The sequence below is a fragment of the Rhyacophila brunnea genome, unplaced genomic scaffold, assembly GCF_057557595.1.
Source record: "Rhyacophila brunnea isolate RB1 unplaced genomic scaffold, BYU_Rbru_1.0 scaffold_1, whole genome shotgun sequence".
NCBI lineage: Eukaryota > Metazoa > Arthropoda > Insecta > Trichoptera > Rhyacophilidae > Rhyacophila > Rhyacophila brunnea.
The window spans coordinates 5,128,175-6,281,607 of record NW_028232751.1 but is presented as its reverse complement, the minus strand read 5'-3'; the positions used below and the strand labels follow the sequence as shown (position 1 = coordinate 6,281,607).

The window sequence follows — 1,153,433 nt, the reverse complement described above, 5'->3', positions numbered from 1 at the left end:
TGACCGCATTACTGGTGAGAATGTCGCCGACGTAATCACCTGGAAAGGATAAAGATTAGATCAGAAGACAGCATTATATTTTAATTTCCTATTATTTTGTCAACATTAAAAATGACAAAATTCTTTCCTGATCAAGGTTTATTTTTGTTAGAACTCTTAAAAAAAAAAAAAAAAACTACCATTGTTCTGCCCTGACATGATGAAGAATAAGAAAAGAATATTTTGATAATCTTAGAAATATTTTTTTTGCATACTGTCATGTAAACATCTTTTATTGACAAATACCGGGATCTAGTATTCTATTAATATACAGCATGGTTGTAATACCCACAGCATAATAATAATTACAATCTATTATAAAAATAAGATCTAATATAGCTATAGATACTTTTCTATAAATTTTAAAATAAATAATGGCATACTATTAACCTTTCCATGAATTATGAACAATATTTTATACTCACGCTGCGATATAATATTCCCCATTTAAAAATATTAATTATTGTTGATTAAGTGTTCCATCAATTTGCTGCACAGGAATTCTACTGGTGATACACATATTGTGCAAGACAGTACATGTATTTCTGATTTGGGAACCCTTTGCGGGGGAGTAATGTAAAACACGATCCGCCAAAATACATCTCCACTTCGCTTTCAAGACGCCATTAAGGCGCTCAATACATTTTCGAGCACGGATGTGCATCCTGTTATATGACTCTTCAATAATATTCTCTGGAGTGCACATCAGAGTCATCAACCATGGCTCTTGAGGATAACTGGCATCATCTAAAATCAATTTTAACTTACTTGTATTAGTTTTTCATTAAGAGTTAACAATAAATTCTCACATCTTATTTTTAACATTACTTCTAAAACTCAGCTCAGTCGCACATTGAAAATCATCTCGACGGAGACAGAGTCATAAATCAAAACTGGGCACAATGTAGTTTAGTTCAGATGAGCGCGCCGCCGCCTCGACTTACATGCCAGTCATGGTACATATAAAACCTTGAAAAATATTTTCAACATCAAACCAACAATCTTGATTCAAACTGAGAATAGTACAATATGAAATAACAAGTGGTGTATTTCAAATTGTTTCTTACAATTTCTAGTATATAATTTCTAGTTTATATTTGGGTATGCTACAGTGTGACGCTTCATCCATGTGTATCAGCAACAGCCATAAAGAAACTTCAATCAATCACATAACAGAGTATTTATTTATTAATAAAATAAGTTGAGTCTATGCATGAACTCCCAAGTTTTAATGATATTATTGTATCAAAGTTGTATTAGGGAACAAACATTCAAAATATATGTTCTATGTGATATGTGTATCTAATAATGATGAAAATGAATAGACAACACACCGAACAGACAACTCCTATCTCTGTTTACATGCTCCATCCCCGATTTCATAGTGGAATGGCGCCAAATGTATGAGTCATGGGTGCTTCCAGGGAATAAAGCGTTGACATTCAGGATTCTCAAATCTGCATCGCAAACCTAGAAATTAAAATAATAGGTGAAAAAGACTATTCCAGCAAATGATGTAAGTAGATATAAATTATCAGAGGAAAACACTTACTAATTGGACATTTATTGAGTAATAACTCTTCCTGTTCACGTATATGTGTGCTGGTGAAATTCGGTCTTCTTTGGACGGACTCACAATAGCGACATGTGTGCAGTCAATTGCACCACACAACCCACGATCTGATATTCCTCGTAGAATCTGATGAAAATTAAAATAAGTTACTTGACATAGGTACTTAAAGCATTGTTATTAAAAGGAGTTTGATTCTATTAAAAAAACCTCAATCATAGACCTCTTCTAGGAATATCTAAGCGCCATGTAAACATCCTGAATAACATATACGGAGGTCGCTAAGCAGATGAAATGGCTATCGGTTGGACATGTAGCTTGGCGAATGGAATACTTCTGGACAAATGCCTATCGAATACAGTGGTACCCAAGAGCACTAAACGACCACAAGGACGCCCTAAAGGCTGCTGGATAGACAAACGCATAAAGTTCGGTGGCTGTACATGGCAGTGAAGAACTAGGGACAGAGAACACGGGAAGAAGCTCGGTGAGGCCTTTATTCAGCAGTGGATTGACCATGGCTGGTGATGATGGCTTAAAGCATAATAGTTAGAAATAAATCTTGAGTGTTAGGATACTAGAAGTTGATTGCTCACCGTTCTTTTATTGATGGTACGAGTGCCTCATTAAAGAAGAACAATTCGTCCAACAAATGGGTATTGATGGCAGTTGTCACTTTTTCGATGGCATCACTCATTGGTCCCAGACTGAGGCCAATATATACCTCCTCGTCAATGCTCCGCAAGTAGCTTCCGGTCGCCAAAAATCGCAGTGTAGCTAAAACCTGGATCAAAAATTAATGTTAAAAATCGCGAATCGCACAATTGCACTGGACGGAAAAAAGAATAATAACCGTGAACAGTAAAAACTTACCGCGGTTTTCACACTTATTGCCGATTTTCTATTTTGCACTGTCATCACGCCTTCCAGTCTTTCGATCAATTGGCGGGCCAATAGTTTTGACAATCGAAAAAGTTGGATGAAACGCTTGTCGTTCAACTCGAAAGCGTCGTCTCTTTTCCGATACTTGCGGTGTTGTACATTAGCTTCACCTTCGAAAGCCAGGCTTAAAACAAATAACGCAGTCATGATAATATAAACAGATTAAATTAAAACGGGAGAAAATAATTTATAACAATAATTATTGATAACACGCGCACACGTTGTCGTAAACTGTCAAATTTGACAATCGGTTCGTTAAACTTGTGGTAGAGAGGCATTCGATGTTCGGATTCGGCGAGATGCTTAGGCCTACCGCGCATGGACGATTACATAACCGGCCGGTAGCATTTGGACAATCGTTGGTTTGCTCGCGCATGATCCAAATTATTACCGACCAGTATGTTTGAGCGCGCATGGCGTGATATAGATCGGAGGCAATGCGCGCGCACTGAAGATAAGCTTCCGCACCGAAAAATGGCGGACGCAATATAAGAAACGTCAAAATGGATTTTGTAGAGCTTATATTAATAATATATAAAGGTTTTGTATAGATTATCAAACTGTTTTAAAATGTGGGTGTATATATTATTAATTTATGAAGAAAGAAACTGAAAAAATGGGACTGGTACGCGCATGCAAAGCCAATAGGTACGCATCGATGAACTGTCAAGTCAAATGTGGCGGTTCGATGTATGCGTGCGCTACATACGACCGCTTCACTTGTGCGTGCATGTATGAGTGCACTCTCTGCCCGCCATGACTTGTCATGTGCGGGCTCTCATTTAAAAGCATTGCCAATGGGACCCCAGCCGGTTCGAATCGGTGTAACATTTTGTGTCTGAACACAGATTTTCAATTCGGCCGTTCGCTCGATCGTCCATGCGCGGGATTGCATTGCAATACAATGGTTACAACTCCTCGATTGTTGACCGTACGATAGGAAATCGTTCATGCGCGGTAGGTCTTATATACAAAATTTGGATGAACGCAAATCATACGTTACGCACACCATCTGGCGTAAAATCGCATTCGAAAATATAGGATGGGGTATAAATCATATCAGCAATCCATTCCCAAGATATGGTTTCCGAAAAAAAGGGGAAATTTTATATACCAAAAAAAAGATTATGAGTTTATTCAAGCATGCTTTTACCTGAGTGATAACAGTTAAATAAAAACACGTAGGTAATGGAATCTATACCAAATTAATTATAATACCTTGACTTATTTTATGGTACCACTATATATGTATTGTATTTAAATACGCGTAAACCGAGTAAAGTCAAACAAAGACTGAATAATTACTAGAATGAAGTAGCACATAGAAGTTAGCAGGTTTGAACTCACATTGGTTTGATATCGCAGAATTAAAATAATGTGAACTTACAATACTCTCTCTTATTATTCCGTTACTAGGGAGACCTGACGATACGGTCTCTGTTAACATCTCTGCCAGCTTCTGATGCACTGCGGTTGACTCTACTATACATGGTGGACCTCCCCCAGTTTGCCTGCGCCACAGCAGTATTTTCGACTGTAAAACAATAATGACATATTAGGAAACTGCCTCATATGATGGTATGGCAGTGGCGAAGGGTGGAGGTAAGCTGTTAAGATCCGACATAAATAGTTATATCTCCACAGTTTGTGATATCAAACCGATTTTTTTTTCAGTAATAAATCATTTACAGCGCTAAAGCACCGCATTCAACTAAATATTATGATGGAGTGGCAACAGTAATTTTCTCGGAAAGTCATGGTGGCAATATAAAAAAATATTTTCGAAAATGCATTTTTTAACAAACCAAATATTAATGATTTGCACATTGCGCCCCAAAACATTCAAATTGCCCCACGTTGGGAAACACTGGTGTACACTAAACTTTGTCAGTCCAATGTATTTGTTTTCATTGACCTAAGACTACAATGTGTGGATTTGTTGTGATTCAATTAAACCCTTGATACACTCTCACATTAGCCTATCTATTGCTAGTGCCTACACTGTAACTTCAGAAAAGGCTGAAACATGTTACCTAATCTCAAAAATCGTCGGCTTAACAAAACATGCAACCAAGCTCCTTGATAACCCGTCAATATATTCTAGTTAAGTTATAAATTAATGTTTTAATAATGTTTAATAATGTTTAATAATGTTTAATAATGTAACATAAATTGTACAGCGCGATGGGTGAATGTAATTTAAATTCAGTAGAATCGTTTTTAATAGTAAAATCTAAATTCTAAATACGCAATAATATTAAAATGGCAACACCATCCATTGTGAAATTATTGTGTGTCGCGTTATTAATAAAGAAGAACCCCATCGCGCTTCCGATATGTTTTGAGCTTGAGATTGCATTGTGAACCCCGTCGCAATCAGTTAGCGTCCAAGGGCCAACCGATAAAGGCTGACTGTCGGGAAGTTAAATTAAAATAATGTACTCGTAAAAAAATAAACATAATAAAAGTGAAGCTTTAAAAGAAAAATTGTGTTGTTTTCCCCGTGTCCCTTTATCACATTACAGTCCCGAGTCTAAAAAAAATATATAAAAATCTACAAATAGTTATACTTAATAAAATCTTTGACACCTGGGGGTCGCCGACTGAGCTAAACCACATGAAAGACCCTGAGGATATGTCACCCTGCTTACTCCAAGCCATAGTAGACAACCGTCAAAAAATATTCGTTGATCTATAAAATATCTAAAATTATGCCGTCAAACCATACATAATTTTTGATATTTTATAGATAGAACAATATTTTTTATCAATTATGGTTTGATTTAGGCGGGGTTTAATTGAATTTTAAAAACTAACCTGCGCCACCTGTAGTTCGTTCACCACCCACATTGTGTTCTTACTTCAATGAAAATAAATAAGTATGACTGAAAAAGTTTAGTATACACTATTCGTGTTGAATCTTAACTTGCCATTGTGGTATGGTTAATAAATATATCTCGCAATTGTATTTGAAGGAGTGTATTCATATATTTGGTGTAACGATATGATTTTAATCAAAATAATTAATGTGTATAATAAATACCTTCCGCCAGCCGCATCCATCTTTTTTAGCACCCACCCGGGAATTTAATTTCTGGCTAATGGCCGTCCACAGCCGCATCGCGTCCGTTGTGGTAAAATATGGCGTGACACGGCTACTAACAAGCCGTGGATTTTCTGTAAAATATATTGAGAAATTCTCAAAAAGAATTCATATCAATAATAGATATAATGGACCTATGTGACTAGGTCACTGAATCAAGCCACAAGGGAAATAATTCATTATATATTGAAATGGTATACGACAGGGCTCGAAATGGACCGGAGCGCCGTTCCTGTTCGTGAAATCGGTAAAATTATCGCTCCGTCTCATGGAAAAAACGATTTGACCGTCTGAGCTAGATAGGCCATATAATAGAAAATCTAACATACTTATTTTTATGAAATACACATAAAATTTGATAACTATGTCTTCTAACTATGATAACTATGTACTGTTCTTCAGAAAACTGTCGAGCGCTCCGGTTCGTAAACTTTTCCATTTCGAGCGCTGGTATACGATCATTTAGCACTTATACATTACAACGAAGAAGGAAAATAAATATTATAAATATACCTAGGCACATTAAATTAAACAAATTTTGAGTTCAAATAAATTAGTTATGACTTATTCACACAGTACAGAAAAATAGTAAATGACTTACTGTTTGTATTCCGGTTGGATTGAGGGTATTAAAAGTTCTTCCGTCTTCACTGGAAGTCAAGAAACGATTGAATATTTGGAATTCGGATGTAAGTATAATCCATATAGGTGCAAAAACGAAAAAAATCATGCACAAACGTGCACTAACGATGCACAAACAAACGAACCCAAAAAAGTTGGAGTATTAACATAGGGTCATTCAGGTAAATGGACCTTACGTTCGATTTTATCTCAGCACCCTAAGTGGGGTGAAATTAAGCCACAAAACAAGAAATATGAAATGGGTCTTTCAATCTCTTTGAAATTTGTATTCTAATATTTAATTTAATTTTTATTTTTTATGCATAAAATCTACAATAGGTACGTTTTAAATTAATAAAAATAATTAATAATTAAATAATTAAAAATAATAGATTCTGAATATAAAAGTTCATAATAAAGGTTGTTCACGGGCAGTAAATGACAGTGCTGTTATACTGGCAGCACTGATAGAATATTTACTAACACGGACGGCGGACGAACTCCCGCGCGTCTATTTTTCTTGTTGCTTTGCTGTCATCTGGCAAATTACGAATTTATTTACAAGTTAAAAAGAAAGCGTATTAGAAAGATCTTTTGAGTAAACAATTTAAAAATGTGGTGTGAAAAGTGTTAATTGATATATGAATAATTTCTATCAGCGTGGAAAAGTATAAACTTTGCTGTTTTAAGAAAACGAGTGTCGAGATGTCAGACCAACTAAATATTTCTCTTAAGACCAAAACGAAAATGAAACATGCACGATTGCCGTTTCAAGTTATCGGGAGTGATTCTACGAAAACAGAGTCTCCGACTCCGAAGAAGCGAAAACAATCTGTGCAAAACGATGACATCCCGGTTAAAGTAGGGAAACTAACATGCAACGAGAATAAACTGTCCACAAAAACTGTCATTGAACCGGTTATCGTGAGTGACGACGAAGAGAAACCGTTCACCCCTGAAAAAAGACCTTCGGACAATACCCTAGACTCCAAAAGGAAACGTAATGTTTCCCAAAAAAGTCCACTCAAAGTAAAGTATTATCCTTTTTAACATTTTTTACTGTTTTGTATATTTATATCACTCAAAAATGATTAAGGCCGTACATCAGTTGAGGCACGGTCTAAAAAGATCGTTGCTAGGCGATGCGCGGATTGCGGGTCGCGGGTGCAAATGACGCCTGTCAAACGAAATATTATTTGTCATATAAATCCAACATACGTCCATTTAATGTTCTGTTTATTGTTCTATTAGTAAAGATTTCGTCACTGAAATGGGTGGCAATGATCCGTGGGGCCCCCCCTTCCGCGTGATGAAGTTGGGCTCACGGCCCGGAAAAGTCATGTCGGCGGTACGGCGCCCCGACGGATCGTTCACCAATAGCTCTGAAGAGTCCGCCACAGTCCTGTTGGATGTTCTTATCCTGCAGGACAACGAGTCGCTCGACATTGACAACGACCGATTTCAGCAGCTTCGCGTCTATGCGCTGCTCCCCTTAAACACTCCGCGATCCGCAGCCACTACCATGTCCGAACTAGGGATACTGTTTGCCAGCCTCCCAATTGGAAAAGCCCCGGGGCTTAACTGCATAGATAACGCGCTAGCGAGAAGGGCGTGGTCTCTTGCCTCACACGAGATCACGCAACTCTACAAAGAATGCATGAGTAGTGGCATATTCCCCGACTGCTGGAAAACGGGTCACCTCACGGTGATCCCCAAAGCCGGCAGTCGCCCTCCTTGTGACCTGAAAGCGTATAGACCGATTACGCTCCTTCCCGTCTTCGGGAAGATATTGGAAAGATTGATAAACAGCAGGTTTGAGTCCCACCTGTCGGAAAACAGTCCAATCTCGCAAAGACAATTTGGGTTTAGACCCGGAAAGTCCACCGAGGATGCGATTCGCTTTGTGATCGATTCTGTGGAGAGCTCTGGCAAGGACCTCGTTGCCGGGATTTTTCTCGACATCGCGGGCGCGTTTGATACTGCGTGGTGGCCCTTGGAATAGGAATAGGAATAACATTTTTTAATTCATGAAGGTGTAGCCATTTATTTTTTGATATTTTACACCGCTCACTAAATAATGGCGGGTAAGAAAAAATTGGCGGAAAAGTTTTTACGCTGATAGGCAAATCTTTATTGAATTCTAACTTAACCTTTATAATCCTGTTACAATACAAAATGGCCTTTACATCTAAAACAACTGGATCACTCGCTTTCCTACCAGGGCGAATAGATATATATCGTAATATTTTTGAATAATCTTTAAAAAATGTGGTCCAATAAAATTGCTTCATTAGTTACGTTGATGTAATCGCTGGGGAGTTTTATTTCTCGGTTTTTTAGTTTCCTTTCATTACAAGCATGTACTGAGTCAACTTCCATTTGTGTGTGCCCCACTTCGAGATATTTTTGAACAATGCGTATGTTATGCATTATGCTAAAATTTAACAGTGCATTAGACAATACGTTGTTTCGGTTTTGTGCGGAGCACCCATCAGAAGAGATAGTTATTTGTTTCCTTTCGGTTGTTATACAGTTCCTCTGTAGGTAATCTATTATACAGGATGCAAAAGTTGAAGCAACTGGTTGATTATTTTGATCCTCAGAAACCCAGTAACACATAGCTTCTTTAGTAGCAATATTATAAATGGTGAAGTTATGGCAAGCAAGCTTTGTTTATAATAAAATGCATTGGCACAGGTCCATCTTGCAAGGCTTGAAAGTCCATCTGAAGTGCCATTTGAATGCCAGCTATGGCTTCACTTCTTGGAATGGGCTTGCTATTGATCTTCTGGTATGTTTCCCGATTTATAACTACAGCAGACATTGCATTAACCTTTTTTGTTTTGAAATATCGAAATATTTTCATTATTGAGAATCTTAATAAATTTTTATCTACCGAACGGTTGATTGTCCTCTTTACATTTATTTGAATATAATGTATACACATTCTGTATAGTTTGAAATATAGGTTCTAGGTATAATTTGGTTGAATGTTGTCTTCCATTGTGTGATTGTAACTTGGGTAGAGATTTTATAAAGTCAATTAAAAGCAGAACTTTTGGCGAATTCAGAGATATTAACAGAAGCATTTATTGTGTCGTTTTCATTACTTGTGGCAATTTTATTTATCCATAGTTGAACCATTCGGTAACCTATGCCTAGTGTATTGAGAAACATTTGACGACACATCTGAAATGTATTATCGCCATTCAATTTAAATATGTATGTAAAATTTCTTTTTGAATCATAGCCAATTGCCGTATTTTTTCCTTTTCTTACTTTCGTCACGTGCGAAGAAACGAAAACACGTCTCTGATCCCAAGTATTGTGCCAAAATTTTTCAAAAATTGCCTTCAGTTGGCTATAATTGAATTTATCACAATGTCTGTATTTTGAGTTTCGGTAGCTAATCCTTGAACATCTGATTTTCATCTTCCGAGCTTCACTTCGCTTATCATGTTTAATTTTTTCGTTTTTGTGTTTTGTATATCCCAAGTAACCTTTCCCTTCCATTCTTAATTTCTTATTTATGTTGCGTTTCCATTTCGATGCATCACCTTTCTTACTTCTTTTCTGACCTTCGTTCATATTATAGTCTTCCACATCAGCCAGCTGCATTGGTGAACTAATCATATTAGATGGAATATTTTCGGGCTCAACATCTTCATCAGAGATCACTATCATTACTCAGTGCATAGCTTCCATCAGATTGTTCAATAAATAGACTTGTATTGATATGTCTTGTAAAGGATAACTAAGACTACATCCGGGTAAATTGCGTAATTCATCTAACCCCAAATTAATATGATTCAAAAAGCTTTGATCTATTTCAATCTCTTCCTCGATAATTGAGTTTACACTGGCAACTATAAAAGAAGTACTTATTAGTGAGTATTCTTCTGCAGATACAGGTGACCCGACAGAAAAGGGGGATGCTTATACTATCAGAGGCGAAAAGAGGCACCTAACGGAAAAATACGAAGCTTGCAATTAACTTAAATTTTAATGATAATTATGACCATAAAATATAATGCAATAATAAGATTTGACCCTGCAACGAATTCACATTTTATTACTTTTTTTGCAATTGTAAGTTTATCTTTATGTTTAAAAAAAAATGAAAAATCTTTTTAATGTTTTCGGATACATATTTATTAAATAATACAGTTGAAATTATAAATTATCAAAAAAAAATCTCAAATTGCAAGCTTCGTATATTTCCGCTAGGTTCGCTGCTAGCATGGGGGAATGCTTATACATTAGTCTATGGCTTATACTATCAGAGGCGAAAAGAGGCACCTAACGGAAAAATACGAAGCTTGCAATTTGAGATTTTTTTTTGATAATTTACAATTTCATCTGTAGTAATTAATAAACATGTATCTGAAAACACTAAAAAGATTTTTTATTTTTTTTTAAATTTAAAGATAAACTAGAAATTGTAAAAAAATGTAATAAAATGTGAATTCGTTGCAGGGTCAAATCTTATTATTACATTATATTTTATGGCCATATTTATCATTAAAATTTAGTTTATTAAGTTTCAGATTTTTTGTCGTTTAGATTTTTGACTAATTCATCGTTTTAATATTTTTTTATATATATTTTAAAAAACATCGATTTTTATAAAAATATAAATGTGTATAACTTGAAATCATTTTTATTTATATCAAATTTTATTTTAGGCATGGTCACAATATTGAAGCTCGAGTTGATATAAATAAAAAGGATTTCAAGTTATACACATTTATATTTTTATAAAAATCGATGTTTTTAAAAATAAATATAAAAAATTTTAAAACGATGAATTAGTCAAAAACCTAAACGACAGAAAATCTAAAACTTAATAGACTAAATTTTAATGATAATTATGACCATAAAATATAATGCAGTAATAAGATTTGACCTTGCGACGAATTCACATTTTATTACATTTTTTTACAATTGTAAGTTTATCTTTAAGTTTAAAAAAAAATGAAAAATCTTTTTAATGTTTTCGGATACATAAATATTAATTAATACATTTGAAATTGTAAATTATCAAAAAAAAATCTCAAATTGCAAATGGATCAATTTTGGCGTAAATTCATAGTTTGATTTCATTTTCATGAATTTTAATATGCCGTTCCATAGTATATGATTTTATTTGTTTAATTACAATTTTACAAATCACGCAAACGGCAACTATAGAATCTTGTATATTTTTATTTTGCACAATCAAATATATTTCTTCCCATTCTTAGTGAAACTTTCTCTTCTCTTCCCGAAAAGTGCGTCTTCGTTTACCTGGTATTTCCGAAGTCTAAAAATTAATGTAGAATGTGGAATAAATTAATATACAGATGTTTTCCTAAACATAAAAAAACAAACAAAAAGTACTCACTGTAAAACTGAACGTCTTTAGATAAACTCTTACTGAAGATAATCACGCGATTCCAACATGTCTAAGCGTAGGTCATCGTGCAACTGACCGAAATATTGTAATGCAGCCCGAAGACTCCAACAAAAACAAATTTGAAAAAAGTATTGCCTTATCTCTCTCTTTCGAATATGATAAAAATAAAATGGTGACGACTCTTTCCATATTTAGTCCCACATTTAAACAAATGCGTGAAATTGTATTGTGCAGCCTTTCTAAAAGAGGCACCTAGTGGAAAAATACGAAGCTTGCAATTTGAGACATTTTTTTGATAAATATGTATCTGAAAACATTAAAAGAAAAATATTTTTTATTTTAAGTCAAAGATAAACCTACAATTTAAGAAAATTGTTATAAAATGTGAATTTGGTGCATGGTCTTATAAGTATTATAGGGTATTAAGTTTTATATTTTTTGTGACAGATTTTTGACTAATTCATAGTTTTAAATATTACATATATTCATTTTAAAAAACATTGATTTTTATAAAAATATAAATGTGTATAACTTGAAATCCTAAAACAAATAAATTAAAATACAACACTGGACAATGAAATTTCTGCATCATATAAATAATCACATATACAAATCCAAAATGGAAGAAGGATTTGGATCGGGTCCTACTTAAAAAACGTGTGAAACAATAAGTACCTAATATAGACCAGGAATTAGTAAATTTATTGATAATTATTTATTTAAAAACTTTAAAGGAATGTCAAAATTTGACGTTTAATTGAAATTTTATGTTTGTGCTTTGATAGTTGGCCTTTTTATATTAGTATCATTATAAAGTTTGGCTTCGACGTTCCATAGCTCCGGACGTAAATAAACCTCATTAATAAGCTCCAATACCCCGTCGTTTGTCCATTAATATTAATAACGACACAGTGAAAAATTATAACAATGTATTGTCGGCTTTCACTACAATGTTTTTATTGTTGCTAGGGGTGAGGTCAAACAGAGAGCGAGAATGAAATAGATTTATCTGGCAATTATTGCCGTATTTTCGATTGCATTCGATAATCGATATATCGACCAATCATGTTACCGGAAAGCAAAGGCAATAGATGGAAAGTTTCGGCAACGTAGACTACTAGTTTCGTATTTTGGGGAATTATTAACAGCATCTCAATTACCGTATCATATTGCTGTAAAAAGTTGCTCGTTTACGAGCCCCTTTATGCTGCACCCCGGCACTATGTTTTTGTTAATTTCGCAAGAATTGTTATTTTGTACTTACAACATTTTATCTACACTATGCCACCTATATTTATAGGCCTACACAGAGTGGAGGTTATATTAACAGATGTTTTTTTAAATCATGAATGGTTGTTGGCTATTTATCCTAACAGTTGGGTTCGGGATGAAATGCACATTGAATAAACAAAATGTGACGTTTGCTATATGTGGAAATTCCAATCCACACCCGTGGCGTCAAGATGCCATTCTGGCATTACTTGAGATACGAGGGTGGGTCAATAAGTCCTTAGAAAAGCCGACAGGTGGCGCGACTAGTACTGTAAGCGGTTTGTTTTCATGCAGCGGCACTACCGATTCAGTATGCTGCGAAGTTTCAATCAGATTGGTCGGGTTGTTGTGTGTTTCTCGTACATTTAAAAAAAAAATTTGCTTGTTTACAAAAATGGAGAAAATTGAGTTTAGAGCTGTTATTAAACATTTTAATATAAAAGGGTTAACAGCAAAGGAAATAAAAAATGAGTTGGATTTAGTTCACGGCACGTCTGCTCCTTCACTTGCAACTATTTATAAGTGGTTAAATGAATTTAAACGTGGTCGTACATCAACAAAGGATGAACCACGCTCAGGACGTCCTGTAGAGGTGACTACACCAGAAATGATCAATAAAATCCACGATATGGTGTTAAGTGACCGAAGATTAAAGTTGAGTGAGATAATTGAGGTTACAGGGATCTCAAAAGGTAGCGTCATTTCTATTTTACATGACAAATTGGGCATGAAAAAAATTTCTGCAAGATGGGTGCCGCGTTTGCTCACAGTCGACAATAAACGCAATAGGGTGGTGGCCTCTAAAGCCCTGTTGTCGCTCATGCAACGCAATCCGGATGAATTTTTTCGTCGCTTTGTGACTGTAGATGAAACATGGATACACCACTATACTCCCGAGACGAAAGAACAGTCAAAGCAGTGGATTGCGAAAGGCGAACCATGTCCAAAGAAGGCGAAAACCGTAAAATCAGCTGGTAAGGTTATGGCTACTGTATTTTGGGATGCACGTGGAATTATTTTCGTTGACTATTTGGAAAAAGGAAAAACAATAACAGGGGATTATTATGCATCTTTATTGGACCAGCTAAAAAACAAAATTGAAGAAAAACGGCCTCATTTAAACAGGAAAAAAATCATCTTTCATCAGGACAATGCCCGTGTTCACACATGTTTACGATCAATGGCTAAAATTGAAGAATTGAAGTTCGAATTGGTCGACCACCCACCGTATTCGCCAGATTTAGAGTGACTTTTCCCTTTTCCCAAACTTAAAAAATGGCTAAGTGGATAACGTTTTTTTTTCAAATGAAGAAGTCATCGATCGGACAAATGCTTATCTTGAGGTCCTTCCGAAAACTTATTTTTCTGACGGTTTAAAAAAAATTGAGAAACGTCTAACCAAGTGTATTGAGCTCCAAGGAGATTATGTTGAGAAATAAAAAAAAAATACAAAAATAAAAACTGTTTTAATGCTTTTTTCTAAGGACTTATTGACCCACCCTCGTACTCTACCTGTTACCTACTAATTCTTATTATTATCTTCGATTATTCCTTTCTGAATAACACTTGAAGGAAGGACGTGTAGTTGGTTTGAATTTATATTGTAAATAAGCGGCTTTATTTTTTTACCATGTCCGATCCTAATAAGATCATGTGCCTCCACAGAGTGTAGGTTTTTGTATTAACAGATTTTGTTTTTACGAGAAATGGATGTTAGCCACTTGCTCAACCTATTAGGTCCATACTCTGACTCATACACAAATTTAAAAACAATATGTGTACTTGCCAGACCCACGATTTGGAAATAACTACAAATTTTGCATTACAGGTTCACTTGTAGCAAAAGAAGACATTTTTCTACTTGATTTATTGACCAGTGCTGCATTACATTGGTGTTACAAGCATGTAGTTTAGTATGTCATATTGTGTACATTGTAAAAATTGTCAAATAGGCCAGTCCTCATGGTGCAGTGCATAAGGCATTACAGGTTCACTTGTAGCAAAGAAGACATTTTTGTACTAGATTTATTGACCAGCGCTGCATTACATTAGTGTTACATGCATGAAGTTTAGTATGTCATATTGTGCATATCGTAAAAAATGCCAAATAAGCCAGTCCTCATGGTGCAGTACATAAGGCGCTGGGCTTCCATCCTGGAGCTTTAGATTCGATTCCCAGTGAGCACACAATATATTTATGTGATTTTCTCAAAGCCGGAGTGTTTGTGATTAATGAAAATTACTAACAACCACCTTGTACGAAAAAGCAAGGACATTTATTAAAAATTGCAAAAAAAAAAATAGGCGAGGCCATCAAAGATTATGGGCATAAATAAGATTTTATAGCAGCCATATTTTCATTTTCACACTAAAAATGTTTTAGAATCGCTATCAAGTTTTGTAGTACAAATAGTTCATATGAATCTCACTAGTGTTAGTCCAAACTCTATCTTAGGACAATGTTAGGACCGAACTGATTATAAAATCGTTTGCATATTATGGTGATGACATAATGTCGGTTGTCAAAGTATTAAATAGTTTTTTAAAAGTGGTTTTCGTTGATATTTGCAGGATAAATGGCCTCGTTCCGACGATGCCATCAAATCGGAGCTCACAAAAGCCGTGGAGGCGGTGCAAGAGCCGAACGCCGTGAACGCAAAAAAGATCTTTCTGCAACCCGCCAAAGACCCCTGGAACCACCCGGTTTCCTTGCAGATCACAACAGGAGTTCAACCCCAACCTCAAAATGGTGAATTATTTTAAGCAACTTTATAATTTATCTCTTTCATTTTTACTCATGCTAATAACGATGATTTCTGAATTGAGTCGCTAAAGTAGCTCCTGAGGGTTTTTTGAGTTTTGAGTAAATCACGAAAAACTGTTATGGACAGTGTGTTAACTTTTTGTGTAATTTAAGTTGTAAAATAAAACCCCAAATTCAATTAATATGCGGCAATATTCCAAATAAATTCATTTTAATTGTCCGGAGAGCGGACTTGAGTCGCTCGCTGTCGCAAGGAGTAAAATTTGTTACTCACATTTTGACATTCCATGTCAATAGAGTCGAATTTGGCACTTTTTGGAACATGGTCGGCCGGAAATGACAGCTCAGCAGCGGCCCCCGTATTTATTTCAATTACTTAATATAGATATTTTAGAATTTATTTTGCCAAACAAATATTTTGTGGCCAAACTTACCTACTAGCTGGTAGATCTTTTTTTACATTGCATCTATTTAGCTTTTAACCCATCTTACGCGTCAACTGAATTTAGTCAGTCTATACGCGCGGGTCGTCAGCTGACTAAAATTTCAATTTTCATTTGCCTAGTACTGCTTTCGGCCAGGCGCACAAAATCGAATATTGATTTAATTTATTCAGAAATCATCCTTCTCCTGACATCTGTCGATGTATAGCCTAAACTTTTGTTCTATCTAATTTAAATAAATATTTTTCGGGAGCGTGTCTCAGATAAAAAAAATACACTCATCGGGTCACTTCAAATTTGCCGCTTATATCGGCCGGATCGCTTCTCAGTGCAGATACATCAAAGAAATTTTACTGATGTGTTTGTAACCATATGAGTTCGCGATATAATATGTTATAATATTTTTTAGTGATTGAAAAACTATTTGGTGCGTAAAGTGTTATATAGAATATTCGAAAGTTACATTGATCAATGTGAATTTACAAAACATTTTTACAAAAGGAATGCTTTTGGAGGTTGCATTCATTCGTCTAGCTGCTAGTATATTATCCGCGAGTTAATAGTTTCGGAAAATAATTTGAACACGGTGTAAGTTAAATTTAAGAGTCCGCAATTTAATATTTCTCCTTGTTTATCATTGATTAACATTTTTAAATACTGTTTTCCGGACAAAAATTGTTTATTTACCCTAGTTATCAGTCATTTATAAAGAAAAGATACATTAAGTGAATTGAATTAAGTGAATGAACATTTTCACACAATCGAAAATTTCTTCGTACAAAAAGTTTCTACTTTTCAAAAGTACTACGATGATTCAGATACTTCCAGGCCCTATCAGAAAGTGCTACTGCCGCCTCTAATTCAAATGTAAATAGTAATGTTGACGATCTGTCTTCTTGGACTACTGGGCCTTTCATACCGGTTCACGAATTTCATGATTTCTTTTCTGGAGTCAGCCCGCACACAAATTTATCACATAGCTCTAAAGAGTCTAAAGAAATAGATTTTTTTGAACATTTTTTGAATGCAAATAATATAATGGGCAGAATCGTAATCGAAACAAATAACTACATAGTATACAGAAAACATTCGTTGTCGTTGCCGAAATCACGAAAGCATAAGTTTCGGAAGTATTCAAGATATATCTGTTCCATGTGCCTTTATCTGTATACCCGTGTTTTAGACAATATCATGAAAAGCTTAATTATTAAAATTGCTTATTATTAAATTATTAAAGTGAAAAAAAAATATTATTACGTAGAACAATTAATTGGTGTTGATTTTATGTGTTCTGTATAGAGTAGGTATAGGGTCATGATTACTTATCAAAACAAACTAATAATAATTAAATTATAATGGTGTAAATAAAATATTTGTCGAAATTTATTAAGTGGTTTGGGTAGCCGGTTGACTATAAGAATACTGAACTGTTTATCATCTGTCATCGACGCACTTATACAGCGCTGATTCGTCACTGTCATGGCAGCACTAGGGTATGCCGGCATTTTTTCTATGAAGCAATCTTGTTCGAATGTTTATTTTTAAAGTCGCATAAAATATGAGGTTCGGTCATAATCATTTTTAACTTGACACCGATTTTTTAGGACTCTATTTGTGTATATTTGACTGACATTAATTACGATTTATTGATGGTTGAAATCACAATGCGCACTGTTGTATTAAGCCAGGATTCGTAATGCTTTGAAAGGGTTAAATTCGTTTTTTGGCTTAACTCTAGTAAACACCGATTATTTGAGTTACCGTCAAATGGGGCGTCATTGAAATCGAGGGGCTACTTTGAACATGTTTTTGAAATTGGCAATACAGTACCCATAGTAACGGTATGATTATGATTTGCCAGTCTATTTTAAAAGATAAATCTATGGTCTACTTGTCAAACTACAAATACGGTAATTAAGTGTCCGATTTGTTGAATCAGAATCTCAAACATCAAGGTGAATTTGGTTTCTTATTTGACGAGCTATAAAATGTGAGTACCCTTTTATTATTATCGTATTAATCCAATGATTATTTAAATACAATAGTGATATCACTATTTCTTTTTCATATTTTTAATTCAAATTTATTGAGGTTAAGTACACTTTTGTGTAACATGCTGATTTTGGTTTTGGGGCGTCATTGATACGGGGGAATCAAAGTCGCCACCACACCTAATACCTACACAGAAGATGGTGTAGTTGCTAAATTTTAAGTATATTCTTGTGATTTTTTTTTAATTCCTATGTTTTTAATTTCAGAATAAGATGGTACGATAGTACAAAAGAAAACTAGGTTCGAGAGCTTACAAAAACTACACGAATGATGCATTGGAAGAAGCGGTTTTAAAGATAAAAAAACAAAACTTTATCTATCAAGGCAGCTTCTTGGCAGTATAAAATTTCTTTTGGAACCCTCTACAATAAATTAAATGGAAAACACACAAGGAAAGTCAGGGGTGTTACAATTTCGTCGACACAGAACAAAATGCACTCATAGAAGCAGCGACTAAATGTGGCGACTGGGAATTTTCCTTAAATATTCAAGATTTGCAAATGTTCGTGAAATATTATTTAGAACAGCAAGGTAAAATAGTACCTGTTTTTACAAATAATAAATCTGTAAAGGATTGGGCCTTATTTCTATTGAAGAGACATACATCCGTCGTATCACAGCGACTAGCCGCCAATATAAAGCGTTCTCGGGTAGCAGTGTCTCACAACAAACAATGACTATTATCAATCCTGATCAGATTGTCAACACTATAAATCCTCAGACTAGGTACATCAAAACCATCTACACTAAAAATAAGGGATTACATTCTTGCAAATTTTATATTGAAATGTTACAAATTGTATCTATATGTATAGTCGTCAAAGTAATTTATGGGATATAAAAGTAAAGGTAGAAGGAATGTGTTTATTGCTGTAGAAAATGAAAAGACGATATTATTAAAATTTTACCTGACCCTGAAATAATAATCCATTATATAAATACTGTTGTGTATCAGCACACTGATATCAAAGGAGTTTAAATTATTTTATTAGTTATTTTGCATTGTAATTTTGGTCTCGTATAAAAATGTTCCTAGTTCTTTGTTGTTTACCCTGTACTTTTAACATGATGAATAAATACTATAATGCAAATCTGTACATTTTTTTGTTTATTTTTTTGGTTGAGAAGACGTTTTCATATTTTTATTTTATTGAGTAACTCACGGGGTGCCATTGATACCCTATCAAAGTCACCCGACTGTAACTTAGTGCTTGTAACTCTTGAAAAAAATAATGAAATATAAGGATGGGTTTGAAATTCCACATATAAACTAACGAAGCCACACCCCATGGTGTGACTTTGATCGGGTACATTTTATTTTTTATTTCCATACGTATTCGTTAAAATGTCAATATAATGTTATCATTCGGTTGGTATTTATAATGCAATATTTACATTATTTTTTTCAGTCTATTCCTTTAGTCAAATTTCAAAATATAGTAAATATAAAATCAAAATCTACCAAACTAACCCGCCCCACTTTACAGTAACGAGATTATAATGTACTAATTTATTTAATCAACTTATTTCCAATCATCCCCAGAAATCACATATTCACTTATTTTATATACTTCTATAATTTCTTGCTTGCTGCTCATTAATAAACAATAATTCATTATTCTGAAAAAATGCTTTTTTATGTGTACAACCTTAATGATGTTGCAAGTTGAAATATGTGTTTACTTTTAACTAAATAAATACATCTCAAAAAGTATGTTAAGTAATTAATTATATGACTAATTCCGCTATTACATGTAAAAATGATGCGTTAAGTACTTAAATAAACAAATTCATCATCAGCCGGGGTCAATCCACTGCTGGATGAAGGCCTCCCCAGCTTTCTCCAACTCTCTCGGTCCTGTGTCGTTCGCTGCCATGTATTTTCACCGAACTTTACCAGTTCGTCAATCCAGCGGCTTTTAGGGCGACCCTGTGGCCGTTTCGTACCCCTTGGGTACCATTGGATGACAGCATTTGTCCAGCGGCCGTCCTTTCGGCGAGCAATGTGCCCCGCCCATCTCCATTTCAGCTGTTTGGCAACGTCTATTACATCGCGTACTCTTGTCTGCTTCCTAACCCATTCGTTTCTCTTACGGTCCTTTCGCGTGATGCCCAACATGTACCTCTCCATGCCTCGCTGTGTGACTCTTAGCCTTTGGACATCTCTCGTGTTGAGGGTCCACGTCTCGCAGCCATACGTGAGCACAGGTAGCACACATTGGTTGAACACCCTACGCTTAAGACATAATGGTAGATCACTCTTGAAGATACTATTCAGACGTCCGAAAGCACTCCATCTCAGCTTTGTTCTTCGAGCAATTTCATCGTGCATGCTTCCGTCTATGGACACCTGCTGTCCGAGATAGACGTAGCTGCTGACTTGCTCGAGTTGGGTGCCAGACATACAGATAATCGCAGGGTCCGAAAAACAGTTCCTCATCACTTTTGTCTTTGAGACATTTATCTTTAGACCTACCGTTTGACTGACATCCGCGAGTTCTTGCATTCTACCTTGGAAGTCTTTCGGGTCTTGTGAGAGTATAACAATATCATCTGCAAAGCGCAGGTGACTGAGGTGCTCTCCATTAATTGGAACACCTTTTTTCTCCCAATCAAGTTTCCTAAATAAGTCCTCAAGAGTAGCGGTGAATAGTTTAGGTGAAATGGTATCACCTTGCCGGACACCTTTGTTAATGGGGAATTTACACGACCGTTTGTGGAGTTTCACGCATGCTGTGGCATCACTGTATATACTGTTCAATATGTTTATGTAGCGTCTGGAAATTCCTTGGTTGCTAAGGGCGTCTATAATTGTGAATTTTTTTGATGGAATCAAACGCCTTTTCATAGTCTATAAAACCAAGATATAATAGCAGTTTGTATTCCTGGTAGCGCTCTATGATTTCCCTGACGACCTGTATATGATCCATAGTACTGTAGCCTCTTCTGAATCCGGCTTGCTCTCTTGGTTGGTTCTCGTCTAGAGCTGTTTCGACACGGTTTGAGAGTATTTTCGTGAAAACCTTATACAGAATTGGCAGTAGACTAATTGGTCGATAGTTTTTCAGATCTTCAGTGTCTCCTTTCTTATGGAGAATAATAATGGAGGCATTTTTCCATGACTCCGGGATGTTCTCTTCGTGCAGACAAGACGTGAACAGACGTGCGAGCACATCGCTCACCGTCCTCCCGGCCCGTTTGAGAACATCGATAGTCAGCCCATCTTCTCCCGGGGCATTCCCACTCTTCATGCACATTATAGCATATTCCACCTCTGTGGTAGTAACCTCGGGAAGAGGATCTCCATATTCTCCGTTCACCGGAAGATCTGAATTGATGTCAGTGTCATCTTTGTATAGAGCGCTGTAAAACTCTACAACAGTGTCCAGTAGATGATCCCAGTTACGCACGATACTTCCATCTTGCGCTTTTAGTGTCGTGATCTGCCGTCTCCCTATTGACAGATGCTGCTTGTTCTTATGTAAGCTCCTTCCTGACGCAACAATTGATTCTACAAGGTTCATATTGAACTTACGAAGTTCTTCTCGTATCTTTTTACGTAGAGTTTTGCACAGCGTGAAGTACTCGAGATCATTTGCAACTTGTTACTCGCTTTTCGTACTCCTACGCAGCTTCATAAGATCCAACGTTTCCTTTGAAAGTTTGCTTACTCGTTCAACCACAGCAGCAACTGTCTCCTCCGAAGATTCTATAATGATTTTTGTTATTGCCTCGGTGTTTTGTAGGGAGATAGGGTCATTTTCAGCCTGGAAAGCCGCTAGCCTGTTCTCCAGCTCTTGTTGGAATTCGACTCTGCTTCTCAAACCTCTGCGGATTCTGGGCTTCTGCATCAGTTTGGATCTCTCACGTTTGATGTTAAATGGTACTTTACACCTTACCATTCGGTGGTCGCTGCCAGTATTAAATCTGTTAATGACTGTGCAGTCTAGAAAAATATCCTTCTTGTCGGTGAGGATGTAGTCGATTTCGCTGGTTCGTTTTGCTGGGCTTCGCCATGTCCATTTTCGGGAAGGCTTCTTTTTGAAGAATGAGTTAATGATGTAGAGATTGTGGTTTTCCGCAAACTCCACTAACATGTCTCCTCGGCCATCCCTGGTGCCATGTCCGAAGTGCCCGACCGCTACATCATCCTGGTGTTGAGATCCGATTCGTGCATTAAAGTCCCCCATGATGATAGTGAAGTGACATTTCCATTTATTTTTCAACGTACTGATTTCTTCATATACCTCCTCCACTTCTTCATCAGGTGAGTTTTGAGTGGGCGCATAAACTTGCAAAAGCAGAATCTGGTATCTTTTGCTGAGCTGAAGTGTTAAACTTGCTACTCTATCTGAGGAGAAATCAAATTTAACTATGCAATCTTTCCAGAGTCTGTGCATTAAAAATCCGACACCGCTTGTGCGTCCGGTCTTAGTCCCATTATAACAGAGTACGTGTCCGCTGTGGAGATTGACGATATCGTCTCCTTGTCGTCTTACCTCGCTGAGCCCGACAACATCCCAATGGATTTTTTCGAGTTCTTCTTCGAGCTCTATAAGTTTGGCGTGGCTGGATAATGTTCTGGCGTTATAGGTGGCAATGGTCATCGGTAGGCAGCCGTTACCGTCTTTCCAGGGATTCTTAGCACCCTCTGCCTTCCCTTGCTGATTGCTGCCGTGATCAGTGTTAGGTTGGCCTCCGGAGAATAAGGGCCGAGATTTTTGTTCTTGTTCCATGGGGGTATTTGGACATAACACACCACGCTGTCCAAACGGGTTGGTGTAAACAAATAAGTGAGGTTAATGACGAAAGTATGTTCATATTGTTTAAAACTTATGATGCAAAAATTCCTGGAAAATTATACTTTGGTGGAACAAGAATTATTAACTGTCTAAAACACTGAATTATTATACTACAAGAATATAGTTTTAAATGTATATTTTCTCACAATTTTATTTCACATTCTAGATATTTTGTTTTATTTTATTATTTCTGCACTAATAACAAAAATAGTATTTTTTGTATTAAATTTATAATAAACGTGGGTTAAATGGTGTCACTCATTAAACATTATTAGGAAAACAAAGATGAAAGAGGGTGTAAATACTCTACTCACAATAAAACCTTTAAGGACACAAAGATGGAAGTCCCATACTATTTTTTCTTTTTTTAGTATTAAATTTTCGTACTATATTTTCCAAAATAACATTATTATAAAGGCAAACTTACTCTCTCAACTGTGTTTTTTACTGTCAAATAGAATATGTCTTAAGGAAGGAGATAATTATTTAAATGAAAACTGTTTTAGCGTTTATCTCAAAACCATTGTTTTGTAGTTTCGCCCGTGTCACCCTAAGCCCCCGAATTATGGATTCGCTAAGAAAGTCGTCAAGTGATTTAAAAATAATGTTCAATTATTAAGTATCCCAATAATAATATTTTTTGACACAAACTAAATTATGTTAAAAACTTGTAGGTAATTAAAAATCTTAATTACATCACGCTAAATATTCAATATTTACGGCATACCTAAAAAAACAACTAGACTGCGGAAAGTTTAACGTGAAGCGTGGCCGTTTCGAGAACTAAAATACTGACAATCCTTTCATATTATATCACAGCGCCACGACGGCGGCCATGACACGTCAACTAACTAATTTTCGCACTCTATAGCAAAAGTTAATGTTTGGAATCCCCATTTTCAAATACTTTTCTTGGCGTAACGTATTACATTTCCAGTCAGCTGGATTTCTCAAACGCTTCCTTGGTTTTCCTGGTTGAGATTCCTTTACCTTACACTAACTAATGAAACATCCATTATTAATTAATAAAAACAATCAAATAGACGAAGCAAAATCACGACTTTCTCACTGCACACACGTGACCGGCTTGACACAATTGTATAAAGAATTTAAAGTACGTTTAAAATCAGTATTTGAATGGCGGCGTCTGATTGGTCGGTTATGAAGAGACAATTTAGCTACTCGTTATTTTTTCTAAGAGCGCGCTTGGCGACTCATTTCAATATTCATTTTGATTTTTTGACGAAATTGGAAGGAATTTAAAACTCTCAACTGAAAGAGTTGGTAGATCTATCAATAGAGCACTTATGTACTTTCAAAACTAATTTTATTAAAAAATCGTCAGGAGCTAGTTTAGTGATTCAGCGCCTCAATTTTTGAAATGAGGAATCATCAATATGGGAAACTTATTCTTATATATGATGCGAAGACAGCAAACCGTGCTAAACAATAATTCAATTAAGATAAACCGAAAACTACAATTCTTCATTTCAGTGAATTTTCATTTATCTTGAATAAACTTGAATTCGCTACCTCCAAATGTAATATTATTTCATTCAGTCGTTCAAGGCACACCTTATTGTTCCCATGCACATTGTCTGGTATAATATTGAGTAGGGTAACGGAGATAAAAGATTTGGGTGTATTGTATGGTGCAAAGTTCACTTTCAATCAGCATATTCTTAGCATCAGTAATAGATCTAGCAAAATGCTTGGTTTTGTTATGAGGGTTTCAAAATCAAAACGTCGTGAGTGCTATGTACATTATACGTATCATTTGTGTTGAGTATTCTTGAATATGCCAGCATTATTTGGAGTCCTAATAGGTCCATCCACACAATTAAGTTGGATTGAGTCCACAATAGATTTCTTATATTTCTCTACTTAAGAACATACGGGTTCTTTCTTTATGATAATGATAATAAAATGAATTTTCCGACTAGTGTACTTCTGGGTATGCTATCAATGCAATCCCTGTCCACACGAAGAGTGATTGCTCTTTTAAAGCATTTCTTTTTACTTCTTCGTGGGTTCATTTACAATCCGTATATACTGGCAAATATTAATTTTCATGTTCCCACCAATAAATACCACTCGTAACTACGGTCTTCATGATACCTCGTCGCAGGACAGATGTTATGTTTCATGATGCTGTGTATCGTGCGATTAACTTATTTGATGGGACCGTAAAGGTTGATTTATTTTTTATTAACTATATAATGTTTGTGGACGTGTTAAATAGGTTAAATTTATAATTGTATTTATCATGTTTCTTTAATAATTACATAAACACATGCTATCTTTTCTATTTTCTTGTTATATTAGTTGTTATTTGTAATTAAAACATTTTTATATTTTTGTATTTATTATGGCGCATTGGCCAATCGCTGTAATGATGCGATGATACCAATTGATGCGCAAATGGAAACGATGAAATTCATGCATAAATAATGACAAATCGCATTGTATAAAAAATGACAGGCAAATCATTACGTTTAATGTAATCATACGATTGCTTAGGAAGGTCCTTAGGATTGGGGAATTAAACATAAAAGTATACATTCAACAAACCTTATGAAATTAATTATCGGAAGTCATTGAAATATAATAACTGCTTGTTATTTTAACTCGAACATAATCTCTAAAAATGGAAAACCGCTCAGTGATGGAGAATATAATATAATTTAAAAAAAAGTGGTTTTAATGCTTCCACGATCACTTTGAGTAATTTGACAAGGAAAAAAATATTCAATGAATAAAAGCCTTTGGCTAGAAACACGGTGAAAGATAGAATAGCAATAACTCAATTGTAAATATTAACTATTTATTTTATAAAACTTAAAAAAAAAAATTTCTCCATAAAAAAACTGCTTGGCACGTCGGACAGTTGAAAAATATTAGGTATTTGCGAAATTTTGGCACGTGTATCTAAAAAGGTTCGCCATCCCTGACCTAGGACCTAGTAAAGCTATGAAATAGTCTTAACATTGAAAATCTTAAAAATAATGCTAACATATTCCATTTTCACACTTTCTCCTTTAAATATTCTTTATCCTTATAAACATTTGAGTTACTCTACTTCAGCACTGTCAGTTTCTTGAGTTTCGTCTAAGGGCCAATAATTGTCATTGTCAAGGGTCATACAACTGCTGTATAAATTATGCAGCCGAAACCAGCCATTTAATGAATGGCGAGACACTACATAGTGCTGGAATTGACAAACACAAGTGATAATGAATCAGAATATTCAGGTGGATAATTGTGCACATATGTTGGAAAAGATAGTGTTGTATTTCAGTTGAAATGCCACACACCTCGCGAGCCTAATACTATAAGGTTCTAAGTGTTCGTCCTTGAGAAAACAAACACAACAATGAAGTACTATTCTTAGCTGCCTCATTGTTACTTTTGTTTCGCCAAGGACAAACATTTAGAACCTTGTAGTTCTCCACTCGCGACCTGCCACTATGAATCTGGCCATAATAATTATTGTGTCTGTTTGATTATATTGCAGTGGCAGAGTGTGTCCAGACGGAGGGGTGCACTGGTGCCGCGGAGAGGTTGAGACAGCTATGCTCGGTGAGTGGTGGGGCTGAAGAGGCCGTGTGCTTTGCTCGCGCCTTACTCCTCCCCTCCATTCCCGTGGACACTCGCCACATCGCCCTTGACTCCCTGCTCGTCCTGCTAAACAAAAAGGGAAAGAAAACTGAGTTGTTTAAAGAGGTGCGTCTCTCCACTAAGATATTTCATAAGGCGTCTAATTAAAAAAAGCGACAGGTCTACAATTTGATATTTGGTAAACAATGTTTTTATGTTTCAAGCTTCAATTATTTATTTTAAGGTGAGATTATTTTTCCGTTGTATTCTATGTCGAAATTAGAACCGAATGGCAATTTGTTTCAGCCGATAAACTCTTAAATGTATTAAATATAGGCAAAATAAAATTGGACGTAGCGCTATTTGAAACTCACTTTTTAATTTTTTCCGTATAACGCACATATTTCCGTGGTACTGTCACGAGTTTACCGGATGCTACAGCATGGGAGACACCATTTGCAATATTGAACGTTCCCTTATTGGTTGATTTTAACACGCGCTAAATCAACCAAGCTTTAAATAATATGAAACACGGACGTTTGTAATAAATCGAGACTTAAATATTTTTTTTCGTAGGGTTTTGTCGCGTTTGAAATTTATATATCAATACATGTTGTGTGAAATTATACAAAAAATGCTTGGTTATTTTTTTCTCGATTTTGACCAAATGTGGATTAATCGCTTTTTGGAATTAGACGCCTATATTATGAATTGGATATTAATTAATATTTCTATTGTGTCTACAGATTATCAACCCATCTGAGCAGTGGCGTAACTAGGTTGGTGTCATCCGGTGCGGTCAATTTACAACCCCCCCACAAACATATATAGTAATATATATGTTTGTAGGGGGTATAATTTTTCATTAATACTTATATTTTAAGGTATTTATTAATTTTATTGATTTTATATAATAATAACATATATTAATAAGTATAATTATTGTGTTATATATTATGTAACTGTGCAAGCAATCGTATTGTTCACTTGAATTGTTTGTTACGTACACTGAACGCTCATGTAGTTATTTATTATAAAAGTTGATTATTAGTTTTGTATTACAAATATCATTAGTTTTATATTATAATTTTGTATTATATATAATATATATATAAATTGTTTTTTACCGTTTAAAAAATATTGTAAGAACTGTGATATTTTCACAATAAGGACTACTATGAGACTGTACTGACAATGTTTCTTGCAAGTTGAAACATATCAAAGACTAAGAAATGTAGAGGACGCGGTACATAGGTGGTCATTGATAAACACTAAAATACGTATCTTCTTTTCGTATACTTTGGCACGCGATAGAACGGGACGGATATAGTATATCCATCTATTCATTTGTTTTTCCCTAATTTGGAGATGACGAGACTGACTCCAGACCATTGGACTTGGAATTGGACTGGCCGTTGCCCAAACATGATTACGTGGCGAATTGAATAGTGCTAATCATATCCTGTGATAGTGTCCCCATATATTGATTTAAAGGGAAGAGTTGCCCAAGTCAGTCCTCGGGTTAGCTGGTCGGTTATTGCGAACCTGATTTTTATAATGAGAAATTCAGTTTGTGGTAAATTTGCAATGTCATACGGCGAGATAGAAGGTCTCTTGTTATCTAGGCTCGACCGCAGTAGTACGAGGGGAGTTCCATAAGTTCGCGAAATGGTGATGAAAGTAGCAAGTATTGAGGTTAAAATATTATTGTTAGGTAATCCTTTTTAGGTATACTTGTGCAATTTCAAGTTGATTGTTTTATTAAATCGCATCCAATATTATAGAAAGTACACTAAATCAAACTTCTCACTAAAATTTATAATTTTTATTTTTTATTATTTAAAAAAGTATAATCTAATAAATATGTTTGATTCTCATTTTAGTTTTATTATAATATATATTTCTTTTTTGTTTTGTATAATAAAAAAAATCATTTGTGCGGCCCAGTAGGAAATCTCATTTTTTAAATCTGGTGCGGCTGCTGAAAAGGTCGGCCACCCATGATCTACACCAGTGTTCCGCCGAACCTGAATAGGTTTTCCGCGACAATTTGGAAAGGTTTTATACACTGCAATACATTTAAAGATCTACTTAGTAGAAGTAAAATAAGTAAAACTAAAATATTATAACTATTAGGTACATTACAAAATAAAAAAATAGGTTGGGGGAAGTGTATTGATATTTGTACAGATGGTGCTCGAGCAATGGTGTTGATTCAAGAAAGGTGTTGTATCACATATCCAGAAAGTAGCTACAAGAGCCACCAGCAGTCATTGTATTTTGCATAGGCAAGCACTGGTGACTTATATATTCCGCAATTTAAAAAAATGTTATGGATGAAGCCGTGAAAGTGATAAACTATTTAAAATCAAGACCACTTCAATCCAAGTTATTTAAAAGTTTGTGGGATGAAATGGGTAGTGGACACAAAGCACTTTTGACCGTTCCGGCAGGAGGACGACAGTGGAGGAGGCCAGGGCTCGACTTGAGCTGTACCATTTTTCGTGACAGCTAAACCAGTAGACTTAAGCACAAGTGACTATGAAAATCTAATTGATTTAATTAGTGACTCTGATTTGAAAAAAATACAAAGATCAGCCTTTAACTCACTTAGTGCTAACACCGCGACTGGCGCGTTTGGAGCAGTTGGCCATTAGATATAATTAACGTGCTATTTAAATGTGGTAATTAAAAGGTCATCAATGATTGTGTTAAATGATTAGTGAGTGAGTTTGTCAGAAGAATACCCCATTTTTTCAAAACAAGCTATTAATGTTTCACTTCCGTTTTCTACAACATATTTATGCGAAGCGGGATTTTCTTTTTATGCTGCAACGAAGTCAAAGTGCAGGAACAGGCTCGACGCCACACCAGATATTAGAATTCGACTTACCAATATTGTGCCTAGATATCGACCCTTAATCGGCAGAACAACGTAAGCGACACCTTTTGGTAAATTGTGTTTTAAACTGAGAACTGTTCAATATCACCTAGCGCGTAAGTGACAAAAATATTACAGCCCAATCTCATTCGCGTGACATTTTTTTGGGGTCTGTGCCTTTTAGCGTTTTAACTTGTATCGCATTATAAAGTAGAGCAAAACAACGTAACCGACGTTATTTGATAGTGTAAGCTACTAGATTCGGTGGTCCGTCTGGTAGTGAGTTGTGCGAAAACCGATTTGGGAGGAAAGCTCGCGCCGTCCAGTAAAACTGGCTGAGATAGCATAAATCTGGTAATAGAGTTTATTAAACAATAATTACCCGCCGTTCCATCTCACTACTGTCGGAATAATCTACGAAGAATAGTATCTTCCTGTAGATTTTTGAAATGTTAAAAATGTATATAAAATTGATACTGAAAATTTGGATTCTTTGAATGAATCCACTAATGTCGTGATTCGTTAATAGGCAGTAAGTTCAACTTGGGTTTTCATCTACCAAAAAAGATAATAGTGTTCTTTTTGCGAGAAAGTAACAAATATGTCTGGTGATGAGAGACTTCAGCTAATTGAAATGGATACTTACAAATGTCCCCTTACCGTAAAGGATAAATGCAAGGAGATGTTCTTTAATGATCTGGCCAAAAGTAAAAATCACAATGACGTTTTGTGCGCAAGTTTTGACCTCGAGAAGGTGCCAACACTCATTCACCCACAATGAAACCGTAAATTTATATTATAGTCGAAAATACGCATACTATAATGAAAGTATCTACGAAAGTGGAACAAATAATGGATACTGCTTTTTATGGGGTGAAACTGATGGTAAGCGTGGCAGTAATGAGATCTCCACAATCATGCAGAAATCTTTGGATAGGACTGACAAAGCGGGAAAAAATCAAGTATTTATTATACTGTGATTGGTCAGAATAAGAACCGGGCAACACTGGCTATGCTATCTTATTTTATAAAAAAATCAACTTTCATTGAATTGATAAAAATACATTTTCTATTACCAGTGGGTTTATTCTGTATTTATCGACCGCTAAAGTGATAAAATGAAAAATATTATCAAACTTAGGTAGGTTTTTATCATATAATTAGCACTTATTGTAACTATTACAATAGGTTGATTGTAATTGTTGCAATAAGCGCTACATTTTAACAGCACCTCTCTTGCTGCTGTTAAAATACAGCACTTATTGCAACAATTACAATACGTTGGTTGTAATTTGTTGCAATAAGTACTAATACTTTTATACAAACCTACCCTAAGTTTGATAATATCTATCACTTTAGCGGTCGATAAGTATAGAATAGACCCACTGGTCGTACTACGATGCCGGTCGAATAGTATTTAGCAATAGATATGTGTGTCGGTTTTATTTGTTAAAGTTGTGTTTAGTATACATTGCATTTCTTATTCAATTGTTTGTACTTAACTTTATATTGATTATTAGTGTTTTTTGTTATTGTATTATATTGATTACGATTATTAATTTGTTATTTAAATTTTATCATATGCATATAAATCCTCTCCCTAGTAATGAGATGCTACTCGCTCAATGCTTTGAATATGGTTAAACACACTCTGTTTTTGTGCATCTGGTATACATGTCTTTTGATGTCTACCCTGATTCAGTAATGTAGGTGTTCCTGTATAATGATTTTGCTTTTTGTCGTAAAAATAATTTACACTTCTCTGAATTATATCCAGCGTGGACAAGGGAAAAGCCTAAGAAGTATTTAAAAGGTTCAATAAAATTGTTACAAATCAATTATTCTACTTACATTTCTCTCATATTATCCATATTGAATGTGTAACTCAACAACTAAGGTTTCTTATAATGTTTTTTTGACAATCAAAGAAGTAAACGTCACTTGAGAATTGTCACTTGAATGTTCTAACAGAAACTATGACGAGCTATGATTGGCTTTCACTTTGTAATGCGCACTATTTTTCCAGATCAATGCTTTGGAGACCGAAGAAGTAGTAGCCGCGATCAAGCGACTTGCGACACGTGATCGGAGCCATGGACGTTTGTGGAAACATGCTCATGTCACATCGCTGCACTGCGCTGAGGTAAGCATCGTTAGAAAGCATTGCACTCAATACATACAACACAACGTAAATTGGGGCATTCTATAGGGAAGGATAGATTTGGTGTTAATAGATACTTGTATTATACTCTCATTGTAGGTTATCGTAGATTGCACTTTTAGCCTAAGCCTAGGCATATTAATACGATTGATGCTCAAAGTGTGTTTAAAAATGTTCGGTTTAGCTGATAGCTAACATTGCTCAGAGTAATAAGTGATGATAGTTTACTGCAGTAACCTGTACCTAAGTTGACGGTACACCTTATTTACTATATTATTATCTCTAATGAATGGTATCTGCAGTGAGTCTAAAATGTTATGGAAAGATAGAAGAAGAACATAGATATTATACTTATGGAGATGGAGTCTTTATATATAAAAGTGAAGCTTATAATAAGGTTACTGACAAGTGACTAAGTTAGTTATTTGCAGTTTCATTTGTAACAAGATCAGTCTATTGTGCTGTGACATTTATTCACCTGCGCCTTTATTCCAATATACCCACCACAAGTGGAATATATCACGCCCAGATTGTCGAATTGTTATTACCTGAGTTATTCTAGTCAATTGCCTACATTCCACTTGCGGTGGGTACATTGGATAAAGGCGCTGGACTGCACTGAAATAAAAAAACAGATTAAGGTAGTCGTTTAAACTTGGCGACCTTGACTGGAGACAACGGCATTCGACAATAACTATATTATTACTCCGAGAGAAGTAGTGTTGATCGACAGATGCACAGACCTACTGTATCACTCGTCGCGAACCGAGTCATAATCAATTACATTTAATCAGTACTTGTAGTGCTGTCGCATGCCGTTGCAAAGCTTGAACGGATAGAAAAGGGTAATAATAATAATCATAAATAATATATTTTTAATTTAACTCAATAAGTTGATTGTGTCACGAGATCCAGATCAAAATCATCTAATTCATGCCAGAAAAAATCCTAAATCACGTTTCTGTAGCGTTCTCCATTGACATTAACAGCATTGCCCATTACGTTTTCAAAAAAATACTGTCCAATTACACCATCAGACCATAAACCACACCTGACGAAACTCTTAATTTTTGATCTTATAAAACATTTTTTTGACTTGTATAATTCCAATTTATTCACACAATAGGTTAATACCTCAACAGATGTGTAATCGCAAATAGTAGTACGAAAGTAAGTACTTAACTAAAGCAAAAGCATTAACAGTAGATCACCATTTTGTCATTTGTATGCATGCATTTTATTCAGTTTACCAACAGAATCAGCGGTCGAAATGGAAAAGTTTACGAACCGGAGCGCTCGAAAAGTTTGTGAAGATATTTACATAATATGTTATCAAATGTGTATTTTATAAAAATAAGTGTGTTAGATATTCTATTACATTGTCATCTAGCTCAGACGGTCAACATATGTTTTCCACGAGACAGAGCGATAATTTTACCGATGTCACGAATCGGAACGGCGCTCTGGTGCGCTCCAGTCTATTTCGAGCCCTGAACAGAATGTTATGTTTTCAATAGTTACGAATACAACCATATTTAGAAATTGATTTACTCCGTATTTATTGGTAATTATATTTATACCAGGTACTTTTTGGGAAATGTTTGGTGCGCCCAGTGGAAGGAACTGGCGCAAATCTGGCAGCCTCCTCAGCTCTGCTTCTGAGTTTAATGTACGCATCTCGCCCAGATGACCTCCGTCCCCGATTGATGGATTTACTACAATTAGCGGAGACTGCTACGCATATTTTCATTGTCTGCCAAGCGGTCCAGCATCAGGTAATCAAAACATGTATATGTCTGAGAGCAATTGCTTGAGCGGTTCTCGAAAAAATTCAAACATTTGCAGTTAATATTTATACCGTAAAATTGACGCTATTGGCGCGGCGACTGTTGGTGCAAAGGTAGAGGGCGTTCAGCTGCTAACCGAAAGGTCGGTAGTTCGAACCCACTCAAGTGCGTTATTTTTTCATGTGAAAAACATATTATCTAATATAATGCCACAAATAAACCATACACAATTTTAGATAATTTAAAAATAGAAGAATAATTCTTAAGGCGAAGTCTTCACTGAGCCTTTTTTAAAGAGGCACCTAGCGGAAAAATACGAAGCTTGCAATTTGAGACATTTTTTTGATAATTTACAATTTCAACTGTACTAATGAATAAATATGTATCTGAAAACATTAAAAATAAAAATATTTTTTATTTTAAGTCAAAGACAAACTTACAATTGTAAAAAATGTAATAAAATGTGAATTTGTTCTATCGGTCCGCACCCTATTATTACATATATTTTATGGTCATATTTATTATTAAAATTTAGTTTATTAAGTTTTCTAAGCATCACCTAAGCGATTTTTGACTAATTCATAGTTTTAATATTTTTATATCTATTTTAAAAAACATCGATTTTTATAAAAAATATAAATGTGTATAACTTGAAATCCTTTTTATTTATATTGATATAAATATTTTATTTATATTTATAAAAATAATTGATTTGATATAAATAAAAAGGATTTCAAGTTATACACATTTATATTTTTTATAAAAATCGATGTTTTTTAAAATAGATATAAAAAATATTAAAACTATGAATTAGTCAAAAATCGCTTAGGTGATGCTTAGAAAACTTAATAAACTAAATTTTCATAATAAATATGACCATAAAATATATGTAATAATAGGGTGCGGACCGATAGAACAAATTCACATTTTATTACATTTTTTACAATTGTAAGTTTGTCTTTGACTTAAAATAAAAAATATTTTTATTTTTAATGTTTTCAGATACATATTTATTCATTAATACAGTTGAAATTGTAAATAATCAAAAAAATGTCTCAAATTGCAAGCTTCGTATTTTTCCGCTAGGTGCCTCTTTAAAAAAGGCTCAGTGAAGAATTCGCCTTAACATATATTTGTTAAAATTGAAAACTTAATAAACTAAATTTTTATAATAAATATGACCTTAAAATATAATGTAACTGGGGAATTAAATATGTAAAAAATTCACATTTTTTGAAGCTATACTACTTTTGGGACGTAGTGAAATTGAGAAACTGTATTGAGAAACCGTCAGGGAAGTGGAAATGACTTTGGCCAAGTAATCAAGGTATCATCATCAGCCGGGGTCAATCCACTGCTGGATAAAGGCCTCCCCAAGCTTTCTCCAATTCTCTTGTGTCCTGTGTCGTTCGCTGCCACGTATTTCCGCCGAACTTTACCAGTTCGTCAATCCAGCGGCTTGGGTACCAATAGATGACAGCATTTGTCCAGCGGCCGTCCTTTCGGCGAGCAATGTACCCCTCCCATCTCCATTTCAGCTGTTTGGCAACGTCTATTACATCGCGTACTCCTGTCTGCTACCTAACCCATTCGTGTCTCTTACGGTCCTCTCGCGTGATGCCCAACATACACCTCTCCATGCTTCGCTGTGCGACTCTTAGCCTTTGGACATCTCTCGTGGTGAGGGTCCACGTCTCGCAGCCATATGTGAGCACGGGTAGCACACATTGGTTGAACACCCTATGCTTAAGACATAATGGTAGGTCACTCTTGAAGATACTATCCAGACGTCCGAAAGCACTACATCCCAGCTTTGTTCTTCGAACAATTTCATTGTGCATGCTTCCGTCTATGGACACCTGCTGTCCGAGATAGATGTAGCTGCTGACTTGCTCGAGTTGGGTGCCATAAATACAGATAATCGCAGGATCCGAAAAACAGTTCCTCATCACTTTTGTCTTTGAGACATTTATCTTTAGACCGACCGTTTGACTGACATCCGCGAGTTCTTGCATTCTACCTTGGAGGTCTTTCAGGTCTTGTGAGAGTATAACAATATCATCTGCAAAGGGCAGGTGACTGAGGTGCTCCCCATTAATTGGAACACCTTTTTCCTCCCAATCAAGTTTCCTAAATAAGTCCTCAAGAGTAGCGGTGAATAGTTTAGGTGAAATGGTATCACCTTGCCGGACACCTTTTTTAATGGGGAATTTACACGACCGTTTGTGGAGTTTCACGCATGCTGTGGCATCACTGTATATACTGTTCAATATGTTTATGTAGCGCCTGGAAATTCGTTGGTTGCTAAGGGCGTCTATAATTGAAAATTTTTTGATGGAATCAAACGCCTTTTCATAGTCTATAAAACGAAGATATAATAGCAGTTTGTATTCCTGGTAGCGCTCTATGATTTCCCTGACAACCTGTATATGATCCATAGTACTGTAGCCTCTTCTGAATCCGGCTTCCTCTCTTGGTTGGTTCACGTCTAGAACTGTTTCGAGACGGTTTGAGAGTATTTTCGTGAAAACCTTATACAGAATTGGCAGTAGACTAATTGGTCGATAGTTTTTCAGATCTTCATTGTCTCCTTTCTTATGGAGAATAATAATGGAAGCATTTTTCCATGACTCTGGGATGTTCTCTTCGTGCAGACAAGCCGTGAACAGACGTGCGAGCACTTCGCTCACCGTCCTCCCGGCCCGTTTGAGAACATCGATAGTCAGCCCATCTTCTCCCGGGGCTTTCCCACTCTTCATGCACATTATAGCATATTCCACCTCTGTGGTAGTAACCTCGGGAAGAGGATCTCCATATTCTCCGTTCACCGTAAGATCTGAATTGATGTCAGTGTCATCTTTGTATAGAGCGCTGTAAAACTCTACAACAGTGTCCAGTAGATGATCCCAGTTACGCACGATACTTCCATCTTGCGCTTTTAGTGTCGTGATCTGCCGTCTCCCTATTGACAGATGCTGCTTGTTCTTATGTAAGCTCCTTCCTGACGCAACAATTGATTCTACAAGGTTCATATTGAACTTACGAAGATCTTCTCGTATGTTTTTACGTAGAGTTTTGCACAGCTTGGAGTACTCGAGATCATTTGCAAGATTGTTACTCGCTTTTCGTACTCCTACGCAGCTTCATAAGATCCAACGTTTCCGTTGAAAGTTTGCTTACTCGTTCAACCACTGTAGCCACTGTCTCTTCCGAAGATTCTATAATGATTTTTGTTATTGCCTCGGTGTTTTGTAGGGAGATGGGGTCATTTTCAGCCTGGAAAGCCGCAAGCCTGTTCTCCAGCTCTTGTTGAAATGGTACTTTACACCTTACCATTCAGTGGTTGCTGCCAGTATTAAATCTGTTAATGACTGTGCAGTCTAGAAAAATATCCTTCTTGTCGGTGACGATGTAGACGATTTCGCTGGTTCATTTTGCTGGGCTTCGCCATATCCATTTTCTGGAAGGCTTCTTTTTTTAACATTTTAAATCAATAAAATTCGCCGTTTTCAAAAATCAGTACAGTGGAACCTCGATCTACCGTTCTCACATAAATCGTTTTCCCACATGGATCGTACATTTTTGAAAGTCCCGCCAAACACCCATAAGCACAATGTTAAATAATTCCGCATTAACCGTTCCCCGATTTATCACTTTAAATAAATATAATATAATATAATATAAATAATAATAATCCGCCGTTTTCACTAATTGGATACGTCTAGTTTTTGGGGTGGCGGATTACTGAGAGAGTACTGTAGCATGAAATTTGAGCAATACAAATTGAGTAACCATTAATTAAGTGGCATAGACAGTGCTCGAAATAGAAAATCTTACGAACCAAAGTGTTGAATAATCCAAAAATATCAAAGTGGTTAGATATTTTTCGGATATCATAAGGGCAATATGCCTAGTAATCAAAGTTTCATTTACGCTTGAAGGGGCCTTGCGCTAATACACATTACCCCCCCCCCCCCAATACCACAATAAAATGTAGTTTTTTTTAAATCCCTACTCATTTTTTGCAAAATCACTTATTTTTCATCAATGTTCTTAGAATTGGGCTCATTTTTAACATTTGTGTATTCCTTCGCTGCAAGGTTCTTTTGTTTACTAATTTAGGGTCCCGGACCTGAAGCCCCTTTAGTCCTTTGGTAAATTCAGCCCTGCTTGTAAGGGTAAAAAATTATAAATTTGGGGCACATCTGAAGTCCGAACAGCCTATACTATATTATAGACCTTGTAGGACTAATCAAAAAATAATAAATAATATAAATATCTTGTCAGTGCCGCAGGCAAATTTTTTTCCCATGAAACAGTTCTTCGAAAAATTATAATATGCTCTTTTTATTCATTGCCTGTTTGCCGCTTCTTAACGTATGGTACACCTAAACAGTGCATTACCTACCTACCCTACGAGATGTTCTGAAAATATCGCCCCTAGTCAGAGTTAATGACCATCCCATTATTATGGATAATATTTTAGGACCGTCAATCATATTATTCATATTGTGATTTGATTACCAAATTTATTGGAGGTTTAATAACAAAATACAAGCCAATAGATAATACCCACACATATTAAAATTTATCATATGGTGTAAAATATCTCTAAATTTTTAATCAGCAATTTTGTATAAATATTTATAAGGCTCTCGTGGTGCAGTGTGTAAGGCGCTGGCCTTCCACCCGAGAGCTCTGGGTTCGAATGCCGGTGAGGACACAATATTTATGTGTTTTTCTCAAAGCCTGTGTATTTGTGATTGTTCAAAATTACTAACAAACTTACAAAAAAACATACAAAAAAGCAAGGACATGGTTATTAATAATTCTAAAAATATATATATAAATACATAAATAAATATTTAATCTATATGACATGCATAGTAGCCTCTTTTTGCCAATCGTTATTGTACCTACCTGTGCATTTCAAATGAAATATCCCTTAAGTATCCCTGGTCGTAACGATTGACAGATTACTACTACACATACCCTACACATACCTTTTACTACATTTACTACACATACCTACACTACATTATCATAAAACATATCATCTCTTGATAATGGTCTCTGCAACGAGCCCGAAACGTCGAGTAAAGAAGGAAGAAGGACACGTGGTGGAAACCCAAAAATCTACTACGACTAAACATAGATATTTTTATTCTTGCGCGCCCGGCAAAATGTTACTTCGTTAATATTAAATTTTAAGAACAACATTAAAAACTACATACCTACATACAATATTATCTCAATAACACGAAACGGAACGCAATTTTTAAAGAATCCACGCGCCGGAACAGTATCTTTTAGAATTTCATGAACAGGAACGGCGCTCCGGTGCGTTCCGGTCTATTTCGAACCCTGGGAATAAATCATCTTTGGATCAAATATCCAGTGGTTTATTTGGATAAATGCATGTACCGTGGATCCAGTGTATCTACTATTTGAACCTTATCAACGGGAGATTGAAAATATGAAAACATTTATACATAAAATAAAAGTAATAAAACTTTCATTTATAGTAAAGTAACATTAATTTTCTTCCATGTAGCAAAAAAAATCATTGTTAACCACGCATGGCCTGTCTGCACTTATTATGTAACATTTTTGATAATTGTCAAATAATCTGATCTTATACCCGTGATTCCACTCATAACCAATCCTGACACGTGACACATTTCAAAACAAGTGCGGGACAAAAAAATATTTAAAATTGATCATAATGACGTGATGAATGGGATACAAAACAACATTGGTTTCAATAATTTTAATAATACTGCTAGTTGTTTATATTTGTGTAGGTAATCGGTATTTAATACAAATAAACATTTGATGACTGCATAAAGTATTTTTATTACATAAAATAGTATTCTTTTAAACCTCTCGCTCTAATGTTTTAGAATATAGTCATATTTCAGTACATAACTGTGCAGTCGTGTTAAGGTTTTTTAGATTTATTAATTTTTAAATGCATTTATAAAACCATCAGTATAATGTATATCGACATAATTATAGTGAAATATTTACGATAAAAAATTATATTGATAATCTCTGTGATCCCAAATTTGACAAGAATTTGGCATTTTATTATTCAAAAAATGGGCAAGATTTACACATTTAAAGATAGTTTTAAAGATACGGATTATAAGCTATGTCTTTGACCATTGAAATGTGATAAACATTCGACGAATAATGTTTGCTTTATAATAATTATTCACCTAAGAATAAGGTAGTATTTTCTTGAAATACGCCATTTCTATTTGCATTTCCCAGTGGCTTAGCTACGACGTACGGCCGTAGCCATAAATTGACAAACGACAAATGAAGTAGGGAGTAAGATCATAGTAACACGCGTGTTTGAACATGTACCATTTAAAAAATAAAAATAAATTCTTTTAAGTACATGTTACGTAAAAGTAAGTCTTTCTCGTTTTAATAGTTTAGTTATGGTTGAATAACTGAGCTCACACAAATATTATGATGTTGAAAACTGTAATAAGATTTTCAGTGCCCTCATGTAGAGAGCTGGATATTCATCTTGGACAGAAATCCAAAATTTCTCCAATATTTAAGAAAGGAAAGTAATGTGCAATATTTTCTTCCAATAAAGTTAAATGTTCTGTTATAGCGGAAATAATTACGTGCGATTGATTCGGCAAAATCGAAATAACATTAGATCGATCTTTCGTCGGCTTTCATAATTTCGCGAAGGACTTTTACGGTTTTCACTATTTCGCGGATTTTTCTGCATTTATCATTTTTTTCGCGGTGCACTTGCAACAAGCTGGCGGTGCACCGTTTAAGAACCACTGCGTTAGAGCATATTTGAGACAATCGTACATATTTCATAAATAAATGCATATTTTATGGCTTTTGCATTTATAATTTTAGTTGTTTTTTATTATTTTATCGAAATGTAACTAAATTAGGCAGGTAAATAGTGTAGTTGCTCTTGCATTTTTAACGGCATCTCTGAGCTGTAGATTTATCAGAAAAAGTGAAGTCAATTCAGGCACATTTATTTAAATTTTGCTCAATCACCTCTGTGGACGTTGAGATCGTTTTCCGCATATAAACAAAATACTGATGGATATGCGAAAAAATTTAATGTGAGAGCACAATATTGAAAAAAATATTGTAACTTTTGTTTGGACAAAAAAAAACAGCAAATAGTATTTAGGAATAGTTAAGTATGTCGGTTTTGTTTATTAAAGTTGTATTTGGTATACATTGCATTTCTTATTCAATTATTTGTACTTAACTTTATATTGATTATTAGTGTTTTTTTTATTGTATTATATTGATTACGATTATTAATTTGTTATTCAATTTTTATCAGTAATATTGGGTGAATTGGGTATTTACATTTTTAACTGCACATTTCTTCGGTATTAGTGCATATTTTCATGTTTTTAAATGCATATTATGTGTTCTTTATGTATTATGCGCCCAAAAATTGCCTACATAATGCACTTATGCATAGGGTCCTTAAAATTTGAAATAACTAATTGAATATATTTGAATTGCTTTATTTGTGGTTTCAGTTTTTTTTATGGCACTTAGGATGGGTATATCAAATCTTGGAATCAAACTGGCCACATGTATCATATCTCGATTCATGTTGAGTCTTAAGCAAAACAAATACATACATTTTTGTTACAGCTACCTATGGCAAACACTTTAAAAACATCTGGTTTATGATGAACACTTTCTTTGTTTTCAGTTTGGAAGAGATATGTTACCGCTCATCTGCGAACTGTACATTAAAGTTCTGACCAAAGGTTTGAATGAGCTCGAGCAAGTAAAATCGGATGAAAATGAAGCCCTCACCTTGAGTTGTCAGAAGCTGCTCGCGTCGTGGTTCCTTGCACTCAGCCAATACATGTCATTCAGCATGGGCGTCTCCGCCGAGTGCACCCTCACCGCCTTTTCTCTCCACCCCTCCAAGGAGCACTACAGCCTGGTTGAAAAATGTTGGACAACGATGGAAAAGGAGAACATCGTGCCAGCCAAAAATAATGACCGCAGCGAATCGATCGAGGGCGGCGGTACCATCAGTGAAGCCGTTTTAAACTCGCTGCTGGAAGGGGAGTGTCTAGGAATCGATGTGGATCTTTGCAAAGATTTGGTGGTTTTGCTCAGCAGTCCTCGTTTGTGGATGCTCACGTGGAACAGTCCCAGCTGGTTAGTTTCGTTTTGTTACTAATTATTAAAATATCAGTATCATAGGTGTCAATCATTGGTGTTGAACCTTTTGGATTTAAATACATAATATACGCTACAAAATATGCTCAATTCTTTAAAAAAAGTTGCATTTCAGATAAATAAAATGAAAAAACATAATGTGTTATTTAAATAATTATTTTTAATTAAAGGTTTTGGTTTTTTTGCATACATGTGGTGTTTAACTATGAATGCTTTATTTGACCATGTAAAGTTAGAATGTAGTCCATGTGTCATGAGTGGTATGTGGTATAGGGCCATCATGGCCTGGCCCTGGCTCTGGGAAAACCTTAAGTTATTGAGTGCGGATTCGTTATATATCGTGATCTTTTTTAAAACTGGAAATTGTGGAAAGAGGAAATTATCCACCAAATTTAATTTTTAATGTGGATGAGACAGGATTCTATTGGAAACGAATGCCAACACCGCCGTTTATTTCCATAGAGGAGAAGACTGCTTCTGGATTTAAAGCATCCGAGGATTGTCCAACTCTTATTCTCCCAACTCATTGAAGAAACTGATGGAGGTGATAGAGATGCCATGCGGGTTTGGTGGAAACAATTTAATATGTATTATGAAAGCTATCAGAAACATCGACAAGAAAGCTTGGAATGAAGTCAACCAGTCGTGTATGAAGGGTGTTTGGAAAAGGTTCAGTGAAATTGTTGAAGTTCACTGAATTATGAAAATGATATTCAAAATATTATCGAATAGATTAGTCTTATAGCCATATCTGGAGGCATCAAAGGTTTTGATGTAGATGATATTCAGTCTTTGTTAAAATCACACGACGAACCCTTGAATGAAGCGCTGCAGGAAATGGACTGCCATACGTCCCTAGAAAATGACGTCTCCGAACCTGAACCTGTGCGAAAGTTAAGTGTTAAAACCATTGAAAAGGCCCTTTCTCTTCACAATCAATGCATGGAGTTGTTAGAAAAGAAAGACCAAGATTACAAGCGAGCGAGTGAGTGCTCTAAAACGTGGCTGTGTTGCATTACTTGACAATATGTAATCGCAAATTTTGCACAATAAACGTAGAGAGGCCAATCGAGGGAATCCCTCCCCCCGTTGATCGCGACCATGTCCAGAACGTATCTCCAGCGGGATAGTGTGAATTCATCGTTATCAATATTACTGGTTACTTCCATATTTAGAAATGAATCAATAAAAATGTCAATGTCTTATTAGTACTTTTCCGTGTCTGGTTTTGCAGTCCACTCTCAGTCTTGTTATTAATGATGATTTTTGTTGAATAGGGAGGTGCTCTCCGGACACTGTGTCCAGTACATGGCCGACACACATTCTGGAACGCATGTTTTCAAAAAAGACCTTGAATATCTCCACTTGGATTACAGCAATTATGAGATGAAGGAACCAGAAGAATTCGACGTCTATGAGGGTATTGAAGAAGGTACACATTCACCCACCTATTAATATTGTTCAAAATCTTCAGTTTTACTATGAATATCCTTCATATCGTCGAATACGTTTTCTCATGAGCTTTCCATTGTATGTCAGACCAAATAAATATAGCCACAGATGTTGCATTTTAAAAAACAGCTTTGTATGAGACCCAGTTCATCTCTGAATGCTTCTTTGTCAATTCGTCAAACTATCTTAACAAATTAGCGAAAGTTCCATGTCAAAGAAAACATGAGTCATTTTTTGAACCTATTACAAAAAGTTCTTTCGAACAAATGAATTCTTATCATAGTCATTACATAGATTTTTTCATCATTCGCCCATAATTGCTTTGGACGCTGAACTGACAGGTGTAATATTTTAATAATCGATTGGTCGGTAAATGATTTATTTTGAATATTTGTTAACCAAAAGTTTTGATCGTTTCCTAAGGCTACGAGCATTTTGTGGACAAGGAAGAGATAGAAGCTTTAGAAGCCTTGCTGAAGGAAATGGAGAAGAAGAGAAATAAGAAAGGGAGAAGGTCAAGAAGAAGACAAAAACCTGCAGACCAAAAAACAAAAAAGAAACTCGTCAAGAAAAGGCAGTCCTCGAAAGATGAATCGCAGCTTTCCAATGGCAAACCGAACACCTCTGTTAAAATCAAACGTGAGAGGAAAGCTTGCCCCAAGAAACGGAACATCAAGCCGGCTGATGGTTGTTTAGTATATTCACATATGTCGTGGACTAACTTTGAAAAATCCGAAGCAGTGCTCTCGCTGTCACCGTGTCCAGACGTATTGAGCTCCGACAGCGATGAAGAATCCTCGAATTCCATCCGACCAAATCGTGGTTCTCATTACTCCGAAGATATGCAGGTGAATCTAACAGCGGAGAGAAGGTCAAGAAGAAGACAAAAACCTGCAGACCAAAAAACAAAAAAGAAACTCGTCAAGAAAAGGCAGTCCTCAAAAGATGAATCGCAGCTTTCCAATGGCAAACCAAACATCTCTGTTAAAATCAAACGTGAGAGGAAAGCTTGCCCCAAGAAACGGAACATCAAGCCGGCTGATAGTTGTTTAGTATATTCACATATGTCGTGGACTAACTTTGAAAGATCCGAAGCAGTGCTCTCGCTGTCACCGTGTCCAGACGTATTGAGCTCCGATAGCGATGAAGAATCGTCGAATTCCAACCGACCAAATCGTGGTTCTCATTACTCCGAAGATATGCAGGGGAATCTAACAGCGGAGAACGTTGTTGAAGTGACGGCAACAGAGAGCGGCTTTGGCGAGGACACACAAAAATCGCATGCCAACACAAATGCCACTCCTTCGAAACGAAAAAAGTATTTGATCTTTATTTTTTTACCTATTTTACCATGTTTTTATTAGCTCGTTTTCTTGTTTGTCCAGTGCAAATCTTGCAATCGATTTTTAACTAACTTCCCGACTAGCTAGACATTTCAAACTTTTAGAATATATCAGAACACGATGACAATGCATTCTTTTAATACTTTTAGCCATCTTTAGGCAGAATTGAATTCATTTTCAGTTAATTTATATATTAAGTTTATGGTATAATTCATAAAAAAAATTAAAAAAAAGTATTTATTAACATATAGAATTGTCAAGTTTATATGATTCAACAGAATTTAAAAACGTGGTATATAAAAAGTTCTTTTTATCTTGTAATTATTAATGTTAGTATATTACTTATATCCGTAATACAAAGTAAAACTCATAGATTGGGATTCGGGAAAACATCGTTTCAAGGTTTGATCATAGATCATAGTGTGACAAATGTTGCTTCGACGTCTAAGGAAGAGGGTACTGAAAATGATGACGAGGAAGAGATAATAAGGTTTGTACATACATAATTTTGAAAAAGACTTCTGAGAAAATATATTAAAACCAATAGAAAAAAGTAAGGCTGGAATCGAACCAGCATCTCTTGGGTTTACGCTCCGTCCGCGCATTATCCTCTATGCTACAAGGCGACATACTAATTGCAACAAATTCCAGCCGGGGGTGGCTTACTTTTTTCAAAAAGATTTTTTCTATTGGTTATAATATATTTTCTCAGAAGGGTTTTTCAAAATTATGTAAGTTCAATAATTAGAATGGTACATTCTTAAATCTTGTGAATTATTCGTTGAACAAAAGAAATAGTTAATTAAAAATTATTAGCAAGCTCAAGTAAGTGACATCATAAAAATATTGGAGAAATCCGTGACGTCGGTTAGTAATTGAAGTAGTAGGTACCTACTTTGATTTAATAAACAAAAACCGATTGCCACAGTAGCTTGATTTGGAAGAGCACTGATGAGTAGGTATTAAAAAGGCCAATAATTAAAATTTGTCGCAATTGGTATGTCACCTTGTAGCATAGAGGATAATGCGCGGATGGGGCGTAAACCCAAGTGATGTTGATTCGATGGCTTACTTTTTTCATTTTTTTTTTTATTGGTTATAATACATTTTCTCAGAAGTGTTTTTCAAAATTATGTATGCTCAATTATTAGAATGGTACATTCTTAATTGTTGTGAATTATTCGTTGAATAAAAGAAATAGTTAATAAGGTTTATATTAATTGGGAAGTTTAGAATGAATTTTGTTGTTACTACAAAGTAAATAAGGTTAAATTTATGTGCAAGATTTGAGTTGTCGGGTTTGTTTTGTTGATATTCACATTTCCGTTGGCTGAGAAATAGTTGTTGGCCATTTATTCAACCTATCAGGATTAACCTAGATACAAATCGCGAAAATGCTTTTAACCAGATATTCTGTCACACTCTAGTAGTGCCCCTTAGGTACCACTGTATGACACCATTTATCCAGCAGTTACCCACTCACCGAGTAACATATTATATAAAAAACTCACCTGGAACGTATATTTTCTGAACATATTTTTTAACGTGTATTTTCTATAATGAAGAATCTTACATTCTTAAATCTTGTGTATATTCAGTGTCAAATAAATAAAATAATAATACGATTATGTTGGATGGTTTGTTTTTATTGTAGGGACAACAGTCTGATTCGTGACGGAAAGCGAACTCTCAAGCCCAACAAAGCCGCGTCTCCAGAAATGAAGATGAAGATACTTATGGTATATTTCTTTCTCAACAATATTTTGTATTAAACAGCCAACTACTGCAGGTGTAAGGAGTATGGAGTATTATGCCAATTTGTTAACAAGTAAATAATATAGAATGGAAGCACAAGTTACCTAGTAGAACTACCAATGTTTTTGTTTTCAAGATTTATTGAAATTCATTTATTAACATGATAACCCATTTCATACGTTCTTCTGTGGAGAATATAATATGCTTTTTCTGTCTAGGTGAAATTACACCGCTTAGACGTTTTGACGGCGGCAAGCCCCAAGCGCTCTTTGAGTCTGAAAAAAAGTCTGATTCGTGAGGGAAAGCGAACTCTCAAGCCCAACAAAGCCGCGTCTCCAGAAATGAAGATGAAGATACTTATGGTATATTTCTTTCTCAACAATATTTTGTATTAAACAGGCAACTACTGCAAGTGTAAGGAGTATGGAGTATTATGCCAATTTGCTAACAAGTAAATAATATAGAATGGAAGCACAAGTTACCTAGTAGAACTACCAATGTTTTTGTTTTCAAGATTTATTGAAATTCATTTATTAACATGATAACCCATTTCATACGTTCTTCTGTGGAGAATATAATATGCTTTTTCTGTCTAGGTGAAATTACACCGCTTAGACGTTTTGACGGCGGCAAGCCCCAAGCGCTCTTTGAGTCTGAAAAAAAGTCTGATTCGTGAGGGAAAGCGAACTCTCAAGCCCAACAAAGCCGCGTCTCCAGAAATGAAGATGAAGATACTTATGGTATATTTCTTTCTCAACAATATTTTGTATTAAACAGGCAACTACTGCAAGTGTAAGGAGTATGGAGTATTATGCCAATTTGCTAACAAGTAAATAATATAGAATGGAAGCACAAGTTACCTAGTAGAACTACCAATGTTTTTGTTTTCAAGATTTATTGAAATTCATTTATTAACATGATAACCCATTTCATACGTTCTTCTGTGGAGAATATAATATGCTTTTTCTGTCCAGGTGAAATTACACCGCTTAGACGTTTTGACGGCGGCAAGCCCCAAGCGCTCTTTGAGTCTGAAAAAAAGTCTGATTCGTGAGGGAAAGCGAACTCTCAAGCCCAACAAAGCCGCGTCTCCGGAAATGAAGACAAAGATACTTATGGTATATTTCTTTCTAAACAATATTTTGTATTTAACAGGCAACTACAGCAGGTGTAAGGAGTATGGAGTATTATGCCAATTTGTTAACAATAAATAATATAGAATGGAAGCACAGTTACCTAGTAGAACTACCAATGTTTTTGTTTCCAAGGTTTATTGAAATTCATTTATTAACATGACAACACATTTCATACGTTCTTCTGTGGAGAATACAATATGCTTTTTCTGTCTAGGTGAAATTACACCGTTTGGAGAGTCAACACAACCCAAGCGCTCTTTGAGACTGAAAAAGCGCTGAGCGTGACGTTATATATAAACCACCCCCTAAACTTCCCCTAAAGCCCCCTATAAAACCAGGCCCTAAACAGTATCAAAATTATTGTGAGCTTACAAAAAAGAGTGTATCACTAAATTTTGAAAACTTTAGCGTGTACTCACCATAAGCGCCAGCGACTTGCTTGTGCGGTATAGCGACTTGCTTGCGCGATATAGTTTGTGCAAACTACTTTTATAGCGCTTTTCAGTTTGCACGAGCTACAGTTTTCCCGATACAAATCGGTTTGCGCAGGCAAGCTTGTGGTAAAGTATGAGCATCTAGCCGGCGCTATAGAGTTATATTTAATATAAACTATTGCAATAAAATTTATTCTATGTACTGTAAGTAAATAAGATTTCAAACTGGTCACTAATATAGTTATCTATTTAAAATATTTTTATGTTCTAGTTTCATAAATTTCAACAGTTATGTTTGAAATAATGTTCATCTTTATATTATTCTAAAATTGTGTTTAAGGGGGAGGCACGCCAGCAAAGAACCTAGCGGAAAAATTTGAAGCTTGCAATTTGAGATTTTTTTTGATAACTTACAATTTCAACTGTAATATGTATCTGAAAACATTAAAAAGATTTTTATTTACCTTTTAATTTCAAGATAAACTTACAATTGTACAAAAAACATGTAGTAAAATGTGAATTCGTTGCAGGGTCACATTTTATTACATTTTTTTTACAATTGTAAGTTGATCTTTAAATTAAAAAAAAATTTAAAATCTTTTTAATGTTTTCAGATACATATTTATTAATTAATACAGTTGAAAAAAAATCTCAAATTGCAAGCTTCGCATTTTTCCGCTGGTTCTCTGTTGGCATGCCTCTTCCCCTAAACAATTGTGATTGTTGTATATTATAATAATTAATGTTTGATATTGTTTTTCTATATTCAAAAGTTGGTTAATAAAAAATTACATTAACTAATATTTATCACTCGTTATATTGATTTCTGCTCCACCAAATTCCATATTATAAAATGATGCTTTCATTCCAAATTTTATATTTTATGCAACATAAAATTATGTGATCCGAACTGCTTAAAAACTATTTAACATAAATTCTGTCAATACTCAACCTCATACATGCCAATTTATTTTATAATCATGTTCATATTTAAAAAACTATAGTACTTATAGATATTTCCGCTATAAATATAAATTAAGCTAACTAGTTTGCCGGTAATAATTGCAGAAATTTCAATTCAGGAAACGGTCAAAACAACTATTTTGATTGGCTGAAAATATCTATTTGTAAAAACTTAATATATCAATACAAACTTAATATATAAAATATCATGCAAACCTACTTACTTATTCGCTTCCATCGTATTGAGAACGATAGCACAAAAACGTATGAAAAGATCTTACAGTTCTTTTATACTTGTCCTTTGTGGATTTTAATTCACACCATATATATAATTTTTATGCCACATCTCTATTATAATACCAGTGGCAAAGGGTGGATGTCGGCTCTTAAGATCCAACATAACTACATTCGGTCAAACGTATTTGTTTTTATTGAACGAAGGCTACAATGTTTGTTAGTTTTTAAAATTCAATTAAACCCTGCCTAATCCAAGCCATATTAGATAAAAATAAAAAAATATTTGTTTATCTATAAAATATCTGAAATTATGCCTTTAAACCATACATTATTTTAGATATTTTATAGATGGAAGAATATTTTTATCGATTAGGTGGATTGGTTTAGTTGACAGGGCTCAATAAATAAAAAAAAAACTAACACCATCTGTAATACTATGCATTCCTATTTCAATGAAAACAAATAAGTACGACTGAAAAAGTGTGTACTATTTTTGTCGAATCAGCCATAACATACCTAAATTATTATGGTTTGGTTGGCAGGGTTTAATTAAATTTTAAAAACTAACCAGCACCTTCTGCAAATTTTATTCTTAGTTCAATGAAAACAAATAAGCATGATTGACAAAGTTTGGTGTGCACTATTTATGTTGAATCCTGTTTTTGTAGACTCTAGAATTGAGTAGAAGTCCTAAGTTCATTAGAAAGAGGATAACAAAAGTTGTTGCAAGGTTTTTTAGAATAGAATGTGATTATGGATATGCTAAGTAAGTTTCATAACATTCACAATTTTAGCGATATGTTAATAAATATGCGATCATATGAAGAGAAAAGAAAGAAATATTTGGTGTAGACTTATTAACATATTTAATAAATCATGATTATGTAGTAAAACTAACACAATTTAGAAATTATCTATTACAAAATGAGCACTACATAATTGTCATTTTTCAGTTTATAATGGTAGTTGTTATAAATTACATGTAATCAGACAGTGTACATTAATGATGTTGGATAATAATCAAAACCAAGAGACGCCTGAGCAACGTCGCCACCATATCGTCGCTAATTTTCTACAAACACGTATCTCAATTTTTGTCAGTTTTGAGTTGTTTGATGTAATGAATTCAGAATTTGAATACGCGCATATTCCACTAACACGTATCTCAAAACATACTTTACAACATAATATATTTGGGCAATAACAAAAACTCGTATCACAATAAAAGACTTTTATAAATATTATAAACTCGTATCTTGAGTTATGCGTTTGTAAGTATACAGAATACTGAACTCCGACAGATGATTGTACTTAAGCTCTTTCTCGTAAGTCAAGATACGTGTTTGCTGCAGTAATATTCACAGTAAAGTTGCAACGCATTCTTGTATCTCCGACAATATGACTGATCGGTCGAAAGTATAGTGCGATAAATTGAAGTAACATAACATTTTTTTCATGAAAATATGTGTAACTATACTAAATGGATATTTCATATAAGAAAATTTATTTCTTAATTAAAAACTGAGAGAATAAAGTTGTTATTTGCCTCTTCTGAAAAGTTGTGTTTTTTGAGATACGTGTTTATAGAAAATTAGACGATATCAATATTTTCTTTCCCATTATTTAATAATCATCTAAAGTAAAAATCCCATCAGGCAGGTGCCGTTAAATCTATCGTTTTTCTAATAACATTAAACTTTTTATTAGAAAGCTAGGTCTTATGTTTATACGTAATATTGGAAAAGTAGAAGAATTCAATATTAATTTTATTTGAGTGAATATATTTTTGATAAACCGTTGAATTTCCTCAAGACAGCTAAAAAATAATAAACCTTTTTTTCAATTGTTTTTATTTTTAAAGAAACAACTGCCACTATGACGTTTAATAGTTTGTTTACGTAAGGAATTGCAAATGGCCGACAATAATAAATTCGCTGCCTAGCAACAGAACAATTCTAAACTATAATATTATACTGTACTAGCAGAGCCAGCTGGCGGTCGCCGGTCTGTCTCGCTAGTTCTTGCAGACGGCTTGGCGGTGTTGGATATTAATATAATTGTGAAGTATGCATAGACAGCACCATAGTGGATTTTCATTCACCTCAGACAGTTTGACATTTCGCCGATTTGTCAGTTTTACGATTTGCAAGTCGCCACTGCCAATATAAATTTGGGGTCATATGCGTAGTCTATTCTGGAGTCTGGCCTTCACAATATCGTCTGACACCATCTCAGGCTGATAGGCCTAGCAGAATAGCTGGCAATCGCCGAATGCTACCACTGACATTTTAATAGAATATAATGTGTTTGCACCTTTTCATTCATACTTATTTGTTTTCGTTGAACTAAGAATACATATTACACATGTTGGTTAGTTTTTTTATAATTCATTAAACCCTGCCTAAACTAAATAATAGTTATAGTTAAAAATATTATTCTATCCATTAAAATCCTTACAGCGCTGACGGCACAACTGTTGTGTCCGCATTAGATGGCCATTATATATAATTAGTATGTTATTTAAATGTGGTAATTAAATAGTGATGTATGTAAAAAATGATGTATGATTTAATGGCATAATTTAAAATATTTTATAGACAGATGCATATTATGGCTTGGTTTCCCAGGGTTTAATTGAATTTTAAATACGTATACCTGACAAAGCTTAGTCTGTACTATCTATGGTGGATCCACCCTACCTCCACCCATCGCCACAGCAGGATAGTCTAATTGTCTCATACATTTAGATTATTGCGTTACAATACGTTTTATTTATTCAATGTGGGAAGATCCCATTAGATTGAAAAAATGTAAAAACTATCTCTCGTAATAAGTCTTTTAGGATACTCATAATTACCACTCTGAAGGGGTGTGTCCTTATGCTTTGCTTAGGAGAAAAATGGTATTTTATTTTAAAATTAGTAGGTTCTTAATAATCTTAAATCGTTGCATATGTCATGGAAGCTAAATATGAAAGCAGCTGAAATGGTGAACTGCTTTGAGAGAAAGATCCTGAGGTGGATATAACGGACCCATGAATGATGGTGGGGAGTGGAGAATTAGGTACAACACGGAACTATACCGCTTATACCGAGATTCAAAACTCTCCACCTTCATAAAACTTCAGAGGCTTAACTGGGCAGGCGATGTCTAGCGCATGCCTGAGTCACGGATACCGAAGAAGATCCTCGAAGGAAACCCAGGGGGGAAAAGGTCAGTGGGAAAGCCACGCACACGATGGGGTGATAACGTTACAAAATATGTCAACCAGCTGCTAAAAATCGGGAACTGGAAAAGCCGTGTGGAAGACCGTACCGGCTGGAGGACGGCGGTGGAGGAGGCCAGGGCTCGACTTGAGCTCTAGCGCCATCGAGGAAGAAGACAATCTTATTCTCGCTGAGAAAGCATTAACCGATACGCTTACGGCCTGTGAAAAATTTATAGAAAAATAATTAAATGATATTCATTCATGACAATGCTTGTTCTCACTGGACTCGTTGATCACCACAATTTTATTCTTAACACTAAATCGTTTTTGATACGCACTTACTGCCAGTTAGGAGCACTTCAGATGTGGGCCAATATTAGTTAAATACTTCCCTATACATACTTAGTTATACATGAAGGTAAGCCATAGGGGAAATAAAAATAATCCATTTTTAATACATAATATGTATTCTTTTATTATATTTATACTGGCAAGATTAACAAAATTATGAGATCAAATATTAATGTATAAAACATCTTAAAATATATTTGACAGTTTCATAACACGTTCAAATCAAAATCATAGTAACTCTTTCAAATCATAGTAAGCCCTTTTAAATATATATTGTATCATTAAAATCAAGAAAAAAGGACTCAGATTTAATATCATTAAAAACAGCAGTTATATATTTTTATTATTTCATACCTTCATGATTCACACTATGTATTTAGAAAGCAGAAAAAACCTTTAAGATCATTTAATGAATGTAGGCTATAATCGAAAGCCTTTCAGAATTATAAAACATAATTATTACGAACAAATGCATTGATTTTACATTTAAATTAAATGCATTTGTGGTTTTAGTAGTTTATGCAATGTTAATGAATAAGCTGGACTTGGTCCGCTTGCCTATCACAAACAGTTTGCATCAGATCCTCTTGATATATTTCGTTATCCCGATTGTGCACCTAAACAACTCCAAGGCTGATAATAATGTAGATGGTTCTGCAGCGCCGTCGATAATTCTTTGCAGACCTTGTTTTAGCAACTTCTGCTGCGCGATCAAAGTGTGTGATAGTGCCACGCTGCGAAGTCTATTCCGTCACACTGCTCGCACTGATATTGATATTAACGTGTTTAAGAAATTAGCAAAGTAAAACAAAGTGCCACAACATTGTCACATGTTAAACCATGTGCTAGATTCAATGAGGGGCTACACGATCGCCACTATTCCTATTCTAACTGCTTCCATACTTGGAGGGACCACTGCTGGCGACGTGAGACTTACGACTGGGGTGTCTGCTGGCCCCATCCGGTATTTATGATATTCAAATGTTGCACGGCTCGGGCATGTGGTGGGTGGTATGGGTATGAAGCTCAGAAGTTCGAACTGTATGCATCACAACGAAAGGGCAGACCAAATGAGCCACAGTGGATACAGTTTTTCTACATTTGACTATGTGGAATTGCATCCTAGAGGATTCCACCATATGGGCACATTTTTTTAAGTGACACCCCGTCGAGACTTTGAGATTGAGAGCTCTTGCTTGTTGGGCTTTTGCGAGATGAAGGTCTCTCTGTATTTTAAGTCTTTTTTTGTATCTTCACCAAATTCTTCTTTTAACTTTAAATTGAACGAGTCACACAATTGACAATTATTCTTTCGATGGCTAAATACATTTTTGTTTCTTTAGTGATTTATTTTCTACATAATATTAGTATAAATCATACATTTTCCGTATGTTCAAATCGGAAGCCAAATACTTTCGTTCCGGATTATGTGCCCTTGCATAATGGTTAATATGATATGCGGGAAAAACTGTTAATATATGCCATGATATCACAAAAACAATCAATAATTATAGGAACTGTCAAAATAAGTGGACATCATAGACTATGGTGGACATCATCATAGACTAACTATTATAGAATTTCTAAAGTATATTAGTCTATGGTTTTCTGAAACTTAATTTTTTGGAGGTAAAAAAATATGCCATCTATCGGAAGAAAAAATTTATTTTAAATAGAGATTTTGACTAGTGATGATAGTAAGTAAATTAAAATAATTATTAATTTATACGCTGCGATTGGCATTAAGGTTCAAATAGACTATGACGATTGGGCACATATGTGACAAGAGCGTTTTAGTGTCTATGATCATATCTATGCCATTCCGTTTACACATATGTTACACCGAATGTGCGAATTTAACCATTACACGAAATGGGTAAAATTTTGGCTAATTCATGTAATAGTCAAGCCTGTTGCCTTATTCATGAATTAGGTAAATTTTCTGCTGCGTACATGAATTCGCCAGGGTATGGAATTCTTGAACTGTCAACATGACAGAAGAAAAAGTAAATTTAATACGGATGGTTTTATTAGTTATAATTGGACATAATATAATATTCTTATTATTAGGTTAGGTTAGGTTTTGTAATTCTGAATTAAATTATTCAACTGAATGTCCATTTTAGGTTAGCTATCAAGTGTCAACAAACTATCACAAACATTCAATCGACCATTTCACGTTTGATACCCAAGCACGAATCAAATCGCGAAAATACTTTTCAATAAAATTCTTCCGTTATCATATTATAGTTCTAGATTTTTTTTTGCGCATAGTAAATGGATATGAACGTCATTGTAGTTATTGATTGGTATATTTTTATATTATAATCAACGACATTATTTGACACATTTGTTTAGTTTGATTAGTTGCAAAAAACACCACCGGAGCGCGATCATCTATTTTGACCATAGATAATATATGTACATTTTGACCAATGCATGAGCATTTTTGATACATTTAGTTTAGTTGCAAAAAATACCACCGTACCGCTTCTATCTAATTTGTCCAATACATGAACTAGGCAGAAAAATTACTGCCGAATTCACGCACTCTTCAGATATTTTGTCTAATTCATGAATAAGGCAACGGGCTTGCATTTTTCATGATTCAGGCAAAATTTTTCCCATTTCATGTAATATTCAATTTCGCACATTCGGCGTAACACATAAGCCAATATATGTCAAAAAAATCTATGACAGAGGCGTGGGCATAGATTCTATGACACCCGTATGTGCCAATCCGTTTACACACGATGCCGTAAAATCTATTGTGTCACATATTTGCCACTGATAAATACTACCAACATGACGCTTCGTAAACAGATAATAATTTATTATAAAACGAAATAAATCAGTACCTAGGCTTGATATTGACATTTTAAATTTATTTATCTATTTGGTCCCTGTCCATATCATATTATAATGCCGGCGGATGGAGCTACTGCCGCGGCATTTCTCTCTTTCGGTCATTCCTTTTCTTGGTATAAAGATCCCATTTCTACTTAATTTAATATTGATGGCCGACCAATAATTCAGTACCTAATTATTTATTGGAAATTGCTGTAACAATGTAACAATCTCTTTCTCGTCGTAACCTTATGACTGAGGATCGTGATTGGAACCGAAATTAGTACTGTAAGGATCGGCTGTGTTTAGTTTTAACCAATCTCTGCAAACCTAGCGGTAAAACTGGTAGAAGCTATCAGTTACGTTAATAATGCTGACCTATAATAATTACAACGTAGTGTAACAATTTTCCAGGTGATTCCTACCAATCTTTGATGTAGTTATTTCGTGTACCCCAGTCAACAATATCCAGTATTATACCTGAGGTCTGCGACGCCATATATGTATGATGTCCTGAAGAATGATTATTTAAAGGTAAATTAAACAATATTATAATTTTAGAGAATACAATTTTATTACACAGTTTAAAATAAGAAGAAGAACATGGGAAGACTATAAATGAAATTTATTGCTGATGCATACTGCTTTCCACCTAAAAAGCTAATCGGGATCTGAAATCTTTTAATTCACTAGAGACATGGATTATTAGAAAACACATCACATTATATTTATAACTTATAGTAATCACAACGATATGAACATAACATACACAATATAAAAGTGTTATTAATCATATAATAGTAAAATAAATAGAATTTGAATCAATCCGATAGATCAAATACGTCATCAGTATTTACTGCTTCAGCCTGGTTTTTAATCATCATTTCCGATAAGACGTTTTGTACCTTTTCATGACACTCAATCAAGATATGCGCGGCCTAAGCTTCGTCCTCGCCAGCATCGCCATATAATCAAAAAATATTTGGTTATCATCCCGTGGCTTTTGCATCACGTCGATGGCCTGTTTTAGAATGGCTTCTCTGTCGAAATCTGTACCCGATCATTTTTTTCCCGAGCTGAGGAGACCGGTGTCGATGTGCACGATTCGTCGATGAATGAGTCCGTACTCGATGACTGAAAAATAAAACAAATAAATGTATGAATATTTTCTTTTTGCAGGTACCTAATACTGAAGATGAGTGGCTACAGCATGCCAATGATTTTGAAAAGCAGTGGAATTTTCCCCACTGCATAGGCGCGATCGACGGAAAGCATGTTGTGCTCACCGCACCACCAAAAAGTGGCAGTCTATATTACAATTATAAGGGCACGCACAGCATTATTTTAATGGCGATGGTTGACGCCAATTATAAATTTACATATATTGATGTCGGTTGCAACGGTCGGGCATCAGATGGGGGTGTTTTTAATGAGTCCACATTAGCTGCAGCATTACAAACCAACTCAATAAATATACCGGGTGCACGACCATTGCAAAATGGTATTACACCGATGCCTTATGTAATGGTTGCAGATGATGCATTATCATTGAAAGAAAACATTATGAAGCCATTCTCCCACAGAAATGCACATGGGCTGGAGCGCATTTTCAACTATCGTTTGTCAAGAGCTCGGCGTATAGTTGAAAATGCGTTTGGGATTCTGTCGGCGAGATTTCGTGTTTTAGAAAGCCGATTTCTTTAACAGCAGAAAAAACAAAAAAAAATGTCCTGGCCACATGTGCACTGCACAATTTTATAATGACATCAAATTCCCAATGCCTTTATCTGGCAAATGGGGACTTAGATGTTGATAACTGCGACGGAACTGTTGTGGATGGGAGTTGGCGAAACGTTGCGACTGAAGATGGCAGTCAATTTTTCCCATTACAATCCGTTGCAAGTAACAGTCGCAGTGGCGCTGAAGTGAGAGAAATTTTGAAAAAATATTTTGTGACTGATGGGGAAGTGCCATGGCAATATAATTATGCTTAATTACTCGAAGGATATACTTAATATCATTATTTTGTGTTAGCACTCAAAATTTATGTGAATTTTTATAACATGTATGATATATTTTTAACCTATTATGTAGGTATGTAGTTTATTTTTTAAATATATAATATCTATGTGCTCCAAATGTATGTTTTTTTTATATTAAGTATATGAATATAATTTTTCTTTTACTTAATATTTTTGTTTGCAAAGTAAATTTATTATTTTTAAAATAAATTATGTTTTAGTGCTCTAAATGTAGGTATATTTTATAACATGTGAGTATTGTTTGTCTTTTTCTTGGCAAAGTAACATTGTTATAATTTTTTTTAATATAGGTAATTATCACGTTTTAGTGCTCCAAATATATATATTTTTAACAAAGGTGAGTAGGTATAATTTCTCTTAATATTTTTTTAGGAAAAGTAATGTAGTGGCCGAATAATAACTATCAAATTCATCTATTGTTTATAAAAATATCAAGTTACTTTGCAGCGATACATTCCCACTGAATGTATTTTCTAGTAAACAACATACAGATCGTCAGCGAAATTAGAGACGGTGTAGTATTACATATAACAATACTTAATTAGTATTACGGCGTATTGAGCTAAGTAAACGTTTCCCATAGTATTTGCTTACAACTATAATAACATAATATCATAGCTCATTATAACATTACTATATTAGTTGAATAATCAGTTTTCTCGTAGTGTCATATTTTATAACAAATAATATTTCATTTCACTATTCGATTTAAAACGCTGATGCTTATACTTAGTCTAATGTAATTGTATACCTATTATATTTTATATTGTGTAAATTTTGTGTTGACGTGTTACTTTGGTATTGTATAAATAAGGGAAAACAATTCAATACAATGTCACTCAAATCAAGTCACTCGACTCAGAGTAATTAGCAAGTAACTATCATTGTATAAATACGCTGCTAAATAAATCTCACCATACGACATCGAAGACTTCGTCATTACTATCATCCTCTACCTACGCATCGAACACCACACACGAGTGACCTCAACAGTGGCGACCAACAGCCAACAGTAAATTCGTCTTTCGTTTTTTTTTTTTTTTTAAATATATTAATATTTTAATGCTCCAAATGTAGATATATTATGTTTATAACACGAGTGTATATTTTTAGTTTACACAATATTTTTGTTGGCAAAGTAAATTTTACTCATATACTTAATATGTTTAAGTTATTATATTTATGTGTAATTTCAAAAATAAAATCAAAAAGGATTGAATTAACATAAACGTAATGCAGTTTTATTGTTGTCTACATCCATCACATAATACCTATAACATGCTTTGTCAACAGTAGAGGAAGAGAGCTGTAGAATTTATTGAATTGAAATATTTATTTAACAAAATAAGAGATTTTTTTTTATTTCAAACAACCTATTTAAAAATGTTTTTGTACTGTAGAGTGGACAAAAATTAAACCAACTGCCCATCAATTCGACAGGTAAATTTTTGGTGCTGGACTGGAAGTTTACTGTATTGTAATTTGTAGATGTAGACCATGCATAAACATCTAAAAGGAGCATAGATAATATGCTCAGTGGATTCACCGGTGATTTCCATGATATGAATAAAATTATTATTACAACCTATAATTGAATACCAACGTTATTCATACAAAGGTTCTGACTTCGTACAAAATGTAGGTTTGGTAGAACATGAAATGTTATTTAATTCAAACAAATTCTTTTTCGGCAGATTTACATTGGCGTAGCCTAGACCAGGGGTCGGAATAAGCGGCTCTTTGCATAGACGCTAACGGCTATTCAGACTCCAATTTCACCTTTTCTCAAGCAGCCTTATAACTTATGAGTTTATGAAATAGAGCCGCCAGACAAACTTAGACGTACAGCATACTCTACCACTCTTTACTCTACTCATATTTACATCGAGAAGCGCTTTGCGCCCAAACATTTCCCTAAGAAATGGTTACAGTAATGAATTTCATTATCAAAGTAACTAACAGCATCTTGGCCAAACCCCTCTATCATCACCAATTTAAGGTACTCCGGGACTTGGAAATGGATAGCGAGTACCTAGATTTACTTCTACACAATGAAGTTCGCTGGCTTTTCAGAGGTAACGTACTGACACGCTTTGCTTCATGTTTAGAAGAAATAAAATTATTCCTACATGAAAAAAACACCAGGAATCAAGAATTGAGGTCACAACGATATGGAATAGAGTATCTTTACCTAGCTTAATAGCCTAAACAAGTCATCAATTGAAAAGAGAACTGAGACTGAATGGTCATAGGATAATATTGTGTTTAATTACACAGAGCATCTGCCTAATATAATACCAAGTTTCAGGAAGGAACGTACCTCAAGGCTGTCTACACTTGTGTGGATAGGTACCTAGGTACCTCTATACATTTCATAGAATAATAATATACTTACTATAAATACTTTGCAAAGAGAGCTCGTTATCTGAATTGGAATAGCTAGCCGTTAGAGAAACACTTAACTCGATTTGGAATGTCTAATAAAAATCGTTGCGATACTTACTAAATTTGAAGTAGAGACGACAGCTATCGAGTCGCAGTCAAGGAACTTCAGGAGGCCGAAAAACTTCCATCTCACGACGTGGTACCTGTCGCTGGTCCCTTGGCCACTCTTTGTCGCCTTTTCCTTATTTTTATAGTCTTTGTATTGGCACCGCAAACTCTGCCATTTACGCGTGGCATCATCCACCGAGTACTGAGAGTGAGAACTGCTTTCAAGGTCCAAATCTTGTACGATTTGGACCCTGTTTTTATAATCGGTCAGTCTACAGTCCCACAATAGTGGATAACGTTCCACCAATCCGATTAAATTAATGATTATTAATTCATCCGTCCACTCTAACACGATTTTGCGACTTCTTTTGTCCATTTTTTTACTAGGTATTGTTTCGTTTAGTAGTCAAGATTGTTAAGATGGCGTTTGAAATCAAAGACAGAAAAACACTTCCCGTGCGATCTATGACCCATTAACAATAATATATGACAACATGTTCGGCATAGATGTCATAGACATAAACTAGTGTCACACAAAATTACCGAGGTGTTTACACTGAGCCGAAAATCTATGACATAGAAGGCCGTCATAGATCGTTTGACATATATGTGACAGTCTATGACATCGTATTTACACTCTATGACACAGGACGCCAACATAAGAAACGGGTTTTTCGACATATATGTGACCGATCGTCATATTATAGTGTATTTGAAGCATTAATTTATGACGGCTCGTAAATATTTTTGTTTATTACCACAATAGTCTATTATCTATGTTTTCAGTATCGACACCAGTGTTGCCAGCCGTACTATAATTATAGTATTTGTACTATAGTTTTCGTCTGCGTACTATGTACAATATAAAACAGGTATAGTACGCCCAAAAGTTGCCAATAGAAGAAAAACAACGCCAAAATAATCCGGGAGAAGCAAAAAAAAATAATCCCCATGTCTAAAAAAGACGGTGTTTAAGGTGACGTTAATTACTTAACACAGCGATTTCCAAACTGGGAGGCGCGTAGTGTTGCAAAGGGAGGCGCGAAAAGCTTAGCATAATTATTAATGTAGCCACAGATTTGCAGTTTGCAAATTAATGATAATTTTGAAATTTGAGGCAAATTTGTTTAGGAACGATAATTTTGTTGTTTAACTTGTCTATTTGCATTCACTAATGCATTCACTGATTATTTAAAACGACAAAGTGAAGGCATTCATAAAAAATTGTAGCTTAGGAAATCAAAATGACAAAAGAAAAAAAGTTCGCCATGTCACCACTTTTAAATGATTTCTACGCCAGACATATTGAAACAAACAAAAATCTATTTACTGACTTCTTGGTTAGTTTGCTAATGCACTTTTCACATTATTTTATTAATAGAAAAAAAGATCCGGAGGGTCCGCTTCAGGATATGGGTCCCATGATAGAATCCATTTGTCAATGAACGATAATGACTTTGGATCGACTACTATTGAAATTGATTGTGCTAATAAAGAAGCACATTCCTCAAAAATTAATGTAATATAAGTAGTAAAACCTTGTTTATTTTTTTTTTCATTTTTGTATTCGTAAGTAGGTACATTGTTGACTATTTAAAAAGGTGTCTGTATTATTTAATGAAATAAGCGGGGGAGGCGCCTAGATTAGATTTTTTTAAAAGGGAGGCGTGGTGACATAAAGTTTGGAAACCACTGACTTAACATTTGAATTTTGTCTAAAAATACGAGACGTTAATTACCCTTCATGGATATTTTGTCTAAAAAATACAAGACATTAATTACCCCACGTTTAATTTTTTGAAAATGCAGAAAATTATTGGTCACTCAACGCGTACTATATTTTTTGTCGAAATACTATAATTTTGAAGGCACTGTACTATAATTCCACTTTCAAAATATGGCAACACTGAATGACACAATGTATATTATCTATGGACACAATGACAGCACAGTGCTCCATGCTACTGAAATTTTGGTCACGAAAAGAAGAAATTATGATATTTGTGTTGAATAAAAGTCACTTGTTACATGATTTTTTAAAAGAAGCTTATGTCAATTTGCATGCTTTCAGTAAACACAATAGTTGAACTTTATACATTTTTGTCAATCTACTGATATTTTGAAAAAAAAAAATCAAATAATCTGCTAGGTCCATTTACCTGGATCACCCAATGTTAAAACTCCAACTTTTTTTGTGTGCATTTGTTTGTGCATCGTTAGTGCACGTTTGTGCACGATTTTTTTTCGTTTGTGCACCTATAATAACCGAAAAATTCCAATTTCAAATTGGGTGTTCCAGCTAAACGTTGGGTCACCCAATGTTGAAATTTCAACTTTTTTGAGTGCATTCGTTTGTGCATCGTTAGTGCACGTTTGTGCACGCGTTTATTTCGTTTGTGCACGCACATTAAGGGGGTTATTCGCATTTCAATTTGGGTGACCCAGCTAAATGCTGGATACTTGTGTCACTAAACTTATATTTTTTTCAAAATTTAAATTGTAAGCACTAGTGCGTTGGTAGTTAACGTTAGTGCACGATTCTTTTTTGTCTTTTCATCTGTATTCAGCGCGCTATTTAATTTTTAAGTTTCTATGCAAAACCTGACTGCGTGGGTTTAAAAATATTTCTTTTAGTAAAATCTCTTGTCGCATAGCTAATGCGCAATCCTGCATACTTTTTTATTTTTTTTCTCATATAGTGCGTGAGTTATTTGATATGAAATATTTGATGAACGTTAAGTAGAACCATCCAACAAACTTTTTTAATTTTTTATTAGGTCATCAATTTGACTATTATTAGTTTACGTTTGTGCACGTGCTTTTTTTGTTTTAGAGATTATATCGTGAGAGATATTAGTTCTCTAAATTCAGTGACTTGATACTTGAACAAATAAATTTGCTTTAAAAATTTTTTGTTAAGTGCATACGATTATGTATATTTATGTAAAATTTTAACACGATTTTTCAAATTTTTATCTTTTATATTAACCTAGAAAATTAATTTTGAGTGGCCGTCAAGTTTTAACACCAAACATTTTTTTTCCACATTTTTTAAATGCATACCTTTGAGTAATTTAATTATATGATTTTTCATATATTTTTTATTGTTTTTCCATGTAAATTACGCGAAAAATTCGCATTTTTCCATTTTCACTAAGTACCCTGTCAAAATATCCCGAACAAAAACAACCGCATCCGCATGGATGGTCTGGTCAAAAGAGTTTCGCAAAACAGCCAATACGGCTCCTATCTACCTGTTTTCCATTTAGTGTAAGAACGTAGTGGTCGCGCGGGGGCGGCGCGGCGGCGTCTTGCGAAACTTAAACGTATAACCGTGTGTGAAATGTTCGTAGACAGTGTCTTTTTTGGGGCAAAATACATACGGTTATACGTTTGAGTTTCACAAGACGCCGCCGCGCCGCGCCCGCCAATTCACTACGGCCGAGCACTTATACTAATTGATGATAATCAACATCTTCGTGCTTCAATTTGGAAAGCACCTGTATATATTTTTATTGGTGCGTCGTCAAAATATACTTTGCAAAGCCATTCGCAACAGTTATAGTTGTCACCAAAAACTGTTTTCATCACTCCAATGTCACAATATAATAATATTATACTATTTATTGTTATTTATCTTACAAATTATTGATGGCTTTCACTGTATCTTTAGACCTCGTGCGTTCATAAATGTTTCGTTATGCATTAATTTATGACGAGCAAGCTTTATATCCAACGCTAGTTACTTTAAAAATCCCAATTTTAAGTACGTTTAATAATAAGACAACCAATAAACAAAATTATAAGTAGTTATTATCCACCTTATCGTTTCGATTGACAGCGTATGAATCATGTATAATTAATAGTTATTAAATATTTGTATTTTGTCATATATTGTCTATGATTATATGTATACTAAGTTTGTTGTCGTTGCCTATCATACGTCAAAATCTTCTGTCACATGTGATGCGCCTTTCAGGCTTAGGGTACTGGAAATACTATTTAATACAAGTTTATCCGTCTATTTACCACATCCCTGCTTAAGCAGTTATAGTGGATAATTATTGTTCTCCCTAGAATTTTCCCAGCACCTAGTAACTACATTGAAGTATTCTATGGTAACAATGTCACGATAACGTCGATATTTTTTTCATTTCCTAATACCCATCATTTTCTACACACCCAGTGCCGTGGTCAATATTGATGGATGAGCCATAATGCACCAGCACCTATGCCACATACGCTCCTTGAAAATAACTAGGATGCCATCTGAACTGAGAGAATCATACTCTGTTTAACACCGTCATGAGACTTGTAGCTCTATAGCACACCGGTGCGCCGCTAGACGGTAGGTGTGTCGCGGTGCATTGCTTGCAAAAAAACAAATAATTTTGTATATTATACGATAATTACTTAATAACCAAATTTGCGTACATATAAAAATATATGTTCGGTAATATATTTTAGCACCTGCATGAACTTAATAAAACAATGCAAAGTCAGAATGAAAATAATATATTGACGTGCTCTGATAAACTAGGAGTTAAGACAAGGATCTCTACAAATGTATCAAAGGACCTACCAGACCACCATTAAAAACAAGCAATTAATTTTGGATCCGTCTCAAAAACAATTAACTTTGCAGCAAAAGAAATTTCATCATTACATTCATACAATCAATACGACTGGATTCGAAACCCTTTCGCAACCAATGCCGAAAATTCTATAGAAGCGCTTTCGTTGAAGTTGAATTGAGAAACGATGGGACTCTAAAAACTAAATTTTGCAGATGTTCCATTGGCTATTTTCTGGATTTCGGTTAAAAAAGAATATTCTTGGATTTCCGACAAGGAGTAAGATAAACACAAATTACAAATTTGCTCACATATTAAAAATAATTGACTGCAGCGCTATTTTACTACGCTGGTATTAATAATTTAAAACATTCGATTGTAGGTTACAATAATTATTTATTATTATTGTGTCAATATTCGACAAACAAATATTCTTAACCAGACAACTAACCATAATTCAAGTGGATGTATTAATAAATACAAACATTCAATACCATTAATTTTACCTCAAACACCATTTTAAAAACTCTATTTTAGGGTATCACACTGTCTTTAACCTTAGCGATAGGTAGGGGGGGCAAATATCCTAGTCTGGGGTCCCCCTTCAGGATGTGGGGTCCATGTTTTGGTGTATAAATTGTTTAACATGCGGTGTGTCACTGTCTTCTGTGAAGACCTGTGGTGTGTCGTGGAGAAAAGGTTGCGGGGCACTGATTTACATACCGGTGCAAGTCAGTTTACAGAAAGCCAGGCGGGAACCGCGCCAATTTTTATTGCTGATTTTGGCAAAATTCATGAATACAAAAATGAAAACCTAACCTAACAAATAATCCAGTAGGTATATCAGCTATTTTCAAAATTTGTTTGCCGCTGGCTTCCTATAAACCGACAAGAACAATATACCTACCTACTTGCACTGTTTGAAAACACCTCAGAAACATTGGTACTTAAAAAAATATGACACCTGACAGAATTCGAACCTGTATACATTGAATTCTGGCCGATGCGCTTTACCAATTTAGTCACCAGTATTATATCCAATTATGGCATAACTAGCCGTAATGTGACTGAAGCTTTTTACAAATTATGCTAATATTATTGACCTTTGCGGCTTGGTAAGAATACAATGGGACTCAGCTTCCAGCGGTTCCATTAATCGAGCAGATATGTTTTAAAATTGTGTTTTATGTTCATAAAGAATGTCACCCTCACAAATATTGTGATATAGTATATTCTATAAGATCCCTTTAGAGCAGTGTGGACTCCTCCAAAAGTGCAATTAGTAATATTATCAAGGCCTGAACAAAAACGATGCATGAGTGCGAGTGGGAAAGTATTCGGCACCCTTATAATCTCTGCGACACGATAAAAGGTCTACATATGTTTGAGTTAGTTTCCAAAAGTATCGCCGACAAATTGTGGTAAATCGCTTCACGTAGCGTCGTAGCTCGTGTTGCTAAATTGCTATTTTTTGTGTTAAACATAGTCATTGGTAAATATTTTTAGTTATTTAAGCAGGAAAGATGGTTTTATGTGTTGTATTAAAATATGGTAGCCGTACTGATAAGCAAAAAGATGGTATTACGCTTCATAGGTAAGTTGATACATGTTCGTGATAATTTATTTGTATATTATTATAGAAAATTATATTTTAATTCTGAGCGTCTAGTGCGAGCACTACCGAAATGGTCTATGGTCTCGAACATTTGTAGACGAATGCGTTCGCTCGCCCACAAACCAAACGCATGGCACGCAGCTTCATTTAGCAATGCAACGGGTGGCGTCTAGATGTATCTATAGTCTATGAATATTATGCTCTCTGCGAATATAATAATATTTTATAACAGCTGAGCAAAGGAAAGGGTGAAAAAATGAAATTCAACATTTATCATAAAACATCAATTATTTATTAAAATACTTTAAACTACCTTTCTATTAACAATCATCAATCCAAGAGGTACTTAACTGGGTGGTCGACTTAAACTTAAAAATGTAAGGAGGTGTAACGTGTAATTTCTTTGCTTGGTCTAAATGTATTACAATAAATCATCAATGTTATAAAGGAAAAATCATGAAATTTATGATACAAAAATTAATCAATTTTCTGTGGGTAGGTAGCTACATAGGTAAGTATTGAAAGTAATAAACTTCTGTGACCAATCAAAACGTGGGCGGACATTCTTCTCAGGATGAGCATCATGGTGTAGAGTAGAGAGCCGTTACAAGGCCCAACTCGTCTGGCTCGTAGCAAAGCTATATTGGCTTCCTGGAGTCGATTCGCATACGACACAGCTCGGGCCATGTAAATCAAATCATCCACATTATGGTGAGCGTGGAATTTGTTCAAACAATTCTCATACTGCAAACAAAAAAGCATTGATAAGATTAAGCAAGCGTGTACAGAAATAAACAGAATATTACTTAAAGTATATGCTGTATAAACGTATACTACGTAGTCAACAATTTATTGTTTTTACATTTCATTGCTTGTTTGACCATTAGATGGGTGAGCAGCACATTGCATAGAAAGCCTTGGGGCATAGATAGCAGTGGTGAAGGGTGGAGGTAGGCTGTTAAGAACTGCCATAAATAGTGCACATTAAACTTTGTCAGTCATGCATATTTTTTTCATTGAAATAAGACAACTTACAGATGGTGTTGGGTTAGTTTTTAAAATTCAATTAAACCCTGCGAAAACAAGTCTTTTACAGATTAACATCCACATAGACTTTTTTGGAATACACTTTTTATCCCAAATTGCTCCATGAGATTTAGTCGATCACCCTTGTCATATAGACACATATTTCGGACCATGAATTGGATCTACAATATGGCTGCTGCTCGCTATAAAGACGTGCTTGGTGAATTGTGTGAATCTCTAAACTGTTTTACAAGTTTCACAATGCAGATAATAAACACCTCTTCTCTGAAGTGTATATTGATCTATCTAGTATCAACGATGAAACAAAGACATGACAAAATGACTAAGATGGTTATACATAATTATTATATCTTTAAAAATGAAAGTTTATGTCTTGTATATTAATAAAAAATGGGATGATATAACTGCAAATCAGACTGCTCTAATTAAATCCAAGCTTCGATGTCATCTGGGAATTGATCAGTGACTTTCTTGAGATGTGCACGAGCTACATCTCGTTAAGATTGAAAGGTAGATTTAGCGTATAGTGATCCAAGAATTTTTATTATCTCGTAGTTCTTTGGTTGAGCCTTTATGACATTTTTGAAACATTGGGAGGCCCAGTGAAGGAATAATTGTTGAATACAATAAAACAACTTAATATATTTATACATTGGCTTTGCATGAATTATTTAAATTCGCCCACCATACAGTATTAAGGCCATTGGACCCGTTTTTTCCTGTCTTCTCAGAATCGTGGAAATGGCAAGGACGTTTAACACGAATTGACACATAATAAACACTTTATTTATTTAAAATCTAATAAATAATATTCAAATAACACTTTTTGTGTCATTAAAATTTTCTGATTCGCTTTACTTTTTAAAATAAATGACAAATAGTCGGTCCTGTTTTCGAAATTGGCCAAAACGACTGTCACGCCACAGTGAATTTTTGAACTTAATAATAGTTTTGCAGGTATATATTGTATGAAAGAAATGGGTAAAACAATACATTTCATTGATTAACTCACGTACTTTTTTTAATTTCAGAAAAATAAAGATTTTAAAGCCATTTTAGTTTGAGTATACATCAGCCAATTTTGAATGATTTTTTCTCACAAAATAATATATACTGCACAATAAAAATATTTTTTTATTATAATATAACATTTCCGTAATACTATAAATAATAATTAACAATGAAAAAATAAATAAAACCCTATAAATTCGGTACAATTAGTGACGCTATATTACCAAAACACGTCGTACGTTTTCATGTATTTATCCTATTTTCAGACAATTTAGATATATAATTATTTTGCAAAATTAACAAAAAGAGACCATTTGATCGATTAATCCATATAGTTTTTCTAATTTCTCATTTCTAACCTTAGTAGGCTTCTAAATTTCAACGGGTGAGGACGTCTTTTTTTTCCAAAATTTTATCCGTCGCGAACAGTATTTTAACTCATAGAAAAATGACCTTTACTCGCATTGCAGTAACAATCAAATTGGCAAGACCACATGACGTAGACCAGGTGTTATAATTTGTGTTGACAAATCAAACATCATAAAATACCAGTGAATGTCAAACTGAGAAAAATGTAGTTATATTATATTATTTATTATCTTGTAATACAAATGGTTGCAGCATGTGAGATATTGTAAGATAATTGAATCTTATAACCACGATGGCTACAAAGAAGTCCTAAAGGTATTCGTTCGGTGCAACATTTATAAAAAAAAATATTTTGGACTTGAGCAGTTTAGATAAAATATAGGTGGACTTTAATTATTTTGATAAATACCTACTTGGTTGGGCTTTAAACGATTTGAAAAACTTTGCATGTACTTAATACAGTTTTTATGTACCTGGGTCGCCATGTTTTGTTATTTTCAAAGGGACGTATCCAGGAGTATGTTTATTGGCATTATCAATAGAAACAAAATAATATTATTTTTCAAGGTCTATTTATTATCGATCTTAAGTGGTTTATGTCACAAATAGTAAATTTGTAGAAAATTTAAAGTAAAATACGTTTTCGAATGCTGTCATAGTAATGGCCACTAAAACATGTGTCACAATTTTCCTAATCGTCAAAATAATAATAAAATAAGTGTTTTGGGGCACAAAATCACGTATATGTTTTATGATGTATGTATTTTTCAGATGGTTTGTGGTAAAATCTTTTTTTTTCATACTGCCACAATTCAACTATTCATAATTAATTGTTTGTTAAATTTTTCATTGTGCACTTTGACTTAATAGGTAGGTGATAAAGTTTTTACCTTACTTTATTGTATTAATTTATTGTTAAGTGAGAATTAGCTGCTTTCGTTGTCAGTGTATATTTGAGGAGTGCGCATCCTGACGATGTCGAAAGGCGAAACCAGGATCGCATAAAACGACTCAAATGAAATAGTACAAAACTTTTAGAATTTAATATATTTAATGCCGAGTTGAATTGAATGGAATCACCTTAGGCATTTATTAGTAATTATTTAACTCAAGTAAAACATATATTGAGGTAAGAACCTATTTCATTGTATAATAAAAACAATATTACTCTTCACATCACAAGTGACAAGATTTATATGAATTGTGTATTGCCTGAACTCGTTGATCCTAGACTAATACGGTCGATGGATATAAGAAACCCTCAATATAATAATTATCAAGTTAACAATTAATATCTATCAATATAATAATATCAATTATCAATTAATAGCTATCAATAGAAAAGAAAATAAAATTATAAAAAAAAAACAATTTATAATAGTTATTCTAATACATTGCATACCGTTAAACCAATACACTAATTAAGGAACCAATTATTAATTTTCTATACACTAATGTTCCGAAATCCTCCGCGGCGACCAAAACGTACTGCCGTCAAATACATGCTATTATAATAATTGTTTCTTAAATCATAATTGTTGTGTACTAAATTTAAAAAAAAAAACGTTCCTCGACAAATATTCATTGAATTGCTTTCTTTTATGAGTCATTTTTTTATAATTCAATAAAAACGCAATAATAACAGAAATCTTTCATGCCATCTTGTGAATGTTTTAAACTTATAATTTGTAATGTTAGCTTATGAAAATGAATAAAATTATATTTGTTTACACTTTCGTGTTTTTTAGTATTAGATTTTTTTTTGAAAAATATTTGCACTGAATTTGAACCTAAATATGATAGGTTCAAGAAAAGGTGTCTCTTCACAAATTCAGCATATCAATAATATGAGGTTCTTATTTAGAGGTCTACTATTTTTATTCTTATATTTATTCTACCGACTACAAAAATGTTTATAAAATTTGTTAGGAAAAAAATATTATTAATTCAACACTTTTAAAACCTCTGATTTCGTATCTACTACGCGAGAAGCCGAGCGAAAGTTGGATGGCAAAATTAAAAAGTGGTCACGATCCTCAGCCATGAGTGAACGACCAAGAAGAAGGATGTATGTGGCAGTAAAGAATTATGGACCGAGAAAAATGGAGGAAGCTAAGGGAGGCCTTCATCCAACTGTAGATCGACCCCGGCTGATGATGATGACTTGATAAAAAGCTTAGTGCCCATACGCACTTGCGGCAGGCCGCTTCGCGGCTAGCCGCATATCGTTTTTTGTATGCCGGCTAGCCGCAGCGGCCTGTCAGAAGTGCGTATGGGTGAACAAAACAATTATTGTAAAGCAATTTTCTTAAGTGGTGAATACCAGGTCATATTCTATTATATACAAATTTTGATTCATAGATAGCATAAGGATCTCTTCGAATTTTCGTACTGACATACTAGTACTTTTTAATAGTTTAAATTAAATTATAGATTCTTCAAGATGTTACACAAGATTTAACAATGAAACATTCATCAATCTTCCATACATAACTCGAAACAGGTTCAGAAACAAACCTAATTGATAAAAATGTTAGAACATGACATGGAAATCAACCCTAGATTTATCGCATGCCAGCTGAGTCAGCTTGAGAAGATCCAAGATTTTTCGAATGGGTATTTTACTGAGGCTGTTCCAAGTTAACTATTTTCAATGAAGACTGTTACATTCTTTAATCACGTGTATTATTTAGGAATATCAACTGTTAAGCTGTGGACCCAATAGGTTGAGCAAACGATCAATTATATTTCTTGTAAAAAATATCTGTTATGAGACCTCTTCATGAGGCAGCCGAGATCCACATTGGATTGTAGGGCCAGTAAAAAATATATTTTTAACTGTACGCCTATACAAATATGATATAAAATATACATACATTCTCTGAATCCCCTCGATAAAATGATATACATCTGCTCGAGGCCAAAGTGCGGCAGGACAAATGCAGAAAGTGCAAACTGCGTAGCCTGGTCGCGGTTTCTCGTGAAAGTTAGTAACAGTTCTCCGCACACAACCCCCGATTCTCTGTGTTGTTATTGGACTTGGATTGTAACCCTGAAAACAAATTACAAGACAACTGAATGAACTGAACTGAGAAAAATTTTCACCCTGCTGAATTAAGCGGATAGACAAGGTTCTTGAATTACTATTATGATTACTAGATAGATGGAGCAATGAGATCTTTTTAAAATTTATGTAGAAAGGATTTTATTCTTTTCGTCATAAATTTCATTTCATACTCATGTGATATATGAAATTTATATCATAATATTTACATTAAGTATGTAATTTTATTAATCAGACATAATTATAGGTTCATATAATTTCTTCATGTTTTCTTTACAGACTTAACGGCCCACATGCTCAGCATAGGTAAAAATGGAGCTTTTATGGTATTCTTTTTCTTTTTTCTTTCGACCATGTCCGATCCTAATAGGATCATATGGGCCTCCACAGAGTGGAGGTTTGTATTGACAGATTTTGTTTTTAGGAGAAATGGATGTCAGCCATTTGCTCAACCTATTAGGTATATTCAGAGCATAATCCTGGACATTCCTTAAACGTTTTAGATAATCTATTTATATAATTTTGAAGCCTTATTATCCTTTATATTTATTTTAAACATTTGATGACTGCATAAAGTATTTTTATTACATAAAATAGTATTTTTTTAAACTTTTCGCTCTAATGTTTTAGAATATAGTCATATTTCGGTACATCCATGTGCAGTGGTATTAATATTTTTTAGATTCATTATTTTTTAAACGCATTTACAAAACCATTAGTAAAATTAATGTTAACATTATATAGTGACATATTTATGATAAAAAATTATATTTAATAATCTTTGTGATCCCAAATTTAACAAAAATTAGGCATTTTATTATTAAAAAATTGGCACGATTAACACATTTGAAGATAATTCTAAAGATACTAATTATAAGCTATGTCTTTGACCATTCAAATGTGATAAATATCCCACAAATAATGATAGCTTTATAATATTTATTGACCTAAGAATAAGGTACTATTTTTTGAAATACGCCATATTTATTGGAATTTCCCAGTGGTTAAGCTACAACATACGGCCGTAGCTATAAATTGACAAATGATAAATGAAGTAGGGAGTAAGATCATGGTAATGCCCGTGTTTGAACATGTACCGATTTAAAAAAATATTTTTTTTCGGTTAGGTTAGATTATGGTTATGGCTACGGTCGTATGTTGTGGCTTAGCCACTGGGAAATGCCAATAGAAATGGCGTATTTCAAAATAATACTACCTTATTCTTAGGTCAATAATTATTATAAAGCAAACATTATTCGTAGAATGTTTATCAGTTGTGTGATTCATGCGCACTAGAAATCGTATCTGTGGATGATCAGGGTTAAATTATTGTTACACTATAATGGTTTTTCATTGGAAAAAATATTTTAAATATAAAATATTTTTTTTATGAGAAATGGATGTTTAGCCACTTGCATTACCAATTGGATCCAGAGTCATGAGTCATGACTATTTAGAATTTGAATATAAGATAGATAATGCAAAATTGCACTTGGCACATGGCATTCATCCGTAAATCAACAAAACTTAAAAAAACATGATAATTAATGGATCTTTGATGAAATATGCAAACTCAATTTTGAAAAATTCTAGATATTCATTTTAACTGAATATTTAAAATATTATATTGAACTATTTTAAATGAGAGATGAGTATATTCTCATTTCACAGATTGACGTTTGCTGTGAAAAATATTTAAAACAATGTAAGTATACCAAACCTTGCTTTATCCTGATTATTTAGCTTCATAAAGCAATGGCCCATGCCGAAACGGAGACGGAGAACAGCCAGGCGGTTGGGGTTGGTTCTCAGAGTTTCCCTGTAGAAGCCGAGAGCGCTGCGGTAGTCTTTTTTATTGAAAGCGATGCACACTTTCCAGAACAGCGAGGGGATGTTGTTGGAAGATTGATTCACCACAAAATTGAATTGCGCATCCACCGTCCACCACTTTATCACCCTCCAACAAGCACAAGTATGCTCGGCCCAAAAGATTCTGCAAAAAAAAAAAATACAGATGTACAGCATTTTCGCCGGTAAAGTAAATTCGGCTGTTGTATAATGAAAAATCAATTGTTTTCATTTTGTTTTTCCAAGTCATGTTGTGAATGGATTGAACTTGTAAATTGTAAAGTTCACTTCATATTATTATATATAAAGAAATTTGAACAAAATTTGACTAGGTTGAATAAAATAGGTAATGAAAGTGGGTAGGTATCGTCTTACATGATCATACATGATGATTTTGTCGGCAGTGGTGTATAGGTTTGCGGCTTTGGTGAACAGATCCCGTTTCATGTTTATATTCTTTTCATGGTTAGCTTCCTGCACGCAGTATGTGGCGAGCATGTCCAGGCACCGCATCTGATCTTTCTCCGAGTTAGAATAATCGATGTTGGCCGCGGTGCGACCCGCATCCAAGATTTTAATGAAGTCATCAGTTCTTTTTGTTTACGTACGGCACCTGTATAGAATACAAACATTTATATGAGAATACGCAATTTGAAAAATTGAAAGGACCCTCGCAAACGATGCTAATAGAAATCAAGATCCGACAGGTCCCATCCATTCATTCAAATATCATTCTCTCTGGACATAAAAATGTGGATAAATGTGGTTGAAAAATTAACCCTGCCTACATCGCAATAAGGGTTATTGTTGTACATTTCTTTCCGAAACGCTAATATATATATTATATTATATTGTAGCAAGTAGTTAAATATTAACTTTACCCACATTGCAAAAAAAGGATTATTCGAGATTTTTGAAAGATGTCTTTGACCTATTCTGCAAAACTTGCCCACTTTAATATTGTGATTTTGTATGAAACGGTGTATTATCATGGTACTTATATCAATGTATACAAACGAGTAAGTTTTAATACCGGCTCGGTTATTGTAACTTGGTTTCTATGGGGCACTATTTCTTTCAAAAAGTTTGAAACGCCATATGATTAGCAAGGTCTTTTTTCATTGAGGCATGACCATAATAGATTAAATTGGATTAGAAATCATGCATTCTTGCACGCCAATCGAGATATCGGGAAGATTCTACAGGTGTCACTCTTAGCACAGCTATGAAAAACGCCCAATGTTCGGTACACCATGGTATACGCTCGACTATGTGTGTCGAGACGTGGTGGTTGGCGATGGAGAAAAGCAAACACCAGAGAGTAATCATTACCCATAAAAATTGATTAAAAAAGTATTCATTTAGTTATTTAGTAAAATATTAATATACCTACTCAAAAGGGTTCGCCATCCAGATTATAATTGTTAGTTTTTTTTTCTACAATAGACTGTTTTCTACAGTAGACTGACATTCTAACTTCATTACATTCCATGCGTAAAATCTTATAAGTACTTACTACTTACACCAACATTGACATTGACCCAGATGATAAGTGGGATCTCTCTAGGCGAAGAATACTGAGTATTTTTTTTCATCTCATGCGGTAGGTAATAATTGTTCAGGATCCAACTTCGATCACCTAAAAACAATTTAGATTAGGCAAACGACATTGGTTACGTCACATGTCATAAAATGAAGTAAAATCACATCACAAAACTTTAGCTAGTTCAATGTAATAATTATAACGAAACTATACATTCAAAACACTACATTATTATAAAATAAGTGATGGTTTATCTTTACACTATTATCAAAAATCAAAATGTTTCGAAGTCGCATGACCAGGCACCTGCTGTAGGTACGAGGAACTAAAGAATGACGTCATTACATTTTAAGCTACTAGAGTAAAAAATAATTGCGCTGTACTTACCCGTGTTATGGGAATTCACCGTCTTCGAGCTGCATTAGAAAACTTGGGATGCCCCGTAAGGAATTATTGCTTTGCCGTAATCTATTTTCACATTGCTGCAAAATTCATAATATATTATATTTTCATATAACGAATAATCGTCAACTTAACCCTTTGTCTATTGTACGGTATAACGATACGCTACGGCCTACGCCAATCGATGTATGAAGCTTCTCTAAGTAACATAGAAAAATAATGAATCATTTCAGCGTATAGGCATGTGGGGCTTATAAAATTTATATCAGAAATACGACTTGGAAGTTAAAGGCTTAAAATAGTATACGATCACTTCGTTATAGTTTTTTAGATCTGCTAACACATAAACAGTAAAAAATAATGATTCATATTATAACACAGCATAATAATTATTAATTACCTATTAATGATTTGCTGTATTTTTTGCCTAACAACGATATTATGGGTCAATGAGAAATGGGACCAGTCTCAGGAAATAAAAACTACAATTGAGATCGCAAGGAGCGCCTTTCTCAAAATGAGACGCCTCCTTAGCAATCGAGATCTTAACCTAGGTCTGAGACTGCGTATGGTACGTTGTTATGTGCTCTCAATTCTTTTCTATGGCATGGAAGTATGGACGCTAAACCAAGAGATGTCACGGAGACTTAAAGCTTTCGAGATGTGGCTGTATAGACGCATCCTCAAAATTCCTTGGACTGACCGGGTGACAAATGTTGAAGTTCTCAATCGAAAGGGGAAGGACCGAGAAATTCTACGTAGTATCAAAACCAGGAAACTACAATACCTCGACCACATTATGAGAGGACACATATACAGCATTCACCAACTTGTCATTCAAGGAAAGATCAATGGGAAGCGTAGCAGAGGACGGCGCCGCATTTCGTGGCTTAATAACCTCCGTGATTGGTACGAGTGCAGCTCCACCGAACTGTTCCGGGTAGCATACGACAAAGATAAGATCGCCTTGATGGTGGTCGACCTCCGCTAGGGGATGGCACAATAAGAAGAAGATAGGTACCTATCTCTATAAGGTTTATAGATTTTTAATAACACAGGTTTTCAATACGCCGTAAAAAATCAAATTATATGTGGGTACTTATAATATAAGTATTATTATAATTTAGGTAACTATTCTATTCATACATATACTGCATTCCTAATTGCTGAAAAGCCTCAATTAAAATAAAGACTCAACTCGGTGTTGTCGGCAAGTTAGGTACCTAGGTACCTATATCTCGCCTTAATGCCCTTAATCAATCTAATATTACGTTCAAAGCTGACTGGAAGAACGAAATAATGAGTTTAATAATTCTGTGAAGATAAAAAAACAGGAAGATCGCCTCTCTTCTAATTATAGCAAGGAATCAATCATTTTGAGGCTGCTGTTGAGAGATGTCCCAAGACTACAAAATGTTATAAAGGTTTTCGCAACGCCATTTTTTCATTGTACCTAGTCACCCAAGCATTTTGAACCTATAAGATACCTAGACGAAATAATATAGCTTGCCAGCGATTATTATTAACCAATGCCCATACAGGTCACATTAAGTGAAAAAAATGTATGATAGGTAGGTACCTACCTACCATTTATTAGTAATCGAGTGGCAATAGTCGTGCATGATTATAATTTTTGAGGTTTTTACGCCGAATATGTATAATATGTAGGTACATATCTATTTCTATGTATTTAATTAATACATAGATATGGTGCTTTTATTTATGAATTGGTCATAGCATAGTAGTTGGCCGTTTCAACTTTTGGTTGATAAAATAAGGTGTCAGTCATTATTTTATTACGTCGTCTGTTGATATGTATAGCTTGGTCTCCATTTTCATACAGAAAAACTTGAACCAAAATTATTCCCTGTGATTTTTTAAAAAAAGTTATTGGTGAAGACAAATACAAACACTTCAAAATGATAAACACCAGAAAGGCTGTGAAGACACCCCAAAAAATTATAACTTGTTTCAATATTGTGGAGTTATTTTAAAACATCAGAAAATGAAAAGACCAGAGCAGCATTAAATTTCACTGCCATAAGGTAACAGCTTCTACTATGCAAATATACAATAATATTGATGTACCTACTACCTATGTAGGTATTCAACAGTTTTAAGAACACTAAATGATATAGAACCACAGTCTAATCACGAACCGACAATCATTTACATAATATTATTATCTCGGCAAGATGACATTGAACCATCCACATCTGTTTATTTGATCCACTGTGGTGCAGTTGAAAACTATGTATTCCGTTTAAAAAACCTACTAGAAAATTGAAGAAAAAAATTAAAAACTTTTTTTGCAATAGTGAAACAACAGTTGTTATTAAAATAGGTACGAGTAGGTAGGTACATAATTCGGAAAATATTATTCTTTGCAGATGATACATACTAGGAATTATCGATATTAATGGTATTATAATAATTATATAGTAACTATAGCAATTATTATATTTAACACAAAAAATATTACTCCAGTATTGGAAGATAATGACTTGTTTTTGTGTCTGCACTATGTGGTGCCAGATAATATCTCAGATGGTATTTCAGATAAATCCGGCATTCATAAGAGAAACAAGGACGATTCTGAAAGATGGATACAGAGAAGTACTAAAACCTGGTTTTTTCAATTATTTTTTTAATGGTTTTTTCATATTATTTTATGTTTGTTTTTGCAAAATCACTTATTTTCCACCAATTTTCTTAGAATTGGGCTCTTATCTTCAAAATTCTAGAAGCTCGTATATTTGTGTATTCCTTCGCTGCAAGGTTCTTTTGTGATTTCACATTATTTTTCGGGTTCTGTAGACCTACTAAATTTAGGTCCCGGACCTGTAGCCCTTTTGGAAATTCAGCCCTGCTTGTAAGGGTAAATAATTACAAATTTGGAGCACATCTGAAAACCGAACAGCTTATATTATATTGTAGACCTTGTAGGACTAATCGTTAATAAATAACCTAACATATTCTCACGAATCCGTTCTTACAACTTTAAGAACTATATACCTACATGCAATATTATCTCAATAACACGAAACGGAACGCAATTTTCAAAGAATCCACGAGCCGGAACGGTATCTTTTAGAATTTCACGAACAGGAACGGCGCTCCGGTGCGTTCCGGTCTATTTCGAGCCCTGGCTTGGTTGTATATTTAATGATGCCAATGTTTAATTTAGACCAGTGGTCCTCAGAAAGTTTTCTTGTGGTCCGCAATTTTTGGGCGTCCAAATGCTAATGCTAAAATTTTAATAAAACCTGTGCAACTGTAAGTATTTGAGCATTGTGTTTTTGTCCTTAAATATATTAATGGTTTTACGTGACGAAATTAACTGCTATCATACGTTATTATATAATATGTTTTCCTTATACGTTAGCGGTGCGTAAAACGTTTCTAATAATTTCAGTAATCCACAGCTGTAAAAAGGTTTAGAAACACTGATTTCGACCATTTAAGGGACAAATAAACATTTTAAACATAGTATAGAAGTCTGTCAGAAATTTGAATACCTGAATTGAAAACTATTTCAGTCAAACAAATAATTTAGATGGACTAAAATACCTTGTTCAGCAAGAAAAGAAAAAATACCTACGCCAGAAGGGAAAAGGAATCTGACAAAATTACTGAAAAATATGTGTTTACAATAGACAATGCGTTTTGATATATCCAAAATCTAATGTGTCCAGCGCATAATTTAAAACAAAACTTGCCATTCATAATTTTACTCTCTGCAACCAAAAACGATTGATGGTCTTTGCAATGTTTTGATTGAAGTCGAAAGTGGGCTTACTGCAAATTAGCTTTCCAGTGTAATAATATGTCAATAATTTACTCTTCCTCTTCTGCCTCTTTCTACGACGACGACGACGACGACTATAAAACCACTATTCTGTATAGTGATGGAGCAGGGAAAAAAACCAGGAAAAAATTTAGTACTCACCAATGCTTTATTAAATTAATATTGCAATGCCACGTAATATCACCAATGTACATTAAAAAAAGGAGAAGGACCACACTCAAATTGAGGTTGAACGATTCGCTCTGTAATTGAAATGAGGTTGAGAAATAAAAAAAAAGTGTTCATGCTGATTATATAACTGCGTTTAAAGAAGCCTGGAAAAACCTAAGCCATACCATGTCACAATCTCCGCCTATAGTAATAGGGAACGACTCTACCTACGCTATGACCGGTCCCAAGCCCGGATAAAGGATGAGGGTTCGTCGTAGGGTTAATCACCCAACACGGTAAAAAAAACCCTGATTACGAACCCCGGACTCCCCATAAACCAACGACCCAAGCAAAGAATTAAGGACAAACGATTATATATACAATGTGGCACATGGAACGTACGCACTATGTTGCAGCCGGGCAAGATGGAGGAGGTTGCAATTGAATTGCATAAGTATAAAATGAGCGTGACTGTATTGCAGGGAATAAGATGGGAGGGCGCAGGTTTCATAAACAAGAGAAACTACACTTTGTATTACAGTGGATCTGCAGGTACGCAGGGTCGCTATGGAACTGGGTTCTTAATCAGCTCTGATATCCGCAGGGCAGTACTAGGATTTGAGCCAATTAGTGAGAGATTATGTAAACTTAAACTGAAAGGTACACTTTTCAATATTACGTTCATCAACGTTTATGCCCCAACTGATGATGCGACCGAGGAAATTAAGGATAGATTCTATGAAGATCTGCAGAGAGCCTGCGAAAAAGTCTTCCCACATGATGCTCTAATTATCTTGGGAGACTTCAATGCAAAAGTTGGAAAAGATGAAGCATTTAAATAAGTAGCTGGGTAGCACAGTTTGCATCAAACGACAATCGATAATGGTGAACGTCTATGCTTTTTAGCGGCTGCAAATAATTTATTAATTAGTAGTACATGGTATAAACATAAAAATATCCACAAAGGAACCTGGAAAATACCTGGAAGTAATACATGCAACCAAATAGAATGATCACATTCTTATATCAAAAAGAAGAGCGACAACAGTGGAGGATGTGCGCGTCTGCAGAGAAGTCAATTGCGATTCTGATCACTTCCTGGTGAGAGCAAAATTAAAACAAAAAATCTCCTTAATACTGAAAAAAGAAGGCCAGAGAAGAACTAAATGGAGAGCTGAAAAAATGAGGGATGAAGAAATTTTGGATAAATACCAGGAATCTATAGAAACAAACTTAAAAATGACTTTAATAACCGATGATGTGAATGTGGACTGGGAAAATACAAAAAACTGTGTTATCACGAGTGCCACAGAAATTCTGAGGGAAAACAAAGCAAAAATAGATGCAGTATGGTTTGATGATGATTGCAGGCAAGCACTGTTTGAAAAAAAATGAAGCAAGGAAGAAATGCCTACAAAGGGAAACTAGCCAAAATTACGAAACTTATAAAGAAAACAGAAAAACTGCAACAAAGCTCTGCCGAGAGAAAAAGCGATTGATGCTCATGAGAATACTTCAAGACATGGAATGTCAAAGAAGAAACAATGATCTCAGAAAATTTTACAAGACTAAATCCTATCAACCCTGATTAAACTCCTGTAAGGATAGTGAAGGACAAATGCTGATCAAAAAGAAGGACATTATGGAAAGATGGAAAGGCTATTTCACAACACTTTTAAATCAGGCTTATAATAATGGTCATGAGGAAACGGAAGAAGTATTGTACCACACTGCTGAGGAATTTATTGATGAGCCTACTCTGCCTGAAGTAAGAAGAGCATTAAGAACGCTGAAAAACAATAAAGCACCTGGAACCGACAGGATAACAGCCGAGCTGATAAAGACTGGTGGCCCTACACTGGAAGCAAATATCCACAAGATAATTCTCAATATTTGGGAAAAAGAAATTCTACCTGAGGAATGGAAGATGGGTATAATAATCGTGCCTATTCTGAAAAAGGGAGACAAAACAATCTGCGATAACTACAGAGGGATCACAATTCTAAACACAGCTTATAAAGTTTTCTCATCTGTACTGTATAGCAGGTTAATGATCTATGGTGAGGAAATCCTGGGAGAATACCAATGCGGCTTCCGACCAAATAGATCCACCATAGATCACATCCATCTCATGAGGCAAACTATGGAGAAAGCGCACGAATACAACCTGACACTCCACCACCTGCTTATTGATTTTAAACAAGCTTTCGCCAGTGTGAATAGGGATAAGATGCTGCAAAGCCTAAAAATACTGGGAATTCCCTTAAAACTAGTAAGGCTTATAAAGACCACACTGACGGATACTAATTACAAGCAGATCCAAACAGAGGATGATCGACCATGGTGGCACTATGAAAATAAAAGCAGAAAACGCTGGGCTGGAAATAAGCCAGTCAAAAACTAAGTATATGGTCAGCACACGCGATCAGGTACCGCTGCAGAATATAGTCATAGGACAGCATGCATATGAAGGGGTGGACAAGTTCACGTATCTCGGATCCAGCCTAAATACCCAAAATAAGACAGCAGAGGAGATAAAAATCCGCCTTATCTCCGGGAATAAATGCTGGCATGCCTGCAAGCGACTGGTGGGGTCGAAAATTCTAGGCCGAAGAAGTAAACTTCTAATTTATAAAACGATTATAAGGCCAGTGGTCACTTATGGCTGTGAGACTTGGTGCTTGACTCAAAACGAAGAAAACAAATTAGCTGTCTTCGAGCGAAATACTCCGCAAAATCTTTGGACCCACGTTGGAAAATGGGAACTACAGAATTAAAATGAACCACGAGTTGGAAGAGCTGATTGAACAGCAAACAATCATAAGACACTGTAAGTTCCAAAGACTACGATGGGCGGGGCATGTGGAGAGAATGCCTGAAGTTAGAGCGCCAAGGATCATGACGAAGTGGCTACCCCAATGGAAGAGACCCAGAGGCCGTCCAAGAAAGAGATGCGCTGACGCCGTAGAAATTGACTGGCTTCATATAGGAAGATCCGGTAACTGGAGAAGTGTGGCGAGAGACCGGAGTGAGTGGAGAGCGGTTGTGGAGGAGGCCAAATCCCACCCCGGGATGTAGCACCGTGGAAGAAGAAGAAGATACCATGTTACATATTTATGCCATCATTTTAATAAAAAAAATATTGGTGTTAGATTTTACAAATCCATAGGTACGACCAGGAGGAAAACTAATGACTTATATTCGAGCACTGCAATATAATGGATCTAATAAATGGAAATATTAATTTAAACTGCGTTTTGGTGAAGAATAGCAAGAGCTCCCTCCAATCTCTTTGTCCCTGTACGAATAAATTAAAGTACTATTATGCAACCAAAATTCTTTGCAGCCTTCCTCAACTATATCAAGAAAGGCATGAAATAAAATAACTAAGAATACCTTCAGTTCTTGAAAACAAGTATGGTGGCTGATTATCACTAATTTTATAATAATCTGTCATTTGAAAGCTAACTAAAAAATTAAAATGAATTAAATATTATTTTGTTCATTTATGTGATGCTTATTACCCCTATTTATGCGATTTTATTGAATTTTCCAACATAATGTAGACAAGCAATAGATACTGTAAAACTTGGTGCTGTTTATTTTAATTCAAAGATTGTAACTCCCAGCTCAAATCTCAAAAAAACAAAAGCAAACCATGTAACTCCTCTATATTCTATGTTAATAAATATTTTGTAAAAATGACCAGATTTACTCATTTATAACATTAAAATACTAAAAGTGTTCAAATTTCCTAAACCAGTCCGTTTTATTTTAAAACAGTTTTTTCTTCCTTCTGTGAAGTTGGTTAATACGGAGTCACAAGTTCCGCGCATTTAGTTGACGAAATGTCATTCCAATATTATCTTTTGAAGAAAATATCGTTGCATAAAAATACATTGCATTTTTCAAAAATATGCATACCAACGTAATTATTGTATTATAACTTATTTATTTCTTATTACGGATCATAAGTTAAAAACAAAAGGTACCTAAGTATACTTATTATTTACTGCGTTTTTGCTTATGAAATTAACAAAATCATAAATAAAAAGACAAATTTTAAGTTTATTAATGATTTTTTTAAAGATTTGACACTTTTGTGTATACAAAATATTAAGTTTTAAGTAATCTATTATAGACCGAAATATTTAGAGAGCATACACCGTTTTGGCTATTTTGCGAGACTCTGTTGACTGGATCTTCCAAACGGATGCGGTTGTTTTTGTTCGGGATATTTTGACGGGGTACTTAGTGAAAATGGAAAAATGGGAATTTTTCGCGTAATTTACATGGAAAAACAATACAAAATACATGAAAAATCATGTAATTAAATTACTCAAAGGTGTGCATTTAAAAAGTGTGGAAAAAAAATGTTTGATGTTAAAACTTGACAGCCATTCAAAATCAAATTTATAGCTTAATGTAAAAGATAAAAAATTGAAAAATCATGTTAAAAGTTTTAAAAAATATATGTAATCGTATGCACTTAACAAAACAATTTTAAGGTAAATTTAATGGTTCAAGTATCAAGTCACTAAATTTAAAAAAATAATATCTCTCAAGATATAATCTCGAAATCAAAAAAAGCACGTGCACAAACGTAAGCCAATAATAGACAAATTGATGACCTAATAAAAAGTTAAAAAAGTTTGTTGGGTGGTTCGACTTAACGTTCATCAAATATTTCATATCAAATATCTCACGCACTATATGAGAAAAAAATTAAAAAAAGTATGCAGAATTGCGCATTATCTATGCGACAAGTTATTTCATTAAAAAAAATATTTTTAAACCCACGCATTCAGGTTTTGCATACAAACTTAAAAATCAAATAGCGCGCTGAATACAGATGAAAAGGCAAAAAAGAATCGTGCACTAACGTTCACTACCAAGGCACTAGTGTTTACAATTTAAATTTTGAAAAAAATCCAAGTTTAGTGACACAAGTATCCAGCATTTAGCTGGGTCACCCAAATTGAAATCTGAATAACCCCCTTAATGTGCGTGCACAAACGAAAGAAACGCGTGCACAAACGTGCACTAACGATGCACAAACGAATGCACACAAAAAAAGTTGAAATTTCAACATTGGGTGACCCAACGTTTAGCTGGAACACCCAATTTGAAATTGGAATTTTTCGGTTATTATAGGTGCACAAACGATAAAAAATCGTGCACAAACGTGCACTAACGATGCACAAACAAACGCACCCAAAAAAATTTGGAGTTTTAACATTGGGTGATCCAGGTAAATGGACCTTAATCTGCTGAATTTTGAAAGTTTTAGTTGGCAGCACTGACAGCGGATGTCGGTCACCGAACTGCCGGATGCATTGAAGTTAGACAAACGAATGACAGCAGCGACGACGGTTGACGCGTTTGTCTGGCGTGTGTTTTAACAGTATTCCTGTGAAACTAAACTCGCGTGAATAACTGAAATAGCCGTATTCCGATAAAATCATGCCGCGATGACCGCCGCGTCGTATTTTGCAGTACAGCAGATAGCTGCGGGCGTTCTCAATTCTTTGGAGAAGAAATCGTTCCACAATTCCAAATGTAAGATGCCACCATTTTAAATACATTGCATTATTTGTCCATTTGAAATTTTAGTCCTGTTAACGAAGATATTGAGGTTAGTTAGGTATAACGGTTTCTTTTTTCGATGATTTTATTGTTATGTCTTTTCACGGCTTTGTTATTATTCTTTCGGTGTTCTCAATTTGACAAATGAATAACGTTTTTTGATGACGAACCGCCATTTTTGTCTAAAGGACGGTAGAATAACGTAGAAAGGATTCCTGCCATTTTTGTCTACCACAAGTCTGTAGGGTGTATAATATGTACCTACGTATTGTATATTTGGGTATTAAGAGAGAAAGTGGGATCCCGTTGCATAAGTAATATAATATGGTATTCGATAGTGAATTAATTGCATCAGCTAATGGAGAAAAACAGAATTGCGTCGAAATAGTGTATCGGCAAAAAGCTTTAAAATTTATAGTAGGTACCTACCGTAAAACGGGAACAGTTAGTACAATAAGAAATAGAACAATAGGTAAAAAGATTCATAGTGTGTAATTGCCAAAATGCTATCGTTTGCATTCTAATGTACTTATATGTTATTTGATAGATAATTTATTTTTCTGCCTTTTGGAAACTCCGATAGGATAGGCAATTTGACCGTTTGTTTTTCTTCAGACGTGGAAAAGTTTGTTGCGATTCGCATGTTTTGCAAGTTTGAAATACTTTGTCAAAATGTCAACAGTTTAAAGTCAACACAATTAAATAGGTAAGTACATATTTTTTTTCCAGCTAATCCACAGATTAAGGAAATAATACAGTTTCTGTTTTCTAAATAAATATTTCTTTATTTATTCATGTGTTTTAATAAATTTTGCGGTTTTTGACATGACCCGTTTCTCTGGTGAATGGGAAAAGACCATAATTTTGGAAAAATATCGATGGCGAGTTAATATTGAGTGTTTCCATTCACCAAACCATACTGCTGAATCACAGACACAAGTTTTGGCAAGAGAATTTAGCTTTTCAGTCATACAGCTTAGTGTTTAAATTGAATTTGAAATCTGAAAACATTCCTATTCACCCCGTTTTACGGTACTTACTCCATATTATCTTTATGTGATGTGGACTATTGAGACAAATCATCTACCTAACAACCTGCTGTACCTAACTTTTGGCTTGGTTTTTGGTCTCAAAACACCTAATGCCCTTTCTACGTTCAAGCATTTTTTCTATCGCAAGATGAATGCATCACATTGCTTGCGTAGCCTGCGCATTGCCTGTCTCTAACCATTTTCAAAATGGGTGTTTTTCGTGATGAAGATGCTAGGTGACATAACTCTCATCATCAATGCACACCTTTTCAACATAGTGTCATTGTTTATTAACCTAATGATTTCTCGAAAAATGTTTAATCTCATACTATACTATATTACTTACCATGTTATTTTTCATAATGCTAGATATTATGTTTTTAATAAAATCAGCAATATAAAAATATGAATATGCCTCCCGTAAAAAATCGTTTGATGAAAAAGTTATTTGACGTACTTACAAGATTTACACGTGCATGGATTTACTGCTGACAGTACGTATAATCGTGCAAGTTGCAAGATTGCTTGCATGGATCAAAAAAAGTTCAGCTTCTGAATATTCATTCACGTGACTGTTGGAACTTACATGACGTGCGCAGTAGAAGAATAGTGGCGAACCTGCCGGAAAAAAACGAACTGCACCGCGCAGAGCATTTTTGACATTTACAAATTTTCACAACCAGTCAAATAGAATCATACTTGAGAGACTGTCACAACATTTGCCTGTTGTTATAGCCCTGCGGCTTTGAGCTCATTTTTGTATACTTATCAAGTATTAATAAGCATGCATAATGAATGGCTGGAAATGCATTTGATACAGATTTATTTTATTTACCATTGTTCTTATCAATCTAATTGAGTGGAATACAATGTATCTTTATTGCTCATTGTTTCAAACTTCCTTCTACAGGATATTGTAGTCTCAGAATACCATAATGTTTGTTTTCTATATTGCTAAGTACACACATACATTCTTGCTCGACGGTTTTGTTTGATCGAACATGTTGACTTGGAAGCATGCTCGTCGTTGCGTTCACACGATCGAGCAGCTCGACACAAGACGCTCAGCCAAAGCGTCTTGAGCCATGGAATTTCTATCGAACATCGAGCATGACTTACAGCCCTTGAATCTTTTCCGCATCGAGCCGTTTGCTCGATATCAAACAAAAAAGTATTGAGTGAGATGGTACATACGTTGTGACATGTTCGAATGAGCGTAAAGCCATCAAGCAAGGATGTGCGTGTGTATTTAGCTTATACTTAATCAAAATAGCTTTTTAATTCAGTTTTGACTCAACCTTAAGGGGGAGACGCATGCCAGCAGAGAACCTAGCGGAAATATACGAAGCTTGCAATTTGAGTTTTTTTTTGATAATTTACAATTTCAACTGTATTAATTAATAAACATGTATCCGAAAACATTAAAAAGATTTTTTATTTTTTTTAACTTAAAGATAAACTTACAATTGTAAAAAAATGTAATAAAATGTGAATTGGTTGCAGGGTCAAATCGTTTTATTGCATTATATTTTATGGTCATAATTATCATTAAAATTTAGTTTATTAAGTTTTAGATTTTCTGTCGTTTAGATTTTTGACTAATTCATCGTTTTAATGTTTTTTATATTTATTTTTAAAAACATCGATTTTTATAAAAATATAAATGTGTATAACTTGAAATCCTTTTTATTTATATCAACTCGAGCTTCAATATTGTGACCATGCCTAAAATAAAATTCGATATAAATAAAAAGGATTTCAAGTTATACACATTTATATTTTTATAAAAATCGATGTTTTTTTAAATATATATAAAAAAATATTAAAACGATGAATTAGCCAAAAATCTAAACGACAAAAAATCTAAAACTTAATAAACTAAATTTTAATAAGAAATATGGCATAAAATATAATATCATAAGATTTGACCCACGAATTCACATTTTATAACATCTTTTTACAATTGCCAGTTTATCTTTAAATTAAAAAAAAAAAAATTTTTTTTTAGTGTTTTCAGATACATATTTATTAATTACTACAGTTGAAATTGTAAATTATCAAAAAAAAATCTCAAATTGCAAGCTTCGTATTTTTCCGTTAGGTGCCTCTTTTCGCCTCTGATAGTATAAGCATCCCCCTTAAAGAAGAAGCATCGACTGGATTCAATCACTATGAAATTAGACTGTTAAGGCCGTACATCAGTTGAGGCACGGTCTAAAAAGATCGTTGCTAGGCGATGCGCGGATTGCGGGTCGCGGGTGCAAATGACGCCTGTCAAACGAAATATTATTTGTCATATAAATCCAACATACGTCCATTTTATGTTCTGTTTATTGTTCTATTAGTAACAATAATAATATATTCATTGACATGTTTTCTTTTTAAAGTAAATGGGTAACGTTTTTAGTCATCTTTACACGATTTAGGAATTAATTGGCCCATCGCCATCACGAAGCAAAGTGACGTGTTTCTAGCTCGACGTTCTCTCACTGAATGCGAGCGAGTCCAAAATTTCGTCGCGCCTACAGTTGAAAATTATTTGCCGTTTCACTGATGCGTCACCTTAACAAGTTATTGTCTAAAACGTAATCTTTTATATATATATATATATACTAGCTGACCCGGCGAACTTCGTACCGCCTCTGAATCAAGAAATCTTGTGTTAACTTATTAGCTGAATTTAATTCAGTTTTTATAAATACTCAAAATTAATTAAGTTCAATAAATGTGCAAAAATCAAATCAAAATGAAAAGTATTTTAATTACATTGAAATGAATGTAATTCACGTGGCAGCGAGGCATTCGCTTTATTGAAGCGAATAGATATGATTCGCGTAGCATTGTTGCACTACTTTCTGTTAAACTATTTAGTGGATGGGTTGCACTCGGGTCAATTCCCTTCATTGAAGTAACTTGTGCTATACAACATTTTTCATTTTGTTGTCAAGTGCGAGAACGAACAAAGTGGATGGTTTGCCGACACGTGGTCATGCTACGTACAATTGACCGTGAGAGAAACATTCATTTTCTAGATTCAGGCCACAAACACTCAAAGATTGGCCTTGTGATTCGTTGATCGTGATTAGCAATGATGTTCGGGAACATTTTGTTGATGAGGTGGTCCTTCGTTGAGACGAAATTGCAAAAATTCAGTGGACACGAAATCAATCCATTCGATTCATCGACAGGAACACGGCCGTTACCGATAGTCAGCAATTGCTTGGAGAAATCTTCGGCAGATGGATCGTTTAGCAATGCAACGCATGTTTGTCGTCAGCTGAAGTTTCTTCACATAGCGCCACAGAGTCGATGATTTGAGGCAACGGTTTATTTCATCGGCAGCGGTTGATCTTGGAATGACTGGTAGCGTTTGGCGGAAATCGCCAGATAGTAGAATCATTGTGCCTCCAAAACATCTTGATCGCAGATCTTTCATAGTTCGATTGAGTGCTTCCAATGCGCGTTTGTGCGCCATTGTGCATTCATGCCAGGTGATTATTTTACTTGCTTCCAAACCTTTGGCCATTGCTGAGTGTTTCGCAATGTTGCATGTCGGTTTTTGAGTCGTTTGAAAGTTTAACGGCAATTTCAACGCTGAATGAGCCGTTAAGCATCCTTCTAGCTACATGGCCGCTATCCCGGAAGAAGTAACTGCTACATCAATTTCGGATCTCGCATGAACAGTGGCGAAATCATGAACATGAGGAATATCTTCCCAGTTCTACCGGGCGCATCGAGGAAAAATAAGCCAGCATTTTCATCATCAATTGCCTCCATTAACGTATCGTACACTTAACCCTCTGTTGGGGGTTCAACAGTGGTACATTCGTTCGAACTGATTGGTTCAATGCATCTCAATCATATTCACGTTCACGTTCCAATTCTAGATTGAAAGAGTCGTTTATTCACGATGTGGCGTTGGCATTCCTAACTTGACTAAGAAACTGCCGCACATGAGGTAATACATGTCTTCGATCAAAAGCAAAGCCTGGCTATGTATCTACTCATTCACCCCGAGATCGGGATTCCCTGAACTGACACGAATTCAATGTAAAATCTCTTCTGACATGTCATCCTTGTACTTGTTTCACAGTTCAGGTGGATTCGATGGAAAGCATGTCGAAATAATGATAGCAAATAATGTGCGTGTCTGACTTGGAGATGCAGAAACAATACCTAATTACTTCAGCGATTGTCATGTCCCAATGAGTATCGTTTTCAAGTAAATTAAGCCGTTGACATGCAGGACGAAATATTGGGCACACTACACGATTGACAGTTTGAAGTGATTCAAATGCTGTCGGCCCACGAACATTCACCGGCAACAACCGCAAGTAGAAGCATTCGTCATTCTTTGGATGAACTGTGTAATGCGACCAAGAGCATCAGCAAATCGCACATCTGTATGATCAGGAACTGCATCGCCTTGCTTCTGATATTGAAATTTCTTCGATGAAGCGTTCCAAGTGTAATAACGTGGCATCTCAGAGTAGAGCAACGTTCGTGCAAACGGATCACTTTGGCAAATCGAAAAGAAACTGGTCAATGTTGTCGCTGAAGGTGTTTCAGCATGTTCAACAACATTTTATGCGTTGAAATAAATTCGTTGACCATTCTCCAGATGCACCGCCAAATGTACAACGGTGTGATGACGTGAATGGGGAATGAGAAAATACGCCAAATCGCTTCATTGCAGCTCACATATCGACTAACTTGATAGTGCGGGATTTTTATCGTTGGTATTGGGAGTTTGAACACCAAAAACCGTCATATCGCTGCCTTTGGTGACATATTTGCAGATGTATTTGACGGACTTCACTGAATTGCAATACTCCACGTTGCAATGCGCCTTGAATGTTTTGGAAAGAAGTGGCAAATACGGAACAATCCAAGTGTTGTCGACCACGATATCGTTTCCTTTCACTTTCGTTGTGATAGTTCTACCGTTATCATTGGGTTATCGACGCCGATATAGTGGATACCCCATCAATCGCAGTGATAGTCTCCGCCGTCAAATTTTGTGGATAACGCTTGTAACACTTGCCGTCGACCATGCACGGTGATTGGGGGTTGATGGCACCACACGGTCCGTGAATCATGTTAGTAATTACAACATCATGCAGGTCTGGATCGATTTCGGGATCAGGAATCTCGTCACATATATCATGATGTCATCTATTTGGTCTGGTCGAATTCTTTCAACTAACCAAATAAGAATGTGTGCATGCGGTAAGACTCGTTTTTGCTATTCAATCGAATACATCCAGCATCGAGTATCCCCAAAGACGCGATGATTAACAATATAGTTCATCAGCGACAGGATTTTTTGTTTGAAGACACGTGTGGTGATGTCGTGCTGATCATTGATGTTTATCCGGGGGCAGCAATTGAACAATTTCTATCCATTTCGGATTGCATGTAGAGGTGATGAATAGATCTGGATGACCGTAATGACAAACATAATATTATGTCATTGCATATTGCGCATATTCATGCATATGACGCGGGCTGCCAACGTACGTCGCCAGTAGAATAGTCAATCGACCAACATTAGCTACATCTCCTTCGGTGCTGATTGCATCGCGTAAATGAATATACTCCTCCGAACGCAGTTTGACTTGGTTCAACCGAATGAAAGTGAAGCGCTCCGTCTCGATTTTGACGTACAAAATGAAGAACAAACTATGAACAAATGACGAACAAAAAAATCATCAAAATCAGTCACTCAGTTCTCGAGATATCATCAAAAAAGCCGCTCCATACGAAATGTATGAGAAAATGATTTTTTTTTCCGTGATTTTTTTGATGTTTTAATAGTTATTCTGCTATTTGGGGCGGAGACGAATCCAACAAATCAATGATCATAGAAATTGGTCCAGCCGTTCTTGAGTTATAAATGGTGTAACTCGTATCATTTTCAAGCAAATTGAGCTGTTGACATGAAGCACGAAATGTTGGGCACACTACACCATTGACAGTTGGACATTTCGACTTCATTCTTTCTTTTGTTTGTTTGTTTATTGTTTCTGTCATGTATCAGAGATGGCGTTGTATATGGATTTAAATTTTTTGTGATTTTCCTTTATTTTCGAATGCGCGAGCTTCATCATTCAAATTCATCGATATCAGTCAAAAACCGTTCCATACAAAATATATGACAAAATGAATTTTCTTCACAATTTATTTTTTCCGGGATTTATCCGATGTTTTAATAGTTATTCTGCTATTCGGGATGGAGACAAATCCAACAAATCAAAGATCATAAAAATCAGTCTAGCCGTTCTTGAGTTATAAATGGTGTAACTAACCCGACTTTGTTTTATATATATAGATAGGTAGATAGATATAAGATATAAGGTAATATATATATATATATATATATAGGTATATTACCTTCTAATAAAGCCAGTTTAAATGTAAATATGAAAATGATCCCGCCGTTCCATAACACTATACAGTTATTAGTGCCAATAAATTCATGCACGTGTACAGGCGCTATTAAAACCAGCGCATCTATTCTATACCCAAGACTGCTATTGGCAGCTATCGAGGGTAGTTTTTCATGTTTGTATCGAAATATTATAATTTTTACAATGAGTTAGCCGTCTAAACCAGGGGTGCCCAACCCAAATCGTTTTTGGTGATTTATTTTATTTTCTTATAGCGTATTTCTTCATAATTTTTATTTATTAATGAAAAGAACAGGAATGAACACTTGAAAATAAATAATTTGTGTGACCTTGTATTTTTCTGAGTTCAATACCGGCAAAAAAAAATAGAAAACCCTCCCACACCGGCATGATTTCAGAAAAATCTTTCATTACATAGTGTTGTACTAAAATACTTACAAAAGATATATTTATGGGAATATTGGAATAAAACTCGAGATTTTTTTACAATATAATCAATATTTATTTTTAGTATGGTATGATTGCCAGCACATACGTGCAGCACATACTTGGCAGACTCGCGATGGATATTGTTTTTTTGCAGTCGGTGGAATCGCCTTCAGAGTATGTCTGGACATTATTCCAGACAATCTGTTAGGAGAATCCACCGAACTGCGTGAGGTGTTGGTGATCGCAGCCAACACATTAGACGGCTCCGTCACTACCTCAACTGAAACCAGTCGTCGGGCATATTCTAATAAAAATTTCTTAAAGCCTATCTTATTACTAGGGTTACACTTACAAAATAAAACAAAAGAATTAAATTGGGCACACATGATAAGCCAAAAGAACAATTTTTTTGACCATTTAACAGTTTTACGGTGCAAATTGTAGTAAGAATTGGTTCTTACTTACTTAAATATTGGTTCGCACGATCCACTCCCCCCATGTATTTATTATATTCTATGATGCTTTTCGGCTTAGTTATAACGTGTCCTCTATAATCAGTCCTGATGGTGACCATTTCTGCCGAATGTAAAGTGGATATTACTCTAACCACTCTTTTATCGCGCCAAGAGTGTAAGAGAACATCCCCTTTACGACAGAAAACCGAGTCGCCTATTCCCAAATTGTTTGAGAGCAATTTGAAATTAGGAGGTAGTCCTCGATTTTGCCGTATCGTGCCGCATACTCTTATATTCCGAGCCAGCAACTCTTCAGTTAACTTTACACTGTTGTAATAATTATCCATAAAGCAATGGTAGCCTTCCCCGAGATAAGGCTGTAAGAGAGTGTTTACTGTATAAGCCAACGTAGAACCCTGACAATGGTATACTAGTAGATTGCAGATGTATCCGCTAGAGGCTTCGCATACCAAACGAACCAGTATACCATATTTATGTATTTTGTCAGGATTGTATGTTCGGAAAGACAGTAAACCTTTCCAAGGCACCACCGCTTCATCTAAGGAAAGTTCCTGGTTCGGTTTATAATAGGAAGTAAATCGCGGTATGAAATGGTCAAGGACAGGCTGAACTTTATAGAGGCGATTCGCGTCGGCCGGTCGCCGGGAGTTGTCGTTAAAGTGTAGCATCTGAAGAATTTGAAAAAATCTATTACGACTCATTACTTGCCCGATAAGCGGATAACATGTGAGGATATCTGTGGACCAATATTCGCTTAGCGTTGGCTTACGTGTGTGCCCCACAAGAAACATTATACCTATAAATTTTTTTAATTCACTAATACTAACGTCTTTCCACTTCAAGTTCTTTGGATGTGCACTTATCTTATGAGAGTTTTGACTATAATAAATATTTGTTTCTAACACTAACCTAGAAAAAAAAACATCACACACATAAATAGTTCATTATAAGAATGCATAGACGCGGGATCGGCGGTGGGGTGCATCCGAACACCAGGATTCCCGGTGAATTCTGGCAATTCTGGAGGATTATCCACGTTCGACCACAAGCCGTCTTCAGCAGTGAATCCGCCGTCGATTAGATGGCGGCTGCCTCTGCCTCGTGCGGTCGCTCTGCGGGCGCCCCTCGCTCCTCTGCCACGTCTACCACCCCGTCCTTGTCCTCGTCGTCGCCTTGATGGGCCAGGGTCTGCAAATTGGTCGGTATCGTCAGATTCGCTCTCCGTGCTGACCATATTCACTGGGCCCGACCCTGATGCATCCTCCCCTGCAGCAACTCGCTCGAAAATTCTATTTATAAAATTAGAATCCCCGTTTCCATTGTCACTGTCTATCACGTCCCTGAAGTCTTCCGTAAAATCTGGCGGCACATCAGAATCCGAGTCATTGAAGATGTTATCTAGCACTTCCGGTTCGATTTCATTTTGGTTGACGCTGGACATGGTGATTCAAATTATCTGTAAAATGAATAGAACTCATATAAGCATTTTCCATGATACCATAATTTTAGGAAATAGAATGTAACATAAACAAACGTCAGAAGTTTTGAGGTTAGAATGTAAAAGTTGAAAAGAACTCGACAATAAACGTATAGGATAGATTTAACTCTTTCATAAGCTTACGAAATTATTACTAGAATTAATTTAAAACACTAAGCGTACCTTTTTATTGTCCTTCGTGAAGAATAATTGCAAATTTGATAGCAACAAAAATACAGCTGTCACGTTGCAAAACGTCAGTGTGGTGTGAATTATCTGGAAAATCAATAAAAATTCATTATCATTCTTCATATTCATAACAATTAGAAACATATATCCAAAACTATTAGAAATACAACGTAAAATAAACAAATGTCAGAAGTATTTATGCATGAGTTTATAAACAAAAAAGTTGGAAAAAAAACTCAATAATAAACATACATAATTATGTATGTAAATCTTTCAAAAATATAATGATTATTGAATTAAAACAATACGCTAACCTTTCGGTTATACTTCTTGTTGAATAATGGCAAATTTAGTTATGAGAAGCATGCAAACTAAACACCAAACACAGAGTTGCCGACAGGTCTGTATACGTGGCGAGAATGGCTTGATGGCGTCATTGCCCGAAAATATCTATGTTTTGTAAACAGCATATTTCGATCGATAGTAGTCGAATCTACTTACCAATGGTATAGAAATAAGGTTTGTTTCTTTGCTAACATCTTTTCGTTAAAAGTTTTTCGAAAAATTCAATAGATGTCCCAAAATATAAATTTGAAAACGACGCCTGAGAATATCGGAAATTTCCGAAAATTTCCGGGGCCCGTATACAGAGGATGAAATTATAAAACGGAAATTTTCGGGTCCCGTATGGTAGCGGTTAAAATCTATTTTGCTAATTAAAATTGCTTTATGAACTGCGACTTGCAACTGTATTTTTTTAATTATCCACAACTTATTCATAAGAGAAAATACCGGGCAGACAGAATGTATTTAATAATTATATGAAAGTTCGTATGATTCAAATTATTGGTGTGAAAGTGTTTGAGCAATTCCACCCAACAACTTTCGGTTGAAACATTCCCAGTGTTCCAGGTCACTTTTTGCGGTGTAATGTAGTTAGATATAAGTGAATACGCATCCTTATCACTGCCAGCCAATTTTTACTAGATGGGCACTTGTAGGGCAGCTATTTTTGGAATAAAATAAAACCTTTAAAATTATGAAATAGGAACAGAATGATAAATATTTGTGAAAACTTAACTTAAAACTTAAAAAAAACACTTCTTCTTCTTCCACGGCGCTACATCGCGGGGTGAGATTTGGCCTCCACAACCGCTCTCCACTCACTCCGGTCACTCGCCACACTTCTCAAGTTACCGAGTCTTCCTATTTGAAGCCAGTCCACTTCTACGGCGTCAGCCCATCTCCTTCTTGGATGGCCTCTGGGTCTCTTCCGTTGGGGTAGCCACTTCGTCATGATCCTTGGCGCTCTAACTTCAGGCATTCTCTACACATGTCCCGCCCATCGTAGTCTTTGGGACTTACAGTATCTTTTGATTGTTTGCTGTTCAATCAGCTCTTCCAACTCGTGGTTCATTTTTATTCTGTAGTTCCCATTTTCCAACGTGGGTCCAAAGATTTTGCGTAGTATTTTGCGCTCGAAGACAGCTAATTTGTTTTCCTCGTTTTGAGTTAAGCACCAAGTCTCACAGCCATAAGTGACCACTGGCCTTATAATTGTTTTATAAATTAGTAGTTTACTTCTTCGGCCTAGAATTTTCGACCCCACCAGTCGCTTGCAGGCATGCCAGCATTTATTCCCGGAGATAAGGCGGATTTTTATCTCCTCTGCTGTCTTATTTTGGGTATTTAGGCTGGATCCGAGATACGTGAACTTGTCCACCCCTTCATATGCATGCTGTCCTATGTCTATATTCTGCAGCGGTACCTGATCGCGTGTGCTAACCATATATTTAGTTTTTGACTGGCTTATTTGCAGCCCAGCGTTTTCTTTTTTTATTTTCATAGTGCCACCATGGTCGACCATCCTCTGTTTGGATCTGCTTGTAATTACTATGTCAAAAAAACACTTAACGGATATTAATTACCTGCATCGTGGATATTTTTGAAATTCATGTTAAAAATACGAACAAATTCATTTATAAAATATCGAAGAATCAATGTTGCATTTAGTGTTTACATTATATTATATGAGATTGCTGTTTCTGATAGAAGTAATTAATGAAAGGTATAATGAATTAAAAGTTATGGTCTTCGGTAACCAAATATGAAACCATTGTAAATCTTGTATGAGGCCATGGTAGATCGCTTTGTTAAAAGTGCACAGCAGTATTTTTTTTTTTGAAATCTTTCTCATTTTTATTAATTTATATGAAATTATAAAATGAGCTAGCATCACGTGGATAATATTTATATTGTAAATCAACTTTCATTCAAACTTCTAATGTATCTATATCTCTTATTTATAATGTATTTTATATGTTTATAAAGTATTTTTCTCTTATATTGTCGTTATTATTTAATTTTCAGCTATGACCTACTATTGCCGTCGTGTTTTTTTATTATATTGAATGTATTTGAGGGGTTTAGAAACAAATACGACAGTTTCTATTTTCGTAAAATTTTGGCGACTCTCATATCTTTCTTATTTATGTACAATTTCTGAAAAAAAAGTATTTATAAATATTGTTTATATACAAATAATATATGACAATTTATAATACATTTTTTAGCAATTATAACTATAGAAGAGATATAATATATTTTTATTAACTTGCCAACATTGTTATAAAATAGGAACTGGCGTTTTTGTTTCTAGAGCCCTAATTTTGTGCGAAGACCTAAACTGTGTAAAAAATGCTACACAAAATGCCACTACAGGAACATGCGCCACCGTCTCAGTAGTTTTACAATAATCTCACTAGTAATCCTATGCCAACTGAAAATCGTATTAGATCGGAATCGCTTTGCGCACATGAAAGGGTATTGTTCATAATACTGCCACATGTTCTACTCCGCGAAGTGAGTGGAACACATATGAATAAAAATGAAAAGTTGAGCGATGTCTTAGTAAATGCAGGCAGTGCGTTGCACTTGCATGGTATGAGAGAAGCCTCTGCTGCTTACGAGCACCTACCAGAATTTTATATGAATTTATGATATTGTATTTCTAATTTACTTATCTAATTATTTTCTTTTGTTTTTTCATTTTATTACGGTTTTGATCTCTACTATAGTCATCTATTTCCGATATAACATCTCACGGTGAATTGTGATACGGCCAACTGCATCCGTATAAAATTCCTGATGTTGGAGTTTAGAAGCTAATTTAAAAATAAAATCTTGCCAAATTTTTTATAAAATTATATTAAATTTGATTTGTTTCTTTTTTTTCAGTATCTGATGACGATGTCCTTTTGCTCTATTCAACATTTGGCAGCATATTTGAACGCGCATGCGAGATCATCGATAGACCCGACGCAATCACCATTTACTCGCTAGAAGACGGCCTGCGTATCGCCGCCGAAATCAAGGGACACTCAGACCAAATCTACCGACTTGTTCCGAAGATAAACTACTGCCCGTGTCCCGCGTTTCAATACAGAGTGTTGATGTCTGGGTCGGAATTTACGTGTAAACATGTGCTCGCCTTGAGTATCGCTCGGGCGCTTGGGAAGTGCGTGGAGCAGAGCGTTACGCAGATCCAGTACGAAACCATAACGAATTCTATATATGCAATTGATGATTTACTTCAGGATTAAAAAAAACACGATCACTACCGACTTTTTTATATCTTACAAATCCACGAGCAAAAATATTTTTTTTATATACGCACCCCATAATAATAGACAATTAATTTATAAAACGTCAAGATGGTAATTGATACACAACATGAATTTCTGAGAGGTCCAGAATACATTTTTACTGCGCTTCTCGAGAATGTGAAGATGCTCTGCTCTGTTCTGAAGGCTATCAATTTTCAATAGGTTAGTAAGTATTCAAAATTATATTACATTAAATTGGCATTTTTCTTGTGTGCATTGATCAGGATTCAAACATTTAACTGTTACTTAGGCATTTGAGCTACCTTGGAGTTTATCCTATGGACATAGTGTATTAAACGTCGTTATTATTTTTATAAAAGAAAGGTTGGACTAATGGGTCACAATTGTTTTTCCTCGTAGAAACCATTTGCTACGCTTAGGATGGTGATTTATTTTTACTGTCCTTTAAACAAACCTTATCAATAATTTGTTCATGAATAGAAATAAATGATCATTTGAGAATGAAACCTCATCTACCGAATGTTGAATGTAGGGGAGGTAGGCTTCTGCGTGTGACTGTAAGTAGTTGCGATTCTCGAGTGTGGAGAAATTTAAATACGTGTTGGAGAATATCATGTTATTTTCAATGCATTAAAGTCGTGTCACGTAAATGAAACTCTGTATATTAGTAATATTTGAGGACTCGAGAACTCGTTTTATGGCCGGATTGTCATAAAATAATAAACCGAACCTGGCTTCAAACTGTTTCACATTTCTGTCATATTTAAGTCAAAATTTTACTCAACTTAGTCATCAGCAGTGGCGCACCCAGGATTTAATATTGGGGGGGGGCCCAAGGAGGAGAATGTAAATTAGTCCCATTGGATCCTTTTCTTCTTCACAGCCTAATTTCTCGTTTATCAGCCTTTTGTCTATTGAGCTTGTCTATTATCGGTGTACCTACACCATGCTCCCCACATCCTGAAACGGGCCCTCAGGCTAAGATATTTGGCGGGCCCCCTACCTACCGCTAAGATTAAGGGCAGTGTGAAACACTACATTAACGTTTTTCAAATTGTGTTTTAGTTCAAATTAAGGGTACTCATACAGTGAATTATTGGCGATTTTTAATACATCTACTTTAATGATAGAGCTGTCGAGAATCGAAACATAATAATCAAAAAATATATTGCACAATTATATAATTGAAAATGTTCATAGCCATGAAGTATAATAGCACCGCAGGCGACTTTTTTTTACTATTAAAGCTAATTTATGTGTGTTTATCTTACTTATCTGGTCAACCCGAGACGCCGTGCCCCCCCAGGCCGGGCCCCCAGTCTAGAGCCCTGTCAGCCCTCCCCAGCCATGACCTACACTACTCCGGAATTCGGGTGGACACTAAGAATTTTTTGACAGTTCCATTAGGGATTGGGTTTCTAAAAAAACCTGACATTAGTGTTTCGAAATTTTTGCGTTAGAAATTAAAATCTAAGAATTTTTTCTAGAAAGGGTGCTGGAGAATTACAAATTATTTTTTTTGTCGTGTTTTTATTTGTCTAAGCCCAAAGGTATAGTTTACGGCTTTCAATTTCAATGTTTAAAATCATTCTGATAATTTTGGGGGGTGCCAGGGCCCCTTGCCCCCCCCCCCCCCCCCTGGGTGCGCCACTGGTCATCAGTGCCCTCGTATTTGTTCAATTTTCAACACTCCAATCATTTTAAAGAGAGATTCGGTACCGAGCGAATAATTAGAACTATCCTGGAAGGTTGGCAGTAAAACATTTTGTTTTACCACTACAAATCACATCCATATAAATCTATTACAATTTTTTCGATAGGATTCGTTCCAACCTAAAGCCGCATTTAGACCAACCGAGCGAATGTTTGTTCTTTCCCCACCCCAGAGAAATTATTATGCTCACCCAACAAAAAGCATTTACGTCAAGACATTCAACATCATATGAAACAATATTTTTAACTGAAAAATATCTTAGATATAAATTAACTGGTGAGGTTATGCGGAATGTCAACATCATTTGAAACAATATTTTTAACTGAAAAATATCTTAGATATATTTAAATGGTGAGGTTATGCGGAAAGTGTCTGGTCCAAAATTTGGGCAAAAATGAATCATCATATTTGGCAATATTTTTGAGTGTACTCTATTTGAGGAAGCTGTAGTTTTGTGGAGAATAGTGAACGCGGGGATGTTGTCTTGACACTAATCTTTTCATGGTTGACTGCTGGCTTTCTGGAGCGTTCCCGCTGGATCCCGGGTCACGCACTCGTATACTTGGTTTGATTATTGTTATGTTTATCACTCTCGCGACGAGTCACCCTGTACTTGTTTCTGCTAATTGTTAATGAGTTTATTTTATTCGTCGTGCCGGGTCTTCAATAGCTACAATGTGTCGCTCCAGAAGTTAGCAAAGGCAACACCATTTTCCTCGGCTTGTAGAATCTCGGCGAAGTTGCAGCTTACTGGGCAAACCTTGCATGAAAATAGGTGCTCCATGCTTTGCATTTCACCACACTCTTAGGTTTGGTCATGAGAACCCCACTTCACCATGTTGTCTCGGGTGCGCCCTACAATGGTTCTCAGTCTGTTTAGGGCTTTACATGTATGGTATTCGAGAATAGCTCCGGGTGGGAGATACTCTGCTGGCTTTAGTCAATCTTCGAGACCCTCAGAGACTAGGTTTGTCTCCCATGCAGATAGTCTTATCATCTTCGGGTGGGGCGGTCAGAGGTATAGTTGTCGCCATAAAGTTTTTTCTGGAAAAAACATGCAATGAGTGTATGATTGAAAGCTGTTGACGCGGCGGCGGTTGAATTGTAACTAAACCGTTGGTGATGTGCCTTTTGACATAAATGATTGGAGGGGTATATGGTCGGGAATGTTTTGTAGAAGTATTACAATTTAGCGCAAACAATGTTTATTTAAAATTTTGTAAAAGTACAAAGTTTCTTTTTAAAACAAGTTTTCTAAACAAAAACTAAAAATTGATAACGCCCTGTAGCAGGGTTGGTGAACCTTTTTAAAAAATTTCCCAAATATTATTTTTCGACTGTGACGTGCCGAGCAGTATTCTATATAAAAAAAATGAAAAATTAGTTTTTAAGAATTCTATTAATAAAGTATAAAAATTACAATTGGGCTCTCGACATACTAACTTTCATCGTGTTTCTAGCCGAATGCATATCTTTTATTCTATGAATAATTTTGTCCTTGTTTTAAATTTTTTTTAAAGAGATAGTGGGAGCATTCTAACCACGCTTCTTTCATATATCACTGTACGGTTTTCCATTTTTAGAAATTATGTTTGAGGCAAAATAACAATCAACTATTTTATATTTGAATCACTGCTGGAGAACATCAATAGGTTTTTTGATTGAATAATTTTATTTTTAATTGCCTATGCAATTATATAATATTTACATTAAATGTAATGCTTATTCTTGAAGAGTATGTGACCTGTCATTTATGTATGAATTAATGTACCTATATAAATTTATTTGTAATAAGGATTTTTTTCTCTTTAAAATAAAACATTGGCGTGCCATATATTATTAATATTGATGATAATTTTTTCTTGTTTTCCTTAGGACGGGTCCCGAGTGGAAATTTCCAAGACATCAGGCATGTTCCACAGTTGTTTCTGCGAGGAAGCTGTCAACCTTCGTTATAAGTTCTCTCACTTCCGTCTCATCATAAGGCATCCCAGGTTTGTAATTGCACTTAGATTTACTTAAGTGGCGAACGGTGGAGGTAGGCTATTAAAATCTGACATCTTACTAAGCTTCAAGAGTCTCGGCTTTTGAGCTTTGAGAATCGATGTCTCCGCAGAATCTTAGGGGTACATTGGTACGACCGCGTTACAAATATCCGAGTTCGTGAGCAGACACAACAGCCTTCAGTGATTGAAGTTATCACAAAGAGACGATTCACGTGGCTGGGACATGTATTCCGGATGCCGCCAAAGAGTGCGGCATTTCGTACCCTTGTGGCACAGCCTCAAGGGTTCCGTCGCCGTGGCCGGCCCTCCCTCACCCTGCAGCGATGCTACAAAAGCGACCTACGTGCTGCAGGTCTGACATGGCGGCAGGCACAGGAGTTGGCGATGGACCGAGGGAAGTGGCGCCAACTTGTGCTTGCCCTATGCTCCAATGTTGGGACGTGACAGGGTGAAAGAAGAAGAAGAAGAAATTTTGTCAGTCATACGTATTTGTTTTCATTTAAATAAGACTACAATTCAATTATATATATCAAAAATTATGCCAATAATTTATACATAATTTTAGATATTTTATAGATTCAAGAATATTTTTTTTTATCTCTTACGGTTTGGATTAGGCAGGGCTTAATGAATTTACAAAAACTAACTATGTATGTAACATCATCTATAATTTATGTATTCTTAATTCAACGAAAACAAATAATTACGACTGACAAATGTGTTCTATTTTTGTTTGATTGTTCATAGCGTACATATGTTATGGTTTGGTTAGTTGAAGAGTATCCACGAACAGCGATGAATGTCACATTTGCAAAATGTTGAGGAATAAATCCAGTCCCGGTTTTTTTCCATTGTTAATATAAAATTTTTATATTTACAAATAACATTGATAAAATCGGTCAAAAATAAAGCTAGTATAATTTATACTATTTAAGACATTTATTATTAATATTGTATACGTGCAATCTTGGACATACATAAGTTTGATGGAGTAAATAATATTGTAATATAAAAAGTAATGTGAATTTAATATGAGATTGCTGTTTCTTATAATAAAGAGTTAATGAATGGGTTAGCGAGATTTAAAATAGTAAAGCAAATCATGATGTACTTATGGCCTTTCCGCTTCATAAATCTAATTAGTTAGCCAAATATGAAACTGCCGTAAAACGTATGAGATCATGGTGGAATTACTTTGTTAATAGTGCGAAGCATTGTTTTTTCTAATCTTTCTCATTTTTATTAATTTATGTGAAAAAATAAAATGAATTGGCAACTTACACATGGGTATAAATCAAACTCAGTTTATTTCTTATGTAGTTATTTGTTATTAAAAGTATTTTTTCTGTCATATTTCCGTTTTTATTTTATTTTCCATAAAAAATGATAAAAAAGTCAATCCCGATAATTTCGGGATTATATTTATCAATCCTGGGATTCATAGGTATCGAAAATAGCTCGGGATCCCGGGATTGGAATCCCTACTTGTATTGTCTTGCGTTTTCTACTCCTATTTAAACGATTTAAACCACCCTCGTCCTCCATGTTTGTACTATTCATCGTTATTCGTGGGTAAAATTCGACATTTATCGTTTGACATTCATCGGTAAAGCAGTTTTTTACCAACTATATCTGCCATCTAGTGGTGTTTTTAAAACTAAAACACATTCATTATGATCCATATACCAATGTTCTATTCGTAACTCACTTATGCCCAAAGTGTGCCATTCATCGTTGTTCGTGCACACTCTTCAATTGATTTTTAAAAACTAACCAGCACCATCTGTATTTTATATTCTTAGTTCAATGAAAACAAATAAGTATGATTGACAAAGTTTAGTGCGCACTATTTGTGTTGGACAACTGAATAATACCAGCGTGACATTCCACTTACGGTGGGCACAATGGAATAAAGGCACAGACATGCCATCAAGTGCAAAACTTAGTATACGTATAGTCTTTGAGCTTTTTGTTTACTTTCAGATAGCTATGAAGTGTGACTCCTGAGGAGTGTTGCTGGTGCAGATTATTGAAAAGGAAGGGCAGCACCAGATGTTCATCGAGTAGCATCTAAGCCGGATGACGATGATGACAAAGAGGAAGCAGAAGCGGACTGATGCATCTATTCATACAAGTTTGTGAAATAAATGTGGATTTAATGTCTGACTGACGATATTGTGTCACTGGTTCGGAATTACAAGGTTGTATGGTACCTACCCACGTCACGTTGGTTCAAAAGGTTGGGTTAGGTTCTTTAGGCGATAAGATTACTAATATTAGGACCCTCTTGTGGGTATGGGGTACCAGGTATACACACCTTAATCCTGTAAATCAAATGTGTATTTTGTCTAATAAAAAATGACCTTCTTAAAGTCATTGTTATTATCAACTTGAATCAATCCATTCCTGGATGACAGCCTCTCTAAGCTGATTGCATTCCTCTCGGTTGTGTGCGTTGCACTGGCGCTTATTTGAGCAAACTATCTTGTCAATCGTTACGTCTAGCTTTCGAAGAAGTAGATTTGTCTAATATTTGTTTCTTCTTCCTGTCCTGCCTTTATGATTATCAGTAAATTTACATCACACATTCTTGTTTGTTGCCTTATCCACTTATTGGTTTTTTTGTCCTCTACGGGTTATGCCCATCATGCACCTCCATACCATGGTGTGTTATCCCAAGTGCCTGGACTTCTTGTTTACTGAGAGTCCATATTATTTTTAATGATTAGATCCTTTCATTTATGTTCATATGATAACACCAAGAAAAATGGGAGGTCACTAATGAGAATTGGTTCATACAATCTTGTGATATATTCCTTGCAGTGAAACTAGTCTAAAATTAATGAATACCTCGTGTGCGTAACATGTTTATAATATATGTTTTTGTCATATTTTCTTATGTTACTATATATATCTATGTATACCAGGGGTTGACAAATGTTTCAATTAAGCTCTAATGAATAATCTGCGTTGTCGTATTTACAGGTTTTACATTCAGAAAGACATACTTTTTTCAAGTAAGTCAAGCCTACCGATTATGTACTATCAATCAGTTGAATATATAAGAGAGTTCTGTCAGTACTTCATCATTCGAGAGTTAAGCAACTTTAAAGTGGGTAAATGTGGAATGTATTACTGCTATCTACTAAGTGTTTAACTAAAATAATTAAAGTATTTAAAGATAAATCTTTTTTACTGAGGACTGTAGTCGGTGCTATTGGCATAATAAAAATTGCCCCACTTTCAATCGATTTATGTTCTGGGATTGACTAAGGGCTAAGACACACAACACTGTAAACTGCTGTATTCGCGCCACACCAGATCTGTATTGCATTGTCTGTGTCAACAGGGCGTGGATAGATAATGTAATTCACATAAGGTTGATGAAACCGACCTAGTGTCTCTCAATGCGGTAGTTTGCAACAATGTGTGTCTTAGCCAGTGGCGAAGGGTGACTTTTGGGAAGAGGTAGGCTGTAGAGATCAGAGAAAAAGAGCACACTTAACTGTTCACGGTGGCTAATATCTGGTGTTTCATTTATAGAAACAAAACTAGCTTCTGTAATTTCAGCCTTAATTTTTGAAATAATTACGGATGATATTGACGAAATTAAATCATTTGAATCTCACCTGATAATTCAGAAAAAGCGCAAGAAAGTTTTAATGAATTAATATGTCCTTCAATTACAGAATCGTAAGATGATAAGAATTGAAGAGATTCTATGAAATTTCCACGATTATTTGATGATACACTTTCATTGTGTGCTCGAAAAGATAATTCTTGTTTACCTAAAAAAAATTGTATCTATCAAGCTACGCATTATATTAAGGTTCCTATCGACTTTTTCATTGTGTACTCTAGCAATTGCCTTTTGTTATTTATCAACGGCAAATTCGATTCTAGTTTTACCAAAAGTTCTAAATTTACGATTGAATATAAATGTTTTTCTTTGGTCACATCTTTTACCACTGAATTTGTCAAATTATTTAATTCACTACTTATGTCAGAAGAATTCCATTCAGACTTTTCTTTGGCAAACAGCAAACATGGCCAACAATAAAGTTTATGTAACTGAGAACTGCCGGTCAAAAACAAATATTTATCATATTATATTATTGTGGAAATGTCTAACATAAGTTTTTTTTGCTGTATGCAAATCTAAATGAATGGTTTATCTTCCAGCTTTGATGATTTCTGATTTTTTGACAAACGTCAAACTCGAAAACGATATTTTTAAAATTTGATCTGTACTACAACAATGACCAAGTTCAATCGGAAAACTAGACATTTTTACAAATAATTATATATTTAAAGCACTGACGAATGACTTAGGGTACAAAATAAGATAATCTATCCACATTCAGAACACATTAAATCACTGAATTTTGTCTTACAAAATAAAACTTTACCACTGTGTTTGGAACAACAATCTGACTGAATTAAGATGATATAAATATCATCATATTTATTTATTATTTGCTTAAAGCGGCAGGCATAGTTGTAAGCGGTCTCTCGAGCGTTTACCAAAACGAAACAAAATTTGCCTGAAGAGATGAGTCATCATAAGTATAGAAAACAATTTTGAATTATCATGTCGATAATTGTCATTCAAAGAACAAAAACAGATGTCGCCACTCGCTTGTAATGTTTTGTTTGATTCTAAACTTGACTAATTTAAACAGTCGGCATTCTAAATTCAAATTCTGACCATAGATGACTCTCAATATTTTAAAATATTCTACATTTTATTTATGTATTTAAATTTGAAATAAATACTTGAAGATAATGTTTTCTTAGAAGGTAGGCTTTAAATAATCTCTTAGTATGGAGCCTTCGCCACTGGTCTTACCCCTAAAAGATAATTGATGTATTATAAGTAGGGCCCGGATTTGTATGCACCAAAAAACATGAATATATGCATGCACATATGCGCTTAAAATCATTAAAATATGCACTAAAAACTAAAAAATATGCACTTAAAAATTGTCAGTTTTTTATGGAAAAAATTCTAGATACCCTATATACCTAATATTACTGATAAAATCGAATAACAAATTCATAATTTTATAAATAATATACAATAACAAAAAAAAACACAAATAATCAATATAAAGTTACATACAATTTTATTTTCAAAATAGTTTTTTTTACAAGTACCTACCTACAATTGAATAAGAAATGCAAAATAAACTAAATACAATTAAAAAAAAAAAAACAGAAACGACACACTTAACTCTGTGTGCGAAAGGAAGAGGGCGATGAGTCGAAAATCGGTACTTTTCAGGAGAGGTAAAACAAAATTTGCGTCTTTGAGAATATTCTTAAAATTGTAATTAAACCGAAAATATTAATTTTTTTGGAAATTTTTTTTTGCACTTGTCTATTAAAATTGTTATACTATGGCATAAATTTATCAGATTTTCAATAGTTATGGATTTTACTATATTTTTTTGACATATCCCTTTCTTCCTTTCGTATTTTTTAACAAAGAATATAAATTGACAACTTATCTCTTTTGACATGTGGGTACAAAAGGTGTGATTTTATTATTTTTTTATCATTTAGTGACAATTTAAATTATTTTCCCCCTCCAGACGGAGCATATGGATTATTATAAAGTCAATAATGTAATCTGGCATTTATTATTGCAGGTGTAAGATGTAATAGTTTAGAACTTTCATAGAATATACGTAGCTGGATTAAAGTTATTATTATTAAAAAAATAGTTTTATTTTAATACATTTATATTTGAAACAATATGTATAAATTTGATAGATAGTTAAAAATAAAACGAAAGGACATATCATTTTATTTTAATACATTTACATAGTAAATCTTCTTCTTCTTCTTTCAACCTGTCACGACCCAGCGTTGGGGAATAAGGCAAGCACAAGATCGCGCCACTTCCCTCGATCCATCGCCAACTCTTGCGCCTCCCGCCATTCCAGACCTGCAGCGCGTAGATCGCTTTTCTAGCACCGCTGCAGGGTGAGGGAGGACCGGCCACGACGACGGAACTCTTGAGGCTGTGCCACAAGGGTACGAAGTGTCGCACTCTTTTGCGGCATTACATATTTGACAGCAGTTAGAAATAATAAATAGGACATATGATTTTATATTATTTTTTACTTTATATTGTAAATTATAGTTACGTATTTGACACAGTTAGACATAATACCTACTACTTGTCAAGTCTTTCATGAAAATTATCCGGATTTATATATGGTACATTTATCTGGGATTGACAAGCAAAACTCATGAGTCTAATATGTAGAATACTGAGATCTTTTTTCTTCTCCTTATTAATTTGCACTGGACCACTGTAACATTTAGGAGGTTCAAGGATAACATGCCTTCCTCGGCGACTAAAAGATATTGACTAGAATTGTTGCAGATCATCCAGGCTATTTTTAAAGAAGATGTTATTAGCCTCGGCACTTTTAAAAAAAAATTGAAACCACTTCACCTGCTGGATGGACCCTTCAAGAGACAGGCAAAATCTAAAAACATGTCGTTGTACATTACTTTAACTACAAAATTATTATCTTTTTTCGTACAATTTTTAACTAGATTGTACTAGTCTCTCGGTCTCTTGAACTTTCATTGATTAGAAGTGTTTGTGTTTTGGTCGATGTACTAAGAAATCATTTATCTATTGATAGTGAATACAAATCTCCGCAACTTAAACAATTGAGCGAGTAGTCTTGATATTTCTCTAAAATAGCAAAGTTGTTTAATACCATTAAATTTACCTTCATTATTATCTTTTGAATCAGAAAATGGCATCATGGCTTCTATTTCTTGGGCTATTTTCCACTGTTCTTCTCTCCGAGAAGCATTCATTATAATATCATAATTAGTACCCAATTCTGTACCTGCAATTTACAATCAATGTAAATAAAGATATATAAAGCATTCTTCCTCGAAATACTATTACACAGGTACTTAAAAAATCAATTCCTTTCACCCATTGCATGTCATTTACTACTAATGGAATATAATATTGTAATTTAAAACAATATAATAATGCTAAATTATTATCTCCTGAATCAGAAAATAGCATCGTAGCTTCTATTTCTTGGGCTACTTTCAACTGTTCTTCAGTAAGACTACTGGTCCGAGAAGCATTCAGTATAATATCATAATTAGTAGCCAATTCAGTAACTGCAATAACACAAACATAATCAATAGTAAACAAAGATAAATATAGGTACCTAAAATAACCTTCCTTGTAATACTATCACTTCAAAAATCAATTCATTATGACTGTACTAATGGAAGATGATAATGTAATTTGAAACTATAAAATAATGCTAATGATAATATGTGCAGCACTGTTGAGTAAATTGAAATATTCGTTGAAATTGTTGGTTTAAAGAATTATCATCACTTTAATGATTGCAATAATATCGAGGTTATGTTATGACGTTTACTTACCAGTATTATTTTGAGACATTTCCTTCGCATGCCTCATGATTAATTCGATTCTTTCACGAGACATAGTAATAAGTATATTATTACTATCAAAAATGAACTGTAGATAGAACAATAACCAACTTTAACGTTTGACAGCCTAAAAGCGGGAACAGCAAATAGCGATGACTCGATGACGTTTAACTCGAACTGGTGTGAACAGAGCCAATGGTCGAAAGCAATACGGCGTTGTCGCGACTCAACGCTGTCTTCCTTTCGGCGTGTGACAAAAACTAAAGTTTCCCTGCGAGATGATTACATTCAACGCATTTATGCTTTCGAAATATTACGAAAAATAAATCATCGCATATTGTTAATATACAAAATTTACTTACATAGCGGCGTTAATTCGACTGGTCCCTTTTCTGCTTTACGCATATATGCATTAAGGTTAGTTTTGCATACTCAACTCATTTTACCAAATTTCAGACTCATCGCCCTCTTCCTTTCGCACACAGAACTAATTCTTAAATACTATTTATTGCTGTTTTTGTCAACAACAATAAGTTATAATAATTTTTTCAATGTGTTCTGGTGTAAAACTTTTCCGCATATCTGTCAGTATTTGTTTATATGCAGAAAATGACCTTTCAACATCCACAGAGGTGATTGGGCAAAATTTAAATAAAGGTGCGTGTGTTGACTTGTCGTTTTCTAGTAAATCCAGGCTTTTACCATTAATATAAGCATCAATTCTGTATAGATTCTCTAAATCAGGATTTTTCGATTGTTGACTTGTCGTTTTCTAGTAAATCCAGGCTTTTACCATTAATATAAGCATCAATTCTGTATAGATTCTCTAAATCAGGATTTTTCGATAAAATATTTGCAAATATTTCGTTTATGTCTCCCATCTCACTTGGGATAGAAGACAATCGTCTTTTAACATCTTCCACCATTTCCAGTGACTCTGTTAAATGAAGTCCTCGTGTCTCCAGTTTTGTGATTGCTTCAGGTAAGAAAGAAGAAAGAAAAGTGAGTCTCAATCACAGCCAAGTCCCTTTCTATCGTCGGGCAATCTACTATGTTTTGGCATATTTCTATGGACACTGAATCTTTTTTGTTAAATTTTTTAACTATGTTCTTTATTGCTTCAAAATTCATTGAATAAAAATGAGCTGCGTTCAGCCACGTTTCCCACCTAGTCAGCACAGGCTCTGGGGGGAGTGGTAGATTAGGCTGATCTTCTTTATAAACTTGGACTCGAAGTGGTGCCTTAATAAACACTTTCTTAACACTTCCAATTCAACTTCCAACAAAAGCCCTAAAATATGCATTTATTAATGAAATATGCACTAATCTCCGAAATATGCTCTAACGTCTCAAATATGCATTTATATGCACAATAAAATTTTATTTTTGGATTCTGTGTATTTCAAAATGGATTTCTGTGCAACTCTCATAGCTGTGCATACACCCTAACAAAACATGCACTAGCATATAAATCCGGGACCTAATTATAAGTTTTGTAATTATATGGTTGATATAAGTTTGAGAAGCTCTTGAACAGTATATTCCTCAAAAGAATCTTTACGAATGTCCCATATTTCATATTATTTTTAGATTGTTTATGAGACCGGCCTTTACTGGCCTGCAAATGATACCTCACAGTCTTCACTGTCTCCTCCGAACATTATACCCACAAGTCAGTATTTCTAACGGCACTTTTGGATATTTTTTGAGTCACCTTTTTTTATTTTACATCAAAATCTTTTCCTACATTATCTCTTGGTTGAATCAAAACAATCGACTCACGATCAACTTTAACACACACATTAAAATAATCATTCTCAATAACTTTACTATCAGTCCGACATGCAAAGCTGGACGACAATGGGTATTGACAAGATTTTCTTTTGGATTTTCCATTTGGTTTCACTGTCGGGGTTGTTTGGGGTCAACTGTTTGAATCTCTAGAGTCACTCCTTTAGATGTTCTTTGAGACCTAGCCACCGCAGATGCTCCAACGAGTGCAATAAATTTTCCAGACTCACTATGTCAATTTCCAACTGCTTCGATAGCTGTTCCATTTTTGTGCTCAATTTAGGTTTTTTCTTTGCAAGACCTTCTCTTTACAATCATTTGAATCTCCCTGTCCTCCACGAAGAGGTGGTAGAAGGCTGTAGGAGGTACATGATTCCAGTTCATTTTGGGAGGTTCAAGCTCTAATTGTCGTGATACCATCAGCAGAGCTATAATTTAATAAACCACTTCTTTTATTCAACTAATGAGTCGCAAGATTTGAGAATGTAACATATTATTGAACAAAAGTTTTTCTCTAGTAGGTATTGTTATGATAATATTATATTTATCTCTTTACGTTTTTACTCTTGGCGTTTTTAAAGTTTTTAATTGTTGCAATAAGTGCTATATTTTAACAGCACCTCTTGGCTGTGATAAAATTTAGAGAGAGATAGACAGTTTTGACTGTTTAGACGGCTAACTTATTATAACAATTATAATACCTCAATACAAATATGTAATAAATACTATCACTTTATCACTTTAGCGGTCGATCTCGAGTCACTTTGTGTATAAATAGAATAGACCCGCAGGGGTGGATATGGTGAAAATAAATTAGGTACTTACAATCTCAGTATGAGACTTTTCAGGGCAGGGTTCTGATTAAGCAAAGCTGACAGCGTTTCAACCAATTTATGAAGTGAAGCTAAGCTCTGGTGTTGGGTGAGCTGTCTGTAAAATCTGTAAAAAAAAAATTGTCAGACTATATTATATCATTATGTATGAGAGAACATTTTCTGTGGCCAACAAAGATTTCCTTGATAAAAAATTCGGTGTGTGTACTTATGTACGCGCATTGGAAGTTATACTTTGGCGTAACAAAACAAAATGAGTCTATTAATATTACATAGGTTTAGGTTGATGAAAACGTATGTGATTCATCTGTGTCTCATATAGCACATGATAATTGTAATTTGATTATTCTATTGGACCAAAACTTATCTTTGCCATACTATGGTATACCATACTGTATTGGGCCAGTCGTATTAGATAGCCAATGCCTTGGACATCAAAACACAAGGAGGTTGCGTAGCTATGGCAATCTCTATCTATCTACGTTTCTGCTGCCTTCTTAATTTCCTGTGTTATGAGTTGGAGTACACAAGTTAAAGAAGGTAATAAAAATAATATCAAAAGTACGTTCATAGATAAAACGGTAATAGATACCAATTTAAAATGATTTATGAGGATTTAAATTAGCATTAGGTATATTTGTAATTTCAGTTAACTTATTTGGGTACATTTCGGTTATGAGGAATACAGCGGAAAACACATTTTGAAAATATCCGATATACTGGATTATTTGTTAGTTTGGGTTAGTTTAGGTTGGGTTTGGTTAGGTTAGCCTTACAAAAATTCCAGGTATATCGGGTATTTTCAAAAAGTGTTTATGTGTTATTATTTAAATTAATAATATAACATTTTCTCACGAATACTTGATAATGAGAGGAAGGGGGAGAAATCAAACACTCGGTTTGTTTGTCACGATGGGCATTTATTACAAAAATAAGATGACAGTAATATAGGGTAAATTATTTGGTAAAAAAAAATAATTGGCGAATTACACAGGTATAATACAGGTCATAGCATAGTAGTAGTACATCAAATATTTATTAAAAAGTTCTTGTTCTTATAAAACTTTACAGCAATCTAAATCTATTCACTATCGTCAATGTGAGGGGTATAAAAGCATAACCGCCACTATCCACAAATGCAAATTGTTCAGTATTATTAAACCATTTTAATGTTCCCTTTACACCTTTTTGAGTGATTTTGAATTGTATTCGCATCCTATTAGATTTGTTCTTAGATTCGCGATTCCAAATCAAGCAATTTTAGTGCTGTTACTGCAATAAAAACAATTATTTTTTAATAGTTGAGGTTTTGCATCTCATCTTTTCAAAGTGGCGCTTTTGTTACCGAATGTTTGTGGTAGTGGCTGATATGCACTTCAACATACTTTTACTTAATGACTAAACCATTTCAAGATCAGAACTACGAAATAAAGCTAATATGTATGATTAATTTTGTTATTATTTTATTTTATTCATAGGGTACGTAAAATGAACAGGTGAAAATATTTGCAAATAATAATGATAAAATAATATTTACAGGCTAAAAAAACTCAATATATATGTAAATTATTTAAATTTATTAATTTTTACATGTTATTGTGACAGATAAAACGCTACCTTTGCATTTCTAAAGAAATACACAATGTATTTGTTTTTTTTTTAAATTTAAAAAGCAAATGTCTAAAGCGGATAAAAAAGGATTCAAAAATTTAAAAGGGTCTAAACATAATTGTAAGATAACATAATGAGGATACAATTATTGTAATAATTAAAATTTTATTATGTATAGATAATGAAATGTGAGATAGTTATAATATATATTGTTTTTAATTAACAGTTCGCTGCCGCCCTATATAATGTAGAATTGACCCCATGTGCCAATCCACGAAAACGTATAAATTAGGTCAAGGCAGACGAAAGCCAGTGATGACTATATTCATAATATTTTTTATTGGTCGATAACATGTAAATCATCATCATCATCAGCCGGGGTCAATCCACTGCTGGATGAAGGCCTCCCCAAGCTTTCTCCAACTCTCTCGGTCCTGTGTCGTTCGCTGCCACATATTTCCGCCGAACTTTACCAGTTCGTCAATCCAGCGGCTTTTAGGGCGACCCTGTGGCCGTTTCGTACCCCTTGGGTACCATTGGATGACGGCATTTGTCCAGCGGCCGTTCTTTCGGCGAGCAATGTGCCCCGCCCATCTCCATTTCAGCTGTTTGGCAACGTCTATTACATTGCGTACTCTTGTCTGCTTCCTAACCCATTCGTTTCTCTTACGGTCCTTTTGCGTGATGCCCAACATGCACCTCTCCATGCCTCGCTGTGTGACTCTTAGCCTTTGGACATCTCTCGTGTTGAGGGTCCACGTCTCGCAGCCATACGTGAGCACGGGTAGCACACATTGGTTGAACACCCTACGCTTAAGACATAATGGTAGGTCACTCTTGAAGATACTATTCAGACGTCCGAAAGCACTCCATCCAAGCTTTGTTCTTCGAGCAATTTAATCGTGCATGCTTCCGTCTATGGACACCTGCTGTCTGAGATAGACGTAGCTGCTGACTTGCTCGAGTTGGGTGCCAGAAATACAGATAATCGCAGGGTCCGAAAATCAGTTCCTCATCACTTTTGTCTTTGAGACATTTATCTTTAGACCGACCGTTTGACTGACATCCGCGAGTTCTTGCATTCTACCTTGGAGGTCTTTCGGGTCTTGTGAGAGTATAACAATATCATCTGCAAAGCGCAGGTGACTGAGGTGCTCTCCATTAATTGGAACACGAGGAACACTAGCAAAATAATTAGCAAAGCAAACAACACGTTAGTACGGCAACTGAGCACGGCGGCCAAATTAGATTTGCGATATGTATGTGTTTACCGGTTCGTGATTGGTGCATTTAGGTTGTGGCGCTTTTGAACTTCACTTATAGTGTAAGATATACAGTTATGCATTTGAACGCCATTTTTGATGGCAAATTTGAAGGACTTAGAGGCGTTTTTGCGTCGGTTTGAAGTTTATTGGTCATAGAGACTAATAAACCGATCATTAATCAATCATTACTTAAAAAATAATAAGGTATGGATAGTGGTGGTTAAGGTGCCCAGTATGACAACCCCTGGTTGAACCTTCTTCTTAGATACCACTTCTTAACTCCTGAATATGCCTTCCACCAGGGATGGTGAGTCTTTTTGGTATTCCGGGAGGTGTTATAAAAAATAAGAGTATAAAAAAACTTACCTCGTCGTGGTAAACACAGATGGCAGTAATATCTTCTAATAAACTTGTTTTAATTCAAAACGAGAGTTAAGAAGCCGTGAAAGGCTTTCTAGCCATGCGAGTGTGGTTTTATTGGTGATTAAGCCAACCTGGGACAAACGGAGACCTATATCTCTCCATATTTGATGCAATATTGTGTAACAAAACTTACAAATTAGTGAACAATTTCTTTCGTTGAAATACCCTTTTGCGGGCGGGAAGAGTGGCGCAGTTCCTCGCAGATCAGTTCAATATCAATAATTTATTTATTAAAATTAATTTATGCAGGTGCATTTAAGAAATGGGCAAAAATTAAAAAGGAAGATTAAATATTATTTAGATCGAAACACAGAAACGGAATCCGCTACATAGGATTGCGTCCTAGATAAATACGACTCTATCTGGTTTTTGCAGATGGCATTGTGCTTTGTGGGTCAATAGTGCGAAGTCGAATTGGTTGAACACGACACGATAGAATTAATACAGTTAATTATTTAATTTAGACATTAATTAATACATTGTAGCACAATATAAAACAATGTAATATTACAGATCTTAATTATATATAACGCTAACCGGGTAATCTTATTTTTAAACACATAAATAACAAATCATAATAAAAACAGTTACATCGAGAATTCGTTAGAATAACTAATTGCGACTTCGATAAAGTTTTTGAGACAGTTGCTGTCGTAATATTGAAAATAATTGCGAGATATCTATTGTACAATGGGGATGGCTGGGGGTTGTTAACCCTATCTCGATCGAATGGGAAACACAAAGAAATCTTTCTTTTTTTTTTCTTTTGACTATGTCCGATCCTAATAGGATCATATGAGCCTATCTTATTAGATATCATATGAGATATATCTTATTTATCTAAATGAAAAAAGGTTTCTCTGGCCGACAATGAATCTCGGTCTCGTATATACGGACGAAGGCACAAAGAAATCAGGGAGCGATAATTAAAAAATAATACTGCACCGAAAGCTCACTGCGGAATTAGGAATAATCACATAAAATGTTTTCACCGCCGATATATCTTATTTATGTAAATGAAATAAGGTTTCGCCGGCCTACAATGAATCTCGGTCTCGTATATACGGACGAAGGCACAAAGAAATCAGGGGGCAATAATTAAAAATTAAAAAAAAATATTAAGGACAATGAAATAACTAATTGGATTTGAAGTAGGCACAATGATAAGAAATACGCAGGGTATTTAACGTTTGTAGGACGGAGCTGATTGCCTCGAGACCTTCGGATGAAGAGATGCAGTGGGCCAGGTCTGGTCTGTAGGTCGTCGGGGGAGAAAAGAGGCCTTTCTCTGCTTGCGCAAAGTTATTTGAAGCCTATCCGGCACCCATGATATGGAAGGGGTGTTTGGATGGCGGCCCGTGGGGTCGCCGCTGGGGCTGGATGTCGGCCGCTTTTATTTTGTGCTGGTATCAGGAAGGGATTTTAATCCCTGTCTTTCTCTATAAATCTCTTCTATGAATCTCGGTCTCGTATATACGGACGAAGGCACACCGAAATCAGGGAGCGATAATTAAAAAATAATACCGCACCGAAAGCTCGGTGCGGAATTAGGAATAATCACATAAAATGGTTTCGCCGCCGATATATCTTATTTATCTAAAAGAAAAAAGGTTTCTCTGGCCGACAATGAATCTCGGTCTCGTATATACGGACGAAGGCACAAAGAAATCAGGGGGCAATAATTAAAAATTAAAAAAAAAATATTAAGGACAATGTAATAACTAATTGGATTTGAAGTAGGCACAATGATAAGAAATACGCAGGGTATTTAAGGTTTGCAGGACGGAGCTGATTGCCTCGAGACCTTCGAATGAAGGGCTGCAGTGGGCCAGGTCTGGTCTGTAGGTCGTCGGGGCAATAATTAAAAATTCAAAAAAATATATTAAGGACAATGAAATAACTAAATGAGCCGACATAACCCGACAAGGATATCCACCGTGTCATTTTTTTTCTCTTGGGGGTAGTTAATCATTTTCCCAATGGATGATTTTTCGTTTTTGCGCTTTCTGTCTGACGTTGTCTTCAGCGTTGTGGCTGTTGCCTGCTGACTGTTGATTGGTAACATTATTGGTGTTAGTGCTGGTGCTGAAAGTGTTATTTCTATTTCCGTATCTTCTGTATTTCTAGAGGTCAGGGTTACGTTTCGGCTTATAATTACTAAATGATTATTTCACACCGGGAGAAGCCCGCCTGTAACAGGGACGTGTTAGGTTGTTTTTTATAATATCTTATTGCTCCTCCAAATGATTAACTTTTGCTGATTTAGCTGCAGCCTGAGCATCGCGTTTAGTAGGCAATGCTGAAACTGACACTCTCGGTTGTATTTCTTTCCGCTTCTCGCTCCTGCGCCTCGAGGTGAAGCAGTTCTTGCTCTATAATCGGTGACCCGATTTTCCTTTTGGTACTCAGCTGCAGCTTTATTGCTGCGGCGTGAGCCGACATAACCCGACAAGGATATCCACCGTGTCATTTTTTTCTCTTGGGGGTAGTTAATCATTTTCTCAATGGATGATTTTTCGTTTTTGCGCTTTCTGTCTGACGTTGTCTTCAGCGTTGTGGCTGTTGCCTGCTGACTGTTGATTGGTGACATTATTGGTGTTAGTGCTGGCGATGAAAGTGTCATTTCTATTTCCGTATCTTCTGTATTTGTAGAGGTCAGGGTTACGTTTCGGCTTATAATTACTAAATGATTATTTCACACCGGGAGAAGCCCGCCTGTAACAGGGACGTGTTAGGTTGTTTTTTATAATATCTTATTGCTCCTCCAAATGATTAACTTTTGCTGATTTAGCTGCAGCCTGAGCATCGCGTTTAGTGGGCAATGCTGAAACTGACACTCTCGGTTGTATTTCTTTCCGCTTCTCGCTCCTGCGCCTCGAGGTGAAGCAGTTCTTGCTCTATAATCGGTGACCCGATTTTCCTTTTGGTACTCAGCTGCAGCTTTATTGCTGCGGCGTGAGCCGACATAACCCGACAAGGATATCCACCGTGTCATTTTTTTCTCTTGGGGGTAGTTAATCATTTTCTCAATGGATGATTTTTCGTTTTTGCGCTTTCTGTCTGACGTTGTCTTCAGCGTTGTGGCTGTTGCCTGCTGACTGTTGATTGGTGACATTATTGGTGTTAGTGCTGGCGATGAAAGTGTCATTTCTATTTCCGTATCTTCTGTATTTGTAGAGGTCAGGGTTACGTTTCGGCTTATAATTACTAAATGATTATTTCACACCGGGAGAAGCCCGCCTGTAACAGGGACGTGTTAGGTTGTTTTTTATAATATCTTATTGCTCCTCCAAATGATTAACTTTTGCTGATTTAGCTGCAGCCTGAGCATCGCGTTTAGTGGGCAATGCTGAAACTGACACTCTCGGTTGTATTTCTTTCCGCTTCTCGCTCCTGCGCCTCGAGGTGAAGCAGTTCTTGCTCTATAATCGGTGACCCGATTTTCCTTTTGGTACTCAGCTGCAGCTTGTGAGTAAATGTCTTTATTGCTGCGGCGTGAGCCGACATAACCCGACAAGGATATCCACCGTGTCATTTTTTTCTCTTGGGGTAGTTAATCATTTTCTCAATGGATGATTTTTCGTTTTTGCGCTTTCTGTCTGACGTTGTCTTCAGCGTTGTGGCTGTTGCCTGCTGACTGTTGATTGGTGACATTATTGGTGTTAGTGCTGGCGATGAAAGTGTCATTTCTATTTCCGTATCTTCTGTATTTGTAGAGGTCAGGGTTACGTTTCGGCTTATAATTACTAAATGATTATTTCACACCGGGAGAAGCCCGCCTGTGACAGGGACGTGTTAGGTTGATTTTTATAATATCTTATTGCTCCTCCAAATGATTAACTTTTGCTGATTTAGCTGCAGCCTGAGCATCGCGTTTAGTGGGCAATGCTGAAACTGACACTATCGGTTGTATTTCTTTCCGCTTCTCGCTCCTGCGCCTCGAGGTGAAGCAGTTCTTGCTCTATAATCGGTGACCCGATTTTCCTTTTGGTTATAAGATTCCCATAAATATTCTACCGTTGCATATAAAAAGCATAGTTTTCATACTCCACGAGTAATGAATGGGTATCGCAAATTTCCTAATAAAACAATCAAAACAATCTTTTTTAACCTGCATTCAGTATGGAATAATATAGAAAGAATATCCTTTGCTTTTATTGAATAATATGTATTTGTGTTGTAAGATAATTTGACACTCAGGTAAAAGTACGGGTGTTTATACTTTTCCCAGTTTTTCAAAATAGCGTTACTTACCTACTTAATCTAAGCAAGGCATTTTTTAAGTAATCATCTAGGTGTATTTCTATGTTTGTTATATCGAATTCTAGCGGCAGATTTAACAGGAACATTGATAATATCAGTGCTATTTCTACCACTCAGGATTCGACATACATCTTTGCACTAACTATGGATAAGTGTTTTAGTAGAAAGTGTGCTTTTTTTATATAATCAGACTTATGAATATCTATCTATATAAAATTAAAACTAACCTGTTTATTTTACTTGATCATGAATTTTCGATTTGATCAGTAATCACGCCCGCATCCAAAAACTGCGTTACAAAAGCTGCTAATCAAATTACAGGAAGAATGTACTACTCTTCTCAGAATTAGTCGAAGTTTCTTCGGAGTCTCTCGTTCTGAGATTTCTCCTTTAATATTTTGTTCATTTATCGACACTTTCCGAATACTGTATCATTCTATCTTGGATTCCATCAGGCGAGGATTGTTGAAGACTGTATATATCGCGATGCCTTGTGAAAAAGCCTTTAGTAGAAACCTAGAAAAACAAAAAAGCAATCGGTTCTTAAATAATGGCGAGTGATTTTTTTAATTCGGTTGAATGCAGTAATAACATCCACGGATGGATAACCAAGTGAGGTATATGTAGAGGTATATTCGCGGGAATCAATGACCTGCATGCCGGGTGCATCAGGTTTGCTGAAAGAAAAGGCATTGCACAAGGAGCATTTTCTAAAAAATGTCTTGTGTAACTTCTTTGCTACATAGCCAGCAACATAATTTGCTGCGCCAGCCTGTATAGAAGTCATAATCTCAGATACTGTACTTTCAGAAAATAATAAATTGTTTTCCAAATCTGTACATGTATCTTTCTCGAGGATAATGTCTTGATCTTCACGCAAAAATATTCGCAGTGATTGTAGGCATTTCCCTGAGCCATCATCCTCACAATTTGAACCCACAGAGTGAAATGATACCATATTATTAATAAGGAGTGTCTTGTACGCCGCTTCAAATGCTGACCATGTCGGCATAACATTTCCAAATAGAACGGAAGAAACTTTCACTATCGGAAAAAAACACTTGTTTTTATGTCGATAAATAAGAATAAGTATAATTATACTTTATTCAAAAACAGATATAATAATATACGTACTGGCAAAGAGTAGCATGTTCGCCTCCCTCCCACTCCATGACTAAAAATCCGACTGGCATATTTCACCTTCATCTTTGGATTTTTTTCTGGTACTATATGAAGCTCTGTCAATTTTGGTAACACCCTTATCTCATTTGTTACAGTATCAGCATGATAACTTGTACAACATGATCCCATTTTCCAACTAATTGTTTTCACAAGTTTAAACAAGTTATTTCTCATTCCTTTGATGTATCAAAATGAGGAGTATCAAATAATGGTATTACTTTTTGCCCATTTACTTCAAAGAAATTGTTCTCACTCTTATAGAGATGAGCTCGTTTCTCGTCGTTCCAATACGATCTTTGAGTCTGCTGGATGAGTTGCTTGATGGCAGCCTCATTACTCTTGCCTTGATCGCAAATTGTTGCAACAACCCTTAGTCCAGTTGAGTAGACAGCTTCTATAACGGCTCTCAACTGAAATATGAGTTCAGGTGTTTTTGTTGACCCTGTACAGAATGTTTACGTAATAGGTTGTTTAAATTTACGACGTATGTCTCTTAACATAAAAACAAGCACATGATCAGCAATCTTGCTGGTTCTTTGATTATTCCCATAGTCTTTGAAGCCTTCGATTCTGTCCTTCCTTTTTTCATATTGTAAACAGGGACTCGGAGTCATTTCATCAAAGAGTAATGTGCAAAATCTTTGTTGTGGTGGTGTTCTACACACAATCTGTTTGAGGTGAGCAAATATATGGTCATTGATGCCAGCAGTTAATGGTACTCTATGAAGAACTTTCGCCAATATTCTTGGAGCAGGCAAAACAAAAACCTTAGACAAAAATCTATATGCTTTTGGGCTCTGTTTGTATACCTACTGACAATGAAAGTATTTTTCATCCTCCGTAAAGCGTCTTCCTGTAGCCTTCTAGCCAGACTGTTGTGCTTGAAGAGAGGTAAAGGTTTTTGCAGAAGCTGTCATTTTTTCCGTTACCTGCATCAATGTTGTATTTTTTGAAAATACCTTCGCTGCATGAAGTCTACTTCTAAAACTTCTACATTTCTTTAATGTCCTTGTCATCTGTCTTTGAACATTAAGGGCTGTTCTATGGAGTATTCTTTCCTTGGGGGTGAGTTGATCAACGCGAAGGACACCAACATGCGCCAATATGCTGTCATATATGTCGCTGAGTTTCAAAACACCTTTTCATTTTATTGAGAAAATCAATAAAAACTTCTCAGTTTATGGATAAAGGGATTATGTACGTTTTTCTTTTTTATGAATTATTTTTGGAAATATTTTGCATATCTATTTATATTGTATACTCATCATCATCAGGGGCGCGACAACCCGGTGTGGGTCCTGGCCTCCTCCAACAGCTCCCTCCACCTGTCCCTATCCAGTGTGGCCGCTTTCCAATTTGGTACCCCCAGAATACGGCAGTCACTGGCAGCTCCATCTAACCAGCGAATCTTTGGCCTCCCTCTTCTTCTACGTCCTATTGGATTGCTGGACATCACTCTCTTTGCCGGTTCTTTGTCATTCATACGGTGCACATGACCTAGCCATCGCAGTCTCCCAATCTTGATTGATTGAACTGCGCTGCAATCTTCGTACAGCCCGTAGAGCTCAGCATTATATCTTCTCCTCCAATTGGTGCCATCCCTTATCGGTCCATATATACGGCGGAGAATTTTCTTTCACAGATGTTCAGGGCTCGTTCATTTCGCAGAATTAATGTCCAGGTTTCCGATGCATAGGTGAGCACTGGCTTTACAAGTGTCTTGTAAAGAGTGCTTTTAGTTCGACGAGATAGTAAGCGGGACTTAAAATGTCTTAACAGACCAAAGTAGCATTTATTCGCAGACATGATTCTCTTGTTGATTTCTTCTGTAATATCATTATGTCGAGTTACAAGAGATCCAAGGTATATGAAACTGTCGACCGTATCAAACTTGTATGCACCAATATCTAACTTTGGTGCTACTTCTCGTGGTGTGACATAGACAGGCATGTATTTAGTTTTTGCCTCGTTTATTTGTAAACCCATTCTTTTGGCAGAGGCTTCTAGTGCCGTGAATGCCTTTTTCAGCGCCAATTTTGATATGGCAATGATGTCGATATCATCGGCATACGCCAGCAGCTGCACAGGCTTAGTAAATATCGTGCCGCTGCCACGGGCATAAATCTTTGCATCCCGTATCGCCTTTTCTGGCGCAATATTGAAAAGAAGGCATGCCAGAGCGTCACCTTGCCTTAGGCCATTCAGTGATACAAATGGTTAGGATATTTTCGCTTGAAGCTTTACCCGGCATTGTACTGGTGTCATTGTCATCTCTACAAGTTTAATTATTTTCGTCGGAATTTCAAATTCTCGCATTGCTTCGTATAGCCGGTATCGATTAATGCTATCATAAGCTGCCTTAAAATCGATGAACAGGTGATACGTGTTAATATTGAATTCAGTTAAGTAAAGTAATAATTATGTTTTCTTGTTATATGGCATATCTAGCTGAGACGGTCAAATTATTTTTTTCCACGAGACGGAGCGATAACTTTACCAATTTCACGAACCGGAACGGCGCTCCGGTGCGTTCCAGTCCATTTCGAGCCCTGACTATCGCGATAATAACTGTTTACACGTAAAAGTACTGACTGTCTCGCCAATCTCATTCTTCAAGCATAAGCGTGACACGATGTTCTCAATGTATGGTGTTATTTGACAGGTTGTGAAAATTGGTAAACGTCAAAGAAACTCTGCACCACCATATACTTCGTATTATTTCCGGAAGGTATGCCACTATCGTTCCAATGCGCTTGCGTATCCGCCATGCAAGTGCTGACTACTGCATTTGCAATATTACTCACGTTCTTCTTGCTAAATAGCAGAAGTGCTAGGCCTCTCCTACTGAGGCTGTTGCAGCATCGTCGAAGATCCTGGAGGTTCTGAACGTTCAGCTGAAATCAATATCCACCATTATTAGTGATCGTTGAAAAACAGTCTACCGTACCCAGTGGCGACCGGTGAGTTATTTTACTGGGAGTTCACATTTTTCACCTTTTGACGGCCGTAAAAAGGCCTTTGCCTTCATCAAAACTTCACCAAAAAATCAAAAAAAAACTATTGGTTTTTTAATTATGAAGTACATTTAAAAGGAATCATAAATAACTCACCATTTATTATTTGTGGTACCTCTAACAACAGTTTTTCTTGAAAAAAAAATGGATCTTAAACCGTTACACAAACTGGTTGACACAAACTATTTGTTTTGACCGAATTATTAGTACTACCGAAATATCTCATATCTGGCAGTGACCGGGATTTATTGTTCATTTGTATGACAAATCCATTCTGTTTTTCATCGACACAAATTTTTCAATTATGCGTTTGTTGAAGTCAGGAATCTCTTGTATCATTCTTTTTTCGATACTGAGCATACATAATGCGTTCAATCTTGGTTGCGCGATGGTGTTTCTACTAAAACACTTGATCCGTTTGAGTGTGGAAAAACACTGATGTCATCGGAATAGTACAAATTAAGTTTATTAGTAAAACCGTTTCCGTAAATGTCTCAATGAGATTTTTTTCTATTAAAATGTTTAATAATACTGAGGCACCATCAGCATTATAAAAATTATCCAAGCTATAAATAACTAACAGACAATTCATTTTTGAGTTTATTTTTATCTAAAAAGTCATACTTTTTAGTCACCAAATTAAAATCATTTGTAGGAAAAGATTTATGATAATTAATTTGATCAGAATAAAATATTTTGGATGCTAATAAATGATCACAAAATTGAAAATGGTCTTTTGCTTGATTAATTATTAAATCACACACTTGCTTGGATTCCACTAAACAGGGTAAATTATTCACTCGCCGACGTTTTGTCACTATAGGTTCAGTTAAGGTATCATCAGATGATTGGCGGATATTAACCATTGCCCGTTTGAAATCACTAACACTATTTTGAATCTTAATATTATCAATATTGCGCGATTGAAACTGTTGAAATAATATTTCACACACAGGCATTACTTTTGAAAAAAAATTTAACCAAAATATAAATAAATTATTGTTTAAGTAACCCAGTAACATTTCAGCTTGATTAATTGTGTTGTAGTCATTGGAATTATCGTTTAATAGAATGTCTAAGCACTTCTTTAATGATTCACTATTATCATGAACAGCGCGAACTGTCTGTATATTAAAATTCCATCTAGTTTGATTGGCTGATGGAATTTTTTTCTACACTATATTTTTCAAAATATCCATACGTTTAGATGATCTCGAGAAAAAAGGTGGAAATGCATGTAAGTTTGCAAAAAAAATGCCACATTTCTATTTACAGTTACGCTTTTTTCTAAAACCAAGTTAAATTGGTGTGCGTAACAATCAACAAAAAATGCGTAAGGAAATATAGACTTTATAATTGATTGTACACCTCCTAATCGTCCCGACATAACAGCAGCATCATCATAACATTGACCAACAAGTTTGTTTTTCTCTTCTACTACTTTCTCTACTCTTTCAGAATTTCTGCAGCGATATCATTGGCAGTATGTCCTTTCGGATGTATAAATTTAGACATAGACATAGAACGTCACAAACATATTTTTACATATTACATTTTTATACAGTTTAAATGGACAAAGCCTAATATCATTCTTCATCTATCATACTATTTCTTTCCCGTTTCATCCCTGTTTCACGTTCCCAGCCTCAAGAACACAAAACATGGGCTCATCCTGAAACAAAAACAACAATTTCCTGCTAGACATCCAAGTGATATGATCATAGTTTTTTTTCTGCTCCGCTAATTGACTTAGGAGGTCAAGAGCCGCACTTTAGGCCTACAAAACCTTATTTCCGACTTCCCATTTAAGACGGGAAGTTCATGGGCATGTCAGTACCTATACACATTGCTTACGTAACAATGAATATTAAATTCAAGTTTATTTCTAACTTATTTGGCAAGTAGAATGTTTTGTTTTTACAATGGATTTTCATTAATATATATTAATAAATATCTCTCGTCTTGTAAGCCTAGCATTTGTTACGACACTGAAGTGATAGTAGTGTCACAGCTAGTTGTCGTGGACCAAGGGGCTATCTTTATTATTTTATTACCCAACTCAAGAACACAAAGACAGTGTGCCAAGAATTCAGTGGTCCATCATTATTTTTTTTTTAGTCAATACCCACTGTGCATAATATACTCCGAGGTGTTTTCAAAATTGATGTATGTTCAATATAAAGAATGTTACAATTGAATAAATCTGTATATCAAACGGTTTGTCAACCCCTGGTCAACACTGAAACAATCTCAAGATTTTAAAATTGTTTTTGTAATTAAACATAAGCCTTATTGTTTATTGCTGTTTCTATTTTATAATGTTTAAATTGTTGAAAACATTTATTGTTAAAATAAATATATATTATATAATTTCATTTTATGGTGTTATTTTAAAAACTTAAAAGTGAATATCATTTATCTATTATGATTTCGTTGAACAGGTTTTAATTAAATTTTAAAAATTGACCAACCATCTGAAAGTTATTATTATGTTGATGAAAACAATGACCGTCAAAATTAATGTGCACTATTTTCATCAGATCTCCTTAGCCTACCTCCGCCCATCGCTGCCACTGTTATGCAATGAAGTGAGAAAATACTTACCTCCTAAAGTGAATGGTATATAATGATGACTCATTTTCATGGTGCTACAACTAGGAATATTGGTAGTTTTGACTCATCTAAACTGACTTGTAGAAATTTGACAAAAGCATTGGCCCTACGAGGACAACTAGTAATTTTTTCAAGTTGTAATTTTCTGGAACCGACGAGTAGCGATATACGAATACAATGCTTAACATAACGAAATTTTTGACTTATCATGAAACATTGATTGTACTGCATTTTTTAAATTATCACAACATGTATCTTTATAGCAATTTTATTAGGATGCTGAGAATTTTAACTAATTCGTTAAATATGTGATTGTAAATTAGGTCTCGCTTGCAAATGATTCATTATTTACTATTCCATGAATAAATATTGTTTGAAAGAGTAAGTGTACGGACTGCGTAACAAACGTGTAACCATGTGAAAATGTTCTTGAACAATGTCATTTTTTGGTTATACGTTTGAGTTGCTCACGGCCTTGCTGAACGCTGTCCACTCAGGCTGTACTCTAAAAATTATATTATATTATAAATTATATGGTCGCTATGACAATAATATTTTATACACCTTGATACAAAACAATTAGTGATATCGACTGTCACCTCCTATGTAAAAGGTCGGAACAGCGTTTTTGGCTATTTTGAGTTAGTCGCTTTTTATTAAATAATTTTAAAGATAATAAAACAGTTATATAAAAAAAAATCAATCATTTTTTTATAGGCATAAATAAAAAAATTATGATTCCAGCATTTAAATTTACATTATGGTGTCATTAAAATTTATTGATGAACTTAATTTAATGATTACTACTGAAAAGTTATCGTTTTGCAGTTCCAACCTTATATGTAGGGGGTGTCAATATACAGTCGAACTTGGTTATTACGAGGAGATGGGACCGACTAAATTTGCTCGTTATAAAAACGTTACTCGTTATATCAGAGAATAGGTATTTTTAAATGAACGGTCACATAACACAAAAAGTCACAATTCAAACAAAAATCACAATTAGCATGTTTCCCGGAAACAAGCTTGGCATTTATAAACTACAACAGAAGTTGTTTATTATAATGAACGCTGGTAGGTACCTAGTGACTTCATAAACCTTTTTTGACCATATTTTAGCTCGGTATAACCGATAAGTAGCTCGTTATAAAAGTGACTAAATGTATGGAGAAAATCATAAACTAAAATGTCAAAATATGTTTCCTCGTTACATCCGAGATCTCTCTATATCCGTGATCGTAATAACCGAGCTCGACTGTATTCGAATCCTGTTTCGAGCAATGAAAACTGCTCTGAACTAATTTATTAATTACGAGTATATTATGACAACTCGGCATCTCAATTGATAATTTGGAACATCTCGCAATAAAATTTAATACTATTACTTCACCCTGTCAAGCGCGAATGTTTGATCATACGGCAAGTACAGTTACCTCGATCCTTTGCCAAGTCACGCATCTCCCGCTATGTGAGACATGCAGCCCGTGAGTATATTGCTTTTGTAGCACCGCTGCAGGTTGAGGGAGGGGTCGGCTACGGTACCCTCGAGATTGTACCGCATTCACGTGAAGTGTCTCTTCGTGAATACTATTGGTAATATATTTATACCGAATGGGACCGACCGAAAATGGAGCATCTACAGTCATCGTAATTAAGGCTCTGTGCTTTACCATTTTACGGTATCGGTGTATTCATTACATTAATCATTCTGAAACTTTCTAATAATACATAACCAGAGTGTTGTGAGATGTTCCAAATAATTATATATGTTCTATAAAAAATACAATAATCTGTCTTGTATAAATATAATTTAGTTTTATTAAATAATGATTCACTGGAAGTGTCTAAATAATCTCTTGTTATAATTCTGTATGTCTAATAAAAATAAATTAAGAGCTGTTTGTCATATTAATAATTGTTGTTTTATTTTTGATGTGTTGATAATCGATTATAATTTAAATCTGATGTAATATTTCACCACCATAACGCTTTCTAACCACTTTCACATTATACGGTTTTGACCGTATGGAAAAAATTGAGTGGTGACATTCTTTTAGTCGCATGAAGAAGAAAATGGCCCTTTTCACATTACACAGCGACGGTTAAAAACTGAAACGGCGCCGTATAGGAGCCGTCCATTACCACTGTAAGCAGTGCGGCCGTACGGTCACCGATGACTCAGTGGTGTACGTGACCTAATGGACACTTTCATATTAGAAAGCTTTAAATGGAACGGTCAGTCGATTCATTATAACCAAACACCACAAACCGAGCTTGTGACTGAAAAAACCATGCATATACCGTATAGTGAGAAAAGAGCGTGAACTTGTTGCCGATTCGGATTAAATGTACACATTTTAGCGACATTTAGCCTCTGAAATTCGAGACCCCGACCACGTACTCCAGTTCGTCAGCTTCCGTCTACCCTCTAAATTTTACAAAAAGCATAATTATAGCACGGAAACGTGATGGAAATGTTTACGCCAATGCAATCTGTCAAGAGCTGAAAATTGCACCCAGTGTGAGTCGCTGAGCCTCGCGCCGCGCCAGCCATTATCGATTTTAATAACACAATTATTTACATCTAACTTTGCCAGTTTACCTCTGATCGAGCAGAAATAAATGCCAATATTTTTTAAATGTACACATCCTAGCTACATTTTGAATAAAAAAAGGAGGTTGCATCATTAACTTCCGCATTTCAACGCCCCTTTTCCACAAAAACCGTTGAAACTGTCCCCGGGGCTCGAGAACCCAACCACGCACTCCGGCTCGTCGGCCTCCATCTACTGTCCAAATTTTGTCGAAATGCAAATGTCAATTTTACTGCACGTGTGGATTTGTACAAAAAAAAACCCAAGGATGGTACAAACATGGAAACGTCCAAATATATCCTTCAAATTATAGCATAGATATTACGGAGCCAAAAATATAAATGTAAATATTATACAACATAGTATCATGTATGTAAAAAAAAAATTACATAGACAAAATATAAAATACCTATGATATAATTAAGTCTAATAAGATATGAATTATCAAATCACAATGAAAATATGATGGGAATAAAGATGGAGGATGCTTTTGAAAAACCACTCGGTTTAGTTTATCAAAACGTCTATTTATCCAAGAATTATTTGATACTTGTACCTGTATTTTATATACCATATTCAATGGATGTATGTGTAGTAGATATTTTATAAAATGTAAGGTATGTATTGAGAAGGTGGGGAAATCAAACGCTCGGTTTGTTCGTCGCGATGGGCGTTTATTACAAAGAAAACTACAGAGTGAAAATTTGGTATTTAAAAGAAGTAATAAATCAGATATAACATAAATCAAATTGATACAAATAAATTCAATTAGGGCGTAGTCATATGGAATATAAATTTTCTAATACTTATTCTAACAAAAAATGGTGACATAATTTAATCCTATACATACGGGTTATACGGAGCTCTGCCTGGGGCTACGGGGCAAAAGGTGCCCAGTATGACAACCACTGGCCGAACCTTTAGAGTCTTGACTATTTGGAACTACTTACCAATCCACGAGTATGCCCTTTATCAGAGAAAGTGGAGCTTTCTGGTATTCTGTGAGGATATTTTTTGTATGGAAAGGCGTTGTTGCACAAGTAAGCAACAGATGGCCGTGGTATTTATGAATAAAATTATATTAATTTAAAACCGAGGATTGGAAAGCCGTGTAGAGGATGTATGGGGTTGTATTGGTTACTAAACCAACCTGAACCAAGCAGAGACCAGTATATTCCTATATTTAGACGCTATCGTACACAGGAGAGCTTATCACTAGTCTATACAATTAATTAATTACAAGGCTGTTATGAAGGGGATAGAAGAGACGCAGTCCCTCACAGGGTTATACCATGGGCACTACTGAATCGATTATAACCGCTGTATGGAAAAGATGAGTTTTGGTCCAATACAATAATTAAATTACAATTATCATGTGCTATATGAGACACAGATGAACCGCGCACGTTTTCATCAACTTAATCCACTGTAATATTAATAGACTCAGGTAACGGCTTATTTTGTTTTGTTACGCCAAAGAAATATAAATTATAACGCGCGTACATTACACACACTGATTTTTTCATGTTTGTCCATTTTATTACAATATCGTGTTACTTATCACATTCCTCGTTGAACAGCGGGCAGCCGTGTAGTGAGCCTCGGGTGAGTCTGACTGGGCATGTAGAATCGGAATGAGCATGTATTTTTCTATTGCATATCCTGAGTCACCTGAAATTTGATTTTTGAATCATTCCACAGTGGCATTTTGGGTACGGCGAAAGCGATTAGCAGTTGTGTTGGTATTGTTTGGTAGCATTGAAACATGTATTGTAGCAAACAATACCATTACACCTGTGGATTGCCTATGGTAGAATGATTCCAATGTACACAATCTGTTAATTTGAATATGTTTTTGACTGAAAGTTGTTAATCTTAGAAATCAGGATTAAAATAATTTAAAAAATAAATTTGAAATGTTATACATACTGTCGTTTCATGAAATATCCTACTCATCTTCTTAATGTGCCATCCCCTAGCGGAGGTCGGCCGCCATCAAGGCGATCTTGGATTTGTCGTCTGCTACCCGAAACAGTTCAGTGGAGCTGTACTCGTACCAATCACGGAGATTCTTAAGCCACGAAATGCGGCACCATCCTCTGCTACGCTTACCATTGATCTTTCCTTGAATGACAAGTTGAGGAATACTGTACTTTTGTCCTCTCATAATGTGGCCGAGGTACTGTAGTTTCCTGGTTTTGATACTACGTAGAACTTATCGGTCCTTCCCCATTCGATTGAGAGCTTCAACATTTGTCACCCGATCAGTCCAAGGAGTTTTGAGGATGCGTCTATAGAGCCACATTTCGAAAGCTTCAAGTCTCCGTGATGTCTCTTGGTTTAACGTCCATACTTCCATACCATAGAAAAGAATGATAGGGGACCTATTGGCTATACTTTTGATGAACGTGACAAGCTCCAGGCAGAAATAATAAACGCAATACGAAATTCTAAAATGGTAAAGCTGTCAGCCCTGATAATATTTACAACAATATGATAAAATTATTAGAAGAAGATCAATTAGAAATTCTCGTTGATTTATTTAATAAAATTTACGAAACGGGCATAATTCCCGATGATTGGTTGAAATCGACACTCATCACTCTACCAAAAACGGCGAATGCAAAGGGGTGCAGCGAGTTTAGAACAATAAGTTTGATGAGCCACATCTTAAAAGTTTTATTAAAAATCATCCATAATAGGAATTTTCGAAAATACGAAGAAGACATGGATGACACAATTTGGCTTCAGAAGTGGTTTGAGCACTCGCGAATCACTTTTCAGCTTGAATGTTCTAGTGCTGTTATTGAGTTTCTGGACTTCCTCCATCGCGCATAAGGTGGCTTCCTTCAACTTATTCCATGTTGTTTCGACATTGTCGCTGAGGTCTACGTATAGTGATGCCATTTTACAATTCACCTCCTCGCTAAATTGCGATGTCGTAGTATCGTTAAATATAATCGGTCGAGTAGTCTCACATCGTTTAGTCTTTTTCAACTTTAGTCTCATATTGGCAACAAGAAGTTGGTGATCGCTACCGCAGTCTGCACCTGGGTAGGTTTGTACAGTAAACACTGATGACCGCCATCTTTTATTGATTGTTATGAAATCAATCTGGTTTCTATAGCGATCACCAGGTGAGATCCATGTATATAGTCTCCTAGGGTGATGTTAGAACCATGTATTCATGATTGCAAGATCCTGCTCTACGCAGCACTGCAAAGGCAACAGGCAAAGCAGAGGGAGAGCGTCTGCGCGATTGTGCGACCAAGTGAAAGAAGGGGGCACCATCCATTCTGCCCTGAGAGAAGCGGAAGTTCGAGAAGGATGGAAAGTCTTGGTCGCTCAAAGGATGGTCACGATCCTCAGCCATGAGTGCATGACCAAAAAGAGAACGAGTTCTAGTGCATAGATGCCTAGATGTTAATGTTGATGTTTATACGTATTTTATCAATTACGAGAAATCATTAAAGTACAAAACGATAATTTTTTTCGGTTAGGTACATGTTCAAACACGCGCGTTTACATGATTTTACTCCCTACTTCATTTATTGTTTGTCAATTTATGGCTACGGCCGTATGTTGTAGCTTCACTACTGGGAAATGCCAATAGAAATGGCATATTTAAAAAAAATACTATCTTATTCTTAGGTCAATAATTATTATTCGTAGGATGTTTATTACGTTTGAATGGTCAAAGACATAGCTTATAATCAGTATCTTTAGAATTATCTTCAAATGTGTTAATCGTGCCCGTTTTTTGAATAATAAAATGCCTAATTCTTGTCAAATTTGTGATCACAGAGATTATAAAATATAATTTTTTATCGTAAATATTTCACTATATAATGTTAACATAAATTTTACTAATAGTTTTATAAATGCGTTTAAAAATTAATGAATCTAAAAAATCTCACCACTGCACATGGATGTACTGAAATATGACTATATTCTAAAACATTAGATCGTGAGGTTTAAAAGAATACCTACTATTTTATGTAATAAAAATACTTTTGCAGTCAAGAAATGTTTAAAATAAATATAAAAGATAATAAAGCTTCAAAATTACATAAATAAATTATCTACAACGTTTAAGGAATGTTCAGGCTAATGCTTTGAAAACACCAAAAAACCACCATTTTGACCTACGTTGGGCATGTGGGCTGTTATGCCAGCGCTCCATTGGCGAGCCAAAAGTCCGAAGACAATAAAATCGGCCGATTTGTCTGTGCTCTGCTAGTGATCAACGAACGAATAAAAAAGTCGAGCTGCCAAAAGTTGCGATTATCGTAATGTTTTCCGATAATCGTATAATTTTGTGTTATTATGTAGGTAGACTTGCATAAAATAATAGAGCAATGAAAACAACACAACTTTTACGTATTTTTTTATGAATTTCATAAATACAAATAGAAAATAATTGATACCTTAATCTCTCATTTTCTAATACGTAAATTAACAAATCAACAATAAAAATATTTAAAACAATTACAGATTTTTTCGGTCCCAATGATTGTGAATTAATGTAAAATCGAATTTATGTAGTGATCGACGGACAAAGTCTGGCAACTCGGAGAGTAAATAAATATGTTTGAAATCCAACGAGCCTGGTCTACGGATTAAAAAGTCCGCAGATCTGGGGTGCTCCACGCGAAAAAAATGCCCGAAGACTAAATCGTTTGACTTGCGTGCCAATGGAGCGCCGGCATTAGGATTTAGTTTATTAAATTCATAGACTAATTTATCAGTTTGATGGTAACACTAGTCACGCCTAATCCAAAACGTCATCAGCTGCTTTCTGCTTATTTACCTTATTTACGTTAGATCGTTTTCCTCAAGTCTTTTTAGTGGCGCATTGTGTTAAATTTTTATTGCAATTACGGTTATGGGCATTCGGTAGTTATTAAAAGTAACGCTATGATAACTGAAAAGCTTTAAATGTCAGTGACAATGGCCGCAAAGTTGGATTGCGCGGTCATTCCGACAAAGGATCCGCCGAGCCAAAGCACGGTCGCTCTTCCTTCTGACACCGAATCTGAGAGCTGCAGTTATCTCGAGGAATCAGACAATGAAGACCCCTTCAGCAAAGCTCTTACAAAGGTCATCGAGGTCCAAGATACAGTGCCATCTTTTGGAAATGTCGCGATCAGTAATTCTGCGGATGTTCATTTTGGAAATAAAACTTACATTCACGGCCCAGTGACAATTAAACAGTTCATTACTGGTTATAAAGAGGGAGATGATCTTACCAACCCTGCGTTTGACGACGAGTTCGTCAAATCTAACACTTGTGATGGTGACAGTGGTAGCTTGGGGAAAAGAAACATTTCCGATGTGGTAGTTGTTCCTGAGGACAATGGAGGTAACCAGCCAACATACAAATGGCCATGTAAGGGTGGGTTTTTAAAAAACAATTTTATATAATATAATTATCATCCGGGGTAGATCCACTCCTGGATGAATGCATACTCTAGCTTCTTCCACTCTTCTCCCTAGTTCTTCGCTGCCATATAATGCGCCGAATTTTATGAGTTTATCAATCCAGCGGATTTCAGAGCGTCCCCATGGTCGATTAATGGCCCTTGTCACCACTGTATTACTGCATTTGTTCAGCGGTTACCCACCTTCCGAGCCACATGTTCAACCCATTGCTATTTCATCCACTTGGCAATCTCTATCACAGCATGTACTCTTGTCTGCCTGTACAGCAGTGGCAAGAGGTGGAGGTAGGCTGTTAAGATTCGACATAAATAGTGCACACTAAACTTTGTCAGTCATATGTATTTGTTTTCATTGAACTAAGAATACAATTTGCAGATGGTACTTACTGGTTAGTTTTGTCTGTTAGTTTAGGCTTAGGTTTAGCCTACCTAAAGCAAACCATAATAGTTTATGTATACTACTTATAGGCGATCCGACAAAAATAGTGCATATTGTTTCAGTCACACTTATTTGTTTTCGTTGAATTAAGAATACATAATATTGCAGATGGTGTTAGCTAGTTTTTTTAAAATTCATTAAGCCCTGCCTAAACTAAACCATTATCAATAAAAAATATTCTTCTATCAATAAATTATCTAAAACTACATAAGTATCGTTTAGGGCGTTTAGGCCATCCTCTCACGCAGAAACTAACATCCGACAAGCTGGTTGCTGATAAAACTCATAAACTGGCCAGTGACTGATGCTTCGCGCATGGGGCTACTGAAACCTAATAATGACATAACCTCAAACTGTCAAACCATTGCCGACTGAAGAGGAAAGCTGATACGTTTCACGACTGGTCCTACCTTTCCACCCTTCCCGTTCTCTATGGATGACCTGTCATTGTCTATAGAGTGCTCAAACTGGCGCGTCTGTCGTGTTCACTTGTCTGAGTATTCTTAGTTTCAGATTTCATTCAGATTATTTTAACGTATCTTGGAGACCTTGGAGTTCATCTGATTTAGTGGTTCTGTATTATTAATAATAAACTGAAGATCAACGTAAGTAAACTTCTTATGTGTATAATAATATCATAATACACTAGGACGTTTGTCAATGTGACAGTCGATTCTAAACGACAATAACTAATAACTTATTTATACTCTTCAATCATTATAGAATACCAAATTCTGCTTGCAAGAGTTTTTTATTAATAAATAGTATGGCAGTGGACCACTCGTTGCTTGTGCAAAAAGTTATGCTCAGGTTTTATTAATCTAAAGATGGCGGTAGTTAAACCCATTGTCTTTCCTACTTAATTCTAAGCTTTTTCTGTAATTTCTTTACGGGAATATTCTGACAGTCTGTAATTATAAAGGCAGAAGTATTTCTCAACATCTGCCACATATTTTAAATTAAAAATCAGTTCGCCCATCTTTAACATTTGACGTCTGGGCTTGTTATCATCTTGTTATTTCTTGTTCAGTGCTACCAATTTTGGTAAGAAAATAAGATTTTTCATCAAATCTACTGATATTAGTACCACTGTTTAATGACCGACTGGCAACTGAGAGACTGGGGGACTAGCATGTCGCGTCTCCTCAGTTTGAGTTGCGGGGATTTTGAAACTGAAGAGATTCTAGTCTTACTGTCAGCGAGCCGCCATTGAAATACATTAGCTAGAATGATACTGGAGTTTCATTCTCGTCTTTTTTGAGTATTCACGTGAGAGGATTTTAGATATTTTATAGATAAATGAATATTTTTTGATTTTTATCTACTATGGCTTGAATTATTAGGCAAGGTTAATTGAATTTTAAAAACAAACTACACATTGTTGCCTTAGTTCAAAACAAATACGTTTGACTGATAAAGTTTATTGTGACGTATTCATGTCAAATCTTGACAGCCTACCTCCACTCACTCTTCGCCACTGTTGTACAGGATATACTTTGATCTCTCATCTTGCATTGCGACGAGTCCATGTGGTTGTGATATTGGACTCTACTTTTTCTCCTTTACTATAAGTTATTTCAATACCCAGGGGTCATCCATATGTAGCATCGCATGCTAATGGGATGCTTGTGTGATAAAATTTGACGGATTTGTAAGGAAGGGGCAGAGTGGGTTAAAAGGAAGAAAATAAAATATTATTTTTTAATAAATATTTTTTAACAAATGTTCAAATATGTGACGTAATTTAGACAATGGAGTTAAATACGTTGTGATGTCATTTATGGATGATTGCTTACCACCATTTCTGAAAATATTCAAAGCTGCGCATGCGTAATTTCAGATATTTGGAGATTTGCCTATCTTATGTTGCTTGAAGCCAGAGTCGTGTATTTTAAATATTCATGTAAGCGTTGCGTTGTTTCATTAATTCTGACACTTTTTAAGGTGTTAATATGTTTTGACATAATATTTTAATGTTATATCAAAACATAATATCAGCGATTCGAAGAACTACAACTCCTCTTGCTCATTCACATACACATTCAATTCAATATTGATAAATGCAATCTTTTATCGTTTACCAGAGCCTCAAAAGTGTTGTTTTTCCAATACTCGATGCATGGCAGAGTTCTGTCACGAATATCATCTGTAAGGGATCTTGGCATTACGTTTGAGAGTAAACTGACATTTATTAGCCATATAGTTACCATTTGTAACTAAGCGCTTAAAATGTTGGGCTTCGTCATGCGTACTTCCCGGGTCTTTTCAGATGTTACGGTATTAAAACTTTTATTTAATTCTTTAGTTCGAAGCAGACTTGAGAGTGGGTCTATTGTTTGGGCACCGCACCAGTTGAAGTATGGCCTTATGGTGGAGAGGGTACAGAAGAAATTCTTGAGACTCCTTTACTTGAGGTTGTATGGATACTATCCGTGGCTTTATCCAACTGACTTTCTCTTAGGCATGCTTACATACTGCAGTCTGCAATTTAGAAGAAATCTTTATTTAGCTACGTATTTTTTTCGACTTATACAAGGTATAAATGAGAACTCTGCCATTCTGGGCAGTGTTGACCTGTGTGTCCCTGATAACTATCTTAGAAATAGAGACCACCAGTTGTTTATTCTCCCAAGGTGCAGAACCAACCTGCCACTGGTAATGCCAATTGGGAGAGTGATAACTATGTTCAACGAAATTGCTTCGGGTGTTGATATATTCCACCTACGTGAGAATGAGTTTAGGTGGATGTTGTTTTATAAAATCTTAAAATAGGGTCTGCTTAACTCATCCGGTGTACTTCCTTGTACCTATCTAATTCATCTACTAATATATCTCTTTTTTTATGTAATACTGTTATATTTATATATCTTTGTTTCTAAGCGTCATGTTGTGAACGTCTTAAACTTATAATTTGTAATGTCCACAATATGTTAAAAAAAAAAAAAAAAATGAATTGAATTGAATATATGCCTCTGATCCCCGCGTCCTTCCTTTACAGCAGTTCTGGAATAGTAACCTCTGTTTTCGAGTTTTCGTCTTGACTTTCATGTTTAGGTTCTGTCTGTATAGAGAAGTTATTCTCAACCAGGCTCCGTATTACCCTGGGGCTCCGTGAGAATTCTCATAAACTATTTAATAATCGAGTATAATAAGAGGTCTATCTTCATAGGCAAACTTTTTAAGCTTGGTGTGTCAAAATTCTGAAAAAATCTAGTAACATCCATAATTTTGTAGTATTTGCAGCCCTAGTAAAAAAAAGAGTTAATTTTTGATATATTTATTTATTAAAAATGCAAAAACAAATAATTCTTTACATTAGTGACTTTTTTGTTGCTGAATTGCATTTGCTGAATTTGAAAGTAGGTATTTTATCCACTTCAAGCGCTACTAACTTCATCTGTTAGTCGATTTCTTTAATTGGTTTTAATATTATTTAACACCGTGAATAAGGTCTCATAAAAGTATGTAGAGGTGTGAGTTACTTAAGCGTTTGTCAGATTTTTCAGGGTGCTAAAAGTGTCCGTTAATTGGTTCCAAGTGCTCCAAATTTTTTGTTTGTAATTGTAGTATAGAGGTGTCGCTGTGTTCCTTCCTTTCATCCTCACCTTTTTCCAAGAGCTGGCGATGATTAGTTTCAACATATCTGTTTTATAAATATTCCACATTCTGCTTACTTCCATTTCATAACACAGTATGCACAATGATCTGTTTGTTGTTTCTGTCCTGTCGATAATGCCATACATCTCTATCTATCAGTGGCGAAGACTCCATACTAGGCGATTATTTGACGCCTACCCTCTTAAGGGGGAGAGGCATGCCAGCAGAGAACCTAGTGGAAAAATACGAAGCTTGCGATTTGAGATTTTTTTTGATAATTTACAATGTCAACTGTATTATTTGAGGCGTAGATTTACAAAACCCGCTTTGGGTGATTTTTCAAAAACAATAGTTATGAATGTACGCAGGAGCTCTTTCGTAAGACCTATCTTCTGTTCTAGGTGAGAGTTTTAAATTCCTCTCTGTTTCTTCAAAAAATCAAAATAGATACCGAGGTGACGGACTCTAAAACCCGCTCTGAAAATAAATTTGTTCTGGTAAAACCCTCTCTGCGTAACCGGCCAATCAGACGCCGCGATTTAAATAATTACTCTTCACGAATCCTTTAATCTCCATACAAACCTTCAAAACGTGAGGAAAGTCGTATTTTTGTTCTGACTATTTTACTATTTTTTTTTTAATAATGAATGTTTCCATAGTTAGTGTGACGGAATCTCAACTAGGACAATTAAGGAAGCGTTTGAGAAATCCAGCTGTGTGGAAATGTAACCTGTTACGCCAAGAAACGTATTTAAAAATTGACTGTATTTTGCTGTATTGTTATGAATAGTCCAGTGGTATCTCATATTATTTTGTAGTTTCACGTGGTTTTTTTTTGTTGTCATTTATATTTAATATTCTGTGTGGTATAATAAACTATCGTAAGAATCTCAAGTACACGTTTATAACATTTGGTTTGGTCAAAAAGGAATTTCTAATTAACCCTTAGAATGCTACGCAACGATATATCGTTGTTTTTATATTGGCCACAACGATCGTTGTTTTGCATTTGATGCCTGAAATGTTAAGTTAATTTTGGAACATACTACTGCTTCAGCGATATGAAACATTTTTGATATATTTAGTTTTATTGTTGTGTAATATAACTTGATTTATTTATGTTTTGTGACTGGGTAGGGTTAGAACTTATAACTATTGTATTTTTTTTCATCGCATCAGCATTTTTATAATAAAAGGATTAATTTCAAATACAAATTTCAGTTTACAATATAAACAAATTTCGTTTTTGATTTGTTTATAGTCAAATTCTGGGTGGAATGACAATTTTTTATTTAATATTATACATTTGAAACAGTGGGAAAAGTATTTTAGAACAGTATTTCCCTAAAAATACTAAAGATTATACTAACTTAATTAATACTAACTTACTTATTTCTAATTTACTAAAGTAAAATACACGGATAGTGACTCCCTGAAGGGATCGTAGATTTTCTATTAAATTAAAGTGGATTTATACTATATAAAAACAATTTCATTTATAAAAAAAATAATGAAACAAAAATCATTTGAAATATTTTAAATGTTCCGATAAGCAAACACCATGAAGACCTTTTTCACAACTCAAACATATTGTACGCGATCTTTTAACGGGGCCACCATTTTTCCTACCGCAAACAATGCAAACTTTTTCTTTTCGGCCGGGTAATGTCCTAATTCCATTATTTTGTATTATCCCTCGTGTGGGTTTATGTGCATCTGATAAATAATTTTTTTCTACCATCCAACCTTTTTCAATAGTTTCTATGATTTGTGATATGAATTGATATCTTGATAATTTTGGATCACTTGCATTATCTTTATATATTATATAAGAATTCAGATTCATCCTTGATATTACGTTAAACGCGACTTTCTTCCAATATTTTACCGAATTATTTTCTCAATAAGATGTTATGGGGAGTACGTGTCGTTAGCTAACGCAATCGAATGGAATTAAAATAATATTTTGAAGTAACCGATTGTTTGGAATAGTTCGTTTCGCTCGCACACGTGGTCGTCAGTATGATAGAGTGAGAAAGAGAATTTCAATTAATTTTAAAGGCAGACGAAGCGGGGAATATCTAATAGCCTCATTATCTATTCAAAACGATAAACTAATTACAAAACGTGTTTTCAAAATATTCCGATTTCGCAGAATCAATTAGAGTGGTAAGGTGTCTAAAAATAATACAATACTTTAATTTATCGACAATTATTGGTAGCAATCTTCGACTGGATTTTGCACAACATCGTAGCAGCCAAAGGGTTAAAGGAAAACTATTTTCGGTCAGGGAGATGCTTTTTGTTTGATAATTTTTACTATACAAATGATAGATTTAGTGGGTAGGTTATGTTACGTTAGGCTATTTTTATGATAAAAATGATATTCTTGTTTTCGTCATAAAATTGTATCATTCGTTAATATTAATGATAATGAATTTTAATTTAATTACCTATGTTTATTAATATACTGTACTTGTTGATTAGCTTAGTTGTAATGACGATACATAGTTAACGATGCTGTGCTATCTTGTGGAAATACCGTTATTTTTATAATACGTCTGCAATAAATTTCAGAAGCCCCACGTTTACTATTAAGTACCTATTTTTATATAAAAAGTAGACTTTTATTTGTCGGATTTGGTTTTCTGAATTTAATGCTATAAAATATCTAATATACCTAAGTAGATTATATATAATATTGCTTAAAAATATTATCATTTTATTTTTACATTTAATAAATAGGTTATTTATAGTATTTCAGTTCCCATTATTTCTGAGTTCCCTGGTTTCCTACATTCATGGAATTTGGGTCACAGGTAATTGGGCAATTAGTTAGGTAAAGGCCGGTACTTAATTCCGCTGGGTTTTTTCAGTTATGCTATTGATATTATTAAATGTGTTATTGTTATTATAAATAAATATTAATGCTTGTACCAACAAAAAGCATTTTATTTTCAAGACAAGTACATACCACTATTTTTAAAAAATATTACATACCAATATAACAGCTAAATATGTAGGTGCAATGCGAAAATTATACAGCCGCCAGTAAGTAAGAATGGCTACAAAATATTTTATAGACAAAGTAAATTCGAAAATATATTATAAATTAAAATAAATACGGATCGCTACTGAACTATCATCTCCTGTCGACAATGTACCACTGTGCATCAAACACAGCTCTTTTTTAAAAATTCCGCGTCGAACGCCGCTCTGTCGGGTAGCGACTGACAAAGACCGCTCTTGGGATAATTAAAATGCATTTATTTGAATAAATATGGTTTATATGTTGGATTTGACATTTTATTATACTTTTCCATATGTAACAGAAGAAATATAACATCTAAAATTACACTTAAATCATCATAATATGCCCAAAACAGTTTTTCGTGATTTACTCAAAACTCAAAAATCTCTAACTCTACGCCTTGGAACGGAACGCCGCTCATACAAAAATCACGTCTTTGGACGTCCCGCTTTAAACGGGATTTTACTAACGTAAATCAGTTATTTTGACATTTTTTTTTAAACTTTTTATGTTGAACACACAACGACATATATTGGGAATATCGTTTTTTATTTTTTATTTTTGCAATAAAATTCGCGGCGTGCAAGGTTCAAAGTTACAGAAAAGTTTGTTAGGTATTGATTTGTATTCCAAGTGTTAATATTCCTCCATAACTGTTACAAATATTTGTATACTAAACTATCAGTTAATAATCCTTTCCTGACTCCTGCCAGTGACTCCAGTGCAAGTAGGTAAAGCATGCATTTTTAAGGGGCAGGACATTGTAGAGACTCGTATATTAAGATAGGAATGCAAATAATACAACTTCTGATGATAGTTTCTACGGAGATGACATAAACGTTGCCCGCAGCGCTAACAATCTTGTCTGGACATGTGTATCAAAATTTTAATGAATATGTTTGCATGTGTCTGTTGCACATTTAATAAAATTAAGTACACACATCTTCGGGCGAATAGTAAGGGGAAACAATTTGAATCTGCTTATCGGTGGCATTTTGCTGCTTAGTGGTTTATACTTTTTTTATGTAAAGTACCCCTCTGAATCTTAATATGTATAGGGAGGGGTTCCTTGAAATTTTAGGAAGTGCTCGTAGGCTTTCGCCAAGCAAAAAAAAGTTGAAAATCACTGTTCTATACTGTATACTATACAGATCAACATTTTTGGTTTCAAGTTTCAACAAACTTCTTATATATAATTTTAATTTACATTAATTATTACTAAACAACCGAATCAATCCTAACAAACTAAAGTTATCTATCATATTATGGTCTTTGTCTTCATGTAAACTGGAGCCCACACCATGATATCAAGATCAAGATTGAGATAGCATGAAGCACTTTTGAAAAAATATAACGTCTTTCTCCAGTCGAGATGGTCTGGGGACTTAATGGATAGTCATCTGATGCTACATCATACATGTAATGATCTATCAAGTTGAAGCTTGGACATTAAAGGGACAGACCATAAGAAGCCTAGAGGCTGTATCAGTGTATTATGAAGATATCTTGGACTGATAACATTACCGATAACTTCTAGCTACTATCAAGCACAGAAAGACTGCATACTTTGGCCATATTTTCCACATTCATTTACTCCACCACATAATGCAAGGAAAGATAAAGTTCAGCAGAAGCATGGGTAGAAGGAGATTCTCTTAGTTATGCAATCTTCATAAGTGGTTAAATTTCCAATGTGTTGAAGATGTGATACGACTGATCCAGGATAGGGAGGTGTACTGCAATTTGGTCAGCAATCTTCAAAACAAGAAAAATTATTAATATTATGATTCTTTCACAAATCACCAAATTATTCAATGACATTTATTTTTAAACAAAGATTTCAAAAATAAATATTATCACTATATTTTCTATTATTCTTTTTTACACAATGGTTTTGTCACATGACTTGTTGTAATATACCCGTATGTCGTCATTACCTAGTTGTGTCTGTACGAGAGATCCGCCTTGAGTCTAGACTATCCCCAACCATGACATAACCACCGTGATGGCTGCGTCATTGGCTTCAAACACAATATCATCGATGCACTAGTAGACAGACCATCACAGGTTCCGCAGTTTGAAGGTCCATTTCTTCATATTATTTTTGGTTTTAGTGACTGGTTCGTATCCGATTTATAGTCTTCCAAACTGCGAAGACCTGCATAACTCTAGGTGGTAATTTCTCGTCACACACCATTTACAAGGCTGTGTAATGGTATTTTGTTGCACCTCGCCATTCTTCTATATACATTCTCTTGATATCTATTTGACATGCTCTACAAAAAACTCGTAGACACGTCCGTCTGATGATTAAATGGGATACATTGATATTTTACAGCAACTTATATTTGAATGCATACTGGTATATACTGGGTATTGGATAATAACCATGAAAGCAGACGATATCTGGGTTATAGCCTCGTATCCATCGTCCGCTGTGAATTGAGCTTGGAAGTTCCTCTAGCGTCTGCCCACGACTCCACTTTTTGACCATCATCATTTATACCAGCGTAGCCCCGATTAATGCTATGGCCGTTAAAGTCGTCGATAATAATTCTGAATTTATCTCCAGTATTTTTTGTTGTATCTTGAACTGAAAGAGTTCGTTTGGTGGTTTATATATTAACGACACTAACCCTGTAGTTTTACAGAGAATATTTCAATGTTATTCTGACTTACAGACTTTACGACTAGTCTGGCCCTTGTAAAGATTGCACTATCATATTTTACATGAATGGTGTTGGAATAGCTAGATACCAGGTATATTTGGGCGGTTGTTATTGGTATACCTGTGTGTCTATTGGATGCAGAGATTGTCGCAGTCATAGTTTGCTCAAAGTTCTTTTAGGAGATCCTCTTTGGCATTTAATACCCCTTTGATGTTTATTGTTATTGCCGTCAAGGCTGGATGTTGGAGTTGGTCTTGAAAAGGGCAGTTTCTATTTTGTTGCATCGCCACGGTAATGGTATGATTGGTCAGTCTATTTCTATACAGGGGCGCTACATGTATGCTCTTACCATGTCCCACACCTAGTGAATCCTTATTATAGGACACAACTAATCATTCGATGTTGAGTTGCAGAGTTGTAATATCTGTGCTATTTGTCTGTTCATGTTATCTATTATTTTCAATTGCTATCCAAAAGATAGTATTCCAGTAGTTTTTAAACATTGTAACTATAAGTAATGTAAAAAGATTTTAACAGGACACCCAAAAAAATACTGGTTAATGGCAAGAGTGAGCCTCCACCACCAGTTCCTTAAATCCTGGAATCAGACTAGACACAACTTTTTGAACCAAAGTATGTTTTGAAACCAGTTGTTAACCCAATATAATATATGCTATTTAACCTACACCAATGGAATCTATCAGTGAACATAAGATTGTCTGGGAATATTAACTGTCAAATTGCAGAAATGGGAATTAGTCATGGCTATATGGTGCAAGTTTTGAATACCACTGGAGTAGGTAATTTCATTAAAGTAGAGTAATTGTTTCGTAAAAATAATAATGTTAAAACAATATGCAAACATTCCATCCTTATTTAGTAGCATATTATACAGATAAGAAAAATATTTAACATACCAGATAATTATATAGATACATTAAAAGTTGTTAGTGTGAATAAATTAAAATTGTCGTTTTCTGACTCATTCATATCTCAAAAAAAGATAAATCATGACAAACTAACACTCCCTATATGAATGAGTTTATATTATCTTGTTAATGAATAATAACGGTTTATGGCATAAAAAACATCACAGGGCAGTTATTTTACCAAGTTTTTATTAGCTCGTATTCTTGTTTGTCCGGTACAGATTTTTTCTTGTGTGTCCAGTACATATTTTTTCTTGTTTGTCCAAGATTTGTATTGGACGATCGAAGATTTTTAACTAACTTCCCGACTAGCTAGACATTTGAAACTTTTAGAATATATCAGAACACAACGACAATGCATTCTTTTAATACTTTTTGCCATTTTTAAGCAGAATTGAATTCATTTTCAGTTAATTCTGTTTTGTATAGAAATTTATTATTGTTGGTTGTTAAAGGGGTCCTAGCAACTAAATTATAAATATATAAGTACGTGCGTTACTATGGAAATCAATATGACATTTCATTATTCTATAATAGTTATTCAGTATTTCTATCAAGTACAAAAAAAAGTATTTATTAATACATAGAATTGTCAAGTTTATATGATTCAACAGAAAATTTAAAAACGTGGTATATAAAAAGTTCTTTTTATCTTGTAATTATTTATGTTTGGTTTTCTGTGGTAAATCAGATTGGTTAAATTTTTAACAATTTGTATCCTCTATTAACTAAACATGCTGGCATTAAAATACAAGTTTTTTTTTTAAATTGACTTATCAACTTATTCACAATATCGTCGGTCCCAATTAAAAAAGTCGGATCTGCAAAATGCTACTTTTCAGTACGAGCAATCAAAGATATTTTTATCCGTTAAATATCCGTAAAATCGCCAATTTATGAAATATTGTTACCAAATTTGGCAAAAACACTTATTTTTAGGTGGTTCAAATATATATATTACAATTTTTGAGAATTACTTATCAAAACTCGAGAAAAGTCACATGCGACATTTTTAACTGGAATAAATTAAGTAATTTTGTCAGAAGTGTCAGTTATGACAATTTTAATGGGACTATGTTAAAATTAATATGTCGAATGTGTCAGTTCCGACTATTTTAACTGGAATTTGATAAAAATTTTATGTCGGATCTGTCGAATAAAGCAATTCCAAGTACTTAATTTAAAGAATGTATGTATAAAATCGAAATCACAGATAGATATAAAAGTAGCTACTTACAAAAAAGAAAACATAATCATAAATTTGACATTGTAAACATAAAAAATATACCTCATAATCATAAAAACTGGTCATTGTTGTAGCTTTATAAAACTCCTATATATTTAAATATTTTTTTTAACTTAAAAATCCCCAAAAACTATAGTTAGTAATAGTTAACTTTGTTTTTTGTCACTATTACTATCAATGATATCCTCCGCTTGTATTTTTAAGAATCTTTCAATATGGGCGAGCTCCATGTAAAAGTTGTGATATTTTTCTGGAATAAGATTACTCTTACACATATCTTGCAAATTTTCATACTTATAGTAACTGACAGGAAGTGAGCCATCATAAGCTTCCTTCAGATTTTCAAGAGAATTTGATCTGAAGGAAGCTTGTGAAGTGTTTCGTGTTGCACATCTTAGCACAACTATAGCTTTTACAGGTTCACTTAAATCATATTTATACTCAATCGTGTCGCATTGTTGTGCATTTACCTTTAGTTCTGTTACACGAGTCAATTACATAAATTCACGAAGTATTTTTTGTCCAATTTTTGTTTGCGAGTAATGATTTAAAATCCTATAGGTACATCATTGTAATGACTTTCTTTACTATGTATGGTTCACTTTCAGCTTTTGTCCAACGGATTAAGCAATACCTACCACTTCTTAGGAACATACAAACATTTTGCGATCACTAGCTCTTTCAATGGTTGAGTGGACGCTGTCATTCTCATTCTGAGTGTGGTCCTTTTCCATAAATCTATGAGTAATGGTGACATTGAACTTCTTGACTGCAAGCATATAATGGGTAAATACGATGCGGTTTCTATTTTGACCACCACAATTATTGTCGGACCAAAATTTAAATTCTTTTACACCGATAAATAATGCGGTTCTTTTATAAAATTGTACAGACAACTTACTAGAAACCTCATTTGCTCCCCGTTTTGCAACTCCTTCGTGCCACATATAAAAAGTTCCGATTTTCATTGCCATATTATACACAGTAACATTCAAAGTTGGTAATTTTCGTTTGTAATAAAAAATACGTCATACTTCCCCATGAAGAGTCGTTAGTACTTTTTGAAAGTCAAATATAACAATTACAATACTTTTACTCTGTAAAGCCTCGTTTTTATCTTCATTTTTAAGTGTGCAATGTGCCTTCCTAAGGGCTAAATGTTTGCCCTGTCTTTTTTTATCTTCGTCTGTTGGACCGGTTTTGATCGAAAATGCATGACAAAGGCAATTTTTTTTTGGCCGGTGAAATGCTATATTGAACTTTTCATTTACAATATTTCTGTATTACCCTTTGGTTTGTGACTTGTTAGAATATTTATTCAGATCAAACCACTCGCGATATAAATTGAACATTCAAGAGTCACTTACAGTTTTTTAGAATCTTTTCGAATATAGTGCGATTCTACCAGAGGAAAACAGTTTACGTGATCGCATATGCTTTTCACCACCGTTATCTATGACGGTTTTTATGGTCGTATTTTCCACGTTGATCAGGCTCAATATTATTATCTCCATCATATTTCTTCCAAGCAGTGCTTATAATAGTACGTTTTCCAGATGAAATAGTATTCAGAAACATAGTCTTACAAAATATTTCTTTTTCTTATCCTCAATAGGCACATAATAAACAAATGTATTTCAACGATCATGCTTGGTGACTACAGTTTTTTGACGACGCTTCAGAATTTTCTCGGTATATTTTACGTCTAGAGACCAAAATTTGTGAAAAATGTGTAAGCGTTGCTCTTCAGAAAAAAAATCATAGCACTTCAGTCGGCATTTTGGCATGGATTCTTCAAACATTTTTCACTAGCTGAAAAATAAAAATAGTCATTCTTAACGATATACTAAACAAAATAATGAAGAATAATATGTAAATTAGCCATTTTATATATATTACCCGTAACCCTCAGAAGCTAGCTTAAACATTTTAATAAAAAAATAATTTAATCAAGGAACATTGTCGGTACTACAATAATTTTAAAACACCAGTCCCATTAAAACTGTCGGTTCTACCACTTAACACAAAACAGAATTGTTGATGTACAGTGAAAATAGTCGGTTGTACCACTTATGACATTAGGCATAAAGTTTTGTCCAATTAAAAACGTCGGATGTCCCACATCGGACAGAGATCTTATTAAAATGTAGGTTAAAATAGTCATATCTTCCACAACCGACATTATTACTTGGAAACACCTAGTTGTGAACTATGTTAAGTAAATATAAAAATATGACAATTATAAAATATCCACTTATTTAATTTTATAAGAATGCCACTTAAAAATAATATTTTAGTAAAATTTTACTTAACCTACCTTTTCTGTCAGAATGACCGTTGAGATTTGAATTTTCAGTGTTCATTTCTTTCTTTTTCTCCGGAAATTTGTCACTATAATTTGAGCCTATAGCATTTTTAAATATCCTTTGTGACCTATTGCTTGCTATGATGAATAAAAATACGGATTATAGAAACTTTTCTAAACTTTTATAAAAATATCCGTCTGTCCGGTGAACATAGCAGCAACTGTCAGATCCGACGCATCTTGCTCACCCGCGCCCAGCCAACAATGTCGGTTGGTAAGAACCGACATTGTTATTCGGACACTGTTGGTAGATCTGTCATTTTTAACTTGAGTATCTCGGAATTTTTCAAACAAACAAAAAAAACTGTGATTGTGGTATAAATATTTAAAGTGTTTAAATAACTTTTACGTAATAATCCGAAAATGACAAAAATTCAGATCCGACTTTTTTAATTGGGACCGACGATATGATGTTTTGAGTGAGAATAATTAATATCAATAGGGTGGGGTTAAAGGTAAATAAATTCAAAACAGCGTTTATTAATACTTTTATAAGTACTGTCTGACAACAACATCTTGTCGATAACTGGAAGTCGCTGTAGTCGCATATGGAAGACTTCTTAGTGACGTACCTGTCATGGCGGCAACGCGTGTTTAAATAATGTATCGGCTCTCTTTTTAGATGTGACTCCTTTTCTTCTTCGCAATAAACCAAAAGTTTACTAATAATAATTTTAATATCACTCCTGGTCGTTTTATATATATTTTTATTATAATACGCATCAAATTACGTAAATTGATAGATCTGTACACCACTGAAGCATAAAATGTAATGATAAATTTAGGGGCGTTCCTCATTTGAAACAATCTTCGGCCATATCCACCCCTATAGTTGGAGCATATGGACACCACGCGGCGCCTCCAAGAATCCCTGTCACTCGCCAGTCTTCTTGCATCGTTCCAGGTCATACCAGCATCCATATACACGCTATAGATAGTAATTAGCGGCTTTCCAGGACGCCGGAATCCGGTTGGCTTGAAGAGCAGGCAGCTAGGTTGAGGTTCTCTTCTGACATCTGCAGCACATGGCCAAACCAAGTCCAACCTCTTTGAGGCGACCTCTTCACTCTCAGCGTGATGAGAGGTTGCTTGGTGCGTTCTCTTATCTCCTATACTCCTAATGTCACACCACACCACACCCAGTATCAGTCGCAAACATCTGTTTTCGAAGCTCAGTATACTGTTGCTCTGAGCCTTCGTAAGGTGCCATGATTCACTACTGTAAAGCAGCACCGTCAGAATGCATGACCGAGTACAATTGTGAGTCCCAGACACTCCACATCGAGTTGAAGGTTGCTCCAGCCATTCCTATTTGGATAATGAGCTCTCTCTGCAAAATGTCATCTCCTGTGATGTGTACCCCAATGTATTTGAAGCAGTCGATGTTTTGCCCCTTGCTAATTAAAGGGAAATCTGGATCAGGACAGGTGCTATTGCATAAAACGTTTGTTTTATTTGCGTTGTTGCTTAAACCATGAAGAAGAAACCATTAATTAAATTTAATTTAATTAATTTAATTAAATTAAACCATGATAACCAAAAGAGGATGATGAAGAGAAACAGAGCAAGGACACAACGCTGTCTGACTCCAGTCGTGACCCGAATCATTCCGTGACAGTGTCACCAATTCTGACACACCATTTGCTATTCTCGTCCAGACATTTGATTATGGCAATGATCTTGGGGGGATCCCGTATGCTTCTAGTATCTTCCAGAGGGAGGGGCGGTACGGACTGTCTTTTTAAGACTTCTCATAATCCACAAAGCAGCAGGCTGATGGGGTGTTTAGCTCATGGCTCTGCTGGAGAAGACAAAGGTTGTGAATTTGGTCAGCACATGCTCGTCCAGGTAGAAACCCGGCCTGGTTTTTCCTGAGGATGTGTATTATCGTGTCCCTTATTCTCATCAAGAGGATGTTTACCAAATACATAAGTACTTATATAATATTATAATGTAATTTTCTATATTAAGTGTGAAATTATTTATTGGTAATAATAATGAATATAAATATAGTAAACTCATATTATGTTATAATTGTATACTATATGGTCATCTCTATAGCACTGAGATGAAAAAATTACGCGTTGTTCATGGAGCATTGCAGACAATAATGTTCCAATTTTATTAGATCCTAACCTAACCTAACAAATAATCCAGTGTATCGGTTATTTTCAAAATTTGTTTGCCGCTGGCTTCCTGTAAACGAACAAGAACTGTGTTTTATTTAGACATGAATTTTATCTCAGTACTTATATACTTACTGCCCAAAGAGGTTGGACGGTCTTTAATATATGACCATATAGTTTCGATTCAACATTTCACGGTGAAGTGTGATACGGCGAACTGCATATGTACAAATTTCCGGACACGATTTGCAACATATGAATTAATGTAGATTTTCTTATATTATTATGGAAGTCTCTCGTGTAAAATCATTATTGAAATAATTCCTTACGTTGTGTTATTACAGCCAACCATTAATTAACCACAAAAAAAATAATTAATCATTAGTCTTATTAGCCGACAACATTATATGCCGTGTTGCCTTATAATGTCATGGGTCCCGGGCTCGAATCCCGGGTCTAGCAAAGTCACATGTCGTTTTTCAATGTGTGTTTGGACCAGAGTATGGACCTAATAGGTTGAGCAAGTAGCTAACATCCATTTTACATAAAAACAAAAATCTGTTAATACAACCTCCACACTGGTGGAGGTTCACATAATTTTCGTAGGATCGGACATGATTTAAAAATAAAGTCGTTTTTCTTTCACCTTCACTTTATTATATTTAGGCTCCATCTTCTAGAGAAAGTCTTCTCCAAGATCTTTGGTTTTAATTATCTATAAGTTTTGCACATGGTTGCGATAAGCGAAATATTGCGATCAATGGAGGGTTTATAAAATCAATTCATAGTACATATCGACTGCCTAATCTGCAAACCAGCCAACTGCTCTTTTGACCAAAAATGAGATTATGATAGCATTTCTAAACCTATAAATAAATGCGTTATCGCTTTTCACACAAAACACCCAACTGCAGGTGCCAAATTTCCAATATCGTAAATAGAACAACTTCGCTCTTTATATATAAAACTGAAACTAAAATAGTGTATTAATTCATAGTGCAGCATATTTGTAAAAAAATTAGTGTATTTTTGCAATCGTTAAATTCCTAAACAATTTCACCAAATAGAGCGCTGGTTTAAGCAGTCGATATGAAAACACTATTAATAGATTAAATAACAAAATTATTGGCCTAACTGAAGAAATAACATTCATCTTGTTCTGCGTTACATACTATAAAGAATTTTATTTACCTTGCTTGGCCTGTCCGAGCTTATTGTGCAAACTTCGTTGATATCTGTCAAATAATCCGATACAACCACACCAGCATTCACTCGCTCGTAATTTTAATCGTTTTCTTTTAAGAAGAGAGAGGGGTTTTTTTTAATTGTCTTGTTACTTTCGCTTAGACTTACCTTTGGTCTAGTCGCACTTGTAATGTGAATGGGCAAGTAAGATCGTACGTGTATGATTCCACTCATAATTTCTGACACGTGGCAAATGTCAAAACAAATGCGGGATAAAAAAATATTAAAAATAGATTTTGACATACCTAACAAACGTCTATGTAAGTTCAAAACCGCGGAAGAACCATTTGTCAAAATGTTCAGGAGGGACAAAAAACAATTTCGTCAATAAAAAAGATAAAAAATAAATTTAAATGCAGTTTATTGTGTCTTCCTGTCTATTGCCATAGGATTATTTTGTAAATCAGTTGGACCTTACGCGGTATTGTCGCAACTCTCCGTTTGTCCGCTGTATTGAATATAGGGATATTGTTTGCTTCTTTACTATGGATAATTCATGCGCGGTATTGATTTTAACCGAGTGCAAGTAGTCTGTTGCTCAAATTTCAAAATTTGAAAGCACCAATCAATGCGGCTTGTGCCGTTTAACCGAGTGCGCCAAAAATATGTATTTTGAACATATTGGCTCATACGCGGTATTGAACTTACATAGACGAAATTTGCATTCGCGCAACCCGTATACTATGAATATGAAAACTTTTATGGGCGAACTACCAAATAAAAGAATATTTTGGTTTATTTAAGAAATAATCAACCTGCGTCAGCGCATGAGCTTTTCATGTCATAACATGCGTCATAGCGTGTTATACGTCTTTTAATACTGGGAATTTTTCAAATGAATAAAATGTAATCTGGCATATTTTGAAGATCAAATTAATAAACATGATTTTACATATTTATACAAATGAAATGTTTGACATTTTGACAGCTCTCTTAATTACATTTTAAATTCTAAAGGCGTGTTAGCATTAAAATATACTAAATGAACAAATTAAAATCGAGTACATGATGATCAAAACCTCGTAAGTTCTTAGGAAATTGGTTTTTTCTTGTGCCTCAGATTTACCCCAAACCTGTGTTGGTCCTCGACGGGTGGACCGGTGTTATTTTTTAAATCTTTTCTAAGGATTCGGATTAACGGGTCAATACCCAATAAATGTTTCAAATGAGCAACTTTGTGGCGTATTTGGTGAGCAAACTTATTATTATTACAACCATGAAACTTTCTTCATACTTTGTTACAAATAAATATATAAGTAGATGTAAATAACTAAGACCTTTAAATTTGGCTTCAACAAATTGGCATCTTGAATGTGTCATTCTGTGACCTATTTATACCTATTCTCCTACAGCCAAATTGGTGCTAACAGTTGTGTTACTAGTCTCTAGACTAAATTTATCAACATAATTGATTCTCCAGCAAACGAACTCCACAAAATAACCTGATTGAATGAAAATGATTCCAACTAATAAATGTAGATGTCTGGTTAGAAAAGTACAGTTTACACATACGTAATTTGGAAACACATTAAAAAAATTTTTTAAAATAAATATAGGACCCGATCCATCAGATCCAATACGCTTTTACCAATTTAGCCACCTGCACCTAACTGAATTACGACAAAATTAATTAACTGCTATGTGACTGAAGTGTTTATCAAATTTCATTAATATTGGCAACTGATTTTTGCAGCTTGAATAAAGGTACCGATAACAGGTATCATAGTCGGCATCAGGACTACAAATTTTAGTTTTGACATACCTGCACTTGCTATTAATTTAAATTAAATAATTTTTTTATTCAACAAATAATTCACATGATTTAAGAATGTAATACATGGCCGAGTGGCTACACTTTAGATTTATAATGTCATGGGTCACGTGTTCGAATCCCGGGTCTGGCAAAAATTCACACATTATTTTTCAATATCTGTTAGGACCCAGAGTAAGAACCTCATAGGTTGAACAAGTGACTAACATCCATTTCTTGTAAAACAAAAATCTGTTAAAAAACCTCTTCAAACATAGGATTGTACCTAGTGCTGATAAAATAAAAGAATGTTTCATTCTTAAATATTGTGTTTTAGTCGTTGAATTAAAAATAGATAAATTTTTTACAGTTTACACTGTCACGTAGGTTTTGTGTCTAGGTTTATAAAACTTATGAAGGAGATATATATATATATAGGCCGGCTAGCCAATATAAGAGACTACTACCTTCCGGTCGTGGGTTTTTTGAGTGCCAACGGCCGTTCTCAAATTTCATTCCTCCGGAACATCCATTCTAAAAGCAAACAAAATGTCTAATATCCAGAGCAAATGCTGGTATGTGGGCGCCAGCCCCTAGATCTGAAAAGGCTATGAAATTGGGAGTCTAGGAGCGAAATAAAAGTTTATGTTAATTTCAAGATAACAAGATATATTGTCGCGAAAGGTTTGACAGATAAATTACAGGTTATGACAATGAATAATTTAAGCTAACGGATCAAACCCTGACTAGCGGGAATCAAGACACTCTGACAATCCCGCGAGAGGGATTAATAAATAATTGGACAAAAGGAACGATACAGCTTACGGTAATCCGGGTCTCCAAGGTGGATCCAAGTTCTGACGTCAACAAGCCTTTGTCTAGGCGTTATGTTTACGTCGGAAAGCCATCTCTAATTCGGGCGGACCGAAATGGCCACCGGCCCACTTATGCACGTCCGTCCTGCATCGTGGTCCCACACGTAAGCCCCGTGTCACCAGCCTCTCGTCTTCTTAATCGTTTCTTAATTTATATCCGTACAAATTCGCCAATCACAAAACAAAAAACAAGCAACTCATATCCGTCGCGAGTCGCCATCTTGCTCCCGACCTTTGTTCTGTGTTGCCTGCGTAAAAACTTCTATTCCTTAGTGTGGCAGGTTTATAACATGACAACACGTTTAAAAGGAAATTATCATTATCTACCAGTATTTTTCAATCGCTGTGCCATGAGTGTCATTATAGTGCTTATTATAGTGCTTATTAAAGAGCATATTAACATAATAACATCATATCTTCTAACAATGCACAGAATTGAATAAGAATAAGATTAAAAATAAATATCATTTAAAGCACTGTGTTCATTGTTTCGAATTTTACATCCATTACAAATTTTACTTCAGGCACGTCTTTATATTTTGATTTAATTAAAGACACAATACCAGTTCATTATTTATTTTTACACGAATAGTGTGAGTCACACTTAGTTTATATGCAGTGTGATGTCTATTTATTATATCGATGTATCAGCGTTGCCAACTTAGCTTTTTTCCTGCCAGATCTAGCATTTTTAAATAGGAATCTAGCTTGTAAAATTTTCATCTGGTGTATGGCATTAAATCTAGCATTTTTAGACACCACACACAGCTTAAAACTTTTCATAATAAAGCTAGAATATTTCACCAGATATCCTTGAAAAATGGTGATACATTCTTTATAAATCTTACTAGTAAAAAACACCAGGTGGCAATGCCGCCCGTCAATATTCTCATCGTTCAGAGTGTTCAATGGATTGCAGATATAGAGATACAGTGTACATTGTGTCTGTATATTGTGTAGCGCAGCGTTACAGATATATAAATCAAGACAAATATAGTCGAACTCGGTTATTACGATCTCGGACATTGCGAGATCTTGGATGTAATGAGGAAACATTCGTTTATGATTTTCTCCATACATTTATTCACTGTTATAACGAGCAACAATCGTTATAACAGTGTACAAAAAATTATCCACGCATATGGGTGAAAAACCCAAGGTTTGTGAAGTCCGTAGGTACCTACCAGCGTTCATTACAATAAACAATTTCTTTTGTAGTTTATGAATGCCATGCTTGTTTTGGGGAAAAATTCTAATTGTTTATTATTGTTTGAATTGCGACTTATGTGACCGCTCATTTAAAAATACCTATTCTCTGATATAACGAGTAAAGCTTATAACGAGCAAATTCAGTCGGTCCCATCTTATTCATAATAACCAAGTTCGACTGCATATAGATATATATACATCCCATAATTAAAATACTAAATGTTACATCCAAAATGACAGTTTTATATGTTATGACATATAAATATATACATAATAAAAAAGATTTCAAGTTTTACACATGTATATTTTTTATAAAAATCGATGTTTTTTAAAATAGATATAAAAAATATTAAAACTATGAATTAATCAAAAATCTCTTCGGTGATGCTTAGAAAACATAATAAACTAAATTTTAATAATAAATATGACCATAAAATATATGTAATAATAGGGTGCGGTCCGATTCAACAAATTCACATTTTATATCATGTTTTACAATTGTAAGTTTATCTTTGACTTAAAATAAAAAATATTTTTCTTTTTAATGTTTTCAGATACACATCTATTCATTGATACAGTTGAAATTGTAAATTATCAAAAAAATATCTCAAATTGCAAGCTTCGTATTTTTCCGCTAGGTGCCTCTTTAAAAAAGGCTCAGTGAAGACTTCGCCGTAATCATTCTATATATTATGTAATATTATTTCTAATTTATTTCCCATGATGGCATCTCTGAAAATTGTAAACAACATCTGACGTTTACATTTTGTGTTTTTATGGTTATTGAATTTATTTTGTACAGTTTTCATATTTTTGTCATCGTTTAACAATTACAAAATAATTTACCTAACCAATGGGAAAGAGAAATTTTAAATATGGTATTATTTTCAATAGAAAAACGGAACGAAGCTATTTATGACGAGGTGAACCATACGCGGCAGACGTCATTTCCACTTCTGTACCGTTTCTCAATACAGTTTTTTAATTTTACTACCTCCCAAAAGAAGTATAACTTCGATTGGAAGTGGAAGGAACTAAGACTGGCGATTCTGTTTTCATTTAATAATTATTTATATTGTATATTTCAATATATGTGCGGATGAGCCACGTTAATAAAGAACATTCAGTATATAAGCGAAAGAATTCTTCAGGGGAATATCATTTGCATTTTATAAAACTTGTGTCAAGTATTGTATTGAGTCCGTGGATCTTCGAAATATTATTTTAGTTCTTCAATGGAAACCAATTCATTTGAAACGATGGAGCAGCCAAGTAAGAATTGTAAATATTTTATAATACTTTTATAGTACTTGAAACTTACCGATATTCATTGTTTTAACTTTTTCATTGGACAACCATTTTTGGTACCTATTATATATATTATATACATATATTATGATATGTCTATTTCCAAGTACCGATATGATATACTTATATATTACGAAGGCCGAACAAATCCACGCCCTTAGTTTCCTAATACTATTGTTATTAACTATTATTTTCAACGAATAATTCACAAGATTTAATTATGACATAATTCGACGTGCCCTAGAAAAACCATTATAAGTCTGAAAATAGCGTATTAAGTTTTATTAGCTTTTTATAATATCATATTTTTTGTGCATGTCCTATTTCTATCAATTCTATATTTTTAATGAAAATTTTGTTACGAAGTAGGTATAAAAAATAGATATTTTATTGATGGTGTAGTAAGTAGTGTTATGTACTAATTTCATCACAACTTCTTTATTATTCCATTATAAACATTTTTCCTGAATGTTTATTATTTCGTAATGTACATATTCTGATTATTTATAAAAATATCAATAATAATTTGCAAAAAAATGCATAAATACATTTAAATTATAAAAACTCCTTATAAAAATATATATATATATATATATCAATATGTCCCTATATCCCTTGTTAAGATTTTATAGACACGCTGTACTATTTCGAGTTAAATATTGCGCAATATCAATTTTTCCGTAAAAGAGCGTTATAACTATAGTGGTAATTAATAAAATCGTAGAGTAAGAAAAATGCGACGTAAAACAAGGTTTCTCTCTCAGAATATGAATGTGTTATGCGGAGTCAGTAATCTATTTCGTCCGCGCAAAAGCATGTTGAATCGAGTCGAAATATAAAGTGCGTAATATTATTCCAAATAAAAACGATTTTTGGACATTATCTCAGCTGTTAATTAATTAATCACCATTAAATTTTTATAGGAATATAGACCATAAAATGCTCTATCTGATTTACTTAAATAAGATAAGAAAAAACTTACTCATTTTATATTATGAATTTAATAGCGTAAATATTTTAGTTTTTTCGCTCTCCTGAACATTTATGATTTTAGACTTACACCGGTTTTTCCTGGGGCCGTCGAATTGTAACATTCTAATTATTGAACATACATAATTTATTAACATAAGTATGACGCCTATAACATAGTGGTCTAGTGCATGGGCGTGAAACCCAAGAGATGCAGGTTCGATCCTGCAGGGTGTCTTACTTTCTTCAAAAAAGATTTTTTCTATTGGTTGTAATATATTTCTCAGAAGTGTTTTCAAAATTATGTATGATTTGATATTAAATTTCAATCTACTATATGATTCAAAGTATTGTGTCTGTGATAATAATCTTATGTCGCAGAAACCGACATATTAATCATAACCAAAGATTCCCTAACACCAACTTATACATTTAGAGTAAGAGGTTTTTGGGTTTTTATTGCTTTTGATAGGTTTTGGAATATATTATCATCATTAATGGTGCTACAATCCTTTCGGGTCACGGCCTCCCTCAAAATCTTCCATCCTGGACAATCCAGTGCCAACACTCTCCAGTCGCTTTGGTCGAGCATTCTTAATTCCCATGCATTCCAGCCATCTTAGTTTTGGCCATCCAGGTCTTCTCTTATCCTCAGGGGATGCGTTCATAGCCCGGCTTCCTGGTAACTCTTCTGGCGTTCTATGCACGTGAACGGTCCAACGCAGTCTGCATTTTCATATGCCTTGTGATCTTTTTGCCTCCATAATGTATGTAACATAACTCCTCATTATATCTCTATCTCTAGATGACATTTTTTGAACACCCCCAATGGTTCTTCTCAAGAATCTGCTATTAAAGATATACATATTTCTCTCATTCTGTTTGCTGAGTAACCCAGCATTTCAATTCATGAGCGCAGGAGAGTTTTATATAGAATTGTTTCGGTTTTCCTTGAGTGACCCGTTTTTCGGAAGTCTTTCGAGACCAAAATAACACACCTGTGTTATTAATGTCTGTGACAAGGGATCCGAGATAAACAAACTTGAAAAGCATCGCCAACGATAAGGTAGCTATTATCACTAGTTGATGCATGTTTTAATTTTGTTTATTCGTAGTTCCATGTTTGCAGCAGCTGACTTTGGAAGATATAGCTCATTACATAATATATTATGTGACATAATATCGTCACTGTTCTGGCAGAAGACACTAATTCGAAAAAATGACATATTGAGTTAGTTATACCAAAATGTTCCTTATTTCAAACTTTACCGTCTGGAAAAACACACTAATTTTTATAAAATATACATTTACCTAAAAACAGTTTTCTGCAAACGCACTAAATGAAAAATTACGAAATGTTGCCTGGAAATAACAACTAATTGAGTTAGTGTTTTCTGCCAGGACCATTTTTGCTTTTCACCTTATACTGGCAAGCGACTTAGTGTCTATATTCTCTACAATTCTACAACAATATTATGATCTGAGAGATTGACAGAGCCTGATTAGCAATTATAAATATTGCTTTTAATCATCATAGTCCTTTTATTTATACATTTATTATTTTATAATCAAAATCGACAACAAGCCACTGATGTATAAAATACATTAAAAAGATTATTTACATGTAGTCCAGGTGCGTTACCTAACAAATCGTATACATAATCATAGACATACTTTTGTGATTTGTCTACTTGGAATGATAGTATACACGAAAGGTTATGGTACCAGGTCAGGAAGTGGTCGTGACTCCCAATCCTCACCTCCGTAAATTGGTACTTGATGAGAATCCCGCGCGTACATCGGGTTCGTCGGAATCATATAAAGTTTGTTTTGCAATTTGTCTACCTGAGACGATAGTACATATACACGAAAAGATATAGCACCGTGCCAAGGAGTCGACGTGGCTCTCACTCCTCACATCCTCGATGGGCACCACGAACGCACCTCTGATTCACCTGCACAATATGATATACCTACACGGTCAATTTTGTAATTCGTCTACCTAAGACAATAGCAAGTAATACACGAAAAGCCACGGTAGCAGCATCGGAAGCAGTCGTGAATCCAACTCCTCACTACTTAACTTGGAACTACAATTACACTGTGTGAGCATCTTAGTTTCGTATTTATATGAGAGATGCAGTATGACTTTGTATATTATTTAACGCTGGCCATTGTCAAGAATATAGGCATGGTGCCATTGTATCCAGCCAGTGTATTGGTTACTTTGGTGTTAGCATCATTCTTCTTTTTCATAGTAGGAACCTCATGGCCGAAGGTCGTGACTCATATGGGCTCCACCCCTCTGTACACCCAACTTCGTGTTCAAATTAACTACGAATTTAATATGTGCTTCTACTAACAAAGCTCACGTGACTCTTCTAACATGAAAGACGCAATTGTTTCATTTGTGATATATCTACCCGAGGCAATAGGAAACCAGGATAGTCATGTTTCCAGTCGTAGAAGTGGTCATGCCTTTCACGAATCACCACGTAACTTGACTACATGCACATGGTTGATTTTCTATTAAGCCACTGTTGAAACACTTTTTCGTAATAATTATGAGAGATGCAATTTATTTTATGATTCGTCTGCAAGAGCTATATGCACAGTGACGTCCCGTGGGGGTAGGTAGATTGAGCGTCGCTTGGGGGCGGCAGTTACCCGAAGAGCGGACAATCGAGGGGAATCATTAGGTATATATAGAAATAGCTACCTAAACTTAGTTATAACGGAAATATCTTTCCTTAAAAAAATCAGCTCACTGGTTGGAAACAAAGTGTATTCATAATTACTAAAAAGGTTTAATAGGACTGTAATTTTTTGTCTCGCGATGCCTAGCTTACTTCCGTTGTCCTTGGACGTCACGTCCTTGCGCACATGCGCAGATTAGCGAATTGCATTTGAATTATAGGTAGGTACCTACATACTTACATACCCTAATTTTAAAAAAATCCAAATATTTTTGCCAGTCATTCGCGAGCCTTGGAAGTTGTTACGTGTATTTTAAAATGTATCTGAAACCGTGGACTCACAATATTTTTTGTCTATTGAAGTAGAGATGTATTTAAATTAGATTTAGTGGTATAAATAGGTATTGTTAGTAATGTATCCATACAACACATTTCTTAGATATTGGTGTCATGAAAGGATGATAAAAAATATGGTAGGTATAAAAAAAATTAGGCGGCATTTCGGCACTGCTTAGGGGCGGCATTTTGTCTTGGAACGTCACTGCATATGCAGTAACTCAATTGATATTTTCTGGGACAACAAGGTGTCTGTAGGTGGATGTATTTTCGATGAAATTGTTCGCCAAGTGAAGCTGGGCTGAAAAACTTTTGACCGTCTGAATAATGTCTTCAAAAATGACCCGTGCCTTAAGCGCAAAATGTTAAACCAGTGTGTGCTTCCCGTAATTACAAGTGCATGTGAAACATGGACCCTAAGTAAAGGAAAGACCCAGAAACTTATAGTAGCACAGCGTGGTATAGAGAGGTGCATGCTGGGCATAACGCGAAATTACCAAAAAGTGGAATGATTGTATAAGAGAACAGACAAGGGTTTGCGATGTAATAGTGTTCTCTAAAAACCACAAATGTAAATGGGATGGATACATAGCTCGAAAAAGGGACAACCGATGGACAAATGTAGTCATCCAGTGGTACCCAAAAGGTACAAAACGTCCGCAAAATAGACCTAGAGGCCGCTGGATCGATGAAATGGTTAAGTACTGCGGAAGTACGTGGCAACGCAACGCACAGGATAGAGAGAAGTGGAATCAGCTTGGAGAGGGCTTCATCCAGCAGTGTATTGATTCAGACTAATGATGATGACTCTAACGATGCTACTTTTCCACCAATGATAGTTACTCTGAAATTCCCTTAATTAATATGTCTTCTACAAGTCACTATTTACACATGTACCTACTTATAATCTCTACGCTCTATAAGAATATACTATTGCAGTATGTATCTATCACATTTTTTTTATAAAAATACCTAGATAATTTTACGTACCAAAATTTTTCCCTAAAACTATGACAATGGCTTGAGAATATTCTGCATTTTTCTCCTGGCAGAAAACACTAAATAACACTTAGTGTAATCAGTACCGCTTAAAAAGACAAAATGTGTTCTGGCAAAAAACACTAATTCGTTTTTTTCTAAACAAATAAGAAAATAAACATAAAAAAAGAAAATTTTACCTTTTTTTTTAACTTTAACATTCTTAATAAATAAACAGTCTTTATTTTAAAAACTTCAAAGTCAAATTACTCGAAACTAGTATTCTCGAATTAGTGTTTTCTGCCAGAACAGAGACGATATTATATTATATATTTTAATTTTTTTAATTGGCTGTACAATCCTACGTAAATTTGGGCCGCCTCACGAAGAGGTTAATTAATAGATTTTTGTTTTACGACAAATGGATGTTAGTCATTTACTCAACTTGGTCCATACTCTGGGTTTTGCCAGACCCAAGATTCGAACCCAAGATCAACGACATTATAAACATGATGTGTAGCCGCTCGACCATCGTATCATGAAGTAATTTCATAAAGTAGTCGATGCAAGATCACTCTCGTAGGAGGGTGTGCTTGACATTATATGATTTTCAGAAAATGCCAAATATGGGACTAATTTTCAATAGTGGACAAATCTAGGCAGGTTTATTTTAAAACAGTGTAAAATTCATTTCAACCAATCAAATCAAAGGTTAATAACCTTTTAACTACCGGTAGGTGTATGTATGGCGATACCTTGCACGCCACGAATTTTATTGCAAAAATAAAAAATGTAGTTTATTTATAAATGAAGAGTGCACCGACTGTGCCGCCAACTGTCCATAATAAAAAAAATTTAAATGTTTATGATTTGTAACATCTTTAAAATAATTGATTTATGTTAGTAGAATCCCGTTTAAAGCGGTACGTCCAAAGACGTCATTTTTGTCTGAGCGGCGTTCCGTTCACAGAAAAGTTCGCGTCTTAAGACATTATTAGCAGCCACCTGTTAAAAAAGCAGTAAACACAAGCTTTTTAGAAATGAAGAATAAAAATATTGCATTTTCTTGCTTTGTGAAAAAGTGGATTTGGCCAAATTTGAAAACTACTTTCTGATTTATGGAATATGTATGTATATTATATAAATTTTATCATGGCCCCCACAAAGGGAGGCTGACAAGGCTCAAAGTAAAAAAAAAAATCACCAGTGGGCTACCTTTACTTCGAGAATAATAAGATTTTAAAATATGTATTTGTGGGATGTAATTTTTGATTATTATGTGTCAATACTCGACAACTAATTATTCCTAACCCGATAACTAACCATAATTCAAGTGAATGTTTAGGAAATACAAAAAAAATGTTTGAATACGATAAATTTTACCTCTAACACCACTTGGAAAACACTGCTTTAGAGTATCATACTGTCATTAGCCTTAGCGATAGGTAAGGGACCCGTCAAAGATCCTGGCCTGGGGCCCGCTTCAGGATGTGGGGGCATGATTTTGAGCATAGATGGAGCTTGCTATAGAAAATATATTTTAAAGTAGACACAGTTTCTGTGCAAACACTTTATGTATCGATACTTTGTTAATATGTCTGTGCACACTCTGAATGTTTTCCACGTTAGTATTTCATTAGATTTCATCGTGAGAAGTTGTGTTTTGCTCCATCAAAATATTATTAAATCGGCAGGCATAGTTATTTTATTAGCGTATGTAAATGATTTTTTTTTAATTTTAATCTGTAATTACCAGAGTGCATTTATTAGATAACCTTTTGTAGTATATGTTTACAATTATCATCGGCTTTATAATCTGCGGGCCTTACCCGGAAAACGGCATTAGCCTCAGTGATGATATATCTCTTTCCACACAGTCGAAGACACTGACCGTGCTTTTCCCTTCTGGTCTGTTGAAGAAAATTCAGTGCTTGTATGTCTTCCATCCTTCGGTGTGCCCAACAGAATCGCACCATTCCCACATCATCATAGAGAGTTCATGGTTGTAGCTTGCCACATACTATCTTGCTCCCAGATATATGAATTTGTTGACTTTAAAAATATTTTGTCGCAGGCCAATTGTTTTTGCTTCATTGACCTATTGAACTATTTTTACCTACATGGCATTCATTCCTCTACATTCAATGGAATTGGTTGTCACTGACATCATTAAGATAATTTCCAATGTTTTTTTTTTTCAGGTGTAAAATATATTCATTCCAGGTGGGGTGTTTCCCCTACAAACATGTTGATAGTTTCTGTATTACTGTCGGTGTCTGTCACTGCGTGCATATTGTTCGGTGTCCTCTACCATTCGGATCCTCAACCGACATCACACCCGGCAACTGGTGTTCAGACGTGGCACCTTAATGAAGATCTTGTCAAAAATGTTCCAATCAACACTCAAATAGGTAAGATTTATAAATTTATGTTATTGAACTTAGTGTCATTGTTGCGCTTGCAAAACTGGCTATGTTATGTAAAATATTCGTATTCAAAGCTGATTCAAATAATATAGCATAACAACTCTAACTTAACAGACAGTCATTATATTCAATTTTGCTATAATGGTATTGAATTGATTTATTGGTTTATTATATACCTATATATTTTTTTATTTTACCATGTCCGATCCTAATAAGATCATATGGGCCTCCACAGAGTTGAGGTTTGAATTAAACGATTTTTGCTTTAATGAGAAATGGATGTTAGCCTCTTGCTCAACCTATTAGGTCCTTACTCTGACTCAAACACAAATTGAAAAACAATATGTGTATTTGCCAGACCCAGGATTCGAACTTGGGACCCACGACGTTATAGGCTGACGCTTAAGCTATTCGGCTATCGTGGACGTATAGTACATTAAATTTGAGGTTTATGAATTTACAAAGTGAAGGATGGAAGATGATGAGCATAGCGCGCAATTTATTAAGAGCAGAAAACCATGATTTTTACGTGATATCAACGACTGTTAACAGTGTTATCATTATTAGTTTTGACAAATCTACATGAATAAAATACAACTAGGCGGCATTCAAACCGATCAAATAAAATAAAGATATATATCCAAATTGATAACCCTCATATTAAAGATATTATTTTTTACTTTAAAAAGGAGAAATAAGAAAAAGAAGAATGTTTAAGAATTCAGTAAATGAAAGGGAACACAAAAAATAAAAGGTTATAAAGGAAAAATAAGGAAAAGTAAAATAATATGGGAGTTCTGTTCTCCCACTTGCCTACAATGCAGATACGGTCTCTGTGTATATAAGATATACTGGCAAGCCAAATTTGGTTTACAGAATGATCAGTTATTAATTTTTTTTTAAATTCCAGACAAAGTTCTTCTGCTGTCGAAGAGTCTTCGAATGGTGTCCCGCTTGGAATGGCTTGCCCAGCCTTCCAGCGCTGAATTGGACAAGCTGGAGACTCCTGTCCCGTTTGTCATCATTACCCATACTGCTACGGAGTTCTGCACGGACCAGGTAACATTAAAACCCATTTACATATTGGTGGCGCTTATAGCAGTGGACTATATAATTTGAAGGTGATGGTGGATGGTAGATTATGGATGTAGGGGGGGGGAGGTTTACAGACACTGACCTTTGATGTTGAGAGGGCTGGCGCGAACTGGGACTGGTTTGGTGTTCACGCACTGGTAAATGGATGATACACTTTTGGGTGGACGATATATTATGAGGTTGATGAATGATGATGGTAAGTTCAGGATGGATGATTTATGGACGTCACTCAAACCGTAACAGACTTAGTGCAACGAAGGTCGAACAGATATGTTTTGTGACAACTTTTGAATCACTCTGTGTAACGCGATGCGGCTTGTAGCGAAGTAGCTTAATAGCGCCCGTATACGTGCATGGATTTACTGGCAACAATAGCGAATAAATTAAACTATCATGACAATAATTGTTTACACACAAAAGTGCTGACTGTCTCGCCAATCTCATTCTTCAAGCGTAAGCAAACACTTATGCATGTTGCAACTATTGCGTGAAAATTTAGAAGCCGCTGAACTTTTTGTACTTTTTTGTTATAGCCGCGATAATATGTACTACCAGCAGTAAATCCATGCACATGTAAACGGGCTATAATGCCAGATAAATACTTACATTTTTTTTTCCGACCATATCCGATCCTAATAAGATCATATGGGCCTCCACAGAGTGTAGGTTTGTATTGTACGTATAACAGATTTTGTTTTTACGAGAAGTGGATGTCAGCCACTTGCTCAACCTATTAGGTCCATACTCTAACTCATACACAAATTGAAAAACAATATGTGTACTTGTCAGACCCAGGATTCGAACTTGGGACCCACGACGCTATAGGCCTACGCTTAAGACGCGCACTATTACGTTCTACATACCAGAAAAATACTTAATTACTGATAACAACCTATATAAATTTAACCAATTTAACACGTTCACAAAAATTAAATAGTATATCAACCTTTATGGTGCCATGAAACATAGGTTAATCACACGATACACCAGTGACAAAAGGTGGAAGTAGTGTATGGAGATCTGACATAAATAGTGCACACCGAACTTTGTCAGCCATTATTTGTTTTCGTAATGATGATGATAAACCTATTAGTTTTATCTGAACCATATAATATTTGTCGATGTCTACTGTATCTAAAGGTTTTTTAATTTCATTTCAGGCCTCCTGCACATTTTTCATCCGGTACATTCAAACATTCCACATTGAGTCGCGGGGTTGGGCCGATATTGCCTATAACTTTGTCGTCGGCGGGGATGGATCAGTGTACGAGGGCCGAGGCTGGGACAAGATGGGCGCCCACACCAAAGGCTACAATTTCAAAAGCGTTGGTATAGGATTTGTTGGAACATTCAACACTGTATTGCCTAATGATCGGCAGTTGATGGCTGGCAAGAATCTTATTGAGCTCGGTGTGGCACTGGGAAAGATCGCCCCCGATTACAAATTATTTGGCCACAGACAGTTGATACCCACTCTCAGTCCGGGTGATACGTTCTTTGATGAAATACAAACTTGGCCTCATTTTTCAAATGAAACAGATTAGTTATTGGCTGATATCATTCTTTCTGATGTTTTAGAAGATGAATACTTTAAAATATTTGTGATTTAATTTTTAGTTTTTGATTATAAATAGTAGACTAGTCAAGATTGGACCCATGGTCATCGTCCAAGATATAGAACTGAGATTTTGCAAGAATTTAGGTCTCATCTTCCTTATTAACCAAAGAAAGTTTTCATCGATCTGAGTGGCATGAGGCATTTTATGAGCTGGTCTACTTCTTTTAACTAGTTCTTCACAAAATTTCTGGCTTGGCTTGTAATTACTATCGATAAACAATAATTGATACATCTAATTAATTATATCATACACACAATATGATCATAATGCACCATTATTGAGATAACAAGTATCATCCCTATTATTGTCATGAAATAGAATACTGTTGATATTTGTGTAGGAAAAATAATGTTATTTATTCATATCACTGACTTGTGAAATATTAAAATGTCCATATATTTTTCCCATAAATAATCAGAATATATGGAGTTAAATTGAGTAACGAGCCACTTTATTAACGTTATACTTTTTATATTGGTAGATATTTTAGATAGAAAAGCTAATGCCATAATTGTGGGATTGATGAATTGAATGCCCAAGATTCAGGATGTCAAGATCACAAACCATACTGCATACTTACCAACCTTTAGCTTTTTTGATCGCAGCTCTTGGACGTATTCCATTACAACATCTTACAAACAAATGGTATGTTATGACTAGGTTATTTCCCATTAATTTAATAAAAAAAAATCAAAAAGAAATAGTTTTTTTTGTCACTATACGGTGGCCGTGGGTCCCAGGTTCGAATCCTGGGTCTGGCAAGTACACATACTGTTTTCCAATTTGTGGGTGTCAGGGTATGGACCTAATTGGTTGAGCAAGTGGCTGACATCCATTTCTCGTAAAAAACAAAATCTGTCAATACAAACCTCTACTCTGTGGAGACCCATATGATCCTATTAGGATCGGACATGGTCGAAAAAGAAGAATAATATCTAACTTTAATTTGATGTGTTGTTTTTTATATCTAGCGAAGATATTTTAAACAACACATTATCATATATGGGACAGAACCACCCACAAAATAGGCCGTAGGCACTTGTCGTATCAATAAAGACTTTATTTTGGTCATAAGGTAGGTGGTTAAGAACTGTCGTGTTCGGAAACTTGTACGTTTGCAGTTTACCATATCACAGTTCACTGTGAAATCGGAAATATATGGCCGTATATTAAAGACAGTCCAACCTCTTTGGGTCGTATAGTACTGACATAAAAATCATGGTTAAATAAAACACGGTTCTTGTCGGTTTACACTTTACAAGCAGCCAGCAGCAAACAAATTTTGAAAATAGCCGATATACTGGATTATTCTTTAGGTTAGGTTTTCATTCTTGAATTCATGATCAGCTAGTATATGGTCGTCTCTTTCCGATAAGAGAGCTCACGGCGAACTGTGCCACGGTAATATTATGTTTTACGTACAATTTACATGTAATCAAGAACTGTATCTTTACCAAATTTCAGCTCACTACCTCGAACGATGACCACCCCATACATTCAATCAAATATGTCTAGACCAGTTAATTTGTGATCTGTTATTTCAAATATATAGTAGGAACTCAAGTCAAATAAATGTTGAGCATTAAAAACTGAGTTATTTCCTAAAACCATATAAATTTACCTACATATTCATAAAGACAATTAAATCTTTCAATAAAACATATAAAAAAAAGTTGTAGGTTGTGTCATGCTATAATTAAAAATAGGAAAATAGAAAATATTGACTATTTCATATTAATAATAATGGCAGTCAACCCATGCCATAGTTATTATATTATAGAATATATTGAAGGATATTCATTAAACCTGTATCAGGCTGAACTAGAATAATATCAGAGTGAAGTTGGATTGGACAAGGATTCATAGACTAATAGACATATGAGTGTTTAAATTACACTATCACAAATTTCACTATTGTTTGTTGCCTGCATCAGCTGTCAAAAATCTGCAAGTCTTTCATAACAATTTTAAATCTCTCTAATTGCCAATAATATGAATTATTATTGTTATACCCAATTTGTTGTCGAGTGCGTGTAGTTTTAATTTTAAATGGCATGATATACCAATACGTGACGATGAGTCAAGATGTAAAACATTCCGAAATGATTGTGTAAGAAATTAATATTCAAATAGAATTGAAAATGTAATTATTTATGTATTAAGGTATGTGAACTTGCCTAAAGGTCGGTACTGACTTGAGCAAATTTGTGCGCACTAAGTTCATGTTCGTAGACAGTGGTTTTTTTGGGGGATATAACACACGGTTATACATTTGAGGCCAAGCGCTAATGTTATACGTGTACGAACGTTCGTGCGGATAAAAAAACTTGTACATACAATGTTGTTGGTGCGCGTAAAATCCCGCTCCAGTTGTTTTAATTGTATGCGCACAGACGTATACAGACTTGAACACATCTAGACTGAGCACACACGTTCTTTGATGAAATCGAAAAAACCGACAAGCCACGGAGAGTGTTCATTCAAATTTGGCCTTATTCTGACATGAGCAAATTTGCTCAAGTCAGTATCGACCTTTAGGCAAGTTCACAGGTTTGGTAGTGCAATTATAACCTATGTCATCCGTATGGAAAAATCAAAATATGACGAAGAAAAAGAAACAAACCGCTATGTTTCATTGTCAATTTTCCGACATATAAAATATAATTTTTTTTCTGGTTACCAATTTAACATCATAAAATGTTTATTCAAATTACAAAAGTGTTTCTACTGTCTTTTATTGTTATTCAGATAACATTATAGGAATTTGTTTATATTGTAATATATGCGTAATAATGTTATTTTAAACCTTATTATATTCTAATGATGGTGCTACTCTCTGGTATTTGAAAATATGTGTCAAAATAAAGTGTTTCTTAAAAAAATATGTAAGGATAAAAATGAAACTTTTTTAATTTTTTGACTGATGGTTATGTGTAATAATTTTATATATTTATAATGATCTTAAAAATGTTTATTTCACACTCTCATGTTTTAAATGGTTTGCAGTCTTCAACAAATTTCATATTATACTATACCTGGTTATTTCTTTTCAATTCTCTCTTCAATCTGTTATATTGCGATAAATCTGATCTGAACATTATTGATATAAATAAGACGATAAATTGTTAATGAATACTCAATTTTGGATTGAAAAATTCAGTAAAAAAATCTCCATTTATCTCATGCTCAAATACCTATTGAATAGTTAAAAACAATTAATTATACTTGCCTAATAGAATAATAATTATAGTTGTATTCTTTATTGACAATTTGTATTATGACAATATTAAAATTATACCTATCTGCAAAAAAATATGATAAATTTATGTAATTATAATTTTGGTTTCCATATTAATTTAAATGCTATTTATTGATGGACATATTCTGTTACGTCAATAATTATTGTGAAATTTTCTATGTAACCTATCAATAATTTAGCTGTCAATTTATTCTGGGGAAATATGTGTATATTAATAATTATATGTAGTGAATTATTGTAGTTTACCTTTATTACCGTGGGTACTAGAGTACCTTTATTCCATTTTCTTTACATGTATTATGGCAGGTGCCAGATTATATTATTCATCTTTTTTTATTAAGCTACAAAGTCTCGTTTGAGGCTTATATAGCTGTACATTTATAGACTGTTATTACATTCCATTGATACAAGTATTAACACATTAACCTTATCACTGCCAGCCAATTTATTTCTACTAGGTGGACACTTGTAGGCCAGCTATTTTTGGAATAAAATAAATCCCTTAAAAAATAGAAAATAGGAACAGAATGATAAATATTTGTGAAAACTTACTTTATCATGAATATTTTCACACTAAAATGATAAATATTGTTTAGAAAATATACACAAATAGTTTATTCAGAAATTATAACGTTTACTAGAACCCGCGAGTTAACTCGTCTGTAGCCTGACGGGACATAATGCTTTGGCGAGTTAACTCGTCCGTGGCACTCATCAGGTTAATTATTATGTTATATTAAAAAATATATATATTATTCATTATGGGTAAATACATAAAATTGCATGTTTCAACCATGTGGTATTATGAATTATACTTGCGGATTACATTCTTCCAGAAACGTGTAGATACACAAAAATGCTTTGGTGTTTGGCTGAGCTTATAAACATCTCTAGATAAAGTGGTACTTAATTGAAAATTTTGACTACCTTCTAAACCTTTGTCTATGACCATCATAAAGCGGTCATTGCCAAACAATGTTATTTATATCTTCATTGTTTGTTATACCTAAGCGATAGGGATGCTGCAAGATAACAGTGATTAACTGTTACAATAATTGTTTCCCTATCGAGGGTTTGATTTACTACTGTAATATATGTGATTGAAAATACTTTTTGCTTTTTGTTATATCCTGTTCATTTAATGTATTTTCTGTAATAATTATTCATCTACTATTTAAAAAAACATATACTGTATTTTTTCTGTATAAATAGTGGCATGTGCCCTACAATAGAATCTCCCTAATTCGGCACTATAAATGGATAACGTTGCGAGATAAATAGAATGTATGGAAAACTGGAAAATAAAAATCATGCCTATATAGGGGGAGCCTATAAAGATTGTATCCAATCCCATCATAATTTTTTACTGATCCGAAGAAAGATGTCTTGCATATACAAAAGTATTATTTCCACAATCAATAATTAATGAAGTCACCCAAATGGTCAAAATGTTCTCTAAAACCTTTCAATAAATCTTTTTCATACGTATGCAGTTCGCCGTATCACACTTCACTGTGAAATGTTGTATCGGAAATATATTGTCGTATATTAAATACCATTCTTTGGGTCGTATAGTACTGACATAAAAATCATGTCTAAATAAAACACGGCTCTTGTTGGTTTATACTTTACAGGAAGCTAGCAGCAAACAAATAGGCGATTATTTGTTAGGTTAGTTTACGTTTTCATTTTTGCCAAAATCAGCTATGAAAATTGAATTAATGTTCATATTGAATGTAATAAAATTGAAAACCGTATAGTATACACTCATCTCTTTCCGATAAGAAAGCTCACGGCGAACTGTACCACGGTGAAATGTTTTATGTACAATTTACATGTAACCGGATAATGTTCCCCATTATTTTAAGGAACTGTCACAAAATATAATATTTATACATAATTTAATTAAGAATGATGCGAATGCCAGCAACGCTATTTTTATTCGTTTTGTTAATCTGACATTGACTTCAAAATAATGTAAAAAGATAGTAAAAAAAATGCTGATTTCTAATATTCATCAAAATAATGAATTATCGATGATTCTTCTCATACTCAAACCATGTTTACAAACTCTCCAGTAATTTACGCAAAACTAAATATTCATAAAACGCAACAAAAAAAAAACACTTGGATAGTGCTGAATTATTGGACATGGAGTGCCCGATTAGTATGATTCTACTAAATTCATTCTCGTCTACGGTAGTGATTCCCAACCTTTTTTGTTTGCCGGACCCTTGAAACATTTTTTTTAATCTCGCGAAACCCCTAATTGGCTGACACAAATTAAGGTGCAGGGTGATAAATTACAAAATGGCCATAGTAAGTAGTAGACAACAACATACCTGAGCAGAGAGTCGCCGATTCAAAACAACTCTTTACTATTTTAGTACCTTTCAAATGTTATTTAAATTCATTACCTATAGCAATATGTGTGTCATCTGAAAATTTATAAAGCTATGATTTACACCTCTATTAACATTCACAGGATATTAGTTAGTGCCCCAGTGCGAAAAATTTGTATTCTTCATGTAATCTACCATCAAAAGTTGCATTATTCGTATTACTCCTTAATTTGCCCTTTTTTGGATGAGCTTTCTCAAATTCTCGCGGAGCTCCTAACAGATCTCGTGTAGTACCAGGGTTCCGCGGACCCGGTTGGGAATCACAGACCTACATTGACTTGCAATTTCACTTCTGGGCATTACAGCCTTTCTATAATATTTACTTTTTAATTTAATATACAACCATGTTATGCAATGGCATTATTATTATAGTATCAATATTAGCAGTGGTACGGGAGGTAAATAATAGTTATTTAATTTTTTTCTTTTGGCAACACGTTTCTAATTTTCATATCAGTATATAGCAGGTGAAAAGCGTTTCTGATATCTAGTTGTTTGTAATCATTTAAATCAATGATGCACAACCATGTCATTAACTCATTCACCCCGGAACATTTAATTACCACATTTAAATAACATGCTAATTATATCTAATGCTGACACAACAGCTGTGCCGTCAGCGCTGTAAGGATTAAGACCAATTTATCTGTTTTCTAATTGAAGGGGATACAAGTCAAGTCATTGATACTGTCTATCGTACGTACTCTATAATACTATATAGTCTCTCCATGTCAATGCTGCTCACAGCTAGTGTCTTTGAACATACGCCATCTTTCAAGTGGAATTGAAGTGAAAAATACTGTGACATAACTGATAATAAGATAGAAAATATGAAACCCAGGCGCCATAGACCATGGCCTTGAGACGAGATTGGATTTATTACTTAATAACGGTCAGATCACACGCAAGAAATACAAAGTCCGTTGAGTATCCACAAGACCAATATTGAATACGCCTTTCGTTTATGCAATAAACTTTAATGCATATTATGGTACGGATGTAACTATTAAAAATAACATTTTTTAACACGTTTTAAGTTTATCTCATTTATCTACACTACTCAAGAATTACACCTTACAGCCTCACCCAGATAGTAAACCACTTCACTTATTTATGTGTTCCCTAGAACCAAGCTATAACGAATCGACTATATCTCTACATTACAGCCTAAATCAATATTATTCATTGCGGCACAATAAACTTTTAAAGTTTTAATGAATAGAAGAGCTGGAAGAGCTTGGCATTTATTGAATGTCTCTCGGCCGATTGCAAGAGCCGCATTCTCCAATTCTTTGGTCACATGGTAAAAAGAGATCTGAGCAGCCTGGAGAGAACAGTGTTCTCTGGTGGTGTCAAAGGGATGAGGTTGCAAGGTGTGCAGCTTTCGGATGGAGTGAAACTATCAAGAAAGCGACTGAATTAACAATAACTGAAGCTACAAGAACAGCATAAGATCGCTCTAGATGGAAGGAGATTGCTGGCAATGCCTGTAAATTCAGTAATCACCATCCTCAGAAATGAGGCAAAGGATATGAAGAGAGAACATAATATGAAAATATTGAACCATGTTTCACTAAAAATCTGTACCTAAGTAATAATTATTATTAAGATATGATGAAATTTTTTTTGCATTCCTTTTTCATTTATTCGGTGGACCTCAATACATGCATGGCGGGTTGTGAACCACTGATTTAAATCATTGATACTTGAAATTTAATGTAAATATTGCCATGATTTAAATAAATATATAACCCATATTTGTAGACTTATGACATTTCTAATTCGACAAATTTTAATTAAATATAAGTTTTTACCTGTATATATAATAAAAATTTACAAATGACTGTGAAAATTAAATGATTAATATGTTATAAGTAAGTGTACAAGTTCTTATGACACCATGCACATGCTCTATATAATTTTGTATAAATACCATGAATTAGAAATACTATTTTGATAAATATACATTTAACACAGAGTTTAATTTTGATATCTTGTTATGTACTTATAACTTCTTATACCTATATTGTAAAATAATGTATAAATAAAAGATGTTTACATAAGATGTATTTTTATTTATATCATGTAACACCTTTTTTAAAGGTCAATTTTTAATTTTGACTGCCATGAGCAATTATGAAGTGTGCCTTAAGATATTGTTGTGTACAGTAAAATTCAACATTGCATGATTCGTAGCATTTTAGGATCCATCAAAAATATACTAACACTGATAAAGTCAATCGATTTAAATTCCCTTTCAATGTTTAGTTGATGTTTCAATGGAAACCCTAGTAAAGAATTGACGTGTGTACAAACAAAAGCGGCAGTTTCCACTTTCATAAAATGTTGACAAATCAATAAAAACGTTTTATTTCTTTCTTTATCTCTTTTCTTTTTACACCCACGATGGCCGCGCGGCTTAAGCATTGGCCTATCGCGTCGAGGGTCCCGGGTTCAAATCCTGGGTCTGGCAAGTACACATTGTTTTTAAATTTGTATACGAGTTAGAGTATGGACCTAATAAGTTGAGCAAGTGGCTGACATCCATTTCTCAAAAAACAAAATCTGTTAATACAAACCTCCATTCTGTGGAGGCCCATATGACCCTATTAGGATCGGACATGATCGGAAGAAGAAAGCGTAGAACTTTTGAGAAAAGTATTTTAATTTATTCTTATAAGTAGGGCTTCCAATTAAAAAGGGTAAAAATATTACCCGGTTTATGGTTTATTTTGGATTAGTTAACCGGGTTAAACTGTCAAATTTAAAAATAACTTATTTTCATGTGTAAATATTAGTTATTATATTATTATATTAGCGTTTTTTCTTTTATAATGGTTTAATTGAAAAAATACAAATTAGTAATTTGGTACTTTTATTAGTTAAATATGTACCTGAATAGGTATGTGTAATATTATATAAGGTAATTAGGTAATGAAACATAAAAAATATCACAATTGGCATTTTACTCACTTCAAAATATTAAAATAAGACAATATACCTACATACCAGTGAGGAGCATCCCTAGCAATATTCGAAAAATAACATACCCACCTATTCTAAAGGTTATATAATATTATTATCATCAGCGGGGATCGATCCACTGCTGGATGGAGATCTCCCTTAGCTGACTCCAATCTTCTCGGAGACTTTCACGGTGGGTTCTTATTATTCACATTCTACTAGGGTTGTCCGTAAAATAAGGTCTCCAATTTTTTTTCACCAACAAAAACATGTTTATTTGCAATGAATTATACATTATTGGTAAGCCTGGACTTTCTAATATTTTTTTACATAATCCCCGTTACGATCGATGCATTTTTGCATGCAGTGTAGCATTTTTCGTATACCCGTGTCATAGAACTCTTCCGCCGCGGCGTGCAGGTAGCATATGACCTATTCTTTCAATTCCTCGTCGGTCCTGAAATTTGTCCTACCCAGGTGTGACTTCAACGCAGGAAATAGATGATAATCACTTGATGATGCCAGTGACAATTGAATCCAAGAATTGCTTGCTGTCTTCTGCGTACCAATCAAGGAAATCGCGGGTCGCTTCAACTCGTTGCCATTGGTGATCTCTGATGAGCATTTTGGGCACACACCTTGTGATAAAGCAAATTTTCTGTCAAAATCTTGTCAATAGTAGTCTTACTGACATCAGGGATAAATTTTGCACCGCTCCCGAATCGTCATCCATTGATCTTCAAGCTTTAACCTCTCCTTTGCAATCGTTTCGTCCGAAACCGATGGCCGTGCGAAACGTTGTTCATCATGGACGTATGTACATCCGTTTTTAAACTCCGCACCATTTTCGCACGTTTTTGATGTCAATACACTTTACATAACTGTCGATAAATTTCTATAGGCATAGTGTCGTTAGCACACAAAAAAAAATAACAGAACTTAACTCACACCTGGCGGTAGCGGCGAGTGGAAACTCCATCGCGAACAGCTACCAAACCAAGACTAAGTGTCGTAGACAGCTCGGAGTGGTGGAGATTTGTAGATAGATGGGAATCAAACTACACGCCAGTGTTGCCGGATCTTGTGTTAAAGCATTCCTCGTGACTCCAGCGCCCTGAAGACCTTATTTTTCGGACAACCCTCGTATATTTTAAATATTGAACATACATAAATAACTTGAAAACACCTCAGATGTTTCCGGAGCTGGAGCGCCGTTCCGGTTTGTGAATTCCACGAGAATACCGTCCCGTTTACCGTGAAATACTCGAATATACCGTTCCTTCTCGTGGAATCCTAGAAGATAGCAAGATGTCTCGTAAAATTCTCGAGCCTCATCAGAATATTTCATATGGTATGCATAATGATTTTACTGGTTAAAATCCCTGATTATTGTTTCTACATAATAATTATGTCTATACAAATGGGTGCCACATTTAGCCAAGTTAAAATTTTGTTCTTAGAAATGCATCGAGCTAGGTATATTTTTTCCCAACAATGCATTTCTAGACAACCCATGTGTCTAATAATAAAAAATAAAAGTTATTGCGATCTTCCGTTTTCTTAATAAGACAATATGAGATAATAGTATATTATTATAACAATGTTTTTGTGCATGCAGACAAAATCCCAAAACACATCATTTATTTAGGGTACCTGGTATTATGGGTATAGATTATAAAAGGACGTAAGGTAGATGGTTTGTGAAATACAGAAGTATCATGATGCAGTCAATCCACTTTCCGAATATTCACGTCATTCTTATAATAATAATATATATGTTACGCCGAATGTGCGAAATTGACTATTACATGAAATAGGCTAAATTTAGGAAAAATGCCAGTCCGTTGCCTTATTCATGAATTTATTAGACAAAATATCTGGCGAGTGCATGAATTCGGCAGTAATTTTTCTGCCTGGTTCATGCATTGGACAAATTAGATAGTAGCGCTACGGTGGTATTTTTTGCAACTAAACTTAATGTGTCAAATGCTCATGCATTGGTCAAAATGTACGTTTATTATCTATGGTCAAAATAGATGGTCGCGCTCCGGTAGCGTTTTTTGCAACTAATCAAACTAACCAAATGTGTCAAATGTCATTGATTATAATATAAAAATATAACAATCAATAACGTTCATATCCATTTACTATGCGCAAAAAAAATCTATATATCTATATATAATATGACAACAGAAGAATTTTACTAAAAGGTATTTTCGCGATTTGATTCGTGCTTGGGTATCAATCGTGCAATGGTCGATTGCATGTTTGTGATAGTTTGTTGACATTTGTTAGCTAACCTCAAAATGGACATTCAGTTGAATAATTCAGAATTACAAAACCAAACCTAACCTAATAATATTATATTATGTCCAATTATAACTAATAAAACCATCCGTATTAAATTTACTTTTTCTATTGTCATGTTGACAGTTCAAGAATTCCATGCCCTGGCGAATTCACGTACTCTGCAGAAAATTTACCTAATTCATGAATAAGGCAACAGGCTTGACTATTACACGAATTAGCCAAAATTTAGCCCATTTCATGTAATAGTCAATTTCGCACATTCGGTGTAACATATACAATAGAAAATGTATTGAAGAAGACCATGTCCGATCCTAATAGGATCATATGGGCCTCCACAGAGTAGAGGTTTGTATTAACAGATTTTTTTTACGAGAAATGGATGTCAGCCACTTGCTCAACCTATTAGGTCCATACCCTGACTCACACACATATTGAAAAACAATATGTGTAAGTACTTGCCAGACCTAGGATTCGAACCTGGGACCCACGGCATGATAGTCCAACGCTTATGCCGCGCGGCCACCGTGGGCGTTATAGGCATATATTAGGCACTCATAAAACAATTGCAGGTAGGTGTATATTGGTATATTATTATAATCAATTAATTGAGTTAGCATTTACTTGGTAGAATTCCATTTTAAAAGAAATGAAAATATAATTAATGTTACATTCTACATGTTTTTTTTAAAAGGTTTGTCGATAGCTATTTCGGTTGTAACACCATTATCAAAACTATAATGTGTAATTACATATTGGCTATATATGGCTATAAATGGCATATTGGCTGCCACATTCAAGATTCCACATAAAATTACACAATCAATATTTTTCTTTAAAAAAATGATTTATTTCCATACAATGGGAAGGGTCATAAGTTTTTTTAAATAAAATTGACACAGATTTAAACATACATCGCACACGCTGTATGGTATACATATCGGTAATTGAATACGGTACGGTAGCGGTAGCCTCCTACAGGCTTGGGGCCGTTTCAGGCGGGACACCGGTGTCGCGTTCGTATATAATAAGGAGGCCTTTGTATTATGTTTATGAGCACCCCAGAGCTAATGACTTAACACGTGTCCGGTACACTTTTCCGTCGGGCGCTACATTCTCAAGCCGCCGATACAATTGTTTCCATTACCGCAGCCAGTTTATGTTCTAATTTATAACGCGAAATTATGCGTTGGCTCATTAGCCCTGGGGCGTTCATAAACATAATACAAAAGCCTCCAATATTATATCGAGCGCGACACCGGTGTCCCGTCTGAAACGGGTTTTAACGGCCGGTGTGATACCACACCGGCTACGGTAAGGATCATGTGATATTTGATTAGAAACAACGCAACATGACGTAATTATTATGTGAGTAAGTGTTGTCATAATATACCAGATCACATCATATTAAATTGTAATCTATAACATAATAATATGTATTGTGATTTTAAAATTACAACGATGTAAATTACTGTTAGTAAAGTTCTTTATTTTGGTTTCCGTTCCTTGAGATTTGGCCGAAATAAGTGGGTGCCCCAATTAATCGGTGGCTCAATTAAGTGGAATCATCCATACATAATTTGGATACACCTAAGAAAGATATACATATTAGAAAAAATCGAACCTGCATCCATTGGATTCCGGTCAATTTGCTTCATAAATTTAACCACCTGCACCTACTAACGCAACTAACTAATAGCATGAAACTGAAGAGCTTAAGGGGGTACGTGCGCCGCGTAGGTAAAAATGGAGCTTTTATGTTATTTTCAAAGCATGATCCTGGAGATTCCTTAAACGTTGTAGATAATCTATTTATATAATTTTGAAGCCTTATTATCATATATATTTATTTTCAACATTTGATGACTGCATAAAGTATTTTTATTACCTCAAATAGTATTCTTGTAAACCTCTCGCTCTAATGTTTTAGAATATAGTCATATTTCGGTACATCCATGTGCAGTGGTGTTAATATTTTTTAGATTTATTATCTTTTAAACGCATTTACAAAACCATTAGTAAAATTAATGTTAACATTATATAGTGACATATTTACAATAGAAAATTATATTTTATAATCTTTGTGATCCCAAATTTGACAAGAATTAGGCATTTTATTATTCAAAAAATGGGCAAGATTTACACATTTGAAGATAATTCTAAAGATACTGATTATAAGCTATGTCTTTGACCATTCAAATATGATAAACATTCTACGAATAATGTTTGCTTTTTAAATAATAATTAACCTAAGAATAAGGTAGTATTTTTTTGAAATACACCATTTCTATTGGCATTTCCCAGTGGCTAAGCTACAACATACGGCTGTAGCCATAAATTAACAAATGATAAATGAAGTAGGTTTTATAAATGCATTTAAAAATTAATGAATCTAAAAAATCTTAACACCACTGCACATGGATGTACTGAAATATGACTATATTGTAAAACATTAGATCGAGAGGTTTAAAAGAATACTATTTTATGTAATAAAAATACTTTATGCAGTCATGAAATGTTTAAAATAAATATAAAGGATAATAAGGCTTCAAAATTATATAAATAGATTATCTAGAACGTTTAAGGAATGTCCAGAGTTACGCTCTGAAAATAACATAAAATCTCCATTTTGACCTACGTTGGGTAAAGTTGTCCAAGAATTAAAGACCTTTATATTCATTTTTGGCGATGCGGATGTTATTTCTCAAAATGTGGCAGCACTAGCGTTTGGCGTAGACTTTCCTCTCCAGAACGAGTGGTGACCTGGCTTGGTAACTGCTTCAGTATGACCTTTCCGTCCGTTTGAGATGGACACTCTCTTGAATCCCGCCGCCTGCGTGGTGCGTTCAATCATTCACTTTCTCAACCAGGAGGCAGTCTACCCTGTTGAAATCCATTGTCGTCTCACATCCAATTATGGTAATGTGATGAACCAGCGGAATGTAAGGAAGTGGTGTACTGAGTTTTCGAGTGGTATAACGAGTGTACATGATGAGGGGAGAGGAAGGTGGTCCTGAATTGGTGACATTTTGTTGAAGAAAATCGATGATAAGGTTTGTGAAGATCGCCGTTCGTAATTTTGATCCCCAACATCATTAAGTCTACCATACAAACAATTTGTATTTGTATTTTTAAAATACTTTTTTTTAAAAAATAAGTGAACATATCAAATAAAATATATTGTAGTCATTTATTTATTTTATTTGTTTTTTGATTTATTTTATTTGTACCGACGGTTGGAAGCGGAATTCTAAGATCGTCAAAGAGCATGTTCCAGAGAAGGGGCCCGAACACAGAGCCCTGTGGACAGCCCATGCTGGTACGCCTGTCTACTACTGTTGATCCAACACGAAACTCAACCGATTTGTTGAAGTAACTTTGAACATAGGTAGGTACGCAAACTAGTTCCCTGGCAGTCTCCTAAGCCGAAGCTTTTGAAGTATAAGAGGCCAGGACACACTGATATCCAATAAAATTCATTACTATTTAGGTTAAAATATTTAAGATGCTAAATATCCCAAAAAAATCCGATGGTTTAAACTGGTTAGTTATTTGTAAAAAAAAAACTGCTGATCGGGTAGTATATTTTTCTCCGCTTAATTGGATGCCCTAATCCCATTGAAGCAGACGAAACCGGTCCTGATTATATTAAATTATTGTGGAATAAGTACGACATATTTTGTTTTATTTAATTTAATAACTTTCCTATAAATTAAATGAAATAAAAAAATATATGAATGCATCAAATATTTATTTTTTACATTATACAAACTTGCAAATCATAAAAATAAAACAATTGGAATTATACTTATATAAGGGATTTTATCAGGAGCCTATTTATTATCAGTAACAGAATGGGGAGCATAATTTTTCCGAATAAAACTTCCGTAATTTCAAAATTACTCAAAAGCTATCCATCTGGTATGCGCCGGCTAGACGGCAGCGACTTGCCTGCGCGGTATAAACTTTTACAGTGCTTTTCGGTTTGGGCTAGCCTCAGTTTTTCCGTCCATACACACGGGCTTTCCGATACAAACAGGTTTGCGCAGGTAATCTTGTCGTAAAGCATGAGTGTCTAGCCGGCGCTTTAGAGATGATTTCATCATTATTATGAATAATTTGCATTTTTTCCTAATTTATATTGATGTCGAATTAAACACTTTCATAAATTTATTAATAATATTTACTATGATGCTTTAGTCGGAAAGAAAAATGAGAAAAAATAATGAAATTTCAGTAAATACAGATTTTGACAGGATAAAAGACAAAGCATTTCTACAGATACTTGTTTGGTAAATAAAAATATATCATGTGGTTAAGTACTAATCTGACAAATTACCATACTAAAGTATATTGATTAATCTTATTATCAAATTCGAATTTTAATAAGATTAATAATCGAGTGCAAAAATTTATTCATTATAAGCATAATAATAATATATTATCATTGAAAGATTTTAAGTTTGTGATTAATATTGTTATATGGTATAGAATGAGACTTTTCCTTAGACAGTCAATATTAATGTTTTGAATGATAAACAGTCAAATACGGGAATGGGACAATTTGGCACCGCCGGTTGGATACAGCCGAGTAGATCCCGCCAACAGGGTGTTGGGACGCCGGGACAATTAGGCGCTGTGACAACTGAGTGCCGGTGCAAGTAGGCACTACATAGATGAGAGAAATATGCAACGGAATAGACATACATTACGATATGATACTGAAAATAGACGAGAATATTTAATATGCTTATATCTACTTAGTAGTTGTAATACATTTTGCGCCCGACACATTTTTATTATAGATTGAGAATTATTATGCCTTACAATGTCTATCAATCATTTGCGTGGATTTATCAATACAACAAATACATGTTTCTTTCAGCGTCTTCTCAGTTTAAAACAATAAATTTAATAAAAAGTATCTTTAATATAATATGAAATTAATTCTACTTTTAATGCTTCAGTGGCTTGATTTTTTAACATGTAAAGTAGGTACCTATAATTCATTTTAGCTATTGGTAAGGTATCTAGGTATAATTTTATAATAACACTGACATTCAACTTTTTCATAGTGGCAACAGTATTAACTATCAATTTATGGTGGAAAGACGGTTTTAAAGTCCACAAAACTTAATAGGTAACGGCCCACGTGCTTGTCGTAGGTCAAAATTGAGTTTTTATTGTATTTTCAAACCATGATCCTGGACACTCCTTAAACGTTGTAGATAATCTATTTATATAATTTTGAAGCCTTATTATCCTTTATAGTTATTTTAAACATTTGATGACTGCATAAAGTATTTTTGTTACATAAAATAGAATTCTTTTAAACCTCTCGCTCTAATGTTTTAGAATATAGTCATATTTCGGTACATAACTGTGCAGTGGTGTTAAGATTTTTTACATTTATTAATTTTTAAACGCATTTATAAAACCATTAGTATAATTTATTACGAGATAATTGTTGTAAAATATTCACAATAAAAAATTATATTGATAATCTCTGTGATCCCAAATTTGACAAGAATTAGGCATTTTATTATTATTATTATACTTTATGAAGTCATCAAATGTTTAAAATAACTATAAAGGATAATAAGGCTTCAAAATTATATAAATCGATTATCTACAACGTTTAAGGAGTGTCCAGGATCATGGTTTGAAAATACAATAAAAACTCAATTTTGACCTTCGACGAGCATGTCCCCCCTTAAGTCAAATTATTGAATAATTTCTGCCAGAATATTTTGTCAGATGTTTTTACATTACCTTTCTACCTACTTTCCGTATACTGAAAGAAATTCGGTGTACAGCTGACGTGGTGATAATAAATTCTATCACAATTTTGGGGCAAGGCATACAATGCTCTCAAAAAACCGTCTTATGATCCTGATATAATATATATAAATACAAATGGAGTCAATATTCTTTTTCTCCATTGCGACACTTGAGTGATGATTGTGACCCAAATGATTTGACTGTTTGTTGTATACTTATTAAAGAAGAGATGAGTATATTCAATATTTTTTTTATTTATACAGGTACATACTTTGAAGTTCGTTTCGTATTTTTTATACTAATAGCTCTGCATTCATGAGCCCAAGTATGATAATTTTATTCAGAAAGTAAACAAGGTTAATAAGTTTCTATTTACTTAGTAGTTGTAATACATTCCACGCTTGTAAGGCGTCAGTTTATGATGTCGTGGGTGTCGGGTTCAAATGCAGGGTATGGTGAAATACACGTGTTATTTTTCGTGATATAATAGATTAAGCAAGTGACGAACATCCATTTCTCGTAAAAACAAAAATCTGTTAATATATCAAAGATACTATTATCATTTATTTGATTACACAGTTTACTATAAATAACCGAAAATACACTGAAAGAATATTGTCATTTTTAAACGTTTAATTTCAATATTTGTTGTAAATATAAATACGCAAATAATGATTTAATTGTGTATAACTTTAAATTTCAACAACGACAGAGTACTCTTATTTGTATAAACAGTGTCAGCCATAATAACTCTCAATCTGTAATAAAAACTCGATAGTCATAATATAGGCCTCCACGGATTAACTCATTTAGTGCTAACACTGCGAGTGGGCATTAGATATAATTAACGTGTTATTTAAATGTGGTAATTAAAAGGTCAGCAGTGATTGTGGACAATCACTGCGACCTGTACTTAATATTTAATTACCACAATTAAATATCATGCTAATAGTATATAATGGCCATCTAATTGCATCTAATTAATTCAGCGTTTTCATAGATAAACATGTTAAGTACCTAACTTTCACCGTTTGTCAGGTAGGTTCAGATTAGTATCTTGCTGTTACTTACATATTAATTTCTATAATGGTGTCCAATTCTTGGTGAATGTCATTGTATTACATTAAATAAAATAAAGAACAATATATAGGTACATACCACATACGTTTACACATAATTAATTGGAATTTGAATTAATTTGAATATCTTTAATGTCAAACGAGGAAAGAGTTCCTTTATTTTTACAAAGACCGCCTCGATCCATAATAAAAATATCAAAACATAAAATGTATTACAACCATTATTAAATTTTCTTGTTTATTTTTGGTATCAAATAGTAACGTAAGTTTATTCCTTCACGTATTTCACTCTTTTATGAGGTGCCTACATGTACTGGCGCCCAGTTGTCCCAGCGCCTACATGTACTGGAGTCCACGTGCCCCTGAGTCCAATTGTCCCAGCGCCTAGGTGTCCGGTGGCCAGTTAGCGTAGTCCAGTCGGCGGTGCCAAATCATCCTAGACCTGTCAAATACGGTGGTGGCTCTAGCGCTTTTCTGATCATGGGGTTAGACATCACGGATTAGAGGCTCACCGGCGTTAGAGCACTTGAGAGGATATGCTCAACGGAAAGAGTCCAATCATGTTCAGCGACACATTTGATCACACTCTTCCTCACACATATTCTTACACTGGTAAGTCTCTAATATCCCATTTATTATCCAAATTAATTTTTATTTTAGACAATTAATGGTATTAAACAATCTGAAATAGCACCTACATACATACATAATTAAAATATTCGCTCAGAGTTATACATTGCGTTATAGAATACTACATATAGGTTAAGTGAGTTTCTCAGTTGATAATTTTACTAAATAAAGCAATGACCATTATTTAGTTTTATGGTAAGGATTCAGCCAGTGACACAAATATTAAGAATAAACGTGACTTGAAAGAATATAATTTTACATATCGACTTCAGAAAGGAAAAAGGGCGTAACCCTCATTTTTTCAAAATAGGTTTTATTGGACAATAACATTGTACATGACTAAATACACCTTGTGTCCAAAGGAAGTAAGCTGCAACTGTCGATTTATTATCCAAATTTAGGTGGAAATAAAAAAAAAACAGTAAAGTGGGAAAAACAACCTGTCACATTTTTGGTGTTCAATTTACTCAATAATTAATATCAGATTGGGAATATAAAAACCAAATGATTAATTATCATGCACTTCAAGATTATGTCTATTTTGTATTTTAACTTGGACCAAAAACCATAACAAATACGTTTTTATGCCTCCTGTAAATTTTGATTTGTTTGGATTACGCCCCCTTTCCTTTCCAAAGTCGAATTATATAATAAACAAATCAATAACTTTCAATACTTCCATGAACGGTATATTTGATGACAATATGACTACATACCGATTTCTCTTATTAAAGAAAACTGAACCCCAAGACTTGCGTTGGTATAACAAGGAAGCTGCCATCAGATAAAACAATTCTCAAGTAACTATAATCATATCTTGTAGGTATTTAATTATCATTTTTGTTCTACAAGTAAAGAGATTAACTACTTGACTGTTAAATATAGTACCTAATCTACAATACTCTATTTTATAATATTATTTTTTTAACATATTAGTTTTAATACTGTCATATAATATAATAATATGTACTTATGTACTTAAGTATATTATGAATGCTAAACAGGTAAATATAATAATATGCGAATTGATTCACATCTAGTAGGTAATATATATATATATATATTTTTTTAAATATAATAAATATTCCTGTAATATAAAGTATTACATTATTCACTTACATTGGTAAAGTGGACTAGAAAATTTTAAGGTATCAATAATTACTATAGATATTTACAAAAATATTACATATAATAATAAATAAGTGCTAAATTTTCGAGTGACATTTACAAAACCTTTTATATAGTGGACAGAATGTAGTTTTTTGACAAACCAATGTAAAATTATCATATCGTGTGGATATTTGATTAAAATAAATTATACCATTTTACTGGTTCAAAATTAGAAAGTTGTATGTAATATTTTTATAATTTATATATGAACATGGTTGTCGTAGAAGTCTAAATCTGCATTTATTTTATTCCGGCCATATCCACTCCTTAGTTGGAACATATGGACACCACGAGGCGCCTCTAAGAATCCCTGTTGCTCGCCAGTCTTCTTGCATCGTTCCAGGTCAAACCAGCGTCCTGTAGCTCCACCGTATACACTCTATAGATAATATTTAGCGGCCTTCCAGGACGCCTGAATCCGGTTGGCTTGAAGAACAGGCAAGCCCAACAAACCCAGGTTCAATGTCGCCTTTTCACTCTCAGCGTGATGAGAGGCTGCTTGGTGCATTTTCTTATCTCCTCATTGCCCCTCAAACATCTGATTTTGAAGCTCAATATAGTAGAACCTCGTTAACACGAATTCCACGGGATCGAAAATCGAAATACAAATTATGAAATGTATGAGAGAAAAATATTAAAATTTTGAAAAAAAAAATTTTGATTTTCATTAATATCATTTACGATCATAGACGGTTCCGTGTGTGTTATTGGGTAATAAAATGTCAGAATTATTTTTATTACCTTCTTAAAATAAGTAATATGTTTTAAGAAAAGTCTGTCACAATTTTCAATGACTGGCTCATGAAATAGTGTACTTTATTACGATTTATTGAACATTTTTATATGCCAGGACTCTGAAATAATTTCAAATTAAAGTTATGGTTTTATATGAAAATAATGTAAGGATTACGTAAAATAAGTTACGAATTATCCGTGTTCTTAACCTTTTCGTCGCGCCAATGGTCGCCCCAATGTATATCATTTGTCAGCGGCGTGATTTTTACGAATCGTAAATCATATCATAACTCGTTAAAAACTGTCATTAAAAATCCGAGAAGCAGTAGAACCGATAAATATACATTCCTAATAATTTTACGACATCTAAAAATAAACAAATACGACTTAAATGGGGCGATATAGCTTGAACAAACACGTCCCATAGTAAAAAAACCATGCATAGGTACATACCAGGCGGCCACTGTCGTACTTCAAGTGGCATGGACACTTGCGCCGATGACAAGTTTATTAGGGCACGATACGTGGGAACCCCACTTCAAACACAGAACACATTAATATTTTACAGAGCACATAAAAAATATTACGAAATCACTTTATTTATTATTGAGGGGTTATTTCAAAACACTTAACATAAAATTTTATCGGACAAGAATTTAAAATTTAATAGTTTCATGGTAATCGTAAAAACAGGGCTGAGGGCACAAAGCTACATCACATTCTCGACACATAATATTTGTCATTTTTCTTTTTGTATTTTTAATGGTAGATTGGGAACATACCCGACACCGCCTAAATGCTTTGACTTTTTTCTCAGTTGGGGGAACTTGACGTGGCAAATGTTTTAAAAGTTCGGTTTTTAACATTCTTTTTGGATTATTACTGGAAGAAGGTATATTTAATGATGTTGAAGGTTTTGAGGCACTACCATATTTTTCTATTAGTTGACGAATTACTTTAATCTGAAAATCGGCCAAAGAAGTTTTTTTACCGGTTATGACTGTGTAAATAATACTAGCATTTAATAAAAATAAATCAATGATGTGGAAACCAACTTTTTTGTACCACTTAATTGTTTTTCGCATGCACGACAGACTACTCAACATCATGTCAACTTTATCGACAGAGCCCATGTTTTTGTTGTAATCAACAACGCACTTCGGTTTTATAATGGGTAGTCCCGTGGCTCTATTGGTTTTATGTGTGGGCACCATTGAGTCGTCGTGCATGGTAGTTATCATGTGTACCTCCCTTTTGTCATGCCATTTCAACACAAGCAAAGGGTGTCGGTTTAAAGATTTTATTTCACCCTTTTTTAATTTTTGAATTTTCGGCATTTGCTTCCGATTGCTGCGAACTGTCCCGCACGCATTTGTTTTTTGTTTAAACAAATGTTCAAATAATTCTGGGCTGCTGTACCAATTGTCGCAAAAAAGTTTATGGCCTTTGCCAAAATAATCCCTCATCAATGTGGTCACAACAGCCCCAGACACACCCAACTTTTCACTATCGGTAATTTCCGTTCCGTCGCCACAATAAATTATAAAATCTAAAATATATCCAGTTTCAACATCACAAATAACAAATAACTTAATCCCAAACCTATGTCTTTTTGAAGGTATAAACTGCTTAAATATAAGTCGTCCTTTAAATACTATAATACTTTCATCTATACAGAGGTTTTCATTCGGCAACATCGAGTCTTTGAACAAATTTCTGCAGTGGTCGAGAAGTGTTCTAATTTTGTAAAGTCTATCACCGGCAGGAGTTTCACTGTCAGAGTAGTGAAGCATTTGCAAAATTAGCTCATAACGATCTCTGACCATCGTTTGGCTAAAAATTTTTGCATTTAACAAAGGGTCGGTACTCCAGTGTTCCTCTATTGTAAGACGGCGGTTTCTCGTCATCAATAGGGTAACAGCATAAAATATGTACAATTCGCTTATGGAAGTATCATACCAGTTATGAATTCGGGCGTTAGGTGTGTGGACTTGTGTGTTGGTCAGATGATCGTGATAGCCGTTGGTAAAGTTAACTATTTTACCCATTATATCTTCATTTAAAAAGTGTGTGAAAAACTCCATTTCACTTGAATTCTCATTCAAGCCTACACTTGGATTAACACCAGTGTTAAAACTGTCAAAGTCATACACAATTGGCACAAATGGTCCCGCGGTCCACGGTTGACGTGGAGCCTCTGGTGCTTCATGTCCAGAGGTGGAAGTGGAAGCCTCTGGTGCTTCATGTCCAGAGGTGGAAGTGGAAGCCTCTCCCACATTATGGTCAACATCAGAAGGGTCGTCAATATTGTGTGGTTCTGCCAGCCCTGTTTCTCCTTCATCATCAGTTTCCATTTCATAATCGGAATCCAAGTATTCAATGGATTCTTGGGCTTCCTCATCCGATACACTATCACGCGCAGACATTTTGATCGCAATGTACAAAAATTAACTTTAAATATTTCACTACACAATGTACCTACACGAACTTATTGTCACTATTACAAATGTATATAAAAATATATATGAAGAATCTGTGAACTCGAAATTATATTATTGAAATTTAAAATACTACTTAATCACATTTTACACTAATTTCAATGGGTAAAATGTATGAAATCTCCAATATTATGATTAAAATAATTACACTTAATCACAGAATCGCGTATTCAAAGTAATTTTATAAAAGCCGAAACTGAATGGTATCGATAACCGTACGAAACCAGACACACACTGTTGAAATAGTATCACCGCACTATTCCAAACAAAGCCGAAGTCGGAAATGACATCACACGCCTGCGCATATTGCGCAACCAACTAGCGGAGATATTTGAATCGACAAAACTGATTATTTGTATTTTGAAGGAAGTCGATATGGGTCGAGTCTTTGCTATATTACGAACTATTTCATAATGTTTGGATGACAAAAATCAACAGATGTCAGTAGAATAATAATGAAGCAAGTTCGTAAAACAAATTTCGTCTCTGTTGCTTACCAAATAACGAAAATACAGCAGTAGAAACTTACTGTCACCTCTAGGCGACGCTCGCGGCTCACGTATACGGCGATCACCGGCATCTCTACATGACGCGCGCGAGGAATAGGTTAACGAGGTTTTACTGTATATGGTTGCTCTGAGCCTTCGTAAGGTGCCATGATTCGCTATTGTAAAGCAGCACCGTCAGAATACAAGCGTCTAATTAAATTATTTAAAAAATATAATGTATCTGAGACCGCAGATTTGATTTTAGTATGAGAACTAATTTGTAAACTACATATAACCACAATTTACTATTGCCAACCTAAAAACTATCAGCATTTAAAAAAAGTAACAGCACAACCACTAACTGAAAGTATATTTGAAATAACTCTGTGTCCGTCCATTTTGTGAATGTCATCTCTTGAGAAAATTTAACCCATGCATGTTGATATACAAAATGAGATATTATTTCATTACGATAAGCTATTTTTCAATAAATCTGTGCACATAAGAGCACTTTGACGTAGTAATACTACTTACATAACTATAATGACAAAAAGCATCCATATAAAATACAATGGTAGTAGGTACATAATATAATTATGTCTACATTTTTTTTGGTTAAATTAAAATCACATACAAATTTCCATTAGTCTCCATAAACTACAGTTTTAATTCTTTGGGTATGATCAATGTCCAGATAAACGAAATAATGAAATAAATCAAAATAGTGAAAATATAATATACAACAATGTCAGAGACTGCTGACATGCCAACACTAGTTATATTTCTCAAAAAATGAATGTTTCAATAATTATTTTTAACATCATACAAAACTAGGAGACGTTCTACATGTATATTATAATATTCAATGTGGATTAATTAATAATGCAAAAATTTTAAATATTTCTTGATGTATAACCAATTTAATAAACAATATATTATAAATTACTCCAATACTAAATATTTGATGAAAAAATGTTGGTTAATACTTATTATTTTGAAAAAAAAAACATTGGTAGACAAATAGTTACATAATAATATGTATTGTGTATGTGTGTTATCTATGCTAATAAGTCAATATTGTATTTTTATTTAGATTCTTCATAATAAATCGTAGCTGGACCACAGACTACCCGAAATCGTAAATTAAGAATGTATGTATTACCAATTTATTAATATGCAACCGAAGTAATGTTTCTTGTATAATAAGAGTATTTATTTTGTTTTAAAAACTAATTATAAAGATATTGCGCATACATTAGATAATTATAGAAAAATCACAGCTATTATAGCATACTTCACAGAAATGTAAAAATAATATCAAATCACATTGGTAATATTAAAATAATGAAATTTAAATAAAAGCTACATTGGAGATGGTATGTATAAAGCAATCACATTAATATTCTCTTACATATTAAATTATGTAAGACTTAAATTTAGTATAAAATATCATGTTTTCTTTGAGACTCTAAATAATATTTAGCGGAAATACACTGGATATTTTGAATTTTACCATTATTAAATGCCTCCGTCCCAATTACATGTTTGACCCAAATCATTAAATCCCTATTAAGACCCTAATCAGCATTAAATTTGAATAGGCAGGAAAGACCAGTTTTCCTTTCACCCCTTCGTTCACACACATAAATAAATTAATACAGTTAATTATTGAAAAAAGTAACCTGGGACATTTTGATTCATTTAGTACAGTAATATTTAACAAAGAAATTATAAATATATCACTTTCAATCAAAACTTAATTTTTAAAGATAATAATAAATGAGTATTAAAGCAGAATAAGTAATTTTGATAATTGAATTTCATTTGATTTGAGCTTCCCCTATGTTTGTATGAAGATTTATATTTTAAATAAATAATCACTTCAATTTAACGGACTAATCCGGGACAAAGGGGTGTCCGTTGAAGCCGAAAAACTATTATATACAAAGCTGTTGAAGAAAACCTTCTTGTATAGAAATGGAGCCTAAATGTATGAAAGTGATGGCAAAAAACGACAAATAGGAGATGTGATTTTCATACAAACCTTGCATTTTTTACATACAAAAATGGCACTTATGGCACTATATAAGCGATTTTTATAGGGAAATCACACAAGACTCTATGTGGAAGAAGATTCAACACTTTTGGTTCTATGGTTATATAATAAAGTGGTTTTCGGAATGCGTATGTAAAAAAATTGACGATTTCCATATTTTAATGTCAATGCGCTTAGCGCTAGAACATTAGCTGGCATGGTTTAAAATTGCTGCAGAAAGTTACGCCATACAATTACAGAACCAAATTATACATGCAATGCTATGTGGTCAGGTGCTAATCATGCACCGAATACTATTTAAGAGCAGTGACTCTTGGATTGAAATTTTAAAGTTAATTTCCACACATGACATAGATTAGAAATTTTGTCTGTTAAATTCAAAATTACTAAAATATGTAATGGGAAAGACATTCAAACAGAGATATGAAGCAATTGTCAAGTTATTATAACTGTCAAGACATCTGTACGCCAACTGTAAGTCAACCACAACAATAAATTTATAATTTTATTATAGTTAAATAATAAATAAATGAAGGTATATCATTAACAAAGATGATTCTCATCAGTGACTTCTTTGGAGCCTAGTGACTGGAATTGGTTCAACTTTTAAGTCGTCAGCTGAATGCAGAACTATTCACATAGATAAGATTTGAAATATTTTACAAGAACGTTCTTTAAAACAGCCTACTTTAATTATTTATAATTGTCATGGATAAATGCACGCATCGTATTTTAGTAGTACTAATGCTATAAAAAAATGATAAATACATTTGTCTATACAAATAATAAATAATTGAAGTAGGCTATTTCAAAACTTCTGTAAAATATTTCAAATGTCAGTTAGAATAGTTCTGCATTCAGCTGACGCAATAGTTGGCTTTATATGGATGATGTTTAATGTTTTCATTTACCATATTCGCACTTATCTTTTTTCCAAATCACAGATAACACAAAAAGTTGTTAAAAATAATATTTAGGAGATGTGCAGCTTAAACGAGTTTCAATAACTTGTAATATTTTGGTAAAAATGTATTAACGTGTGGATCAGAATGCTGGGCACTCAGCAAACAGGGTGAGAGAAAGATTTTTGAAAGCAGTCCTGAGAAGAATCTTTGCGGCTGTATTTGGAGGTTGAAATATGAGGAGTAATATTCATTCTATGGGGGTGAAACAATGACATGGCATAACAATGCAAAAGATGTGCTGGTTTGACCGGTGCATAGAATGGCAGAGGAAGCAAGACAGGCTAATATATGCATCCCTTGAGGGTAAAAAAAGCCAGAGACGACAGGATTGCGCCACAGGAAATTTAGAGATGCTCGGCCAAAATAATTGGAAAGCGGTGCGCTACATCATCAGAAATGTATATGATTTAAAATTGCCATTTTCAGCAGTCGTATTATTAGCTGCGCAAGAGTGATGACAGCTGTCATCCGAAACTCAAAATCAAATCATCAAATAAATCTCACCTATTTTTCTTATAAATAACGAAAATACAAAATCTTACTGTCACCTCTACACGATGCTGTCTTGGGTATATGCATATCACAGTCACGTCTAGATGACACTACCGAGTGAAAAGTTTATAAAAATAATATGATAAAATCTATCATATCTACTGAATGACTCACCGTATGAATAACAACGATGCCAAGAAATTACGGTCGGTCTATAGAAATAATTAACATATTTTTTATTACAATTTCAAAACTATGTGGAAGTCAAATAAACATTGCTTATCTATGTTAATTAACTAGGGCTCATCTCCACTATAAATCTATATATTGTCCCTATTAATTAATTAATAATTACATAAAAAAACTTATCCATTCCCCTTATTGAATTTGTGTACAATGGTGACAATGGTTTTACAATAAAAAAATACTTTAATTATAATTGAAAACCAGTACATCAAAGATACAAAAAAACTAACAAGAGAAAATTGAATCCAAAACAGTAACATGTAAAAATATAAAACTTTTAAAGTAAAAGGCATTCAAAAAAGTTGTTTTGTTGAGTGAAACTTCAATATGGTGCATCGGTGAACACATTCCTGTAAATACAAAACAGGGCAGCACCCCCTTAAGTAAAACCAGTGCCACTCAAGTTGTCTTCCACCAAATGACAGTGTTGCAACCACATAAGTTTCATTTAACATTAGATTTATATTTGAACAAAATATTTCCAATGCCCAAGTGTTCCTTTATGAAAATAATACATTTTAACTTACGCATATTAGCTACAATAAGCATTGTGCATGTTTACATAATAAATATTGAAATTGATGTTATGAATGAAGAGAAGATGGAGAGTTCTATCGTGGGGGAGCAGGCAGCATGCGATCCCACGCGGAGACAAGACGGTCATGCCATTCGCTGCATTTCCCACTCACCACCTCTGACTTTGGTATGATACTGATCGGGAACACACCCTCCTATTAAAAAAGACAAATCTGTATAAGATGGTGATAATTCAAAATCCTACATATTCTTTAAAGCATGCGCTATGCAAAAGCGCTACTTCTCTATTTGTCACAATTGCATGTTGTAGAGCCGGCATATGCAATGCATCAATCACAATTGACCTGTCGATCGAGTGGTGGATTTCAGTCAATCACACCATATGCTTGGCACATAAGAATTGAATCGTGAAAATGTGAAAAACGTGTACATTCAGTTGTAATATTTTATATATATTTGATAAACTATTTTTTAATTCAACCTATAATTCATAAGATTTAAGAATGTAACATTCTATATTGAACGTATAGTACATAATTTGAAAACACTTCAGAGAAATATATAACTACTAGAAAAAAATCTTATTGAGAAAAAAAAATGCCCAGCGGGACTCAAACATCACACTCATATACTAGATGGTATAAATTAACAATGGTTGATCAGGTCAACTAATTTCACTATTGCTTTATTGATAGTAGTTGTATAACCACACATGTATGACCTATCGTCTTGGAGTACGCACGATGCAGACACTAACAAATTTTATAACTATCAACACTCTCCATACTTTACCTTATAGGCTATATCGCTCTGGATTTCGCCCCTGATTCAGGGGTGAAATCCAGATCATGACAGATGCTATTGCACAAAACGTTGGGTTTTCTTCATGATGATTTTCAGACGAATTGTTGTGCGGCCTGCTAATAGTCTCTTGAATGCCCTCGATTGTGAAGTGTAATAACACTCACGCTCTACTTGAGGAATTGAAAATGTATACCATGCCTTTCAGTTGGCGGTCCTCGGTTCAGTAGAAGTTTGTTTCCTCGTGTGTCAGGGCTCTCAGCCTGGCTCGTTTTCTAATTTAATCCCACGATTCATGAGACATCCACTTTCTCTGCTCACTCCATCTGGTGCCAAAAACGGTGCGAGCCGATGACACAATGGCTCCCTTTATAAGGCACCAATCTGCCTCGATGAACTCATATCATATAGAATAATCAGTAATAAAATGTCTACTCACGTTTGTCGTATGCCATAGAGATTCCACGGTTGCAATGAATCTCTCCAGTTCGGCACTGCTTCCAAACAAAAATGCCATTTCCGTTCCCTCTCGCACCTCGCAAAATATAAATTCCTAAAATAATACAAATCATTTTACATTAATATTGTAAAAACAAAATTAAGAATCAATATGTTTTGAATCCAATGTTTGCGTTATGATATTGTATGTCATTGTAGGTAAAATCAATAATTATAATTGATACCTATCACAACACTCATTTTATGCAGCATGCCGACAAAACCACAAGATGTTCTCAGAATTATAAGTTTACTAAATAGTAAACCAATTATATCCTATTTATAAAACTGTTTGTATTAAAAAGTGTAATCTATTTTCATATGAAGCGCCTAGTTTCAAAAGCCTTTAGGTTTTAAAAAGATTTTAGGTAGTTTTGAGAAAAACGAGGAAAAATATTTATCTATTAAATCTGTGAACCTTATGTATTTATATTTTAATCCATTACATTCTGAAGTGTATTTTGGCTTTCCATTTTAGGGGTATTTGAAAAGCACACCCAACCATTTTAGCAGATTTGGAAATTTACCCTAGTTTTTTTGACGGTTTTTGGCATTTTTTAAAATACAATCTTTGGCCATCGTATAAGTAACAAAAATATCCATCTAAATACATATCTAACTCAAAAATTTTCAAAGACCATTTGAGGGGCTTTTAAAACTAGGCGCTTCATATTAAAACCCATGAAATATCTGAAAATTATTGACAAATGCCGTACTTTTTACATTTCTACCAATAAGTCTAACTTCGTGTACTTATTTCTATGTTTGAGAAGTTATGATTTCTTGTTCTGATATGCCAAAATAATAATTTTTAATAAAACTGCTCCCTGTATTATCCTGCATCTAGAATCACTTCAAAGATTTGTAAATATTTTAACAGATGCTCATTCTCAAACCCGATAAAAAAAAATCATCAATAAACTTGGTAGGTAGGTGAAATAAAATCGGTTTTAAGATGCATTCCATTTTAAATTTGGTTGGAAACATGAATACTTAATTTTTTTCTATGCCGTAACTGTTTTAATAAATATTGGACTAAAGATTCAATCACAGATGTCACAAACTAAAAATTAAAAAAATATTTAAAATATAGTACCATTTTTATTATATAATATTTTTTTAAATACAATTTTTTATACTGGTTGGTAAGAATCCCTGCTATTAATTATATTAATTCTGTAGAGAAATTCTTTCTAAACACACTTAATACCAGAATTTATCAATAGATGCCCTAATGAGGTGTAAAAAAAACATTACCAAGTACCTTTTCTAACACGGGAATTAATGGGTTAAGTGAAAGGAGGTGGATTAAACTATCTGTACTTCAAACGGGAATGTAAAAATACATTCAGAAAAGCATATTTAATTCTAGTCATTGTAAGTAAATAATAAATCATAAAAAATGACAGTATAACAAAAATTCAAACATACCAGAATACACCAGTTGTCATCGTTATCAGGAATTTTGAAAGCCGTCAAGTCTTTGACCGATGCACAGGACAGTATTTCAATAGAATGCTGTCCATAATTTGATTCTGAAAACACAAATATTTTGTTACGTTATATTATGTGAAACACTAAAAAGACATTATTTTACGGGAATAAACTATGCGCATGATGCAGAGTTGCTAGTTAGGCTCCACAAAAGTTTAGTGTGCACTATTTAAGTTGAATCTCCGCCCTTCGCCTACAATTAAATGATATTTATTTGCTTTTGTTATTTCTTTTGTTGAAAATGGTACCATATTAAAAATTTCAGTTTTCCCGTGTTTGATAAACTATTTTTTAATTGACAAATAATGCCGGCAAAATTATAAAAAATGTACAACATACAATATAAAATTCACAATCTACGTACACATGTGTTATCAGTAAGTTGTTCACCAGAATAGACGCACACAACACAGGCACCGCCAAATATTTTTTTATTAATGTTGACACTATTTTACAACCCACTATTATTAGCTGTTAAAGGGCTTTATTTTCACATATTATGTAATAATTGTCTTCTAGATTTATGATGAATTTACTACTATAGGATGAATATTATTTATGGTTAAGAATGGAAGACATCTAACTTTAGGCATCTGAAAACAGCATCTCATATTCATATAATAATAACTTCTCTATACATACGTAGTAGTAAATTTATGAAGGCAGTGGGTATCGGATAGATGAGATGCTAAAAGACGTGAATAATCGCACATTGAATCACAAACACAAGAATGCTAACCTGTGATCAATGAAATGATTTATGACTTATTATTAACATAATTTCTCTCTCTTGTAGGAAAGAACACCATCATCAAAAACTTCTTCACGTTTAGTTTGGATTAGGTCCAGGTCACATAATGTTGGTTCTTTGACTGACTTTCAAACTCTTCAGGTCATCACAAGACGTATTGTCCTGTCGATATTTTCGCAAACGACCAGAATCGTCAAAGAGATTGATATAATATTATTGCCACCAATTTTTTTAATATTTCAATTACAGAAAATGAATAAGATGAAATTCGTTTGAAAGATAGTGTAGTACCTGGCAGCTCGTTTTGAAGCATTTCATCATCGAGAGGCTGATTGCGAAGAGTAATGTCACTGTCCATCAGAGACTTTGGTGGCTGCAGCTCTTCGCGGAGAGTGACAATATGTTGGCTGGTGGCTAACAGAGTGCAGCATGGTGGTAATGTCTTTTTGTTTTGATCTGTTTTGGGTCCTTCGAGGGCCTGGCAATCGGGGAATATGAATCAAAAATACTTCTAAATTTAATCTATAACTTCATTATATTATAAATCATTAAATGATTAAATCCTTCTGGCTGTTGGGTGCTGGGAGGAATTTTTCTAGTGATTATTAAATGTTTCCAAAAATATGTATGTTCAATAAAATAATGTCCAATTTATAAATCTTGTGAATTATTCACTGAATATAAAAATAGTTTATTAAATTATAAACAAGTGCAAATACTTTATAACCAAGTGCGATCCTCTGACACCGGCTAGTAATTAGGGTAATCGCTACTTTGATTTAAAATACAAAAACTGATTGTCAATGAGTAATGCAATATAGAAAGTACTTCAGACTATTGTAACAATCATTAGTTAACTTTGTCACAATTAGATAGGACATGCATAGCATAGTGGTTCATCGAGTGGGTAGTTATTACGATAGTTGAAAAATACAATCTTTGGGTTGTATTTTTATTACCCACTAGTGTTGTCGCTATTAGTCTCCCGCACGCAATGTGTTATTAAAATAATATTCTGATATCGCACAATCAAAAAAAAAGTTATAGTTAAAAAGATTATAATACAATATATTTTTTAACAACAATAATTATAAATGATGGTATTTCTCACTAAGAATTTGAGAAACACGGCAGATTAAGGCTATAAAGGCGATAACGCCATGAACATACGCAATTTAGAGATAGTGTATGACCAAAGAGATTGAACTACTATAATGTAGTAATGCATAATTTTTGTATTACATTTCATACAGAATTAATTCAAAATGTTTGTAGTAAGGTTTTATTTTACAACATTTTTATTAGGTCGTATTCTTATTTGTCCGGTACGAATCTTGCAATCGATTTTTAATTAACTTCCCGACTAGCTAGACATTTGAAACTTTTAGAATGTATCAGAACATGATGCTTAATACTTTTAGCCATTTTTAAGTAGAATTAAATTCATTTTCAGTTAATTCTGTTTTGTATGAAAAGTTATTTCGGAAGAAATCTGTAATCCAATCCACTATTATTGGTTGCTAGGGTCCTAACAACTAAATTATTAATATATACGTGCGTTACTATGGAAATCAATATGAGTGTCAAAATGACATTTCAGTATTATTTCTATCAAATACAATATTTTTTGATCGTTTAAGCTAGTCAAGTCAAGTTCATATGATTCAACAGAAAATTTAAAAACGTTGTACATAAAAAGTTCTTTTTACCTTGTAATTATTTAACTGTACCTAGAACAACCAATACTCACTATGTTAGTGGCATGGAATGCATTACATGGAAATAAAAAAGGCACCACACAGGTGCAATTAGGGATTGCAATACAGAATGAATATATGAATACCGGTATTCGTCAAGACATATTACAGAAAAAATAAGTACCTATCAATAAACACAACTATTGAAATATATTTAATACATTATTGTATAGTAACCTAAAGTACCTACCGACATTTATTATGTTGACCTTTGTAAATATGTATAGATCATAATATTTTAGAACTGCTAATTTTTCAAATACTATAAGTCCCGTCTACAGAAAAATCTCTGAAATTCAACGTTCGTTGGGTGTTCTATAAACGTTGTATCAATAGTTATAGAATAAATGGAAATATTTGTCACGAATGTTTTCTTTTTCGAAATATGTTAATTTATCGCGACAATTCTTTATTTAGTATATTTGAGGGATTTTGTTTTAATTTTATTTAACTTTTGTTGGTTTCTAGTCAGTATATTTAATATACAATGCAGTAGTAAGTAATGAAAAAATAACATATACGTGTATGCTTTCTTAATACTGAAACTACAGGCATTTTGGATTTTTGAAACCGGTCCTTCGGAATCGATAAATAATTGAATACCGGTTTTGAAATACCGGTATTACAATCCCTAGGTGCAATCAAATCTCGCTTAGATTATTCACTTATGTACTGTTATTTTTCCATGATTGTTTGTCTAAATAATAATGGCTCATCTTATAAGATTTTTTTTTGCTTATTATGCTAATAGAAGGCATTTTTTCTGTGTATCCCCGGAAAATACGTTCTAGGAGTAATACTATTTTTGCAATATACAGTGGAAATGTTTACTCGGTTACCTGGGCAGCATGCATTAGAAGTCCTTGCAGCCACTGCGAGGCAGTGTCATCGTCAGGTGCGGCCATCTGAAGAGCGCCACCTGCTATCGCACTCAGAGCTATCTCAAAACAGTGTGGTCTGCCTTGGAGGTCCGTGCACCTTAACAAACGATAACCATTCTTTTCATTGATATACAATTAATATTCAATCCACATAATCAGGACCGAAATTGTCCAAATTGATTATTAAATTATGTGTATTATAGGTATTATTATTATTATTATTATTATTATTATCAATGGCGTTACATAGAGCAACTAAACAGGTTAAGAGCATACATAAGTGAAACGGAAAATAATTTTCAACAGTATGTGGAATGAAATTTCGCAGTCGTCGCCAATCGGAGACTGATAGTTGAGGTGTGAGCACATCAATTTGTTTTGTGATGGCGTCAGAGGAATATATTCTTAAATCGTGTAAAGATGACTAAAAAACGTTCCGCATGTACTTGAAAAAGAAAACATGTCAATGAATATACTATTATTAATACAAATATAAAAATAAACATTACATTAAAAGGACGCATGTTGAATTTTTATGACAAATTATATTTCGTTCGGCTCGTGTCATTTGCACAATCCGCGCATAGCCTAGTCACGATCTTTTTAGACCATGCCTCACCTGAAGTATAGCCTTAACCGGGCAATAGCGTATTTTGCAGAGCACAGAATAACCAAAAGAATATTACCTTATTATCATTCCTGAATGCAAGTTTAACATAGTGGCCACTAATAAACCATTTTGGAATTACCCTAAATCCCAACCAACCAACCCATCCCATGAAAAATGTCAATCACGAATCTCAAGAAATTATTTTTCTGAAATTTTAAGAATTCTCATTTTACGAAGAAGTCAATTTCGAGAGATCTGTGATGCCGGCTATGAATCAATGTGAACAGGTACCTATTATTAGTACCTACCTTGAATCAAATCACAAAAGTCGGTAGCCGATATTAATGAAATTTGAGAACCACTTCAGTTTCATAGCTAGTTAATTTCGTAAGATGTATGTAGATAAATTGATATCACTTTGGCTGGAATCTGATGAACGCAGATTCGTGTTCTGCAGGTGCCGTATATTTTTTAATACTCTTTCTAATAGGTGTGTTACTAAGTTATTATTTAGATATATCAAAAATTTTTCTTCTTTTCTTCTTTTGACCATGTCCGATCCTAATAGGATCATATGGACCTCCACAGAGTGGAGGTTTGTATTAACAGATTTTTTATTTTTACGAGAAATGGATGTCAGCCACTTGCTCAACCTATTAGGACCATACTCTGACTCATGCACAAATTGAAAAACAATATGTGAACTTGCCAGACCCAGGATTCGAACCTGGGACCCTCGACACTATAGACCGGCGCTTAATCCACGCGGCCATCGTGGGTGTTCAAAAAAAAAATATTTAAACACTTAAAATATTTTTTTAAATTCTGACAGTTAAAAACGATTAACCGGTTAGTTATTCGTAAAAAAACCGCCAATGACGAAGTATTTTTTCCCGGTTAATTGGATGCCCTAGTGCAGCCTGGAGTGAGTTACGACTGCTTTCCACCATCTTTTCTCCTAAGCTCTCGAACACCAACACACACCTGGGAGAGCCTGGAAGTTCTTTTCTACTCTGAACAGCCACCAGACAACAAAAACGTGGTCTCTAGAGTTAATGGACTAATCTGAGTTTAAATATAATATTCACAATAAAAGCATTGCAATACACTATACAAACCTACGAACTCCGAGTACACTATCAAGGTAAATTGTGTCGGTTTGTGGTGTGGTTGATCCATATGCCAGTACCCCCGATCTAGAAAAGTAGTAAAAAATTTGATAAAGAAGAGAATGGTTAAATGAATTCATTCACCCATATGATGTGTGGTGTATTCGACAGCATAGAGATATTCACAGAAACAAAACCAGTCAAAAACACCACATTGTCAAAAAACAGTAGAGCCACAAACCATACTAGCATGTTTTAATTAGCTTAACCACTCTATCGCCGAGCGCCCGCCGGTGGGCACTTTGTGATGTCATTCACACGCCACGCGCCCACCCATGGGCGCTTTGTTTTAAAATCGTAATGAACGTGTCTAATTATTTTTTTTAAATGAAAGACACCTCCGAATATCCCAATGAACCATACACCACACAGAAATATTCATAAATCAAAGTAGTTATCAAGACAATACGATCTTTGTATCTAGGGCTGACACATATGCCGGCGTAAAATGACATGACATCACTGTTGGACAATTTTTATTATTTGTTTATGTAAGTCTTTTCTAAGTATCTAGAAACGAAAACGGCAATAATTGATGAAGAAACGCCTATTCCACTTGTGAACAATGCTGTTTTTGTTTCTATAATTTTTAATAGCCATAATAATTTTACGACAGGCGCCTCATTATTCATATCCATAAGTTGAGTGAATAGCTTTATTTTTACGACTTCCATAATATAAAATTAAAAATAATTTACCCGATAAAAGTTACAAGTGACAAGTGACATGGGTAGCTTTGTAATGCGCTGTCCAAATGAAGCAATACTTTGCCGCATTTTCGAGCGAGGCGAGACGCGCCAGACGGAAATCACCGCGAGTGCGGCTTGTGTACACATCGCGAGACTCAAATCGTATCATGTGGGCAAAACTTTATATGTATGTATTGCAGTAGTGTTTTATTATGATTTCCGATAGAATAATATTAGATGCATGGTTATATTTGCCACTTATTTATCAAGTAATATTATATTTTTGTTTCATGTTGAGCGCGTTTCAGTGTGCATTTCATAATTTTTCTAAGTTTGTAATATTATTTCGTAAATTTTCGGTGAATTTTATTATTCCTAAAATAGAGTACCTACCTTTAAACATTGATAGTGTGTAATAGATATATTTGTGTGTTTGTGTTTTGTCACCCTTCAAAATGGAAGATGATCATAATAATCCTGAGCAAGAAGCCGATGATATTTTATTTTCGACACAAGAATCCGAAGATGAGAAAATTATTGAAATAAAATAAAAAATCTAAAAAACACTATTATAGAATTTATGATGAGATGACCCTGAAAATGATGACCGTGAATAGTGATGACCCTGAATAGTGAAGACTGAATTCTAAGTGAAAAAATACATCAATAATAATAAAAGTGAAAAAAATACTTATATATAATATAATAATATAAAAAATAAATAAATATTGTTGGGTGACAGCCCTGAGTGAAAAATATATCGTAGTTTTCCATGAAAAATTAATACAATCTATGTTACCATACATAATATGTGAGTATTACTATACATTATATGTTTATTTCAACTTTTTCTATTTTTTTTAGTTTTTTAAAAATGTGTGGCATATAGGTGTTAATTTGATTTTAACTCTTGGCGATAGAGTGGTTAATGGCAGAAAGTCCCCCAGAGAAGACACACAGGACAATTAATAATTCTTCGCATATAAAGGAGAAAGATTTAATCTCCATTATGTGCAGGACCGGGCTAAAGGGGATATCGTCGCTAATTTTCTACAAACACGTATCTCAATTTTTGTCAGTTTTGAGTTGTTTGATGTAATGAATTCAGAATTTGAATACGCACATATTCCACTAACACATATCTCAAAACATACTTTATAACATAATAGATTTAAGCAATAACAAAAAACTCGTATCACAATAAAAAACTTTTATAAATAATATAAACTCGTATCTAGAGTTACGTGTTTGTAAGTATACAGAACACTGAACTCCGACAGATGATTATACTGAAGCTCTTTCTCGTAAGTCAAGATACGTGTTTACTGCAGTAATATTCGCAGTAAAGTTGCAACGCATTTTCATATCTTCAACAATATGACTGATCAGTCGAAAGTATAGTGCGATAAATTGAAGAAACATAACATTTTTTTCATGAAAATATGTGTAACTATAGATACTAAATGGATATTTCATAGAAGAAAATTTATTTCTAAATTAAAAACTGGGAGAATAAAGTTGTTATTTGCCTCTCCCGAAAAGTTGTGTTTTTTGAGATACGTGTTTGTAGAAAATTAGCGACGATGTCCCCTTAAGCCCAGGGCTGGCGAATCAATAGGGACCCTGGAACTCCATAAATCATAAAATCCATACAGCATCTTTGAATACTATCTTTTTTAAATACGTTCTGATCAGTAGTTGCATTTTTTGGGTCCCCCAATATGCTTTAGCCCAGAGCCCCTTCAAGAGTAAGCCCGACCCTGCTGATGTGTGTTATACACACATTAGGTAATGTCCGCAGCATATGCAGTTTTGGCCTATTATTTATTTGTGGAGGAGTCCGGCCCCTGAGAGGTCTACCATTGGATCTATAACAGATGGGAATGGCTGATATAAGGTCCTTCAATATTCCTGGCAATCATATATGTAGTATTACTATTCTTCAATATGTACTTATATGCACAAATATCAATATATTATATTCCTGTGTCATGGCAAATAATATAAATAGAAATGTACATCAGACACAGATATGTCCAAGTGTATGTAGTATGAAACTTAAAGCCGTTCACCAATAATAAATAAATGAAATGTGTATAATATTTAAAATAACGAAATGAAAGTGCTACACGAGGATAAAATTTGCCTTGGGTCAAATGCCTGACTAAACATTTTTCTGACCTATACTTAGTACTATACTTTAATAACTTACTTTAAAACAAAAAAACTGGGACGCCAATACTTTTGCTTCTCCGTCTTGTACATGAGGAATCCTTCTAGTGGAGGTCCAAAAGGACTGGCTGGACGTCCCGTGTTGCAGGAAGTTGAACAGCTGCTACCCACCATCCCGTAAAATAGACTTCCTTCATACTAGAAAATACATAAGACATGAAAACTGAATGAAAAATCATAAATAGTATATAATATTGTAATAAATTTATTTCCACCCTGGCAAAGTAAAACTGTTGGAACACTTTACATGAAGATTGTTAGTCATTCATTCATTTTCTATTTTCATAATCGTATGTAACACAAGGAAAGAGATACGAATATTACACTTACTATAAATCTTTAGTTTATTAAAATAATATAAAATACCATTTATGCCACAATATGGCCACCACTAATTATAGATCATAAGAACATTTTTTTACAATAATTCGTTTTTGGACATTCAGTCAACGCATTAATCCATGCTCTAGATTTAAATACGCATTGATGATAAACGACAATAGCGAGATTCAAACGATGACCATGGCATTCTGCCCACTACTCCACAGAGGGTGTTTACAAATAAAATTATATTTAAATATTTAAAAAACAGTAACATACTATGCTGACAGATGTTGTTTTCGCCAACACTCTATTCAGACAGTCCCGTTTCTTCCAAATTATGGATGGAATGTTTCCTAGCGTCATTGTGGGTCCGATTATCACACGGCTGTTCCGAGAACTCCATTCCAACGATGACACCAGTCGATGACAGAGGTATCGATCTCCAGTAATCAAAATACACTGACAAGAGCCTAACTTGTCAAATATCTGCACATATTGACTGTCAGGACCAATCTGAAAAACAATACATTCAAGTTTTAATACGGCTTAAGGTAAAGTAGTCACTACAATGAATGAGTGCAATAAAGATTTACACAATGGCAATATTACTGTTTGGTGTGCGATTACATAAATCTTACCACTACAATATCAAGCTGGTCGTGAGTTAGATAGCATCGCAGATTGTATGTTGACTTTCCATGTTCAACATCTGCCACATAAAGTGCTCTGTCAGTAATGAATACTAGAAGCGGCGTCCACTGACCGGTTTCTCGACAATAAGCTGACCTTACTTTTAACATCTGAAAAATAATAATGAAACCATAAAGATAACCATAAGTTTGTTAACAAACGATATATTTTGACAACAAAACATAAGGACATTCTTACCCTATGAAGTATTTCAGATGAGTCTCCAAATAGTTCGAGTTTAAGTTTCTCACAGCACTCGATGGCAACATTTTCTTCAAAGCTGTCAAAATACGACGGTTCATCAGCTGTCATCAACTTTACAGATATACGCTTGTTCTCTATAACTTCTTTGTTAATCATTGAGTCCAGATACTTTGCTGAAACTTTAAAATTGGGCGATATTTTTTCATTTGCAGGGAAGCAAATATTTGGGAATTTCAAAGACTCCTCTTTTAACTTCTTTTGGAAGAAACTGTTTTGCTCCAATTTTGAGTCCAGTGATTTTTTCTGACAAACATTTTTTAAAAATCTATTGATGAGTGAGGTTTTACGATGTGCTAATTTTGTGTGCATTTCGTTTCCATCGATTATCTCCAATGTTTCTTCGAATTCCGAATAGTCATTTGATGCATCTTGAGAAATACTTCCAGTATCTTTGTTAGCGTCGGATAACAGCGCTTTAGATGCCTTTTCATATCTCATGATATTCCTCTGTTTTAATGGGGATGACAAATGTTTCGACACCTTGGCGTTTTCTGCCAATTCGAGAATGTAGTTGGACAATCGCAACCTAGCTTTGTCTACACTTTCTGAGAGAGTATCTGTCTCAGAAGATAGATCAAAAGAACCCTTACGCTGTTCTAATTCTTTTGGATTATTTGTAAGATCCTTTAAAATGACATCTTCGCCAGTTTTAAGGGGCCCATCATTTTCTTGTAGCATTTTTTCAGCAGTAGGTTCTGTTTTCACACTGTCATTAATGGGAGTGAATGTGTCTTTGGAGGTATCAAATGTAGTTTGAAATGCATCATATTCATAGCTGTATGAGACACCTTTGTGCTCATACACTGTGCTTTCGCAATTTACAATATATTTATTGCGAAGGAGAGCCATTTTGCCATATGAATTTTCATCATCCAACGTATAATTGTTTTGTGACTTCCAGTCGATGAAAGTTTTCCCATTATCCTTCTTCATATCCAGAGTAAGATTTTGTTTGGAAATGTCACTTTGGTTTTTAATGTTGTTGAATTCGTCTTCGGATTGAAGTGATTCATATTTGTTGGAGTCCATTTTGTTACATTTTCTTCTGAGTTGATCGTCGACTTCGTGTGTGAAGTTTCTGCAAAAACCATCTCCTCGAACCCTGGCTTCTTTTACAACTGTGTAGTTTTCATTGAAGCCAGCATCAAAGCTCTTCGAAAGAAAACTTCGATCACATTTTGATTCAATATCCCCAGGTAAAACTTCCAAAACGCTTTGGCAATCTTCAGAACCTTCGGGAACCCCCCGCTCGGCAATAGTAAGACCAAAGTTAATATTCTTATAAATATTCTTTAGAGAACCAAACAAATTCTTTGAATCGAGAAGGTTTCTTACACCCTTAGAAGTTTCCGTGCGGTGTTTAGCACTATCATGCTCTTCTATAATGTCAGTTTTAATGTAGCGCTTCTTTTTGAGAGAAGATTTCTTGAGGCAGCTAGCTCTGGGTAGAATTTCACTCATTTGCATCATGCATTGGCCATCAGCATCTGGCTTATTTGGATCAGAATGATTGTTTATGTCTGCATCCGAAAAATACATAGTTTTCATCATGGGCCTCAGAATGTTATTTTCAATACAATCACATGAATAAGACTTTTGTGTGTTATCACATTTTTTGGAGGCGTTCAAATTATACTTGACGTTGGTATCAGAATCGGAAGATATGGTTTGACTAGAGGAAGTTTCCGATTCGGAACTCAAGTTTGAATCTGAACTGCTGCAACTGCACATGTACAGTTGGTGTTGATCAACTGGAGATTCATTTTGACTTTTGTGACTGTCTTCCCGACCGCATTTACACATTGACATTTTCTTTACACATGTATCAGAGTCGCACGGTTTTTTATTATTCTTCATAATGTCGCTACCAATATTTTGATATTCGTAAATTCCACTGTTATCAGGAAAACCAGTAACATCCGTGTTGCCATAGGTAAGTACATCAGATTGAGTATTTCGAAGGGATATATCCTGCTGTGGATCAAAATATGGGGTATCACCAACAGCACACCATGAATAACGTCCGATTGAGGGATTTTGCTTCCGGAAACTACTTCCAGCAAGATAGCTCATGGATATCTGCGGCCTGTATGACACGAAACCGTGCTCAATATGAATATTGTCTGTTTTTGTATTGTTCAATATGTCCTCATGAAATGAAACTCTCTTCTTGGGTTGAGATTGATTGGATTTTTTTTTACATTTCCTGCGGTAGACAATATCATCTGAAGCTGATTTCATTGTTTCTGACATTATTGTAGATTTTTCAAATTCACAAGAATCAGTCTTTAGAACGACGTCAGGCAAATTTTCGCTCTTTTTCTTCATCACTGATTTTTTATTAAACTGCTCCAGTGTTTCAGAAACATCAAAATTATGCATGGGGGGAGTTACATTTTGATTCTCAATATCACTTTGGGTCATGACATCATCAGGGTTTAAGTATTTTTTTATGTTGACAGCTACAGCCGACTTGCAAACATTTTCAGACTCACTTTCATGGCTTAACTTAGTATCATCATCATAAATTGATGAACCATCACAAACAAGTTCTTCGGCTCCCACCAGACTCAAGGTCATGCCAGCGGGACATTCGCTTATTAGTTCAGAAGTTTCGCTATCCAAGCATAAAACACCTGAATCACCAGGAGTTTCTGGGAGTGAACTACAAACGCTTGATATCATTGCACCTGACCCTTGAAAAGATAGATCTGTAGGTTCAATCTTCAAAGTGATATTCCTTGACTTACCATCGGTCGGTAAAATATCTGGACTTGAGAATTTTGTATTCATCGAATCAGTCATGTCAGACTGTATTACAGAAGCTTCCGATGCTTCAGTGTGCTCTTGCTTTAAAAAACATTCTGAATAAGTTGATAGACCTTCCATTCCATTTGTCTGATATTTATGCAGTTGTTGAAAAACTCTTTCTTTATCTGCTTCCGATGATACATCGGAATTTGTCGGTTTAACTATGAATATGTCATCTGATTGTGTTGTAGCTAGGTCCAAAATGCCACCCATCGAAACTGGTGTGTTGTCCATGTTTCTACTGAAATAAATAATTACAATGATGAAAATTAGTTGAATAAGCATATATTTGGTGAAGGTACTATATAACGGTTTCACCGAATCTGTTAAAATTCAGCACTCAGTTTGTAACCAACCTATACAATTTATAAAAATTTACAGACCTATACGTAATTCTGATTTATGAACTCAAAATCTTTTTTTATGATTACATTACGACATTATAAGATAACATGATATAGATAGGTACCAATGGACTATAATGAATACTAATTTTAATGAAGGACCTCATTAAATATATTATTGTAAAAGAACATTCGATTTGCAAATAAGTGTATATATGCATGATACTTAAAAAATGATTTAAATGATTTGTTTTTGAAGAATAATTGTTTTAGAGACTCCTAAGACCATGGAGGATGTAGAGTTTTGCTTGAAGAAAGGATAATGCCATTTCAGGATTGTGACAATCCTTAAATAGGTAATATTATGATATCTTGTACTTTATAATGATAATACCATATGGCTGCGTAAAGATACAGTGCTCCATATCATCAAAAACTTGAAAATGGGCTGCAATTCACATTTTTTAATGTAGAAATCATTTGCTCTACCAATTCATACCATGTAAATCAATTAAAAATTATTATGCTTAATACAATTTTATTTTAAGAATCCTGCTCCAGAGTACCGATACAAAAGTTAGTGTAACCCAAAAACAAACAAAATCCTATGGTGAGGTTTTGGATCTGAATTAGAAAGTGTCAACGGATTAATCGCAACGACCGCCATTGTTTCATTTTGCTCTGTCATCGATAGGTTGAATTGAATCATATTTATTATCGGTAATATTTTTTTTATTGTTTAACATTGCAGAAACTGGTGTCATGTTCATGATGATGTCCACATTTTAAAACTGTGAATTACAGGCCGGTTTTCAAGGTACCTATTTTAAATGATAAGATGTACCACATTTTTACTGAACGGCAAACTGTTACAATTAGTATCATTTCGCCAATAAGACAAAACAATTTAGATACAAATCGTCTATAATTACCTACCAATAGATTATGTTTAGAAAGTTTAGATACCAACAAAAGCATAGTTAAGCCAAAATATTATGTTTAGGCAAATATGTAGAAATTATCAATGGCAACTCAATAAAAACTACACTATTCAAAGAAAAGAAATAGGTTTCGCCCGCTAAGGATGTATATTTTCGCAAATTTCACAGCAAAGCAAGCATAATCGATTTACACATTCAACATGAGTCAGACTTTAAATGATATTATGGGAACATCCCTGATTCATTTGTAGTATTTTACAACGCTGCAATACAACTTATAAAATTATTTACATGCAATAGTATGTATTAGTCTTGACACTAACTACGATACAAGCTTTGATAACACCTTGACAAGGAATCGTACTTTGTGATTACTGTCAATAAGTGTCAGTTTATACCGATGACTAAAACACGTTAATTTGGCAAACGTTCAGTCCTGACGATTACTATGTCAGATTTCATGGTCTCAGTATATCTAAGTTCAACCTGCCATTCGCACCGATAACATTAAATTGAAGTAAGAACAAGATAATGCGCATCTACGAAAATAATATTGGAATAACAATCAAGAGCAAATCACACAATCCATATTACTGTACTTGTTGATAGTTCACTTAAAACAAACAACGCTTCTTACTGTCAATTCTATGTTAGCACGGTCTTTGAAAACTCTGCAGACTTCATTTTCTATTCCCGAATAATTGTTTTTCCGACATCCACAAACGTCAATAATCCTCGGCAGCCATTTTGCGTATTGCTTGCCAAAATTCAGTGTCGAGTGTTGCCATATGTTTGTCACCGAATTATAGTACGCAGCCATAAAAATTATAGTATTTCGGCCAAAAATATAGTACTCGTTAAAAATGACCAATACTTTTCTGCATTTTCAAAAAATTTCACGTAAAATGATTAACGAGAGCTTATTTTTAGATACATTCTTATAGGCAAATTCAAGTAATTACGTAATTCCGCTTTTACACCAAAGGTAATTATCAAGACCCTTTTTTAGACAAAATTTCTTATCGGCAAAGTCAAGTACAGACCTACAAACTTATCTAAAGAATGGGATGAGGGAGTCACTGTCGAAAACTACCCAATCAAGACTCGTAACTGGATAAAATCTGACATTCGAATGAACTTTTCAAAATGGCGCCCTATCGTAGTTCGTAATTCCATTTTTGGCCATTCTACAGATAAGTTTGTACGTCTGTAATTCCGTTTCAACTCGAGGTCGAGAGCTTTTTTTTTGCTCTCTCAGCCAACTTTTGCACTATATTTCATCTATTGCCAACTTCTTTTCCAAAATTTCAAAATTATATTATTTTCGGACTTTTATATCGTACATAGTACGCGGACCAAAATTTAATGCAAATACTATAATTATAGGACGGTTGGCAACACTGGTGCTGCCAGATATTTTCTTCATAAATAATAATAATATTATTATTATCTATGTATTTCATACGCCAAACGGTTTGAATATTTTGTAAAAAAAGGGGTTTACATTGTTACAACATTGGACAGCGTCTTTTTGAATGTATATTATGTATTTATATCTTATTTATATTTATATATCAAGCATTACATTTTAGATGTTTTATTACAAGACTTTTTTCGAAGAATGTAATTTTAAAATATTACATACAAACTGTAAGTTTGACGTCGTTGTTAGATATTCCACTAATCTTACATCAGATAATATTATTAAAAAAAAATTAAATATACCGCCATAAAATATAGTTTTTAAAATTGAATTTATGAATCTACTTCTTTGTTCTAATTTAATAATAAAAAACACAAGTTGATGAATCTCATCCACTGTACGGAGTGAATTAATTATACAATGAAAAACTACATTTATCGAAATCTCAACTTTTGATATGAATAATTCATTTATACATAATATATATATATATATATATATAAAATATTAATTAGGTATCTAGTTAATAATAATATTATACCTGTACCACAAATTATAGACTCACGACTTTTTTCAGATTATGTGTTTGTTTCCTTCTAATAAAATCGCCAACGTTGTGGTGTTATTTTAACTTTTATTAGAAACATCCAATATAAGTTTTATAATTATTTTAACCTAGTTCTTGTACAGTTTTCTATGATTAATTTTCATTCAATCATCACATTGTTTGCATGCGTTATTAACTTCACCCCATAATATATTATTACGCACTTAAGCTGCAAATAATTTATTTACTAAACGATTTTAAGTTTATATTTAACATGGACCGATTTTAATGTACATATTGTAATAATAATCAGTATTTTTCCACCATAGAAGTAGAGTACCAATATCCCAGTGATCCCAATAACTATCGTTTCACTGCACCCCTTAAGGATAATATAACGATTTTTTCTTGGCGTTCTAATATGCCGACCAGTAGCCAATATGGCAATAGATAAGCGATTTCTCAAATATTTAAAACAGCAGTTCAATTAATAAAATAAATAGAACCTACCCCCCCCCCTGTATAAAGTCGGCTATGAGTTTGGTTTATAGGTAGGTACGCGACATTTGGTTTTTATTATAGCTATGTACCTACTGGAATCAATGGCACCACAGGTATAGCAAAAGCGACTCACAGCAGCTGTACATATTCGTATTGTTACCTACTTATGCTATGTTACGAAACAACACAAATACCTACAACTGATAATGCACTACATCTATTAAAAAGTCTTGGTTCTGGTTTTCCAAGTAGGCATTTTTCTATAGGTAATCTAGCTGTTTCTTTATAAAACAGTAATTAGCCAGAGGTTGATTGAAATTTGGTTATATTCATCAGCCAACATTTTTATTATAATTTTTGACAAACATTAAACATGGCTTTTTTAATATTTTTAATGATTTTTCGATCATTTTTTTCTGCCACTTACTTTTTCTGATAATATACCTACCTACTAGGTAATATGTTACAATTGTCGTCATGACATGATTGTGTGTGTGTTTGTTGACATGCTCATTCAAACTGCAATGAATGTGATAACATGTGAATGTGAAACCAGCTACACCATGGATGATTTATATTTAAAGCCACTGACGTGGCCAGGCCGGCAGGATTGTAAAGAGTCTAGTAGACTATGTCCTCTGAGAACAAAATTTATCGCACGGACACAATTAATAGAGGATTGACAATGATGCCGGTCATTGCCCTTTCCAATGAATACAAACCAATTGACAATGGATCTCGTTGTCTGAGGCTAGTGTATGTGTCAAATAATGTCGTCTACCTACGTGACAATTTGAATTAGAGCCTAGTCGAGTAGGTAGTTAGAAACCTATGGCACGCAAATGGCAAGTGTCCATCAGAAGGTTTTTTGCTGGCACAACCTAGACTACTACTTTATAATCAGAGTACCCACTGAGATGTGTTCTGATATAATAAAGTTTGGTGCTTTGGTGGTTAAATACAGGGAAAGTCCTTAATAAATTTGCCAATCTTTTAACGGCTGTAAAAATATGTTAATGCAAAAAATAGGTGCGGAGAAATATTATATTAATTGCCTTTTTTGACCAATTTAAAATTTTAGATTATTGAGGTAACTGACTTTGAAAACAGTAACCTCACATGATAATTATTTTTTTACTGATAACCATTGAACGATTTTGTGTTTTCGCGCCACCATTCATTGGTTGAGAAGCACTACTGATACACAAGGCGCAGTGTTGCGATCTTTTTGACACTCCCAACGATCTTAAATTTTCTGTTGTGGCCATAATATATTGAATAAAATATTGTTGTGTCCAATGATGATGGTTGTGTCTAACCTCTTTGGTTGTGGCCAATATAAAAAATATGAAAGTAATCATGATTTTATTATAAAAAAAATAGGTAGTGTAAGCTATGTTTTAGATATTATACCTATCAGCCAAATTGATAAAATGGTATGCATGGCCCTACATCCTGAAGCGGGTCCTTGGCCACGATCTTTAGTGGGTCTCCACTAATCTAATCGCACTGTGAGACCCTACAGCAGCGTTTTCCAAATGGTGTTCTGTGAAACCGAATAGTGTAGGTATATACCTAGTATATTAGTCTGTCTCCAAAATAAATCCACTTGAATTAATGAGCTGTCGACACTTGGCATCATATGAAGCAAAGCACCGATCGTGACCTACTTTTGTGGTAGGTAGCCAAGTAACATACTAACATACGAGTCATACGACCCCTCGCTATTTTTATTAGATAAGAAACCAGGGCTTCGAACCGGTATTTTTTTCGTTTCGGTTCAAGTAAAAATATAAATATCGGTTCGGTTTCAGTTTACGTTCTGAAAAAAATAACGGTTTTTCCGGTTTTCGTTTTTCGGTCCAGCTCCGATCGGTTAATTTTTAAATGTTTTTATTTGTATTAAAAAAACATTTTCTACCATAATTTAGAACATTTATGGTAGGTACTTGTATGATAGCCCGGCTCCACGCTCCGAAATCAATGGGTATGCTGCACCGAACGACCGTAGCCATTAATTTTTAAATTAATATTATATTATAAATCATGAGAATTATGTCACGATGCGTCACACGACCGTGAATGATTTCTTTGCGCCTTGAATTTGACACACATATTTCAAATGAAAAATAACAGCATATTTATTTCATATAGGTACATATTATGTATTTGCAAGTGTTTGAACATGTACCGAACCGAAAATAAATATCGGTTATTCCGGTTTTAGTTTCGACAAAAATAACGGTTTTCCGGTTTTCGGTTCAGTTCTGGTTCGAAGCCCTGCGAGGAAACGCACTCAAAATAAAATTGTGTACAGTTCGGTTATGAGGAATACAGCGGAAAACACATTTTGAAAATAACCTATAATACTGAATTATTTGTTAGGTTAACCTAACCAAACCTAGCCTAAACTAACCCAAACTAACAAATAATCAGGTATAATATCGGGTATTTTCAAAATGTGTTTGCGCTGTATTTCTCAAAACCGAACTGTACCTAAAATTGTAATATAGGTACATAGTAATATGTAGGTATATTATTAAATTTAAATTATCAATCATAATATCACATCGAATCGCACATATTTTAAAATAGAGACGTTTTTACTATTATATCAAAATTTTGATTTGTGTTTATCTCACTTAGCTGGTCGATCCGCAATATAGAATAGTGTGAAATCGAATGATGTGTTACATGCTAGGAATGTAAGAATCTGCAGCACGATTAGGGAATCCAATCCCGAACCAAAATTATGAACCCGGGATTTCGGGATTACAATTTGACAATCCCGGGATCCCGAGACTGGTCCCGGGATTGGCATTTGTTCCATTGTTTATATAAATTTTTTATATTTACACATAACATTGATAAAATCGGTCAAAAATAAATCTAGTATAATTTATACTATTTAAGACATTTATTGTTAATATTGTATACGTTCAATCTTGGAAATACACAAGTTTAACGGAAAAAATAATATTGTAATATAAATAATAATGTGAATTTAATAGGAGATTGCTGTTTGTGATAGTAAAGACTTAATGAATGGATTAGCGAGATTTAAAATAGTATAGCAAATAATCATGGCGTACTTATGGCCTTTCCGCTTCATAAATCTAATTAGTCAGCCAAATCTGAAACTGCCGTAAAACGTATGATATCATGGTGGAATAACTTGTTAATAGTGCGAAGCATTGTTTTTTTCCAATCTTTCAATTTTTAATAATTCATGTGAAAAAATAAAATGAATTGGCAACCTACACATGGGTATAAATCAAACTTCATTCAAACTCAGTTTATTTCTAATGTAGTTATTTTTTATAAAAAGTATTTTTTCTGTTATATTTTCGCTTTTATTTTATTTTCCATAAAAATGGATAAAACAATCAATCCCGAAATCCCGGGATTATGTTTATCAATCCCGGGATTCATAGGTATCGAAAATAGCCCGGGATTGGAATCCCTAAGCACGATATAGCCAGGGCTCGAAATGGACTGGAGCGCATTGGAGCGCCGTTCCGGTTCGTGAAATCTGTAAAATTATCACTCCGTCTCGTGGAAAAAAATATTATGACCGTCTGAGCTAGATATACCATTTAATAGAAAATATAACACTTATTTTTATAAAATTTGATAACTGTGTAAAATAACTTAAGAAAATTGTCGAGAGCTCCGGTTCGTAAACTTTTCCATTTCGAGTGCTGGATATAGCAAAATCGGGGACTACCTCCCAATTTGGAAATGGGTGACTTGGTTTTCCGTCGCAAAGGGGATGTTCTCTTAGACTCTTGATACGATAAAATAGTGGTAATAGTAATATCCAATTTACATTCTGCAGAAATGGTCAACATCAGGATAGATTATAAAGGACAGGTTCTCATCAAGCCAAGAAGCATCATGGATTATAATAAATTCATACGTGGGGTGGATCATGCCAACCAGTGAAGTCCCTAGACAAAAGCCGCCCCATTTTTGTTTACAATATTTTTTATCATCTGTGTTCGTGATGTCGAAGGCCAACGGAAGTAAACTAGACATTGCGAACCCGATAAAAGAAATACAGTCCTGGTAAACCTTTTATGTCAATTAATGCATTTTGTTTCCAACCAGTGAGCTGATTTATTGAAAGGAAAGATATTTTCGTTATTAAGTACTCAGTTTAGGTAGCTATTTCTATATATTCCAAATGATTCTCCTCGATTGCCGCCCTTGGAGTAACTGCCGCCCCCAAGCGATGCTCAATCTGCCTACCCCCACGGGACGTCACTGATGACAACCAATGTCATGTGTGCCCAATTAGTAAATAAACGTAACCCTAGTAGTAAGATAGATTTAAAAAATATTTATTAGAGTATTCACGACACCTTTTGTCAGCTGAGGAACCGGTTTTAGACTGTTGGTAACTGCAACCACTTCACACTAGGGAATCCAATCCAAACAATTTTCGATACCTTTGAATCCCGGGATTAGTAAATGTAATCCCAAAACCTTCGGGATTGATTTGTTTATCAATCACAATCAATTAATATGTGTATAAAATGATGTAAGTGAAGTGTATGTACCTGCACATGTCACAGAGGGAATCGCCGGATGCTAACGGATAATAAATAACTATTTTTTGTTGTCATACGCAATCGTAAGAACATCAGAAAAATAATAAATTCGTTCATTTAACCAGCTAGACGCCACTGACGTTCTGGTACGCGAACGGCGTCTAACTGCCAGTGCGACGGACGTGCAGGCAGGCACTTATTTCTATGCCGAATTTTATGAATGTTATCTTTTCTTAAGGCCATGCATTAGTTGAGGCACGGTCTGAAAAGATCGTTGCTAGGCGATGCGCGGATTGCGGGTCGCGGGTGCAAATGACGCCTGTCAAACGAAATATTATTTGTCATATAAATCCAACATACGTCCATTTTATGTTCTGTTTATTGTTCTATTAGTAACAATAATAATATATTCATTGACATGTTTTCTTTTTAAAGTAAATGGGTAACGTTTTTAGTCATATTTACACGATTTTAGAATTAATTGACCCGTCGCCATCACGCAGCAAAGTGACGTGTTTCTGGCTCGACATTCTCTCACTGAATGGCAGCGAGTCCAAAATTTCGTCGCGCCTACAGTTGGAAATTATTTGGCGTTTCACTGATGCGTCACCTTAAATAAATAAAAAAAAGCTTTTTTACTTTCACATTATTATCTATATTACAATATTATTTACTGGATTAAACCTGTGTATTTCCAAGAATGAACGTACACAATATTAACATTAAAATGTCTTAAATAGTATAAATCAGGGGTCGTCAACCTTTTTATGCCTACCGCCCACTTTTGCTTTTTTTTCATGGTTAAAATAAACATCGCTATATTTCAATCCAGTATATGGGTGAAAAAATTTCTAGAAGGAATTTAGGAGATTTGAAAAAACAAGTTTTTATAACCAACCTTTTATTCATTGCAACAACAAAAAAGGGTGTGTACTTATACATGTATTTGAAAAAACAAGAAATTTTAAAAATCAAATTGAATAACTAATGAGAACCTTGAGCCTGATCCTGTGTGACTAAATATATCTTATGTCTGGTTCAATTTTCGTTAAAACAAACGAAGGTCTCCTCTTTCAGTGATTTTCAGACGGTTTCTTTGTTTTGTCATGATGTTATTCACAACACTGAAACCTGATTCAACCAGATAAGATGTGGGAAAGGGTATTAAAATATCTTTCATTGTTACCCACATTTTTGGATACAAACTAGGCATTTTTTTTTATTTTGACAAAGTTTTTGGCTTCCGGAAATATTGAAAATATTTTTGCTCTCCTCTTCATATTTCAATTCCAACCTCTTCCTGATAAATTATATCGACCTCATTCAAATTTACGGTGAAAGGATTTATCATCCAATCCAGTCTTTAAATTTAAAATGTCTTTGAATCTTATTTTCATATCAATTTTAAGTTCGCTGATATGGCAACTAAACCCTTTGATTTCTTCTGGTGTTATATCTTCTTTTATAGACAATAATGCGAGAAATTGATAAAATTCTCTCTTTAGAAGATTACGATGGAGAAGATCAAGTTTTTCGATAAATAAGGACACAGTATTTTTACAACTAATAAGTGTTTTAGTGGCACCTTGAAGCTGCAGGTTAATTTCATTAAATCGTTTGAAAATATCTGCCAAATAAAAAGCATTATGCTTAACTGTGTTCAATTGTTGGTAGATAATATCTCCCTCGTGAATGCTACAAAGAAAGACAGGTATGCACCTTTAGAGAGCCAACGAACTTCTGTGTGTAAAAGTAGCCCGATAAATAGCTCATCATTGTCCTCGCACAAAACAGCTGCACATCTGTGAGCATTATCTTACCACTTTTCGCAAAGATAAAGCAATCATTTCAGCCTGCGTTCGGTTCCCAGGACGAAATTCTAAGAATTTTCAATTAGGCACGTGTTACTTTCTAAATGCAGCAATGAAAAAAGTTAATCCAATCACAATATGTTTAGTCCATGGGTGAAGCTATGCCCAAAAACAAAAATTGTGAAGTAAAATTTTCAAAGATTTTGGGGTAAAAGCAAAAATCGCCCACCGCCCCCCATGAAAGCCTTACCGCCCACTAGTGGACGGTACGCATCAGGTTTACGACCCATAGTATAAATTATACTAGATATTTTTGACCGATTTTATCAATGCTATTTGTATTAATACAAAAAAAAATATTAACTATCGAAAAAAACGCCAATCCCGGGATCATCGAATTGTAATCCCGAAATCCCAGGATCAAAATTTTGGCTTGAGATTGGATTCCCTATTACACACGGTTCATATAACAGATTGTCTAGAATAATGTCCGGACATACTCTGAAGGCAATTCCACTGATTGCAATAAAGCTTTATCCATCAAGGGTTTACCAGGTCGTCGCTATAGGATTTGTTTCCCGAATATCCATTTTTGTCGAAATCGACATTTTAATGCAGTTCAATTTCTTTTATCGAACTCTACCGAAATCGTTTATAAAAACAATATATTTTTATCTAGGAACAGAGATATTTTTTTGAAAAACCCGAATACGCCATGTTAAGTTACAATTACTCCGTGTTGTTCTCCCGAATGTCCAACTATTCGTACCTGAATATCCAAGTTAATTTCGGTCGAAATAAATCTCTGGCTGAGTTTTTATTTCCCGAATATGACTTTTAGCCAATCAAACCGCGCTGACGCCGTGCATCTCGCTCCCACATTCACGCTGTCCAGCTCTAAAACAATCACGCCTACTTTCATATTTTTTGGCCGTCCGGAATGCTCTTTCAAATTTCGTCTTATTGATATTGTTTTTAAAGTTACTATTGTTTTAATAGTGAATTCATCAAATTTGAAGAGATCATTTATAGCTGATACATCACCCGTTCGCCCTGAACTTATAGTAAAGTTATGGAAGTGAGTATTTTAACCTAAATAACTGCATTTTGTTTTGATAAATGACACAAAATCCCAACGGTTATATGAATTCTACAGTGTGACCCGGCAGCTACTATGACGTAAAAAATAATTATTATTTCAAATTATTATTAATTAAACATTGTTTGTCTTTATTTTACTTTTAATCTAGGTATTTCTATGAAAATAAAGGCGATTCTATTATTTATTTTTGAATGCGCTGATAGTTAATTTAATTTAATATGTATGTTAGTAACTATTTATTTGGTAAATATTATATACTTGGATATTGGTACCTACCTAATATTAGCAGCCAATGGTAATTAATTTATTGATGCTAATATTTTGTATTGTCATTCCAATAGTTAATATATAATATTTATTTGGTGGTTTGTAATAAGTTTAATTGTTAATTATAGAAATATATAGATATAATAATATACAGATATATATACATAGATTTTTTTTTTTTTTTGGAAAAAGTATTAATATAAAATTGTTAGCAAGTACGAGTAAGTACCATCATAAAATATTGGAGAAATCCGTGACGTCGGTTAGTAATTGAAGTAGTAGATACCTACTTTTATTTAATAAACCAAAACCGATCGCCGATAGTCGCTTGATTTTGAAGAATACTGATGAGCAGGTATTAAAAGGCCAATAGTTAAAGTTTGTCGTCATAAGTATGTCACCTCGTAGCATAGTGGATAATTTGTGGACTGAGTCGTAAGCCCAGGAGATGCAGGGACGATTCCTGCCGGGTGTCTTACTTTTTTCAAAAAGATTTTTTCTATTGGTTATAATATATTTTCTCAGAAGTGATTTTAAAAATTATGTATGTTCAATAATTAGAATGGTACATTCTTAAATCTTGTGAATTATTCGTTGAATAAAAAAAGATTAATAAAAACTATTTTATTACTTATTACGAAAAAAACCGAAAAAAGCGAATGCCGCATGTTATTATTACCTACACACTTGGGTTATTACGATCATTAGGTATTTAAATAGTAAAAGTAATCATTAACAATTATCGTGTAAATAAATATAACATTTGAGGTGCGTACTTTTTGACCACTCAGTAATCCGTGGGCCGTGCAGCAATACGCTACGGTCTTAAGTCCCGAATGTCCTTGTTTTGTCCCGAATATCCATTATTCTGAGAGAGCGCTAAAAATTTCCCGAATATCCACAACGAGTACTTGTAAATAAAACGCATTTTCTGTGCATTTACTGATTTATACCAGTATATTATTCTTGGAATTTATTCTTAGATAATGTTGCAATCATACAGTGTAGAAAAAATGATTGATACATCTACTGATATTTCATAATACGACAATGAAATTTGTTTTTCGTCTCCTGAAAAATTTACATTTGGTCTATTCGGGAAACAAATCCTATAGCGACGAGGTGTGTGCTGCAGAGGACGAGAAGATAGACACGATACCTTTGTGAAGAGTGGAATGTGCCTCTTCATAAAGAACCATGCTGGCAGAAATGTCATACGAAAAATAAATATTAATTTGACCATAAAAACAACCATGACTTGTATTACAATATTCTCATAAAAATAGTACCTATAAAAATAAATTGTAGTACCTATAACACCTTATAATGAAACTTACTGTTGAAAGTCTAAAAAAATATTGTCGGAAAGTGTTTTGACTATAAACGATAAATTACTTTTTCATAATATACTCATTTTCTTGCTAACGGTTTCATTATTTTTTTCTAAAACCTTCAAATACTTATTCTATGTATAAACACCAGCTTATAGATAAGGTAATCATCAAAATAAATCATTTCTTTTATTTACACACCAATATATAATATGACATTAGGGGCCATCCACATATGGGGGTCTCATATTACAATGTGATGATTGTTTCAAAACCCTTCGTCAAAATGTAGTACATTGGGATATAGCCTAACTGAATTATATTCTCTGTGATCGATAACAACTAGGCAAATTTTATATAAAATCAAATTATTATAAAATACACTGCCACCTGTCTGTAATAATATAATACAATTTCATTGTATTATTTAGTACTGCCACCTGTGTATAATATGAAAAACTTTTATTACCTATATTATAAAGTCTACTTTTACAAAGCACGATGAGGCAAATAAATATTACAATAGATTCTCACAGATGGCTGGAATAACCAAGGAGAATTTATTTATGGATTTTCATAAATACGAATACCAAAATATCACAAATTGAAATACAAGACACTTCAATAATTATTAACAAAATACTATATTATATTTTATCTCGTACTGTCATAGTCACTACTTTGTAACTCACAAATGGCAATATACAGAACTCATTATAATCTCCTTCCTTATCATTGGTTGTTCTTTCGTAACTGTATGTACTGAAATGCAGTCATCTTCTGGCTCCATGACATTTTATTTAATCATGACTATCCACCTCTCATGGCCTTCTGCTTCTCTCAGGGGAGAGTTAAAGCTAAAGACCCTAGGCAAAATGCCGTCCTTAGATGGACTGAAACTACCGCCCACCAAGATATTCAAAAATTGGCGGAATTATTGATTTGTATTATTAATTTCTTTCTTGGAACAGAATCGGTTTTTAACTTTTAATAACATATTTTTGTAATCTTCAAGGGTATAATGGATAATTTGAGGGCTTTTATTTGTTATTCATAGTCATGAGGAGAAATTCTAAATGTTTTCTTGGCTCTTTATGTAACAGAATATACTGTCTACTTTATAGGCAAGTGCAGGGGTGACAGACCTGCGGCCTTTTAGGGTTTCAAGTGCGACCTTTTGACTGAATCCAAATTTTACAAAATATATCCTTTTATTTTTATATAACTTTTTACCACGTTTTCATTAGCTCGTATTCTTGTTTGTCCGGCACAGATTTTTTCTTGTGTGTCCAATACAAATTTTTTCTTGTATGTCCAAGATTTGTATTAGACGATTGAAAATTTTTAACTAACTTCCGACTAGACATTTGAACTTAATATATTCTAATATATAACTAATTGAATTCATTTTCAGTTAATTCTGTTTCGGAAAAAATTCGCTGAAAGTAATATTCCTAGCAACTAAATTATTAATATGTACGTGCGTTATTATGGAAATCAATATGAAATGTCGAAATGACATTTCAGTATTCTATAATATTTATTCAGTATTTCTATCAAGTACAAAAAAAAGTAATTATTAATCATTGATATACTACTGGATGAATCATATGCTTCTTAAAATGACGCCCGATTTTCAGCGACTCGGCCAATGTTAAAACTTACTGTTTAATATGAGTAAGCCCGATCTAGCTTGCTTCTTACTCTAACTAATAGTCAGCCATACCTTAGTTGAGACACGGTCTAAAAAGATCGTCGCTAGGCGATGCGCGGATTGCGGGTCGCGGGTGCAAATGAGGCATGTCAAACCAAATATAATTTGTCTTATAAATCCAACATGTGTCCATTTAATGTTCTGTTTATTGTTTTATCAGTAACAATAATAATATATTCATTGACATGTTTTCTTTTTAAAGTAAATGGGTAACGTTTTAAGTCATATTTACACGATTTAAGAATTATTACGGCCGTCGCCATCACGAAGCAAAATGACGTGTTTCCAGCTCTACATTCTCTCTCCGAATGGGAGCGAGTGCAAAATTTCGTCGCGCCTATGGTTGAAAATTATTTGCCGTTTCACCTTAACCAAAGAATCTTCAGTCTGCTTTCCACACACACTTAGATGTTTTTTTCAAAATCTAATCTTACCTAATCAATTATTTTATTTGTTTTAATAATTTGCCACTTCAATTAGATTCATATATGTTTATTTATGTTTGTACAAATTATTAATGCAAATTTTGTAAATGCATGTTTTGGTAAACCAGTATTAGGAAATATAAAATTTTATAATAATGATTAATATTTATAGTTATAGGTTTAATAAATGTTATGTCATCATCATCATCAGCCGGGGTCAATCCACTGCTGGATGAAGGCCTCCCCAAGCTTCTCCCAACTCTCTCGGTCCTGTGTCGTTCGCTTTATGGGCGACCCTGTGGCCGATTCGTGCCCCTTGGGTACCACTGGATGACGGCGTTTGTCCAGCGGCCGTCCTTTCAGCGAGCAATGTGCCCCGCCCATCTCCATTTCAGCGGTTTGGCAACGTCTATGACATTGCGTACTCCTGTCTGCTTCCTAACCCTCGAAGAACAAAGCTGGGATGGAGTGCTTTCGGACGTCTGAATAGTATCTTCAAGAGTGACCTACCATTGTGTCTTAAGCGTAGGGTGTTCGACCAATGTTGTGCTTAGTTTAAATGTGTATGCTTTCTTAATACCGGTATTTTGAATTTTTGAAACCGCTATTTCGGTATCGATAAATAATTAAATACCTACCTACCGGTATTCCAATCCCTAGTTTCTCACAGTGTTCTTGATACATTTGCATGATATGAGCTCAAAACATGAGGAAAGTGCATCTGGTGCAATAAGTTTCAAACAACCATGCAAACAAATAAAACGATATATACTAGGTAGGAAGATTTAACAGTAAAATTAACCCTTAGTTATTGAGCAAGACAGGGTGCATTGGGAAAGGGAAGGAGAATTCTCTTATCTCAGTTTTACCCAATTTTAAGTAATATAGATGCATACCTATGTGTCTTGTGGAAATAAAACCTTATTTTCAGGACGCTAAAAATAATTTATAAGGTGTTTATAAATCAGCTGTTTACTACACACGATCTTCAGTATTTTTGTTCACATTTTGGCTTCATCCCCCTTCATTTAAAAGCAATATATTAAAATAATATTTATAACAGTTTTGTATTCGATTTATATTGTTGCTAATAGAGCTTTTGAGCTTATATCATTGAGAATACTGAACCAAGAAGATACGACAATTCCTTGGTATTATTAATTGTTTTTTGGTTTCATTATAAATTATATTGTACACTAACAAGTTTATTAAATAATAGCTGTAACTTCGTCACGAAATAATTCTTGTTTAGGCGAGGCAACTTTGTTCTATATAGGAACCATACGAATAAAAGAAGATATAACGAAGAAGAAGAAGATAGTTGTATTAATTTAGAAGCCTGCGCGGGTGTGCGCACAATAACTGACGAAAGATTCATCGCAATCGGATGAATGGTATAGGAACCATAAATGAATAGAAGAAGATAGAATGAAGAAGAAGAAAATGGTTGTACTGATACAGAAACCTTCGCAGGTATGCGCACAACAACTGATGAACGTTTCATCGCAATCGGATGATTGGTATAGGAACGCACACGAACAGAAGAAGATAGAATGAAGAAGAAGGTGGTTTTTCTAATTCAGAAAACTTCGCAGGTGTGCACACAACAACTCACCAAAGTTTCATCGCAATCGGATGAATGGTATAGGAACGCATACAAATTAAATAAGAAGATGGTTGTACTAATTCAGAAACCTTCGTGGGTGTGTGCACAACAACTGACCAAAGTTTCATTGCAATTGGATGAATGTTATAGGAACGCATACGAATAGAAGAAGAAGATGGTTGTACTAATTCATAAACCTTCGCGGGCGTGCGCACAACTGACGAAAGTCTCATTGCAATCGGATGAATGGTATAGGAACGCATAAGAATAAAAGAAGATAGAATGAATAATATGAACAAGGTTTTCTAATTCATAAACCTTCGCGGGTGTGCGCACAACAACTGACGAAAGTTTCATCGCAATTGTTTGAATGGTATGGGAACGCATACGGGACACATACACAGACAAACGTTCATTTTTATATTATTTACATAACATTGTAAATAAGTTTCAGGAAGAAATAATTTTTAGAGCCACTGTTGGGAACCGTTATTGCAAGTAAAGTTTCATACAAACAATAACTTTCTAAACATATTAATTTACAATTTTTACTGATATTCGTAGTCTTGTCTCTTTCATTCCTCTAGCACAACCTTACTTCCATCTCATTCGTACACACAACAAATTATGACAGTTCTCAGACCCCGTCCAGCGTAGGCGCGTTCGGTGGAGCGTTGAGCGGCGCGCGCATTTCATACGTATGACTATGTCCGCTAAATCCGCTATGTCAAAAAAATACAACTTTTCAGGAGAAGGAAAAAAGTGATTTACTCAACAATGACTCGCATTTTTTACAAAGCAAATAAACTGAAAATTAGATCCTTATGTCAAATTCAGTATAAATGATATTTTATAATACAATATATAACACTTTAGTCGTAATATTTTTTTTGTGGATCTGGTTTTATATGCGTCTTTAAATCCGCTTTGTAGTAAAAGCACCACATAGCGGGTTTTAATTAACGTGTATTATAGACATAGTGGATTTTGCAACGGGTTAGAAATGATAATTGCATAATTTAATTATATTCACTTTATGCAAAACACGTTTTTAACCAAGCCAACAGTGGCGAAGGGTGGAGGTAGGCTGTTGAGATCCGCCATTAAACCATACACCAAACTTTGTAAGTCATTTTTATTTGTAACTAATAATACAATTTGCAGACGGTGCTGGTTAGTTTTTAAAATTCAATTAAGCCCTGCTTAAACCAAATCATACTAGTTTATGTATGCTATGGGCGATCCGACTAAAATAGTGTATGTTTTTTCAGTCATACCTATTTGTTTTCATTGAATAAAGAATACATATTGCAAATGGTGTTGGTTAGGTTTTTAAAATTCATTAAGCCCTGCCTAACCCAAACGATAATCGATAAAACATATTCTTCTACCTATAAAATATCTAAAATTATGTATGATTTAATGGCATAACTTTAAATATTTTATGGATAAATGAATATTTTTTACTATTATCTACTATGGCTTGGATTAAGCAGGGTTTAATTGAATTTTAAAAACTAACAAACACTATCTACACATTGTAGTCTTATTGCAATGAAAACAAATACAGTGATTGACATAGTTTATTGTGCACTATTTATGTCAGATATTAATAGCCTACCTCCACCCTTCGCCACTGCAAGCTAATAGTCTGTTTCGAACAAACTTTATCTTTTCTAGCCAAAAGTTGACATATTATAAATAAGTAATTATCGAGTGAAGGAGAAATAAACATATGCCGAGTAGGATGGATAAATAATGATAAATAATTAAACAAATCTATTATACGTAACGTTTTATTTATCGAAAGAAGATAAAAAGAGTAGGTAGTAACTAGTACTACAAACCAAACATTGGTAACAGACACCTACATAATAATACAATAATAATATTTTAACAAAACACATTAACCTAACAATTATTTCATTAATAAACAATAATAATGCCTACTAGTAAACTAAACTTCCTTCTTACAACTATTGAGATCTTTAAAACTAAATAAAAAGAGAAGGTGCCGAAGTAACCAACAAATTCAGTATTTCAGATTATCGTAAAATAAATGATGATCTCCATGCATATAATATAACTTTAAGGATTAAAATTGCTCAAACATTCAATTTTTTGGGTTCTGTGTATATTAGTAGTGGTATTGTGTATAAATCCTGCTTCCTCCTTTGAGGCAGTAGTGTCCGGTTATCATACATATTGGAGTTTGTACATAACCTCCTCGTGTTTATACAACAACCCTCTGATCTGTATTACTGAAGGATCTCCAACTTTTTTGCATGGACAAATGGTGCTGTAATTACCGAGGAGTGCATCGTAAATTTTAAAAATATAATCATTCTAGATGCTTGTTTGGATGGTCTATTTTTCCTCATACGGTCCATGTGTCCACATAGTATAATGGAGAAATGCACACATTTTTCAAGGTCGAGTGGACACTACCTCCATCATCATGTGCCCTTTTTCTAAAATAAGTTGCTTTAATTTATTATGTATTCCTATTTTTTTATATATTTGCCAGAGCGCTGCAGAGGGGTTTATTTTTGTTTTGGTGAACGCAGCCGTTCGATATTAAAGTGATTTTTTTAAATCCTTTACGAATTTCTTCTTTTATAAAGTCAATAATGCAAGAATAAACTCATTCGCTGAAACACCCCCATCGTTTTCATGCCAAATGTACAGAACATCTGTCATATTGTTTTTATAGATGGTGACACCATGTAATTGAAGTTTTTCTTATAGTATTGAGAAGAAACTAAAAGTTTCGGACAAGGCCGTGTACCCTGAAGCTTCTTTGTTGCGACTAAACGGTGGTCAGAGCAGGATGCAATATCCAGCTTTTTTGCATATCTTGCCTCATTTTTTTTCTTTCTTAAGTGAATTTGATTTTCTTTTTCACTTAGATTTCCTTGCTTATAGAAAATTATAAAATTTCACAGCTTTAGACAGGAGTTATGCCATTCTCTGCACACCACGACTCATTAATTTTATGCATTAATGATTTAGATTAAAATGCATCCTCCACGTATTGTTCTTTAACTAGTCGAGCGACAATAATGGCTCAAAACTTCAGGCAGTAGAACTAACCACTGTCTGACTCCAGACAACAACCAGAATCTGACTTCAAAGATGTTGCGCTTCAAAGTACTACCAACATCTGATTGTTGTCGCCTCTTGATTACTCTTCTGATATTTATGAGTCCAAAAATGTAGGCTTTCTTAGCTTGACAAGCTCCAGAAATAGTTAGGCGAGCTTGTTCATTAAGTAATCTGTGTAGAAAAGATCTATTAGATAAATTCAAGCCGTGATGATTGCATGTTTCTCTTATTTTTCTTTACGCTCTTTTAACGTAAATAGTACGCAAACTTACTGTTTTAGTTAGTACCGCTATATTTTTTCCCCAAGACTATTTTTTTATTCATCTTTCGTTTATCCTCTATGTTTGGTTCATTAGTCAATAAATCATTGTCTGAGTATTCGCATTCAAATTGTCCCGTTTCGTGATTCAATATAAACCTATGATTGCGTGTACCCAATTCATCCTGATCACTTTTCTCATCTGAATTTGAAGCTGCAAGGCGTTCGAACAGCCCCATTTCATGGTTGAGTATAAGTTTCGTGTTGACATCAGTATTCATAGACGAAAATACAACCAGGGATAAAAATTATCCACACCTTTCTCCAAAACTGTTTCATTATTGTCTTAATGTAAATGTCTAAATTATTATCTTATGCTAAACGGAATCGGTACATCATTTATGAAGTCTATATCAATAATTACTACTTGTTGTGTTTTAACAGGGTGTGTTTATAATGCTGCATGCTTGATTTTCTCCGAGTTCAGCATGATGACGATCATTCAGAACCATGTTTACCAATCGTTTGCTCATAAGTTTGCTAAAGCACATCAAGAAAGTTACATTAGATTATAATAAACAGTTGTATTACCTACTTACCGGGCTTTTAAAATTCACTTTTCTTTAAGTAAACACAAATAATTGTGCAATGTAATGTAGTTTTACACTTTTTTATAGCTTAAATATTGTTTTTCGACAAACGTAAATAATCCGCTATGTGCACTAGCAACTGGCGCAATAAATAGAAACTTTTTTTACTTTAAAATGCAATATGTGACCGGAATCTTATTAAGTTATTTATTTTCACTTTTACCATTGTTTTTGTAGCATTAATATCAAATTCTTTTTATTTGTACAAGAGAGTATTATACGCAGCTTCTATTTTGTTAGCATTATGGTATTGTGGATCACTTTTTTCTACAAGCAAACACCTTGACTATATTATATTTCAATAATTATTCAGTTCGGATCAGCCATATAATAATATATATTATAGATAACGCAGCTTGTTTGTTTGCATTGTGATATTGTGGATCCGTATGATTAGCTTCGTGTTTTGTTATATAGTTATTATTAAATTCCTTTCTGTTTTGTTAACTTCCTTGTGCCTTTTCTCTCCCCGGCACTTTACATTAGAGTAAAATCAGTAAACTCAGTCAAAGCTCACTTGAGAACGTGGCGACCTCAGTCTCGGGTAACTTTTCCTGGGATATTACCAGGCGTAAACAACTGTACAGATGCTTCACATTAAACGTAGTAGCTCGAGACCGAGTGTGGTGTGGGGCGGGTGCTTCTTTGACCTTGAATAATAATAATCAAAATCAGATTCATAAGATCCATTTTTTTATTTTCATTCTAAAGAATCAAAAGTAATAAGTTAATCTAGCCACAGATGTGATAAAAAAAAAATTTAAGGGCGGACATGCTCAGCGTAGGTCATTATGGAGCTTTTATTGCATTTTCAAAGCATGATCCTGGACATTCCTTAAACGTTGTAGATAATCTATTTATATAATTTTGAAGCCTTATTATCCTTTATATTTATTTTAAACATTTGATGACTGCATAAAGTATTTTTATTACATAAAATAGTATTCTTTTAAACCTCTCGCTCTAATGTTTTATAATATAGTCATATTTCAGTACATGGGGCTCGATTTCCTAACTATCATCTCGTGTGACACCAGACGACATGACGTAAGTGTGGCGTCAGCCAATACACGCTCGAGCGGGCGGCATGTATTGGCTGACGTCACAATTACGACATGTCGTCTGGTGTCACACGAGATGATAGTTAGAAAATTGAGCCCATGCATGTGTAGTGGTGTGAAGATTTTTTACATTTATTAATTTTTAAACGCATTTATAAAACCATTAGTATAATTTATGACGAGATATTTTTAGTAAAATATTTACGATAAAAAATTATATTGATAATCTCTGTGATCCCAAATTTGACAAGAATTAGGCATTTTATTATTCAAAAAATCGGCAAGATTAACACATTTGAAGATAATTATAAATATACTAATTATAAGCTATGTCTTTGACCATTCAAGTGTGATAAACATCCTACGAATAATGATTGCTTTATAATAATTATTGACCTAAGAATAAGGTAGTGTTTTTTTGAAATACGCCATTTCTTTTGGCATTCCCCAGTGGTTAAGCTACAACATACGGCCGTAGCCATAAACTGACTATATTCTAAAACATTAGAGCGAGAGGTTTAAAAGAATGCTATTTTATGTAATAAAAATACTTTATGCAGTCATCAAATGTTTAAAATAAATATAGAGGATAATAAGGCTTCAAAATTATATAAATAGATTATCTACAACGTTTAAGGAATGTCCAGGATCATGCTTTGAAAATGAAATAAAAGCTTCATTTTGACCTACGCTGAGCATGCCCCCCCTTAAACTAAATTAATTTTACCATTCTGACTGAATCCACTTTAGATGTTAAATTCATATGCAATTAAAAATTTTACATTACTGTTTTGAACATCCTGTAAATAAAATTTAGTTCTCCAATGCTCGTTTATTACTATCCCACGAAAAAATATTGATATAGGTATCTTTAGGTTTATTTATGTTTTCATTATTACTTGAACGAGGACAAGTCAAGCCAATACATTCAAATTATATATTACATACGGTTTATATACAATAATTATCGCCTTACAGTTACAAGGTTGATGGAAAGACGTTGATTGGCTGTGCGCATCGTACGGATGGCGCGTGGTAGCAACAGGTCTGGCAGAGGTACATATCTGATGCTTCCACTTTCGGAGAAAACATTATCTTGAAGCCCATTCCGTTTGAATGCCGACTCCGGGAGTTTTTCGATCTGCCAAAAATAAATAAATTTTCCATTCATTAACAATTAAAACTACACTTTGATGTGAAGTGGACATGGACAAATGATCGTGACTTCTTCTTCATCTATAGCTATACCATACGACTAATAATCTTAACCCAGATGATTTGACCGTCTGGCAACAGTTTTCTCCGCGGCTCGTATCCAACCCTCTCGGCATGTCAGTGGAAAACTAGTGCCACGTAATATTTTTCCATTCATCTGGGTGGACTTTTTCCTCACTCTTGCCACACCTGACCAAATATACCACAAGTTTTTCAACATGTGAAATTTTCCTGACCATAATTGTGAACATAAAATCTGAAAAAATCGGCGTAAACATACTGAAGAGAATATGAGAGATTCAGAGGTTTTATAAGTACGGAAGATGATTATATCGTTTTTCGATAGGGATAGCTTGTTATAATTACTATTTTAATTCTTCTGACAAATCCAGCTCTAAATAAACACTTTTACTAGAATCAAAAGGGGCGCATATCATATTATTATATTATTTAAAACAATTAAACGAAAAAATATATAGGTACTTACCTATATAAATTCTAACAGTCGGTCCGTTGTCTTCATATTAATTTTAACATATTGTGTTGACATCGGGAGGCCAGGGGTTGCATTGCTTACTTGGGGTGGTTGTGACTAGTTCTCCGCCGCCATCAGCTGTCAGACGCCATTTCTGAATTCTATCACAGTGACAGGGGCGAAAGGGCCATAGAAAAATTATACCCGCTAATCAGCCTATAGTACAAGGTACAGCTCATAGATGGCTGTATGACGGCCGTAAATTAATAAAAAATCGTTCGCCCATCTCTAATTTCGCCCATCCCTATGATTTGCTAGTACGATACTCAGATTAGTGAGAGCCAATCAAATTAACGGATTTGATCTATATGAAGTCTTTGCAAATGCCATACTTTGACAACTGAAGTTATTTAAATCCACTGTCATTCAGCTACCTAGAAACTTCAGATAATATAATATGTATTATTTATTATCAGTACAATTAAACTGTGTTATTAAAGTATTCGACTGTCCAGAATTAATATTATATTGGTACGTATCTTGTTATTGTGCTTGTTAATATTTATTATACGTGACAAATCGTTTGGCATATTGACTATTGTAATAAAATAATATTACACCGATAGACTTCCAGACTGATATGCTATCCTTACAAAATAATACGAAACATCTTATATTTATTAATTTGACCATGATATAACAATGATAATTAATTATACGCTAGTTATTTTAATATTAAGGAATCAATCAAGAATTACATGGTTTATGCAATTGTAGGTTATTTTTGTAATTTACTGAAATAAAATGTATGACACTAAATCGAAACCTTTCAGTAAGTTGTAATACGTAACTGTCATTTAATACATGCCCATATATAATGTAATCATTCTCTTTTTGTTCGTTATGTCATACCAAAATAGAAACGTTTACTTCAAACCAATTACCAATTATATGTTATCTATATTATGATAATCTTATTGTCATTCTTTTCAATTTTAAGATGTCTCGCAGCTGTTGGGTGACAGGTTAAGGTGTCTTGTCAAATCCCACCAAAGACAGATCACGAACGGCGGCAATCGATTCATTTAATCGTGAATAGAAAAATTAAACTGCTAAACAAACTACCTACCTTCAACGGCGGGAGTATGCAGAAATCATTTTCTCCCAACAGACTACTCCGGAAGCAAGCAGGAATGTGTGGTATGTCATTCGCAAAACTTTATTCCCTATTATCAGATAGTACTTCTATATATAGACAAGAAGATGATGCTGACACTTAAACAATAATTGTATTAAATTTTAATCCGCGTAATGCATCCGATGATTGTACTTAGAGCCCTTCTAAACCATCTTTAATTACTGATGTGACGATTCCTTGTAGTTCATTACGAATGCATTCTTTTACCAAAGTTGACTAACTCAAACATTTAAATATATACCTGATTCTGATAGCTAAATAAATTAATCCCACATTAAAGACTGCAATCCACCCTGTGGACGTTACCCTTATTTGTACCTACCTAAATAATATGATTGGAGGTGCATAATATGTACCTATATACTGACAAATAGTTTTTATTCTACAATCATAATTGTTAGTAGGTACTTGCATTTCACAGGTTACAAAAACTTTCAGACGTTTTTAAGGTTCTTCCGAAAAATGTTATCATTTCTACGCGTCACTTTTTTCTTCCTTAGCCGGCTCGCACATCACAACTCGCCTTGTATGCCTGACGGCCATAAATCAAAACTTCCGAGACCACCGCCGAATGTTACATGCTACAACCTCGCACATCTGCCTACCGGCAAACGTCAAACGCGAAAAAGGAGGTCTCTCGTCTGCCATTTTTATTGTGTTGATTGTATGAACAAACGTCAAACGCGGTGACCAGCGATGAGCGAGCAATGACAGTGTAGACAGAGACAGAGACAGAAATGGCCGATTGAGCAGCTGTGCGCATGCGCGGAGTCGACATTTTTCGATATCAACATGCAGTTCGTCGCATGCAGGAGCGTCGCAGTTGCATCGGCCAATCTGCGAAGCTCCATTTGATAACGTTTGTTTCTTGGTTTACGATGACGTCACATCGACGAATTCATCGTAAGACGCATACGGCGAGTTCTGATGTGCGAGCCCTCTTAGTATTTACGACGATTATCTTTATTTCGGAGTAAGTTATTATTATTTGTATTCATTTTTTTTAGTAAGGGGGGTCAAGAAAGCGGAATGTGCAGCCTTTCATCATATCGAATCCGGAGAAGGGACACCTTGACCTTGGCTCAGCCGCATGCTGCGGGAATCTAAAAAATATAAAGATGAGCTATTATTATCCATGACCATTCCGATTATAAGAAGATCATAGGGGGCCTCCACAGAGTAGAGGTTTGCATCAACAGATTTTTGTTTTTATAAGGAAATGGATGTTAGCCACTTCCTCAACCTATTAGGTCCATACTCTGACTCCAAACACAAATTGAAAAACAATATGTGTATTTGCCAGACACAGGATTCGAACCTGAGATCCACGACATTATAAGCCGACCTGTAAGCCGCGCTCGACCATCTTGGCCATTTATTATAATTATTTTAATATTAATTATTCAGGGATAATATCATTAATTTATGCATTTTTAAAATCTAATAGAATATGTAAACTGACAAATAGTTTTTACCATACAACTGTTTAGTACTTGCATTTCGTATGTCGTGACGTGTAATTAACTTTATTTCAGAGTGAGTTAGTTATTATTTGTTTACATTTTTTTAGTAACGGGAGCTCAGAAGCGATCTGTCCACCCTTTCATCGCATCCAAGCAGCTCATGCAGCCTCACCAGTCATCACTCCAATTAGACCTGACTCGACTATGACTACTGTTGCATTAATTCCCTACCGATGCAAGAGTTCAGTGCTCCAAATAGAAAATCTTACGAGCCGGAGCGCTGAATAATCAAAAAATATCAAAGTGGGTTAGATATTTTTCGGATATCATAAGGGCGATATGCCTAGTAATCAGGGTTTCATTTACGCTTGAAGGGGCCCTGCGCTAATACAAATTACCCCCCCCCCCCCCATATACCACATTAAATGTAGTTTTTTATTTTATAATACCTACTCATTTTTTGCAAAATCACTTATTTTTCATCAATGTTCATATTATAATTGGACTCTTATCTTCAAAATTCTGGAAGCTCGTACATTTGTGTATTCCTTCGCTGCAAGGTTCTTTTGTGATTTCAAATTATTTTTCAGGTTCCGGAGACCTACTAATTTAGGGTCCCGGACCTGTAGCCCCTTTAGCTTCTTCTTCCACGGCGCTACATCCCGGGGTGGAATTTGGCCTCCTCCACAACCGCTCTCCACTCACTCCGTTCTCTCGCCACACTTCTCCAGTTACCGGGTCTTCCTATATGAAGCCAGTCCACTTCCACGGCGTCAGCCCATCTCCTTCTTGGACGGCCTCTGGGTCTCCTCCGTTGGGGTAGCCACTTCGTCATGATCCTTGGCACTCTAACTTCAGGCATTCTCTCCACATGTCCCGCCCATCGTAGTCTTTGGGACTTACAGTATCTTATGATTGTTTGCTGTTCAATCAGCTCTTCCAACTCGTGGTTCATTTTTATTCTGTAGTTCCCATTTTCCAACGTGGGTCCAAAGATTTTGCGGAGTATTTTGCGCTTGAAGACAGTTAATTTGTTTTCCTCGTTTTGAGTTAAGCACCAAGTCTCACAGCCATAAGTGACCACTGGCCTTATAATTGTTTTATAAATTAGTAGTTTACTTCTTCGGCCTATAATTTTCGACCCCACCAGTCGCTTGCAGGCATGCCAGCATTTATTCCCGGAGATATGGCGGATTTTTATCTCCTCTGCTGTCTTATTTTGGGCCTTTAGCCCTTTGGTAAATTCAGTCCTGCTTGTAAGGGTAAACAATTGCAAATTTGGGGCACATCTGAAGTCCGAACAGCCTATACTAAGTAAATTATAGACCTTGTAGGACAAATCAAATAATAAATAACATAAACATTTCGTCAGCGCCACAGGCGAATTTTTTTCCCACGAAACAGTTCTTCGAAAAATTATATTATCCTCTTTTTATTCATTGTCTGTTTGCCGCTCCTTAACGTATGGAACACCTAAGCAGTGCATTACCTACCTACCCTTCGAGACGTGACTGCTCTATGGCATCACTAGAGAAAATATCGCCCCTAGCCAGAGTTAATGGCAATCCCAATTTTTTCGATAATATTTTAGGACCGTCAATCATAATATTATTGATGTTATCGTGATTTAATTACCTACCAAATTTATTGCAGGTTTAGTAACAAAAAACAAGCCCACACATATTATTTTATCATAATACCTAAGATGTAAAATATTTCTAAATTTTCAATCAGCAATTATAAATATTTATAAGGCTCTCGTGGTGTAGTGCGTAAGGCGCTGGCCTTCCACCCGAGAGTTCTGGGTAGATCCCGGTGAAGACACAATATTTATGTGTTTATATCAAAGCCTGGGTGTTTGTGATTGTTCATAATTACTAACAACCAATTTGTACGAAAAAGCAAGGACATTGTTATCAATAATTCTAAAAAATATATATATAAAAACATTAATAAATGTTTTATCTATATGGCATGCATAATAGCTTCTTTTTGCCAATAGTGTCAATCGTTATTGTACCTACGTAACTATTTCAAATGAAATTGGATAGTTGGAAGTCCAAGGTATGCTATATGACATAATGTGAATGCGTGAGAACACCATTCCATCCCTCCAAGTTTTTTTTTGATAGTGCTTGAACAACTAATACATTTTAATAGTGCGTTATTTTACACTGGTTTTGCAGTAAAAAAATCCACAATAATTACATATTATTGATGATTGATTATTTTTAAAACTCGGTTTCATTGGATTTTATTATAAAGATGTCGCACTTCTACTATTTTGTTTTAATACAACTACTAATAATATGAGAAAAATTTAACGTCTCCATATGACATAATATTATGTATGTCCGCCTCACCATTAATTGGTTTGTGTTAATTTTTACTCTCCATTATTACTTCTATCCTCTATAATTCGTGTTATAAATTGTTTTCCTAGTGCATATTTTCATTTTGACTGACATGCACAGATCTAGTTATTATCTCTACTCGATTCGATTGGCATTGGTTTTCCTTGGCTCATTGGGATTCCTAAATAACCACAAGTCTTTTCATATATGATGATCGCGATGATGATGATTTCATATACGAGCCGGAACGGTATCTTTTAGAATGTTACGAACAGGAACGGCGCTCCAGTGCGTTCCGGTCTATTTCCAGCCTTGTAAGAGTTACAAGCTGGTCCGCCTTTAAATCAACCCGAACGAACTCCATTTTATTGGACGACTGATAAATACTATCCACACTATCTGTATAATATTATGAATATGTTTAATATTACAATAATATGTACTTATGTATAGGTAAACTATTTTTGTCAATGATTGTATTTAAAAAAATATTTTTTCTGAGATGTTCCAATTTATGTTTGTTAAAAATATATGAATTAATTTAAGTAATCGTCTTTTATTATTTTCACTGCTATTATTTACTTGAAGACATTGTATTTTTTATAATTGTATTATAAAATAACATACAATTAATAATTATGTAGTTATATATTTTAATTTTTCTTACTTATCTCCACAATTACATTTAATATCAGGATCGTCTTTGACATTCAATTGTTAAATATGATTGTAGAAATAAGTATGAAAAATAAAAATATATTACTAGCATAATTAAATGTTTGTTTTTTTATAATCCAGTAATTTTTAATTTAAATATATTTTTGAATTTGGCGGCTTTTTTTATAGTTTCTAAGTACAGCTCAGAGATGGCGGTGTTTAGCGGGAATATTTTTTTAGGGCTCTTGCGAATCTATTTCCGACCATGTCCGATCCGGATAGGATCATATGGGCTTCCACAGAGTGGAAGTTTGTATTGACAGATTTTGTTTTTTTTTTTATGAGAAATGGATGTCAGCCACTTGCTCAACCCATTAGGTCCATACTCTGACACACACACAAATTGAAAAAAACAATATGTGTACTTGCCAGACCCAGGATTCGAACCTGGGACCCACGGCTTTATAGTCCAACGCTTATGCCGCGCGGCCACCGTGGGCAAATCTATTTACGTATATATTATCTATGCATTTAGTGTTGCCATAATTTCAAAGTGGAATTATAGTACAGAGCCTCCAAAATTATAGTATTTCGGCAAAAACATAGTACGCGTTGAATGTCCAACACTTTTCACCATTTTCAAAAAATTCCGAGTAAAGTGGGTAATTAATGTCTCGTTTTTTAGACTAAATTAAAATGTATAATGATTAACGTCTCGTTTTTTTTTAACAAAATTCAAATGTTAAGTAATTACTTAGTCACTTTTTTTTTTAGACAAAAAGCCTTTTTGTGCGGTATTTTCATCTATTGCTGACTTTTAAAAAATTATAGTATTTTGGGAGTACTATACCCAGTGACGTCCCGAGACAAAATGCCGCCCCTAGACAGCGAAAAAAGGCCGCCCCATTTTTATACAGTATTTTCATTATCCTTGATGACTAAAATTTCTAAGAGATGTGTTGTATAGATACATTACCGACAAAATATATAATACATACTAAATTTAAATGCTATCTCTGTTTCAATAGAAATATTGTGAGTCCACGGTTTCAGATACATTTAAAAATACACCTGGCAACTTCCAAAATTCGCGAGTGACTGGAAAAAATATTTGGATGAATTTTAAATTAGGCAAGTATGTACCTCCCTATAATTCAAAAATCTGTACGTGTCATTGTTGATCATAAAGAACGTGATCTCCAACAACAACGGAAATAAACTAGACATCGCGAACCAGAAAAAAAATACACTCCTGTTAAACCTTGTAGGTATGTTAATTAATACATTTTGTTTCCAACCAGTGAGATGATTTTTAATGGAAAGATATTTCCGTTATTACTAAGTTTAGGTAGCTATTTATATATGTGCCTAATGATTCTCCTCGATTTGCCGCCCTTCGAGTAACTGCCGCCCCCAAGCGACGCTCAATCTGCCTACCCCCACGGGACGTCACTGACTATACCTGTTTTATATAGTACATAGTACGCAGCCGAAAATTATAGTACAAATACTATAATTATAGTGCGAATGGCAACACTACAGTGACATTATTTTCATTGTGTCGCTGTTATAAAGACAAATAAATTATTGAATTAATTTTAAGTATTGGCAACACTAATTAGTCGTCAGAAATGCGTGCCCGTGGAATTTCTTACGAACCGCTGAAATATGACGATTTGTTTGGTTTGTTTCGTTTGTTTGATTCAGACTGGAACAAAGCTAATGAAACGCCAAATCTCAAAATATTTTCGGTTTACTTACTGCGCATGCGTCATCATCATCATCAGCCTGAATCTATCCACTGCTGGATGAAGGCCTCTTCAAACTGCTTCCAATTCTGTCGGTCCTGTGCGTTGCGTTGCCACGTACTTCCGCTGAATTTTATCATTTCATTGATCCAACGGCCTCTGGGTCTACCTTGCGGACTTTTGTATCTCTTGGATACCACTGGATGACTAAATGTGTCCAACGATTGTTTCTTTTTCGAGCTATGTGTCCAGCCATCGCCATCTTTAGATTAATAAAGCCTGAGCATAACTTTTTGCGCAAGCTACGAGTGGTCCACTGCCATACTATTGATTGATAACGTACTTGCAAGCAGAGTTTGATATTCTATAATGACTGAAGAGTATAAATAAGTTATTAGTTATTGTAATTTAGAATCGACTGTCACATTGACAAACGTCCTAGTGTATTATGATATTATTATACACAGAAGAAGTTTACTTGCTTTGATCGTCACTTCCAATTATTAATAACACATAACCACTAAATCAGATGAACTCCGAGGTCTCCAAGATACGTTAAAATAATCTGAAAGAAATCGGAAACTAAGAATATTCCGACAAGTGAACACGACAAACGTGTCAGTATGAGCACTCTATAGACAATGACAGGTCGTCCATAGACAACGGGAGGGGCGAAAATCAGGACCAGTCGTGTAATGTATCGGCTTCCTTCTTCGGTGGGCAATGGTCCAGCCCATCTCCATTTAAGGCTTTTGCGCATGCGTAACCCTTCTACTCCGACCAACCTCTGCTTCACACTTTTGTTCAAACTTTTTGTCAATGACACCAATCATGAAATTGATGCTGGACGGACGTAAAAATCAATGAGCCGGTCTTCTTGTATCTTGTATTTTCATAATAAAATAAATACGAGTACTTATCTACCAAAGAGATTGGACGAGTACCGATTTGCGATATTGATGCGATGGCCAAATTTCATATTTACCTACAATAATTTTTATTTGTCTCAGTTGGCTGGCTTCATGGGCCCCGCTTCGTGAAGCGGGCCCCCAGGCTAGGATCTTTGGTACCCCCCCCTACCTATCGCTAAGGATAAAGGCAGTGTGAAGCTGTTCAGCAGTGCTCCGAAACATTTTCTCACCCACGGCACACCAAAGGTATTCTCAAAATTCCATGGCACACCACACGTAAAACAATTTATACAACAAAACATGGACCCCACTTCCTGAAGGGGGACCCCAAGACAGGATTTGTTGTGCCCCCCCCCCCCTACCTATCGCTTAAGTTAAAGACAGTGTGATACTCTAAAATAGCGTTTTCCAAAATGGTGTTCGAGATAAAATTAATGGTAGGTATTGATTGTATGTTTAGCGATTTTTGTAATTATTATTTATGTATTATAGTATAGTATATTTAGTGTTTTATTTTATATTTTAATACATCCATTGGAATGACAGAGATGTCGAGTATTGATACACAATTAAAAATTGTATCGTACAACCACATTATTAAAAATAATAAAAATGTTGAAGGAAAATAGCGCCTCAAGCGACTTCTTTTACTATTAAAGCAAATTTGTGATGTGTGTTTATCTCATTTATCCGGTCGACTCGCCTCGCCGGGACCCTCCTGAGCCCGGGCCCCCAGGCTAGAGCCCTGTCAGCAGTGTCAGTCCCCCATTGTTCTGGAGAATAATACTCTGTCATAGAAGATGGAGCCTACAGAAGGTTTTCAACCGATTAACGAACGCTGATGAGTTTTGTTTTACAAATGCAATGCTAAGAAAATCAACAATTCCTTCAATTTCAGGTTTTCACATACATACCTACCTACAATATTTTTATAGGCACACAATATAGTTGTATAGTTTCACAATATAGGTATAGTCTGTATAGATGCATCCTCACAATTCCTTGGACTGACCGGGTGACAAATGTTGAAGTTCTCAATCGAATGGGGAAGGACAGAGAAGATCTACGTAGAATCAAAGCCAGGAAACTACAGTACCTCGGCCACATTATGAGAGGACAAAGATACAGCATACCCAACTTGTCATTCAAGGAAAGATCAATGGTAATCGCAGCAGAGGACGACGCCGCATTTCGTGGCTTAAGAACCTCCGTGAATGGTACGAGTGCAGCTCCACTGAACTGTTCCGGGTAGCAGACGACAAATCCAAGATCGCCTTGATGGTGGCTAACCTCCGCTAGGGGATGGCACAATAAGAAAAAGAATAATTTTGAAAGGTTTTTTCTGGACGTAAAATATATGTTTTTTCCTGTTAATCATGATTTTTGCTGTCCGGAGTGTCTGGAATACATTCATCTCAAAGAGAGTAGGTACCTAGACGTTGGACAATCGCTTTGCTTCATTTCGAATCAATCTGGATAATGAAGGTTCTACCATACCTACTGTCTATACTATTAATATCGGCAATAGATATCCGTTATCCACTGACTTCTATACAGATTGTTTTTGGTGACACAGGTTTTGATTTTCGGCATCTTCAGGCTGTATAAATAGATACCTATGTAAAATATATCGATATAAAACCGCAAGATGGCGAAAAGCGACATCTGGGTGCCTAAAAATTTAAAAATAATTCAATTTTGTTATCATATCATTTTTTTAATGCTTCGGTATTTTCATTGTATTTTTTTTCAATTGAATAAAGTAATGTAGAAAAAAATCACATTAGTAGGTACTAATAAATGTTTTAAAATGTTGCAATGCAAAATTATTTATTTACTCCGCTAAAAATCAGATTTTGTACCTACTAAAAATAACTGGCAACGCCGGTTGGCAACACTCATTACACTACTCAAGCAGTGTTGCTAACTGTACTATAATTATAGTATCTGTACTATAATTTTGGTTCACGTACTATGTAGCATATTAAAAGGCCCAAAATACTATAATTTTGAATATCGAAAAAAATACGCAAAAAGTATAAATTCGTTCAAAGTACCATAATTTTGCAATACAAGCAAATTTGGCGAAACAAGAAAAAAGAGGTAAAAAGGCCTTTGACTTTAGCATTTTTGGTCAGAAGAGGTAGGTACCTAAATAAAAAACTCCTCGGAATTTCTCAAATTTGCCGTTATTTTACTATGCTTTTATTAGCTCGTATTCTTGTTTGTCTAGTACGAATTTTTTCTTGTGTGTCCAGTACAATTTTTTTCTTATTTGTCCAAGATTTGTATTGGACGATTGAAGATTTTTAACTACCTTCCCGACTAGCAAGAGACATTTGAAACGTTTAGAATATATATCAGAACACGACGACAATGCATTATTTTAATACTTTTAGCCATTTTTAAGCAGAATTGAATTAATTTTCAGTTAATTCTGTTTTGTATGGAAAGTTATTTCGGAAAAAAATCGTAAAAAGCTGAACACTATTATTGGTTGCTAAAGCCTCAATTACATTGAGCTTCTTTACGAGCTGTTTATTGGCGAATTTAAAAGCGGGCGATTCAGCTACTGCGATTTGATGATTACACACAAAACTTTCCATTCGCTGAGAAGCCACAAGCCAGTGACTATTTTGACGGAACGTAGTTCGTTTTTTTACCGGGAGGTTGGTACTGCGCTCTACTGCGCAGACGCAGTAGGCCCACACGCCGGCGTGTAGCGTGTAAAGTTGACCGGCTTTCAACTTTTCTCGGTAGAGTGTTTACAACCTGCTTATTAGCTTATTCGATGATTACACTGGGCGACTTTACAGACAGAACGTAAATTCGCCAAAAAACAGCTCGTAAAGAAACTCAATGTAATTGAGGTTTAAGGGTGTCCTAGCAACTAAATTATTAATATATACGTGCGTTACTATGGAAATTAATATGAAATGTCAAAATGACATTTTAGTATTCTATATTTATTCAGTATTTCTATCATATAGTACAAAAAAAAAGTATTTATTAATACATAGAATTGTCAAGTTTATATGATTCAACAGAAAATTTAAAAACGTGGTATATAAAAAGTTCTTTTTATCTTGTAATTATTTATTAGTGAAAACAAAAATCCTATACATTTTCAACAGATGACAAGGCGTACTATAGTTTTTGCGGAAATATTACGATTTCTTGCACCGCGTACTGTAATCGGTGACAAAAAGATGCCAGCACTGTAGTCAGTGTTGCCTTATCTACTGAAATTTCAGTACATCTACTGATATTTTCTGCCAATACACTGATTTTTTGATTTTTTTTTCGAAATTCAAGAAATCGACTGATATTTGTGTTTTTCCATAATTGTTAGTAAACTGATGGTTTTTTTTATAATAAACGTGAAATTATTTACGCACGCCATTTTTGATATATGACACATGTGTGACTACATTGTAATTCTACACAAGAGCGCCATTTTACCCACTAACATAATCACTGTTTATAAAAAATGAATATTATTAGTTATTCTAATTAGTCTTAAATTTCCAAAATCTACTGATATTTTATGGAATCTACTGAATAATTATTTGTCAAAATCTACTGATGTTTTAAATTTTGACTTGGCATTGGCAACACTGGTCAAGTCAAAACGCCATCATGGCCCGCACGGATTGTTATTATCATGTTGAATCGCGATGTTATAATTATTTTTGTAAAGTGTTAATATTATTTTGTGTGTAAATGAATTTGTGTGAAAAATAGTGCCAAAAATGTGTATCGTGCTATCTATATTGGATTAATAGGAGGTTTAATTGATTCGGTAAGACAAAATAAAGAATTAATCGCTTTGTAAGGTTATCGTATCTCCGCGCTACACCAACACACCTACCTACCAACTCAAGCTCAACAGAACCATCACATTTTGACATTACACTCTATGACTAATGGGCTATTAGCCGTTGTAATCTATAAATAAGGTCTTATTTAAATTTATTGAGTTATTGAACAAGAAACTACACACCATGTTACACATACATACCTTTTTTGTTACAAAGTATCATTGTGTTGACTACTCATTTTTTAATTGGTTTCAATCCCAAGAGGATATTTTGACACATCCAAACTTCGTGTATGAATATCCTCAGATTTATAAAATAATGTACGGTTACTTTTTAAACGTTACGTTATGTAATAATAAATAGGAAAGTAGGCTTTGATGATGTGTTACCTGACAAGAAAGGAAAGCAAAAGCTGCTATTGTGTGTATTGCATTCAAAAAACAAACGATGTTTATGGCACGAAGACACTTACGGGATGGCTATTTAAATCTAATACCTACATAATATAACACGAAATTTGTAAAAAAAAAATGGTAATAATTAAAATAAATTAAATTAAAGAGTGACCAGCACTATTTCCTTCAACATTTAATATTCATTTTAATTTATCAAACTTAATTAGGTAGGTACCTATCTATATAAATAGGTAGTTTAATAATGTTAAATAATCAGGGCCGTAGCGAGGGGTACAGCCGCCTGCACGCAGCGAAAATATACTCACACTTAGTTCAGTCTACCAATAAATCCAACCTTACAGCAATCCGGTAATATTATGCTAGTTAAATGTCGACTTTCAGACGCGCACACGGGTAAAATCATAGAGGTATTAAATAAAAAGAGGGGCAAGCAATCGGCTTTCTCAAACTACTGAATGAAGCAGGCTAACAATATCCGCCAACGAGAAATAGCGACGCGATAAAAAAAATGCACGACATCATGTAGGATTTACTTTGGTCATCATAGCGTACCCATATAATATAATATTAACGTGGAATTTTTGCCGCAAATTGATTACCAGTCTGCCTCACCATACTTTTTTTACCATACTTGCCTGTTTCACGATACTTTCATATAACCTGCCGCCCCTAGGGTAAAATAGTATGGTGTCGAAAAAAATTGCATAGGTAATAATTTATTTTATATTATTTAAGGGTTGGAAGGGCACTAACTTCACCATTTACCCCGCCTACTACTTTTCCTAGTAGGTACATTTTCCATAACCAGATACTTCGAACCTTGAGTCTTGTTTGGTGACACTGTGGGAGGGGGGGGGGGGGGTCCGAACAGAAACATTTTATTCTGCTACTTATTTGTAGGTATATTGAGGTTACACACTGTAGTTAAGCAATACTCGTAAATTACCAATCATCAACATAGCGCATATTAATTATTATTAAGATATTAAGAACACTATTTATATAAAGACGCCTGTTAAATTGTAAGTATCTAAATATTAAATAAAATAATATAACTATTTACCTAAATACTTTTGTAGGGCTACTTGTAGAGAAGAACTTATCTGAATTATAATATATAGGTAGGTAGTGATAGTTACGAATGAACCACTCATCAAGACCACCGAGACAAAGGTGGTACGTGACCGACCTCTAGTATGGCCGCCCGTGTGCCCCGCACATGTTACATATAGAGGGATGGTCACTCATGCTCCTAACGATATGACAATAAAAAAAATACAAAGGTCACAACAAAACATTGATTCACTGTATACGTATTCGTAACATGTGATATTTGATATAACCAAAGCGTTGGAGCGGACACTTTTTTGAGTTGCTCCGCTCCGGGACCTAACACTTGCTCCGGCTCCGCTCCAGGGTCTGCTCCGCTCCGGATAAAAAGTTTTAATAAGTATTATAATGTAATGAACACCTACGATGGCCGCGTCGCTTAAGCGCCGGTCTATAGTATCGAGGGTCCCAGTTTCGAATCCTGGGTCTGGCAAGTACACAATATATTGTTTTTCAATCTGTGTATGAGTCAGAGTATGGACCTAATAGGTTGAGCAAGTGGCTGACATCCATTTCTCGTAAAAATAAAATCTGTTAATACACACCTCCACTCTGTGAAGGCCCAGCAGGCTATTAGGATCGGACATGGTAGAAAGAAAAAAGGAGAAGAATGTACCTATAGAAATGATAAAAAAATAAAAAAGGAAGTAGTTTTAAAATAATCGTCATTTTCATTATTAATTCTATTAAACAAAACCGACAGCAAATCGTCTTCTCATTATTTGTCTCTTCTGTCAAAAAAGTGAGGTTATTTATCATTCGGCAGTGTTGTCATATTTCAAATAATTCCAGTGTTGCAAAGTGTCAAAATATACTATTTTCATTGGATTTTAGGACGAAAATTTAAAAATAAAAAAAAAACATCCAGAGCAGTGGAGCACTACAAATTTTCAGTGCTCCGGCTCCGCTCCTGCTCCAGGTAAAATCCCATTGCTCCAGTGCTCCGTGCTCCTGCTCCGAGCTCCGCTTCAACGCTCTGGATACAACAAATCAAAGAAAGTTAAATCGCACCTACTCATTGCAATTTAATAAGGTACATAGGTACCTGCATTTATTAATTATTAGAATTCTTTCTCCAATATTACACTAACCATATTTATTTTTCATATCTGCAAGTTGATCTGAAACTCAGAGAATCTTAAAAAAAGTGATCTAAATTAACTAATGACTAAAATGACTAATTTTTAATTAAGATGTGAATCAAGATTATATCGTATTAGGTTTTTTTGGTTGTATCGTGTGTTCTTTCTTATCCCTTATTACCTCGACCTATCGGGCTCTTTTGATCAGTACTCCGCAACCTTTTCTCACCCACGGCCAATGACATTAATATGGACGAATCATCTGGAAAAGAAAATGACACTCACTTTATTGTCGGGTCTGCCGAATGGCATAATCTCTTCTAACGCCATTACAATAAAGGTGAAATTGCTATAAATTCCTGATGCTTTTTGTTGAGTCTGCCGAATGGTTCGGTTCGAACTGGTTCGCTCAAATGAACATTGGCATTAGAAACACTGCTCTAACGCCATTACAATAAAGGTCATATTGCTATAAATTCCCGATGCGTGATATCGCATAATGGAAATTGCGTGACGTCTACCTATACATGCGAATGCGCGAATTTACTTGCTAGCTACTGTATTGAGTGCGTCGTCCATTAATAATGTCATTGCCCACGGCACACCAAAGGTCTTCCCAGGATTCCGGTGCACAGATGTGTTAGTTTTTTAAAATTCAATTACATTAAACACTGCGAAAACCAACCCATATAGATAATAGTAAAAAAAATAATCGTCTATCTATAAAATATCTACAATTATTCCATTAATTAACCATACAATAATTTAGGATATTTTATAGATAGAATAATAATATGTTTTATCTACTATGGTTTGGTTTAGGCAGAGCTTGATGAATTAAAAAAAAAAACCAACAGCATTTGTGTAATATGTATTTTTAATTCACCGAAAACAAATAAGTTTGAATGAAAAAGTGTGCGCTATGTATTTTGTCGAATTGTCCATAACATACCAAAACAATTATGGTTTGGTTAACTAAGGTTTGATTGTAGTTTTATTTCAATAAACAAATACGAATAACTGACAAAGGTTAATGTGAATTATTTATGTCAGATCTTAACAGCCTACCTCCACCCTTCGCCACTGATATATTATTTTATATTAGACTTTTTAATATGACTGTCGAGGAATAAAACAAAATTACTAATGTTCTTCAAATGTGTCAAAAATATGTCATTCATTGCCTTCTGAGTCATGTGACTACTTTATTCTAATAGCATAGCCATAAAACATTTTCAGACTACATACGAGTGGCGTTCATTATAAATTATATCTACATATCGATACACGCACGCAACGCATGTTCACTAATTCTGCAATGCAGTGACGTCCCGTGGGGGTAGACAGATTGAGCGTCGCTTGGGGGCGGCAGTTACTCGAAGGGCGGCAAATCGAGGAGAATCATTTAGTATATAGACATACTTAGCTAAAATTATTTTGTTTACATGTTGTACCTACCTACAATAATAGCTTAGTAAAAATGGTGTGGAAATAATAAATCTGTGTATTGCTAAATGGTACAAACCAAATGTGTCAGAATATCAACCATAATACAGATTCTATATAATATGGAACCTCAGACTCTGATAATTTAGATATATTTATTCGCTTTTTATACCTATCTAAATTGAATTTAAGTACAGTATAACCCCTAGTTTACGTTTTTTAAGGGACTGAAGAAAAAAAACCTAATTGGAGGGAAAATGTAAAAGGGGGGTATTGAAAAAAAGAACATTTAAATTTTATGTTTCTAAAAAATAACGTTTTATTAAAAAACAACATTCAATTTAAATTTTTATTGAATTTTTTTTTATTTTTTATTAAAAAAATCATGTACCTATATTAGTTTGTTGCATTTTTGTTATGTAATTCTCACCTTACGCCAATCGAATGTCACGACCCAATCATTGTTAAGCGCGCGTAACTCGCATATTTTGAATATTTCCGACGTAAATCGCGGGAAAGAAAAACGTAAATTCGGGTATAAATGTACTGAAATACATTGGGACTGAAAAAATTACACGCAATTGCCGGGAAAACGTGAATTCCGGGCACGTAAAAACGAGGTTATGCTGTAGTATGTTTTAGTGGTATAATAGGTATTTTGTTAGTAATGTTTATTAGATATTGGAGTAGTGAAAGGATGATAAAAAATACTGGTACTGTTCGGTTATACGGAATACAGCGGAAAACGCATTTTGAAAATAGCCGATAAACTGGATTATTTGTTAGGTTAACCTAACCAAACCTAAACTAACAAATAATCCAGTTTATCGGCTATTTTCAAAATGCGTTTTCCGCTGTATTCCGTGTAACCGAGCAGTACCAAAATACTGTATGAAAATGGGGCGGCATTTTGACTAGGGACGTCACTGCTGCAATGACGTTTTCATTTCGAAATAAAATATTTATATTATTCTAAAAATTAGACCCTAATCGACTACCTTATCAGCTTAACACTTTAAAAACGCTGTTTTTTTTCAAAATTCGGAATAGAAAATAAAAAGGAACCATCTGCCAGGTAACACTGCGGGTTTATAGGTGGCTTACCTGCTGAAACCCGTGTTCCTCGAAATGTGCACTGACACCGGCGTGCTCTCCTTCTCGAAAAGAAACAGTACACTTTACTTGAGCTTTCCATGCACAATACAGATAATAAATAGAATACCGATAGGCTATATTCAATACGCCGCATCTTGATGCAGGGTCTTGAATGCGTGAGTGTCCTACGAAAATGAAGCACGCATTATGCACGTGCAATAGTGTGTGTAATACACCAACATTAAATGAGCGTAAATGCATAAACCGAGAGCAGTTTTTAGTATTCGACGTAAAACGTATTCTTAACACGTGTGTAAGTTTAACTCGGATTCTTCCTTACTCGAGTCGGTTACCTGCTTCGCCTTACCCGTTACGTACTTATTTCAGTTCCCATTATTTCTGAGTTCCCTGTTTCCATGACTTTTATACTTGATAAGATAACTCTCCTGTTACGATTAGGTATTTTAAGTAACATGAACTCAATGCATGGCTGAAGCTAAATAGGATAAAGTCTTCCTTATCAGATATCACAGAAGACTTTTTGTTTGGCAGATTTTTTCACCGTGACTTTTTAAGGGTGGGGAAATCTAACACTTCCACTGTCGGTAGTCAGATGGCAGTAGGGACCATCTTTCATTTTCGAGAATGTTCACGAAAGCAAAAATAAGATTCCAATTTACTCTAGTAAACAAAATAATTGAGTGATATACCTAGGTAGGTACATACAATTTTAGTATTGTTTAACTGTCGGTGTGTTATTTGTTTAGTTTAAGAAAAATAAATAATAATATTCGGTTTAACCGAGATATTTGACAATATAATGCAAATGGCCCCTTTTGCCATCAAAATGTTATTGCAATTTTGTCAGATGTCTGTTTTTGTCTTGTTCAGATTGGTAGTAAAAAAAATATTTTTTTTCATTATTGTGAGATTGTGTATTTGAATCGATATTTTTTAGGTTGTAGAATATATCTATACCAGTGGTTCTCATATGCGCCCACAGTAGCTGCACAAGCCCACCAGAGGACACGCTATTTTCAATTCCAAGCTATACTAAATATTGTTCATAAGGTGCATATTTGATGGTCCGCATGTGATGTACAAATAACGTGCCATCTGTAAAAATCCTCTGAAGTTTCTATGGCAGACGTGCCATATAGGTAGTACGTTATTTTTTTACATTTTCAGAAGGCTCTTTCGGCATTTTTAGTGTTTGTAGTGCACTTGCAGATATTGTGTCCTTTTGTCACATTGAAGATTAATACATTTCAAAGCTTTTCAAACAGAAAAATTTTCTCTCTAAAAAGTTCTCCTGATAGAATTGCCAATTACCGTTCTAAAATTCTTTTAGTACCTATTTACGGGAAATATCCCGTACTGACCTTAGGCATGTCAAGGAATATTCAGGAGGTACTTAGTCTGCCTGCCAAAACTATACCTTCTACTTTCTTGCATAATATTTCTTCGGATGTTGCTTTCACCGGTGTCACAGTGTGAGGGATGTCTTTATAAAACCCTTAAGTCCAATGTTCCCTGTAAGGTATGTGCGTGTGCGCGCGCACACCTACCAAAACGTGTCCGCACACATGTTTTCATCCCCGCACGGGCCTCACACAAAAATATTGTAAAAGAAAGTTTCCTTTGCCAGATTTTAGTTTTGCTCGAATGCACGAAACCATCACATGCACAATTCATTGACTCATTTCTCGGAAGACGAAGGTCAAGTGCGACTAAGTTTTAATGAAAATTTGAATGTGTGTGTTTGTGGGGGGGGGGGGGGTGCACATTTACCGCACCGGGTGACGACCTGTCACTGATGGGTGACACCAACCCTAGTTACGCCTCTGCTCAGATGCGTTACTGATCCGCACACACAATAGAAAAATTAGAGGGAACGTTGCCCTCAACATAATATTATTATTAAACTAGATACTTGTTCCAAAAGTTCTCTTTATAGTTTGAAGGAGCGGATGCCGATAAACTAGGCACTACAGTGTATTTATTGATCTCTTTCGGGTTATTCCCATCTTTAGTATGACGCTTTATCACTGAAAAGTATTAGGTACATACGTTGCAATTTCTTAAAAGGCTCACACGGGAATTCGCTTGTCATGTTATTTTAAATGTTAGAATTGCACTGAGCTGAAAGTGTGCATTTATGACAGCAATACAAGCCCCAATATGCACCGACTATTTGCAATGCGCTTATTATTTCCTCAGCGAATAAATAACTATTCTAACTCACATTTGAAATAATTTACAAAAGTGTTATTTGAATCATCATATTATTTAAGTTATTTATTGTTTATATTATATAATATGTTACGCCGAATATGCGAAATTGACTATTACATGGAATGGGCAAAATTTTGCCTAACTCATATAATAGTCAAGCCCGCTGTCTTATTCATGAATTAGGTAAATTATCTGCCGAGTGCGTGAATTCGCCAGGGTATGGAATTCTTAAACTGTCAACATGACAGTAGAAAAAGTAAATTTAATACGGATGGTTTTATTAGTCAGAATTTGACATAATATAATATTATTATTATTAGGTTAGGTTAGGTTTTTTAATTTTGAATTCAACCGAATGTCTATTTTGAGGTTAGTTAACAATAGTCAACAAACTATCAAATCATACTATCACAAACAAACCATCGACCATTGCCTGAGACCATTGCACGAATCAAATCGCGAAAATACCTTTTCATAAAATTCTTCCGTTATCATATTATAGTTCTAGATTTTTTTGGGGATAGTAAATGGATATGAACGTCATTGTAGTTATTGATTGGTATATTTTTATATGATCAATGACATTTGACACATTTGGTTAGTTTGATTAGTTGCAAAAAAACACCAGCGTAGCGCTACTATCTAATTTGCCCAATGCATGAACTAGGGATAAAAAATTACTGCCGAATTCTCGCACTCGGCAGACAGTTTGCCTAATTCATGAATAAAGCAACGAGCTTGCATTTTTCATGATTTAGGCAAAAATTTGCCCATTTCATGTAATAGTCAATTTCGCACATTCGGCGTAACATATACACATTTATTCATCAATAATCCTACTAAAATATGATGTAGGTATACATTTATCTATACAAATATTAAATAATTGAAGAAGGTTGTTCAAAGAACTCTCTTCTGAAATACTTTAAATGTGAGCTAGAATTGTTCTGCATTCAGCTGACCATTTTCTTTCATATTGAGGTAACTAGACAATATGATCAACGCCACACATATGGATATATCATTCTACGGCGGGTAAAATGCGATTTGCAGTTGCAGTCGTATTGATAATTGTTTTCCAGCATTCAAACATAAATTGTAGAAAACAATGCCAATGCATCTACGAATCGCCAATCGCACCAATGTAGAATGATTTACTTTACCCCGTACCTAAGTAGTTTTTCAAAATCATTTGAATAGGAACTTAACAAGTACCTACCTAACTGAACGAACGCTCGAAATTATATTTAGCTCCAACGAGAATGTCTCAATAATTCATAAGGATTACAATATTATAAATACATATATTGGTGATTCAGTCGACGTTAATGTAGATTGTATAACATGGGTCGTAGAACCTTTTTACCCCAAATCAATTTGTATTAAATCATATTACCCCCCTCCCAGACTTAAAAGTAAACCAGAATCAACTACATAGGTACTTAATATTACTCTTAAAATGAAGAAGAAAACTCTTCCGAGGTAAAGATTAAAATCAAAATAATAAGGTTGAAAACGGAATAATTTTTTCTCTTCAAAGATAGAATAAACGTTTGTAATTATTGAAATTTATCATGATTATAGGTACAAAGATTCACCCTTCGATGCACTCTCATATTGGACACGTTACCGGATTATGTCAAATACATGCGAATCTGTAGTATAGTATGTACGTACCCTTATTGCAATGCAGGTAAAATTAATTAATCAACAAGGTACATACAATGTCATAATGTACCTATACCTATATTCCATATTGTATGACGTCCTAATAAATTACAGAATAATTATGACAAAGTTTTAATGAACACTAATTTTTAATGTGAATAAAAATATTCTAATGATAAGTACCTACCTATTTTACCACGTTTTCACTAGCTCGTATTCTTGTTTGTCCAAGATTTTTAACTAACTACCCGAATAGATAGATAGAATAGATACACATTTGAAACTTTTAGAATATATCAGAACACGATTACAATGCATTATTTTAATACCTTTAGCCATATTTAAATAGAATTGAATTCATTTTCAGTGAATTCTGTTTTGTATGTTTCGGAAAAAAAATTGTAAAAAGTAAAACACTAAGTATTAATGGTTGGTGAGTGGGTCCTAGCAACTAAATTATTAATATATCTACTTATACGTGCGTTACTATGGAAATCAATATGAAATGTCAAAATGACATTTCAGTATTCTATATTTATTCAGTATTTCTATCATATAGTACAAAAAAAAGTATTTATTAATAAATATAATTGTCAAGTTTATATGATTCGTACAGAAAGTTTAAAAACGTGGTATATTAAAAGTTCTTTTAATCTTCTAATTATTTTATTTAAGTTAAAATTTACCCACTAACTAAGCAATAACAATAAATATTTTTTCTCATTACGATTATCAGTGCTTACCTATACTCAGATTTACAGGTCCAGGCCCCGGCCTATGTTTACTGTAGGTTCTTAAAAATACATACCTACTGAAAGTTCGACTTGAAGCCACTGTGTGGCCATAATCTAAGTTTAATCGGTGGACACAATATGCGGATACTTAGTTTTAAATCGCGTTTGTTGGTTACTGTGCAATGGATTTGCAAACGATAAGAAATTATAACTCTTCAGATCAAGAATACTCTAACTCGTTGGGTTTTTTTTGAATGTAGGTACATTATCTTGAAATGGAGCCATTCTTTTTTTAAATTTGACTCGGCAAAAAGCACAAAATGCATCACGTAAGTAAGATCCCAACAAAACATAGTTTTATAAAAACGCTCCTTGTTAAATTTAAAATGTCCACAACGAAACGGGGTCGAATCGGTATATTTTTTGCAGTCGCGAAGGGTGGAGGTAGACTGTTAAGATCGGATATAAATAATGCACACTAAACTTGGTAACTAAAAAAGGTATTTTTTTTAACTAACACTACAAATAATTGTAGAGTATGTAAGTACGATTGAAAAAGTGTGCACTATTTTTGTCAGATCGGCCATTATCATACTTAAACTATTATGGTTTGAATTAGGTAGGGTTTAATCGATTTTGAAAAACCATCTGCAGTTTGTATTCTTAGTTCAATGAAATCAAATAAGTAAGTATGACTGACAAAGTTTGGTGTGCACTATTCATGTCGGATCTTAACAACCTACTTGCACCCCTTACCACTGATTTCTTGCGGTATAAGTATTTATAGATCCATTGATGTCCATTGATATCATTGGGTACCTTATGTACTTACTTAGTTAATATTTTTTTACACGCAGCCATTTATTGTAATAAGTAAGTAGGCTTAGGATTTTTAGGTGCTAAAAAATGAATAATATGTAGATATAATTGGAAAATATGTTTTTAAAATTTCATAATTATGTGCTAAAAACAAAAATAGGTGCTAAAAATGTAAGTATGACAATAAATCATATATAAGAATATAGGTATTTCAACAGTTTAATTTATTATTTATTCACAAACAGAAAACGCTTTATTACTTACAATAAATAATAAAATAATGCTTCAAACTTTCGAAAATGACGATTTGATCTTAGCAAATTTTTATACATAGAAAAACTTCTTTCCACTTTTACAGATGTTATTATTGCGTATGTAAATGAAACTATTTCTGAAGTAGAAAAAATTGAAACATCTGATGGATTTTCCAAAACAGTTTTAATATTCTGCAGCGTTTGAAGTCCAGTATTTTTGTTTAAAACACTATTTAATTTTGTGCTTATTTTTATTTCAATTGGTCCAGGAACATTTCTTATTTTAGCAGCAGTATTGTTTAAAATATTAATTTGCTCCACTAGTGACTAATCCATATGATTCTAACATTTCAATTGTGTTTACCAGATGACCATAATTTGAAGTGATGGATGCCAATTCATTTTTTATGGAACGGTTTCCCATTATTTCTTTTACTATTGAAATAGAGTTGGAATCTTCTTCATCAAGCATCTCCATAATTTCTTGTAATTTTTCCAAATTCGCAGTACAGTAATTGACTGCACTAGCCAAGTTCCCCACCTAGTTATCACGGGTTGAGGGGGTAGTGATTGTAGTTGAAATTTTGTGTTTTTGTGAAAATATGTTCTTAAACCTAGAATATGTAAAAATATATCATCATCAGCCGGGGTCAATCCACTGCTGGATGAAGGCCTCTTCAAGCTTCTTCCAACTCTCTCGGTCCTGTGTCTTTCGCTGCCACGTATTTCCGCCGAACTTTACCAGTTCGTCAATCAAGCGGCTTTTAGGGCGACCCTGTGGCCGTTTCGTGCCCCTTGCGTACCGCTGGGTGACGGCATTTGTCCAGCGGCCGTCCTTTCGGCGAGCAATGTGCCCCGCCCATCTCCATTTCAGCTGTTTGACAACGTCTATTACATCGTGTACTCCTGTCTGCTTCCTAACCCATTCGTTTCTCTTACGGTCCTTTCGCATGATGCCTAACATACACCTCTCCATACCTCGCTGTGCGACTCTTAGCCTTTGGACATCTCTCGTGTTGAGAGTCCACGTCTCGCAGCCATATGTGAGCACGGGTAGCACACATTGGTTGAACACTCTACGCTTAAGACATGATGGTAGGTCACTCTTGAAGATACTATTCAGACGTCCGAAAGCACTCCATCCCAGCTTTGTTCTTTGAGCAATTTCATCGTGCATGCTTCCGTCTATGGTAAAAATGTATACTTAACAAATAGGGCTTAAATGTTTCAAATTATCTGAAACCGATAGATATTTTTGATATTTTGTTGTGGGGCCGCTCAAAAAAATATTTAAATACCTACGAATCCTAAACCTAGTAATAAGTATATTATAATCAATACAAATTGCCATTGTCTTGTTTGCCGTTATGTATTAAAACACTTTACAATTATTTTGGCCGACCATCTTCAAATCACCTGTGGCGTACGCATAGTGCAACCACCTGGTGGATGACTAGTCTAAAACCTGGTGACTGGTCTCGTCGTCCCAGTCTTATATTTTTATCCTCATGCGATACCTACGTGGATATACCTCCCGCCATGCTAGTAACTTTTCCGGGATCCAGCACCGTCTGTATTTTATAACGTTTTTATTAGCTCGTATTCTTGTTTGTCCAGTACAAATCTTGCAATCGATTTTTAACTAACTTCCAGACTAGCTAGACATTTTAAACTTTTAGAATACATCAGAACACGATGCCAATGCATTCTTTTCTTACTTTTAGCCATCTTTAAGCAGAATTGAATTCATTTTCGGTTGATTCCGTTTTGTATGGAAACTTATTTCAGAAAAATCCGTAAAAAGTAAAAGACTATTATTGGTTGCTAAGGGGGTGGTCCTAGCCACTAAATTATTAATATATACGTGCGTTACTATGGAAATCAAAATGAAATGTCAAAATGACATTTCAGTATTCTATATTTGTTTGTTTGTTTTTTATTTACTTCATATCAAGTACAAGTTTGAGCATATTGAGCATAATAATTCAACAGAAAATGTAAAAACGTTGTATATAAAAAGTTCTTTTTATCTTGTAATTATTTATATTGTGATAGTTTCACACTTGTAAAGTGAATATAAATAGTTAGTGACAACTGACAATGTTTTTATAATTAATAATAGATAATAAATCCAACTCTACGCAGTGTTAACAAATTGTAAGTTCTGTGTTTCAATATTTTTCATACTGTTGTAGTCAATTCACCTGTGTCTCTCATACAAAAACATCGTTCTTTCATTCTGTTGGTTGAGTGCTTAGCATTCTGATCCATACATTAACTTGAGGTTGTATGGATACTATCCGTGGCTTTATCCAACTGACTTTCTATTAGCCGGCTCTCACATCAAAACTCGTCTCGCCCGCAACGTGTCGAATACGTCGATGTGACGTCATATATTCACGAAACACACGTTATATTATGGTCCTTCGCACACTGCTGGAATAGAACATTTTAGTTTGAAAAACATCTGGAGGCACACCACTGTCGTGACGTCACTGTCCTCGCACGGTCTTGCTGTACGCACATAAAAAGTATCATGTTGCGCTCAGTTTTGATGTATGACTATTATCCCAGTCGAGACGATTTTCAATGTGCGACTGGGCTTAGGTATGCTTACACATTACTGCAGTCTGCAATTTAGAAGCTACGTATTTTTTTCGACTCATACAATGTATAAACGAGAACTCTGCCACTCTGGGCGGTGTGTCCCTGATAACTATCTTAGAAATAGGGAGCATCAGTTGTTTATTTTCCCAAGGTGCAAAACCAACCTGCCACTGGTAATGCCAATTGGGAGGGCGATAACTATCTTCAACCAAATTGCTTCGGGTGTTGATATATTCCACCAGCGTGAGATGAGTTTAGGTGGACGGTATTTTATAAATTCTTAAAATAGGGTCTCCTTAGCAAACTCGATGTACTTCTTTGCACTTCTATATATCTATAAATAATTGTATTTTCACTGCTTTTGTATGTTTATAATAAATTATGTTCTCTTTTTATCGCTTTTATTACTTTTTTTCCTTCTTTATAATAATGTTTCATGTCATGTTGTGAACGTCTTAAACTTGTAAATGTTATTTTTTTTAAAAATTGCATTGAAATTGAATTAATATTGGGTGCACGAGAATTTTACATCTCTATAGATTATAGAACAAGGTTTTTTTTCAACATTTTTGAATTTAATAGCCGTTGACGTTTCCTAAGCAGACGAAATCAGTCCTATCATTAGCCCATTCACTGCGTCCAGCGCAACTGGTGCGTTGCCCATTAGATATAATTAGCATGTTATTTAAATGTGGTAATTAAATATTAATTTAAAGGTCCACAGTGAATAGGTTAACCAAAGTAGAAATTTAATTAAAGTAGGTAGGTAGGTACTTACTGCGGCGTTTAATCTGAACTCATTTGGTGCTACCACCGCGACTGGCGCGTTTGGAGTAGTTGGCCATTAGATATACTAATTAAAATGTTATTTAAATGTAGTAATTAAAAGGTAATTAAAATGTTAGTAGTGATTGTGTTTTAGTATTATAATATAACTATATAATGTATTGAGTCACAACTCACAACTTTCGCTCTTCATTTTACGTATTCCAGTCAACTAATGATAAAATTATGGGTTCAAGTATGTGCTTCTCACAGAAAAGAAAATAAATATTTCTGAGTTCCCTGGTGCTTCTTATGATGAATTTATTATTTATTGGGTATTACTTAAAAATAATAATATGTATTATTTAAAAGGGGCGCTGGAGTTATCGCATTCATATATTATTTTTATGGGTTGCTCGCTATGACGGGTTTATTATTTGTTTGGAAAACATCGAAATAAAACATGGACTTTAACAACCATTATATCTACTTTGTTTAAAAGACCGCGATAAGCGGGATATATTATAAAAAAATCTCATATTATGAATGGAGAGCAGTGTTGCCATCTTGTTCAATATTGATTGTACAAATGGGTAAAAATTATAGGATTTCTGAAAAAGCTATAGTACAGGAACATTTTTCTTCTCGAATCCTTTAAAATTAGGTATAGTATTTTTAGTATATTTTCCGATATACTGGATTATTTGTTCGGATAACCTAACCTAACCTAAACTAACCCAAACTAACAAATAATCCAGTATATCGGCTATTGTCAAAATGTGTTTGTCGCTGTATCTACGATAAACGTATATAACCTTGAATTAAAAAGGTACAATATCTACATTTAAAGTATCAACAATAAAATTGTGAAATTGATATTTCTAGTGAGCTTGGAATCCGCATGGGTATGGCGGGATGCGTTCAACCAACTTGGAGTCGCATGTAGGTCAAGGGTGTATTCTGTGAGGACCAAATGTCGTTTGTTTAACGCGTGCGTGCTACCTGTGCTCCTGTATGGCTGTGAGATATGGCATCTTACTAAGCTTCAAGAGTTTCGGCTTTCGAGCTTGACAATCGATACCTCCGCCGAATCTTAGCGGTACATTGGTACTACCGCGTTACAAACACCCGAGTTCATGGGCAGCCTTCTTTGATTGAGGTTATCACGAAGAGATGCTTTACGTGGCTGGGACACGTGTTCCGGACGCCGCCAAAGAGTGCGACACTTAAGGGTTCCGTCGCCGTGGCCGGCCCTCCCTCACCCTGCAGCAGTGCTACAAAAGCGACCTACGTGCTGCAGGTCTGACATGACGGGAGGCGCAAGAGTTGGCGATGGACCGAGGGAAGTGGCGCGAACTTGTACTTGACCTATGCCCCAATGCTGGGTCGTGACAGAGTGGAAGAAGAAGAGAAATTAGGAAAATTTGAATTTAATTGTCTCAAATTTGCGACAACGTCGTGTGATATATACCTACATGTATATTTAGAACATCAATAAGCTCTTAAAAATTCTATTATAAAAATATGCTATTTCACTGGTAAACAACATCAAATTCACAGGTAGTAGGTACTCACCTACATACCTACACCATCTTTGTATCACATTGTACAAACCCGAAGTGCCGACATTTTATTTTATCTCACGGGAACTGGCGATGCTTGGTCTCGTAAGTGTTATTTTGATTCTTCTTCTTGGTCGTGCACTCATGGCTGAGGATCGTGACCACATTTAAATTTCGCCATCCTTTGAGCGACCAAGACTTTCCATCCTTCTCGATCTTCCGCTTCTCTCAGGGCAGAATGGATGGTGCCCCCAGTCAGCTCTTTCACTTGGTCGCTCCATCGCGCAGACGCTCTTCCTCTGCTTCGCCCAAGATTACCAGTCTCTCCAGGTTGTCCGGTCCGCGCCTGACAATATGTCCAAAAAACTGCAGAATTCTTCTCAGACATATCGTCGAGAGCCGTTCCTTTATCTTCAGTCCCTGGATGATTGACTGGTTCGTCCTGTGCTCCATCCAAGAAATGCGAAGCATTCGACGCCAACACCACATCTCAAAGGCATCAATTGCCTTCCGTTCTCTTGCCTTCAGGGTCTACAACTCGACTCCGTATAGGAATATCGAGAACACCAATGTTTGCACAAGCATCATTTTTGTGACAATCGAAATTCCCCGATCCTTCCATATAGTGGTAAGGCGTGTCATCGCACTTTTTGCAATTTGTGTGCGCCTTCTTATTTCCGCTTCGCATCCGCCCTTTCCACTGATGGTCGATCCAAGATATACAAACTTGTCGACTGTTTAAAGCGCGCATATATATACGATGTGGACTGTCTTAATTACAATTCGTTTGATGGCAATGTTTGCAAGCGTGGACATGCTTTAGTTTCAGCCAAATGTTTATGCAAATGCATTTCTGTCGAGGCAAATGTTTATAAAGTATTGTATAGGTAGGTAATTTGGTGGTAAGGCGTATGTCGTCATGTAATCAGCATCCGCTGATCCGGTCGTCAAACTTTTCCTTCGATTTGGCACTAGGGTTGGATATATTCGCAACTTTTACGGTTTGTAATTCCGAAGTTCTTCCTGAACTTTGGTCTATCTCTTGATCCTATAATCCTGGGATTGATAATGCAAGGATCCTGTGCTTTCGAGATTATTTTTCATTGTATATACCTAGCCGGTTTCTGTGAACTTATACAGGTAAGTAATTACATACTTATGCCAACATACTAAGGCAGCGGTCTCCAAACTCAATAAGGATGTGAGCTACTTTCAGAAATTGACATTGTCGGTGAGCTACGTATACATAAGTATTCCTTTTTTATATTTTTTTATAATCGTCCTTTATCGTACCATACATACTATCATTGGCGGCCCTAGGTAGAACACTTAGGGGGTCATTTTTAAATAAGTAATAATATTATTGGAGCTTGGCTTTTCGTTGTATACTTAAAAAACGTATTGCAAATTGGGTTTTTAAACATTATAAAAAAAGTGCTAGAAATTGTTATAGATAGGTACCTACTTACTCTTCAAAAAATGTCCATTTCACATCAAACAATCAAACACATTTAATAAAATACCGTAGCTTAGCTTCATTTTTCATTTAACTGTCACTGTCAGAAAAAGTGTTGTGTACTGATATGGAACGGCGGGATCATTTATATATATAAAACACTTTTTATATTTCCACTGATTTTATTAGAAGGTAAATTTTATGATAAATATGGCAGATGACATTTTAAGCGATAACTTGTATACAATGGTTTAACACAATGAATCCAATCAATGCGTATTACTCAAAGGTTGGATTTAAACTAAACTGCATACAAACATTGAAATTGCAAATGCAAATTTTAAACAATAGGAAGCGATAACAAATAAGTATAAAAAGGTTTACCAAAACAAAACACGCTCGCTAATTTTATACCTGTTTCATTTTAACACATTGAAAATTTACATCTCTTTCATTTCTGGCAATGACCAAAGTCACGCCTAATACGGCGACAAAATAATATGAAGAAAAAGAAAAAGGTTTTGTTCTTCTCTTCGTCTGACATAGGAAAAATGAGAGAGAAAGAGAAATATTTATAAATATTTTATCCCGGCAGGTTGCGAAATGACCCAAGGTATACACTACACAGCAACCGATCGTGATTCCTTCTGTTTAAATTTTATACACACGGTTAGCGTGCGTCCCGAGTTGACGAGTTAACCGATAATTATAAGACATTGTACCTACATCTTAGATTATAACCTACATAGATTGTAAGATATTTATTTTTGGAAGGTCAATGACCAAATGACCTAAGGGAGAAGCCGCTAATGCATACTATTATTATTTATATCAGTGTTCTCCAATCGGTCGTCCGCGGCCCGGTGCCGGGCCACAAACAGTATGCCAAATTTCAAGAAATTCGCCATGCAAAAATATTACATATAGGATTTTTTTTCGCCTGTACGTTTATTTGTATTTTTAGTTATTGTTAAATTATAATAATTGATAGGATGATGCGACACGATGGTCGCTGGTTTTCTCAGAATCAACAATCATAAATTTTCTCAGGTACACTCAGGGAGAACGGAAATATTTGCTCTTAGATAGTGAACCCAGATGCAAAACCCTACCTAAATATATTTCATAATATATAATTGTTTTCATTTTGGAATGGACCGTTGAGATAGTGAATTTTACAATAAATAAATACCTTTTATATATAATAAATAATATTTTATTGTTTTACAGAGGTTTGCAAAGGATATAATCCATCTCATATTTTACCGCCTATTCATATATTTTTTTATTTCATCTAAAATAATTTTTTTGCGTCCGTTTCTAATGGTTAGAAACATATTACATAATATATACTTATATTAATATTTCCACAGAACAGATTATTTCTGAGTTCCCTGATTATTTCAGTTGCATTTTTGAATTGAAAGGTATTACGCGCTTAGTTATTCGTCCTTTCCGGAATGATTTTCTCATCAATTACAAGTTATAGCGCGCGGCCTCCGAATACTTTCTTGCTCGCACATAAAAAAATCTTCCATTTTTTAAATTTACTGCACCGATCGTTTGTTAATACTGTTTTGTGTATTTCGGAAAACTATTGTGCCATTTGAAACCCTCCAAAATGGAAAAAAAGACAAACGAAATATAGGTACTAAAATTTAATCACTATTATCCCGAAAATGAGGTTCCTCGTAAAGGAAATCTTTGGATTAATAAATCCCTTCATGGAGGACGACGTCATTTCATGTCCTCTTATGAGTAGAGAAAAAGAACAATAAAATTAATAGAGTTGTCTTCGGATGCCACTCTGATATCCAGACATAAAACATTAACATTGCCTCAGTTTTGGATATCAGTGGAAGATGAGCTTCTTTAAGCCGTAAAGCTATAAATTTATTAATGTCATTTTCAACAACCTATTCATGTGAAAAAGGAATTTCGTCCATGTCCTCAATAAAATCGAAACAAATGATTACACTGGACGTGAATGCAGCACTTCGTCTGTCAGAGACAGCGCTGCATCCAGGAATATCCAATATATTTGCAAAGATGCAACAGCAGGTTTCGCATTAGTTTGTTGAAAAAAGACCATTGTTTTGTTAAATTGTAATTGTATCAGACTGTTATATGAAGAGCTAAGTTCCTAGCCCCTAAAACGATTTTAGGTAGTTCTGAGAAAAATGAGAAACACGGTTTTAGGTAGTTTTGAGAAAAATGAGAAAAATCATACCTATTAAATCTGTGAACTTTATGTATTTATTTTTTAATTCGTTACATTCTAAAGAGTATTTTGGCTTTCCATTTTAGCGGTATTTGAAAAGCACACCCAGCCATTTTAGCGAGTTTTGAATTTTACCCTAATTTTTGATCGTACATATTGACGAATTTTCGCGTTTTTTAAAGTTCAATATTAGGCCATCATATAGCTCACAAAAATATCCATCTAACTACATATCTAACTCAAAAATGTTCAAAAACCGTTTTAGGGGCTTTTGAAACTAGGCGCTTCACATGTATATTTGTTAGTAATCGGTATGTCCATCTGTCACAATATAAGATTAAAAAAATATTACATAAAAACCATTTTTATTTCAGTATTAGTGGTCCACGATTTTTTTTTCCTTTTTTTTACCGGTCCGCAGGTGTAAAAAGGTTGGGGAACACTGATCTATATTACTTAAAATAAATTAGGACATCGGACTTCCAATAAAACATAAAATGCGTACTTTAATTATTTATTTATAAACAAAATAATAATTGAAAACTATCTAAAAAGTAAAAATAATTAGTGAAAAGAATGGCATTCACTTTCCTCCACGTCTTTTTCAATTCTCGGTGAGTACCTTGTCACTCCCACCCTAATGCAATTATTAAGATGTACATCTGTGACTCTGTGAGTCTATTTCTATATTTTCTTTTAACCACCTTCATAGTGGAAAACGTCGATTCACATAAGTAGGTAGAACAAAATAATGCCTTCATTTTGAGCGCAATTCTTGCAAAATTGGATACTTTTCTCTTGGGACGAAAGGCCATGCGATTCTACAGTTGACACAATCACATTGAAATTCTATCAATTCCATTTCTGATGAAGGGTCATCTTCTTGAAAATTTTCAGCAATAGATATAGCTGGATAGTTTTTTTTTTGAGAGTTAAATTTATGAATATGATAAAATATCCTATGCGAGCTACCGAAAATGCCGCTGCGAGCTACCGGTAGCTATTTGTTTGGCGTTTGGCGATCACTGTTCTAAAGTAACTGCACTAATGGTTGGTATAGAATACACATTTTTTATTCATATACCTATTTAGGTATCTTAATCACTGCACCAAACACTAACTGATTATATTATAAGAAGAGAAATTAAGTTAAATATCCTTTTCAATCAAACATCGTTGTACGTTGCTCTAGCCTAGGGGCTCGGGCTCTGGGGGGCCCAGCGTGGCGCGTCTGCCTTATAAGTGAGATAAACACAGTCATAACAATTTTCTCTAATGGTAATAAAGTCGCCTGCGCGCCATTTTACTTAATGATTATTAGATAACATTATAAACTATTTGTGATTATGTGATGCAAATTTTGATTATTGTGTCAATATTCGAAAACTTAATAACTCAAGTGGATTTATTTAAAAATACATATAATCGCTAAAAATACACTGAATACCCTCAATTTTAACTATTTTAACAACCATTTGAAAAACGTTTCTGTCGAGCGTCACACTGCTTCTAACCCTAGCAGCAGGTAGGGGGGCCCGACAAATTTCCCTTCCTGGGTGCCCGCTTCAGGATATGGGGGCATGTATCCTCTCATCACTAATGAATGCTTGTCATGGCAAAAAGATGAATCACTAGATATTAATTGACACCTTTAGACACAAATAGTTGACATGGTATACTTTGGTATAATTGTCATGTAAATATTTTTTCCCTAGCTTTTCTAATACCTAGGTACCTACTTATTTATTAACCACCAACTTAGATTTTGTAATCCTGTCACAAGATAATGTTATCATATTTGGTGGGCAAAGGGCTCTCACTGCTTTACATTGATACACTTATATCGGTTTCACATTTATCAAAAATTGTTTTTGCATTATCAGAGCAAATTAATGCCATGGCTTCCAAATCATTTTTATTAATAAACATCGCAGACATATTTGTGATAGGTATCTCTTTCCCGAGGAATTTAACAAGAATGCAATCACCCCCTGTAAATTTTTATACTTAATACTATTTTTGTTTTGCTCTATATTTTCACTTTCTTCATCCTTATCGGTGTCTATATCATCAATTATGTCTCCCGAATCTATCAAATCTTGCCTATTGCCTACCTACTTGTATCACTATCATTCAATCTTGTTCGTTTTATTTTTCATAATCTTTTTAATTGCATTCTGCTTCTTCATAAGCTTTTGCTTTTTAATTTCTACATTGAGATGTTTTCTCTTTTGCTTTCCTTTTTTACTTCGTTTTTATTAGCTCGTATTCTTGTTTGTCCAGTACAATTTTTTTCTTGTTTGTCCAAAATTTGTATTGGACGATTGAAGATTTTTAACTAACTTCCCGACTAGCTAGACATTTGAAACTTTTAGAATATATCAGAACATGATGATAATGCATTCTTTTAATAAATATATAAATACTTTTAGCCATCTTTAAGCAGAATTGAATTCATTTTCAGTTAATTCTGTTTTGTATGGAAAGTTATTTCGGAAAAAAATCGTAAAAAGTAAAACACTATTATTGGTTGCTAAGGGGGTCCTAGCAACTAAATTATTAATGTAGAATACGTGCGTTACTATAGAAATCAATATGAAATGTCAAAAAGACATTTCAGTATTCTATTATTTCTATCAAGTACAAAAAAACTATTTATTAATACATAGAATTGTCAAGTTTATATGATTCGACAGAAAATTTAAATACGTGGTATATAAAAAGTTCTTTTTATCTTGTAATTATTCATCTTCAATAGCAAATTTAATATTTTCTTTGTTTTCATTGTATTTTTTCCAGTGAATGGAAGAAATGATTGAGGGAATTATCTGTTTTTTTTATTAAGTATCTATTATATATTAGGTACTATTTTGTTTTGGCTCAGTCCAAAACAAATCCTTTTTAAATAGGCATGGAATTAACACACTGGAAGAAGTTCAAGGTCTAGCTGTTAGGGGCCTAGCAAGGGTAGCCAACCTTTTGCATACCATGCGACAATTTTTTCACAAACGAGTTCAGATGCGCCATACAATTCAAGCACCTTTTCTACCTTCTTACGTTCACGGTTGGGTATGGAAAATAGGGATCGGGGTAGGCTCTGCTTCACTTAAAGGTGATAACTCAATCACGCAATTAAATTAATTAATTTATTCCAGTTCAAAAAACACACGTTTGTTGGAGCACCAATCTACAATAGTCAGAAATGATCTCTTGGACGAGAGGGTGATCACTGTCGTGGACCGCTGATGGTGCTACAGCTGCCGGAGAGTCTCGTTTGGTGAAGATAACTCTGGAACAAAGTTGTTGGATGTGATAAGAGAGTGAGAGAGAGCTCTGAGCGGGATGGAGCACTGAGAGCTTTTGACCGTTTGGATTTCGCTCAGTGTTACCATCTTTTTCTATGCTGATTATAGTACGAAGGCGTAAAAATTATAGTATTTCTTAAAAATATATAGTACAGGAACATTTTTTGTCTTGAATCCTTTAAAATTATAGTATTTTGGTATATTTGGCTTAAAATTATAGTATTTTACATTTTTCGCTGAATTAAAATTATAGTATTGTACTATAATTATAGTACGGTTGGCATCACTGATTTCGCTAGTCTTTCAATGTTTGATGTTCAATTTGTTACTGAGAGTAGCAGAGAATTCTACAAATTTGAATCAGTTATTCGCGACCTTGTTTTGCTTTTAATCAATTTCATGGATGAAAATGCTTGTTCACATCTGTATGTCGATCCAAAGCGACACATGTAACTATTTGCAAATTTTCTTAGCACAGGGTAATGAACGCCAGATATTAATTATGTCAGAAGCGTTTTAATCTGGAAAAAGCTCATCAAATTTCATTTTCAATGTTACTACTGTCCAACAAGAAGATTTAGGCACAAGCCGAAAGTCGCTGTCGTCGATAAGTAGGAGGAGCTTGTTTAGTTCACGGTTTTAACACGTGGACAACTCGTCGCTAACCGGAAGGCGCTATAATCGAAAATGGGAGGAGCTTGTTAATTCAAAGTTTTAAAATGTAGCCAAGAAGATCTTGTTGGAGAGTAGGCATCTGCATTCCATTTTGTTCACTAAGTGAAAATGGGTTTATAAATGCGAACATGCACTTGTCTTCTTTAGCAAAATCATGAAAACGACTTTCAACTGACCCTTACAATATCTTCATATTTTCAATATATTTGGTCAAATTGCTATTATCCGCAGCACATTCATTCTGCTCTTTCAAGTGTGGACATTGACTCAAATCCTCATTTTCTAACTGAGAGCAGTGTTGCCAACCGTACTAAAATTATAGTATTTGTACTATAATTTTGGTCCGCGTACTATGTACGATATAAAACAGGTATAGTACGCCCAAAATACTATAATTTTAAATATCGGAAAAAATATGTAAAAAGTACTAAAATTTCGATATTTCCGTTCGATAAATTGGTGCAAAGTACTATAATTTCACAATATAAGAAGATTTGGAGAACTTGCTCGAAAAACGTAAAAAAATCCTTAATAAAATTTCTTGAATTCTTCGGTAAGCATTTTTGGTGGCAAGAAGTAGGTACTACCTAAATAAAAAGGGGTCTCTGAGATACAAAAAACCTGTACATTTTCAACAGATGACAACGCGTACTATATTTTTTCTCCAAATACTATAATTTTGTAGGCTCTGTACTATAATTCCACTTTTAAAAGATGGCAACACTGACTGAGAGATGTACGGTTTTAACCCTTTTAAACCCTTTTACGAATCCCGGCTTAATACACGATTTCAAGCATCAATAAATCGTAATTAATGTCAGTCAAACATACACAAATAGAGTCGTAAAATATCGGTGTCAAGTTCAAAAATGATTATGACCGAACCTAATATGTTATGCGCTAAAAATAAACATTCGTCGTTTAAATCTGATAATAAATCACGAGCAAGATTGCTTCATAGAAAAAATGCCAAAACTGAGAGATGAACAGTTTTAATATCATTTTAAATGAACTTACTTCTGCTATTTACTAAGCTAGGAAATAATTAATTCTTGCCTTGTAGTTTTAAATTTAGATCATTGAGATGGGACGAACTGATGTGTAAGAAGGCTGTTATATGATTTCTTTTATTTTGTTAACCGTCAATTCACGGTGGAAATGCATTGTATTGTTGTTTTTATTTAATAAAACGCAATTTTTATGTAGTACTTATTCGTTTTAACCTCATTAGTTTTAAATTAATCGGTTATTGGGAAGGTATTATTGGACGGATAATTATTTATGTACCTATTGTTATATTATTTCTATCGCTTTGGATTTTGTTTGATAAATATTGTTTTAAAAAAATGTATTCAGTTGAAAATGTCCCTCTGAGGCGGACGAAACCGGTCCTAAACTCTTGATTAAAAGTGGAATAAGTACTACATAAAAATTGCTGTTATATGACTTGAACTGACAGCACTCAGGCGTTGAAAATATGAAGAAAGATTCAGTTATGGCGCCTACTTCAAAAGAATAAGTATTCGCAAGCAGGTATGGCCACCACTGGTCTAGCAGGAGTGGCATGTGAGGTTGCTTAATTTGTTAATGGAACTTTATGATTGTTACGTTAATTTTGCTTACTTGAAGTTATAGAATCAGGTTACATATTATTTTCTGTCTGGGTTTTCTTAATGGGGTTAGATAGGTATGGTGTTTTCACAGGCATTACCTTTTAAAATAAACCAATTTGAATTTGCAGTTGCTCGTAAAGATTGGTCAATCACTGCTTTTTCGACATTTTTATACATTTTACCAGCATTGCTTATATTTCTTCGAATACGTATGAACTTCTTCCCATTTGACGCTACACACTGTTGCAGTTGCAGAAGGCTTTGGCTAACGTCATGTATAAATAGCCAGCCGCTTCCGTCATAGTCCTTTTATAGATAGCATTTTTCTTGAGGCAGTCGTTCCGTGTTCTGCAGAACCCAAAATTGACATTTAATTTATGTAGTAATTGACATGATTGCCGTGTCTACTATTGGATAGAATGTATGAAAAATATAATTTATTATATGGACTAAAAACTGAAAGAATTTATGCAACATCACTCTTATTGCAACTTTAATTGTGATCACTACTAATTTAGGTACATACCTACCTTGTCAACTAATAGGTTTTCTTTATTTTGTGGTGCAATAATTGATACCAATACATTTCATACATAAATTTAAATATGTAAGTACCTAATTGAGATACCAAAAAAACTGAAGTGAAAATATAATATGTACTTACCTAATAATTTATTACCTGGATGAGTCGTTCTTAACGTAGCAATACGGTAATAAATTTTGTAATACGTGCTCACTCTGTCACACCGTTTACAAAAATATTCGCTATTTTAATAATTTGGCTCACAACTGAGTTTTGACTGGTTAAATGAACAAGTCAAAAATCGATAATTTTGAACACAGTGTACTATCGACTATTTTCATTTTTCCAAAGGGCATGCACCTTCTTGCGACCGTGCTGATGGCATGGTAAAAATTACCGCATTTCGAATCGATCCGTGCTTCGGTCTCAGTTTTATTGACCTTTATTGCCTCAAACAAAATTGACCACTTATATTACCTGGCAACATCGATATTATAATATATCTTGGTGACCCCTAGAACCTATATCAATCATTGTCAGAATGCGTTCCGCCACCGCCATGTTTAGATTAATAAAGCCTTAGCATAACTTTTTGCACAAGCAACGAGTGGTCCACTGCCATACTATTTATTGATAATGTACTTGCAACTTGCAAGCAGTTTGGTATTCTATAATGACACGAAGAATATAAATAAGTTATTAGTAAAGTTATTGTCGTTTAAAATCGACTGTCACATTGACAAACGTCCTTAGTGTATTATGATATTATTATACAAAGAAAAAGTTTACTTGCTTTGATCGTCACTTCCAATTATTAATGACACATAACCACTAAATCAGATGAACTCCAAGGTCTCCAAGATACGTCAAAATAATCTGAAAGAAATCTGAAACTAAGAATACTCCGACAAGTAAACACGACAGCCGCGTCAGTATGAGCTCTCTATAGACAATGACAGGTCATCCATAGACAACGGGAGGGGCGAAAATCAGGACCAGTCGTGTAATGTATCGGCTTCCTTCTTCAGTGGGCAATGGTCCCGCATATTATGTAAAGTAACCGAAAAATCGGTCAGCGCCTGGTCTATTCGTTTCCTACTTGTTAATTTTTATAAATGACAGCAATGGTCATTAAAATGCCATGTTTTTGTTGTTCGCTGATTACTTAAAACTCATAGTCGAAGTTATCACTTTGGACGATTGTCGTTAACTCCAACTTGATTTAGATTTAGTTAGAATAGTTAGATCCAGTGACGTCCCGTGGGGGTAGGCAGATTGAGCGTCGCTTAGGGGCGGTGGTTTCCCAAAGGGCGGCAAATCGAGGAGAATCACTAGGTATATATAGAAATAGCTACCTAAACTTAGTAATAACGGAAATATTTTTCCATTAAAAAAATCAGCTCACTGGTTGGAAACAAAATGTATTATTTAGGCGCTAACAGGTATTTTTTGTCGTGTTCGCGATGTCTAGTTTACTTCCATTGTCCTTGGATGTCACGTTCTTGGTGAACTGCAATGACACGTGCTTAGCTAATTTAAAATTCATCCAAATATATTTGCAGGTCACTCGCGAGTTTTCGAAGTTGTCAAGTGTATTTTTAAATATAACTATCTGAAACTAAGGCCCCCAGGCTAGAGCTCTGTCGCCCCCTCCCTGTGGGTGCCATGCATTGTAGTATTGGTTCAATGAAAACAAATACGTTGGACTGACAAAGCTTAGTGTGCATTATTTATGTCGAATCTTAACAGTGTAACCCAGTATATAACAGTGTATCACAGTCAGGGAACTCAGAAATAATGGGAACTGAAATACATAACGGGTAAGGCGATAGCAGGTAACCGACTCGAGTAAAGAAGAATCCGGGTTAAACTTACACACGTGTCTAGAATACCTTTAACGTCGAATACTTAAAACTGCTCTCGGTTTATGCATTTACGCTCCTTTAATGTTGGTGTATTACACACACTATTGCACGTGCATAATGCGTGCTTCATTTTCGTAGGACACTCACACATTCAAAAGCCTGCTTCACCATGCGGCGTATTGAATATAGCCTATTGGTATTCAATTTATTATCTGTTCTGTGATCACAGTGTATCTCAGTATATTATACTGCAGGACAGCTATATTTAAATATATTTTTTTAATAATCAAATGTACCTAAGTACCTAATCATTTTTGTTGTCTTTCTGGTGGCTGATGATTTTGGAATGCCAAATTCAAATCAGTTTTCGAATGGACCGATTTTTGCTAAATACATACATTCATTAATTTTATCATGAATATTTGCGAGAATGCTTCCGTCATAAGTATGTTCCACCGATCCACCAGAGGGAAAAACAATCCCATCCGATTGTATGTTTTTATCAGTTGAGAATGGCCCGCCCCTTTGAAGTGGACGAACTCGGTCCAAATATTTAGGAATAAGTGTATTACGTATTGTCATGCATGGATTTACTGTGACTACTTGCAGGGGTAAGATTCAGCATTGACAAGAGGCCCCAAAAACAAGACTGCGAAACAGTGATGCCAACCGTACTATAATTATAGTACAATACTATAATTTTAATTCAGCGAAAAATGTAAAATACTATAATTTTACGCCAAATATACCAAAATACTATAATTTTAAAGGATTCAAGACGAAAAATGTTCCTGTACTATATATTTTTAAGAAATACTATAATTTTTGCGCCTTCGTACTATAATCAGCATAGAAAAAGATGGCAACACTGCTGCGAAAAGAAAAAGGCGTTATGTAAAAATTCACGTCATTTTTGTATGGGAATTTCAATGTTTTTGAAGGTGCGAGGCCAAAATAATTAGAAAACATGGAGGCTACGTACAGAGTTTTTACAGCATAGAGATGCGATGCAGACGAACGTTTTGTGTATGTTAACCCAATTTTGACAAAAACAGGACATGAAATATCTTTGCACTTTGAATCTTGTCAATCGAGTAAGAAAAAAGGTGGATACCTATATCTACATTCCAGTGACGTCCCGTGGGGGTAGGCAGATCGAGCGTCGCTTGGGGGCGGCTGTTACTCGAAAGGCGGCAAATCGAGAAAAATCATTTGGAATAATATATAGAGATAGCTACCTAAACTTAGTAATTACAAAAATATCTTTTCATTAAAAATATTCTCATTGGTTTTGTCGGGTTCGCGATATCTAGTTTACTTCCGTTGCCCTTCGACGTCCTTGGTGACCAGAAACGACACGTGCAGATTTTCGAATAATTGGTCTGATATTTTGTTAGTACCTATACTTATATTCATACAACACATTAATTATTAGACATTGGACTCATGAAAGGATGATAAAAATAATGTATAAAAAAATGAGGCGGCATTTTGGCGCTGCCTAGGGGCGGCATTTTATCTAGGGACGTCACTGCTACCTTTCCCATAATAAATCTCAAGTCCCAATACGCATTTAATTCATACGGAAATACTAGTGGCCGTCCAGCTTTTGTATCAGTGTTGCCGAGTTCCTCCATTCAGTGTGAAAAATTGTAGATACATAATAGGTATATAAAAAATATATTTTGATAAAATTGAGTTACATACCACACACAGTCGTGGAAAACCAGTTCAATTACTAGCATCATAAATTCAATCGGCATATTTATTTTATTACATATCGTAGCATATCCGCCTAATTAAAATTTATATAATATTTCGGTTTTAAACCGCAACACGCGAAGTGATGCTACAACAGAATCGTTATGATATCTAAAGGAAACGAAACAATAAAACTCTATCAACTTGTTTGCCACGTCGGTTTCATCAGATAAAGCAGTGGCGAAGGGTTACTTTTGGAAAGAGGTAGGCTGTGGAAATCTGATAAAAAGAGCACACTTGTCAGGTATACTTACGAGAAATAAGAAGATAATACGATATTACTACTAATGAATAGGTACACTAATAAATGACAACGACACACTAATTATTCAATGAAACTTCAAAAACTCACTGACGTCATAAAAATGAGCGATATGCTTAAATTAGGTACGTATTTTTCAAAACATTTATACCCATCAAAAATCATTAACATAAAATTTCTTTTTATTTTTAAAAACAATCTTTAAGCAGGTACTTATTTTTAAAAATTATCTAATTATTAATAATTTTGGACGAACCCGAGTCATGACAACAATAATCAAATCAAATTCAAATCAAATTTATTTATTTTACATATAATGAACATAACAAATTACAAATTCAAAACGTTCACGACATGACATAAAATAAGTGTTAATACATAATTTTTAGCTAACCGGCAACCGTAGAGTTTCCACTCTCGACACCCATTCTTTTATGAATGAGTGAAGTGGCCAGTTATCCGCCCTCAAAACAGTGTCCGTGACATCAGAAGGGATACCTACCTTGAAGGATGCGTAGTCCCCCCTTGACTTAATTTTCACGACTGTGAAATCAGCGGTACATAACTTATTTAAATAGGTTAAAACATCAGCCGTTGTTGTATCTCTGTGAAGCGGGCAGATGTGATACTGCTTCACAACAGTTTTCGCTCGTCCAGCGAGGTTTCCCCGAACCGCGACACGCCGCTTCCGTGCAACGGTGGCCCATCCATCAACAATCCTAGGCGTAGGTAAATCTTCAGCTGGTTTCGGTTGTGAGGCCTCGTGTGACGATGAGGAGTCCTCTTCTGGGGCGACTGCTGGAATAACCCCGAGTGCAGGATAATTATCCGCGAATGTTTAAGTTTAGGCTCTGCGATAGGAGCCTACCTTATTTCATACAATTCCACAGACTGGCTGAAGTTACTAGACGTATTTTACATAATTGGACCTTTGTGGTATATTTTTTTAATACCTTTGCAGATTGTTTTGTAACTAATACTGTAATACATTCCTACATATACGACATCTCTTTTTGGCAAAATAAATTATTGTTATAGAACATAAAATAATAATGAAGTGATTAAGTATATAAATATGTAAGTATGTCAATATGCAATTAAATATATTTCTCTTAAGAATGTAGGTTTTAAATAATCGCCTAGTATGGAGTCTTCGCCACTGAGATATATAGTCAAAACGTCAATATCAACTGTCAAACTGGACGCCATTGAACAAGATGTCACCAGGCAATTAATTTAAATAATGTTTTGATCAAATAAGAATATATGTACCTAGTGGAAATATTCGATTTTGTTGTAACGTGCACTTATATACATACTTAATTCTCAATACATTGAACGATAGATACGTTATTGTAATCTAATATCATTAGCGTGCCATGCGTTTGACGGTTATATTATGTAAATTGTACGTAAAACATTTCACCGTGGCACAGTTCGCCGCGAGCTCTCTTATCGGAAAGAGATAACCGTATACTACACGGTCTCCAATTTTATTAGATTTAATATGAACGTTAATTCAATTTTCATAGCTGATTTTAGCAAAATTCATGAATTCAAGAATGAAAACCTAACATAACAAAAATAATCCAGTAAATCGGCTATTTTTAAAATGTGTTTGTTGCTGGCTTCCTGTAAAGTGTAAACTGACAAGAACAGTGTTTTATTTAGACATGAACTAGGGGCTGCAGGTTATATGAAAGTATGGCGAAGCAGGCAGGTATGGTGAGGTAGGCTGATAATCAAGTTGCGGCAAAATTTTCACGTTAACATTATATTATATCGGTACGTTATAATGACAAAAGTAAATCCTCCATGACGCCCTGCATTTTTTTACGCATCGCTATTTCTCGTAAGTTGTCGGCTATTGTTGGCCTGCTTCATTCAGTTGTGTGAGAAAGCCGATTCGTTTCCCTTCTTTTTATTTAATACCTCTATGGTAGGTACCATACGACCCAAAGAGGTTGGACGGTCCTTAATATATTTCCGATACAAGTACAACAAAAAACATACGTTTAAGCACATATTTTCAGATAATCACAAAATTTCAATGTTCCTGGACCAATTGTAATAAAATAAGTACAAAATTAAATGGTGTTTTAAATAAAAATACTGGACTTCAAACGTTGCAGAATATTGTTGTTTTGAAAAATCCATCAGATGCCTCAGATGTTTCATTTTTTTGTACTTTAAAAATAGTTTCATTTACATACGAGTACTCAATAATAACATCTGTAAAAGTGGAAAGACGTTTTTCCATGTATAAAAATTTGCTAAGATGAAAAATCGTCAATGATTCACTTTCGAAAATTTGAAGCATTATTGTATTATTTATTGTAATAAAGCGTTTTCTGCTTGTGAATAAATAATAAATTAAACTGTTGAAATGTATATGATTTTTTGCACATAATTATGAAATTTTAATAACTTATTTTCCAATTATATCTACATATATTAGGTTAGCACCTAAAAATCCTAAGCCTATGTATAATTAACCAGATACCAGTGTCTGATGAATTACTGAGTAAATGATTGAAATAGGTACAATTTTTCACTGTAACTATATATTTTTTTATTATTTATTCAGAACGTAATATGCGCTAATCATAGCCAACGTGGTGTATCGTAGTTACAATGTACATTTTTTGTCGAGCAATGACTTTATTTTTATATTAAGTAATATTAACTTTTCGACAAAATAATCCCACGGCGGATAGGAAGTTTCCCACGGTGTGGTAACATTGTGCCAGTGCCGGCGGCCTGGCGAGCGGTTCGGTCGCGTGGCCTGCGACACTTCCTTCACTGCATTGCGGCATTTCCTAGCCGCGGACATCACTATTTTGATTATTTCGTTCGTAGAAAAAGTAAATTTCACGTGTTTCGCGAAGCACGGGCGATTGCGATCGGCGTGACATGCCGCCCAGAAATGCACACTATAACTTCATTCGCAGTGCTAAGTTGCCGTTATCTTGCTCGGACCCGTACCTACTCTGTTTCAATTCTAGAAGTGTTCCCGGTGTACTGTTAACTGTCAAGTGTTGTGTATTTTAAAAATAGTTACATGACGTATTGTATCGAATTATTTTTATTATCATTATGGTGCAGTGTGGGTGTTACGTTGTGTTGTCTCGCGTGATTGGCTGTGTGTGTGCGCCAGAAGTAAATACATAATATTTTACAAAGAGTAGGTAATCGACGAAAAGGGAAAGTTATTTTTATAAAAAAAAATCGTAGCTTTAATTAGTGTTCGTTTTGAGCTGATAACGTGTGTACAATTACAGTAGGTAGTTAGTTATATTGTCAAAATATTAAATGAAATGCCAACTAAATATAACTAAAGTTGAAAATAATACATTATGATATTTAAAAATGGGTACAGTTCGGTTATGAGGAATACAGCGGCAAACACATTTTGAAAATAGCCGATATACTGGATTATTTGTTAGGTTGTTCTAACCAAACCTAACCTAACCCAAACTAATAAATAATCCAGTATATTGGGTATTTTCAAAATGTGTTTTTCGCTGTATTCCTCATAACCGAACTGTACCAAACAATGTTCTGTTCAAGTATAATAATAGCTACCGAATGACCATATCAGATGTATAAAAATAATACTTACCAAGCATTAGTCGTATTGGATCTGTATCATTTAAAATTAATCATAATCATTGTGCCCAAAATGAAATGTCACACTTAAAATAAATACGACCATTTCTTGAACAAATATAATTATGTAGGTCTTATTTAATGAACTGTAGAATCAAAGTAAAATTGTTAATAATTATATAGGTCAGGCTAAGTAAACTTAAGGAGTTAATTGATTTTCGCTAAATTTAATCAAATTAATGTTAGCGAATGTCAACGCGGTTGTTATCATAGTAACCGAGTTTTGTTTGGCTTCGGACACCCATCGACAATAATAAAATTCACTTCACAGTGTTCGTCGTTCGCTGGCAAAGGGTAAACACACCCGAATGTAGCTGAAAGCGATCAAAGGGTTCGACTTACCTACCAACTTTTCATCAAAGCGTTCATAGCTATGATAATAACGGCATCAGAAAATCTTTTCATGGGGTAGACTGCGTATGAATGCAAACTCTTTCTTTTGTATGTTTTGAAAGGGTCATATAGATTGCACTTTATGCTTACAAAAAATAATTGAAGCGAACGTACATATCGCGCACTGAGATCTATAGGGTCGTAACTAGGGAATCCAATCCCTAGCCAAATTTTTGATCCCGGGATTTCGGGATTACAATTTGACGATCCCGGGATTCATAGGTATCGATAATAGTTCGGGATCCCGGGATTGGAATCCCTAGTCGTAACTCCAAATAACATGATCTTGAGTAATTTGAGTTAGAATGTTAAATAATTAACTACAATTTAATTAATTGCAGTAGACTGCTGAAAATTGTACCACGTTAGAATAATGTTGTGTACTTTATCCTATTGTAGTTAAATATATAAATATATTTTTTTAAATTATATTGTGGATTTTTGCAGTTGCGGCCATATAGTTTGAAAATTAACGCACAAACTTCCAATAAACTTGCTGATGCGGCTTCATAGTTTTAATAGAAAAAAACAAAATGCACCTTTTTCATATATAACATTTTATTAAAATTAGTGTTTTGTATAAGAATTGTTTTATTATAGAAATAAAAAAAATCAATAAAAATAATATAAAACATAGAGAAATGAAAAAGAACAATAAAAATAACTTAATCGTCAGTAGGATACGAAATATAATTTATTTCAATGTCGGAACATTATTAAAAAAAAATATATGTGCGTATGTACTTACTCGATCAGAATGCAAATCATCTGCAAATACGGCGGTCTAGCACAATAAATATTGTACCAAAGATGAAAATATATTTTTTAGGCAAAAAAGCCTAATGTAAGATAATGTCGTAAATAGCTCTAAATTAAAATTTTAAATATAAAATAATCATATGGCCACGATTGTGTAGGAGGCCACTGTTTCCAAGTAGCATCTAATGCAGGGGGAGGCAAACTTTTTGGATGGAGGGCCAAATTCAAGAATTCAAAATGAGCGGCGGGCCGCAAGTAAAATACCATTTTTAGATATACACTATTTATTATCACGAAAAATAAATATTTCAAAAAAATTAATGAGAAGAATGAAACTGTTGTACATTTTTTTAAATTCAAGTGTTAATTTTGTAGTTGATATTCTCAAAACTGCTTGTAAATGGGCATCGGAGATATTTGATCGTAAAGAATTTTTATTGAGGTTCATGATCGAAAATGTTTGTTCACATATAAATTGATCCAATAATAACGAACATTTTTCTTGTATAATCTTTAAGTTGGTCGAATTTGTCTGAATTAAGGGCATTGTAAAATTTGGAGATTTCTTCACGACGATGCAATTCTCTTAAATCAGTGTCACACTGCAGATCAATAATCTCAAGTTGTAGCTCTATCGGTACACTATCAATATCTATTGAAATCGATGTTCAACGTAGAAAATAGTGGTTACATAATGTGAGACAAGACGCAAGGAAGACGTACTGAGATAATACATTTACGAAACAACAAATTCTTCAAATTTTAATCTATTGTCAATATTTTTTTAGAAATCATAAAAAAAGTTATTCGTAATCAGAAGTACAATTAATGATCGCGGGCCGCAAAAAAATACCCGGCGGGCCACATGCGGCCCGCGGGCCGCAGTTTGCCCTCCCCTGATCTAATGCCATATAGCATTAAAAATAGTTTTTTTTATCGAACTGCATTCATAAGTAATTTTTGGGTGTTTTTGCAGTTACGACCCTATAGATCTCAGTGTGCGATATTATTATAATATCTAGTTACTAGTAAAAGTAAAACATGGTTAGATAAAACTTACCTCACACAAAAATATCATCTACATTCTACATTGTTATAAAACAGGTTAATTTAATATAATATTTTATCATCATCATCAGCCTGAATCTATCCACTGCTGGATGTAGGCCTCTGCAAGCTGATTCCACTTCTCTCGGTCCTGTGCATTGCGTTGCCACGTACATACTTCCGCAGAATTTAACCATTGCATCGATCCAGCGGCCTCTAGGTCTACCTTGCGGACGTTTTGTGCCTCATGGGTACTACTGGATGACTAGATTTATCCAGCAATTGTCCCTTCTTCGAGCTATATGTCCAGCCCATTTCCATTTGAGGTTTTTAGCGAAGTCTATTACATCGCAAACCCTCGCAAAAATTATTTTATATCATAGTCTATTTCTAAATTGCAAATTAATGTGATATTTTAAAAGACAAGTCACATTTTTTTGCTCCACGTCAACATCATGCGGTTAGGGTTGGATCATCTTAATTTTAACTTAGCTTTTAAAAGGACGTATGGTTATTGGCAAAGATGTCGACGAACCCTAAAATGCTCAAGAAAATTTGATTTCTCAGTTATATTGACCGAAAGAGCTAGAAGAGCGCTCTTAATTTTGAATTTTGAAACTCATATTCTTGATTTAGTGGATTCTCGAAACTCAAGAAATAAAAAAAAAATGAGAAATCTCTACATCCATTTCATTGGGATGAGAGGTAGATACTAGAATTAGATGAGAAGTCCCTCCACCGCTTTGAAGTTTGGTAGTCGTACCCTATGTTTGAATATAACTTTTGTAATAACATTTAGTTCCTGGCTCATTTTGACACAAGAGTTGCTCTCTGAAGCATGCATCCATATAACTTCGGGTGCTTTGTTTTTATCTAATGCTCGCAGACCTGCCTTGCGTCCTGACATTGACTGTCGTCAGTCAGTACAGAGTTCACTGGCATTTATGTCATTTTTTGTCCATTTCCAGGAATGGGGTTGCAACATATCGATCATAATAATATGCAATGAGCATCTTTAGCGACATATTATATTGCGTCGTCTGCTTGTATAGCGAATTTCGAAGTACGCAGTCGTAAAACTAACCGATCGCAAAGATATTCAGATTCTATGTATCATTAATTCTTCTTCCAACTGTATTACCAATGTTGCATAATATGATTCGTCGAGCATTATTTCAACCATGTCAATAGCTGCTAGCAAAACTAGTGTTTCTCGTATTGTATGTTGTTTTTTTTACATTTTGCGATTCTGTAGGTAACTTGGTACGATGCTAGCAATTGTAGTAATGCGTTTGATTGATTGAACAGAAACTTCTGGTTTATTTGTTTGAACGTTCGCTTTTGTTTATTAAACTCATCTAATTTTGTTTAAAAACATTCTATAGACTTACCGATGTATTCAGAATGCATAGTTAGTTGCAAGGTGCTGTTTTAATTTACATGGTTTTATATTATTATCTCCGTCGAAATGTACAAACCAGATACATTAGTTTTTCCAACACATTTACCATAACACTTATGAATCCTAAGTAATAATAAATAGGATTAATCGTATTTTCTTATGTTGGGGATTTTACTTCCTTGTTTTCTGTTGCTTGTTTTATTTCCATTGCCTTTACTTGTATCAGCGTCAGTATATTCATTATTAGTTGAGTTTCTATTGTAACCAACCAGCCAAAAATTTATCCATTCCACCCACGATGGCCGCGCGGCTTGAGCATCGGGCTATAGTGTTGTGGGTCCCAGGTTAGAATCCTGGGTCTGGCGAGTACTCAATATTGTTTTTCAATTTGTGTATGAGTCAGAGTATGGGCTTAATAGGTTGAGTAGGTGGCTGACATCCATTTCTAGTAAAAACAAAACCTGTTAATATAAACCTCCACTCCGAGGAGGCCCATATTAAGATCTTATTAGGATCGGAAATCGTCGAAAAAAAATTAATATTAGGAATAAATTTATATTTAACCGGTTGATGTTTGGCCACGAGTGATGTTTGAGGTTATTATTTTGATGGTGACTGCAGCCAGCGATATTATGAACTCTATACTTAGTTGAATAGGTAATAATAACGTGCGTTTTAGCATAAAATTTCAGTATAATATGGCAAATTTATTACTCGAAGCGATAACCAATGAATAAAGGCGTAAAGGTTTAACTTTTCGCGCCCCCCTTTGATCTTAGTCAGTTTTTCAGCGTCAGTTTGGAAACAGCTGCCATTGGCGATTTGCGGCCGCGGCTGTTCTGGAACTGTTTGCAATACAGTAACGAACAATACCACTACAACTACAAGCCAATTTTTTCGTTGGTACCCATTGTGCCACTGTTTAATGCTTCAGCCACATAGGTAGGTGCTTTGCTAGTCCTGAGCTAGATGTTATGCTTGTCTACTAAAAACACTACTGCCCCATTACACGCTACGTGGTTAAGTACAAATTCATTTGAAATTTGGGAGCGCTCAAGTCAACAACGATATGTCACTCTCAAAACCAACCAGAAAGTTACTTCTCACAGAGAATTTAAGTTTAAAATTCCGAAAGTCGCAAATTCGAACTTGTTGGGTGCATAATGTCAATTCATTCCATGCGTCATTATTCATACCCTGAAAATATACGGTGTTTGACGTTTGTCATACTGAAGAAACATCCGCCATCTTGCAAAATCACTAGGTGACATAATAAAAATAACTAACACGTTTGTTCGCCGGGAGACTCACGAGGTGACACATAATCACGTAGCGAGGCGCGAAGCGTGCAGTGTGGCCATTGCGATAGAATAGTGTGCGTTCTTTCGCTAGGATATGTCACCTTGTATGTAGCCACCAAGCAAGGCACCTGCCTATGTGGCATTAGCCTAATGATTTATTTACCTTTAGGTACCTACCTACACGGCAAGGGCATTTTTGGCCCGTCTCTTGATCTGCGTTCTATTGGCTTGCTCGACATAATTCTTTTTGTCACAGTTCAATGTTGTTCATATGGTGCATATAATTTAGCCAGTATTCACATTATATTAATTGATTGAATTGAAATGCAATCTTCGCACAGACTGTAGAGCCCTGTATTGTATCTTCTTCAAATCTTGACATTCCCAGGGCTCAAAAACTATAGCGCCCACGTCACTTATTTGCGCAAAGGAATAAGACCGGTGCGCGTTATATTTGGTTTGGTGAGTTGTATTCCGACACATGTCCGATCCTAATAAGATCATAATAAATGGTCCTCCACATAGTGGAGGTTTGTATTAACAGATTTTGTTTTTACGAGAATTGGATGTCAGCCACTTTGCTCAACCCTTTGCAACCAAATTAAACACCAATATGTGTATTCGCCAGACCCAGGATTTGAACCTGGGACCCACGAAGCTATAGGCTGATTCTTAAGGGTTATATTAGTATAGTATCCTCCACGTAACTTTGCAATTGTACACAGTGACAAGATTTGTGTGTAATACGCACTGCGTATTCGTGTATTAGTAAATGCCAAATGTGAAGGGTGGTCTATCTACTAACTATTTGGATAATTTTGACTATTTGGCAAAGGGTGGTGGTAGGCTGTTGAGTTCAGCCATAAATAGTGCACACTAAACTTTGTCAGTCGTACGTATTCGTTTTCATTGAAATAAAACTACAATTTACCGATGGTGTTGGTTATTTTTTAAAAATCAATTAAACCCTGCGAAACCAACCATTATAAATAATATCAAGTCTAAAAACAATCGTCTATCTAAAATTACGCAATTAAATCATACATAACTTTGGATATTTTATAGATAGAATAATATTTTTTTATCTATTATGGTTTAGTTCAGGCAGGGCTTCATGAATTAAAAAAATGAACGAACAATGTGTGTAATATTTATTCTTAATCCAACGAAAACAAATAAGTATGAATGAAAAAGTGTGCAAATTTTTGTTGTATCGCCCAAAGTGTACCAAAACTATTATGGTTTGGTACACCATCTGTCAATTATAGTCTTAGTTCAATAAAAACAAATACGTATGACTAATAAAGTTTAATTTGCACTATTTATGGCACAGCCTACTTCCACCGTTTGCTACTGCTACACACTTATATTAGGAAAATCGTTAAAAATAATGCCGTGTACGTCGATATAGGGATCAATAGATCGAACGGTGCAAACCCGATTAAAACCCTCTGGCTTAGACGAACCGGTTATGTAGGTAATCTTGTTGTATATAATTACCGGAGAATTAAAATAATTAGTCAAATAGTATCTATGTATACTTACGCCCTGTTGGTGTTTTGTGCTCAATGGCGTAACTGCATCGTAAATTTTTGGGCACATGATCTGAAAATAAAATGAAATTTAATAAATAATAGCAATTTCACAAAGCTTATTCAAATTATAAAATTACAATAATCCACGCTTACGTTTTTAATCCCTCGAGTATCTCTCGGTACCATTAATAAATACTAAAATTTAAATCAATAATAAAAATAAATTTATTGATATGTAGGTACCTACCTCCTAAAGTCCTTGTGAAAACATTGACAGAGGTATTGTATAGTGTTCATCAATACTCTTCGACCATGTTTATTGGCTAGGGGTGAAGAAGAAAGGGGTGACGATCAGATCCAATATGATTGACAAAGTAGTTGTGAATTATTGTGATATAAGTATTTACCACCATAAACCAACGGATTATTTGATGTTACGTGACAATACGTTGACGTTATAACCATGGTAATAAATCGATAAATTTTATAATATTAAGAGTACACGCCTTAGAGTAATAATATAAAGAGAGTGAGTATTGTTCGTCAAAATTGTGTTTTTCTTCCATATGACTTACAGTAGAACCTCAGTTTTATTATTATTAACTTAACTATGAAATTGTTGTTTAATTTAATAAAACGCATTTTTTTGTATTACTTATTGCAGTTTTAATCAATAAATTAGGACCGGTTTCGTCCGCCTCAGAGGGACATTTAACTGTCAACTTCAGTTGAAAATGTCCCTCTGAGGCGGACGAAACCCGTCCTAATTTATTGATTAAAAGTGGAATAAGTACTACAAAAAAATGCGTTTTTATTCAATTAAACAATACAATGCAGTTCCACCATGAATTGACAGTTAACAAAATAAAAGAAATTAACTATGAAACGTTATACCATCATGTTGCTCTCAGTACTGTTATCAAATTTAAACACAATTTAGTTAACCATATTTTCTACTAAATCAACTAAAAAGAATTACCACTATCTTTATATTTAACACAAAAATATTAAGTTTTAGCAACACATGCTCGCACTTTTAAAAATACTGCAGTTATCCGAATCAATATTTACCGGCGACGTGTACAAACAATATTTAATTCAGCCGTATAAATTATATCTTTCTTTAACGCATATCGCGGAAATATAAGCTTACCGAATGCTTTCTCACTCGCACTTATGTTTCGTTTTTGTTCAGGCCTTGGTACATACATACAGGGAAGAAATATGCATTTTAATATTTATTCCAAAAAATTAACAAGAAAAATTCTCGGAAAAGAAATCGTTACAATCAGTAGGTGTATTAGTATGAAAGTGACGATACAACAATACATTTAATTAATTTTTTCAAAAAAATTGGTTGCCGAAAACAGTAAAAACATAATATACGTATTCTTCCTTGTCATAATGTACCTTCCTATATATTAAAAAAATCATACCGCGGGAAAACATAATTGAAGACTCAAGTGGATGAAGGTGGTATGTTACATTTTATGACAAAGTCCTTTTATTGCGTGGGTGAAGGTGTTATGTACCCATCTTTCATATGGATGTATCAAACACATTGATGATCAAACATCTAAAAATGTTCATTGGTCTGGCATTACGGCAAGGAATGAAGGGACTATGTTACTTTATTTTTTTTAGTTTTAGTTTTATTTTGTTATTTTCTTTAGTGGACGAAGGTGGCATGTATACGTTTTTATGAATAAATTACATATTTGACGATTTTAAGAAACTATTTCTGATGTTAGTGTGATCCTTAGTTACCATTTGAATACATCACTAGTTAAATTATCCGCAACTGAAAAAAATACATCAAAAAAACTTTGACCTCAATTTACTCAAAATTTTGATTTTGTGACATAACTCCTTCACCCACTTGTGTCTTCAATTATGTAATGTATGACCATATTTGGAAATAGTGTTTACTGTTTCATCGGAAGTAGCGACACGTGGTCCTGTGACATGTTGTTTTTATGAAATAATTTATACGATGCAGAACTGTTCAAACTATATTTAGTTTGATTGCAATGTTTCCAGCGGGTCTATTCTATACTTATCGACCGCTAAAGTGATAAAGTGATAAATATTATCAAACTTAGGGTAGGTTTGTATCGAAGTATTAGCACTTATTGTAACAATTACGATAAGATGTATGCAATTGTTGCAATAAGTGCTAAGTTTTAACAGCAGCGAGGGTGGCGCTGTTAAAATATAGCATTTATTGCAACAATTACAAACATATTATTGTAATTATTGTTACAATAAATGCTAATACTTTGATACCCTATGTTTGATAATATTTATCACTTGAGTGGTCGATACGTATAGAATAGACCCACATGTGTGGATATTAATTTGTGTAGCGGCAATAGTAGTTTATAAACCATTGTATAATTTCTAAAACTTACTTTCCTATTGTCTGATTTTTTATAATTTTCTTCAATAATTATATCTAGGTTTTTGCATACCTACCTAATTGGAATTTTATTCAATATTTTGTTCACTTTCAAAATTGATGGCACATTCATGTCTTCGCCGAAATCTTGATATTATGTACTAGGTATTTTATTAGTTTACCGATTTATTACCACAACTACCACAGGATAATATCATAAACGCACCTGGTTACAGCCGATGGTATGGACGTACTTTTAACATAGGATAGGTTGGATGATGTTAAAAATTGTGTAAAGTGGTGAATGTCAATCTTCCGCGGCAGCAGGGCCGGGGGTAGCGGGGGTACGTCGCGACGCGCCAGCAGCGAAGAGGCAGGCGAGCCTCCGCCTCTTCCTCCACCGCCCCCGGCCTCGTGGCACCGCGGCGCCGGTTCGCCTGCGACGGCCCGTCCTCACAGCTGGCACAACACACCCGACGCCCTCCGGAGACGCCAGCCGCACTCCCAACTACATCGATGTCAGTCTATCTTCATTCCACATCTTACTCTTGTACTCACCTTGTGTTTGATTGTTTCTCCACAATTTACTAGCGATGTCTTTATATACACAATTTATATTGTATACAGCACTAGGGATTGCAATACCGAATGAAAATGTCAATACCAGTTTTTCGGAGAATACAGAAAGTCTGCTGCAGCAGAAATTAAAATTATTTTATTTATTTATTGCATCAGTCGTATATCTCGCTGGAATGAACTTTTTTCAGCACTTAAGAGCCCACGTGCGCCACGTAGGTTAAAATGGTGTTTATGGTATTTTCAGAGCATAATCCTGGACATTCCTTAAACGTTGTAGATAATCTATCTATATAATTTTGAAGCCTATCCTTTATATTTATTTTAAATATTTGATGACTGCATAAATTATTTTTATTACATTAAATAGTATTCTTTTAAACCTCTCGATCTAACATTTTAGAATATAGTCATATTTCAGTACATCCATGGATCCATGTGCAGTGGTGTTAAGATTTTTTATATTTATTAATTTTTAAACGTATTTAACATTATATAGTGAAATATTTACGATAAAAAAATATATTTTATAATCTCTGTGATCCCAAATTTGACAAGAATTAGGCATTTTATTATTAAAAAAATGGGCACGATTAACACATTTGAAGATAATTCTAAAGATACTGATTATAAGCTATGTCTTTGACCATTCAAATGTGATAAACATCCTACGAATAATGATTGTTTTATAATAATTATAGACCTAATAATAAGGTAGTTTTTTTTTTTTTTTGAAATACGCCATTTTTGCGAATTACATGATGCCGGTTGAAAGTGAAGAGCTTCTCAAGTCAGTCCGACTCTCAGTTGGACCGGTCGGCCATTGCGACCTGGTATCTACGAGGAAAATTTCTCAGCCTTTAAAAAGTTAGCGGCATTTTACGGCGAGCGAGAAGGTTTTTTTCTCATTGAGAATTGACCGTAACACCTACGTTATATCGAAGTAGGATCACGCACACTCTAGTGCACGCCATCCAAGATCTAGCGAAGTTGCTCCTTGGGCACTTTCAGCACTAATTTGAAGAGCGCTTAACGTTCGTTACGCCATGTTATACGTCTGCATGACGGGTGTGCAGACGTAGACGTGGCGGGTGGTGGAGGTAAAAGCAAGTAGTGAGAGAAAGCGAATATTTGAATCTTCGTACTTTAAACATATATTATTATCTACAGTACTTCTTACCATCACGCAGTAGGCTCTTTGCGCAGTAGGATAATATTTGACGATGAGTCCAATGGTTGCCCAAAAGATCAAAACTTATAATTTTCACGACTAATGAGAAATTGAGAATTTATTTGTGATTGTGAATGATATGTATTGTTGTTTAATTTGCAACGCTTCAGTTTCCTCAGCCAAATTGTAATACATTGATTCAAGTTGAAGAATGATAGTGGGAGAGTGTGGTGTATCACTGGCAGTTTTGACACTAGTTAGTAGATCACAGCCACAGAACAGGTAATAAATAGAATATCGATAGGCTATATTCAATACGCCCGCGTGTTGATGCAGTATTTTGAATGTGTGAGTGTCCTACGAAAAATGAAGCACGCATTATGCACGTGCAATAGTGTGTGTAATGCACCAACATTAAATGAGCGTAAATGCATAAACCGAGAGCAGTTTTCAGTATTCGAGGTAAAACGTATTCTTGGCATGTGTGTAAGTTTAGCCCGGGTTCTTCCTTCCTGGAGTCGGTTACCTGCTTCGCCTTACCCGTTATGAATTTCAGTTCCCATTATTGATGCCTGATTCCTGATCACAGCCTATTTAAAGTTGGCCTTGCGCGGAGTATGGTACCCAAACTCACGAATATATTCACAAGGCTACTTAAGAAATTATGAACTATAGGATACTCACCATGATTGAAGAACATTTATAATCACCATGACATGACATTACAAAACAGTTTTATATTTGCACTTTAGGCGGCCACAGACGTACAGTTTTCGTAGCAGTTTGAACATGGCACAGACAATAACTGTTCAATAACTGTACGTTAGTGGCCACACCACAGATCAGTTTAACTACCCCATTTAAATCTGTCGAACTGTCAACATACGTGCCCATATACGTACAGTTATTGTCTGTGGCAGAGCAAGTGTCAAAAACTATGGAGGTTAGGTTCGCAGAGATATTACACAGAGGTATTGTTTCAATTAGTTTTAGGTAGAGTATACTTGAACGATATTGATAGGTACACGAATAATTTTACTTTGAATTTATTATGGTTATAATTGTTTTTATTAGAAACAAATTGACATAAAATATACACCTAAGACGTTGGTAAAATAAATCATGATTTCGCTAGTGGATTGTGTATTTTATCGATTCACCGAAACAATATTATACACATTCGTGTAAATATAAAATATTATCTTTTCTTTTGAATAAATTATTCCCTTTAATGGACAGTATTAATTAAGTAAGAAAACGGTAATATTTATAAAGGTATTGATTTTATATATAATAAATTTAAACATGCCACAAAATTATATTTACATCAATCATCAGTATAATAATTAATTACTATGATATTATTAAAATATATACTTAAATTTTATTTAGATTTAGCGACATTGTCATTCACAATTAGGTATATTAATTTATGTTGTGAACGTCTTAAATTAATAATTTGTAATATTCACTACATACAATAAATAAAATTTGAGTACTCAGTTATTAGTCTATATTTTCACAATAACTTAATATTTATAATGCTCTCTAAAATTTTAACATTTATATTATATTGTATAAAATAATATGTTAACATAAATAACTATTACTTTGTTTTACTCTCGTAAAAATAAATAAAATATAATATTTGCGATCTCCGCGTACATAAAATTATTACATTTTTAATAATAAATGAATTTGTATTTTATAACAAGCAACCCCAGCCGCAGTTGTATCGCGCGGTATATTCTACTTTACGTTACCAACATCTAACGTCACCCGAGAACTTTCGGCTAGTTGAAATTCCAACAGTTTTACAAAAACACGGGAGTAGGGGGTCGCTGGCAGTTTGAACCTGGCACACATCTGGCAGGTCGAAAAGTGTCCGTCTATGGGCGCAGCAGATTATCTACCAACGATAACTGTATGGCCGCCATTACGTATTAACTGGCATGTTCAACCTGTAACGAAAACTGTACGTCTGTGGCCAGCATTTGACCACAGAGCGTTTATTACTGCGGATTGGATGGGTCGATATGTTATTTTTGATAATTTGAGTTCACACCATTTTTTTCTTTTTATCCATTCTTTTAAGGCTATACCTCAGTTGAGGCATGGTCTAAAAAGATCGTGGCTACGCGATGCAAGGATTGCTGGTCGCGGGTGCAAATGACGCATCCCGAACGAAATATAATTTGTCATATAAATCCAACATGCGTACATTTAACGCTTTCGCTGCTGAATAGATAATGAGATTTTAATTGCCCCCTTTAAAATGCACGTTAATTACATCGATCGGCCGCCTGGTCATTACGCACCGTGTGCGTCTTCCGCGTCCAAAGTATTAATGTTATGTTTATTGTTCTATTCGTAACAATAATAATATATTCATTGAAATGTTTTCTTTTTAAAGTAAATACTTAACGTTTTTAGTCATCTTTACACGATTTAAGAATTAATACCCCCGTCGCCGTCACGAAACAAATTAACGTATTCATACCTCGACGTTCGGTCTCCGAGTGCCAGCGAGTCCAAAATTTCGTCGCGTCTATAGTTGAAAATTATTTGCCGTTTCACTGATGTATCGCCTTAACGCAGCAACCGTTCTGTAAACAAATTAATGCTATAAAATATATCCGTCAATTTTTCGCGGCTATTTTTTCGTGAACTAGACTTTTTGTTTCTCAACCTTTTTACGCCTGAGGACCACTGAAAATAGGGGAAACGTTTTGAGGATCGCTAAAAAATATTATTTGTACCTATACCTACTTAGTTCGATCTGAATTTTCAGGCATTGCTAGGGCGGATAAAAAAGTAATAAATTAATGAAAAGATATTTGTGAAATTTTCAAATTCAAAATATAAAAATGTTATTTTGTTTATTTTTTAAATTTTGAATCGAGTATTTAGTGCACGTGGATTTATCTTCTGTCTTCCATGAAATGGTTATTAATCCATAGATTGCGGTGGAGATAACAGGCTGTTAACAATCGAGATAAATAGAGCACACTAAACTCTGTCAGTCGTACTTGTTAATTGTTTTCATTGAATCAAGGATACAATTTTCAGATGGTGCTGGTTAGTTTTTAAAATTGCATTAAACCAGTGACGTCCATAGGCAAAATGCCGCCCCTAGGCAGCGCCAAAAAGCCGCCCCATTTTTTATAAAGTATTTTTATCACCCTTTCATGACTCCAGTATCTAAGAAATGTGTTGTATTGATACATTAGTAACAAAATATACACCAATAAAGCAATACACAATTAAATTTAGATATAAAAAGCGAATAAATATAATTAAGTAAGACACTTACCCAAATCATCAAAGTCTGATGTCGTATTTGGTTGATATTTCTGACACATTTGGTTTGTACCATTTAGAAATACACAAATTTGTTATTTCCACACAATTTTTACAAAGCTATTATTGTAGGTAGGTACAACATGTAAATAAAATATTTTTAGCTATTTCTATAAGTAGGTATACCAAATTTCGATTTGCCGCCCTTCGAGTAACTGCCGGCCCCAAGCGACGCTCAATCTGTCTACCCCCACGGGAGGGACGTCACTGCAAACCCTACTTTAAGTTTGCTACTTAATTTACTACCATAATAGTTTTGGTATGCTATAGATAGGCGATCCGACAAAAATAGTGCACACATTTTCAGTCGTACTTATTTGTTTCCGTTGAATTAAGAATTAAGAACAAAGTTTAGTGTGCACTATTTATTTCTTATCTTAACAGCCTGCCTCCACCCTTCGCCACTAATAGATGTGATCCTTATTATCGCGCTAATTGTGATAAAAGCTTTGAATTATAGTCCTCAAATGTTGAACAACTACGTTAAAATTGTATTTCCGGTTTACATCACCAATTAAAAACAGTGGAAACATTTCTGTGTGTAAACCTCTTATACATGGCTATCCCAAAGAGCCAGCTTTTTTTTTTTAAAACGAATCTAGATATCTTATTTCTCAATGTAAAAATATTTGTGGAAAATATTAAGTTCATTACCTATTATATAAACATAAACACTTGTAGGTACACGGGTTTTGAAGGTTTTATTGGAATTTTTAGCATATGCATTCGGACGCCAAATATTCGCTGACTACCGGTTGAGAAACACTGATTGCAAGATTAAACGGTATTGTCGGCATAATTGTTGTACCTACTTATATAAACAAAAAACTGGATACCTATAAGATACCTACCACCTATATTGTTGGGGCGTTATTTATTCATTTGCTCTAATGATATAGAACACTAAACCTTATGAAATAGCATTACCTTCTGTGAGAAAGCAGAATACAGTGAAAATATTGCATGTCTTCCGTGTATTTAAATAGTATCCACATACCACATGAGAAGGTATGTCCCAGTACTATGGCATTATGTTTGTTACAATTAATTTTTATCTCTCTCGTAGGATCCAGTCCGTGTTCATTTAATTCAAAACAGTTAACACCACACTTCAGTGGCGAAGGGTGACTTTTGGTAAGAGGTAGGCTGTGGAGATATGATAAAAAGAGCACACTTGTCAGGTATACTTACGAGAATAGTACGATATTTACTACTAATGAATAGGCACACACTAATAAATGGTAACGACACACTAATTCAATGAAACTTCAAAAACTCATTGACGACATAAAAATGAGCGATGTGTTTAAATTACGTATTTTTCAAAACATGTATACCCATCAAAAATCATTAGATAAAATTTATTTTTATTTTTAAAAACAATCTATACTTACTTATTTATTAATATTCGATTAAACGCCGTTGAAATTATTTTTTTAATTATGTAAGTATTAATGATTTTGGACAAAGTGCGCAGTCGTGACAACAATATTATGCGCGAATGTTTTAGGCTCTGCGAAAGGAGCTTGCCTCATTTCGTACAAATCAGCAGACTTGCTGAGGTTACGAGACGTAAAGTCCATACAAAAAAAATTCAGAATTATTCCAAACATAATCGGAAATTTATTTACGTCGAGAAGTCGCCGCATTTATTATTTAATTTACGGCGCGGCGCGCTGTGGTTTTTTTAATACCTTTGCAGTTGTTTTGTAAACTGTGTAATACTGTAATACATTCCTACATATGCGATCTCGTTGGCAAAATAAATTATTTTTATATAACATAAAATAATGAAGTGATTAAGTATATAAATATGTCAATATGCAATTAAAAAATATTTTTCTTAAGAAGGTAGGCTTTAAATAATCACCTAGTATGGAGTCTTCGCCACTGCCACACTTGTTCCAAGTCTTCTGTTCCACGTGTAAATTAGTCGGAAGTACACGTGCGATAGTGTGAAAACTGTGCCTGACTAACTTGTGTACTAACCTCTTGCGTACTCGGCTCCTCGATTGAATAATTATGTAATCTTCACGTAATCTACCATCGAAAGTTGTGTTATTCGTCTTCCTTCCTTAATCTGCCGTCATCTTAGAATGTATTACTCTAAGCAACGCTTGACCTACCTACCGGCACGGTATGTCACTGCCAGGAGAGTTGGGTATTTTCCGAGAAAATCTCAATCCCGAGATTCGGGATTTCCCGAAATGATGAAATTTTGATTTCTCGAGATTCAGGATTTCCAGAAAAGAATTCTCGAGATATCGGGAAATTTAAAAAAACCGACAAATTCCAAAAAAATGTTTTTTTTTATTTATGTGTGAAGATGAACAAAATAGAAGTAAGAAAATAAACTGTCAATCGCTGTGTCTGACAATCGCGTACGATTTTGAGACACAAATGTTGCAAAAATTGCGCTAATTTTGAGTCGACGTTGGCTTAATTGTGTTAAATGCACCGATCAGTCTGAACGTTTTGTGTTTTCTATCCAATTTTTTTCGTATAAAAAATCGTTTATTCAATTAATATTTGATAATAAAGAAATCCCGAAATGTTAAAAATGTCTATTCTCGAGATTAGGGATGGAAAATTTGAAATTTTTTTCGAGAATTCCCGTCGGGAAATTCTCGAAAAAATTCCCGAAACCCAACTCTAACTGCCAGTAAGATTAGTATGCAATAACTAGTACGTACGTACGTATTAAAATATATATTAAGTAGGGAGGTACGTAAAACTGTTTTCAATGAAACTGAATTCGTCATTCTCTCCTTCTCATGTAGCAGTTGGAAAATTTTTCTTCCCAAGCAGAAATCGATTTAGTTCAATACACTATATCGTCGGTGTCTATACAGGAGGAGGGTTTTTAACTTTTGACATTTATTTGTTTTTTTACCTGTAGATGATTATAAATATTTAACAAATTTATAATAAAGCTTAGAAAGAATACTGTCATTATAATATGTATTATTATATAATATTTTAAAAGGCCTAATATGTCACATTTGCTTTTTATTTCGTAATTTTAATTAATTTAATTTTAGTCGATTATCGTTTTTAAGTACTTTCCTGTAGAGATAAAAATTCGCCGTTTTTACACAACAAAGCTAGTGGGGTACATATTGTATTTTCATTAAAATCTCGATTTCGCCAAAATGGTTGATTCGCCTTTTTTACAAAACACCGACGATATTATGTACCTACCTACTGCGGTATCTAAACCTAAAAAAGCCCTACTTTCCAAATAGGCACTCCATTGTTTAAATGGAAGTCACATTAAAATTTAATGTGACTTAGTGGTCGGCAACCTTTTGAGAGACTGGGTAAAAAAATCAAATTTAGAAAAATTTATATGGTTACTGGGTAAAAGTTTGAAACAAAAATTGAAAATTTGGTGAGTTGTTGTGTGCACACCCGCGAAGGTTTCTGAATTAGAAAAACCATCTTCTTCTTCTATTTGTATGCGTTCCTATACCATTCATCCGATTGCGATGAAACTTTTGTCAGTTGTTTGTGCGCACACCTACACCTGCGAAGGTTTCTAAATTAGAATTATATAAAATACACAGTTTGTTGTTTGTTTGTTCCATCCAATTTTAAATTTTTTACTACATATTAATACTGTTAATAACGTTTGCATATTTTGGATTCGATTTTAATTTAGTGTTCTTTTGTTTGACCTTTACTCATATTAGAATTATTTTCATATTGCCATATTGTAGGTATTACACAGATATTTTAATATTAAAAAGATAATTACTTATTATTATCTTTTAAATATCTTAAATAAATGTATCCACGAAGCGACCCTGTGCGAAGCCGGGTACTTCAGCTTGTAAATAATATTTTTTTAAATAATAATAAAAAATAAATGAAAAACAATAAATAATAAAATAATGCTTCCAATTTTCGGAAATGAATCTTTGACGATTTGATCTTATACACGGAAAAACTTCTTTCCACTTCTACAGATGTTATTTTGCGTATGTAAATGAAACTATTTCTGAAGTAGAAAAAATTTAAACATCTGAGGCATCTGATGGATTTTCCACAACAGCAATAATAGTCTGCAGCGTTTGACGTCCAGTATTTTTTATTTAGAACACTGTTTAATTTTGAACTTATTTTTATTCCAATTGGTCCAGGAACATTTCTTATTTTAGCAGTAATATTGTTTAAAATATTAATTTGCTCCACTAGTGACTTTGTAGATGATTCTAACATTTCAACTGTTTTTACCAGATTACCATAATTTGAAGTGAAATTTTGTGTTTATGTGAAAATATATTGTGCTTAAACCAAAACCAAAAATATTTAAAAATAGGTGCTAACAAATAGGGCTTCAATGTTTCAAAATTGTCTGAAACAGATAGATATTTTTGATATTTTGTTGTGGGGCCGCACAAAAAAAAATTAAATACCTTAGAATCCTAAGCCTACTTATAACTAACAGTACTTCTCAAACTGTTTGTTGAGCTATTCTTTATGGCGACTACATTTGGCGACCCACGTAACTGGAATATTGTCTAGAGCCATTCATAAGGTTTATGAAGAAAACCCCAGCCTCTGGACTGCCCCCGGAGGAGATGCACAGATACGGTCAAGGGCGAAGCCGATAGACTGATTGTGGACGGCCGGGCGGAGAGAGAGAGAGAGCTCAGGATAGAGATTCTGGATGATGATTGTGCAGTCATTTACGAACCCAAATGGTCTGCAGCTCCAACTTGTGCTGTAAAAAATGAAAGCGGAGATTGTATTTTGATTGAATATTTTTAACGTAGGCACTATCAAAATATGATACTAGGCATTGAGAGAAATTTTATAAAATCTTTAAGTACCTATTATTATTCCTAATGGAGATAAATGTGACTAGTCGTTTGCAATCAAACAATAGGACTATTTATAGTGGGCCTTGCAACAATAAGTAATACCTATGCAGCACACGAAATGGTAAATGTCACAAAGTTGTATGCCCAAATCTACTACCTACCTACCTACCTATAGTTCTATCCGATATTACGTTTTTATAGAGAACTAAAAATCGTATCTGCTATTTAACGTGCTTCCCTATGGCCCCGAGGGGACTGGGACAACTAGACGCCAGGACAATTGGACGCCGCACTGTCAAATGAAATAAATATACGTTTGGTCCGATTTTATACAGAAAATAAGTAGAGTAGAATTTTAATACTAATAACTACTTAGTACTTACCCTTTGATTAGTATCGCCACACGAGCGCGGCGGCACTCTATTGGTCCGTATAGAGCAGTGGTTCTCATGTGCGGCCACCATAGAATTTTGCTGCCGCCACTAGCGCTTTACAGAATAATAGTTCGATAAATAAACAACTACAAAAACGTAATCTAACAATAATAGAACCCGTGTTCATCATAGACAAATTAAAAAACACAGTAAAAAGTCTTGTGTCAGGAAAATGACAATTTTTCTATTTTATCTTATTTTAGCAATTTCATAGATAAAAGTATGAACATAACTTCTAAATTTAAATTAATGCTTAAAATAATAGAGTATCTTCAATCTCTAAATCTGGAACGTGATAAAAGGTTCAAAGAATTGATTTTTTTAACTCTTTCTTTCGTAACTTCGCCTTTTCAGATTTCAGATTCAGACAAACAAAATTTCAATTAATTTTCAGCATTTAATTTATTTTGCTCTTAATTAACATAATGTTTATTACGGATTGAGAAATATTATCCCTGAGGCTTTATATAAAAATAATTACAAGATAAAAAGAACTTTTTTGAAGAAATTCTCTGTTGAATCATATAAACTTGACTTGACTAGCTTAAACGATCAAAAAAATTTGTACTTGGTAGAAATAATACTGAAATGTCACTTTGACATGTCATATTGATTTCCACAGTAACACACGTTATATTAATAGTTTAGTTGCTAGGACCCCAGATCCTAGCAACCAATAATGGTGTCGAAATATCTTTCCATATAAAACAGAATTAACTGAAAATGAATTCAATTCTACTTAAAGATGGCTAATGTAAATAATAAATAATAATAAACTCTTATCGTTGGAAAACATAATAAATGCACAATTAAATCATTATTTACGTGTGCATGTTTAAATTTTCACCAAGTATTAAATAATAATATAATAATTTCAATATAAATAATAATATTAAATATATATTTTAAAGTAGTACCTATAATTCACGAACGTCTATTTATTTTTGAATTTCATTCGATTGCGTGGCGCCCAGTTGTCCCGGCGCCGAATCGTTCACAGACCCAGCCCCGAGCCCCACATGCGCTCACTACAAATACCCCTCCCACAAATTCCCCACATTTCACGTAGGTGCATTTTAAGCCACCACCCCTCACTTCCTTCCTTCCTCTCACACTGCATACTGAACTGTGACGTATTGGCCAGAATAGGGAAGTCGTACTGTAGTAACATTATGTTCAGTGTTATGCAAATATTATGATTATATTGCAATGAAGATTTCTGAAGAGGCACACGCACACTAAAGAGGTACACGGCATGTGCAATTAAAACCGATTCTTTACGAAATCTTTTAGTGTGAATCGAATATAGATACCTAACTAGACCGTGTTAAATTTAATGCTATAGAGTAGCAGTTGTGATGAACCTTCTTATGTGTTGTTTCACAATAAACTAAAAAAATAGTTATTAAAATTTTACTTTAATATTAAAAAAATATTTTCGACTTTCGACTTCGAGCGCTTTAGCCGGTTCTCACATCTAAACTCGCTTCGTCTGCCGCACATACATAAATCAAACCTTCCAAGAACGTTGATCCGGTGTTGCATATGAAGCGCACAGATCTACCTAGCCACAGTCGTATCTATCGTAGTATATTCTTGGGTTTCCACCGTGTCTCCTTCTTCCTTCTTTACTCGACGTTTCGGGCTCATTGCTCAGAGTAATCGATTGACATTTGAATCGATAAACGATTGACAGATTACTCTGAGCAACGTTTGCTCTTAGCTAATCGGATTCCTTTTGACATTCTTAGAGCAACGTTTACATTCACATACCTACGCTACATTTTCATCATAAAACATATCATCTCTTGATAATGGCCTCTGCAACTAGCGCGAAACGTCGAGTAAAGAAGGAGACACGGTGGAAACCCAAGAATATACTACGATAAAAAACAACCGTGAAAGCCTCAAACATTACACAGTCGTATCTATATATATTTGAATGCAGGGAGCCGGTATAGGAATGACCAATTCATAGGTGTTTGTATGCGGCCTGGCGTCTTCGACTCGGAGCCCAAGAAGCATGCATTTTGTCGATTGAAACAGTAGATGTTTTTTTTCAAACTAAACAGTCGTGTTCGACCAGTCTGCGGAGCTCCATTTGGCAACGTGTGGTTTGTGAATAACGATGACGTCACATCGACGTATTCGACGCGTTGTAGGCGAGACGAGTTTTGATGTGAGAGCCGGCTTAACCTCAAATATATATAATTTTTAGCTTTCCTTTATTTTTTTCTCTCTGTTAAAGCGCTCCCTCACATAAAAATGCTTGCGTGTTTTCCAACTAAAAAACTTCAGACGGGACTTCAACCTGTAACCGCTGGATGTCCGTCGGGCAGTAGCGAAGGGTGGGGTTAGGGTGTTACGATCCGACGTAAATACTGCACACTAAATTTTGTCAGTCAGACGTCTTTGTTTTTATTGAACTAAGATTACAATAATTTACAGATGGTGTTAGTTAGTTTGCCTAACCAACTATGCCAACCCTGCCTAAACCTAACAATTTTTTGTATGCTATGGGTGATCCGACAAAATAGTGCACACTTTATCAGTCTGTTTTCATTGAATTAAAAGTTCATATTGCATCCCTGTCTAAGCTAAAACATATTACACACAATATTATATCTATAAAATATCTAAAATTATGTATTAATGACATAATTTTAGATAATATTGATGGACGAATATCTTTTGACTATTATGGCTAGGTTTTCTCAAGGTTTAATTGAATTTTAAAAACTAGCTAACACCATCTGTACATTTATCGTGATATCGGTTCAGTGAATACAAATACGTATGACTGACAAAGTTTAGTGTACAAGTTCACTATTTATGTTGGATATTAATAGCCTACCTCTACCCTTCGCCACTGCCGTTGGGTGTTTTTTCTAATGAGATGTTTTCAAATTATTTATGTCCAATGTTATATAAACTGGTACATTCTCAAATCCTGTGAATTATTCGTTTAGTAAAAGAAGTGGTTTATTACATTATATGACATGTTGGTAGTTGGAATTTAAGATTTTTATAATTTTTTTATCGTCAGGTTTCCCGGTTTTTATCACGGAGTCAATACGGCCCCGTTAAATCGACTATATCAGTGGTGCACAAACGCGGCCCGTAGGCCGCATGCGGCCCGAAATGACATTTGTTGCGGCCCAAAATAACAAGTATCTACTTCATCACCAAAGTTTTCATTGAATATGTTAAATATCTGTGTTCGACATGTGAACAAATTATGCAGTAGCAACGGTATATAATCTGAATGGTCACTGATAGAAAACTTAATGCTATTTTTTATTATTTAATATGATTATATTTTCACGGGTATGGCTTTGCGACCGAAATTCATCTTTTTACAATGAGTCACACCGTCTGTGGTGCAGGTACAGTCTATTTTTAGATAATTATTTTTTTTTGGAAGTACCTACATTTGCGAGCAAGCATTTTCCTTATTAAAACTAAACAAGCCTCAACACAGAAACCGCTTGAACAATAATTTCCTCAGTGCTGTACTGAGGATAGCAACCACAAACATTGAACCCGAAATCAAAATGCATGCTGCCAGTATGCAGTGTCAGAAATCTCACTACTAAGTTCCATCGTGCAAATATGCACGTAATGCGGAGTGATTGAAGTTGCTGATAAAATTATGTAACTATTAAATTAAAAATAGAACATAAAATGCATATCTCATCTAGTATAATGTATCATTATTTTTCAACACTTTTACCCTTTGCGGCCCATGAAAAATTATAAAATGGATAAATTGGCCCTTTTTTCAAAAAGCTTGTGTACCACTGGACTATATCGATAGTATTCAGCGGGTTGAGTAGTGCAGGGAGGCAGCGTCGACTAGGCCAGGCCCTAGGCGACACTCTGAATTATCACTCTGTTGACAATGCACTGCAATAATAGGTACGCCGTGCGAAGTCAACGAGGAAGTTCAGCGCTAGCATTCATTCAGCATCCCGTTTCGCAGCTGAAAACAATGCATATAAAAATCGATGACCTAGCCCCCTTTACTCCTCAACCCTCCACAAACATCTACGTCGGTCTTTCAAGGTCGCCCCCTTCTCTCATATTCATCGTGCTATCATTTACATTTACAATAATAATTTTATCTCGACAATATTTACTTCTTTTGAGTTATGGACCGCCAGCGGCGCTACCCGTGTAAAATGGTCGATACCCAGTATCCACAGAGAAACATTATAATAATAGACTGGAAGTGTGGTGTCTTTAAAATACAATGAAATAAAACCGAGTTTTGAAAATTGGTGCAGAATGGTTATATACCTGTACTTAAGATATTTTTTTTCCAAACCGGGACAAAATAAAATAACAACTTAAAAATACCGGTTTGACTCCTGATTACACCAGTCAATTCTTGACTGGCCACTGGTTGATTCGCTGCCAACCTCTTTGAGCTTGTACATATGGCGGAGAACTTCAGGATGTAAACCACATCCTCTGGGAATGTCGTGAGAATGTGCTCCGAAGGGGAAGAGTGTGCTCAAGTCGGTACAATCAACTGTTGGGCAATGGGGCCGCCCGACCTGGTCGCCACAAAGTCCAATTATGTTGCGTTTAAAAAAATTGCGATGTTTTATTGCGGACGTGAAGGTTTCTTGGCATAGTTTTGTATGTCCGTATTGTTTTAGCTTTGTTTTTTGTACTAAGTCTTATATATTCTACATATTTTTATCATTTATTTTTGTAAGCTCACCGTGCTCCTCTCGGTTCTCATCATGTGCATTTTTATTATAAAGTTTCTCAGTAAAAGCACACTTGAGTGCGTGGCGACCTCACTCTTGGTATATGCTTCTGAGACATTCCCAGGCGTAAAACTGCTGTTGCTTCTCATCAAACGTAAGGCCTCATGATACGCTCGATTGATACCGAGTGCGGTGCGGGGTGGATTGATTTGGGCGGGGTCTATGCTTGTGTTGTCTATTTCTCAGTACCTACCTAGCTGTTAATACTTCAAATCAATACTTCGATTACATTATCGTGAGATAACTTTACTTATTGACGACTTAAAATCATACCCGAGGAACCCATATTACAACGTTTTTCTTAGCTAGTATTCTTATTTGTCCGTTGGTTGTTTATCCAGTAAAAATCTTGCAATCGATTTTTTACTAACTTCCCGACTAGCTAGACCAGGGGTTCCCAACCTTTTTGTACTCTAGAGCACATTCTAAAATATCGGTAGGGTGGCGGGCACCACCTATTTTTAATTGAAAAACTCCTTCCATAACTACTCATTTTCCCATAATTTATTTTCTTATATTCATAATTTATTAATAAATAATAAACAAAAATGTTTCAAAATAATAAAACTATTATTCAAATTGCATACACACAGAGAAATTTATTTACAAAACGTAAACAAAGTAAACAAAAAACACAAATACAAAGAAAACATTTTATAAAAAAATAGAATATCAATATGTCAATGTGATCTTTGGCATTGCATATCATTGGCCAGTGCCTCATAATTAGGAGAGTATGACGATAATCCTGTTAGCAAACAATCATAAAGATGCTCATCAGTGAGTCGAGATCTATATCTTCATTTTATTAATTTCATGTTTGAAAACAATGATTCGCATAAATATGTCGAACCAAAAAATGATTCAATTTTATATGCCGCTTTTTTCAAAAATGGGAACTTTTCTCTGTCCACTGTATTCCAAAAGTCCTCTGATATTAAGGATTTAAGCAAAATATCATTCTTAAGCTCCAAAACTCTAGTTCTTCTGTCTTACCTTGAACAAAATCTGCAATACATGCGCCCATTTCCATTACATTTATTTGGCAAGTAAAAGGATTGATACAGAAGGAAACAATTGGCTCGATATCTGTAAACTGCAAAAATCTCTCTTCAAATTGTTTTTTAACACTTGAAGATGCTTAATAAATAATGACCCGTTTTATTCATTGTTACCTAGCATTTTATTCATATGTGGGAAATGCACGAGAGAATTGATCTGCAGATGTGATATCAACAAATCCAATTAAGCTTTAATTGACTTTACAGAGCTTATCATTTCAGCTATGTTTTTGTCTTTCCCCTGCAACACCAAATTTAAAGAATTCAATTTTTCCATGATGTCTGTGAGAAATCCCAAATCAATCAGCCAGCGAGAGTCAGCTAGTTCATCATAATTTTCCTTTTTATCGTTTATAAATGTTTTTATTTCTTCAATTAAACTCACAAATCTTGTAAGAATCTTTCCTTTACTGAGCCAACGTACTTCAGTATGCAGAATAAGATCATGTTTTTTATCTTCAGTATCTTCTAACAGGGCCTTGAAAAGTCGATGTTGCAAAGGAGCTGCTCGAATAGAATTGATTATTTTTGTAACTATTATCATAACGTGTTCAAATGGCAATATTTTACAACACAGAGCTTCCTGGTGGATAATACAGTGGTAGGACATAAAGTTTGAAAATGATTCGTCCTTCAATAAATCCTTTGTTTTTACCTACCATTGCTGGTGCCCCATCGGTGGTTATCGCAGACAGCTTGCGCAAAGGCATATTTATTGACTTGGCATATGTTCTGAATGTATTATAAATATCCTCACCCCTTGTCTGTCCTTTCATAGGTAATATTTGCAACATATCCTCTTTTACTGTGAAGTTACTAAATACCATTCTCACCATAACTGCTAACTGTGCGGTGTCTGATATATCTGTTAACTCGTCAAATTGTAGCGAGAACCAGTCACATATTTCCAAGGCAGTCTTTAACTGAGTTTGTATGTCTGTTGAAATTGCATGTATTCTTCTTGTGACGGTGTTATTTGACAACTGTAAGTCATGTATTGCTGAGACAATCTCACATTTGTTAGAAAATCCATCAAACAAACAATCGGCACCAGTCAAAAATAGTTTTTTAAACAACCCACCATCAACGAAAGGTTTCTTCATTTTTGCGAGCATGTGAGAAATTTTGAAAGAAGCAATGGTGACCTTTTTAGAATTTTCCACATGTCTAGTGAAAACAGTCTGTTGTGCAGTTAGACTTGATTTTAGTCGACATAATTTTTTCTTTCTTACTTCAGATTTAAGTGGATAATAATTCACATCAAAAGTGGCATGAATTGTCTGAAAGTGTCGTTCAACATTATGTTTTTTCGGCACTGCAATACTACTACCACACAACAAACAGACTCATTTATTTTTCACATTAAAGAAACAATATGATTCCTCCCAGTCAGTGTTAAAATTATAGGTTCGTTGTCTTTTACTCGGTCCACTCATTTTAGAACTATATAGAAGGAATATCAAAACTCCTAATTCGTGTTTCGTCAGACAAAGATGTCTCCTAGCTAACTGTCGCGATCCGAACGGGGCAGCAATCGCAATCACAATGACAACAACGCGGTTCCAGGCGGGGAATGCTATTTGCACATCACTCCTTGTACATGCCGAAAACCCGAACTGAGCCGATGGTCGCCGAAGCAATCGGGACGGTACGAGCACGTGACTACTATCACGTGCTTCGGCGTTCATCGGCTCAGTTCGTGGCGTTCGTTCACTTCGGGTTTTCTGCGTGTGTCTGGCTAGCGTGAAAATTCTGTCTGGGCACATACGAATCGTTCCGCGGGCGCCATGGTGCCCGCGGGCACGGGGTTGGGAACCCCTGAGCTAGACATTTGAATGACTTTTAAAATATATCAGAACACGATGCCAATGCATTGTTTCAATACTTTTAGCCATCTTTAAGTAGAATTGAATTCATTTTCAGTTAATTCTGTTTTGTACGATAAGTTATTTCGATACCATTATTGGTTGCTAGGGGTCTGTGGTCCTAGCAGCTAAATTATTAATATATACGTGCGTTACTATGGAAATCAATATGACATGTCAAGTACAAAAGTCAAGTTTATATGGTTCAACAGTAAATTTAAAAACGTTGTATTTTATCTTGTAATTATTTTTATATAAGTAACCGTAGTCTATCTATACTACAAATTAGATAATACGCTATACGCTATACCTATAATACATATTATATTCTGTATGTAGCAGTGGCGAGGGTTGGAGGTAGGCTGTTAAGATTCATAATTCAATCTCATTATTCAAGGTACAAATAGTGCACACTAAACTCTGTCAGTCAAACGTATTTCTTTTCATTAAACTAAGGCTACAATGTGTATTAAGCGTCAATGACATTGAGCTACTTTACGAGCTGTTTGTTGGCGAATTTAATAGCGGGCGATTCAGCTACTGCGATTATGATGATGATTGATGACACACAAAACTTTCCATTCGCTCGTCTTAAACTTATAATTTGTAATGTCCACAATATGTAAAATAAATTAAAATTGAAAATTGAAAATTGAAATTGAAATTGACTATTTTGACAGAACGTAGTTCGTTTTTTTTACCGGGAGGTTGCTACTGCGCAGACGCAGTAGGCCCACACGCCGGCGTGTAGCGTGTAAAGTTGACCGGCTTTCAACTTTTCTCGGTAGAGTGTTTACAATCTGCTTGTTAGCTTGTTCGATGATTACACTGGGCGACTTTACAGGCAGATTGTAAATTCGCCAACAAACAGCTCGTAAAGTAGCTCAATGTAATTGACGCTTTAGTAAGTATTTGTTAGTGTTTAAATTCAATTAAACCCTGCCTAATTTAAGCTATCGTAGAGAATAGTCAAAAATTATTCGTTTATTTATAAAAACTAACCAACACCATCTGTGTTCTGTAATACTATGTATTCTTAATTCAACGAAAAGTATGACTGAAAAGTGTGCATTATTTTTGTCGGATCGCTCATAGCATACCTAAACTATTATTGTTTGGCTTAGGCATGATTTAATTGAATTTTAAAAACCAACCAGCGCCATCTACTAATTGTATTATAGTGGCGAAGGGTGGAGGTAGGCTGTCAAGATCCGCCATAAATAGTGCACATTAACTATGTTAGTCACGCGTATTTGTTTTTATTGAGCTTGGAATACAATTTACAGATGGTGCTGTTAGTTTTTAAAAATCACTTAAACCCTGCCTAAACCAAACCATAATAGTTTTCGTATACATTGGGCGATACGACAAAATTGTCAAATTGCAAGGATAGGAATTTACATTTTACCACGTTTTTCTTAGCTCGTATTCTTGTTTGTCCGGTGGTTGTTTATCCAGTAGAAATCTTGCAATCGATTTTTAACTAACTTCCCGACTAGCTAGACATTTGAAACTTTTAGAATATATCAGAACACGATGCCAATGCATTCTTTTAATACTTTTAGCCATCTTTAAGAAGAATTGAATTCATTTTCAGTTAATTCTGTTTTGTATGGAAAGTTATTTCGGAAGAAATCCGTAATCCAATCCACTATTATCGATTGCTAAGGTGGTGGTCCTAGCAATTAAATTATTAATATATACGTGCGTTACTATGGAAATCAAAATGACATTTCAGTATTCTATATTTTGTTTGTTTGTTGCAAAATAGCAAAAAATGATTTGTTGACAATTGCCTTATTTTTCCTAAAGTATATTCCTAAAGAATTGTCAAGTTTATATGATTCAACAGAAAATTTAAAAACGTGGTATATAAAAAGTTCTTTTTATCTTGTAATTTTTTATTAATGTTTTCCTGTATATTTTTTTTCCAAGTTTAAGCTCATCGTGTTCTTCGTATGATTGTATTTCTTGATAATGATAATATGTCATTGATTGAACACATTATTTCGGTTTTATTAAAAAAAAATTAAAAAAAATTGCCTCCCCGGCTTTAATAAAACCCTCTTTCCATACTTCACCGTCTTCGAAGGATTTCTTATGTTTCATTAAAATATCTGCTACCACTAAAGAAGCGACGGTAGCTAGCTGTCTTGGATTTTTCATTAAACTTGGTGAGAAAAAACTGTTTACCAGACAATTGTGATTTCAATTTTCAATTTCTTTTTACGCAACTCAGTACCAGGCGGATAATTTCCATCATAGTTTCCATGGACGGTTCGAAAATGTCTTTCAATGTTGTCTCTTTCCGGAATTGATACACTCGAAGTACAAATGATACAATATATACTTTTCATTTGCCATAATGAGAAAAAATCCTCGTCCCATTCATTGACAAGAAATTTACAAGAATTCACAAAAAAATAGTACAATATATCGTCACTGTTCTGGCAGAAGACACTAATTCGAAAAAATTACATATTGAGTTAGTTATACCAAAATGTTCCTTATTTCAAACTTTACCGTCTGGAAACCTTCTTAATAAATAAAGTCTTTATTTTAAAGTTATAATTTTTACGATTACTTACTAAACTCACATGATAGACCATTTCAAACATTTTAACAACTTCAAAGTCAAATTACTCAAAACTAGTATTCTCCAGTTAGTGTGTTCTGCCAGAACAGAGATGATATGATTATTATGTCCACGATCGACGCACTGGCCATCCCTGCTATATAGCATACCTTAACTATTATGGTTTAGTTTTTAAAAACTAACCAGCACCGTCTGCAAATTGCATTCTTTGTTCAATGAAAATAAATAAGAATGACTGACAAAATTTAGTGTGTACTATTTATGTCAACTATCTTGACAGCCTACCTCCACCCCTCGCCACTGCTTCACTATTAGTTTGGACATTTTGCGCATACTAATGGTCAATCCTGATTACTTTACGCGAAACGACAAAAACACTCGTTCGTAAATGTCAAAAACTGTAAACGCCTAAAACGAATGCCGAATTACCTAAAAACGTGTCTTACATCACTTATTTTATTTATAGATATCTTAATTGTGCCATTAAACGTTGGCTGGTAATATTCTACTTACAGTTTAACACATTTAAAACACATTTTAAAACACGCGCGGATATGTTTATCTGCATTTGCCATGAGTTGCTGACTTTATAGGTTCAAGTTCATCTTGACAAAATTTCTATTATTAGTTATTGTACACGCTATCCTCTTATTAGAAAATTGGATACAAGTCGGTTATGTGGAATACAGCGGCAAACACATTTTGAATAATTGCATGATAAAAAGAACTTTTTATATACCTACAACGTTTTTAAATTTTCTGTTAAATCATATAAACTTGACTCAGCGTAAGTCAAAATGGAGCTTCTATTGCATTTTCAAAGCATGATCCTGGACATTCCTTAAACGTCGTAGATAATCTATTTATATAATTTTGAAGCCTTATTATCCTTTATATTTATTTTAAACATTTGATGACTGCATAAGTATTTTTATTACATATAATAGTACTCTTTTAAACCTCTCGCTATGTCTTTGACCATTCAAGTGTGATACTGATGAACATCCTACGAATAATGATTGCTTTATAAAAATTATTGACCTAAGAATAAGGTAGTGTTTTTTTTGAAATACGCAATTTCTTTTGGCATTCCCCAGTGGTTAAGCTACAACATACGGCCGTAGCCATAAAGTGACAAACTATAATTAAAGTAAGGAGTAAAATGATGTTAACGCGCGTGTTTGAACATGTACCTAACCGAATTTTTTATCATATTGATTTCCATAGTAACGCATATATAAATTAATAATTTAGTTGCTAGGACCCCAGACTCCTAGCAACCAATAATGGTGTCGAAATAACTTTTCATACAAAACAGAATTAACTGGAAATGAATTCAAGTGTACTTAAAGATGGCTAAAAGTATTTAAAAAAATGCATTGGCATCGTCTTCTGATATATTCTAAAAGTTTCAAATGTCTAGCTAGTCGGGAAGTTAGTTAAAAATCGATTGCAAGATTTGTACCGGACAAATAAGAATACGAGCTAAGAAAAACGTTGTAAAATAGCCGATATACTGGATTATTTGTTAGGTTAACCAAACCTAACCTAACCTAAACTAACCCAAACTAGCAAATAATCCAGTATATCGGGTATTTTCAAAATGTGTTTTCCGCTGTATTCCACATAACCGACTTGTACCGAAAATTGTAATGGTTATACTAATTATGAATTATTACTAAATACTTACTTAGGTACTGTTTTTTTATAAGGATTGATTGCTAGTCGTTTGAGTATTATAGTAGTCAACGCATGTTGAACCTTTCCATGCTTAGCTGTCAAACAACTAAATATTAAACATACTTATTAGAAAAAATCTTGAATAAACACACCTATATGGTACCTACTGAGCGGGACCTTGAACTCTCGTCCATCGGATTCCATGACTTTAAAGCAGAGTGTTGGAGCGGAGCTCGGAGCAGGAGCACGGGACAGTGGAGCAATGAAGTTTTACCTGGAGCAAAGGCGGAGCAGGAGCACCGAACACTTGGTAGTGCTCCACTGCTCCGGATGTTTTTTTTTATTATTAAGTTTTCGTCCTAAAATCGAATGAAACATATATTATATTTGAGACTTTGCTACACTGGAATTATTCGAAATACGGCAGCACTGCCAAGTGATAAATAACCTCACTTTTTTGACAGAAGAGGCAGATAATGAAAGACGATTTGCTATCGACAATTTTGGATAATAGAATAATTAATAATGAAAACGACGAATAATGAACCTTATTTCAAAACTACTTAAATTATTAATACACATAAGTACCTACTACATATTAAACCTTTTTACCCGGAGCAGACCCTGGAGCTGAGTTGGAGCAAATATTAAGTTCCGGAGCAACTTAAAAAAGCGTCCGCTCCAACTTTAAAGTCCGAGTCATTAATAGTCATGCAACTGAAACGCTTCTCGAATTTCGCTGATCGTGTATGTTCAGTACCTAAAAAAATATTCATTTGGAATAATGGGTGGCATCCCTTGGGATTTTAAATTTGGGAAGCTGCTTTTCTCCAAAATCAAACTAGAGATCTTTTTTTAGTCCTTCCTCCCGAACAGCATTATTTTTTTGGTATTTTAACATTCAATTTTTTCCAATCTATTTGAGTTGAGGTTTATAACGTTCTACAATTCTTTCGCGTGCCAACAGAATTTACTTGTGTGCCAAAAGTTCGCCATCGCTGTATTATTCATTAAGTTAAGTGATGATACTATGAGGTAGCGCAGTTTCTTTATACGTATTGTTTTTATTCTCAAGATTGTCATAGTCTCATCTTCATATTGCAAGTTCGTAAAATAAATTTGCTAAGATAGGTATTTATTCACCTACATTCATTTTATAGTGGCGGAGCACATTGCAAGAAGCCGTGCGATGTGCGCAGGGGCATAACACTCGCAGTGCGCTTTAGCCCTTAAAGTAACTTTATTCGGTCAGGTATGAGTCAAACCAGAGTATTAATAATGTTCATTGAAATTATGAAGAACCAGCAAAACGAGCATGAACATGAACAGTGTAAATGTGTAAAATCTGCACACCTGACTTCATTGTCGCGTTCGGCTCACGTACCTATTATCTGTAGAGTTGGGTTTCGGGAATTTCCCGACGGGAATTCTCGAGAACTTTTCGAGATATTCCATCCCGAATCTCGAGATTTGAATTTTTTAACATTTCGGGAAATCCCGGATCTCGAGAATCTTTTCTCGGGATTCGGGATTTCTTTATTATCAAATATTAATTGAAAAACGATTTTCTATATGAAAAAAGTGGACATAAAACACAAAACGTTCAAAGACTGATCGGGGCATTATATTTATTATACAAATAACGTCCCGAGTCACAACTTTTCAAAGCATTGATTATATCGACTGTGTTTAGGACAAAGGGCGTAACCCTCGATTTTTTTAAAAGTGCTTTTATTAGATATTAACAATGTATACAACTAAATACACGTTCTGTAAAAAGGAAGTAAGTCACAAATGCCAATTTATTATCTAAATTCAGGTTTTAATTGAGCTTCAATTAAGTTTTAATTTAAGGAAAGCATTTACCCTCAATTTTAATGATTTTTCTGTAAAACATTATATAATTTTAGAAAAACACTAACTGAGAGAGTAAATCACAACCAATAGAAAAAACTTTTTTTTGAAAAAAGTAAGCCAACCGGTCGGGAATCGAACCCGGCATCTCCAACGGGTAAACGCCCCAAACTCGTCGCATTCAACCATTCAACTTTTTCAAAAAAAAGTTTTTTCTATTGGTTGTGATAATATACTCTCTCAGTTAGTGTTTTTCTAAAATTATTTAATGTTCAATAATCAGAATGATATATTCTTAAATCTTGTGAATTATTCGTTTGAATAAAAGAAATAGTTAATTAAAAATTATTAGCAAGTACAAGAAGTTGCTTAAAAAATATTGGAGAAATTCCTAGACGTCGGTTAGTAATCATTTGTAATAGTAAAATAGCTACCTACTTTGATTTAATAAACAAAAATCGATTGCCGAAGTAACATGATTTCGAAGAGCGCTGAGTGGTAGGTATTTAATAGCCAATAGCTTAAATATTGTCGTCATTAGTATGTCTTCCGTAGCATAATGGTTGAATGCGACGAGTTTGGGGCGTTTACCCGTTGGAGATGCCGGGTTCGATTCCCGACCGGTTGGCTTACTTTTTTCAAAAAAAAGTTTTTTCTATTGGTTGTGATATACTCTCTCAGTTAGTGTTTTTCTAAAATTATATAATGTTCAATAATCAGAATGATATATTCTTAAATCTTGTGAATTATTCGTTTGAATAAAAGAAATAGTTAATTTTTCTGTAAGTAATAACTTCTTTAATTATTAGTAGATCAAAAGATATTACATCAAAGCATCAATCATGATGCACCCAATGTCTGTGCCTATTTCTTTTTATTAATATTTAACCAAAATCATTAAAAAAACGTTTTTTGCCTCCTGTAAAATTTGATCTGTGTGAATTACGCCCTTTTTCCTAAACACGGTCGATATTATTATCCACATTGTATTTTAATGATAGTAAGTACAACATGATTTCATTTCGATGGCATATCGATAATATTTAAATCGCGAAAATAAAACTGACTTACTTTGAATAATCCTGATAAATTCGAGGTCCCACTGTATGCCTATTGGAGCATTTATTCTTCTCAGCATCAGCAGTCTCCAGCGCAGTTTATTAATCGTAATAATATCCACTGGTAGTAATCTATTTATATCGCAAAGGTTGACAGTCTTTAGAATGGACAATATTATATTATGTACACACTGGGGAATAAATAGCTGGTTTTGATTGCTTTTAGCTATCATATTCAATAATGTAGAGTGTAGGCCACATGTTCTCAAACTTATTACGACCACCGCCCACTTTGAGATTTCAAAAATATCTAGTGCCCCCATATGTTTTAACTTACCTTTTTATATTACCATCTGTTGCGTATCTTATAAACAGTTATTGCAAATATAATTTTTAAACATGCAATATTATATGGATAGGATAGATAGGGTGTGACCCATATCCTATTTCTGAGATCAAAGAATGTTTCAATGAGAGGAAATAAAACTCATACTCATAGACATCGCAATCATATTTAGAAGTATTTTTATTAACATGAAAAGAAGCCTTTGAATTTAAAACTTTTGATTTAAAAATGTTAAATTTAAAACTAATGTGAAGGATGAATCTGATGCATTTCGACGTATGCATCTCAAGTGGTGTCGTGTCGATATTCCGTTGGATTTTTATAGATATAATTTGTCTGCCGTCGCCCTCGAGATTTCCTTAACGCCCCCTAATTTTCTTTGAGCCTTCTACTGCCCTCCTGAAAGCCTCCAGCGCCCACAGGGGGGCGTTATCGCCCACTTTGAGAAAGACTGGTGTAGACTGTATTTAATATAATTTGTATAGTTGGCAATGATCCGTTGTTGGTATTCGTAGCATTTATTGGTGGTGGGACAGTGCGAGGTAATATCAATCATAAATGGTGCAGAATAGATTTTAACATTCCACGAATATCTCAAAGAAGCCACCGGGTCTTTGAACGACGGTACTTTCTAATTTGTAATATTTTTATCATTTAAATCGACATTAAAGCTAAAACGTATAATGACAATAATAATATGATACGATGTACGAATAGGTACAAACAACAATCATGCTATTAATATTTTTTACATTATAGAGATGGTTGACTCATTGTAAGTTATTATTGAATTGCACAGTTGAGATAATAAATTAGAGCTTAATTAATGAACGACCACTCTTAATTAATGATCATGTGTAAATGTTAATTAATTTTAATGTATATATCAATATGATTAATTTAATTGGAATTACAAATACTTGAAAGATATTCACATTAAATTGTTAGCTACAAATACAACACACATTTTTGAGTTCTTCGCCGTTTGTTTAAAATAAATCAATACAGTAGAATCTCAATATAACAGACAAAATATCCGCTCAAATGTGAAAAATTGTTAAAACTATCCTCTTAATTATTGTTATACTTACATGTTTAAATCCAAGTATCACCACTTGTAAACATTGTTCTGCGCATGATAATCGCGGCATACGTCTCGCATTCGAATTCGAGTCATAATGTCACTGACGTTTGCAACGCTGGCCGCTAGTTCACACAGCTGCACAGCAGTTTAATGTGTTTAGTCGAAGTGAATGGGTTCATTTATTACTCCATTCCAAAAGTTTACAATCGTTAAAAGTAGATGAAAGGGACCCTGGGTATCACATCATTAATGAAAGTGAAATAGCAGATGAAGTTATGTCTTTGGATTTTGGAAAATGATGATGTAAATGAAGATAGCGAGGAAGAAGAAACAACATACCCAATTAGTGATACGACCGCATCTCGGCGATATAATAACATTTATTTACTATTCGTCAGATAACGAAATTTAACTATAATACCGGCATTTACGTAATTTTAGAGAGTTGATTATAAAAAAACAGTGGATTCAAAAGTGCAAACAAAACTTATTCATTTTTCAAAGCAGGATTACCCAAAGCAAGCGCGTCGACATATATCATTATCGTCACTCCACAGCGGGTGTGCCTGCATATAGGTATCATCCAAAGACGAATAATCAGTATTTTGTTTGTGTTTTTATATACGCTCCCATACCAAGTCACCTATTCGCCATTGCCATCCGAGCATGAAATTGGTTGCATTTTTCAAAGTTTTCACGCTGGGAAAGCACCTGGCCATGATTGTATTGACTATTTGATGGCCAAGCATGTTTGGGCTGTGGCAGCGCCAGAAATAACGTCTCTTTTCTCCGAATGCTTTTCCAGTGGTATTTTTCGGGATTGCTGGAAAAAACGAATACTTAGGATAATCCCTAAAGCCGGCAGCCGCCCTCCCTCTGACCCTAAGGCCTACCGCCCTCTGACACTCTTGCCTACATTCAGCAAGGTGCTAGAGCGTCTTATGTGCACACGACTTGCGACTGCACCACTCTCCCCGAACCAATTTGGCTTCAGGCCGGGTAAATCCATTGAGTATGCGATTCGAAAATTTATCAACTACACTGAAACAGCAACAAGTAAATACGTGCTAGGCATTCTTTTAGGCATAGCGGGTGCCTTCGACAGTGCCTCCTGGTCATTAATATTTTGTAAACTTCGATTAAAACGTATACCGGGAGACATATAATATGCACTAATCCAAAATTATTTCAGTAACAGATCTATATTGTATGATACCGGCAATACAATAATATCTAGGAAATCCGCAATGGGGCGTCCCCGGGGATCAGTTCTTGGACCCCTTCTATGGAATATCCTTTTTGATGACCTTCTGTCGATCCCGCTTCCAAACGACTGCAGTATTATTGCCTATGTGGATGACGCGCTTCTCCTTATGAGTGCGAACAGCCGCAGTGGTCTTGAGCTAGCTGCTAACGAGGCTTTGGAAACCATTATGACCTCGGTTTTACTAACAAACTCTCTTTTGTTCCGCATAAAACAGAATCCATCCTCCTCAAGGGAGCAGCCAACCTCACTTCAAGGTCGCCCACCATCCGTATGGGTAGTACTTTAGTTAAAGTCAAAGATACGGTTACATATCTAGGCATTTTACTGGATGACAAATTATCATTTCTCATTCCGCCAAAACATTGGTGGGTAAAGCCAAAGCAGTTTACCATCGGGTCTCCTGGCTTACTGGAAGTAATTGGGGTCTTATTAAGTTCAGATCTCTTAAAATAGCTTACGATGCAATCTTTATGAGTACCGCTGGAAATGCTGCCAGCACGTGGTATCATAGATGTAAGTTATTGTCCATCCGGAAAACTCTTTTCAGCGGTCAACGCTCAGCATTACTTGCCCTCACTAAGGCTTATAAGACGACTTCTACCGACGCGTTGCCTGTCCTTGCTGGAGTGTTTCCGTTAGACCTGCACATTCAAGTCCGTGGTGCCACGACCGCCTTGCTTGGAGGTCTGGGGGCGGAGGTTGGCGGTATCTTTATATCGCCGCCTTTAGGTCTTGGATCCATGAGCCGGTGCGCTCGAAAAGTTATTGTACGCGACCTGGCGTATGACACGGCGCTGCGTGCGTGGAAGGGGCTTTGTTTTTTCCTAATATAAAGTGGCGCATGGAGATAACCAGATTGACTCCAGACCATTGGACTTCTCAGTTCTTAACCGGATACGGTGGTTTTGCCTCCAAGCTCTGTCAGCTTGGCCTAATAGAATCTCCGACTTGCTTATGTGGCGAATTGCAAAGTGCCGATCACATCCTCTGGGAGTGTCCCCATATGTCGGTTGAAAGGGAAGAGCTTCTCAAGTCGGTCCGACTCTCAGTTGGACCGGTCGGCCATTGCAACTTGGTATCTACGAGGGAAATTTTCTCAGCTTTTAAAAAGTTTGCGGCATTTTACGGCGAGCAAGAAGGTCTTTTCTCATCGAGAATTGACCGTAATACATTATATGTAAGTAGGGATCACGCACACTCTAGTGCACGCCAACCAAGGTCTTGGGAGTTGCTTCTGGGACACTTTCGGCACACATTTGAAGAGCGCCTATCGTTCGTTACGTCACGGTATACGCCTGCATAACGGGTGTGGAGGGAAGAGCAAGTGTTTTTATAGAACGAACTTTCGGATTTAACGGACACCCCTAACCTCCGCACATTAGTCCGTTACAGAAAACAGATAATAAATATAATACCGATAGGCTATATTCAATACGACGCAGGTTGAAGAAGGCTTTTGAATGTGTGAGTGTCCTACAAAAATGAAGCACGCATTATGCACGTGCAATGGTGTGTGTAATACACTAACATTAAATGAGCGTAAATGCATAAACCGAGAGCAGTTTTCAGTATTCGACGTAAAATGTATTCTTGACACGTGTGTAAGCTTAACACGGATTCTTCCTTACTCGAGTCGGTTACCTGCTATCGCCTTACCCGTTATGTATTTCAGTTCCCATTATTTCTGAGTTCCCTGGTCCGTTATTTCGAGGTTCTATTGTAGTGATTTTTCGGATATTTTCAACTGATCCTCATAATTAATTATGATTGCTATACATACAGTAATGTAATGAATTAATGATTAACACCAGCGAACTTTATCCCTATATTATTTTTCGTGACAAATAAAAATGAGTAACTTCGTTTGAGTAGGTCAGTGATTCCCAATAAGGGTTCGCGAGCTCGTGTCGGGGTTCAACGACCCCACCGTCCGTGCTTTTTTGTATTTCAATAATAAAAACAAACTTTTAGACGAACAGGCATCGTTATTGAATTATTATAAAACTTAATTAATAAGTATTACAAACAATAAAGTATAATCATATTATTGTATAATTATATTAAATTTATAAGGGGTTTTTTTCCGATATAGATTCGTTTGAATCTTTATTTCCATAACCATTCCGATTTCAAAACGTATTATTTTAATATGTAAGTTCTCATTTTATAATACAAATTTTTCGTTTAAAAAAATAAACAAATGAATGTCGCAAATTCTGTCACTTGCATACCTACAAACTATGTTTATATGACAATTTTTTCTCTATTGCCAGAAAGTGTCATTATTAATATTGTATTGTATTTTCTTTGTCGACTCTGATATTTTACCACGTTTTTATTAGCTCGTATTCATGTTTGTCGAGTACAATTTTTCCTTGTTTGTCCAATACAAATCTTGCAATCGATTTTTAACTAACTTCCCGACTAGTTAGACATTTGAAACTTTTAGAATATATCAGAACATGATGATAATGCATTCTTTTAATACTTTTAGCCATCTTTAAGCAGAATTGAATTCATTTTCAGTTAATTCTGTTTTGTATGTAAAGTTATTTCGGAAAAAATTCATAATCTCTACACTATTATTGGTTGCTAAGGGGGTCCTAGCAACTAAATTATTAATATATACGTGCGTTACTATGGAAATCAATATGAAATGTCAAAATGACATTTCAGTATTCTATTCAGTATTTCTATTAAGTACAAAAAAAAAAAAAAAATTATTAATACATAGAATTGTCAAGTTTGTATGATTCAACAGAAAATTTAAAAACGTGGTATATAAAAAATTCTTTTTATCTTGTAATTTTATTTTTCTTCAGTTTTTCGGCCAGTATCTAAGAATTGCCATCTAACAAAAATATTAAAAAAAACAAGCTAAACGTTATTAAGTTATTAACAAATTATTTTTTAACAGATACCTACATATTATTCCACTTTTGGAGTTTTTCCACTACCTATACAAATTTTATTTTTCATTGGCAAATAATACATCTTACACCTTATCACATTTGTTCCCTTATGGAGTTGTTAATGAGAGTAATAATTTATATTAAACCTGTAGAGGGGGTAGTATACGTATTATTTGTTTATTTTTCTGACCATGTCCGATACTAATAAGATCATAAATGGGTGTCCACAGAGTGGAGGTGGAGGTTTGTATTAACAGATTTTGTTTTTTTACGAGAAATAGATGTCAACCACTTGCTCGACCTATTAGATTTATACTCTGAGTCATACACATATTTAAAAACAATATGTGTACTTGCCAGACCCAGGATTCGTACCAAGGACCCACGACGCTATAGATAGCTTTACAGACCTACAAACTTATCTGTAGAATGGCCAAAAATAGAACTACGAACTACCATAGGACGCCATTTTGAAAATGTCATTCGAATGTCAGCTTTTGTCCAGTTACGAGTCTTGATTGGGTAGTTTTCGACAGTGGCTCCCTCATCCCATTCTTCAGATAAGTTTGTAGGTCTGTACATGTAACCATTCCAAATTCAAAACACATTATTCTGATGTCCAGTCGTATCCACTTATACAAGATTTAAAAAATAAAATAAAGTCGCAAACACTGTCACTTGCACACAATCTATGGTTATAATATGACAATTATCAATTCAGACCAAATGCCAAAGATGTCGTTTAAAAACATGTAGGTATACCCCTATCACGAAAGTGCAAGAAATACATAGCCTCCGGAATGTTCATAAATATAAATATTGAATGCGCGTTTCGTTTACATGTCAAACTTTAATGCACATTATGATATAAGCGTAACTATTGAAAATATCAATATATTCTTTAACACATGTTTAAGTTTATCCCATATTTCTCCACACTCAAGAATTGTACCTTCTTACAGCCACACCCGAAGGTAACCCATTTTTTTGTGTTCCCTGGATGTAACCCAGGGCTGTATAGTCAGTGTCGTCATATACCTATAGCATTTTTGGCAGAATCGTCAAAATTAGGATTGTGGTGTTATATTAAGTATGTTTTTTTTAAATTAACCGGTTATGTGTGTGCATGCTTAAAGTATGACTGTAATAAAAAAATAATTAAAAGTTGGTTTTTTAAATATCAAAATCGGAGTGAGTGAGACTTGCCGTTGGAACTGAAGTTGGAGAGTTTTTTTTAATGAATCTACAACCTGACTGAATGACCTGTGAGTGTGGCATTTGTGAATTTTTGAAGCTAATCAATGAATTGTGTTTGTTTGTAGTGGCGGGTCCCGGGGTGGCAGGAGGCTGCCTGCGCGTCGGCATGGACGGGGCGCGCGCCCTGGAGCTGCTCCCGCTGCTCCAGGAGCGACTGGCGGCGCTGACGGGCGGGCGCGACCGCCGCGGAGGACCACTGGTCACCTTTCCCGCCTCGCCCAGGAGGGAGCGCGCCAAGCCCGACGACTACCGCAGGTTGCTCAACTACCTCATGGCCATACCAAAGTTAGTACTCACCATCTGCTTATTACATTTGGAAACTTACCTGATTTATAATATACCTACATAAGAAGCGCCTAGTTTCAAAAGCCCCTAAAACAGGGGCGGGCAAACTTTTTGGATGGAGGGCCAAATTCAAGAATTCAAAATAAGCGGCGGGCCGCAAGTAAAATACCATTTTTAGATATACACTATTTATTATCACGAAAAATAAACATTACAAAAAAAATAATGAGAAGAATGAAACTGTTGTACATTTTTTTAAATTTAGGTGTTAATTTTGTAGTTGATATTGTTTAAAATCAAAGCTCAAAACTGCTAGTAAATGGGCATCGGAGATATTTGATCGTAAAGAATTTTTATTGAGGTTCATGATCGAAAATGTTTGTTCACATATATAGGTTGATCCAAAAATAACGAACATTTTTCTTGTATACCTACTCTTTAAGTTGGTCGAATTTGTCTGAATTAAGGGCATTGTAAAATTTGGAGATTTCTTCACGACGATGCAATTCTCTTAAATTAGTGTCACACTGCAGATTAATAATCTCAAGTTGTAGCTCTGTCGATACACTATCAATATCTATTGAAATCGATGTTCAACGTAGAAAATCGTGGTTACATAGTGTGAGACGAGACGCAAGGAATACGTACTGAGATAATACATTTACGAAACAACAAATTCTTCAAATTATGATCTATTGTCAATATTTTTTTAAAAATTATAAAAAAGTTATTCGTAATCACAAGTACAATTATCGATGGCGGGCCGCGAAAAAATACCCGGCGGGCCACATGCGGCCCGCGGGCCGCAGTTTGCCCTCCCCTGCCCTAAAATGACTTTATGTAGTTCTGAGAAAAATGAGAAAAATTCATTTCTATTAAATTTGTGAAGTATTTATTTTGTAATTCGTTACATTCTAAAGAGTATTTTGGCTTTCCATTTTAGGGGTATTTGAAAAGCACACCCAACCATTTCAACGGGTTTTGAAAAGAACCCTAATTTTTGATTATACGAATTGACGGTTTTTGGCGTTTTTTTCAAGCTCATTCTTTGGCCACCATATAGGTAATAAAAATATCCATTTAAATGCATATCTAACTCAAAAATTTTCAAAAACCGTTTTAGGGGCTTTTGAAACTAAGCGCTTCATAATTTAATTGAGTTATTAATACAGTCGAACTTGCTGCTTGCTTACTGCCCCCCTGAAAGCCTCCAGCGCCCACAAGGGGGCGTTATCGCCAACTTTGAGAAAGACTGGTCTAGAGCATGCCGTTTCAGAGTCTTTAAATTACGGACAATTATGATACAGTCGATCTCGGTTATTACGATCACGGAAATAGCGAGATCTCGGATGTAATGAGGAAACATTCGTTAACATCTCAGTTTATGATTTTCTCCATACATTTATTCACTTTTATAACAAGCTACTTCTCGAGTATTCTGAGCAAAACTGTTAATGTGTCGATCATTTAAAAACAACATTTTCAACCCTAAGCAATAAAATCCGACCGGGAAGTTAACTAGACCAATGCCGCCGGGATCGGATTACGTTTATGACACTAGTTGAATGTCCAAGTACCTAATTGATATTTTCGCCGACAACATTGAAAAAGTATCGACGCATATGGTTGAAATTGCATGTAAAAAATTCAAGCTTTGTGAAGTCAGTAGGTACCTACCAGCGCCGGCGGCTTAGCACTTCATTACAATAATCAACTTCTTTTGTAATAATTTATGAATGCCATGCTTGTTTCAGCGATTTTTACGATGGTTTTCAGATTTTTTATGTTCTATGTTTAAATAGAACGTGGCGCGAAAAATCTTATGTAACGATATAATGAGCATATTCAGTCGGTCCCATCTTCCTCGTGATAACCAAGTTCGACTGTATAACCAATCACTCTCAAAATTATTCTCATATGAGTTTATCCCAAAATCGTGTAGTGTAGACATGTCCAACTCATCAGTCGCGGGATACCATAGAAGGCTAAATCTGGTGTAAGAAAGGTTTCTTCAACATCTTTGTTTGATCCAAATCCAAAAACAGCTATAATGTACCACATTTAATCATCAAACAGTTTTGTAAAAAAATATTTTTTTTGTTGTCAATTTGGAGGAGGAATCGAATTTTCTTGAATGACTTCTCGTGACCATATATTTTGGTATTTTTGAGGTCCTCGAGTCTGATAAAAATGATTTCTTAAAGACTTAGAAATATGTACAGACGGCTCTCGACTTTTGCACGTAATTGGTTCCTGAAAATGTGTTTGAATGTTAAATGTTCAATAGTGAAGGGTCGTAAAAAAGTGTACTTTAAAATATTTATTTATCAATGTGTATAATAAAGTTAACGAGGCGTATTAGCAATCAGGTGTTTTCTTTATAAACCTGTAAAGAGATAGTTGAATACCACCCTCATTGCCCCCACATCATGAAGCGGGCCCCCAGGATAGGATCTTTAGCTCCCCCCCTACCTATCGCTTAGGATAAAGGCAGTGTGATGCTCTACAGTAGCGTTTTCCAAATTATGTAGGTATGTGGTAAAATTAATGCGTACAGGTACCTATTTAGTGTTTTTAAGTATATTTTAATACATCCGTTTGAATTATGGAGTTGTTGAATATTTATACCTACTTACACAATTAAAAATTGTATCGTATAACCACATAATTTTAAATAATAATATTTAGTATTGAATGAAAATAACGCTTTTTTTTACTAGTGAAGCAAATTTGTGATGTGTGTTTATCTCACTTATCTGGTCAATTCGCCTCCCCGGGCCCCCAGGCTAGGGCCCTGTCAGCCCCCCCCTTGTGGGGGCCATGACCACCCTCTTACATATTTGAGAAGGTGAAGGGGTGCGGAGGAGAGAAAAGCGACTGCATGGAAGCTCACAGTTTTTGCATTATCAACATAAATATAAATTTTAACTAATGTACGAAATAGCGAATTATGCGAAAATAGAATTTTCGAAATTGGAGGACCACATGTATGTATGTACGTCAGTTAACCACTGACATTATACATTATTTTCACTGTGCACTGTATTCAAATGTTTTCTGTTGAATTTCCAGCGAGGAGGTGCGCGCATTAGGATTCACCATCGTGGTGGATATGCGAGGAGGATGTGCCGGCTCTTGGAGTGCTGTCAAACCCATCTTGAAGGTATTGCAGGAGCATTTCTCACCGGGCGCTGTGCACCAGGCCGTTATCATCAGGCCTGACAACTTCTGGCAGAAACAGCGCACTTCCCTAGGATCCCATAAATACAAATTTGAAGTAAGCTGTATTTAATAGATGAAAAACTAAAACGTGACTCCATTACCAAAGAGTAAATTAAAGAAGCAGAGATGCAGTTTTAACGACTCACACCAACTGTCTGCCCTGATATGTCTCGGTCGTAAATGTCATTTTGAATCGTTCCCTAGAGTATGGCCAAAATATATTTATTTACATATTCTGTCATGATTCAGTCGACAATCATGTGACAGTTGGGTCGAAGATTACGCGAAAATATCCGAATGAAGCTGTGATTGGCGCGTTTCATCATCATTGTCATGTTTTTGGCAGATTGTGAGTTTGACGTTGAAAACTATTCATTATTTTAACAGACAATAATAATATAAAACAAAAATATGCTGGTAAACCGAGTTGCACATAGAAACTCGACTGCAACAATTCAAATTTGTTGATGTGATTTTGTTGTCATTTACAAAATACATGTAACGTTATGTACTGTCGCACGTAGTATCGATGCGACATTTTTGGTGGAAAAAACATCTACTTGTCACATGTACCACTTGACATGGGCCACGAGTAGGATAGCAAAATGTATCGGTGCATGTACAGAAGCTACTTTTACATTCGACCATGTCCCAGTCTTGACGATTTTCTATGTGCGACCTGGCTAAATACAATCAGCAATTGGTTACTAGTCCAATGTTTCCATGAGCATTTGAAGTAAGAACATTTAAAGAAAGTCGAATTGGTAGGTGAATCATTTTGGATGATTGATGTGAGTCCTAAAATCTGCGAATCTGCCGGTGGAATTACACCGTAACAGGCATGCTCTCTCCGCTACTAGACTATTCATATTATGCAGAGTTTGTTTATGGTTAGCCTAGCGTTGAATGTGTAATAAAACTTGTCCTGATTTACGTTGTCCTGTAATCAGCGACTGACAGAAAATTACATTTACAGAATGATTTAAGATGTGACATTGGTTGGCTCATCCACGTGCTGTGAATGCCTATCATAGCATGTGGATGATGAAGAGTCCCAACCTCGCCTGCCTTTTCTTCAATCCGACCCGGATTACGTTATTCTAGAAGTCTGCTAAATATCGAAAATATGTATACGGCTAAACACAGATTGAGTATAAATAACAGGGTTGGGTGTTGGCAAGATATGGGAAGACAGAGAAGATGATTAGCAAGTGACAACAATTCTTATTTGAAGGAATATTTTAATTAACATTAAATTTCAAATTCAAATTCAAATTTATTTATAAGTATACATGTAGTTAATGAACTTTCCGAATAATAAATTTAAGACGTTCACAACATGACATCTAAAATCAAAGACAGTGTAGTATTAAAACAGCATAAAAAATAAAGAAATATATGTGATATTAGAAAAATTGTATAGAGTAAATGAGGCGTTTACAAAAAGAGACATGTCCACAGTTCGATATTTGCGAGAAACAACGTTTGTATGTTTCAAGCTTCAATTATTTGTTTTCACGTGAGATTATTTTTTCCGTTGTATTCTATGTCAAAATTAGAACTAAATGGCAATTTGTTTCAGCCGATAAACTCTTAAATGTAATTAATATAGGTAAAATAAAATTGGACGTAGGGCTACTTGTACCTCACTTTTTAATTTATTCCGCATAAGGCACTCATTTCCGTGACACTCTCATGAGTTTACCGGATGCTACAGCATGGGAGACGCCATTTCCAATATTGAACGTTCCCTTATTGGTTGACTTAAACACGTGCGAAAACTTGGCGCTTTTTGTAATAAATAGACTTAAAATATTTTTTTTCATTGGGTTTTGTCGCATTTTGGAAATTATAGATCAATTCATATTGTGTAAAATTATACAAAGAATATGTGCGTTATTTTTTCTCGATTTTGACCAAATGTGATAGAATTGTGTGATAGAAAGAGAATAGTAGTGGAATTATACGCCTCAAATACATATATTATAGTGGAAGTACACCGAATGAGCCTATAGTAGATCCTATTTTAAGAATTTATAAAACAACATCCACTTATACTGATTTGGATAGAGTTATTGCCCTCCCAATTGGCATCACCGATGGCAGGTTTGTTCTGCATCTTGGGAGAACAACTGATTCTCTCGATTTCTAAGATAGTTATCAGCGACACACATGTCAATACAGAGTTCTCATTTACACAACAAAAAATATGTGGCCAAATATAGATATATTCTAGTGTTTAAACTGTATACTTAACTGAAAGTTAGTTGAATAAAGCCACAGATAGTATCCATATAACCTCAAGTAAAGGAGTCCCAAACATTTATTTATAACTTGTTCCACCATAAGGTCGTATTTCAAATAATGCGGAGCTCAAACAAGCATCAACAAAAACATAGCATTATTAATGACCAGTAACGATGGTCTTAAAGCGGGCTCCTCACGATTTGATTTATGTTGATTAACTAAAATCAAACAAAAATGACAAAAAAAATCTGCGTATATGTAAACTTTTGTTGATCAATAAAAGTTGATTCAATAATTGTTTGACTCAATCTTTATCAGTCAAGTTATGACTCATTGCAACTGACAGATGAGTTGAAACGTGATTTAATCATGTACAAACTATTGTCGTCAACCTTTAGTCGACTTGAATCACCCAATACAGTGTAGCCTTTAAAAGTATTGAATCAAAATCAATCGAATCGTCACAACTTGGCCTTTGATCCCTATAATTTAATTGACTGGAGGATGAGTCTATAATATGTAACGTTTACCAAATAAATGTTTTGATTCTGTGATTATAATGTTATGTATTTATCTGTTTTGTAGACAACTGTAATTAGCCTGGAGGCCTTGCCAAAGATTATCGACTCGTCACAGCTCACCACCGATTTTGATGGAACTTTACAATACGATCACGCTCAATGGATTGATCTCAGATTGGTAATGAATTACATTTTTTTCATACTTATCAAAACAGTTTGGTGTCGCACATTTAATGATAGACTTATTTAACCTGATGAATGGATGTTCCAGATAATATGAAAATTTACCAATAACTATACCTACCTACGTTTTCTTTATTCATGACTAATTAACCACATCTGAAAGCATTTGTGATTACATTATATTGATTTTACAAGTCATACGCTCAATTCATTGGGCTGATGCTTTGGATCCTAACCCACATTCACTCTACAAACCCTTATCAACTCCATATTGACATGGATTGTAGTGCCGAACCTCATCAAAGATTAGACGAAGTTGGTTCTTTGAAAGGAAGATATTGAAGAGGGTTTTCCACAGTCACCCGAGAGGCTCCTCGAAATATACTGGAAAGGAAAGGAGGCTTGGAAGACCAACACTGGGTTAGTTTTAACCGTGTAGAAAGTGACAGATATTTATTGGAGGCTGATAAGACCCGTATCAGAATGCGGTATCACAAGGATATTTTGTGTTTATTAAAATTATTGGAGGGTGACTCTAATCATAGAATTGCAGTATTTATAGTAGGTATATGTATATGATGTACAGTACACTCTCAGTAATACGCCACCCCAAAAACCAGACAAGTGTCCAATTAGTGAAAACGGCGGATTATAGTGCATACATGGTAGACGAACTACTGTTGAGCCTTTTTCTTTGATCAACTCGTCGAATAAATACTTTGGCGGTGGTTTATTTCTATCAATTTTTTCTTTTAATTTAGTTTTAACCATATTTTCTTTGAATATAATATTGTCTTTCAGCCATTCTTTCATAACGCTTTTTTTATTGGCCATAGTTGGCGGTTTATTTATTTTAACGCTATGGTAAGGGGCATTATCCATAACTATTATAGAATTTTTGGGAATGTTTGGAACAAGGCGTGTTTCCACCCATTGCTTAAAATTAGTTGTATTCATATCGTCATGGTAGTCTCCAGATTTTGATTTAGATTTAAATACTACCAATCCATTATTAATAAACCCAATTTCACTTCCAGCATGTATTATACATAATCGAGGTCCAGCGGATCCCGGTTTCAAAACTCCTCTAATATCATCACTATGCCAACATTTACCTTGGATTTTTTACATGCAATTTCAACCATATGCGTGGATACTTTTTCAATATTGTCGGTGAAAACACCAATTAGGTAGGTACTTAGACACATAACTATTGTCATAAACGTAATCCGATACTGGCGGCATCCTGTCCTGTTGGATTTTATTGCTTAGGCTCGAAATGTTTTTAAACGATCGACACATAAACAGTTTTAAGAAAATTTTTGACGATACTTTAGCTTGGTATAGCCGATAAGGAGCTCGTTATAAAAGTGAATAAATGTATGGAGAAAATCATAAATTAAAATGTCAACGAATGTTTCCTCGTTAATCCGAGATCTCGCTATATCCGTAATCGTAATAACCGAGGTCGACTGTAATACAATTTTTGAATCATTTGTTTTATGAATTGTTCTTAGGCTTTGGAGGAGCTAACATGGCAGGCCGGTGATATATTGGACAGATTAGATGACCTGCAGGAGGATTTGGCGAGGTCCGACTTTGCTGATGATGTTTCTGGTGCTAAACATGGCATTGACTTACACAACGAAATGAAAAAGAAAATAGTCAAAGTGCCAGTCGACGAATTAGAATCTCAAGGTAATTTTATTATTATTATATACCATATCCGATCATAAGAAGTTCATATGGGTCGGCCACCACAGAGTAGCGGTTTGTATTAACAGGTTTACGTTTTTATGAGGAATGTATGTTAGCCACTTGCTCAACCTACTTATTAGGTCCATACTCCGACTCCAAACACAAATTGAAAAACAATGTGTATTTGCCAGACCCAAGATTTGAACCTGGGACTCATGACATTATAAGCCGATGCGTAAGCCGCTATTTTAACATTATATCTTTTTACATTTTTCAATTAATTCTCCACAAATTTCATTAATCAAACTGGATGTATCGAAGAAGATAATAATATCTACTTACTAGTGACCTGGTAACTATTCTGGAAAGCTTGGCCAACAAAACATAATATGTGTTCAGCATTTTATTAATGTTTTTGTCATCTATAGTGCATGTATGTATGTAGAGGATTACTTACATGCGTCTGACAGGTGACTGGCGGCAAACAAAATGATGCATTTACGTGTTATCATTAGTTTTATTGTAGATACAGATATCGTTTCAAATGTTTTTAGGGGCTAAATATTTTTTTTTAACAATTTTCAGTATTCGTTGGTGGATGCCGATACTAGAGACCGACAAGTTTAACGTGAGGCTCCCCTGCATAGCTGCCGTGTTACCGGGGAGCCTCACGTTAAACTTGTCGGTCTCTACCAATATATTCAGTAATGAAAAAAAAACCTATTTTGAACAAAATCTCACTTACGAGGTATCGTTTCTTAAACTTCGATGTGTCATTCGTCATTGTAAAGCAAACTTGTCTCACACTTTTAACACTAATTCAATTTTTATTTATCTTTGTGCAACTTTTACAAATAAATAACATGATATAAAAGTTTGATGTTAGTTACGAACGAATTTTTTAATCTCATCGTTAGTCTTTATTTATAAATTTCTCATTTCATTTTTATACTTGGATATGTTATTTTACCACATTTTTATTAGCTCGTATTACTGATTTTTTCTTGTTTGTCCAGTACAAATTTTTTCTTGTTTGTCCAAGATTTTTAACTAGCTTCCTGACTAGCTAGACATTTGAAACTTTTAGAATATATCAGAACACGACGACATTGCATTCTTTTAATACTTTTGGCGATCTTTAAGCAGAATTGAATTCATTTTCAGTTAATTCTATTTTGTATGTTTCGGAAAAAATTCGTTAAAAGTAAAAGACTATTATTGGTTGCTAAGGGGGTCCTAACAACTAAATTATTAATATATACATGTGTTACTATGGAAATCAATATGAAATGTCAAAATGACATTTCAGTATTCTGTATTTATTCAGTATTTCTATCAAGTACAAAAAAAGTATTTATTAATACATAGAATTGTCAAGTTTATATGATTCAACAGAAAATTTAAAACCGTGGTATATAAAAAGTTCTTTTTATCTTGTAATTATTATTCTTATTATCCTAACATTATTTCATTCCTATCTTATAACACCATAAAGTAATAAAGTAAGGTAATTTATTTTCATATTTAAACGCTCGCCCTTCAAACAAAATTTCAGGTGATCGAATCCTCCAGCGCCTTCAGGCAGCTGATGTGGCTGCATTCAGTGCTGGTAGCGGAGCGGGAGGAGAAAGTGCTGTCGGTGCTTTCCATTGTGGAGAATCCTCAGGCGTCAGACAACAGCTTGAGTCCGTGAGGCAGGCCCACCATCACCTTTTGCAGCTGTGGCATCGGAAAAAAGTACAACTCGACCAGTGCTTTCAACTCAGGCTATTTGAGCAAGACTGTCAAAAGGTAGATTATTATTGTTTTAAATATTTACTATTCGATCACTTGTACGGCAGTAGGTTGTTATTTTCAAAGGAAACAGATACACCATGATAAAAACACCGTTGCAAATACAGATTTAATAACATCAGCAAAACTTAATAAACTATTTTTGTCTATGGTATTTCATTTCTGTTAATAAATAATTCCAGTGCAACTTACCCCACCCCCGTCCTTTCGAAGGTGACACTGCGTTGTAATCAAGAGATTTAAAAATATTCAAATATTCAGTCACTTGGAATTATTTTGAGTTTATCGATTTCACACTTGGAAGCCATCATCAAATCCGACAAATCTACTGCCGTATTCACAACAATACACTCATGTGTAATGGCTCAAATAGACTCTATGACGATCGGTCATATAAATGCCGAAAAACCCTTTTCTTATGTTGGCGTCCTGTGTCACAGAGTGTAAATACGATGTCATAGCTGTCATACAAATTGTATGTATAATATGTCGGAATGGCATAGATATGATCATAGACACTAAATCGCTCTTAGCATATATGTACCCGATCGTCATATAGTCTATTTGAACCTTTACTGACCAAGATGGATTGTGGGTGGCCTATCAATAAGTCGAAGACACTCTTTATCTGTATAGTAATGCAAAACATTTTTATAAGTGGTGTCAATTTATCCAATTTCTAACAGTTTGTTTACATTATTAAATAAAATTCGTTATAAGTTTACGGATATCATTGACTTTGTGATTGGTACACTTGAATGACCATATTATTATGTTATTAAAAATTAACATGTTTCTGTTGTTTCTAGATGTTGGAATGGATATGTCACAATCGCAGTGCCTTTCTTTCATCTTATGTGGAGATTGGTAGGTCATGTGCTCTCGCGAAAAACCTTCAAGAGGAGCACGCGAGATTTGCTACTGCGTGCAGTGGGAGTGCCCGTGCCTCTGTAGCGCGAGTTTCTGCCGCAGCACACCGGTTGCAAGATCAACGACATTATGCACACGCACACATCGCTTCACTAGCACACGCTATGGACAGAGCTTTCAAAGATCTTGAGAAAGGTAATACCCCTTCTCTATTAAATGTCTATTAACCTCATGCAAGCCACCTCAATTATAGATTTGCTCAAACAGTAAAATTTATAGATTATTAAATATTATGCAGTTATTGCTAAGATAAACCTTGAAACATGGATTTGTTATGAATGGATGTTATTATTTCATTAGTGACCATTTCGTATATGCAATTAGATGTTTGACTTGTACCAAAACATTCACATTATAATAAAAATGGAGTCTACAAGATTGCATCAATAATTATTGTACTTGCTAATTGCTAATGGCAGCCAAATTTAACAAATATCGCGCATATCATACGTATATACCTGTATCAACAACTGCTAATGTTAAGCTGGAACCTATAAATAAAGCCATCATGTTTCAATATACAGTAGACTCCCGATTATCCGAGCCAATGGTGGCACGGATAAACAAAGAACAACGATAATCAGAAGTATGGTTTTTTCTTTTTAAAATACTACATTATTATACATTTCTATAGCAGACAATTATTTTAACAGGCTTAATACTCATTATTTATTCAAAAAAATCTGTGATTTTGGTTTGTTTGCAGGAATCTTTTAATGATTTTCTAATGTCAGTTTGAATTCCTAAGAGCTATTATTGTATACACCGTATCGTGTACGGATAATCCACACACGGATAATCGGGAGTTTACTGTACTTACAAAATATTAATTTTATGTGGCCACTTCTTTCTTTCTTCACTGGCTACCAATCTGCGACACTAAAAGTGTTCCAGAATGGCCATCAAATGATGTAATACCAAAAGTTCTTAAGGCTCCTACTAGTATAGTCCAAACTTTGTGTGAATAACGCTGTCCCATTAATCGTGTTAATCTTTTCATGCATTTTTTTGTGAATGATGGAATACTGGATTTTCCAAGGCCTGAACAAAAATGAACCATAAGTGCGAGTGAGTAAGCATTCGGTACGCTTATATCTCCGCTCTATGTGTTGGAGTAAGATAGAATTCCTTCGGCTGAATTTTAAAAATATGAAAACGTCGCCGGAAGCAATTGATTTGGCTGATTACATGCATTTAAAAACTGCGAGCATATGTTGCTGAAATTAATTGTTTTTGTGTTAAATATAAAGTTAGTGGTAATTATTTTTAGTTATTTTAATAGAACACATGGTTAAGTATGTTGTGTTTAAATTTGGTGGTCGTACTGAGAAGCAACACAATGGTATAACGTTTCATAGTTAAGTTGATAATAAATAAATCGTTGTTCTACTGTGCGTTATACGCTAGGAACGCGGCTTCATTTTGCTTAAAAATAGGCCCTCTATATATCATTCTTATTTTTTCCACTCCAGTTTTGGTCCAAATGAACTTACACACTATACAGTAAGCTTTTTCTATTAGAAAGTATAATTTTTTTTATATGATCGTTCAATAAATTATATGAGTTCTAATGGATTCAAGCTCTGTACTATTCTATTTAAGTCGTTTTTTGCGACCCGGGTTTCGCCTTTCGGCATCTTCAGGCGCCGTGTACACTCACCAAAGGTAAACACACACTGACAAAGAACACTTTTAACTCTAGCTTATATAATAAATCAATACAATAAAGTAGGTAAAAACTCCATTACCTATCTATCCAGTCAAATGTCACAAAAATACAATAAACAAATTATGAATAGTTGAAGTGTCAGTAAAAAACCTAATTAGTAAAAACCCTATCTTATTAATAACAATACACTCAATAGCATATTATAATAAATCGTCAAAACCTAATAATAGATCATTATTCTTTATAAACAATAAAAATATACCATATAAAATATATGAACGTAGCTTACTCAAAAATAACCAGAATGGACTTGGTTCACTATGCTTGTGAATCACTCATATATTACTGCGACAGTCGCTTTTTGTAGCTGTAAACATTTAATTTTCAATGTTTAAAATTTGAATTACAGGACTAGAAGAACGGAGTGCTGTGTTGTCGTTATCGGTAGTGTTTCATCACAAGGCAGAAGTTTATGCTGCGGCAGTTGGCGGGTGGGGGCAACAGTGTGCGTCGGCCGCTCCCCCGGCTGATGCTAGAGATGTTCTGGCACTGGAACAACACATCCTTAGGCATCAGCAACTCTATGAACAGATGTGTCAGGCATATACAGAGGTAAAAGAAAATTTCAGCTTCACAAATTGAATCTGGTATATTATTATTATGATATTGTATAAAGATAGCAAGACTGATTGTTATCCTGTAATATTCAATATGCGTGATTATTGATGGCTTTATCTTCTTGCTTTTAGTAATGCAGTGATATGTATTATGCAAAGAGATCAAATTTACACAAGTATTGCTACTAGCAGTCAGTAACAGCATTCTTCACTATTTTATAAGTTTTGTCATGTTTTTAAACAGAAATAACATAAAAAAAGACTTTTGAATTTCATTTTCTGACAGTTTGCAACACTACAAGTGGAGCGTTGTTTACTATAAATAAAAATGTAAAATGGTGATTGTTATTTTAAAGTTAGTACATTCAATAGTCAATTTATAATAATTTTGATCTGAAAGTGATTACCATATCTATGTTATCTGTATATGCTGAATGTTTTATATATCATTAATTTCGATGATTTTATCATCAGTCATGAATGACTAACTTTTCAACATGTTCAGCGTTTATATGGTGGTAATTCATGATAATTTGTGTCGCTGAGTTTCAAAACCCGCTATAACACTTTTTCATTATGTTGAGAAAATCAATAAAAACTTTTTGAACTAAAAAGGTTTTTGAATGTTTCAATAGTGTTATAGCGGGAATTGATAGACACATTGATTTTGTTTCATAAATGACACTTAATCGTAGCGGATTTTGAAAGAGGTGATAAAATTTTCATGTAGAGACTTTAATAACGAATACATCGATATATATATCTTAATTATTTCAAAAAAGATTTTGAAACTCAGCGACACATTTATAAAATGAGTTATTACTTGGTATTCACCATTATACAGATATTGTTTCTATAGTAGAAACAATATCTATACTCGTAGAAACAATATCTCTAGGTGCTGAATACAGAGTGATAACTGATTTTATAAATTATCATGAACGACCGTAATCACATGTTGCTTTAGGAGACAATTTATCGAGTTCTTTTTTGTGTGTTTGAATCGCAAACAAACAAGGAAACCATTTTCAAGGAATTTTGGTCACAAAATAGGATGTTTCAATTTGAAACAAAATTAGTGGCCGTAATAACAAACAAGTAATAGAAAATAATAGAATTTAATACAAAACATTCACCCATTCACAATAATTTTCCATTACCATTGCAAGCTTTTGTACACATGCTTTTTAATTAATACTTAATTCTAATCACCGTTATAAATATTATGCAAAATCACATTCACATTTTATCACAATTTTGGTTATTGAAATGATGTGCTCTATAATAATATGTAAATGACATAATCAATTGCTTCTGTTGAAACTGAATTTTTAACCACCCCTTTTTAATTAGGTTTATGATGCCTATCAAAATCTTTTGAATGGACTGGACGTAATGCTGCAAGTGTGCCATGATATCCCCCAGCAAAGGTCTCCATCACCATTTAGAGTGGAACCGTCCACCGATGATGCAAACCAAAGTAATGCAGAAAACTGCGTTACCCCTGCACCACAGAGAATGGTTTATATTCATCAAATTCCATATTAGTTCTCTGTTCAATCCCATATGTGGTGCTTGGTCTCATTACTCGCCGGATGTCGGTTTCTCCAAGGGCGCGACCTTCGCGTGGGCGAATGTAATATTTCCCTCCGATACTAACTAACTTTGGCTGCGTTTGTAAACACGGTCATACTTTTGGTGATATTGGTGCTTCCTTCAGACATCGCTTTCTATTTTTACACTTTACAAAACTAACTTTTCGACGTGATAAATGAATTCTATGAATTTATTTTAACAATCCTGATATTAAAAACATCCCTATAAGAATACTGTCAACTGCATTGTTGCCTATTTTTTCTAACATGCAGTCATCTCATTCAGTGAATATCATTTCTCAAGATATGCATTGCCTTTTTTTTTGTTTTTTTTCTATATCGAAAACTATGTTTAGAGAAACTTTGGTTAAGGGTTTTCAGAAAAGGCTGTCGTTAATATCTTGTATATTTCATTTCTATAATTGGTTTTTAAGAACAGTACTAAATACTAACTATAAAGTATTATTTTTGTATTTAATAATAATTATGTACATATTATAATTTCTTTAAAATACACATGATGTTGTTTTTTGTATAAAACAGATGTTGGAGGGAGAAAACATTTAAAATTTTTAAAATGGTAATGTTTATTACTACAAAGAGGATTGATCTGATTATATCTGCAGATTTTATTTGTAGATATTTTATTTCATTTTGGGAAAATAGTAATGATGGATGTAGGTAATCTTTTCTCTCATTGAATTTTTCCAACTAGTATAAGTCTACTATCTGAATTAACTGGGACATTTAACTGATAACATTAATATTATTATATTATTAACTTTAACTCACTAAAGTAAAAAGTTATACATATCTGATGAATTTAATAGAAGTGACCATTTCAAAATATACACCATGTTAGTATAATTTTAACCATTTTCGTCATTTACTAATAAATTATTTTATATCTCATCATAAAATTATTAAAATAAAGTTCACTTTATAATATTGATGGTTTGCCACAAAGAGATTTAACTACTATTATAATTGAAGAGGTAATATGAACTCTTTTTATTTTAAAACACTTGATAGTGATTCCTGAACATTTTTAATATGGTTGAACTGGTAACTAACTATAAAACAATTAATATTCAAAACATTCGCAATATTATTTAAAAATACAAAAGAAAATGGCGACCTGGGGCCTTATGTTGTAACTTGTGAGTTGAAGTGGCCCGGTCGACATGACGTCATATGACATCATTGTGACGTACTACCGGAGTGAGTCAATAGCATTCGAGAAATTAACGCTACTCTAATACTGGCGTTATTCATTGTCCCCATACACAAATAGGTGTTTCAGCATAATAATATCTATAGTGAGCCGTGTGCATTGGGCGGCTCGCCTCGATGCGTGTATTGAGCTTACGTCACAATTACGTCATGTCGTCGGGTAACTTCATGTCACAAGTTATAACATAGGGCACCTGCTGTCTTCATATTAGTTTTACCTTAATTAATTACCTATGTATAGTTATTTGTGATTTTACATGGTATGTTCATATTATATATTGATGGTTTACCTAATATGCTTGTAACACTGATGCTGAAAAGAGGTTACTAAGGTTTATGATTCAGTTACTTGACGCTATTTCATATTAAAAATTCATTTGTAGCCATTTACACTTGAAGCTCCATATTCCTCCATTCTGAGATAATCGTAAAAAACGATCAGGCACATTTTACGACTAAAAATACATTTTTTTAGTAAAATATTTAGAAAAAACGAATAGTGAAATAATGGTTAGAATTAGTCAAGCAATATAAAAAAAATAGTGGCTGATATAATGCAATTTAACTACTAATAAACGGATTTGAATTTGATATTTCATGAATATACATGGTTGGAAAAGTACTAGTAGAATCAGAATTAAGAAAAAAATAAAAAGGAAAATTGGAGGTTACCGAGTTTGAAACCAATAGCCTCATTTATTCAATGAGATTTAACTACCAGGACCGCACCACACTGAGATAAAAGTATCATGTATTAGTTCTGGAAGTCTGGAAGAAGTTTTTCATTCAATGCATACAAAGGCATCTGCAAATTTTTCTATTTCGAGATTAAATGCAAAACAACTGCAAAAGTCGTAAACTTGATAATGTAAAAGTGAAGTAACTGAAAGAACATGCAATATAATGTAGATATAAACTAAATATTATGTTTTTTTTTTTAGAAACTCTATTTGTCCTAACAAAACGAAGACTTCAAACCCTAATATATCCAAAATATGTCCTTTGCACTTGCCTTGGTTTTACACTCACGGTGCGATTTATTCAATGAGATTTAACTGCCAGGACCGCATTGAGATAAAAGTATCATGTATTAGTTCTGGATGTCTGGAAGAAGTTTTTCATACAATGATCCAATCATTATTTAAATGAACAATCAGATAAATCATAAATAATTAATAGTACATAATGTCTAAATTAATATAATAAATATTCAATCATACTAAAATCGGCCAGGAATGTTGTACATAATACTAGAAGATCACATTTTTATCTATCTGATGGAAATCTCCTTGATTTGAGTGTTATTCTGATTTATGACTTTTGGCTTTAGTAGGGTTGTATATTAAGCTTTGTGTGCTACCTGTTTTTAATTTTTGTATTTTCTTTATCAGGTCCATTCTACTAGTAAAAAACTTCTTTACCAACTTGATCATCTCGTGCAAGTTTGCAATCAACCTGACCACAGAAGTCATGTAAGTAACACATATAAAGGTCCTACATGTACTAAAATATTGTCTCCGTACGAGAAGAAAGAAATTGCTAAGACGCCGTCCATAGACTGAAACCGTATGCGGTTTAGAACCGTGTGCCATACTAAACATATGATTTCTGTTCATGAGGTTTCCGTTGAGAGGCCTTAATCACAAAATGGCAGTTTTGAAAAAACTGGTTTTATAATACACCCGATCCTCTTTTTGCACGGTTTCGAAATAACAAGGTTTAAAAAAAGTACCGATTATTTTTTATTTACACTGATTTTTTTGCTTTAACAAGATTTAAAAAACTAAAAAGAATAAAAATACATATGTATGTACATATTTATCAAAAAATTGCATTGCAATGGACCGCACACCACTGGTGCATACATAATATGTTATATACATAACATATTATGTTGTCACCGGATGCCGCCGAGACATACATACGTACATACATGGCGCCACTAGTCAGTCACTTCAGGTTCGATACGAGAGACGGGCCGCGTGCTTTGGCGTCAGCGTTATTAAATATTTCCAGCGAGTAATTTTTCGACAATGAAAAACAGTAGTAAAAGGGCACTTTCTCATGCTAAATTTAATTTTAATAGAAAACTACGTATTTTTATGTAAATACCTACCTATAAATAATAGATAAATTTGATTTATTTTTGAGTTCAAGAATTTCATATTTCAAGTTGATTTTGAGTAATGGAACCTATCTACCATTTGTGTATGGGCACCTTATCTTTTTTGCACGGTAGTCTTTGGTACGTATCCCCCGTGCAAAAATAGGATCGGGATTGTGACTGAAATAAATAATTATGGTTTATTTTATAGCATTCTTTACTCCTGTTTGACAAAATTCGGATCCAAGGATCAGGGATAATATTATGTAATAGGCGGCTCTCGTGGTGCAGTTGGTAAGGCGCTCGCCTTCCACCCTAGAGTTCCTGGGTTCGATTCCCGGTCATGACAAAAACATTTATGTGTTTTTCTCAAAGCCTGGGTGTTTGTGATTGTTCAAAATTACTAACAACCACCTTGTACGAAAAAGCAAGGACATGGTTATTGATAATTCTAAAAAAAAAAAAAAAATATTATGTAATAACATAAGCTGTTGGTAGGTAATCAAAGTGTTTACTATAATTTCTAGTGCGGTTCTAAAGAAATAATAATCTCAAACCAGTGATAGATTCATATGCTTCAATGCCTGTTTTCTTCTGGTGATAACAAAATGTAAACTGCTCTTCCCTTATATTGTAAGAATCCACATGTCATGTTCTTTTTTTCTATACAGGCGGCTCTCGACTTTCGTACGTAATTTGTTCCTGAAAATGTGTTAAAATGTTGAATGTACAATGTAGGCATAATAAAGTTAACGAGGCGAATTAGCAATCAGTTGTTTTCTTTATAAAATTTATTGTTAAGAAATAGTTGAATACCACACTTTTTTTCTTTTCTTGATAAAGAGTTCTATAATATGCTGCGTCTTAATCAATTGCGACTGCATGAAAGCGCACAGTGTTTGCACTATCAACAAAAATCGAAATTTTAAGAAATGTACGAAATAGCTAATTGTACGAAAGTTGAGCGCCGCCTGTACTGTACTATCAACATTGACACTCATTGACACGCACTATCAACTTAAATCTAAATTTTAAGAAATGTATAAAATAGCAAATTGTACGAAAGTAGAACGTACAAAAGTCAAGCGCCCCCTGTACTGTACTTTAATTTCATTGACATTTTTAAAAACAGGAAAGAAATACCTTCCCAAAATAATACTGCACGTAGATAGATATTCGATGATTCTGATAAAGACATTTTTGATTGTCAGCTCGGAGAAGTTAAAAAAAGCTTCAAATCTGATTCTAATGAGAAGATTTTCGATTGGCTCCTCAAAACATACATTTATTTAGGGTGCCATGAAATGAAAACACTTGAAAATCCTTGAAATTAACTTGTTCAGTGATTTTTGTAATAAAGTAAAATATAATTAATTATAAATCTAGGGCAACTTTTGTATAATTCATGTTCTCACAGAGCGAAGGCAGTTCAAGTGGCAGTCAAGGAGACCCGGCAGCCGACTACTCTTCAGGGGCCAGCCATGTTTTGGCCGTCATTCACCAAATTCTCAGCCAGCACCGAGCACTCGAGGCGCGCTGGCATGCTGCAAGACTTCAACTACATCAGAGGCTGGCGCTGCTTCTCTACAAGGAAGATTGCAAACAGGTGTGTAGCATTAGTGTTCTTTATTGCGTTAACCTATCTCCTAAAAAAGTTTGAACTGCTATATAAAGAGCGTTTATTGAATTCATTATATTAAATTTATCATTTGATAGTGGTTCCGTAACGTATACAGTACGTATATAATTTGGAACACGTTAGAAACATTTCTATTAGATTTTTTTTAATACATAATAATTGTATTATATTTGTACCGAGTAAGACTTGAACCCATATTCGCATTCCTTGCAATGTACTTTCTATCGGATTCGTAATAAAATGCAAATGGTGGTGTGTTGTTGATATTCTTGCTTCGGTTATATATAATGTATTTAATATTAATTGTATTTTTACACAATAATTGTTCATCAAAATAGTTCATGGTGTAAAAAAACTTCTTTTGGGCATAAAACATTAATACAAGGCATTTTTATCTGTGTGACCCTAGTTATCAATCATGAGAGCACACGTGCGAAGCTTATTACAAATTAAAATGCAATGCAAAATGATTTGCAGTTATATAGTTACAGTTAATAGGTTTGTTTCCGAGGTTTTTCAAAATCGTATATATTACGTTTTTATTAGGTCGTATTCTTATTTTTCCGGTACAAATCTTGCAATCGATTTTTAATTAACTTCCTGACTAGCTAGACTTTTGAAACTTTTAGAATATATCAGAACACAATGCCGATGCATTTTTTTAATACTTTTAGCCATCTTTAAGTAGAATTAAATTCATTTTCAGTTAATTCTGTTTTGTATGAAAAGTTATTTCGGAAGAAATCCGTAATCCAATCCACTATCATTGTTTGCTGGGAAATTATTAATATATACGAATATGGAAATCAATATGAGTGTCAAAATGACATTTCAGTATTGTTTCTATCAAATACAATTTTTTTTGATCGTTTAAGCTAGTCAAGTCAAGTTTATATGATTCAACAGAAAATTTAAAAACGTTGTATATAAAAAGTTCTTTTTATCTTGTAATTATTTTTCATTAGTTAAGTAATCGTATTATCAGCTTAACTTTCATATGTTTCTACCTATAAAGAGTCTGGAAGATATTTCTGCATCATTTATAAACTATTTGTATTAAATAATGATTTTTTTGTTTTTTCATTAGGTCCTAGATTGGTTGGCTAACCACGGAGAGGTATTCATCAGAAAGAATACTGGGATTGGACGTAACTTACAAAAAGCACGGGTCTACCAGAAGTCTCATGAACACTTTGAAAATGTTGCTCAAGTAAGTAATTTTTTCATATTATACACATATATAATTATGTACTAGTGTTCGTATACAACCTCGCTTGGTGTTTGTGTATTTGAGTTGCCTAGAGTCATAACCCATATATATTATGTATTCAAAAAATCGAGTTTTTAGATAATCGCAAAAAACCACCAGAGCACTGTTTTTTGTAAATATAAGATCCCTTGAATATTAATGAGTCAGTGAGTCGAGAGAATAGTAATCTTAAGGCTGCAGCCACACAGCACACTATGAGAAATAGAGCTTCCTAATTGGTTAGAAAGAACTCACCCTATCCATTGAAAAAAGACCAACAGTACTTTATTTAACATTAAGTACATTTTTATTAAAAATAATAGAACATTTCATTTACTTGCAAAAATTAAAATTAAAAAAATAACTTCGAATTTATTACAGCTACAACCTACAAAAATAATTTAATGAGTGAGGGATGATTGCATTTTTACGTAATAAATCAATATCCAGTACAATCGTAATAGATTTTTGGGTTTCCACTGTGTGTACTTCTTCCTTCTTTTCTTGACGTTTCGGGCTCGTTTCAGAGGCCATTATGTAGTTGTAGGTATAAAAATGTAAACGCTGCTCTCAGGATGTCAAAAGGGATCCGAATAGCTAAGAGCAAACATTGCTTAGAGTAATTTGTGTCAATTGTTACGACCAGAGATACCGGCTCGAATATTGGATTTTGCTGATATTGAAGCCATGATGTTTTTAACCGTAACCCATCATCCCTATTAATATTTTCAGGGTTTCTATGGATTTCGATGGTCTCCTTTACCAATCGTTCGAAATATCCTTTATTCCGACCCAATATCTTGATTTCAAAGTGAAATTTGTCTCCTGTATCCATTGAGTGCTCGGCAATTGCTGACATTGTATAGTGTTTAAGTCGGTATGCCCTCTCATGTTCACTTACACGCTTCTTTACCGTTCTAGAAGTTTGGCCTATATACTTTTTCGGGCATCCGCGACAGCTTAACTGGTACACACCTGCCGAGTCCATAAGCTGCGAGTCTTTTGTTGGTGTTAGCATATTCCGGACCTTTGTCGATGTTGAGAATATTGTTCTGATCTTGTGTTTCCGAAGTATCCTGGAAATGGTATCAGTAGTGTTTTTAATATAAGACAGATAGGCCTGGCCTTTGAACTGTATCTCTTCCTCCTGACTAACTGGGTTAAGGTTGATTTTGCTTTTGGTGGCTTTTTGGATCATCTTTGGATCTCTGCAACGAGCCCAAAACGTTGTAAAATCTATTACGATAAAAATCAACCGTGAAGCCTCAAACATTATATCCAGTACAATGTTTGATATGCTAATTAGCAGGGTTTGCTCCAAAGTCTCAGTTGAAAGACAAGACCTGTGTTTATTTTTTATTACCAGTGAATGATGAAAATGCTGTTTTGCATAGGTAGGTGTGTTGTCGCAAAAGGAATTATGATTAACAATGCTGCTTTTGTGATTGACTGATATTCTTGCTGTCGCCTTATCCAAAATTCTGCAAGGCTTCTTTTATTAAATTCGACTTCAAGGGAATTATCTGATCTAATATCAACCAATTCTTCTTGAGCTGCCCACGTAATATGATCATATTTTAAGGATTTAGCAAATGGTGTTCTTATGCAATTGTACTTTTGGTATTCATTTAAGTTTGGGAAATATATGTTGAAAAATCGTTGCGATTCGACAATGTGATCAAGTATAACACTTTTAATTGAAGTCGAGAGTGATATTTCATTGGTGGTAAGACACTCTCAATCAAGCATGAAAACATGTCAGTGCATGCTTGATTAATACCTTTTGACCACGAAGAAAGTTTTTTTAGAAAGCTTGAAGTTTGATATTCAGAATTAAAATGTTGATATCTTTTCCCTGAAGACAAAGATTCATTTCATTTACTAATCAGCCAAATATGATGCAAAACATCACCACATCACTAAAGTGGGAAGAAAGGTCTGATTTTTTGTCATGAAGAAAGAGGCGAAGTTCTGTAACAATTTTTATCCATATCGGATAAAGTATTGCGATCTTATGAAAATTCGACGTCGAGACTTTGACTGATTTGTATCAGGTATCGTCCAGTGGTGACGTTATCATTTTTGTTTTTTCAAATACTGAAATATTTCTCGGCTCCCTGGCAGGATCTCTATGGCCACCTGGGGATCCGCACCCCCCAGTTTGAGAAGTACTTCTCTAGGCGACTCATTTTTAATATTCCATATTACTTTACGAAACATAAAAAAATAATGAATGTGTTGTTTAGTGTAAGCACTCATACGCACCAGCGGCTAGCCGCGACGTCTAACCGCGGGTCGCTGTTATAATCGCGGTTGTATTTGGGGTTATCGGCAAGGGGGCTGACCGCAGGGATGCGGTTACGTTAGCGGCTAGCCGCAGTCAGTTTCAAAATGAACGTGACTTATCCTTGAAGTTCTGTTAGCTAGCTCAGGATGTTTGAGAACCCAGATAGATCAAATTATAAATAAAAGTTTTGGAACTAGGACACTCGAAGGAGGAGCGAATCAACTGAGAATGGTTATAAAATAAAACTCATTTGAGATTTAAATGTTTTATCCACCTCCTTGTTTGTTAGTACACTCATTTAATATTAATTCAAAAATAAAATATTTGGACATTCCTTTAGGAACCACTGCTTTACTATAATTCTTCTCGTACTCATTTAATATATATTTTTTTTTAAAAATTAAATTAAACATTCGACACAATTCATGTTCGATAATATATGCAAGGTCATTTTTCTACATCACATATCATATACACACATACATATCAGAATAAATTTTTAACAAAAACACTACGTCTACCACTCATGTGGTCAGCTGCCGACTAACCGCCTAGTGCGTAGCGGGCGGGCGCGCTGTGCATGACAACCGCCGAGATGTAGTGCGTATGTGTAGGCACTTTTCATACAAAAAACGATAGGCGGCAGGCAGCCGTGGCTAACTGCGAGGCCTGCTGCTAGTGTGTATGGGCTCTTATTATCCAGAGTGTCAAGACTTTATTATTACATTTATATAGATAGATATATTACAAATTGAATTAATAGGCATTTCCATAGTATCAAGTTATAGCAAACTCTGTAAATCGATGACCGCGAAAATAATCTTTGTATATCTGCTCTCACTTAGTCAGTTGATAGCTGACTAATTATTACAATAATTATAAGTTGATAAAATAATAGTTAGTACATCACAATTGATTGAAAGAGAATTATTTGTTTAATAAAAGTTAATTATAAGTTTTCGACAGAGGCACATCGCCCTGTGCTGTCAGTTAATTCACATTATTGTAACAATTGTACCCCTGTAACTACGCAAATTAAATAAACTCTCACTCTTCCATAATCACGACAACGACTTCTCATGTCTCCTCGTCACATCACCACATCACATCGACGACACCTACAGGTTTTATTGTCAAATTTCCTTGGTTAGATTAAACAATCTTTCAGTCTTTGACACAGATAATCTTGTCTGAAAATTATTTCCATCTGCCTGTAGGTTTTTGATTATTTGCTTATTAGGTACATGGCACCTATAAATTGACTTTGGGAGAAGCATCTATCACTGGTTATTTCTTGTCGTATTTCTTGTCGCATTGAACGATTGACCTTATTCAAAGGCCAAGGCAAATCGAGAATTGAAGCCGCCTGAAGCTATAGGCAAATAGCTTAGGATCAATTAAATTATGGATAAATAACACATTCTTGATAAACACCACCCGGTAAATTTCCATTGATCGCCCTGCTCTAAATCCATGCTATTCATTCAGAACCCAAGTTCTGGAGAAATCATAGATAACAGCCAGTAACCTGTAGATGTGATGACTGTAGGCAGGGTCAGATTTACACTAGAAGGGCCCTGTGCTACAATGTTTTGTGGGGCCTGAAAAAGACAACTGATCAAAACATTTAAAAAGAAAATGGTGCACAATGTTTCTTTATGGATTTTTCAATTTTAATATTTTGTAAAGCGTTCGGAGCCATTCATTAGTCGGCATATTGGTATTAAATGGTACGCAGTCAATTATGCGCCTGATTAGTATAGAGTGGTTTTCAGCCAATGAGATTTTATATCGGAGTTGCCCAAACAGAATGTGGGCAATGTAGGATTTTCATTTGTAAGAACGTTTCTATGAGCGCAGTGAAAAAAAACAAACCTTATTGATACGAACAGTTTTAAAAAAAATCATTTTTCCCTATTTTTGCTTCCCTCGTCCTCTTACTTATATTTTATATTCAACATTCTTCTCTTCCTACGCTACAACCACCCACCTGTGCCCCCTAGGGGGCGTTATCGTCATTTTGGGAAACACTATATACCTAGTAGTATCTACCCAGTAATAGATATTTGACTTCAAATCTCAAAAGAAGATGACTATTTTTTCAAAATATCTTTACTCTAGGTCAGTGTTTCCCAACCTTATTTGCGTCATGTCCAACTTCAACACTTCAAAAATCTCCATGCCCCCCTATCAAAATTTCATAGTTAACTAACAAATTCTGAAAAAAAAGAATATCTTCAAATAAAAAATGTATATAGGCAATACTATTTTAAATTTAACTTTCGTAAGTAAGTACTTACCTATGTACATTATATTATTAGATGTAAAACTCGGAAGAAAATTAGCGATCCTTGTGCTTGATGTGAGCTGCAAAGAGTTTTTATGCGAGTACTAATTTGGTCAATTTTAATCTTAAATATCCACAGTTTGTGATATCAAAACGATTTCTTTTTTTCAGTAACAAATCATTTACAGCACTAAAGCGCCGCATTCAACTAAATATATTATTATGATGGGAATGGCAACAGTAATTTTCTCGGAAAGTCATGGTTGCAATATCAAAAATATATTTTCGAAAATGCGTTTTTTAACAAAAAAAAAAATGTACTAAATAATAATGATTTGCACATTGCCCTCCAAAACATTCAAATTGCCCCCCGGTGGGGCGTACGCCACGTTGGGAAACACTGCTCTAGATGCAGCATAATAATACCATTTTGTAAGCATTCAACCACGATAATTAAAAATAAACATAATATTTGTTACTATTTTTTGGAATAACTGACTCCGGAATCCTATTATTTCAAGGGTTTATGTTTCCGGTACTGTGTCCTCAAGATTCGGAACCAAGGGTTTCGGTCTCGATTCCAAAATAATTAAGGGGTTTTCATTGTTCCAGGGTTGGGTTCACGTTAAATTTCCAGCTATTGTTACTATGATGATAGAATAATTTAAAAGTTTATTGGTTGTCAAATAATATCAAGTTCAGTAATCAAAAAACGATTGCTATTTTTTCTAGGCTAAAACACTTTGAATCTCGTGTGCTACTCTGCGCACGGTTGTAACAGGCTCGCCTTCCCCTGCATTATACCTACAGTAGTTATTCGTCATAAAATATATATTTTGTTTTATTGTTTGGTTACAACTGATATAAATTATGATGATTGACTATGATGTCTGCCAATCCATCTGATTTTATAGTAAACATCGATTTTTTCATTGGTTAACACTGTATGGATTGGATACCACATCATTTATTGTAGTTGTCCAAACAATATTTTTACGAGAATTTGTTTTTTTAGAAAACGAAGTTCTGTGAAGTTATCATTGCATTATATATGAACGCATACCTATTGATCGTAGGTAGGGAATCCAATCCCGAGCCAAATGTTTGATCCCTGGATTTCGGGATTGGCATTTTTTCGATAGTTAATATAATTTTTTTTATATATACAAAAAACATTGATAAAATCAGTCAAAAATAAATCTAGTGTCATTAAATTTATACTATTTGAGACATTTTTTGTAAAAACTGTGTAGTTCAATCTTGGAAATACATAGGTTTAATAATATCGTAATATAAATAATAATATGAGAGTAAAACCATTTTATTTATTTATGAAAATATAAAAAATACAAGTTCAATTAAATTAAAAATATCATATTGTGTTGACCAGTGGGTGTCCAGAATAGCATTTTCTGGTAGAAACGTCTCTTAAATGTTTCTTAATTTATTTATTCTACTTTCTCAAATTCATATCACGGATGTTACCAGAATCATACATATTATGTGGAATTTTTAATTTATGTTAAACTATTTACAAATCTGAACGATTTTCATTTATAAAATTTCGTAGAACCAATAGCACCCAGGGGGGAGGCAAGGGGCCCTGGCACCCCCTAAAAATGAAAATTATCAGAATGATTTTAAACATTGAAATTGAAAGCCAATAAACTATACCTTTGGGCTTAGACAAATAAAAATACGGCAAAAAAATGATTTGTAATAATTCTCCAGCACCCTTTTTATAAAAATTTCTTAGATTTTAATTTCTAACACAAAAATTTCGAAACACTAATGTCAGTTTTTTTTAGAAACCCAATCCCTAATGGAACTGTCAAAAAATTCTCGGTATCCACCCGAATTCCGGAGTGGTGTAGGTCATGGCTGGCGAGCGCTGACAGGGCTCTAGCCTGGGGGTCCGGGCTGTGGGGAGCCCGGTGTGTCGGGTTGACCAGATAAGTGAGATAAACACACATCATAAATTAGCTTTAATAGTAAAAAAGTCGCCTGCGGTGCTATTATACTTCATGGCCATGAACATTTTCAATTACTTATATAATTGTGCAATATATTTTTTGATTATTATGTGTCGATACTCGACAGCTCCATTATTAAAGTAGATGTATTAAAAATCGCCAATAATAATTCACTGTATAAGTACCCTTAATTTGATCTAAAACACAATTTGAAAAACGTTAATGTAGTGTTTCACACTGCCTTTAATCTTAGCGGTAGGTAGGGGGCCCGCCAAATATCCTAGCCTGAGGGCCCGTTTCAGGATGTGGGGACCATGGTGTAGGTACACCGAGTGCAATAGACAAAAGACCGATAAACGAGAAATTAGGCTGTGAAGAAGAAAAAGAGCCTATAGTACTAATTTACATTCTCCTCCTTGCCCCCCCCCAATATAAAATCCTGGGTGCGCCACTGGTTTTCAGAGTGTGAGATTGTTGTATCTGATAGTAAAGACTTAATGAATGGGTTAGCGACATTAAAAATAGTCAAGTAAATCATGGTTTATGGCCTTTCCGCTTCATAAATCTAATTAGTCAGCCAAATATGAAACTGTCGTAAAATGTATGAGAACATGGTGGGATCACTTTGTTAAAAGTGCGAAGCATTGTTTTTTTCTAATTTTTATTAATTTATGTGAAAAAAAAATGAATTGGCAACACATGGGTAATAAATCAAACTTCATTCAAGCTCAGTTTATTTCTAATGTAGTTATATGATATTAAAAATATTTTTTCTGTTATATTTTCGTTTTTATTTTATTTTCAAAAAAATCAATTCCGAAAGTTTCTGGATTATGTTTACCAATCTCGGGATTCATAGGTATCGAAAATAGTTCGGGATCCCGGGGTTGGAATCCCTAATCGTAGGTAAGTATATAATAGGTTCTAATGTCTTTGGAAAAAATCGTTTTTTCTTCACTTCATAAGTAACATTGTATTAGGATTTATTATTCTACGTGTGTGAATGACGTTATTTTCGTAGTGACATATTTAATTTGAATGTTTGTAAGTAGACTTGTGTGCATTGTTTCCTAAAACATCTGACAGGAAATACGATAACTTTGCAAACCTAAAGCAATAAAAAAATATTACCTCGTATTTAACTTTGAAGTCTAACTCATCAGGGTCATCAGTGCACTTAGATCCTTTGTCCTCTGAGCACATCAATTATTTGTTAGATTATGAGAAACAAGAATATTATAACGTTCAAATACAGTAGGTCACTGCTCATCAGTGACTACTTACGTGAGAGTTTTTAAAAATATCTGCAATTATCATTGTTTCAATTGTTCGTTTTTTTAGAAGCTGAAGATCTCGGGTTGGTTTTTAAGAGATATTATCGTATTCTCCGTTTATTTACTAGTCGGTTTTGGACGCCGGAAATATGCGTAGTGAAATATTGATAATCATTATCTTCATACCGCCCGGAGAAAGAAACGAAGTAGAGAGGCTGAGAGAAAGAAATAATGAGACAGTTATCCCAGGAGATTGGAGAGTGATGTATTGGCTTAGGATTCTTAGGTATTTAAATATTTTTTTTGACTGGCCCCACAACAAAATATCAAAAATATCTGTGTTTCAGACAATTTTGAAACATTTAAGCCCTATTTGTTAACACCTATTTTAAATATTTTTGGATAATTACATATTACAACGTTTTCATTAGCTAGTATTCTTGTTTGTCCAGTACACTTCTTGCAATCGATTTTTAACTAACTTCCCGACTAGCTAGACATTTGAAACTTTTAGAATATATCAGAACACGATGCCAATGCATTCTTTTAATACTTTTAGCCATCTTTAATCAGAATTGAATTCATTTTCAGTTAATTCTGTTTTGTATGGAAAGTTACTTCAGGAAAATCCGTAAAAAGTAAAAGACTATTATTAGTTGCTAAGTGGGTGGTCCTAGCAACTAAATTATTAATATATACGTGCGTTACTATGGAAATCAAAATGAAATGTCAAAATGACATTTCAGTATTCTATATTTGTTTGTTTTTTATTTACTTCATATCAAGTACAAGTTTGAGCATATTGACCATAATAATTCAACAGAAAATTTAAAAACGTATATAAAAAAGTTCTTTTTATCTTTTAATTATTTTTACATGTTTTAGGTTTAAGCACACATTTTCACATAAACACAATAACACCAGTAAAGACAATTGAAATTGTAAGAATCATCTACAAAGTCACTAGTGGAGCAAATTAATATTTAATTATATTATAATATTATATTTACATTACATAATTATAAACAATACTGCTGCTAAAATAAGAAAATGTTTTTGGACCAATTGGAATAAAAATAAGTACAAAATTAAATAGTGTTTTTAAAATAAAAATACTGGAAACTGGAATACGGAAAAACGCTGCAGAATATTAAAGCTGCTTTGGAAAATCCATCAGATGCCTCAGATGTTTCAATTTTTTCTACTTAGTGGAAGTTTTTCCATGTATAAAAATTTGCTATGATCAAATCGTCAAAGATTCACTTTCGAAAATTTGAAGCATTGTTTTATTATTTATTGTAATAAAGCGTTTTCTGTGAGTGAATAAATAATAAATTTAACTGTTGAAACATATTATATGATTTATTGTAATACTTGCTTATACTTTTTTAGCACATAATTATGAAATTTTAATAACATATTTTCCAATTATATCTACATATTTTAGGTAACTATTATTAATTTTTCAGCACCTAAAAATACTGAATGCCTTCTTTTGACCATGTCCGATCCTAATAAAATCATACGGGCCTCCGCGAGGTATGTTTTAACAGATTTTTGTTTTTTACGATAAATTGATCTTAGCCACTTGCTCAACCTATTAGGTCCATACTCTGACTTCAAACACAAATTGAAAAACAATATGTGTATTTGCTAGGCCCATAATTCGAACCTGGGTCCCACGACATTATAAGCTGACGCGTAAGTCGTTCGGCCATCGCGGGTGTATAATTAATTACACATTAATTAGGCAGGGCGAATGTTAATTATTGTTGGTATTCTCGACTGTACTTACATGCAGTGTATTACTTCGTTTTCTCTTACCCGGGGCCTCCGACTATGTCTTGTTTTCTGCCATAACTACCAAACTTCACGCTAATATGGATTGTTTATAGTGTAAATTACCGGTATTCGTCTGCGTACTAAAATAATTAAACGCGCGGACGGATTCACGCGCTTATTGAAACAACCATTATCGACTCACTCCGATATTGGAAGACAATAATTAATAATCATTATGTATTTACAAAACCATAATATATTTTTGAAGTTATACTTATTTTGGGGCGTTTGGTAGAGAGTGAAATTGAGAGCTGCGTGCGCACACCGTTACGAAAGTGCGCGACAGTATAAAGTTAGCTGCGAATCTGTCAGCTGTATACATATGCAAGTTTGTTTACTCAATTTTACAGGAGTGCGAAAACAAAATTTTGAAATCAGTCTGACATGAGTTTATAAGGTATTTTATATCAAAATAAGCGGAATTAGCATCCCAACCAAGGCCTGAACAAAAATGAACCATAAGTGCGAGTGAGTAAGCATTCGGCACGCTTATCTCCGCTCTATGCGTTAGCGTTTAGAGTAATTTCTATGGCTGAATTTAAAAAAATTGAAAACGTCGGAAAAATTGATTTAAATGATTACATGCATTTAAAAACTGCGAGCACGTGTTGCTGAAATTTATTGTTTTTGTGTTAAATATAAAATTAGTGGTAATTATTTTTAGTTATTTTAATCGAACATTATTGTTAAATATGTTGTGTTTAAATTTGGTAGTCGTACTAAGAAGCAACATGATGGTATACCTATAACGTTCCATAGTTAAGTTGATAATAATAAAATCGTCGTTCAACTACTGTACGATACCTACGCTAGAAACACAGCGTCATTTTGCCGAAAAATAGGCCCTCTCTATATATTATGAGTCATTCTGAGATCCCAACACAAACCTCAAATCATTTCTTTTAAAAAAATTGAATTTTTTTGTCTTGCATTTTAAGGAGATATATCTTTTTGCCATATCAACTTTTTTCATATTTGGTCAGATGCTGATATCTTTTAACGCTAGTTTGTTACCAATAAAGGTGCTGCTGTAATATTTTGCCACATCAAAGAATATACAATTTGGAACATATTATGGAAGAAAACTTAAAAAGTGAAAAAAACTACAGTTATAACCGTCTGCCATCACATGTAGGTAAATATATCTAATAAAAATATTATGATGACTGGTGATGTTTTTGTATTTGTTTTATTCTGGTTTATTTAATGCCTGATTGTTCGTTGTGGCTACTTAATACTCATCGCGTCGTACTTTGTCTGCGGAAGTAGGCCGTAGAACTACATTATTATTTATAATAACAATAATTCAAGTACTTACTCAGCCACAACTATTATTATCATTTAGATTTAGTTTAAGCACGTTGTTTCATTTCATTTCCCATTAGGCGACCGACTAACTTAGCAAAAAATACACACATTATATGGCTAATGGGTGGATATTACATTTTTACTTATTCAACGTGTTTAGCTTCTAATTTGTAAGTAAAGCCTCAATGACATTGAGCTACTTTACAGGCTGTTTGTTTGTTGACGAATTTAAAAGCGGGCGAGTCAGGTTGTGCGATTGTGATGATGACACACAAAACTTTCCACTCGCTCAGAAGCCAACAAGCTAGCGAGTTGATACCGTCATTTTTGGTACTGTTTTGACAGGACGTATTGAGTAGTTCGTTTTTTTTACCGGGAGGTCGCTACTATCGCTCTACTGCGCAGATGCAGTACTTGCAGTGCAGCAAGAATAAAGTACTTACACAAAATTAAAATACGTTCTATATAAAAACAGCCAATATTAAATGGCCGGGATTCGCGTACTTGCATAAAGCCTCAATTACATTGAGCTTCTTTACGAGCTGTTTATTGGCGAATTTAAAAAGCGGGTGATTCAGCGACTGATTTGATGATTACACTGATTTTTGAACCAATGGTGGTTCCGTATATTTACCTGCCTATCTATATTCACCAATAATTGACGACGGTCTGTTCTTTCACAGCTGCATTTCTATTATAATATCAATGTTTTGGGTCCGGTACAAGTCGGACATATTTCTTCATAATTTTCATATATTTTTTTTCAATTTTTACCACGTTTTTCTTAGTTCGTATTCTTGTTTGTCCGGTGGTTGTTTGTCCAGTACAAATCTTGCAATCGATTTTTAACTAACTTCCCGACTAGCTAGACATTTTAAAGTTTTAGAATATATCAGAACACGATACCAATGCATTCTTTCTATACTTCTAGCCATCTTTATTGAATTAATTTTCAGTTAATTCTGTTTTGTGTGGAAAGTTATTTCAGAAAAATCCGTATAAAGTAAAATACTATTATTGGTTGCTAAGAGGGTGGTCCTAGCAACTAAATTATTAATATATACGTGCGTTACTATGGAAATCAAAATGAAATGTCAAAATGACATTTCAGTATTCTATATTTGTTTGTTTGTTTGTTTTTTATTTACTTCATATCAAGTACAAGTTTGAGTATATTGAGCATAATAATTCAGCAGACAATTTAAAAACGTTGTATATAAAAAGTTCTTTTATCTTGTAATTATTAAATATTCAAAATGTGTCGTGTATTGCCATGTTTTTGCATAAAATTGCAATAAGAGTATTATATAAGTATGTAGTCATCTCTTGTAACAAAACGATCCACGCGATGAATATAGAATACGACAACGGAATATTATCTCAACAAAGTGGGTCGACAGTCGAGAAAGTTTATTTATTCAAATTTATTGTTGTGTATTTTATTAAATATGCTTCTTAGGATAGACATTGTATCTTTGTAAGTCCATTCATTTTGTTGATTATTATTTATTTCTTATAAGGCCCCGCCGAACCCCGGCATTTCGTATGAAGATTTCGGATTTAAGTATATACTTTTCGGCGAAACGTAATGTTTTCTCCCGTATATGGTATATAGTCAGGGCCATGGCCCCCACATTCTGAAGCGGGCCCCCAGGCTAGAATGTTTGGTGCCCCCCCTACCTATCGTTAAATTAAGGTGTATTTTTAGCGATTTTTGTATGTTTAATATGTACATCCATTTTTGAATTATGGAGTTCTCGAGTATCGGCACACGGTTAAAAATTGCATCGTACAACCAAATATTTGAATTATTAATATAATTTAAGTAAAATAGCGCCGTCGACTTTTTTTTACTATTCGAGCAAATTTGTGATCTGTTTTTATCTCACTTATCTGGTCGACTCGTCACGCCGGGCCCCTTGGCTATAGCCCTGTCAGCCCCCCCCCCCCTTGTGGGGGCCATGGTCATGGTCAAGGGGGAGGGCTCTAGCCTAGGGGCCAGGCGTGGCTGTTCGACAAGATAAATGAGTTCAACGCACATCACAAATTTGCTGTAATAGTAAGAAATAGTCGCCTGCGGCGCTATTTTTATTCAAGGGTATTAATGTTTTTAAATATGAGGTTGTGGAATGCATTTTTTGATGGTTTTTTATTGATGTCTGTGTGTCGACAACTCCATTAATACAAGTATGTACCTATATGTTTAAAAAATACACCGAATTCCCTCAATTTTCACTCAAACATTCTTTGGAAAACATTACTGTTGAGTATCTCACTGCCTTTAACCTGAGCGACAGGTAGAGGGCCGAAGACCGTCAGCGCATAAACCGAGAGCAGTTGTCAGAACGAAAGACAAGCGTATTCATTATGCCTGGTCCACACCGGCAACAAGTCGCGCGACAACTCGTTAAATTTTACGATAATTATCATAATTGCTTAAGAAATTTTACGATAATTATCATGCTTATCGTAAAATTTAACGAGTTGTCGCGCGACTTATTTTCGGTGTGGACCCGGCATTATACGTGTTTAACTTTATCCCATATTCTTCCACACTAGATAGAGTTCGGTTGCCTGTTATTCCACGCCCGTTAGGTTTGTCAGTTCCCATTATCTCTGTGTTCCCTGATTACCAGCCATTGTTTAAAAGTGACCTGCAACTATGACATATTGTTATGCCGTGTCCACACTGGCAACATGTCGCGCGACAACCTCGTTAAATTTTACGATAATTATCATACTTATCGAAAAATTTAACGAGGTTGTCGCGCGACATGTTGCCAATGTGGACCCGGCATAATATATTATATATAAAAAACTGTTGTTTTTTTTTTATCGAGTATTCATCTTAATTTTAGGTCTTATGACAACACTATGCCAAAACATAGCTATATTACGTAATATTCAAGTATGCCATCGAATTTTAATTGAATATCGCATTTCAATTCATTTGTAATATATTAGGTAAGTACTATAGACAGATTCTCGGTTCTTTGCCAGTTTGTTTAAAGTTTAAACTTTTAATAGGTCAACATTAGTCTTTGTCGTCAGTCTTTGAGTAAAACTTAAAACTAGTACTTCTACTACATTATGAGAGATTAATATTAGGGGAACTGTACCGAATATGGGATACGTTCCTAATACTGGATACCAGACTTCCTGGAGAAGTAAGCAGTATCATCTAGCGAAAAGTTTACATAACGTTTGCTATTTGGTAAATAACACGACTTGCTGAGATACATCGAAGTATTTGTGAGAAATGGTGACACGAGGTGATTTACAGATTTTTGTCGTCAGCAGAGTTTTTGAAATAGTGGCCTTTTAGATACGATTTGATACAGGTAAGGTCTTAATTTAGTACTATTATGATTTTGTTGCTATAGTATACATATGTTGGATGGATTAAGGGTATATTATAAGTATGGAAACGTATTCATAAAAAAAACAATGACAGTTGCATTTAGGCGTACTTGGTTCTCAATATTGGATACTAGGTGCGTCCTAATATTGGATATCCAGTATTAGGATACAGCATTATGGGGACTTAATTTGGTCTACAAAGCTTATTTTTTGTTGTTGTTAAGTTGTTTGTTTCCAAACCAAAGAAAAAAGTGGAGCACTGAGGCAATGGAAAGCGCTTATAATGCCATTAAAAAAAGGAAATGGGCCATCTAAAAACATCGCTGTACCTCGCTCGGCATTAAAAAGTTATGTTAAAAAGAAAACAATGACTGTTAATCAATTGATAAACGTAAAGATGGGACGTAATCCAACGTTCAATGCAGAGCTAGAGCCTTTGCTCTTGGAACATTGTATAAATGATTCTGACTTCGCCGTGCAAGAGTTTCAAAACCAATATAATTTGGGCACGAGCAATCTTGATGTGGACGATGCAATTGATGCTGGTTCAGCCAGCTCAAACTTAGAAGAAAAACAAATCGAAGGAGCAACAGTAGCATCACCTAAATTATTACCACCAGGACCTTTTTCGGCTTTCATTACTCCTGCAGATATCAGTCCAGTGCCTCAACTCAAATCTCATACTGCAGCAGGCAGATCCAGATACAGACCAGCAACCTTGAGTTCATCATACAAACATGAACTTGAAATACAAATAACAAAAAAAAGCCCTAGTGAAGATAGACGAAGGAAAGCCTTTAAGAGGGAAGCTATTAAAAAACCTAAACGGAAACATGCAGACTAATTTTTCTCAACAGTGGTGACGAAGACACTAATGATGAGGACGTTGAATGTATTTTTTGTAGTAGTTCGTACTCAAGTGACGTTGCCGAAGAGAAATGGATAAGATGCATTGCTTTTTTAAATTGTGTCATGAGTTATGTGCTGGGGTAGACAACAATGTGATTGACTTCATTTGTGAAATATGTCTGATCCAGTAAGCATTTTCATTGCTTTATCACCAAATCATTCTTATAAGATAACATATTGTGTATGTAAAACATGTTCTCCGATAAATAAATAAATAAATATAGTAACATGTTTTCTTATTTTTGTGAAAACGTTGTTTCCTAATATTGGATATCCAGTATTAGGAACACAGCTCCCTAATACTGGATATCCAATATTGGGACACATTTTTTTCTGACAAGTTTATCCTACAAATGCATTAAATAAATAACAATAAATCTAAGCCTCTTATTAACACTTTGATTGATGTAACATGTGATTATAGGTTAAATTCCTAACATGTATGCAAAAATTCAAGGCTTAATAATATCTACTACTATTTTTAATTATTTTTCAACAAAAAGTATCCAGTATTCGGTATTCGGTACAGTTCCCCTAAGTACAATAATATATTCTCCATTTTATTATATAACGAAAGATCAATTGTATACGTGGCACAGGAACACTTCAAAAGCATATATTGAAGTTAATCCCTCCAAACCAAAACCCGCCACGCACCACACTCGGTCTTAATCGAGCGTATCACGTGGCCCTACATTGGCGATGTGAAGCATATAGTTCAATTTTTGGCCGGTAATTCCCTAGGAGGAGTTACCCAGGACTAAGGTTGCTACGCTCATAATGAGCTCTGACTGAGTTTAAAGAAGTTAATTTCTTAAGTGCCGGGGAGAGAAGAGCACAAGGAAATTATAAAAATAAAAACGCTTCTGTAAGGGTTACATGTAAATTGAACGTAAAACATTTCACCGTGGCACAGTTCGCCGTGAGCTTTCTATCGGAAAGAGATGACCGTATGTTATACGGTCTCCAATTTTATTAGATTCTATATTAACATTAATTCAATTTTCATAGCTGATTTTGGCAAAATTCGTGAATTCAAGAATGAAAACCTAACCTAACAAATTTAATAATCCAGTATGGCTATTTTCATAATTTGTTTGCTTCCTGTTTAGTGTAAACCGACAAGAACCGTGTTTTATTTAGACATGAATTTTATATCAGTGCTATACGACCCAAAGACGTTAGACGGTCTTATACGGCCATATATTTCCGATACAACATTTCACGGTGAAGTGTGATACGGCGAACTGCATACGTACAAGTTTCCGGACACGATCTATGAGTACTGATTTTTTGGTGTGTTGCAGAATACATACACGAACGCCGAGAAGCTGCTGGCGGCGGCGGAGGAGCTGGCGCAGACTGGTGAGTGTGATGCTGAAGGCGTCTACTCCGTCGCCAGGGAGCTGGAGGCGCACGTTGCTGCTTTCGCCGCGCGCGTTGACCAGCGCCGCAGACGGCTCGACCTCGCCGTCATTTTCTACACGCACGAAAAGGAGGTTAGCACAATCATACGCATGGTTTTTTTGTTGTTGTAACTAGGGATTGCAATACCGAATGAAAATGTCAATACCGGTTTTTCGGTATTTCTTATTGAATACCGGTATTAAATAAAACATTAAAAAAACAAAAGTACTTAAAAAGTAAATATATCTATTAAAATCTCTTTAAAACATTATTTTATAGCAAAAACCTATATACCTACAGTTATTATGTTGACATTTAAAAATATGTATTGGTCATAATATTGTAGAACTGGTGGTTTTTACAAATAATTTGATTAAGTATATTGATAATTTTCGTAACTTTTGTAACTAAAAAGCTAGTGTTCATCAACTGCAAATAAGTCCGACTGCAAGAAAAGCTTCTTAAATTCAACCGTTGTACCATCCATAATTATAGAATAATTGAACATTTGTTACGGATGTTTACTATTTCGAAATAATATTATTATAATTCATCGCGACAATTATATAATTAATATCATATTATTGATAGATTTTGTTTTTTCATTATTTCTCCCCTGTTGCATTTCCATTTTAGCAGCACATTGCTTATAATTCATTTTCAAAAACGTAAATTAGTGTGCTTTCTTAATACCGAAAATTCCGGTATTTTCGAATTTAAAAATCGGTATTTCGGTATTGATAAATACTGGAATACCGGTTTTCAAATACCGGTATTGCAAACCCTAGTTATGTCAATGTAGTTTACGCTGTTATTTATTTTGCTAAACTTCCGCGGACGTTTTTAGCTGAGCAGCTGGGCAGACTCCTTGCGCAGCGAGTTGGGCGGGGAGCTGGGCGGTGAAGTTGTTGGCGGGGAGGAGGGCTGCCTGGGCGAGGGTCTGGATGCCGTGGAACGACTGTTGGAGCAGTGCGCGCAGCACAGAGACTCCAGCCTTGACGCCTGCGCCACCACCATCGCACAGGGCGACTCCCTGCTGCAGGACCTCAGGTATGTAATTCAATTATAATATATGAAACTACTATCTCTCCTGATGAAGTGTTTTTACGTAGTATTAGAAAACTGCTTGTTTTGAATTTCCACTGCTATTGATATAATTATATTATCCAATGTGGGCCTTGGCGGCGTCCTGCAAACAAGTCCATTCTAATCTATATGCCACAAGCCCCCCTCCACAGTGGCGTGTTTAGAGACGTGGAGGCCCGGCGCACCGAGTGTCCCCCCCATACTATATAAAAACAATCATAACCATAAATCACATTATTTTACTAAACATAATTAATATTGAATATTTAATCCCAGGGGCACGGGTTCGATCCCGCTGGGCGTCGTATTTTTTTTCAAAAAGATTTTTTCTAGTGGCTATATATTTATCTCTCTGTAGTTTTTTCAAAGTATGTAAATTCAATAAAGAATGTTACATTCTTAAATGTTGTAAATTAATATTAGGGTATTTATAGTATATTTATTTGTGTACAAGTATGTACGTATATGTTACGGCCCCTTTGATGTTCTTTGCAGGGATTTTGTGAGAAATGCCCGGCTTTTTAAGATTTTGGTTTAATTTATTGATTGGCGCTCAAACGCCCTCTTTTAAGTCCTGTGACGAATCGATGCGTATATCGAATGCGTCATCTCCGTCTAAAAAAACCCGCTGCCCCTCCATTATCCTCCTAAAATGCTGTGTTGAAATATGTAGACATGGTTATGGTTGAGCTATCTAAGAACAGTTCTAAGAGGCCATCCATGGACTGAAACCGTATGCGGTTTAGATCCATGTGCCATACTAAACATATGATTTTTGTTCATGAAAATAAAATATTTTCACTAAATTTGTAAGTGGAAGTGTATGGTATAAACGGATACGATCATATGCTTATAATATACTTTGTGAAAATATATTTCCATGAACAGAAAAGATAAGCTAAGTATGGCACACGGTTCGAAACCGCATGCGGTTTCAGTCCATGGATGGCCTTTAAGTAGGTAGCTCAACTATCTCAGTTTTGGTATCCTGCCTTACTTCTTCATTTCGGTTATATTGTAGATTGGCCTCCTTGGTCATAAATTATGATTGTTATGACCATAACACTCATAACAAATTATTACACTAAACAAAAACCTATGGCTGTTTCATATTTTTTGAATGATACCTACATGTCTGTCACTAATTATTTATATAATATAGCTTCTTCCAAAAGTATTTATAAAGATCATAGACTAACACATTAGTAGACTTTTTTATTTGAATGAACGAACTGTTACGACATCGGCTTTATTGCTCGCTTGCCCTGTGTTGGCAACTATTATTGTTTTACAAAAAAGCATCATTTATTGTTTTTATTCTTTTCTAGCATTTTTTCTTAGGTTTTCCGGAGTAATCTTCAAATTTTTATGTATATCTAACTATATATTATATGCAATATTAAATTATATTATTTTTTTATATATGTATTATAGTATTATTAGAACAAATAAAACGATCATGAATGAATCATGAAAATTTAATGTATAATGATTTTTTGGCACTTATGGTGTCGTAGTCGATATCAGAGACAGGCGCTACGTCTCTGAATCCGTGGGTCGCGGGTTCAACCAGCGGCTGGAGAGATGTAGCTAACAATGTTTCATCTTTAAAAAATCCACACTAGGCTCACGTGCATCGTTTAGGGGCGTAACTAGTAGTTGCTTTTTAATGTTGAAAATCGATAATAATGTCAACTTTTTTAGGTATATTGTTTGAGATCTTTACAGTTGTTTCTTATCGTTTTTGGTTTTTGAGTTGTGACTGTTAGGGCATGTAAATATACCGAGAAAAGACTCTACCGGTTGTTTAGTAATTACCGATTTACCGGTATTTTATCAGTAATTTTAACAGCGATTTTATTGATATGAAGAATATTACACTTAAATAATTAATAAATAAATAGTAGGTATAATATGTATTGACATTCTAATTCATTTTCTGAAGAAAAATTGAAATAAACCATTAAAAATTAGTAAAAAGTATATTAGTATATTATCTCATTTTAGTGCAAATCTTTTCCGGTGAAGAGAATGCTGTCTATGCTGAGAGAATAGAATACTCTACGACTATTTACTAGTTGTCTGAATTGTCAGACACACGCCAAATTGTGCACGCTGATAAATATTTCTTTTTAATTGGAAAGAGAGTAGTTAATGGCTAACCTTCACTTGCGAGGCGGCTCTCGTGGTGCAGTGCGCAAGGCGCTGGTCTCCCACCCGAGAGTTCTGGGTTCGATTCCCGGTGAGGACACAATATTTATGTGTTTTTCTCAGTGGCGAAGGGTGGAGGTAGGCTGTTAAGATCCACCATAAATATGTTATAAATATATAATTCTGTCAGTCATACGTATTTGTTTTCATTGAACTAATACTATAATTTACAGATGGTGTTGGTTACTTTTTAAAATTCAATAAAACCCTGCGAAAACCAAACCATAATAGATAATAGTCAAAAAATACTCATCTATCTATAAAATATCTAAAATTATGCCATGAAATCATACATAATTTTGCATATTTTATAGATAGAATATAGGTAATTTTTATCAATAATAGATTCGTTTAGGCAGGGCAATGAATTTTATAATTGAATAAATAATAAAATATAAATAAATATAAAGATTTCTAATTCAACGAAAACAAATAAGTATGAATGAAAAGTGTGCACAATTTTGTAGGAACGGACAAAATATACCAAAACTATTATGGTTTGGTTCAGGCAGGGCTTAATTGATTTTTAAAAACCAACCAACACCATCTGTAAATTGTAGTCTTAGTTCAATAAAAACAAATACGTATGACCAACAAAGTTTAATGTCCACTATTTATGTCGGATCCTAACAGCCTACCTCCACCCTTCGCCACTGGTTTTTCTCAAAGCCTGGGTGATTGTGATTCAAAATTACTAACAACCACCTTGTACGAAAAAGCAAGGACATGGTTATTAATAATTCTAAACAAACCTTCACTTACATTCATATCCCGTGCTGGCGTCAAGTACCTCCTAACAGACCTAACATCTGTGCCGTTGTTAGAATAGGTCGAAATGCTACGAAAAAAATCCTTACATATTATCAGTAAGTTTAAAAGAAAAAAATCGGTGTGTGTACTTATGTACGCGCGTTAGAAGTTATACTTCTTTGGCGTAACAAAACAAAATAAGCCGTTACCTGAGTCTATTAATATTACAAAGGATTAGGTTGATGATAACGTACGCGATTCATCTGTGTCTCATATAGCACATGATAATTGTTATTTAATTATTGTATTAGACCAAAACTCATCTTTGCTATACAGCGGTTATAATCGATTCAGAAGTGCCCATGATGAATTAATAAAAAATCATATTTAAATATATTTTTTGAATTATTTACCAACTCAACATTCACAAAATTTATTTATGTATTGATATATAATTTTACTCATAAATAATTACATAAATATAGCCTCAAATCTTGATACATAATCTATACAATGAAAAATAAATATATACTCCAATATAAATAAAGTTTTATGAATATAAATTTAACAACACGTGCTGTTTACTTGGTTGTATTGAACGACTAAATAAATTACACTATGCGCATGAGACCGAAATGAATGTAATCATAATAATTTATGTGTTGCATCGGCGCGCGCAACTTCGTCACACGCCAAAAATACACTGATCGGTTTTCCCAAACGCGCTAAAAGAAGTACAGCTTCAAAAATACGTTATTTTTAATTTATCAAAATACAGGAATTCAAAATAAAATTACCGGTAAACCGGTTTAACGAAAACGGGTAATACGTGCTCTAATCACCGTGTGTTCTTTCTTCTTTTTTCTCTGCGTTTATCTTTCGGCCGAAACATTAAGGAAAGAATGAGGAAGATTACACGGCTTCACCCAAAAACCTAAAGTAGTAAATGAGGAAGAAACATACTCGTTAGTTTTGACTTTTGAGAAATATATCTACCAAAACACATCCACGATGGCCGCGTGGCTTAAGCGCCGGTCTATAGTGTCGAGGGTCCCACATTCGAATCCTGGGTCTGGCAATTACACATTTTGTTTTTCTATTTGTGTATGAGTCAGAGTATAGACCTAATAGGTTGAGCAAGTGGCTGACATTCATTTCTCGTAAAAATAAAATCTGTTAATACAAACCTCCACCCTGTGGGGGCCTATGATTCTATTAGGATCGGACATGGTCGAAAGAAGAAAATATCTCATTATATTACATATAAAAATGATCATTTTGAAATAAGTTTCTAGTATTATGGGTATACAAAGTTGTTCGCGGTGATGAATCCACAAATAATTTCATATAATCGTGATGTCATCAAAGACAAGCTCTAGTGAATTTAATAATGATTAGATTACAAACTCGAACTGGACGATATAATATAAGTGATCGAACAAACAGTGGTGTGTGGTCAAATATTAAAAAGAAATAGTATTTTTAATATAAATTGGAGCCAAGAGTGTTTTATTATCAAGGAGAAGGAGCCTATGCGGATTGGATTAGATTTCAATCAACTACAAAGTTTTGGTTGCAGCGCAATTAGAAACCATGACAATTAATTATTAGATTAGAACAAGATGGGGACTGTTTTATTTTTATGTGGCATTGAAGATCTTAGAAGATTAAATATATATATAGGTATACATATTGTGATATACCGATAGCTTTACTGACTGCAGATGAAGAAGTGATCACGGGCTGTGGTATGTAACAAGGTAATTATATGAAATGTTACTATTTATCAGATTCGTGTGTATATTTTATTAGCAGAATCAACTGCATGAAAATGGGGTTTATCGTAGTTTTTAGTTTTTAGTAATGTAGTAGAATAATTCCCGTTTGTACATACAATTTTGGTGATTGTATTATTGCCAATGTATATTATGTAATCTGGATTAGTATTTATTATCCCGCTATTTTTTTTTACTAACCTAAAAAGATATCTTTGTTTTGAATAGCACAGCTGACCCGGAGAAGCAGTTACGGATTGTGTTTTTAAAGGTAATTATGTGAAATGTGAGAATCTTATATAGATTTAAGTTGCATGAAATTGGGGGGACTTTATCTAGTTTTATAAATTTTATTTGGCATGCAATAGAATCCTCCCTATTTCCTAAGCTTATGCTGTAAATAACTCGGAAAAGTTCCGTATTTCCCCATTGACGCAAATCTACGAAATTATAATAATATGGTGTAAAAATAATGATTGTGTACTACAGTGAAACCCCAATTCTACGGTTTTCAAGGGACCTTAAAGAAAAAACGATAAATGCGGCATATATAAGAACATTTTTTTAAAACTCGTTTTTCTCCTGGATTTTTTTTGACGTCTTTAATTATTTTCAGTTTTTCAGCTAGGGTTCTAGTTTTCTTCATGGATGGCATTTTAGTTGCGACTTATAAAATTCGATATGAGATGCGAGGCAATCTGTATATCATCATCAGCCGGGGTCAATCCACTGCTGGATGAAGGCTTCCCCAAGCTTTCTCCAACTCTCTCGGTCCTGTGTCGTTCGATGCCACGTATTGCCGCCGAAATTTGCCAGTTCGTCAATCCAGCGGCTTTTAGGGCGACCCTGTGGCCGTTTCGTGCCCCTTGGGTACCACTGGATGAGGGCATTTGTCCAGCGGCCGTCCTTTCGGCGAGCAATGTGCCCCGCCCATCACCATTTCAGCTGTTTGGCTACGTCTATTACATAGCGTACTCCTGTCTGCTTTCTAACCCATTCGTTTCTCTTACGGTCCTTTCGCGTGATTCCCAACATACACCTCTCCATGCCTCGCTGTGTGACTCTTAGCCTTTGGACATCTCTCGTCTTGAGGGTCCACGTCTCGCAGCCATACGTGAGGGTAGTACACATTGGTTGAACACCCTACGCTTAAGACATAATGGTAGGTCACTCTTGAAGATACTATTCAGACGTCCGAAAGCACTCCATCCCAGCTTTGTTCTTCGAGCAATTTTCATCGTGCATGCTTACGTCTATGGACACCTGCTGTCCGAGATAGACATAGCTGCTGACTTGCTCGAGTTGGGTGCCATAAATACAGATAATCGCAGGGTCCGTAAAACGGTTCATCACTTTTGTCTTTGAGACATCTTTGGACCGACCGTTTGACCGCGATCCGCGAGTTCTTGCATTCTACCTTGGAGGTCTTTCGGGTCTTGTGGGAGTGTAACAATGTCATCTGCAAAGCGCAGGTGGCTGAGGTGCTCCCCATTAATTGGAACACCTTTTTCCTCCAAATCAAGTTAAGGTGACGCATCAGTGAAACGCCAAATAATGTTCAACTGTACGCGCGACGAAAATTTGTACTTGCTTCGCATTCATTGAGAGAACGTGGAGTCGGACGCACGTCACTTTGCTGCGTGATGGCGATGGGCCAATTAATTCTAAAATCGTGTAAAGATGACTAAAAACTTTACCCATTTACTTTAAAAAGCAAACATATCAATGAATATATTATTATTGATACTAATAGAATAATAAACAGAACATAAAATGGACGTATGTTGGATTTATATGAGAAATAATATTTCGTTTGACAGGCGTCATTTTCACCCGCGACCCGCAATCCGCACATCGCCTAGCAACGATCTTTTTAGACCGTGCCTCAACTAATGCATGGCCTTAAGCTGTGTATATCATAAACAATTCTACGAAAGCGAAATGACAAATATTCAATAAAAACTGTCAATCGATAATATTTGTGACGGGACCATGATATTTAGACGATGGATCGAGGAAAACTATAAATCGGGGAACGGTTAATGCCGGATTATTTAACATTGTTCTTATGCCGGGTCCACACTGGCAACCTCGTTAGATTTTACGATAATTATCGTGTTTATTTAATGTGTTAATTATCGGGTTTCGACATTATGGGTGTCGATCCGTGCGGGAAAACGATTTATACTAGAACGGTAGATCGGGGTTCCACTGTAAATCGAAACCAATCACAGTTTCTTATTGCTATTTTCGAGACAAATGTTTACTGGGACGCTTTTCCAGATTTAAAAAAAAATCATGTTTTTGTGATCTTACTGTCTTAATGTATTATTTTATTGATGTCGCCCTACTGTTGATAAATGCGGTATGTAAAATGGTAAATAATGCTCGTAAATCTCGTCTTGAAAATTCTCGAGGAACATTCAGAAAAATTGATTTTTGATTCTCAATAGTTTTATAATTCTTCAATATTATTACGATATAATAGGCATGGCCCCCACAAAGGGGGACTGACCGGTTTGGAGGGTCGACCAGTAAAGTTACATTAACACACATCGTAAATTTACTCTAATATTAAAAAAAAAAAAAAAAGCGCCACTACTTTACTTCAGGACTATTAAATAATTGAAATATGTGGAGGTGCGTTGCAATTTGATGTGATGTGATGATTGATATAGGTACTTAAATGATAATTCCCGTGTCTTGCCCACAAGGCGTTCAGCTGCTAAGCGAAAGGTCGGTTGTTCAAACCCACCCGAGAACGTTATTTTTTTATGTGAAAAAATTATGCCATAAATAAACCATACACAATTTTAGATATTTTATAGAAAGAAGAATATTTTTTATCGTCAATTGTTGTTTCGTCTACGCAGGTCTTGATGAATTATATCATTAACATATTAATAATAAAATGTTATTTTGCATATTACAAAAGCGGTCACCCATTCAAGTACTATCCGCGCGCAATGTCGCTTAACTTCGGTGATCGGACTAGAATTGTCAACCGCTCGGCTGGTAACATTCTGCGTTACATGTGAATTTTGGGCACAGAATTTTATTTTAATGCCAATGTCACGGCGAACGGTAAAACATGTACATGTTAATAGATATTTGTTTTCACGGATTAGATTGTCGTAGGTACTTATATAAGATAGTGTAAATTCTAGGCACCTTTAAATATACCAATAATTAGATTATATAATATGTATATTATATAATATGTATTATTACAATTATTATTATATCATAATTTTCTGTGTGATTGTGCAAGTTTATAAATAAATACAAATGCGAAATAAATTTTTTTATTGTTTATTTCAGATTTCTGATGATAGATGCTACCTAGACGGAGGAGAAATCAGAACCTTTCTTACCCACCAATAAATATAATCAAGAAATAACTTGTCCTGGGACGAGACGTGATAATTAATATTGTTTTTCTTTAGGTTCTAATAAATATCCGGTATGCACCTACATCATACACCAGTTTTCAAACCTGGATTGACTCGCGGTCATGGTTGGGAATCACTGAGTCCTGGATAATTCCGTTATTTTGTGATTTTAATATATATTATATAATATGTCTTCATTATTTTTATTACATACACACACATTTTTTTTTATTATTATTTATTAAGGAAACAAACAGTTACATTTTGATTACAAAAATTTTAAATATAATAATGAAAAATTGTTGCAACCAGCAAAGTTTCCGAAAGTATATGTATTATTATTATATAACTTTAATCTTTTTTTCTATTATACACTTCTTTGAAAGACATCTCTAACATTGGATTTTGCCAAGTCAAGGGTACAGGTCAAGCTACGCTTAAGTGAGTTTACTAGCTACTTGCGGCGAATTCACTATCTGCTAGTAAAGTCGCCCAGTGTAATCATCTAACTAGCTAACTAGCAGATTGTAAATAATCTACGAGAAAAGTTGAAAGCCGGGCTACTTTACTTGCTGCTCGCTGGCGTGTGGGCTTGATAGCTAGTAATTTAGCCGTGTGTTATCATAGTTGCAAGTGAACTAGCTGCAAGTACGAGCAAATTAAAGAAACAAAACATGGTTTCAACTCTCTAGCTAGTAGGCAGTGTTGCCAAGTCTAAATTTAAAATTTCAGTAGAATGTGAAGAAAAATTCAGTGGATTTGAGAAAATATCAGTAGATTTCAGATTCTGAATAGTATTCTTGTTTTTAGACAAAAAGCAACGGACGTTCATTTTTTTTAGACAAAAATTCCACAGGAGGTAATTAACATCTCGTTTTTTAGACAAATCTGACACTTCAAAAATAATTCACGAAGACTTCTTGATCACCTGTTTACTTACATATTTTGTGGAATCCAGAAATATAATGAGATCTACTGAAATTTCAGTAGACATGGCAACACTGAGTTGACTACTGAGCGAGTGGAATGTTTTGTGAGTCATCATCACTATCGCACTAGCTGACTGGCTTGCTTTTAAACTCGCCGGCTAGCAGCTAGTAAACTCGCTCAATATAATTGAGGCTTAAGACACAATCATCAATCAATTCAAGTGGCATGTGTGAAACTCCACAGCGAGCTGACAATCCACTAATTCTACCAGTTCCAATAGCTGTAGCGGCAATAGATTCGAACAGTGTAAAATCGCGTGTGAAACTGCGTTGATCTGATACGGAGTGATGAGCCGGATCCAAAATGTTTCTCTTCGTCTTCAAGCCGTGGTCGATAGTGACGCGACGCTTACTGCAATCAAAGATTCGCTCGCTCTTGGCTTCTCACGGGTAGAGTTGGGTATTTCCCGAGAAAATCGCAATTTCGAGATTCGGGATTTCCCGAAATAACGAAATTTTGAATTCTCGAGATTCGGGATTTCCGGAAAAGAATTCCCGAGTAATCGGGAAATTTAAAAAAAAAACTAAGTATTCTAGAAAAAGAGACAATTTCCAAAATAATATGATTTTTTTTATTTATGTAAGACAAACAAACCAGAAGTAAGAAAACAAAAATAATTAAAAACATTACTTAATAAAATAGAATTTCAAAAAACACATACTGTCAATCGCGTACGCTTTTGAGACACAAAATTCTCTGATATTGCAAAAATTGCGCTCATTTTGAGTCGACGTTGGCTTAATTGTGTTAAATGCCCCTATCAGTCCTTAAAACTTTTGTATTTTCTGTCCACTTTTTTCATATAGAAAATCGTTTTTTCAATTAATATTTGATAATAGAATTCTCGAGATCCGGGATTTCACGAAATGTTAAAGACGAGACGAGATTCGGGATGGAAAATCTCGAAAAATTCTCGAGAATTCCCGTCGGGAAAATCGCGAAACCCAACTCTACTCACGGGTCTACATTGGCAGAAAGGCACGACAAAACTTTGAACGTTGAGGTAAAAGTCACGCCGTTGGGTCATACCAGATTTTTCCGTTATAATTTTACATTTGACAGTTTGACAATTCGAATGGAAATGTCAAGCGATTACTCCAGTGTCTGTAATTTTTCTTTATGATCAAGGTAATTTAATTTAATAATCCTGATCAACGTGATCCGTGATCGCCGCGGGGTTACGCACATTTTTTTATATGCTTCAGAAGTGGTACCAAGTGGTAAGTGCATCAAGAAGAATGGAATATACTATGATAAGCTTTCATCCGAAAGTGGATTGAAGCAGGATTATATGTAAACCTATTGTTGTAATTAGCTCATTGATTTTTATAGATAGACTATATTGGGCGGCTTATAAGTTGTGGGTCCTCGGTTCGAATCCTGGGTCTGGAAAATACACATTGTTTCTCAATTTTGTATTTGGAGTCCGAGTATGCACCTAACAGGTTGAGCGAGTGGTTAACATCCATGTCTCTTAAAAACAAAACTCTGTTAATGCAAACCTCCAATCTATGGAGGCCCATATAATCCTATTAGGATCGGACATGGTCAAAAGATATAAGACATCTTCCTGGCGCTACAACCGTATGTGGGCCTACTTCAGCATCCGCATTCATATAGGTCTGTCCAAAGCCGCTGCCCCCCAATTTAGGATGTCCAAGGTATTTAAAGCCAACCCGTTCCTCCATCTTGTACGAGGTCGCCCAGGTCTTTGTTTTCCGGTTTCCTGAATGTCAGTTTCCTTCTCGAGCTTGACTGCCCAACCTGTGCATGTGGTCCAGCCATCTATGGCGGCCAGATTTGATGGACCGTACGATTTATGGCTCCCCGTATTTGCGTGTCCACCATGACTTGTCTTTCACTGATTGGTTCGAAGATATCGTGCAGTACCTACACTCCGCTCTGCTCACCCTTTCCATGCTATGTCGCTATGCACCAGGTTTTCGAGACATACATGACAACTTGTTTTATTAGAATTTTGTACAAGATGAATTTCAAGTAACACATACCTAGAATCTGTCTTCTACAAGCTGGCGCGCCGGTTCCCCCCCCCCCCCCGCTTCTGCATACATCTCGTTCCCTCCCATTGAAAACTTGCAACAGTTGAACGTGATGACACAATGCTTTCCGTGTGACGTGTATGCCAGTTTATAGAATACAGACTACCTATATATAGTATAATATAACTATTTTTCCCCTGATAATTCTTCAAACGAGTATTTTCCGGTTATGTTTCTTCAATGTATGCAATTTTTCACTCCCTTGAAGTTCGTATGTCACCTTTGTTCATAATTTTTTTTTCGCCAAGCTCACTTGAGATGGTTTCTAATCCCAATGTTACAAAAACGAATTTGTTTGCACTAGTCAATTAATTACATGCCAGGTCGTAGCCATGGATGACCACTTCTGAAGAAATTGAAGCTTTTTTTCTATTATTATTTTATTAGTATTATGCCCCAAAACGGTTATACGTTTGAGTTTCGCAAGACGCCGCCGCGCCGCGCCCGCCAAACCACTACGGCTGAGCACTAACATTAATATTTGCATTTTGTTTTTCTTCTGGTTTGTTATTTTTTTTTTTACCTAAATAGTATATTTTCAACGTATTGAATGAATTATTTGTTAGGTATGCAATATGTTTTTAAATAAATAATAATATCTACATGCCATGTACCGTTTTTTTTCTATTTTAAGTTTTGTTTTTTTTAGACACTGGACCACAATATTAGGTGACACATTGGTCAAAAAAAATGTTAATAAATAAATAATTAAAACAACTGTTTTGAATTTATTTTTCAATTTTTCATTAAATTTAAACATTTGTAATAATAATTAATAAAACCTCTTCGACTGTGATTAACATTTATTTTTTTCAGTTTCGATTAAGCAAGAGAAAACGTAGTAGCCATGAAGCATAACTCATTCAAGATATTATATTTTAATTGACTGCCTACAATATGAATCTGTTATTTATCAAGTATATTATCCCAGTGAAAGTATTGAGAAAACAAACAATCACTGAAATTAATGCCCCATGTGAATGTGTATTCGATGCAAAACGCGAAACGAAGCGAACCCAGAGATGTAAGGTTCGATTCCCTGCCGGGGTGGCTTACTTTTTTCAAAAAAAGATTTTTTTCTATTGGTTATAAGTTATAATATATTTTCTCAGAAAGTGTTTTCAAAATTATGTATGTTCAATAATTAGAATGGTACATTCTAAAACTTGTGAATTATTCGTTGAATAAAAGAAATAGTTAATTATTAATATGTCATTAATGCCGGAAATAGTTTACGCAAACTTAATTTATTAAACTAATGACTGGTATCCAACAGTAGTAGAATCTCTTCTATTGTATATTGTTTCAAGGCCTACTACATATTCATACTGCCCTGCTAAGTAAACATGTAGTGTTTTTTTTGTTTTAGTGAAATGAGAACCCTTGTTTTAAACTATCCTTCCCTTATATTATGTAAAATTATTGGATTGTTTTGACATAATCTCTAAATATCAGTGGCAATTGGTGGAGTAATGCTATTAAGATCCGACATAAATAGTGCATTGTTGTTTTAATTTAATAAAACGCAATTTTCTTTGTAGTAATTATTCCACTTATAATCAATAGATTAGGACCTTATCTATTGATTAAAAGTGGAATAAGTGCTACAAAAAAATTGCGTTTTATTAAATTAAAACAACAATACAATGCAGTTCCACCATGAATTGACAAGTAATAAAATAAAATAAATAATGCACACTAAACTTTCTCAGTCAAACATAATGTTTGATTTCATTAAACTAAAACTACGATGTAAAATTATTCATATACCTATAACATAATATATAAAATCATGCCATTAAATCATATATACTTTTGGATATTTTAAAGATAAAAGAATATTTTTTATCTATTACAGTTAATGAATTTTAAAAAACCACCAACACCATCTGTAATTTATATGTTCTAAATTCAATGAAAAACAATAAATACGACTGAAAAAGTTGCACTATTTTCGTCGGATCGCCAATTTCATATCAAAACTATTGTGGTTTGGTTTTGGCTGGGTTTAATTGGTTTTTTAAACTAACAAACACTCCTTGCACATTGTAGTCTTAGTTCGATAAAGACAAATACGTATGACGGAGAAAGTTTAGTGTGCACTATTTATGTGGGATATTAACAACCTACCTCTACCCTTCGCTACTGCTAAATAATATCATCGTCATCAGCCGGAATCTATCCACTGCTGGATGAAGGCCTCTTCAAGCTGCTTCCACTTCTCTCGGTCCAGTGAATTGCGTTGCCACGTACTTCCGCAGAACTTTATCATTTCATCGATCCAGCGGCCTCTAGGTCTACCTTGCGGACGTTTTGTACTTCTTGGATACCACTGGATGACTAAATTTGACCAACGATTGTCTCTTCTTCGAGCTATGTGTCCAGCCCACCTCCATTTAAGGCTTTTAATAAACTCTAAAAAATAATATACTTAGACTATATATTATACACACACCCACATACCACACCCACGGTGGCCGCGCAGCTTAAGCGTTGGACTATCACGCCGTGGGTCTCAGGTTCGAATCCGGGTTTGGCAAGTACACATGTTTTTCAATTTGTGTGTGAGTCAGGGTATGGACCTAATAGGTTGGCAAGTGGGTGACATCCATTTCTCGTAAAAAACAAAATTTTGTGTTAACAGTTTAATGTACTCTGTGGAGGCCCATATGATCCTATTAGGATCGGGCAAATCGGAAAAATATATTATACAATAATTTTACATACTATAAGAGTAAAAGTAGTTCTCATTTCACTAAAATCAAAACAGTCTTTTTACTTAGCAGGGCAGTATGGTTCATACTTTGAAGAGGTACAATATGGGTAAACCATGGCCTCCACAAGGGGGGGGGGGCTGACAGGGCTCTAGCATGGGGGCTCATGAAGGGCCTGACGTGAGGAGTTGACCAGATAAGTGTAAGTTAACCAGATAAGAGATAAACACGTCACAAATTTGCTCTAATAGTAAAAAAAGTCGACTGCGGCGCTATTTGACTTCAATAATATTAATAATTAAAATTTTTGGTTGTACGATGCAATTTTTAACTGTGTGCTGATACTCAACAACTTTATAATTGAAAAAAGAACAGATTTTGATAGATTCTAAATATGTAATACATTCGATTTATTTAAGCTTGTTGCCAGTAACGTTTTCAGTTTCTACATGTTGTTTTTCGAAGATAACATTGCAATGTGTGTAGTACAACAGTATTTTTGTTGCTAGATATCTTTGATAAACATTACATATTTATTTTTATTAGCATCAACTTACTTACCTACTTAAATTGTCTTACTATTATTCTATGCAGTTTTCAATTCAAAATGTGTAAATTTATGTAAATTCTGAATCTGCTAGAAACATTGTCCAGGGAGTTTTAACATCGATAAGGTTGCGATCGACCTGTTGACCACACCTCGTATTCTCTCGGGACTGTAAATTCGTTCCAGGATTACAATTTCTAATAGACAACATACCTAAATATTGTAAGTGTAAATTAATTAACTAACAAAATTGTTGTTTCGGGTTAAAAGTGCTTAAGTCAGTCAGATTTGAAATAAATTATAGTTTTCAAAACACTCTTGCTTAGAAGTTAATTGTATTAACTTTATTTATATTTATATTACATTATTTATGTATAATTAAGTTTTTTAATAAGTATTTTTACTTCAAAATGATTTTCTGAATTTTAGCTGTTTCTACAAAATAAAATATATATTTAATTCGCTTACATGTGACAGAATCTATGATACACAAAAGCGAGCACAATTATTTACACACATCGGCATTAAAATCTTACTTTCGTAATTTACGAATTTTTACCCTGCAACCAAAGAAATATTATTTTAAAGCACTCATAAAATACGGCATTCGGCTAAGATGTTAGAATTCTTAGAATAATTATAAATTTATATTATCAATATACTGCTGTCGATTTTATCGCTTACTCTGAATAAAGTTCAACGCTTCGTTTCACCGAAACAAACTAATCATTTGCATTCAGTTTATTATCTCATCTCTCCCAGAATAAATCGAATGCATAATTTATTCACAGCTGATACTATTTCACTATGCATTCGACATTCAAATAAACTAGTGTATTCTGATTGTGTTTTACCCATTACATAATATATATATATATATTTAAAAACAATGTAATATTGGTGGTGTGAATTTGTGAGTTTGCTATATTGGTGGTTTTTAATACAAATTAAGGTAAGTTACGTATTACATTGGTGTAAGTATGTTTTGTTTAATTGTATTATAGGTTTTAATGTGGATGAAGTAATTTTAATGTTTAATGGTTAATGAAGTAATTGGTCCGAAAGTTACGTAAATTCATTTGATGTTCACGTTGGTAGATGCATGCTTATAAATTTGTATTGTTTTGATAAAAAAATACTATGTTAAAGAAATGTATGAAGCTTTCATCCCACTGAAAACAAGTACGTATTCGAGTTTATTGAAAATATATATTTTTTAAAACTCGGCGCTTTGCGCCTCGCAGGGAGGCTACGCCCTTATGTGCCCCTCAAATGATGGTTACTCAAACCCTGACGGCTAAAATTATTAAACATGGAACATGCTTTGCCAATTGATTCTCTGAATGCTGGTTGTCCAAAAAGTAATAATAACAGAATAACAATACGTCGCACAGAATGTAGGCTACTGAACGTATAATGAAAATAATCGGCGCGCGTAAGCAATCATGGCGGGGCGTGGGCCGCTTGCGGACTGCACATCTATCTCCTACATCTATTTTTCGTAACCTTTTTGCGTCTGAGATCATGAGTAAAACATTTTCCATGTTGAAAACAATTTTCCCGTAACCTTAACCCTAACATTATTTAAAAAAAAAAGTTACATACAATGATTTTTTTTTAATAAATGCAATAAAATAATCTATCGGAAATACGTAGATGAGGCATTTTGTCTCATTGTGTCGACTGACTATCATTGTAATATATTATGTTGTCGCAATAGAGAGTCCCGAGAGTCAAACTGGGTACATTATCTTCGAAAATAGTAAAAATCGGTACTACGATATTTAAGATTGTCATGCCTTTTAAGCAGTGATTCTCAAACAGCGTTCCGCGAGCAGTAACAGGGACTTCGTGAGAATTCAGGACATACAATTTGGCAAAAAACATCAAAAAAAAAAAAGTTACCAGAGATCCGGTAGCGCGAGGTTTTTATGTGGTAGTCAGTCCTTATTTCATTGTTTATTAAATCTTGCCTTGTTCAGCTTGTAATTAATGTAATTACCATTCTTCAATAAGCAGGTTGAGGGCTACATGCCTGTCAAGTGTTGGCTTCTTATCTTGAAGGACCACCACGCGTACAAATTCGACAATTAAAATGTTATGCACAGTAATTATGGCCAAATTGTATTAAACACTTGTGTCACGTCACACACAAGGTGTAAATTGGACATGACATGACTTAAATCATTTTCGGCAAAATTGAACTTACGGCTTTCTGCCTATGAGCTACAAATATATTACTAAACAATTAAATTAATTCAAAGAAAGGATGATATGAACTTATAGTTATATAATGTAGAGCCCAAGTGAAATTAAGATATGGTTAGTTTTGTTTCGCGCGACAGATTAGTGGCTGATGGCTTGCCACTGAGATGATTTGGCCGTGTCATTGGCATTCAAAATGTCGATGGTTTAACCCGGCACAGCAAGCTATAACGTGTTCTACGGTTTCTACCGCGTCACATTCGCAATTTAATGGAGTATCCCAACTATCCTAATCATGACCCTCATAAGGGGAGGCTGACAGGGCTCTATCCTGAGGGCCCGAGCTCAGGAAGGTGGGACAACCAGATAAGTGAGGTAAACACATCACAAATTGACCATAATAGTAAAAAAATCTTAATTACTCTCTTAATTTTAAAACATGTAATCATGCGATGCAATTTTTGATGTGTGTCGATACCCGACAATTCAATAATTTATGTGGATGTATTAAAAAATCGCTAAAAATATATTAAATACTGTTAGTTTTACCTCACTATTTGGAAAAAGTTACTGTAGAGCGCCATACTGCCTTTAATCTTAGTTCTTTGGTTCTACCAAAGATCCTGGCCTGTGGGCCCGCTTCAGGGTGTGAGGGACATGGTCCTAATATCCTCTTCATTTTGTCATATCATTGGTTCTGATTGCACATGTCGTCTGTATGCGGTTTAAGATATCTGCAAGTTCTATGTTACTACGGTAAGTAATATGGAATACAGGTGAGTTATACTATAACGCTTTTGTGTCATGGGATTGTGTTGTTACGAATATTAAGTTTCTTTCTTTTCGCCCGTAAATATTTAATATACTAGGCATGGATTTAATTAGCAAAATATCTTATGAGTTAAAAAAATGTTTGATATTTTATCATATACAAATAGTATACTATAGAACAGGGGGGGGGCAAACTTTCTGGCTGGAGGGCCAAATTCAAGAATTCAAAATGAGCGGCGGGCCGCAAGTAAAATACCATTGTTAGATATACACTATTTATTACCATGAAAAATAAACATTACAAAAAAAATAATGAGAAGAATTAAACTATTTTACATTTTTTTTAATTCAGGTGTTAGTTTTGTAGTTGATATTCTCAAAACTGCTTGTAAATTGGCATCGGAGACGTTTGATCGTAAAGAATTTTTATTGAGGTTCATGATCGAAAATGTTTGTTCACATATATAGGTTGACCCAAAAATAACGAACATTTTTCTTGCATAATCTTTAAGTTGGTTGAATTTGTCTGAATTAAGGGCATTGTAAAATTTGGGGACTTCTTCACGACGATGCAATTCTCTTAAATCAGTGTCACACTGCAGATCAATAATCTCAAGTTGTAGCGCTGTCGGTACACTATCAATATCTATTGAAAATGGATCGCGTACTATTGCTAAACAAATTTTAATCTATTGTTAATATTTTTTTAAAAATATATAAAAAAAGTTATTCGTAATCAGAAGTACAATTAATGATATGGGGCCGCAAAAAAATACCCGGCGGGCCACATGCGGCCCGCGGGCTGCAGTTTGCCCCCCTCTGCTATAGAATGAGCCCAATTAAGATACTTACAAGATAAAAAGAACTTTTTATATACCACGTTTTTAAATTTTCTGTTGAATCATATAAACTTGACAATTCTATGTATTAATATATACTTTTTTTTGTACTTGATAGAAATACTGAATAAATATAGAATACTGAAATGTCATTTTGAGATTTCATATTGATTTCCATACTATCGCACGTATATATTAATAATTTAGTTGCTAGGACTGGACACACAAGAAAAAATGTGTACTGGACAAACAAGAATACGAGCTAATAAAAACGTGGTAAAATAAGAATTTCATTTATACAATATTTTGTTTAAAAGCACAACACGAAAAATAAATATTCTTTTTAACACTACAACAGGCCTCGAGGCCCAATGTCAGTAGTGTTTTTGGTAATAGAAGTGAAACAATCACAAACTTCTAAGCTTTGAGAAAACCATATAAATATTATATTGTATCCTTACCGGGTCTAACCTGGAACTCCCGGACGAAAGGCCAGCACCTTACGCTCTGCACCACGAGAGCCGCTACATCAGGTTACCTTTGGGCAGATGAGATCGTTTCAGATTTAAATAACACGATCAAAATAATTGATTTCTTTCCGAAAATCATTCAATACGCATTTACTTGTGGTACTAACTCTTATAGCCGTTAAATCATATTCTCTCTCTTGGTCGTGCACTCATGGCTGAGGATCGTGACCACATTTAAATTTCGCCATCCTTTGAGCGACCAAGACTTTCCATCCTTCTCGATCTTCCGCTTCTCTCAGGGCAGAATGGACGGTGCCCCCAGTCAGCTCTTTCACTTGGTCGCTCCATCGCGCAGACGCTCTTCCTCTGCTTCGCCTTCCCTGGAGGCTACCTAAAACTACCAGTCTCTCCAGGTTGTCCGGTCCGCGCCTCACAATATGTCCAAAAAACTGCAGAATTCTTCTCAGACGTATCGTCGAGAGCTGTTCCTTTAACTTCAGTCTCTGGATGATTGACTGGTTCGTCCCGTGCTCCGTCCAAGAAATGCGAAGCATTCGGCGCCAACACCACGTCTCAAAGGCATCAATTTCCTTCCGTCCTTTTGCCTTCAGGGTCCACGACTCGACTCCGTATGCAGAGAGTTTAAATCATATTATTACCACGTTTTTAACTTCCCGACTAGATACAAGACATTTGAAACTTTTAGAATATATATCAGAACACGATAAAAATGCATTATTTTAATACTTTTAGCCATCTTTAAGCAGAATTGAATTCATGTTCAGTGAATTCTGGTTTGTATAGAAAGTTATTTCGGAAAAAAGTCGTAAAAAGTAAAACATTATTATTGGTTGCTGAGGGGGTCCTAGCAACTAAATTATTAATATATACGTGCGTTACTATGGAAATCAATATGCAATGTCAAAATGACATTTCAGTATTCTATATTTGTTCAGTATTTCTATCAAGAACAAAAAAAAGTATTTATTACAACGTTTTTCTTAGGTCGTATTCTTATTTGTCCGGTACAAATCTTGCAATTGATTTTTAACTAACTTCCCGACTAGCTAGACATTTGAAACTTTTAGAATATATCAGAACACGATGCCAATGCATTCTTTTAGCCATCTTCAAGTAGAATTGATTTTATTTTCAGTTAATTCTGTTTTGTATCTAAAGTTATTTCGAAACCATTATTGGTTGCTAGGGGGTCCTAGCAACTAAATTATTAAAAATATATACGTACGTTACCATGGAAATCAATATGAAATGACATTTCATTATTCAGTATTTCTATCAAGTACAATTTTTTTTGATCTTTTAAGCTAGTCAAGTCAAGTTTATATGATTCAACAGAAAATTTAAAAATGTTGTATTTAAAAAGTTCTTTTTATCTTGTAATTATTAATACATAGGATTGTCAAGTTTATATGATTCAACAGAAAATTTAAAAACGCGGTACTATATGAAAAGTTCTTATTATCTTGTAATTATTTTTATTTCAATTTAAAGATTGGTTGATATCGGGAGACATCATAAGACGTCGTTTTTGCGTTATGTTGTCAGTTATGGGTGCAGTGGCCGGTGAATGCGGAATGGTGCCATTCTGCGTCAATGTACACCGCATAAATTAATAAATAATATTTAATATGTAACAATGTTCTTCCGTAACTAGGGCCTCACAAGCCCTCGCATTTCTGCATTTCAGAGTAAATTTCAGGGACGCTCCAGTCCAACGTTCCCTCTAATTTTTCTATTGTGTATAGGGTTGGTGTCACCCGTCAGTGACGGGCCGGCACCCATAAATTTACACCGCCCCCCCCCCCCCCACCCCACAAACACACATACAATTTTTCATTAAAACTTATATTTTGCAAGTTGAAACATGTCAAAGACTAAGAAATGTAGAGGACCCGGCAATTAGATGGTCATTGACAAACACTAAAATCTTCTTTTCGTATACTTTGGCACGCGATAGAAAGGTACGGATATAGTGATCCCGCTCGACGTAAAATTTCACTTGCGTGCTCGCGTTAGTCTCACTTGACCTTCGCCTTCCGAGAAATGAGTCGAAGAATTGTGCATGTGATGGTTTCGTGCATTCGAGCAAAACTAAAATCTGGCAAAGGAAGCTTTTACAATATTTTTGCGCGAGGACAGTACGGGGGATGTAAGATGACGTGTGTGCGGGCACATTTTGGTAGCCCGCATACCTTACAGGGAACATTGCGCTCCAACACTACAATTTCCGTGAAACCCCGATTCTATGTGGCGGGAATTCACACTTTCCCGTTATTTACGTGCCGTTTCATTTTAGTAGCAACATTAAATTCCCAGTTTTACGTTTTTATTTCTTGCAATTTACATCAGAATTCATTCAGTGTATTAGTTCGGTGATTATTCCACACAGAAAACTCCGGACATAAATTGCTTCGCTAGTAAAGTTTTCTCAAGTTACGTACATACAGACGAACTTGGTTATTACGAGGAAGATGGGACCGACTGAATTTGCTCGTTATAAGCGGTGCTCGTTATATTAGAGAATAAGTATTTTTAAATGAACGGTCACATAACAAAAAAAGACGAAAATAAAAAATCTGAAAATCATCGTAAAAATCTCCGAAACAAGCATGGCCTGCATAAACTACAAAATAAGTTGTTTATTGTAATGAACGCTGGTAGGTACCTACGGACTTCACAAACCTTGGATTTTTCAACCATATGCGTGGATACTCTTTCATTATTGTCGGCAAAAATGAAAATTAGGTAGGTACTAGTGTCAGACATAATCCGTCCCCGGCGGCATCCTGTCCGATCGGATTTTATTGCTTAGGGTCGAAATGTTTGTAAACGATCGACACATTAACAGTATTTTAGCTCGGTATATCCGATTAAGTGGTAAGTTGATCGTTATAACAGTGAATAAATGTATGGAGTAAATCATAAACCAAAATGTCAACGAATGTTTCATCATTACATCCGAGATTTCGCTATGTCCGAGATCGTAATAACCGAGTTCGACTGTATTACAATAAACATTTTTTTATTAATTCCAATGAGTAAATTAGTAGGTAGTCCTGGCTACCGTGATGTCGTGTGTTCCACGTTTTTTCATTGTTAAGGGTAGCTCTCATGACTGAGGATCTTGATCACTCAGAACTTGGTACTGTGATGTTTTGGATCAGTCTTCTCCAGTTTTCCCAATCATCTACTAGGCTTTTGGTGGATGCTATTAGTTATTTAGTAAATTCCTCAACTTGGTCACTCCACCCATTCGCTTTTTTTTACCGGGCACATCGCCCAGAACAATGAATCTTTCTATGATTTCTGGTCCATGTCGAAAAAAAACGACGCAGGCACACTACCTAACAGTTACCACCAAACCAACCGCTCCGCACCACGGTCTGTCCTAATTGAGCGTATCACGAGGTTCTATGTTTGAAGTAACAGTAGTTTTTTGACGCCTGGGAATGTCTCAGGCATGGCCCCCACATCCTGAAGCGGCCCCCAAGGCTATGATCTATGTCCCCCCTACCTATCGCCAAGGTTAAAGGCAGTGTGACGCTCTACAGTGGCGTTTTCCAAATGGCGTTCACGGTCAAAATAAGGGTATTTACTGTATTTTTAATACTCACAACCACTTGAATTATGGAGTTAATATCAAGTAATGACACAATTAAAAGTTCCATCGCACAATCACATATTTTAAAATATAATCATTATTAAAGGAAAATAGTGCCGCAGGCGACTTTTTTTTACTATTAGAGCAAATTTGTGATGTATGTTTATCTGACTTATTTGGTCGCCTCGTCACGCCGCCCCCCATAAGACCGGGCTCCCAGGCTAGAGCCCTGTCAGCCCCCCCCCCCTCCTTGTGGGGGACATGGTCTCAGGAGCAGATACCCAAGACTTAAGTCGCCACGCACTCAAGTGTGCTTTGACTGAGTTTACTGAGAAATAATTTAATGAAAGTTTCCATGCGAGAGAGAAGCACGGAGAATTAAGAAAATTAATGATTCTTATTAATTTTCATTGTAAAAACAATACGGACATACTAAACTATGTGAAGAGATCTTCACGCACAATTTTAAAAAGATAGTTAGCCTTTGTGGCGACCAGATCGGATGGCACGTTGGGCCCAACAACTAGTTGGACCGGACCTACCTGAGCATATTTTCCCAATCGATGCACATTCTCGGACATTCTCAGAGGATGTGGTTTACATCCTATAGTTATCCGCCACATGAACATGTTGATCGGGTGACTGAAAAGTCCAAACTCAAAGAGCTTGGCAGCGAATCCACCATGCCCAGTCAAGAATAATTGAATGATGTGATGACGCAGGCACATTGATGATATTCTCTCTGTGGTTCGCAGCTCTTGCAGCAATAAGGCATTTGTGCTATATTCTGTCCAGGGCGCCCTCAGCAGTCTTATCTGAGAAATATCTTTCCATAAAAAATTTCAGCTCACTGGTTGGAAACAAAATGTATTAATTAAGGCTATACTTCAGCTGAGGCAGGGTCTAAAAAGATTGTAGCTAGGCGATGCGCGGATTGTGCAAATGACGCGTGCCGTACGAAATATAATTTGTTATAAAAATCGAACATGCGTCCATTTAATGTTATGTTTATTGTTATATTACTATTATTACTAATAACTACTTTCGTTGCCCTTCAACGTCCATGGCGACCAGGAACGACACGTGCACGGGTGATAAAAAATACTGTATACAAAGTGGGGCGTTATTTTGGCGTTGCCCAGGGGCGGTATTTTGTCTAGGGACGTCGTACCGGGTATTTAAGGATTTATAAAAATATCGAAATTGTCTTAACTCTGTCCCTAATTGTTGCGCAGTTCGTATTGCAGAAACGTACCAGAAACTAAGACTTTTTTGACATATAGATATTGAATATATTTGGAACCAAAAACAAACTACATTAGAAGCTGGCAAATATTTACCTAATAGTTTTGACCAGATTGCTGTAAATTTTAATTAAATTACGCAAGAATCATGGCCCCCACATCCTGAAGCCGGCCCCAAGGCTAGGATCTTTTTCGGGCTCCCCTACCTATCGCCAAGGTTAAAGGCAATGTGACTCTCTACAGTAGTGCTTTCCAAATGGCGTTCACGGTAAAATTAAGGGTATTTAGTATATTTTTAATACTTACATTCACTATAATTATGGAGTTAATTATCACCAATGATAATTTTTTTATAAATTGGGTCGCACAATCACATATTTGAAAGTATGATCATTATTAAAGAAAAATAGCGCCGCAGGCGACTTTTTTTTACTATTAGAGCAAAATTGTGATGTGTGTTTATCTCACTTATTTGGTCGACTCGCCACGCCGGGCCCCCAGGCTAGAGCCCTATCAGCCCCCCCCCGTGTGGGGGTCATGGCAAGAATATTAGCAAATCAATACATTTTGGTGACACTAGTGTCCTCAGTCAATGACAATATGTAATGGTCGTACAATAGATAGTCAGTCAACTCGAATCTCGTCGTTTGAATGGAAGAACGGTCAAGTCTTTTTTTTCTTCATAACAACAGTCATACATGACTATGTAGGTCCGCGACGATCATGAATCTAGTTTCTCGAATCACGCGAAAATGTTTTTAGATTAACCTCGTTTATAATGAATTATTATTTACGTTTACTGTGTTATTTATTGTTGGTGCCGTGAGTAAAACTGTTGACTATAACAGATTAGACGAAGTTGAAATTGTAGCATAATACAATATAAGTACCCATCCGTGATGAAACTGCACTAAACAATAAATTATGTAATGTTGACATTGGAAAATAATTCAAGAGTCAGTATTTATTAAACAATCAACTGTCATTAATATTGCAGTTTTAGGTTTACCTACTGAAGTCCACTAAATTAACCCCCATTAAAGGACTAGACCTAAACCAAATTCGGGCGATATCATAACATTAAGTTTTATGTTCTAAAATTGTAACTATCACATCAAATTCCACCACACAGCCAAATAGTTTAAAATGTTTAAAGGCTTAATTTATTACACCAACAGTCGCGCAGATCCAACGATCCACGCCGACCGTAGTGAGAATCGGTTTATATCGGTTATACTTACATGCATTATGCAATTACACCAGTGTTGCCTTATTTCAAAGTGGAATTATGGTACAGAGCCTTAAAAATTTTAGTATTGGGGGAAAAAATATAGTACGATTTGTCATCTGTTGAAAATGTATAGGTTTTTTGTTTCTCAGAAAAAAAATAACGGAGAATTTGAGAAACTCCGAGACCCATTTTTATTTAGGTCCTCTTCCGACCTAAAATGCTCACCGAAGAATTCAAGAGATTTCATTTTAAACCAAAGTCAAGGAATTTTTTTACGTTTTTCGAGCAATTTTTTTTCAAGTTCTCCAAATCTTATATTACGAAATTATAGTACTTTGCACCAATATATCGAACGGAAATATCGAAATTTTAGTACTTTTTATATATTTTTTTTCAGATATTCAAAATTATAGTATTATGGGCGTACTATACCTGTTTTATATCGTACATAGTACGCGGACCACAATTATAGTACAAATACTATAATTTTATTATAATACGGTTGGCAACACTGGTCACAGAACTCGCTGTAAACGAAAATAGTGAGTCAAAAGTTGGCTTAATACTTAATACTCACTTTTTATTCATGATGTTTAAATCTTATGAAAATGTGGCAGAGGTTTGCAAATTACTTGTTCTTTTCAAAAGGGGGTCACGACTTGAAATAGATTTAGAACCCGTGCGCTACGCTACAATATAAAAATGGTTTAGTTATTTAAGTTATTTGCTTGTCTAATGATTCGGTGTATTTATAACTTGGCCGACAGGTAATTTTTGTCAATATTTTCTAATTTCGTTGTTTAGCCGTGGCATTCTCTTCGTCTTTCCCGGGTCTAATCGTCGTGGCGAATCGTCGAATTATTCGTACCCCGTTTGAAAATACAAAATTTCACGGATCGTGCAATTGCCTATTATTGATTCGGCGGATTAGGCACTTGTCTTGCTTTATCGTTATTTTAGTACGACCGATACCGGCTAGCCGTAGTTTTTACAATGTTTTCACTTCGGTAGGCAGACTACCAACCAGCGACGTCCCTAGACAAAATGCCGCCCCTGGACAGCGCCAAAATGCCTGCCCATTTTTGTATACAGTATTTTTTATCATCCGTGCATGTGTCGTTTCATATGAATATATGTCGGTCACCAAGGACGTCGGAGGGCAACGGAAGTAAACTAGACGTCGCGAACTCGACAAAAAATTACATTCCTGTTAAACTGTTTTTTTTTAATGGAAAGATATTTTCGTTATTAATAAGTTTAAGTTGCTATTTATATATTATATAACAAACGATTCTCATCGATTTGCGCCAAGAGTGGGGATTTTTTTTGACGTTGATAATTTGGTGGTTTCTTACATGTCATTTTTCGATACATTAATTTGCCCTCACTCACACCCACGGTGGCGGCGCGGCTTAAGCGTTGGACTATCACGCCGTGGGTCTCAGGTTCCAATCCTGGGTCTGGCAAGTACACATATTGTTTTTCAATTTGTGTGTGAGTTTATGGACCTAATAGGTCATTTCTCGTAAAAAACAAAATCTGTTAATACAAACCTCTACTGTGTGGAGGCCCATATGATCCTATTAGGATCGGAAACGGTCGGAATAATAATTTGCTCTGTCTTGAGGAATTACGACAAGTCAGACTGTAATTATTCGTAAATCTGCACGTGTCGTTTCTGGTTACCAAACACGTCGAAAAAAGTAAACTAGACATCGCAAACCTGAAAAAAAAATACAGACCTGTTATACCTTTAATGTTAATTAATACTTTTTGTTTTCGTTATTACTAAGTTTAGGTAGCTATTTCTGCATACTTATACCAAATGATTCTCCTCGATGTGCCGCCCTTCGAGTAACTGCCGCCCTAAGCGACGCTTAATCTCCCTACCCCCACGGGACGTCACTGCTACTAATAAATTAATTGAGCTGTATCGACAATATCCACCAACTGCTATTGTTGTTGATCACTAACAATGCTTTTTTCAATACTATGCAGAGAACTTTTAGACAAATAAAAATAAACTAGCAAGAGATTTATCTTTCATTTGGTGGTAGATGTGTACCTAATTCTTGAGTATTTCTACGATTTATCCTTAACTTGGTATTTACCACATATGAAAAAATGTTTTACTACACGCATTTCGTTCACACAGCGATCTCGTATTTGACATTCAATATTTTCGGTAGGATGAATTTAAAATGTTTAAAAAAAATCAGGTAATCAAATTAAATAAAAACCAAAATACAATTACTCTAAAAAGTAAACTAAATAATTTTTGTATAATATTTTAATTCCCTAAGAAAAGTTGATAGTTTCTTTTATTTTGTTAAATGTCAATTGATGAGGTGGAACTGCATTGTATTGTTGTTTAATTTCATAAAACGCAATTTTTTTTATAGTACTTATTCCATTTTTAATCAATAAATTAGGACCTGTTTCGTCCGCCTCAGAGGGACATTTTCAACTCCAGTTGACAGACAGTTTCAGTTCCAACAGACAGTTGAAAATGTCCCCCTGAGGCGGACGAAACCGGTCCTATTATATTGATTAAAAGTGGAATAAGTACTACAAAAAAAAATGTGTTTTATTAAATTAAACAACAAAAGTTGATAGTAAGATTTGTCGAGTATGGTACGAACCAAAAGTAATTTTTGAGATTATAACAATAAACTATTTCTTGAAAAAATATTATTTTCAAAGTTTTTTTTGTGTCTACCTATCTATGTATCTGAGGTGTATTCAATATAATAGAATTTTACATTCTCAAATCTTGTGAATTATTCGTTGAATAAAAGAAATGGTTTATAAATATCTACCTAACTATTATTTTGTACCTTGATTCAAACCACAGAAGTCGATTGCAAAGAATAGCAAAATTAAAGAAAGGCATGACTACTAGTTAATTTCGTCGTAATTAGATAATATAAAGGTGGCTCAATTGGTAAAGCACATTGACCGGAATCTGATGGATGCGGGTTCGAGTCCCACTCGGCGTCGTGTATTTTTCAAAGATTTTTCTAGTAGGTATGTTTCTGTTTTAAAATTATGTGTGTTGATAATAATATTATAATTCGGACTGATGATTGAGTTTGAATCGTTTTTGCGACTCTGGTTTCGTCTTTCATACAATATGAAACTCTTTAATGGTAAATGTTCAACTGATATACTATAATATTGTTAATTTAAATTCAAATTCCACCAAGTATCTTAAATCGATAGTATTAATGTTCAATTATCCTATATATATATCCTATCCTATTCCTATTAACATTTCTACCCGCACGTCATAGAATCGAATTGACAGTAATAAATTAGAAACTCAAACCATAAATTTGTCTAATAATCATACTTGATAAACACTACTATGTTAGCAAAATATACCTTATGTGGTGAATATCAAATGACATCCACGATAGCCGCGCGGCTTAAACGTCGACCTATGACGTCGTGGGCCCAAGGTTCGAATCCTGGGTCTGGCAAGTACATATTATAATGTTTTTCGATTTATGTATGAGTCAGAGTATCGACCAAATAGGTTGAGCAAGAGACTGACATCCATTTCTCGTAAAAACAGGATCTGTTAATCAAGGCCCCCACATCCTGAAGCGGGCTCCCAGGCAAGGATCTTTGGCGGGGCTCCCTACCTATTAAAGGTAGTGTGATGCTCTTCTAAAATTAATTTATTATTCTCGTATAATTAAGAGTATTCAGTGTATTTTTAGCGGTTTTTTTTGTATTATTGAATACACCCATTTAAATTATGGAGTTACAGAATATCGACACACAATAATTAAAAATTGTGTCACACAACCACATATTTCAAAAGCTTAAAGCCTCTTGAATTGAAAAAGCGCTGCAGGCGACTTTTTTACCAATAGAATAATTTTCTGATGTGTGTTTATCTCAATTATAAGGTAGACGCGCCATGTAGGGCCCCCCAGAGCCCTATCACCCCCCCCCCCCTTGTGGGGGCCATGCTGTTAATACAAACCTCCGCTCTGTGGAGACCCATATGATCTTATTAGGATCGGACATGGTCGGAAAAAATATTATATAATTTTATAATAATTGAAAAATAATATTTTCAAACAATCTTGTCTTCAGATATCTTGGCGGACACTGCCGTGTTTATTGCAAGCAAAATTATGTAACACGGAAAGTATCAATTATTGAGTTATGTTAGCAACAGATGTTGTCACCTAAACACACAACACTTGCTCTATAAATCGTCATAGGTAACTCGTTATTTGCCAGTACTTCATTCATATGGAAATTATTTTCGAACACTTCCACTAGTATCTACTTTTCCCCTATTCTCCCTCATTGCTGTATGTACTTATTATTCTCAATTCTAACACACTTTGACCGCACATCACGTCTAGAGCAGGGTTTCCCAAACTTTTTCTGCAATGGAACACTTTTCAAACCCGGAAATTTTAACGGAACACTTAGTTTATTTTGTATGTTATTTATTAGCGCAGCTAACCGTTCTGCCAATTTTGGCAATTGTCGTTAAACTGACGAGACTTGTCAGCCGGTCAGTTAAAAACAATATAGGTACACCATATTTTTCATGCGCACGGTGTGAGAAAATATGGTCCTCCGCCTGTATCTAGATCATGGCCCCACATCCCGAAGCGGGCCCCCTTCTTATCGCTAAGGTTAAAGGCAATGTGACGATCTACAGTTGCATATTCCAAATGGTGTTCGAGGTAAAATTAAGGGTATTTTTAGCGATTTTTTGTTTTTTTAATACACCCACTTGTATGTTGATATGCACAATTATGGACATGTCAAATATCGACAATAATCAAAAATTGTAAGTATGAAAAAACCATATATTATTAAATGTTAGTATGCTTGAAGTGGACATTTTTTTTAAAACTATTAGTGCATGTTTGTGATGCGTGTTTATCTCACTTGACTGGTCGATCTCTCATGAAGGGACCCCGGTAAGCCCAGGCCACCAGGCTAGAGGCCTGTCAGCCCCCCCCCCCTTGTGGGAGCCATGACCTATCTAGATACTTGACGTCATAAACATCAGTGGAGATTGATTATCACTCGCCTTTCAATATGAAATAGATTCTTTAATGACTTTAGTTTTACTTATTTTACTTCTACTTAGTAGAAGATCTTTAATGTGTTGCAGTGTATAAAACCTTTCCAAATGGTCGCGGAACACCTATTCAGGTTCAGCGGAACATAGTTTGGGAAACCATAGTCTAGAGGCTTTCATATAACTATGTCTATATGCCCGTTCCTGAATGCAATGTGTGCGGAGTACACATGCGGTCGTACCAAAGGGCGGCCACGTCTTGAAATTTGATCCCCGCATCGGCCGCCCCTTGATTTATTCACGAGTGATTCATTCAATCATTTCAGCGGGTCTATTCACACAAGGCTGCCTTCGGTCCGCTACGGCAGCTAAATAGGGTGGGAAGTATCGAATTATTAACACTTATTGTAACAATTACAATAATTTAGCCGTCAAAACGGTCAAAAATTTATCACAGCCAAGCACTTATTGTAACAATTATAACTAAATTATTGTAATAATTGTTACAATAAGTGTTAATAATTCAACACTCTCCTACCCTATTTAGCTGCCGTAGTGGAGCGAAAGCAGCCTTGGGTATAGAATAGACTCGGTGATGGGTTTTACACACCAGTGAATATTATTTGTTTTTTTTCCCTGACATGTGCGCCATTATTAAATATAGGTGCACAATGTTCTCCTCAATTGTAGAACTAACCTGCCATTAGTAATGCCAACTGAGAGGCAATGACTGTGTTCGAAGAAGTCAGTTCAGATATTGATATACCTATTCCACACGCTTGGGGTGAGTTTAGGTGGACGTTGTTTTATAAAATAGGGTCTAATTACGGCTCATAGTACTTTTATGATTTGTATGCTGTTTATTTATATAAATATTGTTATAAGTATACTTAATACTTGTACCTATTTATTATTTTTCCCAATCACCTTATGTCATGCTGTGAACGTCTTGCATTTATAAATTCTAAAGTTCACTGAACCTATGTCAAATGAATAAATTTGAAAGAATGTGTCCATTTATTGCCATTTAAAATCAAATTTATAAATTGAAATAACAATATTCTCTTCCGTCTCTCTTCTATGTGCGTGGGCGCGAAACCCGAGAGATTCAGGCTCGATTCCTCCGGGGTGTTTTACCTTTTTCAAAAAGAACTGTATAGTTTCTCAGAAGTGGTTTCAAAATTATATATGTTCAACAATATGCGCACAAGTCGTATAAGCACGTGTACGAAAATTTGTACCCCTATGATAGTTAATTTTGGGCTGTTGTATCGGAAACAGATTGCTGTATAGTATTGAGATCAAATTCATGTCAATAAAAAAAACAAACCAGAATACAAGGAAAAAAACACGAAACAGCAGAAATATCCGATCATATCATATAATATATATATAAAAATTCTGGTAGATGTTCAAGTCGTACCTTTTAAATATTTAATAATAATGCCTGCGTTATTATCAAATATTTATGATACCAATCAATATCAATAAATTTTTATCGAATGTAATAAAATTGGAATATTACCGTCTCCAATATTCCATGAACAACCCTTTTTTATCTCAATGCTACACAGCCATCTATTTCCGGTAAGATAGCTCACGGTGAACTGTGCTACGGAGAAATGTAATCCGTACAATGTATTTGCAATTGTTTAAATAATGGTGTTTTGAGCTCTGAAGATGCCTCATTCTTGAGATTTGAAGATGAAAAACCTCGTTGCAACCGGACGTGTACAAATTTAGAATAGATTTATTGTTACAAATATTTAGTGTCCGGTGTGTGGGTGAAGTTGGTATAACAGGCAAAATAGAGTAAGTGCATTAAATTAATTTGTCTATGCTTGTGGAGACTTCCTACGCTGACTATAGTTATGAAAACCAACTTATTGCTTGCAATATTTTTGCAGGAATGGTCAACATGGTTACTTTGCGCGTATTCATATTTATGTAATTGTCAAGCAAAATCAATCAATTGTAATTTTTTATATTCAGTCACAAGTACCAGCATATTAATTAAATATAAATTAAAAGGGATTTTTCGTTTTATTGCCGTTTCAATAAGCCAATAAGATTCTATACATTTGTGTATAAACAGTAAAGAGTACACAGGGCTTCGAACCGTTATTTTTTTTTCGTTTAGGTTCGAGTAAATATATATATATATATACCTATATCGGTTCGGTTCCGGTTTTCATTCCGAAAAAAATAACGGTTTTTTCCGGTTTTCGATTTTGGGTTCAGCTCCGATTGATTATTTTTGAAGTGTTTCCGGGACCTAAGACGTATTGCGCCTATGACAACTGAGGGAGTAAACATGACATGTACTGAACTGAATAAAACGATTTTTTTCCGGTTCGGTTGGGGTTTTCGTTCCGACAAGAATTACAGTCTTTCCGGTTTCCGGTTCAGTTCCGGTTCAAAGACCTGCTGACGTATATGAAAGTAATGTTGTTTGGAAAATGTTATATTACAATCAAACCCAATCACGTAACATTATCTACATCTGCGGGTCTATTCTATACAAAAGGCTGCTTTCGTCCGCTAAAACCGCTAACTAGGGTATGTTTGTATCAAATTATTAACACGTATTGTAACAATTATAATTAGCCGGTATTAATTGTTGCAATAAATGATATATTTTAACGGCAAGCCCCCTGCCTGTGCTAAAATTTAGAGCATGAGCGATAGATAGAGAGCGAGAGAGATACAGTTTCGACTGTGTAACTGATTACAATACAATTACAATTATAATATTTCAATATAAAATGTATGTAACAAATACTAACACATTATCACGTTAGCACGTTAGCGGTCGATAGTCACCTTTTGTATAGAATAGACCCGCTGATATGAAGGGTGAAAAAATACACAAGCACTTTTGTGTTTATTCTAAAAATATCAATATAATGTAGCAATATTGTATAACGTCTTGTAGTTATAATATTAGTTTCCTTTGACGTATCCATGGAAAATGATTTCTTTCAGTATAATATTCTAAAATAATGTTTATATTTTTTTCCTTCCGACACACGAAGATCGTTGTTACGAATCATAATTTTATATCAGACCCCCACTCCCATTGTGACGTGACGCCATAAACGGACGACCCAAATTATAATGTGGGTCTTGGGTGCCTCCAAGAATCGTCTTAATTATTTTAACTTTGCCGCAAACTCCTTCCACTGACTGGTGTAGCATCACTGATGCTATCTTCTCTATGCTTCTCTATGCCTAACCACCTCAGTCTAGGTCTCTCGACCCCCTTTCTACTTTTATTTCAAAACAAAAAGGTAGGGGGTCATTTTGGTTGTATTTTTTTTTAAATTTAGTGTGGTATATCCTAGTAAAAAGGCTGCCTTTGGCCTGGCACAGGCCAACGTTATATTTTTGCCAGAAAAAATATACAATTGATTATAAACTTTTGTTTCTACAAAAATTTTCATGCACACCTACATGATTGCTATCAAATTAAATCAAGTTTGTGGAGTTCACACTTCTTCTTCGATGGCGCTACAGCTCAAGTCGGGCCCTGACCTCCTCCACCGCCGTCCTCCAGCCCAAACGGTCCTCCGCACGTCTTTTCCAGTTCATGATTTTGAGCAGCTGGTTGGCATCTTTTGTAATGTTGTCACCCCATCGTGTGCGTGGCTTTCCCACTGGCCTTTCTCCCTGGGTTTCCTTCGCGGATCTTCTTCGGTATCCGTGACTCAGGCATGCGCTGGACATGGCCTGCCCAGTTTAGCCTCTGGAGTTTTATGAAGGTGGAGAGTTTTGAATCTTGGTATAGGCGGTATAGTTCCGTGTTGTACCTAATTCTCCACTCCCCACCATCATTCATGGGTCCACACAGCAGTCCACATGCAGTTCACACAGGGAACACAAAATTAATGGGAATTGGCTTACCCTACTGGGTGTGGTATCACAGGCTACGGATCTCGAGTGTGGAAAAATATATTATTCTCAATATTTATATCTGTGTCATAATAATATGCATTAATGTTTATAACATAAATATGACGCGCATTCAATATTTGTGGGCAGTCCGTACTATTTATTTTACTCTGGTTCAAAACCTTGGCTCATGGCGATGAGTTTTACATGTCTATATTATTAATCTGTTCTGTGAGTCCACATCATAAATGATTGCACACTTCAATCAAAATAACCGTCCTCGAGAAAATGCATCGTTACTTCTGGTGAAAGAGTTTTTTTTTTTTACATTTTAATAATTTGTTTGCGGGTAAAAAAATGTTTCATAATAATTTGTCCACGTGGTTCATTCTTTTGTTGTTGTATCTAAATTTATCGTAACCTATGCAAAACGAATGAATGTCTAGAATCTAGTCTGGTCGGTGGCAAAGAGGTGCGCGATACTGTATCTTGAAGTCCTCTGATATTCTTTCTCAGCGGGTCAGCTTTTGAGCAGAGGCGTCCCTCACCCTCCTCGGAGCTGTATGTATATTGCCAGTTGCAACTCAGTGGCGTATTCACTTGTTATATGCCTAACCTAATGCGTTGAATATTTATATACATAATAAGTTTTTCATTATTATCTCTTGTCACCTCTTTAGCATATAAATTAATATTTTTTAATAGAGCGAGTAATTAATACATACCTTCCCCCAAATCTGCCGACGGTGTTTAAGACGATACTTCAGTGAAACGGCAAATAATTTTCAACTATAGGCGCGACGAAATTTTGGACTCGCAGGCACTCGGAGAGCGAACGTCGAGGTGTGAATACGTCAATTTGTTTCGTGATGGCGACGAGAGTATTAATTCTTAAATCGCGTAAAGATGACTAAAAACGTTACATATTTACTTGAAAAAGAAAACATGTCAATGAATATATTATTATTGTTACTAATAGAATAATGAACAGAACAGTAAATGGACGCATGTGGGATTTATATGACAAATTATATTTCGTTCGGCATGCGTCATTTGCGCCCGCGACCCGCAATCCGCGCATCGCCTAGCCACGATCAGTCGGCCTTAAGTCGTTTTCCACGAAACTATAGATGACAAAACGATGCTAATTCGTTGACAATAATAATACAGTTGAACTCGGTTATTAAGATCTCGGACATAGCGAGATCTCGGATGTACTGGGAAAACATTCGTTGACTGGTTTATGATTTTCTCCATACAATTATTCACTGTTATAACGGGCACGGATATACCGAGCTAACATACTGTTAATGTGTCGATCGTTTAAAAACATTTCGACCCTAAACAATAAAGTCCGATCGGACAGGATGCCGCCAGTGTCGGATTACGTTTATGACACTAGGTAAATGTCTGAGTACCTACCTAATTGGTGTTTCGCCGACAATAATAAAAAAGTATCCACGCATATGGTTGAAAAATCCAAGGTTTCTGAAATCCGCAGGTACCTACCAGCAGTGGCGGCCGGTGACAAGAATATGAGGGAGTGCAAAAAAAAACTCACCTATTTATACAAGAAGTCCATCTTCCATCGATTTTGAAAACACGTCGATGAGACGAACATCTATACTTAACATCGCAAGAGCATTTAGCCTGTCTTGAGTCATTGTATTTCTCAAAAATGACTTAACCTTTTCTAAAGTTGAGAAACAACGCTCACTTCCCACTGAAATCATCGGGATTGTACAAATTATTTTTAATAGGGTAACACTTTTGCCAAATACTTCCAGTAAATTATTATTAGTGAAAAGTTGAAGTATCAATAATGCTCCAACAGTAACGTAGAAATCTTCTCTACTGTATAAGACTATTAGTTCATTTTTAAGTTTAAATTTGTCACGTTAATAATAATTATTCATTATTTATAATTAAGTATTAAATTACCCGATTTAAAAAAATTCATTTACTAAAATATAAAGCCAGCCGGCTAGGTAGGCGGCTAGCTCTCTTCAGTACACATTTTAAATATACGTATGATTTTGAAATGATTAATGCGAAACATAGCTGATAATTTGGCATAATTCGGTCGCGTTGTTTACGGAACTCTAACTGTGACCGCCGATTTTTAAAAATTCATTGCGTGCGGCCGCATTGTAGATATGTTTCAGATGATGCATATTTACATATTCCAAAGTTTTAGCGTTGTCCATCGAGTAATAAGATAGTTATAATAAAAGTTATAAAAAATAAATGTCACCTCCGCGCATTGCCAATCTGCCCCTATGTTAAACGTCGAACTGCAAAAAATGATATAAACTTTGCAACGAAGGAATTTCGGCACATTTAACACGAGTGACATGCTTATTGAACATATTTAAGCCGAAACGTCGATATTGAGTGGAAAAAATTAATATCTTCGGTATTTTCTTTAAAATCAGCCCATGTCAGATTCAAATCGCAGAACGTTCCCGCGACACGACAGTGCTGTGATCTGTCATATAAAATCGCAACTTCGTTTAATGAATGCATTTTCACGATACCTACGATGACGTTATTGAATTGAATCGTCGATTTATGCTCTAAATTCCCATTAATGACATTCTGCCGCTACGGCAGCTATCCAAGGTAGGGTTGTATCGAAGTATTAGCACTTATTGTAATCCAAAAGCAGTCTTTATACTTACCCACCTATAGAATAGATGATGCGCCGATGTGAATAATAATTGCTTCATGAATTCGACTCGGAAAATTAATTAAACTATAGGACAGTGGGTAGTTATCGACATACTACCTACACAATTACCTACCTAATGATAAGGTTAATGATACCTACCTAATCTCAAAATGACCACAAAAGAAATGGGGCCATTTTATCGTACTTACTTACCTATCAAAATAGTTACCACCTAATCTCAAATCGACCACGAAATAGGGCCCCATTATCGTTTCAAATAAGAAAAATTATAAATAGGTAGGTAGGTACCGTTCAATGAATGAATACTTGGCTGAGCTAATAATGTCGGCCAATGTAAACTGTCATCCGTCTCGATGTGAATCGCTAATTAAAATAACGATGAACAATAATAATTTCACTTGTAAAATTCTCATTCAACGACAGTACCTATGCTCCATGTTCCTTCTTATTGAATAGATACCTACCTACCTATCTGTACAAAATAAACGTAATAATAGATATTATAAGTCCTATGTAACTAGGTACCTACTTCAATGCGGCAAACACTAGGCTAATTAATTGTTAAAAGCTACCCACCCACCTACGTCTACAATTCTACACCTAAGTACCTATTTATTCTCAATAACAGCCTTTCTGTGGAATACCCACCTGATTAAAATCATAATGCACCTAAGTACCAAATTAACAAGCTGAACTGAACTGTGTGTACATCAAATTTAAGATACCTACCTATTGAAACACTAATAGTAATAGGGTAATCTCAAAATGAAAATAAAAAAATTAATCCACCAACGTTAGCATAATAATATCGGCGAAATCGGTGAAACCGGGAGCGGCTTACGTTGAACTAAACTTACTAAACTAACCGTTTGATAAATAAGTCGGGAATAGGTATGTTTCTATTTTTGCACTGCATGCATCGACATGACATTAGTCATCAATAATTAGGCTTCCAACTATATCTCGACGCGTGGCCTAAGCGCTTGTGTTGGAATATTTATATCGGCCAGTGTATGATTTTATTGTCCGAATGCCGAGTTAAGCTTTGTGTGCTATGGCATTAGGTAAAGGCAACCTCCTGAAGAATTAACTTGGAAAACATCATTTCCAACGAAGATTCATGTAGTCTTATAGAACTTTGTTGGTTTTGATTCTACTAGCCTCATTTGTCGATCTAAATTTTTAAATGTATGCGTGAAAAATAGTGTAAATTCAAGGTACACTTTGAATTTTGCTCCTTGGCATGTCTCACCGATGGAGGCATGTGTGTATTGGTCGCGTCTCATTGGTGTAGTTACGTGTGTATTGGTAGACGGTGGAGTTGGCGCGTCGAAATCACATGTTCGAATACGCGCGGAATTCAAAATGATTGATTTCGTATAAGTTTCCGATATCGCATTTTTCGGAATACATGGGGGTTGTATATTATATATTTTTATTTAATCGATGATGGGAGTGCAGTGCACACTTTGCTCCTTTACTAGAGCCGTCCCTGCCTACCAGCGCTCATTACGATGAACAACTTCTATTGTAGTTTATGAATGCCATGCTTGTTTCGGGAATTTTGACGATGGTTTTCAGATTTTTTATTTTCGACTTTTTGTGTAATGTGACCGCTCATTTAAAAATACTTATTCTCTGATATAACGTGTAACGCTTATAACGAATCGGTCCCATCTTACTCGTAATAAGCAAGTTCCACTGTATTGTATTTGTTTAATAATTTAATCCTCCGAGCCGGAAATGAGACGGACGACGCTGAGAGCTATAGAATGGGCTAGTTCAGCGTCAGCTGCTTTCGAGTTGCAACTCTCAAGACGCGATAGTACAACGGCGCGCGTAACAAAACAACACGCCACCACACGTACGGCAAAATACTACATCAACTATTTTGCGCGAACGATTGGTTACTTGATTAGAAATAATATTAATTCGTGCCATAACCTACAAAAAGACCAGTCGTCGGATAAATATATCAATTAATAATTATTGTGTGTTGATTTAAAATAAATCATAAGTGATAGTGTACATAAAACAGTGAATATATTATGGTTAACTTTTATTTATAATTTTAAAAAAAAATCACGTTATCATTAATCAAAGTTGTTAAATAGAACACGATTAATTGAGGTGCTGAGGATTGAACGACAATTTATAACTGACATACCTATTATAATTTAAAAAAAATATTTTCACATAATATACTTTCGCGCCAAACAGGATTTAAACATAATAATATAATTACTCTGTACAAAAAGATATAAACATTTTATTCTAACATCGATCTATAAAATGTCAGTCATTATTTTTAATTATGTTTTGGTATGATCAGTCCTTTTTAAATACAAATAAATGTAAATATGTTTGAATAATAATTAATAATAATGGATCATTTCTGAACAATACCTCATTTCCAGATTGTTGAAATCAATTGTGTAGAATTTACAATCTCATATTTAACTTGGATGTCGATTTAATAGTGCACTTGTTTTCATTTAATCCTCAGGACGGCAATTGTTTATATTATTTACGCGCGTTGAATAAAAAATAATAGTGTACAATTGTTTGCTTATTAGCTTATTACTCACTGTTTTCATGAAACTTCAACAGTTTATTGATACAATTAATAAATAATAATGGTGTGAAAAGCGAAATGTCAATCGAATCGGATGAAAACCTCAATTTATTGAATTTTATATAATTAATTACTAATAATATATAAATATTTGAGATAATTGACATTGAATGTGTCTATTGTAAATGCTTAGGAACGTAAATATAAGATAATAATTTTTATGTGATTTTAAATAATACTAACTGCTTACTTAATTCACAAAAAAATGACCGCCGAAGAAATGCATAGTTTAATATCATATATTTTAATTTGAGGGGTTTTTTGCATTCTTTATTTACATTACGCATAAAACAAAAAAAAAACTACTGGTGCAATTTTTAGTAACTCAAATTATTCAAAATTCCAAATGAAACGTTCCAAACCGTATTATTAAAAAATGATATACCTACCTAAGTGTGAAACAAACTAGTGGACACAATTATTATTGTATTGTGTACATCGCAGTGAGTGGGTAATAGTGTTTTGAGTTAGAGTGTGAATTTTCTGGATACAATTAGTAACGCTGTCCAATTCGTATATATACAGAATGATTTTTCTGCGTATTTTGGTGGAAGTTAATTTTTTATTCAATGGTTTCCATAAAAAAATAATATAGGAAGATACAAAAGTACCACTTGTTGCTAACGCCAATAAGTAAAGTTATTTTACAGTGAATTATATTAATAAATTTGCGTAAGAAACTTGATTCGAAGAAGTTGCGTGTTTTATGGAAATGCTTCAACCGTTTATTTTTATAAGGCTCTCTGGCGAAGTGCATCCATTCATTGTAAATATATAAATAATAATACAGCGTGTTTATACCTAGTTCGACCGACATTATTAATAATATATCCGTTCGTAAATAAATAAATGAACATTGTATAAAAACTGTTCACAAACATTTTGTATAAGTATTTTAATGTTTTTGTTCAATCAACCATTTTTATGTATTGCACCGCTGACGCAAAACAAATATGTTTTTAAACTTTTTCATTGGAAGTAGCGACGTCTGAAATTGTGGAATGTTGCTTGATCAAATCGTGCACATTTGTACGACGTTTACATGACAAAAACAAACCACGCTGAATTCGATAGTATTTTTTTTCCGTGCGTTAAGTTTCACATACACGATTGTACACGGCCATTCGTATTGAATCAGATGTGTACAGATACTTGTATACTGCTAGATGGATCAAACCAACTGGACTAAGTAAGCATCATAATATTGGCGTAGGCGTTGGATATGATATTCACTGAGCTTCATGTTTAGTGAGAAAATGACAATAATTAATAATCATACAGAAAGGACATTTTGTGCACTTTTCTCACAAATTACGCTCCACATGACGAACATTAGCTCTGGGGCGTTCATAAACATAATACAAACGCACCTTTATTCGAATACAAAGGCCTCCTATAGTATATCAAGCGCGACACCAGTGTCCCGTCTGAAATCGGCCTTATATGTACACAGAAAAAAATTCCACTAGGTATATTGAACTAAATAAGCGTCTACGTTGGCTAAAGTGTAAAATTGTCCGATGTGAAATCGTATGTCACGGGTTTAAATTTAATTTAATTCGCATGTTCCTTTTCAATGTGTGTTTAGATCCAGAGCACGGGCCTAATAGGTGGGATAAACGGTTGACATTCATTTCTTATAAAATAAACCCTTTTGGGATGCGACCAAGTTTCATATATTTGAACGCGTAACAACCGGTTCATCCTTCGATATGAAAATGTCTTTATAGCTTAAGGATCCCAAAACTGCCATACATCGAGAGTGTTTAAAAACCGCTATAATACGATATATTGTAGCACAGGACATGAGTTTCCTGTATTGTAGGAATTTTTTCTAGATGACTGTGGATATCAAGGGTTTTTTTAGTGACTTTATCACGCAAACTACAAAAAATGTATCTGTTGAGAAAAATGCCTTCGGTTTATGCTGATTTGAATTCGGCCACGGCCGTCCGAGAACCGATATGTGACAGACCGCCTTGTAAAAACCCTGAAAAATTCTTTGTAGCGGAAGGCGTTAGTGATTCTGATCAATATTTTGTCGTATTCATTGGGAAATAATAGTACTTAGTAACAATTGTTTTTTTTTCCAATCTGCGATTTATAAGTGCTTTGTTTGCAGGAGTATTACACTCTTTACAAAAAAAAATATGATACTCATGTCGTATGATGATGGGAGTTTTATACATTTACATTGAAGTCTGTTTTATTCATCCAGGCTTATCCTCTCGACATTTATACCAGGTATGTAATATGTTGGTATACAACTTTCAAAGATTAAAGTTCATTATTGTTAATACTCGTATCCTAATTTGTTTACTTAATAATTATAGTTACTGACTTTACAACGATCGTAGTACTTTAGAAATTTGTAGAATTAGTACATACATTAACGATAATGTTAGTAACACCATTAATTAATATTTAGCAGTTTAATTATATACATAAATACCATACTTATGTAGATATACCTAGATGTAGTTTAAATAGTACACATCTATCAATTGGAATCTAAATATTATATGTAGGTACTTACATAGTAGTTTTATTTTACCATGTTCGATCCTTGATCCACTTGCTCAACCTATTGGGTCCATACCGAGTCCATACTTTGTCCAAAAGCACATGATTAGACATGAGCAGTGATTTTTTACCAGACCCGGGATTCCATACATACTTTTGTATGTCCAAGGTATCCGAGCGGTAACGTGTCGGTCTATATTGTCGTGGCTACCGGGTTCGCTATCTCGAGAGCTAGGGCTAACATCCATTTTACAAAATATCCGGGTACAATTCTTCTTATCAACAAAATCATCCGCCAAGGAAGTCATAAATTTGTTTTTCTTAGTATAAATTATTATTATTTTCTAGGTATTTAGAAATATTAATCCCGTTGGGGACTTGTAAAGCCCTATATCAGTATTTCCCAGATTGTGGTAAGCGTACCCCCTGGGGTACGCGCTGCACCGGGCTTTGGCTGCACCTAGTGCACCTAGTGCAACAAGCATCAATACAACATCCATGGTAGAAGGTTTATCGCATGCGGAAGAAGAGCAATTGTTGGAATTAGCTTCAGACGGATTCTTGAAAAGTAAATATAAGAGGGCTTCGCACATCAGAACTCGCCGCATGCGTCTTACGACGAATTCGTCGATGTGATGTCATCGTAAACCAAGAAACAAACGTTATCAAATGGAGCTTCGCAGATTGGCTGATGCAACTGCGACGCTGCGACGCTCCTGCATGCGACGAATTGCGTTGTCGATCTCGAAAAATGTCGGCTCCGCGCAAGCGCACAGCCTGCGGCCATCGGCCATTTCTGTCTCTGTCTACACTGTCATTTCTCGCTCATCGCTGGTCACCGCGTTTGACGTTTGTTCATACAATCAACACAATAAAAATGGCAGACGAGAGACTTCTCCTTTTTCGCGTTTGACGTTTGCCGCTAGGCAGATGTGCGAGGTTGTAGCATGCAACATTCGTCGGCGGTCTCAGAAGTTTTGATTTATGGCCGTCAGGCACACAAGGCGAGTTGTGATGTGCGAGCCGGCTAAGGAGTGTACGTTAACACTATTCTGGTTGTAAATACAATATGTGTATCTAGTTTTAACAGAGAAAGTCCTGAAGTACATCTTGCCTTTTCCAACTTCGTATCTATGTGAAGTTGTTTTTCAGCATTTGTAGACATTAAGTTACAAATAAAGGAACAGGCTTTTGGATGTAGAATCACATCTCAGATTAAAATTAATAACCAAGGAACCAATTGACGATGTAACCAAAAAAATTTCATCCATCACATTGATTATAATGAATGTTATTTATAATATAACTTTTATTTATTTTATTTATATTTTATTATGAATGCATTTTATTTTTCGTTTATGTACTAAAAAGGGGAAAAACAATATATTTTGATTGTTATTAAGGGCGGACGTGCTCAGGGTGGGTTAAAATGGAGCTTTTTTTCTATTTTCAAAGCATGATCCTGGACATACCTTAAACGTTGTAGATAATCTATTTAAATAATTTTGAAGCCTTATTATCCTTTATATTTATTTTAAACATTTGATGACTGCATAAAGTATTTTTATTACATAAAATAGTATTCTTTTAAACCTCTCGCTCTAAAATGTTTTAGAATATAGTCATATTTCGGTACATAACTGTGCAGTGGTGTTAAGATTTTTTAGGTTAATTAATTTTTAAACGCATTTATAAAACCATTAGTATAATTTATGACGAGAAATTGTGTAAAATTGTAATTGTAAAAAATGTGTAAAATGATGTTAACGCGCGTGTTTGAACATTTACCGTTTTAAAAAAAAAGATTTTTTTTCGGTTAGGTACATGTTCAAACACGCGCGTTTACATGATTTTACTCCCTACTTCAATTTTAGTTTGTCAATTAACCGGCTACGGCCGTATGTTGTAGTTTAACCACTGGGGGATGACAAAAGAAATGGCGTATTTCAAAAAAACACTACCTTATTCTTAGGTCAATAATTATTATAAAGCAATCATTATTCATAGGATGTTTATCACACTTGAATAGTCAAAGACATAGCTTATAATTAGTATCTTTAGAATTATCTTCAAATGTGTTAATCTTGCCGATTTTTTGAATAATAAAATGCCTAATTCTTGTCAAATTTGGGATCACAGAGATTATCAATATATTTTTTATCGTAAATATTTAACTAAAATTATCTGGTCATAAATTATACTAATGGTTTTATAAATGCGTTTAAAAATTAATTAACCTAAAAAATCTTAACACCACTGCACATGGATGTACCGAAATATGACTATATTCTAAAACATTAGAGCGAGAGGTTTAAAAGAATACTGTTTTATGTGATAAAAATACTTTATGCAGTCATCAAATGTTTAAAATAAATATAAAGGATAATATGGCTTCAAAATTATATAAATAGATTATCTACAACGTTTAAGGTATGTCCAGGATCATGCTTTGAAAATAGAACAAAAGCTCCATTTTGACCTACGCTGAGCATGTCCCCTCTTAAAGTATATGCAATTTTTTTTGACGAGGGTTACTCAGTGTTACAAAAATTATAAAAGAGGTACACAGATGTCGAAAGTTTGGGAAACACTGGGTATCTAGGGCTAGATACCCTACACTAGATCACGGATTAACTTGTTAATTTCTATCATAGGACCCAGGTGTGAATATAAGCCGTGACCTTTCGGCTGCTCTATATGCGGCATACCTTTCCTTAGTATTATGATGAATATTTTATTGCGGCCGTTCCTGTCTGAAATACGTCAGATACGTCATGTCTATCAATTAAGTGTTACGATTTTCCCACACAAACTACTCTTCCGCTGAATAAACAATTCTAGCATATTTTACATAAAAAATCCGCATTGTTTTGTTTGTCAAGTACGTTCATTATTTTCCCATTTCGAGTGGCAAACTTCGCTTCAGAATGTCACATCAATCATTTTGTTCTCAGCCCGCCATCTTCTACCGAAGGTTGGCGACCGATGTCTTCGGTTTCATTATCAGTTTCCCAAACTTTCGACATCTCGTTGCTATAGAATTGGTTTCCCGAATATCCGTTTTTGTCAAAATCGACCTCTTAACGAAGAATGTTTTTTTGTATCTAATTGGATGAGAACCATCCCTTTCTTTAAATTACTTTGTAATGGTAATGAATACATCATTCATATGCTGTAAAAATAACAATTTAAATATCTCCATGTATTTAAATATAGGATTATGAAATTTGTTTTTCGTCTCCTGAACATTTGGTCTATTCGGGAAACCAATCCTACAGCGACGACTGTGTACCCCTTCTATAATATTCGTGACACTGAGAACCCCTCGTCAAATTATATTGAAAAAAATGCATAAATTATGCAACTAAATAACAATCAAAATATTTTTTTTTCCTTTTTAATACATAAATAAAATAATAAACGAAAAATAAAATTCATTCATAATAAAATTGATATAAATAAAATAAATAAAAGTTATATTATAAAATAACGTTCATTATAATCAATAAGAATGATTGTTTATGTTGAGGCAAATCATCATAATTTGGTTCCCTAATTGTTAATTTTAATCTGAGATGCGGTTCTACATCCAAAAGCCTGTTCATTTTTTAGAATTAATGCCTACCTGCTGAAATAACAACTTCACATAGATATGAAGTTGGAAAAGGAAAAATGTTTTTCAGGACTTTCTCTATTAAAATTGGATGTACATGTTGCATTTGCAACCAGAACTATGTTAAAGTACACTCTTTACATTTACTTTTCAAGAATCCGTCTGAAGCTAATTCCAACAATATTTGCTCTTCTTCCGCATGCGATTAACCTTCTAGCATGGATGTTGTATTTATGTCGCATTAATGCTTGTTGCACCAGGCGCAGCCAAAATCCGGTGCAGCGCGTTCCCCCACCAAACTCTTCCCGTACCCCAGGGGGTACCGTACCACACTTTGGGAAACTGCGATTAGTGGAATGAATTCACCAACACGATATTTTATATTACCTACGATAATTTCTGAAGTTTTTCATATTAAAATTTTCTTGTTAATCTATGTCCGCTCTTCAGGTGGGACGGACATACGGACATGACGTGGTGTCTCCAAGAACACGTCATGCCATTCGCTAGTCTTTTTGCATCTTTAATAATTGTCATGTCAGCATCCCGTAGTTGCCCCATGTAGGTATTATTTACTAGGATCAATTCGGTTGACTTTATTAAGAAAAGGCAGGTCAGGTTTTCAAACAATAAATACGCCCACGATGGCTGGCAAATACAAATATCGTTTTTCAGAGTATGGACCTAATAGGTTAGATATGTGGCTAACATATATTATTTATTGTATAAACAAAAATCTGTTAATACAAATCTTCACTCTGTGGTGGCCCATAGGATCTCATTAGGATCGGACAAGGTCCAAAATATATATATTATATTCACAAGGCTTAAGAATAATTCTAGATTTTTTGTTAGGCATAAGAAAAACCAATTTTTTTATGAAAAAATATCAATTTTCACTTGTCGGTCACGTTTCACTTGTTGACCGGGTCAGTGCTTTTATTATGGTTTTTATGCAAATAATAGTATAATTATTATTCATGTATTTGTATTATCACGAGAGTTGCAGTAAGTTGGCAAATATGGCCATTATTGTGGACGTTTGGAACCATCTTTTCTATATTTCTTCCATACATTGGATTAATAGCAGAATACTGCTTTATATACATTACTTCAATGTTAAAGTGGAAAAGTTAGCAGAATATGCCAAATACACGAGCAAAAATGAGACCAATGCGGTTTGAATCTTTCGATGCGCTGATGGGAACTCCCCACGCGTAAAAACGTATAACCCATGCTGAGTTTTTTTTACCTTGGCGATATAAAACCTCACTGGCTGTAAACCATGTAAATATCGTATGTAGGGACTTCAGTACCGGTATTTCAAAATCGGGTTGGAGATTTTATATGTAAAATACCGGTATTTTCGGCATTAAAAAAGTAGACATGTTTACTTTTTAGAAATTTTAATGTTATTTCTTCATTACTTTTTACTTTAGAATTGAGTGTAGAAGCTCTATGCTGTCAATGCGCCAATATTTTGAGTGCAGACTCTACTCTGCACTTTTATTTAAAGAGTTGATCGATCAAAATACACCATTAATCAATTAATTTAGATAAAAGTGAAACAAGAGAGGCGGACTGACCTTTCATATTTCTTACAATACTTGGGACAGCTTAATAAAACAACATCTTTCAGAAATATTTTCGTAATCAGATCACGAAATCTAATTCAAGATATTTGTAAAAATCAGTTCTTTCATATTAATTATGGGGGGATGATTCGGCACCTGGACAACTGGGCGCAACGCAATCAAATGAATTTTGAAAACAAATAGACGTTCACGAATTATACCCAGGTACTTTTAAAATTTATATTTATATTAAAAATATTTTATTATTAATCAATACTAGTGAAAATTTGATTAATGTCAATAATGATTAAATCGTGCTTGTTCAAGTTCCAACGAGAAGAGAGTTATTTTATTTTTATATAGGCATAATAATTCTCAATCCGTATAAAAAAACATTATGTTAAGAGCAAAATGAATTAAAACTACTAGATTGAAACATAAAATCAATACTAGTGAAAATTTGATTAATGTCAATAATGATTAAATCGTGCTTGTTCAAGTTCCAACGAGAAGAGAGTTATTTTATTTTTATATAGGCATAATAATTCTCAATCCGTATAAAAAAACATTATGTTAAGAGCAAAATGAATTAAAACTACTAGATTGAAACATTAAAATTCCTCATCTACTTTCTGTATAAAATCGTGGCGAACGTCTATTTATTTTATTCGACGGTGCGGTGCGCAATTGTCCTGGCGCCCAGTTGTCCCATTCTCAGTTACAGTACACTATACATATTTTAAAGGTCAAAAGAATATTATGTAGGTACTTAGATACTTTTCCTATACCATATCAATGTTTAAAGAGATTTTTATAGCTACGTTTATTTATTGATACGAATGAGTTTTCTATGTTTTTACGAATACCAGTATTCAATAAGGAATAAGTACCGATTTTTTAAACCATATATTCTCCTCAGAAGATCATAATATGTGCTTCGTCATAGTGAAGTTTTGTATTAATAGGTTTTTGTTTTTACGAGAAATGGATGTTAGTCACTTGCTCAACCTATTCGACCTAATAGGTTGATACCGTAATACCAGTATTAATAATATTTACATTATGTATTTTAATCCCTAATCCTAGATGTCTCCTAGTATATACTCAGTGACGCCCCGTAGGGGTAGGCACATTGAGCGTCGCTTGGGGGCGGCAGTTACTCGAAGGGCGGCAAATGAGGAGATTCTTTTCGTGTTTATAGAAATAGCTACCTAAACTGAGTACCTGACAACGAAAATATCTTTAATTAAAAATTCAGCTCACTGGTTGGAAACAGAATATATTAATTAACATAAAATATATAACAGGTCTGTAATTTTTTTGTCGGTTTCGCGATGTCTAGTTTACCTCCGTTGCCCTTTGACGTCCTTGGTGACTACAGACGACACGTGCAGATTTGCGAATAATTGGATTAACCAGTGCGCACGGAAGTTGCCGTCGAAACTAAAGATGCACCGCACCCCCGTCTTACAGAGCGTCCCTTCTACCGCTTCTGCTCCACGATTTTAGGCTGTATCGAATCGTCGCGCCGTCATTATAATATCAATTATCGATTTAATAATGTCTAAAGCTTTGCGGTATCAGGCTAAAAATATGATTACAAATATTGCCAAGTTTTGTGAAGAAGAAAATCGACACGGATCGCCCTTAATTCCTCAAGACAGCAAAATAATCTATCGCAAAAATTACATGTAAGAAGGCACTGTATTACCAATGTCACAAAATTTCCACTTTAGGGAAAAAAATATTTATAAATTTAATTTTGTACGTTTTAGTGGTAGGTATATATTTTGATGGTAATGGATCCAATCAATATATTTTTTAGATATTGGAGTCATGAAAGGATGATGAAAAAATGGGGCGGCAGTTTGGCGCTGCCTAGGGGCGGCATTTTGTCTAGGGACGTCACTGTATATACCTCAGTCTTTATCTCAAGAGTATCCAAAACAGCGAATGCATTTCTTTGGATTTCTGAAATTAATTAATCGAACATGTAATTAATTTTAAATTAAAATGAAAGTTTATTAAAAATAAAAAAAACTTGCATTAATCGGTGGAGTATTCACAATCGAGAGTTGACGGAGCTCGGAAAACGCTGATGCAGCGTCATTCGATGACCTCTCGTCGGAATACTTCGACTACTTACTGTCAACCGGCGGATGGTCATTTCATTACATTTCACTTTCTTTAGCGATCGTGCTTAGTTTTTCAATCGAGTGAGAGTGATCAGTATAATTATTAAATAAGGTGAATCTACTTACTTACTTACTCAGACCTGTTATTTACACTATATTGTACATACTACAAATTAGGTCTGACTTCAACCAATATTTACAAATATCGGTGTGTGTACTTATCGCACCGTGAGTGTAAAACCAACGTATCTGCAAATTTTTCAATTTCGAGATTAAATGCAAAACAACTGCAGAATTCGTGAACCTGATCATGTAAAAGTGAAGTAACTGAAAGAACATGCAATATAATGTTGGCCATATATATATAAACCAAATATTATGTTTTTTTTTAGAAAATCTATTTCTCCTAACAAAACGAAGACTTTAAACCCTAATATATCCAGGTGCGTTATGTACGCGCGTTGGAAGTTATACTTCTTTGGCGTAACAAAATAAAATAATCGCACACCGCGTTACTAAAAATTCACATCAACCAAAAATATTCAAACAGTAAGAAAATAGTTTTCACATAAACTAAATAATTATGTAATACCAAACAAAAGTAACGTACCTACCACACTTAAAAATATTAAGCTTAGTTTCCACAGCTAATCACATATAAAAAGGAGTAGGTATGTACAATTCACAATGCGAAATAATATTTTTCACCAAGCAAAATAATAATCCATAATCCTTATTCTATGGTCACTATGTTCGGCTATGATCACATCATTGCGCGAGACGTCATGTTTCAGATCTGTCAAATAATAAAGTATGATATTAGATAGAATTGACGTTTTAATAGCCCCATATCAATAAAAACTAGAATTAGTAAAAGTAAAAAATTGTACTTAGGGCACTGTGGCTCGAGGAACATGAGTACCTATAAGTATAGGTCTTTGGATATAGGTACATTGTTCAAACATTGACGTATTACTTGGATACTGTATTTGAAAACACCCCTGTAAACGTCCATAAACATTTATTATAAATGCTCATACAAAAAATGTAATACAAAATATGATATCAATAGTCTTATAGGTACTTAATATTATATTCATATTGAATATGCTTGAACAAAATCCAGATGGCATATTGTATGTGGTTAAAAATGAATTGCAACAACGGTGCATATTGCAAAATCGTGTTTATGCCATTGACGTATTCTGTAAACGTGTCCATTTAAATATCGAGTGTGTACTACTGTGTCCAAGTATGTGTATGTCTATGATTTCAAACTATGTCAGTCGCACAGTGAATTAAAATTTTGAAGGGCGTCTGTATGGATGTATTTAAAAAAACGCTCACTTACCTTACCTTTATTTATAGGTAAGTACAAAAATTTATTCAACTGTTAAAAAAATATGTACCTGCATAATTATAAAAGGAGATCTTGATACAATCGACTGTTGTTATGTAATAATTAGTAGACACTTCAGGGAACACAGAACACTGGCAACAAGTTACTGGCAGCGATAATTATCGTAAAAATCTAACGAGGTTGCCAGTGTGGACACTCCATAGCGGGTGTGGACTGTGGAGTAACCGGCAACGGATCTCGAGTGTGGAAGAATAATATGGGATAAACTGAAACACTTGTCTAGAATGCGTCATTCTAAGCTTGTCTTTCGTGTTGACAACTGCTCTCGGTTTATGCACTGACGCTCATTCAATATTGGCGTATTTTGAAAGTTGTAACATACACTATTGCACGTATATAACGTGTTTCATTTTCGTAGGACACTACCGCAATCAAAACCCTGCTTCAAAATGTAGTGTATTGTAGTCTATTTGAATTCTATTAATTATTAATCTGTTCTGTGGGACACCAGCTATTAATTGTCCACATCAAAAAATATAAATATATACGTTTTTTTAAGTACCTTTACAATAATATAGCTATTGTAGATACATGTTTTTTTTTTTTAAATTTAGTAACAATGGAATGTTGTGTTTGATTTTTTGACATTATTAATTATGAAAAGTTCATTAACCTAAGAACAGGTTAGCAATTTATGGAGTAGTGTCACAGTATTCGCTGCTTGTACCTAATAAAATAAGTAATAATTGAAGAACTGCCTTATAATAACTTATGAGTAGGGATTCCAATCCCGGGATCCCGAGCTATTTTCGATACCTATGAATCCCGGGATTGATAAACATAATCCCGAAGCTTTCGGGATAGATTTTTTTATCAATTTTTATGGAAAATAAAATAAAAACGAAAATATAACAGAAAAAAATACTTTTAATAACAAATAGCTACATTAGAAATAAACTGAGTTTCAATAAAGTTTGATTTATACCTACCCATGTGTAAGTTGCCGATTCATTTTATTTTTTCACATAAATTAATAAAAATTAGAAAGATTGAAAAATAAACAATGCTTAGCACTATTAACAAAGTAATCCACCATGATCTCATACGTTTTACGGCAGTTTCATATTTATTTTGGCTGACTAATTAGATTAAGAAGCGGAAAGTCCATAAGTACACCATGATTTGCTTTACTATTTTAAATCTCGCTAACCCATTCATTAAAGTTTACTATCAGAAACAGCAATCTCATATTAAATTCACATTATTATTTATATTACAATATTATTTACTCCATTAAACTTGTGTATTTCCAAGATTGAACGAATACAATATTAATAATAAATGTCTTAAATAGTATAAATTATACTAGATTTATTTTTGACCGATTTTATCAATGTTATTTGTAAATATAAAAATTTTATATTAACAATGGAAAAAAATGCCAATCCCGGGATCAGAATTTTGGCTCGGTATTGGATTCCCTACTTTGAGTAAATATTCAGACAGACAAAATTTGCGCGTAGGACCTACTTTAAAGCTACGTTTAATAATATTATGAATTTATGATACTTCGATATTAATTTGTTGAAGAATTCGTTCTCCACACCATAATAAATAGCAACAAAGTATGTATTGTGGTAATTAGTCATAATTATTGCGAATTTTTATTTATGATCTACCCACCACTGCAAACAAACTAATACAGTCAATCTAGGCTCTACAAAAAAAAAATATTTTCTCTCACTTTGATGGCGTTGTTATTTATTTATTAGGTCAGTGGCTTTCAAACTATTTCGTCATGCGGCGCCCATCGTGTCGGCCGGCGTGCGGCGTTCTCTATTCTACACACATTTAAAAAAAAAATGTTAGAATCAAAGCAAGCTGAAGATAATCTTACTGAATTCAAAAATTAACCTACTAAAAAGATTCATATTGAGCCTCATTATTTATTACGAAGGAAATAACATCCTACAAACTGAGGAACACAATATATTTTACTGTACGGTAACTACCTACCTCTACGTTTATACTGTATTACCCAACAAAACAAAATATAAAATTCAATACAATGCATGTGTTATTTCTTTCATTTATGTTTGTTTAGCTGAAATCAACTTGGCATTATAACACTGTATATGCATGACAACTGAAAATATTTGCAACTTTTGAATATTATATCGCCTGGGGCCTTATGTTAGAACTTGCGAGTTGTAGTCGCCCGGTCGACATGACGTCATACGACATCATTGTGACGTACTACCGGAGTGATAATAGCATTCGAGAAAATAACGCTGGTCAAATACTGGCGTTATTAATTGTCCCCATACTACAGTGACGGTTCGGTGACTTTATTGGTGGTGGGATTTAGCCATTAATTATTAAATATACATACCTACATACTTTCTCATGTTATACATTATGTACAAAGCTACATATTAAGTATTGTTGTTTTATTTTATTTTATTTCTTTTGTATAAAACTATTTTTTGATTTGCTTTTTTTTCTCTACTTGTTTTTTCTCTAACTGATTACTTGTAATTTTTATTCTAAATGTCATGTTGTGAACGTCCTGAATTAATAATTTGTTATGTACTCAACATGTCTTTTTTAAATAAGTGAATTTAAAAAAATAATAATAGTTATTTTATTAATGTGGAAATTAGTAAGTTTTCAGAATAAATAATATGATTATCTGAGTCGTTACTTCATCACATCTAAAAAGCGTGCTTAAAAATATTAACTTAATTAATAATAAGTAATAATTATTACAGACGAGCTTTTTTACTCATTTACGGGCTTATTTGATTTGCTCCCCAGTATGCGTACGCTAACGCTAATGCATCCACATCCTTTCTAGAACGAGATTTTTACCAGGGCGATGGGACGGGACCATAGATAATAATACACGTAAAGATGGGCCTGAGTGACCCCGGTCGTCAAAAAATAGACGCCATAGCTTTCTTAATTTGTACATAGGTGTCACCGTGAAATAGGGCGTATTTAATTAATTAATTGTTTTTATACCGCGTAATCATCATTTACATAATTTATAATCATTGGAGTTCATTTAATCATGTAATTAAATATGTATATTATGATAATGATAAAAATATCGGACATGTATTTTTGACATGATAACGATGCGGGGATGGTCCCTACGAACCCTTAAGGTAGAGCCGCCTCTGCCCATACACAAATAGGTGTTTCAGCGTAATAATATCTATTGTGAGCAGTGTGTGTTGGGCGGCTTGCCTCGAGCGTGTATTGGCTTTCGTCACAATTACCTACGTCATGTCGTCGGGTGACTTTATATCACCAGTTATAACATAGGCCTGCTGTACCCGTGCGTCTCGCGAATTTCATTATTCAATGACATTCATTCTTGAACGTCTATTTATTTTCGAATTTCATTCGATTGCGTGGCACCAAGTTGTCCCGGCGCCGAATCAACCTAGACCCGTTCGAGTTACGTAGATAAACTCAAACATTACAGTTTTTTTTTCTAATGCTATTTCCTTACCAGGTGTTGACATCGTTGATGACGTTGTCAATAATATGTAACATTGCATTTTTTCAAAATGGTCCCCGTAGCGATAAAAGAATAGTTTACATTTTATTGTTGCTTGAAAAAAAACCCCCGAGCATACGAATCAATTGTGATCACAGAACAGATGATAAATAGAATACCGATAGGCTATATTCAATGCGCCGCGTATTGATGCCGGGTTTTGAATGTGTGAGTGTCCTACGAAAATGAAGCACGCATTATGCACGTGCAATAGTGTGTGTAATACACCAACATTAAATGATCGTACATGCATAAACCGAGAGCAGTTTTCAATATTAGACGTACAGCGTATTCTTGACACGTGTGTAAGTTTAACCCGGATTCTTCCTTACCCAAGACGGTTACCTGCTATCGCCTTACCCGTTATGTATTTCAGTTCCCATTATTTCTGAGTTTTCTGGTTGTGATCGTGTCGTCAGCACATTGAATTGAGATTGTCTCGAATCATGCTTTGAATACCACTGGTATATGATTTTGTATTCATAATCATAACACAATATTATATTATAATCTCCACTGATGTTTTATGTAAATTCACAATGCGGTTCATTTAGACGTGTATTTTATGGGAATAAAAAATAAGTGCGACATATTATTAGTAGTACTATCATTAAATGGTTAAAAATTAGCTGGGCACACAGTAATTTAAACGCGAATTAAATTAACGTTATGCCATTTGCCGTTATCGTTAAATTAGATATAAGGCCATTGTTGTATTTCAAATTTTACCACGAAAATACCGCAAGCAAGTAAGCCAGGTTGAATTTAATGTCTACACAGGAACGATGTGATACTTTGTCGGTATGAAGATGGTCGTGTTCCAAATGAACCATGCCACTACCAACTCGAGTCGTTATTACTTATTATTTGTGTCTCGGAAAGAATAATTCATTTACGAGCTGCGGCCGACCTGCCTAATCCGCTTTCGAATGCTCGTACCTACATTCGCATAGCAAACTTGACTATGAGCATCATACTTATCTTATCATCTATCCATTGAACCTGCTTACTTTCATAACAAGTACATATTATATTTTGTTTCATCTTTGCTGAATTTTGCATAGGTCACAGTGAATTTATATCAAATCGAGCTTCAATATTGGGACTATAACTAACTAAGATTTCATATAAATAAAAAGGATTTCAAGTTATACACATTTATATTTTTTTTATAAAAATCGATGTTTTTTAAAATAAATATAAAAAATATTAAAACTATGAATTATTCAAAAATCTCTAAGTACCACAAAACATAGAAAACTTAATAAACTAAATTTTAATAATAAATATGACCATAAAATATATGTAAGTATCTAATAATAAGGTGGGGTCCTTTGACAAATTCACATTTATAATATTTTTTTACAATAATTGTAAGTTTATCTATGACTTAAAATAAAATAATTACAAGATAAAAAGAACTTTTTATATACCTACCACGTTTTTAAATTTTATGTTAAATCATATAAACTTGACAATTCAATAATTTAGGACAAATAAGGCAATAATTGTCAACAAATCATTTTTTTGCTATTTTGAAACAAACAAACAAATATAGAATATTGAAATGTCATTTTGATTTCCATAGTAACGCACGTATATATTAATAATTTTGTTGCTAGGACCACCCCCTTAGCAACCAATAATAGTGGATTGGATTACGGATTTCTTCCGAAATAACTTTTCATACAAAACAGAATTAACTGAAAATGAATTCAATTCTACTTAAAAATGGCTAAAAGTATTTAAAAAATGCATTGGCATCGTGTTCTGATATATTCTAAAAGTTTCAAATGTCTAGCTAGTCGGAAAGTTAGTTAAAAATCGATTGCAAGATTTGTACTGGATAAACAACCACCGGACAAACAATAATACGAGATAAGAAAAACGTGGTAAAATATTTTTCTTTATAATGTTTTCATATACATTATTTATTTATTAATAATACAGTAAACTATCAAAAAAATGTCTCAAATTGCAAGCTTCGTATATTCCGCTAGGTGCCTCTGGTAGGTAGAGCGCCTTAAAACCATAATTTTGTAATATTGCTGATATGATTTTTATTGAAGTTATAATTTCTTTTGGGGCGTTTGGTAGAGGGTGAAATTGAGAGTTACGAAAGTGCGCGACAGTATTACGTTAGCTGTGAATCAGTCAGCTGTATACAAACGCAAGTTTGATAGTAGAATTGTTCCGTTGTCTAGTCAACGAATTTATTACTGTCGGCCATTTTCAATTCCTTACGTGACATGTAACAGTTACAGTGACAGTTACTTTAAAAATAAAAACAGCGAGAAATAATTGTATAATTTAGTAATATAAGTTAAAGTGTATAGAAATAAACCAACGGCGCTCCAATGAGCGGCTCCCTTTTCTTGAGTGTATAATTTAACAAGATAATTGAGAGCTAGTCGAAGAATCTAGGTTATCACAAGTTTTGTTTTTGTTTTGTTACGCCAAAGAAGTATAACTTCTAACGCGCGTACATAAGTACATACACCGATTTTTTTCTTACTTAAGTAAGTACTTGGAAGTCTACGTATTTTATTTGCGCGATAGTGAATTTTAAAAAAATACTCATTTTATTGATGTTATGGTTATTGTTCTCTTCTTTAGTGTTCCTCAACAGCTCTTTGGGGTTCGGAACATTTAGAAAATCACAATTCAAAAATCAAGTTTTGATGATCCAGGGCAATCTGTGGGAGGAGTGGGTAGCCATAATAAAATATTAATGATTCAAAATCTATTAAAATTCAATAAGTTAATTGTTACGCCAATATGAATAAAAATATTTTTTTCTAATTAATTACAATAATAATATATTTGATCATGAAAATTTGGAAAGCGAAATTTGCTTGTCGTCAGCTGCGGATACATTTTTATAGCTCTGGTGTAATATGGCAAATTTATATTTATTGCATTACGTAAATTTTATCTTGGTGAATTTGGGGTTAGTCAGGTTATTCGCCTGCCTCCAATATAATAATATATCAATCTCTTGATTATGGCCCCCATCAGGGGGAAGCTTACAATACTCTAGCCTAGGGCAAGGGGTCCGGCGTGGCAGGTCGACCAGCTAAGTGAGATAAACCCCACCACAAACTTGCTCTAATATTTAAAAAAAGTTGACTGCGGTGCTATTTTACTTAGGTAATTAATATTAACATTTTAAAATATGCGGTGGTGCAATGCAATTTGATATAATATAATGATTGATATTTAAATGATAATTCGCTTGTAGAATTCGGGGAACGCTTCTGTAAAGCATCGCACTGCCCTTAACCTTGGCGATAGATATGGAGGCATGCCAAAGATCCTGGCCTGGGGTCCGCTATAGGTTGTGGTGGCCATGCTCTTGGTATCGTGGATAGATGCGATCTTCGTTGTATCATGTTACATCATGGCCCCCACATCTTGAAGCGGGCCCCCAGGTTGGAATCTTCAGTGTGACGATCTACAGTTGTGTAATAAAAATAGTGTTATTTAGGGTATTTTATAGCGATTCTTTGTATTTTAATACAACCACTTGAATTTTGGAGTAGTCGAGTATCGACAAACAATACGTAATCGAAAATTGCATCTGACAAGTACATATTTTGGAATGTCAACATATTTGTGAAATAGCGCTGCAGGCGACATTTTTTACTATTAGTGCAATTTTGTGATGTGTGGTCGGTCCGCCACGCCGGGCCCCAGGCTAGAGCCCTGTCAGCCCCCTCCCTTTGTGAGGGCCATGTGTTACATTGTAAGCATAGATTAAAAAACTTGCTAGTTACACAAGGATCACACTAAATAAAGTAAACACCAGTTAATTTAATATGTTGTTTTGAAAAACGAATCTATAAGTACCTACGTATATAATAAATATGTTATTAATAGAGACAGGATTATATACATCTGCATATTTGCATATGCAATTGCATATTCAGCCCATTCTCACCGGTTATTGCATATTTTACCTAAAATTTAGTGATGATGCAAATTTTCGCTATATTTACGTATGATACACTTTTGGGAATGTAAATAAAATGATTTCATCAACAAAGAAAGTGTTTCTTAATGCACCTGCTCGCAATAAGGCCTATAAAGAAAAACTGCCAAATAAGCCTTTCCCGATGCCCTCCCGTGCCTCTAACTTAATGGGGAACGTGAAAAAAATGAAAAAATCTCTTTTTTAATATTTAATCTTGCATATTTTGACACTTTCCATGCATATTTTCACGCATATTTCAGGCTTTTTATGTTGCATATAATCTGGTCTCTAGTTATTAACAATTATTGTGGGAGGTCTATAGAAAACTATGAATCCATAAGTCAAACAATGTTTAGAAACACCGATTTGCTGAATCGTAATTTGGGTGTTCTTTTCTTACATTTTTTAGGTATTTTTTTCAGGTGTCAAATTTTGGCGTTTTATTTTTTAACTATACCTATATATTAACGAAATCCAGGCGGCCATGGCCTCACAATATTAAGAACCTCGATATTCAACTGTTTTTTACTGTATTTTTTTTAAAACACAACTTGTCTAGTGTATACATTGGCTGTGGCACTGAATGCAAATAACAAATAAACAAATTCTGTTCAATATTACGTTCAATATTACCCACTATTTCTTTTTTTTACAAAGACGATTAGCACAAGATTCTTTAATAATAACGTGTATATAGTTAATAATAACTATATGTGATGGATGATAAAGCACGAAATTCTTTATAAAACCGATGTTTTATAATTTCTTTATCATCGTGTTGATTTAAGTGTTTGAAATTGTGAGTGAAAAATATTCGTTTGCTGGTCCTAGGCCCCCTGATGATTGTACTTAATAATAAAGCTGTTTTTCTAAGCCCGATAGAAAAAATATTTTCGATATACCTATCAATATCACTTCAATGATTCCGGGAGTATGGCCACCGCGACTGTTCTTGACGAAGTGGAATGGACCGTGGATATTCAATTTTGGGCCACTTTTTCGAGCACAGGGCCAGTATCTTATATCATGAATAGCACGAACAATGTTGGTTTCCAAAGTGTCAATTTTATTATTGCTGGTTTATCAGTAAGTATAATATAATAATATACACCAGTGACAGAAAATATATTAAATTTAAATAATGATTTGACATTCGTTTGTAAAATAGTTAATAATGTCTTAACCCAGTGGTATTCAAACTGTGCAGCGCGGCACCGTGGGGCACCGCAGGTTTTCACGATTACAATGATATTATATCCCATTGTTGTACTGATTTGTCACCTTCAATGCATCCTCTCACCATATAGAGTCATTTTTGAACAGAATATATCTCACCTTAGCAACTTCTCTCGAAAACACAAAAATAATAAATAGAGAAGTACACATGACCACATGGATTCAAAATCTGAGAGAATTGAGGATAGCTGTGGAAACTTTACGTAAGATTATGAGGGTGTGTGAGTATAATACATAGGTATAACTTTTGAGAGTAGATTCCGAAGTCAACATTTTTTTGCCTGCGGTAGGTACCTACTGACAATCGATATAATATATCAGAATGGTAAATATCTTTCTACTTATGTATCTGTTAAAAATAACGATACCTATAATTATGTAGAAGTAGGTAGTCATACCTACTTAATGACTTTAGACAAAAAATAACTAGGGAAGGGGTACTTTGCTGAGGTATGTCACTGGGAAGCTATGTTTTGTTTGATTCTAAGAATACGTCCACGATGGTCGAGCGGTTACGCGCCAGGCTTATAATGTCGAGTATGTCAGAGTATGGGCCTGATAGGTTGAACGAGTGGCTAACATCCATTTCTCGTACAAACAAAATCTGTTAATACAAACGCGGTTGAAAAGTGTCCGCGAGAAACCAAACACATCCCATCCCTCTAATTTGTATTTTTTTTTGAGCGTCGGACGGACAAGTTTAAAACCACTGTCTTAAGTGATTAAAAAAAAAAAGTTTAATAAGTATTTACAAAAACATATAAACCTACAATATAATAATAGCCCGTTATTTATTTAGTGAATAATTATTAACATAGGCCAATGTTGCCATTTATGATTGATGGATAACATGCAAGATTAATAACTTTCCCATATTAGAGAGGCAATAAATAAAATAAGCATCTTCCTCAGTGATAGGCAATGGCAATGAAGTAAGTGAACGGAAGTACTCGATTTTTTAGTGAAGTTGCTAAAGCAGAAAACTTTCAAGACTGACTTAGGTATTCAGGTATCTGGTATAGTTACGAATTATAATACTTATTATATCTCACAGGTAGACGCTATGTACATATTATTATTACTAGACACGCATGCATACAATTATTGAAGGCCATAGACAATGTTTCGCGCCAAAACTCTGCGGATGTGGACCCATTCTGTAGCTGTCAAAATATTTTTTTTGATTGAAAGTAAACATTTTAACCAGACAGTTTGTTGTGTTCATATTAAATCACATGATATTGAATAAAAACTATTTAATGGGAAATTATAATAGCCCGTTTACACATACATGGATATACTGATGGCAGTATGTATTGTCGCGACAATAACAATACATAAAATGGAAATGTAATCACTTATTGTCGTCCAAGTTGCAACACTGCACGCATGGATTAAAAAAGTTCAGCAACGTATGACTTTTCAAGCAATAGTTGTAACTTGGGTGTCATGTGCGCATGCGCGGTAACACGTCCAGTATTTTTGTGTAGCCTATATTCAAGTGTAGCTATAGTCATGAGGCAAGCCAAGCCATTCAAGAATCCAACTGTTTTAGGTACACTCTATATTATGTCGTTAGTACGGAGTATTCTTGAGTATGGGTCCATTATCTGGGGCCATATGTTATAACATGCGAGTTGAAGTTTCCCGGTCGACATGACGTCATATGACATCATTGTGACGTACTACCGGAGTGATAATAGCATTCGAGAAATTAACGCTACTCAAACACTGGCGTTATCCATTGTCCCCATACACAAATAGGTGTTTCAGCATAATAATATCTATGGTGAGCCGTGTGCGTTGGGCGGCTTGCCTCGACCGTGTATTGGCTTACGTCACAATTACGTCATGTCGTCGGGTGACACACGAGTCGATAGTTAGGAAATCGCAGGCCTGGAGTCACGAGGTTTCCCATAAACTTGTTTTAGAGTGTGTCCAGAAAAAAAATCTTCCGACATCTTTGTTTTTATGTAAGTACTTATATAATTATTTTCCTTTAGACAGCTTCTCAAACGAGTATTTTCCGACTGACTTTCTTTAAGGTATGCTCGCCTTTCATTCTCTTGAAACTCGGCCAATCCGGGATGGTTGGCAACCCTAGCAACAGGTTGGGGAAGGAAGGAAGAACACGATGACAGCTCACATCCAAATACAACACACCTACTAAAATCGCTTTCGATAGTTCGTATGAAAACCTATTTCTATAGTCCTAACCAGGGAACTCAGAAATAATGGGAACTGAAATACATAACGGGTAAGGCGACGCAGGTAACCGACTCGAGTATGGAAGAATCCGGGTTAAACTTACACACGTGTTAAGAATACGTTTTACGTCGAATACTAAAAACTGCTCTCGGTTTATGCATTTACGCTCATTTAATGTTGGTGTATTACACACACTATTGCACGTGCATACTGCGTGCTTCATTTTCGTAGGACACTCACACATTCAAAACTCTGCATCAAGATGCGGCGTAATGAATATAGCTTATCGGTATTCTATTTATTATCTGTTCTGTGGTCCTAACTATTTGAACCGTGCCTAATAAAAAACACGTAAAATCACGTTTCAAAGAACGCTTAAATTGTTATTGTTATTAATCTATTGTAGAAACTTTCTCACGGACTATAAAAACTTGAGCCGTTCATTGCACGCGTAATTACCTCTAGGTGAAGGCCTTGCATTACAGCAAATATTCATTTAAACTGTAATCGCTTTATTGGGTGTCAATAAACCACTGAGTTAGTAATGGACGCAGCACTTAAAACGTAAAACGACTTCGCCATTACACACTTTACAATCTTTCGACAAACCGAAGTGAAACTTGTACGCCTCACGAAAAGGTTTCTCAACATATTCCTATTGAGCCAATGCTCTGGGTCCATTGAAAAAAACAACATGTGGGTTGGAAAGAACCGAGATTTGAACACGTAACACAGTGTTGCCAACCGTGCTATAATTGATTATAGTATTTGTATTATAATTTTGGTACTATGTACGATATAAAACAAGTATAGTACGTCCAAAATACTGTAATTTTGAATATCGGGGAAATATGTAAAAAATACTAAAATTTCGATATTTTCGTTCGATAAATTGGTATAATATAAGACGATTTGGAGAACTTGGAAAGAAAATGCTCGAAAAACGTAAAAAAAATCCCTTGACTTTGGTTTAAAATGAAATATCTTGAATTATTCGGTGAGCATTTTTGTTCGTAAGAGGTACTTACCTAAATACAAATAGGTGTCGGGGTTTCTCATAATATTCTCCTTTATTTTTTTTCTGAGAAACAAAAAGCCTACACATTTTCAACAGATGACAACGCGTACTATATTTTCCCCCCAAAAACTATAATTTTGGAGGCCCTGTACTATTAGAAAGACTGTTTGAAAAGATGGCAACACTGCAATTGTATGCAGTGAAAAATTAGCTCTACCGGCTACCCACATTTTTTTTTTTTAATAATAACCATACCCTTGCTTTTTCGTACAAGGTGGTTGGGTGGGTTAGTTGCATTGATGTGGGGCTAATTAGGTGCCTCCATTTATATCTTTAATTTTCTTTATGGCCAGGGGCTCTATGTTAGAACTTGCGAGTGCAAGCTTCCCGGTCGAGATGACGTCATATGACATCATTATGACGTACTACCGGAGTGATAATAGCATTCGAGAAAATAGCGAGTGGTCAGACAGCGGCGCTATTCATTGTCACCATACACATATAGGTGTATCATAATAAAATTTTCTATGGTTATTCTGTGCGCGGTCGGCATGCCTCGAGCGTGACGTCACAATTACGTCATCTCGTCTGGTGCCACACGAGACGAGAGTTAGGAAATCGCGGTGCAGGATTAAATATTTTGTGTAGTGTTCTTGTGTTGTTCTACTGCTTAGTGCTTCGTGAGGCTTTTGGAGGTCAATTTCGTGATGGCTACCCACATTAGAATGAGGGTGGTTATTGGAAATTATCTGTACTATCTTTGACGTATTGTGGTTTTATTGAAATGTGAGTATCACAGTGGTCAATAGTCACAACTCACAATGTATACAAATTTGTAATGTTTCGTTTGGTGTCAGAAAATATTGTTTCAGCGTTCATTCTCAGATTATTCATAATTTTCCAAGAATCAATAATATTAGTTTTATGATTATAATTATTATTGCCATGTTATTTTTTCTCAATGCTCGCAGCAGGGTGGTGGAGAGAAAGACCGTCTCCTTCGATAGATTCACAAAATTATTATTACTAACTTCCTAATTAATCACTGAGATATTGAAGAATATGAGGTTACTAAGATTAATGATTAAATTAGATGCAAGTCATTTAGCATTTCGGATGTATTTATGTTCATTAGCATACATCGCACTTTTGTGCAATGAACGTCATACATTAGTGGTATTAGCACAAATTAAGTTTTTGAAGTTGTACTTCTTTTGGCGCGTTTGGGAAATCAGATCAGAGTGTATTTTTGGCGTGTGACATGTAACACATAATTTATTTTTTGGCTCGAAAAAAAAGGGCTCGATTGGATTCGAACCACCGATTGTTCGGTTATCAGCCGAACGCACTACCTTTACGCCACAGTATGATACTGCAATCGTGACGATTATACAGTATAATACTATAGTTTAGAATTGTTCCGTTGCCTAGGCAGCGAATTTATTATTGTCTGCCATTTGCAATAACTTGCGTAAACAAACGATTAAACGTCAGAGTGACAGTTGGTACTTTGAAAGTAAAAACAACAAGAAACCATTATATAATTTAATAATATAAGTTAAAGTGAATAGAAATAAACCAACGGCGTTCCAATAAGCGGTCCTTTTTCTTGTAATTTAACAAGATAATTAAGAGCCAGTTAACGAATCTAGTTTATCACAAGTTTTGTTTTTGTTTTGTTACTTCAAAGAAGTATAACTTCTAACGCGCGTACATAAGTACACACACCGATTTTTTCACAGGTTGAACGATCATTATTACAATGTTTACGTGAACAATCGCAAAAACCGCAAGCAGTAGTAGGTAGTACCTATGTCATACGTGAGATTTGCCACGTAAAATTTTTGAAATTACTTAGCTTGATATTGGTTTCGAAATTGGAAACGACAGTGTGAAAATCGTCACACAAAAATAATATAGGAAAATTCGCGTGTGGTATTAAGCCGTGTACACACGTAGAAAAGGTTGACAGTGTTATAAAATATTTATTACATAGTATTATACTTTATTTCGCCATAAATTCTTTTAATGGGTGAGTTGAGCTGAGTTGATGTTCAAATGTTGTCAAATTCCAACGACTTTACATTTATTATCCGTTCGAAGTTTGATCTCGATTGAAGGTAGATTTTAAGCCAAGTAGGAAGGTAGTTGAGGGTAGTTTCGATAGCAATGTTACATAAATGAGTCATTCAAAAATCGCAATGTTTCCAATGATATGCCGGTAATATGAGAGTACAACAGGCAAACTATATTTACTTTACTTCATTCGGTCACGCTCCAGTGTCGGGACATAGGGCAAGCACAGGGTCGCGCCACTTTTCTCGGTTTATCGTCACATCTCGCGCCTCCTGAAATGTGAGAGCTGCGGTGAGGGGGGGTTGGCCACGGCGACGGAACCCTTGAAGTTATGCTACAAGGGTATGGAGTGTCACTCTATGATGGCAAACCTGTGTCCCAACCACGTGAAGCGCCTCTTCGTGATTATTTTGCTGCTGTGTCCACTCGAGTGTTTGTAACGCGATCGTACCAATGTACCTACCTAGCACTACGATTCGACGGAGACATCTGTTCTCAAAGCTCAAAAGTCGAAACCTTTGAAGCTTGGTCCTGTAGACAGCTTCGTAAAAAAATGTCACACTAACATAGAAAATTCGCCACTACTTGTATACAGCACACGCTTGTTATTCTCCATATCAACTCTTAGGGCATTGTCCAGGGTCGGATTTGCCATAGTACTGAAGCGGAAGGCCGCATTTATTTATTTATTTATAAAAAGAGTATTACGGCATTACAGCTACTGGCCAATGCGCCATAATACATAATAAATACAAATGTATAAAAATATCTTAATTACAAATAACGATAAAAAGACAGCATGTGTAAATATTAATGAAATATGATAATTTATACAATTATAAATTTAGCCTATTTAATACGTCCACAAACATTATGTAGTTAATAAAAAACAAATCAACCTTTATGGTGCCATCAAATAAGCTAATTGCACGATACACAGCATCATGAAACATCAAATAAGGCCGCATTTAATAAGAAAGATACATACCAATGCATATACAGTCATCCCTCAATTTACGCGGTAGTTGGGGGGGGGGGGGGCTCCAAAGGATTTTTTAAGAAAAAAAATGTATTTTTTTCTTGTTTTTTCTCGACCGCATATTATACGGATACAGTAAATATTTAAAACTAACGAAAACTATTTATTATTTTGACAGTTTTTAATGTCAAACTTTTAATGACTGTGTTGTGTCTCCTTTTTCTTGTAAGCTGCAGCGTAGAGGTCCGCATTTTCAGTGCATCCTCTAAATCAGTGGTCTTCAAACTTTGTCGACATACGGAACCCTTTGAATTATAAGTTTTATTCGAGGAACCCCATCACATCCTTAGAAAAATATATCTTAAAATAATTTCATTTTTTTACACAATTTGTCTAAGTCTAAGTCTATTTGTCGAATTTTTTTTTGACTCGCGGAATCCCAGAGAGGTTCCGCGGAACACAGTTTAAAGACCACTGGTTTAGACAGCTAGCTTATTGTAATTGTTACAATAAGTGCTAATACTTCGATACAAACCTACCCTAAATAGCTGCCGTAGCGGTCGAAAGCAGTCTTGTGTAGAATAGAATAGATGTGCTGAAACCACTGTAGCGTTCAAACGTTATGACATGCAAAAATCATCAATTTTGCAAACATCAGCCAAAACTTCCGTGGTGGAAGACATGCACTATCATGAAGCAAAAAGTCATTTTGGAAAATGCCCTTTTTATTATCTTCCGGGGCGTGGAAAGGGGGGGGGGGGTTAAATATTAGTCCAGGGCCACACCAGAGACAAAATACGATCGGAAAATGCCTGGAGTGTCTTGACTTTTATGAAAGTAAAGTTATCATAATATTATGTTACAGTTATTCTTAAAGATATTTCAAAAAATGCATTACGATATTAAACTGGAGTTGGGATTATGACCGACTCGAACCACCGAAGTGCCCTTGTTGAAAGTCGCCATATTGCGATGTCAGTGTTCTTTTCATGTGTCGCGAGTGTGCAGATTGCGCAATAAATAAAGTGATTGATATTTTTTGAATGTGCAACAATAATAGTCGCCATGATTAAGCATCATCGTCGGACTTATAAGTTGAAGAAGAGCTCAAGTGTCCAGTGCAAGAAATGGAGGTAACTTGGAAAGCGCTTTTTTTAATAAATTGAACTGAATCGTAGCTGTGCAGAAAGATCTCATCCCACAATTTGTCAAAGAATGAATAAAACACAATAGGCTTTACTTATATTTTTACAACATTGCATTATAATATATATATATATATTCATGTACATATTTCCTTCTTGTAGTCTACAATCTTTTACAGGTCATGGCCTGGTCTACAATTGTCCACCATCTGGACAGTACATCTGGGAGTACAGTAAGCGCTCGGTAATACGGCGTTCACCAATCCGGCACGTCCAATAGTCCGGCATTTTGCATCTCAGCTCTCCTGCTCTGTAATCCGGCAGGTTTCACATTTCACAGAGCCGTATGTTTACATAAACTAATAAAGATTTTTACTGTGCAAATCTGTGATAGAATTATTTCCTATAGGAATCCAATAATCCGGCATTTCCGACAATCCGGCATAGGTGAAAAAATATGGGTGCCGGATTACCGAGCGCCTACTGTATATCTTTCCTGATTTTTACTTTCAGTTTGTCCAGATCTTCTTGATGATACTAATTCCCACTATAGGAAAAAGTTGTATTAAATATATACTTATCAACTATACTTTTTGTTGATTACAGGTCAGTTAGCGACATGGACAGCAGCGGATCGGTGGCAGCAGTAGAAGGTGCCCTCGAGAGGCTGCGTCAACGACGGGCCGAACTGGACGAGCTTTGGGCCGCACGGAAGCTCCGCCTTGACCTGTGTCTGCGACTCAGGATCTTTGAGAGAGATGCTCTTGAGGTCACTATAAACACTATCTTCCTTCTATTGATTACAAATCATAATGTTTTTCCACCAAAAAATGGACATTTAACATCAGTAAAATAATTATAAATATTTGTTAAAGTTGACGGTTTTGTTTATCTTGGCCATTGTAAATATTAGAATCTCATTGTAATCCTGTGCAAACTGAAAATCCATTTAGACGCAATCGCTTTGTGCTCATGAACGGAGTATTGTTCATAATACTGCTACATGTTCTACTTCGCGAAGTGAGTGATACACATATGAATAACAATGAAAAGTTGAGTGATGTCTTCAAAAATGCAGGCAGTGCGTAGCACTTGGAGGAGCCGCTGCTGATTGCCAGTTTGAATAATATAAATTTCTAACTTGCTAGACTACCAATAATTGCAGATATTGATGGCAATTAATGGAACCACCTTTTATCTTGAATTTCAGTAATGCCTGTTCATAAGAATGAACTTGATCAATAACCACAGTACGCCATTTCGATGCAACACCTTTATTCTGAATGAAATTGGTATATATATACTTTTCACGGCAATTAATATGCCGTGGTGTCCAAACATTAGGTGGAGTATCTATATTATCAATTGATTATGACAGGTTTCTTCTCAACTGGAAATGTGGGCGGAGGAACTTCAGCACAGCGAGCTGACGAGAGACATTCAGCAAGCGGAGCAACTGCTTCGACTTCATAATGAAAGCGTCACACAAATGCAAAACACCACTTTCCAGGTACAGTATTCATTATAACCCCAACCAAACCAATAGCCAAAAGAAAAAGTACTGATACCCGGTATCGGTATCGTATCAAAACTTTAAGTTCAAATATATAGATATACCATCATAAATCGTCAGGTGTTCAAATTTAGAACTAAGCTCATCACAGTATAAAAAGTATTCAATGATATGTCAAATGTTAGCACATCGTCGCTATATGATTCGTTTGTCGAAATCGACCATTCAATGCAAAATGATATGAGCATCTAAATGGACCAGAACCATCTTTTTCTTTAAATTGCTTTGTAATGAAAACAGCATTCATATGCTGTAAAACCAACAATTTAAATACCTCTATGTATTTAAATATAGGATAATGATATTTGTTTTTCGTCTCCTGAACATTTGACATTTGGTCTATTCGACAAACCAATCCTACAGCGACGACATGGCACCCTCAACTCAGCGGACAACTTATACTAGTGGATCGATACCTAATATCAACTTTATTCAATGCACAATCTAACAAATTTTAAGAAAAGTAGAATAATCAGATGCAAAATGTTTTGAATACAGCATTGGTCTAATACACCATTACATGATAGGTATATATACTATTTGTATCGCCCTCGCATAAGTTTGCGGATCTCATTAATAATTTAATTAATTAAATGTAATTTCATTAGACTTAATGCTTCTATGTATGCAAAGTATAAAAAAAGATAGATTTAACTAAAGTAAGATTTATTCTGCCAAACTTAGCGAAAGTCTGACATAAAGTATTTGGTAAGTAATTATTATTATATGCTTTAACTTGCTGTAACTCTGCTTTATAAATGTTATAAAGTGAAGTTACTTCCCTACTTTATCAATCAACATTACTGTGGAAAATTTTACTAGTAACCGAGATACAAAAGTGGGCGGTAGGTATAAAAAGGTTGACTACCCCTGATCTATGAGATTGATGATATTTTACAATTTTGTTATCAATTCGACAATTTAAAGATCCGATAACTGATATTATGTTGCAGCTGAACTATTCATTGTCAAAGGTTGTCACACCTGGAAACTCCTACTGACACCTTCACTTCTCGTTGAATAATCACGGATCAGAACTTTGAACTCGCTTAGTTTTCAGCTTTTGACAGCGCAGCGGCTGCTTCTGTCTGATGATTTCAATATGAGTTATTGATGTTATAATAAAATTAATGTTTCAGGTTTTACAGCAGGGCCAAGAACTGGCTAGTGTTCTTGAATCGTCGGGAGTATGCGTGATGGCAGACTCTCAATACAATGCACAGACCAGAGTACAGGTGCTTTTGGAATTCCTACATGAGCGAGAGATGGATCTTGAAGATCTGGCGGAGATGAAAAGAGTCAAATTGGAACAATGTGTTCAATTAGGTAAAGCAATGTTTATTCGTCCATCGTAGTACTCACAATTTAATTGTTTTAGATCTTTTTATCATGGTTACTTCTACTTATACAGATGGTCCTCGACTTTTAAACATAAAAAATTCCTGAAAATGTATACGAATGTTGAACAAGAATACAAAAGTAGAGCAATGTAAAGAAATTTCAAAATGTGAGGAAATAAATTCTTTTGCAGCGTCGTTATCTGCACTGGCAACTTTTCCAGTGAATTTAATATTATATTTTAATAAACTGTTTCTTTTATTCAACGAATAATTATTCACAAGCGACATAGCCCACCAAAAGAAGCGGATCGGAGCGATCGTGGCCAAAGTGTGATAAGCGATGCATTCTCGCCAGAAATCTTACAGCGTGCCGCACAACAAACACCTCTTCGCCTATAATATTGTTTATCGGCATAGGCGCACGGGGCCGAAGAAGTGTTATTATAATTGTTGTCCTTTGTCGGCTCTTATACACTCGCTCGCGATTCATAATGAATAATACAATATTTTGTTTTAATTGAATTATGAATAACTTAGACGTTAATAATAACATAACACCTTTTATGAAATGTACTAAATCAAACATGACTGCAGAAACTACACACAAATATCAGGAAAACATGTATATCAAATTTGAAGCAATTACAAATATTATTTCATTTTTTAATCTTCAGGACAATTTCAAAATGATGCTCAACAAGTGATAAGTTGGATCCGCAATGGAGAGGCGATGCTGGCAGCTTCGTTCAGTGTGCCGGGAAACCTGACGGATGCAGAGAGGCTTCGACGGGAGCACGATCAGTTCCAGGTCGCCGTCGAGAGAACCCATGCAAGTGCGGTGCAGGTCAAGTACCGAGCTGACGCCCTCGTTACCGCGAAACATTACGATCCACAAACAATACGGTAATTATAATATTCAATGGTAATTTTATTATTCTGTTTGGTTTATCACTTCACTACAGGTCTAGATATCAGTTCAACGGAGGCATTTCTTGTCCTGTGCTATTCGACAGATTCTTCAACACCTGCTTTTATAGTGCAATATTTTTATGATGGCTTCGGAAAATATAATCTCTATATTTTTATTTTTCTTATCAGTCATTTAACTTATAGTAGCATAACGCGGTATGGAGAGGTGCATGCTTGGCATAACGCGAAACGACAAAAAGAGGAATGAGTAGATAAGGAAGCAGACAAGGGCTTGCGATATAATAGAGTTTATTAAAAGCCTCAAATGGAGATGGGCTGGACACATTGCTAGAAGAAGAGACAATCGTTGGACGAATTTAGTCACCCAGTGGTATCCAAAACGTACAAAACGTCCGCAAGGTAATCCTAGAGGCCGCTGGATCGATGAAATGATAAAGTTCTGCGGAAGTACGTGGCAACGCAACGCACAGGACCAAGAGAAGTGGAAGCAGCTTGAAGAGGCCTTCATCCAGCAGTGGATAGATTCAGGCTGATGATGATGAGTCATTTAGATTCTATGCATTGATATACTACTGGATGAATCGTATGCTTCTTAAAATGACGCCCGATTTTCAGCGACTCGGCCTTTGTTAAAACTTACTGAGTAAGCCCGGTCTAGCTTGCATCTTACTCTAACTAATAGTCAGCGCATGACGACTTGCTCTGTCTGTTTTGCGTTGCAGTACCCTTAGGTTCACTATTCCAAGAACGCAAATTTAGTTTTACAGCCAGGGCAATACGGGTGAAATTCGGTAATCCATGTTAACGGTCTTAACGCATTATACCTACAAGGAAATATTATAAGACGATATTCGTTATATCTTTTGTGGTACATTTTTAAAATGACACTTGTATGGGAACTGCTCATCTAGTAGTATATCAATGATTCTATGTCAAAAATTAGTTCGCTTAACAATTATTTAAATAGTTAATTATATGAGATAAATTCTCATTTATATATCCAGATGATTTAAAATCCATAAAATATCCATAATCCAAGAAAGATTTATGGTTATCACCTTAGTACTGGGTGTTCTGTAGCATAAATAAATATTGTAGCAGAAAATACTGCATTTTAAATTTATAATTTAACATGTGGAAAAGGATGCACAAAAAATATCAAGATTCTTGTTAATTATTAGGAACTTTATGCTAGCATCTATAATTTAGGAACATACCTCATGTATAATATCAGTTAAAAAGATTGCTCAAGTCCTCGATAAATATGGTAGCTATCTAATCGCGAGTGGAGAACTACAAGGTTGTAAGTGTTTGTCCTTGGAGAAACAAAAGTAACAATGAGGCAGCTTAGAGTACTACTTCATTGTTGGGTTTGTTTTTTCAAGGACGAACACTTAGAACCTTGTAGTATTATGCCGGGTTCACACTGGCAACATGTCGCGCGACAACCTTGTTAAATTTTACGATTAGTATGATAATTATCGTAAAATTTCTTAAGCAATTATGATAATTATCGTAAAATTTAACGAGGTTGTCGCGCGACATGTTGCCAGTGTGGACCCGGCATTAGGCTCGCGTAATCTCAAATCAGAATGTCTTGCATATGTAAGCCGGCTCGCACGTCTAAACTCGCATTGTCTGCTTCATAGCCATAATCAAACATTCTAGGAACGTCACACCGATGTTGCATAGACATGACCACACACATAGCAGCCTAACGACAATTGCGCATAAACCTCTTGAAACGTGGATATATTGTATGCGATGCGACGACCGGCGAGCTCAGGAATGACCAATTCGTAGCATGCTCATATGCATACTGGCGGCTTCGCTGTGCGCATTTTGAGCTTAAAATTTGTCAAATTATACTTAAGATTTATTTAAATTAAAATTGATCTGAGAATTTCAACTATTTTCACTTTCAGTGATATATCAGAGGAAGTAACAACACGTTGGAAAAAGCTAGTAGTCCTGGCTGAAGAACGTCACAAGCTGGTAACTGCAAGTTTGAACTTCTATAAGACGGCAGAGCAAGTCTGCTCAGTTTTGGATTCTCTAGAACGAGAGTACCGAAGAGATGAAGACTGGTGCGGAGGAGCTTCTGCCCCTGGGGACATCAATAAAACCTCACCCACGGACAAGGCTTCTCAGGTAAAATTTTTCTCTTCACTGTTCCTCTCCCCTTGAAGGTAATCGCTGATTTCAATCTTCAAGGTAACATACATAATTTTGAAAACACTCATGAGAAAATATAGCCAATAGAAAAAATCTTTTTCGAAAAAAGTAAGACACCCGGCAGGAATCGAACCTGCGTCTCTTGAGTATCGCGCCCTATGCATCACCACTATGCTACGACTGCCATGCTTTATTGCGACAAACTTTAACTATTGCCTTTTATTAATACCTGCTCATTAGTGTTCTCCAAATTGAGTTACGGTAGGCGATCGATTTTTGTATTCTAAATATACAAAATAGAATAATTTCCAAAATAATGTGATTTGTTTATTCTGCTACAGGTTTCACAGCTCATTGGTAAACATCAGGAACAAAAGGAGGCATTTTTGAAAGCGTGTACGCTGGCGAGACGAACGGCGGAGACGTTTTTGAAGTATGCGGGTCGGAGTGCGAGGGCGTGTGCACGCGCACCCACCACTACCCCTGCCTCATATGATGCCCGCGTCCGCTCCATCCTGGATGAAGTTCTCGCTCAAGAAAATAATGTAAGCAATATTGGATGTGTCAAAGTGATTTCACCTAAGCTGGGGTGAACGTGTAGGAAGACACGTCATCCTTAAGGTTGAAACTAGAGGGAGAGGGCAAAATATGCTCACCTACTGAGTTCATATGACATCATGGGACATAAAATGAATTATAATGTGTCTATAATAACAATTTGATGGCATATGCTTTTTTTATACACCTGCAATATGTTCACTGACCAGCGGGTCTATTCTATACACAAGGCGACTATCGACCGCTAAAGTGATAGTATTTATTACATATTTGTATCGAGGTATTATAATTGTTACAATAAGTTAGCCGTCTAAACGGTCAAAACTGTCTATCACGCTCTAAATTTTATCACAGCCAAGAGAGGTGCTGTTAAAATTCAGTGGGACCCTAAATAAATAACGATAAATGCGGGATAAGTATTATTATAAGGATAGTAAAATTCGTTTTTCCTAGATTTTTTTCGACGCTTGAATTATTTTCAGTTTCTCAGTTAGAGTTCTAGTTTTCTTCAAGCGCCTTATAAACAATTCTATGAAAGCGAAATCACATATCACAAATCGAAAACAGTCAATCGGCATAATATTTGTGACGGGATCATAATATTTGTACGATAGATCGAGGAAAACAATAAATCGGGGAACAGTTAATGTGGGATTATTAAACATTGTTCTTATGGATGTTTGGCGGGACTTTCAAAAATGAACGATCTGTGAGGGAAAACGATTTATTATAATTATAATTATATTAACAATTACAACCATGTAATTGTTACAATAAGTGCTAATACTTTGATACAAACCTACCCTATGTTTGATAATATTTATCACTTTAGCGGTCGATAAGTATAGAATAGACCCACTAGGATAATTTAAATTTTTGATGATGTTTTTTCCTGAAATATGCAATCTATCACGAAAACTCTGTGGGTTTTCTGGTAGTTTTTCATAATATGAATTATTTAATTATATTATTAGCGTACTTACTATCTTATATTATTGCACTTTTGTTCATGTTAGAGTGTATTTTAATAATTTATATAACTTTTCAGGTTTTGGAACATTGGACAATAAGAAAAAAGAGATTAGATCAGTGTCAACAATTTGTGTTGTTTGAAAGATCCGCTCGCCAAGCTATTGAGTGGATACAGGACACTGGGGAGAAATATTTGGCCGCCAAACGGTTGGCCACGACCGGTCAGCTACAGGTGTCTCCATCCGTGTCAGAGAGCTCAGTTGGCATGGTTACCGGAGAGAAGTTGATCCGGGAGCAGGCTGACTTCCGAGGCACTGCTAGGGAGAGTAAAGAGAGGGTAAATCTACTTACCCAATTGGCTGATGGGCTCGTGGATAAAGGACATGCTCACGCCTCTCATATCAAGCAGTGGGTTGCCGCTGTTGATTTAAGGTATGAAACTTATCTATTTCAATTACAATTTTTCTTAATTTTAATTTGTATTAAAAACAATAATTGAAATTAAGATATTTCTAAACTAATGAAGGTGCTACCGACACTTGAAATGCATCTCGTACAAAACACTAATAAGACCAGTTGTCATGTATGGGTTGACGACCAGGTGCATGACTAAAAGCTAAGAAAAAATATTGGGCTCATTTCAGTAGAGCGTGCTGCATGATATCTTCAGACCCATTACTTACACACAGTTGGGGTGGAGACGAAGATATAACTACGAGCTGTACGCTTTTTACGGGTCCACCCTGGGCATCCTAAATTGGAGGGAAACCATTTTAGACACACCTGAATGGAGGCAGATACTGGTGAAGGCCAAGACTACATAGGCTTCTAGTGCCAGAAAGAAGAAGATATTTATAATTAGTTATGTGGTTCTGTTAATCATTTCACAAATTGAAAGAAGGAAGAAGTACATATAGTGAAAACCCAGAAATCTATAAATATGATAACTGAAATAACATTTTTCTTCTGCAGGTACAAAGACTTCTCTAGAAGCATGGATGAGTATAAGATGCACTTAGGGGCAGGATCTTCATCGCAGGAAGGCAGCTCAAACTCAGTGTCTTACACGTCTAGTGGAGCAGAAGCTACTCTGCTCTCGTCCATTGCTTCCATCGATATTAACCAGCATTCCTCACAAGAGAGCCGGGCACTCACCTCGAAGGATGAAATCAAAGTGAAGAACTCCAGACGCCGCGAGTGAGTTACTCACCAATATTGTATTTCAAACAAACAATAAATTTCAATCTACTGAACCTCTCTGAAAAAAACTATCCTAAAAGTTTAGGAAACTATGGTTTAGGTTTAGATCAAAACTGAATTAGAATAATATTATGGAAAATAAGGCTTTAGGTTTCAAAGTCGGTTACCTCCATTTAATTTTTTTATATTTTTTTTGATTCTGTTTCTCTGAAGACTCTCTTTTCTGTCTGTAAAATAATAGCGCCTGGACACGTGCATAGATTTAAAAATGAGTCTCTGCGCGTTATACAGTCGAACTCGGTTATTACGATTCTCTTTTCTTTGACTTCTTGTGTTATGTGACTGCTCATTTAAAAATACCTGTTCTCTGATATAACGAGTAACGCTTATAACGAGCAAATTCAGTCGGTCCCATCTTCCTCGTAATAACCAAGTTTGACTGCAGTTCGTTTTTTACCGGCAAGTTAGCCACTATCGTTCTACTGGGCAGGCGCAGTTATCGCACAATCTAATTGTCGCATGAAAATTCAGAAACTTTTGAACTTTTTTGATCCACGCATGCAATGTTTACATATGCATTTTTTGTTATGGGTCGCGATAATATTTACTGTCAGCAGTAAACTCATACTCATGGTATAATATTAAATCGGAGGTAGATTGCAAAGTCAGTTATACTCATCAAGTGACACTTTATATTATTTCTCGACTACCTTTAAACATGGTTTTTTTTATTAATTTTAATGACTCCTTAGAACAATTTATTTAGCTATATGTTTACAGAATGAATATTCTATTACAAATTCTAATGGTTTTTGCAATTTGAAAATATATACGAAATATGTAGGTGACTTTGAAACTTATAGCCGCAAATTAATGTAAACTGCATTTTACCTATATTTTGATTTTGTATTTTTCCCTCAGTTTCATCATGCAAGAATTAATAGCAACAGAGCAAGCCTATGTGAAAGACCTTGAGATATGCATCAAATGCTTTTTGCACGAGATGAAAGCCAACCCTGCGTCCGTCCCCGCGTCAATCTTGGGCAAAGAGGATGTTATATTCCACAACATTGAAGAAATTCTCTGTTTTCACAAAGAGACTTTTCTGAAAGAAATAGAAAAATATGCTCAATTCCCGGAAGATGTTGGCCATTGCTTTGTCACCTGGTCATACAAGTTCGACATGTATGTAAACTATTGCAAGAACAAATCTGATTCCAATATCGCCGTGCAGAACGGGAAAGCATACTTTGACATCCTTCAGCATAAGCATAAGGTAAATATTATATCGCCAGCTTACAACAAACTTTATTCAGGAAACAGTAAAAATCGTGTTATTTTTGTTTTAAATAGATTTTCGAAATATTTCATCCGCTTCAATTTTATCCATCCCTTTGTTTGAGCATATGAACACCACACAACCTGAATTCAAAGAATCCTTGTCACTCGCCGATCGTCTTGCATCATCCCAGGTCTTTAGCAGCTGGAATCTGGTTTACTTGAAGAGCAGGCTAGCCAGGTTAAAATTCTATCGAGGCATCCATAACATGTAGCCGAACCTGGTCCAACATTGGTTCTTCACTCTCAGTCTGATGAGAGGCTGTTTGATCAGCCCTCTTATCTCCTCATTACTCATAAAGCTCTACCACTGCACACCCAGTATCCGACGCAATCATTTGTTCTCAAAGCTTAGTCTGAGTATTCATAAGGTGCCTTGACTTGCTCACGTAGAGCAGCACTTTCAGAATGCAAGCATTGAATAGGCGGCATTTGATTTCAACTGAGTACAGTCGTGAGTCCCAGACATTTGCATCGAGTTGAGAAAACTAACACGGGGCGAATTGTCTCTTTAATCCCCTCAATTAAGCAGTCGAATAAGACAGCGTCATCGGCATATTCCAGGTTGCATATTATTTAGAAATTTAAAAATGAAAAAAATACAATTAACTCGACAAAATCAAAACACTACTATTTACGAAATAATACAGTTGTAAATTTTTCTGTTGTAGGAAATTTACGAGGTTTTTGTGAATTGATTTATGAAATAAGATGTATTATGGGTGGAGAATCTTACACAGATAGTCGATAATATTAGTGTATTCAATAACGTATAAATAATTGACCAAAATGGTATTTACGTGTTTTACAAGATAGACTGATTATTTCAAATGAATTCAGCCATTGAATATGATTGCAATATTGTTGATTATTTTGTTACAGTTGGAACACCACATAGATGCATTTTTAATCAAGCCAGTTCAGCGGATTACAAAATACCAATTGCTGTTAAGAGACCTTCAAGGATGTTGTCTCGAAGGACCAGGGGAAATTAGGGTAAATATTATCCACTATATAAAATAATTCTATACATTATTTACTGCCATCGTATTAGATTTTCAGGTCATTGCTTGTTCCTCCACGTTTCGGGCTCATCGCTGAAACGTCAAGGAAAGGAGAAGAAATAACACACAGTGACAACCTAAAAATGTACTATGATAATAAACGACTGTGAAAATCTCAAGTAATATAAATCAATCATAACAATCATGGAAGTGATTAAAGAAAGTATTTAAATTACGATTTTCATACATGGAATGGTTCTTAGCCATTAACACAAAACATTGGGTCTTGGGATACAGGATTGTTGTATAAACTAGATTACAGACATAGGTTTTTCTATGGAAGACAGTGTAAATAATTCATGTTACATATTGTTAGGTCTTATATGAGTTCATTGAATAATAAACTTTTTTTGTGAACTAATTAATTTATATTTTATTTTAGGACGCATGTGAAGTGATGCTGGCAGTACCAAAGAAGGCAAACGATGCGATGCATTTATCTCTTGTGGAAGGACTTCCTGGTGAAGCACAAATTGGTGTATTTGGAGAAGTTTTACTCCAAGACGCGTTCTTAGTGTGGGAATCCAAAGGCCTAGTGCGGAAAGGAAGAGAACGTCGTGTGTTCCTATTCGAGATGTACTTGCTCCTTACCAAGGAAATTAAAGATAACCAAACTAAGAAATATGTCTTCAAAAATTCAATTTCCACTGCAGAATTAGGTATTACCGAGCATATCGAAGGAGATGAGAATAAATTTGCACTATGGACCGGTAGAGCTCCAATGGTCAGCGATTACCGATTAGTTCTGCGAGCAACTTGCCTCGATGTCAAGTTGCAATGGATAAAGAAAGTCCGGGAAGTCATCCAGGAGACGTACTTCAGCTCCACTTTACCGCTCAACATTCCCAAGAGTCCTGCCAGGCAGAAGTCGTCTAATAATCAGCGATCTAGCAGGTAAGAACGATTTTCAATATTCTATCGAATTAGTTTTTTTTTTTTTTATATCTTAAGTTGATTTCGACACACACACATTTCTGCCTTTTCTACTTTCTAACGTTATAATAATAATAATATATTGTACAAAATAGATAATTCCTCACCCTAGCTTGATAAATAATAAAGATGAACAATAAATTTTAATAGCCTCACTATTATTGCAATTATTATTACCTCTGTTGATAATTGTTTAAATTAATATCCAATATTACAGTTTTCTATAATATTATGTTATTTAAAAAACATTTTCAAAATATTCGTCAGATGTCAGTGCGTACATAAAACATATTTTCACTAACCTTATAACTTTAAATTAATAATATTATTATCATTTTTTTATGCAATACATAATTTACAATATTACAGTTTATTATATTATGTTATTTGAAAAACATTTTCAAAATACTCGTCAGATGCCAGTGCATACAAAAAAAATATTTTTACTAACCTTATACCCTGTTTACACGTGCATGGATGTACTGTGCACAGTAAGAAAATGTATGGGAAAATATGTATTATCCTGCAGTTGCCAAGATTGCGTGCATAAATCAAACAAGATTGGAAGATTCCAAATTGTGATGATTTATTGCGCGCAAGTATGATTATTTTTGATCTGCGCCTGCGCAGTAGAGCGATTAGGGCGAACATGCCGGTAATAAAACGAACTACTCATTTTGAGCTCTGATTTTCAATACGACCTGTCAGATAGTAGTATAAAATGACAACATCACGTCTCACTTAACTCTTGAAGAATGAAATTGGAGAGACAGTCTGCACTTTTACGTGTAAATAGTTATTGTCATGACAGTTTAAAATAAGCACCAAGTAATTTCAATATCATTTTATTCAATACATAATAAATTATTATTGCTTTAATTAATATCCAATATTACAGTTTTCTATATTATGTTATTTGAAAATCATTTTCAAAATATTCGTCAGATGTCAGTGCGTACATAAAACATATTTTTACTAATCTTATAATAAATATTATTATTATCATTCAATACTGAATATTATCTTTATCTATATGTATAAAAATGAATGTGTGTTTGTCTGCCTGTCCCGTATGCGTTCCTATACCATTCATCCGATTATTACAATGAAACTTTGGTGAGTTGTTGTGCGCACACTCGCGAAGGTTTCTGAATTAGTATAAGCATCTTCTTCTTCTTCTATTCGTATGCGTTCCTATACCATTCATCCGATTGCGATGAAACTTTGGTCAGTTGTTGTGCGCACGACCGCAAAGGTTTCTGAATGAGTACAACCATATTCTTCTTCTTCTTCATTATATCTTCTTTTACTCGTATGGTTCCTATACTATTCATCCAATTGCGATGAAACTTTGATGAGTTGTTGTGCACACACCCGTGAAGGTTTCTGAATTAGTATAACCATCTTCTTCTTTTATTCTATCTTCTTCTATTCGCATGCGTTCCTATACCAAATTTAGAATATGCTTCTCACATGGACAGCTGTATGTGGCCTACTCATGCGTTGGAAAACCTTCTGATTTATTCGTGCACGCACCAGACGGAAAAACAAAAAATATTGTGTATTCAAAAGCACTTCAATAAACAGAATTAAAACACAAACGCATGCCGGGTCTCGCTAGTACAATATAATGTTTAGGAATGTTAGATTCTTTATTATACAAAAAACACAGTTCCGAAAATGAAATCCTCAGAAAAATACATATCATTAGAAAAAATACCCAAAACAATAATTGATTATGCACTATGTACCAGGGGTGGATAACCTTTTGCATACCATGCGCCATTTTTTTTCACGGACAAGTTCAGATGCGCCATACAACTCAAGGTTCACGTTGTCCCAATGTGTGTTGTCCATAATAGTGATGTCTTGACTAATGTATTGTTATTTTTAATTATGCAGGGATATGGACGACTGTCAATCTCTCGAAGAAAGTGTGGAGAATGATCGAAATTCTCTGACATCATTTGGCAGTGGAAACACAACAGACTCCGATAAGGTAAGAATTTTATTTTTATATTGACTTTTCAAATATTTACTGTAATGATATTTTATAACATGTTTCTTCACCCATGGCCCCCATTTGTGGGGGCCGTGTCATCATCTGTGTATCCTAATGATTTTACCGTCATAAATAATTTTAACATACGTAATGCGTGGAAGGAGTATGGAATACACGCATACAAATTTAATAAAACTTTCTGTACGGACCATCAAAACTACTATGAATCTTCGTGTGATATGGCATCTGTCCAGGTGGACAACTTTATGGATTTCTAACCCACACCAACCACATATGCTCACATAGGGAGCAGTACCGGGCGGGCAGTAAATCGTTTTATAAATAATATGGTTACAATTTTTGTTACCTCCAAACATTCCAATTTTGAAATACATTATTTCCACGGAATACTCGATTACAGATTTTCAAAACAAATGAATGTAGTGTTGCTGGCATGGCATTTCACATTGAAAACTAAGTTTCTAATTACATTATATGCGCAATATATAGTTTCTATATAGCAAGTTTCCCACCACACCACATATGCTCACATAGGGAGCAGTACCGGGCAACAAGTATATAATAAATCGTTTTAATAATAATATTATGGTAACATTATTGTCACACTAAAACGTTCCGATTTTCAAATACATTATTTTCACTGAATACTCAATGACAGATTTTCGAAACAAATGAATGTGGTGTTGCATGTTGCAGATCGTTCGTCTTGTATACTAAAGTTCTTAATTAAATTATACTTGCATATAATTGGTATGTCCCATAATACACCACGTTTGCTACCATAGGAAGCAGTACCGAGCAGATAGTAGGAATTAATTTAGGGCTCGAAATGAACCAGAGCGCACCGTAACGCTGCTCCAATTCATAAAATCCCCGAGTTTATCGCTCCGCCTCGTGTAATGGTTATTTTACCGTCTCACCTACGTAGGACTTAATTTATATGACGAAAAATTTCTAGTGCTGAATTTAAAGTAAAAGAGTAATATTATGATTTAATAGGTAACGAATAGGAGTAGTTTCGACCGCTTACACGGATTTTTTAGCACTTAATTTATTTAAGTTATTTCGGTTGCGCCAGTGGGCTTGTAACAAACAGTTTAAAATGGCCGGAGCAGACCGGATCGCCGTTCCAGTTCGTAAAATCCCGAAAATTTTTGCTCCGCCTCTTGGAAAAATTATTTGATCGTCTGAGCTAGATATGCCATTTAAACACACTTATTTTTATAAAAAAAAAAAACACAAAAAAGTAGATATTTTCGTAAAATTATTCCAGATCGTGAAATTTTCCATTTCGAGCGCTGAAAAACATTTGTTATCTACGCGATTTTAAACTAAGGTTTTCTCACAACTTTAATACAGGTAAATAAAAATATATTATCATCCTTGATTGTGATTATTGATTCATGGAAATTTACAGTTGTAGTTAGGAGCGTATGTGATGTTTTTAAAAATCGTTTGCGTAATATTGTTTACGACCCTAGTGAACGTGCCTCGAGCGCATTGCAAATTGGACCCTGTCCTTCCATCGATAATTGCCCTAGATATTAATTTGTGTTTGTCCACGATCGACCTTAAACCTTTTTTAATTCGATTTGAAATGTTTTTTAAACGCCAACTCTTTTATTTTTTCGCCCTTCAAATGCATTTCCGTCGGATCAACGTCAAAATTCAGCCGACAGAAAAAAAGTGTTTTTCGTTCGCAACGTGTATAGCGCAGCTATTAGATTTTCTGTTCGAGTATTTTTATTTTTGCTTTTCGCAGCGTTGAATAAATGTTGCGGTATTTTAATATACACCACCGTCTACTGCAGCCCTTGGTGAATTTTGTTAGCCGCCGCGAGTAATTATTAAATTGCTAAAATTCCTACACTTTGCTATTGCCAATTAATATTGCATTGTAAAAAAAAAATATCAGGTATCAATCCAATATTCATTAATATGACGTTGTTTTTTCCTTATGAAGTGGGGTTTGTATAAATGGCTAATTAATATACCTATAATCTGTCGTTGGGACCTCATGACTGTGGATTGTGACCCAGACACTGACGTCCGTGCGTTGCTTAGGGGTGGCAAACGAACGAACGGACACGATTATTACTAAATTTGAAAGCAGTGGTTGTTTTCCACGAAGCGGTGATGATGTCGCTTCATTAGAAATTAGTTAGTTTTAAACAAGTATAAGGTGGCCTCCGTATTAGTCATCGCTTCAGACCTCCGTGTAGCTAAAACCAGAGGGTGGGAGCGGACCCTTTTTTGAGTTGCTCCGCTCCGGGACCTAATACTTGCTTCAGCTCCGCTCCGGGTAAAAGAGTATTATAATATGTATACAAATGTTATAAGAATTAAAAATAGTTAAGTAGTTTTTTAAATATTTAAAAAAAAATTCATTATAAAATTACAGCAGAAGCTTGGCAGTGATTGATGTGATTTTAGGATGAAAACTTAATAATAAAAAAAACATCCGGAGCAGTGGAGCACTACAAATTTTCGGTGCTCCGGGTAAACCCTCATTGCTCCACAGCTCCGTGCTCCTGCTCCGAGCTCCGCACCAATGCTCTGGCTAAAGAGAGAGCTGAGAGAAAGAAAGCTGAGAGTAGATTTAGTAGGAATTCTCTAATCCTCAGTAGATGATAATATTATGTATGCTCCTAACAATTTATTTTGTATACAATTTGAGACTAAAAATGAAAGGGGACGATTTATTATGTTAAATTTGAATATATTGATCATTTTAACAAAAGCCCTCAAAAATACTAGTTCATCAAGTGCAATAAATCCGCTTGCAGGGAAGGTTTCCTAAATTCAACGCTTGTACAGTCATCAATAATTATACAATAATTGAAAATTTGTCACGGATGTTTTCTATTTCGAAATGATATTATGATAATTCATCGCGAGAATTATATGAATATATTTTTAAAATTTTGTTTTATTATTACTTCACCTCTATTGGACTCTGTCAATATATTTGCATAGCAGCACATAACTTATAATTCATTTTCAAAAACGTAAACGAATGTGCTTTATTTTGGATTTTTAAAACTGGTATTTCGGTATTGATAAATACTGGAATGCCGGTTTTGAAACACCGGTATTGCAATCCCTAACACTTATGCAGTGTGAAGAAGAGTCGGGCTAGAAATAGTCTACTAAGAATTATCAAAAATAGTAATTTATTAACATCATGACTACCATGGTACCTACACTACGTATTTATATCTCACGTGAAGTTTGTTTTATCAAGTGTTTTTATAGGAAAAATATGACATCAAGTTACGTTTCGTATAATCAATTAATTACGTCAATTAATTATTCATAACAATAAAACATCTGGATAATGAGATAAAAAACATAACATCTCACTAATTAAAGCCATTAAAGGGTAATTTTGTGTCAACAATTAAAAACAGATTAATATTATACTTCACATTCATTTCTGTGCGCATACCTGTAGTTAGAAGACACGATTTTATCTGAAATTTTTAATTACTAAGTGAAAAACCATTTGAGGGTTTACGGAAAATATATAAACTCTTGTTAATTATTAGGAATGTGACTCATATAAAATAACAGAAACAGATTACTTAAAATCCCCTATATAGGTACCAGATCTCATCAGCATGTACAACTCTTCCAAGGAAATTGTTGTTGTATGTGTAAAGTATTATTTTTACAATAAATTAATAATAATGAATGAATTCATCCGAATATCAATATTATCACCCACGATGGCTGCGCGGCTTAAGCGTCGGCCTATGGCGTCTTGCTTCCCAAGTTCGAATCCTGTGTCTGGTAGGTTTTTCAATTTGTGTATGAGTCAGAGTATGAATGTGCTCCGAACGGGAGGAGATGCTCAGGTCGGTCCAACCAGCTGTTGGGCCCATCGGGGCCATCCGACTTGGTTGCTACTAAGGCCAATTATCTTGCATTTAAAAAAATTGCGGCGTCTTACTGCGGGCATGAAGATCTCTTCACATATTTTTTGCTGTCCGTATGATTAGCTTCATTATTTTGTTTTATGTACACTAGAATCATTTTTATTTTCATAATTTCCCTGTGCTCTTCTCTCCCCGGCACTTTGCATTAGAAAGTAACTTTAAACTCAGTCAGAGCTCACTCTGAGCGTAGCAACCTTAGTCCTGGGTATCTCCTCCTAGGGCATTCCCGGCCTAAAACTTAACTAGATGCTTCACGTCGCCAATGTAGTGCCATGTGATACGCCCGATTAAGACCGGGTGTGGTGCGTAGCGGGTTTTGGTTTGGAGGGATTAACTTCAATATAGTCAGAGTATGAACCTAATAGGTTGAGCAAGTGGCTGACATCCATTTCTCGTAAAAACAAAAGTCTGTCAATACAAACCTCCACTCTGTGGAGGCCCACATGATCTTAATATGATCGGACATGGTCGATTAATGCTCTCCATTAATTTGAGAAACCACGACTAAATATACTTATAATTAGTTTACCATAATTATGAGACTCTAAATCGGGACAGTGACGGGGTAAAGGGCAACCACCTACAATTATTGTTTTATTTTCTATTAAAAGTATGTACAAAAGAATACTGCAGAAGGTCTGCTGCAGCAGAAATTTAAATTATTTTATTTATTTATTGTACCGGTCGTACTTTTTGCTCTAATGAACTTTTTTCGCACCCTTCCCCGCTATTTCATCACATATACGCTACTACGGCCAATCGTGACAATGTATTATTGACAGTGACGTCCCATGGGGGTAGGCAGATTGAGCGTTGCTTGGGGGCGGCAGTTATTCGCAGGGCGGCAAATCGAAGAAAATCATTTGGAATATATAGAAATAGCTACCTAAACTTAGTAATAACGAAAATATCTTTCCATTAAAAAAAATCAGCTCACTGCGATATCTTGTTTACTTCCGTTGCCTTTCGACATCCTTGGTGACCAGAAACGACACGTGCAGATTTGTGAAGAATAAGTCTGTTATTTTGTTCGTAATGTATCCATACAACATATTTCTTAGACATTGGACAGAAAGGATGATAAAAATAATATAAGTATAAAAAAATGAGGCGGCATTTTCGCGCTGACTAGGGGCGGGCGGGACGGGCGTCTCTTGAGACATCACTGATTATTGACAATCATTCATACGCTGAACAACAGCCGGGACCAATATGTGAATCCGGGACAATCCCGGTCAAACCGGGACGTATGTTAAACCTACTTATAATAACTATTTTTGCAGTGCGTAATGAAAATAACAGCAATACCATTTTCATTTGTTTTTATTCATCTGTCATCGACTTCAAAATAGCGTTCTTAAATTTGTAGCTGCGCATAAATCCCTTGCGCATTTCAGACTTTATTTATTGGAAAGTGTAAGAAATATAATATAAGAGCGGAATGCACAATCTAAGATTTCGTTCCTAAGGATAAGTCGCCGAAAAGCATGACTTAACTATAGACAATCCTGAGTATAGAGTTAAGGAATCCTTAACCATAGACTACTTTTGTTATGAACACGCCCCCTTCTGTATTACCATTTACCACTGACAGCTGCTGTCAAAATAAATTCGCATGTCTCTAACACAGTCCATACACTCAAATTCATTTAACAATGTATCTCAATATGGATATTGATAGTGTTAATTCGTTTGGCATGTACTTGCAGAATATTATTTTATTTTTATACGCCAGCCCGCAGAAATACAAAATACCAGATGAAGAATGACAATTGATGCTAGTGTTACCATGTTAAAAAAAATCTTGTGGTGCCTGTGAAATCACGTATAATGACTTATAACGGAAACATAAGAGTATTATAATTAAATATTAATATGTATTTATAGTTATTGCATTTATAAAATGCAGTTGTCATATTTTTGTCATCGTTTAACAATTATAAAATAATTTACCTAATTTACCTAACGAGAATTTTTAAATATGGTATTATTTTCAATAAAAATGATCTTAACTAAGGACAGTGTTTCTGCATAGTGTTTTCTGCTAAGGAAATTTTAGTTATGACAAATGTTTCTGCATTCCGCTCTAAGAGATTACGATGAATGATTATATGAATGTTACCGAATCCGGGGGCAGAGAGCTTGATCGTTTGCGGCCGCCCCTTCGGTTCGGCACACGTTGCAAATAGGGGTACGGAGCCCCTGTTTTCGACAATTCGCCACTTCCGCGGCCGGATGCCAATTATTGTCCGCGTGGGTACTCCTAAAAGTGGAAATCATTTTACCTGCCTCAGTAGACGGAAAGAGGTTTTTATTTAGTCGGGAGCGAGATAATATTTTTCAAAACTCTTTTTCGTGTCTCGTCTATTTTTCAATTTACTTTACAACGCCGTATTTCATTACGTATAATAAATATTTTCTAGACGTACAAGATATTCCCTTTTCCACCATATTCGCTCTTGACTCAGTTTCTCATATTATATATACCTATTCCATATATCTTACGAGCCCACATGCCCAACGTAGATCAAAATGGAGATTTTACGGTATTTTCAGAGCATAACCCTACCCTGGACATTCCTTAAACGTTGTAGATAATCTATTTGTATAACTTTGAAGCCTTATTATCCTTTATATTTATTTTAAGCATTTGATGACTGCATAAAGTATTTTTATTACATAAAACAGTATTCTTTTAAACCTCTCGATCTAATGTTTTAGAATATGGTCATATTTCAGCACATCCATGTGCAGTGGTGTTAAGATTTTTTAAATTAATTAATTTTTAAACGCATTTATAAACCAATATGTAAAATTAATGTTAACATTATATAGTGAAATATTTACGATATTTTTTTTATTTATAATCTCTGTGATCCCAAATTTCACAAGAATTAGGCATTTTATTATTCAAAAAATGGGCACGATTAACACATTTAAATATAATTCTAAAGATACTGATTATAAGCTATGTCTTTGACCATTCGAATGTGTTAAACATCCTACGAATAATGGTCGCTTTATAATAATTATTGACCTAAGAATAAGGTAGTATTTTTTTAAAATACGCCATTTCTATTGCTGGAATCCAGTTGTTAAGCTACAATATACGGCCGTAGCCATAAATTGACAAACGATAAATGAAGTAGGGTGTAAGATCATGTTAACGTGCGTGTTTGAACATGTACCTAACCGAAAAAAACGTTTTTTTAAACGGTACCTACATGTTCAAACATGTGCCGTCGCCGTGTAGGTCGTTTAATATCTCTTGAATGCCACTAGATCGTAAGGTTTGTCCAGCGATAATCTGTCCTTCGAGCGATGTAGTCTGTCCATCTCCACTTCAAAGTTTTCACACATTGCTGTCCATCACTTTTATTCATCTTATATCATATTATATAATAGTGTTATTATTATATTTACAATACGCACACGAAGAAGAGGCAGTTGTAGGACAATTAATCTACCTACCCAGAGGTACCTAAAAGTAGAAAACGTTCGATAGTTAGACCTTCTCTACATGATCAACAGAATAAGTACTGCGGAATTCTGGTTCAGCTTTCTCCATGTCCTCCCACCATCTGCAAACCTTGTGATGGATTCTTTCAGTTTTCAGCAAATTTCTTCAGTTGGTCACTCCATCTCATCCGTGTTCACCGTCTGCCCTCTTTACCAGACACATTGCCCAAGACGATTAGGTTACATGTAAATTGTACGTAAAACATTTCACCGTGGCACAGCTTGCCGTCAGCTTTCATATCGGAAAGAGATGACCGTATACTATACGGTCTCCAAGTTTATTTGATTCAATATGAACATTAATTCAATTGTCATAGCTGATTTTGGCAAAATTAATGAATTCAAGAATGAAAACCTAACCTAACAAAATAATCCTGTAGATCGGCTATTGGCTTCCTGTAAAGTGTAAACCGACAAGAACCGTGTTTTATTTGGACATGAATGTTATGTCTATATTTAGAGGTTGGGCGGTATTTAATATACGGCCATATATTTCCGATACACGGTGAAGTTGTGATACGGCGAACTGCATACGTACACATTTCCGGACACGAGACAATTAACCTTTCGAGGCTATGTCCAAAGAATCGTAAAATACGACGCAGGTACATAAAGCACTGTTTGTCGCTGATGCGCGGGCCGTGGAGCACGATGTTGAGCAGGTGTTAAAGGCAAATAGATAAAGTTTGTCGTAATTCGTATGTCATTAATGTCAATGCGCACGGGGCGTAAACCTAAGAGATGCAGGTTCAATTCCTGCCGGGTCTCTTACTTTTTTCAAAAGGTTTTTTCTATTGGTTATAATACATTTTCTCAGAAGTGTTTTTCAAAATTATGTATATTCAATAATAATTAGAACGGTAGGTACATGAATTATTCGTTGAATAAAAGAAATAGTTAATTAAAAATTATTAGCAAGTACGAGTAAGTTACATCATAAAATATTGGAGAAATCCATGACGTCGGTTAGTAATTGAAGTAGTATGTACCTACTTTGATTTAATAAACAGAAACCGATCGCCAATAGTAGCTTGATTTGGAAGAACGCTGATGAGCAGGTATTAAAAAGGCCAATAGTTAAAGTTTGTCGTCATTAGTATGTCACCTCGTAGCATAGTGGATAATGCGCGGATTGGGGCGTACACCAAGGAGATGCAGGTTCGATTCCTGCCGGGTGTGAAAAGGTTTTTTCGGTACTGTTCGGTTAAAGCAGATACAGAGGAAAACGAATTTTGAAAATAGCCGATAAACTGGATTATTTTTTAGTTTGGGTTAGGTTAGGTTAGGTTAGGTTTGGTTAGGTTAACCTAACAAATAATCCAGTTTATCGGCTATTTTCAAAATGCGTTTTCCGCTGTATCCGCTTTAACCGAACAGTACCGTTTTTTCTATTTGTTATAATATATTTTCTCAGAAGTGTTTTTCATAATTATGTATGTTCAATAATTAGAACGGCACATTCTTAAATCTCGTTGAATAAAAAAAATAGTTCATTAATTTAATTTGATGTTTGTTAATATTATACACAAACCTCACACATTAAGCTACGTAATGGTAAGGACCGGGAGGAGTGGAATCGGTTTGGGTTGGGGTTTACATTATTGCATCGGCGCGTTCATGCATAACTATAACAAATTTAAAAAAATATATTAATGCCGTGTCGTGTATAACAACGGCAAGCATCTTTTCTTTAAGGATCGATTTACAAAAGGAATTGTAAGAATTTACACTACATAATCCTTCCAAGTTGTGAAATGGCATGCCCCCTATTTAGTGGGCAAACAAACACTTCGCCTCGATTATCAAGGTGGAGTCAACGACACCCACAATGTAACCAACCAGCGCCATCTTTACATTAATAAAGCCTGAACATATCTTTTTGCACAAGCAACGAGTGGTCCACTGTTCAACTGTCAAAATCAGATCCCAGATTGCTTGACATATTGATTCGCCCTTTCTCGTTTCAAATTGAATTATAAAAAATTCTCAAATCAAATACATTCATTCCGACCATGTCCGATCCTAATAGGATCGTATGGGCCTCCACAAAGTAGATGTTTTGTTTTTACGAGAAATGGATGTCAGCCACTTGCTCAACCTATTAGGTCCATACCCTGACTCGACTCACACACAAATTGAAAAACAATATGTGTACTTGCCAGACCCAGGATTCGAACCTGGGACCCACGGCGTGATAGTCCAACGCTTAAGCCGCGCGGCCACCGTGGGTGTCATATATATTAACCCATAGCTTACGGGCCGCACAAAATTGTAGTTTTGCTAATTACTTTTCAAATGCAAATTAACTCGTTAATTACAAAATTAATTAAAAGGGCCCGTAAGCATATACATTCTTGTTATTCATCAGACTTGTACTTTACACAAAAACCGGTGATAATATCGATTTCCAAAAAATATGTAGCATTGATCTATGCATTACATTTTTGTAGAAGGTGTGTTAATGCTAGTGTATTATTTATCATGTAACTTATTTATTCAAATCAAACCATTCCCTGTGTGAACACGACAGACGCGTTAGTATGAGCACTCTGAAGAAAAATGACAGGCAATGACAGGTAATCCTTAGACAACAATGGGAGGGGCGGAAAAAGTAGGACCAGTCGTTGTGAGTGTAACGGCTTTCTACTTGAGTCGGCAATGAACCAACCAATCGATTCAACCTCAGTGGTGGACTGATAGCTTTACACTTAGTTTTGTGTATTTCAGGCTTTCGCACCTGTTTGAATTTATTTTTACATATTATTTTATTGGGAATTTAAGCATTCTAATGTCTTACTTCTGTCTAGTTAGTGCGCAGTATTCATCATCACCAGCCGGGGTCGATCTACTGCTGGGTATCACTCTTTTTAGTTTATAATACACCGATTTCCAAACTGGGAGGCGCGCCTCCCTGGGGAGCCGTAGACTAGGGTAAAAGGAGGCGCGATCGGGAAACGGGATTTGCTGAATTATCTGCAATTTGATATACTTTGTGCTAATAATAATAAACAAGCACATCCATCACATTAAAATGAATATATAGTTGTAGTAAATTTTTGTTATTATACTGTCAATTACGATTTTTTTGTATTAATACATTTTTTGTCATTTAAAAATGTGTATTATTTTATGAAATAAGAGGGGGGGGCGCCAAGATAAGATTTTTTTTAAAGGGGGGCGTAGTAACGTAGTAACTAGATACTCTACACTGAGTGTAGAGTATCCTCGTACCTAGGTATTGCAATACCTAATGAATATATCAATACCGGTATTTCAGTATTTCTTGTTGAATATCGTTATTCGTCAAAACATATTGTAGATAAAAAGAAACGCCTATCAATAAATGTAACTATTTTATAGCAATATACGATCACTTAATATGTTGACAATTATAAATATGTATAGACAGTAACGTCCCGTAGGGGTAGGCAGATTGAGCGTCGCTTGAGGGCGGCACTTACTTGAAGGGCGGAAAATCGAGGAGAATCATTAGATATATATAGAAATAGGTACATTAACTTAGTAATAACGGAAATATCTTTCCATTAAAAGAAATCAGCCACTGGTTGGAAACAAAATGTATTAAATTAACATAAAAGATTTTGTGATTTTTCGTCGGGTTCGCGATGTCTAGTTTACTTTCACTGTCCTTGGACGTCAACGCCTTGATGACCAGCAATGATGCGTGCAGATTTGCGAATTATATTTGGATTATAGGTAGGTATATAAGTAGGTACTTACCTAATTAATTAATCCAAATATTTTTGCATTCACGAGTTTTGAACGTTGTCAGGTGTATTTTTAAATGCATCTGAAATCGCGGACCCACAATATTGTTTATTAAAGTATAGATGGCATTTAAATTAGATTTAGTGGTATTTTGCTAGTAATGTATCTATACACCACGGGAAAAAACTCGACTTCAAATCGCAGTCCTCAGTTCCCAATGAATACGACAAAATATTCATCAGAATCACCTCCGCCTTGCGCTACTAAGAATTTTCCAGGGTTTTTGCAAGGCGGTATCATAGGCCCTGGCCGAATTCAAATTAGCAATACCCGATGCGGGTAGAAGAACAGTTTTCAATAAGGCATATTCTCTCAGCCGGCACAATTTTCATTTGACTAGCATCAAGTAGAGTAGTTTGCGTGCCAAAGTCCTTAAGAAACCTCGATAGTAAATGCGAGGTATACATAAAGGCATCTAGAAAAAAAAAAAAAAAAAAAAAACACATTTCTTAGATAGTTCCTGAAAGGATGATAAAAAGTATCTACTGTATTTAAAAAATGGTGCCGCTCTTTGGCAGTGCCTAGGGGTGGCATTTTATCTAGGTGCACTGTGTATAGATCATAATATTTTAGAACTGCTAATTTTAAGGTAAAGGGTAAAGGAAAATCTCCCTCTAATTCAACGTTGGATCAATAGTAATAGAATATTTGCCACGAATGTTTTCTTTTCTGGAAATATGTTAATTCATGGCGACAATTCACTGAGGGATTTTGTTTTAATACTATTTAACTTTTGTTGTTTTCAATTAATCTATTTGCGCTTTGGCGGCATACAACTTATATATTAAATTTAATATGCAATTTAGTAAGTAGTAAGTAATGAACAAATAATATTAAATTCATGTTCGGAAAACATAAACGGGTATGTTTTCGTAATCCCGAAAATACCGGTATATTGGATTTTTGAAACCGGTATTTCGGTATCGATAAATAATTGAATACCGGTATTGCAATCCCTACTCGTATCAGGCTTATCATGCCCAAATAGAGAAAGAGAGGCGTAGAAATTTTCAGTGATGTGTGTATTTGTTTTTAAAAATATATTTTATCAATAAACATTTTTTTTTCGATTTTTTTTTTTATTGTAACCAGTTATTTTAAATTGAAATGTCATGTAAACCCCCTGAATTCATAATTTGTATTTACACAACGTTTTTTTCAAATAAATGAATTTCACTTGGGCTGTATTGAACCTCGGTAACACAGTGACGACCCGTGGGGGTAGGCAGATTGAGCATCGCTTGGGGGTGGCAGTTACCCAAATGGCGGCAAATTGAGGAGAATCATTAGATATAGTAATAACGGAAATATCTTTCCATTAAAAAAATCATCTCACTGGTAGGAAACAAGATGTATTAATTAGGTACCTACTATAAAAGTTTTAACAGGTCCTTTTTTGTCGGGTTCGCGATGTATAGTTTACTTCAGTTGTTCTTGGACGTCACTTTCTTGCTGAACAGCAATGATACGTGGAGATTTGCGAATTATATTTGAAAAATTATAGGTTGCTAGGTACCTACTTACTTACCTAATTTAAAATGTATCCAAATATGTTTGGCAGTCACTCGCGAGTTTTGGAAGTTGTCAGGTGTATTTTTAAATGCACCTATCTGAAATAATACACTCGCAATATTGTCTATTGAAGCAGAGATTGCATTTAAATTAGATTTACAGGGTATCCATGGAATTAAGCAAAACCGAATGGTTTATGACGGTCTCACCTTTCGCCGGAACCGTTTATTGCCGCAATAACACTTGTCGAGTGTTCACCCACTTGTCTGCGACTTTGTTTATTCGGGTGCCGCGGTGTTCTATAATGCTCCATTCAAATAACGGTGTTTGTACATGCACGTCTATGTAAAACAAGTATTCCTTATATTAAAACAAAAACATATTTTTTCTCTATGGTCAGTTTTTGATGTCTATGTGCACTTAACTGTCAAATAAACGATATTTTTTCACATTTTGCCGCTAGGTAGCCCTAGTAGTCCAGATATTTTCAACTCCCCATTCAATGACATTAATATGTCATTGTCGCTATTACATACTTTCATATTATTTCTTTTATTTTTCGATTAATACTATGTACATTATGGCCGGATAATCCGAATGCCGAATAAACGTTATTGAATAAATATAATCATTACAATTTAAACAAATGAAAGGAAATGGTTATCGTGATAGTATGCCTACCTACCATATAATTATTATGCATAAATCGATTCCAGCATAATCGTGTGAATTGAGTTGTTAAAAATATTATATTATATTTATTTGATTTTCATGAATCTGCGTTTGATGTGTATTTACTAACGAGACTCTTAAATTCGAAAGCGTCGCCGCTTTTACGAAATCTGCGGCATTGTAGATTAGCTTCATCTACGAAAGCAAAGTTTAGTACTTACCTATAAATAAAGCATTCATGATTGAATAAAATGAAGCACCAATTATAGGATCAATTGTAAAATAGATAATACCATTAGACAATAATCAAAATAATTCACTGAATCATAATGAAATACGGAAGAAACAAGTACCTAGGTATGACAATTATCAACAAACGCGGGCTGTCAGTTGATCTGTCAAACATCGACTCTGACAAATTTAGCAATCGGTTCGCTAAACTTATGGTAGAGGGGCATTCGGTGTACGGATTCGGCGAGATGCTTATATACAAAATTTGGATGAACGCAATTATACGGGCGTATTATATTTATATCTGGCGTAAAATCGCATTCGAAAATATTGGATGAAAGGGGCCTTAGTGGTATATATCTTGTTGGTATTGGTAATGTATCCCATTATTCTTAGATATTGGAGTCATGAAAGGATGATAATAAGTACTGTATAAAAGAATGTGGCAGCATTTTAACATTGCCTAGGGGCGGCATTTTGTCTAGGGACATCTCTGTCGGTACACATTGGCTAATGCGGTAACCATACATTCTATTAACATTTGGGTGAAGTCCAGCGCAACAACATGGGGTCACATTACTACGCTATTAACTAGCTTTTTGTTAATGATGATATCTATTTGAAATAAAATTATCACCAATAGATTTCTCATGGTCGGTTTTCAGACATAAAAAATGGATGTTGTCGATTTACTTGATATGATAAATTATAAATCTTGATGCCTTCTGAGACGGCTAGCAATACGTCACTTGTATAGCAGATAATATAACTGACGTCAAAATCTTCGCTTGCATAATTGGCTACAAGTTCTTTGACTACATAATATGCCATAATAATCAGTGAGTTTAGAATCAGAAGTTACATAAAAACTCGGACCGCCCCCGTATAAAATACTTCCGTGTCAAATAACGCAAGCGGATAAAAACTGGTGGACACGGCGAGGTGTGAATGCAGTGCGGGGCGGGGCGGTGCTTACAAATAAATGGCCATCTTATTATTAGTATGTGAACACACTGCTTAGCAGTATTTCAATGAGTAGACTCCGTTCCATGAAATGACTCCGCCGGTTGGTCGGTTGTTTACTAACAAATAATAAAAAAACATAAGTTTGAAGTATAAATTCTGGTCTCAGATTAATCACATTGACTGGCTGACTAGATAATTACTTTTTAATTAGCACATTTAAATAGCATGGTAATTATATCGAATGGCCACCTTGATCGTTACGCGCTGGGCGCATCTTTAGAGTCCAATGTATTAAAAAAACGCAGCGTTTTTATATAGCTATGCTACGAAATAGTTATAAAATTTATGCTTATTCCGAGAGTCGTATAGCAAATGGCATACTAATAGTTATCTACCTATCTTTCAATCGATCTATGCTCTTGTGGGGTATTCATATTTTAATTACTATACAATATAATATGCTGGCTATTCCAAAGTACATATTAATAGTGCGGTTGAATTGGTACATTATTTTTTTTTAGAATTATTAATAACCGTGCCCTTGTTTTTTCGTACAAGGTGGTTGTTAGTAATTTTGAACAATCACAAACATCCAGGCTTTGAGAAAAACACATAAAGGTTTTTGTCATGACCGGGAATCGAACCTAGAACTCTCGGGTGGAAGGCCAGCGCCTTACCCACTACACCACGAGAGCCGCCTGAATTGGTACATTGATAGTTATAGGAAAAATAATATGTTGTACAAAGGTGCATTGAAAAATTGCGGGCACGAACATATTGTTACTCACCTCGTAATGTTCGTCTGATTGGCGGCTCTCGTGGTGCAGTGCGTAAGGCGCGGGTCTTCCATCCGGGAGCTCTGGGTTCGAGCCCAGTGAGGACACAATATACCTATTTATGTGATTTTCTCAAAGCCTGGGTATTTGTGATTGTTCAAAATTACTAACAACCACCTTGTACGAAAAAGCAAGGACATGGTTATTATTAATAATAATTAAAATATACTTTTGATAAAAAAACTGTCTTTTATATATCTTATACGAAACATTAAAAAGAAAAATAAATATGTTTTTAAATTTTAAAGATAAACCATTAAAATATCTCGATTTTAAACGAGCGATCGTAGAACGGTTTCAGATTATTAATACGTAATTCTGTTGTATGATACATTTAATCGTTGAAGACTGTTTTGATAAATTCATATATTCACGGTGGCCGCGCGGCTTAAGCGTTGGACTATCATGCCGTTGGTCTCAGGTTCGATTCCTGGGTCTGGCAAGTACACATATTGTTTTTCAATTTGTGTGTGAGTCAGGGTATGGACATAATACATTGAGCAGCCACTTACATCCATTTCTCGTAAAAAAACAAAATCTGTTAATACAAACCTCTACCCTGTGGAGGCCCATAATATGGTCCTGTTAGGATCGGACATGGTCGAAAAAAAATATGAGTAAATTGAATTTCTTATTATGTAAGTACCTACTATATTATTATAATCGAACTTTGGTTAGCAGTTAGTAGCGACTAGTTATGATGATTCGTTTGGGCTCAGAAATTGCTGTAAACTTAATGCTATACTTCACTTGAGGCATGCTCTAAAAAGATCATGGCTAGGCGATGCGCGGATTGTGCAAATGACGCGTGCCGAACGAAATATAATTTGTCATAAAAATCCAACATGCGTCCATTTAATTTTATGTTTATTGTTATATTACTAATAATAATAGTATATCCATTGACATGTTTTCTTTTTTAAGTACATACGTAAAGTTTTTTAGTTATCTTTACACGATTTAAGAATATTTTCATCCGTCACCATGACAAAACAAATCCACGTGCGTACACTTCGACACTGTCGGTTTCCGATTGGCGAGTCTAGGCGACGAGTGAGAAATTTCGTCGCCTAATAACCAACTCGAAACAGTAAAATCAAAAATGCAATTCGTTATAGGTATTATATACTTATACTGGAGTTATTAATAATTATTATCATGTAGGCAGCAGTTCATTAATGATAGTAATTCAACCCATCCCAATAAATTGACTGCACTTGTTTTACAGGTAGGTCGGTGTAAATGGTCAGTAACACACTGTTGCTTGGCGAGTTGCGAACCATTATATTTGTGATTCGGTAACGAAACAACTACATTTTTTACATATCCGGCCATTGCCGACTGAAGAGGAAAGCCGATACATTCATGACTGGTCCTACCTTTCCGCCCCTCTCGTTGTCTATGGATGACCTGTCATTGCCTGTCATTGTCTATATAGTGCTCATCATGGCCCCCACATCCTGAAGCGGGCCCCCCAACCTATCGCTAAGGGTAAAAGCAGTGTGAAACGCTGAAGTAGCGTTTTCCAAATGGTGTAGGTACGTGGTAAAATTAAGGTGTATCGGTCAATTTTGGGTCAGCAAAGCAGTTTATCTAAGTAATGCGGTCTCTATATATGGTCCCGCACCAGCCTCGCTGATCTGTTAATCGTCTCATCACTCACTTGATCATTTCATCGCTGCTCCTCATCACGGGGCGGATGATAATGTTCGGTTTCCTTTCGCGCCTATTGTTGCCTCGTTTTGGGATCCTTCACACCGCTCGCGTCTGCTTATAATCAGGTCGTCAGCTCGTCCCTGTTTAACGGAACACTTCGACACCATTTATAATTCTCGGCCTTTCCGTATCAGGCCGTATCTCGATCACAAATTAAATATCTACTACACGGTGCAATGGTAGATAACTACATCGTTTTTTTCTGGCGCTCCTGTGTGCTATGTGGATCTTGGCATCATCCATCCAGATCCACCCAAAAAAGTTTCCTTCTAATTTTGGATGCCTAAGGTATCTAACTCAACACAAAAGCTCTATCTTGTATAACGTTGACCAACCTTTAATTAGCATTTGCGAGAATATTATGGGGATACCGTTACAATTACATACTCAGTATTATTTTTAAATCATATTACACTCTAAATATTCAGAATACTAATATACTAATATGAATTTTGAATTTTAATTACAGCAACGCTATTTTCATTTGTTTTGTAAATCTGTCATCGTGTTTTTCTACTTCAAACGATGTATTTCAAAATTGGAACTGCGCAGTAGCCCTGTGCTTCTTCAAAAGTATACAATAATATATCTAGGTTATGGATGGATAATCGGGAAGTAGCAGTGGTTCACTGACAAGTAGTGCCTACAGTTGAAATGATTGTACTGCGAATTCGAATTCGAACATTCTCATCTCCTATATATTATTATCCTAAGAGATTTTGGAAAATACGTCAACTTTTTTATTTAAATACCACTTTGTTGATTATTAAAGGAATTCACTTCAATTTTTGGAATCCCGAATCTACTTCCATTTGAATCGGGCACAATCTGATAAAACTCGACACAATCACAGATAAAATCATTTTTAAATCGCGTTTTATATCCGTCACCATACATTTTCGCATCTTGCTGTCCGTGTACCTCAAATTGATTATAATGTCGTTTAATATTTTCTATATAATCAATATTGCAAAATATCTAAATTAATATTCCACCAAACTATTCAAATCTGTAAGCAGCACATTGGCGTACAAACAAGAAATAAATGGATATTTCCTCACTAATTATTACGAAAATATAAGCTAAAACCACGTCACTGCTATTTATCTGTCAAACTGAAATAATAGATGATTGATTTTCAATTGTTTTCTTTTGTGATATAAACAAGTTCATTTGACGTGTCAGAATTCAAATTTAGAATTTGCAGAAATAATCGAAAAATGTGACATTTCTATTAGCATGTTAAATAATCAATTTCAATCAAGACATTTTTATTGTAAGATGATTTTCTATTAATTAATAACAAATTTGATTTTTTTTTTAAATACTTCTTTGTGGCTGTTTACGCAATATTTTTTTATTGAATAATTACCTAGGCTACTAATTTCCACATATATAGTCATATTAAGTTGCCATTGCAAACAATGAAATAAATTAATACGAATTGTTATAATTAACAAAATGTGTGATATTGTATAATATCTACCTATTTTTACCATCTTTATCATCATCAATCTGGACCTATCCACTGCTGGATGAAGGCCTCCTCAGCTTTATTCTACTCCTTACTTACACATGGAAATCAGTGATATTATACTATCTATATTTATAATGCCATTTTTATCACGAGCCTTAATAAATCCACTGCTGGATGACGGCCTCTCTACGTTGATTGTATTCTTGATAGTCTTGAATTTCATCATCATCATCAATCCACTGCTGGATGAAGGGTTCCGTAACGTGATTCTACGACTATCGGTTTAACGAATTTGTGATAGTATACCTATTTCTATCATCCTTATCATCATCGACCTGAACCTATCCACTGCTGGATAAAGGCCTCCCATAGCCTGATTATACTCCTTTCTGTCATATGAATTGCTGTATTTATCAAAATTGGTGATATTATATCTATTTATATTGCCATTACCATCATGAGCCTGAATCAATCCACTGGTGGATGAAGGCCTTTCTAAGTTGTTTGTATTTCTGTCGATCATATGAATTGCTATATTTATCAAAATTGCTGATACTATATTTACCCATTCATAATATCGTCATTATCATCACCAACCATGATCAATCCACTGCTGGATGAAGGTTATGCCAACCTAATTCTACTCTTCTTAGTCATATAAACTGCTATATTTTTTTAAATTTGTGATTTTATATACCAACCTATTTATATCATCATTATCGTCATCAATCCACTGCTGGATGAAGGCCTGTTTAAGCTGATTCCACATTTTTAGGTTTTATAAATTCCTATTATTATCAAAATTGGTCTATTCCTCTCAGATATAATATGTATTGCTTTCTTATTTATCAACATTTGTCTCGATATAAATGTCCCGCACGGGGAAACTATATCGGTTAAGGTTAATTTTGAATTCAAAATTTGATTTTAAAATATTATTCTATGGCTGCAAGCATTTATTTTTTATAGAAAATGAAACAAAACAATGTTTAAATTTGTTTTTAATGCTACTAATCTTTTTCTATTATGTAAATGGGACCCGAAAGAGATTAATATTGGGATATATTGGATCGATTTTAATGATAATCACATAATATTGCTGTATATTCGAATGAATGAGATGTATAATTATTTATCATATTTAAATGCACACACCTACACATATAATGTATTGAAATTAAAATATCAATTGTAGCAATCGTTGATTGCCAGCTGTTCTGCTAGGCCTAGCAGCCTGAAGTGGTGTCAGGTAATATTGTGAAGGCCTGACTCCAGAATAGACTACGCATATGACTACAAATTTGTATTGGCAGTGACGACATGCAAATCGCAAAACTAACAAATCAGCGAAATGTCAAAATATCTGACGTAAAACTATAAGGGAAAACTATGGCGCCGTCTATACATACTTTACAATTATATTAAAATCCAACACCATGTCATTATGACGAAAAGCGAGCAAGACCTAGCGAGACAGACTGGCGAGAGCCAGCTGGCTCAGCTAGTCAATACATCAATATTCATTATACTAAATTAGATTGACATTATTCGGCGGCTCGCGTGGTGCAGTGTGCAAGGCGCTGGTCTTCCATCACGGAATTCTGGGTTCGATTCCCAGTGAGGTCAAAATATATTTACATAATCTAATATGTAAATTCCTCAAGCCTGGGAGTTTTACCACTGTTATTGGGCTTCACGGCCTGTTGTGGTGTTTAATAAAGAAACGAATAAAAAATAAAAAAAATAAAATAAAAAATAATATCTATGGTGTGCAGTGGACAATAATCTTCAGAATATTTGTTTGAAACTCAGTATCTAATGGCTAAATTAAAGGAACGGTCTTGTCGTTTCACAGATTCATGTCAACCACCGCGAACATTCATCATTAATACATATCTTTAACGCGTGTAATCGGCTTGTAGGTATAACTTATACGTTTGTGTCACTAGTGTTTAAATGAAATAATATATTCTGCTTTGCGGGCCAAAAAGAGATCCTCATCAATGGCACTCGGCTCGAATAGGTGAAAAGCTACATCTATCTGGGACAACAAGTGTCTATAGATGGATGTATATTTGATGAAAATGTTCGCAGAGTAAAGCTAGGCTGGAGTGCTTTTGGCCGCCTGAATAATGTCTTCAAAAGTGACTTTCCACCGTGCCTAAAGCGCAAAGTGTTCAACCAGTGTGTGCTTTCCGTGATCACATATGCGTGTGAAACATAGACCCTAAGTAAAAGAAAGATCCAGAAACTTAGAGTAGCACAACGTGATATGGAGATATCCATGCTGGGCATAACGCGAAAGGACAAAAAAAAGGAATGAGTGGATAAGGAAGCAGACGAGGGTTTGCGATGTAATAGAGTTTATTAAAAGCCTTAAATGGAGCTGGACACATAGCTCGAAGAAAAGACAATCGTTGGACAAATCTAGTCATCCAGTGGTATTCAAGAAGTACAAAACGTCCGCCAGGTAGTAGACTTAGAGGCCGCTGGATCGATGAAATGATAAAGTTCTGCGGAAGTACGTGGCAACGCAATGCACAGGACCGAGAGAAGTGGAATCAGCTTGAAGAGGCCTTCATCCAGCAGTGGATAGATTTAGGCTGATGATGATGAATATGTTTTGATCCCCTTTGCGACTGCGGAAAACAGTGAGTTTTCCTGGAGTTTTACAAACGTCACGATAAACTGTGTTTAGCCATGCACCGAGTTTTTCTATTTTTATTTCCTGTTATAGTGTTGTTCGCTCCAATAACGGATGACGTCCGAGTGACAATAATTACGAGACAAACGACAGAAAACATGTTTTTGACGCCGTAGTGGCATGCGGCATTGCGAGAGAACGCTTTCGAAGGCAGTCACTGACCGTAATCGTCCAATCGTGTTGGGCAAGAATATGTTTTTTCTTTTGAGAATTTTCTGCTATTCCATAGTAATTACTCGGTTTTAGCGTCAAGGCCCATTATATTCAAGCCGCGGCGGCACGGCATGAAACTGTGAATATCGATCGTAGTGCTGGTGATTGCAGAATTAACTGAAAATGAATTCAATTCTACTTAACGATGGCTAAAAGTATTGAAAGAATGCATTGGCATCGTGTTCTGATATATTCTAAAAGTTTCAAATGTCTAACTAGCCGATAAGTTAGTTAAAAATCGATTGCAAGATTTGTACTGGATAAACAACCACCGGAAAAACAAGAATACGACCTAATAAAAACGTTGTAAAATAGACTAATCCAAGGAAAAGTGTGCTTCCTGGATTATTTGCCCGCTGTGGTCCCAGCGAGATGTGGTCAACTCGAACAAAGCTTTCATAACTTTATAACAACATTTCAAGCGCACGTATCTCCTGCGGCGCGGCGATTCGCAATAATAATAATAAATAATAATTAACTCCGCGGTTTTTGGAGTAGGTTCCATTTTCAACTTTTCCAATCAAGACGGTTTAATTAATTGTCGCGAGTTTCGACAAGTTTTGGTTTCTTTATCCTCGCGCCCTGCAAAAACATTACATTCTCATAAAGGTCTCGGTTGATTACAAAATTACGAAAATAATTAAACCCTACAGAAGAGCGTTGGCCAAGAGTCTGTCAAAGAAATGTCTACTTACCTAATTTATAATTTGATGTTATGTTATAAAGCTCGATAAGCCTATGTAATGTTATAAAAGCACAGACAATTGAATTTTAATGATGAATACAAACAACAGAGAGTTGGAAGTTGGAATAATTACACCCCGCCTGACCTGACCTTAACCTTCACAATTTTACTGCGCATCCAGTGTTTTCATCAGGCGATACTTAGTAGACAATATTATCAATATTGTCATTGGCAAAAATATATCAGGAGAGAGAAAAATATTTTTTTTTTTCAAAATTAAAACCGTAAGTAACCATAATTTTGAAATATTAGAAGAAATTCTTAAAAAAAGTTGAACCGAGTATCACTTTCCAGGTGAATCCTTTTGCCTCTGAGCTATCGACCCGTCAATGATTCATGCGAATTATTTCGTAAAAAGTGTATAACATTTTTAAAACCTTGTGTATATTCAATATGACTATGACATGATATGCTAACACCCACGGTGGCCGCGCGGCTTAAGCGTTGGACTATAACAGATAACTATAACTATAAATTAACGTGTTAATTTGCATTTGAAAAGTAATTAGCAAAACTACAATTTTGTGCGGCCTGTAAGCTATGGGTTAATATATATGACACCCACGGTGGCCGCGCGGCTTAAGCGTTGGACTATCACGCCGTGGGTCCCAGGTTCGAATCCTGGTTCTGGCAAGTACACATATTTTTTTTCAATTTGTGTGTGTCAGGGTATGGACCTAATATGTTGAGCAAGTGGCTGACATCCATTTCTCGTAAAAAACAAAATCTGTCAATAGAAATCTCTACTCTGCGGAAGCCCATATAATCCTATTAAGAAATTGAAAGAATTGTCGAAAAAAGAAGACAGTATATTCAATATTAAATAAAAAATATAAAAAAGAAATTATATTTGTTGTAAAGAACTGAAGAGGAATTTATTGTTTACTATTTTTTTTTGATCCGGCAGCAAAAACACCAAGTTGGCGTTGTTCGTGATTGTTCATTTAAATATTCTAAATGATAATTATTATATTGTGTACAAAATACCTCATTGGGTCCAATCACAGAACAGATAATAAATATAATACAGATAGACTATATTCAATACGCCGCACGTTGAAGCAGGCTTTTGAATGTGTGAGCGTCCTACGAAAATGAAGCACGCATTATGCACGTGCAATAGTGTGTGTAATACACCAACATTAAATGAGCGTAAATGCATAAACCGAGAGCTGTTTTCAGTGTTCGACGTAAAACGTATTCTTGACACGAGTGTAAGTTTAAAACGGATTCTTCCTTAGTCGAGTTTGTTGCCTGTTACCGCCTTACCCGTTAAGTATTTCAGTTCCCATTATTTCTGAGTTCCCTGGGTCCAATCGAGCCTCACGCCATGTGTAGCGGGCGTCAAAGAAGGCGAAAAACATGGAAATTACGAGAGAAAAGTTCGGTTTTTGAGCATTGTCTTAAAATCCCACTGAAAACAAACAAAAAAATGCGTAAACACTATTATTCTCGATTATTTTATAATTTCGGTAATAATAATTTCGGTACCCAAGTTATACGATATCTAATGTTGAAAATTGATTTCTCTGTGAAATTTGACAGATTACAGAGTGATTGGGAGTTCAGTTATTGTTTCCTTTGCCGACGCGATAAACAAAACAATAGTTTTTTTTCTACGTTTTCAGCATTTTTAAATATTGACTCTGGGATCATAGACAATAAATGTTTTCGAACATATACTATTTCACATAATTTGTTTTAATTAATAATAATAAGATATAGTTGTAATCTTACTCTACTCTATTACATTGCAAACCCTTGTCTGCTTCCTTATCCACACATTTCTCTTTTTGTCCTTTCGCGTTATGCCCATCATGCACCTCTCCATACCACGTTGTGCTACTATAAGTTGGACAAATTTAGTCATCCAATGGTATCCAAGAGGTACAAAACGTCCGCAAGGTAGACCTAGAGGCCGCTGGATTGATGAAATGATAAAGTTCTGCGGAAGTACGTGGCAGCGCAACGCACGAGAGAAGTGGAAGCAGCTTGAAGAGGCCTTCATCCAGCAGTGGATAGATTCAGGCTGATGATGATGATGACGATAGTTGTAATACAATTGGATAATCAATAATTACATGCATGATCACATTGCGATACATATTATCTATGTCTATACCTGCATACCTAATAATGTATATTTTCCATTGTCTCTACAATCCGATGTGGATCTTGGCCGCCTCACAAAGGCTTCGTTTTTTTTTGTATGAGAAATGGGTATTAGCCACTTGATTAATTAACATATGTATTAAATTTTGCGACGATAGCTTTATTTTTCAGATATTTAGATTGTTGCAGTAAAGATGTACATATTATTATATTATATTCTTAACATACTATTTCTTTTATTCAATGAATAATTCACAAGATTTTGAGAATGCAACATTCCGTATATTGATAATCATAACTTGGAATTACCTCAGATATCATAATTGAAAAAAAAAAATACGAAACTTGACGAGTTTTGAACCCGTATAACCATAGGTGTCGCGCCTATCTGTGCGTTAACCAATTATGCTACGAGCATCCATCCTCCTTCCATCTTGTGAGATCTAGATTGTTAGATCCATGTTAGACCCGAGACCCACAATTTATTAACCGGATACGTCACCGCTCGGTCATCATATATATTACGTATTATGTGAGTTTATTATTAGTATTATCTATCTCCGCATAAAATGCGTATTTATCAGAGAATAAGGTGGTGAATTCACCAATGATACAGTCATAATTACCAACATAATATATTTATTGCATTTGCATTATAGAGGAGCAAACATTCAAAAAGTGATTTGTCACACATTTTGAAAAATGCCGTTTATTGTCAATTCTGATAGTCCATATTTAAATCTATGAAAGGAAACCAGAATCAGTGTTCAAAGAACCTTTTATCCTATAAAAAAATATAATGCCTTGATTTTCATTCAAATAGTGTTTTGCCCACAAGTTTCATGCAAATCGTGTTTTGTCCAAATTTCAAATCAAAAAATGAACCACTTCCGCGAATTTTGGATTATACAAAATACCAGGTTTAAAATTCTTTCCTTAAACAGTTTTATAATAAAAAAAACCATTTTGAGTACAATATGTTTTTCTTGATTATCTCAGCTCAACATCTGTGTGACAAATCACGTTTTGAATGTTTGCTCCTCAATATGTATACCTTTAAATGACTTTCATAATGATTTCTGATTTTAAAATAAATTTAAATTTTCGCCCCCCATGCCAAGCATTACGGTCCCTCACATGATGGATGTTATACCTATTAAAAGAATAGTTTTAAGCCATTAGTCTATTTTTTTCTTTTGACCATGTCCGATCCTAATAGGTCGATCATATGGGCCTCCACAGAGTGGAGCTTTGTTTTTGTTTTTACGAGAAATGGATATTAGCCACTTGCTCAACCTATTGGGTTCTGAGACTCGGAACACAAATTTACAATAGGTATGTGTATTTTCCAGTCCCAGCGTTCGAACCTGGAACCCATGATATTATAAGCAGACGTGTTAGCTAACCGAAGAAATGACATGTAGGTAGTAGGTATATTTTATTATTACCACGTTTTTCTTAGCTCGTATTCTTGTTTGTCCGGTGGTTGTTTATCCAGTAAAAATCTTGCAATCGATTTTTCAATAACTTCCCGACTAGCTAGACATTTGAAACTTTTAGAATATATCAGAACACGATGCCAATGCATTCTTTTAATACTTTTAGCCATCTTAAAGTAAAATTGAATTCATTTTCAGTTAATTCTGTTTTGTATGAAAAGTTATTTCGGAAGAAATTCGTAATCCAATCCACTATTATTGGTTGCTAAGGGGGTGGTCCTAGCAACAAAACTATTAATATATACGTGCGTTACTATCGAAATCAAAATGACATTTCAGTATTCTATATTAATTGTTTGTTGCAAAATAGGAAAAAAATGATTTGTTGACAATGGCAATTATTGCCTTATTTGTCCTAAATTATTAATACTTACATATAATTGTCTAGTTTATGTGATTCAACAGAAAATTTAAAAACGTAGTAAGTATATAAAAACTTCTTTTTTATCTTGTAAGTATTTTACTTCAATACACATCTGAAAAATGAAACTGTCCTCACAAAATTGACAAATTAGTGAAAAATTAATGTCAAATTTAATTTTTCTTCTAATATTACCAAAAAATATTTAAAACATGTATCGCTATTTATTTTATCTTAATCATTATTAGCCTGGGTTAATCTACAGCTGAATGAACTCCTCTCCAAACTGATTCTATTTCTCTCAGTACTATAAATTTCGCATTTTCGCTGCTATATTGGACAATCAGCGTTTGCCGGCCATCGTGACATCCGGCCGTTACTAGCGTTGTCCGCTAGTTTTAATTAAATATTTGATTGTAAAACATTTAAAACTTGAAGGCTTCGTGCCCTGTGTAGTCCCTTGCCCAATAAGAAAACACAAAAAAAACAAAAAAAACTACCAGTGGAAAGATGTGTATTTTTTAATTTGATTTTAAGTATTTAAATCGCGCGACCTTTATGCAGTGGAGTTATAGAATTCTCGGAACAATTATAACATGAACATCTTCGGTATTTATATACCTAGTAATAAGGATATTCGACCACAACATCCGTAAATACATTAAAAAATGTTCTCAAAACAATATTATTACGTTAATAAAAACGGCTACGGGTCTGCATTCAACCAACTTGGAGTCGCAAGGAAGTCAAGGCTGTATTCTGTGAGGACCAAATGTCGTTTGTTTAACGTGTGCGTGCTACCTGTGCTCCTGTATGGCTGTGAGACATGGCATCTTACTTAAGCTTCATGAGTCTTGGCTTTTAAGCTTTGAGAATCGATATCTTCGCCGAATCTTAGGGGTACATTGGTACGACCGCGTTACAAACACCCGACTTCGTGAGAAAACACAGCAGCTTTCGGTGATTGAGGTTATTATTATTCACCCTGCAGCAGTGCTACAAAAGCGACCTACGTGCTGTAAGTCTGATATGCTGGGTCGTGACTAGGGAATCCAATCCCGAGCCAAAATTCTGATCCCGGGATTTTGGGATTACAATTTGACAATCCCGGGATCCCGGGACTGGTCCCGGGATTGGGATTTTTTTCCATTGTTAATATAAAATTTTTATATTTACAAATAACATTGATAAAATCGGTCAAAAATAAATCTAGTATAATTTATACTATTTAAGACATTTATTGTTAATATTGTATACGTTAAATCTTGGAAATACACAAGTTTAATGGAGTAAATAATATTATATTATAAATAATAATGTGAATTTAATATGAGATTGCTATTTCTGATAGTAAAGACATAATGAATAGATCAGCGAGATTTAAAATAGTAAAGCAAATAATCATGGCGTACGTATGGCCTTTCCGCTTCATAAATCTAATTAGTCAGCCAAATATGAAACTGCCGTAAAACGTATGATATCATGGTGGAATTACTTTGTTAAAAGTGCGAAGCATTGTTTTTTTTACCAATCTTTCTCATTTTTAATAATCTATGTGAAAAAATAAAATGAATCGGCAACCTACAGATCAAACTTCATTCAAACTCAGTTTATTTCAAATGTAGTTATTTTGTATTAAAAGTATTTTTTCTGTTATATTTTCCATAAAAATTGATAAAAAAAATCAATCCCGAAATCCCGGGATTATGTTTATCAATCCCGGGATTCATAGGTATCGAAAATAGCTCGGGATCCCGGGATCCCGGGATTCGGGATCCCGGGATTGGATTCCCTAGTCGTGACAGGGTGGAAGAAGAAGAAGAATAAAAACGGCTAATTCGATAATTTATTCTTGATGGCAACGAACAATGAAACATCTCTAGCAATTAGATTACGGAAAATACAGTTCCCAAAATTTAAAAAGCCGAAAATGGCTTGTACACTATGTACTGCACCCCAACCCCACCACTACTACTCCCCCTCCCACTTCACCCCCCGTTGATAGTTTTTGTGACAGAATGTAATATTCGCGTCCCGTATCTATCGGCCTCGCGCATTATGTTTCAATCGGTCATCGCACTCTCTAGGGACGGTCTTGACCAGGGATGGTTAAAATTATCTGTTTTATGCTTGTACGGTAATGAACGAAGTTTTTTTTTAAATCAGTGCAGCTCTGGTACTCGTATTTGAAAAAAAAATGAATTTGTGTGGCGACCACAAGATTACTTCCGTAAAATTTTAAAAGGTAGTCCTCATCTACCATGGATTTGAAAGTCGGACTGGACTTATTACTTTATACCGATCAGGCCATATATCGCAAGAAATACAAACGCTCTTCCCATCTCCTCAAATAATAGATACCAATAGTAATTACATGACACTCATTAATTTATATTAAGATGTGTTTATCCCATATTTCTCCACACTCGAGAACTAAACATTCTTACAGTCCCAGGCCAGAAGGCAACCCACTATTTTTATTTTCCTTGATAGCAATCATAGGCTACATAAGTGAACATTTTTGTTTTGCTTACAATATTAGGACACGCTATCGTCCATTATATATATTATACAATGGCGAAGGATGGAGGTAGGCTGTTATGATCTGCCATAAATAGTGCACAATAAACTTTGTCAGTCATTGAACTTAGGCTACAATTGACAGACGGTGTTGGTTAGTGTTTAAAATCCAATTAAACCCTGCGAAACCAAGCCATTGTTGTTTAATTTAATAAAACGCATTTTTTTGTAGTACTTATTCCACTTTTAACAATGAATTAGGACCGGTTTCGTCCGCTTCAGAACGACATTTTCAACTTGTTAAACCAGAGTCAACTAGAGTTGAAAATGTCCCTCTGAGGCGGACGAAACCGGTCCTAATTTATTGATTAAAAGTGGAATAAGTACTACAAAAAAATACGTTTTATTAAATTAAATAACAATACAATGCAGTTCCACCATGAATTGACAGTTAACAAAATAAAATTAAAAAATCCAAGCCATAATAGATAACAGTGAAAAAATATTCGTCTATCTATAAAATATCTATGTATATGACATTAAATCAAATATTATGTTGGATATTTTTTAGATAGAATAATATTTTTATCTATTATTGTTTGGTGTAGGCTGGGGTTAGTGAATTCAAACAAATTAACCAACAACGTGTGTAATATGTATTCCTAACACAACTAAAACAAATAAGTATGAATGAAAAAGTGTGGATAAATTTGTCGGATCGCCCAAAGTATACCAAAATTATTATGATTTGGTTGAGACAGGGTTTACATGATTTTTAAAAACTAAGCAGCACGATCAGTAAGTTGTAGTCTTAGTTCAATGAAAAAATACGTATGACTAACAAAGTTTAATTTGCATTATTTATGTGAGACCTTAACAGCCTACCTCCGCCCTTCGCCACTGCATTATTATATAGAATTTAATAATGTACATCGTAAGAATATGCACATACTATATGAATTAGAAAAAAAACTTGAGGGTCTATGTTGACAAGTCACCCCAATTAGTAATTAAGTATGTACTTACTACGTTTAACTTAGTACGCAGTAGACGTGCCCTGGCATCTGTCGGCAGGGCGCGAGAATTAAAATACCGCCCAGAAATGCTAATGCGGTCGCGGGCAAAGCGCGCAGGAATTCATCGTGTCGGCTACAATAATTCACCGCGGCGATTCTGTGCCAGCAACGTTACGAACGCCCCTGGTCGTGACGCAATATTTTTTTAATTGTTAGTCTACAGTCAGCGTTTCCCAAAGTGTGGTACGCGTACCCCCTGGGGTACGGGAAGAGTTTGGTGGGGATACGCGCTGCACCGGACTTTGGCTGCGCCTGGTGCTACAAGCATTAATACTTAATACGACATCCATACAACATCCATGCTATAAGATTTATCGCATGCGGAAGGAGAGCAATTATTGTTGGTAGCTTCAGACGGAATCTTTAAAAATAAAATAAATATAAAGAGTGTACTATAACATCATTCCGGTTGCAAATGCAACACGCGTATCCAGTTTTAACAGAGAAAGTCCTGAAATACATCTAGCCTTTTCCAACTTCATATCTATGTGAAGTTGCTTTTTCAGCATTTGTAGACATTGAGTCAAAAAAAGCGGCCTTTTGGATGTGGAACCGCATTTCAGATTAAAATTAACAACCAGGGAACCAAATTATGATGATTTGTCTCAATATAAACAATTTCATCCTTCTCATTGATTATAATGAATGTCATTTATAATATTACTTTTGGTATTGTTCGGTTATCAGGAATACAGCGGAAAACACATTTTGAAAATAGCCGATAAACTAGATTATTTGTTAGGTTCACCTAACCAAACCTAACCTAACCCAACCTAAACTAACCCGAACTAACAAATAATCCAGTATATCGGGTATTTTCAAAATGTGTTTTCCGCTGTATTCCTGATAACCGAACAGTGTCTAACTTTTTTTATATTTTATTATGAATGAATTTTATTTTTCGTTTATTATTATTTTTTTATGTACTAAAAAGGAAAAATAAAGATATTTTGATTGTTATTAAATTATATGGATTTTTTTTGACGAGGGGTACTCCTTCCGACCATGTCCGATCCTAATACGATCATATGGGCCTACACAGAGTGGAGGTTTGTATTGACAGATTTTATTTTTACGAGAAATGGATGTCAGCCACTTGTTCAACCCATTAGTTCCATTATGTCCAGATGTCGAAAGTTACAATATTTATGCCGAATTCCACCGAAAAATAATTTTCTTTTGATTTACGTACTACGTTTTATTTGTGTAACCCACATGTCGAAAGTTTACGAAACACTGGTCTACATTACAGTTAGTCGTCTACATTTAGCTTAGCATGTCTCCTAATGTAGGTGAGATAATGACATTGTTGGGTACTAGTCCTAGAGACAAGGACGACTTGATGAAACTAAATCATTTTACTAAATAGGTACCCAAAGTTTGCTGCTCTATTATAACACAGATATAATAATTAATAATACACTTACTAGAAAGATTTTCTAATCCTGATATTTAAGGAATTAGACAAGGATCAGTGAAAGTTTGCTTTAAAAAAAGTCTGGTGACGAAAATATTAACTGTTAATATATGCCAGATAGGGTAAGAAAATAAACTATATGGCAGACTAAAATGCCAGATTGAAAAAAAAATGAAAGTGTCTAGATTCTAGAAACTAAGTACCATTTCAAAAAAGATGTGTCACGATTGTAAACATCGTTTTTACAAGAACAAAGATCGAAAAAAGAATTTATTATGTTACAACTAATAGAATTGGTCATAAAATTTAAAATGAATGCAGGTAATAGATTTAATCTTCATTTTGTATGTAAAATTAGAGTACGTAAGACGAGCACGTCGATTTTCAAGCAAATCTTCTAGATTTATTATGAGTTTTAGGCTGTTTGCGGTGTCGAAAAATGCTAGATATAACGCCATACGCCAGATGGACATTTTGCAAGCTAGATGCATATTCAAAAATGCTAGATCTGGAAAGAAAAACGCTAAGTTGGCAACGCTGGTTAAGAGTCCTAATACGAGTTGGATGAGATACTTTGAAAATCAATTTACAATTTAGTAGATATTACTATAGTATGATAACGGAAGAGTTTTATTAAAAGGTATTTTCGCGATTTGATTCGTGCTTGGGTATCAGGCAATGGTCGATTGTTTGTATACAATGATTTGATAGTTTATTGACAGTTGTTATCAAACCTCAAAATGGACATCCAGTTGAATTCAGAATTACAAAACCTAACCTAAAAATATTATATTATGTCCAATTATAACTAATGAAACCATCCGTATTAAATTTATTTTTTCTACCATCATGTTGACAGTTTAAGAATTCCATACCCTGCCGAATTCACGCACTCGACATATAATTTGCCTAATTCATGAATAGGGCAACGCGCTTGCATTTTTCGTGAATTAGGTAAAAATTTTCCGATTTCATGTAATACGCATTTCACACATTCGGTCTAACATATATATATATATATATATACACAATATATTCAGTACGGAGTGCAAAGGGTTAATAATAAGCATAGCGTAGTTACTGATGGCGTGCAGAGGCTTGCTTATAGGGATGCTAGATATATGTCCAATATTTGCTACATTTCATTATATGTACACTTAATTGTATCGTTGTGAGCCGTCAATGAAGTAGGTAGCGTAATATTTCGAAGTGTTAGCTCTGTGATACGATTTACTACTTACACGATTTTCGAATGAATACATTATAATATTAGTATTGTAGGTACATTACATTACTTTATCGATTATTTCTATTATGCACAGAAGATGGGCAACATATTGTGTCACTGATGCCTACACAAATTTACGAGAAACTTCACGTTTAGTAACTAGCATTTACTCTCTTAATAAAAGTTCATTTTAAACTTCAGTTATGTTGAACGTGCAGTCGAGGTTTCAGTGTTGGTCAGTTGAAGGTAGGGATTGCAATACCGGTATTCCAGTATTTATCAATACCGAAATACCGGTTTTAAAAATCCTAAATACCGGAATTTTCGGAATTCGAATTTAATAAGGAGGCACATTCGTTTACGTTTTTGAAAATGAATTATGAGTTATGTGCTGCTAAAATCCAAACTTATTGAGTGAATCCAACAGAGGTGAAAAAATAATAAAACAAATTTCATCAAATATATTTTACAAATTATCATAATATTATTTCTAAATAGAAAACATCCGTGACAAAAATGTTCAATTATTCTATAATTATTGATGACTGTACAAGCGTTGAATTTAAGAAGCTTTTCCTGCAGCCGGACTTATTTGCACTTGATGAACTTTTGAGGGCTTTAGTTAAAATTATCAATCTATTCAAATTATTTGTAAAAAGTCACTAGTTCTACAATTATGATCAATACGCATTTTTAAATGTCAACATAATCAATGTAGATGTGTAGGTTTTTGGTATAAAATAATATTTTTAAAAGAATAACTATATTTATTGATAAGTACCTACTTCTGTTTTTTTTTTTTTTAAATATTTAAGAAATACCGGTATTCAATAAGAAATACCGAAAAAACGGTATTGACATTTTCATTCGGTTTTGAAATCCCTAGTTGAAGGGTAGACGCGCAAAACAATATAATATGTCATTGAAAAATGACAACACTTACACTTACATTTCCACGTGTAGTTTCATTAATATAAAAAACGTAAAACAAATCATAGTCGTCCGAAAATAACGGTTTCTCAATACCCCGTACAGGTTCAAAAGTTGGAAAGTCCCTTGACGTGTAAAGGAATGTCAAACGTCAACTTTTATGTTATGTTTTTACCGGTTGGCACTTGTTATTTTGTATTGTGTTTTTTTGAAGTGTGTCGAGTTTTTAATTTTTGTGCATTAAAGGGTCCGATGTAGATGAAAACTGTATTACTAAATACGAGTATTACACGCAAGATACAAAAAAGTAATTCTTTTTCCACCAATACAAAAACTGATAATTTCCAATGTGTTCAAAAATTTAATTATTAATATTACGACAACTTTTGGTGATGTGACATTTCTTGTTTTACCCGCGTACTCTTCAGTTTAGTTTTTTATCCGCTAAAAATGAATATTATTTGTATAATAACTTATAATACATGTCGACTAGTATAATGTAGTACCTGTATTTGAAGAAACAATAATATTTTAATCGAAATTAGAAAAGTTCTATGAAATAGTTACAAGATAAAAAGAACTTTCTATATACAACGTTTTTAAATTTTCTGTTGAAACATATAAACTTGACTTGACTAGCTTAAACGAAGAAAAAAATTGTTCTCGATAGAAATAATACTGAAATGTCATTTTGACATTTCATATTGATTTCCATAGTAACGCACGTATATATTAATAATTTAGTTGCTAGGACCCCAGACCCCTAGCAACCAATAATAGTGGATTGAATAACGGATTTCTTCCGAAATAACAGAATTAACTGAAAATGAATTCAATTCTACTTAAAGATAGCTAATAGTATTTTTTTTTTTTTTTTTAATAATAACCATACCCTTGCTTTTTCGTACAAGGTGGTTGGGTGGGTTAGTTGCATTGATGTGGGGCTAATTAGGTGCCTCCATTTATTTCTTTAATTTTCTTTATGGCCAGGATTAAATACGAGTATTTTGTGTAGTGTTCTTGTGTTGTTTTATTGCTTAGTGCTTCGTGAGGCTTTTGGAGGTCAATTTCGTGATTATGTTGTCTACATCGAGTCCTGAGAGTCCATCGCTCCCTTTATAGTATAGGGCAGTCGTTGATGACATGCCACACAGTTTGAGATGTGTTGCCGTCACATGGACAACAGTCGTCATCCCTCAATTTAAATCTTTTTAGATAAGCTCGCACCGATCCGTGGCCTGTTAGTATCTGTGTGAGGGGAATGGGACGATTTGACACCGCGAACTGGCCTCCGCCGATTGGCCTCCGGTTATTGGCCGCCGGTACAATCAGACACCGACCCAATTGGCCTCCGGGACGATCGGACGCCGGTACAATTGGGCGCCGACCCAATTGGACACCGGCCCAACTGGCCGCCGGGAGATTGGACGCCGCACGGCTGAATTAAATGCGCAAAGGAAAAGACCTACGTAACGACTTGGTAGAGAAAGTAGACACGACACTTTAATGTGCTTCTATCTACTTAGTGGTTGTACCTTATACATTTTTCGCTTATGATTGATAATAATTATTACTTATGCTTTATGCTGTTTATAAAAAGAGAAGAATTCTTTCCTCGTCAGAACTTGAAGATGTGCATAATTAAGTAAGTTATTTATTGTGTATTCTATTCATATTAAAAATATATAATATATATTAATAATGAATTGGTTAGTGAAAATAATATCTTTCGGCGTTTTCTCGATTTCATGTTATTATAATTGAACTTTATATTTATTCATCATCCGTAAATAAGTATTTTGAAGTTTATGAAATTACAAACAATATAAGTAGGTAAAATACTTGAAAGGTACCTACATATTACATTATATATTATATTATTGTTTGAAATGTGTTGGTCAATCGATCTTTAATAATTAGGTACAATTTATATTAATCAAGGCGTTTACGTAAAAAATAAAATAAGTCTATAATAATTGACAAACTATACCGTATTCAGTACCTACATGTATTCTGTACCTACATTATTATATATTATGTTGACAAAGCGAATTTGTATGTAGGTGCATATTATTATCAATAGACTATCGTTTGAAATAGGTGTTAGGTTTCTTCGGCTTAAAATTGCTTATTCCATTTTTATTACTAAACGTATTTTATAAAAAACGCGCTAACTCACATTAGAAAAATTTCAAGAAAAGTTGACTCAAAAAATTCAGCACGGTGCATAGGTAAATGAATATTTTTTCATAGTGTGGTATATTTTTTTACATTATTTTTAAAATAACTGGAGTAGAGTGTACTAGATATTAATTTAAGTCGAAATGTTCATATGTTAAAAATTTCACCTTTAATTTAAAATGTGTACACATATTTTTGTTGAAAGATAAATAGTATGGCTAACATCAATACATTATTATAAACATTATTATGGACGCTAAACCAAGAGATGTTACGGAGACTTGAAGCTTTCGAGATGTGGCTGTATAGATGCATCCTCAAAATTTCTTGAACTGACAGGGTGACAAATGTTGAAATTCTCAATCGAATGGGAAAGGACCAAGAAGTTCTACGTACCTAGTATTAAAACCAGGAAACTACAGTACCTCGGCTACATTATGAGAGGACAAAAGTACAGTATTCCCCAACTTATTATTCAAGGAAAGATCAATGGTAAGCGTAGCAGAGGACGGCGCCGCATTTCGTGGCTTAAAAACCTCTGTGATTAGTACGAGTGCAGCTCCACTGAACTATTCCAGGTAGCAGACGACAAAGCTAATATTGCCTTGATGGTGTCCGACCTCCGCTAGGAGATGGCACAATAAGAAGAAGAAGATAAATATTTATTTCTGAAGAAAATCTCACAAATGGAAAATTCACTGTTGGAATATGAATACGTATAATATAACAAAAACAGTAAAACAAAATAGTAATAAGTAGCAGTGTAAACTTAATAATTATATATCCTCTTTGACAACAAAAGTCAATACCACCACCTGTCACCTGACCAAGGCTACTAAAAACCATCCACACATTATATATATGGTGGATACAGAATGGTGACATGACTTGGGAAGATAATAAGAAAATAAATAATCTAGGGAAAAAAATTATATTGACTGGTGAAACATTTCACCAAGCATGGATTTATATTTTATGAGTTGTATTGTTTTGTGTAACTACGTTTAAATATATAATACCTATTATATTAATCACTAGGAAGCCGATGTTTGTAATAGGGAATTATTTTTAATTTATCTGTGGAAATACCTGGGTACGTGGGAAAGCCCCAGATATTTAAAAATAATCTGATCTAACTACCTCATTAGCTCAATCAGGGGTTAAAAAATGATTGGCCTTTGTCATGAGAATTATACAACATATTTTAATAGCGTTAAAAATATTTTTAATAGGACAAGAATTTCGAAAAATGTCTAACTCATCGGCTAACAGTCTAAGAGCCGGCTGTCCAGTGAATTCGTCCAAAAATATCAGCTAAATATAATATAAAACATTGGAGTGATCCTGAAATCGATAATTCAATACCTACTTTGATTTAAAATACAAAAGCCGATTGCCAATAAGTAACGCAATTTAGAAAGTGCTTCAGAGACAATTATAAAAGCATTAGCTCACTTCGATACAAGTAGATAGGACTCGTATAGCTTAGTGGCCAGAGCACGCATCTGGGCGCGAATCCTGTTGGATGTCGTATTTTTTTAGTTAGGTTAAATAATACTGGGTAATTATTGAGTTTGGAAGAAAATAAATCATTAAATCGACATTGACTGATTATATTGCAGCACGTTTTTATAAATTAAATAATTAGTATAACACAAATTATGACTTAATAAGTAGAATTGAACAGTAAACATATTATTAAATATATCGATGACCCAATCACATGAACCTTTTTTAACTGCAACCGGTTTCGTCCACCCAGAGGCTAGTCTAGTCAGTACGATAAAAATTGCGTTTTATTAAATTAAATCAATAATAGGATTCATTTCCACCATGAATTTACAGTTAACATAATTAATAAAAGAAATATTATATTAAACAGAATTATACGAGTGAACACAGTTTGAAAACCCCCTTTTTTGAGAAAAAAATAGGTTTAATAGTATTATTTCGATCAGGGTTGGCGAACCTTTTTACGTACGTGGGCCAAAATTTCCCTATTATATTTGTTCGACTGTCTGACATACCGAGATTCATGAGAAAAAAATGAAAAACAGTTTTTAAGAATGCTATTGAAAAAGTTTAAAGATTATAATTGAGTTCTTGAGATTCTATTTTCACTGTGTTTCTAGCCGAAGGCTAATCTTTTATTCGTTCAATAATTTTTTCCTTGTTTTCAAAATTTCAAGGAGACCGTGGAAGCATTTTAGCAACGTTTCTTTCATATTATTATATTCCCTATCACTAACTAAGCGGTTTTCCGTTTTTAGCGATTATATTTGAGGTAAAATAATAAGCAGCTGTTTATATTTGAATGACTGCCGATCATCATTGTTGGATGAATATTTTTATTTTTAATCTGTCATTTTTGCCTGACTTTCGTTGATTGGTAAAAATAATATTAAAAACCGAAGAAAACATTGCTCTGTCGTCATCATTTTTTAATATTATATACTTACTTATAAGAACATTAATTTATTTGCAAAACTTTCTTGTATATTATTAAATTATTGTAGGTTTTTTTCTCTTTTCAAAATAAAACATTCGCGTGCCATGAAAAATCATCTCGCGTGACACTAGTGTCACAGGTTCGCCATCACTGATCTAGATTCATTCCGCTGTAGGGTTAATGCTTTTAACTTTTGCATTATCTACTTAGTATTAGTATTTTGAGATGTTTAAAAAATACCTAATGATTATTTACCTTTGTATACATAGACCATAATTTCGGAGTATATTTTCGGGGCAAACTTTCATAACAGCTAAATATGGTAAAATAAAAAAATGTATAATCCTCGTCATAGACATTTTCTTTGATCATTGTAAGTGGCAATATGATGCAAATCCTTACTGCTTATTTTAATAATAATCTAGTTTATATTCTAAATTTAATTAAACGTTAAATTTTTTTTTCTAACAGTGCTTTAATGAATTAAATTTACAGAAAAGATGATCGCATATACATTACAAGTTTTAGGTAGATAGGTAGGAAGGTACCTAATATTGTATTATTAGGTTCCTCCATTTATTCCTTTATTTTAATGGATAGTAATAAATATTTTGTGTAGTTTTCGTATGTTATTTTGTTATGAGGTTTTTTGAGATGAATATGTACGTATATTATGTTATTTAAATATCATAAGCAGGATTATAAAATACCCATACGATGTGTATTTATGAACTGCATTTTGTTTTTATATTATTAAAATGTATTGTCTAAAATAGGTTGTCATTGAAAATAAATGTATTATTATAATTGTCGTTTTATTTATCAATTTTGCTTAGCACTGCATAATATTGTGTTTTATTTTATTATTTAATATTGGTATTGTCTTTTCATCAAGGCTTCACTGTGAGTTAATACCGTTAAAGAAATTCATATGTAAGTATTATTATAAAAATATGACTTAGCAAATAGTGAATATTATTAATTACTATAAGGTTACTTTACATATTTATCCATCAACCTACTGAAATATTTACAGCAGATTATTTTCTTAAATTTTTAAAGATATTTTTATTTACCCTAAAACACACTTTAAAATGTATTGTTTTAATTTAAGAAAAGTCTAAAAGAATATTATTTTCATTCAAACTGGCTCAATTTAACTAATAAACTAGAAACAGACAAAAAAATAAAAAACACACGACGAAATAAATAACAATAGCTTAAGTGTTTTATGGTTGTATTTTAAATCATATACATTTAATAAACTTTAAAAAAATATGTACCATATACGAATACATATATTTTGGTTACTTACTGTTTTTATTTGGTATTTTTCCTCGCTTTCTGTAAAGTTGAGTTTCGCATAACATATACTTAATTATCCCCTTTATAGGGACACCTACAGATTCGTAAATATAAATAAAAATACGTAAATTTAATTGTGCACATCTTTAAAATTTTTCCATTATTTTTATAAACATCATATATATACTATACTTAAATAAAAATGACTAAAACTTCCAATAAAGTTACAAATTCGCTTTGTCAACATAATATCTAATGTAATATGTATATACCTTTCAAGTAGTTTACCTACTTATATTGTTTGTAATTTCATAATCTTCAAAATACTTATTTACGGGTTATATACACATATAAAGTTCAATTATAATGACATGAAATCGAGAAAACGCCGAAAGACAATATTTTAACTAACCAATTCATTATTAATATTTGTTGTTTTTAATATGAATAGGTAGGTATACACAAAAATTACTTAATTATGCACATCTTCAATTTCTGGCGAGAAAAGAATTCTTTTCTTTTATAAACAGCATAAAGCATGAATAATAATTATTATCTATCATAATAAAAATATATTACGCGCAAAATGTATTAGGTACAACCACTAAGTAGATAGAAGCATTTATTAAAGTGTCGTGTCTACTTTCTCTACGAAGTCGTTACGTAGGTCTTTTCCTTTGCGCATTTTATTCAGCGGTGCGGCGTCCAATCTCCCGGCGGCCAGTTGGGCCGGTGTCAAATTAGGCCGGCGCCCGATTGTACCGGCGTCCGATCGTCCCGGAGGCCAATTGGGTCGGTGTCCGATTGTACCGGCGGCCAATAACCGGAGGCCAATCGGCGGAGGCCAGTTCGCGGTGCCAAATCGTCCTAGACCCCTGTGTGAGTTCGTGTGATATTTTAAAGTTCCTGGCAAGAGTGATGGCACAGTTTATGTTTGGAATAAATTTCTGCGTTATTGATCCTGTAGCGGATGTTGTGTATCTGTGGTTCCATAGCTCTATGGTATCTTCGTTTAGTTTTTGTTTTGCGTAACTCAGAGGGAAGTGTGTATAGGTTAAAGGTCTTTTGTCTGTTGTGGCTTGTTTAGCGTATTTATCAGCTTCCTCGTTTTCGGCTATCCCTGTATGACTTCTTATCCAGAAGAATCTGGGGTTTGTTCCTATCATTCGAAGCTGTGTTGACAGTGTTAAAATGTCTCTTACAAGTGGGTGTGTCGATGATGGGTTTTGGAGAGCTACCAGACTGGATTGGCTATCTGAGAATATGTTTACATAGTCGTGTCTGTGGAACTTTAATCTTTTGAGTGTCCACTCGAGAGATTCTCTGATAGCAAATATTTCTGCTTGGAAAACAGTGCAGTAGCTTTCGAGCTTAAATTTTCGGGGGGTTATTAATGTTCCATTTTCGTAGGCTACAAAAGCTGCCCCTACTTTGTTATCTATTAGACTGCCATCTGTGTAGATCTCCAATCCTGTGATGTGGTATTTTGTTTTAGTGTCTTCGTCGACTGTTCCTATGTGTTCTATATTTTCTAGATGTCTGTTACCAGGATGTGGAAGTTGTGTGTAGTGTATTTTGTTTTCGTATGTTCTGTCTGTATGTAAGTGTCGGGGAAGTATGTGGCTTGTTTTAACTTGGTATATTCCTGTAAGTTCTTGTATTTTTATATCTATTGGCGCTATTCCTGCCAGGACTTGTGCTGACGTTAGCGATATTGTGCGATATCCCTTGCAAATTGATATTGCGAAAGGTCTTTGCGCGGAATTCAGTCTTTTTTGGATCGACTTTCTGTGAGTTGCTTTATTCCAGACCGATGCCGCGTAAGTTAAGGTTGGCTCCACAGCTCCATGATATATAATTTTTAAAACTTCAGGAGACGCCCCCCAAGTGGCTCTTGCTGTTTTTAAAAATAATTTTCCCATTTGAGTTGCTTTCTTACATATGTAGTCGACGTGTTTCGCCCAATTGATGTGCCTGTCTAGTATTATGCCAAGAATTTTAAAGGAATCGACCAACTCTTTCGGTTTTCCTTTCCACTGGATTTCTGGTGTTCGTATTTTCCTTTTGTTGATAAACATTATATTTGTCTTAATATCTGAGAAGGTTAGTTTTACGTCTTCACCCCATGAGTTTACTTCTTGAAGCACGCTATTGGTTTTTAATTCCAGTTCGTCCGTGTCTTTTGCTGCTATCAATATTAACACATCGTCAGCAAAGGCTTGTATGTGTGTATTGTGGGGTAAGAGTATTGTTAATAGACTGTCTAAGGCGATATTCCATAGTGTTGGGCCACAAGTTGATCCTTGGATGCAACCTTGGGTTTGGTCTTGTTTTATTTCTTCGTCTGCATACTTTAGTTTTACTTCCCTATCTTTTAGATAACTGCAAAACAGTTTGTACAAGTTAAGCGGTGTTGACTTGATTGCAAGGGCGTTTTTTATGTGTGGCCACCATGCGTTATCAAATGCGCCTTGAATGTCTAGGGAAATTGCTATGAGTGATTCTTTCAATTCGAGATGCGTTGAGATTATGTGTACGGCTTTGTTTAGTGCGTGTTCTGTTGATGTTTGAGGGGTAAAGCCAAACTGTTTAGTGCTCAATTTGTTGTTTTTTGTAAGATGCCAGTGCACTCTCTGAATTGCTAGTTTTTCTAGCACTTTTCCGAAAACGGGAAGGAGGCCGATAGGCCTGTACGATTTTGTGTCCATAGCATCTTTCCCAGGCTTAGGAACGGCCTTAATGATCGCTATTTTCCAGGATTTCGGGAAGTGAACGAGTGTCAGACATTTATTGTATAGTAGTAGAATTTCTTCTGGGAAGTTTTTTGCGAAATTTTGGCAGATATCTAATGTGAGGTTGTCGTGTCCAGGTGCCTTTTTTGGAGTCATATTCTGTAAGGCGGATAGGATCTCAGTAAGTGTGAATTGGATATCATCCTCTCCGCCCGGAATATGGTTGTCTGATGTGTGTCTGATGTAGTGTTGTATCGGTGTATCTGTTGTTGGATCATCGTATGGAAAGAATTTTTCCATTAGGGCTTTTGCAGAGTCTTTTGCGGTTGAGTGCTTTACTCCCTCTGTAGTAAGTGTCGATTGAATATTGCTGGCATTAGTTTTTTTTTGTTATTTTGTATAGCGAAGACCATGCTGTCATTGGCGTCTGAGATTCATAAAATAATTTAGCGCTTTTAATTTTTGCTTCCTCAATGGCTGTTTTGTATGCTTCTCTTTTGTCGATATAGTCAGTGAGCTTTTGTGGTCGCATGATGTCACTTGAGTTCTGTTATTTCCGTTTTGATCTGAGAGTTATTCTTTTCATTTTTGTTAATTCAGCGTTCCACCAGATTGGATTTTTCCTGATATCATGTTGCGTTTTTTGTGGGAGTATTTTATGGCATGCGATAGAGATTGCCGAGGTGACCGTTTCCACTGCAGTGTCGAGTTCAGGAGTTGTATGTATGTTTTCAAGGAACTGTTTATCTATGTTAAGCTCGGCCATGTTTTCCCTTGTCAATTCATTTATTTTTCTCCAGTCGGTTTTCTCATTTGTTATAAAAATGCGTGTTGAGTCGGTCATGGGTGAGAGTACGCTAATTGTATTGTTCCAAGTAAAGGTGATTGGGTTGTGGTCTGAGATGGGGTTGTGTTGGTCTTCTACTGTCCAGTTAGCAATTTTGTGTGTTGTGTTTGGTGAAGAGATAGTGATATCGATATGAGATTTTAAATGTTTCCCGTTCCGCCAGGTGCTGTAAATTGGAACTGATCCTTCATTACATACGTGCCACCCAATGCTGGCTAGGCAACTGATGACCTCATCGCCTCTTTTGTCATTTTTCGGGCTCCCCCACCAGCTGCTTTTTGCATTGAAATCTCCTCCTATTATATATTCGCCTTTATCTTTTCCTAATTTTTCAATTTTTTGGAGTGTTACCAATGTTGAGGATGGTGGTGGTATATAAATTGATCCAATCGTTAGCTGCAAAGTTCCAGATTTCAAGGTTGCAAATGCATTGCACTGGTCAGATATGTCGCTTCTCCAAAGAAGGCGGAGGTTAGGATTGGAGATGATTATTACGGCTTTGCAGGGGTTTTCCGATGTTCCGTCGGCCTGATATATTGTTAAATTATGGGAAGATGTTACTCTGCCCGTATTTCCGACGTAAGGCTCTTGAAGAAGTAATATATCATAGTATTTGGCCTGAGCTATTATGTGATCCATTGCTGAGCGGCATCGCTGAAGATTTTGTTGAAGAAAAATAAATTTTTTGACTGCCTTATTCCTAGAAGTTTGATTTTTCCTTTGGTCTGATGTCCATTGGTCGACTGTTGCTATCTGGCTATGACCGATATTGGCGTGTTCTAATTTTATTTTAGCAGCCATAATCAATTGAGTTGAGAGACTTTTTTAAATATGCTTCTTGTGCAGGGCATAGTTTTTCCCCTGTTTTGTGACTAGCGGGCTTCCCGTAGCGTGTACAAGTTGCACATATTGGTGTTTTATTAGACTGTGGACACTCGGTAGATATGTGACCCTGTGATGCATAGTGGGAACAGACTTGAGGCTCTTTACAAAATTTGCTCGGATGTCCATACATGCAACATTGTGTGCACAATGTTATACCAGTAAAGTCACGCACTCTGTGTGACGACCATTCAAAATAGCACCGACCTTGTTCTATTAATAGGTGCCTTACTGCTGGTTGGACATAAAATACTCGGTGACATGTAGGGCCTTCTCGAGGTCCTGCAAGATGACTGCGGATGGTTGTTTTTGTGAACACTTCGGCAGGTAATTGTATTTCGCGGATTTATTGATGAATGCCTTGTAGGAAGTCTACGTCCTCAACTTCCCGGGGTACATCATAAATGATTATACGTGGCAGTCTTTTGGGTGGGATTTTTGCTTCCAGTTTGTTTGATTTGAAACCTGGTGCGGCTGCTAGGCGTTCTGAGTCGGACTCTGTGGCAGTATTTATTACGACCCCACGATTCTTTACCAATCGTACGCCGGTAATTTTCACTCCTAACTCTTTGGGATTTATCGCTTCTTGTATGATGGCCTTTAGTGATGCGGAATCTTTTATTTTGTCATTTGTCGGGAAAACCAGTACTGCAGGCTTGGTCGGACGTACTGCAGCGCCTAGACGGGATATAGGTGGTGGAATTGTTTGTTTTACAGCACCTGCATAGGATGAAGTGGAACTTTTAAAGGCTTTCATTTTTATGAGTTCCATTGCTTGACGAACAGTTCCTTCATTCGTGGAAATTTGTTGTGCTAGAATTCTAGCAGATGCTGAATTTTCTGCTGATTCGGCAACTGTTGCGGCGAACAAATGCATCACTGTATCCATCTTGTCTAGGATTATTGTTTTTTGTTCCTTTAGGTTTTTAGCCGACAGAGCAGCCAGTGCTTCCTTGATGGAAATAAACAGCCCATTTGCTTGATTTAGCAGTTCAGTGGAATTTATTTTTGAGCATATCTTGGTACTGTTTGGTTCTGAATAAGTTGGTGTTCTCTTAAGAAGCGTACTGGGGGTGAATGGTGAGTCTTCCCTCGATGAAGAAGAATCATCCCGGGTGTCGCTATTTATGAGTCGGCGTCGTGGAGAACGCCGCTTCTTCAGTTCGGTGTCACTCATTTTTTTTTATGCGTATTCGAGTGTGAGACCTTTCTCAGTGAAGTTGATAACCCCTGTTGTTCGACTGCTACTGCTCATTAAGTATTAAATTATTGACACTTAATGAACCAACATTTAATTGCACTAGCACTTAATTGCAGATTAACACTGATTACTTAGTTACACTATCACTTGCTTGATGTTTGCACTGCGATATAAATTTTAGCTTTAAATTTATTCAATTGTCATTAGTTGTTAACAGTTATATTGGCACTATTAATTGGTAATGATAATGGTTCACTAACGAGGCGCGGTACAACACAATGTACGTCCTACTCGCTCAGCGTTTCAAACTATCCTTAAATAATAGTATTAAAAGTAATAGTATTAAAAGATTGCATTGGCATCGTGTTCTGATATATTCTAAAAGTTTCAAATGACTAGCTAGTCGGGAAGTTAGTTAAAAATCGATTGCAAGATTTGTACTGGATAAACAACCACCGGACAAATAAGAATACGACCTAATAAAAACGTTGTAAGATGTGGTAACAGCGCGTCGCCGTACTGATTAAATTATACGGTCATGCCTGTAGGCTCTAATTAATTTCGCTAAATAGATACCTAAATTAATTAGGTGGTTATTTACTTTCCCAGTTACAAGAAAAGTACTCCCATATTTCGTAATTTGATTGGCGATGTGGTGCATTAGCATAAACAGTCCCGATAAATCTCAATAAACCCTGCCATTAAGTCATTTACACGTCAAGTTAACTGGCAACTCTGGAAACGTAAACGCTAATTGGTGGGAAACCTATCATAGTGCGTCGACACGGTTACAGTTTCAGTTTCGCATTTACCCATCAGCTTAACTGACAGCTCGGCTGAAACGCAGACTGATCGAACAACAACGCTAATTAATTTTTTCCAAGCACCTTTAATGAATTAGTCTGTACGAAGTTTTGTAATGCATATTGTTTCCCCCCGAAATCCAGTAAAAGTTAGTAGGTAGATGAATGATATTTTTATGAGATTTCAATATGTTAGAATATATTATAATTATATAAGCAAACTTTTGATAACAAAATATTATGTCTTTGTCTAAAACAAAAACTTAAAGAGTAATTCCGTAAATTATTTTCCATTTAAAACCTTAGTTCTGCTTATTTTTCCGTCTTGGGTTGCAAACTGTAGCATTACGTACATCATGGTCCCCACATCCTGAAGCGGGCCCCCAAGCTAGGATCTTTGGTGCCCCCCCTACCTATCGTCAAGGTTAATTAAAGACAGTCTAACGATCTACAGGTTTCGTATTCCAAATGATATTTGACGTAAAAGTAAGTGTATTCAGTGCATAGTTTAGCGATTTCTATTGTATTTCTGAATGCACACACTTGAATTTTATTGAGTTATCGAATATCGACAAACAATAATAACAAATTTCGTCGCATGACCAGATATTTTTAAATGTTAGTACATACACACGCTCGACGAGAAATAGCGCCGCAGGCAACATTTTTTTACAATTAGTGCTATTTTTATGTCTGCTTATCTCACTTGGCTAGTCGATCTGCCATGCAGGGCCCCTCTTAAGCCTGGGCCCCCAGGCTAGAGCCCTGTCAGCCCCTCCCTTATGGGGGCCATGACGTACATTATGCTATTTACTCATTATATGATCTATTCGACTAGTACCTATATACTATTATTAACCGACATAGGTGTATTGAGTTGTGCCAGTTTTAGACTATAACGACAGAAGACGTTTTATCAAATATTTTATAGCATTTCTTTTATAAAAATTCTTTACATATTTCATAAAAATTAAGTTTTAAAAATGAACAGCGAATGTATGGATGTAAGGAACTAATTTTTATAAAGTGTTAATTTTTTATATTTTTTGTCAACATACTAAATATTGACAATTTTATCTGGCTACAAATACAAAGTATTCCAGTCTTTGATAAGAGGCAATATCGTGCTTATTTCACCGTAAAATATTTTATAAAATATTCTTCATAAAATATATTTGTCAAAGATTTTTATAGTCTAATTCTAATACCATACTTACTAATGACAAGCACCCGAAAAGAAACCTCGTAAACGATTATGATTGTATGTAGACACCTGTATTCATGAAAAATAAAATGCATTTATATGCAGTTGAAAATTTAACACTATCTATAAATATATATTGCAATCGAGATCTAGTATGGATATTGTATAATTGTAATAAATGATAAATATCATCAGCCGGGATCAATCCACTGCTGGATGAAGGCCTCCCCAGGCTTCTTCCAACTCTCTCGGTCATGTGTCTTTCGCTGCCACGTATTTTCGCCTAACTTTACCAGTTCGTCAATCCAGCGGCTTTTAGGGCGACCATGTGGCCGTTTCGTGCCCCTTGGGTACCACTGGATGACGGCATTAAATGATAAATATATGTTGTATTAAATTATTTTATATGTCGTGCCAAGTTATAAATTTGTTTTATAAAATTATCATAAATTATGACAATATAAGCGACATAAATTTTTGCTGACGATAAACCTTATACAAAATAATAAAATTTATACTAGATATTTCTTACGTACTCTTCATTCCAATTTCCAATGGCGAAAAATTTTGATATCGATATTTAACAACGATAATTTCATCTATAACGATGTACGGGGTACGCAAGAAGACACCGAAAGGCGAACCAAGGGTCTCCAATTACCATATTATATTATATTATAATATTATAAATAAGCATCCGTACGAGATATAAAATTAAAAAGAAAGTATTTTAATATTCTTTTAATATCTGCATGTTTTCTATATGTACAGGTGTGTCTCCGTTATATATATTGACAGCTTTCTCATCACTTTTCGTGATGTCTAGAGATTTATAACTAAGAAGAGGCTATAATTATTTATCAACAATGCAAAGAGTGATGACCTCGAAATTTAATAAATGCATATCGGAACCTCGTTCTTATATTTTTATATGTCGGCACTTGCAAAAAGCTTAAAAATATCTCTCGTCTATCTATGGTGTAGACCAGTGGTTCTCACGTGAAATTTAACTGCGGCCGCATAATTGACATTGACAGTTATATGGAAACGTCTGGTGGCCCACCAAATTTCACTTTCGTTGTGATTGAAAAAATTAAAGCTATTTTAAAAATTTTATAAACTAAACTAAAAGTCCATTTAATAAAAGACATTTGAACATTTTAGTACATATCTATTTATTTAATAATAATGCAAATGGAAATTCCTCAATACTCTTTTTTTCCAATACGAGCCGCATGGCTGCTTTTAAGTTTACATCTGTCAACTGGCTTCGATATTTGTTTTTTTATGAAGTGCTTTACACTGAATGATCTCTCACAGTATACAGTAGTAGGAAAAATCTACATTATTAATAAAGTAATTGTTCCCAATTCTTTGAATTGGCTTTATTCTCAGAAACGGACTATTTCACACATGATCTCATCACAAAAACACATTATGGATCATTTGAGCGTGGAAAGAAATTTAAGACAAGTCATGTGTATTCAACCAATTTCATAATTTTATAAATAAATTTTTGAAATATTATTCTGTAAAGCGCTGGTGGCCGCAGCAAAATCCTCTAGTGGCCGCACATGAGAACCACTGGTGTAGACTGTAGAACAGTGATTCCCAATTTATATTAAGCATGCCGATTAGCAAAATGAATTTGAGAGATACAGAGTAGAATATTTAAGTATTTTAACTACCTGTCTTATAATTTTTCGTGTCCGATAACTTGTACGTATTCCACATATTAAAGGCCGTCCAACCTATTTGTGTCGTATAGTACAGACATAAAATTCATGTCTAAATTAAACACGGTTCTTGTCGGCTTACACTTTACAGGAAGGCAAAACAAATTGTGAAAATAGCCGATATACTGGATTATTTGTTAGGTTAGGTTTTCATTCTTGAATTCATGAATTTTGCCAAAATTAGATATGAAAATTGAATTAATTTATATATTGAATCTAATAAAATTGGAGACCGTATAGTATACGGTCATCTCTTTCCGATAAGAAACCTCACGGTGAAATGTTTTACGTACAATTTACATGTTACCATAATGTTTGCATCTCTGTACTATAATCAGATCAATCAGCATAGAAAAAATAACAAAACTGTATTATTATTTTTTTTTCTCTGTATAATTATTTTTGTCCGAATATTGTTTTCGACAAAAGCAACATACATAATTATGTATTATTATCAAAAAGGATTCTGTCTTGTTTCAAGTTTTGTGAAACACTGATGCAGATGTATTTAAAATTTGTATGTTATTGGTTTATATTTGAAATGTATATAATATGTCTTGATTGAGCTTATTCTGAGATCATAAAAATTACCAGAGATTTCTCGTAGCTTGGAAGCTTTCATATTACGGTGTGCCACGTGGTAATGTAGTTGGTAGAACGACTCTATCTGCAGCCGTGGGTGTGGAGAGACCAAGTAAATAGTACACACAGAAAAATTCTGAGTTCCCTACTGTAGATTGGGCGATCAGTTAACAAACACTTCTGGTAAAAAAATATAAAAACAGTCTTCTCTCTTTGGGTGAATATTTGCTCTGTTTCGGAGCTGGTTATTTTATTACCACGTTTTTATTAGGTAGTATTCTTGTTTGTCCAGTACAATTTTTCTTGTTTGTCCAAGATTTGTATTGGACGATTGGAGGTTTTTAAATAACTTCCCGACTAGATAGACATTTGAAATTTTAGAATATATCAAAACACGACGACAATGCATTCTTTTAATACTTTTAGCCATCTTTAAGCAGAATTCAATTCATTTTCAGTTAATTCTGTTTTGTTTCGAAAGTTATTTCGGAAAAAATTCGTAAAAAGCAAAACACTATTATTAGTTGCTAAGGAGGTCCTAGCAACTAAATTATTATTATATACGTGCGTTACTATGGAAATCAATATGAAATGTAAAAATGACATTTCAGTATTCTATATTTATTCAGTATTTCTATCAAGTACAAAAAAAGTATTTATTAATACATTGTCAAGTTTATATGATTCAACAGAAAAAATTTAAACGTGGTAAGTATTTAGTTTATTTTTTTCTTGAAAATTCGACTTATAACATTATGACACTACTGTCTCATAACACTACAATTTAGATTTACGTAGTACGTAGGTACATTATGAATTCGTTTACAGTTTCAATCATTGAAGGAATCTTGAAATTATTTATATTTATATCATATTATTATATATAAGCATTTGAAAGCAATATCTTCTTTCATAAAATTTAATTTTAAAATTTCATTACATAGCAAGGTATTTAGATGATTGAAAATGCTTTGAATATCTTTCATTTCCTTCTCTACTGTTGACTTTTATTTGCGAATGCAACGTTTCCTGTAGTCTGTTTGCTATTCCTTCTTCGCGTCTGACAACCCTCACAGACAGATTAATTCAAAAATGTCATCTTCAATATCGAATCATGTTTAATAATACAATAATCAATATCTACGGTCACGGTCATAGTGTTGTAAGGAGACCGGGAATTCTTCTAACCATTTTTTTCCCCATTTAGATATTTTAAAATTAATTAGCATTTGTGATGCGTGGTAAAAATTAAAACAATAGGTTTGTCTGAAATCTTCATTCTTTATTATACTCCTGTGTAACACGCATAAACTGATTTGTGAAATATGTTTTTTTAATTCAAATTCATTTTTTTTGCATAGACTTGGTAAACATTTTTTTTCGACCATGTCCGATCCTAATAGGATCATATGGGCCTCCACAGAGTAGAGGTTTGTACTGAAAGATTTTGTTTTTTTACGAGAAATGGATGTCAGCCACTAGTCCATACTCTGACTCACACACGAATTGAAAAACAATATGTGTACTTTCCAGACCCAGGATTTGAACCTGGGACCCATGGCGTGGTAGTCCAACGCTTAAGCCGCGCGGCCACCGTGGGCGTTAAAGTAAACATTACAAATTATTAATTTAAGACGTTCACAACATGTCACTTCTAAATTTTAGAAGCAGAGAAATATTAAATTAATCAATATAGTGGTTTGATAACTATTTTATTTTATTTAAGCCTATACCTCTGTTTAGGCACGGTCTAAAAAGATCGTGGCCGAATATAATTTGTCATAAGTCCAACATGCGTCCATTGTTCTATTAGTAACAATAATAATATATTCATTGACATGTTTTCTTTTTAAAGTAAATGGGTAACGTTTTTAGTCATCTTTACACGATTTAAGAATTAATACCTCCGTCGCCATCACGAAACAAATTGACGTATTGACACCTCGACGTTCGCTCTCAGACTGCCAGCGAGTCCAAAATTTCATCGCGCCTACAGTTGAAAATTATTTGCCGTTTCACTGAAGTTAACGAATAATTCACAAGATTTCGAATGTAACATTCTTTTTATTGAACCTCCAAAATTACGACGCCCGACGGGAAATTATGTCTGATCATAATGTAGAAAAAAACTACAAAAATAAAGACAAATATTTCATTTCTCCACCTCACGGAGACTCATAATATGCTTCACTCTGCGTCGAATATAGTAATTTACTTTTTAAGTACGGTGATGGGGGGGGGGGGGATACGTTCATAAAGACATTACACGGGCGGAAATAGATTTCTTAATCTTTTTGAGTCTTGATAATAGTTTTATTTTCGCAACCTAAGAAGAAAAAACATTTTAGCTCTTCCCGCCATTTTCCCATCAATACTTAGTATTCCCCCCCCCCAAATTAAAAATCCGCCCGGAAGTCGAGAGGTTTTTTTAGCTTCCTTCCAAATACTTTCAAATTGTTTTGAAAGGACGTTTTTTTTACATTGGTAATGTTATTTAACATTATTTCAAAAAAATCTGTGTGTGTACTTATGTGCGCGCGTTAGAAGTTATACTTCTTTGGCGTAACACAACAAAAGCAAAACTTGTGATAAACTGGATTCTTTGACTAGCTCTTAATTATCGTGTTAAATTACAAACTCAAGAAAAAGGACCGCTTATTGGAACGCCGTTGGTTTATTTCTATATACTTTAACTTATATTACTAAATTATATAATTATTTATCGTTGTTTTTATTTTTAAAGTAACAGCTGCCACCTATGGCGTTTAATAGTTTGTTTACGTAAGGAATTGCAAATGGCCGACAATAATAAATTCGCTGCCTAGCAACGGAATAATTCTAAACTATAATAAATTATACTGTATAATCGTCACTATTGCAGTATCATTATTTGGCGTAATGGTTGTGCGTTCGGCTGATAGCCGAACAATCGTAGGTTCGAATCCAATCGAGTGTGTTTTTTTGCGTGAAAAAATAAATTATGTGTTACATGTCACACGCCAAAAATACACTCTGATCTGATTTTCCAAACGCGCCTAAAGAAGTATAACTTCAACAATGCTATTAATAAAAATGTTCCAATAATCCAATTTTCCGAGATATATTATATTGTACTTCCGTTTAAGTTAAATGCCAGAGGTACTGGATTAGATTGGCCTTTGTAAATATTATACGTACTTCAAAATTAATTATTATTATAAAATAATTTTATCTCAGTTTGTAAAATAAAAATGTAGTAGGTACATAGTATGTTCGGTTTAGGGATTGCAATACCGGTATTTCAGTATTTATCAATACCGAAATACCGGTTTTAAAAATCGAAAATACCGGAATTTTCGGTATTAAGATTGCACACTCATTCACATTTTTGAAAATGAACTATAAGTTACGTGCTGCTAAAATGAAAATATGTTGAGTGAATCGAACAGAGGTGAAAAATAATAAAACAAATGTCATCAAATATATTTATATTATTTATAAGTATCTATTGGCGCGATGAATTATCATAATATTATTTCAAAATAGAAAACATCCGTGACAAAAATGTTCAATTATTCTATAATAATTATTGATGGTGTGTGTACAAGCGATGAATTTAAGAAGCTTTTTCATTTAGAAGCTTAGCTCATTTGCACTTGAAAAAAATCACTAGTTCCACAATTATTATCAATATATATTTTTAAATGTCAACATAATAAATGTAGGTTTTTGCTAATATTGCTAATATTTTGTTTTAAAAAGATTTTCATCGCTATATTTATTAATAAGCACCTACTTGTGTTTGTTTTTAATGTTTAAGAAATACCGGTATTTAAATTTTCATTCGGTATTGCAATCCCTAGTTTGGTTCAAGTTGACAAAATTTGGTGGGTATGTTTATACTTTATATAGTATGTAGACCAGTGGCGAAGGGTGGAGGTAGGCTGTTAAGATCCGCCATAAATAGTGCACACTAAACTTTGTCAGTCATACATACTTGTTTTCATTGAAATAAGACTACATTTTACAGATGGTGTTAATTAGTTTTTATAATTCAACTAGCTGACCCGGCAAACGTTGTTCTGCCATATAAATTATTTCTAGTGAATATTTTGGTTGTTAAATAAAAAATAACGAATGTATCGTAAGTGTGTGGGGATGGGATCTATGACAGAAATAGGAATGGAACTCTGTAGACGATGACCGCCAATAAAAACAAAAAAACACCAACCATTCATTTTCTCAATTCAAAATGAGTAATGATGTTCATAATTAATGAATTACCTGTGATAGGATCTCGTTGTTTAATGTTTATGCAATAACCGTCTTGTCCCTTCCATACAATTAGCGGATATTGGAGAGCGTCGTATGAACGGTGTGTGTCAGCGATGAACTCCAGATTATTGTTTCTTCTTCGAATCACGATTTCTCGCGTCGATGTGCGGTCGCCAATTGCCATGATTCCAGCAATGTCGTCAACAACAGGCGCATTTAATCGACGCACGTGCTCTCCAGCTGGTGTTTTATCAGGATTGATGACAATAGCGTGATTGTCACTTTGCAATTCGTGCATGTGTGCTTTGAAGAATTTCAATAATTCATTGTGCTCATTCAATATGGCGTCCAGTTTGCCGACGATGCGCCTGGCATTAGGCGAATTGAGGTTATTGTAGCCGCAACGTGCATCCACACGATTGATGTCCTCACCGTCCATGAAGTAGATTTGTAAAAATGTATGTGGTTCGTTTGGCATTGGCAGCAATGAGCCTACTTTGTGGTATACTTGGCCTTTGATTTTGAACGTAGAATGGAATTGTTGACCATTTGCCGCAGTATTGTGAACTATTTCTGTTGCTCCGAACGAAGTCACTTTGAAGTATGAATTGAATGTGCGAATGGACTTCAGGAACAGGTTTGAATCTGGAACCGTGCCGATGAGCAAGCCGTTCAATGGTTCTGGTGGTATCTCAATTTCTGGTAGTTGCACTTTTCCTGATGCGCAACACATTCCGGCTGACTCACGTTTGAATTTGAGAGCATAACAATGGGGACATTCTTTGTCCATAGCACCAATTAGCACTTTCGGATGAGCGGAATATTCAATATCTGGCTCGTACTCGAATGCGAGACGAAGGAACGAAGCGGATGTAAATGCTCGATGTACGTGTTGGCGTTGTCGGTCATTTGCTTTGCGTGTGTTAACTACAAACCGGCGCGCTAGGCTCCGTTACAATTGTCGTTGTTGATTTCGTTCAGCTCGTGCCTCTTCTGATTGAGATGCACGCAATTGCGACATGCTCACACGCACGTTTTCGTTATCTTGTTGGATTTGTTCGTCTGTTCTTTCTGCTCTACTATTTCACATGTTTGTTGCTTTATTCGTTCGATGGCCTAAATGGCCCCCCTTGCGTCTTGCTGGCATTGTGCACTGTAATACACGCACACAAAAATAGATAAATTAAAATAAATCATACAAAATTTTGCACGCACTGCGTTGTGATATGCCGAATTAAATGTCAAAATGACGTGACGCTTCTCTTGAATTCTTCTCGGACGTGGCGCCATCTGTCATTCAACAACGTAAATAATTTAATTCTGTTTGAAATACGAACGACGGTTAAATTTGTTAATACAAAAATAATAAAATCGCGATTAAAAAATGGGAGGGTGGGGGTAGGAGGGTGAAAATTTGGGGTTATAGGTATTTTTTAATGCAAAATAATAAAAAAAATACAAAAAGAAATTTTCAAAAAAATAAAAGATTTTTTTTTCTGGATAGAGATACCCTAATCACCTAGCGGTATGAAATATACTTGTTAACCTATTCTTATACCTAACAAATATACATAAAAAAATTCATAAAAATCGGTCGAGCCATTTCGGAGGAGTGCGACCACAAACATCGTGACACGAGATTTTTATATATATAGAGATTAAACCATGCGAAAACCAAGCCATAATAGATAATAGTCAAAAAATACTCATATATCTATAAAATATCTAAAATTATGCAATTAAATCATACATAAATTTGGATATTTTATAGATAGAATAATAATTTTTATCTATTATGGTTTGGTTTAGGCATAGCTTGATGAATTAAAAAAATGAACCAACAATATGTGTAATACGTATTTTTAATCTAACGAAAACAAATAAGTAAGAATGAAAAAATGTGCACAATTTTGTCATATTGCCTAAAATATAACAATACTACTATGGTTTGGTTAAGACAGGGTTTAATTGATTTTTAAAACCCAACCAATACCATCTGTAAATTGTTGTCTTATTTCAATAAAAATATACACATTTGACTGAAAAAGGTTAATGTGCAATATTTATGGCGGATTTTAACAGCCTACCACCACCCTTCGCCACTGATGTAGGCATATTCATAACGCCAGAGAAATTCCGTCGCGGAATATATATTTTCTGTTGGTTCAATTTTCGTTCAAATAATACGTAGAGTGGATTCTGTGCCCTCGCGAAGTTTAATACTATTTATCGTCATATTTTATTAATGTTGTCTCACGAAAGGCGTATGCCAGTCAGGGAAAACCCCAATATTAACCGGAATACTTTATTCGCCAGTTTTAAAAGTCTGCCTAAAACGAGGAAACATTTCAGTTCAAAACCACCGACCTACAACTAATCGATCGGCCGCTATTGTTAATAATTAATATCATCTTTCCTCATATTACGCGTGTCCGAAAACTTGTAATTCGCCGCCGTATCACACTTCACCGTGAAATGTTGTATCGGAAATATATGGCCGTGTATTAAAGACCGTCCAACCTCTAAATTTAGACAATAAAGTTCATGTCTAAATTAAACACGGTTCTTGTCGGTTTACACTTTACAGGAAGCCAGCAGCAAACAAATTGTAAATAATTACAAGATAAAAAGAGCTTTTTATATACCACGTTTTAAATTTTCTGTTGAATCATATAAACTTGACAATTCTATGTATTAATAAATACTTTTTTTGTACTTGATATAAATACTGAATAAATATAGAATACTGAGATATCATTTTGACATTTCATATTGATTTCCATAGTAAACGTATATATTAATAATTTAGTTGCTAGGACCACCCCCTTAGCAACCAATAATAGTGGATTGGATTACGGATTTCTTCCAAAATAACTTCTCATATAAAACAGAATTAACTGAAAATGAATTCAATTCTACTTGGCTAAAAGTATTAAAAGAATGCATTTTCATCGTGTTCTGATATATTCTAAAAGTTTCAAATGTCTAGCTAGTCAGGTAGTTAGTTAAAAATCGATTGCAAGATTTGTATTGGATAAACAACCACCCGACAAACAAGAATACGAGCTAAGAAACATGTAGTAAAATAGCCGATATACTGGATTATTTGTTAGGTTAGGTTAGGTTTTCATTCTTGAATACATGAATTTTGCCAAAATCACCTATGAAAATTGAATTGATGTTCATATTAAATCTAATAAAATTGTGAGACCGTATAGTATACAGTAATCTCTTTCCGATAAAATAGCTCACGACGAACTGTACCACGGTGAAATGTTTTACGTACAATTTACATGTAACCACTTTATTTGATGCTTAGTCAAAGGAAATTTGTGCCGGCTGAGAAAAATGCCTTATTGAAAACAATTCGTCCACCCGGCCATCACCATGAAATCACCATGCAAAAACCCTGGAAAATTCTTTGTAGTGCAACGCGGTGGTTATTTTGACTAATATTTCGTCGTACCCATGCAGTTTTGTAGCCATAGGGCAAACCTAGAGTTGCGCGCGCCGCTCAACACTCCGCCAAACGCGCCTAGCCCGGATGGGGCCTAAGATCGCGCCATTTTCATTCAGGTGGGCAGGGGGCGGATTATTCTTGTAGCAAGACTGCAGGGAGTGTTAGGGTCTGCCTCGATCTATAATGTCATTGATATATCGATACTTTTTTTTAAATTTTAATCATATTCCTGGAAAAAAATATCAGATGGCAGTGCTTTCTCTCAACATTCATGTCAATGCGCTCAATAACTATTTGTCATATTATAATGTCATAAGTGAAGCAATATATGGTAAAAATATGCATAGCTAAAGAACGCGTCGATTCGAATACGTGTGAGGAAAATCCATTTATGGGACTAAGCGATTACGTGCACCACCCATGAGAGGAATGCAACGGAGGTGTTCTATTTATGCGATAGTGCAACAAAGATCCGTGCGTACGTGCGTCAGAGCTTATGCGTTACAGACATGCTGGCAAATAGATAGATACATCAAGACAAATATATAATGTAACTATTGTGTGTTGAGCTATATAATACATTCATCAAGATAAATGATATATTTTTAAAATAAAAGATTTAATGTTTGTCAAAGTTTTAAATAGCTTTCTATTTTAATTATTATTTTTAATTTTTCACAGGACCGCATTCAGACATAAAAAACGCATGTTTTGCCAACTTTCTGCAAGCCTATTTTTTTTTAATATTCTTTCGGGTTGAATAGTTTTATCGTTTCAACTATTTTTTTAAATTTATTTAGTGTACATACTTACTTATTAAATCATTTCTTCATGGAAAACTGAGATTGTAAATAAGTAACTACACCTTTTCGAAAAATTTCTACAAGCTCACAAGGAATTATTCCATAGATTAAAGAATAAGTCTATAACATACTTTTAAGATCCAAAGAAGTACGCAAATAAAAAAATACTTGAGTGTATTTAAAAAAAATACAAATTAATAATAAGCTCTCTTTCAATCTGAGTTCAGTACCTACCACAAATATAATCATAATATTTTATGATGATGAAATAAGGTAAATATTTAAACACATAATTAACTATAATTAATTGTATCTCAGAAATAACAACAAATCAATATTATCACAATCCAAAGGTCTGATAGAGATATTCTTGATGGAAATCAAATTTTATGAACAAATGTTTCTCATAAATAATATTGCTTTCATTGAACTGAATTTCTCATTATGGAGTTGTTTTTCTATTACGGTGCATACATAATATATGTCCTGAAACTGCCGAAAGTCAAACGCTGGGTCACTGAAACCAATCTTTTTTTTTACTTGGGTAAAAGTATTCAGAAAAACCTTATGGTGCAAACACATCAGCGTATCTGAAAAAAATATTTTGCATTCGTATTTTTTAAACTTACTTTCATTTATATATTCATACACAATCAAATATTAAATATTACGCTAAACTGTATTTGTTTAAAATACATTTTATTATTTTATGTTTGATAAAAATTGTTATCTGTACATCTAAGTTCGAGCCTGCCACTAATTTTCATGGTACAACTGAAATGTCATTTTTACACTTTGTTGCTTTCCATAGTAACGCACGTATACAACAATTTAGTTGCTAGGACCCACTTAGTAAGCAACAAACAATTTTATACAAAATAAGATTAGCTCTATCTGCCACGTATTCAAAAGCTTTGCTAAATATATTGTAAAGTAGCTTTTAGCTTCAGAATTTTGCTTTTATCTCATGTGGTCATTAAATGAATTATTTCAGGAAATGTGGCATGGAAACTCATAAATTCTGCCTAACAATAATTTGTGGCAACCTATTTTATAGAGTCAATTTCATTAATAGGTAAAATTTCTGTAATAATTAGCAGAGTAAATTACAATGAAGCACATGTTTTTTATTTGCGAGTGAGGTAGTTAAGTATTGACAAATAGTTTATTTTTGTACCACAACCAAAATAGTTATCGACTAATAAACGAATCTGTAGATTTTGATAGAACTCTTATATTTAGAATCGTCACTGGACACATCCTGTAGGTCTTAAATTTTCTTTTCTATAAGCAAAATGTTTGTATCTAAAGTGTATATTGAATAAATACTCAACCCTCTTAAACAGTGTGATTTGAATTACAAATAGTTGAATAATTAATTAATCATGTACATTATCCTATTTGGAATACTGTTAATGTTTTGTTACGAGTAATGATACAATAAGATTTTACTTGGTGAATAAATAATTATGTTAATTGCCATTTTAATTACCGTATGCCAATTTAACGGGAATTATTTTGGATTGTAATAACAACAACAATAACAACTACAAAATTATTTGTCAACCGGAATGATCAGTCGATGGCGTACGATTATATCTTAATTTAATAATTATTTACGACATTTACATGATATAATTCCAAATTAACGCCTACGATCATAAATTATGTTTTCATCGTGTGAAAAACAACGTCGCTGAAGCATAAGAAAATCTATATCGTCCAATTAATTATCAAAAAAATGTGTTTACATATTTATTTTGTATACTGGATTATGATTTTACCACGTTTTTCTTAGCTCGTATTCTTGTTTGTCCGTTGGTTGTTTATCCAGTACAAATCTTGCAATCGATTTTTAACTAACTTCCCGACTAGCTTAGCTAGACATTTGAAACTTTTAGAATATATCAGAACACGATGCCAATGCATTCTTTTAATACTTTTCGCCATCTCTAAGTTGAATTGAATTCATTTTCAGTTAATTCTGTTTTGTATGAAAAGTTATTTCGGAATAAATCCATAATCCAACCCACTATTATTGGTTGCTAAGGGGGTGGTCCTAGCAACAAAACTATTAATATATACGTGCGTTACTATGGAAATCAAAATGACATTTCAGTATTCTATATTTGTTTGTTTGTTGCAAAATTATTAATACATAGAATTGTCAAGTTTATATGATTCAACAGAAAATTTTAAAACGTGGTATATAAAAAATTCTTTTTATCTTGTAATTATTTTTTAATCAGCTTTGTGGAGTTTTCGAACATTATTAATTATGTAAGCGATATTGAATATTGAAAATAATATACCCAAATTTAGTTTGTAGCCGACCACTATTTCATTTGTACCGTTTTATTATAATGCTATATAATTATTGTAATTATTGGTTGTAATGCCATTATAATACTACATAATATATGAACATTCTCTCTTTGCTCACATATATTAACAAGTACATACAGACAGAAAAAAATGACGTGTTACTTCTTGTTAGTAAATTAAATAGTGAAAAATATCTAGACTCGAAAATATATTTAACTTTTGATTAAGGTTGACGGAATAAAACGATTGTGTTTGAAATAATTGCTAGGGTGAATACGAAAGAATGCCTGTTTCTGTAAGTAACATTATTAATTATTATAAATTCAAGGATAATCCGTTTATTTATATCATCATCATCAGCCGGGGTCAATCCACTGCTGGATGAATTCCTTCCCAAGCTTCTTCCAACTCTCTCGGTACTGTGTCTTTCGCTGCCATGTATTTCCGCCGAACTTTCCCAGTTCGTCAATCCAGCGGCTTTTAGGGCGACCCTGTGGCCGTTTCGTGCCCCTTGGGTACCACTGGATGACGGCATTTGTCCAGCGGCCGTCCTTTCGGCGAGCAATGTTCCCCGCCCATCTCCATTTCAGCTGTTTGGCAACGTCGTAATTTATATAGTCTTGATAATTGTGTAGGTTTGGTAGAATTTAATATTATTAAAATCATGTTATTGTAAAGTATAATTCTACCAAGCAAATAATATAGTATTTTTTATATCTAAATTATTATGAAAGACGGTTTAAATATATATTTACAGGAATCGCAGGAAAAAATGTACATAATAATATATTACGTCGATTTTTAAACATCGGTCGTTGGAGATTCAACCAAGGGAAAGCTTCTATACGGAAGCTTTGTAAAAATAAAGACAGGGTAATGAAATGGGGTAGACCGGGAAGAAGTCGTTTGCTTTTTCGGTTGAGTTGTCGTAAATATTATATTATGAATAATAAATAAATCGACAAATAGGGCAATTTCCCGGTAACATTGTTTACAGTTCACAGGCCGCCGGTTGAGTTGAGCTGCCTGTGTTGTTTTGAATGGGGCACACCTTCCCCTAACAATATCGAGAGGGTGATCTCAATAAGTTTGCGCTCCAAAATCTACCCGTTTTAATGACTCACGGTGTGATAATTTTGTCAGAAAGCCGCTCTCGACACACCTACCTACACACTTAATTGATTTTCTTGTGAGACTTGAATGCCGGGGCACTTACTTGCTCCGCGCGAGTTTGCCACGGAAACAACTTGAATTAAAAATAGTTTATTTTTCCTTTTGATCTTTTTAAAGCTCTACGAGATGGAAAGTGTGCCGATTCTTACTTACTTATATATATTATATTATAGTCTTTTTTCCAGGTGTGTAAAATTTATTCGCCTACCTGCTGCAATTTTTATTTACCACGTTTTATTAGCTCGTACCTACTCTTGTTTGTCCGGTACAGATTTTTTCTTGTGTGTCCAGTACAAATTTTTTCTTGTTTGTCCAAGATTTGTATTGGACGATTGAAGATTTTTAACTAACTTCCCGACTAGTTAGACATTTGAAACTTTTAGAATACATCAGAACACGACGACAATGCATTATTTTAATACTTTTAGCCATTTTTAAGCAGAATTGAATTCATTTTCAGTTAATTCTGTTTTGTATGGAAAGTTATTATTGTAGGTTGCTAAGGGGGTCCTAGCAACTAAATTATTAATATATAGGTGCGTAACTATGGAAATCAATATGAAATGTCAAAATGACAATTTAGTATTCTATATTTATTCAGTATTTCTATCAAGTACAATAAAAAGTTTTTATTAATACATATAATTGTCAAGTTTATATTATGATTCAACAGAAAATTTAAAAACGTGGTAAGTATATAAAAAGTTCTTTTTATTATCGTTCTTGTAATTATATATCATTTAGTTTCTTAATATTGAATGAACGTCTCCTTAAGTTTGTTTTACTCTAGGCAAGTAATCTTCTAATTGACTAATTAAAAATAATAATCAACTATTTGGTATTTCGTCAGGTCGAAGGAAACTGAGGACGTTGAAGATCTTACTCCAGTGACCGAAACTAGACTAACACGGGTTTTTTAATTTGCTAAAAATTGTACATGAGTAATTTTCATGGTAAAAAATCGGGAAAATTAATTGTACCGATTTTTTAGCATATTTTTTTAGTAAAAATATAAATTATTATTTTATTTACTATTTTGACATTTATTTTTACGAAATATATTTATTATCATTTTATCATAAAACATGTGAGAATTGCTGCTCTAAGCATTTAACCTTTGTCGTCGGTTGGTCAAAATGAAGTTAAATTTTATTTAAATATGTATGATACCAATTATAGCGAAATGAATGTCAGAGCAGGTACTTGCATAATGTATGTATTTAGCGATAAAGCATTGTAGAATTAGTAATTCTCACTCTTCATTAATAATTTAATTCACCTTATAGCCAGGAATTTTATAATTAAACCAGCGACATTTCTCTGAGCTCTTGTTAAAACACATTGTAAATAAAATAAAATTACCGGTAGAGAACGTTCGCATTAAAGCTATACCTCAGGCATGATCTAAAAAGATCGTGGCTAGGCGATGCGCGGATTGCGGGTCGCGGGTGCAAATGACGCATGCCGAACGAAATATAATTTGTCATATAAATCCAACATGCGTCCATTTAATGTTCCGTTTATTGTTCTATTAGTAACAATAATAATATATTCATTGACATGTTTTCTTTTTAAAGTAAATGGGTATCGTTTTTAGTCATCTTTACACGATTTAAGAATTAATACCCCCGTCGCCATCACGAAACAAATTGACGTGTTCCCAGCTCGACGTTCTCTCTCCGAATGCTAGCGAGTCCACAATTTCGTCGCGCCTGTAGTTGAAAATTATTTGCCGTTTCACTGATGTATCGTCTTAAGGCATCCTTCTACTCACTTCTGCATATACTTTCATTTGAAACATAGATAATTAATTGGTATGTTGGTATGGGTAGCCGGTATAGAAATTACCAATATGCGTTCTGGCGTCTTCGATTCGCAGCCCGAGACTCATGCGATTTGTTGATAGCAGCACTCAATGACATTAATAATGTCATTGGCAGCACTAGATGTTTTTTTCAAACTGAAAAGTAGCATTCGACCAATCTGCGGAGCTCTATCTGCCAACTCGTGTTTTGTGAATAACGATGTCGTCACATCGACGTATTCGACACGTTGCACACGAGACGAGATTTGATGTGCGAGCCGGCTTAGTCGGAGCCGGGTCAGTCATCTAAACTCATTTCGACTCCGACATGTCGAATATGTCGATGAGATTTTTTTTCTATTCACATAACACAATTTGTAATTTAATGCACCTCCGCATACGAATTTTTAGTTTAAAAAAAAACAGCCGGTGTCGCAAGCAACAAATTTTACCCGACATATTGTGACGCAGGTATAAAACTAAAATGTCGCACTTCCTCGTTAATTTTGACTAGCCGAGTAACGTCACTGTCCCGGCATGCATAATTGCATAATATGCTCATGGAGAAAGATGCGCTATTACGTCCAGTTTTGATTTATGACTATAACTCAGTCGAGACGATTTTCAATGTGCGACTGTCATTGTCATAAGTCGATTGTCAGCCTTAAAAACCATTGGACAAAACTGTAATAACAGTTAGTTTGTATAAAAATATATTTCAAATAATACTACATAAGTAAAGTATAATTAAGTACACTTAGGGTTGTTTTTTATTTATTACAATTATTTATTTAATAATCAGTTAAAAATGGTGTTTTATATATCGTCGGTGTTTTGTAAAAAGGGCGAATTAACCAAAATGCTACTTTACAGGAGGAGGATTTTTAACTTTTGACATTTATTGGTTTTTTACTTGTAGATGATTATAAATGTCTAACAAGTTTATAATAAAGCTGAGAAAGAATACTGTCATTATAATAGGTATTATTATATAATATTTTAAAAGGCCTAATATGTCACATTTGCTTTTGATTTCGTAATTTTAATTATTTTAATTTTAGTCGATTATCGTTTTTATGTACTTTCCTGTGGAGATAAAAATTCGCCGTTTTTACACAACAAAGCTAGTGGGGTACATATTATATTTTCATTAAAATCTCGATTTCGCCAAAATGGTTGATTCGCCCTTTTTACAAAACACGGACGATATGTGCGAGTATGGATGTATTGAATTAAGGTTTATTTATGTACCATTTATTGCATCGAAATGAACATTCCAAATTTGTTTATATAGTAACAGTAGTTGATATTTTCGACATACTTTTGATTTATTTTATTTTACCGTACTTTGTAATTGATAATTAAATTCTATGATATTGTCGAAGTGTTTTTACAGTAGGGATGTTTTGGTTGCGTAATTACCATTAATGGCGTTTGCAGATTGAAGAATGTACGTGCAATATTTTGCAAGACATAATTAAAATTGAAAAGTAGGTCCGTACCTATATTTTTAGTGATTTATATAGACATGAATTCGATTTCAATACAATCTGTCCATATATTTCCGATATAAATTATTTATATATATATATATATATTATGTAGCAGTGGCGAAGGGTGGAGGTAGGTTGTTAAAATCTGACATAAATAATGCACATAACACTTTGTTAGTCATCCGTATTTGTTATAATTGAACTAAGACTACAAGTTACAGATGTCATTGGTTAGTTTTTAAAAATCATATAAACCTTTCCTAAACCAAACCATAATAGTTTTGGTATACTTTTGACGATCCGACGAAATTGTGCATACTTTTTCATTCATACTTATTTGTTTTAATGAATTAGGAATACGTATTTTGACACACTTTGCTAGTTAAGTTGTTTGAATTTATTAACCCCTGCCTAAACCAAACAATAATATATAAGAAATACTATTATAAGTATCTATAAAATATCCAAAATTATATATATTTTTTTTCAAAGAATAATTCACAAGATTTAAGAATTCAGCATTCTTTATTGTTATACATAATTTGATAACACCTCAGGGAAATATATAACCACTAGAATAAATGTTTTTGAAAAAAATACAACATCCAGCGCGATTCGAACCCACGCCCATGTGCCTGAACGCTAAGATATGTGTGTTATATCTAAGTGTATCGAAATTAACTAGCCATTCTTACAATTCTCACTGAAGCGCTTTAAAAATTGCGTTTTTGTTTCAAATCAAAGTATCTATGTGTCCATGTACCCATACCATACCACTAAGCTATGCGTGTCCTATCTAATTTTAATGAAGTTAACAATTATTTAGATAGCGCGTCAGTGAGAATTTAAAATACGATTAGTTAACCTTTGAAGGCCTAGCCATCTATGTGTAACAACGCAGGATTCTGAATATTATACATACCTGTTATTTGATGGATTTTAGGCTGATTGAGGATGAGTTGTGCGAGATTGTTAAATATGTAGAATATAATTTTAATACTCTAGTGTATTATATCATTCTCATGGCTATTATTTAGGATAATGCAGGCTGTTGCGTGTCCTGGTTTCGATTGTCGGTTTTATATTGTTCAGATAGACCACCTTGTGCACGAATGCAATACATACTCCGTTTCTCATACATTGACTTTTACTACCTGAATGAGCATTTGATGAATTAAAAATGTCTTAGAATATTACTTGTTTTTATTATATGTATTGTACGCAATTTTTTATCAATGAAGATATACTATACAACTATATAATTAAATCAATGCTTTTTTTATTAACTATTTGTATAAGGGATAACATTTGATATGTGGTTGACTGTGGTCTGTAAAAACCACGTGTATTAATTAATAAATACATGGTTGTTAATTCTACCAGAAAATATCGTTGAGTTGACTACTATCTGTACGAATGTCCAATTACGAGAGGTGAAACTTTTTCTCTCTCAAAAGTACTAATAAATAATAAATGCGGCTAATTCTATCCGGACTCTTTTCCCGTACATAGCTACCTATTTAAGTTACGTTACAACTCTCGTACTATTATAATATTATAACGTACACTATTTCATTCATACTTTTTTGACGTTCGATATGAGTGAACCACTTTTAGATATTGCTAGCCACCGCGTCTGTCCAAAATTGAAACACGAATATAGCATTAAACACACATTTTCGGATATTTGAATATTTCTGTTTCAGACGTGCGGCATACGGTATCATTCGGATGTATCCGCTTCCCGGAATTAAAATACACACCAACAATCAAACATTTCACGGGGATTTCAATATTAATTAATTATACGTCTAGACGCTCGTATATTTTTTTCCCCCTTTGCTCAGTGTTTTAATACTAGACATCCGAAATGTTAAAATATTTTCAAAACTGTACTGTAACATAATAGTATGCATTACATACGCGTAGGTTATGATTTGCAATTTGAAAATGCATTCAAAAATATGTATTCATATTTTTATACAATTTACACAAAAAAATGTATTCAAAAATACACTCTGATTTTTATTTCCCAAACGCGCCAATTATAAACACGGTTTTAATGAAAGCATAGTTTTAAAAATGAAATGAGAGAAACATGACAATGAAAATTGTTATATGTGTTTCAAATAGCGCGTTTATTTGTATGACATTCAAATATTAATATAAATATATAAGACAATATAATATGTAAGCCTTTGTTATTAGACATATTTTGGTTTGCATCCGGGCTAGTTTAAATTCTTTCCCGGGTATATCGTACTTTGGTGAGTGCAATCACGTTTTTTTTTTTTGTTTCTATGATAAATACAGGTGCAGTATTTTTTTTATTTTGTTTGTAAATTATTGTCGTCAGTGCAGGAAAATTGTTCTGTTCGGATGTTGTTTCCACGGATCCCGCTTGTTCCGACGTTTGACTGTATAGTTTGGCGCAGCAGATTCCAGATTCCCCATAAGCTAAAACCATGTCTTATTGTCGGTAAGATATTTTATCACTGAACGGCATTACAAATTGACCAGACACGACGTACCCACTTGGTTACTTTAAATGTCAGAATTATCCTATTTATTTCGATGATTACAATGTTATAGTCAATAGTAGTGGCGAAGAGTGGAGGTAGGCTGTTAAGATCCGTCATGAAAAGTGTACACTAAACTTTGTCAGTCATACGTTTTTGCTTTCATTAAAACAAAACTACAATTTATTTACAGATGGGCTAGTTTGTAAAATTCAATTAAACCCTGCGAAAATCAAGCCATAATAGATAATAGTCAAAAAATTCTCGTCTATCTATAAAATATCTAAAATTATGCAATTAAATCATTCATAACTTTGAATATTTTACAGATAAAACAATAATTTGTATCCATTATAGTTTGGTTTATTTAGGCAGGGCTTAATGAATTAAAAAAATGAACCAACAATATATGTAATATGTATTCTTAATCGAACGAAAACAAATAAGTATGAATGAAAAAGTGTGCAAAATTTTGTCCTATCGCCCAAAATATACCAAAACTATTATGGTTTTGCTTAGGCAGGGTTAATTGATTTTTTTAAAACTAACCAATAACATCTGTAAATTGTAGTCATAGTTCAATAAAAACAAATACGGATGACTAACAAAGTTTAATGTGCATTATTTATGGCGGATCTTAACAACCTACCTCCACCCTTCGCCACTGGTCAATAGTGTATTGTTAACGCATGTAGTGTAGATACAGCACTATAGTCGGCTATCACGTCTAAAATCGCCTCGTGTGCCACACAGCCATAAATCAAACCTTCCGAGAACGGCAATCCAGGGTTGCTTGTGAAGACCGCGCACATCTACCTAGCGACAGTCGCGCGTAGCCTTCGAAATAAATAGATATTTGAATGTGGCGATCGGCGAGCCGGTATAGGCACGACCTATTCGTAGGTGTTTGTATGCAACCTAGCGTCTTCGACTCGGAGTCCGAGAAGCATGCGACTTGTCGATTGCAACAGCAGATGTTTTTTTCAAACGAAACAGTCGCATTCAACCAATCTGCGGAGCTCCGTTTGGCCACGTGTGTTGTTATGTGAATAACGATGACGTCACATCGACGTATTCGACACGTTGTAGGAGACACTAGTTTTGATGTGAGAGCCGGCTATATGTTAAAGTGGTTATTTTAGCAATATAACTCAACGTCTGCTCAACGTCATGTATACGAATGAGCATAATTTGAGTCAATATTTAAAAAAAAAGTATCGAGTACGTACAATGACATTATTAATGGACAACGCACTCAATACAGTAACTAGCAAGTAAATTAGTGCATATCGATATTCGCACGTGTATAAGTAGACGTCATGCAATTTCCATTATGCGATATCACGCATCGGGAATTTATAGCAATATCACCTTTATTGTAATGGCGTTAGAGCAGATTATGCCATTCGGCAGGCCCGACAAAAAAGTGAGTGTCATTATTTTTTCCAGATGCTTCGTACATAATAATGTCATTGAGTACGTATATCATAAATTATCAATTCAAGACGATCACAGTATGAGATTTACAATAAAAAAGAACAGGTAAACAAAGTTATGATAAAAATATGAAGCAAAAAATAATATTCCAGAAAAAAAATTGGCAACAAAATATATAGCTCATCTCGAAGCGCATTGTCCATAAGCCAACAGCGCAGCGCTCCTTATTGTTTCCTGATAAGCCTGACAATACGAAACAGTATTGATTCAGATTAGGTTAAGGCTGAACCACGTATCTCTTGACCTAATTAACAGGTGTGTAGAAATTCAAATTTCCCAGAACATCGGATTGAAGATCATACTACGTGAAGGTTAAGTGTACGGTCCGAGTGGACAGCGTTCGGCGGTGCGTGAACGGAGTGCACAACTTAAACGTATAACCAAAAAGACATTTTCTACGAATTTTAACACGGTTATACGTTTGAGTTGCGCACGCCCCGTCGAACACTGTCCACTCAGGTCGTACACCATGGGCTTTAAGCGGACACGTTAACGGAATATTTTTTACACCTTTTTTACAATGAAAATATTTTTTTCGATCGCATTCGTCTGCTTCCGTTCGAGAAAACGAAGATGTTTATGAGTAGTGAAAGTTTTATTTATGGTGGGGGGGAGAAGAAATATGTAACAGTATTAAAAATATTTTAATTAGGAGAGTTAACAAAAGCATACAAATAAAACGAAAGTACCTTCGCCTAATGATCTATAAGTAGATCGTATTTTAGGAATTTATTAAACATCTAATCCTTATATAGGTGAAATGTATCAATATCCAAAGCTATTTGATTTTAATTAGTTTAACTAGTTAAGGAAACTAGGAAACAATCACACGAACACCCAGACTTTTGAGAAAATCTCATAATGTACCTATTGTCTCACCGGGAATCATTCTCGGAGCCCCCGGTGAGAAGCCAATACCTTATGTTCTGGATTACGAGGGTAGAGTATACGTTTTATAACTTTTCTATTTCACTTTTTACCAGTGAAGTCCCGTGGGGGTAAGCAGATTGAGCGTCGCTTGGGTGCGGCAGTTACTCGAAGGGCGGCAAATCGAGGAGAATCATTAGGCATATAATATATAAAAATGGCTACCTAAACTTACTAATAACGAAAAATATCTTTCCATTAAAAAAAAATCAGCTCACTGGTTGGAAACAAAATGTATTAATTAACATAAAACGTTTAACAGGACTGTATTTTTTTTTTGTCGGGTTCGCGATGTCTAGTTTACTTCTGTTTACCTTGGATGTTACGTCCTTGGTGACCAGAAATGACACGTGCAGATTTGCGAATTATATTTGAATTATGCTTATCTAATTTAAAATGTAACTAAATATTTTTGCCAGTTAATCGTGAGTGTTGGAGTTATCAGGTATATTTTAAAATATAACTGAAACCGTAGATTTGCAATATTGTCTATTGAAGCCAATTGAAACAGAGATGGCATTATTAGATTTGGATGACATATTTACTGACTTTGCAACAAAAAGGCCTTTTTTATTGTAATAGTTGATAAATACACTATTAATTAATAGTGTGTATATTTTTGATTGTAAGTAAAATATTGGAGTCATGAAAAGATGATAAAAGTACTGTACGTGGCTGGGTCGCTTCCGTCGCCGTGGCCGGCCCTCCCTCACCCTGCAGCGGTGCTACAAGAGCGACCAACGTGCTGCAGGTCTGACATGGCGGGAGGCGCAAGAGTTGGCGATGGACCGAGGGAAGTGGCGCCAACTTGTGCTTGCCGTATGCCCCAATGTTGCGACGTAACAGGGCAGAAGAAGAAGAAGAAGATATAAAATGGGGCGGCATTTTGTCTATGGACGTCACTGCTTTTTACTACACTGATACGCCTCTTTGCAAGATTAACTCGCATTAAATTAGATCAAATGATATTCACTTGTTTTAATATATGTTGTAATAAATTAATAAAAATAGATAATAGTATATGTAAAAAAAATATGGTACTTTTCGGTTATCAGGAATACAGCGGAAAACACATTTTGAAAATAGCCGATAAACTGGATTATTTGTTAGGTTAAACTGTGTTAAAATGTGTTTTCCGCTGTATTCCTGATAACCGAACAATACCGAAAATTATATTAAATCATTTTCATCCTAAAGCCGGAATGCAAAATTATAAAGCATATACTCTACCTACAGAGTTACTAGTGCATAGTGCGTGCACCCTACGATAATGCATCGGAGCTCTGTGCGAGAGTGACGGTAGCCGTAGGGCGTAGATAATAGTATTACGGATAATACTATTCGGTCAGAACCGAAAAGTGGAAATCCATCCGTCAATTAACCATACGCCCTAAGCGTATTCACCATTGTTTTCGGCGGCCAGCTTTACGGGGTCCTATATAATTGATATCGTTAGGATTGCATACGCCACGCGAATTATGTTGAAATTGATCAATAGAATATCCGTCTATTCAATTCTAAACTATCCTGAACGCCAAACAATAAAATGTGCAGGAAAGCAAAATTTAGAAATTACGAACCTATACTTTATTGGATTTTAGTTCTGTAATAAACATTTTTTGTGTTTCAAATTACAATTAATTTTGCGGAATTTATTCCAATTTCAAATTTATGAAAAATAATTACAAGATAAAATAAGAAGTTTTTATATACTTACAACGTTTTTAAATTTTCTGTTGAATCATATAAACTTGACAATTCTATGTATTAATAATTTACGACAAATAAGGCAATTGTCATTGTCAATATAGAATACTGAAATGTCATTTTGATTTCCATAGTAACGCACGTATATGTTGATAATTTAGTTGCTAGGACCACCCCCTTAGCAGCCAATAATAGTGGATTGGATTACGGATTTCTTCCGAAATAACTTTTCATACAAAACAGAATTAACTGAAAATGAATTCAATTCTACTTAAAGATGGCCAAAAGTATTAAAAGAATGCATTGGCACCGTGTTCTGGTATATTCTAAAAGTTTCAAATGTGTAGCTAGTCGGGAAGTTAGTTAAAAATCGATTGCAAGATTTGTACTGGATGAACAACCACCGGACAAACAAGAATACGAGCGAAGAAAAAGTGGTGAAATCAATACATTGGCAAATAATATCACCTAAAATACTTAAGAAGTGGCATGATAATAATTGTTTCTTAAATTATAATCCTATGCATGCACCTACACAGAAATGTTGGAAATTTCATAGAGAATCGATTGACGTTAAAGAACTTCTTTTGAAAAATTTAGAATTGAATAGACGATCAATTCTGCCGTATTCTCCGACCTTACACAATTCATTGTCATTGGTGTGTTGTTACTGATAAATGATAATAATTATCACGCGAAATAATATACATTTAAACCGAATTGTCTTTGTCGAGATTCTATTACATAATAGTAATTAAACCGATAATTTGAGTTTGAATTCGTTCGCTCGGATTTATAATTCGTTATAATTGGACCAGGGAAAGCTGCGTAGAAAATTTGCATGAGATTAGTGATAACGAATCTAACGAAAAATAAAAACGCAATATTTAATTGGCACCGCGGTAATGATACTTAATTAAAAAAAGTAAAAATTTTAACACAAGATGGGATGGGGATTTGGTTGACAGTATTAAAAATGTGCTTAGTCTTTTCAAGAGACTCGGCATTTATTTGGTGGACATTAATGCAGCACATTGTCAGTATGTAATCATCATCATCGTCATCATCATAAGCCTGAATCTATCCACTGCTGGATGAAGGCCTCTTCAAGCTGCTTCCACCTCTCTCGGTCCTGTGCATTGCGTTGTCACGTATTTCCGCAGACTGGTATCATTTCATATCGTTGCGAACGTTTTGTACTTCTTGGATACCACTGGATGATTAGATTTTTCCAGCGATTGTCTCTTCTTCGAGCTATTTGTCCAGCCCATCTCCATTTAAGGCTTTTATTAACTTTATTACATCGCAAACTCTTGTCTGCTTCCTTATCCACTCATTCCTCTTTTTGTCCTTTCGCGTTATGCCCAGCATGGACCTCTCCATACCACGTTGTGCTACTCTAAGTTTCTGGATCTAATAGTAGTATGCAATAATAAGTATGTAATAAATTATAATAGTTATAGTTTAATATCGTCAAACTCTTTTGTTTGTCCCTGTATTAAATAATCACTTTATGTTATACAAACACTGAACATCTGTGAGAACTATATAATAAGAGATTTCGAACCCGCGCCCACGTGCTCTGAACGCCAAGCTATGTGTGTCTTATCTAATTGTGACGAAATTAACCAGCGGTTCTTACATTATTCCCACTGAAGTTTTTGGTAAATTGCGTTATTATTTTGGTAATGGGTTCTTGAATTCTAAAGAGAAGTATCAATAATTTACCTTAATTACTATATTATAACCGATGGCAAGATCACTCCAATTTGTACATGCACTTGCTAATATTAATAGTGTTATGTTAACTATCGTTTCTTGATGGAGCGACCTTGTATTAATTAAAATAAGACACAATTTGTAGTACCTAATCACATACATTTAATAATGGCCAGGACCGGTTTTGTCCGTTTCAGCGTGACATTTTCAATGGAATATATAATTATTGCGACAAATACAATTATTATTGTTTTTTTATTTAAGAATACAAGACATTGTGGACATAACAAATCTAAATTCAAGACGTACACAACATGAGATTTACATTATAACAAATATTACCCTCACAAGAGAGAAGAAGAGAATATAGAATATAATAATCATAATAACAGAAAAACAAATTAAATCAAAACATACTTAAGTACAATTTAATACAGAAAAATAAAATTTTGAAAACAAAAAACATACAATTTTACACAGAAAAATAAAGTTTCAAAAACAAAATGCAAACTACAACACTGAAAATGTCTATGTCTTTAGGGAGCGCATTTACTAATCTAATCTTGCACCCTTCGCTAATGGTGCCTGATAGGTTTGACACGAGGAAACGGTTCCGATCCAGAATAAATCATGGCTGCGACCACGTAGGTAATTGGCAGGCGCATGTAAATTCAAATTTATTAGGACACCAGGATTGGAAACTATCCCTCGCGCTAACAAGCAAAAGTGTTTATGGCGCGACTACGTGATCACGCATTGCAATTAACAATGTCTCAGCGATTTCTAATTGAATAAAAACTCTATTTTACCATGTTTTTATTAGCTCGTATCCTTGTTTGTCCCGTACAGATTTTTTCTTGTTTGTCCAAATTTTTAACCAACTTTCGCGACTAGCTAGACGTTTGAAACTTGTAGAATATATCAGAACACGACGGGAATGCATTTTTTTTGAATACTTTTGGTCATCTTTAAGCAGAATTGAATTCATTTTCAGTTAATTTTTTTTTGTATGTTTCGGAAAGAAATCGTTAAAAGTAATATTTACTTCTCACTATTATCGGTTGTTAAGTGGGTCCTAGCAACTAAATTATTAATATATACGTGCATTACTATGGACTGACATTTCAGTATTCTATATATTATATTAATACATAGAATTATCAAGTTTATATGATTCAACAGAAAATTTAAAAACGTGCTATATAAAAAGTTCTTTTTATCTTGTAATTATTTAATATTATATCGTTATAGAAATTAAATGGTTACTGCGTGCGTTTCGTCAGTATTTTAATACAAAATGGTTTTTTAAAAAAACATGTGAACATTTGATAATAAATGAAAATTCAAAAAATATTTAGTTGCTATTCATAGAAGTATACACATCTTTCTAATTTAAGTAACGCTTAGAATGAATTAGCATTACATTCTTGAAATGTCTTGGATTGTTTAGTGGCAGAAACCGCTCTTCTGAAGCCGTGAGTGCAGGTTCGTATCTCATAAATCACTACATAAGTTTTGTAATGAGTAAGAACCCAATGATTACTTAGGCGAATAACTAATAAACGCTAATCGCTAAAGTCTGTTAATACAATTGTATTTTTACATACAACAAAGTCTGTCAAAGTCTCAAATGAGAACAGTTTATTTTATAATGAGGATCTGAATTCAATTAATTATATAGCTACTAATTTTAAGTCGATATGTTTTTATCATTTTCTTGGTCATTGAGTTTCCGAGCATAACTATATTTAGATAATTTTCGTCTTAGATATAAACGGGCCTCCGCTTCGTGTTATACTGTTATAGGCTACCGATTTCCTTTACTCGCTCACTTACCTATATAATATTATTATATCTCCACACAATGGATAGGTCTCCCGTCCATCTACTATCGTCGCTTCACTGGAAATTAGTTGGGAAACGTTGTATGAGCGATAATATTAATACTATCCTACAATTAATGTTATCTCCGCGAGAAATGATCTATCGATGACTCTTGTAAAGATATTAATTAATGGCGTATTAAGAGTTTTACTAATACAACATATTTATTTCGGGATATACTTGGATTTCTTTTTAGCTTGGGTACCCGATGAAAGTCGGGTCAGATGTTATATTAAATCGATATTGGACTACGGTTTCCAAACCTGGACGATAAAGAAATCAACCAGGGAACTCAGAAATAATGGGAAATGAAATATCTGATAGGTATGGCGATAGCAGGTAACCGACTCGAGTAAGGAAGAATCAGGGTTAAACTTACACACGTGTCAAAAATGCGTTGTACGTCGAATACTGAAAATTACTGTTGTTTATGCATTTACGCTCATTTAAAGTTGGTGTATTACACACACTATTGCACGTGCATACTGCGTGCTTCATTTTCGTAGGACACTCACACATTCAAAAACCCTGCATCAATGTGCGGCGTATTGAATATAGCGTAACGGTATTATATTTATTATGTGTTCTGTGGAATCAACTATCGACAGGATAATGATTTCGAGATGTGGCTGTCAAATAACATTGATCACTCACTACTGAAGAGGTTTTGAGACAATCGAGATAAATTATAAGTCGGCTTTCACATCTAAACTCGACCGTGTGCCGCACAGCCATAAATCAAACCTTCCGATAACGGCGATCCAGTGTTGCTTGCGAAGACCGCGCACATCTACCTAGCGACTGTCGCGCGTAGCCTTTGAAACGTATAGATATTTATTTGAATGCGTAGATCGGCGAGCCGTATAGGAATGACCAATTCGTAGATGTTTGTACGGGACCTGGCGTCTTCGACTCGGAGCCCGAGAAGCATGCAACTTGTCGATTGCAACCGCAGATGTTTTTTTTTTAAACGAAACAATCGCGATCGACCAATCTGCGGAGCTACATTTGGCAAGTTGTGTTTTGTGAATAACGATGACGTCACATCGACGTATTCGACACGTTGTAGGCGGACGAGTTTTGATGTGAGAGCCGGCTAACTGTCATAAACGTTGCATATGTCAAGAATATTTACTTCAATTAGTTAAAACTCATAATGTTGGAAAGGTACAGGGCAGAAGATGCATACTTAACATGATGATGTGTGATCACAAGGCGCTGGTGGTCTTATACAACTGGCCCAAAATAGGGAAATGTACCTATTTCAATTTGAATAGAAAAAGTTTGCTTTTGGGGTCGTGTTATGAAAATTATAGTAAAATATCTTGCTATGAAAATATAATATCTTTTCATCCCAGTTGAGTTATTATTTTTTATCGAACTGATATATTAAATATTCGCGATTGTCGTACGTAAGTCGGAATATAACTTTAGCGTAGAAAATACGTGTGTTGTCGATTTATTTTTTCAGTCATTTGGTTGCTTTCCTAAACTAGCTTAGGGACAACTATGAGTGTAATCCGCTGTCCAGACACGGTGTTATTCGTTTTTTCTGTCTGTAATCTCCGCCCAGTTTGTAAGAAAGAATGACAGGGGGGGGGGGGGGGGACTTCGGAAACATCTTACGCGCGACAGTACAAGGAAGCAGTGAATGAAATAAATGATGAGCATTCGAAAAGAAAATTCACACACGCACATATAAATTTAACACGATCGGGTGTTTGTTGCATTTGCGGTTTTGTTACGTTAGTAGGTGCGGTGTCTGGATGTTCAGTCTATATTTCCAATTAATAAGCAATATATGTTTTCACCCATGATGGCCGAGCGGCGTGGGTACCAGGTACGAATCATGGGTCTGGCAAGTTGATGATATAAACAGATGATATGTGATCTTATTAAGATGGAACATGGTTTAATATATATATATATATGTATTTTCATATTATTAAATTCAAATACACCGACGATGGCCGTGTGGCTTAAGCGCCGGCCTATAATCTCGAGGGTCTCAGGTTCGAATCCTGGGTCTGGCAAGTACACATATATGAGTCAGAGTATGGACCTAATAGGTTGAGCAAGTGGCTGACATCCATTTCTCGTAAAAATAAAATCTGTTAATACAAACCTCCACTCGAAAGGTCGAAAGAAAAAGAAATTGAAATAAATTAGTTTTTAACCCATTTAATTCCGGGAGGTATTGGCATGGCGGTACCCGGCAGGTAGCGAATTTCTATGATAAAATATAACTTTATAAATATATCTTTTTTGAAAATATATCATAAAAACTCGTGTTAAGTATTTGTCCATAATTCTAAGATAATATGGCAGTGTCTGTATAATATATTAAATTATTTAGAACAATTGACCGGGGCTAGTATAATCATCATCATCAGCCGGGGTCAATCCACCGCTGAATGAAGGCCTCCCCAAGCTTTTCCCAACTCTCTCGGTCCTGTGTCATTAGCTGCCACGTATTTCCGCCGAAATTTACCAGTTCGTCAATCCAGCGGCTTTTAGAGCGACCCTGTGGCCGTTTCGTGCCTCTTGGGTACCACTGGATGACGGCATTTGTCCAGCGGCCGTCCTTTCGGCGAGCAATGTGTCCCACCCATCTCCATTTCAGCTGTTGGCAACGTCTATTACATCGCGTACTCTTGTCTGCTTCCTAACCCACTCGTTTCTCTTACGGTCCTTTCGCGTGATGCCCAACATACACCTATCCATGCCTCGCTGTACGACTCTTAGCCTTTGGACATCTCTGGTGTTGAGGGTTCACGTCTCGCAGCCATACGTGAGCACGGGTAGCACACATTGGTTGAACACCCTACGCTTAAGACATAATGGTAGGTCACTCTTGAAGATTCTATTCAGACGTCCGAAAGCACTCCATTCCAGCTTTGTTCTTCGAGCAATTTCATCGTGCATGCTTCCGTCTATGGACACCTGCTGTCCGAGATATACGTAGCTGCTGACTTGCTCGAGTTGGGTGCCAGAAATACAGATAATCGCAGGGTCCGAAAAACAGTTCCTCATCACTTTTGTCTTTGAGACATTTATCTTTAGGCTGACCGTTTGACTGACATCCGCGAGTTCTTGCATTCTACCTTGGAGGTCTTTCGGGTATTGTGAGAGTACTTATAACAATATCATCTGCATGGGCTAGTATAATGATAGTGTAATACAGCGTGTATACGAGTGCATGCTTATTTTCTATGGCCGGTATTATGCATACACAATAATTCTAGAGTGCGCGGGTGGCATGCATCTAACTTGCAAAGATAACGTTTTTAGTGTGGTAGATTTGGTAGTACTCAAAGCAAAAAAATATTTTGTAAGTTGTCAGATTGGAATTGTAATTCGATGCGCGTATTCATGTCATTTGACATACGCGTTATTGATTATCTAAATACCCTACATGTTCTGTTGAATCTGTGAACTTGCCTAATGCGTGAATAACTACAAATGAATTCCATTTTGATAATCCATTAAATATTTAAACTTTAAACTAATACTCAATCATAGCAATATGATCTTCGTCTCATTATATTATGCCATGTTTCGGCAAGTTCATCCAATTGGGTAGGTACGTACAGCAATATTAATAGTAGGCAATGGTTTAATTAACTGTATCAGTAAATCTAACTAACATTTGAGTGAAATACTAAAAATCTGAAATGTGAAGTGTAACTTAATTATTACAAGATAAAAAGAACTTTTTATTATACTTGATAGAAATACTGAATAAATATAGAATACTGAAATGTCATGTTGACATTTTATATTGATTTCCATAGGAACGCACGTATATATTAATAATTCAGTTGCTAGGACCCCTTAGCAACCAACAATAATAACTTTTCATACAAAACAGAATTAACTGAAAATGAATTCAATTCTGCTAAAAAATGGCTAAAAGTATTAAAAGAATGCATTGTCGTAGTGTTAGTTAGCTAGCTAGTCGGGAAGTTAGTTAAAACTTTTCAATCTTGGACAAACAAGAAAAAATTTATACTGGACTCAAGAAAAAATCTGTACCGGACAAACAAGAATACGAGCTAATAAAAACATGGTAAAATAGCAGCCCATGATATGTTTTTTCGGCGTCATACTATTGAATATTTCAAAATAATGATCCTCAGTCATGAAGAATCGTTTTTTTATTTAGACTCCGTCTACTATATAATTGTTCCTTTTACGTCTGTGATTTTCAATAATATCTATTTTGGGTTTGACCACGATCAAAATATTTTATCCCCTCGTGTATAAATGGCAATAACTGTAAATTTTTGTGTAATTACTAGACTATTGTAAAATTTTATCTTACCAGAGAAATATAAGCTCGATTAATACTATAAAAATTGATTGAAACAACTGAGGACGGGAATCGCAGGAGCTTTTGCTCGCTAGTCCGATTTCTGATAATATTTTGTTTAGAATTTTACTTCTAAGTCTGAACTTATTAATAGAAAGCAATTCATATTTAAATCTAAACATTTATAAATTCAGTCGTAAAAACTTCTCAGCTGATTCAAGTACCCACTGCTTTGTCTCACGTTTCTCAGATATTATATTTTCCCAGTCTCTCTGACTACAGCAACCACTTAGGGCCGTTTCAGACGGGACACAAGTGTCGCGCTCGTATATAATAAGGAGGCCTTTCTATTATGTTTATGAACGCCCCAGAGCTAATGAGTTAACGCGTGTCCGGAACACTTTTCCGTCGGCCGCTACATGCTCAAGCCGCCGATACACTTGTTTTTATTACCGCAGCCAGTTTTATGTTCTAATTTATTACGCAAAATTATGCGTTGACTCATTAGCTCTGGGGCGTTCATAAACAAAATACAAAGGCCCCGTTATACGACACCGGTGTCCCGTCTGAAACGGGCCTTATATTCGATAAAGTATTTTTTCTCTCTGAGAAATACATATTCACCTGTGGTCTCGCAGGTGGGTGTGAATTTTACGCGATTCAATAGCGACACTCGTTTCTTGTCGTAAATCCTGTAATTCACAATTATTGGACGGGGTGGGTCATGCAGAAAAAAAACCATCTCACACATAATCGATTAGACTGGCGTGATGTAACTGCGTTATAATGTCGAGACAGATTGCGTTAATAATTCTAAGTAATTCTCCTGTTTTAGAGTTGAGATACTTTGTTGAACGACAAATTATTTGCACACTTCATCAGCTTGATTCGGTAAACTGATAGATTACGACAGGGTTTCCCAAACTTTTTCTGCAATGAAACACTTCGCAAACCCCGAAATTTTAACGGAACACTTAGTTTATTTTGTAGGTTATTTATTAGCGCAGCTAACCGTTCTGCCAATTTTGGCAACTGTCGTTAAACTGACAAGACTTGTCAGCTGGTCAGTTAAAGACAATATACCCCATCTTTTTCATCCGCACGGTGTGAGTCTGTACCTAGATCCGATACCTCCCGTCTGTACCTAGATCATGGCCCCACATCCCCAAGTGAGCCCCCAAGCTAGGATCATTGGCGGGCCCCCTACTTATCGCTAAGGTTAAAATCAATGTGACAATCTACAGTTGTATATTCCAAATGGTGTGCGAGGTAAAATTAAGGGTATTTTTAGCGATTTTTTGTATTTTTAATACACCCACTTTTATGTTGATATGCACAATTATGGACATGTCAAAAATTGTAAGTATGGCAAAACCACATATTATTAAATGTTAGCAAGCTTGAAGTGAAACAGTGACATTTTTTTTTACTATTAGTGCATGTTTTTTATGTGTGTTTAACTCACTAGCTGGTCAATCATCACTCGCCTTTCAATATGAAGTAGATTCTTTAATTATTATACTTCTACTTAGATCGTAGATAGTAGATGATCTTTAAATGTGTTGCAGTGTATAAAACCTTTCTAAATGGTCGCGGAACACCCATCCAGGTTCGGCGGAACATAGTTTGGGAAACCCTGGATTACGATATTATCTCCAATCTGGTTCATTCTTTTTTACTTTTGATTTCGCTTGATGACCCAATGTGCACAGCTATTCTCTTTTCTTCACTTACTGTTATGAGGCTGTACTTATATTTTAATCAAAAGTTGACCTTTATTAAAAATTAGACCTATTTTTATAGGATCTATTTTATTCACATAGGTACGTTTAATATAGTTGTATCAGATCCGATTTTTTCTTGCATTAAGGAAATACATTCAATTTCAAAACGCTCTACTTGATGCCAACCAAAAAAATGTACCTACTGGCTAAGTTTTTTTTTTAAACATTCCATCTACCTGAATCGGTTATTACTGATTCGATTACGGACTATGAGAGAGGCGGTGGTAATTCTGGTGAATAAAATGAATACTCTTTTCTCTAAACTGCGATTTGTATATGCATTGTTTACTGCATGGTAAATATAAAAAAACTTCTTCTTCTTCTTCTTTGGCCATATCCGCCCATTAATTGGAGCATATGGACACCATGCGGGGCTTCCAAGATACCCTGTCGCTTGCCAGTCTTCTTGCTTCGTTCCAGGTCAACCCAGCATCCCGTAGCTCCGCCGTATACACTCTGTATATAGTATTAAGCGGCCCTCCAGGACGCCGGAATCCGGCCGACTTGAAGAACAGGCAAGCCAGGTTGAGGTTCTCTTCTGGCATCCGCATCACGTGGCCGAGCCAGGTCCAACATCGCCATCGCCTCTTCACTCTCAGCTTGATGAGAGGCTGCATGGTGCGTTCCCTTATCTCTTCGTTGCTCATAAAGTCATATCACCGTATACCCATTATCCGTCGCAAACATCTGTTTTCGAAGCTCAGTATATGGTTGCTCTGAGCCTTCGTATGGTGCCATGATTCGTTATGTAAAACAGCACCGTCAGAATGCAAGCGTCGAATAGGCGGCATTTCACACTTTAAACTTTAAAAACACTTTAAAAATAAATTATTTTTTCATTACATAGTTTTTTGTGGGGTGGTTTCATTTTGCGTTTTACTGTGTATTGATTTCCGTTGGATTGTGTGGTTTTTTGATAATTTTTCTATTTTATCTGCGACTTCAGACTTCGCTTTTCGTGGAAATGATATGGTGTTATTGGTGAGCTAGTGTGGGTGAAAATGCAGACGACGCAAGGGCACGTGTGCAAGTGTGTGTCGGCTCTCAAATAACGCCTCAATGGACAGACCGAGAGGGAGTTGGGCATCGACAACAGTGCCGTGCAGCATGCTAACCTAACCGAGAACCCTCACTGATTTTGTATCAACAAAAGACCTCGATTAAAACCTTTTTACAAATAGAGCTAAATACAATGAATCTTAAAAATAAATACTAAGATTATTGGTAAAATGAACTAAGTCATGTTGCATTGCAGATATATCTGTAGCACCGTTATAGACCGCATTTATCGAAGCATTTGAACACAATTATATATTCAGTATATCAGTCAATAAATTCCACAAAATATTAAATTCGCAGATATTGCCAAAGCAACAGTTGACACTTGAATTTGCAATGAATGGATGGATAAATATTAGGATTATCATGGAACATAAGTTAAAATCACAAAAAAAATAATAGAAAAAATAATTTTTATTAGTTTTTTTTATACAGTGAACTATCATTATACGCCCATGATGGCCGAGCGACGCAGGTCTTATTTGATTCCAATTGCATCCGATTAGAATCACCAGTTAAATTTGTTTTATCTGATTTGCAATTCTAATCGGATGTAAATGGAATCAAATAAGACCTGCGTCGACGCACTTCAACTGCAATGCCGTGTGTCTGCAGCCTTAAGCGTCGGCGTATAGTGTCGTGGGTCCCAGGTCCGAATTCTCAGTCTGGCGAATTCACATATTGTTGTTCAATTTGTGTTTGAAGTCAGAGTATGGACCTAATAGGTTGAGCAAGTGGCTAACATCCATTTCACGTAAAAACAAAATCTGTTAATACAAACCTCCACCCTGTTCAGGCCCATATAATACTATTAGTATCGAACATGGTCAAAAGAAAAAAAATACTATCATTACTTATTAAAAATATTTTGAAGAACGAAATCAGAATTATATTATGATAGTAATGTTTAATCCAGTGTCTCGATACGTATCCCCAGTAAAATACAAAATTTTCGTTTTAGATATGGTTGGATACGTTTTTTGCTAGTTTAATAAAATATTTTCGTATCTCAAAGTCAAATGGAAAAAAACCCACGTATACGATATATTATTAGTTTTCTAACAATGTTCAATCGATAATAAAATACTGCGGTAACTAAGTTACCAGAAACCGTTTAAACAAATGTTTTTAAACAATGTCAAATCGAGTGCTTAAAGTCAGACAACGTTATCTACAAAAAAGTGTTTTTTTTTTTTTGAGATAACGTTATTTTACATTTACGGCTACATGATAGTCAAACAACGTTATGTCAATCTTTTCTAATTTCTTATTAAATCGTCAGTAAAGTTTAACGCTAATTACATAAGTTACCCTTGTTTTCATATTTTTTTAAAACTATCCCTATAAATTTTAACATCATCATAAGCAAGATAAATGTACAATACACAATAAATTATAAAATATTAACATAAGGTTTTAAATAAACATTTCCCTTGTTAAGTTACAAGAATCTAAAATAACGATTTTTGGCTCTCCTGTAAAGTTGCACTTTTGTAGATAGTGTTGTTTGACACTAAGCCCTCGAAATATTCTAATAAGAAGGCGGCTCTCGTGGTGCAGTGCGTATGGCGCTGGCCTTCCATTCGGGATTCGAACAACCATCTTTTACTAAAAAACAAGTACCTACATGTTTATTATTAATAGTTTAAAAAATATAATATATCTTAATAAAATACTGAAGTACTTACCTAACTCATCAATATTTTTATGGTTAAAAGTAAAGATCATATTTCTCAAACTAATTTATACATCTAGAGTTTGAAACTTCAAATCGGGCAAAATGGCTAACAACCATTCTCGTAAAAAAAGGCCCACAACATGATTATATTACTTACTTACTTACTTCGACCATGTCCGATCCTAATAGGATCATATGGGCCTCCACAGAGTAGAGGTTTGTATTAACAGATTTTGTTTTTTTACGACAAATGGATTGCAGCCACTTGCTCAACCTATTATGTTCATACCCCGACAGACACAAATTGAAAAAACAATATTTATACTTGCCAGACCCAGGATATTAGGATCGGACATAGTAAAAAAAACTGTATTTTACTCTCGTTGCGTTATGAATTTTTTTTTCAAAATGTTTTCCTGTAAATTATCAGATTGTCACTAACGCCCTTTTGGCTTATCAAAGTCGTTGGCGCGATGTTTAGTGCTAATAAGAAAAGCGCGCCTATGCAGTATCCCCGGTGGTTTAACCCTATGCCGTCGGGCTCGGGTCACTCTGACCCTTTCCATATAAAAGTGTTCGGGCTGACCCAACACAATTTAAAAATATCTCTCTTCACTTACGTGACAGGGTTGTTGTTGCGTCAGGCCATGTGTTAAGGCCTTCGTATACAGACTGCTTTTACTTTCCGTTTTTTTAATCAACCACTTATTCACGAGGAAGGTGTTAATTAACCTCAAGTGCACGCTACAGTATACACTACATCACAATTTCACCTTCGATTATAAAAACGTCGATTGCAGGTTGCCCTATATTTTGATGCTGTTATTTACGATAGATAAAACGGCGAAAAAATATGTCATCAACGTCATAATTCGTTTAGCAGTAGCCTGGGGTGGACCTTGACCTTCTCCAATCCGAAATTCCAATCACTTGTCGCCCAACCACCGTAATTTGGGTCTCCTAATGCTTTTCCGGACTGGTCGGCGTTTTTTTGTATCATATATTTAATAATTAGAATCTTTTATTTTCACTAAATGTGCTTTTCTCTCCCATGCGTACACTTTTCATTAGAAAGTCTCTGTACACTCAGTCAAAGTACACTTGATTGCGTGGCGACCTTAGTTTGGACAGTGACGTCCCGTGGGGTTGGCAGATTGAGCGTCGCTTGGGGGCGGCAGTTACTCGAAGGGCGGCAAATCGAGGAGAATCATTAGATATATTATATAGAAATAGGTACCTTAACTAAGTTATAACGGAAATATCTTTCCATTAAAAGAATCAGTTCACTGGTTGGAAACAAAATGTATTAATTAACATAAAAGATTTAACAAGACTAACTGGATTTAACTAGTTTACTTTCATTGTCCTTGGACGTCATGTCCTTGATGACCAGCAATGACGCGTGCAGATTTGCGAATTATATTTGGATTATAGGTAGGTACATAAGTACTAATTAATATATCCAAATATTTTTGCCAATCATTCGCTGGCAGTTTTGAACGTTGTCAGGTGTATTTTTAAATGTATCTGAAACCGCCGACCCGCAATATTGTTTATTGAAGATGGCATTTAAATTAGATTTGGTGGTATTTTATTAGTAATGTATCCATACAACACATTTCTTAGATAGGTCCTAAAAGGATGATAAAAAGTATCTACTGTATTAAAAATATGGTGCGACTCTTTGGCGCTGCCTAGGGGCGGCATTTTATCTAGGGACGTCACTGGTCTTGGATATCTGCTCTTGAGATATTTCCAGGCATAAAAAACGGCTGATGCTTCACATCAAACGTAGGTAGTCGTAATACTTTTGATTAAAACCGAGTGTGTTGAAGTTTGGATGGGTCTACGTTTGTGTTGGTCAGCCCAGGCCTATTCGTTAAATATGACTAACCATTTGTAGTTAAGAAATTTTGATGGCTTGGATCATGTCGAATTCGTCAAATATCTCGTACATGTATGCAATTATTGCTCTTAGGATCTTTCATTCGACAATCAGAAGACCGTTTTCAGATCTTTGTACTTCGAGATGACCCTTCGGATTTCAGACGTTTACGAATTCCAAAGTAAACACTTGGCTATTTGTATTTGTTTTCTGATTTATATTCCCATATAATTGTTAGCGGTGACAATGGAACCCATATCTTAGAAATATTATATCAGGCAAACCTTCATGTAAATTTGTACCGCGGAAATACGACGAAGACATAGATTGTATGAATGTGAAATTCTTGGAATGGTTAACAAGGCTATTTTTTTTTTACAATAAATGGATGTTAGCCACTTGCTCAACAGTCAACCTATTAGGTCCATACTATGGATTCAAACACTCATTGAAAAACAATATGCGAATTTTGTCAGACCAGAGATATGAACCCGAGACACTCGATTCAACAAACTGATACGTTACCACTCGGCCATCGCGGTGACGAAATGACGATGTAATAATGGCTACTAAGGCTAATAGCGCAAGTAATTTCGCATTGCAGATTAAATAAACAAATACTGTGGTCGCCCGCATGTGTAAAATACCGCCCTACAACATTGTTGAATTGCCATTATTATTTAAATACAAAAAAAACAACACAATGAATATTTCATGTTGTGTAGTCCAAACTCTTTTGGGAAAAAAATATGTGTTTATCAAAAAAAAAAAAAAAAATTATTACAGTTAGTATAATAATTTATTTATGTGTATGTATATAATTCAATTTGCTATTAATAGTGACATAAATCTGAAAACTCATTGTTTAAATCCTAAAATACAATCAGGGAATCATTTTTAAATCTAGTGTATTAAGAAAAGTATCAAAATTATAAAATATGGTTTGAATTGAATATAGTGTTTATTCGCTCTGGATGAACGTGTTGTCAACATAGTTACGTGGGATCGAGCCTACCAATAATTGAAATATTGTTAACCATTCAATCAAATACTAATTAGATTTCAATCTACGCCGAAACTATGCAGTCATGTAAATGAATTGTCATTGATTGTTTGAATCCCTTCGATGGTATAAATTATTAAATAATTAGCAGATTTACGGCAAAACGCAAAAACACGGTGTTAATTAATAATCACTCCAATCACAAAATAATAACAGAATAATCCGATTTTCGGTAATTACACAAGGTCGCTCAGTATTAATTAGTACTTAGTAGTCACGTCAATACTCAAATAACAAATTTGTAAGGAATGAGTAAATATAATAAAATATAAGTACACAATACATTATTATTTCACGTCAGGCTCTTTTCGTCTAGATTCTATTGTTATCTTTATATTATATTATCATATTGTATCCATCACTCCCGGTAATTCAATATTTTCGCTAATTAATTAAAATTATAAACTTACGCGTATGTTGCTACCTACTCCAAAGTAAAATATCGTTGATGAAGAGTTTTCTTAATTATTATTTAAATTTAATGATTTTTAAAATATCGCTAAACACGGGCCCGTTGAGACGAAATTAGATTTTGCCCGGGTAGTGATGTTGATGTATAATGTGTGACATAACAACGACATTGAAAATTATTGTTTGTACTTACTAGACTTGGTGTTTATCACGGTCGATAATATGATAGTAAAGTTTGTCATTGATTTTATATTGGCAAATAATATCATTATTCGTATGTACAAGGACATTATAAATGAATATTTGACGAGAGCTAGACGTGTGTTACAGTTAAATTAGTAGGTAGCAGCGCCATCTTTAGATTAATAAACCCTGAATATATCTTTTTGCACAAGCAACGAGTGGTCCATTTTTCAGCTGACAAAATCAGATCCCAGATTGCTTGACATATTGATTCGCCCTTTCTCGTTTCAAATTTAATTATAAAAAATTCTGAAATCAAATATAATAATAAATTATAAATAATATACATTCTTGTTATTCATCAGTTGTCAAAGTCAGACTAGTCCTTCACACAAAAACCATCGGTAATATCGATTTCCGAAAAATATGTAGCATTGATCTATGCATTACATTTGTGGAAGGTGTGTTAATGCTAGTGTATTATTTATCATGTAACTTATCTATTCAAATCAAACCATTCCCTGTGTGAACACGACAGACGCGTCAGTATGAGCACTCTATAGGTATAGAACAATGACAGGTAATCCTTAGACAACAATGGGAGGGGCGGAAAATGTAGGACCAGTCGTTGTGAATGTATGGGCTTTCTACTTGAGTCGGCAATGGTAGGTAGTCATTACTCATTAGGTACCTACCTTAATTGATCACAAAGCAGATTACCTCCTGATTGGTGGAATTTGAAGTAGGTACTTCAGTTAAAATGTAATTATAAGAAATATTAATAATAATGTCCTAGAGACGAAAACACTCACTTGAAAAGTGAAAGACGTTTTTTTCTCTAAAATTTATGTTTCCGACGTTTTTCAAAAATGTATTTTGTTTTTCATTATTATCATTGATTTATATTTTATTGGAAAGACATTGACGAAAACCTTGTTCTTTAGAGATGAAAGTCTAAATACATGAAAGTGAAACTGATAATAAGGATACCAGTGGCGAAGGGTGCAGATAGGCCGTTAAGATCTGACATAAATAGTGCACACTAAATTTTATCAGTCAAATATTTTATTATTATATTATATTTTATTTTATAAAATATAATATTTGTATTAGTATTTGTTTTCAAGAGTGCGCTATTTTGTCGAATCGACCATATCATACTCAAACTATTATGGTTTGGCTTAGGCAGGGTGTAATTTAATTCTATAAACCAACCAGTTTCATCTGCAAATTGTATTCTTGGTTCAATGAAAACAAATAAGAATGTCTGACAAAGTTTAGTGTCACTATTTATGTCGAATCTGAATAGCCTACCTCAACGCCTCGCCAGTAAAGTATACTAGGGTTAATAGCTTTTAATAAAATGACAAAGTCTATTTCTGAATAAGCATGTTTCATATATATACGTTCATTCAATGTTTCAACTTTTCCATTCCTCCATATAGATCGGTTTGTGGAACTGCCATGCCCGCAAACAAAAAACCGATGTCCTGTTTTAATTCAAGATTTTTTTAGCCATTTGTTTACTATGCAGCTCTTGCATTATACAGGAATTATAAAAAAGGAATCCGCTAGTTGTAACCCATTATAAAGGTGACACTCTGTCAGTATTTATTATTCAATTTTATGTGAAAACAGAGTGTTTGAGACATTATATTTTGTTTTGTGATGTGAGAGTGATTAATAATTTTCTTTAATATCGCGTCGGGTACCTATGTAATATTTCTTTTTAAGAGCATACTTCAGTGAAACGGCAAATAATTCTCAACTATAGGTGCGACGAAATTTCGGACTCGCCTGCCAATCGGAGAGCGAAAGTCGAGCTGTGAACACGTCAATTTGTTTTGTGGTGGCGTCGGGGGAATTAATTCTTAAATCGTGTAAAGATGACTAAAAAACGTTACCCATTTACCTGAAAAAGAAAACATTTCAATGAATGTATTGTTATTATTATTACTAATAGAACAATAAACATAACGTTAGATGGACGCATGTTGAATTTTTATGACAAATTATGTTTTGTCTGCACGCGTCGTTTGTACAATCTTCGCGTCGCGTAGTCACTATCGTTTTAGACCGTGCCCCAGCTGAAGTATAGCCTTAATAAGGTGGTGAATATGCTGCGCATGAAATTGTTGTTCTGCGTAGCCAATTACCTGTGTATGGCATTAATCATTCGGGTTCACAAGTCCAAAGCTTTGAAGCCATTAGTAAATAGTAGATATCAAGTTCTAGGTATTATTAGTACATAATAAACCTTTATTGTGTTCTTAAGTTTATGTATGTATATGAAAGAAATGACAAATACACATTTCTAGTATTTATCTCACATTTTATATAATCCCTATTCCGGATTCGTCTAACACATGTCATAAGGTGAAACGGTCTTGGGGTTATATAAAAAGTACTAAAAATGAATAGAAAAATAGACATTTATATAATAAAAATATTTTAATAACAGCTAACGAAATGTGAACAATGGTTTTATTAGTGAATACTAATTCACTTATATAAGCAGTTGCCCAGTTATATTTCGCTAGTGTTACTGTCACAATTTAATACCTACAAAGAAATGTAGATGAAACAAAGAAAGCTCTGCCGTGCTGCAACCACTTTGATGAGTACCTGCATAATTCAGCCTTCAGGTGCTAACTGCAGGCGATGTGTTAGGCATGGCTACGTGCAACATTCGCACGCGCACCGCAAAGACCTAATGACCGCCATATAATTGCCGAATACTCAAAATTTAAACAAACTTTTCAGTAGCACCCCTGAGTATAGTGCCGCTCTCATTCGCTGCTGACTAGATAATGATTTTTAAATTACCACCTTTAAAATGCACGTTAATTACATCGATCGGCCGGCTGGTCATTACGCGCCAGGTGCGTCTTCAGCGTCCAAAGTATTAATGTTTGCATCAGATTTTAATAAAAATCATTATTTTTTGTCGGCTATCATGAAACAAATGAGGGGTATAGAGGCAAAGGCAGCAATCTTGTAAAAAATGGCAAAATAACCTATGAATGCAGAAATATAGAGCTGCTCATTATGCACATGGTAAAACAATATTTGCGGCGCAAACCTTGCATTATTTCATACGAAAATCACTTAAAAATTCACATTAGAAGCAAAGGCTCCATTCTTCTATATTCAATATTATTCCCATACAAAAAAGTCACGTGACAAAATGGCCCCTCGGTACAATTTGGGAGTAAACACAGCAAACTTTCAAATAGTTAGACGCAAACAAAGCAATCTTATATATTTTGAAGCAAATGTAGCAATATTGACTTTTATAATTAAAATATCTTAATACGTGTAGCGAAATTACTGATTTTTATTGTACAGATTATCTTTTTATCCTTATTTCTACATTTAAAAAAAAAACAACAAATTCTGCATTAAACTTATCTGCCTGATATTAGTTTTTTTAGCTTCTTCTCCAAAACACTGATTTGGTAGAGAGCTGCCTTTGCTTCTATACCCCTCAAATATAATGTGTAATGCAGAACACGCATGGTGATAGTAAAACTTGTGGATCCGATCATAACATTTTTTAATTCATTGTATACTCAATTGATTTTGGCATTTGTAATTCACTTCACATTTAATTCAAATATCGTGGGTTGTTGATGGTATATCTAAAAAACAACGTGTTAACACAAACGAATGGAAGAGAATAACAACTATATTAAAGTAAATGTACTACTAGTATATTGCATAATGTTTTTTTTAAATTATGACTTATCCATTTGCTAACAATTCAAAAGAAATGAAATTATTGGCTTATGATGCATGCATAAGTCATAGATTGTGTCTATTATAAATTTCTTTTATTTTGTTAACTGTCAATTCATGGTGGAACTGCATTGTATTGTTGTTTTAATTTAATAAAACACAATTTTTTTGCAGTACTTATTCCACTTTTAATAAATAGATTAGGACCGGTTTCGTCCGCCTCCTTTTCAGTTGAAAATGTCCCTCTGAGGCGAACGAAACCGGTCCCAATCTATTTATTAAAAGTGGAATAAGTACTATAAAAAAATGTGTTTTATTAAATTAAAACAATACAATGCAGTTCCACCATGAATTGACAGATAACAAAATAAAAGAAATTAAAGAAGCCAGTAGGGCAAAACTTACTGTCTTGTATAAGAAATACAAATTAAAACAGATTTCTATTATAAATGTTTAATATTGCGTCAATCGGTATACATCATTCGACCAAATAGCTGGTAAGTCATTGGTATACAATTCGAGAGGCAGGCGTTAGCCATTCTATCGACTGACTAGTACTACAAATGTGACAGAGAGAGCGTAACACGCTGTTTTTACCATAGCAAACTCATTGGTTTAATTTTTATTCACATTGATTTCCATTACACGAAATCACACCTCTGACTAAAGTAGTTCCACTACAAAAATACCGTCACCCTTATATAAATGGGATCTATTATTATTACAGTAAGTATATAAAAATATTCATAAATGAATTCTTTTCTGACTTGTTCAAAAATAAATGAAAAGGGGTAAATAAATATAATTATTAAACAATAATTCACCTGAGATGAAAACTTCGTAGGGTTTTCTTAATGTGTTCGTTAATTTTACGCTTACTAACCTAACCTATTCAGTTATTGTGTTAACAGTGCTAAATATTATGTAGACAATTCATCACCGCAAACTTTACTAACTTCGTTTAGTTAACGATTTGTGTTTGAACTTGTCTAATGTATGCGTTGTGTGTTGTATATGTATACAAGAAAGCAGGATTCCGGATTATAAAAACTTTAGCCGATTAATAAAATATTTATATACATAATATATATTATAATATATATTGAATAGAGATAAGAAAAATTATCAAATAATACATTTACCCCTTATAGCAACATCGAAACGATGGGTGGGGTTTGAAATTCGTTATAATTCTAAAAAACCTCCACGTCTTCTACCCACTGACGCTTCTTATAGTCTGCATATATATTTCGTAGAAAATTCTCATCTCCACATTCTGTCAAAAGTTGTAATGTTCACATTTCTTCTTTAGTCTTCCGCCCTTAAGCAGCTCATAACCTGTCCACCCCCACGGGACGGTACTGACTAGTCATAGAGTTTGTGGTAATTTAAACCCAGCGTGGTGTTTTACATCCAAGCGAAAAGTTAATTAAGACTATTTCTGCGACTTTACTTAACTTACTTAATTATACATATTATCATGTGTCACAGTTATGTTCAACTAGGCACATCTTTTCAGATCGTTAAGCGAAATTTCACATGAAAAAGTACTCTTCCGTATTAATCTCATCGAATTTAATTATTGTATTATATGTTTACAATAAGTATTGTTATTGATGAATGCAATATTTGCAAAATATATACTGACCATCGTAGGCAAAACACACAAGTTAGTGACTATTGCTAACTTGTTATTAAAACAGAACAGTAACAAAACATAACAACGATAAATATAACTATGACCTTTCATGAAAAATATAAATTTATTATTGAAATTGTCCTATCTCTATTGTGTTGATAGATTTTTAATAGCGCAGATTTTCAATACGCCATAATAAATCAAATTATATTACAGTGTTGCCGTACAGTATATAATTATAGTGTTGCCGGCAAGCTTAGGATATCTCATCTTAATCAATAGAATATGTTCAAAATGATTGGGTGACTAGGTACAACGAAATAATGACCTAACCTAACCTAACCTAAATAGATTCCACCAAAATTAATGTTTCATTTTTCCCCTGGCTTTTCTGTTTTGTCCGGTTACCGAATTAATCACCAATACGTTATGAATTTTCAATCATATGATGGGTTTCTTGATTCAGACGCGAAAAAAATATGGAAGGCGAGGTTTTTTCGATTTGCTGATTTGACTGAACAGAACATACAATCAAAAAGATTAAGTTTGGTACAACATACTAAATATATATCTCGTATGATTTTGCCTTTGTGCATTCATAAAAGAACGTTGTTATATTGAGTATCGTTCGTACATTTCCCGAGACTCGTTGTACAGTACATTAGTTACTTACTAAATTCGTTTCATATATTGAAACCCAGTGAAAGCGGAAAAATTATTTGATGTAATTCAAGCATCACACTTTTCAGGTTTTATTAAAAGATTTTTTTTAGGAAATTAAAATAAAACAACTGTCACATAAAAGGATTTGTTAATTGACGTGTGAGTAGGAAACTTTAAAAATGAATGTTTAATGTATTTTATTTATAGCACACAGCACAATTTTGGTATACTTATTATCGTCATATGGAAGCAATTTTATCACCGTTTTGACAATTTTAGTTTTACCCAGCTTAAACAGTGACGTCAGTCAAATTAACGTGTCGTGACGAAGGGTGTCTTCCTGGAACTCGGAGACTAGACGGTTATCTATTTTACAACGTTTTATTAGCTCGTATTCTTGTTTGTCCGGTGGTTGTTTGTCCAGTACAAATCTTGCATTTGATTGTTAACTAACTTTCCGACTAGCTAAACATTTGAAACTTTTAGAATATATCAGAACACGATGCCAATGAATTCTTTTAATACTTTTAGTCATCTTTAAGCAGAATTGAATTCATTTTCAGTTAATTCTGTTTTGTATGGAAAGGTTATTTCAGAAAAATCCGTACAAAGTAAAACACTATTATTGGTTGCTAACAGCAACTAAATTATTAATATATACGTGCGTTACTATCTATGGAAATCAATATGAAATGTCAAAATGACATTTCAGTATTCTATATTTATCCAGTATTTCTATCAAGTACAAAAGAAAGTATTTATTAATACATAGAATTGTCAAGTTTATATGATTCAACAGACAATTTAAAAACGTGATATATAAAAAGTTCTTTTTATCTTCTAATTATTTACTTTAATAATCCATCCTCGCTTCTCCGGAGACCTGGGGCTTTTGGGTGAGTTGCAGTTTTTGTACTCGCTTCCTGAGAATAGTCAGAAATTTACATAACTACAGTTGATATACGATTTCCTAGGCCGCGCAATAATATTAAAAATATTCGTACCCTGATTTATCTTGATTAATAATATGTAAACAATAAAAAAAATCTCACACAAAACGTGGACTGCGTCATCACCAAACCGTATTTTCATTTCAACAATTACATTTAAGTACATACTTTTACATATATTCTCATATGCTTATAATATCACCTCTTCATTCGTATGTATGAATATTTCCATATGATAAAAATGTATTAAGCAAACTATTGTTTTAATAATTTATATATTTCGCGATTAAGTAACCGAATTTGAAATCGGGATACGTTATCCTGGAATCGCAAACCATAAGTTAGCTTTGTACAAAACATAATGTCGCAGTGACATCCCGTGATGATAAACAGACCATGCATTGTTTAGTAATGGCACATGTAAAGGCGACGTCAATGATCATGAGAGTGAGATTAGGTTTCGTCGGTTTTTATTTGCACGTGGTTTTTTTATTGCAGAAGAACTAATATAAGTAATTGAATTAAACACTATTTTTTTTTTTAAAGAAAAGCACTTGACTTGGGACGTCACTGGTGTCGTCGTACATATGTGATGATTTGATGCACAGTCTCTGAGTACTGTTATAACAACATGCAACATGGCCGGTCGATTTAATACCATCGTTTGATGGGTGGGTACAGAAGTTTCCATCTGCAAAACAGCCAGTCTCAATAAACTCGTAATACCCCGAGGACTATGACCTGAACGGGGTTTTAGCTACTTTCAAACGTTACTGAGAGTACTCTTTGCAGTACTTTGTACTAAAGACTCTGTCAGTATTTTAAAACCAAGGATTACCTTTCCGATGTTAGATTTGTAAAGTGCCACTGACAGAAAATATGTACATTTTAGATAACTAAAAATATATTTCTCAATCCATAAAGGTTACATGACTAGTTTCATTATCAGCTGATTTCATATCAGTGATTACTTTCCATTAAAGCGATGAATAGTTTTAATCTATATTTATATACTATGGCCTCCACAAGGGGGGGGGCTGACAGGGCGCTAAGAGCCTGGAGACTCGAGCTCGGGAGGGGCCCGGCGTGGTAGATCAACCAGACATGTGAGATAAACACACATCACAAATTGACCCTAATAGTAAAAAAGTCGCCTGCGGCGCTAGTTTACTTAGAATATTAATGTCGATTATGTAGTTATGCGATGCAATTTTTTATGTCTGTCGATACTCGACAATTCAATAATTCAAGTGGATGCATTAAAAAATCCGCTAAAAATACTATGTAAATACTCTTAAGTTTACCTCAAACACCATTTGGAAAAAGTTACTGGAGAACATCATTAATCTTAGTGATAGGTAGGGGGGCCTACCAAAGATCCTGGCCTGGGGGTCCGCTTCAGGGTGTGGAGGCATTCTTACAACCATTAATTAACAGTGACACATATGAATAAAAACAATAACTACTAAAATAATAAGAGGTAATTATTTTTTTAATATTAAAATATCTGTGTTATACAATATGGCAATATGAAAATAATTCTAATAGGAGTAAAGGTCAAACAAAAGACCACTAAATTAAAACCGAATCCAAAATATGCAAACGTTATTAATATGTAGTAAAAAAAATCTAAATTGGATGGAACAAACAAACAACAAACTTTGTATTTTATATAATACTAATTTAGAAACCTTCGCAGGTGTTACCACAACAACTGACGAAGGTTTCATCGTAATCGGATGAATGGTATAGGAAACATACTAATAAAAGAAGATATAATGAAGAAGAAGATGGTTTTTCTGATTTAGAAACCTTTGCGGGTGTGCGTACAATAACTGACGAAAATTTCGTCGCAATCGAATGAATGGTATAGGAACCATACTAATAATAGAAAATAGAATAAATAAGAAGAAGAAGATGATGATTTTTCTGATTCAGAAATCTTCGCAGGTGTGTATACAACCACTTACCAAAATTTCATCGCAATCGGATGAACGGTATAGGAACGCATACAGGACAGATAGAAAGACAGACAGACATTCATTTTTATATATAAGATATAGCGTATACTCTTCGCGCAAGTGAGAGCAATAAGTTGACAAAGTTTTATCGAAATCGGATGAACGGTTTGGCAGCGCATAAATTACGAACAAACAAACAAACAAACAAACAAACAAATATTGATTTTTATATTATAAATATATGTAACAATGCTTTTAAGCTCAGTAAATAGTTGTCAGTAGATAAACTACTGGTGAAAGGAAATTCAGTTTCAAGCTCCTTGGGTAGGTATAACTACTGTCTTTACAATTCAATTCGGTTACCCATAGCCTACTTCTGTGTAACAGCCACTCTTCGCAGCTGGATAATATAAGTGAAATAATTATTGAAAATTTACTTTCTCACTAAGATATATTTTTTTCTATTACATATGTGGAAAACAAAACAAAATGATTTTTAACAATCGACTTTATTTCTTTTGACCTTTGAAAGATACTCCTAAAAGGAATCATTATAAATCTATCAAAACTTTTGTTCAAAAGTATAGTCTAATGTCGTATCTGTTTTACGATTTGATCAGAAATCCTTGAATCAGAGATTAAAACGATTTACTGATATTCACTCACCGATTTTTCAATAAATTTGACAAAGAAAAAAATCACAATAGCTTTTTTGCTAGAATAAGAAATAATTGTGATTTTTATTTTATATAAAAATAAAAGTTTAAGCAACAGTGCAAAATAATGAGCAGCAAGATTACTTGTTACACAACTTCTCCCTAACTCCTATTCAATTCGAAATAGTACCTAAGTACATAGGTATAAATTGTTCCCAAAATAATTAGTTGTTCAGAATATATGATTAAATATTGGATTAAATATTCAACAAAATGATTTATAATATAAGAGACAGAATATATTAAATGCATTTTTTATATTCATTTGTTACAATCACCTAAATATGTTTAATCTACTAATTAATTTAGCTGCTGATTACAAGATCTGCCAGTTTTGCCAGCTTGGCTGCCATTTGGGCGTTAGCCACCTAGATTCGAAATTAAACGAATAGTAAAATGCGAGAACTTAATAATATGATTTGAAACTTCAAATAAACATTATTATCAATATAAAAAAAACAGCATTATATTAGGAATACTAATTGGTACTGACTTAATATTAATATAGTATAATAATCACTTAATATAATTTATAATGATTAATATGCTATCGAAGTTTCTCATAGTGAAATCCGTAATACCTATATTGATTTTCAGTTAGCTTAACACTTTATATAATGAAATTCTCTTTATAAAAAAATAGATGAACACCTCGTGCAATAGATTTCAATTTAATTAATTGATATTGTAGGTAGATACATATAAAAACTGTACATCACTTTTTGTTTCAAACAGAGGGATTTAAAATAGCAGTAGATAGTCGGCGTAGTGGTTTTACATCAAAGGATTAATAGCCAATCATTTCAATTTCATTATTATAATTTAGTAAATTATTCTAATGGATTCAAATGGATATAAGCTATATAAACCAATACCACATTATATTTTATAACATATAGCTGAAGTACCCGGCTTCTCACAGGGTCGCTTCGTGGGTATATTTATCTTAGATATTTAAAAAATAATAAGAGGTAATTATTTTTTTAATATTAAAATATCTCTATAATACAATATGGCAATATGAAAATGATTCTAATAGGAGTAAAGGTTAAACAAAAGAACACTAAATTAAAATCGAATCTAAAATATGTAAACGTTCTTAATGTTATTAATATGTAGTAAAAAAAAAAATTTAATTGGATGGAACAAACTTTGTATTTTATATAATACTAATTTTGAAACCTTCGCAGGTGTGTGCACAGCAACTAACAAAAATTTCATCGCAATCGGATGAATGATATAGGGACCATACGAATAAAAGAAGATAGAATGAAGAAGAAGAAGAAGAAGATGGTTGTACTAATTCAGAAACCTTTACGGGTAATTGCCACAACAACTGACGAAGGTTTCATCGCAATCGGATGAATGCTATAGGAACCATACGAATAAAAGAAGATATAATGAAGAAGAAGATGGTTGTACAAATTCAGAACCCTTCGCGGGTGTTGGTACAACCACTGACGAAAGTTTCATCGCAATCGGATGAATGATATAGGGACCATACGAATAAAAGAAGATAGAATGAAGAAGAAGAAGAAGAAGATGGTTGTACTAATTCAGAAACCTTTACGGGTAATTGCCACAACAACTGACGAAGGTTTCATCGCAATCGGATGAATGCTATAGGAACCATACGAATAAAAGAAGATATAATGAAGAAGAAGATGGTTGTACAAATTCAGAACCCTTCGCGGGTGTTGGTACAACCACTGACGAAAGTTTCATCGCAATCGGATGAATGATATAGGGACCATACGAATAAAAGAAGATAGAATGAAGAAGAAGAAGAAGATGGTTGTACTAATTCACAAACCTTTACGGGTGTTACTACAATAACTGATGAAAGTTTCATCGCAATCGGATGAGTGGTATAAGAACGCATACGGGACAGACACACAGACATACAGACATACAGACATTCATTTTTATATATTAGTATAGCCTATACTCTTTGCGCAAGTGCAAGCAATAAGTTGACAAAGTTTTATCGCAATCTGATGAACGGTATGGCTGCGCATTAAATACGAACAAACAAACAAATATTAATTTTTATATATTAGATTTTATTTGCTTCAAAGTATACCTATGGTCATTAAAAACTTTACACACATAGGTCGTGGGGCAGCACTTCTGCACCACTGCTGTATGTACCCATATCGTATCGCTTCGTTCTTTTTTAGGAAATTCGTTCGTTGCCATACTGTAACCGAGTATGGACTACAGAGTTCCATATAGAGCTGGGTACCTACTTAACGACATCTCGAACATAAATTGAATGCCGGTTTGGTACCGATCTTTTCGTCGGTGGAAATATTACTTGAATTGGAATCGAGTATTTTTTTACTTTTAATTCGCCACTTGAGACTCGACCTGAGTGCGCCTTTCGATGGACATGAGGAAAACCCGACTCGGAAGTAACATATTATTACGATTTTTCATATATATATTTAAATCTCATGTATTCGTCGTGGTCCGTGGATATCACACACATAAATAATATCATTCCAATAGATTACATCAGCACATAACTTATAATTCATTTTCAAAAACGTAAACGAGTGCGCTTTCTTAAGGCTATACCTCAGTTGAGGCACGGTCTAAAAATATCGTGGCTAGGCGATGCGTGGATTGCGGGTCGCAGGTGCAAATGACGCATGCCGAACGAAATATAATTTGTCATATAAATCCAACATGCGTCCATTTAATGTTCTGTTTATTGTTCTATTAGTAACAATAATAATATATTCATTGACATGTTTTCTTTTTCAAGTAAATGGGTAACGTTTTTAGTCATCTTTACACGATTTAAGAATTAATTCCCCCGTCGCCATCACGAAACAAATTGACGTGTTCCCAGCTCGACGTTCTCTCTCCAAATGGCAGCGAGTCCAAAATTTCGTCGCGCCTATAGTTGAAAATTATTTGCCGTTTCACTGATGTATCGTCTTAATACCGAAAATTCCGGTATTTTGGATTTTTAAAACCGGTATTTCGGTATTGATAAATACTGGAATACCGGTTTTGAAATACCAGTATTGCAATCCCTAATCACAAGATATAACTGTTTATGTATTTGAAAAAAAATCAGCGACAAATAAAAAAAAAAAATTATATACTGTCTTTCGGCAACAAAGTATATTATTCATTTTTTTTTTGTATGATTGAAATTTTATCTAAAAACTTACAGTTACTTGCAAAGGAAAAATTGTGTTTGCAAAATGTTTTATCATCTTTTTCAGTGCCATATTGAATTAATATTTACTTGTCCGTATTGCACATACTAGCGGGATTCAATGCAAATTGTCTATTAATGGAGTTAGTAATGATAGCGGGATGTATATATAAAATATACGTAAGAAGTGAAGATTAACTTGATTGAATACAATTATTTTGTAACTAATTGTTGGTTAAGGGGTTTTAATAGATATTTTTGACAATAGCTCTACTTACTCTGAAACAGCATGTCAATTGTATTGAATTTAAAACTTTGTATTCCAAAACCATCATAAATAATTACAAGATAAAAAGAACTTTTTATATACCACGTTTTTAAATTTTCTGTTGAATCATATAAACTTATAAACTGGCATGGAGCGCATTTGGGCGCCTGAATAGTATATTAAAAAGTGATTTCACATTGTGTCTTAGGCGTAAAGTGTTCAACCATTGTTTGCCACCAACGCTCACGTATCTGTGTGCAACATGGACTCTTAGTGTAAGAGAAATTCAAAAATAAAATTACAAGATAAAAAGAACTTTTTATATACCACGTTTTTAAATTTTCTGTTGAATTATATAAACTTGACAATTCTATGTATTAATAAATACTTATTTTGTACTCGATAAAAATACTGAATAAATATAGAATACTGAAATGGAATGTAAATAAATAATAAAATAATTTAGTTACTAGGACCCCCTTAGCAAACAATAATAGTGTTTTACTTTTTACGAATTTTTTCCGAAATAACTTTCCATACAAAACAGAATTAACTGAAAATGAATCCAATTCTGCTTAAAGATGGCTAAAAGTATTAAAAGAATGCATTGTCGTCATGTTCTGATATATTCTAAAAGTTTCAAATGTCTAGTTAGTCATGAAGTTAGTTAAAAATCTTCAATCGTCCAATACAAATCTGGGACAAACAAGAAAAATATTGTACTGGACAAACAAGAATACGAGCTAATAAAAACGTGGTAAAATGGCAATTCGGATGTGAATTATTATAAATATAATACATATTATATCATGTTGCCAAGTTTTTCTCTGTTTATAGACGGTTTAGAGTACAAACAATGTTATATCTACTGAAAGATATTAAAACATGTTTCTTCTATTAGAGGTCGAACTTAGAAATATGAAAATTAATCAAGAAAGGACCTCTGGGACCACTAATTTTTCATGCTAACTCTCGAATTAGAGATTACTCCTACATTCTTTCATACCGTTAAACTGAAACTTTTTATAGAAATTCAGACCTAAAAAAAGATTATATATTTTTTGAAATATATAATAACTATATAATTACTATTCGTACCCTGCGTTCATTGTTATACGCGTATATTTAATGTATTGTTGTCATATCTCGTCTTAAAATGTCATATTGTTATTTCATTGCACATTTAAATGCATTTAATTCATATATGTATTCAATAGATAGTGCCTATTCTTCCCATTTCCTGTGTGACAGATTCTGTGTGTCGTTCATTACGATATAGACCTTCAATCAGAGGACACAGGAAGTGATCCTCTCTTTATCAACAATAGCAGTGTGTCTGTTCTAGATGAGTGTTTTGTAACCACTATTCAGATTATATAACTTTCTTGTTGTATCGAAAACATGCATTTTTCATGCACAGTTGTACAAAACCACTTGATCGACACACATTTTCTTTAAAACATTATTATATATAATATTTATTGCACTTTTGTAAGACATGCAATTATCTTAATGAAGGTTTTTCCGATAGCATATTATATATATTTATAAATACAACAATAAACTATGTTAATGTATGAAAATACATAATAATTAATAGTGAGTGGTATGGTGAATAAAACTGCTTAATATTATCAGTATATTTTAAAATTAAGGCGGAAACGTAATTAACACCGAGCATTGATTATTTTACAACTTTAACAACTATGTAATAAAAAGTTTTACAACAGTCACTCCAATAACAATTACGGAAAGGATGAGAAAATAAGCTAGATGGCAAGATAACAGTTAGGTTTTCTCAAAATAAAAATATATATAAACAAGAATTTAATAATATTAAGTCATAATAATTTATTATAAATATTATTTTAACGAGAACAATGATTGAATAGGAAATTATTGTTTCACACCTAATAAAAATAGCAAACAACCATAAATTTAATGAATGGAAGGACGAAATTGTCATTTTTAATGGTAAGAATAAGGTATAAAAAAGTATGTTGACTTTCAAACAAATTTGGTGTAATATTCTAGTTAATCTATGAAAAATTTTAAGCTATTTGCGATCTCGAAAAACGTTAAATTTAACGCCAAACTGGCAATTCTGATGCACTCTGGAGATGCAGTGATTTTTATATTTTGTAAATATACTTACCTATACCGTACAAAACAGATAAATAAAAATTATGATTGAAATTTGTAACCATTTATTTGCATGTACGATAAATAAGAAATTACTGTCATTCCACAATTACAACGACGGGAGATATTATAATGATTTCCATGTGTATAGAAATGTATTTTCTTTGAAGAATTCAATGATTGCCAATTTAGTGGCACTATTGAACATAATAGGGGTTGGGGGGGGGGGGTTAAAATTGCCGTCAGAGTTGTTGCACTGCGCGTCAAAAATTTTCACTTCATTCAAAAATATTTCAATAAAATTCGTATTATTCAGTATCTACGGTAAAGGCAATAAGCAACTAATGAGGTGCTTTGATGTTGCTATTTGCTGGAGCGACACATTGCATCCCGTCTCACGGCCCAAGTACTTGTACTGTACTGTGTATTGACGCTTTGCCTTCAGCTAGTAACTAATCTTCTGAAGTTAGTTATAATTGGCTATTGGAAATTGAAACCGACGCTAACAGGTTGTGGGAAGAGACTTTCAAGTTTCACATGTCTATAAGATTAACAAGAACTTTAATGCATAAGTATTGGTTACGTCATCGTCCTGCCACGCTTCAAATTATGAGAATTGAGCGATCACACGATCGAGCGATTTCTGTTTGTGGATCTATGTTGTAACGTCGCTGTGGGTAGGGATTGCAATACTGAATGAAAATGTCAATACCTGTTTTTCGGTATATCTTATTGAATACCCGTATTAATACCGGTATTTCTTAAAAATTAAAAACAACAGAAGTAGCTGCTTATCAAGAAATATAGCTATTACAATCTTTTTAAAATATTATTTTATAGCAAAAACCTACATACCCACATTTATTATGTTGACATTTGAAAATATGCATTGATCATAATTGTAGAACTAGCGATTTTTTACAAATATTTTGAATATATTGATAATTTTAACTAAAGTTCGTCAAGTGCAAATAAGTCCGGCTGCGGGAAAAGCTTCTTAAATTCAATGCTTGAACAGAAATATAGCTATTACAATCTTTTTAAAATATTATTTTATAGCAAAAACCTACATACCCACATTTATTATGTTGACATTTGAAAATATGCATTGATCATAATTGTAGAACTAGCGATTTTTTACAAATATTTTGAATATATTGATAATTTTAAATAAAGTTCGTCAAGTGCAAATAAGTCCGGCTGCGGGAAAAGCTTCTTAAATTCAATGCTTGAACAGTCATAAATAATTATAGAATAATTGATCATTTTTGTCACGGATGTTTTCTATTTCGAAATAATATTATGATAATTCATCGCGACAATTACTATATACTTAAATATATTTTTGATGAAATTTGTTTTATTATTTTTTCACCTCTGTTGGATTCACTCAATATATTTACATTTCAGCAGCACATAACTTATAATTCATTTTCAAACACGTAAACGAGCAATCCCTAGCTGTGGAATATTGTTAAACGGAATCTGTGGGGTGTGACCAGAAGTGCACAAAATACCTCATTCTTAAGTGAAGTGCGTTTTCGTGATACTTCACAGTGGACTGACACGTGACGAAAGTTCAGACTCTAGAGCTTCTGTCAGACGCCACGTACCACAGCCAACGCAATCGCCGAATAATAACATGCGTTTGGTCACCACAGAATCAAAACGACGACCTCCATGCTACTCATTATAAACTTTTATGAGGGGTGCTTAATTTTGATACATTAATTAGCGCTTATCTCATTCCTACGATTGACAAGACGTCGCGATAGCATCTGAAGATGATTTTATAAAGTCTTTTTGATTTTTGAACTTATATTTCCTTAGGCGCGTTTGGAAAATCAGATCAGAGTGTATTTTTGGCGTCTGACATGTAATAATTTATTTTTTCACACAAAAAAACACACTCGATTGGATTCGAACCAATGATTGTTCGGTTATCAGCCGAACGCACAACCATTACGCCACAGAATGATACTGCAATAGTGACGATTATTCAGTATAATATTATAGTTTAGAATTGTTCCGTTGCTAGGCAGCGAATTTAATATTGTCGGCCATTTGCAATTCCTTACGTAAACAATCTATTAAACGCCATATTGACAGTTGTTACTTTAAAAATAAAAACAATGATAGATAATTATATAATTTAGTAATATAAATTAAATTGTATGGAAATAAACCAACGGCGTTCAAATAAGCGGTCCTTTTTCTTGAGTGTGTAATTTAACAAGATAATTAAGAGCTAATCGAAGAATCTAGTTTATCACAAGTTTTGTTTTTGATTTGTTACGCCAAAGAAGTATAACTTCTAAAGCGCGTACATAAGTACACACACCGATTTTTTTTATTATGAATTTCTAGAGACCTAGATTTTTTTTCTGGATTATAGCGCCACATTTAGAATTAAAATAATATGAGAACCGGCTACTAAATAAAATACGATTTTTCGCTAGACGCTTTTTATGAAAAAATAAGAAAAAAGAAATTATGCAGACAACATAATAAAACTCAGTATAAGTAGGTATTTTTGTTATTTTTTTCGTAAATATATATTAGAATTACTTAGTAATAGGTTTTTGACAAAATATGGATGTATACACACATTAATGACTAGCCAAAACAAACCATGTAGATACTAATTAATTGAGATAGCGATTCTGTTTTTTGTTCTCCACGGCCTCCGCCTTGGTCATATCAATTCTCTTCCGTTTTTCGTGGTCTACAGCAGTCTTCGACCAGCCCTGCACGCCAAGCAGGTTCAATGCGCCCCCTGTCACTCCATCGATCAAGCTGAACTGTGGTATTCCAACTTAGGTGAGGATTATTTTGGAAACTAGCGTATTTAACATACGGTTTACATGCACTGGCTACCTGTACCGCAGCAGTTTCATATTCATGAAAAGGATTCCCCGGTTGCATTGCACAATACGCTGTACAATGTTATGTCGTATTCTCCATGCGTTGCCTTCTGCTCGGTTGAACAATAATTTTACAATAGAATAACGTGAATTAAATTCTTTTTGTGTTCACGGCTGTATATTACGCAAGATTATGTTATTGGTAATACTTAGGTACAAATAACATTTTTAGAATCTCAAAAACACTCATATTATAAAAATCCTAGAAAAAATTACGAACCCAAACCTTTCACTTTCTGGGTAATGGTTAACGTACACAGTTCCTATTGGTGGAATTCGAAAGCAACTAATTACTCACAAGAATAACATTTGGATCATAGCATAATGGATAAGAGCAATACATTGGAAATTTAAAGATTTTAGTTAGAAGACATATTTTCAATAACATGATAAATATTAACGCCTGAGGTGGACGAGTGGTGTCGTGTCCAGTTATGTCACTAAGCTTCCAATCTTGAGGTTCAATCTGACATGTTTTATTAAAAAAAATAACGAAAATACCGAATAATAGATATCTTAATCGAGTTACAATATCAGAACTGACATGTACAATAATAAAACTACCCACTTAAATAATAAAGGTGTTATTAAATGTGAAATATTATGTTTTTTTTTTACAAAAAAAATATTATTCTGTCCTTACCAGACAATGAATAAATGGGCAAAATTTCATTTACCTTCGTCAAATAATTGAAAAAATAATAAATATATATCGCTTCCCAATATTATCTCTATATATATAAAAATCTCGTGTCACGATGTTTGTGGTCGCACTCCTCCGATTTTTATGAATTTTTTTATGTGTATTTATTAGGTATGAGAATAGGTCAACAAGTATATTTCATAACGCTAGGTGATTAGGGTATCTCTATCCAGAAAAAAATTTCTTTTATTTTTTTAAAAATTTCTTTTTGTATTTTTTTTAATATTTTGCATCAAAAAATACCTATAAATCCAGATTTTCACCCTCCTATCCGCACCCTCCCATTTTTTATCGCGATTTTATTATTTTTGTATGAACAAATTTAACCGTCGTTCGTATTTCAAACAGAAAGAAATTATGGTACTGTTCGGTTATACCGGAGCCAGCGGAAAACGCATTTTGAAAATAGCCGATAAACTGGATTATTTGTTAGGTTAACCTAACCAAACCTAACCTAACCGAACAGTACCGAAATTATTTATGTTGTTGAATGACAGATGGCGCTACGTCCGAGAAGAATTCAAGAGAAGCGTCACGTCATTTTGACATTTCATTCGGCATATCACAACGCAGTGCGTGCAAAATTTTGTACAATTTATTTTAATTTATCTATTTTTGTGTGCGTGTAATACAGTGTACAATGCCAGCAAGATGCAAGGGGGACCATTTGGGCCGTCGAACGAATAAAACAACAAACGAAAACGTATAAAGAACAGACGAAAAAATGCAACAAAAACGTGCGTGTGAGCATGTCGCAATTGCGTGCATCTCAATCACAAGAGGCACGAGCTGAACGAAATCAACAACGACAATTGGGACGGAGCCAAGCGCGCTGGTTCGTAGTTAACACACGCAGAGCAAATGACCGACAACGCCAACAAGTACATCGAGCATTTACATCCGCTTCGTTCCTTCGTCTCGCATTCGAGTACGAGCCAGATATTGAATATTCCGCTCATCTGAAAGTGCTGATTGGTGCTATGGACAAAGAATGTCCCCATTGTCATGCTCTCAAATTCAAACATGAGTCAGCCGGGGTGTGTTGAGCATCAGGAAAAGTGAAACTACCAGAAATTGAGATACCACCAGAACCATTGAACGGCTTGCTCATCGGCACGGTTCCAGATTCAAACCTGTTCCTGAAGTCCATTCGCACATTCAATTCATACTTCCAAATGACTTCGTTCGGAGCAACAGAAATAGTTCACAATACTGCGGCAAATGGTCAACAATTCCATTCTACGTTCAAAATCAAAGGCCAAGTATACCACAAAGTGGGCTCATTGCTGCCAATGCCAAACGAACCACATACATTTTTACAAATCTACTTCATGGACGGTGAGGACATCAATCGTGTGGATGCACGTTGCGGCTACAATAACCTCAATTCGCCGAATACCAGGCGCATCGTCGGCAAACTGGACACCCTATTGAATGAGCACAATGAATTATTGAAATTCTTCAAAGCACACATGCACGAATTGCAAAGTGACAATCACGCTATTGTCATCAATCCTGATAAAACACCAGCTGGAGTGCCCGTGCGTCGATTCAATGCGCCTGTTGTTGACGACATTGCTGGAATCATGGTTGGCGACCGCACATCGACGCGAGAAATCGTGATTCGATGAAGAAACAATAATCTGGAGTTCATCGCTGACACACACCGTTCATACGACGCTCTCCAATATCCGCTAATTTTCTGGAAGGGACAAAACGGTTATTGCATAAACATTAAACAACGAGATCCTATCACAGGTAATTCATTCATTATGAACATCATTACTCATTTTGAATTGAGAAAATGAATGGTGGGTGTTTTTTTGTTTTTATCGGCGGTCATCGTCTACAGCGCTCTATTCCTCTTTCTGTCATATATCCCATCCCCACACACTTACGATACATTCGTTATTTTTTATTTAACAACCAAAATATTCACTAGAAATAATTTATATGGCAGAACAACGTTTGCCGTGTCAGCTAGTATATTTATATTATTAATAACCACGTCCTTGCTTTTTCGTACAACGTGGTTGTTAGTAATTTTGAACAATCACAAACTCACAGGATTTGAGAAAATCGCATAAATATATTGTGTCCTCATCGGGAATAGAACCTAGAGTTCCCGGATGGAAGGCCAGCGCTTTACGTACTGTATTACGAAAACCGCGCTTTATTAATTATCTTGTTAAATGCTAACAATTCCAGGATAGTGTTTTATTCTACTCTGAAACAGCTTCGTTTTGCATTTAACTCTCCTTATCCAATAGATCAACATAAATATACGGACGCATTTATGCAGAATAAACATATCACAAAATTCTGTAAAATATGGATCGACAATGGTGTCAATACTGAAATGTTTTTCTTTTCTTTGAGAGCAACTAAGTACCGATAAAAACATATTATTATTTACATGGTAATGTATAAAGGACATACGTATCTATCATGATATACGTACTGAACGTATAAGTCACTTACAGCAGTTTTAGTGAGTGCAATTTGAAATTGATAAACTGCAATAACTGTTAATAGGTGATTTCATATTAACAAATAAATTATGCGTTATTATTATATTCGTTACAATGTGTTACTTTTTCATCATCGATAATTGAATACATGTGTAATGCAAGTCCGAATTATTACAAGTTAGTTCAAAACAATATCTCACCCTTGTTTGTTTACGTAAGGAATTGCAAATGGCCGACAATAATAAATTCGCTGCATAGTAACGAAACAATTCTAAGCTATAATATTATACTGTATATTCTTCACTATTGCAGTATCATTATGTGGCGTAATGGTTGTGCGTTCGGCTGATAACCGAACAAACGTTGGTTCGAATCCAATCGAGTGTTTTTTTTTGTGTGAAAAAAATAATTATTTGTTACATGTCACACGCTAAAAATACACTCTGATATGATTGTCCAAACGCGCCTAAAGAAGTATAACTTCAAAAAAGATGTGCCCATCACTCGTTTTTTGTTTATAATTAATGTGTTCTCGATGAAAAAAAACATTTGCAAGAGGATTTCACACGATCTCCGTGTTCATTTGATTAGTTCTTTATAAAATGGTAAAATCAAAATGTCGAACATAACCGAGCTTTTTAATGTATGATTACAATTTTTTGTAATGAACTGTAGACAATTATACTCTTAAGTATAAAGAATACTAAACATTAGTCGTATTTTAAAACGTATTCCCTTATTACGGAAGTGCGTAGTGTGTAGTGTGATATAGGTTTTATATTATCGTAGTAGATTTTTGGGTTTCCACCGTGTGTCCTTCTTTCTTCTTTCCTCGACGTTTCGGACTCGTTACAGAGGCCATTATCAAGAGATGATGATAATGGCCTCTGCAACGATTCCGAAACGTCGAGGAAAGAAGGAAGACGGATACACGGTGGAAAACCAAAAATTTACTACGATAAAAAAAAAACAACCGTGAAAGCCTTAAACATTATATATATTATACTGTTTTAAATTTTATACGTGTGGGAGATATAGAATGGTCATGGAAGAAATATTAAGTACTTAGTATGTCACGGTATGTCAAAATCTCTACTCTCTCTATTTTTTCAGAGGTGCACTTATTCGAATTATTTACAAAATGGCACGTTTAAAAGTAGTTATTCTTAAACTAAGGGTCGCGTAAGTCTTTGGAGGTGTCGCTCAAAATATTGCCAAATGAAAACGATTTCAAGGAGTCTTAAGTTAAATGTAAGTGTTGGAAAAAAATCTTCAGGTCTTTCCTTTTTGCTAACCTTTTTAATAACTTCACATCGACTGTGAGTGTAACCGGCTTAGAAACTTTGACAGTTAGAGTAGTAGAAGTGATTAAAAAAGCCGACACATTGACCAGAGGCCACCTTTTAACCCTTTAATAGTTTTTTCACCTGCTGGGAATTGTTAAATTTCATATTGAACGAAAATGTCACCATCCTATATTATATAATATCATCACTGATGGAGCCATGAGCAAACAAACAATCTTTATGATTATTGGGTTCTTTGGTTTAAATTTAAAATATATACATATTTTAATTTAACTTATTCTGGGATCACAATCATATTATCTCTTGATTCAATGAGCAAGTTCCATATTTATTATAGCCTAGAATCTTTTTTTGTCAATTTATTATATTATGATAATATATTATATACTTACATATAGGTTATGGTTATAACGGGTAATTTTTTAGAGGTTTCTTTTTCAAATTTGGCAACACTTTTTCCAGCGACAGCCAATTTGACAGCTGACAGCTGGTTTGTGGTCAATTTGGTTTGCCATACCGCCAGAACAACGGTTACAAATTGTGCAAATCTATTTCGAAAATCGTGTTTCAGTTCGCGAAACATACCTTGCACTGCGTCCATTGTACGGTCGACATAATTGTTCATCATGAGGCTCATTTTTGGTTCAATGGCTACATCAATAAGCAAGATTGCCGCATTTGGAGTGAAGAAAATCCACAAGCCATTATTAAGACGCCGTTATATCCAGAAAAAGTCACTGTTTAGTGTACTTTATGGGCTGGTGGAATTATTGGTCCATATTTCTTCAAAAATGATGACGGCCAGAACGTTACAATCAATGGAGAGCGCTATAGATCCATGATTATTAACTTTTTCGTTCCCGAATTGAATGGCATTAATGTGAAAGAGCTGTGGTTTCAACAAGACGGCGCAACATGCCACACAGCGCGCGCCACAATCAATTTATTGTAGAAAACATTCGATGAACCTGTAATGAACCTGAATGACCTGTAAATTGGCCTTCAAGATAGTGTGATTGAACACCTTTAGATTATTTTCTGTAGAGGTATGTTAAGACGAGCAGACACAACAGCCTTCGGTGATTGAAGTTATCACGAAGAGACGATTTACGTGGTTGGGACATGTATTCCGGATGCCGCCAAAGAGTGCGGCACTTTCGTACCCTTGTGGCACAGCCTCGCCCTGCAGCGATGCTACAAAAGCGACCTACGTGCTGCAGGTCTGACATGGCGGGAGGCGCAGGAGTTGGCGATGGACCGAGGGAAGTGGCGCCAACTTGTGCTTGCCCTATGACCCAATGTTGGGACGTGACAGGGTCGTTAGTCTACGCCGATAAACCAGAGACCGATATATGACTTGGAAGCCAACATTCGCCGCGTTATTGCCGATATACGGCCCCAGCTGCTCGAAAAAGTGGTCGAAATGCGCCTTCCAGAATGCTCTTTCTTCGAGCCATATGCCCGAAATCATATTTAAACACTAATGGCATTATATTATCTTTCGAACAAAGCCAAATAATATGTCCATTACCACAATTTTTAAATGTTTTATTATTTCATTTTAAAGTTCTACATCTTTAAAAAAAGCACCCTTTAGTATGTAATTTGTGTGAAGAGAACTTAGTCAAAACCATCAGACTTATTCGCTTATGCAGAGATGCAATTTACCTGAGTTGGATTTTCATCAACCTGGTCTTTGCCGAAGCGTTAACGAATACAAACAAATAAAAATAAGCTTTTAGCATTTAATGACTTTAACGGTGTCAACTGATAATTCTGTTGAGAACGTCTTGCTAATCGCATGATGTTTATATGGAATATTTGTGTTATATTTTAATTGATATCTTTTTCAGATACGACATAATATTTGATTAATGGTTAAATTAGCGGATTCAACTAAAGTTGATATACATATTTGATTTTCATGTCTTTTAATTCAAGTACATCATTTTATTACAAGTATCGGGTCGGAACAGAATAACTGAAAGGTTCATAACTAATTACTTAGTTTTATTATTGTAAAATATTAATTGTAATTTAATTCAAACGGAACACTATTATTTTACCACGTTTTTATTAGCTCGTATTCTCGTTTGTCCAGTACTCATTTTTCTTGTGTGTCCAGTACATTTTTTTTCTTGTTTGTCTGAGATTTGTATTGGACGATTTTTTTTAATACTTTTAGCCATTTTTAAGCAAAATTGATGAGCAAGAATTCATTTTCACTTAAATCTGTTTTGTATGGAAAGTTATTATTGTTGGTTGCTAAGGGGGTCCTAGCTAACTAAATTATTAATATATACGTGCGTTACTATGTAAACCAATATGAAATGTCAAAATAACATTTCAGTATTCTATATTTTTTCAGCATTTCTATCAAGTACGATAAAAAGTTTTTATTAATACATAGAATTGTCAAGTTTATATGATTCAACAGAAAATTAAAAAACGTGGTATATAAAATGTTCTTTTTATCTTGTAATTATTCAATTAAATTTAATAGATTTGATTGCAATTTGTTTTTAAGATTCCTATACAGATCAAAGTGCTTTTTCGCTGAATGCTTTTCTGATATTTGTAAACCGATCCGATGTTTTCGATTAATTTTATCGAGTACCTACAGGTGTTTTCGCATCAATTTGTGGACACAATACAAATATATTATATTCGTGATATACAATAGGTTAATTTTACGAGAAGACGTTTACAATTAATATTACGCTCCAGTCGCTAAGTTGTACGATTACATCATTAAAAACTTCAGTTATCACTAGGTGCTCAATGAGTGGAGATTAGCGTTAATTAATTTAACCTTGTCGGGCTATGTATTTTGACAAAATGCGTTTGAGCGAAAAATTGTCGCCCTTGGCGTCAACACCTGAAACGTCCCAGTAACAAAAACTTGTTTTTCCCGTGTCGTGAAAATCATACGTTCCAATTATTACATTTAACAATTTTTATATCAGCGATAAATACGAGGAAAGTGATTAGGTTGGCTTGAGAATTATAAGAGTTTTGATAAGGAAAAATGTCAGCTAACATTAATGTGAAAAAATAGATTTCTAAGATTCTATCTTATGAAAAAGGGCAAGTATCTGTGCTTTAAAGGTGTATGTTACCTAAGATCTATTTATGTTTTCGTTTGTTTTATTATCGAATCGTTTGATGTTTTTTTATGTATTTATTGGCACTTTGGGAGTTTTCAACAAATGCACAAATAAAATGAAATGCTTCAACAAAAAGCGTTGTATTTCACTGTGAAGTGATACGGGGCATTAGGGGATATTTCCACGGAAATGTTTATTACTTCGATGAGTGAGGTATCGGATATATTCCGTCTAATATTTATCAATCTTCTCAGCGATATTTTCCTGATCACATTTCAACTCGACGGCTTGACTGCATTTTCCTCATTTTACGCTTGGAGTGTAAACTGATTTCGCGTTGGCGCAATTTAACGATAATCGTTTGTCAACGTGGTGGGAAAGGTTTTTGAAGCATCGCTCAATTTTCATAAATATAAATGAGATAGTTTGACGCAGTGAGTAGTATCAGAATACCCTCATTAAAAATTGTGTCTTTTTGAATTCTGCGATTTATTGAAATTCACATGTGACTTGTTCAATATTATTGTGTTTATTTATTAGCGATTTCCAAACTGGGAGGCGCGGATTGTTACAAAGGGAGGCGCGAAAAGCTTAACACAATAATTAATGTAGCCACAGGTTTGCAGCTTGCAAATGCATAGTTTATAAAATGGCCGCTAGTTATAAACTATATAAAAACAGTCATATAAAAGGTTGTTTGCAAACCTGTGAACTTATATATACTTATATTTACTTTACTTATATATACTTATACTTACTTATATATAACTTATATTGCAAACCTGTGAAATATGGTGACTAATTTTATAATACCTCACTTCTGCGCGCTGCTATCTCGTGAAAAAATTAAATAAAAGGGGCCAAATCATAATGTTGAAATTCGAGGCAAATTTGTTTAGGAATGATAATTTTCTTCTCTATTTGGTTGAAATTAAAAAAAAAGAGTGAATAAGTAAATTCAAGTACCACTAATGCATTCACTGATTGAAAAAGACAAAGTGAAGGCATTCGTAAAAAATTGGAGCTTTGGAAATCAAAATTACAAAAAATAAGTTCGCCATGTTTTCACGTTTAAATGATATCTGCGCCAGATATATTACAAAAATACATTTCCTGAGTTCTTGGTTAGTTTGCTAATGCACTTTTCACATTATTTTATTAATAGTAAAAAAAGTATTTTAAATATGTGGTTGGCGTTGCAATTTGATGTGATACCAATATGATTATTGATAAACTTAAATGATAACTTCCGTGTATAATTTAGGAAACACCACATTAGAGTACCCTTAACCTCAGCGATAGGTAGGTGGGCCCGCCAAAGATCCTGGCCTGGGGGCTTTTTTATTATTTTTTGTCAATGAACGATGATGAATTTGTAGTGACTACTATTGAAATTGATTGTGTTTATAAACAAACACATTCATTAAAAAATGAATATTATAAATATAAGTAGTAAAACCTTGTTTATTTAATTTTTTTTTTCATTTTTGTATTAGAAGGTACATTATTGATTGGCTATTTAAAAATGTATCTGTATTATTTAATGAAATAAAGGGGGGAGGCGCCAAGATTAGATTTTTTAAAAAGGGAGGCGTAATAACATTAAGTTTGGAAACCACTGCCGTAAGGAGTGGCTGACTACTATTTATCTGAAATAAGTCTATTAATAATGTAAAAAAATATAACTTATATAAAGAATGGATTTAATTGCAAATTCCATCAAGTATCTTCCGCCGATAGTAGTAATATTATATAAATGAGTACCTATTTGATTACTACAACTTTCATAGTGTTGTTTTGTTAATTGGACTGATTCATGTATTGAACTTCAATACTATAAATTAATATTGATTCATGATAATTTTTTCGCGTTGAATACTTTCCGATTCCTGTTAAGATTCAGTACCTGTGGAAAGGTTAAGGTTAACGGCACAAGGCCGCGCCACTTTTCTTGATCCATAGGTGCATCTGCAGCGCATTGATTGCTTTGTGGCAGTCTTGTGTATAGAATAGATGCGCAGGTAGGTTATTTGATTTTTCTAAAAGTACCGAAAATCATGATGTTTTTAAACGTCGCCCACTATCCTTATTAATATTTTTTTTTCGAATTATTAATAACCATGTCCTTGCTTTTTCGTACAAGGTATCGTTAGTAATTTTGAACAATCACAAACACCCAGGCTTTGAGAAAAACACATATATATTGTGTCCTGACCAGGAATCGAACCTAGAACTCTCGGATGGAAGGCAAGCGCCTTACGCACTGCACCACGAGTTCACCCTTCTTATTAATATTGTCATGTTTCTTGTCAATTTATATAGCCTCCTTTACTAACCGCAAAAAAATATCCCTCATTGTCTATCAAGTCAAAGTTGTGGCCTGTGTCAATCGAGTGTTCGACATTGAAGTTAAATTCCATCCACCAACATTTACGCCCGTAATACGCCGCAAATTTTTTGAAAGCAAGATAATTGGCCTTAGTAGCAACCAGGTCGGACGGGCCGATGGGTCCAACAGCTGGTTGGACCGACCTGAGCATATACTCAGACACTCCCATAGGATGTGGTTGGCATCCTGTATTTCCCCTCCGCATGGACATGTCGGACGGCTTGCCAGCGAATCCACCATGATCAGTCACAAATTGACTGGTGTAATGGCCTGGAGTCAGATATCTGGTTATCTCCATTCGCCACTGTATGTCTGGAAAAAACGTATATGTGTGCCGGCCCTTGGTCGATTCGTCCCACTTTCGCTGCCAGGTCTTAATGGCCGCATCGAGCGACATGAGTCTAATTCTGTGCTCCAATAATGCCACTGTTCTTGTACTCCATTCGGGTGGAATTGGCCATGGTTGCAAGGGGATCGATGGAGACAGGTGGTTGCTTGCGCAGGCGTGCACGTTAATGGGCCTTGCGTGCTTTTCTGAAAAGGTCACGCAGGCGCGAAACATGCTGCGTCCACCACGGCGACTGGCTTGGTGGCTTGGGATGCAGCGTCCGAGTGTAGGTCCGGAAAACGGGTTCTAAATGCCCTGTCAAGCTTTTTGGAAAGCACCTCTTCAAACTTTTCCCAATTCCCGTCGCGCGTTCTAAATCGCCATTTAGGCCATCGTGCGAGGAGTCGGCTAGCTCAAAAGTGATCAACCTGTGATCACTCATGGAAGCACTCTCATGGACTCTCCAGCCGCTGATTCGTCTCGCGACGGACTCAATGGCCAGGGTGATGATGTGGGTGCTTCCGTGGTTTGCGTGCGGCACGCTGTTGGGGTCGTTGAGGACGACCAGGTTGTGCTGGTGCACCAGCTCCTCGATGACATCCGCGTCGCACAGGGGGATATCCACGGGAATTTTTCGACCATGTCCGGTCCTAATAGGATCATAGGGGCTTCCACAGAATAGAGGTTTGTATTAACAGATTTTGGTTTGACGAAAAAATGATGTCAGCCACTTGCTCAACCTATTAGATCCATACCCTGACTCACACACAAATTGAAAAACAATATGTGTACTTGCCAGACCCAGGATTCGAACCTGAGACCCTCGGCGTGATAGTCCAACGCTTAAGCCGCGCGGCCACCGTGGGTGTCAATATAATACTTATACTAAATAACATATATTTAGGGTAATATCAAATAATGTAAAATCTTCGTCCCCCTACAAAAATTTTCTGAAAACAATAATTTTAGCTTGACATAAGTGTATGAAAAAACAAAAGCGATTCCTGAAACGTGTTCGAAGTTTGTATGAAAATAATTACAAGATAAAAAGAACTTTTTATATACAACGTTTTTAAATTTTCTGTTGAATTAACTTGACTTGACTAGCTTAAACGATCAAAAAATTTGTATTTGATAGAAATAATACCGAAATGTCATTTTGAAATTTCATATTGATTTCCATAGTAACACACGTATATATTATTAATTTAGTTGCTAAGACTCCAGACCCCTAGCAACCAATAATAGTGGATTGGATTACGGATTTCTTCCGAAATAACTTTTCATACAAAACAGAATTAACGGAAAATGAATTCAATTCTGCTTAAAAGAATGCATTGGCATTCTGTTCTGACATATTCTAAAAGTTTCAAATGCCTAGCTAGTCGGGAAGTTAGTTAAAAATCGATTGCAAGATTTATACTGGACAAACAACTACCGGACAAACAAGAATACGAGCTAATAGAAACGCTGTAATTACCTAGTGATTCGAATGTGTCCTATTACGATATTATTATACTTTCAGATTCCATTTTTACACAAGAAGATTTCATCAATATCTTTGTATGGTAAGTATAAATATGCCGTATTGATACTGTCGATTGATATAATATCTAACTTGATATTGTGTAGTTACTATTTAAACTTTTAATTAACAATGTTAACCATTTAATTAGAATTAGACGTACGTTACGTTAAATCGCTCTGACGTGTGTATAATTGCTATTTCAAAATTCAAGTGCAATTCTGTCAGCTGAAAATCAAACTGCTAAACGAACTTTTACCTCGCAACTACAGAATTGCTGACTGGTGAAATTAAACTACGGTAAACTATCTAGTCTGTTATTTTGTGAACCGTCTGTACTGCGAAATGTCCTATTGGTCAGCCCTCCACTATCACGAGACACCCATTGGATCACCTAGGGCAGCGTTGGCGAACATTTTCCAGTATGTGTGTAAAAATGAAATTCAACTACTTTTTAACCTCAATTTGGGGATCAAATATTTAATAAAAAAATCTAAACAATACACTGTAGGTATATAAGACGATTTTTTATGCAGATTTAATGAAATTGTTTTTAATATATTGTAAAACTGTTTCAAAACTGTGTAGCAATCATACTACTCTGTATTAAATAAGTGACACACATGTGTAGGTTTTTTTTGTGAAAACAAAATATTAGAACAATAATAATTGTCATCGTTTCCTCAATCATGACTAGATCAGTAGTATTGATTTACGACAATATGTGTACTGTAATATATGTACAGTATTAAGAGCGTACTTCAGTGAAACGGCAAATAATTTTCATCAGTAGGTGCGACGAAATTTCTCACTAGTCGCCAATCAGAGACCGACAGTCGAGGTGTTTGCACGTCGATTTGTTTTGTCATAGCGTCAGGTGAAAATATTCTTAAATCATGTAAAGATGACCAAAAAACTTTACGGAAGCACTTAAAAAAGAAAACATGTCAATGAATATACTATTATTATTAGTAATATAACAATAAACATAACATTAAATGGACGCATTTTGGATTTTTATGGCAAATTATATTTCGTTCAGCACGCGTCATTTGCAGAATCCGCGCATCGCCTAGCCACGATCTTTTTAGACCATGCCTCAACTGAAGTATAGCCTTAATATAAATATGAAGGTCAATCTATAAATCCTCACTCAACTTATCGAGTCCGTCGCGAGACGTGCTGCTATTATCACGAGCTCTTTACTCGACATCGTACATCCGTAATTCCACTCGAATAAAATAAAATCTCTCAGTGCATTCTTATACTACGAGTATTAATATCTTGATCATATCGATCAATATCCGCGATTATAATCTCACGTCATCATATTTATTATTGTATTCAGTGTATTCTTCTTCTTCTTCTTATTGTGCCATCCCCTAGCGGAGGTCGGCCACCATCAAGGCGATCTTATCTTTGTCATCTGCTACCCGGAACAGTTCGGTGGAGCTGCACTCGTACCAATCACGGAGGTTATTAAGCCACGAAATGCGGCGCCGTCCTCTGCTACGCTTCCCATTGATCTTTCCTTGAATGGCAAGTTGGGGAATGCTGTATTTTTGTCCTCTCATAATGTGGCCGAGGTATTGTAGTTTCCTGGTTTTGATACGTCTTGAGCGTCTTGGTTTGTGTATGTGGATCGGAGATGGCCTTCTTCTGGATCTTGAGCCCGATCGTTCTATCCTTTAGAAGCCCCTCCAAATGCTTGTGTTTGGCCTCCAGAGCAATGGCTTTTTTCTCAAGTTTTGACATGGCATGTTCGACAATAATAATTATTGGTGATATTGTGTATTTTTTTTATTCCGTCTCATGTTCATTCACAAGATTTTTTTTAACGTTAGTGAGATTTGGCCAATGTATTTCTAACATAATCTAACCGTATGCGGTAGGTTTTAGAAAGAATACGCGATGACACCCGAAAATCTATTACGATGAGTGACAAACAACCGTGTAAGTTTCAAACGTTATATAACATATTAAGAACATTTATAAATCAACAAATCGTGTTTATGACCGTCACTTCAAAAAGTCACTCATGTGGTACCGTGGCTATTTGTACACTAATATTCAGTCATTCTTTATCAGTCATTTTCTTCCGAACGGGGCAAGGCGTCGCTCACAGAATAACAAGTTTCAGAAATATAAGACGCCGCCGGCGTACGAAATGTATACCTACGTAGGCATGGGTATAAGATAAATTAACTCAAAACCCTTTGAAGGCAGAGAGACCCAATTGAGACATGAAAGATAGTTGTCCATTATCTTTCATACCCTTATCCTATTAAAGGTAAACAAGGACAATTTGAATGCTTACCTAACATCTGACTGTGTAACCAACCACCTATCTACTTTAATGTATGGTATAATCTCATCTCGTCATCTACATACATTCTAGAATCTAAAATATTCAACTTTCAAGCGACAAATGGCAATCGAGTGCGTACATCTTCTTATCCTGCGATGCTATTCTTCATCATTTTAATGTTTTATATTTAGATTCTATGGTATAGTTTAGCTGGTAGAGTATACGTTTTATAACTTTGCAATTTTTACAACACTGATACGCCTCTTTACCCGATTAACTCGCATACAATTAGATCAAATGATATTCATTTGTAATTATTTATTTCTTTTATTCAACGAATAATTCACAAGATTTAAGAATGTACCATTATAATTATTGAACATACATAATTTTAAAAAACACTATATTATAACCAATAGAAAAAGTCTTTGGAATACTAATAGTAGAAATACTAATCTGTTTATTATTAAATTACTGTCGTATCACAACAAGTAATTGGGTACCTACTTTCTCTTATCCTTTATCGTTTTATATTTGTTATTATCGATAATTAAATATCTTTTAAATTTATTTCATGACTATTTTTTATAATTGTATACCTACCTAATTTATATTATGTTATATAGGTATAGGTACTGACTAGGGAATCTAATCCCGGGATTTCGGGATTACAATTTGACAATCCCGGGATCCCGGGACTGGTCCCGGGATTGGGATTTTTTTCCATTGTTAATATAAAATTTTTATATTTACAAATAACATTGATAAAATCGGTCAAAAATAAATCTAGTATAATTTATACTATTTAAGACATTTATTGTTAATATTGTATGCGTTAAATCTTGGAAATACACAAGTTTAATGGAGTAAATAATATTGTAATATAAATAATAATGTGAATTTAATATGAGATTGCTATTTCTGATAGTAAAGACATAATGAATAGATCAGCGAGATTTAAAATAGTAAAGCAAATAATCATGGCGTACTTATGGCCTTTCCGCTTCATAAATCTAATTAGTCAGCCAAATATGAAACTGCCGTAAAACGTATGATATCATGGTGGAATTACTTTGTTAAAAGTGCGAACCATTGTTTTTTTACCAATCTTTCTCATTTTTAATAATCTATGTGAAAAAATAAAATGAATCGGCAACCTACACATCAAACTTCATTCAAACTCAGTTTATTTCTAATGTAATTTTGTATTAAAAGTATTTTTTCTGTTATATTTTCCATAAAAATTGATAAAAAAATCAATCCCGAAATCCCGGGATTATGTTTATCAATCCCGGGATTCATAGGTATCGAAAATAGCTCGGGATCCCGGGATTGGATTCCCTAGTACTGACTGAGGTATGACGCATTGGCCAACAGCTGTAAGGCCATAATTCTTTCGACCATGTCCGATCCTAATAGGATCATATGGACCTCCACAGAGTGGAGGTTTGTATTGACAGATTTTGTTTTTACGAGAAATGGATGTCAGCCACTTGCTCAACCTATTAGGTCCATTGACTCATATACAAATTGAAAAACAATATGTGTACTTGTCAGACACAGGATTCGAACCTGGGACCCATGACGCAATAGGCCAACGCTTAAGCGGCGCGGCCATCGTGGGTGCCATAATAGACCATAAGGCCATAATACTGTTTCCTATATAAATAATTTTATGTAATTGGATTAACATTACATTTAAATAGAACGTCTTTCGGGATAATTTATCATTGAATATTCTAAGAAATAAAAATAACAATTCAATCTTGACGCCTTCATGGTTATAATTTGTAAACGTAATATTATGTTTGTAGGCTGTCACCGTGTGTATTTCTTTTTCCTGCTTTTCTCGGCGTTTCGGGCTCGTTCCAGAAACCATTCCCAAGAGATAATAAAGTATAACATAGGTACTGTTAGGTGTATTAGTGCGAACGCTGCTGATCTTTAACAGTTATCAGAATTGCGCGAGAAGTGAAAATATTTGCATATGAATACATATTATTAAAAATACTTTTTTAGAAAAATGTTAATTATTTGATTTTTTCGGGACGTATCAGCATTTTTCAAAGGATAGACTCCCATTTAAAATATTCATCGTTTCAATCAGGAATTCGGAGCAGATAATTATTCTTTCAAAATTGGTCCTTTGATATCAAAATACCTGATCCTGCTTCACTTCGTGTTTGAAATAAAACTTTTAATAAGGATAACCAATGTTTTTTTTAGATACAATTTATTTCAAAGTTATAATTATATATTAAACTTTCGTGATAATTCATTCTGCAACAGAATTGCAGACAACCAGCCGTTTTTCACTGCTTGTCTTATACTATACAATTTAATATTCATTTTAGAGCAGACAATAGTAGAAAGTCTGGAGCAGTGCACCAGTCAAAATTTTCTGTGCTTTGGCAAAAAACCCATTCCTCTATTACTTTTTGCTCCACTCGCTTCAAAGTTCTGGTTTCAATAGAGACAGAAAGTTCCTAGATACCTTTTGATTTATTCACTCGTATGACGGCAGGGTGTCGATGACCGCATATAATAAATATATATATATATATTCAAACAGATGCCTTATTTAGTATATTGACTAATAATTATTATTAGTGCTTTCATGATAAAGTCGTCATTATAAAATTCTGCGTAGGACCGTTACAGATAAGGACAGAAAACTTTATTATGTAAGTATATAGGTACATTTTCGGGGTACACCCAATATCATCATCATCAGCCGGGGTCAATCCACTGCTGGATGAAGGCCTCCCCAAGCTTTCTCCAACTCTCTCGGTCCTGTGTCGTTCGCTGCCACGTATTTCCGCCGAACTTTACCAGTTCATCAACCCAGCGGCTTTTAGGGCGACCCTGTGGCCGTTTCGTACCCCTTGGGTACCATTGGATGACGGCATTTGTCCAGCGGCCGTCCTTTCGGCGAGCAATGTACCCCGCCCATCTCCATTTCAGCTGTTTGGCAACGTCTATTACATCGCGTACTCTTGTCTGCTTCCTAACCCATTCGTTTCTCTTGCGGTCCTTTCGCGTGATGCCCAACATGCACCTCTCCATGCCTCGCTGTGTGACTCTTAGCCTTTGGACATCTCTCGTGTTGAGGGTCCACGTCTCGCAGCCGTATGTGAGCACGGGTAGCACACATTGGTTGAACACCCTACGCTTAAGACATAATGGTAGGTCACTCTTGAAGACACTATTCAGACGTCCGAAAGCACTCCATCCCAGCTTTGTTCTTCGAGCATTTTCATCGTGCATGCTTCCGTCTATGGACACCTGCTGTCCGAGATAGACGTAGCTGCTGACTTGCTCGAGTTGGGTGCCAGAAATACAGATAATCGCAGGGTCCGAAAAACAGTTACTCATCACTTTTGTCTTTGAGACATTTATCTTTAGACCGACCGTTTGACTGACATCCGCGAGTTCTTGCATTCTACCTTGGAGGTCTTTCGGGTCCTGTGAGAGTACAACAATATCATCTGCAAAGCGCAGGTGACTGAGGTGCTCTCCATTAATTGGAACACCTTTTTCCTCCCAATCAAGTCTCCTAAATAAGTCCTCAAGAGTAGCGGTGAATAGTTTAGGTGAAATGGTATCACCTTGCCGGACACCAATATACCAGTTGCAAAGACTTAATACTAAACGATTGGGTATTCAACGTTTACTTATAAAAAAAACATTTCAATTCGAGAATTTGATAAATATAACATAGGTACTCCTACACAATTGCCACAGATATTGCGAATTATGCATTATTCCGCCTGTACGAATTGAAATTACATAGTGAAAAATTGTTGTTGTAACTAAAATAATATGTATATAATATGAGAGATTCAGTTTATTCTAAAATGTATCGGTGAATCCAAATAATCGCCGCCCCTTATCTACTTGACATTATATTATATATTAAATTATATTTATTTATATGTTATACCTTATTTCATATTCATAACTGCCTGAGTATGCATGGTTATTCGTATCGTTTGTTGTACTCGTCTACCACATGTGGTCTTCGGTATAATAAATGATCATGGCACGTTGTGATGGTGCAGCTGTCGTCCCTGTCATCGTCAGCGTCATTAATTTATTCATCCCGTGTACCAGAATAACGAGCAGGACTTCAATCAGTATCCTTTTCGAATCGATGCGGACACTTTTCGCGACAATTTGATGTCGGCCGCGGCGCATCTCGCTCCGCCTCGGGAAATCGGAAAAGCGGCGCTAGGGGTGGGTTAGCGGCGCGTCAGGGTTGCGCGCTCGAAGGGCTGCCGAATAAATCCGCCTACTTGGCTCTTTCGCTCTTGCCTGATAACGCGTTTCGCAATTCGGCAGTCAGTCTGTCGCGGACCTCCCGACCGATCGCCGTGTTCCGATCTGCTCAGCCACTTGTCGTCGGCTCTCCGTGTTCCGTTCTTATCTCCGCGAAAGCAAGCACTCTCGCCCGGGACTTACACCCGGACACGCTCGCCGATTGTCAGTGCTATTTTCCGAATAGATATCGTCACGTCAGTGATCTCTGAATATCCTTCCGTACATATCAATATCGTCCTCTCATATTTTTTTTTTACTACCCGCGAGTTTTTCTCTTTGCTAAATTATAACCGAGAAGATGACGAGTCCAGCAAAACCCCAGAAGCCACGCCGTAAGATTTCTCTACCCTGGTTCAGGCGGCAGAGCAGCGCATCCACTAAGCCTGGCCTCTCGCGCCAGCACACCATCGACACGCCGGGATCCTTCCACTCCTTCATGAAGAAGAGGAATCCTGACGCCGACCAGGTCACTGCTCAATTTCTCATTATTTATATTTATATGTATCGTGTAATACAGAATATTACGATTATTAAAAATTCTGACACAAATACTGATATTTTTCATAAAGTAGTCACAATAATATTCATTACAATTAATTGTTAAAAATAGTATGTGTATTATTTTGAAACTTTGTTAGAGTCATGAAATTCCAATAATTTTATGACATCTAATAACCGGTTTAAAATATTTAAATAGTAATACATTTTATAAAATCATTGAATTAATCTGTTGTAAACAACATGATAAAAAATAAGTAAACACACAATCCAGTTACAGCCTTCTATTCTTGCCGCAATTTATTTTAAAAGAAAAGACGGTTTAATTTTCATACAAATCATTGAACAAAGTTAACGTAAGTGTTGTACATAATTGACAATAATATAATGTAACTCATGCCTTCACACACTTCAGAAGTATCAATGAACCTTCTTACAAATTTAATGTTGTGCTTATATTGTACGTTTGCGTTCGACTAATCTAATTCATTCAATTGAGACAATATCCGCCCGAGATTTATTTTACATTGCGTACCGTCCTATCGAATCATATGGTATTCATATTATTATATTGCAATCTTAAATGAGATGAGACAATATTAAAAGTGTTACTGTTTTTTTTTAATCCATAGCGCCCAAACTATATTAAAGTAATTTTAAACTGAAATGCAAACAGAATACAACCTGTTGGCATGGTAATTATTATGCATATTAATAATTAAAGTTGTATTTAATTTATTTGTATTATTAGCAGGTTTTTTTCAGTTAATGGTTATTTATCAATTGTCTTCGAATTAACTCATCTTTAAAAATCTCCTAACTTTGTAACATTATTAAATGATTAAAATTCATTTTATGCATTTTTACGTCCCTAACTACGATATTAAACACGTTTTCTGAAAATCTAGATTAATTTATTTTTCAACAACGAAGTTCTTAGATATTTTTTTTATAATGCTTAGCCTCAAAACTATATTAAAATCATTTTAAAATTAAATGCAACTTTAATACAACCTGTTGGTTTAGATACTATTAATATGCATATTGCAATAATTGAATTGAATTGAAATTATATTTAATTTATTTGTATTATTCGCGATCAGGGGTTTCTCTGTGAATTGTTATTTATCAATTGTCTTCGAATTAATTCATCTTCAAAAATCTCCTATCTTTTAATGCTTATTCATTTTATGCAACTTTTAAGTCAATCACTAAAATTACAATCACGTTTTCTGAAAAGCTAAATAAATGTATTAATTTATGTTTCAAGAGTAAAGTTCTAAGACTTTTTATTTAATCATTACCCATATATTTTATAAAAGGGCTTTTTCTAAATAGTTTTCGATCGTAGATTCCATATTTTATATCAGTTGATAATGTCCCATTGAAGAGGATGAAACAGGTAATTTTGAATATTAAACTATGCGGAATAAGTGCTTCACGTTGTGTTTTATTTTAATTAATTAATATCCAGATTTGTTTTGAATAATACTATCAACTATAATCTTGAACTACCCACAGTATATTAATTAGAACCCAACAATCCAATATCCATAGAAAACAGGATTCTCTATCCATTTTACCCTTATCAAAGTGAATTCAATATAATTGACGACGTACTAACGTATTGTTGTAATAATTTAAAGTTAACAAAATCGGATAACTTAATATGTTTTAGATGTGCGCTAATCTTATAAATTATAACATAGTATTTATTACTTATAGATTTTTCAAAGACGAAAAATCTGTTTTCTAAATATGATTAATCAGTATTGTATGTAATTTTTGGTCTGTCACTGTTTATTCTTCCTTTTTGTTTCCTCGACGTTTGAGATTCATTGCAGAAGCCATTGTCATGAGACAATGACTCGTTAGCTGAGCTTGCAGAACTATTCTAGCTTTAACATTTGATTTTTTTTGGGAGAGATCTTTGAATCAATTTATTGAAATTATTTATTATTTTTATGGGCAAATGTACAAATCATATTTTATTGGGATTATTGATGAAAAAAATTGTGCATACACTTGTCTATATAAATATTAAATAACTGAAGTAGACTGTTTCAAAAAACTCTCCTTCAAAATATTTCAAATGTGAGTTAGAATAGTTTTGCATTCAGCTGAAGATGTGATACTGTTAACTGTATGAATTTCCAATTTCGCTGGTATTGTATCGAAACTGTTAAAATTAGCACGTCTTTATCATATTATATTTTAAGAATAATTGCCTCTGCAATGTATCCGCAACGTTGAGAAAAAAAGGAATGAAAGAATACACGGTGACAGCCCAAAAACCATATAATATTTACAACAAACCGCCAAATACTCATATTTAAGTAGTTATGCAAATGTTTTTTCACGAATACAAACATGTCCCAAGTTATCTGTCAAAACGAGTGTGGAAATGTTGCGTAAAAAATAAACCGCAAATGCTTTCGTTCTTTGACGATTACAATATTATTCGTCAGATTGCGTACATATATATTTCGTTATCAGTTATCATTCAAACCAAATGTAAACTTAAGTATGTATTTTTTTTATCGAAGATTAGTTTTTTATAAACTACTATTTATATCGTTATTTTCTCACTAAAAGTACGAATATTTATTATTCATTGAGTAGGATACCAAGTGGTATTAGATAAGTAATGCTTAGCCGATTTATAATTAGATTTATTATATTTTATAGATCACATATTGACATAAAAATATGTAAATACATTTTTTACGTGGATTGCTTATTATTCATACGGCCATTGAATCCATATTCTGGATTCAAAAACAATATGCTATACCATATGTAAATTTGAACATTATACATAACAATAAGTATTATCATTTATTGTTGTTTAATTTAATAAAACGCATTTTTTTGTAGTATTAATTCCACTTTTAAACAATAAATTAGGACCGGTTTCGTCCGCCTCAGAGGGACATTTTCAACAACGACAAAACCGGTCCTAATTTATTGATTAAAAGTAGAATAAGTACTACAAAAAATGAGTTTTATTAAATTAAACAACAATACAATGCTGTTCCACCATGAATTGACAGTTAATAATATAATAAAATAAAAGATATTATCATTTACTTAAGAAACAGATGCAATTATTAAACATTTGTTTTTTTTTTACTTTGCTCGTGTTCACAATATTTATTTGAAACAGTTTATGAAGATTTCGTGCATTCCACACACCAAAGATTGTATGTATACTTTATATTAAATAATTATTACTTATTACAACTTATTCCATATGCATAGTTTAATAATTAGTATAGGTTTCGTCTCCTACAATGAAATTATATGTAAAAATTTTAATCTAAAAATATGGATGATTAATAAGTGGGTTTTCATTGATATAATGTTTTTTTAAGTTAGCAATCAAGAGTTTTTTTTAATACTTTTAATTGCAATGTTAACTTAATTTAATAAAACGGAAAAAAATATAAGACTTTTTCTACTTTTAATAAATAAATCTGGATCTGTTTCGTCCACATCAGAGAGACAGAAAAAAACAAAATGCATTTTCACCGCGAATTTACAGTTAACATAATAAAAGAGACTATTATGCATTGCGTTATAATTTGTTATCACTGATTAAAGTGCTTATAACTTGCAATATTAAAATATTAACATTCATTGTAGGCAGCTTTAGTAAAGATTAAATACGTTTACACTACTTTTTGTTTTCTAAAAATCTAAGTAAATGTTGTTTATTTATTTTTGAACGGTGAATTTCTTAGAGTTTTATTTAACTATTGTTCATATCTTCAATACATAATTTTATCTCTAAAATTTATTAGTAAAACTAGCTGTAAGTAATAATTGATATTTTCTATCAGTTGATAATCTTCCATTGAAACGGACGAAAGCTTAACTTCTTCTTCTTATTGTGCCATCCCCTAGCGGAGGTCGGCCACCATCAAGGCGATATTATCTTTGTCGTCTGCTACCCGGAACAGTTCAGTGGAGCTGCACTCGTACCAATCACTGAGGTTCTTAAGCCACGAAATGCGGCGCCGTCCTCTGCTACGCTTCCCATTGATCTTTCTTTGAATGACAAGTTGGGGAATGCTGTATTTTTGTCCTCTCATAATGTGGCCGAGGTACTGTAGTTTCCTGGTTTTGATACTACGTAGAACTTCTTATTAGTAAAACTAGCTGTAAGTAATAATTGATATTTTCTATCAGTTGATAATCTTCCATTGAAACGGACGAAAGTTTAACTTCTTCTTCTTATTGTGCCACCCCATAGCGGACGTCGGCCACCATCAAGGCGACCTTATCTTTCTCGTCTGCTACCCGGAACAGTTCAGTGGAGCTGCACTCGTACCAATCACGGAGGTAATCACGGAGGTTCTTAAGCCACGAAATGCGGCGCCGTCCTCTGCTACGCTTCCCATTGATCTTTCCTTGAATGACAAGTTGGGGAATGCTGTATTGTTGTCCTCTCATAATGTGGCCGAGGTACTGTAGTTTCCTGGTTTTGATACTACGTAGAACTTCTTATTAGTAAAACTAGCTGTAACTAATAAATGATATTTTCTATCAGTTGATAATGTTCCATTAAAACGGGCAAAAGCTTAGCTGAATATTGTTAATTTATTTTTAACAATTAGTACCATCTACATAATTCTGTTTTATAATTATCAGTACAATGTCTTTCCTCGAAGAACTGATAGTTGAATTACCAGTTTTAAATTATTAATTGAGTTAGCATTTACTTGGTAGAATTGCATTTTACAAGAAATGAAAATATAATTAATATTAAATACCTGAGAAAAAAACCTGTAGAATTTAATATTAATTATATTTTCATTTCTTGTAGTTTTAAATGTAGTTAGTTAGATAGTTAAATTACCATTAAGTTACCATTAAAGATAATAATTGTTATCTAAGTGCAGATAATCGGTGGTTATGGAATTATTATGTATTATTTATACTTCGTCTTAGTATTTACACATATTATTATGGAATACTTGTATGAATTTATGCTCCTAGTAGTTCTGAGTAAGTAGTTAATTCCTACTACTATTCTAAATAACATAACTAAAATTTGTCCATTATAGTTGGCACCTCAGTTATTAGTTATGGCACTTCGTAAAGAGATGTCTCTAAGACCCGACCCTGTATTCTGACGGTGCTGATTTGTTGTAACGAATCATTATACATTAGGAAGATTCTGAGCAACCGTATGTCGATCTCCGGAAAAGGAATCTTGTAAACGTGTTCAGAAACAAAGAGATATTAGAGTGGTCCATGCAGCCTCTCGTCGCGCACGCGATAACAAAAAACTATTTAATTATTCAATAAAATGCAATTACTTATTTTTTTTTTTTTATATCATCATCAGCCTGAATCTATCCACTGCTGGATGATGGCCTCTTCAAGCTGCTTCCACTTCTCTCGGTCATGTGCATTGCATTGCCACGTACTTCCGCAGAACTTTATCATTTCATCGATCCAGCGGCCTCTTTGGATATCACCGAATGACTAATTTTGTAACAAGAGACCCTCTGCTGGATAGTGAATATGTAAAATACACCGTTTATCAGTTCATCAGACTGAAGCCGTCAGCTGTATCTATATACATAATTATATATATATCATCATCAGCCTGAATCTATCCACCGCTGGATGATGGCCTCTTCAAGCTGCTTCCACTTCTTTCGGTCATGTTCATTGCGTTGCCACGTACTTACGCAGAACTTTACCATTTCATCGATCCAGCGGCCTCTAGGTCTACCTGGCGGACGTTTTGAACTTCTTGGATACCACTGGATGACTAGATTTGTCCAACGATTGTCTCTTCTACGAGCTATGTGTCCAGCCCATCTCCATTTAAGGCTTTTAATAAACTCTATTACATCGCGAACCCTTGTCTGCTTCATAATCCACCCATTCCTATTTTTGTCCTTTCGCGTTGTGCCCAGCATGCACCTCTCCATACCACATTGTGCTACTCTAAGTTTCTGGATCTCTCTTTTACTTAGGGTCCATGTTTCACACGCATATGTGATCTTAAAATATATTTCTAAATGCCAAATCTACCAACCTGATTCAGCTAGTCAATTTTTAAATAAAGTCATTATTTGTTATAATGGTATATTTTACGACACATAATACAGTAGTTATGTATACTAACAAAATTATTTATTGAATTAAACCGAATAAGAAATTCTCTATTCAAAACTATATCAATTGAAAGTTAACCATTAAATAATTATTATCAACAGCTGGTTTTTTTTTTTAAATAAACTACAATTCACTTAGTTTTCCGTTTCGGGTGCAAACTTTCAAAACTCGTTTGACATAGTTAATGTGAAAATGTTTCACCACATAAATCTTTTTTAAAACTCTGCAAAAACGAGGTACCATTTTGCATCTAATCCACAGCGACTTCTTTTTCATCCTATATACATAATATATAATACAAATTCAATGTGTAAAAAGTAGTCCTGACTAAAAGTGTTCCATCGATGCAAAGATTTCAAATGCGATATTTTTTGTTGATTTTTTGACCTTCCTTTTTGGTGGTTGTCTATTTTTTAATTCGTTTTTTTTATAATTAAGTTAATCAGAGAGCGGTAGACATTCTCCCTTTATTAATTTGGCACTCGAATAATTATTCTGTCGACCTTTGTCAATTACATTACTCGATTGCAATCGTCTACGTTTGTTACCATTGATTGGTTACTGTTGTGACATTTTGACTAAGCCTCATTTCAATTTGGTAAAGAATATTATTTTCATCGATGTTAAGTCCCCGGCACTTCCCACCCCACAGCGTTTAAGCCCACTCAGGGCTGGAAGGTAATAATTAATATTGAAATTTAACGTTCGTAATAATAAATTAGTTATTGTTGTTTCACCAAACTCTCGATAGTGTGCTGATAATTGGACGGTATTGCATTTACGAGTAATATCAAGCAGGATTTTTGCGACTTGGCGAGTGGGAGTGGACAAATGCCGTCATACGGTGGTACCCTAGGGGAGACCTTTATCCAGGAGTGGATTGACCCCGGCTAATGAAGATATATACAGACGTCATTTATTTTCCTCGCTATTTTGTTCTGCTTTTTATGTTAACATTTTTATATCTCGCGTATTGGATAAAAAAAATAATTGAATTAAAAGGGACGACCACTTTTGTTATTAACAATTACTACATGAGTTGAAGACGTACCATGTCGTATTGTTTAATTGTTGAAATAAAATGTAATAAAGTGCAATACAATTTAAATAACAATCATCATCCGACCATGTCCGATCTTAATAAGAACATAAGGGCCTCCACAGTGTGGAGGTTTGTATTAACAAATTTTGTTTTGAAAGGAAATGGATTTCAACCACTCGCTCAATCTAGTATGTGCATACTTTGACTTATACACAAATTGAAAGACAATATGTTTACTTGCCAGAACCAGGATACGAACCTGGGACCCACGACGCTATAGGCCGACGCTTACGCGCGGCCATCGTGGTAACAACGCAGTATCGTAATAACATTAGTAAATTAATTCTAACGGCTAAGAAAAGTACACTTCTGAACAGTGGACCTAGAAGTCGCTAGACGAAATATGCCTTCATCAAGCAGTGGATATATTCATGGTATTGATTATAGATACTCACTATCAACTGAGGGTACTTAGTCTTAGTGTTTTTAACAATTGGATCCAGACTTTTGAGTATGCTTAGAATATGGTGGAAAGACAATATATATGCAATAACGAAAACGAACTAGCAATAAGAAAAAAAATGGGAAGCTACTTGCCTTCTAGTTGAGGATGTAACAAACCTCAAATCTCGAGTGTGGAGAAATATAGGATAAACTTAAACACGTGTTAAAGAATATATTAAGCTCAATAATTTACATCTGTATCATTATATGCATTAAAGGTTGTCACGTAAAAAAAACGTACATTCAACGTCGGTAATATTTTCTGACACCATGCGCGCTTTGTGTTTCTTGGGTTTTTGATCTGACCTTGAATCCTTCTTTATAGCCTCGGTCCATGATGACTGGCTTTCACACGTCCATCTTGAAAATCCGTTATGTGGTTTTTATACACCGTAAAGTGGCCAGGACTCGTTTAAATACGTAATGCGTGGTGAATGATACCATCTCCCACAACTTATCACACAGAGGATAACTTCATTAAAATGAGGTCCGGATAGAAAACGAATATCGTGAGTAAATAATCTTAAGACATTATTTTATAAGAGTACAACAGTGCTGAAAAAATACCATATATCACATCTTGTACAGGGGTGAACTCTAAGATAAAACGGTCAGAGCAGAATACAAATTTCACGACTGAATGAAGAATCTGAGGTCATGGTTACATAAGAGCACGGCTTCGTCGTGGCGAGCGATCTGAATGGTGAACATCTAAATAGCGGAGGCAGGACTTAAAGAAATAGTAAATATTCGCTTCATGACAGTAATTGAAAACTATCTCTAAATAATACGTTTGAATTATAGATGACATTCAAAACTCTATTACTGTATATGGCAATTTCGCTTAATCAGTAAAGTTGTTACTTGGCGCCAGTGACGTCCATAGACAAAATGCCGCTCCTAAGCAGCGCCAAAATGCCGCCCCATTTCTCATCTAATTTAAATGCTATCTCTGCTTCAATAGAAATATTTCCACGGTTTAAATTAGGCAAGTATGTACCTACATATAATTTAAAAATCTGCATGTGTCATTGCTGGTCATCAAGGACATGACCTCCAAAGACAACGGAAGTAAACTAGACATCGTGAACCCAACAAAAAATATAGTCCTATTAAACCTTGTATGTTAGCTAATTAATACATTTTGTTTCCAACCAGCGAGCTGATTTTTTAATGGAAAGATATTTCCGTTATTAATACGTTTAGGTAGCTATTTCTATATATACCTAATGATTCTCCTCGATTTGCCACCCTTCGAGTAACTGCCGCCCCCAAGCGACGCTCAACCTGCCTACCCCCACGGTACGTCACTGCTTGGCGCGATCCGATTTCTTTTGCATATGTTTTCTTAATCCATATGACTTAAAATTTCGCATAAAACAATAAATTTTGTCAACCCACAGAAAAAAAAATATCGTCAGACAATAAAATTAATATCAAGTTTCTCATCTTGCCTAACGGTTTACGTTCGTTCGGCTCTCATTTTATTAATCTACCTATATTTACCTTTTTCTTCGTTCAAGAGAACTTATCCGAATCAAGCGTATGTCATGTATATCAATACATACATCGTCGATATTCAATTTATCGAAAAAGTCTTTCTGTTTTGGAAACAATACGTAGCTACTATTAATAGCAAAAGGTTGTTCGTATTTTCTTTGATATTCCCATTGTCGTGTTCGAATCTCCTGCTGCTTCCGTGCTGCAGGTAAAATACATTCGGCGGGTGTAGTTCGATACAGGGTATTTGTACACGCGTACAGATTCTCGCGCCTATTCAAAAAAATATCACGATAACCAAGCGGTCACGCATCGGCTTATGACGCCGTGGGTCTCGGGTTCGAATACCGGGTCTAGAAATTAACATATTGTTTTTCCATTGCGTATATCCAGATCATGGTCGGGTGGTTAGCAAGGTGGTGGGCAGCATGTGTTTCCATCTAAAAATCTATTATCAAACCTCTTCGCGAGGCGGCCAAGCCACGCAACGGCTTGATGAGCTAATAAAAAAATGTGTAACATATGCCCAGGGCATTTAACCGGCAAATTGTATGTGCGTATAGATTCACTCAGTTATTTAAAAAAAAACCATTTAAGTATATTGAATATAATTAAAAAGTTATATGACATTTCATGACAATAATTTCATATTGCCTGGTTTTCTAAATATAAACGACGTTTAAAAATATGGATTGGAGTGTCTCCTTTAAAACTTTGAATAGGTCGGGTTTAAATGATCGAATGAGCTATACTGGTAGAATTTTTATTTTATCTATTCCAGCAACAGCAAAGTAAACGTAAATGCTTAACAAATCCTGGAATTCGGCGACTGTCAATTTGTCGCCAATCTGGGAATGGATGTTTTTTTATTAGAAATGAAAATATAAATAATATTAAATTCTACAGGTTTAAAAAAAAAGGTTTTGTCGATAGCTATTTCGGTTGTAACACCATTATCAAGACTATTTGAAGATTATCTTGATAATGGTGTTACAACCGAAATAGCTATCGACAAAACCTTTTTTTAAAAACCTGTAGAATTTAATATTATTTATATTTTCATTTATTGTAAAATGGAATTCTTCCAAGTAAATGCTAACTCAATTAATATGATGTTTTTATTATTCTCCGTTTATAGTTTTGCCCATCCTTAATGTGGCTCCCGCGAATGATTTACAAATAATCCTCTATAATCGTCATTAGTGGCATTGCGCATGGTTGATTTCATAACCATTTATGCATTTGTCACTAAAGTCGCATGCATCTTAGAATATCAGTTTATTTAATCTCAGTTATAAAGCCATAACAATAAAACAGTACAATATATTATCAGTATTTGTGGCAGAATAGGTAATAATATTATAATCCGTATGTTTTTACTTGTTTCTTTTCTTAGGAAATTAGTTAACAAAATAATGTTAACCCGAAAATGCTGAGAAAAATGGCTACCCAAGTGCTTGAAGAAACGCGTCGGCCAGGTTGAAACCCATCCGTAGCTTTTGATCGGACTAGGCCCAACGTCATTTCATCGCCACTAACAGACTACACCCAGTATCCGTCACAAAACTATATTCTAGGAGAGCAGTTCAAAGTACGGTTTCTACATGGCCCATTACCGCAAAGCAGGCAGTTTCTTTTCTATCAATATGATGAAAGGCTGCTGGTCATACTTGAGACTATTAAAATCACCGCACACCCAGTATACGCCGCAAGCATCTGTTTTCAAAGATCTCTATATGGTTGCTCTGAGCCTTCATGAGATGATATGAGTTTGTGCCTTAATGCAGTATCATCAGAATGCAAGCATTGAACAGATGTCATTTAGTTTTATCGACTACAGACGTCATCCCTACACACCCCGTATTGAATTGAATGTTGTTGCTCCGGGCATTCCCGTTTCGATAGCGAGCTCTTTTGCGAAATGCCTTTTGCGATTAATATGTTCAATGTTCTTATCTTTACTAATTTAGGGGAAATCCGAATCGGGACTAGTGCAAGTCAAGAAGCAACGCAAGACGAACATTTGTTATGCAGCCTGTCGATTATCAATTAATTTCCTTCGTTTGAATGGCCGAATAGTGTGCATCGCAATCTGCATAATGTAGGTCACTCCGCTTCACCGTGGAGATCACTCGATATGACCGTTAAGTATTATGAGCATGGCCCCCACGTCTTGAAGCGGGCCCCCAGGCCAGGATCTTTGGCGCCCCCCCTCCTACCTATCGCTAACGTTAATGGCAATCTGTCGCTCTACAGTGGCGTTTTTCAAATGGTGTTCGAGGTCAAATAGCATTCAGTGTATTTTTAGCGATTTTTTAATATATCGAATTATGGAGTTGTCGAGTTTACACACAACAATCAGAAATTGCATCGCACATTGAAGTTATAAGCCCTCCACTAAAACCCGCCCCGTACCACCCTCGCTCTTAATCGAGAGTATCACGAGACCCTTCAATTGGTGATGTGAAGCATCTAAAAATTGGCCTGGGAGTGTCCTGGGAGAAAATGCCCAAGACTTAGGTCGCTACACTCAGAGTGAGCTCTGACTGAGTTTACTCTAATGCAAAGTGCTGGGGAGAGAAAAAGCACATTGCATCGCACAGCTATATATCTTAAAACGACTTTTTTCACTATTAGAGCGAATTTAAGATGTGTGTTTATCTCTTTTGTCTGGTCGACCCGCCCCTAGGCTAGAGCCCTGTCAGTCCCCCCCTTTGTGGGGGCCATGATTATGAGTTCATCAAAATATAGATACTACAGTCGAGCTTGGTTATAACGATCACGGATGGGTTTGCCAGGTGATGTGAGCACGTGTCTCGTGTATAATCAACGAGCTGCAACAAGTGCAGTGCAATCAGAAATCGCTGATCACTAACCAAGTTATCACTTATCAGTGTTCAATTATTTATGATTGTTCCTGCCTGCTCATCTGGAAAGGACTTTAATTATTGCAGAAGGTGGGCATTAATCAGAATGAACTTAATTTTCAATCAAATGACATATCGTAGTTTCTATAACAATCTATCAACTCATAATATGAAATTATTTATTACGGGCATTGAGGTGTATACAGTTGAACTTGGTTATTACGATCACGGAAATAGCGAGATCTCGGATGTAATGTGGAAACATTCGTTGACATTTTAGTTTATGATTTTCTTCATACATTAATTATTCACTTTTATAACGAGCTAAATGATCGTTTAAAAACAACATTTTCGACCCTAAGCAATAAAATCCGACCGGGCAGTTAACTAGACTGATGCCGCAGGAATCGGATAACGTTTGTGACACTAGTTAAGAATCTAGACGCGCGACGGAACGCCAATACATCTTATTACATATAATTTGCCGTCATCGGGCACATTACGCGGAAGATCGGTTGTCTTGATCTGGTTGATTTGCGTTCCGTCGCGCATCCTCCGCGACAGAATTTCTGCGTAGTGTGAGCCTAGCCTATGTGTACCTAATTGGTGTTTTCGCCGATAATATTGAAAAAGTATCCACGCATACGGTTGAAATTGCATGTAAAAAATCCAAGCTTTGTAAAATCAGTAGGTGCGAACCAGCACCGGAGGCCCAGGACTTCATTACAATAAACACCGTATATAGTAGTTTATGAATGCCATGCTTGTTTCGGGGATTTTTACGATTGTTTTCAATTTTTTTTATGTTCTATGCTTAACTTAAATAGAACGTGGCGCGAAAAATGTTATATAATGATATAACGAGTAATGCTTATAACGAGAAAATTCAGTCGGTCCCATCTTCCTCGTAATCAGTGACGTCCCTAGACAAAATGCTGCTCCTAGGCAGCGCCAAAATACAGCTCATATACGGTATTTTTTATTATCCTTTCATCACTCCAATATCAAAGAAGGAAGTGTGTATATGGATACATTACTGACACAATATATACTTACCACTAAATCTAATTGTAATGCCATCCTACTTCAATAGACAATATTGCGAGTCTACGGTTTCAGATACATTTAAAAATACACCTGACGACATTCAAAACTCGCGAATGACTGGCAAGAATAGTTGGATAAATACTCTAATTCAAATATAATTCGCAAATCTGCACGTGCCATTGCTGAACATCAAGCACGTGACGTCCAAGGACAACGGAAGTAAACCAGACATCGCCAACCCAACAAAAAAATTACAGTCCTGTTAAATACATTTTCTTTCCAACCAGTGAGCTGATTTTTTTTAATGGAAAGATATTTCCATTACTACTAAGTTTAGGTACCTACCTATTTCTATATATATCTAATGATTCTCCTCGATTTGCCGCCCTTCCAGTAACTGGCGCCCCTAAGCGACGCTCAATCTGCCTACCCCTACGGGACGTCACTGCTCGTAATAACCAAGCAATAACTACCCCGAAATCCCGGGATTTTATCATGGCAGATTTCAAACTGCAGTTAAATCGCGTGCCGTCGATTCTATCGCGGAACGACAATTTTACATTAACTTCATGGACAATTTAGTCATTACACTCATTACAGTGTACGTTATCCGCGATACATGTTATCTTTTATTTGACTGTGAACATAATTATGTGACGTATAGGTAGAGTACAGATGTTTGTGATAATGGAGAATACACACCGAAATGAACTGTCTGTGAGATGCGAAGACCGCGTTTTTTAATCAAATTTTGTACCGAAAATAGTTACGTTCGTCTGGTTTTGATTAGTAAATTTCACAGAAGTTTACTTACCATAATTATTATAAATTTTATAATAACATGAATTCTAAATGTTTTGGACACGTTTCAGTTTGATAGTTCACATTGTATATAACTGATATGGCCGATATATCGCACCATCGCAACTAAATTGCCACAATCCAAAAAACGTCAAACAGAGAGAATCAGCTTTGATGTTTTTACCTTTCGCATTTTTGTACTGTGTTTTGGGAATATGTTTAGATATTGAATGCAGTTTTGACTTGAATTTGATGACTTAGAGATATGAAATTTTCGGTACATATACTATGAACGATAGACAATGAAACGTAGTAATTAACTCAAAACACGTAGAATTGGACTTGTGGCGGTTTAGTTGCGTGGGTGCGATATATTTTATTTACACAATATAGAAACATGAACAAATGAATCTAACCAAACTTCAATAAAGTCCCCTAGATACGTTCCTGTAAAATACAAATGACCTAGCATTCTTAAATCTTCTGTAGTGCAGTCCAGCCATCTCAATTTCGGCCTCTCTAGGTCTTCTTTTGCCTCCGGGAATTGCATACATAGCCCGCCTTGCTAGTATCCTCCGGCATTCTATGCACGTGGCCGATGCAGCGTAGTCTCTGTATTTTCATATGCCAAGTGATCTTTTCGCCCTTATATAGTGTGTAATATGTAGAAAGTAAACACTAAAATTGATATCACTATTCCGATACGAAACGTGCGGGTCTTCATCTGAATGCGGCTAAGACCAAATCCATGTGCAGTGCTGCATGCATCGACGCCGACACTCTGCGGGTTTCCGGTCTGGCCGTCGAGCTGGTGTCCAGGTTGAAATACTTGAGTGCCACGGTTGCCGACGATGGTGGTATTTCTAGTGAGATTGGAATCCGCATGGGTATGGCGAGGTCTACATTCAACCAACTTGGATTCGAATGGAGGTCAAGACTGTATTATTTGAGTACCTAATGTCGTTTGTTTAAGGGGGATGCTTATACTATCAGAGGCGAAAAGAGGCACCTAACGGAAAAATACGAAGCTTGCAATTTGAATTTTTTTTGATAATTTACAATTTCAACTGTAGTAATTAATAAATATGTATCTGAAAACATTAAAAATATTTTTTAAAAATCATAAAAATAATTACAAGATAAAAAGAACTTTTTATATATACCACATTTTTAAATTTTCTGTTGAATCATATAAATTTGACAATCCTATGTATTAATAATTTAGGACAAATAAGGCAACTGTCAACAAATCATTTTTTCTGCTATTTTGCAACAAACAAACAAATATATAATACTGAAATGTCATTTTCATTTCCATAGTAACGCACGTATTTATTAATAATTTAGTTGCTAGGACCACCTCCTTAGCAACCAATAATAGTGATTTGGATTACGGATTTCTTCCGAAATAACTTTTCATACAAAACAGAATTAACTGAAAATTAATTCAATTCTACTTAAAGATGGCTAAAAGTATTAAAATAATGCATTGGCATCGTGTTCTGATATATTCTAAAAGTTTCAAATGTCCAGCTAGTCGGGAAGTTAGTAAAAATCGATTGCAAGATTTGTACTGGATAAACAACCACCGTACAAACATGAATACGAGCTGTTTACAAACAGTTTAATTTCTGCCCACAAAAATGACTACCAAATAAGAAACAAAAACTTGATGAAGCTAGTAGTAGTTATTCGATATTATTCGTAATTGATAAAAAATGATAAAGCTATAATTATGTATGCTATGTTTTAATAGAATTTTTGAAGTATTTTTTCTCCATGAAAAACTGGTCGGCACAAAATAATATTTCGAAAAATTTGGCACTCGTACGTAAAAAGGTTCGCCAAAACTGTAGTGAACACATATTGGAGAAAATCACAACATCACAATTTCTTAAAGAATGTTATTATTTTAATAACAGTGACTGTTCTTGCTTTATTATTTGCAGAACTATTTATGTATCGTAATTTATTATTTTTAACATTTCAAATGCTATTGCAAGTTTAGTATGATTGATTTTGTTTGATGGTGTTTCGTAAAAAAAATCGTCGAAATTTATTAAAATTAAAAATTATCAAGTTTCCTTTGCAATTAATATTCGAACGTTTGGACATCTGGTGTTAATCTGGTGTCAATTTGGTGGCTCTGGACTATATACTTATAGCGCCTTTAGCTCTGTGGTAAATCCAGCACTGATAGTCATCATCATCAGCCGGGGTCAAGACACTGCTGGATGAAGGCCTACCCAAGCTTCTTCCAACTCTCTCGGTCCTGTGTCATTCGCTGCCACGTATTTCCGCCGAACTTTATCAGTATCAATCCAGCGGCTTTTAGGGCGACCCTGTGGCCGTTTCGTGCCATTGGATGACGGCATTTGTCCAGCGGCCGTCCTTTCGGCGAGCAATGTGCCCCGCCCACATCCGTTTCAGCTGTTTGGCAACGTCTATTAAATCGCGTACTCCTGTCTGCTTCCTAACCCATTCGTTTCTCTTACGGTCCTTTCGCGTGATGCCCAACATACACCTCTCCATGCCTCGCCGTGCGACTCTTAGCCTTTGGACATCTCTCGTGTTGAGGGTCCACGTCTCGCAGCCATACGTGAGCACGGGTAGCACACATTGGTTGAATACCCTACGCTTAAGACTTAATGGTAGGTCACTTTTGAAGATACCATTCAGACGTCCGAAAGCACTCCATCCCAGCTTTGTTCTTCGAGCAATTTCATCGTGCATGCTTCCGTCTATGGGCACCTGCACCGTTAGCACTGATAGTAGTGTAATAATAATATGATCCATTATAATCGACAGTTCTATCGCGATTGCTTATTAACTAATTAAGCATAGCATAGTTCTAGTAATATAAATATATATTTAATTCTCTAAGGAAATAATTATTATTATTCTTATTGTTGTACCAACCTCCGAATACCTCTACGTACATACAACTATAGGAACAATTAATTATTACGAGGACGGTTGGATAAGCAAGTTGAATGAAAATTAAAATCGGTGTGTGTACTTATGTACGCGCATTAGAAGTTATATAATATGGCGCGTTTGGAAAATCAGATCAGAGTGTATGTTTGGCGTGTGACATGTAACACATAATTTATTTTTTCACACGAAAAAAAACGCACTCGATTGGATTCGAACCACCGATTGTTCGGTTATCAGCCGAACGTACTACCTTTACGCCACAGTATGATACTGCAACCGTGACGATTATACAGTATAATATTATAGCTTAGAATTGTTCAGTTGCCTAGGCAGGGAATTTATTATTGTCGGCCATTTGCAATAACTTACGTAAACAAACGATTAAACGTCATAGTGGCAGTTGTTACTTTAAAAATAAAAACACTGATAAATAATTATATAATTTAGTAGTGTAAATTAAAATTTATAGAAATAAACCAACGGCGCTTCAATAAGCGGACCGTTTTCTTACGTGTGTTATTTAACAAGATAATTAAGAGCTAGTGGGAAGAATCTAGAAGGGTTTATGTTGGGCATAACGTGTAAAGGTCACGAAAGAAATCTATGGATAAGGAAGCAGACAAGAGTACGTGATGTGATAGAGATCACTAAGCATATGAAATTGCAATGGGCTGTACATGTTGCTCGGCGACCGTTGGAAAATGCCGTTGTACAGTCGTACTCCAGGGCCACTAAACGCATACAGGGACGCCCTAAAACCCGCTGGATGGACGAACTCATATAGTTCGGTAGATTAACCAGGGACCGAGAAGAGTGAAGGGAGCTGGTCAGGCATATCATCCAGCAGTGGATCAACCCCGGCTGATGATGCTAATGGTGGCATACTTGTTTATTATGTGTAAGAAATCCTGCCTTAAAGTATGGGATATCTTTAGTAGCATTAAAATGTTACGAATATTCTTGTATTTATTTACTGTAAACATCGCCAACCCCATATTTGCTCTCAATTGAGTTCAATTCTGGTTACTTAACTTGTGCTTACATTGAGATTGCTTTTACAAGCGTGCAGGCTGCTCGGTCTACCCCGAAGTGCGCCACCGTATAACATGCATCGCATGAGCCGACGTGCCACTTCAAGGCCCGGCGGGATGAAATTTTCCTTACGCTCTTCTATTCTCGGTTGGAAGGCGCGCGCCGAATTAGTCGCTACAGTTATCGCGGATCAAAGCCAGCCAGGTTGGTGATATTGAAAAGCGTGATAAGATACGGGGAGATAAGATATGACAAGTATTTATTTACCAAGTTTAAAAATGACGTTCTTCATTCGTCGACTGCGTTCGTATGTAGGAGACGATTGCTTCGTTGTCGAATGAAACCATTCACATGATTAAGGTTGCTCACCTATTAACCTAGACATTCAAATATAGTTAGATAGGTAATAAACGTAATTCATTCATTAAACTTACGTTTTACGTTGACAGATGACTCTGGTTTTGAACCCATTTACGGAACGGTCGACTATACTGAAGTTGAAGATTCGAAAAACCAAATTCTTCCAATCTCGGTTGGTCTAATATTTAGGCATTTAGAATTTTATGTACAGTGATAAGCTGGGTACAGTTCGGTTATGAGGAATCCAGCGGCAAACACATTTTGAAAATAGCCGATATACTGGATTATTTGTTAGTTTAACCTAACCAAACCCAACCTAACCTAACCTAAACTAACAAATAATCCAGTATATCGGGTATTTTCAAAATGTGTTTTCCGCTGTATTCCTCATAACTGAACTGTACCATAAGTTGTTATCACTTGGCATATGAAAATGTGTAGACTGTGTTGGATCGGTCACATGCATGCACAAGGGAGGGCTGACAGGGCTTTAGCCTGGGGGGCTGGGCTTAGGGGGGGGGGGCGGCGTGGCTAGTTAAGTGAGATATACATGCACCACAAATTTGCTTCAATAGTAAAAAAAAAGTCGCCTGCAAAGAATATTAACATGATGTGCGATGCAATTTGATTTGATTGAAGATTGATATAGTTTAATAATAATTCATGTGCAGAATTTTATTTTATACTTACTTAATTATTTTGAGTGTTTCCTCATTTAAAAAAAAATGGCCATTTATCCAATAGGTATATCCTTAATTTGACCTCAAAGAACCCTTGGGTTCCGCGGAATACCATTTGGGGAACACTAATGTAAAAAATCACACTGTCCTTCACCTTAGCGATAGGTAGGGGGGTCCTCCAAACATCCTGATCTGGGGGCTCGCTTCCGTATGTGGGGCCATGGTCACATGCATATAATTCCAGAAAAACCAAACAACGCGAGCTGGTCTGTACGCATTTCACTGGGGCAAGAGGGTGATCGAAGATAATTTAATGCTGAAGCAACTGGAAAGCGTCGCCGTTGGATCGGTCCAGTAGGACTCTAGTTCCAGAAAGTATTATGCCAATCTTTAAGCAGCAATTAGCAAAATAGGTCAACGATGAATGTGGTTAGTATTCACCGGTATACGAATAATTGAATTTTTGTATGAGTAAAAACTTGTCTGTCGTCAATAATTTTGTGCCCATTAGTAAGTCAACCATGGCCCCCACAAGGGGGGGGGGGCTGATAGGGCTCTAACTTGGGGGCCCGGCCTGGCGGGTCGACCAGCCAAGTGAGAAAAACAAACATCACAAAGTTGCACTAATAGAAAAAAAAATGTCGTTTAAATAACAATAAAAATTATGTGGTTGTGCGATACAATTTTTGATTTATCGATATTTGTTAATTCCATAATTCAAGTGAGTATATTAAAATATACAAAAAAACGCTTAAAATACCCTAAATTTTACCTCAAACACTATTTGAAATACAGAACTGTAGATCGTCACACTGTCTTTCGTGAACTTTAGCGGTAGGTAGGGGGGGGGGGCAAATATTCTATCCTGGGGGCCGCTTCAGGATGTGGGAGCCATGAAGTCAACGCTAGCTAATATTAATTCATAGATTGCAACTAATACGTTAAAACAATTATTGATTATTTTAAACAAAGTTTAGTGAAAATTTACAGAAAACATTATTTCCCATTAGGCCAATTTTAAATGTCGCATTTGTACGCGGGACATAAGAGCGACCGAAATAATGTTTATAAGTCCGAGACTGTGTGTTGCTAACCGTACTATAATTATTATAGTACAATACGAGCATTCAATACAAAACATAATATATCCTTTGCTGTAGTTTATTCAGAAATACTATTATTTTGATACATTTTTACTATAATCAATACTAAAAAGAAGGCAACACTTAATTCCGATTGTTCAATCAATGGTGGTTATAGTATCCACCTCGTAACTTTGCCATTGTACCTACACAGTGACAAGATTTGTGTGTATACGCACTGCGTATTGGTGTATTAGTAAATGCCAGGCGCCTGATTGGCTGATTTCATCAAATAATTCGAAATAATTACAAGATAAAAAGAACTTTTTATATACAACGTTTTTAAATTTTCTGTTGAATTATTATGCTCAGTATGCTCAAACCTGTACTTGATATGAAGTAAATAAAAAACAAACAAATATAGAATACTGAAATGTCATTTTGATTTCCATAGTTACTATGCACTAATACTAACTATAACTAAACTACATACTAACGCACGTATATATTAATAATTTTGTTGCTAGGACCCCACCCCCTTAGCATTTTACGGATTTTTCTGAAATAACTTTCCATACAAAACAGAATTAACTGAAAATGAATTCAATTCTGCTTAAAGATGGCTAAAAGTATTAAAAGAATGCATTGGCAACGTGTTCTGATATATTCTAAAAGTTTAAAATGTTTAGCTAGTCGGGAAGTTACTTAAAAATCGATTGCGAGATTTGTACTGGACAAACAACCACCGGACAAACAAGAATACGAGCTAATAAACACGTTGTAAAAATCTATTCCAAAATGCAAGGTTACGTGGAGGGCGGTCTACAGTCGTACATAATTGATCGCCATACATATTGTACGACAACTTCTTCTTGGCTACGCTTCTAAGCGCTGTTTACTAAATGGGAGGAGCTTGTTAGTTTTTAATGGAAATGCGATTAAAATGGGCGGAGCATGTTAGTTCACAGTTTTAACACGTAGCCAAAAAGATGTTGTCGTACTTTAGACCCTGCCTTGTGTTGTGTTTTATGAAGATTAGTTTTTTACCATTCGTTCAACCAATTAAATTGGTCGTGTATACAATCGCCCACGGTGGCCGCGCGGCATAAGCGTTGGACTATAAAGCCGTGGGTCCCAGGTTCGAATCCTGGGTCTGGCAAGTACACATATTGTTTTTCAATTTGTGTGTGTCAGGACATGGACCTAATAGGTTGAGCAAGTGGCTGACATCCATTTCTCATAAAAAAACAAAATCTGTCAATACAAACTTCAACTCTGTGGAGGCCCATATGATCCTATCAGGATCGGACATGGTAAAAAAAAAAAAAAACATAAGAGTTTATTTTCTTTTTCTTTCATCATGGACACTCCTCAATTGGAGCATGTGGATACCAAGCGGCGCCCGCAAGAATCCCTGTCGCATGATACACATTTTCTTGAATACTCACAGATTATGCTAGTATCCCATACCCTCGCCGTATACACCCTTTATTTAGATATTATTTAGCGACCTTCTAAGACGCCGGTATCCGGTTTGTTTGAACAGTAGGCACGGCAGGTTGAAATTCACGTGAAGCATCCAGTGACGTCCCTAGACAAAATTCCACCCCTAAGCAGCGCCAAAATGCCGGCCCATTTTTTCAATACAACATTTCTCATTATCCTTCCGACAAGAATATCTAAGAAAAGTGTGGTATAGCTAGCTACATTACCGACAAAATATATACTACTAATTCTAATTTAAATGCTATCTCTGCTTCAGTAGAAATATTTCCACGGTTTTAGATACATTTAAAAATACACCTAGCAACTTTCTAAACACGCGAGCGACTGGTAAAAATATTTGTGACGTGACCTCCAAGGACAACGGAAGCAAACTAGACATCGCGAACACAACAAAAAAATATAGTCCTATTAAACCTTGTATGTTAGTTAATTAATACATTTTGTTTCCAACCAGTGAGCTGATTTTTTAATGGAAAGATGTTTCCGTTATTACTACGTTTAGGTAGCTAATTCTATGTATACCTAATGATTCTCCTCGATTTGCCGCCCTTTGAGTAACTGCCGCCCCTAAGCGACGCTCAATCTGCCTACCCCCACGGGACGTCACTGGACGCATCCATAGCACGTGGCCGAACTAGGTCCAAAAACGCTTCTTCATTCTCAATGTAATGATAGGATCTATGATATTGTGGTGTCTTAAACCTTCGCGTCTCATAAAGTTATACCACTGTACATCCCGTATGCGGTTGCTCTTAGCCTTCGTAAGGTGTCATGGCCGAAGAATACAAGCGTCAAATTGACGACCCTTGGTTTTAACCGAAGACCAACAGTCATGTGTCGTGGGTTATTATGTTGTTTCAGCCATTCCTGTTCGGACAGCGAGCTCTCTTTGCAAAGTATCATCTCACGTGGTATTTAAAGCTGTCGAAACTCTCGATGATCGTCAAGGATTGGTAGGCTCTACAACTGTGCCCTGTTTATTTGTAATATTAACCAGTATCAATTCAACATCATCATCAGCCTGAATCTATCCACTGCTGAATGAAGCGCTCTATAAGCTGCTTCCACTTCTCTCAGTCCTGTGGGTTGCGTTGCCACGTACTTCCGCAGAACTTTATCATTTTATCGATCCAGCGGCCTCTAGGTCTACCTTGCGGACGTTTTGAATTTCTTGGATACCACTGGATGACTATATTTGTCCAACGATTGTCTCTTCTTCGAGCTATATGTCCAGCCCATCTCCATTTAAGGCTTTTAATAAACTCTATTACATCGCAAACCCTCTGCTTTCTTATCTAATCATTCATCTTCTTGTCCTTTCGCGTTATGCCCAGCATGCACCTCTCCATACCACGTTGCGCTACTCTAAGTTTCTGTGCAGTATCAATTACCCTTCCCTAATAGCCGGTTGATTTATCCAATACGAGAGTTAACACAATGCTTACGGGCCCTTTTAATTAATTTTGTAATTAACCTGTTAATTTGCATTTGAAAAGTAATTAGCAAAAACACAATTTTGTGCGGCCCGTAAGCTATGGGTTAACATAAGAAACTATAATTTTATTATTGTAATGGTATGGTGGGGGGAAAAAAGCTTGTAAAAAGCCTGTAAGTACGTATGTATATTTAACTAATATACCATCTTAAAGCCTGACAATTTGACGCCGCGGTTGATGCATTTAATTACGGATAATAGGTGACCCTAACATTTTTTTATTTGTTATTTGTCATTAGCTAATGTTATTAAATTACTGACACTACACAGTTCCATTGTTCTATTAAGGGCGGACGTGCCAGCGCGGGTCAAAATGGAGCTTTTTTTCTATTTTCAAAGCATGATCCTGGACATACCTTAAACGTTGTAGATAATCTATTTATATAATTTTGAAGCCTTATTATCCATTATATTTATTTTAAACATTTGATGACTGCATTAAGTATTTTTATTACATAAAATAGTATTCTTTTAAACTCCTCGCTCTAATGTTTTAGAATATAGTCATATTTCATTACATAAATGTGCAGTGGTGTTAAGATTTTTTACATTTATTAATTTTTAAACGCATTTATAAAATCATAACGATAAAAAATTATATTGATAATCTCTGTGATCCCAAATTTGACAAGAATTAGGCATTTTATTATTCAAAAAATGGGCAAGATTATACACATTTGAAGATAATTCTAAAGATACTAATTATAAGCTATGTCTTTAACCATTCAAGTGTGATAAACATCCTACGAATAATGATTGCTTTATAATAATTGTTGACCCAAGAATAAGGTAGTGTTTTTTTTGAAATACGCCATTTCTTTTGGCATTCCTTAGTGGTTAAGCAACAACATACGGCCGTAGCCATAAATTGACAAACTATAATTGAAGTAGGGAGTAAAATGATGTTAACGCGCGCGATTTTTTTTAAACGGTTTAAGGTATGTCCAGGATCATGCTTTGAAAATAGAACAAAAGCTCCATTTTGACATACGCTGAGCATTTCCCCCCTTAATGGTAAGGACAATTTAATGCGATTACGAATGTATTAATTAATGTTGAGTATCGGGGTGAAATCGGGGTTTTTACAAATATTTCAAATATTCAAAAATTGTTTTTATACTTGATCCTTTACTTAGTAGGTAAAAAAGTTTTTACCTTTTTTATGGTATTAATTTATTATAAATGAGAATTAACTGTATTAATTGTTGTCTGTGTATATTTACTGTTAGCGAGTGCGTATGGTGTCCGAAGACAAAACTTAAATCAATTGGAATTTAGATATCAAAAAGTATAAAATTTAACGCCAATTATATTTGCTTGGTCAGTAAATTTATAGAATAATTTCGATATTTTGATAGAGCAACTGATTTTCTTTTCTTTCTCTTGAGATGATTTTAAAATTTCTTTTTTTTTGTTAACTGTCAATTCATCGTGGAACTGCATTGTATTGTTGTTTTTATTTAATAAAACGCATTTTTTTGTAGTACCCTCTGAGGCGGACGAAACCGGTCCTAATCTATTGATTAAAAGTGGAATAAGTACTACAAAAAATTGCGTTTTATTAAATAAAAATAACAATATGATTTTAAAAGCTACGAATTATAGACTTTGAGAAATATTATCAAATAAATAATGGTGGATTTACGGCTGCAGTGAATAGTTTAAATTAATTTACCAAACGCGAGTTTTATTTCCGTTACCGCGCGGATCAACGTGTAATGTATTTATGCAAATACAATATAATAAATTACATTCATGTAGTTATTTTTGTTTATCAATTAGAGAAAAGTGGAAAGTCTCGGGGGAAACTGCGAGCGAAGTGGAGCCGTACCGCAGGCGCACGCGCAGCGAACCCGTCGTAATCCAATTCAACAGAACGACGTGCCTCTCCTTTATGAGTTGCACATACAGAACTGTGCAGAATACCATCCACTCGTATTAATTACCGAGTTAAAACTGTGTGTGAACAAGCCGGCTGCTTCTTTTACAAAACACTGCGTATTTACGGTTCGTCCAGCAAAATGGGTGAAATAATATTAAAGCTTCTAGATTTGAGAGACAACATGAGTTGTAGATTAAATTGAAACATTTTCAGTCTACGCAAGAACTATTTGTTTTCGTTGTTTTCCTTCTTGTCGTTACTATTTATTTTTGTGTTGTAATTCTATAATATTATCGTTGTAGTGCTCGTAATAAATTAATACTACGTACCTATCTCAAAAATATCAACATTACAAGAGAGCACATGTTAAACATTGTTAGATGCAAATTGTACATACATTAAACCAAATTATAATACATACCTAGAAAGGCTACTCCCAACTTATTTTGTTCATTTATTAAAAACATCCTAGATTTTTTTTAGCACCAAATTGGACTTGAACCTCATATCTTTTCATTGACCGGATGACTGCTCTAGCTTCTAAGTGTTGGCCTGTATATTATGATATATGCGAATTAAATCTAATATATACGCGCTCTGACGTGTTGCAATCTTCGGCGAGGTACTTAATTAATTATGTTTACAATTTGGAAGAGCAAATATAATTTACCAAAACGACTAAAGCCCGTTTCAGACGGGACACCGGTGCCGCCATCGTATACGATAAGGAAGCCTTTGTATTATGTTTATTAACGCCCCAGAGCTAATGAGTCAGCTGGAAATATCGATTTGTAATAACCACTAAATCAGATGAACTCCAAGGTCTCCAAGATACGTTAAAATAATCTGAATGAAATCTAAAACCAAGAATACTCCGACAAATGAACACGACAGACGCGTCAGTATGAGCACTCTATAGAACAATGACAATTCATCCATAGACAACGGGAGGGACGGAAAAGGTAGGACCAGTTGTGAATGTTTCGGCTTTCTCTTGAATCGGCAATGATTGTACTTATTCCACTTTAATAAATAAATTTGGACCGGTTTCGGTTTTGAGGCGGACGAAACCGGTCCTAATTTATTTATCAAAGTGGAATAAGTACTACAAAAAAATTGCTTTTTATTAAATCAAACAACAATACAATGGAGTTCCACCATGAATTGACAGTTAACAAAATAACAGAAAAAAGACATCTTAAAACGTGTACCCTACAGTAGGCCGCAAGATATAATACGATGTGCAAAAATATTTTGCAATGATTATTCTAAAATGACACAACTTACGTACATGTGCATTAATCAGCAGCATTACAGTAGTATATATTGCATAAGAATATATCAATACCAGCCTAGTCTTGACCAATATTTATCTTCGTAAACGAGTTAGCCTGCAAACATCTGTCCCAATTTATCATTTATTTAAAACTATTGCACGTGTACATCTGCGAACATCAAATTACATGTCATTAAGACAGTGTATATATTTTTTTTAATTTGCGCGCTTCGATAATATCAGGCCATCGGTAACTACTTCCAATGAAACACAAAATTTTTTCACCAAATATGGTCGCACTGTCAGTTTCTTTGCCCATGTTTTACATCCGCGGCGACATACAAAAATAAGTAGACAATCGTATTAAAGCATCTCAGATATTTTAATACTAATGTTTATATACAGTTTTCATACAATATTCATTTGTTCACGGACATATCTTGGGCTGGATTAGGCTTTATTTACTCTCCTCCGCAGTCTTTCTCAACTATTCTACGTCAACTGTATTGCATTCCCCGTTACACTGCACCGTCCATAAACCGAAAGTGACGTCTCTCAACATTTCTCCTGCGAAAGGTTTCTATTCAGAAGCATGTTTGTCTCGTCGGCCCGTATTTATGCGTTGAATATGATCGGCCCATCACATCCCATCCCACACATGCGATTTTAGTGACAGGGGAACATTGGATTCCCTAACGGCGGCTTGAGAATGTAGCGGCCGACGGAAAAGTCTACCGGACATGCGTTGACTCATTAGCTCTGGGGCGTTCATAAACATAAAACAAAGGCCTCTTTATTCGAATACAAAGGCCTCCTATATTGTATCGAGTGCTACACCGGTATCCCGTCTGAAACGGGCCTAAACCGTGTCTACACAGAGAAAAACTTGGCAACATGACATAATATTTATTATAGTTATAATAATTCACAGCCGAATTGCCATTTTTATGATGGTTTAAAAATACAACGTTTTAAATTCAATACAATTGACATGCTGTTTCAGAGTAAGTAGAGCTATTGTCAAAAATGTATATTAAAACCTTTTAACGAATAATAAGTAAAAACAAGTGTATTGGCGGCTTGATAATGTAGCGGCCGACGGAAAAGTGTACCGGACACGCGTTGACTCATTAGCTCTGGGGCGTTCATAAACATAATACAAAGGCCTCCTTATTATATACGAGCGCGACACCGGTGTCCCGTCTGAAACGGCCCATAGGTTCGACGGTCCTATCTCTTAGGCGCCGAGTATGTATATAAATTAATTAATAAAGAAGTACGGGTGTTGTGTTACCCAGCAATAAGCACCATGTAATGGATAAGTACCTACATATTTACGTTCGGTTACAATGAATAATAATGGAAGATTTATGTTCGATCCAGTTAGCTCAACACCACCCACTTAACCGCAACATTTTGCCATAGATATGGTTAGGTTAAACTTTGGTCAAGTCGACGGAAACGATTACATTGTTTCGCTCCCATGCGCTCACTTTGATTGCGGATGAAATCTCGACGTGTTAACAATTAAATAAGGTCTGTATGATTTAATCTGAACGTTACAAACAGTTTTAATATAAATTATATTAAATTCTAAAGATTACTTTATTATTCGATTGCTATTCGAATTAAAATTTATTTTACATATGATTACTTACACAAAATATTACAAATTCAAAGCGTTCACAAAACGAATCCGAGACGCACAACTTCATAAGCAAACTTCACCACTCGTTATTATTAACAAAATGTAGGAATTCTTTAATTTCATATTTACCACATTTGAAATAGTTTTAATTGAACATACGTAATTTGAAAACATCTCATGCATAACCTACTAATAAACAATCCATTTTAGAATAATTACAAGATAAAAATAACTTTATATATTTACCACGTTTTTAAATTTTCTGTTGAATCATATAAACTTGACTTGACTAGCTTAAACGATAAAAAAATGTGTTTGATCTCTGTGCTTTAAAATCATATCAATAAAAATAAATAATAATTATAAGATACAAAGAACTTTTTATATACCACGTTTTTAAATTTTCTGTTGAATCATATAAACTTGACAATTCTATGTATTAATAAATACTTTTTGTTGTACTTGATAGAAATACTGAATAAATACTGAAATGTCATTTTGACATTTCATATTGATTTCCATAGTAACGCACGTAGGTATATATTAATAATTTAGTTGCTAGGACCCCCTTAGCAACCAACATTAATAACTTTCCATACAAAACAGAATTAACTGAAAATGAATTCAATTCTGCTTAAATATGGCTAAAAGTATTAAAAGAATGCATTGTCATAGTGCTCTGATATATTCTAAAAGTTTCAAATGTCTATCTAGTCGGGAAGTTAGTTAAAAATCGATTGCAAGATTTGTATTGGACAAACAAGAAAAAAATTGTACTGGACAAATAAGAATACGAGCCAATAAAAACGTGGTAATAAAATAAGTGTTAACAATATTTAAATAAGGCGAAAGACTGTATAAAAGCACACCAAGTAAATAGATTATATTTTAAAAACTTTCACTATTTCACCTAAAATCACCCTCGCGTAAAATGAATATACATATTAAAATCTGAAGCGATTTCATTGAGCAAAGTAGTTATTGGCCTCCTAATTGGCATTACGTATCATAGGTTAGTTCTACACTTGGGAGAACGTCTGATAAATAAGATATGGGTTGTCTAGGCTTGGCTGTACTATACCGATTGAAATCCAGGTAAATCGACGAGTCCCTAAATAAAAAAACTTTTTGTCTGAAATTAATATAAATAATATATATTATTCAATACTTAAAACGTAGACGATTTAAGAGTGTTAAATTCGTTATTATAGAAAATGCATACGTTTAAAAAAAACCATCGAAAATAATCGGCCCAAGTGTGAGTTGAACTTTTAATTTTCCAAGTGAGTCTCTAAGCTGTGAGATCGTACACAATAATTCGTGTTATGTTTATTACATTTGTATTACACTTCGAGCCGTTCAATATTCAACAATAGGATTTATAAATTATTTGCTAAAAAATATGTTTTGATGAAAAAATTCGTTGCTATTTCTTTATATCCTGCTATGAAAATAATATCATTTTATATACAGAAGTTCATGGAGTGTAACAATGCTTACAACTTTTTATACAAAGCAGTTACATATTTGTCTACTTATAATATGACTTACTTGTTCTTCTTCAATACTCACCCCTCATTTATATCTTATTCCATCACTGTATTAATATATTTGATAGAAATGTGAGCTTTGTAAGTTTAAAACTTTAAAACAAATTAACTCTTAATCCTATGTTATATAATAATATGCCTAATTATTATTCGTCACAAAGAAACGTTAAAATTAATTTTTGCCATGTTTTTATTAGCTCGTATTCGTTTGTCCCGTACAGATTTTTTCTTGTTTGTTCAAGATTTTTAACTAACTTCCTGACTAGCTAGGCATTTGAAACTCTTATAATATATCAGAACACGACGGGAATGCATTTTTTAAATACTTTTGGCCATCTTTAAGCAGAATTGAATTCATTTTCAGTTAATTCTGTTTTGAATGGAAAGTTATATCGGAAAAAATCGTAAAAAGTAAAACACTATTATTGGTTGTTAAGGGGATCCTAGTAACTAAATTATTAATATATACGTGCGTTACTATGGAAATCAATATGAAATGTCAAAATGACATTTCTGTATTCTATATTTATTCAGTATTTCTATCAAGTACAATAAAAAGTTTTTATTAATACATAGAATTGTCAAGTTTATATGATTCAACAGAAAATTTAAAAATGTGGTATATAATAAGTTCTTTTTATCTTGCAATTATTTATTTTATCATGTACCTTGTGTACACACAATATTAAATAATAATGGTTCCATACTATGTCTGTTAAAATAGGGCCAGTCTGAATTAAGCATTTGCATGTATGTAGGTAGTGTCCATCATTAAATTCGATAACACTTCCGAGGGGACAATTTCAAAGGCGGTATAAAACCGGAACCTAACAAAACTGTTACCGCTTTATGTGTTCGTGCACTTCGCTGGATCTCTTAACTCTCAACTCCCAAATGGTGTATTTATAAATCAGTATAGTGTTGCGCGTTCAACATCACTCAACTCGTGAATATTTAAACGTTTTAAACACGGCTTTAAAATAATGTATGATTTATAAGCGTAGCACTCAAGCTTAAACGTTTTTTTTTGCTGCTTCATTTCGGTAATTAATAAAAAAAAATGTGAATAAACACGACAGGCGCTCGAAGAGACAAAGCATGTGCATCATCAGTCGGATGGCCATCCACGGATTTTAGTTAAAAGTCGATTTCACGAGAGACGAAAAACTATTTCTTTAATCTGCTAATCTGCAGAATATCATAATATTGTACAAGTGACGAAGACTAGACTGACAGTTGGACTGAGGTAAATGATTGTAGAAATCGGGATCGATAATAATACGCACTTCGACAGTGATCAATGTGTCATGATGTAGTATTATCTATGGTAGACGGTAACGCTTTTAAGTAGTATTATCCTATATCATCATCAGCCGGGGTCAATCCACTGCTGGATGAAGGCCACCCTAAGCTTTCTCCAACTCTCTCGGTCCTGTGTCGTTCGCTGCCACGTATTTCCGTCGAACTTTACCAGTTCGTCAATCCAGCGGCTTTTAGGGCGGCCCTGTGGCCGTTTCATGCCCCTTGGGTACCACTGGATGACGGCATTTGTCCAGCGGCCGTCCTTTCGGCGAGCAATGTGCCCCGCCCATCTCCATTTCAGCTGTTTGGCAACGTCTATTACGTCGCGTACTCATGTCTGCTTCCTAACCCCTATTCTATATAAACTACTGAAACCTTCTAAAAAGTGCGCCGTCGGATACAGATATTAGTGTCGATTACAGACGAATTATTGTTGTATGCGATTACAGATTGATATTTTGTATACTTCCGATGAATAAATCGATTCGCAGTATTCGCGACAGATGTATTGTCTGTTTTTCAGTATAGTCTTCTTCTTATTCTTCTTCCACCCTGTCACGTCCCAACAGGGCAAGCACAAGTTCCGTACCACTTCCCTCGGTCCATCGCCAACTCTTACGCCTCTCGCCATGTCTTACCTGCAGCACGTAGGTCGCTCTTGTAGCACCGCTGCAGGGTGAGGAAGGGCCGGCCAAGGCGACGGAACCCTTGAGGGTGTGCCACAAGGGTACGAAGTGTCGCACTCTTTGGCGGCATCCGAAACACGTGTGCCACGTATAGCGTCTCTTCACGAACTCGGGTCTTTGTAACGCGGTCGTACCAATGTACCCCAAAGATTCGGCGGAGACATCGATTCTCAAAGCTCAAAAGCCGAGACTCTTGAAGCTTAGTAAGATGCCATGTCTCACAGCCATATAGAAGCACAGGTAATACGCGCGCGTTAAACAGACGACATTTGGTCCTCACAGAATACAGCCTTGACGTCCATGCGACTCCAAGTTGGTTGAATGCGGACCAGTATATTATCAGTATTCAGTATATTATTGTATTTAAATTATTATGTTTTACAAATAAATGTAAATATCAATAATCGTTTAGTTTTGAGCCTTTACCGGCTGTCATATCTAGAAAACAATCATTTCTCGAACAGACAATAATTATTAATGTTAATTTTTATAAAGGCAGTCATAATTATTGTCACAACCTTAATAATAAACCAACCTGTAGATATAATTTGTTAAATAAATGCTAATTCTACTAATTAAAGAAATAATCAGTTTTAAACTTTTATCCTTTCTAAAATATATACATGAATAATTAACACTAAGTATACTAAGTATTACAATCAAATATTTTTCAAATTAACATGGATCAATTATTTATATCTGTTTCTTCTATTAGCACCGGGGGATATCATGATTCGGATGATCTAGTCATCGGTCACTAGGGATTGCAATACCGAATGAAAATGGCAATACCGGTTTTTCGGTATTTCTTAATGAATACCGGTATTTCTTAAACATTAAAAAATAACAGAAGTAGCTGCTTATCAAGAAATATAGCTATTACAATCTTTTTAAAATATTATTTTATAGCAAAAACTTACATACCTACATTTATTATGTTGACATTTAAAAATATGTATTGATCATAATTGTAGATTTAGTGATTTTTTACAAATAATTTGAACACATTGATAATTTTAACTAAAGTTCATCAAGTGAAAATAATTCCGGCTGCAGGAAGAGCTTCTTAAATTCAATGCTTGTGCAGTCATCAATAATTATAGAATAATTGAACATTTTTGTCACGGATGTTTTCTATTTCGAAATAATATTATGATAATTCATCGCGCAATTAATATATACTTAAATATATTTGATGAAATTTGTTTTATTATTTTTTCACCTCTGTTGGATTCACTCAATATATTTACATCTTAGCATTACATAACTTATAATTAATTTTCAAAAACGTAAACGAGTGTGCTTTCTTAATACCGAAAGTTCCGTTATTTTGGATTTTTAAAACCGGTATTTTTGGTATTGATAAATACTGGAATACCGGTTTTGAAATACCTGTACCTATTGCAATCCCTATCGGTCACCCTTCTCTATGGCTCGGCTCCATTCTCAGGATTCAGCGGCTTTGCGTGCCGTTGAATACTGAATGAAAACCTTGTCACTGTCAATTTGGTCTGGCTATCTATTAGGAGGTTTCCTCGCACACACAAGGCGAAAACAGTGGATAGAATGCGTCATAGGTCTATCTCGCTGAAGATAAATCCTTTTGTCTGTTTGGCGAACACCAGTTTTATCTTTGGGTACATCCTACACGAACTCTCTTTGTCACAAGATTTTGTTGGTGATTTTACACCATCGGGTCTATTCTATACACAAGGCTGCTTTCGGTCCGCTACGGCAGCTAAATAGGGTAGGAAAGTATCAAATTATTACAACTTATTGTAACAATTACAATAATTTAGTTATAATTGTTACAATAAGTAATATGTTTTAACAGCATTTCTCGTGGCTGTGATAAATTTTAGACCGAGATAGACAGTTTTGACAGTTCAAAAGGCTAGCTTATTGTAATATTGTTACAATAAGTGTTAATGCTATACTTCAGTTGAGGCACGGTCTAAACTAAAAAGATCGTGGCTAGGCGATGCGCGGATTGTGCAAATGACGCGTGCCGAACGAAATATAATTTGTCATAAAAATCCAACATGCGTCCATTTAATGTTATGTTTATTGCTTTATATTACTAATAATAAGAGTATATTCATTGACATGTTTTCTTTTTTAAGTACATACGTCAAGTTTTTTAGTCATCTTTACACGATTTAAAAATATTTTCATCCGACGCCATGACAAAACAAATCGACGTGCGTACACCTCGACTGTCGGTCTCCGATTGGCGACGAGTGAGAAATTTCGTCGCACCTACTGTTGAAAATTATTTGCCGTTTTACTGAAGTACGCTCTTAATAATTCGATACTTTCCTACCCTATTCAGCTGCCGTAGCGGACCGAAAGCAGGCTAGTGTATAGAATAGACCCGCAGTTATGCTTATAATGATTTACCACGAGGGATATACGGTGTGACAGAACTCCTGTCTCTAGGAAGACCTTCCACTGTTTGCCACTTTTTAAAATATCTACGTTGACAGTTTTTCATATCTTACTAACATATTATTGTTATACGTTCATTTCATTTATTTGATTATGCCATTCAACCCTTTTGTGATTAACGCGGTCGAATTCTCTCTATCAACCCCCTTAAGCTATTTTATCGAATAACACTTAGAACAATTATTTGAGGTATAATATACGGAATGAATTTTAGTGGCAAATGGAAGTGTTTTAATAGTGCCGATCGCCTTTCAAATAGTATTCCGTTTATCTAAAGATATTTCATTCTGTATTGTCTGATTATATTAAATTATCAGAAAGATAATATTATGCGTAACAAGTAAGTCAGATAGGTGCGGAATTAATATACATATAATACTCATTATATCTTGCCTTCGTCATATCTTCTCTTTTGAGCACAAAAGGTTGTTATAATATGGATGTGTTTATAGAGGTTTTGGATAACCAAATTCAATTAAGTCACCTGGGACAGTCACAATATTACATAATTGTTCTCTTTTATTATAGTCGTAATGCTGTACAATTTTACAGATTTACGACTTATGTTCCATAAACAGTTATTGAAGGCAGCTAATTTTACATTAAATAAAAATTTACTTCAATTTTTGCGGTAATCGATCTATTTTGGGAATCTTAAATTGTTTCCTACTGTGCGAAAACATCTTCTTGGCTACGCTTCTAGGCGCTGTTGTTTACTAAATGGGAGAAGCTTGTTAGTTTATAATCGAAGTGCAGTTTTAAATGGGTGGAGCGTGTTAGTTCACAGTTTTAACACGTAGCCAAGAAGATGTTTTCGCACTATAATACTAACATGAAATGCCAAATACATCGAAATAAAATCCTACGTAGATCTAAACGTATGAAAGACAAGCCGAAAAAACGACCACCACAGGGCTATTCTAACATATCACTAAACTTAAAAATCAATAAATAATGTGGTAAATACGATATGTCGTATTCAGACAGGTAATTATCCCGGAAACTTAACTCTCATTCGTGATGTTTTTTTAACACAGCTGGTCATTACCGCGTTACCAGCGAGCTGTCAAATGTCGTTGAATAGTACTGCAAAATATTTTTAACACGTCATACAAGAGTCTAGTCGGATGCATTTGAAATCAAGTGAGACGTAGTGTCCAATGTTAAAAATTATTGTATATAGCCGGCATGTTTATGGAATTGTTCGGAGTGATATTCGTGTTATTTTGGAGCAATAAAAATAACGGAAACGTGTTACCGTGTTAACTATTTAGATTAATCCTTCTAATCTTCAGAGTAGGTTAACTAATAGTCGATCTCAGATTTTTCCAACATGGCTCCACTCGGATATATAAACGACCATGACAAGTATAATAAATAATATAGCAATTTAAAATTAAATATATAGTTTTTAGTGGTGTTAACTGTCAATTAGTGAATTATAATAAAATATAATAATATGTAATCCTTATTCCACATAGTTTAATTATAATCAGGACTGGTTTCACCCACCTCAATGGCACATCGACTGTAAAAAAATATGGAATATTGCATGTATTTATAGATATGTACTGAAGAAATTTAAAGGCAACATTATTATTACAACGTTTTTCTTAGCTCGTATTCTTATTTGTCCGGTGGTTCTTTGTCCGGTACAAATCTTGCAATCGATGTTTAACTAATTTTCCGACTAGATAGACATCTGAAACTTTTAGAATATATCAGAACACGATGCCAATACATTTTTTAATACTTTTAGGCATCTTTAAGTAGAATTGAATTCATTTTCAGTTAATTCTGTTTTGTATGAAAAGTTATTTCGACACAATTATTGGTTGCTAGGGCTCTGGGGTCCTAGCAACTAAATTATTAATATGTACGTGCGTTACTATGGAAATTAATAATATGACATATCAAGTACATTTTTTTTTGATCGTTTAAGCTAGTCAACTCAAGTTTATATGGTTCAACAGAATTTAAAAACGTTGTAAGTATATAAAAAGTTCTTTTTATCTTGTAATTATTTTTTTGTTAAGTGGGTATGGCTAATAATTAATTAAATTTTCTGTTCAAACCTAAATCAATTTAAAAATAATGCTATCGACTAAGGGTACTTGATAGAATTTGAATTTGAATTCTTATTTATTTTAGTATTTTTTTGCAACCTGGAGTTCGCTTTCCGGCATCTTCAGCCACAATGTGCACTGTGAGTTGTCATAGTGTCTGAAGATGCCGAAAGGCGAAACCCGGGTCGCAAAATAATACTCAAACGTATTAGTAAAAGACTTCAATTAATTATAATACAAATTCAAATTCCATCAGGTACTTTCAGCCGATACTATTGACGTGTATCTAATTTTGATAGTTAGTCTGTGTAACCGCTTTTTTGTAAATACTTATGGCTACGTCATCTTCATTGATTGAAAGATATCCTTTCCTTAAAATCTCTGTACTATTTTTGAATGTTGGTCTATTAGCTAAATACTTCGTATTTTGCACGAATATAGTGCTTCATTTTTATTTATCGAAGAATTAAGATGTGTCAACAATAATAATTAAAACTATATACCACTTCTTATAGTCAACGAATAATTCACAACCTTTGAGAATGTTCAATCTGAAAAGCATACTTGCCCGAACCCTTGCGGTTACATGTTCTAGTCCCGTTGGGTGTCGTATATTTTTACCACGTTTTTATTAGCTCGTATTCTTGTTTGTCCAGTACAAATTTTATCTTTTGTGTCCAATACAAATCTTCCAATCCAACTTCCCGACTAGATAGACATTTGAAACTTTTAGAATATATCAGAACACGATGCCAATGCATTCTTTTAATACTTTTAGCCATGTTTAAGCAGAATTGAATTCATTTTCAGTTAATTCTGTTTTGTATGGAAAGTTATTTTGGAAAAAAAATCGTAAAAAGTATAACACTATTATTGGTTGCTAAGGGAGTCCTAGCAACTAAACTATTAATATATACGTGCGTTACTATGGGAATCAATATGAAATGTAAAAATGACATTTCAGTATTCTATATTTAATTTATTCAGTATTTTATCAAGTACAAAAAAAAATATTTAAAAAATTTAAAAATGTGGTATATAAAAAGTTATTGTTTTCTTGTAATTATTCTAAAATGGATTGTTTATTAGTAGGTTATGCATGAGATGTTTTCAAATTATGTATGTTCAATTAAAACTATTTCAAATGTGGTAAATATGAAATTAAAGAATAACATTTTTATGAATAATAACGAGTGGTGAAGTTTGCTTATGAAGTTGTGCGTCTCGGATTCGAATTGCGTGTTTGAATTATACATAATGTGTTTGCACCCAGTTGAGCAAGTGTTAATCATTCATTTCTTGTTAAAATCTGATTTCTGATCTGAAAATTTCTTAGTGAGGCGACCCAAGATCCACATCGGATTATTAAAGTAAATAAAATAAAAATCACCACCAAGTAAACGCTGAATTCATTTAAAAGAATATTATACTAATTAATTGCGGACCTCGTTCGTACTTGTGTGTTTTAGAAGTACATACCTACCTATAAGGAAACTTTTTAAGTCAAACAACAGATTGTATTATTTCAGTCAGAATACACATTTTGAAATTAAGGAACGCATAAAGCTTAAATTTTGCAAGCTAAACACAAAAATTTAACGCTCTACATTGCTGTCCAGATATTTCATCATCCTTGTCAAATTTTGAGATGAGTAGATCATTATTTTTAATATTTCAGAAAAATACTGTCTTTTAATTACATATTAATTAAAATCCATTAGAATTTAAATTCAAAATCCATCAAGTACCTTCAGTCGATAGTATCATTACATATTCTTCTTCCACGGAGCTACATCCGGGGGTGGGATTTGGTCTCCTCCACAACAGCGCTCCACTCACTCCGGTCTCTCGCCACACTTCTCCATTTACCGGGTCTTCCTATATGAAGCCAGTCCTCTTCTACGGCGTCAGCCCATCTCCTTCCTGGCTGGCCTCTGGGTCTCTTCCGTTGGGGTAGCCACTTAGTCATGATCTCATGGCTCTCTAACTTCAGGCATTCTCTCCACATGTCCCGCCCATCGTAGTATTTGGGACTTATAGTATCTTATGATTGTTTGTTGTTCAATCAGCTCTTCCAACTCGTGGTTCATTTTTATTCTGTAGTTCCCATTTTCCATCGTGTGTCCAAAGATTTTTCTGAGTATTTTGCGCTCGAAGACAGCTAATTTATTTTCCTCGTTTTGAGTTAAGTACCAAGTCTCACAGCCATTAGTGACCACTGGCCACTAAACATAAAAACAATATGTGTATTTTCCAGACCCAGGATTCGAATCTGACATTATAAGCCGACGTTTAAGCCGTTCGGCCATCGTGGGGCCGTAAACTATATTTAGTTATTAGAATAATTAGAATAGCCTTTACACAAAGTTATATTGGACGACCGACGCATTTAAATGCAAACGTCTCCACAGTATAGTTTTTTTTTCGCTGTCTTCGAGGTCGAATAGATTTTTATACATAATTTATTTTCATGATAATACGATCTAAAAATTCTTTTTCTTAAAGGCTAGTTATTACAAAATTCAACAGCATCTTAGTCGCTTCCGCGTTCGAACCCGGCGACACGAAACTCATCCATTCGAGTGCGACACTAGATGTATAAATAAATAGTAGTAGTGTCACCTGTCTATGTTGTAGGTCGCGGTTGCTAGGTTTGAACGACTAGCTTTACGATGATTTAGTATTTGTAATATATAGACTTTTACTTGTATTTTTCTACCTTCCTTGCCCTGAAAATTTGCACTCTTACCCCATTTTTTGTGTTTTCATCCTGTTTCTTGACCCCTGGGATACATCGTTATAGCCGTGAATGTACAAGAGGATATTTTTTATTCAGTATTAGCAATCATTTACCCAAATACCGCCCGTTTGTACTTAATCTGCTCATTTATCACAGCTTCTCTTAGCCATTCGCAATTCGATTATGTGTAATTTGCCACGACCCAAGTGAATACGTAATATAAATAGGTAAGTATGTAGGTACGTAATATTTTTACTTAACTTACAAGCGAATACTAGTAATTATAAATTACACACATCACCATCTTTGGTCTTAACTGGACACATGTGACAATCCACAGAACGGAGGTTATATTAACGGTTTTTTTATTTTACAAGAATTAGACGTCAGCTGCTTGCTCAACATATTAGGCATAAAGTCCACTAAAGCAGGCTTGCTGGGCGCTCGCGCATTTTCTATGTGAATCATCGAAAATACAGCGTAGTCAAATACGCCAGCGCACACTGGATTTGACGACGCATTGTGCCCGCCTGCCCCATGAGTCACCGTTTTTGGCTTCTCAGCGATACGAATTAACGAAAATACAACGTAGTCCATTCATTGAACACGGCAAGCAAAATCACGCTCCTCGAAGCGTCGTCGATAGACGGGCGAGAAGCCATTATTTAAGAACAGTGACTCTTTGTTTAGTTATTGCGTGTCCGATATTAATTACAAGCCCCGAGAAATTTAATAATATTTTTATTGCTTTGTTATAAGATACGCTGATAATAATAATTATTTTGTGCTCCTTGAGCCCCTTATTACATAGGTGAAGGTTAATGCGCGGGTGGGAGGGGGCCTACTCAGTAGTGAGCGCACCGAACGCTTTTTTGGTGGGCTTTATGCCTTAGGTCCATACACTGGGTCCAAACACACACCCTAATTATAAGCCGACATATTACCGCTCAGTCTCCGTGGATTGTTGATTATACTCAGCATTGAAATCATCGTCATCGACTTGGGGTTGATCCACTTCTGTATGAAGGCCTCCCTAAGTTCCTTCCACTCATATATGTCCGTATGTTTTGATTCGTAATTCCACGTTTGAATTTATACTTACTTGATGTCTGTACACGTGAAATAGTTATATGGGTTTTTTTCACTGGGATTGAAAATCATACTCCCAAATTCTTGGGGCTAACACAATTCCGTCTAAGATTACAATACCTACCCAATAATCTATATTCTATAATTATAGAAACTACGATATGTCATTTGATTTAAAATTAAGTTCATTCTGATTAATAACCACCTTCTGCAATAATTAAAATCCTTTCCAGATGAGCAGGCAGGAACAATCATAAATAATTGAACACTGATAAGTAATAACTTGGTTAGTGATCAGCGATTTCTAATTGCACTGCACTCGATGCAGCTCGCTGATTATACACGAGACACGTGCTCACATCACCTGGCAACCTCATCAAGTTGCACTGATTCTTAAGGATGTTACAATTGAAACTAAAACTACTACAGACCGTTTCATTTAACGATCCCGGTTGCTCATATAATCACTATACTTCCCATAAAAAACTTACAACGCAAATAATTCGCCATCTTTCAATGTGCCTAAGTTTGAAGTACTAATTATTTCACGAATACCAGGGAACACAAAAATACGGTAATGGGGTATTTTCTGGATATTCCATGAGTATGATATTCGGGTGTGGAAAAATATGGGATAAATAATATTATATATGCTTATATCATAATACGCATTAAAGTTTGTCATGTAAACGAAATGCGCATTCAATATTACTATTATTTAAGGGAATTCCGGAGTTTTTTTTTATTTCTTACGTATAATTTATTCCCTGACCGTCATTGTGTCATCAACCAAAACCAAAAAGTCTTCGTGTATATGACAATCGGCTTTCACATTTTTAGTTTAGTAATCTTTTTTACCCCTCCTTGCTATAACGCCCACGATGGCCGAGCGCCTTCCCCGCCGGCTTATAATGTCGTGTGTTCCAGGCTCGAATCCTGGGTTTGGAAAATACATTTTTTTTTAATTTCTGTGTCAAGTCATAGTATGGACCTAATAGGTCGAGCAAGTGGCTAACATCCATTTCTTGTAAAAATAAAATTCTGTTAATACAAACCTCCACTCTGTGAATGCACATAATATGATTATATTAGTATCGGACATGATCAAAAGAAAAGTAGAATCTTATCTTTGAAGTGTACCAATCCAACCACACTTATACGTTGTGGAATAATAGGCGTCAACTGAAGTGAATTATTACAAAAATAGCTCTAGCTATAGAATCGGAATTAATTTATTAGGTACGTTTATATTTTGATAAATCTTAAGAATATATCTCTCCCACCATACCCTTGTTATTTTTTTTAACAAATCAAAGCTGAGCAAGAGCCACCTTAATAATGCCTTATAGACTCTAGACCAGTGGTTCTCACGTGGAATTTAACTATGGCCGCACAATTGACTTTGACAGTTCTATGGCAACGTCTGGTGGCCGCACCAAATTTCACTTTGAACATTTTAGTACATATCTATTTAATTAATAATGCAAATTTAAATTCCTCAATACTCTTTTTTTATGCGAGCCGCATGGCTGCTTTTAAGTTTACATCTGTCAACTGGCTTCGATATTTGTTTTTTTATGAAGCGCATTACACTGAATGATCTTTCACAGTATACAGTAGTAGGAAAAATCGACAATATTTATATAGTAATTGTCGCCAATTCTTTGAATTGACTTGATTCTTAGTCAACTTGGACCAAAAATTTTCAGCCGTGGTATTATTAAAATGATTTTTAAGTACTTGGTCGTGCCTCATTTCCAATAACGTATATTTAACGTTAGCCCAGTTTGCCCAGCAAAATCCTCTGGTGGCCGCATGCATAGTCTCAGTAATCACATATGCATGAAAAGCACGAACTCTCATCAAAATAAAGGTAAGTAGTAAGTTGTAATGGTTTTGAAACAAAGTTATTTATGCCAGCAGCTGTTTCGGGCTATACACCCATCCTCGGAACGGTGAAATATAACGATGTTAGATATTCGGACAACCATCTTACAATAATTGTTGTGATAGGGTAAATCTATTAACATGTTTAACACCTATTTTAGAGTATCCTCTAAAGAGTTGTGTGTATACGCAACTGTATAATTGTACTGGTACTTAATCTCCGGACTATTTTTTTTGCAATGTTTGCTTATTAAAACGATAGGACAAAAAGGTTCGATTCCAGCCGGGTGGCTTACTTTTTTCAAAAAGATTTTTTCTATTGGTTATAATATATTTTCTCAAAAGTGTTTTTTTTAATTATGTATGTTCAATAATTAGAATGGTACATTCTTAAATCTTGTGAATTATTCGTTGAATAAAAGAAATAGTTAATTAAAAATTATTAGCACGTTCAAGTAAGTTACATCATAAAAATATTGAAGTAGTATGTACCTACTTTGATTTGATAAACAAAAACCATATAATTGAATAAGGGAACTAACATTCGGTATGACGTGATATAATAGGGTTTGGTGACAGTCTTCAATTGTATAGAGAAGAGACACATAAGAATATTTTAATTATCTATTCGTATCCAGCAGGCTGATGATGGTGATGGTGCTACATACAGCTAATTACGTTAAGTTGGAAAATTTCGATCGTAAAGTTCTAGCCCACGTTCTTCCGTGGCTTTCCTGAATTTTTATGATGATCTAACAACATTAGTGTTTCCTCCTTACTTCCAGGACTTTGTTTAGATTTCCACATTTATTCGTGTTTCAGTTCAGAGGGTTTATTTAACTTGTAAACAAAATATCGCAATATTCACAGCATCCGGCAAAGGAAACAAACTCAACATGTCAAATTAATATTCATTATTTTCTGTTTCCAGCTACCATCACAATCACTAATCTCGTCCTATTAATTTTGCAATTTAAGGGTCGGTGTACTTAGTAGGTTACCACAGATTCATAGCACACCCGCCATTTCGTAAAAGACATATTATAATAATTAATGAGATACTATATTGTTTTGTTAACATTTTTTCTTTATTTATTACGCTCGTCACTGGTTGATATTAGAGGTGAGTTGGAAATACTGTCACCAGTTGCAATCTCGACAGTTGGTAGACTTTCAACAATTTTGACATTAAATGCGCAAGAACGAAATAGCACTTGAATATAGGTATATTTTAATTTATTAGTCTATTGCATATGAATAATAGGTCATAAATTTTGTATCGCAGCACACTGGTGAGATGACGCACAGGCTTAGGCTTGTTATATACCGCTCAAAACATGTTTAAATTAAAAAAAAAATCACTGTTATTCATTTTTGTTAACAATAATATTGTAACCTAACAAAAAAACAACTTATAAATTTAGAATATTATAATAAATGGGACTTTTCGACAAGCGGAGCTCAGCGTATTTTTAACGATTGTATTGAAGCCGTGAAGTCTGAGTTCCCTGAGCCGATAGTTATTTTAAAATACTAATAATATGGAGTTGGTCTTAGTTTCAGTTGAGTATGAAACTTTTGTCGCATACGCACGCCAAACGATCTATATAGTATTCCAAATACTAGTAAGTATTTTGGAATAAGTTTATATACTAAGTATTTTTTATACTGGTAGTAAGTATACTTAGTCTTCAAAACCGACCAGTTTTCCCATCTCTAGTTGATATCCGTGATACAACTTTGTACCCTATCAACGGCTGTCCTGAAATGGCCTAAAACCACCCTTATCAAGTGCAAAAATAAAAATAAGGACAGTCTATTTTTACTTGAACTAATTGTAATGGACAACGTTTCAAAATAAAACAAAATTCCACCTACCAATGTGTGACAAAAGTTCTTCGTAAGTTCGATTTACTTCGTTATTCTTAAAATTGTAATTTGTGATGACACTCGATTTGCACGGTGGATACGTTTCAGAAAAAAGTGACTAAAAAGATGCGATATACATAATTAATTATACAAATTGGATATTGTTTATATTACTCAAAATTTGGTAATTAAATATAAGTATACTCGCTTACCAAACTGACTATTTATAAACGGAAAAACTCTTTCTACTAAAATAAAATTTCTCTGAGAAACAGCCCGAGATTGGAACCGGGGTGGTGTTTGGAATTTCAACGTTGGTTATTATAGTCGACCGTAGATGGGTGTATATGCCGAAACAGCTGTCAACGTAAATGACTCGATTAAACCGTTTAAAATGAAATTCGAGAAGAACATTGTATTTGACACGACCATTTAGGATACATTCACAACCATGGGATATGTACTTTGTATTCTATGACCTGTTGCATTCCTGCAGAAGAACGATTCAATATTAACTTTATCACTATTAATTATTTATGATTTGTTTAAAATTTGAAAAACATTAAGAGCGTACTTCAATGAAACGGCAAATAATTTTCAACAGTAGGTGCCACGAAATTTCTCACTCGTCGCTTGGACTCGCCAATCGGGGACAGACAGTCGAAGTGTGCACGTCGATTTGTTTTGTCAGGGCGTCGGATGAAAATATTCTTAAATCGTGTGAAGATGACTAAAAAACTTTACGTGTGTACTTAAAAAAGAAAACATGTCAATGAATATACTATTATTATTAGTGATATAACAAGAAACATAACATTAAATGGACGCAAGTAGGATTTTTATGACAACTTATATTTCGTTCGGCACGCGTCATTTGCACAATCCTCGCATCGCCTATCCACGATTTACTTAGACCATGTATCAACTATTTATTACTAATATATTTTTAAATCCCCCAAATTACGACATTATGCACATCTATGAAAAATGGAAAATAATGTGTGTTATATTAATTAACACGTAATATAATATGATCGAAAACATCATACCAAGACAGATTAAAATAGTTTCAACTTGGATTTAATGAGCGGCGCTGGATAGGGCGGATAAGACGATACTCGTACATCTATGGTAGGGATAGTCAACCTTTTTATACCTACCGCCCAATTCGTATCTATGTAAATAGTAAAAAAAATTAACCGCCCACCGGTTCCACAGTAATGGTGATTTGCAAAGTAGGGACGTAACTTTACTTCATAAAATTTTTGAATTACGCCAAATTAAAGCATATAATAATATTTACTTACCAAATACTGTATGTTAGACTTTCGCTAAGTTTACTTACTACGCTAAACTTACTATAGTTAAATCTATCTTTTTATTTATACTTTGCATACATCGAAGCATGCAGTTCTTCTTGGCAAGTTGTATCAGCCTCGTCAATATTTGCGGTAAAAGAATTTTTCATTCTGTCATACACCTTCAATTTCAAAATAATATGTCCAATTTAAGTTCGTTGATGTGGCTACTGAATCTGTCAATATCCTCTGGAGTTACATCTTTTATAGACGACAATTCAGGAAAGTTATGAAATTCTCTCTTCAATAGATTATAACGAAGTAGTTCAAGTTTGTCAATAAATAATTGCAAGACAAAAAGAAATTTTTATATACAACATTTTAAAATTTTCTGTTGAATCTTATAAACTTAAACAATCAAAAAAATTGTATTTGATAGGAATAATACTGAAATGTCATTTTGACACTCATATTGATATCCATAGTAACGCACGTATATATTAATAATTTAGTTGCTGGGACCACCCCCTTAGCAACCAATAATAGTCTTTTACTTTTTACGGATTTTTCTGAAATACCTTTCCATACAAAACAGAATTAACTGAAAATGAATTGAATTCTGCTTAAAGATGGCTAAAAGTATTAAACGAATGCATTGGCATTGTGTTCTGATATACTCTAAAAGTTTCAAATGTCTAGCTAGTCGGGAAGTTAGTTAAAAATCGATTGCAAGATTTGTACCGGACAAATAAGAATACAACCTAATAAAAACGTTGTAATAATGAGACAATTCTTTAGCAACCTTTAAGAGTTTTATTAGCTCCTTGAAGCTGCAAATCGACATCATTAAATCTCTTGATATAAATAGTATATTTTCTGAAATTTAAATTGTCACGGGGAATTTTAGGGAAACATAATGAAAATGTTTTTAAAACCCCTACCGCCCACCATGAAAGCTGGAACGCCCACTAGTTTGCGGTATGACCAGGTTGACTACCCCTGATCTATGGTATAAATGCGTTATATTGTATAAGTATTGATACCAAATATCGCAATAAATGCCTAAATCCCCTATCAATAATCCTGTAATCGACAGAGTTAGGAAGAAAAGAACTCGTACATGTATAATACCTATTTGAAACTTTAAATTAGACGGTAGAGTAATGCTAGACCGGCAGTGACGTCCCGTGGGGGTAAGCAGTTACTCGAAGGGCGGCAAATCGAGGAGAATCATTAGGTATATGTATATAGAAATAGGTACCCAAACTTAGTAATAACGGAAATATCTTTCCATTAAAAAAATCAGCTCACTGCTTGGAAATAAAATGTATTAATTAACATATAAGGTTTAACAGGACTGTAATTTTTTTGGGTTTGCGATGTCTAGTTTACTTCCGTTGTCCTTGGACGTCACGTCCTTGATGACCAGCAATGACACGTGCAGATTTGCGAATTATATTTGAATTATAGGTAGGTACATACTTACCTAATTAATTTATCGAAATATTTTTGCCGGTCACTCGCGACTTTTGAAAGTTGCCAGGTGTATTTTTAAATGTATCTGAAACCGTGGACTCGCAATGTTGTCTATTGAAGTGGAGATGGCATTTCAATTAGTTTTAGTTGTATATATATTTTTAGTAATGTGTCCATACAACACATTTCTTAAATATTGGAGTTATGAAATGATGATAAAAAATACTGTATTTAAAAAATGGGGCGGTATTTTGGCGCTGCCTATGGGCGACATTTTGTCTAGGGACATCACTGTAGACCGAGATGCACAGCGAAACTAAGAAGTTAAAAAAAGTACCGTTGCTTGTATCTGCGTGGTTAAAGGTTAGAGAGTAGACACTAGCCAATCGACAACTAGCCCTTGAGCCATGACCGTCGCATCCGAATCTAATCCGTCACCTTTTCGCGCCAAAGCCTGCGTGCCCGTGAAATATCGGTGATAATTATTATCCGGTCCATTTCGAACCCTGTTATTGTTACTTCAATCAGTATCTGTTTTGTATCTCGTGTGAAAAGCGAAATATACTTAATATTTAATCCCCTCGAATCCGCGGTTTGACTTAAAGTGTAAACAAACCCTCCCACATAAACTCTCCATCTCAGTATGTACCTACGTACATATTATGCCTTAACAGGTTCCGCGAAACATTGAGGTTCCGAGAGAATTCGGAAAAGCTTGCGTATTCGAATTCAACTTAAAACTGTTTCTGTAAAAGAGCAAAAAAGATGTTTTAAAGTGTCCTATACTAGACTATAGATACATCTAGACGCCACCCGTTGCATTGGTAAATGAAGCCGCGTGCCTTGCGTTTGGTTTGTGGGCGAGCGAACGCATTCGTCTACAAATGTTCGAGACCATAGACCATTTCGCTAATGCTCGACCAAAGTGCTCGCACTAGACGCTCAGAATTAAAATATAATTTTCTATTTTTTTACGTTATATAGTATTTTTAAGCGGTCAAAGTGCAACCATTAGGTAAAGATATCCATAATTTAAGTTATTTTAAAGAATCACTAGGTCACTGATATTAAAATATATCTATAATAAAATACAAATAAATTAGCACGAACATGTATCAACTTACCTATGAAACGTAATACCATCTTCTTGCTTATCAGTACGGCTACCACATTTTAAGACAACAAACACACAGAACCATCTTTTCTACTTAATTAACTAAAAATATTTACCATTGATTTTATGTTTAACACAAAAAATATCAATTTTAGCAACTCGAGCTCGCAAGTTATCGACGATATGTGAAGCGTTTCGCCCCGATTTGATGGCGATACTTTTGGAAACTAGCTCACAGATATGTAGACCTTTTATCTTACTCTAGCGCGTGTCGCAGAGATTGTAAGGGTGCCGAATACTTTCTCACTCGCACTCATGCATCGTTTTTGTTCAGGCCTTGGTCCTATCTTATTTTGAACAATGTAGCATTAAAAAAATGTTTGTTTAGATATCGCCTCATAGATATTATTGGAGTAGCGATGGGTTTTACATGGGAAAGGAGTTCGAGAAGAAGGGAACGAAGGTCGAAGGAATAATTAATTAAAAGGGACTCAGTTGCCAGTAAAGCGCGACCCAAATTGAGGTGCATGTCATGGTGCATGTCGCCTACTGTCACGGGCTGCCGCTACGGTGTAATGTCGTTGATCTCGGTGTTTAAAATGTTATCAGACTGATGCTCCCATCCCGTAGCACATTTTGAACTTTTAAACGAATATTGGCAGTTGGCAAAATCTGCCGTAATCACTAAAACAACAATGAGGTCACCTCACGTTGAACTTCACTGCATTGACACCCGCATGACGTTTTGAACGTTTTTATAATATTCCACATGCCTACACTTTTCGAATGGCATGTCAAAATCCCGTCTTTTAGTTTTTAGCGGTTGGCACTATGTATTTTCGATGTGTATTATCTATGGTCTGCATGTTGGGTTCTGTTCGAAATATTATCTATGGATGTCATTCCGCAAGTATTTTAACGTACGCACACGTAGAAACTGTTAAAATTAATTGAGATTAGCATGAATAATTAATAATAATTCAAATTACTAAGACATTATAGTAGGCACTCTTCATCAGTGTCATTCTTTAGCGAAATTACAGAGATGGTGACGAAACTATAGACTAAATTTGTCGCCGCGACAGTGTGACAGTAGCATCAATTTGATTCGCGCTTTATGAATGTCGTTACTTATATTATAACGGGCTCTTTCTTTTGTTTTTGACACCGAGTTTAAAATTTGCAAGCTAATATTGTTACGGTACCTTTCGTATTGATTTCTACCGTATTGATTTGTACGATTCATCATTTAGTGTGTTTTATTCGTCGTACCTATAACGGTCGAAAATGAAGAATTTGAATTATTTTTGTGAGCTAAACTTGGATGTCAGGAGGATTTATTATTATTTTGTCGCTTCTTGTAAAATAACAATATTTTATGCATGATCATAAAAGAGTATTATCAGCTGATGTCCGTGGTTATAGAACTTTTTTTAAAAATTATTCTTTAGTCAACACGTGCGTTATACATTAATTAATTATTTAACATTATATACTAGGTAGTAAAATACAATATGTAAAACTTTTCTTTTGAGTTTACAATTGACTCGTAAATTTTAACAATTTCTGTTATGATATTTTTTATGATAGATAATTGAACCATTCCATTGCAGTGGTTTTTATGATACTGAAACCGACATTGTACATGAGTGTCCAAAATATCGTCTATATATTGGAAATTATTTAGAAATGGCTTTACGTAGACTGGCGATGAAATCTATTCGAGTCCCTTGTGCATTGTTTGCTGGAAAACGCTAACAAAATATCCTGCTATGCCCTCCCCACCCCTCCCGCCTACGGCCATCTTTAGTAATATACAGGCCAAACGTAGAGTTTTGACTATATACATACTAGAGATGGTTTTGCCTCAGCTAAATGAAATTGTATTTTTTTTTTATTAATCAAAGCCGTTTGTGAAATAAAACTGTGGACCATACTTAAAACAGCTTTTGAACAAGTTTACTTATCAAAAACAACACAAAGTGATGTATCTAACCTAACCTAACGCTTTCTATAATAGATGTTTCTAAAATGATTAGTGACAGCGTATTTAGTAATTACAGTTATTAATTAAATGCCTTTTTATACCTTTAATGCCGAAAATGAAGAAGTTCAGATTTCTTAGGACTGTTAGCCTAAACACCCTAAACAAAAATTGGTACACTTTGTAGGAAAGATATATGTGTTTAATGATTCCATGACCTATTTTTACAACGTTTTTCTTAACTCGTATTCTTATTTGTCCGGTACAAATCTTGCAATCGATTTTTAACTAACTTCCCGACTAGCTACACATTTTAAACGTTTAGAATATATCAGAACACGATGCCAATGCATTTTTTTAAATACTTTTAGCCATCTTTAAGTAGAATTGAATTCATTTTCAGTTAATTCTGTTTTGTATGAAAAGTTATTTCGACACCATTATCGGTTGCTAGGGGTCTGGGGTCCTAGCAACTAAATTATTAATATATACGTGCGTTATTATGAAAATCAATATGACATGTCAAGTACAAATTATTTTGATCGTTTAAGCTAGTCAAGTCAAGTTTATATGGTTCAACAGAATTTAAAAACGTTGTATATAAAAAGTTCTTTTTATCTTGTAATTATTATATCATATTATTATTTTAAATGTCTTCTAATATAACGTTTTAAATGCCATATTTCAATTCCATGAGATATCCGCGGTTATACCTAATACTTTTTCAATTAATTCTTCAGTTAACGTGCATTACTTACAAACACATTGTATTCAATATTATATTAAAATACACTAGTCTGCAAATTTGCGTCATATTGCCAACGTGAAGATTTCTTAGTTTAGATTGTTCGGCATTTTTGTATTAGCTTTTGTTACTTAGTGCAATTTTAATTTTGCATCTACGCGCCCTCGTTCAGTCTTGGGTAAATGCTCCTGAGACATTACTAGTCATAAAAAAATATGTTTTACACCCAAATGTAGGGTTTGGTGTTTTGCCCGATTAATACCGGGTGTGATTTGGTGGGACTATTAATTTCAATTGTCCTTTAATGAATAATAATTTTGCATACAGTGCATTCATCTCAATCCGGTAACGGTTTAGTTGTATGCTGTACATAGCACATACATATCTGTATAGTTAGCGATGGAATAGAAATAGTTATTGTTTTGTGTATTAAACACTGCTTAAAAGTATAAAACCGTAAGAATATGTCTTTAAAATGGTAGGTAGTATCAACTACAAGAATCAATTGTTACGCATTCGATTTTTATAATCCGAAAATCGTGAGGAGTGGAAAGCAATTAGGATTTAAAATGTGTTTTTATGTATTTATCGCTGTTAATATTTTTATTTATTTCTAATAATTTTATAAAATGAATTAACACCGAGTAAACGCTGAAGACACTTGAATGAATCTGTTGATAAAGTTAATAATAATAATGTTATCCCTTTTTTACGCGTGTATAATACACACATTAAAAATATTCCAATCGCCCCTCCAATCTCAATTATAATTAGAAGTTTTACCAATTTAATTAATCAATTTCTCAAATTACCTACATGACTCCCCTTTACCCCTACCATACAGTTAAGAGCAGTGGTTATCACGTGAAATATGGCCGAAATATTAACTATGGCCGCACAATTAATATTGACAGTTCTATGGAAACGTCTGGTGGCCGCGCCATTTTTTTCCAATTTCACTTTTGTTGTAATTGAAAAAATTAAAGCTAAACTTTATTTACTAAAAAAATGGATCAATTTATTTATAGACAAGTCCATTTAATAAAAGACATTTGGACATTTTAGTACACATATATTTATTTAAAAATAATGCAAATGGAAATTCCTCAATACTTACTTACTTACCTCAAATACAATTCTTTCCAATGCGAGCCGCATGGCTGCTTCTAAGTTTACATCTGTTTAGCTGGGTTCGATATTTTTGTTTTTATGAAGTAGTTTACACTGAATGATATTTTACAGTATACAGTAGTAGGAAGAATCGACAATATTAATAAAGCAATTGTTGCCAATTCTTTGAATTGACCTGATTCGTGGTCAACGTATATATAACTTCGACCAAATTTTTTCAACCGTGAAAAATAAATTTTTGAAATATTATTCTGTAAAGCACTAGTGGCCGCAGTAAAATCCTTTGGTGGCCGCACATGAGAACCACTGGTTTAGAGAATATTTTAACAGCACACAAGCTCTAACATAAATTAAGATACAAATACTTGAAAACACTTATATTGTCAGCGAAACACGTGTCGAAAATCAATATTTGGGGTCTAGGACGATTTGGCGCCGGGACAACTGGACGCCACGCAATTCGAAAATAAATAGACGTTAGGTACTTACACGTAAGTTCTTTAAAAAAATATATTTAATATTATTAGTTGGTGATAATTTAAAAATGCACATGTAAATGATGATTTAATCGTGCATATGTTTAAGTTCCAACTAAAAAAGAGTTTTTTTATTTTTATATAAAGCCTTAGGCATGGTAATTCTCAATCCGCAATAAAAAAAGCATTATATTAAGAGTAAAATAAATTAAAACTACCAAGTAGTAGATATAAACTGATTAAAATCCATCGTCTACGTTCTGTTTACGTGTCTACGACAGTACGGCTTCCAATTGTCCTGGCGTCCAGTTGTCCCATTCCTAATATTTGTATGTGTTTAATACCAAATGATTTATATAATATATTCAAATAATATCTGCGATGACTCTAATTAGCACTGCTGTAGATATCATACTTACGTGATACCTATTAGTTTTATTATCACGTTTGTACTAGAGGAATTAATTACCAGTACGAAAGTATGCCGTTATGTTGAGAGAGTTACGGATAGAGTACCGGCTTTCAAAGCATTAGCGCTGCACAACGAGGCAGGCAGCCTATTTAAAGGCAGAAATCATTTGAATAATCCATTTCGTTGAACAAAATGACGAAGAATGAATCCACGCGATGCGCGTTGCTATAAAAAATATTTTCCACTTGCTAACAAAAATAATTCTTTGTGCCATTTAACATCGTTAGTGACTGCCACGATGTCTGGATAGGTGGGAAAATGTTTCTAACAAAGCCCTCAGTTTGACCAGAGTTTTCATATATAATGTTTGAGACTTACACGGTTTGTTTTTTATCGTAATAAAATATATTCTTTGGCTTCAAGCGCGTGTACTTTTAACATGTACATATTTGGCGGAGATCAATTTTAGAGCCGGTCGGAGTCCAATTCGGGGTCCGTGACGTCCCTGATAAAATGCCGTCCCTAAGCAGCGCCAATATACCGCCCCATTGTTTATACAGTATTTTTTGTCATCCTTGCATGACTCCAATTTCTAATACATGTATTGTATGGATAGTTACATTGCCAACAAAATATATACCAATAAATATAATTTAAATGCCATCTCTAATTCAATAGAAAATATTGCGAGTCCACGTTTACAGATACATTTAAAAAAAAATACACCTGACAACTTTCAAAACTTTGACTGTGACTGGCAAAAATATTTGGACAAATTAATTAGGATGTACCTACCTATAATTCAAATATAATTTGAAAATCTGCACGTGTCGTCCAAGGACAATGGAAGTAAACTAGACATCGCAAGCCTAACAGTCCTGTTAAACCTTTTATGTTAATTAATACATTTTGTTTCCCACCAGTGAACTCAATTTAAATGGAAAAATAGTAAGTTTAAGTAGGTAGGTACCTATTTGTATATACTTACACCGAATGATTCTTCTCGATTTGCCGCCCTTCGAGTGACTGCCGCCCCCAAGCGACGCTCAATTTGAATACCCCCACGGGACGTCACTGTTGGGGGTTAATGTCATTAATAATGCTAATCGGGATTAGTGTTGGTAATAAAACTATTAATGTTTTTCACATTTCGTGGTGTCTTATTAGCGCGAAAGAACTGCACTTTATATTCTAGTAGTCTATTTTTTATAACTAACCCGACGTTTCAAATTCTGCATTTAATTTTGAAACGTCATACAGTGTAATACACTTACTTCACAGTGATAGTATTATTACATTAATTAGTATATGCAATTATAGACGTGGCTAGGGATGGGGGCAGGCTGTGAAGATTCGACAAATAATGCACATTTTTTCATTCGTACTTATTTGTTTTCGTTGAATTAAGAATACATCTTATACGAGGGTAGCCGTTTATATTTCGGGAACAACTAACAAAAACGATTTTTTTATCAATAAAAACAGTTTTATTGTTTTTCAAAATATTCTCCACGATAATTTATACACTTTTCCATGCGTTTGAACCAATCTGAAAAGCATGTTTGCCACTTTACAGAAGGTAACTCCAAAACATGGTTTTTGAATGCATCAACCACCTCTTCTGGTGTAGAAAATCGTTGACCACGCAATTTATCTTTGACTGTCGGCAATAAAAATAAATCATTTGGTGCCAAGTCGGAGCTGTACGGTGGATGACCTATAAATTTGATGTTTTGAGTACTCAAATAGGCGCTTGTTTGAGCCGATGTGTGAGAGTTCGTATTGTCTTGATGTAAGATGATTTGACGCCGGCGGTGGCTTTTCCTTATTTCACCAAAAACTTCTGGCAATCAAATGGTTCTGTACCATTTAGAATTGATTGTTCTACAATTTTCTAAAGGCACAGTTCCGGCATGGTCCGTTTTTCCGAAAACAACAGGCGACCATTTGCTTCGAAGTGCTTGAGCGCGAGCAATTTTTGTTGGTTTAAGCTCATTTTGGAAGACCCATACGGTCGACTGCTGTTTACTTTCGGGCTCATACGTATAGATCCAAGATTCGTCACCTGTAACAATCTTATAAACGTTTTTTGAAGCACCTCGATCGTATTTTTTTGATCATTTCATTGCATTAATCGACACGCGCCTTTTTTGTGCGATTGTCAAATTATGCGGGATCGATCGCGAACATAGCTTCTTCACGCCTAAATGTTCATGCAAGATCGTATACACGCTTGTGTTATTAATGCCCAGAGATGCCTCAATCTCACAGTACGCCACATGACGATCTTGCATTGTCAGTTCACGCACAACATCGATGTTTTCTGGAGAAACAACCGATTTTGGACGACCTTCACGCGGTTCGTCTGTAAGCAAACGACGACCACGATAAAATTCGCTGAACCAGTGGTATACCGTAGTTTTTGATTGTGCTTCGTCACCATATAAACCACTAAGTTCAGTAATGCACTGTTCCCATGATAATCCACGTCGAAAGTTGTGAAAAATAATCGCACGAAAATTTTCACGAGTTAATTCCATTTTTGGCCGAGATAAATTTTTCAAATGAATTTAAAAAAAATAAAAAGCGTCTGTTTGTTAAAACGTTCTAAGTACTTTTGCCGTTAAAAATGTCAAACTTCAAAATACAGAAGTCAAATTGTACCTAGCAATACCAGTGTTGCCAATTCCCGAAATATAAACGGCAACCTATGTACATGTTGTTGGTTAGTTTTTTTTTTTAAATTCATTAGGCCCTGCCTAACCAAACCGTAGCAGATGAAAAATATTATTGAAACTATAAAATATCCAAAATTATGTATGGTTTAATGAAATAATATTTTTTTTTATAGATGGACAACTTTTTTTTTACTATTATCTACTATGGAATGGTTTTCGGATTGTTTAATTGAATTTAAAAAAAAACTAACTAACACCATCTTAAAATTTTAGACCTAATTCAATGAAAACAAATATGTATGACTGACAAAGTTTATTGTGGACTATTTATGTTGGATCTTAGCAGCCAACCTCCACCCTTCGCCACCGTCTTATAGTACAGGCATTTCCAACGCGTCGATCGCGTGATGGATTTTGGTCTATATTACAAATTGTTCGCGCGAAAGTGTTTGAATAAATCCACCCAACGACTTTCGGTTGAAACATTCCCAGTGTTCCATTCAGACACTTTTTGCGGTGTAATGTAATTAGAAAAAAGTGAATACTCATCAAAAATTTCTGTATCTTGGTCACAAGTTTCTTTCTTTTCGAAAACAGGACATTTTGGCGTCCCGAAGCTGTGTTCGGGGACACCGGGACACGCCATCTGAAAACGGGTCTGTCCCGATGAAAACGGGACGTCTGGTCACATTAAGTATAATAGTAGTATCGCACCAAGAGAGGCGACAAGCAAATGGATTATGTCTAGCGTGGCAATGTTTTATTTGAGTTGTCTCATCTACGTGTAATATATCAAAGTTTGCTACGGTATGCAGTATACTGGCTGGAGTCCAGAGTTGTCAACGGAACCGAAACCGAACCCTGGAACCCTGAGACTCATCAACCTATCGGGATTTCAACGGATTGTTCTTAAAATATTAATTACATATACATATGTAATATACTTTTTCTTCGGTCATCATTAAAAATGTTGAATATGTTTAATTCTGGATTAGGCCGAGATGAACAAATAAAAAAAATCTTTTACTAAGTCTAATAACATTCAAATTTAGTTTACGTATAGGGAACTGTACTAATTATCAATTCAAGACGTCACAACATGACATGGGAGGAGGGAAATAAAGATATTTAATAATATGTTGAGTAAACATCATAAAAATGTACATAGGCGTACTAAATGAGACAACAAATGCTGACTCAATTAATAGAGTACATGCTATTTTTTTTAATGTAAAGAACGAACAATATCCAAAGCGATTGAAGCTTGAACACACGTATTGTCTTTCCATTTGGCATTCCCAATGGCAGGTTTGTGCTGCAACTTGAAAAAAACAACCGATGCCCCCTGTTTCTATTTCTATGATAGTTAGTTATCAGTTACACACATGTCAATACCAATAATGGTAGAGTTGTCGTTTACACCGCGTACGTATATGTTATTTGGCTTGTAGTGGTCAATGAATTCGGGCCTTGTCAGCATTATTTTGACAGTGTAAGAATTAGCAAGTCATTAATTTAAACTATCGCAAATCGTCGCATCTACAGTCAGCATATTCTACACGCGTGACATTTTTCTATGGGGTGGAAACGTTCGAAGTCCAATAATGCAGAGGCCAGCAGATTTCTCAATTGTAAACTTCATCAGCAATGACTCGCAATGTACCGAATATTCATGCATATAATTAGCAGGTCATAGTTGATGAGTTAGTCAGTCTAAATACCTATTAGTATCAATCATAATCTCCGTCCGATCAGTAAGCTTCGTGTACTTCACCATTCGATTCCACCGAGTTCGGACCTCGGTACATTATCATTTTCATATCAAGTATTGTAATATAACGCTCTTATAACTAAGGATTGCAATACCGGTATCACAGTATTTTTCGATACCGAAATACCGTGTTAGTTAGTTTTTTTTAAATCATTAAGCCTTGCCTAAATCTAACCGCAATATACCTATAAAACTATTATTCTATATATGAGGATGTATGATTTTAATGGCATAATTTTAGATATTTTATAGATATACGAATATTTTATATTAATATATACGTGCGTTACTATGGAAATCAATATGAAATGTCAAAATGACATTTCAGTATTCTATATTTATTTAGTATTTCTATCAAGTACAATTATTTTGGGAATGGGACGACTGGCCTCCGGACAATTGGACGCCGCACTGTCGTAGACACGTGTAGACGAGGTATTTTAATCAGTTTCTATCTACTACTTAGTAGTTTGGATTCATTTTACTCTTAACATAATGTATTCTTTATCGCGGATTGAGAATTACCATGCCTAAGGCTTTATATAAAATAAAAAACTCTTTTTTCGTTGGAACTTAAACATAATATGCACGATTAAATCATTGTTTACGTCTGCGTATTTACATTCTTACCAACTATTAAATCATAATATTATCATTGAAGTATAAATAATAATATTGAATATTTTTTTAAAGTACCTATAAGTACCTAACGTCTATTTATTTTCGAATTCCGTGGCGTCCAGTTGTCCGGTGCCAAATCGTCCTAGACCCATTATTTTTGATCGTTTAAGCTAGTCAAGTCAAATCAAGTTTATATGATTTAACAGAAAATTTAAAAACGTTGTATATAAAAATTTCTTTTTATCTTGTAATTATTCAAAATGTGTTTGCCGCTGTATCCAGGATAACCGACTTGTACCAAAATTTTAAATCAAACATAAATTTAAAGTCAGTTTACATTTCTTTTTGAATAACCGGAATCGAACCTTTAAAAATGTAGGAGTTTCACAGCTCTGATTATCACTCGATATCTTGACTATAGTAGACGGAATATAGATAGATGCATTTACGTATACCTATAGTAGGTACCTACCTATTCTTCTCGCTTCACTCATTGTGCTGAAACCGCGCAACCGGAACATCATTCCGAAATCGTAAAAAATATGAATTTACCACGGCGCATCCGTTTTTATTCTCTTTTACTTTCCGTTTCTTTACTTTTCGTTCTTTCGATTGTTTCAATCATTGTATTACAAAAATCCTAAATAAATACCAATGTGTGTACTAATTTCATGAAAGCATTTTAATAGTAAAAAAATACAGAATCAAATCCGTACTCTCATAGTTGCAATCTGTATCTATGTACATATCGCACACGGATGTATATTAATTACAACGTTTTTATTAGCTCGTATTCTTGTTTGTCCGGTGGTTGTTTCTCCATTACAAATCTTGCAATCGATTTTAACTAACTTCCCGACTAGCTAGATATTTTAAACTTTTAGAATATATCAGAACAGAATGCCAACGCATTATTTTAATACTTTTAGCCATCTTTAAGCAGAATTGAATTCATTTTCAGTTAATTCTGTTTTGTATGGAAAGTTATTTCAGAAAAATCCGTTAAAGGTAAAAGACTATTATTGGTTGTTAAGAGGGTGGTCCTAGCAACTAAATTATTAATATATACACGCGTTATTATGGAAATCAAAATGAAATGTCAAAATGACATTTCAGTATTCTATATTTGTTTGTTTTTTATTTACTTCATATCAAGTACAAGTTTGAGCATATTGAGCATAATAATTCAAACATATTTTTACCACGTTTTTATTAGCACGTATTCTTGTTTGTCCGGTACAGATTTTTCTTGTTTGTCCAAGATTTGTATTGGACGATTGAAGATTTTTAACTAACTTCCAGACTAGCTAGACATTTGAAACTTTTAGAATATATCAAAACACGACGACAATGCATTGTTTTAATACTGTTGGCCATCTTTAAGCAGAATGGAATTCATTTTCAGTTAATTCTGTTTTGTATGTTTCGGAAAAAAATCGTTGAAAAAATGACATTTCAGTATTCTATAATATTTATTCAGTATTTCTATCAAGTACAAAAAAAAGTATTTATTAATACATAGAATTGTCAAGTTTATATGATTCAACAGAAAATTTTAAAACGTTGTATATAAAAAGTTCTTTTTATCTTGTAATTATTAATGTATACATTTCACTGGGAAGTTATCTATTTCTAATTAGAAAATACGGAATTATGTAGGTATTGTGAAATTTTAAACTCAAAATTTCTGACGAAGAAAAAAAAATCGTAATACTCATAACCTCGTATGGTATATGCAATCAATACTGTATGCGGAGTGTCTGGGACTCACGATTGTACTCGATCAAAACCAAATGCCGCCTATTCCACGCTTGTATTCTGACCGTGCTGCTTTACCGTAGCGAATCATGGCACCTTACGAAGGCTCAGAGCAATGAAAGCGATGAGCAACGAGCTTCGAAAATAGATGTTTGCGACGGATACTGGGTGTGCGGGTGGTATGACTTTAGGAGCAACGAGGAGATAAGGGAACGTACCAAGCAGCCTCTCATTACGCTGAGAGTGAAGAGGCGACGTTGGACCTGGCTCGACTGGATTCCAACGTCCTGGAAGGCCGCTAAATACTATCTATAGAGTGTATACGGTGGAGCTACGGGATGCTGGTTTTGACCTGGAACGAAGCAAGAAGAATGGCGAGGGACAGAGATTCTTGGAGGCGCCGTGTTTTGTCATATGCGCCGACTTAGAGGGCTCGCAAATCAGAACTCGCCGCATGCGTCTTACGACGAATTCGTCGATGTGACGTCATCATAAACCAAGAAACAAACGTTATCAAATGGAGCTTCGCAGATTGGCCCATGCAACTGTGACGCGAAACGATCCGCAGATGCAACATGTCGCATTTGCTACAGCCTGCATGTTGTATCTAAAAAAAGTCGACTCCGCGCAAGCGCACAGCCTGCGGCCATCGGCCATTTCTGTCTCTGTCTCTGTCTACACTGTCATTGCTCGCTCATCGCTGGTCACCGCGTTCGACGTTTGTTCATACAATCAACACAATAAAAATGGCAGACGAGAGACTCTCCTTTTTCGCGTTTGACGTTTGCCGCTAGGCAGGTGTGCGAGGTTGTAGCATGCAACATTCATCGGCGGTCTCAGACAATTTGATTTATGGCCGTCAGGCACACAAGGCGAGTTGTGATGTGCGAGCCGGCTAAGGGGCGGATATGGCCGAAAAAGAAGAAGACTATAGCACAACACTGTAAAGATATCGTTTACATATGTAGCGACAAGCGACATCGTGAAAAAACGCCTTTTTGTCACTGAACCACTTATACTCCCCCAACCGAACTGACACATGCACTAGCTGTGATAGTTTTTTTTAGCCATTCCTATGTACACCAACACGATTCTCCTCGATTTGCCGCCCCCAAGCGACGCTCAATCTGCCTACTCCCACGGGACGTCACTGAGTTCCATATTATTGTTACGCCAAAGTATAACTTCTAACGCGCGTACATAAGTATACACACCGATTTTTTAAATGTAAATTTTAGTTTAACATGTCATTGATAATTACTCACATACATACGTAATATACTCCGTATGTAGACAACGCTGCCGGCGCTTATGCGTAGGTAGCAAAAAGAAAGTGAACAATTTTGTTAAAAAATTAAATTGTTTCAGGAGGATGTCAATATAAAAGGTACCGACTGTGATGAACAAAATATTTTTGGTTGTTATAGTTGAATTACTAGCCGCTGACACCGTTACAGTAATTAAGTAAGTGAGTGTTGAAGGGACAGGGGACTATGGGGTGGCTGCAAATTATAAACTACAACGCCTACGCGACATAATATCCAACATTTGGTGGAATTAGAATGAGTTTTCTCGCATGCACCACCTTACACAAAATCCCTGTGCCGCCCATGGTAATATAGGTACGATATTATATCTTCACAGTTGACTGTTCGTTTGCAGTGAAATCCAAGATAAATCTGTAAGTTGTCAATAGTCCACGAATTTGACATGATAGTAGATGGGTCGGGTTGTACCTGCGGGCATGACCACCAAGACGTAGAACACGCTCTCTGGGATTGCCCGCTTATGGAAACTGAACGAGCGGAGCTGTTTGCCAGGGTCCGTCCTCACACGGGCCCAATTGGCCACGCAGATTTGATAGCAACCGAGGCCAACTTTGTGGCATTCGAGAAATTTGCAGCGTCGTATGGGGAACGTGATAGTCCCGACTCCTCTGTAGACTCATCCATTTCAACTCGTAACACTCAGTATGCGGATACATAGGGCGCTTAACGTCAGCGGACAGTAGAGCAAGTCAAAAACGATTTTTTTTCTTCCTTTCTGAACTTCCTTCTTTAAGCAGTACGGTGTATGGTTGTAGCATCAGTACCGTGCGGCTCCGTTTCGGGACGGAATGAGCACTTAAAATCACTTCTTTCAGACACTTTAACAGCGTCATGGAAGCCCGCCTTGCATATCCATGGCTGTTCATACAATATGACGGGTGGTGTTGGGAAAACAACGTAGTCCTAACGAAGAGTGTATCTAAACGCGAATCAGCGTAGTATTTTTGTCGCACATTTTGCAGGTAACAAAATTATACGAAAGGCAGCTTCTTCTATCCTACAAGTACAAGTAGAGAAGATTAGCCGAAACGATCGGCCCGCTGTCATGCATTCAGACAGTGTGACAGTGACGGTGACAGTTGATAGCACCTCTTGGAATTAAGCACCGACCTCCTGCCATTAATGATTTGACGTGTCTGCCTTTCAACCTCACTTACTCGTAAGGGTGAAAAATGTCAATACTTTCATTTCGGCACGATCCGGTATCGACACATTTGTTCCGATTCGATAGGTACCTACTGATAACGTTGTCTTGCAGTGGCGAAGGGTGACTCTTAGAAAGAGGTAGGCTGTAAAGATCTGAGAGAAAGAGCACACTTGTGAGGTACACGGGAAATAAGAAGATAATACGAGATTACTACTAATAAGTACATACTAATGACAACGATACACTAATTCGATGACATTTTAATAGATCATTGACGACATAAAATTGAGTTTAAATTACGTATTTTCTTAAAAATTAAAGTGATAAAAATATTTTTGTTTATTTTTAAAAACAATTTATATTTATGTATGCTTGTGTGATTACATTCCATATATTTTTTTATTCATCTAATTATTAATTAGGTATTTTGGGCAAAGCTGCAGTCATAAGAATATTATGTTTTACAATCGGAGCTTATCATGTCGGATACAATGCGATAGACACACTGAGGTCACGTGACGTAGAGTTCATTAAAAAAAACGTCACCATACCTGACCGAATAATTCGATAAATAAATATGTTAAAGACAGATGGTACGCTGTGGCATATTTTTTTTAAACCTTTAAGAGATTGCTCTGTAATCTGTATTATTTATAATAAATTCCTACATATACGACAGATGTCGTTGAGATATTAAATTATTTTTATATGATATAAAATAATTATACACCCACGGAGGCCGCGCCGCGTAAGCGTTGGACTATAACTCCGTGGGTCACAGGTTCCAATCCTGGGTCTGGCAAGTACACATATTGTTTTTCAATTTGTGTCTGTCAGGGTATGGACCTAATAGGTTGAGCAAGTGGCTGTCATCCATTTCTCGTAAAAAACAAAATCTGTTAATGCAAACCTCTACTCTGTGGAGGCCCATATGATCCTAATAGGATCGGGCATGGTCGAAAGAAAACGAAAGAATAAAATAATTATGAATTAGTTAATATGTAATTAAAAAAATATTTTTCTTAGAAGGTAGGCTTTAAATAATTGCCTAGTATGGAGTCTTCGCCACTACGGTCTAAAATACTTAATAAATACATAATAAAAATTTTGACCATCGAATTACATATTATATCCTACCCGCAAAACAGATTAATATGATGCTAGAACCAGTAGAATAGAGTTTAAGTCTATGACTTTGAAATAGAAGCCTCCGGAATTTCCTCAACTATTACCAATATTGAGTACATGTTTGGTTTCATTGGGAAACTTTGATGCATATTATTATAATATATATAAACGGAACTATTGTAATATTCGTTATTTAATACGTGTTTACGTTTATCTTATATTACTCCACACGCCTGGATTGTATACAGCCACACACATAACGTAACCCACTTTTCTTATGTTTGCGTTCCCTGGTCGTACTCTCATATAGCGAATCTCAATATTAATGTGTAGCTTATTGTAAATCGATTGCATTTTTCAATCGCATAAATATTTAATGTAAATTGTCTCTGGTATTATTTATTTAGGCGAACACATTTTCAGAATAGAATGACAATACTGTAAAGACGTAAATGCGATAAGAAGGTACAGTTCTCGAGTATGGATGAATATGGGATAAACTTAAACACATATTTATGTATATAATCTTTTCAATAAAGTCTGTATTATAATATGCATTAAAGCGAGTCACGCAAACGAAACGCGCATTCAATATTGGTAATATTTAAGGACACGGGTTTCGTATTTCTTGCATTTTATGGTCTGTCGTAAACCAAAACTGGTTTCAAAGTCTTGGACACTATAGCGATTGGCTCTCGTATTTATATATAATTTGCATCTATTATGTGTAAAACGCAGTCTTCTTGCAGTAACGATATAGAAAGAGATCATTTTCCAACGAAATTTATCTGTTTTAATCTGTTATTTTATGGGCATACTCCAATGACATTATTAATGGACATCGCACTCAGTACATTAGCTAGCAAGTAAATTCGCGCATAGCGACATTCGCACATATATAGGTAGACGTCACGCAATTTCCATTATGCGATATCACGCATCGGAAATTTATAGCAATATCACCTTTATTGTAATGGCGTTAGAACAGTGTTTCTAGTGTCAATGTCTATTTGAGCGAACCCGTTCGAACCGAACCATTCGGCAGACCGTCAAAAAGCATCGGGAATTTATAGCAATATCACCTTTATTGTAAATGGCGTTAGAACAGATTATGCCATTCGGCAGACCCGACAAAAAAGTGTGTCATTTTTTTTCCAGATGCTTCATCCATATTAATGTCATTGGCATACCCTGATGTAAGTCGCAAATACGGCCTCCTTATTAATAGGAATAAGACCAAGTTAATAGTTGTCGATTCTACCAACAGCAAATACATCCCAAAACTTAGAAACAGTGGACGAGTTTGTATATCTGGGATCGGCCATCAGTGGAAAGGGCGGATGTGAAGCGGAAATAAAAAGGCGCGCACAGATCGCAAAAAATGCGATGACAAGTCTTACCATTATATGGAGGGATCGGGGAATTTCGATTGCCACAAAAATGATGCTTGTGCAAACATTAGTGTTCTCTATATTTTTATATATAGTCGAATCATGGACCTTGATTGCAAGGGAGCGGAAGGCAATTGATGCCTTTGAGATGTGCTGTTGGCGCCGAATGCTTCGTATTTCTTGGACGGAACACAGGACGAACCAGTCAATCATCCAGAGACTGCATGTAAAGGAACGGCTCTCGACAGTATGTCTAAGACTCACTCTGCAGTTTCATAGACATATTGTCCTGGAGAAACTGGTGGTTTTGTGTGGCCTCCAGGGAAGGCGAATCAGAGGAAGAGCGACTGCGCGCTGGAGCGACCAAGTGAAAGAGCTGACTGGGGGACACCATTCATTCTGCCCTGAGAGAAGCGGAAGATCTAGAAGGATAGAAAGTCTTGGTTGCTCAAAGGATAGCAAAATTAAAAAGTAGTCACGATCCACAGCCATGAAGCCACAGCCATGGAGCCAGAAGTGACCCTGATGCATGGCCCCCACAAGGGGAGGGGGGGGCTGACAGGGCTCTAGCCTGGGGGCCCGGGTTCAGGAGGGGCCCGGCGACGCGAATCGATCAGATAAGTGAGATAAACACAACACAAATTTGCTTTAATAGTAAAAAAGTCGCTTGCGGCGCTATTTTCCTTTAATAATGTTATTGTATTATTTACAATTATGTGCCTGTACGATTGATACAATTTTTAATCGGGAATGAATACTCGACAACTCCATAATTCAAATGGATATATTAAAATATACAAAAAACACTAAATATACACATTAATTTTACACCATTTGGAAAACGCTACTGTAGAGCGTCACACTGCCTTCATCCTTAGCGCTGTCTAGGATATCTAGGGCTGCCATCAGGATGTGGGGGCCATGCCCTGATATATATATCAGTAGGATTGTTTGCTTGGGAAATTTTATTCTTCAGACGAAGAGTCCATTAGTAAGTCGATGTTGTATTATTATCGATATTTGTCTTCAAAGGACCTGAACCAATTCGTGATTTTTTTTTCGGTTGGACTTTAAAAACGTCGCACCGTCTAAGACAATGATACTCAACCTTTTTTTCTTCGGGCCAAATACATATATTTGTAAAGTAACGCGGGCCGCATCACTACTGGTGTGACGAAAAAAATCATGAACCCCCCCCTTTTTTACAAAACATTTTTGAGATTTTAAAAATTATAAACTAAAACAGAATAATAATATACATATCTGTTCGTCAACAATTAATGATTAATTATAATTATATAAAAAATAATGATAATTCCTCATAATAAATGTGTTTCGGGCCTCACATAAAAGCTTATAGGGCCGCAGGTTGAGTATCGCTGGTCTAAGAGCTTGTCCAGATGACGTGTATCTCGCCGCAAGTGCAAGTGGACAGTTCAATGAGGTCACCTGTCCCTAGAATGCGCGCGAGTTTTTACGCGCGAATCATCGCGCCATCTGGACAACGCATAATTATTTCGATATCATTCGTCACGATACTAAACTTGCAAATATCGATATCGGTAGAACGTATCGATACATTTTCATTCGATATGACATCCATAGTTACTCCCGTTTTCTCCGCCACCGCTCGCACTCCGACCCTCCCCACCCTTCCCCGGCCGCTGGCGTATGATGGTATCTTTCGCGTTTGGGTATTTTTCCAAATCAAATAAAACGAATGGGATGTTTCGTTGCGACGCCGCACACTGCCGGAACACATACCGGAACCAATGTCACGGACGATTCTGACCTAATGACAAATAACATTATTTGATATTACAAGAGACGCTCTGCTGGATAGTGAATATGTAAAATACACCGTACATCAGACTGAAGCCGTCAGCTGTATCTATATACCTAATTATATATATCATCATCATCGGCCTAAATCTATCCACCGCTGGATGAAGGCCTCTTCAAGCTGCTTCTACTTCTCTCGGTCCTGTGCGTTGCGTTGCCACGTACTTCCGCATAACTTTACCATTCCATCGATCCAGCGGCCTATAGGTCTACCTTGCGGACGTTTTGTACCTCTTGGATACCACTGGATGACTAAATTTGTACAACGATTGTCTCTTCTTCGAGCTAGGTGTCCAGCCCATCTCCATTTGAGGCCCATCGCAAACCCTTGTCTGCTTCTTTATCCACTCATTCCTCTTTTTGTCCTTTCGCGTTATGCCCATCATGCACCTCTCCATACCACGTTTCTGGATTTCTCTTTTATTTAGGGTCCATGATTCACACGCATATGTATCATCATCAGCCGGGATCAATCCAATGCTGGATGAAAGCCTCCCCAAGCTTCTTCCAATTCTCTCGGTCCTGTGTCTTTCGCTGCCACGTATTTCCGCCGAACTTTACCAGTTCGTCAATCCAGCGGCTTTTAGGGCGACCGTGTGGCCGTTTCGTGCCCCTTCGGTACCACTGGATGACGGTATTTGTCCAGTGGCCGTCCTTTCGGCGAGCAATGTGCCCCGCCCATCTCCATTTCAGTTGTTTGGCAACGTCTATTACATTGCGTACTCCTGTCTGCTTCCTAACCCATTCGTCTCTCGTACGGTCCTTTCGCGTAATGCCTAACATACACGCCTCGCTGTGCGACTCTTAGCTTTTGGACATCTCCCGTGTTGAGGGTCCACGTCTCGCAGCCATACGTGAGCAATATGGATATTTAGGTATATAATAAACCATTTTTTTTTTATATCCCGTTGAGCATAGTATTTTTTTCAAATATTTTTTTTTCTAGTAGGTATATCTGAGGTGTTTTCACGTTATGTATGTTCAATTATATATATATATATATATTACAACGTTTTTATTAGCTCGAATTCTTGTTTGTCCGGTACAGATTTTTTTCTTTTGTGTCCAGTATAATTTTTTTTCTTGTTTGACCAAGATTTGTATTGGACGATTGAAGATTTTTAACTAACTTCCCGACTAGCTAGACATTTGAAACTTTTAGAATATATCAGAACACGACGACAATGCATTCTTTTAATACTTTTAGCCATTTTGAAGCAGAATTGAATTCATTTTCAGTTAATTCTGTTTTGTATGGAAAGTTATTATTCTTGGTTGCTAAGGGGGTCCTAGCAACTAAATTATTAATATATACGTGCGTTACTATGGAAATCAATATGAAATGTCAAAATGACATTTCAGTATTCTATATTTATTCATTATTTCTATCAAGTACGATAAAAAGTTTTTATTAATACATAGAATTGTCAAGTATATAATATGATTCAACAGAAAACTTAAAAACGTGGTAAGTATATAAAAAGTTCTTTTTATCTTGTAATTATTTTAATGTTAATTCTTTAAAGTACGCACTGTGATTAATTCATATGGCCCGGCAGGATATTTTAATGTTACCTGACAGTCTTCAATCAATTCGCTGATGTATAATCATCAATCAGTGTTATAATTAATCAATAATCATATACTTTGCTGCCTGCTTCCTTTAGGCCTTTAGGGGATAACTTAGTTCAATGCCGCTTATTGTTATTCCCGTATCATAGAAATATATATCTAGGAATATGTATATATATTACATGTAAGAAATGAAGTTGAATAAAAATCTATAAACAGATTAACTTGATTGAATACAATTGTTTAGTTACTAATTATTGGTTAAGGCTATACCTCAGTTGAGGCATGGTCTAAAAAGATCGTGTCTAGGCGATGCGCGGATTGCAGGTCGCGGGTGCAAATGATGCATGCCAAACGAAATATAATTTGTCATATAAATCCAACATACGCCCATTTTATGTTCTGTTTATTGTCAGTAACAATAATAATATATTCATTGACATGTTTTCTTTTTAAGGTAAATTGGTTACGTTTTTAGTCATCTTTACACGATTTAAGAATTAATATCCCCGTCGCCATCACGAAACAAATTGACGTATTCACACCTCAACGTTCGCTCTTCGTTCGATATTATATCATGTTGCCAAGTTCTTCTCTGTGTATACACGGTTTAGGCCCGTTTCAGACGGGATACCGGTGTCGCGCTCGATACAATATAGGAAGCCTTTGTATTCGAATAAAGGGGCCTTTGTATTATGTTTATGAACGCCACAGAGTTAATGAGTCAACGGGTGTCCGGTACACTTTGCCGTCGGCCGCTACATTCTCAAGCCGCCGACACACTTGTTTTTATTACTGCAGCCAGTTTTATGTTCTAATTTATAGCGCGAAATTATGCGTTGACTCATTAGCTCTGGGTCGTTCGTAAACATAATACAAAGGCCCGTTTATTCGAATACTTACAAAGGCCTCCGATATTATATCAAGCGTGACACCGGTGTCCCGTCTGAAACGGGCCTTAGAGTACAAACTATATTATACGAGTACCTACTGAAAGATATTAAAACATGTTTCTTCAATATAGAGGTCGAACCTAGACATATGAAAATTAATCAAGAATGGACCCCTGGGATCACTAATTTTTCATGCTAACTCTCGAATGAGAGATTACTCCTACACTCTTTCATACAAAAAATGGTACTTACCTACGTTAAACTGAAACTTGCTTCAGACATTTTTATAGGGATACCAATCTAGAGACAAATTAAACATCTTTGGATACTTAAAAAAATTAACTATTTTATTAATATTCATTGTTATACACATATTATTAATTTATTATTGTTTTATCTCGACTTGCCATACTGTAATTTTATTGCACTTTTAAATGCATTTAATTCATATATTCAATATTACATATTCTTCCAATTTCCTATGTGACAGATTCTGTGTGTCGTTTATTACGATATAAACCTTAAATCAGGAGACACAGGGAGTGATCCTCCCTTTATCAATAATAGCAGTTTGTCTGTTCTAGGTGAGTATTTTGTAACCACTATTCAGATTATATAATTTTCTTGTTGTATCGAAAACATGCATTTTTCATTTTACATTTTCTCATTATAAATAGTATTAAAATTCTAATGGATTTATATTCAAATTCCATCAAGGACCGTCGGTCGATAGTATTAATATTATAAATAGTTCTTTTTGCACTTTCCCACGACATGCAATTATATTAATGAAGGTTTTTCCAACAGCATATTTCAACTTATAAGTATAACAAAAAAGTATGGAAACGTATGAAAATATATTTTGATTAACATTCTGATTTTTTTCCCCGCAGAAAATAGTTTTACTTTGTAGGTAGATAGTTAACTGAGTACGGTATGAATCAGTGACGTAGGATGGAGCTAGGTTGTGGAGGTTTTACACAAACAGTGCACATTAAACTCTGTCAATCATACTTATTTGGTTTTACTGAAATAAGACTAAAAATTGCAAGTGGTATTGGCTAGTTTTTAAAATTCAATTAAGCCCTGCGTACACCACCAAACCACAATTATTAATAGTAGAATAAGGTTGTGTAGGTCCGACAAAAATAATACACACTGTGTCAGTCATACTTATTTGTTTTTCAAAATTCGATTTAACCTTGCCTTAAACAAACTATAATAAATAAAAAATATTCTTCTATATACTTATAAAATATCTAATTTTGTATGATTTAATGGCTTAACTTTAGATATTTTATACATAGAAGAATATAAATTCTAATGGATTCAAACTTTGTACTATTCCATTTAAGTACATTTCATACAGAGCTTGAATCCATTAGAATTTAAATTCAAATTCCATCAAGTACCTTAAGTTGATAGTATAATTAATATGATAGAAGAATATGTTTTATTAAATATCCATTATAGTTTGCTTTAGGCAGGGTTTAATTGATTTTTTAAAACGAACCAGTACCGACTGCAATTTGTATCACTAGTTCAAAGAAAGTATTACTGACAAAGTTTAAAACACAACCTACCTACACCCTTCGCCGTTGATATATAATAAATATATTGAAAAGGAACTATCACACCACAGCAACGGTTTTCAAAAAATGTCATCAAGATAACAGACACTAATATGCAGAGCGTTGGAGCGGACCCTTTTTTATTTGCTCCGCTCCGGGACCCAATACTTGCTCCGGCTCCGCTCCAGGGTCGGCTCCGCTCCGGGCAAAAAGTTTTAATAAGTATTATATGTATACAAATGTTAAAAAATTAAGTAGTTTTAAAATAATCGTCATTTTCATGATAAATTGTATTAAACAAATTTCGACAGCAAATCGTCTCTCATTGTTTGCCTCTTCTGTCAAAAAAGTGAGGTTATTTATCACTCGGCAGTGTTGCCATATTTCAAATATTTCCAGTGTTGCAAAGTGTCAAAATACCTATACTATTTTCATTGGATCTTAGGACGAAAATTTAATAATAAAAAAAACATCCGGAGCAGTAGAGCACTACAAATTTTCGGTGGTCCGGCTCCGCTCCTGCTCCGGGTAAAATCCCATTGCTCCAATGCTCCGTGCTCCTACTCCGAGCTCCGCTCCAACGCTCTGCTGACATGACGAAGTTCACTTGGACTATTCTCCAGTTAACTCGGCAGGCCAAGAGAATCTGATATGACGTGTCTAGTTTGATTGTAAGATTTCAGAAAATGTATTGTCATACTTTGCACGCCGTAAAACGAAACATTTTTATATCCATTGTTTTATTATGTAATTATTTACAGTTTGAGAGATTCATAGTCACTATGAAATTTCCTACGAAAATTAAACAATAAACACCCCTAATACTGGCTAATACATAATTAAATTTCAACGCCGGAATAACGGGATTGTGTAACGCTGTTAATTAATCGGTTAAACTCTTACAACATTTTAGTGGAATGAAAGATGCAATGAAATGATGGCGACATTAATAATTTAGTTAATTACACCACCGACCAGTTTTTCAGATAAATACATTACTTATATACTATTCTACAACCGAGATGTGCGATTTTATATATCTATTTGTAGTTCCCCAAATTTCTCATGCTACCATGATTTAAATTAAATATAATAATTACAGCACGGATGACGCACTGATTTATTTTGTGCCCTCTACCATTGACATAGTAATATGCCCACTTACGAATTTGAAAATATATAAGTGTCCATACACTTATCTATGTAATACTCGCAATTTCTGCCTTAATTTGCGGTCTCCCGCATGGCCGCCATATCATGAAGCGCCCCCCCCCCCCCCACCCCCGACCCATCGCTATGGATAAAGGCAGTGTGACACATCAACAGTTTTAAGAAAATTTTTGACGATATTTTTGCTCGGTATACCCGATAAGTAGCTCGTTATAAAAGTGAATTAATGTATGGAGAAAATCATAAATTAAAATGTCAACGAATGTTTCATCATTACATCCGAGATCTCGCTATTTCCGGGATCGTAATAACCGAGTTCGACTGTATTTAATTATTATTCAGAATATAGGTATATTGCTAAATGTATTTATTACTCGTTTCGTGTCATTAAAATAATTTTATAAAAATAATATTTTTCTGTATACCTATTGGTTATCGCGTTATTCCGGTTGTATGCGTGGGTAAATATGCTAAGGCGCAACCCAAAGATCTCTTCAAATAAAAATTACATCTGATTGAATGTGTGCTATTCTGGTTAAAGTGCGTAAGTAGATTTTCGTCGAAAGTGAGTTTCAAAAATTATTAAGTGCCTATATGGGGCTTTTACGTCCTACCTAATTTTTTGCTGTTAAATACTACATAATACATAATATAATAATTGTATGTTAATATACATGTAGTTAACAAAGACGAAAGTCATGTTCAACTGCTTTGCGGGACAAAAAGAGATCCTCATCAATGGCACTCAGCTAGAACAGGTGAAAAGCTAAATCTATCTGGGACAACAAGTGTCTATAGAGATAGACGGATGTATATTTGATGAAATTATTCGCAGAGTAAAGCTAGGCTGGAGTGCTTTTGGCTGCCTGAATAATGTCTTCAAAAGTGACCTTCCACTGTGCCTAAAGCGCAAAGTGTTCAACCAGTGTGTGTTTCCCGTGATCACATATGCGTGTGAAACATGGACCCTAAGTAAAAGAGAGATCCAGAAACTTAGAGTAGCACAACGTGGTATGAAGAGGTGCATGCTGGGCATAACGCGAAAGGACAAAAATAGGAACGAGTGGATAAGGAAGCAGATAAGGGTTTGCGATGTAATAGAGTTCATTAAAAGCCTTAAATGGAGATGGGCTTGACACATAGCTCGAAGAAGAGACAATCGTTGGACAAACCTAGTCATCCAGTCGTATCCAAGAAGTACAAAACGTCCGCAAGGTAAACCTAGAGGCCGCTGGATCGATGAAATGATAAAGTTCTGCGGCAGTACGTGACAACGCAATGCACAGGACCGAGAGAAGTGGAAGCAGCTTGAAGAGGCCTTCATCCAGCAGTGGATAGATTCAGGCTGATGATGATGATACATGTAGTTTCACGCCCACTATAATAGTGTTTTACCCATTCCAATTTACCAAATAAAAAAAGTTGGGAATGAAGTTTTACTTACGTACTTAAGTAGCTACGGATGTATTTAATTTAGTTTCATTGCTGAATTACATTTGCATATACCTAACAGGAGCATTTCAAAAGTGCTCTTGTTGTTGATATTTTTGACCGTAGAAATATTTGTTAGCTGCACAGTTAAAGCAATAAGTTGCTTTTTTGTAGTTTAATCATTGATTAGTATATCAATGAGTTAAATACGCGTTGTTCGATTGATTGTATTGTTAGTTTTTCCGTATGGCAGGACTGCGATGTATCAGATATATCGACAAGTTCAGCGGTGTATGGTTCTGCTAGTGCGATGGTGAGTGACAACACGAGAGAAAATAATCCGATTCGACTGCTCGCCCACCTTTATTTACGACCCCTGCCAGAAAAAATGTGCTCCCTGTTTTCTTAACACTTTAAGTAGTAGGTAGTACATACTTACATACATAATAATATGTATTATCAAAAGATATAAAAGGCGAAATGCACGTAGAGTCTGTACATATTCTATAAACTGCCATACACGTCTCACGGAAAGCATTGTGCCATCGCGTTAAACTGTTGCAAGTTTTCAATGGTAGGGAACGAGATGGATGTTTGAAGCGAGGGGGGAAACCGGCAAGCCAGCTACAGAGAAAGCAAACAATTCGATTCATTTTGTTAACGATTACTCGATAATATAAACATAGCATTGCAAGGTCTTTTTGTGTCGCCCAAAAAGCTTTTTTACCTACTTCCCATATACCCAGAGATTTGAAAGTCGGCATTAGAGTGCGGTGACAAAAGATTATATAAAAATTCGGTGGTTGTCCGCTACCTACAACAAACCTTTCTTATCAATAATCATATTTATGTTTTTACCACGTTTTTATTAGCTCGTATTCTTGTTTGTCCAGTACAAATTTTTTCTTGTTTGTCCAAATCTTGCAATTGATTTTTAACTAACCTCCCGACTAGATAGACACTTGATACTTTTAGAATATATCAGAACACGATGACAATGCATTCTTTTAATACTTTTAGCCATAATTTAATTAATTTTCAGTTAATTCTCTTTTGTATGGAAAGTTATTTCGGAAAAAATTCGTAAAAGGTAAAACACTATTATCGGTTGCTAAGTGGGTCCTAGCAACTAAATTATTAATATATACGTGCGTTACTATGAAAATCAATATAAAATGTCAAAATGATATTTCAGTATTCTATATTTATTCAGTATTTCTATCAAGTTCAATAAAAGTATTTATGAATACATAGAATTGTCAGGTTTATATGATTCAACAGAAATTTAAAAAACGTGGTATATAAAAAGTTCTTTTTATCTTATAATTTTATTATTTCCTGAGACTGGTCCAATTTCTCATTGACCCGAATTCCTAATATTTATAATGGGTCACACGTTCAATTGGTTCGCTGTTAATAACAAAACCTGTGTTGGCGTTTGGTGTTGGTACTTTTGATACTAATAATAATTTTGTTTTCTAAAGGTTCATTTTTAAAACATAAGAATCGCTGACGTCATTAACCCTTTCTAGCAACTGATGCAAACTTTTTAAGCTATTATTTGATAATAGACGTTCAGACGTCTCATTTATATCTTAGACTCAGTTGGAGCGACACGTAAGCTATCGTTATCGTAATGTGGCTGTGTATATCCATTAGCTACAGCGCTCATCAGATCCGAGAGATTTGGTAAGACGCACAAATATTTGTTTACCTGTGATCGATTACCTTCTCTCGTTCTTGGAGAAAAACATGTAAAAAGAGAAAAAGTAATATGGGAAATATATTTTTCTAACTTTTTTTTTTGTGAAAATGTTTTGCACATCACAGCACAAATTGCGTGCTTCGATAATGACGGTTGCTTAGCCGGATTCCTTTTTTGGGAAACATTAAAATAACGAGGTTGGTAACAGAATCGCGATTGAAATGAAAATTGGCTGAAATCTGTCTGTCTCGATTCAGTTAATATTTTTTTCTATTACTTAATCATTTTAAATTGTTGAATGTCTAAAATATTAATATATTATGTTCTTTTGACTCATGATATACTCATATGAACGGTGCGTTTAATTATTTATTTATTTGTTTCATGAAAAAGTGTGTACGTGGAATGGTTTTGAAGGCAGAGAAACGATATTAGAATTAAAATTCAACTCCGCTTGTCAGGGTGTCACAGTGGTCAAACATCTTTCACTTCATCATTAGCCGGGATCAATCCACTGCTGGATGAAGGCCTTTTCAAGCTTCTTCCAACTCTTACGGTCCTGTGTCTTTCGCTGTCACGTATTTCCGCCGAACTTTACCAGTTCGTCGATCCAGCGGCTTTTGGGGCGACCCTGTGGCCGTTTCGTGCCCCTTGCCTCTTCAAGCTGGTTCCACTTCTCTCGGTCCTGTGCGTTGCGTTGCCACGTACTTCCGCAGAACTTTATCAATTCATCGAACCAGCGGCCTCTTTGGATACCACCGAATGACTAAATTTGTCCAACGATTGCCTCTTCTTCGAGCAATGTCCCCGCCCGAGAGAAGTGGAAGCAGCTTGAAGAGGCCTTTATCCAGCGGTGGATAGATTCACGCTGATAATGATGATGAATTATGTAGGCAGAATTGAACTTTATATAATGATTTTATAAATTCTACGTGTGTTTTTTTAAGATTAAGTCGATAGCCATTTTGGGTGTAATACAATTATTATCAAGCTTACACAGATAAACGACTTGTCTACGATTACGTATAAAACTCATATAATGAGACGGAGTGGTCTCTTTCGTTGGTGTTGGGACCATTCAAAAAGAATATTTACATGGAATCCGTATTATTTGAAAACAATTCATTTTACTTTCATACAATTATTAGCAGTGTCTTTTTAAGTCTCCTTTCCACGACAAACCTTAACGACCCACGTACGCCACGTAGGTCATAATGGAGTTTTTTGGTATTTTCAGAAAGTAATCCTGGATATTCCTTAAACGCTGTAGATAATCTATTTATATAATTTTGAAGCCTTATTATCCTTTATATTTATTTTAAACATTTGATGACTGCATAAAGTATTTTTATTACAGAAAATAGTATTCTTTTAAACCTCTCAATCTAATGTTTTAGAATATAGTCATATTTCAGTACATCCATGTGCAGTGGTGTTAAGATTTTTAAATGTATTAATTTTTAAACGCATTTATAAAACTATTAAAAAATATATTTTTAACATTATATGGTGAAATATTTACGATAAAAAAATATATTTTATAATCTCTGTGATCCCAAATTTGACAAGAATTAGGCATTTTATTATTCAAAAAATGGGCACGATTAACACATTTGAAGATAATCCTGAATATACTGATTATAAACTATTTTTTTGACCATTCAAATATGATGAACATCATACGGATAATGTTTTATAATAATTATTGACCTAAGAATAAGGTAGTATTTTTTTGGAATACGCCATTTCCATCGGCATTTCCAAGTGGTTAAGCTACAACATACGGCAGTAGCCATACATTTACAAACGATAAATGAAGTAGGGAGTAAGATCATGTTAACGCGCCTGTTTGAACATGTACCGTTTAAAAAAACAAGGTGTTACTACCAAAATAGCTATCGGCTAAATCATCCCATAAAATTTAATATAAGTAACTTATATTATCATTTTGTAATCTATATGGTATTGTTAAAATATACGACGTATGTCGATTGAGAAAAGCGTCGCCTATATATTATGCCGTATTTCGTTTGGTATACAAATAATTAAAATTTATTTTCCAGATATATGTAATATATTTATTTTTTGTGCAAACTCGATACGAACGCAGCACCACACCCCATTCAGAAATATTTGCTACTTTGCGATTTTTATAACCAGTTTGACATTATATTTTGCCGAACGGTTTCGTTTATCGGCTATATTACAAATGCTATAAGCATATACCTTAAGATTAGGGGTTTTGATCCCGGACAATTTTTTACTCCCGAGATTGAAGAAAACGTAATTGTAAGTCTTCCATCGTTTTATACTTTTTTCGTATTTGCTGGATACGAATTTATGGTAATGAAGAAAATCTATACATACATTTATTATTATTTAGTGATGTAACAGTATTATGATTTTATTTAATAATTATTTTTATCTATATATGTACAAATTTATGTTTGTTTGCCTGACTCGTACGCGTTCCTATACCATCAATCCGATTTTTGCATTAGAGAAACCATGTTATTCTTCTTCTTCATAATATCTTCTTTTATTCGTATGGTTCCTATACCATTCATCCGATTGCGGTGAAACTTTGGTGAGTTGTTGTGTGCACACCCGCGGAGGTTTCTGAATTAGTACAATCATCTTGTTCTTTTTCATTCTATCTTTTTTTATTCGTATGGTTCTTATACCATTCATCCGATTGCGATGAAACTTTCGTCAGTTGTTGTGCGCATACCTGCGAAGGTTTCTGAATTAGTACAACCATCTTCTTCTTATATTCCATCCTTTTCTATTCGTATGCGTTCCCGTACCAAATTTGGAAAATCCATGCTTCTCACATAGCCAGCTGTATGTGGCCTACTCACGCGCTGGAAAATCTTCTGATTTATTCGTGTACGCACCAGACGGAAAAACAAAAATAAATTGTGTATTCATAACCACTTCAATAAACAGAATTAAAACACAAACACTTTCTTTTTTTGGGTGGCATTGCAACGCATGCCGGGGTAGTCACTAGTGTTATACATATATATTAGGTATGTATACTTTTTTACTCTGCGCTCGTAATGTAGAGAAATTTACTTAAGCCTCAATTACATTGAGCTTCTTTACGAGCTGTTTATTGGCGAATTTAAAAGCGGGCGATTCAGCTACTGCGATTTGATGATTACACACAAAACTTTCCATTCGCTGAGAAGCCACAAGCCAGCGACTATTTTGACGGAACGTAGTTCGTTTTTTTACCGGGATGTTGGTACTGCGCTCTACTGCGCAGACGCAGTAGACCCACACGCTGACCGGCTTTCAACTTTTCTCGGTAGAGTGTTTACAACTTGCTTATTAGCTTATTCGATGATTACACTGGGCAACTTTACAGGCAGATTGTAAATTCTCCAATAAACAGCTCGTAAAGAAGCTCAATGTAATTGAGGCTTTAATAACTACTCAGTATTGCGAAATTGGCGAAGGCCTAAGGCTGAATTTTTTGACAGATTTGACTCAGTCGGACGAGTTTAGATATGCGGCACGGCTAACTTTATTTAATTCAGCCACTGAATTATGCGTAAAATTTTTCAGACTCTACTAGACCAAGGTGTCGTGTTGGAAGTTGTCTGATGATATGGGAATGGTAATGTTAGTAATATATAGCGACACTGTAACGTAACGAGCACTGTTTGTAACGAGCACTGTTTGCGTAGTCTGTAGGTACCTACATGCTTAATAATAATATGCATGTAGACTGTAGAGTGAGTGAGGTTTGAAGTACTGCGGTTAAGATTTATAACGTGGCCGTTTAAAGTTGATAATAATTAGTCTAAGGTCGGAGCGAAACCAACACAAACACAAACACGGCTTGATTTGATAGGTATAAACTCTTACATAGATCACACAAAGCTATGTCCAACCGGTGGCACACGGGCACGGTGGTATTTTAGACGCTTGTGGTCAATGTATGAGCAGCATGGTCCCCACATCCTGAAGCCGGCATCCAGGCTTAGATATTTGGCGGGCCCCCCTACCTATCGCTAAGGGTAAAGGCAGTGTGACGCGCTGAAGTAGCGTTTTGCAAATGGTGTACGTGGTAAAATTAAGGTGTATTTTTAGTATGTACATCCATTAAAATACATTTAAAATTGCATTGTACAACCAAATATTTTTAATTATTAATATCATTGTCTTCTTCTCTCCTTCTTTCTCGGCACTACATCCCGGGGCGGGATTTGGCCTCCTCTACAATTGTCCTCCACACGCTCCTTTTCCTGGCTGCTCCTCTCCAGTCTCCAGCCCTCCCTATCTTTCTCCAGTCCTCTTCGATACAGTCAGCCCACCTCTTCTTTGGTCTCCCCCTAGACCGTTTCCACTGTGGGATCAACTTGGTCATGATTTTTGGCGTCCTGTACTCAGGCATTCTCTCAACGTGTCCAGCCCACCTTAGTCTTTGGGATCGACAGAATTTCACCACCGTTTCATGTTTTATTAACTCTTCTAACTCGTGGTTCATTTTTATCCTGTAACTTCCATTTTCCAATGTGGGCCCGAAAATTCTCCTGAGGATCTTTCTTTCGAATATGGCCAGTTTATGTTCTTCCCTTTGATGTCTCACAGCCATAGGTAGCTACTGGTCGAATAACTGTTTTGTAGATAAGCAGTTTGCTATTCTTGCTTAGTATCATTGTATAATATCATTGTATTAGAGCAAATTTGTGATCTATGTTTATCTCACTTATCTGGTCGACTCGTCGCGCCGGGCCCCCAGGCTAGAGCTCTGTCACCCCCCCCCCATTGTGGGGGCCATGGAGATGCACTTGTATCAATCACAGGCACAAATATTATATACCTCTCCAAAAAAAATACCAGGGGGTACATAAGAATAATTAAAATAGTTCATTTTGAAATAAGTTTTTCTTTAATCTTCATTCTTTTTGTAGGTATACTCGAACAACATCTTTTTGGCTACGCGTTAAAACTGTAAACTAACAAGCTCCTCCCATTTATTTTTGCCTAAATCTTCTTGTTGGAGAGTAAGTAGATATAATGAACAATAGTCGATTGTGCTTTGTAGACGACATCGTTGCCCTTGCGAACGATCCAGAAGATTTTCAGAACGAGGTTGCAAATGAACGCCTAAAACAGGTGTACGGTTAAATAATGTCTCAAAGACAAATGTAATAATAAAGCGCCATCTTGAACCAAAAATAATCTTCATCAATGGCGGTCAAATCAAGCGGGTCAAGAACTACATCCATCTTGGGCAATAAATGTCAATTGACGCGATTGATCGCAGAACCAAACTGGCATGGAGTGCATTTGGGCGCTTGAATCTATGAGCGGAATGCAGAAACATTTGTCATAACTAAAATTTCCTTAGCAGAAAACACTATGCAGAAACACTGTCCTTAGTTAAGATCATTTTTATTGAAAATAATACCATATTTAAAAATTCTCGTTAGGTAAATTAGGTAAATTATTTTATAATCGTTAAGCGATGACAAAAATATGACAACTGCATTTTATAAATGCAACAACTATAAATACATATTAATATTTAATTATAATACTCTTATGTTTCTGTTATAAGTCATTATACGTGATTCCACAGGCACCACAAGATTTTTTTTTAACATGGTAACACTAGCATCAAGTGTCATTCTTCATCTGGTATTTTGTATTTCTGCGGGCTGGCGTATAAAAATAAAATAATATTCTGCAAGTACATGCCAAATGAATTAACACTATCAATATCCATATTGAGATACATTGTCAAATGAATTTGAGTGTATGGACTGTGTTATAGACATGCGAATTTATTTTGACAGCAGCTGTCAGTGGTAAATGGTAATACAGAAGGGGGCGTGTTCATAACAAAAGTAGTCTATGGTTAAGGATTCCTTAACTCTATACTCAGGATTGTCTATAGTTAAGTCATGCTTTTCGGCGACTTATCCTTAGGAACGAAATCTTAGATTGTGCATTCCGCTCTATATGTTCAAATATGTGACCTACCAGTGTGTCCTAAGTGTAAAAGTGGTCAACCAATGTGTGCTGCCAACGTTCACGTATGCACTAAACCACAAGCGTGGCGTGGAAAAAAAATTAAAGTAGGTAGGTACCTATATAATATACGATATTATTCTATTACATATCGTGTTTTTAAAATGCGTACAAATTACCGTTCGGTGAAATGCTCAACAAATGACGTGTCTTTCGGTCTCAATACTGAACTCCTATTTTTATTATGCATTTAAATTCCTACATATTTTATGAATATTTTTTGAAGTTATACTTCTTTAGACGCGTTTGGAAAATCAGATCAGAGTAAATTTTTGGCGTGTGACATGTAATACATAAATTATTTTTTCACCCAAAAAAACACACTCGATTGGATTCGAACCAACGATTGTTCGGTTATCAGCCGAACGCACAACCATTACGCCACAGAATGGTACTGCAATCGTGACGATTATACAGTATAATATTATAGTTTTGAATTTATTATTGTCGGCTATTTGAATTCCTTACGTAAGCAAACTATTAAACGTCATATAATTATATAATTTAGTAATATAAGTTAAGGTGTATAGAAATAAACGAACGGCGTTCCAATAAGCGGTTCTTTTTCTTGATTGTGTAATTTAACCAGATAATTAAGAGCTAGTCGAAGAATCTAGTTTATCACAAGTTTTGTTTTTGTTTTGTTTTGTTACGCCAAATAAGTATAACTTCTAAAGCGCGTACATAAGTACACACACCAATTTTTTAAATGTCGCCAGTTGGCTACGTAGCAACTGTTATGGAGGAGGAGAGACGAGACTGCACTTGTCGCTGAAACATTTTCTGTGTGATATGAACGTTGCCAAACTTAGAATCTTTCTTGCCTGATCTAGCATTTTTTAGTAGGCTTGCGTTTCCCAAAGTGTGGTACCCGTACTCCCTGGGGTACGGGTAGAGTTTGGTGGGGGGGGGGGTATGCGCTGCACCGGAACTTTGCTACGCCTGGTGCAACAAGCATTAACACATCAATACAACATCCATCCTAGAAGGTTTATCGCATGCGGAAAGGAGCAATTGTTGGAATTACATTCAGACGGATTCTTGAAAAACAAATATAAGGAGTGTAGTTTAACATCATTCTGGTTGCAAGTGCACATGTGTATCCAGTTTTAACAGAGACAGTCCTGATATACATCTTGCCTTGTCCTACTCCATATATATATGTGAAGTTACTTTTTCAGCATTTGTAGACATTGCGTCAAAAAAAGGAACAGGCTTTTGGGTGTGGAACCGCATCTCAGATTAAAATTAATAACGGAACCAAATTAAAATGATCCGTCTTCTCAACAAAAACAATTTTCATCCTTCTCATTGATTATAATGAATGTTATTTATAATATAAGTTTTATTTATTTTATTATGAATGAATTTTATTTTTCGTTTTGTTTACGTAGATACTAAAAAAAGAAAAAATAAATATATTTTGATTGTTCATAAAGTATGTATAAGTAGGTATTTTTTTTTGACGAGGGGTACTCAGTGTTACGAAAATTATAGAACGGGTACACAGATGTCGAAAGTTTGTGAAACATCGATATTTTGATGTGGCCTTAAATCTAGCATTTTTTGACATTGAAAATAACTTGAAACTTTTTATAGTTTACTTGAAAATTAATATGATTGCTTGAGTTGTACCAGTGAAATAAATGTTACATGCAATATTTTACTAATGCCTATATTTTCTGCATTCAGTAGTTTTGACCTGTATCATTTTTTATTGGTTGAGAAACAATAAGTTCATTTTTATATTATTATTACATTTTTCTCGAAATTTCTAGCCATTTTTATTTTGTGAAAATCTAGCACTCTAGCATCAAACTTATTTTTTTACCTTGTCTTGCATATTTTTTGTGAATGACAGTTGGTAACACTGGATATGATGTCAATATTACGAATTTAGTTGTGATTAGTTTTTAAATAATTAATACTGCGTATTCCGTTCAAGAAAAATCCTCGGAAATCATTTTGGAATATGTCCATATAATATTGAATCAATCAAAATATAGATTAGAATAATATCATTAAGTTATGGTTTGAAAAATTGTTTGGAATTGCTTAGCATTTAAAATTTTATTACAGTAATCTTGACATACAAATTCCAATTTTGCCTTTTAATAAAATTAAATTAATTAATAAATAATTGTAATGCACCTACAGCTGAGTAGGTACTATTATAATGTAACGGATGAGTATTAAAATAACCTTTGCATACGTCAACTTTTTACGTATACATACTAAATCCAGGAGAATAATGATGCTAGATACGAGTCTGTGGAATATGAACGTTTTTTCTCAGCAAAAATCTATATATTATTGCAATGCAAATAATACATATTTTTGTTTGAGGTATCACTATATTTATATATGAAGCGTATACTTTCAAAAGCGGCTAAAACGGTTTTTCGAGGATTTTGAGTTAGATATATATTTTGATAAATATAATTTGTCTACCACAGTATGGTCGTGGTTTTAATTTCATAACTCGGCTAAATACGTCAATATTAATTAAAATAATTACAAGATAAAAAGAAATTTTTATTTACAACGTTTTTAAATTTTCTGTTGAATCATATAAACTCGACTTGACTAGCTTAAACGATAAAAAATGTGTTTGATAGAAATAATACTGAAATGTCATTTTGACATTTCATATTTATTTCCATAGTAACGCACGTATATATTAATAATTTAGTTGCTAAGACCCCAGACCCCTAGCAACCAATAATAGTCGATTGGATTACGGATTTCTTCCGAAATAACTTTTCATACAAAACAGAATTAACTGAAAATGAATTCAATTCTACTTAAAGATGGCTAAAAGTATTACAGGAATGCATTGGCATCGTGTTCTGATATATTCTAAAAGTTTCAAATGTCTAGCTAGTCGGGAAGTTAGTTAAAAATTGATTGCAAGATTTGTACTGGATAAACAACCACCGGACAAATAAGAATACAACCTAATTCGAGCTTAGTTTCAAAATCGGCTAAAACGGTAGCAGTATTACTTTCAAAATCGGCTAAAATGAAACACCTAATGAGCATCACGCGTTGAAGGTCACGTAACCCCAAAATTATGGCTGCCAGAAGTCAACAATGTGATTCTTGTGTTATTTACTCTTGACACTTAATAATTTTTGTTATATATAAAGGAGTTTCAATCACAAAATGTGGCGAAATGTAATCCAAAGATGACAAGGAAGCGTCTATCTACGCAATGAACAATGTGTAGAAAACAAAAAAATTGACACGTGTGTGTCACCTGTCAAATTATTTAATTAGAATTAGGTATAGTGATTTTATTTTCATTTTTCATTTCATGAATTTCAAAAATTAGTTTGAACTAATTCATAATTAGATAACAAAAATATAATACACGTATAAGGAAAAATCATTATAATACACGTTTAAGGCGAAGTCTTCACTGAGCCTTTTTTAAAGAGGCACCGAGCGGAAAAATACGAAGCTTGCAATTTGAGACATTTTTTTGATAATTTACAATTTCAACTATATGAATGAATAAATATGTATCTGAAAACATTAAAAATAAAAATATTTTTTATTTTATATGATTTATGCATATAGAATGTATATTTCACATAACAAATAGATGAATACACATTCATTCAAAAGATAGGTATATTATGTTATTTAAATGTATCTCAAAATTGCATAAAACCGTTTTAGCCGCTTTTGAAAGTAAACGCTTCATATTAAAATCGCAATGGGTATTTTCCGATACAGGTATGTTTATATCTTTATTCATATGCTACCAATTCAAAACGAAATATTTTGATACCTACGTACTCTTATGATATGTACCTACTCATTTTATACAAGAAACGGATTAATAAGAAACAAAAATATGATTGTCGCAAATACTTACATACAAATAGGTACATGATAATAATTTATTCTATAATGTCAGAAAGTTTCATTTTTAAAACATATTTTACCACGTTTTTATTAGCACGTATTCTTGTTTGTCCAGTACAGATTTTTCTTGTTTGTCCAAGATTTGTATTGGACGATTGAAGATTTTTAACTAACTTCCCGACTAGCTAGACATTTGAAACTTTTAGAATATATCAAAACACGACGACAATGCATTGTTTTAATACTTCTGGTCATCTTTAAGCAGAATGGAATTCATTTTCAGTTAATTCTGTTTTGTATGTTTCGGAAAAAAATCGTTGAAAAAATGACATTTCAGTATTCTATAATATTTATTCAGTATTTCTATCAAGTACAAAAAAAGTATTTATTAATACATAGAATTGTCAAGTTTATATGATTCAACAGAAAATTTAAAAACGTGGTATATAAAAAGTTCTTTTTATCTTGTAATTATTTTTTTTTTATTGATATGATTTTAAAGCCTATCGGAACAACTTGGGTGCCCTGAGAATTTTTTTAATGTATTATTCCCGGACATATGATACTTACATTTTTTTCAGTTTTTTTTGTCTGTCGAAGAATTGCCGTCTAACAAAAATGTGTGAAGTTGGCAAGCTAATACTTTTTGCCTTATTTACAAATTATATTTTAACAGATTACTAAATTTAAACCCGGTCACGCCCCAGCATTGGGGGCATATGGCAAGCACAAGTTCGCGCAACTTACCTCGGTCCATCGAAGACTCTCGCGCCTCCCGCCATGCAGGGCCTCATGCGTGAGGTAGGGCCGGGCCGGCCGCGGCAACGGAATGCTTGAGGTTGTGCCACAAGGGTACGGAGTGACACATGCTACGAATGCATTCAGGGAGTGCGACACTCCGTACCCTTTAACAGAACAGAATGCTATACTTATATTATTACTTTTATGTAATATTAACACCAATATTTGAAACTGAAACTACGTACCTACCTATACCAATTTTATTTTACATAAGCACATAGTAAAACACACACCACACCACATTTTTTCCGGGTAGCTAATATAATACCTATTATTATGTGACGAGCCTGAAACGTTGAGAAAATAAGTAGAAGTACACACGGTGAAAACCCAGAAATCTATCTAACGTGGCACGAGTTCGATGACTTCATGGTCACACTCTACGACTACATACAGCAGTGGTTTCCAAACTTTATGTTACTATGCCTCCCTTTAAAAAAATCTAATCTTGGCGCCTCCCCCCCCTTTATTTCATTAAATAATAGACACATTTTTAAATAGTGAAAAATGTAATAAGTAATGCAAAAATGAAAAATAAAATTATAAAAATAAACGAGGTTGTTATAATTTAAATTAAATTGTTTTTCATGCGATGAAAATGCTCTTTTTCTACTAAACAGGATCGATATTTGGATTTCATTGCAGCTAATGCAGATTACAGACATAAATATGATATTACGAATGTAAGCAGTACTTTCTTACAACTTGCATTGCTTTTCTTGACAAAGTATTATATTATTCTTCACTTCGATTCAACCAAAATTGAACTAGGGTTTTTGTTTCAATGAATTATCACATGATAATTCTACTAATTTTTCCTTTTCAAAAGTAGTCAATCCAAATTCATCATCGTTCATTGACAAATGGATTCTATCATGGGCCCACATCTTGAAGCAGGCCCCCAGGCCAGGATCTTTGGCGGGCCCACCTACCTATCGCTGAGGTTAAGGGCAGTGTGGTGCTCTAAAGTAGTGTTTCCTAAATTATACACGGGAGTTATCATTTAAGTATATCAATCATCATATAGGTAACACACACATCAAATTGTAAAACACAACCACATATTTAAACTATGTAATAGGCCTGAAATAAAGTAGCGCAGGCGACTTTTTTTACTATTATAAAATTAGTCTCCATATTATCTTCAGACAGGTTTGCAAACAACGTTTCATAGGATTGTTTTTTTTGATGAAGTTTATAACTAGCGGCCGTTTTATAAACTGTGCATATTATGCAAACTGCAAACCTGTGGCTACATTAATTGTGTTAAACTTTTCACGCCTCCCTTTGCAACACTCCGCGCCTCGCAGTTTGGAAATCGCTGACGTATAGTGATTTCCATCCAGGTATCTGAGATAATTCGTAAAAGCTCACGTAGAGAGTACAACTTCCACCGTGCCAGTTATTCATCCTTGTTAAAACATAACCGTTTACTTTGTGATACTAAACGTTTTTTTGGTAGGTACAAAAAGTGTGATACGAAGTAAAACTAATGTGTCTTATTGTTGCAGACGGCGGGCGCAGAGATGACGTGGGTGATCGCGGACCACGCAGGGGCGGCCGGTAGCGGCGAGCTGACTGTCGTCAAGGGTCAGCAAGTAGAAGTACTGGAGTCAACATGCTCACGTGCCGGCTGGTGCAATGTGCGGGCGCCGCATGACGACCGAGCCGGCTCGCATCGGGAGGGTCTCGTGCCCCTCGCCGTTCTTAAGCCAGCCCCCTCCGCTGCGCAACAGCAGCAGCAGCAAACCTCGCCGTCTAGGAAGCAGGAGCCTGAAACCGGAGGTAAGAATATTTTTTATGTACCAACTGTTTTTATGTTCTTTTTCACAACTATTACACGACTTTGTTAAAAGATTCTGGACTTATATGTTATAATAGTTTTAAATCATTTAAAACTCATTCGAAGTCTTTTTCACGGTAATAATTGGCCAATGCGTCACAATACATAATAACCAAATTGCCACATTCGCTCCAAAGCGGAGTATTTGGGAATCGGTGTTGCCAACCTTACTATAATTATTTTTAATACCTACAATATTATAATAATTGAGTTAGCATTTACTTGGTAGAATTCAATTTTACAAGAAATGAAAATATAATTTATATTAAATTCTCCAGGTTTTTAAAAAAATTCGGTTGTAAAACCATTATCAAGACTATTCAGATAGGCCGTTTGCCTTTTATTAAATACTATACGTATAGATAGAGACAGAATACATTTTCTTATTCGTTCCAACAATATTATGACTTTGTATACTTATTATTAATTGTAATATTATTAATACTTTGAATTTAAATTTTGATATCCATTAAAAACCCACTTAGGGTTTTCAATGGATTGTGTTTTTTGAGATACGTGTTTGTAGAAAATTAATACTTTGGACGCGGAAGACGCACACGGCGCGTAATGACCAGGCGGCCGATCGATGTAATTAACGTGCATTTTAAAGGGGGCAATTAAAATCTCATTATCTATTCAGCAGCGAATGCGTTAACGACGTTATGTCATTTTTAAAAACCACTCTGAAAGGGCATTATGAAACATGGTGGTCATCCAAAAAAGAGGCAGTGAGTTCATTGTTTAACGAATTTGAGGGTGTTTATCATGTACTACTTGATATTTCTAAAGATAGAAGTGTTAATGCCAATACATTAAATGGTGCACAAAGTTTGATTATATTAATTGATTTTCAATTCGTATGCTTACTTGATATATGGAATCAAATATTGCAATTATTGATTGGACGAGTAAATCGAAGTTTACAAGCGAAAGATTTGTCAATTATTGGAGATTGAGCCAAAATGTTGAGCGGACTTAGTCTATAAAAAAACTGTGAGATCAAGGTGTGCCAGACATTGAAAATGCTACACATATTGGTATTGCGGTAGTATTTATAAAAGTACCACGTTTAGTCTCTGAAATGGCTGAAGACGAAGGCCATAACACCTGAAAGTAGCTTCAGTAAAAATAATTGTTTTGTATATTATGACAATCACAAGTGTCACAAATATCACAAGTGAAATCTCGATTTAAAAAACTGAATAAAGTCTCTATTCACTTTAATTTTTTGACTGGTTCCTCGCTGGAGCATTTAACAAGCGAACAATTACGAACATGTACAATGAATCAGAGCAACATATTATTATACCAACACCATGCACCACCAACACCAATAGTATTATGGGGATTTAATTTGGTCTACAAGCTTATTTTTTGTTGTTGCTTGTTTCCAAACCAAAGAAAAAGTGGAGCGCTGAGGCAATAGAAAACGCTTATAATGCCATTAAAAAAAGGAAATGGACTATCTAAAAATATTGCTGTACCTCACTCGACATTAAAAAGTTATGTTTAAAAGAAAACAATGACTGTTAATCAATTGATAAACGCAAAGTTGGGACGTAAACCAACGTTCAATGCAGAGCTAGAGGCTTTGCTCGTGGAACATTGTATAAATGATTCTGACTTCGCCGTGCAAGAGTTTCAAAACCAATATAATTTGGGCACGAGCAATCTTGATGTAACAATGCAATTGATGCTGGTTCAGCCAGCTCAGACTAGAAGAAAAACAAATCGAAGGAGCAACAGTAGCATCACCTAAATTATTACCACCAGGACTTTTTTCGGCTTTCATTACTCCTGCAGATATCAGTCCAGTGCCTCAACTCAAATCCCATACTGCAGCAGGCAGATCCAGATAGAGACCAGCAACTTCGAGTTCACCATACAAACATGAATATGAAATACAAATAAAAAGATATACCTAGCAATCGGAATACTAATATGTATCTCTTTATATTCTGAAAATACAAAAACATTATAAACACATGGATAAATATATCATTTGATATGCAATATGCCTGTCGTTTTTATATTCAATATGGTCCAAAAATGACGAACGTTAATTGAATGACATTCCATCAACAACCAATTTACAGAGTAGAGAATCAAGTACACTCTACAGATGCAAACGGGCAGCTAACGTAATGTCAAAAATGGGCCAATAATAAACATGCCGTCCATATGAAAATGCATCAGAAAGATCTTTTAGTGCTACAAGATACAAACACCTAGCAATTGGAATGCCAATCTGTATCTCTTTATATTCTGGTACTACAAAAACATAATAAACATATAGATAAATATATCAAATATCACTTGGTATGCAATATGCCTGACGTTCTTTTATTCAATATGGTCCAAAAATGATGAACGGTGTATGTATGGCATTCCATCAACTATAAGTCTAAACCTAAGAGAATCAAATACACTATATCGATTCAAACTGACAGCTGACGGAATGTCAATCCGTATCGCTTTATTTTCCTAAACATCATACATACATGGTTATATCACATTTCACCTTGATATGCAATATGCCGGATGTTTTTATATTCAATATTGTTAAAAAATTACGAACGTTGACTGGATGACATGCCATCAACTGTCAATTTGCGCTGTAGAGAATCAAATACACTCTACAGATGCAAACAGGCAGCTGACTAAATGTCAAAAATAGGCAATAATGAATATGCCGTCTGTATGAAATTACATCAGAAAGATCTTGTAGTGCTACGAGATATACCTAGCAATCGGAATACCAATCTGTATCTCTTTATATTCTGAAAATACAAAAACATTCTAAACACATGGATAAATATATCATTTGATATTATGCGATATGCCTGTCGTTTTTATATTCAATATGGTCCAAAAATGACGAACGTTGATTGAATGACATTCCATCAACCACCAATTTACAGAGTAGAGAATCAAGTACACTCTACAGATGCAAACGGGCAGCTAACGTAATGTCAAAAATGGGCCAATAATAAATATGCCGTCCATATGAAAATGCATCAGAAAGATCTTTTAGTGCTACAAGATACAAACACCTAGCAATTGGAATGCCAATCTGTATCTCTTTATATTCTGGTACTACAAAAACATAATAAACATATGGATAAATATATCAAATATCACTTGGTATGCAATATGCCTGACGTTCTTTTATTCAATATGGTCCAAAAATGATGAACGGTGTATGTATGGCATTCCATCAACTATAAGTCTAAACCAAAGAGAATCAAATACACTCTATCGATTCAAACTGACAGCTGACGGAATGTCAATCCGTATCGCTTTATTTTCCTAAACATCATACATACATGGTTATATCAAATTTCACCTTGATATGCAATATGCCGGATGTTTTTATATTCGATATTGTTAAAAAATTACGAACGTTGACTGGATGACATGCCATCAACTGTCAATTTGCACCTTAGAGAATCAAATACACTCTACAGATGCAAAAACAGGCAGCTGACGAAATGTCAAAAATAGGCAATAATGAATATGCCATCTGTATGAAATTACATCAGAAAGATATTGTAGTGCTACGAGATATACCTAGAAATCGGAATACCAATCTGTATCTCTTTATATTCTGAAAATACAAAAACATTATAAACACATGGATAAATATATCATTTGATATGCAATATGCCTGTCGTTTTTATATTCAATATGGTCCAAAAATGACGAACGTTGAATGAATGACATTCCATCAACAACCAATTTACAGAGTAGAGAATCAAGTACACTCTACAGATGCAAACGGGCAGCTAACGTAATGTCAAAAATGGGCCAATAATAAACATGCCGTCCATATGAAAATGCATCAAAATGATCTTTTAGTGCTACAAGATACAAACACCTAGCAATTGGAATGCCAATCTGTATCTCTTTATATTCTGGTACTACAAAAACATAATAAACATATGGATAAATATATCAAATATCACTTGGTATGCAATATGCCTGACGTTCTTTTCTTCAATATGGTCCAAAAATGATGAACGGTGTATGTATGGCATTCCATCAACTATAAGTCTCAACCAAAGAGAATCAAATACACTCTATCGATTCAAACTGACAGCTGACGGAATGTCAATCCGTATCGCTTTATTTTCCTAAACATCATACATACATGGTTATATCAAATTTCACCTTGATATGCAATATGCCGGATGTTTTTATATTCGATATTGTTAAAAAATTACGAACGTTGACTGGATGACATGCCATCAACTGGCAATTTACACTATAGAGAATCAAATACACTCTACAGATGCAAACAGGCAGCTGACGAAATGTCAAAAATAGGCAATAATGAATATGCCGTCTGTATGAAATTACATCAGAAAGATCTTGTAGTGCTACGAGATATACCTAGCAATCGGAATACCAATCTGTATCTCTTTATATTCTGAAAATACAAAAACATTCTAAACACATGGATAAATATATCATTTGATATGCAATATGCCTGTCGTTTTTATATTCAATATGGTCCAAAAATGACGAACGTTGATTGAATGACATTCCATCAACCACCAATTTACAGAATAGAGAATCAAGTACACTCTACAGATGCAAACGGGCAGCTAACGTAATGTCAAAAATGGGCCAATAATAAATATGCCGTCCATATGAAAATGCATCAGAAAGATCTTTTAGTGCTACAAGATACAAACACAAACACCTAGCAATTGGAATGCCAATCTGTATCTCTTTATATTCTGGTAATACAAAAACATAATAAACATATGGATAAATATATCAAATATCACTTGGTATGCAATATGCCTGACGTTCTTTTCTTCAATATGGTCCAAAAATGATGAACGGTGTATGTATGGCATTCCATCAACTATAAGTCTCAACCAAAGAGAATCAAATACACTCTATCGATTCAAACTGACAGCTGACGGAATGTCAATCCGTATCGCTTTATTTTCCTAAACATCATACATACATGGTTATATCAAATTTCACCTTGATATGCAATATGCCGGATGTTTTTATATTCGATATTGTTAAAAAATTACGAACGTTGACTGGATGACATGCCATCAACTGGCAATTTACACTATAGAGAATCAAATACACTCTACAGATGCAAACAGGCAGCTGACGAAATGTCAAAAATAGGCAATAATGAATATGCCGTCTGTATGAAATTACATCAGAAAGATCTTGTAGTGCTACGAGATATACCTAGCAATCGGAATACCAATCTGTATCTCTTTATATTCTGAAAATACAAAAACATTCTAAACACATGGATAAATATATCATTTGATATGCAATATGCCTGTCGTTTTTATATTCAATATGGTCCAAAAATGACAAACGTTGATTGAATGACATTCCATCAACCACCAATTTACATAATAGAGAATCAAGTACACTCTACAGATGCAAACGGGCAGCTAACGTAATGTCAAAAATGGGCCAATAATAAATATGCCGTCCATATGAAAATGCATCAGAAAGATCTTTTAGTGCTACAAGATACAAACACCTAGCAATTGGAATGCCAATCTGTATCTCTTTATATTCTGGTAATACAAAAACATAATAAACATATGGATAAATATATCAAATATCACTTGGTATGCAATATGCCTGACGTTCTTTTATTCAATATGGTCCAAAAATGATGAACGGTGTATGTATGGCATTCCATCAACTATAAGTCTAAACCAAAGAGAATCAAATACACTCTATCGATTCAAACTGACAGCTGACGGAATGTCAATCCGTATCGCTTTATTTTCCTAAACATCATACATACATGGTTATATCAAATTTCACCTTGATATGCAATATGCCGGATGTTTTTATATTCAATATTGTTAAAAAATTACGAACGTTGACTGGATGACATGCCATCAACTGGCAATTTACAATATAGAGAATCAAATACACTCTACAGATGCAAACAGGCAGCTGACGAAATGTCAAAAATAGGCAATAATGAATATGCCGTCTGTATGAAATTACATCAGAAAGATCTTGTAGTGCTACGAGATATACCTAGCAATCGGAATACCAATCTGTATCTCTTTATATTCTGAAAATACAAAAACATTCTAAACACATGGATAAATATATCATTTGATATGCAATATGCCTGTCGTTTTTATATTCAATATGGTCCAAAAATGACGAACGTTGATTGAATGACATTCCATCAACCACCAATTTACATAATAGAGAATCAAGTACACTCTACAGATGCAAACGGGCAGCTAACGTAATGTCAAAAATGGGCCAATAATAAATATGCCGTCCATATGAAAATGCATCAGAAAGATCTTTTAGTGCTACAAGATACAAACACCTAGCAATTGGAATGCCAATCTGTATCTCTTTATATTCTGGTAATACAAAAACATAATAAACATATGGATAAATATATCAAATATCACTTGGTATGCAATATGCCTGACGTTCTTTTCTTCAATATGGTCCAAAAATGATGAACGGTGTATGTATGGCATTCCATCAACTATAAGTCTCAACCAAAGAGAATCAAATACACTCTATCGATTCAAACTGACAGCTGACGGAATGTCAATCCGTATCGCTATATTTTCCTAAGCATACATACATGGTTATATCAAATTTCACCTGTTGTACAAATATGCCAATTAATGTATATTTATTCAAGTTGTGTAATTTTACAATTTTATTTTTTATAAACACATTCATATTTTGCAAAATATAAAAACTATTATTAAATTACAATAGAATGAGGTATATCACTATACAGATGAAAACGGGCAGCTAACGTAATGTCAAAAATGGGCCAATAATAAATATGCCGTCCATATGAAAATGCATCAGAAAGATCTTTTAGTGCTACAAGATACAAACACAAACACCTAGCAATTGGAATGCCAATCTGTATCTCTTTATATTCTGGTAATACAAAAACATAATAAACATATGGATAAATATATCAAATATCACTTGGTATGCAATATGCCTGACGTTCTTTTCTTCAATATGGTCCAAAAATGATGAACGGTGTATGTATGGCATTCCATCAACTATAAGTCTCAACCAAAGAGAATCAAATACACTCTATCGATTCAAACTGACAGCTGACGGAATGTCAATCCGTATCGCTTTATTTTCCTAAACATCATACATACATGGTTATATCAAATTTCACCTTGATATGCAATATGCCGGATGTTTTTATATTCGATATTGTTAAAAAATTACGAACGTTGACTGGATGACATGCCATCAACTGGCAATTTACACTATAGAGAATCAAATACACTCTACAGATGCAAACAGGCAGCTGACGAAATGTCAAAAATAGGCAATAATGAATATGCCGTCTGTATGAAATTACATCAGAAAGATCTTGTAGTGCTACGAGATATACCTAGCAATCGGAATACCAATCTGTATCTCTTTATATTCTGAAAATACAAAAACATTCTAAACACATGGATAAATATATCATTTGATATGCAATATGCCTGTCGTTTTTATATTCAATATGGTCCAAAAATGACGAACGTTGATTGAATGACATTCCATCAACCACCAATTTACATAATAGAGAATCAAGTACACTCTACAGATGCAAACGGGCAGCTAACGTAATGTCAAAAATGGGCCAATAATAAATATGCCGTCCATATGAAAATGCATCAGAAAGATCTTTTAGTGCTACAAGATACAAACACAAACACCTAGCAATTGGAATGCCAATCTGTATCTCTTTATATTCTGGTAATACAAAAACATAATAAACATATGGATAAATATATCAAATATCACTTGGTATGCAATATGCCTGACGTTCTTTTCTTCAATATGGTCCAAAAATGATGAACGGTGTATGTATGGCATTCCATCAACTATAAGTCTCAACCAAAGAGAATCAAATACACTCTATCGATTCAAACTGACAGCTGACGGAATGTCAATCCGTATCGCTTTATTTTCCTAAACATCATACATACATGGTTATATCAAATTTCACCTTGATATGCAATATGCCGGATGTTTTTATATTCGATATTGTTAAAAAATTACGAACGTTGACTGGATGACATGCCATCAACTGGCAATTTACACTATAGAGAATCAAATACACTCTACAGATGCAAACAGGCAGCTGACGAAATGTCAAAAATAGGCAATAATGAATATGCCGTCTGTATGAAATTACATCAGAAAGATCTTGTAGTGCTACGAGATATACCTAGCAATCGGAATACCAATCTGTATCTCTTTATATTCTGAAAATACAAAAACATTCTAAACACATGGATAAATATATCATTTGATATGCAATATGCCTGTCGTTTTTATATTCAATATGGTCCAAAAATGACGAACGTTGATTGAATGACATTCCATCAACCACCAATTTACATAATAGAGAATCAAGTACACTCTACAGATGCAAACGGGCAGCTAACGTAATGTCAAAAATGGGCCAATAATAAATATGCCGTCCATATGAAAATGCATCAGAAAGATCTTTTAGTGCTACAAGATACAAACACAAACACCTAGCAATTGGAATGCCAATCTGTATCTCTTTATATTCTGGTAATACAAAAACATAATAAACATATGGATAAATATATCAAATATCACTTGGTATGCAATATGCCTGACGTTCTTTTCTTCAATATGGTCCAAAAATGATGAACGGTGTATGTATGGCATTCCATCAACTATAAGTCTCAACCAAAGAGAATCAAATACACTCTATCGATTCAAACTGACAGCTGACGGAATGTCAATCCGTATCGCTTTATTTTCCTAAACATCATACATACATGGTTATATCAAATTTCACCTTGATATGCAATATGCCGGATGTTTTTATATTCGATATTGTTAAAAAATTACGAACGTTGACTGGATGACATGCCATCAACTGGCAATTTACACTATAGAGAATCAAATACACTCTACAGATGCAAACAGGCAGCTGACGAAATGTCAAAAATAGGCAATAATGAATATGCCGTCTGTATGAAATTACATCAGAAAGATCTTGTAGTGCTACGAGATATACCTAGCAATCGGAATACCAATCTGTATCTCTTTATATTCTGAAAATACAAAAACATTCTAAACACATGGATAAATATATCATTTGATATGCAATATGCCTGTCGTTTTTATATTCAATATGGTCCAAAAATGACAAACGTTGATTGAATGACATTCCATCAACCACCAATTTACATAATAGAGAATCAAGTACACTCTACAGATGCAAACGGGCAGCTAACGTAATGTCAAAAATGGGCCAATAATAAATATGCCGTCCATATGAAAATGCATCAGAAAGATCTTTTAGTGCTACAAGATACAAACACCTAGCAATTGGAATGCCAATCTGTATCTCTTTATATTCTGGTAATACAAAAACATAATAAACATATGGATAAATATATCAAATATCACTTGGTATGCAATATGCCTGACGTTCTTTTCTTCAATATGGTCCAAAAATGATGAACGGTGTATGTATGGCATTCCATCAACTATAAGTCTCAACCAAAGAGAATCAAATACACTCTATCGATTCAAACTGACAGCTGACGGAATGTCAATCCGTATCGCTTTATTTTCCTAAACATCATACATACATGGTTATATCAAATTTCACCTGTTGTACAAATATGCCAATTAATGTATATTTATTCAAGTTGTGTAATTTTACAATTTTATTTTTTATAAACACATTCATCTTTTGCAAAATATAAAAACTATTATTAAATTACAATAGAATGAGGTATATCACTATACAGATGAAAACGGGCAGCTAACGTAATGTCAAAAATGGGCCAATAATAAATATGCCGTCCATATGAAAATGCATCAGAAAGATCTTTTAGTGCTACAAGATACAAACACAAACACCTAGCAATTGGAATGCCAATCTGTATCTCTTTATATTCTGGTAATACAAAAACATAATAAACATATGGATAAATATATCAAATATCACTTGGTATGCAATATGCCTGACGTTCTTTTCTTCAATATGGTCCAAAAATGATGAACGGTGTATGTATGGCATTCCATCAACTATAAGTCTCAACCAAAGAGAATCAAATACACTCTATCGATTCAAACTGACAGCTGACGGAATGTCAATCCGTATCGCTTTATTTTCCTAAACATCATACATACATGGTTATATCAAATTTCACCTGTTGTACAAATATGCCATTTAATGTATATTTATTCAACTTGTGTAATTTTACAATTTTATTTTTTATAAACACATCCATATTTTGCAAAATATAAAAACTATTATTAAATTACAATAGAATGAGGTATATAATATATAATGTCATCTATATAATTTAAAAAAACTGAGAATAGTAGGCAAAGTTACAAGTAATTAAGCAACTATCGAGATGACTATTTGCATACTCTTAGTTGCCTTTAAACTTATGAGCACCAAATTATTATATTTACTTATTTGAATTTTTCATTGAATTGCATTGTTTACGAGATAAATTGGACTGTATATAACATGTAACTGACGATTTAATTAAATTTAATAATGTTAATAGAAATTCAGCTTAAAATATTTGTACATAAATATAAAATATTTCGTTTTTATGTTGTGGAATGTGTAGCCATTCAAGCAAGTCCAATTTATAATGTGAATTAAATTATAACTAATTATAAAAAAAATAAATGCGCTACATCTTTTTTGAATACTCATCATTGGTAGGTAGGTTTAAAGTAAATTATTATACATTGGTCAATCTTAATTAATAGTCTAGTGCTTAAATTAATTTTTACTGAAACAGTTATGAAAATACAAATACAGTAAACTCCTGATTATCTGTGTGTGGATTATCCGTGCATGTGTTTAATTTTCAGGTCATAGATCATATAATGAATGTATCACAACCATGACTGTGTTGTGGCAAGACATTTGGTGCACACAAAATGAAACTTTTGGTGATTGGAAAAGCGAAAAAAAACTAGATCGTTTACCACATTTAAAAAACATCCATAGTATCTAAAAGCCATCTAATGCTGACACGGTAGCCGTGTTGTCAGCACTGTATGAGTTAAGGAAACAGAAATAAGAAATCTCCTCATTGATTATTACAATCTGAAAGAAGCATGGATAGAAGAATCTTTGACAATCGGTTCAAAACTAAATGGGTTCCAGAAGTGAGAGATATTTTGAAAAGTAAGGGGTTGCCACAGAAAGCAGTCCCGTTATTAGATAATGCTCCATCTCATCCAAATGAAAGCATATTGAAAACGGACGACGGCCTTATGGTTGCAAAATTTTTACCATCCAATGTTACATCTTTAATTCAACCCGTGGAACAAGAGGTTATCTCAATAATTAAACAATAATATCGTAATGGCATTCGTAAAATCCTTTGTAATGAAAATAATGATTGGATTAAATTCTGGAAAAATGTCACAGTACTCGATGCGATAGATGCAGTAACGCAATCTTGGTACAAAATAAAGCCAATAACACGCATTCAATCGTGGAGGAAAATTGTACCAAATGTAGAAAGTGACTTTTTGGATTCTATTTAGCCCGAGACAAGTGAAATAAATAGCATCATAAATATGTGAGGTAATGGCAAATTCACATAGCTTTGAAAATGTTGATAGAGAAAATATTGAGGAATGGTTAGAATATGATTCATGTAATCCAAGTTTTCAAATAATGAGTGACACTCAACACATCATGGCACTGCACTGACTTCTGTTGACACTATTTTGGAGTACATCGACTAATGGGAATTATAACGATATAATAGCTCTTAGGAAATTTCGGACCGATCTTAGAAAATCATTGAAAGATTCCTACATTAAACATGTTAAAATAATTGTTTGCTTTAGAAATGTTTAATAATATGTAGTATTTTAAGCATAGTTCGGATTATCCATGTTTTTCGTTAATCCGTGCTGCCTCACCCCACCTTTAGCCCGAAAATCAGGAGTCTACCCTAGGTACATAGTGTAATGTTATATTTCACTTATTTCAGAATGGAATAACATATTTGTTTTTTAATTAATTATTTCTTTTATTCAACGAATATTTCACAAGATTTAAGAATGTACCATTCTACATATTGAACATACATAATTTTGAAAAACACTTCTGAGAAAATATATTAAAACTTATGACAAATAGAAAAAATCTTAAGTGTTTTTCAAAATTACGTATGTTCAATAATTAGAAAGGTACAATCTTAAATTTTGTGAATTATTTGTTGAATAAAAGAAATGGATAATTAAAAATTATTAACAAGTTCGAGTAAGTTACATCATAAAATATTGGAGAGATCCGTGAAGTCGGTTAGTAATCGGAGTAGTCTGTACTGATAGCAAATACAACCCCCCGCGAAGAGACGTCCCCAATCCCATATCAGAAACCTTACATAAAACAACGACTACCGTCCTGTAAAATTACTATATTGCTTGAAAGTTTGCAACCCCCGAGAGATATCACAAAATAAATATTTCGCAAACGAATATGCATCGACAGCGTTCCCTCACACAGGGTTACGTACCTGACCGCCTTTCTTAGGAAATACATTCAACCTTGAATGTTTCGGCCGAGTTTACCGTTGAGAGTTTCAAAAATTTCTCAAGTAACCGCACCCCCTCAAACTACTTCCCTTATCTAGTTCTTCCGAAAAATGAAAGAGAGTAGACTCAGTACAACAATGACCACTGAACCGAGATAAATGAAAAACGGCCCTTAACGGCAGTCCGATATGCGGCGTGTTGACGCGTCAGAAATCACAATGCAAAGCCACGTTTGTTTCGATATATATATGTAGATAGTGCATACCTTATCATTGTCGTATTAATAATAATTCATTATAACCACCCTTAAATTAATTAACCATCAAATGAACAGTGCAGTGTGATCTGGTAATATACCAAAAGTTAATTCGCCCATAAGTGACATGTGACAAGTGTAATCCCAAGCCCCGCCCCTCGAATCAAATGAAATAAAATCAATATTTGTGTAATTAAATAAAATAAACCTAGCTCTGCACGGAGCCTATCAAATTAAAATTACCGTGTTCTTACTATACTTCTTGCCAACACAATGTCTAAAACAAATCCTCGTATGCCTCTCTCTTATCACCAAAGTACCAGGAACGAAGCTAACCTTCACACTTGAGTTCTTCGTCAGTGTATTAGTAGCTACTTTGATTTAATAAACAAAAACCGATTGCCAATAGTAGCTTGATTTGGGAGAGCGCTGATGAACAGGTGTTAAAAGACTAATAGTTCAAATTTGTCGTAATTAGTATGTCACCTAGTAGCATAGTGGGCAATGCCCGGACGGGGCGTAAACCCAAGAGAAACAGGTTAGATCCCTGCCGGGTGTCTTTTTTCAATTGTTTATAATTAACTTAATCCATATGGAAAAATATCTATCTGTACCAGACAATTTTTTTCAAGCCCTATTTGGTTGCACCTATTTTTAAATACTTTTGGATAATTACATATTCTAGGTTTAAGCACATATTTTCACATAAACACAAAAATAATGGGAAACTGTTTCATAAAAAACGAATTGGCATTCATCACTTCAAATTATGGTCTTCTGGTAAACACAATTGAAATGTTAAAATCATCTACAAAGTCCCTAGTGGTTAATATTTTAAACAATACTGCTGCTAAAATAAGAAATGTTCCTGGGCATCTATTCTGTACAAAAGACTGCTGTCGGCCCGCTACGGCAGCTATCTAGGGTAGGAAAATATCAAGCTATTAGCACTTATTGTAACAATTACACTAAGTTAGCCATCTAAACAGTCAAAACTGACTATTTCTCTCTGAAATTTAGCATTGCCAAAAGAGGTGCTGTTAAAACATAGCACTTATTGTAACAATTACAACTAACTTAGTGTAACAATCACAACTAATTTATTGTAATTGTTACAATAAGTGCTAATACTTTGATACTTTCCTACCATAGATAACTGTTGTAGCGGTCAAAAGCAGTCTTGTTTATAAAATAGATGCGCTGGACCAATTTGAATAAAAATAAGTACAACATTAAATAGTGTTTTAAATAAAAATACTAGACTTCAAACGCTGCAGAATATTAAAGCTCTTTTGAAAAATCCATGTGATGTCATTTTTGTATTTCAGAAATAGTTTCATTTACATTCGCAATCTGTAGAAGTGGAAAGAAGTTTTCCATGTATAAAAATTTACCAAGATCAAATCATCAAAGATTCACTTTCAAAAATTTGAATCATTATTTTATTATTTATTGTAATAAAGCGTTTTCTGTTTGTGAATAAATAATAAACTAAACTGTTAAATTATATATGATTTATGTATGTAATACTTAAATTTTTAGCACCTATTTTTGTTTTTTAGCACATAATTATGGAATTTTAATAACATTTTTTCCAATTATATCTACATATTTTAGGTACCGTCAAATGGGGTTATTCCGCCTCCCAAGTATAATTCTGCCTAGTAAAAAATATTTTGTTTGTATGGCCACTACTTTTTTTTACACTAGGGTAGACAAAATATTTCTTTATAACCTTTTTCTAAATTGTCAGTTAGTCATATTGTAAATTTAAAAAATCTATAACTTTACGTTAGTTAATGTAAAACTTGACTTTTGTAAATGGTGTGTGCATATGCAGTTCCGTGAACTGTCGAAAAAATCATCATTTATCTACCAGAAATACAAAAGGTACGATATTGATATTTTTACTCTCCATTCCATTAAATGTTAGCAATTAGAATGCATATCTATATTTAGGTAAATTGAATTTTAAAGACTTAAAATACGCCAGGCGGACTTGTACCGAAGAGGGTCATGAAGTTTTGGGGTTATTCCGTCTGGGGTAGGGTCATCAAAACACTTTTTAATAGTATTATTTTTTATTGTCTACTATTTATTAGTAGAACGCCAAAATAGGTATTACAACACAATTATTATTATTTGTTCGTTAATAAACCAATTTGATAGAAGCATGATGAAATTGATATTGGTGTCTTATAAAATTGTGTAAAAAGTACTAAAATATAAAAATACACATAAGCATAATAATTGCATTGGAATCTATTTTGTCTTGGCTTACTTAAATCAGTTTTTGTATTCAGTTACAAAGATACTTTTATATTTCTTTCAAAAAACCAAAAATAAGCATAAAATACAATAGTTTCATACATTATATTCCTACCTAATTAATATGCACGTTAATTTTTTAGAACATATCATAATATTATGAACATAGTTTATGTACAAAAATTAATTCATTATATTTTTTGCACAACCCTAAGTTCAATCTACAAAATGTATGCACGTGTCAGTGAAACAAGGGTGATTCCGCCTAGAAAATTTTGACGATGCAAAAACACACAAAAAAGAAGAATGTAGATGGGATATGATATTTTATTGTTATATATTGGTATTATTCTACTACATTGCTGTTCCTTCGTAACAGCGATTATGACTTAGACAGATTTTTTTTAAAGTAGGCGGAATGACCCCGAGACAGTGTAATTACGCCTACATATTTGTATCAGTAAAATTAATGTATTAGAATGTAGATAAACAATATTAAGTATTTTTAATAATTGCAGTTAAGTATATATAACCATAAAAACCAAATAACAATGGATACGTAGCACAAAAAAAAATTCATAAAATACAAATTAACAACATGCCGTAAAAAACAAGGCGGAATAACCCTGTTTGACGGTACCTATTATTCAGTTTTAACACCTAAAAATCCTAAGCCTAGTTATAATATATAATGTTTTTCAAAACTTTTCACAACATTTTTCACAAAGTTCACTTTATGCAATAGATTCAGAACAATAAAGAATAAAACTTGCCAATCGCCTTCTTGATCGCCTCCTTCCTATTTGCCGGCTTCATTAGTTCCAAAGACACCGCTGAAAAAATACACATTCATGGTGAGAAACTACTCCATTTGAATAGAAGAGAATTATAATCATCATCACCAGCCGGGGTCAACCCACTGCTGGATGAAGGCCTTTCCATAGCTCTCTCCACTCTTCTCGGTCCCGAATTCTTTGGTGCCAACGTATGCCTACCGAACTTCGAGAATTCTCATTCCTCGAGAAATCATCAATGAGATTCTCGAGAATTTGAGAAATTTTTACTAGGCAAAAATAAGCAATAGATTTATTTAGGCTGATGACGACAATCATATTAATATGTATATTAATTATACCATCATGTTGTTGAATGGCTTTTTAAATCTCTTTGGGTTTTATTAGGTTATTAAATTTAATTATCTTTCATTAGTTCGAAACACAAAAAACGGTAGTGTGAACAGCCATTAAAGAAATTGGAACATTATCTATGAATGTATGTCATAAATATTATGTTGGTGAAAAAATTTTCGTTTGAATTTAGAGGCATCAGTAGTAAAATGCAAAAAAAGCACTTATTGAATGGAAATATACTTTATATCTGCTATTATTAATATGTTTGATTTAACCGGGATATATTTTAGGAGTGTATAAACGAAGCGCAAGTGTTTAAAGTCAACAATGTTGAGTTAAGATAGGTTTTAACTAATTTTTGTGCTATTCAAAATGCCTACGGACAATAAAGTAAACCCACTTAGGGTCTTCAAAGTATTAATAATATTACAATTATTAATAATAAGTATACAAAGTCAGAATAATGTTTGAACGAATAAGAAAATGTATTCTGTCTCTATCTACGCGTATAGTATTTAAGCAAAGGCAAACTGCCTATCTGAATAGTCTTGATAATGGTGTTACAACCGAAATAGCTATAGACAAACCTTTAAAAAAAAAAACTGTAGAATTTAATATTCATTATATTTTCATTTCTTTTAAAATAGAATTCTACCAAGTAAATTGCTAACTCAATTAATAATATAATCATTTCAAATGTCAAAAATGACGACCAGAATTTTTGTTTATTATGCTCACTTAAGAGAGTTTATAAAAATAATATTCAATAAGTTATTCACGTAAATAATGCTCAAGGCAATAAACAAAATTTGTCGAAAAATAATGTTAATTATAATTGTACTTCAATATATAAAACCGCCTTCTCAAAATTACCGCCTATGGCCTGCCTCGCTATTTTCTCTGAAAGGTTCTGGTTCTAAATATAGTTAACAATCTCTCAATATCTTCTAACTTAAAAATTAGACGTTCATCTTTTTATTTGTTTTTGAGTGTTATAATTATTACTTACTTGGTGAAAATCTGAGCAATTGTCTGCTGTCTGCCCAGGCGTATGATACTTCCCCAAAGTACTGCAGGGGCACATGATAGGGGGATGGGCAACTCCGCAAGCAATTTGGGTGCTTTGATGGGGATAAAATTTCTGCCGGCCACCATGGAAAACTTGTCATCTTATGCCAGACTATATCACCACTGACTATCGGATAATTTTTGTTGCAATTTTGACAATTTGTAGTATTTTTTATGTGTGGAGAAGAACCTGAAAAAATAATAATTTAAATAAGTATATGCCAATAATGCCAGTAACTATATGCCAATAAATCATTATGTGAGTTTATTTGTGTCGCTGAGTTTCAAAACCCGCTTTAACACTTTTTCATTATGTTGAGATAATTAACAAAAACTTTTTGAACTAAAAAGGTTTTTGAATGTTTCAGTAGTGTTATAGCGGGATTTGATAGATACATTGATTTTGTTTCATAAGTGACTGTCAATCGTAGCGGTTTTTGAAAGAGGCGATAAAATTTTCATTAAGAGATTTTAATAATGAATCCAACGATATATATATCTTAATTATTTCAAAAAAGTGTTATGGCGGCTATTGAAACTCATTGACACATTTAGGGTTTTGAAGTAATTCATATCATACAGTTTCACGTTAGGAATGTTGACTACCATGAATGCGGGCTACCATGTTTAAAATTGAAAAAGGTCCTCATTGAAAGAGTATTATAAAACTTGACAAAAAAAAAAAAACTTTTATCCTGTAATATTTTTTAAATATTAAGGGCCCACATGTGTCGCATAGGTCAAAATAAAGATTTTATGTTATTTTCAGAGCATAAGCCTGGACAATCCTTAAACGTTGTAGAAAATCTATTTATATAATTTTGAAGCCTTATTTCAATGTATTTATGTTAAACATTTTATGACTGCATAAAGTATTTTCATTACATAAACTAGTATTCTTTAAAACCTCTCGATGATTTCGAATATAGTCATATTTCAGTACATCCATGTGCCGTGGTCTTATAAATTTTTTAAATTATTAATTTTTCAATGCATTCATAAAACCATTAGTAAAATTGTTGTTAGCATTATATTGTAAACTATTTACGGTAAAAATTTATATTTATAATAAGTGTGAACCCAAATCTGACATAGATCTAACAATCAGGCATTTTGCTATTCAGAAAATGGACACGATTTACATATTTTAAGATCATTCTAAAGATACTGATTATAAGCTATGTCTTTAACCATACAATTGGCATCAAATATCCTACGAATTATGATTGATTTGTAATAATTATCGAACTTAGAAGTAGTAATTTTTTAAGGCTATACTTCAGTTGAGGCATGGTCTAAAAATATCGTGGCTAGGCGATGCGCGCATTGTGCAAATGACGCGTACCGAACGAAATATAATTTGTCATAAAAATCCAACATGCGTCCATTTAATTTTATGTTTATTGTTATATTACTAATAATAATAGTATATTCATTGACTTGTTTTCTTTTTTAAGTACATACGTAAAGTTGAGTCATCTTTACACGATTTAAGAATATTTTCATCGGACGCCATGACAAAACAAATCGACGTACGGACACCTCGACTGTCTGTCTCCGATTGGTGACTAGTGAGAAATTTCATCGCACCTACTGTTGAAAATTATTTGCCGTTTCACTGAAGTACACTCTTAATACGACGTGTCTTCCGCTGGATTTCTTCATCATATCCAGCTGTTAATCCGCTTCAAACAGACGTGAGACTTGCGCTCGTCTAAAATGTCATTTTATTTTGTCATAAAGTAACTTAAACATATTGGAATTGTATTCATAAATGTTTATAAAGGCGTGTATTATGAATTCAACTAGAAAAATATCAACAAAACAATAGCATGTCTATATTATTCCAAATTAAAAATATATAACCTCACATTCCGACATCTAAATGAATTGTCAATGAATTTTATCAAGAAAATTAAACTTTCTTAATTTTTACGTATTTTAAATATGAAAACGGTTTTAATCAAAAAATAACAAAACAAGATAAGCTGTTACCCGAGTCCATTAATATTACAATGGATTACGTTGATGAAAACGTACGCGATTGCATGTTAACGCGCGTATTTGAACATATACCTAAACGAAAAAAAATCTTTTTTTTTAAACGGTACATGTTCAAACACGCGCGATAACATGATCTTATTCCCTACTTCATTTATCGTTTGTCAACTTATGGCTACGGCCGTATGTTGTAGCTTAACCACTGGGAAATGCCAATAGAAATGGCGTACTTCAAAAAAATACTACCTTATTCTTAGGTCTATAATTATTATAAAGCAATCATTATTCGTAGGATGTTTATCACATTTGAATGGTCAAAGACAGAGGGGGGCAAACTGCGGGCCGCATGTGGCCCGCCGGGTATTTTTTTGCGGCCCGCCATCATTAATTGTACTTCTGATAACGAATAACTTTTTTATAATTAAAAAAAATATATTGACATAGATTAAATTTTGTTTAGCAATAGTACGCGATTCATTTTCACTAGATATTGATAGTGTACCAACAGAGCTACAACTTGAGATTATTGATCTGCAGTGTGACACTGATTTAAAAGAATTGCATCGTCGTGAAGAAATCTCCAAATTTTACAATGCCCTTAAATCAGACAAATTCGACCTTAAAGACTATGCAAGAAAAAAGTTCGTTATTTTTGGATCAACCTATACATGTGAACAAACATTTTTGATCATGAACCTCAATAAAAATTCTTTACGATGAAATATCTCCGATGCCCATTTACAAGCAGTTTTGAGAATATCAACTATAAAATTAACACCTGAATTTAAAAAAAATGTTAAAAAATGTACAACAGTTTCATTCATCCCATTAATTTTTTTGTAATGTTTATTTTTCGTGATAATAAATAGTGTATATCTGAAAATGGTATTTTACTTGCGGCCCGCCGCTCATTTTGAATTCTTGAATTTGGCCCTCCATCCAAAAAGTTTGCCCGCCCCTGGTCAAAGAGATAGCTTATAATCAGTATCTTTAGAATTATCTTCAAATGTGTATTTCGTGCCCATTTTTTGAATAATAAAATGCCTAATTCTTGTCAAATTTGGGATCACAGATTATAAAATATAATTTTTGATTGTAAATATTTCTAGTGGTTACTGGTTCAAGTCCCATCGGATGTCATATTTTTTCAAAAAGATTTTTTCTAGTGGTTATATAATTACCTAATATTATATCTGAGATCTTCAATGAATTTATTATTCCTCTACTATATAGAAATACATTTCCTCGTTTTTACGCTTTTCAACAAACTGAAATAATATCTACAAGAGATAGTTAGTTACCTGTATATTATAACACCATCCATAAAATAAAATAAATGCATTATGCATTATAAGAAATCTTATAGGACATGGTGAATCGGCATCGATACAGAAAAGGGGTGATGGTATGTTCGCGCGTTATTAATACTCACTATGACAGCAATGGTGATTTTTATCAAAGTACCCATTGTGGAACCAACTCAACGCACACAGAGCATTCAAGCTGAATACACATATATCATTGTACGTAATACATTCAATACTGTATATTCGTACTAGATCGGGATGGCTAGCGAAATCACCACCGCTTGATTGTATTAGTGAGGCGCAAGTCGTGCACTATCGGTATCGATAAAGATGGGATTGACAAAAAAATAAAAGAGATGGGCTAAAAAAATATTTAATAATAAATTGATATATTATAAGTATAGTATTTTTTATACATTGACACAATATAAAATGAATTTATGTAGACCTACATATTTAATTAATTTCTATGGTATATTGATATCTTTGAAATACAATAAATATTGTCGGTGTTTTGTGAAAATAGCGAATTTACTATTTAATCAACCATTTTGGCGAAATCGAGATTTTAATGAAAAAACAATATTTACGCCACTAGCTTTGTTGTGTAAAAACGGCGAATTTGTATCTCCCACAGGAAAAAATGACAATCGTAAGGGCTTAAGTGTTACGATAAAGTCTGTTCCCATGTAGTTGGAAGTGTTATGATGTACAGGCGAATATACGATATTCGCCCATTCTGCATCTACCTACATATCAATGTGACCAATTTGACAACAATATTGTCAAGTTCGCCCAAGATAGCTATAATATGAAGGAAAAAAATCTGGCTATGTAAAGAAAAAACATCAACCGAAAGCCGGAAAAAATTGTTCAAGATAGGGAACGATTAAATTTTTTCTGCAGACAATATACCGAAGTATATATAAATGCAGTGATAGATTTTCTGATGAAGAAAAGGACATTATATTTGGGGAATTTTTTTTTATAACTATGGGTGACTATGTGGTTATGAAGGTAGAGTTACCACTGGTTTAAACACTAAATGCAAGGCATTTTTATTCCAATACAGCATAATTTAAACACTCTCAGAGACATTCATATTTCGGAAAGAAAATCTCAAAATCTGTGTTTGAAAAATTCAGCAAACCGCTATTTCGATCATCTTTCTTAAACAGATGACTGTAAAACTATTTTCGTTAACAATAATAATTTATTACAAATCAAAAGTAAAACATAGCCTATTTAATGGTTTAACTGAAACGTGATATAGTCTTTTGTGATGAAACGTAATAATTATTATTGTCTTCAATTATTATAAACCGCTAATAAATAAATTGACATGGGATATGAGACAAATATTATCCTAATCTGTAAAAATATGTATTTTTGTGTATGAAGTGTCTAAATATTGTAAATTTACAACATACCATTGTCTGAATTATTTACCAACTCAATATTCACAAAATTTATTTATTTATTGATATATAATTTTACTCATAAATAAAAGTTACAACATTCAGTCTTTACCCAACCAACCCAAGCCACAGCTGAAAATTACAAACCTCCAGCATTTAGAACACCTGAACGTCACCGCACAAAATAAATTATGTTGCATCGGCGGGCAAAACTTCCGTCCCACGGCAAATTAATGCGTTACATTTGCGCGCGCAACTTCGTCCCACGCCAAAAATACACTGATCTGTTTTCCCAAACGTACCTAAAGAAGTATAACTTCAAAACCTCAAACAAACTGAATAGAATTTACATCCTCCACAACCTGGCTGAGAGCTTAATCAATTAAACCCCATTCTGAAATGATAATTATGTTGATATTTTCTACCACACATGAATCTAAAAGTACTTCATTCGGTCAATAACGGACTTTTGGAATTTAAATTGCGGTAATAATAATTACTTGCTCTGAACTCCTAGATGGATATTTTTCATTCAAAGCTAAAAATGAATAAAGTACACAAGATTTAAGAATGCTACATTCTTTACTGAATTTATTTAATTTGGGACATCTTTTGTATGCCATCAATCAGTGTTTCCATAATGCTGATTGTAGTAGAGATGTATATACTATAGGACTATAGTACAAGAACATGTTTCGCCTTGAATTCTTCAAACTTAAGTATTTATTAAGTATTTTGGTATAGTTGCGGTAAGATTATATTTTAAATTTATCGCGAAGTCAAAATTGTAGTAGGTGTTGTAAGTACAGTTAACTCCAGATTATCTGTGTGCGGATTATCCGTGCACGAATTTATTAAAAAATCGCTCGCCTTCATGTTTACGCGTCATACGCGCTATAAGAAATCTTCCTGTTGATTATTACGACCGGAAAGGAGCATGAATGGATAGAATAATCTTTGATGATTGGTTCAAAACTAAATGGGTTCCAGCACTGAGAGATTTTTTGAAAAGTAAGGGGATTGCCACAGAATGCAGTGTGTTTATTTATTAGAGATAATGCTCCTTCTCATCCAAATGAAAGCATATTAAAAACGGATGACGGCCTAATGGTTGCAAAATTTTTACCACCGAATGTTACATCTTTAATTCAAACCATCGATCAAGAGGATTTATCTCATTAATGAAACAACAACCGTAATGGACTTCTTAAAAGCCTTTGCAACGAAAATGGACTAAATGGATTAAATTCTGGCAAAAAAAATGACAATACTGGATGCGATACATTGAGTAACTCAATCTTGCTACAAAATAAAGCCAATAACACTTGTTCGATCGTCGAGGAAAATTCTGCCAAATGTAGAAAGTGATTTCCGGATTCTACGAGCCCGAGACAAGTCAAATAGTGTCTGAAATATGTGAGCTAATGGCAAATTTATATGGCTTTGAAATGTTGATAGAGAAAATATTGAGGAATGGTTAGAATATGATTTATGTGATCAAAGTTTTAAAATAGTGAGTGACGCACAACACAACACGGCACTGACTTCTGTTGACACTTTATTGGAGTGCCTACATCGACCAATTGGAATTCAAATATAGCGATATAATAGCTCTTAGGGAAATTCAAATTCTAATAGAAAATCATTAAAAGATGCCTGCAAACAAACCATTTTCTTAATAAATAAAAAGTATTAAACATGTCGGATTATCTGTGTTTTTCGTTTATCCATGCCGCCTCTTCCCAGCATTAGCCCAGATAATCGGGAGTCTACTGTACTATAATTATAGTAAAATTTTGTTATAATATTCTTGCGCAGTTTCCCAAACTTCTACCCAATTTTAGTTTGAGTACTCCACATCCCGCTTTGATGACAGATGAGTTTTTTTTAATCTTCTTAGATGCATATTAGGCCCTTAGGCCCACCACCTCCCAAGGGGCCCACTTTTGGAAACATTGTTATAGACGAATTAATGGGTACTTTGGAGTTTATAAAACATCAATACTTACATCAAGTTCTTAAAAGATAATTGCAGAAGGCAATTATATCAATAAATATTGATAAATGTGGGTGTTTTTAGTTAAAAACCATGATTTTAGTTCACTTAAATTTACTGTAAAGATAAAATTATCGACAGTGAAGAATATATCTGAAGTGCCCTGCGCTACGGATTTTAATGATTGTATGTGCAACTTTGCCCACATATGACTAATTCAGATGCATTTTTAGAATGCTGCACATACGATTTTTTTAATATCGTTTTCATGCTCTCGGATTTTTTTTTAAATGTAAGCATACATTCAGACTGTGGAGAAAAAGAATCCGCTTCGGGTGGTATCATTAACTCATTTTGACCAAAAACTGCACATAAATCATATTGAATATGCAGCGATGATATACTTTATGAATATTTTTACCATTAAAATCTAGTTTAATAAAAAATTAATACTATCGACCGAGGGGAGGGTACTTGATGGAATTTGAATTTAAATTCTAATAGATTAAGTTTTGTACCATTCCATACGAGATGATTCGTGTGATGTATTTCGCCTTTCGGCATCTTTAGGCACTATGAGTGTGTGTAGTGCATGAATATGTCATAATTAATAAAGATGTTAATAAGATTAATATGAAAGTTAATAAGATGTTAACAAACTATTTTGAAAAATTTATATTAACACATTCTTCTTTTAATTTGATGCAATTTTTCCAACCAGTTTGAATTTTTTGGTCAGTTGAGTCAGAATCAGTTGAAAAATCCTAGTTTTTGGAAGTTCTATAGATACCTATTTGAAAATTCTTAGACCTGGCTTAAGAGCGTACATAAGTGAAACGGCAAATAATTTTCAATTGCATGTTGAACAAAACAACGGCCGTGTTGTCATTCGGAGAGCGATAGTCGAGGCGTCTGCACGTCGATTCGTTTTGTCATGGCGTCGGATGAAAATATTCTTAAATCGTGTAAAGATGACTAAAAAACTTTACGTATGCACTTAAAAAAGAAAACATTTCAATGAATATACTATTATTATCATGAATATAATAATAAATATAACATAAAAAGGACGCATATCGAACTTTTATGACTAATTATATTTCGTTCAGCTTGCGTAATTTTCACCCGCGACCCGCAATCCGCGCATCGCCTAGTCACGATCTTTTTAGACCATGCCTCAGGTGAGGTATAGCCTTAACAAGATAGAAAAAAAACAGCAATTGGCGGTAATCCTGCTAGTAGTAATAACATGCATTCTTATACAGGTATAACGGCCATTATATGCATAGTTCACAATCGTCGTTTTGCACTGTTCAGTAAGTTCGAGTCATATCTACCATTAGAAAAAAATCGTCAAGACTTACTAGTTTTGATGCATTTCTCGTGGTGGGCAGCAGGGCATTTTCCACAGAAAACCAGTAATCCAGCTTCACCGCACTCGTAACACCAATTGATGTGGCTGATGGTGGCAGACCTTGTGCGACGCTCTACAACCTGAAACATTTTTTCAAATTATTAATTAAAATTGTGAAGTTTGTTTTGGAGAGAAGTGTTTTATTGACTTTACTAATTAAGTTATATACCTATATCGACAACAAACTATTTTCGGCTATAAATCTATCCTCAGAATGATCCTAACACATTCGCGGACATGATGTCTATAAACGTCGTATTTTGTGAGATGTGATATGACAGGGCGTCCATTGACATCTTCTACTGTGGAACGGAATACAACACGACATTTATAGAAGTCTTATTTTGGATTAAAACATTATGTTCCCTGCTACTTGTGTCACGGTGCGAACATATTATTTTCATTGGATAGTGTCGTATCTTAAGACTTAACTCATTTCTATATATCTAAAACAAAAATTTTCATATGCGTCATATCACAGACATGTATTAGCGCTAACATGTGTCCGCGACTGTTAAAAATTCAAACAGTGAGCTTTTCTTCTTTTTTTTTCATTTACATCGCCATAATTTGTGTAAAGGATAGATTTTTGGAATATCTACATTACTTATATTACAGATAATTGAGGTAATATAATTTTAACACTATCGACCAAAAGTATTTGGTAGAATTTGAATTTAAATTCTAATGGATTTAAGTTTTGTACTATTCCGTTTAGAGTCGTTTTTGCGACCCGGGTTTCGCCTTTCGGCATCTTCAATCACTGTGTGAAGATGCCGAAAGTCGAAACCCAGGCCACAAAAAACGACTCAAATGAAATAGTACAAAACTTAAATCATTTAGAATGTCAATATAATTCTTTACATTGTACATGTTAGCTTCAAATTTGGTATTCCAGATGAATCTTATTGACTAGAGTAATTTATTAGAGGTAACTCTGATCGATCCACGTAAAAATCAAGGCGCCAAACAGATGACACTTTGGTTTTAGTGTCAACTCAATATTCAAAATACAGTCGAATTTGTTTATTACGAGGAAGATGGGACCGACTGAATTTGCTCGTTATAAGCATTACTCGTTATGTCAGAGAATAGATATTTTTAAATGAGTGGTCACATAACACAAAAAGTCGCGATTCAAACAAAAATATACAATTAGAATTTTCCCCGAAACAAGCATGGCATTCATAAACTACAAAATAAGTTGTTTATTATAATGAACACTGGTAGGTACCTACTTCCGACTTCACAAACCTTGGATTTTTTACATGCAATTTCAACCATATGCATGTATACTTTTTCAATATTGTCGGCGGAAACACCAATTAAGTAGCTACGACACTTCACTAGTATCATAAACGTAATCCGATCCCGCCGGCATCCTGTCCGCTCGGATTTTATTGCTTAGGGTCGAAATGTTTTTAAACTATCCGACACATTACCAGTTTCAAGAAAATTCTTGATGATATTTTGGCTCGGTATAACCGGTAAGTAGCTCGTTATAAAAGTGAATAAATGTATGGAGAAAATCATAACTGTATAATACAGTTTTATGATACGAAAATTGTAACCCATTTTACACTGATTTTTTAAAATCAAACTCTTCAAAACGTTCTTCAATACCAAGGATTCATTCTCTATTGAATAGTTTGTCCATCAACATGTTCAATACAGGCACTCAAACGCATTACAGTATAATAACCTTTATCTTTTTATAATTTTAAATAATATTTTTTTTGCAATTGAATTTTATTATTACTGTCCCATATTCATTATGATTTTAAACTATTTAAATTTAAAACTACAAATTATTACTTTAATGTGCATCGTCATAATATATTAAGTAGGTAGTCAATTATATAGAACTCCAGTCTGAAACTTTCAATTTAATGATAATGGTGTTACTATGGAGATAGCTTAAGATTGACTTAAAAAATGACTTTAATAAATGTTATTATTAGTAAAAATTTTAATTATTTTATTACATGGTTTACTGATATCACCATTATATGGCTTGACCTTTATTGTAATAGTTAGTTGGTGGCACCACACAATATTCAAATTCAAATTCAGTGAACATTACAAATTACAAATTTAAGACGTTCACAACATGACATTAGAAACAAAGAAACAGTGTAAAGAGATGAAATAATTATATGCAGTATCACAAAAACAGTAAGAAAAGTAAAGCAAAAGGTACAAAATTATAAAGAGAATTGAATATAAAAAATATTAATCATAAAGCAAGGAAAGGAAGCACACCAAATGAGCTAAGTGGACCCTATTTTAAGAATTTATAAAACAATATACATTGTATTATAATACAAAAAACATGATTTGAACTTACCTTCGTTACCCACGGGGCATTTGACATTAATTGCTTATTTTTATGAATGTCGCCTCCCTTCCACCCGCAGTAGCTTCCGGTTTTTGTGTTGTTCGGTAAGAATTTTGCCATTTTTAGGTAGTCCCAACAGCTCAAGAGGTATCGATTTGCATCATTCTCTGTGTAACGTGTGACTGCTACAGATGCTAATTCTGCAACATTGCCTCCCCCGATGCCATTTCGGTCGCTCATGAAACTGTTGGAAGCCACTGCCTTCAGTTTTTCTCCTCCCATAGACAAGAATTCTTCGAATTCATTTGTAATCAACTCCCCACTTTGTTGACATAGTGGAGATTCCGTAGTTTCGGCAACAGTTGTTGATGATGTACTGGGTTTCGATGATGTACTAGGTGTCAGTGATGTATTGTGCGCCACTGGTTTACGTTTGTTTTTTTCTTTCTTTGCATTTACTATCTGTTGACATAGTGGAGATTCCATAGTTTCGGCAACAGTTGTTGATGATGTACTGGGTTTCGATGATGTACTGGGTCTCGATGATGTACTAGGTGTCAATGATGTATTGTGCGCCACTGGTTTACGTTTGTTTTTTTCTTTCTTTGCATTTACTATCAATGATTTCTGTGAAAAATCACACTCTTTTAGAAATGTAATAATAAAAATAGGTTAGGTTTTTATGTTTATCAACATTTCACATTATAAATGCTGCATGCCTTTTCACTTTTCATTGAAACCTCTTGAAACCTTGTCTTGGTTTCATCAATTTAGGCTTTAAAAGGCCTATCAAAATAAGACAAAATTAAAACCTGATACGATATCACCCCATATCCTTTCTTGGTCAATATCCTTCTACAAGCCAGGAATTACTCAAGGACATAATTTCTTAGAATCATTAGTAATTCTATGAAGATTAGGAGAAAAAACAATATTCTTTTTTATTAGTTAAATATTGAAATGATTTTTCATGGCATGCGAATGTTTTATGTCAACCGGATAACAGCCACCAGCGTCTTAGTACGCTCTTCTATCCCGAGAACAGAGGGCTGGCCAAGCAAAATGTGGGCGCAAAGACGCTTCACTTAACACGCAATATATCGGCTGAGGTCAATGTTTTGAATAATGCAAACACATTGCCCACACAGCGACATCTTTTAGAATCATGGTGTAATACTTAACATTTGACATTTTCTATGCAGTCAAACTCGGTTATTACCATCACGGACATAGCGAGATCTCGGATGTAATGAGGAAACATTCGTTGACATTTTAGTTTATGATTTCTCCATACATTTATTCACTTTTATAACGAGCTACTTATTAGATATACTGAGCAAAAAAATCGTCAAAAATTTTCTTAAAACTGTTGATGTGTCACTCATTTGAAAACAGTTTCGACCCTAAGCAATAAAACCGACTGTATACCGATACCGCCGAAATCAGATTACGTTTATGACACTAGTTAAGTGTCTAAGTACCTAATTGGTGTTTTCGCTGACAACATTGAAAAAGTATCAACGAATATGGTTGAAATTTCATGTAAAAAATCGAAGCTGAAGTCAGTAGTTCATTACAATAAACAACTTCTTTTGTAGTTTGTGAATGCCATGCTTGTTTCGGGGAAAAATTCTGATTGTGTATGTATTTATGTTTGAAATACGACTTTTTGTGTTATGTGACCGTTCATTTAAAAATACTTATTCCCTGATATAACTAGTAATGCTATACTTATAACGAGCAAATTCAGTCAGTCCATTGCCGACTGAAGAGAAAGCCGATACATTCGCGACTGGTCCTACCTTTCCACTCCTCCCGTTGTCTAAGGATGACCTGTCATTGCCTGTCATTGTCTATCTATAGAGTGCTCATACTGACGCGTCTGTCGTGTTCACTTGACACAGGGAATGGTTTGATTTGGTTAGATAAGTTAAATGATAAATAATACACTAGCATTAATACACCTTCTACAAATGTAATGCATAGATCAATGCTACATATTTTTTGGAAATCGATATTACCACCGGTTTTTGTGTGAAGGACCAGTTTGACTTTGACAGCTGATGAATAACAGGAATGTATATTATTTATAAATAACACTGATAGTTAATATTATATTTGATTTGAGAATTTTTTATAATTCAATTTGATAGTGTGAATCAATATGTCAAGCAATCTGGGATCTGATTTTGACAGCTGAAAAGTGGACCACTCGTTGCTTGTGCAAAAAGTTATGCTCAGGCTTTATTAATCTAAACATGGCGGCGGTCGGTCCCATCTTCCTCGTAATAACCAAGTTCGTCAAACTTTGAATATTGAGTTGATACTAAAACCAAAGTGTCATCTGTTTGGCGCCTTGATTTTAATGTGGATCGGTCAGAGTTACCTCTAATACATTACTATAGTCAATTAGATTCATCTGGGTTTATTCATGGTTACAAAACGCATCGCAAGTAGGGTTGTCCCACGGATCCGATATTTATCAAATCACACGCCGGGATTCCCGTTTACTGATGTAATGATGCATCTAGATGCAATCAAAATTATGGTTCGCTTATGCATACAAGAAACGGGGAATACTGTGATTTATAAAATTTAATTATGAAATTGGTTGAACACACGTGACTTGTCTTCAATTTCTTTCCACGCTCAAATGATCCATAATGTGTTTTTGTGATGAGATCATGTGTGAAATAGTCCGTTTCTGAGAATAAAGTCAATTTAAAGAATTGGCAACGATTGTTTTATTAACATTGTCCATTTATCCTACTACTGTATACTGTGAAAGATCATTCAGTGTAATGCACTTCATAAAAAACAAATATCGAAGCCAGTTGACAAATGTAAACTTAGCAGCAGCCAGCCGTGCGGCTTGCATTGGCAAAAGAGGGTTTTGAAGAATTTCCATTTGCATTATTTTATGTTCAAATGTATTGTTGTTTGATTTAATAAAACGCAATTTTTTTTTGTGGTACTTATTCCACTTAAATAAAAAAATTTGGACCGGTTTCAGTTGATTTAGTTTGATAAATACTGTTTTAAAAATGTATTCAGTTGAAAATGTCCCTCTGAGGCGGACGAAACCAGTCCAAATTTTTTTATTAAAGTGGAATAAGTACTACAAAAAAAAATTTTGTTTTATTAAATCAAACAATACAATGCAGTTCCACCATGAATCTGACAGTCAACAAAATAAAAGAAATTTTCAAATGTATTTTATTAAATGGACTTGTCTATAAATAAATTGATCCATTTTTTTAGTAAATAAAATTTAGCTTTAATTAATTTTTTCAATCACAACAAAAATGACATTTGGTTTGGCCACCAGACGTTTCCATAGAACTGTCAATGTCAATTGTGCGGCCACAGTGAAATTTCACGTGAGAACCACTGGTCTATATGATATAGTATTAATATAATGTCAAAGAAAGTATGTTTACTAAGGTTTATTTTTTCAAAGAAAATCGCGGCCCTCCGTATATGGCCATACTAATACCTCCAAAAGTTTTACAAAAAAATTTATATATTACTTGTATAATATTAAAAAAATAGAGACAACATAGCCATGTGTCTTTTCTTTGGTTTTTAATAATATTTTTACCAATAATATACTAATTGATTAGCAAATGGAAACAACCAAATTCATGCATAAATGACAGACCGCATTGTATAAAAAATACCAGGCTGATACTCTTCAAGTAAGCATTACGTTTAATTTAGGCCAGCGCCACGTTTTCACTCAAGATCTTCAAAGCCGTGAAATTGGCTCCACAACTTCAAGCCAGCTCTCTTTATTTTAAAACTAAGTTATGTGTTCACAACTTCACTATGTTTAATTTAAAAAACCATGACGCAACTTGTTATTGGTATCACGAAACCGATGGAGGGTTAGTGTCGTCAGAGTTCGTTACTTGAATTATAGATTGTGTAGGAACAGAACTTAAGAAAAACGTACTTCCAGTCATTTTTTATTCAGATGGTTGTGGTTTTCAGAATCAAAATGTGGTACTAAGTAATGCTCTGCTAAATTTAGCGATGCGGTATGGAATTATGATAACAAAATATTTAGAAAAAGGGCACACACAAATGGAGTGCGATTCAGTGCACAGCACTACAGAGTGCTAAAAATTAAAGAGATTTTTTTGCCTAGCCAATATGCGACAATTACCAAGGAGGCGAGAAAAAATCCTAAACCATACATCGTTCACCTATTAGATTATAATTTTTTCAATAATTATTCCGATAAAAACAAATTCTTTTATGATCCATAAGACCAGGAAGAATGGTTAACAACCCTACCGTGGTGAACTTGAGAGGTCTTCAATATGATGCTGACGATTACATCCATTAAGTACAAACTGAATTACGAATATGAATTTATGGATCTACCTCGAAGATCAAAATCCCTCTCAACACTTCCGCAAACAAATCTATACAATCGGCGCATGCCAATAAAACAATCCAAATGGAAACACCTTCAGGAATTAAAAAATGTGATGCCTTCTGACTGTCATAGTTTTTACGTTTTATTACCCCATGAGTGAATTATTATATTACAATGTGCATACCTATAGAGCAGTACATCTTTAGTAATACTTTCTTTTACATTATTTTTTAACAATAATTAATAACACTACCTGTCTTGTGGTTGGACATGTCAACAATCGAAGAATATGCATGAGGCAATGCATGAATGTGGAGAAAGCAAAATTTATATTCTAATGGATTCAAGCTCTGTACTATTCCATTTGTCGTTTTTTGCGACCCGGGCTTCGCCTTTCGGCATCTTCCGGTGTTGTATACACTCACCAAAGGTAAACACACTGACAACGAACACTCTTCGGGTCGCAAAAAACCACTTAAATGGAATAGTACAGAGCTTGAATCCATTAGAATTTAAATTCAAATTTCATCAAGTACCTTCGGTCAATAGTATTAATATCAAAATTTATATGCTTAGATTTTAACTAAAATGTGTGAGGGTTAAATTTGAAAGTAATAGTTTCATTTTATAACTTATTTTATTATTAACATGGTAAATGATAACCTGTTACCTGTGTTAAAGATTATCAGTTTTATGTTGAATTCACCATTGTTTTTTTGGATACCTTTTTGTCTTTTTTCTATTCTTTAATAATGTTTATTTTATTTTTAACACAAGATTGTTGTCTTAACTTATCGAATAAATACGTTTTTTCCGCACAAACAGCATGACATAAAAAGGCAAAATCCTGAGCGAAAACACTGCGTAAGTCCCGTAACAACTTAACCAAGCACTTTTGAAACCAAATGTTAACAAACACACAAAAAATAAGTGAAAAGGTATCAATTTTCAATTTTTTGAGGCGTATGTCGACGGATGTCGCCAATATAGCATTTACGTATGATATTTGTAATTATGACAAACACCTCGAAGATGAATTTTTGTTCTGTGAAACTCTCAGTACCAGAACAACTGCAAAAGAAATATTTGATAAAGTGGACAGATTCTTTGAGGCGCATGGTATCAAATGGGAACATGTCATTGACGTGTGTACTGACGGCGCCCCAGCAATGCTTGGTTGCCGTTCTAGGTGTCAAGCTTTGCGTTAGCAAAAATCCCCAAATATTATTGGTACACACCGTACTATTCATCGCCAAGAAGGGTGAAAACTATGCCTGACTAGTTAAAAAATGTTCTCTTTCTAGTTATTAGAGCATTAAACTTCAATAATGCAAACGCACTTAACTCTCGTTTGTTTTCTTAGTTATGCAAAGAAAGCGATTCCGAATTTCAAACACTTTTGTTGCACTCACACGTGAGGTGGCTTTCCAAAGGGAAAGTTTCAAATAGAGTTTTCATACTCCATTAAGAAATTCAGCACTTTATGAAAGATACCAAACCAGACTTAGTTAGAGAGGAAGAATTTTGCCCCATTTCCACAGCTGAACACATATATTGATGAAAATGAGCTTAAAGTCACTGGCAATATCCTTGAGGTGATGAAACAGCATGTATTCATTCTTAGCGAAGAAATTTCTTACTATTTTCCTGACCCACAAGGATTTGAAAAATACCATATTTTTATCAATAACCCATTTGTACTCTCCAGTAGTGATCTGCCTTCGGAGGACAATTTAATTCAGGAACAGTTTATTGATTTGATAAATGATGGGTGTACAAAACATGTTTTCTATGAAACGTGTTGTAGTGATTTTTGGATTGAAATGGCACAGTCCTATCCTGTTGTTGCAAAAATGGCTCTAAGAGTGCTGATTCCATTCGCAACCACCTATGAGTATGTGACAGCTTTTTCTACACTAGGTACTTGCTATCAAGGCAAAATCTCGAAATAGATTATACGCGACAAATGATGTGAGAGTTGCACTGGCCAAACAGAACAAAGCCAAACATAGAAGAACTGGATCAGGCAAAGCAGATGCATCGATCCCGTTAAAATTGTTATATAATTTTGAAGCCGTATTATCCTTTATATTTATTTTAAACATTTGATGACTGCATAAAGTATTTTTATTACATAAAATAGTATTCTTATAAACCTCTCGATCGAATGTTTTAGAATATAGTCATATTTCAGTAAATCTACCTGCAGTGGTGTTAAAATGTTTTGGGTTTATTAATTTTTAAACGCATTTATAAAACCATTAGTAAAATTAATGTGAACGTTTTATAGTGAAATATTTACGATAAAAAATAATATTTATAGTCTCTGTGATCCCAAATTTGACAAGAATTAGGAAGTATTTTTTGGAATACGCCATTTCTTTTGGCATTTCCCAGTGGTTAAGCTACAACATACGGCCGTAGCCATAAATTGACAAACGATAAATGAAGCAGGGAGTAAAATCATGTTAACGCGCGATTTAATTTTTTTATTAAAGGGGTCCGCGAGCCATCGAACAATTTTTAAAGGGACCGCCACGCAGGAATTTTAGAAAAGTTAGAGAACCGCTGAACTATAGCAAAAATTAATATTTGGAATTTCCATTTTCAAATACTTTTCTTGACGTAACGCATTACATTTCCAGCCATCTGGATTTCTCAAACGCTTCCTTGATTCTCCTAGTTGAGATAAACTTGATATTATAATATGTAACTAATACATAATAAACATCCATTATTCATTAATAAAAACAATCAAACAGATGAAGCGAAATCACGACTTTCTCACTACACACATCAGTTTGACACGATTGTATAGAGCAGGGGTCGGCAACCTTGTTGCCACGAAGGGCGCAATACAAATTTTGACCATAGCCGGGGGCTCATAATATTTTCATATATATATATACTTTTCCTTAACGCTGATAACTATTAAAAATTAAAAACTTAAAATCTTGATATAACCACGAATATCACAGAAATGTGCATTATTAATAATATGGAGTTCTATAAATTAAACACCATATTAATCAATCAATATTTATTTAAGAGAAGATACATACATATCGACATAAAAAATATATAACTAATATTTCAAGCTATAAAATAAAAAATACAAATAATAAAAAAGTTAAACAATAAACCAAGATTCAAATTTTCAACATTATTATAAATTTAAATTGTCAATATGTATTTTAAAATGGGTGTTCTTATATTCAAATATACATACATATGAATACAATTGCTATGCAAAAAAATCAATGCAACGCTTTTGGCACCATAAATCTTCAGCTAACTTATCTTATTATAGTCAGGTACATAATTAGAGTTACCTGGCCTTAAGCAATTAACAAAGTGAGGGTCTGTGAGTCTTGATCGATATTTTAATTAATTTAAGTAAGTATTTCATGTTGGAAAACAGAGACTCGCAAGAATATGTCGTAGCACAGTATGAAGATATCCTTAATGCACATTGTCGTAAATTAGGATCACTATCCACTTCGACTAACTTCCAAAACATTTCATCATAATACCTAATGTACTTTTGATAAAGTAGTATCATTTTGTATATTTATTATTTCCAATTCTAGGTCTTCGGTATTACTAATTTCAAAATATGTTCAAATTATACTGGGTAGAAATATCATTTTCAGTAATATTTAATGGATTTATAAAAAATCTCACCACTGGTTCTAATAACACAAATTCCTCAAATCTAGAAGAAAACTCTTCTATGAGAGTATCCATAATCTTTATACATGATGTATTTTATATATATAATATAATTATGTTCTTTATAATTACGAATTATTACGAGGATAAAAAAACTACGTGCGTCGAGTGTAATATTTGTCATAATTTGATGGTATCTTGAGGGCGCATCAAATATTCTCCGAGGGCGCCGTGTTGCCGGACCCTGTTATAAAGAATTTAAAGTAGGTATGTTTAAAATCAGTATTTGAATGGCGGCGTCTGATTGGTCGGTTATGAAGAGACAATTTAGCGACTCGTTATTTTTTCAAAGAGCGCGCTTGGCAACTCACTTCAATATTCATTTTGAATTTTTGACGAAATTGGAAATGAATTTGAAATTCTCAACTATAAAAGTTGATAGATCCATCAATAGAGCACCTATGTACATTCAAAACTAATTTTATTAAAAAATCGCCAGGAGCTAGTTTAGTGACTCAGCGCCTCAATTATCAGCCTACATGAGAACAAACGTTGAAGAAAAATGTATTGTTTCCCAGCCAACACATAAGTCATACAAGCAAAAATGAATACAGGCATGAAATTTGGCTATTGTAGCTAACTTTTATGTTATTGGTAGAATACAGAAGGCACAAAATTCAAATTTATTTATATATAAGTAAACTTTATAAATTACTAATTCAAGACGTTCGCAACATGACATGAAAAAATGAAGAAATATAATTACAAGATAATTTGAACTTTTTATATATGTTTTTAAATTCTGTTGAATCATATAAACTTGACTATTCTATGTATAAATAAATACTTTTTTTTATTTTTTTTTGATGAATTATCCCATCAACTTGAAAGAAAATGATCGAATGCATAATAAAGAGAGCAATTATAAGAAATTTTCAAACATTTATTAATTGAATAACATGAGGTTTTTAAAACTTGTACTTGATAATATTCAAATACATATATTATTCATATTATGAAGCAAAAAACAAACAAACAAACAAAAAACAAGAAAGCGAGTTAATTCTATTTTCAAAATTGTCGAACGCCGTTACGCAAAAGTGCATGCATATAATTCGATCGAAGCGCCACCTTGCCGATTTTTTCTGAACTAACTTTCCATACAAAACAGAATTAACTGAAAATGAATTCAATTCTGCTTTTAAAGATGACTAAAAGTATTAAAAGATGTATTGTCATCGTGTTCTGATATATTCTAAAAGTTTCAAATGTCTAGATAGTCGGGAAGTTGGTTAAAAATCGATTGTAAGATTTGTACTGGACAAGCAAGAAAACGTGGTAATAAGTAGTATTAGATAAACTGAAGAACTGTATAAAGTGCAAGTATGCCGAATGAGCTAAGTAGAGTTTATAAAATAGCGTCTATCTAAACTCAATCTCACGCAAGCGTTTATTAGGTTGAACATAGTCATTGCTCTTCCAATTGTCATTTACCAATGGCGGGTTAGCTCTGCACCTTGGGAGAACAAACAACTGATGTACCTAATTCCAAATATAATTATTAGAGAACTATAAGAGATAAACTAACCTTTTTCTCTGATTTCTCTGGTTTCTTCGATTTCACTTCATCCTTCAGACATTTAAATTTCTTAGTGGTGCCCTCCTTGAAGATCTGCGATCTTTTCACCCAAATTTTCAAGCCCGATTCTAGGACTTTTATATAATATTCGCCATCGCCACTGTTTGATGTGCCTGAAAATATACGAATTTTACTTTATTAGGGAGTCAAAAAGCTTTTATATTTCAATATTTGGGGTAAACAACATTTTTGTGAGTCCAGGATAAATGGTCTGTATAAATATTAATTTATTTCCAATTTTTCAATCATACCATATTGTCAAATAAGAACAACAATATACCTATTTTTATTAGCTGTCAAAGCATTCTTTCCAATTGATATATTAAACAAAATAAAGTTGTCATCATTTATTTGTATTTATGTATTATTTATTATAAATCATCAGTTTCCCTAAGTCAATAATGTTTATAAGATTTTTTTTTATAACACGATTTAGGCTGCCTACTTCATATTGTGTGGAATTACACATAGAGTACGGTGGCGATGAGTGGAGGTAGGCTGTTAGGATTCGACATAAATAGTGCACACTAAATTTATCGAGTCATACTCATTTGTTTACATTGAACTGATAATACAATTTGGAGAGGGTGCTGGATAGTTTTTGAAATTCAATTAAACCCTGCCTAACCAAACGATAATAGTTTAGGTATGCTGTGGGTGATCCTACAAAAATGGTGCACAATTTTTCTGCCATATTTATTTGTTTTCGTTGAAAGAAAACATTATTTTTCCACAGTTGATAAAAAATATTTATCTATCTATAAAATATATAAACTTATGTATGTTTTAATGGCATAATTTTAAATATTTTATAGATAAAAGAGTGTTTTTGGACTATAATCCATTAAGGCTCGGAATAGTCATGGTTTAATTGAATTATAAAAATAATAAACAATACCTACAACTGTAGTCTTAGTTCATTGAAAACGAATATGTTTGACTGAAAAAGTTTAGTGTGCACCATTTATGTCAGATCCTAACAGCCTACCTCGACCCTTCCCCACTGATAAGTAAGATATAGTATACTTTTTGTGAGATTTCGGCCATATGTGCAACATATCGGTTAATGAAAATAGATCAAAAAATGACATATTAATCATTTTATAATCAAGAACAGGAAGATCGACTGCACATAAACAAAGTTTTCTGTCCGCATCGGAAAACATCAAAATGTGGACATTTGTATCAGAACATGTTATTAAATGTTCGGTAACAATTTTGTTACATTTTCAATGAATTTATATACAAAATGAACAAAACTTATGTATTTTGTCAAGACTTAGCATTACATTAAGGTGATACATCAGTGAAACGGCAAATAATTTTCAACTATAGGCGCGACAAAATTTTGGACTCGCTGCCATTCGGAGACAGAACGTCGAGCTGGAAACACGTCAATTTGTTTCATGATGGCGACGGGCGTATTAATTCCTAAATCGTGTAAAGATGACTAAAAACGTTACCCATTTACTTAAAAAGGAAAACATGTCAATGAATATATTATTATTGATACTGATAGAACAATAAACAGAACATTAAATGGACACATGTTGGATTTATATGACAAATTATATTTTGTTTGCACCTGCGACCCGCAATCCGCGCATCACCTAGCCACAATCTTTTTAGACCGTGCCTCAACTGAGGTATAGCCTTAATTAACAACAATGTCAATCCAAAGACCACAATTTTGTTAACAAATCTCTTTTAACACAAAACATTTGTTTATTTTAATGACAGCATTACTTAAGGTTCAAACCTATTAACATTGAGTTTAGTAAAAATGTTTTAATGATAACCTAGTCTATAATAATGACAAAAATAAATAATGTAAATTGTAAAATATAAATAAATCAGCATGATATAAAAATCTACAATTTTTATTTCATAATAAATATTGTAATAAGCACTAATAATTACATTATATACCTATTTGTCCTTATTTGAATACGTCCCTATAAAAAGGGTCTATATCAAGGCCTGAACAAAAACGATGCATGAGTGCGAGTGAGAAAGTATTCGGCACCCTTATAATCTCTGCGACACGCGCTAGAGTAAGATAAAAGATCTACATATATTTTAGGTAGTTTCCAAAAGTATCGCTGACAAATCGCGGTGAATCGCTTCACGTAGCGTCGTAGCTCGTGTTGCTAAATTGCTATTTTTTGTGTTAAACATAAAGTCAGTGGTAAATATTTTTAGTTAATTAAGTAGGAAAGATGGTTTTGTGTGTTGTATTAAAATATGGTAGCCGTACTGATAAGCAAGAAGATGGTATTACGTTTCATAGGTAAGTTGATACATGTTCGTGATAATTTATTTGTATATTATTATATATTTTAATGTCAGTGACCTAGTGTTTCTTTAAAATAACTTAAATTATGGATATCTTTACCTAATGGTTGCATTTTGACCGTTTAAAAATACTATAGGTATAACGTAAAAAAATAGGAAATTATATTTTAATTCTGAGGGTCTAGTGCGAGCACTTTGGGCGAGCACTACCGAAATGGTCTATGGTCTCGAACATTTGTAGACGAATGCGTTCGCTCGCTCACAAACCAAACGCATGGCACGCAGCTTCATTTAGCAATGCAACGGGTGGCGTCTAGATGTATTTATAGTCTATGGTCTATATGCAATTATCTAGTTCAGACTGTCAAATTATTTTGTCCACGAGACGGAGCGATAGTCTTACCGATTTCACAAATAGGAACGGCGCTCCGGTCCATTTCGAGCCCTGGTTAGGTTGGGTTATGTTAGGTTAGGTTTGGTTAGGTTAACCTAACAAATAATCCAGTATATCGGCTATTTTCAAAATGTGTTTTCCGCTGTATTCCTGATAACTGAACAGTACCGCATTATCTTATCTTAAAAATAATATTTTAATAGAATAGAGAGTAGAGCAAACAATAAAAAATAAAAAGAAATCAAAGTAAAAGTTTCAAATAATTGTACCTACATCGCATGTAGACCCCTCATCCACGTTAGCCTAACTTTACGAATAAAAATTGATAAGAAGCGTGGCGATATTAATGAAAATTAAATTCCCCACCTCGTATATACTGTTTTATAGGCCCTTTAAATACAATAAAATCACTTTCGACACCAATGTATTATGACCCTTTTTATAAGGACGCCTTCATTTATTTGTTTGTATCTGTCTTCTGTAACGCAAACATACCGCAGCGCACACAGACACACACATACACAACATTCCAATGAGATTATTCTAATTCAAGTACCTAAGTACTTGTTATAATATTATAAAAAAATTGAATTTGGATCCGATTAATAAAATTTCTAAACATTTGTACCCGAGAACATTCATTGCAGTTTGAGTGCATGGATGCAGGTCTAAGGCTGCAGACATATGGCATTGCAGTTGACGTACGTCGACGCAGGTCTTGTTTGATTCCAATTACATCCAATTATAATCACCAGTTGGATTTGTTTTATTTAATTGGTGATTCTAATCGAGTGTAATTTGAATCAAATAAGACCTGCGACGACGCACGTCCACTGTAATGCCGTGTGTCTGCAGTCTGCAGCCTGACTTGTTTCCAAATGCATCTAATTAGAATGTCTAATAGGATAAATAAATACATTATCTTATCTATGGGGTGTATTGTTATTTCAAACCCAGCGTGGAAGAAAAATAAAAAAGTTTCACAATCCTAGGATATAATAGTTATGTCACATCTGTAATTTGATAGTTCTACAGTTTACCTACTTTTTAAAATGATTTCACAAGCAAAGCTAACTTAGTATTTTGGATTGCAAGGGTTTCTTATTGCAAACATGTAAACCAACGTAAAATAATATTATTTACTACAGTTTCAAAAGATATGGATACATATTAATAGTTAATGTGCACTCACTTGATATTGTATTCTCACATTTGATTTTGTATCCCAAAATCACTGCTCTTATGTATGATCTGTTCGTGGGTTTGAAACGAACAATAGTATCATTCGCCAGTATCCTGAAACAGATAATAACACATTTACTTTATATTTGGGTTTAGTCATATCTAGTTAGGACAGCTAAGGGTTCACTACAAGGTACTAAAGGTAACAAGCTTCTTTGTTCTTAATTCATAATAATATACATTTAACAAACCATATTACATGTGCTTTCGAATGAAGTCTATGAAAATCTAAAGATTAAAAGATTTAGCATTTTTCTTCTTTTTCAAAAGTAAGAAGCTAATAATATTATTAGTATATTATATTATTATATCTGTCAATAGGCAGACGGCAGATCACGACACTAAAAGCGCAAGATGGAAGTATCGTGCGTAACTGGGATCATCTACTGGACACTGTTGTAGAGTTTTACAGCGCTCTATACAAAGATGACACTGACATCAATTCAGATCTTCCGGTGAACGGAGAATATGGAGATCCTCTTCCCGAGGTTACTACCACAGAGGTGGAATATGCTATAATGTGCATGAAGAGTGGGAAAGCCCCGGGAGAAGATGGGCTGACTATCGATGTTCTCAAACGGGCCGGGAGGACGGTGAGCGAAGTGCTCGCACGTCTGTTCACGTCTTGTCTGCACGAAGAGAACATCCCAGAGTCATGGAAAAATGCCTCCATTATTATTCTCCATAAGAAAGGAGACACTGAAGATCTGAAAAACTATCGACCAATTAGTCTACTGCCAATTCTGTATAAGGTTTTCACGAAAATACTCTCAAACCGTCTCGAAACAGTTCTAGACGAGAACCAACCAAGAGAGCAAGCCGGTTTCAGAAGAGGCTACAGTACTATGGATCATATACAGGTCGTCAGGGAAATCATAGAGCGCTACCAGGAATACAAACTGCCATTATATCTTGGTTTTATAGACTATGAAAAGGCGTTTGATTCGATCAAAAAATTCTCAATTATAGACGCCCTTAGCAACCAAGGAATTTCCAGACGCTACATAAACATATTGAACAGTATATACAGTGATGCCACAGCATGCGTGAAACTCCACAAACGGTCATGTAAATTCCCCATTAACAAAGGTGTCCGGCAAGGTGATACCATTTCACCTAAACTATTCACCGCTACTCTTGAGGACTTATTTAGGAAACTTGATTGAGAGGAAAAAGGTGTTCCAATTAATGGGGAGCACCTCAGTCACCTGCGCTTTGCAGATGATATTGTTATACTCTCACAAGACCCGAAAGACCTCCAAAGTAGAATGCAAGAACTCGCGGATGTCAGTCAAACGGTCGGTCTAAAGATAAATGTCTCAAAGACAAAAGTTATGAGGAACTGTTTTTCGGACCCTGCGATTATCTGTATTTCTGGCACCCAACTCGAGCAAGTCAGCAGCTACGTCTATCTCGGACAGCAGGTGTCCATAGATGGAAGCATGCACGATGAAATTGCTCGAAGAACAAAGCTCGGATGGAGTGCTTTCGGACGTCTGAATATTATCTTCAAGAGTGACCTACCATTATGTCTTAAGCGTAAGGTGTTCAACCAATGTGTGCTACCCGTGCTCACGTATGGCTGCGAGACGTGGACCCTCAACACGAGAGATGTCCAAAGGCTAAGAGTCACACAGCGAGGCATGGAGAGGTGCATGTTGGGCATCACGCGAAAGGACCGTAAGAGGAACGAATGGGTTAGGAAGCAGACAAGAGTACGCGATGTAATAGACGTTGCCAAACAGCTGAAATGGAGATGGGCGGGACACATTGCTCGCCGAAAGGACGGCCGCTGGACAAATGCCGTCATCCAGTGGTACCCAAGGGGTACGAAACGGCCACAGGGTCGCCCTAAAAGCCGCTGGATTGACGAACTGGTAAAGTTCGGCGGAAATACGTGGCAGCGAACGACACAGGACCGAGAGAGTTGGAGAAAGCTTGGGGAGGCCTTCATCCAGCAGTGGATTGACCCGGCTGATGATGATGATATTAAAAAAAAAACACGTAAATGGTGATCATTTAGCAGTATAAATATCAGTAGATTTGTCTACTTTTCGTGACAAAATATCATGAAATTTCAAAACAATACATAATGAGATATTTTGGCTTTTCACAATCAATTTCTTGAACAACTATATTCATTAATGTTTATAATTTTGTATATTAAACGATATCTATTGATTTATGAAGGAATCTGTCCATAAGTAGGTAGGTACCTACATAAAAACTATTCATCTAGTTTGTAATACATGACACAAATTTTGTCGGGAAACACTGTTTTAAATAAAATTAATATGTTACAATCATTCTATGATAATTGTATACCTACCTACTTACCAAAACTTACAAAAAGGATTTCACACCGCAATTAAGACGTACCGCTAATTAAAGAATCGATGAAGTAGAATGAATATTTATTTGTATTACACAATAGATCGGTTGTGTGAATTTAAAAAAAATCAAAATGGCCGTTATTATTAGATATAATTATTTTCGTTTAATATTGAAAATCACCGGAAAAAATGATTCCGGTTCGCTAACTTTTCATTCATATCAATACGTGAATTGAATACTGTACTGTAAAAAGCTCGACAATTATTGGATGTAATAAAATATAAATAGTTACTCACTGATTTTGTTCCATGATTACACCGTCAAAATGCAAATAGGTCACGACACCTTGTAATCTCGACAGCTTCTGAACGCGAATTGACTTCCCACTTTCGTCCTACAATCTGCACTGACAAAAACTTTCAAACAAACCCTTGGCTCAGGCAGCGTTTCTCACAGAATTATAGTACACGGCCAAAAATTATCGCATTTCGGCAAAATTTTTAGTACGCGTTGTAATTCAGCTAAATGTAGAACTATTCTAACTCGCATTTGAAATATTCTACAGAGTGCTCATTAAATCGTCCTTTTTAAGTTATTTTTCTATTTATATAGACACATGTAATGCATCATTATTTTCATGACAGTCTTAGTAAAATATGATGTATACATTTTGTCTATACAAGTAATAAATAATTAAAGTAGGTTGTTTAAAATATATAGAATTTTCATAATATTAATACTATCGACTGAAGGTCCTTGATGGAAATTAAATTTAAATTCTAATGGATTCAAGCTCTGTACTATACCATTTAAGTATATTAATAATCTTAAATGGAAGAGTACAGAGCTAGAATCCATTAGAATATAGATTTTTTGTTTCTCACAAAAAAATTACAGAAAATTTAGAAATTCCGAGGCTTTTAGACCAAAACGCTTACCGGCGAATAAAATTCAAGAAATTTCATATTTATTCATAGTCAATGGCTGTTTATTTATACCTCTTTCGAGAAACTTTTTTTGTCTACTCACCAAATTTTCTTTTATTACGAAATTATACCTAGTAATTTTCAACAATTTATAGTACGGAAATATTGAAATTTTAGTACTTAAGATGTATATTTTTGATGTCGAAATGAAATCTGATAACAATAAGTACTATTTTTACTAATTACTATTTTTTTTGCGATTTTCAAAACTATGGTATGTTGGGTGTACTATACATTTTTATAGCTATATTTTTACTATATTTTGAAGGCAGCGAGAGGGGGTGGGATTAACAAAATTTAGCAGGTGCCACTGACTCCACATTTCCCCCGCCTACTAAACCACCCCAAATAACGCTCTTATCCAGGTACGTTATACATACCTAGATACTCCACACTTGTCAAGTGACAGACACATGGCCTGCAGGTATAACTAAGGGTGCACACCTACGTGTCATTGCGAGCTTTCGCATCCATAAGTGATTATAAAATGCGCATCCTTGGTGTCTTGTCTTTTAGATCGGAATATAAAAGCAAACATTGGATGCGCTAGAATCTAGCAGTGGTTTCCAAGTTTTATATCACTACGCCTTTAAAACCCCTAATCTTGGTCCCCCCTTTATTTATTACAGACACATTTTTAAATAGTAAAAATGTATTTAATACATAAAAAGGGGGAAAACGTACCTCATTTGAATCGCTTTTTAACGGAAATAATATTTATTTATTTAGAAAAAGAGTATTACGGCATTACAGCGATTGGCCAATGCGCAATAATACATAATAAATACGAACTTATAAAAATATCTGAATTACAAATAACAACTAATATAACAAGAAAGTAGAAAAAACAGCATGTGTTTATGTAACTATTAAAGAAACATGATAATAATTATATACAATTATAAATTTAACCTATTTAACACGTCCACAAACATTATATAGTTAATAAAAAATAAATCAACATTTATGGTGCCATCAAATAAGTTAATCGCACGATACACAGCATCATGAAACATAATATCTGTCCTGCGACGAGGTATCTTGAAGACTGTTGAGTTACGAGTGATATTGGTGGGAACATAAAAATTAATATTTGCCAGTTTAAAATTGCCAGTAAGTAGGTATATTATAAAAGTGATGTGTAATAAATTAGCTACCATATCTTCACACAGCTTTGCAAACAACCTAAATTTTAAAGGACTGTTTATATGTAAATTATAACTAGCGGCCGAATTAGAAACTACGCACGTTACATTTCTGTTAAACTTTACGCGCCTCCAGTTTGGAAATCGCGTATAGTACAAAATACTATAATTATAGTACGGTCCGTAACACTGCCGCGGTCCAAGCATATTGTGTGATTGCCACTACAATAATTTTTAAATATTACGTCAAGGAATATTTAAAAAATGACGTCTGTAGTATTATTTTTATATTCTGATGTGATAAGTAAACCTCCATATTTTTTCAGACAGGATTCAGATGGTTTCGTATATTATGTATTTAAAAACTGCAATTCATATTTTGTTTTTCATGATAATTAAGTCTCTACTTTACGAAAGTAAATTGCCTTTGTCACTCCTTATTAATAACATCCAGAATATAATTATGTACATACATAATATTATCTTTGAAATATTTTTAATAACATTTTGTTGTTAGCTGTGTACCAACCCGATAAATATGTCATGTATATATTTTATTACACACATATTTATTAAAAAAAAAAAAAATTGTGAGATTCGAACTCATTATGCCTTTGCATTTATGAACAATCTACTAACAATGTTACCATTTTATTACAATCTCATAGTGTTTACATGGGCGAAGATTTTTATTAATGGCATACAATGTATAATACAAATAATTTATAATATTATTTAATAGATACTGCAGGCAAAACTGTCAGTCAATCAAAGAGCCAAAATGGTGTCGAATATGACGTGTCGTGATCCTAATAAAAAATCTAGTCTATTCTAACTATTGTTCTCATAAAGTAGATAGGTAACACCAGTAAGAGTTATAATAGGAAAACTCATTTAAAGTATTTCATTTTCCCGACTTTTTAGCGAGTGCCTACCTACCGTCGCGAGGCGGAAACCTCCAAGATGGCAAAGTTCGAAAATTCGAAAAGACCACCCCAAAATACATAAAAGTGCAAAATATCAAAACAGCCACAAAACTTTCTTGATAAAACTATCTTGATAATAATACACTAATAAATAGTTTTAACCCTTGCCACCATGCAGATCAAACAGTCTAGTCCGAACGATTATAATACTTAGTAATTTTTAATTTGGTAACTGTCAATTCATGGTGGAACTGCATTGTATTGTTGTTTAATTTAATAGAACGCAATTTTTTTTTTTGTAGTACTTATTCAATTTGTAATCTATAAATTAGGACCGGTTTCGTCCGCCTCAGAGGGACATTTTCAACTGAATACATTTTTTTAAAAAACGATATTTATCAAACAAATAATATAACAATGTGTACATAAATTGGATGGATAATTTATGTACCTACCTATTGGTATATTATTTCTGTCGCTTTGAATTTTTGTTTGATACATATTGTTTTAAAAAAAAATGTATTCAGGTGAAAATGTCCCTCTGAGGCGGACGAAAGCGGTCCTAATTTATTGATTAAAAGTGGAATAAGTAGGTACTACAAAAAATGCGTTTTATTAAATTAAACAACGATTATAATACGATCTAGTCCTAGTAGAATCTATTAAGAATCTATAAGAATCTATTAGAATTTAGTGGGAAAGTTACACAGTCCAAAATTTTACATTTTTTTTTTTAAATATTTTGTTAAAAAATAAGAATTTTTTAAGCCGTGCATTACAGCCGATTCTATTGTCGTGTCGCACACGTCATTCTTCTACTTAGCGTGCCATAACCCAATGGAGGTTGTCCACCATCAGGACGATATTTATTTACTCTATTATCTGCTACCCGGCACAGTTCGGTGGAGCTGAAATCGTACCAATCGCGGAAATTATTAAGCCACTAAAGCATTAATGCAGCGTCATCATTTGTGTCTCCGTCGTCTCACTCATTGAACCAGCAATAAATTATTGTTTTATAAATAGACACTTACTTAAATAAACTTTTTTTCCAGATTGGAAAAAGGTCGGAGGAATATATTCTTAAATCATGTAAAGGTGACTAAAAAACGTTCCACATTTACTTGAAAAAGAAAACATGTCAATGAATATACTTACTAGTATTATTACTAATATAATAACAAACATAACATTAAATGGACGCATGTTGGATTTTTATGACAAATTATATTTCGTTCAGCTCGCGTCATTTGCACAATCCGCGCATCGCCTAGTCACGATCTTTTTACACCGTGGCTCAACTGAAGTATATATAGCCTTAATACCGTATTAGGAACATATCAATTTATAGATGTCGGCTGTCTTGGTTTCAAATGGGCTTCTTGCTTGCTAGTTTCAATTTTTAAACTATTTAACATACTTTATATAAGTACTTAGTTGTATTGCTAACCTAGGTACCTATATTTTTATACACCCACTATGGCCGAGCGCCTAATACCCCGGCTTATAATGTGGGTCCCAGGTTTGGGTCTGGCAAATACACACATTGTTTTTTAATGTGTGTTTGGAGTCAGAGTATAGATGTAATAGGTTGAGCAAGTGGCTGGCATCCATTTCTCGTATAAACAAAAATCTGTTAAGTAATACAAAACTCCACTCTGTGCAGGCCCATATGATTTGCATAAGATCGGGACATGGCCAAAAAAAACCTATATTGGAAACTGGGTAGACAGTAGGTACACAAAACTTTCGGTGCTTTTGTGGGTTGTTTTCGGGTAATTAATGATTTCAGTTAAAGCTTTAATTTATTCAATAGTCGGGAAGGAGAAAGCTGCGAGTGTCTCTTCTACAAAACGTATTAATTATATCGTATGCTATGCCAAAAATATTGCTATTGTTGTAAGTGACCTTCTCTCCTCAATAATTTATACCAATCCACCTAAATTTGGATTGCGACCGTTGGCTTAGAAATCTCTGGCCTGTTGAAGGTCTATCGCCAAAGTTACAAAAAATCTCAACCGTTCGTCATAACATAACCAAAAAATACTTGTTAGCTTAACTGTTCTGTGGTTGTAAACTTATAACATTACACTCATAATTCATAAATAACCAATTATTTACGGTAGGGTGTAACACAAGGAAAACGAATAAACTGTTTAAAAGTTAAACAAAAGTTTAGTGCCAAGTGTCGACCCGTAATAAAAACTTAAATAATATGTATGACACCCTACCTACACGTATACCTACTCGAGCTTTTTTCCATACTTGCTTATTTGATTGGATTGTCAAAATTTCATATTCTCTTGAAAGCTTCCGACCACATAACAGATTAATAAATAGAATTCCGATAGGTTATACCTATGCAATGCACTACATTTTGATGCAGGGTTTTGAATGTGTGAGTGGAATAGTGTGTGTAATAAATACACCAATATTAAATGAGCGTCAATGCATAAACCGAGAGCATTTGTCAGTATGAGTTAATCTTACGATTGTTTCTTAACTTTACTGGGGTTCGTAGTATTACTAAAATACTTTTTTTTAATAAAAATTATGCAACGATTATAATTTATTTATAGCAACACTATTTGTTCGCCCAACGCTGTTTCGTTTAGCTACCATCCTCCCGACTTTCTGTGCGCCTAAAACAAATCCTTTCATGAAGAAACGTAAAAATATTAAGTATTAATGCGATTTGTATGCAAATTCGCCGTTTATTGAAATATAAACAATATCCACAGTATTGTGAAAAATCTATACAATACCTATGCATTATTTTGTGGTCGTGTATCTCTTATTAAAATAATCTCGGAAGATTTAAACTGCAAGTATAACTTCTAACGCGCGTACATAAGTAATACCGATTTTTTATTGATATTCAACTAGGCAGGTACAATAATATTAGTATGATTTTAACAATTTTAGGACTGCAGAATATGCCTAATCAAAATTTATGTCCATACAATATTAATTAATTAAATAGTACTTAATGCAATATTTTATAACAAACCCAAAAAACAGATTAACTAGGCAATATATATTTTATTATGTACGACGTAATTATTAATCGTTAATCTTAGGATCAAATAAAATATTGTTTCACAGCTTTACGTTCGTACTACCTACACTAAAATACTTTTTTATTATGAAAATTGTGTAACGATTATAGCAACACCATTGTTAACCTAACGATATTTCGTTTTCCTACCATCCTCAAGACTTTCTGTGCGCCTAATACAATTCCTAGTAGTATTAAGGGTGGACGTGCTCAGCTTGGGTCAAAATGGAGCTTTTATTCTATTTTCAAAGCATGATCCTGTACAATCCTTAAACGTTGTAGATAATCTATTTATATAATTTTGAAGCCTTATTATCCTTTATATTTATCTTAAATATTTGATGACTGCATAAAGTATTTTTATTACATAAAATAGTATTCTTTTAAACCTCTCGCTCCAATGTTTTATAATATAGTCATATTTCAGTACATAAATGTGCAGTGGCGTTAAGATTTTTTACATTTATTAATTTTTAAACGCATTTATAAAACCATCAGTATAATTTATGTCGACATTATTATAGTGAAATATTTACGATAAAAAATTATATTGATAATCTCTGTGATCCCAAATTTGACAAGAATTAGGCATTTTATTATTCAGAAAATCGGCAAGATTAACACATTTGAAAATAATTCTAAAGATACTAATTATAAGCTATGTCTTTGACCATTAAAGTCTGATAAATATCCTACGAATAATGATTGCTTTATAATAATTATTGACCTAAGAATAAGGTATTGTTTTTGAAATACGCCATTTCTTTTGGCATTCCCCAGTGGTTAAGCTACAACATACGGCCGTAGCCTTAAATTGACAAACTATAATTGAAGTAGGGAGTAAAATGATGTTAACGCGCGTGTTTGAGCATGTACCGTTTAAAAAAAAAACAATTAGCTATTTTATGTAATAAAAATACTTTATGCAGTCATCAAATGTTTAAAATAAATATAAAGGATAATAAGGCTTCAAAATTATATAAATTGATTATCTACAACGTTTAAGGTATGTCCAGGATCATGCTTTGAAAATAGAAAAAAGTTCCATTTTGACCCACGCTGAGCACGTCCGCCCTTAAGCGTTTCGTATGCAAACCAAGGCGTTGAAATAATTGAAAAAATATCTACTAACTTGGTAGTATTATTGCATTATTTTGTGGTCTTATTAAAATAATCTCGGCAGGTTTCTGTGGGTGCATCGTTTCAACAGCACAGTCAAGTCAAGTGGTTGTTCAAAGGATTACAATTGATTATTTAATAATGCAATTTTTAAACAAAACCGAAAAAAATAGGTAAATCAATTATATTTTCTTAATGTACAACGTAAATTATTAATCGTTAATCTTAGGATCATATTATTATAAAGTATTGTTTCATAACTTTATTGGGGTTCTTAGTATTACTAAAATACTTTTTTTTATTAAAAATTGTGCAACGATTATAGCAACACCATCCATTGTTCACCTAACGATGTTTCGTTTTCCTACCTTCCTACCGACTTTCTGTGCGCCTGATACAAATCCTTTCTGAAGAACGTAAATGATGAGTAAAAAATTATTGATCGTATGCAAACCAATGCATTTGTTTATTGAATTAAACATCTAGGTAAGTACTTATTATATAGTAGGCAGTTTCGTGGAAACTTAAATGCATTATTTTCACACGCCACAACATATCTGTACCTCAGAGGCAGACGGATGCAACTCCGTTTTTGGGGAAAATGAGTTTTTTTAAGAATTGTCATGCTAAAGGCTTTATCTATTAGTCGCAGAGAGATGAAAGTCCTAGTCCAAGATATTCATAGAATAAAGATGCAAGTGCCATACCTACCTTAGAGGCAGAAGGATGCAAATCCAATAATACACTAAGATAAAATTCTCTCAAACCGTCTGCAATATGTACTAGACGAGAACCAGCCAGGAGAACGAGCTTTAGAGGAGGATACAGCACTATGGACCATATTATCCAAGTCATCAGAGAAATCAGAGCGGTAACAGGAATACAATCTGCCGCTATCCATGGGTTTTATAGACTATGAGAAAGCGTTCGATTCCATAAAGAAATTTTCAATACTCGATGCACTCAGAAATCGAGGAATCCCCGGGCGCTATATAAATATGTTCAATAATATATACAGTAGCGCAACAACAACTCCATAAACCATCGCGCATTTCCTATCAGCAAAGGAGTCCGACAAGGTGATACAATCTCACCTAAACTATTTACAGCTACATTTGAAGACTTATTTAGACAACTTGACTGGAATGACACGGGTCCCCATAAATGGAGAATACGTGAGTCATCTACGCTTTGCCGATAACAATAAATAGTAATTTGCAAGACTCAGAAGGCCTCCAAAGCAGAATGCAGTAACTCGCTGGAGTAAGCAACAAAGTAGGCTTGAAAATAAATGTATCAAAGAATAAAGTCATGTTAAACTGCTTTGTGGGCCAAAAAGAGATCCTCATCAATGGCATTCAGCTCGAACAGGTGAAAAACTACATCTATCTGGCACAATAAGTGTCTATAGATGGATGTATATTTGATGAAATTGTTCGCAGAGTAAAGCTAGGCTGGAGTGCTTTTGGCTGCCTGAATAATTTCTTCGAAAATGCCTAAAGTGCAAAGTTTTCAACCAGTGTGTACTTCCCGTAACCACATGGGTGTGAAACATTGAGCCTAAGTAAAAGAGAGATCCAGAAACTTAGAGTAGCACAACGTGGTATGGAAAGGTGCATGCTGGGCATAACGCAAAAGGACAAAAAAAAAAATGAGTGGATAGGGGAACAGACAAGAATTAATGATGTGATAGAGTTTGCTAAAAACCTCAAATGGAAATGGGCTGGAACATGGCTCGAAGAAAGGATAATCGTTGGACAAATTTAGTCATCCAGTGGTATATCCAAGAGGTAAAAAACATCCGCAAGGTAGACCTAGAGGCCGCTGGATCGATAAAATGATAAAGTTCTGTGAAAAAACTTGGCAACGCAACGCACAGAAACGAGAGAAGTGGAATCAGCTTGGAGATTAGCGAGGCCTTCATCCAGCAGTAAATAGATTCAGGCTGGTGATGATGATGATGACATAATAATTTTTTTTTTAAAAAAATGTGTTTTGCTTTGTTATATTTATACCTATAATTTTTTTAAACTTATAAATTGTTTTATTTTGGCTAGGTAAATAAGATGCAAATCCACAACAAAATATCTTTAGAGGCAGAAGGATGCAAATCCACACTACGTTTTTTATTTTATTTTTTTTAGATATAAAATTGTATTATATTTATTCCTTTCTTACATATTCCAGAAGTACTTTAATTGAATTAGAATAAAAAAAATAATGATCATTCTATGTATATTTTCTTAGAAGTTATGAGTATTCGTTTAAAATAAAAATTGTTTTTTGGCTCTCCTGAACATTTGGGTATTTGGATTTGCATCCGTCTGCCTCTGAGGTACAGATATTAATATGGTCAAGTATCCCTTATTAACGTCATAATCTCGGATGCTTTCTGTAAGTGCATCTTTTCACTTTCTGGGTATTACAAAAAATTACTCTTTTCGTTTATACGGTCCTAATACAAATTTCAGCTACAGGTAATTCGCGGTTCGATTTAAAATATGATGTGAATTATAATAATTACTTGGCTGCCTAGCTATTCACTTCGTGAATTGTCGCATTCCTTCCATAGATTATTTAATATAATATTATTTTTTTGATGTACGAAACAAATAGTTCTACATTATTTAAAAGCAGATAGGTAGATATATATAGTCAGTGGCGCACCCAGGATTTAATATTGGGGGGGGGCCAAGGAGGAGAATGTAAAACAGCCTAATTTCTCGTTGTCTATTGCATTCGGTGTACCTACACCATGAAACCTGAAACGGGCCCTCATGCTAGGCTTGGCGGGCCCCCAACCTACCGCTAAGATTAAAGGCAGTGTGAAACACTACATTAACGTTTTTCAAATTGTGTTTTAGTTCAAATTAAGGGTACTTATACATAAGAATTGGCGATTTTCAATACATCCACTTTAATAATGGAGCTGTCGAGTATCGACACATAATAATCAAAAAATATATTGCACAATTATATAAGTAATTGAAAATGTTCATAGCCAAGAAGCATATTAGCGCCGCAGGCGACTTTTTTTACTATTAAAGCTAATTTATTATGTGTGTTTATCTGGTCAACCCGACACGCCGGGCCCCCCACAGCCTGGGCCCCCAGGCTAGAGCCCTGTCAGCCCTCCTCAGCCATGACCTACACCACTCCGGAATTCGGGTGGACACCGAGAATTTTTTGACAGTTCCATTAGGGATTGGGTTTCTAAAAAAACCTGACATTAGTGTTTCGAAATTTTTGTGTTTTTTTTGCCAGTGTTTTTATTTGTCTAAGCCCAAAGGCTTATTGGCTTTCAATTTCAATGGTTAAAATCATTCTGATAATTTTCATGTTTGGGGGGTGTCAGGGCCCTTTGCCCCCCCCCCCTGGGTGCGCCACTGTAACCACCTCAATTCAGTGTGAAAAAGCAAACAATCGTACTTAGCTTCCATAGAAATGCAAAGTTTTTTTTAAAATGCCTGTTTTTAAAGGTCTGGATTAGATGAAATTTACCATATTGGTCTAGTACAGGTTTTAGCACTGCTGTAATGTTTTCGAAACTATAGATCCCCTGTGTAAATAAAACAGTGCGTAGATATAATGTTAGGATTTCTTGTCTTTGCGAGGGTAACAAATCCTTTAAATGAGCCTAACATTGACGGAGCACCATCCATACAAATTCCTCCATGATATTTTAGATTTTAGACGCGTGCGATCGATTCGGCAACATCGAAATCACATTAGATCTTTCATCGGCTTTCATAATTTCACGAAGGACTTTTTCGGTTTTCGCTATTTCGCGGATTTTTCTGCTTTTGTCATTATTTTCGCGGTGCACATGCAACAAGCCAGCGGTGCACCGGTTAAGAACCACTGGTCAAGAGCCACAATATTTATGCTGAATTCCACCGAAAAAATGTTTTTTTTTAATTTTAATTTTAATTTACACCACCACCGACTGTGGTGGGCATGGCCCCCACATCATGAATGTTTGGCGGGCCCCCTTACCTATCACCAGGGTTAAGGGGAATGTGATGTTCTACAGTAGTGTTCCCAAATGGTATTCCGTGGATTTATCTATATTGTTAAATAATTCCCTTGAATTCTTGATTTGTCGGACCTCATATCATATTATCGATCGTTATCATACTATAGACCACTGGTCACGACCCCCTCTTGTGGTAGCCAAGTTGCATTCGACCCATCGATAGTGGATAAATAAACATTTTTATTTTTCTAGAAACACTAAAAATAATTGTAATATAAAATGATACACGTGAATTATTATCATGTAGTTACGTATATCATATTATTTTCATCATACTTAATATTTTTTATGTTAATTTTGATCTATATATTATAATATAATTATAATATATTTATATAATTTTTATCTATAGCGCCACATGTGATTTTTTTTTATAATATAACAAATTTTGGTGTGTGTTTATCTCACAATTAGACGAGCCGCCACGCAGGGCCCTCTTAAGCCCGGGCCCCCAGGCTATAGCCCTGTCAGCCCATGGTGGTGGGTGTAGTCGTACTTTTCGCCGAATTTTTATCGTCAATTTTGGGTTTTTTAATAGTGAAGTTCCAAAATATTAATTGAAAATGGAAAAAAAAAGTATTATTGCATTTAACTTATAGGTGCACAAACCTACCCAACAGAACACAGCCTAATTTCTCGTTTATCGGACTTTTGTCTATTGCACTCGGTGTACACCACTCCGGAATTCGGATGGACACCGAGAATTTTTTGACATTTCCATTAGAGATTGAGTTTCTAAAACAACCCGACATTAGTGTTTCGAAATTTTTGTGCTAGAAATTAAAATCTAAGAAATTTTTCTAGAGGGTGCTGGAGAATTTCAAATATTTTTTTTGCCGTGTTTTTATTTGTCTAATCTATTGGCTTTCAATTTCAATGTTTTTGGGGGGGGCCAAGGCCCCTTGGCCCCCCCCCCCCTGGGTGCGCTACTGTATATAGTATTTTATTATTTATATAATAATATGCTCTCATCATGAACCAGAGATATAACATTCGTTTCGGCAAGTGACATGCTGTACAAATTTGATTATGTATACAATTATTACAACTAGCTTTACAAATAAATTTTAATTCAATTCTAATCTGAATATATCAGAATATAATTGAATCTATCATCATATAATATTATTGATATATAATATACCTACAGTCGAATTTGGTTATTACGAGGAAGATGGGACCGACTGAATTTGCTCGTTATAAGCATTACTCGTTATATCGTTATATAACATTTTTCTCGCCACGTTCTGTTAAGCATAGAACATAAAAAATCTGAAAACCATCGTAAAAATCCCCGAAACAAGCATGGCATCTATAAACTACAAAAGAAGTTGTTGTTGTAATGAAGTGCTTAGCCGCCGGCACTGGTAGGTACCTACTGACTTCACAAAGCTTGATATGCGTGAATACTTTTTCAATGTTGTCGGCGAAAACACCAATTAGGTACTTAGACGACACTTAACTAGTGTCATAAACGTAATCCAATTCCGGCGGCATCGGTCTACTTAACTGCCCGGTCGGATTTTATTGCTTGGGGTCACAAATGTTGTTTTTAAACGATCGACGCATTAACAGTTTTGCTCGGTATACTCAAGAAGTAGCTCATCATAAAAGTGAATAAATCTATGGAGAAAATCATAAACTAAAATGTCAACGAAGAATGTTTTCTCATTATATCCGAGATCTCACTATTTCCGTGATCGTAATAACCAAGTTCGACTGTATTGACATATTATATTGTATACCTTGGCTATATAACATTATTATACTAATATAGTCGTGGTATGCCTACCTTTTACTAAATAGTTACTCTTTGAAAAGGATTTTAAAAACTAATTCTGATCAGACATGTAAGTAGATAGCAGCAATATCAATCATTGACGTCCCGTGGGGGTAGGCAGATTGAGCGTCGCTTGGGGGCGGCAGTTACTCGAAGGGCGGCAAATCGAGGAAAATCATTTGGAATATATAGAAATAGCTAAGTACTTTAACTGAGTAACAACGAAAATATCCTTCCATTAAAAAAAATCAGCTCACTGGTTTTGTCGGGTTCGCGATATCTAGTTTACTTCCGTTGCCCTTCGACGTCCTTGGTGACCAGAAACGACACGTGCAGATTTGCGAATAATAGAATTACTCTGCTATTTGGTTAGTAATGTATCCATACAACACATTTCTTAGATATTGGACTCATGAAAGGATGATAAAAATAACGTATGAGCAGATGAGGTGGCATTTCGGCGCTGCCTAGGGGCGGCATTTTATCTAGGGACGTCTCTGTTTCGCACGCATATGTGATCACGGGAAGCACACACTGGTTGAACACTTTGCGCTTAAGGCACAGTGGGGGAGGTCACTTTTGAAGCGGTCACGGTCAAAAGCACTCCAGCCCAGCTTTACTCTGCGAACAATTTCACCTGTTTTTCACCGGTTCGTGCTGAGTGCCATTGATGAGGATCTCTTTTTGGCCCGCAAAGCAGTTGTACATAACTTTTGTATTTGTTCCATTTATTTTCAAGCCTTTTTTGTTGCTTCCTTCAACTAGTTCCTGCATTCTGCTTTGCGAGAAAATACTAATAAGTAGGTAAGTAGTATTATTATTTAGATCATCATCATCATCATCAGCCGGGGTCAATCCACTGCTGGATGAAGGCCTCCCCAAGTTTCCTCCAACTCTCTCGGTCCTGTATCGTTCGCTATTTCCACGTATTTCCGCCGAACTTTATCAGTTCGTCAATCCAGCGCTTTTTAGGGCGACCCTGTGGCCGTTTCGTGCCCCTTGGGTACCATTGGATGACAGCATTTGTCCAGCGGCCGTCCTTTCGGCGAGCAATGTGCCCCGCCCATCTCAATTTCAGCTGTTTGGCAACGTCTGTTACATCACGTACCCATGTCTGCTTCCTAACCCATTCGTTTCTCTTACGGTCCTTTCGCGTGATGCCCAACATACACCTCTCCATGCCTTGCTTTGCGACTTTTAGCCTTTGGACAACTCTCGTGTTGAGGGCCCACGTCCCATTAGTGAGCACGGGCAGCGCACAGTGGTTGAACACCCTACGCCTAATACATAATGGTAGGTCATTCTTGAAGATCTATTATTTAGATATTCACACATAAATAATGATTTAATAATTGTTGAAGAGAGTTCCTTTATTTTTTATATAAAAATCAGGCATATTAATTCTTAATCCGCAATAAAAAAAAACATAATCCAGTATATCGGCTATTTTCAAAATGTGTTTGCCGCTGTATCCAGGATAACCGACTAGTACCGATTGTTTTAACGTAGTATTATGGCTCGTCTTACGTGAGCGACGTCGGCGAAGCGATGAGCGGCGCGCGCAACTCAAACGTATAACTGTTTATGAACATTTTCACACACGGTTATACGTTTGAGTTGCGCGTGCCGATCAACGCTTCGCGCGACTTCGCCCACGTAAAACACCTCGTTAGCGAAAGATCGCTCCAGTTCGTGGGTTTTTTTTGTCGGACGAAAAAATCTAGAACTATGATAACGGAGGAATTTTATTAAAGGTATTTTCACGATTTGATTCGTGCTTGGGTATCAGGCAATGGTCGATTGTTTGTTTGTGATAGTATGATTTGATAGTTTGTTGAGATTATTTTAAATACTTTCATATAAACGAAACCACTCAATTGTTATGCCATCATCCAGTGGTCTCCAAACTCAAACCCAAGGATGTGAGCTACTTTCAGAAATTGAAAATGTCTGATGAGCTACTTATTCGTACATTATCGTACCATACAATACAATATTACTTAAAATAAAATAGGACATCGGACTTTCAATAAAACATAAAATGCGTACTTTAATTATTTATTTATGAACAAATGAAAAATATCTTGAAATAAGTGTGAGTAAAAGTATAAATAATTAGTCAAAAGAATGGCAATCACCTTCGTCCACATTTTTTTCAATTCTCGGTGAGTACTGTCACTCCCATCCGAATGCATTTATCAAGATGTACATCTGTGACTCTTGTTTCTATATTATTTACTTTTAACCACCTTCATCGTAGAAAACGTTTGTTTCACATAAGTAGGTAGAACAAAACAATGCCTTCATTTTGAGCGCAATTGGAAGTAAAATTGGATACTTTTCTGTTGGAACGAAAGGCCATACAGATTATACAGTTGAGGCAAATCACATTGAAACTCGATCAATTCCATTTCTGATGAATTCATATTAGATACGACAGCAATTTGTTAAGGCTATAGTTCAGCTGAGGCATGGTCTAAAACTCTAAAACGATCGTGACTACGCGACGCGCAGATTGTGCAAACGACGCCTGATGAACAAAACATAATTTGTCATAAAAATTCTACATGCGTCCATTTAATGTTATGGTTATTGTTATTTAAGTAATAATAATAATATATTCATTGACATGTTTTGTTTTTCGAGTAAATACGTAACGTTTTTAGTCATCTTTTCATGATTTATGAATTAATTCCTCCGACGCCATCGCAAAACAAATTGACGCGCTCACAGGTCGACTATCGCTCTCCGACCGGCAACGCTTGCGAAATTGCGTCCCACCTATTGCTGAAAATTATTTGCCGTTTCATTGAAGTATGCTCTTAAGCATTTCATTAAAACTTAGTTTGAGAAATATTTCATTTCGCAGTCCAATAATAAAATTTGATAGGCAAATTAATAAATATTATAAAATATCATACGCGAGCTATCGAAAATGCTGGCGCGATCTACCGGTAGCTCGCCAGCGACCGTTTGGCGATCACTGTGCTAAAGAATCTTCTCCTAATTCTTAAATTTCTCACTAGGCAATTGGGTACTTCTTTGACGCAATATCTCTTAACAAGCTTTTTTACTCTATTATTAAAATGTTTATGAGAATTCTCGCGAAACCCCGCGGTTCTTTTCGCGGAGCCCCACGCAGTGACGTCTCTAGACAAATTGCCGCCCCATGGCAGCGCCAAAATGCCGCCCCATTTTTTTTATCATCCTTTCATGACTCCAATATCTAAGAAATGTGTTGTATGAAAACAAAATATATACCACTAAATCTAATTTAAATAACATCTCTTCTTCAATAGACAATATTGCGAGTCCACTGTTTCAGATACATTTAAAATACACCCGATAACTTCCAAAACTCGCGAGTTATACCTAGGTATAGTGCAAAAATATTTGGATACATTTTAAATTACCTATGTAAGTACCTATCTGCAATTCAAATAAAATTTGAAAATTTGTACGTGTTATTGCTACTCATTATGGACGTGACGTCCAAGGACAACGGAAGTAAACTAGTCATCGTGAACCCGACAAAAAAATTACAGTCCTGTTAAGCCTTTTATGTTAATTAATTAATAAATTTTGGTTCCAACCAGTGAGCTGATTTTTTTAATGGAAAGATATTTTCGTCATTACTAAGTTTAGGTAGGTAGTTGTTTTCTATATATTATAACTAATGATTCTCCTCGATTTGCCACCCTTCGAGAAACTGCCGCCCCTAAGCGACGCTCAATCTGCCTACCCCCACGGGACGTCACTGGCCCCACGGTTCCACAGAACCCCTTCCATCAGGTGTCCAGGAGTATTACTTATCTTGATTGCTCAATTATTTTTTTCGGACATTATTTATCTATAAAGGTTATCCCTGTAGACATCAACCGATTCCTTTTAGGTGATTTTACGCGATTTATTAAATTTACACTCTTGCGGACCGTGTCCGGAAACTTGTACGTATGCAGTTCGCCGTATCACTTTTGAACGTAAAATGTTGTATCGGAAATATTATATGGCAGTATATTAAAGACCGTCCAACCACCTTGGGTCGTATAGTACCTACCTACTGACACAAAATTCATGTGTAAATAAAAACTTGGTTCTTGTCGGTTTACACTTTACAGGAAGCCAGCAGTAAACAAATTTTGCAAATACATACCTAGTCAATATACTTCTTCTTCTTCTTCCACCCTGTCACGTCCCAACATTGGGGCATAGGGCAAGCACAAGTTGGCGCCACTTCCCTCGGTCCATTGCCAACTCCTGCGCCTCCCGCCATGTCAGACCTGCAGCACATAGCTCGCTTTTGTAGCACCGCTGCTGGGTGAGGGAGGGCCGGCCACGGCGACGGAACCCTTGGAGCTGTGCCACAAGGGTACGAAGTGTCGCACTCTTTGGCGGCAACCGGAATACGTGTCCCAGTCACGTAAAGCGTCTCTTCGTGATAACTTCAATCACCGAAGGCTGTTGTGTCTGCTCACGAACTCGGGTGTTTGTAACGCGGTCGTACCAATGTACTTAGTTACTGGATTATTTGTTAGGTTACCTAGGTTAGGTTCGGTTTGCATTCTTGAATTCATGAATTTTGCCAAAATCAGCTAGGTATGAAATTTGAATTAATGTTCATATTGAATCTAATAAAATTGGATTCCGTATGCCTAGTATACGGTCATCTCTTTCCGATAAGAAAGCTTTGCCACGGTGAAATGTTTTACGTACAACTTACATGTAACCATTGCGGACATTTTAGATGTTTTGTATGTTGATGATGATTATCATAAAGACGAAGTTTTTCAAATTCATTAATAACCCTTATCTCTATAAAACCTACAAGTTTAGTTCGGTTTAGTTTACCACTTTATCAAAAGTGTTCTACTTGTCCAGCTTCATGTTGCCTGTTAGGTATGAAAAAAAAACAATAACGCAACGGAAATGAAGTCCGGGCTTCGAATTTCGTAAAAATAGTATGTAAATTATCAGGAGCGTTTTATTATTAAGTATGTAATTGGACGTGTTATTTATTATTTTTGTTCAATATAATACGAGTATTATTGTGTCGAGTATGGCCCATTCTCAGCATCGGAACAAAGTATAAACTCGTATGTACACACCGTTTGACGAATTGTTCCACTGACGGTTCGAAATCAATCGAAATTTAACGTACCTACTAGAACTTCGTCCAATTAGATTAGATTATGCTAGTTATTAGCTCGTATTCTTGTTTGCCCGGTACAGATTTTTTCTTGTGTGTCCAGTATACATTTTTTCTTATTTGTCCAAGATTTGCATTGGACGATTGAAGATCTTTAACTAACTTCCCGACTAGCTAGACATTTGAAACTTTTAGATTATATCAGAACACGACGGGAATGCATTTTTTAATACTTTTGGCCATCTTTAAGCAGAATTGAATTCATTTTCAGTTAATTCTGTTTGTATGTTTCGGAAAAAAATCGTTAAAAGTAATATTTACTACTCACTATTATTGGTTGTTAAGTGGGTCCTAGCAACTAAACTCGCTGCGGACCTTTTAATTAATATTTAATTACCACATTTAAATAACATGCTAATTATATACAATGGTCACCTGATGGGCAACGTCCCAGTTGCGTTGGACGCAGTGAATGGAAAGTAATTAATGAAGAACAGAATGGAATGTGAAAGAAAATAAAATAAAAATTACAACAATAGAGTGCTTATAGGGAAAGCACAAGATCGCACCATCTTTTTCGGTCCATCGCTACTTCTCGCGCCTCTCGCCATGTGACACCTGCTAATTGCAGGCTTCAATGTGTAGATTTTTGTCAGGTGAGGGAAGGTCGACCACAGCTATAGGATCATTGATGCTGGGCGACAAAGGTACGGAGCGTTAGCCACGTGTGTCCGTTCACGAACTCGAGTGTTTGTAGCGCGGATGTATAGTAGGTAGTACATTTTTTTTGCTAAAATCGCATTTTAGACTATATCAGTCATCATCGTCATCATAACCCAATGAAGATCCACTTCTTAAAAAATGTTTCCACTTCACTCTGTCAAAGACAAGCTCCTAGCTTGTAGCCAACCAAATCACTTCAGATATTGACATATTCCACCTGCGTGAGGATGAGTATACTGCCCTTCTTGGGAAGAAGGCAGTAACTGACTCTCACACACTTTCGAGATAAATGACATAATGTGTTTTTTCTCAAACTTTAGTACTGTGAATTAATAAAAAACGGTTGTAATTTTTATTAATAGGAAGTTGAAATACAAACAAATTAATAATAAACAAGCAGTAACTGCAATGAATATGTGCAATTACTGCCTTTTTGCTAAAAAAATGTATTGTTTTAGAAGATGTCTATTTTTTCACTAAGGGCTTTAACGGTATTTTAAGGATAATACTGATTTTAAAGTGAACAGAATATATAGCTTTCAAAATTACCTAATGGATGGCATTCATAACTCAATTTCCCAAATTTTGCGAGTTACTGCCTTCTTCCTAAGAAGGGCAGTATAGATGGGCATTTTTTTATAAATTCTTAAAATAGGGTCTGTTTAGCTCATTCAGTGTACTTTATTGTATCTAATTTATTATTTATATTTTTTGTATTTACACTTTTCAACTTTTACATAATACTGTTTTAATAATATTTCTAAATGTCATGTTGTGAACTGTTAAATTAATAATTTGTAATGTTCACTGTATGTAAAATAAATAAATTTGAAAAAAATTGATAAAATATATAGTATGAACGTTCTTGCAGACAGACCGGAATTGTTGGGTGGAGCGGTACGCACACATAATACAATGCTTCATAAATTATATCTAGTACGTTGCATTTGTGTGTGGTTCGCGAACTGAAAACTCTACAATATTGTTACATTGTATTACCTACTTTATTAGGTACGTATGCATGGAAATATTGATGAATTCACTCTTTTGAGATAAACGGGACCTACCGCCGTGTTTGCGCATAGTGAAATGACTAATATCTATACATAATATATATCCACTGGCTTCAGTGGTGCCAACCGTACTATAATTATAGTATTTGTACTATAATTTTCGTCTGCGTACTATGTACGATATAAAACAGGTATAGTACGCCTAAAATACTATAATTTGAGAAATCGGAAAAAAAGTTGGCGGAAAATAACGCCCAAATAATCCGTGAGAAGCTACAGAACCGTTAATAAATTAATATAATTTATTCCGATTGCCTATCTATACCTATAGGTATCCCAATACGCTTGTCGTAGGGTATGGAATGTGTGGCTTTCCTACGAAAAACCACACATTATAGACCTGCAATAGTGTGTCTTGCAACCTACAAATGCACCAATATCGAATGAGCGTCAGTGCATAAAACAAGAACAGTTGTCAGAACGAAATACAAGCGTATTCTTGACACGAGCTTAAGTTAATCACAATATACCTATTCTTCCACACTCGAGATCGGTTACCTATTTCTCCACACCCGTTAGGTATTTCAGTCTCCATTAGTTCCCTGTGCTGTCCCCTATCGATCAACATCGATCTGTCATTACCCAGAACAGTTCGGCGCAGCTGCACTCGTACGAACCACGGAGGTTTTAAGCCAAAAATCCTCCACTTTTTAAAGTTTAACGTTCTTTGAATAGCGAGTTAGGGACTGGTGCACTTTTGTCCTCTCACAATGTGGCCTTTGTTTTCTTGTTCTTATGTAGGTAGGGTACGTAAAACTTCTTAGCCCTTTTCCGTTCGATCGAGGAATCAACATTTTTCGCCCTGTCGTGGATGGCGAAACTTTGAAAGACAGGTCGACATATTAATACCTATTTAAACTTCTGTCTTAAGTCTATAAGGATTCTTTTACGAGATACTAAAACGATTGACGTTCTCAGCATTCAGTGATTTTTTTATAATTTGAAGGGGTTTTTATTTACCTATGTATGTTGGTACCTACCTTAAAGACGACGGTATGTAGGTATGTTCTTAAGTATTTGTAACAAAACTCTTGTATGCTAGGTATTCAGGCCGTAGCTAGGTCTTTTGGCGCCCAGGGCAAGGGGTAGATTTTGCGCCCCCACAACCCTACCAAAACACTAAAAACGTAATTCCTGAAATTAACAATTAACCAAAAGACCTACTATACAGAACAACAATCTTTACTGAAGTTACTTTCAGCGGGTAGGTATATTCTATACACAAGCCTGCTTTCGGTCCGCTACGGCAGCTAAATAGGGTAGGAAAGTATCGAATTATTAACACTTATTGTAACAATTACAATAAGTTAACCGTCTGAACTGTTTTAACTGTCTATATCGGTCTAAAATTTATCACAGCCACGAGAGGTGCTGTTAAAATATAGTACTTATTGTAACAATTACACTCAACTAAATTATTGTAATTGTTAGATACAATAAGTGTTAATAATTCGATACTTTCCTACCCTATTTAGCGGACCGAAAGCAGCCTTGTGTATATAATAGACTCGCTGACTCGCAGGTGTTATGGCCTTCGTCTTCAGCCATTTCAGAGACCAAACTCTTCGTTGTCGTTTATTGGGAAATAAGTACCTACTACCTCAATACTAATATTTGTTGCATTTTCAATCTCTGGCACCCCTGGATCTCGCAAATTTTGAATAGACGTCCGCTCAACATTTTAGCTCCATCTCCGATTATTGACAAATCTTTCGCTTGTAAACTTCGATTTACTCGACCAATCAATAATTGCAATATTTGATTACATATTTATCAAGTAAGCATACGATTGAAAATCAATTAATTTTATCAAACTTTGTGCACCATTTAATGTATTGGCATTAACACTTCTATCTTTAGAAATATCAAGTAGTACATGATAAACACCCTCAAATTCGTAAAACAATGAACTCACTGCCTGTTTTTTGGATGACCACCGTGTTTCATAATGCCCTTTCAGGGTGGTGTTTAAAAATGACATGACCATCTAGCAACTGATTCGAAAAAATACGTGCATTTTTTTTTGCAAAATTCCAAAAAATGAAATCATATTTGGCAATACATGAGCAGCATGCAGTCCAACCAAGTTTAGTGAATGGGTGGCGCATGGTATAAACATAAATAAGTACTCGTTTACGTTTTCGACGGTCACGTCTATGTTTATTAACATTTTATTGAAAATATACTATGGAGAATTCGCTGACGAAAAGTCAGATTGGGAAAAAGTACCTAGTCCGCAGCGTGCCAATATTATGACTACTTATTATAACTTACGACTAAAGCTGTCGACCGTCTAGCCCAGTTCCGTTGACCATTAAAACCCTTAACCAGGTAATGGTAATATGCTTCCCACATACAATTTGGCTGTATTTTATCGGGCAATGGTTTTATTTTACCCACTATCAGTCAAAATTCAACAACGAATATATTGCCTATAATGAAGTGTGAATCGGAATGCGTCTGCGAGTTTGACGGTTTGTTGTTTTACACGTCTAGACTTGTACGTGCGTTTTTAGAGCAAAGCAGTTAAATAATATCATAATGTCGAAAAAACACAATATCAGTCGCAATTTTTTTTTATATTTGGTAGATTATGAGTTATTCTCCTATATTTGTATTAAAATTATGTAAAATAATTTATATTTTGTGAAATATAATACATGGACTTATGTGGGGATTATACCACCTTTGCCCGTTATCGTTTAATATTTTTATTACCATGAAACTAAAAAATCCCTATATACCTAAGCCAAATGGAAATTGAAAACATTATATAAGCAAGGAACATAACCTAACCTAACCTAAAGCAAAAGAAGGAACGTTCAGACGATACAGGTTTTGTAGTACAAGACAGGTCCAAATATCAATGCAAAATCTGCAAAGTGCCCTTGTGTGTAATTCCGTGCATGGAAGATTTCCATGCAGACAATAATTAATAATAATTAATTTTTTTTTCCATTTTCTCGGTTTTGATTGATTGTAATAAATGTACAAAAAAATTGCTTGTTTTATTTTGAAAAATGTCAGGCTGTGGTAATATACATCCCACAATCTACTTGTTAAACCTTTCTCTTACCAGGCAATGGGAAAATCGTTCCCACCTAGTTTTTTAGTAGTTTTCTTAGACCTACTGAAATTTTCATAAGTACATATAATTCACAAATAAATAAAGGTTATATTTCATAGGAATTATAATTATTGCTCTTGTAAGTTCCTGGGGCCTGGTTAAGGGTTAAAATTGAACATGAGTCAATAGTATTAATCGTTTTCTTTCAATAATTCTTTTTTTGAATAAGTTAAACATGACGCATTAATTAACTTTAAAACAAAGATTGGAAATTTTACGAAAGATATAGGTATGTATAGCGGTGCTTCATTTGCTGACTAAATGTACAATATTGGTTAGCCGCCGATGGCTTAATACAGTGTACCTAGGAATAAACTTGGCTTATTTAATATTTAAGTATAATTTAATAAATACTTATGTAAGTATTTTGATTATAAAAAAAACCATTACAATGTTGCTAGTACAAATTTCTCAATAAAAACTATTTTTACGAAATATGTACCCGTGGGTCTATTCTATACTTATCGACCGCTAAAGTGATAAAGTGGTAGATATTATCAAACTTAGGGTAGGTTTGTATCAAAGTATTAGCACTTATTGTAACAATTACAATACCTACGTTGGTTGTTGCAACAATTACAACCAACGGATTGTAATTGTTACAATAAGTGCTAATACTTTGATACAGACCTACCCTGAGTTTGATAATATCTATCACTTTATCTCTTTAGTGGTCGATAAGTACAGAATAGACCCACTGTTGTAGTTTTTACCATATTAATTTGTACTTAAGTACCTATATATAATCCGTCGTTTTCACTAATTGGACACTTGTATGGTTTTTGGGGTGGGCGATTACTGAGAGAGTAGGTACTGTATAAGTAAATTATAGGTAATAATTTAGATTACACGACGTAGGTAATCTAAGTTATAATTTGGATAACGTTGGTAGACGCGAAAATAATAATTCCCTGTATAGTCAATTCCTTGCTGTATCCGAAACGTAAAACGATAATATTCCAAAAATACACAATTAGAATAATAATATTAACAACCCAGTCTGCTGCACTTGTTGAATGTTTACACTTTATAGATTCCAATCTTGCAGACAGAAAATGATCCGTCAAAATGACGATAGTCGATAAATTGATGACAACAGTCGTCCACTCGACACTAGGGTAGTTATTTACCTACTAAAAGTTTTGAAAATAGCATCAGTGTAATGTCCAGGGGCTCATCAAGGGGCGGAGGCCCTGAGCGGTAAAAATTTCGGTGCCCCCAAATTCATGTTAGAAAAAAAAGTTTTATACATAGAAACTCTCATTAATTTATTAACATAAAACATAACATACATATGAAGGTAATAGAAATAAAATTTAAAAAAACTATAATATATTTGAAATAAATTTTCGTCTTGCTTTATTTCTTGCAAATTCGAAAATTATTTTGGCAGTGTCAATTTGGTTTCAAATTTCTTGCTCTATATACAAAATGGCTATACTATTTAATCTTTATTCTCACATAATACCTACTTATTACACCCTTTAAAACAGACAACGATCACTTTCGATGATTCGTTGATGAATATGCGTTTATACGGTGGGTCACTGCGGATGATATCTCCGCGATGATCGTCAAAAGTGAACCATCTAAACGGGACTTCTTCTTCTTCCATGTCTGCCCCTTAGTCGGAACATATGGACACCACGCGGCGCCTCCAAGAATCCCTGTCCCTCGCCAGTCTTCTTGCATCGTTCCAGGTCAAACCAGCATCCGAGGCTCCTCCGTATACACTATATATAGATAGTCCTTCCAGGACGCCGGAATGCGGTCGGCTTGAAGAACAGGCAAGCCAGGTTGAGGTTCTCTTCTGGCATCCACAGCACGTGGCCGAGCCAGGTCCAACGTCGTCTCTTCACTCTTAGCGTAATGAGAGGCTGCTTGGTGCGTTCCCTTATCTCCTCGTTGCTCCTAAAGTCATATCACCCAGTATCCGTCGCAAACATTTGTTTTCGAATCTCAGTATACGGTTGCTCTGAGCCTTCGTAAGATGCCATGATTCGCTACCGTAAAGCAGCACCGCCAGAATGCAAGCGTCGAATAGGCGGCTTTTGGTGTTGACCGAGTACAATCGTGAGTCCCAGACACTCCGCAGCGAGTTGAACGTTGCCTCAGCCATTCCCATTCGGATAGCGAGCTCTCTCTGCAAAATGCCATCTCCCGCCATGTGTAACCCCAGGTCATGGCCCCCACAAAGGGGGGGCTGACAGGGCTCTAGCCTGGGGGTTCGGGTTCAGGAAGGGCCCGGTGTGGCGAGTCAACCCGATAAATGAGATTAATACAAATCACAAAAGTCGCCTGCGGCGCCATTTTACTTAAATGCTATAAATAATTTTAAATATTTGATTGTACGATGCAATCTTTTTTTAATTCAAATGGATGTCATCATCAGCCGGGGTCAATCCACTGCTGAGTGTAGGCCTCCCCAAGCTTCTTCCAACTCGGTCCTGTGTCGTTCGCTGCCACGTATTTCCGCCGAACTTAAGCAGTTCGGCAATCCAGCGGCTTTTTATGTTAGTACCCCTAGGGTACCACTGGATGACGGCATTTGTCCAGCGGCCGTCTTTTCGGCGAGCAATGTGCCCCGCCCATCTCCATTTCAGCTGTTTATGCCATGTAAATGAGCGTCAATGCATAAACCGAGAGCAGCAAGTTGTCCGTATTCGTCGTATGACGTATTCTTGACACGTGTTTAAGTTTATCCCGGATTATTCCTTACTCGAGATCGGTTACCTGCTACTTTTTACCCTTTAAGTATTTTAGTTTCCATTATTTCTGAGTTCCCTGTTCGGTGTATATAATTATGTGACAGTGAAAAATTAGGGACCCGGAAGAAATGAATGAGAATGGCATAGACACCTAGTTTTATTTCATTATGTGGGTACTTACTATAATATGGGTATGGATACACTTTTGTCAATATCATATTATCAGCATGGTAATTATTAAGATACATTTTCCTCTTTTGGATTTTTACATGCCGATGACGATTACCGCGCGTTAGAATATTTGAAAATTATTTTCAGCGATGCCTTTTTTACGACACTTTTGCTGCAGCTAGTGTCGATGCACTGCTGAATGAAGGATGCCCCTAGATCTTAGCGATATATTATTAAATAGCTGAGATAAAATCCTGACAGGTAGGAGGTACGGAAAATGACGCATACATAGACAAATCTTAGATGTATCTTTATGATTATGGGATAATATTTTTGGATCTGAATAGGTACATAGGTAACAAATTTTCTGAAAAAAGTAGATTTTATTAGAATTTATATTTTTCAAGTTATACCTACATACTTACTTCTTTTTGGGCGTTTGGTAGAGAGTGAAATTGAGAGGTGTTGCGCGCACACCGTTACGAAAGTGCGCAACATTATGAATTTAGCTGCGAATCAGTCAGCTGTATACAAACGCCAGTTTGACAGTAGAATTGTTCCGTTGCCTAGGCATCAAATTTATTATTGTCGACCATTTGCAATTCCTTACGTAAACAGACGATTAAACGTCAGAGTGACAGTTGTTACTTTAAAAATAAAAACAACGAGAAAGAATTATATAATTTAGTAATATACGTTAAAGTATATATAAATAAACCAACGGCGCTCCAATAAGCGGCCCTTTTTCTTCAGAGTGTAATTTAACAAGATAATTAAGAGCTAGTCGAAGAATCTAGGTTAGCTATCACGAGTTTTGTTTTTGTTTTGTTATGCCAAAGAAGTATAACTTATAACGCGCGTACATAAGTACACACACCGATTTTTTTCTCTACTTTTGTGGTGTAAACATCTTTTATTAGTTCGTATGTATTTAAATATGATTACTAATTGATTCACCATTAATACTTCTCCGTTATCACCATGGCATTATGGAATGCATTCACTCTTCTCGGTTGTTAGTGCCACATACTTCCACTAAACTAGATTAAGTATGTTGTCGATCCAGCGGGCTCTTAGTCGCCGTTTAGATACCTAGTTTAATATATATTTATGTATGTACCTACCTTTGGATTTTGTGATTTGTTCGTCGATGGTCTGTTCTTCGATCGATGTGGTTGGCCCGTCTCCATTCGGATACAAAGAGACGAGACTAGAATATAAAACAATGTTACTTATTAATTCATTATCAACAATGGCATCAAAGTCTTTATTATTATTACTTATAAAATCGCTTGGCAGGATCTCTATCAGTAGAAATTCTCTAAACATAGAAAACTAAATAGTGTTTTGTTCATTACTTAGTTAAGTATACAATTTTGTAACTAAATAACAAAATATAATAATAAAAAAATACCGTAATCGGCTTATAAAGTTAAACCCGAAGTATTACGTTGTTTTTTTTTTTACCACAAGTTTTGTTTGTTCCTAAACATTTATTTACCTACTTTTCGATTCCTACGCATTATGGTTGGATAATTTGAAACAGTTTGCGGCAGATCAACGTTTTATTAATAATAAAATTGTAAACACCCGAATCATCGAAAACGTTTGCCGAATGGAAACTAATATCAACCGTACTAATGCAAATGCAGCAATAATTAATTATTAATGATTGCTTAGTATTGTAGTCCAGCTTTTACCAACACCTTTCGCCTCACAGCAACATTATAAACTACTTACAATCTTCCAATGACAAATGGTGGAGGTAGGCTGTTAAGATTCGACATAATTAGTCCTCAATGAACTTTGTCAGTCATACAAAATATTTGTTTTCATTGAACTAAGTCTATAATTGACAGGTAATGTAAGTATTTAAAAATTCAATTAAACACTGCGAAAAGAAATTCAAAATAGATAATCGTTTAAAAATAATTACAAGGTAAAAAGAACTTTTTATATACTTTTTAAATTTTCTGTTGAATCATATAAACTTGACAATTCTATGTACTTATTAATAAATACTTTTTTTGTAAGTAAGTAAGTACCTACTTGATTTTGAGAATGCTGAAATGTCATTTTGACATTTCATATTGATTTCTATAGTAAAGCACGTATATATTATTAATTTAGTTGCAGGACCCCCTTAGCAACCAATAATAGTGTTTTACTTTTAACGAATTTTTTCCGAAACATTCAAACAGAATTAACTGAAAAATTAATTCAATTCTGCTTAAAGATAGCCAAAAGTATTAAAATAATGCATTGTCGTCGTGTTCTGATTCTATTCTAAAAGATTCAAAATGTCTAGCCTAGCTAGTCGGGAAGTTAGTTAAAAATCTTCAATCGTCCAATACAAATCTTGGACAAACGATAAAAAAATTGTACTGGACATACATGAAAAAATCTGTACCGGACAAACAAGAATACGAGCTAATAACAACGTGGTAAAATAATCGTCTATCTGACTATCTAAAATTATGCCATTAAACCATACATAATGTTAGATATTTTATAGATAGAATAATATTTTATATCCACTATGTCCTATGATTTGGTTAGGCAGGGCACAATGAATTTAAAAACAAAACTAACCAACAACATGTGCAATATGCAAGTATTCTTATTTCAACGAAAACAAATAAGTATGAATGAAGAAGTGTTCACTATTTTGCCGAATCGTCCATAACACACTGACACTATTATGGTTTGGTTAGGGCAAGGTTTAATAGTTTTTTTAAAACTATCCAGCACCATATGTAAATAGTTGTAGTCTTAGTTCAATAAAAACAAATACGAATGACTGACAAAGTTTAATGTGCACTTTTTATGTCGGATCTTAACAGCCTACCTCCACCCTTCGTCACTGCAATCTTTACGGAAAAAACACTCAAAAACACGTACTTACATAACGTATCTCAGAATAAATTTAATATATAAATACAATGTAAAAAATGCATAAAAATTTGATGTCGTAACAGTAGAAAGCGAAAATTAAGAAAAATCATCTTGAAATAACCAAAATCGCCTGCGGTGCAAATATCCATATTGTGACGTATAAGTATAATATTGTCAAAATAGTTTTGGATTATTGTTTAGTAGGTACTCACCTACTTTTGTCCGGTTCGTTATGTTGAAAAATCGTAATTTTTCATTTATCAATTGTATGAATAATAATTATATGATTTTTATACTATTGAGAAAAATCAGGGATCCTTGATTTATTTGTTTAAAAGTTTAAATGCGTTTTGATTGGCAGGTGTGCATTTTTAAAACACCTCGTCAGCTGAATGCAGGACTATGTATTGAAATATTTTACAGAAGTGTTCTTTGAAACTTAAATTATTTATTACCTATATAAACAAAATTAAACAATAAATAGTTGAAGTAGTACCTACGTTGTTTCAAAGAACTCCGTATTTATTTATTTAACTATTTTATTATTTATTTGTGACCGAACACAGGCGAACTTAAGATCTATATGCAATATATGCAGTATTCTAGGTAAGTACAAATTTTCTATTACGTAAATGGGGCATTTTCTGTTACCTACTGCCCCGGGCGCTAAAATACCTGATAATTTGGAACACCTCAGAAACATGAAAACTGAATTACCACTCACCAATTACTCAGCATATAGGCCTCCCATATGGTGAAGTTTATATTAACAGTTTTTTTTTACGAAGGATAGTTGTTAGCCTTTCGCCAAACACAATGGCTGCTTACATGGCCCACACATCCTGAACCGGGCCCCCATGTTAGGATCTTTGGCCCCCCCCCTACCTATCTCTAAGGATAAAGTCAGCGTGATGCTATACAGCAGCGTTTTACAAATGGTGTACGCGGTAAAACTAATGTGTATTTTTAGTGTTTTTTGTTGTTGAGTGTCGATACACAATTATTTTTTTTTATCGTGCAACCATATAATTTTAAGTAATAACATTATTGAAGGAAAATGGACTTTTTTTACTATTAAAGCAAATTTGTGCTGTGTGATGGGTGCTTACATCAAATACGAATTAAAACGTTCGCCTCAGAAATATACATATTTTAAAGAATGGTTTGAACAATATTAATACTTAAATATACATCAAATTTAATAATAATTTAAATTCTAATGGATTTAAATTCAAATTCCATCAAGTACCTACCTACCTTCGGTCGACAGTATTAATTATTAATAATAATTATTTTTATTTCGGCGTAATTGTTGTAAAATGTTTGAAAAAATCATACATTTAAGCGGGACTTAATCTATCTATAGCCTAACCGCCCTAACCTAACACAACACTGTAGTAATTGTATTATTATAGTACAAAATAACTTAATTTCTGTGAGTCGTTTACGAGGGCCACTCTATTCTTCGGGTGCCGCGTCCATTAGTACCAAAGTCAATGATTTTAATATGAGATGATGGATTCGTTGGTTCATCACTAGCCTATCACTCTTCGGCAGTATAGATAAAGCCATGTCCAGATCAATGCATACCTACGTGTGCACGTAAACAAATTATACTTACAAATAATTATTATTATTTGTAAACTTTTCACGGTAGGTACCTACACAAATGCGCGTGCACAAACATCTGTTTGAAACTCAACGCATGTCAACACCAGCAAACATTGCTATCAAACTAAACGCAAGTATTTTGGACAGTCCAAATTTGCGCATATTAAGACGATACTTCAGTGAAACGGCAAATAATTTTCAACTATAGGCGCGACGAAATTTTGGACTCGCTGGCAATCGGAGAACGAACGTCGAGGTGTGAATACGTCAATTTGTTTCGTGATGGCGGCGGGGGTATTAATTCTTAAATCGTGTTAAGATGACTAAAAACGTTACCCATTTACTTGAAAAAGAAAACATGTCAATGAATATATTATTATTGTTACTAATAGAACAATAAATATAACATTGCACAGAACCGAGCAACAGAACACGGATCACACCTGTTAAAGTTTATCTCATCTTTCTACAGATTCGAGAATTGTACCCGCTTACAGCCACACCCAGGACGTAACCAACATCCCTTATTTTTGTGTTCTATGGCATAGGTCTCTCAGCCAGAGTTGGTACGAACACAGATACGAAAGATTGTGTAAGTATATTGGTGCATTTCTGAGGCAACAACGTCTACGAGAAACATCCGTATGTCTTGCTTACGCCCACTTATCGCGCTTATAGCGAAAAGAGGACAACATTCTGTCGATTTAAAAATTTGAAACATTATTTTGTAAACAATGCATCTGTGTGAGTATTGCTTCGCCTCAACTCTAGTTAACACATCTTTAATGTTTGGCGGTCTGGACTAGGCTTTAGGAATGCGTCGAGTGAGTTACGGGAAGCAAACTGGAAGGCACGCACCGCGTCTGTGTCTCGCACACTCGCCAAATTGCGCGTGAACGCACGCACACTGCGAAAACACACGTGGCAGGATCAATACTGTCGAGTGACCTTGACCCGTACAGCCTCCGTCCCCCGCCCCTTGTCATATTCGCATCTCAGTCACCAAACACTCTGAAGAGATCTTCCTCGGTCAGCTGACTGGCAGAATTGGCGGGCTGATTTCTATCGGCCGCCCTTCACCTTGCCCTTCACCCCGCCATGTCTTGGGGTGATAACAAAACGTTTCGAGGAAAATGGACCAACCGTGTATTTCTGTTTTGTGTCCGTTAAATTATTATACGTAAACAGTTATATGTGTATTCAAATAATAGATGCGAAATGCTAGGCGAAGAATTTGTCATCCGGCCTCATTGCTATTTTGCCATAATGTAATTTGTAATATTTTTCACGGCCATAAAGCATAGTCATAGTTTACGTCAGTAACGTCCCGTGAGGGCAGGCAGATTGAGCGTCGCTTGGGGGTGGCAGTTACTCGAAGGGCGGCGAATCGAGGAGAATCATTAGGTATATAATATAGAAATAGGTGTCTAAACTTAGTAATAACGGAAATATCTTTCCAATAAAAGATTGAACTCCCTGGTTGGAAAAAAAGTATTAATTAACATAAAAGGTTTAACAGACCTGACTTTTTTTTGTCGGGTTCACGATGTCTAGTTTACTTCCATTGTCCTTGGACGTCACATCCTTCATGACTAGCAATGACACGTGCATATTTGAATTATAGGTAGGTACATACTCACAAGAAATGAAAATATAATTAATATTAAATTCTACAGGTTTTTTTAAAAAAGGTTTGTCGATAGCTATTTCGGTTGTAAACCATTATCAAGACTATTCAGATAGGCCGTTTGCCTTTGCTTAAATACTATACGTGTATAGATAGAGACAGAATACATTTTCTTATTCGTTCCAGCAATATTATGAATTTTTACATTATTATTAATTGTAATATTATTAATACTTTGAAAACCCTAAGTGGGTTTTTTAAATTCAAATTTAAATTTAACATCAAAGTATTAATAATATTACAATTAATAATAATGTAAAAATTCATAATATTGCTGGAACGAATAAGAAAATGTATTCTGTCTCTATCTATACACGTATAATATTTAAGCAAAGGCAAACGGCCTATCTGAATAGTCTTGATAGTGGTGTTACAACCGAAATAGCTATCGACAAACTTTTTTTAAAAAAACCTGTAGAATTTAATACTAATTATATTTTCATTTCTTGTAAAATGGAATTCTACCAAGTAAATGTACATACTCACATTAATGTATCCAAATATTATGTTTGCCAGTCATTCCCGAGTTTTGAAAGTTTTCAGGTGTATATTTAAATGTATCTGAAACCGTGGACACTCAATATTGTCTATTGAAGTATGCCATTTAAATTAGATTTAGTGGTAAGTACTTATATATTTTGTTAGTAATGTATTCATACAACACATTTCATAGATATTTGAATCAGGAAAGGATGATAAATAATACTGTATAAAAATGGCGCGGCATTTTGTCTAGGGACATCACTGGTTTACGTACACTACAGTCATGTAACCCTTCTTTATAAAAACACGATGTCTCGGAATCTGATAAAGGCTACACGTTATTCAATGTGTGTTTATTTTATAGATATCTTATATTCAAAACATTACAATATTAATTACTTTTATTAAAAATATCTCGAAACGTAATCTGAACTGATCGAACACTATTTTTGTCAATATTGATAAATTATTGATACGCCAGTGGTTTCGGGGTCATAACGGCCCGCGTTTAGTACCTATTTAAAAATACAATTTAACATCAATTTACTTGTGAACAGTAATTATGTGTAGGTACTTAGTACATTTTCACTCAAAAATAAAACCACAAAAAAGTTGTTCAACATGTACAGTGGAACCCCGATATAAGATATAACAGACTAATGAAGATCCCCGATCCGTTATTGTGGATAGTCCGTTATAGAATAAAGTAGGTTTTCCGGTGGCATTTTTACAAATTCATGAAACATGAAACTCAGGGTGAGCGACCAAACAATATATTCATAATTTTTTTGTTTGTATTATTAAAATATTATAAAAATCAGTATGATAAAAATAAATATATACATACATGGTACGAGGAAGTATATTATATCGACAGTGAATTAGCTGAATATACCCTACTTAAAAATATCTATATAAGTACGTCCATATAAATTCACCTCACGTAAGTGGAATACTTAAGTATATCGATAACCGAAACAATAAGTCAAGCAAAGTTACTGCCGTCCCAATTGTGCATTGTTAATGGTGGTATGATTTAAGACATTCGGGTACCTAACAGATAAGTGCTGATCCTCCTGATTTCTTAGATATTTATCAATTAATTATCATTATTATAAGTGTTATCTTCTCACATTAAACATCACTGTTGACAGTTAGGTAAGTGCCATTGATATACGAATTGGAGCCAGTTTGGTGTTGTTTATCGCATAAAAACGAGGAGTGAGCATTTTTTACGTTAAGTATATTATCATTTTTATCATTATATAATGCACCCATATAGACATTATCGCTATTATAATATGGACAAATAATTTGAAAAACAACCAAACTGAACTAACCGCTTATATTTTAGTCTAGTCTGCAAGAATCGTCTCAGACAAATAATGATATTATTCTTTCGTAACGATCACATGAAAGTGACGTAACAATTAACTGTATCTGCATTGTAATTAATAAGTAATAAGGGTATATTTTAAACTTGCGTTATCCTTCTCTACATTATAGGATTTGGTTTTGTTTTAAAAAATATGTTATGAATTAAAAAAAATGTTGGATTATTATTTTTTATAGGTAATAAATACAGAGAGCAATATTTGTGTCATATATGGCATAATAATGAACGCCTTAAAAAATACGCTGAAGAAAGAAATCATTTTCTGTGAAACTCTGTAAAGCAGTTTCCGTCTATACCTACAGTTCATTATTCAGTGTCCGGAAATTTGTACGTATGCCAGTGGTTTCCAAACTTTATGTTACTACCCAAACATCTAATCTTGGCGCCTCCCCATTCTTTATTTCATTAAATAATACAGACACCTTTTTAAATAGCCAAAAATGTACTACTTAATACAACAATGAAAAAAACTTAAGTATACAAATAAACACGATTTTACTACTTTTATTATATTCATTTTTTAATTAATTTGTTTTTCATGCGATGGATGTGCTTGTTTATTAGCACAAAGTGCTCTTTTTCTACTAAACGGAGTCGATATTTGGATTTCATTGCACCTAATGCAGAAAATCCCGTTTCGCATAAATATGATCTTTTGAATGGTAGAAGTACTTAACTTACAACTTGCTTCTATCATGGGTCGCACATACTGAAGCGGGCCCCCTGGCCAGGATCTTTGGCGGGCCCACCTACCTATCGCTGCGGTTAAGGGCAGTGCGGTGCTTTAAAGTAGTGTTTCCTATATTATACACGGGAGTTATCATTTAAGTACCTATAGCAATCATCATACACGTATCACATCAAATTACAACGCACAGCCACATATTTAAATATTTAATAAGCTTGAAACAAAGTAGCGACGTTTTTTAAAAACTATATTGTATAAGAGTAAATTTGTGGTGTCTGTTATGCCCGGCCCCCAGGCTCTTTATAAACTATGCATTTGCAAACCTGTGGCTACATGTATGTTAAACTTTTCGCGCCTCGCAGTTTGGAAATCGCTGACATATGCATTGGCCGTAAAACAGTAATTTCATCTTGAGATGTTGTATCGGAAATACATGGTTGTATAATAATGAAATCAATTCCTTGCCTAAATAAACCACTTAAAAATACGTAATAAAACCGACCGGAATACAAGGGAAAGACAGAAGAAACTTCTAGATACCTAGGTAGGTAAGTAAGTTAGATACCTATACAATTGTACAGTATAATTTATATAAAATTCTGATTCTCGAATCAATAAGTATATATCAAATATCGGATTATAATGACGGCATTATTATCAAACATTTGATACCAATAAATATCAAATTATCGTTCTTTAATCATCACTGAAAATGCGTATTTTTTCATCTGAATGCTATACGATAATCTTTTTACCCGTAAAACAGCTCACTGTAAACTGTGCTAGGCTAAATGTAATATTTACAATTAGTTTACATGTGACCATTTAATGTACCTACCTAACAGAGGATTTCTGTTTTAAACATTTTCATCTGAGTTTGGTACTCCATGCTGGAAGGATGATCTATCTATATTATATACGTCATGTACATTATATACTTACCAACTTTTATCGGAATACCCAACCCTATTCTTCTTTTACACAGTAAAGCTAGTTAGTTGCAGGGTAATTGAAACGAAAAAAAAACAATTCAATTTGATTCTAATATAGAAAATATATTAATAACTTTGTCTGCATACATATAACCATAACCATAACCATAACCATAACCATAACCAATAATATTACATGTAGTGGTCTGTCCTTACATAAATGTTACATTATAATGATAATATTTACAGAAAAAATACCTATACATTCACAAATGTATAAAATAGATGAAATTCTACAGAATATTTTAAGCAGATAGCTATTTGTGTTATAGCACCCGTTATCAAGACTAGTCGTCTTGATAAATACTTATTTTGAAGTTATACTTCTTTTGGCGCGTTTGGGAAATCAGATCAGTGCATTTTTGGAGTGTGACATGTAACACATAATTTATTTTTCACACGAAAAAAACGCACTCGATTGGATTCGAACCACCGATTGTTCGGTTATCAGCCGAACGCACTACCTTTACGCCACGATATGGTACTGCAATCGCGACGATTATACAGTATAATATTATAGTTTAGAATTGTTCCGTTGCCTAGGCAGCGATTTTATTATTGTCGGCCATTTTCAATTCCTTGCGTAAACAAACTATTAAACGTCAGAGGGACAGTTGGTACAAAGTGTATAGAAATATACCAACGGCGTTCCAATAAGCGGTCCTTTTACTTGAGTGTGTAATTTAACAAAATAATTAAGAGCTGGTCGAAGAATCTAGGTTATCACAAGTTTTGTCATTGTTTTGTTACGCCAAAGAAGTATAACTTCTAACGCGCGTACATAAGTACATACACCGATTTTTTTTTTATTATGGCTGGTTTTCACATTAAAAAAATTATTATCCCTAGGAAACGTTCCGCTCTTCTGTATCTGCCACAAACTCCCTCAGGTCCCGTAGCCTCAGTCAGCGATACCGTGCATTCATAGTCCGCACCAGTAGACGTTCACTTCATTTCTTCATGATCATGACCCCCACAAAGGGCTCTAGCCTGGGGGCCCGGGCTCAGAAAGGGCCCGGCGTGAAGAGTCGACCAGATAAGTGAGATAAACACAGATCACAAATTTGCTCTAATAGTAAAAAAAGTCGCCTGCGTTATTTTGCCTCAATAATATTAATAATTTAAAAAATTTACGATGCAATTTTTAATTCGTGGGTCGGGATGTGTAGTCAGGTAAGTCACAAAACAGCAAAAATGAGATATGAATGCCATTATACTAAAAAAAAAAAAAATCTTTCGTTGTGTGTAGTGCGAGATGCAGTTTCAGTCAAAACATATTTTTTATTTACGGGGTGTGTACACAGTTAAGTCACATGAGTAGTCAGATAAGTCAACATTTTGTGTGACTTACCTTACTACTCATAGTTGGCTTACCTTCAAACGTCATACCTACTCAGTGTTGATTTTGGTGAATCTAACGTATTTTTAAAGATATTTTCAGAAATTTTGAAAAAAAATAACAACAGAACGTAAGTAAAATAGTCATATTATAATAAATTATGACTTATATAACTAAGTATGTGTATTATTTGTAAATAATACAAAATATACCAAATTTATCGAATTTGATTTATTTAAATCTAAAAACACGTACACAATGTCCAAACAAACAATCTTGCTACTAGGTTCAACCACATACTCCAATAACTTGTATGTTGACGATTCATTGATAGCATAAAAGATCCTAATTTTAATATTCAAGAATTATTACAGTCTAATTTACCGACATTGAAGAACCACGCCCTTCATGCTCAAATAGTGCTTCCACGATTACACATCACCACGATGTTTTAACCTGTTACCCTCGTTCTCGATTGAGAAGTAATAATCACCAAAAATGTAACTTAAGGGATGATACAAAGCTTTCAGAAATGATAAAAATGTTGCACGAAATACTGGCAAAAGCTACACAACAAGTACCTATAATATAAAGTTATGAATACGAAAAAAAGTCGTATCAGACAAAGCGAACAGGAAAACAACATTTTCGCCAAGTAACAGTTCAATATTACTTGACTGTTGAACTGTTAAGGAAACCAATTTGTAAAGGTTGTACACTAAAAAAATTACGTGAAAGTCACATTTTTTTTGAATATGTTTTGAGAAAAAAACGTGCGACTACTTCCGGTATACTTATTCAAGAAGATGCAAGAAGAAAGAGATCTCTGAAAACAAAGATAGCGAAGAAGATAGGCAAATAGAAAAGACACATATACTCTCAATTCCATCATTATGAGAGTCATTACTCTAGATAGGACTGTCAGAAAATACTTACCGCCACATTTGACAATAGCTGTGATGTATTCTCAACATTTGAAGAGTATTAGCTCTAATCCCGTCAATATTCGTTTATACGCAGAAATATTCCATGGCATGAACTTAACATTCAAACGGCCAAATAAAGATACTTGCCAAAAATGCGATAAACTTAACTCAATTAAGAATTTCATCAACGATGAAGAAAGAAATAAAAATCGTGAGGAATTGACAGAGCATCATGACGAAGCTGACTTTGCATATTCAGCTAAAAGTTATGATAAAGAGTATTTGCAAGATTCCTCTTGCCAAATTGTAACATTTGACATGCAGCAAAGTTCCCTGGCCTTTTACAAACGACATTTGACAGTGCATGATTGTGATAATAACCAGGGATATTGCTATGTATGCCATGAGACTCTTGCTAATAGAGAAGCTAACGATATTGCTTCATGCCTGTTCAAATACTTAACCTAGGGGATACATGATAATATTAAGCATGTGATCATGTATTCTGATAGATGTGCGGGTCAAAACAAAAATAGCCACGTAGCTGTAATGTGCATGATAGCAGTAAAATATTCTGAGACTTTAAACAAAATTGATCACACTTTTTAGTCCCGGGCCACACACATATGGAGTGCGATAGTGACCATCGCATAATTGAGAAGAAAAAAAAACATTTAGTGGAACGATCAAGCATCCTCATGATTGGGCCAAATCAATGTGTGAGGTTGCAAAGAAAAATCCTTTTATAGTCACTGAAATGACTCGTGCAGATTTTTTTAACTACTCGGATCGATTAAAAGGACCATTGCCACTCAGAAAAATAGACACAGATGGGAATAAGTTTGTTTGGAGAGATGTTAAGTGGCTTCAATTCAACAAACACGAACCGGGAATAGTTAAATTTAAAAGAACTCTCGACGAGACGACTGCATTTTAACAAATTTCATATATAAGACGAGACAAGACGAAAGATTTGATAGACTTACTTCCATACATTTCATCGTATTATAGAGAATTTGGGAGTCACTTGAGACATCTGAGATAGTCAGTGATATTTAACCTGATACCACTGAAGAAATCCATACTGAAGTTTAATGATAACGATGAACCTTTATAATATTCAGGTTTGTGTGCCTTTTCACTACTTAAATAACATTAAAGTAAAAAAAAGTTATAAAAATGCTACTTTTAAATTTATATAATATTTTGTTCAATAAACCAATAAGATTTATGTATAAAATGTGTGTTTTATTGCTAATATTAGTCGGATTAACATTAAAAAATAACAATATTACTTTGTGCGTAGTAAGGTAAGTCAATCATTTTTTGTGCAATTCCAGTTAAGTCAATTCCTTTTTTTTAACCAATTAAGTTTTAATGAAACAAAATAGTTAGAATACTTCTAGGACATATAATTGAAAGCCAATTACATGTACTTTGATTTGTTACCCATAAAAAAACATAACTATGATTAGGGGATGTGGGGAATTTTTTGAACTTTGTTTTTGCTATATCTCAAAATGACAATTTGTGACTTATCTGACTTCACATCCCGACCCACGAATTGTGTGCCGATACTCGACAAATCCATAATTCAAATGGATGTACATATTAAAACTACAAAAAATCGCTAAAAATACACTTTAATTTTACCGCGTACGCCATTTGGAAAACGCTACTGCAGTGCGTCACACTGCCTTTACCCTTAGCGATAGGTAGGGGGGACCGCCAAACATCCTAGCCTGGGGGCCCGCTTCAGAATGTGGGGTCCATGTTCATGATATCTTCCTCGCCACAATATGCCATCTTTGTCGCAAAGGGGATTCTCCTCAATATTTACCTTTCAAAGATATCTAGCCATTCCTCGTATTTTTTTTCCTCCGCGGTGAATTGAAGGAATATACCTACGAACGAACGAACCCACCCGGTGACAAAGTTGAGTAAATCCATTAAATCTTGAATTATTGTTTTCAAACGATCCCTATTTTTATTACTATTCCACAAAAAATTGTTTATGTATGCTTATATTATTATCCTTGTTTCGATTTTTGAAGAAATGGGTCCCCACAAGTAAAACCGAAACATTAAAATTTTAAATTTTACACGGTTGCTGTAATAAAAATAACGACATTGTATATTCCATGTTAAGTGTATCCGAGTTATAGGTAAAATGTACTTAATTACTCCATTTTTTAAATCAAATTATTAGTGCCCTAACTACTTCTGACGCATTGTTTAAATAAGTATAAAACTTTATCCGTTGGTACTCGATTGATCCACTCATCTCAATTACCACTATTTTAATACAGAATCATACATAGGTAAGTACTTAATATTATTCATAGCCATATATCGCACCCTCGCAACTTAACTGCCACAATCCAAAAATCGTCAAACAGAGAAAATCAGCTTTGAAGTTTTACCTTTCACATTTTTGTACTGTGTTTTTGAAATATGTTTAGATATTGAATGAAGTTTTGACTTGAATTTGATGACTTAGAGATATGAAAATGTCGGTACATATACTATGAACGATAGACAATGAAACGTAGTAATTAATTCAAAACACGTAAATTTGGAATTGTGGCGGTTTAGTTGCGAGGGTGCGATATGGTCTGTTTGAGTGGCCCCATCTCCACCCGGCATGTATATGCAGCCGCGGCTTATGCACGGCCGCCTTCCATGACGCTATAAATGTGTTAGAATGAAAAGATTTCAGTGCCACGCTTCCTTGTCCCGAAACGATGCTGCACGGGACTAATGTAGCAACCGTGCACCTCAGTGCTTAAGGCCATGCATTAGTTGAGGCTCGGTCTAAAAAGATCGTTGCTAGGCGATGCGCGGATTGCGGGTCGCGGGTGCAAATGACGCCTGTCAAACCTGTATTATTTGTCATATAAATCCAACATACGTCCATTTTATGTTCTGTTTATTGTTCTATTAGTAACAATAATAATATATTCATTGACATGTTTTCTTTTTAAAGTAAATGGGTAACGTTTTTAGTCATCTTTACACGATTTTAGAATTAATTGACCCGTCGCCATCACGCAGCAAAGTGACGTGTTTCTGGCTCTACATTCTCTCACTGAATGGCAGCGAGTCCAAAATTTCGTCGCGCCTACAGTTGAAATTTATCGTTTCACTGATGCGTCACCTTAAAGAAAGAGTTTTATAAAATAAAAAGAATCTTGACTTGCTATGCCGTCATTTATTTTTAATGACATGAACTGTCTTCTGTACCCGTGTACTGAAACTCTGTTGAAACAGAGGAGTCAGGAGATGAAAGTGATGAATCTATGGAGAGATCGGAATTATTCCGTCTTCCATATGAACATAAAAATATGATCGGATCCCATCAGCGGGTAGTCAGTCCCATAGGACGTGTTCAGCGTCTTGATGGTCGTGCCCGCATGTGCATTCCGGCTCATGTCATGCAATCCATAGTTTGGCTGCGAAGTCACCATGGCCGGTCAGGAACTGGCTTACCCAGTGTGTTGGTCTTAGTTGTCTCATCTGAAGCCTGCAAGACACATCTGGAAATAACAGATACGTTTGTCGTCCGTAGGTGGATGCCGACCATCTCGACTGCCATGTATCGAATACTATCTTGTTGAGTTGTGCACTAACGTGCTGATAATGGGTGTGTGGTTTATTTTCCAATGAAACTAGGTAATACTAATCAGTGGCGAGTTTAGCGACTTGGCGGTCCGAGGCACTGACTGATTTGAGGCCCCCTTCAATAAATGATAAAATAAAAACCAAAATATTAGTGTTCTTATTCTTTCCAAGAAACACATAAGTGCTTACTATAAAAAAAATTAAAGATTATAGGTACTGTTGACACTTCATAATACTATTAGTGATTTTTTTATGTTCAAGTGCGTACTACCTAGAGTCTGTCTTCTATAAGCTAGCGTCGGGTTCCCCCCCCCCGCTTCAGCATCCATCTCGTTGCCACCCATTGAAAACTTGCAACAGTTGAACGCGATGGCACATGCTTTCCGTGTGACGTGTACGCCAGTTTATAGAATACAGACTCTATCTGATTGAGATTTAAGTTTTTTATGTTTTGAGTATTTTATAAGTACCTACTCAATTAATGAGATATATGTTAAAGATTTTCATACTTATAATTTAATAATTGCACGAGTGGTTTGAACTGCTTCAGGCCCCGCTTTAAGTCTTAGACGAATCGAGTGCGTGATCTGCGTCAAAGAAAATCGCCACTGGTACTATCATCATCATCATCAGCCGGGGTCAATCCACTGCTGGATGAAGGCCTCCCCAAGCTTCTTCCAACTCTCTCGGTCCTGTGTCGTTCGCTGCCACGTATTTCCGCCGAACTTTACGAGTTCGTCAATCCATCGGCTTTTAGGGCGACCCTGTGGCCGTTTCGTGCCCCTTGGGTACCACTGGATAACGGCATTTGTCCAGCGGCCGTTCTTTCGGCGCGCAATGTGCCCCGCTCATCTCCATTTCGTTTGGCAACGTCTATTACATCGCGTACTCCTGTCTGCTTCCTAACCCATTCGTTTCTCTTACGGTCCTTTCGCGTGATGCCCAACATACACCTATCCATGCCTCGCTGTGCGACTCTTAGCCTTTGGACATATTTCGTGTTGAGGGTCAAACAAAGCGAATGTTTGAGACTCACTGATACTATGATGAGTCTCAAACATTTGCTTTGTTTAATCCTGGACCACCTCTTATTTTATTGATTCAATCGGTAAACGATTGAAATAAACTTGCGACCTAAGTAGTATTTTATCTCCACCTTAATTAATAACAGAAATGCATAATAAATTCTTGACAAAGTGAGCTTGTTAAGTGCTCACTGTATTGTGAAATCAACTTAAGGGGGGACATGCTCGTCGAAGGTCAAAATTGAGTTTTTATTGTATTTTCAAACCATGATCCTGGACACTCCTTAAACGTTGTAGATAATCTATTTATATAATTTTGAAGCCTTATTATCCTTTATATTTATTTTAAACATTTTATGACTGCATAAAGTATTTTTGTTACATAAAATAGTATTCTTTTAAACCTCTCGCTCTGATGTTTGAGAATATAGTCATATTTCGGTACATAACTGTGCAGTGGTGTTAAGATTTTTTACATTTATTAATTTTTAAACGCATTTATAAAACCATTAGCATAATTTATTACGAGATAATTTTTGTAAAATATTCACCATAAAAAATTATATTGATAATCTCTGTGATCCCAAATTTGACAAGAATTAGGCATTTTATTATTCAAAAAATCGGCAAGATTAACACATTTTAGGATAATTCTAAAGATATTTATTATAAGCTATGTTTTTGACCATTCAAGTGTGATAAACATTTTATCAATAATGATTGCTTTATAATAATTATTGACCTAAGAATAAGGTAGTGTTTTTTTGAAATACGTCATTTCTTTTGTCATTCCCCAGTGGTTAAGCTACAACATACGGCCGTAGCCATAAATTGACAAACTATAATTGAATTAGGGAGTAAAATTATATTGACGCGCGTGTTTGAACATGTACCTAACCGATTTTTTTTTTATTTTTTTTTAAACGGTACATGTTCAAACACGCGCGTCAATATCATTTTACTCCCTACTTCAATTATAGTTTGTCAATTTATGGCTACGGCCGTATGTTGTAGCTTAACTACTGGGGAATGACAAAAGAAATGACGTATTTCAAAAAAACACTACCTTATTCTTAGGTCAATAATTATTATAAAGCAATCATTATTCATAAGATGTTTATCACACTTGAATGGTCAAAAACATAGCTTATAATAAATATCTTTAGAATCATCTTCAAATGTTTTAATCTTGCCGATTTTTTGAATAATAAAATGCCTAATTCTTGTCAAATTTGGGATCACAGAGATTATCAATATAATTTTTTATCGTGAATATTTTACAAAAATTATCTCGTAATAAATTATGCTAATGGTTTTATAAATGCGTTTAAAAATTAATAAATGTAAAAAATCTTAACACCACTGCACAGTTATGTACCGAAATATGACTATATTCTCAAACATCAGAGCGAGAGGTTTAAAAGAATACTATTTTATGTAACAAAAATACTTTATACAGTCATAAAATGTTTAAAATAACTATAAAGGATAATAAGGCTTCAAAATTATATAAATAGATTATCTACAACGTTTAAGGAGTGTCCAGGATCATGGTTTGAAAATACAATAAAAACTCAATTTTGACCTTCGACGAGCATGTCCCCCCTTAATAGACACACGTCTGTTAGAGAATAACTATTATTGATAACAAATTTCTCGCATTGTTACCTATTCGTGAAGTTCCTCTTCAACATGTTGACATAATTGCGGCAATTGATCCGACGAGAGACACGGAGAATTTTCTGGTATAAGGCCCGTTTCAGACGGGACACCGGTGTCGCGCTCGTATTAATAAAGGAGGCCTTTGTATTCGAATGAAGGGGCCTTTGTATTATGTTTATGAACGCCCAGAGCTAATGAGCCAATGCGTGTCCGGTACACCTTTCTGTCGGTACCCTTGTTTTTATTACCGCAGCCAGTTTTATGTTCTAATTTATAACGCGCAATTATGTGTCGACTCATTAGCTCTGGGGCATTCATAAACATAACACAAAAGCCTCTTTATTCGAATAAAAGGCCTACTTATTATATACGAGCGCGACACCGGTGTCCCGTCTGAAACGGGCCTAATACTGACGAATCCAAAACAATAGTATGTATATAATATAAAATAATATTAAAACCGCCCGGCATCATGTTTTAATTATGACAATATGAGTCATGTAGTTTTAAATGTTCCCAATTTTATGGTTTCACAATAACTAGCGGATTGTATTGTAGTATTGCGCATCTCTCACATGAGAACGTCAGAAGATGTACTTAGCTGTTTATTTATTTATTGAAAGGGTCACCGATTTGTGGTTTCCATTTTCGTCGTTTTCACTACTACATTATTGTTTCCCCACGTGGATAATAATGAAGTAATTGCACAGAAAGAAGTTACATTGATGTTTATTGTTTAATTTTTCAAATGAGACCGTAGTTACAATGTAATAATAGTAGGTTAACACCCACGGGTGGGTGGCCGCGCGGCTTAAACATTGGACTATAACGCCGTGGGTCCCAGGTTCGAATCCTGGGTCTGGCAAGTACACATATTGTTTTTTAATTTGTGTGTGAGTCATGGTATGGATCTAATAGGTTGAGCGTGTGGCTGACATCCATTTCTCGAAAAAAACAAAATCTGTTAATACAAACCTCTACTCTGTGGAGGCCCATATGATCATATTAGGATCGGACATGGTAGAAAAAAGAAAAAAAAAATAATGCGTGATAATACTGATAATATACGTTCGCCAACCACTTGAAATGGCAATGGGCTGGACATAGCAATGTGAATATAGTTTTTAATGCGAAGCATAAAGTCAGTCGTCAAGATTTTTTAGTTAATTTAGATTTTAGTAGAAAAGAAGGTTGACTGTGTTGTGTTTAAAATTGGTAGACGTCCTGAGTATTGGGATAACAGTAAGTATCATGGCCCCATGGGGGGCTGACAGGGCTCTAGCCTAGGGGCCCGGGCTCAAGGGGGGCCCGGCGTGGCGGGTCTATCAGATATGTGAAATAAACACACATCACAATTTTGCTCTAATAGTAAAAAAAGTCCCGTGGGGCGCTACTTCACGAGGGGGTTATTAATATTTAAAACACTACATAATTGTTAAACAACTCCATAATTCAAGTAGATGTATTGAAACTACAGAAATACAATTTTGAAAACACTTCTGTTGTGCGTCACACAATATGTCATCAAACTTGGCGATAGGTAGGGGGGTCCGACAAAGATCCTAGCCTTGAGGCCCGCTTCAGGATGTGGGGGCCATCGTAAGTATATCGTTTCATGGGTACTATAATATGGGTGAGATAATGATAAATAATACAATCGAGGATCGACTGTGCGTCATACGCAAAGAATATACAAGCTTCATAATTGAAATTACATAGTGAAATATAGTCGGACAATACCATCTCTCTTTATTATTATTGCTCTGAAGGTGGACCTCATAAATCTGTAGTGTGTCGCTATTAGAAAATGGTTGAGAATACCTATTCCTATGGGAAAAGAATTGCTATAAGCAAAAATAAATTATTAACCTATTGGCTTTACATAATACTTATATTTTGTTATTAATATTGTGTTGAGCTTTTTATGCTTATTAGTGTATTTTTAATGAATTTCACGAAATAGTTGTCCTGAATCCTTGCCTGCGTCGTCCTCAATCGTGTATTAATATTGTGGGGTCGATTTCTTAGGCAAAATCAATTCACTACATCAACGTCTGCTCTGTTTCAATTCGCATGACCGTCGTGCGAGTGGATGACTAAAAATAACTAAAAGTTCACAATATAGTATTTAATTTATCGCTTATATTCTTGACACGTGTAACATGTTCTTTTTGTAGGTAGTTTTACCGTGGCTTAATAATTTTTTGTATATTTCAAAGCAGTAAACTTTTTCTCTCTTTGTTGCCCACCCGTGTCTAAAGTTTTTTTAAGGGGCCCTAAATAAATACCTGCCCATTATTAATTGGGTGGGTGAGCTCAGTGACTTTCCATATTATAATGTTGAGTCTCAAAAAATATCTAATCCCATTACATGCGTAGTTCTACTACAACTACAGTACCTATATAATTCGCTAGTTTCAACGGATATAGGTAATAAAATAATATAAAATACGTAGGTATACATTTCCAGAGGCGTTTTTTTTTGACTCCATGGAATCTACTGAAAAATTTGAATTCCTTAATTTTCCACCCACAAGCAACACATAGTCTCTTGCCATGCGAGACGTCACTTAATCTACTCACATAAATCTCTCCGATCTTGAATCCGCATTATCTTCCTGAAGGTGAGATAATAATAAATGTACTTTTCAAAAACAATGTTGTAATATGGTAAGTACGAGAAACCAACGGAAGTGAAAAACTAGTGCATCAATGAGATTTGTCACTATGATAGGATAGAGCAGGGGTGCCCAACCCAGATATTTTGGTGGGCCAAAAAAATATTACTGAGTTTACGTGTGCCATGTAGTCCTAAATGCTGCTGTAATGCACATTGCCAGTCGTTTTGTTTTTGGAAATTTATCTTCGAGGATATATTTCTGATAAAACACAAACTTATTACATGCAAACATGCACTTTAACTCTACGCTTGATTGCAGTTCTATAAGCTCCATTTATAAATTTGGAGGCGCTGATTACACCTCCACGTTAAATGGAATTAGGAATATTTTGAACATTTCCTCATACTTTTGCATAAATGCAAATCTGGTATCGAATTCTTTAATTAATTTTATGACTTCATTAAAATATTTTAAAAATAGTGGTTACTTAAACCCTGACTGCTAAAATTATTAAACAAGGAACATGTTTTACCTATTGATTCTCTGAATGCTGGCTGTACTGGATTGGATACTAGTGGATTACTAGATTTGTCCAACGATTGTCTCTTCTTCGAGCTATGTGTCCAGCCTATCTCCATTTAAGGCTTTTAATAAACTCTATTATATCGCAAATCCTTGTCTGCTTCCTTATCCACTCATTCCTCTTTTTGACCTTTCGCGTTATGCCCAGCATGCACATCTCCATACCACGTTGTGCTACCCTAAGTTTCTGGATCTCTCTTTTACTTAGGGTCCATGTTTCACACGCATATATGATTACGGGAAGCACACGCTGGTTGAATACTTTGCGCTTTAGGCACAGTGGAAGGTCACTTTTGAAGACATTATTCAGGCGGCCAAAAGCACTCCAGCCTAGCTTTACTCTGCGAACAATTTCATCAAATATACATCCATCTATAGACTTTTCACCTGTTCGAGCTGAGTGCCATTGACGAGGATCTCTTTTTGGCCCGCAAAGCAGTTTAACATGACTTTCGTCTTTGTTACGTTTATTTTCTCTTGTCTTGCGAGCCTTGCGCTTGTCTTGCGAGTCTTGCGAGAAATTATTGCGGATTAAATATATTATTCAATAAATATAATGTTATATTTTCAAATCTTGTGTATTCGTTAAAAGTATTAGCAAGTGAACGTATGTTATGTTATAAGTTATAACTTATAACAAAGTTTTGGAGAGATCCAGATGTCGATTAGTTATTTAGATTATTAATGTAATAATTAATACCTCGATTTAAGTCACAAAAGCCGATTGACAAAACTTAACACAATTTGTTGAGCATACCTACATTCCGTTAGAGTGTTTGTTTTTTACCAATATACTTACATACTTTTGTTATGGTATCTAGTAGATATCATTTTGAATGTTTTCAATATAAGCGATGATAACTTTATGTCGGGTTGTGTCAGGGTTTTTTGAGTACCTAGGTAAGTAATATATTTTTTCTTTCATTATCGCTTTTACCGATTCTTTTCCAAGTTAGATTATTCAAAAATTCTGTATTATGATTTCATAAAATTAATTATTAATCGCCTCATTCTGTTCTTTGTCCATACACCATAATTTATATATAAATATAAACTATTTCTGAGTATACATTGCTGGCTGGGATAAACATAACCAACGACACTATGTTCATTCAGATTTTTGTATTCTTTATGAAGTATGCACCCCATATTTTGAAATCGGTTCTATTTGTTTTTTGAGATGTGAGACTATCTTATCATTTCTTTTATTTTGTTAACTATCAATTCATGGTGGAACTGCGTTGTATTGTTGTTTTATTTAATAAAACGCATTTTTTGTAGTAGGTACTTATTCCACTTTTAATCAATAGATTAGGACCGGTTTCGTCCGCCTCAGAGGGACATTTTCAACTGTCCTGTATGAGTTCAGTTGAAAATGTCCCTCTGAGGCGGACGAAACCGGTCCTAATCTATTGATTAAAAGTGGAATAAGTAAGTAAGTACTACAAAAAAATGCGTTTTATTAAATAAAAACAACAATATCTTATCATTGTGTTAAATTATGTACAACTTACATAATTTGACAATCTCTTGAGTGTGCTAGGTTTTTAAAATCGCAATCCCTAGAACACTGATTCTAGTTGCAAAGTCAGTTACCTCTATAACTTAAGATCGTCATTGATGTCTTACTCCACAGACCAACTCAATGGCGAAGGGTGGAGGTAGGCTGTTAATATCCGACATAAATACTTAGGGCATATTAAACTTTTTCAATCATACGTTTTCGTTTTCATTGAACTTGAAATAAGTACATGTTTTCATTGAAATACCTACTTATAACTGACAAAATTTAGTATGCACTATTTATGCCTGTAACGCCCACAGTGGCCGCGCGGTTTAAGCGTTGGACTATAACGCCGTGGGTCCCAGGTTCGAATCCTGGGTCTGGAGAGTACACATATTCTTTTTTTCAATTTGTGTGGTCAGGGTATGGACCTAATATGCTGAGCAAGTGGCTGACATCAATTTCTCGTAAAAAAACAAAATCTGTCAATACAAACCTCTACTCTGTGGAGGCCCATATGATCCTATTAGGATCGGACATGGTCGAAAGAAAAGAAGAAGAATTTATGTCTGATCTTAACAGCCTACCTCTACACTTAGAAAAGATTAATCGATTCGGTGAATATTGTCTTCACACTAAACTATTCGAAAGTAATATCAAAATTATTATTCAGTACTGACCATATACGTCGGTAATTATTATAATTTAATAATAATATGTTATGTTCGTTCGATACAGATGACATTAGATTTTTGTTTCAAGAAACGGATGATATACATTGAATGTATTTTATATTAAGTATATTATTTAATTCTTAAATAACGGTTACAAGTAAATTGTACGTATTACATTTCACCGTAGCACGGTTCGCCGTGAGCTTTCTTATCGGAAAGAGATGACCGTTGATGAAATAATTACAAGATAAAAAGAACTTTTTATAATACTTACAACGTTTTTAAATTTTCTATTGAATCATATAAACTTGACTTGACTAGCATAAACGATTAAAAAAATCGTACTTGATAGAAATACTAAATAATGAAATGTCATTCCATATTGATTTCCATAGTAACGCACGTATATATTATTTAATAATTTAGTTGCTAGGACCTTCTAGCAACCAATAATGGTATCGAAGTAACTTTTCATACAAAACAGAATTAACAGAAAATTAATTCAGTTCTACTTAAAGATGGCTAAAAGTATTTAACAAGTGCATTGGCATCTTGTTCTGATATATTCTAAAAGTTTCAAATGTCTAGCTAGTCGGGAGTTAGTTAAAAATAGATTGCAAGATTTGTACCGGACAAACAACCACCGGACAATACGACTAAGAATACGACCTAAGAAAAACGTTGTAAAAAATACGCGTTGTTCTGTATTTCTAATTTAATTACATACATACTTACCAATTTTCTACTGTCTTTCCCTTGTATCTCAGTAGTTTTTCTTAAGTACGTATTTTAAAGTATTTTAGTTACACGTCGGTTTAGCGCAGCGATATTCAACCTGCGGCCCGAAACACATTCATTATCAGAAATTTCATATACCTATCTTGAGATTCGTTTAGACTTTGACGCACAGATAGTGACACTCGAAGAGGATTGTCATTATGGTCCACATCAGATCTGCTATAAGAGTGTTGCTATTGCACACGATTAATTTAAAAAACACGCATAATTGTTAAAATCTCAAAAATGTTTTGTAAAAAGGGGGGGTTTCACGATTTTTTTCGTCACACCAGTAGTGATGCGGCCCGCGTTACTTTACAAATATATGTATTTGGCCCGAAGAAAAAAAAGGTTGAGTATCATTGGTTTAGAGGAAACCAGGCGGGAAACGCGCCAATTTTCATTGCTGATTTTGGCAAAATTTTAACAAATAATTCAGTAGATTGGCTATTTTCAAAATTTGTATGCCATTGGCTTCCTGTAAACAGTGTAAACCGACAAGAATCATATTATTATATCTTAATTTAGACATGAAATTTATCTCAGTACTATATGACCCAAAGATGTTGGACGGTCTTTAATATACAATCGTATATTATTTCCGATACGACATTTCACGGCGAACTGCATACGTACACATTTCCGGACACGTTAAAAATCATCGTTGCTGGGATGATAGCTTTATTGTCCCGTACCCAGATATTCCTCGACTTTTTTTCAATGGTTTTTAGGTTTAGAAAAATGGATAGACATATATTATTATAATACTGAGTTAGGTAAGACTAATATTTAATAACTAATAGTAATAAGTAATAACTTATATAAAAAATATTTACAAGATAAAAAGAACTTTGTATATACTTACTTACCACGTTTTTAAATTTTCTGTTGAATCATATAAACTTGACAATTCTATGTACGTATTAATAAATACCATTTTGAACTTGATAAAAATACTGAATAAATATAGAATACTGAATGTCATTTTGACATTTCATATTGATTTTCATAGTAACGCACGTATATATTAATAATTTAGTTGCTAGGACCATGCCCCCCACATCTTGAAGCAGGTCCCCAGACCAGGATCTTGGGCGCCCCCCCCCCTACCTATTGCTATGGTTAAAGGCAGTCTGACGCTCTCCAGTATTGTTTTTCAAATGGTGTCCGAAGTCAAATTCAGTGTAATTTATCGATTTTTTAACACATCGAATTATGGATGGTGGTCGAGTTTCATTCAACACGTCCCAACAACCATATTATATTTTAAAATGGTAATAACTCCGAAGTAAAATAGCGCCGCAGTCGACTTTTTTGGTATTAGAGCAAATTTAAGATGTGTGTTTGTCTCATTTACCTGGTTGACCCGTCACGCCGCCCCCCCCTGAGCCTGGGCCTCTGGACTAAGGCCCTGTCAGCCCCCCCCCCTTGTGGGGGCCATGGCTAGGACCCTCTTAGCAACCGACAATAATAACTTTCCATACAAAACAGAACTAACTGAAAATGAATTCAATTCTGCTTAATTCGATACTTCAGTGAAACGGCAAATAATTTTCAACTATAGGCGCGACGACATTTTGGACTCTCTGGCTTCGGCTGGCAGTCTGAGAGCGAGCGTCGAGATGTAAATACGTCAATTTGTTTCGTGATGGCGACGGGGGTATTAAGTCTTAAATCGTGTAAAGATAACTAAAAACGTTACCCATTTTCTTGAAAAAGAAAACATGTCAATGAATATATTATTATTGTTACTAATAGAATAATAAACAGAACATTAAGTTGACGCATGTTGGATTTATATGACAAATTATATTTCGGTCGGCATGCGTCATTTGCACCCGCGACCCGCAATCCGCGCATCGCCTAGCCACGATATTTTTAAACCATGCCTCAACTGAAAAGTATAAAAAGAATGCATTGTCGTCGTGTTCTGATACCTATATTCTAAAAGTTTCAAATGTCTAGCTAATCGGGAAGTTAGTTAACAATCATCAATCGTCCAATACAAATCTTGGACAAACAAGAAAAAATTTGTACCGGATAAACAAGAATACGAGCTAATAAAAACGTGGTAAAAAAAATATTGGCGCGTACTCAATGTTTTGATTTATATGGATGGACGTCGAAAAAGTTTGTCGTCAGTCATCAACTCTTCACTAATCTCATACACGACTAGGAAAGTTTAATTTTCTGGAACAGTGGCTCCATTGTAATGTAGTGATAAAAATATCACACGTATTACATCAACGGATTTTTATGGATTTCTAGCGAGACGACAATCCTATTAATTCTTTTAAAACAAAAAACAAAAAACACTGGGTAACTCCGGTAAATGATGTTGGTTAAGTATTGTGTTACTGTAGCTGTGTGTAATTAATAATCTTTGTATTATAATAATATACCTAGTTAAAAATATGAGGATTTAAAACTAAAAATAAAATTTAACTGGATACTTAGCATTTTAGTGATGTTGTTTTTTGAAACAGATACCTACACCTACCTACTAGTAGAGAAGGGTGGAGGTGGGCTGTTAAGGCTACCTCAGCTGAGGCATGGTCTAAAAAGATCGTGACTAGGCGATGCGCGGATTGCGGGTCGCGGATGCAAATGACGCAAGCCGAACGAAATATAATTTGTCATAAAAGTTCAACATGCGTCCTTTTTATGTTATTTTTATTATTATATTCGTAATAATAATAGTATATTCATTGACATGTTTTCTTTTTCAAGTACATGCGGAACGTTTTTTAGTCATCTTTACACGATTTAAGAATATTTTCATCCGACACCATCACAAAAGAAATTGACGTGCGAACAGGTCGACTAACCCTCTCCGAATGGCAATGCGCCGCAAAATTCCGTTCCACATAGTGTTGAAAATTATTTGCCGTTTCACTTATGTACGCTCTTAAGATCTGCCATAAATTGGTCGCACTAAGCTTAGGCAGTCATACTCATTTGTTTTCATTGAACTAAGAATACAATTTGCAGATGGTGCTGGATATTTTTAACAATTAAATTAAACCCTGCCTACGCCAAATCATGATAGTTTAGGTATCCCATGGGCGATTCGACAAAAATATTGCACATTTTTTCAGTCATATTTTTTTGTTTTCGCTGAATTAAGAATACATATTATTATCATGGATGGTGTTGGTTAGTTTTCCTCCAAACCATAATCATTAAAGATATTCTTCTATCTATCAAATATCTAAAATTATGTAAATACTTTCTGATATTTTCTGGATAAACAAATTATTGTTTGACTATTATCTCCTATGGCTTGGATTAAGCAGGGTTTAATTGAATTTTAAAAACTAACAAACACTATCTACACATTGATATCGCATAATGGAAATTGCGTGACGTCTACATATACATGCGAATGCGCGAATTTACTTGCTAGCTACTGTATTGAGTGCGTCGTCCATTAATAATGTCATTGGGGCAATGCAATGTATTATGCAATGCGGCAATATGTAATGTATTTGGGGCATATTCTATCGGAATTCTATTAATCTGTCATGTAATTATGATAAACGCACTCTGATCTCTGTGATGTGAGATGTAGTTTTGTTCTCTGATAATGTGGTTGAGGACGACAATGCTGGAAATATGCCAGTGTTTAGGCTTTTTCCGCAAAATTTTGTGGAGTGACAGGGTGACAATAATGTTGACTTAAATAATGAAGTTGAATAATGTATTATCAGACTACCACGTAAACACCAGTTTAATTAATAATGTAATAGTTATTATAATGGATCTGTTTCGGCTTGATTCGGTTATAGGCAGGCAGTGACGTCCCTTGACAAAATGCCGCCCCATTTTTACACAGTATATTTTATCATCTTTTCATTACTCCAATATCTAAGAAATGTGTTATATGGATACATTAATAACTAAATATATACCACTAAATCTAATTTAAATGCCATCTCTACTTCAATAGACAACATTGCGAGTCCATGGTTTCAGATACATTTAAAAATACACCTGACAACTTTCAAAACTCGCGAGTGACTGGCAAAATAATTGGATTTACATTAATTATGTAAGTATGTACTTACCTATAATTCGCAAATCTGCACGAGTCATTTCTGGTCATCAAGGACATGACGTCCAAGGACAATGGAAGTAAGCTAGACATCGCAAACCCGACAAAAAAATTACAGTCCTGTTAAACCTTTTATGTTAATTAATACATTCTGTTTCCAACCGGTGAGCTGATTTTCTTAATGGAAAGATATTTCCGTTATTACTAAGTTTATGTACCTATTTCTATATATTCCTAATGATTCTTATCGATTTGCCGCCCTTGGAGTATCAGCCGCCCCCAAACGACGCTCAATCTGCCTACCCCCACGGGACGTCACTGTAAGGCAGCTGAATATCGCACGGAAATACGTCGACTGTGGTATTCCAGCGCCTGCATAGAGCTCTCCTTTCGAGAAAAGCGAAAAAATACATTGAAATCCTGATTCTAATAGTATTAGTTTAATTATCACGACAGCTACCGCAACTAGGTACGTGATGTCATGAGTAAAAATCGTCACGAAGTTTTTTATCAGTTAGTTACCCTATCAATATTAAGCATCGTTACAATAAGGAAACGCTGATACGTTACCCATGTTGGAGCGACTCTGTATTCCATATTTAGTCACAATTTTATTTAAACAATGCGGAATTCCCGATTTAAAAGTGATGTAGGTACCTAGGAATAAATGTATTTAAGGAATAAATATTATTATATCTTCCAATTGGTAGGTATTCCTAAAACCAACATAATTTCTACAGTAGTTTTGCTAGATGCGTAAGAAGGAGTATTAAGTTTCAAAAATCTATACTGTCCAACTTCTGTGGCCTTACATAACTTACACTATTTTTTGAGTTTAATAATAATAAAAATAATTACATGATAAAAAGAACTTTTCATATACTTACAACGTTTTTAAATTTTCTGTTGAATCATATAAACTTGACTTGACTAGCTTAAACGATCAAAAAAAGAAATAATATTGAAATGTCATTTTGACATTTCCATAGTAACACACGTATATATTAATAATTTAGTTGCTAAGACCCCAGACCCCTAGCAACCAATAATGATGTCGAAATAACTTTTCATACAAAACAGAATTAACTGAAAATGAATTCAATTCTGCTTAAAGATGGCTAAAAATATTAAAAGAATGTATTGGCATCGTGTTCTGATATATTCTAAAAGTTTCAAATGTCCAACTACTCGGGAGTTAGTTAAAAATCGATTGCAAGATTTGTACCGAACAAATAAGAATACGAGCTAATAAAAACGTTGTAAAAAAATATTGTAACTCGACTATAACATAATAATAATAAGTAATAAGCTAATAAGTATTACCGATAATGTATTTATAATAAATTATAATTATAACATTCAGTGGCTGCTTATCGCTCAGGTTAAGTTTCACAAGGAGGTCTCCGAACACGAAACGTATTTATGTACGTAGACTCCGATTTCTATTAGCTGGCGTACACGTCATCGCGTCGCTAGCGTCGCATTTATGATGGATTTGGCGGGGGGCAGACGTAATGCAGTGTTAAGATCTTGAAGCTGGGGGAATTCAGGAATTTAGTTCCACTTGTTCATAATATAACCGTGATGACGTGTACGCCAGCTTATAGAAATCGGACTTTATTTGTTTACTCAAATTTAGTGACTGCAATAAAATTAACTTTGTAAGTTTCATGCAACTTAAAAAATAATTTAAGAAGGTATATTATATTGATATATTTTAATCCATTAGATTAGAAAGTAAAGTAACAGACAAACTGACGTGCTTAAAAATGAATAAGTCTTAGTTAATCTATATGTAGAAGACTTTGAGCGTGAAAATGTACCTATATTGTAAAATAAACTAGCATTTACTCGAACAACATCTTCTTGGCTACGTGTTAAAACTGTGAACTAACAAGCTCCTCCCATTTAGTCGACAACAGCGCTTTCCGGCTTTTGCATAAATCTTCTTGTTGGAGAGTATGTAGTCTTGCTTTCATAAAAATTATGTAAATATGAAAGTAATTGAGATTCAAAAATCAAAACAGGATTGATATTAAAAATTCCGCTAAATCGGAATAAGTACTTAAATATATTTTTTATGATAAGTACTTATCTAAGTATATGATTGTATTGATTGTGTTTACGTTATCATATTTGTTTCATTACGTATAGCGTGTATTATAGCTAGGTACTATATTCTTATATTGATACATACTAAACCTTGCAGCTTTTATTTAGTACCTACCTATGTCATATCGACTAATGTGAAACATAAAAACTTTTTTAGTATTCGGGTAAGTAATAAAAGAAAGATTTTAGTATACATAGCATATAGGACCTAGCATGTTTTTTTTTAATATTTTATTGCAAATTGACAAAACGTGCTCATTGGTATAACTTCCCAGTCGAAAATTAAAACAAACATTTAACTACCGCTGGACCCATAACATAATGGAACATTTTAGCTGCTCACAATGCGAACGACAATGTGAAACGAAATAGTTGGGCAATACAAAGATGAAAGTATAAAAAATATTTTATACCTATATAACAATATCAGTGGCTTTCAAGCAGTGGGCAGGGTGTGTGGAGATTCGACATAAATAGTGCACAGTAAAGTTTGTTAGTCATACTTTTATTTGTTTTCGTTTGTTGAAGCCTTTACTGAGCCCTTTTTAAAGAGGCACCGCACCTAGTGGAAAAATACGAAGCTTGCAATTTGAGACATTTTTTTGATAATTCACAATTTTAACTGTATATGTATCTGAATAGGAATCTCTTTATAGAATATCTGAACCCAATACATTTATATTTTTATAAAAATCGATGTTTTTTAAAATAAATACTTATAAAAAATATTAAAACGATGAATTAGTCAAAAATCTACACGGTGAAAAATTGAGAACTTGAACTAAATTTTAATAATAAATATGACCATAATTATAATGTTAGTAATAATAACGTTAGACGTGGCATAAATATGTAACAAAATCACCTTTTTTTAAGCTTATCTTTGACTTAAAAAAATCTTTTTAATGTTTTCAGATACATATTTATTAATTAATATAGTTGAAATTGTAAATTATCAAAAAAATGTCTCAATTTGCAAGCTTCGTATTTTTCCGCTAGGTGCCTCTGCCGGTACCTATAAGGATGGGTCCCAGGTTCGAATCCTGGGTCTGGCAAGTACACATACTATTGTTTTTCAATTTGTGTATGAGTCAGAGTATGGACCTAATAGGTTGGGCAAGTGGCTGACACCCATTTCTCGTAAAATAAAATCTGTTCATACAAACCTCTACTCTGTGGAGGCTCATATTATGATCTTATTTGGATCGGACATGATCGGAAAAAAATAATAATATGAATTGCAGATTGTATTTTTGTTAGTTTTAAAAATTCAATTAAACTCTGTCTAGACTCCACCATAATAGTAGAGGGCAGCTGTGGAGATCCAAAAATTATAAACACTTTGTCAGTCATATCCATGTATTTGTTTTTTTTATTGAACATTAATACATATTCCAGTGATTAAACCTTGCCTAAACCAAACCACAATAAAAAAAAATATTCTTCTACTTATCAATAAATTATCTAAAATTATATATGATTTAATGCCATAATTTTAGATACTTTATAGAGAAGAATATTGTTTGACTAATATCTTTTAGGTACCTACCTATCTATGGCTTTACACTGGTTTTAATTATTTTACAAAACTAACCAATACGATGTGCAATTTGTAATTTTAGTTCAATGAAAACAAATTAGTATGGCTGACAAAGTGCAGTGTGTACTATTTATACCAGATTTCAACAGCCCACTCTTCGCCACTGCTTACAAGCCATATTATACGCATTATGTATAGCGAACATTTTACGTGGTTTTAAAATCATAAGTTCATAATATTAAATATTGATACAACGGAAGCGTAGAATGACTGTATGTCACTGACATTAGGGAACGTGGGGTGAGGGGGGCATGAAAACAATTCGCTGTTTAGGGCGACGCGTTCTTCGGGACGGCCAGGATTACAAAAAATAAGACAAAATGTGTTACCTTCTAGGTGTGGCTGTAATAAGGTACAAATTTCGAGTGTAGATAAACATTGAATATAGTTAAACAAGTGTTATAAAATATATTATTTTTATTTTAAAGAGTTACATCTTTAGGATCATAATAATAGGCATTAATATTGCTACTATTTAAGGACAATCGGCTGGTTATGTCTCCCCACATTTAATGGCCTGATCATCGTTTGTTCATAAAACAAAGCTGGCTTCGAAGTCTTGGTCTATGAAGACCGGGTTTCGCAGCTCTTTTTTATTGATCGAAGACAGCAAACAAGTGAATAAATGTAGTAGGTTAAGGTTTGCAATCCCGGGTTTCAGGGAACCCGAAGTCCGGAGATTCCATGATTGGTTTTTATATGATTTTTGACGAAACTAAAGAAGAGGTAATTTAAAAAAATGGTATATAAACAAAAAAAAAAAATACAAATAAGTAGCTATAATAAAAACAATATTTCTGTAAGATGAAACAAAAGAAATTGAATTTTGTGTCTAAATACCATAGTATTTGTTTTATTTTAAGTAATGTTTACAGAATTATTTAATAACTTAATTTATTTTTCTTTTTTTCCAGGTAAGTGTATCCAAATTGATCCTAACGGTATCGTGAATGCCGACTCTTACTGCACGAAATTTGAACGGGCGTTATGTGAGTACTTACTTTGTCACTTTGGAACTGCGTGTTTTGTCCACAATAATCTTTGTTATAATACTGTTTTATTTATTAAGAGCGTACTTCGGCGAAACGGCAAATAATTTTCAACAGTAGGTGCGACGAAATTTCTCACTCGTCGCCAATGGGAGACAGATAGTCGAGGTGTGCGCACGTCGATTTGTTTTGTCATGGCGTCGGATGAAAATATTCTGAAATCGTGTAAAGATGACTAAAAAACTTTACGTATGTACCTACTTAAAAAAGAAAACATTTCAATGAATATACTATTATTATTAGTAATATAACAATAAACATAACATTAAATGGACGCATGTTGATTTTTTGTGACAAATGATATTTCGTTCGTCTCGCGTCATTTGCACAATCTGCGCATCGCCTAGTCACGATCTTTTTAGACCATGCCTCAACTGAGGTATAGCTTTAAGGGAAACAGTTACATTGATTATAAATATATATATTACAATCAGAAAAGTTTCCATATATAAATTATAATAATAATAGAAAAGCCTAACAAGATAAGTGAGAAGAACATAAAACATAAAGAAATTACATAAGTAGGTACAGTAATTATTGACAAACATATAACATAAATAAATATACATAATAATATTAGGATTGTTCAGAATTATTGAAATTTATATAAGTAGGTATATGAGTAATATAATATAAAACAGAAAAAAGAGATTAATAAGGAAAAGGAAGTTACATGCATTTGAAATTCGATTAGTGTCAATTATACAAATTAGAGATGGCGCATTTAAGGAGGTGAATCATTGAATGGATCAACGGTGGAGAAATAAATACTGCATAACGTCACCCAAGCCTTTCTATCCCGAGCTCTTGCTTTATAGTCAGACATACCCACCTTAAGCTGGCGCAACACACCTTTCAGGTCCATGGCCGACTGCATAACGTCACCCAGGCCTTTCTATCCCGAGCTCTTGCTTTATAGTCAGTCATACCCAGCATCTGTGCGTCCCTCTTGACGTTACTCCCCCCTATCTGCTCACGGGGCAGAGTGCCTACACGATTTAGTACTTCTTTTTTAGGATATCTTTATAATGTTGATTAGATTTTAATTTCTAGCAAAAAGCAAGAAAGCACGTTTCAATACCAAAAGCGTTATGTGTATTAGCCAGGGGTTCTTTTCTTGGTGATAAATGGTTATATAAACCCCCACCCTGCTCATGCACATAATATTATGATATAATTAGAATCGGACATGGTCAAAAAACAAATAGCGTGTTTTTTTTTGTTTTTAATTTGTATTACAAATTCTTTCCTACAGTTTACTGTATTGCACTTAAGTACTAGGTGCAGTGCGTAAGGGCTTTCATTCGGGAACTCCGGGTTCGACCCTGTGACGACATGATATTATATTTATCTGATTTTATCAAAACCTAGAGGTTTGTGGTTGTTTCTCTTCTATTACTATTACTACCCTTTCTATTCTATTTCACCCGATGTGCTAAAGGTACTTTATTTCTCATTATGTTCGATCTATAGTTGAGTTCGCCTCTGTCGTGTGGAATCCACAGTACGCTACATACATAAACCATCTCGAAGGAGTACAAAACCGATTTCTTAAGCACGTCAATTTTAAAACCTACTGTTATGATTTATATAATGACAGAAACGACCAAGCTAATTCTATTTCGACCACTGCATCTTTCGTGACACCATCTTTGGAAAGTCGAATTATCTTTTTGATCACTGATCACTGATCAGTATCGTCTTTACAAAATTATCAATGGTTTTGTTGACTCGCCAAACCTACTCGATAGGGTGGGTTTCCAAGGTCCATCAAGATTTACGCGAAACCAAGCTTTGTACCATGTTAGTCGTAGTGATTCAAATTATGTAAGTACAAAACTCCTTTATTCGGCGCTCTTCTTTAAATTACAATATGTCTTTCTCCACCGTTGATCCTTTCAATAATACATTTGTTACGTTTACTTACTCTGTTCTTACTTTCTCACTTTATATTCTTGTTAGGCTAAACTATGTTATAATTTATACATGAAAACTTTATTGGTTGCAATATAATTTCACTATTAGTTTTTAAACATATTTTTGTATTTAAAATGTAACTGTTTGTTTCTTTAATAATAAAAAAAAAATACTAAATACACTACTTTTTACCAAGTTTTTATTAGATCGTATTCTTGTTTGTCCAAGATTTGTATTGGAGGATTGAAGATTTTTAACTAACTTCCCGACTAGCTAGACATTTGAAACTTTTGGAATATACCAGAACACGACGACAATGCATTCTTTTAATACTTTTAGACATCTTTAAGCAGAATTTAATTCATTTTAGCTGATTCTGTTTTGTATGGAAAGTTATTTCGGAACAAATCGTAAAAAGTAAAACACTATTATTGGTTGCTAAGGGGGTCCTAGCGACTAAATTATTAATATATACGTGCGTTACTATGGAAATCAATATGAAATGTCAAAATGACATTTCAGTATTCTATATTTATTCAGTATTTCTATCAAGTACAAAAAAGTATTTATTAATAGCTACTTATAAATAGAATTGTCAAATCTCTATGATTCAACAGAAAATTTGGTTCAGTTCGGTTATGAGGAATACAGCGGAAAACACATTTTGAAAATAGCCGATATAAAGAATTATTTGTTAGGTTAACCTAACCAAACCTTGCCTAACCTAACCTAACCCAACCTAACATAAACTAACCCAAACTAACAAATAATACAGTAGGTATATCGGGTATTTTCAAAATGTGTTTTCCGCGACTTGCAAAAAGTATTTCTACTACAGTACCTAGTTACTGCTTTGCAGACCAAAAAGAGATCCTCATCAATGGCACTCAGCTCGAACTGGTGAAAAACTACATCTATCTGGGACAACAAGTGTCTATAGATGGATGTATATTTGATGAAATTGTTCGCAGAGTAAAGCTAGGCTGGAGTGCTTTTGGCCGCCTGAATAATGTCTTCAAAAGTGACCTTCCACTGTGCCTAAAGCGCAAAGTGTTCAACCAGTGTGTGTTTCCCGTGATCAGATATGCGTGTGAAACATGGAACCTAAGTAAAAGAGAAATCCAGAAACTTAGAGTAGCACAACGTGGTATGGAGAGGTGCATGCTGGGCATAACGCGAAAGGACAAAAAGAGGAATGAGTGGATAAGGAAGCAGACAAGGGTTTGCGATGTAATAAGAGTTTATTGAAAGCCTTAAATGGAGATGGGCTGGACACATAGGTCGAAGAAGAGACAATCGTTGGACAAATCTAGTCATCCACTGGTATCCAAGAAGTACAAAACGTCCGCAAGGTAGACCTAGAGGCCGCTGGATCGTTGAAATGATAAAGTTCTCCGGAAGTACGTAGCAACGAAATGCACAGGACCGAGAGAAGTGGAAGCAGCTTGAAGAGGCCTTCATCCAGCTGTGGATAGATTCAGGCTGATGATGATTATTTTATAAAAAAATATTCTAATTTATCCACTCATACCTGTACGTAATGCTAATATTTTCTCGTTAGGTAGATTAACAAAAGATAATATCTTGTGTCCATAAATACAAGATACTAAAAAACCGAAGAGACAAAAAGTTAGAGAGACACTGTACATATAAAGGGTATTTCAATATGAACTGACCGTTTTGTTTTTTTTTATATTAATCGTACAGTAGGTAGGTTCATACTTAACAATTGTGATTTTTTTAATATCTTTCTTTTTTTTTCTTTTTTAAGTACATGCGGAACTTTTTTTATTCATCTTTACACGATTTAAGAATATATTCCTTCGACGCCATCACAAAACAAATTGACGTGCTCACAGGTCTACTATCACTCTCCGAAATTACGTCCAACATACTGTTGCAAATTATTTGCCGTTTCACTAATGTACGCTCTTAATACAACGAAAACAAATTAGTATGACTGAAAAAGTGTGCAATATTTTAACGGATCGCCCATAACATACCTATACTATTATTATGGTTTGGTATACGCAGAGTTTAATTGAATTTTAAATACAAACCGGCAACATCTGTAATTTGTATTCTTAGTTCAATGAAAACAAATAAATATGACTGGGAAAGTTCGTGCGCACTATTTACGGATAATAACAGCCTACGTCCACCCTACTAGTTATGTTACATAACTAAAATATTCGCCTCGGCTCTTCTCACAGATGATCATTCGTTTGGCCATAGTTTCCATGACTTACTCATAAATCTGACTCTATTTAGCTCATGAAGTGCCGGATATTATAAATTTATGTTTATGATTAGGAATCCTTTCTAGCTTTTATATGTATACTTTGATTTGATAACAAACGTCAAACAAAGGCGTCCAAAACGGAGAACGACACGACACACGACCATGAAACATGGTGTACAATTAATAGGTAACACCCATGTTTTGCGCGGATTATGACAGGTGGGCCATTCTGCAGAAACCACACGTACTCAACTCCAATCCCATCCAATTCATCCAAAAAAATACGGATCGATGACATCATCTACCTAGAAACCGTACCAAGTCGTAACTTTTTCAAGATGTATCGGTTTATCACAAACCGGCAGTTTTTCTTCTTAGCGTACCGTTTTTTTGATGGTATTCGATTCCATACAAAATATGACATCATATTATAGTTGAACCATTATTTTGATAATATATTTTTACGACTAGTTCTATATAATTTCCCATATAGCTCTAGCTAGAGTCTAGACTATGTACGTAATTATGTTATTTCAAATGACAAAGTAACACCAAATGGCAGCAAATTAAAACTGTCGGTTTTGTTGATACACCCAATCCCAGGGATGGCTAAACTTTTTACGACGCGTGCCAAAATTTCCCAAATAATATTTTTCGACTGTTCGAAAGTTCTATTAAAAAGGTTTAAGAATTACAATTGAGTTATAGATAAAATCACTCAAAGAGATCGTGGAAGCATTTAAACCACTCTTCTTTCATATTATGTTCTCCATAACGGAGCGGTTTTACAATTTTAGAGATTATATTTGAGATAAAATAACGAGCAGTTATTATATTTGAGTGACTGCCGATAATTAATTTCATAACGTTTGTTGATTGTATTTTTTACAACGTTTTTCTTAGCTCGTATTCTTATTTGTCCGGTGGTTCTTTGTCCGGTACAAATCTTGCAATCGATTTTTAACTAACTTTCCGACTAGCTAGACATTTGAAACTTTTAGAATATATCAGAACACGAAGCCAATGCATTCTTTTAATACTTTAAGCAGAATTGAATTCATTTTCAGTTAATTCTGTTTTGTATGAAAAGTTATTTCGACACCATTATTGGTTGCTAGGGGTCCGGGGTCCTAGCAACTAAATTATTAATATATACGTTCGTTACTATGGAAATCAATATGAATGTCAAAATGACATTTCAGTATTATTTCTATCAAGTACAAATTTATATGATTCAACAGAAAATTTAAAAACGTTGTATATAAAAAGTTCTTTTTATCTTGTAATTATTTATTTTTAATTCCCCGATCCTAAGGACCGACCTATTCGATCGTAAATTTACATTAAACGTAATGGTTATTCTTTAAAATGATTTCCCTGCAATTCTTTATACAATGCGATTTGTCATTATTTATGGATGTATTTCGTCGTTTCCGTTTCCGCATCGATTGGTACCTGGACATAAATGAAAAACCGAAGAAAATACGCATGGCTATGTCGTCATGATTTTATTATATTTAAGTAATTAAGTACTTACTTAAGTATATATTTATTTGTAAAACTTTTTTATAATATACATATACATATATAATAATTACAAGACAAAAAGAACTTTTTATATACAACGTTTTTAAATTTTCTGTTGAATTATTATGGTCAATATGCTCAAACTTATACTTGATATGAAGTAAATAAAAAACAAATATCATATAATACTGAAATGTCATTTTGACATTTCATTTTGATTTCCATAGTAACGCACGTATATATTAATAATTTAGTTGCTAGGACCACCCCCTTAGCAACCAATAATAGTCTTTTCTGAAATAACTTTCCATACAAAACAGAATTAACTGAAAATGAATTCAATTCTGCTGAAAGTATTAAAAGAATGCATTGGCATCGTGTTCTGATATATTCTAAAAGTTTCAAATGTCTAGCTAGTCGGGAAGTTAGTTAAAAATCGATTGCAAGATTTGTACTGGACAAACAAGAATACGAGCTGATAAAAACGTTGTAAAATAGTAATATTTCTTTTCCCTTCAAGATGAAACACTCGCGTGCCATGCAAAATCATCTCGCGTGCCATAGGTTCGCAATCCCTGCCCTATCCTATAGTATGTATATATGTGCGTAATTGATATTGTGGTGTTGATGTTGAAGTACCATGGTGTGAATCGCGAAGAAAAGATTTTTACCCACATGTCCCACTTGCCTACATTAATATATTCTGCACGTTCAGATAAGAAACCGCATGATATTGATAAGGCAGGTAATTTAAAACGTACCGCCAGGAGACGATTTACTTTAAACCAGTGCTTCCTCAAACGCATCTAGCATTTATGACAGATTTGGATATATATATGTATATATATATATATATAATTATATATTATATGCTCGAAGAACAAAGCTGGGATGGAGTGCTTTCGGACGTCTGCATAGTATCTTAAAGAGTGACCTATCATTATGTCTTAAGCGTAGGGAGTTCAACCAATGTGTGCTACCCGTGCTCACGTATGGCTGCGAGACGTGGACCCTCAACACGAGAGATGTCCAAAGGCTAAGAGTCACACAGCGAGGCATGGAGAGGTGCATGTTGGGCATCACGCGAAAGGACCGTAAGAGAAACGAATGGGTTAGGAAGCAGACAAGAGTACGCGATGTAATAGACGTTGCCAAACAGCTGAAATGGAGATGGGCGGGGCACATTGCTCGCCGAAAGGACGGCCGCTGGACAAATGCCGTCATCCAATGGTACCCAAGGGGTACGAAACGGCCACAGGGTCGCCCTAAAAGCCGCTGGATCGACGAACTGGTAAAGTTCGGCGGAAATACGTGGCAGCGAACGACACGGGACCGAGAGAGTTGGAGAAAGCTTGGGGAGGCCTTCATCCAGCAGTGGATTGACCCCGGCTGATGATGATGGTATAATTATATATTTAACAGTCCTACATAACTTGTATAAAGGTACGTGTACATGAGTGTATTTTGACCAGACCGATTCGCAACTGCCAGAAGAGTGTTCAGAACGAAAGGAATCTATCTTTAGGTCTATACACTATTGACTATGCCGATGTGGTAATCTGCATGGAACATGTGTGGCCTTTAGATAATAAGTTTATGCTTAAGACGATACTTCAGTGAAACGGCAAATATTTTTCAACTATAGGCGCGACGAAATTTTGGACTCGCTGGCAATCGGAGAGCGAACGTCGAGGTGTAAATAGGTAAATTTGTTTCGTGATGGCGACGGAGGTATTAATTCTTAAATCGTGTAAAGATGACTAAAAACGTTACCCATGTACTTGAAAAAGATTTTTTCATAGACATTTACATGTCAATGAATATATTATTATTGTTACTAATGGAACATACGTTAAAGTGCCCACCACCACCCGTCATATATGCACAGCCGTGGATATGCACGGCCGCTTTCTATGACGCTTTAAACGTGTCTGAAAGAAGTGATTTTAAGTGCTCATTCCGTCCCGAGACGGAGCCGCACGGGACTGATGCTGCAACCTTGCACCGTAGTGCTTAAAGAAGAAAGTTAAGAGAGAAAATGTTTGTTTTTTGGACTGGCTCTGCTGTCCGCTACAATAAACAGAACATTAAATGGACGCATGTTGGATTTATATGACACATTATATTTCGTTCGGCATGCGTCATTCGCACCCGCGACCCGCAATCCGCGCATCGCCTAGCCACGATCTTTTTAGACCATGCCTCAACTGAGGTATAGCCTTAATATAATAATGATCCAAGACTATTTTGTCATTGATTTAAAGTAAAATATTTAATATTAATAATGACACGTACGGGGCCGCATTTATCCTTAAAGAAGTCCTCGGTTAATGCATACGGGAACATGAAAAAAATATACGTACTTATTTATTTACTAGTTCTCTCCTTGTTATAAATTTCACTTGCAATTTCTGACTATTGACATAATATGCGATAGTGAACAAGATTGATATTGACCAATTTTAGCGCTGTCTACATTCGTGCCTACATTTTCTGTTCCCTAGTCAGTGTTTCCCCCATCAAACTCTTCCCGTACCCCACTTTGGGAAACACTGCCCTAGATGAACGTATCGTAGTGAATGCGTAGCATGCGCATTGCTTGCCTCAAACAGGTCTAAAAATGGCCAAGTGTTGAAGTCGGCGATGGATTGTTCAATATCACGTCAGTGTTGCCAACCGAATGATTTCGCGAAAAATATTATAATTTGAAGCATTCAAAATGAAAAATGTTCTGTATAGGTACCATAGTTTTTCAAAATACTATGATTTATTTCATTATATCAACTTGGAATCAATTTCAGCTTTTTATTATAATAAGCATATCAACTATTTAACGTCCAAGTGTAGACAGTCGCGGAATGCGTACTACACATTCAATCTAAGGCCCGTTTCAGACGGGACACCGGTGTCGCGCTCGATATAATATAGGAGTTGACTCATTAGCTCTGGGGCGTTCAAAAACATAATACAAAGGCCTCCTTATTATATTCGAGCGCGACACCGGTGTCCCGTCTGAAACGGGCCTAATTCTAACGAAAGCATGCGCAAAACTAGTCGATGTTAAAACCATAATTAAAAGGTTGAAGTGAAGTAGGAGACGAAGTGAACAAAATATGTAGACATAGCTAACGGTGTTTGTTGACGAATTCATCGTCATTTTTAAAAATAATCAAAATGACAATAATTATTATAGTATTTCATTGGCCCCTTTAGTCAGTATGTTCAGACCAGGGTTCTTTTACCCAACCAATTTCTCTTTATTGTGATTTGGCATGATGTTTCTGGACAAGTTTACACTCCCACAAGTGCTTTCGTATATGTTGCCAGACACCCTCTTTACGTACCTACGTAGGTACTTGATAAGATACAACCCTTAACTCTGTGGCTACTGGCTACATACTTTCGCAGTTCGAGTGATACTTCGTGTAGCTGTCATATAGAATTAATTCACAACCGCTATTTTTTTAAGTTCATATATATTTTTAGTTCTGATTAATTGGGTCATCACAATTCAATGGGGTTTTTAGTTTTTTCCTGTTACTTAAGGTTATCACTATGAAGTTATTTATTAAAATCATTATTTTTTATTGCCTCAATGAATTGATAATAATCGAAAGGGAATCACACTACAAATATGGAAATGTATCAAAAAAATCTTTCCTCTAATCTTCAAACGGTGTTTTGTGGTTTTCCTTTTCGTATACCATTTCTGGGTCATTCCTTCAGTGACCAACCGATTTTTCATTTCCTTGATATCATCATCATCAGCCTGAATCTATCCACTGCCACGTACTTCCGCAGAACTTTATCATTTCATCGATCCAGCGGCCTCTAGGTCTACCTTGCGGACGTTTTGTACCTCTACGATACCACTGGATGACTAAATTTGTCCAACGATTGTCTCTTCTTCGAGCTATGTGTCCAGCCCATTTCCATTTGAGGCTTTTAACGAACTCTATTACATCGCAAACCCTTGTCTGCTTCCTTATCCACTCATTCCTCTTTTTGTCCTTTCGCGTTATGCCCAGCGTGCACCTCTCCATACCACGTTGTGCTACTCTAAGTTTCTGAATCTCTCTTTTACTTAGGGTCTATGTTTCACACGCATATGTGATTACGGGAAGCACACACTGGCTCCATGATGATATATTAGTGAAAAAACTTCATCGTGTTCCAATAAAAATATGGCATAAACTCTTTTTTCTCGTTTGTTCCTGGAATAAGAAATACCTATATCTCGGCTTATATCATTTGGATATTTTTTATATAAACAGTTTTGTTTTGATTATTCATGTTAGCCCTTTCATCGTCTTTATATGTCTTTGGATGGGGTAAGATGACACGGCACTGGTAGTTAAGAGTCAGGCATAGGGGCATTGGGTCAATGATTTGAGTTTCCCCATCTCCACCTGGCATGTATATGCAGCCGCCGTTTGTGCACGGCCGCCGTCAATGCGTTAAACGTGTTAGAATGAAAAGATTTTAGAGCCACACTTCCTTGCCCCGAGCGATGCTGCACGGGACTGATGTAGCAACCATGCACCTTAGTGCTTAAAGAAAGAGTTTTAGAAAATAAAAAGAATTTTGACTTGCTCTGCGGTCATTTATCTTTAATGACATGACGTGTCCTCTGTACCCGTTTACTTAAACTCTGCCGAAACAGAGGAGTCGGGAGGTGAAAGTGGTGAATCTAAGGAGGGATCGGAATTATTCCATCCTCCATAATATGACGCAGCAATTTTTTAAAATTCCTCAAAGTTGGTCTTGGTTGATATCAAGTCGGCGTGGTCAATCGGCCCCGTGTGTGAACGGACCCTGGCAAACAGCTCCGCTCGGTCGGATCCCATCAACGGGCAGTCCCAGATGACGTGTTCAGCGTCTTGATGGTCGTGCCCGCATGTGCATTCCGGGCCATGTCCTATCAAACGAAAACCATGCAGCTTGGTTGCGAAGTCACCATGGCCGGTCAGGAACTGGCTTACCCAGTGTACCACATCTGGAAAAAACAGATACGTTTGTCGTACCTTGGCGGAAGCCGACCTCTTCGTCTGCCATGTATCGAGTGCTATCTTGTAGATTAACGTGTTTGCAGTATGCCTGTAAGGTACGTTTTCAGATCTCGGCGGAGGCGTTAGATGGACGCGCTAAATGGTGATGTTGATTCCTCTTAAGAGAAGGATGATCGATCCTCGTACTTGGACGTGCAGGTCGAGGGGCACACCCCTTCCAGAACAGGAAGCGCGTCAAATGTCCAACAGGTCTCTTAGCAAATGCATATTTGCGTAGGTGCCTAAGAAATATTATTTTTATTTCACGACTCGGAGTTTTGAAGCCGTGGTCGATCCACTGCTGAGTAAAGGTCACTCCTAGCTCCTTCCGCTTAGGCCCCTAGTTCATCTGCTGAACTTTATGAGTTCGTCGATCCATCGGGTTTTAGGTAAGGCCGCGCTGAAGTTATTGCGTATATTTCGAATTTAAAATAGTAAAGTGTTTGCAGAACATGATGATCGTTTCATGTTACCGAAAATCTTCATGAACTGCGAAAAGGTTGCCGCATTGCACTCGAAGTTAAGCAATAACTAGCGACTCCTCGCAAACCGCCATTTAGTATCGCGGTATGACCATAGACTGCCATGGTTTCAGGGCGTCCCTGTGTTCATTTAGTACTATTTATGATATTTAGGTACTACTGTATGACTGCACTTGTCCAGCGGTTGTCCACTCGCCGAGCAACTTGGCCGACCCATTACCATTTTATGTCGACATTTACCCCATCACGTATTTTTATCTGCCTCCTTATCAATCAGTTTTTTTCTGATATTTCAACGTTGTGCCTAACATCCACATTTCCATGCAGCATTGCGGTATTCATAGTGTTTTGAATTTCTCCAATTGCTATCTATCTAAAAATACATATATTTAAGGCCCTTCAGCTGGGGCACGCTCTAAAACGATCGTGACTACTTGACGCGAAGATTATGTAAACGACGCGTGCAGAACAAAACATAATTTGTCATAAAAATTCAACATGCGTCCATTTAATGTTATGATTATTTTTCTATTAGTAATAATAATAATATATTCATCGACATGTTTTCTTTTTCAAGTAAATGGGTAACGTTTTTCAGACATCTTTACACGCTTTAAGAATTGATTCCCCCGACGCCATCACAAAACAAATTGACGAGTTCACAGCTTCACCTTCGATCTCCGATTGGCAGCGAGTCCAAAATTTCGTCGCGCCTATAGTTGAAAATTATTTGCCGTTTCACTGAAGTATGCTCTTAACAATATAATATGAATCCAATTTTCCATAAAAAGCAACATTTGGTGGTTAGTGGAGAAAAATTCAATTTAATAGAGGGATATTACGATATTTAAGATAATAAAACCCTTGCCTGATTCTGTTTATAAGATTTTTCCATGGTTATTCTAGTCTATTAATTAAAGTGGTCAGTGATTTATACTAAATTCGTATTCTACAAAGACCAAGTAATTACTTCCTTTTGTACCGTTTCTCCTTGTGAAGTAGGTAAGTAATTTAAAATAAAAATCTGTCAAATTTATTTCACTCGCCATTTTTGGACAGTCTCTTGGGAACGGGCAGGTGAGTTACCTACTCATAGGGATTGCAATACCGAATGAAAATGTCAATACCGGTTTTTCGGTATTTATTATTGAATACCGGTATTTCATAAACATTAAAAAAACAGAAGTAGGTGCGTATCAATGAATATAGCTATGAAAATCTTTTTAAAATATTATTTTATAGCAAAAACCTACATTTATTATGTTGACATTTAAAAATATGTATTGATCATAATTATTGTAGAACGAGTAATTGTTTACAAATAATTTGAATATATTGATAATTTTAGCCCTCAAAAGTTCATCAAGTGCAAATAAGTTCCTGCTGCAGGAAAAGCTTCCTAAATTCATCACTAATAATTATAGAATAATTGAATATTTTTGCCACGGATGTTTTCTATTTCGAAATAATATTATGATAATTCATCGCGGCAATTACTTAAATAAATATATTTGATGAAATTTGTTTTATTATTTTTTCACCTCTGTTGGATTCACTCAATATACCTATTACATTTCGGCAGCACATAACTTATAATTCATTTTCAAAAACGTAAACGAGTGTGCTCTCTTAATACCGAAAATTCCGGTATTTTGGATTTTTAAAAACGGTATTTCGGTATTGATAAATACTGGAATACCGGTTTTGAAATACCGGTATTGCAATCCCTACCTACTCATCAACTTATTTTTTTGTCGCTGCCTGTAGATAGTAAACTATGATAATCCCGGTAGATTCCTTATTTGATTATTAATCAAATTCTAATTTCGACATTCGGGTTTTTTTCACCGTACCTAAGCTAAAGTCTAAAATGACGTAACTAGTTTTATGTTTTATCATAATCTGCGATTACAAATAGGTAGGTACATTATATTTTTTTAGAGTAACGTGGCTGGGCTCGGCCTTGGGGCCTTGACGAGGGGCATAATTTGAAAGTACCAGATGTTGCGACCAGACCATATACAGATACGGGGTCAAGTTTTGTTGAGCAGAACCTCTCCACGCCGGCCCAACAGATCCGAATACCTTATCTGCTAGCGCACCTCGGCACCGAATCTCGTAACCCCACCGAACGGATTAATAAAAAAGAAATACGAAAACCAATCGCCAAGGCTTTGACACCAGTATATTACTTAATCACTGCATAAAACGCAAGAAACATAAAACCCGCCGGATGTCCTCAAATATTACCAATATTAAATGCGCGTTTCGTTTACGTGACAAACTTCAATGCACACTATGACACGGACGTAACCATTGAACATAACATAGTATTTAATTAACTATTTTTCTATTCAACGAATAATTCACAATATTTAAGAATGTAGTAAGGTTACAACAAAAAATCTTGGAGTGATGCGTGACGTCGGTTTGTAATTAACGTTATTTGTAATACCTACTTTGATTTAAAATACAAAAGACGATCGCCAAATAGTAGCTCAATTTAGAGAACGCTTCAGTGAGTATTAAAAAAAGGCAATAGTTAAAATTTGTCGTAATTAAGTACGCCTCCTTTAGCCTAATGGATTATGTGCGTGGGCGCGATACACAGGTTCGATTCCTGCGGGGTGTCTTACTTTTTTCATTTTTTTCTCTATTGGTTATAAACAAAATTATGTATGTTCAATAATTAGTATTAACATAAGTAAGTAATATAAGTAAGTATTATTAGAAACTTACACGTTTTTAAGTTTATCTCATATTTATCCACATTCGAAAATTGTCTCACTCAAAAGGTAACCCACTTCCCATATTTTTGTGTTCCTCATGTGTGTGTGTGTGTATAGGGCACTCACAGTTAAAGTTAAACGTCTTTAATCATGATAACTCGTATGTATTGCTTACGTGTCGAGTTGACATTATACATTACACTTTGCAAATCAATTTACTATGACCCGAAAATTGAACATTTTCTGTTCGAACCTTGGAGGATGGAGGATGTACATTTGTGGCTGAGAATTCGGTTACAGATCGAAAGATTGGTGGTTCGAGACCATCCAGGGGATTTTTACCACGTTTTTATTAGCTCGTATTCTTGTTTGTCCGGTACAGATTTTTTCTTGTCTGTCCAAGATTTTTTACTAACTTCCCGACTAGCTAACAACATTTAAAACTTTTAGAATACATCAGAACACGACGACAATGCATTCTTTTAATACCTTTGGCCATCTTTAAGCAGAATTGAATTCATTTTCAGTTAATTCTGCTTTGTATGGAAAGTTATTATTGTTGGTTGCTATGTGGGTCCTAGCAACTAAATTATTAATATATACGTGCGTTACTATGGAAATCAATATGAAATTTCAAAATAACATTTTAGTATTCTATATTTATTCAGTATCTCTATCAAGTACAATAAAAAGTTTTTATTAATACATAGAATTGTCAAGTTTATATGATTCAACAGAAAAATATAAAACGTGGTATAGGTATAAAAAGTTCTTTTTATCTTGTAATTATTTTGATTTTCGTGTCTCTCTCGTTACACACCAGTCGTATTTACTATACCGGCGATTTTACACCACCGTGTCTGAAAGTGAGTGGCATGAAATCTTGCTGGTCCAAAAATAAGCAGGTACTTATTATTTTTTTTTTAATAATGTTGGAACTCTTCACATTTACTTGTGCTCAGTATATAGTTGTTGATGCTGTCTCGACCCCTGAGGTCAAGTTTTTCAGCAGAGACGAAAAACGATACTTCTCGTTGTTTACTTTTATCATTCGCTTATTTTGTAAATGGATGTTTTTGTTTTCAGTCCGGAATAATGACATACACAATATTTTATCGAATAATAGTGTTTTCTCAGAGGACAACTGTTGTTATTTGGCAAAATCGTGTAAGAATCACCATAATTTATTTAATTCGTATAACTTTAGTATTAAATCTGGTATATAATATAAGTTTTGTTCTTCGTCTGTCGACACAATTTTTTCCTATTAAAATAATGACATATTGACGTTGTTTAGCTTCTAAAGCTGATCTGCAAAAACAACAAAATGCCTATGATATATTATATTTCTATTATTCATAAATATTGTGATAACATCTCAGATATCCTCTTTCTGAGATAATAAAACTCTCTACCCTCACGGTCCTCCGTTTCTGTCATGGCAGAGTGAAGGCTGAGCCAAGTAAGTTCCTTCACTTGTTGACTCCACCGCAACGAGGTGATCTTCAGGTTGTCTGGTTCGCGCCGTATAATAAATATCTCTTCTTCTTCCACGGCGCTACATCCCGGGATGGGATTTGGCCTCCTCCACAACCGCTCTCCACTCACTCCGGTCTCTCGCCACACTTCTCCAGTTACCGGGTCTTCCTATATGAAGCCAATTTTCTTCTACGACGTCAGCCCATCTACTTCTTGGCCGGCCTCTGGGTCTCTTCCGTTAGGGTAGCCACTTCGTCATGATCCTTGGCGCTCTAGCTTCAGGCATTCTCTCCACATGTCCCGCACATCGTAGTCTTTGGGACTTACAGTATCTTATGATTCTTATGATTGTTTGTTGTTCAATCAGCTCTTCCAACTCGTGGTTCATTTCGTGGCCCACGATTTCATGAAAAAGTCATCTTTAGCTATGAAGCTTATTTTTGGTTTAATCTCATTTATAGCAATGAAATCACACATGCCTTTCTTTAAACACCTTTACACCCAGAACATTTAACAGTTGGTGTGGTGTATAGGTATAATGGACCGTATTTTTTTGAAAACGGAAATGGTAATGCACTGAATGTTAATGGAAAACGCTACAGATTAGATGATTTTAATCTGGACGATATCTGGCTCCAACGAGATGGTGCAATATGCCATACAGCTCGTGACACAATCGACTTATTGATATTCAATTAAAAATATATATGTCTAAGGCCCGTTTTAGACGGTACACCGGTGTCGCGCTCGATATAATATAGGAGGCCTTTGTATTCGAATAAAGGGCCTTAGTATTATGTTTATGAATGCATAATTTCGCGTTGTAAATTAGAACATAAAACTGCCTGCGGTAATAAAAACAAGTGTATCGGCGGCTTGAGAATGTAGCGGCCGATGGAAAAGTGTACCGGACACGCGTTGACTCATTATCTCTGGGGCGTTCATGAACATAATACAAAGGTCCCTTTATTCGAATACAAAGGCCTCCTATATTATATCGAGCGCGACACCGGTGTCCCGTCTGAAACAGGCCTCATTTGATAACAATTATAACCCTATAAAATACAAAACGTTCACTGTCTCAATACCCAAATATATATGTCATAAAATAAACGGTACTATGCCTCTATATAGAGTAGGAAATGTTGGTACTGCGGTTGAAAGTGATTAAAATGATTTTTTTTATCTGCACGCGGTTGCAACAACGCTGTCCCATAATTGAAAGGAATCATTATTTGCATTCATATTGTCGAGACAGTGTGAAATGACGATATCTGACTAGGAATGACATCTTCTGAAGGTGAATAGTAAGTACCCCGCTGTTTTCAATAGCTTCATTCGCGAGTACGCGCAATGAATTAATTTGTTCTCAATTGCCTGATGGAAGGTGTGTGTCACTTTCGATTAAAGTCTGTTGGGTGCCATCACACCACACACTTATCATCATCATCATCATTAGGCTTAGGGTTTTTAGGTGCTAAAAATGAATACTTAATATGTTCCTAAAATATGTATATATAATTGGAAAATATATAAGTACCTACTACAATAAATCATATATATATCAACAGTGTAATGTATTATTTATTCACAAACAGAAAACGCTTTATTACAATAAATAATAAAACAATGTTTCAAATTTTCGAAAGTGAATCTTTGACGATTTGATCTTAGAAAATTTTTATACACGGAAAAACTTCTTTCCACTTCTACAGATGTTATTATTGCGTATGTAAATGAAACTATTTCTGAAGTAGAAAAACTTGAAACATCTGAGGCGTCAGATGATATTTTTGATATTTGGTTGCGGGACCGCTCAAAAAAAATATTTAGATAAGTACCTAAGAATCCTAAGCCTAATCATCATCATCACCAGACTGAATCTGTACACTGCTGCTTGAACACCTTTATAAACTAATTCCATTCTCATTTGTATTACGTATACATTTATTTACCGCAGAAAGTAACTATCCCGTCGATCCAACCTTCGCCAGGTATATCTTTCGGCCGTCCCTATTACTTAGGTACCACTGGATGACTAGATTTGACTAACGATGATTGTTCCTGTACGTACTGTACTGTACGGCGTACGCAGTCCATTTTCATTTGAGGTTTTTAGCGAACTCTATTACAGCGAGTATTCTTGTTTACTCCCTCTACACCAGTGATTTCCAAACTGAGGGGCGCGCCTCCCTAGGGGGGCGCGGACCGTTGCAAAGGGAGGCGCAAAAAGTTTACCACAATAATATGTAGCCACAGGATTGCAGTTTACAAGTGCATAGTTTATAAAACGACAGTAAACTACATAAAAAAACATTCCTATAAAAGTTAGGTTGTTTGCAAACCTGTATGAAGATATGGAGACTAATTTTATTATACCTCATTTCTATACTATTGTTGCATGGCCCCCATAAGAGGGGGGTTGACAGGGCTTCAGCCTGGGGGCCCGGCGTTGCGGATCGACCAGTTAAGTGAGATAAACACACACCACAAATTCTTTCTATTAGTAAAAAAAGTCGCCTGCGGGGCTGTTTCAATTACATAGTATTGACATTGTATAATATATGTGTCTATGTGATACAATTTGATACAATTTGATGTGATTATGTGGTGTGTGTGATTGATGATAATTCAGATGTAGAATTTTATTTTATAATTATTTGTAGTGTATTTCCTGACTAATAAAAATGGCTATATTGAAACAAAAACCTTTGATCGAACTGAAGAAAAAGCACTTTGTGTAAAAATGTATTTAATGAAATAAAGGGGGGGAGGCGCCAAGATTAGATTGTTTTAAAAGGGAGGCGTAGTAACGTAAAGTTTGAAGACCACTGTACATAGGTACTTAAGTATGTGGATCTCTCTTTTACCAAACACCGACGTAATCAATCCATAAAGTACTCATCGGTTACATCGTGAATTTATGGTCGAGTTGAAAGTCTTCGCGGTATTTGACTATCATGGGTGATAAGTTGTCAAGTTTAGTTGACATTAATTTGCAATGCGAGATGATTTTCTGCAGCTACATCGTTAAACCTAGTCCACACCAATATATCATCATCATCATCAGCCGGGGTCAATCCACTGCTGGATGAAGGCCTCCCCAAGCTTTCTCCAACTCTCTCGGTCCTGTGTCGTTCGCTGCCACGTATTTCCGCCGAACTTTACCAGCTCGTCAATCCAGCGGCTTTTAGGGCGACCCTGTGGCCGTTTCGTGACCCTTGGGTACCACTGGATGACGGCATTTGTCCAGCGGCCGTCCTTTCGGCGAGCAATATGCCCCATTCATCTCTATTTCAGCTGTTTGGCAACGTCTATTACATCGCGTACTCTTGTCTGCTTCCTAACCCATTCGTTTCTCTTACGGTCCTTTCGCGTGATGCCCAACATACACTTCTCCATGCCTCGCTGTGTGACTCTTAGCCTTTGGAAAACTCTCGTGTTGAGGGTCCACGTCTCGCAGCCATACGTGAGCACGGGTAGCACACATTGGTTGAACACCCTACGCTTAAGACATAATGGTAGGTCCAGGGAACTCAGAAATAATGGGAACTGAAATACCCAACGGGTAAGGCGATAGCAGGTAACCGTCTCGAGTAAGGATGAATCCGGGTTAAACTTACACACGTGTCAAGAATACGTTGTACGTCTAATATTGAAAACTGCTCTCGGTTTATGCATTTACGCTCATTTAATGTTGGTGTATTACACACACTATTGCACGTGCATAATGCGTGCTTCATTTTCGTAGGACACTCACACATTCAAAAACCCTGCTTCAACGTGTGGCGTATTGAATATAGCATATCGGTATTCTATTTATTATCTGTTCTGTGGGTAGGTCACTCTTGAAGATACTATTCAGACGTCCGAAAGCACTCCATCCCAGCTTTGTTCTTCGAGCAATTTCATCGTGCATGCTTCCGTCTATGGACACCTGCTGTCCGAGATATACGTAGCTGCTGACTTGCTCGAGTTGGGTGCCAGAAATACAGATAATCGCAGGGTCCGAAAAACAGTTCCTCATCACTTTTGTCTTTGAGACATTTATCTTTAGACCGACCGTTTGACTGACATCCGCGAGTTCTTGCATTCTACCTTGGAGGTCTTTCGGGTCTTGTGAGAGTATAGCAATATCATCTGCAAAGCGCAGGTGACTGAGGTGTTCCCCATTTATTGGAACACCTTTTTCCTCCCAATCGAGTTTCCTAAATAAGTCCTCAAGAGTAGCGGTGAATAGTTAATGGTATCACCTTGCCGGACACCTTTGCTAATGGGGAATTTACACGACCGTTTGTGGAGTTTCACGCATGCCGTGGCATCACTGTATATACTGTTCAATATGTTTATGTAGCGTCTGGAAATTCCTTTATATATACCAATACCAAATACCAATATATATACGTCTACAAATGAAGCCTCCTCCTCTATAATGATCTATGTTACATTTGGGATTTTTGAGAAAATCAAAGAAAACTATTTTGTTGAAAGTAAATTATTTATAATTAAAAGGTCTCTCCTGAACTCCTTAACCACTTTTTTGTATTCCTTTTCCAATTTTCCATGTGATTTTTTCTCTGTGAAGTCTTTTTGCATCGCAGGTTAACAAAAAATCTCGTGTCATCCTCCATTTCGACAGATGCATGTAGGGAGGCCAATATAACGGATCAAAAACAAGTGACTTAATGTTGCTAGATCAAAAAAATGAATATGCCAAAACAGAGGCAATGTGATATTTATAAACTGCCAAAATGTAACATAGATCATTATTAACGGGGATGCTTCAAATAAATTATACAATAAATTGTTTGTAAACTGGTGCACCTATACAAATGCACGTGTGTAATCATGTGTTTGGAAGATACAAATTTGGGCGCTTTCATCAAAATTACATACCACGAGACCAAGTTAGTGTCAATCAGTAAAAAAATCGCCAAATATGGCCACATTTGTTTGATTGTCAGTAAGTAGTTATATTTGCAGTATTTGCACACTTTCATAAATATAATAAAGAATACAAAAAACCGTTATTATTTATACGAATAATTGCAACCAAAAAGTTATGTATACTTTCATTGTTTTTTTGAATTTACCGTCAAATTAATGTGTTTTAGTCAGAATTAGGTTAGAACTCTATTATTGTATTCAAACTTGGTCTATATATGGAAGGGTTTTTTGACGTCTCTAAAAAGTGCTTACCTTTGCATACATGGGACAACAATGGAAGTGATGTTCAAAAGACAATAGTCTTAGTGCTTAAATCGTATTACTTATTTACATATTATTTTAACGTGATATTAATATACAGGTGAATTCTATTTGTTGAAAAATTCGTGTCCGATTTCTCGAAGTCTTTTAAGTGATATTTTTTTATGATTTTAAATAAACGTCATGTGCGTTCGGATTTGCTAGGTGCCTGCCTACCTTGTTGAATCAATGAACTGTTTAATTTAAATTGAAACACGCCACTCAGCTCTGTTCACTTCGCGTTCGACATTATTTCTCGCTCGCAATGCTGAAAGTGACTCTCGCAAAATAATGTGCCCGAGTGAGGACACACTTAAGCCTGTTACTTCTGCCAGTGGCATCACTAGGATCCCCCAAAAGCGAGCGATGCGTGAAAATTTTGATTAAAAAAAATAAGAAATAAATAAGCCTCGATATAACCTAAATAATATTACATAAAGTGTGGAAAAGATGTAATTCGTAGATCTCACTCGACCCTGGGTGAGTAGAGTTGCCACTTCGTAACTTTGCACTCATGTTCTAAGATGAAAATGTACACACTTACTTAAGACGATACTTCAGTGAAACGGCAAATAATTTTCAACTATAGGTGCGACGAAATTTTGGACTCGCTGGCCGGCTGGCAGTCGGATAGCGAATGTCGACGTGTGAGTACGTCAATTTGTTTCGTGATGGCGACGGGGGTATTAATGCTTAAATCGTGTAAAGATGACTAAAAACTTTACCCATTTACTTTAGAAAGAAAACATGTCAATGAATATATTATTATTGTTACTAATAGAACATACGTTAAAGTGCCCACCACCACCCGTCATATATGCACAACCGTGGATATGCACGGCCTCTTTCTATGACGCTTTAAACGTGTCTGAAAGAAGTGATTTTAAGTGCTCATTCCGTCCCGAGACGGAGCCGCACGGGACTGATGCTGCAACCATGCACCGTAGTGCTTAAAAAAGAAAGTAAAGAAAGAAAATTTTTGTTTTTTGGACTGGCTCTGCTGTCCGCTGACGTTAAGCGCTTTGTGTACCCGCATATTGAGTGTCACGAATTGAAATGGATGAGTCTACAGAAGAGTCGGGACTATCCCGCTCCCCATACGACGCTGCAAATTTCTCAAATGCCGCAAAGTTGGCCTCGGTTGCTACCAGATCTCCATGACCAATTGGGCCCGTGTGAGGACGGACCCTGGCAAACAGCTCCGCTCATTCGAATTCCATAAGCGGGCAATCCCAGAGGATGTTACTAATAGAACAATAAACAGAACATTAAATGGATGCATGTTGGATTTATATGACAAATTATATTTCGTTCGGCATGCGTCATTTGCACCCGCAATCCGCGCATCGCCTAGCTACGATCTTTTTAGACCATGCCTCAACTGAGGAGCCTTAATACAAGTGAATATCATTTAATCTAATTTTATGCGAGGTAATCAGGCAAAGAGGCGTATTGGTGTAGTAAAAAGTGCAAAGTTATATAGCGTATAGGTCTCTACCATTGGGTCATACCACAGAAGAGTTTAAAAAGAATAGTAGAAATGCGAAAGCCAGTCGCAGTGGAACAGGGCTTTGCGGCCAGTTTTAATTTATTGTTTAATAACGGTTATGATAAATAAGTAACTATCGAAAACAACATATTATCATTATTAATCTTTAACATGTAATTAAGTTTATTCCATATATCACCACAGTCGAGATTTAAACATTTTCTTACAGCCTCACCCAAAAGTCAATAGACTTGTTTTTGTGTTTCCTGGGTAATACCGTGATGGTCTGCTCACATATTATATACAGAATAACTGAAAGGCATAGGCGAGAATTTGCAATATTGATATACTTATGTAACTTAGTTATTTTTTCAACAATATATAGATGCATACCTAGTATTCTTATGCAGCCGCGTTAGCAGAATATTACAAGCATTGTTTAAATACATTAATGCAGATTTGCAATATGACCTTAATTAAAATGCATGTTAATGCTAAAATGCAGAAGTTTATTTTTCAACGTCTTTCATCTATATTTTTTTTATTTTTGAAAGAATGAAATTTGTATGAACAAACTCAGTTGTATGTGAGCAGTCTCGTTTATGACGGTTATTTTATTCTTCGCGTACGGCGTCCATTAGTAAGTCAATGGCGAGTACCCATCAGAAGCCAGGCTACTCACACGCTTGGCGGCTACGTCTGGATTTTTGAGATAGTGGTGGACGGTAGTGGTGACGAAATTAATTTCGTTTTTAAATCTTAACTAAAAGAAACATAATTGAATAACGAAAATTAGTTGTTTGTGGCGTTGGATTATTAATTAGAATGTAGAGCGTCCCAAAAAATGCGTCAGGAAGAGGACTTGAAGAAATATTGAAACTATTTTTAGAAAGGGTAGTTTGTAAAAAATATGTGACACTTTTTTGCGACTTGCAAAAAGTATTTCTACTACAGTACCTACTTACTGCTTTGCGGGCCAAAAACTACATCTATCTGGGACAACAAGTGTCTATAGGTGGAAGTATATTTGATGAAATTGTTCGCAGAGTAAAGCTAGGCTGGAGTGCTTTTGGCCGCCTGAATAATGTCTTCAAAAGTGAACTTCCACTGTGTATAAAGCGCAAAGTGTTCAACAAGTGTGTGCTTCCCGTGATCACATGGACCCTAAGTAAAAGAGAGATTCAGAAACTTAGAGTAGCACAACGTGGTATGGAGAGGTGCATGCTGGGCATAACGCGAAAGGACAAAAAGAGGAATGAGTGGATAAGGAAGCAAACAAGGGTTTGCGATGGGCCTCAAATGGAGATGGGCTGCACACATAGCTCGAAGTAGAGACAATCGTTGGACAAATTTAGTCATCCAGTGGTATCCAAGGGGTCGAGGCCGCTGGATCGATGAAATGATAAAGTTCTGCGGAAGTACGTGGCAGCGTAACGCACAGAACCGAGAGAATTGGAAGCAGCTTTAAGAGGTCTTCATCCAGCAGTGGATAGATTCAAGCTGATGATGATAATGATGATAACTTACTGGTATTAGGAATATTTTTGTCTAATGTGGAAGATGCATTATAGTAAGTATTTACTTAGAGGCCATCCATGGACTGAAACCATACGCGGTTTAGAACAGTGTGCCATACTAAACTTAAGATATCTGTTTATGAAAATATATTTTCATTATGTTGGTAAGCACCTGTCCTGATCCAGATTTCCCTCTGATTAGCGACGGACAAAACATCGAGAGCGTCGACAGCTTCAAGTACCTGGGGTACACATCACGGGAGATGGCATTTTTCAGAAAGAGCTCACTATCCGAATGGGGATGGCTGGAGAAACATTCAACTCGATGCGAAATGTTTGGAACTCACGATTGTACTCGGTCAAAACCAAATCCCGCCTATTCGACGCTTGCATTTTGACGGTGCTGCTTTACGGTAGCGAATCATGGCACCTTACGAAGGCTCAGAGCAACCTTAGCTTACTGAGCTTCGAAAACAGATGTTTGCGACGGATACTGAGTGTGACTGTAGGAGCAACGAGGAGATAAGAGAACGCACCAAGCAGCCTCTCACCACGCTGAGGAGAGTGAGAGGCGACTGGGGACCTGGCTCAGCCACGTGCTGCGGATGCCAGAAGAGAACCTCAACCTCGCTTGCCTGTTTTTGAAGCCGACCGGATTCCGGCGTCCTGGAAGGCCGCTAAATACTATCTATAGAGTTTATACTGCGGAGCTACGGGATGCTGGTTTGAACTGGAACGAAGCAAGAAGACTGGCGAGTGATAGGGATTCTTGGAGGCGCCGCGTGGTGCCCATATGCTCCAATTAAGGGGCGGATATGGCCGAAGTAGAAGAAGCTTGTAAGTTAAGTGTACTGTATAAACGGAAACGATCAGATGCTTGTAATATAATTTTGTGAAAATATATTACCGTTTACATTTTAGTTAGTAGACAAATGTATATGCGTCTGTGTTATGTATGAGGGCGTGTGGCTATGTGAAATTAAACTACGAAAGGCATTTGATTTACATGAGGAGGAAAAAACATATTTTGTCTATAAAAACTATCTCTGTGTTCATAATTTATTTCCAATGTATTTTCTTTTCGGTTTCCGTTACCTTCATTCATGTGCGGATTTAATTTTTTGGCACTACTCGCAGTATCAAATTTAGGGCCCCTATGGAAAAATATAATAATATGTTCAAAACCTGCATTTCATAATTATTTTATTTCAAAAATGGACGTTATATCTGCCGAGTACCAATCTACTCGCTAATTTCTGTTGTTTTTGTTTACTTCGCCTCTATACGTAAAATACAATTCCACAAGAGTATGTAATGTTAATGTATCACAGATCTATTGTATGTTATGTAGATAGCCTTGTCAGAAAATTAATTTCTTACACAATAAATTAATGTGTACTTAAGTATTTATTTTTTAATAAATACCTATATCAAAGTCTTCAGTATTAATGAATATTTGTTTACCGTTTGGTGCACTTTGCCTTTTAAATCGTAATTTAGATTATAATAGATAGATATAATATAGAGTAAGACTCTGTCAAAGACAGTGTTTCCTCTACTGTAAATAATATTAAATGAATTAATTATTCTTTGTAATAAATAATTCTATTTTATTAAGATAAGAATTTTAATGTTTATAAAACGTAGTTGCCAAGATTTGGTTATTTTTATTTTTATTTTACATTCTACATTTTTTGAATTTGCTGGCCCCTTAGTAATTCGAGACCCTATACATATTGGATCTTGAGTTGTTGGTTGTGAGATATAACATCTATTAATTTTATTGTATGCAGAAGGTTCCGTCGTGTGTGTGATATCAATTATGTTCGGTACACCATAGAAATAATACACAGTGATGTATTTTCTTGGGTTTATATTGTGGCACTATATTTTAGATTATAGATGTTTGATGCACGGCATTAAAGAATAGTGACACATTGGTATTGATGTTTTGTTACGTAAGATTTACATTATGGTTTTAATTGAATTGGATATTCACGGCGTGAATATTTGACTGTACAGATCAAAGCCGAATATGCGAATATGAATCAACTATTAGTTACTTCTAAATCCGCTCCTGTCTTCGTCAATGTTTTGTTGAAGATATTGTTTTCATTGATTTATCAAAAAAATTGCTTATCAACAAGTTATCACAATTAGAGTATCATACTGTCTTTAACCTTAGCGATAGGTAGGGGGGGCGCCAAAGATCCTGGTCCCCCTTCAGGATGTGGGATCCATGTTTTGGTGTATAAATTGTTTTACGTGTGTTGTGCCGCGGAACTCTGGGTAGACCTTTGGTATGCCATGGGTGAGAAAAGGTTGCGGACCACTGCTCTAAGTGACTCTGAAAAATTAGTGAAGTCATTATGCGATTTATAGCGCGGAAGAGGGTGGAAATTTTATAGTGACGCCACTGCCGACTACCCCCTTGACTCGTCTAATGAATGTAATGCAATAATACTAATGTTATTTAACAGCGTCCGCTTTTGCAATCATTTTACCTTGCTGTCGGCCGTGTCGTTATTGCTGACGCAAAACGGCGCAGTCAGCCCATGTCGATCGCAACTCGCGGACCGCACGGCTAGGCGACCCGCGACCGCAGTGCGCGTCCGACCGACATTCCGACATTTTAATATCAAACACTATAATTAACACGGCGAGGAAAAACAGCTGAGGAAATCCGCCGCTCGGTTTTTTTTATTATCAAAACATTCCCGTGCAGGAAAAGCCGCGAGAAAAAACACAGCGCTCCTGATAATCGGCTACGGTGTGAGTGTTTCGCACATCATGTGTTGGCAGTTACAGACTAGAGTTGGTCGGTTAGACTCGTTCACCGTGTGCCGTAACAGTTTATTGTGAAATAGCACCTAGGTACCTATATCGTAAAGTTGCGATCGAATTATTCAATCATCATAATAGGTGCCGTGATAATACGTTTTCAATAATAAAAAAATAACCAGGCTTTTCCTACAATAATTATTGTGAGATCATGACTTTACGGTTAGTTTTTAACCGGGTGTGAGACTTCAACCATAATTTTGAAAAGTGATTTAATTGTGATTTCTTGTGTGAATTTAGTATCACGTTTAGTGGTGTCAACTATATTTTTTTAGTGGAAAGTCATAATTATAATGGACACAATAAAAAGTAGGTATATTTTTAAAATAAAATACAACTTAATTGTGATCGGAACCGGTTTCCGCTGATGACCGCTTTGGGGGTCATTTCATTAGATAGGTACTGATCCGATTTACAATACAGATTTTTTTATGATGATAGAATTGCCTATACTCTATAGTGTAGCTCTAATTTTATACACTGAGACAGTTTTTTTTTCAATGAAACATTAATGACAATATGGAGAAATGCATTATTTTGTATGTACATAACAGAATGGTTTCTCTAAAAAACGCCTTATTATCTGATGCGAAATTAATCGGTTTGGGGAGCATTGAGTATTGTTTTCAAACTGTACAAACTGTTCAATCTTTCAAAGTGTAAAAAAGTTGTACAAAAATGGTTTCCGTACATTTTAAATTAACATTCCTGACTCCGGGGTTCTCCGAGCCAAGAACATCATACATGTACAATGCTTCCCATCCATGTCGTGAAACAAAATTCCAAGGTCACCTGTATCGGAACAGATTACATGTTCGTATATGGCCCGCAGGGGAAATGGCAATCTGGAAAAACGCATCGGACGATGGTCGGAGAGGACGAGAAAGAGCTCCCTCCAGATGGATAGACCAAATCAAGAATACCGTATTCCACTGACACAGTTCTTATGTGGTGCTGAATACCGAGAGCGATGTAGCCAACTTGTGGTGAAAGCTGTCAGACAGCCAAATAACTTAATTTACGATCCTCAGTCATGAGGTGTCCGGACGGAGATACAGATTATGTATGAATTATAAGATTGTAAGATTATAATAGTCTTTTGGTTTAGATAACCATATAAGTCTTAGGACCTAAAAGTCCTAAACGTTTGTAAACCATATACTAGTTAGATTTTATAATTTATACATTTCCCTGCATACATAGAAATTCTTCTTTCTTGTCGGGATCATTAATGACTGGTTATCGTTACCCGGATAATTTAGCCACTGTGCAGTCATCTCTACGGCTCTGTTATACCTCGACTTGGCCGATTTGATCTGCCCATTAAGAGGGAGCTCTTCCTCATCCTCTTCAATCTTTCAAATTAAGTATCAAAAAAGGTAACCTTTACCAGATTGTCATTGTCCCAGTGGTCTATAATCTATATGACCGAAAAATTTATAACTTCAGCGCAGATAAACTGATAAGAGTCTGCCTCGAAACTGGAGTTTACTTATGATTGATTCATACGTTCGTTTGACCGTCCACGAGTCTCTCACTATCCAGCTTCAGCAGCACATGTCCAATTCGGCTAGCCTCTGGCTTTTATCTCAGTGTGGTACTACCAAACCATACGGGTGATGCATACTATACCGTAGGTTCAATTTGAGGATGAGTAGGTATATGCCATCGAAAATATACAACACATTAGTAAAGGTGATGAAAGCTTTAAAATTATAATATGGATAATCTTTTTATGCCACGTCGTCTATACATTTGATAGTACTCATTTAACCTATAAATATCCTCCTTTTATCGGTTGTAGGTGTTTTACTTTTCCAAAACCATGTTAAAATAACATCACTTCTTCTGACAGTTGAATGATTGTACTGCAATGAATGACTATGAGATTTGTTGTGGGTATTGTAAGAATAGATATAATGTTTAAAGGTCTTAGGTATAATTATTATCTGTTCAATTGATTATTGAAAACAATTTTACCATTGATATTGATATATAGCTTAGTAATCAAAGTGGGATATAAGCCATTTACAAAATTTTACAAGAGACTCACAAACATGTGTGAAAAGTGTCAGTTTTTCATATAACATACCAACTTTAAACTCAAATATCTCTATGAAAACCACCGTTTTTGATACTCCTGTTAGATTTTTTGAACAGAACATTACTTGCACTACCATAGTCAATCAATTGAAACATGAATTTAGTGGGAGGTGTCGTTTGTCCCACTTTGATACCAAGGTATTCATATATAGCCTACCTACTAAATATTATATTTATATGGTTAATTTTCAATTTCACTTCGAGTATGTTGACGGGTTAGTGCTCAACTGATGGATGTCGATTTCTGTATGTTGTGAGAAAATCTAATTTCAAAGATACAAATCGATTGCAAATCGAAGGCGAATAATTACAAATTACATACTTACTTGAATGACTGTGTGCCTTCTCAAATTCTCTGCCTATAAACAATTTTATGTGATATATTATATCCTATTTCAGAGTATTTTAGAACGTTTTTCTTAGCTCGTATTCTTATTTGTCCGGTACAAATCTTGCAATCGATTTTTAACTAATTTCCCGACTAGCTAGACATTTGAAACTTTTTGAATATATCAGAACACGATGCCAATGCATTTTTTAATACTTTTAGCCATCTTTAAGTAGAATTGAATTCATTTTCAGTTAATTCTGTTTTGTATGAAAAGTTATTTCGACACCATTATCGGTTGCTAGGGGTCTGGGGTCCTAGCAACTAAATTATTAATATATACGTGCGTTGCTATGGAAATCAATATGATATGTCAAGTACAATTTTTTTTGATCGTTTAAGTTAGTCACGTCAAGTTTATATGGTTCAAAAGAATTTTAAAACGTTGTACATAAATAGTTCTTTTTATCTTGGAATTATTTACTTGTGCTTATTGGAGAGATCACATAAACCGGCTATAGATAAGAGTTACCTATAACAATTATGGCTATTTTATTTGTAATACTGAATTCCATATTATTACAAATATTGTTATTCTAGCTCGGATTCTAACAATTTTGCCCTTATATATACATAACTTGCGGAATTTAAATGAACGTATCATTATAATCACTGCTCCCACATTGGAGTACCAATTGAACGAAATGCCCGCCTCTAAATCCGTGGGTTGCGGACGGCGTTGTCAGTCGTTGCAGATCTAGCATTTTTGAATAAGCATCTAGCTTGCAAATATTGCATCTGACGTTTGGCGTTAAATCTGACGTTTCGATACCTCAAACACACAGAAAAGAAATGAGTTCCCTGCTCAAACAGCTTAAAACTTCAGCCAGCTTAAAGCCAGAATGGTAGGTATACCAGATTTACATAAAGATCAATATACCTGCCTTTTGTAACTTCTATATTATTATTGAACATACATAATTTAAAAAAACACTTTCCGAGAAAATATATTATAACCAATAGAAAAAATCTTTTTGAAAAAAGTAAACCACCCCGGCCGGGAATCGAACCCCGCATCTCCTGGGTTTACGCCCCGTCCGTCGCATTTACCTCTATGCTACGCAGTGACATACTTATTGCGAGAAATTTTAACTTTTGGCCTTTTTTAATACCTACTCTTCAGCGTTCTTCTAAATCAAGCTACTTTGGCAATCGGTTTTTGTTTTATTAAATTATGTAAGTGTGTTCAATAATCAGAATGGTACATTCTTAAATCTTGTGAATTATTCGTTGAATAAAAGAAATAGTTAATTATTATATATTATTATTATGAATGTGACATACAAAATTATGACTAAATTTCTTACGTGCATTAATTTTGAATTTTTTTAATTGTTTAATCCGAAGTTATTTTTCGATCTATTTTTTTGTTAAAAAAATGTTAGATAATAATTGAAGATCTTGGCATAAAAACATCAAATGTCCACTTTTTTCCATTTTCATTTTATTGCATTTCTATATTCCCTGTGTATGATTACATACAACTGTGCAAAGATATATTTTTAAAAAAAATCATAAGTCCTTCAAATCTGCTCTCAAAAATATGCCACTTTTCTAAAAACAGCAATAGTCCAGGCATTTTTGTATGAAAACAGCAAAGGTCCAGTAGTTCTACACTTTTATCACCAGGCGGCGTTAGTAATGTTAGTATACATTCCATACAATTTAGTGTCTGAGCTGTTAAATCATCCTTGATTCGTTTAATTATTGCTTTTTATAACGTTTTCTTATTTTTTTTTATATTTTATCATGGATATTACTAGCATAGACATCTGAAACGTCTCGAAAGAGAAAAATTAACAAAACCATGCAACGTTTTTACCAAAACGGTGACTTTCATTATTGTTCAGTTGATAGTTCAGTTCAGTTGAATAAGGTGGTATTGGATGCAATAAGGAAAATTCTAGGCCCTTCATTATAAAATCTAAAGAGACCGGAAATTTTTTTTTTTTAATATCAAATATAGGTTAAAACTTTGGGCATTTTTCGGTAAAAATTTGTAGGCTAGTTATAATGTACAGAATAGACCAGGCAAAGGAGAAGTGCTTTGCGAACATTTCAGTTTCTCTCTGGGCTGTGGGATAGATTTAATGTAGTGAAGAAAAATCAAATACAAGTCACGATTGCATTTAAAACAACATAATGGTGGATTAATTCCATTGAAAGGAGCTAAAAAAATATATTTTAAAATTAGCTAAATATTTACAAAACCCAATAAATGCATCGTTTAATTTGCTGATAGTAAAGGTGTCAGACGAAGCTAATCGGTTTTCTTTTTTCGTGTTAACTATCAATTCATGGTGGAAATCCATTGTGTTAATGATTTAATTTAATAAAACACATTTGTTTAGTACTTATTAGACTTTTAATAAATAAATCTGGACAGGTTTCGTCCGCCTTATAGGGACATTTTCAACTGTTGAAAACAGTTGGCAGAAAAACAGAGGCGGACGAAACCGGTCCAGATTTATTTATTTAAAATGGAATAAGTAGATAATAAAAAATGTGTTTTATTAAATTAAATCAATAATAATAATATGAAGCTAATCATTATTAACCCGCACATAATTAAAACATTTTTTGAAATATTTAATTCTTGATTTTTTACATACATTGAAGTCGTTTGTTAATAGGTAAATAATATGTCCAAACCTTATTAAAAGTTGTATTATGATTAAAAAATAACAGAAATATATATTATTTATTTTATTTAATAAAATTATAGTTTTAGTCATACTATTTACATTTCGATCTTTTCAATTTTGCAATAAAAACAACAAATGTCCAAAAATTGTGTAAAAACAGCAAATGTCACACTCATTCTTTTTTAAATATCTATTTAACCGAAATAAATTTAATATATTTTTTACATTCATATAGTGCATATAAGGTTTCTCTATAATTCCTCATTGTCAAATTAATAAATATTTTCTTGACAACCAAGATATTATGTTTTTACCCTCTCCTGAAAAAAAAGTGTTTTGTGACATTTGCTGTTTTTATGCCAAGATCTTCAATTACGAAATATTTTTTTGAAATGCTAGTTTCTAGAAACTTTTTGAGGTTTGAGAAAATCTAGCATTTTTTTTCCTGCCATCTGGCTTATTTTCTTACCCTATCTGGCATATTTTTTTGAATGACAGTTGACAACATTGGTTGCGGACTTTAATCTGACGACTGAATCGTAGTGACCATTAATAATATTTATTATCAATGTTCGTTTTAACTTAGATGATAACCCAACGAGTTGAGATAATGACTTACAACCACTCCTCGTCGAACTCGATATTTTTAAATCCATTTGAATTATGGAGTTTTTGAGTATCGGTACACAGTAAAAAATTGCATCGTACAACCAAATAGTATTAATTATTAATATCATCAAACGAAAATAGCGCCGCAGTCGACTTTTTTTACCATTAGAGCAAATTTATGATCTGTGTTTATCTCGGAATGGTCGGCTCGTCACGCCGGGCCCTTCCTGAGCCCGAGCCCCCAGGCTAGAGCCCTGTCAGTCCCCCCCCTTGTGGGGTCCATGGATGGCGCCACATGCTAACATCTGACACGTCATTTCATACTTTTTATACTGAGATCAACTTAGTTCTAAAATTCGAACACCTGACGATTCATGATGGTATATCTTATATATACGATACGGTAGTTGAGATAAATTTGTTTTTTTTTATTCCTGCATTGCGCTACGACTGTGATGTCAGGTTCTTACAAGATTATAGCATTATATGGCTACTAAAATGCACAATTGCAAAGTGCAAAATCTCATTAACCTACATGTTAGAAGAAAAAAATTATCGAGTGGAGTTAGAACTCACATCTTTCGAAGTCTGAGTGAGTGAGTGCACATACCCATTGAGCTACAGATTCGTATATGATCCGTGCAAATTATTATCAAGATAACGAAAAACAATTCATTTTAGTGTGAAGAACACAAATCGGTCAATTCGCAAATGCCTAAATATTATGTGTTCGTAAAAATACTTAGGTTGGGTTAGGTTAGGTCAGTGACATTTGAAGACGTTGTCGGGTTTTGGCAATCTATGCACATGTCATTGACTACGAGGGTCGGAAGAATGGCGGTAGTTGCGAATTATGTTATACAATTATACATGCACGATCCAAGAATGCTATGTCAGTAATTAATTTGTTTAGTTGAACGCCACTCGTGGATGCCTCCAGCTAAACACAGTCGTAAAATTGTTGAAATCGTCCTGGTTTCTACTTTCATTCTATACATTACATACATGATAGTAAAAGAAAATTTACACTCATAATATTCATTTTCCATATTATACATTAATCAGTGACGTCCCTGACAAAATGCCGCCCCTAGGCAGTGCCAAAATGCCGTCACATTTTTTATACAGTACTTTATCATCCTTTCATGACTCAAATATCTAAGAAATGTGTTGTATGGATACATTACTAAGGCTGCAAACACACGACATTGCAGTAGACGTGCGTCGACGCATGTCTTATTTGATTCCAATTGCAATCAGATTAGAATTACCGGTTAGATTTGTTGTATCTAATTGATGATTCTAATCGGATGTAATTGGAATCAAATAAGAGCTGCGTCCACGCACGTCAACGGCGATGCCGTGTGTCTGTAGCCTAACACGATATATAGCACTAAATATAATTTGAATGCCATCTCTGCTTCAATAGACAATATTGCGAGTCCACGGTTTCAGATACATTAAAAAAAAACACCTGACAACTTCCAAAACTGGCGAGTGTTTTGGTGAACTTTTTAGTCAAAATTAAATATTACCTACCTATAATTCAAATATAATTCGCAAATCTGCACGTGTCATTGCTGTTCACCAATGACGTGACGTCCAAAGACTACGGAAGTAAACTAGACCATAGTCCATATTATACATTTATATGACCAGGCTTAAATTTACCAAAGAGTTAAAGGTGTTGTATTAAAAACACCAACATAATTATTGGTCAATAGAGCCTGATGTTACCTATATTAAATGTATTTCGATTTTAAAGTGTTTTTTCGAACGCAAAGCAAGAGTATGTATTACGTATGAATAATATGTTTCTTTTTAAATATGCACGCTTCAATAATTTCTGGGCCTTTGATATGTATTAGCCCAGGGGGCGTTTAAGGGTATATCCGTCCCTGCACGGGATGGCTATGAAACCGAAACTATTGAAAATAATATTTCGTCTCTATATCACTAGATCGAAAAACTGTTGCAAATAGCCCCCAACATTGTGTGCGTGATGTTGTATAAATTGTATTTATACGCTTATAATAATACTAATGTTCAGCTGTTTCTCGTGATAATTTATTGTGTATGTGGCGTGTATTTTTCCGTCAGGAAGAAAAAATCTTCTAATACAGAATTGGCGAACCAGTTTTTCATGGCGATATTATATTCTGCATCACCGAACGGTTTTCCATTTTTAGAGATTATGTTCGAGGCAAAATAACTAGTAGTTATTATATTTGAACGACTGCCGATAATTATTAATTTCATAAGGTTGGTTGATTTATTATTTTTATTTTTAATTGCCCGATCCTAAGGACCGACCTACGCATTTGTATATTTACATTAAACGTAAGTAATGATTATTCTTGAAAAGGCTTAGCCTGCTATTTTTCATACAGTGCGATTTGTCATTTATGCATGAATTTCGTTTTTTTTCCGTTTGCGCATCGATTGGTAAACATAATATGAAAAACCGAAGAAAATACGCATGGCTATGTCGTCATTATTTTTTAATATGAGTGTTATATATATTTATTTGTAAAACTTTTTTGTAAACATTAAATTTTAATACCATTTTGTCAATAGGTATAATATATAAAATAGTGGATAATTTTTTTACTTTTCAAAATGAAAATTCGCGTGCCATGCAAAATCATCTCGCGTGCCATAGGTTCGCCTTCCCTGTTCTAATACATATTTCGCGTATAGGTGCTGTTTGTACAGTTTAGTCATTACTTACTATGTTTCATGGTGAGGTGAGGTCTTGCTCATAACGGGTATTCCATAAGTTTTGTTCGAGTTATCACTGTGCAAACTGTAAACAATATAAATATTATGATTACATATTTCTAAATATTGACTCATATCCGCGGAAGTTACTGTACCTACCTACTCACATACCTACATGAAATATTTTAATAATTAGTCATTTCTATTCTAACCGGATATTTTTAGAAAATAATTATTTTAATAATTATGTAGGTACTAATAACAATTATCTAATTCTGGATCACAAAATCGGAAACTTTTATTTTTTTCACTTTATCACTTTATGAAACTTGGGTGATTCTTGCCTGATTCCAGTTAGATCTGTTTGAAATCCAAGACCTTCGCTGTGGTGTGTCTTGGCCACAGAACAGATAATAAATAGAATACCGATTGGCTATATTCAATACGCCGCACGTTGAAGCAGGCTTTTTGAATGTGTTAGTGTCCTACAAAAATGAAGCACGCATTATGCACGTGCAATAGTGTGTGTAATACACCAACATTAGATGAGCGTAAATGCATAAACCGAGGGCAGTTTTCAGTATTGGACGTACAACGTATTCTTGACACGTGTGTAAGTTTAACTCGGATTCTTCCTTACTCGAGACGGTTACCTGCTATCGCCTTACCCGTTGGGTATTTCAGTTCAAGACCTTCGTTGTGGTGTGTCTTGGCCACAGAACAGATAATAAATAGAATACCGATAGACAATATTCAATACACCGCATGGTGAAGCAGGCTTTTGAATTTGTGAGTGTCCTACGAAAATGAAGCACGCATTATGCACGTGCAATAGTGTGTGTAATACACCAACATTAGATGAGCGTAAATGCATAAACCGAGGGCAGTTTTCAGTATTAGACGTACAACGTATTCTTGACACGTGTGTAAGTTTAACCCGAATTCTTCCTTACTCGAGTCAGTTACCTGCTATCGCCTTACCCGTTGTGTATTTCAGTTCCCATTATTTCTGGAGTTCCCTGGTCTTGGCATTAGTATAGACTTATAGACCACAGGTTCTCAAACTTATTTCGAGCACCGCCCACTTTGAGATTTTAAAAACATCTAGTGCCCCCCATATTTTTTAACTTACCCTTTTACATTACCATCTGTTGTGTATTTTAAATACAGTTATTACAAATATGATTTTTAAACATGCTTAATATGGATAGGATAGATATTGTTGTGAACCATATACTATTTCTGAGATCAAAGAATGTTTCAATGAGAGGAAATAAAACTAATAGGTACTTAATCATATTTAGAAGTATTTTTATTGACATTAAAAGAAGGCTTTGAATTTAAAACTTATCTAATGTGAAGGACGAATCTGATGCATTTCGACAAGTTTCTTAATATCAGGCTCGAATTCACATAAAAACAACCGTACCTAAGTCGTAAATTTTTGTATGAAAAAAAAATATCGGAAATCACAATTTTATTTAGTTAACTTAACCATGGACTACGTGAAATATGTCTATACGGGACTCCAAGCATTCGAGTAGTAAATTGCACCTCAAGTGGTGTCCTGTCTAGATACCGTCGGATTTTTATAGATAGAATTTGTCTGCCGTCGCCCCTCTAGATTTCCTTAACGCCACCTTGAGAAATACTGGTATAGAGTTTAGGATACTTATGATCTGTCTTGAAGCTGAAATAGTGGGTATAGGTATAAGCTATCACCGGCTGTACGGTACAAAAATTAGTATAACGTATAAAACTGAGTTGGTGTATGGCAGGAAATCCCCGGAAAATAGGTACACCTCCCCTGGCTATAAAAATATTATGGGGAAGGTCTGTACAATACGTCCACCCACTCAGTTCTGGACGCGCGAATGTTGATAGCGATCTGATAAGGAATATGATAATAGTTTTTACGGAATAGCTAAGTAATTTCCGACTTTGAAGTAATTATTCTATTCTACTTAATGTATATTATGTACATGTATATGTACGGAGAATCGTGGACGTTTGCGGTATGACTGGTCTCCTGCCGAGCGGAAGGCGATGGTCCGATACCCGGAAACCTTATCAGGAAACCATGCTTAATAATTACATGTTATTAATGTATATTGAAACGTCATATTGTATTGAATTGTCGCGCTTGTGAAGGTGATAAGATAAAACTGATAACCACAACGATGTAGATACCTATTTAATTTAAGGAGAATAGATACATACGTAATCAGAGTGTATAATAATTAAACCCCCTTCAAAGTCTTCATTTTTTTGACGTACCTACTCATTACCTACTATGTATAGGTAACTACCAATGTTACCTGCATGTGCGCGCGCACACCTACCAAAATGTGTCCGCACCTTGTCCGCACACAATATATTTTCATCCCCCGCACCTTTTCCGCTATTTTTCTATAATCTAAACCCCGCACAGTCCTCGCACAAAAATATTGTAAATGAAAGTTTCCTTTGCCAGATTTTAGTGTTCTAGGGATCACTATATCCGTCCTATTCTATCGCGTGCCAAAGTATACGAAAAGAAGTTACGTATTTTAGTAGGTATTTATCAATGACCACCTATGTGCCGGATCCTCTACATTTCTTAGTCTTTAACATGTTTCTACTTGCAAGAAACATTGTCAGTACCGTCTCATAGTAGTCCTTATTGTGAAAACATCACAGTTCATACAATATTTTTCAAACGGTAAAAGTGTTCGTGCCAAAAAGCAGTGTTTTTTTTACTAAAAAATACAAAACTAATAATCAATTTTTGTAAAAATTGTATGTGTGTATTTGTGGGGGGGGGGGGGTGTAAATTTACCCACCGGGTGACACCAACCCTAGGTACGCCACTGCTCATAATATGCGTTGATGATCCGCACACACAATAGAAAAATTAGAGGGAACGTTGCTCATAAGAATATGTTGAACCAAATGCTATCGGTAATATGGTAACCGGCGTCGTGAGTGCTGCAATTATATTTTAGCGTGACGGCCTGCCGCTCGCTCTCCTTAACGACTTTATACTCGAACTATAGTTGAGAACAGCTATGGTAAACCTCATACATTTACTTACTCAAAAAATATAATATAAACTTTTTAATATACCAGAAAATTGTTATATTTAGACCATGTACAGATACAACCACTAACACAGCATGCTGTGGATTAGAGATTCCAATCCCGGGATCCCGGGATCTAGAGCTATTTTCGATACCTTTTCAAATACCGATACGGATACCGGTAACCAAATGCTGATAACAGAGCAAATGCAATTTTTTAAGCATGGAAAATTTTGTGGTAATAACGCTCAGCATGATGATATTGCATTCATGTGATCGCGTTCCGTGTTTTCAAGATGCTGGCGAAGATTTTTAAATTTATTTGTCCATAGAACTGAACATTTGAATTCAATGTATTCTAATTCCAGATTATTTATTCCAAGATATTTAAAATATTTCAGGTCAAGCTCGTTTAAATCCATCTCATCCGGTGTTATAATTTATAATAAAGCTAAACATTGGACCATACGTCTTTAAATCCTTAAATCTCGCGTCAAATTACAAATTACATAGTAAACATTGACCTTCAGTTATTTAAGTACGTAAAATTAATAAGTATTAAAAGAACATTAATATAATAATAAGTAGATACATAGCATTGCGTTTTATTTAATTAATCAAATAATAAAATGCAGTACCACCATGAATTGACTAGATATAGAATTGATAGTTAACACTATAAAAGAAAATAATTTTATAAAAATAGTAATTAAAAAAAAATATTTTCATATTTTCTTGGCGGGTAATTCAGTTGCCCGTGGGTAGTAGGTTGCCGACCACTGACTTAGTACATATACTTATAAGTACGAAGTTAAATGCCTATTTAGAATGCATATTTATTTCTGAAACCACCAGTTTGCTTTAAGTTTACACTTATATAAACTAATCCCAAACTCACAAGATTCCAACAATGTCATAATTTTGGAATCAATAATTAATTACCCGTCGATCAACCATCATTTTATTAAAAAAAAAGTATTTTCATTGAGATTTTCTTAGCATCGTTTAATTTCTGCAGCTATCTAATTGGTATGTTATTTCATAAAATACATGCCGTGACATATTATTCTGTGCCATAATTGAAATTGAGATTTTTAGATTGTTATGTAATATATTGTAATTATATCTAATATAGTAGGTAATTGGGTATATCTATTATATAGCACACGAACATGCGGAGGTCCCTAGTTCAAATCCATTATGTATTATAATAATAATTACACGATAGATACATCATTTTATCAATAATTAACGTTGCCATCATCATCATCATTGCATCTCTGTTCTGACAGAACACACTAACTGGAGAATACTAGTGTTGAGTAATCTGACTTTGAAGTTGTTAAAATGTTTGAAATGGTCTATCATGTGAGTTTATTAAGTAATCGTAAAAAGGATTACTTTAAAATAAAGACTGTTTATTTATTAAGAAGGTTTTCAGACGGTAAAGTTTGAAATAAAGAACATTTTGGTATAACTAACTCAATATGTCATTTTTTCGAATTAGATTCTGTGTACGGATTCGGCGAGATGCTTATATACAAAATCTGGATGAACGCAATTAGTATATGTTTTGCACGCCATCTGGCGTAAAATCGCATTCGAAAATATTGGATCAACAGGGTCTTAGTGTCTTCTGCCAGAACAGTGACGATTGACTGTACTGGTGTTACTTACTGGTGTTCTTAACTGGTTTTTTAACGACAAACGGCCATTGGCTATTGAACTTAATTATCTACAAATGATCAGTTTTTAACGCCACACTGTTTCGAATCTTATTATGGTTATAGTATTTGTAATTGGTAGCCTATAGTCAGGCCTTAACACAAAATTGTTAAGTTCGATGGTAGTACTAGTTATTTCTCATAATTCAAGTGCAATGTGGTCAACTGTTTTTTTTTCAAGATGCCTTTATAGATACCTCGCACTCACTATCGAGGTTTCTTCCAGGACTTTGACACGCAAACTACTCTACTTGATGCTAGTCGAATGAAAATTGTGCCCGCTGAGAAATATGCACTATTGAAAACTATTCTTCTACCCGCATCGAGTATTGCTAATTTGAATTCGGCCAGGGCCTATGAAACCGCCTTGCAAAAACCCTAGAAAATTCTTTGTAGCGCAAGGCGGTGGTGATTCTGATGAATATTTTGTCGTATTCATTGGGAACTGAGAACTGCGATTTATAGCCGAGTTTTTCCCGTGGTAAAAGAAATGTCGCATAGGACTGATATTCTGAGCATATACTTATCCTATCTTATATGACTGCAATCACTGGATCTGAAAGGCATGAATCATCATTACATGTCACCATTTATTATTTTGATTCTTTAGATAATGTTGACTGTTGCATATTGAAACAAATGGTAATAATTTTAACGAAGTAGTCATTCAAAAAGCTTCATTTATTGCGAACAGATAACCTACCGCATTTAATTCGAAGATAATTAATAACTAGATCGATGATCTTTCACAATTCAGTGCCACGGCCTGAATATAGTCGCCCCTGTCAGTGAAGCATTTAGTGAAGTAGGGATCCCGACGCATTGGCTGATCACATTACATTTTAATATTTTGAAACAATTTAATAATTGCTAGGCCTCTTTTTAAATATTTTGACAAATTGATTGCGTCATCTGCGTAGAAGCTATGGGTGTATTTTTGTTTTCGATTACTTTCTTTCGATTCTGCCGTAATCGGCCTATACCACGCTATAGTCAGGATATAGATTTTTGTAGAGGGATGAGATAATTATTACACGTGGTGGTAAAGGCGCCCTACGCAATACCCCGTTTACAGAAATAGGGAAATTTTCAACATGAAAGATGTTGACCGGATACAAAAATACTTCACGATCGGTAAACAATAATCGAAATCATAAAAACATGTACTTAGTAAGTAACGCGGAAGGACATCTTTTCAAAAGGGTTATAAAAACCAACAAGAGTATTTTGCTAAGTACGGCACAAAGAAGAACCTGTGGGAAAAATCCACAAAAATATTTTTGTTGTATCAGATGTTATCTATCTTTAGATATTTTTATTAGGAAAAAGAAATATGAATTCTTAGAATGTACATTTTCCCATGGTTTGGTTGTACCAGGGGTGGTGAACCTATGGCATGCGTTTGAAGAGAAAAAAATACCTATACCAATAATAATAAATGACAGATCGCATTGTATACAAATAGCAGGAAATACTAATTCAATAATAAGCATTACGATTAATTTAAAAAATTTAATTGGATAGGTCGGCCCTTAGATTTTATGCATCAGATATAATATTATCACACTAACCTCATCAGGCGGCGGGGAATGCCGCGACGCGAATCTGTTCGGAGCAGTTTTCGTGTCAATTTGTGCGATAAGAACCAAACTTTAACATTAACAAACAATTTCATGTCTACCCACAAAACATAACTGGATCAAATAAGAAACAAAAACTTGGTGAAGCTAGTAGTAGTAATTCTGGCAGACAGTTTCAAAATTGGTGGACCGAAATGTATGGCGTAATAATTGAAAAAGGTGATAAAAAGATATATGTCTGCATTGGTCTGTGAGTGGTACGGGTATCTAAAACAAATTTGTTTAATAGATTTTTTTGAAACTATTTTTTCCTCGTGAAAAAATGCTTGGCACGTAAGGGGTTGAAAAATTATTTTTGAGAAATTTTGGCACGCGTACATAAAAAGGTTCGCCAACCTTGGGTTATACTGTACGCAGCGTTGCGAACTTAACGTTTTTTTTGCCAGATCTAGCATTTTTCGATAGACCTCTATCTAGCTTGCAAAAACACGTCTAGTTTGTGGCGTTTTCACTAGCCTTTTGATGCCTACAATAGGTTTGAATATTTTGAAAATACGCTAGATATTATTTAGTTTATATATCGACCGTGTTTAGGAAAAAGGACGTAACCCTCACTCAACAAATTTTACAGGAGAGGCAAAAAACCTTTTTGAGAGTTTTTAGTTTAATATTTTTTAAAAAATAGGCACAGACATTGGGTGCATGATGATTGATGATTTGATGTAATATATTTTCGATCTAATAATAATTAAAGTTATTACAGAAAAATCAGTAAAATTGCGGATAAATTGCGTTTTTCCATAAATTAAAAATCAATTAATCTCAATTAAAACCTTAATATAGATAATAATTCGGCATTTGCGGCTTACTTCCTTTTTATAGAATATGTATTTAGTTGTATACATTGTTAATATCTAATAAAAGCACTTTTCGAAAAATCGAGGGTTGCGCCCTTTTTCCTAAACACAGTCGATATATTTTTTGAAGTTATACTTCTTTAGGCGCGTTTTGAAAATCAGATTAGAGCGTATGGTTGACGTGTGACATGTAACACATAATTTATTTTTTCACACAAAAAAAACACACTCGATTGGATTCGAACCAACGATTGTTCGGTTATCAGCCGAATGCACAACCATTACGCCACAGAATGATACTGCATTCGTGACGATTATACAGTATATAGTTTAGAATTGTTCCGTTGCTAGGCAGCGAATTTATTATTGTCGGCCATTTGCAATTCCTTACGTAAACAAACTATTAAACGTCATAGCGGTAGTTCAGGTAGTTGTTACTTTAAAAATAAAAACAACGATAAATAATTATATGACTTAGCAATATAAGTTAAAGTGTATAGAAATAAACCAACAGCGTTCCAATAAACGGTCCTTTTTCTTGAGTGTGTAATTTAACAAGATAATTAAGAGCTAGTCAAAGAATCCAGTTTATCACAACTTGTTTTGTTACGCCAAATAATTATAACTTCTAACGCGCGTACATAAGTACACACACCGATTTTTTTTTAGATATCATTTTGAATTAGCGTTTATAAAATAAGATTCGGTGTCAATTTAATTGAAATTCGTATATATTTTTATATTGCAGTACCTATTGAATGTATACTTACAAATAATGGATAGGAAGGAATAATTTTGTCAAATTTTAAATAAGTTTCTGGGAAAATGTAGTGTGAATTTTTCCCGTAGATAATTATAGTCAATTATTTTTTAGAATTTTGCACCTTTTTAGATAGGCGAAAAAAAATACGTGCAATGAAATTTTTACAAATTCTAGCGTTTTTTCCTGCCATTAGCTTGTTTTTGTACCATGTCTGTTATGTTTTTGTCACCGACAGTTCCCAACACTGGTAATACATTTCAATAATATAATGTTATAATCTTGTATATCATTAGGAAGCAGACAAGAGTACGCGATGTAATAGACGTTGCCAAACAGCTGAAATGGAGATGGGCGGGGCACATTGCTCGCCGAAAGGACGGCCGCTGGACAAATGCCGTCATCCAATGGTACCCAAGGGGTACGAAACGGCCACAGGGTCGCCCTAAAAGTCGCTGGATTGACGAACTGGTAAAGTTCGGCGGAAATACGTGGCAGCGAACGACACAGGACCGAGAGAGTTGGAGAAAGCTTGGGGAGGCCTTCATCCAGCAGTGGATTGACCCCGGCTGATGATGATATCATCATCATTCAATCCACTGCTGGATGAAGGCCTCCCCAAGCTTCTTCCAACTCTCTCAGTCCTGTGTCGTTCGCTGCCACGTATTTCCGCTGAACTTTATCAGTTCGTCAATCAAGTGGCTTTTAAGGCGACCCTGTGGCCGTTTCGTGCCCCTTGAGTACCATTGGATGACGGCATTTGTCCAGCTGCCGTCCTTTCGGCGAGCAATGTGCCCCGCCCATCTCCATTTCAGCTATTTGGCAACGTCTATTACATCGCGTACTCCTGTCTGCTTCCTAACCCATTCGTTTCTCTTACGGTCCTTTCGCGTGATGCCCAACATACACATCTTTATGCCTCGCTATGCGACTCTTAGCCTTTGGACATCTCTCATAGACGGAAGCATGCACGATGAAATTGCTCGCAGAACAAAGCTGGGATGGAGTGCTTTTGGACGTCTGAATAGTATCTTCAAGAATGACCTATCATTGTGTCTTAAGCGTAGGGTGTTCAACCAATGTGTGCTGCCCGTGCTCACGTATGGCTGCGAGACGTGGACCCTCAATCTTGTATATAAACAACAATATTTCGCGCTATGTATATTAGATTTTCTTTTAAGGATGTATGCTATATCTATCTGATGTTAAAAATAAAGGGTCGGTGAGGATTTAAATCCTAGAGTAGAGGAAATTGAGTACTTTTTGTGAAGGTAATTAATGACAACAGTAATGTTTAATTTGTACCGCCTCAGTGTCCTCAGCCAAATATAATACGTTTGTTCATGTTGAAGGATGACATTGTGAGAGTGTAGCAGATGACTGTCGGTTTTCATACCGGAAAGTACATCGCAGCCTACTTGAAGTTGGACATACCTGCTGTATGTAGATGTAGATCAGGGGTGGCGAACCTATAACACGCAAATGTTTTATGTTGAAGAGAAAAAATATATTTTTTTACAAAAAACGTTTTACAAATAGGTCCCTATATTATATAATATTAAAAATGCGTATTTTCTTTGGTTTTTTAAACGAAACGACGAAAAACATGCATAAACGACTGATCGAATTGTATAAAAATTAACAGGAAGATACTCTTCAAAAATAAGCACATAATATTATAGCACTGACTTCATCAGGCGGCGGGGGAAGCCGAGTCACGAACCTCTGATTTTGATCGATTTACAATCATTTTACAATTCGTACGACCACTGTAGCGAAAGGATGCCTCATCCGATTCGAGCAATTTTGACGTCAACTTTTGCGTAAAGAACCAAAGTATGTATTATAATAATACTCAAGAACTCAATTACTTATAATTTTTGAATTTTTTTAATAGAATTCTCATAACTATTTTTTCCTGATCGGCACGTTAGACAGTCAAACAATAATCTTTGGAGAAGTTTGGCACGCATACGTAAAAAAGGTTCGATAACCCTGATATAGATCAATGATGATAATATAAGCCGTATGTATTTACATATATACGTTCCCCGCAGTCACTGTGTGTTTGCAAGATATAAATCACTATCATACTTTTCATAATATGTAACACAATATTACCTACTGAACGTGTAATACTAATTCTCCTTTTGTTGTTTATATCCAAAACCCAAACCATATGTGTTGGTAACGATATATATTTAATGTACTTAATTATGAACACCTGAATCAGCGTTTTCCATCTGGTGGATCACTACCCAGTACTGGATCGCAAATATATTTTCCCTTACAAATTAAATATGGCGTGTTCTATCGAATTCGTTATTTTTTACTACTTGAGTGAAATGGTAAGGATCATGCAGCCATTTACTGCTAACGTCTATAATAATAACGATATTGCCACGATAGTTCTAATTTTGTTGGAGTGTGATTACTGATTACTGATTAACTGATTAGTTATGAGCATGGCCCCACAAAGGGAGGGCTGACAGGGCTCTAGCCTGGGGGCCCGGCATGGCGAATCGACCAGATAAGTGATTTAAACACACATCACAAATTCTCTCGAATAATAAAAAAAGTCGCCTGTGGAGCTATTTATATTCAATATTATTATTATTTTAAATTATGTGGTTGTACGATACAATTTTTAATTGTGTATCGATACTCGACAGCTCCATAATTCAAATACATAGATGAATTCAAATATACAAAAAAACACTAAATTTAATATAGGTACATATTAATTTTACCGCGTACACCATTTGGAAAACACTATTGTAGAGCGACACACTGTCTTTATCTTTTGCGATAGGTAGGGGGGGGGCGTCAAAGATCCTAGCCTGGGGGTCCACTTCAGGTTGTGGGGGCCATGGTTATGAGGTAATCGAGTTTGATGATTGAATCCAATATGTATAATATCATCGTAGAATTTCGGTTGACAAGATAAAAATGGTAATTATGATTTTGAGACATTGTTTTTCATAACAAGCATCTTAGAAATAATTATGATTCTTCCGAATAAACGATTTCTGTGTAGATTTTTTTGTATAGGGCTATCAAATAAGAGATAGGTACATAATATAATAATTATATTCTTTTCAAGTTGCTCTAAAGCCCAATCAGCAAAATTTCGATGCACCAAATGGTCATTCGGTTTAAATTCTTATATTGACTGTGTTTTATACGCCTTCAAATGAAAATCTGTATGAAGAATACACCATGTAGTGCCAATATGTCATCGCCATCATTAACCGGGGCCGATCCACTGCTGGATGAAGGTCTCCCCTGAGTCCTCCTTCCACTCTTCTCGCTAGCTAGTTCTTCGCTGCATGTCCACCGATCTTTATGAGTTCGTCTATCCAACGGGTTTTAGAGTGTCCTTGCGATGATATTTGTCTAATTATAAGTATGATTAGCCTATTGTCATTGTATCTACTTAGCGACATCTATCACGTATTTTCCTGCCTACTTATACATTGTCACTTCTAGATAAGAAGAGGATCCGCCGATTAGACCCTCACTCAAATTCTGTTAAAGAACTTTACAATTCTGCCAAGCTCCTACCCACCGCCAGGGCACCTTTCAATTCGTCGACATTCTCAAAGATATCCGCATCTCTATCGTTCATATTTAGGGCATTGTACTGCTATATGTACAATGTCATCCAGAACATCGCAGAGCTGCGAATCGCTTCTTCCCATGATGTTACCCATTGTGTGTCCTGTCCTTAGCCTCAGTATCAGGTTAACCTCATTTATCTTCAAAGGAGACTCTACAAACCAGGGCACCGAACGTGGGGATGGTAGGATAGACAGGACACTCCATTTCCCCTTTTCTAGGGATGACCTGTTGTGAAAATCTATCCACTTTCTTTGGCACATTTTCTTTGTGGCCTGATTCCAGTCCAGGTATTCCCACTGATATGGCATCATTTTATGGTCTTTTAGAGTTACGCATCTTTCCATGCCACGTAATCTTTAGATTTCACCTACATTAGATTAGGTCAGTGTTATACAGGCATATGTGATAGTATTCATTGATTGAACACGGCTAAGACTAGGGATTCCAATCCCGGGATCCCGAGCTATTTTCGATACCTATGATTCCCGGGATTGATAAACATAATCCCGAAACTTTCGGGATTGATTTTTTTATCAATTTTTATGGAAAATAAAATAAAAACAAAAATATAACAGAAAAAATACTTTTAATAACAAATAACTACATTAGAAATAAACTGAGTTTGAATGAAGTTTGATTTATACCCATGTGTAAGTTGCCGATTCATTTTATGTTATCACATAAATTAATAAAAATGAGAAAGATTGGAAAAAAACAATGCTTCGCACTATTAACAAAGTAATTCCACCATGATCTCATACGTTTTACGGCAGTATCATATTTGGCTGACTAATTAGATTTATGAATCGGAAAGGCCAAAGTACACCATGATTTGCTTTACTATTTTGAATCTCGCTAACCCATTTATTAAGTTTTTACTTTCAGAAACAGCAATCTCATATTAAATTCACATTATTATTTATATTACAATATTATTTACTCCATTAAACTTATGTATTTCCAAGATTGAACGTATACAATATTAACAGTCTTAAATAGTATAAATTATACTAATTATTTTTGACCGATTTTATCAATGTTATTTGTAAATATAAAAATTTTATATTAACAATGGAAAAAAATGCCAATCCCGGGATTGTCAAATTGTAATCCCAAAATCACGGGATCAGAATTTTGGCTCGGGATTGGATTCCCTAGCTAAGACGATACATAATAATATGTCAGTTTAGTTCCGGAAGCATTTTTGTCATGCACACCACCGTCAATTAACATTATTGTCTGAGATATATCTACGTAGTTGTCGACCCACCCGATTTGAGTGCCACCTATATGTATGTATTAAATTACATACCGGTCCGCTAAAAAATACGCTAAACTACCTATATCCCGTCTCGGCCATGTCAATTCAGGGAAATGCTGGTATAATACAATAATAACATAAAATAACAATATTTTTTATCCGTTTATAATGTAAATTGCATTAATTTGAATTAAAAATCAATTTGGAACTTCATGAATGGAATTCAGGAACTCTGTCATTTTGCGAACGCACGATACCTACTATAAAAGTATGCGTTTCAAATTATATAAATATTATTGTTAATTTCTCATATCAAGTGTTTTCTTTTCCGCTGTATATTTACAAACATAATGTTATGATTAATTATACTCATTACATCTGAATACAGGTAGTATGTAGCTTTGTTCTGACGATGATGGACGTAATTCTAAAAAGTGGGCGAAAAATTAACCAGAACCCAGTGAATATTCTTAATGCTTTTGATGAGTGAACAATAGTTAGAAATCGAAGTGCACTACTAGTGTACCTACATGGTGTATGTAAATTGTTCTGAAAGTGAAATAGTAACGCATTTAGCCTGTTGTGTATGATCAATGATCATGACGTCACCAGACGATATTCCAACACCAGGTCCAGCCAGGAAGCAGAATAATTTACAATCGGTCTGCCAGCGAGTTCAGCGGTTTCTTCTACCCACAGGTTATATTTTTTATCAACTCTTACCAATAATCCTATTGATGCTTTAACACAGTTGTGGCGAACCTATGTCACGCGAGATGATTTTGCATGTCACGCGTTTAAAGAGAGAAAAAAAATACCTGATAATAATAATAAAATATGACAGATAAAAAATAGCAGGCAAATATTTTTCAAGAATAAGCTTTCCGTTTTATGTAAATACCTACATAAAATTGCATAGGTCGGTCCTTAGGCTTTATTCGTAACATATAATATTATCGCACTAACCTCATCAGGCGGCGGGGGATGCCGCGCCCAAACTTAAATTTTTTATCGATTTACAATGCTTGAGACCACTGTAGCTAATCTGATTGTAGCAATTCTTATGTAAATGTATGCGTAAATAACCAAAGTAATTAATACATTAACAAAAAAATTCATTTCTACCCACAAAAATGACTGACGAAGCTAGGTAGTAGTAATTCTAGCAGACAGTTTCAAAATTGGTGGACCGAAATGTATGGCGTAATTGAAAAAAGTTATAAAGCTAAATATGTGCTATGTTCTGTGAGTGGTATCTAGAACATCATCATTTTTTTAATAGAATTCTTAAAAACCATGTTTCCCCATGAAAAACTGCTCGGCACGTCAGAGAGCCGAAATATAATATTTGGAAAATTTTGACACGCGTACGTAAAAAGGTTCACCAACCCAGCTTTAACACATTGACTGCTGACTAGATAATTAATTTTTAATTACCACATTTAAATAACATGCTAATTATATCGAATGGCCACCTAATCGTTACGCGCTATGTGCGTCTTTAGCGTCCTATGTATTAACACACAACACACGTTCCCATTTTTACCCGGAATTCCATTATAAACTAAGAAGCTCCTCCCATTTAGTAGACAGCAGCGCCTAGAAGCGTAGTCAAGAAGATGTTGTCGTACAATAGAGACGTTTCGGCGCCCCGTCCAGATGTTCGGCGGAGCATTGAGCGTCGTGCACAACTCAAACGTATTACCAAACATTTTCACACACGGTTATACGTTTGGGTTGCGCGCGCCGCTCACGGGGTCTTACATTGATAATAGTGAGTTATTTAAGAGCATACATAAATGAAACGGCAAATAATTTTTAACAGTAGGTGGAACGAAATTTCGCGGTCGTCGCCAATCGGAGACTGATAGTCAAGGTGTGAGCACGTCAATTTGTTTTGTGATGGCGTCGGAGCAATATATTTTTAAATCGTGTAAAGGTGACTAAAAAACGTACCGCATGTACTTGAAAAGGAAAACACGTCAAAGAAAATACTTACTATTATTATTACGAATATAATAATAAACATAACATTAATAGGACGCATGTTGAATTTTTATGTCATTTGCACCATCCGGGCATCGCCTAGTCACGATCTTTTTAGACCATGTTTCAGCTGAAGTATAGCCTTCACACGTGCTTTAGTTTATTCCATATTTATCCACCAAAGGGGTAAAGCACTTCCGTTTATTTTTGTGTACCCATAAGTACCTATGCGTGGTCTGCGGAATATTGTTTTTGTTTTTTTGTGACGAATACTTTTTTTCATCTCCTGAACGTAATTGAAAATATTCCTTTCAGAACGAGTGGAGGCGGAGGAAGGTGTGTAGGTGTGTCGGTCTATACTAGGCTTATTATCGAAAACGTTTCAATGCACTATAACAAAGGTTGTGAACCTTCTCAGTTTGGTAGCTATTTTTGTACAATTTGTAATGGTGATCGACTTCCACAATTATCTGAATTCACGGGGGAGTCAGATATAAAAAGAACTGAAAGTAAATGCGCATAAAATTACTTATCATGGTGAATAAGTGTATAAACGTCTTTAACTTGAAATTATTTTTATTTACTTATATAGAATCGAGTTTAATAATTTTGTAACTGTACTGTACTGAAATTAGATACTTATCTATTACGATTTAACGTTGGGCTACGGTGGATGAAGCTTTAAACCAGTGATCGCCAAACGGTCGCTCGCGAGCTACCGGTAGCTCGCGTAGAATATTTCATCATATTTATAAATCTGCCTCTCAAATTTTATTATTTGACACCGAAATGAAATATTTCTCGATCTAAGTTTCAATGAAATGCTCAACAAGTTGCCGTTGTAATATGAGTTTTGTTCTACCTACTTGTGCGAATCAACGTTTTCCACTATGAAGGTGGTTGAAAGTAAATATAGACTCACATATGTACATCTTGATAATAATTGCATTCGGATGGGAGTGACAATGTACTCACCGAGAATTGAAAAAATAGGGAGGAAAGTGAATGCAATTCTTTTTACTTTTACTCACAGTTATTACAAAATATATTTCAATTATTATTTTGTTTAAAAATAAATAATTAAAGTACGCATTTTCTGTTCGTCTATTCTGTGTAATATAATTATATTATGTATTATACGATAGAGGTGATGATAAAAAAATATAAAGAAGGGATGTGTATAAGTAGCGCACTAGCCAGCGTTCCCCAACCTTTTGGACCTCGCGGACCACTAAACTCAAAATTTTGAATCCCGCGGACCACTACCACGTATTTTTTCCACACTTGTTTAAAATGCGATCTGTCAATAATGATAGAAGAATTATAATAAATAAACTTATTAACACAGATATTCTTTACGAAAAAAAACATTTTAAATTTCATTTTATTACGAAAGAAACAATACAATAATTATTATTAAATTAATATAAATTCTACGTCGACATGGAGGTGCATAAAATATTAATTACAGGTACTTAACAGAAAGATAATCAGTGTGACCTTTGTTGCTGCTTGTTTGAAACAAGCTGTAGGATTATCGGTTCTAAATGACGTTACTGCGACACGGTATTATAAGAATATACTGAAACTTTTTAATAAATACGAAAATTGCAAATATATTCAAATTACCACCACTGGTGGTCCGCGGACCACCGGTAGGGGACCGCTGCACTAGACAATTTCAATTTCTGAAAGTTGCTCACATCCTTATTGAGTTTGGAGACCACTGCTTTAAACCATATTATCATGTATTTTAAAATATATACCCAATAGTTATGTGCATTTATTATGTTATAATATAGGTACCTAGTTACAAACTCTTTTTCAGTTTACATTTGCAATACCGGTATCAGGTATCGATTGATTTTCTTTCGATATGACCCGCTACCCGTGAAACGCGTATAGAATGGGATCGTCCGGGAAAACAATTCCAAACGCAAAATTTTGAAGTGCATCGTACCGGTTTTAATTTTAACAAGTAGCTCGAAACGTGGAAAAGTGGACAAATTTTGATGTTTAAAAAAAGCTTATAGACAAGGTCAGGAGTCTGAATGATTGTGGATGAAAAAAAAATGCTATGTGAGAAAAGTCACCCGAACGAAAAACAATATTTCCAAGTAAGGCTAAAGAAAGTTCTCGGTTTGGATTCTGGATGGAAAATAAAGACAAGAAATGAAAATATAAGTAATATTAAATCATAAGTACAGGTTTAAAAAAAAAAAAAAGTAGTAGACTGCAGTATTATTGCCTATGCGGATGACGCGCTTCTTCTTGTGAGTGCGAACAGCCGCAATGGTCTTGAGCTAGCTGCTAACGAGGCTTTGGAAACCATTATGACCTGGGGTTTTATTAACAAACTCACTTTTGCTCCGCATAAAACAGAATCCATCCTTCTCAAGGGAGCAACCAACCTCACTTCAAGGTCGCTCACCATCCGTATGGGTAGTACTTTAGTTAAAGTCAAAGATAAGGCTACATATCTAGGCATTTTACTGGATGACAAATTATCATTTCTGCACCACGCCAAAACATCGGTGGGTAAAGCCAAAGCAGCTTACCATCGGGTCTCTTGGCTTACTGGAAATAATTGGGGTCTTCAGACCTCTTAAAATAGCTTACGATGCAATCTTTATGAGTATCGCCGGATATGCCGCCAGCACGTGGTATCATAGATGTAAGTTATTGTCCATCCGAAAAACTCTTCTCAGCGGTCAACGCTCAGCATTACTTGCCCTCACTAAGGCTTATAAGACGACTTCTACCGACGCGTTGCCTGTCCTTGCTGGAGTGCTTCCGTTAGACCTGCACATTCAAATCCGTGGTGCCACGACCGCCTTGCTCGGGGGTCTGGGGGCGGAGGTCGGCGGTATCTTTATATCGCCGCCTTTAGGACTTGGATCCATGAGCCGGTGCGCTCGAAAACTTATTGTACGCGACCTGGTGTATGACACGGCGCTGCGTGCGTGGCAGGGGCGATGGACCACTTCTTCCAAGGGCAGACAAACGCATTTGTTTTTTCATAATATAAAATGGCGCATGGAGATAACCAGATTGACTCCAGACCATTGGACTTCTCAGTTATTAACCGGACACGGTGGTTTTGCCTCCAAGCTCTGTCAGCTTGGCCTAATAGAATCTCCGACTTGCTTATGTGGCGAATTGCAGGATGCCGATCACATCCTCTGGGAATGTCCCCATATGTCGGTTGAAAGAGAAGAGCTTCTCAAGTCGGTCCGACCCTCGGTTGGACCGGTCGGCCATTGCGACTTGGTATCTACGAGGGAAAATTTCTCAGCTTTTAAAAAGTTTGCGGCTTTATAAGGCGAGCGAGAAGGTCTTTTCTTATCGAGAATTGACCGTAATACATTATATGGAAGTAGGGATCACGCACACTCTAGTGCACGCCAACCAAGGTCTTGGGAAGTTGCTCCTGGGACACTTTCGGCACAAATTTGAACAGCGCCTATCGTTCGTTACGCCACGGTATACGCCTGCATAACGGGTGTGGAGACGTGGCGGGTGGTGGAGGGAAAAGCAAGTAGTAGAAAGGTAGTCTTGATAATGGTGTTACAACCGAAATAGCTATCGACAAAGCCTTTTTAAAAAAACATGTAGAATTTAATAGTATTTAAATTTTCATTTCTTGTAAAATGGAATTCTACCAATTAAATGCTAACTCAATTAATATTAGGAAAATAATGATTTGGGAGAACAGCTATTTGAAGAGCAATCCTTGGTAAGAAAGGTTAAAATGAAACTTCTCGGCTTTGGATCAGCAGGACGTATTTTATTTCAACGGAATACCCTTGCTCGGACCAAAAATAATTATTGTCGAAAAGGAAATCTAAAGAAAAACGTGTCCACTTTGAATCTGTTATCTGGGCATACTTTTTTTGGAGAGAAAATATAAAAAAGCTATTGCTTGGATTCTGAACGGAACTTTATTTTTAATTTTTGAAGAATTTAAATAAAAATATAGGTAGGTGATGACTTAGTTTTTTAAAATTTAACCTTTTGTATTTCAATATAGATCTTTTCTTTCGACCATGTCCGATCCTAATCGGATTATATGGGCCTCCACATGGTGGAGGTTTGTATTCACAGATTTTGTTTTTACGAGATATGGGTGTCAGCCACTTGCTCAACCTACTAGGTCCATCAGAGGCGAATGGTGGAATGAGGGTGTCAAGATCCGTCATAAATAGAGCACACTAAACTTTGTCAGTCATATTTGTTTTCATTGAAATGAGACTACAATTTACACATGGTGATGGTTAGTTTTTAAAATTCAATTACACCCTGCGACAACCAAACCATAATAGATAATAGTCGTCGATCTATAAAATATCTAAAATTAAGCAATTAAATCATACAAAACTTTGGATATTTTATAGATAGAATAATATTTTTTTAGGCAGAGTCAAAAATATGTGTAATATGTATGAAAAGGTATGCACAATTATGTCGTATCGCTCAAAATATACCAAAACAATTATGGTTTGGTATGGGCAGGGTTTAATTGATTTTTAAAAACTAACGAAGACCATCTGTAAATTGTAATCATAGTTCAATAAAAACAAATACGTATGACTAACAAAGTTTCATGTGCACTATTTATGGTGGATCTTAACAGCCTACCTCCACCATTCGCTACTGAGGTCCATACTCTGGCTCATACACAAATTGAAAAACAATATGTGTACTTGCCAGACCCAGGATTCGAACCTGGAACCCACGACGCTATTGTCTTGTTGTAAACTTTAAATACAGAAAGCAATAGGTATCTATTTCAAAATTCACAAAGCAAAATAGTATTCGAGGTCGAACGGTTGAGTATCTATGTAGGTATTGTAATATAACGTTACCTGTGCTATGTGATTCTTGTCAATTAAGAAGCTCTATCTTCTATGCAATCGTTTCCACTTTGCATCGACAACTTGCACACTTTATAATGGCCAGCTTTTGTGGTTGATAACATTGGAGAAAGAAATCTGAATGCTTGCGATTTTTCCTACATCGTGTAGGTACCTACTGCGTGGCCTGGTTTTCTTTACACGTATTATTATTTATGTTTAAATGTATTGAAAATAGACATTTGTCGATATACTTGCACAAAGAAAAATATTCTTTCGTGAAAAGCTTTCACGTCAAGTATCTGGTAAATATATTTCAATTTTCTAACATTAAAGTGACCAATCAGACATCACATAATATATAATAATGTTTTTGCACATAAAAATTGATAAAATACACAAACAATATTGTTGTGTTGTGTATGTCGTTTGGCGCTGTATAATGTTGTTTCAAGCGTCCCATTGAAGTTTTTTACCTTATTAGAATGTCGAAAAGTACCCAAATGGTTTTCATTACATTGGTTATTGTATCAATGCATCTGCAGACATTATATTGTTATTGTAATGTGTTTGTTTACAAATTGCAGTTTAAAATATTCTTTGTATACAAATTAATCTGCGCCCGTGATAAAATTACATAAATATATAAATACTTACTATTTTTTGAAGTTATACTTCTTTTGTGGCGTTTTGCGGATAGTGAAATTGCGAGCTACGCTCGCACTCCATTACGAAAGTGCGCTACAGAATGACGTTAGCTGCAAATCAGTCAGCTGTATACAAACGCAACTTTGAAAGTAGAATTGTTCCGTTGCCTAGGCAACGAATTTATTATTGTCGGCCATTTGCAATTCCTTACGTAAACAAACGACTAAACGTCAGAGCGACAGTTGTTGCTTTAAAAATAAAAACAACGAGAAATAACTATATATTGAAGTCAAATAAAATTTCAGATCAAATTGATTTATTTTACATATAATCAACATAACAAATTACAAATTCAAAGCGTTCACAATATGACATAAAATAAGCGTTATCAATTTTTAAAATAAAAATAAGAAATGTGACTTAATAATACATTAAGAAATAAAATAAGAAATAAAATAAAAAAAGAAATAAAATAAAGCAACAAAAATAAAAGTAGATGAAAGCACACAGAGTGAACTATTGATAGAGCCTATCTTATAAACTTATAAAACAACATCCACCAAAATTCACTCTCACGTAGAATATATCAATATCCGAAGCGATTTAATTAAACATGTAATTTGGTATTACAAGTTAAAGTGTATAGAAATGTGTAATTTAACAAGATATTTAAGAGCTAGTCGAAGAATCTTGATTATCATTTTTTTTTTTTTTTTGTTTTGTTACGCCAAAGAAGTACAACTTTTTTTCAATTAGTGCTAAAGTTGCTTGACTATTAGTTAATTTCGCCTTAATTAGGTATGCAGGTGGTGGCTATATTGGTAAAACATGGTTCTAGTCCGTTCCTGGCTATATTTTTGCTCAATTTCTCAAGATGTATCTATGTTCATAGTGATATGTTATCCAAGTTATATGCGTTGCACATATAGCTTTAAAATAATTTAGTCAGGGAAATCCGACATACTATTATTTACTTAAGTATTATTATTATTATTATATTAAAAGGCAAAAACCTTAGGTGCACGGATTACGGATTTATAGATGGATTTCATTGACAGGAGCCAACTATAAGTTGCTTTTAATATCCACTTCTTTTTTTTTGTTTTTTTTCTTCTATCGAAGTTTGGCGACCAAGCAGCCAAGCTTACAGTAAACCTCCTTATCCTGTGCCAGCTTTAAATATAACATGTAATATAACATAGAATAATCCTCTGTAATCTGATTAGAATCTTCAAAATAATATTTACAATGTTGGGTGCACAAACTTATTAGAAATGTGCAAATATATACCCCTTTATTAACTTTGGTATTTTGATGTGATTGAAAGTGTATAATTAGCAAAATGTGTTTTATACTTCAACAAGAGTGAATATTTCATAAGTGGGAATCCTAGAATATACTGTATTATACGTATATGTCCGGTGGTAGACATATTATTATCGTTCAAGTTTTAACACTGCCTTTGAGTGGTTCTTCCTATACCTATATCAGTTATCTCTCCAAGAGTAATAACCTAATAACTAACAAGTAGTGAGCGAAGTTTCTACCCAATGCCAATTACAGGAATCACTATTGTACAATTAGATAGTTTATTAAGTGAAGTGAAGAGGAAAAGAAAACGCCCGAAGCTCAACTTAACTTTTTACATTACGAAAGCTCCTTCATTTCATTCGAATATCTATCTAACCGTCACATCAACCTACAATTTGCATATAATTAATACATTTAAGTGAGGGTTATTTTATTTTAATTGTACTTGTGATCAATAATTGATTTGAAATCCAGGAATTACGGGATTAGTCACCATTATGCTTGTCATTTCATGCGAAATGAACAAGCCCTGAACGTCTTTGAAAGAAAAATTCTCCGCCGTATATATGGACCGATCAGGGATGGCACTAATTGGAGGAGAAGATATAATGCTGAGCTCTACGGACTGTACGAAGATTGCAGCGCAGTTCAATCAATTAAGATTGGGAGACTGCGATGGCTAGGTCATGTGCACCGTATGAATGACAATGAACCGGCAAAGAGAGTGATGTCCAGCAATCCAATAGGACGTAGAAGAAGAGGGAGGCCAAAAATTCGCTGGTTAGATGGAGCTGCCAGTGACTGCCGTATTCTGGGGGTACCAAATTGGAAAGCGGCCACACTGGATAGGGACAGGTGGAGGGAGCTGTTGGAGGAGGCCAGGACCCACACCGGGTTGTCGCGCCCCTGATGATGATGATGCTTGTCATTTGAAACAACTTATTTCCGTGTATTTATAAAGTTCTTACACTATTTTTTTAAACAAAAAAAAATAGTTTGACATCATTTACTTAGGCTGCAGACACACGGCATTGCAGTAGACGTATTCAATTAGAATCACCAGTTAGATTTGTTTTATCTAATTGGTGATTCTAATCGGATGTAATTGGAATCAAATAAGACCTGCGTCGACGCACGTCAACTGCAATGCCGTGTGTCTGCAGCCTTACTGTCCAAGTGAGTGCTCTTGGTGTCACGCTCGTCCATATTATAGTATATCAGGCAGGGACGGCTCTTGTATAGGAGCAAAGGTGCACTGATCTCCCAAATTATTACGTAACTATGTAATAATAAGTACGTTTTCAAATACCTACATATTGTATGAATTAATTATTGTAAAATATCTTTAATTTGTCGCCCGTCTGCACGCATAAAATGCGCGTAATTTCTGGCGGCCTGCATGTATGCGTAGGTACGTCCTTCGTAGTATTAATTGTGCAGGAGAGAAATCGAACCGCCTGGCGATGATTTTTTTTTCACGCTGCCGATAATGTGGGCTCAGTTGTGATCTTTTTTTATTTCCGAACGTGCAATATTTACCTCACTTGGGACACTGTGCCTCCCAATCTGAGCTTACGAGCGCAGACGACATTTCACGACAATGCTGTGTTTGACTGGCGCGAATAATAACAACTCACAAACGCTTTTGAAGTCGGTATAAGATTCCCGCGTAATATTTCAAATTATTATATTATTATTTCGTACGTTATGGGGTAAATGCTACGTTGTTTGCCATATAATATTGAATCGATCAAAATATCGATTAGAGTGATATTGTGTTCATTAAGTTAGGTGTAGCAATCTCAACATACAAATACCAATTTTATAATTATTTTACCTTTAAAAATTAAATAATTTTATTATGCCTAGAGCAAAGTAAACTTGTAAGTAAGTAATTGATAAACTATTAATAACCTTTACATAATATAATATACATACTACAATTTTTTACGTACCTACTTATACTACTCTAAGAGAAGTAGTTATTTAACAAAAGCGTTAAATTGTAACAATTTCTACAATATTAGGTATTTCAATAGTGTATGTGGAGTATGAGCGTTATTTTGAACGTAAAAGAGGATAAAATATTTTTTAAGAAGATGAACAAAGCAATTTTCCAATGTCAATTATTGAAGAAAAGAAATATAAATTATTCTATCAAATACAATATTCGTGTTACCGAAGTATTTTTCATTTTGAATACGTCTTTCAAATCAGTCCCATTTGGAGTGCAATTCTGGAGTTGAGGTGTACAAAGTATTAGCAATTTTTTAACAGATAGTAACTATATCCCGTTGAAAAATCACCGATCCATAGTATTTATCAAAATGATACAGCGCGTAGGTATATGCGGAGAATGTGGGATGCAAATAACCGAAAGGGGAGTATAAGATATGCCCGAATTGCGTCAGTATGTGAACTTCAACCGACCATAACCAGGGCTCGAAATGGACCGGAACGCACCGGAGCACCGTTCCGGTTCATAAATTCCACAAAATTATCGCTCCGTCTCGTGGAAATATTAATTTGACCGTCTGAGCTAGATATTTAATATACCTAATAAAAAAAATAACACACTTATTTTTATAAATCACACTTACAATTAATGTAGTATAGTATAATATAGTTGATATTTTTGTAAAATTATCGAGCGCTCCGGTTCGTAAAATTTTCCATTTCGACCGCTGCATAACCCGCGTACTACCTATCGGAGCTACACAAATGAGGAGTTTACGGCTTTGTACCAATGACATATTGTCTAAAATACTTGCATCAGTTATAATTTATGGAAGTTAGGAGTGTCAAACGTGGAAACTACGTTGGCACATATGAAATGTATTACAATAAAAATCGAAAAGAGTTTGTATGCCTTTTGCATCATACCTATCATATCCAGAAGCTTGGACTTTATAACTTTGACAATAAATAAATGCTGTCGGTGAATGTGAGCGTCGTTTCGTTTCTCAACCCCCCCCCCCCAAGATGTATTATATATTTAAGCATAAGCATACCTCCACTCTGAAGGCTATTGCCGATTTTTTTCAATACCACAAAAAGGAAAATGCATGTCTTTGCATGCACTCCCTAATTTTATGATCACCGGCCGCCACTGATATCAGGGGTGGCTACACTTTTTTTTTCTAGGATCGACTAATAATTTTATTGATAAAATCATTTATGGCGATCGACTGATATCTCTTGTAATATTATAGGTATCATGCGAGAACATTTAAAACCCAATTTTTATAATTCAAATATATATATATTGTATTTATGTATTCTGAAAACAGATATTTTATACATTAAAATCGATACGAAAAAATCGAATTAACGACAATAATATAATAATTATGTATTTCACTTCTAAAAAAAATAAAGTACACATTTTATAATTTCGACATGGTTACACAATTTACCTCTAGGTATATCGAATATTAGAAATCTTAAAATTTATTTTTTATTCTCATCCGAAATTTTGCATGGCATATTTTTAGCAATTTTGTCGTATTGTAAGTGATGTGAAGTTACCGCTTGACGTAAACACGCAGTCAATTAATTATCATTCGTCAATCGTGAGCGACGCTTAGTTTTGATTGCATTCATTGAAGAGTATGCCGATTCGCACAGATATGTAGAACCAAAAAAGCAAGTTAAATATGCTGCAACTTTCCAAATATGTGGATATTTGTTTTCACAAATTAGACTCCAAAAATTATCAAGACGTAAAGTTCTGGCTTTCAAGACCACGTCGCATTTTAGTGTATATATTTCTCCTTCAAGTGTGGCAAGGTGTGTATAATCGACATCTAATAAAACACTAATTGTAAAAGAATAGATAAGAACTAGCGGATTTTAAGAGCTGGAACGTCAAGTAGTTTTGACTCGTCCGCGATCGACCAAAAATACCTTCGCGATCGACGCACTGGCCATCCCTAATATAAGTGATATGTATATAAGTATAAATGGTCCATAATGTTAAGGAAAGAGTCGAGAAAACGTTTAGTTTTTCCCCCCACGAATGAAAACAACAAATACATAAAGCTTACATTGAGCTTCTTTACGAGCTGTTTGTTGGCGAATTTAAAAGCGGGCGATTCAACTACTGCGATTTGATGATTACACACAAAACTTTCCATTCGCTGAGAAGCCACAAGCCAGCGACTATTTTGACTGAACGTAGTTCGTTTTTTTACCGGGAGGTTGCTACTGCGCTCTACTGTGCAGACGCAGGCGTGTAAAGTTGACCGGCTTTCAACTTTTCTCGGTAGAGTGTTTACAACCTGCTTGTTAGCTTGTTCGACGATTACACTGGGCTACTTTAAAGGCAGATTGTAAATTTGCCAATAAACAGCTCGTAAAGAAGCTCAATGTAATTGACGTTTAAGTTACAACCCTCAAATTGTACATTCTATTGGTTTGGAATACTACAAAAGTGAAGAAGTAGTTACGATTCGAATCCATAGAGATGAAATTAATGTCTACATCTACATTCACATCTAAATGTAAACAAATATTATTCTAGAAGTCCGTTAATAGAAGTTATAGGCATTCGTTTATAATATAAATTGATTTTTGGCTCTCCTGAACAATTGAGAATATTATGACAGTTGCATCCGTCTACCTCTATATATAGAAATGTGAAAGTCGGTCGCCATGGACCAAGGCTTAGAAGCCTGATTCGGTTTATTATTTTATGACAGTCATGTCATAAAACGCAAGAAACACAAAGCACACTGGGTGTCCTCAAATACGACCAATATTGAATGCGCGTTTCATTTCCGCGACAATCTTTTAAGGTACCACAGAAGTATCTTTTGAAAATAACATAATGTAATTACAACAGGCCACGATGCAGCGCTCGAAATGGAAAAGTTTTCGAACCGGAGCGCTCGAAAATTTTCTGAGGATATTGATGTGTATTTTATAAACATAAGTGTGACAGATTTTTTTGTTATATGGAAAATCTAGTTCAGACGGTCAAATTATTTTGTCCACGAGACGGAGCGATAATTTTATAGATTTCACGAACCGGAACGGCGCTCCGGTGCGCTCCGGTCCATTTCGAGCCCTGCCATGATGTCAAATTACAATATCTAGTGAAACACATCGCAGAACCACACACGTTTTAAGACAATCACATAGGTCCATGGTCCACACAAGGGTGATGCTGACAGTGGTCTAGCCTAGGGGCCAGGTCTTAGGGTGGGCCTGGCGTGGCAAGTCGACCAGTTAAATGAGAAAAAACATACGCCACAAATTCACTCTAATAGTAAAAAAAGTCGCCTGCGGAACTATTTCCTTAATAATTATTTACCAAATATGTGGCTGTGCAATATAATTTATGTGATATATGATAATTGATATAATTAAATGATAATTCACGCGTAGAATTTTATGTGTGTGTTTCCTGACTTATACTTAAAAATGGCTTTTTATCCAATATGGAGAAGGGTTCCATGTTACTTGGGTACCTCAAAAGAAGGTCTCGATCACTTCATAATATGCTGAGTAAATCAATAAATCAACTGGATTTATTTAAAAATCGCTAAAAATACATGGAATACCTTTAACCCTGGGGTTCTGTGGAAACCACTTGGGGAACACTACTGTAGAAAATCACGCTGTCCCTAATCTTTGCGATAGGTAGGGGGCCCGCCATAGACTCTGGCCTGGGGGCCCGCATCAGGATGTGGGGGCCATGGATTAGTCGTTTTGCACAAATTAGAATACATCCACTAGGACTAGATTACTAGGTTATCTTTATACTATATAGAGACACCCTTTTACGGTGCATTTTTATAATACTTATACTTTATTGGTCATTCTTTTAACAATTTTGGTTAGGGTACACGCTTCATAACTTTGCACATTTTACTACACTTATACGCCTCTATGCCTGTTTACCAAATAATGTAGTAATAAATATATTGTACTCGGTCAAAACCAAATGCCGCCTATTCGACGCTTCTGACGGTGCTGCTTTACGGTAGCGAATCATGGCACCTTATGAAGGCTCAGAGCAACCGTATACTGAGCTTCGAAAACAAATGTTTGCGACGGATACTGTATGTGCGGTGGGGTGTTATGACTTTAGGAGCAACGAGGAGTTAAGATAACTCACCAAGCAGCCTCTCACCACGCTGAGGAGAGTGAGAGGCAACGTTGGACCTGGCTCGGCCACGTGCTGCGGATGCCAGAAGAGAACCTCAAGCTGGCTTGCCTGTTCTTCAAGCCGACCGGATTCCGGTGTCCTGGAAGGCCGCTAAATACTATATGTGTGTATACGGCGGAGCTACGGGATGCTGGTTTGACCTGGAACGAAGCAAAAAGACTGGCGAGCGACAGGGATTCTTGAAGGTCCATATGCTCCAATTAAGGGGCGGATATGGCCAAAGAAGATATTTTTTGAATATATTACATCAATGTTACGCTAGAGGCGGAGTGCAAACTTATGAAGCATATACTCTCCCTAATTAATCACATCTTCGATTATCTGCGAGGTGCCAAATCAAAAACTGCCATAATAAGAATTATGTTTGCAGTGACGTCCCGTGGGGGTAGGCAGGTTGAGCGTCGCTTGGGGGCGGCAGTTACTCGAAAGGCGGCAAATCGAGGAGAATCATTTGGATTATATAGAAATATGATACTTATATATAAATAGCTAAAATTATTTTGTTTACATGTTGTAGACATTAGTATCAAAATAATAACTCTGTGTATTGCTAAATGGTACAAACCAAATGTGTCACCTCATGTGACCTCAGACTCTGGTCTAGATTTAATTTTGAATGTGTTAGTGGTAGGTATACATTTTGATAGTAATGTATTCATACAACACATCTCTTAGATATTCGAGTCATGAAAGGATGATAAAAATACTATATACTTTAAAAAAAAAAAATGGGGCGGCATTTTGACGCTGCCTATGGGCAGCATTTTGTCTAGGGACGTCACTGTATGTTTGGGGTACCGACCGAGCACAAGAAACTCACTAGACATTACCACAAAATGCTGGAAGTCGCAGGTTGGGCTACATTTCAGAGACGGTTTGGATATGCGGATGTCCCATATGCGCATTGACCTGGCGGTGAAGACGCATGCGGAGGCAGGGCGGTGCGAGTTTCGGGAGACATGGGCTAGATTTTCTACGGCGCTATCCGTAGGGACTCCGGGCTAACTAATCTTTCGAATTGCTTTGGATTTTTTGTTGGCATACCCGCCAAGACGAATGGCCATTTTTTTCCACATTGTCACTAAGTAATTAAAAGTAATTTAAACGATACTGTTTTCCGAAATCAATTAAATGCTCTGACATTAATATCAATAATGTCGGAAATTTAAAAAGAATATTGGATGTAATGATAACCTACGAATTGTACTGTCCTGTCCATGGGCGCTGTCAAGATTATGTGTAAGGTGGTGCATGTAAACCAATGACATTATGTAAACCTATGTTGGATATTTCGCGTAGGCGTCGCAGTTTATAATTTGCAGCCACTCCGTAGCCCCTTGTGTCTTCGACATTCACTTACTTAAACCTTAATATAACGGTACCGCTTAAGCGGATAGTAATTCATACCTAAACTATAACAACCAAGAATATTTTGTCAGAACATCACAGTCGGTACCTTTTACATTGTCACGTTTTACCTCCTGAAATAATTTCATTTACACACATTATTTTTGCTACCTACACATAGGCGCTGGCAGCATTGCCTACATACGGAGTATATATAATATGTAGGTATGTGTGTGAGTAATTATCAATGAAATTCTAAACTAAAATTAAGATAATTATCTAAAAAAAAATTGAACCAAAGGTGGTGCGCTTGCACCACCTTGCACCACGCTGCCGGCGCCCATGGTCCAGTCATTTATTCAGTAATTGCAAAGGCCACAGAACAGATTAATAAATAGAATTCCGATAGGCTATAGGTACCCCAATGGCCAATACACTACATTTTGACGTAGAGTTTTGAATGTGTGAGTATCCTACGAAAATGAACCACGCAGAACGCAGAACAGTTGTCAGAACGAAGGACAAGCGTATTCTTGACACGATGTGTTTAAGTGTATACCATATTCTTCCACACCCGTTAGGTACCTATTTCAGGTCCCTGGCAAAGACCAAATTATCGATTGAAATAAATATATTCACGAAAAGTCAACGAAATGTGTAAAAAAAAAAAACCTACTAACCCTTTATATTTTTTCACTAATTTTATTGCAGTAATTTATTTATAAACGTTAGCTTGTATACATTCGCCGAATGTTTCTGATATTGATATGGAATTGTATGAGAATCTAATAGGTCGTAGTTTAAATGGCATTATTTTCGAGTGAAAAGCTTTTAGCCAATATTGAATTTTCCGCACGGCATCAATATACTGCATAATTACATTATTATTAATAAATGATATGTGTATCAAAAACATAGTGCTGTTTCATTATCGTTGGTATTTGTTTTTTCGTAAATAATCGTAATTTAATTAAATTATGATAATAGTCTATGGTGGAACATCCCTACATCTCTTGCATGTAAACAATACATTTCTTATATTAGTATTATTAATAGGTGTAAAATAACAAAATTGTTTTATGCTTAACAAAGCTGTATCTATAGTGTGACTTCTACATTAAATAATTATAGTGGCCGACACGTCTTTTCTCTCGTGTCCATAAACTTGTAAGTATACAGTTCGCCGTATTACACTTCGTGTTACTTCGTTACAAATGTTGTATATTAAAGACCCTCCAACTTCTTTGGGTCGTATAGTACTGAAATAAAATTCATGTCTAAATAAAAATGGTTCTTGTCGGTTTACACTTTACAGGAATCCAGCAGCAGACAAATTTTGAAAATAGCCGATATACTGGATTATTAAATTTGTTAGGTTATGTTTTCGTTCTTGAATTCATAAATTTCGCCAAAATCAGCTATGAAAATTGAATTAATGTTCATTTTGAATCTAATAAAATTGAAGACCGTATAGTATACGGTCATCTCTTTCCGATAGAAAGCTCACGGCGAACTGTGTCACGGTGAAATGTTGTACGTACAATTTACACGTAACCATTTTCTCTCCCTCTAGCTGTTGCACGTACAGCTACGCGCGTCGGTCATTACTGTAATATTTATAATAATATGTCATATTTACATAGTTTTTAGTATGTAGAATGCGTCTACGTCGGCACATACTATGCGACAAATGTGTCATTAATGACACATTCATCCATTAATGTTTCAGCCGTAATTCAGTTTATTTAAAGACATTTAAACATTTTAGTACATATCTATTTATTTAAAAATAATGCAAATGGAAATTCCTCAATACTCCTTTTTCCAATGCGTGCCGCATGGCTGCTTCTGAGTTTACATCTCAACTGGCATCGATAATTGTTTGTTTATGAAGTGCATTACACTGAATGATTGTTCGCAGTATACAAGTACATATTAAGAAAAATCGACAATATTAATAAAGCAATTGTTGCCAATTCTTTGAATTAACTTGATTCTTGGTGAACGTATAACTTCGACCAAATTTTTCAATCGTGGTATTATTAAAATGGTTTTTAAGTACTTGGCCATGATGACTTATTTTCAATAACGCATATTTAACGTTAGCCCAGTTAATTAAATTGAATACTGAAAATGATGTTGGTGGCCGCAGCAAAATCCTCTGGTGGCCGCACATGAGAACCACTGGTCTATACTGAGTGTACTCAATCCTTTTCTGTTTAGGGCTTACACTGTATATTTAAGAAAAATAATTTGCATGACCATCGATTTCCATATTTGAATTTATGTCGTAGCGCGTTGGGGGTCCTGCATATAATTTTATGTGTACATTTAAAAGAAATCAACTAGAGCATACTTCCCGTAATCGCATATGTATACGTGCGAGACATGGACACTCGTAAAATAGAGTTCCGAATAGATAGTGGCTCAAAAAAAAATTTAAATACCTAAGAATATTAAGCCTAGTCATAACCATGTATTAATGAAGTTTTGAAATACTATGTAAATTACATTGGTTTATATTATGAAATTCAATCAATTTTTCATGGTTATGTTATGAGACGTGTATGTGGAATATATATGGTATTCTTGAACAATCATTTTGATACGCATCAGTGAGTTGCAATCCGTATTTAGATTTTACTAGCTCTTTGTTGACAATAATGATAAAACAATACACAAATGAGTCCGTGGGCGAACCTGCCCCCGCGGACATAGGGTTGGGAATCCCTGGTGTAAACTATAAAACATTGCTCGGCAGTTCAATACATACGTAGTTACAATAGGGCACATACTTGGCGCGACAATCGAGCTACTTTATAAACTTCGAGCATGCATCCATCCTGCATGCAAGCAAAAACCACGTTGGCTATGTATTATATTTACGGTGACCATCGGACCTTCATTTAAGGGGACAGTCCTTTATTTGAGCTTCATATAGACACTTTAGATTTACATTTTTTTTTTTGTGAATTTCAGAAACGTTCTTTATTTTAGCCGAACCCGAGAAAACATCCGGCATAATGAAATTCTGATCGGCATCTTTCTTTGGCGGAAAATTATTTTTTTTTATTGTTGTTGTATCGGTAAAAGTGTTAATTTCACTAACTATAAAATATAAAGCTATAAATTACTATTTTTTATTCAACGAATAAATCACAAGATTAGAGAATGCAACATTCTTTATTGAAGATTGATACAAAGATTTACGCAATTTGTGAAGCGTTTTAAAAATGTAAAAACAGTTAATTTCTTCGTAAATTAGATAAGAAGGACGCACATAGCTTCGTTGGTAGAGACATTGGCGTGAATTCGGTAAACGCTGGTTCTCGTATTTTTCAAAAAGTTTTTTCTATCGGTTGTATAGTTAGCTGAAGTGTTTTCGATTTATGTATATAAAATAGGTAGATACTATAATTTGAGTCTGTGGATAGTTAAAAAACGAGTGAATAAACGATAGCAGTACTACAACTCGGCAACGCGTGCCATTTTTTTTTTTGGGAAATAGGTATATACCTAATTTAAAAACACTTAAGTTTACAATATCTATATTTAGCCACGTATTTTTCCGCCGTATACACTGTTTCAATGAAAACTCTGCGATTCTTGACAGTATCGACCTATGCGTTCTTCATAACTATCGATTAGAAATTGGGAGCATCGGTTGTTTGTTATTTCAAAGTGCAGAACTACCCTGCCATTAATAATACAAATTGGGAGGACGAAAACTACTGCGTTCAACAGAGTCGCTTCGGATATTGATATACCACACTTGCGTGTAGATGAGTTTAGGTGGAGGATGTTTTAAAATTTTAAAATAGCCTCTACTTAGCTTGTTCGGTGTATTTCCATGTAATTTCTTGTTTATTCATCGAATTACTCTATTTTTTGTATAAATATACTGTTACATACCCCCCCCCCCCCGAAAAACTTGTCATGTTGTGGTCGTTTTGAATTTATAATTTGTAAAGTTCTGTATAAGTATCTAAACAGAAATACACCAGAGCTTAAATTTGACAGTTCCGGAACATTAGGAAAACATCCAAAAACACAATAAGGAAATAATATTTGAGCATATTATGCTCACCGTGATTGTATTACATTGTATCGTAGAAGATTTTTTTTATTGTTTAGTGCAGCGCTGCAGCTAGGGAATGCAAGTACCTACGTAGACTGCGTTTCATGTTGTATTTCCAGTGGCAGTTATGAGACATATATAGTGTTGGGGGGTGGGGGGGGGGAGTTTATTGATAAATCATCATCTTCAGTCGGGATCTATCCACTGCTGGATGAAGGATAATGCCAGACTTTTTTTATTAATACGATTTTCAACACAGAACAGATTATTAATATAGACATGCGAAGCCAGTCGCAGACCAAGAATTTTGAACCATATTTAATTTATGAGTTAACGACGGTCGGCCATAAAACGCAAGAAATACAAGGCTTCCAGAATGTCCTCAAATATTACCAGCATTGAACCATTGATATTGAACGTACTTATAGTTTACGTGATATAATTTAATGCATATTATGTATTATACAGACGTAACTATTAAACATAATTACAAGATAAAAAGAACTTTTTATATACCACGTTTTTAAATTTTCTGTTGAATCATATAAACTTGACAACTCTATGTATTAATAAATACTTTTTTTGTACTTGATAGGAATACTGAATAAATATTACAGAATACTTAAATGTCATTTTGACATTTCATATTGATTTCCATAGTAACGCACGTATATATTAATAATTTAGTTGCTAGGACCCCCTTAGCAACCAATAATAATGAGTAGTAAATATTACTTTTAACGATTTTTTTCCGAAACCTACAAAAAAGAATTAACTAAAAATAAATGCAATTCTGCTTAAAGATGGCCAAAAGCAGGGCTTTTTTTCCATTTAACGCGGTGGAACGGCGTTGCGGCACCTTTTTTCACGGTTTTATTTCAAAATCAATTAAACGAAAAAATATTTGCGCTTAAGTAATTACAATAATAATTCGTTAAAATGATAAAATAAGGTACAGGTGGAAGCCATTTTGAATGTTGGCGTGTTAGTGTTAGTGAAGTAACCGTATAGTTTAAATAGCAAACATGCGTATGTAACTAGCTTCATACGTATGCTGCGTATTATGATTTTGACAGTTTGACGTTTATCGCATGGCAGCATCTGCGTATATTGTTATTTACGTTTGTTTAGTCAGTTTGTGTTACGATTACGTGTTGTGCAACTATTTTATATATTATTTAGTGCAACCCCAAGTTTAAATATGAAAAAAATTTCCTGTTACTTCTCAACCACCGGCAGCGGCGCCGATTCCGCAAATAAAAAGCTCAAAACAGAAACGATGACAGAAGATATGGAAATATCGGTACATGTAGATGTTCCTGAATCATCTCTAGCTGATCTCGGGGATCAAGGTCGAACTCAAAACGATTGGCCAGACTGCTGGTCATTAGATCAAAAAAACGATTTTGGAGACATTTGGAGAGATGGAAATTAGAAACATTTCGATCAGGCTACAACTAGATGAACGAGAAATGATTCGTGGATTTCGCGAATACATTCTCGAAAAGACATATTCTGAAAAACTCTTGCGTTTGGTATATGCTCTGAATTCTATTCCCATTTCTTCAAGTGAATGTGAACGGGGGTTTTCGCAAATGAATCTTATTATTACCCCAACAAGAGCTTCGTTAAACACTAAAACAGTTTCGGCACTCTTGTTCATCAAACTCGTGGGACCACCCTTGACACTTTTCGATCCTTCAAAATATGTTGATAGGTGGTTACTTAAAGGAAGACATTCGGCCTTAGACTCTAACACTAAGAAAAGGAATCGAGATGATGTATCAGACGAGAATTGGAAAAAACTTTGGAAATCACTCTAAACTTTTATTCAAGTTCATAAATAAATACATTACATATGTATTTACAATTATATTTTAAAGTTAGTCTTATTTAGTCTTATTTGTACAATATATTTCAAATATAATGTATGTATTTTATTGTTTCTGTAGCTTTGTTTTGACTAAAATAAAAAATTATCGTAAAAATCAACCTTTTTTTGTTCGCTTCGTGGCATAGCTCCTTTAAATTTCATTTAAGTGACATTTGAATATAATTTTATTTAGTAAAAAGCTTGACATGAAGTGAGTTCCGGCACCTTTTTTTTAAAAAAAAAAGCCCTGGCCAAAAGTATTAAAACAATGCATTGTCGTCGTGTTCTGATATATTCTAAAAGTTTCAAATGTCTAGCTAGTCGGGAAGTTAGTTAAAAATCTTCAATCGTCCAATACAAATCTTGGACAAACAAGAAAAATCTGTACCCGACAAACAAGAATACGAGCTAATAAAAACGTGGTAATAACATATTGTTCAACACATCGTTTAGTAAATCCCATATTTCTCCAGACTCAAGAATTTTATCTTCTTACAGGAATACACAGAAGGAAACTCACTTCCCTTTTTTGTGTTCATTGGTTATCGGTGCGCTAAACTTAATGAGGTCTAGTTCCAGAATTTTAGGGTGGCCCTGTGATCTTTTAGTGCTGTGGGTATATTTGGCGAGAGGTTATCGATAGCTTTGTGATTTCCATCACATCGCGTAGGCACTCTTGTCTGCCTCTCTATTCATTAGTTTCTTGTAAGCTCAACATGAACCTTGCCATGCCAGGCTAACCACTGAGTAATCAGTAATCATAGTGTTTGGATTTATCTTACATTTAGAGTGTGAGGGCGAATAGCACACATCGGTTGAACAAAATACTTTAGCCACAATGGAAGCCCATTTATATTATGTTGTTTAGTTATTTGATTTGTGATTTCGCTTTTGTTTCAGACGCCGCGACTGGTGAAGGATGCGCGGCTGGTGGGGGACCAATCACCACTTCGAGCCCTGTCAACAAGCGCCGAGGATTTGGAGGGTACGTAGTACCTACTTCACAAACAATTTTCTATTCTATATAATTGTGTATAAAAAAATCAACCATCTCATACCAAATAATATGTATTATAATTGCCTAATTTATTTATCCATACATTGTTTTCGTGGCTTGTTAGCTTCATTTTTTTTAGTTATGTATTCCAATATTAAATTTAATCGGCTAATCTAGCCGAGTTGCCGTGTTTATGATATTCCAAAAAATATGCTAGACAGGGTGATAAACTATGCTAGTTGGCAGAAAAATGTTAGATTGACTTGAAATAAAAAAAAAAGTGGCTTAAAACCATCACTTTAAGAAAATAAGTCATAGTTATGAACCATCATTGAATACGCCGATGGTAATCCATAAATGTTCCATAATATGTACTTGAACTACACTCGTTCTTCAATTCTTTAGTCATATTTCTATAGTATCAAAGATCCGAATATCTTGAGATTAGAGTACCTAATCACAGGTGACGTCGAAGAAAGAGGGTCGCGACGACGTGCATATTTCAGGTGGAACGGAAGCGCCTGGAATAACAATGGGTAGTTGCTTATCTATGGGGTAGTTGAAGAAAACAGGTCGGAACGAAAATTTTGGCCGGTAAATCTGTAGATAATTTTATCGATATCCTAATAATTGTCATATTATACCCTTGAATAATACAGTTAATGTCGTAATACAAAATATTCGGGTAAAATAGTTAGTTTGACAGTTTTGAAACCCAACTCCCGGCAAACATTGCGAAAGAAAATCGAAATGTAGTGTAGGGTGGTGGGTAGGCTACGTCGTATAAATTTGCGTGTTTCAATCAAAACAACGGTACATGAGACCACGCGTCGTTACATCAGATGAAACACAAAAAATCTACCAATAATAATATGGTTTCACAGGCGGCTCTCGTGGTGCAGTGCGTAAGGCGCTTTCCTTCCACCCGAGAGTTCTGGGTTCGATTCCCGGTCAGGACACAATATTTATGTGTTTTTCTCAAAGCCTGGGTGTTTGTGATTGTTCAAAATTACTAACCTTGTACGAAAAAGCGAGGACATGGTTATTAATAATTCTAAAAAAATATGGTTTCACAATTGTGTTGGTCAGTATTTTTATAAATGATATCAATCTGCGGCAGAATATAAATAAACATATTGACATTTTGTGTCAAAACATTTATAATGTCTTTATACATTGTTCGTAATAGTTTTTATAAAATTTTCAACCCGTTTTTGAAGTTATACTTCTTTTGGCGCGTTTGGGAGAGCAGTAAAAGCGTATTTTTGGCGTGGGACGAAGTCGCGCGCGCAAATGTAACGCATTAATTTGGCGTAGGACGGAAGTTTTGCCCGCCGACGTAACATAATTTATTTTGCGCGGCGACGTTCGGGTGTTCTAAATGCTGGAGGTTTGTAATTTTCAGCAGTGATATTGAGGGCTGTGGCTTGGGCCGGTTGGGTAAAGACTGAATGTTGCAACTTTTATTTATGAGTAAAATTATATATCAATAAATAAATAAATTTTGTGAATGTTGATTTGGTAAATAATTCAAACAATGGTATGTTGTAAATTTACAATATTTGGACACTTCATACACAAAAATACATATTTTTACAGTTTATGATAATATTTGTCGCATATCCCATGTCAATTTATTCATTAGCGGTTTATAATACTTGAAGACAATAATAATTATTATGTTTCATCACAAAAGCCAATATCACGTTTCAGTTAAACCATTAAATAGGCCATGTTTTACTTTTGATTTGTATGAAATTATTATTGTTAACGAAAATAGTTGTACAGTCATCTGTTTAAGTAAAGATGGTCGACATAACGGTTTGCTAAATTTTTCAAACACAGGTTTTGAGATTTTTTTCTTCCAAAGTAGATACATTCTGCAATAATATTTTGTTTTGTTACGCCAAAGAAGTATAACTTCTAACGCGCGTACATAAGTACACACACACACACACACCGATTTTTTAAAATATAATATTCGTTTGTTTACGCACACATCTATAGGTATTGGTCTTAACTAGGCTTAAGTAATGAGGCAAAGGATAAGAAGACAGATTATTATTTCGCCAGTCTTAGCGTAAAACTCATTAAGTAGGTACATAATTAAGCTGCCAAGGAAAATGTATTTTGAAGGTTGTTTTTCATCTCGAAAGAATATCTTAATAATTGATTAAAAATAAGAAAAAATAGCGAGTTTTTTTCCCGAAAAATTTAACCCCGTTATTAACAAACCCGACAGATTAGTGTCAGTATACCCATCTCTAGAGTCGTGGGTACGTGCTCGAAGTTCGATTCCCGTGTCTCTGATCAAAACAGTGTATTTGATCTAGAACAGGTTAACAACCATTCCTCGTAAAAAAAGTTAAATCCTATTTTTGTATCTAAACAGAGCACAGGGGTCTCCACTGAGTGGAGGATATAGTCGTGTCCGGAAACTTGTACGTATGCAGTTCGCCGTATCATACGTCACCGTGAAATGTTGTATCGGAAATATTTGGTCGTATATTAAATACCGTCCAACCTCTTTGGGTCGTATCTACTGACATAAAATTCATGTCTAAATAAAACGCGGTTCTTGTCGGTTTACAGAAAGCCAGCAGCAAACAAATTTTGAAAATAGTCGATATACTGGATTATTTGTTAGGTTAGGTTAGTTTAGGTTTTCATTCTTGAATTTATGAATTTTGCCAAAATCGGCTATGAAAATTGAATTAACGTTCAAATGAATCTAATGAAATTGGAGACCATAATATGGTATACGGCGTTTTGCTTAAAACCTATTGATATAAGCAGATAAAACCAGTCATCAGCTTTATTAATTTATGTCAGTTAAGTATCTTTATATACCTATACTTAATTCATTCTGTACACAGTTAATTAAAATAGGTACACACTTTATTCTCATATTATATTAAATCATGTATTTGAAACATCCAGGGTGGCCGCGCGGCGTAAGCGTTGAACTATAACGCCGTGGGTCCCAGGTTCGAATCCTGGGTCCGGCAAGTACACATATTGTTTTTCAATTTGTGTCTGTCAGTGTATGGACCTACTAGGTTGAGCTAGTGGCTGACACCCGTTTCTCTTAAAAAAACAAAATCTGTTAATATAAACCTCTACTCTGTGGAGGCCCATGATCCTATTAGGATCGGACATGGTCGAAAAGAAGAAAATTTGAAACATTCGAGGCGTATTTACTAATGACCGTATAATATAATTAATGGAGAAAGGTTATTTTTATTTTTACTTTGCTGAATATGGCCCATCTTCAGATGAATTGATTTCAAGCGATTTTTATTATTACAACATTATTTTATTTGTTTGACGTTTATATAATATTATCATACATAAAAAGCATAGACTTTCGAATGAAAAAATGACGTATGTCAGTATCACGGACAGTACTCACACTATCGAGATACAGTATCAATAGTATACATTAATCAGTTATCATCTTTGTCGCCATTATATCTTGTTATTGACGATTCATTTTTTTTTTTTTTTTTTGATAAGGATAAGAAAACACTGGCTTGCTTACTTGCATTGGCATTATTCAATCATAACCACAGCTAACGCCTTCTTGCGTTGTTTTGTTCGCATTTTTGTATTATTATTTTATTTAACTTCATTAATATTGCCTTTGAACAAGTTGACTGCATGCATATGTGCAAGTTTTTCCTTTAACTAGTCAATTATTATCTACTTTGATGCTTAACAATAATTCATATCGTTTTGTGGAAATTAATTAAAGTGTTACAACGTGACAGATAAAGATAACTGTGTTATTTTTATAATTGGCTGTATCTAATTGTTCCGCAGTGATTCATTTAGTGAAGTGAATCATCGTGGTATGAAATGGTTCATTATACCTAATTATTATAACGTCGGATGAAAATGTTTGAAAAATGTGATATTATATCGTAAATAACGAATCGTTGTGAAATGTGTATACCTACGTAATTATAATTTTGAATTTACGTTGTGCATTGTGATACTGATAGCCGTGCCATATTAATAATTAATTATTATCAATAATGGAGCCTTCAAAGAGAAATTCATTTCATGACTCTTGCACAATTTGGATCGAAAGGTTTTTATATATTTTTTTTATTCTTTATAAGTCTGTTAGGCTTCGGCCAAATAAGCAGGTGCTTCTCTAGTCCTGAGCTCGGATGAGCGATATACCTATATTTTCTAATATCAATACCAAGTGAAAGTTTGTTCAATAAAATGTCTGGTTAATAGGCATCTTAAATTTAACAACACTCTTGATTGGTGTTTTAGTTGAGATAAAGATTTATAATTCTGGATATTATTTCCAATACCGTAATCTGGTGAAAGTTTCTTAGATGTTTTACTGAAATTGCAATACAGTAGACTCCTGATTATCCGGGCTAATGGTGGGGAGAGGCGGCACGGATAAATGAAAAACACGGATAATCCGAACTATGGTTTTTTTCTTTTTAAAATACTACATATTATTACCTATACATTTTTAAAGCAGGCAGTTATTTTAACGTGTTTAGTTTAATACTCATTATTTATTAAGAAAATCTGTGATTTTGGTTTGTTTGCTGATTTTAATGATTTTTTAATATCAGTTCGAATTTTAATAAGAGCTATTATGTTATTGTATACACCGTATCGTGCACGGATAATCGATAAAAACAATACTGCCAAATTGCAGGCTACGTGCTTAAGTACAAATTCATTTGACATTTGGGAGCGCTCAAGTCATATGTCACTCTCAAAACTAACCAGAAAGCTACTCCTCACAGAGAATTTAAGTTTAAAATTTCGAAAGTCTCAAATTCGAACTTGTTGGGAGCATAATGTCAATTCATCCCATGCATAATTATTCATAACCTCAAAATATACGGTGTTTGACGTTTGTCATAGTGAAGAAACATCCGCCATCTTGCAAAATCACTAGGTGACACAATAAAAATAACCAACACGTTTGTTCGCAAATGAGACTCACGATGTCACTCATAATCATGTAGCGAGGCGCGAAGCGTGCAGTGTGGCAATTGCGATAGAATAGTGTGCGTTCGTTCACTAGGATATGTCACCTAGCACGTAGCCACCAAGCAAGACACCTGCCTATGTGGCCGAAGCCTTACGTTACGTTAGGTAGGTACTTTGAGATTTGGAAATTTGATATTCTAAATATTTAGATGGCTCATTCTTCATTCACATCTGCCGAATAATATTCGAGTTTTCTTCTTACATCTTAACAGCATTGTACATCAATCAATCACAAACAAAGGGCAAATGTTATGGAAAACTTTTGCCCTTCGGAAAATTAATGGACGAACGGAATACAGATTGATGTTCGATAATCATACCAACTTAAATGACATATTATTATATACTAGTGTCTTTCAATTGCGGCCACAGTGGCCGTATCAAGTTTCTAGGTCATAGGGCGTAGGGGTACTCTGTGGTGGATGTCCACATTATGATCGTCTTAGGATCGAACATGGGACCTACAAAAAACTACTTCATATTGTGTTAATTGGTTTATTGTGCGATTTAAAAGAAATACATTTTTACTCTAATATCTTAGGTACGCAGTCCACCGTGAATCACTCATAATATGAGCAAATTTTATAGGAATATGTGTCGTATCGGTAGTTTACGGAATATGTTTCGCCTGCGGACCGGACCGGACCGGACCTAAAACCTCACAACAAATATCACTCTTCAATGAAATTACGAACCATTGCAGCATTTTATAAAATAATACACACAATATACCAAAATAGCATGAGCTGTAAAATATACCGGCATTTTAAATTTATATTAAATATTTTTTTATGCGTTGATTTCCTAGCTATTTAATATTAAATAATATAAATTATTAAATAATAATAAATGTAAACTTTTAACTGGAATTGAGGCCCTATGTGTAATTGATATACCTACTTACTACTTATAGTTTTGACAAAAAAGCCGTGAAATATTTTTTAATCCTGTTTTTTTAATATATCTTAATACCTATATATATATTCGAGCTTGCTAAACCTAGCTGGCGTTTTGGGGGAAGTGACTTAGTTACGCATGGGGTTAAATTATTTATATAGACTTACTTATTTCGTGACGAATTTACAAATCTTTTTGACAGTTATTGCGTTAATGAAAAGTATAAGTAAGTACAAAATTATTAAATGTGTACTAACAGTTCGGTTATGTTATGAGGAATACAGTGGAAAACACAAAAACATGAAAATACCCGATATACTGGATTATTTGTTAGATTAACCTAACCAAACCTAACCTAACCTAATCTAACCCAAACTAACAAATAATCCAGTACATCGGGTATTTTAAAAATGTGTTTTCCGCTGTATTCCTCATAACCGAACTGTACCATTAAATGTTTCTTTTATTCAACGAATAATTCATATTAACTTTTTTTTAATTTGAAAACACCCTAGAAAAAATGTTTGAAAAAAATATCCGGAACCTGAACGGCGTCGTATTTTTTTTTCAAATATGTTTACTAGTACTTATGTATATCTTAGGTGTTTTCAAATTATATATGTTTAATGAAAATTTTTTTTTTAATTTTTTTCTCCATAAGAGTTGAAAATTTTCCTTGCCTTTTGATTTACCGATTTACCTAACGATCTCGAATAGAAGACACTTTGGCTACTAGCGACATCTTTTGTCGTCAGATAGGAACGGTTCTTACTCGCATGGTAAAGTCTTAATTATAGCACTGCAGCATTGCCAACATAGCGATTTTCTTGCCAGATCTAGCATTTTTCGATACCGCAAACATTATCATAAAGCTAGGATATAGATTGAAAATCAACTTTATCTTATAAATTAAATAAATGCTACATGCAAAGTGTATGCGAACTTCTTACTTGTATTAATTTCTGTGTTATTTTATTAGCTGTATCTCAGGAAATTCTTCTTCGATCGTTGTTCTTCTGAAAAAAAATGTTAATACCAATTAAATGGTACACATGTTGTTTAAAATACTGGTCTCTAGGCACTTTCTGAATTTTGAGAAAACTAGCATTTTTCTGCCACCCAGCTTGTTTTCGTATTTTTGTATAAATGCTGGCAACGCTGCTCAGCAGAATGCGCAAGTTTTAATTTTTGACTTTTAGCCTATCCACTCAATTAGTTAAATGAACCTATCCCCGCCATCTTTAGATTAATAAAGCCTGAGCATAACTTTTGCACAAGCAACGAATGGTCCATTTTTCAGCTGTCAAAACCTGATCCCAGATTGCTTGACATATTGATTCGCACTTTCTCTTTATAAATTGAATTATAAAAAAATCTCAAATCAAATATAATATTAACTATCAGTGTTATTTATAAATAATATACATTCCTGTTATTCATCAGCTGTCAAAGTTAGAATAGTCCTTCACACAAAAACCGGTGGTAATATCGATTTCCAAAAAATATGTAGCCATTGATCTATGCATTACATTTCTAGAAGGTGTGTTAATTCTAGTGTATTATTTATCATGTAACTTATCCATTCAAATCAAACCATTCCCTGTGTGAACACGACAGACGCGTCATTATGAGCACTCTATAGAGTGTAGAACAATGACAGCAATGACAGTTCATACATAGACAACAACGGGAGGGGCGGAAAAACTAGGACCAGTCGTTGTGAATCTATTGGCTTTCTACTTGAGTCGGCAATGACCTATCGAATCTACGAATCATATTGGCGAGGTTTTCGTTAAAAATATGAATAAGAATATTTAATTAAAAACGTGTCGAGTTCGCTCTCAAGTTTGTACTTATTTACTGTATAATTATTAATATAATATATGTTTTTAATATTTTAGGCGCAAATGGCTCCTGCCGCCATTGAGGAAGCTGTCTCAGGGAAAAGTGGAGAAAGCTGCACCTGCACCCCTCAAGAAGACAGCCTCTGACAAGAGATTCAAAGTGAGCCTCGTCAATTACTATATATTTTATTCACTGTTATTTCTTGGTTACATGGTTAATTTTGGCATTTATTTTATTATTATTTTAGTACTATTTCTTCAATTTATTTATTTACTTACCCATTTAGTCCGGTTTCAGTGGTTTCACGACAATCAATTTTGTATAATTGCATTAACTATGAATGTCTGTTATACGTATATGAATATTATATACTTAAAACTCATTTATTGCCGACGCCACTGGCGCGTTTGCGTTACCTGGCCATTCGATATAATTAACATGCTATTTATTTAAATGTGGTAATTAAAAATGTATTAACAACTAAGCAGTGATTGTAAATACATTATTCTATTTCTTTCGTTTGCCCATGTCCGATCCTAATAGGATCATAATATGCTAATGCAATTTTTATGTTAAAATATTCTGCATACTATTGCCTAATCTTGAACTTCTTCTCTGAGAGCAAAAATTACATTTAAACTTCAGAAATGGTAGAATTTTTTTTTTTTTTAATTTCTTTCAATCTGAAAAAATATAATATAAATAAAATATAATATATATAATAATAATAAATAAAATATAATATATTATAAAATATAATAATATAATATAAATAAAATAGCACCGAGGATACTTGATTTTATACATAGTGTACTAATTCCATAGACAACTGATCTTTTCTCATAACTGACTTATTCCTTGTTTATTAACAGTCAAATTATAAAATATCGGTTTCATTTGGCATTACCTCGTTGTAATTCACATTTAATACGTGTTTTGTATGAAATGGAAGGATTGAATCAAAGTATCGTGAATAACGAAAATAAATCTCTTTGTATTGTGGAAGAATACGATAGAATTGAAGAAAACGGTGCCTCAACATGCGACATAACCTTGCATGTTCAGAATTCATCAAATTTTAGGATCTTGTGACTAGTTGTCCGCCGTCGCGCGCTGCCTTCTATCAGTGAACGCAGTGTTGCCAACCGAACTATAATTATAATACATTTTGGTCCGCGTACTATTAAAAAAATATAGTAGGTACGTCAAAAATACCACATTTTGAAAAATGGAATTAATTGAATTTGCCTTGGTTAGCATATTTTTTACATTTTAAATACGTCCTATAATTTTTTCCAAAATACTTGTTACAATGTTTATTATGAGAGTGATGAAATTGTTATTGAGGAAATCGTGGTAGACAATTCAACTCAAATTTTGCCTTCCACATCATGTTTTTACATGAATAATATGGGCGATGTCATAGATCCCAGTGAATCAGAAATAAGTGACGATCCGGATTATATCGACAAAACTGTCCATGTTAATCCATCCATTAAGAGACCGCAATGCATAAGACCCTGTCTCAGTGGGTTTTTCAATCTGTGAGGATACAAAGTACTCTATCATGAGCAGCCACATCTCTGGGGAAATTAATGCAATGCATTTCCTAAGTTGACAACCGGACTAAATTAATGTAATAGTTTGTTTTTGCTTAATACTCAGCTGATCTAAACATTTCATGATGTTATTTAATTTTCAGTTCTCTCATTTTCATTAATGAATGTTATTTTTAAATGTTAATAAATTTTTTCAACTAATTTAGAATAGGTCATACAATTATTATTACTAATTTATTAAAAGTAATAATGGTGGGATTTGTTACCTATGTGTTGGCATCAATCGCCCATTTAATATAATTAAAACGCCTTACATACACTATCTCAATATTATTTAATTGTGGATACATTAATTAACAGATTGGGTCAAATGTAGATATTATATCATCACCATCGTTGTCAGTTGGGGTCGATCCATTACTGGATGAATGCCACCCCTGGCTCCTTCCACTCTTCTCGGTCCCTAAAACCCCGTTTTAAAAATGTTTGTATCTAATTTATAAATCCATGATAAGTTCTTTGTCAATTTATACAAAATGGTCATAAATGAAATCATTGTCGTTGTGCACTAATTCCCTAAGTATCAATATGTTTTTTTCACTGCCTTTTTTAATTTGGTTTTGGTTGATTTATTTGCAGTTGCCACTGTCGGAAGTGGGCAAAGCTAGCGTCAACGAAACGGATACGGAGAACCCTTCGGATGAAGAATCGGCAAAGCGTGGTTCTCGCGGAGCGGCTACTCCTGGAGGAGGACAAGACGAACAGGAGGATGAAGCTCTTGTCGAACTACCACCACCTATGAAGATGATACAGGTTATTATGATATCTGATGTATACCAATTAATTTTAGTGACAACTTGTAATAATTTTATTTGTAATGGAAACGAATTATACTACGTTTGAATGAATATCAATCAAACATTATTGAAAAGGATTGGATCAAAGCACTAAACAAGCAAAGGTGTCAAACTTATGGGCTAAATGTAATAAAGGTACATAATATGCAAAGCAATACTTAGTGCCAACTTATTCATCTATGATCACTTTAATGGTAACTATGGAAAAACATTATATTGAATACAAATATAAATAAACTAGCAGTATCACCCGGCGCTGCCCGGGAGTGGAATGGTTATTTGAAAATTAAAAATTCTAAATTTAATTCGTAGGGTGCAAAGGATTGAATTTAAAAAACACGGAAACGCTTTATTGAAATGTTTACATTCTAATGGATTCAAGCTCTGTACTATTCCATTTAAGTCGTTTTTTGCGACCCGGGTTTCGCCTTTCGGCATCTTCAGGCACCGTGTATACTCACCAAAGATAAACACACACTGTCAGTGTATGTTTACCTTTGGTGAGTGTACGGTATTTTAAAAAAAGTGTATTACTTATAATTAATATACTTGAAATTTATTTTAATCTATTAGGTATGTTGTTATTGCACAACTTTTTAAATGTTAGTATATCCAGTTCAAATACTTAATAGTGTTGATGTAAGAAATGTTGTTGATGGATTTTTTTTTTTTAATTTTTAGGATACTCCTGCATTGCAACCCGTCGCTGTGTCCTCATCTCTGAATACTTTGCCCACCTTAGCTTCTCAACCAAAGAGGGTAAGAATTTATTTAAAAATATAATTAACTTATGACGCAAAGATCATTTATCTCTCTCTGCCTGGCAGAATGAATGAATTCTGAATTCAACAACTTCGTACAAATTATTGTTTTTATTTCATTCGCTTTTTATTAGGGCTGGTCCCTTTACAATCATTTAAATTGCAGAAACATGTATATAATTAGGCTTACCATACATCCCGGTTTCACACGTTGGTCCCGGCGTCTCGGCCGGTTTGGAATTTTGTCCCGACTGTTATTCCGCATATGAATGATTGGCAATAATACATTATTATGATTGGCCATAGACAGAAGACTCATTTTGTAAGTGTCACTAACAATACTTCAAATAGAAAAGAAGTAAAACTATACTTTTTACCATTGGTAAATATGCACGTAAAACTGCTGGATTTTGAGTCTGTTCACGGCGAGACATCGGAAATGTTGGCTGAAAACATAATTTAATCAGTACGTCGTCATGAGATTGATAAAAATATGGCTGGATTTTGAGGTGACAATATTATTGTAACACGAATTTTGAAGGCATACATAGAAGAGGGTCGACAGCCGACTCAAACAAGTACTTAGTGTTAATATCGTCGGCATTGGTGTGGAGTACATATTGTGCACAATACACTTCAATCTGCTGTGGATGGTCTGCCAATTGAAATTGAAGCTCTTGTTTGGATAATATCGTCGGTCCCTATTAAAAAAGTCGGATCTGCAAAATGCTATTTTTCAGAACGAGCAATCAAAGATGTTTCATCAAATATCCTTTGTGACCTATTGCTTGCCATAATGAATAAAAATACGGGTTATAGAAACTTTTCTAAACGTTTATAAAAACATCCGTCTGTCCGGTGAACATAGCAGCAACTGTCAGATCCGATGCATCTTGCTCACCCACGCCCAGCCAACAATGTCGGTTGGTAAGAACCGACATTGTTATTCGGACACTCTCGGTAGATCTGTCATTTTTAACTTGAATATCTCGAAATTTTTCAAACAAACAAAAAAAACTGTGATTGTGGTATAAATGTTTAAAGTGTTTAAATAACTTTTACGTAATAATCCGAAAATGACAAAATTTTAGATTCAACTTTTTTAATAGGGACCGACGATATATAAATATGTATTTATCTACACAGTTCGAGTAATTCACTTGGCCATTTCGACATTATGTCCAACTTTTTTTATGTTTGTGTGATGTGTTTCAGTCTCAATCAGTATTATGTATTTTCATAATTATGGTAAGCCTATATATAATGTAACTATTGAAAACAGTTACATAATCTAAATAAATAAATTTATCTTTAAAAAAAAATTTTAAGTTATCTAATTATTTTTTAAGTATAAGCCTTTAAGTTACACAAGAAAAAGATGTTTGGTTTGTAATAATAATTTCATCAAGGTCGTTAATAAATTATTTGGGAACCTAAGTATTTTGTATTATAATTAAATTATTATTAATTATGAAACAGGTTTCTAATTTTTTATGCACAAGCTAAATGCGGTAAGTAATCTCATAAAAATGTTTTATAAAATCTTTTGTGTGATTAATATTTTACAGATTCGTATTTTGCAAAATTAACAATTTCCAGCAAAATTAACAATTTCCAGTCACAGAAAAATATGCACCATCAACATATTTCCAATATATATTTCAATATGTCAAGATTCACAGTTTTTTGCTTCCTATGTGATGATCGCACTGTGAGTGTAAAACCAAGGCATCTGCAAATTTTTCAATTTCGAGATTAAATGCTGCAAAACAACTGCAAAAGTTGATAATGTAAAAGTGAAGTAACTGAAAATACATGCAATATAATGTAGATATAAACCAAAAATTACGGTTTTTTTTAGAAACTCTATTACACCTAACAAAACGAAGACTTCAAACCCTAATATATCCAAAATATGTCTTTTGCCTTGGTTTTACACTCACAGTGATATATTATGTTCACCGTGCTTATTAAAAAAAAAGAAAATGAAAAGATTAGACGTTGGATCTGGTCCGGGGCCATTACTTTATATAATATGTCCATCGGGTAAAAGTTGGAAGTAATTACTCATGAAATTTGATCAGCTCCCAGTGGCCATAACTCTAAAAGAAGCTCTCCTGCAATAGATCTTGTGACAGTTATGTCCTCGCGATGGAAAATTGCTATTTTAGAAATATTATATTTCTTTTATATTCATAATTTGTTCAGACGAGGTCAAGGAAAAGGAAAATGATAGTAAATCTTTGGATTTAATGTAATTGGAGAGTAACCGCTAATTATAATTTTATTTCAGGTTTAATTTTTACACAACACTCAAGTCGTCTAAATACATTGTAATTATAATGAATTATGATTCGCACAGATAATTTAATTACTACTGAAATAAAATTATAATCTTTAATAAAATTTGAATTTACAATTAATTTCATGCGATTCGGTTACAAAATTTACTGCATGAAACCTCACATTTATATCATAATACTATGTTGTATCAAGACGATTGATACTTACATCATTTAACTAAAGCCTACTCCAGATCACGATACGTCTACCACTCGTAAACAAATTATACAATAAATATTTATAATCTTAGGCCACTATTTAAATATGTTTGAAACTCAACTCACGTCCACACTTACGAGCATTGCTATTAAATTATATACGGTTTGGACAGTCCACGATGTACAATTTTGTGCGCTTTAATCAAAACAATATTCCTGCATGCCCAACTTTTAAACAATTTATTTGTTTACGCGCAGATGTAAATAAATCTGGAGTAGGCATTAGTATTGTGAAATAATATGTTCGAACACATCCAACATTAACTAACCAATAATCATGATGAATCAGTATAATATTTATTTGTCATACATAAATTAGATAGAAAGTATATGATCATTGACACACAAATTCATTAGATGCATTGATATAATAGGATGTATAAATTCATTTTCAATACCCAATGCATATCCATACATAGTATGAACATTCTTTTTCACTTTTATAACAATAAATTATCAACTAATAGATACTTAGGTAGTTGTTTATTCATTTTTATTTGCTATAGTATCTTAACCATAACTCATCTTTGAAAAAGTTTAAATCAGGTATCTACACAATTATAGATAAAACAGTCCACTGTAACTATTCTGTCACTGTTTTTTTCCTGTCCCGATGTCTAATTACTTTCTACTACCTACTACTAATATTGTTATTGTTTCTGCAGTGAGATAAATATCAACTATCAATTTCTCTGATACCTCCTTCAGAATCACATTTAGTTGTCTTATACTGGCCAATGGAAAGTTGCACATAAAACTACCAATGATTGAATGATTTCTCGAAGAACTAACAACTGGCATACAATTTAGAACATTGTTCATTATTGTAACGTTAAATACATATAATTTATACTTAAAAACTGGTAAACCAACTGGTATGTCTATTTTTTAACATACTCAGTTCGAAAACCTACTTTATGATAATACAACAGATTTAAGCAGATACCTCTTGCTAGAATAAGTGTGTTGCATTGTGGTTTTATTGTAATTATAAATCTTTTTGATGTCAAAAAGTAAATATCAATTGTTTTGTATTGTACTGTCCGCTTTCAATAACCCAGTGTTTTCAATGGGTTATTTAAATTTTATAGTTAAAGTTTACTATCTTTGAAAAAGTGCAACTATCCTTTTGCAAGTGTTAGAATTATTATCTTGATTTGTCTTGTCATCAGTGGTGTACACTTCTGGACTCGATTTCAAATATTCATCTGCTCAGACCTTGCATTATTTTTATGAAAGAAGCTATCATTGTTTTATGAATTTTAAGTCGTGATTTTTAAATTTTATATTCAACAACACTTGCATATCAGATATCTGTGACAGCTTTTTACTTTTAGCTCCAAACTGTCATATAGAACGCTTCTCTCAAAAAAAAAATGTAAAGTGTCTCACCTAGCTGTATGTGGAGGTGGAGAGACCTGTTCTGATCTTGTGCGCGGAAACCTTTCAGACTTCGGCACTCTCCCTCAAGTCAATGGACAATGGCAACTCTTCCGCTGATTTGGCAGAGATTGAGCAAATTGTCAAAGAGAGAATGGTTCGATCCATGGTTTATAGCTTGCTTAATGTTCAGTAAAACACTAGAAAATGCTTGGTATTCATTCACCCTCTTGTAGAAATGCATGCTTTTATTAAAATTAATAATATCTTCCAACAGTTTTTGCCAGTCAAGGAAGACTTTTTCCATTGTGTGATTTTGAAACCACATTACACTCACCACACGGTTCTTAATGTGGTTGTGAAGAACAAAAAAATAATTATTAATATAAAACCATATTCTTTTATATTAATTATTGCGATTGCATTGTAACATCGTTGATTTACATTGTGAAATCATACATCTCATTTTCGTCAAAATTATTATTTAAGCTAGTATTATCGAATGTGTGAGATGTAAAATTCTTGCACCTATTATCATTTCTAATCATTTGAAAAACCTGCTGAATCGTAGCCATGTAATGGGAAAAATTGGAAACTTCGTAATCATCAGGAATCATTGTCATTTTGTTTGGAGAGATTAACTTCAACTTTAAAATGAAAACTACATGATTTTTACTGTCTAAGTTAACAAGACAGAGTTAACAGAGTGGCAATACCGTAGAATCAATATCACATAGTAGAGCATCTTCGTTACATTTATTTTTATTTACAGTATTTTAAGAAATTATTATATTTGCTTTACCTTCATTTGAATTTGACAAAATCGAATTTATTATTACCAACCTAGGTACTCTTGTTTTAACATCAGCCCATTATAAAAAAAATAACTCACTTTACAAACACTCACTCACTTTAGAAACAGTTTCAATCCTTTTTAATTAAACAAACTATATTGACAAGTTTGTTTCGGGAATTAGAGTTACCTAGTTTTGCACATTTTAACAAAACACTGCTGTAATTTCAAATTTACTTTTCTAGAAAGTACTTATTTCAAACCATTTATTGTATTTGCATTTAATTAGGTACTAGGTAGAATTCCATTTTACAAAATTATATTAAATTCTACACATTGTTTTTCTTAAGTTGATGTTCGATTTATCTAATTAAAAAAACAATTTATAGAATTTAATACAATTTAATCATCATTTTTCCCCTTAAAACCTGTATACACAGAGAAAAAAGTTACACAATAAATTATTGTATAAATTGAACTGGTGTTTAAGTGGTAGAACTTCATTATAATGGTTTTGAAATAAAGTTTTCTTGTTACTTAATTGTAATTTATCGGAGTTATTTATGTTTAGTGCTAAAAACCTATCTTCGGAACACTCGGGTATAAATGGTCAATTATAAATAGCTGACCGCATGGCCCCCATATCCTAAAGCGGGCCCCCAGGCCGCGATGTTTGGCGCCTCCGCCCCCCCCCCCCCCAACTTATCACTAATATTCTATATTAGTGTTCTCCAAATGGTATTCCGTAAACTTAAGGGTATTCTGTTTATTTTTAGTGATTTTTTTTAGTTCTCAATAAATCCTGATGCTGTTAGCATCGTATAATGAAGCACTGATTGCGACCCCCTTTTGTGGTATCCAAGTAACATACAACCCTTCGCCATATTGGATAGTCATTTTTATTAGTCAGGAAACACACTAAAAATAACTATAAAATAAAATACTGCCCGTGAAACGGAGCTGCGGGCGACTTTTTTTGCTATTAGAGCAAATTTGTGGTGAATGTTTATCTCACTTAACTGGTCAAGCCACCGTGCCGGGCCCCCTTAAGCCAGGGGCCCCAGGCTAGAGCCCTGTCAGCCCCACCCGTGTTGGGGCCATGGCTGACTGTTCCGAAGATGGGTTTATAACCTGAAGCAGCTATCAACATAAATAACAAAAATGTTTCATATCCATCATAAACTATTTTTATGGGATGATGAGCTCTGTTATCAACTCCTCGGAAACCAATGGCAATAGCTTCATTTTACAGAGATTTATCAAGTCAAACTTTGTTGTCGGTTTTAGGTTGTTGCCAACTCTGATCATGCCACTACTTTCCTTACATATTATTTTTTTTTTTTCAACTTTCTAACATGTTTGCTTTATCCTTCTTTCGACTAATTTACATTCTTTCATAATATTATGTAGTTACATTACATTTCAGTTTTGTGTAAATGTAATTCATGTGTGGTAGTCTAAACGTGCCCGCTACATTTGTAATTTTTAGATGTGATTGTTTATGGTGACTTTAATAATGAATCATTAAAGTTTTATATTACCAAGGTTTACTGTGTCGGGGTTTGGTATCACATCAAATTATTCAGATGTGGCCGGCACCCAAGTCCTCGTATCCTACCTTAAGAGTATTGTCATACCGGTGGAACCAATTATTGCATACAAATGTGACATTTTAGTGATTCACCACATTATCTTCATAATATAAACATGATCAACATAATGCGTAAATAAGACATTCGTTGGCAACTCTTGGCATCCACTTGCATGACAAAATTTTTACATTATTTCTGAGGCCTAAAAGTTTTGATTTAAAAAAATCTAATATTTTCATCTCATCAGTAAAATTATGAAGATAATTCTGTCATTTACCTGTTTTGTTGCATGCACCAAAGTATCTTGTAGATTTGTTCCTTAGTTTCATTTAAATATCTTGTTAACTATGTTGTCAACATGTTTTTATTTATCATTGGGACACTGTCAATTTCATTTATCATGTGAATGATTATGGAAAAAAGGTATTTTACCACGTTTTTATTAGCTCGTATTCTTGTTTGTCCAGTACAAATTTTTTCTTGTTTTCCAATACAAATCTTTCAATTTAACTAACTTACCGACTAGCTAGACATTTGAAACTTTTAGAATATATCAGAACACGATAACAATGCATTCTTTTAATACTTTTAGCCATCTTTAAGCAGAATTGAATTCATTTTCAGTTAATTCTGTTTTGTATGGAAAGTTATTTCGGAAAAAACACTATTATTGGTTGTTAAGCGGGTCCTAGCAACTAAATGATTAATATATATGTGCGTTACTATAGAAATCAATATGAATTGTCAAAATGACTTTTCAGTATTCAGTATTTCTATCAATTACAAAAAAAGTATTTATTAATACATAGAATTGTCAAGTTTATATGATTCAACAGAAAATTTAAAAACGTTTTAAATAAAAAGTTCTTTTTATCTTCATATTATTTCATTTCATGAAGCTCTTGATAGCCCGTGATGTGTAAATTCAAATGAGATGGTGGATAAAATGGTGGTTATGTATCCTTTAATGTAGATGAAGTACTCTTATGCCTTACTTAAAGTTATGGATTGATACGACCCAAAAAATTTGATAAAACAAATACATACCTTTTGAAATGGTGAATTTAAAGAAATAACACTATTATCAGTATTCATTATGTTTGTTTTTATAAACAATAACTTTTAACAATCATATTGTCCCATCGAGAAAATCAATAAAAGTAAACAGGAAGTTATGTCGAAAAGTTATTTCATGGCTTAATATTAATTCATCCTAAAAAAATCTCGAAAGTTAATTATTTTTTAGAATGCCTTTCACACTTTCAGATATTAACCATTTCTATGCCTCATGATATTTCTAGGGCAGTATCTGACAGGCTGCAGATTTTTAACGACACACATTAAATGTAGTGCGAAGCTCTTACTAAAATCCCCATAATACCGATAATTTGTGGCTTAGTATTTCATAATTATTCAAACAGATGTCAATGTGTGCTTAATTTTTTAGATTATGTCAGTCAATCGATGGTGGCTAGTATTTTGATAAATAACTCTCGAAATTTGTATGTGCGGCCTGTCAATCGCGGCTTCATAGAGCGAAAAAACTCGCTGAAAGCATAGAACCGGTTAACTGGCTGTCAAGCTTTGTAAATGCAAATGGGGCTAAATTATTTATTATCAACTGTTATCATAGGCATTTTTATTTAGTTTGTAATCTTCTTGTTCTGGGTATGTATAATTTTTTGTCATGTTCTTTAATTTAAGCGACCCTTTTCTTGTCATTAATACATTTTCATGTTGGCGTATTATTTTACACAAATTTCATACTAAACGACTACCATTATATATACTATATAATTCAAATTTTAGGAAAATTAATTGTAACAAGAAAATAATAAAGTATAATTATGTTAAACCGTAATGAAGAAAACCTTATAAGTATTCAGAAAGGGAATATTTCATCATTTTATATGAACATTATTATATTGATTATGTAAATTGGAGTATTTTTCTCTCTCAAGAAGTGTACTCATGGTGGTTAATTATTGTTGCTACTATTCTGATATAATAATAACAGTTTACTAGAAAAAAATTATAATTGCTTAATAACTTCATATGCCAACAGGTGTCTATGAAAGATATATTTCCTTTTCGTATTAACATCAAATTAATATATTATCTCTAAGCTAATTACTAAAAGCTTCTAACATTAATTAATATTTTTGTTCAAAGTAAACATAATATAGTAATTTTATTCATTAGTTTTAATATAAGCAATCAATAATAATTATAATTGGTATTTTATTTTTGAATATGTACTCTAAAAATATACAACATTCACACATTGAAGATTAAGCTAATACTTTTTGTAGAGAAGAATTTTAAAGTTGCTTGCTATCTTTTCTAATTAATTTTTGTTGCGTATTTAATAGCACGATTCGCTATTTTTGTACAGAGCAACAAGCCATGCTTTGAATAATAAAAATATAGTTTTTGCTTTTCTCTCTGTATGACGAACCTTGACACTGTGATTTTGACGCCACAGTATCATCATGCTTCTTGTCTGGATTACCAATAGGTTACCATGAGGTGGTGTCAAAATCATAAGGTGGAGCTTCCTATTTAGATGGATACAATGTATTCTTTAGATCGATGAACTAATAGTTTTTTATGCTTTTCTTCTGTTGTAGGAATTACATAACAATTCTTGCGGAAGTAGCAATCAATCATGCTCAAATACCGAGTCAACCCGCGCATCGCACAATGGAGAGTCGAGTTCTAGAGCACACGTGGAGTGCTCCTCCTCTGCCGCCGAAGAGGGCGGCGACTCCACCGAGATTGCTCTCCGTAAGAGGCAGTATGTAATGAGGGAGCTGGCTGACACCGAAGAGAACTATGTCAACGATTTGAAGATGGTGTGCGAGGGTTACCTCACCCACATGCGCGATCCTAATTGCAGCGTACTTATGCCAGAGCCTCTGCGCATGGGGAAAGACAAGATTGTGTTCGGCAACATCGAGGCAATCTACGAATGGCACAGGGAGTTAGTATTTTGTTTTTATTATATCCTTTATCTTACTTATCATCAAATGACTAATTTGAATCATCCAAATTTTCATAACCAATCGTACAATATATTTTTATAGATATTAAACAATTTTATTTCAGATGACGTAAGATTTTCTTATCTATGATTTCTACTTATACCAATTATGCCTTGAACTTCTTGTTTGCGTGACGGTCAAATTTCTATAATACTATCATGGCGAATAGAAAGGAATAATTATTATTATAACAACATTACTTTATAATTATGGATGATTTAAATTTCATTTTGTTAACACTATGTCATTTCAAAGTATCATCTTAATATTGCATGTTATATTTAATATTATCTGTCCATGTATTTATTACTTATCTTATAATAAATGCTGCGTTTTTAATTATATTTTTGCTGGCGTTTGCTAATGGACTACCTATTTCAAACAATTATATCTTCATTTAAGAATCAAATATTTTTATCTAGTCTATCACGAATTTCTTAATTTCTCACCATCATAATAAAGTTATTGTTAATTTGTGATCAAAGAGAGAGAAAGGATGTAATCACCTTGTCTCTATCTCTCTACTACTTTAGGGCAAAACTTGTCTAAAATGTGTAATTTTCACCAGTATGTAGTGCTTTCTTTACATAAAATCTTGTGTTGTTTTGTAATATATCACTTAACAGTTTGTACATAGCGTTGCATAAGGAAAAAGCTTTTTTAGTTTACGCAAGCGTTGTTAAAGAATTGCAGTAATATGTATACAATTCTACTTTATTGAATTCTAAATAATTACCTACACTACTATTTAATTATTTGTATTAATACAGGAATTTATTGTTTAAGGTTGGTAAGTATGACATGTTACCTGAGGTCTTTCAGTTGTAAGCAAGCCGATATTATGTTGTACTGTGAGAATTATGTTGCGCCATTGGGTTTCTGTCTTTATCACCTATTCATATTATGGTGTGTCCAAACCAAGAGAGCACAAATTGGTATAAAAAATCAAGAAGGCGAACCCTTTGATCTTAAATGAAAACAAACAATCTGATAGTTTTGTGTATGTCATAGACTAATGACACATAATATGTATTTATTCCTCTAGCTCCATTGGTCTGAATGCATCTTTTTATTGTAAAATCTGGATGATCAAACATTAATTTTATTATATCAGATGAATGTGCAATTCGCATTAAGTTACAACTATTCACGAAATGATTATCTTCAAGATATTGACAGATATAACATTTGCTTTTGTTATTAAATATTAATTTTCAACTTAAAAATATACTGAGTTTGTCATTGAAATAGCTAAATTTTTATATAACTCGGAAATGCTTTAAAAATACATTTATTAGACAAAATCGTATAAAAATCTTTGAAAAAAAAAGATTTGAACACACTTCTATTGCATGCTGGCGAATGCTCTAACCAGTGGGTTATTACTTCAAATGTCTTTGGTTTTAGTCAAATACATATGTTCTGAAGGTGTTTTGAATTCCTTCAACAGATTTACTACTCCCTCAAATCCTACACATTCCAAGATTTTTTCTAATAGGTTTATTTCTGAGGTTTTTTCAAGTTATGTATTATTTTCAATAAAGAAATAAATGGGGTTAAAAAAGGTATATAATTGTTTCTGAATAGTAATTTTATGCTATAAAAAGAATCTGAAGAATATTTTTGTGACTTAATGTAATTTGCACAACCATCTAAAAGTTATTAAATGCAAAGCATTTGATTTTCAAAATACCGTTGCGTCACGAAACTTTTCTCTTCTGCAGTTATTTACTAAAGGAGCTACGAAAATGCCAGAAGCAGCCGGAGACACTGGGTATCCTTTTCCGCAAGATTGAGCGGAAGCTTCACATGTACGTGGTGTACTGCCAGAATAAACCAGTCTCCGAATATGTAGTGTCTGAATACATCGACTCCTATTTCGAAGAATTGCGGCAAAAAATGGGACACCAATTGCGGGTAAATTTTATTTTATCACTACCTATAGGTATACTACTTATTAACATTTCACCATTCAAATGGTGTCGTATTTTTGCCTTACTTGTTTAAAAATCTGCATTACGTATTTAAATGACAAACATTTGAAATAATTTTTTTGCCTTCGCCATTTATGTTTATTTATTGTTTTATAACAAATGTTAAAAATATGTATTTGTTTAAAACATGACTGATCAGTTGAGAATGTCCTATTAAGTGGACAAAAGCAGCTCTGGTCTTTATTAAATGTTGTGGGATAAGTACTATAATAATACATTGTTTTATTGTAATTAGGTTAGGTAATACAATAAAAGACGTGAAATTGAAACAACCCTTTGTCTAATACCCTTTGTCTAATAATTTTCATACAAACACTGAAAAGTGAAGAAGAAACTCACTGTCTGTTACATAGAAAAATGGCATTTATGTCAAACTGGAACTTACTACAGCGATTTCAATAAGGACACTACATATGGCTCCATCTTCTATATGCAATATCTTTTGGCCAAACAAATGATTGTATGATTGATCGCCATTGTGTTTATTACTCTTTTAGATGAACTTTGGATGGAACGTGATTAATAACTATCGCATTTGTCAGTCATAATGAAGTCATCTTGAAAAGTCCAGTACTTACAACAACCTATTAATTAGTGGAATATTATGATAATGTCTATTTTAGACAAATTGAAATACTTTGCCAATATCGAACTGTTATTCTATAGATTTTGCGTTTAAGTGTTATTTTGTACCGAATTATAATTAGCGCTAGCGATGGCTCTTTAGTATGAATATATCTTTGTGTACTTTTGCATGGCGCATATATTTATAAACAATATATCTGTGTTAAAACCAGATTGAATATGAAACTGTCATTGTCATATACCTATGTTTGAATATTTTTTGTTGCATATAAACATAGTTATGAGTTATTATGATAGCATGAAATAGACCCATAGTAAATATGTCCCCGGATAATTGACCGCGACAATACTATGAGCGGACAGTATATTCAAAAAACTCTTATAGAACAATACTTGATTATTAACCACATCATAACAAATATCATTTTGATAATAATGATTCCTGTGTCTAGTTTGCAGACAATTAAATGAATTACAGCAATTAATGGACATTCATTATAATCATAGTATCCTAGATATTATGTTTCGCATACTCGGCGTGAATAGACTATTTAGCCACGGCTGTCTTTAAGTTCAGTTGATTTAATTTAGTGGAATTGTTTGTTTCAGCTCTGCGACCTTCTAATCAAGCCTGTACAGCGCATCCAGAAATATCATCTGCTGGTGGGTGACGCCCTCGCGCATTCTGAGAGAGCCGGTTGCAGTACGGGGGTACTACTTGAAATGCGACAGGCTGCTAGCATAGCTTCTCGTGTGCCAAAAGCTGCGAATGACATGATGGTAGTTGGCCGACTGCAAGGCTTTGATGTAAGTTAACTTTAGTAATACCACATAATATTGTAAAAAGTTCTCTTTGAACCCGATGCATGAACTGTCACAAATGCATAAGATCAAATTATTGCATTGGTAGATTCTCACAACGATCGTCTGCCCCAATATCAATATAATGTAATAAAAGTATAATATAAAATATATATATATATATATATATTAATTAGATTTTCATTCATCTGCGTCTGATATGTTTTTACTAAGGAAACTTTTGAATTCGAAAGCATTATCGGTTTTACGAAATTTACGGCATTGTAGATTAGTTTCATCCATGAAAGCAAAGTTTGGTATAAAGAAAGCAGTCATTATTGAATAAAATGAAGCACCAATTATAGGATCAATTGTAAAATAGATAATACCATTAGACAATAATCATAATGAAACGTGGAAGAAAACAAGTATGACAATTATTTACAACAAACGCGGGCTGTCAGTGCAAGCAGCTGTCAAATTTGGCAATTGATTTGTTCAACTTATGGTAGAGAGGCATTCGGTGTTTGGGTTCAGTCAGAAGCTTATACAACATTTGGATGAACGCAAATCATACGTTTCGCACGCCATCTGGCGTAAAATCGCATTCGAAAATATTGGTCGATGGCCTATAAGTGGTGCCCTGTTTTGTAGAATCTCCTTTGAAGAGAAATGAGCTTAAGCTGATACTGAGTCTAAGAACCGGTCACACAATGGGTAAAAGATTTGATGTCCACATGGGAAGAATCGATTCGCAGCTGTACGATAAATGTGATGTTTTGGAGGACATTGTACATATAGCGTTACAATGCCCTAAATATGAACGGCACAGAGTACAGCTGCGAATTGCGGATATCTTTGAGAATGTCGACGAATTGAAAGGCGCCCTGGCGGTCGGTAAGACGGAAGAGCTTAGCAGAACTGTAAAGTTCTTTAACAGAATTGGAGTGAGGACCTGATCGGCGGATCCCCTTCTAGAAGAGATAAGGCGCTATGACAGCGAGTCGCAGTCAAAGTCTCGGTAAAATCATAAAAAAAAAGATTCAAAAAATTTAAATAGTTATTCATAAAATACGATTTATCAGCTTTTTTTAGATATACAGAAAATATAATATAATAAAAAATAATTACACATTATTAAATGATAAAAGCCTTGCAAACCTGGGTTCATTGCAAATGTTTTGTTTTTCAAAGTAACATGGTTTTAAATTATTAAGTTTCTCTGACAGCTCAATTACAGCTAATTTCATTCGTGGTATATTGATGAACTAATAGGTACTGTTATGATAACATTACAAAAATTGTACTGCGTTAAATATAATAAGATATTTTTAAATGTCGTACTTTTTTGTACTCTAGGGAGGAAAGCGTTAACTAACTAATTTTTATTTTTATAGGGAAAAATTACTGCTCAAGGAAAATTATTACTCCATGGCCCTCTCACCTGTGCTGATATTTCACTGCCGGAAGTTAACATGGGCAAGCCACGTGAATTGCAGGTCTTCCTCTTTGAACAGAGCATCATTTTCTCCGAGGCGTTCGGGAAGAAAACTCAATATACCAGCCCCTCTTACAATTACAAGGCACATTTGCAGGTAATTAAGATTATATTATTGATTGAAGTAATTTATCGGTGTATGAAACATAATCTCTGCTGGGATGATGTCAAAAAACTTTCATGTGTTACGTTATGTCGTTTGGTTTTTTAGTCATTTCATTAGGCACAGGTAAATGTTCTCTGGTTGGTAAATGAGATAGTGATGTGTTTTCAGGATATCATAATATTGCAAATGTTTATCGTAAAAAGTCAGTAACAAAAAATAATACCTACATTGAAAATTCACCATTCATAAAAAAAAATTAAATTCGATGTTTCTTTTATACAAACAGAACCATTACTTCTAAACACATAAAATGGCATATTGGTAATCATTTAAATGCCATTTTTATTCTTACATAATATTATGTAAAACCTTAAGACTTGAAAACAATATATCAATTTAATCATACAGGTGTAAAAACTGTGTTTGATTTGTATCCTTTGTCTTTTTTGAGCAGCCTATTCCCTTCTATATCCGCTTTGGTTTTCTAGCACATTCTTTAGGAACCACTAATATAAATCACATTAATAGTATCAGAATACATGCTGATATTACAAATTACCTGGTCAAATAATTAAAAAAAGAACAACGATGGCTTGAAGATACAAATGACGATTGCATATATTACAGGTGAATAAGATGACGTTGCATGGTGATGACAGCGGTTTCACACTGCGGTCCACTGATCCTCGAGGCCCGCCCCTCGCCTTTATCTGCAGCTCTTCCGAGAACGAGCGCCGCAAGTGGCTCAGCACCATCACCAACATCCTTCAGACACAGAAAGATTTCCTCAAGGCTATCCAGAGTCCCATAGCGTATCAGAAGGAACAGAACAAAGATTCATCTATGTGAGTACACCGGTTTTAGGCGAACCTACTGGATGATGAGTAAACCTTTTATATCGATAATGGAGCACTCTGTGCACATGTTTATGATAGGCTACGGCACACCCTCGAGCCGCACTACATATTATTAAATGTATATCTAGACATGAGACATTTTCTTCATTTATACTGTACATCAAGTCCTGATGTCTATACCAGAGTTGTGGCGTTGGAGTGGTGGGTAAAGTGACCTCTTATCACATCTATCTATTATGGGGTGTCTCTTATGATATCAGAGCACAGCTATGACATATATTCTTACTAGAGCGCCGAATATTGCATTACGATGGTGATGCTGTGTATTTTGCGGGAATTTTTGTTGCTAACTTCTTAAATATATTAAATTTAATAATACTAGGTACTTATAACAAGTTTCATTTTGAAAATAACTTCAAAAATACTCCCTAGTATTATCATAAATATGAAAAAGATGATTGAAATTTTTTATTTGCGGCAAACTATATACTGGGCTACATTTGAGGTTAGCATCGAAAATTCCCGTGAAATAGACGGCACTACCATCGGAATGCGCTATTCAGCACAGCGGTCGGTATATAGTATGGCTGTGGATCAGAGGCAACCGTCACATCTAACATTTAGGATACTAAGAGTGCATGAACTGATTGTTAGCTTATAACTTTTTGACGTAAATTTATAAATAATACGTTTATTTTTTCACTTACCTCTAATATATTAGCATTTAATATAAAAAGCTAACTGAAAAAGTATCCAATATAATTTTGTGATTTGGCAGCGAGTGGACCACACTAATATTATATTATTCATACTGTTTCCGCTGTTCCTTAACATTTTTTTCTATTCTATTATATTTATAAAAGGTTGTGGTCTTACAAAGATTATCTTATTCTATAATTACTACTGTCTTTATCAATCTACACTCTGTCTACTTAACTGTATTGTAATGACACACCTAGATAATAATTATTGTCTAGTTAACCATGACATTTACTCAATTGCATTGCATGTATGTAATCAAACTTTTCAGCAGAGTATGATTTAATATTTTTGAACAACAATTATTGAAAAATATTTTGTTCAACAAAAACCTCATCTAATAATTATTACATCAAACTCTGTGGACTAAGTAACTTCAATATTATAATCTTATATATATTGTAACACTGTATATTATTATAAGTAATAAATAACGTGGGTAGTATTTATACCTAACACTCATTCTGTCAACTAATAATCATGATTGCTGTTACTTCAAATATTGTAGAATGTATTGATGTGTAATTGGAAACAATATATATTGTATTAATTATCAATGATTGAATTAACATTCAAGTAAATCTAATACAGGAGACTTATAAAGGACCTATTTTATATTCACAAAATAATCATTATTTGATAAGATTGGTTAGATTCTCACTGAAGATATTTTAACTTGTGGGTTAAAATAAGAATTTAAATCATCAAGTTTATCATATTAAACTATCAAGCGATAAAGACTTCTTATTGATTTCGTAAATATGTTACTCAAACGCCATACTTACGGATTATAATATTATTCATTGTTTTGAAAGTTTGCTGGAGAGATGACTAATCTAACTAAATTTTAAATCATTTAAAAATGTAAAAGACACGCTTTTACTATATCAATCACTTTTAAGGTTGTAATTCTTTCTCACAATATTATTCAGTGGTATTATTTTTTATATAATGAATATAATAGTTTTATATTTTGTTTTTTTTTGATTCCACATTCAGAATATTGTTTCATATTCATATCACGGTGGTAGGTGTACTATAACCGATAATTTAAAAATTATATACCAACTGCCTAAAAGCTTCTTGTGTTTTATATTATTTGTTCTGTTTCTCTGACAGGAAGCTGCAAGAAACAGAAATCTTTAATTTTTTTAAAACATTAGTTATATTCTTTCTCGGGCTGGATTATTAAGCGCGTCGTGGGTGACCTTAGTGTACTCCACGAAACGCTGTTAGCTCTCCGACTGAGTAATATTCATACATCCTGAGTAAGCTTTTATGAAATAAACTAATAAAGTCTTTTAAAATAATATAATCTTGTATTATTACAATGAACTGATTAATAAACCGATCTTTCTTTAAGAAATGAAACTTCATTTGATAATATTGAATTGATTTATTTTCTCGCAAACTTTTGAGAAACATCTTTACGTAAATCATTCGAAGCTGTTTTGGTAGATTATTTTATATTATATAGTATATTTAATCACCTCACTAATTTATTAACACTTTTTACTATACTTTTACTAATACTGTTTTAATAATATTATGTACTTCATCAAAATTCAGTAGTTATTACTTCATTAGTTTCTGTTATTTATTTACTTTCAATGCATTAATTTTTTTTACATGTTATTAAAAGATATGGCTACACCGGTATATTACTTTTGAACATTTTAAAAGAATTATTTTGTGATAATACATGTGCTAATTTTAATAAAACCATTGTATTGTATGTCCTTTTTGGAACAGAATTTAAAAACAATTCTTGAACAAAGTATTATTAAGCTAAGTATGATAATTATATTTATATATAGATTTACACTAACTTAAAGCCAGTACTAATAATCATTACGTAACTTGAATCAGTAAATTGCTACAGCCCTCTACTAATTTTTTTGTATTTAATATATACATATATAATATCACTCTTGACAGTAGTTATAATTAATCTGATAACTGCAATATAATCAGTGACGTTTGTTTCAAACCAAAGATAACTTTTAAGTCAAGTTAGCCAAATGTTAGGGCCCCAGAAATTGAAGTGTTTCTGTTATATTTAAAAATGTTGTCTGTATGACGTATCCGGAAATATTTTATCAAAAGAATGCATAAAAAATTTGTGTATTTATTTAGAATTTAATGCTAAATCTGTCTATTCATCTTTCAACAATTTTCCATTATTTCCGCTAATGAAAAAATTTAAATGGACAGAAGGGCAAAATATTGTTAATCAAATGGGCTGATTATGTTTTTTGTTATTCTATGAATATGATATTATTAGGCCGAGGTGACTGTGTTTTACATGTTAATTAATGTTCTGTGTCTAAGATAAGTAAGTACACCGTGGACTAAAAATATGCATGCGACTATTTGACAAGCTGATCAATTTCATGTGTAATGGATAAAATTGAAATGTGATTACGTCAAATGTATTTACCTATTCAAGTTACTTATACAGTTACTAGTACACTGTACATGTTATACTTATTGTTGATATTAATATTTATGTTTGGTGTAAGAAATATTTTTAACTTGGCGTAAATATATACATGTCGTATGGCTTTCTGTTGTCGTTGATGTTTTACTTGCGGTAATCAACAGATCTATCTGCAAAGTCTTCTCCGCACTAGTATGAGCTTTTGTGATAAACTCTGTCCAATCGTAGTTTTTGCATGAAAATGGACTATTAATTTTACGATTTCCCTCACCTTTATAAAGCACACAGGACTGATGTAAACCAGAAGTAAAAATATTATTTTTACTGCAAATTTTAATTATTAATAATATTAGAATCTATTGTTGAAATGACTAAATGTATTAAATTTTGAGGATGATTAATGTATAATTAATATGAAGTGAAAGGTCGGTGAATATGCGTTGTATTTGTTTTAATGTAAGATTTTTTTTTTTTGCTAAGAAAGCATATTTTATAATACATTAATGATAGTGTGACCTTTTGATGTCATTGTTGTAAAATATTTTCCTTTTGATACGAAGGATTTTTTGTCACCTTGTTGACAAATCGTTAAAAATTAATTATTATAGCTGTCTGTCAAATTGTCCAATATATTTTAAAAATTTATAAGATAATATTGAATACAAGTGTCCTGACAATACCAGGCTTAGGTTTATGACTTGACGTATTATAATTATACCCATTTACCCTATTGGACAAGAAATAAATATCAATTCAAACGATCCTTAAATTTAAAAAAATCTGTCTATGTAACTCAGTCATAAATTTATAAATCTTCGAGGTAATTGATTAAAGTAATATATAATATTGTTGTTTTTAAACTTCTACACACCCAGCATAATTTCGTTCTCACATTTTACTATATACATATTTATTTAAAAGTCTATGAGCTTGAGATCTATCTTCGCTATAAGAGGATATTAGAAAGTATAGATATTAAAATGAGACTTTGGTCTAAGCTGTTCTGAAAATGGTACATTTTTTGAACCGTAAAAGCTCAATGCGTATAATTATCTATCTGGTGTAAATGCCAAAACAAACTATAATTAATTTGTGTTTTCTACTAATTTCATTATAGAATTTTACGAATCCCAGTACAATAGCTGCTTTCAGGTAGACAATATTGATTTATCAGTCTAATGTCCACTAGCCTTTCGTACACAGGAACCGCATTACCGCTCCGAGAGATGTAATTTGGATGTGTGGCTGTGTTATGTCGCAGTCACCGACTTCAAAATGCTATCTTTAGCGAAGCGTGGAAGGATATTTCAGCTCAGCAGTTGCTATCAACATTTTGTTATTTTAACTTTTTAAAATCCGAATCAACACAGTCAGTACCGGCACTTTATCTCATTTAACAATGGCAATTTTTAATGATACATGCTTCCATGTATAAAATAACTTATTAATCTCACTCAATTGAAAAATGTGAACAGACGGCTTATTTTTGGATAGACAAATCAATTTTTACCTAGAGATATTAATTATTATCATGTTATGACAAAAACATTCAATACCACTAGCTTATATCCGAATGTGTATTTGTATTTATCGGCAGAGGGTGGGTGCTTATTATGTAGTCATTTTGATTCTTTATTTTGGTTAGCGAGTCTCGGGAGTGATTTTATGATATTCTGGTATTTGATATTTTAGACACTGAATAAATCTATGATATTTTCATTCAGACTGTGTTTGCTGACATAATATGTATGAGACAATACTGAATTTTGTCTGAATGTTGGTGAAACAATAATATAATCAATTGATGTAGTTTTGCTGATTAATTTTATCTATAGATTTGGTTTATGAGGTGCTTACGGTGCTTTTCTTTGTTTCGAATATAATAAATAATACATTATAATATGCATGTGCGTCTATCAATACATTCATTTTTTTAAAGTTAGCATAGTACCTATATTCTTCCTATTTTAAGACACTATTTTTTTACTGTAAAATATGGATATGGCATGGCGTACTATTTTAATCAAAAAGAAAACCTTATGTTATATATTTTTTATTATTATATTATGTAGATTTACTAACCTGATTTGGCATGCTAATATTGTCATATTTACTTCTTTTAATATATACTTAAACCAAAAAATTTTGCGAATGTAAAAAAACACGTCATGACATAATATGTACATGCTTTGTAAACGTAGCAACTGTGTTAGCTTCTATTTTTTTAAATAACCAAAAGAGTATCAAGAAGTGTCGACTCACATTTTATTTTTTAACCAATATTGTAAGTCATTATTACAATTACTTATTTTAGTTACTATGGATATTTTTTTATTTTGAAAAACTCACTGAGCTTATTGATAATATATTTGTATTAGTTTTGTTCTGAACCAGTTAGGTTAATATTCATACAAATATTTTAATAATACACAGTCTTTGTTGGTGTGTATCGATACTTAACGTAATATAATAATGGTGTAATCTTAATTATATACCCATAGATGTTATGACTGGATTATCAGCTAATGAATTGCGATGATAGGATTGTGAAAGAGTATATTGATCGGAGGATTTGTAAATAAGTGATAATATTGTGTTGTACATATATATACATATATTATCTATTCCTGATATCACTTTAACTGTAATAAAGAGTAAAAAAAATATTTTTGTGGTTTAAATATACCTTGATTTGTTTCCAACACTTTTCAAAAACATGTTTGACATAATAATAGAAGATACAAAAGCGAAACCATCATAACAGTATTGAGAAATCCTCTGATTTAACAAACTAAGTTATCGAATTGATTATCATTAATTTTATTAAAATAAATAAGGTATAATATTTTAATTTGCCCACTTCTCTCTATAAGAAAATCTTATCCTTTGTAATTAAAATTATTGAAATATGTTTCATTTATTATCAATTTCGTTATATTTTGTTTGTTAGAGCAAATGGATAATTCGCACTTCTATTATACAAGAGTATTTTATTTGACGACAATTTAATTGGGCCTTGGTTTTAACCAAATTAAAATATTTATTAATTTACTTATAACACTAGGGTTACTGGTTTTGATGGAATTTATAAAAATATAAAGATAAGTGACGCTCTATACTGTCTCTCGCATTGTGTCGTTGGCGATTATAGATTTTGTTTGACTGTCAATCGGATTTCAATATTTTGATTACGAATGCCACCATTGCGACACTGATAAACAGTATACAGCTGTACTTCTCTTCAACACTCATCTATAATTTACTAATGCTTATTATTACTCTTCAAAGTAAAGCATGATCTTCATATAATTTTAACTTTCTTTTTTCACTATTATACATCTCCACTTCTTCATAACACAAATAAATATTTTGACCACAAGTCCGATGCCACAGGTGAGATTTTAAACAAAATAATTTAGTGCACAGATATATTTACAGTACACATGTCAGTCTATATGTGTATTGATTGATTGATTTCTTTTACTGTTGCAGTATAAACAAATCTGGTGATCTTGAGACGAACACACTAAAATTATAAATTTACTAGTAATATCTAAGTATATAATTCATATTATATTTTAATATATGTTATGTAGAGCTTGTGTAAATATTTTTGAATCATCAGCATTTGTGGATGGAACGTCTGGTAAGGGAGGCATGAACCCTTTGCCTCTTTCGTGTCTCACTTACACGACCGGCCCGCAAGCAGATGCCAAACAAAGCCGATGATTCAGAAGTATTTGTACGAGTTCTATTAGTGTTAACACTACAATTTGTTTATTTATTCATATATCTCATTTTTTGGGCTTATAGAAAAATAATAAAATTGTTATTGTTTCACCTGCTAGAACTAAGCGCATAAATAGTTTAAAAAATCCATACAGATAAAAATCAGATGCCAATCAATTCAATTGTCACAAATGACCATTATTTTTAATTAACTATTTCTTTCATTCAACGAATACGTGATGTCGGTTAGCAATTAAAGTAGTAGGTACCTACTTTGATTTAATAAACAAAAACTGATTGCCAAAGTAGCTTGATTTCGAAAAGCGCTGATGAGCAGGTATAAAAAAGACCAATAGTTAAAATTTTTCGCAATTAGTACGTCGCCTTGTAGCATAGAGGATAATGCGCGGAGCGTAAACCCAAGAGATGCTGGTTCGATTCCAGCCGGGTGGCTGACTTTTTTCAAAAAGATTTTTTCTATTGGTTATAATATATTTTCTCAGAAGTGTTTTTCAAAATTATGTATGTTCGACCATTACTTTATTTGAAATTTTGCCTTACTACATGAACGAACATGCTGACTATGATGAAATAATATCAATAAAAGCACCATGAGTTGGTAGTCAAAAAGTCAGGTGGTGTCAAAGAGGTGAACATTGGAAAGGTTTGTATTGCTCTCTCAACTTATGGTAAGTTGTAACGACCTTTATAATGCTATAAAATCAATTTATATCAAATTGATGCATTAGAATTTCTTGCTACTATATTTTTACGAATAATGAGAATCAGTTAGTGACCTTCGTATTCCGTCATTCTGGGATAATTGCAAAAAACCATAAAGCATATTTAGGACTACAAACAGAATATTTTCTTTTTGCTAATATATTATTAGTGAACAATTTGAAAAAGCAAATAGCAAAATAAAATGTCATAACTTAACATTAAAATTAATAAAAAAATGTTTAGTTAGTCATCCAATACATAAAATGGCAGCTAATGAATATATACGACTTTGCAATCAACCCAGGTTTAATTCTATATTATGGATACGGTCGCGATAAGTGAAATTTTGCAATCAACTGATTGGGACACTTTATTAATAAAGTAAACAAAATAAACAATGTTCATTTCTATATTTTAATGAAAATAATATAACTTTGTAATAAACTGAAAAAATATCATTTATTTTGCGTGCGCCTGCAAAAAGAATTTACATAGTTTGCCCTGCTTGGCTTGTAAAATTTGTCAACAACTTTCAAATAATCTGATCGTACGTGCGTGATTCCACTCATAATGATGATTGCTGGCACATGGCAGATGTTAAAATAAGTGCAGGACAAAAAAAAATAGTACAAATAAAATCTATCACGGTATATCAAATTCACACACGCCGGGTTCGCAATGAACGTGGGGGTTACCTATATTTAACTAACAAAAGGAGCTGAAGAAAAATATTTTTAAAAACTAGTAAAAAGGGTCTGATAAATAAAATAAAGGCCAACATTTCAACGTATTAGAGAAACAGCCTGCCGGCTATTAAATTTATAATAATAGTTATTACTCACTATAACTATATTATTTTTTATCTCACAAAGACTTTGTAAGTCTAGATAACATAATATAATATTGTATTATTTTATTTGAATAATTGACACAGATGGAATACGGAGCATCCGGACATGAAGTCACCGTTAGATGGCAGCACTACAGCGAGCCATGTTACTCAACCCCACACCAGTAGCATCCCATCTCCAGTTTCTTCTCCACTATATTCGTTATCGGATATTAAAGTCGGTTTCAGTGACCAGGAGAGCTCGCCACAGCGGCGGTGGTCGGAAGCAAACAATGATCCATTGGTAAGCGCATTAATTATATGGTGGCTAATTTAACTTATTGGGAAAACAGACATATTTTCTCTCCTTCGATTCATCGCTTGAGCAGAGCAAGTCAATTTTATTTACTAAAACTCTTTAGGCATCACAGTGCATAAATGTTACATCAGTCGCATGCCGCTTTATGTAAGGATAAGGAAGCATGGCAATGAAATCTTTTTATCTAGACATGTTACGGCACAAATCGCAGCTGCATACAATACACATGACGGGTAGAGATGGGGAAGCTCAAATTATATCGAGTAGGTACAATATTAATTATATTACATAATACGGAAAAGGGAGCTTGACATGTTGACTGTAGGTGTTAGAGGTGGCGCTAATGTTGTAATGTGAGTATTGCTAGAGTCAATAGTTCTTCGCTGCCACGTATATCCACCGGACTTTATGAGTTCGTCTATACAGTTGGTTTAGGGTGTTTTTGTGGTTGTGTAGTGGCCCTTGGGTACCACTGTATGACTACATTTGTCCAGCCGATTTCCACTCGCCAAATGATATGTCTGGTCTATTGTCATTTCATCAGCTTGGTGACCTCTTATCACCCCCTTGTCTGCCTACTTGTCCAGTGGTTTCTTTTGTGGTCTTTCCGCATTATGCCCAACGCACACCTTACAGGTTTGACATTAATGATCCATTTCTCATATACATCTGCAAGCACGGGTAGCACACATTGGTTGAATGCTTAGTGCTTAATTTTACCAAAATGTACATCGATAATAATTAACTATCTGCTTTATTTATCAAAACTTTTGTAATCATTTGTATCTCTAACTTACTACCCAGATAATTTATGTTAATAATCTAAACAAGTTAAAAGCAACTGTGGGTTATCTATCACATTGTTGCTTTGGAGTAACATCACAATTTTAATAAGTGCAACAGTGGCATTTGTCGTTCAAATAAGCTATTACAATTTTAAAAGAATCTCGGTAATTTATTACTTATATAGATATAGTTTTCACCAATCAATCGGCGTACTTAACCCAAAATTAACCTTTTCCACTTTATCTCACAGGTAGCGAGATATAAATGTCAAATCCAGTTAAAATTCAACCACAAGAATCATATTAAGTTAGTCAGTATTCTGCCCTTCTAAGGAAGAAGGCAGTAACTCGCAAAATTTGTGAAATTGAGATATGAATGCCATCCGTTAGATAATTTTGAAAGCTATATTCTGTTCACTTTAAAATCAGTATTATCACTAAAATACTGTTAAAAACCTTAGTGAAAAATTGGACATCTGCTAAAATAATACACATTTCTTAGCAAAAAGGCAGTAATTGCACCTATTTATTGTAGTTACTGCTTGTTTATTATTACTTCGTTTGTATACTAACATCCTACTAATAAAAAATATCACCGTTTTTTAATAATTCACAGTACTAAAATTTGAAAAAAAACACATTATGTCATTTATCTCGAAAGTCTGTGAGAGTCAGTTACTGCCTTCTTACTTAGAAGGGCAGTATTGCGATAAATATATTCCTCATTCATTACATCCAAATAAAAGTAAGGTTATTTTATTTTTAGCTATGTGAAGGAGCAGACCAAGGAATTGCTGGAATGAGGCGTCCGTGGGGCTTTAAATTCCGTAAACCGAGTTTTACAGTCAGAAAAGCAACGGACAGTGCTCCAGGAGACGGAGTAATAATCGAAGTTTGTGCACCAGAGCTCCGAGACAGACTGATTGATGTCACTGGAACCTTAGGAGGAACAGCTACTCTGCAATGCTCTTTACGAAGAGGAATTCGACATACAAGTGCACTGTGGAGGAAGACATCACCCGAAGCAAGAGTCCTCAGACATGCTGGTCGCCATGCCGTTAGCTTGTCTAAGGATGGTGTAGCACAATTAGTTATTAATAATTGTAATATATCTGATGTCGGCACGTACACATGCTCACTTTCAAATGATTTAGGATCTATTAAAACTTCATGTGAACTTAGACTCGACTCAACTAGTGATGGAGGTTCACCGAAAACTGAGCAAAATGTTCCTTCAGATATTCCAGATGTACCTGGTATTATTCCCGAGAATACTTGTCTATGGGAACAACAACAGTTTTTAAGAAGGTAGGTTTACAAATTGATTTCATTTTGAATTATTTATTCTACTATATTAGAATCATCATAATATGCTGGCTATGATTTTATAGCGTTGTATGCAGTGCTACAGACTATAGTGAAATGCCGTGCAATAATTAAATAAAATAAAAATAAAGTGACGGCCCAGGGGTCGAGTGTCTACAGCAGTTTCCTCATAAACTTTATGGAGAGCTCTAGATCTATCATATCGAACAACGTGCCTGGCGCATTTGAGTCTTTGTCAAGACATTGCCTATATTGGGCTTAAATTGTTCATAGAGCTCAGCATTCGTGCGGATGCGTGCCATTTTTGGTTTTCTTTAACTGGACCAAGTATTCATCGGAGAATTTTCTTTTGAATACTTGGATATTCTCTCTTGTTTCTCCGTTAGGCTCCGGGTTACACACCCATACAGAGCGATTGGTTTCTAGTTTAATAATATCGCAATATAATATTGGAAGTCTTTCGTTATAAAATTACTTGTGTTGATTTCATTAATATTGGGTAGATGGAGTCATGTGTCACAATATGCGAGTTTTACATTATGTTCATTGAACTGCCTTCTCTTCAAATATTCGTTTGAATCAACACATCACCTAAATTAACTATTTTTTTTATTCGTTGAATAAAAGAAATAGTTAATTAAAATTATTAGCAAGTTCAAATAAGTTGCAACATAAAATATTGGAGAGATCTGTGACGTCGATTAGTAATGAAAGTAGGTAGTAAATACTTTAATTTAGAATACGAAAATCGATCACCTACCGTAACTTAATTTGGAGAGCACTAATGAGCAGATATTAATAAAAAGCCAATAGTTAAAATTTGTCGCAATTAAGCATGACAGTCGTAGCATAGTGATAATGCACAGAGCGCGAACCCCAAGAGACATTGGTTTGTTTCCAGCCGGGTGTCTTACTTTTTTCGAAAAAAGATTTTTTCTGTTTGCTATATTTCTCATGAGTGTTTTCAGAATTATGTATGTACATCACTCAAAGTTGGATAACGGAAGTATGATTATAATGACCCGTTCATATATTTTTTATTAATTTTAAATTGAAAATAATATGAGATTAAACAGTCAATCGCTATTGATACACACTTATTTTATATTTTACCATGTTTTTATTAGCTCGTATTCTTGTTTGTCTAGTACAAATTTTTTCTTGTTTGTCCAATACAAATCTTGCAATCGATTTTTAACTAATTTCCCGACTAGCTAAACATTTGAAACTTTTAGAATATATCAGAACACGATGCCAATGCATTCTTTTAATACTTTTAGCTATCTTTAAGCAGAATTGAATTCATTTTCAGTCAATTCTGTTTTGTATGTTTCAGAAAAAAAATCGTAAAAAACACTATTATTGGTTGCTAAGGGGATCCTAGCAACTAAATTATTAATATATACGTGCATTACTATGGAAATCAATATGATTTTTTTGAAATTCATATGATTCAACAGAAAATTTAAAAACGTGGTATATAAAAAGTTCTTTTTATCTTGTAATTATTTACAATTAGAATACTAACTTCTTGTATCATAAAACTATTGCAGATATGAAGAATTGGAAGAAATAGGGAGAGGAAGAACTTGCATTGTTCGTGTTGCCCGAGATCGAGGGACTGGTCAAAGAGTAGCGTTAAAACAAGTCCTTCTGAAGCACAGCGGGAGCGAAAATGCACAGCGGGAATATCGATTACTAGCAGCCACTCAACACACTGTCTTGCCGAGAGCCTTAGCCATCTTTCGAAACGCACCCGTTCCCCAAACTGACACCATCGTAATGGAACTGTAAGTAATTTTTTTTGCTGTGATCCATTGTTTGGTTGACTTGTAGTGGCAGTTTACGAAAGGTAAAACATTGGCAGCACTGTACAATTGAAAAATTTTACAATTATTCATTAGGTACATTTTACCGCTGTCATCTATCTCTCTTTATTTACCTAAATTATCTGATACAGACATGTTTAGCAGATCAGTCCACAGAGTAAAAAAATCGTAATTCGAATTTATAATGTACAGTGTTAATTCTCTATGCTTGTCTGTCTCTAAACTCAATTAAATAAACTCTCCTGCTAAATCAATGTAAAATCTCTTAAATGAAATAAAATTGACCTTTTTGGTGACCAGGTCGGATGGTCCGATGGGCCTAACAGCTGGTTGAACAGACTTAAGCAACTCTTCCCTTTCCGTATCCATTTTTTGGACATTCCATTTGTATCCTGTATTTGCCGCCACATGGACATGTTGAACGAATAATAAGACCAAGCCTGTCAGTAAAGCCACCATGTGATCCTACTGGAATATGAGACGCTCTCCACCAACATGCAACCATCTTTAAACCGATTGTACCACTCATTAAATTGTGTGAAACCCACAACATGGTCGTTAAAAGCCTGCTAAATCTTCCAAATGGTTACCGTTTGGGTATCAATCACTAAGCTTGAAAATTTTATGCAATACTGTTGTTTTTTCGCCGAATACACTTCCTCACGCACAGGCTGACTGCCGGCAACTGACGGGTGCGAAAAAAATCCCACATGTATATGATGTTCTACCCTTCGCCTTCCCAAAAGAAGAGACCTCCGTGCTTTATTTTTTTACGTAGAAAAAGCAAAATTCTGATACTTTCTGAATAGTCTTTGTATGTTATAGACTTATATCACCAATTACTCATATAATAATCCAGTCAATGAGTACTCAAAGATGGGTGTAGAGTGCATGGAATATGTCACAATTTTTGACTTCAGGTCTTTGTTAGGAGTAGTTAGTATGTAAACATACTAAAAGTCCCCATCCCTAGGAGGTGAGCGAAAGGCGGGCAGGGGGTCGAAAGTTCCCATTTTATGGTTGTTCGCTTATATCTCGGAAAGGTGCATGTAGAAAAAAAATGTTTCATTTAACCCTTTCAAAGCGTCAAGAATACCGCTTTAATACAATAGAGCGCGTCATGATTTCAAGTATTGATAAATCACAATAAATGTCAGTCAAACATGTACAAATACAGTCATCAAAAATATTTTAAGTGTTCAACGGTGATTATGAATAGTCGTAATATTTTTAACGATCTTAAAAATAAACATTTGTGCCCTGATTATGATAAAGAATGACGAACAAGCCGCGTTATACAAAAAGCGTGTGACTTACGTTTCAGTCGCCATTTTGTTGACGTGTCGGCTCCGGACAAGTGCGTCGATGACAGAATTATGTTCAAAACTTCAGAGTTAATGCAACCGTAATCCCAGACCACTTAATAAATTATGAGAAATCCTTTTTTACACCCCACTTGATAATATTAATGGTTTATTTTGATAACATGACAATACACTATTCACTAAACAGAACACATAATCCACATAGTTTCAAATGTTATTAATTTATAAATTTCAACATCGTCTGATATGTAGGTAGGTCATTTTAGTATTTTTGAAACACTTAAATATTTTAATAGTTCACCTTTTCATGGTATTCTCTAAAGCACGGATACACGCATAATGGCACGTTACACTCGGAACACATGTATCTGGAATATTTTTTGGTTTTCGGTTTTTTTTTTGTATTCGCACAAAGATGACAAACTCTGCAAGGATTTATCCGTTTATTTTGCGGGAGGAATTATGTCCGGCATATGCTTTGCCATCGCTCTAGCTGATAAGCGCAGTGGATGGTCGACGGGTTGCTGTGCGCGGGATGTGGCTGGAACTTGATATTTTTCAAATATTTGCCTGATTACTTTTAACTGAAAATTAGCTAGACCTGTTTTTTTGCCTGTGATAGTACTAAACAGAATATATGAATTTAATAAAAACAGATCTATGATATGGAAAGCCACCTTTTTGTACCATTTTATTGATTTTCGCATACAACTTAGTGTACTTAACATCATATCAGCTTTATCTACAGATCCCATACATTTATTATATTGGATAACACACGTAGGTTTCAGTATAGGCTCTCCGGTCTGCCTATTGAATTTTCCTGTGGGTGTAAATGAATCATTGTGCAATGTAGTCAACATATGGACTTCGCGCCGGTCGTGCCATTTTATAGCCAATAGCGAGCTACTATTTTTTGACTCCACTTCTCCTTTCTTGAGCTTCCTAAATGTTGGCATATTTCTTCGATTTTTTCGGACTGTTCCGCAAGCATTTGTTTTTTTTTCGTGAAGATGTTTAAATAAGTCTGGGCTTGAATACCAGTTGTCAGTCCACATAGTATGACCTTTACCGAAATATTCGTTCATTAATGTCGTTACCACAGCTCCCGAAATGCCAAGTCCCTGCTCATCGACAATATCTGTTCTTTCCCCGCAATATATTATGAAATCTAATATATAACCAGTCATCACATCGCAAAGAACGAACATTTTTATGCCGAAACGGTGGCGTTTTGAAGGAATGTACTGTTTAAACAGCAATCTACCTTTGAAAACAATTATGCTTTCGTCGATACATATGTTCTCGTGCGGCATCATTGTTTTTTTGAATATTTCTCGGCAATGGTCGATCAGAATTTTAATTTTATGTAATTTATCTCCAGGAATTTGAGTATTGGGATCCGAAAAGTGCAACATCCTCAAAAGCAAAGTATATCTGTCTCTTGGCATTACTTTCCCGAACATTTGGCTGGATAAGAGTGGATCGGTTGACCAATGTTCCTCTATTGTGATGTGACGATTTCTAGTCATCAACATACTTACAGCAAAAAAAATGTACATTTCTGGGACGTCTGTGTTGACCCACTTATGCATTCGTGATTTCGGCGATGGTTCTTGTCTTCTAATGTCTTCTGTATAATAGTTATTTGTTTCGATTACGATTCTGTCCATTATATTTGAATTCAAAAAATGCTCAAAAAATTCTATTTCTTTAGAGCTATCTGATAAATTTGTGTGCGGGCTGACTCCAGAAAAGAAATCATCAAATTCGTGAACAACTGGTATGAAAGGTCCAGTAGTCCACGAAGACAGATCGTCAACATTACGATTTACATTTAAATTAGAGGCGGCGGCAGCAGCACTTTCTGATGGGGCACTGGAAGTATCTGAATCATCGTAGTACTCATTTTCACTCAATTCATAATCTGAATCAGGATCATGAATTGCTTCTCCCATTTCATCGCTCAAATTACCAGGGATATCCATTTTAAAATAATGACAAAATATCGACCACACACAATATGCTATCACAAAATGTTTTTAATTTTTCCGATACAGAAATTTTCAATTGTGTGAAAATGTTTATTTACTTAACATATCTTTTCTTTATAAATGACTGATAACTAAGGTAAATAAACAACTTTTGTCCGTTTTACCTATTAGTATAATCAGAAAATAGTATTTAAAAATGTTAATCAACAATAAAGAAAGAGAAATATTGAATCGCGGACTCTTATATTTAAATTACACCTTGTTCAAATTATTTTCCGAAACTATTAACTCGCGGATAATATACTAGCAGGTAGACGAATGAATGCAATCTCAAAAAGCATTCCTTTTGTAAAATGTTTTGTAAATTCACTTTGATCAATGTAACTTTCTCATATTCTATATAACAGTTTATGCACCAAATAGTTTTTCAATCACTAAAAAACAATATAACATATTATATCGCGAATTCGTATCGCTACAAACGCGTCAGTCAAATATCTTCGGCGCACATGCACTAAGAAGCGATAAGACACTATATACCCGGCAAGTTTGAATTGGCCCGATGACTGATATTTTTTTATCCAAGACACACTCCCGAAAAATATTTATTTAAATTAGATAGAACAAAAGTTTAGGCTATTCATTGACAGATGTCAAGAAAAGGATGATTTCTGAATAAATTAAATCAATATTAGATTTTTTCGCGCCTGGCCGAAAGCAGTACTAGGCAAACGAAAATCGAAATGACTTTAGTCAGCTGACGCGCGGATGACTTGCGCGTATAGGCTGACTAAAGTCAGTTGCCGCGTTAGAAAGGTTAAAAATTAAAGCTAATTAAATTTCCTATATAATTGTTTCTATACATATTTGTCGAATTCCCAATGGTTTCAAGTCAAAAATTGTGATATATTGTGCATAGGCACTCAACAATATATTCATTGACTAGACTAATATAATATGTCATTGGGTGTCTGCAGGTTTATAGTTACATTCAACAGTTCCTAATATTAGTGTCCATAAAATTATTGTTTTTAATTTGTATGTTGATAAATTTTGTTGACATATTATATTGCAATAATCATCTAAAATCTAAATCATCTTCTTATCCCAAAGCAGTGTATAAAATGAAATGAATCTCACTTATCAAAGTGTATATATTTCATTGTTTTGGTTCTTCCAACTGTAAACGTTATTTTTTAATGTTTCAGCATTCGCGGACCCCACCTCTTCACATATATTACACAAAAGGAAGAATATAGTGAAGCTACTGTGGCGTCCCATTCCAAGCAGTTGGTCTCTGCTCTATGTTGGCTGCATCAAAACAAAATTGCACACCTAGACATCAAGGTTTGTATAACAATATTAATTTATATATCCATCATAGGGACAGGGAGAACACGTATTAAAAGTGGTAAGGTGGGAGAAAACACACACGTAAATAAAGGAATCATATTATATTTTAATTGGGTATAATATTGAGGGAATAATAATATAATTCAATTTGAAGAGATTTCGAGAGTGGATAAATCGAAATTAAGCTTTAAAAAATCAACAAAGTGGCGTTTAGATAAGAAATTAGTATGTTATGTAATACGCAATCAAAAAATAGAAACATTATGTATGAGGAAGAACTGTCTGCTAAGTATCGCCGCTTGACAAATGAACGAGTTCAGTGATAGGGTGCTCGTCAAAGCTTTTGATCAAAATAATTTCTGTTGCAGAACTAAACGATATCCAAGAATGACATGTGGCACTGGTACCTGGATTTTTTTTTTGTAGTTATTTCATAATCATTGCAGCAAAACTTGATTTAAATTAACTTCAGGCATGTTTAAGTCCCTATTACAACATAGACTAAATTCATTTGGGTTCATACAGATTGTTTTGAATTAGGCCCTATTTGAATCTCATCTCATTGTCAAATTCTAATTAATAATAAGGCAACTACAGAAATTTGGTGTCAATGTAAGCTGGTGGTCTTTGAATAATAGTAATGAATGTGCTTCTGTTAATTTGACAGCCTGAAAACGTGATGGTGGATATTCCGGCAAGTGGTGGTCCAGCACAGGTAAAACTCATTGATCTCGGATGTGCTGCAGCTTCCAACAGTTCAAACGTCGTACTGCCTCCGGCGCCAGCTCACCTGGAATTTGCAGCACCTGAAAGTGTGCTTGGTCGACCCAGGGGGAGCTATACAGATTCTTGGGGATTAGGGGTTCTTCTCTATGTGTTCCTAAGTGGGGTGAGACTTAATTAACTTTTTAATTGTATTAAAACTTCCAATGTGACAAAATTGATATTTTTCAGGGAAAACAAAAAAACTGCTTTAACCCTTAAATGCATAGTGTACTACGTATAGTACAAACTTTAGTTTCGGTATTTTGAGCAAAACAGAAATCTATTTTACCATACATTCTATATCCAATGGTAAAGTATTAATCATTATTTAAATTTTGCAGATAGATGTCATTGTAAGTTGTGTTTGTTGGATATAAATTATAATCAAACGATGCAAGCTGGAGATAGTACATATATATTATGTATGGGTCGAATTTTGGCGGTTATTTTTTAACGCCCATATTCAAATTCAGTTTTAATCACAAAAATATTAGATTTTGACGGGAAAAAAAACTTATTGGATTCCATAAGGTGGATTGATTGATTAAGTATGATAATATAATAATTGTTAAAAATAATTTCAACATAAAAAAATAATACATAGTACAAAGTGTTTTTTGATGAAAATATATAGAAAAAACTATTAAATATTTTTTTAATTAATTTTCCCTTAATCACACTTATCTGTTGTATATGGGTATATATTTTTTATTAAAAAGTAGAAAATCATTCATTTAAGGGATAAACCACAAAAATGAAGATACGCTTTCAATTTGTTTTTTGTTAGTTTCTGAATAATTCAATTTATAATGGGAAGCTTGTTATCAATGTGGGTTTATAATAGCTCCGAAGTGCTGACTGCATTCATTGGAGATATAACAGTCTTATAAAGGTAGGCTGTGGAGATCAAAGAAAAAGAACACACTTGTCAGGTATACTCATGGGAAATAAGAAGATAATCCAATATTTACTGCTGATTAATAGTTACACACTGATGATAACAACACACTAATTTGATGAAATTTCAATAGATCACTGACAACATAAAATTGAGTGATGAGTTTAAATTGTGTATTTTCCTAAACATATCAAAAATCATTAGATAAAATTATTTTTCATTTTTAAAAACAGTCTATATTCAATTATCAATTATTTTAATAATATATTATACGCAAGGATTTTAAGATTATTAAGATGGTGGACTTAAAATCAAAGCGATCAAACCAATAGACCTTTATCTACCATGTCAAGAAGTTAGTCTACTATATATTCTTAGTTTTCACCTTTACCACGGTCCCAAAGTTGGATTTGGTAGCACTCTTAGCTATGAACCAAAAGGTGGGTGGTTCGAGGCAGACTATTGTAAGCTTTTTTTGTTTTTAGATTTCCAAATCGGCTCTGACCGTTTTTCGTTGCACGTCAACCGGATTTACTTTATGCGTAAAAAGTTTAATTGTAAAAATTATAGAGAATTTAAATTAAATTGAGATATTCTCTCTCTCATATTAGTTAGCAATATACATAGTAACATTAATGTATGTGGGGAAAAAGGGAGGGAATGGTAGTTGAAACATTACATATACAGTATTCTGATTGGTTATTGTCTTCAGAACATTGCATTCTTTCGTTTGAAATTTCAATTTTCTGTGTAGATTGGTCGGTTATTCACATTAAAAAAATCATTGTCATTTTTGTGAAAAGGCCCATTTTCCGGCCGATTCATTTGTCATAGAATTATTAATTTTTTGATATTATGTATGATGGAAATATTATTACGAAACAGGTTTCGCCGTTCTTGGATGACTCTTTGGAGGAAACCACTGCCAACATTGTCAAATGTGACTACTGCTTTCCGGCACAGCATTTCGAAGGCATCGGAGAAGCAGCTAAAGACCTCATCCGGAGCCTCCTAAATGGAAGACCAGAGCATCGGCCAACAATGCATCACACTCTACAACAGCCTTGGTTAACAGATGTAAGAAGTGTTTTTCCTTCCGTATTTGCTGCCAGCATATTCACACAACATTATGGATGTATCAACAGATCTATAGGCAATAATTTAGTAACATAGATGCAACTTTTTGGTAATAAAAATTGCTTTTTCTACATATAATATATAAACATATAACTAAATATTATTTAGTTTTTATAGTAAACTATTATTCAAGTGCACAACCTGGATTTTATTTAAAAAATAAGCACCACATGTGAATAATGCAAGTTGACAAAACAAGCATTTGATTATTTTGTCTATTGAAAAACTGGGTAAAATGTGTCGAGCGAATCGATTAATCTTCATAAAAGCCTTTCAATATATCTCCAATTTGTGTAGGCTCATATCATGTTCTGTCTAGAATGAAAATGTTGATTTGCCATACTGACCAATGAAAGAATCCCATCGTATTAGCATAATTCAGAAGATCCATCCACACTGCCGCTTCCCAAAAATTGTACATATTTTTTATAACTTATTGATTATTAACCGGATGCATGACATAAGCGCGTAAACGCACTCTACAAATCCGTGCATGCAAGGCCGACCAAAGAAAATGAGCATGTAAACACTCATTACACTAGCCCCGGTTGGTTGTTTTAAATAAATTAATATATTGTACACAATATACTGCCATCTCTTGTAATCATGGTAACATTCTTAAACGATATACAAGTCTTTATAATATACTTTTAATATACAGTTGAACTCGGTTATTACGATCTCAGACATAGCGAGATCTCGGATGTAATGAGGAAACATTTGTTGACATTTTGGTTTATGATTCTATCCATACATTTATTCACTTTTATAACGAGCTACTTATCGAATATACCGAGCAAAAATATCATCAAAAACTTTCTTAAAACTGTTCATGTGTCGATCGTTTAAAAACATTTCGACCCTAAGCAATAAAATCCGATCGGACAGGATGCTGCCGGGGACGGATTACATTGATGACACTAGTTAAGTGTCTAAGTATTTACCTAATTGTTATTTTCGCCGACAATAATGAAAAAGTATCCATGCATATGGTTGAAAAATTCAAGATTTGTGAAGTCCGTAGGTACCTACCAGCGTTCATTACAAGAAACAACTTCTTTTGTAGTTTATGAAGGCCATGCTTGTTTTGGGGATTTTCACCATGGTTTTCAGATTTTTTATTTTAGACTTTTTTTTGTTATGTGACCGCTCATTTAAAAATATCTATTCTCTGATTGATATAACGAGTACCGCTTATAACGAGCAAATTCAGTCGGTCCCATCTTCCTCGTAATAACCAAGTTGTATTTCTAAATAATGATATTTCTAAGGTTTTATTTTTCATAGAAATTCGTGGCCCACCGGGTACCACCATTCCAATACCTCCAGGCATTCAAAGGATTAATATTATTGAAATATTATTATGACTATGTGACGTTTTCTTGAAATTGGCTGTACAACCTATTGCATGCCATATTATTTTTAGTTTTTGTGCCAGTTTTCATAATGCCGAGAAAATGTTGTTATTAGAGAGGTATCGGTAGAGTCTCAATCAATGCCAGTGCATTTTCATTAGCTTAAAGAATTATAGAACATCTACAGGATATAAGTCTCAACAATATACTCAGTACTCAATACTCTACGTACGATTAAACTTCTAGGATTCATCATGCGACAATCCAAACCATTCAAGAATCCAAATGTCTTACACACACTCTACGTCTCAATAGTGCGTAGCATTCTTGAATATGGGTAGATTACATGGTGTCCTTATGAGGTTTCCTATAAGCTTATTTTAGAACGGTCCAGAAGAATTTTCTTCGATGTCTTTATTTTAAGACATATAACTATTTTCCTTTCCATAATTCGTGAAATGATTATTTTCCGACTGTCTTTCTAAAAGGCATGCTTACTTTTCACTCTCTTGAATCTTGTAGGTCTCTTCTGCTCTTGAAACGCTTTTGCCTGTTATCGCGAGGGATGGTTTCCAATCCTGGTGTGCCAATGGATTTGAATTTACATGCGCCTGTCAATTACCTACGTTGCAGCCATGATTTATTCTGAATCGGAACCATTTCCTCGTGCCTATCAGGCACCATTAGTGAGAGGTCCAAGACTAGTCAATGCGCTCACCAAAGACGTATACATTTTCGGTGATGTGCTATGCATTTTGTATTCGAAATTTTATTTTTTGTATAAAATTGTACTTTAGTATGTTTTTATTATTATTATTATTATTATTCCATCTATTTTCTTCTCTCTTGTGAAGGTAATATTTGTTATTTATATATTTGTTAAATCATATGTTGTGCATGTGATTTTTTATGTCCACAATGTTTTGTTTTCTTAAATAAATAAATAATGTAAAGGAAGATACTGAAATATTCCGGTTTTTGGCAGAGTAAATAGAAATTCTCCTTACTAATAATTGTATATATTATTATTGAATTGCAGGCTCCGGCATTGCCTGTTCGGTCAACGGCAGCACTGCAGCGTTTCCAGCAAAGAAGGTTGCCACCGTCGCCGCCTCCATGACTGATACCACCTCACACATATCGACTAGTTTTTTAGGACTCAGCTTTTTTTATAATATGCTATTTTTTAAGTATGATCGCTATTTATGAGATACTCAAATATTATGAAAACCGAAGTTGCCTAAATCTAAAATTTTAAGATTTTATTATGAAATTCTATTGTATTAGTTTAGTGTTTAGTTAGTGGCTGTATTAGTGTAAACAGCATTTTTTTCAGATTGTATAAAAAGATTTCTACTTTCAATAACATAACTTCTTGTATGTTGACAATCTTATAGTAAATCTAGCAGTATAATAAAGTGTATTAACCTTTAAAATTAATTTATTTCTATTTGTTGTGTATGATTTTTTTCCACACAGCCATGTATATAATACATAATATTGTTAAATATTTGGCGTCTTGGATTAAGACAATTGATACATTATAGAAGAAATACAATCACTTATTTTGACAACATGGATGTGCTTGGTCAGCTCTGACTGATTCTTTAGGCTTTTTTTAAATTTGTTTATAAAATAGTTATGCTTCCAAATTCATAGTAACTATTAATTATTAGGGATTGCAATACCGAATGAAAATGTCAATACCGGTTTTTCGGTATTTCTTATTGAATACCGGTATTTCTTAAACATTAAAAAAACAGAAGTAGGTGCTTATCAATAAAATTATAGCTATTAAAATCTTTTAAAAATATTATTTTATAGCAAAAACCTACATTTATTATGTTGACATTTAAAATATGTATTGATCATAATTATTGTAGAACTAGTTATTTTTTACAAATAATTTGAATATATTGATAATTTTAACAAAAGCCCTCAAAAGTTCATCAAGTGCAAATAAGTCTGGCTTAACACTTGTACAGTCAATAATTATGAAATAATTAAACATTTTTTCACGGATGTTTTCTATTTCGAAATAATATTATGATAATTCATCGCGACAATTACTGATATGAATATATTTGATGAAATTTGTTTTATTATTTTTTATATTTGCATTTTAGCAGCACATAACTTATAATCCATTTTAAAAAACATAAACGAGTGTGTTTTCTTAATACTGAAAATTAAGGTATTTTGGATTTTTAAAACCGGTATTTCGGTATTGATAAATACTGGAATACCAGTATTGCAATCCCTACTACTAATATTAATGACATCTACCAAAATAATTGTTTCGCCTCAACTAAACTTAGTATGTTTTATAATAATGTTATGTATCTAGATTACAGAATACAGTAGTATTCTCTTTTACATTTATTAACAGTCTAATTGTCAATTTAGATATATTACACTGTCACCTCAATACATACACCTAGATAACTCTGATTTGGTCATTGTTGGGAAAATGAAATTTAAACTTTACTCGATAAACATAAATCTAGACTATAATTATTATTTAAAATAAAAATGGAAAAGCGTGCTTTGTCTAATTGGGAGCAATTGAATAATGCTCAATTAAATGAAATAATATTGTAAAATTTTTATTGTATTTAATGCATTTATGGTTTTAAAGGTATCTAATATTTTCAAACACAAAATTAATACAGTTCCCATTAACTTTTAACTTACCTAGTTTTATCATTTTGTATAGAAGGAAATGTAGAATCATATTCAATGGCTATCTCAAAAACAGTAAAAATCAAGTTATCTAGTTGTAGTATTGAGGTGACGACCTATATTATTAAAATTACGTATTAACAGAAGAAGACATTTTCATTTTTACTATGCTTGTTTGAAACAGAATATAGAAAGAAATGATGTATGTACACAATTCCACAAGATATTCCCATCATTTTCTGTTTTTTATATTAACAAAATATTATAAACATCATCCGATTAGCAATTAATTAACCAGTCGTATATGGATATTGATTAAAATCTAACATTATTAAATTTGAAGTTTGTGAATCTCCTATTTCACTAGTCGCAACGATTTGATTTTGAAATACACTGTCTGTCAAATCAAGTGTAAAAGTCTGAAGAAAATCTGTCAAACACAGTTGTATGTAACTCTGGAAATTTTCCATAAAATTATGTATTGATTAGGTACTTCAATTCTGAATACATATTATATTATAAAGAGCTTATAACTATAGTAATATTAAGAAATGGTGCTTATTGTTAAACATAACTTACCAAGATTAATAATAAAAATATTGCTTTTCATTATTTATTCTTGGTAAAAGCGTATTTTCATTTATAAAGCATGTAACAAATTATTATTATTATAAAATGAGAATGGTAACTAATAATAATTAAATAATCACTTATTTCTGTTACCATTGAAGAGTTGTTTACTATTAATAATGCAATCATTATATTTTTGTTAATCAGTGAATTGGCGCATGCGTGTCAGTCAAAAGAGACATGAACTTGTGGTTTTGGTTGATAATGATTAATTTTATTTTACATGTGTATATAGTAATTAAGTATAATAGATTGTTAGGAAAAAAATATTATTACCTCAAGTCATTTTATATTCCCTAGTAAAAAATGGTATTGTTTAGTAAATAAGATATTTCAAATACAATAAACCGATTTTAATAAAACATGGTTTTCATTTAATTATAATACTATACATATGAATGATATCATTTTATTCATTACTATATTCATCCAGCATTCAAACAGAACACATGTCGTATTTTTTTTGAATAATTCGCGATAACGATATAATATTAATTTGAATACGTAGGTACCTACTTACCGATTCTCTTCTTGGTCGTTCCCTCATGGCTGAAGATTGTGACCACCTTGAATTTCTGTCCTTTTTGGAGCGACCAAGACTTTCCACTTCTCTCAGTGTAGAGTGAAGGCTGCTTCCAGTCAGCTCAATCACTTGGTTATCCATTCCGCGCCGAACAATATGTCCAAAAAACAGCAGAACGACAGCATTATATAACACAGCATTTATTGTCTTTGTTCAATTAATTCCTACTGACGGCTGCTGCGCTTTTGACTTGATTCATAGTATGAAGCGCCTAGTTTCACTTAAAACGGTTTTTGATTTTTTTTTAGTTAGATAATATGTATTTAGATGGATATTTTTGTTAGGTACCTACATGATGGTCAAAAATCGTCAATATGTATGATCAAAAATTAGGGTAAATTTCAAAACTCACTAAAATGGTTGGGTGTGCTTTTTAAATACCCCTAAAATGGATAAACCAAAATACTCTTTAGATTGTACGAATTAAATAATAGAATATACGTAAAATTCACTGATTTAATAGATATGATTTTTTCTAAAATCGTTTTAGGGGATTTTGAAATTGGCACTTCATATTATCGATCAGTTCAATCATCAGGTTTAGCAGGTCTTTTAGCTGAGTCTAATTAAGCCAGAAAATATGACTGTCTGTCACCTAATCATATTGTCTATCCCCTGGGGACTGTCTGCTTTGAAGGCGATGGCTGAGATCGGTCGTCCTTTGACTGTGTACCTGGGACAGCGAATAAGCATAGAAATCCAAAAAGATAATTCAATCGCTGTTTTAGGTGCTCTTGAGATATCCAGGTAGTGTTGCCAACTATACTATAATTATAGTACAATATTTACTATAATTTTGAATTAGCGAAAAATGTAAAATACTATAATTTTACGCAAATATGCCGAAAATACTAAAATTTTTATAGATTCGAGACATTTGCTCCCAGAAAATCTCACACAGTATACCCCACCACATATTATAGACAGTATTATTTTATAGACATGACTCTCATAAGGGGGGCTGCGTGGCTTCTATGTGAGCTGAACACACATCACAGATTTGTTCCAATAGCTAAAAAAGTCAAGATTATTAACATTTTAAAATATTTGGTTGTGCGGCGTAATTTGATGTGATATATGAATGCATGATAATTCACGTGTTGAATTTTGTTTTATATTTATTTTTAGTATTCCCTGAGTCTAATAAAAATGGCGACAGGTTGCACATTAGTTGGCTACCATACATGGTTCCGCAGAATGCCATTAGGGAAATGCTGGTAATGGTGTAGAGCATCGAACTGCCTTTAACTTCAGCGATAGGTAGGAAAGCCTGTCAAACATCCTGGCCTGGGGCCTGCTTCAGTATGAGGAGGACATAATTACAGGTACAGTAGGTATAACCTCTATTATCCAGACTAACAGGGGTCGAAGACAATCCGGATAACAGTAAAAATAATAAAACGTCTATTTTACAATTTAACAGAAGTTGTTTTGACTCAATGTATTAAATCCCCACATCCAAATCCACGCAGTGTAATCATTAACACAAACTATTTTTAAATCCATAGCGAAGTAATTACGTATTGTTAAACGGGGTGAGATTAGACCAATGCTATTTCCAATACTTTTTGCGCCTAATTATTGTTTTGTTTCAAATTTTGTTGGGATAGTCATCTTTGCATGACTATTGTTTTTCAAGAAAATATTGAGAAGTTTTCGTATTTTTCTTCCGATATATTGGTATCCATCAATACTTAAATTATGGAGGCAGTGACGTCCCTAGACAAAATGCCGCCCCTAAGCAGCGCCAAAATGCCGCCCCATTTCTTCAATACAATATTTTTCATTATCCTTCTGACAAGAATATCTAAGAAATGTGTAGTATAGCTACATTACCGACAAAATATATACTACTAATTCTAATTTAAATGCTATCTCTGCTTCAGTAGAAATATTTCCACGGTTTCAGATACATTTAAAAATACACCTGGCAACTTTCTAAACTTGCGAGCGACTGGCAAAAATATTTGGATAAATTTGAAATTAGGCAAGTATGTACCTACATATAATTTTAAAATCTGCACGTGTCATTGCTGGTCATCAAGGACGTGACCTCCAAAGATAACGAAAGTAAACTAGACATCGTGAACCCAACAAAAAATATAGTCCTATTAAACCTTATATGTTAGTTAATTAATACATTTTGTTTCCAACCAGTGAGCTAATTTTTTAATGGAAAGATATTTCCGTTATTAATACGTTTGGTAGCTATTTCTATATATACCTAATGATTCTCGTCGATTTGCCGCCCTTCGAGTAACTGCCGCCTGCAAGCGACGCTCAATCTGCCTACCCCCACGGGATGTCACTGCTTGGCGCGATCCGATTGCTTGTGAATAATATGTTTTCTTAACCCATATGACTTAAAATTTCGCATAAAACAATAAATTTTGTCAACCCACAGAAAAAAAAATATCGTCAGACAATGAAATTAATATCAAGTTTCTCATCTTGCCTAACGGTTTACGTTCGTTCGGCTCTCATTTTATTAATCTACCTATATTTACCTTTTTCTTCGTTCAAGAGAACTTATCCGAATCAAGCGTATGTAATGTATATCAATACATACATCGTCGATATTCAATTTATCGAAAAAGTCTTTCTGTTTTGGAAACAATACGTAGCTACTATTAATAGCAAAATGTTGTTCGTATTTTCTTTGATATTCCTATTGTCGTGTTCTAATCTCCTGCTGCTTCCGTGCTGCAGGTAAAATACATTCGGCGTGTGTAGTTCAATCCAGGGTATTTGTACACGCGTACAGATCTCGCACCTATTCAAAAAAATATCACGATAACCAAGCAGTCATGCATCGGCTTATGAAGCCGTGGGTCTCGGGTTCGGATACCGGGTCTAGAAATTAACATATTGTTTTTCCATTGCGTATGTATATCCAGATCATGGTCGGGTGGTTAGCAAGGTGGTGGGCAGCATGTGTTTCCATCTAAAAATCAATTATCAAACCTCTTCGCGAGGCGGCCAAGTCACGCAACGGCTTGATGAGCTAATAAAAAAATGTGTAACATATGCCCAGGGAATTTAAACGGCAAATTGTATGTGCGTATAGATTCACTCAGTTATTTAAAAAAACCATTGTAAGTATATTGAATATAATTAAAAAGTTATATGACATTTCATGACAATAATTTCATATTGCCTGGTTTTAAAATATGGATTGGAGTGTCTCCTTTAAAACTTTGAATAGGTCGGGTTTAAATGATCGAATGAGTTATACTAGTAGAATTTTTATTTCCAGCAACTGCAAAGTAAACGTAAATGCTTAACAAATCCTGGAATTCGGCGACTGTCAATTTGTCGCCAATCTGGGAATGGATATTTTTTTATTAGAAATGAAAATATAAATAATATTAAATTCTACAGGTTTTTAAAAAAAGGTTTTGTCGATAGCTATTTCGGTTGTAACACCATTATCAAGACTATTTGAAGATTATCTTGATAATGGTGTTACAACCGAAATAGCTATCGACAAAACATTTTTTTATAAACCTGTAGAATTTAATATTATTTATATTGTCATTTCTTATAAAATGGAATTCTACCAAGTAAATGCTAACTCAATTAATATGATGTTTTTATTGTTCTCCGTTTATAGTTTTGCCCATCCTTAATGTGGCTCCCGCGAATGGTTTACAAATAATCCTCTATAATCGTCATTAGTGGCATTGCGCATGGTTGATTTCATAACCATTTATGCATTTGTCACTAAAGTCGCATGCATCTTAGAATATCAGTTTATTTAATCTCAGTTATAAAGCCATAACAATAAAACAATACAATATATTATCAGTATTTGTGGCAGAATAGGTAATAATATTATAATCCGTATGTTTTTACTTGTTTCTTTTCTTAGGAAATTAGTTAACAAAATAATGTTAACCCGAAAATGCTGAGAAAAATGGCTACCCAAGTGCTTGAAGAAAAGCGTCGGCCAGGTTAAAACCCATCCGTAGCTTTTGATCGGACTAGGCCCAACGTCATTTCATCACCACTGACAGACTACACCCAGTATCCATCACAAAACTATATTCTAGGAGAGCAGTTCAATGTACGGTTGCTACATGGCCCATTACCGCAAAGCAGGACCAAAACGTCGTTTCTTTTCTATCAATATGATGAAAGGCTGCTGGTCATACTTGAGACTATTAAAATCACCGCACACCCAGTATACGCCGCAAGCATCTGTTTTCAAAGATCTCTATATGGTTGCTCTGAGCCTTCATGAGATGATATGAGTTTGTGCCTTAATGCAGCATCATCAGAATGCAAGCATTGAACAGATGTCATTTAGTTTTATCGACTACAGACGTCATCCATACACACCCCGTATTGAATTGAATGTTGTTGCTCCGGGCATTCCCGTTTCGATAGCGAGCTCTTTTGCGATTCATATGTTCAATGTTCTTATCTTTACTAATTTAGGGGAAATCCGAATCGGGACTGGTGCAAGTCAAGAAGCAACGCAAGACGAACATTTGTTATGAAGCCTATCAATTATCAAATAATTTCCTTCGTTTGAATTGCCGAATTGTGCATCGCAATCTGCGTAATGTAGGTCACTCCGCTTCACCGTGGAGATCACTCGATATGACCGTTAAGTATTATGAGCATGGCCCCCACATCTTGAAGCAGGCCCCCAGGCCAGGATCTTTGGCGCCCCCCCTACCTATCGCTAACGTTAATGGCAATCTGTCGCTCTACAGTGGCGTTTTTCAAATGGTGTTCGAGGTCAAATAGCATTCAGTGTATTTTTAGCGATTTTTTAATATATCGAATTATGGATTTGTCGAGTTTACACACAACAATCAGAAATTGCATCGCACATTGAAGTTATAAGCCCTCCACTAAAACCCGCCCCGTACCACCCTCGCTCTTAATCGAGAGTATCACGGGACCCTTCAATTGGTGATCTGAAGCATCTAAAAATTGGCCTGGGAGTGTCCTGGGAGAAAATGCCCAAGACTTAGGTCGCTACGCTCAGAGTGAGCTCTGACTGAGTTTACTCTAATGCAAAGTGCTGGCGAGAGAAAAAGCACATTGCATCGCACAGCTATATATCTTAAAATGACTTTTTTCACTATTAGAGCGAATTTAAGATGGGTGTTTATCTCTTTTATCTGGTCGACCCGCCACGCCGGGCCCTTCCTTGATCCCGGGCCCCTAGGCTAGAGCCCTGTCAGCCCCCCCTTGTGGGGGTCATGATTATGAGTTCATCAAAATATAGATACTACAGTCGAGCTTGGTTATAACGATCATGGATGGGTTTGCCAGGTGATGTGAGCACGTGTCTCGTGTATAATCAACGAGCTGCAACAAGTGCAGTGCAATCAGAAATCGCTGATCACTAACCAAGTTATCACTTATCAGTGTTCAATTATTTATGATTGTTCCTGCCTGCTCATCTTGAAAGGACTTTAATTATTGCAGAAGGTGGGCATTAATCAGAATGAACTTAATTTTCAATCAAATGACATATCGTAGTTTCTATAACAATCTATCAACTCATAATATGAACTTATTTATTACGGGCATTGAGGTGTATACAGTTGAACTTGGTTATTACGATCACGGAAATAGCGAGATCTCGGATGTAATGTGGAAACATTCGTTGACAATTTAGTCTATGATTTTCTCCATACATTTATTCACTTTTATAACGAGCTAAGTGATCGTTTAAAAACAACATTTTCGACCCTAAGCAATAAAATCCGACCGGGCAGTTAACTAGACCGATGCCGCAGGAATCGGATAACGTTTGTGACACAAGTTAAGAGTCTAGATGCGCGACGGAACGCCAATACATCTTATTACATATAATTTGCCGTCATCGGACACATTACGCGGAAGATCGGTTGTCTTGATCTGGTTGATTTGCGTTCCGCGTAGTGTGGGCCTAGCCTATGTGTACCTAATTGGTGTCTTCGCCGATAATATTGAAAAAGTATCCACACATACGGTTGAAATTGCATGTAAAAAATCCAAGCTTTGTAAAATCAGTAGGTGCGAACCAGCACCGGAGGCCCAGGACTTCATTACAATAAACACCGTATATAGTAGTTTATGAATGCCATGCTTGTTTCGGGGATTTTTACGATTGTTTTCAATTTTTTTTATGTTCTATGCTTAATTTAAATAGAACGTGGCGCGAAAATGTTATATAATGATATAACGAGTAATGCTTATAACGAGAAAATTCAGTCGGTCCCATCTTCCTCGTAATTAGTGACGTCCCTAGACAAAATGCCGCTCCTAGACAGCGCCAAAATACAGCTCATATACGGTATTTTTTATTATCCTTTCATCACTCAAATATCAAAGTAGGAAGTGTGTATATGGATACATTACTAACAAAATATATACTTACCACTAAATCTAATTGTAATGCCATCCTACTTCAATAGACAATATTGTGAGTCCACGGTTTCAGATACATTTAAAAATACACCTGACGACATTCAAAACTCGCGAATGACTGGCAAGAATAGTTGGATAAATACTCTAATTCAAATATAATTCGCAAATCTGCACGTGTCATTGCTGGACATCAAGCACGTGACGTCCAAGGACAACGGAAGTAAACCAGACATCGCCAACCCAACAAAAAATTTACAGTCCTGTTAAATACATTTTGTTTCCAACCAGTGAGCTGATTTTTTTAATGGAAAGATATTTCCATTATTACTAAGTTTAAGTACCTACCTATTTCTGTATATATCTAATGATTCTCCTCGATTTGCCGCCCTTCCAGTAACTGGCGCCCCCAAGCGACGCTCAATCTGCCTACCCCTACGGGACGTCACTGTATGGAGGAAAGATATTCTTGATTGAAATATTATGGATTTTAATAAAACACTCCTTACAAAATTTGAAATATTTTGTTTGAAATTTATTCAAGACTCAACATTACAATAATATAAAACATGTCGAAACCTTTTACAGTACTTACATACATACATCAAAATTTATTTATTATTATTAAAAGATTTATTTAAATATATTCATGCAAACAGATTACATTGAAATGATTAATTACATAGAAAAACATAATATAATAATATGACTGCTTGGAACAGTATTTAACTCTACAATAAAAACTTAGATAGGTATGTTATGCAAAGCAGTGATGATTTGGATTCTATTTTCCATAAACAAACTTAGGCTACGTTCACACATATCAGTTCTGTATAATCAGTTATAATTAATATAATATAGTAAAACCTTGGATTGCGAGTGTTTGCTGAACGAGCAAAATTTTTGAATAAATTTTAGCTTCATAAGAGTGATTTGGATCATAATACATGTATCTTCAACGAATTATGCTTGCAATCCAAGGTCTGACTGTATACACATCAGTAGTGAAGGGTGGGGGTAGGCTGTTAAGACCCGACATAAATAGTACATACTATACTTTTTCAGTTAAATGTATTTGTTTTCATTGAACTAAAACTACAATGTGCAGATAATGTTCGTTAGTTTTTAAAATTTAATAAAACAAGCCATATTAGATAATAGTCAAAAAATATTTGATTACCTATAGAATGTATAAAATTATACCATTAAAGCACACATCATTTTAGATATTTTATAGATGGAAGACTATTTTTTATCGATTATCGTTTGGTTTAGACAGGGCTTAATGAATTTTAAAAAACTAACCAAAGCCATCAGTAATAATTATTATGTATTCTTAATTCAACGAAAACAAATAAGTATGACAGAAAAAGCTTGGACTATTTTGTCAGATCACTCATAGCATACCTGAGCTATGAAGGTTTGGTTTAGCACTCTCTGCAAATTGTATTCTTAGTTCAATGAAAATTAATAAGCATGACATATGACTGACAAAGTTAGTGTGCACTGTTCATGTCGAATCATAACAGCCTACCTCTACCCCTCGCCATTGATACACATCCTATTGAACATGACAGAATTTATCAATCAGTATAGCAACATAACGCCGTAGATCAGTGTTCCCAACCTTTTTATAACTGCGCACCGGTATAGAAGAAATGTTTCACGGACCGTTAACGCAGAAAAAACTATTATTTATATTATTATACTAACGACTAAAGGCACTTGATGGAATTTGAATTTAAATTCTAATGGACATATTATTTATACAGTATTACAATTACACATAACAGACATATTATTACTATATCATCATCATCATCAGCCGGGGTCAATCCACTGCTGGATGAAGGCCTCCCCAAGCTTTCTCCAACTCTCTCGGTCCTGTGTCGTTCGCTGCCACGTATTTCCACCGAACTTTACCAGTTCGTCAATCCAGCGGCTTTTAGGGCGACCCTGTGGCTGTTTCGTACCCCTTGGGTACCATTGGATGACGGCATTTGTCCAGCGGCCGTCCTTTCGGCGAGCAATGTGCCCCCCCCCCCCATCTCCATTTCAGCTGTTTGGCAACGTCTATTACGGACAGCGTAATATATAATGGACAGCGTGGTGTGTTATGTCCAAATACCCCCATGGAACAAGAACAAAAACAAAAATCTCGGCCCTTATTCTCTGGAGGCCAACCTAACACTGATCACGGCAGCAATCAGCAAGGGAAGGCAGAGGGTGCTAAGAATCCCCGGAAAGACGGTAACGGCTGCTTACCGATGACCATTGCTACCTATAACGCGAGAACATTATCCAGCAACGCCAAACTTCTAGTTGCAAATACAACAAAAATAGCATGAAACTCCGGTATTAATTGAAATAATCAGAAACCAATCAGTAAATAACTTGTTAATAGAGCTTCTTGATATTTGAAAAAGTTAGTTTTAAAAAAAATTGTGTAAAATGTGATAACATACTAGTTAGGGACTTTTGAGCTGCAGCGGTTCGATGTAGCGAACGCAAAATCCATTCACCACAATCAGATTCATAGCACCCGACATTCAATCATTTTCATGAATTCCAAAGCTGGTATTGATATTGATGTCGTCAGTAAATAAGATCGTCATAACTATTTATAGTCAGAACTGTTAGGAACGTTAGCATAATTTTTAAAATACACAGAAACTCCTTTTGAAAACTTTTCACTTATCATGTTCTTTTTGTCTTCGTAGCTTAGTAACGGACAGCATTCAATTATTAACTCCTTAATATGATGACACTTTTTGGCAACATTATCCAAAACTTTCATGTCAACATTCTCACGAAGCTTCACTAAGACCCGTTTCAGACGGGACACCGGTGTCGCGCTCGATATAATATACGAGGCCTTTGTATTCGAATAAAGGGACCTTTGTTTTATGTTTATGAACGCCCAGAGCTAATGAGTCAACGCATAATTTCGCGTTTTAAATTAGAGCATAAAACTGGCTGCGGCAATAAAAACAAGTGTATCGGCGGCTTGAGAATGTAGCGGCCGACGGAAAAGTGTACCGACACGCGTTGACTCATTAGATCTGGGGTGTTCATAAACATAATACAAAGGCCTCCTATAGTATATCGAGCGCGACACCGGTATACCGTCTGAAACGGGCCTAAGTTATTCATGTTTGAGAACAATTCGATTAAGTTTTCTGAAGTAAATATTTTATTACCACGCAATTCCAATGACTGTAACTTTTGTAAATTATGCAAATACTTTAGCCCGTAATCTGTCAACTTAAAGCTACACCTCAATTCAAGCTTTGAGATATTTGGACATTGTGAAATACATTGTAAAGTCGTGTCATCGCTGCCATATAAACCTAATGTCTTCAATTTGTGCTTTTGTTGCATTAATAACTTCAAGATTTTATGTTTATATACGGTCATATTATTATCTCTAAAAATGAAATGCTCAAGGTTTTGACACATGATAAGCGTATCATGACTTTGGGGAGAAATTTCACTGTTTATTATTAAAGTATACAATAGGGGAAAGTCAGTCATAGTCAACTCTTCCAAATCACGAAGGGAATGAATATGGTCAAATATTTTCCCATTGGGCTGTATAAAAGCATTAGTCACAAGTTTATTGATTTTAGGACATTTGCTAAAAATATATTCCATGTGTTTGCCATTCCAAATCGAATAGAATTGAATGAATCTAATAAGTTTAAAATAGTCTCTATATTTTCTTATAAATATTTGCAAGAGGAGTTCACTATCCGGTTCATCACTACCATTGTAATTGACCAGCATTCTATCCCAAAGTCCAGGGCTCGTAGTGACCTCTTTCCATCGCTTACAAACTTGTTCTCCATGAATGATATCATCAAATGAGAGGTAGGTGAATACCTCAATTAAGATTGCTGATGGTAAACTATTTATATCCATGGTATATTTTTTATGATGTACACTGACGTGTAGATGGTATTGCAGAATATATCTGAGAATCAAAGAAATCTGGAAACACAAAAAATCACAATTAACCTTATTATTATCAAAAGTCACGAAGCATTGATTCAAGAATGTATGATGGCTGATTGTTGGATCAATGATCTCCTATAATGAGTTTGTGCATAGGCAAAATTTTCACAAGGGTGCGTCCAAACCTGTCAGTGTCACAAACAGACAAATACACCAAAAACATTAAAAATAACAAACCTCACCATCTACTGAGAACTATTGCATTTCCTCGAAACCTACTCTCAAACAGTGGTGGTTTAAGGTGCATGTAGGTCTAAGTTAGTAGCCAATAACAATAAAATATGTAGGGACAGCATTCTCAATCAGCTTAAGGGCAGTACTTTGCCTAGAAGCCTTTGTATAGAATAAAATTTCTATTGCCCTTATTTTCATCAGGAGTATATTTATAGCTATAAATAGTCAATTGTCTCTTGAATGCCCTCAATTGAGTTGTCGAATAGGACAGCGTTATCGCCGTATTTCAGGTCGCATAGCTTCATCTTGGGGGTAACAGGTATGCCTCAGTCGGGTGTTATTGACTTCCGTAGTATGAAGTCTAAGAGGATGATGACGAGAAACGGTGCAATGACACAGCCCTGTCTGAAAATTGGTAACTGACGACCCGTGGCGAAATGCGAAATTTTTCACATAAACGAGCTGACTATGAAAAACTGGTAACCTATAGCCCGCGGAGAAATCTTTCTCCTTAGAAAAAGAAGCCGACCATGAAAAATTGGTAACATGCGGCCCGCAGCAAAAATTTTCTCCTAAAAAACGAGCCGACTATGAAAAACTGGTAACTTGCGGCCTGCGGCAAAATATTTCTCGTCTCAATTGAGAAACAGAAATCTACTGATATTTTGTCGAATATACTGAATCTTTTTTAAACATTCTACTGAAATTTCAAATTTTGTCGCGTGAAGCGACATGGAGGCGACGTAATGTAAGCTAAGCAAGAAAATAATCTTAGACCAAACCATGTAGATTTGTAGATTTAAACATCATGTAGATTTCCAATTAGCAAGGGTGTCCGCCAAGATGACACAAACTCACCCAAACTATTTACATTCACTCTAGAAGATATATTTAGATGCATCGACTGGGAGAAGAGAGGAATCCTCATCAACGGAGAACATATCAGTCACCTGCGCTTTGCAGACGACATTGTTGACTTTGCGGAAACTCAAGAAGAACTCCAGGGCATGATGAAGAGCTCGCAAATGAAATCTTGAACGTAGGTTTAATGTCTCAAAGACAAAAGTAATGATAAACCACTTCGCTGATCCAAAAGCGATCTTCATCAACAGCAATTAAATCGAAAGGATCAACAGCTATGTCTACCTCGGACAGCAAATGTCTGTAGATGGAGGCATAGATGACGAGATTGCTCAAAGAGCCAAGCTAGCATGGAGTGCATTCGGGCGCTTAAGTAATATCTTCAAGAGCGACTTTCCAATATGCCTGAAGCGTAAAGTATTCCACCAATGTGTGCTACCAGTGCTAACGTATGCTTGCGAAACATGGACCCTCAACACACGAGATCCAAAAATTGAGAGTTGCGCAACGTGGCATAGAAAGGTACATGTTGGGCATAACGCGTAAGGACCGCAGAAGAAACCAATGGATAAGGAAGTAAACAAGAGTGAGAGATGTGATAGAGGTCACCAAATTGATGAAATGGCGGTCGGCCGGACACACGAGGGGCTCTAAGCGGCCACAGGGGCGCCCAAAAACCCGCTGAATTGACGAACTTGTCAGGTTTGGTGGAAGTACGTGGCAGAGAAAAGAAAGGAACCGAGTAGAGTGGAGGGAGCTGGGGGAGGCCTTCATCCAGCAGTGGATCGACCCCAGCTGAAAATATATATATATAAATATAGAATACACACTGTTTATGCAGTACTTACAAGTGGAAAGTAATCCCATGTTCCTAGAAGTATTTTGACATTGTTTTACCGAACAAGATATATAGGCATATTTTCAGTTTCTTTGAGATGTTTGACTGCCGTTTTGGCCATGCACTTGGTAAAACATTCCTCACTAAAATCGCTCGGCCAAATAATATGAAAGGTGAAACAATATTTGATGATTTCATATTTGTCCACCAGCCGCCAAGAATCTTAGTGAGTTACAATCGAAGGTTTTGTGTTTTGTCGAAATGTCAAAATAAGCGGACATCATAGATTTAATACCTATATTCCAAAACTATATCAGTCTATGGTTTTCTGAAACTTTACAATATTTTTATGTATGAGGTAAAAAAAATCTATCGGAAGAAGAAAACACATTTTAAATAGAGTGATGATAGTGGGTAAATTATAATATTAAAATTATAATTTATTAATAATTATTCATTCCATCTCGCCAATATTTTTGTTTATTACCACAATAGTCTATTATCTATTGTTTGAAAAATGAAAACAAAGAACTGTCAGATTCAGATGCATGTCAGATGTCAGATCTTGGCGTCGTGCAGTGTATTAGTGCACCATTTTTATCATTTAAAAAAATTAGCTACGGTTAAGGCATAGAATCTATGCCTTAGATCAGTGGTTCCCAAAGTTGACTGGGTTCCGACCCATCTAACAAAAATTTCTAATCTTGGGATCCACCTCTTAGCTGTCTTAGAGAAAAGAGGGCATAAATATTGGTAATGCTCAAATTCCCTAGTGGCGAGTCGTGGAACTACTTAATGCTGTCTTATTTCAGTTTTCAGATGACAAAACCGGATAACCCGACTTTTTGACGAAATTGAGTTATCACTATATTCAGACTCCTCTCGTTGAGATCTATAAGATGGCATATATCGTAGACCCACTAGTATTGGAGTTATGAGCGTTGGCGTTTTGTTATATCCCCAAAATGTTGATTTTCGAAAGTTGACAAGCTTATAAAGCAAAATATTTCTATAAATCTTTCGTTTCCAAGGTTTGAGTGAAATGTATAATATGACAAAACATAATATCTGCTAATACTGTGATTTTGCCATCCGATATTTTGTTAGCTAACATCATGGTAGGTATTATAAGATGACTAAGAGGACAAGATGGTTGGAACTAACGAAGAACGAAGAAACAGCAGGATAAAGAAAACCCTAATAAATCTACTAGAAGAATACTCTCATAGGTAACGTAGTTTTAAAAATACCTCTTTCTCTCTATATACCATCAGGTGCAAATAATGATCCGGAAGTCGGTGTAAGAATTAATTGTCCAGAAAAATCCGTCGAATCTGACCCTCAAACGTCAGCTAGTGGTGCTGAATTAACAGATATTACAACAATTCATTCTGACAAATTCATCGCCAGCTGGCTTTCATGGACAAGATTTAAGAGGAAGATATCCACAAAAAAACCAATTGGTTGATGAACGAGTCCAGATCGAGGCATTTACAAGAAAGCGTCCATAACACGAGAGCCATTACTCCTGTGAAGATGTTCCTATTTAAATATACTTACCAAGTTATTTAAATAATAAAATTATGTAATGGTGAATATAAAATAATGAAGTTGGAAAATGGAAGTGTGAAAACTGCATATTATGATGTATTTAACTATAATTATATTACATGTAAACGTTATATATATATCAAAGAGGCAAGGAATGAAATCTCCAAACAACACAATGCACATTTCATTGATGCACATAAAGGTTATCACAGTAAATCAGGTGATAAAACTGCAGCTAAGGAAAGATCAAACCAACTAGTTATAGTTATTTACAACAGGTTCTACCATGTCTGCTATTATCCACAAACATTGTGTACTATAAAAGATTATTGTTTGTGTACAATTTAACTATTAGATAATGTTCTTCTCAAGTTTTCTCCGAAGGTTATAATGTGGCACGAGTTAACCGGTGGACAGGTTCTAATGACATCGCATCATGTGTATTTAAGAAAATCATGAATCTTTCACCTGAAATCAAACACGTTGTCACATACTCAGATGCTGCAGATGGACAGAACAGAAATATTACATTGATACAATGATATATGTTCTTGATAGTGACACAACAGTGATAAATGACTGGAAATTTCAGACAGTACGTTCATCTTAGGCTGCACTTGGTTTTCAATAATAAAAGTTTCAAGTGTTTCAAAACAATCATACTTGCCATTCTAAATACAACTTTTCCACAACATAAGCTTTTTCATGAACGCTCGAATTTTATCGTGAACTGCAAAAATGTCTGATCCGTTTGATCCTTGCAAATACAAATTAAGTTCGTTTAATTTCAAAAAAATATCTGCCAAATAAGTGGGCTTGAGAATGAATTCTTCATCCAGTAGGAGTAGATGATTAATATATTCAGTTTTTCCTTCCAAGTAAATTGTAACTTCATTACGCAATTCCACTAATCGTGTCAGTACTTTTCCCCTGGATAACCAGCGAACTTCTGTATGCAGAAGAAGAGATGTATGGCGGCTACCCATTTCGACCCTTAATCGGCAGAACAACGTAAGCGACAATTCATAAATTTTACAGGAGAAGGTTTTTTTTTAATTATTTCCGTAATTAGTTCCAAAAATGAATTCTGTTAATGTGGTTAATAATAATTGGTTACTACCTATACGGAAATTATAAAACAATTGCATTAGTGCTTTTAGTTTTCGAGATAGTGGCGGTAACGCTGTTTTGCTTATGTCTATGACACGATATTTTTTCCAGGCATGTCGCTTACGCTATTTGGCGTAGTCGTTTTTATTTATAAATTTCATGCTAATTATCATCACAGGGCATTACTAATTAAGTATTAAAATAAATAACATAAGCACCCATTTATTTTACAAAAGGGGACGTTGTTAAATAAATTAAAAATACTTTGACTTTTTAAATTAATATTTTTGCTTGTAGATACTTAATCACATATAGGTAAAATAAAAATAAATGATTGGTATTTTTAAGGTTTCGCTTATATTATTAATATTATCAGGTATTGTTATTTTTCAAAATGAAATAGGTACGTATCTACTCGTACATAATTAAATATGGGGACCTACTAATTATGATAAAATAAAATTGTAATCAACTATTCAATTTTACAAAAAAATTATTGTCCCACATTTTTTAAGCAGTAATCGCTGTATTATCCTCATTCACATCTTCCTGATCGGATTCCGGTAAAGTATCTTCCACTGATAATCCATGTGGCAGTTTCATAAACTCATCCGTCATCTCTGAGGGATATTACATTTAACACAGAGACTTTTATACTGTTACTCGTTATACTGGATTTCCAATATTGGTGATTTAGCACTATACAGCAAGGGTGGCTGCGCTTAAAGCATCACAGCACTTGATCGGGATTTGATGACATTTTCTAGGTCTAACAGTTTAGTCCTACTGTCACCAGAGTAGGTACAATATTTGGTAAGTTTTTTAAATTATGCCTTTCATAATTCACCAAATTTAATTTTGAACTTTGAAGGAATGCAAGTAGCAGCGAAAGATTTCCAGTCACGGAATTCTGCATATGACATGATGACCTAGCGTTGGAAATGATGGTGGGTCATTTTGATAGTGCCCAAACTACTATATAAATGACTCAATTGTCGCATGAATGGAATCGACCGGCATCGTAGTACGACCAGTGGGTTGTCTTATCGACCGCTATACTTGTCTTATCGACCGCTAAAGTGATAGATATTATCAAACTTAGGGTAGGTTTATATAAAAGTGTTAGTACTTATTGCAACAATTATAATCAACGTATTATAATTGTTACAATAAGTGCTAATTCTATAATACAAACCTACCCTAAGTTTGATAATATTTATCACTTTATCACTTTAGCGGTCGATAAATACAGAATAGACCCACTGGTAATAGAAAATGTATTTCTATCAATTCAATGAAAGTTGAATTTTTCATAAAATAAGATAGCATACCCAGTGTTGCCCGGTTCTTATTCTGACCAATCACAGTATAATAATTCCTTGATTTTTTCCCGCTTTGTCAGTCCTGTCCAAAGATTTGTGCATGATTGCTGAGATCTCATTACTGCCACGTTTACCATCAGTTTCACCCCATAAAAAGCAGTATCCATTATTTGTTCCACTTTCGTAGATACTTTCATTATAGTATGCGTATTTCGACTAGGGAGTGTTAAGCACCTTCTCGAGGTCAAAACTTGCTCACAAAATGTCATTGTGATTTTTACTTTTGGCCAGATCATTAAAGAACATCTCTTTGCATTTATCCTTTACGGTAAGGGGACATTTGTAAGTATCCGTTTCAATTAGCCGAAGTCTCTCGTCACCAGACATATTTGTTACTTTCTCACAAAAAGAACACTATTATCTTTTTTGGTAGATGAAAACCCAAGTTGAACTTACTGTCTATTAAATACGTTTCTGAAAACATTCCGAATCACGACATTAGTGGATTCATTCAAAGAATCCAAATTTTCAGTATAAATTTTATACTTATACATTTTTAACATTTCAAAAATCTATAGGAAGATACTATTCTTCGTAGATTATTCCGACAGTAGTGAGATGTAACGGCGGGTAATTATTGTTTAATAAACTCTATTACCAGGTTTATTTTATCTCAGCCAGTTTTACTGGACGGCGCGAGCTTTGCTCCCAAATCGGTTTTCGCACAACTCACTACCAGACGGACCACCGAATAAACCGTACCGTAGCTTACACTATCAAATAACGTCGGTTACGTTGTTTTGCTCTACTTTATAATGCGATACAAGTTAAAACGCTAAAAGGCACAGACCCTAAAAAAATGTCACGCGATTGAGATCGGGCTCTAATATTTTTGTCACTTATGCGCTAGGTGATATTGAACAGTTCTCTATTTAAAACGCAATTTACCAAAAAGTGTCGCTTACGTTGTTCTGCCGATTAAGGGTCGATTTCTTCACATAGTTTTTCAAATAGGCGGGCTTGTAAGGGTTTTGTTTTAATATAATTTACAATTTTCACAGCTGTATCAAGTACTATGTTGTCTTCCACTGTAAATCTTTTTCTTTTATATGGGAATCAATTGTATTGAAAATTACCTCAGCTTTTCCACGACTTATTGGCTTGCAGAACAAGATATCTTCATGCACGTCGTTCTGCCATATATAACGCACAAAAACAAGCAGTTGAGATAGGCCTTGCACGTCCGTAGACTCATCTATTTGTAGAGTATAATATTTACTACCAACTACTCTCCGGATTAATTCATCTTCCGCCCATTCAGCCATTTCGTCAATTCGTCTATTTTTTTAAATTCATGTATACAGTGGCGAGGGCCCACTCAATATTCGCTCATTGAGCCATAGTTTGGGGAACCATGCCTTAGATGGTTAAGGGGTTACATGCTCAGCCAGGGAACTCTGAAATAATGGGAACTGAAATACATAACGGGTAAGGCGATAGCAGGTAATCGACTCGAGTAAGGAAGAATCTGGGTTAAACTTACACACGTGTCTAGAATACGTTTTACGTTGAATACTGAAAACTGCTCTCGGTTTATGCATTTACGCTCATTTAATGTTGGTGTATTACACACACCATTGCACGTGCATAATGCGTGCTTCATTTTCGTAGGACACACACATTTAAAACCCTGCATCAAGATGCGGCATATTGAATATAACCTATCGGTATTCTATTTATTATCTGTTCTGTGTGCTCAGCGTAGGTCAAATGGAGCTTTTATTGTATTTTCAAAGCATGATCCTGGACATTCCTTAAACGTTGTAGATAATCTATTTATATAATTTTGAAGCCTTATTATCCTTTATATCTATTTTAAACATTTGATTACATAAAATAGTATTCTTTCCTCTCGCTCTAATGTTTTAGAATATAGTCATATTTCAGTCATGCATGTCGAGTGGTGTTAAGATTTTTTACATTTATTAATTTTTAAACGCATTTATAAAACCATTAGTATAATTTATGTCGACATTATTATAGTGAAATATTTACGATAAAAAATTATATTGATAGTCTCTGTGATCCCAAATTTGACAAGAATTAGGCATTTTATTATTCAAAAAATGGGCAAGATTAACACATTTGAAGATAATTCTTTTAAAGATACTGATTATAAGCTATGTGTTTGACCATTTAAGTGTTATAAACATTTGACGAATAATGATTGTTTTGTAATAATTATTAAACTAAGAATAAGGTAGTTTTTTTTTGAAATATGCAATTTCTTTTGGCATTTCCCAGAGGTTAAGCTACAACATACGGCCGTAGCTATAAATTGACAAACTAAAACTGAAGTAGGGAGTAAGATCATGTTAACGCGCGTGTTTGAACATGTACCTAACCGGAAAAAAAAAATTTGGTACTGTTCGGTTATACGGAATACAGCGGAAAACACATTTTGAAAATAGCCGATAAACTGGATTATTTGTTAGGTTAACCTAACCTAACCCAACCTAACCTAACCTAAACTAACCCAAACTAACACATAATCCAGTTTATCGGCTATTTTCAAAATGCGTTTTCCGCTGTATTCCGTATAACCGAACAGTACCAAAAAATTTTATACGGTAGGTACATGTTCAAAAATTTGTTAGATTTTATTATTTCAAACACAAAAATTTCGAAACACTAATGTCGTGTTTTTTTAGAAACCCAATCCTTAATGAAACTGTCAAAAATTTCTCGGTGTCCACCCGAATTCTGGAGTGGTGTAGGTCATGGCTGGGGAGGGCTGATAGGACTCTAGCCTAGGGGCCCGGGCTGTCGGGGGCCCGGCGTGTCAGGTTGATCCGATAAGTGAGATAAACACATCATAAATTAGCTTTAATAGTAATAAAAAGTCGCCTGTGACGCTGTCATACTTCGTGGCTATGAGCATTTTAAATTATATAATTGTGCAATATATTTCCTGATTATTATGTGTCGATACTCGACAGCTCCATTATTAAAGTAGATGTATTAAAAATCGCCAATAATTCACTATATAAGTACCATTAATTTGAACTAAAACACAATTGAAAAACGTTAATGTAGTGTTTCACACTACCTTTAATCTTAGCTGTAGGTAGGGGGGCCGCCAAATATCCTACCCTGAGGGCCCGTTTCAGGATGCGGGGACCATCGTGTAGGTACACCGAGTGCAATAGACAAAAGACCGATAAACTAGAAATTAGGCTGTGTTATGTTGAGTAGGTTTGTGTATAAGTTAAATGTAATAATATTTTTTTTGTCGGTTTTCAATTAATATTTTGGAACCTCAATATTAAAAAACCAAAAATCGACGATAAATATTCGGCGAAAAGACCGACTTCATGCACTACAGTCGGCGGTGGTGTAAATCAAAAGAACATTTTTTTCAGTGGAATTCGGCATAAATTCTGTAGCTCTCTAGACCAAGCGGGTAGCATAGCCGATATTATTTGAGTAATATTTTAGCATACTAGGCACACATGTCCAGCATGGTCGCTGTTAGTCACTTCCAATCCGCCAGTCGCTGATGACACGCTCCACGGTTATCGTCACTATGCCTCCAATTTAATAAAAACTAGCAGAAACTGTACAAATATACCGCCGTGTATTATGAAAATATGTAAAAATAATATATGAAGAAGAAAAACAGCCTATGGGACTAATTTACATTCTCCTCCTTGGGCCTCCTCCAACATTAAATCCTGAGTGCCCCACTGAATCAGGCCGATTATAATAATATTAAATAATAATTATCATCTTCTCGAATGTCATACCACAAAAACATCTTACATTCGTTCAAGATCTTCCAATTCATTTTGTTCTTCAAATGAGGATTCCTGCAATATCGCTATTCATTATTACGACGTGATTGTAAAATTGTAAATATTATTGATGAATTCTGAATTCAAATCGATATAGGTACTTTTAATGTTGAATAATGTTTTCAGACAATTTTGTTATTCCATTATCGATTATTGAAGAAATATAAAATTAAGTAAATGTCTATAAATTTAAATTTTAATAATGTTCATATCTCGTGAATTAAACCTAAACATTTTTTTTTTTTTTAGTGGTGATCTGCGCTTTAGCCAAGAAATCTTCAGTAAAAAATTTCAGCGCCTTTGGGCTTGGCGTTTCGGAAATTAATAGAAGTTTAGATTGAGCAGAGTATTTATTGAACGGCCATTATAAATAATTACAAAGTTAAATGTTTGGTAATCAATTCTTTCAATTTGATACTGTTGGGAAAAGACAGTAAACATTTTATGTGAATTGTGTTGTATGTAATTTTTACCTAAATTTATACAATAAAATGCTTTCAGGTGCAGAGTGCCAACAATTTGGAAGAATTTAATGATAGCCTTGAAGAGGCAACTCGCATGTCACAAATGCTCAGTCTCCAACACCGTATAGGAAGAACACTTATCGGACCATTCACATCCGGATTGTCCATATTTGGTACGAGTCATAAACAGGAGGATGAAAATTGCTCGGACGAGTATTCAGGTTGGTTATTTTAATTCTTAATTTTACATTATTATTTCACAGATGTAAACGGAGGAATCTCTGAAAAATTTATTCTCCGGACATCAATTAGTTAGGATAGAGTGCATTCAGATATTTGAATAAAATTGAGATAATTAAGTTTAGTGGAAGTATGTGGCTACGAAAAATTAAGAACCAGGTAGAGTGGAGACAGTAAGCCATGCATTAAGTTCATCCAGCAGTAGATTTAGACTGGTTGAGATGATGTGATTATTTAAAGATAAAAAACATTAAATAAAACACCTTTACATTTTAATAAGAATGAATTACGCCAATCGCTTTTTTCTCGGTCTCTATTTTTCTAGGTATTTATTCGGAAGTAGATTTTATCAATGTTTTATGTATTTTCAGATAGTGAAACAATCGCAGAACCAATCAAAGAATTCCTGGAATGGTGGATATTTCATTTTTTTTTCGAAAATATTAACATAGTTATCTAATTATATGTATATTTTATAAAAATAAATATATACATTATTTTCGGTGTCAAAAGTTCTATCTCAATTTATTTTTCATTAAGTATGTCGAAGTAGTATATCGTCCAAATCAAAATTTGACTTATAATTGTAATTAATATTATTATGTACTTAGTTATAATATAAATAATCATTGTTTTCGATGAAATTCCTAAAATAGTTGTGAATACCTATATTAAAGTATTAGTATACATAACTGATATTAATTAATTTAATTAAATCATTGTTTAATGACATGTTTTCTCTCCCTTTCTTTATTAAACATTATGTTAAATAATTAATTTTTTTTTGAAATTGGCTATTTCAATCAAACCTCTTCACCCTGCTCCTTGACCTGCCTTACGATGTCAATCACCGACTCCTTCACTCACCAGTCGTGTAATATCCCGCCGTCCAGAAATGTCCCGGTCTTTCAATGCTCCATCATCATTCGGAACTGCATCAGATTTAAACTCATGCGCAATTCGTTATATAAAGATAACAATCACGGAAACGCAGACTACTATTGCCTATTATATACATTACACTGGTTACTGGTAGGAAAGTACATCACAATTTTGTAAAAAAAAAATCGGTGTGTGTACATAAGTACATGTATGCACGTTAGAAGTTATACTTCTTTGGCATAACAAAACAAAAAACTGATCTTTGCCATACAGCAGTTATAATCGATTGAGAAGTGCCCATGATGAATTAATAAAAAATCAAATTTTATTGGCGTGTTATTATGATTATATTCATTACGCTCTCAAGGGTATTTTATCGATATAGGTACCGTCAGCAATAATATTATGTATGCAAATAAATAATATTATTGCAGGAATGACAGAAAAAAATGTCAAAACCTGTGTTTGAAAAAATTAGCAAACCGCTATTTCAACCATCTTTGCTTAATTATTTTTGTTAACAATTAATAATTTATAACAAATCAAAAGTAAGATATAGCCTAATTAATGGTTTAACTGAAATGTGATATTGGCTTTTGTGATGAAACATAATCATTACATAATTAAATATTATCCTAAACTGTAAAAATATGTATTTTTGTGTATGAAGTGTCCAAATATTGTAAATTTACAACATACCATTGTTTGAATTATTTATTAACTCAACATTCACAAAATTTATTTATTTATTGATATTTAATGTTACTCGTAAATAATACTTACATAAATATAGCCTCAAATCTTAATGAATAATCATAATAAAAGTTGCAACATTGTTTGGAACACCCGAACGTCGCCGCGCAAAATAAATTATGTTGCATCGCCAGGCAAAACTTCTTTCCCACATCCCACGCCAGATTAATGCGTTACATGTGCGCGCGTCACACGCCAAAAATACACTGATCTGTTTTCCCAAACGCGCCTAAAGAAGTATAACTTCAAAAATTAAATATTCACTCAATGTATTACAGATCATGATAATATAGAGGAGAGGGCCTTATCGCAAACTGTGTAAATTGTTTCCACTGTAAAGTTTTGTGTCATTGAATACCTTTTAAGCGCGAAATATATTGAGATGCATGTCGTGTACTGTCACGTGTATCACAGTAAACTGCCGCTATGGGAAAATAGTGTGTAATGTCATTTTTATTGGTGTTTAAAATGTTATCAGACTGATGCTCCCATCCCGTAGCACATTTTGAACCTTTAAACGAACATTGTCTGTTAGCAAAATCTGCCGAAATCACCAGTACAATAGGTCACCTCACGTTGTATTGCACTGCATCGACACCTGCATGACTCGACGAATGTTTTTTATCATTTATCATTATCACTATGTATTTTATATAAGAATGTTCTCTATTATCTATGGTCTGCGGGTTGAGTTCTGTTCAAAATATTATTAAATTTACAGAGTCTCGTTACTAGGTTACTCCATCATTGAATTTACAGATATTGTGTTCGTTCAAAATATGTATTCTGCATGATAGTATGCAACATGCATCTCAACATAATCACAACTTTAATAATTTGTTAAACGTTTTTTCTTTTGAATCGTAGTAAGGTTATATTGTCAAAATCATGACATCTTTCTCAATATTCGGAAAATTCATTTATTATGATGACAGCGTTACTCCTACGCCTACTTGATGTACCAGTAAATCTGCCCTTAACAACTGATATTCAGAAAGCCAGAAAAAAATGAAGAGTTGGTCGACTTGTGCACAATGTCGAGTCGAATTTATAAAACTTGGGATTGTTGGTAAAGTTGGTACTCTGGATGGAAGCGGTTGCTGAAGAAGGCGAAAACCCACATAGGTCTGTACCGCCAGAAAGAAGTATGATAGGTAAGGGGTTAGTAATAAAACACAACTGAGAGATAGGTATTAAAGCTTTTAATTAATGGAATGAAATTTAATGTTTGAAACAAAACTTATATAATATTATTTAACAAAAATATAAAAAGTAAACTATGTTTGGTACCTACACTTTTTCTTATTTAAGTATAATAATGATTTGTGCTGATAACATCATCTGACAGGATATTTTATTGATATTAAGACGTAGAATTCCACGCATAATAAACATATTGTCACTGTTCCGGTAGAAGACACTAATTCGAAAAAATGACATATTGAGTTAGTACCAAAATGTTCCTTATTTCAAACTTTACCGCCTGGAAACCTTCTTAATAAATAAACAGTCTTTATTTTAAAGTCATCTTTTTTACGATTACTAAATAAACTCACATGATAGACCATTATTTCAAACATTTTAACAACATCAAAGTCAAATTACTCAAAACTAGTATTCTCCAGTTAGTGTGTTTTGCCAGAACAGAGACGATGTTATCAACTGACAGGAAAACTGTCGATCTGTGGTATGATCTGACTATTTGATAAAGAAGAAGTGCTGTAATTATATTCTGTTGATGTGTCGATAAAAATCTACACATATAACTTATAAGAAGAAAGTGTTAATTATAGTGTTAATAAACTATTTTCTTTATTCAACTAACACAAGATTTCAGAATGTAACATTCTATATATTGAATATACATAATTTGAAAAAACTCGTGCATATACACAATCATTTGAAAAAAACATTGTGGAGAAAAAAATATGACACCCGACGGGACTTAAATCATTGTAATTTAGTAAGATGCCCGTAGCTCAATTGGAAAAGCATACTGGCGCGAATCCAGCAGATACAAGTCCCGTCAGGTTTCATATTTTTTTTCTACAAAATGATTTTTTCTAGTGTATATGAATGAGATGTTTTCAAATTATGTATGTTAATTATAATCACAGGAAAAAATAATAATTGGTAACTTCTCTATATTACAGATATCTACAAAAATACCTATTGAATCCCTTAGTTTACTATAGCCAAGATCCCTTTAAAAACTTGTCAAGACTTATTTCACTAAATAATATAAAACAGCCAACATAAAATAAAAATTGTCAATACTATGAAAGAATGACATTCAACGAATAATTACTTTTTAATTCGCTTAACGCAATGCGAGTGAGTTGTGCTCAATCTGACGGTAATGTATACATATGCAAAACCAATAGGCGACAATGGCTAGATATACTATTTTTATTTTTTTTCCATAATGTTCACAAGTATCCCCAAAGAAAGAGACGAGATAAAATGTTATTAGACAATGTCTTAAAAACTCGTCACGAAATAATAAAATACTAAATAGCAATGGCTAGAATACATACTATTTTTTAATTTTTATCTTTTTCCATAATTTTCACAAGTATCCCCAAAGAAAGAGACGAGATAAAATGTTATTAAACAATGTCTTAAAAACTCGTCAAGACTTATTTCACGAAATAATAAAATATTAGATAGCAATGGCTAGATATACCTACTATTTTTTAATTTTTATCTTTTTCCATAATGTTTACAAGTGTCCCCCTTTATTTAACATACTATTTAATAAAGAAAGAGACAAGATAAAACGTTATTAGACAATGTTTTAAAAACTTGTCAAGACCTATTTTACGAAATAATCAAACACAGCTAACGCTAACATAAAATAAAAATTATTGATAAGTACTATGAATTGAATAGATATTCATTTTTAATTCACTTTACGCAATATGAATTAGGTGTATTCAATCATCTGATGGGAATGGGTACCTATGCAAAATCAAAAACGGGGATGACGGCGTGATTTTTATGGTTTCAATATTTTTAAATTTCTCCTTAATCTCAATTATTTTCAGTTGGTTCGTTATAAGTGGACATCTAATCACTAATTTTTTGATTTGAGGACACCTTTGCGCAACTACATCCAATACTTTTGGGCTAAAATGTTGAACCTCGATAACTTGAAGTCTAACTAAGTTATCCATCGCGCCACTTGCAAATAAATCTATCAATTTTTTGGAGTCAAGCTTATAATTTTGCTCCAAATGCAAAACCTGTAAATGAATTATTTTATTTAACGATGTTAATGCAAAATTCGTCACACTAAAGTCATTGCACAGTACAATTTTGGAAATATTGGGACAATCTGATATATGAAGCATTATGCTTTCAGTGCACTTTGGCAAGCCCAAGGTTTTTAATTTGTTCTTCTGCTGCATTATTAAATTTATAATGCTACTTTCGGATACCTCTTCAAATGTATCTACAATATTGAAATGAGCCAATTCTTTACAGTGTAGAAGGCTCTTTAAAGTTGGTCACTCCAATTCATATTGCTTATGAAAGTATTTAACTTAGTATTTTACTGAAATTAAGTGTTATCGCATTAGCTTTATTACAATAAATGATTTTCCTCATATATAGTAAGCTCTTCCAATTGAGAAAGAGACTCAACAACTCGCTCGAACCCTCGAAATGAAACCTCGAAATGAAAGCAATTCTTCACAGTAAGTTTATTAATTTGGGACAAATTTCCAAAATACTTTTGAATACGCCAAGAGTCAAAACCTTGGTCAATTCAATATTTTTAATATAAATCACTATGGGGTCCATATGCGTCTAGAAACATTTTCACGGGTTGAGGACAACTACCATTGAATTTAATCTGTATACGATCCCAAACTACCGGAATTCTAGCCACATCTTTCAGTGTGTACATACTTCCTCTGCATGTATTATTGACTCGTATGGTAAGTAAGAAAATATTAACATCAAAATTTCTGGCGGAAGTTGATCATGACATGAAATTGTGGTGGCGAAGGGTTTTAGCTGTCGATCGATGCGGCTTGAGGAATTGAAGATATTATTTGAAAGTTGAAGAAATCTGAAAAAAAATAAAAATATATGTACATATTACAAGTCGGTGTTTGAAACTGATTAGGAGATTTCAATGCAAAGATCGGTAATGGTAAAAATGGTGAGTTAGTAGGATTGAGAAGTGATGGGGGGAAAATACTACAATTGCAATTGTCTTAACCAAAGTATGATTGTGACTAACACAATAATACAACTTCCAGAAAAGCAACTGTAGGTATACTTCGAAATCCCCATAAGATGATGACGATAACAATGTAAGAAATCAAATTAACTACCTATGTAAATTACATAAATAGCATAACATCCATTAAAACTAATTCAGAAACATGTCATCTGTCCATGATCATGTATGAAAGAAAATAGACTTAAAAAGTTACTGGGGGAACCACGCACTACGCAACGTGTTGCCATTAACATGATACTCCACCTAGCGGTAATATACTATGCTTGCAATTTGAGAAATTTTTGATAATTTACATTATAAAGTATTTTGAATTATAAATATGTAGTCATCTAAAATCGTTGTGAAACGAAAAATATTTAATTTTATTTAAAGACAGTACTTAATATAATAAACTTTATAAAAGCGTTATAAAATGCTCGTGTAAAATTTAGTTTAAGTTTTCACTAATGTATTGAAAAGATTTTTGACTAATTTATAGTTTTAGTATTGTTTATATTTATTTTACAAAACAACAATTTTATAGAAAATAAAAATGTGTACTTGAAATGCTTTTATTTAAATGAAATTTCATTTTGGTTTAGACACAGTATTGAAACATGAAGGCCTGAACAAAAACGATGCATAAGTGCGAGTGAGAAAGTATTTGGCACCCTTATAATCTCTGCGACATGCGCTAGAGTAAGATAAAAGGTTTACAGATGTGTAAGATATCTTGCTATGGTGCCGCTGCGAAATCTTAGTTTGTCTCATAGCTAAGTGTCGATAACCTGCGAGCGCGTGTTGCTAAAATTGCTATTTTTTGTGTAAAATATAAAAATATAAAATTAGTGGTAAATATTTTTAGTTAATTAAGTAGAAAAGATGGTTGTGTGTGATGTGTTAAAATATGGTAGCCGTACTGATAAGCAAGAAGATGGTATTACGTTTCATAGGTAAGTTGATACATGTTCGTGATAATTTATTTGTATATTATTATATATCAAGTGACCTAGTGTTTTTTTTTAAATAACTTAAATTATGGATATCTTTACCTAATGGTTGCATTTTGACCGCTTAAAAATACTATATAATGTAAAAAAAAAATAGAAATTTATATTTTTAATTCTGAGCGTCTAGTGCGAGCACTAGCGAAATGGTCTTTGGTCCCAAACATTGTATACGAATATGTTCGCTCACCCACTAACCAAATGCACGGCACGCAGCTTCATTTAGCAATGCAATGGGTGGCGTCTAGATGTAATTGAAACCCTATTTATTATTTTTTTTATGAAAATTTTTTTTTTTTTTTTAATAAATATAAAAAAAAAAACATAAACACTATCAATTGGTCAATAAACTTTTCAATACACCAGATAAAACTAAATTTATCCTTTTCCGAATTCAAATTTTATAACTTTTTTTTTTTTAAATTGGAGTTTTGTATGACTCTAAATAAAAAAATATTATACGTATGTATAATTAAAACACTTTAAAATGCAAATTAATAAAAAAAAATGTCTTAAATGTCAAGATTCCCAAGTGGACCATACAATGGCGTACCGTGGTGGTAGGCAGATTGATCGTCACTTGGCGACAGTTACTCGAAGATCGGAAAATCGAGGAGAAGCATTTGGTATATATACAGAAATAGATACCTAAACTTAAATACTAAAATATATTTTCCATTAAAAAAATCAGCTCACTGGTTGGAAATAAAATGTATTAATTAACATAAAAGGTTTAACAGGACTGTATTTTTTTTGTCGGATTCGCGATGTCTAGTTTACTTTCTTTGCATTTCAAGGTCCTTGGTGACCAGAAAGAACACATGGAGATTTGTGAATAATTACAGTCTGACTTATTAACCAATGCGCATGGATGTTGCGTTGGCTGTCGAAACTAAAGATGTACCCTATCTTAAAGAGTGTCCCACCTACACTCCTGGTCCACGATTTTAGTCTGTCTCATACAACACATTTCGTAGATATTGGAGTCATGAAAGGAGGTTAAAAAACACTATATAAAAAAATGGGGCGGCATTTTAGTGCTGCCTAGGGGCAGGATTTTATCTAGGGACGTCACTGGGACCATATACCCAGATATTCAGCATGTTGGGTATTATATAGCGATAAAGACCTGACCTGCAGCTAAGTGATAGTGATTTTTTTGCGAGGATTGTTACCCCCGTTTCAGACGGGACCCCGGTGTCACGCTCATATATAATAAGGAGGCCTTTGTATTATGTTTATGAACGCCCAGAGCTAATGAGTCAACGCATAGTTTCTCGATATAAATTAGAACATAAAACTGGCTGCGGTCATAAAAACATGTGTATCGGCGGCTTGACAATGTAGCGGCCGACGGAAAAGTATACCGGACACGCTTTGACTCATTAGCTCGGGGCGTTCATAACCATAATACAAAGGCCATTTTATTCAAATACAAAGGCCTCCTTATTATACACGAGCGCGACACCGGTGTCCCGTATGAAACAAGCCTTATTGACCGTTTGTGTCTTGTCTTTTAAACACAATATTAAAGCAGCGTTCGAAATAGAATATTTTACAAACTGGAGCGCTCGATAATTTTACCAAAATATTAACATAGATATCTAATTATTTGTATATTTTATAAAAATAAGTGTGTTTTAGATTTTTTATTATATCACACATCTAGCTCAGAGAGTCAAATTAATATTTCCACGAGACGTGGAGATAATTTTTATGATTTTTTGAACCGGAATGGTGCTACGGCCCTTTTCGAGCCCATATTAAAGCAAACATCGAGTGCCTAAGATGGTTGCACCAATTCATGAGTTATGGATCTTCTACCACCACATGTCTTCGCGTCGTAGAATACCAGGATGAGAAGGCCAATCCGCTGAGAAGACTATTCGATAACCAAATCACACGGTCCTCAGGCATGAGGTCCTAACAAAGAATAAGAAGTAGTATTCCATTCACCGGAGTAATTTGCACATTTTTCTGTCCCCCCCACATTCTGTAAATAATTTCAATGTTAAAGTTGGTTTATTAAAGGTGTTTACCTACTTTCTTCGAGATTGTTGTGGAGAAGACTGTTACAGCTACGGGGTTCCTACCAATTCGTGGGTCCTGGATTATAGCATCTTTAGCATTGTGGGAGAAGTCAATCGAAGAGTGTATCTAAAATGAAAAAATAATCTCTAAAATAAACTTACAATAAATTAACAAATAACGTTATAAAATGCGAAGTAGTAAGGTGTTCTTCCACAAGGGGCATCATATCTAATTGCTACGAAATTAACTAGTGCTTAGTTTCTACATGAATTGCGTTATGTCTGGCTATCGGTTTCTGCGTTTTAAGTCAAGGTATCAATAATTGAGAGGTCCGATTACCTATTAAACGTCGCCGTTACTCGTTGAATAAAAGAAATAGCTTATTATATTATTGTTATTTCATACGATGTAGGTATGTCATCGAAAAATGCTATTTCAACAGGTTCCTATGAGCTGAGAAATGTGTTGATTTATTTAACGTCTCGGACGACGCCACTCGCCACGATTCACCTGACACGATGGAGTATGGAGAAATATGAAATCAAGCTATAACCTAAATAAGTCAATCCCTACCTATAAATAGTTATCAATGTTATAATCTATTAAACGAAACGATATAAATGTTATGTAGGTAAGTACACAGAGTCCAGTCGCAAACTACACGTTTTTGGAAATTATAATATTTGACACTTTCACGGTCAGTGGCGCACCCAGGATTCAATATTGGGGGGGGGGGGGGGGGGGCAAGGAGGAGAATGTAGATTAGTCCCATAGGCTCTTTTTCTTCTTCACAGCCTAATTTCTCGTTTATCGGTCTTTTGTCTATTGCACTCGGTGTACCTACACCATGGTTCCCACATCTTGAAACGGGCCCTCAGGGTAGGATATTTGGCGGGCCCTACCTACTGCTAAGATTAAAGGCAGTGTGAAACACTACATTAATGTTTTTCAAATTGTGTTTTAGTTCAAATTAAGGGTACTTATACAGTGAATTATTGGCGATTTTTAATACATCTACTTTAATAATGGAGCTGTCGAGTATCGACACATAATAATCACAAAATATATTACACAATTATATAAGTAATTGAAAATGCCATGGAATAAAATGTTCATGGCCTTAAATGCCTTAAAATGTTCATGGCATTACTATTAAAGCTAATTTATGATGTGTGTTTATCTCACTTATCTGGTCAACCCGACACGCCGGGCCCCCCCACAGCCCTCCCCAGCCATGACCTACACCACTCCGGAATTCGGATGGACACCGAGAATTTTTTGACAGTTCCATTAGGGATTGGGTTTCTAAAAAAACCTGACATTAGTGTTTCGAAATTTTTGTGTTAGAAATTAAAATCTAAGAAATGTTTCTAGAAAGGGTGCTGGAGAATTATTACAAATCATTTTTTTGCCGTGTTTTTATTTGTCTAAGTCCAAAGGTATAGTTTATTGGCTTTCAATTAATGTCAATGTTTAAAATCATTCTGATAATTTTCATGTTTGGGGTGCCAGGGCTCCTTGCCCCCCCCCCCCCCCTGGGTGCGCCACTGTTCACAATACAAACGAAATATAATAATATAATTTATTGCTTACTTAAAACGTCTGAAAGTAATGGCCGATGTGTTTTATCTTTCTTTTGAATACTTGCGAAGAAAAGACAAAGAACGCAATTTCGTAAAATTCGTTGCAATACTTCAATGAACACTCACAAAAGTAACTGGAAAGTATCACAGAATTTAAGTTTTTAATTTTCAAGACGAACACAGTATTGTTAAGTCAGAATTAGCGCCATCGCTGAGAGATGATCTTTAATAAGAACAAACAGAGACAGCACTGCCAACTGGCGTTTTCAAAAATATCTCGCGACGGTGGTACCTGTAGAACAGGGGTTATTGTATACCACTTGTGGTTATTGATAAATAAATGCTCTAATATTTTAATCCAATAAAATTAATAGTTTATGAGGTTCAATATTTCAATCCAATGACTACGATACCTACACAATACTGACACTAATGTGTTCATCTGATTTTAAAATATTTAATATTTTTTCTCATGAAATAAGTTCATCACCAACAGTGCGAAAAGCTAGTGAGATATGTATAATTTACAAAGGTTTACAAACGATATTAAAAGTTTCAGATAAAAAATAGGAATCAGGGATATTACGAGATGGAATAGGTACCTACCTAGTAATAATAAAATAAATTGGAAATGGGAATTCGGAGCAAGGAGGTAACTAGTGACATTTCTCTAACTTCAGGCTGGCAATCTAGCATCCCTCATCCTAGCAGCACTCAGATCAGTGTTGCCATGTCTACTGAAATTTTAGTACTTTACTTGAATTTTGGTCAGCAAAAGAAGTAATTATGATATTTGTGATGAATAAAAGTCACTTTTTACATGATTTTTTTAAATGACACTTGTAAGATTATGTCAATATACATGCTTTTACCAAACACAATCGTTGAATTTCATGCATTTTTGTCATTCTACCGATATTTTGAAGAAAAAATAAAAAAATCTACTGAATTTTGAAAATATTAGTTGGCAACAGGCGTCAGTTTGACAATATCTGTACCTCAGAGGCAGACGGATTACATCGAGTACCTATTGAAAATTTCTTTATGGAATCAAACGCTTTCTCATAGTCTATAAAACTTATGGATAGCGCAGCTTGTATTCCTGTTACCGCTCTGATTTCTCTGATAACTTGGATATGGTCCATAGTTCTATCTTCTTCTAAAGCCGGCTTCTTCTCCCGGCTGGTTCTCGTTTAGTACATAATATTGCAGATTATTGGATTTGCATCTTTCTGCTTCTAAGGTAGGTATGGCATTTTTATTATAGCAACTAGGACTTGCATCTCTCTGCCTCTAATAAATAAAGCCTTTAGCGATGGTGCCCATAGAACGCGTCGAGCGGGCGAAGTCGGCGTATGAAGTGTTTATTCATAACCATAATCACACGTCTCTCGCCGCGCATTACCCTTCACCTATGTAATAAGCGGCCCAAGCAGCACAAAATAATTATTTTTACAGCGTCTCTCATAACAAAGCAATAAAAATATTATATTATTTCGGGCTTGTAATAAATATTTACGACGACATTATTCAACCAGCGAAATATAGGACACGGAACAAAGAGTTCCCTGTTATTAAATAATTGCTTTTCGCCCGTCGATCGACGACGCCTCGAGCAGCGTAATTTTGGTAGCCGTGTTCAATGAATGGACTTCTTTGTATTTTCATTAAATCGTATCGCCGAGAAGCGAAAAACGATGACTCATACGGCAAGCGGGGCGCAAGGCATCGTCAAGTCCAGTGGGCGCTGGCGTATTTGATTACGTTGTATTTTTCATGATTTACGCGCCACTTGTAGAAATTTTGCGCGAGCGCCGCACTCGCTGCGTCAATGGGCTTTATGCCTTAGCATAACGATTCTTAAAAAAACTCATTTTCCCCAAAAACGGAGTTGCATCCGTCTGCCTCTGAGGTACAGATATTGAAACTAGTCGATTTCTGTGTGCTTTATGCTATGATATTTATATTATTAAATAATGCCAAACGTGAGAAATTTCCCCAAACGGCAACGGGTAAGCGAAAAAACTTTTCTAATAATTAATTGCATACATTTATGTCGATTCTTACATTAATACACAAGTATTTTTTTGACGATTTTGTATTTTTCTAAGATTGTAAAAGACATTTCGAAGTAAATTAGTAAAATTATTTAGAATGTCATCTTCTGTAGCATAACAGTGTTATTTAGCGTAAATACTTTTTTCAGAGCATTGCCGATGAAGCACTCCAAAGACGGGGAAGAGCGCCGGCCAGAGACGTAGTCCGCGACCAGCCAGAGGTGGTACTGCCGGATGTGGTGGTGCTGCCGGTTGTGATGGTCAATGACCAGCCCCTCGCAGAGTCGCCATTGCTACATAGAGTAAGCAATTTTCTATATATATATTTTCGGTACTGTTCAGTTATCAGGAATACAACAGAAAACACATTTTGTAAATACCCGATATACTGGATTATTTGTTAGTTTGGGTTATTTAGGTTAGGTTTGGTTAGGTTAACCTAACAAATAGTCAGCTATTTTCAAAATGTGTTTTCCGCTGTATTCCTGATAACCGAACGGTACCATATTTTCTAATATATTTAAGTAGGTTTTTCAACAACATTAAGATTGTTGTTTATTAAACATTTTCTGTTCCATTTTTGGCAGGATTTAATATCTATATTTTGTGACGGTGCCTGTGATTTTGTTTCTGTATAATAGCATTTAAACTTAAGCCATATTATTGTGGTACCATAATTTTTTCACAGCTAAAAATATATTTTTCTTTATTTTCAGAGCCGTGTCGAGAGTATGATCCGATATTGGGAAAGATTAGGGGCCAGAGGGGTGGTACAGCTGATGGTGCAACACCAGGCCATGACGCCATGATGGCCAGAGATTGTTCCCAACCAGCCTGCGCAGGGTGAAAATCAAGGGGAAGTACTGCGCCCCCCCTGAAGAGCCACAGCCATTGGTGGCGAGGGTAAGCAATTTTTTAAAATTAAATAGTAGTTTTTTGAATTTATACTTCTTTAGGCGCATTTGGGAAAACAGATCAGAGTATATTTTTAGCGTGAGACACGCCGATGTAACACATAATTTATTTTGTTTTTATTATAATTTATATTGCATTCGGGTTGCGTAATACTTTGAAATATTTATCGTTATGTTAGGCGGATTCAAATTTGTTTCTGTTAACTTTCCTAACGTTATTTTTAATATAATTTATATTTTTATTCGAAATCTAATATTGGTCTGCCGTCTTGAAAGTTAAATCCGAATGAAAATGGTATTGATGAAAATTATCGATCACACGATAGCCGGGTAATCAAAGATAGTCATCATCTTCGTTTAGAGCAGGGGTTGACAAACTTTTTCGTTTCGGACAATTTTTTGAACAAAATTAGTATTGTTGTTTTTTAAACATTTTAACATCTTTGGCAGCATTTAATATCTATATTTTGTGACGGTGAATGTGGTTTTGTCTTTGAATAACATTATTTAATTATTAAAGCCCCATCGCCATATTATTATCGTATGTGTAGTTTGCAATACTTTTCTATTATATATTGCCACATTTTTTAATAACTCCAGCACATGCCGATGTACACATTCCTGTAAATAAATAATACATTTGTCTGTATACTTTTACCTCTATATAAGTGCACTCGCAGAAACACTGCAAGCATTGCTATTGACTTAAATATAATCTGGACAGTATTTAGCTCAATTTAATTAAAACGGCATTTAAACATTGTGCATTTGTTTACAGGCAGGTGTGTGTCAGTCTATACTAAAAAACTGACTCTTAATTATTTGGAAATATCACTTACAACATGCTTTTCTTTGTTACAGAGAAGGGGACGGCCGCGGCTAGTGCCAAATGGCGAGCCGAGGCCAAGGAGACGGGTTCATGGGAGTAAGTTATTATTTTAATTGTTTTTGATAATCATTAAGTGCATGGTTGTTATGACTAACAAAAATATTTGATACCTAGCTAATTTACGAGTATAAATCTTCGCTCAGCATTGTCTTGCGGAGATGTTTTTGCCGACATTTCTGATTATCTTGTCAAATATAGTGGCACACGAGTAATAATTGAGCCCTTCTCTGGAAAAATAGCATTATCCTTATACTTTCTTAATTTTGAGATATTAATGATTTAAACTAGAATACTCCTAATGCCATCTGTTGTCGAGATTAGTCATCAATAATTAGGGATCAATAGTTGTGTGTTGTGCTGTTGTATACATTCTTTAGAGTTTTAATAATTTAAATTAATTAAGTCTAATGTTCCTATTTCTTCTTTTTTCAGGTATATGAAACCCGTGGGTGGATAAAAAGGAATCGTGTGGAAACAATTACACTCTCGGATTGAATGCAAATGAACCTGCCTGTTGTTATAATTTATTTACTTTATTATATTTAAAAACTTACAATTTGCTACCAGGTACTTACTATTCATGTGATATTAATATAATATTAAATATCTAGTTTTTTTAGTCAATTTTAAATTACCTTGACATTTAATATGTGATAAAATCTTGACTGTCGATAGTAGATAAATATATAATATGAAACGTATTTGCTGTGATCGAATGTCTCGTTTTAGTAGACATTGTTGATGAAGTACAAACACCCAATAAAGTATTTTCTTATTGTGTATCGAATCAATTACCAATTCCTAGAATGGTGCCTAATCTGTTATATTGTTATATTAAAAACTCTAATAAACTTTTGCAATTATTTTCTGACTTTTTATTTCACATTCCATTTCCCTTTTGATATACATATTCTTTAAATATCTACTGTCAATTGTGGCGTCTGATTATAAAAACCGATAATTCAATAACAGATATTCACGGTTGTTTGTTATCGTAATGAATTTTTGGGTCTCCGCTGCGTGTTCTTCCTCCTCTCTTGAGAATGGGCTCTGCAACGAGCCCAAAACGTCTGGAAAAGAAGGAGGACGAACACGCGGTGGAAACTCAAAAATCTATTATGATGAATAATAGTGGTAAATGATGTTTTTCTGCGTCAAGTATAACTGATTGGTTTTAACATTAGTTTTTTCTTTTATTTTCAAACTAAGACAGTATGCCCATTTCTATTAACTGATGAAGGCCTTTTTGCAATAAATACATGACAAATTTATTTATATCATTTTAAATAATTGGTTTCTATAAATAGTTTTTAAATATTTTTTAATAATGTGAATTTGCACATGTTTTGTTTCACCAAAATCTACACAAATACATCAATACATGACAAGAGTCCACAGAGCACTGAAGGCCGGTTCGAACTGGTCAAGAAATTTAGTAACTAAACATGTATAAACAGACAAATTTACTCGAGTAATTTAGTGAAATCATTTAGACAAGTCGATCCATTTTTTCCGTCGAGTAGCGAATACGAGACAAGCCTTAACAACGTTATCTTTAGTCAAGTTCATTAGTTGTCGTAGAATTTCTTCTACTAAAAAAACATACGGAGCAGTGGAGCACTACAAATTTTTGGTGCTCCTGCTCCGGGTTAAATCCCATTGCTCCAGTGCTCCGTGCTCCGCTCCAATGCTCTGGATAAACCGAGGATATACATGATGCTTATCAAAAGTTTACCACCAGAGATATTAATTGAAGTATTCAGCTATCTCAGATATTCTATTTTTAGAGTGCAACCAGTATGCAAGCGATGGAGAGACGTCGTTCTATGTCGCAGAATTTGGGATTGGATACAGATCAGGTACAACAGTAAAGATGCAGTCTCCATGCTGAAATCTCTATGGAAATATAACAACCACTTCAAATTGATCGGATTCATTAAATTCATTCGGGTGAATGCCAAAGATGTGGAACACATTTTACTCAAATGCCCTAAAATTAATAAACCCGTTCTGCTCAAGTGTAGTATAAATATAATTATGCAGTATTCAATTATATTCAGTCTCTTTGTGGTTTGAAAATGTTTGTTATTACAGATACCTCTTCTCAGAAAGACAGATTTTGCAGTAAGGATCAAGAGTCCGATATTGACTTCGGTCACGAAATATTATCTATAGAGTGTATACGGCGGAGCTACGGGATGTGGGTTTGACCCGGAACGAAGCAAGAAGACTGGAGAGGGATAGGGATTCTTGGAGGCGCATGCTCCGACTAAGGGGCAGATATGGAAGAAGAAGAGAATTTTATGGAAGGAAGTAAATTTCCTCCAGCAATGTCATACATTGACTCATTATGTTAAATTTAATAAGTATTCAAAATAATATTATGAACAGTATCTATGGTTGTATGATGGATGAATAAAAAAAACCAATGGGACCCCGTTGACCTGAATTATGTTTACTGTTTGCTGAATTACTATAATTTCTTGAATCGCGTACTATAATTCGGTGACAAATAGATTTTCTTTAGTTTAGGTTATCATGAAATCGTAGACGGTAGATAATGGCTAGAATGTTATTTACTTCTTCAATATTAGATTTTTTATTTCAACACATTGTGGATATCACAAATTATTAATTCAAGACATACATTCACAACATGATATATTGATATTCAGATGTTTTTTTCAACTAAAAGAAAAGAATGACATTTTGGGAGATGTGTGAGGAGACTTGGCAGGGTATCAGAATAGTATAAAGTTATACTAAATAATAAAATGTATTTATAAAGAAATAATTTTATTTGTACTTTCACTTTAAGTAGGTACCTAAGTAGTTTTTTATGAAAATAAAAAATAAATGATAAAAATTTTATGGTTAGGTAACATGTTTTGTTTAATGCAATAGGAAACTTATATAATAAATTTATCATCGCATTTTAAAATTATTTTGGTAGTACACTGAACTCCCCATTTACACGATAGATACGTTCCATGTGATACAGTGTTTAAAAATAATGTGTAAAAAAAGTATACACTAAAATACTTTAAAAAATCAAAGGTAACAAAAATTATTCACTATGTTTTAACACATTCTGGCCAAATTGGTCTCCAACATGCATTCAGAGTTGATGGCTTTGCACCGTGTTATTTAGAAATTGTGTAAAAAAAACCATGTAAAAAGGGAGTTCAGTGTATAATAAAATTAAAATAAATCTTATACTTAAAATTGGTAATCTTTACATTGTAAAAATCAACAATTCAACAACAATCAACTTAATATTAGGTATTTAATATTAATATGACAATAATTGAGCTGAGGATTAAAATGATCCAAGTGCATAAGTATATATCTAAAAGTATAAGTTGTCCATCAGCTGAGTTGAAAGTCTGGCATATAATTCAGTTTTTTTTTTAATCTATAACATATGAAGCGGACAATTTATATTAATATATTTATAACCAAGTTGATTAAATTTAGTGCGAAATTAAACATTCAATGTCACATTCTACATAACTGTTTTCAATGCAGCACTTCATTAGCGAATGGCTGGATTCGCCATAAATAGTGTTTGTTAGTCATATGTAGGTATTTGTTTTTATTGAACAAGACTACAATTTACAGATGGTGTTGGTTAGTTTTTAAAAATCAATTAAACCCTGCCTGAACCAAACTATAATATGTAAAAAATATTATTCTATCTATAAAATATCCAAAGTTATGTATGATTTAATTGCATAATTTTAGATATTTTATAGATAGACAAGTATTTTTTTAACTATTATCTATTATGGCTTGGTGTTTGCAGGGTTTAATTGAATTTTAAAAACTAACACCATCTGTAAATTGTAGTCTTATTTCAATGAAAACAAACACGCATGACTGAGAACATCTTAATAGCCTACCTCCACCCTTCGCCACTGCTATAAATGAGGTCTTGGTTTCATATTATCCATTATTACTATTCCAAGAAAAAAATATTGATAGTTCTATAATTTCATTAGTTTTTTTAGTATTTGATGCAAGTCAGACAAAAATATTTAAATTAGATACCTATGTTAATATGAAAATAATATTTTATATACATGACTTCATGGAATGTAATATAATTTTAGTAATGAAATTCTTCTAACTTTTCTTATGTGAGAATATTTTTTATGCGTAATTTGATGTGAACATGTGGTACTACACAACAATATTTTTACTTATAATCATTTTAATCCTCAGCACCTCTATTACTCTTACAATACTGTTTGTGAATTTTCTGTCAGTAATAAAATTATAAGATATTGTTTTGTTCTATCATTTGACAAACTGCGCTATGTTTGATGGTATTTTCTAGACAAATATTTTGAACCTTATCCAAAAGATTTATGAACTTCACATCAATCGCGAGTGGAGAACTACAAGGTTCTAAGTGTTTGTCCTTGACGAAACAAAAGTAACAATGTGGCGGCTTAGAATACTACTTCATTGTTGAGTTTGTTTTTTCAAGGACGAACACTTAGAACCTTGTAGTATTAGGCTCGCGCAATACAATATGGGACTACAGTTGGATCAGAATCTGGTGATGACACAATCGGTGATCAGAATTACAAATCAATGTATGTTGACCACTTGTTCAACCTATTAGGTCCATACACTAGACTTCAAACATACATTGAAAAACAACATGTGAATTTGCCAGACCCATAACATTATTGGCCATCATCGCATCTATTCTATACACGAGGCTGCTATCGAGGGTAGTTGATCATATTTATGTATTGGGTGGTTAATTGTTACAATAAGTTAAACGTCTGAACTCTTGGGTGTGTTAAGGTGATACATCAGTGAAACGGCAAATAATTTTATATATAATAATTTTTTTCTGTGAGAGAATGTCGAGCTGGAAACACGTTACTTTGTTTCGTGATGTCGACGGACGTATTAATTCTTAAATCGTGTAAAGATGGCTAAAAACGTAACCCATTTACTTTAAAAAGAAAACCGGTCAATGAATATATTATTATTGTTACTAATAGAAGAATAAACAGAACATAAAATGGACGTATGTTGGATTTATATGACAAATTATATTTCGTTTGGCATGCGTCATTTGCACCCGCGACCCGCAATCCGCGCATCGCCTAGCCACGATCTTTTTAGACCGTGCCTCAACTGAGGTACCACCTTAACTTTTAGAACGAGATAAGCAGTTCTTACGGCTAACTTATTGTAACAATTAACCACCTCAATACATAAATATAATAAACTACTCTCGATAGCAGCCTTGTGTATAGAATAGTTGCGCATTGCCGCTTTAGCTACGGCATAATTTTATAATATATAGAAGATAGTCATTTTGATGTATGTATGTATTGATAAATGAGATGCGATTTGATACCAATCTTTAGAGGTATAGACTTCTTTCATTCATGGAAAAACAAAACACAAAAACTAGATCTTTTTCAGAAAGCTAAAATATTATACAGTTTTCTGTACCTTCTGTAATATTTTATTTTGTGGATTCATTACAACATATTGCTGTTTGTCAAATGATATTCTACATATAATCGTAGAAAATGTGCATGTACGCTTTTTTAATTTTTTTATTCACATCATCGTATTTTCTCCTAAAATGTATATATACTTTGAGATCCTGATAGAATAAAGTAAAATAATACAGTTATTTTAAAATTAAAAACATACAAGTGGCTGCGTTAGAAGGATTAAGTCAATATGGTTCATAGAAAACTCACAATTAATAGAATTGGGTTGTCAGATGTAAATATGCAGGTTCAATCAAGACATGTAATAAGAATTTTATTTAATTACACTTATATTGCAAGCAATAGCAAAAAATGTGGGAAATCCTCTGAGAAATTAGAGTTTTGTCATCCCTTATATGGCTCATGGCATACCTCTCTCTATAAGTGCATTTGCCATAACAAGGGTGAATAATGTAAAATCTGAAAAATTCCAAGTGCAAAAGGAAGTTAGTCAAGGATATATCCTCTCCCTTGATCTCGTCAACTCATATGATGAGCATAATATTATGAGTGTGTGAGAATTTGGAAAATTGGTCGCTTTAGAGGTATAAATGTTCCTCATTGCAAAACCGTTAAGATAACCATCTCACTGCTTGTAGAAAAAAAGTAAACTAATTGGCCTAAAAATAAACAAATCCTAGATGTAACTGACAATAACAGATCGTAACAAACCTATGAAACTATCAACTAGGAAAATCCATAACATGACAAGACCAATTTAAATGAAATATCCGACCACACTAATTTGTATTATGCCTCCAAGATTTGGACAGAAAAGGCAAGAACAAAACGGAGACCGGACACATTTAAAGTATGGTGTCGGGGGCGGATGTCGAGTCTCGTGAAGAACCAAATGGACAAATGAGTATCGTCTTCAAATTGAACATTCAACTGCTCTTCTCGATTTGCCTGAAGTACTAAACATCTTTGCAATCCTAATAACCTCTAACCCAGTTTGCAACATATAAAAAATAAATGGTGTTAAAAACAAAAATGTATTTTGTTTCACATAACCAAAGTATGTATGTACATGTATATTAAACGAAACCTTACGCATATTATAACTATATGATATACAGGTGATTTCTATATTTGGCTGACATACAACATTTTAGAACTAAAAATGTCCCTCCTTCCATCACATCCATCTTAATACCACTGTTTCCGTCATTCTACGTTGCATTTTGTAGACGGTCAAAATATAGAAGCCTCATTGTAGCTTTTACTATCAATCAGCTTAAAACATGTCAATGACGGTTTCCACACCAAAGTAAATCTCTTTATAATATGTATTACCCGTTACTGACAAAAATTAGTATGTATGTAAGTCACAAAATGGTAATTTTGAGATAAGAATAATTAGATTTAAAAATTTTACTCCACAATATTTCAATTTTGGGCAGATTTATTTTTACATTTTTTCATGTCAATAATTTTATTTGCTGAAACAAAGTGCTTCTGTAGTGAAAACTGAGGGTGATTAGACTTGCTTATATATCAGTTAATATGGATTATATTACTAAGTATTTAAATGGTATGTTCATAGGAGTTAAGTAGTTAATTCTGTTTTCATCAAACTGTCAACTTGCTAACATCTGCTAGTATGGGGAAGATTCATCCTATCAGAGGAAAATCTCATCGAGTATAATATGTTGCAATAACAATAATAATGATTCAATTAATAATGAGAAATAATGAAGAAAGAACTTAAAGACTACGACACAACGCCCACCAAAAGGGGGTTAAGATTGATGCCAAAAATCGATGGTCCTATTTCATTGCTATGAAAATACACTCAACTTTTATTGAAAATAATTACAAGATAAAAAGAACTTTTTATATACGTTTTAAAATTTTCTGTTGAATCATATAAACTTGACTTGACTAGCTTAAACGATCAAAAAAAATTGTATTTGATAGAAATAATACCGAAATGTCATTTTGACACTCATATTGATTTCCATAGTAACGCACGTATATATTAATAATTTCCTAGCAACCAATAATAGTGGATTGGATTACGGATTTCTTCCGAAATAACTTTTCATACAAAACAGAATTAACTGAAAATGAATTTAATTCTACTTAAGGTGATACATCAGTGAAACGGCAAATAATTTTCAACTATAGGTGCTACGAAATTTTAGACTCGTTGCCATTCGGAGAGAGAGAACGTCGAGCTGGAAACACGTCAATTTGTTTCGTGATGGCGATGGATGTATTAATTCTTAAATCGTGTAAAGATGACTAAAAACGTTACCCATTTACTTTAAAAAGAAAACATGTCAATGAATTATTATTATTGTTACTGATAGAACAACAAACAGAACATTAAATGAACACATGTTGGATTTTTATGACAAATTATATTTCGTTTGACATGCGTCATTTGCACCCGCGACCCACAATCCGCGCATCGCCTAGCCACGATCTTTTTAGACCGTGCTTCAACTGAGGTATAACCTTAAAGATTGCTAAAAGTATTAAAAAAATGCATTGGCATCGTGTTCCAATATATTCTAAAAGTTTCAAATGTCTAGCTAGTCGGGAATTAAAAATCGATTGCAAGATTTGTACCGGACAAATAAGAATACGACCTAATAAAAACGTTGTAAAATAATAACTTATCTAAACTTGTATTATTATTATTAACTAGGTATGTATTGTAAAAAGTGCATCATGTAGCTTTTAACCAATGCAAAGACACTTTGTGAGGGCTGAAATTAAGACTGGCGAGGGGAATGGGAGGAGTTTGCTTGAGGCGGCCATGATTCATCCCGGCAGTAAAGTCATAGAAGAACTTTTAAGCGAAGAACCAAATAATTTAACCTGTTGATCGCCAAGACCTACTTTTAAGATGTTATTCAGTTCTTACAGGCGCATGTACTGTATATTTTCCTATATAGGGTGACCGGCATGGCTCCTGTGTATGTTACTGCAATTTGGACTGAGAATATTCGTTCAAAGTAACTAAAGATAGGCTCGCAAAGTAAAAGTAATGTAATAAATCTTATTGGCGCTGCGACCTGTTGCCGGCACATCAAAAAAACTAATAATTGAGTAAAAGATAACATAACAGTGTATCTTTGCATATTCTATCAAATAATACTATAAACTACATAAAACTTGGAGATCAAATTTTTTTAATTTCTGTGGAGCTTATGAAAGAAATGTTGAAAAAGAATGAATTAATGTTTGTAAATTTAATGTTTTCATACTATATAGACGTTTTAAGAAATGTATGGTAAATTCTAATAATTTGACTATAAGATACATAATGCATTTTTTACATTAAATACACAAATCATCATCATATAGTTTAAACAACGGTCAAACATATTGACAGCAGATTAAATAGCACCTTCATTTGGCACCAAACTTTGTGCTTGGCTTGTATACTAAAAGTTGTACAATGGTTTCAGCAATTTGGGTTTTTAAAATCAAATTAGTGTAATTTTATAATGGTAACATAAAGAAATAAGGCAGAATACTCGAATTTTAATAATTTTAAAGTATGGTTTCTTAATATCTACACTAGTTTTAGATTAAACCCTGTAGCACCATTTTCAGTCATCAGCTTGCAGCAAATAACTACAAATAGAAAAGTTTGTTATTCAGGGAGTGATGATTTTCTTGTCGGAGAGTATTGCCGATCAGTGACGCCAGATGGTGAGCGTAGTTGCAAGGCATGGGGGTCTTCTTCGACCCAGTATGGTTGTTAAACATTTGACAAATTTTGTAGGTGAAACGCTGGAGCTCGTCAGCCGACATATTCGACGTGTTTCTCACCACGATGTAGTGGGTCGGGACGACGCACCCGCGGCGCACTTTCTGTGACACCAGGAAGAAATCATAGCTAAAAGAGATGATGATGCAATATTAATTAGTGTGCGTATGATTTTAAATATCAACCGATGTCTTGGATAGTTCCTCCCGGGATATTTCTAGCAAAAGCTTTGAAAGTACAGACCTACAAACTTATCTGTAGAACGGCCAAAAATGGAACTATGAACTACCATAGGACGCCATTTTGAAAATTTTATTCAAATGGTTTGGTTGTAAGTTTTCAACAGTGGCTCCCCCATCCCATTCTTCAGATAAGTTTGTAGGTCTGTAGTTTATTGTTTGTTATGCCACAATACCTAAATGTCAGGGGTGGCCAGTGCGTCAATCGCGAAGGTATTTTTGGTCGATCGCGGACATAATAATATATTGTACTATTTTTTGTGAGTTCTTCTAAATTTCATGTCAATGATTGGGAAGAGGATTTTTTTTTCACTATCGCAAATGAAAAGTATATTTGTATTATTTGTACTTCAAGTGTATCAATTCCGAAAAAAGGCAACATTAAAAAACATTTTCGAACTGTCCATGTAAACTATGATGGAAATTATCCGCCTGGTACTGAATTGCGTAAAAATAAAGTGAGACAATTGAAATCACAATTATTGTCTGATCAACAGTCTTTTCTCACCAAGGAAATATCCAAGACAGCTACCGTCGCTTTGGTGGTAACAGACATTTTAATGAAATATAAAAAAACCATTCGAAGACGGTGAAATATGGGAAGAGGGTTTTATTAACGCCGGGGAGCATTTAAGTCATATATTAATCGTACTCGATTTCCTATTCATAAACTAGTATTGGTAATGACTTATGGAGCTCCTGCTATGGTTGGAAATCATGTTGGGTTTATTACTTTATGTAAAAATTATGAAGCAATACCCATTTTTATCAGTTATCATTGCATTATACACCAGCAGGCGTTATGATCAAAAGTGTTAAACCTGAATCACGTGATGGATGTTGCTTTTTAAATTTTGAATTCAATTCGTGGTAAAGCTTTACAAATAAGGCCGTTTCGACGATTATTATAAGAATGTGGATCGAAAAATGGCGAATTTTTGTTGCATACAGATGTATGGTGGCTTAGTCGGGCTATGTTTCTGAAAAGATTCAGAGATATGTTACCTGAAATTAAACATTATTTAACAAAGAAGGGAACAGAGTATCATCAACTAGCTGACAAAATGTGGTTGCTTGATCTTGCCTTTCTCTGTGACATTACAGAAAAACTAAATCAATTGAATCTACACCTTCAAGGGGAAAAGAAGTCATTAATTGATTTCATTACCTAGTACAGTGAATACATTTAAAACCAAACTTTCACTGTATGAAGATCAATCAAGAGATGTGATTTTAAAATTTTGATAATATCAGGTCCAAGTGTAAAGATATTCAAAATATAATGGTTAGTCAGTATTTCAATCACATATTAACGTTGCTAATGGAGTTTAAAGTGAGATTTAAGGATTTCTCTAAATTAGAAGATGTTGGTACGTTTATGTTGTTCCCATTTAATGATAGTATAAACGGGGAAGAGATAGCCATAAAAATTAGTGTTTTATTAGATATCGATTCTACACACCTTGCCACACTTGAAGGAGAAATATTGACACTAAAATGCGATGTGGTTCTGATAGCCAGAGCTCCAAGTCTTGATAATTTTTGGAGCCTAATTTGTGAAATAAATATCCACATCTTTGGAAAGTTGCAGCATATTTAACTTGCTTTTTTGGTTCTACATATCTGTGTGAATCGGTTTTCTCTTCAATGAATGCAATCTAAATGAAGCATCACTCACGATTGACTAATGTTAATTTGACTGCGTGCTTACGTCTAGCGGTAACTTCATATCACGTACAATACGACAAAATTGCTGAAAATATGCAATGCAAAGTTTCGGATGACAATAAAAAAAGGATTTTAAGATATCTAATTTTCGATATACACGTAAATCGTGTAACTATGTCGAAATTACTGTTAATGTGTACTTCATTTTTTTAGAACTGAAATACATAATCCTAATTATATTATTGTTGTTCATTCGATTTTTTCGTATTGTTATTTTTATATGTATAAAATATCTGCTTCCAAAATACATAAATATGTATTTGAATTATAAAAATTGAGTTTTTATTGTTCTAGCTTGATATAATTACAAGCGACAGCAGTCGATCGCCATACATAATTTTATCAACAAGTCGATCCTAGAATAATAAAGTGTGGCCACTCCTGCGATATGCCATCGATGTATGAAAACATGGGAAGGATGGTGAGAAGAAAAAATGCCAGTCAGTTTAAGAAATATGTTCAAATAAGCTGCCTTTACTGTGGTCCTTCCTACAATATAAAAAAACTTGTACACATATTTGACCGAAATTATTTAACAATACTTACAATTTTTTTCGAGTAATTGTGTTATCCACAACTGTTCCGGGTGGTGGATTGACAGGTGGCTCATTTTTCGGAGTACGGAATATTCGGGTGTTGATACGCTTTTGCACCACTACAAAAGTTAATGTTGGTTTGTAATTGCTAGCAAGAGCTTTAAAGCATGTTTCCAATTGTGGGATTTCGTGATCATTTACGATAGTCTGAATCTGACTATCTCCAACGCCATCCCTGAAATTGTTAAGTTTTCAATATTGATACTGCTTAACCTGATGGTTACATATTTGTAATGTTTCAACAATCCATTTTGCGGTCAATTTGGATCCAATATATAATTATTATAGCAGCAACCCACAGCCGTCTGTATTATACAGGCTAAGGATAAAGTTTTGTACCAAAAATCGGTGGTCCTACTACGTGCTGTCAAAAACAAAGCGTAACTACCTAATTTTGATAAGAAGGAAAATTTAACCAGTTCCTTTTTAAATTATAGGTTATTATTATTTTGAAAAGAAAAAAATTGAGACTATCGTAAAACTATTTATTACGTATTAACGGTGAAAAAAATTAATAACAGGAAAACAGATATTAACATAATAAATTACAAATTATCTTATCATTATTATTATTATTATTTTGAAGAAATGTGTAGCCATCGATATTATGGGCAAATGTATTAGGCGCTGCTTCAACAGTCTACCGATTTGTATGGGCTGCGACAGACATGAGATCACGTGACAAAAAACTCAATACAAAAAAAACACCCGGATTCACCAATCAACAATTAATACAATACAATGTTGAAGAGAGACGCGATGTGGCATATTTTTTTAAGCTTTAGAGAGGCGCTGCTGGTGCTTATTAAAATTGGTGAAAAGATGGTGAAATTCTTACAAAATTATACGATAGATGTCGTTGGCATATAGAATAAATTATTTTTATATAATATTTATGTGATTATATTATAAATACGTCAATATGAAATCAAAAATTATTTTTCTTAAGAGAGGCTTTATATAATCGCCTAGTATGGAGTCTCCGCCACTGATATCGGTGGTCAACCCACATAAACACTTAATGTATTTGGCATCAAAGAATACAATTAAGCACACTAAATAGCATTCTATAATAAAAATATTCCCAATTGAAAAGCATTATACGAAATGAAGAATATCATTGACCGACTAGTGCAGGAATGCCCAACCCACAGCCCAAAAGAAAACTTTTTGTGGCCCAAGGCCCAATTGAAGTTTTCAGCTTTCTATATTTTGCATTTTGGTATTCATACAATAAAAAAAAATTCTATGCCGGCTCCACACACTCCGTACTTAATAGTGACCGCAAAGTTTTTTTAAAATATTCAAATTAAGTCACAAAATTAATTAAAGAATTCAATACCAGATTCGCATTTATGCAAAAGTATCAGGAAATGTTCAAAATATTCTTAACTCCGTTTAACGTAGAGGTGGAATCAGCGCCTCCAAATTTACAAATGGAGCTAAGCTTGAGTTTTATCGGAAATATATCCTCGAAGATAAATTTCCAAAATTAAAAAAACTGTCAATGTGCATTACAGCAGCATTTGCTGCGAATTGAAAAACGAAGTGTGGCAGCAGGTTCCTCGATGAAAACATGACCAATCAACTGCGTTGCACGTCGGCTAAATTACCAGTTAATATGAAAAAGATATCAAACAATATACTAAACACAAGTGTTACAAACGTACAGACCTACAAACTTATCTAAAGAATGGCCAAAAATGGAATTATGAACTACCATAGGACGCCATTTTGAAAATGTCATATTTTGCCCAGTTACGAGTCTTGATTGGGTAGTTTTCGACAGTGGCTCCCCCACCCCATTCTTCAGATAAGTTTGTAGGTCTGTAATAAAATATTTTGAATAAGTTCTTTGTTTTATTTTTTATGTGTGGCTTACCTAACCCAAGCTCAGTAAATATTTTTTTTGGCCCATCAAACGATTTGGGTTGGGTACCCCTGGACTAGTGTAAATAGGCTTAGAGGAAATATTATTTTTTTGATGTCAGCAATCTGTTTTACAATTTTTAATGTTTTAAGATAAACTATTCTTTCAATTGAAGGGGTTATCGCAAGACAATGATATGCCACATAATTATGAATTTGTTGATTTTGAATACAACCAATTCCCAGGGCATACACTCACGTTTTACTTAAGGGGGGACATGCTCGTCGAAGGTCAAAATTGAGTTTTTATTGTATTTTCAAACCATGATCCTGGACACTCCTTAAACGTTGTAGATAATCTATTTATATAATTTTGAAGCCTTATTATCCTTTATAGTTATTTTAAACATTTGATGACTGCATAAAGTATTTTTGTTACATTAAATAGTATTCTTTTAAACCTCTCGCTCTAATGTTTTAGAATATAGTCATATTTCGGCACATAACTGTGCAGTGGTGTTAAGATTTTTTACATTTATTAATTTTTAAACGCATTTATAAAACCATTAGCATAATTTTTTATGAGATAATTTTTGTAAAATATTCACGATAAAAAATTATATTGATAATCTCTGTGATCCCAAATTTGACAAGAATTAGGCATTTTATTATTCAAAAAATCGGCAAGATTAACACATTTGAAGATGATTCTAAAGATACTTATTATAAGCTATGTCTTTGACCATTCAAGTGTGATAAACATCTTATGAATAATGATTGCTTTATAATAAATATTGACCTAAGAATAAGGTAATGTTTATTTGAAATACGCCATTTCTTTTGTCATTCCCTAGTAGTTAAGCTAAAACATACGGCCGTAGCCATAAATTGACAAACTATAATTAAAGTAGGGAGTAAAATTATGTTAACGCGCGTGTTTGAACATGTACCTAACCGAATTTTTTTTATTTTTTTTTTAAACGGTACATGTTCAAACACGCGCGTTAATATCATTTTACTCCCTACTTTAATTATAGATTGTCAATTTATGGCTACGGCCGTATGTTGTAGCTTAACCACTGGGGGATGACAAAAGAAATGGCGTATTTCAAAAAAACACTACCTTATTCTTAGGTCAATAATTATTATAAAGCAATCATTATTCATAAGATGTTTATCACACTTGAATGGTCAAAGACATAGCTTATAATAAATATCTTTAGAATCATCTTCAAATGTGTTAATCTTGCCGATTTTTTGAATAATAAAATGCCTAATTCTTGTCAAATTTGGGATCACAGAGATTATCAATATAATTTTTTATCGTGAATATTTTACAAAAATTATCTCGTAATAAATTATGCTAATGGTTTTATAAATGCGTTTAAAAATTAATAATTGTAAAAAATCTTAACACCACTGCACAGTTATGTACCGAAATATGACTATATTCTAAAACATTAGAGCGAGAGGTTTAAAAGAATACTATTTAAGGCTGCGCGCAGACGGCAAAGCGAAGTTTCGGATTCATCCGCCAAACGTCGTTTGCGTTTTGTTTCCGGGCCGATTGCGATTCAAATGCGTCAATATCTCGACGATGCTGTCCAAGAGAAAACACAGATTTCAAGGGGATTCATAAACGCCTTTTTTTTGAAACTGCACCCTGCTGCGAGAGTATTTATCTTTCATTACAGTGGCGTACAAGGGTAAATAAATAAATATAAAAATATCAGTACCTACCTACATACATATTGTATTGTACCTACCAGTGGCGAAGGGTGGAGGTAGGCTGTTGAGATCCGCCATAAATATTGCACACTAAACTTTGTCAGTTATACATACTTGTTTTCATTGAAATAAGACTACATTTTACAGATGGTGATGGTAAGTTTTTAAAATTCAATTAAACCCAGCGAAAACCAAGCCATAATAGGTAACAGTCAAAAAATACTCGTATATCTATAAAATATCTAAAATTATGCAATTAAATCATACATAAAATTGGATATTTTATAGATAGAATAATATTTTTTATCTATTATAGTTTGGCTTAGGCATAGCTTGATGAATTAAAAAAATGAACCAACAATATGTATAATACGTACTTATTCTTAATGTAACGAAAACAAATAAGTAAGAATGAAAAAATGTGCATAATTTTGTCATATCGCCTAAAATATACCAATACTATTATGGTTTGGTAAGACAGGGTTTAATTGATTTTTAAAATCCAACCAATACCATTTGTAAATTATATTATTTCAATAAAAACATAAGTATACATTTCACTGAAAAAGGTTATTGTGCACTATTTATGGCGGATCTTAACAGCCTACTTCCACCCTTCGCCACTGGTACCTTTATTTATTTTCCCACTATTGCTTCTTTTGGAACTGGACTGTTTTATATCGAAAGCGTTTTGAAAATTACCTATTATTGAGCCTTTTATGTATCATCATCAACTTTGTCTGATCAATACTATCGACCGAGGGTACTTGATGGAGTTTGAATTTAAATTCTAATTGATTTAAGTTTTGTACTATATTATTTATTAATACAATTATAAGTTAATACACGAAGAAAGGGTAAAAACCTTATTACCTAGATACCTACTAAGTAAAGGATTAAGTAGGTATAAAAACATAATATTTTGAATAATTTGAATATTTGCAGTGTTTCTAAAAACATGTTGTAAATACTATTAATACATTCGGTAGGTAAGCAGTTTTACAAAATAAAATAAAAAGTTGTGACACAGCACAGCTATGAGAAGAAGTATATCACCAGAAGAAAGGCTCGCCATAACCATTATTATTTATTTTGTAGTATGTACTTATTTAATTAATTTTTTTATTAGTTGACACTTTTATCTTCTATAGATACAATAAAATGGAAACGGGTACTAATAATAATATATTGAAGTGAGAATAATGAATACCTACCTACTATTATTGATAGGTATGTGCCTGTGTACTTATATAGGTATATGTATATTTATATTAATTATTGTTTTTTTTTTATAATATATTAGTTGCGATTACTGACAATAAAATTTAGATAATTTATCTATTCAGCCGCTACAGTACCATATTAAATTACATATTTAAAAAAAGTTGGCAGTTATCAATTCAAAACACCTCATAAAAAATAGATTGAAATTTTAGTAGTTACACTAACACAAAATTACCTGATATAGTCTCATTAAAATAGCTATCTTTTTAATAATATTAAAATGTAGCTATTGAATTCTAAGCAATAGTATTCTATTGGAAATATGAACAGATTTTAAGGGGAGATATTTCAAATGTTTATTTATAATATGTTTTAAATGTTTATTTGATAAAAGATACAATAGGTATAATAATATATTACATTGTTCTAACAAATTATATACAAAAAATCTATAAAATATTTTAATTAAATTATATTTGTTTTTCCCCATTGCATAAACGCCACTGTGAACTTCTTGATGACACTAATTAAGAAAGAAGGAGGATTTTTTCAAATTTTTCGGACTAAAGTAATAAATTATGTCGTACAATATGTGCCTTATTGTGTTCGGCCCCTTGTGACCCCTAAAGAATTTATTTATTGCACTATCCGAAGAATAAAAAAAAACCTTTTTTTTGTCTCAAGAGTCCAGTGGCGAACTAAGATAAATAAATTATAAAAAAATATAACATGTAAACAACACCTACATATTATTAAGTATTTCTTTTTTACCATTTTACGTAAATTTAATTTTTCCATTATTGCTTGATTTGGAAGAGAATTGTTTACGAGAAATGACATTTTAATACGCTTACCTACCGAATGTATTAATAGTATTTACAACAGGTTTTTTAGAAACACTGCAAATAATCAAATTATTCAAAATATTATGTTTTTATACGTAATCCTTTACTTAGTAGGTATGTAGGTAATAAGGTTTTTACCCTTTCTTCGTGTATTAAGTTATAATCTTTTTTTATTGTACCTATTAATAAGCAAGAATTTGATGTCAATGTGTATTTGCCATTGGCGAGTGCGCAAGATGCTGAAAGGCAAAAGCCTGGTCGCAAAAATACCCAAGCGGAATAGTACAAAACTTAAATAAATTAGAATTTAAATTCAAACTCCATCAAGTACTTATTATTATTAATTATTATTAATCAGACAAAGTTGATGATGATACATAAAAGGCTCAATAATAGGTAATTTTCAAAACGCTTTCGATATAAAACAGTCCAGTTCCAAAAGAAGCAATAGTGGGAAAATAAATAAAGGTACCAGTGGCGAAGGGTGGAAGTAGGCTGTTAAGATCCGCCATAAATAGTGCACAATAACCTTTTTCAGTGAAATGTATACTTATGTTTTTATTGAAATAATATAATTTACAAATGGTATTGGTTGGATTTTAAAAATCAATTAAACCCTGTCTTACCAAACCATAATAGTATTGGTATATTTTAGGCGATATGACAAAATTATGCACATTTTTTCATTCTTACTTATTTGTTTTCGTTAGATTAAGAATAAGTACGTATTATACATATTGTTGGTTCATTTTTTTAATTCATCAAGCTATGCCTAAACCAAACTATAATAGATAAAAAATATTATTCTATCTATAAAATATCCAATTTTATGTATGATTTAATTGCATAATTTTAGATATTTTATAGATATACGAGTATTTTTTGACTGTTACCTATTATGGCTTGGTTTTCGCTGGGTTTAATTGAATTTTAAAAACTTACCATCACCATCTGTAAAATGTAGTCTTATTTCAATGAAAACAAGTATGTATAACTGACAAAGTTTAGTGTGCAATATTTATGGCGGATCTCAACAGCCTACCTCCACCCTTCGCCACTGGTAGGTACAATACAATATGTATGTAGGTAGGTACTGATATTTTTATATTTATTTATTTACCCTTGTACGCCACTGTAATGAAAGATAAATACTCTCGCAGCAGGGTGCAGTTTCAAAAAAAAGGCGTTTATGAATCCCCTTGAAATCTGTGTTTTCTCTTGGACAGCATCGTCGAGATATTGACGCATTTGAATCGCAATCGGCCCGGAAACAAAACGCAAACGACGTTTGGCGGATGAATCCGAAACTTCGCTTTGCCGTCTGCGCGCAGTCGCTTTGCCGTGTGCGCGCAGCCTAATGTAACAAAAATACTTTATGCAGTCATCAAATGTTTAAAATAACTATAAAGGATAATAAGGCTTCAAAATTATATAAATAGATTATCTACAACGTTTTAGGAGTGTCCAGGATCATGGTTTGAAAATACAATAAAAACTCAATTTTGACCTTCGACGAGCATGTCCCCCCTTAAGACACTTTTTTTTTTTTAAAAACTCTGATGTCTCAATAATTATGTCAAATGTGTAGGTAGTTCTTACAAATTCAAATTTTGCTAAAAAAATGGTTATAACAATAATATATGTCTTGCCAGTCAAAATTAATATCGGTCAGTCATCCGTGCCTTCTGCTCCAAACAGAATAATTAGAGGTGAGATATATCGAACATTTTAATGATAGTAATTTTTCCTGTTACAATAGTGAACGAACAAGAACATTAAATTGCTCATATCCCCAAACTATGTTTCTGTGACATAACATTGTTTTGCAATAACCCTTCAATTTGCTAATATTTAACATTTCTGTAACATGTGGACAGAGAATATTTTTAAATTAGTAACTTATATTGCTCCGTTTCTATAGACCGTCAACAAAATAATATATTCCATTTGCGAAAACAATTTAAAAAAAACTGAAAAGCTATGAATCAGGGGATCTTACCTGTAAACTATTATATTGTTAGGAAAATCTCCATTTACTGAGCGATATTGTAGGAGCAAGATTTCAAATCCTGTTTTCATTCCATCAATCCTCTCTTGCCCTTGTTTTTGGAAGGATGTTGTGTTGTGCCAGCTGGTGAGGTCTTGGTCCATTGACGCAACAAATCCTGCGATAATTAAGACCTCAAAATGTATAGAATTTAATATATTAATCAGATTAAGAGATGATCCACTTAACTATTCTAAATACTCCTAACCTAAGTATTCTAAATGGTTCACCTAAGTTTTCTCATATTCTAAATATAAATCCATGCGATTATCACATTTACAAGTAAAATCACTGTCAACTGAATGTACATGTTTGATTCTATTTCAATGATCAAAATCTTGTTCTTCTTCATTGGCCATATCTGCCGTTTAGTTGGATTATATGTACACCACGCGGCGCCTCCAAGAATCCCTATCGCTCACCAGCTTCGTTCCAGGTCAAATCAGCATCCCGTAGCTACGGCGTATATACTCGAGCGTCTATTTATTTTCGAAATTCATTCAATTGCGTAGTGTCCAGTTGTCCCGGTGCCGAATCGTCCTAGACCCCCTCCATTCCCTGTGGTTTCAGTTTAAACCACCCACTTATGTGGTCGACTTGCTCCTGTTCATAATATAATATGTAACTGATACAAAATTTACGATGTCAGTGTTACTAAAAAATGATAGTCGGGGTCTTACTTACCTACTACCGAAAGTACTCCCTTCACAGGAGAATGAAAACAGTCGAGGCCCACAACCATAGTATTTTTTAATGGCATTGTATCAGTCCACAATGATCCACCCAGCTTACAGTTAATTTGTAAAATTATGTTTTGAATGATTTCAAATGCTGCTTTTTTGATTTTTAAAGTACGTCCATTAATCACCTGAAAGTTTACGAAATTTTAACAAATTAAACTCTTTTTAGATACATGATTATGAATATCTTGTACAGAAAGCATAAAAGCTTTTATTTTTCTAGCCATTGACTAGAGACCAGTTTTTTTGTGCTCAGCAATCTGAATCCTATTCTTTCGTTCTTTGGGTGTTTCCGTCATTATTTTCAAAAATCCACCTTTGGCACTGTGTACTTTCGATAAAAGTGTCGTCTATTATCTATGGTCTGCAGGTTGGGTTCTATTATCTATGGATGTTATTCTGCAGGTGTTTTAACATACGCACACATAGAAACTGTTAAAATTAGCATGAATAATTAACAATAATTCAAATTACTAATTATAGTAGGCACTCTTCACCAGTGTCATTCTTCAGTAAATTTACGGAGAATCATCTAAACACTCTAAATTTTGACTTTATTATTTATCACATGTGGTTTCATATAAAATTTGTGTATGTTGTAATATTTGTGTATTGTGTTGTAAAAAGAAATTATTTCAAAAAAAGATTTAAATTAAAAATAAATGATTATTATTACTTGGGAGGGTATTGGGTTCGACACACAACACACATTTTTAATAGCCGAGTATATGTCATGTCTTTTCGTGGGACAAATGCACACAACCACTTGCAATGTTGGGGTAATCACATTGTTAAGGCCGTTCACGAATGTGTCAGTCCCAGAATTATCAAGTTTGACAAGTTGCGGTGGCGCTATTTGGATTCCCATGGGCGGTCCGGATTGCTGCATACTTTCAGCAAATTTCTGTAAGACAAAAGTAAATAACATCAGTCGCCTTCCAAACATGAGTGTTGCACTAGTCGGGTGGTCAAATTGGTATGTACTATAATGTGGCAGGGGGATGGTGTAAAATGTGGGCTATACAAGGGCTGTCAAGAGTTGTCGACCATTATTTTTCTCGTGAAAATAATGAGGGTAAGCATGCATGAATTTTTTCCCCGCTCGCGGAGTGTGTCACTGGCAGTTAGCCTACGGTGAAGGAGTGTACTCATCATGGCCCCCACAAAGGGGGGGCTGATAGGGCTCTAGCCAGGGGGCCCGAGAGTCGACCGGATAAGTGAAATAAACACACATCACAAATTCTCTCTAAAAGTAAAAAAAGTCGCCTGCGACACTATTTTTCTTCAATACTGTTATATAAAATAAAATTATGTGGTTGTACAATACAATTTTTAATTGTGTATTGATACTCGACAACTCCATAATGCAAATGGATGTATTATAGTATATACAAAAAAACTACAAATAACGGTTATGTATACGTAAAAAATACGGTAAAAAACACATTAATTTTACCGCGTACACCATTTGGAAAATGCTATTGTAGAACATCACACTGTCTTTATCCTTAGCGATAGGTAAGTGGGCTCGCCCTAGATCCTAGCCTGGGGGCCCGCTTCAGGATGTGGAAACTTATACATATTACGTACACTCTGTGGATGTCCATGTTCTGTTTAGAAGAAATGGTAATTAATATTAATTACTTTGGCATGCGGTCTATGGATTCTCTGGATATGGAGCGTCCCTAAATTATTCAATTTACATCATTATATTAAAAGTCATGGAAATAAGCAAATGTTACAATAATATAATATTACGGAAAATAATATTTACTTTAAGAGGTTATTCAACATTAAGCTCTAGCATTGATAATTTTCAAAAATCAAGTGAGTAATTTTTGATGGGGTGGTAAAAGATTTTGAGACAAAATGTGACATTGTTGTTCTCAAAAATACCTAAAATCGTGTAATATCTTTTATTATGACTCCTAAATATTATCCATATCTCCTCACGATTGCTGCAATGTGTACAAAATTAGTTAATGCGGCATTCTTGACACTACGATATGAGTGTCAGATCGATAGCTCATGATTCCGCTCGATGCTTACTGCAACACTTACCACTCACTGTGCTGGCTCCAAAACACATGGCGCATGCAGCTTAGGCCAATTCTTGATGGGTCAATGCAGTATCAGAATAGTATTGATTGGATAAGTGTTTGGCAAGTGCAGGCAGAAGTAGGCGTATTAAAATCTGAAGAAAAGTATGGGTATCAAATGATCCTTGCCTGTGAGAGCGTTTTTATTGTTTAACTTCACTCAATACATTAGTTAGAAATTTAATTAAAATCAGAGAGTCTTTACCTTGGCATTGTCTTCATCTTTCTGTGTATACAAAACAGCCCAATTGTGCAAATTAATTGGCTTGGTCACTTGGTTAGAAGTTATCTCTTCATTCCATTCAGTGTTGAGGCTGCCTAACTCGGGGGCCAAGAATCTGCCGTTGAGCTCTACAGTTGACGGATATATCGAAAGACCCCATCCAGAGAGCAATTCCAGACAATCTTCATTTTTTTTAATATTTGTAATGAACTGAAATAATAGTTTATTATGTAAGTATAAAAGTGGTCAGGATTGAACAAGTACAAGTGCACCGGTGACCATGTTGAGAAAATCAACTTCAAAGTTAAAACCGCAGTGGAAAATTCTACATAACTGTAATCGATATTCTGTAAATGAGGTCATTTTCAAATTTAAAAAAATACCCTAATTATATAAGTAAACAACTCAAAATTTTCAGATTTTGAGTTAATGATGCCATTCGATTTAATAAGATCTATTCTTTATAATTCAGCAAAAAAAAATAAGTCAAAAATTTGTAACAAAAACTTTGAACTGTAAAATTTCTTCACAAATTGCTAAAATATATTAAAACTAAATCAAAAAAATCAAGTTGTTTGATTATATTTATATCACATGTCTAACTTCTTTTTTCATTTTAAAATGTGCCACGTCTTGCCAATGTTTGATCCACTACAAAGATTCAATGGTTTGGGCAAATGGTCAACAAACATTCCTCGTAATATAACTTTCAACATTTTCAACAGTGTGTAAGTCTGTTAACCTACCGAGTTACGATACGCCTGAAAAGGATTGTTGAGTAAATATATCATTCCGGTATGTTATGTCTTACGTTACGTTGAAATATTTGGGCTGCTACTAGGGTGAGCGGTGCAAAGTTTTTTTGTTAACATGTGGGCGCACTATGGTCACTACACACTGAAAGTGATTCCGTATAGGTACTGAATTATACGTTTTTCAGAATAATTTTTTCGGACAAAATGATCTTGTATGGTAGGTAGGTTTTACCACGAAGAATTGAGATGATATTAAAAGAGATATTATAAGTAGGTTAGCACTTAAAATAATAATAGTTTATATTTCAGTCACAGATAACAATAGCTTATTCGGGATATTCAAAACCCTATTTATCAGCTTGCACATACAGATTCCGAAAAATGCACTTGTAAGAATAATACTAGGTATTGTGTAATATGTCGCAGTAGTTTAAGGGTTTCTTTTGTTTGGACCAAACAATAACATTCTCACTGATGGCCGGATTAATAAGATTTCGTATTTTTAATTTTAGTTTTCAAATAGTACTGACTGTTTATACCTTCATTACATTAAAGAAAATATTTAATTACGATAAATGATTTATTCATAATACTTATAAATCATTGATTATTGTATTTGCTGCTCTCTTTTTTACATTGTCACCTCTGCTATTTAACATGTACTCAGAAGCTATCTTCAAGGAAGCCTTACAAGGTGAATCGGTGGGTATTTTGGTTAATGGGAAACATATTAACAATATACGATATGCCCATAATACTGTGCTGATTACTAATAGCTTAAAGAGTTAACATAAACCGGTAGAAAGGGTTAATGAGGTCAGTAATTCTTATGGTTTAAAAATGAACGTCAAGAAAACAAAACTATTACTAGTATCAAAAACAGCGATACCAACACAAATTTTGTCTTTAACAGTGAACCAATCGAATGTGTGACCCATTATAAATATTTAGGTACATGGGTCAATGAGAAATGGGACTAGTCTCAGGAAATAGAAACTAGAATTGAGATCGCAAGGAGTGCCTTTCTCAAAATGAGACGCCTCCTTAGCAATCGAGACCTTAACCTAGGTCTGAGTATGGCGCCGCATTTCGTGGCTTAAGAACCTCCGTAATTAGTACGAGTGGAGCTCCACTGAACTGTTCCGGTAGCAGACGACAAAGCTAAGATCGCCTTGATGGTAGCCGACCTCCACTAGGGGATGGCACAACAAGAAGAAGAATTAATTGCAGTATGGTGCATAGAGGTGTAAGAGATTGTGACACGGAATTGTAATATATATGTAATATAAGTTATCGAATAGGTATATTAACGATAATGCATTTTTGTGTAATTAGTAGTAACGAAATTAATACGATAGCCATCGGTTTGTTTCAAAATTCTACTAATTTGAATGGTTCATCTTTAGTTTTGTGAGCTTGAAATGAAATACAAAAAAATATTATGTACTGTCGCTGTTCTGTTGATCTTAAACTGCTTGACTTTATATCCGCATTTATGTCGGTTAATTTTTTGTTAGTTAAGTGTTTTTAAAATTGTGTTCATCTTTTTTCTTTGGAGATTGTCACGTCTTGTCGGGTAATGATAATACTAATTTAAATAGTAGTAGATGAGTAGTTCAACTATGATGATGACTTGAATATATTCGATAAAGAATTCATTGATGGTGAAAGTGACACCGGCAAAATACCTGATGTGATCCTTGAAGATATAGCGACAAGTTCGGCATATACTCCACTTGTCGAGGACTTCAAATGGATCCCTATTTTTCCACCATCGGGTACTAAGTACATATCCTTCACAAATACATGAGAATATTACAGGCAATTTGCAGGAAGAGGTTCAATGTGTAGATATTTTTTGAAAATGATTTTTGGGAACATGTTTCTTCTGAAACAAATAAATACGCCTGCGCTAATTATCCTTCAAACGTTGCATGGAAGGAAACTACGATGGATGAACTTCGCGCTCACAGGTTAGAAAAGATACCTTGCAAGAATATTGGTCGCTTATAAAAAGTACAAACACTGTTTTTTGCTGAGCTGATGCCTTTTGGACGATATTCATTCGATACCTCCGGGTTTTTACGTGTATGGCGGAACCCTGGGGGGACTGATCGAAGCAAAGAATGACACTTTGCCCTATTTATTTCCACCCGTTCTTGAACTATTTTCGAAGGACTGATTGTGAGGTTTGGATACAATAAAGCAATGCGAATGACTGATTAAATATATTAAAAATTTATGTGACGAAATGTAAAATGCATTGTAAAACTTATGTAATTTGACTATGAATATGTACAGAATGTCGATAAGAGATAACAAAGTTCTCCGTCACAATGAGGACCAGTAGGTAAAGATTGATCGTCTAGTAAAGAAAGAAAAATTAGTAATCAAAAATTCAAAATATATAAATAAAAGGAAATATAATTACTATAAAATATGAATTAGGTATAGTTAAGGGCCGCTAAGCTGTAGAAAAACATGTCCGTTCATAAATAAAATAGAATGAAGTATAAATTCATTTTTTGAAGTAACTTATAAATGGTAAATGAAAATAACTACGATAAAAATAATAACTTAACGTCATAAAGAAAGTTGAGTATCATTGAAATGAAGATTGCATTAGCAAATAGTGGCAATGCAATAACTAAATCGATATAATATAATCGGATTTAATAATTAAATTTATGACGTTGGTAAATAAATAGAAACCAGAGCTTTTAACGAAAATACATGAATGTAAATTTAATTGACGACAACGTATTTTGCAAACGGAATACTTTTTATAGAAAACTAGCTGAAGTAACCGGCTTCGCACAGAGTCGCTTCGTGGTTATATTTATCTTAGATATTTAAAAAATAATAAGAGGTAATTATTTTTTTAATATTAAAATATCTGTAATACAATATGGCAATATGAAAATAATTCTAATAGGAGTAAAGGTCAAACAAAAGAACACTAAATTAAAATCGAATCCAAAATATGAAAACTTTATTAATGTTATTAATATGTAGTAAAAAAAAAATCAAAATTGGATGGAACAAACAAACAACAAACTTAGTATTTTATATAATACTAATTCAAAAACCTTCGCAGGTGTGCGCACAACAACTGACAAAAGTTTCATCGCAATCGGATGAATGGTATAGGAACGCATACGATTAGAAGAAGAAGATGATTTTCTAATTCAGAAATCTTCGTGGGCATGCGCACGACAACTCACCAAAGTTTCATTGCAATCGGATTAATGATATAGGAACGCATACGAATAGAAGAAGAAGAAGATGGTTGTACTAATTCAGAAATCTTCGCGGGTGTGCGCACAACAACTGGTCAAAATTTCATCGCAATCGGATGAATGGTATAAGAACGCATACGAATAGAAGAAAAAGAAGAAGAAAGTGGTTGTATCAATTCAGAAACCTTTGCGGGCGTGAGCACAACACTTAATCAAAATTTCATTGCAATCGGATGAATGGTAGGTATAGGAACGCATACGAATAGAAGAAGATAGAATAGAAGAAGAAGAAGATGGTTGTACTAATTCAGAAACCTTCGCGGATGTTGGCACAATTACTGACGAAAAGTTTATTGCAATTGGATGAATGGAATAGGGACGCATACGAATAGAAGAAGAATAAGAAGATGGTTGTACTAATTCAGAAACCTTTACGGGTGTTACCACAATAACTGACGAAGGTTTCATCGCATTCAGATGAATGGTATAGGACCATACGAATAAAAGAAGATATAATGAAGAAGAAAAAGATGGTTTTTCTAATTCAGAAACTTTTGCGGGTGTGCATACAACCACCTATCAAAATTTCATCGCAATCGGATGAATGGTATAGGAACGCATATGGGACAGACAGACATTCATTTTTATATATAAGATATAGCCTATACTTTTCGCACAAGTGCAAGCAATAAGTTGACAAAGTTTTATCGCAATTGGATGAACGGTATGGCAGCGGATAAAATACGAACAAACAAACAAACAAACAAACCAACAAACAAATATTGATTTTTATATATTAGAAGATAATATCAATTATTTTATTAAGCAAAAAGAAATTAAGGGAATAATTAGTATAAAAGATATTGGAGTGTGAAGAATAAAATAATAACTATTAGTTATAGAATAAAATGTTCGTTTAATCAACTCGTTGAAGCGCGCAAAGTAAGCTAGTGAGCAAAGCATGCAGGCGTGCAAAGTATGTCAGCGCGCAAAGTATGTCAGCGCGCCAAATATGTCAGCGTGCATTTAAAAATCGCTACAAGCTATTTGACATCAGAAATAACTATCCAACATTTTACACCCTTGCCGAGCATGGTGCGCCCACGATGGTTGCGTGGCTTAAACGCCGGCCTATTGAGTAAGGGTCTCAGGTTCGAATGCTGGGTTTGGCAAGTACACATATTGTTTTTCAATATGTGTATGGACCTAATAGGTTGAGCAAGTGGCTGACATCCATTTCTCGTAAAAATAAAATCTGTTAAAACAAACCTCCACTCTGTGGAGGTCCATATGATCCATTAGGATCGGACATGGTCGAAAGAAAGAAGAAAATTAAATATTAATTAACACGTCAGCAGTGATTGTGTTAATATACAGGATTGTCTATAATATTAGTTTTCATTCTTGTGCGTGTTTTATTAATTTGTTAAACTTAATTGCACAAGTTTAATTTAGTTTGAAATAAGAATATTGCATACGTTAAATCAAATAATTTTGTCTAGGGCGTAATTAAAAATATTGATCTGATATTCACACTACACTTTGCTTGCATTAAATTAGCTACATAATATATATATATATATTATATTATTTAATTCACATAAAAAGTATTTTTCTGTACTGCATGTAAATATTAGGTACCTACTTAGAATGAGGAAGCTATCTTTAGGATTATTAAAAAAGTTATGAAAAGAAAATAAAATAAGGTTGACCGTAATACTTATGTACGCGCGTTAGAAGTTATACTTCTTTGGCGTAACAAAACAAAAACAAAACTTGTGATAAACTAGATTCTTCGATTAGCTCTTAATTATCTTGTTAAATTACACACTCAAGAAAAATGACCGCTTATTGGAACGCTGTTGGCTTATTTTTATACACTTTAACTTATATTATTAAATTATAATATAATGGTTTCTCGCTGTTTTTATTTTTAAAGTACCAAATGTCACTCTGACGTTTAATAGTTTGTTTACGTAAAGAATTGCAAATGGCCGACAATAATAAATTCGCTGCCTAGGCAACGGAACAATTCTAAACAATAATATTATACTGTATAATCGTCACTTTTGCAGTATCAACTGTAGCGTAATGGTAGTGCGTTCGGCTGATAACCGAACAATCAATGGTTCGAATCCAATTGAGTGCGTTTTTTTTTCTGTGAAAAAATTAATTATGTGTTACATGTCACACGCCAAAAATACACTCTGATTTGTTTTCCCAAACGCGCCAAAAGAAGTATAACTTCAAAAAATACAAACCATTTTTATTGCATCATATTGCTGGTTGGGCGATACACGGGTGACTCTTTTCCTCGTTTTCTCCTCCGAGAGGTCAGTCAAATAGCACAGCTCTGGTGCCAGATAAATAGAACTCTCTTCATTCGTTCCAGCTTCGCAGTGTGAGTTCCTAAAATAACAAATTAATTATATTTTAGTACATGTTTATTTATGAAAAGTGATAAATCCCAACAAAGGAAAAACAAGAAAACAAATGCCACAGATGATTCAAATAACATGGGAAATTTATAACTCCTGAATTTTTATTATGAAAAGTTCTCTAAAAAATCGGTGCATTTATGTATGTGCGTTAGAAGTTATACTTCTTTGTACGTAACAAAACAAAATAAGGCATTACCTGAGTCTATTAATATTACAGTGGATTAGGTTGATGAAAACATACGCGATTCATCTGTGTCTCATATTGCACATGATAATTGTAATTTAATTATTGTATTGGACCAGAACTCATCTTTGCTATACAGCGGTTATAATCGATTCAGAAGTGCCCATGATGAATTAATTAAAAATCAAATTTTAATATATTTCATATAATCATTTACCAACTCAATATTCAAAAAATTTATTTATTTATTGATATATAATTTTACTCATAAATAATACTTAATAATATAGCCTCAAATCTTGATACACAATCTTTACAATGAAAAATAAGTATACACTCCAATATAAACAAAGTTTTATGAATATAAATTATTAACAGTGTAGAATGATAAGACCCCAGAAATTTGTTTATAAACATATATATTTATTATGACACAATATTGGTTATGTTTAGAACATGTGCTCTTTACTCGGTCGTATTGAACGACTAACTAAATGACACTATACGCATGCGCATGTACCCTTGACACCGAAATGAATATTATCATAAAAAACATAACCTAAAATTGTATTAGTCATGTCATTGCGATTGCAGTAAAACAAATATTATGTTACTACTAGCTGCTACCAGCCACTCAATATTTGACAGCTCGTGGGGAACTATAAATTAAGATGGTGGCCGTGACGCATATTTCGTCATATATCAATCATATTTCAAAACAGTCAGATCTTGCATCTAAATTCTACAATGTAAAATTGACATACTCCGTCTCATTCTCAAAATTAGCACGACCAAGAGAGGGACTCTTAAACATAGCACTTTTTGACAGTTCAAACGGTTAACTATTTACACAATTAACCGCCAGAATACGTAAACTGATAAATGTGATATATTTATCACAATTAGCTCTTTTTGGATGTTAAGTAAAATGTTAAAATAGATCTCCTGCTGAGGATGTTCTAAATATAAAGTATTGCATACCACTGAACACCAACCCTCCCTGCATGTCTCGTCGCATTAAAAGCTGGCTTCACTAGTGTCATAAAGAATAAAAGCTGGTAGACAGCCACTCTCTACTTTTGTTATTCCATGTGTGCAAATGTTTAATAAAATAATATACGCTTAAGTTTCTAGTTAAATTAACTCAATAAATTTAATTAAAGTAGAACCACGATAATTTGAAATCAAATTTTCAGGGTCTCTTGGGCGTTGAATTATCGAAGTTTAACTGTAATTAAATCTTGTTAACTGTTTAAATTGTAGTTTTTCTTACTTCGCCATCAACATTGGTTGATCCAAGTCCATAAGTTCCTTGCCGAATTGGAGCTTATAGTATTGAAAGAAAGTCATAATATCGCCCTTCTTAGTGGTGAATCTACTATTTGGATTCATGTGAAAGGCCACATCGATGATGCTAAAACATATTTTAAATGGTTTAAATGATATAGAAAATCAGAAATTAAATTAAAAAAGCATTAAAAACTAGCCTCGGAACTTTTTCTATATCGAAAAAGTGGCAACATTGTAATGTCGTCAAAACACATCTCATAATATTGACGAGTGAAATTCCAACACTGTTGTCAAGTGTGGGCATTACTGTGATATCGTTGATTATTGGTATGCTGATACTTTCAAGAACTACAACTGAAATCTTTATAATTTTGAGCAAATCATGCAAACATAAGGCAACTTCTTTCGTGTTTTGCAGACAATGGTGACTTTATTTCCGAATGCGGCCAGCAGATAATTTCTTTTTGTCGGCACGATTTTAGTTATGAAATCACATTATTATAATTTCCAATAAAATAATGACTTTAGAATGTAATTTCCTGGAAAAAGTAAACTTGAAGAATGTTACATGTTATTTGATTATTGCCACTTATTCCATTATATTACCACATTTTTATTAGCTCGTATTCTTGTTTGTCCAGTACAATTTTTTTTTTTGTTTGTCCAAGACTTGTATTGAACAATTGAAGGTTTTTAACTAACTTCCCGACTAGCTAGACATTTGAAACAAATTTCAACAAATTTGAAAACAACAAATTTTAGAATATATCAGAACACAATGACAATGCATTCTTTTAATACTTTTAGCCATCTTTAACCAGAATTAAATTCATTTTCAGTTCATTCTGTTTTGTATGGAAAGTTATTATGGTTGGTTTCTAAGGGGGTCCTAGCAACTAAATTATTAATATATATCAGAACACAATGACAATGCATTCTTTTAATACTTTTAACCATCTTTAACCAGAATTAAATTCATTTTCAGTTAATTCTGTTTTGTATGGAAAGTTATTATGGTTGGTTTCTAAGGGGGTCCTAGCAACTAAATTATTAATATATACGTGCGTTACTATGGAAATCAATATGAAATGTCAAAATGACATTTCAGTATTCTATATTTATTCAATATTTCTATCAAGTACAAAAAAAAATATTTATTAATACATAGAATTGTCAAGTTTATATGATTCAACAGAAAATTTAAAAACGTGGTATATTAATTAAAAGTTCTTTTTATCTTGTAATTATTTTTGAATGTTAATAGTGTATATGACCGGGAAATATACTTATAACATCATAATACTCACATATATGCTGTTTGGTCATATTGTGTTTTCACAAATTGGCCGATAAGACCCGCTTTCACTCGCTCCTTCCAGTTTTCAATAAAGGTTACTCCGTTAATAAAAAACAAAACAGATCGTGTATCCAACAATTTGAATTTGGGATAAATCAAAACCATCAGACCATCTTCGTATTCGTCTACGGAGGTCATATAGCTGCAACATATAAGATAAATCTCCTATTTAAAAAATTTCCTGTAATGCATGTGGATGTGAAACTTTTTAAAAGTTGGCGGCGAATATATGAGTAACTGGTTTTCTTGATTTTGATAAAAAATCAATTAATATGTAATGCTGTACATAATCAATTTGAATCTACTTTCAATCTATTTACCTATTAATAATACAATGTAATTGGTACTTTTTTTTATCTAAATTAAATACGTAATTGCCGCTTTGAAAATTACATCTGACTGAAAATGATCAATCAAACGGTAGCTGGAATAGCACAATTGGCAGCGTGCACGCTAGGTAATCGAATAGTATGTTGTTTGAAATGAGGTAAGAGAATAAAAAATAAACTCACTCTGGCCAATCCAATTTGTTCTGAGGAACGATGTGCGAGGCTTTAGGATCAAGGTAGTTCCGAATAAAATTGACGATATGAAGGATGCTTACAATCTGTTTGAATAAAAGATCATATAAATTTACCGTGTCTTTAACCTGCTTCTTTTTAATAAGCGTGACCTGAAAGAAAAACAGAAATTAGAAGAACAATTATTTGCACATTGTGAAATTGAATTGGAGAGTTTTATCATATGAGATCTGATTATACCGTAACTGTCACTAATGAACCGTCATCAGGATTCAGGGATGTGAAGTGGGTTATGTCCTGTTTAAGTTGGATGGGCAGATATAGGGTATAGCCATTGAATTGCACCGTCCCGCCTAATATTTCTTTGTGAGCTAAAAAAATAAACCAAAGTCATTTATAATGTCATCAACAACGTTCCCACTAATTTTTCTATCGTGTATATTTAGATACATGATTATGAATATCGTGTACAGAAAGCATAAAGGCTTTTATTTTTATAGCCAATAGTACATTATCGATTAACGCTTTGACTACAGTCATAACTTTTTTGTGCTCAGCGATCTCAATCCTGTTCTTTCGTTCTTCGGGTGTTTCTGTCATTATTTTCAAAAATCCACCTCTTTTCAAATTTTTCAATTTTGTATAAGCATCCCGGTGTACTTTTTGACTTAATACCTTTAAGATACAACCTCCATTCAATCCACTTCTTTCCAGATGTGAATTATCCTAGCATATTTGGTGCGGTGCATATGATTAAAACGATTTTTTTTTCAATTCGATACATGTTCAAATACACGCGTTAATATGATCTTACTCCCTACTTCATTTATTGTTTGTCAATTTATGGCTACTGCCATATGTTGTAGCTTAACCACTGAGAAATGCCAATAAAAATTTTGTATTTCAAAAAAATACTACCTTATTTTTAGGTCGATAATTAATATAAAACAATCATTATTTGTAGGATGTTTTATCACATTTGAATGGTCAAAGACATAAATTATAATCAGTATCTTTAGAATTATATTCAAATGTGTTAATTGTGCCGATTTTTTGAATAATAAAATGCCTAATTCTTGTCAAATTTGGGATCACAGAGATTATAAAATATAATTTTTTATCGTAAATATGTCACTATATAATGTTAACATTAATTTTACTTATTGTTTTATAAATGCGTTTAAAAATTAATAAAACTAAAAAATCTTAACACCACTGCACATGGATGTACTGAAATATGACTATATTCTAAAACATTAGATCGAGAGGTTTAAAAGAATACTATTTTATTTAATAAAAATACTTTATGCAGTCATTAAATATTTAAAATATATATAAAGGATAATAAGGCTTCAATATTATATAAATAGATTATCTACACGTTTAAGGAATGTCCCGGATTATGCTCTGTAAATACCATAAAATCTCCATTTTGACCTACGCACGTGGGCCGTTAATGATCGCATTTCAAAAATCACATTCACTCCTTTTTGACATTTTTAGGGGATAAGTTTTCAATAATTAATAATTGTACTATGTATTATGTAACTGTGCAAGCAATCGTATTGTTCACTTGAATTGTTTGATACGTACACTGAACACACCAGCGGGTCTATTCTATACACAAGGCTGTTTTCGGCCGCTGCAACGGCTAACTAGGGTAGGCTTGTATTAAAATATTAGCACTTATTGTAAGAATTACAATAAGTAAATCTCTTATCTCATCAATAAATATTTTAAGTAAAAAACACTGCTTTTCGGCACGAACACTTTCACCGTTTAAAAAATATTGTAAGACCTGTGATGTTTTCACAATAAGGACTACTATGAGACTGTACTGACAATGTTACACACATGACATATGACAAAGACTTACAAATCTGAGGACCCCGCACATAGGTGGTCATTGATAAACACTAAAATACGTACCTATCTTCTTTTCGAATACTTTGGCACGCGATAGAAAGGGACGGATACGGTGATCCCACTCAACGTAAAATTTCACTTGCATGCTCGCATTACTCGCACTTGACTTTCGCCTTCTGAGAAATGAGCTGAAGAATTGTGCATTTGATGGTTTCATGTAGAGGTGAGTTGGAAATACTGTATCAGTCCAGTTTGTGTACTCAAGTATCGGATGAAACTACCCATACTCAGTACGTGTGGCCCAAAAAACTTGTGATGATATCATCGCGAGTCGCTGGCTAGTTGGTAGACTTTCAGCACTATTGACATTAAATGCGCACAAGCGAGGTAGCACTTGAATACAATTATATTTTAATTTATTAGTCTATGCAGTTTACAATAAAAAAAATCATTGTTATTCGTTTCATATTAACAAGAATATTATATAACATAACAATAAAACAACTCATGAATTTAAAATGTGTTATAAAAATTTTTATAATAAATGGGACATTTCGAAAACCCCAGCTCAGTGTATTTTTAGCGATTTTATTGAAGCCGATATTTCAAATACTAATATGGAGTTAAGTTTTAGTTCCAGTTTAGTATGAGACTTTTGTCGCATATACACGTCAACCGCTCTATATAGTATTCCAAATACTAGTAAGTATTTTGGAACAAGTTTTGATACCAAGTATTTTTTTATACTGGTAGTAAGTATACCAAGTCTTCAATATCGACCAGTTTTCCCACCTCTAGTTTCATGCATTCGAGCAAAACTAAAATCTGGTAAAGGAAACTTTCTTTTACGATATTTTTGTGTGAGGACTATGCGGGGGATGAAAACATGTGTGCGGACATATTTTATACATATATTAGATAATATAAGAATTCAACTTTTTAGTATTGTCCCTGAAGTGACAACATTACAAAAGATGCCAACCAGCTGCTATAAATCATGAACTGGAAAAGACGTGTGGATGACCGATCCGGCTGGAGGACGGCGGTGGAGGAGGCCAGGGCTCGACTTGAGCTGTAGCGCCATCGAAGAAGAAAAAGAATATTGTCCCTGAAGACTTTAAATTCAAGGACACAAAATCGGCAAAGAACCTCATTCACTTATATTTTGATGTGTTAATTATTAAATAAATAATTATTGTTTCTCTCGTTTTTTAATTATTGATTAAGCATGTATTATTAATTATAACCACGGCGTTCTATTAAAATTTCAGGGTTTGCAAAGTGTTACATCTCATGAGAGAGTTTACAGTAACCGCACAGCCTAACTTATTATGAGAGGAAATTGAATATTTGGGTACCTACCTACACAGAGCCACTATGCGATTCGAAAACGATTTTTAATGCTTTTGTTCTTTTATTGAATATGTATGAGTCTTTAAATATATACAATGGGTGTTCAAACATTACCTTCCAACATTTTTAATCTGTGTGATGTAGAATTCTGCAGAGGTTTGTAGGACACCACATATTTGAAAACCCCCTTTCCTTCACAAACGCTAAGACGTATGTAGTTGGTCAATAATTTCAGAGCAGTTCCACTTGTTCCCATTTGGATTACTCGGTCATCAGGTTCCTGAAAAACAGTCCAAACATTAATAACAATGAAATTTTCAATAATATTACGACCATTATTATAGCCAAGTGAATGTTTTATACTTACGAAAGCTACAGGTATCTGTTTTGGTTGATTCCCGTTAATGTGTGACTGTTGTAGTTGCTTGTTGGCTGTTGCTACTTGGCTTTCCGTAGACACAGATCTGCATATGAAACATTGAAATAAAAATAATATAATATATAACAGAAACAAATCAACAATAATTTTCTGCTCAGTCAAAGTCAGATAAATTTTGTTCTTTAATTCTGATTGATTTAAGTTTTGTACTATTCCCTTTGGGTCATTTTTGCGACACGGGTTTGGCTTTCGGCTTCTTCAGGCATTATATTATCCGCACTCCAGAATGGCAAATGCCCACTGATGCAGAACACAATTAATTCTCATTTATATAACAAATAAATACGATAAAAGAATGTGGAAACCTTATTGCCAAGTAGAGAAGCTAATATAAAAACTAGTATTGGAAGTCCATTGTTTATGAGTAGGTAATGACATTTTAATAGGCTAGCTCAGTGGCCGGCAAATTCGTTAGTCAACAGAGCCAATTATCAACAGTAAAAGATTGAGATTTCTTTTGAGAGCCAAATTTTTTAAACTTTAACTATATAGGTAGGTACCTACACTGTTTATAAACTTAATAAACTATAATTAAAGTTTTCTATAGGTGCACTGAATAAAACTTGATATCATACTTAATAATGATCTTATTTATTGATAAAAATTAAATTGTAAGGTTTGGATAAGTCAGGTTTTTATATTGTTGTTTTTAATTTTACGCACGATTCAGAGAATAAGACGACTTCTCAATTTACTCTTGATAAGGTTCATGCTTTAAAAAGATTGTTCGCATGAATATGTAGAACCGAAAACGGAAAGAACAGCACATAGCACATGCTAGTTTTTTCAACTGATCATATGAAACAGAGCCACAGCTGCGGGCCAGCTGAATGTATCAACAGTGGGTGTCTAATGTATGATGGTATTTCCAAGCACTTTCCACAGTACCCATAGTGTAACCAATACTTTTTTCAAATTGGTGATTTAGGTACTGATTTTATTGCCCTGGGGGTAGTCAAGGGCGGCAAATTGATGAAGTAATTTGAATAATACACCCTTTGAGATTACATTTTGTGATAAATTTTTCAACGGTGAAACAAACGTGTTATAGATCAGTGATGGCGGACCTAATGGCACGCGAGATGATTTTGCATGGCACGTTAATGTTTTATTTTGAAGACAAAAAATACCTTTAAATTAATTAAGTAATAATTTTAAAAAAATACAAATAGATGTACTTATATAATATTATGTATAATAATATTAAAACAAAATGATTACATACAAATGCGTATTTTTTTCGGTTTTTTAATAAAAATGTTCAATCAATAAACCTAATGCAATCTATTAGCTGTCATTCAAATATAACATTTGCTTATTTTTTTGAATCAAACATAATTGCTCAAAATGATGGAAATTATATAAAAAAAACCTTGTTAAAATGCTCCCACGATCTCTTCAAATCAAATTTTGAAAACAAGGAAAAAAATATTCAAAAAATAAAACATATGCCTTTGGCCTAGACACATGTATATACCATGGTAAAAGATAGAATCTCAAGAAATCAATTGTAATTTTTATGCTTTGTGATAGAATTCTTAAAAACCATTTTTTTATTTTTCCCCCATGAAAAACTGCTCAGCACGCCAGATAGTCGAAAAATAATATTTGGGAAAGTTTTGCATACGTACGTAAAAAGGTTCGCCAACCCTGTTATAGATAATTTTATTATGGATGTGTATATCACAATATTAATGATTTTTCTTGGATGTATGCGTTTAAGACAGCCACCAGAAATAGTAAAGTGTAGTACGCAATGAATATCCACAAAATCTGAGACAACTTGTAATGGGTGTATCATTTGAATCTGTGGGAAGTATTTTGTCTATAGCTATGCCACTGCATACTGCTTTACATGACATATATTTTGAAATTTAACCTTCTGAAAATGACTGTTTCCCGAAATATTTCCAGGGCTCCACCAAGCAACAAAGGTTGAGAAACCATTTTATATTTTGGCCTTCGACATGAATCCGAACAGTACAGTCTCCACTGAGGGCGATATGACTTTCTTACATTATTACATAAACCAATATAGGTTAGACTATTTATATGAAAAGTACTATGTTACACGAATTTTGTCAGATACATTAGCCATGCAGTATATTCTCTGTTAACTCCATGAATGGACTTAAAAAGATAGAATTCAAGTGAATATTTGTCAAAACAAGCAATAGGGACGGGACCACTTTGGTTTTAGTAGATGAAAAATCTTCATTCAAGAAACCATATTATGATACCATGTATTTTTAGATCCAGATCATTTGTGACTATTTCACAGCCTCAAACTTAAATATAGGTATTAAGACAATAGATAAAAGTGAAATTACCCATATAGCGGAGCACTTGCCGTTGGCATTTTTGATAATAATGCCATTCCTCGGCCCATACTCCGCTTTATTGATCCGGAAGTCTGCACACCCGAGGATGATGTGACCAATGACATATCTGTAAGAATTAATATTATTAATAAGACTGAGTATGACTTTGGCACGCAAACTACTCTACTTGACGCTAGTCAAATGAAAATTTTGCTGGCTGGGAAAGATGCCTTTGGGTATTGCTAATTTGAATTAAGCCAGGGCCTATGAAACGGTGGAAACCCAAAAATCTACTACGATATCACACTGTCTTTAACCTTAGTGATACGTAGGGGGCCCCGCCCTGGCCTGGGGTCCCCCTTCTGGATGTGGAGTCCATGTTTTGGTGTATAAATTGTTTTATGTGTGGTGTGCCGCGGAATTCTGGGAAGACTTTTGGTGTGCCATGGGTGAGAAAAGGTGGCGGAGCACTGCTTTACAGCTATACCAATTTTGTTTTCACACAATTATTTATGTTAGAAAACAAAACATTGTGAACATAATGAATTAAAATTCAGGACGTTCACAACATCTTCTTATTGTGCCATCTCCTAGCGGAGGTCGGCCACCATCAAGGCGATCTTATCTTTGTCGTTCAGTGGAGCTGCACTCGTACCAATCACGGAGGTTCTTAAGCCACGAAATGCGGCGCCGTCCTCTTCTACGCTTCCCATTGATCTTTCCTTGAATGACAAGTTGGGGAATGCTGTATTTTTGTCCTCTCATAATGTGGCCGAGGTACTGTAGTTTCCTAGTTTTAATACTACGTAGAACTTCTCGGTCCTTCCCCATTCGATTGAGAACTTCAACATTTGTCACCCGGTCAGTCCAAGGAATTTTGAGGATGCGTCTATACAGCCACATCTCGAGAGCTTCAAGTCTCCGTGACATCTCTTGGTTTAGCGTCCATACTTCGATACCATAGAAAAGAATTGAGAGCACATAACAACGTACCATACGCAGTCTCAGACCTAGGTTAAGATCTCGATTGCTAAAGAGGCGTCTCATTTTGAGAAAGGCGCTCCTTGCGATCTCAATTCTAGTTTTTATTTCCTGAGACTGGTCCCATTTCTCATTGACCCATGTACCTAAATATTTATAATGGGTCACACACACGTTCGATTGGTTTTCTATTAATAACAAAATTTGTGTTGGTGTCTGGTGTCGCTATTTTTGATACTAATAATAGTTTTGTTTTCTTGAGGTTCATTTTTAAATCATAAGAATTACTGAACTCATTAACCTTTTCTACCAGTTGATGTAAACTCTTTAAAGTATCAGCAATCAGCACAGTATCATCGGCATATCGTATATTGTTATTGTATATTGTATATTGTATAAAAAAAAAAAAAAAAAAAAAATACGTACATGAGATTTACATTATATTTCTCTCACAAGAGAGAAGAAAAAGAAAATAAAAAACATTTTATACAGTAAAATAAAGATTCAAAAACAAAATGCACAGCACATCATTGTAAATGTACATGTATTTAGCGAGCGCATTGACTAGTCTTGCACCCCTCGCTAATGTGCCTGATAGGCTTGACTGAGGAAACAGTTCTGACCCAGAATAGGTGATGGCTGTGATCACGTAGGTAATTGACATGCGCATATAAATTTTAATTCTTTAGAACGCCAGGATTGGAAACCATCCCTCGTGATAGCAGGCAAAAATGTCTCAAGTGCCGTAGATATGTGTGGGAAAGGGCGGGGGAGGCTACTCATAGATTGCGAATCGCTAAAATATTCATAGCCTCAAAATAACGGCAAGGCTATTGTGGGGTACACAATATTATACTTGATAATACGTACCTTGGGATCCAGCCATTTTAAGACGGTCTTGGTGAATACGAAGACGGCTTATTAACTGAAAATAAAATGCACAGTACAATTATTATACATTAGTACATAGTGGACCTTTACTGCGGCTAATGTAAAAAATACATACAGTAGAACTCCGAATATCAAGACTAAACGGGGATTAAGATGATCCAGAAAATCGAGTACTGGATTTGGAACTTACTAGCGGCTTTTGAAAATTTTGTTCTATGATTTTTTTATGTCGACACATCTGCAGAATTCCAACACTCTGCTGCAGTAGCATGTAGCCCCAAGCCGTAAAAATTATTTTCATGTGGGAACTGATAACTGATTCTTCATTGTTTTTGTCTGCTAACAATAGTTAGTTAACGATGCACTCAGTACAGTAGATAGCAAGTAAATTCGCGCATAGCGACATTCGCACATGTATAAGTAGACGTCACGCAACAAAATTTCAAAATTTCTATTATGCGATATCACGCATCAGGAATTTATAGAAATATCACCTTTATTGTAATGGCGTTCGAACAGTGTTTCTAGTATCAATGTTCATTTGAGTGAACGATATTGGCAATATCACCTTTATTGTAATAGTGTTAGAACAGATTATGCCCCGACAAAAAATGAGTGTCATTTTTTTTTCCAGATGCTTCGTCCATATTAATGTTGTTGCTGTTAGCGGACAGAGATACGTATTCGTATTAGTAAATTTGACTGTTTGCATAAGGATCTGTTTTCAATATAAGTACTATAATTTTTCTATTCCTCACTAATCTATCGGCTGTCTTATAGATAAGATAGTTTTGAAACAGGGTAAATACGCACTATCCATATCACTCAAGAGTCCATTTATCCACTGTAGAAGCATCTCTTCAAAGTTGTTGATCAGTCCAGCTTTCACAGTATGTTAGTGCTAGTTGTTCAAATCCGTACTCTACTAATGTGCATACGACAATTTTATCGTTATTTTTCTACCAACAGTTCTAAACTTTATAATCAGCAGCAGTGAGTATGACGGCATGTTTGTGAAAGATATTCATTGTTTTTACTTGTGTACTCTTTTCCTTTTGTGATATTAGAATCAAGGTAGACAAAACTGATGACAACCTCAAAATTTTCATTTGCCATTTGATTTATTCCTGTTATGTCGGCTTTGCAACAGCCTGTACTTGGAGAAAACTTGCTAGGATATCTTCACATGCAATATAATTAAACAGTGGATCACGAATCGGTTGAATATAAGCACACAACAATTTCAAAGTATATTAGATTATTACACGTTTGGGTTCATCGCAAATGCCCATTATAAGAAATAGGTAAATAGTTACCATGCTAACATCTAACGATAATGATGCTTCGGGTTGATGAGAGTCACTCGATGATGATGTGGACTGAGTAGAGTCAGTCTCTTTTGGAGTGTTTTCTTGAAAATGTGGGATATTTTTTAACATCTCAAGCATTTTACCACGTCCTCTCCCGCGGTTCGCCATTTTTTGGAGAAAAGATAAGACTTTAATCTGTAGAAACTGGAAAGAATAGTAATATATAACATAGTAATGTATCATACTTAATTTGTTCGGCCAGTTTTTTTTCTATCTACTCAACACTAAACTTACTTGAATGACGAACTTGCTTCCTGATATTTCAAAATAATACCCTTATATTATTATTTTAAGATATTTTGGAAAACACACAAATTTCTTATTGAAATACAATTTTGTTCACTGTTTAAACGTCACTGTGGCGATAGCTATCCAATTAACAGGAAAAAAGTGGGGAAGAAATGATTATCAGTATCAGTAAGATTTATGTTCTGTAGGTCTATTCTATACTTATTGACTGCTAAAGTGATAAATATTATCAAATTTAGGGTAAGTTTGTATCAAAGTATTAGCATTTATTATTGCACTTATTGTTCAAACTCGTGCATTATCATGATCTTACTCCCTACTTCATTTATCGTTTGTCAATTTATGGCTACGGCCGTACGTTGTAGCTTTGCCACTGGGAAATGCTAATAGAAATGGCGTATTTCAAAAAAATACTACCTTATTCTTAGGTCAATAATTATTATAAAGCAAACATTATTCATAGAATGTTTATCACATTTGAATGGTAAAAGACATAGCTTATAATCAGTATCTTTAGAATTATCTTTAAATGTGTAAATCTTGCATATTTTTTGAATAATAAAATGCCTAGTTTTTGTGAAATCATCAAATGTTTAAAATAAATATAAAGGATAATAAGGCTTCAAAATTTTGTAAATAGATATCTACAACGTTTAAGGAATGTCCAGGATCATGCTTTGAAAATAGCATAAAAGCTCCAATTTGACGTACGTTGAGCATGTGAGCCGTTAATGACGCCATCAAATAATTTAATCGCACGATACACATCATCATGAAATATCACATGTTCTGCATGTCAATGCCAGGCAGCTAAATAATTTATAATTAACAAGTTTTTCGAATTATTTTCAGAACTTTGAAATTCCCATAATACTTGGGGAACTTAAAAGGTTTTTTTAAGAAAATAGATGCAAAAATAAAGATTTTTCTTACAAAAATAAGAGTTAGCTCAGGGCTCGAAATGGACCGGAATGCACCGGAGCGCCGTTCCTGTTCGTGAAATCGGTAAAATTATCGTTCCGTCTCGTGGAATAAATATTTTGACCGTCTAAGCTGGATAGGCCATATAATAGAAAAGCTAACACACTTATTTTTATGCTAATTGAGGAGCAAACATATTAAGCTGAGATAATCAAGAAAAACATATTGTACTCAAAATGGTTTTTTTATTATAAAACTGTTTAAGGAAAGAGTTTTAAACCTGGTATTTTGTATAATCCAAAATTCGCTGAAATGGTTCATTTTTTGATTTGAAATTTGGACAAAACACGATTTGCATGAAACTTGTGGGAAAAACACAATCGAATGTAAATCAAGGCATTATATTTTTTTATAGGATAAAAGGTTCTTTGAACACTGATTCTGGTTTCCTTTCATAGATTTAAATATGGACTATCAGAATTGACAATAAACGGCATTTTCAAAATGTCTGACAAATCACTTTCTGAATGTTTGCTGCTCAATTAACATGATTCGTATATTTGGGAAACAATAAACATTCACGCTTCAAGCCATGGAAAAACGATTAGTAAGCTCTTATAATAATATAACATCTTATCAAGTAATTAATTCTTACCTTTCAAGATTTATATAAAATCCAATAACACGCGCACCACAAATTGACATTTTTAGGCTATCATACAGTGTTGCCAAGTCAAAATATAAAATTTCAGTAGAATGTGCAGTGTTGCCATATTTTGAAAGTGGAATTATAGTACAGTGCCTTCAAAATTATAGTATTTTGGCAAAAAATATAGTACGCGTTGAGTGACCAATAATTTTCTGCATTTTCAAAAAATTAAACGTGGGGTAATTAACGTCTTCTTTTTCTTAGACAAAATATCCATGAAAGTTTATGTTACTACGCCTCCCTTAAAAAAATCTAATCTAGGCGCCCCCCCTTATTTCATTAAATAATACAAACACCTTTTTAAATGGTCAACACTGTACCTACTTACGAATACAAAAATGAAAAAAAAAAAAACAAGGTTTTACTACTTGTATTACATTAGTTTTTGACGAATGTTCTTGTTTATTAGCATTATCAATTTCAATAGTAGTCAATCCAAATTAATCTTCGTTCATTGATAAATGGATTCTATCATGGACTCCACATCCTGAAGCGGACCCCCTCCGGGTCAGGATTTTTCAAACACATATTTAAAATATTTAATATATTCGAAACAAAGCAGCGCCGCAGGCTACTTTTTTTTGCTATTAATAAAATAATGTGACAAGTGCATAGCAAACTAACCAAGAACTCAGTAAATAGATTTTTGTTTGCTTCAATATATCTGGCGTAGAAATCATTTAAAAGTGGAGACATGGCGAACTTTTATCATTTTGATTTCCTAAGCTCCAATTTTTTATGAATGCCTTCACTTTGTCGTTTTAAATCAGTGAATGCATTAGTGGTCCTTGGATTAATTTATTTACTCAATTTTTTTAAAGTTTCAACCAAATAGACAAGTTTAACAACAAAATTATCGTTCCTAAATAAATTTGCCTCAATTTTCAACATTATGATTTTGACCCTTTTATTTCATTTCACTATTGCGCTTCACAATAGTATAGAAGTGAGGGATTATAAAATTAGTCTCCATATTTGCAGAAAGTTGTTTTTTTGTGTAGTTTATAACTAGCGGCCGTTTTATAAACTATGCATTTGCAAACTGCAAACCTGTGGCTACATTAATTGTGTTAAACTTTTCGCGCCTCCCTTTGCAACACTCCGCGCCTACCAGTTTAGAAATCGCTGTGTTAAGTAATTAACGTCACCTTTTTTTAGACATGGGGATTATTTTTTTTTGCTGCTCACGGATTATTTTGGCATTGTTTTTCTTCTATTAGCAACTTTTTTTCCGATTTCTCAAAATTATAGTATTTTGGGCGTACTATACCTGTTTTATATCGTACATAGTACGCAGACGAAAATTATAGTACAAATACTATAATTATAGTACGGTTGGCAACACTGAGAATGTGACAAAAAAAATCAGTAGATTTGACAAAATATCAGTAGATTTCAGATTCTGAATACCTATTCATTGAATGACCAATTCTTTTCTGCATTTTCAAAAAATTACACGTAAAGTGATTAACGTCTCGTTTTTTAGAGTAAAATACCGCGTAAAGTAATTAACGTCTCGTTTTTTTTAGAAAAAATTCAGAAAGTTCAAAAATAATTAGCGAGGGCTTTTTGAAGAAATATTCTATTGCAAACTTATTTTCCAAATTTTCATTGCATTTCATTTCATTTCAGTGCATTAATCATGTCAAGTTTACTATTAACATAATCATGAATTTGCTCACAAATATTATGGAAAACAACAAATATTAGTAGATTTTAGAAAATGCAATAAGTATATCAGATAGCTATGATTTAAAAATAAGGAAAGAACTCACCTTGTGCAGATAACAAATGACCTTGATGCACTTTAGAATAATATGGTCTTGTAATAATAATTATGAAATAAAATAACAATAATAAAACTATTCATCACCATCTATTTATTGTTTTATTTATTGTTTGTTTTCGTTATTGTTTTCGACACAAAATAATGTTAGTTAAATAATACGATTTAACACTAAACTTAAGTAGGCACCTAGTTATTTTTATATCACTGGTTTCACGATTACTACTAAGAACAATTTAAAATGTTTTCTGAATAACAAACGAATCAGGAAAAATATTTTAAGAAGTTCAAAAATAATAGGTATCAATATTAACGAACTTGTATTAATAATTTTAATATCGATATAACTGCTGCTATCGGAGAATGTTAGAATAAAACTGATGAAAATTAAGGGCACAGTAGAAACCATTTTTGACTGTCTAAACTCTAAACAATCTGATGAAAACAAAACTATAAAAAGTAGGTACTAGGTAGGTACCCAGTTGTTCCTTGTTCGAGTTTCCAGATCCCATTGTTTGGTGTAATTAAAATAATACTTGATTATAGAAAGGAAATCTCTCCATTCGCGATGTTTTATTCAGTTTTATTTTCATTATAAATAATGAGAAAGTTTAAGTTATAGATATGCCACCATAAATTGTCCGGTTTTCGAATTTAGTACTAAGCTCACGACAGTATAAAAAATATTGAATGATATATCAAAATCAGCATGTGGCGCTCTCACTAATCGGAAGACTTATAAATTGTTATATCATATAATTATGTACATTCACCTTTACTTGCTGAAAGGTTCTTGAGAAACCTGACCTAAAATTTAGAATTGCTATTCAGTAATCAATACCTAACCAAATTAAATGTTCAAATTTACTTTATGTATCCTGAGCCGGATACAAAAAGTATCATTCATTCGAACTTACGTGCATATAAGATATATTTGAAACCAGAAGAAAAAAGTTTTTTTGCGTTCTAAAAAAAATATTTGTGGACAAAAACCCTTTGTACTAATAGTGATTGAAATGTTTGAATAATGTCTCTTGTTCTTCGGTTTCCTTCTTATCAGCTTATCACTTAACAATGATGCAATTGTTCATCCCCGTTAAATTTTATTTTTGCTGGTCACACATAGCATAGCATTAAAATATAATGATTATTGAGTCATGTTATGTACGTTATGGTGTGATGTTTAAGGTAATAAATAATAATAGGTAGGTATTATTTTTTATTTTCTAAGCAATGATGATGTCAGTAGGTTAAAATGCCGGTATTGGGTAGGGTAACAATGCGTCCTTTGTTAATTTAGAAGCGTGTATCCAAATCAACAAAGGCGTGCGTAAATCTTTTCAACTTTATTAATAAATTCACCATCAGTTGACTTAAAAATATGGGAAATAGCCAAATATCAGTAGATTTCATGAATTTCGAAAAAAAATCAAAAATTCAGTATATTGGCAAAAAATATCAGTAGATCTACTGAAATTTCAGTAGACATGGCAACGCTGCTATCATATTTTATCTATGGTTATAAATATTCGAAACAATAGACTAAAATTATAATCTATTGATGTAATATTTGCAAAAGAGAGGATTGTTTAAAAATAACTTATTAGGTAGCATAATAAAATTACAAATAAGACAAATTTAATAATCCGATTGGATTAAATTAAAATTGCCACAAAAAATAAAAAAGTGTCTCAATTATTATCACAACAGGTAAGCATCGACGTCTCGTAGGATAAAGGTTCAAATAGACTATATGACGATCGGGCACATAATAATAGGGGAATATATATTCGCACAATTGAATAGACTGTTTTCACAAAGCGCTGACAACATTTAAAAAGATGTTCGTCACATCGGAAATGGATGATATTCACAAATCAACTACAACACTCAAATGATCGATTTGCACTAAGGAAAAAGTAGTCTTCACGTATCAATATACTATTGTAACCAATTAATCGTAAAAGAATTCAAACACTATGAAAATTAGGTTTAATGATTTTAAACAATATTTTGGCAAAACATAAGTATGTATTAGGCACCTACTTTCAGATTCAAATAATACTATAAATACCTATTTAGAAAGTGACGTTAATTAAAACTTAGGTAATTGTGCCGCAGATGCCGTCATGAGCTTTTATGATTTTTTTTACGAAAACAGTTTATTCCAGTAGACAATTATAATAAATACCTTTTTCTGTCGGCACATAGGTTTTTCGATCCAATAATTGTTAATTTCAAATTTGAAATGCTCATAGATTTTGATACTTCATTATCACAATCTAAGATTATATTATTAGGTACCTAATATTTGGTTGGGGTAGGTTAGGTTAGGTTGGGTTAGGTTAGGTTAGGTTAGGTTAGGTTAGGTTAGGTTAGGTTAGGTTAGGTTAGGTTAGGTCAGGTCAGGTTAGGTTGGGTTAGGTTAGGTTAAGTTGGGTTAGGTTAGGTTAAGTTATATTAGGTTAGATTACGTTAGAATAGGTTAGGTTAGGTTAAGTTCAAAAATGATACTTATACAATCTTATAACGGCATCTGCGCCACATTAACCAAAATTTATATCGATGAACCGAAAAAGATATACCTAGGTGGTGTTATTTGGTTGTAGATTTACATCAAATAATATATGAACGACAGCAGCATGAATATACACATATTTATATTACTGCGTTAAACATTAATCATATTGACACCTAAGCATCATTTTTGCGATTGCCTTCTAATAAATTGTATTGCTGCTACAATTATTAGTTTGACATTTGTGAATTTCTACCTTTTCTTTGTGATGAACAATTTTACAAATGTGTGTAGTTGTCAAAATTGAGTGAATTTATATTTACAATGAGTGATTTATGATTTTTGTTTTGTGAAACAAACTATTTTATGTGATTTCATCTATTTATTTGTGAAATCATTTAATATATGTGAAAACTACTTTCCAAATGTTAAAGTTATTTTTTTTTTGTGAATTTTGATTATTGCATTGTGCGATTAATTCCCACCCATAATAATATGCTAAGAGCGTTTTAGTGTCTATGATCAAATCTATGCCATTCCGACATGTATACATACATATTGTATGACAGCTATGACTTCGTATTTACGCTCTGTGACACAGAAACGGGTTTTTCGACATATATATGACCGATCTACATAGAGTGTATTTGAAGCATAAGCAGATCATGGGTAGGTACATGACTATAATTCATATACCTACCAATCTCAAAGGGATTGTAAACTATCCTCTCCAATATCTTTTATATACCTAATATCCCTAAATATATTATATCAAAAATAATGACCTACATTCCGCTAATTTCGGGAAAATATTATTATTATTGAATTTATATCATTTAATAATTATTAACAATATAAATTGAGTGGCAAAGAGCCAAACCAGCCTAAACAACGAATATGTTGAAATGAGATAATGGGACTCAAAGTTTATAGGTAATTATAAATCAAATGTTGTGTACTGGATGTTTATTATTTTTTATTCATTTAACAGATATATTATTAAACAAATACAATACAATTTAAAAAATATCAAGTCTGTTATTATGATCAGATAATTGATGATGCCTCCTCGATTGGATCTCCACCTTGTCGTGGTGAGGAGGCTTGCACGTTCCGAGGATTTGTAGGGCTACGCTGGCGGTAGTCTAACTACCGGAAGGGTCTCCCAAGCCAGACAGGTCTATGATGAGGAGCCAGACTAAGAGGGATCCACTGGAGGAAGGCAGAAATTTCTTCAGTACTGACTAAGGGTGGTGATCAAGGGGATTGGAACAGCCTTAGAGCAGACACTTGAAGGCGATAATGAAAACATTATGAACGGTTTCAATATTGCGATGTGGAAGGCAACGGGAAACCACCACATTAAAATCCCATGAAAACCACATGAAATGCAAAATCAAAATCGTAACAGTACGTCAGGCGATCCGGCTGACACCCGGCGCCACGCAGGGTCCGGGCCGCGTGGTGTGAAATTGGTCACTGGGCACACGGGTGTGGTTTATCAGGCAACGTGTGGGAAATCAGATACTGGTAAATCGGTCACGAAAATCCCAAAGAAAATAGGTAGGTACATGGAACGTAAGGGGACTTGTACAACACCCCGGAAAGCTCGCAATCATCGAAAAAGAGATGCAGAGATACAACGTAAATATAATGGGTTTAAGCGAAACACATTGGAAAGGATCCGGACACTTCTTTTTCATTTTTGCTCTAAACGGACGAGATATTTTTCATTTGTTTTCATGTTTAATCACGTCAACTATTTTTTTAAACTCCTTTACTCGAAGCTGTATATATACATTTGTATGTCTACTACTGACTTTTTATTTGGTATCCTTACTTACTGCAACTGAACAGGTAAAAAACTATATCTAGGTATCTGGGATAACAAATGTCTACAGAGTACAGATGGATGTATATTTTTTTGATGAAATTGTTCGCAGAGTAAAGCTAGGCGCTAAGCTGAAGTGCCTGCCGTTTGGCCGCCTGAACAATGTCTTTAAAAATCGTCACTGTTCTGGCAGAAGACATTAATTCGAAAAATGACATATTGAGTTAGTTATACCAAAATGTTCCTTTTTCAACTTTACCGTCTGGAAACCTTCTTCATAAATAAACAGTTTTTATTTTAAAGTCATCCTTTTTACGATTACTTAATAAACTCACATGATAGACCATTTCAAACATTTTAACAACTTCAAAGTCAAATTACTCAAAACTAGTATTCTCCAGTTAGTGTGATCTGCCAGAACAGAGATGAAATGACCTCTCACTGTGCCTAAAGCGCAAAGTGTTTAACCAGTGTGTGCTTCCCGTAATCACACATCGTCGATGAAACTAGAAAATGTGTAACTCAGTTTTAATCGGAGATTGACTTTGAGTGCCATTTCTAGTGGTTGTTGTTAACCCGTCTTGCAAATGATGTAATTCAAAAAAAATTGTAACATTGCTAAAACATGGATGATTTAACTCCATAACCATATATTTGTACAGAAACCATAATGTTTTTTGTCTCTCCTGTAAAGTATCTAGTGTTTTGGAGTTACACAATTTTCCAGTTTCAACGACGATATGCGTGTGAAACATGGATCCTAAGTAGGTAAATGAGAGATACAGAAACTTAGAGTAGCAAAACGTGGTATGGAGAGGTGCAAGCTGGACATAACGCGAAAAGACAAAAAGAATGATTGGATAAGGAGGCAGACGAGGGTTTGCGATGTACCTAATAGAGTTCGCAAAAAACCTCAAATGGAAATGGGCTGGCACATAGCTCGAAGAAAGGACAATCGTTGGACAAATTTAGTCATCCAGTGGTATCCAAGGGGTATAAAACGTCCCCAAGGTAGACCTAGAAGCTGTTGGATCGATGAAATGATAAAGTTATGGAAAAATGGACAAAGGTCACCATGAGAATATCTAGATACTCATCATAAACATCATAAAATATCGGTTTTATGGTGTGAACATAACAATTCGTAGTCTATACAATATTTATTTCTAAAGGGATTTCTTATTAATTAGGTAGGTAGGTATTGATTTTAAAACATTCTTTGCAATATAGGTAATTTAACAATAATATAATATAGTACTGCCGGAATTTGGTCAGTTGTTATTGACTCATTGGCTTAGTATTTTATCATAATTATTTTTTTTCCAAAAATTAATGATTTTCTTTCCATAATATGAGAGCCCTATTTTAGGGGAATTACTATTGTCATTTCACTCGTGTTCTCAATGTTGCCATTTTCCTGCCATTCTATTTTCGAACTAACTAAAGGCTTGATACCAGCTCCTTACCTTTAGAATATTCCAATTATACGGAGCGATCTAGCTACTAACTCGATCGTGATAACTTCTTCACGCTTCATAGTTAGTAGAGAGTTAACCAAAAAATATGTATTGGTCAACTCAGTGGCAACACTAAGCAGTCTCCGCCGTGAGCAGTGACGTCCCTGCACAAAATGCCACCCTATTTCTTTTTTTTATCATCCTATCATTCCTCCAATATTAAATTTGTTGTCTGGATACAACAAGGTTGAAATAGACTATATGACGATAGGCCACATATATGCTAAGAGCGATTTAGTGTTTATGATCATATCGACGCCATTCTGACATATTATACATACATATTGTATGACAGCTATGATATCGTATTTACACTCTGTGACACAAGACGTCAACATAAGAAACGGGTTTTTCGGCATTTATATGACCGATCGTCATAAGAGTCTATTTGAGCCATTACTAACAAAATAACCACTAAAGCATACGAAATTAAATTTAGATATTAAAAGCGAATACATATAATATTAGTTAGACACTTACCCAAATCACCAGAGCTTGATATACTATTTGGTTAAATATTATGTCTGTGTTATTATTGTACGACATATTAAACTAAATAATTTTCCTTTCTCTTCGACCTAATAGTGAGATAAACACACATCATAAATTTGCTCTAATGGTACAAAAAAAAGTCATCTGCGGTCAGTGATGCCAACCGTACTATAATTATAGTACAATACTACAATTTGAATTCCGCGAAAAATGTAAAATACTATAATTTTACGCCAAATATACCAAAATAATATAATTTTGAAGGATTCAAGACGAAAAATCTTCCTGTACTATATTTTTTTTGGAAATACTATAATTTTTACGCCTTTATACTATAATCAGCATAGAAAAAGATGGCAACACCGTCTGCGGTGCTATTTTCCTTAAAAATATTAACATTTTAAAACATTTGCCTCCTTTCGTTCTTTTATTTTTTAATACGTTGCTCCTGAAAGTCGTTGTCTTGCACTCATGTTGACAATTGAAATAAACCACAAATCCACACTATTATCAGCAAAATCAGCAAAGTATGTTCACTAAAAAACGAGAAAAGAAGGTAGGTACCTAGGTAATTTTATTCACAGCACGATTACTAACAAATAGTAGTAAACAGTCAAATTAAAATATGATATAATCTAGGTAGGTACTAGTGTAAAATTGAACGATGTGATTGATATTTTAGTCGAGCAGAGTCCACAGAGCGAGCACCACGTCATTGTAAATCAAATTTACAACAAAATACCTTCTCATCGAAGTTTTTATTTTAAAAACATAATAATAATTATTTTCGGTAGAGCAATTCATTGCAATGATTTATTAAGTTCCCTCAACGCTTTCGACGGCCGGCCGAATGAGAACAATGTGAAAAATAATAAAAGTATATTTTGGTTTCTGCACGATAATATTTATTTGTAGGCGTTATAAATTATTTCGTGCATTGGCTTTACTCAACCAACAAAATACAATAATGGTACCTACCTATTGTTTCACTAGTACATATTATTATAAAAGTAAAATTGCGTTATTAGTTTGTAAAAGTGTCAGACTAAACTCGGGTACATCACTAGATATATTCCACCTTTTTTTTAAATATGCATTAGAATTAAACAATATTTACCTATTTTTTTAAAAATAATTATGTAGGTCTAACACATTAAAAATAAATACTATTCATTAATAATGTTTTTTGGATAGCACATGAAATAAAAATGTAGGTAGGTACTATGTGTTTCAAAATCCTTCGTATGTTTAGTTCTCGTACAATTTCAGGTTAAAAAGTTATTAATCTATTTCTAAGTTTCTTAACTACTAAACTAAACTCTACGTTTAAAAACGTCACAATATCCACCATATTGGTTGCAATATTTCCCACCAAACAGCTGATTAACATATTGAATTTAATAACATTTACGTATAAAAAGATTTTTTTTTTGGTCACCCCATACTCGCTTAGTTAGAAAGAGTTTGTTTGTAAATTTAATTTAGTGACCATTACTTTTGAGGCACGTATCGGCGGCGACTTTTTAATATTACTAGTAGACCAACTATTTCGGACCACTGCACCACGTGCGGAAATCTGCACGTGTTGTCCCCAAGGACGTCGTAGAATTACGGACGTAACCTATACATAGTATAATCCACAAAAGTAATACAGTCCTGTTAAACCTTTTATGTTAATTATTACATTTTTTCCAACTAGTGAGCTGAAATTTTTAATGGAAAATTATTTTTGTTATAACTAAGTTCAGGTAGCTATTACTATATATATACCAAATGATTCTCCTCGATTTGCCGCCCTTCGAATATCTGCCGCCCCCACGCGATGCACAATCTGCCTCCACGGGACGTCACTGATAGTATCTATTCTGGTGTTGAAATACGAGCTTTATTTTATTAAAATGAACACGTTGTGGAATTGCCAAAAAATTATTAAAAACATGAATAACCTACCTTAGATTGAATTCGTAGTTTTTCACATAAAATATGGTGGAAGTAGTTTTGGTTTTTCTAGAAACTGAATTTTACATAATTTATTGGTAATACTCAATCATTATAATACTATATTTTATTTCAAGAGCTTGGCAACTTGTTTATGTTGGCAACTCTGACCGAGCGGAGAAGCGTCAATTTGACATTTGGAAACTTTCAGTAAACATAATACAACGTGATAGTAATAATATCCGCTTGCATTATTGTAAGGATTTTAGAATTCTTGTATACCAAAATAAATATACATTGCTAAGAAGTTCTCTGTTGTCAGGTAGTTGTTTATATTATTGTATACAGAACTCTAAACCACAATGCCGCCGAAAAGAAATATCGCTTACATTAAACCTGAAGAGCCAAACTTTTTGAAGCGACTAAAAGCAGAGATTGGATACAAGGAGGGAGATTCTATTGAAACTAAGGTATGAAATAGCTTGATATAAGTTTAGTATGGCATGCTTTTTATCCCATATCTACACTGACGTGATAAAATGGTTACCGCGAGGCATTTCCAAGCCTTATGCCACTGTTCTAGACATAAGCTTTCAAATAGCGGCTTCTGATGCATATTTTTTTTGCGATTTTGCGATGAAAGTGGCCATTCCGATAATGAGACAGAAAGTTTTATCTCTCTTGATCTATGCAGTGCACCATTTCGAATCAAGTTCAACATCATATGTTGACATTATTGAGGATTATTAATTGTTATTGCTTGCCCCAATCTACAAAGGGCACATGTCTGTCAGTTATAACCAATATTCCCTCTAATTTTTCTATTGTGTGTGTGGATCATCAACGCATCTGAGCAGGGGCATAGTGACCCGATGCGGTAAATTCACCCCCTTTCCCCCCATAAACACATACAATTTTTCATTAAAACTTATATTTTTAAGGTATTTATTAATCAACAACGTAACATTTCACTTGCGTGCTTGCGTTAGTCACATTTGACCTTCGCCTTCCGAGAAATGAGTCGAAGAATTGTGCATGTGATGGTTTCATGCATTCGAGCTGGCAATGGAAACTTTCTTTTACAATATTTTGGTGTGAGGACTGTGCGGGGGATGAAAACATGACATGTGCGAACACATTTTGGTAGGTGTGCGTGCGCATATGTGCACACCTTACAGGAGACATTGGTTATAACTAAGCAATTATTATTTTGATTATGAGGTTATGTCACTTATTTACATGTAGAGATTAACATGTTTACACATATAAAATGATACTACATGAGCCTTATATCCTATTATTTGATCACTAACACCCAAGAATCCATTTGTAGGTTAAATTTGGTTCAAAATAACTAGTCAGGTCAAGACCAAAATTTGAAAATAGTTGTATACTTTATTCATCATCAACAGCCGGGGTTGATCCACTGTTGGATGGAGGCTTCCCCATAGCTCCATCCATTTTTCTCGGTCCCTAATTCCTCGCTGTCTCATACATCCACTAAACTTCATGAGTTAGTCTGTCCAGTGGATTTCAGGGTGTTTATTGCCTCTTGGGTAGTCCAGTCCACTACCATTTCATCTATTCAGTCACATTGTGTACTCTTGTCTGTTTCATTATCCGTTTCTTTTGTGATCTTTCCGCTTTATGATATGCTCTCTATTTCTCTTACATTAGGACTCCATATTTCACACGCATACTTGACCATTGGTAGCACACATTGGTTGAACACTTTATGCTTAAAGCCTCAAGTACATTGAGCTTCTTTACGAGCTGTTTATTGGCGAATTTAAAAGCGGGTGATTCAGCTACTGCGATTTGATGATTACACACAAAACTTTCCATTCGCTGAGAAGCCACAAGCCAGTGACTATTTTGACAGAACATTTTTTACCAATTACAGTTTTTTTACCGGGAGGTTGGTACTGCGCAGACGCAGTAAGCCCACACGCCGGCGTGTAGCGTGTAAAGTTGACCGGCTTTCAACTTTTCTCGGTAGAGTGTTTACAACCTGCTTATTAGCTTATTCGATGATTACACTGGGCGACTTTACAGGCAGACTGTAAATTCGCCAATAAGCAGCTCGCTCATAAAGAAGCTCAATGTAATTGAGGCTTAAGACACAATGGGAGGTCACTTTTGAAGATATTACTCAGGTGCCCAAATGCACACCGTGCGAGCAATCTTGTCATATATACCATTGTCAATTGACACATCGACACCTCCTACGTATAAAACCGGAACTGCAAAATGTGCAACTTTTCAGTAGTACGATTTTAATAAATTTGAATGACACCACAATATTAATTACAATGCTAAAATCATGTTTTTTAGTTATGTCTATAAATAATGAATTGAATTTTTTTTTTTTTTCTATATCATTGTTTTATTGTCTTTAAAATAATAATTAATAAAAGGCAATCAAGTCAAAATAGCCAAAAATGCAGTCCCAACCTTTTATGTAGGTGGTGTCAGTATGTTGTCTGAGATAGATATAGCTGTTGACCCGCTCGATTAGAGAGCCATTGATGTTCAGCAAATCAGTTTATAATTACATTGGTTTTCGAGACATTTATCTTTAAACCTGCTTTTCGGCTTTCATTTGCAAACTCTTGCATACTGTTCTGAAGGTCATCTTGGTGGTTCATAAAGACAATAATGTCGTCTGCAAAATACTGATAACTAAGGTAATTGCTGTTAATTGCGGTTAAACTGGTGAAATAGCACAACATCAAGAATATAGACCATCACTCTACCTGGGTTTCATTGATAATGAAAAACAGAATCAAATGCTTTTTCAAAAAATTCTCAATTATAGACGCCTTGTACAACCAAGTAATTTTTATTCCGACCATGTCCGATCCTAATAGGATCATATGGGCCTCCACAGAGTAGAGGTTTGTATTAACAGATTTTTGTTTTTTACGAGAAATGGATGTCAGCCACTTGCTCAACCTATTAGGTCCATACCCTGACTCACACACAAATTGAAAAACAATATGTGTACTTGCCAGACCCAGGATTCGAACCTGGGACCCAACATCCTGAATAACATATTATACAGTGATGCAACAGCCAGTGTAAAGAATTTAAAAATTTTAGGCGAGTTACACATAGGACGATGACCTTTTCTTTTAAAAACATCAGCACAACAGCACAAACTTAAAAAAACGCATTTTTCTTAATCTATTTTTCTCTGTAATTTGATATTTTTAGAAATTGCTTCTGTTCTACGAGTGACTGAATTTCTTGATAATTGAATATCTCCAATAGCTGAAATAATTTCTTCTTATTTTAAATTCTTGAAACAATGTTTCTGATGCAGCAATCATTCCTTCTTTAATTATGTTGCCGTCGCCAAAGGGTTTTTTTGTGCATTGCAAGTGTATGTGCAATCTTAAATGAAGCAATTGTAGCAGCTCTTGATTTAGTTACGGACTTAGTAAATATAGATTGTTGGGTAACTAATGTGGCTTTCAATTCTTTCACTTTAGATTTTATTAAACTGCTGTTAATAGGATATTCAGTACCATATTTTTTATGAAGCATTGTAAAATGTCATTCTACGTTACGCTTTTTTCCAATAGCAACTGTTAAACCGCAAATCAAACAAATACATTTGTACTTAAAATAAATAAAAAAATATTTCTCTTTTCAATCTTCTTGAAAATTGTAAGTGCATGTCCGTTTTTTTCTTTTTCTCTGGCTCATATTCAGACATAATTATTAGGGTAACTATATGATAAATATAATTGTAAAACTGACACTTGTATCAGAACGCGCTTCATCTCGCCCATAGACTAATTCTAATATACTATTACTCTCGCCTTTTCGCCAGTGGTGATTGCCGACGAGATATTGCCATAGTGAGTAGCAATTGTGCCAATTTTTGACATACACTGCGCTCTTAATACCCTAATCTGAATATGCGAGCCATATTAAAACGCTACGCGAGCAACACTTTGCTCGCAACCTACGGGTTGGGTACCGCTATGTTAAGGCTATACCTCAGCTGAGGCGTGGTCTAAAAAGATCGTAACTATGCGACGGGCAGATTGCGCTAATGACGCGTGCCGAACGGAATATAATTTGTCATAAAAATTCAACACGAGTCCATTTAGTGTTATCTTTATTGTTATATTAGTAATAATAATAATATATTCATTGACATGTTTTCTTTTTTGAGTACAATCATAACGTTTTTTAGTCATCTTTCCACGATATAAGAATATATTCTTATGACACCATCACAAAAAAATCGACATGCTCTCACCTCGACTGCCGTTTGGCGATTGGTGACGAATGCGAAATTTTATCCCACCTATTGTTGAAAATTATTTGCTGTTTCACTTATGTATGCTCTTAATGCATGGGTTTAGTCACTGTTCAGATATTTTGGCTTCCATAAACATTGATATACTATAGTATACTACAACTACAATGGTTTCTTTTTTTGTTACAGCGCCAAGAGTTAATCGCTGGTCCTGAGGATCTTCCTGATGACGATTGCAGCGAAAACCCTCAAGTTGTTGTTTTATCTCCAGGAGATTTGACGGAAACGGAGGTCGAAGCAGAAAAGAGAAGGATTCTCAAAGGTTTGTTTTCAAGGTTTTTTTCAATTTATTTATTAAATTCATGGTGGCAGGATATTTATTATGTGGAAGGTAACGTAAAAATAAAGCATATTCTACATTTTTTATGGCATATGTATTTGTGGTGAAATTGGATGACAGTGACCTCTCATCATCATAGGTGGCTCATTGTTGTTCCAGGGTGAGTCCTAACCAGTGGCGCACCCAGGGTTTAATATTGGGGGGGGGCCCAAGGAGGAGAACGTAAATTAGTCCCATAGGCTCTTTTTCTTCTTCATAGAATTATTTTTACATATTTTCACAATAGACGGCGGTATATTTGTACAGTTTCTCCTAGTTTTTATTAAATTGGAGGCATAACGGCGGTAACTGTTGAGCGTGTCATCAGCGACTGGCAGATTGGAAGTGACTAACAGCGACCATGCTGGACATGTGCGCCTAGTATGCTAAATCATTAATCAAATAATATCGGCTGTGCTACCCGCTTGGTCTAGAGAGCTACAATATTTATGCCGAATTCCACTGAAAAAAATGTTCTTTTGACATACACTACCACCAGTCGGGGTAGTTAGTGGGTGTAGTCGTTCTTTTCGCCGAACGTTTATCGTCGATTTTTGGTTTTTTAATATTGAGGTTCCAAAATATTAATTGAAAATGGACAAAAAAAGTATAAGTGCATTTAACTTATACACAAACCTACTCAACACAACACAGCCTAATTTCTCGTTTATCGGTCTTTTGTCTATTGCACTCGTTGTACTTATACCATGGCCCCCACATCTTGAAACGGGCCCTCGGGCTAGGATATTTGGCGGGCCACCTACCTACCGCTAAGATTAAAGGCAGTGTGAAATACTTCATTAACGTTTTTCAAATTGTTTTTTAGTTCAAATTAAGGGTACTTATACAGTGAATTATTGGCGATTTTTAATACATCTACTTTAATACTGGAGCTGTGAAGTATCGACACATAATAATCAGAAAATATATTGCACAATTATATAATCTAAAATGTTCATGGCCATAAAGTATAATAGCGCCGCAAGCGACTTTTTTTACTATTAAAACTAATTTATGATGTGTGTGTATCTCACTTATCTGGTCAACCCGACACTCCGGGCCCCCCACTGCCCGGGCCCCCAGGCTAGAGCCCTGTCAGCCCTCCCCAGCCATGACCTACACCACTCCGGAATTCGGGTGGACACCGAGATTTTACTGACAGTTCCAATAAGGATTGGGTTTCTAAAAAAACCCGACATTAGTGTTTCGAAATTTTTATGTTAGAAATTTTTTCCGTGTTTTTATTTGTCTAAGTCCAAGGTATAGTTTATTGGCTTTCAATTTCAATGTTTATAATCATTCTGATAATTTTCATATTTGGGGGGTGCCAGTTTTTACTTATAGCCATCTTACATAGTAATATAGTGCTTTGTTATTCGATCGAGTTGTTGTCGGGTAAAAAGCTTTTCATCAGAACACACAAAAATACATTTCTTAACCATAAAAAAAAATTCAGTCTCACTCATCAGTCGGGAGTCATTATTTAAGTTAATTTAATTAGTGGATTGGTAAAACTTTTTTTTATTATTTCAGAAGAAAAAGAGAAGCCTGCAGATCTGAGTCAACGCGTTATTTTCAAACCTCGTACGAAGATTGTACCTGATGCTGTTGAGGCAGTAGAACAAAAAACTAGTAAAAAAGCAGCAAAAGCACCAAAAGCAAAGCCGGTGCTCTCTTTTCAAGATGAAGATGAAGATGAAGAATAATTATAGCTCAGGTGGGAATGATAAAAAGTTTATTCCGAATAATATCATTGTTGATTTATTATGTTCATCGCGCATTGCTTAAATATTATATAAAATAGTGTTTTACGTTTCACGCATAATCAGCGATCATCGTTTAAGATGAATGTGGATTAGTCAATTATCATAGTTTGGTTTACGCAATATTACGATTTGTTATCACATTTCAGTAATTTGATTGATTATTGTGTTTTAACTGTCTGTATAATAAAATAGTACAAAACCTTAAAAGATAATAAACATTCAATTTCATATTGTCGTGTTGGTAAAAGTTGCATTTGCGTGAGGAGTGATTCGTTATAATGACTATCGTGGAATTCTGTCAAAAAATTTATAATAAAAGAAGTCTTATGTATCACTTATTAATTATGGTATTTTTTTTTCTATTTCTGTTTATATTCATTTTGCGCTGTCTTTTTTTGTTATTGTGAGATGATTCGATTTATCAAAAACTGCTAATATTAAATTATCTGAAATTACTAAAATACTGTTGTGTGTCTCTGTAAACCTTATTTCAAAATATGTAATATTATGTTTTTGCCTGTTGCGAATTGTATATATTGTTACATATTCTGGTTTCTTAACTCATTCACTGCGGACCTGTTAATTACAATTTAATTACCACATTTAATTATCATGCTAATGGTATCTATTGGCCAACTAATTGGCAACGCACCTGTTGCATTGGACGCACGGAATGAGTTAAATATTCTTTAAATAATTTCGATAATCTTAGCACATACAGATTATTTTTGTGTAACATAAGATTTACAGTTTTTTTGTATGACTTTTCTTAATTATACTATGCTAGCCAATAATGATTAAAAATCGATCTCTGAAACTGTGATACATACGTACATAGTTAGAAAATAAGCAAATGTATAAATGAACAATTTAACCGGATGTGTGCCCCAAGTGTATTTACGGGCTCTACATTTCCATGCGCGTAAGTCCTGAGTCCTGAGTTTCAAAGAGTCGAACGCGCCAGCGGTGTTAGCACTAAGTGATAAATTTATATAAAATGTTCATTTGATATAGATATCTTGTTAAATTAATAATTGTAATAAAAACTTATTATAAAGTCCAGATATTTTCAATAAAAAAACATTTTTAATTTTTATAAAATGCGTTTAAATTTATAGAAGGATAATGGTGGTTTGAACAATATCAGTTCACAAAGCTTTGAGAAATGTCATCATTATCAGTCAAAAAACTGTTTTCCATATGGATCTGTCAAAAGTTGCTTTCCTCCAGCCTCATGAATGTCAGTTGTTTTCTCATGTGTGACTCGTCCATCCTATGTACATGTCCCAACCATCTAAGGCAGTCCAATTCGACTATGCGATATGTGGGCTACTGTACAAAGCTCGTAATCGTATCTCCATCTCCATCCCAACTCTGTGTCAATGATGGGTCCGAAGATACCATGCATCACGCTCTGCTCAAATGAGCTCAACACTCCTTCCATATTTTTGGAATGCAACAGATTTCCGAGCCATACAAGACAACTGGTTTTATTAGTGTTTTGTACACAATGTATTTTAAGTGTTCGTTCAATGCCTTAGTATGTAGCTCTTTCATTGAACTAAAGCGACATTTGTTGCCTAGCAGCATCCTTCTTTTAATTTCGATTTTAGTTTACTCACTTTTAATGGAGGACCCAAAGTACACTAAATTATTGACCCTCTCAAAAGCGCCGTAGAACACCCTGAAAGTATCACAAATGTTTGTCGGCCCTCTGGATACAAGCATGTACTTTGTTTTTTTCCCAATAAAAGTGAATCCGCATGTGCTGATATTTTCTTCAAGGTGACAAAAATATTTGACAGTGTTGTCAAAATCATCAAGTATATAATTTATTTATACATAATTCAATAGCATTATGTACTTACTATAATAAACTTTACTAGTGTGTACAGATGAGATGATTTATGTATTAGGAACTTGCAGCCTATTAGAATACATCTGCTGGTGCAGATGTGGAATTGGTTAATTCAAGACATATTTTAGGGATTCATTTAAATTGCATGTAATTAACTCACATAAGAAGCAAAGTTATATGAACTGACTTTTGTCACCAATATGAAAAAATATACAATTTTTACAAGTGTGACGGTATAGGTACAGTTGTGAAATTTCAAATCAAATCGTAATAATAAGTAGTAGTATTGATTTGATTGAATAGTAGAAAGCTGTTGATTTCTATTATATCAAATAATAATTGTGGGCTAGTTTTGTTGAAAGATCTCTTTTACATGAAAATATAATAAAACATTGTTGAATGTGTGAATTAATTTTTGACAAAACTCTTGGTTTCACTACTGCTTAAAAAGATATCAATTCAATTCCATCAGAAGAGTTGTGTGAACCGACTTGCGATGTAGAAACTGTACCCTAGTTGACAGGGGTAAGTCCTGTAATTACTTGGCCACTAATATTCGTCTGAATGGGCAACGGGATATTTCCCAGGTTAATCGTCGATCTGTTTCTATCATGGTTGAGGAATATGAAGTCTATCTGTTCATCCCTGTGAAATGAATGCACAGCGATAAAAATTGATGATAAGAATTTACCAAGGTAGCTGAGTTAGACATTTTCTCCCATTCTTGTCTTGATGGCCAATAGAATGTCATAAAATTATAGGTTTTTTTATATAGGTAGCAGGCATGTCCGACATCAATTAGGTTGTGATCTACTATCCAGGATCAAAACTGGCAGTTATCTACCACACTCTCCCATTGCCATTCTTCAACTTAAACACATGTACAATAAACTCCCGATTATCCGTGTTATCTGGTTTGCGGATTATCCGTGGATGAATTTAATTTTTAAAAAAATCGCTCGTTTTTTAAACATGAACCCACGCTTAGGAAAATTTGAACTGATATTAGAAAGATTCCTGCAAACAAACCAAAATCACAGATTTTCTCTGTTCGTATTATACGTGTTTTTTGTTTATCCGTGCAGCCTTTCGCCACCATTAGCCTGGATAACCGTGAATCTACTGTATTATGTTTAGCTAAACTTATGGGAAATATATTAATAAAAATGATTGTTGCTTCCACAAACCTGAAACGTTTATACTAACTGCTAGTTATAACCAATTCACTATAGGTCTTATGAAATCTTCTTCGACCATGTCCGATCACAGAGTAGAGGATTGTATTAACAGATTTTGTTTTTACGAGAAATGGATGTCAGCCAGTTGCTCAACCTATTAGGTCCATACCCTGACTCACACATATTGAAAAACAATATGTGTACTTGCCAGACCCAGGATTCGAACCTGGGACCCACGGCATGATAGTCCAACGCTTGTATTATAAAGTATTACACACACATATTAATAAAAAATAAAAGAACTACAAAATTATTGATATTTTTGTTACATAGACTTTGCTGTCGCTATTATTCTACTATGCAAAGAGCCTTATCAATAATTATCATGTCAACCTTAATCTTAAGTTGATCTTTTATAGTATCTACCTACCGATGAATGATGGACAATGCGGTTGGTAACACTCAGTGACGTCCCGTGGGGGTAGGCAGATTGAGCGTCGCTTGGGGGCGGCAGTTACTCGAAGGGCGGCAAATCGAGGAGAATCAATAAATATATACAGGAATAGGTACCTACCTAAACTTAGTAATAACGGAAATATCTTTCCATTAAAAAAATCAGCTCACTGGTTGGAAACAAAATGTACCTATTAATTATCATAAACGGTTTAACAGGGCTGTATGTTTTTCGACGGGTTCGCGATTGTCTATTTTACTTCCGTTGTCTTTGGAAATCACTCCTTGATATAGATCTACCATCATAAATTGGCATTTCAGCGAGGGCGCTAGTATGACATTGAGAATGTTGCCATAATTAACAAAAAATGGTTATATATAAATTTTTATTGGTAGTAGATTTATGTACAAATATTAAAATAAAAAATAATCACAATCAAAATAAAAACGCGTTACTTTCTTTATAACCACGAGGAAGAAATGCATAGTTGGAAAAATTATAAATTGTAAAATATAAAGTAGTAGGTATTGCGTATATTTTAGTCATGGAAAAAATATAAGAAAAAAGGCGAAAATAAATTAAATTCACTCTAAAGACAGTAAAATAGTATCAACATCAATGGAATTTTAAATAAAACACGATAACAAACTATAAATTACACAAACAATGTAGAAATTATATAACTACTATAATGGTTCAATTCCAGATAGACTATCATCCGATTCTGTGTCACTCTCAGGACCAGTTACGGTAAAAAATAAAACCATCCATAATAGCATCTCTGGCGTAATATTGCTCTTCAAATTTTATGACATGCTTACACACATTTTGCCATTCTTCTGTGGTAATACTTCCAAAGGCTGTTTTCGTTAATCCACATATATTGCTATTCAATTACCTACATTTTTTTGAGCAACCCTCCGTTTCATTGTGGCCCAGATTATCAGATATATAATCAGATTAAGGTCACGGTGATATGGTGGGAGTCTTACTACAGTGTGACCATGACTGGCAAGCGGTTTGTCAATGACGTATCTCTTTGGACCTTTGTAGGATAAAATTAATTCATAAAGTTGGCTTTTTCGCATTTCGTCAACTGGAATTCTATGTTCAAGAAACCAATTCTTCATTTCACCTATGCGATTACCCATGGTTGGAAATTTATCCTGCTGCACCGAATGGTAAGATGCTGATACACCCCTGTTACAGGCGGGCTTCTCCCGGTGTAAAATAATCATTTAGTAGCTATAAGTCGAAACGTAACCCTGACCTCTAGAAACGGCTTCATAAAACATCTAATCTGATTCCTTGCTCAACCACGTAAGTATTTTTTAATCATAAGTAAAGGCCTTCGTCCGGTGTGTGAAAATCGCATATTGGGCGGAGGTGTAATTAAGATAAATTTAATTTAATTTAAAAAGTATAAATGATGATGGATGAAAGAGATAATTTTAAGACTAAATATAAGTACTTATTCAAATCTAATAAATTTTGCCGGCAACGTTGAAGTCTCCGCGCGCCTGCGCCGAGGTGGTCCTCGTGATTCGTCAAATCGTAAGGATCACGCGATAAAATTTGGCCAATCACGAGAGTCCTTTTTGCTGGACGGCGTAGGTACGAGGAATTTAAAAAGAGAGAAAAAAAGGAGTAAGCGTCCCCTTTCCGAGAGGATAGGACCTGCGAAACTTATTGTTAAAACAAAATATGTAAACGTTTAAAGAAAATGTAAAATATAAGAAGACCACGTTACGAGCTCGAAGGACTGTGTTTTATTTACACTCCAACCGTTTGAATTTTCTTTTTTTGTGAATCCGGGGTTCGATGGACACTTGAGCTAGCCGCTGGAACCCCGGGTATCTCAATGCATTATCCATTACTACGATTGAGTTTTCGGGTAAATTGGGTAAAAGTCTTTCCATTTTTTTAAATCGTCAGCATTCATGGAATCGTTGTAATCTCCTGTGGAAACATGTCGATAATTCTGTCGAGGCGTTATTATGGAATTCGAACTTGTAAATTTCAGTTTAATTAATATACTAAATTTTGTAAATCCGTTTACATTCACAAATAATAAGTAAGTATTAATTTATATTGCTATCCGACATTAATATTTTTTTAAATCATAACTTTGAACAAAACTAAAAAAACAGAAGAAATTTCTTGCGTTGTAATATAAATGCAACTTGGTAACACTGAAAATAAAACTCTGCCTGTCATGGCCGCTACCCGTTGTATTGCGTTATCAATAGGAATAATCAATCCCTTTTCTCGTCATCGCAGAACTGCAATACTTTTAGAATGATGTCTCTGGCATTCCCAAAAACTGTTTTAGAACTACTTGCCATTATGCACTATACTTATTTCTTCTGTATTTTCAATAATAAAATATATATCCCGAATTCTGCACGCTGACGTTTGACAATGTAAACATTTGACTCAGTCTGGAATAAATTTGTCATAACGTCCAATCAGTAAACGCTACTGAGTTATTTTTAGATTGCACTTCGCCTGCATTCATTTTTTCGTGGAGACATTATAATTGGTTGTTGATTATATTAAAATATAGCTTACTTTAAATACTTACAAATTAATTGGTGCTAAGTAGCTATCGAATAATGTCAAATATTATAAGGTCACATTCGTTTATTAATAATCTAACATGCTCTTTTTATGTTTACAAATGTACAAACAATAAAAATCTTGCGAGCAAGAAAATCAGCGTACTTAAATTAGCAACAAACACACGTTTGATTATAAAATACTATATCAAATATAAAATTATGTATTAGGTACATTTCTTATTTAGGAGGATAAAGCTTATTTTACTTGTTGATCTTTTTTTATATTTTGTAAGTATATTTTATGTACTTATCAACACTAAATATAATGTGTTTTTTTTTATATTTTGACGCCATGAGAGTTAGATAAACGCAAGCGCAATCCATAATTCGAGAAACATGTTGTAAAATTAAATGGCGTTTGTGACAAATTTATCCTCGATAGACAATTTTAGTTTCAAATTCGACCGGCTGCCAACTTACGATGGTAGATCTATAGCTAAGAATGACAAGTGCAGATTTGCGAATTATATTTGAATTATAGGTAGGTACCTACATACTCAGGTAGGCACCTAATTAATGTATCCAAATATTTTTGCCAGTCATTCGCAAGTTTTGAAAGTTGTTAAATGTATCTGAAACCGTGGACTCACAATATCGTCTATTGAAGTAGAGATAACATTTAAATTAAATTTTAGTTATTATATTTTGTTAATAATGTATTTCTTAGATATTGAAGTCTTACCAAATTAAACTTAAATCCACTAAAACCATTATTGAAAAATAAACTAACCAAATTAATGAAAAAACTATCTATAAAAATTCCAATATTGGTTGCCCATTAACAAAATAATTTGCATGATATGTAATAATATAGTTACAATATTTCTATTTAAATTTTAAAGAATCAGTTACAGAAATAACAATAATCTACGAAATAAACAATATACTAAGTCTTACGTCATGCGATATTTTAACAATCGAATGTTTAAAAATATTTTCGGCGCCTTCACCAAATTCCTATACCTACTTACATCAAAATTTCGTCTCGTGTTAATTTATTGACATTTTTATTGCTTTCTGTCTGAAATTTCAAGCAAGTTGAATTTTACGCAGGCCGCACTTCTTGGTTTGCGCGGTGTACAGTTTTGCCGTCCACACGCACGCTTTTGCCTGCGCAAACCGGTTTGCGCAGGCAACACTGGTGAAGCATAACGGCAAAACTGTACACCGCGCAAACCAAGAAGTGCGGCCTGCGTAAAATTAAGCTTGCTTGAAATTTCAGACGAAAAATAATAAAAATGTCAATAAATTAACACGAGACGAAATTTTGATATAAGTAGGTATAGGAATTTGGCAAAGGCGCCGAAAATATTTTTAAACATTCGATTGTTAAAATATCGTATAATTAAAATTACAAATAAAAGTAATTGTATAGATATAAACAAAAAAATATTGATTTATTTACAAACGTTGTCTACAGAACCTTAGCTTCGGTGATAAGATCTTGGTAATTTTGTGTTACATAGGTAGGTACTTACTTCATAATTTGGGTATCACAATGTTTGGTTCATCACTATGTTTTGTTTTGTATTATAATATTATAATGTTATCAATCAAGTAAATATTTTATGAACTATAAGAGCTTGTCAATAAAATAATATAAAAATACATTGTTTTAAATTAAAAATCATAAAATTTATTTATTTTTCTACAATGGATAGACTTAGTGAAAAAAGAGAAAACTCAATTTTTCTAAAATGTTGCTTGATCTATAAATAAATTTCAATTGTATTTTGTTACTTAGTAAAATTGATACTCCTTTTCATATGAAATATTTTTGATTCATTAGTTGTTGTATCATTTTCATCGACGTCTGTTAGGATGCCGATTTCATAAACAACTGCTTTATAACATATCTGTAAGAAATTATTTATTTATTATAAAAATCTATAGCGAATCAAATGATCAGATTTGGGCTCGCTGTTCATGGAGTGAAACACAACATACTACATTGCATATTGTTCTAGCAGTATTGCAGTGAGGGTACATGGGGAAAATTTACATTTGTGTCTTTGAGATAATATACTGATGTGTCCACTTGAATATTGGGATTTCGTACCTAAGACTGAGTCTTGAGTAATGACGAGTGATTCATGTCTATCAGTGGATTTAAATCAGGCGTACTGGCCGCATATGTTCCTCTACGGCAGGCCTGGGGTAACTACGACCTGCCAAGTATTTCTGTGGGGCCCGCGGGCTTTAGTCGTATTCCTTAAAGAATCTGCTTGAAAAATTCTGGTTATTTTTGGATTAACCTACATTTATGTGAACAAACATTAATATCAATAAAAACGCTACGATCAAGCATCACTGATAAACATTTGCAAGCAGTTTTAAAAATCTTAACTACAAAATTAACACCTGAAATTAAAAAAAAATGTAAAACATTTTCATTCTTCTCATTAAATTGTTGGCTATTAGAGAATAATTTATTGTTTACGTTGAAATTTCTTTTTCATGATAATAAATAATGTAAGTATGTCTAAAAATAGTATTTTACTTGCGGCATGTCATTCATTTTATATTCCTAATTTGGCCCTTCATCAAAAAAGTTTGCCCAGGCCTGCTCTACAGTTAGCTACTGGTGACTTTACATTGCAGGTTCATTTGATGAGAACTTCACACTTCCGTTATGACATTCCACTATGATTCACTCAATCACGTAATTAGATACATGATTCTATATGCAGATATTGCTAAAATAAATCTTTAATACTTAAAATCATAGAATTGGATTAGTGTATAAGTAATTAAAATTGACATTTCATGTGTCTCACATATTGCCATATTAAAGCAGACATTTGAATACCTATATAATTTTGCTAAAAATACCTGTGGAAAGATACTTCCTCGTTAATTTTATTTAGGCAGCCAAAAGCAATAATTTTGATCATTATTTTAAGGTTATAAAACAAAAAAAATGACTACATACTTATAGCACTTTGCACGTGCATGGATTTACTTGCACCGATAGTGTGTATTTTAAACTATCGCGATAATAACTGTTTACACGTAAAAGTGCTGGCTGTATCTCCAATCTCCTTCTTCAAATGTAAGCAATATCATCGTATTGGTGCTATTTGACAGATTCAGACACGTTCAGACAAGTTCGTAAATAATCGGTAGACGCCAAAATATTCTGTGTGGTGCAGTTCGTTTTGTTCCGGCAGGTTCGCCACTATGGTTTTACTGCGCATGCGCACCGCCATGCAAGTAATTCAGAAGCTTTTGAACTTTTTTTTTTAAATGAGTAATTTTTCAGAATAAATAATATTTACTTATTATGTTATAATCACATCTAAAAAACAGGCTTAAAAATATTAACAATTAATAATAATCATTATTATAGACTTACCATTATCAGTTTTGAACAGCGACATTCAGCAAGCGTTTTTACTCACCATAGGGGTTATTTTTGTCGCTCCCCAGTATGCGTATACTAACAATAATGCATTTACATACATTGTAGAACGAGATTTGTAACACAGCGACGGGTTTGGATTGAGTGACCCCAGTCAGAGAGCCATAGTTTTCTTAATTTGTACATAGGTGTCGCCTTAAAATAAGGCGTATTTAATATAATTAATCACTTTAATACCGCGTAATCATCATTATGTTATTACATAATTTACAATCACTGCTTTATTTATTTGTATAATAATAATAAACATCTCTATACAATTGCGATGTGTTTAGATGGATAAAATAAATTAAATAGTTCATTTAATCATGTAATTAAGTAGGTATACCTAATTATGACAATGATAGAGATATCGTGCGTATTAGTGACGTGTATTTTTGACATGATAATGATGTGGGGATGGTCCCTACGAACCCTAAATATAGAGCCGCCTCTGCTTGTAAAGTATCACACTGTCTTTACCCTTAGCGATAGGTAGGAGTCCTGGCCTGGGGGGCCCAATTGGCTGCGACCACATAGATAATTGACGGGCGCATAGAAAGTAAAATTATTTAGGAGGTCAACATTGGAAACCATCCCTCATGAGAGCAGGCAAAAATCTCTTAAGAGAATGAGTGACATACGAACTTCAAAAGAGTGAAAAGCGAGCATGCATTGGAGAAAGGCAGTCAGAAAATAATCGTTTGTTATAGTGTTATAATGTTGAAATGAAGACAACGATGACATTTATTCTGTTGAGTTTAGGTACCTACCTAATTCAATTATGGTAAAATTATTTCTCAAATAATATCTCAATTTGATCACAACTTAAGGGTTTTATGCACATACCTTTATATAACAATCGGAAATAGAATAAAAATGCAAATGGTCACCTAGTACTGGTGTAAACTTGTACCATTGACGTATTGAGTAGGTACACGAAACACGAAACATCTCAAGAGTAATAGGTATAAAATATTATACTCCAGTGGCGAAGGCTCCATACTAAGCGATTATTTAAAGCTTACCTTCTATTTTCAAGTATTTAAATAAATAAATATCTATATTGTCTAGGACTAGGTAATATAATAAAAATATTGATTGTCATCTATCGTCGGCCTTTAGAAGTAGTAGAGCGTTTAATTTAGTCAAGTTTCGAATGAAAAATAAATGACGAAAGGTCACAGACATGACTGCTATTTTTAGGATTATGTCGAACGTAATCCTCGCTGAATTCTAAAAATCCGTTGCCAACTTCATACATGTCTGCATATTTGTTCCAGACTAGTAAGCGCTACAGGACAAGCTTACACTCTATGTTGATTTGTTTATTGTCGATGACTATCTTTTTAGGCAAATAATAAATAATAAGGATGATTAAAAAATAACATAACTATTGTGTTCGACACATATAATTTATAAATTGTTATTAAAAATAAATATTGTATTTCGTGATTATTATTTAGGTTACTATTGTATGGTATGCTATTCACAGTTCATGTCATATTGAAATTTCAAAGAGGGTAATAAAGTTTTATTTTATTATACAAAATTCAGTGTATTACTGTGTTTTGAATTTGGATAAATTATCTCATATTATACCGAAATCATTCGTCAGTGCTTTAAATATATAAGTATTTATTAAATTGTCTAGTGTTTTCGTAGATTGCATTTAAAAAAAATCATTCCTGAGTTTGACGTTTCTTCAAAAATTAAAAATTATCAAAGCTTGACCTTCCAAGGGTTCATTTAGATTTGAATACAGCAAAAATTTATATTAGACATTTTCACAACAATTTATATAGTAAATATTCGTTTTTAACTGGCAGTTATACATTAAACAAACTTTTTTGTTAGCCATGAGTATTGTTTGCTAAAGAAAAGTGGAATTCTACTGCCATAAGTGATTTAAATAATTTGACAAATTCAGCAGTGAAACCTATGACCAGTGTGTCGTTGTCATTAGTGTGCACCTATTCATCAGTAGTAATATCGTAAGTATTATCTTCTTATTTCTCGTAAGTTACCTGACTAGTGTGCTCTTTTTCTCTGATCTCCACAGCTTACCTCTTTCCAAAAGTCACCCTTCGCCACTGTTATACTCACAACTTTAAATGTTTCATAAATAGATAAACACAGGTGAATCCTCGTTTCATGAGGTAGGTACTATGCTAAGCGATCATACTGCAAATCTGCATCTGTCTTCAATAAAATCAATCAATAAAAAGGATTTCGAGTTACACACATTTTTATTTTTATAAAAATCGATGTTTTTTTAAATGAATATAAAAGATACTTATTAAAACTATGAATTAACATAATAAAGAATTATAAAAAAAAACATGGAAAACCTAATAAATTAGATTTTAATAATAAATATGACCATAAAATATATGTAATAATAAGATGGGGTGGGGTCCTACAACAAATTCACATTTTTTTACAATTGTAAGTTTATCTTTGATTTAAAATAAAGCATTTTTTCTTTTTAATATTTTCAGATACATAATACACCTTGAACAACTAAGATATTATATTTTAAAAAACGCATTTAGATTTGTGCGAAATAGTAAAACCTATTCGTAATCAAATTAGGATTCCTTCATCTTATAGGTAAGTATTCCACGTTTTGTCAATGGCCGAAAAGTGCAAAATAATTTTGAATGTTAACAATGCAAAGATACAGGCTTAAATAAAAAATTCTCATCTGTAACAAACGATGAAAGGATTATGATATTTTATGTTCCTTCAGGAAGACAAAAATAATTAAAGTATTTGGTAGGTACATCTGTTTGAAAAACATATTACTGTGGAACCCTGATTATACGTGCCTGGAATTCACATTTAATTACTATTTTTGGGTGTAGTTTCTGCAGTCCTTTTAATATATTTAATTCTCGATTTTACGTTTTAAATCTGAAATTCAATTAAAATACAATTTATTTGAACACATTCAATTCACTGCATTGAAATGAATTTCAGATGCATGTGTGCATTTATATTTATAGACAGTGGTGGCTCGTCCATATGCATTGCGGAACTGCAGCACCCCCAGGCAAATTGAGAAAAATGTAATATTATAATAAACATAAATTTATGTATATTATATGAAAATATCAATATTATTTAGTTAACCCCGCACACCGATACATCCAATAATTATCATACACCGCGATACTAATATCAGAAAACTGACGCATCGCGTGATTTTATGCAGTACCATTTTGGATGGAATATGCTCGATGGGCGAAGGAGGGGCGCGGGGAGCGAGGCTCGCATCTAGGAGCTAGTACTGCCTCTCTGACAGTATATTTTCGTATTGCGAACGTTGTCGGGTATAGCGGGTCTGAGCGCGACAGCTGTCGAGAGCAATTAAAAGGTGATAGACCTTCTTTCAAGGAAAAAAGACAAGAATCAATTTTACAATGAAATAAAAACAGATATGTTTAATTTTGATGTTAATAGTAAAATATGGCGCAGATCGAAAATAATCATACTTGCGCGTTGAATTCAGAACCGTCCATAAGACCAATGCGATTGTAAAGTTTTCAAATAATGTCTTATCGAAGAAAAACTACGTCGGTTCACGGGAAAAGTAACATTTTCGAAAAGGTGAAAGAACGTGTTGACATAATATCCTCTGAAACAATATGTATGAATATTTAATAAAAAATATATTGTTTTTATATTTTCAATACCCCTAATTATTTATGTTTTTCCTTTATATACGTTTTTCTTGTCAGTCCATTCAAAAACATAAAATCGGGTTTCACTGTGTTAAATTCTTACGATGAATTCAAATAAAATGATGCTGCAGTTATGTTAACGAAACAAGGTGGAGTTAATTTGGTAAATGATATCGCATTTGACCAGCTATAATATATTGAGACCACGGTAGCTATTACACCAAAGCAAAATATTAAGAAAAGATATGTTATATGACACCGTCTTTTAAAGGTTCTCTGATTGTGTTTTGATTCATTTGTTTTTAGACTTGAAGACGTAGTGCGAGTATTATATGTCTGGCATATACATTCTTTGCATTTGAAACCATTTGATTTGGCTGCATTATAGTATGCAGGCGATTCGACGCTCCCCTTTTCAATGCCAACACAACTGTTATCAGAAGCATTTGGATGGCATGTATAATTATTAATACAGATAGATAATACGTGTCCATTAATTTTAGAAGTATTTTCTTTCATGGATAATAATTTTAAATAGAATAGTGGTGGTAGTATAAACATTAGAGGGCCAGTTAGAGTACTTCCAATAACACCCATAACGAGATCGAATCGAGGTACTGCTTCTCCAAGAAATACTGCCAATGCTACCACAAGCGCCCGAGTAATGCATCGTCTTCCGCTGAATTCTGCATATAAGAAAACTGTGTATTAATTTAGATATATTGACCAAATAGTATTTGGAATATGCAACTAGGGATTGCAATACCGGTATTTAATTATTTATCGATACCGAAATACCGGTTTCAAAAATCCGAAATAGCGGTATTTTCAGTATAAAGAAAGCATACACGTTTATGTTATCGAAAATGAATTAATGTTATTTTTTCATTATTTACTATATTGTATAAACAATTTATTATATAGTGTATAAATTTTATGCTGCCAAAACGCAAATATATTGACTGAAACCAACAAAAGTTTAAAGTTACATAATATTAAAACAAAATCCCTCAAATAAAGGCACTTCTAGAATTGTCGCGATGAATTAACATATTTCGAAAAAGAAGATGTTTGTGGCAAATGTCTCCAATTATTTTATAACTATTGATCCAACGTTGATAGTACATCCAACAAACGTTGTATTTCAGAGAGATTTTCCTGTACCCGGACTAGTAGTTTGTAAAAATTGACAGTTCTAAAATATTATCATCTAGGTATACATATTTATAAAGGTCATAATAAATGTAGGTAGATTGCAAAAAAATAGTATTTCAAATAGATTTTAATAGTTATATTTATTGATAGGTACTTAATTTTTTCTATAAGTTTTGACGAATACCGGTATTCAATAAAAAATACCGAAATACCGGTATTGATATATTCATTCGGTATTGCAATTCCTAAATGCAATACATTATAAACATTCGATTCCGGCTAATTGGGACACATCGGGACTAGGCACCGCCATCTTTAGATTAATAAAGCCTGAGCATAACTTTTTGCACAAGCAACGAGTGGTCCACTTTTCAGCTGTCAAAATCAGATCCCAGATTGCTTGACATATTGATTCGCCCTTTCTCATTTCAAATTTAATTTCCAAAAAATATGTAGCATTGATCTATGCATTACATTTTTTGTAGAAGGTGTGTTAATGCTAGTGTATTATTGATCATGTAACTCATCTATCCAAATCAAACCATTCCCTGTGTGAACACGACAGACGCGTCAGTATGAGCAATCTATAGAACAATGGCATGTCATCTATAGACAACAACGGGAAGGACGGAAAAAGTAGGACCAGTCGTTGTGAATGTATCGGCCTTTTACTTGAGTCGGCAATGGTAGAACTATAAAAACACTACCTATTCATAAAATGACAAAATAGTTTTTAATGTTATTAAAAGTCAATTTCACATTGTAATGATATCACCTTCTACAAATGTAATGCATAGCTCAATGCTACATATTTTTTGGAAATCGATATTATCACCGGTTTTTGTGTAAAGGACTAGTCTGACTTTGACAGCTGATGAATAACAGGAATGTATATTATTTTTTTATAAATAACACTGATAGTAATCTGTAACGGAAGAAATATAACATTTAAAATTATACTTAAATCATCGTAATATGCCCAAAACAGTTTTTCGTCATTTACTCAAAACTCAAAAAAGTCTCTAGAGCGGATTTTGTAACTCTACGTCTCAGTTAATATATTTGATTTGAGAATTTTTTATAATTCAATTTGAAACGAGAAAGGGCGAAAGAATATATCAAGCAATCTGGGATCTGATTTGACAGCTGAAAAGTGGACCACTCGTTGCTTGTGCAAAAAGTTATGCTCAGGCTTTATTAATCTAAAGATGGCAGTGGCTGCACCCTTGAATCTTAACGCTTGGATACTTTGAACTCCCAGAATTCTCTCTCCTCCCTTTCTGGCGCAGACTTGGAGAGTCCTTCAATCATGGAATGGTAAATGTTATTAAAAATTGTTATTAAAAATATCTATTTATCATTCATTAAAATATATTCATCACACCTCTTGGTATTCCTAGTTTATCTTCAATGTGCTGAAATAATGCTGAGCTTCCGACAGCGCTTGATAAACAAAGCTGCAGCGTCACCATAAAGACGACACAGGATAGTGGTAAACTCGCTGGAAGACCTATGAATAACAAAAATACTATTTTTTGTCTGGGAAATAAACCACATTAATACTATTATATTTAGTGATTGCAATACCGGTATTTCAAAACCGGTATTCCAGTTTTTATCAATACCGAAATACCGGTTTTAAAAATACAAAATAATGAAATGTTCGGTATTAAGAAAGCACACTCGTTTACGTTTCGAAAATTAACTATAAGTTATATGCTGCTAAAATGCAAATATATTGAGTGAATCCAACAGAGGTGAAAAAATAATAAAACAAATTTCATCAAATATATTTATATTAAGTAATTGTCACGATGAATTATCATAATATTATTTCTAAATAGAAAACATCCATGACAAAAATGTTCAATTAGTCTATAATCATTGACGACTGTACAAACGTTGAATTTAATAAACTTTTCCTGCAGCCGGACCTATTGCACTTGATGAACTTTTGAGCGCTTTTGTTAAAATTATCAATATAATCAAATTATTTGTAAAAAATCACTAGTTCTACAATTATTATCAATACATGTTTTTAAATGTCAACATAATAAAAATGTTGGTATGTAGGTTTTTGCTATAAAATAATATTTATAAAATATTTTAATAGCTATATTGTTATTGATAAGCACCTACTTCCGTTTTTTTAATGTTTAAGAAATACCGTTATTAATATCGGTATTCAATAAGAAATACCGAAAAACCGGTATTGTCATTTTCATTCGGCATTGCAATCCCTAATTATATTATACTATGATGCAACAGCTAGTGTAAAACTTTAAAGGGGTCATGACAAAATATTCAAATTACATTATTATATTGTTATGAAAATAATGTAATATTTTATAGACTATATTATGGGATATAGTGTAATGCAGGTCTTCAAACTTAATAAGGATGTTCAGAAATTGAAATTGTCTGGTGAGCTACTTATACAAATATTCCTTTGTTATAATTTTTAACCATATCATAATAATATAACCATATATTATATTGTTATATTACTTAAAATAAATTAGGACATCGGACTTCCAATAAAACATAAAATGAGTAGTTTAAGTATTTATTTATAAACAAAATAATAATTGAAAAATATCTTGAAATAAGTGAGTAAAAATAAACATAATTAGTGAAAAAAATGGCATTCACCTTCCTCCACAATTTTTTCAATTCTCAGTGAGTACCTTGTCACTCCTACCCGAATGCAATTATCAAGATATACATCTGTGAGTCTGATCTAGTCTTTCTATATTTCCAGCGCTCGAAATGAAAAAGTGCACAAACCGGAGCGCTCGACAATTTTCTGAAGATATCAACATAGTTATCAAATTGTATGTGTATTTTATGAAAATAAGTACCTATGTTAGATTATTTCTTATAGTATGTCATATCTAGCTCAGATGGTCAAATTATTTTTTCCACGAGACGGAGCGATAGCTTTACCGATTCCACGAACCGGAACGGCGCTCCGGTGCCGGTCCATTTCGAGCCCTGATATTTACTTTTAACCACATTCATAGTGGAAAACGGTGATTCACATAAGTAGGTATAACAAAACAATGCTTTCATTTTGAGCGCAATTCGAACTAAAATTGGATACTTTCTGTTGGGTCCTCAACACTCATAATATGATAAAATATCCTACGCGACTCGCGAGCTACCATTTGGCTATCACTGATATAATGTTATGCGTCAATTACATTGAGCTTCTTTACGAGCTGTTTGTTGGCGAATTTATAATCTGCCTGTAAAGTCGCCCAGTGTAATCATCCAACAAGCTAACATTTCGATGATTAGGTACACTGGGCGACTTTACAGGCAGATTATAAATTCGCCAACAAACAGCTCGTAAAGAAGCTCAATGTAATTGACGCTTTAGGAACAAAATACTTTTCATACAGAGTAACTGTTTGTACCATTTTTTACCCATTAATTAGTATGTGATAAGTCACCTGTCCTGGAGGATACTGGGAGTATACAGAATCCCTCCCAAGATCATTGCCATGATCAAATTCCTGCACAAGAATGGCGAGTGCTATGTCAGAATTGGTGACACTGTCACGGAATGGTTCAGGGTCACGACCGGAGTCAGACAGGGTTGTGTCCTTGCTCCGTTTCTCTTCATCATTCTCTTTGAATTCATACTACAGAAGTCAATACCAACTGACCGAGGCATATCTGTTACCCCCATGTCGAAACTATGCCACCTGGAATACGCTGATGACGCTGATATATTCGACAACTTAATCGAGGGCATTTAAGAGACAATCGATAGGTCACATGCCAACTTATTTCACATTGGTTTGAAAATCAACACGAAGAAAACCAATGTTTTGTGCAATAGCACCTGTCTTGATCCCGATTTTCCTCTGATTAGCGACAGGCAAAACATCGAGCGTGTCGACAACTTCAAATAGCTGGAGGTACACGACGAGTACAGGTCACGAGAGATGGCATTTTGTAGAGAGAGGACGCTATCCGAATGTGAATGGCTGGAGCAACATTCAACTCGATGCGGAGTATCTGGGACTCAGGATTGTACTCGGTAAAAACCAAATGCTGCCTATTCGACGCTTGTATTCTGACGGTGCTGCTTTACGTAGCGAACCATATACTGAGCTTCGAGAGCAGATGTTTGCGACGGATATTGGGTATGCGGTGGTATGACTTTTGGAGTAACGAGAAGATAAGAGAACGCACCAAGCAGCTTGAGAGTGGAGAAGCGACATTGGACCTGACTTGGCCACGTCCTGCGGATGCCAGAAGAGAACTTCATCCTGGCTTGACTGTCTTTCAAGCCAACCAGATTTCGGAATACTATCTATAGAGTGTACACGGCGGACCTACGGGAGCCTGGTTTGACCTGGAACGATGCAAGAAGACTGGCAAGAGACAGGAATCATTGGAGGTGCCGCGTGGTGTCCATATGCTCCAACCATGGCCCCCACAAGGGGTGGGCTGACAGGGCTCTAGCCTGGGGGCCCAGGCTAAGGAAGGGCCCGACGTGGCGAGCCGACCAGATAAGTGAGATAAACACAGATCAAAAATTTGCTCAAATAGTATAAAAAGTCACCTGCGGAGTTATTTTGAAATGATGTTAATAATTTAAACTATTTAGTTGTACAATGCAATTTTTTACTATGTGCCGATACTCGACAACTCCATCATTCAAATGGATGTACTCGTACATATTAAAAATATAAAAAATAGTTTAAAAAAACACCATTTGGATAACGCTACTGCAGCGCGTCACACTGAATTTACCCTTAGCGATAGGTAGGGGGGCCTGCCAAACATCCTAGCCTGGAGGCCCTCTTTATGATGTGGGGGCCATGGCTCCATCTAAGGGGCAGATATGACCGTCTTTCTCTTTTTAAGTCACATGTAGGTATTCATTTAATTCTCACTTCTTTGTAAGATAATTCATGCAAATGAGCGAAAGCATTGAAAGGTTAGTTCAATTCTTAAAAATAACATACCTTGTAAAATATTAGATCTAATGTTGTCTCCATATTGAAAAGCTGCTAATATGGCCGTCATTGTAAATAGAGTACCAGAAACTAAAAAATATAAAGTATGTAAGTAAACGGTATTTTATATTGATCCAGCTTTATTATCCACCAAGATTTTTCATTGACACAATTTAAATGAGAAATAGTAACAGATCATTCATTAGAAACAGTGAAAGACAAAATATGTATCACAATGCAATTAATAATAGATATAGACACAATCTCATAATATACCCATTTTGAAGTTTAAATATTTTATATAATTAAGTATAATATTTTGTACAACGTTTTTATTAGCTCGTATTCTTGTTTGTCCAGTACAAATCTTGCAATCGATTTTTAACTAACTTCCCGACTAGCTAGACATTTGAAACTTTTAGAATATATCACAACACGATGCCAATGCATTCTTTTAATACTTTTAGCAATCTTTAAGCAGAATTGAATTCATTTTCAGTTAATTCTGTTTTGTATGGAAAGTTATTTCAGAAAAATCCGTAAAAAGTAAAAGACTATTATTGGTTGCTAAGGGGGTGGTCCTAGCAACTAAATTATTAATATATACGTGCGTTACTATGGAAATCAAAATGAAATGTCAAAATGACATTTCAGTATTCTATATTTTTTGTTTGTTTGTTTGTTTTTTATTTACTTCATATCAAGTACAAGTTTGAGCATATTGAGCAACAGTTTCAACAGAAAATTTTAAAACGTTGTATATAAAAAGTTCTTTTTATCTTGTAATTATATAATGTAACAATAATATAATAAAATACTATTAATTACCTAAAAATCCACCAATAACAGCTATATGAACTTTTGATGATTGTTTCATGTCTACTTGAATAGTGAGTAACATTGGATGTATGTCAAACTGAAAATGAAGAATTCTGTATGTAAGTAAGTACATTTATTATTATGTTTATTTTATTTTATTATAACATGAGTCGCTTAGTCAAAATTAGTTTTGAATCTATGTACGTGCTATATCGATAGGTCTACGAGCCTATAGAGGTGTCTACAGATCAAAATGAATGTTGACTGGAGTCGACAGATCCGCTCTAGGATAAATAAAAGGTTACTAAATCCGCTCTACATAGCCGACCAATCAGACATTGTGATTCAAACCATGATTTTTAGCATACGTTTAAATTGTTATACAAACGTCACCACTACTAGCATCAACATCATCGTAAATGCGCAAAACAGTTTTTCGTGATTTACTCGAAATTTTAAAAAAAAAAACTCCAAAGCGGGTTTAACGACTAAGCGACTCATATATTATATATCAGGCATATCAAGTTTCAAATGGGCCGTGATCTACTATACCTACAGTAGGTAGGTAACAAATCTGGTGATATTTCTCATAATTTGACAGCACCTGTCAACAAAATAATAAAAACACATAGTTGCTTCCACCCAACCTGAAAATTTCTTTATAACTAGTTAAAAAGGCAGTTTTGAATAGAGGGACATCTTTTTTATGTTGATCATCAATCCATGACGACAGAGATATCTTCATTTCAAACATCACAATGCTGTGTCGCTTGGAAAAAATATTTGAAGATATATTTCCATCGTAGACCGACCTATTTGCAAAACATCTTATTATCAGAATAATTATTTTAATAAATTAACATCATATTATATCATTGAAAGGATTACCTGAAATGCTATTATCCCATAAGCTGTTAAAATATCATCTAGTGTTGGGACAATGTAGATTGGGTTGTTGTAACGAAACAGTCTCTCAGGTTCTTGAAGAATACATAGCCATGTAATGATTGCCACAGTGCCGACCACCAGCACTGATAATAAGGCTATTCCTCTGCAATTTATTAAAATTGTAAGTACTTAATCTAAAATTTTGAAACTGAAAATGTTCAATGGTCTTCTGTGAAGCTTTTATTAATAAATATATATTTTGAAGTCAAATGATGACATGAAAGCACATGTTGATAGCGTTGCTGTAATTCACATTATGCAGTGAAAAAATTGTTGAAATTATATTGAATTTTGTGGTGGGTTTTTAAAATAATGGGGAACAAAATATTGACAGTTTAGCTCTCGTGGTGCAGTGCGTAAGGCGCTGGCCTTCCATCCCGGAGTTCTGGGTTCGATTCCCGGTGAGGTCAAAATCTATTTACATAATCTAATATGTAAATTACTCAAGTATGGGAGTTTTACCATTATTATTGGACTTCACGGGGTGTTGTGGTGTTTAATAAAGAAACAAAGAAGAAGAAAAGTAATAATAATAATATTCTCACCAAATTCTGTTATTTACTATTAATTGTGGATATAATACTTTTATTGCAAATTATTGAAAACTATATAGGGACCGCGAATATATTCTGAAGGAAGAAAGAGCTTAATTTTCATTGAAATGTTTGATGAGATAATCAGATTCTTAAAAAAAAAAAAGATTTATTGTTAGAAATATACACTAAAAGCGAGAATTCTAAAAAATAAACTCAACAAAAGATAATAATATTTGTGACTAACTTTATGGCGGCAGATGGGGAAAGAGGGGTTAGGGATGGTTAGCAATGAAACAAAACCAGGGCTCGAAATGGACCGGAGCGCCGTTCCGGTGCGTGAAATCGGTAAAGTTATCGCTCCGTCTTGTGGAAAAAATAATTTGACCGTCTCAGCTTGATATGCCATGTAACACAAAATCTAACATACTAATTTTTATAAAATACATATAAAATTTAATAGCTATGTTAATTTCTTTAGAAAAATGTCGAGCGCTCCGGTTCGTAAACATTTTGATTTCGAGCGCTGAACAAATCATATTTTCTGTAAATGTACAAGAAATAATAAAATACTACAGTCGAACTCAGTTATTACGATCACGGATATAGCGAGATCTCGGATGTAACGAGGAAACATTCGTTGACATTTTGTTTATGATTTTCTCCATAATTTTATTTACTTTTATAATGATTTTTGGGTTATGTGACCGCTCATTTAAAAATACCTATTCTCTGATAATATAACGAGTAAGTAACGCGTATAACAAGCAAATTAAATTGTTCCCGTCTTCCTCGTAATAGCCGTGTTCGACTGTATATGATTATGGTTTAAATTATCAATACGCCATTCAGTATTACAAATATTAGTTTAAATTTTATCATGCAAGTATAAGTGCTCAGCCGTAGTGGTTTGGCGGACGCGGCGTGGTGGCGTCTTGCGAAACTCAAACGTATAACCGTGTGTGAAATGTTCGTAGACAGTGTCTTTTTTGGGGCATAATACACACGGTTATACGATTGAGTTTCGCAAGACGCCGTCGCGCCCGCCAAACCACTACGGCCGAGCACTAAGGTGTGCCGTTGCCGACTTTAATCTTACTTCATATCCTTCGGAGAACCCAACCACATTATTGGACAGAGTAAAATTCCAATAATAATTAACCACCAGCAGAAAGAGAAATTCAGTTTGTAATCTGTCATTTTTAAGCCAAATAGTTGAAGGTTCTGCGATGCTGAAAATATACGATAAATGATATTAAAATATTTTGATGTCCATGTTCGACACTTAAGATAAATAATATGAAATAATTACAAGATAAAAAGAACTTTTTATATACTTACCACGTTTTTTAATTTTCTGTTGAATCATATAAACTTGACAATTCTATGCATTAATGAAAACTGTTTATTGTACTTGATAAAAATACTGAATAAATTATAGAATAGGTACTGAAATGTCATTTTGACATATCACATTGGTTTCCAAAGTAACGCTCGTATATATTAATAATTTAGTTGCTATGACCCCAGACCCCTAGCAACCAATAATGGTGTCGAAATAACTTTTCATACAAAACAGAATTTACTGAAGATGAATTCAATTCTACTTAAAGATGGCTAAAAGTATTAAATAAAATGCATTGGCATCGTGTTCTGATATATTCCAAAAGTTTCAAATGTCTAGCTAGTCGGGAAGTTAGTTAAAAATCGATTGCAAGATTTGTACCGGACAAACAAGAATATGACCTAATAAAAACGTTGTAATAAAAATATTAAAAAACCAATGACATACCCACTAACAAATTTGGTATTCCCCCTCCAAAGATAGTAGCGTCGAGAAGTAGCGTAACGCAATTACTCATCAATGGGCCGTATGTCAATTCAGCAATAGCTGCATATGGATATCTGTAAAAATGTTTTCAAATATACTTAGTTGTACAATATGAAGATGGAGAAGTCCGGACCAAGCAAATACTTGCTATTGCGGACTGCGGCTATGTAGTATACCAACATGGTAGTCGGTGGGAACTTACTTAACTAAATCTTTTGATGTAATAGTGAGTATATCATGCATGGCCCCCATAAGGGGGGCCTGACAGGGCTCTAGCCTGGGGGCCCGGACTCAGGAAAGGCCCGGCGTGGCGAGTCGACCAGATAAGTGAGATAAAACACAGATCACAAGTTTGCTCTAATGGTAAAAAAGTAGCCTGCGGCGCTATTTTACTTAATTGATTTTAATAATTAAAAGTAATTATTTGGTTGTAAGTACAGAGCCATTTTTAACTGTGTGCCGATACTCGACAACACCATAGGTAATTCAAATGGATATACATATTAAAAATCGCTAAAAATACACCTTAATTTTACCGCGTATATCATTTGGAAAACACTACTACAGCTCGTCACACTTCCTTTACCCTTAGCGATAGGTAGGGCGGGCCGCCAAACATCTTAGCCAGAGAACCCTCTTCAGGATGTGGGAGCCATGATATCATGTATAGACAATATATAGTTTACATATATTGTGCCAGGGGCCTTATGTTAGAACTTGCGAGTTGTAGTCGCCCGGTCGACATGACGTCATATGACATCATTGTGACGTACTACTGGAGTGATAATAGCATTCGAGAAAATAACGCTAGTCAAATACTGGCGTTATTCATTGTCCCCATACACAAATAGGTGTTTCAGCATAATAATATCTATAGTGAGCAGTGTGTGTTGGGCGGCTTGCCTCGAGCGTGTATTGGCTTACGTCATGTCGTCGGGTGACTTTATTTCACCAGTTATAACATAGGCCTGCAGTTATGATATGTACGATAATGACATTTTAAAAATAAAAGACAATAATATATTATGTAATACCTACCTGTTTTTATGTATAATTGTTGGGTTAATCTTTTCAGCTATGGACCAACATCGACCTAGGAGTATTGCTGTGTATATTTGAAGGGTGAACACAAAGAGCACAATAGGAACTGCATACAGACCTAGAAATAAATGATTAAAAAATATTTAGTATTGCACCTATTTACTATAACCGTTTTGTGCGTACATCGCAGGATGTAAGCGACAACATAAAGATATTAAAACAAGTCAAAGTTAGAAAATCACATTGTCAAAACAAAATTATACTGTATCCTCAATTTAATTTAATAAAACGAAATTTTTTATACTTAGTACTTTTTCCACTTTTATTAATTTTATCTGAACCAGTTTCGTTAGCTTCAGAGCGACATTTTCAACACGTGTTATTAAAATAAATCAATAATACAATGGATTTCCACCATGAATTGACTTTAACACAATAAAATAAAAATCATACTGGTTGAGCCTCAACCCATGCCAGCGGGTTTCCATCAACTCTACAGATGACCCAGTTTGCAATAACAAGCTCAGCGGTTTAGATTCCTCCGAACTCGCATAAAGCAGAGGGATTTAATCCCTACTCATAAATGTAAATATCAGACTGATGAAACACATTTCCACCTTAGTGACTTCGTAATTAAGCAGAAAACATTTCTGCATAATTTAATATTAGTATTTACCATCACTTGATTATCAAATTTAATGCACGAGTGGTTATCAAACCTTTACCTTTCGTAAGATAGAGTCTCCGTCACGTAGCCTTGCCATTTGCAATAGATTTTTTTGAATGAAAACGCGAATAAACCAATCGAGTGCTTGGAATTTACTAATACAATTATACGAAGTACGTGTGTAAATCAATCGAGTGCCGGGCTTTTACTAATACATCTATACGGTTGCGTATACACACAAATCCTTGTCACTGTGTACAATGGCAAGGTTACATGGACGATAGTCTACGACGGTACACACGTGACATTGACAGTGTATATATTGTTACACCGAATGTGCGAAATTGACTATTACATGAAATGGGCAAAATTTGGCTAATTCATGTAATAGTCATTATGAAATTCTTGAACTGTCAACATGACAGACAAAAAGTAAATTTAATACGGATGGTTTTATTAGTTATAATTGGACATAATATAATATTATTATTATTAGGTTAGGTTAGGTTTTGTAATTCCGAATTAAATTCTTCAACTGAATGTCCGTTTTGAGGTTAGCTATCAAGTGTCAACAAACTATCACAAACATTCAATAGACCATTGCACGATTGATACCCAAGCACGAATCAAATCGCGAAAATACTTTTCAATAAAATTCTTCCGTTATCATATTATAGTTCTAGATATTTCTTGCGCATAGTCAATGGATATGAACGTCATTGTAGTTATTGATTGGTATATTTTTATATTATAATCAATGACATTTGACACATTTGTTTAGTTTGATTAGTTGCAAAAACACCACCAGAGCGCGACATCTATTTTGACCATAGATAATATAATATGTACATTTTGACCAATGCATGAGCATTTGATACATTTAGTTTAGTTGCAAAAAATACCACCGTAGCGCTATATCTAATTTGTCCAATACATGAACTAGGCAGAAAAATTACTGCCGAATTCACGCACTCTCCAGATATTTTGTCTAAATCATGAATAAGGCAACGGACTTGCATTTTTCATGATTTAGGCAAAAATTTGCCCATTTCATGTAATATTCAATTTCGCACATTCGGCGTAACATATACAAAGCGTCATTTTTGATTTCGGCTTGGAGACAATATTCTCACTGTTATAATAAAATTATTATCCATGTTACCTACATAACATTATGTATATTAATTTGTTTTATTATTAGGTACCTTTTTCCCCATCCCGTCCCGTGCCGTCAGTTAAAATAAGTTTGACAGACACTTGAGTCACAGTCATCGCCTTCAATTATTTTAACTAGGCTAAAATAGGTTTTTTTATACATTTTAACATCGCAAATAATAAGTACATAATTAAGGTAAATCAAGAGATTATATTGACCATGGCTCCCACAGGGGGGGCGGCGTGGCAGGTTGAACAGATAAATGAGATAAAAACACATCTTAAATTTGCTCTAATAATGAAAAAAGTCGCCTGCGCGCTATTTTATTTCGGGGTTATTACCATTTTTAAATATAATGGTTGTGCAATGCAATTTTTGGTCGTCTTGTGTTGATACTCGATAACTGCATAATTCGACGTGCTAAAAAATCGCTAAAAATACACTGAATTTTATTTGGCATCGAACACCAGCGCTCGAAATGGAAAAGTTTGCGAACCGAAGCGCTCGTCAAATTTTGTGAAGATATTTATTTACATAGTCATCAAATCGTAGGTGTATTTTATAAAAATAAGTGTGTCAGATTTTCTATTCTATGGTCTATCTAGCTCAGACGGTCAACATATTTTTTCCACGAGACGGAGCGATAAATTTACAAATTTAGATAAAAAATATTCTCTTCGGGTACGGGTATGGGAGAGACACATATGCGATATTATTTGAAAGAAGTTACGATTAGTGGTCAAGGGACATGAAAATGAAAAATAATAATAAAAAATCGGTATGTGTACTTATGTACGCGTGTTAGAAGTTATACCTACGTCTTTGGCGTAACAAAAAAAAAAAAAAAAATAGGCCGTTACCTGAGTCTATTAATATTACAGTGGATTAGGTTGATGAAAACGTACGCGATTCATCTGTGTCTCACATAGCACATGATAATTTTAACATAATTATTGTATTGGACCAAAACTCATCTTTGCCAGGGGCGGCTCTACCTTAAGAGACCAAGGGGACAGTCCCCCCCATCATTCTTTAATTAATATTCAATTAAATATTCATGTTACACATGCCTGCCACAATACATTGACTTTGTTAAGTATAAATTAATTATGAATTTTATTTGTACCGTTTACCCATCCTTGATTCTTGTTTCTTAGCGCAACCCTGTTAATGCTTCAGTCTACCTACATAGCAGTTATACGTACAATGATAATGTCGGATTGTGACTTCTGAGAACCGAGTTCCCTGTGGCCGGGACCTTCTGACGCGTACCCGTTCAAATCAAAGCAAATATTTATGCTAGCAAAGCAATTATGAGACGCTATATGCGATTGTCAGTTATGATTCTCAAAATTCTCTATCGCTATAACTGTGTAGAACATTAAGCACGTCATATACACGTTTAGCTTTACATGTATTGGTGGTGGTCCGGGGATGCGATTCATTATACCCACCCCTGCATAAATGTTAGTACCTAGGTAAAAGTTGACGTACATATTATTATTATATTATCTTGTTGGTCGGGGCATATCCTGTCACAAGTTGTTTTAGTTTGCCAGTCAGACGTCAGTGAATAGTGATCAACGGTCATTCATCTATTAAAATAAGTTTTAAATTATATTTGTTAATAGGTATACACTCTCTATATGTATTGTGAAGTACTATTTGTAGATAGTCACGTTAGTAAAATAATTTTGATAAATAATATTAAGTAGGTACTATGATGAATGAGGTGGATTATTTATTGAAATATAAGTTCAGTACATTGACATTTGAAGATAAACTAGAAATGAAACGATTAGGACCTCACCAACCTAGTGATTTAGTTATTGTGTATGAACTAGTGAAACCAAAAAAAACAAAAATATTTAAATCGGAATGATTTACTAAAAAAACGTGGTCGACTGCAAGTGTATCCTTAAAAAGACTGTTTTGTTTTCCTTGTGGTTCGTGCGAAATTGGAATCCGTGGCCTATAAGTATTATATATTTCACCCCATCTGACCCCACTTACTAAAATATGCTAGAGCCGCCACTGATCTTTGCCATACAGCGGTTATAATCGATTCAGAAGTGCCCGTGATGAATTAATAAAAAATGAAATTTTAATATATTTTTTGAATTATTTACCAACTCAACATTCACAAAATTTGTTTATTTATTAATAAGTATATAATTTTACTCACCAATAATACTTACATAAATATAGCCTCAAATCTTGATACACAACCTTTACAATGAAAATTAAATATACACTCTAATATAAATAAAGTTTTATGAATATAAATTAACAGTGTAGAAATTGGTTATGTTTACAACGCGTGCTGTTTACTTGGTTTTATTGAACGACTAACATTGAATGACACTATGCGCATGCGCGTACCCTCGAGACAGAAATTAATATAACCATAATAATAAATTATGTTGCATCGGCGCACGCAACTTCCATCACACGCCAAACGTGTTACTTCGACGCGCGCAACTTCATCACACGCCAAAAATATACTCTGATCTGTTTTCCCAAACGCGCCATCAGAAGTATAACTAACTGTAATTTAAAATATGGTTATTACCGCAGGCAATCACCGATTTTGGCAGTGCTATAACTGGAAAGACACCAAACAAATCGACGATGCATAGTATTGTGAAAAACACTGATAGTCCGCCTCTGTCGTTGGCCGCAGCAGCATTATTTGATAATGGTGCATTGGAATTTCCATCACAGCACGTCTGCGGCTCCTTCCTGCTGGAGATGAGAGCTGTCTCCTCGTCCATGTCGAACAGAATAGATAAAATAATGACGCGATAAATTATTTTTGCAGGAAATGTACTAAATTAAAATAACGACATTTAAATTGGCGAACAATAAACACTTATATTAATTTGTTTGACTTTAAATATGCGTTCACTTTAGCACTACATTCCGGTTAGTGTGAAACCAAATGAATAATATAATGTCTACTCACTTTGAACTTGGTAAATGATACCTACATAAGTATGTAAGTAAAGAAACGGTTGTACCAACTGCCTGTATATAAAATAACAGGTATTACATATTGTCAATATGTTAATTATCTACACATTTTCCAAGGACGTAGAGGCATGTTTGATTGAAAAGTTCCCGGTGTAATTCACAAAAAATATCAACTCGGAAAATTAAACGCAAATGAATAGCCACACAAAGGTAAGAGTAAATAGTGCGTTTCCTGAGAGTTTCCGAACCGAAAAGGGAGTTCGTCAGGGATGTGTTTTATCTCACCAGTTACTCAATATATTATGGAGAGCATATAATGCGAAGAGCCCTAGATCATTGGCAAGGCGGAATAACAATTAGTGGCCAGAAAATAAACAACTTAAGATTCGCAGATGATACCACACTAATCGCTGCTGATGAGAGAGAACTCACAGAGCTGCTACACCGGGTATAGGAAGAGAGTCGCAAATACGGCCTCCTTATTAATAGGAATAAGACCAAGTTAATGGTTGTTGATCGGGCCAACCTTCTACCAACACCAAGTACAACTCCAAAATCTCGAAACAGTCGACGAGTTTGTATATCTTGGATCGACCATCAGTGGAAAGGGCAGATGCGAATCGGAAATAAGAAGGCGCACACAGATTGCAAAAAATGCGATGACACGCCTTACCACTATATGAAAGGATCGGGGAATTTCGATTGCCACAAAAATGATGCTTGCGCAAACATTAGTGTTCTCGATATTTCAATACGGAGTCGAGTCGTGGACCCTGAAGGCAAGAGAACGGAATGCAATTGATGCCTTTGAGATGTGGTGTTGGCGCCGAATGCTTCGCATTACTTGGACGGAGCACAGGACGAACCAGTAAATCATCCAGAGACTGAAGATAAAGGAACGGCTCTCGATGATATGTCTGAGAAGAATTCTGCAGTTTTTTGGACATATTGTCAGGCGCAGACCGGACAACCTGGAGAGACTGGTAGTTTTGGGTAGCCTCCAGGGAAGGCGAAGCAGAGGAAGAGCGTCTGCGCGATGGAGCGACCAAGTGAAAGAGCTGACTGGGGGCACCATCCATTCTGCCCTGAGAGAAGCGGAAGATCGAGAAGGATGGAAAGTCTTGGTCGCTCAAAGGATGGCGAAATTTAAATGTGGTCACGATCCTCAGCCATGAGTGCATGACCAAGAAGAGAACTTTTTTGTATATTTTTTGATTGCTGTTGTAATTCAGAAATGGGTTAAATGATGAGATGTATATTGTATTCAAAAATCTAGGTAGATACATCAATGAAATAAAGCGATTACTTACCTACAAAAAAATATTGTTTCGAATAAATAATTGTCGTACTGATTATCATTTTTCTTTAAGACCGTACTTCAGTGAAACGGCAAATAATTTTCAACAGTAGGTGCGACGAAATTTCTCACTAGTCGCCAATCGAAGACCGACAGTCGAGGTGTCTGCAGGTCGATTTGTTTTGTCATGGCTTCGGATGAAAATATTCTTAAACCGAGTAAAGATGACTAAAAAACTTTACGTATGTACTTAAAAAAAAAGCATGACAATGAATATACTATTATTATCAGTAATATAACAATAAACATGACATTAAATGGCCGCATGTTGGATTTTCATGACAAATTATATTTCGTTCGGCACGCGTCATTTGCACAATCCGCGCATCGCCTAGCCACGATCATTTTTAGACGATGCCTCTTAAAAAAGAAAACATGTCAATGAATGTACTATTTATTATTAGTAATATATCAATAAACATAACATTAAATGGATGCATGTTGAATTTTTATGACAAATTATAGTTCGTTCGACACGCGTCATTTGCACAATCCGCGCATCGCCTAGCCACGGTCTTTTTACACCATGCCTCAACTGAAGTAATTGCTCTACAATCCTATGTGTGTCTGGGCCGTCTCACCAAGACGTTTCGTATCACATTTTTGTATTTATGAGAAATGGATATTAGTTACTAACCATTTCAACCACTCCCAAGTTCCATATTCTGCGTCCAAATACACATTGAAAAACAACATGTGAATTTTTGCGATACCCGGGATTCGAACCCGGCGTTACACGGAACCGTTACCGGAAAACGACTCGTGGCCACTCGGCCATCATGGTCTAAATAGCTTATCATTCATAAATGCATAGGTACCTAGGAGAAAATATAATCAAAATCAAATAAAAAATAATTTTACCTTTTTACGTTGATCTAATTAAAATTTTCTCCTTCCTTGGGATATTAAAAGGTAAAACACGGCTTCTAAAACGTTGAGTCCAAATTAATTATCAGATAAATATTAATATGACAATAAATTTAAATGTTTCCTTTCATGAAATAATAAAATAAATTCAGACCGAAAAATTTTAGGTTTTTATTATAATAACTATAACCTAAGATTTAATCGCTAAAAGTCGTTTTCTTTAACTATAAGATTTATAAAAGGTTTTCTTCAACATCTTTGACCTCACTTCTCTTAACTTTTCGGTGTTTCTACCCCAGGGCCCCCACAGGGGGGCTGACAGGTCTCTAACCTGGAGGCACAGGAATAGGAGGGCCCGGCGTGGCGGGTCGACCAGCTAAGCGAGATTAACACACATCACAAATTTACTCTAATAGTAAAAAAGTCGCATGCGGCGCTACTTTACTTCAAGGCTATTGAATATTTAAAATATGTGGTTGTGCATTACAATTTGATGTGATACCTATAATGATTTATATACCTACTTAAATGATAATTTCCTTGTAGAATTTGGGAAACACTACTGTAGACCATTACACTGCTCTTAACCTTAGCGATAGTTAGGTGGGCCCACCAAAGATCCTGGACTGGGGGTCCACTTCAAAATGTGGGGGCCATGTTCTACCCTCTAAGTAGGATTAGGCTGAGTATGAATAAATAACACACTGTCGAGCGATCACTTCGTCAGAATGTATGAAGATCTTAAAAAACATGCGTATTTTTACTTAGAACAAACAAACAATCATAGGGTCTCCATACATGTCAGCCCAGTACATCCACGTACCGAAAACCGCCACTGCCCGTTAAGAGCGTACATAAGTGAAACGGCAAATAATTTTCAACACTATGTGGAACGAAATTTCGGCCGCGTTGAGGCGCGTTCGGAGAGGAATAGTCGACCTGTTCGCACGTCAATTTCTTTTGTGTTGGAGTCGTCTGTATATATTCTTAAATCGTGTAAAGATGACTTAAAAACGTTCCGCATGTACTTGAAAAAGAAAACATTTCAATGAATATACCTACTATTACTATTACGAATATAATAATAAACATAACGTTTATGACAAATTATATTTCGTTCGGTTCGCGTCATTTGCACCCGCGACCCGCAATCCGCGCATCGCCCTTCTCTTTTCTTATCTTTTTAGACCATGCCTCAGCTCAGCTCATGCCATAGCCTTAACGACAATATAATAAATTGTAGCGCAACACAGTTTGGGTAAACTGTAATGAAACCTGTCAAATGCAGGCGGTTGGAGTATAAGATTTCATTTTTAAACTCGTTTCCAGCCATTGACGATAATATATCTAACTATAATCCGATACCTATAATATGAAAATGTAAGTATATAATTTGTCAGGTAGGTACTTACAGGTCAGCAAGGAAACATTTCCTGAATTTTCTGCTAACAAGTTCTATATACTAGGATTCTATACGGAGTCGAGTCGTGGACCCTGAAGGCAAGAGAACGGAAGGCAATTGATGTCTTTGAGATGTGGTGTTGGCGCCGAATGCTTCGCATTTCTTGGACGGAGCACAGGACGAACCGGTCAACCATCCAGAGACTGAAGTTAAAGGAACGACTATCGACGATATGTCTGAGAAGAATTCTGCAGTTTTTTGGACGTATTGTCAGGCGCGGACCGGACAACCTGGAGAGACTGGTAGTTTTGGATAGCCTCGAGGGAAGGGGAAGCAGAGGAAGAGCGTCTGCGCGATGGAGCGACCAAGTGAAAGAGCTGACTGGGGGCACCATCCATTCTGCCCTGAGAGAAGCGGAAGATCGAGAAGGATGGAAAGTCTTGGTCGCTCAAAGGATGGCGAAATTTAAATGTGGTCACGATCCTCAGCCATGAGTGCACGACCAAGAAGAGAAGAGATACTAGTAATTTCGTTTCTGTCCATGTCCACTCGTTGGGTGGGGCGTATGGACGATGTGATGCAGCCAGTGACGTCCCGTGGGGCTAGGCAGATTGAGCGTCGCTTGGGGGGCGGCAGTTTCCCGAAGGGCGCCAAATCGAGGAGAATCATTAGGCATATAGAAATAGCTACCTCGACTTAGTAATAACGGAAATATCGGTACTGTTCGGTTATCAGGAATACAGCGGAAAACACATTTTGAAAATACCTGATATACTGGATTATTTGTTAGTTTGGGTTAGGTTAGGTTTGGTTAGGTTAACCTAACAAATAATCCAGTTTATCGGCTATTTTCAAAATGTGTTTTCCACTGTATTCCTGATAACCGAACAGTACCGAAATATCTTTCCATTAAAAAATCAGCTGACTGGTTGGAAACAAAATGTATAAATTACTATAAAAGGCTCAACGGGCATTGTAATTATTTTGTCAGGTTCGCGAAGTCTAGTTTACTTCCGGTTTCCTTGGTTATCAGTAATGCCCTGTGCAGATTTGCAAATTACATTTGAATTATAGGTAGGTAGAGTATACGTTTTATAACACTTTTTACTACACTGATACACCTATTTTGCCTGATTACCTCGCATAAAATAAGTTCAATAAATAATATTGCATAAAATTAATATACTTATGTACTAATAAATAAATAAATAAATACTTAATATATGTAAAAAATATGTTTTTAGAATAATATATTACATCATTTTCATCCTAGAGCCGGAGTGCAAAGTTATTAAGCATATTATACTCTACATACTTACCTAATTTAAAATGTATCCAACTATTTTTGCCATTCACTCGCGAGTTTTGGAAGTTGACAGATGTATTTTTAAATGTATCTGAAATCATGGACACTCAATATTGTCTATTGAACCAGAGGTGGCATTTAAATTAGATTTAGTGGTATATTATATTATATTGTTAGTAATGTATCCATACAACACATTTCTTTGATATTGGTGTCTTGAAAGGATGATAAAAAATATGATATAAAAATATGGGGCGGGATTTTGTCTTGGGACGTCACTGGATGCAGCTCCAAGAATTCCTGTTGCTGTGCGTCTTCATGTCACCGTGCTGGAGCTCTGCCGTATAGTATTTAGGGGTCGTCCGCGACGCTGAAATCCGGATGACTCGATGAAAGGGCATCCATAGCGTGTAGTTGAGTTAGATCCAACGTCTCTACGTTAGACCTGATTAGAAGCATGCACGTTTCGTTTTTACCGCATATGTACCCATTATCTATCTTTTCCAAATTTAAAGTGGCGCATAGGATGACTCCAGACCATTGCACTTTTCAGTTCTTAACCAGCAGACAGAATTAATTTTTCAGGATCACTTAAAAAGGCACACTGATTACTAAACTTGATATAACACATGTATTATTCATTCAATTCAAATAAATCGTTTAAATATTTATAGGTAAGTATTGAATTTTTCGATCAAGTATTTACCTATTTACATTTAAGTTAACTTTTTGTATAAGTGGAATGAAAAAAACATGTCAAATATAGTTTTTTGAGTTTTTTTAGCCTTTTTTATACAAAATGACATAGATAAAAAGTCCATGATAGAAGGAAGATATACTAAAACTGGAGCTAAATATAATACTCTTCAAGATATTTAGAAGATGGAGGGCCATTTTATGTTTTTTACTGTCTCAAACACCTCATACCTAGGGAACCAGTAGCGCACCCAGGGGGGGGGGCCAGGGGGCCTTGGCCCCCCCCAAAATATGAAAATCATCAGAATGATTTTACACATTGAAATCGAAAGCCAATAAACTATACCTTGGGCTTAGACAAACAACATGGCAAAAAATGATTTGTAATTCTCCAGAACCCTTTTTAGTAAAATTTCTTAGATTTTAATTTCTAACACAAAAATTTCGAAACACTGATGTCAGGTTTTTTTAGAAACCCGTTCCCTAATGAAATTCTCGGTGTCCACCGAATTCTGGAGTGGTATAGGTGATGACTGGGGAGGGTTGACAGGGCTCTAGCCTGGGGGCCCGGGCTGTGGGGGGCCGGCGTGTCGGGTTGACCAGATAAGTGAGATAAACACACATCATCACAACATTTTAAATTATATAATTGTCCAATATATTTTCAGATTATTATGTGTCGATACTCGACAGCTCCATTATTAAAGTAGATGTATTGAAAATCGCCAATAATTCATTGTATAAGTACCCTCAATTTGAAGTAAAACACAATTTAAAAAACGTTAATGTAGTGTTTTACACTGTCTTTAATCTAAGCGGTGGATAGGGGGCCCGTCAAATATCCTAGCCCAGTGGTCGGCAAACTCATTAGTCAATAGAGCCAAATATCAACAGTACAACGATTGAGATTTCTTTTGAGAGCCAAATTTCTTAAACTGAAATTATATGCGTAGGTAGTAAGTAGGTACACTGCTAATTTACTTAATAAACTTTAGTTAAAGTTTTAAGTCATAATTAAATTATAGGTAGGTACACTGAATAAAACTGAATATCATACGTAATAATGATCTTATTTATTAATACAAATTAAATTGTAAGTCAGGTATCCATAAAATTGAATCATGACAATGACTGACAAACTCAATGTAAATAATGGCCTTGCATCTCCTTGTAAAGTTTGGGTAAGTCAGGTTCGTATGTTGTTGATTTAATTTTAAGCACGATTCCAGGTTCTCATCAATAAATCGATTTCTCAATTTACTCTTGATTTCCTCTCTTGGAAATCTTTTTACTAATCACAAAACTTGCAATATTAACATTGTTGAAAGATGTTATTCAGTACCTAATTAAATACAGAACTTTATTTTTCTTGACTCTTCTCCTCAGCTGCTTTCTTCCTTGCATAATCGACAGAATATTTAGCGCAAAATTACGAGTTTTTAGTTGTAGTATCTCTCTAAATTTGAATGCGCTAATTTTTCCCGACACATAAATAAAGGTCGGTAAGCCATTTAAGTTTTGAATAAACGCAAAGTCTCGGTCTATTCAACATTACATTTACGGTTATCCTCTTCCATTTTCTTTGCTTCTTCTTTGTAGCCATATCAAATATGGCAGAGAGCATCTGCGGCAGAGCCGCGCTCAAGGGGCCAAAGAGACGCAGTTTGCCGACCACTGCCCTAGCCTGAGGGCCCGTTTCAGGATGTGGGGGCCATGGTGTAGGTACACCGAGTGCAATAGACAAAAGACCGATAAACGAGATATTAGGCTGTGTTGTATTGAGTAGGTTGTGTATAATTTAAAAGCAATAATACTTTTTTGTCCATTTTCAATTAATATGTTGAAACCTCAATATTAAAAAACCAAAAATCTGCGATAAACATTCGGCGAAAAGAACGACTACACCCACTACGGTGGTGGTGTAAATCAAAAGAACATTTTTTTCGGTGGAATTCGGCATAAATATTGTAGCTCTCTAGACCAGTGTTCCCCAAACTTTCGACATCTGTGTACCCCTTCTATAATTTTCGTAACACTGAGTACTCCTCGTCAAAGAAAAATGCATATAAGTACTTTAATAACAATCAAAATATATTCCTTTTGTAGTACATAAACAAAATAATAATAAACGAAAAATAAAATTCATTCATAATAAAATATAAATCAAAGTTATATTATAAAAAAATAACATTCATTATAAACCATGAGAAGGATGAAATTATTTATGTTGAAACGACAGATCATCATAATTTGGTTCCCTGGTTATTAATTTTAATCTGAGATGCGGTTCCACACCCAAAGGCTGTTCCTTTTTTTGACTTAATGTCTACAAATGCTGAAAAAGCAACTTCACATAGATATGAAGTTTAAAAAGGCAATGTATTTCAGGAATTTCTCTGTTAAAACTGGATACACATGTTGCATTTGCAACCTAAATGATGTTTAAGTACACTCCTTATATTTATTTTGCAAGAATCCGTCTGAAGCTAGTAATTCCAACAATTGCTCTTCTTCCGCATGCGATAAACCTAGCATGGATGTTGTATTAATGCTTGTTGCACCAGGCGTAGCCATAACCCGGTGCAGCACGTACCCCCACCAAACTCTTCCCGTACCCCAGGGGGTATGCGTACCACACTTTGGGAAACACTGCTCTAGACCAAGCGGGTAGCACAGCCGATATTATTTAAGCAATGTTTCAGCATACTAGGTACACATGTCCAGCATGGTCGCTGTTCACTTCCAATCCGCCAGTCGCTGATGACACGCTCAACGGTTACCGCCACTATGCCTCCAATTTAATAAAAACTAGGAGAAACTGTACAAATATATCGCCGTGTATTGTGAAATTATTTAAAAATATTTATATGAAGAAGAAAAGGAGCCTATGGGACTAATTTCCATTCTCCTCCTTCGCCCCCCCCCCCCAATAATAAATCCTGGGTAATCTGTAATCAACTGTAATTCACTGTAATCACTGTAACTATAATTGTATATATATTCAATAACAATAGTAGATTCCATCAAAGATTCCGTTTGACCAAGCACATAGACACAGTGACGTCTTTAGGTAAAGTGCCGCCCTAAAGCAGAATAAAATAATGCAACCCCTTCCATTAATATTCTAAAATTGTACGGCTAATTTAGTTAATACTGCATATCGAAGGGTTGCCAGAGTAAACGTTTTATAACTTTGCACTTTTTTGCACTCTTTACTATACTGATAAGCCTCTTTGCGTAATTACCTCGCATAAAATTAGATCAAATGATATTTACTTGTATTAATATAATATATTATTTACTAATAAATAAATAGACAAACAATACATGTAAAAAAAAGTTTTTAGAATATGTTAAATCATTTTCATCCTAGAGCTGGAGTGCAAAGTTATGAAGCATATACTCTATCAGGGAACTCTGAGTGTGGACATTTGCGACTAAAGTAGAAAGCCGATACATTCACAACGACTGGTCCTACTTTTTCCGCCCCTCTCGTTGTCAGTGGCGCACCCAGGGGGGGCCAAGGGGCCCTGACACCCCCCAAAATTATCAGAATGATTTTAGACACCCAATCCCTAATGGAACTGTGAAAAAATTCTCGGTGTCCATCCGAATTCCGGAGTGGTGTAGGTAATGGCTGACAGGGCTCTAGCCTGGGGGCCCGGCGTGTCGGGTTGACCAGATAAGTGAGATAAACACACATCATGCATTAGCTTTAATAATAAAAAAGTCGCCTGCGGCGCTATTATACTTCATAACCATGAACATGTTCAATTATGTAATTGTGCAATATATTTTTTGATTATTATGTGTCGATACTCGATTGCTCCATTATTAAAGTAAATGTATTAAAAATCGCCAATATTTCACTGTATGAGTACCCTTAATTTGAACTAAAACACAATTTGAAAAACGTTAATGTAGTGTTTCACACTGCCTTTAATGTTCGCGGTAGGTAGGGGGCCCGCCAAATATCCTATCCTGAGGGCCCGTTTCAGGATGTGGGGACCATGGTATAGGTACACCGAGTGCAATAGACAAAAGGGCGATAAACGAGAAATTAGGGTGTGAAGAAGAAAAAGATCCTATGGGACTAATTTACATTATCCTCCTTGGGCCCCCCCCAATATTAAATCCTGGGTGCGCCACTGTAGGGAACTGATCATTATTTTAACAAATTTAAATAAAAATAGATTTTATAAATCAACCATTTACTTATATAATCTTATAATATATTGGACTGTATATAACTAACATTATAAAATGATAGCTACATCTTTTATTAACGGCCCACGTGCTCGTCGTAGGTCAAAATTGAGTTTTTTTTGTATTTTCAAACCATGATCCTGGACACTCCTTAAACGTTGTAGATAATCTATTTATATAATTTTGAAGCCTTATTATCCTTTATAGTTATTTTAAACATTTGATGACTGCATAAAGTATTTTTGTTACATAAAATAGTATTCTTTTAAACCTCTCGCTCTAATGTTTTAGAATATAGTCATATTTCGGTACATAACTGTGCAGTGGTGTTAAGATTTTTTACATTTATTAATTTTTAAACGCATTTATGAAACCATTAGTATAATTAATTACGAGATAATTTTTGTAAAATATGCACGATAAAAAATTATATTGGTAATCTCTGTGATCCCAAATTTGACAAGAATTAGGCATTTTATTATTCAAAGAATCGGCAAGATTAACACATTTGAAGATGATTCTAAAGATATTTATTATAAGTTATGTCTTTGACCATTCAAGTGTGATAAACATCTTATGAATAATGATTGCTTTATAATAATTAATGACCTAAGAATAAGGTAGTGTTTTTTTGAAATACGCCATTTCTTTTGTCATTCCCCAGTGGTTAAGCTACAACATACGGCCGTAGCCATAAATTGACAAACTATAATTAAAGTAGGGAGTAAAATTATGTTAACGCGCGTGTTTGAACATGTACCTAACCGATTTTTTTTTAAATTTTTTTTAAACGGTACATGTTCAAACACGCGCGTCAATATCATTTTACTCCCTACTTCAATTATAGTTTGTCAATTTATGGCTACGGCCGTATGTTGTAGCTTAACCACTGGGAAATGACAAAAGAAATGGCGTATTTCAAAAAAACACTACCTTATTCTTAGGTCAATAATTATTATAAAGCAATCATTATTCATAAGATGTTTATCACACTTGAATGGTCAAAGATATAACTTATAATAAATATCTTTAGAATCATCTTCAAATGTGTTAATCTTGCCGATTTTTTGAATAATAAAATCCCTAATTCTTGTCATATTTGGGATCACAGAGATTACCAATATATTTTTTTATCGTGAATATTTTACAAAAATTATCTCGTAATTAATTATACTAATGGTTTCATAAATGCGTTTAAAAATTAATAAATGTAAAAAATCTTAACACCACTGCACAGTTATGTACCGAAATATGACTATATTCTAAAACATTAGAGCGAGAGGTTTAAAAGAATACTATTTTATGTAACAAAAATACTTTATGCAGTCATCAAATGTTTAAAATAACTATAAAGGATAATAAGGCTTCAAAATTATATTATTATTATTATTATTAAACTGGCGCTAGGGGCCGTTCAGGTCCATGGCCGACTGCACAACGTTTTTCCAGGCATCTCTGTCCAGCGCTCTCTCTTCCCAGTTGACTATCCCCAGCCTTTCCGCATCCCTTTGAATGTTGTCCGCCCATCTCCGTCGAGGGCGGCCAAGAGGTCGAGTGCCAGCTGGTGTGCCTTTGTAAATCCTATAGAGAGTTCTAGATCGTTCAGATCGTACAACGTGGCCCGCCCATCTGAGCCTTCTTGACCTCAGAATATTAGTGATTCTAGGTTGGTATCGGTCGAAGAGCTCAGCGTTTGTGCGGATGCGCCACCGGTGGTTCTCATTGACGGGTCCAAGTATTCTCCGGAGGATTCTGTTTTCAAACACTTGGAGCGCCTTTTCTTGTTTTTCTGTTAAACCCCACGTTTCACATCCATACATGACGATTGGCTTGATGACCACGTTATACACCCGGAATTTCGTTTTGATGGACAGCATTTTGGACCTGAACAGACGACTCAGCGCGAAGTACGCTGCATTTCCACTTCTCAGTCGGTCAGAGAGCTCTAGGGACATTTCATTTTTAGAGGTAATGTTGGAGCCCAAGTACTTGAAGAGAGAGGTTCTCTCGAACGAGGAGTTTCTTATTCCAATGTTTCCAGAGGGTTCAATGCCTCTTGTCATTTTCAAATACTTGGTCTTTCCCACATTTACTCGTAGGTTCAACCTTTTCGCTGTGTCCTCCAGAGGAGTGAAAATATCTCTGACTTCTTCTTCAGATTCTCCGAGCACCACCAAATCATCTGCGTAGCCCAATATTTTATGGGACCCATTCAGGGTAACTCCACCTTCTGCTTTCAGAGCTTCTCTAACGGCTTTCTCTAAAGCTAAGTTGAACAGCATTGGTGATAAGGAGTCGCCTTGTTTTAGTCCTGCTGTCACCTTAAAAGATTCTGATATACTACCTTGCATATGAATTCTACTTCTGGATCCGTCCATGCATACTTTTATTATATTTATAAGTTTTGACGGTATTTCAAATTCTTTCAATATATTCCAGAGAGCTTCTCTATCAATAGAGTCATATGCGGTTTTAAAATCTACAAAGAGACAGTGTACATCTTGGACGTATTCCCATTTCTTTTCAAAGATTTGGCGCAGTGTAAAGATTTGATCGGTAGTACTGCGGTTTCGTCTAAAGCCGCATTGGTAGTCACCAAGAATGTTTTCGGCATATGGTAGAATTCTTTCGAGAATAATGTTCGACAGAACTTTGTATGCAGTAAGGAGTGTCCAGTATCATGGTTTGAAAATACAACAAAAACTCAATTTTGACCTTCGACGAGCATGTCCCCCCAACTTTTGAAATAATCAAAATTTGATTTAAATTGTTTGATTGTTATCATGTCCTGCATTCTTTAACACCGGCGCCAGATTGGCGCCGGTAGAAGGTCTTTTCTCATCGAGAATTGACAGTAATTAACTATATCAAAGCAGGAATCACGCACATTCTAGTGCACGACAACCAAGGTCTGCCCCTGGGATACTCTCAGAACAATTTTGAAGGGCGCCTAATGTTCGTTTCGATATGGTATATGTACCTATACATAATGGGTGTCGTAAGATACCTACCACGACTCGCTTGGCGCGTTAACCGAGTAGGTACAACGATTAGTTAGTATTGATTGGATACCTACACGTATATTATCTATGACACCTACTCCGCAATAAGCTGAATCACGCTTCTCCTAATAACGAGATCTCTCTGCCAATTTAAATCTCCTGTGATATGTAGGTACTTAAACGTATTTTAGGTGAAAAGTAACGTTTTTTTACCAATACCTGCGCATCTATTCTTTACACACGACTGTTATTGGCCGCTATCGGCAATTATCGATGGTAGTTTTTCAATTCAATTTCAATTTTTGTATCGGAGTATTTTATTATTATTATTATTAACCATGTCCTTGCTTTTTCGTACAAGTAATTTTAAGCAATCACAAACACCCAGGCTTTGAGAAAATCACGCAAAAATTGTGTCCTCACCGGAATCGAACCCAGAACTCTCGGGTGGAAGGCATGCGCCTTACGCACTGTACCACGAGAGCCGCCTGCATCGAACTATTAAGACTTCTTATTGTAACAATTACAATAATTTAATAATTGTAATAATTGTTACAATAAGTGCAATGTTTTAACAGCACCTCTCTTGGCTGTGCTAAATTTTAGAGTGAAATAGACGGCTAACTTATTGTAACAATTATAATACTTCGATACAAACATATGAAAAACTGTCCTCGATATAGCAGTCTTATGTATAGAATAGATGCGTTCAGTGGCGCACCCAGGGGGGGGTGGGGGCAAGGGGCCCTGGCCCCTCCAAACATGAAAATTATCGGAATGATTTTAAACATTTTTAATTTTTTTGATTTGATTTGATTTTAAACAGTTGAAAGCCAATAAAGTATCCCTTTCGCTTAGACAAATAAAAACAGAGCAAAACAATGATTTGTAATTCTCCAGCACCCTTTTTAGAAAAATATTCGATTAGATTAGATTTTAATTTCGAACACAAAAATTTCGAAACACTAATGTCGGGTTTGTATGGTCGGTATTGATATGGAACTGTCAAAAAATTCTCGGTGTCCACCCGAATTCCGGAGTGGTGTAGGTCATGGCTGGGGAGGGCTGACAGGACTCTAGCCTGGGGGGCCGGACTGTCGGGGGCCCGGCGTGTCAGGTTGACCAGATAAGTGAGATAAACACACATCATAAATTAGCTTTAACAGTAAAAAAAAATACTTCGTGACCATGAACATTTTAAATTATATAATTGTGCAATTTATTTTCAGATTATTATGTGTATTATACTCGACAGCTCCATTATCAAAGTAGATGTATTAAAAATCGCTAAATAAAACTGTATAAGTACCCTTAATTAGAACTAAAACACAATTTCAAAAACGTTAATGTAGTGTTTCACACTGCCTTTAGAGCCCATACGCACTTGCGGCAGGCCGCATCGCGGCTAGCCGCAGCGGCCTGTCGCATATCGTTTTTTGTATGCCGGCTAGCCGCGATGCGGCCTGCCGCAAGTGCGTATGGGCACTTAATCTTAGCGGTAGGTAGGGGGCCCGCTAAATATCCTAGCCTGACGGCCCGTTTCAGGATGCGGGGGCCATGGTGAAGGTACGCCGAGTTCAATAGACAAAATACCGATAAACGAGAAATTTGGCTGTGTTATGTTGAGTAGGTTTGTGTATAAGTTAAATTTTCAATTAATATTTTGGAACCTCAATATTAAAAAACCAAAAATCAACGATAAACATTCGGTGAAAAGAACGACTACACCCACTATAGTCGGTGGTGGTGTAAGTCAAAAGAACATTTTTTCAGTGGAATTCGGCATAAATAGAAAATATGTAAAATAATATATGAAGAAGAAAAAGAGCAATGGGACTAATTTACATTCTCCTCCTTGGGCTCCCCCCAATATTAAATCCTGAGAGTGCCACTGGATGCGTTGATTTATCCACCTAACTTTTAGATGTCATAATTATTGTTGTTGTGTTGTTATTTCTGAGATAGAAATTAATAAAGTATTTAAATTAATAAAATTTTTAAAGATCCACCTTATTTATTGAATACTTATAAACATAACATAAACATGAAAACGAGTTTACAAAAAATGAATATAACCTATGAATTATTTTCTAGTTTATATAATATTAATTATTATTTTTTTTTTAAATATTTTTGTGTAATACATATAAGTATAATATTTTAAGATTTTTTTTTGTATATTAGAAAATGAGATTAGAAAATTAGTTTATTTCGTTTTTAAGAACCCCTCATTATTCTTAATACATATAAAATAATATGATCATAATATTAGTAATAGGTTGGCATAATCAATAATTGATTATATTATGAAGCGCCTAGTTTCAAAAGCCCCTAAAACGGTTTTTGAAAATTTTTGAGTTAGATATGTAATTAGATGAATATTTTTGTAACCTTGAAGATTGAACTTTAAAAAACGTCAAAAACCGTCAATACGTATGATCAAAAATTAGGGTAAATTTCAAAACCTGCTAAAATGGTTTGGTGTGCTTTTCAAATACCCCTAAAATGGAAAGCCAAAATACTCCTTAGAAAAGAAAAATAAATACATGAAGTTCACAGATTTAATAGATATGATTTCCTCTCGTTTTTCACAGTACTACCTAAAATCGTTTTAGGGGCTTTTGAAACTAGGCGCTTCATATATGAATAACAAATTATTTGTAACACACTTAACCCACTGTTTATTTGCTTAGATAGGTAGGTACTAATCTTAAAAAGTATGATATTGCTTTATTCGTTAATCTTTAGATCGATGCTTTGTGAATGCCATCTTTTCTGTTGAAATAAACTTTCCAATAGGTGTAATTATTTTAAGCCTTGGTTTTCCCAAGAATCCTTGGAACCTTGGTTTTCCCAAGAAGTTTTAGAATAATTTTCTTTCAAACATAAATACAAAATTGAATAGAAAAATGATTGAATGCATAAAACTATACAATCTAAAAGATTGGGTATCAAAAAAATCATTCAGGCTCTCAGAACGTTAGCAAAACATCGGATTTTTATGTCTGAGTGTGGCCCTGTTCGTAAATTTTCGAGATCAATGTATAGCTAACTTAATCAGTAGATCAGTGGTCCTGTTGTTGCTTGATTATAGCCAAAACAACTTTCAACGAATCAACGGTGAATGACATCAGAAACTATTTTACCGCGTTTTTATTAGCTCGTATTCTTGTTTGTCCAGTATACATTTTTCTTGTTTGTCCAAGATTTGTATTGGACGATTGAAGATTTTTAACTAACTTCCCGAGTAGCTAGACATTTGAAACTTTAAGAATATAGCAGAACCGATGACAATGCATTCTTTTAATACTTTCAGCCATCTTTAAGCAGAATTGAATTAATTTTCAGTTAATCCTGTTTTGTATGGAAAGTTATTTCGGAAAAAAATCGTTGCTAAGGGGGTCCTAGCAACTAAATTATTAATATATACGTGCGTTACTCTAGAAATCAATTTGAAATGTCCAAATGACATTTCAGTATTCTATATTTATTCAGTATTTCTATCAAGTACAGAAAAAAAGTATTTATTAATACATAGAATAAAATTGTCAAGTTTATATGATTCAACAGAAAATTTAAAAACGTGTTTTATAAAAAGTTCTTTTTATCTTGTAATTATTTATACATTTAGACTCCATCTCTATAGAATAAGTTTTTTTAAATATCTCTAGTCAGCCTCGTAGACAAAAGTTTACCATATTTTTACGAAATATTCAAAAAAATATTATAATACCTAATATTATTTATTCCTTTATCTGCCACCCTCAAGCAGTGCATGGTTTGTCTATATTCCCACGGGTATTCAGTGTTTTATTTACTTTAAAATAATGCATTAAGTACCTATTTTTAAATAAAACCTGTTTAAATGCTATGTTACCTAATGTTAATACTTTGGACGCTGAAGACGCACATGCGCGTAATGACCAGGCAGCCGATCAATGTAATTAACGTGCATTTTAAAGGTTCTAATTAAAATCTCATTATATAGTCAGCAGCGAATGAGTTAATAATGCAAGCAGGATGTAATTAATATAACCGTCTACACGTTCGATTTAAACATGATAAATAGAAGGTTTGACAATTTAAAAAAAAATGAATTCTTATGAAAATCCTTTCTAATCAAAGAGTTATAATATTAATATCCAATAAATACATGGTTCATGTACACGGCCCTTGTATCCACAGGAAGACGTTTTCGGGTACAAATGGTGTTATAAGTAATAAAAATGGATTGATTAATTTATTTCTCTATGCAGCAACACCCAAGTTTTGAATTGTCAATTTGACGTTTAACAAAACAATAACAAATAAACGTAAACTAAACTACACAATATTATGAACAATATTAGTCTATGACATGAGTAAATTGTCATGGTTCAATCCTAGTTCAATAGTAAGACGAATCTTTCAAATTTATGGCATTTTATGTAATCTGTTAACATTACGCGAGTAAAGAACCATAGAAAGTAGTTAAATGAAAATATGCTGCTTGAAGAAATGATGGTGTGATAAAATGACGTTTACTTTAGATTATTCTTTCACAGAACAACTGAATTAGAAGATGAGGAATCGATGCATTTAAACTCAAATCCGTTACGTGATCAGGCATCAGCTAATAATTATAATTCCATCGAAAATAACTGTGGAAAGCAGCTAACCGTACATTATTCTTATTAATATGTTACTACCTATAACTTTAATAAATATTTTTGGTACAAGTCGGTTATGGGGAAACCAGTGGCAAACACATTTTGAAAATAGCCGACATAATGAATTATTCGTTAGGTTGTGTTAGTTTAGGTAAGGTTAGGTTTTCATTCTTGTATTCAAGAATTTTGCCAAAATCGGTTATGACAATTAGAGCGGTTCCTACCTGCCTTCCCCATAACCGAATTGTACCATATTTGTATCTTTACAATGTGAAATTGACTTTTAATAACATTAAAAACTATTTTGTCATTTTATGAATAGGTAGTGTTTTTATAGTTCTACCATTGCCGACTCAAGTAAAAGGCCGGTACATTCACAACGACTGGTCCTACTTTTTCCGTCCCTCCCGTTGTTGTCTATAGATGACCTGTTATTGTTCTACAGATTGCTCATACTGACACGTCTGTCGTGTTCACACAGGGAATGGTTTGATTTGGATAGATGAGTTACATGACTAGCATTAACACACCTACAAATGTAATGCATAGATCAATGCTGCATATTTTTTGGAAATCGATATTACCACCGGTTTTTGTGTGAAGGACTAGTCTGACTTTGACAGCTGATAAATAACAGGAATGTATATTATTTATAAATAACACTGATAGTTACATATATTACATTTGATTTGAGATTTTTTTATAATTCAATTTGAAACGAGAAAGGGCGAATCAATATGTCAAGCAATCTGGGATCTGATTTTGATAGCTGAACAGTGGACCACTCGTTGCTTGTGCAAAAAGATATGCTCAGGCTTTATTAATTTAAAGATGGCGCTGAGTTCTACCCTTATGACTCTAAACCCCCGAAATGTGGCAGTAAATACTTTAGAACAGTCTCTTTTAGTATAATGGCTTTCATATGATGGGATTGAAAGTGTGTGTTTCTTGGTGATCTACTTATCATCTTTTCTATATTCACACATTCGTAAACCACACACGACAAAGCTACAATCGCCTTATGACGTATGTAGGTTCTTCTTCCTCTTATTCAGTCATGTCCACCCCTCAGCTTGAGCATATGGACATCACACACTACCTCCAATAATCCTTGTCGCCATATACACTATAGAGTATAGATAGTATTTGGCAGCAAAAATCATTACTTCTCACATTACTAATCATATTTTATAGGTATACCCCGTAAAATAAAAAATATGTATTGATTGAAAATTTATCTCCTCAATACTGAAAACTTACAACACAAACTTAACTGACTATATAAACTGAAAAATTCTAGTCGATTGGCACTTATACCTCAGGTGTCTAATTCCAAAAATTTCCAAATTTGGTCAAAATCGAGAAAAAAATACGCCCGTATTCTTTGTATAATTTTACACAATATGTATTGATCTATAAATTCCAAAACGCGACATGACCCTACAAAAAAAATATTTAAAGTCTCGATTTATTACAAAAAGCACCAAGTCCGTGTTTCATATTATTTAAAGCTTGGTTGATTTCGCGCGTGTTTAAGTCGACCAATAAGGGAACGTTCAATCTTGAAAAGGGCGTCTCCCATGCTGTAGCATCTGGTAAACTCATGACAGTGCCACGGAAATATGTGCCTTATGCGGAATAAATTAAAAATTGAGGTACAAGTAGCGCTACGTCCAATTCTATTTTGCCTATATTTATTACATATTTAAGAGTTTATCGGCTGAAACAAATTGCCATTTGGTTCAAATTTCGACATAGAATACAACGGAACAAAATAATCTCACTTTAAAACAAATAATTGAAGCTTGAAACATAAAAACGTTGTTTTCCGAAAATATTGAATTGTGGACTTGTCGCTTTTTGTAATTAGATGCCTCCTCATCTATTTTATGACTAATCTCACTACATGCCCCTGGCCCACGAATTGCAAATTCAATTGTTGGAAAGTCACTTAAAAGGCGGGTTTTCAATCTCACTCTTGAGAAAGGGAAACGAGATGTAATTTTAACCAGATTTATTGGAAGTGTTCAGTAAACACAAATTTTAGCTAAGGTTTCTCAGTTTGTTGAGAGGAAAAATATCCCTTTTGAACGATAGTGGAGTCGAACGGTCAGTTAGAATTTTAACAGTGGCTGTTTGATTCGCTTTCCTTGTTGATTTCACAAGGTAAAGTTAGTTATATGAATTTAGAACTATAAGAAGGGAAGGACATTGGTGAGATGATGAGCATATTTTCATCGTAGAAAAGCAAATTTAAGCTAATGATGACTAAGCATATAATCGATAGATTTGATCACAAAAACACAGACTTTCTTTTCCAAACTTCTTTTAGACGCCGGGCACATAGAATCAAGCGAACAGGTCGGGGCGCTCACGCATATTGAATGTGATACATCGAAAATACAACGTAATCAAATATGGCAGAGCACACTGGTTTTGAAGAAGCGTTGTGCCAACCCGCCCCATAATTCAAAGCACAAGGTGTAGGCGCACGCATTGTTTGGCTTCTCAGCGGGACGAATTACCGAAAATACTACGTATTCAAATATCTCAAAGCCCATTGAACACGGCAAGCAAAAGGGGCACGCGCTATTTTATTTTATCCGCTTCTGGACGCGTTTGCTAGGACCATTCCCTTAGCAACCGATAATAGTCTTTTACTTTTTACGGATTTTTCTGAAATAACTTTCCATATAAAACAGAATTAACTGAAAATGAATTCAATTCTGCTTAAAGATGGGTAAAAGTATTAAAAGAATGCATTGGCATTGTGTTCTGATATATTCTAAAAGTTTCAAATGTCTAGCTAGTCGGGAAGTTAGTTAAAAATCAATTGGAAGATTTGTACTGGACAAACAAGAATACGAGCTAATAAAAACGTTGTAAAATATATTTACGGCTCTCGAAAAATAAATTATTTGTCACCCCAGAAAAAGGCGTCTGCATCTCTTGAGGAAACCACTGAAAGCAAATAAAAAATATTTAGTTACAATGTTATAGTTTTCTTATAATTTGTGTAATAACGGTAGATATGACCACGTGTTCACAAAATGCTACGTGGCCAAAGTGTGGTGGGGTGAAATTAGTAAGTAATTTATTAAAGCTTTGCGATTGCAACTTGAAACTTACCCTTGGATGTCCCGGGCAAGACGGTATCTACATTGACTGAATTGACTGGTACCGGAATTACTGTAAGCAGTTAAAAAAAATATAATATAATTAAAATAAGATAATGTTTTTATAATGTATGTATAATAAAGGTAGGTGCGACCCCGTGCTCACCAAATGCTACGTGGCCAGAGTGTGGCAGGGTGAAATGAGTATTTACTTTATTAAAGCTATGCGATTGCAAGTTAAAACTTACCGACGGATGTCACCGATGGAGGTATCACAGCCTCCTCGTCCTCCGATGAAATCACTATCACTGTAAGAAATTAAAAAAACATTTAATTAAAATATGATAACTAGCTTATAGTATGTCTATAATAACGGTAAGTATGACCTCATGCTTACCAAATGCTACATGGTCAGAGTGTAACGGGGTGAAGTAATTTATTAAAGCTTTGTGATTGCAAGTTGAAACTTACCATCGGATGACCCAGAAGACTCCATGGTGTCTCCAGCTTCTGACGGGAATGCAGCTACTGAAATCAATTAAAAAAATATTTAGTAAAGTATACTATTATAATTTTCTTATATGTGTAATAACGGTAGATATGACCACGTGTTCACCAAATGTTACCTGGCCAAAGTGTGGTGGGGTGAAATTAGTAAGTGATTTATTAAAGCTTTGCGATTGCAAGTTGAAACTTACTCTCGTACGTTACATTCTCTCCATCTCTTGGGGGACTCACTGAAAGCAATTAAAAAAATATTTAGTTAAGATATTACAATAATTTTCTTATAATATATGTGTAAACGACAAGTTGAAACTTACAGTTAACAGTAAAAAAAAATATTCAGTTATAATATAACTTATAATAATATGGCTACAATAATGGGAGGTACCTAACTACACTGCAAAATCTCCCTGTCGGATATCGATATTTTCATATATATGTACTGGTGTCGATGGCTGCTTATTGGACAGTTTGGATAAAGGTACAAAAATGCGTTAATCCGTCATCGTCTTAAATGCGCACAGTTTTTTTTGCGCACTCCATCAGGGTTGACTTAACAAAATAGAATGTCAGAAATTTTTAATACTTAATTATTAAATAGAAACACCTAACCTCATATTTTATCAAACGTCGGAACAGTTCAAACCAGTGTCAAATATTAAAATAAAATATCTATGTGAAAATAAATTTGTCAGAAAAAAGATTCAAGCCCGGGACCCACACCAACGGAAGTGGGCACTATGTCAATAATAAATTAAGTTATCCCCTAGGAAAACATTTCTCAAGCGCTGGGCAAAATAATCGAAATGTACAATAATTGGGCGCAAATCCCAATAGAAAATTCCCACAGGGAAATAGACTGGTCCAAATTCAAAAATCGCCCAGACGAAATCCCCATATAATATAATAAATAGTTTAACACAAAATTACTTTTAAAATATACAGTTATTATTAATTTAAAAATAATTACAAGATAAAAAGAACTTTTTATATACCTACAATGTTTTAAATTTTCTATTGAATCATAAAAACTTGACTTGACTAGGTTAAACGATCAAAAAAATTTGTACTTGATAGAAATAATACTGAAATGTCATTTTGACACTTCATATTGATTTCCATAGTAACGCACGTATATATTAATAATTTAATTTATTGCTAGGACCCCAGACTCCCAAACAACCACTAATGGTGTCGAAATAACTTTTCATACAAAACAGAATTAACTGAAAATGAATTCAATTCTACTTAAAGATAGCTAAAAGTATTAAAAAAAATGCATTGGCATCGTGTTCTGATATATTCTAAAATTTTCAAATGTCTAGCCAGTCGGGAAGTTAGTTAAAAATCGATTGCAAGATTTGTACCGGACAAAGAACCACCGGACAAATAAGAATACAAGCTAAGAAAAACGTTGTAACAACAAACACGGCGCAATTATTATCATTACCATTATATGTACATATACAAAATAAAGTTTATTTTGACACTAGACAGAATTGCATGAAAAACACCACCATGTTTGCCGCCGGTTTTTTGGAAATAGTTATGTCGACAAAGAAAATGTCTAATAGCATAATATAATATTATTTAATAAATGTTAGAGGGTTATTATTTGCAAAATAGGTATAAACTCATTTCAAAAGAATTAAATATAAAAGTTGATATCTTACTTTTTAAGAAGAAGGTAGGCGGATGACAAGTACTTTCGCTGGTGCTTTCAGCAGTGAACTGATCGACCTGTAACATAGATCAACCCTCATTGGTCAAATTGTCCAATCTCTCATGATGCGAAGAAAATGTAATCCTTTTGGTGTCAAAAATGATACTTTTTTTATAAAAACAACAGGTAACCTAAAATTAGTTTATTCTAAAAAATATTAAATTAAATTCTAATTAAAACAATGCGTAGATTGTAATTAATGATATTATTCTTGTACATTATAGTTTTTTAGTTGATGTCAATAATTAGATAGGTACAACTGTTTCACATTATTTCAGTGGAGGTAACGAAACGTTGATACCCAGATTGTTAATAATGTCACTTTTTATACTTGATTCATGATATTAATAATATAAAACACTTCGTTATGTTTACTAATGTTTTATTACTAACCCTTAATACCGATCCACTCAATATTTTGTTTCATTCATCTTCCAAAAGAGTGCTTTCTTATTTAATATAAATGTACTTATATAGATCATTGCCGGGTCGTATTATCGTAATAATTTCTTTCGGTTGGCAATGAGGACACGCAAAGTGGAGGAATATTTTCTTCTAAAGCCTTGAGTCGTGTGTTCGAATCATGCGCCTCGAAAATTCAAATGTCATTTTTTCAATACGTGTTTGGATCCAAACCATCGACACAATAGGTGTTGCAAACAATTAATAACCATTTCTTGTTAAAAATATCTCTTTCCAAACCTAATTTGGAGGTGGTTAATCACTAAGGTAAGATTTGAATTTGATGACACACTCGCAAACTCATTTCGCAATTTCAAACGAATTTTTATTTTGTATATACCTATTATAAAAAACATGTTTTAATTGCACTTAAATTTAAACATACAACAGTATACCTACAAATTTAGTATTTGGCAAATAGCTTCCATGATTTTTTGTTGTAAAAGACGGATATAACGTCGATGAATTCTTCTTCTAGACCTTCGGCTAAGGGGGTGGTCCTAACAACTAAATTATTAATATATACGTGCGTTACTATGGCAATCAAACTGCAATGTCAAAATGACATTTCAGTATTCTATATTTGTTTGTTTGTTTGTTTTTTATTTACTTCATAATATCAAGTACAAGTTTGAGCATAATAATTCAACAGAAAATTTGAAAACGTTGTATATAAAAAGTTCTTTTTATCTTGTAATTATTAATTGAATAATTGGACATGACGTGGTGGTATTAGTACCAAAATCATCATTTTCTTCTATTGGCAGCCCCGAAAACAAATTAGCGGCTTGCATTATGGTTTGAAGTCTGTTGCTTTGTTGATAGGTGCTGTAGATGTGGAGCATCGCCAGAAATGTTTGTTAAATTACTATTAACAATATTGTGCATGTGTTGTACATTTTCATGGTGAATGTTCGAATGGTTCTATAATTTATTTATTGCTTGTGACCTTCTTGATTGATTGTTGTTATTGATATTCAATATTATGCAAGTATGTTATGTAGGATAACACAGAGCCACTACTTCGCAATACTACTTCAAAAGACTGTTTGCCATGATTCAATTAGTTACAAAATGCCAAGTAGATAGATAATGTATATAGAAAATAGTCAGTAAATATTTATTTTTCAAAGAGCGTCCCTGCAAGCAAAAGACTGCTTGCTACGTACGCATTTCTTGGCGTTTTAAGTGATTATTCATCTCAACCTTTTCTATGCCTCACAATATTACTATGGCAGTATCTGATAGGCTGCAGATTTTTAACGATGCATGTTGAATGTAGAGCGAAGCTCTTACTATAATCGCTGTAATACTGATAATTTGTAGTTTAGTATTTCATAATTATTCAAACAGATGTCACCGTGTGTTTAATTTTTTAAGTTATGCAAATAAATCGACAGTAGCTAGTAATTTGGGTTGAAAGTCGGACGAGATAACTCGCAAAGTTTGTATGTGCGGCCTGTCAATCACGGCCTCATAGAGTGAGATAATTCGCTGAAGGCATAGGACCGATTGAAAATAATGGACAATCTATTGCTTTTGGCTGCTTATATAAAATTAATAAGAAAGTATCTTTCCACAGATATTTTTAGTTCAATTTTATATTCAAATATCTGTTTTGATACTGCTAGATGATTCGTGAAATGTAAAATTACGAGTCGATTTTAATTATACACTATTCCAGGGGTCGGCAGTTTGTAAAGTGAGAAGAGCTAAATTGTCAAGGAAACAGGAAAACAAAGGTACCAGAGAGCCGCATTTATATGTAATATGTATATGGATATGGATTTTTTGGGGGGAAAAGTTCAAGATTTTTTATTAAAAAAAATAATTAGAACGGCGTCCATGCATCGCTTCTGATAGCTTTACTACATCTGGCAAATAGCTACTTATTTTTAATTGAGTACATGATTGTAAATTTTTATCCGTTATTTTGATCAAGTTTATTTTTTATTTGGTTCATAGATGAGAATGTTTGTTCTCATACATATGTAGAGCCAAAGATTGTGAGAATTTCAAAAGTTAATTTTTTTAACGCTTTTAATGTTTTAGGAAAACTACTCCATGTATCAAATAGTATTGTTTCTTATATATAAATCAATTAATTCTTATTTCTCTCTTTCGAGTTCTTCCAAGTGGCTGGTCAGATCTGTGAATTTTTTGCTCCACAGTTCCTTGCTTTTCAAATCTATTAACTACAAGCAACACGTGTGAGCATGCAGGTAAAGAATATGAGTAGAGTAAAGAGTGGTAGAGAGTATGCCATACGAGTCTAAGTTTGTTCGGCGGCTCTATCTCATAAACTCATAAGTTATAAGGCTGCTTGAGATGAGGTGAAATTGGAGTTTATGTCTGAAGAGCCGCAAACGTCTATACAAAGAGTCGCTTCTGCCCTATGAATTTAAGCATACAAGGGCAAATCTGCACATAAAATCATGTATGTAATTAACTAAATGGGTGAATCTTAAATTAAAGTGGAATGTCATAATAGAAATGTGAAGTTCTCTTCAAATGATTCTCCAACACAGTCGGTCGTAGCTAACTTAATCGGTACAATAGAGGTCTTTTTCTTGCTTCAATTTCATACATTTATGCTCCAGAGATAGAAGGTTTTTTTAACATCTTAAACGCTGATGACAATGTAGTTAGGCTTAATAATATTATAATGTTGCTTTTGTGGCTATACCTACACAATGTAAATATTTTATGTGCCTAGACGCATTTCCAATATTTCCATCTGAATTTTTGCATGTTACTAAATGTTGAAAAATGTCAGCATCACTTCAAAAATTATAATTAACAGCAGACTTACAACATTTGAATTTCTTGGAAACTGCTGATCAGATTGAGAAGATGCCCCATCAAAAACTACACGTCTTTCCATTATATCCATTAAATTTTCGCAACGGGTCATAAGGTGGCGCCATCTGACAATGTCTTCATGATCGAAATGTGGCCGCTGAAAATTAAAATATAAAAATCTTAGTCAAATTCTGAATAATAATATTATATTATACAATGGAATCTTGATTTGACATGCACAGACTTCACATTTTCTCAGTATTCGTGTGTAGTTTCTGCAAGCCAGTATTATTGTAGTACAATTAATTCTCAGTTTTACCTTTTTATTACCTGCAATTTATGTCTGAAATATTCAAAATTCAATTAAGGCCACGTATTAAAATTAAAGATTCAATTTATTTGAATATATTCAATTCGATGCATAGCATTCTTGAAATGATTTCCAAACAATGTGTGCATTCTATTTATATCACGAATGTAGTGGGCAAGACCAAAGTTATGTCATACACAAAGCGTATTTTATTTTATTTATTTACGTCCATTCAAATAATGTCTGCAAAGAAAACAATTGAAAGAACTTGTTGACATAATACTATGCTCCAAATCAATCTGTATGATTTCCAATCTTCCACTAATTTACATTTTCCCTTTAGTTACGTTTTTTTTTCATTAGGTCTACAATCCAATATAGACATTCGACTTGTATACATTTACCACTCGACTATCGTGGGTGCTATATATAGATACATTGACCATATATTACGATCTGTAGCGAAATTCACATAGATATTTGACAGTTCATAAAGTATTTGTGGCCATTAGCCGGGGTCGACGTATTAGTATTTGACAGTATACAGCCAATGAGGTATCGACTGATTAGTGTGGAGTGGTTTTTAGTCAATGTCAGTGTTCAATGTTTAATAATTTTAGCCGTCAGGGTTAAATTATTTGTTTTATTCATACTTATTTGTTTTTTTGTTGAATTAATCTGATCTGTGCCAGAAGGTTTTGTATGGTGGTAAGTGAGAGGCCGCAAATTTTTTAGCAAAAATATAGGTACCTTTTTTTTTTTTTTAAATATATTGAAAGTTTATCATAAATACTTACCAATCATATACCAAATGTCTCATTATTGGACCAGTATTCTTCCGAATTTTAAATTATTCAAAACAAACGCCTGAGACTGGCATTCTGTCTTCAAAGACAGGCGAATAAGTTCGCGTTTTTTGTATGGCCGGCCATATCCGTGAACTAGTTCTCTTTGGCAGAGAACCGGTTTTAAGAATGCATATTGCACATATTGTTAGTTCATTTTTTTAAATGCATTAAGCCCTGCCGAAAGTAAACTATAATAGATAAAAAAATATTATTCTATCTATGAAATATCCAAAGTCATGTATGATTTAATTGCATAATTTTAGATAGTTTATAGATAGACGAGTATATATTGACTATTATTTATTATAGCTTGAATTTTAAAAACTAACCAACACCGTCTGCAAATAATTGAAGTCTTATTTCAATGAAAACAAATATGAATGACTGACAACGTTTAGTGTGCACTATTTATGGTTGATCTTAACAGCCTACCTCCACTTTTCGCCACTTATAGATAGACATAATTGAGGCATTGTCAGGCGCGGACCGGACATCCTGGAGAGACTGGTAGTTTTGGGTAGCCTCCAGGGAAGGCGAAGCAGAGGAAGAGCGTCTGCGCGAAAGAGCTGACTAGGGGCACCATCCATTCTGCCCTGAGAGAAGCGGAAGATCGAGAAGGATGGAAAGTCTTGGTCGCTCAAAGGATGGCGAAATTTAAATGTGGTCACGATCCTCAGCCATGAGTGCACGGCCAAGAAGAAGAATTGAGGCAATAAGTTTCAAAGTTGGTTACCTTTATTTTTAATTATTTTAATAATTGTAGGTACTTTTTCATCATACTGAATATTCATAAAATATCAAACTCCGCCAACGTTTGTTAGTAAAATAGAATTCAGTCGAAAGTTTATCGTAAAGTCCATTATATGCATCGACTGCCATTTTTTTTCAACATCTTTGGTTGTTAGGATATTTTCCAACCACCTCGTGGGTTATTGACTGAAATTTAACAATAATCAATGATGTGAAATAAATTATGAAAAAGGTTTCTTACTTGCAGCTGCTCAGGATATGGCGATCCATACATTTTAGCCTGATGTGGTACCGTTGTTGGGGGTGGAGGTGGTACTACCGGCAAAAACTGGCAGGTTGGAGCTACCGAACGGGCACGCTGTTGTATTTCGGAAGGTATCCCGGGGATCGATTGATGGATCTGTTGAAGCGGTTGCTGCGGCATCTCGCGTTGGTGTATTGATCGATGCTGCAAAGTTTATCGTAAAGTCCTTTATATGCATCGACTGCCATTTTTTTTCAACATCTTTGGTTGTTAGGATATTTTCCAACCACCTCGTGGGTTATTGACTAAAATTTAACAATAATCAATGATGTGAAATAAATTATGAAAAAGGTTTCTTACTTGCGGCTGCTCAGGATGTGGCGATCCATACTTTTTAGCGCGACGTGGTACCCTTGTTGGGGGTGGAAGTGGTACTACCGGCAAAAACTGGCAGGTTGGAGCTACCGAACGGGCACGCTGTTGTATTTCGGAAGGTATCCCGGGGATCGATTGATGGATCTGTTGAAGCGGTTGCTGCGGCATCTCGCGTTGGTGTATTGATCGATGCTGCAAAGTTTATCGTAAAGTCCTTTATATGCATCGACTGCCATTTTTTTTCAACATCTTTGGTTGTTAGGATATTTTCCAACCACCTCGTGGGTTATTGACTAAAATTTAACAATAATCAATGATGTGAAATAAATTATGAAAAAGGTTTCTTACTTGCGGCTGCTCAGGATGTGGCGATCCATACTTTTTAGCGTGACGTGGTACCCTTGTTGGGGGTGGAAGTGGTACTACCGGCAAAAACTGGCAGGTTGGAGCTACCGAACGGGCACGCTGTTGTATTTCGGAAGGTATCCCGGGGATCGATTGATGGATCTGTTGAAGCGGTTGCTGGGGCATCTTGTGTTGCTGTATTTGTCGATACAGCAACTTGTGTTGTTGTGATGGTCGGCATGGAAGATGCTCTCGTGCAGTTGATCGGCGCAGCGTCTGGAAAAATAATTTAACAACTGATGTGAAATCAATGATGACAAAAATATTCCTGGATCAAACTGACATTTCCAATTTTGTTTAAATTCATTTAATTATTTTCATTTTATGTAAAATTAGTAAGGTTCTATACAAGACCGAAATTTAATATCTAACTAATGTGAAATGAATGATGAAAAAATTACTTACTTTCATATCGTAAGGTTGTGTAGACCTTCGATACGGTTCTGGATATAAAAGTGGGGCCACAATGGTGACTGGTTGAGTCGGTATTACCGATTGGTCCTGATGCAGTAGCATCGACTGTACTAACTGGTCTAACGGATTCATTTGTGAGGATCGGCGGCTCGTTGATGGAATTTCCTGAAACAATTGTGGCATTTATTGTGATAAGTAATAGGTAAATATCTTTATTAATAATAACTTATTTAGTTTAATAATTTAATCTTTTGAATCTATTTGCAGTCCTAAATGTGCTTGTCGGTTTTTTATAATTATCTCAAAATAAATATTCATGAAAGCAACTGACTTTGAAACCAATAGCCTCAATTGAGACAGTAAAATCCCAATTTGGCTGTTTACGGCATGTTATAGCGTCTGAGCACATGCATGGATTTACTGGTAGCAATAGTGTGTATTTTAAACTATCGTGATAATAACTGTTTACACGTAAAAGTGCTGACTGTCTCGCCAATCTCATTCTTCTAGAGCAGTGTTTCCCAAAGTACGGGAAGAGTTTGGTGGGGGTACATGCTGCACCGGGCTTTGGCTGCGCCTGGTGCAGCAAGCATTAATACGACATCTATACAATATCAATGCTAGAATGTTTATCGCATGCGGAAGAAAAGCAATTGTTGGAATTAGCTTCAGACATATTCTTGAAAAATAAATATAAGGAGTGTACTTTAACATCATTCTGGTGACAAACAGTGGCGGTAACAATGAAAAGTTGAGCGATGTCTTCAAAGATGCAGGCAGTGCGTAGCACTTGCATAGTATTAGAGGAGCCGCCGCTGGTGACAAATGAAACATGTGTATCCAGTTTTAACAGAGAGAGTCCAGAAAAACATTTTGCCTTTTCCAACTTCATATCCATGACGTGAAGTTGCATTTTCAAATTGCAAATTATGATGATCTGTTTCAACATAAACAATTTCATCCTTCTTATTGATTATAATGAATGTTATTACAACGTTTTTCTTAGGTCGTATTGTTATTTGTCCAGTGGTTGTTTGTCCGATACAAATCTTACAATCGATTTTTAACTAACTTCCTGACTAGCTAGACATTTGAAACTTTTAGAATATATCAGAACACGATGGCAATGCATTTTTTTAATACTTTTAGCCATCTTTAAGTAGAATTGAATTCATTTTTAGTTAATTCCGTTTTGTATGAAAAGTTATTTCAATACCATTATTGGTTGCTAGGGGGTCCTATACCAACTAAACTATTAAATAATGCGTGCGTTACTATGGAAATCAATATGGAATGACATTTCATTATTCAGTATTTCTATCAAGTACAATATATATATAATAATATAAAAATAAATTATCACGAACATGAATCAACTTACCTATTTTAATACAACACATATAACCATCTTTTCTACTTAATTAACTAAAAATATTTACCACTGACTTTAGGTTTAACATAAAAAATATCAATTTTTGCAACACGCGCTCGCAGGTGAATGACGCTTAGTTAAGCAACAAACTAAGATTTGGCGGCGACACCATAGCAAATATCTCACACATCTGTAAACCTTTTATCTTACTTTAGCGGGTGTCGCAGAGATAAGGGTGCCGAATACTTTCTCATTCGCACTTATGCATCGTTTTTGTTCAGGCCTTGGTCTTAACCTTTTGTTTGCAAAAGCTGAATTCGGTCAAAATAGCAACCACTGACATTAAGGGGGATGCTTATACTATCAGAGGCGAAAAGAGGCACCTAACGGAAAAATACGAAGCTTGCAATTTGAGATTTTTTTTGATAATTTACAATTTCAACTGTAGTAATTAATAAATATGTATCTGAAAACACTAAAAAGATTTTTTATTTTTTTTTTAATTTAAAGATAAACTGGCAATTGTAAAAAAATGTAATAAAATGTGAATTCGTTGCAGGGTCAAATCTTATTATTACATTATATTTTATGGCCATATTTATATATTTTAAAAAACATCGATTTTTAAAAAAATATAAATGTGTATAACTTGAAATCCTTTTTATTCATATCAAATTTTATTTTAGGCATGGTCACAATATTGAAGCTCGAGTTGATATAAATAAAAAGGATTTCAAGTTATACACATTTATATTTTTATAAAAATCGATGTTTTTTAAAATATATATAAAAAATATTAAAACGATGAATTAGTCAAAAATCTACACCACATAAAATCTAAAACTTAATAAACTAAATTTTAATTATAACTAGCTGACCCGGCAAACTTCGTACCGCCTCAGAATCAATAATCTTGTGTTAACTTATTAGCTGAATTAAATTCAGTTTTTTATTAAGTTAAAATGAATACTCATATTGAATAAGTTCAATAAATGTGCAAAAATCAAATCAAAATGAAAAGTATTTTAATTATATTGAACTGTACACACTGTACACACACTATGACTGCGTGGATTAAGCGCCGGTCTATAGTATCGAGGGTCCCATGTTCGAATCCTGGGTCTGGCAAGTTCACATATTTTAATTCAATTTCAATTCAATGATGACTACCGAGCCAAGCTTCAGTCGTAAATTGTGCGGTGGCAAGCCAGGCAGATCCAATGAGTTTAAGAATTCAGTTGGATAGTTGGTTGCTTCGTCTTCGTTTGTTACACAGACGATAGATTTGAAGGAATGCAGTGAACCAACGATTTGATTTTGAATTGTGAAGTTTAAGTGATCCACATCTTTGTTCTTTACCGCAAGAATGCTCGTTCACTCAACTAATTGTCATGTTTGTGATTAGCAATGATGTTTGGTAACACTTTGTTGATGAGTTCGTCCTTAGTTGAGACGAAATCGGAAAAATTCAGCGGAAACGAAATCAATCCGCTCGATTCATCGACAGGAACACGGCCGTTACCGATAGTCAGCAATTGTTTGGAGAAATCTTCGGCAGATGGATCGTTTAGCAATGCAACTCGCATGTTTGTCGTCAGCTGAAGTGTTTTCACATAGCACCACAGAGTCGATGATTTGAGGCAAGCGTTTATTCCATCAGCAGCGGTCGATCTTGCGACTGGTAGTGTTTGGCGAAAATCGCCAGATAGTAGAATCATTGCGCCTCCAAAACTTCTTGAGTCATTGCGCAGATCTTTCATAGTTCGATTGAGTGCTTTCAATGCGCGTTTGTGCGCCATTGTGCATTCATCCCAGGTGATGATTTTACTTGCTAACAAAACTTTGGCCATTGCTGAGTATTTCGCAATGTTGCGTATCGGTTTTTCAGTCGGCAATTTCAACGTTGAATGAGGCGTTCGGCATCCTTCTAACAACGTGGCCGCTATCCCAGAAGAAGCAACTGCTACAGCATTTTCGGATCTCGCACGAAAAGTAGCCAAAATGAATGACATGAGGAATGTCTTCCCAGTTCCATCGGGCGCGTCGAGGAAAAATAAGCCACCATTTCCATCATCAATTGCCTTCATTAACGTATCGTACACTTCCTTCTGTTGAGGGTTCAACAGTGGTACATTCGTTCGAACTGATTGGTTCAATGCATCTCGATCATATTCACGATCACGTTCCAATTCTCAATTGAAAGCGTCGTTCATTCCACGATGTGGCGTTGGCATTCCTAACTTGACTAAAAAACTGCCGCACATGAGGTAACACATGTATTCGATCAAAAGCAAAGCCTGGTTATGTATCTCCTCATTCACCTCGAGATCGGTATTCTTGAACTGACACAAATTCGATGTAAAATGTCTTCTGACATGTCATCCTTTTACTTGTTCCACAGTTCAGGTGGATTCGATGTAAGCATGTCCAAATAATGATATCAAATAATGTGCGTATCTGACTTGGAGATGCAGAAACAATTGCTTCAGCGATTGTCATATCCTAATGAGTACCGTTTTCAAGCAAATTGAGCTGTTGACATGAAGCACGAAATGTTGGGCACACTACACCATTGACAGTTAGACATTTCGACTATCATTCTTTCTTTTGTTTGTTTGTTTCTTCTTTATTGTTTCTGTCATGTATCAGAGATGGCGTTGTATACGGATTTAAATTTTTTGTGATTTTCTTTTATTTTCGAATGCGCGAGGTTTTCATCGTTCAAATTCATCGATGTCAGTCAAAAGCCTTTCCATACAAAATGTATGAGAAAATGAATTTTCTTCATAATTTATTTTTTCCGTGATTTATCCGATATTTTAATAGTTATTCTGCTATTCGGAGCGGAGACAAATCCAACAAATCAAAGATTATAAAAATTGGTGCAGCCGTTCTTGAGTTATAAATGGTGTAACTAACCCGACTTTGTTTTATATATATAGATTATGACCATAAAATATAATGTAATAATAAGATTTGACCCTGCAATGAATTCACATTTAATTACATTTTTTTACAATTGCCAGTTTATCTTTAAGTTTAAAAAAAATAAAAAATCTTTTTAATGTTTTCGGATACATATTTATTAAATAATACAGTTGAAATTGTAAATTATCAAAAAAAATCTCAAATTGCAAGCTTCGTATAATTCCGCTAGGTTCTCTGCTGGCATGCGTCTCGCCCTTAAGGTCGATAATTCATATGCTACTCATAATATTATTATTAATCTTAGTATTACAAGACATACTCAGGAATGAAATGATGGCTGATATTACGTCCAGCAATATGATGATTGCTCGATGCAAAGGTTGTTTATGTGAGATGGTTGAAAAATCTGCATTGACATTGTTCATGTGTGAAATTTATTTCTGTGGCAAAATTTTAAAAAGTTGGCTTTATTTAAGAGAAAGAGTTTATATAGATATCTGCATATTTTTCTGTAGATATCTGTAAATAAATTAGATTTATGTATCATTTCATCATTTTATTGCAACTCTGGATGTCTATAACCTCAAATTTGCGATACATTTAAAACAAACAATATGTTTATTGCACTTTTGTTTTTTTCAGTACAAATATCATTAAAAATTTATATTTTGAATTGAATTATTTGGTATCAGAAAAGTTTTAAAATTAACGATTGATAATTGTTAAACGAAGCTCTAGCTGTAAATTATTCAATCCTATAGTTTTCCACAAACGTTTATTAGTTTTCTAATTTAAAAAATTGTTTTATAATCATTGTTTTATTATATTTCTTGTAAACTATTGTAAATAATGTGGAGTATGGTTTTGATTTTTTAAGGCAAATTATATGGAGAAATACCACAAAAAACAAATAACATACTTACCTATCTAATTATTGGATTGAAAAGAGATCGGCAATCAACAAATTGTCTCAAATTGCAAGCTTTGTATTTTTTCGCTAGGTGCCACTGGTAGGCTGAATAAGATGATTATTTATTATGACTCTATATTTTGTATTACTGGACAATGTCCCATTGATTGGCGGCTCTCGTGGTGCAGTTGGTAAGGCGCTCGCCTTCCACCCGAGAGTTCCTGGGTTCGATTCCCGGTCATGACAAAAACATTTATGTATTTTTCTCAAAGCCTGGGTGTTTGTGATTGTTCAAAATTACTAACAACCACCTTGTACGAAAAAGCAAGGACATGGTTATTAATAATTCTAAAAAAAAAAAAAAATGTCCCATTGAAGTGGACAAAACCAGTCCTGATAATTATTAAATTTTCTGATATTTGTAGTAATTACTACCTATTGTGCTTTATTTAAATTTTTCTAATACAATGTCTTTCCACCAAGAATTTATAGTTAACAAAATAAATGTAATATTATCAACATATTGTGCGACACATGATTTTTTGGATATATTTTAACCATAAAGCGATTTAAAATATAAATGAACTATAAATTAGATAGGTATTTTACATCCCAATAATTATTTTCGCTTACCTGTTGCTGGTTGCTGCTGCTGGCCATGGTCTTCTGATTTCTTAATTTTCTTCAAATCTGAAAAATAACAAATATATAATATAGTATATATGAGGCATTTAATTCCAAAAAGCGATAAGTCCACATTTGGTCAAAATCGAGAAAAAAATACGCACGTATTCTTTGTATTTTTTTTTTTTTTTTTTTCGACCATGTCCGATCCTAATAGGATCATATGGGCCTCCACAGAGTAGAGGTTTGTATTAACAGATTTTGTTTTTTACGAGAAATGGATGTCAGCCACTTGCTCAACCTATTAGGTCCATACCCTGACACACACAAATTGAAAAACAATATTTGTGTACTTGCCAGACCCAGGATTCGAACCTGAGACCCACGGCGTGATAGTCCAACGCTTAAGCCGCGCGGCCACCGTGTATAATTTTACACAATATGTATTGATCTATAAATTCCAAAACGCGACAAAACCCACGAAAAAAATATTTTGAGTCTCGATTTATTACAAAAACCGCTATGTCCAAGGCCTGAACAAAAACGATGCATGAGTGCGAGTGAGAAAGTATTCGGCACCCTTACAATCTCTGCGACACGCGCTAGAGTAAGATAAAAGGTCTACTATTTACAAGCCAGTTTCCAAAAGTATCGCCATCAAATCGGGGCAAAACGCTTCACGTAGCGTCGATAACTTGCGAGCTCGTGTTGCTAAAATTGATATTTTTTGTGTTAAACATAAATTCAGTGGTAAATATTTTTGGTTAATTAAGTAGAAAAGATGGTTCTGTGTGTTGTCTTAAAATATGGTAGCCGTACTGATAAGCAAGAAGATGGTATTACGTTTCATAAGTAAGTTGATACATGTTCGTGATAATTTATTTGTATTTTATTATATATTTTAATATCAGTGACCTAGTGTTTCTTTAAAATAACTTAAATTATGGATATCTTTATCTAATGGTTGCATTTTGACCGATTAAAAATACTATATAACGTAAAAAAATAGAAAATTATATTTTAATTCTGAGCGTCTAGTGCGAGCACTTTGGGCGAGCACTAGCGAAATGGTCTATGGTCTCGAACATTTGTAGACGAATGCGTTCGCTCGCTCACAAACCGAACGCAAGGCACGCGGCTTCATTTAGCAATGCAACGGGTGGCGTCTATATGTATATATAGTCTAAGGCTATGTCCGTGTTTCATATTATTTAAAGCTTGTGTTTAAGTGTTTAAGTCAGCCAATAAGGGAACGTTCAATATTGGAAATGGCGTCTCCCATGCTGTAGCACAGGGTTTCCCAAACTATGTTCCGTCGAACCTGAATAGGTGTTCTGCGGAGACTTGGAAAGGTTTTATATACTGCAACACATTTAAAGATCTTCTACTAACTAGAAGTAAAATAAGTAAAACTAAAATAAGTAAAGAATCTACTTTATATTGAAAGGCGAGTGATGATCAATCTCCACTGATGTTTATGACGTCAAGTATCTAGGTACCGGCGGATTACCATCTTATGAAATAATACTGTTTCACGACGCATTAAAGATCTTTCTAATAGCATAAAGAAAGAGTTAATTATTCACCGTCTTGGACTTTGCAGTGAATATGCATTGAAAATGGATGAATCTACAGATGTCGCAGGACTAACTGTAATACTTACTAGTATTTGTTCATTACACTTATGATAAAAGTATTGAAGATGATTTACTCATGTGCGCATATTTACATGGACAACGGTAATGGACGGTAAACTCATGACAGTGCCATGGAAATGTGCCTTATGCAGGATAAATTAAAGGTTCAAGTAGCAGTTTATTCTCACATTAAAACAAATAATTGAAGTTTGAAACATTGTTTCCCACAAATGACCTGTAGCTTTTTGTAATTACACACCTCATATTACATATTACGAGATATGTACAAAATTTGTGCAATTTGACACTTCACTGTATGTGGAATGTGTCCGATCATAATAAGATCATATAGGCATATACAGAGTAGAGGTTCGTATTAACAGATTTTTGTTTTTATGAGAAATGGATGTCAGCCACTTGCTCAACCTATTAGGTCCATACTCTGACTAATACACAAATTGAAAAACAATATGTGTACTTGCCAGATCCATTGACCTGGTACTCACGTAATTTTACGACATTATATACCTACCTAATAATAATATTATTATATATTGAATGATAAACTATTTACAACAATTGAATTAAATATGATTCAATATAAGTTTTCTTACAAAGAATCGTCAAAATTTTAAAATTTACTAAATGCCAACGTGATTAAAAAAAATGAAAACTGAATTTCAGTTATGACGTTTTAAAGCCGATTTGGTTAAAAAAGTTGACAGTTGACAGTCGGATTTTTAGGTTTATTTAAGGTTTAGTACTTACATCGTTCGAAGGGCACTTGGTTTTTCACTTTCACTCAATTATAATATATTTTATTAATAATTTAAAAGATTCCCGCTTTCTTCACAATTTTTATGCAAATGAACGAATGAAGAGTGTCTGTAGACTAGCGTCGTTATTGAACGAACGTATCTTTTAAAACTAATCTATAACCAGCGAACAAATCGGTCCCGTGTCACCTGGCGCTTATGTCGTTCGAGGCGAACGAGATTCGCGAGAGTGCACGCGTAGTATAGGGAGATACGTGGGTGCGAAGGATACGCTGCCCGGCGAACTGAATTTGTACGCGAGAGTGCGCGCGCAGTATATGAAGAAACGTGGGTGCGAAGAATACGCTGCCCGGCGAACTGAATTTGTCGTTCGCGGCGAACGAGATACGCGAGAGTGCGCGCGCAGTATAGGAAGAAACGTGGGTGGGAAGAACACGCTGCCAGGCTAGTACTATACATTTTATTACGGCAACAAAAGACACAATTGACCTAATCTGTCCGAACAAATCGCTATCCGTAATTGACCTATTCGGTCGGAGTCCTTATTAAGTGACTCATTTCCCATATCTAACTGAGTGAGGCTAAATGTGTGGACAAATAAAAATAAAACAAATAAAAAACTCCCATTATTGGTAATACTTGAACCTCTTGGTAAGTCATAATAATTTTATTATCGGTATAATAATAGATTGAGTGAATGCATTTTATTATTTATTATAGAAAAGTAATAGATATAAAAATACAAGAACTTACAGGAATATACCAAGTTAAAACAAGCCACATACTTCCCCGACACTTACCTACAGACAGAACATACGAAAACAAAATACACTACACACAACTTCCACATCCTGGTAACAGACATCTAGAAAATATAGAACACATAGGAACAGTTGACGAAGACACTAAAACAAAATACCACATCACAGGATTGGAGATCTACACAGATGGCAGTCTAATCGATAACAAAGTAGGGGCAGCTTTTGTAGCCTACGAAAATGGAACATTAATAACACCCCGAAAATTTAAGCTCGAAAGCTACTGCACTGTTTTCCAAGCAGAAATATTTGCTATCAGAGAATCTCTCGAGTGGACACTCAAAAGATTAAAGTTCCACAGACACGACTATGTAAACATATTCTCAGATAGCCAATCCAGTCTGGTAGCTCTCCAAAACCCATCATCGACACACCCACTTGTAAGAGACATTTTAACACTGTCAACACAGCTTCGAATGATAGGAACAAACCCCAGATTCTTCTGGATAAGAAGTCACACAGGGATAGCCGAAAACGAGGAAGCTGACAAATACGCCAAACAAGCCACAACAGACAAAAGACTTTTAACCTATACACACTTCCCTCTGAGTTACGCAAAACAAAAACTAAACGAAGATACCATAGAGCTATGGAACCACAGATACACAACATCCGCCACAGGGTCAATAATGCAGAAATTTATTCCAAACATAAACTGTGCCATCACTCTTGCCAGGAACTTAAAAATATCACACGAACTCACACATATACTAACAGGCCACGGATCGGTGCGAGCTTATCTAAAAAGATTTAAATTGAGGGATGACGACTGTTGTCCATGTGACGGCAACACATCTCAAACTGTGTGGCATGTCATCAATGACTGCCCTATACTAGAAAGGGAGCGATGGACTCTCAGGACTCGATGTAGACAACATAATCAATCCTGCGCCCATAGACGGACACTTTTCGACCTGTCAGATGTGTGCCAGGTTCAAACTGCCAGCGACCCCCCACTCCCGTGTTTTTGTAAAACTGTTGGAATTTCAACTAGTCGAAAGTTCTCCAGTGACATAATGCCAGCGCTCCATTGGCACGCAAGTCAGACGATTTACAGTCTTCGGACTTTTTTTTCGCGTGGAGCACCCCAGATCTGCAGACTTTTTAATCCGCAGACCAGGCTCGCTGGATTTCAAACATGTTTGATATTTTTGCCAGACTTCGTCAGTCGATCACTATGCGAATTCGATTTGTCATTAATACGCAATCATTTGGACCGGAAAAAAATCTGTAATTGTTTTAAACATTTTCATTGATTAATTTGTTAATTTACACATTATAAAATGAGAGATTTACAATTAATTTTTTTATTTGTATTTATGAAATTCATAAAATAAATCGTAAAACTTGTGTTGTTTTCACTGCTATATTATTTTATGCAAGTCTACATATAAATAACACAAAATTATAGGATTATCGGAAGACATTACGAGAATCATAACTTTTCACTTTTGACAGCTCGACTTTTTTATTCGTTCGTTGATCAGTAGCAGAGCATAGACAAATCGGACGATTTATTGTCCTCGGACTTTTGGCTCGCCAATGGAGCGCTGGCATTAGATGTTGGTAACGTAAAGTAGAATATACCGCGCGATACAACTATGGCTGGTGTTGCTTGTTATAAAATACAAATTCATTTATTATTAAAAATATAATAATATTATGTACGCGGAATCGCAAATATTATATTATTCGCTATTGACTCTGAAGTCCCTTGAGATGTTGATCGTATTTTTGCCTTGTGTTCTTCTGCGCTGGCCCCTTTTTACCCCCTCTTCTTCTCGATTATTTACCTCTCTGGTTGTTCATCTTGTTTTTTACCGGCTGGCAGGACTGACGCTTGTATCGCGGCGTGCTTTGTCTTTGGTATTCAATTGTTTGATTGTAGTGCTTTGTTCGAAAGCGAAAAATTTTTGTCAGTGCAGTTAAATTGTGAAAATTGTGCAATAATGGAGCGTAATGAAGCCAGTAACGTCGCGGAGGGACTAGCGATGGAGACCGACTCGAATGAATCGGAATTGCTGTTGGAAGATCCAGTGGGTGAGCTAAGGGAAACAGTTAGATCCCTGGACAACAAGGTATCACAAATTTTTTCAATCTTGACCCAACAGGGTCTGCCTGCAGTGGTGCCTACTCCGCAGAATCCGATGGTAAACATCGACTCTCCGGTAAGTTTTTTACGGCCGCCCGCAAGGCCTGAGACAGCGGAAAAACCCAACAGGATTCCGTTGCCTGTATTTAGCGTCATAGTTCAGGAGCCTGCTTTTCCGACGCCAGACAAAGCTCGGGTAGCGGAACTTACCAGGCTCCAACTGTTCGACACAGATAATTGGGCGGGGGTTCGCTACGCTGAAACCCAAAAACAATATTTGGCGGCCCCGTCTTTCGTTGAGTTGGGACTCAACGATGAGTTACGCCCCTACGACCATTCATCGCAAACAATACATTTAATGGAGCGTACGATTGCCGGCCTCCAAAATGCAATGCTTGCTCAAAAAGAGTGTATTCGGGACGCGTTGCAGCGAGTGGTCGACTCTGTCAGCGACCACACCATCGGTACGGCTCTTTTTGAAACGGTCGTAAAGGAGTTCGGGCCCTCTTCAGCACTCAACAAAGTGTCTGAGGACGTCACCCGAATCCTTTGTGGAAAGCGGGCAGAGTTAGTTCAGACGAGGCGGAAGAAAATCCTCTCCGGTATAAGAGACACCTTCACCCGAGAGGCTCTTAACAAGATCCCACCTAGCGCCGAACACATCTTCAATAAAGATAAACTGGCGGTATTCCTAGAGAGAGGTGGGGGTCGGGAGAAGGTCTTCGATCAGACCACCAAAGTGGTTGACCAGGTCAGGGAGAGTCAACCTAGCACTTCGTCAGGTGGACGCAAGGACACCTTTCGGAGGCAGGGATATACGAGGAGGATACCAGACCAGGTTAGGGGTGGCCTGCCGAAAGGCCCACGCCCATCCAACCGAGGTTTTCCCAGAGATAACCGAGGTGGTGCAAGGGGCACTTACCCAAGACGCAGGTGACCGGGTCTCCCTCACCACGTTCAAAGGGGGACGCCTCCAGCATTTCCAGGAAATCTGGCAGGCCAAGGGTGCACCACCACCATTATTAAAAATAATAACGGGAACCCGTATTCCGTTTATAAAGAAACCCCCTCTAATAATGCCTTCCGTGCAATTCCAGAAGGATTTCCAAACGCGACAATCGCCGGAGATCACTTCACAAATCGCGGAACTGAAGGAATCGGGAGTATTGGAATTGGCAGAACCATCTCCAAGCTTCCTCTCAACCCTGTTCCTAGTAAGGAAGCAAGACGGCAGTCAACGACCCGTCTTCAACCTAAAACGCCTAAACGGTTTCCTACAACCAAGGCCGTTCAAACTGTTCCACCACTTCAAGGTCCCAACATTCCTGCAAAGGGAAGACTGGTTAGTAAAAATAGACCTAAGCCAAGCGTACCTACATGTATCTATAGCTATACAACATCGCCGATTTCTTCGGCTAGTTTACCAAGGAGAACTCCTTCAATTCACGTGCCTTCCATTCGGACTGTCGGCAGCACCAAGACTGTTTGCCTCGTTAACAAACTGGGTGGCCGAACACCTCCGGGGAAAGGGTATGAGAATCGTCACTTACTTAGACGACTTTCTCATGGCAAATCAGTCCAGAGAGATTCTCCTGTCGCAACTGACTTATATGATAGATTTCATGCAAGCTCTAGGCTGGATAATCAACAAGAAAAAATCTTGTCTGATTCCAAGCCAACAGCGGGAGTTCTTGGGTATCACGTGGGATACTCACAACAATCGGAAATATCTATCAACAGAGAAGTGCACATCACTTCGTCACCACCTGCAATTGCAGATCCAAAAAGGCAGTTGGTCGCTCAGGCAGGCCCAACGCCTCCTCGGGCGACTCAACTTTGCAACCTTCGTCACTCCACAGGGGAGGTGGCATTGCCGACGTCTACAACGTACGAGCGCTCAATTATCGAGGAGCCACCCTCACAAATCAGCATCGATTCCTCCACAAGCTCGAGAGGACATCATGTGGTGGATTCGAGCGGTGGGCTCCTCAGGAAAGATTCACAGGGCAACCTACAATCACTTCCTTACCACAGACGCAGCCGATTCAGGCTGGGGAGCGCAGTTAGACGAGTACCACCTATCAGGTACATGGACAAAACGCCAATCCACGTGGCACTCCAACCGAAAAGAGCTGTTTGCGGTACTTTCAGCCATACAACTCCGGGAACAAACGCTCAGGGGATCAGAATTACTCCTACAAACCAACAACAAAACAGTGGTGGCCTACATCAACAACGAAGGGGGCACAAAGTCCGCAAGCCTACTAAGTCTTTGCCGACAGATCCTGGAAATCGCCAACCAGGCCAGTATATCATTGACTGCACAATACCTTCCAGGAAAATACAACTGCGTGGCAGACCATCTCTCACGCAGCAAAATTATCCCAGAATGGCACCTAGTTATGGCGGCTACAGCTCCCCTATTTCAAAGATGGGGACTCCCAGACGTAGACCTGTTCGCGTCCAACACAGCCCATGTTGTCGCAACCTATGTCTCACGAAATCCGAACGATGCTCTTGCACTGTTCCACGATGCCTTCAGTCGACAGTGGGACTTCAAACTAGCCTGGATATTCCCGCCACCGAATCTAATTCCACAAGTATTGGCACACCTGAACATGGCAAGGGGAAAATATTTACTAGTGGCCCCATGGTGGAAGAAGTGTTTTTGGAGCGCAGACCTACAGCAGAGATCACTGGAACCCCCCTACCCGATCCCGCACTTGGAGTCATTTCTAGTGGATACAGTGACAAACCATCCACCTCCACAAGTCCGGGACCTATCACTCCAGTTATGGATAATTTTGGGTGGGCAGAGTTAATTTCTAGTTGGTCGGTAGAGGACAGATCACTTCTCACTTCTGGCTGGCGACCATCCACTTTGAAGACTTATAAACCGGCATGGGACAAATGGAAGACATGGTGCATGGCCAACAAGATAAGCTATAATACCCCCGAGCCGATTGAAGTGGCTAGATACCTGGGTCACTTATACAATAAGGAAGGTCTTTATTGTATTATTGTATAAGTTAAAAGTAAGTAAGTATAACACACAGACTTCTACAGCGGGAGAACAAAATATGTTGACCTCTCTATTCAGCCCGGTACACTGAGCCTAAAAGCAAGGAGATGTTATACCTAATTCTCATGTTAGGTTCATCCACCTTATCTTGCAGGATCTATCTTGCTTTACCAGGTGATAACAAACAGATATCTCAAGGGACTTCAGAGTCAATAGCGAATAATGAAAGGAGTTTTACCTACCATTAAAACTCTTATTATTCTTGTTGACTCTGAAGTCCAGAGAACACCTACCTGGTTTCCTTGAGACATATCAAATTGAATACCAAAGACAAAGCACGCCGCGATACAAGCGTCAGTCCTGCCAGCCGGTAAAAAACAAGATGAACAACCAGAGAGGTAAATAATCGAGAAGAAGAGGGGGTAAAAAGGGGCCAGCGCAGAAGAACACAAGGCAAAAATACGATCAACATCTCAAGGGACTTCAGAGTCAACAAGAATAATAAGAGTTTTAATGGTAGGTAAAACTCCTTTCATTTTATTTATTTTTACGAGAGTAAAACAAAGTTATAGTTATATATGTGAACATATTATTTTATACAATATAATATAAATGTTAAAATTTTAGAGAGCATTATAAATATTAAGTTATTGTGAAAATATAGACAGGAGAATCTCTCTGGACTGATTTGCCATGAGAAAGTCGTCTAAGTAAGTGACGATTCTCATACCCTTTCCCCGGAGGTGTTCGGCCACCCAGTTTGTTAACGAGGCAAACAGTCTTGGTGCTGCCGACAGTCCGAATGGAAGGCACGTGAATTGAAGGAGTTCTCCTTGGTAAACTAGCCGAAGAAATCGGCGATGTTGTATAGCTATAGGTACATGTAGGTACGCTTGGCTTAGGTCTATTTTTACTAACCAGTCTTCCCTTTGCAGGAATGTTGGGACCTTGAAGTGGTGGAACAGTTTGAACGGCCTTGGTTGTAGGAAACCGTTTAGGCGTTTTAGGTTGAAGACGGGTCGTTGACTGCCGTCTTGCTTCCTTACTAGGAACAGGGTTGAGAGGAAGCTTGGAGATGGTTCTGCCAATTCCAATACTCCCGATTCCTTCAGTTCCGCGATTTGTGAAGTGATCTCCGGCGATTGTCGCGTTTGGAAATCCTTCTGGAATTGCACGGAAGGCATTATTAGAGGGGGTTTCTTTATAAACGGAATACGGGTTCCCGTTATTATTTTTAATAATGGTGGTGGTGCACCCTTGGCCTGCCAGATTTCCTGGAAATGCTGGAGGCGTCCCCCTTTGAACGTGGTGAGGGAGACCCGGTCACCTGCGTCTTGGGTAAGTGCCCCTTGCACCACCTCGGTTATCTCTGGGAAAACCTCGGTTGGATGGGCGTGGGCCTTTCGGCAGGCCACCCCTAACCTGGTCTGGTATCCTCCTCGTATATCCCTGCCTCCGAAAGGTGTCCTTGCGTCCACCTGACGAAGTGCTAGGTTGACTCTCCCTGACCTGGTCAACCACTTTGGTGGTCTGATCGAAGACCTTCTCCCGACCCCCACCTCTCTCTAGGAATACCGCCAGTTTATCTTTATTGAAGATGTGTTCGGCGCTAGGTGGGATCTTGTTAAGAGCCTCTCGGGTGAAGGTGTCTCTTATACCGGAGAGGATTTTCTTCCGCCTCGTCTGAACTAACTCTGCCCGCTTTCCACAAAGGATTCGGGTGACGTCCTCAGACACTTTGTTGAGTGCTGAAGAGGGCCCGAACTCCTTTACGACCGTTTCAAAAAGAGCCGTACCGATGGTGTGGTCGCTGACAGAGTCGACCACTCGCTGCAACGCGTCCCGAATACACTCTTTTTGAGCAAGCATTGCATTTTGGAGGCCGGCAATCGTACGCTCCATTAAATGTATTGTTTGCGATGAATGGTCGTAGGGGCGTAACTCATCGTTGAGTCCCAACTCAACGAAAGACGGGGCCGCCAAATATTGTTTTTGGGTTTCAGCGTAGCGAACCCCCGCCCAATTATCTGTGTCGAACAGTTGGAGCCTGGTAAGTTCCGCTACCCGAGCTTTGTCTGGCGTCGGAAAAGCAGGCTCCTGAACTATGACGCTAAATACAGGCAACGGAATCCTGTTGGGTTTTTCCGCTGTCTCAGGCCTTGCGGGCGGCCGTAAAAAACTTACCGGAGAGTCGATGTTTACCATCGGATTCTGCGGAGTAGGCACCACTGCAGGCAGACCCTGTTGGGTCAAGATTGAAAAAATTTGTGATACCTTGTTGTCCAGGGATCTAACTGTTTCCCTTAGCTCACCCACTGGATCTTCCAACAGCAATTCCGATTCATTCGAGTCGGTCTCCATCGCTAGTCCCTCCGCGACGTTACTGGCTTCATTACGCTCCATTATTGCACAATTTTCACAATTTAACTGCACTGACAAAAATTTTTCGCTTTCGAACAAAGCACTACAATCAAACAATTGAATACCAAAGACAAAGCACGCCGCGATACAAGCGTCAGTCCTGCCAGCCGGTAAAAAACAAGATGAACAACCAGAGAGGTAAATAATCGAGAAGAAGAGGGGGTAAAAAGGGGCCAGCGCAGAAGAACACAAGGCAAAAATACGATCAACATCTCAAGGGACTTCAGAGTCAATAGCGAATAATATAATATTTGCGATTCCGCGTACATAATATTATTATATTTTTAATAATAAATGAATTTGTATTTTATAACAAGCAACACCAGCCATAGTTGTATCGCGCGGTATATTCTACTTTACGTTACCAACATCTAATGTCACTGGAGAACTTTCGACTAGTTGAAATTCCAACAGTTTTACAAAAACACGGGAGTGGGGGGTCGCTGGCAGTTTGAACCTGGCACACATCTGACAGGTCGAAAAGTGTCCGTCTATGGGCGCAGCAGATTATCTACCAAAGATAACTGTATGGCCGCCATTACGTATTAACTGGCATGTTCAACCTCTTACGAAAACTGTCCGTCTGTGGCCGTCTATTGGTTATGTAAAAGATCAGAATTATTATGTTATAAGATCACTTTTGATAAGTTGTTTGATACCACTTTAATCGGAGATGGGAGAGAAATGTCTTAGAGAGTTATGAGTTTTAAAATTGGATTGTTGTGGTAACTACATAAAGTTTATATTACTTTTTCAATACTACCGGGTATGCAGACAGAAAGACCATTGTCCGCAAAAAGAGTTAATGATGCCATCTAGTGGAGAACTTTGTAAGCTATTGGAGACCGTCTACATTGGCAAAGTGTGGACACTGGCATTAGATGGCATAATTAGAAAAAAATAATAAAAATCATTGTCCAAACACTGACCTCGGGAAGAAAACATTGAAATTCAAAAGATAGATCATTATCACAAACATTTGACTAGGAAAATATTATAGTAAGTATATAATATGTAATTATTTTTTTTCCAAAACTATATAACTAGTGTGAATTGTGAATGTAATTAATATTAAATTAACATGTGAGATAACTAGTTTAAGTTTTTCACTTAATTTCAAAACTGAATTAATGTGACAATGATTATTCTTTTCGCTTACCCTTCACCAATGTGCCAACAGAAAATTGATTTAAGGGGGATGCTTATACTATCAGAGGCGAAAAGAGGCACCTAACGGAAAAATACGAAGCTTGAAATTTGAGATTTTTTTTTGATAATTTACAATTTAAACTATAGTAATTAATAAATATGTATCTGAAAACACTAAAAATATTTTTTATTTTTTTTTTAATTTAAAAATAAACTGGCAATTGTAAAAAAATGTGAATTCGTTGCATGGTCAAATCTTATTATTACATTATATTTTATGGCCATATTTATTATTAAAATTTAGTTTATAAAGTTTTAGATTTTTTGACGTTTAGAATTTTGACTAATTCATCGTTTTAATATTTTTTATATATATTTTAAAAAACATCCATTTTTATAAAAATATAAATGTGTATAACTTATTAATATTACTATATTACTTTTTGGCGAAGATCAGTGTGCAAGGAATCCACCGTGCTCTAAACATATCTTATACAATATAATATTTCACAATATTTGTGAAGATGACATTCTTTATTGAACATACATAATTTTAAATCACCTCCGAAACACACCTGTTGGATTAATATGGCACCGGACAGGACTTGAAGCTGTATTCCGGCCAAGCTGCGAAGCCCAATGACCAATATAAGTGAATTTCGGATAGTTAATTACGCCGTAATTAGATAGATGACTAAATTGGTAAAGCACATCAGCCAGAATCCGGTGTATACAGGTTCGAATCCTGTCTGGCGTCATATTTTTTCAAGCACCAATGTATCTGATGTGTTTTCTAATAATGTAAGTATTAGGTATGTTATGGTGAGTATTGTCGTGTCCTGTCACGCATTCTCTTAGAATAGGCATAAATACAATATTGTCTTACACTGGCCGGCTTTAAATGCTTTTATTAACAGAATTTAAATACAATAAAAAAACAGAATACATGTTGCAGTTTTTAAGTTCATCAGCTGAATGCAGAGCCCCAAGTCTTATGTCGGTGTTATCATATTGTAAGATACTCCAAGATCAAACGGCGTCCTAACTAGTTATCTTCGTGAAGCGCACGTGGCATATGTCCTGGTGGATTATGGCACATCCATCGACATAGGGTGTGTGGAAAATGATGTGGTGTATGAGGACAAAAAAATTACATTATCGTGACATTAGTATCATACAGTTGTCTTCAATCTCTGTTTCTACGGTTACCTATGTACCTAGGTGCTGGGAAAATTCTAGGAAGGCAATTATCCACTTTAGTTGCTTCAACAGGGATCAATATTGCAGGCTTCAATATGGATAAATTTGTATTAAATACGATGTCCAGTTCCACTTTTGACTAATTTTTATTATTTTTGGTGGTGACAACTGACAGATGATTTTGATGTCAACTTAGGTACAACAAGCATTCATAGACTATAATATTACCGGCCGAAAAACAATATTAAATTAATTTTATTTATACGCTGTCATTTGAAACGATAAAATGAATAATTAGTACTCATAATTTTATTTATTGGTTGTCTTGATATTGAACGTACGTGGTGGGTAGTAAAATTGAGATTTTTAAAGTTTAACTAGAGTTGAATATCAGCTTGCTTGTCATTAATAATTAATGTCCAAACGAAATATTTATGCACGCAGGAGATCTATACACTGGAAGCCATCAATTTTTCAAATAAATAGGTAATATATAGTGACATTAGAGTGGTGAGAATTGCTTTTTGAGACAGCTTTGACTGTGTGAAGAGCTTCGCAAAGGATCTTTTGATGACACATCTATAAAAATACATACAGGTGCTTGTCAAATTGAAGCACGAATAATATGTTAGATTGGGGTACACGTCTTAATATGGAGAAGAGGTAGGAAGGAAGCATTAAAGCCGGGTTTGCTGTCTTACGAGACTCTTTTGACAGGACCATCCATACAGATGCGGTTGTTTATTTTTCGGGATATTTTGACGGGATACTTAGTGAAAATACAAAATTGCGAATTTTTCGCGTAATTAATGGAAAAACAATAAAAAAAATACATGAAAACAACATTGCAACATGAAATATTTGGTGTTAAAACTCAAAATCAAATTTTTAGCTTAATATAAGAAATAAAAATAAAAAGATTTATGTTAAAAGTTTAAATAAATATACCTAATTGTATACACTTAATAAAATAATGTTAAAGCAAATTTAATGGTTCAAGTATTAAGTCACTAAATTAAAAATAATAATATCTCTCATGAAATAATCTCGAAAACAAAAAAAGCACGTGCCCAAACTTAAGCCAATAATAGATTGATGACCTTATAAAAAGTTAAAAAAGTTGGTTGGGTGGTTCTAGTTGACGTTCATCAAATATTTCATATCAAATATCTCACGCACTATATGAGAAAAATTTTTTTAAAAGTATGCAGAATCGCGCATTGGCTATGCGACAAGAGATTTCACTAAAAAAAAATTTTAAGCCCACGCAGTCAGGTTTTGCATACAAACTTAAAAATTAAATAGCGCACTCAATATAAGTGAAAAGGCAAAAAAGAATCGTGCACTAACGTTTACTACCGACGTGCTTACGAATTTTACGATAAGTATGATAATTATCGTAAAATTTAACGAGGTTGCCGGCGACATGTTGCCAGTGTGGACCCGGCATAATGTCCTACGGTCAGGCGTAGCAAGGTATTTTTGCGCCCTTTACGTAACACAAAACTTTTACCTATACTAGGTAGGTAGGTATCTATACATATTAAGTTCACCTGCGTCCGGTTACAAATAAGAATACTAATTTATTAATTAAATAACTCATAATATATATTTTTTATACGGTCCCAATTCAAAGGCTTACAAAGGGCTCATGTCTACTGAATAGTTATATTATTGTTATTTTTCATGAAAGTTGGTATCTGCACAATGCGAGTTCTCTCCATATTTTAAAATCAAATGTTCATTTTCCAAAACTACTGATATTTTATTGAATATACCCAAATCAAAGAGATTGGGAGGAGTCCAAACTCTTTGACCCAAATCTACTTAAATCTCTTTGAATCACCAGATTTTTTTTGTCAAAATCAACTGTAATTTTAAATTTTGACCTGGCAGTACTGGCTTTTAGTGTTGCCATATCTACTGAAATTTCAGTAGATCAACTGATATTTTTTGCCAATATACTGAATTTTTGATTTTTTTTTCGAAATTCAAGAAATCTACTGATATTTGTGTTTCTCCATAATTGTAAATTAACTGATAATTCTTTTAATAATAAACTTGAAATGATTGACGCATGATCTTTTTTGATGTTATACACTTCTAAATTGACATAAAAAGCATTGAAACTCTACCCAAGAGCGCCATTTTACCCATTAATATCATCATTGTTTACAATAAATTAATATTATTAGTTATTGTTATTCTTATTAGTTTTAAATCATATCTAATAAACCACAATTTTCAAAATCTACTGATATTTTATGAAATCTACTGAATTTTTTGTCAAAATCTATTGAAATTTTAAATTTTGACTTGGCAGCACTGCTGGCTTTAGTTCTTAAATTTTGACAGATGGCGTTGGTCGTGTTACCTGCTTAATCTTACTTAATTATAATTATTAGCAAGTGATGATCTCTTCTGAATCTGATTTTAGTATTTCTGGGTCGGAGTACATTCCTGACATGTCTGCGAGTGAAGGTAGCAGCGTTGAAACTAATGGTAAGTAAGCATTTATGAACCATAATAAGCTATGCAAGCATTTTGAGGTTATGTCGTATGTCAGTCGGATATTTCGGAAGGTTCGTATCATTCAAATTGAATCAAACAAACGGTTTGATTTGTTGAATTTGGGAACGTTTGGCAGAATGTCCACGGGAACGCTTTTCTGACGACTAATTTGTGTTGACAGTACTCAAAATTAATTCAATAACATATTAGTCTCAACAGAAAACTAACTTAATGCCAGCGCTCCATTGGCGAGCCAAAAGTCCGAGGACAATAAATCGTCTGATTTGTCTATGCCCTGCTACTGATCAACGAACGAATAAAAAAGTCGAGCTGTCAAAAGTCAAAAGTTGCGATTATCGTAATGTCTTCCGATAATCCTATAATTTTGTGTTATTTATATGTAGACTTGCATAAAATAATATAGCAGTGAAAACAACACAAGTTTTACGTTTTATTTTATGAATTTCATAAATACAAATAAAAAAATAATTGATAAATCTCTCATTTTCTAATGTGTACATTAACAAATTAATCAATGAAAATGTTTAAAACAATTACAGTTTTTTTTGCGGTCCGAATAAATGCGTATTAATGTCAAAACGTATTTGCATAGCGATCGACGGACGAAGTCTGGCAACTCGGAGGGTAAAATATCAAACATGTTTGAAATCCAACGAGCCTGGTCTGCGGATTAAAAAGTCCGCAGACCGGGGGTGCTCCACGCGAAAAAAAAGTCCGAAGACTGTAAATCGTCTGACTTGCGTGCCAATGGAGCGCCGGCATAAGAAGAAAAGAAAGTAAGAAAAGAAAGAAGGTAAGAAATTCTAACCTATCGTCGCTACAATAACACAAATTTAACAAACTGTCGTATTCATTTATTTTAAATGTACAAAATATAAATAATGCTTCATGAATAGGTAGCTATTTAGTTCATTTATAACATTTACAGAAAAAAAATTTAAAAATTACTTTTGCCTAAAGCTTTTCATAATCGCCCACATGTCGACAGTATGATAGTGTGACGACAATCGAACATATTAAATTGATAAAATTCGTTAGGTAATATAAAACCTGATCATTCCGGGTTGATTTAACACAGTTTGTAGCTTAGAAACTCCGTTACAAAATGTAAATAAAATGAAAATAAATTCTTGGTCCTGGCCTCCTCCAACAGCTCCCTCCACCTGTCCCTATCCAGTGTGGCCGCTTTCCAATTCGGTACCCCCAGAATGCGGCAGTCACTGGCAGCTCCATCCAACCAGCGATTCTTTGGCCTGCCTCTTTGCTGATTGCTGGACATCACTCTCTTTGCCGGTTCATTGTCATTCATACGGTGCACATGGCCTAACCATCGCAATCTCCCAATATTCATTGATTGAACTGCGCTGCAATCTTGGTACAGCCCGTAGAGCTCATCATTATTCTTCTCCTCCAATTGGTGCCGTCCTTGATCGGTCCATATATACGGCGGAGAATTTTTCTTTCAAAGATGTTCAGGGCTCGTTCATTTCGCAGAGTTAATGTCCAGGTTTCCGATGCGTAGGTGAGCATTGGCTTTACAAGTGTCTTGTAAAGAGTGCTTTTACTTCGGCGATATAGTATGCGGGACTTAAAATGTCTTAACAGGCCAAAGTAGCATTTATTCGCAGACATGATTCTCTTGTTGATTTCTTCTGTAATATCATTATGTCGAGTTACAAGAGATTCAAGGTATATGAAAATGTCGACCATATCAAACTTGTATGCACCAATTTCTAACTTTAGTGCGCCTTCTCGTGGTGTGACATAGACAGGCATGTATTTAGTTTTTGCCTCGTTTATTTGTAAGCCCATTCTTTTGGCAGAGGCTTCTAGTGCTGTGAATGCCTTTTTAGTTCCAATTCTGATATGGCAATGATGTCGATATGATCGGCATACGCCAGCAGTTGCATAGACTTAGTAAATATCGTGCTGCTGCCACGGGCATCAATCTTTGCATCCCATATCGCCTTTTCTAGCGCAATATTGAAAAGAAGGCATGCCAGAGCATCACCTTTTCTGAGGCCATTCAGTGATATAAATGGCTCGGATATTTCCACTTGAAACTTCAACCGGCAGTGTACTGGTGTCATTGTCATATCTACAAGTTTAATTATTTTTGTCGGAATTTCAAATTCTCGCATTGCTTCGTATAACCGGTTTCGATTAATGCTATCATAAGCTGCCTTAAAATGGATGAACAGGTGATACGTGTTAATATTGAATTCAGTGGTCTTTTCTAAAATCTGCCTTAGAGCGAATATTTGAGTAACACATTATCTCCCTCGTCAAAAACCTCCTTGGTATGTGCCCGAATATTCCTTCTACAATGGGTTCCAGCCGCTGGAATATCAGAATCGACAACAGTTTATATGCAGAGTTAAGGAGTGTCACCCCTCTGTAGTTACTACATTCTAGTTGGTCTCCTTTCTTGTGCAGGGGACAAATCAGCCCATCCTTCCACTCCTCTGGCATCTTTTCTGAAGTCCATACTTGGTGGATTAGGCTATGCAAATGTTTGAGCAGGCTTTCCCCCCCACATTTTATTAATTCACTCTGTAGGTTATCTATTCCAGGCGATTTGTTTGTTTTTAACCTTGACATGGCACTTTTTACCTCATTTAATGTCGGTGGTTCTTCGTTATCATCCATGCCACTTTGTACTGATTCCTGGTCATGAGTATTAATGTTAGTGTTGCCGGCATCATTATGGGGGGTATTTAAATGTTGATCAAAGAAACCCACCCACCGGGCAAGAATACGGTGCTTTTCTGTGAGTATCATGCCATCGTCATCCTTGCACATTGTGATACGAGGCTTGAAACCCTTCCTAACATTAGCATTAACATAGAACAGCCGGCTTTCTTGGGCTTTATAGTGTTCTTGAAGTAGGATCATTTCCTTTTTTAAATAACCACGTTTCTTTTTCTTGTGTAGGTTGTTTCTTTTTGTCACGCCTGCGCTTATTATACTCATCGTCTGATGCCCGTGTTTTCTTCTGTAGCATCATTAAGTAAGCCTCATTCTTTCTCGTAGTGACTTTGCGGCAATCTTCGTCAAACCATTCTGATCGTTCACCTGTTTTTCGGCGTCCTAAGGTGTCATTAGCTGAGCATACTATGGCAGTCTTGCACTCTTTCCAGTGTTGATTCACCTCTCCATGGTCTCCAACCTCAACATTGTCGTTCAGGTGAGTGTTCAAGGTCTCCTGGTACCGAGCCAGTTCCTGCGGAATCTTCAGTTTCTCTGTGTCAAAGGGTTTTGCTCTTGCTCCCATTTCCTTTTTGGTGTTTGAGATCTTTGCTCTAACTTTTCCACACACTAGGAAATGGTCTGAGTCTACATTAGCCGCTCTGTATGTCCGGACGTTCATTAGATCCGATCTGTGCCTGTTATCTATCAAAATATGGTCTATTTGGTTTATTGTGCACCCATCCGGGGATTTCCAAGTTCCCTTATATATATCCTTACAGGGAAACATTGTGCTACCAATAACCATATTTAGTGACGCTGCACAGTTAATTAGTCGGGTACCATTATCATTACTTTCATTGTGAAGACTATGTTTTCCGACAATGGCAGTGTAGATCTCCCGTCCTATTTTGGCATTTAGATCACCGAGTATTATTTTCATATCGTGATTTGGGCAATTGTTGTACGTGCTTTCTAATGCATCGTAGGAGTCCTCTTTTTCCTCATCTGACTTATCCTCTGTAGGGGAGTGGCATGTACGCTTATAAATGGGTAATTGAAGAAACTTCCTTTAATTCGTAGTCACATGATCCTTGGGTTGACTGGTTCGAACCCTGTAATTAAATGTTTCACTTGTTTGCTTACGATGAATCCAGTCCCAAAGTGATGTTCACTATCATGGCAGCTATAGAGTATAGTGCAGTCTCGTTTCTCCATCACTCCTTGATCTATCCATCGCATCTCCTGTAGGGCCGTAATATCACATTGGTATTTTATAAGTTGTTCTGTAAGGAGTTTAGGTGCTCCTGGTCGATAGAGTGATAATGTATTCCATGTTCCAAATCGTATTTCCTTAAAGTGTTTGCCAGGTTGTCTGAGTTTAGTGTCCGGTTTCCGAGGCTGTTGTTGTGGTTTCGTAACAATGTGTTTTTTTTTTACGGGATGAGGTTGTTAGCCCAACGCCCAACCCCCTTTTCGGAGGGCCATTTATTCCTTCTCCATTAGCCCTGACTACACCTTCCACCAGGGTTGACTACCTGATCTTAGGTGTAGTTGCTCAGGTTTCCAGGGTTCACCACATGGAGGTAGAGATAGGAATTGAGTAGGAGAGGCTATGCGACACTACAGGATACAGTGTCGTGCCGTACGCATGCACTACTCCGTTAGACCCCTAATAATTATAGATAGGTAATGATATTAAATCGAACTCTTTGCGTAGAAAATATGGCTGGATTTTGGGATAATAAGACCAAAAGCGGCTTCTTGTTCGTGTATGGTTAAGGGAATAATAGGTATTGATTATTAATCTATAATATACATAATTCAAGTGAACTCCTATGGTGTAAATGTCTAAAATATTAATATGAACATCTCACGATATATAAATACCGAATAATGCTTATCAACACTTTGACAGATCGTCATTAGTCTATGGATCGTCCGAATAGGTTTGACGTTTCATATCAAACCATTTCTGATGGTCTGAGAACGGTTTGATTTTCAATGATACACTGAACCAAGCGTCAAATCTCAAACCATTTCCGTTGTATTTTCTACTCATACAATTTGTACGTATATTGTCTATGATTTAGTTTGATTTGTTCGATTCAGTTTGAATTATACAAACCTTTAAATGTGATTTTAATGAATGATAATTGTAATTTTTAGGTGTGTACGAGTCTGGGCAGCTAATCGAAGCTGCAGCTGATCAAGAAAATGGTGCTGCACAACAATCAATGAATACTGAAACTCAAATCCATAAGAAAACGAGAAAAATATTAAGGCGACTGGATACACGGAAAGTTAATAAACGGAAAATACTTCGCAACAGCGGCCAAGGTTATGTCACTAAAAGTGGAAATATGGTCAATAAAAAAATATTTAAAAACGACAACTGCAGATGCATAAAGAAGTGCTTCGAAAAAATAATAGTAGTGGACAGGAAAAGTGTTTTCGATTCTTTTTGGGAATTAAATCAGTGGGAATTAAATCATTAAATCAATCAAAATAAATCAGTGCGCCGTAAACGTTCCAAAAATAATTCTCGTGAAGGAAAAAGTACCATGTTTTCCTACTTTTGAAAGTTAAAAAACAATAATTATGTCTCTATGTGTGCAAGACATTCTAGTGTTTAAACACATTCCAAATAAGTGATGGTAGAGTATACTGGATGTATTTCCAAGACAGGTACAAATAATGGAGAAACATGCAATGACAGGCACAAGAAAACTTGACGACTGATGTTGTAGCACATATAAATTCGTTTCCGGCATACCAAAGCCACTACACCAAAGAGCAAAATCCAGAAAGACAATATTGATATCAATACCTGATGATTAGCACAATGTATGATTTGTATATTGCGAAATATAAAAAAATAATTTCCACTTCAAAGTACCTGACATTTGCTGTTTGTGTGATGAACTGGAAATGAAATTTTCGGTCAAAGTAATGCAGACCTCAAAAGAAGCATTCTTATTGAGAAACAACTTCTTCCACCCTTTCACGTCAAAATATTGGGGCATAGGGCAACCACAAGTTTGCGCCACTTCCTTCGGTACATCGCCAACTCTTGCGTCTCCCGTCATGTCAGACCTGCAACAGGTAGATCGCTTTTGTAGCACCGCTGCAGGGTGAGGGAGGGCCGGCACTCTCTGGCGGCGTTCAGAACACATGTTCTAGCCACGTAAAGCGTCTCTTCATGATGTCCTCAATCACAAACAGCTGCTGTGTCAGCTCAGGAAGTGTTTGTAACGGGCTCGTACCAATGTATGCGTCGATGCATGCAGCACTGCACATGGATTTGGTCTTAGCCGCATTCAGATGAAGACCCACATGTTTCGAGTTTGCGGCAAGCCTGTTCACGGTTACCTCGAACCGTGCGATCGTCTAGTCAAATACGATGGAACTGAAACACGAAACTGGAAATGAAATTTTCAGTCGAAGAAAATGCAGACCTCGACAGAAGCATTCTTAATGAGAAACAACTTCTTCCACCCTGTCACGTCCCAACATTGGGGCATAGGGCAATCACAAGTTCGCGCCACTTCCTTCGGTCCATCGCCAACTCTTGCGTCTCCCGTCATGTCAGACCTGCAGCAGGTAGGTCGCTTTTGTAGTACCGCTGCAGGGTGAGGGAGGGCCGGCACTCTCTGGCGGCATTCAGAACACATGTTCTAGCCACGTAAAGCGTCTCTTCATGATGTCCTCAATCACAAACAGCTGCTGTGTCAGCTCAGGAAGTGTTTGTAACGGGCTCGTACCAATGTATGCGTCGATGCATGCAGCACTGCACATGGATTTGGTCTTAGCCGCATTCAGATGAAGACCCACATGTTTCGAGTTTGCGGCAAGCCTGTTCACGGTTACCTCGAATCGTGCGATCGTCTAATCAAATACGATGGAACTGAAACACGAAACTGGAAATGAAATTTTCAGTCGAAGAAAATGCAGACCTCGACAGAAGCATTCTTAATGAGAAACAACTTCTTCCACTCTGTCACGTCCCAACATTGGGGCATAGGGCAATCACAAGTTTGCGCCACTTCCTTCGGTCCATCGCCAACTCCTGCGTCTCCCATCATGTCAGACCTGTAGCAGGTAGGTCGCCTTTGTAGCACCGCTGCAGGGTGAGGGAGGGCCGGTCACGGCGACGGAACACTTGAGGCTGTGCCACAAGGGTACGAAGTGTCGCACTCTTTGGCGGCATCCAGAACACGTGTCCCAGCCACCTAAAGCGTCTCTTCGTGTTAACCTCAATCACCGAAGGTTTCTATGTCCATAAGTTAAGATAGTTTAGTGTAAAATGGATGAAACGTCCAAGTTTTTCAGAAGGTAAATTAAAATGAAATTATAAAATGAACTAGCATCATGTGGATAATAATATTTATATTGTAATTCAGCCTTCATTCGTTATTAAAAGTATTTTTCTCTTATATTATCGTTATTATTTAATTTTCAGCTACAACCTACTACTCATGTATTGCCGTTGTGTTTTTTTTTATTATATTGAATATATTTGAGGGGTTTAGAAACAAATACTACAGTTTCTATTATCGTAAAATTTTGGTGACTCATTAAAAATGTCTCATATCTTTCTTATATGTACAATTTCTGAAAAAAAAAGTATTTATAAATATTGTTTATATTATACTAATAATATATGACATTCATTTTTTAGAAATTATAACTATAGAAGAGATCAGTGGCAAAGGGTGACTTTTGGAACGAGGTAGGCTGTGGAGAAAGCACACTTGTTAGATATATTTACGGCAGCGCTCGAAATGGAAAATTTTACGAACCGGAGCGCTCGATAATTTTATGAAAATATTAACGTTGTTGTAAATAAGAAGATATTAGAAGGTATTAGAGGAGCCGCCGCTGCCTACTATATATTTAATGTATATATTGAGCTAATAAACTGGTTTTGCCCAGTTCCGACCGCGGACTAAGATACTATCTGCATGGTCCATGTAACATGAACAATGTTTTCTGTTTCACATTAATTTTTATACAAACATTTTAAACTTAATAGAGATGTTCCTAAACGTTTATTAAACTTCTGTTTATGTAATATTCTGTATGTAGGTATATCTTGTTCTGGATTAGGCAATAAGATCAATAATCTTATATGCATGTAAATATAAAGGTTACCTCCACTTAGTACATAATATTATATTACCATCATTGATACCTGAATAATGTTGGAGATATAGGTAATAATGCTTTGTGATGAATTTAATTATAGCGAAGATCTTCAACCTTAGCAACCAACTTACAAAGCACCAGAAGAAATTAAAAATGAAACCCTTAGCATTACCAGGATTAAAATAATATTTCATCATCAACATCAGTCGGAGTCATTCCACTGCTAGATGAAGGCGCCTTCTAGCTCCTTCCACTATTTTCCTCTGAATTAAGAGACTAGCTAAGTGAAAGTGTCAGACAATCAACAAAAGTGGCGTTTCTACACAATGTTAGTGAATTTTCCAAAACATTAACCTGATCTATGCCGGGAGGTTTTGTATGGAAGTAGGTGAGAGGCCGCGAACTTTTATGGAAAAATAAAACCTCGTTAATTTGTTTTTTTTCAACATATTGAAAGTTTATCTTTATACACTTACGAATTATATGCAAAATGTATCATTTGGACCAGTATTCTTGTCACCACTTTTAAATATTGGAGTAATTAATGCTTTCTTCCATACATTAGGAAAACATTCGCTTTTAACAGAGATGTTGAATAAAATCGATAGAGGGATGGCCAATTCTTCTCCACAAGAAGCAATCAAAATGGGAGGTATATGTTCAGAACCTGCACCTTTGTTTGTGTCTACGTTTTTAATGTATGAAAGAACTGATGTCAGAGTGAATTTTAATGCACTTAGAATGGTAGTGCTAACATCTTGTAAAACAGGTGTTTGTAAGGATGAGGGAATAAATACAGATTTAAAATAGTCTTTGAATAAATTACATATAGATTTGCTGTCTGAGACAATTTTTTCATCAAGGAGCATTTCACCAGGAATATTGGACCCATTGGATTTGGATTTAACGAATGACCAAAAACATTTTGAATTTCGCTTAATGGATTTTTCTGCCCGTAAAATGAAGTTTTTATAACATTTTAAGGGCTTAGAAAACCAGGGGGGATAACGATGATTTGGAGTTATGCACTTCTTCGGTACATTAATATCAATTAACTCCCATAGTTTAGCATAGAAACAAGCTGAGGCGTCTTCCATATTCATATTCGGTAACAAAAAAGTTTCCCAAGATACTACGGAAAGATCCTTTTTAAGTTGGGTATAATCGCAATTTTTAAATAAATATGTCTCATTAACATCCGCTTGTAACGTTTTCTTTTTTGTTATACTAAAACTAATAATAAGGGATTTATGATGTGCATCTTCTGGAGTAAGGGGAATAGTACTCGAGGTAACCACGCAGTTACTATTGTCAGAAATTACTAGGTCAAGAATACGATTGTTGGTATTACATTGTGAGTTAAATTGATGCATATTCGTGAAGGATAAAAAGTCAGTAAACTGGTGCAAAAAGGACCATTGTTGTGGTCAGGATAAAGATAATTGATATTATCAGACAATGTCCAGTCGAAATTTGGTGAATTGTAATCACCTGTCATAATGAAAACGTTATCAGTATTGGAATGATATAAAGTAGAGCTTTTTTCCAAATGTGCAATCAGATTAGTTTTAAAATCGGTTCCACGTGGATGATAGGAACAACATAACTTTATAATTTTAGTAAGACTTTCAGTCTTAAATGTAACCCAAAGATCCTCAGCGCTACTGTTCCATAGGGGTTGATGAAACGCACCGAGTTCAATTTTTACTGCAATTAGTACATTGCCACCCATTTTTTTTCCAACTGCTTTATAATCGCGATCTCGGCAAAAAACGTTATACCTAAAGTCAATTAGTTCATGATCCTTAATTTCGTCCAAAAGCCAAGTCTTAGTAAGACAAATTATATCATAGTCGCAGTTGAGGACACTATTTAAAAAGTCATGCGTCTTCGTGCGGACTCCACGTACATTTTGATAATAAATTTGAAGATTAGAAGCTGTGATATCCCAAGATAAATTAAATTTTGTCGGCATTGGACATTGACAATAACAATGGCAGGAGAGGTGATCTCTTTTCTTACAAAAATCCGGCCATTCCGAACCCACACAAATTTATAGTTTCCTTAGCCTTTTTTCGAGTCTCAACATGTAGTTCTTTGTTAGCAGGGGATAGATGCTCGACTGCAAAAATTGGTGAGGTGCTTGTGAATCCGAAATGTGAAGCATTTAGCTTGGTGTTGGGGTTGTTTTTGTTAAAAAGTTTAACCGCTTTCGACCGAGGTCGACTTTGTCGCTGCCAGCCCATTTTTACTAGGTGGACGCTTGTAGGCCAGCTATTTTCGGAGTAAAATAAATCCTTAAAAAATATGAAATAGGAATGGAATGATAAATATTTGACATGTTTATTGAGTTTATCGTGAATATTTTCACACTAAAATGATAAATATTGTTTAGAAAATATACACAGAATGTTTATTCAGAAGTTATAACGTTTACAAGAACCCGCGAGTTAATTCGTCCGTGGCACGGATCAGGTTAAGAGAGTATATCGTGAAATTGTGGACTGGCAACTTCATTTTATAATAACACTGGGAAGCTAACGACTTGGGACATGTCAAAATACTTTGCAAATCCATTGTGACGACCAACCGTTCATCACTAACACTATCTTTGATTGCTTTTTCGGCAATTTTCCCAGCTTCTTTCTTTTCTCGGTGGGCATCGTAGATATCTTAGTGAACATTTGATTTGCTAAAACCAACACAAATATCACACTGATCTTTACGAGGCTTATGAATTTTTTGTCTATTTTCATGATATTCTTGAAGTGTTTTAAATATGTTTGTTGCTTCCCATTTTCTGTGCACTTCTGTATGTTTATTTTGTACATGTGGCTTTTACAAGTAGTAACATAGTTCAAACTTGATGATGCTCTACAATAATTTTTGGTATTAAAGTTAACCAAGCCTTCACATCTTCTAAGAGTAAATCTCTATTCTTTGATCGTCTATTTGACATATGTTTGCCGAGACAATCATCAAAGTCTTCATTTGAATTTGTTACTTTATTATATTTTTCCGTAACGCAACATTTGAGGCTATCCTCTCCCAAGGATAATAATGTGTTAAGGAATAACAATCTACAAACTTTTATGCGGTTACCTTTTGCGTCCTTCAAAAAATAATCATATCCCTCTGTCTTTTTAGAACGCTTGTTTTGAAGTATAGTTTGACTGGTTTGTCTTCTTCGGCAGACAGATCTTGTTTGAACTAAATTCGTAACGAACATTTTCTTCAAATCCTATCAATTCAAATTCCAAAATGAATCGAAGATAAATTTTCTATCTTCTGATAATTTATCACATGAATTATGGGAGCTTTATGTTTACATCTCCCTTCAATGCATTTCGCAGGCCTTAAGATATTTTGGGTAACGACTTTAATTTATATTGTTTTATAACCTACGTATTCTTTTCCTCTATTTCTATGCAATTTTGCTTTTTTTCTTGTTTCACTTACGGATAATCTTTTATGCGTATCAAACAGTAGTGCAATATCTCCTAAGTACACAGATATATAACAGTTATTGGGGAGACTCATCATCTTCGACTGTTCTGTTGAGTAATAGCTCCGATGTGACGATTTCGCACATTGGAGCTATTACCGTCTCATCATAATAAGACATGTTACATTGGAGGTTTCTACATATTTTCGATTATATTTTAATTTATGTGCTATAAGGAACATTGGAGGTTTTACCAAACCATGCGGTCTAATATGAAGAAACAGAAAATGCAAAAATATCATTTTGACAAAATTGTCACATCAGAGGTTTTAATAGCACAATGACGATATATAAAAATAAATGTTTGTTTATTTGTTTGTCCCGTATGTGTTCCTATGCCATTCATCCGATTGCGATGAAACTTTGGTGAATTGTTGTGTGCATACCCGCGAAGGTTTCTGAATTAGAAAAACCATCTTCTTCTTCTTCATTCTATCTTCTTTTATTCGTATGGTTCCTATACCATACATCCGATTGCAATGAAACTTTCGTCAGTTGTTGTGCGCACACCCGTGAAGGTTTCTGAAATAGAAAAACAATCTTCTTCTTCTTCATTTATCTTCTTTTATTCGTATGGTTCCTATACCATTCATCCGATTGCAATGAAACTTTCGTCAATTGTTGTGAGCACACCCGCGAAGATTTCTGAATTAGTACAATCATCTTCTTCTATTCATATGGGTTCCTATACCATTCATCCGATTGCAATGAAACTTTGGTTAGTTGTTGTATGCATGCCCACGTAGGTTTCTGAACTAGTACAACCATCTTCTTCTATTCGTATACGTTCCTATACCATTCATCCGATTGTAATGAAAATTTGGTCAGTTGTTGTACGCACGCCTGCGAAGGTTTCTGATTTAGTACAACCATCTTCTTCTATTCGCATACGTTCCTGTAGCATTCATCCGATTGTAATGAAACTTTGGTCAGTTGTTGTACGCATGCCCACGTAGGTTTCTGAACTAGTACAACCATCTTCTTCTATTCGTATACGTTCCTATACCATTCAGCCGATTGTAATGAAAATTTGGTCAGTTGTACGCACGCCCGCGAAGGTTTCTGATTTAGTACAACTAAGCTACATGTACCAGTAGTAAAAAAATTCAACAAAAATAACGATTAACGTTTAGCATTACACCGAATGTTGGCAAAGCAAGTCTACTCATAATGGATCAAATGTCTTAGTTAATATGACAAGACAAAAATTAAGAAAGGGTCTGTTACAAAAAAATTGTGTTCAATTTTTCAAGACCATGTTTTTGTTCCAGTAGTTGACCATCCAAAAAATTGAAAGTTCCAGTAGTTGACCACTATATGTTTCAGTAGTTGACCATGTCTAATCAGGGGTTCCAGTAGTTGACCACTATATTTTTCAGTAGTTGACCATGTCTAATCAGAAGGCTTTATGGCAAATCTGTCATCAGAGTTGCCTCAGGGCTTCCTGTCAGACCACTCTAGCCCATAGCTACTTGAATCAACTTGGTAGCAATGGGCGGTTCAGTAACAAGTTACATAGGAGAGGATTTTGTTTGACAGCCAATCATCAGCTTTGTTCGGTTAACAAAAGGTGCAAAATTAGTTACTTCAAACTAAAAATGCAAAAATATATTTATTTTAGCAACTAAGTACATACATACTACATAGTAACGCATAGGCTCAATACTTACCAAAATAAAACTTAACATAAAAATCCTTAGATATTCCAAATAAAGTCCAATTACGGAACTAAATAAACATTACGAGTTTTGCTTATTTGTGTCGGGTCATTTATGTGGGATACTACCGCCTTCCATTCATAGCTAAGTACATCGGGTCGCTCTCGCCATTTCCATAGTCTCCCGCACTGTTGCATCGATGAAATAGTAGCTTTTACTTTAGAAATATGGACGATTTTCCCCGGAAGTATTATAATATAATGTTCATTAATGACTTTCATAACGGGCAGCCATCGAGTTTTAGGCTTAAAGCTTTCATCACTACACTTATGCCATTCACTCTCCGCTGAGTCTGAAATGTCAACACTTGGGTTAGAGACTCGGAAGAAAAACGCATTTTCTTCATGACTACTTTCAATTCCCCCATTTTTTTTCTTCCTTTGCTTGCTCATTTAGTTCTTTCTTTCTTTGCCTCTCTGCAGCTCGTTCTTTTTTCAACCGTTCCAATTCTTCTTTCTTCCTCTTGTTGTTTAGGAAATACTCCTGGCAAGGTTTACCGGAAACACTGGTGGGGGTTTTTTTCCTTTTTTGCTTTCTTCTTGAATTTTTCTTCCCCTTTCACCGGGGAAGAAAAAATGTCTCTTGAATGGACTACGAATATTTGATGGACCAGCCACGGGTTCACTGACGATTGGAGTCGAAGTATCATTACAAATCCTTATACCAGCCTTAGGTGCACTGGCGATTGGAGACGAATCACCATCACAAGTCGTTAGACCAGCCACAGGTGCCCTAGCGATTGGAGATGAAACATCATAATAATTCATAGTATTCCAGGCGGCCAAAGACATCATATCATCGGATTCCTCTTCTTGCAATGCCTCATCGATGAGTCTGACCGGGTCAGGTGGAGTGATATTTTCCAACTCATTTTTTACTTTTCGTCACAGTGCGAACAGTGACTTATCATCTTTATCAGGTTCGTTGTTTTTGCGGAAAGATTCAAGATTTTCCTCATCAATGTTTTTACTCAGGAACTCTCTAAATACCGCTTGGGTTCCTCTGATGGACAAAATCCACATTTTCGGAAATTTCTTGAGGAATTCTTTTGTACTTGGACTGTCGTTGGTGTGACAGCCCCACCGACACTCCCTGTTACTATGACGGTTATGCATTCTTTATCGTCGGCATTTACCTGCTGGTACACTGTCTCGATTCCTTTTTTGGCTAAGACCCTGCTCCCCTAGGGGCGGCAGGTTATATGAAAATATGGTGAAGCAGGCAGGTTATATAAAAAAGTATGGTGAGGTAGGCTGATAAACAATTTGCAGCAAAACTAACGTTAACATTATTAATTATATGGGTACGTTATAATGACCAAAGTAAATCCTCCGTGATGCCCTGCATTTTTTTTATCGCGTCGCTATTTCTCGTAAGTTGTCGGCTATTGTTGGCCTGCTTCATTCAGTTGCTATATATTCAGGGCTATAATTCAAGAAATTTTTGTTTTCCGAAGAAAAAATACACAAACCCGTTGCTGAAAAAATAAAAGTTGACGCCTAGGTCATCTACTGGACAGAACCACCCTAGACACTTCTAATTAATAAATAATCATCGTTCCATACTTATGAATGTAAAAATTGTTCAAAACTAAGTGAAATAATTTTATTTAATTTATCTAGTAGTTGACCACCCTGGTCAACAACTGAAAAAGTAAGTAAGTAAGTCCTGCCCGGTGTAATATTTTTTCCAAGATATTTTCTAGTAGGTCGGTATATTTCTTAGGTATTTTCAAATAGTGTACATTAATGAATTCATTATTTTGTTTTTAATGTTTATAACTGTAATTCTAGTATTTAAATGGGGCATCCAATTAACCGAAATAAAAATACTACCTTTATTTCTTTATAATGTAGTAAAGTATAATGCCCACGATGGCCACGTGGCTTAAGGGCCGGTCTATAGTGTCGAGAGTCCCAGGTTCGAATCCTGGGTCTGGCAAGTACACAAATTGTTTTTCAATTTGTGTATGAGTCAGAGTATGGACCTAATAGGTTGAGCAAGTGGCTGACATCCATTTCTCGTAAAAACAAAATTTGTTAATACAAACTTCCACTCTGTGGAGGCGAATATGATCCTATTAGGATCGGACATGGTCAAAAGAAAAAAAGTATAATGTAAAAAAACAAAACATCTATCTACATATTTCAAAATATTAAAATATAATGTATATTATGTAGCCAAAAACAGAAATGTACATGTTATGATAACTAAATAACATATTGTCATGTAAGTATGTAAAAAAAATTATACATAGACAAAATATAAAATGCCTATGATATAATTTATAATAAGCTAGGAATTATAAAATCACAATGAAAATATGATAGAGATAAAGATGGAGATGCTTTTGAAAATAAGTGGTTTAGTTTATCAAAACATCTGTTTATTCAAGAATTATTTCATACTTGAACCTGTATTTTATATACCATATTCGATGGATGTATGTGGAGTAGATATTTTGTAAAATATTAGGTAGGTATTTAGTATCGTAGTGCTTTTATAATCACAAATTATTATCGAATGTTTCGAAAATAGGTTTATAGGCCGAAACAGCTGTCAAGGTAAATGACTCAGTTAAAGTAGAATTAACAAAAATAACTTTGTTTCAAAACCATTATAATCCATCTACCATGTTAACACCAGTTCAAGTAATAAATAAATACTAAGTCACCTAATTAAATAATATTATATAAGAAAAAAAATATTCTATGTATATACATGCTTACCTTAATTTTCATTTAAAGTTGTAAAATGCCTGGTTATTGAATAGAGGAAGGACAGATTCTTCTGGCATTGTGACTACGATTGAATCACATCGGAACGGTGTTATAATCATTTCAAAGTAACAATACTGACACCTAAATGAGTCGCCTGCACTGCCAGAATCATCTGACACCGTTCTACCTACCTATATAAAATTTATACTGCTGTTATTTTTTTTTCATATTTGTCAATTCTATTACAATATTGTGTTACTTTTAAAGCTCTTTGTGATTCTAATAATTATATAAATATGAAGACCTCAAGCAAATATCATTCTATGTCCACATCTGTATCTTTTTGAGTACCTAAATCGATTTTTAAAGTTTCACACTCTGAATAGTAGTTACAATTAATCTTTCACTATAATTTTTAAACGAGGGTTTAACCATCAGTGCCGAGTTTTTTAAAAACTAACATACCTACTTTCTAATAAAGCGACTGCACCAACTGCATCATGGAAAACCGCTACCGATCTCAAAAGTTATAATTTCTGTATTCGTTCGTTTATTCGCTGCGCTGCCCTTTATGCAACCATGATCTGTCTACCCCACGGGACGTTACTGGTCATGTCCGCACTTTAGCTGGTGCATATGGTCACCATACGGCGCCTCCAAGAATCCCTGTCACTCGTCAGTCTTCTTGTGTCATTCCATGTTATACCAGCATCCCGTAGCTCCGCCGTATACACATTATAGATAGTATTTAGCTGTCTTCCAGAACACTGGAATCTGGTTGGTTTGAAGAACTTCACCCTGGCTTGCCTGTTTCTCAAGCCCAGTGCACCTATTTACTAAAGAAAAAAAATAATGAGATATAAATGTGAAAGCCAATCGCATAGGACCAAGGATGTAAAGATGGAATCTTTATTACTTTATGACAATCTAGACTAGAAATACAAAGCGCGCCTAGTGTCTTCAAATATTACCAATATTGAATGTGGGTTTCGTTTACACGATAGCATTTAATTCATATTATGATATAGACGTAAAAATTAAAAAAAAAAACCCTGACGGTTAAAATTATTAAACATGGATACATGCTTTGCCTACAGATTCTCTAATGCTGATTGTCCAAATAGGAAAGAAAAAAAAATTCCAATCTCTGTAACGAATTATATACGACTATATACTTATTCATAGAGTATACGCTTTATAACTTTACACTTTTTCACTTTATTACTGCATTGATACGCCTCTTCGACTGATTACCTTGCATTAAATTAGATCAAATGATATTCACTTGTATTAATATACCTATGTAGTAATAAATAAATAGGTAGTAAGTATATTTAATAAAATATATTACGGAGTGCAAAGTTATGAAGTGACAACTCTACATTTATCATAAAAAATGTTCTAAAACAGTGTTGAAGGTGAATATATCTTTTAAATTATTAATTGTAAGAGTACATTATTCTCAGAAGGAATATCGGAAAACCATCTTGAGGAAGAGAACTTACCTTACGTACCTAATAAAAACTGCTCATGCACATTAAGACTACATAATTACAAGATAAAAAAAACTTTTTATATACCACGTTTTTAAATTTTCTGTTGAATCATATAAACTTGACAATTCTATGTATTCATAAAATCTTTTTATTGTACTTGATAGAAATACTGAATAAATATAGAATACTGAAATGTCATTTTGACATTTCATATTGATTTCCATAGTAACGCACGTATATATTAATAATTTAGTTGCTAGGACCCCCTTAGCAACCGACAATAATAACTTTCCATACAAAACATAATTAACTGAAAATGAATTCAATTCTGCTTAAAAATGGTTATAAGTATTAAAAGAAAGCATTGTCGTTGTGTTCTAATATATTCTAAACGTTTCAAATGTCTAGCTAGTCGGGAAGTTAGTTAAAAATCTTCAATCGTCCAATACAAATCTTGTTGACAAACAAGAAAAAATTAGTAATGGACAAACAAGAATACGAGGTAATAAAAAATAAATAACTTGTCTCTGCTTAAGGCTATACCTTAGTTGAGGCACGGTCTAAAAAGATCGTGGCTAGGCGATGCGCGGATTGCGGGTCGCGGGTGCAAATGACGCATGCCAAACGAAATATAATTTGTCATATAAATCCAACATGCGTCTATTTAATGTTCTGTTTATTGTTCTATTAGTAACAATAATAATATGAATGTTTTCTTTTTCAAGTAAATGGGTAACGGTTTTAGTCATCTTTACACGATTTAAGAATTAATACCCCCGTCGCCATCACGAAACAGATTGACTTGTTCCCAGCTCGACGTTCTCTCTCCGAATGTCAGCGAGTTCAAAATTTCGTCACGCCTATAGTTGAAAATGTATCGTCTTAGGTATTAAAGAAAAATAATAATTATAGACCAGCTTGAAATTTGTTTATACATACTTATAGAATTATCAAAATAAATTGCTGGGCGCGGGTTTACGCGTCATCTATTTGTAAATTTGTAATTTTTTTTTGTAAATTTCATGTAAGAGTTGTGGGGGAATCTGTAAGGTTATTAATAATTATGTTGAAGATAAAAATAAGGTCCGAAATAGTACGCCGTGTTTTTAAACATTGGATTTTGAAATGTTCCAATTGGGAAGAATAATTGGGTAATTTTTGATATTAAGATGACTGCTGAAAGATAGATTATTTAAAAAACGTTTTTGCACTCGTTCCAATCTGTTGACATGCATAGTGTACTGTCTTATTCTCATATTCCAGTATCAACAAATCGAGTGGGATACCGGGAATGCAAATTGCATTTTCAGTCACTTCTTTGTCCTGTGTTTTTATGTCAAGTTGTGACAATTAGAATAATAGTTATCTATGTGTTTTTAATGATATGGATGCAGTTTCGTTTCATCGGCCCTTTATTCGGACGCAAACTCTGCCTCCCATTAATAAAAAACGATTCTATTATATTGCATAGGACATTCACATCAAAATGAAGTCATTTCATTATCATCACTATAATAACTGTGTACATTATTATTTTGATACCATAGCCACAAGGAGGCGAACAGTCGTCGGGAGAACACCAAACTAACATGTCGCGAACACAAGATATTATATTTGTTTGCTTGCTGGCAGTTTTGCTAGGTGAGTACTATATTTAACAATATAAAAACAAACTATTTAATTTATTTTTTTATATATTTTATTTCACACGATAAGCTTTAAATTTATTTATACATACAATACTGCAACATCCGCTGCGTGTGGTATTTCATCTAATCTAAGATATTTTAATATATTATATCTAATTAATGTATTTTAACTTTTTAATCGCAGTGATTTCTTTTTTGTGCACTGTGAATGATTATAATTTACCATAGATATTTATTTTATAACTATCGAGTTAAATATATTTTTTTATTGCTTATTATAAATTTTAAACCAACGCTAATTTACTTTACTGTGTTAAATGTATGTTATACTTATTTATAAGTAATGTTAACGTATATCATAGCGCATTGCAGGATGTATTCATGATAACCGATAACGAGCAGCATCTGTTACTTGTCGCCATAATAGTATTATCAAAACCGTTCAAAAGTTCATGGCCTTATCAGTCCGTTTTCAGATATTTAAAATGTTTTTCTAGCACACACATTGTTATAAACATTATTCATATCATTTTATAGAATAATCGTAAAATGAAAATATTGTATTTACATTTAATTGGCGCGAATAACACACTTTTTAAATATCAATAATCTAGCATATTGTTTTAGAATGTGAATGGAAATAATTATTATGGATTTAAATAATTTAAACTAATTTAAACATTACTCAATTACTCTTAATATTGCGTATTTAAGTACACGTTTGTAATTAATATGGTACACTATTATATTAATATAATAAAATGAAGTATTACAAGCCTTCGCATATACCTACGGCTAAAACTAGACCGCTTAGTTTATAATTATTAATTAGTAATTACACACAATATTGAATTATTTGTTATTCAGTAATGTGACCGCAGAAAAGTTCACGCATTTAAAGTGAATAAAAGCAGGCCCGTTCCTAGTAAGTGCGTGGCCGATTAGAATATTTGCGCGAGCCCCTCAGCATGTCCAATGAAATTAAAATCTGCCATACTGAAGACAGATCACTAATTGGTGTCTAGAGAAGTGAACATTTGAAACGTTGTGATATTCACACCTCTTTCCTATGTTAGTGACATTTTAGTTTCCCGATGGCTGATATAGGGTGTCCACTAAAGAATTATAGCAAAATATAATTATGGCTGCTTCCATTCGCCTAAAAATACTGTTTGACGTTATTTAAAATGTAGTTAAGATGTAGTAGTCTTGGATATCTTTATTAGAAACACATCGAACATTTTTTTGAATAATGGGTGCTAATTTTCTTAAAAATTCTGATTCTACTGTTCAAAGCGCCGCGTTTTAAATATTTCGCAATCACATAATTGATTGAAATAATCAAAAACAAACTCTTCTATCGTAGTTTTAATTTATATTTTTTTTTTCAATTCCTGTATCCACCCGATTCGTGAGGCCTCCTAAAGTGCGAGGCCAGATTTTGCCTAATTGAAGCAGACAATCACAGAAGCCTACAATATCACTGTTATGTGGGTTGCATTACCTATATATCTAGCTAATAGCAAAGAAAACGACGGACATTAAAAAAATGATTTTGCAGTGGCGTTGCTAGAAATATTGAGAGAAAATAAGTAATAAAAAAGTGCAGATGCCTACTGTGTTTTTAAAACAACAAAACTTGAATTTTAGCGCTGTTTTTTTAATTCCTAAAGTATTAAATATTTAAGGCACCTCAGTTGAGGCACGGTCTAAAATGATCGTGGCTAGGCGATGCGCGGATTGCGTGTCGCGGGTGTAAATGACGCATGCAAAACGAAATATAATTTGTCATATAAATCCAACATGCATCCTTTTAATGTTCTATTAGTAACAATAATAATATATTCATTGACATGTTTTCTTTTTAAAGAAAATGGGTAACGTTTTTAGTCATCTTTACAAGATTAAAGAATTAATACGCCCGTCGCCATCACGAAACAAATTGACGTGTGCCCAGCTCGACGTTCTCTATCAGAATGCCAGCGAGTAGTGAGCGAGTACAAAATTTCGTCGCGCCTATGGTTGAAAATTATTTGTCGTTTCACTGATGCATCGCCTTAATGTGTGTAGTCAGTGCCAATTTTTGATGCCAACTATATAATTATTATTATTATTATTTAAAGAAATAGGTATCGCATTAAAACACAAAAAAATAATTGCAACACAGCAAATATACTGATTAGTGATTACAATAAAATTTATTGCACATGGTACTGAAATACGAAACTTATAATTTGAGACATTTTTTTCAAAAATCTTTTCTATACATAAGAGAAATTTAATAAACTAAATTTTAATTAAAACATTGCATAAATTATCAAAAAAAATGCCTCAAATTGCAAGCTTCGTATTTTCGGCTAGGTGTCTGGTAAATGAAATATTAACTAAATTTATATTATTAAAACTGCGTACCTATTACATAATTATTGCGTGTGGCGTAAATAAACGATTCGGTGTTACGTAAGTTTTTTTTTAAATCTTTAATACTTACATACAATCCTATGTGAACAATAAATTCAATATTTTCAAATAAAAAAACATTCATGAGAAACTGAGAATTAGGGTAAATTATCTGGCTGGGAAAATATGTTATTTTTTTTTAGTCTACAGGAAAATCCGATTTATTTAGTACATTGGGCATGTCCAACTTCAGTAGGTTATTATTAGGCTTAGGATTTTTAGGTGCTTAAAAATGAATAATAGGTAGGTACCTAAAATACATAGATATATTTGGAAAATTTCATAATTATGTGCTAAAAAACAAAAATAGGTGCTAAAAATGTAAGTATTACAATAAATCATATATATTTCAACAGTTTAATTATTTATTATTTATTCACCAACAGAAAATGCTTTATAACAATAAATAGTAAAATAATGCTTTAAATTTTCGAAAGTGAATCTTTGACGATTTGATCCTAGCAATTTTTTATATATGGAAAAACTTCTTTCCACTTCTACAGATGTTATTATTGCGTATGTTTATGATATTTATCTATTTATGAAGTAGAAAAAATTGAAACATCTGAGGCATCTGATGTACCTATTTTCCAAAACAGCTTTAATATTCTGCAGCGTTTGAATTCTAGTATTTTTTATTTAAAACACTATTTAATTTTGTACTTATTTTTATTCCAATTCGTCCAGGAACATTTTCTTATTTTAGCAGCAGTATTACTTAAAATATTATTTTGCTCCACTGGTGACTTTGTAGATGAATCTAACATTTCAATTGTGTTTACTAGTGTTTTGTTAATTAATTTTGTTTTTATGTGAAAATATGTGTTTGAGCCTAAAATATGTAAAAATATGTACCTAATTATCCAAAAATATTTTAAAATAGGTTCTAACAAATAGGGCTTAAATATTTCAAAATTGTCTGAAACAGATAGGTAGATATTTTTGATATTTTGCTGTGGGGCCACTCAAAAAAAATATTTAAATACCTAAAAATCCTAAGCCTAGTTATTATCAACCTTCCAGAATTAAAATTGACAGTGATCCACGACACTCCACATTGACATTCTTCAACTTATAAAAACATATTAATAATATTTAATAAACCACTATTTTATTTAAGAGCATACTTCAGTGAAACGGCAAATAATTTTCAACTATAGGTGCGACGAAATTTCGGACTAGCTGCCAATCGGAGAGCGAAAGTCGAGCTGTGAATACGTCAATTTGTTTTGTGATGGCGTCGGAGGAATTAATTCTTAAATCGTGTAAACATGACTTAAAAACGTTACCCACTCACTTGAAAAAGAAAACATGTCAATGAATATATTATTATTATTATTACTAATAGAACAATAAACATAATATTAAATGGACGCATGTTGAATTTGTATGATAAATTATGTTTTGTTCTGCACGCGTCGTTTGCACAATCTTTGCGTCGCGTAGTCACGATTGTTTTAGACCGTGCCCCAGCTGAAGTATAGCCATAACGAATGTGACATACTATATTATGTCAAACGTGTGAAATGCGGCTCTTCGGTGGGTTAAGTGGGCTCCCAATATCTCTTGATAAAAATATAGGTATTTTCTTTCCCCATTATAATTATTGTATTTTCTTTTTCTTAGCTTTTCTTTCTAAATGTTATAAGTGACAAGATGCGCGCATTATATTTGAATTTGTGTATTTACTACGTGAGAACGACTATGGTGTGACTATTTTTTACCACGTTTTTATTAGCTCGTATTCTTGTTTGTCCAGTAAGTACATTTTTTTTCTTGTTTGTCCAAGATTTGTATTGGACGATTGAAGATTTTTAATTAACTTCACGACTAGCTAGACATTTGAAACTTTTAGAATATATCAGAACACGACGACAATGCATTCTTTTAATACTTTTAGCCATTTTTAAGCAGAATTGAATTCATTTTCAGTTAATTCTGTTTTGTATGGAAAGTTATTATTGTCGGTTGCTAGTCGGTCCTAGCAACTAATTATTAATATATACGTGCGTTACTATGGAAATCAATATGAAATGTCAAAATGACATTTCAGTAAGTATTCCATAATATGTATTCATTATTTCTATCAAGTACAATAAAAAGTTTTTATTAATACATAGAATTGTCAAGTTTATATGATTCAACAGAAAATTTAAAATCGTGGTATATAAAAAGTTATTTTTATCCTGTAATTATATATTATATGAACATCCAGAATGTGGCTCTCGTTGACCCCATGTATGCCCATCCCTGTTCTATATATTGACCATACATAATTTGAAAACATCTCATATCGTACCTCATGGTCATACCATCAGGTGTCAATACCGAGGCCTAACAACTTAATTGTATTTCACCATTACAAACAAAAACTCAATTTCCCATTCGTCGTAAAAATGATAAGTTTTGATCTTCTTTTGGGAATCAATTATTTTTTCTTTGGTGTAAAGATCATACTGCGTGACGGTAAAAAAATACATCTAACATAAAGCGAGGAGATTCACATCTTCTATTTTACAATACGAATCACGATATGAAAAGGTCATTTGGGTTTCCTCGCGGCTAATTTGAAAACGACTGCTGGCTAAGGAAATAAAAAATGTTAAACTCCCCTTCAAAATATCAATGAAATCATAGTATATTATGCCCACGATGGCCGAGTGGCTTAAGTGTCGGTCTATAATGTCGTGGGTCCCAGGTTCGAATCCTGGGTCTGGCAAATACACACATTATTTTTCAATTTGTGTTTGAGTCAGAGTATGGACCCAACAGGTTGTGGCTAACATCCATTTCTCGTACAAAGAAATCTGTTAATACAAATCTCCAGTCTGTGGAAGCCCATGTGATCCTATGAGGATTGGACATGGCCAAAAGAAGAGAAAGAAGAATGTGTACATGCTTCTAACATTTTGCACTTCTCAATTCCTATAGGATTATTAATATAGATTGATATAGACAACTTGATATAGATAATAATATATATTAGATTGGGGCAGGCGAAACAAACTACAATTCAATATTGATAAATGCAATCTTTTGTCGTTTACCAGAGCCACATAAGTGTTGTTTTTCCAATACTCGATGCATGGCAGAGTTCTGTCACGAATATAATCTGTAAGGGACCTTGGCATTACGTTTGAGAGTAAACTGACATTTATTAGCCATATATGTAGTTACCATTTGTAACAAGGCGCTTAATATGTTGGGCTTCGTCATTCGTAGGTACTTCCCGGGTTTTTTCGGATGTTACGGTATTAAAACTTTTGTTTAATTCATTAGTTCGAAGTAGGCTTGAGAGTGGGTCTATTGTTTGGGCACCGCATCAGTTGAAGTATGGCCTTATGGTTGAGAGGGTTCAGAAGAAATTCTTGAGACTCCTTTACATGAGGATGTATGGATACTATCCGTGGCTTTATCCAACTGACTTTCTCTTAGGTATGCTTACATACTGCAGTCTGCAATTTAGAAGAGATATTTATTTGACTACGTATTTTTTTCGACTTATATGAGGTAATGAGAACTCTGCCATTCTGGGCAGTGTTGACCTATATGTACCTGATAACTATCTTAGAAATAGAGAGCATCAGTTGTTTATTCTCCCAAGGTGCAGAACCAACCTGCCACTGGTAACGCCAATTGGGAGGGCGATACCTATGTTCAACCAAATTGCTTCGGGTGTTGATATATTCCACTTGCGAGAGGGTGAGATTAGGTGGACGCTATTTTACAAATTATTAAAATAGGGCCCTTAACAAACTCAATGTACTTATTTGAACACCTATATATGTACAATTGTATTGTCACTATTGTCACTGCCTTGTTATGTTTATATTATGTTCTCTTTTTATATTTTCATTTTTATGGCTTTTATTACTTTTTTTTCTTCTTTATAATAATGTTTCATGTCATGTTGTGAACGTCTTAAGGCTATACTTTATTATAAAAAGCTAACACTAATTTGTCATAAAAAGTCGACATGCGTCCATTTAATGTTATGTGTATTGTTCTATTAGTAATAATAATAATATATTCATTGATATGTTTTCTTTTTCAAGTAAATGGGTAACGTTTTTTAGTCATTTTTACACGATTTAAGAATTAATTCCCCCGACGCCATCACAAAACAAATTGACGTGTTCGCAGCTCGCTATCGCTCTCCAATTGGCAGCCAGTCCGAAATTTCGTCGCACCTATAGTTGAAAATTATTTGCCAGTATGATGCTCTTAAACTTATAATTTGTTATGTCCACAATATGCAATAAAAATATAAAATAAATAAATATATTGATTATGGTGCACAACAATCGATTTCGTGTATGGCGTTTCGATTTTAGTATTGCCGGTTGCTATATCCGCTGCTACAAAGGGACTGCACTAGCTACACCACTGCGTTCTAGCATGTATAGGCATCTATATTACCCAAATATGATACAAATATAACAAAGATATTTTGAAACTAATACCTACCAACGTAGATTTATTAAATTTATAATGAGTATCTAACATTTGGTTCCTTATCTACCCATAACTGTTATTTGTGTATTTTGTGATTGTTCATCAAAATATTCTAAGTAATGATGGCTCACGTATGTGAAGAAGTACTTATAAGTCATCATCAGCCGGGGTCAATCCACTGCTGGATGAAGGCCTCCCCAAGTTTCCTCCAACTCTCTCGGTCCTGTGTCGTTCGCTGCCACGTATTTCCGCCGAACTTTATCAGTTCGTCAATCCAGCGGCTTTTAGGGCGACCCTGTGGCCGTTTCGTGCCCCTTGGGTACCATTGGATGACGGCATTTGTCCAGCAGCCGTCTTTTCGACGAGCAATGTGCCCCGCCCATCTCCATTTCAGCTGTTTGGCAACGTCTATAACATCGCGTACTCCTGTCTGCTTAATAACCCATTCGTTTCTCTTACGGTCCTTTCGCGTGATGCCCAACATACACCTCTCCATGCCTCGCTGTGCGACTCTTAAGCCTTTGGACATCTTTCATGTTGGGGGTCCACCCTACGCTTAAGACATAATGGTAGGTCATTCTTGAAGATACTATTTAGACGTCCGAAAGCACTCCATCCCAGCTTTGTTCTGCGAGCAATTTCATCGTGCATGCTTATAAGTAAGGCGTTTAAAATAATACGAATGAGATTATTTTATTATGATTATAATTTAAATTTTGGCCGTTTGATTAGTAAAATTCCTGGGCCAGTCTCTGAGAAACAAATCCACCACAGAAAGTAGGTACTAGGTAGGTACCCATATATTTGTCTGTTTGCCTATACAGGCTATAAAATGTTGTGTAGCACTGGAATAAAATAAAATTATCTTATAGCCGTTGCAGCATCTATTCGGATCGTTGAACTTTTGGGGTATGATGTACCTACGTATTCTTATTCTATTATAAAATGTATGATTGTACATTATTTAAATTCCCGCTAAAACACTTGATTTATTATTCTTCGCAAGCGAATGTGGCAAGCGTTGTTATTAAATTTATAGCGTCCGAATTGAATAAGATAATGACTACAAATGTTAAAGTTGTTAAACGTTACCCATTTAATAGATACTCGTTGCCATTACCTTATTAAGTTATTTATTAGAATATAAAGGAATGTCTCAAAGATCACTGATCCTTAAAATTGAGTTTTGTGTTTAAATATTTAAGATTTGTTGAACTCCCAGAAATTGCGTGGTCGAATCACTTAAATGTCAATTGATTCACTTAAGTAGGTACGTGAATACAGGGCCGCATTTACCCTTGAAACAGCCCTATATAATATATATATATATATTGTGGGCCCCAATATAATAAATAATATCGCATTTTTTTAAAATACCTACATAATACTTTTCTGTTTGAAAAGTCACAAAATATTTTTATTACTTACTTTGTCAAAATTGTTATTCACTCAATGATGTTTGCCGGAATGACGTAATCGGCAGCGTACGCGTTTTCTAATCAAAAGGTCTATGGACGCGTTTGTTTGAAATAATCATGACGGGATTTCGCCACATATCAGCTGGATTCACTATACTGTATTCGTAAAAAAAAACTCTTCGGTTCGATAAAATAATATTAGGCCCGTTTCAGACGGGACACCGGTGTCGCTATAATATAGGAGGCCTTTGTATTCGAATAAAGGGGCCTTTGTATTATGTTTATGAACACCCCAGAGCTAATGAGACAACGCATAATTTCGCGTTATAAATTAGAACATAAAACTGGCTGCGGTAATAAAAACAAGTGTATCGGCGGCTTGAGAATGTAGCGGCCGACGGAAAAGTGTACCGGATACGCATTGACTCATTAGCTCTGGGGCGTTCATAAACATTATACAAAGGCACATTTATTCGAATACAAAGGCCTCCTATATTATATCGAGTGCGACCCGGTGTCCCGTCTGAAACGGACCTTTGAGGTAGTGAATATAATGGACATTAGCTATTCATATCAGTTTGGAAAAATACCTTTCTCCATGTCAATTAATTTATTTGTCAAGCCCGGTTGCGGTTTCAGATACACATGGTTTTGATGGACCAACAAGTTTGTAGTCTCTTTAGGAAAAATATGCCTATGGGATAAAGCACTGCAGCAATTTAATTATCTAAACCCAGCAATTTCACGGTGATTGATCGTAGATTTAAACTGAATATACACCATACAATCTAACAAAGATTTGCTTCGTGGAAAACCGCCACATGTTAAGAACTTTGTTGACTTTTTGCTAGAGCTTCCTTAGTACAATACAATATTTCAAGATCTAATCTGTAAAACATTTTAAATACAAAATTATATTACTTTTAGCTAGAAAACTTTTTTTTATATAAATACTAAAACTTTTTTGAAGATAAAACAATTTGATTACAGGGGCTTTTTTATTCTGTGAACATTATTTTACAACGTTTTTCTTAGGTCGTATTCTTATTTGTCCGGTACAAAGCTTGCAATCGATTTTTAACCTTTCCCCTAGCTAGACATTTGAGACTTTTAGAATATATCAGAACACGATGCCAATGCATTTTTTAATACTTTTAGCCATCTGTAAGTAGAATTGAATTCATTTTCAGTTAATTCTGTTTTGTATGAAAAGTTATTTCGACACCATTATTGGTTGCTAGGGGTCTGGGGTCCTAGCAACTAAATTATTAATATATACGTGCGTTACTATGGAAATTAATATGACATATTGTCAAAATGACATTTCAGTATTATTTCTATCAAGTACAATTTTTTTGATCGTATAAGCTAGTCAACTCAAGTTTATATGATTCAACGGAAAATTTAAAAACGTTGTATATAAAAAGTTCTTTTTATCTTGTAATTATTATTATATAATTTATTATCAAGAATGAACCAATTTGGTTTTTTTTTTGTTGCATGATACGCAATATTTATAATATATGGTTCACTAAAATTTGATTGCATGGACGAAGATTGTCAGTAGGTACCTCCGTTATAAATAAAATATTTTTATTATAATTATAATCTATATTAATTATTATTATTATTATATCAAGCGGCCATCGCATAAAATGTTTTGTTTGAGAATTTTATGCTGTGAATTTATTGTCATTAATTTACTAAAATATTACATTAACGATAAACAATATTGAGTGAAAGCTGGCACTCTGAGAGTTTTGAATTTAGCGACTCGCGCTTTAGATGTCTACATATAGGTTTGGTAGAAGCAGACTTGAGAGTGGGTGTATTGTTTGGGCACCGCATCAGTTGAAGTACGGCCTTATGGTGGAGAGGGTCCAGAAGATAATTTTGAGACTCCTTTACTTTTGGCTGTATGGATATTATCTGACTGACTTTCTCTTAGGTATGCTTACATACTGTAGCTTAAAATTTAGAAGGGATCTTTAATTAGCTACATATTTTTTTCGACTTATACGCGGCCTAAATGGAAACTCTGCCATTCTTGGTGGTGTTGGCTTCTGTGTCTCTGATAATTATCTTAGAAATCGAGGGCATCCGTTGTTTGTTCTCCCAAGGTGCAGAACTAACTTGCCATTAGTAATGCCAATTGGGAGGGCAATAACCATGTTTAATGAAATCGTTTCGGATATTGATATATTCCACTTACGCGAGGTGAATTTAGGTAGACGTTTTTTTATAAGTTTTTAAGATAGGGTCTATCAATAGTTCACTCTGTGGGCTTATATCTACTTTTATTTTTGTTATTTTATTACGTATTGTATTTATTAACTCACATTGCTCCGTATTTTTATTTGAAAAATTGTTAACACTGATTTTATATCACATCGTGAACGCTTCAAATATATAATTTGTTATTTTCATTATATTATGTAAAATAAATAAATAATTTTGAAAAAAAAAACACAATTGAGCAGCGCTCGAAATGAAAAATTTACGAACCGGAGCGGTCGACAGTTTTCTGAAGATATTCACATATTTATCAAATTGTATGTGTCTTTTTAGAAAAATAAGTGTATTAGATTTTTTATTATACGGCTTATCTAGCTCATTCGGTCAAATTATTTTTTCCACGAAAATGAGCGATAGTTTTATCGATTTCACGAACAGAACGGCGCTCCGGTCCATTTCGAGCCCTGGACTAAAGTTGCAATAATCCAGAGATCCCTGATTGGCAAGAACGGTAAAAATAAATTAATTAAAGAAATTAAGTATTTTTGTAAATTATTTGTGAATATTGCTAAAAATCTTGTTTTACATTTGCACCACTAATGCAAGGCGTTCTTATAAGAGTGCAGTCCTCACAAATATACCTAACTCACAGCACATATTATTATGTATGATGTTTGCTATTAAAGAATTGACAATGCGAAATGATTTCGAGCTTTCCCCTTTCAGTTAAATTTTCATGATATTTAGGTTCCGTCTCCAGTGGCGGATTTAGAGATTTGGAGGTCCGAAACATAAAAAAATATATATTTTTTTAATTACCAACGTCGTAAGTACCTACCTATCTATTTCCAGAATCACATGTGACAAAAAAATGTTATTATTGAAGATGAGAGTATTGAGTGTTATGACTGATGACACATAATAATTTTAGTGGTTTATTTTTTTGTGTGTAAGTCCTATGCATCTGTTTTAGTGGTTTTGGTATATGCCCCTTTAATGTTAGATGTAAAGATTTTGTTATGATATGGGTGATATTTTACAGTGGCGAAGGGTGGAGGTAGGCTGTTAAGATTCGACGTAATAGTGCACACTATACTTTGTCAGTCTAACGTATTTGTTTTAATTTAACAAAGACTGTTTCCGACTTAGAAAGATAAACTTTAACTAAGACTATTTTTAAGTGTTTCCCAAATTTTCGACATCTGTGTACCCCTTTTATAATTTTCGTAACACCAAGTACCATTCGTCAAAAAAAAATGCATATACTTCAATAACAATCAAAATATATTTATTTTTGTCCCTTTTTAGTACATATACAAAATAATAATAAACGAAAAATAAAATTCATTCATAATAAAATATAAATAAAAGTTATCTTATAAGTAATATTCATTATAATCAATGAGAAGAATGAAATTGTTTATGTTGAGACAGATCATCATAATTTGGTTCCCTGGTTGTTGTTAATTTTAATCTGAGATGCGGTTCCACAGCCAAAAACTTCACATAGAGATGAAGTTGGAAAAGGCAAGATGTATTTCAGTAGTTTCTCTGTTGCAAATGGATACACATGTTGCATTTGCAACCAGAATGATGTTAAAGTACATTCCTTATATTTATTTTTCAAGAATCCGTCTGAAGCTAATTCCAACAATTAATTTCTCTTCTTCCGCATGCGATAAACTTTTTAGCATGGATGTTGTATTGGTGTCGTATTAATGGTTGTTGCACCAGGCGCAGTCAAAGCTCGGTGCAGCGCGTAAAACTACCCACCAAACACTTCCCATACCCCAAGGGCGTACGCATACCATACTTTGGGAAACACTGTCCTATGTAATGTAAAAACATCAGAGAAATAGCACAACACACTATGTCACAAGCGGGTAGTTGAGCGTGTCAGTTCGAGTTCAATTCATGTAAACTAATAAACAAATTTAATATTGATATAATTTGCAATTCGAGAGTTTCCTCTTTTGATAAAATGATCTAAACTAACTATAAATACATTATACTGTGCTCGAAGAGTAAGTTATCGATGTGAAAATCTAAAGCAGGCTTGCCGAGGACGAGGATAAGCTTTTCGCCTTTGATGGGTTAACCATTTTTATGGTTGTATTGGTTTTCCAATGGATTCCTTCATTTTGACACTCTATTTCTTTATCAACGCAAGCTATGCAGAGGATAGGTAAAGTTGGAGAAAGGTGATCCAGATTTCTTCAGTATTTATTCCAGAATTATCACGATCCTCATCCACGAGGGTGATGTCGAAGAAAAGAGTGATTACGATTTAAATATATTTTATTAAGTATGTTAAATGAAAAACTTCACAAAGCGTATGGTGAAAGTACAAGATTTGCATGAAAACAGTCAATCAAAGAAATGTCTTCAATTGCTTTATTTTAAAATAATACCTATTATAACTACTTATTTTCCTTTCAATAATATTCTTCGACTATCTTTTTTCACAATCATGGTCACATCTTTGCTTGCTGTTTTGTCACACTGGATGTTTTCTAATCCTGGTCAACCAGTTGTTGACAAAAACATAAAACACGCAAACAAGTTCGCAGGAAAAAACGATAGAATTTGTGAAAATAAAGTAGTATTTAATCTACTAAGAACAAAATCAATTCCCATTTTTCCCATATGTATAAAGGGCAAAAAACAGACAAAAAATACTATACCTACGGGTAAAAATCGCGGCACATTTTCCCAGAGACTTGTTTCAAAATTGAGAAAAAAAATCTATATTGTGTCAACGATGTTCAAGACGCTTCAAAGACGATCACTAGTAGGATAGAAATAGAGAATTAAAGAAAATACATTTTTAGATGAATCGTTATTCTTCGTCGGACTCCAGAATATGGAAGAGTCTCCTTGCAGTATCATCTTGAGGGCAATAACCATGTTTAATGAAATCGCTTCGGATATTGATATATTCCACTTACGTGAGGGTGAATTTAGGTGGACGTTGTTTTATAAGTTTTTAAGATAGGGTCTATAAAAGTTCACTCTGTGTGCTTACATCTACTTTTATTTTTGTTATTTTATTTTATTTCTTATCTTATTACTTTTCTCACAACTCACATTTCTCTGTATTTTTATTTTAAAAATTGTTAACACTTATTTTATGTAATGTCGTGAACGCTTTAAATTTATTGAAATAATTTGTTATGTTCATTATATGTAAAATAAATAAATTTGAAAAATCTTCATAAGTAGGTACCTATGTTCTAAAGTATCTGGGTACATAGTCACGGCTCGAAGTGCTATACGTTTTCAGAGTTTCAATCTTAATGATATTATAACCATTCAAAATCAACTCTTTCAAGGTATTTATACTGGTTGTTTATTTATCTGTATACATTCAATAAATACCGCACTATAAAATAAAAATACGAATTTCTATTATTGTGTATTATTTTATAAACGTGGAGATTATGAATAATATCTACAAAAACATTAAATAATGTAGACGTCAGTAATATTGAAAATATAAACCTAAACATTATGTTCATAATCATCTCATGAACAAGTAATAAATAGTCATGTCGTAAGAACTAAAAGAAGACTTTGTTTTAAATATGAAATAAATAATTTATTTATTTAACAATTTACGTTATGTAATAATTAAGTAACATCTGAAGATTTCGTCGATAATTGTCAAACTATACATAATAACATATACGTAAGTACATCTTAAAATTATTAAAAATTAAACTTATATCACTATCATCGTCATCATCAGCCGGGTTCAATCCACTGCTGGATGAAGGCCTCCCCAAGCTTCTTCCAACTCTCTCGGTCCTGTGTCGCTCGCTGCCACGTATTTCCGACGAACTTTACCAGTTCGTCAATCCAGCGGCTTTTAGGGCGACCCTGTGGCCGTTTCGTGCCCCTTGGGTACCACTGGATGATGGCATTTGTCCAGCGGCCGTCTTTTCGGCGAGCAATGTGCCCCGCCCATCTCCATTTCAGCTGTTTGGCAACGTCTATTACACCGCGTACTCCTGTCTGCTTCCTAACCCATTCGTTTCTCTTACGATCATTTCGCGTGATGCCCAACATACACCTCTCCATGCCTCGCTGTGAGACTCTTAGCCTTTGGACATATCTCGTGTTGAGGGTCCACGTCTCGCAGCCATACGTGAGCACGGGTAGCACACATTGGTTGAACACCCTACGCTTAAGACATAATGGTTGGTCACTCTTATGATATAAGAGTATCTATATGCCATAAATGCTACTATTATTGCATTGTTTTGTTTTATTTCTCCTGCCATTACAGTAGATACCGACCTACCTTAATTAATGTCAATAGCATCTGATGGTTACAAATAAACTAAATATCTAGCGTGTTTTCAGCATATTTAAAGCAATAGGAGGCATACAAAAATACTAGTAAAAACGCCATAAGCTAGGTGCGTTTTTTACAACTTAGATCTGGCAAGAAAATCGCTAAGTTGGCGATAATAATCCTGATGCTTTCAAAAGTGCGAATTGCTACGCACCAGTATGGTCGCAGTGCAGATATGACCTCTTCTAGATTGAAACTGTATCCTCATATTTATCAGGTATATCAGCTACCTGTAGCAAGGGCTGCAAGACTGGTGGGATTTGAACCCTTATAACTACTGACAGGTATCGCGCTACTGTGCATTAAGCATTAATTTCTAGTGGGTATATATATATCTGAGGTGTTTTCAAGTTATGTATGTTCAATTATATATGGAATGTTACATTCTCAAAATCTTGTGAATTATTCGTTGAATAAAAGAAATGGTTTATTAAAAATGCAGAATATTGTTGTTTGCACAGAGTTATATTATATTATATAGCCTATAAAATAAATAAACAAATGTATAAAAACTTTTTACAAATATTTAATATTAATAAACTATGTTTTTATTCAAATGACCATGTTTTTTGAACTCTGTCGTAGATGGAAAATATACACAGATAAACATGTAAGCGCGAACATGTTTATTCTTTCACTAGAAGTAGCGACGTATAGTTTCATAGTATTGTATTGAAAGGCGTGTAAATTTTTATGATGCGACAGTCTAAATTACCTACATTTAATTTGATTGCAATGTTTACAGGTTGAGTTTCAAACGAATGTTTGTATGCGAGCTATTTGTATTAATATAAACAATTATATTGATTTGCGGATTGATATACTACTAGGTATTGATATACTGAGCTTTAGACAGCTCATTTTTATTTAACGGTGTAATGTTAGTATTAATAATATTGTTTCTTTGTTCTCGTAGGAAGTGTTTGGACATGTGAATTGGATCAAGCGCACACTGGATGTAAAATTCAATCAGGACAGTGTTTGTGTGGATTCGGCTGCAAATCTGAATTTAGATACGCCTCAAATGCGGATTGCAAAAAAGCTCTCAAAGGTATGCTTTCAAACTGCAAAAGTTTATTTAATAATTATAAAGTTTAGTTTATTGTCAATAAGAGTGGTACAGTTCGGTTATGAGGAATACAGCGGCAAACACATTTTGAAAATACCCGATATACTGGATTATTTGTTAGGTTAACCTAACCTAACCTAAACTAACCCAAACTAATAAATAATCCAATATATTGGCTATTTTCAAAATGTGTTTTCCGCTGTATTCTTCATAACCGAACTGTACCACAAGAGTTTCTTACTTCTCATTAGACACTGCAGAAAAAAACACATCTGGTTTAATAATATTCCATAAATTTATTTGTTGATTAGGTCATTCATGTTAATAGCTCTCCAAAACATACCCACCCCGCACAACAACCAAGCTTAATTGAGTTTATCACAAGACCCTACGTTTGGATGCAGTGACGTCCCTAGACAAAATGCCGCCCCTAGGCAGTGCCAAAATGCCGCTCTATTTTTTATACAGTATTTTTTATCATCCTTTCATAACTGCAATATCTAAGAAATGTGTTGTATGGATACATTAGGTAGGTACTAACAAAATATATATCTACCACTAAAACATACAAAATTAAATTTATAAATATTTCCCCCCCAAAAGTGGGATTTTTTGACGTTGGTAATATAGTGGCTTCTTACACATCACGTAGGTACCCGACAAAAAATTAAAGTCCTGTTAAACCTTTTAAATTAATAATCAATACATTTTGTTTCCAGCCGGTGAGCTGATTTTTTAAATGGAAAGATATTTTCATTATTACTAAGTTTGGGTAGCTATTTCTATATATTATACAAAATGATTCTCCTTGATTTGCCGCCCTTCGAGTAACTGCCGCCCCAAGCGATGCTCAATCTGCCTACCCCTACGGGACGTCACTGTTTGGATGTAAAGCATCAGTATTTTTTTATGACTGGGAATGTCTCAGGAGCAATTACCCAAGACTTAGGTCACCATGCACTCAAGTGTACTTTGACGGAATTGTCATGACTTTAAGTTATTAAGTGCCCATGGGAGAGAGGAGCATATAGATAATAAAATTTAAAAGCTATTACAAAACTGCCGAATACTCAACAAGTAAAGAGATCGTTACACCGCATATTTTCTAAATACCACAAAATTGGCCTTTGTGGTGACCAGGTCGGATGGCCCGATGAGTTCAACAACTGGTTGAACCGACTTGAGCAGCTCTTTCTTTTCCATACACATTTTAGGACATTCCCAGAGGATGTGGTATGCATCCTGTATTTCTCTGCCACATTAACTTGTAGAACAGGTAACAAAACCAAGCTTATAGAGCCTGCCAGCGAAGCTACCATGTTCAGTCAAAAATTGGGAAAGTGAAGGAATGCTCAAAACGTTCGAATCAGCAGTTCGGTCCATCGGGCCTTCCGACCTGGTCCCCACAAAAGCCAATTTTATTGCATTTAAAAAGTTTAAGTTTTACTGGAGGCAAGAATATCTATTAGCTTTGTTTCGTATTATTTTTTAATACTATTATTTATAATTTTTATTTTTAGTTAGTTCTCCATGATCCTCTTTCCCATGGACACAATTTATTAAAGAAGTCAATTTAAACTTAGTGAAGCACACTCGAGTACATGGCGACCTCAGTCTTGGGTAATTACTCCTGAGACATTTCCAGGCGTATATACTGCTGATTAGGGAATCCAATCCCGAGCCAAAATTCTGATCCCGGGATTTCGGGATTACAATTTGACAATCCCGGGATTGGCATTTTTTTCCATTGTTAATATAAAAATTTTATATTTACAAATAACATTGATAAAATCGGTCAAAAATAAATCTAGTATAATTTATACTATTTAAGACATTTATTGTTAATATTGTATACGTTCAATCTTGGAAATACACAAGTTTAATGGAGTAAATAATATTGTAATATAAATAATAATGTGAATTTAATATGAGATTGCTGTTTCTGATAGTAAAGACATAATGAATGGATTAGCGAGATTTAAAATAGAAAAAGCAAATAATCATGGCGTACTTATGGCCTTTCCGCATCATTTCCCGGTCATGACAAAAACATTTATGCGTTTTTCTTAAAGCTTGGGTGTTTGTGGTTGTTCAAAATTACTAACAACCACCTTGTACGAAAAAGCAAGGACATGGTTATCAATAATTCTAAAAAAAAAAAAATATCATGGTAGAATTACTTTGTTAAAAGTGCGAAGCATTGTTTTTTCCAATCTTTCTCACTTTTAATAATTCATGTGAAAAAATAAAATGAATCGGCAACGTACACATGGGTATAAATCAAACTTCATTCAAACTCAGTTTATTACTATTTCTATGTATTTTTTCTGTTTTATTTTCGCTTTTGTTTTATTTTCCATAAAAATTGATAAAAAAATCAATCCCGAAATCCCGGGATTATGTTTATCAATCCCGGGATTCATAGGTATCGAAAATAGCTTGGGATCCCGGGATTGGAATCCCTACTGCTGATGCTTCACATTTAATCGTAAGGACTCGTGAAATGTTCGATTAAGACCAAGTATGGTGCTGTCAATTAGGAAGAGTAATTAAATCCACTTTACAATAATTATTATAATTTTCTCCTTTACCTCTCTAAGATTCTCAAAATAGTAGGGAACTATAAGTTATATCAAGGAGTGTATCAGTGGATGTTAAAAAGAAATCTGACTTTAGAAAATATAACCCAAAAGTTAGACAATGTGTAACAGAACTGTAGCGGGCATCAGTCTTCATCGATGGACAGACTGTGACAATGATAATTCTGGCACTCTAGCCAAGGATGAACCATGACTACCCCAAGCAGGTTCTTCACTCGAACCGGCTCCCTTTGTCCACTGGATTATTCTTAGCGTTTGCAAGTCTCTCTGTAGGGTATCAAATCGTAGATTTCATGTACTGTGTCATAATTCTGGTCTAGACTAAAATAGTCCTATGTATGATAATTTCAGAAGAATTTGGTGAAATATAAATTTGTGAAAAAGTGAAAATTTAAGTGTAATTAATATTTAATGTAATTATATAATAATATATAATTTTTTTCTACATTAAAAAGTCCATGAGGCTCAATGATAGTAACACACCCAGGCTTTGAAAAAATCAAATACATATACTGTGACGTATCAAAACCTGGATGAAAGGCCGGCATTTTACGCACTGGACTACGAGGGCTGCCTTTGTATTACCTGCTTCCCTATGGATTATCCATGTTTTTCATTTATCCGTGCCGCCTCTACCCACCATTAGCTCGGATAATCAGGAGTCTACTGTATTGCAATTTCAGTAAAACATCTAAGAAACTTTCACGAGATTACAGTATTGGAAATAATATCCAGAATTATAAATCTTTATGTCAACTAAAACACCAATCAAGAGTGTTGTTAAATTTAAGATGCCTAGTAACCAGATATTTTATTGAACAAACTTTCATTTGGTATTGATATTAGAAAATATATATCGCTCATCCAATAAAATAGAGTCATCAATAAAGTAGATTTTTCAGTAGAGCCAAAAAATTAATCTGAAAATGGTCAAAATCACATTTTTTTATGTTTTCCGCATCACTCTTTAGAGCAATGCCCATGTTATATATATTATATTTGGATTTGTCGTAAAAAATGCTATAAGTATTAAATTGTAAAAGAACTCATTTTACAGAAAGAAAATCGTGAAAAACTTGAGTGTTGACACTTTTTTATTTAAGTTTTGGGAATGTTTCCAGAAAAAATATTCAATTCGAATTATGACAATATAGTCACTTTCTACTTTATGACTATATTTGAGAAACGAAATACAGTATGTGCACACACCGACGCGCCGTAAAGTCAAAAATGACACTGTTCGAGAATGAACACGTTCAAATTAGTCTCGATGTAATACAGTCACAATTCCATCTAGTGGTTAAATATTAACGCTAAAATTATGACTATTTTTTAGCAGATGGAGATTTTTCTTGTGAATATTTCTGTATATTTAACTCAAAATCGTGTTTTTTGACTTATGACTCTATTTTATCGGATGAGCGATATGTAATTATAAATATATAATATTCTTTTTACACTACAACAGGCCACGAGGCGGCCAGTAGTGTAATGAAACAGTAGTGTAGTTGTAGAAGCAAAACGATCACATAAGCACTCTGGTTTTGAGAAATCACATATATATTATGTTGTGACCACGCCGGGATCCAACCCGGAGCCCCCGGATAAGAGCCCAAGGCCTTACCCACCGGACCATGAGGGCCGCCAGTGTTCTGTCTAATCTTGGGATTAAAAATAGAGTAATAATAACATTTTGAAATTACAATTCTTAACCTACACCACTTCCATTGACAATATTTTTGACAATTATTATTAATCGATACCGAAATACCAGTTTCAAAAATAAAAAAATACCGGTATTTTTGGTATTAAGATAGCATACACATTTATGTTTTTCGAAAATGAATTTAATGTTATTTTTCATTAATTACTACTTACTAACTCTATTGTATTTAGTATAAGTTTTATCCCGCCAAAACACAGTTAATATAATATTGACTGTATTAAAACAAAATCCCGCATATTATATACTAATAAAATTATCACGATGAATTAACATAACGAAGAAGAAAACATGCATGGTAATTTTTTTTGAATTATTCTATAACTTTTTACTATTGATCCAACTTGATAATAATTATAATCCAACCGGAGTTGAATTTGATAGAGATTTTCCTGTACCTGTATAGTATTTTGTAAAAAATTAGCAGTTTTAAAATATGATCTATACCTACATATTGATAAAAGTCAACGTAAATGTAGGTAGGTAATTTAGGTTGCTATAAATAGTATTTTAGATCAATTTTAATAGTTATATTTATTAATAGGTACTTCTTATTGTATGACATGTTTTGACGAATACCGGTATTATAACCGGTATTCAATAAGAAATACCGAAATACCGGTATTGATATATTTATTCAGTATTGCAATCCCTATGTCAACATATAATAATTTTTCTGTTTCATAACAAATATAAAAACTGCAGAACGAGGTGTGAACATCTGCTCAAGAATGCCATGCGCTAACAAAGGGACGTGTATTCAAGTAACACAAGCTCCACGATTCAAATGCCGGTGTGAGGGTACTGGATACTATGGAGCCCGATGTGAAAGAGGTCTGATAATAAAATTATTAATTATTTTCCAGAGTAATCTAAACTGTAGGCACATAAGTGGTGTTTTTATAGCTATTCCAAATGGCGTTTATTACATAATTTATTCCCCACAGTGGAATAGTGCATCGTTGCATGTTTCTGAATCAGTAGGTACAGGTTTGATTAACAAACGAAATATATACTATTTTTCAAATGTGGATTGGACGAACGGCCATCAACCATTACAGAAAAATCTGTTTACATCTTCTCTACACTGTAGTGGCTTTTATATTCTCTGCTCAGGATTGAAAATATTAATTTACCTTTTTCCCCATCTCACTGATTTTCTATGTGAGGATAGTTTTAAAGACGGTAAACTCCATTTTGACTGTTATTGATTCTTATTCTGTAAGTACTTTTTCATCGTATGTGTTCATACAATATCAAATTCAGCTCTGTTTCTAAGCTAATTAGAACTAAACCGAAAATTGATTTGTAAAGTTGTTTATATATATTCATCAGTTGCAGTTTTTATATTTTACGATTAACTTTAAACATTATTTTTTATTAATTTTCATAGTGTTATAATATATCATTTCATTATTCGCTATGTTTACTAAAATAAAATATTCTATTTTCTGTCTTAAATGCGTTAGGCAGTTTTTTGCCATTATCTCAAAATGGCTAAATATGGAGGTTACTGACTTTTAAACTAACAGTCTCATGTATACAGTTTTTCATTAAAGCCTGGTTCAGATTATGCTACTATTTTAGTCGAGTGGCGAAAGGTTTTATAACTAAACATTTGTATGAACAAACAAATTTAGTCAAGTTACTTCATTTTGTTCTAATTTTTCGTTCGAGAGCGACCCCCACCACCTCTCACTAAATAAGTCGAGAGTCAAGTCTTTAAACTGTCATTTCGTTGGAGCAAAGACACAACTTTAAAATTTGTGTCGGAATATTTAAATTTTAAACCATGACTGCTATCGGCGATAGTTTTCATATTTTTGTATTGGGGATTATAATTGTTATAATAAGTCAACCGTGTAAACATATTTATGTGATTTACTCAAAGCCTGTTTGTTTTGTGATTATTTCACTATTACTATTATTACTACACTACTGTCATTAGGACTCTATTGTAGTGTTACAAATAAAAATATGTCATACACCCGATCCTCTTTTTTCACGGTTTGAAAAAAGTACTTACCAATTATTTTTTATTTGCAGTGATTTTTTTGCTTTAACACGGTTTAAAAAAACTAAAAAGAATAAAAACACGTATGTATGTACATGTTATCAAAAAATTGCGTTGCAATAGACCGCACGCCACTGGTGCATACATATGTTGCTTCGGCATCAGTGTCATTAAATATTTCCAGCGATGAGAGTGATTTTTCGCCACCGAAAAACAGCAGTAAACGGGCACGTTTATTGTCAAGTAGCGACACTGAATGAAAAACCCTACATATATTTATTTCTCTATGATAAATTTAATTTAAATCGAAAACTAAATATGTATTTTATGTATAAATATTTTTATGTAAGTATAAATAATAAATAAATTAGATTTTTTTTGAGTTCAAGAATTTCGTATTTTGAGTTGATTTTAAGTAATGGTACCTATCTACCATTTTTATATGGCCAGCTTATCTTTTTTTACAAGGTTTTGTTTTGCACGGTAGTTGTTGGTGCGTCCCTTGCAAAAAGAGGATCGGGTGTATATGGACGACCCCCTAATATTCTAAATATTTTGAAAGCCGTAAATGTTTAGTTCTTATACAATGTTTATTACTTCATCAACATTTATGTATCTTTGTCTAGACCAGACACAAGAATCTCTCTTCTCGGTTATCTCCTGATGGCTGAGGATCGTCATGAGCTTGCCATCGCTCTACTGTGACTTGTCTTCCTGAAAGCTACCGAAAATACCAGTTTTGAAATTATTTGATCCCCACCGAATAATGTCTAAAAAACCGCAGAATGCGTTTCAGCCATTCCTTGTGTCTGTCCAATAAATACAAAGCAATCGGCGCCACATTTAAAAGCATCAATTGCCTTCTTCTACCTTGCTCTCAGGGTCCATGAAATATGGAGAACACTACTATTTCCACAAGCATCATTTTTGTAGCAATTGAGATTCCTCAATCCTTCCATATAGTATGACGTGTCATCATGCTTTTTGCAATCTGTGTGCGCCTTCTTATTTCTGCATCATATCCGCCTTTTTATTTATGCTTTACATAAGCCTTTTCCACTAATGGTCAATCCCAGATATACAACCTCTAGACCTCGGAGTAGAGGCATAAGAATAATCCTTATATATTTTATTTTCAGCATGCCCGGTGAGCGTTAACGGAGGTGTTTTCCCATACGAGTGTGTGGTCATATGATGAATCAAAACAACTCAAGCAGGAACTTACTTGTGAAATCATTTCTCTAGGGAGTAAAGAAAACCTTTGTAGTATTTGACATAAGTTTTTTGTATTAATTTTTCTGGACATTCTAGTACCTAAAAATGTATGTTTCTTAAAAAAAAAATCCGATGCTAGGGTATTATTGTAATCATATTTATAGATGTGGATAAAAGCTAGACTGAAAAATTTAACCAGTTTTAACGGTTAACAAAAAAAGAAGCCCTATAGTTAAATGAACTATTTGAATCAAAGTATCTAATAAGTAAATTAATAAAAAAACTCAATTGTACCATGCGATGCTAATCTCTAATTAAGATAATGTTATAGAGGTGATTATAAGTAGCTAATGTATATTATGGAACTTAAGTGAAAATGGATCTGGAAATTATTTTTAAAAATAAATAGATTTTTATTAAGTTCATTTTTTATTTTTAGCCTAATTTAAACAGTAAAAAAATTATTGATGATTTTGTAATAAGACAAAAATAAAATACGTAACTCTTGTAAGTAGGGTATATATCAGTAAATACAAAATAATGGGAAGTGGGTTGCCTTCTGGATGAGGCTGAAAGAAGATTATAATCTCGAGCGTGGAGAAATATGAGACAAACTTATCAGTGTTAAAGAATTTACACTGCGTAAAAATTGTTTGTAAGTTAGTTTTTTGGTCGGATTTAATACCTACCTTATAAACTTTAAAAGAATTAAAAAACGGAAGTAAACATCGCTGTCGGTATCACTAGCACTGTCTAATTCAGCTAAATCTTCACCAGAATAAGCAGACAAATTATCGGCGAATATTTCATCATCACTTTCATAATTGTCTGAAGCCATTTTTGAAAGATTAAATAAAATATCAATTAAAGATATTTCACTGGTAAAAATACACCCGTATTTCAAAACTGAAAATTCAATATAAATCTTAGTAGATTACAGATATCTAAATATCGGGTTCCAATCAACTCACGTAATAATTTATTGCTCAGCTCGCATACCAGCGTTATCTCACCACACAATATTGTACAAGTGTAAGGAATGTGTTCCATTCTGTCGAAAATGAACAATATTATTGTCGTCTTTTCACTCACTCCTCAGGGATAGCATAAGAAGGCATACATAATAATATTATGTATTTATCACGCAACATAAAAAATAAATATACTCGCAGTGTGACGAACAAACCATGTTTAAAGAATGAAATGTCGCCTTTCTCCTCATCTAGTTTTAGCATTCTTTCGTCTACAGTAATATTATAGTTTGCCGATTCATTGACTCTAAGCGCACAAGCTCTCATATGGACTGCGTAAGAGTGTGTGTGTAAGTAAATGAAACGGCAGCTACTTATTTTTTTTGTAGTGTGTGTAGTTTGAGATGTTTTCAAGCCGTTGACATAATATTCCTGTATGAAATAATCGAGTAGAAATACTTTTCCCGCTCTTAAAGTGGAGACGGGGTAAAAGGTATTCCTACCCGTCCCGCCGATAGGCACCAGTAGGGCACGCGGGTAGAAATACCCTTCCCGCTTATAATGTGTTAAAAGCCCAATAGTTAAAATTCATGGGCGCGATACCCGAGAGATGCAGGTTCGATTCCTGCGGGGGTGTCTTACTTTTTTGAAAAAGATTTTTTCTATTGGTTATAATATATTATCTCAGAAGTCTTTTCAAAGTTGTATACTTATTGAGTTATTAATATTTGATTGTTGGAAGTAATTTTAGTATTCTATATACAAAAATAAAGTCGGTCACTAATGGGTTAAGAGGAAGTGGTATTGATCAGGGTGGTTTCAATGTTAATCCAACAATCTATGAACATTTTTCGTGTCCTCTAACACAATATTGTGTTATTCAAATTATATTATAATAAACTATGTATGTATCTAAATATGTAACTAAAAAATTATCATTCAACCAAAATTTAATAAGCATGGCATATTAGGATGAAAATCATCCTAGAGCGGTGGTGAAGACTCCTTACTAGGTGATTACTTAAAGCCTACCATAATAATATGAATAAAATTTATGTTACATTGTATCAGACAGACTGGCAGATCAATACGCATTGTATTGTAATATGTACCTAATGATGCGCTGCACCATATATTTAGCACCGATACTCGTGTTCAAAGGTTGTATTAATCAGTATGTAAATGTATCATATTGCTGTATACAATATCATAACATTTATTGGATAATTATCATAACAGATCAGCATATTGCTCTAAAGTTGAAAGCTTTTCATCATCAGTCTTCAAGCAATTTTCTTAATTTTACATTCACATTATTGTGTACCAGTAGTGAAGGTTGTAGGTATAGCCATAAATAGTGCACATTAAACTTTGTTAGTCATACGTATTTGTTTTTATTTAACTAAGACTAATTTACAGATTGTTGTTTTTATTTAATAAAACGCAATTTTTTTTATAGTACTTATTCCACTTTAATTTAATTTACAGATGGCGTTGGTTTTATTTTAAAAATCAATTAAACCCTGCCTAACCAAACCATAATAGTTTTTGTATACTTTGGGCGATATGACAAAACTGTGTACACTTTTTCATTCATACTTATTTGTTTTCGTTGGATGAAGAATACATATTACGCCATATTGTTGGTTCATTTTTTTTAAATTTGAATTGAACTGAACTAAAATAATCACAATACCATTAAAAATTCTGACATGAATATAAAACAGTTGCCAGAAAATAAATAACTCCACTGTGTTGTGTACTCATGGGGTATTAGGTGTATAGTAGTAAAAACAATATTTGTAGTACTTGATATAAGTTTGTATTCATTTTTTTGGACATCCTACATTGTATTCAAAGTTCGTGAATAGGAGGAAAATAAAAATACGCACTATATATGTCTCATCCGACCCTGGTTAATTTTAACATTTCCAAATTTAGAATTACAGTCAGTACTCTAATTGGAACTTATTTATAAATTTGAATAAATTGTTTCATTATTTATACATACAGCATATTTTATATAAACCTGCATTGTAAAATACAGTACTCACAGCAATTTATGATAGTAAAAATAATAAAGTAAAATAGTATTTTGGCAACACAAAGTCACCACATCTGGCACATATCATATTTTTCATTTGGTTCGTCAACTTACAATAATCCTATGCGATCATTACTTTTATAATTCGCAACACTCTGAAGCTATGTGAAAAATAATGTCCTCATTGAATTTTTTTAATAACGATAGATACTAAACAAAAAATGACTTATATACATAAGTATTGGAAAAATCAAAAACATTACATTTTCAATGTAAAAGAAATCAAACATAATATATACAGATAATCAAGTGTTTCCTTAAAAATTCATTCACTGATATTTTAATCAAACCAAAATACATTGCTAAACAAAATAAATATTTATTAATTAGGACACAAATAAAGTAATAATGAGTAACATAGCATGTGTTAATTATCCAGCATATGAATTATGAGGTATAACATTTGGTGCAACATTCCATAACTGGTTAAAATTTCTTTCGAAAGGAATTATTAATTCTGTATTGAATGCAACATCACTCAACCGGAGAGAAGTCAAGTTTAGTGATTCTTCTTTTATAAAAAAAATATTAACTAACAATAAAGTGATATTCAAAAAGGTGTTTCAGGAACAAGCGACAGTTGGGAGGCAAATCTGGTCAAATACAAAGCTGGAAGTCAATAAGATATCTACGCGAGCGTTTGAAATCTTCTGTAAAATGAAAACTAAAATATACTGATGGAAGTGAACATTTACATTTGCTTACATAAAATTTAACTATAAGATTTCATAATTACAGTGAGCATCAAACCATTATAATCTAGAATTTAAATGATAACACTAGTTACAATTCGATTCTCATCGATAGATATATAATGGAGTTTTACTAAGTACCTAAATGCCGACTCATATAGCCAATTTCCATAATTCAAGCAAAAATATATACCAAAATATGTACTTAATAAAATATCATTAGGTGTAACAAAAAAATTAATAATTGTTGACTTGGTAATTTAAAAATTGGGAAAACTCATTATGATTAAATTATTCTGTCTTAAATTAAACACAAATAAGTTGATCTGACAAATAATATTGGTCTTATTAGTTCTAACTATCACAGAAAATACGAATTTTATCATGGCGGCAACAACCAGATGTGTTTTGGTTGAAATATGAGATTTAGGAATGCACAATATTATTAAGCACACATCCAAAACTCATGTGTCTAGTAACATTATAATATATGTACATTGAATTTTACACCCTTACTCTAGCACAGGGGTGGGCAACTATTATAAACTTGGTTTTAATTGAAATTTTATTTTTGGCATGGCTAATAATCGGATTTACCATATTAATACAATTTGATTATCGAAGGAAAAGTACGGTTCCTATTATGGTTCGATCGTTTAGAAAAATTTAGGAAATTACAACACATTTATTTGGAGTGCTTGGGTCCAATTTAAAAAAATATTATCACCTTTTAAATTAAATGACTGAAATGAAATTAGATGACTTTCCGATCACTATTCATATTTAGTAATCACAAAATCTCACTGGTGATTGGTCTATGTGTTATAATATTAAATAAATTTTGGACACAAACCTCTAGATTGACCAGTTTGCCACCCCCGGTCTAATAGATAAGGGCAGAAAATTATTATAAATTGCAAATACTTATATTAAACAACCATAATACATCTTTTGTCTATTTCTAACCATGTATAACTGATATTGCATAAATAATGTAAAATTATAATTATATATCATAAACGCACAGTAAGCACTGTGTTAGAAATAAAACTAAACAATAACTCGTTAGAGAGCATGCGTATAAGTGAAAGCGTGAAATAAATAAAATGGAAAAATGAACACGTTTTGTTATACATAGATTAGAAATATCCAGACATATCAAAAAACAATTTTCAAATATTGTGATATTTTATGAAATTAAAACTAATCAAATCGATATTATTAATAAAATTAGACATTAAAAAATTCCTCCAGCAATGGCATAGCCGAATTCAAGTCAGTTCTAATGGGTAGTCAATGTCGAGAGTGATAATCTCATTACAAATTAATTAAACAATTATTTTGACTTCCATTACTTTTTCTGCCACAAGGTTAAATTTGATACATAATTCCTAATCAGGCATTTTATGCCCAAATACAATTTAATATTCCCCCGATTAATTAACCGTGTATAATCATATCATCATTTAGTCTTCAACACCATTAATGTAGTTTTTATGTTGTGTAAATCAAAATGATCATCACAGCAGATATTATGCAAGATTATCACATTCTGAATACAATATTTGTTTGCACAAATCATGCTATTTTTTATACAAATAAGTATGCCAGATTATGGTACTTTTAAAACAATCTTTAACATTAGTAGTGTTGTACACCAAGAGATGATATTGCATTGCGCCTATACAACTTGATACAATATTACAACAAAAAATACATATAAATATTTAATTTAACATTAGATATTCTTTACAGCCTATGTATAAGGATATAATTTGATACTTTTGTAAAACACAAAACACTAATCAATTTACCAACGAGATACTGATAAAAGCATATTATGCATAAAGTACGGGATACAAGTTTCTGCAGGATTATGCATATATAATTTAAAAAATTCATTATTAGTCATGATACTTTTAAATCAAAGCAGTTTTTTGTTTTATTATGACGTGTGTCCATTAGTATTTTATATACTAGACGTTTTACTAGTTTTTACACATTAGTCAGTTTCAAAAATACAGTAGAACCTAAATTATCCAGACATCTATATTCTTCTATATGATCATAGGTTTCCCATGGTTATAAAATACGGTATGATTTAAATATATACATATATAATGACAAGGAATGTGAAATTATCAAAAAAATGCAGTAAAATAAATTGTTTTTTTATTAATTTTCGTGTATATGAATCATCGAGTTTCAAAATCCATTCTGGATGATTTTTTACGATAATGACCTGTGAATGCCATTTTATTCATTAACTTAAAATCTATCTAGTTATTCGGGTGAGAGTTTTAATTTGCATTCAATTTCGTCAGGAAATCATTTTAAATATTTGGGTCCCTTACAAAAACCACTCCGTATGTGATCTGAGTTACAAAAAGCATTCAAAGTGATATCGGCCAATCAGGAGTCGCAGTTCATACAAAAATGCAATATGGCCGCAGCACTGAATCTATACTCAGTGAGGTAAATCGCTCTAGTTTGCTGTTGATATTTTGTCGTTTTCAATCGTATAAATATAATGGATAATTACTTGATAAGTGTTACGAACTCTTTTCCTGGAACCTCAAGGAAGCGTTCAAGGAACCCAGATGCATGGATACGCAGTATGCAACGCAAAGAAAGCTAAACACAATTTGACACTTCAATCCGTGTTTCCGCGGCATTTTTAATAAACAATCCATAGGTGTCCCTGACTTTTTTCATTAAGTTTAGATACTTTAATTTTTCGTGTTATTTTCTGATCTATAAAAACAACCCTTTTACTCCCGCCTGACTTAGCATATGTGAAAACTCCTAAGCGTTTTTTGCCAAAAAATCATTGATTTAGTTTTTTTTAAATAAATAATTAAATTTGAAACGTATAGTTAAATTTCAAATATTATTTGTGTTTAATTTCATAAAATGCTTCACGAGCGAAAATTTCATGAGAAAAGTAGTCAACATGAATTTATATTCTTTAAAATCACATGACGCACCACTGGAATTTTAACACTATGTTATTTTAGCAAAGTGCGTGTCAAAAACAACTCTGTTCATAATAGTGACATTCAGAATCCACTCTATTCGACAATGAATTTCAAAACCCATTCTGCACAGCATTTAAACGAATATATTTTATGTTAGAAGTTATCTGCATACAAATTAAAAAGTTATATCACATTTAGTAACACATTTGAACAACATTTTTGCAAAAAAACAATACATCTAATGCTTCATATGTATGCACAATCGTTTTTCGTGATTTACTCGAAACTTGAAAAACCATCCAGAGTGCTTTTTGAAACTCGATGATTCATATAGACTATCTCCATTCCCATTTAGTTCGGATAATCGAGGTTCTACTGTATTCAAAAATTTTAAGTTCACCTGAAATGGAATTAAATGGAATAATATATTACTAACACAATATTGTATTATGTACATAATTATGTATTACTGAAAATCAGTTCTAGTTCAGAAAAGATTATAGCATAATATTAATTGTATTTATTGGTATTAATGTAAAAAATAAATAGTGGCAGACCATTACATAAAATACCAATTCAATAATATTACAGGTTATTTATTTAATGTAATAATCCAAGAAATTAAACAAATGTCATGAAAGTTTTGACATGTACGATTTTCCAAAATATTGGTTGTTCTTAAAACGCCTTGATTTGAAAGAATACATAGTTTGTTGATTTATAATAGATTTTTGCAATCAATCATAATATAAAAAATCCAGAAGTATAAAGCAGTTCCTTCAAATAAATATCAACTCTTGATATTCGCTGTCTGCTTAAGTGACTTATCTTCTATTTTAGTTTTATTATTAGGTACCAGTAATAAGTCTATGAGTTTAATGCCAGTGAGAGGCTTATAAATTGTTGCGAGTACTTATAGCAGTATAAAAACAAATAATTACACTTTGGTTAAACAGTATGCACTAAATCGATGACGCTAATGATAGATATCGCCTGAGATCATTGAAGATGCATCAATTATCAGTATTATGCGAGGGAAATAATTATGAAAGAATATTATAACATATCAGTTTTAAACTTTGACTCATGACCAGATAATATAAATGGTTATATATATATATATATATGATACTATTATAAGAAGCATTACATCAGGGGATAATATTACGCCTCTTGTGATTAATAGACAATTATTCAGTAACACACATAATATAGTAAGTCTCGCTGGTTGTATAGAAATTTTAACGATCATGTCAATTTATGAAATATTATATCCCATAGACAGTAATAAATATTAAAAAAAAAATATTTGCAGATTGATAACATAATTTGGTACAAGAAATTACACACAGACCCCAATAGATTTTTTTTTATTAAATGACAAAACCAAATATCTACCCTTATCTGGTATTGTAAGTATTTTTAGTGTTATTAATCATGGACACATCTATTATTGGATGTTTATTATTGATTAAATTGTATGACAATTTAACTTATTGGTGTCTTGGACAGTTCTGTGTAATATATGATTATTTTAATAGCTTTATAGTAAGTCCTCAAGTATCACAGTAAGGTTATAAGTTGGGAATTTGGCCAGACTTGAGTGATAAGATTATGACATTTAAGTCAGTCAACAAGTAATATTTACAAAAAAAATCAAACAACAATGGTATTTATATTATATAAATATCATTTGACGAGAATGCAGCCTTTTGATTTTGAATAATATCAACAGACATTATATATTCATAAGTTAAAAAAAAAAAGATTTTCCATTTTTGATTTATTTTTATTGACGTTGATTAATGGATAAATAAGTACCTACCATATTGTCGAAATATGTATAAGGCTGAGTTTTAAAATTTAAGTCGTAAATATTATTAAAAATATAAAGATTGAGGAGGTCCATATAAAGTAGATTAATATTATGCGTTTCAATGATGCACAAAATTTGAATAATAAATCATTGCATCAGTGACATGAAATAACAATACCAGTCAAGGTTTAACACAAAAAGTAAATTATTTGTAACTACTACAAAGCATGCAAATTCAATAGAAATTTAAGAAAATCTCAAATAATTTACTGTCCTTATTCACAAAAATAGGCATTATGATTAAGGTGGCAGAATAAAGCTGTATTAAAATGTATGAAGTATGTTTCAATATGTTTCATTTTACTGCACAAGTGTATCTGGAAGAAAAAAACCTCTTATTAAAATCATAAAAACAGACAGTATACAATAAATCTCTATATATATAAAAATCTCGTGTCACGATGTTTGTGGTCGAACTCCTCCGAAACCGCTAGACCAATTTTTATGAATTTTTTTATGTATAATTGTTAGGTATGAGAATAGGTCAACAAGTATATTTCATACCGCTAGGTGATTCGGGTATCTCTATCCAGAAAAAAATTTCTTTAAAGCTCGACCGATTTTTATGATTTTTTTTATGTATATTTTTTAGGTATGAGAATAGGTCAACAAGTATATTTCATAACGCTAGGTGATTTGGGTATCTCTATCCAGAAAAAAAATTCTTTTATTTTTTTGACAATTTTTTTTTTGTATTTTTTTTTTATTTGGCATCAAAAAATACCTATAATCCAAAATTTTCATCCTCCTACTTCCACCCTCCCATTTTTAAATCGTGATTTTAGTATTTTTGTATGAACAAATGAACCGTCGTTCGTATTTCAAACAGAACGAAATTATTTATGTTGTTGAATGACAGATGGCGCTACGTTCGAGAAGAATTCACGAGAAGCGTCGCGTTTTGACATTTCATTCGGCATATCACAAGGCAGTGTGTGCAAAATGTTGTACGATTTATTTAAATTTATCTATTTGTGTGTGTGTGTTGTGTTACAGTGTACAATGCCAGCAAGACGCAAGGGGGCCTATTTGAGCCGTCAAACGAATAAAGCAACAAACATGCGAAACATTAGAGCAGAAATCACAGACAAACAAATCCAACAAGATAACAAAAGTGTGCGTTTGAGCATGTCGCGATTGCGTGAATCTCAATCACAAGAGGCACGAGCTGAACGAAATCAACAACAACAATTGGAACGGAGACAAGCGCGCCGGTTTGCAGTTAACACATGCAGCGCAAATGACCGACAACGCCAACAAGTACATCGAGCATTATCCGCTTCGTTCCTTCGTCTTGCATTCGAATACTAGCTAGATATTGAATATTCCGCTCATCCAAAAGTGCTGATTGGTGCTATGGACAAAGAATGTCCCCATAGTCATGCGCTAAAATTCAAATATGAGTCAGCCGGGATGTGTTGCGCATCAGGAAAAGTGCAACTACCAGAAATTGAGACACCACCAGAACCATTGAACGGCTTGCTCATCGGCACGGATCCAGATTCAAATCTGTTCCTGAAATCCATTCGCACATTCAATTCATGCTTCCAAATGACTTCGTTCGGAGCTACAGAAATAGTTCACAATACTGCGGCAAATGGTCAACGATTCCATTCAACGTTCAAAATCAAAGGCCAAGTGTACCACAAAGTAGGCTCATTGCTGCCAATGCCAAACGAACCACATAAATTTTTACAAATTTACTTCATGGGCGGTGAGGACATCAATCGCGTGGATGCACGTTGCGGCTACAATAACCTCAATTCGCCTAATGCTAGGCGCATCGTCGGCGAACTGGACACCCTATTGAATGAGCACAACGAATTATTGAAATTCTTCAAATCATATTATATGCACGAATTACAAAGTGACAACCACGCTATTGTCATCAATCCTGATAAAACACCAGCTGGAGAGCACGTGCGTCGATTCAATGCGCCTGTTGTTGACGACGTTGATGGAATCATGGTTGGCGACCGCACATCGCCGCGAGAAATCGTGATTCGAAGAAGAAACAATAATCTGGAGTTCATCGCTGACACACACCGTTCATACGACGCTCTCCAATATCCGCTAATTTTCTGGAAGGGACAAGACGGATATTGCATAAACATTAAACAACGAGATCCCGCCACAGGTAATTCATTCATTATTAACATCATTATTCATTTTGAATTAATATTTATGAATGAATTAATATTTTTGAATATGTTATTACAGGAGCCGAAACAAACAAGAAAGTGAGCTCGATGGATTTTTATGCGTATCGTATGATGATTCGACGTGGTCAGGACAACGCCATTCTGCGATGTCGTGAGCTGTGCCAACAATTCATGGTCAACATGTACGCAAAGGTAGAGAGCGAACGACTGCAATTCCTACGACACAATCAACAGAAGTTGCGTGCGGAAGAATACATTCACTTGCGAGGCGCTATCATGAGCGACGCCGACACCACCGAAATTGGTAACTCTATCATTCTACCATCATCCTACGTAGGCAGTCCACGTCATATCCAAGAATACATACAGGATGCTATGACTTTCGTGCGCGAGTACGGACGACCGTGTTTATTTATAACGTTTACATGTAATCCAAAGTGGCAGGAGATTACATCTTTGCTATTGCCAAGCCAAAATGCAATACATCGTCATGATATTACAGCACGTGTGTTCAAACAAAAATTGAAGTCATTAATGAGCTTCATTACAAAATTACACGTATTCGGTCCCACACGTTGCTGGAAGTATTCGGTAGAATGGCAAAAGCGAGGATTACCTCATGCACACATTTTGATTTGGTTAGTCGACAAAATACGCCCTGAAGAAATCGATAGTGTAATTTCCGCGGAAATTATAGATCTGTCTACTGATCAACTACTGTTCGATATTGTTACCACAAACATGATTCATGGCCCATGCGGTGATCTGAATCATTTATCGCCTTGCATGGCAGATGGAAAATGTACAAAGCGTTTTCCTAAACATTTCACCAACGACACGATCACAAATGTCGACGGATATCCAATATATCGTCGAAGAAATACTGATAATGGCGGACAATCATTTACGCTAAATATCAACAACGCAGACATTGACATTGACAATCGTTGGGTGGTACCATATTCGCCTCTGCTGAGCAAAAGATTCAATGCTCATATTAATGTTGAGTTCTGCAGTTCGGTGAAGAGCATCAAATACATTTGCAAGTATGTGAATAAAGGCAGCGATATGGCTGTATTTCAAATTCAAAATACCGATGTGAATGCTCCTCGATTGAATGACAACGACGAAATAATGCGCTACCAAATTGGCCGGTACATCAGCTCCAATGAAGCTGTCTGGCGTATCTTTGGTTTCCCAATTCATGAACGGGACCCAGCAGTTATACATTTAGCCGTCCATCTTGAAAACGGCCAGCGCGTATTTTTCACCAACGAGACAGCAATTGAGCGTGCCATAATACCACCAAAAACTACACTCACCGAATTTTTCGAATTGTGTAATCGTGCGGATACTTTCGGTGCCTTTGCACGAACATTACTCTATTCCGAAGTACCTCGCTATTTCACATGGAATCAAACAAAAAAATGGATGCCCCGCAAGCAAGGCACACCAATTATTGCGTGCCCCGGCCTATTCAAATCAAACACTTTGGGCCGAGTATATACAGTCAATCCAAGGCAGATTGAGTGTTTCTATCTGCGACTGTTGTTGGTTAATGTCACCGGCTCATTATCATTTCAAGATATACGCAAAGTGAATGGGCAACAGTATCCAACATATAAAGATGCATGCCTTGCACTCGGCTTGCTCGAAGACGACAATCACTGGGACGATATGCTTGCTGAAGCAGCATTGGGCTGTACAGCAACACAAATTCGTCTACTATTCGCTATAGTTTTGACTACATGTTTCCCGGGACGAGCAGACACGTTGTGGTATAAGCACAAAGATTCAATGACTGACGATATATTGCATCGAATTCGTACACGGTGCAACGATCTAACGATTACATTCAGTGACGCTATGTACAATGAAGCATTGATTACTATCGAGGATCTTTGCGTTGTCATTGCCAATTTACCACTCAGTCATTTCGGTATGAGTTCGCCAAATCGAAGTACTTCTGATTTAATGGACACCGAAATGAATCGTGAACTGCAGTACGATACTGCAGAAATGGCAGCGATTTACTCGCAATGTCCCACTACTGACTCATGAACAAAAAATCATTTACGACCGCGTTATGCTGGCAGTTTTGGCGGGACAAGGTGGATTCTTTTTTTTGGATGCACCAGGTGGAACTGGCAAAACATTTCTCATTTCGCTAATTCTTGCCAAAATACGATCAAATAATGGCATTGCATTGGCTGTTGCATCATCTGGCATTGCAGCAACTTTATTGGATGGAGGCAGAACAGCTCATTCAGCATTTAAGCTGCCACTGAATATTCATAATAACCCAGACGCAATGTGCAACATAAAAAAACAATCATCCATGGCCACAGTGCTGAAAAAATGCAAAATTATCATCTGGGATGAATGCACTATGGCACACAAACATTCTCTTGAGGCGTTGAACAGAACACTCAAAGATATAAAAAACAACAACAAACTATTCGGCGGCACTCTGTTACTCCTTTCAGGTGATTTCAGATAAACACTTCCCATCATTCCACGTTCAACGTACGCTGATGAGATCAACGCTTGCTTGAAATCATCGCCACTGTGGCGTAATGTTGAAAAAGTCCAGCTAAAAATAAACATGCGCGTGCAAATGTTACAAGATCCATCTGCTGACACATTCTCGAACCAATTGTTAGATATCGGCGATGGAAAAGTTGCTGTCTTTGAAAATACTGGATGCATAAAATTGCCCACTAATTTCTGCAGAATCGTTGATTCGCAAAATGCTCTCATTGACCGCATATTTCCCGATGTACGCACACAATACATAAATCATGCATGGCTAGCAGAAAGAGCCATTTTGGCAGCAAAAAATGTGGACGTTGACGATTTAAACTTCAAGATACAGCAGTCGTTGCCAGGCGATTTGGTATCATACAAATCGATCGATACAGTTTGCGATGTCAACGAAGCTGTAAATTATCCAACAGAGTTTTTGAACTCACTGGATTTACCAGGCATGTCAACACACCTTCTACGACTGAAAGTTGGATCTCCGGTTATTTTACTTCGGAATTTGAACCCACCACGGCTGTGCAATGGCACGCAATTGGTCATTAAAAAATTGATGAAAAACATTATCGAAGCCACCATTTTGAATGGCAAATTCCGAGCCGAAAATGTTTTGCTGCCACGAATTACAATGATTCTTACAGACGTGCCAATTGAATTCAAACGCGTTCAATTTCCTATTAGATTGGCATTCACAATGACAATCAATAAGTCGCAAGGCCAAACGATGTCTGTTTGCGGCTTAGATCTGGGCACACCATGTTTTTCACACGGACAATTGTACGTGGCATGTTCTCGCGTGGGCAAACCATCGAGCTTATTCGTGTTGGCTAAAGACGGACTGACAAAAAATATTGTACACTCAATTGCTCTTCAAAATTAATATTGATTTTCTTTATTTCATTTTCCTACTTTAGGATAAAAAATTTATAATTTTTTTTCACTTTACATTTGACTTTTAAGAGATCAAACAATGAATATGTTATCGGCGGTCATCGTCTACAATTCTCCATTCCTCTATCTGTCATAGATCTCATCCCCACACACTTACAATACATTCTTTATTTTTTATTTAACAACCAAAATATTTACTAGAAATAATTTAGATGGCAGAACAACGTTTGCCGGGTCAGCTAGTTTATTTATAAAACACTATTTTTGAAGAAATTTTCATGTTAGAACAAGTACAAGGTTATTATTTTTTTTTTTACACTATATTATCTATTGAAAATTTCTGGTATTAAATGTGTTTAGAAATAAGTTCGCTACAGGGTGAAAAATGAAATATGAAAATATCATACAAAACAGTACTAACACCAATTTAAATATTTTTTTAAATTTTCCGTTAGTGATATCTGTTGATAGAATCTTTAGTCCAATATTTAATAAAACAGTTCACCACACAGAATAAAATGATATATTTTATTAAAACCGTTTTTTATTGGCGTTAAGAATGAACATCTGTTAAAATATTTAGAAACCTTGGAAGTAATTTTAGATACAGGATAATACAGGGAATAGTTGTATTACAAATCATCATTCGTATTTTTAAGTTGCGGATCAAAAATTCGTAACTTCTGAAATTTCGGATATTTTATGTGATATCATATGAAAATAAATTTCGCTATATAATAAAAGCAGTTTTTTAAAATCTGTAGGACGTAATTGGTTTTTTATTTAGCACTAAACTTAAATTCTGAAGAAAAATAAACGAAAGCTTTTAAAACCAAGTACCTGTTCTACCACGACAGTTTCTCATCTTTGGGCATCAATGGGTTAACATGATATAACTATGTACCTGCTTGAATTCTAGTTGGTCTTAAATTTATTGATAATAAATAAATGATTTCAAAAATAGTTTTGTCAATAATCATTTCATGCCGGCAAACAAAAAGATGAAAAAATAATGTAATAAAATTATTAGGAATGGGCCAGAAATATAATAATGTGGTCTATCATAGTTTTATCTATTTGACGGTCAGTCAAAAAGTATGTATACTTTTTTTATACCCATACGAATGTGCCAAAATGAAAAGTAGTGAATATGTACAATATGCAATGATTGTAAAAAAGGATTAAGACATACCCGGATTAAATGCAGCCCTTGGACGGAAACCTCGAGTACCATCGGGGCCTTTCGGCTTACGAATCACCATCATACGTGGTCCAGAATGCTCATCCAACGAAGCTGTTCTCAGACGAATAATTAGACGCTCAGGGCGTGCCGTGGCACCAGCATCACCACTAAAATAACCAATTTGAGTCAGCCATCTGTTTCAATTTTAATGTTACATTATAATCTAATAAGTTCCAACAAAACGACATTTAAAAAACGCAAAGCATACAAGGTGTCTGTACAAAAACTGATACACGTAACTGAACAGTAAGTACATACATATTGTTGCCGTAGATGTCAAGGGAGCCAAGCCACAAATTTGGCGAAAATGAGTAAAGTACACAAAAGCATTTAAAAAAAAAACTCTTTTGACTACCACACACGTGTGCCAACTGTAGATTTCAATATTCAGTGGTCAAGAGATACAACACACATAACTTCTAAGATACTATTTTTTTTAGTTATTTGTACAAAATAATAAAAAGATAACACCACAAAGTATATTCTATGTTCAAAGTTTCACTGTTATATCTTAAAAAAAAAAAAATGTTACTTTTTTTGTCACACAAAATCTTTGCGCGCCTGTTTCTCAGCATTATGATTTTGTGGACTGGCTCCCTTGAAATCTAGGGCGACGATATGTAATTTCATACAATATGTATCCGGCATACAATATGTATGATATCCAGCGTAACTTAGTAAGTTTGTCAATCCAGTTGGTTTTATAGCAACCCGATGGCAATTTAGTGTCCCTTGGGTTATGTTATCACATACATTATGGGAACTAGCGCAATGCACATTAAAAGTGTTTTGAGTGGAATTATTTTGACCTACTATGACTGGATTAGTAAGTATGAGAAAGTTTATGAACTTACACAACTTTGGTGACATTGCATGCAGTTGTTTTCCCATTTCGTTGATTCATCACAATTATAAACTCAACCGAATCTCCCTGCTGCAGAGAATTTGGAGATCCTCGGACCTCTGACATGTAGAAGATGATTTTCTTGTTATCTTCGGATTCGGTAGAAATGAAACCAAATGAACCTGTGAAGAAATTTTAATTGATTAATTGAGATATCTGTTGGCCAATATCTTAGGATTTCTAATAATTCAGCTAACATGTTAATAAAACTTATTCCAATAAAAGAGTACATAAAAATTCCCCACAAAGATATTTATTAAAATACACCAGAGATTTTTATTATATTGGTACAGAGAGGCATTGCTGTAGATGTAATTTTTGAAGTGATTTTTTTTTACGTGTGGTAATAATGAGCTCTACAAAAAGCCTTTTTGAGCCTAATGTCATCAGATTTATTAAAACCCAATGTTAGCGATGGGCCGGCCATGTGACATGTTTGAATAAATAAACACCAATAAAGTCCCTCGCATTTAATGGTCCAAAATGAAAACGGAGTGTGAGAACACCATGAGTTTGGTGGCTTTATGACCTACAAAGAGACTTCGGAGAGACTTCAGAGAGCGGAGGACTAAGCAGGAGGAATCCGCCCAAACCACCAGCCATTCAGTTGAACACAACATGAGTAAAATGTGATAATTTTCCTATCCTGTCCGGTCACATTTTATTGGTTAGGTTCGAAATGTTTTTAAACAATTGACACATTAACAGTTTTAAGAAAATTTCACGGTATTTTAGCTCGGTATACCCGATAAGTAGCTCGTTATAAAAGTGAATAAATGTAAGGAGAAAATAAACTAAAATGTCAACGAATCCGAGATCTCGCTATATCCGTGATCGCAATAACCGAGTTCGACTGTAATTATCATAACAGAAATTACCCAGTTGTCAAAATGTTAAATATTCAAAGCATCAAACACATAATATTACCTACATATTTAATATGTCAAGTTAACTACTTACGTAACTGATTAGAAACTTTGTATGTATAGTATGAGAACCTTAGTGGAAGTGAAGATCGGATTGTATACAGTGATGATGAGAAGTGCACTATTACCGAACACAGACAACGACAACATTGAGGATTATGAAAAATACAGAGCAAAACAAAAAGTTTCACTTATGCTATGTGTGCTAGTCACACGGAAATGAGTAAATTTAAACTTTACCTTTGATTGAATCGATTTTTCCATGTTTCTTTTTACGGATTGGTGTTATCCCAGTGGCACGATTTTGAGCATCTACTTGGAAGGTAACCGGATCTCCAACACGTAGAAGTTCTCGTTTACAAGCTAAGCCCACACTGTTATATTCGTATGACCCACCACCATATGACGCTTCAATCAACCCTGCAATATACAAACATATTTTCATATACAATTTAAAAAAAAAGAAAAATAAAGTGTAAATGTATTCTTTGGTGGTATTTTGGTAATTTCTCTCATCTTTTCTTGATGTTTGGGGCTTTGTTATAGAGGCCATTCTTAGGAGATAACTGTGTATGAATTTGAACATTGTTCAAAATTGTTAAATTGAAAGTTTATCATAAACACTAACCAATTATTTGCTAAATGTCTCATTTTTGGACCAGTATTCTTCCAAATTTTTAATTATTCAAAACAAACGCCTGAGACTGGCATTGTCTTCAAAGACAGGCGAATAAGTCCGCGTTTTTTGTATGGCCGGCACTGTACGCCCCGGCCATATCCGCGAACATGTTCGCTTTGACACAGAACCGGGCAGAGTAGAATCCACAGAGTGGAGGTTGTAATAATAGATTTGTTTTTAGGAGAAATGAAAGTTGGCCACTTGCTCAACCTATTAGGTTCATACTCTGCCTCCAAACACACATTGAAAAACAATATGTAGGTATATTCGCCAGACCCAGAATTCGAACTTGGGACCCACTACATCATAAGCTGACGTGTAAGCCGCTTGGCCATTGTGGGGAAAATATATTAGAGAAAAATTAAAACATAAAAATAGATATAATTGCTAGAACAAACGAATGTCACGGAAGACTTACCGGTGAATTGGGGCTGGTCAGGGTTAAATGAGCGCAAGGTCCTAGTGATGGTACCATTGATTAGATTTTTAGCGGAACTCCGTGTTGAGTCATTGTTTCCTGATGAACCCGCATGCGTGTCGACAAAATAGTCTGCATCCTTGCTCATGTCTAGTGCATCGCTGTCGCCGTCCAATTGACTGTAAAAATAATAGTATTCAAATTTCATTAAAGCATGTTGTGTTTAAGTAAAATGCAATAAGTCAACTGAGAAACTCTAGTAAATCCAAAAAAATCTAGAAATGGGTTCTTCGTAGACATACCTGACTTTAGTGACATTGCATGCAAGGGATTTCCCGTTTCTTTGGTTTGTAATTAAGATGAATTCTACTGTATCTCCAGGTTGCAAAATATTTGAGGGTCCGCGGACTTCCGACATGTAGAAAATCAGTTTCTTGCCTTCTTCTATTTCAAATGTCAAAAAGCCAAAAGCTCCTGAAAGTCAAAACAACAAAGTGAAACATCGAAATTTAAGTTATCTAAAAAAATCAATATGTTAATATATATAGTACGAGTCACTGCGGATGATCCTCCACAGGGAATTAGATTCAGACATTCACTTTTTGTTTATACGTGTCACCGAAAGTGAAATACTCGATTCGTTCCAAAATGAGAAACAGCAACCAAGAACCACAAAACAACGCTTTGTTTATTACAATCAGTATGTACTATCAAATATGATGTGGACTGCAGGAACATCTATTTAACCGGTTTGTTTTCATTTATTCAAAATGACAGTTTACGTACCTATGAAAATAATATGACAGTACTCAGGGGCACAGTGCGCATGTGTAGCGTGTGCGCGGAATCATCCTCAGTGATCAAAAAATGATACTAAGTAGAACAAGTTCAACTTCATTCACTTTTGATTCCGGATGATCACTTTCGATGATTCGTTGATGAATGTGCGTTTACACGTGTTACTGCGGATGATTCCTCCGGATGATGGTCAAAAGTGAACCATGTAAACGGGTATTTTGATATATATTTACCTTTTATGGAGTCCACTGTTGACCGTCTCTTTTTGCGAATCGGCACGATGCTTGTTGCACGATTAAGAGTGTCAACTTGAAACGTGACTGAGTCTCCGATGCGTAAAAGTTCACGCTTGCACGCAAGTCCCATAATGCCATATTCATAAGAGATACCTCCGGGCGCTTCGATGATACCTGCAATCATTCACAGCCACAAACAAGGATTAGTTTTTACTTCATAAGCAATCACTAAAAATAGTTACTGAGTGTGATAAAAACACTACTGTAACATACCTGAGTATTGTTGTTGATCCGGGTTTAATGCCCTCAATGCCCTAGTTACATTGCCCTGTAGCTGGTTGTCAGTAGCTCTCGCAACAGGGATGGAACCCTTGGGCAGTACACGAACAAGTTCAGCGCTGCAGCATCCTCCCGATGAATTACCCTGTCTTCCCACAATGTATTCTACATCTCTTCCCAATTCGAGAACATCGATACTGCCTTCAAAATTACTAGAAAATAAACAGAATTACAGCAATAAAGAACCAAACCAAGACAGATGTGAACTGACACCATTCTTAACACTAGTTAGTGGACTGTCAGGATAACGATGTTGTTACCACTCACTCTACAGTCTACAGTAAAGAATCCAATCCCGAGCCAAAATTCTGATCCCGGGATTTCGGGATTACAATTTGATAATCCCGGGATCCCGGGACTGGTCCCGGGATTGGAATTTTTTCCATAGTTAATACTTTTTTTTTATTTTTACAAATAACATTAATAAAATCGGTCAAAAATAAATCTAGTATAATTTATACTATTTAAGACATTTTTATACAATGTTTTCATTAGCTCGTATTCTTATTTGTCCGGTGGTTGTTTGTCCGGTACAAAACTTGCAATCGCTTTTTAACTAACTACCCGGCTAGCTAGACATTTGAAACTTTTAGAATATATCAGAACACGATGCCAATGTATTCTTTTAATGCTTTTAGCCATCTTTAAGCAGAATCGAATTCATTTTCAATTAATCCTGTTTTGTATAGAAAGTTATTTCAGAAAAATCCGTATTAAGTTAAAGACTATTATTGGTTACTAAGGCGGTGGTCCTAGCAACTAAATTATTAATATATACGTGCGTTACTATGGAAATCAAAATGAAATGTCAAAATGACATTTCAGTAAGTATTTTATATTTGTTTGTTTGTTTTTTTATTTCATTCATATCAAGTACAAGTTTGATCATATTTAGTATAATAATTCAACAGAAAATTTAAAATCATTGTATGTAAAAAGTTATTTTTATCTTGTAATTATTATTGTTAATTATGTCAATTGTACAATCTTGAAAATACATCAGTATAATGGAGTAAATAATATTGTAATATAAATAATAATGTGAATTTAATATGAGATTGCTGTTTCTGGTACTAAAGACTTAATTAATGGGTTAGCTAGATTTAAAATAGTAAAGCAAATCGTGGTATATGGCCTTTCCGCTTCATAAATCTAATTAATCCGCCAAATATGAAACTGCCGTAAAACTTATGAGATCATGGTGGAATTACTTTGTTAAAAGTGCGAAGAATTGTTTTTTTCCAGTCTTTCTCATTTTTATTGATTTATGTGAAAAAATAAAATGAATCGGCAACTTACATATGGGTATAAATCAAACTTCATTCAAACTCAGTTTATTTCTAATTTAGTTATTTGTTATTAAAAGTATTTTTTCTGTTATATTTTAGGTTTTATTTTATTTTCCATAAAAATTGATAAAAAATCAATCCCGAAATCCCGAGATTATGTTTACCAATCCCGGGATTCAAAGGTATCGAAAATAGCTCGGGATCCCGGGATTGGAATCCCTAGTCTACAGCACAGATAATTCAAGTAGTTTGTGAGGTCTCTATTCTTGATAATCAATAACTTCCCATATTATATAGTATTACAAATGTTTAATATTTTAAAACAAAAGCTTTGAAATGACTTTATTCATACAAAAAGAAAATATAATAAAATCCTACAATAAAGGTTTCAAAAGATACGTTTCTGTTATAATGTTCGCTATCATGGATATACAGCTAACGCAAAAACTCTACATAATCAATTGATACACACATTTTTTTAATAGAGATCACACCTAATGAACTTACAAGTATCATGTTTACGCTCAGCAATTAAAATTAAACACATATTTTTTTATATAATATACTTACTTACATATTATCATTTTATACACATAGCACAGATATAATGGTGTCAATTATCATATCTACAAAAAACAGCTAAATAAACACATTAATAGATACTGCAAATCGCATAGTACAAGGAAAACAGAAATTTTACTACATACATATACCAAAAATTAGCTATTTATATATTTATAGGAATAATGTGAATGTGAAGAGACTTAATTTGAAATATACACATGTAACGAAATTTTCACTAAAATAAATCCAATGAAATATTCATGTATAGTACCTATAATTAGAATTGAAAACAAAATAATTTATGACTCCCTCCATACTAAGTAAATCGAACAAATTGCAATAATAGAAAATACACTTTTGTCAATGTATATTTATTCTGCACAAGATTAATCTTTTTATTGTCAAAATCATAGTCGAATTATAAAACCACGATTGTTCTTATATAAAATTTAAGTTTTTATTGGAATTAGAATTGAAAGTTTACCCCTTTTTCCATAGTAGCAGAAAGTAAATATCCACAATATGTTTAGATGTTCATACTTACTACTGTTGAATTGAATTTTTGAACTATTGATTTTATTTCAGCATTTTTTTTAAAATTCCAGTTGTGTGAATTTTGAATGAAGGGAGTTTTTTGAAAATCTAAATACATTATTACACCTAGAGAATGTTTGGACATTTCCTAGAAAATACAACATTCACAATTTAATTCGCCCTGCGCGATATACATAGGTAGGCGTATAGCTAAATATAAAATATATATAAGCAAACAAATTTATCACAGTTGTATACATTAGCAAATACTTATTATGTGATCATGATATAGGGTCATGGAAGTATACTGGTTTGTTAAATTACCTAAAGTGAAAGAACACTTCCTTGTCATGATCCTTAGTCTCAATAAATCCAAAGCCATCCTTTAAAGCTGCAATAAATCCCTGCAGCATCGTTCGAGATCCATTGTTGGTTCCATTTCCGTTGCTTACAGTTTGTTGAAGGGCAACTCCCATACCGATAAGCTCCTTGGACCGCTTAATCTAAAAAAAATAAGTTATTTTATCTAAGATGCAATAAATAGCCCACAAGTGCTTGTCAATGAAGCTTTATAAAATGTGTTTGATTCAGAGTATAATGTGTAAGTACTCACTGGGTCGGGTGAATCACCAACAACCATTCCTCATAAGCAATTCTGTTAATATAAATGTAATTCTATGGATATACATACACTTTGGTAGGAGAGAACGCAGTCACCTTTGATGAGGGAACAGATGATTTATTACTAATTCTACTACAAATAATGTTCAGTGAGGGTCCTGTAATCTCAATAAGAGATGATATTATATTGGTTTGCAAATATTTATGCGAACTTAAAGAAAATTATTTAGCATCATAAATGATATTCTTCATCATAATAATTTTTTTTTTCGACCATGTCCGATCCTAATAGAATCATGTGGGCCTCCACAGAGTAGAGGTTTGTATTAACAGATTTTGTTTTTTACGAGAAATGGATGTCAGCCACTTGCTCAACCTATTAGGTCCATACCCTGACTCACACACAAATTGAAAAACAATATGCGTACTTGCCAGACCCGAGATTCGAACCTGGGACCCATGGTGTGATAGTCCAACGCTAGTAACCAAATTTAGTATCCCGAAAACGTTTTTTCAATTTATTAAATAAAATGTTGCCAACCGCTAAAATAACAAAGATATAAAATAAAAAAGACCGTAAAATCCAACATGACGAAAAGTAAATACCGATTGCGCTACACATAGGCTTACGCGGAGCTTATATTAACAGATTTTTTTGAGGAAGACTAATAATTGGGTCATTCATTGCATTGGATGAAATATACTTCGGAAAGAATTCAAGATGGTTATAGATGAGACATCAAATGAATATGAATCAGTTATTTATAGTTATATGGGAACATGCAACCATTTATTAATGAATTGATGTGATAATTTATTATTTACCTGCCAAATATCAAACGTCACTTTGTCTCCTGTGCGAAGGTGGATTTTACCAACAACGTCTTTTCCGAAAAATGTGATGGTCTTTTTGAGGCCGTTTTGCTGGTAACTAATCAGTCCATTTTGTTGCTCCTGAAAAAAATGAGAACTATCATGAAAAATCAGTCATCATCGTCAGCCTGGTCTATCCAATGCTGGATGAGGCCTCTCTGAGGTAATTTCATTTCTCGATTCTGTATGTTACATTGGATATGACTATTCCGTAATTCCAGCAGCCTCCAGGACACTTCAGGTACAGCTTTCGGACACATCATTAAGGTATCACCAAATCATTAGATTTGTCCAGCAATTGTTTAAGTTGTGTTTACCTCATTTCAGGTTATTAGAAAACTCTATTAAATATATTTAATAAATCAGAGTACATGTTTTCTTTTTTCATTAGTTTATCTTCCTTGGATCGCTCTTTAGAGTTAAGATGCTCTTGGTCCCTAAAAATAATGCTGATAGAATGAATAATTACATAAAATTTTATTGTTTTACCTGCTGTGGTTTGGTAGGACTAGAGACACGGTGAGTTAGTTCTTTAGATATAACACCAGATACAGTTTGTTGCACCAACGTCTCAAACTGAACAGAGCCAGGAGGCAGATGCTTGATGCGAATGGCTGATGGGCGCAGATTGGAAAAACTGGTCACTGGGTCTAAAGTGAATTCAACCTGCGAAAGAGATCGACCATTATAAAAAAAGGTATTGATTGAAAACAATAAAATTTGTTAGACATTTATCGACATAATATCAACTTTCCACAAGTTTTTATAAAGTCATAAATTTATCAACAAAAAAACTTATGAATATAGTTTATTTGAATATTTCCTACAGTAAGTAAACCCTGTCAATACAAACAGTTATTAAAATAAATTTTCGCCTGATAAATAATAATACAAAATCCCATAATTCAAAATAAACAACAATGAAACTAAGAATATTATTAACCTATTTCATTTAAAAACTCTGGCTGTTGATATAATTTGTTATTGCTTGCAATAAATGCAGAAAGTTTACAAACAAACCTACCAGCCATTGTATACTTATTACATTACATTATGTATACACACTCGTTCCAAAGGAAAACATAACGCCTGACTTTATAACTGTATTTGCATGTGTGAACTAATTTCTATTTCATAAGATTTTTGTCTCCCTTTTTTGATAACAATGTACAAATGCGACAAAAAATAAAATGAAAGACGCAATGTTTATTTTAATTAAAATAAAAGGCAATAATAGCTAATCCATATATTTATGTGGATAACCCTAACTCCTTTTCTTGATTTTTCCTCTTATGGTATCTGAAACCCTATCCTTACTTAGGTATTTTTGTAGTGCGTTGCTATTATGGTATGAATTAATTTTTGCACCCCAAAAACATATTACTTATGTGATATTAATATTGTTTTCAATTGCTTAATTTCATATTCAATCTCTTAACTCACATTATATTAGATACAAAAACACAAAAAAAATTATAACAACTAGAATAAATAACAAAAAATAAATTAATGCTTAATGGAACAGTCCAGTATTGATGGAACAGATTATTACTTCATCTCCAATGTTGAGAACTTGGCCCATAAGCAACACTTCTGTGAAGTGGAAGAATAAGTGTGGCTCGCGGTCTTCGCAGCGTATGAAACCAAAACCATCCTTAAGCGTAGAAACAACTCCCTTTTCTCGGCGCTCACCAGACATCAGGAAGGATGCGTCTAATAATGAAATGTTAGTCGCTCTTCGGAGTTGATCACGCCTATCTGTGGCCACCTAAAAGAAAAATTTATAAACACAATTGTAGATCGCAAACAAAGTTCAATGTCTATTTTCCTAAATGTAAATTGCACATTGCTGAATCAAAAACATTATGCTTTTCCAAACTATCTCCAGAAATTAATAAATATGACAAGATTTTTAAACTGCACGATTTCGAAATTAGGTAACTAAAGGTTTTTGTGGAACAGGAATGTGCCCATGGCTGTTACTCTGAATGGTTGCAATGAGATTTGACTACCTGGAATTGAACCCAATCGCCATGTCGCAGAGTAAATTCACCCATCTGATCTTTGTCTCCGAACGGCACCTGCGAATATAATAAACCCATTCTGAATTAATTTCACACAAGATATTGATATATTATGTCAAATCCTATTTATGCAAAAGAGTTTACTCACGTCCACTTCTGAATGATCAGGAGCTCTGTATCGAATACGTCCTGGTAACGGATCATTCTGATGCCTGGCATTGTTTCCTCTCTCGAGGGGTTTCAGGACTTGCCCTTTAGTAATTTCTGAACAGACATCTTCAAAAACAACTGAGCCACTGGGAAGACGGGTGATATTACACGCTACTTCTTTACCCTGAATCAAAAAAATACATGATTACTAATTCAGTAGGTAAAAGACAAATCATGGAAGGAAAGTATAATGACTACCATACCAGAGTTATAAACAGTCAGTATTGATGATAGCAGACTACTTACATTCCTAGTCTGTATAATGAATTCCACATCATCACCAAGATTCAATTCCTCCTTTGTTTTTGCTTCAGAGAAGTGAAAGAAAATTTCTTTCACAACATCAGCTCTCTCAATAAATCCAAACGATTCTTTCATAGAGCACACAACCCCGTGGTATTTTACCGGATGGGCAGGGTTTTCCAGACGAACATGGCAAGCACCAAGATTTCCACTGAAAATATAATACAAAACATATTAACTATTTTGCATTCCGAAATAATAAATTCTGAGAGACAAAATTATTACACCACTCAATAAATGGTAGAATCATAAGTTGGCATGGAAAATCAACAATTTACATATCGTGTACAATGCTATATTGAAGAAATAAACAATGCTTTATCTTGGTCACATAGTCACAAGATTAAATCGTCACCGTTCAGGCAAAAGTCACCAACCCTAAAAACATAATTTTGAGATATCGCCATTTGAAAGTTTGGAGATGAAGGAAAAATCAGTTTTTAAGGTTTTATCTACATTACATTATTTTATCATGTCTTCTTAATAATTTCTTTAAGGTACTTTTACTTTTTGATGCTAATTAAAACATCTGGAAGGTTTTGAATGAGGCAAGGTAGCTCAATTATGGTTTGGTGACTTCTGCTTGTTAATAATCTGAACAATATTGGCCAAAAGAAGGATAGTGAAAGGTAGTGATATTAGTAATAATAAAGATAATTTGGTAAATAATAAATTTTATTGAATGAAATAGTCTTGTAACATGTTTATTTTTTATGTTTTAAGATATAAATACCTAAAGTAAATGAATTAAGTGTTTTCTCGAATGAAATCTAATGCTAATAACAAACCAATGAAAGTTAAGAAAATTTAGTAATAACATAATGAAAGTAAAGAAAGATTAACAAATAATAATTAAAAACTACTCCTCCTCTGTATCAATTCCCACATCAGGTTCTGCATTCCTATCAATAACGCTGGTTGAGCTTGGCAGAGATTGGTACCAGTGGTGGAATTCTTTTGGTATCACACCTTTTTCACATAATACCATTAACCTTTCTAACGCGGCAACTATACGCGCGAGTCACCCGCGCGTCAGCTGACTAAAATCATTTCAATTTTCGTTTGCCTAGTACTGCTTTCGGCCAGGCGCGAATAATTCGAATATTGATTTAATTTATTCAGAAATCATCCTTCTCCTGACATCTGTGTATGGATAGCCTAAACTTTGGTTCTATCTAATTTAAATAAATATTTTTCGGGAGCGTGTCTTGGATAAAAAAAATATCAGTCATTGGGCCAATTCAAATTTGCCGGGTATATAGTGTCTTATCGCTTTTTAGTGCATGTGCGCCGAAGACATTTGACTGACATGTTTGTAACGATACGAGTTCGCGATATATGTTATATCGCGATTACTGTTTTTCAGTGATTGAAAAATTGGTGCGTAAACGTAAGAATATTCGAAAATTACATTGATCAAAGTGAATTTACAAAACATTTTTACAAAAGGAATGCTTTTGGAGATTGCATTCATTCGTCTATCTGCCTATCCGTCTAGCTGCATATTATCCGCGAGTTAATAGTTTCGGAAAATAATTTGAACAAGGTAACATTTAAATATACCTAGGAGTCCGCGATTTAATATTTCTCTTTGTTTATCATTGATTAACATTTTTAAATACTATTTTCTGGTTATAGTATTAGGTAAAACAGACAAAAATTATTTAATAACTCTAGTTATCAGCCATTTATCAAGAAAAGATACGAACACTCAGACGCCCGTTCCCGCATAAATGCGGAAATTGTCGTATTACGCAAACACCAGGTCCCGCGCTACTGCGTTTTTATACACTGCGCGGCGAATCATCGTCTGCTGGCGTGAGGCACACACTTGAGAATTATTTTTTTCGTAATACAATTCAAAACAGTTTGATTCATGAGTACAATTTTTTTTATGTAGAATTCTTCTTATATTTATAGTCGAAAATAACTCGAGTTACTTACTATCACGTCATTATAATAAAATAAGAGATTATTCTAGTACCAGGTTATTGAAGTAATATAATAAAAAAAACAATTGAAAATAAAATTGTGTTGACTATAAAGCATTTAGAAGTGCAAAAAGTGTTCGAAATTTAATATTTTACGGATTGTAATAGGTATTCGAAAAATAAACCATTTTGTTATATAAACTATGTGTCATTCGATTCCATTAAGTTTGGGGTCAATGGTAGGTACAAACCAGGCACTGGTGGTAAGTACGTCACTCTCAAATAGCCAGTAAGTTCTCAAGGATGATTTATTTATACTCAGCCTGCAGTGCTCACACATAATGTGTATGCGAGTTCAAACAAAAGTTTCACAGTTTGAGATGTCCTGGATGCTATAAAAATGAGCTATTTACGACTGATATTTTTTCAACACACTCGACAAAAATGCTCATAAAAGTCATAAACCATATTATTATTCATTATGTGTATGTATGACATATTTGTCCAAATTTATGAAGTGGTTTGGGTAGCCGGTAGACTATAAGAATACTGAACTGTTTATCATCTGTCATCGACGCATTAGTCCAGCACCATTTCGTAACTGTCGTGGCGTCGCTCGAGTAAGCCAGCATTTTTTCAATGAAGAAATCTTGTTCGTGATTTCTTATCAGATTTAGGAAACAAATGTTTATTTTTAGTCACATAATCAGGTTCATAGGTTCATTTTTGAACTTGACTCCGATTTTTTACTACTCTATTTGTGTATGTTTGACTGACATTTATTACGATTTATTGATATGCTTGAAATCACAACGCGCACTGTTGTACTAAGTCGGGATTCGTAACGTAAGGCTTTGTAACTGCGTACGGATTCGTAACGTAAGGTTAAATCTTTATGCTTTTGTGAACTTATTGATAGAGGCTTATACGCCTTTGACAATTCATTCGGAAAGGTTTCAGGAGGATTCCGAAGAGCAATATTAATTTGTAAATATTCGCCGGAATGGCCATATCGATATTATATAATTGAACGACTATTTTTTCAAATCTGAAGCATTTCACCTTCAACCAGTTAACTTTTTGTCCAGCCGTGTTCCTGGTTTTGTTTTTTAATAGTTGTTTGGACAGGAGACCCAAATCATAAAAATCGCTGTATTTTAGTTCTTTTGTGGTATACGGTGTCTCAGTTTTCTTATTGCGATTAAATTGAGCAGATGAAAAAATGTTTATCCAGTCATGCATCGTATACATGCTCATGAATCTCTTGTTTCGCAATGGCACTGTGCATACTGTCACATTCCAACATTAAATGTCCGGATTCTAAAAACTTTTGCTCCAATACTTCAATATTGTCCGAGTTCTGCACCACGTACATCAAAAAGGCCAAGAGTTTTCTGCTGTAATACAGAGATGATACATCGCTACTTGGAATCTGTAAAACAATCTGCAAGTCAAAGTTGTTGCAAAAGTGTTTTCTCGAGTTGCCCATTCTTTGTCCATAACTTTGTCGGTGTTGGCTTCTCTCCTTGTTTTATGTTCGGTGTAGTTTTGCTCCAACTGTTTCTTCTCGTCGCCGTCCTTCATTGCGTTATATTTTGTGCAGAGACCATACTGGTCTTTTCTCGGTCTAAAAAAGGAGTCATTATAATCCTTGCAAAATATCCTTTTGCAAGATGCGATGCTTAGAGGTATGACATCCTTTCCTTTGCAATAATCTGTAAACAGTGCAAAATGTTTTGATATTGACAATTTACAGTCTAAATATTGCCGGCTCGTTGATTGTCTCACGTAATGTGACTCTGTAACAAGAAATTTTTCAATGTGTTGCTTGATAAGTTTTTCCATGCTGTTGGGCATCTTGTTTCCTGGAACATGCTTACCACTCTATCTTCGGTGTTAAATATATTAAATTCATTTGCTTTTTCGTAAGCTTTGTTAACAGGGCCATTACTGAGACATAATGTTATTAAAAATAAGTCTCGGCAAACCCTTTCTTCTCTGCCATCCTTAAAAAATAGTATTGCTTCGCATTCGATCGTTTCTTGAAAGGTGGCTTCACCATTCTGTATTTAATTTCAAGTCTTTGTGTTCTTCAGTATAAAATCCTTTTGACGACAATAGTCACCCAGACTCCAGTATTCAGAGCATATTAATACTCTTTGTTCTTCAGTAAACTTCATAGAGCAATTAAATATGCATTTAGTGCAGCTAGCTGTTTTGGGAGTTTTGGCAATAAACGGCCATTTTTTTGTTTCATAGGTTTTTTCCAGAATTCCTAAGATATTTTACAACGTTGCGAGTCCGAGTAGAAGGATCTGATTTGCGCCACTGACTTCTTTTGTTGGTATGTTGCTCGCATTCTGAAAACAAAACTATGTGGTCAAAAAAATGTCTCATTATTTTTAAATATTTAATTTTTTGAATAACATGAATTGAGTAGTATTCATAACAGGTAAATAATAACAATGTCATAGTGACTACCTTCTGTTTCTCCATCAATATCGTCTGGGACCTAGCTGGTCATCGGTTTCCTGATCATTGTCATTAACCGGTACAACACGTTACAACAATCTCAAAAACACTTGATGCACTGTGATATTTCGAGTAATGGATGATAACAGAACTCCTGTCCGACAAATCAATATTACAAATCTTGCAAAGCATTACGGTATCTAGTAAAATAACAACAATTAATCACAAAACAATCCACAATCGAAACAATAGACAGTTTTCAAATGACAAATCAATAAAACTCACCATCCATAGTATAGTGACTTTTGCTTGTATATTTATAATGAAGGATTTTTTTTTATAGAGTCAATAATGTCTATTCACCTATAATGACTTTTGCTTGTTAAGATGTTATCGAAAGTCATTTAGTGGAAAACAAATAATTCGGATTTAAGCAACATTTTACTAACTAATGTACCGTGGTGACTTTTGCATCTTAAAGAACATAATTTTACGCTTCGGGTGACATACTCAACTCAAAACTGCCATTTTCAGGGTTGGTGACTTTTGCCTGAATGGTGACGAAATAGGGTATTTATTTAAATTAATGAATGAACAATTTAAACTCCTCAAATACTTAGGCGCACAGGCCTCTGGAAGCAATGTGGTGTATTAATTGTGTAGGGCGCCGGGGCTCTAATTTGCACACCAATATGCATAGAGCTCACGCGACCTCCACACCATGGCACACTGCCTTTAGTGGACATTGAGTAAAGCATTTCTGGAGAACTTGGATTTGAAGAACAAAATTGCAAAGACATTACAGATCATCTTCGTTACATTATTTATTTACATTACATTATTAATACACATTATTATGTGTCTATTAATTTCAGTATTGTCATAGAAGATAAACCCCCTCCTTTGGAACACATAATTTTACATCACTGACCCATTTGGAAAATGCTGCTCTATTCCATCATTCATACTATGTCATTGACAATATGATATTGATATATTCATACCGTTGATTGGTAGCGATCTGGAAGCTAACAGCATCACCAGAACGGAGAGTTACATTTCCTTCTACATCATCCTTAGTATAAGGCAAGAAGAAACACTCTCCACGGTTTTCATATGAAATGCGGCCTGTGGTATCACCAACACCTTCTCCTCTCAATTCCGTTGTTACAGTACCAGTAACTCTGGCTTCGCTTAGCACCTAAAAATATATTTCTTTGAGTTCCAAGGTAGTCAAAATGTTATTGATTTTAATGAATGTATTTGACACGACATGATGAAAATATAGAGTTGATGCGAATACTCACCACTTCGGGAGCGATCTTAGTCACAGTGGATGCGATGGGTTTACCAGTCCTTCGGTCATATGTCATTTCGAATTCGACAGGATCACCGATTTTCAGATGTTCTATGTTTCCGCTGAATTGGGAGAAATGAAAGAACAGCCTTGCTTGCCTCTCACAACACTGTATAAACCCATATGAATGCTATTTAGAAACAAAAAAACAATCATTATGTTAATATATTAATTATAATATATATGAATACATGTATTAAATAAGGCGCTAAGTACCAAAAAGTAGTTTTGCTTGTGGCTACATGGCTACAAAATACTGATTTGTCAAATAAAACTGTATGAAGCAGACATTTTAAAAAATGTGGTTTCATAGTATGAAGCAATCTCGGCAGCTTCTATAATTTTAAAACTTAAATTTATTTTGTATTTCCACAGAACATAGCTTTGAAATTGTAAACACTGATGACATTTGCAATAGAGATGGGCAAAATATTATAAATTACAAAATATGGTTTTTCGATACTTTTGTTTTAATAATTATTCAAATATGTATATACCTAAAAAAAAAATGAATTTTCGATTATTTAAAGTCTAGACTCTTTCAAGTAACATTTATTTTATTAGTATTGCACAGGGTGTTTTCGTGGTATAAGATAACATTATTATTATAATAGCAATCAATAAGACAAACATGGCTTTATAATGCCATAATAAAATGCTTGTTATGTTATGTGTGCAGTGATTCCCATTATCCTTTATCTGTAAACAATACCCAGTCTGTGTTCATATTATAAACATCTACTGGTGATAAAACTGATAAATTATCAATAAGTATTTTGAACTATGTTTTGTATTAAGTATGTGAGTCAGTCAATATAATACTTTGAAATGTTTTAAATAGTTGTTGACATTTTTTTTATTTGATACCGTACAACTTAGCAATCATGAAATAATTATAAAATATGTTCTTAATTAATTACAGGATGTATACTGCCCATTTAATTCACTAAAGTACCAATATTATAAAAATCTCTAAATTGATTAAGGATACTAAGTGTTTTTTAAGGATTGCAAAGGTTAATTAACCCTAAGGTAATGTACCAGGGAGGAAAGTGCCCAAGGACTGCATCACAATTATGCCGTGCTCCAATGCAACCGGGACACATAAACTGAAGCTTTTGGTCATAGGTAGGGAATCCAATCCCGAGCCAAAATTCTGATCCCGGGATTTCGGGATTACAATTTGACAATCCCGGGATCCCGGGACTGGTCCCGGGATTGGCATTTTTTCCATTTTTAATATAAAAAAAATTATATTTACAAATAACATTGATAAAATCGGTCATAAATAAATCTAGTATAATTTATACTATTTAAGACATTTATTGTTAATATTGTATATCTACGTTCAATCTTGGAAATACAGAAGTTTAATGGAGTAAATAATATTGCAATATAAATAATAATGTGAATTTAATATGAGATTGCTGTTTCAGATAGTAAAGACTTAATGAATGGATTAGCGAGATTTTAAATAGTTAAGCAAATAATCATGGTGTATTTATGGCCTTTCCGCTTCATATATCTAATTAGTCAGCCAAATATGAAACTACCATAAAACGTATGAGATCATGGTGGAATTACTTTGTTAAAAGTGCAAAACATTGTTTTTTTTCAATCTTTCTCATTTTTATTAATTTATATGAAAAAATAAAATGAATCGGCAACTTACACATGGGTATAAATCAAACTTCATTCAAACTCAGTTTAATTCTAATGTAGATTTGTTATTAAAAGTTTTTTTTCTGTTATATTTTCGTTTTTATTTTATTTTTCATAAAAAATAATAAAAAAAATCAATCCCGAAAGCTTCGGGATTATGTTTACCAATCCCGGGATTCATAGGTATCGAAAATAGCTCGGGATCCCGGGATCTCGGGATTCGGGATCCCGGGATTCGGGATCCCGGGATTGGAATCCCTAGTCATAGGGAAAGCCAGGAATCCAAAGCCATTCAAGAAAATTTGCCTCACTGAAAAACTCCTCCCTGGTACATTACCTTAGGGTTAATTTACCTTTGCAATCCTTAAAAAACACTTAGTATCCTTAATCAATTTAGAGATTTTTTTAATATTGGTACTTTAGTGAATTAAATGGGCAGTATACATCATATAATTAATTAAGAACATATTTTATAATTATTTCATGATTGCCAAGTTGTAAGGTATCAAATAAAAAAATGTGTGAGTACTATTTAAAACATTTCAAAGCGACATTTTTTAAAACATTTCCCTGGGTGAAAAAGCCAGGTTTCATCTCACAAGTCTCTTTTCTTCCTCCTGAAACCTTCATGTTGGAAAATACCATACATTCCTTTATGTTTTTTTTTGGGAAAATGTGAAATGGCTGCATCCATTCAAGTGCTTGTCAGTGTCACCTCTAGAAAGTCACCCTAGTTATGGTTTAGGTGCATGGGAAGGCTCCAATTATATTCGTTAGTAATTCTTCTCTAAATTTTCTATAGGATTATCGTTTTAGGTTTGCTTTTTGGCGTATTCCTTGTACGATATATACAAATTAACTACTGAGGTTCCCAAGCTGCAGAAAAATAGTTTTCTCGACCATTTTAACGTCTTGCGCATGAAGCAATACGATGTCACGTATTTGTCAGTAACATCCACTCCACCCATATTAATACATAGGTAGCCGTTTATATTTCGGGAATTGGCAACACTGGTGTTGCTAGGTGCAATTTGACTTCTATATTTTGAAGTTTGACATTTTTAACGGCAAAAGTACTCAGAACGTTTCAACAAATGGACGTTTTTTGTTTTTTTAAAATTCGTTTGAAAAATTTATCTCGGCCAAAAAATGGAATTAACTCGTGAAAATTTTCGTGCGACTATTTTTCACAACTTTCGACGTGGATTATCGCAGGAACAGTGCATCACTGAACTCAGTGCTTTATATGGCGATGAAGCACCATCAAAAACAACGGTATATTGCTGGTTTAGCGAATTTTATCGCGGCTGTCGTTCGCTCACAGACAAGCCACGTGAAGATCGTCCAAAATTAGTTGTTTCTTCAGAAAACATCGATGCTGTGCGTGAATTGATAATGCAAGATCGTCATGTGACATACTGTGAGATTGAGGCATCCCTGGGCATTAGTAACACCAGCGTGTATACGATCTTGCATGAACATTTAGACGTGAAGAAGATATGTTCGCGTTGGATCCCACATAATTTGACAATCACACAAAAAAGGCACGTGTCGATTGGGGCAAAGAAATGCTCAAAAAATACGATTGAGGTGCTTCAAAAAACGTTTATACGATTGTTACAGGTGACAAATCTTGGATCTATACGTATGAGCCCGAAAGTAAACATCAGTTGACCGTATGGGTCGGTATGAGGCGGTTAATGCATTCAAAAACCATGTTTTGGAGTTACCTTATGCAAAGTGGCATAATGCTTTTCAGATTGGTTTAAACGCATGGAAAAGTGTATAAATTATCATGGAGAATATTTTGAAAACAATAAAACTGTTTTCATTGATAAAAAAATTGTTTTTGTTTGTTGTTCCCGAAATATACATTTGGTTTATTTATGTTTTTCTGACTGACACCTTGAAGCCCGGTTCTCGCTCTTGTTCTTGCAGATTGCGAAACACAAGTATGCTTTGCGCTGAACATAGTGACAACCCTTTTGTCACGCCAACCTAATACTAATGCATTTCCTTTCATATATGCAATTTTCTGTCCAATAGCTAATTTTGGTTTCTTAATTTGTTCTGGTAATCCTTTTCGATTGGTCATTATTGTACTAGTCAGGAAACACTTATTTGTGAGAAGTTCCGCGGCGAAAATTGGATTCATATAGAATTTGTCTGTAAAGATATGATACCCTGTGGTATCTGGAATTGAATATTATAATTTTTTTTAGAGATGCATCACAATCCTGCTTGTAAAAGAGGTCTGGTCTTATCAGCCCATCCGTGGTGATTTTACCGTAACATGGTGCAAATGAGTACATGTAACTGCTATGGAAATCCGCTAAAACATAAACTCGAAGACCCCATTTTGTTGGTATTGTCGGATTGTAAATGAGGAAGTTTATTTTCCCCTTGACAGCCATTGTAGACTCATCAACATATATATATATATATATATATAGACATATTTTCCTGAGGTATATTATGCTCCATAAATTTGGTATTGAGATAGTCAAGAAAGTTACTGACTCTTTCTGTCCTTGTCCTTGGCATTCGGCTGTCCGGTGAAATCGTTTCGTGAAAACACGTTAGTATGTACAGGAAAATATTTTCCTGAAATGAAATGTTTGAGGCCAATAGGACTCGAAAGCTGGTAGAAGGACAATGCCCATATTTATCATTACTCCGAGAAACGCTCACATTTCTATTTCATTCACATTTTTCTTCTCCTTCTCATTACAAATGGAAAACTTATGCATTGATTTCCATCACAATTTTTCTTATCAGTGTCTGAATAAAAAAAACAATTCAAAAAAGCTGAGGTGAAATAGTAAAAGTTGATGGTATTTGTGATCCTGTAACATTTTGACCAACTGAAAAGTTGATGACGTGACGATAATTGTCATCCTCGGTGACATTCGACCATGATACTTCATTGGGCAATTGAACATTATCAGCATTTTTCTCGTTACTTACAAGTAATTATTCACGTTCTTCTTTTATGAAAAATTTCTTCCTCAGAATCGGTCTGTCTGGGTAAAAGTTCTGGCTCAGAAATTGCAGTAACAACAGTATCGTTTTCCAATAAATCGAATTCATTTTCAACCTGAGACGTATATTCATCTTCACTGCTTTCAAAGTCATCCATTGGTTGTGGGAATTCTTCTTGCCATTCGGGACATCTTTGTTTTTATAGCATTAATTATGTAAAACTAAGAAATAAAATAGTTCAATCGAAAATATTACGAATCTAGATAACACACAATATTGTTTGAAATAATAAGTTTTTGTCTTTTTTATCACATAACACAAACCATAGCTCGAAATAATTATTCTTGATAATTTACTAGTTTTATCACTAGCTGATGTTTACGGGAACACAGACAGGATGCAGCTAGATTGGGTATTGTTTACAAATAAAGGATAATGGGAACCGCTGCACACATAAGAATTATTTTATTAAGGCTGACTTAATTACTGCGCCCTTAGACAAAGCAATGTTTGTTTTATTTATTACTATTATCACATAGTACACGTAAGCAATGCGATGTCAAGTGAACTCGATATAGGAGTTCTAAAGGTTAATCAGCAAATAGAAATATGCATATTATTCTAGTTTAAAAAAATAAATTACAATATAAAAAATGAAACTAAAGTTAAAACTAACTAGTTATGTCTGACGCACAAAAAGGTAATTTCTCACTAATATTGAATTTTGGAGTTCAATTTTTGTTATCAGATGCCTCATGTCATTGTAAATCCAAAGTAAACCTTTTTCCAGAAGACATTAAAAAAAACTGTCTAATTTTTGTTTTCAAAGAACTTTTGAAATTCAAATATTACACAAAGACCAATATAAAATGTATATAAAATGTCTTCTGGTATTTTCGAGGTTTGTAAATCAGATTTGTTTTGGATGTAAAAAATTTACACAAAGGTCGATATTCAACAATACCAATTTAATAAAAATTTGATCATAAATGTAAATACTCATACTGAATTATACCCACCAAGAGTTTTTCGATAATGCCAGTTTCCCTATTAGGGTGGATTGCCGGTTCATATTGTTGAGATGAATTGGAAGTATTAGAGGTAGCACTGTACATGCCTATTGTCTCGGTAGTTGTACAGGAATCGGTTGCAATATTGCCAAACCGATTCCCACTGGCAGTATTTCCAAAGGAGTCACGCGGAGAACTAGGATAGTCCCCACTAAAACTTCCTGAAAAATAACAAATCTTTATCATATCTCATTAAAAAAAAAAAATAGTTTAATCAGATGTGACCACAAAATGGTGCAGACGCATTTCTATACCATCACTAAATAAGACTGACAAATTATTGTATTAAATTGAAAGAATTGCACACAAAGATAATACACTAATAAAGCGAAATAGCACACAGATTGCAACAATACAGTAAGGATTAATTTAACATGCACTTTATGCAATGCTGTCTGTCTATCATAATAAAAATTATCATTGTGACATGTTTGTGTGTATTAATGGGAACGCAGCTCTAATTGTGTCGAAAGGGAGTCTGTATGGTTAAGAGCGAATGTTACTCACAGTAAAAGGAGGCAATAGTGCACTGTGTCAGTTGCGACGACTTGAGATACCAGATCAGATATTGAATTTTGTTGCAAGTGCCGGAAGTCATGATATTTTTAACTTGTTGACCACGGAGCATTTAATTAATATTTAATTACCGCATTTAAATAACATGCTAATTATATTGAATGGCCAATTAATGAGGGCACAACAGGTGTGCCATCAGGAGGTGCTCACAGGATGGACACATGCCACAAACTTAACTTTGATACAAAGATATTGGGCCGGAAGGTCTCAAACATTATATTATACAATATGCTATAACTTATAATCAATAATACACATTGCTATTCTACAACAAACTGTGTCGTGGTTGTGATTTTATAGTGCTGTATGTAGTATAAGGGATGGAAACGGGGGTCGGGGGCATAGACATGTGCGCGAAAAAGAAGGGGATTTATAGTTTCACAGATCACCGCTAAGACATCCGCAGTCATATTATAGTAAGGCTATGCTTTTGAGACTCTTTGATTAAAAGGATGTCTTCGGTCCCTTATGGTCAAAGACACATCTCATTTTTTTTGCGATTTTGAGTTATGTATGTATTGGACATAAAATAATATAAATAACAGATACAAATATTACGTTCAATACGTATTTCCTGAAAACACTGTTTTGTTTGTCAGAGGAATGGAAATTAACCTTTGTTTAGACTCACCTGTAAAGTAGACAATAATGAGATAATATGTTTCATTGACCCTGAAAGGCCAACCCCTGGTGCAGAAAAGTTAGGTAATGATTTGTTTTATTAATGAAAGTAATCTTTTCTATAATGAAACTATTCATACGAACAGTAAAATAATCTGAAATAATCCAAACAGGTTAGGTACTTGAAAATTTTAAATTTGTATATCAATTATGAATATTGTCTATGCTTGGATACAAAATTCAATTGTTTTGGCATCTGTCAAATTAAATTTGGTTCTTGTTAGACAATGCACAGGAGTGCTCTAGAATCTTGCATAGTTTTACGTGTTAGTTTGTGAAATTAATGACTGTGTGTGAACGTGAGAGATTTTATTGCAATTTCCTGACCGTGTCGCTGCAATCTGTGAATATTATGTCGCTTAAAAAAAACAGTTAAAATGTTGACTCACCATTTCTAAAAGTATGCTTAGATTGAATGGAAGTGTTTTGTAATTCTAGGATGTCCTGAAGATGAGCAGATGGTAGGAGCGAAGGTTGAAAAGATTTCCACTGAGAATTGCTTGACATGGTTCCTTATTATTTTACAATCGCGCGATTTCTTTTTATAAATATTAAATTCTTATAAAAAAGTCGTAAGTGCAGTAGCATATATCACAGAACGGTTAATATATACAATTCATTAAATAACCTATTATGCATAATATTTTCTATTAATCGCTTGCGTTTTCACTTAAGTCGGAGACGTAAATCTTCACAGAAAATTATATATTATTATAATTCACTTCACTATTTACAATCAATTTATTTTTATGAAAGAACAATTTATTCAGATAAAGGCTGGTAATAATTATAAAAGTTACACATTTCGTATTATTTTTTTTAGGAAAAAGTGATTATTTCAATTATTTTTAAGTTCTCAGATGTCTTCAATGCTTGCTGAGTTGACAGCTTGTGTTGCGAGAGCCTGGCAGTATTGTCTTTTCTTCTGTTACTTTGACTAACCTATTTTACCAACATTTTCACTTACACAAGCTGGAAAAAAAAGAAATGATTGTGTGAGTAAGAGATATTCAATCAGATCACTACTGTTACGGATCGAAAAATAATTAACCACGCAAATCAACACAACGAAAACAAATGAATGTGCACGACAGCCGTCAGAGCACTCACTATTGATTTCGATCGAAAATTGCCTTTAATCTATGAAATACCGTAATGGTTCGAATGTCGATAATTTATTATTGGTTTTAGGTCACTTAAATGCTGTCTAATATAAGACAAAGGATACTAAAACAACAGCGGCAAAGCTTGCGTTAATGCAGCCGCAAATAGTAAAGTAACGATGTCAGCCGAAACCAAACGATATTGTAGATCACAATAAAATGATTATGATATCGTATGACATACACCAAACCACTGAATTAACTATTTTTAAGACATCTGAACTGAAATTGGAGTCCTCCGTCAGTTAAAAGTAATACATTATTACAAATTAACTCACCTCGACACAGCACAGCACTGACGACATGCCGCCATGTTGAATGTTGTAGGGATGGGCACGATCCACGAATGCACTGATAACCTATGTAACGCTAGTATGAATGATTTTCGAATCGATTCGAATATTCATTTATATCCTTTAGGAATTGCATTCCAATTATTTTTTACTATCGCTAACAAAAAAAGTATGTTAATAATATTAATGAATAAGATTAGAAGATGATATAAATTAGGTAATCCATAAGTAGATTATAAGAGAGATCGAAAAACCACGAGTAGCACAACACGGCACGGAAATGTACATGTTCCATGTATATTGGATTCTATAAACCATAATAGAATCCAATACATAATGAGATAAACTCGAGTATGTGATGTAACAGAGGTTGCCGAATTGAAGTAATGGCAATGTGATGGACATGTTGCTCGGCGATTGAACAACCGCAGTTAGTATAAATGCAGTAATACAGTGGTAGATAGTTGGTGAGAATTAAATGATCGCAGGGATACAAAAATACCTGTTGGATCAACGAACTCACCAATTTTGTCAGATTACGTGGCAGCGAACAACTAGAGAAGATAGTAAAAGGAATTAGGATAGGTCTTCAGCAGTGTATCATACCTAGTTGATGATGATAAATAAGTATTGGTAGGTGGCAGATACACTTCGGCTTCGATATTCTGGTCGTAAAATCATAGGAACCCATTTATTCTGAAAGGACGAAAATACGAGATACGGGCATATAGGTACCTATTATATACGTATAATAATAAAAACGAAAGATGTAATAAGTGAAGGGGGCATTGAGATGCCTGCGAAAGAGCAGGAGGGTTTATATAAGTAGTTGCAATGACATGTCGACTAGAATATAATAAAATGTATTCTAGCCGACAGCTACCACCATAATGCACATTAGTTACAAACAATTCTTAGGATTTAGGTCACGTACCTAGTTAGATATTGTAATGTTGCAACAGAAAAGTACGATAGACTAGGTACATATACAGACTCAACCTTTTTACACCTGCGGATCACTGAAAAAAGAAGAAACGGACTGCTAACGTAGAAATTAAAAGTGCTATTTATATAGTAACGTATAATAATGTTTGATCGCGGTTGATTTCGTCATGAAAAACCATTAATCTCTTTTAATCACAAAAACACAGTGCACTTGCAGGTGCACGGGTTTGAAGATTTTATTTTAATTTTTAGCATAGGAATTTTAGCGCCGAAAATTCGTAGACCAACAGAAAATCCTTGCGGACCACTGGTTGAGAAACACTGCTAGAGAATATAATAATAATAATTATTGACTTCTTATTTAACTCTTTCAAATTGAGTGAAGAGACATCTAAGAGACGGTGATCAGATTGAGAAGGAGGTGTCTTGCTCACTTATGACTCGCCTAAATCAAACAGAGTGATCAGAGCAAATCACAACATTTGATAATTAGAAGTCTTCTAATCAAATTTAAATTACTCAAAGTATTCAAAACGGCGTGACCGCTGCGTCATGAGATTATAATTTTGGGCTATATTCCACATTTCTTACAATTTCCAGCGACAGACGATACACAAGAAAATGGTTTAGTGTAATCTTAAACCTAACAAAAAGATCTTTTATCACCAGGTTCGTCTACTTGGTGTCTACTAGTGACACAAGGTATATTGATAAAATGGTTATGACCCAGTTAATTGTGTGTAATCGATTTTTATAATATTGACGATTATTTTTGTCAATGTATTGTAACCTTATTTCACTGTTGGAAGCTGTATGTATTAAAACGATTGCGTAATATTACACAATTAGATTTTGATTATTGTATTAATTATTCTCTCTTTACAATATTATTTTAAAAAAATAGCTTCAACACCTTAAGTCTCTCATATTATTACTATACAATATTCGATCATAATTTTACTTGGGAATATAATTTGTATATAATAACATTTTTATACTAAATGCTTACGAATGTAATCAATCTAAATAATTTTATATTCTAAATAGTGTTACCGAGTTAATATAAATATTGATTCACATCCCTAGTGAGCACGCTGGCTTCGTTTTCTCAACTACTGCGTTGAAGCAAACTGGAAGGGGTCAGTATTATTGCCATGTGAAGATGGTGTTGACTTACTGATGTCATTTAAAATATTTGGGTGTGTTAAAGTATACATTATGTAGTGTTATTTTTTATTCCTTTATTATCTTTACATCAACAATAAAAAAAAAACACTAGCGTTGTCTTTTGTGTAATTGTTTTAATTTTTGAAGTGTTTTTGATAGGAAGGTTTGTGCTTTAACTACTTATGGTATCAGTCAGTAAATAACTAGGTATTGAACGAACCTAATAATAATTTATTGTTGATAATAATACTTAGTTAAACCATTTATTTTTATTACGGAATCGATAATTCCAAATATAGATTTAAAATCCAAATAAATTCGGCATTATATTGTGTATAACGACCCATGCCGTAAAAAGTATGAATAGGTAAGTACATTTTTACCCTTTCTTTCGATGTGACGGGCCCCATCGGCAATAAAACTAGGTAAGTAGGTACATAATAATTATTGTACTTATTTTAGATATAGGTACGTAATAAATAAAGTTCAAAAAAATTTCAATCATTAGTTTAAAAAATACTTTATAAGTAACTGTCCAGTACCGAAGAGTGCCTGTTGGAGTGAGATGGGTATATGACAACACAAAATAAGTCAATGAAATTTTAAAAGCTCACTGACCGAGAAGAAGAAAGAAGATTATTGTATAAATTAGTTAATCATTTTACGAATAAAAAAATTATATCAATCAATATGATATGTTGGTACTGTTCGGTTATACCAGAGGCAGCGGAAAACGCATTTTGTAAATAGCCGATAAACTGGATTATTTGTTAGGTTAACCTAACCAAACCTAACCAAACCTAACCTAACCTAACCTAACCTAACCCAACCTAAACGAACCTAAACTAACCCAAACTAACAAATAATCCAGTTTATCGGCTATTTTCAAAATGCGTTTTCCGCTGCCTCCGGTATAACCGAACAGTACCGATATGTTTTAGTTTTAAAAGATAGTAGACATGTTAGTAGAAAATGCCAAAGACAATTTTATGCAACATTATTGTAATGTTGTTAAAATTCATTCTAATCACATAACATATTTTTATAATGTATGTATTAATAATTGTATGTTTACATTAGCAGAACAATTTATTATTCTAGATGCCTTTTTATTCTTCATTGCCTGCCTCTGCAACTGCCTCCCTAGGGAACTCAGAAATAATGGGAACTGAAATACCCAACTGGTAAGGCTACGCAGGCAACCGATCTCGGGTAAGGATAACATTAAACGCGTGTTAATAAAACGTTATTCTAAACTTGTGCGTTGCCCTGACAACTACTCTCGGTTTTATGTTCATTTAAAATTGAAAATAGCAATCAGCTCAGTAAAAAGTTGTGGTAATGATACAAATATGAAAAATAAAACAAATAGTGCAACTACATTTCACAAGTAAGCATATTTTTATTGTTATTTTGAATATTTATGTCAATATCGTAACATGCATTAAAATTTATTTTCTGCATGGCATTTGACGTTCACGCACAAACAATGTTAAACGTTATTGACAAGTGCGACGCACACCACTGTAATGCATATAATGCGTGTATTTTGTTTGAATAACAGGGCCGCATTTCAGACAGGGAATATTAGACAATATTTATAATAATCAATTAGGGATAACTGTTTTCGTTTATCATAATGATTTATTGTTGCATATGCAATATGCAAAGGTAAATGTGCATTTATTTACTGTCAATATTCATTTTAATTATAAAAAAAAAAAAAATCAAGTGATTAAATGTTTCAGTTATTAATTATTGCTCACCGTTAATGTAGTGTATTTAGATACCGTTTTGTCATCAAGTAAGCAATTATTTAAAATTTCTTTTTGTACCCATCCATATTTATTCGGAAGGGAAGTGATGATGCCATGTTTAGAGAGATCTTCCATTTTACATGCGACAGAATAGTCAAAAAACTTGATATTTGATTTATATGCTATATAATGATATTTTCTGTTAATATATAATTATAAATGCGATTAATGTTATGCCTATTTAGAATTACCTTTGTATGTAAATATGGTACTGTTCGGTTAAACCGGACACAGCGGAAAACGCATTTTTAAAATAGCCGATAAACTGGATTATTTGTTAGGTTAACCTAACCAAACCAAACCTAACCTAACCTAGCCTAACCCAACCTAACATAACCTAAACTAACAAATAATCCAGTTTATCGGCTATTTTAAAAATGCGTTTTCCGCTGTGTCCGGTTTAACCGAACAGTACCGTAAATATTTATGTACTTATCTTGTTATTACTTAATCTTATATATTATGTCACGTATAAGTTTGATGAGGTTTTAATAATTATATTTAATATTTTTCATAATTATTCTATACAATGTACAAACATAGAAATATACTTACTACAAAATACAATTAATATCCTTTTTTCAATTTCTATAAAGTATATTCCTAACTGTGTGTGAAAAGTGTGTTAATTTAAAAAACGCGTTAAAACACCAATATTAGTAATATGTTTTTATAATATTATATTGTTTCGTATGAAATATTTCTAATAAAAAGTAGACATCAATGATGCGGCTCTGTGTGCGCTGTGAAGGTCATTTTTTGTCCGCCCACCCTATTAACGCACACTTCTAAAATCCTGCTTCAATTTGCAGCGTTTGCAGGACCTTGGATCAGAGCTCTATTTATTTTTCTTTTCTGTGTGCCTCCCATTGCCAATAGACACCAATTTGTTTTCAAAATATCCTAGATAGGTATTTGATTTTTTTATTTGGGGTTTTAAACAGATATAACAAATGAAAATAGAATAACAGCACCCACATAATAATATTACCACTTTGTTTTCAAAATATCCTAGATAGGTATTTGATTTTTTTATTTGGGGTTTTAACCCTTTGGCTGCTACGATGTTGTGCAAAATCCGGTCGAGGATTGCTACCAATAATTTTCGATAAATTAAACTATTGTATTATTTTTTTAGACACCTTACCACTCTAATTGATTCTGCGAAATCGGAATATTATGAAAACAAGTTTCGTAATTAATTTATCGTTTTGAATAGACAATGAGGCAATTAGATATCCCGAGCTAAATCTACTGTTAAAAGTAATAGACATATCTCTTTCCCGCTCCATCATACGGGCGATTGCGAGAGCGAGCGAAATGCACGATCCGCACACAGAGTTTTGATTTTTACCAGTTATTGCAAACAATCGGTTATCCCACACGAGGGATAATAGGTACAAAGTAGTGGAATTAGGAAACTACCCGGCTGAAAAGAAAAATTTTGCATGATGGCCTCGTTAAAAGATCTCGTACAATATGCGTGATTTGTGAAAAAGGTCTTTATGGTGTTTGTTATTGGAACATTTAAAATATGTATTGCAAATGATTTTATTTCATTATTTTTTTATAAATGAAACTGTTTTTAAATAGCACAAATGCACTTTATTTTAAACACTGAGTTGAGTAAAAGACTTTCCCATTGGTTCAAATCCATAAAATAAAATAGAACATTGTCCTTCCACCAAGAATTTGATTGTAAACAAATTTTTATATTGTAAACTGAAATTTGTATTTGGAATTGTTTTATTATAAAAAGGGTGACGCCATGAAAAAATTATACAATAGTTATAAGTTCTAAAACTACCCAGCCACAAAACATATATGAATCGGGTTATATTACACAACAATAAAACTAAATAGATAAAACAATGTTTCGTACCACTGGTGCAGTAGTATGTTCCCAAATTAACTTAACATTTCAGGCATCAAAAGCAAAATGACGATCGTTGTTAGCATTTCTGGCCATTATCAAAAACAACGATATATCGTTGCGTAGCATTCTAAGGGTTAAACAGACATAACAAATGAAAATAGAATAACAGCACCCACATAATATTATTTATCTCTCTGTGGTTTGCTGATTAGATAAACAGTAAATAGATTGCATATAAAAGTGCAGTGACACTTTAAAAATCATCAGTTCAATTGTGTGTTTGCTAGTACAAAGACCTCTGAGTTTAATAATGTAAGTACAAATTCACAAACATTATAATATTGAGAGAAAAATAATAAAATGATTGTCTGTGTTATCAGTATTATAGTGTATTTTTTAATTATATTTTTATTGCATAGCTATTGTAGACATAGCTTCTATATTTCCAGTAAAAACAATAAAAATCTTATTTTCTGTAGATATCTTGGGATATAATATTATTATCATTTATATTATTATGTCCATGTATATGAGTTATAGTTCTATATTAATGTATCAATATCATCAGCTATGGTTGATCTACTGCTGGAAGTCATTCAATGCCACATAATATGTATATCCACTGAAATTAGGAGTGATTATCCATTTCCGAGCGCTGGTTATTCTAATATTTTCCGAGTGACCGTTGGTCCAAAATTGGTAATCATGCTGAAGTTAACTGTAATTATTATTTTTTTATTCGTCGCAACCCAAATGAATAAAATTTATTATTACATACAGTGTAATACAATCTATCTCGCTGCAGTTAGGCAATTTAAGACCCATAAAAACATATTTGTCATTATTATTTGATTAGAAGACATGATTAAAAGCCTAGTTAATATAATATAAAGCCTATAATAATAAATGAGTCGCCAAACCCGCTCTGGGCGATTTTTAAATAAAATTAGTTTTGAATGTACGTATGTGCTATATCGATAGGTCTACCAGCCTATTGAGGTACAAGTTCTAAATTCCGCAATCTTTTATCAAAAAATCAAAATGAATTTTGACTTGAGCCACCAAATCTGCTCTAGGATAAATAACAGGTTATTAAATTCGACCGATCAGACGTCGCAATTCAAAATATGTTTTTTTAGCATACGTTTAAAGAGCTATACAAAAATGTCACGACTAGTAGCATAAACATCATCATAAATGCACAAACTAGTTATTCGTGATTTACTCGAAATTAAAAAAAAAACCTCCAGAGCAGGTTTAGCGACTAAGCGACTCAAATATTGTACAAAATATACAGATTGTTGATTTTTTGAGCGTATGCATGCAGTTGAGTGATATTAGTTGAAATCTTTGCGTTTTTGTATGACCAGCAAGGAGAATCACTTTGCCTGCTCACATGAACGTAATTATTATATATATTAGTAATATTGTGGTAACGTAATTATTTTTAATGAGTATTCTTTATTTATTTTGATATCATTACAAGACCACTATTTCTTTAAGCAAAGTATCTGAAGTGATAGATTTAATTTTAATAAAATGTTAATAATAATCAAAACAAGCAATCAAATTAAATACTCACCGCTACCGAATAAATAATAAAAAAATCAATAATAATCGGCTTACTACAAAACAGAGAAAATAAAAATAGATGTCTTGTCAAAGTAGCGTTTTTTAAATTGTTGAACAAAATAATTATTTTTTTACCTAAATTTTCATATGTAATTTTTGAAAGAATTTTGATCTCTATATAATAAGAATAACTGCATATTAGAGCTATGCTAAATTTGTGTAGATAGTAATAGTATAATAGTTTAACGATCCAGTGGGTTTTAGTGTGTCTTTGTGATCGTTTAGGGCCCCCTAGGTACCTACCACTGTATGATGGTATTCATCCAGTGGTTGTCCATTTGCCGAGCAACATTCCAGCCTATTAACATTTCCTCTGCTTAGCGACTTTTATCATATCGCGTAGGTATTCTTGTCTTCTTCCTTATGCATTAGTTTTTTTTTATATGTTTCTGTAAAATGATAGTGGCAAAATATAAGTATACGAAATGCACTGTGCAGCACACAAAACATAGCATGCAACAACAACAACAACAAACACGTCTCGCTGACTTTTGAAAATTATGAGATTAGTGAGACAATCAGCATTTTTGTGTGTAAACAATAAATTTATTGTCACAAAATTTTATTTGATTGCTGGCAGTAAATCCATTTCCATATGCAGGGGCTATTTTTAAGAATATAACTTAATTCAATTCAGTTATTAAAAACTTATTTTGATTCATCTATATTTGTCTACAAAATTATATTTAAATTTAACAAATTAACATCATTATACTACCCTCCACGTAACCTTGCAATTTCGAATAGATTTTTTTGAATTATTTTGAATTATTTGATGAAATCCGCCAATTAGGCGCCTGGCATTTACTAATACACTAATACCCAGTGCGTATTACACAAAAATTTTGTCACTATACAATTGCAAAGTTACATGGAGGATACGTATATCTCAAAAATTTTTTTTTTACAAATTCCTAGTGAAAAAAATATACAATAAAGTAACTACTTATATAAAATAATATACACATTATATATCTTTTTGTTTTACCTAACATGTAAAGGAATGCATGATAAAACAGGAAAGAATATTGCTGCATTCTCAGCTGCATTGCCAGGACAAACTAATATAATATAATATCTTTGTATTACAATTTCATTGGCTAGTTACTATCCCTTTCATTTTAAATGGGGGTCAATAAAAAATGAAACATTATGAAAAAACAAATGAAAATCATTTTTCAATCTAATTACATTACTTCCTTATTGTGACTAGATAATTCAATATTTCAGATTCAAGATGAGTAAAACCAGTGCTGCACTTCCAGAGCTGAAGGATGTAGAATTGATTGTAGATGGCTTTGGATTCATGAGTCCAATAAAATTAGATTCAATTCAATCACCCTCCAAGGAATCTGAAATCACTGATCAGGGAGACACTGCCAAAGATGAGTCCAACATGATTAAAAGATTCACTTGGGTGACAAAGAACAGAATGCAAGTCCAAGTGATAACATATGGTGCGACCATAACATCAATCAAAGTACCAGACAGAAAAGGGCATTTGGAAGACGTTGTAACTGGATTTGATAATATGGAAGGCTACCAATTGAAAAATAATCCATACTTTGGCGCTACTGTTGGAAGAGTTGCAAACCGCACAGCAAATGCATCATTTGCCATTGGTGATAAGATATATTCTTTGGCTAACAATGTTGGTGTAAATCATCTTCACGGCGGAATAAGAGGCTTTGACAAAGTGAATTGGGATTATTTTATCGATGGCACGAAAGTCATTTTGAGCTATGTTTCTGTTGATGGCGAGGAAGGATATCCTGGAACTCTGATGACGCAAATCACTTACGATGTAGCTGTGGACAATGTCCTTAAAGTAGATTTTAAATGTACTACCACTAAACCAACCCCTGTGAATCTAACTAACCATTCTTACTTCAACCTTGCTGGCCATGTTAGTACCCATTGCATTTTCTATTTTTCCTCTATTTATAATAAACAATATTACTACTGATAGTGTATCGTTCAATACAATTTATTTCAATATTGTTAGATAATACTTATTATAGAAAATTATCAGTTAAGTTATTAAGTACAGTCTAATTGAAAAAATAGGTACCTACTGAAAGTTTTTCATTTGCAAAAGATTAGTAATCAGTTAATGTCTATTACTTAATCCATTAAAAATAATTAATTCTTGTTACAATACAATTCTGATCAAATTGTTTACATAAATCTACTATTTGATAACTGTTTATCTGTAAAAAATGTTTACTTACATAATCTTTATGACTTTTTTTTATTATCAGCAAGCTGGTCCTGAGGAAGTATATCAACACATTGTAACCATCAATGCTGACAAATACACCCCTCTGAATGAAGAACTTGTCGCAACAGGTAAATGTTGTCTTCTGTGAATTTTTGGCACAGTTGATTAATTCTTAACATTTTTTCATTGGTACAAAATATAGCAACTATAATTTAATTACTTCTGACACACTGTTCCCAGAAAACTACGAATGTTAAATCGTTTTGTAGATAATATTATGTATGATAAAATTACACGCAATAATTTCTGAGGTTTGTCGTTTCATGTTTCTTACGTTTTCATCATATCCTGAGCTGTACAATATTCAACGATATGTCGATTTAATCATTCAGTTTAGGGTTTTAAAGTTTTTCAATGTTCATTGGATAGGTTATATTTAATTTAATTCTAGGCTGATTAGCTAGAAAATATCTCAAACCTGTTTCAGGCTAACGATTCACCATTGAGAAAATTATGCGTATGGTAGTTCTACCGTTGTGGATTGTTTACAGCTGTTTTAGGTTATGAACACAATATCGTAACATTCAGTTTTCAATATGAACCTATAGGGGGCCATCCACATAATATGACATCACATGATTTTGGCTATTTTTTAACCCCCCCCCCCCCTCATCGTCACATTTCATCAAATAACCTTTAACCACCCTGTCTATATTACTTCAAATTTTTAAAAATATTTATCCATACAGCGAATAAAACATATTTTTCTTTTTAATGTTTTCAGGTAGGTACATATTCATTAATTAATAAAGTTTAAATTGTACAATATAAAAAAATTCTCAAATTGCAAGCTTCGTATTATTCCGCTTGGTGCCTCTGGTAGGTAGAGGATTCGCCTTAAATCATAGATAACAGACGTATATATATATATTTATAGATTCGTAAGTTCCATACAAGAAGATGCCCCTTATAATTGGCACCATCTATTAGCGTGACTAGAAGTTTTGACTATGACAGAACCATAGATCCGAACCCAAAAAAAAGTATTAAATACTTTTAATAATACTTAAAATAATTTAATACAATTTCGTTTATATAATTATAAATTTAAAATTATAAAAACGAAATTGTGACAAAAATGAATAAAAGTCGATATATCAACTCAGATAGGTACATTTTATTGCACATCATATTGACAAATTATGAACAATAACATAAATTTATGAGGATATAATTATGTAATAATAATAATATTAACGCACTCCCACCATGAAAATTATTTGTCAGCACTTCCTGTCAGATTGATGACTTCATTAATTATTTCATTTTGTGTTTCATTATAAATTTTCATCGTTTGCTGTTATTCTCGCAGTCAAAACCCCATGATCGACAACATATTGATGTAGATTCTGAAACAATAAGTTTAAAATATACTTAAATATAAAATGACAATGGTCGCCATTTACACTTTTGTAAGAATGCGCAAATATAATATAGATATTTTATATAGGTAGGAAGGTAGGTACGTAATTTACTCAAACATAATCTTCTTTATATACCAATTAATTTTTTATGTTTGCGTTGGTAGATTTGCAAACATGAAAATTACAATAGGTGGGTACAATCATTATTTCGATGCCACGACTGCAAAGAAATTTCAAGGGGCATACAAGCGTATAATACCTATAAACATAATATAATAAAAGTAGACTTACCCATTAACTTATTTTATCAGACATCAGATTGCAAAACCTTTTTATCAATATGGTTTAAAAACGCCGAACAGCAATATTATTCTGACAGTTGACATTGGTTGACATTATGTCAACTCGAAAAATAATGCAAGACTGCTTTTGTTTTGAAAATATCATGTAGAATTGACATGAAATTTGAAAAGATTGATCGAAAGCTCGAATGTTGATAGGCTGGACCATGGGTGAGCTCTGATTGGTCATTGAAATGGCCTTGTATCATGCGACTTCGTGTGTGACCGTGCTACCATCTATTCTGAAAACTGAGTATTAGGTGGTCACGTTCGCTGTATGGAACTTTCACCCCCCTGCCTTAAATCCCCGAACTCCAATATTGTGTTTTCAGGTCCTTTTATATTTTTTGTTTACTATGTGATGTCACATTTTCTCTGACCCCTCCTCCCCTCTTCATCACATTATATCAGACCCCCCCTCTTAGAGCGTGACGTCACGCTCTAAGGGGGGACGCAATTAGTGTAAACATAAGCTTTTCAAATTCTTAAGCATAGTAATAATATTAATAATCATGTATTGTGTTTTAATTAGGTGAAATACAGCCAGTAGGTGGGACTCTTTATGATTTGCGTGTGCCGAGATTACTCTTAGATGTTATGCCTAAGCTACCATCTTTGGGATACGATTACAACTTTTGCATTACCAAAGGTTCAACACAAGATTTGACATTTGCTGTCAGGTAAAATGGCTTCCATTTCGAAATACTACTGTTGTTTCTAAATATGCAATACTGCTATACTTATATTATTTGTTATCTTATCTCTGTAATCCTATTGACTTATATCATGGCAATGGACATCTTAGCAGCGATTCGGCCAATCTCCATGTTCATCCTTTACGGGTACATAGAGTGCTATGAAATTACAACCATGACATGTTAGTTATAGAATAGATACACTCCGTTGGGTATACTTGCTTTTTCCTTCACCAGCTACCCATTAGGTTGTCATTATTGTACACCATCGTCGCAGTACAGATGTAAGGTGCCCTTCAAAGGTGAGCCGGATGTGTCCCAAGAGCAACCTCCCAAGACCTTGGTTGTCTTGTAATTGAATGTTTATGGTTCCTATTATGATCTAATCTATTATGGTAGAGACATTTTAAATTGCTGTAAGACAAATTGTCAATGAAAATCAACCGATCTAACTGAGGGTTAGACTGATTAAAGGTGGGAACAGATTAAAGGCATCCTCCAATATACTACATAAGCAAGTAGGAGATGCTATTGGATCAAGCTGATAGAGGTTGGAGGTATTTTCAGTCCCCATTTTTTGCTGCAAGCTTTCTCCACCGTCTTAGCATCAGGATTGCTGTCTCTCTTTGTACATAGTCCAAACATTATCTATACGGAACATCCTTTTCCCTCCCAGTTTATTGAGGAGGAGGTAGTTCGGTATATTCCATCCTTGAAACATGGACTACCTAACAGAGCTGCCCCATTTTCATATGTGTTATTCTCAATTTTTAACGATGATGTTTAGAATAATCATTTTTGGTAATAATATATTTTATATGATCGTGGCATCTTGATTTCTCAGATGAGAAAAGATAAGGCATTAACATATATCCTAACTATTCATTTTCGATTGTTGTCTGGTAGCCCTTCTTTGTTGTGATTGGAAATAATATAATTATTAATAATCTTTCCATGACTTTGAGAATCCCAAAATTTTAACTTCTTTTCAGGGTACTACATCCAAAATCCGGAAGAGTATTAGAAGTATACACCAATCAACCAGGAGTCCAGTTCTATACTGGAAATTCTCTACCGGATACCAGTACAATTCAGCATGTAGGTTACTCATTTATTATTTTCAATGTTTTCAATTTGAATGTTGTAGATGTAGATTAACGCTTATCATTAACTACTCACCTACACACCCTTCAGTTTACTATGACCTTCAGGGCCCTTGTGGCTCAGGCCTCGGGTGCGCTGGGCTAATCACTTTGCCTTTTTAAAAACAATAGATTAACACAATCACATGCTAATTGCATCCAATGGCCGGGGGACACGGCAGCCGTGTCGTCCGCGTCGAATGAGTTAATAAAACACCACCACAGCAACTTCGGACATCAACAGGTTGTGTAAATTGTCGACCTAGTATGGATATGGACAACAAAATGGTAGAGTAATCCTCTCTAACAACTCAGCCATTTGCATTGGCCCAAACAATATTCGCACCCTGTGTACCCCCAGAAAGGACCTGCACGCCAAACGCATCATTCACACCTACGATATGGATATTCTAGGGCTGACTGTAGTGAGCTGTAAAGGTGCTGGGAGAAAGTTTATTGAGGGTTACTCTATTCTTTACTCAGGTCAGGAGCAATACCATCGCCGGGAAGAGGCAGTATTGATGTCAAAATTACCACAAGAAACTGGAACCGATCTCGGAGAGACTCTGACGTGTTTCTTTCTAGACATTTGGTAGTTCCTTGACTGTCTTTCAGTGTTACGTCACCATTGAGAATATACAATTCACTCCAAGCGGCAGTCTCCACCATTCCCCGAAGAGACTCAGATTGACCATATCTTGTATAGCTTGAAGCACTGAAAGAAACATCTTGATTTGCGCACCAATAGAGGTGCTGATATCCACAGTGATCATGAGTTACACATTGGAAGTATTAGTTTAAGACTCAGTCGCTCGGTGAGCCCTCTGAAGCGAGAGCGAATCGACATCAAGAATTTCTGAGGCAACAGAATCCGGATTGACTTCAAAACTGCTATACGAGAAAGTGTAGATCATATCTACGACTGGCACTCATCTTAATCTCCTCATCAAGGCGGATTAATGCCTCATAAAGATTATCATTGTGTGAATATGTCCTTGGCAGCAGGAGTGAGCAGCCAAAATGGATATCTAATGAAACGTGGAACAAAATTAGAAAGCGAACCAGGCTGAAAGTCTTTAGAGATGAAGGCCCGACTGAGCCGAGTGCCGCCGGACTGACTGCCAGACTCAAGATAGAATAGTCAAACAATTTGAGCACCTCGATAAGCACCAATTCATGAACTGGTAAATTGAAGCAGCAGAGGAGACAGTAAGCAGAAATGCCATCAGGAAACTATTCCAAATCATCCGTGAAGTCTATGGCAGGTAACTACCGATTTCCGAAGCCGTTCGCAGGCCCAGTAGAGCAATGAATCTGACACAGAATACATAAGAAGATTTGGCAGAATCATTTCTGTGGAGTGCTGAACCGCCCACCCACTTTGTATCCCTTTGACATACCTACGGAAACCTTACTTTTGGATATTCCCCAAGCGACCACCATTTCCGACTGCCCGTCTTGAAAGGCACCGGGGGGAGATGGCATACATTCTGAATTCATTTTGTACAGCCTGAATGCAATTCCGCACCCATTGTTTCATCTGATGACAAGGTTTGAGAAGAAGAGCGCTGTTCATAGGACTGGCAGAACAGTGAAGTCATTACATTTCACAAAAAAGTTGACCCTCTTAGCTGCGAAAATTACCGAGGCATTACATTATGATAGGATAGATTTTACTAAACATCTTGTTGATAAGAATAAGAGACCTGATAATGCATGTCCTGAGGAAAAACCCCGCAAGTTTTTTTACCAGGACGAGCATGTGCAGATCAAATCCACAATCTTCGATGTTTCCTCCAGCACTGACATTAGCTGAACAGTCCTTTGGCCTGTTGCTTTGTGATTATGAGAAAACATTCGACCTTCCAAGGGCATTTAAGAGGCAACCGACAGGCTGCATAACAATTCGTCTCGCGTTGGTTTGAAAATCAACGTAAAGAAAACAAACATAGCACCTGTCCATATCCAAATTTCCCCTGTTTAGCGACAGGCACAACACTAAGACTGTCGACAGCTTTAAATACAGGAGTGCACATCATAGGTGATGGCATTTTGTAAGTGGAATAACCGGAGCAACATTCAACTCGATACGGAGTGTCTGAGACTCACGACTAACCAAATACCGCCTATTCAACGCTTGCATTCTGACGGTGCTGCTTTACAGTAGAGAGTTGGTACACCTTCCTAAGACAACAGAGTAACCGTATAGCAAGCTTCGAAAACAGTTGTTTGCGGCGGATACTGTGTGTTCGGTGGTATGACTTTAGGAGTAACGAGGAAATAAGAGAGTAAGTAGGCCAAGCAGCCTTTCATCATACAGAGTGAAGAGGTGATATCGGGTCTGGCTCGGCGACATGCTGCGTATGCCTCAAAAGATTTTCAACCTGTCTTTCCGGCATCGAGGAAGTGTATAGGGTGAAGCTACTGGATGCTGAAAGGACCTGGGAAAACGCAAGAAGACTGGCGAGCAACATAGATTTTTGGAGATGGCGTGTGGTGTTCATAAGCTCAGGACATGGTCAAAGAAGAAAAATCATTGAAATGTTAGCACCCTAACACTATTTTATTTAGTGGTACACAATGTCTAAGAGAATCCCATGATCAGCTATGTGATCATTATAATAATAAATTATGTTATGAAGTCACTGAAAGTGGTAAGTTACATAAGTAATAATAATGCAAAATGGATTAGATAATACAGACATAATTCTTTATTGTTTCTAGGGAACTGTTGTCACGGTGAACATTTCTCCAATCTATGGGAAAGATGGAGCAGGTTATATTCGCCATGGAGCATTCTGTTTTGAAACCCAAAATTATCCCAATGCTGTGAATATTGTAAGTTTAATTAATTTTGTCATTCTATTGTCTGATAACTAAATCGTAGAGTGAGTTTGTAGCATTTTATATTTCATCCCGAACTGGTTTTAGGTACTTTGATATTTTATTGTGTGCATGTGCATACCTATTCAAAATAGTTTGCTGGCACCTAATCCGAAAATTGCCTCATTTCAATGAATTACTCTGTGGGTTATTATTAATTGACAAAATCTCCATGAACCGAAGAAATAACAATCATACCTAATTATATTTGAAGAAATCTCTTTGGAGATTAATCTTCTTCGAAAGACAGCTGTAGGCAGAAAACAGTTTTCAAAACATTTTTGTACATGACTGTGTAACTTGTCACTCAATATGTAATAATTTCAAAAATATTTCAAGACCGATCGATCCAATTTTGGGTCATTACCCATAAGTTCCCTGAATCCCAACTCTTAACAAAATGTTTTACATTCATAGAAGCTCTTGTGGTTGTTGTCTGTAGGTGTAAAGTCATGTTTTTGTAAAAAATAATGTTTATTTTATTTCAAGCCGAAATTCCCCAACTCTGTACTGAACCCTGGCGAGGACTACATTCACAACGTGGAGTACAAATTCGGGTTGCAGTTGTGAGAGTATTATTAAAATTACCATGAATATATTTTTATTATAAAATACATTGAAAAATAAAATGCGATTTTATCATTTACAAATTCTTTATTTTTTCTTATTTTTAAATGCACATACAGTCACATGAGATATTTGATTAGTGTAAAAAAAGATGATAATTTTAAAGTCATAATATAGTGGATACTGTATGTGTAATTATTCTAATGATATAAATTTTTCAATCATTAAATTTTAAATTCAAATACCTATTTTAGTAGTCAAAATAATTTGTAGGTAGTTTACCTATTTTGTACAACAATAACAAATATTATGGTTTTATGCATAATATTGCAGAATCAACAGTGAATATAATATGCCAGTCATATTGCAGACACATATATATATATATATATATATTTATTAACTAGAATTAAATAATGGAATATCTTAAATCTCAGTAAGTCTTTCATGTTTTCTTAATTTTCGTTTTTGGAGTTTTTTTCAGAACACCCTGTTCCTCTCCTAGTAAACATTCTATTAGGAATTCACTTTCGTTTGTATGTGACTGTCTTTGGGATAGACTATTCAGTCTGTTCATTGATAAACTAAAAAAACATCCAATATCATTCAAATTGCCATGACATTTACTATATCTACTACCTAATTGGTGTTTTGCCGACAATAATAAAAAAAGTATCCACGCATATGGTTGAAAAATCCAAGGTTTATGAAGTCCGTAGGTAGCTACCAGCGTTCATTACAATAAACAACTTCCTTTGTAGTTTATGAATACCATGCTTGTTTCGGGGATTTGTACGATGGTTTTCAGATTTATTATTTTAGATTTTTTTTTCTACTTTTGCTCTAATGTGACCGCTCATTTAAACATATCTATTTTCTGATATAACGAGTAACGCTTATATCGAGCAAATTCGGTCGATCCTATCTTCCTCGTAATAACCAAGTTCGACTGTATACAGTTAGTCCGATTTACTGAAGTAGATAAGATAATCTGTTATAAGGATAATCCATTTATCAGTTACGTGAAAGCATCAATGAAATTATTTAAATCTAAGCTATTATCATAATATTTTTACTTATTTCCATTGCATTGCAGGTGTTGAACGTTTCAGATTACAATCTATGCGATAGAAAATAAGTAATCAGTAAAAATATAATTATAATAGTAAATCACTTAGTATTTTTTCCACTACATATTGCAAAAAAAATTTTATGAAATGCGAAAACTTTGCTCGAGTTGGTTCATTTTATTTTCATCATGTTAAATCCACCAGATGGTTAACATGACACCCGTAAATCAAATGTCAACTGTAGTACAACAGCTGTAGTAGTAAGACAGTTTATGAGTCAGAATATTTAAATACATTTTCCATCAAGGTGACAGGAGTATTAATATTGTGAACATGAATTGTTTTTATAAAAATGTATTCAATGGTGATTGGAAAATACATATACATTAATACCTAGGTGGTTTATCTTAAACTAATCCATCATACATGGTCAGACGGAGCATATGGTGTTCAAAATGTGGAAATATCTTATTATACTATGTATCAATTTTACTTGTGATTTGTCATGAGCAGTAAGCTCAATTTGTAACTTGTCACCAAATATACCTATATATAAAAACTCTTTGTGAAATTTCCCGACCTGAATTCCGAACTCAGTAAGTCTCACGCCTACTTATCAAAAGACATGATCTACCGAATAAATTTATTTTAAAACTTTACTTACCACTGCAAACTCGGGACATATGGAGATGTGACACCCACACAATCCGTGGCGTACATTACCAATATGAATATAAATACAGACATCATAATCGAAAATGTTTCAACAAGATTATGGTTCTTAACGTATGTTGCTATGTTTACCAATTGTTCTATTTCTGTTGATGCTGCCTATAAAACCAGATTTTTTAAAAATATATAGATGCTGTGTAAATATGTGTCTAATCATTAAAATTAAGATTAATTTCATATTCATATAGGTGCTTAACTGAAATAAAAGGAACAAGTACCGTATATATGTCTGAAACAATTCACCCATGGTCATACAGTTATATACATGTGCAAACAACAAATCACCGCCGTACAGGCAAAAGATGCCATCAGCAGAAATGATAGATTTGAGTCAACGGATTCAAGAAAAATGTACATATCCTTTAAATGGGACAAAAAATACTTAACCTGTAAACACAATCGGCAACTTGTTACCTGTGTAAATGTAGTCTTAAATAATTTGCATTGGCATTTAAAGTAACGACATAATTTAAGGGAAGGCTGCTTGGTATTGCCACCAAGCTGAACAATTTTCGTATACTATAATTGTTAACAATGACATCTTTGAGTATATTATGAACCAATCAAATCTAGCATCAACACAATCGAGTTTGTAACTGAATCATTCTATGTAATTTCTATTTAAAGTCGATGATTGCTTACAACAATGAGTGTGGATCAATGAATCTGGTTGGGTCTGCGAGTCTGCTGGTGTAACAATTAAACCTATATAAGATTCACCCCGACACAAATAGGAAATTAA

The 1,153,433-nt window shown here is 34.5% G+C and overlaps 13 protein-coding genes and 6 long non-coding RNA genes across 33 annotated transcripts; 8 read left to right on the top strand and 11 right to left on the bottom strand.

Moving 5' to 3' along the window:
• Window positions 1–1,611: 1,611 nt before the first annotated feature.
• On the bottom strand, window positions 1,612–2,600 carry LOC147079419 (uncharacterized). The gene is made up of 3 exons (XR_015072286.1): window positions 2,483–2,600; window positions 2,206–2,393; window positions 1,612–1,738 (listed from the first exon to the last, which is right to left on the bottom strand). It is a non-coding gene; the product is annotated as an uncharacterized LOC147079419 (long non-coding RNA).
• A 1,388-nt stretch (window positions 2,601–3,988) lies between these two features.
• On the bottom strand, window positions 3,989–6,360 carry LOC147079418 (uncharacterized). Its single transcript, XR_015070430.1, has 3 exons — window positions 6,256–6,360; window positions 5,595–5,728; window positions 3,989–4,085 (listed from the first exon to the last, which is right to left on the bottom strand). It is a non-coding gene; the product is annotated as an uncharacterized LOC147079418 (long non-coding RNA).
• A 15,446-nt stretch (window positions 6,361–21,806) lies between these two features.
• LOC147079417 (protein CFDP2-like) lies at window positions 21,807–22,937 on the bottom strand. Its single transcript, XM_085960473.1, has one exon. The coding sequence runs from the start codon at window positions 22,935–22,937 to the stop codon at window positions 21,807–21,809; it is 1,131 nt and encodes a 376-aa protein (XP_085816599.1).
• A 3,253-nt stretch (window positions 22,938–26,190) lies between these two features.
• Window positions 26,191–46,960, top strand: LOC147079416 (uncharacterized). Its single transcript, XM_085960462.1, has 10 exons — window positions 26,191–26,230; window positions 26,518–26,726; window positions 31,508–31,624; window positions 33,226–33,417; window positions 41,156–41,616; window positions 42,915–43,069; window positions 43,513–44,407; window positions 46,087–46,171; window positions 46,406–46,549; window positions 46,784–46,960. The coding sequence occupies exons 1-10, from the start codon at window positions 26,191–26,193 to the stop codon at window positions 46,958–46,960; spliced, it is 2,475 nt and encodes an 824-aa protein (XP_085816588.1).
• A 19,399-nt stretch (window positions 46,961–66,359) lies between these two features.
• Window positions 66,360–73,981, bottom strand: LOC147079415 (RNA polymerase-associated protein CTR9 homolog). The gene is made up of 4 exons (XM_085940856.1): window positions 73,802–73,981; window positions 73,299–73,571; window positions 71,391–71,566; window positions 66,360–66,831 (listed from the first exon to the last, which is right to left on the bottom strand). Exons 1-3 carry the CDS (start codon window positions 73,807–73,809, stop codon window positions 71,545–71,547), a joined length of 303 nt encoding a protein of 100 aa, XP_085796982.1. The 5' UTR covers window positions 73,810–73,981; the 3' UTR covers window positions 66,360–66,831; window positions 71,391–71,544.
• A 19,720-nt stretch (window positions 73,982–93,701) lies between these two features.
• Window positions 93,702–125,166, bottom strand: LOC147079414 (uncharacterized). 5 transcript variants are annotated; one of them, XM_085940811.1, is made up of 5 exons: window positions 121,040–125,166; window positions 120,133–120,421; window positions 112,336–112,449; window positions 94,922–95,014; window positions 93,702–94,717 (listed from the first exon to the last, which is right to left on the bottom strand). In XM_085940811.1, exon 5 carries the CDS (start codon window positions 94,700–94,702, stop codon window positions 94,166–94,168), a length of 537 nt encoding a protein of 178 aa, XP_085796937.1. In that variant the 5' UTR covers window positions 94,703–94,717; window positions 94,922–95,014; window positions 112,336–112,449; window positions 120,133–120,421; window positions 121,040–125,166; the 3' UTR covers window positions 93,702–94,165. The 5 variants fall into 5 exon arrangements, 2 of the variants coding, with proteins under 2 accessions (XP_085796937.1, XP_085796931.1); XR_015069445.1 differs by lacking the exons at window positions 93,702–94,717; window positions 94,922–95,014 and adding exons at window positions 107,525–108,329; window positions 109,026–111,938; XR_015069451.1 differs by lacking the exons at window positions 93,702–94,717; window positions 94,922–95,014 and adding exons at window positions 107,525–109,148; window positions 110,082–111,938.
• An 8,905-nt stretch (window positions 125,167–134,071) lies between these two features.
• On the top strand, window positions 134,072–175,381 carry LOC147079412 (peptidoglycan-recognition protein 2-like). Of its 5 annotated transcripts, XR_015069471.1 has the most exons (5): window positions 157,388–157,502; window positions 164,719–164,928; window positions 165,854–166,002; window positions 167,199–169,820; window positions 170,196–175,381. XR_015069471.1 is itself a non-coding variant. In XM_085940832.1 (4 exons), exons 1-4 carry the CDS (start codon window positions 134,247–134,249, stop codon window positions 167,580–167,582), a joined length of 1,194 nt encoding a protein of 397 aa, XP_085796958.1. In that variant the 5' UTR covers window positions 134,072–134,246; the 3' UTR covers window positions 167,583–175,381. The 5 variants fall into 5 exon arrangements, 4 of the variants coding, with proteins under 4 accessions (XP_085796958.1, XP_085796953.1, XP_085796966.1 ...); XM_085940832.1 differs by lacking the exon at window positions 157,388–157,502 and adding an exon at window positions 134,072–134,697 and having other exon boundaries at window positions 167,199–175,381; XM_085940827.1 differs by lacking the exon at window positions 157,388–157,502 and adding an exon at window positions 134,072–134,703 and having other exon boundaries at window positions 167,199–175,381.
• On the bottom strand, window positions 138,502–154,021 carry LOC147079413 (uncharacterized). The gene is made up of 3 exons (XR_015069477.1): window positions 152,505–154,021; window positions 143,383–143,571; window positions 138,502–139,017 (listed from the first exon to the last, which is right to left on the bottom strand). It is a non-coding gene; the product is annotated as an uncharacterized LOC147079413 (long non-coding RNA).
• Window positions 175,382–193,959: 18,578 nt separating the features above from the next.
• On the bottom strand, window positions 193,960–212,278 carry prd1 (pleckstrin homology domain-containing protein pruning defect 1). The gene is made up of 11 exons (XM_085940866.1): window positions 212,160–212,278; window positions 207,361–210,478; window positions 207,111–207,272; window positions 206,749–206,985; window positions 206,129–206,286; window positions 203,177–203,254; window positions 201,407–201,545; window positions 199,102–199,288; window positions 197,997–198,100; window positions 196,507–196,620; window positions 193,960–195,460 (listed from the first exon to the last, which is right to left on the bottom strand). Exons 2-11 carry the CDS (start codon window positions 210,469–210,471, stop codon window positions 195,341–195,343), a joined length of 4,410 nt encoding a protein of 1,469 aa, XP_085796992.1. The 5' UTR covers window positions 210,472–210,478; window positions 212,160–212,278; the 3' UTR covers window positions 193,960–195,340.
• Window positions 212,279–228,589: 16,311 nt separating this feature from the next.
• Window positions 228,590–233,733, bottom strand: LOC147079410 (uncharacterized). The gene is made up of 3 exons (XR_015071943.1): window positions 233,580–233,733; window positions 232,854–233,018; window positions 228,590–231,466 (listed from the first exon to the last, which is right to left on the bottom strand). It is a non-coding gene; the product is annotated as an uncharacterized LOC147079410 (long non-coding RNA).
• A 281-nt stretch (window positions 233,734–234,014) lies between these two features.
• Window positions 234,015–236,437, top strand: LOC147079409 (uncharacterized). Its single transcript, XR_015072282.1, has 4 exons — window positions 234,015–234,098; window positions 234,568–234,767; window positions 235,773–235,950; window positions 236,336–236,437. It is a non-coding gene; the product is annotated as an uncharacterized LOC147079409 (long non-coding RNA).
• Window positions 236,438–245,517: 9,080 nt separating this feature from the next.
• trio (trio Rho guanine nucleotide exchange factor) lies at window positions 245,518–873,357 on the top strand. Of its 2 annotated transcripts, XM_085940792.1 has the most exons (44): window positions 277,942–278,377; window positions 287,863–288,215; window positions 319,888–320,107; window positions 323,180–323,384; window positions 326,162–326,275; window positions 327,798–327,978; window positions 329,534–329,769; window positions 330,582–330,837; window positions 332,781–332,983; window positions 337,208–337,288; window positions 339,338–339,526; window positions 340,647–340,769; window positions 357,356–357,547; window positions 358,303–358,505; window positions 425,654–425,816; window positions 426,426–426,557; window positions 427,760–427,946; window positions 428,635–428,863; window positions 430,816–431,041; window positions 431,407–431,610; window positions 432,672–433,027; window positions 433,568–433,792; window positions 434,717–435,071; window positions 436,016–436,129; window positions 436,580–437,091; window positions 439,033–439,129; window positions 649,912–650,185; window positions 824,292–824,376; window positions 832,218–832,320; window positions 834,360–834,533; window positions 835,259–835,336; window positions 839,350–839,436; window positions 844,295–844,647; window positions 846,433–846,625; window positions 847,897–848,094; window positions 849,486–849,683; window positions 850,320–850,537; window positions 859,135–859,333; window positions 860,900–861,441; window positions 863,013–863,249; window positions 867,816–867,954; window positions 868,628–868,849; window positions 870,509–870,700; window positions 873,155–873,357. In XM_085940792.1, the coding sequence occupies exons 2-44, from the start codon at window positions 288,002–288,004 to the stop codon at window positions 873,233–873,235; spliced, it is 8,790 nt and encodes a 2,929-aa protein (XP_085796918.1). In that variant the 5' UTR covers window positions 277,942–278,377; window positions 287,863–288,001; the 3' UTR covers window positions 873,236–873,357. The 2 variants fall into 2 exon arrangements, with proteins under 2 accessions (XP_085796924.1, XP_085796918.1); XM_085940798.1 differs by lacking the exons at window positions 277,942–278,377; window positions 287,863–288,215 and adding an exon at window positions 245,518–245,700.
• Window positions 873,358–888,789: 15,432 nt separating this feature from the next.
• LOC147079407 (uncharacterized) lies at window positions 888,790–897,449 on the top strand. 3 transcript variants are annotated; one of them, XR_015071875.1, is made up of 4 exons: window positions 888,790–889,495; window positions 890,760–890,828; window positions 896,605–896,788; window positions 897,179–897,449. It is a non-coding gene; the product is annotated as an uncharacterized LOC147079407 (long non-coding RNA). The 3 variants fall into 3 exon arrangements; XR_015071785.1 differs by lacking the exon at window positions 890,760–890,828; XR_015071830.1 differs by having other exon boundaries at window positions 888,790–890,828.
• A 22,824-nt stretch (window positions 897,450–920,273) lies between these two features.
• LOC147079406 (piwi-like protein Ago3) lies at window positions 920,274–952,863 on the bottom strand. Its single transcript, XM_085960455.1, has 13 exons — window positions 952,718–952,863; window positions 949,523–949,640; window positions 946,868–947,033; window positions 943,775–943,905; window positions 943,526–943,686; window positions 942,964–943,155; window positions 941,640–941,780; window positions 940,003–940,150; window positions 932,102–932,329; window positions 931,370–931,553; window positions 930,638–930,803; window positions 922,923–923,147; window positions 920,274–920,538 (listed from the first exon to the last, which is right to left on the bottom strand). The coding sequence occupies exons 1-13, from the start codon at window positions 952,861–952,863 to the stop codon at window positions 920,274–920,276; spliced, it is 2,271 nt and encodes a 756-aa protein (XP_085816581.1).
• A 12,049-nt stretch (window positions 952,864–964,912) lies between these two features.
• On the top strand, window positions 964,913–972,229 carry LOC147079405 (uncharacterized protein KIAA1143 homolog). Its single transcript, XM_085955787.1, has 3 exons — window positions 964,913–965,186; window positions 969,179–969,311; window positions 970,902–972,229. The coding sequence occupies exons 1-3, from the start codon at window positions 965,079–965,081 to the stop codon at window positions 971,072–971,074; spliced, it is 414 nt and encodes a 137-aa protein (XP_085811913.1). The 5' UTR covers window positions 964,913–965,078; the 3' UTR covers window positions 971,075–972,229.
• Window positions 971,696–1,000,228, bottom strand: mah (solute carrier family member mahogany). The gene is made up of 10 exons (XM_085960448.1): window positions 1,000,027–1,000,228; window positions 995,629–995,749; window positions 994,552–994,664; window positions 993,859–993,991; window positions 992,167–992,329; window positions 991,288–991,375; window positions 990,469–990,549; window positions 986,871–986,996; window positions 984,818–985,017; window positions 971,696–971,710 (listed from the first exon to the last, which is right to left on the bottom strand). Exons 1-10 carry the CDS (start codon window positions 1,000,226–1,000,228, stop codon window positions 971,696–971,698), a joined length of 1,242 nt encoding a protein of 413 aa, XP_085816574.1.
• A 69,926-nt stretch (window positions 1,000,229–1,070,154) lies between these two features.
• LOC147079403 (neurexin-1-like) lies at window positions 1,070,155–1,094,236 on the top strand. Its single transcript, XM_085940786.1, has 4 exons — window positions 1,070,155–1,070,262; window positions 1,086,112–1,086,246; window positions 1,091,293–1,091,421; window positions 1,093,741–1,094,236. The coding sequence occupies exons 1-4, from the start codon at window positions 1,070,211–1,070,213 to the stop codon at window positions 1,093,794–1,093,796; spliced, it is 372 nt and encodes a 123-aa protein (XP_085796912.1). The 5' UTR covers window positions 1,070,155–1,070,210; the 3' UTR covers window positions 1,093,797–1,094,236.
• Window positions 1,094,237–1,101,936: 7,700 nt separating this feature from the next.
• On the bottom strand, window positions 1,101,937–1,134,211 carry Unr (cold shock domain-containing Unr). The gene is made up of 20 exons (XM_085940763.1): window positions 1,134,165–1,134,211; window positions 1,133,113–1,133,695; window positions 1,131,416–1,131,627; window positions 1,125,703–1,125,882; window positions 1,125,400–1,125,596; window positions 1,119,936–1,120,143; window positions 1,119,628–1,119,813; window positions 1,119,468–1,119,536; window positions 1,119,008–1,119,223; window positions 1,117,945–1,118,121; window positions 1,117,408–1,117,536; window positions 1,116,286–1,116,464; window positions 1,113,509–1,113,726; window positions 1,113,233–1,113,409; window positions 1,112,504–1,112,675; window positions 1,112,202–1,112,380; window positions 1,111,345–1,111,524; window positions 1,110,129–1,110,300; window positions 1,109,224–1,109,381; window positions 1,101,937–1,102,754 (listed from the first exon to the last, which is right to left on the bottom strand). Exons 2-20 carry the CDS (start codon window positions 1,133,228–1,133,230, stop codon window positions 1,102,738–1,102,740), a joined length of 3,144 nt encoding a protein of 1,047 aa, XP_085796889.1. The 5' UTR covers window positions 1,133,231–1,133,695; window positions 1,134,165–1,134,211; the 3' UTR covers window positions 1,101,937–1,102,737.
• A 3,195-nt stretch (window positions 1,134,212–1,137,406) lies between these two features.
• On the top strand, window positions 1,137,407–1,151,322 carry LOC147079401 (galactose mutarotase). Of its 4 annotated transcripts, XM_085940747.1 has the most exons (8): window positions 1,141,324–1,141,386; window positions 1,141,842–1,141,955; window positions 1,142,847–1,143,522; window positions 1,143,878–1,143,965; window positions 1,146,135–1,146,282; window positions 1,147,290–1,147,395; window positions 1,150,164–1,150,277; window positions 1,150,812–1,151,322. In XM_085940747.1, exons 3-8 carry the CDS (start codon window positions 1,142,854–1,142,856, stop codon window positions 1,150,890–1,150,892), a joined length of 1,206 nt encoding a protein of 401 aa, XP_085796873.1. In that variant the 5' UTR covers window positions 1,141,324–1,141,386; window positions 1,141,842–1,141,955; window positions 1,142,847–1,142,853; the 3' UTR covers window positions 1,150,893–1,151,322. The 4 variants fall into 4 exon arrangements, with proteins under 4 accessions (XP_085796880.1, XP_085796862.1, XP_085796865.1 ...); XM_085940754.1 differs by lacking the exons at window positions 1,141,324–1,141,386; window positions 1,141,842–1,141,955 and adding an exon at window positions 1,137,407–1,137,503; XM_085940736.1 differs by lacking the exons at window positions 1,141,324–1,141,386; window positions 1,141,842–1,141,955 and adding an exon at window positions 1,140,247–1,140,296.
• Window positions 1,151,323–1,153,433: the final 2,111 nt, after the last annotated feature.

Excerpts from the sequence above, each read along its gene's own strand:
- LOC147079401 (XM_085940754.1), top strand. The coding sequence starts at position 1,142,854 with ATGAGTAAAACCAGTGCTGCACTTCCAGAGCTGAAGGATGTAGAATTG. Across the intron at positions 1,143,523-1,143,877 it reads ACTTCAACCTTGCTGGCCAT|CAAGCTGGTCCTGAGGAAGT; the intron begins GTTAGTACCCAT and ends TTTTATTATCAG. Across the intron at positions 1,147,396-1,150,163 it reads ATACCAGTACAATTCAGCAT|GGAACTGTTGTCACGGTGAA; the intron begins GTAGGTTACTCA and ends TATTGTTTCTAG.
- LOC147079412 (XM_085940827.1), top strand. The coding sequence starts at position 134,247 with ATGTCAGTGACAATGGCCGCAAAGTTGGATTGCGCGGTCATTCCGACA. Across the intron at positions 164,929-165,853 it reads TCCAATCAACACTCAAATAG|ACAAAGTTCTTCTGCTGTCG; the intron begins GTAAGATTTATA and ends TTTAAATTCCAG. Across the intron at positions 166,003-167,198 it reads CGGAGTTCTGCACGGACCAG|GCCTCCTGCACATTTTTCAT; the intron begins GTAACATTAAAA and ends ATTTCATTTCAG.
- prd1 (XM_085940866.1), bottom strand. The coding sequence starts at position 210,471 with ATGGACAACACACCAGTTTCGATGGGTGGCATTTTGGACCTAGCTACA. Across the intron at positions 201,546-203,176 it reads AGTGTACTCGGAGTTCGTAG|GTGCACGGACCTCCAAGGCA; the intron begins GTTTGTATAGTG and ends TCGTTTGTTAAG. Across the intron at positions 198,101-199,101 it reads GCTTCAAAACGAGCTGCCAG|AATCAAATTATGGACAGCAT; the intron begins GTACTACACTAT and ends TTGTGTTTTCAG.
- LOC147079403 (XM_085940786.1), top strand. The coding sequence starts at position 1,070,211 with ATGTCGCGAACACAAGATATTATATTTGTTTGCTTGCTGGCAGTTTTG. Across the intron at positions 1,086,247-1,091,292 it reads TTGCAAAAAAGCTCTCAAAG|AACGAGGTGTGAACATCTGC; the intron begins GTATGCTTTCAA and ends TAAAAACTGCAG. Across the intron at positions 1,091,422-1,093,740 it reads TGGAGCCCGATGTGAAAGAG|CATGCCCGGTGAGCGTTAAC; the intron begins GTCTGATAATAA and ends TTTTATTTTCAG.
- LOC147079406 (XM_085960455.1), bottom strand. The coding sequence starts at position 952,863 with ATGGCGAACCGCGGGAGAGGACGTGGTAAAATGCTTGAGATGTTAAAA. Across the intron at positions 949,641-952,717 it reads CAACCCGAAGCATCATTATC|ATATGTCATTGGTCACATCA; the intron begins GTTAGATGTTAG and ends TAATTCTTACAG. Across the intron at positions 920,539-922,922 it reads ACAATTACTCGAAAAAAATT|CTATGATTTCTTCCTGGTGT; the intron begins GTAAGTATTGTT and ends CATCTCTTTTAG.
- LOC147079415 (XM_085940856.1), bottom strand. Across the intron at positions 71,567-73,298 it reads AATAATCAGGATAAAGCAAG|GGTTACAATCCAAGTCCAAT; the intron begins GTTTGGTATACT and ends ATTTGTTTTCAG.
- LOC147079405 (XM_085955787.1), top strand. The coding sequence starts at position 965,079 with ATGCCGCCGAAAAGAAATATCGCTTACATTAAACCTGAAGAGCCAAAC. Across the intron at positions 965,187-969,178 it reads GAGATTCTATTGAAACTAAG|CGCCAAGAGTTAATCGCTGG; the intron begins GTATGAAATAGC and ends TTTTTGTTACAG. Across the intron at positions 969,312-970,901 it reads AAAGAGAAGGATTCTCAAAG|AAGAAAAAGAGAAGCCTGCA; the intron begins GTTTGTTTTCAA and ends TTATTATTTCAG.
- LOC147079416 (XM_085960462.1), top strand. The coding sequence starts at position 26,191 with ATGGCGAGACACTACATAGTGCTGGAATTGACAAACACAA. Across the intron at positions 26,231-26,517 it reads GCTGGAATTGACAAACACAA|TGGCAGAGTGTGTCCAGACG; the intron begins GTGATAATGAAT and ends ATTATATTGCAG. Across the intron at positions 41,617-42,914 it reads ACGTGGAACAGTCCCAGCTG|GGAGGTGCTCTCCGGACACT; the intron begins GTTAGTTTCGTT and ends TTTGTTGAATAG.
- LOC147079414 (XM_085940805.1), bottom strand. The coding sequence starts at position 94,702 with ATGTCCAGCGTCAACCAAAATGAAATCGAACCGGAAGTGCTAGATAAC.
- mah (XM_085960448.1), bottom strand. The coding sequence starts at position 1,000,228 with ATGGACGAGGAGACAGCTCTCATCTCCAGCAGGAAGGAGCCGCAGACG. Across the intron at positions 990,550-991,287 it reads TGTTATTGGTGGATTTTTAG|TTTCTGGTACTCTATTTACA; the intron begins GTAATTAATAGT and ends TATATTTTTTAG. Across the intron at positions 986,997-990,468 it reads TAGATCTAATATTTTACAAG|GTCTTCCAGCGAGTTTACCA; the intron begins GTATGTTATTTT and ends TGTTATTCATAG.
- Unr (XM_085940763.1), bottom strand. The coding sequence starts at position 1,133,230 with ATGTCAAGCAATTCTCAGTGGAAATCTTTTCAACCTTCGCTCCTACCA. Across the intron at positions 1,119,537-1,119,627 it reads CTGATCATTCAGAAGTGGAC|GTGCCGTTCGGAGACAAAGA; the intron begins GTGAGTAAACTC and ends TTATATTCGCAG. Across the intron at positions 1,110,301-1,111,344 it reads AAAAATCGATTCAATCAAAG|GTTCATTTGGTTTCATTTCT; the intron begins GTAAAGTTTAAA and ends ATTTCTTCACAG.
- LOC147079417 (XM_085960473.1), bottom strand. The coding sequence starts at position 22,937 with ATGGAACAAGAACAAAAATCTCGGCCCTTATTCTCCGGAGGCCAACCT.
- trio (XM_085940792.1), top strand. The coding sequence starts at position 288,002 with ATGTCAATCTTCCGCGGCAGCAGGGCCGGGGGTAGCGGGGGTACGTCG. Across the intron at positions 427,947-428,634 it reads GGAACAATGTGTTCAATTAG|GACAATTTCAAAATGATGCT; the intron begins GTAAAGCAATGT and ends TTTAATCTTCAG. Across the intron at positions 436,130-436,579 it reads AAGGACCAGGGGAAATTAGG|GACGCATGTGAAGTGATGCT; the intron begins GTAAATATTATC and ends ATTTTATTTTAG.